The sequence below is a fragment of the Tamandua tetradactyla genome, chromosome 2, assembly GCF_023851605.1.
Source record: "Tamandua tetradactyla isolate mTamTet1 chromosome 2, mTamTet1.pri, whole genome shotgun sequence".
NCBI lineage: Eukaryota > Metazoa > Chordata > Mammalia > Pilosa > Myrmecophagidae > Tamandua > Tamandua tetradactyla.
This window is the reverse complement of record NC_135328.1, coordinates 176,395,896-177,396,492: the sequence shown is the minus strand read 5'-3', so window position 1 is coordinate 177,396,492 and position 1,000,597 is coordinate 176,395,896. Positions and strand designations below refer to the sequence as shown.

The following is a 1,000,597-nucleotide window of genomic DNA, read 5'->3' as shown; positions in this document are numbered from 1 at the left end:
TTGACTGTGCCTTTTATTATCAATTCTAAAAATAGAGTAGATGTTCAAATATATCACTTTCAGAGCTCACATAAAAATCTGCATGAAAAGCTTCCTTTTAACCCTTTTTATGTTGGTTTTAGAAAGTAAATGTTTACTTTACTTTACGATTTAAAACTACAACATAGTAAGATCTATTCTATAATGCATGCTGACAAAACTTCAGGAAAAGTTTCTCATTCTCTTCCACTCTCCCTGTGTAGAGAGTTGATGGGGGTTGTGATGAAGACTCTTTACCAAGAATACTAGGATACACTGCCAGGATAAATAACTAGGAAGTTAGAGCATTTCTTGTGACTTGTACCAGTTTAGAGAACACGAGGAATGGGGAATAACTGCTAAAGCACACTATAATTGGAGCACTAGGGAAGCAGCCAGTCCTCCTTTCTTGGAAGGTACAGTTCAAAGTCCAAGCTCAGCTAGAAGGCTAGAAATCCCACTCTCAGTCTCAGAAAGGCAGAACACATAGGGGGAGATTAAAAGAAAATAATTTAAGAGTAGGAACAGGCAAGGTTGAAAATATTGGAAATTATGAAAATACACAAATGTATTTTTTTTAATAGGAAAAAATTAGGGTCTCCTTTTCTTACTTTTAACTAGGAGACCTCTCTTTAAAAGTGCATTGAAAACATTTTAGCTCCCTTTCTTAATTAATATCTATGAAGCTGTTGGTTTTCTTGAATTTAAGAAAAAGAAAACTTTAAAGGACTTTGCAGCCAGCAATTTGATAGCCTAAGTAGAAAGGTTTTCCTGTTCATTGGCAACACTAATAATGTTTCCTTAAATATGTCAACAAGCTTATTTTTAAACTGGCATCTAACTACAGAAAGGGTTTTGTAGGTTTTCATTATTAAATCTGAAAATGTAATATCTCTTTTCTCCTCCTTTCCTTAGAGGATGATTTCTTGTACCACATTATATTTTAACTACATTATGCTTTTCCTTACCTCTATGTCTCCCACTAGACGTTAACCCTAAATGTAATGGTCATTTATATTCAAAGTTTGCTTAATATTTCTGGTTTATGAATGGATTGAAAGAAAGGCAGAAATTCAATATGGTCTGTCACCCAAACAGTCTATTTCCAGTTCAGGTTTTAAGTACCAATATTTTTCCAATTTAAAAATATAACATTTCAGAAGATAGTGGCCTCACTAAAGTTAGACCCACTATTACTCCCAAGCACAGTTCACATCTATGAATTTTTTAAAATAAAAAATTAGATTATTCCCTTTTTAAATTATCCCCCCAAAAAACACTAGATTTTAAATCAGTAGATATTTGAAAGACTGTAAATGTAAAGACTCTTTCCTATAGTAAACATGTGTTTACTAGTGGGTTCTCTCTGGGTTCTCCCCACCCATAGTAGCTAATTGTTACTGAAACTGTACTTATAATAGTGGCACCACATCAAATGAGAATGCAAATAAAATCTGATCTCTATTTACATAGGAAAATTTTTTCTAAAGGAGTCTTCATTTAGAGATATGACAGCTAAAGTTTCAAGAAACAAGAATGATAAGGTATTAGAATGCTTTAATAATTATTTATAAATTAAAATGGAGAAAAGAAATAAAAGCTTTTCTGAAAAATGAAGCTAATATAAACAAGGCATATTTTTAAAGTTTGTTTTTGAAAAATTTTAAATCTGTCTTTATTCCAAAAGTGTATTTTTCTTTGATGGTCGCTATACAAAATAAAGAATTTTAATAAAAATTAAAATGAGAAAAAAGATAACATGAATAGTTAGGTATATTGCAAAGAAATTCAACTTTTAGTTAAAAATCTTTCCACAAAGGAACCTCAGTTCCAGAAGATTTCACTGATGAATTCCATCAAGCATTTAAGGAAAAAATATTAATTCACAAATAATACACAAACTCTTTCAGAAAATCAAAGGGGAAGAAGTACCCCTGTGCTGGTTTGAAAAAGATGTATGTCCCCTAGAAAAGCCATGTTTTAATCTAAATCCCATTTCATAAAGGCAGAATAATCCCTATGCAGTACTGTATGATTGAAACTGTAATCAGATCATCTCCCTGGAGATGTGATTTTAGTCAAGAGTGGTTGTTAAACTGGATTAGATGATGACATGTCTCCACCCATTTGGGTGGGTCTTGATAAGTTTCTGAAGTTCTATAAAAGAGGAAACATTTAGGAGAAGGAGAGATTCAGAGAGAGCAGAGCAGAATGACATAGCCACGAGAAGCAGAGTCCACCAGCCAGTGACCTTTGGAGATGAAAAAGGAAAATGCCTCCCAGGGAGCTTCATGAAACAGGAAGCCAGGAGAAGAAGCTAACAGATCATGCTGTGTTCACCATGTGCCCTTCCAGATGAGAGAGGAACTCTGACCGTGTTCACCATATGCCTTTCCAGATGAGAGAAAAACTCGGACTGTGTTCGCCATGTGCCTTTTCACTTGACAGAGAAACCCTGAACTTCATCAGCCTTCTTGAACCAAGGTATCTTTCCCTGGATGCCTTAGATTGGATAGTTCTAGAGACTTGTTTTAATTGGGACATTTTCTCAGCCTTGGAACTGTAAACTTGCAACTTATTAAATTCCCCTTTTAAAAAGCCATTCCATTCCTGGTATATTGCATTTTGGCAGCTAGCAAACTGGGACAACCCCCCAATTCAATCTATAATGCCAGCATTACACTGATACCCAAACCAGTGGGCCATTACAACAATGTGCTTATAGCTGTTTTTGTTTTATCAAACCAATAGTCTATTAAAGTTTGTGAGTGGACTTGGTTATGTCTCTTTAGTGTATTTAAACCTAGCACAGTTCTGCCACCTTTTTTCCGCTCAGAGCATTGATTCTCAAGAGACCATGCCAGTTATTTTGTGAATGTCTGACATTCTGGATTTGTCTATTTATTTCTTGGAGGTGTAATTTACCTTGTTCTCCTATCCCTTTCATTTCTTGTAAACTGGAAATTAGGTCTAAAAATTTGATTAATTTCAGGTTAAACATTTAGGCAAGAATGTGTATGTATCACCTCATGTGCTGGCTTGAAACTGTTAGGCACCCCAGAAAAGTCATGATCTCCTAATCCAATCTTGTGGAGGCAGATCTATTCTTGGGTAGTGCCTTTTGATGAGGTTATTTCCATGGAGATATGACCCATCCAGTTGTGGATGGGACCTTTTGCTTAGGTTGTTTCCAATGTGTCCCATGCATTCAAAGTGGGTCTTTATTTTTTTTATTGATAAATCTTCACACACATACATTCCATTCATGGTGTACAATCAAAGGCTCTCAATAGCACCTCATAGTTGTGTATTCATCACCATGATCATTTTTTAGAACATTTGCATCACTCCAGAAAAAGAAATAAATAGGAAAAAAACCCTCATACCTACCATATCCTTTTACCTCTCCCTCTCACTGACCACTAGTATTTCCATCTATGCAATTTATTTTCCCCTTTGTCCCCTCTATATTATTTATCCTTTATTCATATTTTTTTACTCATTTGTCTATACCCTGGATAAAAGAAGCAACAGATGCAAGGTTTTCACAATTACACAGTCACATTGTTAAAGCTTTATCATTATACAATTATCTTGAAGAATCAAGGCTACTGGTACACAGCTCAACAGTTTCAGGTACTTACCTCCAGCACTCCAATACACCATAAACTAAAAAGGGAAATCTATATAATGCATAAAAATAACCTCCAGGATAACCTCTCAACTGTTTGAAATCTCTCAGACACTGAAATTTTGTTTCATTTCTCTGTTCCTTGGTTTGGTCAAGAAGACTCTCTTAATCCCATAATGCCGGGTCCCAGCTCATCCCAGGAGTCTTGTCCAGCTTACTGGAGTCCTTTAAGAGGGAAACATTTTTGGAGAAACTTATGCAGATGAGTTTGGACATGCAGAAGGAAAATACCCCAGAAGACTCCAGGACCAGAGAGAGCCATTTGAAACCAGAAGCTAGGTGAGAAGGACAGCATATGTCACCATGTGCCTTCTCATGTGACAGAGAAACCTTGATGTTTTTCAAGACAGGTTGGCCTTTCTTGAGTGAGATTGTCCTTTTGTTGATGCCATGATTTGGACATTTTTATAGCCTTAGATCTGTAAATTTGTAACCTAATATATCCCCTTTGTAAAAGCCAGTCAATTTCTGGTATATTGCATTACAGCAGTATTAGCAAACCAAAACACCTCATGTAATGAATATTAGGTTATTCTACCAATAATGATGCTAAATTTGACCAGTTGCTTAAGGTAGGAACCCCCAAATCTTTAAATTGTTAAGTTATGTGTGTTGGTTAGATTCATGTTTCAACTTGGCCAGGTGATGGTGCCCAGTTGTCTGGTCAAACAAGCATAGGCCTTTTCTATTGCTGTAAAGACATTTCATGGACTTAAATCATCAGCATGTTGGTTGCATCCACAGCTGATTACATCTGCAGTTGGCTAAGGGGGGGTGTCTTCTGCAATGAGCCACACTTAATCTCACCACTTGAAGGTTTTTAAGGAGAATTCAGAAGAAAGAATCCTCTCTCCTCTTCAGCTAGCCAGCCTCTCCTGGGGAGTTCATTGAGGACCTTCATTGGAGAGAGACATTACAGTAATCTATAAAGGATTAAAGGACCTCTGGATTAAAAGACTCTTTCTTATTCTGTGCTCTCTCTGTTTCAGTCATTCATATGAGCTAAGCAGGTAGGTTGAATTAGATTATGCACTACAAAAAATTTCTGTTCCAGGTCAAATAAACCTTTCTTCCATTGGTCTCATAGAGTATGTGTGGTTCTAAAGTATAGACACTGTCTTCCTTACCCCTATGTTCTGAATTACTTTAACCCCAACCTGTTCCGCTTTGTTCTTATCTCTAAATATCACATTATATATATATAACAGCCTCTCAAAATCCAGAAATAATAATCACCACTCCAGGCTTAATGTGTCTGCTCTAAAAGCTTACAATCTAGGTTCCTGTTTCCTTATAAGCATTTTCTAAAGGTCACCAATACCATTTTTGTTTTTGGTTTCTGGCTTATTTTGTCTCACCAAATGCCCCACATGTTCATTCACATCAATGCATGCCTCACGACTTTGTTCCTTTTTGTAGCAGCACAGCCTTTGTTCATAAGTATATACCATTGTTCACCATTCAACTTCTCCGTCAGTGCATCCTTCAGCCACCTGCATTCGTTGGAAACAATGATTTTATGAGGAGCAGAAATAGAAATTATTTCTTTTTTGTGGTGTGCATGGTCCAGGAATCGAACCCAAGTCTCTCGCTTGGAAGGCAAGCATTCTACCAGCTGAACCGACCACCTGTGCACTCAGAAATTATTTCTTAATTCTATTATGCCTTTTAAATTTATTAGCTGGCATTTTCTTATAAAGAAGAGCTTTCCCTCATCCGCTGGGGACTGAAAATAGTTCTTCTTTAAAAAGTAGGGTGAAGACTTATTTTCTTTTAATTGTCAAGTTTCAGAAAAAATTTGTCTAAAAGTTTACTTCTAATTAGTTCTTTCACATTCTCTCTCTCTGAGCATCACTATGGACTTGTTAGTTTTTAGTCATTCAATATTTTACAATCACAATCATTCTTTTTGAGTCTCAAATCATCTAAAATTTGGCCAATGAGAATTCCTTCAAATATGATCCTTGTGCTTTTTTCTCTTAACTTTTCATTTTGAAACAATTTCAAACCTACAGAACATTTGCAAAAATAATACAAACCCCAACCAGAGAACACTAACATAGCCTCACCCTCCCGAATACCCAGATCTACCAATTTTAAAATTTTGTCACCTTTCCTGTATCATTCTACTAACCTCTCTATCATCTATCTATCTAGGTGGTTAGCTAGCTGTTTTTGAGAGCAGGTTACACACATCATAATCCTTGAACAAAAAATGCTGCCATGTACATTTCCTACAAAGAAGGCTATTCACTTATGTAATCATGTTAAGTGCAGGTATCAAGTTTAAGAAATTGAACATTAATATAAAGCTACATTCTATATTCCAACTTTTTCTTATGTCCTAATAATGTCCTTTTGAGTTTTTTCTCCTCCGTTCTTACTCGCATCCAGTCTTTGTGCTTTTATATGTCCCCATTGGTCTTTGAGAGCTTTCTTGTTTTCTGACACAATAAGATATCCCAGGCTCACCTTGTACTTTCCCTATCCCATGCCTTTCAGAAACTATTTCTTTAAGGAGCCATTGTAACTTTTAGTGGAAAATAATAATTAGGAATCACAACATGGATACTAGATACACTCATTACTGTTGAGATTTGTCTTCATTTGGATTGTCCTGAAAGTAGACCTCAGACAAATACTTGAGTACAGGTTATTTATTTGGGAGATTATCCTGAGAAGTACAATTTGAGGACTGGGGAAATAAGTGGGAAAAGGGACAAAAGCCAATAAAATGTTCATTATTGAACAGATTACTGCTTTGGGCAAATGGGAACCCACTGGAGAACTATCTAGAGTGTGTCAAAAAACTGTCCCACCAAAGGATAGGAAAGTTGGGTTATTTACCCATTGACTCATAATTACTTGAGCACTATCTCTGGGTTGCTAAGTCCTAGCACTTCCATCAGACAGTTGAGTTGAGAAGTATGCACTGGAATGCTCTACTGCAGGTTTAGGTGAACTCTAAGGAGTGATAAGGGAACATGGGACAGGGCATCCATTGAACTAGCTACAGATCGCCACTGCTTCTTCTGTTCAGCCACTGTTTTCAAGACACAATTCTTGGAAATATTTATTTTTTAAAAAATTGAGTTTACAATGATATTTCTAACTCAAAATGAACATTAAAGGGTTTTTCACGTTTTAATTTTATTTCTGTATCTCTTTCATGCTGAAAATCTTGCTTCCTAATAACATTAACATTTACCTATTTATTTTGTACCACAACGTACACATTATTTCAAATTACATTAACAATATTACTGCCAGAAATAAAACTACTGAATAACATTTAAGATTTCCTAAAGCTTCTGAAGTTTCTTCATCTTTAAAGTATATCCCCTTGATCATATTATTCACAATATATGAAGAACACTTACAATTCAATAATAAAAAGACAAATAACCAAATTCAAAAATGGGTAAAGAAATTGAATGGACATTACTCCATAGACGATATATGAATTGCCAATAAGCACAAGAAAAGATGCTGAAAATCATTAGTCATTAGGGAAATTACAATAAAAAGCACAGTGAGATAGCACTTCATACATGGATTATCTAAAAAATGCAGAGAATAATAAATGTTGGTGAGGATGTGAACATATTGCAACCCTCATTCTGCGCTGGTGGGAAAGAATTTAGCAGTTCCTCAAAAGTTTAAAAATAGGTTTATTTTATGACCCAAAAATCCCACTCTAAGGGAAATGAAAACATATACCCACATAAAACCTTATACACCAGTGTCCATAGAAGCATTATTCATAATAACCATAAAGGGGTCAACAGCCCAAATGTCCATCAACTGATAAATGGATAAAGTATGGTGTATCCATACGATGGAATATTATCCAGCTATAAAAGGAATGAGGTACTAATACATGCTACAATATGGATGAACCTTGAAAGTATTATGCTAAGTGAAGGAAGTCAAACAAACAGGTCATATATTGTATGATTCCAATTATGTGAAATGTCCAGAAGAGGCAAATCCGTAGAGAAAGGAAGCAGATTTAGGGTTGACAGGGTCTGGAAGTGGGGAATGGAATGGGGAATGACAGGGTTTCTTTTTGGGATCATGAAAATGTTCTAAAATTAGATAATGGTGATGCCCTTACAACTTTGAATATACTAAAAATCACTGAATTGTACACTTTAAAAAGGTGAATTTTTTGAAAAAATTAGGAATAAAGCCAATCAACATACAATACAAACATTCTTAATGTATAAACATTCCATACTTGGTGTGCAATCAATGGCTCACAATATCATCACTTGGCTGTATATTCATCATCGTGATCATTTCTCAGAACATTTACATCACTCCAGAGAAAGAAATACAAAGAAAAAAGAAAAATCTCCTACATACGATACCCCTTACCCCTCCTTCTCATTGACCACCAGTACTTCCCTCTACCCAATTTATTTTAACGTTTGTTCCCCCTATTATTTGTTTCTTTTAATCCATATTTAAAAGGGTGAATTTTATGGCATTTAAATTATATCTCAATAAATATGTTATTAAAAAAGTATACAGGAAACAGCCAAAATGTCCATCAACAGACGAGTGGCTAAACAAACTGTGGTATATACATATGATGGAATATTATGCAGCTCTAAGACAATAAACTTATGAAGTATGTAACAACATGGATGGACATAGAGAACATTATGCTGAGTGAGACTAGCCAAAAACTAAAGGACAAATACTGTATGGTCTCACTGATATGAACTGAGATTAGTGAATAAACTTGGAATATGTAATTGGTAACAGAGACCATCAGGAGATAGAAATAGGGTAAGATAGTGGGTAATTGGAGCTGAAGGGATACGGACTGTGCAACAGGACTGGATACAAAAACTCAGAAATGGGCAGCACAGTACTACCTAACTGTAATGTAATTATGTTAAAACACTGAATGAAGCTGCATGTGAGAATGATAGAGGGAGGAGGGCTGGGGACATAAAGGAAATCAGAAAGAAAGATAGATGTTAAAGATCAAGATGGTATAATCTAGGAATGCCTAGAGTATATAATAATAGTGAAATGTACAATGTACAAATTTTAAAAATGTTTTTGCATGAGAAAGAACAAAGGATTGTCATTATTGCAGGGTGCTGAAAATAGATGATAACTAATACTTCAAAATGTCACACTATGTGTAAGACTAAAGCAAAAAATCTTTATTTGTTACAAAATTTAGATTTTGACTAGAGCATTTCCTAATATAACTCATGTAGATAGTTTGATTGAATGTCATAAGTACTTGGAATCTCAGGTAGCACTTGAGATTTTGTTGGTTTGTCCAGAGTGATCCCCTGATGAATCCCAGAATGATTTGATCAGTGACTGGAAAAGTATTTGCAAGCCCCCTTCAGGGAATGGTGAGAGTGGGGAGAAATTCAACTTCCCCAAGTTGAATTCTTGACATTCTCACAAGCAGTGTGGACAACCAAAGCTATAGGCTGAGCCCCCAGGCTTGGGGTTTGTTCATATGTAACTTAACCCCACAAAGGATAGGTCAAGTCTACTTAAAATTTAGGCCTAAGAGTCACCCCCAAGAGAGCCTCTTTTGTTGCTCGGATGTGGCCTCTCTCTCCAGCCAGCATGACGAGCAGTCTCACCACCCTCCCCCTCTCTGCGTGGGACATGAATCCCAGGGATGTGGACCTTCCTGGAAACGTGGGACAGAGATCCTGGAATGAGCTGAGACTCAGCATCAAAGGACTGAGAAAAACCCTAGAATGAGCTGAGAATTAACATCAAGAGACTGAGAGAACCTTCTCGACAAAAAGGGGGAAGAGTAAAATGAGACAAAGTGTCAATGGCTGAGAGATTCCAAACAGAGTCGAGAGGTTATCCTGGAGGTTATTCTTACGCATTAAGTAGATATCACCGTATTGTTCAAGATGTAGCGGAGAGGCTGGAGGGAACTGCCTGAAAATGTAGTGCTGTGCTCCAGTAGCCATGTTTCTTGATGATGATTGAACAATGATATAGCTTTCACAATGAGACTCTGTGAATGTGAAAACCTTATATCTGATGCTCTTTTTAGCTACTATATCAACAGAAGAGTAGAACATATGGAATAAAAATAAATAATAGGGGGAACAAATGTTAAAATAAATTCAGTTTGAAATAGTGGTAAATGAAAGCGAGGGGTAAGGGGTATGGTACGTATAGTTTTTTCCCTCTATTATCATTTTATTTCTTTTTCCATTGTCCTTTTCTTTCTTTTTCTAAATAGATGCAAATGTACTAAGAAATGATGAATATGCAACTATGTGAAGATATTAAGAATTACTGATTATATATGTAGAATGAAATGATTTCTAAATGTTTTGTTTATTAATTTTTTTAATTAATAAAAAAAGTATACATATATATGTATGTACCCACTTAAGGATGTACAGCGTACTGTGTTAAAAAATCTCTTGGAATAATTCTTACTTTTGCTTGCTTTGTTAGTTAATTTATTGGTTTAAATTTACTTTAATTTGGGAATTGCTTGGTTTTTCTCCCTTTTTTTTCTTGTTTTTGCATGGGCAGGCACTGGGAAACGAACCCGGGTCTCCGACATGGCAGGCAAGAACTCTGGCTGCTGAGTCACGATGGACATCCCAGTTTTTCTCTTTTTTTTTATTTACTTTTTTTTTCACGTAAAACTTTTATATTGTTAAAAAATCCAAACTATACAGTTGTACAGAGATTTCACTTCCTCTCTTATCCTCATTATCCCATTTTCCTTGCTTTTCTATAAATAACCATTTTTATTAGCTTCTAATTTATCCTTTCAGTGTATGTTTTTGTAAAAATAAGCAACATATTATTTTTCAAATTCTTGCTAAAAAAATTAGTGTGCTTTATACTTATTTTGTGCTTTGTTTTCTTCTCTTAATATGTCACAGAGATTCTACACTGAAGTAAATAGAACTTTTCCTCATTCTTTTTTATAGCTGCAGAATATCCCATTTTGTGGGTAAATTATATTTTATTCAAGTAGTCTCTGATTGATGGATATTTTGGATCACTTCCTAAGGTTTATTACTATAAATATTGCCACAATGAAAATAATCTGGTGCATATGTTGTGTGGTGCTTATGTTATTTTATATTTGAGGAGGCAAGCAGATTACTACTGGGTCACTCATCATTCCCATCAACCTGGATCCTTTAGGTTCATCTCTCTCAGAACACTATCTCACCCTCTCAGGGTCACAGAGTCATTCTATTGGTCTTGTAACTTCCTGAGGTCACAAGAAGCAGATAGGATTTTTTCTTTTTTTCTTTTTCTTGGCATGGGCAGGCTCCAGGAATCAAACCTGGGTCTCTGGCATGGCAGGTGAGAATTCTGCCACTGAGCCACCATGGCACCACCCACAGATAGGATTTTATGTAATCTTTCACCCTTCTATGCCAATCTTGGGTACACAGGAATCTTGCTACTTCTCCCGTTGCACTGGGGATCACAGAGCTCTGGGAGGTGGCCTCAGACCTATTTTCCTAAGTATAACATGCAGTCATTTCTGCTTTGGAGATGATGCATTCCTAGCACCTTGTGCTTGGATTCCCTCCTAAACTGTGGCTTCTGTCATATCCCTCCTCATTAGTCAAGTTTAGGGGCAGGCTCAGTCCCTCCTCTTACCTCTTTACTTCTCCTCAACTCTTCTCCCCACCTCCACATCCCTCAGACCAGTCTTAGGCATAGGATGCCTGCTCTTATATCATATGCACTTGTAGTCTAAGGACTTTTTGTTTTGTTTTAAATTTTATGTGTTTTTAACTGTAATAAAATATACACAACATAAAAATCATTTTCACCACCTTAGCAGACAGTTATGTGACATTAAGTACACTAACAATATTCTGCCATTTTCACCACTATTTCCAGATGACTTTCATTATCCCAAAACAGAACCCAATACCCACTTAGAAATAACTTCCCATTCCCCTCCCCCGCCCCTGCACCCACTGTTCTGCTTTTTGTCTGTAGGAATTTGCTTATTCTAAGTATTTCTTAAGAAAAATGATACACTATTTGTCCTTTTATGTCTAGCTTATTTCATTCATATGATGCCTTCAATGTTCATTCATGCTGTGGCACGTCCCAGTATTGCATTTCATTTTATGGCTGAATAATATTACATTATGTGGGGGGTGCAAGAGTAGTTCAATGGGAGAATTCTCGCCTGCCATGTGGAAGACCCTGGTTCAATTCCCCAAAACAAATAAACAAACAAAATTCAACAAAAATGGTGCTGCAATAATAGGATACTCACATGGAAAAAATAATGAAATGTGGCCCCACCATACAGCATACAAAAAAAATTTACACTGTATAGATGTACCTTATTTGTTAATCCATAATCTGTTGATGGACACTTGGGTTGCTTCTACTTTTTGGCTATTGGGAATAATGTTGTTATGAACACTGGTATGCAGATATCTGCCTAAGTCCCTGCTTTCAATCCTTTGGGGATAGATACCTCGGAGTGGAATTGCCAGGTCGTATGGCAATTCTCTGTTTAATTTTCTGAGGAACCACCAAATTGTTTACCGTAGTATTGCACTATTTCGCATTGTCACCAATAATATGTGAGGGTTCCTATCTTTCAGCATCCTTTCAAACACTTGTTATTTTCAGGTTGTTGTTGTTTTTTAAATGCTAGCCATCCCATTGAGTGCAAAGTAGTATCTCATTGTGGTTTTCATTTGCATTTTTCTAATGGCTAATGATGTTTAATTTCTTTTTATATGCTTCTTGGACAATCGAATATCTTCTTTGGAGAAATATCGATATAAAACCCTCGCTCATTTTTTAATTGGACTGTTTGTCTTTTTCAGGATTGAGTTGTAGAAATTCTTTATAGAATCTAGATATTAAACCTTATCAGATATATTGTTTCCAAATATTTTCTCCCATTGTATAGGTAGTCTTTTAATTTTCTTTCTGATTTTTTTTCAGGGCAAGTAGGTAAGAAATTCATCAAGTACATATGCAGAGAAAGGAGCATGCGAGGCACTCTCACAAGTAAAGATGGAGGGCAAGAGGCAAGAGGCAATGTGGGACCTTTTTTTTTTCCCGCTTCGGCAGGCACCGGGAATTGAATGCCATTTGCTTTTAAGAGTAGCTTTACTTATTCCCTCTCCCCCTTTCTTGTTTAGGGCTCTTTCTCTACCCTCTCCTCACCCCAGGGTGGTGCCTGGTGGGAGACAGTACCTTTGAATGGATCCTTTGGTTTTACCCTCTTTCTGTAGATGACTTACTCAGATGGGGATCATTTTATTTTAGATGGGTTGGCTGCTACTGTGTATTTCCTGTTGGTGGGTAGACTCAGGCAGGGCATCTGCGCTGGACACAGGCTCTACTGACCTTGATTATCATCCTTGTTCAAGGGCTCCTTCATGTTTTTTGTTTTATTTTCTTCTCTCTCCTCTCTCCCTGTTCTAGCCTGCCTCAAGTATTCCCCTTAGAGAATTTAAGCCCCTTAATCCTTTTTTAAAATTTATTTATTTATTAATTAAAAAATTAACAACAAATGAACAAAAACATTAACATATGATCATTCTGTTCTACATATATAATCAGTAATTCACAATATTGTCACATAGTTGAATATTCATCATTTCTTAGAACATTTGCATCAATTCAAAAAAAGAAATAAAAAGACAACAGAAAAAGAAATAAAATGAAAACAGAAAAAAAAAGATTATACATACCATACCCCTTACCCCTTGCTTTCATTGATCACTACCATTTCAAACTAAATTTATTTTAACATTTGTTCCCCCTATTATTTATTTTTATTCCATATGTTCTACTCATCTGTTGACAAGGTAGATAAAAGGAGCATCAGACACAAGGTTTACACAATCACACAGTCACATTGCAAAAGCTGTATCATTATACAATCATCTTCAAGAAACGTGGCTACTGGAACACAGCTTTACATTTTCAGGCAGTTCCCTCCAGCCTCTCCATTACATCTTGAATAACAAAGTGATATCTACTTAATATGTAAGAGTAACCTCCAGGTTAACCTCTTGACTCTGTTTGGAATCTCTCAGCCATTGACACGTTGTCTCATTTCACTCTTCTCCCTTTTGGTTGAGAAGGTTTTCTCAATCCCTTGATGCTGGGTCTCAGCTCATTCTAGAGTTTCTGTTCCACGTTACCAGGAAGGTCCACACCCCTGGGAGTCATGTCCCACGTAGACAGGGGGAGAGTAGTGAGTTTGCTTGTTGTGTTGGCTGGAGAGAGAGAAGCCACATCTGAGCAACAAAAGAGGTTCTCTTGGGAGTGACTCTTAGGTCTAATTTTAAGTAGGCTTGACCTATCCTTTGTGGGGTTAAGTTTCAAATGAACAAACCTCAATACTGGGGGCTCAGCCTATAGCTTTGGTTGTCCACACTGCTTGTGAGAATATCAAGATTTCAAATAGGGGAGGTTGAATTTTCCCCTGTTCTCACCATTCACTGAAGGGGACTTTGCAAATACTTTTCCGCTCACTGATCAAATCACTCTGGGATTCATCGGGGCATCACTCTGGACAAACCAACAAAATCTCATGTCCTACCCAAGGTTCCATGTACTTATGTTGTTCAACCAACTATCTACATAAGTTATATTAGGAAATGCACTCGTCAAAATATAAAATTTTTACCAAATAAACATTTTTTGCTTTAGTCTCACATGTAAGTTGAAATTTTAAAATATTAGTTACCATCTATTTTCAGCACCCTGAAGTAATGACATTCCTTTGTTTTTTCTCATGCAAAAACATTTTTAAAATTTGGACATTTAGTCACTATCATTATACACTCTAGGCATTCCTAGATTATACCATCTCGATTTTTATCATCAATCTTTCTTTGTGATTTCATTTTTGCCCCCAGCCCTCCTCCTTCTATCATTCTTACATTCAACTTCATTCAATCTTTTAATATAATTGTATTACAGTTAGGTAGTATTGTGCTGTCCATTTCTGAGTTTTTATATTCAGTCCTGTTGCACAATCTGGATCCCTTCAGCTCCAATTACCCAATATCTTATCCTATTTTTATTTCCTGCTGGATTTCTGTTACCAATGACATTCTCCAAGTTTATTCACTAATGTCAGTTCATATCAGTGAGACCATACAATATTTGTCCTTTTGTTTTTGGCTAATCTCACTCAGCATAATGTCCTTAAGGTCCATCCATGTTGTTACATACTTCTTAACTTTATTCTGTTTTACGGCTGCATAATATTCCATCGTATGTATATGCCACAGTTTGTTTAGTCAACTCTCTGTTGATGGACATTTTGGCTGTTTCCATCTCTTGGTAATTGTAAATAATGCTGCTATAAACGTTGGTGTGCAAATGTCCATTTGTGTCCTTGCCCTCATGTCCTTTGAGTAGAGACAGCATATAGATGGGTTCTGTTTTTTAATCCATTCTGCCAGTCTGTGTCTTTTGATTGGGGAGTTTAATCCATTAACATTTAGTGTTACTACTGCACGGGTAGTACTTTCTTCTAACATTTTGCCTTTTGGATTTTATATGTCATATCTAATTTTCCTTCTTTTTACCTTTACTCATACTCTTCCTTTCTACACTCTTCTCCACACCTCTCTCTTCTGTCTTTTCATATCTGTCTCTAGTGCTCTCTTTAGTATTTCTTGCAGAGCTGGTCTCTTGGTCACAAATTCTCTCAGTGATTTTTTGTCTGAAAATGTTTTAATTTCTCCCTCATTTTTGAAGGACAATTTTGCTGGGTATAGAATTCTTGGTTGGCAGTTTTTCTCTTTTAATAATTTAAATATATCATCCCACTGTCTTCTCACCTCCATGGTTTCTGCTGAGAAGTCTATGCATAGTCTTATTGGGCTTCCCTTGTATGTGATGGATTGCTTTTCTCTTGCTGCTTCCAAGATTCTCTTTCTTTCTCTTTGATCTCTGACATTCTGATTAGTAAATATCTTGGAGTACGTCTATTTGGATCTATTCTCTTTGGGGTATGCTGCACTTCTTGGATCTGTCATTTTAAGTCTTTCATAAGAGTTGGGAAATTTTCAGTGATAATTTCCTCCATTAGTTTTTACCCTCCTTTTCCCTTCTCTTCTCCTTCTGGGACACCCACAACACATATATTCATGCACTTCATTTTGTCATTCAATTCCCTGAGTCCCTGCTCATGTTTTTCCGTTTTTTCCCTATATTTTCTTTTTCTTGTCAGATTTCAGATGTTCCATCCTCCAGTTCACTAATCCTATGTTCTGCCTCTCGAAATCTACTGTTGTAGGTTTCCATTGTTTTTTTCATCTCCTCTACTGTGCCTTTCATTCCCATAAGTTCTGTCATTTGTTTTTTCAGACTTTTGATTTCTTCTTTTTGTTCATTCCTTGCTTTCTTTATATCCTCCCTCAATTCATTGATTTGTTTTTTTATTAATTAAAAAAATTAACTAACACAACATTTAGAAATCATTCCATTCTACATATGCAATCAGTAATTCTTAATATCATCACATAGATGTATGATCATCATTTCTTAGTACATTTGCATCAATTTAGAAAAAGAAATAGCAAGACAACAGAAAAAGAAATAAAATGATAATATAGAGAAAAAATAAAAATAAAAATACAAAAAATATATATAAAAACAAACAAACAAAAACACTATAGCTCAGATACAGCTTCATTCAGTGTTTTAACATAATTACATTACAATTAGGTAGTATTGTGCTGTCCATTTTTGAGTTTTTGTATCTAGTCCTGTTGCACAGTCTGTATCCCTTCAGCTCCAATTACCCATTATCTTACCCTGTTTCTAACTCCTGATGGTCTCTGTTACCAATGACATATTCCAAGTTTATTCTCTAATGTCGGTTCACATCAGTGGGACCATACAGTATTTGTCCTTTAGTTTTTGGCTAGTCTCACTCAGCATAATGTTCTCTAGGTTCATCCAGGTTATTACATGATTCATAAGTTTATTCTGTCTTAAAGCTGCATAATATTCCATCGCATGTATATACCACAGTTTGTTTAGCCACTCGTCTGTTGATGGACATTTTGGCTGTTTCCATCTCTTTGCAATTGTAAATAATGTTGCTATAAACATTGGTGTGCAAATGTCCGTTAGTGTCTTTGCCCTTAAGTCCTTTGAGTAGATTCCCAGCAATGGTATTGCTGGGTCGTATGGCAATTCTATATTCAGTTTTTTGAGGAACCGCCAAACTGCCTTCCACAGTGGTTGCACCATTTGACATTCCCACCAACAGTGGATAAGTGTGCCTCTTTCTCCGCATCCTCTCCAGCACTTGTCATTTTCTGTTTTGTTGATAATGGCCATTCTGGTGAGTGTGAGATAATATCTCATTGTGGTTTTGATTTGCATTTCTCTAATGGCCATGGACATTGAGCATCTCTTCATGTGCCTTTTGGCCATCCGTATTTCCTCTTCTGAGAGGTGTCTATTCAAGTCTTTTTCCCATTTTGTAATTGGGTTGGCTGTCTTTTTGTTGTTGAGTTGGACAATCTCTTTATAAATTCTGGATACTAGACCTTTATCTGATATGTCATTTCCAAATATTGTCTCCCATTGTGTAGGCTGTCTTTTTACTTTCTTGATGAAGTTCTTTGATGCACAAAAGTGTTTAATTTTGAGGAGTTCCCATTTATTTATTTCCTTCTTCAGTGTTCTTGCTTTAGGTTTAAGGTCCATAAAACCGCCTCCAATTGTAAGTTTCATAAGATATCTCCCTACATTTTCCTCTAACTGTTTTATGGTCTTAGACCTAATGTTTAGATCTTTGATCCATTTTGAGTTAACTTTTGTATAGGGTGTGAGAAACGGGTCCTCTTTCATTCTTTTGCATATGGATATCCAGTTCTCTAGGCACCATTTATTGAAGAGACTGTTCTGTCCCAGGTGAATTGGCTTGACTGCCTTATCAAAGATCAAATGTCCATAGATGAGAGGGTCTATATCTGAGCACTCTATTCGATTCCATTGGTCGATATATCCATCTTTATGCCAATACCACGCTGTTTTGACCACTGTGGCTTCATAATATGCCTTAAAGTCAGGCAGCGTGAGACCTCCAGCTTCGTTTTTTTTCCTCAAGATACTTTTAGCAATTCGGGGCACCCTGCCCTTCCAGATAAATTTGCTTATTGGTTTTTCTATTTCTGAAAAATAAGTTGTTGGGATTTTGATTGGTATTGCATTGAATCTGTAAATCAATTTAGGTAGGATTGACATCTTAACTATATTTAGTCTTCCAGTCCATGAACATGGTATGCCTTTCCATCTATTTAGATCTTCTGTGATTTCTTTTAACAGCTTTTTGTAGTTTTCTTTGTATAGGTCTTTTGTCTCTTTAGTTAAATTTATTCCTAAGTACTTTATTCTTTTAGTTGCAGTTGTAAATGGAATTCGTTTCTTGATTTCTCCCTCAGCTTGTTCATTGCTAGTGTATAGAAACACTACAGATTTTTGAATGTTGATCTTGTAACCTGCTACTTTGCTGTACTCATTTATTAGCTCTAGTAGTTTTGTTGTGGATTTTTCAGGGTTTTCAATGTATAGTATCATATCGTCTGCAAACAGTGATAGTTTTACTTCTTCCTTTCCAATTTTGATGCCTTGTATTTCTTTTTCTTGTCTAATTGCTCTGGCTTGAACCTCCAACACGATGTTGAATAGTAGTGGTGATAATGGACATCCTTGTCTTGTTCCTGATCTTAGGGGGAAAGTTTTCAATTTTTCCCCATTGAGGATGATATTAGCTGTGGGTTTTTCATATATTCCCTCTATCATTTTAAGGAAGTTCCCCTGTATTCCTATCCTTTGAAGTGTTTTCAACAGGAAAGGGTGTTGAATCTTGTCAAATGCCTTCTTTGCATCAATTGAGATGATCATGTGATTTTTCTGCTTTGATTTGTTGATATGGTGTATTACATTAATTGATTTTCTTATGTTGAACCATCCTTGCATACCTGGGATGAATCCTACTTGGTCATGATGTATAATTCTTTTAATGTGTTGCTGGATTCGATTTGCTAGAGTTTTGTTGAGGATTTTTGCATCTACATTCATTAGAGAGATTGGTCTGTAGTTTTCTTTTTTTGTAATATCTTTGTCTGGTTTTGGTATGAGGGGGGTGTTGGCTTCATAGAATGAATTTGGTAGCTTTCCCTCCACTTCAATTTTTTGAAGAGTTTGAGCAGAGTTGGTACTAATTCTTTCTGGAATGTTTGGTAGAATTCACATGTGAAGCCGTCTGGTCCTGGACTTTTCTTTTTGGGAAGCTTTTGAATGACTGATTCAATTTCTTTACTTGTGATTGGTTTGTTGAGGTCATCTATTTCTTCTTGAGCCAAAGTTGATTGTTCATGCCTTTCTAGGAACTTGTCCATTTCATGTACATTGTTGTATTTATTAGCATAAAGTTGTTCATAGTATCCTGTTATTACCTCCTTTATTTCTGTGATGTCAGTGGTTATGTCTCCTCTTCCATTTCTGATCTTATTTATTTGCATCCTCTCTCTTCTTCTTTTTGTCAATCTTGCTAAGGGCCCATCAATCTTATTGATTTTCTCATAGAACCAACTTCTGGTCTTATTGATTTTCTCTATTGTTTTCATGTTCTCAATTTCATTTATTTGTGCTCTAATCTTTGTTATTTCTTTCCTTTTGCTTGCTTTGGGGTCAGTTTGCTGTTCTTTCTCCAGTTCTTCCAAGTGGACAGTTAATTCCTGAATTTTTGCCTTTTCTTCTTTTCTGATATAGGCATTTAGAGCAATAAATTTCCCTCTTAGCACTGCCTTTGCTACATCCCATAGGTTTTGATATGTTGTGTTTTCATTTTTATTCGCCTAGAGATATTTACTAATTTCTCTTGTAATTTCTTCCTTGACCCAGTGGTTGTTTAAAAGTGTGTTGTTGAGCTTCCACATATTTGTGAATTTTCTTGCACTCTGCCTATTATTGATTTCCAACTTTATTCCTTTATGATCTGAGAAAGTGTTGTGTATGATTTCAATCTTTTTAAATTTGTTGAGACTTGCTTTGTGACCAGCATATGGTCTAGTTTTGAGAATGATCCATGAGCACTTGAGAAAAAGGTGCATCCTGCTGTTGTGGGGTGTAATGTCCTATAAATATCTGTTAATTCTAGCTCATTTATTGTAATATTCAAATGCTCTGTTTCTTTATTGATCCTCTGTCCAGATGTTCTGTCCATTGATGAGAGTGGGGAATTGAAGTCTCCAACTATTATGGTATATGAGTCTATTTCCCTTTTCAGTGAATGCAGTGTATTCCTCACGTATTTTGGGGCATTTTGATTCGGTGCATAAATATTTATGATTGTTATGTCTTCTTGTTTAATTGTTCCTTTTATTAGTAGATACTATCCTTCTTTGTCTCTATTAACTGTTTTACATTTGAAGTCTAATTTGTTGGATATTAGTATAGCTACTCCTGCTGTTTTCTGGTTGTTATTTGCATGAAATATCTTTTCCCAACCTTTCACTTTCAACCTAAGTTTATCTTTGGGTCTAAGATGTGTTTCCTGTAGACAGCATATAGAAGGATCCTGTTTTTTAATCCATTCTGCCAGTCTATGTCTTTTGATTGGGAAATTCAGTCCATTAACATTTAGTGTTATTACTGTTTGGATAATATTTTCCTCTACCATTTTGCTTTTTGTATTATATATATCATATCTGATTTTCCTTCCTTCTACACTCTTCTCCATACCTCTCTCTTCTGTCTTTTCGTATCTGACTCTAGTGCTCCCTTTAGTATTTCTTGCAGAGCTGGTCTCTTGGTCACAAATTCTCTCAGTGACTTTTTGTCTGAGAATGTGTTAATTTCTTCCTCATTTTTGAAGGACAATTTTGCTGGGTATAGAAGTCTTTGTTGGCAGTTTTTCTCTTTTAGTAATTTAAATATATCATCCCACTGTCTTCTAGCTTCCATGGTTTCTGCTGAGATCTCTACACATAGTCTTATTGGGTTTCCCTTTTATGTGATGGATTGTTTTTCTCTTGCTGCTTTCAAGATCCTCTCTTTCTCTTTGACCTCTGACATTCTAACTAGTAAGTGTCTTGGAGAACACCTATTTGGGTCTATTCTCTTTGGGGTGCACTGCACTTCTTGGATCTGTAATTTTAGGTCTGTCATAAGAGTTGGGAAATTTTCAGTGATAATTTTCTCCATTAGTTTTTCTCCTCCTTTTCCCTTCTCTTCTCCTTCTGGGACACCCACAACATGTATATTTGTGCGCTCCATATTATCATTCAATTCCCTGAGCCCCTGCTCAAATTTTTCCATTCTTTTCCCTGTAGTTTCTCTTTCTTTTTGGATTTCAGATGTTCCATCCTCCAGTTCACTAATTCTATCCTCTGTCTCTTGAAATCTACCATTGTAGGTTTCCATTGTTTTTTTCATCTCTTCTATTGTGTTTTTCAATCCCATAAGTTCTGTGATTTGTTTTTTCAGACTTTCCATTTCTTCTTTTTGTTCATCCCTTGCCTTCCTCATGTCCTCCCTCAATTTATTGATTTGGTTTTTGAAGAGGTTTTCCATTTCTGTTCGTATATTCAGAATTAGTTGTCTCAGCTCCTGTATCTCATTTGAGCTATTGGTTTGTTCCTTTGACTGGGCCATAACTTCAATTTTCCTGGTGTGATTTGTTATTTTTTGCTGGCGTCTGGGCATTCAATCAGATTTCCCTGAGTGTGGGACCTAGCAGGTTGAAAGACTTTCCTGTGAAGTCTCTGGGCTCTGTTTTTCTTATCCTGCCCAGTATGTGGTGCTTGTCTGTCTGCAGTTCCCACCAGCAAAAGATGTTGTGGCTCCTTTAACTTTGGAAGACTCTCACTGCTGGGTGTGTGGTGGAGACAGAGGAAAGGTTGTAGGTTGGTTTTAATGGCTTCAAATTGCGAAGTCCTGGGATCTGAATTCCTTGAGAGAGGGATTCCACCTGAGTTGCATTTCATCCCTCCCGCTGGGAAGGTTCAGGTGGTAGAGAGCCCTAAAAGCAGCCTGTTTCTGCGTTTGGGGCAGTTGTAACCTATGTAATCCCAGTGCTGAGCCCAGAGGCAACGAAGCCTCCATAGAAACAGCTGCAGAAGGCTCTGTTTCACCCTCTTTCCTCTTTTTCAGTTAGCCCAATTGACAACTTCCGCCTTGATCAGTTTCGCCTGAGCTGAGGGCCTATTTTTAGTAGTCAGAAGTTGTTCCTTAATGCCACTATTGGTATTAGGTTGGGCTCGGTCTCTACTACTCTTTCCTTTCCCTCCGGGAAGTCGCCTGTGGGGGAGGGTCGCCAGCTGCCGCGGCTTGGGGAACCACTCTTCCGATGCTCCCAGCCGGCCCGGGAAGCCGTGTGTGTGGAAGGGGCTGCGGTCGCCAGCCACCGCGGCTTGGGGGACCGCTGTTCTGAGGCTACCAGCTAGCCCAGGAAGCTGCGTGTGGGAGGGCCACTGCGGCTTGGGGAACTGCCGATCCAAGGTCCCCAGCCAGCCCGGGAAGCCGCGTGTGTGGAGGGGCTCTGGTCGCCGTGGCTAGGGGAACCCGATCCAAAACTCCCGGTCGGCCCAGGAAGGAGGGAGGGAGGGGCTCCAGCCGCCAGCCGCCATGGCCCGGGGAAGCGCGTGCCTCTCGGGGACCTCACTGCAGCGGAGTCTCTTAGCTGGTCCAGCCGTTCCAGAATGGGGTACGCTGTGTGTCTGGTCTCTGTCATGGCTCCGGGAGCTGTTCTGTACTGTTTCTAGTTCTTTAGTAGTTGTTCTGGAGGAGGAATAAGACCCGTGTGCCTTACTAAGTCACCATCTTCTCTGGAAGTCCCTGATTTGGTTTTTGATGTGGTTTTCCATGTCTGTTTGTATATTCTGAATTAATTATTTCAACTCCTGTATCTCATTTGAATTGTTGGTTTGTTCCTTTGACTTCAATTTTCCTAGTGTGATTTATTATTTTTTGCTGGTGTTTTGGCATTTAATTACCTTAATTAGTTTATTCTGGAGATTGCTTTCACTTCTTTTACCTAGGGTTTTCTTGCTGGATGAATTTGTTGTCTATCTGTTCTTTGACACTCAGTTCAGCTTTTTCTGGACCTCTAACTTAGGTTTTGTTTCACAGAGAATTTTTCAGTTCTTGTTTTCTTGTTTCTTGCCCTGTTTGTATGGTGACTTCCCCCCCACCCCACCCCCCACACCCTTAGGAGGGTCTACATAGGTATTATAGACCCCAGCCAGATTTTCCCAGACCAAACTGGCCTCCTATCAGGAGGAAAGAGTCACCTGCATTGATTTTTCCCTGAGGGTGAGACCCAGAAAGTTGAAAGACTTTCCTGTGAAGTCTCTGGACTCTGTTTTTCTTATCCTGCCCAGTATGTGGTGCTTGTCTGACTGCAGGTCCCACCAGCATAAAATGATGCGGTACCTTTAACTTTGGCAGACTCTCCCTGCTGGGGGCGTGGTGGAGACAGAGGAGAGATTGTAGGCTGGTTTTAATGGCTTCAAATTACCAAGCCCTGGTGTCTGAATTCCTTCATGGAGGGATTCCACCTGGGTGGGGCTTCACCCCTCCCCTGGGGAAGGCACAGGCTCCAGATAGGCCCCCAAAAGAGCTCACTTCTGCCTATGCCTGGGGCAGTTGCAACCTGAAAAGTCCTGCCACTATATCCGGAGGCAATCAAGCCTTTGTAGATACACAGCCACAGAAACCTCTGTTTCCTTCTTTTTTTTTCTTTTGCTGTCAGCCCTGCCCCCTTGGACACCCCTTAATCTTAAGTGGTGCTGAGGAATGACGGTCTGTCTTCTATGGCTGCTTCTGGCTTATTAGAGGATGTAGGCCCCTCCTGACCAGCTACAGAACTTTTGGCCCTCATTTAAGTTAAGAGGGGTGAAGTCTGGAGGTGTCGTTAGAATGGCTGAAAATTCTCCCATCAGCATTTGTTTGGTGTGAAAGTCTTCTAATATGGAAGAAATAAACTTGGCGAGAAGCTTAAAATTGTGAGGGCCAATTAATAGCAGGAGGATAGAATTGAGCAGTCTTAGGAGAGGCATAAGTTAAGTGAGACTGTGGAGGGGGAAAGAAATTACCATTTTTTTAGGTTCAAGAGTAGTAGTCTATGCTGTTTTGATGACTGTGGATTTATAATAAGTTTTAAGATCAGGAAGTTAAGTCCTCCAACTTCATTCTCTTTTTCAAGATGGTTTTAGCTATTTGGTACCCCTTAATCTATTGTATAAATTTGGTGGTTGGCTTTTCCATTTCTACAATGAAAGTTGTTGGAAATTTGATTCAGATTCCATTGAATCTATAAAATGCTTTGAGTAGGATTGACATATTACCAATATTTAGTCTTTTGTCCCATGAACACAGAATATCTTTCCATTTATTTATGTTTCCTTTTATTTCTTTTAGCAATGTTTTATAGTTTTCTATGTACTTGACTAGATTTATTCCTATATATCTGATTCTTTTGGATGTTTTTATGAATGCAATTCTTTTCATGATTTCTTCTTCCAACTGTTCAGTACTAGTGTATAATCAAGAGTAATGATTTTTGGGTGTTGATCTTATACTCTGCCACTTTGCCGAATTCATTTATTATTAGCTCTAGTAACTTTGCTGTGGATTTTTTTCAGGATGTTCTGTCTATAGGATCATAGCATCTGCAATAGGGAATGTTTTACTTCTTTTTTTCCAAATGTGGATGCTGTTTATTTCTTTTTCTTGCATAATTGTTTTGGCAGAATCTTCCAGTACAATGTTGAAACAATGGCTTCTTTTACCTTTGTCTGGTGGTCTAGTTTGCTAGCTGCCGGAATGCAATACACCAGAGATGGATTGGCTTTTAATAAAAGGGGATTTATTTTGCTAGTTCTTCAGAGGAAAGGCAGCTAACTTTCCACGGAGGTTCTTTCTTACGTGGGAAGGCACAGGATGGTCTCTGCTGGCCTTCTCTCCAGGCCCCTGGGTTCCAACAACTTTCCCCAGGGTGACTTCTTTCTGCATCTCCAATGGCCTGGGCTGAGCTGCGAGTGCCAAGATGAGGAATGCTGAGCTGCTTAGGCTGTGCTACCTTGTGCTCTCTCATTTAAGCACCAGCCAATTAAGTCAAACGTCACTCATTGCAGCAGACATGCCTCCTAACCCACTGCAGATGTAAGTCAGCAACAGATGAGGTTCACATACCATTGGCTTATGTCCGCAGCAACAAAACCAGGTATGCTCACCTGGCCAAGTTGACAACTGAATCTAACTAACACATCTGGGTGTGTTGAAACAATGGCTGTTGTCCATGCCATACAGGTGGGCTGAAATAATAGTTGCCCTCAGAGCTGGGGGCCCCCAGCATTCAGAATTTGCTAATCAAAAACTGTGATCAGTGATCAGCCATGCCCACTCTTGTTATAGGTAATAAACTTTCTATGTCCTTTTCTGTTACCAGCAAGCTAGTCATGAGAGCCTGCTGTAAGAGTGGGGATGCAAGCTGGTAGCTGCCACTCAGAGAGAGCAATTCACTGTTCGTTATCATAATTTTTCAGTCTTTTCTTCCTACTCTTCCCTCTATGCTCTTCTGGCCTCCAGAGTTTCAAAATTGTTTTATTCAGATAGTTCTTGGCTGTTTAAGAGTTGTTTTGATGGAAGAACTGAGTCCTGGAGCTCCCTATTCTGCCATGTTCCCACAATCCTCCCCTATTCCTCATGTATGAAGGATAATTTTGCTAGAATTAGAATTCTTGGTTTACAGTTTTTTTTCTTTCAGGAGTTTACATATACCATTCTACTGTCTCCTGGCCTCCATGGTTTCTGATGAGAAATCTTACTAGGTATTATAATTATCGAAATGTTTTGTGTGCTACCTCAGCATCCATCTTACTTTGGCTAAGCCACTTGCCTCAACACTGAACTTTGGCCTGGTTAGTAAAGGCCATCCCTGGGGCATAAATTCCCTTAGAGCCCAAACCTGAATCTGCAGCCCCCATCCACATCACCCTCATCCCTCATCCTAAATACACCTGGTCCCAAATAATAAGCTAATCATCACCACCACCTTTGGACCCCCAAGTTCCTTTCCCTTTTTGTGCATGTTTGCCTTTTTTGTGCATGTTTGTCAACCAATCCTTGACTCCTACAGGCAATCTGCTAACCTTAACCACCATACCACAATAAAGGCACAAGCCCATTGCTCCTTCTCACTCTGCTTGTATGCTCCTCACCTGCTGGTTGAGCCACCAGAGCTGATCATGTTTCCTGTCAATCCATCATGGCACAGGAACCTGTGATCAACAAGCTATCTGTTCTGCTGCATTATGTTCTCAATTTCCTATTGTGTCACATTTGACTTCCACTTGTACCCAAATTTAAAGTCCAACTTAACTAAATCAAAACAGTGAGGTTACCTTGTGTTTTCATTTCCTGGCTGCTAAAACAAATACCATACTATAAGTTGGCTTAACAGCAGGAATTTATTGGCCCTAATTTCAGAGGTTAAGGTTACATGATTTCCTTCATCCTTGGTCAGCATCTTCTGGATGGCTCACAATTTTAGGGATTCCTTCACTTTTTTTGTCATGTGGCAATTCACATTGTGGTGTCTTCTATTTTCTCTTCATGGTTTCATTTATTTCTAGCTCCAGGCTATTCCCTGTGGTTTCTTTCTGTGTGTGACTTTCACTCTGGTAATAAGGGATCCAGATTTAGCCTCACTTGATGGGCTAAATCTGAAATGAAGTAACATCTTGAAGAGATCTTATTTACAATGTGTCCACATTCATGATTAGGGGTTGTGAACCTTTTTTTTTTATGAAACACGTGATTCAATCCCTGATAATCCACTCTCTGGCCCCCAAAAGGATATGTTCTACTGTATGCAAAATACTTTCATTTCATCCTCAAAGCATTGAGTCATTTCAAGAATAATCCTAAATTTAAAGTCTTATCAAAATCAGATATGTATGTGGTTCATCCTAGGGCAAAATTCCTCTGTCTGACGTAGCTGTGAAATATAGAAAACAAGCTATGTGCTTCCAACATACAATTGTGGGACAGGAATAGGGCAAATATTCTCATTCCAGAGGGAAATATTAAAAGGAAAATTGGGGTCACTGGTCCATAGCTTAGAAATTTCCTCAGCTAAATATCCAAAGTTATCACTTGCAAGCTCTGCTTTCAATCCAACATCAGAACGCATTTTTGCCAACTCCTCTGCCATTTTATAACAAGGATCACCTTTCTTCCTTTCCACTCATACATTCATCATTTTCTTCTAAGGGCTCATTGGAAGTATGTATAATGTTCATATCTCTACCAATAGTCTCTTCAGAGAACTCTAGCTTTTTCTATCAAGCATCCCACAATTCTTTCATGTCTATGCATTACCTATTCCAAAGCCTTTGCACATTTTTAGGTATTTGTCATAAAACATCCCACTTTTCAGTACCACATATTGTATTAGTTTCCCAATTGCTAAAACAAATACCATACAATGGTTTGGTTGAACAATAGGAATTTATTGGCTCACAGTTCCAGAGTGTAGATGGCTTGCCTCCTCCAAGGGGCAGTATTTTCTGGCTTGCCAGCAATCTTTGGGGTTCCTTGGCTTTCTCACCACATGGAAATGTACATGGAAGTTTCCTGTTTTTTCTCTTCCAGGTTCCATTAACGTCCAGCTTCTAGCTCCTCTTCATAGTTTTATTTCTCCATTTGACTTTCCTTCTGATTGTAAAGGATTCCAGTAACCCAAATTAAAGCCCAACCATATCACACCTTAATCCAAAGTAACAACCTGAAGAGGTCTTATTTACAGTGGGTCCACAGCCATAGGACCAAGGGTTGGGACCTGAACATGCCTTTTGTAGGGGACATAATCCAATTTAAAATCTTGTATCTGACAATTCACTTCTCTCTCGCTGCTTTCAAAATTCTCTGTGTCTTTGGATTTTGAATTTTTTTACTATAATGTGTCTTGGTATAGCTCTCTTATATACTATAATATGTCTATCCAGCTTTGAGTTTGCTGTGCTTCCTGAATGTGTATATTCATCTTTCACCAGATTTGGGAATTTTTCAGCCACTATTCCTTCAAATACGTTGGACTACCCCTTTCTCTCTTGTTTTTTATGGGATTTCAGTGATCTGTACATTGGTATGCTTGATGGTGTTCCACAAATCCCTGAAGTTCTGTTCATTAATCTTCATTATTTTTTTCCTTCTGCTCTTCACAGTGGATAATTTTAATTATATTGTCTTCAAGTTTCTGATCCTTTCTTCTGCCTATATAAATCTGCTGTGTTTTTTCATTTCAATTACTATACTTTACAGATACAAAATTTCTATTTGGTTCCTTGTTGTGGTTTTATTCTTTTTATTTTGTTCAGACAATGATTTCCTAACTTCCTTAGTTCTTTGTATATGGATTCATTTCATTTATTGAATATATTTAAGACAATTGATTTAAATTCTTTAACTAATAGATACAGTGTATGAGCTTTCTTAGGGATGGTTACTGAAAAATTATTTTCTTTCCTGAGAATGGGTGACACTACTATCTCTTTGTGTGTTTCATAATTTTTGTTGAGAATAGGATATTCAAAGTATTATGTTGCTATAGCTCTAGAAATCTAGTTCTCACATTGCTCTGGGAATGCTAGGTTGTTGTTGTTTTGAGGGTTGATGTCAATTTGCAATTTTTTCCAGACTATTTTTTGTTTCCAAGCAAGAAATGGAAAGAAAAAAAGGAAAAAAAGAGGGGGAAAGTAGGTATCACCTCTTTAAAACTCCTCAGCTTCTTTTGCCTGAAGGGGATTGGAACAATGGCTGCCCTCAGAGTCAGCCCCCTACTGATGTGAAGTAATCAAAAGCAGTGATCAGTGATCAGACCACACATACTCCTTGGATTTTCGAGTTTGAGGTCCTTATGGCCACCATTGCACCAACAAGCTGCACCAGGAATCCAGGCTGCAATCCCCACTGCTGTCTGCCACGTGATTAGTGATAGCCACTGCGTTAAGTGTGAAATTCACCAATATTTACTGCAATTTACCAGTCTCTTTGTCCAGTTCTTCCTTGAATGCTGCAGTGTTCCACTTGACTCCAGAGTTCCAAAATAGGTAATTCAGACCATTCCTGTCAGCTCAATAGTTGCTTTGGTGGAGGGACCAATTTCTGGAAAGTTGAACTCAGCCATCCTCTCACAAACCTCATGGCCTAAGGTTTTAACTCCCTAAAGTCAAGAAACAATTCTTTGGTTTGCTCTGTCATTTCCTCCTAGTGATACTAAGTGAATCAGTAAGTTCACTGATTGGCGGAAGAACAAAAAGCACAAGGAAATACAGAAAGGCAGTCTCTAATTTATTCCCCCTCAAGTTAGTATAAATCTTTTTAGTAATCCAACAATCTTCTAGAGGAATGTTGTTATTTCCTTTCCCAGGAATTAAGGGCTGTCATGGTCAAAATTCATGTGTCAACTTGACCAAGTGGTGGTACCTGTTTGTCTGGCTGAGCAAGTGCTGGTCTGTCTGTTGCTATGAGAACATTTCATCAAACTAAATCATGATCATGTCGGCTGCATCTACAGCTGATTCCATTTGTAATCAGCCAAGGGAAGTGCCTTCTGCAATGAGTGATGCTTAATCTAATCACTGGAAGCCTTTTAAGGAGGATTCAGAAGAGGCAGGCTCTCTTCTCTTCCTGCTTCAGCCAGGGGGCCTCTCCTGTGGAGTTCATCCAGACCCCCCATTGGAGTCGTGAGCTTCACAGCCTGCCCCACGGATTTTGGACTCTACGTTCCCACTGTTACATGAGACACTTTCATGAATTTTGTATTTACAGATCTTTCCTGTTGATTCTTTTTCTCTAGAGAACGCTAACTAATACAAGGGCATTCAGATCTCTTGCTGGGCTTGAGAGGCTTGCACCCTGATTCTAATAAACAAACCATGGAGTGGTTTCTACCTTCCTTCCTTCTGTTAGAGCTGAATCACCTACAGCTGGACACATTGAGCCAAATTTCCAAGACATGTGTACATCTCCTGAGGCGTTCTACTCCCAGGTTTCTTTTATTCCAACTCACGCAAGTTTCACTAGGTTAGTTGGCAGGAAGATTATCTTGTAACTGAACTGAGGACCCTTTCTGCTTGAGGAAAACAGGTTCTTAAATTCCATGGGACTCTGCTTTTCTGGGGAACCTCTACTTGTTTATAGGAAGGGGGGGCATCCAATTTAAGGGGGAAAATAGATGAGAGACAGAATTTTCTGGCTTTGGGACAAATAAACCTGAATTCTATTCCCAGCTCTGTCATTAGCCAGCTATGTGGCCTTGAGAAAATCACTTACTCTCTAAACTTACATCACCTTTACCTCTAAAATGGATATGACACTCTCTCTAAAGAACCCTGTGAGACTCAAATGAGATAACACAATTAAAGGGCCTTGTAAACTATTTGTCACTGTGGAAACATACAACATTGTTATTGTGAGCATGATTGTTTCCTGTATGACCAAAGTGACTAGTGGATTTCCTGCACATGAGGCATGCATCTGTTCAGGCTCAGACTGCTGTGCTGGGTCCCAGGGACTGTAAACTTTGTTCACAGTTTATTTTGTAACTTGACCCTATTTCAATTGGTCTGGCATTGAAACTCTGGCTGGGCAATCCGGCAGTCCTGAGATAAAGGGCTAGAAAATCATTATCAGGCTCCTGTATATCATTGACAATGATTTCTCAGTTCTCGGCTCTTGGCTATGCTCTCTGAGTTCCCCTACAGCACTCCTGACCTCCTGTTTCTGTTTTCCCTACTTCCTTGTCCTGCTTCCCTTATATATACTCATAAATGTGCTCTTTAGGGTCTGGGCCAGGCTGTGTTTGGCTGGACCATCATTTGTCTATTTAGCCCACCATCTAGCCTCTATACAACTGTACCCAGGAACAAGGTTTCTGTGAAGAATTTGAGTCTTCACTTGCTTTTCCCCTGATCAGGATCACAAAGCAGTTCTAAAGGAGAGAAACTGGGTTTGGTACAAGGAGCAGAGAAAAATAGGGCAACCCTGGTACCACTCCCCATACCCAAAACACTGACATGCATGCCCACAGATACGGGCACACTAACCCAGGAATGTTGCACATGCATGTCATGGACACAGAGACATGTACATTGGGATGGTCATACATACTGACGTACACAAATACACACTGACACACATACTTTAGCTCAGAAAGTTTAGATGGTGCTGATTCCCTTTTACTGCCCAAAGCCAGAGAAAGACAGGTTAGAACCTTTGACAGAGAGGGACTTGTCAGTCTGAGGTATATGCTTTTTTGTCTTTTGATGTCCCTTGACATTAACTGAGATCACAAAAGTAACAAAAAGATTCCTTTTATTGAATATGCCTCTGTTCCCAGCACTGCTTAAGCTCCTTTGGACATGCCATCTCATTGAGCGTTCACTACAGCCATGTGCAACCAGAGTATTCCAGGCCTTAACCGACTGTGGGTTTAAAAGAGGCCCCTTTAATGTTAATGTCCAATCACAGTTGTCCTTAGCCCCCATTCAGGAACTCAGCTCCCTTCAAAATCTCCCTAGATATTTCAAGGAGTACACAGGAATGCCTAATAAGAATTGAGGGGAAAATTGTTATGTTCTAATGATTCGCTTGTTTTTTTCAAGGAAACTATCCATCACCTGGCACCTTCTGCCAGAATTTTCCAGTAGGCACAGAATCTTCCATTTCTGACCATAGCTCTATCATCTGTACAAGATAAAGGAAAGAGGTGAATGGTCAGATCCCCAATTTTGTTATAGGTTCCCTAAACGTCCCCAAGAGTGCCCCAAGTCTCAAAGATTAAAAAACAAATTGTTTTATTAGAGAAGCTGTAGGTTTATAGAAAAAAAACGTGGATATCACAGAAATCCCATATACTCCCCCCTCACAAATAGTTTTCCCCATTATTAACATTTTTCATTAGCTTGATAATTTTGTTACAATTGATGAAGCAAAATTATTATATTTATACAGTTAATTACAGTCCATAGTTAATATTATAGAACCCTAAGTGTTTTAAACAATTTTTTTTATTGTATAGTATAACATATGTACAAAGCAAAGAAAAAAAAAAGCAATAATTTTCAAAGCACTCTTCAAAAAGTGGTTACAGGACAGATCCCAGAGTTCATCATGGGCTACCATATGATCCTCTCATATTTTTCCTTCTAACTGCTTCAGAATATAAGAAGCTAGAGAGCTTAAATATTTTTATCATCACAATTAACTTTTTTTCCTTCTTTCTTTGTGAACAATAACATATATTCAAAACAGCTATAAGTTTTCAAGCACAGCAACACAATTAGTCGTAGAACATATTTTAGACTTTAACATGAGTAACAAGTTCACAATTTTAGGTTTTTACTTCTAGCTTCTCTAAAATACTGGAAACTAAAAGAGATATCAACTTAATGATTCAGCATTCATATTCATTTTTTAAATTCTATCTTCTATGTGTAATTCCAGCATCACCTTTGATCTTTCCATACCTCTCTTTGGAGTTGTTTGGGCTATGGCAATTCTAAATTTTTTACGTTGGAAGGGTCTGTCACTAATATGGGGTAGGGAGATGGAACTATCTGATGTTCTGCAGAGCTGGGCTAGGTTTCAGGACTTATCTGGACCAGGGACCAACTGGAGGTTGCAGGTTTTTGGAAAGTTACTCTAGTGCCTGGAACCCTTGTGAAATCTTTTAAATTGCCCTAGGTGTTCTTTAGGATTGGTTGGAATGGTCCTGGTTGGGGGTTGGCAGGTTATAGTAAGTAGCAAGTTCTACCTGAAACTTGCATAAGAGCAACCTCCGAGTAGCCTCTCGACTCTATTTGAACTCTCTCTGCCACTGATACTTTATTAATTACACTTCCTTTCCCCCATTTGAACAGGATGTAATTGTTGATCCCACAGTGTCAGGTCTGGATTCATCCCTGGAAGTCCTTTCCCATGTCGCCAGGGATACTTTCACCCTTGGATGTCATGTCCCATGTAGGGGGCAGGGTAATGATTTCACTTGCAGAGTTGGGCTTAGAGAGACTGAGACCACATCTGAGCATCAACAGAGGTCCTCCAGAAGTAACTCTTAAGCATGCCTATAGGTAGTCTAAGCTTCTATGCTACCTACATAAGCTTCACAAGAGTAAGCCTCATGACTGGGGGCATGGCCTATTGATTTGGGTGTCCCTAAAGTTTGACACAGTATCAGGGGATTCCCTGATAGTAAGGTTTAATAGTTCCATAGTCTTTCTCCCCTCCTTCAGGGGACTTTGCCAATACTTTTTGATTATCTGGTCAATATACTCTAGGATGTTTCCAGACATACAATAATCTACACAGGATCAAAGGACCTCTTTCTCATTCTGTGCTCTCTGTGTTTCAGTTGTTCAAATGAGCTATAGAGACAGGTTGAATTAGATTGTACACTACAGGAAATTTCAGTTCCAGATCAAATGAACCTTTCTTCCACTGTTCTGAAAGTATGTGTGGTTCTAAAATATAGACACGGTCTTCTTTACCCCTATGTTCTGAATTACTTTAACCCCCAACCTGTTCGGCTTCATTCTTGTCTCTAAATATCAGGTTATATATATATATATATATATATAAAACAGCCTCTCAAAATTGAGAAATAATAATCATCACTCCGGACTTAATGTGTCTGCTTTAAAAGCTTACAATCTAGGCCCCTGTTTTCTTATAAGCATTTTCTAAAGGTGACCATACCATTGTTGTTTTTTTTGTTTGTTTGTTTCTGGCTTATTTTGTCTCACCAAATGTCCCACATGTTCATTCACATCATTGCATGCCTCATGATATTGTTCCTTTTTGTAGCAGCCCAGCCTTCATTCATAAGTACACATCATCATCACCAGTCTACTTTTCCATCAGTACATCCTTCAGCCACCTGCGTTCATTGGGCATCATGTAGAGGGCCCAAAGTCTACAGTCCATCAACATTCTCAATTTTAGATAATTTCATTCTTCCCAAGAGACAGAAAACCAATAAACACACCCTCACCAAATAGGAGATTGAAACCTCCTCTTAACTCTTGTCCCTCTCCCTGTTATTTACCTCTGCTGTTGCTCTGGTAGTGCTGACGGTTTCCTTTTGAACATAGCTCATAGCATGCAATAGCAGTTTTCCCCCTGAACCCTGGATTTAAACACTCTTTATACTTCAAAGAATCATATCTTTGAAGTAATTCTTACAAAGAACTCATTCATATTTCTGGTGTGAGTCAGTGGAACGCGTAGGTCTATAAAACCCCTTGCAATCTTGTTTATCTTTAATATGGTAATATTAATTCTAGACCCATTAGAGAATCACCTTCACTCCTATCTATTCCCTTACATTGGAGTTCAGCCTCATTAGCTAACGGTTCACCCATCTCTAGCTTCTATGTATCTCTAAGTCCCCTGTATTCTGTAATATTAGCGTCTGATAATACCTTTATGCTGGTCATAAAAGTGGAATCATACAGTATCTGTCCTTTTGTATCTGGCTAATTTTGCTCAGCATTATGTCCTCAAGGCTCATTCATCTTGTCATGTGCTTCAGGATGTCATTTTGTCTTACTGCTGCATAATATTCCATGGTATGTATATACCACATTTTATTGATCCACTTGTCTGTTGATGGGCATTTAGTTTCTCTCCATCTTTTGGCAATTGTGAATAATGCTGCTATGAACATTGGTGTGCAAACGTCTGTTTGCGTCGTTGCTTTCAGTTCTTTTGGGCATATACCAAGTAGTGCTATTGCTGGATCATAGGGCAACTAGATATTTAGTTTCCTAAGGAACTGCCAAACAGTCTTCCATAGTGGCTGCACCATTGTACATTCCCACCAGCAGTGCATAAGTGTCCCAGTTTCTCCACATCCTCTCCAACATTTATAGTTTTTGTGGGTTTAATAACAGCCATTCTTATAGGTGTGAGGTGGTATCTCATTGTAGTCTTGATCTGTATTTCCCTGATAGCCAGTGAAAATGAGCATCTCTTCATGTGCTTTTGAGCCATCTGTATTTGTTCTTCAAAAAAAATGCCTATTCATATCTTTAGCCCATTTTATAATTGGATTTTTTTTGTTTGTTGTTGAGTTGTATGATTTCTTTGTATATACAGGAAATCAAACCTTTGCCTGATATGTGATTTCCAAATATTTCTTCCATTGAGTTGGCTGCCTCTTCACCTTTTTGTTTGTTTTTGTTTTTTTTTTTTACATGGGCAGGCACAGGGAATCAAACCGAGATCCTCTGGCATCGCAGGCAAGCATTCCTGCCTGCTGAGCCACCGTGGCCCGCCCCCTCTTCACCTTTTTGACAAAGTCTTTTGAGATGCAGAAGCATTTGATTTTGAGGAGTCTCCATTTATCTATTTTTTCTTCTGTTGCTTGTGCTTTGGGTTTAAAGTTTAGGAAGCTACCTCCTACTACTAGGTCTTGAAGATGTTTCCCTACATTTTATTCTAGAAGCTTTATGGTGTTCATTCTTATATTTAGGTGTTTGATCCACTTTGAGTTAATTTTTGTGTAGGGTGAAAGATAGGGGTCCTCTTCCATTCTCTTGGCTATTTTCCAATTATTATTATTATTTTCATCACATGGTTGTATATTCATCATCATGTTCATTTGTTAGAACACTTGCATCAATTCAGAAAAAGAAATAAAAAGAAAACAGAAAAAATTCATACATACCATACCCCTTACCCGTCCCTTTCATTGACCACTAGCATTGCAATCTATTAAATTTATTTTAACATTTGTTCCCCTATTATTTATTTTATACTTATTTTTTCTTTTTCTTTTTGTTATTAATTTTTTAATTAAAAAATATATAACAACAGACGCAAACATTCTTAACTTATGACCATTCCATTCTACATATATAGTCAGTAATTCACAATACCATCACATAGTTGCATATTCTTTATCATGATCATTTCTTAGAACATTTGCATTAATTCATAAAAAAATGAAAAGACAACAGAAAAAATTCATACATACCATACTCCTTATCCCTCCCTTTCATTGATCACTAGCATTTCAATCCAAATTTATTTTAACATTTGTTCCCCCTATTATTTATTTTTATTCCATATGTTTTACTCATCTGTTGATAAGGTAGATAAAAGGAGCATCAGACACAAGGTTTTCACAATTACACAGCCACACTGAAAAAGCTATATCATTATACAATCATTTTCAAGAAACATGGCTACTGGAACACAGCTCTACATTTTCAGGCAGTTCCCTCAGCCTCTCCGTTACATCTTGAATAACAAGGTGATATCTATTTAATGCATAAGAATAACCTCCAGAATAACCTCTCGACTTTGTTTGGAACCTCTCAGCCATTGACACTTCATTTTGTCTCATTTCACTCTTCCCCCTTTTGGTTGAGAAGGTTTTCTCAATCCTTTGATGCTGAGTCCCAGTTCATTCTAGGATTTCTGTCCCACATTGCCAGGAAGGTTCACAGTCCTGGGAGTCATGTCCCACATAGACAGGGGGAGGGTGGTGAGTTTGCTTGTTGTGTTGGCTGGAGAGAAAGGCAACATCTGAGCAACAAAAGAGATTCTCTTGGGGGTGACTCTTGGGCCTAATTTTAAGTAGGCTTGACCTATCCTTTGTGGGGTCAAGTTTCATATGAACAAACCCCAAGATTGGGGGCCCAGCCTATTGCTTTGGTTGCCCCCACTCTTTGTGAGAATATCATGAATTCAACTTGGGGAAGTTGAATTTTTTCCCTTTCTCACCATTCCCTGAAGGGGACCCTGCAAGTACTTTTTTATTCACTCTGGGATTTATGGGAGCATCGCTCTAGACAAACCAACAAAATCTCATGCCCTACTCAAGGTTCCATGTACTTACGGTGTTCAATTAAGCTGTCTACATAAGTTATATTAGGAAATCATGACCAATTATTGAAAAGATTATTTTGTCCCAGTTCAGAGGATTTGGGGGCCTCATCAAAAATCAGTTGACCATAGATTTGATGGTCTACTTCTACACTGTCAATTTGATACCATTGGTCAATGCTTCTGTTTTTGTGCCAGTACCATGCTGTTTTGACCACTGTGGCTTTATAATAGCTTTTAAAGTCAGGGAGTGTTAATCCCCCCACTCCATTCTTCTTTTGGGGGATGCTTTTAGCTATTCGGGGTCTCTTTCCCTTCCAAATGAATCTGGTAGTTAGCTTTTCCAAATCTTCAAAGTAGGTTGTTGGAATTTTGATTGGTACTATGTTGAATCTGTAGATCAATTTGGGGAAAATTGACATCTTAACTATATTTAGCCTTCCTATCCATGAGCAGGGAATGCTTTCCACCTATTTAGGTCTCCTTTGATTTCTTTTAGCAATGTTATGTAGTTTTCTGTGTACAAGTCCTTTACATCCCTAGTTAAGTTCATTCCTAAGTATTTGATTCTTTTAGTTGCTATTTTGAATGGAAAATTTTCTTCAGCTGACACCTCAGCTAGGTCATTGCTTGTGTATAGAAATGTTGCTGATTTTTGCACATTAATTTTAAATCCTGCCATCTTGCTGAATTTGTTTATTAGCTCAGGCAATTCTGTTGTAGATTTCTCAGGATCTTCCAAGTATAGTATATCATCTGCAAATAATGAGACTTTTACTTATTCCCTTCCAATATGGTGCCTTTTATTTCTTTGTCCTGCCTGATTGCTCTAGCTAGAACTTTTAGCACGTGTTGAAATACAGTGGTGACAATGGGCATCCTTGTCTTGTACCTGATCTTAGGAGGGAGGCTTTCAGTCTCTCTCCATTGAGTACGATGCTGGCTATCGGTTTTTCATATATTCCCCTTATCATATTGAGGTAGTTACCGTTGATTCCTATCTTTTGGAGTGTTTTTATCAGAAAAGGATGCTGAATTTTGTCGTATGCTTTTTCAGCATCAATCGAGATGATCATGTGACTCTTCCCTTTTGATTTGTTAATGTGCTGTATTACATTAATTGATTTTCTTGTGTTGAACCATCATTGCATTCCTGGTATAAACCCCACTGGGTCATGGTGTACAATTCTTTTAATGCGCTTTTGGATTTAATTTACTAATATTTTATTGAGAATTTTTGCATCTATATTCACTAGGGAGATTGACCTACAGTTTTCCTGTCTTATAGCATCTTTAACTAGTTTTGGTATTAAAATGATATTAGCTTCATAAAATGAGTTAGGTAGAGCTCCTTTTTCCTCAATTTTTTTGAAAAGTTTGAGCAGGATTGGTGTTAGTTCTTTCCAGAATGCTTGATAAAATTCCCCTGTGAAGCCATCTGACCCTGGGATTTTCTTTGTAGGAAGATTTTTGATGACTGATTGAATCTCTATACTTGCGATTGGTTTATTGAGACCTTCCATTTCTTCCTGAGTCAGTGTACCTTGTTTGTGTGTCTCCAGGAATTTATCTATTTCATCTAAGTTGTCTAGTTTGTTGGTGTATAGTTGTTCATAGTATCCTCTTATGATTTCTTTTATTTCTTCAGGGTCTGTGGTAATGTACCACTCCTCATTTCTGATTTTGTTTATTTGCATCCTCTCTCTCTCTTTTTTTTTTGTCAGTCCTGCTAGTGGCCCATCAATTTTATTGATATCTTCGAAGAACCAACCCTTGGTTTTATTGATTCTTTCTACTGTTCTTTTGTTCTCCCATTCATTTATCTCTGCTTTAATCTTTGTAATTTCTCTTCTTCTATTTGCTTTGGGGTTAGTTTGCTGTTCTTTCTCAAATTCCACCAGGTTTGCTGTTAAGTCCTTGATTTTTGCTCTTTCTTTTTTTTTAATATAGACATTTAAGGCAATAAATTTCCCTCTCAGCACAGCCTTTACTGCATCCCGTAAGTTCTGATAAGTTGTATTCTCATTTTCCTTCATTTCCAGATAGCTGCTGATTTCCCCAGCAATTTCTTCTTTGACCCACTGGTTATTAAAGAGTGTGTTATTTAATCTCTAAATATTTGTGAATGTTCTCATTCTTTGGTGGTTATTGAAATCCAGCTTCATCCCACTGTGATCAGAGAAAGTGCTTTGAATAATTTCAGTATTTTTAAATTTATAAAGACCTGTTTTGTGCCCCAGCATATGATCTATCTTGGAGTATGTTCCTTGAGCACCAGAGAAGAATAACCTTGTTCTTTTAGGTGCAATGACCTATATATATCTGTTAGGTCTAATTCATTTATCAAGTTATTTAACTTCTCTGTTTGCTTGTTGATCTTCTGTCTGGTTGTTCTATCTATAGAGGAGAGTGGTGTTTTGAAGTCTCCTACTATTATTGTTGAGACATCTATTGTTCCCTTCAGTTTTGCCAATGTCTGTCTCATGTACTTTGGAGCTCCTTGATTGGGAGCATTGACATTTATGATTGTTATATCTTCTTGGTGAATTGACCATTTAATTAGTATATTGTGTCCTTCTTTGTCTCTTATGATGTCTTTACATTTAAAGTCTATTTTGTCCGATATTAGTATAGCTGCTCCTCCTTTCTTTTGGTTACAACTTGTGTGGAAGATCTTTTTCCATCCTTTCACTTTCAATCTATTTGTATTCTTGTGTCTAAGATGAGTCTCTTTTAAGCAACATATAGCTGGATTATGTTTCTTAATCCATTCTGCCAATCTGTATATTTTAATTGGTAAATTTAGTCTGTTAATATCTAAAGTTATTACTGAAAGTTGTTTCTTGATTCCACCATCTTATCTTTTTTATTTTATTTGTCAGTCTACATATTCTTTTTCCTCTTTCTCTTTGTATTTTTTAAATTACCTTTAGTGGTACTCTTCAATTCAGTGCCCTCATCCAGACCTCCCTCTCCTATGTTTTTTTTCAGCTGGCAGAACTCCTTTTAGTATTTCTTATAGGGCCAGTCTCTTGTTGACAAATTCTTTCAGGACTTCTTTGGCTGTGAAAGCTTTAATCTCTCTCTCAGTTTTAAAGTACAGTTTGGCTTGGCTGGAAGTCTTTCTCTTTCAGAATCTTGAATATATCATACCACTGCCTTATTGCCTCCAGGGTCCTAGTTGAGTAATCCATACTCAGTGTTATTTGATTTCCCTTGTATGTAGTAGATTGTTTTTCTCTTGCTGCTTTTAGGATTTTCTGCTTCTCTTCACCATTTGACAGACTGATTAGTTATGTGCCTTGGGAAAGGAGTATTTGGATTTATCTGTTTGGAGTTCTTTGGGTTTCTTTGACTTGTATGTTTATGTCCTTTATGACAGTTGGGAAGTTTCCCCCCATTATATCCTCAACTACTCTTCCTAGCTTTTTACTCCTCTCTTTTTCTTCTGGGACACCAATGATTCTTGTACTTGTGTGCTTTGCTTTGTCTATCATTTCCATGAGTTTCCATTAAATTTTTCCATCTTTTTTTTGCCATTTGCTGTCTTGAGTCTTTGAAGTCAATTATTCTTTCCTTTATATCACTTATTCTTTCTTCTGTCTCTTTAAATCTCATGTTGTGTGCCTCTAGTATGGTTTTTATTTGGTCAACAGAGTCTTTAATCTCTGTGATTTCTGCTATTTTCTATTTATTCTTTCAAATTCCTCTTAGTGCTCTTCTACTGTCTTCTGACCTCCTTTATGTCCTTTGCTATCCTGCTTATTTTATTAAGTAGAGTTGTATGAACATCTTTGATTAGTTGTTCCAATGTCTGTCTCCACATGTGTTTTAATTTGGTCATTAGGCAGGGCTTAAATCTGTCTGCATTGTGACATGCTTAGTGATCTGCTGTCTTTGTTGCTTGTAGATATCTTGATTGATTTACTTTGGGAGTTGATTTCTTTCAGTAGTCACAGGCCTTGTGTTTGCAGGATGGTTGTACAGCAGGGAGCAGAGCATGGGGTGGAGCACTCAGTACAGCGATTTGTTTCAAGGCAGGTATGGGCGCAGGTTGGGGATGTTACACTGGTGCTTGTGAACATGGGCGTCCAGTGGCCAGGGAGGATGTAGCTGTGTGGGTATACTGTGGTCTTCTGTGGGGACGTAATCCTGGTGTGTGCTAGTGTAAGGCATGGGGCCCTTTGTGAGCATGTGTAGAGCTGTGGCAGCAGATCTGTGTTATGCCTTTGTGGATTGGGGGCAGATGTGACCCGGCTGTGCAGGTCGGCACTTTCTCAGAGCCGGGAAGTGAGGCCAAGGGCTGCGCCCATATGCTGTTCTAGGACTGCTGTAAAGTGTGGTTCCCAGAGCTGAAAGATGTTACTGGGGGCTCGTGTGCATGCACGGGCCTGGGAGTGCCATAAACTGATGCACTGAGCTCAGGGAGGACAGGGTGAGGCTATGCGACACTATGGGGAGGGTCGGGAGTAGCCTTAGGTATGGAGGTTAGGGCCCATAGCCTTTATGCGCTGGTAACAGCCTGCAGGGAACAGGGAAGGGTAGGTAGTGCTTGGGCTAGGTGTCGGAGAGGTGGATTGGGCTGCACTTGGGTGGGGGTGTGGGGTAGGTACGTGCACTGGGGGCTAGTGGAATGGGGGGCCTGGAATGAGAGGAATGGGAGTGGGTGAGGGGGTTCAAGTGTGTAGGGTGGTGGGTAAGTCACCGTTCACGGGGTTGCACTGGTGAGGGTAACGTGCCCAAGGAACACAGCCTGGCTTTTTTCCTAGTCCCATGTACCTGTCTGCACTCCCGCGTTTTCCACCGCTCTGTGCTTCCGCACCAGGCTCCAGCTTTCTGCCTCTCAGTTCCTTGGCCTCTGCAGCCAGGGCTGCCGCATGTGGTGCAGAAGGCTGTCCCAGGTCAGCCACACTACGAAACTGCTGTCTCAGTTGCTCTCCTGTCCCTTCTCTAACTTTACGGTGGAGCAGGGCTTATCTCAAGCTGCTCTAATAGGCCATCTTCCCAGAAGTCTTATGTGGTTTTTTTTTTTTGAGTCCTGTGATTTTTTTTTTTAATTTTATTCTACTAGAATGTTACTAACATATGTTCAACTTTAAAATTTCTCTTTTTTTGGCAAAAATTTCCCTCTTAATAAAATGCATAATTTAGTGATGTTACTTACATTCATAATGTGCTACCATCTTTGCCATCCAGTACCAAAGGTTTTCTGTCATACCAAAAAAGAAACTCTTTGCTAAATAAACATTACCTCCCCATCCCTACCCCTACTGGTAATGTATAATTTATTTTCTGACTTTATGAATTTGCTTATTCTAATTATTTCATATAAGTGAGATCATACAATATTTGTCCTTTCGTGTCTGGCTTATTTCACTCAATATATGCTAGCTGCTTCTGCCTTCAGGTCAAGTTCTGAAAGGTGAGCCAAAGAGACAAATTTCCTGTTTCAGTCTCAGGCTGCTACCAATATATTGAAACTAATATGCAGGCATCTCAGTATGCAGGCGACTGGGATCCCTCCAGAACAGGGTCAGGGATCCATAATGGGAATGCAAGCTGGCTCCACTCTAGGCCAGGAAAGGGGTGAGGGAGAGGCCAGCTTTTCCCACTCTTTCTAGATCTGCATTTTCTTGATTCGGCACTTCCCCAGTTACCTCAACCTTTTACATTTTTCCTGAAGTTTTGAAGAAGATGGCTCTGCTAGTTTTCACTAGTTGTTCAAAGATTCTATGGGAGGGTACATGGGGGGTTCAGTGGTAGAATGCTCACCTTCCATACGGAAGACCTGGGTTCGATTCCCTGAACATGCATCACCACCCCCACCAAAAAAAAAAAAAAAAATTTGATGGGAGATCAGCACCTTGGCAGTGTAAGACAGCTCCAGTGGCTTACACTGCTGTCTTGGCCTATTGGAAGTCCTCACAGAGGTTTTGATGTTCACCATACTCCAGCCTGTTTGGGAGCTATGAATATGGAAACTTACATTGGGTTGCTGTGCCACAGCTCTGCCCTTAATCCTAGCAGCAAGGTGAGATGGCTCTGGGACTTAAAAAAATCAAAACAATTTTATTCAAGGGTGACATGGGAAATCAACAGATAGTATCATGATATTATGCCACCTGCCTCACAAATTACAATCTGTTTTCTTTACCCAAAGACCCCTATTCCTGCTATAACCTAAGTTACCTCCATGTCATGTGTTGGGTATCATCTGTTCCCTCCCCTCTTGCCTGAAGCTGGCCTGCCTAATTTCTATCTCTTGGAGACAGGGATGATTAAGACTTTCTTACTGGGTCAGACTTTCAGTCCCTATCAAAACATTTATTAACTCAATACAGCACATCATCACAATTCATCCTACACAACATGAGGCCCTATCTAAGTCTCAATCAGAAATCTACTTTTACTTCCTTGAGTTGGCCTCTTGCCAGGTCTATGTGCAATGGCCACTGGGGGTCTAAGAGGCAACTCTGGCTATTCTCCCTGCTGTGTTTGCAGGCATGTCTCAGTTTCCCCTCACTATCACTGATCTAATGCCTCAATTTTCTTTAAAAAAGTTACAATTGGCTAAGCATTCCAGCCTATTTTTGCCTTTTATTCATCCAAAAGCTTTTGAGAACCAGAAAGATCTTATTTTAGAATATATGAAGACTACAAAGTAATCTTTTTTACCCTCACAAGGTTTTTGACAGGTTGAAGATTACACCCTTGAAAACATAGTTTCATGGCTGGTCAATCAGTTCCAGTCATACTCTGTCATACACAGAGCATGGGCTGGCTTGAGAGTCCAGACAGTGAAATATCCCCATTTCAAAGCTCTGGAAACCTCTTAACTCTCATTGATGTTATTATTCAGAGAGTATCACTGTGGCCAGAGTGGTTTACTCTAGCCTTTGTAGATTGAGTTTATAATTTTCCTTGACAACAAAACAGAATAGAGGTAGGAAGCCCAGGAGGACTATTATTTCAGCTCTAGGAAGAACCCACAGTTCTCAGAGATACCTTTGACCAGTTGGACTTGGCCGTTCATTGCTATGGCTTCTGTTGCTAAGTTATAGAGCAAGAAAATTGCCAACTGCATGGATAGCTGGGCGAGGTCAGAATCATTCAACCCTGGGCCAAGGTGCGTTTGTGAGCATAAAACTATGTATATGTGAAGTCAAGTTATATTCCATTTCCAGAGAAGAATATAGCCACATCCTTTCCAAGCTTCTAATTGTTTAGATAGGTGTATCTTTTTTTCTGATTGAAAAAGTGTTCTGAATTTTCTCTGTGGCTGAATCAGAAAGATTTGGACCAGGACACCTGTAAAGCACACCTATGAAGTCACATTTGCTGTGTTCAGTGTTATGCAGGAAGAGTCTGAAAAGAACTCAACAGAGGCTTTATCTGGTCAGGCTGATATCTGTAGATCCAATCCCCTTCAGGCCTTATATTTTTGAAGCTTTTAAGGTGCCCTGCGTAATTCTTGGCACATGCTAAGTGATTAATTAATTATCTTTGAAGTAATGGATGAATGAACTTAAATGGAAAATCTCTTTTAAAAAGTGAATGGAAAAAAAGGGAAGTGAGCTTTAAGCATTGAGTTATCATTTAATGAAGGAGGACTGGAAATGAAGTAGGCCCAGCAAAGAGGTGTGATTGTGTTTTGGTTTCAAAACAACTCCAGTTGCTTGGGGACTGATAAAGATTCTGCCTGAGCTGGATTTTACCTGTATGTCCCAACATCAGCTCCGAAGACCTAGTAGTAGAAGGAAATCCACCCATTTCTTTGGATTATCCAGTTCTTTGGATTATTTCAGAACAGGCCCAGTATTCAAGGCTTGGTTTATGGAGCATGCTCTCTCTTGACCAGAGAGCTGAAAAGGCCTTTAAGATCTTTGATTTCATCTTTTCAGGGTACAAGAAGGCAGGCCATATAGCATAATAGTTAGAGAGAAGCTCCCACAGCAGACAATGGCACCAATATTTTCCAGCTGTGGTAACTATTGCTTTTGGCTATCCAGCAAGCTTTTCCAGCCCCCTTCTTTGAGTAATAAAACCTACTTCTCTGGTCATAGACCACATAACTCAGCCTCAGCCTGTCCTATTATTCCACCTTCTTGGTAGTTATGATTGGTTCATAGGGGACATAGGGAACATGTGATCAAAGCAGAGATAATCAGAATCCTTTCTTAGTTTAATCTATTGACTAGGAGAGAGAAGCCTTCTCACTTTTTTTTTTATTAATCAAAAAAAGAAAAGAAATTAACACAACATTTAGAAATCATTCCATTCTACACATGCACTCAGTAATTCTTAGTATCATCACATAGATGTATGATCATCATTTCTTAGTACATTTGCATCGATTTAGGAAAAGAACTAGCAAAACAGCAGAAAAAGATATAGAATGTTAATATAGAGAAGAGAATTAAAATAATAATATTAATAAATATATATATAAAAAAGGAAAGAGAAAAAAACAAAAACAAAAGATACAAACAAACAAAAAAAAACTATATTTCAGGTGCAGCTTCATTCAGTGTTCCAACATAGTTACATTACACTTAGGTATTACTGTGCTGTCCATTTTTGAGTTTTTGTATCTAGTCCTGTTGCACAGACTGTATCCCTTCAGCTCCAATTACCCATTATCTTACCCTGTTTCTAACTCCTGCTGGTCTCTGTTACCAATGATATATTCCAAGCTGATTCTCGAATGTCGGTTCACATCAGTGGGACCATACAGTATTTATCCTTTAGTTTTTGGCTAGACTCACTCAGCATAATGTTCTCTAGGTCCATCCATGTTATTACATGCTTCATAAGTTTAGTCTGTCTTAAAGCTGCATAATATTCCATCGTAGGTATATGCCACAGTTTGTTTAGCCACTCGTCTGTTGATGGAGATTTTGGCTGTTTCCATCTCTTTGCAATTGTAGATAATGCTGCTATAAACACTGGTGTGCAAATGTCCATCTGTGTCTTTGCCCTTAAGTCCTTTGAGTAGATACCTAGCAGTGGTATTGCTGGGTCGTAATCCATTCTGCCAGTCTATGTCTTTTGATTGGGAAATTCAGTCCATTAACTTTTAGTGTTATTACTGTTTGGATAATATTTTCCTCTACCATTTTGCCTTTTGTATTATATATATCATATCTGATTTTCCTTCTTTCTGCACTTTACTCCATACCTCTCTCTTCTGTCTTTTCGTATCTGACTCTAGTGCTCCCTTTAGTATTTCTTGCAGAGCTGGTCTCTTGGTCACAAATTCTCTCAGTGACTTTTTGTCTATAAATGTTTTAATTTCTCCTTCATTTTTGAAGGAAAATTTTGCTGGATATAGAAGTCTTTGTTGGCAGTTTTTCTCTTTTAGTAATTTAAATATATCATCCCACTGTCTTCTAGCTTCCATGGTTTCTGCTGAGAAATCTACACATAGTCTTATTGGGTTTCCCTTGAGCCTTCTCCCTTTTGACTGCAGGTTCATATCTAAGATAATGTAAGGTTGGGGCTGCTGGCTACCATCTTTTTTACAATGCAGAGAAAGCCTGACAGCATTAGGAGAGAGTGAAACCAAGTCAGTGAAAGAAGGAATACTGAATAATTTGAATGCCTAGCATTTAGTAGGTATTTTGAAAATATTAGTTTTCCTTCACCATAAGTCTTGTAAACTCAGTCCTAAGTAAAAAATCTTATTTAGATTTTTGTACCAGAAATGGTCCTTTGTGGGCCTTTACTCTACCTTTTTTTTTTTTTTTTTTTTTTTTAAAGGAAAGACAGAGAGAAGGAAGGAAGGAAGGAAGAAAGGGAAACATTTTTAAACATTTTCTTGTTTTATTGTATTTTGTTTTTCCGTTTTTTGTTACATGGGCTGGGGCCGGGAATCGAACCGAGGTCCTCCGGCATAGCAGGCAAGCACTTTGCCCGCTGAGCCACCGCGGCCCGCCCTTTACTCTACCTTTTGTCTACTTTTTATTCTCTCATGCCAAGGAGCTACTCTGAGAAATGCTGATGAAATATTGGCTAGAAGAGGAATTTCACAGAACTGAGGACATAGAGATTAAAAAAAAAAAACAGATGTAGTCTCCATCCTCAAGGAGTTGGTACTTCTTTTGGTTTGCTAAAACTGATGAAATACAATATACCAGAACTGTATTAGCTTTTACCAATGGACTGGCTTTTAACAATGGGAATTTATTAGCTTACAAGCTTACAATTCTAAGACAGTGAAAGTATAGATTGATGCCCTTTCTGGAAAGCAATTGGCTCTAAAATATTCATACCATTTGACTTAATGATTTCACTTCTACCGTTAATTTAAAGATCGGAAATGAACAGATGGAGACCACAGAAGACATCTGTTGTGATCTCTTCCCAGGCTCACAATAATTCACGTTCCTCTGAAAACAGTGGGACATATTTACACCACCACCCTCATAACTAGCCATTGACCACTGTTGATTGGGCCAGGGATATACACCTGACCCAACCAAGTCAATTATACTGACTTTCTTACCTAGGAATTCCAGTTTAGTTTGGGCTAATCTCTAAAATGGAAGGTGTATAAAAATTCAGGAAGTGGTTCAGGGTGATTATCCTCCAAATGGATTCAAGAACAGAGGAAGCAATCTGCAGATAGAGAGATGAATAAGGCAGAGATGTGGAGAGAGGCAGATAAGAGATGGACCAGCTATTCCCCGGAGCATTCCATTACATATTCTAGTCACTTTCTGCATTCTTCCCTCTGTATTTTGTGAAATACTCCAGTATCTTCATAATAGGCTATATTCATTCCTTCAGCTAACATGAGTGGTTTTAAATTACACATGTCTAAAAGTTTATCATAGACTTACCAATAAAAAGTGAATGGCTAAGTAAATAATTGTACACTATTTGTATAGTGGATTATCAAGCTGCCATTAAAAATGTTTTAGAGGACTATTTAATGACATACAAGATGCTCAAAATATAATGGGAAGTAAAAATATCAGGATATACAATTTTCTATGCATATGAAAAAGTTTGCAAACAAAATTTCTGGGCTAGTTACTCTGGGGTGCTTTCATTTTTTTACTTCTATACACTTTGATTTTATTTGAATTTATTCAGGGAACATTTTTAATGTAATTAATAACTATATTAGAAGCATTTTCAATGTTGCTATATACTTGCTTTACATTTTTATGCTTTCATAATATTGCATTATAAGAGAGTATCCTAATTAATCCAGTCTTTACTATAAGGTTTTTAATAATTTTCACTAATTAACCAAAGTGGTGAAAAAAGCATCTTTAATGCTGTGCTGGTTTGAAACGGTTATGTACCACAGAAAAGCCATGCTCTTTTAATCCAGTCTGGTGAGTGTAGACTTATTGTGGATGGGATCTTTTAATTAGGTTGTCTCCATGGAGATGTGATCACGCCCATTCAAGGGGGTCTTAATCCTTTCCTGGAGCACTTTATGAGAGAGAACTCAGCCAACACAGAGAGCAGAGAGATGAAACCAAGTGACAGATGTATGGAGATGCTTGGAGACAGACAGAGCTCAGAGAGGGAGGCACTAGAATCAGGAACTGAAAGCAATGATAATCTGTTAGCAAAGGGTCAGCAGACATCACCATGTGACTTCCCACATGACAGAGACACCCCGGATGTGATCGGCCTTTCTTGTTGAAGCTATCTTCTTGTTGATGCCTTAATTTGGATGTTTTCATGGACTTATAACCATAAATTTATAATTTAATAAATCCCCTTTGAAAAGCCAATCCATTTCTGGTATATTGCATTCTGGCAACTTTAGCAAACTGAAACAAATGCATAAAGCTTTTTCTCCACAGTTTGGATATTCTGCTTAAGGTCTTTTTTCAGAAATGAAATCATTAGACTGGAACATTTCTATGGCTCATGAATAATTTTAACCACAGTGCTTGCTTACACCGCTATCTGAAACATAGGTGAGTGCCTGCATCTAGCATGTTGCCTCAGTAACCATCTAATTTACTAATCAAATAGGAAAGAAAAAAAGAATATAACTTTGTTTTAATTTGCTCACTAGTAAGTTTAGAACTTTTTAATGTTTAACTCCTTTAATTTAATCTTTTGTGAATTACCTGTTCTCTGTTCTCTGCTCCTTTCATAATTGGAAACTTTGTGATTCTCTTATTGACTTATATGGCATCTTTATGGGACAAAGGTCAGATCTAGTGTTTAAAACTCTGTGAAGTATGTATAGAGGAGAATCAACAGAAATCAAGCCAACATCACTGTTTATAAAAATTTAGTTCAATTTCATTCAACCACCAGATGTTCTTTGCTTTTTCTTTTCCTTATGAGAAATAGGAACCTTGAAATCATCCTTGATTTCTCTTTCTTTCATTGCCCTCTCCCCCAAGCCAGTCAATCACCTCTGGACTATCTCCTTAACCATTCCTTGAATTTCGTGTTTCCTCTCTAACCCTGGTATAACTACCCCAATCCAGCCTTTGTAGTGAACATCTGCCATTTTGTTTTATCACATCCTCCTTCTTATGGGAGCTGCCTCTCCAATTCTATCCATATGGCTCCTGTTCGAGATTGCATGTCCATGTTTGTCCTTGCCTGCCAGTCTGTGGTTGATTGATCTAGAGGCGGACAGCCATCTGACCTAAGCTGGGCCAATGAGTTTCCTCCAATTTTTTATGTTTAGGACCAAAAGGGTTAGGTTAGTCTCTTGGTCCTAAAACTGTACATGTTTATGCAAAACACAGAAACGGCTGTTGATGATATTTTCTGTCATGTGGACAGAGGAGTAGAGAGAGATGGATTAGAACAAGAAAAGAGAATTAATCCACAAAGAACAGTAGAGTAATGAGATGAAGAGAGATCAGTATTCCATTTCAGTTTGGAGGATCTTTCAAATATCGTCTCTGTATTAGTTAGGGATGTGTTCAGTTCCAAGTAATTAACATGTCTCAACCCATAGGAATTAGTTTGCCTTACATAAAAAGATTCTTGAAAGGTTAGTGCAGCTATTCAGGATTCCATGCCTCTGATTCCTCTGTCTACCTGCTCTACCATCCTTAGTGTGAGGCAAGATAGTGATTGTATAAATTTACTTTCTTAGTAAAAAGAATGAGTCTACTTTCTTAGCAAGAAGAGAGGGGAAGAACATAGGACAAAGGGCTGAAGGATCAGGTATATCAGCAAAGTATCTCAGGAAGCCTTACTTTAAAACTTCCCTTTATTCTCCCTTCAGCCAAAACTGGGTCATATGGCCACCCCTAACTGCAAACTGTCCCAACTTGCACTCTAGAAAGATAAGAACTTTTAGCTATTATTTACATTGCTGTCCCATACAAAACCAGGGTTCTTTTAGTATGGAAGACAGAGAAATGGATATCAGTAGGCAAGTACCAGTATTTTCCACATTCACTTTTGTTTATGTTGGATCACTTCCAACCAATTAAGTCCTTTTAAAAAATATTTTTATTGATAAATCTTCACACGCATACATTCCATACATGGTATACAATCAATGGCTCACAACATCATCACATAGTTGTGTGCTCATTACCATGATCACTTTTTAAAACATTTGTATTACTCCAGAAAAAGAAATAAAAAAGAAAAAGAGAAAACTCATACATACCATGCCACTTACTCCTCCCTCTCATTGACCACTAGTATTTCATTAAAAATAATTTTATTTTTTATTTTTTTAGTATTTCAATCTACCCAATTTATTTTACCCTCCCACAAGACATCACATTGGTCCATTATATTGATAACATTATGTTGATTGGACCTAGGGAGCAAGAAATAGCAACTACTCTAGACTTATTGGTAAGGCATTTGCGTGTCAGAGGATGGGAGATAAATGCAACAAAAATACAGGGGATTTCCACCTCAGTGAAATTTCTAGGTGTCCAGTGGTGTGGGGCATGTTGAGATATCCCTTCTAAGGTGAAGAATAAGTTGCTGCATCTGGCCCCTTCTACGTCCAAAAAAGAGGCACAATGCCTGGTTGGTCTCTTTAGATTTTGGCGACAACATATTCCTCATTTGAGTGTGCTACTCCGGCCCATTTATCGAGTGACCAGAAAATTTGCTAATTTTGAGTGAGGACCTGAATAAGAGGAGGCTCTGCGACAGGTCCAGGCTGCTGTACAAGCTGCTCTGTCACTTGGGCCCTATGATCCAGCAGATTCAATGATGCTGGAAGTGTCAGTGGCAAATAGAGATGCTGTCTGGAGCCTTTGGCAGGCCCCTATGGGAGAATCGCAATGCAGACCCTTAGGATTTTTTTTGTTTTTTTTTTATGAATTTTTAAATTTTTTAGGAAAATATAATAAACAAACAAAAACATTCTTAACTTATGATCATTCCATTCTACATATGTAATCAGTAATTCACAATATCATCACATAGTTGCATATTCATCATCATGATCATTTCTTAGAACAGTTGCATCAATTCAGAAAAAGAAATAAAAAGACAACAGAAAAAATTTCATACATACCATGCCCCTTATCCCTCCCTTTCATTGGTCACTAGCATTTCAATCTAAATTTATTTTAACATTTGTTCCCTCTATTATTTATTTTTATTCCATATGTTTTACTCGTCTGTTGATAAAGTAGATAAAAGAAGCATCGACACAAGTTTTCACAATCACACAGTCACACTGTGAAAGCTATATCCTTATACAATCATCTTCAAGAAACATGGCTACTGGAACACAGCTCTACATTTTCAGGCAATTCCCTCCAGCCTCTCCGTACATCTTGACTAACAAGGTGATATCTATTTAATGGATAAGAATAACCTCCAGAATAACCTCTCGACTTTGTTTGGAACCTCTCAGCCATTGACATTTTATTTTGTCAATGTATAAAATGACAAAATAAAATTCCCTCTTTTGGTTGAGAAGGTTTTCTCAATCCCTTGATGCTGAGTCTCAGCTTATTCTAGGATTTCTGTCCCACGTTGCCAGGAAGATCCACACCCCTGGGAGTCATGTCCCATGTACACAGGGGGAGGGTGGTGAGTTTCCTTGTTGTGTTGGCTGGAGAGAAAGGCCACATCTGAGCAACAAAAGACATTCTCTTGGGGGTGACTCTTGGGCCTAATTTTAAGTAGGCTTGACTTATCCTTTGTGAGACCCTTAGGATTTTGAAGCAAAGCCTTACAATCTGCTGCAGATAACTATTCTTTTGAAAAACAGCTTTTGGTCTGATACTGGGCCTTAGTAGAGACTAAATGCTTAACAATGGGCCACCAAGTTACCATGAGACCCGAGTTGTCTATCATGAGCTGGGTGTTGTCTGACCCACCAAGCCATAAAGTTGGGCATGCACAACAGTACACCATCATGAAATGGAAATAGTATATACAAGATAGGGCCAGAGCAGGTCCTAAAGGCACAAGTAAGTTACATGAAGAAGTAGCCCAAATGCCCATGGCCCCACTCCTGCCATATTACCTTCTTTTTCCCAGACCAGAGCCATGGCCTCTTCGGGAGTTCCTTACAGTAAATTGACTAAGGAAGAGAAAACTCAGACCTGGTTTATAGATGGTTCTGCATGATATGCAGGTACTACCTGATAATGGACAGCTGCAGTACTACAATCCATTTCTGGGATGTCCCTGAAGGACAGTGGTGAGGGGAAATCCTCCTAGAGGGCATAAATTTGAGCACTGCACCTGGTTGTTCAATTTGCTTGGAGGAAGAACTGGCCAGAGGTCCATTTGTATACTGATTTGTGGGCTGTTGCTAATGGTTTGGCTGGATGGTTGGGGACTTAGAAGGAACATGATTGGAAAATTGGTGACAAAGAGGTCTGGGGAAGAAGTATGTTGATAGACCTTTCTGAGTGGGCTAAAAACATGAACATATTTGTGTCCCATGTGTATGCACACCAGAGGGTGGCTTCAGCAGAGGAAGGTTTTAATAATCAAGTGGATAAGATGACCCTTTCTGTGGATACCAGTCAGCCTATTTCTCCAGCACCTCCTGTCATTGCCCAACGGGCTCATGAACAATGTGGTCATGGTGGTACGGATGGAGGTTATGCATGGGCTCAGCAATATGGACTTCCACTCACCAAGGCTGACCTGGCTACAGCCACTACTGAGTGCCCAATCTGCCAGCAACAGAGACCTATACTCAGCCCCTGATATGGCACCATTTCCCGAGATGACCAGCCAGCTACATGGTGGCAGGCTGATTACATTCGGTCACTCCCTTCATGGAAGGGGCAGCGATTTGTTCTAACTGGAATAGATACATACTCTGGATATGGGTTTGCTTCTCCTGCGCGCAATGCTTCTGACAAAACTACCATCCATGGATTTACAGAATGCTTTATCCATCATCATGGTACTCCACATAGCATTGCTTCTGATCAAGGAACACACTTCACAGCAAATGAAGTGTGGGAATGGGCACATGCTCATGGAATTCTCTGGTCTTACCATGTTCCCCATCTTCCAGAAGCAACTGGATTGATTGAATGGTGGAATGGCCTTTTGAAAACTCAATTACAGTGCCAACTAGATGGTAATACCTTGCAGGGCTGGGGTAATGTTCTCTAAGAAGCTGTATATGATTCAGCACCCACTGTATGGTGCTGCTTCTCCCATAGTCAGAATCCATGGGTCCAGGAACCAAGGGGTGGAAATGGGAGTGGCACCACTTGGAAAATGTTTGCTTCCTGTCCCTGTGACACTGAACTCTACTGGTCTACAAGTTAGGGTTCCAAAACGGGGAGTGCTTCCACCAGGAGAAACGATTCCATTGAACTGGAATCTAGGGCTGCCACCTGACCACTTGGTCAGGTGGCAGCCCTAGACCTGACTTCAGGTGATTGACCCTGACTATCACTGGGAAATAGGACTGCAACTACACAATGGAGGTAAAGAAGAGTTTTTCTGGAGTGTAGGTGATCTCCTAGGGCATCTTTTAGTACCTCCATGCCCTGTGATTAAAATCAATGGAAAACTGCAACAACGCAATCCAGGCAGGACTACCAATGGCTCTGAAACTTCAAGAATGAAGGTTTGGGTCACCCCACCTGGCAAAGAACCATGGCCAGCTGAAGTGCTTGCTGAGGGTAAAGAGAATGTGGAATGGGTAGTGGAAGAAGGTAGTGATAAATATGAACTTCGACCATGTGATAAGTTGCAGAAACAAAGACTGTAATCCTGTTTTCTTCATGTTATAGTATTTAAGTTGTAAGATATCAAGTTTAGTTTAAGAGTGAATTTGACCCAAGGACTTGCACCCTATTCTGGGGAGATTTAATGCATTTCTGGTTGTATCAGGGACAACTGAGTGTTATTTAGTGAGGAAAAATAATGTGTGTTTTTTATTATTTCTATTTTGAGGTTAAGTGTGGTTTAAGGTATGTGTATAGCTGCCAAGTTGACAAGGGGTTGACTGTCATGGTCAAGTTCATGTGTCAATTTGGCCAGGTGGTGGTGCCCATTTGTCTGTATGGGCAAGTGCTGTCCTGTCTGTTGCTATGAGGACATTTCACAGAATTAAATCACAATCACGTTGGCTGCATCCACAGCTGGTTGCATTTGTAATCAGCCAAGGGAGTGTCTTCTGCAATGAGTGATGTTTAATCTAATCACTGGGAGGCTTTTAAGGAGGATTCAGGAGAGACAGCCTCTCTTTCTGCTTTGGTTGGCGAGTCTCTCCTGTGGAGTTCATCTAGACCCTTCATTGGTGGCGTCAGCTTCACAGCCTACCCTATGGATTTTGAACTCTACATTCCCATGGTTACATGAGACCCTTTTATAAATTTTATATCTACAGATATTTCCTGCTTATTCTGTTTCTCTAGAGGATCCTACCTAATACAGCTCCCATTATTTATTTAATATTTATTTATATGCATCAGTCCATTCCTTGGATTAAAGGAGCATCAGACATAAGGTTTTCACAATCACACAGTTACATTGTAAATGTTATGTCATTATACAATTGTCTTCAAGAATCAAAGTTACCGGAACACAGCTCAATAGTTTCAGGTACTTCCCTTTAGCCACTCCAATACACCATAAACTAAAAAGGGGTCTCTATATAATGCATAAGAATAACCTCTAGCATAAACTCAATGTTTAAAACTCTCAGCCACTGAAACAATTTTTGTCTCATTTTTCTCTTCCTCCTTTTGGTCATGAAGGCTTTCTTAATACCTTAATGCCAGGTCCCACCGCATTCCAGGATTTCTGTTCCACATTGCCAGGGAGATTTACATCTCTGGAAGTCATGTCCCACACAGCGGGGAGGGCAGTGAGTTCACTTGCTGAGTTGACTTAGAGAGAGAGGCCACATCTGAGCAACAAAAGAGGTTCTCTGGGGGTGACCCTTAGGCCTAATTTTAAATAGGCTTAGCCTATCCTTCGTAGGAATAAGTTTCATAGGGGTTGTTCTAGTTTGCTAGCTGCCGGAATGCAACACACCAGAGATGGATTGGCTTTTAATAAAAAGGGATTTATTTTGTTAGTTCTTCAGAGCAAAGGCAGCTAACTTTCAACTGAGGTTCTTTCTTATGTAGGAAGGCACAGGGTGATCTCTGCTGGCCTTGTCTCCAGGCCTCTGGGTTCCAACAACTTTCCCTGGGGTGATTTCTTTCTGCATCTCCAAAGGCCTGGGCTGAGCTGCGAGTGCTGAGATGAGGTATGCTGAGTTGCTTGGACTGTGCTGCAATACGCCGTCTCATTTAAGCACCAGCCAGTTAAGTCAAACATCATTCATTGCAGCAGGCACGCCTCCTAGCCTACTACAGATGTTATCAGCTATAGATGAGATTCACGTACCATTGGCTCATGTCCACAGCAACAGAACTAGGTGCCTTCACCTGGCCAAGTTGACAACTGAATCTAACTACCACAGGGGTGAATCCCAAGATTGAGGACTTGGCCTATTGATGTGATTGTCCCCACTGCCTGTGAGAATATCAGAAATACTCCAGATGGGGAAGCTGAGTATTTCTTCCATTCTCCCCATTCCCCCAAGGGACTTTGCAAATACTTCTTTTACTGCCCGAATTACTCTGGGATATATCAGGGTATCACACTAACCTTGACAAACCAAAAAGATCTCATGTCTATTCTACATTCTGTGTACTTATGGTGTTCAACTAAATTGACCATACCAGTTGAATTAGGAAATATATTAACCCAAAAATAAATTTTGCAACAAATAAACAGCTGTCCCTTTGGTCTCATACAGAAGTTGAAGTTTTAAAAAATGGATGATATCATCATTTACCCTGTATTCTTATTTACCTTAGTCCTATCCAGATCAGTTTCCTTTATATCTCTACTTGAAGTCTGATTACTTTTTCCACTTTTTAAACAGTTCCTGTATGGGGTACTTCTAACTTTCATAGCTTCAGAGCGCTAACTCTGAGTCTCATATGTCACATAAATACCCAAAGTTTCCCAATCAATTAAGTCTTGATTAATATTCTTCATTAGCTCTCTCTCCTTGATTACCACATTGAGGTCACCACACTGAGTTCTACCTTGCTTCAAATGATTATTCAAATGCAGCCAGCCTTTCCAAAGCAAATATCTAGGTCTGTTACTCCATTGCCTAATTCAGAGGTGGGCAGATTTTGTATTTAAAGGGCCAGATAATAAATATTTTACGATTTGCAAGCCAAAATGCAAACCTAAGGATATTATATAGATATTTATATAACAACAGAGAAAACAATTTTTCACATTTTCATTGACAAAATTCAAAATATAATAATAATTGATTAAATATATTTTTGTAATGTAGGTCTACTAATGAGGAGATTGGAATTCTTTTTTATTGTTTGGAGGGATAATATTTTGCTTTATTGTGATTCAAAGTTAGTGTTCTGTATCATCAAGTAGATTGCAAATGTTCATCTGTGAAAACCTTAACTCACAGGCCTTACAAAAACAGGAAGTAGGTCAGATTTGGCCTATGGACTGTATTTTGCCAATGTACAGCCCAATGCTTGAAGTCTATATTCTGAAGCTTGATTTTCAAAGGTTTTCCAAGCTTTGGTCACAACTTCCTACTTTTCCATCCATATTTCTTGATGCTTTCATTCATATACTGCTCTATCCAAACTAAAATACTTTCCATCCTCTATAAACTACCTATATTTCCCCAGGTCCACTCCTCTGTTCAAATGACACCTTCTCAAAGCTGTTGCTGAAACTCCAGCTGAAATCAATCACTCATTCCTTTGAATTTTCATTGAACAGGGGTTGCCTATTTCTGATCACCTGTACATGTTTTACTTTTTTTATGAGACTCTGAGATCCTTGAGGACAAGTACCATCGTGTGATTCTTTTTTTTTTTTGCATGGGAAGGCACTGGGAATCAAACCCGGGTCTTTGGCATGGCAGGTGAAAACAGTGCCTACTGAGCCACCATGGCCTGCCCTGATTCATTTTTGTGTCTCTTTCAGTATACGGTATGAGCAAACATTCAACAGATGTTTGTTAGAACTCATGACTAAATACTGAGGTAGAATGATTCATATCAGGGTATATAGCCACCACCTGGGACTCTATAGAAAAATTGTGTGAAAAACTCCTATCTAACTCACTGTTCCAGAAATTATTTGGTCTCAGTGCTCTACTTTCTTGTCCTTTGAGGGATAATTATGCGGTGTCAATTCTTATGGTTTATACTCACAACTTAGGTTAATGTAACTGTCAGGGCCCAGGCAGGAAAACAGAGCCCAAGCCTTCCATTAAATAGTTTAATGGAGGGAATTTAATATACGGAACTAGTTCCATATAAGTTGGAAGTCGCATAGGGGATGAAGAAGCAACCCAGAAATCAACAACAGGAGGAAGCCACCTCTAAGTCACTTCTAAGGCTGAAGAATCAAAGGAGGAGGTAGCATTAACAATGACCATGAATGGCACTACTCAGCAGGAACTGAAACCACAGAGGGAAGGACTGCCCTGTGGGAGCTAAGTAGGGAAGAGGGGACTCTGGTGGAACCTGCAATCATGGAAAAGACACAACTAATGCAGAGCTTCTGCCTGAAGCAGAGATCCTCCAAAATCTTGCCCATTAACTGAAAGTAACCAGGTTAGAGAACCTGAGACACGTAATTTGCATAAGCCATTCCTTGCATTATAGAGCAGAGTAAAGGAAGGGCAAGAAATGGATCTGAGATTAGAACAATTAATAAAGGCCACAGTTTATAAAGGTGTCCCAAGGACTTTCAAATTCTAACCCCCAAATTATAAAACTTTAGTGTCAGGGCCAAATGGATTTTCTTATCTTGTCATTGATTGCTAAAATATAGGTCACATTTTAATTTGCATCATCTTGGGAACATGCTTTATCATAATAGCTTTTGTTTTCTGAGAGATGCTAATAACTTTCTTTTTTCTTGTGGAGTTAAGAAACTTTTGTCTTCGTCACCATATCAATAAAATCTTTCATCTTCAGAAACATACTATGGGTTTAAATGGAATTCATCCCATTTTAATTATTGATTTCTTATTTTATTTTGGAGCAATAACTTTTTAGACCTATAAACAGCTAAATCTTTTTCTTTTTAATTTATTTATTAATTAAAAAATTAAGAAACAAAATAAAACATCAACATACATAATCAGTAATTCACAATATCATCACTTAGTGGTATATTCATAATTTCTTAGAACATTTGCATTACTTCAGAAAAAGAAATAAAAAGACAATAGAAAAAGAAATAAAATGAACACAGGAAAGAAAAAGAAAAAAAAAGATTATACCTACCATACCCCTTACCCCTCGCTTTCATTGATCGCTAGCATTTCAAACTAAATTTATTTTAGCATTTTAAACAGCTAAATCTTAATATTTATTTTCACTATACTTTCATTTTATTTCAATTGTTTCTTCCCATGTATGCCTTTTTTCTTTGGATTCCTTTATATATACATTTTTTTTTCTGCAATACACACTAGTACTCAGTTATATTTTTCTTCAAGAGGAGTATTATGAAAGATAAAGTTTCTGAATTATTACATATGAGAAAGTATTAACTGATAAGTTTGATGTTAGAGCTTGTTTTCTGAAGAAAATATGTAATTAAAATGGGGAGAGGGTCGGCTAACAAGACTTCCCCCACCCAAATACCCAAACAAGGAGCTATTAGGTCTAGGACACTAGTTCTCCCAGGTAAATTCTTTCACTTATTCTCAGGATGTCTTTAGAAGGATGATTATGGCTGCCTGTAGATAGAGGACATGCCAAGCAGCCATTTTTTTCATAAATTTTCTCCACTTAAGTATCTTAATCTCTACTTCCCTTCTCAGATGCTCTTCCCTTCTACTTACTCCAGTTTAGAAATTCTCTTTCCCAGGAAGTCTATTTTTGCTTCCGTTTTACCCTTTTCTGTGCATGTTTTCTGGGCATGTGGCTTTCTGAGCTCCAGTTTATCATTCTGCATGCTCCTATCTGTATAAAAAGGTTTTATTATTTTATGATGTAGTATTGGATATTGCATTTTTCAGGAAATACTAGGTTATGCTGTAATAGAAAAGTTAACTCTAAAATCTTAGTGGCTTACCAAAACAAAGGCTTATTACTTTCTCACTCTGATGAAGCCTGTCTGACTCTACAGGTTAGCTGTACTCCATGTAATGACTCAGTAACCTAGGCTCTTTCATTATGGCTGTGCTATTTCAAGATGGGTCTCTATAGTCATAGCTGCAGGGGGAGGGAGAACATGGTAAAATTACCTTTCATCTTCCACATTTTCATTTGGAAATTACATATCTTGGTTCCTATCACAGCCCATTGGCAAGTCCTAGTCACATGGTCCCGTCTAACTTCAAGGAAGTCTGGGAAATGTGGGAGCATATGGATGTTTGGTGAGTAGTAAGTGTGTCTTGCACAGATAACATGCAAAATAATATGTGTAAAGTATGTGTAAGTTTGTAGTGTAATAAAGCAAACACCAGCAAATCTATCACCCACCCAAGTAACTAGAACATTATCAGAGTCCTTGATCCTGCCTGCTTTTAGTCATCTAGAAATTTGATCAAATCTGGATTTATTTATTTTTTGGGTGCACAAGCTGGGAATTGAACTTGTGTCTCCCCCATGGCAGGCAAGAATTCTATAACTGTGCACTCCTGGGATTTACTTATTTTTGCAAATTCAATGGGATTTTTTGAAAGAGAAGTTGTAAAAAGATGTACTCAGTTTATTAAACTTAAGTCTCTTCTTGACTGACATTTGAATTATATTTATAAAAAAACAACAGTGCTGGATGAAGAATGGGTTAGAGGGCAAAAGTAGAGATGGGGAATCCAATTAGAAGGTTATTTCAGTAGTACAAGTGAGAGATTATAGTGGTCTGGATTAGGAAGTAGCAATAGGGATGAGAAATGCACAGATTAAAGTTTTTCTCTACAGATGGACCCAACAGGATTTGGTGATTGGTTACATACAGTGGATAAGTGAGTCAATGGTATCAAAGTTGAATCCTAGATATTCTGGTTCAAGCAACTGAGTGGATGGAAGTACCATTTGTTAGATGCAAACTAAGTGAAAAAGTATATAGGAAAGAGGAATGGGCTAATTCTAGGTTTGAGGGAACATACAAGATGATTCTTGGATGACCTATTTTCCACAAAACAAAGAAACTATCAAAGACTACTTGGATTTGTCAAAAGGACAAAAGGACATAGAAGCCAACATAAAGTGGCTCCCAATGGTCAAAAACAGGGCAATTTGAACATCAAAGAATAATGACTAAAATGGATTAAAGCCATGAGCGCCTATCTATACATTAAAACAAAAACACAACTCACTGGTACTTTTCGGAGGTGGCAGAGCATTCATTATTCTGAAAATTGGTAAGTAAAAGGAAAGAAGCTGGCATATATTTTGGCTCTCTGTAAAAACTGTATATGATAGGTTAAAGCCGCATTTACCCCAGAAAAACATGTTCTTAAATCTAATCCGTTCCTGTGGGTGTAAACCCATTGTAAGTAGGACTTAAAAAAATTTTTTTTTAAATACAAACACAAACATTCTTAACAAACAAACATTCCATACATGGTGTACAATCAATGGTTCACAATATCATCACATAGTAGTTTATTCATCACCATGGTAATTTTTTAAAACATTTGCATCACTCCAGAAAAAGAAGAAATTGAAAAAACTCATACACACCGTACCTCTTACCCCTTCCTGTCATTGACCATGAGTGTTTCCATCTATCCAATTTATTTTAACCTTTGCTCCCCCTATTTTTTCCCTATACCCCTTACCATTCCCTTTCGTTGATCACTAGTTTTTCAATCTGCTCAATTTTTTTTAACATTTGTTCCCTCACTATTTATTTTTAATCCATATTTTTTACTCATCTGCCAATACTGTAGAAAAAAGGAGCATTAGACACAAGGTTTTCACAATCACATAGTCACATTGTGAAAGCTATATCATTACACATTCATCTTCAAGAAACACGGCTACTGGAACACAGCTCTACACTTTTAGGCACTTCCCTCTAGCCTCTATAGTACACCTTAAACTAAAAAAGGGATATCTATATAGTGTGTAAGAATAACCTCCAGGATAACTTCTTGACTCTGTTTGAAGTCTCTCAGCCACTGATATTTTGTCTCATTTCTCTCTTCCCCCTTTCAGTCGAGAAGATTTTCTCAATCCCTTCATGCTGAGTCCCAGCTTATTCTAGGATTTTCTTTTTTCATTCTAGGATTTTTGTCCCATGTTGCCTGGGAGTCATGTCCCACATAGAGAGCGGGAGGGCCGTGAGTTTGCTTGTAGTGTTGGCTGAGAGAGATAGGCCGCATCTGAGCAAAAAAAGAGGTTCTCTGGGGGTGACTTTTAGGCTTATTTTAAATAGGCTTAGCTTATCCTTTGTGGGGGTAAGTTTCATATGAACAAACCCCAAGATTGAGGGCTCGGCCTATTGATTTGGTTGTCCCCAGTAAGTAGGAGTTTTTGATGAGGCTACTTCAGTTAAGTCGTGACCCAGCCCAATCAGTATGGATCTTAATCCTACTGGGGTCCTTTATAAGCAGAATGAAATTTAGATGAAGCAAAAGAAAGCCGGAGGGAGCAGCCAAAAGCCAAACATGTATGGAACTTGGAAGAGAAGGAGAGACCAGGATATGACACCGTGTGCCGTGCCATGTGACAAACAAAGCCCCAGAACCCCACATCTTTGGGGAGAGAGCATAGCCTTGATGATGCCTTGATTTGGACTTTTTTCTAACCTCAAAACCATCAGCAAATAAATTCCCATTGTTTAACTGACCCATTCAATGGTATTTGCTTGTAGCTGAGGAAATGAAATCAGTGATTCTTTTTATTACCATAATTTCAATATCCATCTATCTGCTCCCGAATTCATCTATAGCCCTTAATAAATGGGGAAACAGTGACATAACACATTTTCTGTTAGGAATCACATTTAGAGAAGTACACAGGTCAGCTACCAAGAGTAGCTTCAAAATTACGGAAGTTCTTTACAGACATTGTTTGGAACCAAGAAGATATGTAGCAAAGCTCACTATAGTTCATCTTCCTCTTTTACCCACTTCCCTCAAATACCACCAAACAACTACCCCCACCTGGCTATGCAACTTTCTGTCTTCTCCTTTCCTTTCTTTGCTCCCTCCTTTTAGCTTATTCCCAAGTAGATCAGATTAGATTTTGTACATCTCATAGGCATTGTGCTGGTTTGAAATGATGTATGTACCCTATAAAAGCCATGTTTTAATCTTAATCCCATTTTGTAAAGGCAGCCGTTTCTTCTAATCCTTATTCAGTACTGTATATTTGAAACCAAAATTAGCTCATCTCCCTAGAGATGTGATTTAATCAAGAGTGGTTGTTAAACTGGATTAGGTGACGACTTGTCTCCACTCATTTGGGTGGGTCTTGATAAGTTTCTGGAGGCCTATAAAAGAGGAAACATTTTGGAGAAAGTGAGAGATTTCTGAGAAAGCAGAGAACAATGTAACCACGAGAAGCAGAGAGTTTACCAGCTAGTGACCTTCGGAGATGAAGAAGAAAAACACCTCCAGTTGAGCTTCGTGAAACAGGAAGCCAGGAAAAGAAGCTAGCAGATGACACTGTGTTCACCATGTGCCCTTCCAGATGAGAGAGGAACCCTGACTGTGTTCACCATGTGCCCTTCCAGATGAGGTAGAAACTCTGACTGTGTTTGCCATGTGCCTTTTCACTTGAGAGAGAAACCCTGAACTTCATTGGCCTTCTTGAACCAAGATATCTTTCTCTGGATGCCTTAGATTGGACATTTCTATAGACTTGTTTTAACTGGGACATTATCTTGGCCTTAAAACTGTAAACTAGCAACTTATTAAATTTCCCTTTTTAAAAGCCATTCCGTTTCTGGTATATTGCATTCTAGCACCTAGCAAACTAGAACAGGCATCATAAAATCAACGTGTCTAAAATTACACTTCTTTGTAATGTTCACTGAATGCATTTGCTTAATATTTCTGTTCCATGCAAAACTAAAGAAATACTTGTTGAATGTGTGAATAAATGAGTGAATGAAATGATGAAACTTGCCCTTCCTTTAATATTCACTAGGACAGAGAAAGACATCACATTCCACTTGGTTATCTAAGCCAGAATCCTGGGGATCATCTTAGACTCTTCCCATTTTCTCATTTCTTTTATCTAGCTAGTCATCAAGTTCTACAGATTTTATAGCTTTAATAGTTCTTGAACCCACCTTTTTCTCTCTAGCCCTACTACTATAAAACTCTGACAATTTCCTGATAATCTTTTATTTATTCTTTTGTAGTAGGCTTCTAAGTAATTTCTGGCTTACATTTTATTCCCTTCTGTCATGGTCAGGTTCATGTGTCAACTTGGCCAAGTGGTGGTACCTGTTTGTCCAGTTGGGCAAGTGCTGGCCTCTCTGCCACGATGAGTACATTTCATAGAATTAAATCATAATCATGTCAGCTGCACCCACAGCTGATTCTATTTGTAATCAGCCAAAGGGGAGTGTCTTCTGCAATGAGTGATGCTTAATCTAATCACTGGAAGCCTTTAATGGAGGATTCAGAAGAGACAGGCTGTATTCCTGCTTTGGCTGGTGAGCCTCTCCTGTGGAGTTCTTCCAGACCTTCCATCGGAATCGTCGGCTTCACAGCTTGCCCTGAGGATTTTGGACTCTGTGTTCCCAAGGTCATGTGAGATACTTTTATAAATTTTATATTTGCAAGTGTTCCCTGTTGATTCTGTTTCTCTAGAGAACCCTAACTAACACATCTTGGTATCAGGAGTGGTTCTTAAGAAACAGAATCTTAAAAATGGGTTTTTATGAATGGTTTTCTACTCTGACTGGACTCAAAGGCACTAAGGACTCTGATTCCCATAATCAGAATGACACTCCCGATCCATGGAGTGAGTTGGCAAAAGAGATAGTCAAAATATCAGCATTAGATTCTCCTAATGCTTTGCTTGTATGAAGCCAGGCTCTGGGAGATGTTTTTGACACCTTTACAGAGTTTTGTGGAAATATGAGGTATAGAAATGTTGGCTGGTTGTTGTTAGATACACTGGCCACATTAAGGAGTAAAAGGGATGAGTTTAAGGCTTCAAATGAGAAGCTTATGTGCTGACAGATGTAGACGTGTCTATGAGTATCCTGAAGGAAAATCTTATTTCCTGTAGCCATAGACTTGAGATCTCTGAAAATCAGACTTGGAATCTTACTGTTAGAGTAGCAACTTTACAAAAACATAAACTGAAATCTCAATGTTGCATGGTGTCTGCTGTTAAAGTGAGGGCATTGATTGGAAAGGAGTGGGGCCCTGAAAAATGGGATGGTAACATATGGATTGATAATGATATTGGAGGTGAGGTTGAAACCCTAGGTCAGGCTGTGTCTTCTCTAGATAACCCTGTAATAGTTTGCCCTGAGGACATAACCACCCCACCTCCAGCCTGCCTTGAGAGTTGGCCACCCAACCTCCTCCTGAAGGGATTAGCCCTAGAGTGATTAATCCTGTTTCACCAGATGAAACTGGCAATGAAGGTCCTGAAGCAAATGGCTTGGAAGATATTTCTAATTCTTTTCATGAACCACCCCCACCACCCCTCATTTCTTCCAGACCTATAACTAGACTAAAGTCCCAACAGGCCCCTAAAGGTGAGGTACAAAGTATCACACATGAGGAGGTACGTTATACTCCAAAAGAACTGTGTGAGTTTTCCAATTTATAGTGACAGAAATTAGGGGAATATGTGTGGCAGTGGATTTAAGGGTGTGGGATAATGGTGGGAGGAATATAAGGCTGGATCAGGCTGAATTTCTTGATATGGGCCCACTAAGCAGAGATTCTGCATGCAATGTTATAGCTCAAGGGGTTAGAAAAGGTATTAAGAGTTTGTTTGGATGGTTGGTTGAAACATGGATCAAAAGGTGGCCAACATTACCCAAGGTTGAAATGCCAGAACTGCCCTGGTATAATGTAGATGAGGGGATCCAGAGGCTTAGAGAGATTGGAGTGTTAGAGTGGATTTATCATGCAAAGCCTGCTCTTACACCCCAGGAATGTCTGGAGGATGCACCTTTTACCAGAACAGTGAGAAATAAATTTGTGAGACTAGCACCATCGTCCCTGAAGAGCTCTGTGGTTGCACTTCTCTGTAGGTCAGATATTACTGTAGGAACTGCTGTCACTGACCTGGAATCCTTAAACACAATGGGGATGATGGGATCCCAAATTGGCAGAAGCCAGGTGGCAGCACTTAATCACCAAAGACAGGGTAGACACGGCTATTATAATAGACAGCAAACTCAAAGCAGGCATCAAAATTATATGACACGCAAAGATTTGTGGCGTTAGCATGGGGGTACCTAGAAATACAGTAGAAGGGCAGTCTACTAAATTCTTGTTTTAGCTGTATAAACAAAAGAGTTCTAGGTCAAATGAACAGAAGTCTAACCTGAATTACAAAAACACAGAGTCACAGCCCCTTAATCAATTTCGAGACTTGAGACAGTTTACAGACCCCGAGCCCCTTGAATGAAGTGGAGGACAGGCCCCTTTGGGGGAGAATCCTGTTACACTGCCACAAATTTATACTATTAATCTTCCTCCAAGCCTTCTCCAAGGAGACCGACAGCTTTTTACCAGGGTAACTGTGCACTGGGGAAAAGGAAATGATCAGATATTACGGGGATTATTAGACACTGGTTCAGAAGTGACATTAATTCCAGGGGACCAAAAGCATCACTCTGGTGCACGAGTCAGAGTGGGGGCTTATGGAGGCCAGGTGATCAATGGAGTTTTAGCTCAGATCCATCTCACAGTGGGTCCAGTGGGCCCCCGGACCCATTCTGTAGTTATTTCCCCAGTTCCAGAATGTATAATTGGTATAGACACACTGAGCAATTGGCAGAATCCCTACATTGGCTCTCTAACTCATGCAGTGGGAAAGACCAAGTGGATGCCACTAGAACTACCCCTACCTAGCAAAATAGTAAATCAGAAGCAATACTAGATTCCTGCAGAGATTGCAGAGATTACTGCCACTCTTGAAGGATTTAGGGGTGGTCATTCCCACCATATCCCCATTCAACTCTCCTATTTGGCCTGTGCAGAAAACAGATGGGTCTTGGAGAATGACAGTGGATTATCATAAACTGAACCAGGTGATAACTCCAATTACAGCTGCTGTTCCAGATGTGGTATCATTGCTTGAGCAAATCAATACATCCCCTGGTACGTGGTATGCAGCTATCGATCTGACAAATGCTTTTTTCTCAATAGCTATTAGTAAGGACCACCAGAAACAGTTTGCTTTCAGCTGGCAAGGTCAGCAATATGCTTTCACTGTCCTACCTCGGGTATATCAACTTTCCAGCCCTATGTCATAATCTTGTCCGCAGGGACCTTGATAATTTCTCCCTCCCAAAAGACATCACACTGGTCCATTATATTGATGATATCATGTTGATTGGACCTAGTGAGCAAGAAGTAGCAACAACTCTAAACTTACTGGTAAGGAATTTGCATGTCAGAGGATGGGAGATAAATCCAACAAAAATAAAAGGACCTTCCACCTCAGTGAAATTTCTAGGTGTCAACTGGTATGGGGTATGTCCAGATATCCCTTCTAAGGTGAAGGATAAGTTGCTGCATCTAGCCCCTCCTACAACTTAAAAGAGGTACAACACCTAGTTGGTCTCTTTGGATTTTGGTGACAACATATTCCTCATTTGGGTGTGCTACTCTGGCCTATTTATCAAGTGAACAGAAAAGCTGCTAATTTTGAGTGGGGACCTGAACAAGAGGAGGCTCTGTGACAGGTCCAGGCTGCGGTACAAGCTACTCTGCCACTTGGGCCATATGATCCAGCAGATCCAATGGTGCTGGAAGTATCAGTGGCAAATAGAGATGCTGTCTGGAGCCTTTGGCAGGCCCCTATAGGAGAATCATAATGCAGACCCTTAGGATTTTGGAGCAAAGCCTTACCATCTGCTGCAGATAACTACTCTCTTTTTGAGTAACAGCTGTTTTTATGAGAAACAGCTTTTGGCCTGCTACTGGGCCTTAGTAGAGACTGAACGCTTAACCATGGGCCACCAAGTTGCCATGAGACCTGAGTTGCCTATCATGAGCTGGGTGTTGTCTGACCCACCAAGTCATAATGTTGGGTGTGCGCAGCGGCACTCTATTGTAAAATGGAAATGGTATATACAAGATAGGGCCAGAGCAGGTCCTGAAGGCACAAGTAAGTTTCATGAAGAAATGGCCCAAATGCCCATGGTCTCCACTTCTGCAACATTACCTTCTCTTTCCCAGACCAGAGTTATGGCCTCTTGGGGAGTTCCTTACAGTAAATTGACTAAGGAAGAGAAAACTCAGGCCTGGTTTACAGATGGTTCAGCACGATATGCAGGTACAACCCAAAAGTGGACAGCTGCAGCACTACATCCCCTTTCTGGGGTGTCCTTGAAAGACAGTGGTGAGGGGAAATCCTCCCAGTGGCCAGAACTTTGAGCAGTGCACCTGGTTGTTCATTTTGCTTGGAAGGAAAACTGGCCAGAGGTATATTTGTATACTCATGGGCTGTTGCTAATGGTTTTGCTGGATAGGGACTTGGAAAGACCATAATTGGAAACTTGGTGACAAAGAGGTCTGGGGAAGAAGTATATGGATAGACCTTTCTGAGTGGGCTAAAAACATGAACATATTTGTGTCCCATGTGAATGCACACCAGAGGGTGACTTCAGCAGAGGAAGGTTTTAATAATCAAGTGGATAAGATGACCTGTTGTGTGGATTTCAGTCAGCCTCTTTCCCCAGCAACTCCTGTCATTGCCCAATGGGCTCATGAACAAAGTGGTCATGGTGGTAGGGATGGAGGTTATGCATGGGCTCAGCAACATGGACTTCCACTCACCAAGGTTGACTTGGCTACAGCTACTTCTGAGTGCCAAATCTACCAGCAGCAGAGACCTACACTCAACCCCTGATATGGTGCCATTCCCTGAGGTGACCAGCCAGCTACATGGTGGCAGGTTGATTACATTGGACCACTCCCTTAAAGGAAGGGGCAGCAATTTGTTCTAACTGGAATAGACACATACTCTGGATATGGGTTTGCTTTCCCTGTACGCAATGCTTCTGCCAAAACTACCATCTGCGGGCTTACAGAATGCCTTATCCATCATCATGGTATTCCACATAGCATTGCTTCTGATCAAGGAACACACTTCACAACAAATGAAGTGTGGGTATGGGCACATGCTCATGGAATTCTCTGGTCTTACCATGTTCCCCATCATCCAGAAGCAGTTGGATTGATAGAACGGTAGAATGGCCTTTTGAAAACTCAATTACGGTGCCAACTAGGTGGCAATACCTTGAAAGGCTGGGATAATGTTCTCCAGGAAGCTGTATATGCTCTGAATCAGCGTCCACTGTATGGTGCTGTTTCTCCCATAGCCAGGATCCATGGGTCCAGGAACCAAGGGGTGGAAATGGGAGTGGTACCACTCACTATTACCCCTAGTGATCCACTAGGAAAATTTTTGCTTCCTGTCCTTGTGACCCTGAGCTCTACTGGTCTATAGGGTTTAGTTCCAAAACAGGGAGTGCTTCCACCTGGAGAAACAACAATAATTCCATTGAACTGGAATCTAAGACTGCCACCTGGTCACTTTGGGCTACTTATGCCACTGGATCAACAAGCCAAGAAGGAGATTACATCACTGTCTGGGGTGATTGACCCTGACTATCAGGGGGAAGTAGGACTGCAACTACATAATGGAGGTAAAGAAGAGTTTTCTTGGAATATAGGAGATCCCCTAGGGCATCTTTTAGTACTACCATGCCCTGTGATTAAAATCAATGGAAAACTGCCACAACCCAAACCAGGCAGGATTACCAATGGCTCTGAACTTTAGGAATGAAGGTTTGGGTCACCCCACCTGGCAAAGAACCACTGCCTACTGAAGTGCCTGCTGAGATTAAAGGGGACATGGAATGGGTAGTGGAAGAAGGTAGTGATTAATATGAACTTCGACCACGTGATCAGTTACAGAAACAAGGACTGTAATGCTGTTTTGTTCATGTTATACTATTTAACTTGTAAGATATCAAGTTTAAGAATGAATATTACCCAAAGATTTACGCCCTATTCTGGAGAGATTTAAATGTGTTTCCAGTTATATGCAGGATAGCGGAGTATTGTTAGGTGAAAGAACAAATGTGTTTTATTGTTTTTTATTTAGAGATTAGGTATGGTTTAAGGTGGTATGTATAGCTGCCAAGTTGACAAAGGGTAGACTGTCATGGTCAGGTTCATATGTTAACTTGGCCAAGTGGTGGAACCTGTTTGTCTGGTTGGACAAGTGCCAGCCTGTCTGCCGCAATGAGTACATTTCATAGAATCAAATCATCATCACGTCAGCTGCATCCACAGCTGATTTCCATTTGTAATCAGCCGAAGGGGAGTGTCTTCTTCAATGAGTGATGTTTAATCTAATCACCAGAAGCCTTTTAAGGAGGATTCAGAAGAGACAGTCTCTTCCTGTTTCGGCTGGTAAGCCTCTCCTGTGGAGTTGGTCCAGACCCTCCATCGGAATCGCGGACTTCACAGCCTGCCCTGAGGATTTTGAACTCTGCGTTTCCGCGGTCACGTGAGACACTTTTATAAATTTTATATTTGCAAGTGTTCCCTGTTGATTCTGTTTTTCTAGAGAACCCTAACTAATACACCTTCTAATATATCTGTCCAAGATATATTATTCATGGGTGTAGACAAGTCTACCATCCGCCTTAAGAAAAATGATCCCCCTCTTGCTGAGGGGCAGTCCTAAGCAATCATATTTGGCACCACATGATACCATCTTCCCAAACCCTAGACGATGCTGACTGGACCTGTATGAGACCCTGACTAATACATAGGTTGTCCAGTAGCCACTGAGTTAGTCTGACAGGAAAAGCTCGACAAATTAACTTATCTTCTTTAGGTAAATGAATTATGAAGCAGGGAATGAATCAGGCATTCAAAGCAAGACTTGATATTTAAAAAAAAAATTTGTACAGAGAAGTCTTCTTGTGATAGAGAAGAGGACATAATCAAGCCAAATTTATAGCCACACAGAAAATATTGGTAGGCAGAAGTGATGATATAGAGCAAAGATACAGGACAAAATGGAAAGAAATTGATTGATTATGGGAAGAAATGAAAAAGACCCATTAGAAGCAGAGACCAAGAGAGAAAGTAAGTTATGGTAATGGTGCATTATAGAGTAATATGCCCTAAACTCTTGCTGCTAAAAATCCTAGGGTTGCTTCTGGTTTCATGTTCCCTAATGGCAGTGTTTTTGTTTTCTAGGCTGCTTAAAGCACATATCATGAAATGATTCAGCTTAAACAATGAAAATTTATTTGCTCAGAGTCTGAGAAAATGTCCAAATCAAGGCATCATTAAGGTGATGCTTTTCTCCTGAAGACTAGTTGCCTGCAATCCTTGGCCTCTCTGCTACATGGCAAGGCGCATGGCAGCATTTTCTGGTCTCTCCCTTCTCTTCCAGGATTCATTGCTCTCAACCACTTGAAAGCAAAGTTATTAAATTATAGAAAGTGAATTATTTGACTTTCTCTCACTCTCTTTGTATTCAGTCCATTCATAAAGAACTCCAGTAATAGGAGTATACCCACCTGAATGAGGTAGGTCACAGCTTAACTGAAGTAGTCTCATCAAAAGGCCCTCCTTATAATGGGTTTATATCCATGGGAATGGATTAGACTCAAGAACATGTTTTTCTGGGGTCATGCAGCTTCAAACCACCATATTCCACCCTCTGGACCCCCAAAAGACAAGTTCTTTCCATATGCAAAATTCATTCATTCCATCACAATATCCCAAAAGCCTTAAATCATTTCAGAAACATACTTAGTACACAGTCTCATCAAAACAAGAATGGTTTTAAGTGGGTCTGTCCTGGGCCACAGTTTCCCTCCATCTGGGGAACTGTGAAACCTAGAGAACAAGTTATCTGAGGGGCAGGCATAGGATAAACATTCCCATTCCCATAGGGAGAAATTGGAAGGAAAACAGGGTCAGAAGTCCCAAACAATTCCAAAACTATGCAGGGCATAGTCCATTATATTTCAAAGTCTGAGAGTCACTATGAAATGATGTGTTGTCCTCTGGGCCTGATGGAGCAGTATTTCCCCCGCCCCACCACCACTCTCCAAGTGTTTGCCCAGTGACCATACTCTCTCAACACTGGGTGAAGGCTCCAGCCTCTTCAAGCACTGGGGTGATGGTCAGACTCTCCAAAGTTCCTGGGGCACAAGCTCAACCCTCTCAGAACACTGGGATGGCAGCCAGACTCTCCACCACCCCTGGGACATAGGTTCCAATCTCTGAGAGCACTAGGGTTGTATCACTTTTCTGAACTAAGGGGTGGAAAGCCCACCCTTTTCACACACCTGGTGGGCCCTCTCTCTTAACCCAAGAAAATGTCCTTAGCTTCTGTGGTTCTGCCCTTGAAGTATTTTTCCTTTAGTCTGTCCTATTACTGTCCGTTTTAGTCCAGGCTGGCGGTGGTTCTGTTCATACAGAGCTCACAAAAAAACTTATTGGTTTTGCATGTTCAAAACCATCAGACAATAGTACTTTCCACAGAGCCTTCCCAGATAACTGCACTTCCAATCCTGACTTGCACTGAAACGGCTCATACTAGATCCCTGTTCAGTTAAATAGAGCATTATTCTCTGGGAACTCACTCTCCAGAAACTCAGAAATTTCCAAACCATCAATTTCTGTTTTTTTTCTGTGCCCAGGAGTTCAGTTCTCAGCTTATTCCTTTTCTCTTTCATTTTACTACAAGCTACAAGGAGAGACAAGGCTGGACGTTCCACATTTAGCCTGGAAATCTACTCAGGTAAATATCCCAGCTCATCACTCTCAAATTCTGCTTTCCATCCGATATCAGAACTTAATTTTGCCAAGTTTTCTGCCACTTTACAATAAGAGTCACCTTTCTTCCAATTTCCAGTAACACAGTCATCATTTTCTTCTAAGGCTTCACCAGAAGTATCGTTGATATCCATATTTCTGCAAACAGTTTCATCACAGCAATTTGGGCCTTTTCTATTAAGCACTGCTCAATTCTTCCAGATATTACCATTGCTCAGTTCCAAAGCTGTTTCCACATTTTTGGTATTTGTAATATCAGCACCTGGTACCAAAATCTATTTTAGTTTCCTAGGCTGCTGAAAGCAAATACCATGAAATAACTTGGGTTTAAACAATGGGAATTTATTAGCTTGCAGTTTTGAGGCTGAAAATATGTCCAAATCAAGGCATCATCGAGGTGGTGCTTTCTTCCTGAAGGCCAGCTGCTGGGCATCCTTGGCTCCTTCTCCACCTGGCAAGGCACATGGAGGCATCTGCTGATCTCTCCCTTCTTTTCTGGGTTTCAATGCTTTCAGCTTCTTTCTTCCATAGCTTTCTCTCTCTCTCTCACTGTGTTTATCCCATTTATAAAGGACTCCAGTAAGAGGATTGACCCCTTGTAAATGAAGTGGATCATACCCTAACTGAAGTGGCTTCATCAAAAGATCCTGTTTACAACAGGTTTACAATCAAAGGACTAGATTCAATTGAGAAACATGTTTTTCCGGGATGCATCCAGCTTCGAACTACCACAGCAAGCTACACTTTTATCCTTGGATTTCCTTGAAATTCCTATTTTCCTTATTGCCAGGTATATCCTAATATATTTAATATAGCTTGAATTACTGTCTGTAGCCAGTGCCCTGCCAAGATTAAATTTGTGATCTTCCCACTTCTGTAACAAGAGAGGTACTAGAAATCACCATATTAAGTGACTAAGATAAAGGTTTGACTATATATAAAAGACACCTAAAATAACAGTGACTTAAACAGACAAAAGTGTAATTCTCTCTCTGTACTATTACATGAGAAAGAATTATAGTACAGAGGCCTACTACAGTTCAGGTCTAGTGGTGGTGAACTCCTCCAGCTTTTGTTTATCTGGAAATATTTTAATCTCTCCCTCATTTTGAAGGAAAGTCTCACCAGATATAAAATTATTGACTTGCAGTTGTTTTCTTTCAGCACTTTAAGTATTCCAACCCACTGCCTTATTGCCTCCGTGGTTTTTGATGAGAAATTGGTACTCAGTCTAACTGGGACTCCTTTGTATATAACGTTGCTTTGCTCTTGCAGTTTTCAGAACTCTATCCTTGCCCTCTACATTCGTTAGTGTGTTCAATGTATGATAGGGTGTTTTGGGTTGCGAAAGCTGTTGAAATGCAATATACCAGAAAGGACTGGCTTTTAACAATGGGGATTTATTAGCTTACCAGTTACAATCATAAGGTCATGAAAATGTCAAAATAAGTCATCAACAGGGGGATACGTTCTCTGAAGAAAGGCTACCAGCACCCAGGACATCTCTGTCACATGGCTGGTGTCTGCTGGTCCTTCTCTCCTGGGTTTTGTTGTTTTTACCTTCTGGCTTCAGGGGCTCCCATTCTCAGCTCCTCAGAGGGAGCTGCTCTCTCTCTCTGCTCTCTGGGTTTTATCTGTCTTTTATCCTCTCATAAAGGACTCCAGTAAAAAGGATTAAGACCCACCTTGAATGGGCTGGGTCACATTTCAACTGAAATAACCTAACCCACAGGTCCCACCTACAACAGGTCTGCACTCACAGAAATGATAAAAGAACATAGCCTTTTCTAGGGTACATAACAGCTTCAAACTACCACATGGGGTATATTTTCCTTCATTTATATCTTCTTTGGTACTAACTGGACTTCTTGGATGTGCATATTCACATGTTTTGCTAAATTTGGGAAGTTTTCTATCATTATTTCTTTGAATATTCCATCTGCTCCTTTCTTTCTTTTCCTCCTGGGACTACCATAATGCATATATTGGTACACTTCATGGTGTTCCAGAGATCTCTTAGGTTATTTTTTCACTTTTTATAATTCGCTTCTCTTTCTGCTCCTCAGCCTGACTTATTTTAATTGTCTTGTCTTTTAGTTTTCTGATTTTCTCTTCTGCCAGCTCCTAGTTGGTGTCAAAATCCTCCTGGGAATTTTTCATTTCAAGTATTGTAATGTTCAACTTCACTAGCTGTAATCAGTGATCTGTTCTTGCCCCCCTGCATCTTGGGGAAGTGGATTTTTAAGTTTCTTTTTGGCACCGGCAAGCCACATCAGGGGTCAGACCCCACTTATTCTAGTTTGCTCACTGCCGGAATGCAATATACCAGAAACAGAATGGCTTTTAAAAAATGGAATTTAATAAGTTGCTAGTTTACAGTTCTAAGGCCGAGAAAATGTCCCAATTAAAACAAGTCTATAGAAATGTCCAATCTAAGGCATCCAGGGAAAGATACCTTGGTTCAACAAGGCCAGTGAAATTCAGGATTTCTCTCTCAAGTGGAAGGGCACATGGTGAACACAGTCAGAGTTTCTCTTCATCTGGAAAGGCACATGGTGAACATGGCATCATCTGCTAGCTTTCTCTCCTGGCTTCCAGTTTCATGAAGCTTCCTGGGAAACGCTTTCCTTCTTCATCTCCAAGGGTTGCTGACTCGTGGACTCTCTACTTCGTGGTGCTACAGCATTCTCTGCTCTTCCAAATCTCTCATTCTCCAAAATGTTTCCTCTTTTATAGGACTCCAGTAAACTTATCAAGACCCACCCAAATGGGTGGAGACATGCCGTCACCTAATCCAGTTTAACAACCACTCTTGATTAAATCACATCTCCAGGGGGATGATCTGATTACAGTTTCAAACATACAGTATTGAATAGGGATTATTCTACCTTTATGAAATGGGATTTTAATTAAAACATGGCTTTTCTAGGGTCCATACATCCTTTCAAACCAGCACACCTGTTGTGAGAGTGATGGATGGGTGCCAGTAAGCACACCATATAGAGAGAGCAATTTACTGGTGTCTACTGTAATTTATCAGCTTTCCCCTCCTGTTCTTCCCTGGATGCTGTATAGTGTTCTACTGGACTTCAAAGTTTTGAAATAGTTGATTCATACAGTTCCAGGCTGTTTAATATTTGTTCTGGTGGACAGACTGATTCTTGGAGCTTCCTACTCCGTCTTCCCTCAATCCTTCAATCACTTTCTTCCATTATCACTAGCTTAGTACTAACCGCCATCATCTTTCTCCCAGATAATTGTAATATCTCCCAGTTGCATAGGATCTGCTAGTAGAATTGTTGTGAAGTGTGTGAGAAAGAGAGGATTCAAGGATAACTGAGATTTTTGGCCCAAGCAATTGAAGAAAATGGACTCACCATTTCCTGAGCTGGGGAAGACAAGGAAAAAAGCAGATTTGGACCAGATTTGTGTCATAAGCCCACCTCTGGATGATGGGAGGCTGAGAAAGTGAGTACCTAGCTGTATTAGTTTTCTAATTAATTGCTGTGTAGCCAATTACCACAAATTTAGCAACTGAAAATAACTCAATTTTATTATAAAGTGAATGTATATAATGTGAAATAACTCACATTTATTATCTCACAGTTTCTGTTTGGTAGGAATCTAGGCATGGTTTAGCTGGGTTATCTACTTCACTGTCTCATCAGGCTGACATCAAGGTGTCAGCCAGTTTGCGTTCTTATCTGGATGCTCAACTGGGAGGGCTTGCTCCCAAACTCACTCAGGTTGTTAACAAAAATCATTTCTTCGTGATTGTAAGACTAAGAGCTTCAGGTTTCCTCCCTCCCTCCCTCCCTCCCTCCCTCCCTCCCTCCCTCCCTCCCTCCCTCCCTCCCTCCCTTCCTTCCTTCCTTCCTTCCTTCCTTCCTTCCTTCCTTCCTTCCTTCCTATCTATGGGTTCCTGCAGTCTCCTGTCTTGTAGCTGTCTCATAGGCATCTCATAGCATAGCAGCTTGGTTCTTCAAGGCCATTAGGAGAGTATGCTGGTTTGAAAGGATGTATGTGCCCTAGAAAAGCCATGTTTTAATCTAAATCCCATTTCATAAAGGCAGAATAATCCCTATTCAATACTGTATATTTGAAACTGTAATCGGATCATTTCCCTGGAGATGTGATTAAATCAAGAGCTGGATTAGGTGACGACATGTCTCCACCCATTTGGGTGGATCTTGATAAGTTTCTGGAGTCCTATAAAAGAGGAAACATTTTGGAGAATGAAGGAGATTTGGAGAAAGCAGAGAATGCTGCAGCACCACAAAGCAGAGAGTCCACGAACCAGCAACCTTTGGAGATGAAGAAGGAAAATGCCTCCTGGGGCGCTTCATGAAACCAGAAGCCAGGAGAGAAAGCTAACAGATGACACCGTGTTCACCATTTGCCCTTTCAGCTGAGAGAGAAACCCTGACTGTGTTCGCCATGTGTCTTCTCACTTGAGAGAGAAACCCTGAACTTCATCAGCCCTCTTGAATTAAGGTATCTTTCCCTGGATGGATGCCTTTGATTGGACGTTTCTATAGACTTGTTTTAATTGGGACATTTTCTTGGCCTTAGAACTGTAAACTAGCAACTTATTAAATTCCCCTTTTTAAAAGTCATTCTGTTTCTGGTATACTGCATTCTGGCAGCTAGCAAAGTAGAACAGAGAGTAAGAGTTAGTCTGCTAGCAAGACAATGTATTACATAATATAACAAAATCATGAAGTGATATCCTATCATCTTTGCTATATTCTATTGATTAGAAGCAAGTCATAGGTCCCACCTACACATACAGGGAAAGGATTATACAAAGGCATAAAAACACAAGGAGAGTAATTATGAAGACCATCTGAGAGTCTCTCTGTTACACTGACTTTCCAAGCCCCTCCAGTGGAAGGGAACAAGGTAGAAGGAGGTTGAGAATCATTGTAATGTCAGCCAACCCATGGTGCTGGCTATATTTTCCTTCCCTAACTGCAGACCAGAACCATAACCCGAGGAGCAAGGTAGAGAGGAGTTGATGGCCTTCTCTTTCACCCCTCTTTGCACTCCAGCACTTTGGAATGAATGGGGTAATGATCTGGATCTGAGGCACCTGTTTTACTATGATTTTCTGGAACTAGCTTCACCAGGTACGTGAGCAAGGAAGAGAGTTGGGGGAGGCAGAAATCCTTATGCATCTGGCTATCTGTTGATGCGTTTGGCTCTACTTCAGTATGATCTATTGTTCTCTTAGTGGCTTCCAGTGATACTGTAGCCTCTACCTGGTTTGTGCAGATAGTGTTCACTTTCACTCTAGCCCCTTTGGACTTAGGGACTGCTTAAGAGAGGGGAACTTGTGCCTTTCCTTGACCCTTGCAAGTAATCTGTGCCTAGAATTCTATTTCTGGTTAGGGTATCTAAATTGCCTGGACATCCATAAAGTTTTTTTTTTTTTTTTTTTTTCATATTTCAGGTGCAGCTTCATTCAGTGTTCCAACCTAGTTACATTACACTTAGGTATTATTGTGCTGTCCATTTTTGAGTTCTTGTATCTAGTCCTGTTGCACAGTCTGTATCCCTTCAGCTCCAATTACCCATTATCTTACCCTGTTTCTAACTCCTGCTGGTCTCTGTTACCAATGATATATTCCAAGTTGATTCTTGAATGTCGGTTCACATCAGTGGGACCTTACAGTATTTGTCCTTTAGTTTTTGGCTAGACTCACTCAGCATAGTGTTCTCTAGGTCCATCCATGTTATTACATGCTTCATAAGTTTAGTCTGTCTTAAAGCTGCATAATATTCCATCGTAGGTATACGCCACAGTTTGTTTAGCCACTCGTCTGTTGATGAACATTTTGGCTGTTTCCATCTCTTTGCAATTGTAGATAATGCTGCTATAAACACTGGTGTGCAAATGTCCATCTGTGTCTTTGCCCTTAAGTCCTTTGAGTAGATACCTAGCAGTGGTATTGCTGGGTCATAATCCATTCTGCCATTCTATGTCTTTTGATTGGGAAATTCAGTCCATTAACTTTTAGTGTTATTACTGTTTGGATAATATTTTCCTCTACCATTTTGCCTTTTATATTATATATATCATATCTGATTTTCCTTCTTTCTACACTTTACTCCATACCTCTCTCTTCTGTCTTTTCGTATCTGACTCTAGTGCTCCCTTTAGTATTTCTTGCAGAGCTGGTCTCTTGGTCACAAATTCTCTCAGTGACTTTTTGTCTATAAATGTTTTAATTTCTCCTTCATTTTTGAAGGACAATTTTGCTGGATATAGGAGTCTTGGTTGGCAGTTTTTCTCTTTTAGTAATTTAAATATATCATCCCACTGTCTTCTAGCTTCCATGGTTTCTGCTGAGAAATCTACACATAGTCTTATTGGGTTTCCCTTGTATGTGACAGATTGTTTTTCTCTTGCTGCTTTCGAGATCCTCTGTTTCTCTTTGACCTCTGACATTCTAACTAGTAAGTGTCTTGGAGAACGCTTATTTGGGTCTATTCTCTTTGGGGTGCGCTGCACTTCTTGGATCTGCAAATTTAGGTCTTTCATAAGAGTTGGGAAATTTTCAGTGATAATTTCTTCCATTAGTTTTTCTCCTCCTTTTCCCTTCTCTTCTCCTTCTGGGACACCCACAACACGTATATTTGTGCGCTTCATATTGTCATTCAGTTCCCTGATCCCCTGCTCAAGTTTTTCCATTCTTTTCCCTATAGTTTCTGTTTCTTTTTGGAATTCAGATGTTCCATCCTCCAGTTCACTACTTGTAGCTTCTGTCTCTTTAGATCTACCATTGTAGGTATCCATTGTTTTTTCCATTTTTTCTTCTTTGTCCTTCACTCCCATAAGTTCTGTGATTTGTTTTTTCAGATTTTCTATTTCTTCTTTTTGTTCAGCCCATGTCTTCTTCATGTCCTCCCTCAATTTATTGATTTGGTTTTTGAAGAGTTTTTCCATTTCTGTTCGTATATTCAGCATTAGTTGTCTCAGCTCCTGTATCTCATTTGAACTATTGGTTTGTTCCTTTGACTGGGCCATATCTTCAATTTTCCGAGCGTCATCCATTATTTTCTGCTGGTGTCTGGGCATTTGATCAGATTTCCCTGGGTGTGGGACCCAGCTGGTTGAAAGGTTTTTCTGTGAAATCGCTGGGCTCTGTTTTTCTTTTCCTGCCCAGTAGGTGGCGCTTGTGGTGCTCGTCTGTCTGCACGGCAGTCGGCCCGGGAAACCGCGGGAAACCCGCCGTGGAGGCTGGCCGCCGCGGCTTGGGAGAGTGCCGGTCCTAATTGCCCAGCTGGCCCGAAACGCCAAGCGTGAGGGGAGGGCCCCGCTATCCAACGTTCCCAGTCAGACCGGGGAGCCACGTGCGTGGAGGGGACCCAAGTCGCCAGCCGCCCCGGCCGGGAAAACACGCGCCCCTCGGGTATCTCACCGCAGCAGATTCTCCCTGCCCGTTCAGCTGTTCCAGATTGGGGTACGCTGTCTTTTCGGTCTCTGTCGTGACTCCGGGAGCTGTTTCGTATTGTTTCTGTTTCTTTAGTTGCTTTTCTGGAGGAGGAACTAAGACCCGCGCATCTTACTAAGCCGCCATCTTCTCCGGAAGTCCATCCATAAAGTTTTATCTTTTCTTTCTCAATTTTTTTCAGTTGCAACATAAGAACTGTTGAAGCCTTTTTGCTGTGGTAACTGGGATGAGCATGTCTGCCATTCTCTCTTCTTCAGGCATATTACACCTAGTCCTTTCTTATCCTACTGGTATTGATGACTCTGGCAAGTTTCCTAATTCTAGAGATCTTAAGATGAAAAGCAAGCACGTATCTATGTTACAATCCACTCCCTTCTTCAAAGAACCCAGGTCAAGCTTTTCCAAGAGCTATCCCATAATCTTGTGCTCTTTAATGCTAGAAGGTGCTATAATATGATTCTAGTAGCTAAAAGCATTCTAAAAGAATTCCTATTTAAAATTTTTTATTGATATATATCATATATTCACATACCATGTAACCATCGAAAATGTACAATCATTGGTTCACAATACCATCATATAGCTGTGCATTTATCATCACAATCAACTTTTTTTCTTTTTTGGTGAAAAACAGCATATAAAAGCAATAAATTTCAAAGCACATCACAACAATTAGCTGTAGAACAGATTTCAGAGTTTGGTATGGGTTAAAATTCCTCAAGAATTCCTATTTTTTGTATGTAAAAGAGTTGACTGAATTTTATTAGTGTGTCTTTGATATTAAGAATTTGGCAATGTCCAGAAGAATTGAAAATAGTTGCATTTAGTTCTGAGAGATGAAGAACAGATTCTGGACTATGGCTGTTCAAGTGAAGGACCTCACAAGAGAAGGCTCAACTAACAAATATTTACTTGCCCCAAGTTGATAATCCGATGTGTTCTCTCACTCAATCTAACAACTGCAATTTGTGGTATGCTGTCCTTTATCCTCACAAGCACCGTAGGGTCCTGTTGCATAATTTAAGTGGTGAGTGAGAGGATGAATAAGTGATTGATGGGCCAATGAATGAATAAATGGATGAGTGAATAGAAGATCAGCTTAAATATTTTTCCTAAGATGGGTGAAATTTGATGCCTATATTATATACAATTCCGTGGGCCAAGTCAATTTTTGAACCTCTATAAGGCTATTCTGAGACCTTTATTTTATTCCTTTTAAAAAATATCACTAAAGTATTTTTTTCTCACTCTATTTTTGCCTCCCCATCTGATCCTCTTTCTTCCTGTTCACTCAATTTATGTCTTGTAAATGCTTGTTCACAAGTTTTTGTGTAGACATATGTTTTCAATTCTCTTGGCTATTTATCTAGGTATGGAATTACTGGATCAAATGGTAACTGAATGTGTAACTTTTTTGAGGAATTGCAAACCGTTTTCCAAAATGGCTGCAACATTTTACAATACCACCTGCAATTAATGAGGATTTTGATTTCATGTCCTCTTCAATTCTTATTATTGATTGTCTTTTTGATTTTAACCATCCTAATGAATGTGACATAATATTTCATTGTGGTTTTGATTTACATTTCCCTAATGACTAGTGTCTTAGTTTGTTAAATGCTGCCAGAATGCAATATACCAGAAATGGAATAGCTTTTTAAAAGGGAATGTATTAAATTGTAAAATGTATTGTTACAAATTTATTAAGTTACAAAATGTCCAAAATAAGGCATCTAGGGAAAGATACCCTGACTCAAGAAAGGCTGATTGGGGAAGACATGTAGATGACATCTGCTGGTCCTTGTTCCCATTTCGTTGCTTCTGGCTTCTGATGCCAGTGGTTTCCTCTCTAAGCATCTGTGGGCCTTCACTTTGCTTCTCCAAGACACAACTCTGGGTTCTGGCTTGCTTAGCATCTCATGGGAAGATACATAACGATGTCAACTAGGCTCTGCAACTCTAAAAGTCTGTGTCTAGGCATCTGCTCTCACTGTCAGCACGTCAGATATTTCCAAACGTCTGCATCTCTGTCGGCTCTGAAGCAGCTATTCTCTGAGCATCTGAACTTCCTCCAAAATGTTTACCCTTTTAAAGGACTCCAGGAAATGAACTAAGACCCACCTTGAATGGGTGGAGTCACATATCCATCTGATCAAAAGGCCACACTCACAATTGTGTGTGCCACATCTCCATGGAAACAGTCCAATTAAAGTTTCCATCCTAAACAATAGGTCTGCCCCCACAAGATTGGATTAGGAAAGAAAACATGGCTTTTCTAGGGTACATAACAATTTCAGACCAGCACAACTAATAATGTTGAGCATCTTTTGTATTTATTGGCCATTTATGTATCTTCCTTGGAGAAATAGCTATTCAAAATTTACTCTTTTTTATTGGGTTATTTGTCTTTTTATTATTGAGCCGTTTAAGAGCTCTTTATATATCCTGAAAACATTTTCCTCATCTGATTTACAATTGTTTTCTTCCATCCTGTATGTTGTCTTTTATAGCTTTCTTTTTTTGCATCTTTCTTGTTCCTCAGAATTAGTACTTCTTCAGATACCCAGTGTTCTCACTTCTCTTCCTGCTCTCAATCTTTGTTTTTAGAAAAGGTATTCAGAAGAGAAGTGCCTGAGGAGGGTGATTCAAGTTGTCATCTGTCCTATAAGGGGATATTTTTAATAGGGATCCTCAACCCTTAGCCAAATGTGTGAAATTCATAGGCATTAGGGGGATATGAAAGCTGTTACTATCATAACAATTCCTCTCCATGCTTTCTTCCGCAGCACTATTTTTTTTTTTTTTTTTTTTGCATGGGCAGGCTCCGGGAATTGAACCCAGGTCTCTGGCGTGACAGGTGAGAACTCTGCCACTGAGCCACCGTTGCCTGCCCACACAGCACTAATTTTATGCCCCTCTTACAGCATTTGTCACATTCTGTCTCACGTGTTTTCCATGCACAATGTTTCAGACGAGTGGAATGAGAGCAATGTCTGGAATCTGAGAATACAGGTATGATATACCTATCAACTGTGTCAATGTGGAAAAGTCATTTAAGCTTTCTGGACTTTGGCTCCTCATCCTTCATGTATAATACTAGTACCTATTCTATTAGCCCTTTAGCAGTTTGCACTGACAATATTATCCTCTGTCTCTCTTTAATGCTCTCATCTACAGACTGAAAACTTTTACTGGACTCCCAGGCTTTCTGACCACCCCAAATTCTGCCAGGATCCCATGTGACTCTGGTACCCACATGAATGGTCATCCCATATTACTCTCAGAGTGCTTTGACCCTGGAACACAAAGATGAGCAATTTTGTTCCTTCCTATGGTGTATTCTCAATTTAGTAGGGGAGATAGACACATAAACCGAACATTTTATTCTAGCAATTGCTTTGATGGAAATCAAGATATCATGGAACTACAGCATGGGGAAATTTTATTCAGACTATCAATGGAAACAGACATCTTCCAGGAGGAGATATGGATGTGATGATGACTCTTGAAGGATGAGTAGGAGTTGACCAAATGAAGAAATGTAGCAAACGCAGAAGACATAGTGTGAAAAAATGCACAAAAGTAAAAGCGTGCCTGTTATGTATGATGGACATTAATCTTTTTTCTAGGGGGGTGGGTGCATGGGCTGGGAATTGAACCCAGGTCTCCTGCACAGAAAGCAAGCATTCTACCACTGAACCACCCATGCACCTTGGTGGACATTAAGTTTTATTCTTGGCTGGTTAGCACCCAAAACCTTTTCCTGCTTTCTGATACCCCGCCCCTTTTGTGGATTCTGGTAGTTGGGGGGGGGGGGGGGAACAGGAATAGTCCCTACTTTCTGTTTTATTTTTCTTCATTACATTATGTTTATTTCTTTATTATATGTGTCCCATATTAGGATGCAAGTTCCTGCCTGCTCACTGATTTTATCTCAGTTGCTTAGAACAATGTCTGGGTTAAAATAGTGTCATAGTAGGTGCTCAATAAATCTTTGTTGAGTGGCAGAGATGAATTTCTAGTCCCTAAATTACCAAGGCTCAGTCAGTTGGATTCTTCTGTTGGAGATTATGAATCTGGAATGATGACACAACCATGAAGGGAAGGTTAGGATTCCTTTGCAGGAGTGTATGGTGAAAGCACAGCACAATGTCTGGTGGTGGTGTCTGGGAGTGGTGATGGCAGCAGTATTCTTAGATTGTCTTTGATATGCAGCCCCCAGAGACCCCTTGTTTCCTGCCATTTTTGCAAGCCTGTTTTTCCAATCTCTGTTCAGTTCTGTGAGCCCCTTATTGTAGCCTTCCAATAAATGTCCCTTTAGGCTTAGACTGTCATAGCTTCTTTCTGTTTGTAATCAAGAATGTGGCAATACATGCAGGGAACTGTAACACTCGGTATATTTAAAGCAGTTGATAGGGCAGGGATTAATAGAAGGAGGAGAGGTAGGTAGAGGGTGGGTTGTATGTGACCTTGCTGACTGCAGATAAGTTTAGACAGCAACTTGAGGGCCGTGGGGATCCATTTAACTGTTTTTAGCAAGAGAGTAACAGGTTATACAGAAATTCTTATAGGGGCTTTGTGGAGGTTGGGTTTGAAGTGAATGAGATTGACGTAGGTAGACCAGTTAGAAGGCTTTTCCAGTAAAGTAGGTGAGAGAAGATAAGACTTGAGCTCAGATGTAAGCAGTAGCATGGGAAGGAGAAATATGATTGGGGAGATAACGTTACAGAAGCCACAAAACTTGTTCATTAATTGGATGTAGGAGAGGGAGGAGGAGGAAGGAGTCCAGGATAACTTCCAGCTTTCTGGTTGGGGCAACTGGAGGAAAGGAGACTGGGAATTGGAGGAAAGGAGACTGGGAATACAGGCACAAGTTGGTGACATGCTGTAGGGCACATTGGCTATGTCTGTAGGTTCTGGTGTCTGATAGATCTCCGTTGGAGTCCTGGCTCTGTTCTTATGTGATTTTGAACAAGTTACTGTACTTAAGCCTCAGTTTCCTCAATTGTAAAATAGAAATTATACAACTCACCCTGTTTTAGTGTATATGTGCATATGTTTGAATCGAGTGCACCGTGTCTGGTATCTGGTAGGCACTCCATAAATGTTAGCTATTATTATTTCTCAAAAAGGATTCAGAGAGAAGGCCCAGAACAAATGCGTAAAGCCTTAAGGAAAGGATTTTGAGAAAGAACACTGTTTCGTTCAAAAAAGAGGAAAAAAAAAATGAGTGGCAGACCAGCTGAAGCAGAAGGAGGAGGCAAAGCAGGGCTGAATTACAGCCACATGTTGCTGATGAGATGAGTCACTGAAGGCTGACAAGCCAGGCTAGCCAGGCCACAGAGGCTGGATTGGGCTACAATGGGATGACTTCATTGTTAGTAGAGAGTCCCGGAGATTATTCTGGAAGCTTTTACTGTGATCCCCACTCCACTCCCACCCCCAAAGAATCCATCACTTTTTCCTCTTTTATAAGGCTTTTTACACTCTGTGTTAGGCTCTGGAAGCAGCAGGAACCAGTGGAAAGGGCCAGAAAGGCCAGAATTTTTTTGAGTCCTATTTGGTCACCGATTTGCTGAGTGGCCTGGTGCATGTCATTTCACATCAGTCTCCTCATCTACAACATAGGAATGATCAGATTTGCCTCTCAGGTATGGTGTGAGGATTAGGTAATGGTTGGCAGTCACTAAAGAGGCAAGTGTTAGTGTTCTATTAGTTTTATATATTAGTTGTTTATTTTGTCGTCTTCCTGCTCCTGGTCGCTCTGTCCTTAGTTCCTTGAGAACACCGATTGGTTCTAAATCACTTTTGAGGCCCCAGGACTTAGCCTGGTTGGGCACACAGTTTCATTCATTCATTTATTCATGAATGAAAGAATCAACGCGCAGTCACAGCCACAGTCAGCGCGTCCGGAGCCCCACCCCCTTCCGCTCCCCCCACCGCGCGGCGGGACCGCGGGCGGGTATCTCGCGACCGTTCGCTGGCGCGTGCGCGGGAGGCCGCGCGCGTCCGTAGGTGGCGGGCGGGCTCCCCGTGTGCGCGCGCGCGGATGAGGGGCGGGGCGGGGCTGGCGGCGGGCCGGCGGCTGGCTGTGGAGCCGGCGGCAGCGGTGGGTTCCTCGCCGACCGTGTGCGAGGAGGTGGAAAAGACGGTGGTGGTAATGTTCTCTCCAGCGTAGGGAGCTACGAGGAGGAGGCGGCGCTTGAGGCCCCAGCTAGCGCCGAGTATACACGGGCTGGGGTCGTGACTTCGGGCGCTCCCCGGGCCATGGTGGCCGCGGGCGGAGGTTGGCGCGGCAGCTCTGCGTGCCGGGGCCGTGCGGGGCCGGGACAGTCGCGGCGCTGACGCGGGTGGGGCCCAGCCGCGGATATGAAACGGAGCCGCTGCCGTGACCGACCTCAGCCGCCGCCGCCGCCAGCAGCCCGCCGGGAAGATGGGATTTTACGGGCAGCAGAGCCGCCCCAGCCCTTGTCCCCGCGCCGGCGAGCGCCGCCCGGGAGGCAGCGGATGGATGAGCGGACCGGGCCCGCGGGGCCGGAGGGCAAGGAGCAGGTAGGGTCGGTCCGGGTTTCGGAGGGAAACTGTGGGGAGGGGGAGTCTGAATGAGAGCGCTGGGGGGAGGGGATCTCAGGCTAGAGGATGGGCTAGGGGGTTTGAGGGGAGGGGTCTGAGTAGTTTGGGAGGAGGATTGAGAGGCAGAAAAATGGACAGTGATGAAATGAAAGGGGTGGCCTAGGGTTGAATGGGAACTGAGGGATTAGTCCTAGGCACGTTTGTAGTCAGGAGTTTTGGATGGAAAGGAGGGATGCTGGAATGTGGTTGTGAGTGAAGGAACTACAAAGAGTAAGCTTGCTAAGGGGATTTTGAGTTATCCAAAGGGGTAAGTAGCGTAAGGTGGGGAAGTCAGCTTGATACAGTGATGTTATTCTGTTTCCTAGAGGTAGAATATAACTAATTTGACAGTTATAAAAACGGATGATTTGTTTCTAGGCATTCCCTCGTTTGGCTATCATTATACTCTGTTTAGAATCGTTGTTAAGGTTCTCATCAGTAACAGTCTATTTCATGAGAAAGCTTTTTTTTTTTTAACACCTGCATGTGTGCAGTCCCAAGTCCAATGCTGTAAACAGACAATTCATAGATCCAGCCTGTGCCTTCTAGTTTACCACTGCAAACATATTGATGGGAAAACATGTATAGAAAGCAATGTGAGAACATCCATCTCGTTTCCAAATGGACATGATGTGTTTATAGAATTTAGTAGTCAAGAGTAGTTGTATTTAGGAGTAGGGGATAAAGGTCAGCTTTATCAGGGAGGAGTTGCCACTAGTAGCCGAAGGAAGTAAAGTGAAAGGAAGATATATGGTCTTTGATCTTGTGGGATTTGTAGAAGTAGGTTCTGTAGTAATGAACTCTAGTGACTCCTCTCCCTTTGCACAGTTCTGTTTGAGACTCTAGTGACTTCATCCTTAAACCTCTAATACTTGTTATAAGTATCTTGCTTTCTTCCTCTCAAGTATTTTCCTTAGGCATTATTTTTGATTGGATGGTTTCAGTGATGACCTTTTATTCTCCAATAGTCCCACCCTGGGTGGAATGCACTGTCTACTATCACTGCCATTACTTTCGGACCCCAGAGCTTTGCTCTCTGGAGATCTTTTTTTTTAAAAAAAAAAAAATCTCTCCCAATCCTTGTCTTACATTTTCTGCAGTACTTGTTCCAAACTTAAAATGCATTTCAAATCCGTAACCCTTTCCTGGATTAATTTACTTGATACAATCGACCTTACTGCATCTTTCACTGAAGAGTTCAAGATTACTTGATTTTCCTTCTTCTCTATTGCAGAATTTCTGGATTCACTCATCCTTTGCTTCAGTCTCAGAAACAGATGTATTCATCTTTCTCTCCAAGGCTCATCTCTACACTTATGTCCTTGATTTCACCCCATCTCGCCTGTTATAGACTCTTGTGTATATTACTCTCTTGTCCTTACCTAAAGACAAAACAAAACAACACAACTTCCCTGAATCGTCACCCACTCTAGCTACTTTATCTCTTCTTTGTTTCATTGCAGTCTTCTTTTTTAAAGCTATATTCACATGTACAATCCATCTAAAATTTATGATCAGCTGCTCACATTTATCATCACATAGTTGTTCATTAATTACCACAATACATTTTAGAATATTTTCAGTACTCCAAAAAAAAAGAAATAAAAATAAAAAAAGAAAACCCAAACATCCTATACCCTTTATCTTCTCCCTGTTTTTTTTTTTTTTAACAGTTTTATTCACACACCATACAATCCAGCCTATGTGTACAAACAATGGTTCCTGGTATAATCATATAGTATGCATTCACCACTACAGTTACTCCAGAACATTCTCATTTCTTCCAAAGAAAACGATCCTTTTATTATTGACATTTAGCTTTGGTATAGTGCCTTTGTTACAATGTAATGCAAGAATATTACAGTGTTAATGTAATGAATGTTAACTATAGACATTAGTTTGCATACTTGTATTTTTCCTATATACACCCTATTATTAACAACTTGTAATAGTGACTTATATTTATTCTAGTTCATGTAACAACTTTCTTAAATTTGTATAATTAACCCCATCATTGTCTGCTCTAGGTTTCGCGACATTAAAAAGTCCCAGTTTTTATCTTCTAGCTTTCCTTCTCGTGACATATACGACGTTAGCTTTTCAACCATACTTGTACTCAGCTTTGTTAGTTACACTTACAGTGTTGTGCTACCATCACACAGTATAGTGCTATCCATTTCTGACCCTTTACAATCAACCTTATGGAACATTCTTTGCTTCTTAAGCATTGAACCAGCAATCTTCTTGAAAAGTGAGTTTGTATTTATTGTCTCAGCTTCCTTGTGTAATCCCCTAAAATTGAGGTTTTGCTTCTATACTTATACTCACCTATAACTGATGTTTTTGAGGTCACCAATAACTTTCTTTCTGTGTTTACTTTTTTATTGATGTGTGACTTACAGTGCACAAATCAAAGGTTCATCCCAATGAGTTTTGCAAAATGAATACACCCATGTTAACCACTACTCAGATCAAGATGTAGAATATTTCCAGTAGCCTAGAGGGCTCCTTGTACTTTCTCCTGTTATTACCTTGCAAAGGTAACCACCCTCCCAACCTTTATCACCATAGGTTGGTTTTGCTTCTTGTACTTCGTATAAAGGAAATCATACAGTTTGTACTTTTTTTGTGATTTGATTCTTTCATTCAAATCATGTTTGTGAGATTTATCCGTATTGTTGCTTGTGGCAATAGTTCTTTTTGTTCAGTTTTCCGTTGTGTGAATATAGCACAATTTATCCATTCTTTTGTTGGTGGATACCAATAACTTCTTACTTTCTCAATTAAGAAAATAATGCATGGGTATTTGGGAAAGTTTTCATTGTGCCTGATTCATATAGAGAAATATGTAGATGTCTCAGGGACCTCTAAACTGCTAAATCTGATAGTCTTTCCCTAGACTTTGTACTCTCTAACCTCTGTGGACTGTTTGTCACTGTTGATCATGTGTTCCTTCTTGACATTTTCCTCTCTTTTGTCATAATAGTCATTCCAGTCCTATTTCTCTAACTGCTCCTTGTGTATCTTTTTCTGTTTCCTCTTCCTGTCTTTTAAATGTTCCTTGAGGATATGTCTTCACCCTTGGCTCTTTCCTTTATTATGCTCTATTCTTTAACAGGCTTACCCTTTCTTGTAGCAAGTGCTTAAGATATGGAACCTGTCCTTTTTATTCATGACATTGTATCAGAGAACCTTCTTATAGGGTGTCTGTGTCTTTAGGACTGACCTCTTTCCTTAGTTCTACATTGCCGTTTGTGTGCTTAACATTTCACTGTAGACTCTTAAGCATTTGTGATCTTAGCACTTGTGATTTTTATTATTTGGTAGTGAAATTTAAAGGTCAATAATTTTAAATAACTTAGAATTTTGCATAGTCAGACATTTCAGTTGTGTGTGCTCTGAGGTTGAATGGATTCCATTCGTTTAGGTATTAAGAGCCTAGCATCCACCTTTCAAAACTGCCTTTATTGTTCTTCACTTCTCATGTCATGTAGATATGCTTGTTATGCTTTATACTATATTAGTATTTGGGAATAAGTTTTGATCAGGACACAGGGCTTGAATCACCAGAAGGTCAGTGATTTACTATATTATTAAAATTCAGTCTCTTATTTCTCCTTTGAAATATGCTTCTCCCTTAATCTTTCCTTTTTCTTTTCTAGAAATTATGTTTTGAAATCATATCATGGTCTTTGATTTTTCCCTCTTCCTTGGTTCCTTATCTAGTCCATTGTTAGGTTCTGCTGATTCTACCTTCATGACATCTTTCAAAACATTATTCTTACTGTCACTACCTTAAGGCAGCATTTATAGGTTATTGCAGTACCTTAACTGCATTTACTCTGCCTTCAGTCATCTACCTCTAATTTATTCTGCAGTCTTTAATAAAAAAATAATGAAGGTTAGAATTCATTGCCTACCTGGCAAATGGTAAGTACTACACAAACATTTGTAAAATGAGTGATCATTTCATTTCTCTATCTTCAGAAATCTTCATTAGCTTCTTATTAGAATAAAGTCTGAGGTCCTTGGAATTCAAGGTCAACTTGACACATCATTTTTTCCCATTTATTTATTTAAAAAATTAACAAACAAAAATATTAACATATCATTCCATTCTACATATATAATCAGTAATTCTTAGTATCATCACCTAGTTGCATATTCATCATTTCTTAGAACATTTGCATCGATTTAGAAAAAGAAAGAAAAAGACAACAGAAAAAGAAATAAAACGATAACAGAAAAAAAAAGATTATACATACCATACCCCTTACCCCTCGCTTTCATTTATCACTAGCATTTCAAACTAAATTTATTTTAACATTTGTTCCCCCTATTATTTATTTGTATTCCATATGTTCTACTCGTCTGTTGATATGGTAGATAAAAGGAGCATCAGACGCAAGGTTTTCACAATCACAGAGTCACATTGTGAAAGCTGTATCATTGTTCAATCATCATCAAGAAACATGGCTACTGGAACACAGCTCTGCATTTTCAGGCAGTTCCCTCCAGCCTCTCTACTACATCTTGAACAACAAGGTGATATCTACTTAATGCGTAAGAATAACCTCCAGGATAACCTCTTGACTCTGTTTGGAATCTCTCAGCCATTGACAGTCTCATTTCACTCTTCCCCCTTTTGGTGGAGAAGGTTCTCTCAATCCCTTGATGTTAATTCTCAGCTCATTCTAGGGTTTTTCTCAATCCCTTGATGCTGTCTCAGCCCATGCCAGGATCTCTGTCCCTTGACACATCATTTTTTATTAGAAGAATCTGAATTAGATGTCCCTTCTTTTGGTACCCTAGCACCCTTTACTTTTTTTTTTTTTAGACATATAAAATACCCTCTATTTATTAAGCTCTCCAAGAAATGCAATTAAAGATATGAAATATATTTTTTTCAGTTTCTTTTTTTTATTAATTAACAGAAAAAAAGAAATTAACCCAACATTTAGAAATCATACCATTCTACATATGCAATCAGTAATTCTTAACATCATCACATAGATGCATGATCATCGTTTCTTAGTACATTTGCATCAGTTTAGAAAAACTAGCAACACAACCAAAAAAGATGTAGAATGTTAATATAGAGAAAAAAATAAAAGTAATAATAGTAAAAACAAAACAAAACAAAACACACAAAAACCTATAGCTCGGATGCAGCTTCATTCAGTGTTTTAACATGATTACTTTACAATTAGGTATTATTGTGCTGTCCGTTTTTGAGTTTTTGTATCTAGTCCTGTTGCACAGTCTGTATCCCTTCAGCTCCAATTACCCATTATCTTACCCTGTTTCTAACTCCTGCTGGACTCTGTTACCAATGACATATTCCAAGTTTATTCTCAAATGTCGGTTCACATCATTGGGACCATACAGTATTTGTCTTTTAGTTTTTGTCTAGACTCACTCAGCATAATGTTCTCTAGGTCCATCCATGTTATTACATGCTTCATAAGTTTATCCTGTCTTAAAGCTGCATAATATTCCATTGTATGTATATACCACAGTTTGTTTAGCCACTCTTCTGTTGATGGACATTTTGGCTGTTTCCATTTCTTTGCAATTGTAAATAACGCTGCTATAAACATTGGTGTGCAAATGTCCGTTTGTGTCTTTGCCCTTAATTCCTTTGAGTAGATTCCCAGCAATGGTATTGCTGGGTCGTATGGCAATTCTATATTCAGCTTTTTGAGGAACCGCCAAACTGCCTTCCACAGTGGTTGCACCATTTGACATTCCCACCAACAGTGGATAAGTGTGCCTCTTTCTCCGCATCCTCTCCAGCACTTGTCATTTTCTGTTTTGTTGATAATGGCCATTCTGGTGGGTGTGAGATGATATCTCATTGTGGTTTTGATTTGCATTTCTCTAATGGCCAGGGACATTGAGCATCTCTTCATGTGCCTTCTGGCCATTTGTATTTCCTCTTCTGAGAGGTGTCTGTTCAAGTCTTTTTCCCATTTTGTAATTGGGTTGGCTGTCTTTTTGTTGTTGAGTTGAACAATCTCATTATAAATTCTGGATACTAGACCTTTATCTGATATGTCGTTTCCAAATATTGTCTCCCATTGTGTAGGCTGTCTTTCTACTTTCTTGATGAAGTTCTTTGATGCACAAAAGTGTTTAATTTTGAGGAGTTCCCATTTATTTATTTCCTTCTTCAGTACTCTTGCTTTAGGTTTAAGGTCCATAAAACCGCCTCCAATTGTAAGATTCATAAGATATCTCCCTACATTTTCCTCTAACTGTTTTATGGTCTTAGACCTAATGTTTAGATCTTTGATCCATTTTGAGTTAACTTTTGTATAGGGTGTGAGATATGGGTCTTCTTTCATGCTTTTGCATATGGATATCCAGTTCTCTAGGCACCATTTATTGAAGAGACTGTTCTGTCCCAGGTGACTTGGCTTGACTGCCTTATCAAAGATCAAATGTCCATAGATGAGAGGGTCTATATCTGAGCACTCTATTCGAATCCATTGGTCGATATATCTATCTTTATGCCAATACCATGCTGTTTTGACCACTGTGGCTTCATAATATGCCTTAAAGTCAGGCAGTGCAAGACCTCCAGCTTCGCTTTTTTCCCTCAAGATGTTTTTAGCAATTCAGGGCACCCTGCCCTTCCAGATAAATTTGCTTATTGGTTTTTCTATTTCTGAAAAATAAGTTGTTGGGATTTTGATTGGTATTGCATTGAATCTGTAAATCAATTTAGGTAGGATTGACATCTTAACTATATTTCGTCTTCCAATCCATGAACACGGTATGCCCTTCCATCTATTTAGGTCTTCTGTGATTTCTTTTAACAGTTTTTTGTAGTTTTCTTTATATATGTTTTTTGTCTCTTTAGTTAAATTTATTCCTAGGTATTTCATTCTTTTAGTTGCAATTGTAAATGGGATTCGTTTCTTGATTTCCCCCTCAGCTTGTTCATTGCTAGTGTATAGAAACACTACAGATTTTTGAATGTTGATCTTGTAACCTGCTACTTTGCTGTACTCATTTATTAGCTCTAGTAGTTTTGTTGTGGATTTTTCCGGGTTTTCGACGTACAGTATCATATCGTCTGTAAACAGTGATACTTTTACTTTTTCCTTTCCAATTTTGATGCCTTGTATTTCTTTTTCTTGTCTAATTGCTCTGGCTAGAACCTCGAACACAATGTTGAATAATAGTGGTGATAATGGACATCCTTGTCTTGTTCTGATCTTAGGGGGAAAGTTTTCAATTTTTCCCCATTGAGGATGATATTAGCTGTGGGTTTTTCATATATTCCCTCTATCATTTTAAGGAAGTTCCCTTGTATTCCTATCCTTTGAAGTGTTTTCAACAGGAAAGGATGTTGAATCTTGTCAAATGCCTTCTCTGCATCAATTGAGATGATCATGTGATTTTTCTGCTTTGATTTGTTGATATGGTGTATTACATTAATTGATTTTCTTATGTTGAACCATCCTTGCATACCTGGGATGAATCCTACTTGGTCATGATGTATAATTCTTTTAATGTGTTCTTGGATACAATTTGCTAGAATTTTATTGAGGATTTTTGCATCTATATTCATTAGAGAGATTGGCCTGTAGTTTTCTTTTTTTGTGATATCTTTGCCTGGTTTTGGTATGAGGGTGATGTGGACTTCATAGAATGAATTAGGTAGTTTTCCCTCCACTTCGATTTTTTTGAAGAGTTTGAGGAGAGTTGGTCCTAATTCTTTCTGGAATGTTTGATAGAATTCACATGTGAAGCCGTCTGGTCCTGGACTTTTCTTTTTAGGAAGCTTTTGAATGACTAATTCAATTTCTTTACTTGTGATTGGTTTGTTGAGGTCATCTATTTCTTCTTGAGCCAAAGTTGCTTGTTCATGTCTTTCCAGGAACCCGTCCATTTCATCTAAATTGTTGTATTTATTAGCGTAAAGTTGTTCATAGTATCCTGTTATTACCTCCTTTATTTGTGTGAGGTCAGTAGTTATGTCTCCTCTTCCATTTCTGATCTTATTTATTTGCATCCTCTCTCTTCTTCTTTTTGTCAATCTTGCTAAGGGCCCATCAATCTTATTGATTTTCTCATAGAACCAACTTCTGGTCTTATTGATTTTCTCTATTGTTTCCATGTTTTCAATTTCATTTACTTCTGCTCTAATCTTTGTTATTTCTTTCCTTTTGCTTGCTTTGGGGTTAGTTTGCTGTTCTTTCTCCAGTTCTTCCAAGTGGACAGTTAATTCCTGCATTTTTGCCTTTTCTTCTTTTCTGATATAGGCATTTAGAGCAATAAATTTCCCTCTTAGCACTGCCTTTGCTGCCTCCCATAAATTTTGATATGTTGTGTTTTCATTTTCATTTGCCTCGAGGTATTTGCTAATTTCTCTAGCAATTTCTTCTTTGACCCACTCGTTGTTTAGGAGTGTGTTGTTGAGCCTCCACGTATTTGTGAATTTTCTGGCACTCCGCCTATTATTGATTTCCAACTTCATTCCTTTATGATCCGAGAAAGTGTTGTGTATGATTTCAATCTTTTTGAATTTGTTAAGACTTGCTTTGTGACCCAGCATATGGTCTATCTTTGAGAATGATCCATGAGCACTTGAGAAAAAGGTGTATCCTGCTGTTGTGGGATGTAATGTCCTATAAATGTCTGTTAAGTCTAGCTCATTTATAGTAATATTCAGATTCTCTATTTCTGTATTGATCCTCTGTCTAGATGTTCTGTCCATTGATGAGAGTGGTGAATTGAAGTCTCCAACTATTATGGTATATGAGTCTATTTCCCTTTTCAGTGTTTGCAGTGTATTCCTCATGTATTTTGGGGCATTCTGGTTTGGTGCGTAAATATTTATGATTGTTGTGTCTTCTTGTTTAATTGTTCCTTTTATTAGTAGATAGTGTCCTTCTTTGTCTCTTTTAACTGTTTTACATGTGAAGTCTAATTTGTTGGATATTAGTGTAGCTACTCCTGCTCTTTTCTGGTTGTTATTTGCATGAAATATCTTTTCCCAACCTTTCACTTTCAACCTATGTTTATCTTTGGGTCTAAGATGTGTTTCCTGTAGACAGCATATAGAAGGATCCTGGTTTTTAATCCGTTCTGCCAGTCTATGTCTTTTGATTGGGGAATTCAGTCCATTAACATTTAGTGTTATTACTGTTTGGATAATATTTTCCTCTACCATTTTGCCTTTTGTATTATATATATCATATCTGATTTTCCTTCTTTCTACACTCTTCTCCATACCTCTCTGTTCTTTCTTTTCGTATCTGACTCTAGTGCTCCCTTTAGTATTTCTTGCAGAGCTGGTCTCTTGGTCACAAATTCTCTCAGTGACTTTTTGTCTGAGAATGTTTTAATTTCTCCCTCATTTTTGAAGGACAATTTTGCTGGATATAGGAGTCTTGGTTGGCAGTTTTTCTCTTTTAGTAATTTAAATATATTATCCCACTGTCTTCTAGCTTCCATGGTGTCTGCTGAGAAATCTACGCATAGTCTTATTGGGTTTCCCTTGTATGTGATGGATTGTTTTTCTCTTGCTGCTTTCAAGATCCTCTCTTTCTCTTTGACCTCTGACATTCTAACTAGTAAGTGTCTTGGAGAACGTGTATTTGGGTCTAATCTCTTTGGGTTGCGCTGCACTTCTTGGATCTGTAATTTTAGGTCTGTCATAAGAGTTGGGAAATTTTCAGTGATAATTTCTTCCATTAGTTTTTCTCCTCCTTTTCCCTTCTCTTCTTCTTCTGGGACACCCACAACACGTATATTTGTGCAGTTCATATTTTCCTTGAGTTCCCTGATACCCTGTTCAAATTTTTCCATTCTTTTCCCGCTAGTTTCTGTTTCTTTTTGGAATTCAGATGTTCCATCCTCCAAATCACTAATTCTATCTTCTGTCTCTTTAAATCTATCATTGTAGGTATCCATTGTTTTTTCCATCTTTTCTACTTTATCCTTCACTTCTATAAGTTCTGTGATTTGTTTTTTCAGTTTTTCTATTTCTTCTTTTTGTTCAGCCCATGTCTTCTTCATGTCCTCCCTCAATTTATCGATTTCATATTTGAAGAGGTTTTCCATTTCTGTTCGTATATTCAGTATTAGTTGTCTTAGCTCCTGTATCTCATTTGAACTATTGGTTTGTTCCTTTGACTGGGCCATATTGTCAGTCTTCTGAGCGTGGACAGTTATCTTCTGCTGCTGGTGTCTGGGCATTTAGTCAGATTTCCCTGGGTGTCGGACCCAACAAGGTTGTAAGATTTTTCTGTGAAATCTCTCGGTTCTGTTTTTCTCATCCTGCCCAGTAGGTGGCCTTCGTGGCACACGTTTGTCTCACGTGTTTGGAAGGGATCCCCCCGGTCACCGTTCTCCGCGGCCTGGGTATTCCGATCCAATTCTCTCAGTTGGTCCGGGGGACCGCGTGTGGTGGGGGCGTCAGCCGCCGCGGCTTGAGGGGACCTTGTGGCTCCTTTATTAATTCCCCTATTGGTGTTTGGTTGGACCCAGTCCCTGCCACTGTCGGAAATTCCCTCCTCTCCCTGGAGGGGTGTCGGTCGCTGGCCGCCGCGGCCTGGGGAATTCGCCACCGGACCAGGAAGCCGCCCACGGGGAAGGGGCGCCGGTTGCCGGCCACCGCGGCTTGGGTAGCCCTCTGATCCGAGACTCGTAGCTGGTCCAGGAAGCCGCCTGCAAAAGAGGGGCGCTGGCCGCCACAGCTTGGGAAACTTGCCTCTCCGAGACTCTCAGCCGGCCCGGGAAGGAGGGAGGAAGGTGCTCCGGCTGCCAGCTGCCGCTGCTCGGGGAATCGTGCGCCGCTAGGGGATTTCACCGCAGCAGAGTCTTGCAGTCAGTCTAGCCAGTCCAGACTGGGGTACGCTGTGTGTCCATTCCCTGCCGTGGCCCCGGGAGCTGTTCTGCACTGTTTCTGTTCATCTAGTAGTTGCTCTGGAGGAGGAACTAAGACGCACGTACCTTACTACGCCGCCATCTTGGCCCCACACTGAAATATTTTAAATTCCCTTTAGTTTTTCTTTGTCGTAGAATACATTGTTGATACTGTCTTGTCTCCTTCATTAATAAGTTCTTTGAGGTGAACAATGTTTCATTTAGTGTTATATACCTAGGGCCTCTGGTGCTTGAAACATAGTATTTTTCTGAGTATTTATTAGAAACATGTATTTACTGTGTTTGAAACATATTAGCTTAATTGGTTTTCAGTCTCTCAGAAGAGAATGAGCTCCTCAGAGGCTGTCTTATTCATCATTGTATTCCTAGTTTGTAGTATTTTAACTGATATGTAATGGGCATTCTGTAAATACTTGTTTATTGCTAGGAATACTGATATATTCATTTTAATTAATCATCAATCTGAAAAGCTCTTTTTTTTTCTGCCTTTGCCCATTAAAATTCTACTCAAGCATCCAGGCTTAACTCAAATGCTACAGAAACTCTCACTGACGTTGTTTTTTCCCTGTGGGATTAGTAGGAAATCCTTGATTGGGCTTCAGGAAGTGTGAAATTATATGCAGAATTTTGCATGCATTCTTTTTCTGAGGAGATGTTCTATAACTTTCATCCAGTTCTCAAAATTCTATAATACAAAAAGTAAAACCTTGGGTTCTAAGAGATCAATTGAAATAATCTCTTATTGATTGGAAAGCACATAGTAGATAGGTGCTTAATAAATGTTAATTCTTACCTCACTTTGTTTCTGTGCCACATTGTTTGATCCATTGCTAGGTATATAGTAGGTGCTAAATAAATATTTACTGAATGAATGGATGAATGAATTAGTGTTTCAGCACTTACGTCCTTCAGTTGTCATTTTGTATTATTTCTTTTCTACTTTTAAAATGTAAACTGTAGAGAGTAGGAACTATGTGTAAATCAATTTACCGTAATTCATAGCAGAGGACTTTGTTCAGAATAGTGCTAAATAATTATTGAATGAATGAATGAATAGAAAATGATTCTTATGTTTTGAATTTGGGTAATAATGATAGTGTGATGGAAATAAGTAAGGCAAGACATTTTGGTGGTTGGGGAAAGATGAGTTCAATTTTAGTTCCTAGAATACCCTCTGCACCATTGAGGAATTTTCAGAATTATTTTACCAGAAATCAGCACTTTCCCTTTCCTCTGTACTACAGTATTAGCACATGGGCAAATGTGGAGGGCAGAAAGCAAAGAGAGGGCAAGCTGCATGACGTATGTAGGGAACTATAATCAGTTTGGTATTGCTGAAGCTTGAAATTGATGGTGTAGATGCTAGGTAGAGATTAAAGGAGCCTAAAATGTGCTATGAAAAAGTTAGGTAGGGGAGTAATATGATTTTTTTTTTTAGCTTTTTTTATTGTATAGTATAATATATATACAAAGCAAAGAAATAAAAAAGCATTAGTTTTCAAAGCACTCTTCAAAAAGTGGTTACAGAATAGTTCCCATAGTTTGTCATGGGCTATCATACGATCCTCTCATATTTTTCCTTCTAGCTGCTTCAGAATATAGGAGGCTAGATGGCTTAAATATTTTTATATCGTCACTATCGACTGTTTTTCCTTCCTTTTTTGTGAACAATAACATATATACAAAAAAGCTATAAATTTCCAAGCACAGCACCACAATTAGTTGTAGAATGTATTTCAGAGTTTGACATGGGTTATAATTTCACAATTTCAGGTTTTTACTTCTAACTGCTCTAAAATACTGGAGACTAAAAGAGATATCAATTTAATGATTCAGCACTCATATTCATTTGTTAAGTCCTATCTTCTATGTATAGTAATATGATCTTAATTTGTGTTTTATCTGGATTACTCTGGCAACCATGTGGAGGATAGATTTAGGAGGATATGGAGACTGAGACATGTGCATTTGAGGATTCTTATGAGTTTTCAATGCAAAGTTTATCAGCCCTCCTTTCTCTTTTATCCCAGAGTAAAATGGGTAAGAGCCAGCTGCAGAAAATCCATTGGCTTTGAAAGATTGGGTTTCATCAAAGGGACTGGGAGTAGAAAATCTGGCATGGTCAGAACAGGTTGACCATATCCCTTGATGAGGGAAGAACACATCTGTTTACAGAGTTTTCCCTATCTTTAATCAACTCGCTGTTCCTTAATAATGATCAACTATGAGCTCTCCCTGCCCTCCCCCCCCCCCCACACTCCAATTACTCATGGTGACCTAGCATCAGGACTATCAGAGGCAACTCAGCTGTTTCCTTCATTGCTGGTCCAAACTGCTTATGATTTTCTGGTAAATTTGCCACCTAGTTTTGTACTTTTTTGGTGGAATCTCTATGGTACATTGGTAATTATTACTTTTTATCAGTAGGTGTTGATAGTTTTTCATCATTAGTATATGTACTTGGAGTTCCAAAGGGGTTTGAATACCGGTTTTATTGGATGAATGGGTTGCCCTGGAGGAACAGGGTGAGGAAAAAGAGCAGAGGTTAGAGGTTATTGAGAGAATGGGTTTTATACAAAATGCATTATTAATGAGACATAGTTGATCACCCTTATATTTTATCAGTGTATCTGATTGTTATCTCCCAAATACTCTTTACTCTTCTTGTGTCTGGAGCCACATAGTGGGTGTGCAACAAATAATTGGTGAGAATAATTAATACAAACCTGAGTCTTCTAGTTCAGTTTTCATTAGGTGCATTTTTTTTAAAGCATTAAAATGGTTTATTGAAAAATAAAATGCTTGGGCAGGAAGATCTCAAACTAGAGGAAGTTGTAGGGACAGTCTCAGTATAGTCATATGGCCATAGCCACTTGTTGTTGTTCTTTATTTAATCAAGGTGACGTTTGAAAGTAAATAGAGTTAACATGATTTTTAAAAAGACATTTTTTTTTAAAAGTGAGGCAGCAGTGTCTAAAACAGTAAGGAAGAAGATGGTCAACAAGTCAATAAGTATATTGGTCTGATAAGACATAGAATCTTTGTCATCTAGGCAGATTACTCAGATGGTTAAAAACCTTTTATACCTTCTCACTAAGAGCAAACAAATAATCCAAGAAAACGTCATTTTAAAAGAATGAAAACCAAATTCTTGTTTTGCATGGATACATCTGATAAAAAAAACTATTAAAAATCTTATAAAACTATCAAATCTTAGCCAACCTTAACCACAGCTAATAAAATTCACTTCCAGCAAGACTTCAACAAGTTTCTATACCCATCCATTTTGTCCTACACATTCCTGTTTCTCATTCTGCAATAATCAGTTATATTACTTTAAGTGGAAAAGTACTCTTTTTCCCTAAAAAACACTTCCTGCATACTTTTACATATTTAAATTACCAAAAAAGATCCTGAAATCAGTCTTCAAGCCAACATCCTACAAAATACAATTCTTTTTTTGTTTTGTTTTGTTTTTTTCCTTTTCTTGTGAAAAATAATATATATACGAAAAAGCAATAAATTTCAAAATACATCACAATGATTAGTTATAGAACAGATTTCAGAGTTTGGTATGTGTTACAATTGTACAATTTTAGGTTTTTACTTCTAGCTGCTCTAAGATACTGGAGAATAAAAGAAATGCCAATATAATGATTCAGCAATCATACTCATTTGTTAAACCCTACCTCATTAGGTTCATTTTATCTTTACCAATACTTAATAATTGTTCCATCTCTAAAACCTTGGCTTTGAGCTTGCCACACTCTGATCTTCACAAAGTCTCCTATTTTCCCGACTCTATTCTCCAAAAATTGTTTGAGAACATTCAGCTTATTGATTTTTTCTTTAAACCGTCTTTTCGTTATCAGTTACTTCATTCATTTACTTTCCTCCTTTTCTAACTTTTATTTTATAGTTTACATTATAATTATATCTGTATGTGTACTCTCACAGCTCCTTGCCTCTTTCTCCCTCTGTTGGATGCGCTTAACTCCAATAGTGATTAAACCAACTCTGTCTATTCTGTTCCTGTATCTGAGCAGTGAATGTGATTGGAGAAAATCAACCAGGCTGGCATCTAAATTGGTGATCATGAACCTCAAGGAGTCTGTTAGCACTATGTTATTTCTCTAGTCTGTTCACTTTTCACTCCTAAATGATGGTTTAATCTCTTCTCAAACTTCTGACACTCTGTCCTCTTCACTCTTCTCTTCACTCATGTCCTTGCTTCCTGTTTCATGGAGGGGGGGAAAAAGAAGAGAACTTCCATAAGCTCCCATTTTAATCAACCAACCTACCTTTATCTGTAACCTCATTCTCTGCCCTCTCTCTTATTACTAAGGATAATCTGTTCCTACTCCTATCTAAAGCCAATTCCTACAACTAATTGAGAGTTTTAATCTTGCAGTTATCTTTTCATACTCATGTGTCATTAGTTTTTTTTTCTGCTGGATGAGTCTCATCAACATACAAGCATGTTCTGACATTTTCCATCTCAGAAAAAACATCATTAACCCTACATCTCCCTTTCATTCATTCTTTGATGCAGTAAGCCTTTTTTTTGGAGGGGGGAAGATAAGTTTTGGGATTACTGCAGTGAAAAAGGAGGACAGCCATCCTTCCCTTAATGAAGTTTCTGTTCTAGTTCAGGGAATCAGATAATAAAATAAATAAGTAAAATTTTCTGTATGTTATGTGGTGAACAATACTATGAGGAAAATCAGAGAAAGGGGATACAGAGTGATAGGGGATAATGTTTTTAGACAGCGTGGTCAGGAAAGCATCTCTTAGGTGGGGATGTTTGATTAAAGACGTGAAAGTATGTGTGTGAGAGAGAGAAGAGCAATTGTCCTGGGAAAGAAGCAGATCTCCACTTCTAAACTCTGTTTAAGGAACATCAAGGAGGCTAGTGTGGCAGGAGTGGAGTCAGTAAGAGGAAAAGTAATTAGGTGAGCTCAGAGGGGAAAGGGGAAAAAGAAAAGCCTGGATTGTGGATAGTTTCATATTGTGGAGGGTTTGTAGGTCATTCTAAGGATTTTGCCTTTTACGTTGAATGAGATGGGAAGCCTTTGGAGAGTTTTGGGCAAAGAAGTCATGTGATCTAATATTGTAGTCCAATCTGTTTGGTTGCTTTATTGAGAATTGACTGAATGAGGATGAGGCCAGTTAAGAGGAGAGAGAGGTGATATGAAATAATTGTCTAAGTAGGAATATGCTTCTCTTTGTAACAGAAATTAACAAAAATAAGGTCAATAACTTCTGCTTTCCTTTCCTCCCTCTCCATTTTTTTCTTGAACCCACTCTAATCAGGCTTTTAGCCCCATCATTCCACAGAAACCACTTATGGTAAGGTCATTTTTGGCCTCCACATTACTGAACCCAGTGACCATTTCTCAGTCTTAGCTCATTTGATCTGTTGCATTTGGTATGGTTGATCATTCCATCATTTGACTTCAGGGACCATGCACGCTTGTTTTTCTTCCTATTTCATTGTTTGTGCCTCAGAGGGCTCAGTTTTTAGTCTGCTTCTAGGTCTATAGTCCCTTTTATGTGATCTCATCAGATGCTATTATTTTACGTTCCACTTGTATGTTGATGATTCCTATGTTTATATCTCTAGGGTTGTCCTTCGATTCTGATTTTTCTGAGTGTTTTTACCAAGAAAGGATGCTGGATTTTTTTCAAGTGCATTTTCTGCGTCAATTTAGATGGTCATGTTTTTGTTTTTGTTTTCCTTTGTTTTGTTAACGTGATGTATTACATTAACTGATTTTCTTATGTTGAACCATCTGTCCATTTGTGGGATAGATCCCCCTTAGTCATAGTGTATAATTCTTTTAATGTGCTGTTGTATTCAGTTTGCTGTTTTGTTGAGAATTTTTGCATCTATTTTCATAAGAGAAATTGGTCTGTGATTTTCTTTTCTTGTAATATCTTTATCTGGCTTTGGTATGAGGATGATTGTGCTGGTTTGAAAGGATGTATGTCCCCTGGAAAAGCCATGTTTTAATCTAAATTCCATTCATAAAGGCAGAATAATCCCTATTCAATACTGTATGTTTGAAACTGTAATCAGATCATTTCCCTGGAGATGTGATTTAATCAAGAGTGGTTGTTAAACTGGATTAGGTGACGACATGTCTCTACCCATTTGGGTGGATCTTGATAAGTTTCTGGAGTCCTATAAAAGAGGAAACATTTTGGAGAATGAAGGAGATTCAGAGACAGCAGAGCAGAATGACATAGTCATGAGAAGTAGAGTCCACCAGCCAGCAACCTTTGGAGATGAAGAAGGAAAATGCCTCCCGGGGAGCATCATGAAACAGGAAGCCAGGAGAACAAGCTAGCAGATGATGCCATGTTTACCATGTGCCCTTCCAGATGAGAGAGGAGCCCTGACCATGTTCACCATGATAAGAGAGAAACTCTGACTGTTTGCCATGTGCCTTCTCACTTGAGAGAGAATCCTGAACTTCATCGGCCTTGTTGAACCAAGGTGTCTTTCCCTGGATGCCTTTGATTGGACATTTCTATAGACTTGTTTTAATTGGGACATTTTCTCAGCCTTAGAACTATGAACTAACAACTTATTAAATTCCCCTTTTTAAAAGCCATTCTGTTTCTGGTATATTGCATTCAGGCAGCTAGCAAACTAGAATAGTGATGATGTAATATCTTTTAGTATCATCAAATGCCTTTACTATTTTTCTAAGTGTTTTTACCAAGAAAGAATGCTTGATTTTTTTCAAATGCCTTTTCTGCATCATTTGAGATAATTGAGTGTTTTTTTTCCCTCCATTCTGTCAATGAGGTGTATTACAGTAAATGATTTTATGTTTAACTAACCTTGCATATCTGGGATAAATACCTCTTGATCATGGTGTATAATTCTTTTAATATGTTGTTGGATTCGGTTTGCTCATATTTTGTTGAGGATTTTGCTTCTATATTCCTAAGAGATATTGATCTGTATTTTTCTTTTCTTGTAGTATCTTTATCTGGCTTTTGTTTGAGGGTGATGTTGGCCTTGTAGAATGAGTTAGCTATGTTCTCTCCTATTTAACTTTTTGGAAGAGTTTGAACAGGATTGGTTTTAGTTCTTGGAATGTTTGGTAGAATTCCTCTGTGAAGTTATTTTGTTCTGGGCTTTTCTTTATTGGGAGGTTTTTGATGACTAATTTAATCTCTTTACTTGTTATTGGTCTATTGTGATCTTCTGTTTCTTCTTGAGTCAATATACATAGTATGTGTTGCTAGAAATTTGTCCATTTCATCTTTGTTATCTAATTTGTTGGATTACCAGTTCATTGTATCCTCACATAATCCTTCTGATTTCTGTGGGGGCAGTAGAAATGATTGAATAATAGAGTACTGAATAGTAGAAACTGTTAATTTCTAATAGTGAGTTGCATCTTCTCTCTTTTTACTTTGTTAGTTTATTAAAGATTTGTTGATTTTATCGGTATTTTCAGAGAACCAACTTTGGTTTTGTTGATTTTCTAATTTGTTTTTTATTATTTCATTTATCCCTACTGTAATTTTTGTTTTTTCCTTCCTTATGCTTTGCTTTGAGTTTAGTTTGCTGTCCTTTTTCTAGTTCCTCCAGACATGCAGTTAGGTCTTTCATTTTAGCTCTTTTTTCCTTTTTTTTAAAGGAATTTTATTAAGATATACTCACGCACCATACAGTCTATCCAGAGTATACAATTAGTGGCTCACAGTATCATTACAGAGTTGTACATTCATCCCCATGATCAGTTCTAGAACATTTTTGTGACTCCAGAAAACTAAAAATTAAAAAGAAAACCCAAAACACCCCATATCCCTTCATTTTCTTTTTTAATGTAGGCATTTAAGGCTATAAATTTTCCTCCAGCATTGCCTTTGCTGCATCCCATAAGTTTTGATATGTTGTGCTTTTGTTTTGAATTATTTCAAGATATTTACTAATTTTCCTGTACTTTCTTTGACCCACTGATTGTTTAAGAGTGTGTTGTTTAACTTCCATATATTTGTGATTTTTCCAGTTCTCCACCTGTTACTAATTTCCAGCTTCATTTCATTATGGTCAGAGAAAATCCTTTCTATAATTTCAGTTTTTTACATTTATTGAGACCTGCTTTGTGACCCAGCATCTGGTCTGTCCTGGAGAATGTTCCATGAGTACTTGAGAAAAATGTATATCCTGCTATTTTAGGGTGCTGTGTTCTGTATGTCTATTAGGTCTAGTTCATTTATTATGTTATTCAAGTTGTCTGTTTCCTTGTTGATCTTCTGTCCTACCTATTGATGAGAGTGGTGTTCATTGATGTCTCCAACTGTTATTTTAGAGGTTTCTATTTCTCTTTCAGGGTTGCCAGCATTTGCCTCATGTATTTTGGGGCACCCTGGCTAGATGCATAAGTATTTCTGATTGTTATTTCTTCATGGTGCATTTCCTCTTTTATTAATATATAGTGTTCTTCTTTGTGTCTTGTAACAGCTTTTCAATTAAAGTCTGTTTTGTCTGATACTAATATAGCTACTCCAGCTCTCTTTTGGTTTCTGTTTGCATGGATTATCTTCTTTCATCTTTTCACTTTCAAACTGTTTGTGTCTTTGGGTCTAAGATGAATCTCTGTATGTAGATGACATACAGTTGTATCATGCTTTTTTATCCATTCTGCTCATTTGTATCTTTTGATTGGGGAGTTTAATCCATTAACATTCAGTGCTATCATTGTAAATGCATAACTTTAACCATTTTGTCCTTTGGAGTTTATATGCCATATCTTTTTTGCCTCTCTTTTTCTTTATTGTAGGATCCTTTTGTATAGTTGAAAAAAAAGCCATCCTTTTGTGATGTATCTGATTGATCCCTTTCTCGTTTTTACTTCTATACATTTAAAAAATACTTTCTTAGATAGACAATAAAGATTGAGATTGTATAATCTAGGAATGCCTAGAGTATATAATGATAGTGACTAAATGTACAAATTTTAAAAATGTTTTTGCATGAGGAAGAACAAAGGAATGTCATTACTGCAGGGTGCTGAAAATAGATGGTAATTAATATTTAAAAATTTCAACTTATGTGTGAGACTAAAGCAAAAAATGTTTATTTGGTACAAAATTTATATTTTGACTAGTCCATTTCCTAATATAACTTATGTAGACATCTTAATTAAACACCATAAGTACATGGAACCTTGAGTAAGACATGAGATTTTGTTGGTTTGTCCAGAGCGATGCCCCGATAAATCCCAGAGTGATTTGAACAGTGAATAAAAAAGTATTTGCAAAGTCCCTTTTGGGGAATGGTGAGAACAGGGGAAAATTCAGCTTCCCCAGGTTGAATTTTTGATATTGTCACAAGCAGTGTGGCTAACCAAAGTTGTCCAGTCTTTGGGTTGAGCCCCCAGGCTTGGGGTTTGTTCATATGAAACTTACCCCCATAAAGGATGTCAAGCCTACTGAAAATGAGGCCTAAGAGTCACCCCCAAGAGAACTTCTTTTGTTGCTCAGATGTGGCCTCTCTCTCCAGCCAACACAACAAGCAAACTTACCACTCTCCCCCTATCTACATGGGTCATGACTCCCAGGGGTGAGGACCTTCCTGGAAACCTGGGACTGAAATCCTAGAATGAGCTGAGACTCAGCATCAAGGAATTGAGAAAACCTTCTCAAGCAAAAGGGGGAAGAGTGAAATGAGACAAAATAAAGTGTCAATGGCTGAGAGATTCCAGAGTCAAGAGGTTATCCTAGAAGTTATTCTTACGCATTAGGTAAATATCACCTTGTTTTTCAAGATGTAATGAAGAGGCTGGAGGGAACTGCCTGAAATGTAGAGCTATGTTCCAATAGCCATGTTTCTTGAAGATGATTGTATAATGATATAGCTTTCACAGTGTGACTGTGTGATTGTGAAAATCTTGTCTGATGTTCCTTTTATCTACCTTGTCAACAAATGAGTAGAACATATGGAATAAAAATAAATAATAGGGGGAACAAATGTTAAAATAAATTTAGTTTGAAATGCTAGTGATCAATGAAAGGAAGGGGTAACGGGTATGGTATATATAATTTTTTTTTCTGTTTTATTTTATTTCTTTTTCTGAATAGATGCAAATGTTCCAAGAAATGATCGTGATGATCATTTCTTCATGATCATCACAATCATGAAGACATGATGATAATGTGAATTACTGATTATATATGTAGAACGGAATGATCAAAATAGGAATGTTTGCATTTGTTTGGTGTTTTTGGTATTTAAAAAAATAAAATTAAAAAATTAAAAAAGAAACTTTCTTTGTGGTTACCCTGGGGTTTGCATTACACAACCTACGTCTGTAACCTAATTTGAAAAGATACTAACTTATCTTCAATAGCATACAAGTTCACTGTTCCCATACCCCTCCATTTTCCCTCTTTATGTTATTTTTGTCCCGGATTACCTCTTTGTACTTTGCGTGTCCATTATCAGGAAATATGAGTTTTTCTTGTTCAATTGTATTTTAATTCTTATAGGAATTATAGGATAGAGTTGTATATTAAGGATACAGTACTATTGGGTTTCGCATTTATCCTTTTAGTGACCTTTAGTGAAGAGCTTCACTTCTTCACACTGCTGGAAGCTGCTCTCTCCTGTCTTTTCCTTTGCACCTGAAGAACTCCCTCTAGCAATTCTTGTAGGGCAGGTCCTTTGTTGACAAACTCTCCCAGTTTCTGTTTATCTATGACTATTTTAAATTGTCCCTCATATTTGAAGGATACTTTGCCAGATGAAGTATTTTTGGCTGGCAGTTTTACTCTTTCAGTACCTTGAATGTCATACCACTGCATTCTCACCTGCTTGCTTTCTGATGAGAAATCAGAACCTAGTCTTATTGATCATCCCTTGTATGTGAGGAATTACTTTTGCGGTTTTCAGAATTCACTATCTTTGGCATTTGACATACTAATTAGTATGTGTCTTGGAGTAAGTCTTCTATGGTTTGTTCTGTTTGGAGTATGTCACTCTCCTTGGACATACATATTTATGTCTTCCATATGAGTTGGGAAATTTTTGGTCATTATTTCCTTAAATATTCTTTCTACCCTCTTTCCCATCTATTCTCCTTCTGGGATACCCAAGATGTGTATGTTTTTATGCTTTGTGCTGTCACTCAGGTCCCTGAGACACTGCTCATTATTTTCTATTCTTTTCTCTATCTGTTCTTCTGACTGTTTGATTTTGATTGTCCTATTTTTCATCAAGCTGTTTTCCCCTCAGGAATGTCTTAAAAAGCAGGGTGAAGAAATAGTTGGTAGTAATTTTTTAAAAGTCCTGTAGTTATTTCAAAGGGGTTATACAAGATGATTTTGTCTAGGTGACCTAGAAATATCATGAATCCTTCCTTTAACCAGTAAGAGTAAGGACACTTTATTACTAGCTCAGCTGAGGCTTGGTCTTTTATTAATTAAAGCAGGCTAGCTTCTGTAACATTGATTCAAAAGGACCCAGGCTGATGAAGACTTTACAGTTTTTTACATAATGGCTTCCAAGGTCACCTGAAGGAAGTAGAAGATCTTGTTTTGATAGGCCAGGCTCAATCACATCACTCATATTCCATTTCCAGAATTCAGTCACAGGGTCCTAACTGCTAGAAGAATGAGAAATGTTATGTAGCTTGTGCCCTGGAGGAGGGTGAATCATGTTTGTTCAACATCTAGCTAGTCCTTTCTCAGCTAGAACTACATAGAAATTCTTTTATTTTGGTTATAGACATCTTAGAACTACAATCTCCCTTCATTCCCTCTGATCCCACAGAGTTTGCATTATACCACTGTTAATGCAAGCAAAAGTCTATTCTCTGCATAGCTAGGAGATCTAGAAAAGCTTGTTTTCCTGTGCAACCCCTACAATCTTCAAATGGGGGAGTGGAGGTTAGTGAAAGCTATCCTTAATCTTTTCTAACTTTGTCCATCCTTAGTCTTTTTTTCACTTTGTTAACCCAGACATGTGGAAGAGGAAACAAGTCAGAAGGGAGCCAGAGTAAAGCCAGAAAGTAAGAGGTGGCTAGGTCTCAGCTGTTCTTACTTTAATAGACTTGTGAAAGGAAGTGTGGCTCTATAGAGCACACCTTCACACATGCTTCCACTTTTTTTTTTAATTATGGCAAAATATAACAAAATTTGCCATTAGTAATATTATGTACATTCTCCATTTCCCTCCCACTTTTAGGGTTTAACATATAACTACATTGTTAAATCATGTAACCATTGTATACTTTTATATATATAAAAAATATATATGTATTTTTTCCCTGTTAATGTACACTTATTTTTTTTAAGCTTTTTTTATTGTGAAATATATATACAGGAAAGTGATAATTTCAAAGTTCAGTTTAACAAGCAGCTATATAGCAAATTTCGAAGTATAATATGGGTTACAGTTCCACAATTTCAGGTCCTTCTGGCTGTTTTTTTTTTTGTATACTGTATGGTGGGGATCACATTCATTCTTTTTCCATTTGTGTATCCCATTATTGCAGCACCATTTGTTGAATTTTTGTTTGCTTGCTTGTTTTGTTTTTGGGAAGTGCATGGGCTAGGAATCAATCAGGATCTCCTGCATGGCAGGCGAGAATTCTACCACCGAACTACCCTTGTACCCCCCTTCTGGCTGTTCTAATTACTACTAGCAACTAAAAAGAAATATCTATATAATGATTCAGTAGTGGTAATCACTTGATAAAACCTAACTTCTCTGTTACAACTCCTTCCTCTCATTTGAACATCTCTCAAACTTAAGGAATATTTGGGCAATGACCATTCTAACTTCTTCATGTTGAAAAGGTGTGTTGACATTATGGGGTTGAGGAATACAAACGGTTGATGTTCTGGGAGAGACTGTTACTTCTAAGTTTCAGGGCTTATCTAGAAGTTTTAAGTTTCTGAAAAATAAACTTAATAAGTAAAACTTTTATAGGGTCTTAAATAGAGCCCTGGGCTTTCTTTAGGGTTTTCAGGAATACTGTTAATTGGAGCTTGTACTCTTATTCTCAATTCTACAGATAACTGTATAGTTACTGCTTACTACTGTGTTGAAAACTCTGTAGTTTTTCTGGTTGTCTGAAGCTTGTTCTCTAGTGGATTCCTTAGGAAGGGTTTGTCTGAACAAGATTCCCTGAATTATTTCATGTTGATAGCAGTTTGGCTGTGCCCTTTATCTTGAAGTCCAGTTTTCCTGGATATAAAATCCTTGGTTCACATTATTGTGCCTTGAGTATCTTAAACATGTAATTCTGTTTTCTTGGACAGCCTGGATATATTTCTCATGTGTATGGTATGCTCTTTCAGTATGTAGTTTCCTTTTTTTTTTAATTTCAAGAAAAATTATTGAATTACATTTTTAATAATGTTCTGTTGCCTTGTTTTGATTTTCTTTGGCAGAAACTCCTGTTAGCTCTATACTGGATCTTTTTTTTTTTCTTTTTTTTAACCTCTCTTCAACGTTATTTTCTTTGAAATTCTTTTTTCTTCTTTTGTCATTAAAAAAAAATTTCCCCTTTCATCTTCTATATCTTTTAAGGCTTATGTGTTGTATTTTTTCACTTGTTCCTTTTAGTTTAGTCTCATTTCTTAACTGATCTCTTGTTATATTTGTAATTTTTTCTTGAGCTTTCTTACCTTGTAAATTTTTCTAATTCTGATTGATTTTTTTGTCATAAATGTTCCCCTCATTTTAAAATTATATGTTATAGTTTTTTATCTAGTGTGCTTGGCTTTAGTATGTTAATCTGAACTTTTAGAAATAGACATCTTTAGGATAGTTTTCTCAATTTCACAGAACTCGGTTGTTTTCATGTAGTATTGAAAAATGTCGTCGATTACTTTCTGAGATTTTTGATTCTCTTCCCCTCTTCCACGTCTGTCAGAATTTTCTCTTTTCTTTGTTTTTGTTTTCCCTTTCGGTTCAGTTTTTTTCCTGCTTTTACTAAAAAAACAAAAACAAAAGCCCAGAACACTTTATTTACTGTATTTAGTGTTTCTTTGCATTGCCTCTGATCAGAAAAAATAAAAGAGATTCTAGGAATAAGAGCATCCCTTTTTTTTTTTTTACATTCTGAAGCTTGGGTAGAATAACTTAGTGGTAAACATTCTGGCTTTTCGTGAGAAGGTGGGTTCATTTACAGATTCTACCATTCACTGACTTTGGGACCTTTGGGGAAGACATTCAGTTTCCTTACACCTCCACTTGTTCATTTGAAAGTGAAATTAATTTTAGTAACTACATCACAGGTTTTGCAAAAGTTGTGTGAAGCCACCATGTAAAGTGCTTGGTATGGTATGTGGGACATAATAAATGGACATGAATGTTATACTTCTTAGGTTGCTTCTTTAACTCTTCCTCGTGGTCTTTTTCCCCTTTCCAAATGCTTTCCTCTTTGCTTTCCAATTAGAATACTTATCTAAGACATAGGTGATAGAGTCTCATTTCTGTCATTAGTGAAGTGGAGGATCTTGGGACATGTTCTAGTCTATCAAAGCTGCCCGAATGCAACACACCAGAGATGGATTGGCTTTTAATAAAAGGGGATTTATTTAGTTAAAAACATAGTTCTTCAGAGGAAAGGTAGCTAACTTTCAACTGAGGTTCTTTCTTACGTGGGAAGGCACAGGGTAATCTCTCCTGGCCTTCTCTCCAGGCATCTGGGTTCCAACAACTTTCCGTGGGGTGATTTCTTTCTGCATCTTCAAAGGCCTGGGCTGAGCTGTGAGTGCTGAAATGAAGTATGCTGAGCTGCTTTGGCTGTGCTACATTGAGTCTCTCATTTAAGCACCAGCCAATTAAGTCAAACATCATTCATTGTAGTAGGCACGCCTTCTAGTTGACTACAGATGTAATCAGCGACAGATGAGCTTCACCTGCCATTGGCTCATGTCCACAGCAATATAACTAGGCACCTTCACCTGGCCAGGTTGACAACTGAATCTAGCTACCACATAAACACAGGACATATTACTTGTCAAGATCTCAATTTCCTCACCTATGAAATGTCGGATTTGGACTATGTGATTTCAGAAGTTCTTTGTACCTCCTGATTGTCAATGAATGTAAGGCTTTGTGTGCAGTCTCTCAGCTCTACAACCCAGCACTCTATGTTATGAGAGTCCCAACCTTCCCTAGTTTTTCTTCATCTGACTCCCATCCCAGACCAGCTGTATGAAATCAGCCAAAATTTTTAAATTATATAATCCTTGACACACACATAGACACAAACACACACATATGATAAATATGTAGCTCATGTAAATGGTGAGGTATGATAATAAAAGGACATTTGTGAACTGATTGCCCAACCTAACATTTATAAAAATAATTTGGCAGGCATGTTTTCATGCTTCCTTTTCTGAAGGCAGTATAGTGCAAACATAATAATAGTTAACATTTAATGAATGTTTATGTTATAGAAGCTATTCTTTATGTTATTTGATCATTTACATGTAGTAACTTAATGAATGCTCATAAATACCCCATGAAATATGCACTAATATCACCATATTACACATAAGGAAACAGGCCGTGAGAGTTAAGTAACTCACCCAAAGTCACACAGCCAGTAAGAAGGGAAGAGATGGGATTCACATCCTGGGCTGTCTGTTTCTAAAGTCTGTGCTCCTAACCCTTACTGTTAAGCATATAGCCTCTGAAGCCACAATACCTGGTTTGGTATTCTTTAGTTGCCAGGGTTCTTTGATTTTTACATTAAACAGACATCATTGAGTAAGGAATTTGGTATTGTGTTAATTTATGGTTCAGAGTTGTTCCCTGCTGAAATCATCCATATTTTCATGTCAGAGCAAAATGCCTTTCAGTACCAGTGACAAAGCCATAGATCTTTCCCTAACACGTAGAGTTTGGATTTTTAAAAAATAGTTTTGCTCACACACTATACAATCCATCTGAAGTGTACAATCAGTGTGTTCTGGTATAATTGCATAGTTTTGCATTTACCACCACAGTCAGTATGAGAACATTCCCATTTCTTCCAGGGATAAAACAACAACATAAAAAGGAATCCTATATGCTCATTATAGTTAATTCACGTTCCTGAAACCGTGGAATATTAGCCCTTTTGTTTCTAGCTTATTTCACTTGACATAATGTCCTCAAGGTTCATTCACTCTTTGCATTGCATCATGCCTTCATTCCTTCCTGCAGCTGTCCAATATTTCATTATATATGTACACCACAGTTCGCCCTTCCACTTATCCACCCAAGTTGATAGATTCTTGGGTTGCCTTCTTCCATTGGCAGTTGTGAATAATGCTGCCATAAACATTGGTGTGAAAATGTCTGTTTGTGTTCTGTCCTTTCAGTTCTTCCATAGAGACTAGATTTAAATGTGTTGAAGCGAGGATTGCTTGCTGATACTCTTGACTACAGGATGGAAGAATCAGCATTAAGTGTAATGCAGTTACAGTCCCCACTGTCTAATTGGTTGAGTGTGTTGCTTGGGAGATTTTGCATTTTGGCCCATGCAGATTAATCATGGATGAACTACTGGATCAGAGCAGCATGTCCTATTTAGTTACTTTTACTGTCTGGTTGTCCTTTTATTTCAGCATGAAGGATTCCTTTAGCATTTCTTGTAGGGCAGGTTTCTTGTATGACCTCTTTCATTTTTTTTTTCTTTAAAGACTTTAAATATATCATCCTACTGTTTTCTGGCCTCTGTGGTTTCTGATGAGAAATCCACTTTTAATCTGATTTTGAAATCCCTTGTATGTGACAAGTTGCTTCTCTCTTGCTGCTTTCAAAATCCTCCCTTTGTCTTTGGATTTTGATAATTTCACTCTATTGTTTCTTGGTGAATTGACTTCCCTTAGAATCTATCCAAATTGGAATTCATTGAGCTTCCTGAATGTATATACCCATGTTTCATCAGATTTGGGAAATTTTCAGCCATTATTTCTTCAGATATTTTTTATGCTCCTTTCTCTCTCTCTTGTCCTTTTGGGGGTTCAGTGATGCATATGTTGGTGCACTTGCTGGTATCCCATAGGTCACTAAGGCTCTGTTGATTTTTTTCATAATTTTTTCTTTCTGCTCCTCACACAGGATAAATTCAATTGTTTCATCTTCATCTTCTCTCATCCTTGTTACTGCATGTTCAGATCTGTTGTTGAATTATCTAGTGAAGTTTTCATTTCAGTTACTGTACTGTGCAACTCCAAAATTGCTGTTTGGTTGCTTTTTATAATTTCTGTTTATTTTGTCAGGATAGTGTTTTCCTAATTTCTTTTTTGTTTATGGATTCCTTTAGCTTGTTGAACATATTTAAAACAGTTGATTTAAAAGTCTTTGATTAATAGTTCCAATATATGAGCCTTCTCAGGGATGGTTTCTGGCAAATTCTTTTATTTTTCTGTGAATGGTCCATGCTTCCTTGTTTCTTTGTATGTTTTGTAATATTGAGGTCTGGACATTTAGAATATTATCTTGTTATAACTTTAGAAATCTAGTTTTCTCACTCTGGAATTGCTATTTATTTATTTATTTATTTTTGTTGTTATTTAGGGCTGGATCCATCAATTGGTGACTTTTCCAAACTATTTTTGCTCCCAAATGGGGGATGGAAAGGGAGAAAAAGAGAAAGAAAAATAGGTACTGCATCTGACTCCTCTTCTGCTTTTGACTGAGAGTTGTTGAAACAATAGCTGCACTCAGAGCTGGCCCCCCAGATATCTGAAGAAACTGATCAGAAATAATCATCAATGATCAGACCACATACCCATAGATTTTGGAGTACTAGGTCTTTGTATCCCACCATGGCACCAGCAAGCTGCACCAGGGGCCTTGGCTACAGTCCCCACTGCTGCCTGCCATATGGTTGGGGGATGGTAGCCACTGTAGGGAGTGTGAAATTCACTGGATATTTACCAGCCTGTTCTACAGCTCTTCCCTGGATACTGTATAGTGTTCCATTAGATTTCATAGTTCCAAATAGTTGGTTTACACACTTCATGCCAGTTCAATAGTTGTTTTGGTGCAGGGACTGTTTCCTGGGACTTCCTACTCTTCTACTCATATTCCCACAATCCTCTCTCCCTATCTATTTCAGTTTAATTCCACTCCTTGTGTGGGATCTTGTTGTGGAAGTTAGTGCCTGCAGGTCGTTTTTGAAGAGTTCATCTCCTTCCATTTCCCATCAGATCTCAATGCAGGCCCTTTTGCATTCATCTACTATTGGAGTAGGCAAAACTGTTCTCAGTTCTGAAGTTGGCCCCTCATGTTTTCAAGTGATTACCTGTGACTCTTTGGGAATCTCTCATTCTAGGTCTGTCAGATGCCTATTGCATCCCCTTGCTTTCTCCTCATAGACACATATAGTATGTAGGTCGTAGCTATTGGTTGTTTGTCTCCAGCTGCTTATATTTTAATCATTGGGGTACATCTTGTCACCTGGTTTTGTTGTAAATCTTGTCCATGGGTTTTTCACTTTGGAATTTAGTTGCTGTGTGTGTTTTGACCTGAGGATTCAAGAAGATCCCCAAACTATGCTGTTATTGCTGTTACCATCTTCCGAGAATTCTGTGCTCTGATATTTAAGTAATTTAAGAACGTTACTTGTGTTAAGGCTTAATATGATCATTATATTTAATATTGTAAGTATAAACATATTTTTATATATACATATGCAACTTGTATATTTACATGCATATGTTATGTATATGTATTTTATATGTCCCATGATAAGTATATGCAATGTTAGATAAGAGTTGGGTGTGGTACTTTAAAAAAAATAACGTTTCAAATGAATGCATGCTTTTTACGAAATATTAGATAATGTCAATAATGTGAATTGTTTAATTTACTAATGTAGCAAATGTTCATTGAGTGTCTTCTATATGTCAAATACTATTATAGGTGCTGATGATATAAAAAGGTGGGCACTTATAATAAAAAGGTGGGAGGAGAAAAGGGAATTGTGTCACAAGTGTTTTAGTAACTTGTTCAAAGTAACCTAGTTGGTAAACTGTGGAACTGAATTTGAGTCTTTCTTAAATTTAGGATCCATTAGTCCTTTATGACTGATAAGTTTTGGGGAAGCTCATAATGTATTTGTGAATTCAGCTTGAAAACAATAATTAAAACACAGAACTGTAAGTCCATAGTAGCACATATAGAGATTAGAAGAACACTTAGGATAAGGGATTGGCAATAAAGAACTTTTAACAAATAACTTTATTTTCAGATAGTCATAGATTCACATACAGTTAGAAATAATACATTGAGATTAATGGTAACATATTACAAAACTATTGTACAGTATCACAGTCTGGATATCAACAGTGATACAACCATGATACCGAGCATTACCATCACCACAAGAATCCCTTTTATACCACACTCACTTTGCTCTTGCTTCTAGTCCCCTCCCCCACTTAATCCATGACAATTAGTATCACTATTCTGTTCTTCATTTCTGTAGTTTCATTGTCACAAGAATGTTATTTAAATGGACTCTTACAATATGTAAATTTTGGGGGATGGCAGTTTTTTCACTCAGCATATTTATGTGGAGAGACATTCAGGTTGTTGAGTCTATCAAGTTTGTTCCTTTCTTTTGCTTAGTATTTAGTCCATGATTTGGATGTACCACAGTTTGATGTGGATGTATCATAGTGTAATAGTTTATCTATTGAAGGACATATGGATTGTGTCCAGGTTTTGGCTATTGTGAATAAAGATGCTATAATTATTTGTATAAAAGTTTATGTGTGAACATGTCTTCATTTGTCTGGGACAAAAGCCCGTGAGTGCAATTGCTGGTCCACATGATAGTTGTACGTTTAATTTTTAAGACACTGCAAACTTTTCTCTAGCATGACCGTACCATTTTACACACCTACTAGCAATGTATGAATAATTCAGTTACTCTGCCTCCTCACTAATATTTGTTTGTGTCATTATTTTTTATTTTATTCATTCTGATAGGTGGTGTGTAGAGATACTTCATTGTGGTTTTAATTTGCATTTCTTGGGTTATAATATTAAAGTTATTTCTAGCAAGTTATATACTCACTGAAAGGTTCAGGAGGCGAAAGGGTGAGAAAGAAGAAAGGTAGACCAGAATATTTAAAGTGGGCGGGTTTATTTCTGCGCTCCCGGGCAGAGCTCACCAAACCCAAGATGGAGGGAGGTGAGTGCGCACGTGGGCTTCGGCACAGGCAGCTTTTAAGGATGGAGGTCAGGTGACGTCTGGAAGGGGCAGTTCATTAGTTCCGGAAGTCATGTTGGGAGGGGTGACACAGCCTCCGCAGCTCCAGTTGCAGTGCCCTTCCCCGTTCCCCTGACCTAACACTCCCTACCTGTATATCCTCTTTGATCAAATGTTGAAATATTTTTCTTATTTTCTAAGTGAATTTTTTTTCATAACCAAGTTTTTAATTTTAGATATTATTGTATTTCTAATGAAACTGTGCTGGACAACCAGAGGTACAGTATAATACATAATATATTTGATGCACATTTGTTTTGAGAAGGTTATTGAAAGAAGTTTAGGGATTGTTAATATTTCAAATATTAGTGTTTTATCAGCATTATTTTAAAGTAGTTTTAAAGTTTTGTTGTATTTTTCTTACACCAAAACTTTTAACTGGATGCGCTTGGTTTTGTAAAATGTGTAACATAGAAATATCCTTTTAATATTAATCAGTTTACAGATAAATCTGTGCTATAATCCATTTCTTTTCATTAGGAGATGAGTATGTATCACTTAGCATTTCTACCATTCCATTTTTTACTATCATTCCAGTTTTTTGTTTGTTTTTCTTTCTTTTTTCTTTAATTGTGCACGCATATAACACAAATCTTCCCACCCCCAATCCTCCCAAGCATACCATTCAGTGGAATTAATCACATTCACAGTGTTCTAGTGTTCCCTTACCACTATTCCCATTTCCGTTCACCCCAAACAGAAATCCTACACTCATTTTATATTAACTCCCCATTGCGTCTGGGCCACCCTGGTAACCTGTAGTCTAATTTCTGTCTCTGAGTTTGCCTGTTCTCTGATATTTTCTTTGTGATTACCATGGTACTTAAGTTTAACATCCTAAATCTTCAATAATTTTGTTTGCTTTTATACCAACTTAACTTTAATAGTATACACATATACTGTGTTCCTATATTCCTCTGACCCCTCACCTTTATGTGGTTCTTTTTACAGATTACCTGTTCATATATTATGAGTTCAGAGCATTTTATACATTTGCCGTTTAGATCCTGCAGGAAGTAAAATACTGAATTAAAAATAAAAAATGAATGGTACTGGTATTTATATTTACCAATGTTATTTTCTTTACCAGAGATCTTTATTTCTTTATGTGACTTTAATGAATTGTCTGATGTCCTTTCCTTTCAACTTGCAGAACTACCATTAGCATTTCTTGTAGGGCCATCTTAGTGGTGATGACCTCCCTCAGTTTTTGTTTATCTGGGAGTGTCTTAACCCCTCCTTCATTTCTTTGAAAGACAGTTTTGCTGGATATAGAATTCTTGGTTGGCATTTTTTTGCTTTGAACATTTTAAATATGTTTTCCCACATCTTCTTGCCTTCATGGCTTCCAGTGAGAAATCAGCATTTAGTCTTATTGATGCTCCCTTGCTGTGACTCATTGCTTCTTTGTTGTGACTTTCAAAATTCTCCTTTATCCCTGTAATTTGACAGTTTATTAATAATGTAGCATGAAATTCTCCTTTATCCCTGTAATTTGACAATTTGCTTATAATGTAGCATGGTGGGGTCTATTTGAGTATATTCTGTTTATAATTTGTTGAGCATCTTGGATGTTTTTATAAATAATTTCTGTTAAATTTGGGAAGTTTTCAACCATTATTTCTTTGCATTCTTTCTGCCCATTCCTTTTTCTCCTCCTTGGATTCCCATGATGGTGTCCCACAGGTTCCTCATGCCCTGTTCACTTTTATCACCCCTATTGGATCTCATGTGGTAAAACTGCACTGAATGACCTTGTGCATCTGATATTGTATGTAAAAAATCAGTGGGATAAATTCCTAGAAGTGAAAGGCCATTGGTTGGTTATATTTGTCATTCTGATAAATGTTACCAGTTGCTTTCTACAGAGGTTTCCCACCGGTGTGTGTGTGCCTGCTTGCCCACACTCTTCCCACATGTGTGCAATCTTTCCTAATATGGTAGGCGAAAAATTATATCTCAGTGTCGCAACTTATATTTCTCTTATTAGGAGTGAGATCCTCATTTCTTTAAGAATTATTCTTTTTTCTTTTTCTGTGAGTAGTCTGGTTTGCTCATGTCTTTTTTTTTTTAAAAAAAAAATTGGTAACTTGTAAACAACCTAAAATTTCCCATTAGCCACATTCAGGTATGTAATTTAGTACTGTTAATTTCATTCACCATGTTGTGCCACCATCATTTTTTTCATTCTGATTTCTGCTCCTCAGATTGGATTATTTCAATTGTCAATTATCTTCAAGTTCACTGATTCTTTCTTTGCCAGCTCCAATCTGCTATTGAATCCTTCTTCTCCTGTCCTGTCTGTTCTGTAATGACATCTTGGGTCAATTCATTAATATTTGACTATATAAAAGGTTCAGTTTTTGCCTGAATTTTGTTTACCCTGGTGAGGGGATTTTGGGTCACTACTACAGTGGAACACAAGGGGGCTTTCTGGGGTGCTGTTTCTGTCTTCTTAAAAATTAGTTTTTAAATCTTGGTTCTGGTGATATGCATATGTTCAGTTAGTAAAAATTCACTTAGGTTTGTGTACTTTTCTGAACTAAATAATGTACTTAAGTAAAAAATTAAAAAGACATCTTAATTAAAACTTGAATTTTGTATCCATTATAATTTATATATTTTTCCCTTTTTCAGGTTTTGGAGAGACTTGGAATAAGAAGGGACATGATATATTTGAAATTTCACTGTTTCTGTCTTCTGTTTTCTGCCATCTTTTCATTGGTGTGTCATGGTTGGGATAGAGAAATTGAAAAGGATATGTCTTTATCTTAATTGTTGCTGATTGAGTCCTCTCTTGGTGGTTGTTCCTGGCTAAGACTGATTGTCCATCCAGACAGTATATGACAGACATAGACAATGCTGACTCTCTTTTGTAGCTCATTTGTAAGTTTTTATTTTTTTGGATGTGGCAGCTCTTTTTCCACATTACCTTTTATGGGACATCCACTCCACCTTCAGTCCCATCCAATAGAACTTTTTGTTGGGAGTATTGCCTCTCCCAGTGGCCATTCATCTTTGTTGATTATCAGCAGTAGTGCCCAGACTTGGCTTCCATGGCTTCCTTCCATGGTGTGTTAGTTTTCCAGGTTGCTATGGAAATACCACCAATAGGTTGGCTTAAACAACAAGCTTTAATTACCTCACAGTTTTGGAGGTTAGAAGGTTTCTTTTTGGCCTCAGTAGTGTTCTTGTACTGGCTTTAGGTAATACTTGGATTCCATGGCTTCCCTGTCTTTTGGTGATATCTTCTCCTTTCTTATCTGGGTTCCTGCTGACTTCTTGCTTCTAGCTCTTTCCTCTGGCTTTTTCTGTATCAGGCCTCTAGTGATCTAGATTAAGACCCACCTTTTTCTATTGGGCCATACTAAAGATAACATCTTCAAGAAGACCTATTTATACTGGGTTCATACTCACAGAAGTGAAGATTAAGATTAAGAACATGTCTAAATTGGGATACATAATTCATCTTCCACTCATGGTTTCTCCTTGATCCAAAGGTATTATTTGATCCTTGCTAGATGAAATACTGGAAATGTAGGTTGCCTTCTCTTTTTGTTTTTACTACTGTTACTAATTTTTTTTCCCCTGCTCATTCCTCCTACAATTTCCTGGACTTATTAGTTGCTTTAATAGTTCAGTACCTCAGTATCTTCCTTTTCCTTTTATTCATTTACCACCAATTTTTAAAAAAATATTTTCTTCTTCACGTTTTTATTTGTAAATCATGTACTGGATAGCTACCACTAACCATCTTAACCATCTTAGTATTCTCCTGTTTGGAAACCCACCAATCAATTTATGACTTTGGAATTAAAAAAAAAACTTTCTCTGAGAGGTGGGCATTAATTTTTTTCCCCTGTGACTTTTGGGATTGTCATGGTGCCTGTTAGCTGACAAGTCTTAATTTTCAAATGGCAGGTATTAGAGGTGTCAGTTATTTCTCTTTATGCCCCTTCTTTTGTTTCTGTGCTGTCCAGATCAGTTTGATGTGTTGCTTATCAGTTTTTATTATAGCTTTTCATTGAAATCTTGAAGAGGTGACTTATTGGCATTGTTTTGTTAAAAAGAGTTTCTGATTTAATGCTGCTGATGAGGTTGACGTTGGCCAGGTATTTGAAAAATGTCTAAATCTTGATGGTGTGGTTTGACACTGCTTATTGAGTGAGGAGGAGGAGGCATTGCGCAGGCGGTGGGGATGGAATGGACAACACTAAAATAAAGATAGATGTGAGGCAGTGTTAGTGTTTCATATTATTTTCTCCATAGCCGTTTTTATACTTTGTCTTTGAAAACATGTAGTTAGCTCCCTGAAGGCATATAAAGACAAACTCTCTTTTATTTTAGCATTAGCTGAATGTTAGAGTTATTTCTAACATTGTATGATAGGTAAAGGAAGGTCTATAATGCTTTTTTAAAAAAAAATAAACAACTAAAATATGCCTTTCTTTTTTTGGTATAGGAAAAATATGTGAATACAAAGAGAAAAGTAAATAGTTAATGTAACTAACGGTGCACTTGTTATGAATTACATTCTATCAAAATGCTTGTCTTACTGTATTCTGAACATTCTCCTTTGTTTGTCCTTTGGCAATTTATAATCAGTATTCTACCTCCTTCATAGTACTTCCAAACAGCTTTCACTCAAAAACGTGTTTCTGGATTTAGCTATTGAGCAGGAAATATAAAATGTTGGTACTTTTAAACTGTAAGAATGTTGTAGAGAGAGGCTTAATATAAAGTTCCTATATTATAGAAAATATATTAAAGACTTCTGTCCTTTTCTCTTTAAAGGATGTGGTAACTGGACTTAGTCCCCTGCTCTTCAGGAAGCTCAGTAATCCTGACGTACTTTCATCCACTGGAAAAGCTAAACTCCAACGACAGCTTAGTCAGGATGACTGTAAGTTACGGAGAGGAAGTCTGGCCAGTTCTCTGTCAGGTAAATTTCTAATTTTGTTTATGAAAAATGTGGGACTTTATTGTCAGTATTTAAGGGTGCCCCAACTGATTTGGCACTTTTGACAGCTTCTTTTCTGGAGGTAGTCTTTTTTAAACTTTTTTTATTGTATAGTATAACAGATACAGAAAGCAAAGAAATAAAAAAAGCAATACTTTTCAAAGCACTCTTCAAAAAGTGGTTACAGAATAGATCCCAAACTTTGTCATGGGCTACCATTTAATCCTTTCATATTTTTCCTTCTAACTGCTCCAGAATATAGGAGGCTAGAGGGCTTAAATACTTTATCATCACAATTGATTTTTTTCCTTCTTTTTTGTGAACAATGATGTATATACAAAAAAGCTATAAATTTCAAAGTGCAGTACCACAATTAGTTGTAGTACTTGATTTTGAGGAGTTCCCATTTATCTATTTTTTCTTTTGTTGCTTGTGCTTTGGGTGTAAAGTTTAGGAAGCTACCTCCCATTACTAGGTCTTGAAGATGTTTCCCTGTATTTTCTTCTAGAAGCTTTATGGTGCTTGTTCTTATATTTATATTTAATCCACTTTGAATTAATTTTTATGTAGGATATAAGATAGGGGTCCTCTTTCATTCTCTTGGCTGTTGATATCCAGTTCTTCCATGCCCAATTATTGAAAAGACTATTTTGTCCCAGTTCAGAGGATTTGAGGGCATTCTCTCTCTTTTTTTTCTTTGTCAGTCTTGCTCGTGGCCCATCAATTTTATTGATTTTCTCAACCAACTTTTGTCAAAAATCAGTTGACCATAGACTTGGTGGTCTGTTTCTGCACTCTCGATTTGATTCCATTGGTCAATGCTTCTGTCTTTGTGCCAGTACCATACTGTTTTGACCATTGTGGCTTTATAATAGGTTTTAAAGTCAGGGAGTGTTAATTCCCCCACTTCGTTGTTCTTTTTGGGGATGTGCTTTTAGCTATTCGTGGTCTCTTTCCCTTCCAAATGAATTTGGTAGTTAGCTTTTCCAAATCTTCAAAGTAGGTTGTTGGAATTTTGATTGGTACTGTGTTGAATCTGTAGAACAATTTGGGGAAAATTGACATCTTAACTATATTTAGCCTTCCTATCCATGAGCAGGGAATGTTTTTCCACCTGTTTAGGTCTCCTTTGATTTCTTTTAGCGGTGTTATGTAGTTTTCTGTGTACAAGTCCTTTACATCCCTAGTTAAATTCATTCCTAAGTATTTGATTCTTTTAGTTGCTATTTTGAGTGAAATTTTTTCTTGAGCTGACACCTCAGCTAGGTCATTGCTTGTATATAGAAATGTTACTGATTTTTGCACATTAATTTTATATCCTGCCACCTTGCTAAATTTGTTTGTTAGCTCAGGTAATTCTGTTGTAGATTTCTCAGGATCTTCCAAGTATAGTATATCATCTGCAAATAATGAGACTTTTACTTATTCCCTTCCAATGTGGATGCCTTTTATTTCTTTGTCCTGCCTGATTGCTCTAGCTAGAACTTTTAGCACAGTGTTGAAATATAGTGGTGACAGTGGGCACCCTTGTCTTGTACCTGATTTTAGGGGGAAGGCTTTCAGTCTCTCTCCATTGAATACGATGCTGGCTATCAGTTTTTCATATATTCCCTTTATCATATTGAGGTAGTTACCGTTGATTCCTATCTTTTGGAATGTGTTTATCAGAAAAGGATGCTGAATTTTGTCGAATGCTTTTTCAGCATCAATCGAGATGATCATGTGACTTTTCCCTTTTGATTTGTTAATGTGCTGTATTACATTAATTGATTTTCTTGTGTTGAACCATCATTGCATTCCTGGTGTAAACCCCACTTGGTCATGGTGTACAATTCTTTTAATGTGTTGTTGGAGTCAATTTGCTAATATTTTATTGAGAATTTTTGTATCTATGTTCATTAGGAAGTTTGACCTGCAGTTTTCCTGTCTTATAGCATCTTTAACTAGTTTTGGTATTAAAATGATATTAGCTTCATAAAATGAGTTAGGTAGAGTTCCTTTTTCCTCAGTTTTTTGGAAAAGTTTGAGCAGGATTGGTGTTATTTGGTTCTTTCCAGAATGTTTGATAAAATTCCCCTGTGAAATCATCTGACCCTAGGCTTTTCTTTGTAGGAAGATTTTTGATGACTGATTGAATCTTTTTACTTGCGATTAGTTTGTTGAGACCTTCCATTTCTTCCTGAGTCAGTGTAACTTGTTTGTGTATCTCCAGGAATTTATCCATTTCATCTAAGTTGTTTAGTTTGTTGGTGTATAATTGTTCATAGTATCCTTCTATGATTTCTTTTATTTCTTCAGGGTCTGTGATAATGCAGCAATCCTCATTTCTGATTTTGTTTATTTGCATCCTCTCTCTTTTTTCTTTGTCAGTCTTGCTAGTGGCCCATCAATTTTATTGATTTTCTCAAAGAACCACCTTTTTGTTTTGTTGATTCTTTCTATTCTTTTGTTCTCCCATTTATTTATCTCTGCTGTAATCTTTGTAATTTCTCTTCTCCTATTTGCTTTGGGGTTAGTTTGCTGTTCTTTCTCAGGTTCCTCCAGGTTTGCTGTTAAGTCCTAGAATTTTGCTCTTTCTTGTTTTTTTTCTTTTTTTTTTAATTTTAAGTAACTTTTATAACATGTTTTGCCCCATTGAACAGATTTATCCATACTGATTCATATAGCTAGTAATTTTCTCTGCAATATTATATGCCACTATATAAATGTCACAATATAGTTATACATTCTATTACTGATGAACAATTACATTCTTATTAGTTCATTGATAATAGGAATTTTTAGCAATAAAAGGCTTTGTAAACTTCTACATTGATACTTCTGAAAGGTTTCATTTTGGGTTTACACCTTACTGTAATTTCTGAGTCATAAGATGTGTCTTTAAATTTGCTACATATTGTCAAATTGCTCTATCAATTTATATTCCTACCAGTAGTGCATGAGAGTTACCTTTCTCCACGTCCTGGGCAACACAATATGTTATCACACATTCAAAATGTTTGTCAATCTGATGAACATAAAATATATTTTCATTTTTTCTTTAAGGTTTTGGATCTTAAAAATACTATGAATGACAGTGTTTATATTAATTCAAGGTTACTCCTTTTTCAGTTGGATGTCCACATTCATTGTCCACTTTTACTCAGGTTGTTTCTTTTTTTTAATGTTTTTGTTGACAAATCTTCACACATATAAGTTCCGTACGTGGTGTACAATCAGTGGCTCACAATCTCAGCACATAGCTGTGTATTCACCACCATGATCGGTTTTTTGAGCATTTATATCATTTTTGACAGCAGTAACAGCAGAGGGTTGTAGAAGCCTGGGGATAGAGGTGAAGGCCAGGCTCAGTACCCTGGAGACAGAGAAGTCTTCATTTTAGAAGGCTTCAATTGGAAACCTTGTTACCATGGAAAGTAACTTGGATCTTCTGAGAATAAGAAGGGCTGACAGAGCTCTGACCACCGTCCCCATCTTCAGTCCATCGCGGCCGCCTCGCGAACTGCCCGACGCTCCTCTTTCTGCATTCTCGAATTATCTGGGCGGTGACTGATGCCTCTTCTTTTTTTTTTTTATTAATTAACGGAAAAAAAGAAATTAACCCAACATTTAGAAATCATACCATTCTACATATGCAATCAGTAATTCTTAACATCATCACATAGATGCATGATCATCGTTTCTTAGTACATTTGCATTGGTTTAGAAGAACTAGCAACACAACAGAAAAAGATATAGAATGTTAATATAGAGAAAAAAAATAAAAGTAATAATAATAGTAAAAAAAACAAAACAAAACAAAACAAAAACCTATAGCTCAGATGCAGCTTCATTCAGTGTTTTAACATGATTACTTTATAATTCGGTATCATTGTGCTGTCCATTTTTGAGTTTTTGTATCTAGTCCTGTTGCACAGTCTGTATCCCTTCAGCTCCAGTTACCCATTATCTTACCCTGTTTCTAACTCCTGCTGAACTCTGTTACCAATGACATATTCCAAGTTTATTCTCGAATGTCGGTTCACATCATTGGGACCATACAGTATTTGTCTTTTAGTTTTTGGCTAGACTCACTCAGCATAATGTTCTTTAGGTCCATCCATGTTATTACATGCTTCATAAGTTTATCCTGTCTTAAAGCTGCATAATATTCCGTCGTATGTATATACCACAGTTTGTTTAGCCACTCTTCTGTTGATGGAGATTTTGGCTGTTTCCATCTCTTTGCAATTGTAAATAATGCTGCTATAAACGTTGGTGTGCAAATGTCCGTTTGTGTCTTTGCCCTTAAGTCCTTTGAGTAGATTCCCAGCAATGGTATTGCTGGGTCGTATGGCAATTCCATATTCAGCTTTTTGTTTTATTTATTTTTTTTATTTTTAAGAGTCCATTTTTATTGTTGAGGAGAAATAATTAAGACTATTATAATTAACTTTTTTATAAATTTATTTTTTATTTTTTATTTTTTATTAACGGAAAGAAGAAAAAAGGAAAAAAAAAAGAAATTAACACAACATTTAGAAATCATACCGTTCTACATATGCACTCAGTAATTCTTAACATCATCACATAGATGCATGATCATCGTTTCTTAGTACATTGGCATCGGTTTAGAGGAACTAGCAACACAACAGAAAAAGATATAAAATGTTAATATAGAGAAAAGAAATAAAAGTAGTAATAATAGTAAAAAACAACAACAAAAAAACCCTATAGCTCAGATGCAGCTTCATTCAGTGTTTTAACATGATTACTTTACAATTAGGTATTATTGTGCTGTCCATTTTTGAGTTTTTGTATCTAGTCCTGTTGCACAGTTTGTATCCCTTCCGCTCCAATTACCCATTATCTTACCCTGTTTCTAACTCCTGCTGGACTCTGTTACCAATGACATATTTCAAGTTTATTCTCGAATGTCCGTTCACATCAGTGGGACCATACAGTATTTGTCCTTTAGTTTTTGGCTGGACTCACTCAGCATAATATTCTCTAGGTCCACCCATGTTATTACATGCTTCATAAGTTTATCTTGTCTTAAAGCTGCATAATATTCCATCGTATGTATATACCACAGTTTGTTTAGCCATTCTTCTGTTGATGGACATTTTGGCTGTTTCCATCTCTTTGCAATTGTAAATAACGCTGCTATAAACATTGGTGTGCAAATGTCCGTTTGTGTCTTTGCCCTTAAGTCCTTTGAGTAGATACCTAGCAATGGTATTGCTGGGTCGTATAGCAATTCTATATTCAGCTTTTTGAGGAACCGCCAAACTGCCTTCCACAGTGGTTGCACCATTTGACATTCCCACCAACAGTGGATAAGTGTGCCTCTTTCTCCGCATCCTCTCCAGCACTTGTCATTTTCTGTTTTGTTGATAATGGCCATTCTGGTGGGTGTGAGATGATATCTCATTGTGGTTTTGATTTGCATTTCTCTAATGGCCAGGGACATTGAGCATTTCTTCATGTGCCTCTTGGCCATCCGTGTTTCCTCTTCTGGTAGGTGTCTGTTCAAGTCTTTTTCCCATTTTGTAATTGGGTTGGCTGTCTTTTTGTTGTTGAGTTGAACAATCTCTTTATATATTCTGGATACTAGACCTTTATCTGATATGTCATTTCCAAATATTATCTCCCATTGTGTAGGCTGTCTTTCTACTTTCTTGATGAAGTTCTTTGATGCAAAAAGTGTTTAATTTTGAGGAGCTCCCATTTATTTATTTCCTTCTTCAGTGTTCTTGCTTTAGGTTTAAGGTCCATAAAACTGCCTCCATTGTAAGTTTCATAAGATATCTCCCTACATTTTCCTCTAACTGTTTTATGGTCTTAGACCTAATGTTTAGATCTTTGATCCATTTTGAGTTAACTTTTGTATAGGGTGTGAGATATGGGTCCTCTTTCATTCTTTTGCATATGGATATCCAGTTCTCTAGGCACCATTTATTGAAGAGACTGTTCTGTCCCAGGTGAATTGGCTTGACTGCCTTATCAAAGATCAAATGTCCATAGATGAGAGGGTCTATATCTGAGCACTCTATTCGATTCCATTGGTCGATATATCTATCTTTATGCCAATACCATGCTGTTTTGACCACTGTGGCTTCATAATATGCCTTAAAGTCCGGCAGTGTGAGACCTCCAGCTTCGTTTTTTTCCCTCAAGATGTTTTTAGCAATTTGGGGCACCCTGCCCTTCCAGATAAATTTGCTTATTGGTTTTTCTAATTCTGAAAAATAAGTTGTTGGGATTTTGATTGGTATTGCATTGAATCTGTAGATCAGTTTAGGTAGGATTGACATCTTAATTATATTTAGTCTTCCAATCCATGAACACGGTATGCCCTTCCATCTATTTAGGTCTTCTGTGATTTCTTTTAGCAGGTTTTTGTAGTTTTCTTTGTATAGGTTTTTTGTCTCTTTGGTTAAATTTATTCCTAGATATTTTATTCTTTTAGTTGCGATTGTAAATGGGATTCGTTTCTTGATTTCCCCCTCAGCTTGTTCATTACTAGTGTATAGAAAAGTTACAGATTTTTGAATGTTGATCTTGTAGCCCGCTACTTTACTGTACTCATTTATTAGCTCTAGTAGTTTTGTTGTGGATTTTTCCGGGTTTTCGACGTATAGTATCATATCGTCTGCAAACAGTGATAGTTTTACTTCTTCCTTTCCAATTTTGATGCCTTGTATTTCTTTTTCTTGTCTAATTGCTTTGGCTAGAACTTCTAACACAGTGTTGAATAATAGTGGTGATAGTGGACATCCTTGTCTTGTTCCTGATCTTAGGGGGAAAGTTTTCAATTTTTCCCCATTGAGGATGATATTAGCTGTGGGTTTTTCATATATTCCCTCTATCATTTTAAGGAAGTTCCCTTGTATTCCTATCCTTTGAAGTGTTTTCAACAGGAAAGGATGTTGAATCTTGTCAAATGCCTTCTCTGCATCAATTGAGATGATCATGTGATTTTTCTGCTTTGATTTGTTGATGTGGTGTATTACATTAATTGATTTTCTTATGTTGAACCATCCTTGCATACCTGGGATGAATCCTACTTGGTCATGATGTATAATTCTTTTAATGTGTTGTTGGATACGATTTGCTAGAATTTTATTGAGGATTTTTGCATCTATATTCATTAGAGAGATTGGCCTGTACTTTTCTTTTTTTGTAATATCTTTGCCTGGTTTTGGTATGAGGGTGATGTTGGCTTCATAGAATGAATTAGGTAGTTTTCCCTCCACTTCGATTATTTTGAAGAGTTTGAGGAGAGTTGGTACTAATTCTTTCTGGAATGTTTGATAGAATTCACATGTGAAGCCGTCTGGTCCTGAACTTTTCTTTTTAGGGATCTTTTGAATGACTAATTCAATCTCTTTACTTGTGATTGGTTTGTTGAGGTCATCTATTTCTTCTTGAGTCAAAGTTGGTTGTTCATGTCTTTCCAGTAACCCGTCCATTTCATCTAAATTGTTGTATTTATTAGCGTAAAGTTGTTCATAGTTTCCTGTTATTACCTCCTTTATTTGTGTGAGGTCAGTAGTTATGTCTCCTCTTCCATTTCTGATCTTATTTATTTGCATCCTCTCTCTTCTTCTTTTTGTCAATCTTGCTAAGGGCCCATCAATCTTATTGATTTTCTCATAGAACCAACTTCTGGTCTTATTGATTTTCTCTATTGTTTCCATGTTTTCAATTTCATTTACTTCTGCTCTAATCTTTGTTATTTCTTTCCTTTTGCTTGCTTTGGGGTTAGCTTGCTGTTCTTTCTCCAGTTCTTCCAAGTGGACAGTTAATTCCTGCATTTTTGCCTTTTCTTCTTTTCTGATAAAGGCATTTAGGGCAATAAACTTCCCTCTTAGCACTGCCTTTGCTGCGTCCCATAAGTTTTGATATGTTGTGTTTTCATTTTCATTTGCCTCTAGGTATTTACTAATTTCTCTTGCAATTTCTTTTTTGACCCACTTGTTGTTTAAGAGTGTGTTGTTGAGCCTCCACGTATTTGTGAGTTTTCTGGCACTCCGCCTATTATTGATTTCCAACTTCATTCCTTTATGATCCGAGAAAGTATTGTGTATGATTTCAATCTTTTTAAATTTGTTAAGGCTTGCTTTGTGACCCAGCATATGGTCTATCTATGAGAATGATCCATGAGCACTTGAAAAAAAGGTGTATCCTGCTGTTGTGGGATGTAATGTCCTATAGATGTCTGTTAAGTCTAGCTCATTTATAGTAATATTCAGATTCTCTATTTCTTTATTGATCCTCTGTCTAGATGTTCTGTCCATTGATGAGAGTGGTGAATTGAAGTCTCCAACTACTATGGTATATGTGTCTATTTCCCTTTTCAGTGTTTGCAGTGTATTCCTCACGTATTTTGGGGCATTCTGGTTCGGTGCATAAATATTTATGATTGTTATGTCTTCTTGTTTAATTGTTCCTTTTATTAGTAGATAGTGTCCTTCTTTGTCTCTTTTAACTGTTTTACATTTGAAGTCTAATTTGTTGGATATTGGTATAGCCACTCCTGCTCTTTTCTGGTTGTTATTTGCATGAAATATCTTTTCCCAACCTTTCACTTTCAAGCTATGTTTATCTTTGGGTCTAAGATGTGTTTCCTGTAGACAGCATATAGAAGGATCCTGTTTTTTAATCCATTCTGCCAGTCTATGTCTTTTGATTGGGGAATTCAGTCCATTAACATTTAGAGTTATTACTGTTTGGATAATATTTTCCTCTACCATTTTGTCTTTTGTATTATGTATATCATATCTGACTCTCCTTCTTTCTACACTCTTCTCCATATCCCTCTCTTCTGTCTTTTTGTATCTGACTCTAGTGCTCCCTTTAGTATTTCTTGCAGAGCTGGTCTCTTGGTCACAAATTCTCTCGGTGACTTTTTGTCTGAGAATGTTTTAATTTCTCCCTCATTTTTGAAGGACAATTTTGCTAGATATAGGAGTCTTGGTTGGCAGTTTTTCTCTTTTAGTAACTTAAATATATCATCCCACTGTCTTCTAGCTTCCATGGTTTCTGCTGAGAAATCTACACATAGTCTTATTGGGTTTCCCTTGTATGTGATGGATTGCTTCTCTCTCGCTGCTTTCAAGATCCTCTCTTTCTCTTCGACCTCTGACATTCTAACTAATAAGTGTCTTGGGGAACGCCTATTTGGGTCTAATCTCTTTGGGGTGTGCTGCACTTCTGGATCTGTAATTTTAGGTCTTTCATAAGAGTTGGGAAGTTTTCAGTGATAATTTCTTCCATTAGTTTTTCTCCTCCTTTCCCCTTCTCTTCTCCTTCTGGGACACCCACAGCATGTATATTTGTGCGCTTCATGTTGTCCTTGAGTTCGCTGATACCCTGTTCAAATTTTTCCATTCTTTTCTCGATGGTTTCTGTTTCTTTTTGAAATTCAGATGTTCCATCCTCCAAATCACTAATTCTATCTTCTGTCTCTTTAAATCTATCATTGTAGTTATCCATTGTTTTTTCCATCTTTTCTACTTTATCCTTCACTTCCATAAGCTCTGTGATTTGTTTTTTCAGTTTTTCTATTTCTTCTTTATGTTCAGCCCATGTCTTCTTCATGTCCTCCCTCAGTTTATCGATTTGGTTTTTGAAGAGGTTTTCTGTTTCTGTTCGTATATTCAGCATTAGTTGTCTCAGCTCCTGTATCTCATTTGAACTATTGGTTTGTTCCTTTGACTGGACCATATTTTCAATTTTCTGAGCGTGATCCGTTATCTTCTGCTGGCGTCTGGGCATTTAGTCAGATTTCCCTGGGTGTTGGACCCAACAGGTTGTAAGATTTTTCTGTGAAATCTCTGGGTTCTCTTTTTCTTATCCTGCCCAGTAGGTGGCGCTTGTGGCACATGTTTGTCTCATGTGTTTGGAAGGGATCCCCCTGGTCATCGTTCTCTGCGGCCTGGAGATTTCCGATCCAGTTCTTTCAGTTGGTCCGGGGGGCCGCGCGTGGTGGGGGCGCCAGCCGCCGCGGCTTGAGGGCACCCTGTGGCTCCTTTATTAATTCCCCTATTGGTCTTTGGTTGGACCCAGTCCCTGCCACTGTCGGAAATTCCCTTCTCTCCCTGGAGGGAAGCCCGTTGCCGGCCGCCGCGGCCCGGGGAACTCGCCACCGGACCAGGAAGCCGACTGTGGGGGAGGGGCACCGGTCGCCGGCCGCCATGGACTGGGGAACTCGCCACCGGACCAGGAAGCCGCCTGCTGCGGAGGGGCGCCGGTTGCCGGCCACTGCGGCTTGGGTAGCCCTCTGATCCTAGACTCGTAGCCGGTCCAGGAAGTCGCCCGCAAAAGAGGGGCGTCAGCTGACACGGCTTGGGAAACTTGCCTTTCCGAGACTCTCAGCCGGCCTGGGAAGGAGGGAGGGAGGAGCTCTGGCTGTCCGCTGCCGCGGCTTGGGCAAGTGCGCGCTACTCAGGGATCTCACCGCAACAGAGTCTCACAGTCAGTGTAGCCAGTCCAGACTGGGGTATGCTGTGTGTCCATTCCCTTCCGTGGCCCCGGGAGCTGTTCTGCACTGTTTCTGTTCACCTAGTAGTTGCTCTGGAGGAGGAACTAAGATGCGCGTACCTTACTAAGCCACCATCTTGGCCCCGCCTCCTCTTGTTTTTTAATATAGGCATTTAAGGCAATGAATTTCCCTCTCAGCACAGCCTTTGTCATATCCCATAAGTTCTGATAAGTTATATTCTCATTTTCCTTCAGTTCCAGATATCTACTGATTTCTCTAGCAATTTCTTCTTTGACCCACTGAGTGTTTAGGAGTGTATTATTTAATCTCTAAATATTTGTGAATGTTCTTATTCTTTGGTGGTTATTGAGATCTAACTGCATTCCATTGTGATCAGAGAAAGTGCTTTGAATAATTTCCATATTTTAAATTTATAAAGATCTGTTTTGTGCCCCAGCATATGATCTATCCTGGAGAATGTTCCATAGGCACTAGAGAAGAATGTATAACCCTGTGCTTTGGGGTGCAATGACCTATATATGTCTGTTAGGTCTAATTGATTTATCTAGTTATTTAACTTCTCTGTTTTCTTGTTGATCTTCTGTCTGGTTGTTGTATCTATAGAGGAGAGTGGTGTATTGAATTCGCCTACTATTGTTGTTGAAACATCCATCATTCCCTTCAATTTTGCGAATGCCTGTCTCATGAACTTTGGAGCTCCTTGATTGGGAGCATAAACATCTATGATTGTTATATCTTCTTGGTTAATTGACCTTTTAATTAGTATATTGTGTCCTTCTTTGTCTCTTATGATGTCTTTACATTTAAAGTCTATTTTCGTACAATATTAGTGTAGTTACTCCTGCTTTTGTTTGGTTACACCTTGCTTGATAAATCTTCTTCCATCCTTTGACTTTCAATCTAGTTGTATCCTTGAGTCTAAGATCAGTCTCTTGTAAGTAACGTATAGCTGGATTGTGTTTCGTAATCCATTCTGCCAATCTGTATCTTTTTTTTTCACATGAACAGGCACTGGGAACTGAACTCGGGTCTCTGGCATGGCAGGCGAGAACTCTGCCTGCTGAGCCACTGTAGCCCGCCCCAATTTTTATCTTTTAATTGGTAAGTTTAGTCCGTTAACATTCAGAGTTATTACTGAAAATGTGTTTCTTGATTCCACCATCTTATCATTTAATTTTATTTGTCAGATCTATATATTCTTTTCCCTCTTTCTCTTTGTATTCTTTAAATTACCTTAGTGGTGCTCTTCAATTCTGTGCCCTCCTGCAGACCTCCCTCTCCTGTCTTTTTTTTTCAACTGGCAGAACTCCTTTTAGTATTTCTTCTAGGGCCACTTCTTGTTGACAAATTCTTTCTGGACTTCTTTGTCTGTGAAAGCTTTAATCTCTCCCTCAGTTTTAAAGTAAAATTTGGCTGGGTATAGAATTCTTGGCTGGAAATCTTTCTCTTTCAGGATCTTGAATATATCATAACACTGCCTTCTCGCCACCAGGCAAGAAGTTCAATAGTCTGAAGTCAGTTTCATTTGATTTCCCTTCTATGTAGTAGATTGTTTCTCTTGCTGCTTTTGTGATTTTCTGCTTCTCTTCAACATTTGACAGACTGAGTAGTATGTGCCCTGAGGAAGGCCTGTTTGGATTTATTCTATTTGGAGTTTGTATATTTATATCCTTTATGAGGATTGGGAAGTTTTCCCCCATTATATCAACCACTCTTCCTAGCCCTTTACTCCTCTCTTCTCCTGGGATACCAATGATTCTTATATTTGTGTGCTTTGTTTTGTTGATCATTTCCCTGAGTTCCCATTCAATTCTTTCCATCTTTTTTGCCATTTGCTGTTTTGGATCTTCAGAGTCAATTATTCTGTCCTCTGTATCACTTATTCTTTCTTCTGCCTCTTCAAATTTGTTGTTGTGTGGTTCTATTATGTTTTTTATTTGGTTAACAGAGTCTTCAGTCTCTGTGATATCTGCTACTTTTCTATTTATTCTTTCAAATTCCTCTTTGTGCTCTTCTGCTGTCTTTTTGATCTCCTTTATGTCATTTGCTATCCTACTTATTTTATTAAGTAGAATTACTTATGAACATCTTTGATTAGTTGTTCCAAAGTTTGTGTCTCCTCTGGTGTTTTAATTTGGTCATTAGGCAGGGCTATATCTGTCTACATTTTGATATGCTTAATGACCTTCTGCTGTCTTCATCGCATGTAAATGTCTTGATTGATTTCTTTCGGTAGTCTAAGGCCTTGTGTCTGTGGGGTGGTTATACAAGCTGGGAGCAGGGCATGGGTTCGAGCACTCAGTATGGTGATTTGTTTCAAGGAGGTATGGGCACAGGTTGGGAATGTTATGCTGATGCTTATGAGTATGGATGCCCAGTGGCCAGGGAGGATGTAGCTGTGTGGGTGCACTGGTCTGGGGGTGCATAACCCTGGTCTGTGCTGGTCCAAGGCACAGGGCCTTTGTACACATGCATAGAGCTGTGGGAGCAGGTCAGCGTGCTGCCTTTGTGGATTGGGGGCCAATGTGACCTGGCTGTCCAGATTGGCACTTGTTGAGAGCTGGGAAGTGTTGAGGCTGAGTGCTGTGCACACATGCGGTTCTAGAACTGCTGTGAAATGTGTTTCTCAGAGCTGAATGATGTGATTGGGGGCCTGTGTACATACATGGGTCTGGGAGTGCCGTAAACGGATGCACTGAGCTCAGAGATGGTGGGGTGAGACTGTGCAACATTATAAGCAGTGGGAGTGGGTGGGTACCCTAGGTATGGAGGTTAGTGTCCACATCCTTTATGTGCTGACAGCACCTGCAGGAAACAGGGGGAGGTAGTGCTCCAGAGAGGTGCAGGAGAGGTAAGTTGGGCTGCACTTGGGGTGGGGGTATTGGGTAGATATGTTCACTAGGGGCTGGTGGGGTAGGGGTGTCTTGAGCGCGGGGAAGGGGAGCTGGTGACGGGGTTCAGGTGTGTGGGGTGTGGGTTGAATCATTGGTCATGGGGCTGCACTGTTGAGGTGTTGAGGGTAGTGTGCCCAAGAAACGTGGCCTGGCTTGTTTCTAGTACTGCATTCCTGTCCATGTACTCCTGCGGGCTTTGCGCCTCTGCGCCTCCGGGCCAGGCTCTAGCTTTCTGACTCTCAGTTCCTTGGCCTCTGCATCTACAGCTGCCACATGTGGTGCAGAAGGCCCTCCCAGGTCAGCTGCACTCCCGAATTGCCGGTTCAGTCGCCCTCCTGTCCCTTCTCTAACTTTTCTGTGGAGCAGGGCTAATTTCGATCTAGTCTAGTCAGCCATCTTCTTGGAAGTCTGGTGGTAGTTTTTTATTAGAACATTTAATAGAAGGCTATCTTCTTACTTCCTCATGGAATCTCTGAATATTAACCTCCTGAACCTGCTAGACATTTTTTTGTTGTCTGCTAACACTGGTTATTCCCTTTCAGCCTGATTTTTCCTCTCTGCCCACTGCTGTAGATTTCACATCCTTGGCTTTTTTGACTTTCAATTTTCTCCATTACCAATGTCCATTGTTACTTCCCCACCTCCTTCAAATATAAAGCACTTAAAAAGTCTAAGGGGAAAATTATACCAGGAAGTCGTGGTCCAAACAGGAAGCAATTAATATGTTGCATACTTTTTAACTTGAAAGTTTCTATTTTGAAATAATTTCAAACCTGCAGGACAGTTGCAAAAAATAATACAACCCCCATCTAGAGAACTCCAACATATTCCTACACCCAGTCTAGTTACATCTACCACTTTAATTTTAAGCAAGTAATAAGAGTATGAAAAAAGAAGAGAATCCATTTGGTCTCTGTGCTAAAAATATTACATCAATAGAAAAGAAAATGCAATGCTACCATATTCTTTGGCCTAGCGGTCAACAGTAAATAGTTTTAATTTTCTTTTTCTTTTTGTCCATATTCAGAGCTATTTCTGAAACTATATTATCTTACTTTTTAATTGAAATTTAGTTGTATCATATAGAGCCATTCCTTATTCTTTTCCATGCCATTCTGCTCTTTAAGGATATGATATCTTCTAATTCTCCACAAATAGAGTTGATTTTTTTTAATTTTAAATTTTGAAATAGTTTCAAACTTACAGGACAGTTATAAACAGAACCCATACAGAGAACTCCAACATGCCCCTCTCTCTCAGATACCCAGATCCACCAATTTTAACATTTTGCTATACTCGCCATCTCTTTCTTTCTGTTCATCAGCTCATCAATCGCATCTATCTATCCATCCATCTTTCTGCCTGTCCATTTTTGGAACACTTGAGCATGGATTATATATATCAAGCTCCTTGAACACTTAATACTGCCATGTACATTTACTAAGAACAAGGATATTCACTTAGGTGACCACTTTAGTGCACTTTTCAAGTTCAAGAAATTAACATTAATTTAAAGCTTACGTTCAATATTCTAATTTTTTCCCAATAAGATCTGTTTTTTTTTTTACATTTTTATTGTGAAAAGTATATATACAAAAAGCAATAAATTTCCAAGTACATTTTAACAAGCATTTATAGAACAGCTTTTTTTTAACTAAAAAAATTTTTTTTTACATGGGCAGGCACCGGAGATCGAACCTGGGTCCTCTGGCATGGCAGGCAAGCATTCTTGCCTGCTGAGCCACCATGGCCCACCTTATAGAACAGCTTTTAAAGTTTGGTATGAGTTACTGTTCCATGATTTTTCGTTTTTCCTTCTAGCTGCTCCAAGACACTGGAAACAAAAGAAATATCAGTATAATGATTCAGCAGTCATACTCATTTGTTAAATACTATCCTAGTAACATCTTTTTTTTTAATTTTAAAATATTAAGTACCATCTATTTTCAGCACACTGCAGTAATGACATTCTTTTGTTCTTCCTCATGCAAAAGCATTTTTTAAATTTGTACATTTCGTCACTTTCATTATACACTCTAGGCATTCCTAGATTACACCATCTCAATCTTTATCGTCTATCTTTCTTTGTGATTTTATTTATGCCCCAGCCTTCCTCCCTCTATCATTCTCATATGCAGCTTCATTCAGTGTTTTAACATAATTGTATTACAGTTAGGTAATATTGTGCTGTCCATTTCTGAGTTTTTATATTGAGTCCTGTTGCACAATCTGTATCCCTTCAGCTCCAATTACCCAATATCTCACCCTATTTCTATCTCCTGATGGTCTCTGTTACCAAGGAAATATTCCAAGTTTATTCACTAATGTCAGTTCATATCAGTGAGACCATACAGTATTTGTCCTTTTGTTTCTGGCTAATCACACTCAGCATAATGTCCTTAAGGTCCATTCATATTGTTACATACTTCGTAACTTTATTCTGTCTTACAGCTGCATAATATTCCATCTTACGTACAGTTTGTTCAGCCAACTGTCTGTTGATGGACATTTTAGCTGTTTCCATCTCTTGGTAATTGTTAATAATGCTGCAATAAACATTGGTGTGTAAATGTCCATTTGTGTCCTTGGCCTCGTGTCCTTTGAGTAGAGACAGCATATAGATGGGTCCTGTTTTTTAATCCATTCTGCCAGACTATGTCTTTTGATTGGAGAGTTTAATCCATTACCATTCAGTGTTATTACTGCATGGGTAGCACTTTCTTCTACTATTTTGCCTTCTGGCTTTTATATGTCCTATCTAATTTTCCGTCTTTTTACCTTTACACATAGCCTTCCTTTCTATACTCTTCTCCATACCTCTCTCTTCTGTCTTTGTATCTGTCTCTAGTGTTCCCTTTAGTATTTCTTACAGAGCTGGTCTCTTGGTCACAAATTCTCTCAGTGATTTTTTGTCTGAAAATGTTTTAATTTCTCCCTTATTTTTGAAGGACAGTTTTGCTGGATATACAATTCTTGGTTGGCAGTTTTTCTCTTAATAATTTAAGTAGATTATCCCACTGTCTTCTCGCCTCCATGGTTTCTGCTGAGAGATCTGCGCATAGTCTTATTGGGCTTCCCTTGTATGTGATGGATTGCTTTTCTCTTGCTGCTTTCAAGATCCTCTCTTTCTCTTTGACCTCTGAATTCTGATTATTAAATGTCTTGGAGTATGTCTATTTGGATCTATTCTCTTTGGGGAATGCTGCACTTCTTGGATCTGTAATTTTAAGTCTTTCATAAGAGTTGGAAAATTTTCAGTGATAATTTCCTCCATTAGTTTTTCTCCTCCTTTTCCCTTCTCTTCTCCTTCTGGGACACCCACAACACGTATATTCATGCACTTCATATTGTATTTCAGTTCCCTGAGTCCTTGCTCATATTTTTCCATTTTTTCCCTATAGTTTCTGTTTCTTGTTGGATTTCAGATGTTCCGTCCTCCAGTTCAGAAATCCTATGTTCTGTCTCTCGAAATCTACCATTGTCGGTTTCCTTTGTTTTTTTTTTCATCTCTTCTACTGTGTCTTTCATTCCCATGGATTTGTTCTGTGATTTGTTTTTCAGATTTTCAATTTCTTGTTGTTCTTTCCTTGCCTTCTTTATATCCTCCCTCAATTCATTGATTTGGTTTTTGATAAGGTTTTCCATGTCTGTTCATACATTCTGAATTAATTGTTTCAGCTCCTGTATGTCATTTGAATTGTTGGTTTGCTTCTTTGACTGGGCCATATCTTCAGTTTTCCTAGTGTGATTTGTTATTTTTTGCTGGCGTCTAGGCATTTAATTACCTTAATTAGTTTATTCTGGAGATTGCTTTCACTTCTTTTATCTAGGGTTTTCTTGCTGGATGAATTTGTTGTCTGTCTGTTCTTTGACATTCCGTTCAGCTTTATCTGAACCTTTAGCTTAAGTTTTGTTTAACAAAGGAGAATTTTTCAGTTCTTGTTTTCTTCTTTCTTTCTTTCTTTTTTTTTTACATGGGCAGGCACCAGGAATCGAACCTGGGTTCTCGGGCATGGCAGGCAAGCATTCTTACCTGTTGAGCCACCATAGCCTGCCCGTTTTCTTGTTTCTTGCCCTACTTGTGTGGTGCCTTTCCCCCCACACACACCTTGGAGGGTCTCCTTAGATATTATAGACCCCAGCCAGATTTTCCCAGACCAAACTGGCCTCTTACCAGGAGGAAAGAGTCACCTGCGTCGGTTTTCCCTGAGGGTGAGACCCAGCAGGTTGAAAGACTTTCCTGTGAAGTCTCTGAACTCTGTTTTTCTTATCCTACCCAGTATGTGGCGCTTGTCTGACTGCAGGTCCCACCAGCATAAGATGATGCAGCACCTTTAACTTTGGCAGACTCTGCCTGCTGGGGGCGTGGTAGAGACAGAGGAGAGGTTGTAGGCGGGTTTTAATGGTCTCAAATTACCAAGCCCTGGTGTCTGAATTCCTTGATGGAGGGATTCCACCTGGGTGGGGCTTCACCCCTCCCCTGGGGAAGGCACAAACTCCAGATAAGCCCCCAAAAGAGCTCACTTTTGCCTGTGCCTTGGGCCGTTGCAGCCTGAAAAGTCCTGCCGCTGTATTCAGAGGCAGTCAAGCCTTTGTAGATACACAGCCACAAAAACCTCTGTTTCCTTCTTTTTTTTCCCCCTTTTTCTGTCAGTCCTGCCCCCTTGGCGCCGGGGCGAAAATGAGCAACCTCCGCTTTGATCAGATTCACCTAAGCTGGGGGCCTATTTTTAGTAGTCAGAATTTGTTAATTAGTTCCACAATTGGCATTTGATTGTGCCCAGTCCCTGCTGCTGGTAAAGTCCTTTCCTTTCCCCTCTAGGAAGCGGCATGTGGGGGAGGGGTGCTGGCCGCTGTAGCTTTGGGAACTCACGGTTCTGGGGGGTGCTTGCAGCCGGTCCAGCTGGTCCAGACTGGGGTACGCTGTGTGTCCGGTCACTGTCATGGCTCCAGGAGCTGTTCTGTTCTGTTTCTGGTTATTTAGTAGTTGTTCTGGAGGACAAACCAAAATGTGCACGTTGTTAAGCCGCCATCTTAGTAGTAACATCTTTTTGAAAGTCTTTTCTCCTCCATTCTTAGATCACGTTCAGGGTCATGTATTGCACTTAAATGTCTTTATCTTTTTTTATTTCTTTTTTCTTTAATCGTAGAAACATATATATAGCAAATCTTCCTATTCCAAAACCTACCAAACATTCTGCTTATTGGGATTCATCACATCCATAATGTTGCTGTACCCTCATCCCTGACCATTACCAGAACTTTCCCTTCACCCCGAACAGAGACCCGACATCCATTTTGCATTATCTCCCTATTCCTCCTGCCCCCATCCGTGGCAACCTGTATCCTAATTTCTGACTCTATGAACTTGCATATGTTCTGATATGTTCTTTGTAGTTACCATGGAGCTTAAATTTAACATTCTTAATCTGTAATAATCAACAAGTTAAGTTGGTTGCTTTGATGCCAACTTAACTTTAATAATATACACAAATTATGTTTCTGTACCTCTCTATTCCCCCACTTTTATGTAGTTCTTGCCACAAATTATGTGTTTGTACCTAATGAGTCCAGAACCACTGATTTATCATTACATTTTATGCATATACTTTTTAGATCCTGTAGGAGGTGAAAATGGAATTATAAACCAAAGACACAGTAGTACTGTCATTTATATTTATCCCTGTCATTACCCATACCAGAGATCTTTATTTCTTCATGTGACTTCAGTCACCATTTTCTATTGTCCCTTCCTTTCAACATACAGAACTGTCTTTAGCATCTCTTGTAGAGCTGGTTTATTAGTGACAAAGTCCCTCAGCTTTTGTTTATCTGGGGATGTATTAATCCCTCCCTCATTTTTGAAAGACAGTTTTGGTACATAGAGAATACTTGGTTGGCACTTATTTGCTTTTGGCGCTTTAAATATGTCCTCCTGTTGCTTACATGACCTCCATAGTTCCTATGAAAAATTGGCACATAAACTTATTGAGGCTCCCTTGTATATGATATGTTGCTTCTCTCTTGGAACTTTCAGAATTCTTTATCTTTGACATTTGACAGTTTAATCATAATGTGTTACAGCATGGGTCTGTTTGGGTTTATCCTGTTTGGAGTTTGTTGAGCATCTTGGGTGTGTATATTCATGTCTTTCTTTAAATTTGGGAAGTTTTCAGCCATTATTTGTTTGAATATTCTCTCTTTCCCCTTTTCTCTTTCCTCTCCTTCTGGGACTCCTTCAGTGAGTATGTTGATATGCTTGATGATCTTCCACAGATTCCTCAGGCTTTGTTCACTCTTCTTTTACTTAGACTGGATAGGGTTGTCAGTTGTTGTGTCTTCAGTTTCACTGATTCTTCTGACAACTCCAATCTGCTGTCAGAACCCTCTATGGAATTTTTAATTCCTGTGATAGTTTCTAGCTCTCTTTATTTCTTTTTCATGATTTCCATTTCTCTATTGAGGCTCTGTTTGTGTTTCTCTAGCATTTGTGTAATTTCCTTTAGTTGTTTGATCATGTTTTCCTTTAGCTCTTTGAACATATTTAGGACCATTTTAAAAAAGTGTTTATCTGGAATGTCCCAGGTCTGGTCCTCCTCATTGATGATTTCTAATGCTTTAATTTTCTTCTTCTTCTATTTGCTTCTCCTTCTTAATGTGTTAATCCTTCTTCCTGAGCCATCACTTCCTATTTTGGGTATGTTTTGTAATCTTTTGTTGAAACCTGAACATTTTGATATTTTAATGTGTTTTTACTAGAATTTAGACTTTGAGACGTCTGTTCCTTAATCTTGTATCCAGCTAGTGTTACGACAAAACTTTCCTTAAATGTCAGGAGCTAATAGTTTTTATAGATAGACCTGTGTAATACTCTCCATCAGGGCTTTTCATTCAAGTTTCGAAAATAGCTCCAGATCAGAGCATAGAGTCTTCTGTGATCCTTTCTGTGCATGCATCTTTTCTTGGGCTTATGGTTGGCTGTTCTTGTGTGTCCTAGGAATTCCCTATTTACATGGATATAAATGTCACCTCTTCCCATGAAATATTTTCCTCATGGTTCCAGGCACTGCTCTGCTTCTCCTATAACTGGCAATCCCTGATATGCACTCCCATATTTTGTAGGAGTTCTTTGATGAACTGCCTTCTACTCACTGGGCTAGATCTTGGTCAGTGAGTCCCTTAGGCCACCAGCAGATACATTTGACCAGACGTACATGCTCCCATAATGTGCACAAGGATTACTCGGCTTCCTCCAGAACTGGGACTGGGGGTCTGCATGCTAATAATTTGGGCCACCTTTGCACTGAGCTGGTAAGAGGTTTAGGGGAGGCCAGCCAGGGCTCCAGGAGATCCTTCCACTTTTAAATAGGGTTCTTCTTGATTTGGCGCTCTCCCTGTTACTTCAGTCCTTTATCTTCTTTCTGAAACTTTGAGAAAGATGTTTTTACCAGTTCATGCTGGTTGGTAAAGCTTCTGTAGGGCGATGGATCCCTGAAGTATTTTACTTTGCCATTTTGACTGGCAGGTTAAGTGTATAGGTAGAGTTGATTTTTTAAATTAAAATAAATAGTTTTTAAAGATCTTTTTTTGTTGCCTGGATCAACTCTTTTTTTTTTTTTTGAGGACACTGAGTTCCTTTGATCCTGCTGTATATATCTGGAATGTGGTTGTGTTTAACTGTTTTGTCTATAGATTTTTAGGAAGTCTGATTTCACTTTATATCTTACCATTTGCCCTAGTTTAAGTATCTTGCATTCCTGAGTTCTGAGCCTATCTGAGAGTTGCAGGACAGACTTGACTTCCCACTTAGTTGCACCTTCCTCTATGCTTAGTTTAACTTGTGTTTATTTTGCCCAGTTCCATTGATTATGATTCAACTATCTGATTTGGGTTTTCCAAGAACTTTATTCTCCTTTCTCATTTTCTCTCTCTCTCTCTCTGGATTATAGCCTTCATTTGTTTATTTGTTTTACTCCTTTAGTCTCATTTCAGTGATATTTCCTGGTTGACAAAAGATAAAAATATGTGTTGACTCAGCAATTTTATCTGATAATATTTTATGCAATAGACTCTTGAATCTTAAGTATCGTATTAAGTTCTCTAGGAAAATAGAACCAATAGGAGAAGATATCTGTAAATATGAGATTTTATTAAGGTGTCTCACATAACTGTGGGGATGTACAAGTCCAAATTCCATAGGGCAGGCCACAAGCTGACAACTCCAATGAAGGTCTTAATGAATCCCCCAGGAGAGACTGGCTGGCTGAAGCAGAGAAAATCACTCTTCTGACTTCTCCTTTAAAGCCTTCCTCTGATTAGATTAAACATCATTAATTGCAGAAAGTACTCCCCTTGGCCCAGGCAGACATAATCAGCCATAGATGCAATCACTGTACTGATGATTTAATAAACCAGCCTTCTGTTTATTACCCAGCCATGAAATGTCCTTGCAATAATGGTTAGGCCAGTGTTTACTCAATCAGACAACTGGGTACCATCACCTGGCCAAGTTGACATGATCCCAAACTATAACAAGTGTATTAGTTAGAATTTTAAGAAGTTTTCTTTTTCTTTTAGTTATTTTATTCTAATGACTCATTCTACATGTTCATATTGGCCTTTCTCTTTGATGTTGTTTTCCTTGAATTCTTGGTAATCATACCTATATAGTTCATATAGGTCTTTTCTGCAGTCATGTAGTCCTGTGTTCTAGTTTGCAAAAGCTGATGGAATGCAATATACTAGAAATGGAATGATTTTAAAAGGGAGAATTTAATAAGTTGCAAGCTTACAGTTGGAAGGTCATGAAAATGTCCAAATTAAGGCATCCAGGGAAAGAGACCTTGCTTCAGGAAGGCCAATGATGTTTAGGGTTTCTCTCTCAACTAGAAAGATATGTGGCAAACATGGTGATGTGTGCTAGTTTCTTTCCAGGCTTCTCCAACGGCTTCCCTGGGGGTGTTTTCTTTCTTCATCTCCCGCAGCCTCTGGCTATGTGGGCTCTGTTGGTTCTGGTGGCCCTAAAGGTGTTTCCAAAATGGATCCCTCTTAAAGGGCTCCAGTAAGCAATCCCACCTTGAATGGGTGGAGACACATCTCCATGGAAAATGGCTAATAAAAAGTTACCACCCAAATTAGGTGGGTCACATTTCCATGGAAACAATCAAAAAGGTCCTACCCAGCAATATTGAGTGAGAATTGAAGAATTTTGCTGTTCTGGGGTATACAACAGATTCAAACAGCCTGTTTCCCTAATAGGCTCTTATTTTGAGGAGAGATATGCTGCTAGCCTTTGTATATGTGATTGGATAAGTTAACAAGCTAGTTTTTCTGAAAATACATAGATGAGGAATAATAGGCAAGTTCAATGTTGTGAACGCCACAACATTTGCCAAAGGAAGACGGACTTCACTCAGGGCTTATGGAATTTTTGAGTAGAGCACCATTAAAATAATTTTTGTGTTTTCGGAGTGTTTTGTGAAAAGGCTTCCTGATAGAGGGTACATTTGGGAGGAAATTTAGAAATTGAATTTTCTTCTGCTTAAAAAATGTAAATTATGCTACTTAAAAAGATTTTGGAACTAAAAATTTGACATGTCAAAGGTATTCTTTCTTTTTTTTTCCTTTCGTACATCTTTCTTAATCTTCACTTTCTTCTATGTCTCCCTTTCCCCAAACTATTTCTATGTACTTGAAATACACTTAAATATACACATAGCACTTATGTACAAAAATATACTTGAATTTTTTAATTTAAAAATCATAATTGGGATCATACGATACATAATTCCTTCATGCTTATTTCATTCAACAAGAAATGTTCAGTGTTTTACTCTCGACTGCATATTGAGCTGCTTCATTATTTCATTATGTGGAGATACGTAATTTTTTGTAATGAACATTCATTGTATTTCAGTTTTTATTGTGAGCATTGCTAATGTGAACATTTTGGTCTACTTATTTTTCCCTTTATATTACGTTTCCAAACATGAAAATTTATATTGAGTTTTGCTAAATTGCACTCCAAATAAGTTTGTCACATTTTGTTTGCAGTAAAAGGGTGTGTTTCACACAAAAATATCCCCCATCCCCCGTTTTTCTCACATCCTTACATTGGTGGGTTATTTCAGTGACTGATACGATTTTGCCAAGCAAAGTGCTTTAGTTTGCTAAAGCTGCCAGAATGCAACACACCAGAGATGGATTGGCTTTTAATGAGGTTTGTTTACTTAAAAACTTATAGTTCTTCAGAGGAAAGGCAGCTAGCTTTCATCTGAGGTTCTCTGTTACAGGGGAAGGCACATAGCAACGTCTGTTGGCTTTCTTTCCTGGCTTCTGGGTTCCAGTGGTTTTCCCCAGGGTGATTCCTTTCTGCATCTCCACATCAGCTGGGCTGAGCAGCTGAGCTGTCTTCTGAACTCTCTCTTTTAAGCCTCCAGCTAATTAAATTAAACCTCACTCATTGTGGAAGGTACTCCCTTAGCTGACTGCAAATATAATCAGCCATAGATGAATTCCACATATTTAAGACAACAGAAACAGAATAATAGGGCATCTTCTCTAGCCAAGTTGACACCTGAACCTAACTACCACATAAAAAATGAATTGGGTGGGGGACTTCCTGGAAGATGGCGGCTTAGTAAGACGCGCGGATCTTAGTTTCTTCTCCAGGACACCTACTAGGGGAGTAGAAACGATACAGAAAACGCCCAAAGCCACAACAGAGATAAAAAAGACAGCGTACCCCATCCTGGAACGGCTGGCTGGCTGAGAGAAGCAGCTCGGGTGAGATCGCCGAGGCGCGCGGGCCTTACCGGGCGGGGTGGCAAGCGGCCGGAGTTACTCCCTTCCCCCTTCCCGGGCCGGCTGGGAGAATTGGAGAGGTGGTCCCCTGAAACCAAGGCGACTGGCGCCCACACCACGCGCAGCCCCCGGACCAACTGAGAGAATTGGATCGGAAACCCCCAGGCCGCGGAGAACGGTGACCCCGTGACTCCCGGGGAACGTGCACTCTCTCGGGCGGGCCGCTGCCGCTGGCGCCCTCCAGCCACGCTTGTTGCCCAGGGCCGACTAGGAAATTCGGACGGGCTCTTTCCCTGGCTGCGGCGACCAGCAACCCTCCCTGCGTTCGGACACCCTCCCTGCGTTCGGACCCCGGGCCGGCTCAAGCCGCTTCGGCTAGCGAACCCCCAGGACGGCGAGAGTTTTCCAAAGTTAAAGGTCCCACAGCACCTTTTACTGGTGGGACCCGCAGACAAACGTGTGCCACGAGCGCCACCTACTGGGCAGGATAAGAAAAACAGAACCCAGAGATTTCACAGAAAAATATTACAACCTTGCTGGGTCCAACACCAAGAGAAATCTGAATAAATGCCCAGACGCCAGCAGCAGAAGATAACTGTCCACGCTCAAAAGATTGAGAATATGGCTCAGTCAAAGGAACAAACCAATAGCTCAAATGAGACACAAGAGCTGAGACAACTAATGCTGAATATACGAACAGAAATGGAAAACCTCTTCAAAAATGAAATCGATAAATTGAGGGAGGACATGAAGAGGACATGGGCTGAACATAAAGAAGAAATAGAAAAACTGAAAAAACAAATCGCAGAACTTATGGAAGTGAAGGATAAAGTAGCAAACATAGAAAAAATAATGGATAGCTACAATGATAGATTTAAAGAGACAGAAGATAGAATTAGTGATTTGGAGGATGGAACATCTGAATTCCAAAAAGAAACAGAAACTATAGGGAAAAGAATGGAAAAATTTGAACAGGGTATCAGGGAACTCAAGGACAATATGAACCGCACAAATATACGTGTTGTGGGTGTCCCAGAAGGAGAAGAGAAGGGAAAAGGAGGAGAAAAACTAATGGAAGAAATTATCACTGAAAATTTCCCAACTCTTATGAAAGACCTAAAATTACAGATCCAAGAAGTGCAGCGCAACCCAAAGAGATTAGACCCAAATAGGCGTTCTCCAAGACACTTACTAGTTAGAATGTCAGAGGTCAAAGAGAAAGAGAAGATCTTGAAAGCAGCAAGAGAAAAACAATCCATTACATACAAGGGAAACCCAATAAGACTTTGTGTAGATTTCTCAGCAGAAACCATGGAAGCTAGAAGACAGTGGGATGATATATTTAAAATACTAAAAGAGAAAAACTGCCAACCAAGACTCCTATATCCAGCAAAATTATCCTTCAAAAATGAGGGAGAAATTAAAACATTCTCAGACAAAAAGTCACTGAAAGAATTTGTGACCAAGAGACCAGCTCTGCAAGAAATACTAAAGGGAGCACTAGAGTCAGATACAAAAAGGCAGAAGAGAGAGATATGGAAAAGAGTGTAGAAAGAAGGAAAATCAGATATGATATATATAATACAAAAGGCAAAATGTTGGAGGAAAATATTATCCAAACAGTAATAACACTAAATGTCAATGGACTGAATTCCCCAATCAAAAGACATAGATTGGCAGAATGGATTAAAAAACAGGATCCTTCGATATGCTGTCTACAGGAAACACATCTTAGACCCAAAGATAAACATAGGTTGAAAGTGAAAGGTTGGGAAAAGATATTTCATGCAAATAACAACCAGAAAAGAGCAGGAGTGGCTATACTAATATCCAACAAATTAGACTTCAAATGTAAAACAGTTAAAAGAGACAAAGAAGGACACTATATACTAATAAAAGGAACAATTAAACAAGAAGACATAACAATCATAAATATTTACGCACCGAATCAGAATGCCCCAAAATACGTGAGGAATATACTGCAAACACTGAAAAGGGAAATAGACTCATATACCATAATAGTTGGAGACTTCAACTCACCACTCTCATCAAGGGACAGAACATCTAGACAGAGGATCAACAAAGAAATAGAGAATCTGAATATTACTATAAATGAACTAGACTTAGTAGACATTTATAGGACATTACATCCCACAACAGCAGGATACACCTTTTTCTCAAGTGCTCATGGATCATTCTCAAAGATAGACCATATGCTGGGTCACAAAGCAAGTCTTAACAAATTTAAAAAGATTGAAATCTTACACAACACTTTCTCGGACCATAAAGGAATGATGTTGGAAATCTATAATAGGCAGAGTGCCAGAAAATTCACAAATACGTGGAGGCTCAACAACACACTCCTAAACAACGACTGGGTCAAAGAAGAAATTGCAAGAGAAATTAGCAAATACCTCGAGGCGAATGAAAATGAAAACACAACATATCAAAACTTATGGGACGCAGCAAAGGCAGTGCTAAGAGGGAAATTTATTGCTCTAAATGCCTATATCAGAAAAGAAGAAAAGGCAAAAATTCAGGAATTAACTATCCATTTGGAAGAACTGGAGAAAGAACAGCAAGCTAACCCCAAAGCAAGCAAAAGGAAAGAAATAACAAAGATTAGAGCACAAATAAATGAAATTGAAAACATGAAAACAATAGAGAAAATCAATAAGGCCAGAAGTTGGTTCTATGAGAAAATCAATAAGATTGATGGGCCCTTAGCAAGATTGACAAAAAGAAGAAGAGAGAGGATGCAAATAAATAAGATCAGAAATGGAAGAGGAGACATAACTACTGACCTCACACAAATAAAGGAGGTAATAACAGGATACTATGAACAACTTTACGCTAATAAATACAACAATTTAGAGGAAATGGACGGGTTCCTGGAAAGACATGAACAACCAACTTTGACTCAAGAAGACATAGATGACCTCAACAAACCAATCACAAGTAAAGAAATTGAATTAGTCATTCAAAAGCTTCCTAAAAAGAAAAGTCCAGGACCAGATGGCTTCACATGTGAATTCTACCAAACGTTCCAGAAAGAATTAGTACCAATTCTCTTCAAACTCTTCAAAAAAATCGAAGTGGAGGGAAAACTACCTAATTCATTCTATGAAGCCAACATCACCCTCATACCAAAACCAGGCAAAGATATTACAAAAAAAGAAAACTACAGACCAATCTCTCTAATGAATACAGATGCAAAAATCCTCAATAAAATTCTAGCAAATCGTATCCAACAACACATTAAAAGAATTATACTTCATGACCAAGTAGGATTCATCCCAGGTAGGCAAGGATGGTTCAACATAAGAAAATCAATTAATGTAATACACCATATCAACAAATCAAAGCAGAAAAATCACATGATCATCTCAATTGATGCAGAGATGGCATTTGACAAGATTCAACATCCTTTCCTGTTGAAAACACTTCAAAAGATAGGAATACAAGGAAACTTCCTTAAAATGATAGAGGGAATATATGAAAAACCCACAGCTAATATCATCCTCAATGGGGAAAAATTGAAAACTTTCCCCCTAAGATCAGGAACAAGACAAGGATGTCCACTATCACCACTATTATTCAACATTGTGTTGGAGGTTCTAGCCAGAGCAATTAGACAAGAAAAAGAAATACAAGGCATCAAAATTGGAAAGGAAGAAGTAAAACTATCACTGTTTGCAGACGATATGATACTATACGTCGAAAACCCGGAAAAATCCACAACAAAACTACTAGAGCTAATAAATGAGTACAGCAAAGTAGCAGGTTACAAGATCAACATTCAAAAATCTGTAGCATTTCTATACACTAGTAATGAACAAGCTGAGGGGGAAATCAAGAAACGAATCCCATTTACAATTGCAACTAAAAGAATAAAATACCTAGGAATAAATTTAACTAAAGAGACAAAAAACCTATATAAAGAAAACTACAAAAAACTGCTAAAAGAAATCACAGAAGACCTAAATAGATGGAAGGGCATACCGTGTTCATGGATTGGAAGACGAAATATAGTTAAGATGTCAATCCTACCTAAATTGATTTACAGATTCAATGCAATACCAATCAAAATCCCAACAACTTATTTTTCAGAAGTAGAAAAACCAATAAGCAAATTTATCTGGAAGGGCAGGGTGCCCCGAATTGCTAAAAGCATCTTGAGGAAAAAAAACGAAGCTGGAGGTCTCGCGCTGCCTGACTTTAAGGCATATTATGAAGCCACAGTGGTCAAAACAGCATGGTATTGGCATAAAGATAGATATATCGACCAATGGAATCGAATAGAGTGCTCAGATATAGACCCTCTCATCTATGGACATTTGATCTTTGATAAGGCAGTCAAGCCAACTCACCTGGGACAGAGCAGTCTCTTCAATAAATGGTGCCTAGAGAACTGGATATCCATATGCAAAAGAATGAAAGAAGACCCATCTCTCACACCCTATACAAAAGTTAACTCAAAATGGATCAAAGATCTAAACATTAGGTCTAAGACCATAAAACAGTTAGAGGAAAATGTTGGGAGATATCTTATGGATCTTACAATTGGAGGCGGTTTTATGGACCTTAAACCTAAAGCAAGAGCACTGAAGAAGGAAATAAATAAATGGGAGCTCCTCAAAATTAAACACTTTTGTGCATCAAAGAACTTCATCAAGAAAGTAGAAAGACAGCCTTCACAATGGGAGACAATATTTGGAAATGATATATCAGATAAAGGTCTAGTATCCAGAATTTATAAAGAGATTGTTCATCTCAACAACAAAAAGACAGCCAACCCAATTACAAAATGGGAAAAAGACTTGAACAGACACCTCTCAGAAGAGGAAATACGGATGGCCAAGAGGCACATGAAGAGATGCTCAATGTCCCTGGCCATTAGAGAAATGCAAATCAAAACCACAATGAGATATCATCTCACACCCACCAGAATGGCCATTATCAACAAAACAGAAAATGACAAGTGCTGGAGAGGATGCGGAGAAAGAGGCACACTTATTCACTGTTGGTGGGAATGTCAAAGGGTGCAACCACTGTGGAAGGCAGTTTGGCGGTTCCTCAAAAAGCTGAATATAGAATTGCCATATGACCCAGCAATACCATTGCTAGGTATCTACTCAAAGGACTTAAGGGCAAAGACACAAACGGACATTTGCACACCAATGTTTATAGCAGCATTATTTACAATTGCAAAGAGATGGAAACAGCCAAAATCTCCATCAACAGAAGAGTGGCTAAACAAACTGTGGTATATACATACGATGGAATATTATGCAGCTTTAAGACAAGATAAACTTATGAAGCATGTAATAACATGGATGGACCTAGAGAATATTATGCTGAGTGAATCCAGCCAAAAACTAAAGGACAAATACTGTATGGTCCCACTGATGTGAACGGACATTCGAGAATAAACTTGAAATATGTCATTGGTAACAGAGTTCAGCAGGAGTTAGAAACAGGGTAAGACAATGGGTAATTGAAGCTGAAGGGATACAGACTGTGCAACAGGACTAGATACAAAAACTCAAAAATGGACATCACAATAATACCTAATTGTAAAGTAATCATGTTAAAACACTGAATGAAGCTGCATCTGAGCTATAGGTTTTTGTTTTCTTTTGTTTTGTTTTGTTTTGATTTTACTATTATTACTTTTATTTTTTTCTCTATATTAACATTCTCTATCTTTTTCGGTTATGTTGCTAGTTCTTCTAAACCAATGCAAATGTACTAAGAAATGATGATCATGCATCTATGTGATGATGTTAAGAATTAATGATTGCATGTGTAGAATGGTATGATCTCTAAATGTTGGGTTAATTTCTTTTTTTCCGTTAATTAAAAAAAAAAAAAAAAAGAGAAGGGGTAATTGGAGATGAAGGGATACAGACTGTACAACGGGACTGGATATAAAAACTCAGAAATGGACAGCACAATACTACCCAATTGTAATGCAATTATGTTAAAACACTGAATGAAGCTGCATGTGAGGTATAGGTTTTTTGTATTTGTTTTTTTGTTTTTTTTTCTTTCTATTATTGTTTTAATTCTTATTCTGTTGTCTTTTTATTTCTTTTTCTAAATCGATGCAAACGTACTAAGAAATGATGAATATGCAACTATGTGATGTTATTAAGAATTACTGATTGTACATGTAGATTGGAATGATTTCTAATTGTTTTGTTAATTCTTTTTTTAATTAATAAAAAAAAAATGAATTGGGTGATCAAAGATAAACCCAAGTGAAAGTGCAAAGAATAATATTGTAATTGAGTGATTGAATGGGTGTGGAAAAGAGTGGAAAAGAGATGAATCCAGGAAGACAGTCTGGATATATGAAGAGTCTTTTTAGGATGATAAAAGACTTGGCCTAATTTCTTAACAGTAAGTAGCCAACAGAATATTTTAAGGGAGTGACATGACCAGATTTGTTTTGGTAGATCACTAGTTGCAGTGTGAAAGAATGGTTTGGAGGGGAAAAAATGAGTCTTAAGAGATCATTGCAAGTCTAGATTCTCAGTTTTTATAAGTACCTCTCTTGGAATCTTTCAGTAGGATTAAATTTCTTGTCAACCTGGACTGTACAGATGGAGTCTAGAGGAAGCAGTAGAGATTTTGTATTTGTCCTCTGGAAGCCTGATGGCCAAACTTGCCTTAGAGAAGACTTCAGCTTCACTTATATTGTGTTAAGTTGGTAAGAAACAAAGCAGGCTAGAAAGAACTGTTAAATTCCTAGCCTTCTACTTTGGGTTTCAGGTTGAGGGGGGTGGAGAGCAGCTGGCATGAGGACAGATGTTACTGAAGAATTGAAAGTAGTCAATTCAGTTCAATGTCCCACTCTCAGTTCTCACCCCCAAGATAGTTGGAACTTTTAAAGGGGTATAGGTTCTGGATATGGAAGACTGAACTTTGTTTTGGATCAGAATAATTATATCCATTTGATATCGTTGTATTTCTATTTTTTTTTCCTTCATTGACAAATATATTATAATGTGATTTCCATTCCTTATTTTTGAAGGTAAGCAACTGCTCCCCTTGTCCGGCAGCGTACATAGCAGTGTGGGACAGGCATCCTGGCAGTCTTCAGGAGAAGCATCAAACCTAGTTCGAATGAGAAACCAGTCTCTTGGACAGTCTGCGCCTTCTCTTACTGCTGGCTTGGTAAGTGCTAGTAAAGATGATGACTTGTTCTATGAACAAATCTTTGATTCTCATTTATTGTTGCCCTATCCTTTATTTTCCTTTTTATGATTTGGGTAATTTAATTTACCAAAGTGAAGTATAGAACAAGGATGGAATTTAATAGAGTATATTCCAATTGCTCTCTCATGCTGTTACTGAATATACAGTGAGAATTAAGAAAGAGATTTTATATGGTTGTAACTTTTATGAATAAATTTCCTGGGAAAGAACTTTAAGAGAAATGATTCTGAATCTTGTGAAGTTTTGTTGCTTTTGTGTACAGCTCTGTGGTACACATATTTAGTACCAGTAGGATAGGAAACATGTAGAAACACAGTAGACACTTAAATATATATTTGATGAAAGAATGAGCCCTTTTTTGGATAGACAGTTCCTTACTAAGGTTAAGCTGAAGATTGTATGTTGTACTCTTTATCTTCAGTGGCCCTCCCTCTCTTATTTAAGGTACCCATTACTTTTGGCTGATCTTGAGTTCTTTACTCTATCCAAAAGGCAGGGTAAACTAATATTTGCAGGATATAATAACAGAAACTTGCTCTTTTAAAAATATAATCTCAACTGGACTTTGAGACTGTATACCTTTTGGGTCAACATATGTGGAGTAGAAAGTTTTGTGCATTTGTCCATCCTGGGAAGTGGTGGTAGGGAGAAGTATTCAGGCAACAATTGGGAAGCTGATTTTTTGGATCAAAGAGTTTCCTGTGATTCTAGGCCTAGGTGAGAATCAGAACACTTGTAGAATTTTTCCCTTCTCAACTTTTCTTTTAAAATTTTTACACTTAGAGAAAAGTGGAAAAAATGGTACAGTGAATATCCATATATGTTTTACTTAGATTGACCATTTTGTGAACATTTTGTGTAATTTGTTTTATCTGTGTTTTTATATACTTTTTGTGAAATACTTCAAAGCAAGTTGCAGATATTATGATACCTCACCCTTAATTATTTCTCCTAAGATCAGGAACAGTCTCCTAAATAACCACAAAACATTTTCAGATCCAATAAATTTGACAATGATTCAGATTTTCCCTGTTGTTCCCAGCATGTCTGGTATACCACCCTCCCTGCCATCCAGCCCCATTTCTTTTAACCTCTGAAACTAAAAAATACAACTACCTGGAATATCAGAGAGATTTTGATCCAGAGGGTCTCTAGGGTGGTTTCGGGCACCCTTAAAGTATTATACTTGATCCAATGATACCACTTTAAGTACTCCTACCACCAAAGCAGAGCTAAATGTTTCATTTAAGGTGGTGTGTTTCAGAGGACATTCTGGACTGAGGTTGCTGGAATCCTAGGTGTTTGACTGGTGTAGAATATTCCTAACTGTTTTAGTTTGTAAAAGCTGCTGGAATGCAATATACCAGAAACAGAATGGCTTTTAAAAAAGGGAATTTATTAAGTCGCAAGTTCTAAGGACTTGAAAATGTCCCAATTAAAATAAGTCTATAGAAATGTCCAAATTAAGTCACCAACAAGAGGTTATCTTCACTCAAGAAAGGCTGATGAAGTTCAGGGATTCTCTCTCAATTGGAAAGGCACATGGCAAACATAGTGATGTCTGCTAGCTTTCTTTTCAGGCTTCTTGTTTCATGAAGCTCCCCGGAGGTGTTTTCTTTCTTTATCTCCAAAGTTTCTGGCTGTGTGGGCTCTTGTGGTTCTTGTAGCTCTGAAGCTCCAAAATGTTTCCTCTTTTAAAAGAGTCTGGTAAACTAACCAAGACCCACCTGGGATGGGTAGAGTCACATTTCCCTCTAATCAAAGGTTAATACCCACAATTGGGTGTCACATCTCTGTGGAGATAATCTAATCAAGTTTCCAACCTACAGTCTTGAATAGGGATTAAAAGAGAGTTTGGCCTAGGAGGGAGGCCACATATAAGCAACAACAGAGATTCTCAGGGGGTAACTCTTAGGCATAATTTTAAGTAGGTTTAGCTTCACCATTCTAGAAATAATTTTTTTTTTTTTAGTTCACTTTTTGATTTATTTGTTGTTTTGGGGTAGAGGTAGGGGCTAAAACCAGAATACATCATATTTAGGGCAGACTATATACTGTATTATACAAGTTAATTTTCAAATTCCAGATATGCCTTTTCTAGTAATGCCTTCATTTCATTTTATGCCTCCTGTATGTTTCTATCAAGTCCATTTATAACACACCCAAAATAGAGTAGTAACAATTTCCTTCACAAGCTCTATTGGGTGGGAAGAGGGTAGGCATCATGTAGAGCTAATAAAAGCACACCTCATGGTGTGAGAGTTTTCTCATCTCACTGAAACTTTCTCTCCATGCCACCTCTCCCAATTCAGGAGGATTTAATTTATAATTTGGATTTTTAAACCAGAAAGTTATGGCCAATCCCAAATCACCCAAAGAACCTGTTAAAGTTGTATCAATAAGCAGCTTTCTTTTTTTTTTGCATGGGTAGGCACAGGGAACCGAACCCAGGTCTCTGGCATGGCAGGTGAGAACTCCACCTGCTGAGCCACTGTGACCCGCCCAATGAACAATGTTTAATTGAAGGACTGAAATAATTAAATAGAAGGCACAGTAGCACTGTAAAGCTTTTTCAGATCATAATAATCGTTTTGTCTGTGTGCATGGTACCCAAACTTTCTTTTTAGTTAAGTGTCTGCTGAACAACCAGGAAGTCTTTATTTGTCATCCTTCCCTTTGGTCTTTCTGTATACCATCTCTTGAAAACTGGCCAGAATGTTGTTCTCTCTTTCATCTCTCTTCTTGGTTAAAGGATGCAAGGGCTCTCTTCTCATCAGCACTATAGATCTGGTTCTGTTTGCACAGTCGCACAGCCTCCATTCAGCGATGCCTGCTACCACTCATTACGTAACCTGAGCATTCAAATGATGCAATTTCTTCACTTGTCAAGCCAATTTCACCTCTTTGTGGGATACGTTTTCCAGCTTTTACATATTCAGCCATAGCTGCACCTTCACCAGTTAACAGAGCATGGCCATAGTTCAAAGTTTTATCATCTTGAGAGGCAAGTGTTTTTGGAGGAACCTCTGGTCCAGTTAAATCTGAGGGTTCTTCAGGTTTTGTTCGATCCTTCCAGGGATTCTCAAGAAATTCTTCTTGGGAATCTTTAGAGCTGGAATCACTGGTCTCTTTTCTATTCTTTTTAGACTTCTTTTTCTTGTACTTCTTCGATCTGTGTTTCTTCTTCTTTTCCTTGACTTTCTTCGTTTTTTTTGTATCTTCATCACTAGAGTCTGTTTCAGAATCAGAGTCACTGTCACTATCGTCAGAATACTTCTTGTGTTTTCGTTTGGATGATTTTTTCCTTCTTCTTTTCTTGGACCTTTCTTTTGAATGACTAGATTTCTTCTTCATCTTTCTTTCTTCTTCTGAAGTAGAAGCTGATGTAGTACTTTTCCCTGGCTCTTCATCCTCTACTGGTGTATGTTCATCAGAGTCTGGTTCAGGATTCTTTGGAGAAAGTCCCCATACTTCAGGCGCTCCCAATTCTCCAATCCTCTCTTTCTCACTTAATCTCTTCTGCCGCAGGCTCTCCTCCCTCTCCTTGTCCAGGAGGCTAGGCCATGGTTTATTGGCCGCGTATGGACGCAAGGAACCGCCATAGTAGGCAGACGAGGAAGCTGAAGCGAAGGGGGTGCTGCGGGGCCCAGAAGAGCGCCCTCTAGACCGTGATCGCGAGCGACAGCCGTAGGAATAGTTTCGGGAGCCTTGGCTGAGACTGCCCAGCTGATGTCTGAGGCCATTCTGGACCTTGGACCGAGAACAAGAGCGCGAGTGCGAATGGTGGTCCCGCGTGGAGCCGGCAGCTTTGCTGGGCTTGGGGCTCTTCGACAAACTGCGACGCTTCCCGGCGGAGCCCGAGGCCTCCCCCTCCGGGCTCTGCAAGTGGGACACCAGAGCCATCACTCTAAAAATAAATTTTTTAAGCGCAAGTTGTAATATTGAGGGCTTGGCTTGTAAAAATGGGAGTCCCTTATACTTGAGAATACCTTGATCCATTTTTTTTTATTAATTAAAGAAAAAAAAAGAAATTAACACAACATTTAGAAATCATTCCATTCTACATATGCAATCAGTAATTCTTAACATCATCACATAGATGCATGATCATCATTTCTTAGTACATTTGCATCGATTTAGGAAAAGAACTAGCAAAACAACAGAAAAAGATATAGAATGTTAATATAGAGAAAAAAATAAAAATAATAATAATAGTAAAAAAAAAAAGACACAAACAAACAAACAAAAAAACCTATAGCTCAGATGCAGCTTCATTCAGTGTTTTAACATGATTACTTTACAATTAGGTATTATTGTGCTGTCCATTTTTGAGTTTTTGTATCTAGTCCTGTTGCACAGTCTGTATCCCTTCAGCTCCAATTACCCATTATCTTACCCTGTTTCTAACTCCTGATGGTCTCTGTTACCAATGACATATTCCAAGTTTATTCTTGAATGTCGGTTCACATCAGTGGGACCATACAGTATTTGTCCTTTAGTTTTTGGCTAGACTCACTCAGCATAATGTTCTCTAGGTCCATCCATGTTATTACATGCTTCATAAGTTTATTCTGTCTTAAAGCTGCATAATATTCCATCGTATGTATACCCACAGTTTGTTTAGCCAGTCGTCTGTTGATGGACATTTTGGCTGTTTCCATCTCTTTGCAATTGTAAATAATGCTGCTATAAACATTGGTGTGCAAATGTCCGTTTGTGTCTTTGCCCTTAAGTCCTTTGAGTAGATACCTAGCAATGGTATTGCTGGGTCGTATGGCAATTCTATATTCAGCTTTTTGAGGAACCGCCAAACTGCCTTCCACAGTGGTTGCACCCTTTGACATTCCCACCAACAGTGGATAAGTGTGCCTCTTTCTCCGCATCCTCTCCAGCACTTGTCATTTTCTGTTTTGTTGATAATGGCCATTCTGGTGGGTGTGAGATGATATCTCATTGTGGTTTTGATTTGCATTTCTCTAATGGCCAGGGACATTGAGCATCTCTTCATGTGCCTTTTGGCCATTTGTCTTTCCTCTTCTGAGAGGTGTCTGTTCAAGTCTTTATCCCATTTTGTAATTGGGTTGGCTGTCTTTTTGTTGTTGAGATGAACAATCTCTTTATAAATTCTGCATACTAGACCTTTATCTGATATGTCGTTTCCAAATATTGTCTCCCATTGTGTAGGCTGTCTTTCTACTTTCTTGATGAAGTTCTTTGATGCACAAAAGTGTTTAATTTTGAGGAGTTCCCATTTATTTATTTCCTTCTTCAGTGCTCTTGCTTTAGGTTTAAGGTCCATAAAACCGCCTCCAATTGTAAGATCCATAAGATATCTCCCTACATTTTCCTCTAACTGTTTTATGGTCTTAGACCTAATGTTTAGATCTTTGATCCATTTTGAGTTAACTTTTGTATAGGGTGTGAGATACGGGTCTTCTTTCATGCTTTTGCATATGGATATCCAGTTCTCTAGGCACCATTTATTGAAGAGACTGTTCTGTCCCAGGTGAGTTGGCTTGACTGCCTTATCAAAGATCAAATGTCCACAGATGAGAGGGTCTTTATCTGAGCACTCTATTCGATTCCATTGGTCGATATATCTATCTTTATGCCAATACCATGCTGTTTTGACCACTGTGGCTTCATAATATGCCTAAAAGTCCGGCAGTGTGAGACCTCCAGCTTCGTTTTTTTTCCTCAAGATGTTTTTATCAATTCGGGGCACCCTGCCCTTCCAGATAAATTTGCTTATTGGTTTTTCTACTTCTGAAAAATAAGTTGTTGGGATTTTGATTGGTATTGCATTGAATCTGTAAATCAATTTAGGTAGGATTGACATCTTAACTATATTTAGTCTTCCAATCCATGAACACGGTATGCCCTTCCATCTATTTAGGTCTTCTGTGATTTCTTTTAACAGTTTTTTGTAGTTTTCTTTGTATAGGTTTTTTGTCTCTTTAGTTAAATTTATTCCTAGGTATTTTATTCTTTTAGTTGCAATTGTAATAGGGATTCGTTTCTTGATTTCCCCCTCAGCTTACTCATTACTAGTGTATAGAAATGCTACAGATTTTTGAATGTTGATCTTGTAACCTGCTACTTTGCTGTACTCATTTATTAGCTCTAGTAGTTTTGTTGTGGATTTTTCCGGGTTTTCGACGTATAGTATCATATCGTCTGCAAACAGTGATAGTTTTACTTCTTCCTTTCCAATTTTGATGCCTTGTATTTCTTTTTCTTGTCTAATTGCTCTGGCTAGAACCTCGAACACAATGTTGAATAATAGTGGTGATAGTGGACATCCTTGTCTTGTTCCTGATCTTAGGGGGAAAGTTTTCAATTTTTCCCCATTGAGGATGATATTAGCTGTGGGTTTTTCATATATTCCCTCTATCATTTTAAGGAAGTTCCCTTGTATTCCTATCTTTTGAAGTGTTTTCAACAGGAAAGGATGTTGAATCTTGTCAAATGCCTTCTCTGCATCAATTGAGATGATCGTGTGATTTTTCTGCTTTGATTTGTTGATATGGTGTATTACATTAATTGATTTTCTTATGTTGAACCATCCTTGCATACCTGGGATGAATCCTACTTGGTCATGATGTATAATTCTTTTAATGTGTTGTTGGATACGATTTGCTAGAATTTTATTGAGGATTTTTGCATCTATATTCATTAGAGAGATTGGCCTGTAGTTTTCTTTTTTTGTAATATCTTTGCCTGGTTTTGGTATGAGGGTGATGTTGGCTTCATAGAATGAATTAGGTAGCTTTCCCTCCACTTCGATTTTTTTGAAGAGTTTGAGGAGAGTTGGCCCTAATTCTTTCTGGAATGTTTGATAAAATTCACATGTGAGGCCGTCAGGTCCTGGACTTTTCTTTTTAGGGAGCTTTTGAATGACTAATTCAATTTCTTTACTTGTGATTGGTTTGTTGAGGTTATCTATTTCTTCTTGAGCCAAAGTTGCTTGTTCATGTCTTTCCAGGAACCCGTCCATTTCATCTAAATTGTTGTATTTATTAGCGTAAAGTTGTTCATAGTATCCTGTTATTACCTCCTTTATTTCTGTGAGGTCAGTGGTTATGTCTCCTCTTCCATTTCTGATCTTATTTATTTGCATCCTCTCTCTTCTTCTTTTTGTCAGTCTTGCTAAGGGCCCATCAATCTTATTGATTTTCTCATAGAACCAACTTCTGGTCTTATTGATTTTCTCTATTGTTTCCATGTTTTCAATTTCATTTACTTCTGCTCTAATCTTTGTTATTTCTTTCCTTTTGCTTGCTTTGGGGTTAGTTTGCTGTTCTTTCTCCAGTTCTTCCAAGTGGACAGTTAATTCCTGCATTTTTGCTTTTTCTTATTTTCTGATATAGGCATTTAGGGCAATAAATTTCCCTCTTAGCACTGCCTTTGCTGCGTCCCATAGGTTTTGATACGTCGTGTTTTTGTTTTCATTTGCCTCGAGGTATTTACTAATTTCTCTTGCAATTTCTTCTTTGACCCACTCGTTGTTTAAGAGTGTGTTGTTGAGCCTCCACGTATTTGTGAATATTCTGGCACTCCGCCTATTATTGATTTCCAACTTCATTCCTTTATGATCCGAGAAAGTGTTGTGTATGATTTCAATCTTTTTAAATTTGTTAAGACTTGCTTTGTGACCCGGCGTATGATCTATCTTTGAGAATGATCCATGAGCACTTGAGAAAAAGGTGTATCCTGCTGTTGTGGGATGTAATGTCCTATAAATGTCTGTTAAGTCTAGCTCATTTATAGTAATATTCAGATTTTCTATTTCTTTATTGATCCTCTGTCTAGATGTTCTGTCCATTGATGAGAGTGGTGAATTGAAGTCTCCAACTATTATGGTATATGTGTCTATTTCCCTTTTCAGTGTTTGCAGTGTATTCCTCACGTATTTTGGGGCATTCATGGTATATGTGTCTATTTCCCTTTTCAGTGTTTGCAGTGTATTCCTCACGTATTTTGGGGCATTCTGGTTCGGTGCATAAATATTTATGATTGTTATGTCTTCTTGTTTAATTGTTCCTTTTATTAGTAGATAGTGTCCTTCTTTGTCTCTTTTAACTGTGTTACATTTGAAGTCTAATTTGTTGGATATTAGTATAGCTACTCCTGCTCTTTTCTGGTTGTTATTTGCATGAAATATCTTTTCCCAACCTTTCACTTTCAAGCTATGTTTATCTTTGGGTCTAAGATGTTTTTCCTGTAGACAGCATATAGAAGGATCCTGTTTTTTAATCCATTCTGCCAGTCTATGTCTTTTGATTGGGGAATTCAGTCCATTAACATTTAGTGTTATTACTGTTTGGATAATATTTTCCTCTACCATTTTGCCTTTTATATTATATATATCATATCTGATTTTCCTTCTTTCTACACTCTTCTCCATACCTCTCTCTTCTGTCTTTTTGTATCTAACTCTAGTGCTCCCTTTAGTATTTCTTGTAGAGCTGGTCTCTTGGTCACAAATTCTCTCAGTGACTTTTTGTCTGAGAATGTTTTAATTTCTCCCTCATTTTTGAAGGACAATTTTGCTGGATATAGGAGTCTTGGTTGGCAGTTTTTCTCTTTTATTAATTTAAATATATCATCCCACTGTCTTCTAGCTTCCATGGTTTCTGCTGAGAAATCTACACATAGTCTTATTGGGTTTCCCTTGTATGTGATGGAGTGTTTTTCTCTTGCTGCTTTCAAGATCCTCTGTTTCTCTTTGACCTCTGGCATTCTAAGTAGCAAGTGTCCTGGAGAACGCCTATTTGGGTCTGTTCTCTTTGGCGTACACTGCACTTCTTGGATCTGTAATTTTAGGTCTTTCATAAGAGTTGGAAAATTTTCAGTGATAATTTCTTCCATTAGTTTTTCTCCTCCTTTTCCCTTCTCTTCTCCTTCTGGGACACCCACAACACGTATATTTGTGCGGTTCATATTGTCCTTGAGTTCCCTGATCCCTTGTTCAAATTTTTCCATTCTTTTCCCTATAGTTTCTGTTTCTTTTTGGAATTCAGATGTTCCATCCTCCAATTCACTAATTCTAGCTTCTGTCTCTTTAAATCTACCATTGTAGGTGTCCATTGTTTTTTCCAAATTTTCTACTTTGTCCTTCACTCCCATAAGTTCTGTGATTTGTTTTTTCAGTTTTTCTATTTCTTCTTTTTATTCAGCCCATGTCTTCTTCATGTCCTCCCTGAATTTATCGATTTGGTTTTTGAAGAGGTTTTCCATTTCTGTTCGTATATTCAGCGTTAGTTGTTTCAGCTCCTGTATCTCATTTGAACTATTGGTTTTTTCCTTTGACTGGGCCATATTTTCAATTTTCTGAGCGTGATCCATTATCTTCTGCTGGTGTCTGGGCATTTAATTAGATTTCCCTGGGTGTAAGACCCCGCAGGTTGAAAGATTTTTCTGTGAAATCTCTGGGCTCTTTTTTTCTTATCCTGCCCAGTAGGTGGCGCTCGTGGCGCTCATCTGTCTGCGGTTCCCACCAGTAAAAGATGCTGTGACTCCTTTAACTTTGGAAAACTCTCGCTGTAGGGGGGGGGTCGCCAGCCGAAGTTGCTTGGGGGAGTGTCTATCCACTTTCCCAGCCGGATCGGGAAGCCACATGTTTGGAGGGGACCCCGGTTGCCATTCTCCGCTGCTTGGGGATCTCCGATCCAATTCTCCCAGTTGGTCCGTGGGGCTGCGCTTGGTGGGGGGGCACCAGCCACCCCAACTTGAGGGGACCGCCTGTCTAGTTCTCCCAGCCGGCCCGGGATGGAGGGAGGGAGGAACTCCGGCCACCTGCTGCCCCGGCCCGGGGAAGCCCGCGCCCCTCGGCAATCTCACCGGAGCGGGTTCTCCCAGCCAGTCAGCCGTTCCAGAATGGGGTACGCTGTCTTGTTGGTCTCTGTCGTGGCTCCGGAAGCTGTTCTGTAACGTTTCTACTTCTCTAGTAGCTGTTCTGGAGGAGGAACTAAGACCCGCGCGTCTTACTAAGCCGCCATCTTCTCCGGAAGTCTCTACCTTGATCTGTTTTGATCTCATTTTTGCTTTTTGTGTGAGGTGAGAGTCCAACTTCACTATTTTGCCCATGGATAATTAGTTATCCCAGCAGCAAAGAGAAGATTATTCTTTCCCTATTGAATGGTCTTGACACACTTGTCAAAAATCAGTTGAGCATAGACACATAGGTTTATTTCTGAATTCTAATTCTTATCATTGATGTGTATGTTCAGCCTATGTCAGTGCCATGTCTTTTTTGAACATTTTTTTATTGTAGAGAAATGACATATATATGAAAAAGCAATAGATTTCCAAGTACATTTTAACAAGTAGTTATACAACAGATTTTAAAGTTTGATATGGGTTACAGTTCCATGATTTTTCATTTTTTCTTCTAGCTGCTCCAAGATATTGAAGATCAAAAGGAATATCAATATATTGATTCAGAAGTCGTACTCACTTGCTAAATCCTCTCTTCTCTATTATATTCTTTCTTCTATTTTTTCTTTTTTGTGAAAAATAGCATATATACAAAAAAGCAATAAATTTCAAAGTACATTGCAACAATTAGTTGTAGAACAGATTTCAGAGTTTAGTATGGGTTACAATTCCACAATTTTAGGTTTTTATTTCTAACTGCTCTAAGTACTGGAGACTAAAAGAAATATGTGTACTGATTCAGCACTCATACTCGTATGTTAAACCTGATCTTCTCTGTATAACTCCACCATCACCTTTGATCTTTCTCCCACTCTTTAGGGGTATTTGGACTGTGGCCATTCTAACTTTTTCATGTTGGAGGCTCTGTTTTAGAACTTATCTGGTCCAGAGACCTATCTGGAGTTACCTTAGTGCATGAAACTTTTGTAGAATCTTCTATAATGCCCTAGGTATTCTTTACAATTTGCAAGAATGGTTTTGGTTGGGGTTTGGCAAGTTATGATAGTAACAATGTCTAACTGAAGCAAGCATAAGAGTGACCTCCAGAGTAGCTTCTTGACTCAATTTGACCTCTCTCAGCCTCTGATACCTTATTCGTTACACACTTCTTACCCCTCTTTTGGTCAGGATGGCGTTGTTGATCCCGTGGTGCCAGAGCTAGACTCATCCCTCAGGGTTATCTCCCATGCCACCAGGAAGATGTTCACACCTGGATGTCATGTCCCATGTAGTGGGGAAGGCTATGGTTTCACTTGCAGAGTTGGGGTTAGAGAGAGAGAGGCCGCATCTGAGCAACAAACGAAGTCCTCCGGAGATGACTCTTAGGCATATCTATAGGTAGGCTAAGCTCCTCTGCTACATATATAAGCTTCGCAAGAGCAAGCCTCAAGATCAAGGGCTTAGCCTATTGATTTGGATGTCCCTAATGTTTGACATAGTATCTGAGGGTTCCCCAGTGGTCATAATGTCTTGATTATGGTAACTTTGTAGTAAGTTTGAAATCAGAAAGTGTGAGTCCTCTAACTTTGTTCTTATTTGAAGATTATTTTGGCTATTTTGGGTCTATTGCAATTCCGTATGAATTTTCTAATCACTTTTTCGGTTTCTACAAAGAAATTGTAGAGTAGGATTGTATTAATTCTGTAGGTAATTCTTTGATGGTATTGCCATCTTAACAATATTAAGTCCTTTGATCCATGAATATAGGATCTTTCCCATTTATTTAGATCTTCCTTAATTTCTTTCAACAATGATTTGTAGTTTTTAGAGTGTAAATTTTACACTTCTTTTGTTAAATTTATTCCTAAGTATTTCATTCTTTTTCATTCCATTATTAATGGAATTATTTACTTAATTTCATTTTCAGATCATTCATTCCTAATGTATAGAAGTACAGTTGATTTTTATATATTGATCTTGTGTCCTACAGCCTTGCTGAACTAGTTTATTAGTTCTAATAAATTTTTAGTGGATTCCTTATGATTTTCTACATACCTGATCATGTTACATTTGAGTAGAGATGCTTTTACTCTTCCTTTCCAAATTGATGTCTTTTATTTGTTTACATTGCTATTCTAATTTGCTAGTTGCTGGAATGCAGTATACCAGAAATGGAATGGCTTTTAAAAAGAGGAATTTAATAAATTGCTAGTTTACAGTTCTAAGGCTGAGAAAATGTCCCAATTAAAACAAGTCTATAAATATCCTATTTAAGGCATCCAGGGAAAGATACTTTGGTTCAAGAAAGCTGATGACATCCAGGGTTTCTCTCTCAGTTGGAAGGGCATGTAGTGAAGATTTTCAGTTTTTTCTGCTTCTCATTTCATGGAGCTCCTCCAGGGGCATTTTTGTTCTTCATCTCCAATGTCTCTGGGAGCATGGGCTCTTGGCCTCATGGTTCTGCTTGGCTCTTGTGCAGCTTTCTGTGACTTTTTGTGGCTATGTTGTTCTGCTCTCTCAGAATCTCATGGCTTTCTCTGTTGTGTTCTCTAGCTTTTTCCAAAGTGCTGCTTCTTTTAAAAGATTCCCGTAAAACCAATCAAGAGCCACCTGGAATGGGTGGAGACATGTCTTTCCCTATCAAGTTTAACATCTCCATGGAGATAAGCTGACTAAAGTTTCCAACATGCAGTACTGAATAGGGATTAGAAGAAACCGTTGCTCCCACAAGGTCGATTAGGATTAAAACATGGCTTTTCTAGGGTACATAAACCTTTTCAAACCAGCACAATTGTCTAATTTCCCTGGCTAGAACCTTCAGTACAATGTTGAATATAAGTGGTGAGCGTGAACATCCTTATCTTGTTCCTGATCTTAGGGGGAAAGCATCTAGACTTTCACCATTAAGTATAATATTAGCTGTGGGGTTTTTGTAGATACCCTTTATCATACTGAGGAAGTTCCATCAATTCCTAGTCTCTTGAATGTTTGCTGTGACTACTGAGATGATCATGTGGTTTTATCTTTTATTCTGTTGATATGGTGTATTATATAATTGATTTTCAGATGTTAAACCAACTTTTCATTCCTGGGACAAATCCTAGTTGGTCATAGTGTATTAAGTATTTTCAAATGTTTCTGGATTTGGTGTTCTAGTAATCTGTTGAGAATTTTTGTGTCCATATTCATATTTTGAGCTATAGTTTCCTTGTGATGAATTTGTGTGTTTTTGACATCAAGGTAATGCTAGTTTCATAGAATGAGCTGGGAAGGGTTTCTTCCTCTGTTATATTTTGGAAGAGTTTATGAAAAATTTTTGAAGAGTTTGATGCAATTCATCAGTGAAACCTTTTGGACTTTGTATTTTTTTTTAAAGGATAGTTTTAAAAATTAACAATTCAACCTCAATTCTTGTTATATAGGGCTATTTGGATTGTTTATTTGTTCTTAAGTCTTTTTCAGTAGTTTTTGTCTTTCTAGGATTATGTTCATTTCTTCTAAGTTATCTTATTTATTGGTATAGAATTGTTCATAGGATTCCTTTACAATCCTTTTTATTTCTGTAAGGTTGGTAATAATGTCTCTTTCATTTCTGATTCTAACAGTTTAGGTCTTTTTTTCTTTTTCTTGTCATTGTAGCTAAAGCTTTGCTGATTCTGTAAATTTTTTTGTAGAATCAGTGTGTTAGTCAGTTTTCTCTAGAGAAATAGAGCCAACAGAAGAGATCTGTAAACGGGAAATCTATAAAGGTGTCTCACACAACCGTGGGAATGGGAGGCCCAAAGTCCACAGGGCAGGCTCTGAAGCTGGCAGTTCCGATGAAGAGTCTGGATGAACTTCACAGGTGAGGCTTACTGGTTGAGTAATAGCTAGTGTCTTTGTTCCCCCTTATTAACCTTCAACTGATTGGATTATCTCATTGTGGGAGGCGTGCCGTAGTTGATCGCAGATATGATTAGCCACAGATGCAATCAACTGACTGATGATTTAATACAACAGCCTTCCGGTTTATAAACCAGCCACAAAATATGTTTGCAGCAACGGTCAGGCTAGTGCCTACCTGACCAAACCGCTGAGCATAATCTCTTGGCCAAGTTGACACCAGATTCTAACCATCACACTCTGCCCCTTGTCAGCTTTGCAGGTATGCACATCACCTTGAAACACACTTAATTTCTAGATAGAGAACAGTAACAGGCATAGTTTTGCACAACAGTACTCAGCTGTCCTGTGTATAACTGGAAGCACACGACACCTCTCCAGAATAGGGTGCAATTCCTTATGTAACATTCACTCTTAAACTTCATGTCCTATGACTTAAATAGTATAACATGAACAATACAACTTCATCATATGATAAGAGGAAAACATTTACTTATGGACAAATGCAAACATCTTCATAACAGAACAGGGAGGAAATATTCACACAATCACAGCCCTCATTTCTGTAACTGTTCACATGGTCGTGGTTCATATTTATCACTACCTTCTTCTACTACCCATTTCATGTTCCCTTTACCCTCAGCAAATACTTCAGCTAGTTGTGGTTCTTTGCCAGGTGGGGGGACCTAGACCTTCATTCCTGAAGTTTCTGGGCCATTGATAGCCCTACCTGGATTGGATGGTTGCAGTTTTACATCGACTTTAATCACAGGGTATGGTAGTACTAAGAGTTGTCCTAGGAGACCTCTGTATTCCAGGAACATTCTTCCTTACCTCTGTTGAATAGTTACAGTCCTATTTCCCCTTGATAGTCAGGATTAGTCAACCCCACACAGAATAGTAATTTGTCACTAGTCACTAGATAGATAATTAATATCACTAGGGGTGATGATGAGTGGTGCTACTCCCATTTCCATTCCTTGATTCCTGGACCCATGAATCTTGGCTATGGGAGGAACAGCACCATAGAGTGTACATGATTCAGAGTATACACAGCCTCCTGGAGAACATTGCTTCAGCCCTCCAAGGTATTGCCATCTGGTTGGCACCATATTGGATCTTCAAAAGATCATTCCACCATTCTGTTGATCCAGCTGCCTCTGGGTAATGGGGAGCATGGTAAGAACAGAGAATTCCATGAGCATGTGCCCATTCCTGTACTTCATTTGCTGTGAAGTGGGTTCCTTGATCAGAAGCAATGCTGTGTGGAATACCATTATCATGGATAAGGCATTCTGTAAGTCCACGGATGGTAGTTTTTGCAGATGCATTGCATGCAGGAAATGCAAACCCATATCGGGAGTATGTGTCTATTCCAGTTAGAATAAATTGCTACACCTTCCATGATGGAAGTTGTCCAGTGTAGTCAGTGTGCCTCCAGGTAGCAGACTGATCACCTTGGGAATAGTGCCATATTGGGGACTGAGTGTGAGTCTCTGCTCCTGGCAGATTGGGCACTCAGTAGTAGCTATAGCTAGGTCACCTTGGTGAATGGAAGTCTGTTTTGCTGAGCCCATGCATAACCTCTATCCCTACCACCATGCCCACTTTTGTTTATGAGCCCATTGGGCAATGGCAGGAGTGGCTGAGGAAAGAGGATGACTTATATCCACAGATGGGTCATCTTATCCACTTGATTATTAAAACCTTCTTTGGCTGAAGCTACCAAGATATGGGTTTGCATTCCCTGCATGCAGTGCATCTGCAAAAACTTAACCATCTGTGGACTTACAGAATGCCTCATCCATGATAATGATTTTCCACACAGCATTCACATGGGACACAAATATCTTCAAGTTCTTTGCCCACATGGAAACGTCTGTGTGCATACAGCTTCTCCAAACCTCTTTGTCACCAATTTTCCAATCATTCCTCTTCCAAGTCCCTGACCATCCAGCCAAACCATTAGTGACGGCCCATGAGTCAGTATAGAAATGCCACTAGCCACTTCTCCTTCCAAGCAAATGAACAACCAGCACTGCTTGAAGTTCCACCTACTGGGAGGATATCCCCTCACCAGTGTCCTGTAAGGACATCCCAGAAAGGGGCTGTAGTGCTGCGATTGTCTACCTCCGGATGATCCTACATATTGTGCAGAACCATCTGTAAACCAGGCCCAAGTTTTCTCTTCCTCAGTCATCTGACTGTAAGGAACTCCCCAAAAGACCAAAGCTCTTGTCTGGGAAAGAGCAGGTAACATGGCAGGAATGGGGGCCATGGGCATTTATGCCACTTCCTCATGTAACTTGTGCCTTCAGGACCTGCTTGAGCTCTATCTCTGATATACCATCTCCATTTTATGATGGAATACTGCTGTGCACACCCAACTTTATAGCTTGGTGGGTCAGACAACACCCAGCTCATGATACGCAGCTCAGGTCTCATGGTAACTTGGTGGTCCATGATTAAGTGTTCGGTCTCTACTGAGGACCAGTAGCAGGCTAAAAACTGTTTCTCAAAAGGAGAGTTATCTGCAACAGATGGTATGGCTGTGCTCCCAAATCCTAAGGGTCTGTGTTGTGATTCTCCTGTAGGGGCCTGCTGGAGGCTCCAGAAAGCATCCCTATTAACCAGTGCCTTTCCAGATGAGAGAGAAACTCTGACTGTGTTTACTATGTGCCCTTCCACTTGAGAGAGAAGCCCTGAACTTCACCGGCCTTGTTGAACCAAGGTATCTTTCCCTGGATGCCTTAGAGTGAACATTTCTATAAACTTGTTTTAATTGGACATTTTCTCAACCTTAGAACTGTAAACTTGCAACTTATTAAATTCCCTTTTTAAAAGCCATTCTGATGCTTGTATATTGCATTCTGGCAGCTAGCAAACTAGAACATCTCCTATCCCCTGACATGCAAATGCCTTACCAGTAAGTCTAGAGTAGCTGCTACTTCTTGCTCAGAGGTCTACTCAGCATGATATCATCAATATACTGAACCAGTGTGATGTCTTTTCAGAGGGAGAAACTTTTAAGGGACAAAATTGTGACATAGGGCTGGAGAGTTGATATACCCCTGAGGCAGGACAGTGAAGGTACACTGCTGGCCTTTCCAGCTGAATGCAAACTGTTTGTGGTGATTGTGCTGGTTAGAAAGGATGTATGTACCCTAGAAAAGCCATGTTTTAGTCCTAAACCCATTTTATAAATCCAGCTGTTTCTTCTGATTCCTATTCAGTACCATGTGTTTACATCTGTAATTAGATCATCTCCCTGGAGATGTGACTCAATCAAAAGTGGCTGTTAAGCTGGATTCGGTGGAGATATGTCTCCACCCATTTGGGTGGGTCTTGATTAGTTTACTGGAATCTTATAACAGAGGAAACATTTTGGAAAAAAAGAGATTCTAAGAGAGTAGAACGACATAGCCACGAGAAGCAGTGTCCACCAGCCAGCAACCTTTGGAAGTGAAGAAGGAAAACGCTACTGGGGAACTTCATGAAAGGGAAGCCAGGAGAGGAAGCTAGAAGATACCATGTTCACCACATGCCTTTCCAGATGAGAGAAACCCTGACCCTATTCACCAAGTGCCTTCTCACTTGAGAGAGAGACCGTGAACTTCATTGGCCTTCTTGAACCAAGGTATGTTTCCCTGGATGCCTTAGATTAGAGATTTCTATAGACCTTTTTTTATTATTAAGTTTTTTTAAAACAACAGACACAAACAGACACAAACATTCTTACCATATGATCATTCCATTCTACATATATAATCAGTAATTCACAATATCATCACATAGTTGTATATGCATTGTCATGATCTTTTTCTATAGACTTGTTTTAACTGGGACATTTTCTTGGCCTTAGAACTGTAAACTAGCAACTTATTAAATTCCCCCTTTAAAGAGCCATTCCATTATATTGCGTTCCAGCAGCTAGCATACTAGAATAGTGGTCCTTACAGCTATGGAGAAAAAAGCATTTGCCAGATCAATAGCTGCATACCAGGTACCAGGGGAGATGTTAATTTGTTCAAGCAATAATACCTGGAACAGCAGCTGCAATTGAAGTTAACACCTGGTTAAGTTTACGGTATTCCATTGTCATCCTCCAAGTCCTGTCTGTTTTCTGCACAGGCCAAATTGAAGAGTTGAATAGGGATGTCGTGGGAATCACTACCACTACATCCTTCAAGTCCTTAAGACTGGCACTAATCTCTGCACTTCCTCCAGGAATACAGTATTGCTTCTGATTCACTGTCTTGCTATATAGGTAGAACTACCAGTTCTAGTGGCTTCCACTTGGCCTTTTTTTTTTTTTTTTTTAACTATTATAGCCCTCACTCCACAAGTCAGAACCAATGTGGGGATCCTGCTAGTTGCTGAGTTTGTCAATTCCAATTATACATTCTGGAACTGTGGAAATGACCACAGAATGGATCCAGGGACCCACTGTGAGATGAAACAGAGCTAAAGCCCTTAAGCCCTTATTCTGGCTAGTGGACCAGAGTAACTTTTTGGATCTCCAGGAATTAGTGTCACTTCTGAGCCAGTGTCCAATAATCCCCCGAATATCCGATCCTTTCCTTTTTCCCAGTGCACAGTCACCCTGGTGAAAGGCTGTAGGTTTCCTTGGGGAAAGCTGGGAGGAAGGTTAACAGTGTAAATTTTTGGCAGTGTGAAAGGATCCTTCCCCAAGGATTCCTGGCTCTCCCCTCATTTGCGGGGCTCTGAGTCTGTATACTGTCTCAAATCTGGGAATTGATTAAAGGGCTATGATGCTTTCTTTGTAATTCAAGTTAGACTTCTGTTCACTTGACCTAGAATTCTTCTGCTTATACAGCTCAAACAAGAGTTTAGTAGACTGCCCATCTATTTTACTTCTAGATACCCCACGATCTACTAGTCAACTCCACAAGTTTCTGTGAGTCAGATTTTTATGACCACTGCTTTGAGTCTTCTGTCTATTATGGTGGCCATGCCTACTTTGTCTATGGTGATTAACTGTTGCCACATGGCTTCTGCCAACTCAGGATTCAATCATCCCCATTGTGTTTAAGGATTCCAACTTAGTGACAGCAGTTTCTCACTAATATCTGACCTACAGAGAAGGGCAACTACAGAGCTCTTCAGGGATGATGGAGCTAGTCTCATGAGTTTATTTCTCAAGGTTTTGGTGATAGATGTGTCCTCTGGTCATTCCTGGGATGTATGAGCAGGTCTTCCATGATAAATCTACTCTAACATTCCAATCTGTCTAAGCCTCTGAATCCCTCATCTATATTATACCAGGACACTTTTGACATTTCAGCCTCAGATAATGTCAGCCACCTTTGGATCTATGTTTAAGCCAGCCATCTAAAACAGTTCATCCTCTTTCTAACCCCTCAAGCTACAGCATTGAATGCAGGATCTCTGCTTAGTGGGCTCATATCAAGAAATTCAGTTTCATCCAACTTTATATCCTTCCACCATTATTCCACAACCTTAATATCCATTCTCACACATATTCCCCTGATTTCTGTTTATGTGGATTATAACATTCGTGCAAGTTTTTTGGAGTATAGTGTATCTCCTTGTACTTTGTACCTCACCTTTTGGGGCCTATTGTGACTTTAGTCTACTTATAGGTCTTGAAGAAAAGAAGGGTTGTGGTGGTGGGTCATGAAAAGAAGTAGAAGTATCTTTAAAGCCAGTTAGCTTAGGACATTATGTTGTAGTTTCATCTGGTGAAACAGGATAAATCATTCCAGATAGAGGTTTGAGGGTTATTTCCCCAAGGTAGGTGGTTACAGGGTTAATAGGCACTGAAGGGTTAATCTCGTTAGGTGGAGGTTGGATGACACACTCCTCTTGGGAGACTGAAGGCCTGTGGAAACTGATTCCTCGAGGCAGGGTGGAGATCAGGAAGCTCTTTCTTCAGGGCAGTCCATTATAGGTCTATCTAACAAAGGCTCAGCAGATTCCAGGGATCCTTTCGCCCCATCACCATCATTATCACCATCCCATTGTTACAGGATCCCTTTCTTTCCCATTCATAGCCCATACCTTAACAGCACACACTATATAAGGGTGAGATTTTAGTTTACATTGCATATCTGCTATTTGCACAATGAGGCTTTGTGTTTGGATTTTAGAGATCTTAAGTCTGCAAGCACAGGACATAAGATTTTCTTTCAGGTCACACATGGAAACTTTTTCATGGTTTATATGGCGCTTAAGGTGCACATTGGATGCCTTCAGCTCATTCCTTTCCTTCATCACTGTATTCACCATATCTAACTACAACCAGACAACATCATTATACTTCTTAATTCCACAAAACTCCATAAAGGTATCAAAAACATTTTCACCTAGAGCCTTGCCTCGTATAAGTGTATGTTTAGTAGAATCTAATGGTGATATTTTGGGTATCTCATTTGCCAATTCACCCCACAGACTGTCAGTTTCTCTTGATTGTTGGAAAGAGTCTTTAGTGCCTCTGAGTCTAGTCAGAGTTGAAAACCAATTGTAAAAATCCATTTTTAAAATTCTGTTTCTCAAGAACCACTCCCAGTACCAAGCTGTTTTAGTCAGGGTTCTCTAGAGAACCAGAACCAACAGGAGAGATCTGTAAGTATGAGATATTTGAAGTTGTCTCATGCAGCTGTGGGAATGAAGAGTCCAAAGTTTGTAGAGTAGGCTGTGCTGGTAGCTCCAATGATGGGTCTGGACGAACTTCACAGGAGAGTTTTGCTGTCTGAAGGAGCAGTGATGAAACAGATAGGCTGTTTCTTCCTTAAAAGGCTTCAACTGATTGGATTATATCTTTGTGGGAGAAACAGCTCAGTTGATTGCAGGTGTAGTCAGCCATAGAGGTAATCAACTGACTGATAACTTAATATACTAGCCTTCCATTTCATGACCAGCTAGAAATGTGTAAGTAGCATTGGCCAGGCCTGTGTTTGCCTGACCTGTCAACTGGGCATAATCGTTTGGATAAGTTGACATTGAACTTAACCATCACAACTAGCTTTTGTTTTCATTGATGTTTTTTTCTCTATTGTTTTTCTATTCCCTTTTTCATTAATTTCTACCCAAATCTTTATTATTTCTTTCCTTCTCTATGTTCATTTTCCAGTGTCTTATGTTGATGAGACATTTGGTTATTGAGATCTTCCTTTTTCTTTTAGCATTCACAGTTGCAGATATAATTTTCCTCTAAGCTCTGCTTTAGCTGCATCCTATACACATTTGTATGTTTTATCTTCATTTTCATTCATCAAATTTCCTTCTTGATTTCTTTTTCTACCCCTTGATTGTTTAGGAGTACTTAATTTCCACATGCTTTTGAGTTTTAAAAATTTCTTTCTGTTACTGATTGGTAGTTTTATTCAGTTGTATTTGAAGAATATGCTTTGTATTATTTTCCATTTAGGTTTGTTTTATGACATTGCATATGATTTGTCATAAGAAATGTTCTATGTGTATTTGAGAAGAAAGTATATCCTATTGTTGGGTGGAGCATTCTATAGGTATCTATGAGGTTTAGTTGTTTATAATGTTGTTCAATTCTTCTTATAGTGTTGTTCAGTTCTAGTTACTTGTTGATCTTCTGCCTACGTTTTCTTTCCATTATTGAAAGTATGGTGTTGAAGTCTCCAATTATTCTTGTTAAGTTGTCTTGTTTCTCCCTTCATTTCTGTAAGTTTTTTCTTTGTATATTTTGCTTCTCTGTTATTAGGTGTATATACAATTGTTATATACTCTTGATAGATCGACCCATTTATTATTATTATAAAATGTCTCTCTCTAGTAAATTTTTTTATTTCAATGTCTATATTTCTCTGATTTTAGTATAGCTACTCTAGCTTTCTTGTGGGCTGGTTGTTTGTATTATATATATTTTCCCATCCTTTGCTTTTTTTTTTTAAAGAAAAGGGAATTTATTAAGTTACACGTTACAGTTCAAAGGCCATAAAAATGTCCAAGCTAAGGCATTCAGAAAAAGATACCTTGACTCAAGAAAGGTATGTTTTTTATTTTTTCACCAGAAAGGGGAGTTGAATTTTCTGCCTTTCTCTCCATTCCCCTAAGGGGACCTTGCAAACACGTCTTTATTCACTGTTCAAATCACTCTGGGATTTACTGGGGCATCATACTAACCTGGACAAACCTACAAAATCTCTTGCTCTATTCAAGGCTCCATGTATTTATGGTGTTCAATTAAACTGTCCATATAAGTTAAATTAGGAAATTCACTAGTCAAAATATGAATTTTGTACCTAGTAAATATTTCTTGTTTTAGTCTCACTTAGAAGTTGAAGTTTTAAGATATGAATTACCATCTATTTTCAACACCTTGCAATATTGACATTCCTTTGTTCTTCCTCTGGCAAAAACATTTTTAAATTTGTACATTTAGTCACTATCATGTATACTCTAGGCATTCCTAGGTAATATCATCTCAGTCTATATTATCTATCTTTCCTTAAGAAAGTTATCTTGAGGGACAGGGGCCAAGTTGACAGCTTAGTGAGGTGTGGAATTTAGCTCATTCTCCAGAGCAGCTAGTAAATAGCCAGGAACAGTACAGAACAAGTGCTGGGGCCACATCAGTGACCAGACACACAGCACACCCCAGTCTGGACAAATTGGACCAGCTGTGAGCCCACCCAGAAACGTGAGTTCCCCAAGCTGTGGAGCCAGCCTCCCTCCTCCACAGACTGCTTCCCAGCGGGGATATGAAAGAGACTTTACCAGCAGTAGGACTGAGTGCAACCAAGCTTCAATTGTGGAATTAATGAACAAATTCTGACTACTAAAAATAGACCCCCACTTACAATTGGAGGCGATTTTATGGACCTTAAACCTAAAGCAAGAACACTGAAGAAATAAATAAATAAATGGGAGCTCCTCAAAATTAAACACTTTTGTGCATCAAAGAACTTCATCAGAAAAGTAGAAAGACAGCCTACACAATGGGAGACAATATTTGGAAACAACATATCAGATAAAGGTCTAGTATCCAGAATTTATAAAGAGATTGTTCAACTCAACAACAAAAAGACAGCCAACCCAATTACAAAATGGGAAAAAGACTTGAACAGACACCTCTCAGAAGAGGAAATACAAATGGCCAAAAGGCACATGAAGAGATGCTCAATGTCCCTGGCCATTAGAGAAATGCAAATCAAAACCACAATGAGATACCATCTCACACCCACCAGAATGGCCATTATCAACAAAACAGAAAATGACAAGTGCTGGAGAGGATACGGAGAAAGAGGCACACTTATCCACTGTTGGGGGGAATGTCAAATGGTGCAACCACTGTGGAAGGCAGTTTGGCGGTTCCTCAAAAAGCTGAATATAGAATTGCCATACGACCCAGCAATACCATTGCTAGGTATCTACTCAAAGGACTTAAGGGCAAAGACACAAATGGACATTTGCACACCAATGTTTATAGCAGCATTATTGACAATTGCAAAGAGATGGAAACAGCCAAAATGTCCATCAACAGAAGAGTGGCTAAACAAACTGTGGTATATACATACGATGGAATATTATGCAGCTTTAAGACAGAATAAATTTATGAAGCATGTAATGACATGGATGGACCTAGAGAACATTATGCTAAATGAGACTAGCCAAAAACTAAAGGACAAATACTATATGGTCCCACTGATGTGAACTGACATTAGAGAATAAACTTGGAATATGTCATTGGTAACAGAGACCATCAGGAGTTAGAAACAGGGTAAGATAATGGGTAATTGGAGCTGAAGGGATACAGACTGTGCAACAGGACTAGATACAAAAACTCAAAAATAGACAGCACAATACAACCTAATTGTAATGTAATTATGTTAAAACACTGAATGAAAAAAAAAATTCCTATTGGATAGTGCTGCTCTAGGGTACCCGGTAGCATATAAAAGAACCTTGCCAGGCATAAGGGGAAAGAATAGAAATTTAGTGATTTGAAAAATTCCAGTATCAATGAGGAGGGAATGAAATTATTCCAGTCTTCTACTCTTCTGAATTTTTTTTTTTAAATCTTAGTCAGACTGCCCCTAGACTTGTTTTTTGTCTTCACTTAGACTTGTCTTTTGCCTTCATGTTTTCATGGCAAGGTGTTCTAAACATTTTATGCCATTTTCCTAACAATGTCCTTTTTGTTGTGTCTGAAAAAAAAAAAAAAAGGCCCCCAGCAAGCTGAACCTCAAGTAAAAGCTGAGGTTGCTGATTTTTGCTCTGGTACATAGGGGATAGGGCTGATGGAAAAAGAAAAAAGAAAAAAAAAACAGATTTTTTTTTGGATTGGATAGCACATAGTACTTGAAAGGTCTGGACCTTGAAGGAAAGGCGGGGCCACATAGGGCCTAGAGATACACAAAGCAACATACCAACTTAAGCTCTTGATTGGCAAACCCCAGGAATGGGGGTCCTGCTCTGAAAAGGATTTCTCTTTTTTTTTTTTTTGTGGCTGTGTTTCTACGGCTTGACTACTCTTTGGATATAGCTGCAGGGCTTCTCAGGCTCCAACTGCCCCAGGCATAGGCACAGTTAAGCTTATTTGAGTGTTTGTCTGGAGCCTTTGCTTTCCCCAGGTGCAGGGTGGGGCCCAGCTCAGGTGGAATCCCTCCCTCAAGGGATTCTGACCCCAGGGTCTAGAAAAGGGAAGAGATTAAAGCCAGGCTACAACCTTTCCTCTGTCTTAACCATGTCCCCAGCAGGGAGAGTCTGCCAAAGTTAAAGGTACAGCATCACCTTATGCTGATTGGACCCACAGGAAAACAGGTGCCACATACTGGGCAGGATAGGAAAAACACAGAGTCCAGAGGCTTCATAGGAAAGCTGTTCAACCTGCTGTGTCTCACACTCAGGGAAAACTTATGCAGGTGACTCTTTCCTCCTGAGAGGAGATCAGTTTGGTCTGGGAAAATCTGGCTGGGGTCTGTAATACCTAAGTAGACCCTCCTAAGTGGGAGAAAGAGGTACCATACAGGCAATGCAAGAAACAAGAAAACAAGGACTATAAAATCCTCATCTGTTAAAACCTAAGCTAAAGGTCCAGAATAAGCTGAACTGAATATCAAAGAACAGATAGACAACAAAGTCATCCAGCAAGAAAATCCTAGGTAAAAAAGTGAAAACAATTTCCAGAATAAATTAAGTAAATTAAATGCCTAGACACCAGCAAAAAGTAACAAATCATAATTAAGAAAATTGAAGATAAGGCCCAGTCAAAGGAATAAGCCAACAATTCAAATGAGATACAGGAGTTGAAACAATTAGTTCAGAATGTTCTAACAGACATGGAAAACTCATAAAAAATCAAATCAGTTAATTGAGGGAGGATATAAAAAAGGTGAGAAATGAACAAAAAGAAGAAATCAAAACTCTGAAAAAACAAATTACAAAACTTATGGAAATGAAAGACACAGTAGAAGAAATGAAAAGAAAAAAAAATGGAAACCTACAATGTCATATTTCAAGAGGCAGAAGATAGGATTAGTGAACTGAAGGACTGAACATCTGAAATCCGACAAGCAAAAGAAAATATAGGGAAAAGAATGGAAAAATATCAGTAGAGACTCAGGGAATTGAAGACAACATGAAGTGCACAAATATACGTGTTGTGAGTGTCCCAGGAGATGAAGAAAAGGGAAACGGAGGAGAAAAAGTAATGGAGGAAATTATCACTGAAGATTTCCCAACTCTTATGAAAGACCTAAAATTACAGATCCAAGAAGTGCAGCATACCCCAAAGAGAATAGATCCAAATAGATGTACTCCAAGACACTAATCAGAATGTCAGATGTCAAAGAGAAAGAGAGAATCTTGAAAGCAGCCAGAGAAAAGCAATCCCTCACATACAAGGGAAGCCCAATAGGACTATGTATAGATTTCTCAGTAGAAGACATGGAGGCAAGAAGACAGTGGGATGATGTATTTAAATTACTAAAAGAGAAAAACTGCCTACCAAGAATTCTATATCCAGCAAAATTGCCCTTCAAAAATGAGGGGAAAATTAAGACATTTTCAGACAAAAAAAAATCACTGAAAGAATCTGTGACCAAGAGACCGGTTCTGCAAGAAATACTAAAGGGAGCACTAGAGACAGATAGGAAAAGATGGGAGAGAGAGGTGTGAAGAAGAGTGTAGAAATGAAGACTATCAGTAAAGATAAAAAGAAGAAAAACTAGATATGACATATGTTCTAAAACATGTTGAAACAGCTTTTTAAATGGATAAGGGGAAGATTCTGGAAGAGTTGTGAAAAGCTTGATAGTGAAGACCTAGAATGCTTTGAAGAGACTGTTGGTAGAAATGTGGACTCTAAAGACACTTCTGATAAGTCATTAGAAAGAAATGAGGCACATATTATTGCAAACTGGAAGGAAGGCGATCCTTATTTTAAAATAGAGAATCTGGCAAAATTGACTAGTAACTGGAAGGCAGATTTTAAAAGCCATGAACTTGGATATTTAGCAGAAGAGATTTCCAAATTAAATGTTGAAACTGCAGCCTGGTTTCTCCTCACAGTTTATAGTGAAATGTGACTGGAAAGAGATAAGACCCAAGAGTTCAGTTCTTGGGTACAAAAAACCCAGAAATAGATATTCTGGAGAATTCTGGACTTCCAGGAAGGGAGACCCCAGAGAATAGTGTCCCACATGAAGATTTGGCCAAATGTGAAACCAGCCAACCATTTCAGAGCAAGCCAGGATCGGATATGGAGTTATCCAGGAAGGGTTTGTGGAAACTCCTTATGTCTGATGGGCATGATCTAAGGCTTCTGCATAGAAGGCCAATGAGAGTGCTGTGGAACCTGTATAAACAGAGCCGCTGCCAGTCTAAACTGGGGCTCTCAGAGAATGGACACATTGGAGGAAAAGTAACTTCAGAGGCAAAACCATGCAGGCTGAGGACTAAAGTCAAGAAGCCTAGGGCCAGGAGAGCAGACCCACCCAAGCACATGGAGAGACAGAGGATGGGCCTTCCACCTCACTGCAGTGAAAGAGTCATGCCGCCTCAGGCCTTGGAGAGGGTGAAGCACATTCCTTGGGATTTGGGGAGAGCCTGGCTGCCACCACATGGAGGGGTTGAGTGTGTGCCCTGGAAATGCCAGAGATCCTGGGTGCAACTCTGATCCTTGGAGAGGGTGTAGCCAACTAAAAGGTGGTCTCCCCAGTGTCCCCCAAGGTTGCATTTGGAGAGAGGCAGGTCTCTGCATAGGCCCTCGGAAAGAGTGGGACTGCCACTTTCAGAGGCCCCAAAGATAAATGACTCTCAGACTTTGAAATCTTATGGACTTTGCCCTGCGGTTTTCAAAACTGTGTGGGTCTGGTGACCCCGTGTTCCTTCTTCCCTATGGAGATGGGTATTTGTATCTTATGACTGTTCCTCCTTTATATGGTGGCTGCAAATAACTTGTTTTGAGTTTGTATAGGTCCAGAGACAGAGGAGAATTTTGCCTTAGGACTGTGCATGCCTTTAACTAACTTTGATGAGACTTTGTACTGATTATAATCTTGTATTAATCTTGTATTTGAAATGTTACTGGAATGGTTTAAGGTTCTCTGATATTTTCATGAAATTAATGTATTTTGTATGTGGGAAAAACATGTCTTCTTTAGGGTCCAGAGGGTGGAATGTGCTGGTTTGAAATGATGTATGTACCCTAGAAAAGCCATGTTTTAATCGTAATTCCATTTTGTAAAGGCAGCATTTATTCTAATCCCTATTCAGTGTTGCATGTTGAAATTGTAATTAGATCATCTCCCTGGAGATGTGATTTAATCAAGAGTGGCTGTTAAACTGGATTAGGTGACGACTTGTCTCTACCCATTTGGGTGGATCTTGATTAGTTTACCGAAATCCTATAAAAGAGGAAACATTTTAGAGAGAGATTCAGAGAGGGCAGAGCAGAATGATATAGCCACGAAAAGCAGAGTCCACCAGCCAGTGACCTTTGGAGATGAAAGAAGGAAAATGCCTCCCAGGGAGCTTCATGAAACAGGAAGCCAGGAGAGTAAACTAGCAGATGATGCTGTGTTCGCCATGTGTCCTTCCAGCTGAAAGAGAAGCCCTGACTATGTTTGCCATGTGCCTTTCCACTTGAGAGAGAAACCCTGACTGTGTTTGCCATGTGCCTTCTCACTTGAGAAGAGAAACCCTGAACTTCATCGGCCTTCTTGAACTAAGGTGTCTTTCCCTGGATGCCTTAGATTGAACATTTCTATAGACTTGTTTTGACTGGGACATTTTCTTGGCCTTAGAAATTAAATTCCCCTTTTAAAAGCCACTCTGTTTCTGGTATATTGCATTCCAGCAGCTAGCAAACTAGAACAACGTATAAAATCCAAAAGCAAAATGATAGAAGAAAGTACTGCCCTTACAGTAATAACACTGTATAAATAAATGTAATGGATTAAACTCCCCCAATCAAAAGACATAGACTGGCAGAATGGATTTAAAAACAGGTCCCATCCATATGCTGTCTACCAGAAACACATCTTAAACCCAAGGATAAACATAGGTTGAAAATGAAAGATTGGGAAAAGAAATTTCATGTAAATAACAATCAGAAAGGAGCAGGAGTAGCTATTCTAATATCCAACAAATCGGACTTCAAATGTAACACAGTTAAAAGAGGCAGAGAAGGATACTATGTATTAATAAAAGGAACAATTCAACAAGAAGACATAACGGTCATATTTATGCACTGAGCCAAAATGCTCCAAAATACATGAGGCAAACATTGAAAAGAGAAATTGACACATCTGCCATAATAGTTGGAGACTTCAATTCCCCACTTTCATCAACAGACAAAACATCTAGACAGAGGATCAATAAACAGAGAATTTGAATAATACAATAAATGAGCTAGACTTGACAGATATTTATAGGACATTACAGCCCACAGCAGAAGGATACCCCTATTTCTCAAGTGCTCATGGATCATTCTCAAGGATAGACCATATGCTGGGTCACAAAGCAAGCCTCAGTAAATTTAAAAAGATTGAAATCATGTAAAACACTTTCTCAGATCATGAAGGAATGAGGTTGGAAATCAGTAATAGGCAAAGTTCCAGGAAATTCACATATATATGGAGCTCAATAACGCACTGTTAAACAACCAGTGGGTCAAGGAAGAAATTACAAAAGAAACCAGTAAATATCTTGAGGCAAATGAAGATGAAAGCACAACATATCAGAATTTATGGGATGCAGCAAAGGCAGTGCTAAGAGGTAAATTTATTGCCCTAAATGCCTATATCAAAAAAAAAAAAAAAGAAGAAAGAGCAAAAATCGAGGAATTAACTGTCCATTTGGAAGAACTAGAGGAAGAACAGTACACTAACCCCAAAAGCAAGCAAAAGGAAAGAAATAATGAAGATTAGAGCAGAAATAAATGAAATTGAGAACATGAAAACAATCAAGAAAATCAACAAAACCAGATATTGTATTTATGAGAAAATCAGTAAGATTGATGGACTCTTAGTGAGGTTGACAAAAAGAAGAAGAGAGAGGTTGCAAATAAATAAAATCAGAAATGGAAGAGGAGACATAATCACTGACCCCACAGAAATAAAGGAGGTAATGAGAAGATACTATGAACAACTTTATGCGAATAAACTCGACAATATAGATGAAATGGACAACTTCCTAGAAAGGCATGAACAACCAACATTGACTTGAGAAGAAATAGACGACCTCAGCAAACCAATCACAAGTAAAGAAATTGAATTAGTCATTAAGAAGCGCCCCCAAAAGATATGTCCTGGACCAGATGGTTTCACATGTGAATTCTACCAAACATTCAAGAAAGAATTAGTACCAATCCTGCTCAAACTCTTCGTAACTTTTTTTGTATCTGTGAATCTAACGTGTGTCTCCTATAGACAGCATATAGTTGGGTCTTGTTTTTTTCATCCAGTCTGAGAGTCTCTGCTTTGAATGTATTATTTTGTCAATTCATATTTAATGTTACTGTTAATAGAGTTGGATTTATGACTGCAATTTTACTTTTTTCTATATGTTTCATGTCATTTTTTATTCTATATTCCTCCTTTACTGCCTTATTTTGTAGTAAATGAATATTTTCTAATGTTGTGTTTTAATTTCTTGCATTTTTTTTTCACTGTATATATTTTTAGCTGTTTCCTTAGTAGTTGTTCCAGGGCTTACCATAAACATCTTAACTTACAGAATCAGCTTCTGATTTATACTAACTTAATTCCAGAGAGATATAGAAATGTTACTCCTAGGCACCTCAATTTCCTTTCCTTGTTTTTTGTGGTATTTTTATATATAGTGTTTCTAACAAACTCAACAATAGGTTGCTATTAATAATACCTTTATGGAATTGTATGTCTTTTGAGAAGCTGAGTGAGGAAAGAAGAGCAAATCAATATTTATATCTTTTGTTATATTGACCTTCTTATTTGTAATTTTTTATTCTCTTCATTTGTTCCTGTCAATTGGAATTACTATCCAAAGTTATTTACTTAGCTCAGTACAGTGGTGCTCCTACTCACCTCTTTTTGTGGTATTATTGGCAAATATATTATATTTTTATTATTTTTACCAGTGCCTTTTTTAGCAGAGGGGGAGATAGAACATGGATTTGAGTTATTCTTTGGGGTCACTTGCTTTCAGCCTCAAGAACTTCTTTTAGTATTTGTTATAAGGTAGGTCTGTTTGCAACAGTTCTCCAGTTTTTATTTATCTGGAAATGTCCCTAGTTTGCCTTCATTTTTTGAAAGATATCTTTGTAGGAGATGGGATTTTTGCTTGACATCCTTTATCTTTGAGTGCTTGTCTTTCATATCCTTGTTTTGTTCCTGATCTTAAGGGGAAAACTTCTAGTCTTTCACCATTTCTAGCTGCTTGCTGGCTTTCATTGTTCCTGATGGAAAATCAGTTATTAATCTTATTGGGATTCCCTTGGAATTTGATGTCATTTTTTTCCCCTATTTTCCAGGTTTTGTCTTTGTCTTTACTATGATGTATCTTTTCGTGGCTCTTTTTGTGTTTATTCTAGTTGGAGTTTGTGAGCTTCTTGGATGTATTGATTAATGTTTTTCAATAAACTTAGGAAGGTTGCAGCCATTATTTCAAAATTTTTTCTTCTTTCTTCCTCTCTTCTTCTGCAACTCCTATTAAGTGTATGCTCATGCACTTAATCGTGTCCCACATTTCTCTGAGTTTCTGTTCATTTTTCTTCATTCTTTTATCTCTCTGTTTTTAGGATTGTATGATCTCTGTCAGTCTATCTTCAAGTATTCTAATTCTTTTTCTGCTAGTTTATATCTACTGTTAACCCTCTGTAGTGATTTTTTAATTTCAGCTTATTGTACTTTTGGACTCCAGAATTTCCACTTGATTCTTTTCTTTTTTTAAAGAGTAATTTCTATCTCTTTTTATTATTTTCTCTTTGATATAACATTATCATATTTTCCTTTACTTCTTTAATCATAGTTTTCTTTAGTTCTTTGGACATATTTATAATTATTACTTTGAAGTCTTTGTCTACTAAACACAACATTTGGTCACTCTCACAGTAGTTTGTGAGAGTGCCTGCTTTTTTTCTGGTGCATATATCATACTGTCTTGCTTGTTTACATGTCTCATACTTTTTTTTTTTTAATGGGCATTTTAGTTAATGTACTGTTACAACTCTGGTTACTGGTTTGGTATCTCTTAGGACTTAGTAGAAGAAGGGTGATTCTTAGCTGCACTTGCCTGGAATTTAGCCACAGCAACCGGGTAGTTGATAGGTGGATGTGAAATGCTGACATCTTGCTAATATCCTGCCTTTCCTGGAAAGATAGTTCTGTGTGCTGGTTTGAAAGGATGTATGTCCCCTAGAAAAGCCATGTTTAATCAAAATTCCATTTCAGAATGGTAGAATAACCCTGATTCATTACTGTATGTTTGAAACTGTAATCAGATCATCTCCCTGGAGATGTGATTTAATCAAGAGTGGTTGTTAAGCTGGATTAGGTGATGACATGTCTCCACCCATTTGGAGGAGCATTTGGAGAATGAAGGAGATTCGGAGAGAGCAGAGAATGCTGTAGCACCACGAAGCAGAGAGTCCACAAGCCAGTGACCTTTAGAGATAAAGAAGGAAAACACCTCCTGGGGAACTTTATGAAACCGGAAGTCAGGAGAGAAAGCTAGCAGATGATGCTGTGTTCGCCATGTGCCCTTCCAGCTGAGAGAAAAGCCCTGACTGTGTTTGCCATTTGCCTTCTCATTTGAGAGAAAAACCCTAAGCTTCATTGGCCTTCTTGAACCAAGGAATCTTTCCCTGGATGTCTTAGAGTAGACATTTCTATAGATTTAATTGGGACATTTTCTTGGTCTTAAAACTGTAAATGAGCAACTTACTGAATTCTCTTTTTCAAAGCCCTTCCGTTTCAGGTATATTGCATTCTGGCAGCTAGCAAACTAGAATACCCTGTGACTGCAAACTAGGGGAAGGAGAGCCCTGTCTTTTTGGAGACACCAGTGTGGAAGAGAGTTGCTGTCTTGCACAGCTAGAAGAGTAATAGAAGGAGCACATCTTGGTTCAAATACTACTGACTCTTGTAGTTCTTACTAAGTTTTGTAGATTATTATAATTTATTTAATAGTTATAATTTTCATCACTTTACTGGAGAACATGTCCACAGATCTCCTCATACTTTCATGCCAGAAATGGAACTCTGAATCATTCCTTTTCTTTTTTTTGAAGCTCTATTATAATTTTATTAAGACCTGTACTTTCAAAGTTTAACTTGATTATTTCTGTTTTTCTGTATAGCATTCTTTTTTTCTTTAATGCAAGTTTGTTGAGATTCATATACCATACAAACCATCTGAAGTATACAGTCAGTGGTTACAGTATCATCACATACCACATCACCCTGATCAATTTTAGGACATGTTCATTGCTCTAGAAAAGAAATAAAAGTAAAAAAGAAAACCCAAATTCTCCCATGCCCCTCCCCCCATTATTGGCCCATAGTATTGGTGTGATATGAATAATTTCTTTAGACCTGAATCCAGCCCTGTCCTTTTAGAAACCTGGGTTTTTGTGTGTGTGTGTGTGTGTGTGCTTTTCCCGAAATGAGATTTACTTACCTCCTGTAATAGGTTAGTTCTTCTCCTTCCATTCTAATGTCACTAGATTTCCAGTTGGAGATATGTGTTTTGTGTCACATTTGCTTGTTTGCCTTTTCCTGCATTGACATTCCCTAAGTTAGAATATACCTTGATTCTTCCCCTGCTTCTAGAATGTATTTTCTTTCTTAATAGAGTTAAGGCTACACCTTATAGAATCACCATCCAGAAAATTTTTCTGTTAAGAAAATTCACATTAGCTTAACAGCCACATTTTGAAACAAACAAGCAAAGAAAAACTTAAAGAAATGCTTTGTTGATTATGATTTTTAAAAGTAAGTGAAGGGAAAAAAAAAGTAAGTGAAAGGTGACAAAAAATTGTGCTGGCTAGAATAATTGAGGAGTTAACTTGCAGGAGGTTCGACTTGACCATGGTCTGGAAAACGGGTAGGCAAAAGTTTTAAAGTAGCAAATAATGTTTATCTTGGGTCCATATAGATGATGGGTGTTCATGAAGAGAATTTTGGCCTTCTTCCTCATTTCCCAGTGTGTTTTGAGAGAATTTCTTCACTGAGGGTCCATTTTCACCAAATTTGTGGAAACCATGATTCCAATTCATGGTTTTCAGGATATGTTATAAAAAAGATCATACAATCACATTGTTATATTTAAGTGCCTAGAGGTAGAGAACAGTTTATATGTTATCTTTTCCAAGATGAGTTGTTCTTATTTTCTTAATAATGAGGTACAGTTAAAACCAGTCTAAATGTGGCATAGGAAGCTCTAGATTGAAAGTCAGAATATAAAAATCTATTTGTTATCAACTATTTGAATTTGGGTAAAAAGACTAAATTTACTTGAGCCTTTGTTTTCTCATCAGTAAAATGAGATCAAGTCCTGCTTTGTTATCTGATGAGTATGCTAACCAGCATTTCTAGCTTTTATATGTTTTCTGAAGTTCTGACACAAAGCCACTTAAGTGTATTGACCTATTTGTCTACTCTGCCTTTCTGTTCCCCCCAAACCAGTTCTTTTTTGGTTGTTTCTAGTCTCATTGCATAGCATCATCATCCACCCAGTTTTAAAGCCAAAGACTTGCAAGTCCTCTTCCTCCTCCCCATCCAGTCAGTGAGCTAGCTTTAGCATCCAACATCTCTAGATGGTCTGCTTCTTTTCTTCACCATAACTTTTGCCTAGTCTAAGCCGTATCTGTAATCTCCTACTTACATTATTGCAATGGCCTTTGGATTATTGACTCTGTATTTATTCTAATTCGTTTTCAGACCAGTTCTCTACACTAAAGTCCATTCTTTTAAAAACACAAATTTGATCATTCTTACTTCTTTCTTTTTCATTAGGTTAATATTTATCCAGCACCAATGTTTAGGCATTCACTTACTTAAGATCTCCAAACTTCCTATAGCAAACATTATAAAATACAATAATAATTGTTGAAGCAATAAAGTTCTGATATATGCAACAACGTAGATAAACCTTGAAGACATCATATTGAGTGTGAAATAAGCCAGACAAAAACAACAAATTGATCTCACTGACATGAAATAATTAGAGTCTGAAACTAGAATATAGATTACTAGGAGTAGGGAATGAACTGTTTATGCTTCAATTGTAAATAATTTTTTTGGGGTTGATGGAAAAGTTTTGGTAATGGATGGTGGTGATGATAGTACAACATGTGGATGTGATTAACAGTTCTGAATGATATATTTGAATGTAGTTACAAGGGGAAATTTAAATCATGTATATGTTAGCTAGAATAAAAATAAAAACAAAACCCAAAACAACTATAGAACTATACTGCACTAACTGTGAACCCTAATGTAAACCATGGATTATAGTTTAGAATACAACTATAAATATATGCTTTAATGAATTATAACAAATGTGGCACAGTTATGCAAGATAATAATATAATTGGGTAGTGTATGAGAACTCTGTATTTTATGCATGATTTTTCTGTAAACTTACAACTTCTCTAATAAAAGAATACAATAATTGGTGAATGAATATGTTTTTCTTTTAGATTAGCAGATGATCAATGAGAAACTTGAGTCAGGGACCACAGGGTGAAAGTTTAGCTCTGATGGGGAAAGGAATGCTTTCACCCTGAGCCTGGACTATTGGATTGAAATAGTTCATACTGAAGTTTGCATAATCAGTAAATTGTACTGCATATTAACCTTTTAAAAGGAAATATTTTAAGTCCTAAGATTTTTAATTGGAAGGGTTTTACAAATTCTCCAAATATACTTTTGGGATTCTTTCTTTACTTAGGTGGCAGACATCTCCTTTACAGGGATAACCATTTTCAAGGAATGAGTTTCCATCATTATGTTCCTAGTCTACACATAGCATTGTATCTGGTACCTAGTAAACAATGTATCATTATTTATTAAAGGAGTGAAGAAATTTTTAGAAAAACATTTGCTAAGTGATATGGTTGGTTGGATTAATACTTGTTTGAAGTATAATGTCTTTAATAAGTCAGTAGCAACCTGAGGCAATGTCACACAGACCTCTATTTTTAGCCTTGTCATATTCATGATTTTTATCAATTCCTGCGATTAAGGCATAGAAGTAATGCTTAGCACATATCCTGATGGCATAGTGTTTCTCTTGTTTGCGGTAAATTCACTCAGAGCCTCGTAAGCAGTTATATGCCATCTCAAAATAAAGTTGCATTTATTATTAAAAATACACTAGTAATAGAACATCTAAAATGGCATTTCATATTCAACATGAGAGCTAATGATACAGTATTCAGTAAAATTATCATATTTCTTATTCTAGACATGTTAATATTCCTAATTCAGTCATAGACTAGCAGTTCACATTGGTAGTCATGTTAGAATGTTGATCTGAGAAGTCAATTAAAACCTTTCAATTATTTGACATTCAAGTGACAAAGTCAGCGCTAAATACTGTTTTGGGCCTTTGATTTTTACAAAGTTTACATTTCTCTCTGTTGAATCTTATTTTGCTGGTTCTTTTTGCACCACGATTTCTGTTTATGAGGCACTTCCTGAGTAGCCTCTTGACTGTATTTGAACTCTCTCAGCCACTGATGCCTTATTTGCTACACTTCTTTTCCCATTTTGGTCAGGATGGTATTGTTGATCTCATGGTGCCATGGCCAGGCTCATCCATGGGAGTCATCTCCCATGCTGTCAGGGAGATTTTCACCCCTGAATGTCATGTTCCATGTAGGGGGAGAGCAATGATTTCGCTTGCAGAGTTGGGCTTAGAGAGAGAGAGAGAGAGGCCACACCTCTTAGGCATAGCTATAGGTAGGCTAAGTTGCTTCATTACATACATAAGCTTCATAAGAGCAGGCCTCAAGATCAAGGGGTTGGCCTGTTGTCCCTAATATTTGACACAGTATCAGGGATTCCTCACGGTAAACTTTAATAGTTCCATACTTTTTCTCTCACCCCTGAAGGGACCTTGCCAATACTTTTTGATTATCTGCTTAGCATACTCTGGGATGTAACCAGGCATTACATTAAGCTATACAGGATTAAAGCCCTCATTCTTATTCTGGGATTCCTGTGTTTGGTTTGTTTAAATGACTGACCACTCCACTCCGCAGAGGTTGAACTAGATTGTTTGCTATAGAAAATTTAGGTTCTGGACAAAATAAACCTTTCTTCCTTTGGTCTCAAAGAGTAGATGAAGTTCCAAAATACAGATAATGTCTTCCTTACCCCTGGATTACCTTATTCCCCACCTGACTTGGCTTCATTCTTATCTGTAAATACCAGGTTATAAATATATAAAACAGCCTCTCAAAATCCAGAAATAACAATTACCCATCTGGACTAAATGTGATTGCTATAATAGCTTACAATCTAGGCCCCAGTTTCCTTATAAGTATTTTCTAAATGAGGCAATACAGTATTCGCTCTTTTATTTCTTGCTTATTTGCCTCACCAAATGTCCCACAAGTTTCTTCACAACACTGCTTGCCTCACAACTTTCTTCCTATTTGTAGCAGCACAATAATTCGATCATATGTATACATCATTGTTCACCAATCTACTTCTCATTCATTGCATCCTTCAGCCACCTCCATTCATTGGACATCATGTATAATATCCAACAGTCCATCAACACTCTGAATTTTAGGTAATTTCATTGTTCCGAAGAGAAAGATAATCAATAATCACACTGTCATGGTCAGATTCATGTGTCAACTTGGCCAAGTGGTGGTATCTGTCCGGTTGGGCAAGTGCTGGCCTGTCTGTTGTGATGAGGACATTTTATAGAATTAAATCATGAGCATGTCAGCTGCATCCACAGCTGATTCCATTTATAAGCAGCCAAAGCAGAGGGTCTTCAACAGTGAGTAATGCTTAATCTGATCACTGGAAGCCTTTTAAGGAGGATTCAGAAGAGACAGGTTCTTCCTGCTTCAGTTGGTGAGCTTCTCCTGTGGAGTTCGTCCAGACAGACCCTCCTTTGGAATTGTCGGCTTCACAGCCTGCCCTGCGGATTTTGGACTCTGCGTTCCCACGGTCACATGAGACACTTTTATAAATTTTATATTTGCTAGGGTTCCCTGTTGATTCTGTTTCTCTAGAGAACCCTAACTAATACCTTTGGTACCAGGAGTGGTTCTTAAGAAACAGAATCTTAAAAATGAGTTTTTATGAATGGTCTTCTACTCTGACGGGACTCAAAGGCACTAAGGACTCTGATTCCCATAATCAGAATGACACTCCCAATCCATGGAGTGAGTTGGCAAAAGAGATTGTCAAAATATCACCATTTGATTCTTCTAATATAATGCTTCGCCTGTACAAAGCCAGGCTCTGGGGGATAATATTTTCGACACCTTTACAGAGTTTTGTGGAAATAAGAGGTATGGAGAATTTGGCTGGTTGTTGTTAGATACACTGGCTACATTAAGAAATAAAATGGAAATGGTATATACGAGATAGGGCCAGAACCTCAGGTCCTTAAGGCACAGGTAAGTTACATGAAGAAGTGGCCCAAATGCTCATGGTTTCCACTCCTGCCACATCACCTTCTCTTTCCCAGACCAGAGCCATGGCCTATTGGGGAGTTCCTTACAGTTAATTGACTGAGGAAGAGAAAACTCGGGCCTGGTTTACAGATGGTTCAGCACAATATGCAGGTACCACCCGAAAGTAGACAGCTGCAGCACTACAACCCCTTTCTGGGGTATCCTTGAAGGACAGTGGTGAGGGAAAATCCTCCCAGTGGGCAGAACTTTGAGCAGTGCACCTGGTTGTTCTTTTTTTTTTTTTAAACACAACATTTTATTTGATGCAGAAATTCTAAGGTACAAAAAGAACATTTTGTAAATGTCAGCTGTGATCTACTGTCAACTATTTACAGAAGTCTGTACAGATCAAAAATCATTAACCTGGTTGTTCATTTTGCTTGGAAGGAAAACTGGCCAGAGGTGCATTTATATACTGACTCATGCGCTGTTGCTAAAGGTTTAGCTGGATGGTCAGGGACTTGGAAAGAACATGTTTCGAAAATTGGTGACAAAGATGTCTGGGGAAGAAGTATATGGATAGACCTTTCTGAGTGGGCTAAAAACGTGAACATATTTGTGTCCCATGTGAATGCACACCAGAGGGTGACTTCAGCAGAGGGAGGTTTTAATAATCCAGTGGATAAGATGACCCATTCTGTGGATAGCAGTCAGCCTCTTTCTCCAGCAACTCCTGTCATTGCCCAATGGGCTCATGAACAAAGTGGTTGTAGTGGTAGGGACGGAGCTTATACATGGGCTCAGCAACATGGACTTCCACTCACCAAGGCTGACCTGGCTACAGCTGCAGCTGAGTGCCCAATCTGCCAGCAGCAGAGACCTACACTCAGCCCCCGATATGGCACCATTCCCTGAGGTGACCAGCCAGCTACATTGTGGCAGGTTGATTACATTGGACCACTCCTTTCATGGAAGGGGCAGCAATTTGTTCTAACTAGAATAGACACATACTCTGGATATGGGTTTGCTTTCCCTGCATGCAATACTTAAGCCAAAACTACCATCCGTGGGCTTGCAGAATGCCTTATCCATCGTCATGGTATTCCACATAGCATTGCTTCTGATCAAGGAACACACTTCACAGCAAATGAAGTGCAGGAATGGGCACATGCTCATGGAATTCTCCGGTCTTACCATGTTCTCCATCATCCAGAAGCAGCTGGATTGATAGAATGGTGGAATGGCCTTTTGAAAACTCAATTACAGTGCCAACTAGGTGGCAATACCTTGAAAGGCTGGGGTAATGTTCTCCAGGAAGCAGTATATGCTCTGAATCAGCATCCTCTGTATGGTGCTGTTTCTCCCATAGCCAGGATCCATGGGTCCAGGAGGCAAGGGGTGGAAATGGAAGTGGTACCACTCACTATTACCCCTAGTGATCCAGTAGGAAAAGTTTTGCTTCCTGTCCCTGTGACCCTGAGCTCTGCTCGTCTACAGGCTTTAGTTCCAAAATGGGGAGTGCTTCCACCAGGAGAAACAACAATGATTCTATTGAACTGAAATCTAAGACTGCCACCTGATCACTTTGGGCTACTTATGTCACTGGATCAACAAGTCAAGGAGGGGATTATATTATTGTCTGGGGTGATTGACCCTGCCTATCAAGGGGAAGTAATACTGCAACTACATAATGGAGGTAAAGAAGAGTTTTCTTGGAATATAGGAAATCCCCTAGGTCGTCTTTTAGTACTACCATGCCGTGATTAAAATCAGTGGCAAACTGCAACAACCCAATCCAGGCAGTACTACCAATGGCCTGAAACTTCAGGAATGAAGGTTTGGGTTACCCCACCAGACAAAGAACCACAGCCAACTGAAGTGCTTGCTGAGGTTAAAGGGAACATGGAATGGGTAGTGGAAGAAGGGACTGATGAATATGAACTATGACCACATGATCACTTATAGAAACAAGGACTGTAATGCTGTTTTGTTCATGTTATACTATTTAAGTTGTAAGGTATCAAGTTTAAGAATGAATATTACCCAAGAATTTGTACCCTATTCTGGAGAGATTTAATGTGTTTCCAGTTATATGCAGGACAGTTGAATATTGTTAGGTGAAAGAAAAAATGTGTCTTTTATTGTTTTTTGTTTAGAAATTAGGTATGGTTTAAGGTGATATGTATAGCTGCCAAGTTGACAAGGGGTGGACTGTCATGGTCAGGTTCATGTGTCAACTTGCCCAAGTGGTGGTATCTGTTTGTCTGATTGGTCAAGTGCTGGCCTGTCTGTTGTGATGAGGACATTTTATAGAATTAAATCATGATCACGTCAGTTGCATCCACAGCTGATTCCATTTGTAATCAGCCAAAGCGGAGTGTCTCCTGCAATGAGTGATGCTTAATCTGATCACTGGAAGCCTTTTAAGAAGGATTCAGAGGAGACAGGTTCTTTTCCTGCTTCAGCTGACGAGCCTCTCCTGTGGAGTTCATCCAGACCCTCCATCGGAATTGTTGGCTTCACAACCTGCCCTGTGGATTTTGGACTCTGCATTCCTGCGGTCACGTGAGACACTTTTATAAATTTTTTATTTGTGGGTATTTCGTGTTGATTCTATTTCTGTATAGAGCCCTAACTAATACCTCATACTATATGCCAGTCACTGTGCCTTGTGCTGGTTATAAAACGCTCATGGTCCCTGTCTTCATAGAGCCTAAGGAAATAAGTGGAGTGAAAAGTTTGTGAAAAGTAGGTTTGTTAGCTTAGAACAGAAAGCAATGGAGTTTTGAATGTTAAATTGAGGCATGAGGACTGAGACTACTGAGGATTATCAAATGGGTGAAAATGTTTCTCTTGGGCCCTGGCAAGAGATCAGGGGTAAGGATATCTTTTGTAGAAAATCTAGCTGGGATCAGAGGCGGGAATCCAGATAAAATAAATAAGTAGGCCATGGAGAGAGAGATCAGTGTATAAGTGCTCAGAGAATTTTTTCTTTCAACTGAATGTGGGTCTTTCTCTGCATATGCACATCATCTCTACTTTCTGTGTACTTATCTTTCTTCATCAGTTGTCTTCTTCATCTCCCACCTGATTTCCCCTCTTTTCTGTCCCTTCTTAATTGGCTTAGTTATGAAATATATTTCAGATTATTTTTTTGAGCTAAAATGTGATAGTTATCCTTTGTTTAGAAGTCTCCACTGACTATGCTTGTAATTAAAAAGACTTGCTGGGTCTCACAGAGTGATTTCATTAAACAGTAACAACAACAACAACAACAACAACAAGAATATGGGAGCTGAAGCTGGTCTAGGATGAAAAAAAGGCTAAGTCTCAGCTGTAAGTTTTTGCTCCAGGTGGCTGGGGTCATTCCCCTACATTTCTTTGTTTTTTGTTTTTTTGGATTATGCTGAGTGAGTTCTGAGATAGGTGAAACAGAGATGAGCTCCTTGGTAGCCACCAGATGGGTTAGAACAGACATACACTCTAACTTGTGAATAAGATCTGCTCTTCAACACTCCCTCTGAAACTAGGTACCGGGATCTCTTACTGGGAATTTCCCAGTGTTTCCATTCTTCATGACTGCTGACAAGCTGGGGAGGAGGTAGGAGAAGGACAAGTAAAGTGCCTTAACTTTCCTCCTGTTTAAAAATTGCTTTTATTTTTTTCATTCTGTGTTCACTTGGTTGCTGTGAACCTTTGACTGTTTTCCAGAGTTCATTCTAAGACAGTTTTTGCTTGCTTTTCATCACTTCTGTAAGGAGATTAAAGTTTGGAGCTATCTACTTACCATCTTGGTGACATCTATCAATAAACCTTTTTGTCTTCTGTTCTAAGCATTATGCCAGGGGCTGGTTACACAGAGAAGAGTAAAACATAGTGTTTATGCTTAACAAGATTCCAGGCTTTCAGGATGAGAGACATGTGCAGTAAACACTGCAGAGCAAAACATATTGTAGAAGAGAAGAAAAACTGTTGTCGAGCTTTATATCTTCACACTACTGTGACACTGGATATGATTAGGAAGTTAGTTTTTTTGCTGTTTTATATTGCTGTGTTTAAAGAAGAAACCAACTAGGCCTTTCAACAAATAGTTGTAATTCTTGATTATAATATTTTTACACACTAGTAGCATTAAATGGGGAAAAAAGATGCTTTTCACCATGCTGTAAATGAAAATGTTTGAAGAATTAATTATGAGTAGGAATTTTTATATTGAAACAAATCATTTAATTGCTCTCAATGGGTGATTAGAATTGATGTTTCCTCCTCATTTATTCATTCATTCATTTTTCTTTTTAGCAAATTTTTATTTAGTACCCCATGACAGTTTATATTAGAGATACTTAATATACAGGGGTAAAAATAGACATATTTCTTATCCTCATGAAACTTAGAGACTCATGGAGTAGACAGGTAAACAAATTTTCAAAGGAATAAGTATTTAATTACAGAACCAGCATTGATGTAATTATATAGCTGCACATAGCATGAAATGAAAGATTAAAGTTATGTCAACACTACTAAAGAACTGTAATGCTTAGCATGTATTTTACTACAAATGAAATTAAACTAGGTTTTAAAAAATAAATTGTACAAAGTATTAACTTTAATCGTTATAGCTTAAACAGCAGTGTACTACTAATTGCTATTTTTTTTAACATTTTTTATTGTGAAATATAACATATATACAGAAAAGTGATAAATTTCAAATTAGTTTAATGAATATTTATTGAGCAAATTTCTAAGTGTTATGTGAGTTACTGTTCTACAATTTCAGGTATTTCCTTTTGGCTATTCCTATACACTAGAAACTAAAGGGAAATATCTATATAGTGATTCAGAAGCGATAATCATTTGTTAAAACCTAACTTTTGTGTTACAACTCCTCCCTTTCATTTCATCCTTCTCTCAACTTCAGGGATATTTTGGCTTTGAACCATCCTAACTTCTTTTTTTTCATTCTTTTTTTTTTTTTTTTTAATTTTTTTTATTAATCAAAAAAAAGAAAAGAAATTAACACAACATTTAGAAATCATTCCACTCTACAAATGCACTCAGTAATTCTTAGTATCATCACATAGATGTATGATCATCATTTCTTAGTACATTTGCATCGCTTTAGGAAAAGAACTAGCAAAACAGCAGAAAAAGATATAAAATGTTAATATAGAGAAGAGAATTAAAATAATAATACTAATAAAAAATATATATATATAAAAAGGAAAAAGAAAAAAACAAAAACAAAAGATACAAACACACAAACAAACAAAAAACCATATTTCAGGTGCAGCTTCATTCAGTGTTCCAACATAGTTACATTATACTTAGGTATTATTGTGCTGTCCATTTTTGAGTTTTTGTTTCTAGTCCTGTTGCACAGTCTGTATCCCTTCAGCTCCAATTACCCATTATCTTACCCTGTTTCTAACTCCTGCTGGTCTCTGTTACCAATGATATATTCCAAGCTGATTCTCGAATGTCGGTTCACATCAGTGGGACCTTACAGTATTTGTCCTTTAGTTTTGGGCTAGACTCACTCAGCATAATGTTCTCTAGGTCCATCCATGTTACTACATGTTCATAAGTTTAGTCTGTCTTAAAGCTGCATAATATTCCATCGTAGGTATACGCCACAGTTTGTTTAGCCACTCGTCTGTTGATGAACATTTTGGCTGTTTCCATCTCTTTGCAATTGTAGATAATGCTGCTATAAACACTGTTGTGCAAATGTCCGTCTGTGTCTTTGCCCTTAAGTCCTTTGAGTAGATACCTAGCAGTGGTATTGCTGGGTCGTAATCCATTCTGCCATTCTATGTCTTTTGATTGGGAAATTCAGTCCATTAACTTTTAGTATTATTACTGTTTGGATAATATTTTCCTCTACCATTTTGGCTTTTGTATTATATATATCATATCTGATTTTCCTTCTTTCTACACTTTACTCCACACCTCTCTTTTCTGTCTTTTCGTATCTGACTTTAGTGCTCCCTTTAGTATTTCTTGCAGAGCTGGTCTCTTGGTCACAAATTCTCTCAGTGACTTTTTGTCTATAAATGTTTTAATTTCTCCTTCATTTTTGAAGGACAATTTTGCTGGATATAGGAGCCTTGGTTGGCAGTTTTTCTCTTTTAGTAATTTAAATATATCATCCCACTGTCTTCTAGCTTCCATGGTTTCTGCTGAGAAATCTACACATAGTCTTATTGGGTTTCCCTTGTATGTGACGGATTGTTTTTCTCTTGCTGCTTTCAAGATCCTCTCTTTTTCTTTGACCTCTGACATTCTAACTAGTAAGTGTCTTGGAGAACGCCTATTTGGGTCTATTCTCTTTGGGGTGCGCTGCACTTCTTGGATCTGCAAATTTAGGTCTTTCATAAGAGTTGGGAAATTTTCAGTGATAATTTCTTCCATTAGTTTTTCTCCTCCTTTTCCCTTCTCTTCTCCTTCTGGGACACCCACAACACGTATATTTGTGCGCTTCATATTGTCCTTGAGTTCCCTGATCCCCTGCTCAAGTTTTTCCATTCTTTTCCCTATAGTTTCTGTTTCTTTTTGGAATTCAGATGTTCCATCCTCCAGTTCACTAATTGTAGCTTCTGTCTCTTTAGATCTACCATTGTAGGTATCCATTGTTTTTTCCATTTTTTCTTCTTTGTCCTTCACTCCCATAAGTTCTGTGATTTGTTTTTTCAGATTTTCTATTTCTTCTTTTTGTTCAGCCCATGTCTTCTTCATGTCCTCCCTCAATTTATTGATTTGGTTTTTGAAGTTTTTCCATTTCTGTTCGTATATTCAGCATTAGTTGTCTCAGCTCCTGTATCTCATTTGAACTATTGGTTTGTTCCTTTGACTGGGCCATATCTTCAATTTTCCGAGCGTCATCCATTATTTTCTGCTGGTGTCTGGGCATTTGATCAGATTTCCCTGGGTGTGGGACCCGGCTGGTTGAAAGGTTTTTCTGTGAAATCTCTGGGCTCTGTTTTTCTTTTCCTGCCCAGTAGGTGGCGCTTGTGGCGCTCGTCTGTCTGCACGGCAGTCACCCGGGAAACCGCGCGTGGAGGCGGGGGTCGCTGGCCGCCGCGGCTTGGGAGAGTGCCGGTCCTAATTGCCCAGCTGGCCCGAAACGCCAAGCGTGACGGGAGGGCCCCGCTATCCAACATTCCCAGTCAGACCGGGGAGCCACGTGCGTGGAGGGGACCCCAGTTGCCAGCCGCCCCGGCCGGGAAAACGCGCGCCCCTCGATTATCTCACCGCAGCTGATTCTCCCTGCCCGTTCAGCTGTTCCAGAATGGGGTACGCTGTCTTTTTGGTCTCTGTCGTGACTCCGGGAGCTGTTTCGTATTGTTTCTGTTTCTTTAGTTGCTTTTCTGGAGGAGGAACTAAGACCCACGCGTCTTACTAAGCCGCCATCTTCTCCGGAAGTCCCCATCCTAACTTCTTCATGTTAAAAAAAGGTGTTGACATTATGGGGTAGAAGAATGTACCTGGTTGATGTTCTAGGAGAGACTGGTACCTCTAAGTTTCAGGGCTTATCTGGCAAAGAAACAATCTGGAGGTTTTAAGTTTCTGAAAAGTAAACTTAATAAATAAAATTTTATGGAGCTTTAGATAGAACCTGGATTTTCTTTTGAGTTTTCAAGAATGCTGTAGGTTGGGGCTTGGTATACCATGTAACTTCTAGTATCTGGCTGAAGCTTACATAAGAGTAAGCTCCAGCATGACCTCTCGACTGTATTTGAAATCTCTTAGCCACTGATACCTTATTTTGTTACATTTCTTTCCCCCGTTTTGGTCAAGCAGGCGTTCTCAATCAGTGATCCCTGGACTAGGCTCATCCCTGGAAGTCATGTCCCACATAGCAGAAAGGGTAGTGAGTTTATTTACAGAATTTGGCTTAGAGAGAGGCCACATCTGAGCAATAAAAGACGTTCTCTTGGGTGATTCCTGGGTGTATTTTTAGGTAGGCTTTGCTTCACCATTCCAGAAATAAGCTTCATAAGGGCCAGCCCCAAGATTGAGGGTTTGGCTTATTAAATTGGAAATTCCCGGTGCTTGAAAGAATGCCAGGAATTTCCCAGATTAGGAAGTTTAATAGTTCATATGTAAAATTCAAAATACGTCAGAACAGTCAGTTGTGAAACAGATTTTAGAGTTTGGTATGGCTTACAATTCCATAATTTTAGGTTTTTATTTCTAGCTGCTCTAAGGTACTGGAGGCTAAAAGAAATATCGGAATAATGATTCAGCACTCATATCCATTTGTTAAACCAACCTTTTCTGTATAACTCCACCATCACCTTTGAACTTTCTCCCGCTCTTTAGGTGTGTTTGGGCTATGCCCTTTCTAATTTTTTCATTTTGGAAGAGGTAGTTGATAATATGGGATAGGGGGATGGAACTAGGTGATGTTCTGGAGAGTCTGACCCCTCTGCATTTCAGGACTTAATTGGTTTAGGGACCCACCTGGAGGTTGTAGATTTCTGGAAAGTTACCCTAGTGCATGAACCTTTGTAGAATCTTATATGATGCCCTAGGTATTCTTTAGGGTTGGCAAGAATGGTTTTGGTTGGGGTTTGACAACTTATGATAGGTAATAATGTTTAACTGAGGCTTGCTTCAGAGTGACCTCCAGTGTAGCCTCTCGACTTTATTTGAACTCTCTCAGCCACTGATACCTTATTTGTTACACTTCTTTTGCCCCATTTGATCAGGATGGCGTTGTTAATCCCCCAGTGCGAGGGCCAGACTCATTCCTGGGGATTATCTCCTACGCCATCAGAGAGATGTTCATCCCTGGATGTCATGTTCCACATGGGGGGGGGAGGGCAACGGTTTCACTTGAAGAGTTGGGCTTAGAGAGAGAAAGGCCATAACTGAGCAACAAAAGAGTTCCTCTGGAAGTAACTCTTAGGCATAGCTATAGGTAGGCTAAGCTTCTCTGCTACATACATAAGCTTCACAAGAACAAGCCTCAAGATCAGGGGTTTGAACTATTGATTTGGGTGTCCCTAATGTTTTGCATGGATGGGGTCTTTTTGATTAAATTGTTTCTATGGAAATGTGACCCACCCAGTTGTGGGTGGTGGGACCTTTTGATTAGGTAATTTTCATGGAGATGTGTCTCTGCCCATTCAAGGTGAGTTTTAATCCACTTGCTGGAGTGTTTTAAGAGGGAACCATTTTGGACAAAGCTTACAGCCAACACAAACGAGACATGTGAGATGCAGAAAGAAAATGCTCCCAAAGAAGCTTTTTGAAACCAGAGCCAAAGAACCAGCAGATGTCAGCACATGCCTTCCCAGCTGACAGAAGTATACTAGATGTCATTGGCCTTTCTTGAGTCACAATTTCTCTGGATACCTTAGTTTAGACATTTTTAGGGCCTTAGAAGTGTAAACTTGTAACTTAATAAATCCCCTTTATAAAAGCCGACCCATTTCTGTTATATTGCATTTCTGGCAGCATTAGCAAACTAAAACTGTGCTAAAGAAAATTTAAATTTTGGACAAAATAAACATCTCTTCCTTTGGTCTCACATAGAAGTTTTAATTTTGAAATGCACACCATTGTTTCTGATTTACCTTAGTCCCAACCAAATCAGCTTCATTCATGTCTGTAATTGAAATCTGGTCTCTTTTTCATCATCTTTAGCAATTGCTGTATGGAGTAATGCTGACTTTCAAAGCTGTAGAACTCTTAACTCTCAGTCTTAGGTGTCACACAGATACCCATAGATTCAGGGAGCTACCAAGTTATATACAGAGAACACAGCATCTCAGAATTTAGAAGTAACACTTAAAACTCAGGAATAAATGTGACTACTGTAAGAGCTTTCAATCTAGGCCCTAGTTTACTTATAAGCATTTTTCTAAATGAGACCATACAATATCTGTCCTTTTTTTTCTGGCTTATTTTACTCAACATAATGTCTTCAAGGTTTTTCTGTCCACCAAAACTGACAGAATGCAACACACCAGAGATTGATTGGCTTTTAGTAAAAGGGGATTTATTTAGTTAAAATTGTATAGTTCTTCAGAGGAAATGTGCTAACTTTCAACTCAGGTTCTTTCTTACGCGGGAAGGCACAGGGTGATCTCTGCTGGCCTTCTCTCCAGGCCTTTGGGTTCCAACAACTTTCCCTGGGATGATTATTTTCTGCATCTCCAAAGGCCTGGGCTGAGCTGTGAGTGCCGAGATGAGGTATGCTGAGCTGCTTGGGCTGTACTACATTGAACTCTCTCATTTAAGCATCCAGACAATTAAGTCAAACATCATTCATTGCAGCAGGCACACCTCCTAGCCCACTGCGGATGTCATCAGCAACAGATGAGATTCACATGCCATTGGCTCATATCCACAGCAGTAGAACTAGGTACCTTCACCTGGCCAAGTTGGCGCCTGAATGTAACTACCACAAAGGTTCATTCACCTCTTTGCATACCTTATAACTTCATTCCTTTTTGTAGCTGTACAGTATTCTGTCTTATGATTACATCACAGCTTGCCCTTCTGCTCCTCAGTTGATAGACCCTTTGACCATCTCTTTTCCTTAGCAATCATCAATAATGCTGCCATAAGCATCAGTTTGAAAACGTCTCTTTGTGTCCATGCTTTCAATTTTTCTGAGCATATCCCTAGTAACAGGATTGCCTAATTCTGTGGTAACTCTATATTTAGCCTCCTGTGGATTTGCTGCATTATCTTCCGGAGGGGCTGCACCATTCTACTTCCCTACCCACATGGAATAGGTATACCTCTCTCTCACCACATTTTCTCCAGAACTTTTTCTTTCTGTCAGTTTATTTTTGATTCTATGGTTTTGTTGAGATATAGTCACATACCATATATTCTATCTGAAGTATAGAATCAGTGTCTCATAGTATCCTCCTTCATTGTACAATGATTCTCACCTGAATTTTAGGCCATTTTCATTGCTCCAAAGAGAAAAATAACAGATATACACAGCTACACATAAAAGAAAACCCACAACACCTCATGTCCCTTACACCCACCTTCCCCAATTATTTACCACCAGTATTGGTGAGATACAAGTAAGGCATTGTTATTTAATGTAGTCCATATCATGCAATAGGTAATTTTTTCCATATTCCACACTGTGATTAACTCTGTACAAGTGTCATACATTTGAAGTAGTTCATGCAAGAACTTATTTATATTTGTGGTATTAATCAGTGAGATACATGACTTTATACAACTGCTTTCAATCATATTCATCTTCAGTAGGCACTGTTACTTTTAATCCCAATAATAAACTACCATCATCTGTATTTATTTCCAAACATTTAAGATCAACCTTGCTAATATATCTGCACATATAGTAGGTAACTGCTCCCCCTTCTCTTGCTTCTGTTTATGTCTAGGTCCCCTGTATTCTACATTTTAAGACTCTGAATTTACATTTTTTAGATTGTTCATATTAGTGAAATTATACAATATCTATCCTTTTGTGTCTGACTTATTTCACTTAGACTTATTTCAAATCTTCTGTGTCCATCCATGTTTTCATGTGCTTCAGGACCTCGTTCCTTCTTATTGTTGCGTAAATTCCATCATGTATATATACCACATTTTGTTTATCTACTCATCTGTTGATGGACACTTGGATTGTTTCCATCTTGTGGCAATTATGAATGATTCCACTATGAACAGTGGTGTAAATGTCTGTTCATGTCACTGCTTTCAAATCTTCTGGGTACATACTAAGTAGGTGAATTTTCAGCACATAAGGCAACTTGATATTTAGTTTTCTGAGGAATCGCCAAACTCTCTTCCACAGCAGCTATACCATAATGCATTCCCACCAGCAATGATAAGTGTTCCAATTTCTCCACATCCTCTCTAACATTTGTGGTTTCCTGATTATTAAATAGTGGCCATTTTTATAGGTGTGAGACTATATTTTATTGTGGTTTTTAATTTCATTTCCCTAATAGCTAATAAAGATGAGTATCTTTTCATGTGCTTTTTAGCCATTTGTATTTCCTCTTCAGAAGGAAATTCATATCTTTTGCCATTTTATAGTTGGGTTGTTTGCCCTCTTGTTGTTGAGTTGTAGGATTTTTTTTTATATATGCAGGATATCAAACCCTTATCAGATATTATAGTTTCCAAATATTTTCTCCCATTGAGTTGACTGTTGACCATTTTGACAAAGTCCTTTGAAGCACAGAAGTATTCAGTCTTGAGGATTTCCCATTTGTATTTTTTTTTTTTTTTTTTGTTACTTATTGTTTGGGTATAAGGTCTAAGAAGCTGCCTCCTGTTGCTAGGTCTTGAATATGTTTCTGTGTATTTTCTTCTAGAAGTTTTATGGTACTAGTTGTTGTATTTAGGCATTTAATCCACTTTGAGTTAATTTTTGTAATGGGTGTGAGGTAGGGGTACTCTTTCATTCCTTTGGATATTGATATCCAGTTCTTCTGACATCATTTATTGAAGAGACTATTTTGTCCAAATTCGGTGGATTTGGGGACCTTGTCAAAAATCAGTTGACCTTATCTGGGGGTCTATTTCTGCACTCAATTTGATTCCATTGATCAGTGTCTATCATTGTGCCAGTACCATGCTGTTTTGCCACTGTGGTTTTATAATAAGCTTTAAGTCAGGAAATGTAAGTTCCCCCACTTTGTTCTTTTTTAGTATGTTTTGGCTATTTGAGACCTTTTCCAAGATTGCGAAGTAGTTGTTGGAACTTTTATTGGTATTGTATTGAATCTATAGATCAGTTTGGGTAAAATTGACATCTTAACAGTATTTAGATTTCCTGTCTGTCAACAGAGAATGTTTTGCCACCTATTTAGGTCTTTGATTTCTTTTAGCAGTGTTCTGTAGTTTTCTATGTACAGGTCCTTTGCATCTCTAAGTTTATTCTTTTAGTTACTATTGTGAATGGAATTTTTTTCTTGCTTGCCTCCTCAGTTAGTCTATACTAGTAATGACTAGCAGAAACATTACTGATTTTTGCACATTAATCTTATATCCCACCTCTTTGCTGAATTTATTTAATAACTCAAGTAGCTTTGCTGTAGATTTCTTGAGATTTTCCAGGTATAGGATGTTATCTGCAGTAATGAGTGTTTTACTTCTTCCTTTCCAATTTGGATGCCTTTTACTTCTTTTTCTTGCCTAATTGTTCTAGCTAGAATGTCTATAACAGTGTTGAATAATAGTGGTGACAGTGGGCATCCTTGTCTTGTTCCTGAGCTTAGATGGATGGCTTTCTGTCTCTGACCATTGAATATGATGCTGACTGTACGGTTTTCATGTATGCCCTTTGTCATCTTGAGGACATTTCCTTCAATTCCTACCTTTTGAAGTGTTTTTAACAGAAAAAGGTGCTGAATTTTGTCTAATGCTTTTTTAGCCTCAATCAAGATGATCATGTGTTTTTTCTTTTTGTTAATGTGTTTTATTACACTGATTGATTTTCTTGTTTTGAACCACCTGTACATGCCTGAAATAAGCTCCATTTGGTTGTGTTGTGTAATTCACCACCAATATTGAATTTGCACATGTTCAATTTGTAAATATTTTGTTGAGAGGTTTTGCATCTGTAGTCATTAGGGAGATTGGCCTGTAGTTTTCCTTTCATGTATGTAGTATCTTTTGTCTGGTTTTGATGTTAGAGTGATGTTAGCTTCATAAAATGAGTTAGGCAGTGTTCCTTTTTCTTCACTCTTTTGGAAGAATTTAAGCAGGGTTGGTGATAGTTCTTTTTGGAATATTTGGTACAATTCCTCTGTAAAGCCATCTGACTCTTGGCTTTTCTTTGTAGGAAGGTTTTTGATGACTGAATCTTTTTACCCGTGATTTTTTTCTTTTTTTTTGGAGATCTTCTGTTTCTTCTCCAGTCATGTAGATTGTTTGTGTGTTTCTAGGAAATTGTCTATTTTATCTAGGTTGTCTAGTTTGTTGGTGTATAGTTGTTCATTGTATCGTGTTAGGATGCTTTTTTTTCTTCAGGGTCCATTCTCATGACCCACCTTTCATTTCTGATTTTATTTATTTGCATCTTTTTCAGCTTAGCTATACAAAGAATCAAAAAGTGAACTTTATTGATTTTCTCAAAGAACCAATTTAAAAAATATATATATTTTTATTGAGAAATCTTCATACACATACAGTCCATCCACAGTATGGGATTAGTGGCTCACAATATCATCACATAGTTTTGTCTTCATCACCATAATCATTTTTAGAGTATTTGCATTACTCCAGATAAAGAAATAAAAATAAAAAACTCATACATTCCATGCCCCTCTTATTGACCACTAGTATTTCAATCTAACCCAATTTGTTTTTACCCCTTGTTCCCCCTATTATTTATCTTCTTATTTTTCCTTATTTTTTTGCTCATCTGTCCATACCCTGGGTAAAAGGAGCATCAAACATAAGGTTTTCACAATCTTTTATACAATCACATTCTAAAAGCTATATAGTTATACAGTCTTCTTCAAGAATCAAGGCTACTGGAACACATCTCAACAGTTTCAGGTACTTCCCTCCAGCCACTCCAGTGCACCATAAACTAAAAAGGGACATCTATATAATGCATAAGAATAAACTCCAGGATAACCTCTCAACTCTGTTTGAAATCTCTCAGCCACTGAAACTTAATTTTGTCTCATTTCTCTCTTTCCCCTTTTGGTCAAGAAGGCTAAAGAACCAATTTTTGATTTTATTCATTCTCTATTTTTTTTTTGTTCTCCGATTCGTTTGTTTCTGCTTTAATCTTTGTTATTTCTTCTCTTTTATTTGCTTTGTGGTAAGTTTGCTGTTCTTTCTTTAATTCTGCCAAGTGAGAATTTAAGTCGATTTTTGCCCTTTCTTTTCTTTTAATATAGGTAATTAGGGCAATAAATTTTCCTCTCAGCACTGCCTTTGCTGGAAACTATTAAGTTTTGATATGTTGTCTTCTCATTTGTCTTTGTCTCCTTTGTAATTTCTTCTTCCATTGCTTAAGAGTATATTATTTAACCTCCATGTAGTTCTGAAATTTCTGGAGTTTTTTGGTGGCTATTGATTTCCAACTTCATTCTGTTTGTGGTCAGAAAATGTACCTTGAATAATTTCAGTCCTTTTAAATTTATAAAGACCTATTTTGTGCCCCAGCGTATGATCTATCCTGGAGAAGATTCCATCTGCAATTGAGAAGAATGTATATCCTGGCATTTTGGTGGTGTAATGCTCTATATATGTCTGTTAGGTGTAGTTCCTTTATGACATTGTTTAAATTCTCTATTTCCTTGTTGATCCTCTGTCTGGTTTGTTCTGTCTATAAAGGAGAGTCGTGTATTGAAGTCTCCCACTATTATTATTGAAATGCCTATTGCTCCCTTCAGTTTTGCCACTGTTTGCCTCATGTACTTTCGAGTTCCTTGATTAGGTGCATAAAAATTTATGGTTGTTTATTTCTTCTTGTTGAATTGTCCCTATTATTTATATGTTGTGTCATTTCTTGTCTCTTGTGACATCTTTGCTTTTAAATTCTATTTTGTCTGGTATTAGTATAGCTACTCCTGCTTTCTTTGGTTACAGTTTGCGTGGAATATCTTTTTCAATTTATTTGTATCCTTGGGTCTGAGATGAGTGTTAAGCAGCATATAGCTGGATCATATTTCTTAATCCATTCTGCCAGTCTGTGTATTTTAATTCGTGAGTTAACTCCATTAACATTCAAAGTTATTACTGTGAACACAGTTCTTGATTCTACCATCTTATCCTTTGGTTTTTTTTTTTTTTTTTATTAACGGAAAGAAAAAAGAAAAAAAAAGAAATTAACACAACATTTAGAAATCATACCATTCTACATATGCACTCAGTAATTCTTAACATCATCACATAGATGCATGATCATTGTTTCTTAGTACATTTGCATCGGTTTAGAGGAACTAGCAACACAACAGAAAAAGATATAAAATGTTAATATAAAGAAAAGAAATAAAAGTAGTAATAGTAGTAAAAAACAACAACAACAAACAAACCAACAAGCAAACAAAAACAAAAAAAACCTTATAGCTCAGATGCAGCTTCATTCAGTATTTTAACATGATTACTTTACAATTAGGTATTATTGTGCTGTCCATTTTTGAGTTTTTGTATCTAGTCCTGTTGCACAGTCTGTATCCCTTCAGCTTCAATTACCCATTGTCTTACCCTGTTTCTAACTCCTGCTGAACTCTGTTACCAGTGACATATTTCAAGTTTATTCTCGAATGTCCGTTCACATCAGTGGGACCATACAGTATTTGTCCTTTAGTTTTTGGCTGGATTCACTCAGCATAATACTCTCTAGGTCCATCCATGTTATTACATGGTTCATAAGTTTATCTTGTCTTAAACCTGCATAATATTCCATCGTATGTATATACCACAGTTTGTTTAGCCACTCTTCTGTTGATGGAGATTTTGGCTGTTTCCATCTCTTTGCAATTGTAAATAACGCTGCTATAAACATTGGTATGCAAATGTCTGTTTGTGTCTTTGCCCTTAAGTCCTTTGAGTAGATACCTAGCAATGGTATTACTGGGTCGTATGGCAATTCTATATTCAGCTTTTTGAGGAACCGCCAAACTGCCTTCCACAGTGGTTGCACCCTTTGACATTCCCACCAACAGTGGATAAGTGTGCCTCTTTCTCCGCATCCTCTCCAGCACTTGTCATTTTCTGTTTTGTTGATAATGGCCATTCTGGTGGGTGTGAGATGATATCTCATTGTGGTTTTGATTTGCATTTCTCTAATGGCCAGGGACATTGAGCATCTCTTCATGTGCCTCTTGGCCATCCGTATTTCTTCTTCTGAGAGGTGTCTGTATAAGTCTTTTTCCCATTTTGTAATTGGGTTGGCTGTCTTTTTGTTGTTGAGTTGAACAATCTCATTATAAATTCTGGATACTAGACCTTTATCTGATATGTGGTTTCCAAATATTGTCTCCCATTGTGTAGGCTGTCTTTCTACTTTCTTGATGAAGTTCTTTGATGCACAAAAGTGTTAAATTTTGAGGAGCTCCCATTTATTTATTTCCTTCTTCAGTGTTCTTCCTTTAGGTTTAAGGTCCATAAAACCACCTCCAGTTGTAAGATCCATACGATATCTCCCAACATTTTCCTCTAACTGTTTTATGGTCTTAGACCTAATGTTTAGATCTTTGATCCATTTTGAGATAACTTTTGTATAGGGTGTGAGAGATGGGTCTTCTTTCATTCTTTTGCATATGGATATCCAGTTCTCTAGGCACCATTTGTTGAAGAGACTGCTCTGTCCCAGGTGAGTTGGCTTGACTGCCTTATCAAAGATCAAATGTCCATAGATGAGAGGGTCTATATCTGAGCACTCTATTCGATTCCATTGGTCGATATATCTATCTTTATGCCAATACCATGCTGTTTTGACCACTGTGGCTTCATAATATGCCTTAAAGTCAGGCAGCATTAGACCTCCAGCTTCGTTTTTTTTCCTCAAGATGTTTTTAGCAATTCGGGGCACCCTGCCCTTCCAGATAAATTTGCTTATTGGTTTTTCTATTTCTGAAAAATAAGTTGTTGGGATTTTGATTGGTATTGCATTGAATCTGTAAATCAATTTAGGTAGGATTGACATCTTAACTATATTTAGTCTTCCAGTCCATGAACACGGTATGCCCTTCCATCTATTTAGGTCTTCTGTGATTTCTTTTAACAGTTTTTTGTAGTTTTCTTTATATAGGTTTTTTGTCTCTTTGGTTAAATTTATTCCTAGGTATTTTATTCTTTTAGTTGCGATTGTAAATGGGATTCGTTTCTTGATTTCCCCCTCAGCTTGTTCATTACTAGTGTATAGAAAAGCTGCAGATTTTTGAATGTTGATCTTGTAACCTGCTACTTTGCTGTACTCATTTATTAGCTCTAGTAATTTTGTTGTGGATTTTTCTGGATTTTCTGCATATAGTATCATATCGTCTGCAAACAGTGATAGTTTTACTTCTTCCTTTCCAATTTTGATGCCTTGTATTTCTTTTTCTTGCCTAATTGCTCTGGCTAGAACTTCCAACACAATGTTGAATAATAGTGGTGATAGTGGACATCCTTGTCTTGTTCCTGATCTTAGGGGGAAAGTTTTCAATTTTTCCCCATTGAGGATGATATTAGCTGTGGGTTTTTCATATATTCCCTCTATCATTTTAAGGAAGTTCCCTTGTATTCCTATCTTTTGAAGTGTTTTCAGCAGGAATGGATGTTGAATCTTGTCAAATGCCTTCTCTGCATCAATTGAGATGATCATGTGATTTTTCTGCTTTGATTTGTTGATATGGTGTATTACATTAATTGATTTTCTTATGTTGAACCATCCTTGCATACCTGGGATGAATCCTACTTGGTCATGATGTATAATTCTTTTAATGTGTTGTTGGATACGATTTGCTAGAATTTTATTGAGGATTTTTGCATCTGTATTCATTAGAGAGATTGGTCTGTAGTTTTCTTTTTTTGTAATATCTTTGCCTGGTTTTGGTATGAGGGTGATGTTGGCTTCATAGAATGAATTAGGTAGTTTTCCCTCCACTTCGATTATGTTGAAGAGTTTGAGGAGAGTAGGTACTAATTCTTTCTGGAATGTTTGCTAGAATTCACATGTGAAGCCGTCTGGTCCTGGACTTTTCTTTTTAGGGAGCTTTTGAATAACTAATTCAATCTCTTTACTTGTGATTGGTTTGTTGAGGTCGTCTATTTCTTCTTGAGTCAAAGTTGGTTGTTCATGTCTTTCCAGGAACCTGTCCATTTCTTCTAAATTGTTGTATTTATTAGTGTAAAGTTGTTCATAGTATCCTGTTATTACCTCCTTTATTTCTGTGAGGTCAGTAGTTATGTCTCCTCTTTCATTTCTAATCTTATTTATTTGCATCCTCTCTCTTCTTCTTTTTGTCAGTCTTGCTAAGGACCCATCAATCTTGTTGATTTTCTCATAGAACCAACTTCTGGTCTTATTGATTTTCTCTATTGTTTTCATGTTTTCAATTTCATTTATTTCTGCTCTAATCTTTGTTATTTCTTTCCTTTTGCTTGCTTTGGAATTAGTTTGCTGTTCTTTCTCCAGTTCTTCCAAGTGGACAGTTAATTCCTGCATTTTTGCCTTTTTTCTTTTCTGATAAAGGCATTTAGGGCAATAAATTTCCCTCTTAGCACTGCCTTTGCTGCATCCCATAAGTTTTGATATGTTGTGTCTTCATTTTCATTTGCCTCTAGGTATTTACTAATTTCTCTTGCAATTTCTTCTTTGACCCACTTGTTGTTTAAGAGTGTGTTGTTGAGCCTCCATGTATTTGTGAATTTTCTGGCACTCCGCCTATTATTAATTTCCAACTTCATTCCTTTATGATCCGAGAAAGTGTTGTGTATGATTTCAATATTTTTAAATTTGTTAAGACTTGCTTTGTGACCCAGCATATGGTCTATCTTTGAGAATGATCCATGAGCACTTGAAAAATAGGTGTATCCTGCTGTTGTGGGATATAATGTCCTATAAATGTCTGTTAAGTCAAGCTCATTTATAGTAATATTCAGGTTCTCTATTTCTTTATTGATCCTCTGTGTAGATGTTCTGTCCATTGATGAGAGTGGTGAATTGAAGTCTCCAACTATTATGGTATATGTGTCTATTTCCCTTTTCAGTATTTACAGTGTATTCCTCACGTATTTTGGGACATTCTGGTTCGGTGCGTAAATATTTATGATTGTTATGTCTTCTTGCTTAATTGTTCCTTTTATTAGTAGATAGTGTCCTTCTTTGTCTCTTTTAACTGTTTTACATTTGAAGTCTAATTTGTTGGATATTAGTATAGCCACTCCTGCTCTTTTCTGGTTGTTATTTGCATGAAATATCTTTTCCCAATCTTTCACTTTCAACCTATATTTATCTTTGGGTCTAAGATGTGTTTCCTGTAGACAGCATATAGAAGGATCCTGTTTTTTAATCCATTCTGCCAGTCTATGTCTTTTGATTGGGGAATTCCGTCCATTGACATTTAGAGTTATTACTGTTTGGATAATATTTTCCTCTACCATTTTGCCTTTTGTATTATATATATCATATCTGACTTTTCTTCTTTCTACACTTTTCTCCATACCTCTCTCTTCTGTCTTTTTGTATCTGACTCTAGTGCTTCCTTTAGTATTTCTTGCAGAGCTGGTCTCTTGGTCACAAATTCTCTTAGTGACTTTTTGTCTGAGAATGTTTTAATTTCTCCCTCATTTTTGAAGGACAATTTTACTGGGTATAGGAGTCTTGGCTGGCAGTTTTTCTCTTTTAGTAACTTAAATATATCATCCCACTGTCTTCTAGCTTCCATGGTTTCTGCTGAGAAATCTACACATAGTCTTATTGGGTTTCCCTTGTATGTGACGGATTGTTTTTCTCTCGCTGCTTTCAAGATCCTCTCTTTCTCTTTGACCTCTGACATTCTAACTAGTAAGTGTCTTGGGGAACGCCTATTTGTGTCTAATCTCTTTGGGTGCGCTGCACTTCTTGGATCTTTAATTTTAGGTCTTTCATAAGAGTTGGGAAATTTTCAGTGATAATTTCTTCCATTAGTTTTTCTCCTCCTTTTCCCTTCTCTTCTCCTTCTGGGATACCCACTACACGTATATTTGTACGGTTCACATTGTCCTTGAGTTCCCTGATACCTTGTTCAAATTTTTCCATTCTTTTCCAGATAGTTTCTGTTTCTTTTTGGAATTCAGATGTTTCATCCTCCAAATCACTAATTCTATCTTCTGTTTCTTTAAATCTGTCATTGTAGGTATCCATTGTTTTTTCCATATTTTCTACTTTATCTTTCACTTCCATAAGTTCTATGATTTGTTTTTTCAGTTTTTCTATTTCTTCTTTATGTTCAGCCCATGTCTTCTTCATGTCCTCCCTCAATTTATCGATTTCGTTTTTGAAGAGGTTTTCCATTTCTGTTCGTATATTCAGCATTAGTTGTTTCAGCTCCTGTATCTCATTTGAACTATTCGTTTCTTCGTTTGACTGGGCCATATGTTCAATTTTCTGAGCGTGATCCGTTATCTTCTGCTGGCGTCTGGGCATTTAGTCAGATTTCCCTGGGTGTTCGACCCCACAGGTTGAAAGATTTTTCTGTGCAATCTCTGGGTTCTGTTTTTCTTATCCTGCCCAGTAGGTGGCGCTTGTGGCACACGTTTGTCTATGGGTTCCACCAGTGAAAGTTGCTGTGGGTCCTTTAACTCTGGAAAATTCTTGCCGTAGGGGAGGTTCGGCAGCCGAAGAGTCTTGGAAGAATGCCAGCTGGCCTGGGGTTCCGAATGCGGGGAGGGTCGCCGGCCGTCGCAGCACGGGAGAGCGTCCGGCCGAATTAGCTAGTCGGCCCGGGGCACCAAGCGTGGCGGGAGGGTGCCAGCTGTCACAGCCCGGGAGAGTGCACTGTTCCCAGCTGACGGGGGAGTCACGTGTTTGGAAGGGATCCCCCGTTACTGTTCTCCGCAGTCTGGGGATTTCTGACCCAACTATCTCAGTTGTTCCGGGCGGCCTCGTGTGGTGGGGGCACCAGCCGCCGCGGCCTAAGGGGACCGCCTGTCCAATTCTACCAGCTGGCCTGGGAAGGTGGAAGGGAGGGACTCCGGTCGCTTGCCGTCCCACCCAGGAAAGCCCGTGCCCCTTGGTGATCTCACCGGAGCTGGTTCTCCCAGATAGTCAGCCGTTCCAGGAGGGGTACGCCGTCCCTTTGATCTCCCTCGTGGCTCCGGGAGCTGCTCTGTATTATCTCCACTCCCCCAGTAGCTGTTCTGGAGGAGGAAAGGTGAGGGCGGCAAGGCTGTCGAGGCTAGTGGCGGAGGAGCCGGTGAAGGCGGGGGAAGAGGGCACCGTGGTGGTTGGAGAGCAGCCGGAGCAGGCGGAGAAAGAGAGGGGAGAAGGAGGGCGGGCGGGTCGGCTGCCGCGGGGCCTATCCTTTGGTTTTTATTTGCCAGATCTGTATTTCCTTTTTGCTCTCTCCTTTTTTTTTTTTTTCATTAGGAGAGAATTTTATTTTAACAGTGTCGTCTTAAACTGCAAGGATATCCAGTGTTATAGTTTGCTAGCTGCCCAGAATGCAATATACCTGAAATGGAAGGGCTTTTAAAAGGGGAATTTGATAAGTTGCTAGTTTATAGTTCTAAGGCCAAGAAAATGTCCCAGTTAAAACAGGTCTATAGAAATGTCCAATCTAAGGCATCCAGGGAAAGATACCTTGGTTCAAGAAGGCCGATGAAGTTCAGGGTCTCTCTCTCTTGAGTGAGAAGGCACATGGCAATCGGGGTCAGGGTTTGTCTCTCATCTGGAAATACCTGTGGCGAACACGGCGTCATCTGCTAACTTCCTCTCCTGGCTTCCTTTCATGAAGTTCCTGGGAGGCATTTTTCTTCTTCATCTCCAAAGGTCACTGGCTGGTAGACCCTCTGCTTCTCATGGCTATGTCATTCTCTGCTCTCTCAGAAATCTCTCTTATTCTCTGAAATGTTTCCTCTTTTATAGGACTTCAAAAACTAATCAAGACCCACCCAGATGGGTAGAGACACGCCTCCAGCTAATCCAGTTTAACAAGCATTCTTGACTAAATCACATCTCCAGGCAGGTGATGTAATTACAGTTTCAAACATACGATACTGAATAGGGATTAGAAGAAACAGCTGCCTTTACAAAATGGGATTAGGATTAAAACATGGATTTTTTTTTAGGGTACATACGTCCTTTCAAACCAGCACATCTGGTAAACATCACAATTAAACATGCCAAAGGAGAAGCCCTGTTGTCAAATGCCCACTTAACCCACTCAAACATCCCAAACCCTCCCTTTGTTGACATTCTATAACCCCATTTTAAGAGTTTTTTTCTTTCTTCTTTTTAAACAAGAGAAAGTAGTAGACAGATACATGCTCGTAAATGCTAACTGACCGTATTCATATAGAGACACAGTGTAATGTCTGAGCCCAATATACAGAGAAAGGAGGAAAAAAGCTAGAATTCTGTGCACTACTACACAGGAACCCTACACCCTCTGGCTTCCAGCAGAGTGAAGGGAGCAGAGGTTTTTCTTTTTTCCCATAGAGCACGGTTGTGTGTTGATTGCATAAAATTTTTGTTGAGACAGGAGGGGATAAAAATGAATTTGAAACAGAAATAGGTAGAGATTCTTATTCCACTGTATTCTGTGCAAGGTATTCCCCAACCATGATGTAAGGGAGATAAAAAAGACCTCAAGAACAGGGTGACCGTTGCTCTCTCTCTTTTTATTCTTTAAGTTACCCTTACTGGTATTCTTAAATTTTGTGCCCTTCTCCAGATCTCTCTCTCCTGTCTTTTTCTTCCGCTGATAGAACTCCCTTTAATCTTTCTTGTAGGGCAGTTCTCTTGTTAACGAATTCTCTCAGTATTTGCTTGTCTGTGAAAATTTTAAACTCTCCTCACTTTTTAAAAAATAAATCATTGCTTTTATTTTCAAGTAGCACAAAGTCTCACTAATTTCACATACAGAAAAGGAGTTTGTGTACATAAAAATATGAGTTTTATGAGGTATAAACTCTCAACTAACTTTCTAATATATAATTGATATTTTATAATATGGTTAAACATTACTTGAAAGACAATTTTAATTTCATCTTCAATATAGCAACATTTTATATCAAGGAATTAATTACTGGGTTCTGTCACAGTGATGAAATCCCATCCTTAAACATTATGTTGTGACCATTTAAAAATACTAACTTGTATTTGGCAGTACTGGGATGAAGGCAGGAGAAGGATGAGCATATCTGCTTTGATAAAAGAATCGTAGAGATGTATAAATCTGGGCAAAAATCTTTATAATCTTTTCTGGTTTAGGGCAACTTCATGCAACCAAATTACATGAAAGTAAATCAATAATCTTTTAAAAAGCTAAATTATCTTTTTTTTCTTTCAGGCACAGCAGAGGAATGTAAATAATGGACATACAAACTGGGGTTTTGTTAGTGACAACCATAACTATGTGTTGGTTTCATATCAAATCCAAAAATATTAGACAATCAAATGTATAATCTTCTTGTGGTTTTTCTTAATATACAGATTAATTATGGTAGTTAGTTCCCTTCACTGGTTTTCTGTAAGTCTGCTGTGTTTCTTGTGTCATTACCAGCATCTCCACCCCCAGAACTGCTTTTGTGTTCTTTTTCTTTATGATCCTTGTCATCTTCATCTCCTGAAGATTTCAGGACCTGCTTAGATTATTTCTCGGAAGTGCATTTTTTTTCCATTTTGAGACTAGTTTTTCATTCTTTGTTTTGCCTTTTCCATATTCTTGTCTATCACCTTCTTTTTTTTTTATATATATATTTCAGGTGCAGCTTCATTCAGTGTTCCAGCATAGTTACATTACACTTAGGTATTATTGTGCTGTCCATTTTTGAGTTCTTGTATCTAGTCCTGTTGCACAGTCTGTATCCCTTCAGCTCCAATTACCCATTATCTTACCCTGTTTCTAACTCCTGCTGGTCTCTGTTACCAATGATATATTCCAAGCTGATTCTCGAATGTCGGTTCACATCAGTGGAACCACACAGTATCTGTCCTTTAGTTTTTGGCTAGACTCACTCAGCATAATGTTCTCTAGGTCCATCCATGTTATTACATGCTTCATAAGTTTAGTCTGTCTTAAAGCTGCATAATATTCCATCGTAGGTATACGCCACAGTTTGTTTAGCCACTCGTCTGTTGATGGACATTTTGGTTGTTTCCATCTCTTTGCAATTATGCTGCTATAAACACTGGTGTGCAAATGTCCGTCTGTGTCTTTGCCCTTAAGTCCTTTGAGTAGATACCTAGCAGTGGTATTGCTGGGTCGTAATCCATTCTGCCAGTCTATGTCTTTTGATTGGGAAATTCAGTCCATTAACTTTTTGTGTTATTACTGTTTGGATAATATTTTCCTCTACCATTTTGCCTTTTATATTATATATATCATATCTGATTTTCCTTCTTTCTACACTCTTCTCCATACCTCTCTCTTCTGTCTTTTCGTATCTGACTCTAGTGCTCCCTTTAGTATTTCTTGCAGAGCTGGTCTCTTGGTCACAAATTCTCTCAGTGACTTTTTGTCTATAAATGTTTTAATTTCTCCTTCATTTTTGAAGGACAGTTTTGCTGGATATAGGAGTCTTGGTTGGCAGTTTTTCTCTTTTAGTAATTTAAATATATCATCCCACTGTCTTCTAGCTTCCATGGTTTCTGCTGAGAAATCTACACATAGTCTTATTGGGTTTCCCTTGTATGTGACAGATTGTTTTTCTCTTGCTGCTTTCAAGATCCTCTCTTTCTCTTTGACCTCTGACATTCTAACTAGTAAGTGTCTTGGAGAACGCCTATTTGGGTCTATTCTCTTTGGGGTGCGCTGCACTTCTTGGATCTGTAAATTTAGGTCTTTCATAAGAGTTGGGAAATTTTCAGTGATAATTTCTTCCATTAGTTTTTCTCCTCCTTTTCCCTTCTCTTCTCCTTCTGGGACACCCACAAACACGTATATATGTGCGGTTCATATTGTCCTTGAGTTCCCTGATCCCCTGCTCAAGTTTTTCCATTCTTTTCCCTATAGTTTCTGTTTCTTTTTGGAATTCAGATGTTCCATCCTCCAGTTCACTAATTGTAGCTTCTGTCTCTTTAGATCTACCATTGTAGGTATCCATTGTTTTTTCCATTTTTTCTTCTTTGTCCTTCACTCCCATAAGTTCTGTGATTTGTTTTTTCAGATTTTCTATTTCTTCTTTTTGTTCAGCCCATGTCTTCTTCATGTCCTCCCTCAATTTATTGATTTGGTTTTTGAAGAGTTTTTCCATTTCTGTTCGTATATTCAGCATTAGTTGTCTCAGCTCCTGTATCTCATTTGAGCTATTGGTTTGTTCCTTTGACTGGGCCATATCTTCAATTTTCCGAGCGTCATCCATTATTTTCTGCTGGTGTCTGGGCATTTGATCAGATTTCCCTGGGTGTGGGACCCGACTGGTTGAAAGGTTTTTCTGTGAAATCTCTGGGCTCTGTTTTTCTTTTCCTGCCCAGTAGGTGGCGCTCATGGCGCTCGTCTGTCTGTGGGGCCCACAGTAAAAGATGCTGTGGCTCCTTTAACTTGCCAATCCAAATCTCGCAGTCGGCCCGGGAAACCGCGCGTGGAGGGGGGGGTCGCCGGCCGCCGCAGCTTGGGGGAGTGCCAGTCCAAATTGCCCAGCTGGCCCGAGATGCCAAGCGTGGTGGGAGGGCCCCCGCTATCCAATGTTCCCAGTCAGACCGGGGAGCCACGTGCGTGGAGGGGACCCCAGTCGCCAGCCGCCCCGGCCGGGAAAACGCGCGCCCCTTGGGTATCTCACCGCAGCGGATTCTCCCTGCCCATCCAGCCGTTCCAGAATGGGGTACCCTGTCTTTTTGGTCTCTGTCGTGGCTCCAGGAGCTGTTTTGTATTGTTTCTGTTTCTTTAGTTGCTTTTCTGGAGGAGAAACTAAGACCCGCGCGTCTTACTAAGCCGCCATCTTCTCCGGAAGTCCCATCTATCACCTTCTTCTTTACTGCTTGCACCTGCAATATTTCTGACTTCTCCCCTAGTTTCTGAAGAGCTCTGTTACTGAGTTACCAGTATGCAGGAAACTTTACTTCTGTGCTATTTTCTGTTTCCCATAATCCTTCATTAAATTCTTTCTGGTTTATTTTTGTTTTTTGACTTTCCAAACTTGTCTTTGTACTCCTTATATAGGAAAAGGTTTGGGGGACATATCAATGCCGTTTCATGGGTGCTGAAAAAGAAGATAGTTTACTTATTTATTGAAGCCTTCACAGCTCCTTCTGGGAGTTTGTTAATTCATCTGGGCAGTTCAGATAGCCCTCCATCTTAAAGAAGGCCAGGTCACCCGCCTCGTAATTCGTGGGGTGTGGATGTGCCAACCTGACTGCTCTCTTTTTGGTTTGGTCTTGGTCTGCCTCCCCCCGCCCCCCCCCCCCCGCCCCCCTACGCAGGTGGACAAATGTGTAGTGCTCTCCATGGGCCTTCAGCCTCACACTGTGGGCAGGCACGCAGTCATTCTGACAAGGTAAAGCAGCAAAGAGAGGGCTGAGATGAAGGGGTGTGCAAGGGGCAATGGCAGCAGGAGAGGGAAGTCCCTGGGCCCTAGACACCTGCTAGCAGCCGCTCGAAGGTCCCTACCGCTGCTGCGCACTGCTCACAAGCCCTGTGTCTCCTGCTTCATGCTGTCACCGTTGGCCTTGCTCTCATGGGATCCTGGACTCCTGATGCAGCGTAAGCACTGGGCCCCATGCCTCCTCCTAATTCCTTTTCATGCAGTGACTGCAAACACAGTCTTATTATTGTTCTCGCGTGGGCTTAGCTTTACCCTGTCAAATCACCATGCTTTTCACTCCCATCCATTCCCTCTCCAGCTGGTTAATTCTCCCCCTCACTTTTTTGTTTGTTTGTTTGGAGGTGAAGGACCCCCTCACTTTTTAAAAAAATTTGTTTATTAATTAAAAAATTAAGAAACCAAATAAAACATCAACATATATAATCAGTAATTCACAATATCATCACTTAGTTGCATATTCATCATTTCTTAGAACATTTGCATTAATTCAGAAAAAGAAATAAAAAGACAATAGAAAAAGAAATAAAACGAACACAGGAAAAAAAAAAGATTATACCTACCATACCCCTTACCCCTTGCTTTCATTGATCACTAGCATTTCAAATTAAATTTATTTAAGCATTTGTTCCCCCTATTATTTATTTTTATTCCATATGTTCTACTCCTTTGTTGACAAGGTAGATGAAAGGAGCATCAGACACAAGGTTTTCACAATCACAGTAACATTGTGCCAGCTGTATCCTTATTCAATCATCCTCAAGAAACATGGCTACTGGAACACAGCTCTACATTTTCAGGCAGTGCCCTCCAGCCTCTCCATTACATCTTGTATAATAAGATGATATCTACTTGATGCATAAGAATAACCTCCAGGATAGTCTCTCAACTCTGTTTGGAATCTCTCAGCCATTGACACTTTGTCTCATTTCACTCTTCCCTCTTTTGGTCAAGAAGGTTTTCTCAATCCCTTGATGCTGGGTCTCAGCTCATTCTAAGGTTTTTCTCAATCCCTTGATGCTGAGTCTCAGCTCATTCAAGGATCTCTGTCCCATGTTGCCAGGAAGGTCCACACCCCTGGGAGTCATGTCCCACGTAGAGAGGGGGAGGGTGGTGATACTGCTCGTCATGTTGGCCGGAGAGAGGGGCCACATCTGAGCAACAAAAGAGGTTCTCTTGGGGGTGACTCTTAGGCCTAAATTTTAAGTAGACTTGACCTATCCTTTGTGGGGATAAGTTTCATATGAACAAACCCCAAGACTGGGGGCTCAGCCTATAGCTTTGGTTGTCCACACTGCTTGTGAGAATATCAAGAATTCAACTTAGGGAAGTTGAATTTCTCCCCACTCTCACCATTCCCCAAAGGGGATTTTGCAAATACTTTTCCAGTCACTGATCAAATCACTCTGGGATTCATCGGGGCATCACTCTGGACAAACCAACAAAATCTCATGTCCTACCTGAGATTCCAAGTACTTATGGTGTTCAATCAAACTATCTACATAAGTTATATTAGGAAATGCACTAGTCAAAATATAAATTTTGTAACAAATAAACATTTTTTGCTTTAGTCTCACACATAAGGTGACATTTTAAAATATTAATTACCATCTATTTTCAGTACCCTGCAATAATGACATTCCTTTGTTCTTCCTCATGCAAAAACATTTTTAAAATTTATACCTTGTACATTTCACTGTTATTAGAAAGAAACATCTATCTTTCTTTCTGATTTCATTTATGTCCCCAGCCCTCCTCCCTCTATCATTCTCACACGCAGCTTCATTCAGTGTTTTAATATAATTATATTACAGTTAGGTAGTATCATGCTGTCCACTTCTGAGTTTTTGTATCCAGCCCTGTTGCACAGTCTGTATCCCTTCAGCTCCAATTACCCAATATCTTACCCTATTTCTATCTCCTGATGGTCTCTGTTACCAAGGAAATATTCCAAGTTTATTCACTAATGTCAGTTCATATCAGTGAGACCATACAGTATTTGTCCTTTAGTTTTTGGCTAGTCTCACTCAGCATAATGTTCTCAAGGTCCCTCCATGTTGTTACATACTTCATGAGTTTATTCTGTCTTAAAGCTGCATAATATTCCATTGTATGTATATACCCAGCAGGTTGAAAGACTTTCCTGTGAAGTCTCTGGACTCTGTTTTTCTTTTCCTGCCCAGTATGTGGTGCTTATCTGCCTGTGGGTCCCACCAGCAAAAGATGTTGTGGCACCTTTAACTCTGGAAGACTCTCCCTGCTGGGGGCATGGTGGAGACAGAGGAGAGGTTGTAGGCTGGCTTTAATGACTTGAAATTGTCAGGCCCTGGGATCTGAATTCCTTGAGGGAGGGATTCCACCTGAGTTGGGCTTCACCCCTCCCCTGTGGAAGGCACAGATGGCAGACAGCCCTGAAAGCAGTCTGTTTCTGCCTATATCTGGGATAGTTGCAGCCTGAGAAGTCCCGCCATTGAATCCAGAGGCAGCCAAGCTTCAGTAGAAACACAGCCAGAAAAACCTCAGTTTCTGCCCCTTTCCTCTTTTTCTGTTAGCCCAATGAGTGTCCTCCGCCTTGACCAGGTTCACCTGAGCTGGGGGCCTATTTTTAGTAGTCATAATTTGTTAATTAATACTACAATTGGTGTTTGGTTGGACTCAGTCCCTCCTGCTGTTAGAATCTCTTTCCTTTCCCCTCTGGGAAGCCGCCGGTGGGGAAGGGGCGGTGGCCCCCGTGGCTTGGGGAACTCATGGTTCTGGGGGGGCTCGCAGCCAGTCCAGCTGGTCCAGACTGGGGTACACTGTGTGTCTGGTCACTGACGTGGCTTTGGGAGCTGTTCTGTACTGTTTCTGGTTATTTAGTCATTGTTCTGGAGGACGAACTAAAATGCGCACATTGCTAAGCTGCCGACTTGGCGTGATCCTCCCCCTCTGTTTTGAAGGACAGCTTTGACGGATAAAGAATTATTGGCTGGCAATTGTTCTCTTTCAGTATCTTAAATATATCAGACCACTAACTTTTCGCCTCCATGGTAGTAGTCAGAACTCAGTCTCATATGGCTTTCCTTATTTTGTGAATCAATTTTCCCTTGCTGCTTTCAGAGCCTTTGGCTTCTCTTCAGCATTTGATAGTCTGACTAGTTACTATGTGTCTTAGAGGGAGTCTACATGGATTTATTCTATTTGGAGTTCATTGGGCTTTTTTGATTTTTATAATTATGTTTTCATAAGGGTTGGGAAATTTTCCCCAATTATCTCCTAAAATAATCTTCCTAGCCTTTTACTCTTTTCTTCTCCTTCCGGGATACCAATCATTCTTATATTTGCATGCTTCATGTTGTCTTTCATTTTCCTGAGAGCAAATTCCAATTTTCCCATCTTTTTTTTGTTTTTTGCCATTTGTTCTTTTGTGCATTCAATTTCAGTTTCCCTGTCCTCTAGTTTGCTTATTCTTTCTTCTACCTCTTTGAATCTGTTGTTGTGTGTCTCTAGTATATTTTTAATTTGATCTACAGGTTCTTTCAATTCTGTAAGATCAGCTGTCTTTTTATTTATTCTTTCACATTCTTTATGGTATATTAGTCAGGGTTCTCTAGAGAAACAAAATCAGTGGGAAAAACTAAACATAATAAAGGTATCTCACACAACCATGGAAATGTAGGAGTCCAAAACTTGTAGGGCAGGCTGATGACTCTGATGAAGGTTCTGGACTAACTCCATAGGAGAATCTTGCTGGTTGAAGAAGCAGTGTAGGAATCTCCTCTTCTTAAAAAGCCTTCAGTTGGTTGAGTTATCTTGTTGTGCAAGACACACCTTAGTTGATTGATCACAGATGTGATCAGCCACAAATATCATCAACTGGCTGATGATTTAATACCCCAGCCTTCCAGTTTATCACCCATCCATGAAATATCCTTGCAGCAGTGATCAGGACAGTGCTTACATGACCAGACAACTGGGCATAATCACTTGGCCAAGTTGACACCAGAACCCAACTATCACATGGTCTTCTAGTTTTTCTTGATTCCTTTTCTGGCTTTAGCTATCCCATTGAAGTAATTTAGGAGATAAATATGAACATCTTTGATTACTTATTCCAAATTTTGTCTTCTTTTTCGTTTGGTCATTTGGCTTCAACATGTCTTTTTGCATCTTCATGTGCGTAGTGTTTTTTTGTTGATTCTAGGCATTTGATTGTTTTGATAATGTTATTTTGAAAATTGATTTCCCTCGCTTATCTAACATTTTGTAGTTGCTTGGGTTTGTTTTGAACATCTCATTTTGCACTTGGTTGGCCAGTATCCCCTGCCAAACCAAGGCCAGAACTTCATCTAGGAGATATAACTCTGATTTGATCTTTCTCCCACTCTTTAGGGGTATGTGGGTTATGCCCATTCTAACTTTTTCATGTTGATAATATGGGATAGGGGGATGGAACTAATTGATGTTCTGGAGAGGCTGGCCCCTCTCCATTTCAGAACTCTGGTCCAGGGACCCATCTGTAGGTTGTAGGTTTCTGGAAAGTGATCCTAGTGCATGGAACATTTGTAGAATCTTATATAATGCCTTAGGTATTATTCAGGTATTATTAAAGGGTAGGAGAAAGGCAGCTTGCCAAAGTGTACTTTCCCTGTCTTCCCATCAGGAGGTTCTCTTGGTCTTCCTCTTCCTCTCAGTCCTGCCGCTCTCTGACTGCAGCAGCCAGCTGTGCATAGTCCACATCTGGTGAAAGTTCAGTCAAGGTCACAAGTCTCTGTGTGTGCTGAAAGCCATCAACCCTGGGGGTGAGGGGTGGGCACTGTGCGCTTTGGCAGATAATCTGTTTGTGGGTATTGTGCTCCTGCATTGAATGACCTTAGATTTGGGACTGAGAATTTCATCTTCCCCTGCCCACAGTCAGCCCAGGTGTGCCTGGCGCTGCTCTGCAGCTCACTCCCTCATCTCTGCCTCTTTGTGTGTGTGTACACCGTGTGTGCTCTGGTTCTCAGTGGAGGAAGAGTGTAGGTCTTGGATCCAGAGTGTTTCTTTTACCAGTCAATTGTCAAATTGTCTCTGCTTTGCATACCACCCCCCCCATCAAGGGGGAAGCCCCCCCAGTCTTCCCCCAAACCAGGTGCCCACAGCTGCCTGTCTCAGGGGTGGGGAGTAGGCACTGTGCACTGCTGCAAGGTTTCTGGGTATAGGTAAAGCAGTCTGTTGGCTTCCTGGTTCCTCAGTTCCTGTGGAGGTAAGAGGGGAGATCTCCCAAGTGGACTTTGGAGGTGATAGTGCAGGAGCATGCTGCTCCTTCTGCACTTGTTCTGGTCTGCACATAACAGTTTGCCCCAGGGATAGTCACGTTTAAGTAAACTCACCATGCCCTCTCAATTGTAATTTCTCTACTTTTTCATCTAGGTCCCCCCTATGATATGTATTAGCTCCTCTCTGGTCACCTGTACCCTGGAACTGCTCTCCACAGTGTAATGGTGAACTCAGCCTATCCAATTCTGACATCTTCCTGAAGTCTTAATTGTTTTTTTCAAACACTTTTATTCTACACACCATGCAGTCCATCTAAAATGTACAATTAGTGGCTTTCAGTATAGTCACCAAGTTGTACTTTGGACATACAATTTTAGAACATTTTATAGCTCCAAACAGAAAAATCGCATGCTCCTTTCTAGCTCCCTATTATTGGTACTTAGTATCAGTGTGATACCTTTGCTACAACTGTTGGAAGAACATGAAGCTATTACTGTTACCTGTAGTCCCAACGGTTTGCATAAGGTGTATTTCCCTCATAAACCACTCTATTATTAACACCTTGTTGTTGTGACATACATTTGATCTAATTCATGGAAGAATGTTTTTATATTCATGCTATTAACTGCCTTCATCATCCTCAACAGGTTTCACTATTAGACAGTCCCTTGTTTTATTCTCTAGCTTTTTGTCTAGGGATATATATGACTTTAAACTTCTCCTTTCAACCACAGTCACACGAACATGATAATGTGCTACGATTACCTTATCCATTTACAAACCCTTACGATCAATGTTATTGAAAATTCTGCACAAGTTAAGCATGAGTTTCCCTTTTCTCTATTCTGTCTCCCTGTAACCTATATTCTAGATATTAACTCCGTGACTTTGCTCATTATATTTAGTTCATATTAATGATATCATATCATATTCGTCCTTTTGTGTCTGGCTTATCTCACTGAACATAATGTTCTCCAGGTTCATCCATATTGTTGCATGCATCCTGACTTCATTCCTTCTTATAGCTGAATAATAATATTCCATCATATGTGCATACCACATTTTGTTTATCCATTCATTGGTTGATGGACATTTGGGTTGCTTCCATCTTTTGGCAATTGTGAATAATGCCTCTAAGAACTTTGGTGTGCAAATATCTGTTTGTGTCTCTGCTTTCCGTTCTCCTGGACATATTCCTAATAATGGCAATTCTATACTTAGCTTCCTGAGAAACTGCCAAACTGTCTTCCACATCAGCTGTACCATTTTACATTCCCACTAGCAGTTAATAAACATTCCTGTTTCTCCATATCCTCTCCAATCCTTGTAATTTTCTGTTTAATACTGGCAGTTCTAGTAGGTGTGAAATGATATCTCACAGTGGTTTTTTTTGCTTTTCCCTAAGATGTAGTGAAATTGAGCGTCTTTTCATGTGCTTTTTAGCCATTTGTATTTCCTCTTTGAAAAATATCTATTCATGTCTTTTGCCCATTTTTAATTTGTATTGTTTGTCTTTAATTTATTGTTGAGCAGTAGGATTTCTTTATATATTCTGGGTATTAAACCCTTACTGGATATGTGATTTCCAAATATTTTCTCCACTGAGTGGGTTGTCTTTTCATCTGGACAAGGTCCTTTGAAGCAGTTTTGTGGAAGTCCCATTTATCTATTTTTTCTTTTGTTACTTGTGCTTTGGTTGTAAATTCTAAAATCTTGAAGATTTTTCCCAACATTTTTTTTCTAACGGGTGTTTTTTTTTAACTTGGTATTACTACTGTGTGGAATTGTGATTCCTGTCCTCTTGTTTGTACTTCACAGTTCTCGGATTAATATGTCTCTTTGTCACACAAAAATTTTTATGAGACATTTTATTGTGTATTTTATAGTCAGTTTAGGTTTCTGATTATGAGTGCAAATGTAAATTGTTATGTTGTGCCTGTTAAAGAAGTTGATGAACATCTAATCTAGTCCTGTCACTTTGAAAGGCTCTAGTTCTCATTATATATGGGTTTCTGGTGGCAGTCTGTTAGCTGCAGTTTGTTAAAAGCCCTCAGCTGTTTTCCCTTCAGCAGCATTATTGTTAAGATAAATGAGAAGCTTGGCCCATTGGCATTATAGAATATCAGTTTCATGGAGAAAAGAACAATACCTGCTTTGAACATAGGGTGCAAAATCCTGTTTGTGTTTAAGGTGCCATATTAAAAAAAAAAACAGCGGAGTTTTAGATTCATTCTTGTTGTTCTATTTGGTACTTGCCTGCTAATATAAACATTCAGAAATTAGCTAAAAATAGTTACATCCTTCCCTTAGCAGTAGTTTATTGGAGAGATTGACTGGTATTTCCATATCAATTAGCATTTCTTACAGCAGAACCAGTTTTGAAGGAGCATTTACTGCATGGTTAAAAATAACAGCATCTGTTAGGTACATGCTATGTGTTAGGAACTGTGCTGAGCATTTGTAATACATTAGCTTATTTGATCCTTATATCAATGGTATGAAATGTGTGTGATTACTAAATCAGTGTATAAGCTGAGGAAATGGAGACTCAAGAGGTTAAGTAACTTGCCTAAGTTCACACATGTGATTCATAGTAGAAATGTACTTTGAGTTCGGATACCTTTTCATGCAGAATGAAATGCTTTTAATTTCTGATGATCTGTTTCTCAAAATTTGTAACCAACATGTTTGGGAAACGTCTGTCTTGTTTTCACTTGGCTCTCTACTGTTGCTGACAAACTGTAGAGTAAATTCTCCATTGTTCTAACAAGTTATCCCTTTTCTCATCTAAAACCAGATAGAAAAAAAATTGAATGTTAGGGCAGGGTAAATTTAACAGGGCATCTTGTATTTTTATTTGCTAAATCTAGCAACCTTAAGTAGGGAGGGATCTCATAGCAAAAAACTTCCTTAACAGATGTAACATTGGTTCTCAAACTTTGTTGCATAACGGAATCATCTGGGGATCTTTAAAAATACTTGACTGTCACCTCTAGAAATTCTGATTCAGTTGGTATGGGGTTGAACCTGGGGATTAGGATTTTTTTTAAACCCTCCAGGTTAATGCTAATGTGCAGGAAAGTTTTGAAGCCATTGAGATATGGAAGGCACAAGACTTTTGGGACTTTGAAAAATCACTATGCCATAATTTATTCACTTACTGCTTTTTTTTTTTTTTCTTTATACATGGGCAGGCACCGGGAATCAAACCCGGGTCCTCTGGCATGGCAGGTGAGCATTCTTGCCTGCTGAGCCACCGTGGCCCGCCCACTTACTGCTCTCTTAGTGGACAAATCAAAGGTTATAAGCATATTTTATTTTAATAGGCATTATTGTTCATAACAGTTTACCTTCCACCAGCAATATCTGAAAATACCTCTGTTCTTTGACTCCTCCTCATAAATGGATATTAAAATTAGATAAGTTTTGCCATTTTATTTTATAAATCTTTATTTCCCAAACCATTCATCTATCCATTCTGTCATCCAGTCTGACAAACTTTGTCTTAATTGGAGTATTTAGTCTATTTGCTTTTATTGTGATTACTGATATATTTGGATGTTTATCTGTATCTTATTTTGTGTTATTTGTCCTGCCTTTTCTATCTTTCTTTCTTTTTTCTTTTCCTCTTTTCATTACCTTCACCCCAACTAGTTTAGAAATTAAACACTTTCTTTTCCTTTAGTGGTTAACTTAGTAATTGCAACATGCCCATTGCAACCTGATTATTGTTGTCTCCATTACATTAGGAGTTTCTGTAGGGCAAAGATTATTTTATATATTTGTACCTTCAGTATGCTCAGTAACTCATGCCAGTTTTAAATCACCAGCTTTGGGATAAAGCCATCCATCACATAATATTTACTAGGTGCCTACTATATTAAATCATTATCCTTTTTGCTAAGAAAGACTGAATAAGAGTGTCAAGGAAATATTTTTGTCATTATCAAGATTATAATTTCTAATTTGGGAAATAAAATGAATATACATGAAAACTAACTAAAAATGCATGGTAATACAGATGCATATTTCCTGATCCAAAGCCCTTAGATCTAAATGTTTTGGAATTCTGAAACCTTTTGGACTTTAGATATAATGAAGTAGTACATATACCATAATTTACTTAATTGGGCAGTCATCAAACACATTATATTTCTGTAGTGAAGCACACGAATATTCATACTAAGTAGGATAAATAAATATTAAAATTGCCGTAGATCAGATTTTGCTGCTAAATCAGTTTTGGCTTCAAACTTGCTTGCAAGAAAAAAAAATTTAGTTTTTTTCCTTTTAAGAGCTTCTTGGATTTTGGAATTGGGGATTGTGAATCTGCATATTGCCAAATGGCTGTTAAGTAGATTACATGCGTTGTAAATTCAGAAAATTAAGAAATCTTTGGGGCTCAGATGGTAAGAAGAAAAAAGGTTTTGAAGAACGGATAGGCTCTGAGATAGCTAGAAAAGTTTTGAGAATATCTGTCCAGCAAGAATAGCTATGGAAAGTACGTGGACTGAGATTAGATATATTTAGTTTTGAGTCCTTATTCTACCTCTAAGAATCTTGTGACTTTAAGCAAACAAAACTTTTTATTCCTTCTTTCTGCTTTTTCCCTTCCTTTCTTCTTCCTTTCACTTCCATCCTGATCCCTTCTTTTCTTTTTTCCTCTTTCCTTCCTGTCCTTTTCTTTCCTTTCTGTTCTAGTTTGCTAGCTGCCAGGATGCAATATACCAGAAACAGAATGACTTTTCAAAAGGGGAATTTAATAAGTTGCTAGTTTACATTTCTAAGGCTGAGAAAATGTCCCAGTTACAAGTCTAATAAAGGCATCCAGGGACGATACCTTGGTTCAAGAAGACTGATGAAATTCAGGGTTTCTCTCTCAAGTGGAAGGGCACATGGTGAACACAGCCAGAGTTTCTCTCTCACCTAGAAAGGCACATGGTGAACACAGTCAGGGTTCCTCATCTGCTAGCTTCTTCTTCTGGCTTCCTGTTTCATGAAGCTCCCCGGGAGGCATTTTTTTTCTTCATCTCCAAAGGTTGCTGGCTGGTTAACTCTGCTTTGTGATGCTGCAGTATTCTCTGCTCTCTCCAAATCTCCCATTCTCCAGAATATTTCCTCTTTCATAGGACTCCAATAAACCAACAAGACCCACCCAAATGGGTGGAGGCATGTCATCACCTAATCCAGTTTAACAACCACTCTTGACTAAATCACATCATCCAGGGAGATGATCTGATTACAGTTGCAAACATGCAGGATTGAGTAGGGGTTATTCTGCCTTTATGAAATGTGATTTTGATTAAAACTTGGCTTTTCTAGGGGACATACATCATTTCAAACCAGCACACTTCCCCTTTCATGCTATTCATTTATAAAATGGCTATGTTTGTAAAGTATCTTGCACGATATTAGCCACTTAAATTCCCACTAAATGGAAATTATTAATTTAAAATTAAGTACTTCCTATTAAAAAATAGCTTTACATAAATTTGTTCTTTGGGGCAACTTGCAAAAAAACATACTGAGACTTCCGGGTCAAGATGGCGGCTTAACAACGTGCACATTTTAGTTCGTGCTCTAGAACAACTACTAAATAACCAGAAACAGTACAGAACAGCTCCTGGGGCCATGTCAGTGACCAGACACACAGCGTACCCCAGTCTGGACCAGCTGGACCGGCTGCGAGCTCCCCCCAGAACCGTGAGTTCCCAAAGCTGCGGTGGCCAACGCCCTTCTCCCACAGAACGCTTCCTAGAGGGGAAAGGAAAGGACTTTACCAGCAGCAGGGACTGGGCACAATCAAATGCCAATTATGGAACTAATTAACAAATTCTGACTACTAAAAATAGGCCCCCAGCTTAGGTGAACCTGATCAAAGCGGAGGTTGCTCATTTTTGCCCTGGCACCAAGGGGGCAGGACTGACAGAAAAGGGGGGGAAAAAAAAAGAAGGAAACAGAGGTTTTTGTGGCTGTGTATCTACAAAGGCTTGACTGCCTCTGGATACAGCGGCGGGACTTTTCAGGCTGCAACTGCCCCAGGCATAGGCAGAAGTGAGCTCTTTTGGGGGCTTATCTGGAGCCTGTGCCTTCCCCAGGGGACGGGTGAAGCCCTACCCAGGTGGAATCCCTCCATCAAGGAATTCAGACACCAGGGCTTGGTAATTTGAAGCCATTAAAACCAGCCTACAACCTCTCCTCTGTCTCCACCATGCCCCCAGCAGGGAGAGTCTGCCAAAGTTAAAGGTATTGCATCATCTTATGCTGGTGGGACCTGTAGTCAGACAAGCGCCACATACTGGGCAGGATAAGAATCCAGAGACTTCACAGGAAAGTCTTTCAACCTGCTGGGTCTCACCCTCAGGGAAAACCGATGCAGGTGAATTTTTCCTCCTGACAGGAGGCCAGTTTGGTCTGGGAAAATCTGGCTGGGGTCAATAATATCTAAGTAGACCCTCCTAAGTGTGTGTGGGGGGGAAGGCACCACACAAGCAGGGCAAGAAACAAGAAAACAAGAACTGAAAAATTCTCCTCTGTTAAAATTTAAACTAAAGGTCCAGATAAAGCTGAATGGAATGTCAAAGAACAGATAGACAACAAATTCATCCAGCAAGAAAACCCTAGATAAAAGAAGTGAAAGCAATCTCCAGAATAAACTAATTAAGGTAATTAAATGCCTAGACACCAGCAAAAAATAACAAATCACACTAGGAAAATTGAAGATATGGCCCAGTCAAAGGAACAAACCAACAATTCAAATGACATACAGGAGCTGAAACAATTAATTCGGAATGTACGAACAGACATGGAAAACCTCATCAAAAACCAAATCAGTGAATTGAGAGAGGATATAAAGAAGGCAAGGAAAGAACAAAAAGAAGAAGCTGAAAGTCTGAAAAAACAAATCACAAAACTTATGGGAATGAAAGACACAGTAGAAGAGATGAAAAAAACAATGGAAACCTACAATGGTAGATTTCGAGAGACAGAACATAGGATTTCTGAACTGGAGGACGGAACATCTGAAATCCGACAAGAAACAGAAACTATAGGAAAAAAAATGGAAAAATATGAGCAGGGACTCAGGGAATTGAAAGACAATATGAAGCGCACAAATATACATGTTGTGGGTGTCCCAGAAGGAGAAGAGAAGGGAAAAGGAGGAGAAAAACTAATGGAGGAAATTATCACTGAAAATTTCCCAACTCTTATGAAAGACTTAAAATTACAGATCCAAGAAGGCAGCGTACCCCAAAGAGAATAGATCCAAATAGACATACTCCAAGACGTTTAATAATCAGAATGTCAGAGGTCAAAGAGAAAGAGAGGATCTTGAAAGCAGCGAGAGAAAAGCAATCCATCACATACAAGGGAAGCCCAATAAGACTATACGCAGATCTCTCAGCAGAAACCATGGAGGCGAGAAGACAGTGGGATAATATTTTTAAATTATTAAAAGAGAAAAACTGCCAGCCAAGAATTCTATATCCAGCAAAATTGTCCTTCAAAAATGAGGGAGAAGCCAACACAGCAAGCAGACTCACCACCCTCCCCCTGTCTACGTGGGACATGACTCCCAGGGTTGTGGACCTTCCTGGCAATGTGGGACAGAAATCCTGGAATGAGCTGAGACTCGGTATCAAGGGATTGAGAAAAACCCTAGAATGAGCTGAGACCCAGCATCAAGGGATTGAGAAAACCTTCTCGACCAAAAGGGGAAAGAATGAAATGAGACAAGGTATCAATGGCTGAGAGATTCCAAACAGAGTCAAGAGGTTATCCTGGAGGTTATTCTTATGCATTAAGTAGATATCACCTTGTTAGCCAAGATGTAATGGAGAGGCTGCAGGGAACTGCCTGAAAATGTAGAGCTGTGTTCCAGTAGCCATGTTTCTTGATGATGATTGTATAATGATATAACTTTCACAGTGTGACTGTGTGATTGTGAAAACCTTGTGTCTGATGCTCCTTTTATCTACCTTGTCAACAGATGAGAGGAACATATGGAATAAAAATAAATAATAGGGGGAACAAATGTTAAAATAGATTCAGTTGAAATGCTAGTTATCAATGAAAGGGATCAGTAAGGGGTATGGCCTGTAAATTTTTTTTTCTGTTTGTTATACTTTTCTGTGTCTTTTTTTTTCTTTTTTTGAATTGACGCTGATGTTCTGGGAGATGGTCATGGTGATGAATATGCAACTATGTGATGATATTGTGAATTGCTGAGTGTATGTGTTGGGAATGTTTGTGTTTCTTGTAATTTTTTTTAATTAATAAGAATTTTTTTTTAAATGAGGGAGAAATTAAAACATTCTCAGACAAAAAAATCACTGAGAGAATTTGTGACCAAGAGACCAGCTCTGCAAGAAATACTAAAGGGAACACTAGAGACAGATACGAAGACAGAAGAGAGAGGTGTGGAGAAGAGTATAGAAAGGAAGACTATGTGTAAAGGTAAAAAGACGGAAAATTAGATAGGACATATAAAATGCAGAAGGCAAAATAGTAGAAGAAAGTACTACCCATGCAGTGATAACACTGAATGGTAATGGATTAAACTCTTCAATCAAAAGACATAGTCTGGCAGAATGGATTAAAAAACAGGACCCATCTATATGCTGTCTCTACTCAAAGGACATGAGGCCAAGGACATAAATGGACATTTACACACCAGTGTTTATAGCAGCATTATTTATTTATTTATTTATTTATTTATTTTTTACATGGGCAGGCACCGGGAATCGAACCCGGGTCCTTGGGTATAGCAGCATTATTAACAATTACCAAGAGATGGAAACAGCTAAAATGTCCATCAACAGACAGTTGGCTGAACAAACTGTACGTAAGATGGAATATTATGCAGCTGTAGGACAGAATAAAGTTATGAAGTATGTAACGACATGAATGGACCTTAAGGACATTATGCTGAGTGTGATTAGCCAGAAACAAAAGGATAAATACTGTATGGTCTCACTGATATGAACTGACATTAGTGAATAAACTTGGAATATTTCCTTGGTAACAGAGACCATCAGGGGATAGAAATAGGGTAAGATATTGGGTAATTGGAGCTGAAAGGGATCCAGATTTTGCAACAGGACTGAATATAAAAACTCAGAAATGGACAGCACAGTATTACCTAACTGTAATACAATTATGTTAAAACACTGAATGAAGCTGCATACTAGAATGATAGAGAGAGGAGGGCTGGGCATAAATGAAATCACAAAGAAAGATAGATGATAAAGATTGAGAGGGTATAATCTAAAAATGTCTAGAGTGTATAATGATAGTGACTGTACAAATTTAAAAAATGTTTTTGCATGAGGAAGAACAAAAGAATGTCATTACTGCAGTGCACTGAGAATAGATGGTACTTAATATTTTAAAATTGCAACTAATGTGTGAGACTAAAGCAAAAAATGTTTATTTGGTACAAATCTATACTTTGACTAGAGCATCTCCTAATATAACTTATGTAGATAGTTGAATGAACACCTTAAGTACATGGAACTTTGTATAGGACATGAGATTTTGTTGGTTTGTCCAGGTGATGCCCTGATGAATCCCAGAGTGATTTGATCAGTGAGTGGAAAAGTATTTGCAAAGTCCCCTTCGGGGATGGTGAGAACGGGGGAAAACCCAACTTCCCCAAGTTCAATTCTTGATATTCTCACAAGCAGTGTGGACAACCAAAGCTATAGGCTGAGCCCCCAGTCTTGGGGTTTGTTCATATGAAACTTAACCCCACAGGGGATAGGTCAAGCCTACTTAAAATTAAGCTTAAGAGTCACCCCCAAGAGAACCTCTTGTTGCTCAGATGTGGCCTCTGTCTCCAGCCAATACATCAAGCAAACTCACCACTCTCCCCCTGTCTACGTGGGACATGACTCCCAGGGGTGTGGATCTTCCTGGCAGCGTGGGACAGAAATCCCAGAATGAGTTGAGATTCAGCATCAAGGAATTGAGAAAAACTCAAGAATGAGCTGAGACCCAGCATCAAGGGATTGAGAAAACCTTCTCGACCAAAAGGGGAAAGAATGAAATGAGACAAGGTGTCAATGGCTGAGAGATTCCAAACAGAGTCGAGAGGTTATCCTGGAGGTTATTCTTATGCAGTAAGTAGATACCACCTTGTTATCCAAGATGTTGTGGAGAGACTGGAGGGAACTGCCTGAAAATGTGGAGCTGTGTTCCAGTAGCATGTTTCTTGAAGATGACTGTATAATGATGTAGCTTTCACAGTGTGACTGTGTGATTGTGAAAACCTTGTGTCTGATGCTCCTTTTATCTACCTTGTCAACAGATGAGAGGAACATATGGAATAAAAATAAGTAATAATAAAAAAAATGAAAAAATAAACACATGTTAAAATAGATTTAGTTTGAAATGCTAGTGATCAATGAAAGGGATTAGTAAGGGGTATGACCTGTAAAATTTTTTTTTTCTGTTTGTTATATTTTTCTGTTGTCTTTTTATTTCTTTTTCTGAATTGATGCTAATGTTCTGGGATCATGATGATGAATATGCAACTATGTGATGATATTGTGAATTGCTGAGTGTATGTGTTAGGAATGTTTGTGTTTCTTGTAATTTTTTTTAATTAATAAAAAATTTTTAAAATACATACTGAATTATCATCTCTTTTATGAATAAGAAAGCTGATGTAGTATGAATGTATTACCCAGGAGAATATTGTTGATGCATAGTGGAATTAGGAATTCTTTACTTCTGGTTTGTAGCTTCATTGTCTCACTGGACTTGGTGCTAAGGCTTATTAGGAGGCTCACAAATCAGTATTTCCTGCTCTTCCTCAGTCAGATGCATGTAATACTGACTTTATCATTGAGCTTTCTGAGTATATGACTTTGCATAAGGAAGATTAGAAAAGTAAAAACTCTTCTGAGTAAAAATGAACATTGTAAGTTTGTGCCCACTACAAAGCCTTTGTAGTTTATTTTTCTTATACCTGATCTTTTTTTTTTTCTTTTTCTTTTTCTTTTTCCTGACCTTTTAATGGCTGGTTTTCTCTTTCAGGTTTCAGCTCAGATACCATTATCCTCCTTTCCTGCAATACATTGTTTCCTTCTAAATACTTACAGAATTTGTATTTACAATTTAATTTATTTACCTGTTTGTTTTTGAAAGTAGGTCTCTCATTTGTCTTGTTTGCTTTCTATGCTTGGCAGCTACTACAGGGTCTGACTGGACTTGGAAGTTTTAGATTTTATATATTAATAGCATTTTTTTTTTTTTTTTTTAAAGACAGAGAGAAGGAAGGAAGGATAGAAGGAAGGAAGGAAGGAAGAAAGGGAAACATTTTTAAACATTTTCTTGTTTTATTGTATTCTGTTTCTCCGTTTTTGTTACATGGGCTGGGGCCGGGAATCGAACCGAGGTCCTCCGGCATAGCAGGCAAGCACTTTGCCCGCTGAGCCACCGCGGCCCGCCCTATTAATAGCATTTTGTTAAAATAATTTTCCTGTATAGATTGTGATGGTATTCTTGAAGACTTCTGGGGTTTTGGTTGTTTTTGCCTTGTTCACTTGTGGTCTGAATGATCTGCTGAGTGGAAGGGCAGATCAGAAGTGATAGGAGATTTTGTTCTTTATAGTTTCTAGTGCAAACCATCTTTGAATGTTGCGTATTTTGACCACACTAACTGTGACACCAATCATGGCATTTCTTTTAGTTAAGCTTGGGATTTAAAAGACTTAGAACCCTCTGTAGAGGCCTGCAAATCCTCTGCTTAGAAATATTTTACACTAACCTACTGAAACTTTAATGACCGCTTATATAATATTTAGTAGATTAAGAATATGTTTGCAGGAAATGTATGCTCGTTTAAATAACTCTGTACAAAAGCGTGTATTAAAATAAGGAGTATAGGATGGTTGTCAGAATGCTAGTATTAAAGAGTGAATGGAGAACTTCTAGCAAATGGTGGACTGAACTAATGCTGAAGAACCTTTCTCCTGGTCCACATGCATAGAAATGCTGGATAAAATATATTTTAAAATGAAATACAACAGGAACTTTTGGCTGAGCGCATTAAAAGAAAAGGAAACCCCATGTACCTAAATGAAAAGAGAAATTGAGAGGCAGAGTAATAATACTATAATATATATTACTTGGACCTAGATATAAGAAGCCTTACGGTTTGGGGTTGGTTTTTTAAAAGCTTTTTTTTGGTTCTAGTTTTACACAAAATACATGCTTTTAAAAGAACCTTATTGTGGTATAGTTATATATTATAGTATTATTACTCTGCCTCTCAATTTCTCTTTTCATTTAGGTACATGGGGTTTCCTTTTCTTTTATTGCGCTCAGCCAAAAGTTCCTATTGTATTTCATTTTAAAATATATTTTATCCAGCATTTCTATGCATGTGGACCAGGAGAAAGGTTCTTCAGCATTAGTTCAGTCCACCATTTGCTGGAAGTTCTCCATTCACTCTTTAATTGTGGTATAGTTATACCACAATAAAATGTTACCACAGTAATACCACATACAAAACGTTGCACGTGTTTAAAGTGTACCTAGCCCAGTTAAAGTTTTGACACATGTATACATCCGTGAAGCCATGATCACAATCAAGATAGGGAATATATGCATTACATGTATAAGTTTCCTTGTACCAAAGAGGAATTGTGGGAAAATGGTGGATTTGGAAGCTCCAGGAATAAGTCCCTCTCTAGAACTAAACAGCAACTGTCTGAATGAACTATTTTGAAACTCAGGTGTCCAGTACAGCATCCAAGGAAGAATCAGAAAAAGAGGTTGATAAATTATGGCTAAAATTAGTAAATTGTACTTTCTGTGTGGTAGTTACTGGTGTCCATCCTCTACTCTTTTTTTTTTTTTTTGAGATTCAGAGTTTTGCTGTATTAGCCATCCATGAAGATAAAAATTTTCAGATATAGTCCTATCAAGATGTGAACTGCTGCAAAGTTATGTGAAGTTTTAATTTATCTTGTTTTGTGAACAAGACATCTTCATGACAAGGTGGGAAGGGCCTTACATTAGCCAAAAAAAGAGGGGCTTGAGTATATACATTTACACTGAACCCAGGAGAAAAGCTGGATTTATGCCCCACCATGCCCTCCCTACTCTGATGGCAGGAAGCAGTGGAGTCCAGCCCCTGACATAGCTTACTGGTACTAGAAAGGGACATAAAAATGCACTTCCCTGAGACCCAGGGTGGGCACAGCCCAATTGCTGATCAGGCCTTTTGATTAGCTGCTTGGACTGTCAGAGGTCCGGCTCTCAGGGTGGCCATTGTTCCAATTCATGCTGGGAAAAAATCAGTGGACAGGACTTAAAAATGGCATGCTTCCTCAGAGTTGACAGTTGAAGGGCTGCTTTTGCTGAGCAGATCAAGAAGTATACAAGAATTTTGTGGCACCTTCCTGGCCCCTCCCTCATCTCTGCTCCAGGACATTTTGAAGCTGACCAGTATTCCCTTCATGAACTTGAGAGGAAGAAAATAGTATAAAAACAGTTGAGGTGGGATGGCCTGGGACAAAGGCTTACCTGCTTTAAGTCTGGTAGTGAGAGGAAGAAGCCTGCCTCCAGGGAAGCAGAAGGGACATTCAAACTTCTGTAAATAGGGGAACTCCTAAGCCATTTAGTAGGCATAAGCCCAGGACAAGACAGAGTCCCCAAAAACATAGGGAGGATCCTGCACTTTGCATTTGGTGGACCTTCCTGGTACTAGGACGGACACTCAAGAAAATCCCTGTCATATCACCAGCTGGCTATAAACCTCAGAAACAGACATCTCAGAGAATAAATCCAAGAGTTAATATTTTAAAATAATAAAATATACGATGTGTAACAAAAGATTGCTAGACAAGCAAAGAAACAGGGAATGATGACCCATCTAAAAGAAAGGGATAAAAATCCAGAAAACACCAGTGAAGAAGAACAGATTGTGAACATACCAATGACTCTAAAAAAATAATCTTTGATATACTTAAGGAGGTGAAGGAAAATAAGAAAGAATTAAAAGATATCTGGAAACAGTGTATGAACAACATGAGAATCTTTTTTTTTTAATATTTCTATTGAGAAATACTTACACATATACATGGCTCACAGTATCATCATATAGTTCTATATTCTTTACCATGATCATTTTTAGAACATCTGCATCACTCCAGAAAAAGAAGAAAAGTAATTCATATATCCCTTACCCTTCCCTCTCATTGGCCTACACGTTGTCAGTCTATCCAATTTTTACCCTTTATCTCCCCCATTACTTATTTTTTATCATTATTGTTATTATTATTTACTCACCTGTCAATACCCTGGATAAAAGGGGCATCAGACACAAGGATTTCACAATCACTCAGTCACATGGTAAAAGCTGTATAGCTACACAGTCTTCTTCAAGTATATGAGAATCTTAATAAGGAAATAAGAACATAAAAAGGAACTCAATTGAGCTACTGGAGTTGAAAAACAGTAACTGACATGGAAAATGCCCAGGAGGGATTCAAGAACAGATTGGAGCAGGAAGAAGAAAGAAACAGTGAACTTAAAAATGAAACACTTGAAATGAGTCAGGCTGAGGAGCAGAAAGGAAAAAAAAAAAGAATTATTAAAGCACCTCTGAGATTCATCAAGTCTACCAATATATGCATTACAGGGAGTCCTAAAAAGAGAAGAAAGAAAGGAGCAGAAGGAATATTCAAAGAAAGAATTTCAGAAAGCTTCCCAAACTTAGCAAAAATGTGAATATGTACATCCAAGAAGCCCAGAGAACACCGAACAGGATAAATTTGAAGAAAAATACACTCCATCATATATTAAACTGTTGGAAACAAAAGGAGAAAGTTCTGAAAGCTGGAAAAGAAAGACAGCATGTTATGTATAAGGGAGTCCCAATTCCATTAAGTGCCAGTTTCTCATCAGAAACCATAGAGGCAAGAAAGCAGTAGGTTGAAATATTTAAAGTGCTGAAAGAAAACAGTTATCAACAAAAAATTTTATTTCAGGTGAGGCTTGCTTTAAAAAATGAGGGAGAGATTTAGACATTCCCAAATAAACAAAAGCTAAGGGAGTTCTTCAACACTAGACCTGCCCTATAAGCAATTCTAAAGGGAGTTCTTCAGACTGAAAGGAAAGGACAGTACAATGTGATTCAGAGTGGTATAAATAAAGACATTAAAGGTAACCATTTGGGTAATTATAATTGTCATATATTGTTTGATATGTAAATATTGTATTGTTTGATATGTAAATCCTTTTTACAGGTTCAAAAATGCAATTGCATAATAAGTAATGATAAATCTATATTTTTGGACATACAGTGTACAGAGATATAATTTGTCACAACTACAAAAAATGGTGGGGCAATGAAAGGTATAGAAACAGTGTGTTGTAGGTTATTGAAATAAAATTGATATTATATTGGATATGATTGTTATATATTTATGATGTTAAATTTTTATGCCATGATAACCACAAGGAAAAATAAATGAAAAATATATCCAGAGAGAAATGAGAAGGGACTCAATATGTTACAAAACTAATCAAATAAATATGAAAATCAGCATTCATGGAAAATTGAGGGACAAAAGTTGTCTTGTCTCTTCTACTGACCCTAAGAGAAACCTAGGTAGACAGTAGATACTAGGATATGCTACTGAACTGGAGAGTTTACAGATTATTCTTGACAACCATGAGAACACAGCATTTCCTTTTATCAACATAGGCAGAACAAACATTTTGCCTCAGATTTGCAACTGACATTGGCTAACATGTGGCACAGACTTATGTAGCATATTGCAAATATTTAACATTGATAGAAGAAGAAAAGGAGACATCAGATATGAAACGGGCAGGAGAGCCTAATGAATAAAAAAAAAAAGTTTTTATGTGCCCTTGTGTTTCCTCCTGCACCTCTCCAATTTGAACCATCATATCTGGGCAACCACTGATTAGCTTTCTGTCACTATAGATTAGTTTCATTTTTCTAGGCCTTTAAATGAATGGATTCATATAGTATGTATGTTTTTGTCTGATTTCCTTTAATTCAGTATAATTAGTTTGAGATTCATGTTGTCCCAAGTATCAGTAGTTCGTTCTTTTTTTATAGTTGAGTGCTATCCCATTTTATAGCTATATCACCATTTATTCATCCACTGACCTGTTAAGGGATGTTTGGTTGTTTCCAGTTCTTTTTTTTAAATGTGTTTTCATTGACAAATCTTCAAACATGTATAGTCCATACATGATGTACAATCAGTGCTCACAATATCATCACATAGTTGTGTATTCATCACCATGGTCATTTTTAGAACATTTGCAATCCTCCAGAAAAAGAAATAAAAAGAAAAATGAAGCTCCCACATCCCATACCCCCCGTCGCTCTCTCTCATTGACCACTAGTGTTTCAATCTACCCAATTTATTTTACTCCTTATCCTCCTTTTTTACTTATTTTTGTCTGTATATATTTTTAATATAAATAAAAAATAAATAAATCAGTCCATACCCTGGATAAAAAAGAGCATCAGACACAAGGTTTTCACAATCACACAGTCACATTGTAAAAGTTACAACTTTATACAGTGGTCTTCAAGAATCAAGGCTACTGAAAACAGTTTCAGGTACTTCCCTCTAGTCATGTCTCCACATAGGGGAGAAGGGCAGTGAGTTCACATGGCTAGTTGGCTTAGAGAGACAGGCTACATCTGAGCAACGAAAGAGGTTCTCTGGGGGTGACTCTTAGGCCTAATTTTAAGTACGTTTAGCCTATCCTTTGCAGGATTAAATTTCATAGGGGCGATCCCCAACATCAAAGGCTCAGCCTATTGATTGTTTCCATTTCTTGCCTATTAAAAATAAAAACAGTACAAACATTCATATACTGCTATTTATATGGATATGTGCTTTGCTTTCTCTTGGATAAAAACCTAGGAGTGGAATGGAATGACTCATATGATGAATATAGATAATTTTTAAAATTAACTGTCAATTCTAAAGTGGCATACTATTTTACATTCTTGCTAGCAGTGTATAAAAGTTTCAGTTGCTGTGCATCCTTGCCCACACTGGCTGTAGTCAAGATTTAAAATTTTTGGTCATTCTTATAGATATGTGGAGGAATCTCACTGGTTTTAATGTTCATTTCCTTATTAATTAATGATGTTGAGCATCTTTTCATGTACTTGTTTGTCATCCAAATAACTGTTTTGTTGTTGGGATTTTGATTGGTATTGTGTTCAATCTACTGATTAATTAGGGGAGAATTGACTTCTTAACATCGTTGAATCTTGTGATCTGTGAGTATGGTATGGTATCTCTTCATTTATTTAAATCTTTAACTTCTCTCAGTAATGTTTTATAGTTTTTGATGTTGTACATCTTTTATTAGAGTTATCGCTGTCTTTCATGTTTTTTGATGGTATTGTAAATTTTGCATCTTGTAAACTTTGAATTTCTGGTAGTACATAGAAAGTCAGTTGATTTCTCAATATCAATTAGTTACCCTAAAATTCACTTAAAATTCACTTTTTTTGGTAATTCCACCATATTTTTAAAATGAGGATGATCATGCCATTTGTGAATAAAGGCAGTTTTATTTTTTCCTTCCCTATCTAAATGCACATGCATTTTATTTCTATTCCTTTCTAATTGTAATGGCTAGAGCATCAGTGCAGTGTTGAATGGGAAATGGTTAGAACAGATATCTTTGCATTGTTCCTGATCATAGGGGAAGCATTCAGTCTTTTATTGTTAAGTATGATGTTAACTCTAGTTTTTCTGTAGATACCCTTTATCAAGTTGAGGAAGTTTCCTTCTTTGCCTAGTTTGCTGAAAGTTTTTATCTGGAATGGATAATACATTTTATCAAATGCTTTTTTTCTGCATGTGCTGTGATGAGAAGGTTTTTCCTTTTTAGTCTGGTAATTTGGATGTTAGACCACTAGTGATAAAGAATCACCCCTTGCTGTTTCTGATTATGGCGAAACGAAGCTGACTGGGAGATCCAAGAAACAGGATTATGTTAAGTTGCAAATCCTCCATTCTGAAATATGTCTCCTGCCACATTTATTCCCCCTGATTTACTCCAGTCTTGCTGTGTGAAGTTGAACATGGGTTGAATGTTTGTTATATTAACATCAAAATGTACTTGTTGAAGTCTTTTGACAGCATCTCCCAAGTTAGAATTTAATAATGATGACTATGTTGAGTCCTTAAATTCATATCTTGCCCAGTGTTCAAACAGCTTATACCTGTTTCTAAAGTTGTAACAGTAGTATGAATTTCAGAGTCGATTCTGCAGTGATGACACTATTACCAATGCCTGCATTTATCTTACTTAAAAGACAGGAAGTAGAGCTATCCAAATCTTTGGTTCTGGTTTTAGTTCCAGGAAGTCCCTATTCAGTAAAATTGGAAGACTTTCTCTCTTCCTTTTGATTACTTTTTTTTCCCTCTTATCATCATCAGTCACAGTTGTCTCACTTTTATTTCGATTCTGAGAACTGAAATCTTTTTTTTTTAATTTTTTTAATTGACAAGCCAAAACAACATACAAACACGAACATTCTTAACATATAAGCATTCCATACTTGTTGTATAATCAGTGGCTCACAATATCATCCCATAGTTGTATATTCATCACCATGATCATTTTTTAGAACATTTGCATCACTCCAGAAAAATAAATAAAAAGAAAAAACTCGAGAAGATGGCGGCTTAGAAAGACATGCGGATCTTAGTTTCTCCTCCAGAACAGCTACTAGGGGAGTAGAAACGATTCAGAACAGCTCCCAAAGCCACGACAGAGATAAAAAAGACAGCGTACCCCATCCTGGAACGGCTGGCTGGCTGAGAGAACCCGCTCTGGTGAGATCGGCGAGGGGCGCGGGCTTCACCGGGCGGGGCGGCAAGCGGCTGGAGTCACTCCCTTCCCCCTTCCCGGGCCGGCTGGGAGAATTGGACAGGCGGTCCCCTCAAACCGCGGTGGCTGGCGCCCACACCACGCACAGTCCCCCGGACTAACTGAAAGAATTGGATCGGAAATCCCCAGGCCGCGGAGAACGGTGACGGGGCGGGGGGGCCTTCCAAACACGTGACTCCCCGGGAACGGTGCACTCTCCTGGGCGGGCCGCTGCGGCTGGCGCCCTCCCGCCACGCTTGGCGCCCCGGGCCGACTAGGAAATTCGGACGGGCACTTTCCCAGGCTGCGGCGGCCAGCGACCCTCCCCGCGTTCAGACCCCGGGCAGGCTGCCACGCTTCCAAGCCGCTTCGGCTAGCGAACCTCCCGGGCGGTGAGAGTTTTCCAAAGTTAAAGGACCCACAACACCTTTTACTGGTGGGACCCGCAGACAAACGTGTGCCACGAGCGCCACGAGCGCCACCTACTGGGCAGGATAAGAAAAACAGAACCCAGAGATTTCACAGAAAAATCTTCCAAACTTTTGGATCCAACACCCAGGGAAATCTGTCTAAATGCGCAGACGCCAGCAAAAGATAACGGATCACACTAAAAAAATTGAAAATATGGCCCAGTCAAAGGAACAAACCAATAGTTCAAATGAGATATAGGAGCTGAGACAACTAATGCTGAATATACGAACAGAAATGGAAAACCTCTTCAAAACCGAAATCGATAAATTGAGGGAGGACATGAAGAAGACATGGGCTGAACATAAAGAAGAAATAGAAAAACTGAAAAAACAATTCACAGAACTTATGGAAGTGAAGGACAAAGTAGAAAAGATGGAAAAAACAATGGATACCTACAATGATAGATTCAAAGAGACAGAAGATAGAATTAGTGAATTGGAGGATGGAACATCTGAATTCCAAAAAGAAACAGAAACTAGCGGGAAAAGAATGGAAAAATTTGAACAGGGTATCAGGGAACTCAAGGACAATATGAAGCGCACAAATATACGTGTTGTGGGTGTCCCAGAAGGAGAAGAGAGGGGAAAAGGAGGAGAAAAACGAATGGAAGAAATTTTCACTGAAAATTTCCCAACTCTTATGAAAGACCTAAAATTACAGATCCAAGAAGTGCAGCGCACCCCAAAGAGATTAGACCCAAATAGGCGTTCTCCAAGACACTTACTAGTTAGAATGTCAGAGGTCAAAGAGAAAGAGAGGATCTTGAAAGCAGCAAGAGAAAAACAATCCATCACATACAAGGGAAACCCAATAAGACTATGTGTAGATTTCTCAGCAAAAACCATGGAGGCTAGAAGACAGTGGGATGATATATTTAAATTACTAAAAGAGAAAAACTGCCAACCAAGACTCCTATATCCAGCAAAATTGTCCTTCAAAAATGAGGGAGAAATTAAAACATTCTCAGACAAAAAGTCACTGAGAGAATTTGTGACCAAGAGACCAGCTCTGCAAGAAATACTAAAGGGAGCACTAGAGTCAGAAGCGAAAAGACAGAAGAGAGAGGTATGGAGAAGAGTGTAGAAAGAAGGAAAGTCAGATATGATATATATAATACAAAAGGCAAAATGGTAGAGGAAAATATTATCCAAACAGTAATAACACTAAATGTTAATGGACTGAATTCCCCAATCAAAAGACATAGACTGGCAGAATGGATTAAAAAACAGGATCCTTCTATATGCTGTCTACAGGAAACACATCTTAGACCCAAAGATGAACATAGGTTGAAAGTGAAAGGTTGGGAAAAGATATTTCATGCAAATAACAACCAGAAAAGAGCAGGAGTGGCTATACTAATATCCAACAAGTTAGACTTCAAATGTAAAACAGTTAAAAGAGACAAAGAAGGACACTATATACTAATAAAAGGAACAATTAAACAAGAAGACATAACAATCATAAATATTTACGCACCGAACCAGAATGCCCCAAAATACGGGAGGAATACACTGCAAACACTGAAAAGGGAAATAGACACAAATACCATAATAGTTGGAGAATTCAGTTCCCCACACTCATAAATGGACAGAACATCTAGACAGAGGATCAATAAAGAAATAGAGAATCTGAATATTACTATAAATGAGCTAGACTTAACAGACATTTATAGGACATTACATCCCACAACAGCAGGATACACCTTTTTCTCAAGTGCTCATGGATCATTCTCAAAGATAGACCATATGCTGGGTCACAAAGCAAGTCTTAACAAATTTAAAAGATTGAAATCATACACAACACTTTCTCGGATCATAAAGGAATGAAGTTGGAAATCAATAATAGGTGGAGTGCCAGAAAATTCACAAATACGTGGAGGCTCAACAACACACTCTTAAACAACGAGTGGGTCAAAGAAGAAATTGCAAGAGAAATTAGTAAATACCTCGAGGTGAATGAAAACGAAAACACAACATATCAAAACTTATGGAACACAGCAAAGGCAGTGCTAAGAGGGAAATTTATTGCCCTAAATGCCTATATCAGAAAAGAAGAAAAGGCAAAAATGCAGGAATTAGCTGTCCACTTGGAAGAACTGGAGAAAGAACAGCAAACTAATCCCAAAGCAAGCAAAAGGAAAGAAATAACAAAGATTAGAGCAGAAGTAAATGAAATTGAAAACATGAAAACAATAGAGAAAATCAATAAGACCAGAAGTTGGTTCTATGAGAAAATCAATAAGATTGATGGGCCCTTAGCAAGACTGACAAAAAGAAGAAGAGAGAGGATGCAAATAAATAAGATCAGAAATGGAAGAGGAGACATAACCACTGACCTCACAGAAAGAAAGGAGGTAATAACAGGATACTATGAACAACTTTACGCTAATAATTACAACAATTTAGATGAAATGGACGGGTTCCTGGAAAGACATGAACAAGCAACTTTGGCTCAAGAAGAAATAGATGACCTCAACAAACCAATCACAAGTAAAGAAATTGAATTAGTCATTCAAAAGCTTCCTAAAAAGAAAAGTCCAGGACCAGACGGCTTCACATGTGAATTCTATCAAACATTCCAGAAAGAATTAGGACCAACTCTCCTCAAACTCTTCAAAAAAATCGAAGTGGAGGGAAAGCTACCTAATTCATTCTATGAAGCCAACATCACCCTCATACCAAAACCAGGCAAAGATATTACAAAAAAGAAAACTATAGACCAATCTCTCTAATGAATATAGATGCAAAAATCCTCAATAAAATTCTAGCAAATTGTATCCAACAACACATTAAAAGAATTATACATCATGACCAAGTAGGATTCATCCCAGGTATGCAAGGATGGTTCAACATAAGAAAATCAATTAATGTAATACACCATATCAACAAATCAAAGCAGAAAAATCACATGATCATCTCAATTGATGCAGAGAAGGCATTTGATAAGATTCAACATCCTTTCCTGTTGAAAACACTTCAAAAGATAGGAATACAAGGAAACTTCCTTAAAATGATAGAGGGAATATATGAAAAACCCACAGCTAATATCATCCTCAATGGGGAAAAATTGAAAACTTTCCCCCTAAGATCAGGAACAAGACAAGGATGTCCACTATCACCACTATTATTCAACATTGTGTTGGAGGTTCTAGCCAGAGCAATTAGACAAGAAAAAGAAATACAAGGCATCAAAATTGGAAAGGAAGAAGTAAAACTATCACTGTTTGCAGACAATATGATACTATACGTCGAAAACCCAGAAAAATCCACAACAAAACTACTAGAGCTAATAAATGAGTACAGCAAAGTAGCAGGTTACAAGATCAACATTCAAAAATCTGTAGCATTTCTATACACTAGTAATGAACAAGCTGAGGGGGAAATCAAGTAACGAATACCATTTACAATTGCAACTAAAAGAATAAAATACCTAGGAATAAATTTAACTAAAGAGACAAAAAACCTATATAAAGAAAACTACAAAAAACTGCTAAAAGAAATCACAGAAGACCTAAATAGATGGAAGGGCATACCGTGTTCATGGATTGGAAGACGAAATATAGTTAAGATGTCAATCCTACCTAAATTGATTTACAGATTCAATGCAATACCAATCAAAATCCCAACAACTTATTTTTCAGAAGTAGAAAAACCAATAAGCAAATTTATCTGGAAGGGCAGGGTGCCCCGAATTGCTAAAAATATCTTGAGGAAAAAAAACGAAGCTGGAGGTCTAATGCTGCCTGACTTTAAGGCATATTATGAAGCCACAGTGGTCAAAACAGCATGGTATTGGCATAAAGATAGATATATCGACCAATGGAATCGAATAGAGTGCTCAGAAATAGACCCTCTCATCTATGGACATTTGATCTTTGATAAGGCAGTCAAGCCAACTCACCTGGGACACAGCAGTCTCTTCAATAAATGGTGCCTAGAGAACTGGATATCCATATGCAAAAGAATGAAAGAGGACCCATATCTCACACCCTATACAAAAGTTAACTCAAAATGGATCAAAGATCTAAACATTAGGTCTAAGACCATAAAACAGTTAGAGGAAAATGTTGGGAGATATCTTATGAATCTTACAACTGGAGGCGGTTTTATGGACCTTAAACCTAAAGCAAGAGTACTGAAGAAGGAAATAAATAAATGGGAGCTCCTCAAAATTAAACACTTTTGTGCATCAAAGAACTTCATCAAGAAAGTAGAAAGACAGCCTACACAATGGGAGACAATATTTGGAAATGACATATCAGATAAAGGTCTAGTATCCAGAATTTATAAAGAGATTGTTCAACTCAACAACAAAAAGACAGCCAACCCAATTACAAAATGGGAAAAAGACTTGAACAGACACCTCTCAGAAGAGGAAATACAAATGGCCAGAAGGCACATGAAGAGATGCTCAATGTCCCTGGCCATTAGAGAAATGCAAATCAAAACCACAATGAGATATCATCTCACACCCACCAGAATGGCCATTATCATCAACAAAACAGAAAATGACAAGTGCTGGAGAGGATGTGGAGAAAGAGGCACACTTATCCACTGTTGGTGGGAATGTCAAATGGTGCAACCACTGTGGAAGGCAGTTTGGCGGTTCCTCAAAAAGCTGAATATAGAATTGCCATACGACCCAGCAATACCATTGCTGGGAATCTACTCAAAGAAATTAAGGGCAAAGACACAAACGGACATTTGCACACCAATGTTTATAGCAGCGTTATTTGCAATTGCAAAGAGATGGAAACAGCCAAAATGTCCATCAACAGAAGAGTGGCTAAACAAACTGTGGTATATACATACGATGGAATATTATGCAGCTTTAAGACAGGATAAACTTATGAAGCATGTAATAACATGGATGGACCTAGAGAACATTATGCTGAGTGAGTCTAGCCAAAAATAAAGGACAAATACTGTATGGTCCCACTGATGTGAACGGACATTCGAGAATAAATTTGGAATATGTCTTTGGTAACAGAGTCCAGCAAGAGGTAGAAACAGGGTAAGATAATGGGCATTTGGAGCTGAAGGGATACAGACTGTGCAACAGGACTAGATACAAAAACTCAAAAATGGACAGCACAATAATACCTAATTGTAAAGTAATCATGTTAAAACACTGAATGAAGCTGCATCGGAGCTATAGGTTTTGTTTTGTTTTGTTTTGTTTTGACTATTATTGCCTTTATTTTTTTCTCTATATTAACATTCTATATCTTTTTCAGTTGTGTTGCTAGTTCTTCTAAACCGATGCAAATGTACTAAGAAACGATGATCATGCATCTATGTGATGATATTAAGAATTACTGATTGCATATGTAGAATGGTATGATTTCTAAATGTTGGGTTAATTTCTTTTTTTCCGTTAATTAAAAAAAAAAAGAGAGAAGGGGTAATTGGAGCTGAAGGGATACAGACTGTGCAACAGGACTGGATATAAAAACTCAGAAATGGACAGCACAGTACTACCTAATTGTAATGCAATTATGTTAAAACATTGAATGAAGCTGCATGTGAGGTATAGGTTTTTTTTTCTCTCTATTATCGTTTTAATTCTTATTCTGTTGTCTTTTTATTTCTTTTTCTAAATCGATGCAAATGTACTAAGAAATAATGAATATGCAACTATGTGATGATATTAAGAAATACCGATTGTACATGTAGAATGGAATGATTTCTAAATGATTTGTTAATTTTTTCTAATTAATAAAAAAACGAAAAAACTCATACATACGATACCCCTTACCCCTCCCTCTAATTGACTGCTAGTATTTCCATCTACCCAATGTATTTTAACCTTTGTTCTCCCTATTTTTTCTATACCCCTTACCACTCCCTTTCATTGATCACTAGTATTTCAATCTACTCAATTTATTTTAACATTTGTTTCCCCTATAATTTATTTATTTTAATCCGTATTTTTTACTCATGTGTCCATACTGCAGATAAAAGGAAGAACGGACACAAGGTTTTCACAGTCACCTAGTCACATAGTGGAAGCTATATCATTATGCATAGAAGTGAAATCTTCTGAGGAAGTAAGAATTGCAGAGTAATTTCCTTGCAGCTTTTCATTTTTTGATGATATAAATGTAAGGGTTCCTTACTCAGCTGTTGCTGGTGCAGAAATTGAAGGAGATTGTATAGATTCAAGAATTACAACATTACCATCATTATCTTCCACCGATGAGTTTCTACACATACCAATTAAAGGACTGTTGGATTACCAAATGAATTTCTTATATCTAAGCAACTTGCTGCCATGGCTGTAATATAACAGAAATCTGTTCAGTCAATTCTGACCCACCCACTGAACATTTATCCATGCCAGAGAAAAATGGGAGTATTTTCCTCCTTAATTTCTGCTATAGTTTCACCAAATTGAGTTGAACCTGTTCCTCATATGACATTAAGAGTGGTATTTGTGCAGCACCACAGAAGAAAGCCGCTGATAGCCTGGTGGGAAAGAGGCAGCTATCCTTGCCCGAAAAACTTGGAGACCTCTGGCTTGGGGGATACAGCCCAGAGAGCAGGAGCACAGCCTGGACATGTCTCCCCCAAGAGAGAAAGGAAAATACTTCAGTGATCTCTACCTGACGGCCATGCCAGGCACCTAGATAACCCTAGTGCTCACCCCCTGCTGGTTGCACAGAAGAGCACAGAGTCAGGACTGAGCCCAGCAGCCTGAGGCCCTGTGTGTGTGTGTGTGTGTGTGTGTGTGCGCATGGTGGTTAGGGGTGGGTGGGTAAGAGGAGGTCACCCGTGGGTGCAAATCCTGGGCAGTGGGAAGCTCTGGCTACTCTCACCCATCACCATCTCCCTGATGCCTTCTCCTCCTGGGACTGCGCAATACCTGGCCACCCTGTCACTGCTGGGCACTAAGGTGGGAATATGTTGATTGTATTTTAAAAAGTTAAACTAGTCTTGTATTCTTGACATAAACGTTACTTGATCATGATATATTATCTTTTTAATATATTGTTGGATTTGCTTTGCTAAAATTATAACATCTGTGATCATGAGGGTTATTGGTCTATAGTTTCCTTTTCTAATAATGCCTTAGTCTGGTTTTAGGGTTAGGATAATGCTGAATTCATAGAACATATTAGGAAGAATCACTCCTCTTCAGTTTTTTTTGGAGAGTTTGCATAGTTTGTTTGCTTTTTTTCTTAAATACTTGACTTAGAATTCCTCAGTGAAGTGATTTGTACATGCTGTTTATTTTTTGGAAGGGTTTTTAAGTACAAATTCAATCTCTGTAAGTATAGGAATATTTAGACTTTCTATTTCTTCTTGAGGGAATTTTGTAAATTTATATCTTTAAAGAAAATTATCCATTTCACCCAAATTGTGGGTTTTATTGGCATAAAGTTGTTTAACTCTCGTTGTTGATTTTGGTAGTTTTTCTCTTTTTTTCCTCATCAATCTGGGTGGAAATTTATCAATTTTATTAATCTTCCCAAAGATTTGCCTTCTGGCTTCATTAATTTCTCTATTTGCTTTTGATTTCATTAATTTATTTTGTGTGTTTTATTTATTGATGTAGGTATGCATTTCCCCAGTGATTAATGATGTTGAGCATCTTTTCATATGCTTATTGGCATATGATATTGTTTATCTGTTTTTGGAGAAATGTCTGTTTAACCTGTGCTCATTTTTAAATTGGATTTTCTTTTTGTTGTTTAGTTGCAGGAGTTTTTTATGGAAATGAATATGATATATCTTGCTAGATATTTTGTGTGCACTTGAAAAAAAAAGTGTATTTTGTTGTTTGTGAAGTATTCCAAAATGCCAGTTAGGTCAGGTTGATTTGAGTGTTGTTGAAGGTTTGTTTTTTTATCTTTACTGATTTTTTTTTGTCTACTTGTTCTAAGAGTTGTTAAAGAAGTCTTTGGAATCACAGGAGAGATTGGAGGCAAATGTGTGTGAGCTCTTAGTTATGTTTTCATTTTTTAAGTCAGTTTTTCTTTAGCTTTGGTTTTTTTTTTTTTTTTTTAGTATATGACTCCATTTACTTGAAATGTCCGAAATAGGCAAACTCATAGAGACAGAGGGACACTAGTGACGGTTGCCTATGGCAGGTTGGGATAACAGCTAAGGGACATGGGGGGTGCGTTTTGGGGTGAGGGAAATGTCCTAAAATTGATCGTGGTGATGGCTGCACAACTCTGAATATACTAACCATTGAACTGCTAACTTCAAATGGGTGAATTCTATCTCACTAAAGCTGTTTTAAAAATGGCCAGGGAATCTGCAATTTTTCTATTTATTCTTTCAAATTCTTCTTTATGCTCTTCCAGTGTCTTTTAAATATCTTTTATGTTGCTGTGAATCCTTGATTAGTTTTTGCAGATTCTGTGTCCCGTCTGGTGATTTAATTAGCTCATTTGACTGGGCCATAGCTGCAGGAGTCTTCACGTGCTTTGTGATTTTCTGTTGCATATGGGGCACCTTCTGTTTTTCCTGTGGTTGATATAATGTCCTTCTCCTCGGAGCAGAGCCAGCTACATAATTTGAAAAATGAAAATGCAGGTCCCTCACTGGGAGAAGAGGGTGTTCAAGGCACAGAGATCTCCAGGGTAGAAAGTAGAGGCCCTCTGCTTGGAACTTGAATGTTGTTGTCAACAACTCCCCAGGCGAAATCACAGGGAAACATCCCCTGCAGGGGCTGGTTTTCTGGTAAGGGAGGAAACCCGTTTTTTTCTATCAGCTGTTGGTAGAACAGGGCTGAGGATTTGGGCAACAGCTTCTTGTCTGGGCTGAGAAAGTCGACGTAGAACAGCCCACGGCGGATGCTGTAGCCTCGGTGCCACTCGAAGCCGTCTAGGAGGGACCACGCTGTGTAGCCGATGACACGGACCCCGTCCAGCCTGATGGCTTTTAAGGTTTCCAAGACGAACTTTTTGAGGTAGTACATGTACTTGGCGTCATCTCTCTTGGTGGTCCCTGAGACAAACCAGCCATTTTCCACAATAAATATCCGAGGGTGGTTATACTCGAGATCAACCCAGGAGAGCAGCTGCCTCAGGCTGGGGGACTCCACTTGCCGGAACTTCATGTGAGGCTCCACCAGTTGAAAGCTCAGGGTTGGTCCAAAGGAAAGAGCGAAGAAGTCTGCAGTGCCCCGGATGAACTTCTTCTCGGCCTCGGTGAAACCGGGCAGAAGAGACGACAGGTTGTCCTTCATGCTGTCTGGGTAGTCGCCGTCGATGAAGATGGGTTTGGCAAACCAGCCCAGCACAAAGTCCAGAGACTTCTGACACTCTCTGATGTCGAGGTCGGTCATTCTTCGAGGGCTAATCCAGTGGGAGCCGAGGGCAATGGACACCCAGCCCCCCTGCGTGGGGCGGAAAGAAGTGTTGTAGACGTGCCAGACTTTGGCATGAGCCAGGAGCAGGTTGTGCGCCACCAGGTACCCGAGCCACGGGCCGCTGCGGACGCCAGGGGCCAGGTGCCCGGTGGCGTAGCCATGCCAGGCCACCACGTACGGGTTGTCGATGGTGATCCAGTGCTTGACCTGGGCGCGGAAGTGGTGGAAGCAGAGCTCGGCGAAATCGGCGAAGAGGTCGGCCAGGGCGCGGTTGGCCCAGCCACCATAGGCGTCCTGCAGGCGCTGGGGCAGGTCCCAGTGGTTGAGGGTGGCCACGGGCCGCACCTCTAGCTTTGGTTTTGTACTAAATCACTTTGAGGCAGATGCTGCAATGAAACACTTTTTTTTTTGGCATGGGCAGGCACCAGGAACTAAACCCTGGTCTCTGGCATGGCAGGTCAGAATTCTGCCACTGAACCACCGTTGCCTGCCCTGAAACACATTTTAATTTTAAGTTATCAAGAAGATGTGTTTGGAATTAAGGTAGGAGAGATATATTAGGAATTTGAATGTAATTATAGGAATTTCAGTTTCTTAAAAGTTTTGTATTACTTATGTCATTTGTAGATAGACGGGACTAATTTTTCTTTTTGGACATGCCTATTGGCATAAGAGGTATATGTTTTAACTAAAAAAATTTGTGAGAAAAAAACTATTTTACATGCGAAGTACAAAGGAATATGGAAGAGATTTTCTGCTTTTGAAATGTGTTGGGGATCTTTCTGTTTTAGTAGTATAAAATTTGTATTGTAAAATGAGAGACGTAAAAGTTGTATGAATTGGTTTTCCATCCTGTGATTGCTTTTAACGTTTGTCTAGATTTTTAAAAATGGCAATAACTATTGTAGTTTCATTTCACTTGTTTTTTCTATTTGACCGCTCTTAATTTTCAGTCCCACTTGATATGAATTAACTCTACTGAGGGACAGAGATTGCTCATGGTAAAGAGAATTAATGGACTGTTTTTCTTTTCCTATCAGAGTTCTCTGTCCTTATTTGCAAATCCTAAAATGAAACATCTGTTCTGACAAAGTGGGCACAAAATTCCAAATGGAGAAGGGGTCCCTCAGATGTAAGAGTGTGTTGGGAATAAAGAGTAGAATTTATAAGAAGATAATAACATGAAAATGTAGGAATTAAATAATTAGCTTTGGCTTTTTTATTTACTCAATTTTTTATTTTGAAATAATTACAGACTTCCAATAATAATAAAAAAAATAGTACATAGAGTCCTGTGAACCCTTTGCTCCACTTCCTCCAATGGTGACACCTTATGTAACCTTAGTACAATATCAAAATCAATCTAATACTATTGTTAACTAGACTATAGACCATATTCAATTTTTACATGCCCTTTTGGATGTATGTGCATGGGTGTATAAAATTCTATACAGTTTGATTCTGGCATGGTAGGCAAGAATTCTGCCATTGAACCACCGTTGCCTGCCCTGAAACACATTTTAATTTTAAGTTATCAAGGAGATGTATTTGGAATTAAGATAGGAGAGATATGTTAGGAATTTAAATGTAATTATGGGAATTTCAGTTTCTTTAAAAGTTTTGTATTACTTATGTCAGTTTGTGGATAGAAGGGACTAATTTTTCTTTTTGGACATCCCTATTGGCATATGAAGTGTATGATTTAATGGACTTGCGTTTTTTAACTTTAAAAAAATTTCTGGGGCAGGCCACCGTGGCTCAGCAGGCAAGAATGCTTGCCTGCCATGCCAGAGGACCTGGGTTCGATTCCCGGTGCCTGCCCATGTAAAAAAAAAAAAAAAAAATTCTGGGAAAAAAAACTATATTGCACATAGAGTACAAAGGAATATGGAAGAGATTTTCTGCTTTTGAAATGTGTTGGGGATCTTTCTGTTTTAGTAGTATAAGATTTACATTGTAAATAAGAGACATAAAAGTGGTGTGGATTGATTTTCATACCATAATCACTATCACAACCAAGATACAGAACTTTTTTTTTTATTCAGTTTTTTTTAATTATTTTTTTTTATTAATTAAAAAAAGAATTAACAAAACAATTAGAAATCATTCCAATCTACATGTACAATCAGTAATTCTTAATAACATCACATAGTTGCATATTCATCATTTCTCAGTACATTTGCATCGATTTAGAAAAAGAAATAAAAAGACAACAGAATAAGAATTAAAACAATAATAGAAAGAAAAAAAAAACAAAAAAACAAAAACAAAAAACCTATACCTCACATGCAGCTTCATTCAGTGTTTTAACATAATTGCATTACAATTGGGTAGTATTGTGCTGTCCATTTCTGAGTTTTTATATCCAGTCCCGTTGTACAGTCTGTATCCCTTCAGCTCCAATTATCCCTTCTCTTTTTTTTTTTTTTTTAATTAACGGAAAAAAAGAAATTAACCCAACATTTAGAGATCATACCATTCTACATATGCAATCATTAATTCTTAACATCATCACATAGATGCATGATCATCATTTCTTAGTACATATGCATTGGTTTAGAAGAACTAGCAACAATAACCAAAAAAGATATAGAATGTTAATATAGAGAAAAAAAATAAAAGTAATAATAGTAAAATCAAAACAAAACAAAGCAAAAACCTATAGCTCAGATGCAGCTTCATTCAGTGTTTTAACATGATTACTTTACAATTAGGTATTATTGTGCTGTCCATTTTTGAGTTTTTGAAGATACAGAACTTTTATTATTACAAAGGAACTTTCTCATGCTAACCAATTGTACCCCCATCCTTGTCCATATCCTTTCAACTAAACTCTTCTTCTCTATATTGTTTGTTACTTTGAGAACATTATGCAAGTGAAAGCATGTATTATGTAGCCTTTTGAGATTGGCTTTTTTCCATTTAGCGAAAATAGCTTTGTGAATAAGAGTTTTGAGATCCCTCTAAGTTGTTGCATGTATGAATATTTCCTTCCTTTTTATTGCTGAGTAAATATTCCCTTGTATGGCCAACCCACCATTTGTTTATCCTTTGACCTGTTAATGGATTGGATTTTGGTTTTGAACTATTGAATTTTGAGAGTTCTTTATATATTGTAGATATAAATCCTTTGCCAGATAATGCCAGAAAATCGGTTTCCTGATGACTTATCCCAGTATATAGCTTGTCTTTTTATCCTTTTAACAGTCTTTTACAGAGCTAAAGTCTTCATTTTTGGTGAAGTCCAATTTATTAAATATTTCTTTTTATGAATTGTACTCTTGGTATGATGTCTAAGAACTCTTTGCTTAGCCCTTGTTCCAAATATTTTTGCCTATATTTTCTTATAAATGTTTCATATTTTACATTTAAATTCATAATCTATTTTAGTTGATTTAAGGTTTACTTTTTTTCTGATTGTTTTTATTTGTTTGTTTTAGCCTGTGGATGTGGAGTTGCTCCAACACAATTTATTGAAAAGCCTGTCCTTCCTCTTTTGAATTGCTTTTGCATCTTTGTCAAAATTAGTTTTGGCCATATTATGTGGATCTATTTCTATTTATGTTTCTGGGTTCTCTATTATTTTATATTGTACAGTATGCCAGAACCACAGTGTCTTGTTTACTATAGCGATATAATATGTCTTAACATGGGTAGAATGATTTCTTCCATTTTATCCTTTTATTTGAAAATTTTGTTATTTTTGTTCCTTTGCTTTTCCATATAAATTTTAGAATAAGCTTGTTTATATCTACAAAAAAATATTGCTTGTATTTTTTAGGAATTTTATTAAACCTTTAGATCAATTTTGGGAAAAATAACATTTTTATTATTTGAGTCTTGTAATCCATGAACACAAGTTTATCTATTTATTTATTTAGTCTTTGATTTTGATCTTCAGCATTTTATAGTCTTTAGGATACACACCCTGTATATTTTTTGTTAGATATATACTGACTTTTTAAAAAATTATAAATGGCAATTAAAATTTTCGTTTCCACATGTTTGTTGCTAGTTTATAGAAATATAGTTGATTTCTGCATTTTGTTCTTTAAGTCTGTAACTTTCAAACCAGCACATGACCTCCTTCAGTTTTTATCTGTAAAATGTTTCTTTTTATTTTGGACAGTTTTTATCGACACACCGTACAGTCCATCCTAAGTGAACAATCAGTGGCTGTGGTATAATCATATATTTAAGCATTCTTTACTGCAGCTGTGCCAGTTTGAAAGGATGTATGTACCCTAGAAAAGCCATGTTTTAATCCTAATCCTATTTTGTAAAGGCAGCCATTTCTTCAAATCCCTATTCAGTGCTGTATGTCTGAAACTGTAATTAGATCATCTCCCAGGAGATGTGACTCAATCATCTGGTTGAGTGGTTGTTAAGCTGGATTAGGTGGAGATATGTCTCCACACATTCGGGTGGGTCTTGATTAGTTTACTGAAATCCTATAAAAGAGAAAACATTTTGGAGAAAGCTGGAGATTCAGAGAGAGAGCAGAGAAGAACGACATAACTGTGAGAAGCAGAGAATCCACCAGCTAACAACCTTAGGAGATGAAGAAGTAAAATGCCTCCTGGGGAGCTTCATGAAACTGGAAGCCAGGAGAGAAAGCTAGCAGATGATGCTGTATTCACCATGTGCCTTCTCACTTGAGAGAGAAACCCTGAACTTCATCAGCCTTCTTGAACCAAGGTATCTTTTCCTGGATGCCTTTGGTTGGACATTTCTATAGACTTACTTTAATTGGGACATTTTCTCGGCCTTAGAACTGAAAATTAGTAACTTATTAAATTCCCTTCTTTAAAAGCTGTTCCACGGGCGGGCCACGGTGGCTCAACAGGCAAGAATGCTTGCCTGCCATGCCAGAGGACCCGAGTTCGATTCCTGGTGCCTGCCCATGTAAAAAAATAAAATTAAAAAAAAAAAGACAACAGAAAAACAAAACGAAAACAGAGAAAAAAAATTTAAAAAAAAAAAAAAAAAAGCTGTTCCACTTCTGGTATATTGCATTCAGGCAGCTAGCAAACTAGAACAACATTCAATGTGAGAACATTATTATTTCTTCTGGGGGGAAGCTGCCAGAGGACCAGAGGGTATGGGCTATAGTGAGCTTGGTGGGGTTCCTGGAAATCATGGGTGAGGGGATTTCTTGAAATATTTGTTAGGAGTTGGTCACATCATTGGGAAGAGGTTCTTCCTAACATTCTAGTCTTTTCCTTTTAATTTTCTTGGGGTGCTGAAGGGTGAAGGTTTGTTTTCTGTATCTGCTTCCAGCTGCTGGAAGTTGTCTAGAGCTGACCCTATGTTTTGTCACAGGGCAGTGACTGCTACTGGTATTTTTGCTGGAGGAGTAGCATATCAACAACAGCCTGATTCATCAAGTTTGGATGGTTCTGCAAATAAAGCTGGTTATGAGTTTTAAAGACAGGGCCCAAGAATGAGGAATAGTATAATTATGATAAGGGGTGTTAGAAGTGGAATTAGAATTGATTTCAGAGGAGAGGAGAAATAGGATAGAATAGACACTAGCCATGATGAGTTCTCATATGTGGCATTTTTTTTGTGTGCATCTTTATTATTTTTACTTTTTTTTTTTAGGATTCCTAGGTTAAAATAGAGGTTTAGTTTTTTTATTTTTTGGGGTTTTTTTTTAATATAACTAAGGTTAGGTTAGTTAATGTGTAGAACATAATTTATATATTTGTCTTGCTTTTAAAAGTCTCCTTTTTTGAAGATGAATTTTTTATTTGTAGTTTACTGTCAGATTAGAGTGAAACAAAGTAATTGACAGAAATTTAATTATAACAACATTTTAAATGCAACATTTAAATAAATTTAGCTACTTTTAGCACTTAATTTTTATAAAGTGAAAGAATACATTTTTTCAGTTATTTGGAATAAAAAGATATTTTTAGGATTTGATCTTAAAAAAGCAAAATGTTAGAGGTATTCAGGTTTGAAACAATGTTTAGTTTTTTTATTTAAAGTTAAGGAAAAGACTGACAAGTTTTGTTTTGAACGACTAAGGGTATGCTAATGTTAACACAGACACAAGAAGTTATTTTGCTGAAATATAAACTTTTTCTGTTTTACACTACTACTTAAGGAAAACTCTGTACTGAAGATGGAATAATAATTTAAGAAAACTTTGTCACTTTAACAGAAAACTAAGTTTTAATTTGGCATTAACATATTATAGACTTATCAAACTTTTCTTAACCCTGACCACAATTTCTCTATCTGTGAACTTTCTGCAACTTTCCATATCCATTTAGGTTTGTTAGGTAATTCTGCTGGTTTGAGGCTGTTGTGTACCCCAGAAAAGCAGTGTTCTTTTTCCTTGTCCAATCTTGTGGAGACTAGACCTATTTTTAGGGTGGGACCTTTTGATTAGATTGTTTCTGTGGAGCTGTGTCCCACCCGATTGTGTGTGGGACCTTTTTGTTTAAGTGGTTTCCATGGAGATGAATCTCCACCCATTCAAGGTGGGTCTTAATCTGATTACTGGATTCCTTTAAGAGGGAATCATTTTGGACAAAGCTCAGAGTCAACACAGAGATGTTTGGAGATGCAGAAAGAAAATATCCCCCCGGGGAAGCTATTTAAAACCAAAAGCCAAAGGACCAACAGATGGCAGCCATGCACCTTTCCAGTTGACAGAAGTGTTCTGGATGCCAGTGGCCTTTAGTCAAGGTTTCTTTCTTTGGATACCTTAGTTTGAACATTTTAATGGTCTTAGAACTGTAAACTTGTAACTTAATAAATTCCCTTTATACAAGGCAACCCATTTCTTTACATTGCATTTCTAACAGCATTAACAAACTAAAACAATAGTGTTCCTTTTTCCTAAAATTTTTGGAAGAGTTTGAGCAAAATTGATGTACTTCTTTTTGAAATGTTTGGTCAAATTCCCCTGTGAAGCCATCTGGTCTTGGGCTTTTCTTTGTAGGAAGATTTTTGATGACTGACTGAATCACTTTATTTGTGATTAATTTGTTGAGATCTTCTATTTCCTTTCGAGTCAGTGTAGGTTGTTCTATGTTTCTATGAGTTTTTCCATTTCATCTAAGTTGTCTAGTTTATTGGTGTGTAGTTGTTCATAGTATCCTCTTATGATTTTTAAAAATTTTTTCAGTGTACATGGTAATGCCCTTCCCCTCAACCACCCCAGTTTCTGATTTTATTTGCTTCCTCTCCTTTTTTTTATTTGTCAGCCTAGCTAAGCTGATTTTTCTCAAAGAACCAATTTTGGTTTTAGTGATTCTTTCTGAGATTTATTTGTTCTCCAATTTAATTATTGCAGCTTTAATCTTTGTTGTTTCTTTTCTTCTCTTTGCTTTGGGGTTAGTTTGCTGTTCTTTCTTTAGTTCCTCCAGATGAGCAGTTAAGCCCTCCTTTTTTTGCTTTTTTTTTTTCCTTTTAGTATAGGCATTTAGGGTAATACATTTCCATCTGAGCACTACCTTTGCCACATCCTATTAGTTGTGATTTACTGTATTGTCATTTTCATTCATTTCTTGATATATACTGATCTCTTTTTATTTCTTCTTTGATCCATTGATTGTTTAAGAGTATGTTATTTAACCACCATATAGTTGTGAAAGTTCTGGTTCTTTGGTGGTTATTGATTTCCAGCTTCATTCCATTGTATTCATAGAAAGTGTTTTGTATAATTTCAGTCCTTTTAAATTTATTAAGACCTGTTTTGTGCCCCAACATATGATCTATCCTGGAGAACGTTCCATGAGCACTAGAGAAGAATGTATGTCCTGGCATGTTGGTGGTGTAATGTTCTCTATATGTCTATTATCTCTAATTCTTTTATCACATTAAGTTCTGTATTTCCTTATTCATCCTCTGTCAGGTAGTTCTGTTGAGGAGAGTGGTGTGCTGATGTTTCACCCAATTATTGTTGAAATGTTCCCTTCAGTTTTGCCAATGTTTCTGTTATGTACTTTGGAGTTCCTTGATTGGAAGCATAAACATTTATGATTGCTATTTCTTCTTGGTGAATTGTCCCTTTGTTAATATGTAGTGTCCTACCTTGTCTCTTATGACATCTTTACATTTAAAGTTTATTTTGTCTGATATTAGTGTATAGCTACTCCTGCTTTCTTTTGATTACAGCTTGCTGGAACAACTTTTCCTATCTTTTTACTTTCATCCTTGAGTCTGAGATGAGTCTCTTGTAAGTAGCATATAGATGGATCATAGTTCTTAATCCATTCTGCCAATTTATATATTTTAATTGATGTTTACTCCATTAACAAAGTTATTACTGTAAAAGTAGTTCTTGATTCTACCATCTTATCCTTTGGATTTTATTTGTCAGATCTATATATTCTTTTTTCTCTCTCTCTTTTTATCCTAATTTATCCTTATGTTGCTCTTCAATTCTGTGCCTTCCTACAGAACGCTCTCTTCTGTCTTTTTTAGCAGCCCACAGAACTTCCTTTAGTCTGTCTTGCAGAACAGGTTTCTTGTTAACAGAGTCTCTCAGCATTCATTTGTCTGTGAAAATTTTACTGCTCCCTCTCTTTTGAAGGGTAACTTTGCTGAATAAAGCGTTCTTGGCTAGAAGTCTATCTCTTTCAGAATCTTAAATATATTATACCACTACCTTCTCACCTCCATGGTGATTATTGAGTTGTCTGAACTTAGTTTTATGTGGCTTCCCTTGTATGTGGTGAATTGCTTTTCACTTGCTGCTTTCAGGATTTTCTGCTTCTCTTCAGCATTTGAGAATCTTACTAGTATCTGTCGTGGAGTGGGTCTATTGGATTTATTCTATTTGGGGTTCATTGTGCTTCTTTGATTTGGATATTTGTCTTTTATAAGAGTTGGGAAATTTTCCCCCATTATCTCCTCAACTAATCTTACTAGCCCTTTTCTCTTCTCCTGGGACACTTATTATTATTATGTTTGTGTGCTTCATGTTATCCATCATCTCTGAGATCCAGTTCACATTTTTTCATCTTTTTTTTGCCGTTTTTTCTTTTGTGTATTTGAATTCAGTTGTCCCCTGTCCTGTAGTTCATTTATTCTTTCTTCTGCCTCTTCAGATCTGCTGTTGTGCATCTCTAGTATATTTTTAATTTCCTCTATACTATGTTTTATCTCTGTGAGATCTGCAATTTTTCTACTTATTCAGATTCTTCTTCATGTTATTCTAGTGTCTCTTGATATCCTTTATATCATTAGCCAACCCATTAATTTATTTAGGAGATTTGTATGAACATCTTTGATTAGTTCCAAATTCTCTGTCTCCCCTCATGTTTTAATTTGGTCATTTTGTTGGGCCATGTATGCGTGCATGTTCATGGACTTTGTGATTTTCTGTTGGCTTCAGGCATTTGATTATCTTGATAAGATTATTTTGAAAGTTGATTTCCCTGGCTCATCTAGGATTTTGTGTTGCTTAGGTTTGCATTGAAGTTCTCTTTTTTGCACTTGGTTTGTCAGTAATTCTCCACCAAACCAATGCCCAGATCTCATGCAGGAAATGCAGCTCTACTTGAGGATCATTGAAAGCTAGGCATATAGACAGTTTACCAGAATGTACTTTCCATATCTCCTCAGCAGATTGCACTCTTGGGCTACCTCTTTCCCTCAGGCCCAACTCTATCCAACTGAAGTAGCCGGTTGAGCAGGATGGAGACCTGGTTAATTCCAACCAAGGCTGCAGGTCTCTGTGCACAGTGAAATCCACCAGTCCCAGAACTGGGTAGTGGCTAGTATGCTCCTTGGCAGAGGATCTGCGTATGGACCTGATGGGTCTGATGGTCACCAGGCTTCTTGCTTGGAATGACTTGGGCTGTGGGGCTGAGTATTTCAAATGCCCCTGCCTCTGGCAACCAGAAAAGCTTAGCAGTCCAGCATGGCTCAGCTTGCTTCCTCAGCTGTGCCTCTGCCTGTCCACACTTGAGGGCTCCAGACCTCCACAGGGAAAGGGAAGCACTAGGGACCCAATGAGTCTCTTTTGCCAGCTAACTGTCAGACTAGCTCCTCTCTACATCTTCCCCTCCTCTCAAAAGATGTGCCCCCCAGTCTGCCAAAAAAGCAGGTGCCTATAGTGGTCTGGGGGCAGGTACTGTGCACTGGCTGGAATGTCTGTGTGCATGCAAACCAAGTTGACTGGCTTCCAGGTTCTCCACAGGAGCTCTAGGCTGCAAAACTGAGAGGAAAGATCTCTCAAGCTAGCTGTAGAGGCAGGTAGGAGTGCAAGGATGTCACTCCTTTGGGACCCACTCCTTCCTGCATTTCACTGCTTGCCCCAGGTGGAGCCACCACTGAACACACTCATCCCATTCTCTCTGTCCCAATTTCTCTGCTTTTTCATCCCGGACCTCCCTATATAATATAGAAGACCTTCTCTGGTCACTCACACCCTGAAACTGAAACTGCTGTCCTGATATTTTTTCTGTCACTTCTCTATCGTTGTTCCACAGAGCAGGGGTGAACTTAGCCTGCTCTATTCTGCCATCTTCCTGGACATCTTGGGAGTTCCTTTAGTTCTTTGTTTATGAACTCCTTAAGTTCATTGTACACATTTAAGATAATTGTTTTAAAATCTTTTAATAATAGTTCCAATGTATGGACTTCCTCAGGAATGGTTTCTGGCAATTTTTTTTTTCCTGTGAATAGGCCCTACTTTTTTGTTTCTTTGTGTGTTTTGTAATTTTTGTTGAGTGCTAGACATGGTGAGTATTTCGTTGTTTCAACTCTGGAAATTAGTTCTCTCACTCCTTTGGGATTGCTAGGTTTGTTTTTGTTTGTTTTGTTTGTTGTTTTTGAGGGCTGGAGCCATCAACTTGTGACTTTTCCAAACTTTTTTTTGCTTGTGAAATGGAAAGGAGAGAAAAAATAAACAGGTTCTGCCTGTTTAAAACATCTGAGGGGTATGAAACATGGGCTGCTTTCTTTGTTGATCTCCCAGTTATCTAAATTAACTGATCAAAAGTGTTGATGTGTGATCAGATCACCCACTCCCTGAACTGGGAGGATGAGGTTTTGTGTCCTAACTTGGCACCAGGATGCTGAACCATGAGCCAGGGTTGCAGACACCACTCCTGCCTGCCATTGAGTTGGGGTATGAGATGGTAGCTGCTATGAGGAGAGTGAAATTCATTGATATTTACTGCAATTTATCAATCTCTTCCTCCAGTTCTTCCCTGTATGCTGCACAGTGTTCCACTAGATTCTACTGTTTCAAAATAGTTGAATCAGACAGTTGCTGCCAGTTCGACAGTTGTTTTAGTGAAAGGACTAACTCCTATAGCTTCTTACTCTGCCATGTTCCCACAATCAGGGTTAGGTTATTATTTTAAATAATACTTTAGCAAGTAAATCAGTACCATTTTCAAGTATTAATTTTGCTCTAATATTGGAACAGCTTTTTCATCAATATTTTCAAATCCTACATATCAAATTTGATTAGAAAATATCCCCCCTCTCCAGTTCTTGTAATCTTCCCTGATTATTTTTCTCCATTGTGTTTATCATCTTTTACTGTACTATATATTTTATTTATTCAGTTTTTGTTTGTCTGCCTACCCACTTGAAAGTAGGTTCCAACAGGTTAGGGATTTTTGTCTGTTAACAGTTCGATTTCTCTATAACCCAAGATAGCACCTGCCCATAGAAGGTACTTAATTTGTGGAATAAATGAATGGCAAGAGGATTATTTTCAAAAGTCAGTGATTTCCCAGGAGGTTGTAGTGAGAAACCTTAACCACAAGCTTATGTAAATCGTAAAATATGATTCCTACGATGATATCAGGAAAATCATTGTCTTTTTACCCTGAAGGGAGTGTATTTTTCCTGTATGAAAAGGTTTTCTATTTAGAAGGACTCTTACTTGATTGATTGATTTTCCATTTAAGCAACAAGGAAAAGAGAATCCTTTGTTAAGAACCTGCTGTAGATAATAGATATTACAGGTTCTGTGTTTTGTTTTGTGCTGAATGCAGTATTTCCGTAGACTGCCTCCTAAAAATGGTCGTCTTCCTCTGTAACTCTGCCTTAGGTTTTGTAGTAAAAGTTACTTTTTTCATAATCTCGTGTTGCATTTTTTTTTTAATCCATGCCAACCAAGTTCCTTATAGTTTTCTGTATAGGATTAGTCATAAGATATTTTATTCACTTTTGAAACATAAAAGTATACTTTATGTTGAGAACATACATAGAGAAAACTTGCACCTAGACTTTGTATTTACTTTTATTTATTTCCAAAAGTTCTTCTAATATTTACCTAGTTAAACAAAATAATCTTATCAACTGCAAATGAACATATAGTAGAGAAATTAATGAAAATGTTGTTTTCCCCATCATATCTTAGGAAACTCTGCTCCATCTGTTTTATTTAGTCATATTTATATGTTCTGATAGAAAACTTGGGTTTAAATTCCAACTATACTATTTCTGAGCATGGTACATCCAATCCTTGGATCCTAATTTATCACTCATAAAATAAGGGATTTCAGTTCAATTAGCTCATGTATTTATAAATCAGTTTATGTTAAACAGTGTTCACTATGACCATTTAGGGTAATTTTTCTTAACAGTCCTTTTTCAAGTCTAAACCCTTCCCTTTCTGGCTGTTGTACCTACTAACCTCCTAATTATTCCTCCCCATTTCTTGTTAGACTCTATCATCAGACATGAGCCTTCCTACTCCTCCCAACTCATTATCTTTATCTTCAGCATCCATGTGGATTCTCTCCGAAGCCTGGTATCACAGTTGCTTTAACTCATCATCATTTCTAGTCCAGTTAAGCACCCTCCTTAGATCCATCATCTATGCCTTGTAGTCCCTCTAAAAATGTTCCACCACTGAAATCATAATTCTAGATAACCTCCTTACTACAAACTCATAGATTTTCAGTTCCCTCATTTAATAATTCCTAAAGTATACCAGTTCTCAGGTTTATCAGCACCTCTCCTCTATTGATCCTTCTAATTTCCTTCTGTCCTTTAGTCGTTACTTTCTTCCCTTTTTAGTTTAAATCCCAGGGTTCATTAATTAGCTCTTTAACTCTTTTGTTGATGTAGCAAATTTTTGCCCCATTTTTTGTCAGTTCATCTGGTACTGGTAAATCCATCTGGTTAAGCATTTGCATTTGTGTTACTGTAGTCCAACAAAGAAAGGCACACAATGGAGTATATAATTATGATGAACGTTATTAATCAGGTCCTCCACTGCTCAACAATCCTACTTTTTCTTTAACGTATATCCTTGTACTCTACGTTCTTCTCTTTCATACCTTCTTTGGTATTTTCAACTTTCCAGTCTCCTTGTGCTTTGCTGGTTACCTTCCTTTCTATACCACATAGAAAATAGCTATAAATTTGTTAACTTCTTTAGCTTCTTTATTATTAAACTTACACATTTTATCTGTACGACCTTTTTCTTCCTTTTCTTCTGCTATAGTGGAAGAAATATTCTTCCTCTTTACTCTGTTCATGTTCTGTATCCCATCCCTTCCTCTCTTTTCAGAAACAACTTCAAAAAGTTTGGCTATGAAAGTTAGGGGAGAATTCAATGGAAGCTGGAAGAGTTTTTAGATTTACCATCTTTATTTCTTCATCTTCGACTAATCCTTCAACCTACTGCACTTGGACTCTGTTCCTACCAGCTGTCCATCTCTAAAACTATTCTTACAAGCAGCACCCAATGACTTCCAAGTCAGAAATTCACCTGTTACTCTTTAGTGATGGGCCTCTAGGTGGCGTTTGTTACTACTACACTTTTCTGGATTCTCTCCTGCTGACCTCTTTAATAGCACTCACAGTCCTGATTTTTCCTCCCATCTCTCTGGTTACTTTTTGAGTTGCCAGAGACAATTTAATGGTAAAAACAGATATTATTTTATTGTTGGATAAGTAAGATTTATTAAAGAGAAGATGCAAAATTTGTTTGAAGTTTAAGAACAAAGCATGAGTCTTTAAAGAAACCAGGTTGTGGCCGGTTCTAAAAAGATCTACAATCGTTTTTGTAGATTTCCCGGTATAATAAGTTGAGTTGTCTTTGACACTCCTCTGATGTAGAACTTCTTACATTGTATCATTGCCCATTTGTATTTGGCTTTTCCCACTAGATTGGGACACTTCTTGAATAAAATTATTCATTTATGGGGAATATTGATCTTGGTAATCTCTCATGCCCACCTTAGTGCTAGGCATAATAAAAGATTCCTGAATAAGTGTGTGAATTAAGAGCTTGAATTTTGATTCTCTGATCTGAATAGCTGATTAGAATGCACCAATTTTTCTATTTCTATTATTTACAGAGTTGAATGGATTAGAGGCTCATTCCTACTTCCTCTCATCTGATACATCTTTTAGTTGTTAATAAAACCTAGTTATATAGAGAGCGCCCACGAATCTAAAAGCCCTTGTCTTTGAAGACACTTATAATGTACTGCACACCATATAATCAGCTCTCTCCTCAGGTCTTAGATTTATTTTCCCTGTAAACATAATCCAGCCGTTAGTTGTTTAAAGCAGCAGATGGAAGCAGGAGTCTATGGAGATGTGAATTTATTAGCTTTCACAATGAAAGACCACACTGGCTGTGCTAAGGATTAGAAGTTTTCTCCTGAATGAAAGAGAAATGAATCTTGCTTTTTGTGCTATTTTCAGTGGTGTGGCTAGCTCTTGTGACTAGAGTCAATTGTAAGAAGGCCAGCAAAAGATCTTGTAAATAGACCTTCCTTCAACCCCCAGACTGTTGGTTGCAGCTGTCCTAATTATAGAAGGGGGATCTTTTCCTCCTTGTTGGGTGCAGACTGAATCTGTTCTATAGTTATTGCTATATTTATTCCTTCTAGAGTATAGCACATGATTCTGAGTGCTTTATATGTAAATGCCTTTATTTGTCAAATTAGGAAATTTGGATTACTATTTCTTGAAATCCCTGGGAGATCGAATACTTTTTGCAGCCTGTCCTTTAGTTTGAAGAACAATTGTGAATTGAAAGGTAATCAATTTAATACTCTTCCTAACGTTGTAGTGCTGCCTTCATTAACAATTTTTTGTACTTCTTAGAAAAAAATCATGGACTTGGCTGACTTTTCCCATGTATTTTACTAGAATTCTGGCAATTACTTTAAAATTTGAAAGTTTTAACATTGCTTGTGGTGTATTGAAGTGACAATAAAACCATGAGAGCTAACCTTTCACCCTTGAAATTTAAAAATATATATTTTGCAAGTCATGAATTAAGAGGCAGAAGAGTCTTTAAACTTGACAGTCAGTGACCAAAGAAACAATTCTGAGATTAAAACCTGGGTAAAACTAGACTTTTCATATTGTACCCTTTTAGAACTCTGAAATGGGGAGCATTTCTTATGACAACACTATCAGTGATGAATAGATGAATGAAAATTTGTCCATACTCAGAACTCATAACACGTGTACTAGTTCTCTTCAGTACATAAAAGCAGGGAAACCGAACTTAGTAATGGTCTAAGCTCCTGAAGAAAGAAGCTTTCGTGATTGTCCAAGAAGTGACGACCAGCATATCTAGAGATAAAGAAACAAAAGAGCCTGTGACAGTATCGAAAGAATCTGACATTTGCTTTGTTTGTACGAAGGATGAAAGGAATTTTGCCGATTTAGTCAAAACAATGACTGGTTTTATATGAGTCTGAACCTAAAATACAGGCATCAGAATAATATATTTTTCTTTGCATTTCTGAAGAATTATCTTTTTAAAAACGTATGTGGAGTAGTTTTGGTTTTGGAAAGGGAAACGTGACATGGATTTTATAAGCTTAGCAGCTGTAGGTAGAGACTCTTGTTTGCCAGACCTTTTTAATAAGCAGTGAAGTCAGAGTATCAAAGATTGGAATTTTTTTTTTTCTGGGACCTTTGTTTTTTCTTGGTGTTTCAAATAATTTCAATCAAAGGGATATGTATGAAAAGGAAAAAACAATTGTGAAAATATTTTTCCTTATTTTGGCAGTGATTTAGATGAGGCAGATCCATACCCCTGTGAAGAAAGACAGGCTCTGATGTGAGGTAGTGATGGCATAGTTATGCTGAACCAAGAGAAAACTGGTTTAGCGGAACACATCGTGGTCTGCTGGCTTGTTTGTTTGTCTCTTTATCTAGCAGTGAGCAAGTAGATACTAGTAGTTGACAGGGGAGTGGCTTTTTTGTCTGATATCTGTTATGGGTGATTCCAGTATTCTGCGAAAGAGAGGGTTACAGGTGAGTAAAAGAAAGCCTTTTTTACTGAACTTCCTCTCAATGTCTTTTGAAATGTACTAAATAGATTGCTTCAATTTTATTTAAAACATTTGAGGCAAGAGTCAAGGTGAAGTGCTACTAAGTTTCTTTTTATTCTACCATGTATAGTTACAATGAAATAATTTATCTAAGACTTTTCTACTTCTTTAGAAAAATGCTGCCTAGGCTTACTTATATTAAGTGAGTAGAATAATTAACTCAGACCTATACAGGATCCTATTTTGGGGCATCAGACATCACTGCTGACAGACTGTGCATAATAAACATATTCTGTTATTGACCATAGTACTTGTCCCCCCTCCCCCTTTAATTGTCACATGTGTATGTAATATATGTTTGACTCTATCATAGTTTTAAGAACTTTACTAAATTTTCACTGTGTGTGTGTGTGTGTGTGTGTGTGTGTGTGTGTGTGTGTTAACCTTTCTGGCACCTGTTTTGGAAGCCTTTTCTTCATTAAGCCTATGAGTGATTTGGCACATGGAGAGGGTAAATAAGGTTTAACAATGAGAGAAAAATAGAGACACTGATAGACCATCTTCAACTGAGTTTTAATGAATGCCCTTAGTATTAAAAGAATACATGCCATGCTTCTTTTAAATTTGCTGATTATTTTTCCATGCTTTGTAAAATAGATCATCCATCTTAGTCATATTAGTAAAGAATAAGTTATCTTCTCTTTAGTCTATCACCGAAGGTTTTAAGAATTGACACAAAAACGTTCCACTATAAAATGCTGAGTTAATCAATCAACCTGTGAGGATCTTATCGTGAAATGTAGCTGTTTCTCTTGAATCTGTTTATTTGTTGTTATATTTGTAAACCATTTTTTTGGTTCAAAGTACCTATGATTTTTTTAATTACCATGAGTTAACAAGACTTGTTTCTTTAAAGTGTTCAGAAGGAAAATATATATGGTTAGCAAAATTTGAACAGATCATGGTATGTGTGGTTCTCAGATATGCAGTGTATTTTTAAATTGTGATTTACATTAATATGCTTCTTATTAATGATATTATAAATATTCAGAGCCCTTTGGGAGCACTCACTAAATCTTAAGCAGTTGTCCATTGTGACCTGGACTTTAAAAATCAATAATATAAACACTCATTATTATTTATTTAAATATTAAAATCAAAGTACTTTAAGTTCCCCTGTTAGTACAATTGGTTCTAGGAGATTTGACGGTTGAGTTCATGGAAATATTTAGGAAGTATTTATCAAGTACTCAGAAGATATCTCATAAGTAGTGATATGTGTTGAAGTAACTGTTAATTAAAAATGACTGTTCCTCTATAAGGACGATTAATTGCATTGTCTGTTTATATCTTTACTTCTCTTTAGCTGTCTGATACTATGATAGTGTTCAGAAAAGGAATCCTATTTTTTGAATGGGGAATATTTTTGTGTTATTGTGCCTATTTTGTGTTTAAAACAATCATTTTCTCCCCAGTGACTAAGTCCCAGTATCTTAGTCCAGTATCTGCTACCCTGTTTGGTGATGGTTCTTTATATATGTGTAGCAGGAGTTCCAAGCTGTCAGACTATATACTTGCTGTAAGGTATTTTCCTTACTAAAAAAAAAAAACTTCCCCAAAGTTTATTCTCCAGAAGATTGTATTGGAATATTCTGATATAAAAGCAGTGCTTAAAAAATAGCAGTTTAGATTCCTGGAGTCTGCCTTCCCAGGCCAACAATAAAGTAAAATAAAAAGTAGCAATTTAGATCATTTATTTTAAATAGGCGAATTGTAATGTAAAACTTTAAAAAGAAGTTTAGGGTTTATATACCTGTATATAAACACACAAAAGCTAAAGTGGTACAGGTAATTTCCTAGGCACCTCAGATCAGAAATAGAATATCCAGATTAATATTTGGGGCTTACTAATTGCTTTTTTCCATATTTTATCTTTTTATTGAGACATGTTATATAGTCATATACCATATAATCATTCAAAGTATACAATCAGTGGTTCATGAGATCATCAAATAGCTGTGCTTTCATCATCACAATATATTTTTGAACATTTTTATTACTCAAAAAAAATTTTTTAAAGAAGAATAAAAATAAAAGTAAAAAAGAGGGCAGGCCCTGGTGTCTCTGCAGGCCTGCCATGCCTGGATCCTGGTTCAATTCCCAATGCCTGCCCATATGAAAAAGAAAGGAAAAAAGAACACCCAAAACATCCCATCTGCCTATTGTTTATTTATTTTTGTCTTTTCTTTTCTTACTTATCTGTCCATATACTGGATAAAGGGAGTGTCAATCAGGAGGTTTCACAGTCACATAGATACACCTCAAAAGCTCTATAGCTATTCAGTAGTCTTCAAGCATCAAAGTTATTAGATTACAGTTCAACAGTTTCAGGTATTTCCCTCTAGCTACTCCAATACCCCCAAAACTGAAAAGGAATATCTATATATTGCATATGAGTAATCTCCAGAATGACCTCTAGACTCTATTTGAAATCTCTTAGTCACTGAAACTTTATTATTTTCATTTCTCATCCCACTTTTGGTCAAGAAGACTTTCTCACTCCAACATTGCCAGGGCCAGGCTCGTCCCTGTAAGTCTTGTCCCACATTGCCAGGGACATTTACATCCCTGGGATACATGTTCCACGTAATGGGTAGGGCATTAGGTTTACCTGCTTAGTTGGCTTAGAGAGGCCACATCTGAACAACAAAAGAGGTTCTTCTAAGATCAAGGGCCTGGTCCATCAAATTGGCAGTCCCCAATACTTGTGAGAAAATCAGGTCTTTCCCAGTATGCTGTGGTAGAGCAGTCAAGTCATGCTAAGTGGGGCAACAGATTGCTGGCTGTAGGACCTACAGTATAGTGCCTGGAACTGTGAGGAAATCATTTCCTAGGGAAGAAAGGACGTTTGTATTTGTGTAAATGGGAGAATTCCTGGGGCCACAAGTGCATACTCATGACCAAGAGTCATACCCAGAAAGGATCAGGGAGGCCTGGAACAATTCTGCACATTCATTGTATAGATAAGCCCTGAAGGAAAACACTCCCATCTGTTAAGACTGGTGTGATGGTTAGATGCATGGATCATCTTGGCCAGGTAATGATGCCTAGTTGTTGGTCAAGCAAGTGCTGGCCTATTTGTTACCGTGGGGAAATTTTATACACTTAAATCATCATTAAGTTGATTGTATACATGGCTGATTATATCTATTGTCAACTAAGGAGATTGCTTTCAACAATGAGAAACATTTTATCTAATTAATTGAGTTCTTTAAAAGGAAAAGCGATGATTTCAGCAGTCAGAAGAAAGAACTTTCAACTCTGTTTCAGCTAGCCAGCTTCTCCTTGGGAATTCATCAGAAGCCTTCATTGGAGTTCCCAGCTTGCAGTCTGCCTATAGAATTTAGATTTGTGTATCCCCACATTTCTGTGAGACCCTTTTATAAAATCTCTTAATATTTACATATATTTCCTATTATTTCTGTTTCCCTAGAAAACCCTGACTAATAAAGCTAGGAAATATGTTTTCTTTCTTTCCTTCATTTTTTTTTCCCATTAGCTCCTGGCATTCAAGGAAAGCTCTATCACAACACTAGTTGGATCTAACTTAAGGAACAGATGATTCAGAATCTAAATTCTAGCAATAACACATTAAAATATCAAAATGTCCAAGGTTCAACAAAAGATTACAGAACATTTGAAGAAACAGGATGTGATGGCCCATGAGAATAGAAGATTAAAGTATTAAAAACCATCAAGAGAAAGACCTGACCTGAGACCTACCAGACTAAGAAAGTGGCCCTAAATATGCTTTTAAAGAACTAAAGGAAAACATGGACAAAGAATGAAAAGAAATCAGGAAAATGATAGACAAACAAAAAGAGAATATCAGTAGGGAGTTGGAAATTATTATGAAAAGAAACTAAACAGACCCGAAGGCCACAGTAATACAAATTTAAAATTCCCTAGTTCAACAGTGGATTGGAGCTGGCAGAGGAAAGAATCAGACAACTTGACAATAAAACATTAAAACCATCCAATCTGAGGAGCAGAAGAAAAAATTAAGAAAAGCACACAGAGCCTGAGGAATTTGTGGGACATATTTGCAATATATGAATTGTGGGGGTCCTAGGAGGAGAAGAAAGAGAAAGGAGCAAAGAGAAAATTTAAAGAAAAAATGGTGAAAACTTAGCAAACTTAACAAAAGATGTGAACATACACATATAAGATGCTCAGTGAACTCCAGATATGATAAACCCAAATGGGCCCACACTGTACCAATTATAATCAAATTGTTGAATGCCAGAGATGAAGGAAAATTCTGAAAACTGCAAAAGAGAAGCAATGTGTCATATACAAGTAATCCTTAATAAGATAAAGGGTGAATTTTTTTATCAAAAACCATAGAGGTAAGAAGGCAAGTAGAATGACATATTTCAAGTGTTGAAAGCAAAAAACTGCTAACCAAGAATTCTATATATGGAGCAACTGTTTTTCAAAGTGAAGGGAAATTAAGACCTTCCCGATAAACAAGAGCTGAGGGGGCTCAGTTCATCACCACTGGAGCAGCCATATAAGAGATGCTAAAGAGAGTTTTGGAGGTTCATAGGAAAGGGCAATAGACAATAGATCTAAGCCACATGAAGAAATAGAAATCTCAGGTTAGGGTAATGAAGTGGGTAAATATAGATGCCAGTGCTATTTTATTTTTGGTTTCTTCACATTTCACTTCCTATAGGATCTAAAAGGTAAATGCATAAAATGTAATGATAAATCAGTGGTTTGAGATTTATAGTATATAAACCTGTAATTTGTAAAAAGAACTACATAAAGGTGGGGATATGAAAGAGGATAGAAACATATTTTGTGTATGTTGATAAAGTTGGTATCAAAGCAAATGAAATTGTTATAAATTAGAAGGCTAAATTTAAACCCCATGGTAACTACAAAGAAAATATTTGAGAATATGCAAGCTTATAGAGCCAGAAATTAGAATACAGTTTGTCAGGCAGGTAGAATGGGATATTGATTCATAAGGGATTTAGGATTTCTGTTTGGGGAGATGGGAAAGATTTAGTAATAGAAGGTAATGAGGATACCACAATACTGTGAATTTGAATAATCCCATTGAATGATTTCCTTGGGAGTGGTTGAGAGAGGAAAGTTTATGTTGTATGTATGTTCACTCAATTAAAAAAAAAAACAACTGAAGAAACAGTGACAATTAAAGGCAGCATACATGGGATCTAACAAGGTAGGAGAAAAGGCTCAAAAGGACATTATTAGTACAAATGAAAAAAATTGGAGTATAGATTATAAGCCTTATATCAATGTTAAATTTCTTGAATTGATAACTGTACTTAAGGTGCATATATAAGTGAATATCCTTGTTCTTAGGAAATGTACACGACAGAATTAAGTGTTCAAGTCACATAATGTGTACAGTCTATATATTTGAGTATTCAGAAAATGAATTGATAGGTTGGTAGATGGATAGAATGAAGTATAACAAATAGATAAAACTGGTGGATCTCGATATCTGGAGGAATCAGGGCTATTTTGGAGTTCTCTGTTCAGGGTTCATTTTATTTTTGTAGCTGTCCTGTAAGTATGAAAGTATCTCACAATGAAAAGATAAAAAATTATATGTAGTGGAAAAAGATATTCTATTCATTAGCAGTAACATTCCCAAAATACCAAAATGAGTTTATTCAGAAAAATATGTTTAATATGAAGAAAGTGGTAAAATATTTTTAAAATTTATTTATTTATATGTGTATACATTTAAATGCCAAAAAACACCAAACAAATGCAAACATTTGTAGTTTTTGATCATACCGTTCTACATATATAATCAGTAATTCACAATATTATACATAGTTGCTTATTCATCATCATGATCATTTCTTAGAACATTTACATCTATTCAGAAAAAGAAATAAAAAGAAAACAGAAAAAAGTTCATACATACCTTACTCCCCACCCCTCCCCCTCACCTATCACAGCACTTCCCTCTAAATTTTTTTTAACATTTGTTCCCCCTATTTTATTCATCTTTATTCCATATGTTTTACTCATCTGTTGATAAGATAGATAAAAGGAGCATCAGACACAATGTTTTCACAATCACACAGTCACATTGTGAAAGCTACATCATTATACAGTCATCTTCAAGAAACATGCTACTGGAACACAGCTCCACATTTTCAGGCAGTTCCCTCCAGCCTCTCCACTACATCTTGACTAACAAGGTGATATCTATTTAATGTATAAGAATAACCTCCAGGATATCCTCTCGACTCTGTTTGGAATCTCTCAACCATTGACACTTAATTTGTCTCATTTCACTCTTCCCCCTTTTGGTAGAGAAGGTTTTCTCAATCCCCTGATGCTGAGTCTCAGCTCATTCTAGGGTTTTTCTCAATCCCTTGATACTGAGTCTCAGCTCATTCCAGGATTTCTGTCCCACATTGCCAGGAAGGTCCATACCCCTGGGAGTCATGTCCCACGTAGACAGGGGAAGGGTGGTGAGTTTGCTTGTTGTGTTGGCTGGAGAGAGAGGCCACATGAGCAACAAAAGAGGTTGTCTTGGGGGTGACGCTTAGGCCTAATTTTAAGGAGGTTTGACTTATGCTTTGTGGGGTTAAGTTTCATATGAACAAACCCCAAGATTGGAGGCTCAGCCTATAGCTTTGATTGTCTGCACTGCTTGTGAGAATATCAAGAATTCAAATTCGGGAAGTTGAATTTTCCCCTTTTCTCACCATTCCCTGAAGGTGACTTTGCAAATACTTTTTTTTTTTTTTTTTTTTTTTTTTTTTTTTTTTTTTAAAGGAAAGACAGAGAGAAGGAAGGAAGGATAGAAGGAAGGAAGAGAGGAAGAAAGGGAAACATCTTTTAAACATTTTCTTGTTTTTTTTTTTATTGTATTTTGTTTCTCCGTTTTCGTTACATGGGCTGGGGCCGGGAATCGAACCGAGGTCCTCCGGCATAGCAGGCAAGCACTTTGCCCGCTGAGCCACCGCGGCCCGCCTGCAAATACTTTTTTATTCACTGTTCAAATCATTCTGGGATTTATCAAGGCATCACTCTGGACAAACCAACGAAATCTCATGTCCTACTCAAGGTTCCATGTACTTATTATGGTGTTCAGTTAAGCTGTCTACGTAAATTATATTAGGAAATGCACTAGTGAAAATATAAATTTTATACCAAATAGACATTTTTTGCTTTAGTCTCACACATAAGGTAAAATTATTAAATATTAATTACCATCTATAGAAAATGGTAAAATATTTTGAGAGCCAAAGAAACAGGGCAAATCATGTGGAATGGGAAGATAATGTTAAAGGGAACAATGTCATAGACATATTAATTTATAGACTGTGTTAGTTTGCTAACCTGCCGAAATGCAGTATATCAGAAATGGAACAGCTTTTAAAAACGGAATTTAATGTTACAGGTTTGCAGTTCTAAGGCCATGAAAATGTCCGAATTAAGGCACAAACAAGAGGTTACCTTCTGTGCTGGTTTGAAAAGGTTAATGTACCCTAGAAAAGCCATGTTTTAATCCTGAACTCATTTTGTAAAAGCAGCCGTTTCTTCTAATCCCTATTGAGTATTGTATGTTTGAAACTGTAATTAGGTAATCTCTGGAGATGTGACTCAGTCAAGACTGGTTGTTAAGCTGGATTAGGTAGAGAAATGTCTTTACCCATTCAGGTGGGTCTTGGTTTGTTTATTGGAATCCTATAAAAGGGAAACATTTTGGAGAATGAGAGAGATTCCTAGAGAGCAGAGAGTGCTGAAGTACCATGAAGCAGAGAGTCCATCAGCCAGTGCTTTGGAGATGAAGAAGGAAAATACCTCCCCAGGGAGCTTCATGAAACAGGAAGCCAGGAGAGAAAGTGAGCAGATGATGTTGTGTTCACCACGAACCTTTCTAGATGAGAGAGAAACCCTAACGGTGTTTGCCACGTGCCTTTCCACTTGAGAGAGAAACTGAACTTCATTGGCCTTCTTGAATGAAGGTATCTTTCCCTGTAATCCTTAGATAGGACATTTCTATAGACTTGTTTTAATTGGGACATCTTCTCAGCCTTAGAACTGTAAACTTGCAACTTATTAAATTACCTTTTTAAAAGCTGTTCTGTTTCTGGTATATTGCATTCTGGCAGCTAGCAAACTAGAACACCTTCCATCAAAACAGGCTGATGCTGTTCAGAACACCTCTATCAGCTGGAAAGGCACATACATCTATCAGCTGGAAAGACTGGCACTTGCTGGTCCTTGTTCCCAATTCTGTTACTTCCAGCATCTGATGCCAGTGGTTTCCTTTCTAAGCATCTGTGGGCATTCACTTAGCTCCTCCAGGACACAACTCTGGGGTCTAGCTTGCTTAACATCTCATGGGAAGATGCATGGCAACTTCTGCTGGGCTATGCCCATGTTTCTATCAGTTTTGAGGCCGGTGTTCTCCAAGAGTCTGCGCTTTGAGGGTTCACTGTCTCGGCATCTGCTCTCTGATGGCACTCCAAGTATCTCCAAATGTCTGCATCTCTGTTGGCTCTGAAGCAACTGTGTTTTCTCCAAAATGTCTCCTCCCTTTAAAGAACTCCAGTAAACTAATAAAGACCCAGCTTGAATGGGTGAATCACATCTCCATCTAATCAAAAGGTCACACCCACAGTTGAACATGTCACCTCTCTGTGTTGATAATCTAATAAAAAGTTTCCACCCCATAATATTGAATCAGGATTAAAAGAAATGACTGCCCCCACAAGATTGGATCAGGATCAAATTGTGGCTTTTCTGGGGTACATATGATACCTTCAAACTGGCACATGGAGTCAGTGGGAATAATTTTAAAAATAGATAAAATGATTCTGAAAAGCTGACAGAATATCCAGCACAACTTTAAAAGAAGATTATAAAAAATTGACTCTTGTTCAGGTAGGGGAAGCCTACCTGATAGGCTAATTTGAATCTAACTTGAAGCATAATAATTAGATCAGTATAATTTTGTACAAAGTAAATGTAGAAATAATAAATAGTAGGGCTGAAATAGACTCTAGTGTATTTAGTAATTTAATGCATGCTAAAGCAGACACATCAATGGAGACAGGAAGAATTAGTAACAATTATGATATAGCCTTTAACGTTGTTTAACGGTGGAATAAGTTCCACATAAATGAAACAAATAAAAGAAAAAATAAGGTGTCCTTCATCATAAGCAAAAAATAAGAGTGCTCCTTCCCCCATATTTGTTGTATCTCAAATGTACTGTGAAACTTTACTGCAATAACTTGGAATATGGCTAAAAATTATGCTGTTGATACTGCTTTTTAAGTGTAGATTACATTATTTTGGGGGTTTAACTCAGATTAAAGGAACCAATATTTATTATGTACCTCTTATATCCTATATTGTTAGGCCATATATTACCTCAATCATAATGACATTTTTGACAAATAGGTATTGTCTGCATTTTCCATGTTCATATAATTTTAAAAGAAAAACAGAAGTTTGGTCCAAATTATAGTTCTGTCACTTTCTAGCCACATTAACTATGGACAGCATTTGAAAACTCTTAGTGCTTCCATTTCTTTACTCTACTGGTATGGAGGCAAGGACTGCAGCAGGAAGATCAATTTTGAAGCTGCTGTAGTAAAAAGGCAAGTCGATGATAATGGATTGGATATGGGTGATAGCAATGGAGGATTTTCTTTTTTTAATTAATTTTTAGTTTTTTAAAAAATATATAAAAACAAATACAAACATTCTTAACTTTTGATCATTTCATTCTACATATATAATCAGTAATTCACAATATCATCACATGGTTGCATATTCATCATGATCATTTCTTAGAACATTTGCATCTATTCAGAAAAAGAAATAAAAAGACAACTGAAAAAAATTCATACATACCATACCCCTTACCTCTCCCTTTCATTCATCACTAGCATTTCACTCTAAATTTATTTTAACATTTGTTCCCCCTATTATTCATCTTTATTCCATATGTTTTACTCATCTGTTGATAAGGTAGATAAAAGGAGCATCGGACACAAGGTTTTCACAATCACACAATCACATTGCGAAAGCTATATCCTTATACAATCATCTTCAAGAAACATGGCTCCTGGAACACAGCTTTACATTTTCAGGCAGTTCCCTCCAGCCTCTCCACTGCATCTTAACTAACAAGGTGATATCTATTTAATGTGTAAGAATAACCTCCAGGATAACCTCTTGACTCTGTTTGGAATCTCTTAGCCATTGACACTTTATTTTGTCTCATTTCACTCTTCCCCCTTTTGGTCGAGAAGGTTTTCTCAATCCCTTGATGCTGAGTCTCAGCTCATTCGAGGGGTTTTTTCAATCCTTTGATGCTGAGTCCCAGCTCATTCTAGAATTTCTCTGCCACGTTGCCAGGAAGGTCCACACCCCTGGGAGTCATGCCCAACGTAGACAGAAGGAGAGTGGTGAGTTTGCTTGTTTCGTTGGCTGGAGAGAGAGTGAGGCCACATCTGAGCAACAAAAGAGGTTCTCTTGGGGGTAACTCTTAGGCCTAATTTTAAGTAGGCTTGACCTATCCTTTGTGGGGTTAAGTTTCATATGAACAAACACCAAGATTGAGGGCTTGACTATTGCTTTGGTTGTCCACACTGCTTGTGAGAATATCAGGAATCCTCCACGCGGGGAAGTTGAATCCCCTTCCTCACCATTCCCTGAAGTGGACTTTGCAAATATTTTTTATTCACTGTTCAAATCACTCTGGGATTTATCAGGGCATCACTCTGGACAAACCAACAAAATCTTATGCCCTACTCAAGGTTCCATGTATTTATGGTGTTCAGTTACGCTGTCTACCTAAGTTATATTAAGAAATACACTAGTGAAAATATAAATTTTATACCAAATAAACACTTTTTGCTTTAGTTTCACGCATCAGTTAAAATTTTAAAATATTAATTACCATCTGTTTTCAACACCCTGCAGTAATGACATTCCTTTGTTCTTCCTCACCCAAAAACAGTTTTTAAATTTGCACATTTAGTCACTATCATTATACACTCTAGGCATTGCTAGATTATACCATCTCAGTCTTTATTGTCTATCTTTCTTTCTGATTTCATTTGTGCCCCCAGCCCTCCTCCCTCTATCAGTCTCACATTCAGCTTCATTCAGTGTTTTAATATAATTATATTAAACAATTAGGTAACGTTGTGCTATCCATTTGAGTTTTAATCAGTCCTGTTGCACAATCTGTATCCCTTCAGCTCCAATTACCCAATATCTTACCCTCTTTCTATCTCCTGCTGGTCTCTGTTGGACATTCTCCAAGTTTATTCCAACTCCAAGTTTATGTCCAATAAACTTGGACATTCTCCAAGTTTATTCACTAATGTCAGTTCATATCAGTGAGACCATACAGTATTTGTCCTTTTGTTTCTGGCTAATCTCACTCAGCATAATGTCCTTAAGGTCCATCCATGTTGTTAGGTACTTCATAACTTTATTATGTCTTACAGCTGCATAATAGTCCATTGTATGTATATACCACAGTTTGTTTAGCCACTCATCTGATGATGGACATTTTGCTGTTTCCATCTCTTTGCAATTGTAAATAATGCTGCTGTAAACATTGGTGTGCAAATGTCTGTGTCCTTGCCCTCATGTCCTCTGAGTAGATACCTAACAGTGGTATTGCTGGGTCATATGGCAATCCTATGTTTAGCTCTTTGAGGAACCGCCAAACTGCCATCCACAGTGGTTGTACCATTTGACTTTCCCACCAACAGTGGATAAGTGTGTCTCTTTCTCCACATCCTCTCCAGCACTTGTCATTTTCTGTTGTATTGATAATGGCCATTCTGGTGGGTGTGAGATGATATCTCATTGTGGTTTTGATTTGCATTTCTCTGATTGCCAGGGAAGGTGAGCATCTTTTCATGTGCCTTTTGGCCATTTGTATTTCCTCTTCTGAGAAGTGTCTGTTCAAGTCTTTTGCCCATTTTGTAATTGGGTTGACTGTCTTTTTGTTGTTGAGTTGAACAATCTCTTTATAAATTCTGGATACTAGACCTTTATCTGATATATCATTTCCAAATATTGTCTCCCATTGTGTAGGCTGTTTTTTTACTTTCTTGACAAAGTCCTTTGATATGCAAAAGTATTTAATTTTGAGGAGTTCCCATATCTTTCTTTCTTCAATACTCTTGCTTTAGGTGTAAGGTCTAGGAAACCACCTCCTTGTATAAGATTTAGAATATATTTCCCTACATTTTGTTCTAACAGTTTTATGGTCTTAGATCTAATGTTTAGGTCTTTGATCCATTTTGAGTTAATTTTTGTATAGGGTGTATAGGATTGTCTTTCATTCTTTTGCATATGGATATCCAGTTGTGTAGGCACCATTTATTAAAGACACTGTTTTGTACCAGGTGAGTTGGCTTAACTGCCTTATCAAAGATCAATTGTCCATGGATAAGAGGGACTATATCTGAACACTCTATTTTATTCCATTGGTCAGTATAGCTTTATGCCAGTACCATGCTGTTTTGACCACTGTATCTTCATAATACGCCTTCAAGTCAGGTAATGTGAGACCTCTGACTTCATTTTGTTTCCGCAGGATAGTTTTAGCTATTTGGGGCACCGTATTCCCCCAGATAAATTTGGTTATTGTTTTTTCTATTTCTGAAAAGTAAGTTGTTGGGATTTTGATTGGTATTGCATTGAATCTGTAAGTCAATTTAGGTAGAATTGACATCTTAACTATATTTAGTCTTCCAATTCATGAACCTGGAATGCCCTTCCATCTATTTAGGTCTTCTGTGATTTCTTTTAACAATTTCTTGTAGTTTTTTTTTTTTTTTGTATGTCTTTTGTCTCTTTAGCTAAATTTATTCCTAAATATTTTATTTTTTTGGTTGCAGTTGTAAATGGAATTCTTTTCTTGATTTCCCCCTTAGATTGTTCATTACTATTATATAGAAATACTACAGATTTCTGAGTGTTGATCTTGTAACCTGCCACTTTGCTGTACTCATTTATTAGCTCTAGTAGTTTTGCTGTGGATTTTTCGGGGTTTTTGACATATGGTGTCATATCATCTGCAAACAGTGATAGTTTTACTTCTTCCTTTCCAATTCTGATGCCTTGTATTTCTTTTTCTTGTCTAATCGCTCTGGCTAGAACTTCCAACACAATGTTGAATAACAGTTGTGATAGTGGACATCCTTGTCTTGTTCCTGATCTTAGGGGGAAAGTTTTCAGTTTTTCCCCATTGAGGATGATATTAGCTGTGGGTTTTTCATATATTCCCTTTAGCATTTTGAGGAAGTTCCCTTCTATTCCTGTCCTTTGAAGTGTTTTCAACAGGAAAGGATGTTAAGTTTTGTCAAATGCCTTTTCTGCATCCATCGGGATGACCGTGTGATTTCTCTGCTTTGATTTGTTGATATGGTGTATTACATTAATTGATTTTCTTATGTTGAACCATCTTTACATACCTTGGATGAATCCTACTTGGTCATGGTGTATAATTCCTTTAATGTGTTGCTGGATTCGATTTGCTAGAATTCTGTTGAGGATTTTTGCATCTGTATTCATTAGAGAGATTGGTCTGTAGTTTTTTTTTTTTGTAATATCTTTGTCTGGCTTTGGTATGAGGGTGATGTTGGCTTCATAGAATGAATTAGGTAGCTTTCCCTCCTCTTCAATTTTTTGAAGAGTTTGAGCAGGGTTGGTATTAATTCTTTCTGGAAAGTTTGGTAGAACTCACATGTGAAGCCCTCTGGTCCTGGACTTTTCTTTTTGAGGAGCTTATTAATGACTCACTTTCTTTACTTGTGATTGGTTTGTTGAGGGCATCTATTTCTTCTCGAGTCAATGTTGGTTGTTCATGCCTTTCTAGAAAGTTGTCCATTTCATCTACATTGTTGTATTTGTTAGCATAAAGTTGCTCATAGTATCCTGTTATTACTTCCTTTATTTCTGTGGGGTCGGTGGTTATGTCTCTCCTTCCATTTCTGATCTTATTTTTTTTGTATCTTCTCTCTTCTTCTTTATGTCAGTCTTGCTAAGGGGTCCATCAATCTTATTGATTTTCTCATAGAACCAACTTCTGGTTTTGTTGATTTTCTCAATTGTTTTCATGTTCTCAATTTCATTTATTTCTGCTCTGATCTTCATTATTTCTTTCCTTGTGCTTGCTTTGGGGTTAGTTTGCTGTTCTTTCTCTGCTTCTACAAGTAGACAATTAATTCCTGAATTTTTGCCCTTTCTTCTTCTTCTTTTTTTTTTTTTTTTTTTTTTGATATAGGCATTTAGGGCCATAAATTTCCCTCTTAGCACTGCCTTTGCTGCATCCCATAAGTTTTGATACGTTGTGTTTTCATTTTCATTTGCCTCGAGATATTTACTGATTTCTCTTGTAATTTCTTCCTTGACCCATTGGTTATTTAAGAGTGTGTTGTTGAGCCTCCACATATTTGTGAATTTTCTGGCGCTCTGCCTATTATTGATTTCCAACTTCATTCCTTTATGGTCTGAGAAAGTGTTTTGTATGATTTCAATCTTTTTAAATTTGTTGAGACTTGCTTTGTGACCCATCATATGGTGTATCCTTGAGAATGGTCCATGAGCACTTGAGAAAAAGGTGTATCCTGCTGTTGTGGGGTGTAATGTTCTATAAATATCTGTTAAGTGTAGCTCATTTATTGTATTATCCAAATTCTCTGTTTCTTTATTGATCCTCTGTCTAGATGTTCTGTCCATTGATGAGAGTGGGAAATTGAAGTCTCCAACTGTTATGGTAGATGTGTCAATTTCTCTCTTCAGTGTTTGCCTCATGTATTTTGGAGCATTCTGGCTTTGTGCATAAGTATTTATGACTGTTATGTCTTCTTGTGATTTGTTCCTTCTATTAATACATACTGTCCTCTTTGTCTCTTTTAACTATTCTACATTTGAAGTCTAATTTGTTGGATATTAGTATAGCTACGCCTCTGTTTTGATTGTTATTTGCATGGAATATCTTTTCCCAACCTTTTGCTTTCAACCTGTGTTTATCCTTGGGTCTAAGATGTGTTTCCTGTAGACATCATATAGATGGGTCCTGTTTTTTCATCCATTCTGCCAGTCTATGTCTTTTTTTTTTTTAACTTTTTTTATTAATTAAAAAAAATTAACAAACAAAACATTAAGATATCATTCCATTCTACATATACAATCAGTAATTCTTAATATCATCACATAGTTGCATATTCATCATTTCTTAGAACATTTGCATCGATTTAGAAAAAGAAATAAAAAGACAACAGAAAAAGAAATAAAATGATAATAGAGAAAAAAAAGATTATACATGCCATACCCCCTACCCCTCGCTTTCATTTACCACTAGCATTTCAAACTAAATTTATTTTAACATTTTTTCTCCCTATTATTTATTCTTTATTCCATATGCTCTACTCTTCTGTTGATATAGTAGCTAAAAGGAGCATCAGACACAAGGTTTTCACATTCACAGAGTCTCATTGTGAAAGCTATATCATTGTTCAGTCATCATCAAGAAACATGGCTACTGGAACACAGCTCTACATTTTCAGGCAGTTCCCTCCTGCCTCTCCGCTACATCTGGAACGACAAGGTGATATCTACTTAATGCATAAGAATAACCTCCAGGATAACCTCTCGACTCTGTTTGGAATCTCTCAGCCATTGACACTTAGTCTCATTTCACTCTTCCCCCTTTCGTCGAAATGTTCTCTCAGTCCCTTGATGTTAATTCTCAGCTCATTCTAGGGTTTTTCTCAGTCCTTTGATGCTGAGTCTCAGCTCATTCCAGGATCTCTGTCCCACGTTGTCAGGAAGGTCCACACCCCTGGGAGTTATGTCCCACACAGAGAGGGGGAGGGTGGTGAGACTGCTCATCATGTTGGCTGGAGACAGAGGCCACATCTGAGCAAGAAAAGAGGCTCTCTTGGGGGTTACTCTTAGGCCTAAATTTTAAGTTGACTTGATTTATCTTTTGTGGGGTTAAGTTTCATGTGAACAAACCCCAAGACTGGGGGCTCAGCCTATAGCTTTGGTTGTCCACACTGCTTGTGAGAATATCAAGAATTCAACTTGGGGAAGTTGAATTTCTCCCCACTCTCACCATTCCCCGAAGGGGGCTTGTGAATACTTTTCCAGTCACTGATCAAATCACTCTGGGATTCATCGGGGCATCACTCTGGACAAACCAACAAAATCTCATGTCCTACCTGAGATTCCAAGTACTTATGACATTCAATCAAACTATCTACATGAGTTATATTAGGAAATGCTCTACTCAAAATATAAATTTTGTAACAAACATTTTTTGCTTTAGTCTCACAGATAAGGTGACATTTTAAAGTATTAATTATCATCTATTTTCAGCACCCTGCAATAATGACATTCCTTTGTTCTTCCTCATGCAAAGACATTTTAAAAATTTGTACATTGTACATTTCACTATTATTATACACTCTAGGCAGTCCTATATTATACCATCTCCATCTTTAACATCTATCTTTCTTTCTGATTTCATTTATGTCCCCAGCCCTCCTCCCTCTATCATTCTCACATGCAGCTTCATTCAGTGTTTTAACATAATTATATTATAGTTAGGTAGTATCATGCTGTCCATTTCTGAGTTTTTGTATCCAGTCCTGTTGCACAGTCTGTATCCCTTCAGCTCCAATTACCCAATATTTTACCCTATTTCTATCTCCTGATGGTCTCTGTTACCAAGGAAATATTCCAAGTTTATTCACTAATGTCAGTTCATATCAGTGAGACCATACAGTATTTGTCCTTTAGTTTTTGGCTAGTCTCACTCAGCATAATGTTCTCAAGGTCCCTCCATGTTGTTACATACTTCATGAGTTTATTCTGTCTTAAAGCTGCATAATATTCCATCGTATGTATATACCACAGTTTGTTTAGCCACTCGTCTGTTGATGGACATTTGGGCTGTTTCCATCTCCTTGCAATTGTAACTAATGCTGCTATAAACATTGGTGTGCAAATGTCCGTTTTTGTCTTTGCCCTTAAGTCCTCTGAGTAGATACCTAGCAATGCTATTGCTGGGGCATATGGCAATTCTATAGTCAGCTTTTTGAGGAACTGCCAAACTGCCTTCCAAGTGGTTGCACCATTTTACATTCCCACCAACAGTGAATAAGTGTGCCTCTTTCTCCACATCCTCTCCAGCACTTGTCATTTTCTGTTTTGTTAATAATGGCCATTCTGGTGGGTGTGAGATGGTATCTCATTGTGGTTTTGATTTGCATTTCTCTAATGGCCAGGGACTAGTCTATGTTTTTTGATTGGGAAGTTTAATCCATTAACATTTAGGGTTATTACTGTACGAGAAGTACTTTCTTCTGCCATTTTGCCTTTTGGATTTTATATGTCGTATCTAATTTTTTTTGTTTTACCTTTACTGATAGTCTTCCTTTCTACACTCTTCTCCACACCCCTCTCTCTCTCTCCTGTCTTTTCATATCTGCCTCTCGTCCTCCCTTTAGTATCTCTTGCAAAGCCGGTCTCTTGGTCACAAATTCTCTCAGTGTATTTTTGTCTGAAAATGTTTTAATTTCCCTCTCGTTTTTGAAGGATAGTTTTTGCTGGATATAAAATTCTTGGTTGCCAGTTTTTCTCTTTTAGTAATTTAAATATATCATCCCACTGTCTTCCGCCTCTGTGATTTCTGCTGAGAAATCTACATAGTCTTATTGGGCTTCCCTTGTATGTGATGGATTGCTTTTCTCTTGCAGCTTTCAAGATTCTCTCTTTCTCTTTGACCTCTGACATTCTGATTAGTAAGTGTCTTTGAGTATGTCTATTTGGATCTATTCTCTTTAGGGTATGCTGTATTTCTTGGATCTGTAATTTTAAGTCTTTCATAAGAGTTGGGAAATTTTCAGTGATAATTTCCTCCATTAATTTTTCTCCTCCTTTTCTCTTCTCTTCTACTTCTAGGGCACCCACGACACATATATTTGTATGCTTCATATTGCCATTCAGTTCCCTGAGTCCCTGCTCATATTTTTCAGTTCTTTTCCCTGTACTTTCTTTTGCTTGTCGGATTTCAGATGTTCTGTCCCCCGTGCACTAATCTTATCTTCTGCCTCTTTGAAATCTAACATTGTAGGTTTCCATTTTTTTTTTCATCTCTTCTACTGTGCCTTTCATTCCCATAATTTCTGTGATTTGTTTTTTCAGGCTTTCAATTTCTTCTTTTTGTTCATTCTTTGCTTTCTTTATATCCTCCCGCAGTTCATTGATTTGATTTTTGATGAGGTTTTCCATGTCTGTTCAAACATTCTGAATTCATTGTTTCAACTCCTGTATCTCATTTGAATTGTTGGTTTGTTCCTTTGGGCCATATCTTCAATTTTCCTAGTGTGATTTGTTATTTTTTGCTAGTGTCTAGGCATTTAATTACCTTAATTACTTTATTCTGGAATTGTTTTCACTTCTTTTACCTAGGATTTTCTTGCCAACTGAATTTGTTGTCTGTCTGTCCTTTGATATTCAGTTCAGCTTATTCTGGACCACTAGCTTTCATTTTGTTTAACAGATCAGAATTTTTCAGTTCTTGTTTTCTTGTTTCTTGCCCTGCTTATATGGTACCTCCCCACCCCCCTGCCACCCTTAGGAGGGTCTACCTAGGTATTATAGACCCCAGCCAGATTTTCCCAGACCAAACTGGCCTCCTGTCAGGAGGAAAAGTCACCTGCATCAGTAGTCCCTGAGGGTGAGACCCAGCAGATTGAAAGACTTTCCTGTGAAGTCTCTGGACTCTGTTTTTCTTATCCTGCCCAGTAGGTGGCGCTTGTCTGCCCACAGGTCCCACCAGGATAAGAATATGCAGTACCTTTAACTTTGGTTGACTCTCCCTACTGTGCGTGGTGGGGACAGAGGAGAGATTCTAGGCTGGCTTTAATTTCTTCAAATTTCCACCCCCTGGGGTCTGAATTCCTTGAGGGAGGGATTCCACCTGAGTTGGACCTCACCCCTCCCCTGGGGAAGACACTGGCTCCAGACAGGCTTTCAAACAAGCTTGTTTCTGCCCATGCCTATAGCAGTTGCAGCCTGAGAAACCCTACCGCTGTATCCAAATGCAGTCAAGCCTTTGTAGAAACACATCCACAAAAAAGTTTCTTTTTTTTTTCCTTTTGCCGTCAGCCCTGCCCCCTTGGCCCCAGGGCAAAAATCAGCAACCTCTGCTTTGACCAGGTTCAGCTTAGCTAGGGGCCTATTTTTAGTAATCAGAATTTGTGATTTAATTCTACATTTGAAGCTTAATTGTGCTCAGCCCCTGTTGCTGGTAAAGTCCCTTTCCTTTTCCCTCTGGGAAGCAGCCTGCAGGGGCATGGCACTGGCCTCCATGGCTTCGGGTACTCATGGTTCTTGGGGGGCTCGTAGCCAGTCCAGCTGGTCCAGACTGGGGTACCTGTGTGTCTGGTCACTGACGTGGCCCCAGCAGTTGTTTTGTACTGTTCCTGGTTATTTACTATCTGTTCTGGAGGACAAACTAAATTCCCCACCTCACTAAGCTGCCATCTTGGCCCTTTTTCTGGTGACTTAGTTTTATTTCCTTCTTCAGGGATAAGCTGTGATCCAAGCATTATTTATTGAATAAAATTGTCTTGTTCAGCTACCTCCACCCTCCTTCTTCAGTGCCTTTTCTCTTGAATATTAGTTTTTCATATACGTACCAATATGAGCTAATTTTATAAGGGCTGAAATCTGTGAGGGCTAGTCTCTCTTCCCCTCCCCGCCCCACCGCAATCCACCCCACCCTACCACACCTCCATTCTTCTTCAGGGTCATCTTGGATTTCTTGGCTTTTATTGTCCAAAAACAAAATAAAATATTTTATTGGAATTGAGTTTAATTTATAGATCATTTTGTTTAAACTTGACATCTTTGTGATATTTAACTTTACAATCCATTAAAATACCTCTACGTTTAATTGTCTTCTTTAATGTTTCCACTAAGGATTCATAATTTTCATCATAAAAGTCTGTATTTTTGCTAAATTTATTTCTAGATACTCTACCTTTTTTGTTGCTGTTTTCAAAGGGATCTTTCTTAAATTTATGCTTTTAACTACTTCTGATTTATAGAATTACAGTTGGCTTTTATATATTACTAAACTCTTGAGGGGATAGACATTTATATAGGCCGTCTTATTATGTGCATAAGCACCTTATGTGTCTTTTTCTTGTGTTATTCAATTGGCTAGAGCTGCCAATACGTTGTTTAGTAGAACAGGTGATAGTGGGCCTCTTTTTCTTATTACTGATTTTAAAGGGAGTGTTTTTAATGTTTTGTAATTAAAAATCATGTTTGCTATACATTTTTAGTAACTACTGTTTAGTAGGTTAAAGAAGTTTCTTCCCATTGCTATTTTGCTCAAAGTCTTTTTTTGTTTTGTTTTGTTTTTTTTTTTTTACATGGGCAGGCACCAGGAATTGAACCCAGGTCCTCTGGCATGGCAGCAAGCATTCTTGCCTGCTGAGCCACCGTGGCCTGCCCACAAAGTTTTTTTTTAATCATAAATGGCTACTTAATTTTTCAAATGCTATATATATGTTATATATATGTAGGTTATTTGAGATTATTGTGTTTTTCCTCAATTTATTTGAAATATATAATTTGAAGAATATAAATATATATATTTTATATATATATATTATATATACTATATATATATTAAATATAATATAAACTACTCTTGTATTTTGGGATAATCTACTTGGGCGTTGTTCTAGTTTGCTAGCTGCCAGAATGCAATATACCAGAAATGGAATAGCTTTTAAAAAGGGGAATTTATTAAGTTGCACATTTACAGTTCTAAGGCCATGAAAAATATCCAGTATTAAAGCAAGGCTATAGAAATGTCCAATCTAAAACATCCAGAGAAAGGAAACTGATGATGTTCAGGGTGTCTGTCTGAACTGAAAAGGAACATGGTGAATGCGGTGACATCTACTAGCTTCCTCTCCAGGCTTTTTGTTTCCTGAGGGTCCTCCGGGGGTGTATTCCTTCTTCATTGCCAAAGGTTTCTGGCTGCATGGGCTCTTGTAGTTCTCAAGGCTCTCTCCAAACTGTTTCATCTTTTAAAGGATTCCAGTAAACTAATCAAGACCTACCTGGAATGGGTAGAGTCACATCTCCCTGTAATCAAAGGTTAATACCCACAATTGTACATGCCACATCTCTGTGGAGATAATCTAATCAGCTTTCCAACCTACAGTTCTAAGTAGGGATTAAAAGAAATGGCTGCTTCCACAAAATGGATCAGAATTAATACATGGCTTTTTGAGGGTACATAATCCTTTCAAACTGGCACAAGCATTAAGTATGATTTAATTTTTTAAAATGATGTTTTAGTTTCCTAGGCTGCTTAAAGCAAATACTATGAAATGGCTCAGCTTGAACAATGGGAATTTATTAGCTTATAGTTTTGGGCCAAGAAAATTTCCAAATCAAGGTAATACTTTCTTCCTGAAAATTGGCTGCTGGCAATCCTTAATTCTGCTGCCACTCAATGGTGTCTGCTGGTCTCTCCTGTCTCTTTCAGGTTTTGTTGATTCCAGCTTCTTGCTTCCATGGCTTTCTTTCCCTCAGTATCCATTTTGTTTATAAAAAACTTCATTAAGAGGATTAATCCTGAATTGGGTGGGTCACACTTTAACTGTAGTGAACTCATCAAAAGGATCTATTTACAATGGGTTCACACCCACAGGAATGGATTAGATTTAAGAACATGTTTTTTTTTGGTACGTACAGCTTCAGACCACCACAAAAGCCTCCTATTTTATCTTGAGGCAGTTTTTGCTGAAGTATGTGGTTATAGGAATTTTTGCAGGGTTTTTTTGTAGTTTTTTTTTTAACTTATTCAGATAAAATTGATTTTATTATTTGTTTGCTATATTTTTGTTTTTCTTTTGTTTGCTATGTTTTAAGTATCTACTGAGTCTGTTTTTATATTCTTAATATTGGGTATTTATACTTTCTTCTTTTCAAGATGCTTATCTGCAGTTTGCCATTTTTTTGTTTTTATAAAGACTAGAAAAAATTTTGCTTTAGATTTATCTCTTGTAAATGTCATACAGTGGGTTTTAAAAAGAATCTTACATTTATTTGTAAAATTATTCTATTTACATTATTATGATTATTGATATACTTGAACTTGTTTCTTGTATTCCATGCTGTACATTCCTGTGCCTTACTGTCCCTTTTCATTTTTGCCATTTAAACATATTGATAGTTTTCTTCTATTTTTCTAGCTTTACTTACTTGTTAGAACAAATTAAAAATTTTAACCCCCTCCTGAACAACACAAAGACTCACCTCCTCAAGACTTACATTATGTTTTACTTCAGATATTTTAGTTCTTTGTTTTCTTAACAATTTCTCAGATTATGTGTTTCTATCATTGTTCTTATTTTAAATACAGTCAGTGCTTATTAAGAAATTTAACAACATTGTTTACCAACTTTTTGCTCTTTTTTTCTTTTCAATTCTTGAATTTTCCTCCTGGGGCCATTTTTCTTCTCCCTAAAATATATCACTTAGACATCCGTTTAGTGTAGATAGTTTAGTAATAAATGTTTATATTTATTTAAATGTCTGATTTTTGTCTTTGTCATTAAAAGACATTTTATCCAGGTACATGATTTTATGTTGGTAATCATTTTCTTTTATACTTTTTACAGATTATTTAGTTTTCTGCCAATTTCCATCATGCTATAGAGAAACAGGCTATCATTCTAGTTGTCATTTCTTTGGAGGTAATTGCTCTTATTATTTGTTTCTTCTTGATATATTTTTGTCTGCTGTTTTCAGTATTATTGTCATGTGCCTGGACATGATTATATATATTTTTTAATTAGTACTCTTAGAGGTACATTATGTTTCCTATGTGTGTGTATTCACTTCCTATCTGTTCTAGAGATTTCTCACCCATTTTATTTTCAAATGTTGTGACTTTTCCATTTACTTTCTTCCTTCTGGAATTCGAATTAAACACATATTGCACACAAGTACTAGACGCAAATATATACTGTATATTTTATTAAATAAAATGCCAAGACAGAAAAACTGGTCTACGATGTAAGAAATCAGAAGATGGTTTTCCTGGGGAACATGAGTAGTTACTAGAAGATAGGGCATGAGGAGGCCCTGGGGCAATGGTAGTGTTTTGTTTATTTTGTTTTTTTCTAGTGGAACAAAATGGACACAAGCCATTGTGAAACACGCTAGTGAAACTAGGATGTTCGGTTTGTGAAAATTTGAGTTGTACATTTATATGCACTTTTCTGTATTTATATTGTACTTCAATAAGTAGTTGAAAGATATTTGCTATAATTTTTCTTCCAGAGGGAAACTGAAGTACAGGATAGTGAGGCTATCAATAGTGGATTTCTGAGCAGGCTCCAGAATGTTGTTCTCCATTCCCACCATTAATCCCAAGCAGTGTTATTTATGTTAGTCACACTGTATGGGTTTTAATTATGAGTTAGATCAAGAGACTTCTAGTCTTCCTTTTTTTTGGCATGGCCAGGCTCTGGTAACTGAAACCTAGTGTCTGGCAGATACATCTAGTCTTTTAGTGGTAGTAAATGTGTTTATCCCTCTTTGCTTTTAAATGTTGGTAGAGAAGTTATCTCCAAAACCCTTTATCTACTTCAAGTGAAGTGGATGGTTGAATTATGTTTCTTGGAACCTGTTTATTTCCTCTCTGGGAAGGATGATGCTGCTTCAGCAGAAAAGGGATGAATTTATATAAATGTAATATTTTACTACAATTAAGGGAGTGGATACTTAAAGATCTAAAGGTAGAACCGATCAAAACTGCCAATCCTAAAGAATACCTACAGTATTTATATAACATTTTACAAAGGTTTCATGTACTAGGGTAACTTTCCAGAAATCTATAACCTCCAGATGGGTCCCTGGACCAGATAAGTCCTGAAATGCAGAGGTGCTAGCCTCTCCAGAACATTAACTAATTCCATCCCCCATCCCATATTATCAACTGCCCCTTCCAACGTGAAAAAGTTAGAAAGGGCACAGCCCAGATACCCCTAAAGAGTTGAAGAAAGTTCAAAGTTGATGGTGGAGTTATACAGAGAAAGTCAGGTTTAACAAATGAGTATGATTGCTGAATCATTATATTGTTATTTCTTTTGGTCTCCAGTACCTTAGAACAGCTAAAATTAAAAACTAAAATTATGGAATTGTAACCTGAAAGGTTTAGGAGGCAAAAGGGTGAAAAAGAAGAAAAGTAGACCTTAAAGTGAGTGAGTTTATCTCTGCGCTCCCGGGTAGAGCTCACCGCATCCAAGATGGAGAGAGGTGAGTCCGCACGTGGGCTTCAATGCGGGCAGCTTTTAAGGATGGGGGTCAGGTAACATCTGGAAGAGGCAGTTCATTAGTTCCGGAAGTCAGGTTGGGAAGGGTGACACAGCCTTTGCAGCTCCAGTTGCAGTGCCTTTCCCTGTTTCCCCGACCTAACATAACCCATACCAAACTCTGAAATCTGTTCTACAACTAATTGTTGTGATGCACTTGAAATTTATTGCTTTTTTGTGTATATGTTATTTATCACAAAAAAAGGAAAAAAAAGAGGAGGCATATAACAGAGAAGATAGGATTTAACAAGTTAGTATGACTGCTGAATCATTATTTCTTTTCGTCTCCAGTGTTTTGGAGCAGTTAGAAGAAAAAACAAAAAATTGTGGAACTGTAACCCATACCAAACTTTAAAATATGTTATTTAATTACTTGTTAAAATGTACTTGGAAATTTATTGGGTTTTTTGTATATATGTTATATTTCACAATTAAAAAAGTTTAAATAAAAAGATCTAAAGATATACTAAGAAAGGGTGAGGGAAGTTCAGGGAGGGAGCTGCCCTAGGCACAAAGCTTTGACTGATAATCATCTCCTTCATGCTGCTGACTGTTGATACAAAGGACAAACACTGGACTTACGATTCTTGGTTTGCATATTTATTTGTGGGGGAAGTGGTTGCTGCCTTTGAACACTTGGCCTTTGTCTTTTCATTCGAAATATTTTAGGGATTTAGTCATTTTGAATAGTAAGTAGAGCACATAAAAGTGATTCCCCATGGGTATATGTGAATGACACCACTTCACTTTTTAATATAATACCTTTAGAAATTTGCTATGTGGAAAAGTGAGTGGGAGTGAGTGGTTAATTCTCTTGGATTCATTATGTACAGCTTTCTTGGGAACTTCAGATTATAGTTCAAGATCTTTATCTTTGTTCAGTATAGTTGCTTTAAGTGACTAGATTCTTTGTATTACAAATTTGCTATATAGGATATGTTACTTTAAGCTTTTTAGGAAATATCTTCTTCAGCAGGCAATATCAAAATGCATTAATTTGAGGAATCCAAAATGTAATAGACTTTTAGAGGCTCTTAAATAACATATCCTTGAGTTTTGAAGGTGAAGTTAGTTTTTTACTTTAGAGCTTTGGCACTTGTGGATTAGACTGGAAGAGTGCAGCCCCTTACCACTGATGATAACCCATATGTTGAATTTGGAGCTTTTAAATGTATTTTTTAACTCTAGCCTTGGAATAGCCTTGTGAAATAGACAGAGTATTGATATTTACCCCAGGAATGGATGAGAAAAATGATGTTTAGATAGGTTTAATGATGGGCCAAGGTATTAGTTGGCAAGTTTATTGCAAAACCATTTGTCCAGGGACTCTTCTCCAAGCAGGGAACTTCTTTTCTGATGCTATACCCTGGGTTGTTTATATATTGTAGAGATACCCTGTCAGTATCATGAAGCTGTCTTTACTGTTCCTCTAATTCATATGAGAAGAACACATCTATCATTTGTATCACATTTTATAGAGTAAAGTTTGTTCATAGACATTATTTTATTTGATCCTTATAACCACTACAACTAAACCTTAAGGAGTGGTGAAATCCCAAGTCACATAGTTATATGTTACCGAGCTATAAACATGAGCCTAGTTTCCTGAACTTCAACTTTGTGCTCTTTCTCACATTTCCTAATATTATTGTGTGATGTAAATATTCTATCAGCAAAACCTGTTACCTTTAATAGCACATGAATTTAATGGAACGAAGAAATAGTCAAGAAAAGTTTTCATAGGAGTGCCATGGCTGTGTATGTGCACAGGGTTCCCCCTTGACCACTGGCCTAAAGAGAGAGTCACACTAAAGTGAATAAGTGGAACCAAAACACCGTAATGCCCAGAGCAGTAGTAATGATAAATTTGCAGTATGGGAGAGGCAAGTCTTTGTGCCTCCCAGCAAATTTATTTGCTGGTAGAGGTGAGGAGATGCTTGTATTTAGGGCTAATAGACTTTTAAAAGCCAGTTAGTAAATAGTAAATGGTGTTAAAATAGATTTCCTTTTTGAGAAATATTTTTCTCTCCTGAAAGCATTCAAATTTTTTTCAATTTTATTAAGATATATTCACACATCATACCAGCCATCCAAAGTATACAGTCAGTTACTCATAGTATCACATAGTTGTGCACCCATCCCCATGATCTATTTTACAACATTTTCATTACTCCAGAACAGAAAATATGAATAAAAAATAGAATCTTAATCACATCATGCCCCTTACTCCCCCCTATTGTTAACTCATAATATTGGTGTAATAAATTTGTTATTGTTGATGAAAAAATATCAAAGTATTACTGTTAACTGTAGTCCATAGTCCACGGTAGCTGTGTTTTTCTCCTATAAACCTCTTTATTTATTTATTTATTTTTACATTTGGAGTACTTCATGCAAGAACTTATTTATATACATGACTTTAAACAGCCACTTTCAGTTAAATTCACTTACAATGTGGCACTATTATTTATAATCCCAAAAATGAGCTACCATCATCTCTGCCCATTCCCAAACATTTAAGTTCAACCTCGTTCCCAGTTCTGTATACATTAGATTACCACCCCCACTTCTCTAGTTTCTGTCTATCTTTAGGTACCTTATGATCTACATTTCAAGACTCTGAGCTTACATTTTCTAGTTAGTTCATATTGGTGAAATCATACATTATCTGTCCATTTGTGTCTGGCTTATTTCACTCAACATTATATCCTCAAGGTGCATCCATGTTATCACATGGAAAGCATTTTTTACTCTCTGGAGTAACTACTAGCCAGGAGGCTCTGTCAGTAAAAATATAATATAACATACAAAGTAATAATGATAATAGAGTATATTCTTAACCCAGTAAAAAATCTTTTGCTGACTTAATTTCAGTGGACAGTTTTCATCAATGCAACTCCAAATGGAGAGACAGGATCTATAATGAGTCTTGTAATGATGATAATTATAATGATAAATATCTGTTTATTTGATTGATTCATTGATTTATTCATGATTATTCCGTTTGTGTCTACTAGGCCAGATATTTTGCTGGGTATTAGGAGCATCATTGTGGACAAGAATGGTCCCTGTGCCTCCTAAGAGTTAGTCAAAGAAAAGATTATTGAGCAAATAATTAAGTAAGATAGAGGAATTAAAAGAATAGTTAGAAATATAGAGAGGAAGACTAGGGAAATTAAGTGTAGGGAAAGTTTCCAAGAGGAGACTGAATTTTAGCTGTGGCTCAAGAATGTATAAAAAGAGATAAGGAAAAATGATCCAGGCTGAGGGAACAGTATATGTGAAGACCTGAAGTTGAGAGATATCATGAACCAAAGCTCCAGTAAGACTGGAGAATTGTGCAAATAGTGCTGAAAAGATAGGCGTAAGCTGCTGAAAGTGCCCTGAAGGCTACAGAAAGGCTTTTAGGCTTTATCCATTGAGTTTTAGGTAGAGAAATAGCACAATCAGGCCTGCATTTTTAAAATGTCTTTTTGACTACAGCTTTTTTGTTAAATCCACATTATAACCAGTTGGGTTTAATGCAGAAATGCAAAGTTTATATTAGAAAATCCATCACTGTAATTCACTGTAACAGAATAGAGGAGAAAAACCACATGATTGTTTCAGTAAATACAAAGAAAATACTTGACAAAATCAGTACACATTTATATTAGCTAAGGTTCTAGAGGAACAGAATCAGCAGTAAGACCAATAAGTCTTACTTATAGTGACTAATTCTTGCTCACTAGGTCCAATCAACACCATGTCATCAATATAATGGACCAAGTGATGTCTTATGGGAGGGATCAGTGATCAAGGTTCCTGTGGACAAGAGTATGACATAGAGCTGGAGAGTTTATGTATCCCTAAGGTAGGACAGTGAAAGTGTATTGCTGACCTTGCCAGCTGAAAGCAAACTGTTTCTGGTGGGCCTTACTAAGAGCTATTGAGAAAAAAAAGGGTTTGCCAGATCAATAGCTGCATACCAGGTACCAGGGGATGTGTTGATTTGCTCAAGTAGTGATACTACATTTGGAACAGCAGCTGCAATTGGAGTCACCACCTAGTTGACCTTACGATAATCCACTGTCATCCTCCAGGACCCATCTGTTTTCTGCACAGGCAAATGACCCTGCATCCTTCAAGTCCTTAAGAGTGGCACTAATCTTTGCAATCCTTCCAGAAATCTGGTATTGCTTCAGATTTACTGTTTCGCTAGGTAGGGACAGTTCTAGTGGCTTCCACTAGGCCTTTCCTACCATAATAGCCCTCACTCCATGAGTCAGAGAGCCAATGTAGGAATTCTGCCAGTTGCTGAGTATGTCTGTTCCAATTATGCATTCTGGAACTGGAGAAATAACTACAGAATGGGTCCAGGGGACCCACTGGACCCACTGTGAGATGGACCTGAGCTAAAACTCTATAATCACCTGACCTACATTAGCCCCCACTCTGACTGGTGGACCAGAGTGACATTTTGGGTCCCCTGTAATTAATGTCACTTCTGAACCAGTGTCTAACAATCCCTGAAATATCTGATCATTTCCTTTTCCCCAGTGCACAGTTACCCTGGTAAAAGGCCGTTTCTCTCCTTGGGGAAATCTTGGAGGAAGATTATCAGTATAAATTTGTGACAGGGTAACAGGTCCTCCCTCAAAGGGACCTGGCATTCCCCTCATTCAAGGAGCTCTGGGTCTGTAAAGTGTCTCAAGTCTGGAAATTGATTAAGGGGCCATGACTCTGTGTTTTTGTAATTCAGGTTAGACTTCAGTTCACTTGACCTAGAACTCTTCTGCTTATACAGCTCAAACAAAAATTTAGTAGCCTGCCCAACTATTAAGTACCCCCACGGTCTACTAGCCAATCCACAAGTCTCTGCAAGTCAGATTAGTTTGGCTCCTGCTTTGCGTTTGCTGTTCATTATGGTGGCCACGCTACCTTGTCTACGGTGATTAATTATCGCCACATGACTTCTGCCAACTTGGGATTCAATCATCCCCATTGTGTTTAAGGATTCCAGCTCAGTGACAGCAGGTCCCACAGTAATATCTGACCTACAGAGAAGTGTAACTACAGAGCTCTTCAAGGATGATGGAGCTAGTCTCACAAATGTATTTCTCACTGTTCTGGTAAAAGGTGTGTCCTCTGGACATTCCTGGAGTGTATGAGCAGGCTTTCCATACTAAATCCACTCTGACATTCAACCTCTCTAAGCCTCTGGATCCCCTCATCTACATTATATCAAGGCAGGTCTGGCATTTCATCCTCAGGTAATATCATCCACCTTTTGATCCATATTTCAACCAACCATCCAAACAGACTGTTAATGCCTATTTTAACCCCTCGAACTATAACATTGAATGCAGAATCTTGCTTAGTGGGCCCTTATCAATAAATTCAACCTGATCCAGCTTTATATTCCTTCCACTATTATCCCCCACCCTTAAAATCTATTCCCACACATATTCCCCAGATATCTGTCTATATAAACTGGAAAACTCATCTAGTTCTTTTGGAGTATAGTGTACCTCCTCATGGGTGACACTTTGTACCTCACTTTTTAGGGGCTTGTTGGGACTTCAGTCTAGTTATAGGTCTGGAAGAAAAGAGAGGTGGTAGGAGTGGGTCATGAAAAGAAATAGAAGTATCTTCCAAGCCAATTACTTCAGGGCATTCATTTGTAGTTTCATCTGGTGAAACAGAATGAATCACTCTAGGCAGAGGAGGAAGGGCTTTTTCCCCATTGGAGGTAATTACATGTTTTGCAGGCACTGGAGGGTTAATTGCTGCAGGTGGAGGTTGGGTGACTGAATCCTCAGGATGACTGGAGTTTGGGAAGCCATTTCCTCAGGGCATGTAGGAGGTGGGGCAGCTATGTCCTCAGGGTAGACTATTACAGGGTTATCTAGAAAAGATTCAGCACAGTCTAGGGTCTCCACAGCCATCATTCTTAATCCATATATCACCATCCCATTTTTCAGGGTCCCAACTCCTTTCCAATCAATGCCCTTACTTTAATGACAGATACCATGCAAGATTTCAGTTTATGTTGTAAAGGTGCTGCTCTAACAATGAGACTCTGAGTCTGATTTTCAGAGATCTCAAATCTGCGGCTACAGGAAATAAGATTTTCCTTCAGGGCACTCAGAGAAACTTTTACATTTGTCATACAGGTATATAAGCTCATTTGAAGCCTTCAGCTCATGCATTTCCCTCATCAGTGTATCCAACATATCTAACAACAATCAGCCAACATCTCTGTACCTCTTGATTCCACAAAACTCCGTAAAGCTGTCAAAAACATTATCACCCAGATGCTTGCCTCATATAAGCAAGCATACAGTTAGCAGAATTGAATGGTGATATTTTGACTATCTCTTTTACCAGCTTACCCCATGGACTGTCAGTGCCAATCTGACTACAGGAAACAGAGTCATTAGTGCCTTTGAGTCTAGTCGGGGTAGAAAACCAATTATGAAAACCCATTTTTAAGATTCTTTTTTTTAAGAACCACCCCACTCCTGGTACCAAGCTGTATTAGCTAGGGTTCTGTAGAGAAACAGAATCAGTAGGAGAGATGTATAAATATGAAATTTATGAAAGTGTCTCACACAACTGTGGAGATGTAAGAGTTCAAGATCTGTAGGGCAGGCTGCAATCTGGCAGCTCCGAGGAAGAGCCTCAGTGAACTCTTAGGAAAGGCTGACTGCCTGAAGCAGGAAAAGTGATTGTCTCTTCTGAATCCTCCATAAAGCCTTCTGGTGATCAAATTAGACATCATTCATTGTAGAAGACACTCCCTTTAGTTGATGCAGCAGTGTGATCATGATTTAAGTCCATGAAATGTCCTCACAGCAACAGACAGACCACCGCTTCCCAACCAGACAACCGAGTACCACTACCTGGCCAAGTTGACACACATAAACCTGACCATCACACCATTCATGATAAAAACTCTAAGAATATTAGGAGTAGAAGGAACTTTTTAAATCTAATAAATATTATTTATGAAAAACCTACAGCTAATACAATTTTTAGAGGTAAAATATTGAACACTTCCCCCCTAATATCAAAAGAGAAATGAGGGGAGGATGTCTTTTCTCACCACTCCTATTTATCATCTTATAGGAGATCATAGCTAGTGCAATAAGGTGGGGAAAAAAAGGCATGGAAAGAAGTAAAAATCATTCTATTCACGGATGACATGATTGTTTATATATAGAAAAATTCTAAGGAATCTACAAAACAACTGCTACAACTACTAATGAATTCAGCAAAGTTTCAGGATACACAGTCAATATGTAAAAATGTATTGCATTTCTATTCTAGAAGCAAGTAACTGAAACATGAAAATTAAAAAATATATATTTGCAGTAACTTCCAAAATGGATTTTTGGAATATACTTAGCCAAAGAAATATATTATGCCTGTGCTAAAAACTACAAAATGTTGCTTAGAGGAATTAAAGAAGGGCTAAATAAGTGGAGAAGTCATGTTCATGGAGTGTGTGCTGGTTTCAAAGGATTTATGTACCCTAGAAAAGCCATGTTTTAATCCTAATCCCATTTTGAAAAGGCAGCTGTTTCTTATAATCCCTATTCAGTACTGTATGTTGGAAGGGTTCATTAGTTTATCTTCATGGAGATGTGACTCACTCAAGTGTGGGTATTAAACTGAATTAGGTGGAGAAGTATCTCCACCCATTCCGGGTGAGTCTTGATTAGTTTACTGGAATCCTTTGAAAGAGGAAGCATTTTGGAGAAAGCTTCAAAACGACATAACCATGAGAAGCAAAGAGTCCACCAGCCAGCGACCTTTAGAGATGAAGAAGGAAAATGCCTCCTGGGGAGCTTCAGGAAACACAAGGCCTAGAGAGAAAGCCAGCAGATGTCGCCGTGTTCACCATGTGCCTTTCCAGATGAGAGAGAAACCCTGACTGTGTTTGCCATGTGCCTTTCCATTTGAGAGAGAAGCCCTGAACTTCATCGACCTGCTTGAACCAAGGTATTTTTCCTGGATGCCTTAGATTGGACATTTCTATAGACTTGCTTTAATTGGGACATTTTCATGGCCTTAGAACTTTCAACTTATAACTTATTAAATTCCCCTTTTTAAAAGCCATTCCTTTTCTGGTATATTGTATTCCAGCAGCTAGCAAACTAGAACAGAGTGAAAGACTCAATATTAAGATACCGCTTTTTTCCAAATTGATCTATAATCCTGGTAGGCTTTTATGTAGAAACTAATAGTGTGATTCTGTAATTTATGTGGAAATGCAAAGGATCTAGAATATCCAAAGCAATCTTGAAAAAGAAGAACAAAGTTAAAGGATTACACAACCTGGCTTCAAGATTTAATTTAAAGCTACAGAATCAAGACAATATAGTGCTGGCATAAGGTGGAAAAATAGATCAGTAGAACACAGTAGAGATCCCAGATTAGCCCATTCGATTATAATTTGATTTTTAACAAAGACTCCAGAGCAATCAGTTTGGGAAAGGGTAGTATTTTCAACAAATGTCTGTGGAATCACTGATTTTCCAGGTGGAAAGAAATGAACCTTGACCTCTACCTAATGTCTAACACAAAAATTAATTTGAAATGAATCATACACCTAAATGGGCAAAACTAAAACCATAAAATATAGAAATAAGATATGGAGTAATACTTTTGCCTCTTTGGGGTGGCAGAGGTTTCTAAGATAAGATACTGAAAGCATTGCCCGTAAAAGAAAAAGATGAAAAATTGTCCTTCTTCAAAATTATCTTTTGCCCATCAAATGACATCACTAATAACTTCAGTAGGCAAGTCACAGAGAAAATGTCCACAAAAGATTTCTGAGAAAGGTCTTGTATTTAGAACATGTGAAGAACTTATATAACTAAATAATAAAAAGGCTAACAACCCAATTTTTAGAATGGACAAAATTTTTCTTTTTTTCTTTTTTTTTTAGAATGGACAAAAATTTTAAGACATTTCATTAAGTATTATATGCCTAGAGCTAATATAATGAGCACATGAAAAGATGTGAAACATCATTAGTCATCAGAGAAATGCAAATTAAAACCACATTGAGAGGACTTCTGGGAAGATGGCCAAATAGACTAGCTCAAACTTAGCCCTGCTCCAAGGAAAAGTTAGAGAAGAGACAGGAAGGCGACTGAGTGACAATTCAGGAGTGCGACTGACCTGGGAGAGCCTTCTGCACCGCATGTGGTAGCCCTGGTTGCAGAGGCCAAGGAACTGAGAGGCAGAAAGCTGGAGCATGGCATAGAGGCACAGATCTGCGGGAGTGCACAGAAGGGAGCCTGGGACTAGAAAGTAAGCTAGGCCGCATTCCTTGGGTGTACCACCTGCACCAGCACAGCCCCGGAACTGGCGATTCACCCCACACCCCATGCACTCGAACTCCATCACCCACTCCCATTCCCCACGCTCCAGGTACCCCCACCTGACCAGCCCCCAGTGCACATAACTGCCCCCCAACCCCACCCCATGTGCAGCTCAACCCACCTCTCCTGCACCCCTCCCTAGCACTACCTCCCCCTCGCTGTTCCCTGCAGGCTGTTGCTAGCACATAAAGGCTGTGGGCACTGATCTCCATACCTAGGCTACTCCTTCCCCCTAACCCCCCACCCCCTCCCATAATGTCACACAGCCTCACTCCTCACTGCCTTAGCTCTTCACATCCGTTTACAGCACTCCCAGGCCCATGCATGTGCACTGGCATCCAATTACATCATTCAGCTCTGAGAACTGCACTTTACAACAGTTCTAGAACTGCACATGTGCACAACCCTCAGCCATGCTTCCCAGCTCTGAGAAAGTGCTGACCTGCATAGCCGTGTCACATCTGCCCCCAATCCACGAAGGCATAACACCGACCTGCTGCCACAGCTCTGCGCATGTGCACAAAGGGCCCCATGCCTTAGACCAGTGCACACCAGGGTTAAGCCTCCCAGACTGGTGTACCTGTACAGCTGCATGCTCCCTGGCTGCTGGGTGCCCACATTCACAAGCATCAGCGTAACACCCCCAACTTGTACCTATACCTGCCCTGAAACAAATCACCACACTGAGTGCCCCAGCTCATGCCCTGCTCCCTGCTGTACAACCATCCCACAAACAAAAGTCCTTAGACTATTGTAAGAAATCAACTCCCAAAGTAAATCACTCAAGATATTTCCATGCCACAAAGATAGCAGAAGATCACTAAGCATATCACAATGCAGACAGATACAGCCCTGCCTAATGACCAAATTGAAACACCAGAGGTGACACAGATGTTGGAACAACTAATCAAAGATGTCCATACAACTCTAATCAGTGGAATAGCAAACGACATAAAGGAGATCAAGAAAACTGTAGAAGACCATAAAGAGGAATTTGAAAGAATAAATGCAAAAATAGCAGATATTGCAGAGATTGAAGACTCTGTTGACCAAATAAAAAACATACTAGAGGCACCCAAAACCATATTTGAAGAGACAGAAAAAAAGAATAAGTGATATATAAGGCAGGATAATTGACTTTAAAGATTCGTAACAGCAAATGGCAAACAAGATGGAAAAAATTGAATGAAAACTCAGGGAAATGATTGACAAAACAAAGCGCGCAAATATAAGAATCATTGGTGTCCTGGAAGGAGAAGAGAGGAGTAAAGGGCTAGGAAGAGTAGTTGAGGATATAATGGGGGAAAACTTCCCAGACCTCATAAAGGACATAAATATACAAGTCAAAGAAGCCCAACGAACTCCAAACAGAAGAAATCCAAATAGGCCTTCCCTAAGACATATACTAATCAGTCTGTCAAATGTTAAAGAGAAGCAGAAAATCCTGAAAGCAGCAAGAGAAAAACAATCCACTGCATACAAGAGAAAACAAATAAGACTGAGTTCAGAGTACTCAACTAGCACCCTGCAGGCGAGAAGGCAGTGGTATGATATATTCAAAATCGTGAAAGTGGAAGACTTCCAGCCCAGATTCTGACCCAGCCTCCTTCAAAATTGAGAGAGAGTTTAAAATTTTCACAGACAAAGAAGTCTTGAAAGAATTTGTCAACAAGAGACTGGCTCTACAAGAAATACTAAAAGGAATTCTGCTGGCTGAAAAAAAAGCCAGGAGAGGGAGGTTTGGGAGAGGGCCCAGAATTGATTACCACTAAGGGTAATTTAAAGGGTACAAAGAGAAAGAGGGAAAAGTTTTTATAGATCTGACAGATAAAATAAAAAAGATAAGATGGTGGAATCCAGAAACGCCTTTTCAGTAATAACTTTGAATGTTAATGGACTAAATTTACCAATTAAAAGATACAGAATGGATTAAGAAATATAATCCAGATATATGCTGTTTACAAGACTCATCTTATACACAAGGATACATAGATTGAAAGTAAAAGGATGGAAAAAGATCTTCCATGCAAGTTGTAATCAAAGAAAACAGGAGCAGCTGTACTAATATCAGACAGAATAGACTTTAAATGTGAAGACATCATAAGAGACAAAGAACATTATGTACTACTTAAAGGGTCAATTCACCAAGAAGATATAACAATCATAAATGTTTATGCTCCCAATCAAGGAGCTCCAAAGTACATGAGACAGGAATTGGCAAAACTACAGGGAGTGATATATATTTCAACAATAATAGTAGGAGACTTCAATACACCACTCTCCTCTATAGATAGAACAACCAGACCGAAGATCAACAAGGAAATAGAGAAGTTAAATAACTTGATAAATGAATTAGACCTAACAAACATATTTAGGTCATTGCACCCCAAAGCACAAGGTTATGCATTCTTCTCCTGTGCTCATGGAACTTTCTCCAGGATAGATCACATGCTGGGGCACAAAACAGGTCTTCATAAATTTAAAAATACTGAAATTATTCAAAGCACTTTTTCTGATCACAATGGGATGAAGCTGGATCTCAATAACCACCAAAGAACGAGAGCATTCACAAATATATGGAGATTAAATAATACACTCTTAAACAACCGGTGAGTCAAAGAAGAAATTGCTAGAGAAATCAGTAGCTATCTAGAGACTAATGAAAATGAGAATACAACTTATCAGAACCTATATACATACAATGGAATATTATACAGCAGTAAGACAAAATAACATATATACAAAATAACATATATACGTCCTGAAGCACCTGACAAGATGGATGAGCCTTGAGTATATAATGCTGAGCAAAATTAGCCAGACACAAAAGGACAGATACTGTATCATTCCACATTTATGACCAGCTTAAAGGTATAATCAAAGGCTTATAATACAGATTATAGGGATTTAGAGGTACATAGAAGCTAGAGATGGGTGAACCATTAGCTAATGGAGTTGAACTCTGATGTAAGAGAATAAATAGGCGTGAAGGTGATTCTCTAGTGGGTCTAGAAGTAATATTACCATATTGAAAATGAACAAGATTGAAAGGGGTTGTACTGACCTTCGTGTCCCCCTGATTCACACTAGAAATCTGAATGAGTTCTTGTAAGAAGTACTTCAGAGATATGATTCTTTTATAAAGAGTGTTTAACTCCAGGGTGGAGGGGAAAAACTGCTATTGCATGCTATGAGCTATGTTCAAAAGGAACCCATCAGCACTACCACAGCAACAGCAGAGGTAAATAATGGGGTGAGGAACAAGAGTTAAGAGGTGATTTAGATTTCCTATTTGGTCAAAGTGTATTGATTGGTTTTCTTTATCTTGGGAACAATGGAATTATCTAAAATTGAGAATGTTGATGGACTGTGGACTTTGGGCTTTCTACATGATGAGCAATGAATGCAGGTGGCCGAAGGATGCACTGACGGAGAATTAGATTGACAATTGATGGTATATACTTATGAAGGAAGGTTGTGCTGCTGTAAAAAGGAATGAAGTCGTAAGGCATGCAACGATGTGAGTGAGCTTGTGGGACCTTTGGTGAGATAAAATAAGCCAGAAACAAAAGAACGACAATGGTATGTTCACGTTTAGAAAATGCTTATAAGAAAATAGGGACCTTGATTAAGCTATTAGAGCAGAAACATTAAGTCCAGAGTGGTGGTTAAAATTTCTGGATTTTGAGAGGCTGTTTCATGCATTTAACCTGATACTTAGAGATAAGAATGAAGCTGAACAGGTTAGGGTTAAAGTAAGTCAGAACATAGGGATAAGGAAAACAGTGTCTATATTTTAGAATCACACATAGTCTTTGAGACCAATGGAAGAAAGGTTTGTTTGATCTGGAACTGAAATTTTCTGTAGTGCATAATCTAATTCAACCTGTCTGTATAGATCATTTGAACAATCGAAACCCAGGGGGCACAGAATAAGAAAGAGATCCCTTAATCCTGTATAGATCATTGTAATGCCTGACAACATCCTAGAGTATATTAAGCAGATAATCAAAAAGTATTGCCAAAGTCCCATGAGGGAAGGAAGAAAGAATATGTAACTATTAAACTTTACCATCAGGAAATCCCCTGATACTGTGTCAAACTTTAGGGACACCCAAATCAATAGACCATGTCCTCAATTATGAGGCTTACTCTTTTGAAGCTTAGGTTGGTAGCAGAGAAGCTTACACTACCTATATAGACATTTTTCTTCTGGAGTACCTCTGTTGCTCAGATGTGGCCTCAGTCTCTCTAAGCCCAACTCTGCAAGTGAAGTCATTGCCCTCCCCCTCTTCGTGGGACAAGACATCCAGGTGTGAAAGTCTACCTGGTGACACGGGAGATGACTCCCAGGGAAGAATCTAGACCTGACACTGTGGGATCAACAATTCCATCTCTACCAAAAGGGGGAAAAAAGTGTAGTTAATAAAGTGTCAGTGGCAGGGAGAGTTCAAATAGAGTCTAGACGCTACTCTGGAGGTTGCTCTTACTCAAACTTCAGGTAGACCTTACTACCTATCATAACCTGCCAACCCTCAGCCAGGACCATTCCAGCCAATCCTAAAGAAAACTTAGGGCAATATATAAGATTCCATAAGGGTTCCAGGCACTAGAGTAACTTTCCAGAAACCTACGACCTCCAGATGGGTCCCTGGTGCAGATAAGTCATGAAACCTAGCCCAGCCTTTGCAGAACATCAGATAGTTCCATCTCCCTACCCCATATTAGTGACAGACCCTTCTAATATGAAAAATTTAGAATTGTAATAGCCCACACAACCCTAAAGAGTGGTATGGAAAGATCAAAGGCGCTGGTGGAATTATACATAGAAGATAGGATTTAACAAATGAATATGAATGCTGAATCATTAAATTGATATATCTCTTTTATTCTCCAGTATTTTAGAGCAGGTAGAAGTGAAAACCTAAAATTGTGAAATTGTAATCCATGTCAAAGTCTGAAATATCTTCTACAACTAATTGTGGTGCTGTGCTTTGAAATCTATAGCTTTTTTGTATATATGTTATTTTTAACAAAAAAGGAAGGAAAAAAGTCGATTGTGATGATAAAAAAATATTTAAGGCCTCTAGCCTCCTATATTCTGGAGCAGTTAGAAGGAAAAATATAAGAGGATCGTTTGGTAGCCCATGACAAACTCTGGGATCTATCCTGTAACCACTTGTTAAAGAGTGCTTTGAAAGCTATTGCTTTTTTATTTCTTTGCTTTGTATATATGTTATACTGTAGAATAAAAAAAGTTAAAAAAAAAAAAGAATGCTTATAACCCAAATATCCCTAAAGACTGAGAAAAGGAGGAATTATAATATAGCAGGTGGGATTTAACAAATGATATGACTGCTGAATCATTATATTGATATTTCTTTTTAGTCTGCAGTCTTAGAGCAACTAGGAGATACCTGAAATGGAACTGTAACCCATACCAAATTTTGAAATCTGTTCTATAGCTATAAAATGTACTTTGAAGTTTATTGCTTTTTTTTTTGTATATATGTTATATTTCACAATAAGAAGTTTGTAAAACAAAAAATAAACAGTAGGGTAGGACTTCAGCGCACACACACACACACACACAAAAGTTAATGGTACCTTTAGACCTGATGCCCTTCACCAGAATTGCCTATTTCTTGGTTCAGACTGGACAAGCCTAGGGATTTTTGTTTGTTTGTTTCAGGAAACTTCGGAGCCCATAGGTCTCCACCATTATTCTCCTCTCCCCACATCCCGATGATTCCCTCCAGATTACAGTACCTTATGTTCATGGCCCTGTAGTTTTGTCTCAAGCTTTGAAACACCCCAGAATGCAGTGTGTCTTGCATGTTTTACAAACACTCTCCTGGTGCCAGTGTGATAATAAAGTACTGTAGAAGCTCACTAAAAAAAACAAACGAACAAACAAAACACATTGGGATCTTTCTACCCCCACAAGAATGGCTAAAATTTAAAAGATTGATGTAATTAATATATTGGTACAAACATAGAGCAATTTGGATATATTATTATTTTTATATGAGTATAGCACACTAATAAATTATTAATGTATTTTAATATATTAATTAAATGTGGAGTAATTGAAATCCTCATATATTGTTAATGGGAATGTAACATGCTATAGTCATTTTAGAAAAAGATGGCTAGTTTCTTATAAAACAGAAAATGTGCCTATCTTATTAACCATCATCTGTACTCTTAGATATATATTTACCTAAAAGAAATGAGATATAAGCCTATTAAAGACTTGTATAGGAGTGTTAATAGTCCCCAACTGGAAGCAACCCAAATGTCCATCAACGGAAGAAAGGGTAAATAAACTGCTGTATATTCATAGGATTGACTATGAATAGATGAATTTTAAAAACATGGTGAATAAAAGAAACCTTCTGTAAAAGATTTTGTACGGTCCGACTCATGAAGTTGTAAAGGAAGCAAAATCAATCTATAGTGAAAAAAATGAGAATAGTATTTGCTTGGGTGTGTGTGTGGGGAATAATAGTTTGTTGGGGATTGCCTGAGAAGAAAATTATACAACAATCAGGCTTGATAAACATACTCTATATTTTGAATTTGGGTTATGTATGTACGTATCATTGTGAATATATGTATTTATCAGACTTACCAATTGATACACTTAAGATTTGTGCTGTTTGTAAATTTACCTTAAAAAAACAACCCCCAAAAGAATTGTAAACAAATATTGAATTCTCGTTAATGATAACACGTGCCGAAGTGTGAACTGATTCTTGTAATCTACATTGAAATGCACTTAAAAAAAAAAAAAAAGTGGCTTGGATGGATAAATGTCTATATATGTGATAAAGGAAGTATAGCAGAACATTAGCAATTATAGAATCTGGACTGTGGACGTATGGGTGTTCACTGTACATTTGAAACTTTTCTAATATATTAGGAAGAAATATGTTGTAATGAAATGTAACTCTTGGTAAATGTGATTTTAAAATATATACTATAATAAAAAGAAAATGTAACCTACTTAGAAGTAAACAAAATATTTCTAAAATCTTTATTTGGTAAAGTTTAAGACTTAATTCAAACATATTAAAGAAGATTTAAATAAATAGAAAGTTGTACCATATTCTTAGATAAGAGCCATCTGTAAATATGTCAGTTCTGCCCACTCAGCTCTATACTGAGTGTAATGTCAGTCAAAGTTTGTGTCTACAAGTTGATTCTTAAGTTTATTATATGGATATCAAAGCCCTAAGAATAGCTCCTGTAATTTTCAGAAAAATAATAACAATGTGGATGGATTTGCCTTACAAACAACATGATTTATTTTCAATCTGTAGTTGTTAATTAGTGTGATATAAACATGGGGGCTGACTGTACAGTGGAAGAGAATGAGAGCCAAGGAGTAGACCACTGCATTTATAGAAGCTTGATCTGTGACATGAAAGACATTTCATATCATTTATTAAATGGTACTGGGATGGGTGCATGGGTGGTTCAGTGGCACAGTGACTACCTTCCATGCAGGAGACCCTGAATTGATTCCCGGACCATGTATGCCCCCCCCGCCCCAAGAAGACAGGTACTGGGATAATTGATCATCCATATAGAAAAAACATATATCACAGAATTTCTATCTCTGTCTCAATGAAAGTAATTTCCAGATATATTAACAAACTAAGTGTGAAAAATAAACCTCTAAAACTTTTAGGAAAAAATGCCTTTGTGTCTTTGTATTAGGATAAGTTCCTTCCATCTACAAAAATGTATAATATAAAGAAAAAGTTGATAAATCTCACTATATAAAAATTAATACCTTTGGCCATACCATTAAAAAAAAGTGAAAAGATAAGCCCAGATTGAGAGAACATATTTTCAGTGAATATAACCTACAAATAATTAGTATCAAGAATGTCAAATACAAATATTGTATGATCTCACTGATATGAAATAATTATAATAAGCAAATTCACAGAGTCAAGAAATGAAAGTACAGGTTACCAGAGGCCAGGCTGAGAATAGGGAATGGGAAATTAATGCTTAATTGGTACAGAATTTCTGTTTGGGGTGATAAGTTTCAGTAACAGGTGGTGATGATGGTAGCACAACACTGCACATGTAATTAACACTACTGAATTGTATACTTAAAAGTAATCAAAATGGGAAATCTGATGTTGTATAGGTTACCACGATAAAAAATGTAAAAAAAGCAAAAACATAGGACTGTACACATAGTGATCCCTAATGTAAACTATAAACTTCACTTAATAAAATAAGTATAATAAAAAAAAAGAATATGTCAAATAAATGCCTGAAACTCAATGAGAAAAAGTGAAGAAAAAGACAGGATGGTAGAAAAATGAGCCAGGGATACAAATAGACAGTTCACAATTGAGGAAATCCTGTTGGCCAATAAATATATGAAACATTGCTTAGCTTCACTAGCACTTGAGGGAAATACAAATTAAAACCATAATACGATGTGATCACAGCCATTGTGTTGGCAAAAATTTAAAAATTTGATAATCCTAAATATTGGAGAGAATGTGGAATGGTTTGTCTAACAAATATTTTTTAGCTTCTGCTAACATACCAGTCATTGTTTTAAGTCATTGAGATGCTTGAAGAAAACAGATGAAGATCGCTGCGCTCATGGAGCTTAGGTTCTTTCTAGAGGGGAAGACATAAAATAGACAGTAAACATAAATAAATGACTCCTATAGTATATTAGAAGGTGGTAAGTATTATGGGGAAAAAGTAGAGCAGGTAAGAGCGTGAGGAAATGGGAAACAGGTTGTAGTATTGGATAAGACTATCGAAATAGGCTTCATGGAGAACTCAGGTGAAAATTGACCAAACGTTGAAGGCTGTTAGGAGGTTAGCCAAGGGGGATGGTTGGGAAAGAACAGCATATTAGACAGAGTGAACTAGTAGCATAAAACCTTAAGGCAGAAGAATGCCTGATATGTTTATGGAACAATGATGTACCGTAGTCTCAGGTCAGAAATACAGAGTGGTGGATCTCCTTTTTAGGTCTGAATGTGTATTTTGGCTTTTACTCTTGAATCAAAGAAAGGGTAACCATTGGAGGGTTTTGAGCAGGGGTGTTTTATTCTCACACCTTTAAAAATGATCACTCCATTTTGTTGAGAATTGACTTATAAAGGGCCAAGGTTAGAAGCGAAATGAAATGCCAGTTAGGCTGTTGAGGGGCTAAGGGAGAGACCATGGTAGCTTAGATTGCAATACCAAAAACCAAGAGATTTTTTATAACTCCATTTGGCAATAAAATCTGACTTAAATTCTTCTGGTGGCAAAATTGAACTGAGATGCTTTAGAGTTTCTAATCTCATTTATTGTAACTGTCATACATATTGCTGAAATTTGAATGTATTTTGTTAACAGGGTGCTGCCTCAGGTCTTGTGGGAATGTTATGTAATTTATTATATATATGCTAAATATTACTTTAATAAACTCCAAAATTCCGATTTCTGAAACATGATTGGATTCAAGGTTTTTGATAGGAGATTGTAAGCATGTAGCTGTGGAGTTAATGAGAAATGGTTAGATTCTTGATATGTATATTTATATTTTAATATATACATATTTTTACAGCTCAAAACTTGAAAGTACACACTTGAAGGGGGATGAGTCGCGCATTCTCCAAAGGCAGAGAAGCCCTAGATACATTTTAAAGAGCCATTGATATCTAAGTTAGTTTTTAATACTTAGAATTGAAGAACTTTGCTATCCAAATATGTAGATTTTTCCTTGTTGCCTTAGTTTTAAATTGGTTTATGAAACTTACTGCGCAAACACAGACTTTACAAGAATTATATGGAAACTTATTTAAATATGCCTATAGTTAAGCTAACTAAGATATCCATTTCTGGTGGTTCTAAGTGTATTATTTGTCTTCTTAAATAAAAAATATGTTAAAAAAAAAAGAGCCATTGAAAGTTGTTCATGGAATTATATGTGAGTATGGGGGAAAAAAACAAAACAAAAATCCAGAAGTCTAAGGTTTGGTCTCAATAAGGAGTTATCATCATCTGAGATAGGAAAGGTGGTGGTTCTTGTCAGTTTTGGATATGTTGAATATGAGACATTGAGTAGGCAATTTGTTATAATTATTGGGAGATTGGGAGACAGTTCTGGAAAGGAGAACTCATATTAAGTGTTGGAAGTAAAATTGTACGACTGGTTTGGGGAGCAATTTGGAACTTCCAATATTTTATGACTTAGCAATTCTACATGTAAGTATTTATTTTCAAGAAACTTTTTATGCATATGCACAGAGAAACAAGTTCAAGAATATGTTGTGTTTTTTTTTCCAACAGATGAATTTTATTTCATCCTTAAAATATTACAGATAGGTTTAGTATCTTGTTTTCATAGTTGGACAACTCTTAGATATTATCCATCAGCTTGCTGAACTGTTCGTTTTTTTTGTAGACATAGATACCATCCAAAATTTCTGATATTTTTGTTTTTATAACTTGTGGCTTGCTGAATCAAAGCAGTGGAATTTGATACAAGTTCAATGTCATTTCCTCCAAGAATTAACTCTTCTTTCTGGGCTTGAGATACTGGATAAGCAATGCCTGGTTATCTGGACCCTGCAGATATTTTTTACCGAAGAAATTTTTAATTTCAGCAAAAAACCTACTTTCCTTAATAATGACATTGATAGGGAAGTGAACATACGCAGACCTCATCTTGTAATAGAAGCCCGGTGTAACACCCTTGATCATGTTGTGAACATAACTACTAATACTGCAAACTGTAGCCACTTCCTTTCTAGTTCCCTACCATTAGTCAGCCTGAAACCTCTTTTATTTCAAGGAGTCTCAGTTCTATACTGATGTGATTGAGGTCTGCCCTCAGGGTTTCTCTGGGATGCGTCACAAAAACTGCATCCCTTCAGCATAATGTTGACGTTTTCTTTTTTTTTTTTAATTTATTTATTAATTAAAAAATAAACAAAATAAAACAACATACATAATCAGTAATTCACAATATCATCACTTAGTTGCATATTCATCATTTCTTAGAACATTTGCATTAATTCAGAAAGAAAAATAAAAAGACAATAGAAAAAGAAATAAAATGAACACAGGAAAGAAAAAAAAAAGATTATACCTACCATACCCCTTACCCCTTGCTTTCATTGATCACTAGCATTTAAACTAAATTTATTTTAGCATTTGTTCCCCTTATTATTTATTTTTATTCCATATGTTCTACTACTTTGTTGACAAGATAGATAAAAGGAGCATCAGACACAAGGTTTTCACAATCACACAGTCACATTGTGACAGCTGTATCATTATTCAATCCTCCTCAAGAAACATGGCTACTGGAACACAGCTCTACATTTTCAGGCAGTTCCCTCCAGTCTCTCCATTGAATAGCAAGATGATATCTACTTGATGCATAAGAATAACCTCCAGGATAACCTCTCGACTCTGTTTGGAATCTCTCAGCCATTGATACTTCGTCTCATTTCTGTTGACGTTTTCTTGAATGTCGACAATCAGATTACTGAGGATGGTCTTCTTCTCCAAGTAGGTGGGGCAAATAGTCAAAAATGTTTTTAGGAATATTGTTTCAGTGGAGGGAAAAAACCCTAGAGCAATTAAATTTCCATTAACCACAGAATGTATAAAAAATATTAGTGTATTTACAGATTGACCTGCTGTACTAAAGATTAATGAACTGTAGTGAAACACTGTCCACATGAATGAATAGCCCAATTGTAATGTTAACTGAAAAAAGCAAGTCGCACATGAATATATATGATATGAAACTATGAATATACAATTTAAAAGCATGTAAAACAGGGTGGTGCAACGGTGGCTCAGTGGAATAATTCTCACCTGCCATACCAGAGACCTGGGTTCAATTCCCAGAGCCTGCCTATGGCAAAAACAAAAACATGTAAAACAATACTAATAATTAATCATGAATTTATTAACAAAGTATATAAATGTATAGGAGAAGATAAATAACAAACTCAGAATAGATGTTAAGTAGGGATTGGCTGAATAATGGGAGATAGGACTTGACACATTTGTAGAGCAAGTCACAGGGGCCCCAACTGTTACTGTAAAGGTTTTCTTTTTCATGCTTCTGACATGTGTACTCACCTCTTTGTTATATTTTCTATACTTCTTTGTCTAAAATCTTTTCTAATTACAAAAAACAAAAACAAAGACAAAAAACGTTTCATTCCTTTCATATCCCTGACCTTAATGGTATGAAGCCTTTACTGTTATTCATCAGCAGTTGATGGTTGGAATACCAGGAGTCTACACTGAGGAGATGGTTCCATCTAGTGGAAAAAACATTGCAAGTATTCTCTGATGCATTCCTTTTGGGAAAGAAGAATAAAGAGGTGATAATTAACTTCCTTGTTTTTTATTTCACTAAAATTTGAGACAAAAGAAAAGGTTTTTAGAAATATTTAGTCTTGCCATTATTAAAATAATGATATAACTCTTCTAGACATTTAGTGCAGAGCTGCAGGGGTGAAATGGGTCCTTATTTCTGTCTAACTTGTGTTTGCATTTTGTTTTTCAGAAGGAGTTGAGCCTTCCAAGAAGAGGCAGCTTGTAAGTAGATGACTGTTACCATAATGATGATGATTATCGTAATTATCTCCTGCTTGGGAATCTCTCTTGGGAACTGCTCTCAACATTACTTGGAAGAACCCCATCTAAGAATATTTTTTCCTGTGGATTCCTATCTGGGCCAGAAAAGCTAGTGGGCTTGCCCATTTCTCCTGCTGAATCAGATCCTTTACTACCTTCATCCTGCCCTGCCTGAAATCCCTGTCTCTGTCTCAATTTCTGCCTGGCATTTTTGGGAAAGCTGTTACTTAAATATTTATCAGAGTCTTATGCTTGTCTTTTTTAGGTTTATTGGGTTTTGCAAAACATCAAATTTTTTGAGCATTTTAAAATTGAGAATATTGTCATCTTCATCTGTCCTGTAACATGATACGAGTAGGAGGCCAACTTTTCTGACAAGTTGGGGCAAGGGCAGCTAAGTTTGTGTTCTATGTTAGAATAGAATTTTCTTTCATCTGTTTATTCTTTGCTGGAGTCACCATTAAGGAAACTTGGTGAATAATCTTTTTCCCTGGATTTTGATCTCATATTTTCTTGGCCTGCTTTTTCTCTGTATGGGATTCAGAATTCTGTATAGGCAGATTGAAAATTTGGCTAATCTAGAATCATTTGGAATGCTTGCTAAATTTATTGAATTAGCATTTAGAATCTCCATATTGGGGCCCAATAATCTGTATTTCACACACTGTACACATACCTGTACCCACCAATTTTGCTAAGAAGCCAAATTTGGAATCACTAGGAAAATAGGGCTATGATAAAACAGTGGCTTTGAGACGTAAACGTATAAGATGCAATTAGGGAGGGGCACACAGTATTCATATTTATTTCATTTTATAAAACAAATAATATGAACAGGTGTTCATTTTACACATGATAGTTCATTTTATCCATGTGTAAAGAACTACACATGGTAGTTCCTTCTGTTACTGTCATTTTAGAGTTTTGTTTTTAAAAAATGCTCTAGTAATCAAGCTGTCCCCTAAGATTTTTGTAGAGCCTCTTTGCCTGACTTATGAAAGTTCATTGTGGTTTGATATAAAGAGACTCAAGTTATGAATCAGAAAACTGAAGATCGTGATACATGCTTTTTCTTTCTCATAAAGCCATTAGAAGGATCACTTGATATATGTAATTGTGCTTCCTTTCTTATAGTTTTATTCTGAAGTGTATTATTTTTTAGAATTCTTGTGAATATATTGGGTTGAATTTGGGTAGCTGAGCAAAACAGAATAAATGAAGTTCAGTAATTTTGGAGGCTATCAGTTGTTATGCTTTTCCATGTAATATAGTTGCTTTAAAAAGGGCAGGAACTGGAAAGGGATTTCCAGAACATGTGATATCGTGGCATTATATAAAATACACCTTCTTTTATTTCAGCCTCTGGCAGATGTTAATCTACTTTCTCAGTGGATTTTCCTATCTTGGATATGTTATACAAATGGAATCATACAATATATGGCCTTTGTGTCTGGCTTCTTTCACTTAGAATAATGTTTTCAAGATTCATTCATGTTATAGCATGTGTCCATACCTCCTTCCTTTTTATGACTGAATAATATTCCTTTGTAGAGATGGATAGGCCACATTTTGTTTATCCTTTCATTAGTTAATGGGCATTTGGTTTGTTTCTACTTTTTGACTATTGCAAATAGTGCTGTTATGAACATTGGTATACGAATATCTGAGTCCTTTTTTTAAAATTAATTAATTATTTATCACATAGTTGTATATTCATCATCATGATCATTTCTTAGAACATTTGTATCAATTCAGAAAAAGAAATAAAAAGAAAACAGAAAAAATTCATACATACTATACTCCTAACCCGTCCCTTTCATTGATCATTTGCATTTCAATCTACTAAATTTATTTTAACATTTGTTCCCCCTATTATTTCTTTATTTTTAATCCATATGTTTTACTCATCTGTCTATAAGGTAGATAAAAGGAGCATCAGACACAGGGTTCTCACAATCACACAGTCACATTGCAAAGGCTGTATCATCATCTTCAAGAAACATGTCTAGTAGAACACAACTCTACGTTTTCAGGCAGTTCCTTCCAGCCTCTATTAAACCTTAACTAAAAAGGTGCTATCTATTTAATGTGTAAGAATAACCTCTAGGATAACGTCTCGACTCTGTTTGGAATCTATCAGCCATTGACACTTTATTTTGTCTCATTTGTCTCTTCCCTCTTTCGGTTGAGAAGGTTTTCTCAATCCCTTGGTGCTGAGTCCCAGCTCATTCTAGGATTTCTGTCCCATGTTGCCAGGAAGGTCCACACCGCTGGGAGTCATGTCCCACCTAGAGAGGGGAAAGGCAGTGAGTTTGCTTGTCATGTTGGCTGAGAGAGAGAGGCCACATCTGAGCAACAAAAGAGGTTCTCTTGGGGGTGTGAGTCCTTGTTTTTAATGATTTGGAGAACATATCTATGTGTGGACTTGCTGGGTCACATAGTAAGTAACCCTGTATTTAACCTATTGAGGAACTGCCTCTATTTTCCCTAGTGGCTGCACCATTTAAAATTCCCATCAGTGATGTAAGTTCCAATTTCTCCACATCCTCACTAACATTTGTTATTTTGTTTATTTTATTTTAGCCATCCTAGTGAGTGTGAAGTGGTGTTTCATTGATTTGATGTGCATTTCCCCAGTGGCTAATGGCCAATATTGTTGGCCATTTGTATGTCTTCTTTGTAGAAATGTCTATTCAAATTGCTTGAGTGGTTTTTGTTTTTTTAATTGGGTTACTTGTCTTTTCATTGTTGTAGAGTTCCTAATATATTCTGGATTCTAGACCTCTATCGGATATATGATTTGCAAATATTTTCTCCCATTTTGTGGATTGTCTTTTCACATTCCTGTTCTTTGATGCACAAAGTTTTAAACTTTGATGAAATCCAACTTATCTACTTTTTCTCTGATTACTTATACTTTTGGTGACATATCTAAGAAACTGTTGCCTAATCCAGGATCAAGATGATTTGTACTCATGTTTCCTTCTAAGAGCTTTATATAAAGTTTTAGTTCTTACATTTAAGTCTTTGATCCATTTTGTGCTTATATATAGAATGAGGTTGGGGTCCAAATTAATTCTTTTGCATGTGCCTATTCAGTTGTCCCTGCATCACTTGTTGAAAAGACTATTCTTTCCTCAATGAATGATTGTCCTAGGTTTTAACAAGGTTGCTTTGCCTGCTCATAGCAGGACGGCAGGACTGCAAGCAGGAAAGTAAAGTTAGGAAGTCATTACAATATCAATTCAAGATAATGGTAGCTTAGGCAGCTGGTAGTAGCCAAGGTGATAAAAAAGTGGTCAGAGTCTGGAAAAGAGAGCTGGCAAGAATTGTTTATAGTTTAGTTTTGGTATGTGAGGGATCAAGAGGAATTGAGGGTGACTGTAAAGTTTTAATGTTGAGTAGTTAGCTGGATGTAGTTGCCATTTACTGAGTGAAGTAGAGAATATAGTGAGTGAAGCAGGGTGTTGCTGGTTTGTTTTTGTTTTGGTGGGGGCAGAAATGGAGGTCATTAGAAAAATTAAGACTTTGAGGCTTGTTTGACATTCAAGAAGGAATGTTGATTTAGAAAATTGGATGGATGTATGAATCTGGGTATCAAGGGAGAGTTCTGATCTGGAGATACACATTTGGGAATTGACAGAATATAGATGATATTTAAAGCCATGAGATTGGATAAGATCACTGACTGAAATACTGCTCAAATATGGTCAGCTGACTGGCGATGGTCCATGAATTGTTTGTTTTCAGTCTGCAATTATCAGTCTACAGTGAATTAAGTACAGAAATTTAGGATAAGAATTTAGAAACTTCAATATCAGTTTGACATTTTTCCAGCCTTCAAGCATTTGATTCTTTTTCTAATCAATCATTTTTATGTATTTTGCAGTGATTTGCAATGGATTGGAATTAGAAAAGCCACAAAATATTCAGGAAGTCAGCTTTAGTCACCTTAGGAAAGAGAGCTAAATTCCAGTATGGGGAAGGAGAGCACCATCCATGCTTGCCATGATAAGGGCTCTGTTGGGGCAAGTTGGTCATGAAAGTTTTTTGGCCTGGCTCATACTATATATTTTAGTTGTAACTTCCTGAAATTAAGTAATTTTCATTTTTAGAAAGCTATTGCATAATAAACCCAGCTGGATATATTTTTTTAATGCATTAAAAAATCTAGTCAGACTTAGAGGAATTGATACTTTGTTGAAAATGCACTTATCTGTCAAAAAAGAGCTGAAAGAAAATAAAGCTCCGTTATTTGTATTTGTTTATCCAAATATAAGAGTATATTGCTTTTTCTTAATAGAAACAGCTCTGAATCCGTTGCCTGATTCTGTAGGGGGTGGGGGGCTCTCCTTGGAAATTCCTTTCAAATAAGGATATTTATTTTGGTTGGAATATCTATGCTAGTCCCTAGGCCCTACATTTGCGAGTTTAATGTCAATAATGTTTATATCTCTAGCTGCCCAGAAATTTAAGATATTCATTAGTAAGCCTATTATAACTTCAGTTAATTGCTTTCATATTTCATCAAATGCCTTTGCTTTATGTCTTAGAAACTGCCAGCATGGAGGTAAAGAATAGCCTAGAGGAGAGAAGTGATAGCTGTAGCACCTGTCTTGGTGAATGTGCTATATATGAGTGTGTGTATGTAGATATTGCTGGCCTTTATTCTTAGAGTCCTTGGAGATGGTAATCCTTTTGCACTTTTGGCTTACTCATTTGAACAGTGGACTTGGATACCAGATGCTAGATAAAAGTAAAGGCAAAGTGACTGCAGTGCTAGGCAGTGGAGTAGGAGCTATTCCTAAGCTCAAGATGTGATATGTGAAACTTCACTTCTGGGGAAATGACAACAGTATCATGTACTCTTCCGCTTTGATGTATATTGATACATTTGCATGGATAAAATGTTTCTGGAAAATGTGCTAAAAAGAGATACCACCTGCTATACACAGTAACCCTTTGTATGATATCAGTGGTGCCTGATTCAGGGCTTTACTTTCTCTGTGTATCTTTGAAAATCAGGAAGTTTTAGTACCTTTAAGGATTGTCAAGGCAAAAGTAATACCTTTGATTTTAAAAAAAAAATTTTTTTTTAATTTAAGAGCCTGTCTTTTATTATTGGGCTTTTATAGGAGATGATTTCACGTGAATTCTTTACTTCTCCAGTAGAAAGGCAGGGCACGGGTCTGCAAGGATGGAGCAGTGGAATTTGTAGGGGTCAGCTGGGATAGAGCAATAATCATCACTAATTTCCCTACTGGAACCATCTCCTTGTTTGAAAAAAAAAAAAGGGTACTTTATACATAGGACCGGAAAATCCTTGAGAGTCCCTTTTTGATATTGTTATGCTGAGAATGGTTGTTATGGTAATTATCCATACATTTATGACTCTAGACCTTGCAACTGACAATTCAGTATAATTTACTTAGATGCCTTAGCGACATCTCAACCTCAGCGTTTATAAAACTGAAAGCATTATCTTTCTCCAAAACCTGTTTCTCCTCTAGCTTACTAATTGGCACCACTTTCTTAAGCTAGAAAATTTGATAGTTTTGTTACCTTTCTCTTCTTCCTTCATATCCATGTTTAATCATTCACCATGTTTTTTAACTGTTAATTTCACCAAATAACTCTTAATTTCATCTACTTATTTTTATGACCACTACTGTCATATTATCCAAGCCATTGTAATCTCTTGCCTCTGCTGCCACTGTAATTTAATTGGTTTCCCTTTGTTTAATATTGCTCACCCCCAGTCCACTCATCCAGCATACAATGGTCAGAGAAATCTTTTTGAAATGCAGAATTGATTATTAGACTTTTATTTAAACTCCTTCCATGAATTTTTTATTTCTGTTAGGATCACATCTGAAAGTCTTGCCATGGTCCATAAAGCTATCTTCATGATCTCATTCCTGTCTTTATCTCCATATTTTGCGTAATATGTCCCCTATGCCTGGAATGTTTCTCCCCCTTCTATACCTGTCTAGCTCCTACTTAATTTTAAATCTCAATATATGTCTCATTTCCTCATGAAAAGTTTTTCTGACAAACCCTGATGTTCCTAGACTAGGTTGAGTCTCATAGAACCATACTTGTGTTAAACCCTGTACTTTTCCTTCATTGCTCTTACAGCAACTGTAAATAAAGAATTGTGGAATTATTTGCTTGTCTTCTCCCACTGGATGGTAAGCTTTATTAGATCAGGACCATGTTGTATGAACAATACTGCATCCCCAGAGCCTAGTATAGAGTTCAACACATAGCAGACAATCATTTAGGCCTATTCCTAACATTTATGTAGACTGGAACAAGAATACAAATGTAGATATAATTATTTAAGAATTTAAATCAAGCTAACCAAATGTGAAATAATATATGTTCTATCTTCCTATCCTGAGAAATAAAGTTTCATAGTAAAAAAAAAATGTGTAAAGCTATTCATTTTTGAACTGTGAACACATGTTAAATATTTTATTTAACTCATTATTAATAAGGAAATTGGGTAAATATTACAGTTAGTTCAGAGGAGAAGTGAAGGAAGCACAAATTTACGTGGAGCAAAGGAATGTTGAATTGGATTTACAAATGGTTAGGAAACTGGATTTTCCCATGGGGAGGAGAGGTCAGTTGAACCTCTACTTTACAGAATTTATTTGCATGTCTGTAGACTAGAATTATTTTGCACTGCTATCAGTTATCTACAGTTTAAGATTTGTAAACTAACTCAAAGGCTATAAAAGATTAGAATCAGATAACCTAGAAGAGTGTCTAAAGAATGCATGGTTTTCCATTGGAAACACCCAGTAATTGGTTTCTCCTTCTACCTTTCATCTAAAATAAAAAGAAATACTATTCTTGATCACATAACAAGCTAGTCTGACATTATTAGGTCTGACATTATTTACATAAATTGTAGCAAGAATGTTAACTTAAATATAGGCCTTCTTGAATTTGCTTTGCTGGAAATTGTTATAAAGAATTTCAGATTAGGAAATCCAGGAAACAAAGCAGAGAGGGTGAATTTCTTTCTTCTCACGACCACCTAACAGAAAGTGATTTTCTTTACCACCTAAAAGGTTGGACCCTGTAAAAGAAGGTATTAAACCAGTTTTCCTGGAACAGCTTTGTAAGTATTGGCTCCATGAAGTCAACTGTAGTTTCTTAAAAGTGGTTTGTCAGCTGATTAAATGAACATCATTCTGAAATACGACATTTCATGCAAGTCCTTGATTTCATAACCATTTTCTCCAATTATATTCTGATAAAAAGAAAACTAGATTCTTATTTAATTTATTCAAATAACTATATTGCTGTGAAAGTAAGGAGATTCAATAAGAGTCTCAATTCTGGAAGGTCAGTAAGAATTAGATATGATTTAGGAAGGTGTCATTTTACAAAAGCAAAGGCTACTAAGAAGAAAGAGAAAGGACTTCTTTATACATACAGAAAATAGACATTAAAACAGTATTCCAAGCAAAGAATTACCGTCACCCCTCATCGATTCATTCAGCCCTGTATAATTAATTCTCATTTCCCTGGATCTTGAGTTTGTAATCTGCTTCTCAGCTGAAAAGAGTTTTGGAAATTCTGACTCAATCCACTGACATGGCCTGGAAGTTGTCCAGTTGTTCAAGCAGTGCCATTAAAAGTCTGAATGATTTCTAAATGTTGTTAGTTAATTTTTTTTTAGTTAATAAAAAAAAAAAAGTCTGTACCCAAGAATCTATTCTTTGAAACGTCAGGAGCTTGAAAAACCTGCCACGGTTCTTTTCCACAGGGCTCTGAGAGGATCCTTTTTTGTTGAAGACAAATTCTGGTTTCTAGTCAATTGCAGAGCCTCCAAGCAAGCAAAAGGGTAAAACAAAAATAGCTGTGGTATTGGTAAGTTTTAAATTTGAAAGATCTGGGTGGACCAAGGTGGCTCAGCAGGCAGAGTTCTTGCCTGCTGTGCTGGAGACCTGGGTTTGATTCTAGGTGCCTGCCCGTGACAAAAAAAGGAAAGATCTGATGACAGTTCTTAGTAAGAATAATACAGCTGACAAGGTAAATTAGGTTGTTTCTGTGGCAGGCAAAATAGTAATAATAAAACCAGTCCAGAAAACTTTTAGACAAAAATGTCTCTAAGGGTAGTTATTTTAAAAAACAGTGTTATATCTGATTTATAAAGCATGGATGAACATAATTTTCCAAGAGGAAAATTTCTTTCTATATATCATATAATAATGTCATAACACATATAGTATACCAAAAATATTCTAAGAATACCAAGTAAACAGATTTATTGAATCTGGAGTAAGTTCTGGACATCTATATTTTTACAAAAGTCCATTGCCTTAGAAGATACTAAGTTCAAAATTTAAAACTAAGGTTGTTACCAAATAAGCATTTAAAAAAATAACTCAAATTATGGACAGTAACACTCATTTGTTGTTGCCTGATATCTGGAATACCATCAGGACTCACATAGAACCAAATTATGGACATTGAAGGCATTGAGTAAATCTCTAGGAACATCCCATAAATCATATTTTCTGAAATATTTATATCAGTACTATTTTACCTGTACATATTTGAGCGAGGGAAGACAGAGCAACTCTTCTGATTTGACAGGTCTTCCCATGAAATTCATTCATAGTAATATGTCAAACAAGCCTAATTATATCTAGCATTGCATTATAAAAAGGTGAAAGAACACATCTTTGTGATTTTTCCAGGGCCCAATGAGTAATCTCAAAAAAGTTTTACATGTTAAAAATATACTGAAAAAAAATATATATATACATATGTATACTGAAAAGTTTTTTTTTTCCTATATATAAGATCTGATTTGGGGAAAATCCAAAAAAAAACAGTGGAGACACTTGGTCATGGTGCCTGAGAAGTAATACTTGTTTATTATTTAACCAAAGTAGCAATAAATCATTTAAAAATAAATATAGAAGGTAAAATGATTCTAAAGGACCATGGCTTTTCCATGAGGAAACTTAGTTTGTTTTCTTAAATAATTAAGGATATAATAAGCACAGAAAATTATTCTGATAAGATGTAAAATATTTATTTAGGCAAATTACACAGAGAAAAAGAATAACCTTTCATATTATGGGTGATGGCCATTAACAGTAAACCTAGGAAACTGTAGTTTCTTAGGCTGCTCAAGCAGATACCATGAAATAGGTCATCTGGTTAAAAATGGGAATTTATTATCTTATGATTTTGAGGCTAAAAGAAAGTCCAAATCAAGGTGTCAGGATGATTAGGGGTGCAAGGGTAGTTCAGTGGTAGAATTTTTGCCTGCCATGCAGGAGGCCTGGGTCCAATCCCTGGTCCATGCACTTCCCAAAACAAAGATTTTCAACATACAGTGCTGTCATAATGGGATACTCACAAGGAAAAAGAATGAAATGTGACCCCTGCCATACAGAATACCAAGAAAAAAAGTTGAAAAAGATGATCCATTTCCCCAAAGACGTGTTCTGGGGTTCGCTACAGGTGATCTTTGGTCTTAGCTTGTCACATGGCAAGGTGCATGGCTGTGTTGCAGCTACTGGTCTGTTCCTTATCTTTCTGTGAAACTTCAGCTTCTTGCTTTCTTGGCTTTCTCTCCATCTGCCTGAATTTCACTCCACTTATAAATGACTCAAGTAATAGTATTAAGACCCTTTCTGATTGAGGTGGGCCACACGTTCTTAACTATTACCTTGTCTAAAGGTTTTTATACAAAGGGTTAACACCCACAGGAATGGATTATATTTAAGAACATGTTTTTCTAGTTTACATACAGCTTCAAAGCACCATACTGGCCTATCAAAATTGAGCAAATTTTGCTAACATAGTAATCATTTCATAGCTTTTCAGACTCAGATTGAATTTTATAATAATACTAAAGATGTTATAAAGTGTTCTTGTCTGCTAGCTGCTAGAATGCAGTATACCAGAAACAGAACGACTTTTACAAAATGGAATTCAGTAAGTTGCTAGCTTATAGTTCTAAGGCCGAGAAAATGTCCCAATTAAAGCAAGTCTATAAAAATGTCCAAGCTATGGCATCCAGGGAAAAGTACCTTGGTTCCAGAAGGCCAGTGACATTAAGTGTTTTTCTCTCAACATGGGGAACATGGCAACAGTCTGCTAGTTTTTCTCTCCCAGCTGCCCCTGGGGCCTTTTCCTTCTTCATCCCCAAAGGTTGCTGGCTGGTGAACTCTGCTTCTCTTGGCTATGTCATTCTGTTGACCTCCTCTGCTCTCACAGAATCTCCAAAGGTCGCTGGCTGGTGGACTCTGGTTCTCTCTGCCTCATGGCTCTGCTCGGCTCTGCTGTGGCTTTCTCGTCATTCTCAAAAGGGCATTTTCTCCAAAAATGTCTCCTCTCTTAGAGGATCCCAGTAAACTAATCAAGACCCATGTAGAATGGGTGGAGACACATCTCCATCTAATTAAGTTTAATACCTATAATATAATTGATTGGGTCACATCTCTGTGGGGATAACCTAATCAAGTTTCCAGCCTATAGTGCTGAATAGGGATTAGAAGAAACTGTTGCTTCCACAAGATTGGTTAGTCTTAAAACGTGCTTTTCTAGGGTACATAAATCCTTTCGAACCGGCACATAAACACACAGTGCATTTATCATTGATATCTTTAAATGAATTGATAAGCATTTTTAAAATTTTTCAGTTTCTATTTCCAATTCAGTACTTTGAGGGTTTAGTCCTCAACAAATTTTGTTTGATGATTAACAAATATGTACATCCATATAGCCACCACCACAATCAAGATATGGAACATTTTTATTAACCCAAAATAGTCCTCCTGTCTTTTTGCAGTATATTTCTTTTTCTGCCTTGTGGCCCACTTCTATTCATCTGTTCTTTGGCACTATTCATTAATTTTGCCTGTGACACAATTTCTTATCAATGAAAATCATACAGTATCTACTCTTTTAGTATCTAGTTTCTTTCACTCAGTGTGTTGTTGAGATTCATCTTTGTTTCTGTAAATAATGCTAAGTAGTATTTCCTGGTGTGAATATACCACTGTTTGTTTATCCATTCACCTGTTGATGGACGTTTAGGTTGTTTCCAATTCTGGGATATCATGATGAAGTTGCTATGACTATTCACATACAAGTCTTTTATGAGTATATGTTTTCATTCATCTTGGGTGTGTACCCGGATATCATAAAAACAATTTCCCAATCTTGCTGCCACCAGTGGGGAATAACTTATCTGCACTAATCAACCCAAAACAAAACTTAGTTATATAGAGGAAGACTAAAATTAGAAAATTGAGAGTTAGCAAAGTTCTCTTGCAGCTTCAGATTCACCTCTGGGAGCCAAGAAAAGTTGTATCTGTGCTTAAGTAGCTCATTTGAGGTACTATGTAAGGTGAATTCATTGGGCATCTCAGCAGAAGAGAAAAACTCTTTAATAAATGTTTCCAAAATAAGGTAAATCAATGTTTTAGTCTGCCAAAGCTGCCAGAATGCAACACACCAGAGATGGATTGGCTTTTAATAAAAGGAGATTTGTTTAGTTAAAAACATATAGTTCTTCAGAGGAAAGGCAGCTAACTTTCAACTGCGGTCTTCCTTACAGGGGAAGGCACAGGGCGATCTCTACTGGCCTTCTCTCCAGGCCTCTGGGTTCCAACAACTTTCCCTGGGGTGATTCCTTTCTGCATCTCCAAAGGCCTGGGCTGAGCTGTGAGTACTGAGATGAAGTATGCTGAGCTGCTTGGGCTGTGCTGCCGTTGAGGTCTCTCATTTAAGCATCCAGCCAATTAAATCAAACATCATTCATTGCAGCAGGTATGCGCCCTAGCCGACTGCAGATGTAATCAGTGACAGATGAGCTTCACCTGCCATTAGCTCATGTCCACAGCAGTAGAACTAGGCACCTTCACCTGGCCAAGTTGATACCTGAACCTAACTACAATCAGTCTCTCATTCAGATATAAAATAAAAACATTTCAATATTCAAAAAAAAAAAACCCTCATCATTCATGAGGAAACCAGACAAATGTTAGAACCAGTTCTATTATAATATTTTATGTGATTGCAAGTTGGCAAAATATTAAAGACAGTTTAATTAATATTGCACACATCTAGGTGTTTGAGTAAGGAAATAAAGGCAAACAATTCATAGATTATTAGTATGGAAAATACTTTTTCTTGACTATATTTCAGCAAAATCACAGGCTTTGTGGCTTAATTGTGTTTTTCATGTTTGTCTTTTGGTTTTACTTCAGCACTAACAATTTTGTGATCAAGATTTTTTTTAATAAACTGCGTTCCTTTGACAATAATGCCAATATAAACAAAATTTCTTGAAGCATTTTATTTCTTCGTTGGGTATGTGTGCGTGTGTTTAAGTTCTGTTTGGAAGTTACTTGTTTGCTTAATTGGAATTGGCAAAAAAAAAAAATCATGAAGCAACTTAGAAATGAGCCACAGATTTTTGCACATCAAACTTTGTAGTGGATAAACTTTGTAATGATAAATTACTGTTGTTATAGAAAATATTATCTAAGTATTGATATCATGTTATAAATTGCTAACATTTCTAAGGCAGTTTTAACCCTCTCTTAAAGCAATGTCTAGGCCCATCTTTTGAGATCTCCTTCTTTTATCTCTTCGGTGTTGGGCTATTATAGAAAAAACTAACGATAGCAGTATAATCAGACTTAAACTTTGATCTTTGACCCTAAAGAAGTCTATTCAAATCATTTAGGGGATTATTTGTATGTGAATCTTAATATTTATTTATGGGTTGGACATATTCTAAGTTGACCCACATGGCTCCCTCCTCCTAGTGTTCATACCTTTGTGTAATCCGTCCCTGAATCCTTGAGTGTGGCCAGGACTTGTGACTTGCTTCTAAAATGTTTGCACTCATTTATACTCCTAACAGCATTGCCGAGAGCTCTAATTGACCCATATTCTTGTCAATAAAAAATTTTATGGTCAGCAAATTTTAGCTATTCTAGTGGGTGTGCAGTGGTTTCTCATTGTGGTTTTAACTTGCATTTCAGATGGAAAATGACGTTGAGCATCTTTTTCATGTTCTTAATGACGTTTTATTTATTGACTTATAAAAGTTGTCTATGTATTCCACATCTTTTGTTAGACGTATGTACTGTGACTATTTCCCCTGGTCAATGACTTGCCTTTTCCTTTCTGGAATGATGTCTTTCAAAGAGCATATGGTCTTAATTTTGATGTTGTTCAATTTGTGAGTTTTTTAGATTAGTACTTTCTGTGTTCTAAGAAATCTTTGTTCACCCCAACATCATGAAGATTGTCTCCGATTTTTCTTATAGACATTTAATAATTTTAGCTTTTATGCTTGGGTTTTAATCCCTTTTGAATTCATTTTTGATTATGGTATGAGAAAGTGATTTTTACTTTCATTTATTTTTGTTTGTTTCTTTTTTTATATATTATATATTATTCCAGCACCATTTGTTATAAATTTTAGCCTTTACCCATAGAATTACCTTGGCACCTATGTCTGAAGTCAAATGACCATGTTAAGTTTAGGTCTGTTTTTGAGCTCTCTATTTTGTTCCATTGATCTATTTGTCCAATATTATGTCAGTATCATACTTTTTATTTTATTTTATGGTTTTAATTTAAAACATTTTTATTGACATCTTCACACATGTACAGTCCATACATAATGTAACAATCAGTGGCTCACAATATCATCACATAGTTGTGTACTCCCCCTCATTGACCACTAGTATTTCAGTCTACCCAATTTATTTAACCCTTATCCTCTCTATTATTTATTTATTATCCATATTGTTTTACTCATCTGTCCATACCCTGGATAAAAGGAGCATCAGACACAAGATTTTTACAGTAACACAGTCACATTGTAAAAGCTGTGTTGTTATACAATCATCTTCAAGAATCTAGGCTACTGGAATACAGTTCAGCAGTTTCAGGTACTTCCCTCTAGTCACTCCAATACAACATAAACTAAAAAGGGATATCTATATAACACATAAGAATAACCTCCACGATAACCTCTCTACTCTGTTTGAAATCTCTCAGCCACTGAAACTTAATTTTACCTCATTTCTCTCTTCCCATTTTTGGTCAAGAAGGCTTTCTCAATCCCATGATGCCAAATCCCAGCGAATCTAGGGAGTTCTGTCCCACATTGCTAGGGAGATGTACATCCCAGGAGTCATGTCCCATATAGCAGAGGGAGCAGTGAGTTCACCTGCTGAGTTGGCTTAGAGAGAAAGCCCACTCTAAGCAACAAAAGAAGCTCTTGGTAGGTGACCCTTAGGCATAATTAAAGGTAGGTATAGCATATCCTTTGCAGGATTAAGTTTCATAAGGGCAAATCCCAAGATCAAGGACTCAGCCTATTGATTAGGTTGTCCCCGTGGCTTGTGAGAATATCAGGAATTCTCCAAATGGTGAAGTTGAATATTTCCTCCTTTCTCCCCAGTACCCCAAGGGAACTTTGCAAATATTTCTTTATTCATTGCCCTAATTACTCTGGGATATATCGGTGCATCACAGTAATCTGGACAAACCAATAAGATCTCAGGCCCTATTCGAGATTCCATAGTACCATATTATCTTGATTAGTTTTGAGTACATCTATAAATCAGGTATGTACATCCTCCAAATTTGTTTCTTTTCAAGACGGTTGTTCGGGGCTTTTTTTTTTTTCATTTCCATAAACTTTGGTTTATTCATATTTGTTTAGATCTTTTTTGTCCATGTTCTTGAGGGTTATTTTCTTGTTTATTTTTTTCAGATCAGAGTTATGTTGGCCTCATAAAATGAATTGGAAAAATTATTTCCACCATTATATTTTGAAAGTGTTTGTTCTAGTTTGCTAGCTGCCAGAATGCAATATACCAAAAACAGAATGGCTTTTTTTTTTTTTTACATGGGCACACACTGGGAATCGAACCCGAGTCCTCGTGCATGGCAGGCAAGTACTCTTACCTGCTGACAGAATGGCTTTTAAAAAGGGGAGTTTAATAAGTTGCTAGTTTACAGTTCTAAAACAGTGAAAATTTCCCAATTAAAGCAAGTCTATAAAAATGTCCAAATTAAAGCACCAACAAGAGGTTACCTTCATTCAAGAAAGGCCAATGAAGTTCAAGGTTTCTCTCTCAGCTGGGAAGGCACATGGCAAACATGGCGAAGTCTTCTAACTTCCTCTCCAGGCCTCTTGCATCATGAAGTTCCCCCAGGAGCGTACTCCTTCATCTCCGAAGGTTGCTGACTGGTGGACTCTGTAGTTATTGTATCTCTGCTGCTTTCATCTTCTCCTGCTCTCTCCAAAATGCTTCCTCTTTTCAGGGATTCCAGTAAACTAATCAAGACCCATGTGGAATGGGTGGAGTCACGTCTCCCTGTATTTAAAAGAAACACAATTGGGCGAGTCACAACTCCATGGAGATAATCTAATCAAGTTTCTGGCATGCAGTGCTGAATAAAGATTAAAAGAAATGGTTGCTCCCTCAAGATTGGTTAGGATTAAAACACGGCTTTTCTAGGGTATATAAATCCTTCAAACCAGTGCAGTGTTTCTGTACAATAAGAATTCATTTTTCCTTAAATATGTGCTAGGATTCACTGTTGAACCATCTGGGCCTGGAGGTTTTTTTAAATGGGAATGTTGTGATAGAATTCAATTATTTTTAATCCATAAAGTACTATTCATAATACCTCTATTTTCTTAAGTCAGGTTTGGCTACTTGTGTTTTTTGAGGAATTTGCCCATTTTATCTAAATTATAGAATTTATTGGTATAAGATGTTCATACTATTCTTTTATTATCCTTTAATATCTATAGATCTGTTGTGATATTTACATTTTATTTTGGATATTAGTAATTTGTGTTCTCCCTTTTTTTTCTTGATTTCAATTTCTAGGGTTTTAATCAATTTTCATAATATTTTAAAGAACTGACTTTTGGTTTTGTTAATTTTTTTGTTTCTTTTTTCCTGCTACCAAGTTCTACCTTTTTAAAACTAATTATTCTTTTCTTGTATTTTGAATTTAATTAACTCTTCTTCTTTTAGTTTTTAATGTGGAGGCTTTATTAGATTTGTGATCATCCTTTTTTCTCACCTAACCATCAAAAGGTATAAATTCCCCTGTAAGCACTGCTTTAGCTGCATCCTAGAAAGGTTGATATGTTATGTACCCATTATAATTTAATTCAAAATATTTTCTAATTTATTGTGTTTTTTTCTTTGGTCAGTAACTTATTTAGAAGATTGTGCTTTAAGTTCCAAATATTTAGGAATTTTTTAGTTATTTTATTATTACTGATTTTTAAATTTAATTCAGTTGTGGTCAGACAACACACCTCATAGAATTTCAATCTTTGAAAATTTCTTGAGACTTATTTTATGGCCCAGAATAAGGTCTTTTTGATGAATGTTCAATGTGTGCTTGATTAGCTGCCCAGACTAACCTCTGCTTCCTCTGCCTCCTCAGCTCAGTGGAACTCTGTGCTCAGCTTGAATTCTAATTCTCTGTGCCACCGTAAGAAAATTGTTCCCAGGTAGAGAGTGGGAATAATTGGGAACTCAGCTTTTTGAGTGTCCCTTCTTTCTGGTTTTGCATTCTTGTGTTGCCTGTTTCCCAGTGCCTAAAAACTGTTGTCGCATATGTTTTCTCTACTTTTGTGATAGTTTGTAGGAGGCAGTCTAGTCCTGTGCCTATAATTGACAGTTGTTTTTGTTGTTGTTCTTAAGTCAAAACCTGTACTTTTTGCAAGTGTAATGTAATGAACATTTTTTCATTTAGACTTTCACGTATTCTTCTAGTAGATAAACAATAAGTAGAACAAAGTTGTTAAACATGACTTTTGTCCTTGTTACAATCTATAAAACTGAGTAATATTTACTTTTAAAATTTTAGGTATGATTTTTCTTTTTCTTTATTATCAATGAAAATAATGATTTCATTTTGAAGTTCTTATCCTAGCCAATGGCCATTTGGTTCATTATTTTTTATCCATCTTATGTGTTCACCCATTTTAATATTACATTTCAAAATCATTTACATTAATAAATTGTCTTCTTTTCTTTGTGATTATTTTGCTATTAAACTATATACACAAAATCTTTGTATTTGGTGAAATATTGTATAGATAATATTCTTGGTTTTTTAAAAACTTTTTTATTGCATAATATATATACAAAGCAAAGAAATAAAAAAGCAATAGTTTTCAAAGTACTCTTCAACAAGTGCTTACAGGATAGATCCCAGAGTTTGTCATGGGCTACCGTACAATCCTCTCATATTTTTCTTTGTAGCTGCTCCAGAATATAGGAGGCTAGAGGGCTTAAATACTTTTTTATCATCACAATAGACTTTTTTTTCCTTTCTTTTTTTTTGTGAGCAATAACATTATATACAAAAAAGCTATAAATTTCCAAGCACAGCATTACAATTAGTTGTAGGACATATTTCAGACTTTGAAATGGGTTACAATTTCACAATTTTAGGTTTTTACTTCTACCTACTCTAAAATACTGGAGACTAAAACAGGTATCAACTTCATGATTCAGCATTCATATTCATTTGTTAAGTCCTATCTTCTACGTATAACTCCACCAACACCCTTGATCTTTCCATACCTCTCATTGGGGTTGTTTGGGCTATAGGAATTCTAAATTTTTGACATTGGGAGGGTCTGCCACTAATATGGGGTAGGGAGATGGAACTATCTGATGTTCTGCAGAGGCTGGGCTAGGTTTCAGGACTTCTCTGGACCAGAGTCCCATCTGGAGGTTGTAGGCTTCTGGAAAGTTACTTTAGTGCCTGGAACCCTTGTGGAATCTTATAAATTGCCCTAGGTTTTCTTTAGGATTGGCTGGAATGGTCCTGATTGGGGGTTGGCAGGTTATAATAGATAGCAAGGTCTCCCTGAAGCTTGCATAAGAGCAACCTCCAGAATAGCCTCTCGACTCTATTTGAACTCTCTCTGCCACTGATACTTTATTAATTACACTTCTTTCCCCCTATTTGACAGGATGTAATTGTTGAAACCATGGTGCCAGGTCTAGATTCATCCCTGGAAGTCATCTTCCACATCACCAGGGAGACTTTCACCCCTGGATGTGATGTCCCACATAAGGGTGAAGGCAATGATTTCACTTGCAGAGTTGGGCTTAGAGAGACTGAGGACACATCTGAGCAACAACAGAGGTCCTCCAGAAGAAACTCTTAGGCATGCCTATAGGTAGTTGAAGCTTCTCTACTACCTTTTTTTTTTTTTTTTTTTTTTTAAGGAAAGACAGAGAGAAGGAAGGAAGGATAGAAGGAAGGAAGGAAGGAAGAAAGGGAAACATTTTTAAACATTTTCTTGTTTTATTGTATTCTGTTTCTCCGTTTTTGTTACATGGGCTGGGGCCGGGAATCGAACCGAGGTCCTCCGGCATAGCAGGCAAGCACTTTGCCCGCTGAGCCACCGCGGCCCGCCTCTACTACCTTTTAAGCTTCACAAGAGTAAGCCTCATGATCAAGGGCATGGCCTATTGATTTGGGTGTCCCTCGAGTTTGACACAGTATCAAGGGATTCCCTGATGGTAAGGTTTAATAGTTCCATAGTCTTTCTCCCCTCTCTCAGAGGACTGCCAATATTTTTGATTATCTGCTTAATATACTCTAGGATGTTTCCAGGCATTACAATAATCTATACAGGATTAAAGGACCTCTTTCTCATTCTGTGCTCTCTGTGCTTCAGTTGTTCAAATGAGCTACACAGATAGGTTGAATTAGATTATGCACTACAGAAAATTTCAGTTCCAGATCAAATAAACCTTTCTTCCATTGGTCTCAAAGAGTATGTGTGGTTCTTAAAATACAAATGCTGTCTTCTTTACCCCTATGTTCTGAATTACTTTAACCCCAACCTGTTCAGCTTCGTTTTTATCTCTCAATTTAAGGTTATATATATAAAACAGCCTCTCAAAATCCAGAAATAATAATCACCACTCTGGACTTAATGTGTCTGCACTAAGAGTTTACAATCTAGGCCCCTGTTTTCTTTTTTTTTTTCTTTCTTTCTTTTACTTATTAAACATACCAACATACAAACACAAACATTCTTACCATATGATCATTCCATTCTACATATATAATCAGTAACTCACAATATCATCGCATAGTTGTATATTCATCATCATGATAATTTCTTAGAACATATCCATCAATTCAGAAAAAAATAAAAAGAAAAAATTCATACATACCAGATCCCTTACCCCCCGTTCATTCATCACTAACATTTCAGTCTACTAAATCTATTTTAACATTTGTTCCCCCTATGATTTATTTATTTATTTATTTATTTATTTATTTATTTATTATTTTTTATTAATTAATTAAAAAAAATTGACCCAACATTTAGAAATCATACCATTCTACATATGCAATCAGTAATTCTTAACATCATCACATAGATGCATGATCATCATTTCTTAGTACATTTGCATCGGTTTAGAAGAACTAGCCACACAACAGAAAAAGATATAGAATGATAATACAGAGAAAAAAAATAAAAGTAATAATAATAGTAAAAAACAAAAACCAAAACCTATAGCTCAGATGCAGCTTCATTCAGTGTTTTAACATGATTACTTTACAATTAGGTATTATTGTGCTGTCCATTTTTGAGTTTTTGTATCTAGTCCTGTTGCACAGTCTGTATCCCTTCAGCTCCAATTACGCATTATCTTACCCTGTTTCTAACTCTTACTGGACTCTGTTACCAATGACATATTCCAAGTTTATTCTCGAATGTCAGTTCACATCAGTGGGACCATACAGTATTTGTCCTTTAGTTTTTGGCTAGTTTCACTCAGCATAATGTTCTCTAGGTCCATCCATGTTATTACATGCTTCATAAGTTTATCCTGTCTTAAAGCTGCATAATATTCCATCGTATGTATATACCACAGTTTGTTTAGCCACTCTTCTGTTGATGGAGATTTTGGCTGTTTCCATGTCTTTGCAATTGTAAATAACGCTGCTATAAACATTGGTGTGCAAATGTCCGTTTGTGTCTTTGCCCTTAAGTCCTTTGAGTAGATACCCAGCAATGGTATTGCTGGGTCGTATGGCAATTCTATATTCAGCTTTTTGAGGAACCGCCAAACTGCCTTCCACAGTGGTTGCACCATTTGACATTCCCACCAACAGTGGATAAGTGTGCCTCTTTCTCCACATCCTCTCCAGCACTTGTCATTTTCTGTTTTGTTGATGATAATGGCCATTCTGGTGGGTGTGAGATGATATCTCATTGTGGTTTTGATTTGCATTTCTCTAATGGCCAGGGACATTGAGCATCTCTTCATGTGCCTTTTGGCCATTTGTATTTCCTCTTCTGAGAGGTGTCTGTTCAAGTCTTTTTCCCATTTTGTAATTGGGTTGTCTGTCTTTTTGTTGTTGAGTTGAACAATCTCTTTATAAATTCTGGATACTAGACCTTTATCTGATATGTCATTTCCAAATATTGTCTCCCATTGTGTAGGCTGTCTTTCTACTTTCTTGATGAAGTTCTTTGATGCACAAAAGTGTTTAATTTTGAGGAGCTCCCATTTATTTATTTCCTTCCTCAGTGCTCTTGCTTTAGGTTTAAGGTCCATAAAACCGCCTACAATTGTAAGTTTCAAAAGATATCTCCCTACATTTTCCTCTGACTGTTTTATGGTCTTAGACCTAATGTTTAGATCTTTGATCCATTTTGAGTTAACTTTTGTCTAGGGTGTGAGATATGGGTCTGCTTTCATTCTTTTGCATATGGATATCCAGTTCTCTAGGCACCATTTATTGAATAGACTGTTCTGTCCCAGGTGAGTTGGCTTGACTGCCTTATCAAAGATCAAATGTCCATAGATGAGAGGGTCTATATCTGAGCACTCTATTCGATTCCATTGGTCGATATATCTATCTTTATGCCAATACCATGCTGTTTTGACCACTGTGGCTTCATAATATGCCTTAAAGTCAGGCAGCGCGAGACCTCCAGCTTCGTTTTTTTTCCTCAAGATGTTTTTAGCAATTCGGGGCACCCTGCCCTTCCAGATAAATTTGCTTATTGGTTTTTCTATTTCTGAAAAATAAGTTGTTGGGATTTTGATTGGTATTACATTGAATCTGTAAATCAATTTAGGTAGGATTGACATCTTAACTTAGTCTTCCAATCCATGAACACGGTATGCCCTTCAATCTATTTAGGTCTTCTTTGATTTCTTTTAACAGTTTTTTGTAGTTTTCTTTATATAGGTTTTTTGTCTCTTTAGTTAAATTTATTCCTAGGTATTTTATTCTTTTAGTTGCAATTGTAAATGGTATTCGTTTCTTGATTTCCCCCTCAGCTTGTTCATTACTAGTGTATAGAAATGCTACAGATTTTTGAATGTTGATCTTGTAACCTGCTACTTTGCTGTACTCATTTATTAGCTCTAGTAGTTTTGTTGTGGATTTTTCCGGGTTTTCGACGTATAGTATCATATCGTCTGCAAACAGTGATAGTTTTACTTCTTCCTTTCCAATTTTGATGCCTTGTATTTCTTTTTCTTGTCTAATTGCTCTGGCTAGAACCTCCAACACAATGTTGAATAATAGTGGTGATAGTGGACATCCTTGTCTTGTTCCTGATCTTAGGGGGAAAGTTTTCAATTTTTCCCCATTGAGGATGATATTAGCTGTGGGTTTTTCATATATTCCCTCTATCATTTTAAGGAAGTTCCCTTGTATTCCTATCTTTTGAAGTGTTTTCAACAGGAAAGGATGTGGAATCTTGTCAAATGCCTTCTCTGCATCAATTGAGATGATCATGTGATTTTTCTGCTTTGATTTGTTGATATGGTGTATTACATTAATTGATTTTCTTATGTTGAACCATCCTTGCATACCTGGGATGAATCCTACTTGGTCATGATGTATAATTCTTTTAATGTGTTGTTGGATACGATTTGCTAGAATTTTATTGAGGATTTTTGCATCTACATTCATTAGAGAGGTTGGTCTGTAGTTTTCTTTTTTTGTAATATCTTTGCCTGGTTTTGGTATGAGGGTGATGTTGGCTTCATAGAATGAATTAGGTAGTTTTGCCTCCACTTCGATTATTTTGAAGAGTTTGAGCAGAGTTGGTCCTAATTCTTTCTGGAATGTTTGATAGAATTCACATATGAAGCCGTCTGGTCCTGGACTTTTCTTTTTAGGAAGCTTTTGAATGACTGATTCAATTTCTTTACTTGTGATTGGTTTGTTGAGGTCATCTATTTCTTCTTGAGTCAAAGTTAGTTGTTCATGCCTTTCCAGGAACCCGTCCATTTCATCTAAATTGTTGTATTTATTAGCGTAAAGTTGTTCATAGTATCCTGTTATTACCTCCTTTATTTCTGTGAGGGCAGTAGTTATGTCTCCTCTTCCATTTCTGATCTTACTTATTTGCATCCTCTCTCTTCTTCTTTTTGTCAGTCTTGCTAAGGGCCCATCAATCTTATTGATTTTCTCATAGAACCAACTTCTGGTCTTATTGATTTTATTTATTGTTTTCATGTTTTCAATTTCATTTATTTCTGCTCTAATCTTTGTTATTTCTTTCCTTTTGCTTGCTTTGGGATTAGTTTGCTGTTCTTTCTCCAGTTCTTCCAAGTGGACGGTTAATTCCTGCATTTTTGCCTTTTCTTCTTTTCTGATATAGACATTTAGGGCAATAATTTCCCTCTTAGCACTGCCTTTGCTGCGTCCCATAAGTTTTGATATGTTGTGTTTTTGTTTTCATTTGCCTCGAGGTATTTACTAATTTCTCTTGCAATTTCTTCTTTGACCCACTTGTTGTTTAAGAGTGTGTTGTTGAGCCTCCACGTATTTGTGAATTTTCTGGCACTCCGCCTATTATTGATTTCCAACTTCATTCCTTTATGATCCGAGAAAGTGTTGTGTATGATTTCAATCTTTTTAAATTTGTTAAGAATTGCTTTGTGACCCAGCATATGGTCTATCTTTGAAAATGATCCATGAGCACTTGAGAAAAAGGTGTATCCTGCTGTTGTGGGATGTAATGTCCTATAAATGTCTGTTAAGTCTAGCTCATTTATAGTAATATTCAGATTTTCTATTTCTTTATTGATCCTCTGTCTAGATGTTTTGTCCATTGATGAGAGTGGTGAATTGAAGTCTCCAACTATTATGGTATATGTGTCTATTTCCCTTTTCAGTGTTTGCAGTGTATTCCTCACATATTTTGGGGCATTCTGGTTCGGTGCGTAAATATTTATGATTGTTATGTCTTCTTGTTTAATTGTTCCTTTTATTAGTATATAGTGTCCTTCTTTGTCTCTTTTAACTGTTTTACATTTGAAGTCTAATTTGTTGGATATTAGTATAGCCACTCCTGCTCTTTTCTGGTTGTCATTTGCATGAAATATCTTTTCCCAACCTTTCACTTTCAACCTATGTTTATCTTTGGGTCTAAGATGTGTTTCCTGTAGACAGCATATAGAAGGATCCTGTTTTTTAATCCGTTCTGCCAGTCTATGTCTTTTGATTGGGGAATTCAGTTCATTAACATTTAGTGTTATTACTGTTTGGATAATATTTTCCTCTACCATTTTGCCTTTTGTATTATATATATCATATCTGATTTTCCTTTCTACACTCTTCTCCATACCTCTCTCTTCTGTCTTTTCGTATCTGACTCTAGTGCTCCCTTTAGTATTTCTTGCAGAGCTGGTCTCTTGGTCACAAATTCTCTCAGTGACTTTTTGTCTGAGAATGTTTTAATTTCTCCCTTATTTTTGAAGGACAATTTTGCTGGATATAGGAGTCTTGGTTGGCAGTTTTTCTCTTTTAGTAATTTAAATATATCATCCCACTGTCTTCTAGCTTCCATGGTTTCTGCTGAGAAATCTACACATAGTCTTATTGGGTTTCCCTTGTATGTGATGGATTGTTTTTCTCTTGCTGCTTTCAAGATCCTCTCTTTCTCTTTGACCTCTGACATTCTAACTATTAAGTGTCTTGGAGAACGCCTATTTGTGTCTAATCTCTTTGGGGTGCGCTGCACTTCTTGGATCTGTAATTTTAGGTCTTTCATAAGAGTTGGGAAATTTTCAGTGATAATTTCTTCCATTAGTTTTTCTCCTCCTTTTCCCTTCTCTTCTCCTTCTGGGACACCCACAACACATATATTTGTGCGGTTCATGTTGTCCTTGAGTTCCCTGATACCCTGTTCAAATTTTTCCATTCTTTTCCCGATAGTTTCTGTTTCTTTTTGGAATTCAGATGTTCCATCCTCCAAATCACTAATTCTTTCTTCTGTCTCTTTAAATCTATCATTGTAGGTATCCATTGTTTTTCCATCTTTTCTATTTTATCCTTCACTTCCATAAGTTCTGTGATTTGTTTTTTCAGTTTTTCTATTTCTTCTTTTTGTTCAGCCCATGTCTTCTTCATGTGCTCCCTCAATTTATCGATTTCGTTTTTGAAGAGGTTTTCCATTTCTGTTTGTAGATTCAGCATTAGTTGTCTCAGCTCCTGTATCTCATTTGAACTATTGGTGTGCTCCTTTCACTGGGCCATATTTTCAATTTTCTGAGCGTGATCCGTTATCTTCTGCTGGCGTCTAGGCATTTAGTCAGATTTCCCTGGGTGTTGGACCCAACAGGTTGAAAGATTTTTCTGTGAAATCTCTGGGTTCTGTTTTTCTTATCCTGCCCAGTAGGTGGCGCTCATGGCACACGTTTGTCTGCGGGTCCCACCAGTAAAAGGTGCTGTGGGTCCTTTAACTTTGGAAAACTCTCGCTGTGGGGGAGGTTCGCCAGCTGAAGCGGCTTGGAAGAGTGCCAGCCGGCCATGGGGTCCGAACACGGGGAGGGTCACCAGCCACCGCAGCCTCGGAGTGCACCCGTCCGAATTTCCTAGTCGGCCCAGGGCGCCAAGCATGGCGGGAGGGCGCCCGCTGCCGTGGCCCATGAGAGTGCACCGTTTTCAGCTGTACCGGGGAGTCACGTGTTTGGAAGGGACCCGCCCGGTCACCGTTCTCCGTGGCCTGGGAATTTCCGATCCAATTCTTACAGTTGGTCTGGGGGCCACGTGTGGTGGGGGCACCAGCCGCCGCGGCTTGAGGGGTCCGCCTGCCCAGTTCTGCCAGCTGGCCTGGGAAGGAGGAAGGGAGGGACTCCGGCCGCTGCTGCCCCGGCCCGGGAAAGCCCGCACCCCTCGGCCATCTCACCAGAGCGGGTTCTCCCAGCCAGTCAGCCGTTCCAGGATGGGGTACGCTGTCTTTTTTATCTCTGTCGTGGCTCCGGGAGCTGTTCTGTATCGTTTCTACTCCCCTAATAGCTGTTCTGGAGGAGGAAAGGTGAGGATGGCAAGGCTGTCGAGGACGGTGGCGGAGGAGCCGGTCAGGGCGGAAGAGGGCACGGTGGTGGTTGGAGAGCCGCTGGAGTAGGAGGAGAAAGGGAAGGATAAGATGGCGGATGGAGCGGCACCGAAGCAGAAGGATAAAGAGAAGGGCAAGATCGCGGCGGGAGCGCCACCAGTGGAGAAAGAGGAAGAGGAGGGCTAGATGGCGGCGGGAGCGCCAGCTGAGAAAGAGGAAGAGGAGGGCTAGATGGCGGTGGGAGCGCCGCTGGCGAAGAAAGAGGAAGAGGAGGGCTAGATCGCGGCGGGAGTGCCGGCGGAGAAGGGGGAATAGGAGGCGATTTATTTATTTTTAATCCGTATGTTTTACTCAACTGTCGATAAGGTAGATAAAAGGAGCATCAGACACTAGGTTTTCATAATCACACAGTCACATTGCGAAAGCTATATTATGATACAATCATCAACAAGAACATGGCTACTGGAACACAACTGTACATTTTCAGGCAGTTCCCTCCTATGTTCTAGTAAGCATTTTCTAAAGGTGACCATACCATTGTTGTTCTTTATTTTCTGGCTTATTTTGTCTCAACAAATATCCCACATGTTCATTCACATCATTGCATGCCTCACAACCATGTTCCTTTTTGTAGCAGCACAACCTTCCTTCATAAGTATACACCATCGTTCGCCATTCTACTTTTCCATCAGTATATCCTTCAGCCACCTGCATTCATTGGGCATTATATAGAGGGTGCAAAATCCACAGTCCATCAACATTCTCAATTTTAGATAATTTCATTCTTCCCAAGAGACAGAAAACCAATAAACCCACCCTCACCAAATAGGAGATTGAAACCTCCTGTTAACTCTTGTCCCTCACCCTATTATTTACCTCTGCTGTTGTTGTGGTAGTGCCTGTGGTTTCCTTTGAAACAGCTCATAGCATGCAAAAGCAGTTTCCCTCCTGTAGCCTGGACACTTTTTATATGAGAATCATATCTTCGAAGTAATTCTTATAAGAACTCATTCATATTTCTAGTGTGATTCAGTGGGACATGTAGGTCTATACAACCCCTTTCAATCTTGTTCATCTTTGATATGGTAATATTACTTCTAGACCCACTAGAGAATCACCTTCACTCCTATGTATTCCCTTACATTGGCATTCAACCTAATTAGCCAACGGTTCACCCATCTCTAGCTTCTATGTATCCCTAAGTCCCCTGTATTCTATATTATAAGTCTCTGATTATACCTTTATGCTGGCCATAAAAGTAGAATCATACAGTATCTGTCCTTTTGTGTTTGGCTAATTTTGCTCAGCATTATGTCCTCAAGGCTCATCCATTTTGTCATGTGCTTCAGGATGTCATTTTGTCTTACTGCTACATAATATTCCATCGTATGTATACACCACATTTTGTTGATCCACTAGTCTGTTGATGGGCATTTGGTTTGTTTCCATCTCTTGGAGATTGTAATAATGCTGCTATGAACATCGGTGTGCAAATGTCTGTTTGTGTCGTTGCTTTCACCTCTTCTGGGTATATACCAAGTAGTGCTATTGCTGGGTCATAGGATAGCTCGCTATTTAGTTTCCTAAGGAACTGCCAAACAGTCTTCCAAAGTGTCTGCAACATTGTACATTCCTACCAGCAGTGCATAAGTGTCCCAGTTTCTCCACATCCTCTCCCACATTTATAGTTTCCTGATTGTTTAATAGCAGCCATTCTTATAGGTGTGAGATGGTATCTGTATTAGTTAGGGTTCTCTAGAGAAACAGAACCAACAGGGAACACTTGCAAATATAAAATTCATAAAAGTGTCTCACGTGACTGCAGGAACGCAGAGTCCAAAACCCACAGGGCAGGCTGTGAAGCCGACGACTCTGATGGATGGTCTGGATGAACTCCACAGGACAGGCTCACCAGCCGAAGCAGGAATGGGACCTGTCTCCTCTGAATCCTCCTTAAAAGGCTTCCCATGATTAGATTTAGCATCACTAATTGTAGAAGACACTCCCCTTTGGCTGATTACAAATGGAATCAGCTGTGGATGCAGCTGGCGTGATCATGACCTAATCCTATGAAATGTCCTCATTGCAACAGACAGGCCAGCACTTGCCCAATCAGATAAACAGGTACCACAACTTGGCCAAGTTGACACATGTCCCTAACCATGACAGTATCTCATTGTAATCTTGATCTGTATTTCCCTTATAGCCAGTGTAGATGAGCATCTCTGCATGTGCTTTTGAGCCATCTGTATTTGCTCTTCAGAAAAATACTTATTCATATTTTTAGCCCATTTTATAATTGGATTGTTTGTTCTTTTCTTGTTGAACTTTTGTCTGATACATGATTTCCAAATATTTTCTCCCATTGAGTTGGCTGCCTCTTTACCTTATTGACAGAGTCTTTTGAGGTGCAGAAGCATTCGATTTTGAGGAGTTCCCATTTATCTATTTTTTTCTTCTGTTGCTTGTGCTTTCAGTGTAACATTTAGGAAGCTACCTCCTATTACTAAGTTTTGAAGATGTTTCCCTACATTTTCTTCTAGAAGCTTTATGGTGCTAGTTCTTATATGTAGGTATTTGATCCACTTTGAGTTAATTTTTGTGTAATGTGTAAGATAGGGGTTGTGGTAGTTAGATTCAGTTGTCAACTTGGCCAGGTGAAGGCATCTAGTTCTATTGCTGTCACATGAGCCAATGGTACGTGACCCTCATCTGTTGCTGATTAAATCTGCAGTCAGCTAGGTGATGTGCCTGCTGCAATGAATAACGTTTGACTTAATTGGCTAGTGTTTAATTGAGAGAGCACAACGTAGCACAGCCCAAGCAGCTCAGCATACCTCATCTCAGCACTTACAGCTCAGCCCAGGCCTTTGGAGATGCAGAGAGGAATCACCCCAGGGAAAGTTGTTGGAACTCAGAGGCCTGGAGAGAAAGCCAACAGAGATTACCCTGAGCCTCCCCACATAAGAAAGAACCTCAGATGAAAGTAGCTGCCTTTCCTCTGAAGAACTAATGAAATAAATCCCCTTTTATTAAAAGCCAGTCCGCCTCTGGTGTGTTGCATTCCAGCAGCTAGCAAACTACAACAGGGGTCCTCTTTCATTCTCTTGGCTATTGATATCCAGTTCTTCCATGCCCAATTATTGAAAAGACTATTTTGTCCCAGTTCGCAGGATTTGGGAGCCTCATCAAAAATCAGTTGACCGTGGATTTGGTGGTCTATTTGTGTACTCTCAATATGATTCCATTGGTCAATGCTTCTGTCTTTGTGCCAGTACCATGTTGTTTTGACCACTGTGGCTTTACAATAGGTTTTCAAGTCAGGGAGTGTTAATCCTCCCATTTCGTTCTTTTTTAGGATGCTTTTGTCTATTCAGGGTCTCTTTCCTTCTAGATGAATTTTATAGTTAGCTTTCCAAATCTTCAAAGTAGATTGTTGGAATTTTGATTGGTACTGTGTTGAATCTGTAGATCAATCTGGGGAGAATTGGCATCTTAACTATATTTAGCCTTCCTATCCATGAACAGGGAATGTCTTTCCACCTATTTAGATCTCCTTTGATTTCTTTTAGCAATGTTATATAGTTTTCCGTGTACAAATCCTTTTCATCCCTAGTTAAGTTCATTCCTAAGTATTTGATTCTTTTAGTTACTATTTTGAATGCATTTTTTTCCTCATCTTACTCCTCAGCTAGGTCATTGCTTGTGTATAGAAATGTTACTGATTTTTGCACATTAATTTTATATCTCACCACCTTGCTGAATTTGTTTATTAGCTCAAGTAACTTTGCTGTAGATTTCTCAGAATCTTCCTAGTGTAGTATGATATCATCTGTGAATAATGAGAGTTATACTTCGTCCTTTCCAATTTGGATGCATTTTTTTCCCTTTGTCCTGCCTGACTGCTCTAGCTAGAGCTTCTAGCACAATGTTGAATAATAGTGGTAAGAGTGGTCATCCTTGTCTTGTACCTGATCTAGGGGGAAAACTTTCAGTCTCTCTCCATTGTATGATGCTGGCTATCGGTTTTTCATATATTCCCTTTATCATTTTAAGGTAGTTACCTCTGATTCCTATCTTTTGGAGTGTTTTTATCAGAAAAGCATGCTGAATTTTGTCGAATGCTTTTCCAGCATCAATTGAAAAGATCATGTGATTTTCTCCCTTTCAATTTGTTAAGGTGCTGTATTACATTAATTGATTTTCTTGAATTGAACCATCTTTGCATTTCTGGTATAAACCTCACTTGGTTATGGTGTTTAATTCTTTTAATGTGCTGTTGGATTTAATTTGCTAATATTTTATTGAGAATTTTTGTATCTATGTTCATTAGGGAGATTGGCCTGTAATTTTCCTTTCTTATAGCATCTTTACCTGGTTTTGGTATTAAAATGATATTAGCTTCATAAAATATCCCTTTTTCCTTAATCTTTTGGAAAAGTTTGAGCAGGATTGGTGTTAGTTCTTTATGGACTGTTTGATAAAATTCCCCTGTGAAGCCATCTGGCCCTGGGGTTTTCTTTGTAGGAAAATTTTTGATGACTGATTAAATCTCTTTACTTGTGAGTGGTTTGTTGAGATCTTCTGTTTCTTTCTGAGTCAGTATAGCTTGTTTGTGTGTCTTCAGGAATTTGTCCATTTCACTAAGTTGTCTGGTTTATTGGCATATAATATTTCATAGTATCCTCTTATGATTTCTTTAATTTCTTCAGGGTCTGTGGTAACACCCCCCCCCCTATTTCTGATTTTGTTTATTTGCATCCTCTTTTTTTCTTTGTCAGTCTTGCTAGTGGCCCATCCATTTTATTGATTTTCTCAAAGAAACAACTTTCAGATTGATTCTTTCTGTTGTTCTTTTGTTCTCCCATTCATTTATCTCTCTTTTAATCTTTGTAATTTCTCTTCTCCTATTTGCTTTGAGGTTAGTTTGCTGTTCTTTCTCACGTTCCTCCAGGTTTGCTGTTAAGTCGTCAATTTTTGCTCTTTCTTGTTTTTTAATATAGGCATTTAAGGCAATAAATCTCCCTCTCAGCACAGCCTTTGCCACATCCCATAAGTTCTGATAAGTTGTATTCTCATTTTCATCCGCCTCCAGTTAGCTGCTTGAATTCTCTAGCAATTTCTTCTTTGACTCACTGGTTGTTTAAGAGTGTGTTATTTAATCTCCATACATTTGTGAATATTCTCGTTCTTTGGTGGTTAGTGAAATCCAGCTTCATCCCATTTTGATCAGAGATGGTGCTTGGTTCTGAGATAATATTCTCTTAAAAGGAGTCATACCAGTGTTATATCCTGGCATTTATTTGTCTTGTTTTGCATATCATGGTTTATTTTTTGCTTAGTCAAGTTTTTCTTAGTATTTGCTGGTTTTTCTGGGGTATATTCCCCAGAGAAGCATGTTCTTAACCTTAATCCATTCCTGTGAATTGTAAATAGGTCGTTTTGATGAATTTACTTCAGTTAAGGTATGACCCAACTCAATCAGGATGGGTCCTAATCCTATTACTGGAATCCTTTATAAGTAAATGAAATTCAAAAAGCCACAAGAAGCAAGTTACTGAAGGTCATTGGAACCTAGAAAAAAAGGAATAGGCCAGGAGAGCCCTCCATATGCATTGCTATGTGACAGAGAAGCCCAGGGCCAAGTTCCCCCAGCAGCCAGCCCAAGAATCTTCAGGAAAAATGCATTGCCTTAATGATTGCTTGATTTTTTACTTCTCCTGGCTGCTAAACCATGAACCGGTAAATTCCTGTTGTTTATGCCAACCCAGTGCATGGTATTTACTTTAGCAATGAAGAAATTAAGCAGAGCAAATAATTTTTTAATTATTTACCAGCAGACCAGCTTATTTGTAGGTTTTCTATTTCTATTGTTGGCCATTTTTCTTTTCTGAGCTCTACTTTCTTGTCTTTCTGCCTTTGTCACAGTGAGTTTACACTCATTTATAATGCTCTGTCTGATTTAAAAATAAAATTTAATTGTATTCAACTGGATGAAGTTTCAATATATTTTCATCAAAAATCTAAAAGTAATTGCAAAAAATTTTATATTTTCATGTTCTTAGAAACTTATTTTCTTCTTAAATATTCAGTTACTTAAATAAGGTGCATTTAAAATTTTTGACATTTTAAATACTTTTGTTTATAAAAATGAATTGTAGTTTTAACATTAACTGTTTTAGTTTGCTAATGCTTCCAGATTGCAATATGCCAGAAAACGGTTGAATGTTATAAATGGAATGTATTAAGTTACAAGTTTGCAGTTCTATGGCCATAAAAATGTCCAAACTAAGACACCCAGAGAAATATACCTTGACTCAAGAAAGGCTAATGGCATCCAGAAAGACACGTGGCTGGCATATGCTGGTCCTTTGGCTTTTAATTTGAAACAGCTTCCCTGGAGAGGTTTGTTTTGCATCTCTGAATGTCTCTGTCTGTGTCAACTCTAAGCTTTTTCTAAAATGGTTCCCTCTTAAAAGACTCGTGTAAATGGATTAAGATCCACCTTGAATGGATAGAGACATATCTCCTTGGAAACACTTAATGAAAAGGACCTACCCGCAGTCAAGTGGGTCACATTTCCATGGAAGTGACTTAATCAAAAAGATCCCACAGAGTGGGGGCCAAGATGGCGGCTTAGTGAGGTGTGAGATTTACTTCGTCCTCCAGAGCAGCTAGTAAATAGCCAGGAACAGTACTAAACAACTGCTGGGGCCACATAAGTGACTGGACACACAGCATACCCTAGTTTGGGCAAGCTGGACCAGCTGTGAGCGTACCCAGGAACTGTGAGTTCCCCAAGCCACAGAGCCAGTGCCTGTCCCCTACAGGCTGCTTCCAAGAAGGGATAGGAAAGACACTTTACCAGCAGCAGGGCTGAGTGTAACCAAGCTCCAACTGTGGAATTAATTAACAAATTTTGACTACTAAAAGTAGGCCCCCAGCACAACTGAACCTCAAGTAAAAGCTGAGGTTGCTGGGTTTTGCCCCAGCCAGAGAGGTTAGGGCTGACTGGAAGAAAACCAAAACAGGTTTTTTGGATTGGATAACACATAATACTTGAAAGGATCTGGGCCCTGAAGGAAAGGAGAGGGCAGTAGGACCTGGAGGCACACAAAGCAACAGACCAACTTAAGCTCCTGATTGGCAAATCGGAGGAATAGGGGTCCTGCTCTGAAAAGGATTTTTCTTTTTCTTTTTGTGGCTGTGTTTCTACAGCTTCACTACTCTTTGGATACAGCTGCAGGGCTTCTCAGGCTCCAACTGCCCCAGGCATAGGCAAAATTAAGCTTGTTTGAGTGTTTGTCTGGAGCCTGTGCCTTCCCCAGGGGAGGAGTGGGGCCCAGCTCAGAAGGAATCCCTCCCTTGAGGAATTCAGACCCCAGGGTCTGGAAAAGTGAAGCAATTAAAGCCAACTTACAACCTCTCCTTTGTGGCAACCACATCCCCAGCAGGGAGAGTCTGCTGAAGTTAAACCATCACTTTATGCTGGTGGGATCCACAGGCAGAAAAACACCACATACTGGGCAGGATAGGAGAAACACAGAATACAGAGGCTTCATAGGAAAGCCTTTCAACCTGCTGGGTCTCACCCTCAGGGAAAACTGATGCAGGTGACTCTTTCCTCCTGAGAGGAGGCCAATTTGGTCTGGGAAAATCTGGCTGGGTTCTATAATACCTAAGTAGACCCTCCTAAGATGGGAAAAAAAGATATCATACAGGCAGGGCAAGAAACAAGAAGACAAAAACTGAGAAATTCTGATCTGTTAAACAAAACCTAAGCTAGAGGTTAGAATAAGCTGAATGGAATGTGAAAGAACAGATAAACAACAAAGTCATCCAGCAAGAAAATCCTAGATAAAGAAAAGTGAAAACAATCTCCAGAATAAACTAATTAAGGTAATTAAATTGCCTAGACACCAGCAAAAAAATAACAAATCATACTAGGAAAATTGAACATCAGGCCCAAAGGAACAAACCAACAGTTCAAATGAGATACAGGAGTTGAACAATTAATTCAGAATGTTTGAACAGACATGTTTGAATGCTGAAAAAACAAATCACAGAACTTATGGGAATGAAAGGCACAGTAAAATAGATGAAAAAAAATGGAAACCTACAATGTTAGATTTCAAGAGACGGAAGATAAGATTAGTGAACTGTATGACGAGACATCTGAAATCCAACAAGCAAAAGAAAACATAGGGAAAAGAATAGAAGAATATGAGCAGGGACTCAGGGAATTGAATGACAACATGAAGTGCACAAATGTATGTGTTGTGGGTGTCTCAAAAGAAGAGAAGGGAAAAGTAGGAGAAAAACTAATGGAGGAAATTATCACTGAAAATTCCCAACTCTCATGAAAGACTTAAAATTACAGATCCAAGAGGTGCAGCGTACCTCAAAGAGAATAGATTCAAATAGACGTACTCCAAGACACTTACTAATCAGAATGTCAGAGGTCAAAGAGAAAGAGAGAATCTTGAAAGCAGCAAGAGAAAAGCAATCCATCACATACAAGGGAAACCCAATAAGGCTATGTGTAGATTTCCCAGCAGACATCCTGGAGGTGAGAAGACAGTGGGATGATATATTTAAGATACTAAGATACTATAAAGATGATATATTTAAGATACTAAAAACTGCCAACCAAGAATTCTATATCCAGCAAAAATATCCTTCAAAAATGAGGGAGAAATTAAAACATTTTCAGACAAAAAATCACCGAGAGAATCTGTGACCAAGAGACCAGCTCTGCAAGAAATACTAAAGGAAACAATAAAGATGATAGGAAATGACAGGAAAGAGAGGTGTGGAGAAGAGTGTAGAAAGGAAGACTATAAGTAAAGGTAAAAAGAAGAAAAATTAGATATGACATATAAAATCCAAAAGGCAAAATGGTAGAAGAAAGTACTGCCCTTGCAGTAATAACACTAATGTTAATGGATTAAACTCCCCAATGAAAAGATATAGACTGGCAGAATGGATTAAAATATGGGACCGATCTATATGCTGTCTACAGGAAACGCATCTTAGACCCCAGGATAAACATAGGTTGAAAGTGAAAGTTTGGGGAAAGATATTTCATGCACATAACAATCAAAAAAGAGCAGGAGTAGCTATTCTAATATCCAACAAATTAGACTTCAAATGTAGAACAGTTAAAAGAGACAAAGAAGGACACTATGTATTAATAAAAGGAACAATTCAACAGGAAGACATAACAATCATAAATATTTATGCACTGAACCAGAGTGCTCCAAAGTACATGAGGCAAACACTGAAAAGAGAAATAGACACATCTACCATAATGGCTGGAGACTTCAATTCCCTACTCTAATCAATGGACAGAACATCTAGACAGAGAATCAATAAAGAAACAGAGAATTTGAATAATACAGTAAATAAGCTAGACTTAACAGACGTTTATAGAACATTACACCCCACAACAGCAGTATACACCTTTTTCTCAGGTGCTCATGGACCATTCTCCAGGATAGACCATATGCTGGGTCACAAAGCAAGTCTCAACAAATTTAAAAAGATTGAAATCATACACAACACTTTCTCAGATCATAAAGGAATGAAGTTGGAAAGCAATAATAGGCAGAGTGCCAGACAATTCACAAATATATGGAGGCTCAACAACACACTCTGAAGTGGGTCAAGGAAAAAATCACAAGAGAAATCAGTAAATATCTCTAGGCAAATGAAAATTAAAACACAATATCAAAATTTATGGACTGCAGCAAAGGCAGTGCTCAGAGGGAGATTTATTTCCCTGAATGCCTTTATCAAAAAAGAAGAAAGTGCAAAAATTGAGGAATTAACTGTCCACCTGGAAGAACTAGAGAAAGAATGACAAACTAACCCCAAAGCAAGCAAAAGGAAAGAAATAATGAAGATTAGAGTAGAAATAAATGAAATTGAGTACATGAAAACAATCAAGAAAATCAGCAAAACCAGAAGTTGGTTCTATGAGAAAATCAGTAAGATCGATGGACCCTTAGCGAAGTGGCAAAAAGAAGAAGAAAGAGGATGCAAATAAATAAAATCAGAAATGGAAGAGGAGACATAACCACTGACCCTGCAGAAATAAAGGAAATAATGAGAGGATACTATGAACAACTTTATGCTAATAAACTAGACAACATAGATGAAATGGAGAACTTCCTAGAAAGGCATGAACAAACAACATTGATTCGAGAAGAAATAGATGACCTCAACAACCAATTACAAGTAAAGAAATTGAATTAGGCATTGTATTAGTTAGGGTTCTCTTGGGAAACAGAATCAACGGGGAACACTCACAAATATAAAATTTATAAAAGTGTCTCACATGACCACAGGAACCCAGAGTCCAAAATCTGCAGGGCAGGCTATGAAGCTGATGATTCCGATGGAGGGTCTGGACGATCCCCACAGGAGAGGCTTGCTGGCCGAAGCAAGAAGAGAACCTGTCTCTTCTGAATCCTCCTTAAATGATTCCAGTGATTAGATTGAACATCACTCATTGCAGAAGACACTCCCTTGACTGATTACAAATGGAATCAGCTGTGGGTGCAGCTGATGTGTTCATGATCTAATTCTATGAAATGTCCTCATTGCAACAGAAAGGCCAGCACTTGCCCAACCAGACAAACAGGTACCACCACTTGGCCAAGTTGACACATGAAGCTGACCATGACAGTCATTAAGAAGCTCCCCAAAAAGAAAAGTCCAGGACCAAATGGCTTCACATGTGAATTCTACCAAACATTCAAGAAAAAATTAGTGGCAATCCTGCTCAAACTCTTCAAAAAAGTTGAAGAGGAGGGAAGGCTACCTAACTCATTCTATGAAATCAACATCACCCTCATACCAAAGTCAGACAAAAGTATTACAAAAAAGAAAAACTACAGACCAATCACTCTAATGAATATAGATGCAAAAACCCTCTACAAAATTCTTGGAAATCTAATCAAGCAGCACACTAAAAGAATTATACAGTTTGATCAAGTAGGATTCATGCCAGGTATACAAGGATGGTTCAAAATAAGAAAATCAATTAATGTAACATACCATATCAACAAATCAAAGCAGAGAAACCACATGATTATCTTAATTGATGCAGAAAAGGCATTTGATAAAATTCAACATCCTTTCTTGTTGAAAACACTTCAAAGGATAGCAATAGAAGGGATCTTCCTCAACATGATAAAGGGAATTAGGGAATATATGAAAACCCACAGCTAACATCATCCTCAATGGGGAAAAACTGAAAACTTTCCCCCTAAGATCAGGAACAAGACAAGGATGTCCACTATCACCATTGTTATTCGTCATTGTGTTGGAAGTTCTAGCCAGAGCAGTTAGACAAGAAAAAGAAATACAAGGCATCCAAATTGGAAAGGAAGAAGTAAAAATCTCACTGCTTGCAGATGATGTGATACTATACGTCAAAAGCCCCGAAAAATCCACAGCAAAACTACTAGAGCTAATAAATGAGTACAGCAAAGTGGCAGGTTACAGGATCCACACTCAAAAATCTATAGTGTTTCTCCACAGTAGTAATGAGCCATCTGAGGGGGAATCAAGAAAAAAAGTTCATTTACAATTGCAACCAAAAGAATAAAATATTCAGGAATAAATTTAAAGATACAAAAGACCTATACAAAGAAAACTACAAGGAATTGCTTTAAAAAAAAATCACAGAAGACCTAAATAAATGGAAGGGCATACCTTATTCGTGGATTGGAAGACTAAATAAAGTTAAGATGTCAGTTCTACCTAAACTGATTTACAGATTCAATGCAATACTAATTAAAATCCCAAAGTCTTACTTTTCAGAAATAGAAAAACCAATAACCAAATTTATCTGGGAGGCCAGGGTGCCCCAAATAGCTAAAAATACCCTGAGAAAGAAAAATGAAGTCACAGGTCTCACACTACCTGACTTTAAGGCATATTACGAAGCTACAGCAGTCAAAACAGCATACTGGCATAAAGATAGATATACTGACCAATGGAATCGATTAGAGTGTTCAGATATAGACCCTCTCATCTGTCGGCAACTGGTCTTTTATAAGGCAGTCAAGCCAACTCACCTGGGACAGAACAGTCTCTTCAATAAATGGTGCCTAGAGAACTGGATATCCACATGCAAAAGAATGAAAGAGGATCCATATCTCACACCCTATACAAAAATTAACTCAAAATAGATCAAAGACCTTAATATTAGATCTAAGACCATAAAACTTTTAGAAGAAAACGTAGGGAAATATCTTCTAAATCTTATCATAGGAGGCAGTTTCCTAGATCTTACACACAAAGCACGAGCATTGAAGAAAGAAATAGTTAAATGGAAACTCCTCAAATTAAACACTTTTGTGTTTCAGAGAACTTCGTCGAGAAAGTAAAAAGACAGCCTACACAATGGGAGAAAATATTTGGAAATGATATATCAGATAAGGGTCTAGTATCCAGAATATATAAAGAGATTGTTCAACTCAACAACAAATAGACAGGTAATCCAATTACAAAATGAGTGAAAGACATGAACAGACACTTCTCAGAAGAGGAAATACAAATGGTCAAAACGCACATGTAAAGATGCTCAGCTTCCCTGGCTATTAGGGAAATGCAAATCAAAACCACAATGAGATATCATCTCACACCCACCAGAATGGCCATTATTAATAAAACAGAAAATGCCAGGTGCTGGAGAGGATGTGGAGAAAGAGGCATACTTATCCACTGTTGGTGGGACTGTCAAATGGTACAACCTCCTCAGGAAGGTAATTATAGAATTGCCAGTATTACTGGGCAATACCATTGCAAGGTATCTACTGAGGACTTGAGTGCAAGGATACAAACGGACATTTACACACCAATGTTTATAGCAGTATTATTTACAATTGCCAAGAGATGGAAACAGCCAAATTGTCCATTAGCAGATGAGTGGCTAAGCAAGCTGTGATATATACAGATGATGGAATATTATTCAGCTGTAAGACAGAATAAAGTTATGAAGTTTGTAACAACATGGATGGACCTTAAGGACCTTATGCTGTGTGAGATTAGGCAGAAACAAAAGGACAAATATTGTATGGTCTCACTGATAAGAACTAATTTTAATGAATGAACTTGGAGAATTTCAGTTAAGAACAGAGGTCATCAGGAGATAGATATAGGGTAGATATTGGGTTATTGGAGCTAAAGGGATACAGATTGTGCAACAGGACAGATTGTAAAAATTCAGAAATGGATAGCCCAATACTACCTAACTGTGATACAATAATATTAGAACACTGAATGAAGCTGAATGTGAGAATGATAGAGGGAGGAGGCCTGGGGGCACAAATGAAATAAGAAGGAAACATAGACAATAAAGACTAAGATGGTATAATCTAGGAATGCCTAGAGTGTATAATGATACTGATTAAATGTGTAAATTTAAAAATGTTTTTGCATGAGGAAGAACAAAGGAATGCCAGTAATGCAGGATGTTGAAAATAGAACGTAATTCATATTTTAAAACTTTAATTTATGCGTAAGACTAATGCAAAAAATGTTTCTTTGGTACAAAATTTATATTTTGACTAGTGCATTTCCTAATATAATTTATGTGGAAAGCTTTATTCAACAGCAAGGTTCCTGGATGGAACCTTGAGTAGGGCATGAGATTTTTACGTTTGTCCAGAGTGATGTTCCGATAAATCCCAGAGTGATTTGCACAGTGAATTAAAAAGTATTTGCAGAGTCCCTTTGGGGGAATGGTAAGAAAGGAGGAAAATTCAACTTCCCATGTGGAAAATTTCTGATATTCTCACAAGCAGTGGAGACAACCAAAGCAATAGGCCGAGCCCTGAATATTAGGGTTTGTTCATATGAAACTTAACCCCACAAAGAATAGGCTAAGCCGACTTAAAATTAGGCTAAGAGTCACCCCCAGAGAACCTCTTTTGTTTCTCAGATGTGACCTCTCTCTCTCAGCCAACAAGACAAGCAAACTCACTGCCCTCCCCCTCTCTACATGGGAGATGACTTCCGGGGGTGTGGACCTTCTTGGCAACATGGGATAGAAATCCTAGAATGAGCTGGGGCTCAGCATCAAGGGATTGAGGAAACCTTCTTGACCAAAAAGGGGAAGAACGAAATGAGACAGAATAAAGTGTCAATGGCTGAGAGATTCCAAACAAAGTTGAGAGGTTATCCTCGAGGTTATTCTTACACATTATAGAGATATCCCCTTTTTAGTTAAGGTATAATGGAGAGGCTGGAGGGAACTGCCTGAAAATGTAGAACTGTGTTCCAGTAGTCATGTTTCTTGAAGATGATTTTATAATGATATGGCTTTCACAATGTGACTGTGTGATTGTGAAAACCTTGTGTCTGATGATTCTTTTATCTACCTTATCGACAAATGATTAAAACATATGGGTCAAAAATAAATAAATAATAGGGGGACCAAATGTTAAAATAAATTTAATAGATTGAAATGCTGGTGATCGGTGAGGGGGAGTTTGAGGGGGAATGGTATGTACGATTTCTTTTTTCTTTTTATTTCTTATTCTGGATTGATGCAAACGTTCTGAGAGGTGATTATGGTGATGAATATACAACTATGTGATGATATTGTCAGTTATTGTTTATGTACCAATAATGGAATGATCATATGGTAAGAATGATCGTGTTTATATGTTATGTTTCTTAAAAAATTAAAAAAATAAAGATTAAAGGCAAGCAATTGATGATTTAAGCATTAAGAAATACACATTAATGCCTGAATTTATCTGTTTTACTTGGTGTCACTGATAATTGTAATATCTGTTCTTAATATCAAATGATTATTTAATCAAGAAAAGTGTTGCACAGGACTATTCCATGATGTTATATTTTGTTTTGTTTTGGTGGGGGATGCAGAAAAAGGGTTCAGACACTGTCATGGTCAGCTTCATGTGTCAACTTTGCCAAGTAGTGGTACCTGTTTGTCTCATTGGGCAAATGCTGGACTTTCTGTTGCAATGAGGACATTTCATAGAATTAGATCATGATCCCGTCAGCTGCATTCACAGCTGATTCCATTTGTAATCAGCCAAGGGGGTGTCTTCTGCAATGATGATGTTCAGTCTAATCACTGGAAGCCTTTTAAGGAGGATTCAGAAGAGACAGGCTCTCTTCCTGTTTGGGCCTGCAAGCCTCTCTTGTGGAGTTCATTCAGACCCTCCATCGGAATCGTCAGCTTCACAGCCTGCCCTGTAGATTTTGGACTCTGGGTTCCTGCGGTCATGTGAGGCACTTTTATAAATTTTATATTTGTGTGTGTTGCCTGTTGATTCTGTTTCTCTAGAGGACCCTAGCTAATGCATTTTGGTACTGGAGAGTGGGGTGCTGCTGCGGTTTGCAAATACTAAACATATTGGAATGGCTTTTTAAATGATAAGGGGAAGAATCTGGAGGAGTTGTGAGGAGCTTGATAGAGAAGGCCTAGAATGTTTTGAAAAGAATCTTGGTAGAAATGTAGACTCTAAAGTTCCTCTGACCAGGTTCTAAACAGAAATGAGATGTGTGTCATTACAGACTAGAAGGAAGATGAGCCTTATTTTAAAATGGCAGATAATCTGGCAAAATTGACTAGTGACTTTGGCTGGAAGGCAGATTTTAAAAGCCATGAACTTGGATATTTAGCAATTAAATGTCTAAAGTGCAGCCTGGTTTCTCCTTGTAGCATATAGTGAAATGCGACAGGAAAGAGATAAGCTGAAAACTGAACTCTTGGGTACAAAGAAACCAGAAATTGAAGTTCTGCAAAATTCTGGGCCTCCAGGAAGGGAGACCCCAGAGTATAGTGCCCCACATGAGGTCTTGGCCAAATGTGAAACCAGTCAGCCATTTCAGAGAAAGCCAGGATTGAACATGGAGTTATCCAGGAAGGATTTGTGGAAACTCCTTATGTCTAACAGGTATGATCCAACACTACTGCATAGAAAGCCAATGAGAGTGCTTTGGGACTTTTATAAACGGAACCTCTGCCAGTCTAGACTGGGGGGTTCAGAGAAGGGACACACTGGAGGAAAAATAACTTCAGAGGCAAAACCATGGAGTCTGAGGACTGAAGTCAAGAAGCCCCAGGCAACGAGAACCGACTGACCCAAGACCATGGAGAGGGTAAATTTGCCCCAAAGGCAGAGTATGGGCCTTCCACCTCACTGCAGTGAAACAGTCATGCCGCTGCCTCAGGCCTTGGAGAGGGTGAAGCACATTCCTTGGGGTTTGGAGAGAGCCTGATGGCCACCACATGGACGGGTTGAGTGTGTGCCCCGGAGATGGCAAAGAACCTGGGTGCAGCCCCGATGCTTGGAAAGGGTGGAGCTGAGAAAAAGATGATCTTCCCAATGTCCCCCAAGGTTGCATTTGAAGAGAGGCAGGCCTCTGCATAGCCCCTTGGAAAGAGTGGGACTGCTGCTGTCTAAAGCCCCAGTGATAAATGACTCGCAGACTTTGAAATCTAATGGACTTTGCCCTGCAGGTTTTTGAAACTGTCTGGGTCCAGTGACCCCTGTGTTCCTTCCTCCCTATGGAAATGTGTATATGTATCCTATGAATGTTCCTCCTTTGTACGTTGGTAGCAAATAGTTTGTTTTGAGTTTTTGAGGTCCAGAGCCAGAGGAGAACCTTGCCTTAGAACAACCATGCCTGTGACTAACTTTGATAGGAGTTTGTACTGTTTCTAACTTTGTATTTCATTTTTATTGCTACTGAAATGGTTTAAGGATTTTTGATATTGTTATGAAATTAATGTATTTTGTATATGGGGGAAACATGTCTTTTTTAGGGTCCAGAGGGTGGAATGTGCTGGTTTGAAAGGATGTATATCCCCTAGAAAAGCCATATTTTAATCTAAATCCCATTTCATAAAAGCAGAATAATCCCTATTCAATACTATATGTTTGAAACTGTAATGAGATCATCTCCCTGGAGATGTGATTTAATCAAGAGTGGTTTTTAAACTGGATTAGATGGCGATATGTCTCCACCCATTTGGGTGGGTCTTGAGAAGTTTTTGGAGTCCTATAAAAGAGGAAACATTTTGGAGAATGAGAGATTCAGAGAGAGCAGAGAAGAATGACATAGCCATGAGAAGCAGAGAGTCCACAAGCCAGCGACCTTTGGAGATGAAGAAGGAAAACACCTCCCGGGGAGCTTCATGAAACAGGAAGCCAGGAGAGAAAGCTAGCAGATGATGCCTTGCTCACCATGTGCCCTTCCAGCTGGGAGAGAAACTGTGACTGTGTTCACCATGTGCCTTCTTGGATGCGAGAAAAACCCTGAACTTCATTGGCCTTCTTGAACCAAGGTATCTTTACCTGGATACCTTTGATTGGACATTTCTATAGACTTGTTGTAATTGGGATATTAACTCAGCCTTAGAACTGTAAACTAGCAACTCATTAAATTCCCCTTTGTAAAAGCCATTTTGTTTCTGGTATATTGCATTCCAGCAGCTAGCAAACTAGAACGGACACCTTTTAATAAAGTGTTTTGCTTCTTCAAATTAAAAAAAAAAAAAGATCCCACCCAAGTAGTAAGTCTGCCTCCACAAAATTGAACTAGGAAAAAGGACATGGCTTTTCTGGGATACACAGCAGCCTCAAACCAGCACACCATTCAATTGATTACCAGTATAAAAAATTGTTCTCTCTCTCACCAGTGAGGCCTAAAATATTAGTCTCTCTCTCTCTCTCATCATTGAGGCCAGGAGAATGGCCAACCCATTCCAGGCTTAAGGAGCCTTCTCAGCTGCAGAGCCTATCTCCCTAAACTATCGTGGTTATCCAGGGATATTTGGGCTACTGGGAACTATTTGACATCTAAAAGCTTTGGCATTGCAGATGATATTTCTGATTAGTTCATGTAAAATTTTATTTATAAAATTTTATTTATAAGGCTTTATGAGCAATCACATTTCAATGGGCTTCAGTATTTTCCAATTTAATCTAAGTTGATCTTGTATAGAGAAGACATTTTCCCCCCTTGGAATGATTTCTCTGGAAGTCTCCCTTTTAGCACCTTTTTTCAGCACTGGGACCTGCCAAGAGTAAATCACCCTAATACCCTTACTTGTGATGGAAACGGGAGCACTGAAGAATAAAAGAGGACTTACATATAGAACATAAGCAGAGACTGCTGGGAAGAAGGTGGAAAGAGATAGGCTGAGATCACTCCCACTCTGTGGAACAGAAGAGAAGTGACAGAAAAATGACCGGGACCATAGTCCCAGGGTGTGAGTGATCACAGAGGGTCTTCTACCATATGTAGGGAGGTCTTGGATGAAAAAGCAGAGGAAAAAGGATGGAGAGAACAGGGTTAGTATGCTTGGTCATGACTCCCAGGCGAAGTGGAACCAGTCGACAACTGGCCAGCAAAAGAGACTTGCTGGGTCCCAATACCACTTCCCTTACCCCACGGAGGTCTGGAGACCTCAGGCATCCAAGGATGGAGAGGCAGGAACATGGAATTGCTCTGATCCTCAACTTACCAGGGATTTCCAGGTTGAGTGGGCAGGGGCAGCTGAAAGACCCATAGCCCAAATCATTTGAAGCAGAAGCTTGGGGTCACCAGATGCATTGGACCCACAAGTGGAGTCTCTATCAATGTGTTTACTGCAAATCCCTGGCCCTGGGGTTGGAGGCTTTCAATGTGCACCTAGAGCAGCCACCCTGGCTGGGATTGCACTGGGTCACATCAGGTCTACATATAGTTCAGCCAGTTGCCACAGTAAAGGAGAGGTGAAAGAGGTAGATCAAGAGTGCTGTCTGCTGGAAAGAAGAGGAAAGTACATGCTGGTAAGCCTAGATTTTAATAGATCCTCAAGTAGAGTTGCATCCTCTTTATGAGGACTGGGGCTTAGTTTGGTGGAGAATTACTGAGAAACCAGTGCAAAAGAAGACCTTCAGTGCAAACCCAAGCAAATACAAGATCTTAGACAAGTGAAGGAAATTAACTTTCGAAATAACCTTATCATGACAATGAAATGCTTTAAAGCAACAGAAAATTGCAAAGCACGTGAAGATGCAGGCAGATATGGCCCACCTAAATGACCAAATTAAAACAACAGAAGAGACAGATTATGGAACAAACTAATCAAAGATGTCCATACAACTGTCCTAAATAAATTCAATAGGTTGGCTAATGATAAAGAATACGAAGAAGACACTTAAGAATGTAAAGAAGAGTTTGAAAGAATAAATAGTAAAATAGAGCTCTAACACCGGAGAAGATGGCGGCCTAGTAAGACGCGCGGGTCTTAGTTCCTCCTCCAGAAAAGCAACTAAAGAAACAGAAACAATACGAAACAGCTCCCGGAGTCACGACAGAGACCAAAAAGACAGCGTGCCCCATTCTGGAACGGCTGAAAGGGCAGGGAGAATCCGCTGCGGTGAGATACCCGAGGGGTGCACGTTTTCCCGGCCGGGGCAGCTGGCGACTGGGGTCCCCTCCACGCAGGTGGCTCCCCGGTCTGACTGGGAACGTTGGATAGCGGGGCCCTCCCGTCACGCTTGGCGTCTAAGGCCAGCTGGGCAATTTGGACCGGCTCTCCCCCAAGCCGCGGCAGCCAGCGACCCCCGCCTCCACACGTGGTTTCCCGGGCCGACAGACGACCGCCACAAGCGCCACCTACTGGGAAGGAAAAGAAAAACAGAGCCCAGAGATTCCACAGAAAAACCTTTCAACCAGCTGGGTCCCACACCCAGGGAAATCTGATCAAATGCCCAGACACCAGCGGAAAATAATGGATGACGCTCGGAAAATTGAAGATATGGCCCAGTCAAAGGAACAAACCAATAGTTCAAATGAGATACTGGAGCTGAGACAACTAATGCTGAATATACGAACAGAAATGGAAAAACTTCAAAAACCAAATCAATAAATTGAGGGAGGACATGAAGAAGACATGGGCTGAACAAAAAGAAGAAATAGAAAATCTGAAAAAACAAATCACAGAACTTATGGGAGTGAAGGACAAAGAAGAAAAAATGGAAAAAACAATGGATACCTACAATGGTAGATCTAAAGAGACAGAAGCTACAATTAGTGAACTGGAGGATGGAACATCTGAATTCCAAAAAGAAACAGAAACTATAGGGAAAAGAATGGAAAAACTTGAGCAGGGAATCAGGGAACTGAATGACAATATGAAGCGCACAAATATACGTGTTGTGGGTGTCCCAGAAGGAGAAAAGAAGGGAAAGGGAGGAGAAAGACTAATGAAAGAAATTATCACTGAAAATTTCCCAACTCTTATGAAAGACCTAAATATACAGATCCAAGAAGTGCAGCGCACCCCAAAGAAAATAGACCCAAATAGGCGTTCTCCAAGACATTTACTAGTTAGAATGTCAGAGGTCAAAGAGAAAGAGAGGATCTTGAAAGCAGCAAGAGAAAAACAATCTGTCACATACAAGGGAAACCCAATAAGACTATGTGTAGATTTCTCAGCAGAAACCATGGAAGCTAGAAGACAGTGGGATGATATATTTAAATTACTAAAAGAGAAAAACTGCCAACCAAGACTCCTATATCCAGCAAAATTGTCCTTCAAAAATGAAGGAGAAATTAAAACATTTATAGACAAAAAGTCACTGAGAGAATTTGTGACCAAGAGACCAGCTCTGCAAGAAATACTAAAGGGAGCACTAGAGTCAGATACGAAAAGACAGAAGAGAGAGGTATGGAGTAAAGTGTAGAAAGAAGGAAAATCAGATATGATATATATAATACAAAAGCCAAAATGGTAGAGGAAAATATTATCCAAACAGTAATAACACTAAAAGTTAATGGACTGAATTTCCCAATCAAAAGACATAGAATGGCAGAATGGATTACGACCCAGCAATACCACTGCTAGGTGTCTACTCGAAGGACTTAAGGGCAAAGACACAGACGGACATTTGCACACCAGTGTTTATAGCAGCATTATCTACAATTGCAAAGAGATGGAAACAGCCAAAATGTCCATCAACAGAAGAGTGGCTAAACAAACTGTGGCATATACCTACGATAGAATATTATGCAGCTTTAAGACAGACTAAACTTATGAAGCATGTAATAACCTGGATGGACCTAGAGAACATTATGCTGAGTGAGTCTAGCCCAAAACTAAGGGACAAATACGTATGGTCCCACTGATGTGAACCGACATTCGAGAATCAGCTTGGAATATATCATTGGTAACAGAGACCAGCAGGAGTTAGAAACAGGGTAAGATAATGGGTAATTGGAGCTGAAGGGATACAGACTGTGCAACAGGACTAGATACAAAACTCAAAAATGGACAGCACAATAATACCTAAGTGTAATGTAACTAGGTTGGAACACTGAATGAAGCTGCACCTGAAATATGGTTTTTTGTTTGTTTGTTTGTGTGTTTGTATCTTTTGTTTTTGTTTTTTTCTTTTTCCTTTTTATATATATATATATTTATTAGTATTATTATTTTAATTGTCTTCTCTATATTAACATTCTATATCTTTTTCTGCTGTTTTGCTAGTTCTTTTCCTAAATCGATGCAAATGTACTAAGAAATGATGATCATACATCTGTGATGATACTAAGAATTACTGAGTGCATGTGTAGAATGGAATGATTTCTAAATGTTGTGTTAATTTCTTTTCTTTTTTTTGATTAATAAAAAAATTTAAAAAAAAATAATAAAAATAAAATAGAGCTCTAACAGAGAAGATTCTGTAGACCAAATTTAAAATGTACTAGAGACACACAACTGCAGATTTGAAGAGGTGAAAGAAAAAATAAGCAAATTTGAGGACAGGACAATTGAATTTGAGCGCACAAAAGAACAAATGGCAGAAAAAGAAATATTGGAGTTGGATCTCCAGGAAAGGATAACCAATACAAAGTGCACAGATATAAGAATCACTAATATCTCAGAAAAAATAGGAGAAGAATAAAGGTCTAGGAAGATTAATTGAGGAGATTAAGAGGAAAATTTTCCCTACCCTTATTACAGACATAAATATGCAAATCAGAGATGCCCAAAGAACCCTAAATAGAATAAATCCAAATAGGCCTACTCCAAGACACATACAAATCAGACTGTCAGATGTTGAAGAGAAGCAGAAAGTCCTGAAAGCAGCAAGAAAAAAGTGATTCACATACAAGGGAAGCCATATAAGACTGAGTTGAGACTACTCAACAGGTCCCATGGAGGCAAAAAGTCAGTGATATGATATATTTAAGACTGAAAGAGAAAGATTTGGAGCCATGAACTCTTTATCCATCTAAGTTGTCCTTCAAAAAGTAAGGGAGAGATTAAAATTTTCACATACAAACAAAGGCTGAGAGAATTTGTGAACAAGAGGCCAGCCCTACAAGAAATTTTACTCAAGGGAGTTCTGTTGCCTGAGGAGAGGGTGGGTGGGACAGGAGGGGGAGGTATTGACGAAGGCACAGGATTGAAGAATATCAGTAAGGATAATTTAGGATAAAAAGAGAGAGAAAATAATATATAGATCTGACAAACAAAATCCAAAGGATAAGATGGTAGAATCAAGAACTGCCTTTACAGTAATAACTTTGAACGCTAACAGACTAAATATTCACCATTAAAATATACAAATTTGCAGAATGGATTAATGAAATGATCCATCTGTATGCTGCTTACAGGAGACTCATCTTAGACCCAAGGAGACAAATAGATTGAAAGTAAAAGGATGGATAAAGATGTTCCAGCAAGCTGTAACCAAAAGAAAGCAGGAATAGCTATACTAGTATCAGACAAAATAGACTTTAAATGTGAAAATGTCATAAGAGACAAGGAAGTACATTACATATTAATAAAAGGGACAATTCACCAAGAAGAAACAGCAGTCATAAATATTTATACTCTTAATCAAGGAGCTTCAAAGTACATGAGGCAAACATTGGCCAAACTGAAGGGAGCAGCAGATGTTTAAACAATAATAGTGGAAGATTTCAGTATACCACTCTTCTCTGTAGATAAGAACAACCTGATAAAGGATCAACAAGGAAATAGAGAACTTAATGTGATAAATGAATTATACCTAACAGACATATTATAGATCATTACACCCCAAAACACCAAGATACACATTTTTCTCTAATGCACATGGAACATTCTCCAATATAAATCATATGCTATAGACAAAACAGGTCTTTACAAATTTGAAAAGATTGAAATTATTCAAAGCACATTCTCTGACCACAATGGAATAAAGTTGGAAATCAATAACCACCAAGGAACCAGAATTTTCACAAATAGATGAAGGTTAAATAACAAATTCTTAAACAATCAGTGGGTCAAAGAAGAAATGGCAAGAGAAATTGATAAATATCTGGAGACAAATGAAAATAAGAATACAATATATCAGAACTTATGGGATATGACAAAGGCAGTGCTGAGAGGGAAATGTATTGATCTAAATGCCTATATTAAAGAAGAACAAAGGGTACACGGGTAGTTCAATGGTAGAATGCTCGCCTTCCATGATGGAAACCCAGGTTTGATGCATGATGGAAACCCAGGTTTGATGCCTGGACCATGCACACACACACCCCCCCCCCCCAAAAAAAGAGAAAGAATGAGACACACTCAGTTTAGCCCCCTTCCCTCCCCCACCCCATCCTAGTGTAGATCATGCTGCCATGAGCAGCCCTTACTGTGGAGGGAGCGGTAGCCTAGAACTACCAGTAGCCATTAAGTGACACTGATTCTTCCCTGTCCATCTGACTCCTGAGAAAGAGACATATCCCCCACAGTGTGAGGGGTTGGGGATGGGGCTAGTGAATTTGGATGCATCCTAGGAGGGAGGGAGTGGAAGTTCCCACCCTGACAGTGGCACGGCAGCAGCCATGTTGATTATGGAAGCTTCCCACAAGAGTAACTCTTCAGAGACAGCCCCTCAACCAAGTTCAGCAGTTCAGGGAGCTCATATCTCTCATACTGCCAAACAGATTAATTTTGTTGCCAGGTAAGAAGTGGGATAGATTATTTGGCTAATTTGAAACAGACACGACTAGTTTTAGGAGATGTCACTAAGAGGATCTACGCCAGTGACAATTGTACCTCTTCCTGGAGAACAAGTACAGGTTTAGGGGGTCATCCAGACAGCTCAGTCTTCTGTAATTCACCACAATACATGCAAACAGCATCATCCTTATCAGAAAGTGAGGAGTCTCAGGACTCCTCTGACAGCAGAGGCCCTTCACATACATAAAAATTATGTTTTATTTTGTCTAAAATCTAAATTTTCTCTGGTACACAATCTAACTCAACCTGTCTGGATGGATCATTTAAACTATCCAAACAGAAGGAGCCCAGAATAAGAATAAGGGCCTTTAATCCTGTATAGCTTAATGTAATGCCTGGATACATCCCAGAGTATATTAAGCAGATAATCAAAAAGTATTGACAAAGTTCCTTGAGGGATAGGAGACAAAATATGGAACTATTAAACTTTACCATCAGGGAAACCCCTGATACTGTGTCAGGCATTAGGGACACCCCAATCAATAGGCTAAGCCCTTGCTCTTGAGGCTTTTGTTCTTAAGAAGCTTAGCCTACCTGTAGCTATGCCTAAGAGTTACTTCTGCAGTACCTCTTCTCTTGCTCAAATGTGGCCTCTGTCTCTCTAAGCCCAACTCTGCATGTGAAATCATTGCTCTCCCCTCTAGTGGGTCATGACATCCAGGGGTGAAAGTCTCCCTAGTGGTGTGAAAGATGACTTTCATGGATGTCTGGCCCTGGCACCATGGGATCAACAATGCCATCCTGACCAAAAGAGACAAAAGAAGTGAAACAAATAAGGTATCAATGGCTGAGAGAGTTCAAATAGAGTTGAGAGGCTACTCTGGAGGTCACTCTTATGCAAGCTTCAGTTAGACATTGCTACCTATCAAAACTTGTCAAACCCCAACCAAAACCAATCCTGCCAATCCTAAAGAATACCTAGGGCATTATACAGGAGTCTACAAAGGTCCCATGCACTAGGGTAACTTTCCAGAAATCTACAACCTCCAGATGGGTCCCTGGACCAGACAAGTCCTGAAATGCAGAGGGGCCAAACTCTCCAGAACATCACCTAGTCCATCCTCCTATCCCTTATTATCAACAGCCCCTTCCAACTTGAAAAAGTTAGAATGGGCATAGCCCAATACCCCTAAAGACTGAGAGAAAGATCAGAGGTGATTGTGGAGTTATACAGAGCAGGTAGGATTTAACAAATGAGTATGATTGTTGAATCATTATATTGATATTTCTTTTAGTCTCCAGTACCTTAGAACACCTGGAAGTAAAAACCTAAAATTGTGAAATTGTAACCTATACCGAATTCTGAAATCTGTTCTACAACTAATTGTTGCAGTGTGCTTTGAAATTTATTGCTTTTTTTGGTCTATATGTTATTTTTCACAAAAAAAAAAAGACAAAAAACATTTCTTCTAGCCTCCAGTATTTTGGACCAGCTAGAAAGAAAAACCTGAAATAGTGGAATCGTAACCAATAACAAACTCTGAAATCTGTTCTGTATCTACTCATTGAAGTATAGTTTGAAAATCATTGTTTTTTTTTCTTTTCTTCTTATATATGATATATTTAACAATTAAAAATGGTTTTAAAAAAAAAAGTAAAGAAAATTGAGACCTAGATGATAAACTCATATAGTAGTCACATTTAGTGCAGAGTTATAAGGGCTATTTTTAGATTCTGAGATGCTGTGCTATATGTGTATAACCTGGTATTTCCCTGGAACCTTGGATACCTGTGTGACACCTAAGACTCAGAGTTGGAGTTCTGCAACTCTGAAAGTCTGCTTTGCTACATTCAACAACTGTTAAAAAAACTGAAAAAGAGATCAGACTTTAATTAGAGTTAAGAACAAAACTGATCTTGTTGGGACTAAAGTAAGTCAGAATACAGGACAAAGGAAGATATTGTCTGTATTTCAGAGCTTCATCTATTGATGAGACCAAAGGAGGAGAGGCTTATTTCGTCCAAAACCTAAACTTTCTCTAGCACATGATCTAACTCAGCCTGCCTGGATAGCTCATTTAAGCAACCCAAACACATGGGGCCCAGAATGGGAATGTGGGCTTGTAATTTCCAGATACATCCCAGGGTATACTGGGCAGATAATTAAAAGGTATTTGCAGAGTCCCTAAGGGACTGGAGAAAAAATATGTAACTACTAAATTTTCCCACCTAATAAACTCCTGATACTCTCTCAGATATTAGGGACTCCCCAGTTAATAGGCCACACCCTTGATCTTGAGTCTAGTTCTTATGAAACTTATTTCTGTAGCGGAGAAGCTAAGCCTACCTGTAGAGTTATTTCCAGAAAAATCTGTAGTTGCTTGGGTGTGGCCTCTCTCTCTCTAAGCCCAACTCTGCAAGGAAAATCATTACCCTCCCTGCTATGGTGGACATGACTTCCAGGGGTGAACTCTCCCTGACAGTGTGGGACATGCTTCCAGGGATGAGCCTGTCCCTGGCACCCTAGGATGGACAATGCCTTCCTGACCAAAAGGGGGAAAAGAAATGTAAAAAAATAAGTTATCAGTGACTAAGAGAGTTCAAATAGAGTTGAGAGGCTATTCTTATGCAAGCTTCAGCTAGATATTGCTATTTATCATAGTTTGACAAACCCCAACTAACATCATTCCTGTTAACCCTTAAGAACACCCAGGGCTGTAGCTGAGATTCTACAAAACTTTCATGTACTGAGTTTACTCTCCAGAAATTTATAACCTCCAGATGGTTCCTACGTACTAGTGCTAAAACCCAGAGGGGCTGGCCTCTCCAAGAACATCATGTTATGGGCAGGTTCATGTGTCAACTTGGCCAAGTGGTGGTACCTGTTTGTCTGGTTGGGCAAGTGCTGGCCTGTCTGTTGCAATGAGGACATTTCATAGAATTAAATCATGATCACATGGCTGCATCCACAGCTGATTCCATTTGTAATCAGCCAAGGGAAGTGTCTTCTTTAATGAGTGATGCTTAATCTAATTACTGGAAGCCTTTTAAGGAGGATTCAGAAGAGACGGGCTCTCTTCCTGCTTCGGCTGGCGAGCCTCTCCTGTGGAGTTCATCCAGACTCTCCATTGGAATCGTCGGCTTCACAACCTGCCCTGTGGATTTTGGACTCTGGGTTCCTGTGGTCACATGAAAAACTTTTATAAATTTTATATTTGCGAGTATTCCCTGTTGATTCTGTTTTTCTAGAGAACCCTAACTAATACACATCAACTACTTCCATCCCCCTATCTTATATTGTTGGCGCCTGTTTTCACCTGAAAAAGTTAGAATGGGCATACACCAATTTCCCCAAAGATTGAAAGAAGGAGTACTTACGACAGAGAAGATAGGATTTAGCAAATGAGTATGACTGATGAATCATTATATTGATATTTCTTTTAGTCTCCAGTGTCTTAGAGCAACTAGAAGGAAAATCCTGAAATTGTGAAACTGTATCCCATACCAAACTCTGAAATCTATTCTATAACTTATTGTTGCAGTATGCTTTGAAATTTATTGATTCAAACAAACACATGTAAAAAATTATAACATTTATAAGAATTGTACATTTAGGTCTACTGGATATGTAATGATATGCAGAATAACTTAATTTTCCTTTGGTAAGGTATTATGGCTATGTTTTACAAGAGTCCTTATTTGTAAGAGATATATAATAAATATTTACAAGTAAAAAATTTACTTGAAAATGTATTTTTTTTGTATATATGCTATATTTCACAATTAAAAAAACATTTAAAAAATTGGTCTCAAGCCTTACATGCTATGAGTGGACATGCACATAAACACATTTACCAGTAATATGAATTCTTTAATTCTGCAAATACTCCTCAGGTACCTTGTGCTGCTACTCTGAATCCTGAACTAAATTATGTGTACCTTCAAAACCATGAATTGGATCAGAAAGGAACCAAGTAGATGGATATATGGCACCACTAGGAAACAAGCGAGAAGTGCATTATATTCATGCTGAGAGGAAAGATTTGACAGGTTGATTTGTCTTTTTGCTTGCCTTGGACCTTGTGCTGCTCAAATATTCTGTATTCTGAAGCAGTGTTCTTCTGAAGTTTGCAGTGGCAGAACCCATAAATCCTCATACCATTCTTACACAGTTGAATGTGTTTATTTTAAAGACATTGGGAGATAGTTATGGCCAACTGTTTTCCTGGATTCTGAACAGTGTTAATCATAAGAATGAATTTTCAGGGTTCCACTTTTCCAGTGCTGAATGCCAGATCACACGTTACAGAGATAACCCCATTTCTTTAGTGAATTTATTGTGTGTGTGTGTAATTTTGTGGATGTCTAAGGTGAGAAGCCATGGCAGAGGCCTTTCTTGCTTGGCTGTGAGGATGGCAATGCAGTTAAATAGTTGGTATGAATGAATAAGAAAAGGTGGATATTTCATTTGTCATATTGCAGATTGTTGAATATTGTCACCAGCCCCAGAAAAATGTTAGGGCCTCCTAGTGCTGACAAAGCCCTGAGTTTATTAGCACAAATTAATTCTAATTCCAATAAGTTTAAACGAAGTGCTCAGAGTGGCGATAATGTTAAACCCCTAGGAGTAAAAGTGATGTCTTCTTTGGGTCAGATGAAGAACATAAGATATGACTCTCATTCTTTAAAAAAGGAATCAGATGTTTTCTGACTTTGGTATTACTTAAGGAACTCCATCATCCCCCCACACACCACCCCCACTGGTACTGCAGAGCAAGGTAGAGAGAAATCTAATTCCTATTGGCAGAATCCTCTACCAAAAGGTATTATAGCACAGTGGTTCATTAAACTGATTCTAGAGATAGACGGTTTCATTTCACCAACTTGAATAACGACAGGAATACTTCTGGCTAGTATAATTCAGATGTAGGGTAAATAGGTGCAGACATAGTGAAGAAAGGGTACTTTATTATTTATCATTGGTGTGAGGTTAACCTCTTTGAGTCTGTTTTGTTGTTGCTGATAATAATAACAGCACATATCATTAAAATGTGATGAGGAATACATGGATAGTACCTGTACAGTGCTTAGACTAGAACCTAGAAAATAGTAAACACTTAATGAATGTTGGTGTTGTTACTGTTGTTATTATTATTCAGTAGCCTGGGCTTGAGTATTAGAGAATTGGGGAATCCTGAGTACAAATTTAGGGCGCAGCTGTCTGCATGGCCTCTACTGGGGATGGGAATAGACATGGCTATTGGAGTGAGGCCTTCTGTCACTAACCTTGATATCATTGCAAGTCATTCCCAAGGTGGGACCTAGTATATATGGGGAGTTCCTAGATTTCTGAACATGCATTCCAGTTATCTTTAGGATTTGTAGAAAATGGGATTATGAAATAAATATAAGCCGTTAGAGCTGAGTAATTAGACGAGTGCGTGAGAGGAAAAGTATAGTTGCTACTGGGTAGAATGAGTTTGCTTGGGTAATTAAATTAGAAGAGTAGCTTTTTCAGATTTTTTAGACTGTGACTCCGGATAAATAGATTTTACCTTGTGAGTCATCACATGTGTGCACACTGTATTTATTTCACTGTGTATGTGTTTTGGTAATTGATGTAACAAGCCCAAATTTTCCAAAACAGTTTTTGTCCTTTATCTTCTTTCCTATTCTATTTCATTGTTTCTCATTAAAAAAGAAAAAAAAATGTTGGTCCTGACTTCCTAAGTTGATTTCATGCAGTTTAAAAAGCACTGATTGGACTAATCTTTTGAATACGGCTTTAGAAAAGCAGCTTGATGCACTCCCGGGCCCACCCCAATCCCATCGTCCGCCCCTGGGCCCAGTTCCAGCGTCTCAGCCCGGTGACCTCTGCGGACAGAGCGAGAGCAGTTCGCGACCGGCATGCTCGGGTCTCTCGGCTGTAGCCGCCATGGGTGCGCGCCACTGACGCGCGGAGATGAAATTCCAGGGCTCGCTGTTGGTGTCGGTGTTTCTGTTCCTGCGCTCTACCTGAGTAGCATCTACCGCTCGGCTGGGGACGCTTGTGGCAGGCGCTGACTTTGCTTTTTTTGCTGCTGCCCAGCGCGCTCGTGCAGCTCACGCTCATCTTAGTGCACTGCGATTTCAGCCGCGATCGGCCTCTCGTGCTGCTGCACCTGCTGCAACTCGGGCCACTCTACAGGTGTTTTGAAGTCTTCTGCCTCTGTTTTCAGACAGACCACATTGAAGAGTCTTACAAGTCGGCATCACCAAAAAGCAGCAGGTGCCCCAATTGGCCTCTCAGAGTAGATTGAGAAGGAGGTGGGCCAGGCAGAGGGAAAGCTATTCACCAACCGATCTGCATCCAGCCGAGCGTCGTAATCCAGGCTTTTCTGGCCTCAGCCCCTCAGTTGACCCTTCAACTGCAAATAAGCATCTTGCAACAGCATGTTACTGTCAGAAGTATGTATGGTTTTAATTTCTTTCTCGGTTTGGTCATCAAAATCTGTGTTCCAGTTACTAAGCCCAAAACTTAGAGAGTTAAAATGACAAGAACATTTATTTTGCTTATCAATCTACAATTTGGGCAGGGCTCAGAAGGAATAGTTTACCTATGATCTACTCAGTCTCAGCTGATGTTCAGAGGTGGTGGTGGGGGGGTGTCTTCAAAGCTCATTTACTCATATGGATTGTGATTGATGCTGGCTTTTGCTGGGGACTCAGTTCTCCATTTGATCTCTCCAGGTGGGCTAGTTTAGGATTCCTCTTAGCATTGTTGCTACTTCCAAGGTGAGTGTTTCAGAAGTGAGATGGGCTAGGCAAAGCTGTATCATCTTTTGTAATCCAGTCTTGAAAATCATGCAACATCATTTCTGCTGCATTGCATTTGTTGAAGCACTCAAAGTCTTGCCCAAGTTTAAGGGGAGGGAAATAGTGGGGAGTGGCAGGGTTCTGGAATACCATGTGGGATACAAAATACTGTGGTGGCCAGTTTTAGAAAATACAGCTTGTATTGGCTGAAAGGTATTTCTGGACTTTTTTGGAATCTACCTCTATCTTTCAGTGATATTTCTAAATCAGCTGAGGTGGTTGTGACTGCTTATTTGTGGTGAATGAAGGCCATTTTCTTGTCTTCTGGGAGTTCTAGTAGGTAGATAGCTTTTAAATGAACGTTTTCTAACCTCTGGGTTATTCTCACATTGTCAAATTGAGGGCAGGTTTTGGTTAAGCCAACTTTCCAAAAAATCTCTACTAACACTGGAAATGTGAAAATTCTTCAAATGCAAAGGGGAAATGACTCCTCCCAAATATTAATGTTATGCATGTATGAACACCAGATGTTTTGATAAATTTTAGTACAGGTCAGCAAAAATGAATTAAAAGTCTAAGTAAAAAAGTGTTTTAAGAAACACAGAAATTGAAAATTAAAAAAAATTGTTCTTACTAATTTCACTCCTGAATTTTATCCTCTTTCTGTCTATATTTCATGTCTACTGGTCAAAGGTCTTAATTTATGGCTGGATCACAGAGTATTTGCATGTCATGACAGATTTCAGTAGTCACAAGAGAGACCATATAGCCTCCAAAGCCTAAAACATTTATTATCTGACTTTTTACAGAAAAAGTTTGCCAACCTTATTATAGTTTTTCATGCAAAATTTCTTTCAGAAAAGTAAAACCTATCTTGAAAATTATCATTGTCACATGGGATATCTGTGAGATGCTCCCTGGAATTTGGAAAAATACAAAGTCTTCTAATAGTCAAAGGATTAATCAATTAGATGGGAAAAGGAGATGGAAATGATCCTCCTAAAGAGAGAGATGGCTTTCATTTATGCAGATCTTGACTAACCCTTAATTTTTTTTAAATTCTTTTTTAAAAAGAATTTTTTACCCATAAATAAAAAGGCAGTTATAAATAAAGCATGGACTAGGGTGTATAACAGAGGCAAACGTTGGTGGTTAGGAATGCACTTGGTGCAAGGGACAGAAACCTGACTACATAGTTTAACAACCTAGGGTTTATTATGCTCGTCTAACAGGTAATTAGAGGTCAACGATAGTTGGCATTATTTCAGCTGCTCATGATGGCAATTCCATTGGCCTTTCTCTTGGGCTGCTCCTGCAGCACTCGCCATCATAGCTGCAGTCAAAGCAGGAAGATGAAAGGGGAAAAGGTGTCCTTTTCCTTTTATTAGTAAATAAAAGCTTTCCTGGAAACCTACCTAGTAGATTGCTTTAGGTCTCTTTGATCAGAATTGGTCACATGGTCACTTAGTTGCAGGGGATGTTCAGGATACTGGTTATAAGAATGCTTGCCATATTAAACCAATATTCCTCAAACTTCCCTGATGATCATTAAAGTTGCCTAGGGGCTTGTTAAATGTACTAATTGCCAGGCTTCTTCCCTGGAAATTGTCATTTGCTGGATTTGTGATGGAGCCCAGCATATCTCTCTCTCTCTCTCTCTCTCTCTCTCTCTCTCTCTCTCTCAAGGTTCTTTTGCACCTTACATTAATATCTTGTATACTGTCTACCATATAAATGATTCATTAATAGTTCCTGGGCAAAATTAAACTGAATAGTTACTGGGCTTATATTCTTAACTTTCCTTATGGCTTTTCTCACCACAAGGTTATTAAAGTGAGAGTAATAGAAATTGAATAAAAAATGGTGTTTGAGTTTTGTTTGTAGTAGAATGTACTTAATTGTTCCAGTTCATAATTTGAGTAATGACTATGCTTTGAACACTAATATTTAGGCTCTGTCATCCCTCACCATACCAGGGTCTGATGATGAATAATGTTGCAGAAATGCCTACATATTCTTATCTCATTAATGTACTACCAATTCGGGATTCTTAATATGCTTTTTTTTCCTTTTCCCTGCCCATTGCAGCAGCTGTTCTAGTCTGGCGTACACCTCCTGGGTTGATAGTATTTCTGTCACAGTGTGAGTTTTCAAGTTGGTATGTATGATTTCTGCCAGAGTCTTCACTGCTGCCAGGTCTCAGGAGGTTGCAACTGATTTGTGGAAGAGGGAATTTGGTGCTTGTCAGTGAGGACAGAACAAGGTGCTCTCTGTGGCTCTGATTTGTTGCAGGCTGAGTGTGAATGATGTCAGGCAGATCAGGGGACAGCTGATTCATTTGGGATCTGGGACACCTCACTGTTGCCTCCTGGGCTCTTAGGTCTTTGGGGGTGGGGGGTGGTTCAGGATATCATGTTTTTAAAGAAAAGTAATTTAATTTTTCTCTTCTGTTTGGAAAGTCTTAGTAAGTGTCAACTGGCTGACAGACTGCCTATTCCTTTTGTGAGAGAACTCACTGCAAAGATGCCAGTGTGAGAGGGCAAGAACTTGAGTAGTCAGGACAATGATGAAACGGAGGAGGCAGAGACTGGGAGCACCATGCCTGCGGATTCAGTAAGGAGGCTTGGGTCTGTGATTGGAAATGGACAGATGTCAGGAAAACAATTAATGCCAACTAACACAGCTTCATTTGCTTTGATAAAGACTCTGCTTTGAAGTTGCCTGTCAGGAAGAGAGCTGAACAGGCTTCATTAATTCAAGGTCAAAACAATGGTTGTTGGCAGAGACATATGGGATTTCTAATTCTGAAAACTGAGTTAGAAGTCATTTTAAGAATTCCTAGGTACTTGGGGGAACAATTAGGATAGATTTTTCCTGTCTTGAAAGCAAATGCTTTTTTAAAATTGGTGTCGGTGCTGCAAATACAATCCTTATAAATGTGAGAAACAAATGGAAATGAAAACTTTCTCTACCTTTGACTGTAGAGGGTGTTTTATTCTATTTCTGTCTTTGGCTTGTCAGCTCAGGACCTCAGATCTGCCCTTGCAGATACAGTAGGTCCAGGTCCTTCAGAATGTGACCTGAATTTTATTTCTACATGCTTTATTGGGTGAGTGTTTCAAAGGTAGGAAATGGAAGAAAGCTTCTGCTTCAGGGTGACTTTTCTAAGCATTCAGGCTTATTTGATGAGGAAGTGCTGAGTGAATTGATCAACAAATTAGGGAATCAGGGAACTAAGCAGCCTAGAATCCATTCCATCTAAATTATCTGTTTTGAAGTACCTTTGCTTAACTTATAGTGTGGAGGAAGGGTACTTCAAATTATCTTCCCCACTGCTTATTCAAATAGACAAATAGAGAAGCTTCTTCTGTGGGCTTGCTTTGGGCTGTTGGCCTTCAGTGTTCATGAGTGTTCATTGATTGGATTAGGCATACCTCAGAACAAATCCCATCATTGGAGGTTGACATAGTTAAAAAAAACTTTTATTCCCGTACTGATACATAAAAGTAAAAGACCATAAAAAAGAAGCCTTGTGAATTAAAATGTCTTTCAAAGTAAGTGTGGCTTGTTAAGTAAAGCTGAAGCTGTTTTATTGAACTTGTAGTTTAAGAGAACATAAGTGGTAAAAAACTATGCTCTCCACATATTGATGCAGTGACTTTGAATTAGGAAAATTCCCCCTAAAGAGCTATTAGATCATTTATAAATCATCTTTCCTTTTTCAAATGATCCAACTCTAGCCCTAATGTAAAATCATTGTATGGAAAGGTGGTTAGGAGCCCAAAGAAAACAGGATTTGGTTTTTATTCATTTTTAAAATTCCAATTATATATTCATCAGAATGGCTAAACTTTATTTTCTGAGATGAGATTTAAGACTGCAAAATTTTGTCTAAGCAATATTATTTAGGTTAACAAGTACTAAATAGCTTATTGTATGTTCTGATTAGCACTAATTTACGTATACTAGGAAACTTATTTTTGGACTATTTCTTTATAAAGTAAGATCTCTTTTTGAAAATAAGGAATTGACCCAAAATTAATGTTATTACTTCTTGTAATTTCAAAAAATAAGTTTAGTTTGTGGGAATGTGGACATACCTGTAATTTTAAATACCTAAACGTACTGTTGAAAAGTGTTTTGCTGGCTCAAGAGGAGTGCATAGAAGACAATGAAACATATTTCACTGAGTTTTCAAACTGAATTTGAAAGCTACAGCATACGCCTGTAATTTTAAATAGCTATCTGTCCTCTCTTTTCCTTTCTTATTATTTCCCCATATTGTGTACTCTTCTGAGAAATAAGCTAAAGCAAGCTAAAAGGAAGATTTCCTCTTAATCATATAGTTAAGCACCAAGTAGTATGTCACAGTACCCACATTTGAAACAGAAATAACATAGAAAACTAACATGATTTTGAATTAGAAGAATTCCTAATATGATACTGAAGTAATTTTTTAAACCTTGGAAATAAAATATTGTAGTTCAATATAGTGTTTGTATAGATAGCCATGCCAGTGTATAGCAAACTAATTACTGTGAATTTGTGAGTTATTGTTTATCATCTGTACCATATATGCCAGTGATCAACAAATTAGAACTCTGTATATACCACCTGTCTGTTTTCAATCTAATGATTTTATTTATCTATTAGTCTTCATGAAGAATATATTAAAAGATTAGATTGTTTTTAGAGAGCAAAAGTGATACGGAAAACTAAAATTCAAGTAGAAGCACAATTTGTTATGCAGATCAAAGTGAATTTTTTTATATACTCATAAGGCCCAAAAGTTAGCTAAATAAATTGGTGCTGTAGATATAATCCAACAAATTATAACCTATTTAGAATGTTTTACTTTTTTGGATGTACACATTTCTCTATGAAGTTTTTTGTAGTCATTAAACATGAAATATTTCCTCTTGCTTACTAATTGATGAGCTGTAGTAAATTTGCAGTGTTTGTTTTACCTGGAAGCCAATTTAAATACTTTGAATATCCAATATGTATTTCTGGGTTTAAGTTTTAGATTAAATTTTAGTCTCTATTGTCATTCTATGCCAACATTGGAAATTAGGTATGATATTTAAGAATTTTTGACTACTTATTTTTCTTGAACTTCTTACCTAAAATTATCCATTTTGAATATGTTCCCTTTTGTTTGAGAAATTATCACTGACCCTGTTTTTTTATACTGTGGTGCCTTGTCAGAATCTCTACTCTTTGCCGAGGATCTGAAGTAAACCAGCATATGTTTTCACCCACGTCACCTCCATGCCTGTCCCTCACTAAGGTCCCATTTAGTGCTGATTGTGTTCCAGCTACTTCTCCTCTTGCCTTTTTCCTGATCCCACAAGCCCACAGCAGTCCTGGCAGCCCCTGTTCCAGCCACCCACTGCAGTGGAGGTAAGGAAACCTGCTATGATGTGAGTGTGGGCCTGACCTAATAGGTAAACCTTATACCTCATTCCTTCATAATGGAGAGGAACATGGCTTGGTACAGAGACAAGTAAAAGGAATTTCACAGATCTTTGCTGCACTTAAAATTTCAGTAGAAAGTAATGTAGCCTATCAGATTTACATAGTTGTGTGCCTGTCCTTATCATTGGGCAGCCCTGTGACCACATAGGGAGAAGCATAGCATGATAGAATGCTAGAGATTTTTAAAGGTTCAATAGTCCAAACTCCACATTTTAGACAATAGGAAAATTTGAGTCCAAAACAGGTTGTGATTAGTTTGCATTGATAAAATAGTCTTTCCCTCATTTCTTCCTGCCTTCCTTTTTCATATATTCAACATTATTTGAGTGCATACTGGCGCCTAGATACTGCTAGGCATTGAGAACATATCTGTGAACATGAAGAAATAAAGTCCCTGCCCTCAGTAAATATAGAACAAATGGCCGTGAGTGCAACTGCGAAAAATAAAGTAGGCTAAGAGGAGTAAGCAATGTGATGGACAGGGTTTGCCTTTCTATATAAGATGGTCAGGTAGGTCCTCAATGGTAAGTTGATATATGAGCAAAGACACGAAGGAAGTTGTAGAGCCAGAATGGGAGATACCTACAGGGAAGAGTGTTCCAGGCTGAGGCTACAGTAAGTGTCAACAGCCTGATCTAGGAGTTTGTTTCATGTATTCTTTATGTGGTGAAGAAGCCAATGAGGTGTTGATTGATGGGAAATGAGGTCTGAGATATAGTGTTGAGTCAGATTTAGTAGAACATTAAAGGCCATTATAAGGACTTTTGCTTTTTTACTGAGATGAGAAGTCGTTGGAGGATTGGGAGTGGAAGAATTTCATGATTCTAAGATCTAGCTTAGATCTAACTATAGCTAGAAGGGTACTAGAATAATCTAGATAAAAGACAATGGTTATTTGAACCCAGTGAAGTACAGGTAGTAAGAACTGGTCAAATTTTGGACATAGAATTTAATATAACTTGTTGATGGATTAGATGAAGGGTTTGAGAAAAAGATGAGTTAGGGATGACTCCAGATTTTGGATTGAGCAGCTAGAAAATTGAGTTACCATGAACTGAGACTGGAAAACAGGGAGCGATAACAATTAAATATTCAGTTAGAGATATCTGAGGTCTTGGCTTAAAGATACATAATTAGAAATTGTCAGCATGTAGGCACTATGTAAAGCCATTGGATTTGTGAGATTGTCCAGTGAGTAACTATTAATAAGAAAAGAGATGTCCAAGGATTGAACCCAGGGGCAATCTGACTTTTAGAGGTTGGGGAGACAATGAGGAGCTAGCGTGGGAGATGCTGAAAAGGAGTAAAGCTGTTGAGGAAGAAGAACCAAGAGAATGGTAAATTGGAAGTCAATTTAAAAAAATTCAAGAAGGAAGGTGTGATTAATCAAGCTTTTATTTAGGAAAAAAGTAGCCTGGAAAACTAAAATTTAAGTCAAAGCATAATTAGTTATGCAGGTAAATGGCATTATTTGATTGGAGTGCTTAGGAGCTTAAATGGGCAATTTTGGACTGACCAGGGACTGATTCTTCCCTAGAATTACCCTTTCCAGAAGTACTAGCCCTTAGTATGTAAGGCTAAGAGCTAATGTTAAGTTGGCTAGTACCCACAGCTTAAGGTGTGCCCGGTCTTGGCACTTGGCTTTGAAGTTGTATTTCTTGGCGCCTGTTGTCTCACGATCCCCACCCTGGAGGAATTTCTTACAGCTTTGGGAAAAAAAGAAAACTTGTTAAATTCATATTTTTTCTAGATTACTTCATATGTCTGGTACCTGTATTAGTGCTTCATTCCACTCTTATTTTGTTTCTGTCCCAGGAAAGTATCAGTTCAGTAATATGGAAAGATTATTTTACTTTGTTGTTTGCTGGGTATTTTTGTATTCCCTTAAATGTTCTTGAATTTTGGTTCTGGGATGCAGTTAAGTTACTTAGAAGTACTTGGATCCTTTTGAGGTTGCTTTTAAGCTTTGTTAGGTAGGTCGCAGAGCAGCATTTGAGGCTACTTTTTTCTTATTACTGGGGTAATACCTTCTGAGTACGCTATATGATGTCCCGTGTTTTATGCAATTTTTCCATTTGGATTGTGGGAACATGAACTGTTCCTGGCTCTGTGTGAGCTCTAGAGAGTGTTTCATCTACTTTTCTTAGTCTTTACCTGTATCTGCTAATCTAAACTGTGCTGAAAACTCAAAAGGAACCCACTACAGATCTCCAGAGTTCTCTGTGCAGCTTTCTCCTCTCTTATACTCTGTCTTGCAAATTCTAGTTACCTTTGCCTTCCTAGATACTCAGTTCTGTCTCCTCTTCCAAAGAAGACTGCAATGCTCGGTTAGTCTTCTAACATGCTCGGTACCTCCTCCTTGGAACTGTTCTCCAGGGAGTACGGTGGGACAATTGTAGGGCTTACATTATTTGTAAGAGAAGGAACTAGAGTCCACACTCTGCCATCTCCCAGTGGCTTTATCTTTTATCTACTCTGGAGTCTAGCTATTGAGGCTTTTGGCTGCTTTTCCCTGAAGGGCTAGAAAATAGTTGTGTTCCTTTGTCAGAGTGCTGAGAACTGGCCCTGCTCTAAATCCCAACCCTCTTCATTGTCTGCATCCTGGTGATATTCTTAGGACCTTAATAATGATGTGCCTGTCATAACTAATTTTGCCCATTGTAATTTGAAGGACTATCAAGACAGAGTTTGAAACTTTGCCTGTTATAATTCTATAATATATTTATGGGTTTTTTTTCCTTGAAGAGAAGGAATGAGTCTGTTATAGATAGGCGTTGATGCTAGCTAGCTCTTAAGTCTTTCCTGTGGGTATGATCAATCTCAAGAGGCATAGTGAATTATCATGCTTTAGGTTGAATTTAATTAACCTCTAACCTTTAGTCAAACTGTACATCTTTTAATAATATGATCCAGTCTATTGATTGGCACTTAGACGTGGGTATTGCCTTGTTGGCATACCTTGTTCAAAAGAGCGGTAGAGGCAGGTGTACTTTGGTGTCCTGAAGAATGAGGAAGTAGTTGTTCCTCTGACTAGTCCCTCATCTAGCTTTAGACCTGCTGGATATAAACCTTGTATTGAAAACTTTTTGGAACATAGAATGGTATAGGTATATCATTGGTTTTAAATTACCAAAGTCTAGTGTTTGTTGGCCTTCTAACATGGAGCAATTGACAGCAAGAAGTCCTTATTAGAGTCACCTTTATATTGGAAAGGTTCTAGCCCTAGCCCACTTCCTATTGCATAGGTATTTCTAGTTCACTGCTAAAGCTTGCAGATATTTTTACTCATTTCACTGTCTGACCCATTCTGTTTGAAGACTTTCTGTAGACTTATATGGCAAAAGGACAGGTGTTCCTTTGGCCCTTCTCCAAAATGAGGCAGCCTTTGAAAACCTTTTTTGGCAGTGTCAAGATTGTCTCTTGCCAAAGAGAAAGTACTATTTCCATTTCACCAACACCTGCTTTTCTTGTCTTTCTTTTTTTAAGCAACCGCTTTCAAAGTACTTCCAAAGGAGGAAAGTTCTTATCCTGGCCCTGCTGCAACCAGCTGTGGCAAATTTCTTGACTTCTTTCTGCCTCAATTTTGTGCATCATTAAAATAAGGAAAATAATAGTACTGCAAATATTATTGCACAGATTAAATGAATAAATACGTATAAAATTAATAATATTCACTATCCGGCATATAAAAAGTGCTCAGTAATGTTAGCTGCTAATATTAGTTACTTTGATGCAGCTCCTATTGGAAAACTCACCTGTTATAGATTTTCAGCACTCTGTTTTGTTTTCATTAATTTTACTTTTGCTTCCATTAATTATATTGTCCCACAGACAGCTCTAGATATCATTCATCATTTTGTCCTGCCCATCTAAGCTTTGTTTCTGGCTCAGATGAGGCAGTGGCAGCTGCATGCCCTCCTGCCTGGGCAACCTGAAAGATAAATATTATCTGGTAACATTCTTTTAGGCGGGCCTCTTGTGGCAGCTTCCCTTTGGTGGCCTGGATGCTAGAGAATAAAAGGGCCAGTGCTGATCTTGACTATTTCAGGGGCCAGAGTCAGTCCCTTCCATGATCTTGGTAGATAGGATGGGTTCAGGGCTAGATTGCCACTTTTGGAGAATTAGCATGCTAATAGTCGAGTGAGAGATACATTTTTCAGTGATAGATTCTTGGCATCAAAAATTTTGTTTTCATGGCTTTGATTATTTGTTGGTGCTTGTTTTAGTTAGTAAGCTGCTAGAATGTACTATACCAGAAACTGAGCAGCTTTTAAAAAGGAGAATTTATTAAGTTGCAAGTTTACCATTCTAAGGCCCGTGAAAATGTCTAAACTAAGGCATCGAGGGAAAGATACCAAGGAAGTTTGGGGTTTCTCTCTCAGCTGGAAGGGCACATGGTGATATCTGCTAACTTTCTCTGCTCATTTCATAAGGCTTCCCTGGGGGCGTTTTCCTTCTGCTCCGAAAGTCTCTGGCTGCATGGGCTCTGTTGGACTCTAAAACTTTTTCCAAAATGGTTCCCTCTTAAAAGTTTCCAATAAGCATTTGCTTCCCGGTGCCTGCCCATGCCAAAAAAAAAAAAGTTTCCAATAAGCAGTCCCACCTTGAATAGGTAGAGACACATCTCCATGGAAACCATCTAATCAAAAGTTACCACCCACAATTGGGTGAGTCATATCTCTATGGAAATAAGCAAAAAGATTCCACCTGCAATATTGAATGAGGGTTAAAAGACATGGCTTTTCTGGGGTACCTAATAGCTTCAAACCGGCACAGTGCTTATATATTTTCATTTTGTTTGCAGTGTATCTTCAGAATAAATTCCTGGGACTGGGACTGCTGAGTCAAAGAATAAATGCATGTTTAGGTTTATTATGTAGGTTTATTAGATATTTCTCTATATAATGGTTATACCATTTCACCACCAGTAGTATATGAGAATGTCTGTTTGCTTAAAGCCTCACCAACAGCATGTATTGTCAAGGTTTTACATTTTTGCCAATCTGATGGGTGAGAAATGGTATCTCAGTATAATTTAAATTTATATTTCTTTTATGAATGATATTGAATATCTCTTCATATGTTTAAGGGATAGAGGCAGTCTATAATGAGTTTTTTAGTGAGATTAAATAAGGACCAGTCAGTAGATGTTGGTGCTGTAGTGAACAAAACCTTAACTTTCCCACTGATCTTTAGTACATTTTATTTGTAATGGTTAAGTTTGGCCTCTGTCAAGTGCTTTGGTTGACTGTGCAGGCTACAGAGCTAGAATCATATCTGGTACTCCTGGGTCCTGGCTTTGCTATTCAGATTAGGATGCTTTAATTTTGGTTCTCAATTGCTGTTCTTTGAAGTAGGAACCCACAGACCCAAGGCAGATAGTTTCATATACTTTGCATTAGGAAAGCCTACTGAACATTCCAGGAAGAGAAAATTAGCATTCCCAGGAGTGAGTTGTCTGGAAAGCCCATTATTTTCTTACATAGTGAGGCCTTTCTGCTTTCTGTCATTTTGAAATTTTGGGGGTGCTCCAGGAAACAGCTTGTGTTCAGTATTTTATAACGTTGCAAAACTGAAGCATTATATTTCTTTGGTTTACATATCAGGGTTAGTTGTGAATTCTAATTTACTTTCTTAAGCTTCTCTGTCAATACTGAGCTTAGAGATAAGCAACAATTTCTTTTTAAATTGTATTTTCTAGGGTTTATAAAAGACAAAGAAAATGTGTTCCTTGAGGAAAATTAAAATTTTCCTTAAGGGTCAAGGATTTATTTCCCAACTTAATGTGTAGGGAATTCTATCTTCTAGGAAAATTCGTGTTAGATTCATTTATTCATTCATTCACCTCCCAGGGAGCATAGGCCCAAATTGGCCAGAAGAAAGTTCCCAGCTTGTGATGGAGTAAAAGCAGAGAGAGAAGGCTTTTTATTCAGTAAGCTTTCAGCTTTCAGCCCTCTTCACCTTTATTGTAGCCATTTGCAGAACTTTTCAGGTGACTGCTCTGACTTTAGCAGACATATTCTTTTTAAATCATTTCAAAATTGCAAGAATAGTTCAAAAAGCTTTTCTTCCCTAACTGGAGGTCAACAAACTGCAGCCCTTAGGCCACTTGTGACCTGCAGTACAGCCCTTAAGATAAGAATGTTTTTTTCATTTTTAAAGAATGTAAAAAACGACCAACTAAAACAAAACAAAACAAGAAAAAACTAAGAAATACATGACAGAGACCATATGTGGCCTGCAAAGTTTGAAATGTTTATGTATCTGACTGTTTAAAAAGAAAGTTTGCCAACCCCCTACCCTGGCCCATTCGTGAATCACAACATGATTTTCCATCACCCCTGAATGCTTTAGTGCATACTTCCTACAAAGACATTTTCATAACCACATTATAGCCATTAAAATAGGGAAAATTAAACATTAATCCTACCATGTAATCCATAAACTCAGTTCATATTTTGCCAAATGTCTCACTAATGTCCTTTATTAAAAGAAAAAATAAAAAAGACTTCGATCCAGAATTATGTGTTACCATCTTCCTATTTTTCTTTAATCTCCTTCAATCTGGAATAGTTCTGCAGTCTTTTCTCAACTTGTATAACCTTGACACTTTTGAAGATTATGGTCAATTATTTGCTAGAATGCCCTTCAGTTTGAGTTGGTCTCATATTTCCTCATGATTAGATTCAGGTTATACATCTTTGGCAGGAATATCACAAAAATAAAGCTGTGTTCTTCTCATTACATCCTATCAGTAGGCTTAGTGTCCCATTACCGTGAAGGTAACCTTGATCACTTGATTAAGGTGATATCTACCAAATTTCTGGGCTGTAAAATTACTCTTTTTCCCTTTGTAATTAATAAATATGGGAAGTTTTTTTTTTGAAATTATATAAATATTCCAATCTTCATCAAATTTTAATCCACTAGTTTTAGCATCCATTGCTATTTCTTGGCTGAATTATTACACTGCAGTGGTTTTCTAATTCTGTCCTTTTTTCCACAGTCATCAGTTGGCATTCCACTGTAAGGAAAACTTTCACCTCTCCCTGTTTATTTTTTCTTTTGTTTTCTGTATGTCATCATAAATTCAAATTATAATGGGTTATAATCTGTTAGCATCATAATGATGCTAAGTTATACTATGCTTGGTCAGGGAGAATCCTTGTTGGCTTCCATGTCTTTATTACATGCTTCCATCATTCTTTGAGCACTTCCTAGCTTTCTGGCCCAATAAGATGTTCCTGGCTGATTTATTTTGTACTCTCCCTGCCTTAACTCCCAAATTAGCCATTTCCCTAAGGGGCATGGTTCTTTTTTTAAAATGGAAAATGATATTCAAAAGCCAACAATCTTCATGTTGGCTTGTTGACTGACATTTGAATTCATTGTTCCCAGTCCTCCTCAGTGGACAGACTAGGGAATGTATGCATATAACACATATATACATATCTTTATTTCTTGATTTTTATATATCAAAAACCATAACTTCACATTGAAATCTCTGATCCAGTTCTAGTTCATTCTTGTTTCCTCTATGTCATAGTCTTAACTTCCTTCTTTGAAACCTTACTCTCATTATCCTTGACATCTTTGTTTATTTGATCATTTCTTCCTGTCTGTAACCCTTCTCTCTTTGCAAACACTATCCTCCTGTATGGATGCCCTCCGTACCCTGTCCTCACCCTGCTGGGTCTTCAGCACCCTACGCCAGACTTACCAAACAGACAAACTCCCTACCCCATCATTCTCTGACATCCATTCCAGCTGCTACACCTTCCCCTTACCACTTGGCCACCAGCCTCATCTAATGGCATCTAGACTAAGTTATTCAGGAAGGAAGGGAAGAAGGAAAGATTTTTAAGTATATTAAGTGCATCAGATGGACCTTCATGGGCCTGCATTTTTTAAAAACAACTTTATTGAGGTATAATTGATCTATCCTAAAATTCCAATTGTAAGTGTTTGGATATTTTCACTAAGTTTTTAGAATTGTGCAACCATTGTTAACCGGACAAAGACCATGGATTCTTTTGCCCAACGCGCTCAATAACCCATTCCTGAGACGTGGGAATTTCAAAGAGAAAGAGTTTATTACTAGGCGCATAGTAGGAGAGCAGTTGGCCCAATGGCCCAAAATCTGTCTCCCCAAGTTTAGGGGATTCAGGGTTTTAAGGATTTTAGAAGGGGGAGATGAGGCCATTTTGAATAGCAAGTTCAAAGCAGAAAAGGAGACAGTGTTATCATTATCATTTCAATAGGAGAGCATAAGTTGAAAGAAGGGGAGGCAGGCTATCACTTCAGTACTAAAGGTGAGAACCAAAAGGAAGGGAGACAAGGTATCTTTCAATAGCAGAATCTAGCTGATATGATTTACAAATGTTCGGGGCTGAAGCTAGTTTATGGCTGACTTCAAATTCTTCATTAACATTAGGGCCTTTGTACTACAAGAAAATGACCAGGTAAAAGGAGTAACAGCTCTTACACAGAAGCACAAGATAAGGGTTTTTGCAGTCATTTCAGAATTCGAAGCAGCTAAATTATAGTTTAGGGACTTCAGGTGTTCCCCTCTGTCTACTCCAGTACCCCAGAAAGCAAAAAGAAATAAGATTCAGTAATCAAAATCATCCCTTAGATTCTAATTTCTTGGTTACAACATCATAACAATCCAGTTTTAGAATATTTTCATCTCCCCTAAGTTTCCTTGTGCCTATGTGCAGGTAATTCTATTCTCACTCCAAGCCCTAGGCAACCATTGATTTGTTTTTTGCTGCTCTAAATTTCTTATAAATGAAATCATGCACCATGTTGGTTTTTTCTTTTCATGTTGACTTTTTATTAAAACAGCCTAATCTGATAAAGTCTGACCACAAGCATGTTGATTATTTTCCTTTGAAATTGCTGAAATCAGAAAAAAAATAATTTGAAAATATACCATCAAAAATAAATATTCACTTAACATAGTCTTCTCTGTTTATGATTTCAGAAGTTTTTCTTCTCCCAAAATAATGGTTCTGAGAGAAACTCAAGATTCCCTAGTATAAAAAAAAAACAATACATTTTCAAAAATAATCGGAATTTTCAACGTGTTGCAGAAGACCTCTAGGCATACTTAATGTAACAAAAAAGTATGTTCGATAAAATAGGAAATATGAAACAGCTCCTTTACTTAATTTATTTTTAGCTATTTCATAAATACATAAGATAAATTGGACAGTTTATGATGAAATTAGCAAAGTTTCTTTTTCCATAAAACTTATAAATATTTCAGTTTCACACAATCTTCCTTTATTGCATTGAAGAGATATTGAATTATGTCATATTTTTGCTTAGGTGGGTAGTTTCCAAACTGCCTGGACTTTCCAAGTAGATAGTTCCTGCAGAGGGTTTTCACATTTCTGGATCTGTGACTTTTTGAACTTTTAAAATGATCTCAACCAGTTCATGTTTCACATGCTTTATTTGTGGAACAGGTAAAGGTTTGAGAAGCACAATATCCCCAACTGTGCACTGCCAAAGAGCATAGTGAGCAAAGTAAGTATTTTGCTTGTTAAAATACTTTAATACATAGAGATCCAGAACAAGCATGGTCACTCCCGCTCTACCAGTGTTTTGCATCACCTTCCCCACCATCCATTTGGCATGGATGGATGAGCAAACTGTTACCTGGCTTCAGTCATCTTCTGACTCAACTTCCCTATGTATTTTTGTGGTTTTGGCTTATCTCACAGAGCATGTTTTTGAGGTTCATTCATGTTGTAGTGTGTATAATTAGGTCATTCCTTTGTATTGCTGAATAATGTTCCATAGAGTGGACACTGATTCAGAGCATGCACAGCTTCCTAGAGAACATCGCCTCAGCCCTGCAAGGTATTGCCACCTAGTTGGCACTGTAATTAGGTCTTCAGAAGGCCGTTCCATATTCTATCAACCCAGCTGCTTCTGGATAATGGGGAACATGGTAAGACCAGAGAATTCCATCAGCATGTGACCTTTCCTGCACTTCATTTGCTGTGAAGTGGGTTCCTTGATCAGAGGCAATGCTGTGTGGAATATCATGATGGTGGGTAAGACTTTCCGTAAGTCCATGTATGGTAGTTTTTGTGGAAACATTGTGTGCAGGAAATGCAAACCTATATCTGGCATATGTGTCTATTCCGCTTAGAACAAATCACTTTCCCTTCCATAATGGAAGTGGTCCAATGTAATCAACCTACCACAACCTTCCTAATCACCTCAAGGAATGCTGCCATATCAGGAACTGAGTGTGGGTCTCTGCTGTTGGCAGATTGGGCACTCAGCAGTTGTCAAAGCCAGGTTGACCTTGGTGAGTGGAAGTCCATGTTACTGAGCCCATGCATAACCTCCACCCCTACCACCATGCCCGCTTTGTTCATGAGCTCATTGGGCAATGGCAGGAGTGGCTAAGAAAAGAGGATTACTTATATCCATAGGACTGATCATCTTATCCACTTGATTATTAAAACCTTCTGCTGAAGTCACCCTCTGGTGAACATTCACATGTGACACAAACATGACTTCAAGTTCTTTGCCCCTCAGAAAAGTCTATCTGCATACCTCTTCTCCAAACCTCTTTGTCACCAATTTTTCAATCATGCTCCTTCCAAGTTCCTTACCATCCAGCCAAACCATTAGCAACAGCCCATGAGTCATAGAGAAATGCACCTCTGGCCAGTTCTCCTTCCAAGCGAAATGAACAACCAGGCGCATTTCTCAAAGTTCCACCCACCAGGAGGATTTCCCCTCACCACTGTCCTTTAAGGGTATCCCAGAATAAAGTTGTAGTGCTGCAACTGTCCGCTTCTGGGCAGTCCCTGCATATCATGCAAAACAGTCTGTAAACCAGGCCCAAGTTTCTCTTCCTCAGTCAGCTGACTGTAAGGAACTCCTCAAGAGGCCATAGTCTGGTCTGGGAAAGAGAAGGTAATGTGGCAGGAGTGGGAACCATGAGAATTTGGGCCATTTTACTTACTTGTGCCTTCAGGACCTGCTCAAGCCCTACCTCTAATATACTGTTTCCATTTTAGTAATGCTGTATACACCCAACTTTATCGCTTGGTGGATCAGACAACACCCAGCTCATGATAGGCAGCTCAGATCTCATGGTAACTTGGTGGCCATGATTAAGTGTTCAGTCTCTACTAAGGCCCAATAGCAGACTAAAAGGTGTTTCTCAAGAGGAGAGTTGTTATCTGCAGCAGATAGTATGGCTGTTCTCCAAAATCCTAAGGGTCTGATTTATGATTCTCCTATAGGGGCCTGCCAGGGGGTCCAGACAGCATCCCTATTTGCCACTTACACTGCCAGCGCTATTGCAGTGATCTGCAATATCATATGGCCCAAGTGGCAGAGTATCTTGCGCAGCGGCCTGGATATGTCACAATGTCTCCTGTTGTTCCAGTCCCCACTGAAAACCAGCAGCTTTTGTGGTCACTCAGTAAATGGGCTGGAGAGTGCACCCAAATGAGGAATATATTGTCTCCAAAATCCAGAGAGGCCAACTAGGCATTGTGTCTCTTTTTTAGTCATAGGAGGGGCAGATGCAACAGCTAATCCTTTACTTTAGAAGGGATATCTTGACATGCCCCACACCACTGGGCATCTAAATGTTTCACTGAGGTGGAAAGCCCTGTATTTTTGTTGGATTTATCTCCCACCCCCTGACATGCAAATGCCTTTCCAGTAAGTCTAGAGTAGCTGCTACTTCTTGCTCAGAGGTCTAGTCAGCATAACATCAATATAATGGACCAGTGTGCTGTCTTTTGAGAGGGAGAAACTTTCAAGGTCCCTGCAGACAAAATTGTGACATTGGGCTGGAGAGTTGATATATCCCTGAGGCAGGACAGTGAAGGTATACTGCTGACCTTTCCAGCTGAATGCAAACTGTTAGTGGTGGTCCTTACAGCTATGGAGAAAAAAAGCATTGCCAGATCAATAGCTACATACCAGGTACCAGGGGAGGTGTTAATTTGCTCAAGCAGTGTTACCACATCTGGAACAGCAGCTGCAATTGGAGTCATCACCTGGTTAAGTTTACAATATTTCACTGTCATCCTTCTAGTCCCAGCTGTTTTCTGCACAGGACAAATAGAGTTGAATGAAGTGTGATGGGAATCGCCACCCCTGCATCCTTCAAGTCCTTAAGAGTGGCACAAATCTCTGCAATTTCTCCAGGAATATGATATTGCTTCTGATTCACTATTTTGCTAGGTAGGGGCAGTTCTAGTGGCTTCCACTTGTCCTTTCCTGCCATAATAGCCCCCACTCCACAAGTAAGAGAACCAGTGTGGGGATTCTGCCAGTTGCTGAATATGTCAGTTCCAATTATGCACTCTGGAACTGGGAAAATGACCAGAGAATGGGTCCAGGATCCCACTGGACCCACTGTGAGATGGACCTGAGCTAAAACTCCATCGATTATCTGACATCAGTAAGCCCCTACTCTGACTGGTTGACCAGAGTAGCGTTTTGGGTCTCCTGGAATTAGTGTCACTTCTGAGCCAGTGTCTAATAATCCTTGAAATATCTGATCATTTCCTTTTCCCAGCGCACACTCACCCTGGTAAAAGGCTGTTGATCTCCTTGGGGAAGAACTGGGAGGAAGGTTAACGGTATGAGTTTTGGGCAGTACAAAATGGACCTTCCCCAGGGGTAGCTGGCACTTCCAGCTATGAGGGGCTCTGGATCTGAAAACTGTCTCAAGTCTGGGAATTGATTAAGGGGCTGTAACTCTCTCTTATTGTAATTCAAGTTAGATTTCTGTTACTTAGAATTATTCTGCTTATACAGCTCAAACAAGAATTTAGTAGACTGCCCATCTATTTTACGTCTAGGTATCCCATGATCTACTAGCCAACTCCACAAGTCTCTGCGAGTCAGATTGTTTTAAAAGTCTCTGCGAGTCAGATTGTTTTGATGACTGCTTTGAATCTGCGTCCATTATAGTGGACTTGCGTACCTTGTCTATGGTGATTAACTGTCGCCACATGGCTTCTGCCAACTTGGGATCCGATCATACCTGTTGTATTTAAGGATTCCAGCTCAGTGACAGCAATTTCCACAGTAGTATCTGACCTACAAAATGTGACTACAGAGCTCTTCAGGGATGATGTAGCTAGGCTCATGAATTTATTTCTCAAGGTTCTGATGAAAGATGTGTCCTCTGTACATTCCTAGGGTATTTGAGCAGGTCTTCCATGATAAATCCACTCTAACATTCCCATTTCTCTAAGCTTCTGGATCCCTTCCCTCATCTACATTATACGAAGGCAGTTCTGGCATTTCGACCTCCTGTAATGTCAGCCACCTTTTGATCCATGTTTCAACCAACCATCCAAACAAACTGTTAATGCCCTTTCTAACCCCTCGAGCTACAATGCTGAATACAGAATCTCTGCTTAGTGGGCCCATATCAAGAATTTCATCATTATCCCCACCTTTAATATCCAGTCCCACACTTAATCCTTTGATTTCTGTCTTTATAGATTGGAAAACTCATACAGTTCTTTTGGAATATGGCATACACTTCTCATGGGTCACACTTTGTGCCTCATCTTTCGGGGCCTGTCAGGACTTTAGTGTAGGTATAGGTTTTGAAAAAAGGAGAGGTGGTAAGGGTGGGTCATGAAAAGAAATAGAACTTTCAATCAATTACCTCAGGGCATTCTGTTGCAGTTTCATCTGGTGAAACAGAGGAGTGAGACAGAGGAGTGAGGGTTGTTTCCCCAGGGAAGGTGGTTACAGGGTTAGCACGCACTGAAAAGTTAATCTTTTTAGGTGGAGATTGGATGGCAGACTCCTCTGAGGAGACTGGAGTTTGGGAAGCTCTTTCCTCAGGGCAGTCCATTACAGGTCTATCTAGCAAAGGCTTAGCAGATTCCGGGGATCCTGTCTCCCCATTGCCATCATTATCAAGCCATATATCACATCTCATGTTTCAGGATCCCATTCTTTTCCAATCAAAGTCCTTACTTTAACAACAAACACCCTGCAAGGTTGAGATTTTAGTTTACATTGTAAATCTGCTACTCGTACAATGAGGCTTTGTGTCTGGTAACAGGTAATAAGATTTTCTTTCAGGGCATATATGGAAACTTTTATGTCATTCATATGGCACTGAGGATCCAAACTTGAAATCTTCAATTCATCCCTTTCTTCATCACTGTATCCAGCATATTTAATAACAGCTAGCCAACATCATTATACTTCTTAATTCCATAAAACTCCATAAGGCTGTCAAAACATTCTCACCCAGAGCCTTGCCTGATATAAGCATACAATTAGCAGAAGCTAATGGTGCTATTTTGAGCATCTCTTTTGCCAACTCACCCCACAGACTCTCAGTGCCATCTTGATTTTTGGAAACAAAGTCATTAGTGCCTCTAAGTCTAGTCAGAGTAGAAAATCAATTGTGAAAACCTGTTTTTAAGATTCTTTCTCTCAAGAAACACTCCTGGTACCAAGCTGTTAGAGTTCTCTAGAGAAATAGAATCAAGAGGGGAGATCTGTAAATATGAGATTTATAAAGGTGTCTCACACAGCTGTGGGAATGGAAGAGTCCAAAATCCATAGGGCAGGTTGTGAAGCTGGAAGCTCTGATGAAAGGTCCCCTTCAAGTTCACTGACTTTTCGTCTGCCAGCTCCAATCTACTGTTGAAACCCTCCTGAGAATTTTTCATTTCAGTTGTTGTGGACTTCAATTCCAGTAGTTTTATTTCCTTTTAAAAAATTTTCTATCTCTTTTTTAAGATTCTCATATTGTTCATTCATTGTTTTTCTGATATCCTTCAGTTTTTTCTCTCTATTTTCATTCATCTACTTGAACATACTGAAAATATCTTTAAAGTATTTGTCCAATATGTTCAGTCTGGTCTTCTTTGTTAATATTTTCTCAATTTCTATCCTTTTCCTTTGGGTGGACCATCATTTTTTGTTTCTTTGTTTTTCTTGTAATCCTTTGTTGCACACTTTATGTTTTAATATTTAAAAATGTTAACTCTGGGATTTATTCCTGTGCTGGTTTGAAATGATGTATGTACCCTAGAGAAGCCATGTTTTAATCTTAATCCCATTTTGTAAAGGCAGCTGTGGGGGGATCTTCTAATCCCTATTCAGTGTTGTATGTTTGAATCTGTAATTAGATCATATGCCTGGAGGTGTGATTTAATCGAGAGTGTTTGTTAAGCTGGATTAGCTGGAGGCATGTCTCCCCCCATTTGGGTGGGTCTTGATTAGTTTCTGAAGTCCTATAAAAGAGGAAACATTTTGCAGAATGAGAGAGATTCAGAGAGAGCAGAGAAAAACGACATAGCCACAAAAAGCAGAGAGAACCAGTCAGTGACCTTTGGAGATGAAAAAGGAAAGCTCCTCCCTGGGAGCTTCACGAAACAGAAAGCCAGGAGAAAAAGCTAGCAGATAACACCGTGTTCGCCATGTTCCCTTCCAGCCAAGAAAGAAACTCTGATTGTGTTCACCATGTGCCTTCTCAGATGAGAGAGAAACCCTGAATGTCATCGGCCTTCTTGAACCAAGGTATCTTTCCCTGGATGCCTTTGAATGGACATTTCTATAGGCTTGTTTTAATTGGGACATTTTCTTGGCCTTAGAACTGTAAACTAGCAACTTATTAAACTCCCCCTTTAAAAAAGCCATTCCATTCCTGGTATGTTGCATTCCAGCAGCTAGCAAACTAGAACAATTCCCTGATATGTCTGTTTTGAGTTTGTATCCAAGAAAAAGAGATTTTCATGAGTATCAGGAGCTAGACAAAGCCGACCTAAGCAAGAACACCTTTCATTGGCTTTGTGTTGATTGGTGCTCTCCTTCATAATTCAGCTGCCCTGTCAAGAAGGTCAGCCCAAGAAGTATGCAAAGTACAGGGTCCTCCCTGTCTTTTCTGGGCCTGTGTCTTATCTGTGGCTTGTGGTTGCTAGTGGCCTTAGAAGTTCCCCTTTTGTGGGAATTTGAATACCTCCTCCCCTCTGCAGGAAATAGACATTCTCCCTCCACTGCAGGACTTAACAGAGGTAAGTGAACCTACTAAGTTGTTTTATACTCTGCTTTTCCTGGTGCAAACTATGGGGCATGCTGGATAGGAGTTTCCCAAGTCATTGTTTTTCAACTTGTTCAAGGCCAGAGACCCACAAAGGGCTACACATTGCTCTGGAGAGGAAATGATGAGGAGGACCAGGAATGACACCAGGAGCTTTTTCCATAGCTACTCAGACTCCTCTTTCTTAACTTGGCATTTGCCCATCACATGCAGCCCTTCAACCATCCTCCACAACTCTGAGGAAGCATACCATCTTAAAAGTCTCCTCTACTACCTTTGTCCAGGGTGGGTTGGAACTATGGTTGCCTTCTAAGCCAGGCCCCTAGCAGTCTGAAGTAGCTAATCAAAAGCAGCGATTAGACCATACACCCCTGGATAGGCGATGGTAGCCACTGCCCAGAGAGAACAATTCACTGGTGTTTGCTGCAGTTTACCAGCCTCTTCTCCCACTCTTTCTTGGATGCTGCACAGTGTTCCACTGGACTTCAGGATTTTGAAATAGTTGATTCAGACATTTCCTGCTGGTTTTAAATTATCCTAGAGCCTCCTACAATCCTGTCCTTTTGTCTATCTTGTTATTGAGCTATAAGAGTTCTGTATATGTTCTACATATATATCCTTCCTCAAATATATGATTAGCTAGTGTTTTCTCCCAGTCTGTGGCTTGTCTTTACATTTTTTTACATGTACAAAGTTGGATGTCTTTTAAAGTGCAAAGTTTAAATTTTTTCCTTTCATGTATCATGCTTTTGTGGTTGTATGTAAAAACTCATTGCCAAAACCCAAGGTCACCTGGATTTTCTCCTGTGTTGTCCTCTAGAAGTTTTGTAGATTTGCATTGTATATTTAGGTCTATTACCATTTTGAGTTAACTTCTGTGAAAGGAGTAGGGTCAAAGTCTTGGATTCATTTTGCATGTGGATGCACATTTGTTGAAAAGATTTCTTTCTCTATTGATTTGCCTTTTCTTCTTTGTCAAAGACCAGTTGAATATATTTGTGTGTCTGTCTGTTTCTGGGCTGTCTGTTCCATTGATCTATTTGTCTGTTCTTTTCCCAACACCACACATGCTTGATTATTGTAGCTTTATAGTTAGTCTTGAAGTCAGGTACTTTCAGTCCTCTGATTCTGTTCTTCTTCAGTATTGTGTTGGCTATTCTGGGTCTTTTGACTTTCCATATACACTTTAGAATCAGTTTCTCAATCTATGCAAAGTAATTTGCTAGGATTTAGACCAGGACAAGATGGAAAGAATGACATCTTAATATCAAGTCTTCCTATCCATAAACATGGAATATCTCTCCATTTATTTATATCTTTATTTCATCAGAGTTTTATAATCTTCCTCATATGGATCTTATACATAATTTATTAGATTTATACCTAAATATTTACATTTTTTGGTGCTAACGTAAGTGGCATTGTGTTTAAATTTCAAATTCTAGTTGTTCATTGCTGATATACTAGAGCAATTTATATTTTTTAATGATTTTTATTGTGAAATATACAGAAAAGCAATAAATTTCAAAGTACATTTTAACAAGTATTTATAGAACAGATTTCAAAGTCTGGTATGAGTTACAGTTCCACAATTTCAGGTTTTTCCTTCCAGTTGCTCCAGGTCATTGGAGACTAAAAGAAATATCAGTATAATGATTCAGCAATCATATTCATTAGTTAAATTCTATTTTCTCTGTTACAACTCTTCACTCTCCTTTGATCCATCTCCAAGTTTTTAAGGGTATTTGGACTATCCCCATTCTAACTTTTTCACGTTGAAAAGGGATGTTGACAATTTAGGATAGGAGGATGGAACTAGTTGGTGTTCTTAGAGAGGCTGGCTCCTCTGGGTTTCAGAGGATCCATATGGAGGTTATAGGTCTCTGGAAAGTGAACTTAGTACATGAAACTTTTGTAGAATCTCAGCTAGACCCTAGCTGTTCTTTGGGGTTAACAGGAATGATGTTAGTTGGGGCTGGCAAATCATGGTAAATGGCAATACCTAGTTGAAGTTTGCATATGAGTAGCTTCCAGAATAACTTCTGAACTCTATTTGAACTCTCTTAGCCACTGGTATCTTATTTTGTTACGTTTCTTTCCCTTTTGGTGAGGAAGACATTGTCGATATCATGGTGCCAGGGCTAGGCTAATTCCTGGGAATCATGTCTCACATTGTCAGGGAGACTTTAAATCCTGAATGTCACGTCCCAGGTAGGAGGGAGAGTAATGATTTTTCTTGCTGAGTTGGGTTTAGAGAGAAAGAGGCAACATCCGAGCAACAAAAGAGGTCTTCTAGAAATAATTCTTAGGCCTAATTATAGGTAGATTTAGCTTCTCCACTACAGAAATAAGTTTCATAAGACCAAGCCTCAAGATCAAAGGTTTGGCCTATTAACTTGGGAGTCTCTAGTGTTTGAGAGAGTTTCAGGGGTTTCCCCAGTGGGAACATTTAATGGTTCCATATTTTTTCTCTAGTCCTTCAAATGGCTTTATCAATCCTTTTTTTTTTTTTTTTTTTTGTATGGTGGGGGTCACGTTTCATTCTTTTTCCAAGTGAGTATCTCAATACTGCAGCACCATTTATTGAATTTTTATTGTTTGTTTGTTTTTTCCTTTGTTTGTTTTTTGAAAGTGAATGGTCTGGGAATTAAGTACATGGGCCAGGATACTACTTCTTAATTATCTGCACAACATAGCCTGGGATGTATCTGAGTATTACATTAAGCTATACAGATTTACAAGCAAGTCCTCATTCCATTCTGGGCATCATGTGTTTGGTTTGTTTGAATAAGCTATCCAGGCAGGTTGAGTTAGATTGTATGTTACAGAAAATTTAGGTTTTGAACAAAATGAACCTCTCTTCCTTTGGTCTCATATAATAGGTGAAACTCCATAATACAGACTGTGCTGGTTTGAAAGGATGTATGTGCCCTAGAAAAGCCATGTTTTAATCTTAATCCCATTTTGTAAAGGCAGCTGTTTCTTCTAATCCCTATTCAGTACTGAATGTTGGAAAACTGTAATTAGATCATCTCCTTGGTGGTGTGATTTAAAGAGTGGTTGTTAAGCTGGATTAGGTAGAGGCTTGTCTCCACCCATTTGGGTGGGTCTTGATTAGTTTTGTGGAATCATATAAAAGAGGAAACATTTTGGAGGATGAGGAGATTCAGAGAGAGCAAAGCAGAACGACATAGCCACAAGAAGCAGTCCACCAGCCAGCGAACTTTGGAGATGAAGAAGGAAAACACCTCCTGGGGAGCTTCATGAAACTGGAAGCCAGGAGAGAAAGCTAGCAGATGATGCCGTGTTCACCATGTGCCCTTCCAGTCAAGAAAGAAAGACTATGTTTGCCATGTGCCTTCTCACTTGAGAGTGAGACCATGAACTTCATTGGCCTTCCTGAACCGAGATATCTTTCTCTGGATGCCTTGATTGGACATTTCTGTAGACTTGATGTAACTGGGACATTTTCTCAGCCTTAGAACTGTAAACTAGCAACCTATTAAATTCCCCTTTTTAAAAGCCATTCTGTTTCTGGTATATTGCATTCCAGCAGCTAGCAAAGTAGAACACAGACAATACCATCCTTTGCCCTGTGTTCTGATTTACCTTAGTACCAACCATATCAGCTTAGTTATTATCTCTATTTGAAACTTGATCTCTTTTTCAGTTCTTTTCACAGTTGTTATGTAGCATTGCTGATTTTCATAGCTGCAGAACACCAGTTCTGAGTCTAAAGTATCACACATGTACTCAAAGTTCCAGGGAAATACCAGGTTATATACATAAAGCACAGCATCTCAGAATGTAGAAATAACTCTTATAAGTCCAGACTAAATGTGACTCAAATATGAGCTTATAATCTAGTCTCCTGTTTTCTTATAAGTATTTTCTAAAATCAACCATACAATCTTTGTTCTTTCGTTTCTGGCTTATTTTGCACCATATAATATCCCCAAGGTTCATTCACTTTGTTGCATGCCCCATGAGCTAGTTCTTTTCTGTAACCACATAACATTCCGTCATATGTATGTACCATAGTTCTCCCTTCTGCTAATCGGTCAGTGTACTCTTTGGCCACCTCCATCCATTGCATCATAGATAATGTCCAAAATCAACAATCCATGTCTTACTGTATCATCACTTTGGGTACAGTCATCAGCACTCTCAATTTTAGACAATTTTCATTAGTCCACAGAGAAAAATAACAGATAACATACCCTCACCAGATAGCAAATCTAAACCTCCTCTTAACTCTTGTCCCTCCCCTTCACCTCTCTCTGAGATTCTGCTCTCTCTGAATCTCCTCATCCTCCAAAATGTTTCCTCTTTTATATGATTCCACAAAACTAATCAAGACCCACCCAAATGGGTGGAGACAAGCCTCTACCTAATCCAGCTTAACAACCACTCTTTAAATCACACCACCAAGGAGATGATCTAATTACAGTTTTCCAACATACAGTACTGAATAGGGATTAGAAGAAACAGCTGCCTTTACAAAATGGGATTAAGATTAAAACATGGCTTTTCTAGGGCACATACATCCTTTCAAACCCTATTATTTATCCCTGGTATTGCTGTGATACTGTTGATGTCTTCCTATTAATTGTAGTCCATAGCATGCAATAGACGTTTACCCTTTATCCCTCTATTAATCACTCTTTGTACAACATTCATATCTTTGAAGTAGTTCATGCAGGAATGTATTTATATTTGTAGTGTTAGTCAGTGAGATACATGGCTCTATACAATCCTTTTTAATCATATTCACTTTTAATAGGGCAGTATTACTGATATAAGCCCACTAATGAACTACCAGCACTTCTGTCTGTTTCCAGACATTCAAGTTCAACCTCATTAGGTGACCATTCACCCATTTCTAGCTTCAGTGTTTCTCTAGTTCCCCTAAATTCTACATTATAAGCCTCTGAATTTACTTTTATCAGGGTCATATTAGTGAACACATACAGTATCTATCCTTTTCCATCTGGCTTATTTCATACAGCATCATGTCCTCAAGGTTCATCATGTTATCATATGCTTCAGGATTTCATTTCATTTTACTGCCACATAATATTTCATTGTATTAATATACCACATTTTGTTTATCCACTTGGCTGTTGATGTTTCCATCCTTTGGCAATTGTGAATACTGTCCCTATGAACATCGGTGTGCGAATGTCTGTATCACTGCTTTCAGCTCATTTGGGTGTATACCGAGTAGTGGTGTTGCCAGATTGTAGGGCAATTGATACTTAGTTTTCTAAGCCAAACTGTCTTCTACAGCAGCTGTACCGTTATACATTCCCAACAGCAGTGAATAAGTGCTCCATTTTATACATAGCCTCTCCAACATTTTAAGTTTCTGTTTGTTTAATAGCAGCCATTTTTATAGGTGTAAGGTGATATCTCATTGTAGTCTTGCTTTGCATTTCCCTTATAGCTAATGAAGATGAGCGTCTCTTCATGTGCTTTCTAATCATTTGTATTTGTTCATTGGAAAATGTCTAGTCGTGTCTTTTGCCCATTTTATAACTGTGTTGTCCTTTTATTGCTGAGTTCGTCTCTTCATGTGCTTTCTAATCATTTGCATTTGTTCATTGGAAAATGTCTAGTCGTGTCTTTTGCCCATTTTATAACTGGGTTGTCCTTTTGTTGCTGAGTTATGTGATTTACGTATACAGGCTATCAAACCTTTATCTGATATGGTGTTTCCAAATATTTTCTCCCATTGAGTTGGCTGCCTCTTCACTTTTTTGACAAAGTCCTTTGAGGCTCAGAAGATTTGATCTTGAAGAGTTCCTTTTTATTTATTTTTTTCTTTTGTTGCTTGTGCTTTGGGTGTAAAGTTTAAGAAGCTACCTCCTATTACTAGGTCTTGAAGATATTTCCCTGTATTTTCTTCTATCATGGTACTGGTTCTTATATTTAGGTCTTTGTTCCACATTGAGTTAATTTTTGTATTGGGTGTAAAGTAGGGGTCCTCTTTCATTCTTTTGGCTATTAATATCCCGCTCTCCCATGCCTTTTCAGTGAAAAGATAATTCTGTCCCCGTTTAGTGGATTTGGGGGCCTTGGTGAAGATCAAGTGACCATAGATTTGGCAGTCTATTTCTGCACTTTCAATTCAATTCCATTGGTCAATACTTCTGTCTGTGTGGCAGTACCATGTTGTTTTGACCAGTGTGACTTTATAGTAAGCTTTTAAGTAAGGAAGTTTTAGTCTTCCCACTTTGCTCTTCTTTTTTAGAATATGCTTAGTTATTTGAGGTCTCTTTCCCTTCCAAATGCATTTAATAACTAGCTTTTTCAAGTCGGCAAAGTAGATTGTTGAAATTTTAATTGTTATGCATTGAATCATAGATTGATTTGGGTAGAAGTGACAGCTTTACATTCAACCTTCCTGTCCTTGAGCAGGGAATGTCTTCCCACCTTATGTAGTTGTATGTGTACAAGTCCTTTATATCCCTTGTTAAGTTCATTTCTAGATACTTGATTCTTTTAGTTGCTATTTTGAATGGAATATTTTCCTTAATTGACTCCTCAGGTGATTACTCATATATAAAAACATTACTGATTTTTGCACATTAATCTTGTATCCCTCTACTTTGCTGAATTTGTTTATTAGCTTGAATAGCTTTGCCATAGATTTCTCAGGATTTTCCAGGTATAGGATCATATCACCTGCAAATAATAAAAGTTTTATTTTTTCCTTTCCAATTTGGATGTGTTTTATTTCTTTGTCCTGCCTGATTGCTCTAGCTAGAACTTCTAGTACAATGTTGAATAGTAGTGGTGACAGTAGGCAGCCTTGTCTCAATCCCTGTCTTAGGGTGAATGCTTTCAATCTCTCACTATTAATTATGGTACTGGCTATGAGTTTCTCATATATGCCCTTTATCGTATTAAGGACGTTTCCTTCTATTCCTTCCTTTTGAAATGTCTTTATCAGAAAAGGATGCTGAATTTTGTCAAATGCTTTTTCAGCATCAACTTGAACGTGTGTTTTTTTCCCTTTCAATTTGTTAATGTGCTGTATTACATTGATTGATTTTCTTCTGTTGAAGCACCCTTGCATTCCTGTCATTAACTCTACTTGGGATGTATAATCCTTTTAATGTGCTGTTGAATTCTATTTGCTAGTATTTTGATGAGAATTTTGCATCTATGTTCGTTAGGGAAAAGATTGGTCTTGGTATTAGGGTGACATTAGCTTCATAGGATGAGTTACGTACATTCCTTTTTCCTCAACTTTTTGGAAGAGTATAAGCAATATTGGTGTTTTATAATGTTTGGTAAAATTCCCCTGTGAAACAATCTGGTCTTGAACTTTTCTTTGTATGAAGATTTTTATGACTAATTGAATCTCTTTACTTGTAATTGGTTTGTTGAGATCTTCTATTTCTTCCCAAAGTCAGTGTAGGTTGTTTGTGTTTTAGGAATTTGTCCATTTTGTCTAAGTTGTCTAGTTTGTGGGTGTATAGTTTTTCATTGTATTCTCTAAATGGTTTTTTTGTTGTTGTTTCTTCAAGGTCCATGGTAATGACCCCACTCTCATTTCTGATTTTGTTTATTTGCATCCTTTATCATTTTTCCTTTTTCAGCCTATCTAGGGTTCTGTTGATTTTACTGATTTTCTCAAAAATCATCCTTTGGTTTTGCTGATTCTTTCTCTTGTTTGTTTTGTCTCCAGTTCATTTGTTTCTGCTTTAACCTTTGTTATTTTTCTTCTGTTTTCTTTGGGGCTTGATGGCTGTTTTTTTCTCTAGTTCCTCTAGGTGTGCATTTAAGGCCTCGATTTTTAATCATTCTTTTTTTTTTTTTAATATAGGCATTTAGGACGATAAATTTCCCTCTCAGCACTGTGCTTCCTGCATTCCATAAGGTCCAATATGTTGTATTCTCATATTCATTTGTCTCCAGATACTTACCAATTTCTCTTGCAATTTCTTCTATGGCCCATTGATTATTTTAGAATGTGTTATTTAATCATTTAATCTCCACGTATTTGTGAAAGTTCTGGGTCTTTGGTGGTTATTGATTTCCATCTTCATTCCACTGTGGTCATAGAAAGTGCTTTGTAATTTCAATCTTTTAAATTTATATATACCTATTTTGTGCCCCAGCATATAATCTATCCTAGAGAACGTTCCGTCAGCATTAGAGTAGAATGTTCATCTTGGTGTTTTGGTGTGTAGCAATCTGTATATATCTGTTAGGTTTGATTAATTTATCACATTGTTTAAATTCTCTATTCCCTTGTTGATCCTCTGTCTGTTAGTTGTTTTGTAGAGGACAGTGTTGTATCGAAGTTTCCTTCTATTATTGTTGAAACATCTATTGCTCTCTTCAGTTTGGCCAGTGTTTGCCTCATTTACTTTGGAGCTCTTTGATTAGAAGCATAAAAACTTATGATTGTTATTTCTTCTTCATGAATTGTCTGTTTTATTAATATATAGTTTCCTTCCTTGTTTCTTATGACATCATTACATTTAAAGTCTATTAATATAGCTACTATTGTTGTCTTTTGGTTACAGCTGGCATGGAAGATCTTTTTCCATCCCTTCACTTACTTACAGAAATAGAGAGAAATCCATTTCTCTACTTGGGTGTAAGATGAGTCTCTTGTAAGCAGCATATGGATGGATCATATTTCTGAATCCATTTTCCCAATCTCTAATTGGTGAGTTTAGTGTGTAACAGTAATTACTATAAATGCATTTCTTGGATATCCCATCTTATCCTTTGTTTTTTATTTGTCAGATCTGTGTATGATTGTCCCTGTTTCTCTTTTTATCCTTTAAGCTACCCTTACTAGTACTCTTCAATTCTGTGCCCTCTTCCAGACATCCCTCCTGTCTTTTTTTTGTTTTTTAGCTGACAAAACTCCATTTAGTAATTCTTGTAGGGCTGGTTTCTTGGTGACAGATAATCTCACCTTTGTCTGTCTATGAAAATTTTCATTTCTCCCTCACTTTTGAAGGACAACTTGGCTGGATACAGAATTCTTGGCTGGAAGTCTTTCTCTTTCAGAATCTTAATTATATCATACTACTGCCTCCTCCTGTCCATGGTACCTATTGAGTAATCCAAAGTCAATCTTATATGGTTTCCTTTGTATGCTATGAGTTGCTTTTCTCTTGCCACTATCAAGACTTTCTGCTTCTCTTCAGCATTTGACAGAGAGATTAGTGTGTGTATTAGAGTGTGTCTATTGAATTTATTCTGTTTGGTTTTCATTGTGCTTCTTTGATTTGCATATTTATGTCTTTTATAAGGGTTGGAAAGTTTTCCCTCATTATCTCCTCAGCTAATCTTCCTAGCCCTTTACTTTTCTTTTCTTTCTGAGACACCAATTATTCTTATATTTGTGCACTTCATGTAGTCCATCGTTTCCCTGAGATCCAGTTCAAATTTTTCTGTCTTCTTTGTCATTTGTCCTTTTGTGCATTCAAATTAAATTGTCCTGTCCTCTAGTTCACTTTATTCTTTCTTCTGCTGCCTCAAATCTTCTGTTTTCCATCTCTAGTATATTTTAAATTTGGTCTGTGTCATCCTTCATCTCTGGGAAATCTGCTATTTTTCTGTTTTATTCTTTCAAATCCTTCTTTATGCTCTTTTACAGTCTTCTTGATATCCTTTATGTCATTATATCATTAGCCAACCCATTAAATTTATTTGGAAGAGTTGTGTGAACATCTTTCATTAGTTGTTCCAAAGTCTGTTTCTCTTCTGTTGTTTTAATCTGGTCATTTGGCTGGGCCATATCTGTGTTCATCTTCATGTGCTTTGTGATTTTTTGTTGCTTTCAGGGCATTTGATTATCTTGATAAGGTTATTTTGAAAGTTGATTTCCTTCACTCATCTAAGATTTTTTTATTTGCTTGTGTTTTCATTGAAGGTCTCATTTTATACTTGCCTTGTCAGTAATTCCCTGCCAAGGTCCAGACCTCATTCAGGTTGTTGTGACTGTAGTTGAAGATTTGTTCAAAACTAAGCAGGTATACAGTTTGCCACACTGCACTTTCAGGTTCTTCCCAGCAGGTGGCACTCCTGAGTCATATGTTCCCGAGGCCCTCTCTGGTTGCTCACACCCTTGAACTCTGGTCCCTGTTGTTTTTCTATCCCTCCTCTAGTTGTTCCAAGGAGCAGCAGTTGAACTCAGCATATTCTATTCTGCCATCTTCCTGAAGCTCTACGAGAAGTTTACTTCTCACTGTATCCTGCAACCTTGCTGCAATTTGTTTTTAATTCCAGGATTTTTATTGACAATTCTTTGGTATTTTGGCATAGACAATCAGATCATCTGTTAAAAAGACTTTTATTTCTTCCTTCCCAGTCTGTGTACATTTTATTTCTTTTTCTTGCCTTATTACATTAACTAGGACTTCCAGTACACTGTTGAATAGGAATGATAAGAGAGTACATCCTTACCTTGCTTTTTGTCTTAGGGGGAGAACATTGTCACCGGTAATAATGAACCTAGGTGAACGTTTTTCATAGATGCCCTCTATCAGGTTGAAGCTTTTCCCTTTTTGCACTGGTTAGAAACTCCAGAACAGTATTGAAAAGAAGGAGCAAGAACAAACTTATTTCCTTTGTTGCCCCCTGATGAAGTTTTTTTGCCATTAAAATGTATAATGTTAGTTGTAGTATTTGCATATATGTCCTTTATCAGGTTGAAGTTTTTCCCTTTTGTTCCTAGTTTGTTGAAAGCTTTATTCGAGAATGTGTGTTAGATTTTTATTAAGTATTTTTCTGTATCTATCAAGATAATAATGTAGAATTGTCTTTTATTCTACTAATTTAGCATTTTATATTAATTGATTTTAAGCCATCCTTATATAAAACAAATCCCATTTGCTTTTTTCCTCCCTTTCCTTCATTTTTTTCTTATAATATGTTTGTATAGATCTTATGCTGCTGCTTTTGAAAAAGGTATCTTCTTCCTAGTCCAAATATTTGCAGGAAGTTCATGTAGAGGAAGGCTGAGGACAGTGGACTAGACTGTTAGGAAGTATCTGTGGTTCACAACGAGGCTCCTTATGATGCAGTTATTTCTTCTTTAATGTGTGTCTATCCTTTACACTATGGCACCAAATGGGATGCAGGAAATAAGGTCACACAGTCATCAGTTCATTTGTTTCTTTTAGTGACTTCTTAGTTCTGTCTTTTTTTTTTAGTTTTTAAATTTTTTTTGTAAACATAACATACAGACATGAATATTCTTACCATATTATCATTCCATTCTTGGTATATAATCAGTAACACAATTTCATCACATAGTTGTGTATTCATCACCATGATCATTTCTTAGAACATCTGCATCAATTAAGAAAAAGAAATAAAAAGAAAAAGAAAAAAACTCATACATACCATACCCCTTACCCCTCTCTTTCATTGACTGTTAGTATTTCCATTTACCCAATATATTTTAGCCTTTCTTTTCCCTATTTTTTTCTATATCCCTTAAAACCTCCTTTCAACCTTGTGTCTGATGCTCTTTTTATCTACCTTATCAACAGACGAGTAAAACATATGGAATAAAAGTAAATAATAGGGGGAACAAATGTTAAAATAAATTTAGTTTGAAATGCTAGTGATCAATGAAAGGGTGGGGTAGGGGTATGATATGTATGAATTTTTTTGTTTTCTTTTTATTTCTTTTTCTGAATAAATGCAATGTTCCAAGAAATGATCATGATGATGAATATGCAACTATGTAATGACATTGTGAATTACTGATTATATGTGTAGAGCGGAATGATCAAAACTTAAGAATGTTTGTGTTTGTTTGGTGTTTTTTTTGGTGTTTAAAAAAAAACTCCCGCTCATTGATCACTAGCATTTCAGTCTACTACATTTGTTTTAATATTTGTTCCCCCAATTATTTCTTTATTTTTAATCCATATGTTTTACTCATCTGTCCATACCGTAGATAAAAGGAGCATCAGACACAAGGTTTTCACAATCACACAGTCACATTGAAAGCTATATCATTATATAATCATCTTCAAGAAACGTGGCTACTGGAACGCAGCTCTACACTTTCAGGCACTTACCTACAGCCTCTCCAATATGCCTTAACTAAAAATGTCATACCTATATAGTGCATAAGAATAACCTCCAGGATTACCTCTCAGCTCTGTTTGAAATCTCTCAGCCATTGACACTTTATTTTGTCTCATTTCTCTCTTCCCCCTTCTGGTCGAGAAGTTTTTCTCAATCCTTTAATGCTGAGTCCCAGCTCATTCTAGGATTTCTGTCCCACATTGCCAGGAAGGTTTATACCCCTGAGAGTCATGTCTCACATACAAAGGGGGAGGGCAGTGAGTTTGCTTGTCTTGTTGGCTGAAAGGGACAGGCCTCATATGAACAACAAAAGAGGTTCTCTGGGGGTGACTCTTAGGCGTAATTTTAAGTAGGCTTAGCCTATCCATTGTGGGGATAAGTTTCATATGAACAAACCCCAAGATTTAGGGCTCAGCTATTGCTTTGGTTGTCCCCACTGCTTGTGAGAATATCAGGAATCCTCCACGTGGGGAAGTTGAATTTTCCCCCCTTCTCACCATTCCCCCAAGGGGACTTTGCAAATACTTTTCATTCACTGTTCAAATCACTCTGGGATTTATCAGGGCATCAGTCTGGACAAACCTACTAATCTCATGCCCTACTCAAGGTTCCATGTCTTTATGGTGCTCAGTTAAACTGTCCACATAAGTTATATTAGGAAATGCTCTAGTCAAAATATAAATTTTGTACCAAATAAGCATTTTTTTGCTTTAGTCTCACACATAAGTTAAAGTTTTAAAATAAGAATTACCATCTATTTTCAACAACCTGCAGTATTGACATTTCTTTGTTCTTTCTCATGCAAAAACATTTTTAATTTGTGCATTTAGTCACTATCATTGTACACTCTAGGCATTCCTAGATTGTACCATCTCAGTCTTTATCAGCTATCTTTCCTTCTGATTTCATTTGTACCCCCAGCCCTCCTCCCTCTATCATTCTCACATTCAGTTTCATTCAGTGTACTGACATTATTGTATTACAGTTAAGTAGTATTGTGCTATCCATTTCTGAATTTTTCAATCAGTTCTGTTGCATAATCTGTATCCCTTCAGCTCCGATTACCCAGTATCTACCCTGTTTCTATCTCCTGATGGTCTTTGTTCTTAACTGAAATTCTCTAGGTTCATCACTAATGTCAGTTCATATCAGTGAGACCATACAGTATTTATCCTTTTGTTTTGGCTTATCTCACTCAGCATAATGTCCTTAAGGTCCATCCATGTTGTTATATACTTCATAACTTTATTCTGTCTTACAGCTGCATAATATTCCATTGTTTGTATATACCACAGCTTGTTTAACCATTCGTCTGTTGTTAGACATTTTGGCTGTTTCCATCTCTTGGCAATTGTAAATAATAGTGCTATAAGCATTGGTGTGCAAATGTCCGTTTGTGTCCTTGTGCTCATGTCCTCTGAGGAGATCCCTAGCAATAGTATTGCTGGGTCATATGGAAATTATATAATTAGCTTCCTGAGGAACTGGCAAACTGCCTTCCATAGCAGTTCTACCGTTTGGCATTTCCACCAACAGTGGATAAGTATGGCTCTTTCTCCACATCCTCTCCAGCACTTGTCATTTTCTGTTTTATTGATAATGGCCATTCTGGTGGGTGTAAGATGATATCTCATTGTGGTTTTGATTTGCATTTCCCTAATAGTCAGGGAAGTTGAGCATCTTTTCATGTGCCTATTGGCCATTTGTATTTCCTCTTCTGAGAAGTGTCTGTTCAAGTCTTTTGCCCATTTTGTAGGTTGTCTGTCTTTTTGTTGTTGAGTTGAACAATCTCTTTATAAATTTTGGATACTAGACCTTTATCTGATATATTGTTTTTCATATATTCCCTCTGTCATTTTGAGGAAGTTCCCTTCTATTCCTATCCTTTGAAGTGTTTTCAACAAGAAAGAATGTTGAATTTTATCAAATGCCTTTTCTGCATCAATTGAGATGATCATGTGGCTTTTGTGCTTTGATTTGTTGATATGGTATATAACATTAATTGATTTTCTTGTGTTGAACCATCCTTGCATACCTGGGATGAATCCTACTTGGTCATGGTGTATAATTCTTTTAATGTGGTGCTGGATTCGATTTGCAAAACTTTGTTGAGGATTTTTGCATCTATATTCGTTAGAAAGATTGGTCTGTAATTTTCTGTTCTTGTAATATCTTTGTCTGGCATTGGTATGAGGGTGATGTTGACTTCATATAATGAGTTATTCAGTTTTTTTTGAAGAGTTTGAGCAGGATTGGTACTAATTCTTTCTTGAATGTCTGGTAGAATTCACATGTGAAGCCATCTGTTCCTGAACTTTTCTTCTTGGGGAGCTTCTTAATGACTAATTCAATTTCTTTACTTGTGATTGGTTGTTGAGGTCATTTATTTCTTCTCAGGTCATTTAGAATGACTTCTAAAGTCATTCTCATGCCTTTCTGGAAAGTTGTCCGTTTCATCTACATCGTCTAGTTTATAAGCATAGAGTTGTTCATAGTATCCTCCCATTACCTCTTTTTTTTCCTGCGGGGTCAGTAGTTATGTCTCCTCTTCCATTTCTGATGTTATTTATTTGCATCCTATCGTCTGTCTTCTTCTTTTTGTCAACCTTGCTAAGCGTCCATCAGTCTTGTTTATTTTCTCCTAGAACCAACTTCTGGTTTTGTTGATTTTTCTCAATTATTTTCATGTTCTCAATTTCATTTATTTCTGCTCTAATCTTCATTATTTTTTTCCTTTTACTTGCTTTGGGGTTAGTTTGCTGTTCTTTCTGTAGTTCTTCCAAATGAAGTGTTAATTCCTTGATTTTTGCTCTTTATTCTTTTTTGATATAGGCATTTAGGGCAATAAATTTCCCTCTCAGCACTGCTTTTGCTGCATCCCATGATTTTTTTTATGTTGTGTTTTCATTTTCTTTTGCCTCGAGATATTTAATGATTTCTCTTGTAATTTCTTTCTTGACCCACTGACTGTTTGAGTGTGTTTTTGAGCCTCCATATATGTGTGAATTTTCTGGCCCTCTGCCTTTTATTGATTTCCAACTTCATTCCTTTATGATCTGAGAAAGTATTTTGTATGATTTCAACCTTTTAAAATTTATTGAGACTTGCTTTGTGACCCAGCATATGGTCTATCCTTGAGAATGGTCCATAAGCACTTGAGAAAAAGCTGTATCCTGCTGTTGTGGGGTGTAATGTTCTATAAATGTCTGTTATAAGTCTAGCTCATTTATTGTATTATTCAAATTCTCTGTTTTAGTGATCCTCTGTGATGTTCTGTCCATTGATGAGAGTGGGAAATTGAAGTTTCCAACTATTATGGTGTTTGTGTTTGTTTCTCTTGTCAGTGTTTGCCTCATGTATTTTGGAACACTCTGGCTCAATGCATAAATATTTATGATTGTTATGTCTTCTTGTTGAACTTGTTCCTTTTATTAATACGTAGTGTCCTTCTTTGTCTCTTCTAATTGTTTTACATTTGAAGTCTAATTTGTTGGATATTAGTATAGCTACTCCTGCTCTTTTCTGAGTATTGTTTGCGTGAAACATCTTTTCCCAACCTTCCACTCTCAACCTATGTTTATCCTTAGGTCTAGGATGTGTCTTCTGTAGACAGCAAATAGGTGGGTCCTGTTTTTCAATCCATTCTGCCAGTCTGTGTCTTTTGTTTGGGGAGTTTAACCCATTAATATTTAGTATTATTACTGTAAGGACAGTACTTTTTTCTACCATTCTGCCTTTTGGATTTTATATGTCATGTCTAATGTTTCTTCTTTTTACCTTAACTGATAGTCTTCATTTCTACATTCTTCTCCACACCTCTGTCTCTTGTCTTTTCCTATCTGTCTCTAGTGCTTCCTTTAGTATTTCTTGCAGAGCTGATCTCTTGATCACAAATTCTCTCATTGACTTTTTAGTCAGAAAGTGTTTTAATTTACCCATAATTTTTGAAAGACAATTTTGCTGGATATAGTATTCTTGGTTAGCAGTTTTTCTCTTTTAGTATGTTAAGTATATCATTCCACTGTCTTCTCGCTTCAATGGTTTCTGCTGAGAAATCTATGCATAGTCTTATTGGGCTTCCCTTGTGTTCTAGTTTGCTAGCTGCAGAAATGCTGTATTACCAGAAACAGAACAGCTTTTAAAAAAGGGAATTTAATAAGTTGCTAGTTTACAGTTCTAAGGCCAAGAAAATGTCCCAGTTAAAACAAGTCTATAGAAATGTCCAATCAAAGGCATCCAGTTAATGATACCTTAGTTCAGGAAGGCCGATGAAGTTCAAGATTTCTCTCTCAAGTGATAAGGCACATGGTGAACACAGTCAGAGTTTCTCTCTCATCTGGAAAGGCACATGGTGAACATGGTCAGGGTTCCTCTCTCATCTGGAAGGGCACATGGCGAACACAGCATCATCTGCTAGCTTCTTCTCCTGGCTTCCTGTTTCATGAAGCTCCCCGGGAGACATTTTCCTTCTTCATCTCCAACGGTCGCTGGCTGGTGGACTCTGCTTCCCTTGGCTATATTGTTCTGCTTCACTCTCTCTGAATCTCTCTCATTCTCCAAAATGTTTCCTCTTTTATAGGACTCCAGAAACTTCTCAAGACCCATCCAAATGGGTGGAGACATGTCATCATCTAATCCAGTTTAACAATACTCTTGTCTAAATCACATCATCCAGGGAGATGATCTGATTACAGTTTCAAACATACAGTATTGAATAGGGATTATTCTGCCTTTGTGAAATTAAAACATGGCTTTTCTTGGGGATATGCATCCTTAGCACACCTTCTATGTTATGGATTGCTTTTCTCTTGCTGCTTTCAAAATTCTCTCTTTCTCTTTGACTTTTGACATTCTGAGTAGTAAGTGTCTTGAAGTACGTCTATTTGGATCTATTGTGTCTAGGGTACACTGCACTTCTTGGATCTGTAATTTTAAGTCTTTCATAAGAGTTTGGAAATTTTCAGTGATAATTTCAATTCCTCCATTAGCTTTTCTCTCCCTTCTCTTCTCTGTCTGGGACACCCACAACACATATATTTGTGCACTTCATGATGTCATTCAATTCCCTGAGTCCCTGCTCATATTTTTCCATTGTTTTCCCTTTATTTTCTTTTGCTTGTCAGATATCGAATGTGCCATCCTCCATTTCACTAAATCCTATTTCTTGAAATCTAACATTGTAGATTTCCATTGGTGTTTTCATCTCTTCTAGTGTGCCTTTCATTCCCATAAATTCTGCAGTTTATTTTCTTCAGGCGTACAATTTCTTTTTTTCATTCCTTGCCTTTTTTATATCCTCCCTCAATTCATTGATTTGATTTTTTTATGAGGTTTTCCCTATCTGTTTGAACATTCTGAATTGTTTCAACTCCTGTATCTCATTTGAATTGTTGGTGTGTTCCTTTGACTGGCCATATCTTCCGTTTTCCTAGTATGATTTGTTATTTTTTGCTGGTGTCTAGGCATTTAATTTCCTTTAATTAGTTTATTCTGGATATTGTTTTCATTTTTTTTTTTTACCTTGGATTTTCTTGCTGGATGACTTTGTCGTCTATCTGTTCTTTGACATTCAGTTCAGTTTATTCTAGACCTCTAACTTAGGTTTTGTTTATCAGATCAGAATTTTTCAGTTCGTGTTTTCTTGTTTCTTGCCCTGTCTATATGGTACCTTTTTCCCCCTTAGGAGGGTCTACTTAGGTATTATAGACCCCAGTCAGGTTTTCCCAGACCAAACTGGCCTCCTCTCAGGAGGAAAGAGTCACCTGCTTCAGTTTTCCCTGAGGGTGAGACCCAGAAGGTTGAAGAATTTGCCTATGAAGCCTCTGGACTCTGTGTTTTTCCTACCCTACCCAGAATGTGATGCTTGTTTGCCTGCAGGTCCCACCAGCATAAAGTGATGTAGTGCCTTTATCTTCAGCACACTCTCCCTACTGGGGGTGTGGTTGAGACAGAGGAGAGGTTGTAGGCAGGCTTTAATTGCTTCAGTTTTCCAGACCCTGGGGTCTGAATTCTTTGATGGAGGGATTCCACCTTAGCTGGGCCCTACCCTTTTCCTGGGGAAGGCACAGGCTTCAGACAAATTCTCAGACAAGCTTAATTCTGCCCATGCCTGAGGCAGTTGGGCTGAGAACCCTGCAACTGTATCCAAAGAGCAGTCAAGCTGTAGAAACACAGCCACAAAAAAGAAAAGAAAAAAAAAATCCTTTTCAGAGCAAGGACCCCAGTTCCTTGGGTCTACCAATCAAGAGCTTAAGTTGATAGGTTGCTTTGTGTATCTCCATGTCTTCTGTTCCCCTCCCCTTTTCCTTCAGGGCCCAGACCCTTTCAGGTATTTTGTGCTGTCTGATCCAAAAAAACCTCTGTTGTTGTTGTTTTGTTTTGTTTTCTTTCTTTTTCTGTCATCCCTGCCCCCTCCTCGCCAGGACAAAAAATGAGCAACCTCAGCTTTTACTGGAGGTTCATTTGAGCTGGGAGCCTAGTTTTAGTAGTCAAAATTTGTTAATTAATTCCACAATTGGAGCTTGGTTGTGCTCAGCCACTCCTGCTAATAGTCTCTTTTCTTTCCCCCGTTGGGAAGCAGCCTGTGGGGCAGGGGCACCGGCCACAACAGTTTGGGGAACTCACAGTTCTGGGTGGGATCGCAGCCGGTCCAGCTTGTCCAGACTAGGGTATGCTGTGTGTCCAGTCACTTACATGGACCCAGCAGTTGTTCTGTACTGTTCCTGGCTATTTACTAGCTGCTCTAGAGGACGAACTAAATCCCACACCTCACTAAGCCACTATCTTGGCTCCTATTCGGTAATTCTTCAGTCTTGTCTTTCTTAGTTCTGTTTTCAGTGATCTTCAAAGCTAGAATTTACTTCTTCTAGTGAGTTTCAATATCTGTAATTTTAACTTATATAATATATTATTAAATTCCTTTCTATATCCACCTGTTCTTGTTTCAGTACTGTAACTTTTGATTCATATTTCTTCTTTTTAAAATTCTGTTTGTCCATATATTTTTTGATGATCTTAAACATTCTATATTCTTAAGATTCTGTGTCTCAACAATCACTTCCAGTACCAAAATCTTTATTAGTCATGGTTCTTTAGGCAGGCAGAACCAACATGGGATATGATTGTGTGTGCACGTGTGCACTTGTGTGTATTATGTAAATGCCATGTGATTTTTTAATAGAAATTGGCTCCTGTGAATTAGGGGCATTGGCAGCTGAAGATTCCCAAGGGCAGAGTGCAGGCTAGGAGCGCTGATGAAGGTTTTTGATGAATTCCCCTGGAAAAGATGGCTAGCTAATGTAAAGATGGAAAATCTCCCTTTTGACTGCTGGAATCATCATTTCCCTTTTAAGACCTTTCACAGATTGGATGAGATATCTTTTATTGTTAAAGGCAGTTTCTTTTACTGATTGTAGTTGTATTCAACTGTAAATTCATCAACTTACTGATGATTTAAATCCACGAAATATACTCACAGTAACAGTCAGTTAATTCTGCCCATGCCTGAGGCAGTTTTTCCCCTGCTTGACCAAACAACTGGGCACCATAAACCTGGCCAAGTTGACACATGAACTTAACTGTCACATCCTTACAGTTAAGTATTACTCAGCCACAAACAAAGGAACGAAGTACTGGTATATGCAATTTAGTAGTTTTTATATATTCGTAAGGGTATGCAACCATTACTACTATCTAATTTCAGAACATTTTCATCATCCCAGAAAGAAACCCCATTAGCAGTCATTCCCCACTCCTTCCTCTGCACGAGCCCCTGGAAACCACTAATCTACTTTCTGTTTCTAAGGACTTGCCTGTTTTGGACAGTTGGTATAAACAGAATCATTTGTATGAACTGAAGACATATCTGTCTTCTTCCACTTAATATAATGCTTTCAAGATTCATCCATGTTGTAGTAACAGTCCCATGGTCTTATGAATATATTAAAAACTACAAAATTGTACGTTTTAAAATGGTGAATTTTATGGTAAATGAAGTATTTGCAAAAAAAAGCAAAAATGTTAATAGTTTAAATGAAACAGCAAGAGAGAAAATAAAAATTAAATACAAAGGATTATCAGCCATACTAAGAGAAAACTTCTCAACAGCAGTAATAGGAGTCATAGACGATGAAATATCTTCAAAGTGTTGAGAAAATATTACCCTCCATGACAAGCTATAGAATTCTGTACCTACCAAATTATTATTGGAAGTGGGCAAAATAATATTACACTCAGATTGTCACTGAAATATTTGCTAAGGAATATATTTCATAAAGAAAGAAAGAGATTAGATACAGGAGGGAGTGTTGAATGAAAAATTGGGAAACATGATTACACCTAAGGAAGCAATTATTGTATAAAACAATGATGATAATGTCTAATTTGCATTATAAATAGAAGGTAGACCTGAATACTGGACCATAATAATATGCAAGTTGTAAGGGGGTGGGGTATAATTGGAGTTTAAGTCTTCTAAGCTCTTTATTTGTTCAGGATTAAAATCAAGTCTTTACCCTTAGACTTGAAGGCAAGAGTACTTGGTAAAACTTTAGGAATAACTATTTTGTTTTTAAACAAAATGATATAAAGCAGATTATGTAATTCCAAACCAGTGGTAGGAAGCAGGAAAAAATTTTAAAATCCTTGATCAGGGACAGCTGCTGCCTAACCTTGGGTAAAGATTTTGGTTTAGAGTATGGGTTTTATTTTTGTTGCCCCCCACCCCCACACACAATTCCTCTGATGCCAGTGCCCCAGGATAATTTTGAGTACCTGCTTCTCCTGAATGTAGTCATTTGTTCAACAAATATTGAATATCTACAGTGCTTCAGGCACTATTTCTAAGTGATGGGGATTCATTATAAAGCATATTATAGAGGACAAGAAACAAGACAATAAACATAAATTAATTTATATAGAAGGTGATAGTGCTGTTGGGGAAAAAATAGTGTAGGAGAGGTTTGGGAGAGAGCAGGTCACATTATTAAATAGGGTAATTGGGAAGGTGATGTTTGAGTAGTTTTGCAGGAGGTAAGGGATTTTTTGCTTGTATATCTGAGGGAATTACATTACAGGTAGAGGAAACAACTAGTGTAGTGGCCTTAAGTAGCGAGGTGTGTCTAAGAAATTAGCCGCCTTTGGAAGATTTTAAGCAGAGGAGTAAAATAATGATTTATGCTTTAAAAGGATCACTGTGGATGCTTGTGCTGGGAACAGACTGGGAGTTGGGGGCAAGGGTAAACCAGAGAGATTAATTAAGAAATAAATCTAGGCATAGATGATCAACAAATTTATCTCCAGTTAGCACCCTTTATTGGCCAAGAGAAAATTATTTTCTCCCACTCTAACTCCTCACTACAGGGACATCATCTGGGTTGTTACTCTCAGATGACATCAGGAGGTATCTGACCTTAAATGGGCGCTAGATTCTTAATCTATTTTATTGAACATTTTTAATGAAACAGAAGCGATATTTTGCTCATTCAAAATTCCCAAAGGAAGTAGCTAAGTGCTAGGCAATCACAGAGTGCTCCAGTCCCTAGGAGCAGTTAGCTCTCTGGGATTAGGAGATTGGAGAGGCCTAAAGAGTCTGTAACCATGCATCCTACTCCACCCTTATTTTACTTTAGGCTGGGGTACAGCCTTCCTAACTAAATCTAGTGCAACTTCCACAGTGGGTCATATTTTCTGGACACCTGCTAGCAATTGGAGGGAGGGATTTGAAGGCTGGAAGACAGCTACTCTCCAAATATGGCCACAGTTCAACATTGTTTCAGAGAGTACAAGTATATCTTAGTCTTGTTCCTACTATCCACTGAGATGACCATGATGAAGCATGTAAGAAGATGAAATGCCAGACCTTAACCCGAGTGACCAAGTGACGGAGGTGATATTAGTGGCAGAAGGGCTTCATTTCAGTGGACTTGCAGGTTACTTTCTATCATGTGAGAATTATTGTACCTGACTACAAACATCCAGTACTTTCATCGTACTGGGATGAAAGAATTAATACCTGCCCTTTATCTTCTAGAATACTGGGGAAATGGCCAGGGGCTGTTAAAATGGAAAATTTAGCCAGTTCCTTGTTTTGAATCTCAGCTGAGTCATGGCATCTGTACCAGGGTGTCTGACCTTTTTTTCCTCTGGCAGCTGTTGCAGATTTTCCCAGTGAGATTATGTGTACCTTCTTACAAAGGCATGTGGCCTGGAAATAGGATCTTTAGAGTTTAGATTTTATTTTAAATTTTAAATCATGGCCAAATGAAGTTAAAATCCATCATCACTCCCTGCAGTTCATATGTATAATAATTTGATATACCTTATACTTGTCAGGTGTAATGTATCCTCTTTTTTTTTTTCAATCCTTCCACAAATTGTACTCATTTGTCCATCCATTCATTTGTTTAGTGAATATTCAATGAGATATATATATGCCAAACTGTATTCTAGGCCTGTGGAATATAGCTGTCAATAAAATAAACAAAACCTCTTGCCCTGGTGGAGCTTATATGTTATTGAGAAGAGAGACAAAATGAATATGAAAAATATATACTATATTAAATGGTGATAAGCACTATGGAGAAGAATACATCAGAAAAAGTATAGAGAATTTAGGAGGGCTTTGTTTTTTTTAACATGGGCAGGCACCGGGAATTAAGCCCAGGTCTCTGGCATGGCAGGTGAGAACTGAGCCACTGTGGCCCACCCTGTTTTATTTGTTTGTAGCAATTTCATGTAGATGATCTGGGGAAGATCCAAGAGAAGATTATTCTTGAGCAAAGAACTGAAGGAGGTGAGGGAGCAAACTGAACTGTCTGGGGTTAAGGTATTACTGGCAAAGGAAACATTAATTATAAAGGCCCTGAGGCTGTGGTATATTTGATACATTCTAAGAAAAGGGAGGAGGCCATTGTAGCTGCGGTGGAATGAAGGGAGTGAGTAAAAGATACAGATCATGTAAGGTGTTATAGACTATTGGAAGAACTTTGACTTTTACTCTCAGTGAGATAGGGAGAATTTTAAGCAGAAGAGGGATATGATGTTACTTATATTAAAAAAGATTTTTACACCTTTATAGAAATATAGTTGAAGTATAATAGATTGTATATGTTTAAAATGCAGACTTTTTATGAGTTCTGATATATGTGTACATCTGTGAAACCATTACTGTGGTCAAGATACTGACCATATCTATCACTCCCAAAAGTTTCCTTGTGTCTCTTTGTAATTTATGTCCTATCTCTGGTCAGACAATCACAGATTACTCTTTGTCACTATAGATTAATTAGCAATTTCTAGAATTGTATGTAAATGAAATGGTACAGTATATTCTTTTTTACCCCACTCCCTGTTTTCAGCATAATTATTTTGAGATTCATCCATGCTGTTGCATGAATCCATGTAGTTCATTTTCTTTTATTGTTGTGTAGCACTCCATTTCATGGCTGTACCATGATTTGTTTGTTCATTCACCTGTCAGTGGATATTCGGGTGTCTTCCACTTTAGGGCTACCACAAATGATAGACAACACATAGGTTTTTTTGTTTTTGTTTTTGTTTTGCATGGGCAGGCATCAGGAATCGAACCCGGGTCTCCAGCATGGCAGGCGAGAATTCTACCACTGAGCCACTGTTGCACCACCCAACATATAATTTTGTCTTGCTTTTTCATCAATTCTTACAGTTTCTACCTTAGTTAATCACATGTTTAGGATATTTACTTCTAATGTGATTATTGATATAATTGGATTGTGATTATTGATTCAATTGTGATTGAAATATATCATCTTGATATTTGTTTTTCTGTTTGGCCCATCTGTATTGATTCCTTCTTTTTCTGTGTGTTTTTTTAATTATGTTTTAAGATTCTTTTTCTTCTCCTATGTTGACTTATTAGCTATACTTTTATGTTTTTCTTTTTTTAGTAGTTGCTTTAGTATGTTTAATATATATCTTTAACTTGGTACATTTTCCCTTCAAGTAATATTGTGCCAGTTAACAATTTAGGAGTTTTAAAACAATATACTTCGATTTCTTTCCTTCTGGCCTTGATGCCATATGTTATAAAACTCTATAAAACATTGTTGCTGTATTTCTTTAAGCAGTCAATTATCCTTTAAAGAGATTTTTTAAATAAAAGCAAGTGATATTACCCACATATTCACCATTTCTGGTGCTTTTCTTTCCATTGTGTAGACACACATTTCCATCTGGTATCATTTTCCTTCTGCCTGAGGACTTCCTTTAACGTTTTTTGTAGTGTAGGTCTGCTGGTAATTATTTCAGCTTTTGCATGTCTGAAAAAGTCTTTATTGCACCTATCTTTTTGAGGTATATTTATCTCTGTATTGAATTCTAGGTTTGGTATATTATGAGTTGCATTTCTTCTGATGAGAAGCCTGCTATTTTATCTTTGTTCATCTATGTGTGATGTGTCTTTTCTGTCTGGCTGCTTTTATGTTTTTCTGTTTAGCACTGGTTTTAAGTAAGATGATTATGACGTGCTTTGGTTTACTTCATCTTTCTTGTGCTTGGAGTTCATTGAGTCTCTTGAATCTTCAGCTTTATAAATTTCATCAAATTTGGAGCAAATTTTCAGCAATTATTTCTTCAAATATTTTATCTCCACCTTTTTTCCCTTTCTGGTACTATAATTATATTAGTTTGTTGAAGTTGCCCTACAACTCACCAATGCTCTTACTGTTTCTAAAAATTTCCTTTTCTCTCTGTTTCATTTTGAATAGTTTCTCTTGCTGTGTTTTCAGGTTCACTAATCTTTTCTTCTGCAATGTTTAATCTCTTGTTTATACATCCATTATAGTTTTCATCGCAGACTTTTTTGAATCTCTAGAAGTTGGACTTGATGGTTTTAAAAAATATCTTCCATATTCTCTCCTTGTCAGGTACATGCCTCCCTATACCATTTTGAAAATGTGAACTATGGTTATAATAACAGTTTTAATGTTCTCTTCTACTAATTTGTGTGTTGTTTTAGAGTCTATTGATTGTTTCCCCCCGATATTATGGGTCTTATTTTCCTCTTCTTTCCATTCCTTGTAATTTTTTTACTGCATATGAAACACTGAATTTTACCTTGCTTGTATGCCACATATCCTTATATGCATATAAATATTTTCAGGCTTTATTCTGGAGTAAATTGGAAATTGTTTGATCCCTTTGAAGATTATTTTTAAGCCTTGTTATTTGGGGCAGTAGTGTCATTTAGGGCTACATTTTCCTTAACTAATAAGGCAATATTTCAGAGTACTCTACTCAAAATCCTGTGACTTATGAAGTTTTTTTTTCCCCGTCTGGATAGTGGGAACACAAACTATTCCTCGCCCTCTGTGAGTTCTGGGGAGTGTTTCACCTGCTTCTTTTCTTGGCTAGTTTCCTTACCCGCATGGTGGTGATCTTTACTCAGCTGAAAACTTTAGAAAAATCTGCAGATTTCCAGAGCACCCTGTGTAGCTCTTTTCACTTTCTGCAGCATTCTCCTTTCCTGCAAATTCTAGCCTTTTTAGCTGCTCTGAATTCTCAACTCCATCTTCTTAACTTGGGGAGAATGCCATTCTCTGTGTGAGTTACCCACTCCCTGGGCTATGCCCTAAAAATGATTCCAGGTGTTAAACACAGGCAGTTTAGAGGACTTACTTTGTTTTCATTCTCTTATCAATCACTGCCCTTTGTTGCCTGTTGTCCAGTGTCTGAAAATTGTTGTTCCTTTGGTCCATCTTTTTAGTTGTAAAAGGTGTGAGGGTGAATTAGTTAGGTTCTCTAGAGAATCAGAACCAATAGGAGATATCTGTAAATGTAAGATTTTTTTAAATTAATTTTTAAATTATTTTTAAAATACCAAAAAACAACAAACAAACACAAGCATTCCTAACTTTTGATCATTCCATTCTACATATATGATCAGTAACTCACAATATCATCACATAGTTGCATATTCATCATCATGATCATTTCTTGGAACATTGTAAATGTAAGATTTATAAAAGTATCTCGTGCAACTGTGGGAATGTAAGAATCCACAAACTGTAGGGCAGGCTCTGAGGCTGGCAAATTCTCTGAAGAGTCTTGACAAACTGTATAGGAGAGGCTTGCTGGCTGAAGAAGCAGTTAAAATTCTCTTTTCTCCTTTAAAACTAATTGGATTATCTCACTTGCTGGCACATGTTCCCTTAGTTGATCATAAATGCAATCAGCCACAGATGTAGTCAGTTGACTGATGATTTAATAAACCAGCCTTCTGGTTTATCAGCCAGCCACAAAATATCCTTGCAGTAATGGTTAGGCCAACACTTTGCCTGACCAGACAACTAGGCACAATTACCTGGTCATGTTGACACCAGAACCTAACCATGACAGATGGTAAATCTATTGACTGTTGCTCCATCGTGGCTGAATGTGGATGTCTTTTCTGACTTGCATTTTAAAAGGCTGTTGTGTTGAGAGGAGATTGTAAGGAAACGAGAATGTAAACAGGAATGCCAATAAAAAAGCTATTTCAGTTAATTCAGGTAAGAGATGATGGTACCTTGGTCTAAGGTAGTAGAAGTGATAAAAGATCAGATTCTGGATGTATTTTGATGTTAAAGCAAACAATATTTACAGCAGATTAGATTAGTGTATAAAAGAGAGGAAAGAATCCAGGATAATATAATATGTAAGATTTATATTATCTTCGTTTTTATATTTGAGGACACCAAAGCATGAGAGGTTATGTGACTTGCTTGAGGTCAAACTGCTAGCAGTTGTTCAAATAAAGCCTCAAACTCTGATCGTTTGATTTCATACCCTGTTTATTTCTACTTTATTGTATTGACACTAAGGCCATGAGTAGTATGCCATGAGTGCCAAAGAAATTCAGAGGAGGTGAGACATCTTCCTGCTTGAGAAAATAAAGGAAATTCACACAAAGAACCTTCATTCAAGGTGATGGTTTATGAAGGATGGGTAGAATGGGGTAAGTCAAAGAGGGAGAACATACCCATTAAAGGAATAGTTTGATTCATAGTACAGAGGAATTCTTGCTCAGGATTCCTTTGTCTGGGTGAGCACTCCAAAAGGCAATGTAGTTTAATATGTAAATTCTGTAGTTTCTCGTGTTCAAAACTTAAGTGCCTAGAGCTTATGTTTCTGCAATTATTTGTATACATATTATTTGTCCTCAGAACAACTGACTGAATAAATATAGGTGTATTTCTTTTTTTTTTTAATATTTTTATTATAAACAATGAACCGACATACCAGCATTCTTGACATACACTCATTCTTGACATATGAATGTTCTTGACATGGTTACAATTAATGGCTCACAGTATCATTATAGTTGTATATTCCTCATTATGATCATTTTCTTGAGCATTTGCATCTCTCCAGAAAAAAAAAATTCATACGTGCCATACCCCCTCACCACTACCTTTCATTGACCACTAATATTTCAATCTACTCAATTAATTTTCTTTGTTCCCCCTGTTATTTATTTTTTATCCATATTTTTTACTCATCCATACTGTAGAGCTAGAAATAAAAACCTAAAATTGTGGAATTGTAACCCATACCAAACTCTGAAATCTGTTCTACAGCTAATTGTGCTATGCTCTGAAATTTTTATTGCTTTTTTTGTGTATTTGTTATTTTTCACAAAAAAGAAAAAAGTCGATTGTGATGATTAAAAAAATATTCCTTCTAGCCTATCCTATATTCTGGAGCAGCAAAAGGAAATATCTGAGATGATGGTTTGGTAGCTCATGACAAACTCTAGAATCTGTCCTGTAACTACTTGTTGAAGAGTACTTTGAAAGTTATTGCTTTTTTCTTTGCTTTGCTTTGTATATATTTTATATTATGCAATTTAAAAAGTTAAAAATAAAAAAAAAACCCGAAGAACAAAACTTTACCTATGAACTTTAAGAAAAATTAGATTCTTTATAAAAGATTAATTTGAATGGCCATGGTTAGGAATTTGAATTATATTCAAAGTGTGATAGGAAGCCATTGGGGGATTTTAGGAAAGTATCTCAAGATCTGATTTATGGTTTTTACAATATAATTCTGACTGATAGTCAAAAAACAGACTGATAGAGTAGAAGGGAGACAGAAAGAACAAAAGGAAACAGGGAGTTAATTCGGGAATTTTTTGGAGGGGTCTTACAGACAATAATGGTAGCTTAAACTGAGGTGATAGTAGTGATGGAAGCAATGAGAACTGTTTGAATTAGGTTATATTTAGAAAGTATAATCTACAGAATTTTCTGATTATGAGGAAAAGAGAAGAATTAACTATGACAGGTTTTTGCCTGAGCGGTTGTTGTGCTGTGTAATGAGATGAATATAACTTAGGGAGGACGAGCAGGTTTTAGAGGGAAATCCAAGAGCTCTGTTTTAGAAATGTCAAGTTCAAAGGTACCTTTTAGACATCCAAGTGGAGATGTTAAGTAGGCGTTCAGATATATGAGTCTTGTACTCAGAGGGAGAGAGCAATAAAGAGCTGGGTATCATTATCATCTAAATGATATAAAGCTATGAAACTGAAACAAATAATTTAGGGAAGTGAGTGTAGGTAAAGAAGAAAAGATATTTCAGATCTGAGCCCCAGAGCACTGAATTATTTAAAGGTCAGGAAGAGAAAGTACCAGCAAAGAAAAATAAAAAGGAGCAGCTAATTACATAGGAGGAAAACCAGTAAAGCATTATGTCCTAGAAACAAAGAAGCATTGCAAAAAGAGTGTTACAGAGATCTTATGATGAACAAAAAAGTCAAACATTAAAAATATATATACTGCATAATTCCATTTATAGGAAATCCAACAACAACAAAATTAATGTATGGTGGTTGAAGTCAGAAAGCAGTTGGGGGAAAGGGTTGACTGGAAAGAGGTAAGGAGGGGAGTGATAACTGTGTCAGATAGTGCTGAGAGGTTACATAAGATAAGAACTGAGAATTGACTGTGGTCAGCAGTGACCTTGATAACTGGTTTCAGCAGCAAGAGGGTATGACTGCCTAGAGTGAGCTAAGGAGAGAATAAGAATTAAGGAAATGAAATGACAAGGATTCTCTTACCTGGAATTTTTCCTAAATAGGTGAGTTGAGAAATAAATGGGTAGAAATGGGGAAAAGGTATATATGAGAGGGTTTGTTTTTGTTTTTGTTTTTGTTTTTGGTTGTTTAGATGGAAAAAATTACAGGATGCTTTTAATGTGATGAGAATGATTCAGTAGAAAGTAGAAATTTATGGTGTAGGAGAGAGGCAACAGTGCAGATGTGGACTTCTTGAATAGGGAAGTCAGGAAATTGACTTTGGTCTTTCCATTGATTGTTACAGATAGGAAAGTAAAGTATTTCAGTATAGATTCAGGTGAGCTACTACAATTTTTTAGCAAGATTATGTAGTATTTTTCTTTGTGTTGTTTGTTTTTTTCCCCCAGTTAAATAAAAAATAAAGTAGGCAGATGACAGTAAGAACTGGAGAGGGAGTGTGGGAGATTTGAGAAGATGTGAATTAGTTGTCTAGGAGGTACAGGGGACACACTTAATATTTATTATCAGAAAGAGCCACCAGCCAGCATGATTCTAGGTTTTTCCTCAGTTGTCTTCAGTTGCCCAGATCAGTTATAAAATAGATGAAAACTTGGATTGAAAAGGGTTGAGATTTCACTGGGATTGTGATGTCCTCAAAGGATAGCAAAGTTTCAGTTAGAGCTAGAATTTAAAGTGAATATTCAGAGAAGAAATTCAGCAAATAGCAGGAGACTGCATCAAATTAAAGAATAGGAGGCAGGGACATTTGATGGTTTCTGGGGTAAGGATGTGAGGTGTGATAATATTAATTCTAATAACTTCTTATGGAAAAATGGGTTATCATTTCTAATTATAACTTCTATCTCAAAATCAGTCTCTCTTTCCAGTGGTTTCTCATCACATTTCCTCTAATTCATTTCATTAGTCTACCAGCCTTACAGGGTTAACTTTCTAGGGCTTTAACACCACAGCTTCTATAACCTAGCTCTTTTCCTGCCCTCCCCCCCAATTCTGCCACCCATGTTCTTTTATTTTCAATTTTTTTTAAATACCAAAAAAACACCAAACAAACGCAAACACTCTTAACTTTTGATCATTCCGTTCTACATATATAATCAGTAATTCACAATATCATCACATAGTTGCATATTCATCATCATGATAATTTCTTAGAACATTTGCATCTATTCAGAAAAAGACAACAGAAACAAACTCATACATACCATACCCCTTGCCCCTCCCTTTCACTAGTGAAATGATCACTAACATTTCAATCTAAATTTATTTTAACATTTGTTCCCCCTATTTTATTTTTATTCCATATGTTTTACTCGTCTGTTGATAAGGTAGATAAAAGGAGCATCAGACACAAGGTTTTCACAATCACGCAGTCACATTGTGAAAGCTATATCATTATACAATCATCTTCAAGAAACATGGTTACTGGGCGGTCCACGGTGGCTCAGCAGGCAAGAATGCTTGCCTGCCATGCCAGAGGACCTGGGTTCAATTCCCGGTGAATGCCCATGTTAAAAAAGAAAGAAAGAAAAAAAAAAAAAACGTGGTTACTGAAACACAACTCTACATTTTCCGGCAGTTCCCTCCAGCCTCTCCATTTCATCTTGAATAACAAGGTGATATCTACTTAATGCATAAGCATAATCTCCAGGATAACCTCTAGACTCTGTTTGGAATCTCAGCCATTGACACTTTATTTTGTCTCATTTCACTCTTCCCCCTTTTGGTCGAGAAGGTTTTCTCAATCCCTTGATGCTGAGTCTCAGCTCATTCTCAGATTTCTGTTCCACATTGCCAGGAAGGTCCACACCCCTGGGAGTCATGTCCCACACAGAGAGGCAGAGGGTGGTGAGTTTGCTTGTTGTGTTGGCTGGAGAGGCCACATCTGAGCAACAAAAGAGGTTCTCTTGGGGGTGACTCTTAGGCCTAATTTAAGTAGGCTTGACCTATCCTTTGTGAGGTTAAGTTTTGTATGAACAAACCCCAAGATTGGGGGCTCAGCCTGTAATTTTGGTTGTCCACACTGGTTGTGAGAATATCAAGAATTCAACTTGGGGAAGTTGAATTTTCTCCCTTTCTCACCATTCCCCAAAGGGGACTTTGCAGGCACTTTTTTATTCACTGTTCAAATCACTCTGCGATTTATTGGGGCATCATTCTGGACAAACCAACAAAATCTCATGTCCTACTCAAGGGTCTGTGTACTTATGCTATTCAATTAAACTGCCTGCATAAGTTATGTTAGGAAATGCACTAGTCAAAATATAAATTTTGTACTGAATAAACGTTTTTTTCCTTTAGTCTCACACATAAGTTGAAATTTTAAAATAGTAGTTACCTTCTATTTTCAGCAACCTGCAGTAATGACATTCCTTTGTTCTTCCTCATGCAAAAACATTTTTTAAGTTTGTTCATTTAGTCACTATCATTATACACTCTAGGCATTCCTAGATTATACCATCTCAGTCTTTATTGTCTATCTTTCTTTCTGATTTCTTTTGTGCCCCCAGCCCTCCTCCCTCTATCATTCTCACATTCAGCTTCATTTTAACATAATTGTATTACAGTTAGGTAGTATTGTGCTATCCATTTCTGAGTTTTTACATTCAGTACTGTTGCACAATCTGTATCCCTTCAGCTCCAATTACCCAGTGTCTTACCCTATTTCTATCTCCTGATGGTCTCTGTTACCAATGAAATTCTCCAAGCTTATTCACTAATGTCAATGAGACCATACAGTATTCGTCCTTTTGTTTCTGGCTAATCTCACTCAGTACAATGTCCTTAAGGTCCGTCCATGTTGTTATGTACTTCATAACTTTATTCTGTCTTACAGCTGCATAATATTCTATCATATGTATATACCAGTTTGTTTAGTCATTCATCTGTTGATGGACATTTTGGCTGATTCCATCTCTTCACAATTGTAAATAATGCTGCTATAAACATTGGTGTGCAAATGTCTATTTGTGTCCTTGCTCTCATGTCCTCTTGAGTAGACCTAACAATGGTATTGCTGGGTCATATGGCAATTCTATATTTAGCTTTTTGAGGAACTGCCAGCTACCTTCCACAGCAGTTGTACCATTTGACATTCCCACCAACAGTGGATAAGTGTGTCTCTTTCTCCACATCCTTTCTAGCACTTGTCGTTTTCTGTGTTATTGATAATGACCATTCTGGTGGGTGTAAGATGATATTTCATTGTGGTTTTGATTTGCATTTCTCTGATAGCCAGGGAAGTTGAGCATCTCTTCATGTGCCTTTTGGCCATTTATATTTCCTCTTCTGAGAAGTGTCTGTTCAAGTCTTTTGCCCATTTTGTAATTGGGTTGTCTGTCTTTCTGTTGTTGAGTTGAACAATCTCTTTATATATTCTGGATACTAGACCTTTATCTGATATATCATTTCCAAATATTGTCTTGCATTGTGTAGGCTGTCTTTTTACTTTCTTGATGAAGTTCTTTGATGCACAAAAGTGTTTAATTTTGAGGAGTTCCCATTTATTTCTTTCTTTATTCAGTGCTCTTGCTTTGGGTGTAAGGGTTAGGAAACTGCTTTCTAGTATAAGATTTATAAGATATTTCCCTACTTTTTCTTCTAACAGTTTTATGGTCTTAGATCTAATGTTTAGATCTTTGATCCATTTTGAGTTTATTTTTGTATAGGGTGTGAGATATGGATCCTCTTTCATTCTTTTGCATATGGATATCCAGTTCTCTAGGCACCATTTATTGAATAGACTGTTCTGTCCCAGGTGAGTTGGCTTGACTGCCTCATCAAAGATCAATTGTCCGTAGATGAGAGAGTCTATATCTGAACACTCTGTTCTATTACATTGGTCAGTGTATCGATCTTTACCCCAGTACCATGCTGTTTTGACCACTGTAGCTTCATAATATGCCTTAAAGTCAGGTAGCGTGAGACCTCTGGCTTCATTTTTTTTTTCCTCAGGATACTTTTAGCTATTCGGGGCACTCTGCCCTTCCACATAAATTTGGTTATTGGTTTTTCTATTTCTGAAAAGTAAATTTTGGGGATTTTGATTGGTATTGCATAGAATCTGTAAATCAATTTAGGTAGAATTGACATCTTAATTATATTTAGTCTTCCAGTCCATGAGTACGGTATGCCCTTCCATCTATTCAGGACTTCTGTGATTTCTTTTAACAATTTCTTGTAGTTTTCTTTGTGTAGGTTTTGTCTCTTTAGTTAAATTTGTTCTTAAATATTTATTCTTTTAGTTGCAATTGTAAATCGAATTCTTTTCTTGATTTCCCCCTTAGATTGGTCATTACTAATGTATAGAAACACTACAGATTTTTTTTTTTTTCCTACATGGGCAGGCCCTGGAAATCGAACCTGGGACCTCTGGCATGGCAGGTGAACATTTTTGCCTACTGAGCCACTGTGGCCCTCACTACAGATTTTTGAGTGTTGATCTTATAACCTTCTACTTTGCTGTACTCATTTATTAGCTCTAGTAGTTTTGCTGTGGATTTTTCGGGGTTTTCGACATACAGTATCATATCATCTGCAAACAGTGAGAATTTTACTTCTTCCTTTCCAATTTTGATGCCTTATATTTCTTTTTCTTATCTAATTGTTCTGGCTAGAACTTCCAACACAGTGTTGAATAACAGTGGTGATAGTAGACATCTTGTCTCGTTCCTGATCTTAGGGGAAAATTTTTCAGTTTTTCCCCAAGGAGGATGATGTTAGCTGTGGGTTTTTCCATATATTCCCTTTATCATTTTGAGGAAGTTCCCTTCTATTACTATCCTTTGCCGTGTTTTCAACAGGAAAGGTTGTTGGATTTTGTCAAATGCCTTTTATGCATCAATTGAGATGATCATGTAGTTTTTCTGCTTTGATTTGTTGATATGGTGTATTACATTAAAATTGATTTTCTTATTTTGAATCATCTTTGCATACCCGGGATGAATCTTACTTGGTCATGGTGTGTAATTCTTTTAATGTGTTGCCGGATTCTATTTGCTAGAATTTTGTTGAGGATTTTTGTATCTATATTCATTAGAGAGATTGGTCTGTAGTTTTTTTTTGTAATATCTTTGTCTGGTTTTGGTATGAGAGTGGTGTTGGCTTCGTAGAATGAGTTAGATAGCTTTCCCTCCTCTTCAATTTTTTTTTAGAGAATTTGAGCAGGATTGATACTAATTCTCTCTGGAATGTTTGGTAGAATTGACATGTGAAGCCATTTGGTCCTGGACTTTACTTTTTGGGGAGCTTCTTAATGACTGATTCGTTTTCTTTACTTGTGATTGGTTTGTTGAGGTCGTCTATTTCTTCTCGAGTCAAAGTTGGTTGTTCATGCCTTTCTAGGAAGTTGTCCATTTCATCTGCATTGTTGTATTTATTAGCATAAAGTTGTTCATAGTATCCTGTCATTAATTCCTGTATTTCTGTGGAGTCAGTGGTTATGTCTCCTCTTCTATTTCTGATTTCATTTATTTGCATCCTCTCCCTTCTTATTTTGTCAATCTTGCTAAGGGTCCATCAGTCTTACTGATTTTCTCATAGAACCAGCTCCTGGTTTTGTTGATTTTCTCAGTTGTTTTCATGTTCTCAATTTTTTTTCCTGCTCTAACCTTCATTATTTCTTTCCTTTTGCTTGCTTTGGGGTTAATTTGCTGTTCTTTCTCTGCTTCTTCCAAGTGGACAGTTAGTTCCTCGATTTTTGCCCTTTCTTCTTTTTTGATATAGGCATTTAGGGCCATAAATTTCCCTCTCAGCACTGCCTTTGTTGTATCCTATAAGTTTTGATATATTGTGTTTTCATTTTCCTTTGCCTTGGAATATTTACTGATTTCTCTTATAATTTCTTCCTTGACCTACTGGTTGTTTAAGAGTGTGTTGTTGAACCTTCATATATGTGTGAATTTTCAGGCCCTCTGTCTATTATTGATTTCCAACTTCATTCCTTTATGATCTGAGAAAGTGTTTTGTATGATTTCAGTCTTTTAAAATTTATTGAGACTTGCTTTGTGACCCAGCATATGGTCTATCCTTGAGAATGACCGATGAACACTTGAGAAAAAGGTGTATCCTGCTGTTGTGGGGTATAATGTTCTATAAATGTCTGTTAAGTCTAGCTCATTTATTGTATTGTTCAAATTCTCTGTTTCTTTATTGATCCTCTGTCTAGATGTTCTGTCCATTGATGAGAGTGGAGAATTGAAGTCTCCAACTATTATGATAGATGGGTCTATTTCTCTTTTCAGTGTTTGTCTAATGAATTGTGGGGCATTCTGGCTCGGTGCATAAATATTTATGATTGTTATGTCTTCTTGTTCAGTTGTTCCTTTTATTAATACATAGTGTCCTCCTTTGTCTCTTTTAACTGTTTTACATTTGAAGTCTAATTTGTTGGGTATTAGTATAGCTACTCCTGCTCTTTCTGATTGTTATTTGCATGAAATATCTTTTCCCAACCTTTCGCTTTCAACCTATGTTTATCCTTGGGTCTAAGATGTGTTTCCTGTAGACAACATATAGATGGGTCCTGTTTTTTAATCCATTCTGCCAGTCCGTGTCTTTTGATTGGGGAGTTTAATCCATTAACATTTAATGTTATTACTGCATGGGTAGTACTTCCTTCTACCATTTTGACTTTTGGATTTTATATGTCATATCTAATTTTTCTTCTTTTCACCTTTACTTATAGTCGTCCTTTCTGTACTCTTCTCCACACTTCTCTCTCTGTCCTGTCTTTTCATATCTGCCTCTAGTGGTCCCTTTAGTATTTCTTGCAGAGCCAGTCTCTTGGTCACAAATTCTCTTGGTGATTTTTTTGTCTGAAAATATTTTAATTTCTCCCTCATTTTTGAAGGACAATTTTGCTGGGTGTAAAATTCTTGGTTGGCAGTTTTTCTCTTTTAGCAATTTAAATGTATCATCCCACTGTCTTCTCGCCTCCATGGTTTCTGCTGAGAAATCTATGCATAGTCTTATTGGGCTTCCCTTGTACGTGATGGGTTGCTTTTCTCTTGCTGCTTCCAAGATTCTCTCTTTTTCTTTAACCTCTGACATTCTGATTAGTAAGTGTCTTGGAGTACGTCTATTTGGATCTATTCTGTTTGGGGTACGCTGCACTTCTTAAATCTGTAATTTTAAGTCTTTCATAAGAGTTGGGAAATTTTCAGTGGTAATTTCCTCCATTAGTTTTTCTTCTTCGTTTCCCTTCTTTTCTCCTTCTGGGACACCCAGAACATGTATATTCATGTGCTTCATATTGTCATTCACTTCCCTGTGTCCCTGCTCATATTTTTCCATTCTTTTCGCTGTATTTTCTTTTGCTTGTTTGATTTCAGATGTTCTGTCCTCCAGTTCACTAATCCTATCTTCTACCTCTCGAAATCTAACATTATAGGTTTCCCAAGCCATGATGGCCCACGCCCCTCCCCTACAGGCTGCTTTCCACAGGGGAAAGAAGAGGGGCTTTACCAGTAGCAGGGTCTGAGCGCAACTAAGCTTCAAGTGTGGAATTAATTCACAAATTCTGAGTACTAAAAATAGGCCCCCAGCTCAGGTGAACCTGGTCAAAGCGGAGGTCGCTCATTTTTGCCCCGGCACCAAGGGGGCAGGGCCGATGGAAAATGAAAAAAAAAGAAACAGAGGTCTTTGTGACTGTGTTTCTACAAAGGCTCGACTGCCTTTGGATATAGTGACAGGGCTTCTCAGGCTGCTGCTGCCCTAGGCATAGATAGAAAGAAGCTTGTTTGAGAGCTGGTCTGGAGCCTGTGCCTTCCACAGGGGAGGGGTGAGGCCCAACTCAGGTAGAATCCCTCCCTCAAGGAATTCAGACCCCAGGGCTTGGTAATTTGAAGCCATTAAAACCAGCCTACAACCTCTCCTCCCTCTCCACCACACCCCAAGCAGGGAGAGGCTGCCAAAGTTAAAGGTACCACATCATCTTATGCTGGTGGGACCCGCAGGCAGATAAGTGCCACATACTGGGCAGGATAAGGAAAACAGAGCCCAGAGACTTCACAGAAAAGTCTTTCAACCTGCTGGGTCTCACCCTCAGGTGAATTTCTTAGATTAAATTAGTTCTGGGTGGGCTTGCAGCCGGTCCACCTGGTCCAGACCGGGGTACACTGTATGTCCAGTCACTGATGTGGCCCCAGGAGCTGTTCTGTACTGTTCTTCGTTATTTAGTAGCTGTTCTGGAGAATGACCTAAATCCCACACCTTGCTAAGTCACCATCTTGGCCCCTCCTGCCATCTACTCTTGGCTTTGCTGTTTCTTGACCATACCAAACTTGTCCATATCTCAGTATCTTTACTCTGACTTTTCTTCCTGTCTGTTTTTCATATCTGAAATAAGCCATTTTTTTGGCTTATTCATATTATTGAGACCTCTGATCAAATGTCACCTCAGTAGTCAGGACTTCTCTGACTAGCATTATTTCCATCTCCATTGCAGTGTCTTTTCCTACTTCTATTTTTTTTTTTCATAGCACTTTTCACTCTAGTTATGAGAACAGTGCTTCCCTAGCACCTAGTCATTGCCTGGTGTATAGTAGGTATTCAATTAATAATAGTTTGAATGAGTATAATTAACAAGCTTTCCTAATGCCTTTAGAAGATGGGTTGATTTACAAACAAATTTATACAAACTTTTCACTAGCAGGTATTGTATGAAATGCCTTTTTACCATGATCTACTTTTCTCCAATGACAAGGAAAAGGCTTTACACATAAGCAAGTGTTGGAAAGCCAGCTTTATAAAGGGGACCTGTGCTGTTCTGAAATTTGTGGTGAAATGAGACTGCTACTCAATTCTTCAAGTTAAAAGTCGTTTTTTAAAAATAAATTTCGTAGATTAAGTTAGTTTCATTTTATGTCAAGCACATTAATTTTTATGTTATGGCTATTTATAGCTATGGTTTTTGTTTTCTAAATCAAATGTGCAGGTCATTATTCCGCAGATACCATTTAAGACATGTTTACTGACCCTCGAGGCCTTCTTTTATCCATTTGGGAAGCAAAACCTAAACATTGGAAAAATGCAGTGATAAAAAAAGGTAAACGTCAAGACAGTGGTAAAAATTATTCCAAGGTGGAACATAATGAATAGTGAGATCGAATTGGTGCGAACAGTAATCGCTGATCCAGTTCAGTGTTTGAAGCAATATACTTCTTGGCCCATTAAGCAGTTCATGGATATCCTTTGTTCCTGGATATCCATTCAAGGTCTCTGGGCCCATGGTGTGGCCTGGTTGTAAATATATTTGTGTTTTCATTGCAGTTGTCGGACAAGTAACCGCAAGAGCTTGATTGTGACCTCTAGCACATCACCCACACTACCACGACCACACTCACCACTCCATGGCCACACAGGTGAGTGCTTGAAGGTTAAGGAAGATGAAATGAAAGAGTGCTCGCTGATACCCATTTTCCACTGGGAACCTACTAATTGTTCTTTTCTACTTCTCATTTTGTATGGTTCAGTATATGACATGGTCACTTCACTTGGCTGACTGAAGCATACAGAGCTCATGGGCATGCTTTTTCTAAGAGAATGTTTCAGTTTGCTTTTTATTCATAGTTGTTTCTTACCTTGTCCTCTCAGCATTCCTTTTGGTTTTATATATATCTTGGGGCCAGGTATATATCCTGGTTCCATGGACTCTGTTCTAGAGTGTAGTTTGTGTAGAGAATGTGTGATAGCTCCAGTCAGCTTGGGCCACGTGATGAGGGTTCCATTCAAATTTTGACCCTTTAACTTCACTTTTAAGTCTGGAATGTGTGGAACAATAGGAGGCCTTTTGCTTTTGAAAATAGGTCCATTTATTCCATACAACTGTTCATCATTCATTAAATATCTACGTTATATATAAGTAAGTAACAATTAACTACAGGAAGGTCAATTCAGTAGGATCCTACTCTACCATTTTGGAAATGGAACCTTCCAGAATGTTCATTTTTTTCCCCCACAGTTCATTATTTTTATTACCTGTAGAATATTCCATGTTATAACTGTACCACATTTTACTTATTCACTTTTTTTTAATTAAAGAACATTGTATCAATCTTGAGTCCAGTCAGGAGACAGAACCCCCACAGTGGTTTAAAGAGGTGAAGTTTAATATAAAGAATTATCAAACTATGATACAACAGTAATTTTAAGATGTAAGAGAACTCTATAGGCAACTGTAGGCTGAGGGAGAGTACCCAGGAAAGAATAAACTCTCCTAGGCTGGATTCAAACCTCTTTGGAGAGTGTGTAGTTGCAACCTGCTGGATGGCAGAGACGTCTGCTGGTTGACCTGGGCTAGAGCTGGTCAGCAGTCACTTTGAGCAATCAGGAAGCAATCATCTGAGTATAGGGGAAGTTGCATCCAGTGAGCAGGTGTACAGAAGAAGGTGGTGTGCTGTTAAAGGTGTGAGGCCTGGAGCACATAATGTCCCTTAGGAAGTCTGTGGAGACAAACCTGGGCGTGGGGAAAAGAGGCAAGCAGAGGGTCTAGGCACTAATGCGGGGGCAGGGGAGGTCTGGAGCACACAGGGTTTGTGTAGTGAAGGCTATGGAAAGATGGTCACCAGTTTGGACTAGGACTGCAAGGTAGCCAGCATGTGACTGGGGCAGAGTACTTCCTAGCCTCATGTTCACACCACTGACTTATGTTGTCGCTGTCAGACTAACAAGAGGAGCCACTTTTTCCTGCAGTGTGCCTCCAGCGCCCTCTATTGAGAAAGTTTAACATTGGGTTCTCTGTAAGAGAAAGGCTTAAAGGAATTCTGTCCATTATCAATGTCCAAAATTGAACAGTGAATTTGTAACTGAGAAGCATTAAATTGATACCTGGCATAGACATTAAGATTGTTTTCAATTTTTCACTATTATACTCAATGCTGCAATAAAAATCCTGTCTCATATTCTTTTTTATACAAGTACAAAGAGTCTTTCTAGGATTTATATAGGCTTGGAAATTCTTAATCATGAGATATACTGTATAAATGTTTAGAAATAGAATTATTAGATCAAAAAGCATGGGTACTTTAATGATATTTGTTATGTATTATCTAATTAATTTCAAACTAGTATACTATGGCTAAGATGATACCTTCCTTAACCTTTCAGCCCCTGTCATCCAAGGTCTAGAGCAAACACCATAATCCACCCCTCTTTACTTTCCATTACTTGCAGATTCCCCTCCTCTATCTGCCTTGAATCCACTTACACCAATTTCAAGAACACTTATCTCTTTTAGGTCAGAACTCCCAGGTTAACCCCTCCCATCTCATCTCTTCTCTAATTCCTGTAAACCTCTGAACATTCTGTTTTGTTTCTTTCTCACTCATTCCAAACTCCTAAAATCCTTCCAGTATACCTTCTAGAATTCATTCACAGTCCTTTTGCAGCAAAATCTCAAATCTATTCTCTGAACACTCCCCTCTTCTTCTTGCTCTAATGGAATCCTGGTTTCCCCCTTATTAAGAACACTAATTCTTCTGCAACTTTCTCAAGTAGTGACCCTTATCTTTCCAAGAACCTCATACCATTTGCTCTGGAAGAGTAGGTATCCTCTGTGTCTTTTCATTATCCTCCTTCCTTCCCCCTAAGCTTTGAATCTTATACCATTTAATTATATCACCTACTACTTATCTCTACCATTCCATCTACTTATCTATCTGCATTTGTTTCCACATACTCTGCCCTTTTATCTGTGAAAATGGACAAAAGTTCTCCTTTGTGAAAGCTATTCCCTCCACATGTATAATATATATCCCATCACTTCTCACCCACTCAAAAACATTACTCCACCAGTTTTTCCCTCTCCCCCCTGGATTTTTTACTTGCTTTAAATCATTTATCATGCAGATATACTGTCATTTCTCTCATCTTTAAAAAGAAAAAGGTGATATGCAGTTGGGGGTAGGGGTTATTATTTTATGCAGTGTGACCAGGGCAGACCCCACTGACAGAATGACATTTAAGTGGAGACATGATAGGAGAGAGGGAGTGTGTGCTAGATGTTATTTGGAGAAAGCAGTTTGGCAAAGAGAACTGCAAGTGCAGAGGCCCTCAAGTGGGAGTATGCCTTCCATATTCAGAGTACAGCAAGAAAGCTATTGTGGCTAGAGCAAGGTGAGCAAAAGGGAAAGTAGGATGAAGTGAGGTCAGAAAAGTAATGAGGATTGGGGACATGGCAAAAGATGGAGGGTTTTAAATGGAGAAGTGGCATGCTCTGGCTTATGTTTTTAAAATATCAATCTGGCTTCTATATTGAAAGTAAAACTAAAGGTGGAGGGTCGGTCAGTGGAGGGCAAGGCAAAGCAGGAAGACCAAAAGAGGCTATTTTGAGGCTTAGGCCAGGATAGGGACCGTAGGAGTAGCAAAAGGTAAATTCTGGATATATGTTGAAGATAGAACTGATAGGGATTTGAACATATTCAGTTTGAGATGCCTTCTAGACATCAGTATCGGTAATTCACTATACTAGTCTTGATTTCAAGGGGGAAATAAGGCTGAAGATATAAATTTGGAACTTTTCAGCATACATAAATATTTTAAAGCTATTTGTCTGGATGAGATCATCTAGACCATGGACGTAGACAGGAAAAAGGGTTTTTGGGCCCTTGGCTATCCTAGTTTTTAGAGGTCGAGGAAATAAGGAGAATCAGAAAGGAGACTGAAGCAGAGAAACAAAAAAGGAAAACTTAATGTAATCTCCTGAAAGCCACATAAAAAGAGTATTCCAGGGAATATAATGATCATCTGAGCCTAATGCTATAGACAGATCAAATGAACTGAAGTCTAAGAACTGCCCATAGGGTTTAGCAATGTGGGTGGCATTGATTAGCTATTTTGATGAAATGGCAGGGGCAAAACCTGATCAGAGAGTCAAGAGAAAAAGGAAAAAAGAAAACAGGACAGTAACTATAAAAGATTATTTCAGGGAGTTTTGCTGTAAAGAGAAGGAAGGAAATGCAAAGATGGGGTGGGGTGTTTTAAAGAGTTTTCTTATTTAAAAAAAAAGGCATGATTGTATGCTGACAGCAGTGATGCAACAGAAAGGGAAGTTTGGATAATGTAAAAGAAGAGGGGAATGGCTGAAACGATATACTTTTGTTGGGGGAGTGTGTGTGTGCATGGTCTGGGAATCGGACCTAGGTCTCCCACATCCAAGGCTAACGTTCTACCACTGAATCACGTGTGCACCCTGAAGCTATATACTTTTGTAGACTAAAAACTGTGGGATCTTGTAAATAAACAGAAAGTTGGGAGTCCGATACAAGATAGTGGCTTAGCGAGGTGTGGGATTTAGTTCATCCTCCAGAGCAGCTAGTAAATAGCCAGGAATAGTAGAGAACAACTGTTGGGGCCACGGCAGTGACCGGACACACAGCGTACCCTGCAAGTCTTCTTGGGCTCCACTGCCCCAGGCATAGGCAGAAACAAGCTTGTTTGACAGCTTCTCTGGAGCCTGTGCCTTCCCAGGAGAGGGGTGGGACCCAGCTCGGGTGAAACCACTCCCTCAAGGGATTCTGACTCCAGGGTCTGGAAAAAGGAAGAGATTAAAGCCAGCCTACAACCTCTCCTCTGTCTCCACCATGCCCCCAGCAGGGAAAGTCTGCTGAAGTAAAAGGTACCACATCACCTTATGTTGGTGGGACCTGCAGGCAGAAAAGCACCACATACTGGGTAGGATAGGAAAAACGCAGAGTCCAGAGACTTCATAAGAAAGCCTTTTAATCTACTGGGTCTCTCCCTCAGGGAAAACTGATGCAGATAACACTTTTCCTCCTGAAAGGTGACCAGTTTGGTCTGGGAAAATCTGGCTGGAATCTATAATACCTAAGTAGACCCTCCTAAGGGGTGGGAGAATGGCACCATACAGGCAGGGCAAGAAACAAAAGAACAAGAACTGAAAATTTCTGATCTATTAAACAAAACCTAAGCTAAAGGACTAGAATAAGCTGAATGGAATGTCAAAGAATAGATAGACAACAAAGTCATCCAGCCAGAAATTCCTAGGGGAAAAAAAGTGAAAACAGTCTCCAGAATAAACTAATTAAGTAATTACATGCCTAGACACCAGCAAAAAGTAACAAATCATACTAGGAAAATTGAAGATATGGCCCAGTCAATGGAACAAACCAGTAATTCAAATGAGATACAGGAGTTGAAACAATTAATTCAGAATGTTTGAACAGACATGGAAAACCTCATCAAAAGTCAAATTAATGAATTGAGGGAGGATATAAAGAAAGCAAAGAATGAACAAAAAGAAGAAATCAAAAGTCTGAAAAAAATCACAGAACTTATGGGAATGAAAGGCACAGTGGAAGAGATGAAAAAAAAAAAAACAATGGAAACCTACAATGTCAGATTTCAAGAGGTAGAAGATAGGATTAGTGAACTGGAGGACAGGACATCTGAAATCCGACAAGCAAAAGTGAATATAGAGGGAAAAAATGGGAAGATATGAGCAGGGACTCAGAGAGTTGAATGACATGAAGTACACGAATATACATGTTATGGGTGTCCCAAAAGGAGAAGAGAAGGGAAAAGGAGGAGAAAAACTAATGGAGGAAATTATCACTGAAAATTTCCCAACTCTTATGAAAGACTTAAAATTACAGATCCAAGAAGGCAGCGTACCCCAAACAGAATAGATCCAAATAGATGTACTCCAAGACATTTACTAATTAGAATGTCAGAGGTCAAAGAGAAAGAGATTCTTGAAAGCAGCAAGAGAAAAGCAATCCATCACATACAAGGGAAGCCCAATAAGACTATGCATAGATTTCTCAGCAGAAACCATGGAGGCAAGAAGACAGTGGGATGATATATTTAAATTATTAAAAGAGAAAAACTGCCAACCAAGAATTCTATATCCAGCAAAATTGTCCTTCAAAAATGGAGAAATTAAAACATTTTCAGACAAAAAATCACTGAGAAAAATTGTGACCAAGAGACCGGCTCTGCAAGAAATACTAAAGGGAGCTCTAGAAACAGATACGAAAAGACAGAAGAGAGAGGTGTGGAGAAGAGTGTAGAAAAGAAGACTATGAGTAAAGGTAAGAAGAAAGAAAATTAGATATGACATATAAAATCCAAAAGTCAAAATGGTAGAAGGAAGTACTACCCGTGCAGTAATAACACTAAATGTTAATGGATTAAACTCCCCAATTAAAAGACATAGACTGGCAGAATGGATTAAAAAACAGGACCCATCTATATGTTGTCTACAGGAAATGCTTCTTAGATCAAGGATAAACATAGGTTGAAAGTGAAAGGTTGGGAAAAGATATTCCATGCAAATAGCAATCAGAAAAGAGCAGGAGTAGCTATACTAATATCCAACAAATTAGACTTCAAATGTAAAACAATTAAAAGCAACAAGGAAGGACACCACGTACTAATAAAAAGAACAATTCAACAAGAAGACATAACAATCAGAAATATTTATGCACCGAGCCAGAATGCTCCAAAATACATGAGACAAACACTGAAAAGAGAAATAGACACATCTACCATAATAGTTGGAGACTTCAATTCCACACTCTCATCAATGGACAGAACATCTAGACAGAGGATCAATAAAGAAACAGAGAATTTGAATAATATAATAAATGAGTTAGACTTAACAGACATATATAGAACATTACACCTATAGAACATTACACCCCTCAACAGCAGATACACCTTTTTCTCAAGTGCTCATAGGTCATTCTCCAGGATAGACCTTATGCTGGGTCACAAGGCAAGTCTCAATAAATTTAAAAAGATTGAAATCATACAAAACACTTTCTCAGATCATAAAAGAATGAAGCTGGAAATCAATAATAGGCAGAGAGCCAGAAAATTCACAAATAGATGGAGGCTCAACAACACACTCTTAAATAACCAATGGGTCAAGGCACGGAAAGTTGGTCTTAGCTAGGAGATGGACAATTCATCCATAGTGAGAGCATAAAGCAGGAAATATTGGGACAGATGTTAATTAAATGGTGGATGTGGTAATGAGAATTTATTGAAATGCTTCCCTGATTACCTCTGTTTTCTCAGTGAAATGGGCAGCAAGGTGATTAGCTGAGAGTAGGGGAGATTGGCAGTGGAAGTCTGGGGAGGGGATAAAATGTAAAATGGTCCCTTTTTAAAAAAATATTTTTCATGAGAAATCACATACATACATACACACATACAGTCCATCCATGGCATACAATCAGTGGCTCTCAATATCATCATATAGTTGTTTATTCATCACTGTGATCATTTTTTGAACATTTGCATCACTCTGTAAAATAGTCTCTTAAGAGGATGGGAAAGAGAGAATGCAGGGCGGGCCACAGTGGCTCAGCAGGTAAGAGTGCTTGCCTGCCATGCCTGAGGACCCGGATTCGATTCCTGGTGCCTGCCCATGTAAAAAAAAAAAAAAAGAAAGAAAGAAAGAAAGAGAGAATGCACTGAAGAAATATGGTTTGATTTCCAGAAGCATTAAGAGGTTGGGTTAGGGATGATGAATTTAAAGTGAGACAAGTCAGTATGTTTGTGTGTTTTCTTTAGAAATTGAGACCAGGATGTTAGAAAGATCACCTGTGAGGATATTGAAATTACTTCTGACAGAAGTCATGATGTAGAGATTGTCAGTGATGCAAGAGTAAAAATCTTTAAAGAATGAAAGGGAGTGTCCCAGAGGTGTGTAGATGACTTTAGCAAAGAGAGATGGTTGATACAGTCTGGTGACGTGGACAACTGTTTTGAACACACAAAAGAGCAAATGGCGAAAATGATTGAAGGACTTCCAGGAAGATGGCCTACTAGAGTAGATTGAGATTAGCCCGGCTCCACAGAAAGTTGGAGAAGGGACAGGAGGGCGACTGAGGCAGCAGTACAAGAGTGCAGCTGACCTGGGAGAGCCTTCTGCACCACATGTGGCAGCCCTGATTGCAGAGACCTAGGAACTGCGAGGCAGAAAGCTGGAGCCTGGTATGGAGGCGCAGAGCTATGGAGCCTGTGCGAATGCATGGATGGAAACACAGGACTGGGGGTAGACCAGGCTGCGTTCCTTGGGTGTGCTACCCTCACCGGCACAGGCCCATGACCAGTAACTCACCTCATACCCCACACACCTGAACCCCATTATCCACTCCCACTCCCCATGCTCCAGGCACCCCCACCCCACCAGCCCCCAGTGCACATACCTGCCTCGCACCCCCACCCCAGGTTCAGCCTGGCCTGCCTCTCCTGCACATCTCCCAGGCATTGCCTCACCCTCCCAGTACCCTGAAGACTGTTGCCAGCATGTAAAGGTTGTGGGCACTAGCTTGGCGCAATGCCTTCATGGACTGGCAGCAGCTGTGACTCAGCTGCACAGGTTGGCACTTTCTCAGAGATGAGAAGTGAAGCTGAGGGCTGTTTATTAGTATGTGGTGTCCTTCCTTGTTGCTTTTAATTGTTTTACATTTGAAGTCTAATTTGTTGGATATTAGTATAGCTACTCCTGCTCTTTTCTTATTGTTATTTGCATGGAATATCTTTTCCCAACCTTTCACATCTACCATAATGTGGGCACAGCCTCCCCCTCCGGGCACAGCCTCCCCCTCCCCAAACTCAGCATATCCGTTTACAGCACTCCCAGTCCCACGCATGCACACAGGCCCCCAATCACATCATTCAGCTCTGGGAACCGCACTTTATAGCAGTCCTAGAACTGCACATGTGCACAGCCCTCAGCTTCACTTCTCATCTCTGAGAAAGTGCCAACCTGTGCAGCCGAGTCACAGCTGCTGCCAGTCCATGAAGGCATTGCGCCAACCTGCTGCCACAGCTCTATACATGCACACAAAAGGCACTATGCCTTCGACTGGCATATACCAGGGTTGTGCACCCCCAGGCTGCTGCACCCACACAGCTACATCCTCTCTGGCCGCTGGGCACCCACGTTCACAAACATCAGTGTAACCTGTGCCCATAACCTGCCCTGAAACAAATCACCGTACTGAGTGCTCCACCCCATGCCCTGCTCCCTGCTGTACAACCGTCCCACAAACACAAGGCCTTAGACTACTGAAAGAAATCAACTCCCAAAGTAAATCAAGATATTTACATGCCATGAAGACAGAAGAAGATCACTAAGCATATCACAGTGCAGACAGATATAACCCTGCCTAATGACCAAATTAAAACTCCAGAGGAGACACAGACATTGGGACAACTAATCAAAGCTGTTCATACAACTCTACTTAATAAAATAGCTGGGACAGCAAATGACACAAAGGAGATCAAGAAGACGTAGAAGAGCACAAAAAGGAATTTGAAAGAATAAATAGAAAAATAGCAGAAATCACAGAGATTAAATACTGTTGAGCAAATAAAAAAACATACTAGAGGCACACACCAGATTTGAAGAGACAGAAGAAAGAATAAGTGATACAGAGGACAGGATAATTGACTTCAAAGACTCAAAACAGCAAATGGCAAAAAAGATGGAAAAACTACATGGGAACTGAGGGAAATAATCGACAATACAAAGCACGCAAATTTAAGAATCACTATTGTCCCAGAAAGAGAAGAGAAGAGTAAAGGACTAGGAAGAGTACTTGAAGATATAATGGGGGAAAACTTCCCAACCCTCATAAAGGACATAAACATACAAGTCAAAGAAGCCCAATGAACTCCAAACAGAATAAATCGAAATAGACCTTCCCAAGGCACAGACTAATCAGTCTGTCAAATGTTGAAGAGAAGCAGAAAATCCTGAAAGCAGCAAGAGAAAAAAATCTACTACATTCAAGGGAAATCAAATAAGACTGAGTTCAGACTACTCAGCTAACACTCTGGAGGCAAGAAGTCAGTGGTATAGTGTATTCAAGATCCTGAAAGAGAAAAACTTCCAGCCAAGAATTCTGTACCCAGCCAATTGTCCTTCAAAATTGAGGGAGAGATTAAAGTTTTCACAGACAAAGAAGTCCTGAAAGAATTTGTCAACAAGAGACTGGCTGTACAGGAAATACGAAAAGGACTTCTGCTGGCTGAAAAAAAAAAAAAAAGCAGGAGAGGGAGGTCTGGAGGAGGGCACAGAATTGAAGAGTACCACTAAAGGTAATTTAAAGAATACAAAGAGAAAGACAGAAAAGAACATATAGATCTGACAAATAAAATTAAAAAGATAAGATGGTGGAATCAAGAAATGCCTTTTCAGTAATAACTTTGAATGTTAATGGACTAAACTTACCAATTAAAAGATACAGATTGGGGCGGGCCGCGGTGGCTCAGCGGGCAAGAGTGCTTGCCTGCCGTGCCGGAGGACCCCGGTTCGATTCCCGGCCCTAGCCCATGTAAAAAACAAACAAACAAACAAAATATAATAAAAAAACAAGAAAATGTTTAAAAATGTTTCCCTTTCTTCCTCCCTTCCTTCCTTCTCTGTCTTTCCTTCCTTTAAAAAAAAAAAAAAAAAAAAAAAAAAAAAAAAAAAAAAGATACAGATTGGCAGAATGGATTAAGAAACATAATCGAGCTGTATGCTGCTTACAAGAGACTCATCTTAGACACAAGGATACAAATAGATTACAAGTGAAAGGATGTTACGCATTATATAGATATCACATTTTCAGTTAAGGTATATTGGAGAGGCTGGAGGGAAGTGCCTGAAAATGTAGAGCTGTGTCCCAGTAGCCGTGTTTCTTGAAAATTATTATATAATGATATAGCTTTCGCAGTGTGACTGTGTGATTGTGAAAACCTTCTGTCTGATGCTCTTTTATGTACCGTATGGACAGATGAATAAGAGATATGGATTTAAAATAAATGAATATAATAGGGGGAACAACTGTTAAAATAAATTTAGTAGATTAAAATGCTAGTGATCAATGAAAAGGAGTGGTAAGGAGTATAGAAAAAAAATAGGGGAAACAAAGGCCAAAATATATTGGGTAGATGGAAATACTAGCAGTCAGTGAGGGGGGGTAAGGGGTATGGTATGTATGAGTTTTTTTCTTTTTTCTTTTTATTTCTTTTTCTGAATTGATGCAAATGTTCTAAGAAACTGTCATGGTGATGAATATACAACTGTGTGATGATATTGTGAGTTATTGATTATATGCCAAGAATGGAATGATCATATGGTGAGAATGATCATGATTGTATGTTATGTTTAAAAAAAAAACAGTGAAAGAATGGAAAAAGATTTTCCATGCAAGTTGTAACCAAAAAAAAAAAAACAAAAATAGCTATGCTAATATCAGATAAAATAGATTTTAAATGTAAAGGCATCATAAGAGACAAAGAAGGACATTATATGCTACTTATAGGGTCAATTCACAAAGAAGATATAACAATCATAAACGTTTATGCTCCCAATCAAGGAGCTCCAAAGTTCATGAGACAGACACTGGCAAAACTGAAGGGAGCGATAGATGTTTCAACAATAATAGTAGGAGACTTCAGTATACCACTCTCGTCTACAGGTAGAACAACCAGACAGAAGAGCAACAAGGAAATAGAGAAGTTAAATAATTTGATAAATGAATTAGACCTAACAGACATATATAAGTCATTGCACCCCAAAGCACAGGTTAAACATTCTTCTCCAGTGCTCATGGAACATTCTCCAGAATAGATCATATGCAGGGGCACAAAACAGGTCTTTATAAATTTAAAAATATTGAGATTATTCAAAGCAGTGTATCTGATCACAGCGGGATGAAGCTGGACCTCAGTAACCACCAAAGAACGAGAAATTCACTAATATATGGAGATTAAATAACGCATTCTTAAACAACCAGTGGGTCAAAGAAGAAATTGCTAGAGAAATCAGTAGCTATCTGGAGATATATGAAAATGAGAATACAACTTATCAGAACTTATGGGATGTGGCAAAGGCAGTGCTGAGAGGGAAATTTATTGCCATGAACGCCTATATGAAAATATAAGAAAGAGCATAAATCAAGGACTTAAGAGCAAACCTGGAGGAACTTGAGAAAGAATGGCAAACTGACCCCAAAGCAAATAGGAGAAGAGAAATAAGAAAGATTAAAGCAGAGATAAATGAATGGGAGAACAAAAGAGCAATAGAAAGAATCAATAAAATCAAAAGTTGGTTCTTTGAGAAAATCAATAAAATTGATGGGTCACCATTATTAGCAAGACTGACAAAAAAGAAAGAGGATGCAAATAAACAAAATCAGAAATGAGAAGCGGTGATTTTACCACAGACCCTGAAGAAATAAAAGAATCATAAGAGAATACTATGAACAACTATATGCCAACAAACTAGACAGCTTAGATGAAATGGACAAATTCCTAGAGACATGCAAAAAAGCTACACTGACTCAGGAAGAAATAGAAGATCTCAACAAACCAATCACAAGTAATGAGATTCAATCAGTCATCAAAAATCTCCCTACAAAGAAAAGCCCAGGGCCAGATGGCTTCACAGGGGAATTTTATCAAATATCCAGAAAGAACTAACACCAATCCTGCTCAAACTTTTCCAAGAAATTGAGGAAAAAGGAACTCTACCTAACACATTTTATGAAGCTAATATGATTTTAATACCAAAATCGGGTAGAGATGCTGTAAGAAAGGAGAACTACAGGCCAATCTCTCTAACGAATATAGATATAAAAATTCTCAATAAAATGTTAGCAAATAGAATCCAACAGCACATCAAAAAAATTATACACCGTGACCAAGTAGGGTTTATACCTGGAATGCAAGGATGGTTCAACACAAAATCAATTAATGTAATACGCACATTAACAAATCAAAAGGGAAAAAATCACATGATCATCTCAATTGATACTGAAAAAGCATTTGAGAAAATTCAACACCCTTTTCTTACAAAAAACACTCCAAAAGATAGGAATCAAAGGTGACTACCTTGATATGATGAAGGGAATATATGAAAAAACAATAGCCAGCATTGTACTCAATGAAGAGAAACTGAAAGCCTTCCCCCTAAGATCACATACAAGGCAAGGATGCCCACTGTCAACACTGTTATTCAACATTGTGCTAGAAGTTCTAGCCAGAGCAATCAGGCAGGACAAAGAAATAAAAGGCATCCAAATTGGAAAGGAAGAAGTAAAACTCTCATTATTTGCAAATGATATACTGTACTTGGAAGATCCTGAGAAATCTACAGCAAAGTTACTTGAGCAAATTCAGCAAGGTGGCATGATATGAAATTAATGTGCAAAAATCAGTAACATTTCTATACATAAGCAATGACCTAGTCAAGGAAAAAGTTCCATGCAAAATAGCAACTAAAAGAATCAAACACTCAGAAATGCACTTAACTAGGGACATAAGGGACTTTTATACAGAAAACTACACAACATTGCTAAAAGAAATCAAAGGAGATCTAAATGGGTGGAAGGACATTCCCTGCTCATAGATAGGAAGACTAAATATAGTTAAGATGACACTTTTCCCCAAATTATCTACAGTATCAACACAATACCAAACAGAATCCCAACAACTGCTTTGAAGATTTGTAAAAGCTAACTACCAAATTCATCTGGAAGGAAAAGAGACCCTGAATAGCTAAAAGCATCATTAAAAAGAGGAATGAAGTGGGAGGATTAACACTCTGTGACTTTAAAACCTATTATAGAGCCACAGTTGTCAAAACAGCATGGTACTTACACAAAGACAGAAGCATTGACCAATGGAATCAAATCAAGACTGCAAGAAATACACCACCAAATCTATGGTCAACTGATTTTTGACAAGGCCCCCAAATCTTCTGAACTGGGACAAAATAGTCTTTTCAATAATTGGGCATGGAAGAACTGGATATCCATAGCCAAGAGAATGAAAGAGGTCCCCTGCCTTACACCATACACAAAAATTAACTGAAAGTGGATCAAACACCTAAATATAAGAACTAGCACTATAAAGCTTCTAGAAGAAAATGTAGGGAAACATCTTCAAACCTAGTAATAGGAGGTAGTTTCCTAAACTTTACACCCAAAGCACAAGCAACAAAAGAAAAAAAATAGATAAATGGTAACTCCTCAAAATCAAATGCTTCTGCACCTCAAGGGACTTTGTCAAAAGGTGAAGAGGCAGCCAACTCAATGGGAGAAAATATTTGGAAATCACATATCAGACAAAGGTTTGATATCCTATGTATACAAAGAAATCATACACCTCGACAACAAAGAAACAAACAACCCAATTATAAAATTGGCTAAAGATGTGAATAGGCATTTTTCTGAAGAGCAAATACAGATGGCTCAAAAGCACATGAAGAGATGCTCATTTTCACTGCCTATAAGGGAAATGCAGATCAAGTCTACAGATACGACCTCACACCTATAAGAATTGCTGCTATTAAACCCACAGAAAACTATAAATGCTGGGGAGGATGTGGGGAAAGTGGGACACTTATGCATTGCTGGTGGGAATGTATAATGGTGCAGTCACGATGGAAGACTGTTTGGCGGTTCCTTAGGAAACTAAATATTGAGTTGCCCTATGACCCAGCAATAGCACTTCTTGGTATATACCCAGAGGAGCTGAAAGCAATGATACACACAGTAAACCTTCAGCACTACCACAGCAACAGCAGAGGTTAATAATGGGGTGAGGGACAAGAGTTAAGAGGAGGTTTAGATCTCCTATTTTGCGAGGGTGTGTTTATCGGTTGTGAACAAAGAAGTGATCTTAAATTGAGAATGTTGATGGACTGTAAACTTTGGGCCTTCTGCATGATGCCTGATGAATGCAGATGGCTGAAGAATGCACTGGTGGAGAAGGAGATTGGCGAACAATGGTGTGTACTTACGAACAGAGGTTGTGCTGCTACAAAAAGGAACAAAGTCATGAGGCATGCAACGATGTGAGTGAACATGTAGGACATTTGGTGAGACAGGATAAGCCAGAAACAAAAGAACAATGGTATGGTCACCTTTAGAAAATGCTTATAAGAAATCAGGGGCCTAGATTGGAAGCTTTTAGAGCAGCCACATTAAGTTTGGAGTGGTGATTATTATTTCTGGATTTTGAGAGGCTGTTTTATATATATAACCTGATATTTAGAGATAGGTATGAAGCCAAAATCCCAGCTCCACTACTTAACTTGTTTTATGGCTTTTTAGTTTTATGTTTCTAAGCCCTAGTTTTCTGTCTGTAAAATGGAGATAAATACTACTTCACAGAGTTTTTGCCAGTATTAAATAGTAGGCTTCAAACTGATTTCCATGTTATAAAGCCTTACGTTTTTTAATGTGATCTGTCTTTATCTATGCAGTATATGACCCTTTACCAGATGTCTTTTTTTTATTTTTTGTTGATTAAAAAAAAATTACAAGAAACATTCCTAACATATGCTCATTCCATTCTACATATATAATCAGTAATTCACAATATCATCACATAGTTGCATATTCATCATCATGATCATTTCTTAGAACATTTGCATCATTCAGAAAAGAATAAAAAGACAGCAGAAAAATAAAATGAAAACAGGAAAAAATATATATACATGCCATACCCCTCACTCCTCCCTTTCATTGATCACTAGCATTTCAAACTAAATTTATTTTAACATTTGTTCTCCCTATTATTTATTTTTATTCCATATGTTCTACTCATTTGTTGACAAGGTAGATAAAAGGAGCATCAGACACAAGGTTTTCATAATCATGCAGTCACATTGTGAAAGCTGTGTCATTATACATTCATCATCAAGAAACAAGGCTACTGGAACACAGCTCTACATTTTCAGGCAGTTCCCTCCAGCCTCGCCATTAAATCTTACATAACAAGGTGATATCTACTTAATGCATAAGAATAACCTCCAGGATAACCTCTCAACTCTGGAATCTCTCAGCCATTGACACTTTGTCTCATTTCACTCTTCCCACTTTTGGTCGAGAAGGTTTTCTCAATCCCTTGATGCTGGGTCTCAGCTCATTCTAGAGTTGTTTTTCAGTCCCTTGATACTGAGTTTCAGCTCATTCTAGGATTTCTGTCCCAGGTTGCCAGGGCGGTCCACATCCCTGGGAGTCATGTCCCACATAGACAGGGGGAGGGTGGTGAGTTTGCTTGTTGTGTTGGCTGGAGAGAGAGGCCACATCTGAGCAACAAAAGAGGTTCTCTTGGGGGTGACTTTTAGACCTAATTTTAAGTAGACTTGAGCTATCCTTTGTGGGGTTAAGTTTCATATAAACAAACTCCAAAAGACTGGGGGCTCAGCCTATAGCTTTGGTTGTCCACACTGCTTGTGAGAATATCTAGAATTCAACTTGGGGAGGTTGAATTTTCCCCCATTCTCACCATTCCCCAAAGGGGACTTTGCAAATACATTTCCACTCACTGATCAAATTACTCTGGGATTCGTCGGGGCTTCACTTTGGACAAATCAACAAAATCTCATGGCCTACCCAAGGTTTCATGTACTTATGTTGTTCAACCAACTATCTACATAAGTTTTATTAGGAAATGCACTCATCAAAATATAAATTTTGTACCAAATAAACATTTTTTGCTTTAGCCTCACACATAAGTTGAAATTTTAAAATATTAATTACCATCTATTTTCAGCAACCCGCAGTAATGACATTCATTTGCTCTTCCTTATGCAAAAACATTTTTTAAATTTGTACATTTAGTCACCATCATTATACACTCTAGGCATTCCTAGATTATACCATCTCAATCTTTATCGTCTATTTTTCTTTGTGATTTCATATATGACCCCAGCCCTCCTCCCTCTGTCATTCTTACATTCAGTGTTTTAACATAATTGTATTACAGTTAGGTAGTATTGTGCTGTTCATTTCTGAGTTTTTATATTCACTCCCGTTGCACAATCTGTATCCCTTCAGCTCCACTGACCCAACATCTTACCCTATTTCTATCTCCTGATGGTCTCTGTTGCCAACGAAATGTTCCAAGTTTATTCACTAATGTCAGTTCATATCGTGAGACCGTACAGTATTTGTCCTTTTGTTTTTGGCTAATCTCACTCAGCATAATGTCCTTAAGGTCCATCCATGTTGTTACATACTTCATAACTTTAATCTGTCTTACAGCTGTATAATATTCCCTCATATGTATATGCCACAGTTTGTTTAGCCACCCATCTGTTAATGGACATTTTAGCTGTTTCCATCTCTTGGTAATTGTAAATAATGCTGCTGTAAACATTGATGTGCAAATGTCCATTTGTATCCTTGCCCTCATGTCCTTTTGAGTAGAGACAGCATATAGATAGGTCCTGTTTTTTAATCCATTCTGCCAGTCTATGTCTTTTAATTGGGGAGTTTAATCCATTAACGTTTAGTGTTATTACTGCACAGGTAGTACTTTCTTCTACCATTTTGACTTTTGGATTTTATGTCATATCTAATTTTCCTGCATCTTACTTTTACTCATACTCTTCCTTTCTATACTCTTCTCCACACCTCTCTCTTCTGTCTTTTCATATCTGTCTCTAGTGCTCCCTTTAGTATTTCTTGCAGAGCTGGTCTCTTGGTCACAAATTCTCTCAGTGGTTTTTTGTCTGAAAATGTTTTAATTTCTCCCTCATTTTTGAAGGATATTTTTGCTGGATATAGAATTCTTGGTTGGCAGTTTTTCTCTTTTAATAATTTAAATATATCATCCCACTGTCTTCTTGCCTCCATGGTTTCTGCTGAGAAATCTATGCATAGTCTTACTGGGCTTCTCTTGTATGTAATGGATTGCTTTTCTCTTGCTGCTTTCAAGAGTCTCTCTTTCTCTTTGACCTCTGATATTCTGATTAGTAAATGTCTTGGAGTACGTCTATTTAGATCTCTTCTCTTTGGGGTACGCTGCACTTCCTGGATCTGTAATTTTAAGTCTTTCATAAGAGTTGAGAAATTTTCAGTGATAATTTCCTCCATTACTTTTTCTCCTCCTTTTCCCTTCTGGGACACCCACAACACGTATATTCATGCGCTTCATATTATCACTAAATTCCCTGAGTCCCTGGTCATATTTTTCCATTTTTTTCCTTATATTTTCTTTTCCTCATCGGATTTCAGATGTTCTGTCCTCCAGTTCACTAATCCTATGTTCTGCCTCTCGAAATCTACCATTGTAGGTTTCCATTGTTTTTTTCATCTCTTCTACCATACCTTTCATTCCCCTAAGTTCTGTGATTTGTGTTTTCAGACTTTCAGTTTCTTCCTTTTGTTCATTCCTTGCCTTCTTTATATCCTCCCTCAATTCATTGATTTGATTTTTGATGAGGTTTTCCATGTCTGTTCGTATATTCTGAATTAATTGTTTCAGCTCCTGTATGTCATTTGAATTGTTGGTTTGTTCCTTTGACTGGGCCATATCTTCAGTTTTCCTGGTGTGATTTGTTATTTTTTGCTGGTGTCTAGGCCTTTAATTACCTTAATTAGTTTATTCTGGAGATTGCTTTCACTTCTTTTACCTAGGTTTTTCTTGCTGAATGAGTTTGTTGTCTGTCTGTTCTTTGGCGTTCAGTTCAGCTTTATCTGGACCTCAGCTTAGGTTTTGTTTAACAGAGGAGAATTTTTCAGTTCTTGTTTTCTTGTTTCTTGCCCTGTTTGTATGGTACCTTCCCCCCCACACACTTAAGAGGGTCTTCTTAGGTATTATAGACCCCAGCCGGATTTTCCCAGACCAAGCTGGCTTCCTGTCAGGAGGAAAGAGTCACCTGCGTCAGTTTTCCCTGAGGGTGAGATCCAGCAGGTTGAAAGACTTTCCTGTGAAGTCTCTGAGCTGTTTTTCTTATCCTGCCCAGTATGTGGTGCTTGTCTGCCTGCAGGTCCCACCAGTGTAAGATGATGCGATACCTTTAACTTTGGTAGACCCTCCCTGCTGGGAGTGTGGTGGAGACAGAGGAGAGGTTGTAGGCTGGTTTTAATGGCTTCAAATTACCAAGCCCTGGTGCCTGAATTCCTTGAGGGAAGGATTCCACCTGAGTTGGGCTTCACCCCTCCCCTGGGGAAGGCACAAGCTCCAGACAAGCCCTCAAACGAGCTTGTTTCTGCCTATGCCTGGGGCAGTTGCAGCCCAAGAAGCCCCGCCACTGTATGCAAAGGCAACCAAGCCCCTGCAGAAACACAGCCACAAAAACCCACTCTTCCTCCTCTGTTCTTTTCTTTCTGTCAGCCCTGCCCCCTTGGCACTGGGGCAAAAATGAGCGACCTCCACTTTGACCAGGTTCACCTGAGCTGGAGGCCTATTTTTAGTAGTCAGAATTTGTTCATTAATTCCACAATTGGCATTTGGTTGGGCTCAGCCCCCCGCTGCTGGTAAAGTCTCTTTCCTTTCCCCTCTGGAAAGCAGCCTGTGGGGGAGGGGCGCCAGCCGCCGTGGCTTGGGGAACTGACATTTCTGGGGGTGCTCGCAGCCGGTCCAGCTGGTCCAGACTGGGGTACGCTGTGTGTCTGGTCACTGACGTGGCCCCAGGAGCTATTCTGTACTGCTTCTGGTTATTTAGTAGTTGTTCTGCAGGATGAAGTAAAACACACACATTGTTAAGCTGCTGTCTTGGCCTGGAGGTCCACCAGATGTCTTTTTAAACATTCTCTGAGAATTTGTGACATAATGCGATTTTTCTAGACTAAAGTTAGGTGGGTTTTTTTTTTGTTTTTTTGTTTTTGTTTTTTTTTGTCCTCCCTCAGGTAATGAAAGAAAATTAAGGCTCCCTTTCCCTCCCATGGTTCTCATAAACTGCTGTAAATGCAAGAGGGGAGTAGTCAATAATAGCTTTCCCAACAGAGCACTGACTGCTTATGTCTAAGCACTCTGCTTGTTCCTTCATGTTTGCCATACCAGCCACTTGCCAGGGCCACAGATGAGGAAACTGAGGTTCTAAGAGTGAAGTAAAAGTGCCTCAGGTCACACAACTTGTGAATAAGAATTGAAACCAGTTCTACCTACCTCCAGAGCCAGCGTCCTAACCACTGCATCATAATGATCATTTAGTTTGTTAGCATGGGGTGTGTGGAGGAGGTAAACATGGAACTCCATCACTCAGTTACGTGCTGAAACTATTTCTCTTTGGGGCCATTCACTCATTGGGATGAATTAGAGCAAATGTTCCATGCCAGTCTCTGCCGTATTTGTGGGCAGAGCTGGATAATCTTGCCCCCAAAGGACCCCCCTCTGGGACTGTGAATAGAAAACAGTGACTATTCAGAAAGGCCATGAGCATCATGATGGGAGAAGGTTGCTTTGCCTCCATTAATTCTGCTTACGGCTGGGACTTTGGTTGACATCGTCGGCCTGCACTCCTACAGAGTCTGAGTAGGGTCAAGGAGTTAGTATTAATTCCTTATATTTCCAAAGCAACTGTCTTGTGACCCTCACCACAACCCTGTAAGTAAGCGATATCAGCCATATGGTAAAAAGACCAGAGAGATTGTTTCCAGCACAAGGTCACAGAGCAAAGGGAGATCAGGATTCTGAGATGAGCCTCCTGTCAAGTGACCTTTCCACTAACCCCCACTGTCCCTGGGTCACCAAACCCAGTTCATAGGTAGCGGTTTGACAAAACAGACATGGGTTATGGGACTTTTTCTTAAAACTTTGTTGATCTCTTTTAGTTACAGCCACTTTGTTCCCAATATATCAGCTTGCCCCTTTAAAAAAAAAATAATTGTGGTAGCATTATGTACAACAGATGATTTCCCATTTCACCCACTTTCAAACTATACAATTGGTGGTATTATATTCACAATGGGGAACCACCATCCATTACCAAAACCTTTTCAATACCCCAAACAGAAACTCTGCAACCCACTAAACATTAATTCCTCATTCTCAGTTTCCCAGCCTGCCATAACCTATAATCTACTTCTGTCTTTATGAATTTGCATTATAGCTGTTTCATAGAAATGACATCGTACAATATTTGTCCATTTGTATCTGGTATATTTCACTTAACATGATGTCATCAAGGTTCATTCATGTTGTAGCATGCATCAGAACTTCATTCCTTTTTACAGCTAAGTAATATTCCATTGTGCATATATACCACAATTTGTTTATCCATTCATCTGTATGAACAGACATTTGGGTTGCTATCACCTTTTGGTTATTGTGAATAATGTATCTGGGAACACTGGTGTACAAATTTAAAAAAAAAGAATGAAGTCTAACACGTTGGGGTTAAAGTAATTCAGAACATAGGGGTAAGGAAGACAGTGTCTGTATCTTAGAACCACACATACTCTTTGAGATGAATGGAAGAAAGGTTTATTTGCTCTGGAACTGAAATCTTCTGTAGTGCATAATCTAATTCAATATCTGTATAGACGATTTTGAACAATTGAAATGCAGGAAGTGCAGAATAAGAAAGATGTCCTTCAATCCTATAGATTATTATAGTGCCTATGAACATCCTAGAGTATATTAAGCAGATAATCAAAAAGTCTTGGCAAAGTCCCCTGAGGGAGGGGAGAAAGAATATGAAACTATTAAACCTTACCATTAGGGAATCCCTTGATACTGTGTCAAACTTGAGGGATATCCAAATCAGTAGGCCATGCCCTCAATCATGAGGCCTGTTCTTTTGAAGCTTATATAGGTAGCGGAAAAGCTTAGGCTATCTATCAGCATGCCTAAGAGTTACTTCTGGAGGACGTCTGTTGTTCAGATGTAGCCTCAGTCTCTCTAAGCCCAACTCTACAAGTGAAATAATTTCCCTCCCCCCTACATGGGACACGACATCCAGGGGTGAAAGTCTCCTTGACGACATGGGAGATGACTCCCAGGGATGAATCCAGACATGGCACCATGGCATGAACAATTCCATCCTGACCAAAAGGGGGTAAAGATGTGTAATTAATGAAGCATCAGTAGCAGAGAGAGTTCAGATAGAGTTGAGAGGCTATTCTGGAGGTTGCTCTTACACAAGCATTAGGTAGGCCTTGCTACCTATCATAGCCTGCCAGTCCCTAACCAGGACGATTCCAGCCAATCCTAAAGAACACCTAGGGCAATATATAAGATTCTACAAGGGTTCTAGGCACTAGAGTAACTTTCCAGAAACCTCCATCCTCCAGATCGGCTCCTGGTCCAAATAAGTCCTGAAATCTAGCCCTAGCACTTCAGAACATCAGATAGTTCCATCTCCCTACCCCATATTAGTGACAGACCCTTCCAATGTCAAAAATTTAGAATTCCTATAGCCCAAACAACCCCAATGAGAGGTATGGAAAGATCAAAGGTGATGGTATAATTAGATATAGAAGATAGGATTTAACAAATGAATATGAGTGCTGAATCATTAAATTGTTATCTCTTTTAGTCTCCTGTATTTTAGAGCAGGTAGAAGTAAAAACCTAAACTTGTGAAGTTGTAACCCATATCAATATATGTTCTGCAACTTATTGTGGTGCTGTGCTTTGAAATTTATACCTTTTTTTGTATATATGTTATTGTTCACAAAAAAAAAGAAGGAAAAAGAGTCGATTGTGATGATATGAAGTATTTAAGCCCTCTAGCCTCCTGTATTCTGCAGCAGCTAGAAGGAAAAGTATGAGAGGATTGTATGGTAGCCCGTGACAAACTCGAGATCTGTCCTGTAACTACTTGTTGAAGAGTGCTTTGAAAACTATTGCTTTTTCATTCCTTTGTTTTGTATGTATATGTTTTACTATACAATAAAAAAAGGTTAATTAAAAAGAGAAAGATCAGATAAATTTGAATTGGATTTCAGGGAAATGATGCACAATACAAAGCACCCCAAAATAAAAATCATCGGTGTCCTAGAAGAAGAAGAAAGGAGTAAAGGGCTAGGAAGTTTAGTTGAGGATATAATGGGGGAAATTTTCCCAACCCTTACAAAAGACATAGATTGCAAATCAAAGAAGCCCGATGAACTCCAAATAGAATTCAAATAGACTTACTCCAAGATACATGCTGATTGGTCTGTGAAATGTTGAAGAGAAGCAGAAAATCCAGAAAGCGGCAAGGAAAAAACACTATTACTTTTCTAGTTTGCAAGCCACGAGGCTGCAATATGCCAGAAACAGAATGTCTTTTAAAAAGAAGAATTTATTAAGTCGCAGATTTACATGTTCAGGGCTGTGAAAAATAACCAAATTAAATCAAGGGTATAGAAATGTCCAATTTAAGGCATCCAGGGAAAGATACCATGTTTCAAGAAGGCTGATGTTGTTCAGGGTTTCTCAATTGGAGAAGCACGTGGTGAACATGCCCACATCAGCTAGCTCTCTCCAGGTTTCTTGTTTCGTGAAGCTCCCCCAGGGGCATTTTCCTTCTTCATCTCCAAAGGCTTGAGGATTAAAGAACTGGTTTTTTTCTGGAATCACCACAGATTCAGACTAGCACAACTACATACAAAGGAAACAACATAAGACTGACTTCAGACTACTGAACTGGCAGTATGGAGGCAAGAAGGCAGTGGTATGATATATTTAAGATCTTGAAAGAGAAGGACTTCCAGCCAAGACTTCTGTACCCAGCCAAATTGTCCTTCAAAAGTGAGGGAGAGATTAAAAATTTCAAAGTCAAACAGATGCTGAGAGAATTTGTCAACAAGAGTCTGGCCCTGAAGAAATATAAAGGGAGTTCTGCCAGATGAAAAAAAAAAAAAAAAAGACAGGAGAAGGGAGGTCTGGAGGAGGGCATAGAACTGAAGAGTACCAGTAAGGGTAACTTAAAGGATAAAAAGAGAGAGAAAGAAAGAAAAGTATATATAGATATGAGAAATAAAATCCAAAGGTAAGATGGTGAATTCAAGAAATGCCTTAACAGTAATAACTTTGAAAGTTAATGGACTAAACTTAACAATTAAAAGATACAGATTGACAGAATGGAATAAAAAATATAACCTGGCTATATGCTGCTTACAAGAGACTCATCTTAGACACAAGGATATGAAATAGATTGAAAGTGAAAGGATGGAAAAAGATGTTCCACGCCAACTGTAACCGAAAGAAAGCAGGAGTAGGCATACTAATATCAGGCAAAATAAACTTTAAATGTAAAGATATAATAAGAGACAAAGAAGGACACTATATGTTAATAAAAGGGACAATTCACCAAGAAAAAATAACAATCATAAATGTCTATGTTCCCAATGAAGGAGCTCCAAAGTGCATGAGGCAGACTTTGGCAAAACTTCAGGGAGCAATAGATGTTTCAACAATAATAGTAGGAGACTTCAACATACCACTCTTGACTATAGATAGAACAACCAGACAGAGGATCTACATTGACATTGAGAACTTAAACAATTTGAAAACTGAATTAGACATAACAGACATATCTAAGTCATTACACCCCAAAATACCAAAATATACATTCTTCTCTAGTGCTCATGAAACATTCTCCAGGATGGATCATATACTCTGAGGCACAAATCAAGTAAATTTAAAAACATTGAAATTATTCAAAGCACTTTCTCTGATCATGATGGAATGAAGCTGGAAATCAATAACCACCAAATAACAAGAACTTTCACAAATATATAGAGGTCAAATAACACACTTTTAAACAACAAGAGGGTCAAGGAAGAAATTGCCAGAGAATCAGTAGCTATCTGAAGACTAAATGAAAATGAGAATACAACATATCAGAACTTATGGCATGTGGCAAAGGCCCTGCTTAGAGGGAAATTTGTTGCCCTACATATGTATATTAAAATTTAAGAAGGAGGGAAGGCCATGGTGGCTCAGCAGGCAGAGTTCTTGCCTGCCATGCTGGAGACCTGGGTTCAATTCCTGGTGCCTGCCCCTGAGAAAAAAGAAGAAGAAGAAAGAGCAAAAATCAAAGGACTTAACTGCTCACTTGGAGGAACTTGAAAAAGAACAGCAAACTAACCCCAAAGCAAATAGAAGAAGAGAAATAACAAAGATTAAAGCAGAGTTAAATGAATGGGAGAAAAAAGAAAGAATAAATAAACCAAAAGTTCGTTCTTAGAGAAAATCAATATAATAAGTGCACTAGATGGAGGGGATTCCTGGCCAAGATGGGGGTTTAGTGAGGTGTGGGATTTAATTCATCCTCTGGGCCAGCTAGTAAATAGCCAGGAACAGTACAGAACAACTGCTGGGGCCACGTCAGTGACCAGACACACTTGTACCCCAGTCTGGACAAGCTGGACCTGCTGCGAGCCCACCCAGAACTGTGAGTCCCCCAAGCCACGGTGGCCAGCACACCTCTCTTACAGGTTGCTTCCCAAAGGGGAAAGGATGGACTTTACTAGCAGCAGGGGCTGAGCTCAACTGAGCTCCAATTGTGGAATTAGTTAACAAATTCTGACTACTAAAAACAGGCCCCCAGCTCAGCTGAACCTGGACTAAAAGCTGAGATTGCTGGGTTTTGTCCCCCACACAGAGAGAGCAGGGCTGACATAAAAAAGAAAAAAGAAGGAAAAAAAAAAACAGACTTTTTTTGGATCGGATAGCACATAATACTATCCAATATAGTATTATATATTAATAATATATATATGCCACCCTCCTTTCCTTTCTACTTCAGTACCAACTTAAGCTCTTGATTGGCAAACCCTAGGAATGGGGGTCCTGCTCTGTAAAGGATTTTTCTTTTTCTTTTTTGTGGCTGTGTTTCTATAGCTTGACTACTCCTAGATACAGCTGCAGGGCTTCTCAGGCTCCAACTGACCCAGGCATGGGCAGAATTAAGCTTTTTGCGAGTTTTCTGTGAAGGCTGTGCCTTCCCCAGGAGAGGGGTGGAGCACAGCTCTGGTGGAATCAAGAAATTCAGACCCCAGGGTCTGGAAAACTGAAGCAATTAAAGCCTGTCTACAACCTCTCCTCTGTCTCCAGCACACCCCAGCAGGAAGAGTTTGCTGAAGTTAAAAGTACCACATCACCTTATACTGGTGGGACCTACAGGCAGACAAGCTCCACATACTGGGCAGGGTAGGGAGAACACAGAGTCCAGACGCTTCATAGAAAAGTCTTTCAACCTGCTGGGTCTCACCCACATGGAAAACAGACACAGGTGACTCTTTCCTCCTGCTAGGAGGCCAGTTTGGTCTGGGAAAATCTGACTGGGGCCTATAATACCTAGGAAGACCCTCCTAAGGCAGCGGGGTGGGTGGGGGAAGGCACCATACAGACAGGGCAAGAAACAAGAACTAAAAAATTCTGATCTGTTAAACAAAACCTAAGCTAGAGGTCTAGAGTAAGCTGAACTGAACGTCAAAGAACAGAAAGACAAAAAAGTCATCCAGTAAGAAAATCCTAGGTGAAAACAGTTTCCAGAATAAACTAATTAAGGAAATTAAATGCCTGGATGCCAACAAAAAGTAACAAATCATATTAGGAAAATTGAAGATATGGCCCAGTCAAAGGAATAAACCAACAATTCAAATGAAATACAGGAGTTGAAACAATTCAGAATGTTCCAACAGACCTGGAAAACCTCATCAAAAATCAAATCAGTGAATTGAGTGGGGATATAAAGAAGGCAAGGAATGAACAAAAAGAATAAATTGAAAGTCTGAAAATCAAATCACAGAACTTATGGGAATGAAAGGTACAGTAGAAGAGATATAAAAAAATGGAAACCTACAATGTTAGATTTCAAGAGGCAGAAGATAGGATTAGTGAACTGGAGGATAGGATATCTGAAATTGGACAAGCAAAAGAAAATATAGGGAAAAGAATGGAAAAATATGAGCAGAGACCCAGGGAATTGAATGACAACATGAAGTGCATGAATATACATGTTGTAGGTGTCCCAGAAGGAGCTGGATATAGACCTTCTCTTCTATGGACAATTGATTTTTGATAAGGCAGTCAAGCCAATTCACCTGGGACAGAACAATCTCTTAATAAATGGTGCCTAGAGGACTGTATATCCACATGCAAAAGAATGAAAGATGATCCATATCTCACACCTTATACAAAAAATACCTCAAAATGGATCAAAGACTTAAACATTGGATATAAGACCATGAAACTTTTAGAAGAAAATGTAGGGAAATATCTTATAAATTTTATAATAGGAGGCAGTTTCCTAGATCTTACACCCAAAGCACGAGCATTGAAGAAAGAATTAAATAAATGGGAACTCCTCAAAATTAAACACTTTTGTGCATCAAAGAGCTTTGTCAAGAAAGTAAAAAGACAGCTACACAATGAGAGACAATATTTGGAAATGAAATATCAAATAAGGGTCTAGTATCCAGAATATATAAAGAGATTGTTCAACTCAACAACAAAAAGACAGACAACCCAATTACAAAATGGGCAAAAGACTTGAACAGACACTTCTCAGAAGAGGAAATACAAATGACCAAAAGGCACATGAAAAGATGCTCAACTTCCCTGGCTATCAGAGAAATGCAAATCAAAACCACAATGAGATATCATCTCACACCCACCAGAATGGCCATTATTAATAAAACAGAAAATGACAAGTGCTGGAGAGTATGTGGAGAAAGAGGCACACTTATCCACTGTTGGTAGGACTGTCAAAAGGTACAACCACTGTGGAAGGCAGTCTGGTGGTTCCTCTGGACGCTAATTATAGAATTGCCATATGATCTAGCAATACCCTTGCTAGGTATCTATTCAGAGGACATAAGCAGAAGGACACAAACGGACATTTGCACACCCGTGTTTCTAGCCGCATTATTTACAGTTGCCAAGAGATGGAACCAGCCCAAATGTCCATCAACAGAAGAGTGGCTGAACAAGCTGTGGTATATACATATGATGGAATATCATGCAACTGTAAGACAGAATAAAGTTATAAAGTATGTGACAACATGAATAGACCCTAAGGACATTATGCTGAGTGAGATTAGCCAGAAACAAAAGGACAAATACTGTGTGGTTTCACTGATATGAACTAACTTTAATGAATGAACTTGGAGAATTTCAGTTAAGAACAGAGACCATCAGGAGGTAGAAATAGGGTAGATATTGGGCAATTGGAGCTGAAGGGATACAGATTGTGCAACACGTATGATTGTAAAAATTCAGAAATGGATAACACAACACTACCTAGCTGTAATACAGTAATGTTAGTACACTGAATGAAGCCGAATGTGAAAATGATAGATGGAGGAGGGCTGGGGGCACAAATGAACTCAGAAGGAAAAATAGAAGATAAAGACTGAGATGGTATAATCTAGGAATGCCTAGAGTGTATAATGATAGTGACTAAATGTACAAATTTAAAAATGTTTTGCATGAGGAAGAACAAAGGAATTTTAATAATGCAGGGTATTGAAAATAGATCATAATTAATATTTTAAAACTTATGTGTGAGACCAATGCAAAAAATGTTTATTTGGTACAAAACGTATATTTTGACTAGTGCATTTCCTAATATAACTTATGTAGACAGTTTAATTGAACACCATAAGTACATGGAACCTTGAGTACGGCATGAGATTTTGTAGGTTTGTCCAGAGTGATGCCCTGATAAATCCCAGAGTGATTTGAACAGTGAATAAAAAAGTATTTGCAAAGTCCTCTGGTGGAATGGTGAGAAAGGGGAAAAATTCAACTTCTCCATGTGGAGAATTCCTGATATTCTCACAAGCAGTGGGGACAACCAAAGCAATAGGCTGAGCTCTCAATCTTGGGGGTTTGTTCATATGAAACTTATCCTTGCAAAGGACAGACTAAGACTACTTAAAATTACACCTAAGGGTCACCTCCAAGAGAACCTCTTTTGTTGCTTTATGTGGCCTTTCTCTCTCTCAGCCAACACAAGCAAGCTCATTGCTCTCCCCATCTCTACGTGGGACATGACTCCCAGGGGTGTAAACTTTCCTGGCAGCATGGGACAGAAATCCTAGAATGAGCTGGAACTCAGCATCAAGAGAGTGAGAAAACCTTCTCAACTGGAAGAGAGAAATAAGACAAAATAAAGTGTCAATGGCTGAGAGATTTCAAACAGAGTCGAGAGGTTATCCTGGAGGTTATTCTTACGCATTATATAGCTATCACCTTTTTGGTTAAGGTATATTGGAGAGGCTGGAGTGAAGTGCCTGAAAATGTAGTGCTGTGTTCCAGTAGCCATGTTTCTTGAAGATGATTGTATAATGATATAGCTTTCATAATGTGACTGTGTGATTGTGAAAACCTTGTGTCTGAAGCTCCTTTTATCTATGGTATGGACAGATGAGTAAAACATATGAATTAAAAATAAACAATAGGAGAAATAAATATTAAAACAAATTTAGTAGATTAAAAAAATCGATGGAGTACTAGTAAGGCTGACAAAGAATAAACAGGATGCAAATAAAATCAGAAATAAGAGGGGGTCATTACCACAGACCCTGTAGAAATTAAAAAAAAAAACTTAAGAGGATACTATGAACAACTACATGCCAACAAACTAGACAACTTAAATGAAATGAAAATTCTTAGAAACATAAGAAGGTGAACTGACTGAAGAAGAAATGAAATATGTCAACAAACCAATCACAAGTAAAGAGATTCAACCAGTCATCAAAAATCTTCCTACAAATAAAAACCCTGGAGAATTTGCAGTAGAATTTTATCAAACATTCCAAAAAGAACTAACAGCATGTGCCTTTCCAGATGAGAGAGAAACCCTGAATTTCATCAGTGTTCTTGAATCAAGGTATCTTTCTCTGGATGCCTAATCTTGGACATTTCTATAGACTTGCTTAAACTGGGACATTTTCTCAGCCTTAGAACTTTAAACCTTACAACTTATAAAATTCCCCTTTTAAAAAGCCAATCTGTTTCTGGTATATTATTTTCTGGCAGCTAGCAAACTAGAATGACACTCAACAGGAGAAAGAAATAAAAGGAATCCAGATTGGAAAGGAAGAAGTAAAACTTGCCTTATTTGCAGATGACATGATTCTGTACTTGGAAAATCCTGAGAAATCTACAACCAAATTACTTGAGGTAATAAATTCAGCAAGGTGGTGGGATATAAAATTAATGTGCAAAATCAGTAATATTTCTATACACAAGCAGTGACCTAACTGAGGAGTCAATTAAGGGAAAAATTCCATTCACTGTAGCAACTAAAAGAATCAGGTATCTAGGAATGAACTTAACTGGAGATGTAAAGGACTTGTACACAGAAAACTGCATAATATTGCTAAAAGAAGTCAAAGAAGATCTAAATAGGTGAAAACACATTCCCTGCTCATGGGTGGGAAGGTTAAATGTTGTTAAGATGTCAGTTCTAGATCCAGGGAGCAATATAGTGGCATAGTGAGGTGTGGAATTTAGTTCGTCCTCCCGAGCTATTAAATAGCCAGGAAGGGTACAGAACAACTGCTGGGGGAACATCAGTGACCAGACACACAGCATACACCATCCTGGACCAGGTGGGATGTCTGAGACTCCACACAGAATTTTAAGTCCCCCAAGCCGCAGAGACTGACACCTTTCCCCCACAGGCACAGCACACTGGTTCTCCAAGGGCAAAGGAAACAGACTTTACTAAGAGCAAGGGCTTAGTTCACCTAAGCTCCAAGTGTGGAATTAATTAACAAATTCTGACTACTAAAAATAGGCCCTCAGCACAGATAAACCTAGAATAAGCAGTAAAGATACTAGGAATTTTTTCACACAGCAGAGAGTGGGCAGGGCTGATGGAAAAAAAAAAAGAGGCTTTTTGAGCTGGACCATATGAAAACGGTCATATATTGTGTGGCGATACATAGAACCACATACCAATTTAAGCTCTTTATTGATATACCTGAGGAGCAGGGTTTGTTTTTTTTTTTCTACTCTTTAACAGCTCATTAGATAGAACTGAAAGCACTTCAGACTCTGGAACTGCCCCAGGCAAGGGCAGAATTAAGCTTGTCTCAGAGACAGAGTAACCAGTCAGGTGAAAGGAGTTAATTCACTAAAGGGTCTATCTTCCCCAAGAAACGGTTGGGGCCCAGCTCAAGTGGAATCCCTTCTTCAAGGAATTCAGGCCCCAGGTAGTGGAAAACTGAAGCAGTTAAAGCCAGCCTATAACCTCACCTCTGTCTCAACCACACCCCTACCAGGGAGAGTCTGTTGAAATTAAAGGCACTGCATCACTGTAAGCTGGTGGGAAGCCATGGGCAGACAAGCACCACATGCTGGGCAACATATTAAAAGCACAGACTCTAGAAGCTTTATAGGAAAGTCTGACAGCCTCCTGGGCGTCACCCTCAGGGAAAACTGATGCTGGCTATTCTTTCTTCTTGAGATGTGGGCCTGTCTGGTCTGGGGAAATCTGACTGGGGTCTATAATATCTGAGGAGACCCTACTCAAAAAAAAGTCTCCATATAGGAAGGTCAAGAAATAGAAAAAAAAAGACATGAAAAGTTCTGATCAGTTAAACAGAAGCAATGCTAGATGTCTAGAATAAGTTGAACTGAATGTCAAAGAACAGATAGAGAACAAAGCTATTCAAAAAAAAAAACCTAGGAAAAAGAGTGAAAGCAATCTCCAGATAAACTAATTAAGGAAATGAAAATGCCTAGACACCAGCAAAAAATAATGATTCATACTAGGAAAATCAAAGATATGGCCCAATCAACAGAAGAAACCAGTACTTCTAATAACATATAGGAGTTGAAGCAACTAATTCAGGATGTACAAAGAGACATAGAAAATCTCATCAAAAATCAAATCACCAAGTTAAGGGAGGATATAAAGAAGACACTGGGTGAATAAAAAGAAGAACTCAAAAGTTTGAAAAAAACAAATCACAGAACTTATGGGAATGAAAACCACAATAGAAGAAATGAAAAATCACTGAAAACCTACAACAGATTTGCAGATGTAGTAGAAAGGATTAGTGAACTAGAGGACTGGACATCTGAAATCCAGCACAAAGGAAAATATAGGTAAAAGAATGGAAAAATATGAGCAGCGTCTCAGGGAATTGAATCACAACATGAATGCACAAATATACACATTATGGTTGTCCCTGGAAGTGAAGAGAAGGGAAAAGGAGGAGAAAGACCAATGAAGGAAATAATCACTGACAATTTCCCATCACTCATGAAAGACATAAAATTACAGATCCAAGAAGTGCACTGTACCCCAAACAGAATAGATCCAAATAGATATACTCTAAGACACTTAATAATCAGATTGCCAGATGTCTAACAGAAAGAGGATTTTGAAAGCAGCAAGAGAAAAGCAATCCATCACATACAAGAGAAGCCTAATAAGACTAAGTATGGAGTTCTCAGCAAAAACCTTTTCTTTTTTTTTGTGAGAAGACAGTGGTGTGATATATTTAGGATTATAAAAGAGAAATACTGCCAACCAAAATTGTCCTTCAAAAATGAGGTAGAGATTAAAATATTTCATGCAGTCAAGTCACTGAGAGAAATTTTGACTAAGAGACCAGCTCTGCAAGAAGTACTAAAGGGAGCACAATAGTCAGATAGAAAAAGAGCAAGAGAGAGAGGTCAGGAGGTTAGTGTAGAAATGGATAGTCAGTAAAGGTAAAAAGAGAAAAAAAATTAGATATAACATATAAAATCCAAAAGACAAAATGGTAGAAGAAAGTACTGCCTTTACAGTGATAACACTAGATGTTAATAGATTAAACTCGCCAATCGAAAGACAGACTGGATTGAAAAACACAACACATCTGTATGCTGTCTACAGGAGGTTCATTTTAGACCCAAGAACAAAAATGGTTGAAAATGAAAGGTTAGGAAAAGATATTTCATGCAAACAGCAATCAGAAAAGAACAGGAATAGCTATACTAATATCAGATAAAATAGACTTCAGATTTAAAACAATTAAAAGAGACAAAGACACTATGTATTAATAAAAGGAACAATTCAACAAGAAGACGTAACAATCATAAATATTTATACACTGAGCCAGAGTGCTCCAAAGTATATGAGGCAAACACTGACAACAATGAAGGGAGAAATGGATACCTCCATCATAATAGTTAGAGACTTCAGTTCCCTCCTCTTATCAGTGGCTAGAACACCTAGACATAGGATCAGTAAAGAAACAGAGAATTTGAATAATGTGATAAATGATCTGGACTTAACAGACATTTACAGAACATTACATCCCATAAGAGCAGGATACACATTTTTCTCAAGTGCTTATGGATCATTCTCAGGGAGAGACCATATGCCTGGTCACAAAGCAAGTCTCAATAGATTTAAAAAGGTTGAAATCATATAAAACCCTTTCTCAGATCATAATGGAATGAAGTTGGAAATCAATAACAGGCAGAAGTCCAGAAAATTTAGAAATATATGAAGGCTAAACAACACAGTCTTTAACAACCAGTGGGTCAAGGAAGAAATTATATGAGAAATCAGTAAATATCTCGAGACAAATGAAAATGAAAACACAGCATATCAAAATTTATGGGATGCTGCAGAGGCAGTTCTGAGAGGGAAATTTATTGCCTTAAATGCCTATATTAAAAAAGAAAAAAATCAAGGAATTAACTGTTCACTTGGAAGAACTAGAGAAAGAATAGCAAATTAACCCCAAAGCCAGCAAAAGGAAAGAAATAATGAAGAATCAAGCAGAAATAAAGGAAATTGTAAACAGTCTAGAAAATCAACAAAACCAGAAGTTGGTTCTTTGAGAAAATCAATAAAATCAATGAACCCTTAGCTACATTGACAAAAAAAAAAGAGAGAGAGAGAATGCAAATAAATAAAATCAGAAATGGAAGAGGGGACATAACCACTGACCCCACAGAAATAAAGAAGATGATGAGAGAATATTTTGAGCAACAAATGCTAATAAACTAGACAATGTAGATGAAATAGCTTCCTAGAAAGGCATAAACAACCAACATTTACTTGAGAAGAAATAGACAACCTCAGCAAACCAATCACCAGTAAAGAGATTGAATCAATCATCAAGATGCTCCCCAAAAAAGAAAAGTCTAGGACCAGATGGCTTCACATGTGAATTCTACCAAGCATTCAAGAAAAAATTAGTACCAATCCAGCTCAAATTCTTCAAAATAATTGAAGAGGAGGGAAAGCTACCTATCTAGCTCATTCTATAAAGCCAACATCACGTAATACCAAGACCAGAGAAAGATACTATAAGAAAGGAAAATTACAGACCAATCTCTCTAATGAACATAGATGTAAAAATCCTCAACAAAATACTTGTTAATCGAATCTAGCAGTTTATTAAAAGAATTATACACCATGACCGAGTGGGATTTATTCCAGGTATGCAAGGGTGATTCAACATAAGAAAATCAATTAATGTAATATACTATGTCAACAAATCAAAGCAGAAAAACCACATTATCATCTGAATTGATGCAGAAAAGGCATTTGACAAAATTCATCATCCTTTCTCGATGAAAACACTTCAGAGAATTGCAATAGAAAAGTACTTCCTCAACATGATAAAGGGAATAGATTAAAAACCCACAGCTAATATCATCCTCAATGGGGAAAGACTGAAAGCTTTCCCTCTAAGATCAGGAACAAGACAAGAATGCCCATTGTCACACTGATATTCAACATTGTTCTGGAAGTTCTAACCAGAGCAAATTGACAAGAAAAATAAATAAAAGGCATCCAGATTGGAAAGGAAGAAGTAAAACTTTCACTGTTTGCAGATGATATGATGCTTGTGCCAGTTTGAAGGGATTTATGTACACTAGAAAAGCCCATGCCTTAATCCTAATCCAATCTTATGGAGGCAGCCCTTTCTTTTCAATGCTATTCAGCACTGTATGTTGGAAACTTGACTAGATTATCTTCATGGAGATGTGACGTGCCCAATTGTGGGTATTAACCTTTGATTAGAGAGAGCTATGACTACACCCATTCCAGATGAGTCTTAATCAGTTTATGGAAATCCTTTTAAAAAGAGGAAGCATTTTGTAGAGAGCAGCACAGCTGCAAAGCCATGAGAACCACAAGAGCCCACACAGCCAGGAACTTTTGGAAATAAAGAAGGAAAACCTCCCTGGGGAAGCTTCACAAAACAAGAAGCCTGGAGAGAAAGCTAGCAGACGTTGCCATATCTGCCATGTGCCTTTCCAGTTGAAAGAGAAACCCTGAGCCTCATCGGCCTTTCTTGTGAGAAGCTCACCTCTTGTTGGGGCCTTAATTTGGACATTTTTATAGACTTGCTTTAATTGGGACATTTCCATGGCCTTAAACTTAATAAATTCCCCTTTTTAAAAACCATTCTGTTTCTGGTATATCTCATTCCATCAGCTCACAAACTAGAACAATTTTATATATTGAAAACCTGAAAAATCTACAGCAAAGTTACTAGAGCTAATAAATTAGTAAAGCAGAGTGGCAAGGTATGAAATCAGTACCTCAAAATCAGTACTGTTTCAATACACTAGTGATGAGCAATCCGAGGAGGAAATCAAGAAAAAAATGCCATTTACAATAGCATTTAAATGCTGCTATTGTAAATGTATCAAATATGTAGGAATAAGTTTAACTAAGCTACAAAAGACCTGTATATAGAAAACTACAAGAAATTGCTTAAAGGAATCATGGAAGACCTAAATAAATGGAAGGGCATTGTGTGTTTCATGGTTTGGAAAACTAAATATAGTTAAGATGTCAGTTCTATGCAACTTGATTTATAGATTCAATGCAGTACCAATTAAAATTCCAAAATATCTTGAAGAATTAGCAAAACCCTAACCAAATTTATTTGGAAGGGAAGGGTGCCCAGAATAGCTAAAAATATCTTAAGAAAGAGAAATGAAGTGGGAGGTCCCACACTACCTGACCTTAAAGCATATTTACAAAGTTACAGTGGTCAAAACAGCATGGTACTGGCATAAAGGTAGATATGCTGACCAATGGAATTGAATAGAGTGTTCAGAAATAGACCCTCTCACCTATAGACAGTTGATATTTGATAAGGCAGTCAATCTTAGCCCACCTGGGACAAAACAGCCTCTTCAATAAATGGCACATGGAGAAGTAGCCTTGATTCTTGAAGACAATTCTATAAAGATAGAACTTTTACAATGTGACTGTGTGATTATGAAAACCTTATGTTTGATGTTCCTTTTATCCATGGTTTGGACAGATAAGTAAAAAAATAATGGATAAAATAAATAAATAATATGGGTGATAAGGGTAAAATAATTAGGTAGATGAAAATAATAGTGCTCAATGCAAGGGAGGGGTTAGGGGTATGATGTGCATGAGATTTTTCTTTTTTCTTTTTATTTCTTTTTATGGAGTGGTACAAATATTCTAAAAAATGATCATGGTGATAAACACACAACTATGTCATGATATCATGAGCCAGGGATTGTACACCATGTATGGAATGTATGTGTATGAAGATTTGTCAATAAAAGTATTTTTTAAAAAAAAGATGTCAGTTTTACCCAAATTAAACTATAGGTTTAATTCATTACCAGTCAAAGTTCCAACAACCTACTTTGAAGACTTGGAAAGCTAGTTTCCAAGTTCATTTTGAAGGGAAAGAGACCGTGAATAGCTTAAAGCATCCTAGAAAAAAGAATGAAATAGGAAGATTAAGACGTCCTGATTTTAAGACTTATTAGAAAGACACAGGGGTCAAAGCAGCATGGAAGTGTCACAAAGATAGAAGTATTGACAGACGGAATCATATGGAGAGTGCAGAAGTGGACCACCAAATCTTTGTCAGCTGATCTTCGACAAGGCCACCAAATCCACTGAAATGGAACAAAATAGTCTTTTCAGTAAATGGACTTGGAGAACTGGAGATCAGTAGCCGAAAGAAGGGAAGAGGATCCTTAACTTATAACTGAATCTAGCTACCACATGTCCACCCCTTGTCAACTTTGCAACTACACACAACACCTTAAACAATATTAAAGTGCAAAAAGTTCTCTTCTGTTTGTGGACCTATGAATCTCTAAACAAGTTATCTAGAGCCAATATGCAAAGGAGGACATTCACAGGATACAGGTTTTCATTTCCAAAAGGAGAAATTGGAAGGAACATAGGGGTCACAAGACCCAAACAGTTCTGAAAATCTGCAGGGCAAGACCATTGGATTTCAAAGCCTGAAAGTCATTTATCCTTTCAGCTTTAGAAAGTGGCAGTCCCACCCTTTCCAAGGGCCTATGCAGTGGCCCGCCTCTCTCCAGATCAACCTTGGGGAACATTGAGGAGACCACCTTTTTCTGTTGGCTCCACTCTCTCCAGGCATTGGGACCACACCTGGGCTCTCTGCCATTTCTGGGACACATGCTCAACCCCTCCATGTGGTGGCAGCCAGGCTCTCCCCAGTCCCCAAGGAGTGTGCTGTACCTTTTCCAAGGTCTGAGGTGGCACAACTCTTCCACTGCAACGAGATGGGGGGACTCATCCTCTGCCCTCAGGGATGGGCAGAGTGGGTGGGTCCAGTCTCCTGGCCGAGGTTTCTTGACTTCAGACCCGAGTTTCCATGGTTTTCACTCTGCAAACTCCAGTTTGTCCCTTTTGTGTCCCCCTTTGTCCAGATTGGCAGTGGTTCCGTTTATACCAACAGTCTCTTCACGCACTCCAGGATTTCTCCATCATTCTCTTCACAGTTCTTCCAAAATCTTCCCCTTAGCCATCAAAACAACCGTTCCAACATATCTGGTATTTGCAAACCACAGCAGCACCCCACTTCTCAGATACCAAATCTGTGCTAGTTTGCTAGCTGCTGGAATGCAATACACCAGAGACAGATTGGCTTTTAATAAAAGGGGATTTATTTCATTAGTTCTTCAGAGGAAAGGCAACTAACTTTCAACTGAGGTTCTTTCTTACATGGGGAAGCACAGGATGATCTCTGCTGGCCTTCTCTCCAGGCCTCTGGGTTCCAACAGCTTTCCCTGGGGTGATTTCTTTCTTCATCTCCAAAGGCCTGGGCTGAGCTGCAAGTGCTGAGATGAGGTATGCTGAGCTGCTTGGGCTGTGCTATGTTGAGCTCTCTCATTTAAGCACCAGCCAATTAAATCAAATACCATTCATTACAGTAGGCATGCCTCTTAGCCGACTGCAGATGTCATGAGTAACAGATGAGGTTCATGGACCATAGGCTTATGCCCACAGAAACAGAACTAGGTATCTTCACCTGGCCAAGTTGACAACTGAATCTAACTACCACAGATACGAATAGGCACTTCCCTGAAGAGCAAATACAGATGGTCACAAAGCACATGAAGAGATGCTCATTTTCATTAGTTAGGAGTAAAATGCAGATCAAGACTACAATGAGATACCACCTCACACCTATAAGAATGACTGCTATGAAACAGAAAACTACAAATATTGGAAAGGATGTGGAGGAATTGGGACACTTATGCACTGCTGGTGGGAATGTATAATGGTACAGCTGCTATGGAAGACAGTTTGGCAGTTCCTTAGGAAACTAAGTATCAAGTTACCCTATGACCTGGTAATGCCACTCCTCGGTATATACCCAGAAGAGCTGAAAGCAGTGACACAAACAAACGTTTGCAACTGATGTTCATAGCAACATTATTCACAATCGCCAAAAGATGGAAACAATCCAAGTTTCCATCAGCTAAGACAAGTAGATTAACAAAATGTCGTATATACATACATTGGAATATTTTGCAGCAGTAAGACAAAAATGATGTCCTGAAGCACATGACAAGATGGTAAAGGTAAAATCAGAGGCTTATAATATAGAATATAGGGGACCTAGAGATACATGAAAGCTAGAGATGGGTGAATGGTTAACTAATGAGGTTAAACTTAAGTGTAAGGGAATATGTAGAACTGAAGGCTGTTCATTAGTGGGTCTTTAAGTAGTGTTACCATATTCAAGGTGAACATGATTGGAAGACCCATGTGTCCCACTGATTAACACTACAAATATAAATAAGTTCTTGCAGGAGGTACCGCAATGATATGAATCTTGTAAAAAGAGTGTATCATTTTGGGGTATGGGGGAAAGCTGCTATTGCATGCCATGGGCTATGTTTAAGAGGAAAACATCAGCACTACCACAGCAACAGCAGAGGTAAATAATGGGGAGAGGGACAAGACTTAAGAGAAGGGTTAGATTTCATATTTGGCAAGGGTGTGTTTATTGGTTATCTTTCTCTTGGGAGCAATGAAATTATCTAAAATTGAGAGTGTTGGTGGACTATGGACTTTGGACATATACATGATGCCTAGTGAATGCAGGTGTCTGAAGGATGCCTTAACTGAGAAGTAGGTTGGTGAATGATATGTATGTGTATGATCGAATATTGTACTGCTACAAAAAGGAATGAAGTTGTGAGACATGCAAAGTAGTGAATGAACCTGTGGGACATTTGGTGAGGCAAAATAAGCCAGAAGCAAAAGAGCAAATGTTGTATAGTCTCATTTAGAAAATACTTATAAAGAAACTAGGGCCTATATTGTAAGCTCTTCTAGCAGTCATATTTAGTCCATATCAGTAATGGTTATTTCTGGATTTTTTTTTTTTTTTTTTTTTTTTTTAAAGAGAGAGGGAGGAAGGGAAGGAAAGATGGAAGGAAGGAAGGGAGGAAGAAAGGGAAACATCTTTAAACATTTTCTTGTTTTTATTATATTTTGTTTGTTTGTTTGTTTTTTACATGGGCTGGGGCCGGGAATCGAACCGGGGTCCTCCGGCACGGCAGGCAAGCACTCTTGCCCGCTGAGCCACCGCGGCCCGCCCCTATTTCTGGATTTTGAGAGGCTATTTTATATATGTATAACCTGGAGTGAAGCTGATCAGGTTAGGATTAAAGTAATTCAGAATACAGAGGTAATTATCTGTATTTTAGAACTTCACCTACTCTTTGAGACCAAAGGAAGAAAGATTTATTTTGCCCCAAACCTAAATTTTCTGTAGCACGTAATCTAACTCAACTTGTGTGGATAGATCATTTAAACAATCTAAACACAGGGATCCCAGAATAAGAATGAGGGCCTTTAATCCTGTATAGCTGTGCTGGTTTGAAAGGATGCATGGCCCCGAGAAAAGCCAGGTTTTCATCTAAATCCCATTTCATAAAGGCAGAATAATCCCTATTCAATACTGTATGTTTGAAACTTTAATCAGATCATCTCCCTGGAGATGTGATTTAATCAAGAGTGGTTGTTAAACTGGATTAGGTGATGACATGTCTCCACCCATTTGGGTGGGTCTTGATAAGTTTCTGGAGTCCTATAAAAGAGGAAACATTTTGGAGAATGGAAGAGATACAGAGAGAGCAGAGAAGAATAACATAGCCATGAGAAGCAGAGAGCTCACAAGCCAGTACCTTCGGAGATGATGAAGGAAAACGTCTCCTGGGGAGCTTCCTGAAACAGGAAGCCAGGAGAGAAGGTAGCAGATGAGCCTTGCTCACCATGTGCCCTTCCAGCCAAAAGAGAAACTGTGACTGTGTTCACCATGTGCCTTTCCAGATGAGAGAGAAACCCTGAACTTCATTGGCCTTCTTGAACCAAGGTTTCTTTCCCTGGATGCCTTTGATTGGACATTTCTGTAGACTTGTTTTAATTGGACATTTTCTCGGCCTTAAAACTGTAAACTAGCAATGTATTAAATTCCCCTTTTTAAAAGCCACTCTGATTCTGGTATATTGCATTCTGGCAGCTAGCTAACTAGAACAATAGTTTAATCTAATGCCTAGATACATCCCAGAGTACATTAAGCAGATAATAAAAAAGTATTGGCAAGGTCCTTTGAGGGATAGGAGAAAAATATATAAAACTATTAAACTTACCATGGGGGAAACCCTGATTACTGTGTCAAATGTTAAGGACACCCAAATCAATAGGCCAAGCCCTTAATCTTGAGGCTTGCTCTTGTGAAGCTTATGTATGTAGTGCAGAAGCTTAGCCTACCTGTAGCTATGTCTAAGAGTTACTCCTGGAGGACCTCTTTTGTTGCTGAAACATGGCCCCTCTCTCTCTAAACCCAACTCTCCAAGTGAAACCATTGCCCTCCCCCCTTCGTGGGACATGCCATCCAGGGGTGAAAGTCTCCAAGTGGCATGGGAGATGGCTCTGAGGGATGAGTCTGGCCCTAGCACCTTGGGATCAACAATACCATCTTGACCAAAAGGAGGAAAAGAAGTGTAACAAATAAGGTATCCGTGGCTGAGAGAGTTCATATAGAGTCGAGAGGCCACTCTGGAGGTCATTCTTGCAAAAGCTTCAGTTAGGTGTTGGTACCAGTTATAGCTTGCCAAACCTCAACCAAAACCATTCCTAAAGAAAGAATACCTAGGGGACTATGTAAGATTCTACAAAAGGTTCCATGCACTAGGGTATCTTTCCAGAAGCCTACAATCTCCAGGTGGTTGCCTAGACCTGGTAAGTCTTGAAATACAGAGGGGCCAACCTCTGGTTCCATCCCCCATCCCATATTATTGATAGCCCCTTCCAATATGAAAAAGTTAGAGTGGGATAGCCAAAATACCCCTGGAAAGTGGGGAAAAAGATCAAAGGTGATGGTAGGGTTATACAGAGAAGGTAGGGTGTAACAAATGAGTATGATTACTGAATCATTATGTTGATATTTCTGTTAATCTCCAATGTCTTAGAGCAGCTAGCAATGAAAATGTAAAATGTAGAATTATAACCCATACCAAACTCTGAAATTTGTTGTACAACTAGTTGTTGTGATGTGCTTTGAAACTCATTGCTTTTTTGTATATATTTATTTTTCACAAAAAAAAGAAAAGAAAAGAAAAAGTCATTTGTGATAAATGCAAGTCTGTGTGTTGATATTGTGAGCCATTGATGGTACACTTTGGATGATTACCTGGTATGTGAATATATAATATATATGAATAAAAAATAGACAGTCTCTCCTGAAGCCTACTGATCTGCTCAGAAAAAAAAAAGAAAAAGAAATAAATAGACAAAACTAAGCTAGCACACAAGGAGGGACGGACATATTGTATGACTCCTTTCTGTGAAAGTTCCAGAATACTATTCCATAGAGAGAGAAAGCAGATTAGTGGTTGCCAGAGGCTGTGGGGAGAGGAGGATGGAGAGTGACTACTACTCGGTACAGGGATTCTTTCTGGGGTAATGAAAATATTATGGAATTATATAGGTGATGATGGTTGTACATCTTTGTGAATATACTAAAAACCACTGAAGTATACATTTAAAGGGCAAATTTTATGTTTTTTTAATTATCTTGATTTTTTAAATTGAGGGGAAAAAAAACAACTTATGCCCCAGGTTTAGAGATGCATACTTATCTGGTAATACTATTATAAGGGAATGATTATTATGAAAGTCAGGATAATGTTTACCTTTAGTGGGAAAAGGGGATTGAGTTTTGATTGGCAAGGTGGCATTGACAAATAGCATTGTTACCTTGGATGGTGTTTATACAGGTTTTTTCGTTATAATTTTCAGTTAAACTGTGTAAGTGTAGCAGTTGGTTCAAGGTCATCTTGTATTTGTATGTATGTTTTCATTATAACTTGTTTCTCTAGAGCTGTTGGTACCTTGCCTTTAAATTAGCTTTTCTAACTGCTAAATTGCTTGGTAAAGTCAAGAAAGCTTACTGATGGACAGATGAGTAAAAAATATGGATAAGAAATAAATGAATAATAGGGGGAACAAAGGTTAAAATGAATTGAGAAGATTGAAATACTAGTGGCCAATGAGAGGCAGGGGTAAAGGGAATGTCATGTATGAGTTTTTTCTTTTTTCTTCTTTATTTCTTTTGCTGGAGAGATGCAAATGTTTTTAAAAAATGATCTTGGTAATGAATACATAACTATGTGATAATATTGTAAACCATTGACTATAACCATTTCACAAATGTTTGTATGTTTGTTTGTTGTTTATAATAAAAATATTTTAAAAAATAAAAAAAGAAAGAAAGCTTACCTGCTGGACCACTGGATTTTCTATTAGAAAATCCTTTGAGCCATTTCTGCCAACTATAACGAATTTTCTGGGGCCAAGACTGTGAATAAGTCATCAACAAGAGTATTTTCTTCAAAATGTTAATATTCTAACATCTCAGTCACCTCTCCCCCCACACACATTACTCATTTTATTTTCTCATATGCTTAGTAATTTTGACCTTTTTTAGGTAAAATGAATACTGGAGAAATAGAGAAAACAGAGTAAAAATAGCACAAATCTTTTAGGTCATAGCATCTTTTGAAAAATGTGTTGCAGCCTGGCCAGTTGGAAGGAATACTTGTTATTATTTCCTTAGCTTCCAGTTGGTGAGAAACCATCAATGTTTCCCCCACACTACAGTTTCTTCTTGCCAAAGATTTCCAGCAGACACGTGGAGATATGTTTTGGGCTGTATTTTGGCAGCTAACCCATAATTTGGAAGCCCATTCCTTTCTCCAGCTTTGGCCATATTTGATAAATAAAATATTGAATTGTGAACCAACTCAAAAAGTTGTAATGAACAAATTTATCTATTTTGGAAACTGAAAAATTAATGAGTACTTATTTTACTGACATTGAAATAGAGACTTACCATATGGTGCCCTTAGTTCTGGTAGATGCCATCAAGGATTCAAAAAAATAGGTGATCAGAGGAGACGTAGAGATCATGTTCAACTTAAGACTTAGAAAACCCTTTGAAATAGAGGCTATTGTAAACTAACTGTGAGTGACCACGTTCTAACTTTATCGGGGCCTTATGGAGGCCCTAGTCACCTTTCTTTTGGTTGACTTAGGAAACCCCCAACTCCTTTCTCTCTCTACTCTCCACTCTGTTCAGTCCATTCTGTATTTTGAGGCTGTATGCTTCTTACAATATATCACTTTGTGCCTGTCATTTGCCACTTAGAATTCTTCAATAGCAGCATTCTCCAAGGTGGTTCTCTAAAGGACTCATTTGGGAGTGGAGGAAAAATATTAAAACTTCTATTTATTTTTTATCTAAAATAATGAGAATTAAATTGTTTTACTGATATTTAAGATATGGCATGACACTGTAACCCTCATTAGATCCGTATGTCAGATTTTCCTATGTGATAATTTGTACCTAATGTGTCATGAACAAGGAGTGGAAGTTCTGGAATACACCATCAGCCATTTATTTCCCTGATGCATATTGTAACATATGTAGTAACATTAGAGGTGAATTTTTACTACAACTTTTAATAAGGTAAGGAGAGAACATTGAAAATGTTTCATTACTAGAAAGAAATTTACTGGTTATCTTGTGGCAAATCACTTAAAAGAATGATCAAACTCAATAATGTAATGCTGTTTTCTTTTACCAAACAGAAATGTTCCATATTTGCTGATCTTTCCTCTGCTAACAAGTAATTTTTAGTGGTATGCTGCCTGTCAGATATTTTTTTGGTATGGGAGAGAACACAACAAATTGTCTGTCCCTTCCTGGGAAAGGGGACATTTCAACAATAAGTGGAAAACTAACTACGTTTAGAAAGATATATTTATGCCACAGAGAGCATTTTGAAAATGGATGTTTAGAAATGTTCCCATCTATATGTGATTTTGTTGACAAAAAAAGATGTTACCTGATAAATCTGCACTTAAAAAACTTTGAAAATAGAATGTTTCCTATCTTCCAAAGGAAAAGTTCAATAGATTTTGAACTTGTTTGTTAAAAATGTAAAAGCACATTACTTTTCCATTAGTTTCCCCCATAACAACTGCTTGACATCCCAGAAGATAGAAATTTACCACCCTTGGGATATAATTTTAAAATGGGTATCATGATCTAATAAACAGAGCCAACCATGCAGTTACTCCATTAGGAACCTAAATGTCTGTGAGGTTTCTTTTTTCATCTGTGAAAACTGTTAAAGTCAAAATGAGGAACTCTACCCCAAATAAGATGGTAGAATGAGAAATTTCAGGGCTCTATCCCACACAAAAGCTCTGAACAACTGAGGCAGAAACACCTTTTTCAAAGCTCTAGAAAACAGACTGCAAATCATAAGAAAGGCCATTCAAAAGCAGTAAACTCTCGTGGAGCTCTGGCTAGCCTACGTTCCCAGGATGGATCCCTGGTCCTGGTTTTGGTGGGAGCAGAGTAACCCCCTTGCTCATACCTGGGAATGTGTATGTCAGTCCCAGTCTGTCTGGTGGTGGCCCAGAACTTCCCCTGCACGTAGAAGGTGGCTTACCTCCTCTGTGGGAAAGGAGTCGAGTAGCTACCTGGGGCAAGGGCTATAGGATATACAGTGCCCAGGATGTGAATCTGTTCCCTGGGGAAAAGGAGACATTTGTATCCATGTAAATGGAGGAATTCCTTGAGCCATACGTTCATGCCCTAGACAAGACACGGGGAGAAAGAACCAGGGAAGCTTCTATACTCTAAACTCATTGTTCGGATAGGCTCTGAAAGAGAGCACTTGCACAGGTCAATCTACGAAGACTAGGGAAAGATGTTTTTTTGGTTTTTTTGTATTTTGTTTAGCTCCTGGCATTCAAGGAAAGCTCTGTCATAACAGTAGCTGTGGATACAAGCTTAAGGAATAGATTCTTCAGAATCTAAATTCCAGCAGTAACACATTAAAATATCAAAATGTCCAAGTTTCAACAGAGGATTATAAAACATACAAAGAAACAGAAAATGATGGCCCAGGCAAAAGAGAAATTAAAGCATTAGAAATCATCAATCAGGAGGTTCAGGCCTGGGGTCCTCTAGACAAAAACTTTTTAAAAATCGTCCTAAATATGCTTAGAAAGCTAAAGGAAAACATGCTCAGAGAACTAACGGAAATCAGAAAAACCAAAGATGAACATGAAGAAAATATCAGTAGAGATATGGAAATTATGAAAAGGAACTAGCCAAAGACCATAGTAACAAAAGATTTAAAATTCCGTGGAAGGCTTCAACTGCAGATTGGAGCTGGCAGAAGAGAGAATCAGTGAACTTCCCAATAAGACATTGAAATCATCCAGTCTGAGGGTCAGAAAGAAGAAAGAATGAAGAAAAGAGAACAGAGCCTGAGGAACCAGTGGGATGCCATCATGTATACCAATATATGCATTGTGGGAGTCCCAAAAGGAGAAGAAAGAGAGAAGAAGGCAGAGAGAATGTTAAAAAAAAAATTATAATAATGGCTAAAAACTCCCAAATTTAATGAAAGACAGGAATATACACATCTAGGATGCTCAGTGAAGTCCAAATAGACCCACACTGTGCCAAAACCTTCAAGTACCAAAGATATAAAGAGAATTCTGAAAGCCACAGAAAGAAGCAATCTGTTACATACAGGAGAGCCCGAATAAGTTTAAGTCCTGATTTTTTTCATCAGAAGCCATGGTGGCAAGAAGGCAGTGGGAAACTTTGCTGAAAGCAAAAATTTGCCATGCAAGATTTCTATATTTGCCAAACTGTTTTTCAAAAATGAGAGAGATGCATTCCCCAATAAATAAAAACTGAGGGAGTTCATCACACTGGACTGGCCCTAAAAGCAATGCTAAAGGTGGCTCTGCAGATTGAAAGAAAAGGACACTAGACAGTTGATTGAAGCCACGTGAAGAAATAAAGATCTCCAGTATTAATGACATAAGTAAATATGAATGCCAGGACTATTGTATTTTATTAGTAATTCCATTTTTACTTCCTAGGATCTATAAGGCACATGCATAAAATGAAGTGATACATCAATGGTTTTTGACTCATGATGTATAAATGTCATTTGTGACCAGAGCTAGGTAAAAGTGGGAAGATGGGGGGATATAGGAAGACAGTTTATGTACACTGTTGAAGTTAAGTTGGTATCAAAACAAATTAGATTGTTAAATTTAAACCCCATGTCAACCACAAAGAAAATATCAGAATATCAGAGAATATGCAAACTCATAGAGACAGGAAGTAGAGTACAGGTTACCAGGGGTAGGGAGCAGTGGCAATGAGGAGTTAATTTAAAATGAATGTAGGACAGGGGTTTGGAGATTTGTTATCAACATATCAGGGGAAAGCAGTTTCAATGTTTTATAAGATAAGGGATTTACAATAACTTCTGTACATTCTTTTTCACCCTTAGGAGGTCTATTGACCTCTAACTTCTGTCCAATTTCATAGACCATTATTGCAATAACTTTCTCATTATGGAGAGAGAGTCTGTGCCCTGGTTCTCCACAGATGGTGTTGATGATAGCACAACATTTAAATGTAATTAAAGCCACTGAATTGTACACTTAAATAGTTAAAATGACAGATTCTATGTTGCATTTGTGTGTATAATAACCACAGTAAAGATATTAAATGGTGAAAAAAAATGAGTGTAGGGTTTCTGTTTGGGGTAAAGAATGGTGGTGAGGGTACTGCAACATTGTAAAGCAGATTGATCCCACTGAAAAGTATGTATGGGAAGGTTTGGGATGGAAAGATTTATATTACATTTATATGTTTCCACATTTAAGAAAGAGAGAATGAGATACTGACAGTTAAATGCAATACAAAATCCTGGGTGGAGATCTGAGAATGGAGGAGCTCAAAAGGATATTATTGAACATAAGAAAAAATTGGAATATGGAGTATAAGCTTTATATCACTGTTAAATTTCTGAGCTTGGTGCACTTAAGGTGACTATATAAGTAAATATCCTTATTTATAGGAAATGACCATGGAGAAATTATGTGTTCAAGGAGTATGAGGTGTGCAGCCTGTTTACAAGTGCTCAGAGATAGAGGGATGAATGGAGGGAACGAAATGTTAAAATTGATGGATCTGGGTATCTTGGGGCAGGGGTATGTTGGAGTTCTGAGTCGGGTTTGTATTATTTTTACAGTTTTCCTATAAGTTTGAAATTAATTTGTTAAAAAGTAAAAAAACTCACCAAAAATACCAGTGGACATTTTATCGATCTTTGGGATTTTCTACATGGACAGTCGTGTCATCTGTGAATAAAGACAATTTTATTTCCTCCTTCCCAGTCTGTGAAACTTTTATTTCCTTTTCTTATGTTACTACAAAAGCTTGGGCTTCCAATATGAAGTTTAATCGAAGTAATGAGAGGGTACATCTTGCCTTGTTTCCAATCTTAGGAGCAAAGCATCCAGTTTTTCACCATTAAATATGGTGTTAGCAATAGTTTTTTTGTAGATGTTCTTTATCAAGTTGAGGGGTTTCCCCCCTGCCCCCCGTTTGTAATTTGTTGACAGTTTTTAATCATGAATGGGTGTTGGGTTTTGTCAAATCCTTTTTCTGCATCAATTGATGTAATCATGATTTTTCTTTGACCTGTTGAGGTGGTGGATTACATTAATTGGTTTTTGCTTTTTGCTTTTTGGTTCTCTACATCATTTATTCCCTCAAGGGAAGCTTTAAAAAAAAACACCACACATTGGTCTAGGCCACATTATAAATCCATTCAGTAGACAGTGGAGGAAACTTGTGAAAAAAAAAAGTAAAAAGGTTGAAAGAAATGCCCCCAATTTAACTGTTTCTATTTGTCCACCATTACTGAGACCATTAATCCCAGAATTTTCTAACCTGTAAAAGGGGTCAAAGAAGCAGGAGCAGGAATGGATGGAGGGAAGGAGAGTCAAGTCTTCAAGGAGTCAATTTGCTTGAGAAAAGCAGTGATTCCTCAGTTGACAGCCCCCAGTGGCTGAGATATAAAATATCTAAGAGATGAGGTATGTGACTTAAATAGAAGCGGTTTTGTGGGAGGTGATGGTAAAGAGTAATATGAGGAACGCAGGCCAATGAAAATGAGACTCGATTTTTAAAGTTCAAGGTTTCAAAAGATGTGGGTATATAGGATAATGTTTAGAAAGGATGAAATCAGGACACATAAAAGACCTAGGAATTCCCACGACCCTTAAGTGCTTCTGCTCCAGGAAATAACCATGTTTGTGTTTATTGGAGGGCGCACCATTTCCCTACTACCTAGTGTAAAATAATTCATTACCTCCCAAAGCTTTTCAAACCATGTTTTCCCCATTTATTTTGGTCACAGAGCAGTCCTATTCTTTCAAGGCCTGGGGACTCACTCCCACCTACCCCTCTGGGGAGTAAAAATGAAGTAATTCCCCCTAGGTTGGCCCCAAAAGAATTAAATTAAGAGGGACTGGCAACCTCCTGGAGACTAAAACGACCTCAGAGACTAGTTAACCTATCTTTCCAAGGATAGAAAATTTATTTAATGTTTCAGAATTCATATATGCCACAATGAGATACCAAGAATTAAAAGGTAGAGATCTCATACTCTTCCTTATACTCGCCCTACTGTACAACCAGATTCCAGGCACTGAATCACTCTCATTAACATTTCTGCCAGATGGAGGTCCCCAGACCCTAATCAGACAGGCCACTACATGTTGTCCTAAAAATGCATAACTTTTTCTTTAAAAGTTGTCTGGCTCTTTCTCTCTGGCTATGCTGGTGATTCTCCAATTAGTTCAATACTTTCTAGGCTGCTGTAGCATACAGAAGAATTTCATTTCATTTTTTAAAAAAAAGTTAAGAAAGATATCCAGGAGATTGTGTGTTTTATTTTGTCTTGTCTGGATAGAGGTTTGATTTGCTCTCAAATGTTCCAGGATGGAATGAGACTATGACAAAGCACAAGATGTAGAGATTTATTTGGTATAATCCCCCCCCACCTTGTTTTCATCTTCACCAGTAACACCAAGAATCTTGCAGAACTGAGCTTAGACTGGATTTTCTTCAGTTTTCTTTGGCTCGGGTGCAGATCTAGAGTCTTGATCCTTTTTGCCATCTTTCCTATCAGACTCCTTTCAGTGATCTTTTGCTTCCCCCATCTCCTAGGTCATGGGTGGCGTTCCCACTTTGGTCTTTTGGGACACTTATCCCATCTACTTTGTTTTCATATTTTCTTGCTGGTCCTTCCTCAGATGGTTGAGCTGAAGCTACTTTTCCACCACTTATAGGAAACTACTTCTCTCTGTCTGAACTCTGAGATCGAGCAGGAGGATTAGAACTTCACTTCACCTGAGCATTCTCCTGTGGTGGAGGGGCTGGCATTCCTTTAGAAGCTGACTAGATTTGGAAGGCTTAGAGGTTGAAGAGTAACAGTTTTCCTTACTGAGTGTTTCATTTTCCAGAGACTTCACTTTCTTTCCTTTGGGCCTTTCTGCCAGATGTGGCAGAGGTCCCAGTCTACGATGACTCATTTCCTATCCTCAACTGTTCCCATTCCTGAATTTCTTCACCGCGCCAACTTGGATGTCTTCCCTGAGACTGTTGTTCTGGTTTTGGCTCATCCAGCTGATGCTACTATTTCTCCTGTTCCTTCTGTAGCCATTCTTCTACTTCCCGTTCTCTAGCAGCTGTGTCAACAGGCTTTGTCCCTCCAATGATGGAAGCTGCTTGACTGGACTGGGAAGTGCTGGCGGAGGAATCATCTTTCTTAGGCATAGCTGAGGCTTTAGATTCAGTCTGGGTCTTGGGGGAGGGAGGAGGAGAAACCTCTGTCATCAAGCCTGTAATCATTCCAAGAGTAATAATCTCTGGAGGTCCATGGACAGTCATCCTGTCTGTTGTATTGGTCTTCGTAGTGGTCCCCGCTTCCTCTGTAGTCATCATCCCTGCATACCCACTACCAAATGTTCTGCTGCTTATCCTGGAGTCATAGCCTCTGCTGCCTCAGTCATTATAGCGATCCTGGCCCCCCATCGATCCATTTTCAAGAAATCTATCACAATATCAGTCTGAATCATAAGGATCACAGTATTTTTCTCCAAAACAGTCATCACCTCTTCTAGGCGGGTAGTCATCAAAGTTGTCTGAGCAGGACAGGCTTCCCCTTCTTCTCTTTCGCTGAGGCTGGCATGTTGGGAGAGGGAGAGAGAACACAAATTTTGAATATTGAATCAGCCTTAGCTTCCTGAAATATATCTCTTCTTACACATTGTTGGATTTCATGTTTCTAATATATATTTGAGAATGTTTGCATCTTTGTTCATAGGAGATATTAGTCTGCAGTTTTCCTCTCTTGTAATGTCTTTGTATTAGAGTAATCCTGTTCTCATGGAATGAGTTAGAAAATATTTCCTTTGCTTCAGTTTTAATAGGGTCTTCTCTGTCTCTCTGTCTCTGTCTCTCTCTCTCTTTTGATGGTGGTAGTGGTTCATTTCTCTTTAACCAGCCTGACAATCTCTGCCTTTTAATTGGAAACTTTTAGAGCATCTATATTTAATGTGGTGGTTGATAAGGTTTGGTTTAAATCTATCATCTTTTTGTTTTCTAATTGTCACATCTGACTTTGTTCCTTTTCTTCTTTTTCTGCTTTCTTTTGGGTTATTTTATGATTCTGTTTTATGCCTTTTATAGGCTTATTAACTATAACTCTTAGTTACTTAGTGGTTGCTTTATGGTTTATAGAATACATCTTGAACTTACTGCCATCTCCCTCCAAGTAATATTTGCCACTTCACATATAGTATAAGAATCTTCCATTTTCCCCACTAAGCCTTTATGTTATTGCTTTCAACTTTTTGTTCCCAGACATATTATAAACCCCACATCACATTATTTTTTTAATTTAAATGTTCGTTATCTTTTAAAGTGATTTCAGTAGTAAGGAAAAAAATCTTACATATTTTCTCATATGTTAACTTTTCCAATGTGCTTCATTCCCTTATGTAGATCCATATTTCCATCTGGTATCATTTTCCTTCTTCTTAAAGACCTTTTTTTTTTTTTTAACATTTCTTATAGTATAGTCTGCTGGTAATAAATTCCTTAAGCTTTCATATGTGAAAGCTTTTCATATGTCACCTTTGCTTTTAACAAATATTTCACTGGGTATAGATGTCTAGCTTGGTAGGGTTTTGTTTTCTTTTTTATTTCCATAATTTGAAGAATTCCATATTGCACAACTATCTTCTTGCATTGCTTCCAGTGAGAAATCTGCTATCCTTACCTTTGTTCCTCTCTATGTAATATGCCCCACCCCCAACCACTGCTTTTAAGATTTTCTCTTTCTTAGGTGTTTTAAGCAATTTGATTATGATGTGCTTTGGTCTAGTTTTCTTCTCGTTTCTCATGCTTGGGGTTTGTGGAGCATTTTGGATATATGTTTATAGTTTTTATCAAATTTGAAAAATTGTCCATTTTTCTTTAAATATCTTTTCTGTGTCCCACAGTCTCCTTTAAGGGTGCCAATTTCATATGTTTTAGGCTACTGGAAGTTGTCCTAGAGCTCACTGATGCTCTGGTTAGTTATTAATTTATTTGCAGTTCTTTTCTATCTCTTGTGTTAGCTAAATCTCTTGGGCATCAGACCTGTCCTGGGAAGGCCAGTTATTGTTATTAGGATACTCATGTCCAAGGATTTCCCTGTGGCTTTGAGTGGGTGGTTTTAAGGAGCATCAAAGCTTTAAATGTCAGAAATCGAACCGAGGATACTTGTTCATCTTTGAGGTGACACTGAGAAAAATACAATTAAAAACAATGATAAAAAATCCTTGATACTTCTCAGGAGACCTGATCTTTATTAAGCCCTAGCTAGAGGGGCAACTCCTCAAGATCATGTCTCTAGTACCCTGATGGCATTTGCTAGCTAGAAGATAGAGATAGATCATAAAGAGATAGCCCTGGACGCAAAGCCTGGCAAACCCATAGGTGGTACTAGGTTGAGAGCAGATTAATCATTTTGTGTGCCTCTCTGAGGCTCCCAGGAAAGGGATGAGTGGAAGCTGAAATGCCTTTTGCTAATTAGTTTGTCCAAAGAGGTTACCTTTATATACCTCTGTTGGTGCTGCATAGTGTAGAGGGGTGCTTTGTTAAGAGGCTGAATTTTCCTGGGTCAGTACAGAAAGACAACAGGCCCTGTTGATTAGAGGTGATGGAAAACAACGAAGCAGCTTTATGGCACCTTGGCATGTATAACCCTTGCAGGAAATAGAGAAAGTCCTAGAGAAAGTCAGGGCATGCTGAACCACAAGATCCCTGGGTAGTTGTAAGTCTTCATAGCCAATATTGGTCACAGAGGTGAGAACAGGAGTGGGTGGAGGTGTTGGGGGGCAGGGAGCATACCTTATGGAGTATGGTGCTTGCTTCAGCAGTCTTTTGGAATATGGTGCTTGCTTCAGCAGTAGAGAGATATTGATGGCTTCAGTCAGCTATGGCTCCAAGGTACCATCCCCCAGCTAGAAGATAAACCAGGGAAGTATGACTTCAAGAACTTTTGCAACCAGTACCAAAATTAAACATGCTGTTTCGTTCACAGCTTTTGAGTTAAATTTTAGTTAGCAGGTTGCAGGGGACACACCAAGTAAATGAAGAGGTGGAGGTAATTCCTACAACATGAGGAGGTTGGCAAGCTTTATAGACTTGAGGCCCTTGGGTATGGACTATTTTAAGGGACGCTGCTATCCTGAGTCCTCACCTGAGAGCCTCTATAGCCCTTAAAGTACACACATTTCTGGTTTAACCCCTTAGATTCAGCTTGCAGAGATAAATATGTAAAAGACTTTTGAGTCCTGTTGCGCTTTGAGAAATGTTTGAGCATTTGGTTATACCTTCCCTAAAGCCACCTGCACTGAATGAGTTCCTCATGCCTTTGGAAAGTTAGGTTAACTTGATTAGGTAGATTGGAGCCTGAGGTAATCCTAGAAGGGCAGGAAATAGGCAAGCTATTGCCTGACCTGAAATGAATGGTTGAGAGATATGGATTGTTACAGGCAACTTGGAATCAAGGGATAAGATTGCTGGGCTGCAAACTTTGGTGAAGAGAGAATCACTAAACAGATGGTGGGCCTGAAGAAATAGACATATATACTAATTGTCAATGCTAGAGGATGATTTATTATCTAAAGGTCCTCTCAGTTGCAGAAGCAAACCTCACTAAGAATTCCTTTCCCCATCTACAGGTAACAGTCCTTTGGACAGCCCCCGGAATTTCTCTCCAAATGCACCTGCTCACTTTTCCTTTGTTCCTGCCCGTAGGTAAGTTGATAGAAAGCTTCCTCTGTAACTGATATGTGTGGCACCTTCATGAATGTCACCTTCCTTTTTGAGTTTGACCTTGGGCTACTGATCATCAAAATGCCTTCCCTGCTTTGTTTCCTCGCTTTGCCCATGACCATCTTGTTCAAGTTGTGTTTTCTAAATGTCCCAGGTATTTGCCTTTGAATGTTTGATACATAGGACAGTAGGTATTGGAAGTGGATTTATTTTTCTAATTCTAAGCACAAGTCCCTACTGCCCTCAGGGTATATTCCAAAGCATTTTCCAAAAATGAGAGCTTTTCTAGGATGATCAAGGAGAAATTGGACTCCCTTCCAGGAGGAACTTTTTACTTTTCCTCAGCTATTTCCAAGGATTGACCTGAAGGATGAGAAGGAGACTGTTATGTTGGGAGCAGGGCACAGATGTGCAGAGTATTTCAGATAGTGGGAACAGCATCAGGCACCCTTGTGTCCACCTCATTTTTTTATGCTTCAGGAGTAAAGCCATCTAGGGGGCTTTGGGGCATGGTATTACTATTGAGACCTAAATAGGTCTGCAGCTTCCAGCGTACTCAGGAAATGTTTGTTCCTAGGTTATTGGGCTGAGGCTTGAGCCTTACAGGAGCATATTAGTTTGGAATATCACATGAAAGGCATAAAATGGAACACTGAAGATAGATCTGTCCTTCCTACAATATCACTTCAAACTTTTATACATTCTTTAGCAGAAAGTTTGCCTCCTCTGAACTAGACCGATGTCAGGGATCAAGCAGATTGCTCACTCTGGTTTCCTTTGGTTCTCATTATAATGCCTATCTTTTTACTACAGCCATGGCCACAGAGCAGACAGGTAATAAAGGATGTAAAGTGTGAGGGGCTGGGAAACTGCTATGCATGGCCTGAGAATTGTATGTGGTGGGAGTCGTTTGTGATGATTCTTCTCTGACTGTGGATATGAACATTAGGTCTTTCATATCTCACAAAGAAGCTCTAAGGGATCACCTCTACCTGCTGGAACTTAGGCTCAGACCTCACATCCTTGGAGGTAGGAATTGCTGAATAGTCCAAGCTTCTGGGCCTGGAAACAAATCACCTCTCTTTCCACCATAGCTTTCCTCAGTCACTCAGTGAAATGACCAAGCAGAACAAATAGAGGCATCCTTTGATGGCATTTCTTTCTGACTGTGGAGGCCCCTACTATTCAGTATATGGAGAAATGGCTGCCATGCAATTGGTTTCCATATCTGAATAAAGGAGGAAAATTCACCTGTGAAAAAATTATTTGACAAATGTTTGAAAAATCATACCCCTGTGCTATACTGGGCTCATCTCCGCTGAGCTCTGTTTTCATGGAATTGGCATGCTTTCTGTGTGGAGTTCCCAGGACCCAACAAGGAGGTCAAAGAGAACATCATTTGCGTACTCTCCCAGCATTCCTTTGCCTCAGAAACTAGGTTCCAGCAGAGCTATAATTTACACGTGTTGGCTGCTTGGGTGGCATGAAGTTTGAGTCATGTGCATGCAGCATGGAACCTTGGCTCTTCCTTTGCAGAGCATAGCAGAAAAAAAGACACTAAGTGTTGGTGGAGGTGGGGAAGAGCACTTTAAAAGAAGAAGCCCTAGCAAGATTTATTCCTCTTTTTTTCTTCCTCCTCTTCCCACCTTCACCCTCATAACTGTGAAGCCTCCAACAAGTAGCCCAAATCTCTCAGTCTCAGTGGTTTCTGTAACTTGAGGGTACTGAACTTCTAAAGATCCTCCGTTGCTGATTCTAAGGTTCTATGAGTAATAACAAAGAAGGTTTTCTCCACCTTCAACCAGAGCAGGCTAGACTCCCACAGAAATTTTTATGTATTACACCATATTCCACTATACAAGCAAAGAATTTCCTGCCAGCCCACATTGTGCAAATTTCAAACCATTTAGATACCTGCTTGATCTTCTCCTCAATGACAAAGTAAATGACTGGCTCATTGTGATAAGAGCTCTGGGGAATATCCTCTCAAGAACATCAGGAATCCTCCCCTAAAACCCTATATACAACCAAGGGTTACCTCCCTCCTCTTTCATAAGGTTACTGTCACTGTTCGGCAAACACTCTCAAAAACTGACCTTATGGATGCTCATAGATCCTAGGCAGACTTCAATTGTTTGTCATCAATCATTCTGTTCATTTCAGACCCAGATGATGGTCCACTTCTTCCTGGTTGTCAACTGAATGGCCTGAAGAAGACCAAGGAGAAGGAATATAGTTGCATTACAGTGGCAGTACCCTCCTTATGATGATTTCTTTAATGGAATCCTCTGTTATTGCTTCTCTGAAAGTGGTTAAGTTTGAGAGTATACAGATGTTCTTATTCAAATTTTGGACTCTTTTTATAGGCAGAGATGACTTCTTTGCAAAGGAAAACCCACAGCCATAGGCTCCCACATAGTAGAGAGATGTGAAAACATGTAGTGAACTGAGCAGTACTATCTTGAGACAGGAAGGAGACTACCAGTGAACCCACTGCCCCAAAAATACTGAAGGAAGGACATTTAGGTCCTGGACCCAGGGTGGGGTCATGTAGAAACTGCCTAATATTCTTTTCTTACATAGGACTGATGGACGGCGCTGGTCTCTGGCGTCTTTGCCTTCTTCAGGCTATGGAACTAACACTCCTAGCTCCACTGTCTCAGTAAGTATCTAAATCTGTAGACATACCTTCTTCACCCTGAGGAAGTACTTCTTGGTAAGTTATTGCTCCCTATCCTTACAGTGTTGCAAAGTGGTTTCCTCCAGAACCAAACTCAAAAAGAGATTGTTAGGAGATGAAGCCAAGTGGGACAGACTGCTGGTGACCTTAACAGTCATAGCCAGACCTATTAAATGCTTTTGGAAAGGCCTAACGAGCACCCTCTCTGAGAATTGGTTATACCTAGTGGAGTTAGAGGGGGGCTTGAGGATGAAGCCCAGGCCTGGGCGCTTCTAAGTATGGCTCTCTATTTTACCCAACCCTATTTCTAGAACTGCAGTTGAGCAGATGACCTTCCTTTGTCCAAAAGACCATGGGTGAACCCTCCCCCTCCTTCCTTTGTATGCTTCCTTCTTTCAAAAAGGAGAGAAGAGTGGTTATTTGACATTCAGATTTGGTGTGTATCAGCAAAAAAGCTGAGCCTGTCTCTAAAACTTCTAATTATATTTCTTTTAGGGAAAGTTTTAGCCTAAACTGCATCAGATGTCCTAATTGCCACTGTGCACAGTTGACCTAAAATGAGTTTTCTTCATTGAGCATCTTTTTACTGAAGCCAGGATGACAGGGTTGGTAAACATTTTCCTATAAAGAGCCAAAGACTTTACAGGCCATACAAAAATAGGCCGTGGGTCAAATAATCCTTTTTTGTTTTTGTTTTTGTTTTTTACCTCTTCCACCACTTTTCAAGTCTTTCTTCTTCAGTTTGTTCATGTTCATGAATCCCAACTAGGGAAAAGGAATATCATTTCCCACCTTAATCGAGACACTACTCTTAAATTAGTTCAAGGATCTTATTGGTCTTTTGGTAACAGTTAAGCTTCAGATCTTTCACTTATAAACACTCCTTTTCCCATAATCCTGTACTAAAACAGGTGATTTTTTTTGGCCTCAGGGTAAGAATCTTATATGTATCCCTGTTCAATGGAATTTTAATAGACAACCCATTGCTTTAAAATCCCACTTTTGCCTGCCATGATTTATGCTGCCTACCAGCTTCGTGTGAGCTGCAGTTGAGAAAGGATACTTTCTGTAACTTCATACAAATCATTTATAAAAACATGGCCAACTCACCCCCTCTCAGCCCAACTCTGCAAGTGAAATCATTGCCCTCCCCACTAAGTGGGACATGATATCCAGGGGTGAAAGTTTCCCTGGTGACATGGGAGATGATTCCCAGGGATGAATCCAGCCCTGGCACCTTGGGATCAACAATCCCATCCTGAACAAAAGGGGGGAAAGAAGTGTATATAATAAAGTATCAGTGGCAGAGAGAGTTCAAATAGTTGAGCTGGTACTCTGGAGATTGCTGTTATGCAAGCTTCAGTTAGACCTTGCTACCTATCATAACCTGCCAAACTCCAATCAAGACCATTTCAGCCAATCCTAAAGAACACCTAGGGCAATATATAAGATTCCATAAGGGTTCCATGCACCAGAGTAACTTTCCAGAAACTTACAACCTTCAGATGGGTTCCTGGTCCAGATAAGTCCTGAAACCTAGAGTGCCCAGCCTCTCCAGAACATTAGCTAGTTCCATCTCCCTACCCCATATTAGTGACAGACCCTTCCAATATGAAAAATTTGGAATGGCCATAGCCCAAACACCCCTAAAGAGAGGGATGGAAAGATCAAAGGTGATAGTAGAATTATACAGTGAAGGTAGGATTTAACAAATGAATGTGATTGGTGAATCATTAAATTGATAACTCTTTTAGTCTCCAGTATTTTAGAGCAGCTAGCCATAAAAACCTAAAATTATGGAATTGTAACCCATGTCAAACTCTGAAATATATTCTATAACTAATTGTAGTTCTGTGCTGTGCTTTGAAATTTATTGCTTTTTTGTATATGTATTATTTTTCACAAAAAAAGAAGAAAAAAAGTCAATTGTGATGATAAAAAAATATTTAAACCTTCTAGCTTCCTGTATTCTGGAGCAGCTAGAAGGAAAAAAATGTGAGAGGCTCATGTGGTAGTCCATGACAAACTCTGGGATCTGTCCTATAACCACTTGTTGAAGAGTGCTTTGAAAACTATTGCTTTTTAATTTTTTTTGCTTTGTGTATGTATTATACTGTACAATAAAAAAGTTAAAAAAAAAAAAAAAAAAGAAAAGTGGCCAAGAGCCCTGTGGAGACCTCCTACCAGCTGTTTACAGCTTCATATTATTAGAGCATTCTATGAGAGAAGCTTTCTCTGTTAGCCAAAGAAATGCTGATTTCTCACATGATATTCAGGCCCATCCCTGTGACAACAGTGTTCTCTCAGTGGGTGCTGTAGCTTTGACTCTAAATGGGTTTAGATGTTTAAATCCCAGATCCTTCATTAGTTGGTAAATAGAAATTGGGCTGATGGTATTAGACTTGCCCAGTTTCCCAACTAGCCTCTCAGATGAAGGGAGAATCCACAAACTCCAGAGCTGAATAAGAGCTCATCCACAAGCAATAGCAATAGCTATCTTTTCTTTTTTTTTTTTTTTTTTTTTTTTACATGGGCAGGCACCAGGAATCAAACCTGGGTCCTCTGGCATGGCAGGCAAGTGTTCTTGCCACTGAGCCACCGTGGCCCACCCAGCAATAGCTATTATCCACAGGATGCCTGTGATCACACCAGCTCACTCCCTTAAATGGTCTGTTGTGAGCCTCAATGGGCTCTTGTCAGGAATCCACAGTCACTGAATCATGTTTGGAATTCATAATTGTTTTCAGGTCAAGTCTAATCTTTGGGTTCCAGTTCTAAAAGTAATTTTCTTCCCTGTTGGATTTCCTTGCCTACTAGTGTCCCTAAAGTTCAGGCTCAGTCTTCAAAGCCTCTCCAAAGCCTGCTTTCCAGATAGCAGCCAAAGGAAACACTGCTGAGCTACCCCTGGGGTGGTACTCCCAAGGTTTATGGAGGGGGAAATTTTTAAAGGGATGTCATTTGCAGCAGTCTTGGTTTCAAGGAAACCAAGAAGCTTGTTCCTTCTAAGGAAGAAAGCATGATTTATTAATTACCATTCCGTTAGCCAAAAGCTTCATTGAGAGCAAAGGGTCCATACAGGAGAATCTGCTTTTTGCCATCTAAAGAGGCTCCCAGGTTGCTATGGAACTCTCATGAAGGTCAAGACACTGAAGGACTCTTAGTGTCTTGACTTCCTCATGGCTGAGGGCTCTGAAGGGCTAGAGATGAACAGAACCATGTATTGTTAAGGCTAATGGGAGCAAGGGAAGAAAGACCTCTTTGGCTTTATTGTAAGCATTGACAAGGAAGTCCCTGACTGTCCTCCATTCCTGTACTGCCCTTAAACATGTCTTAAAAGCTGTTATTGCTTTTTTTTTCTATTTTCCCCTGTAGTCATCATGCTCCTCACAGGAAAAACTGCACCAGTTGCCTTTCCAGCCTACAGCCGATGAACTGCATTTTTTGACGAAGCATTTCAGCACAGAGAGTGTACCAGATGAGGAGGGACGGCAGTCCCCAGCCATGCGGCCCCGTTCCCGCAGCCTCAGGTGACGGATACTTTCTGCCTGTTGTCCAGTACCTGTGGATCTCAACTTTTCTGTATAGCACAGGGATCAGCAACTTTTTTCTGTAAAGGACAACACGGTAAATAGTTTAGCTTTATAGGCCTTACTATCTCTGTCACAGCTACTCAAGTCTGCCATTGTAGTGTAAAAGCAATCATAGACAATAGGTAACTTCATTTACAGAGACAAGCAGCAGGCCCATTGTGGCCTGTGGACCACAGTTTTCCCACCCCTGACAAGGCACTTCAGCACAGCTCAAGTGAATCAAGTCCAGTGAAGCTCAAGCCTTTCCTGGCTTTGGGTACAACTCAGCCTACCACCCCAAAAGATCTCTGATGTTGCCATCAAATGGCCTCTCTCTTTTTCCTTATAAAAGTAGTTAATAGTAGAGATATACTTTAAGATTCCATGCAGTAAAAGAAGAGGAGTAGTATCATGGATTCTTATGGTTACCTGTGCTGCAGAGGCTGGCTGATAGGCCCTGACCAGGTCTGTGAGCTAAGCCAGCTGATTAAGTTGATGCAGAAGAAACAGTGGCTTCCCCATTTTGAAATGGGGAAGAAGTCCATTTCAAAAGCAGAATTAAGTGTGCATCTGAGTCTAGTTCATTTCCCAGATCACCTGGGCCTACCTTCATCAAACGAAACAAACCTAAACAGTTGACTTATCTGTGAATTACTTAGATTAATCGGCTGTTCTCTTTGGCATCAGCTGATAAATCTGTGACAGAGTTCCAAGTTCAGGATGAGATTGGAGATTAAAATGAGCTTGGCTCTAGTGACTGAGTTCAGCTCTCCAGGTCTCTGGGAAGTAATGTATTAGCTAAGTTGTATAGGTCAGGGTCCCAGGGAGAGAGACCTGGAAAAATTCCCTCAGACGAAATTGGCACTGTGGGTGTCAGGTAGTGAAGAGGACCAGGCTGATTCAGGTTCAGAGTTTGATGAAGGTGATGGCAGGGACTCCAGTACAAAGAATCAAGAATACAGATGAGTGGGCTTGAATCCCCAGTGCCTTTTTTTTTTTTTTTTTTTTTTTGGTCTCACACTGAGATCACCTGAATCTTGGTGATCTCAGCAACCCACACAGTAAAAGTTACCTTTTAGGCTATTTGAGACTGAGAAGACCACATTGATATTCAGGAAAATCTCTGCTGGATTACTTTCCAGTTCTTGGTGATAGATCATCAGTGCAGCCCACCCCAGGGAAGAACAGTTTTGAAACTAGCCCAGCTGGGATGACATACTAGGGGCACCAAACTGGACAGGACCCAACCATACACTCAACCATGTGGCTCAAGCTCAGGAATCCTTTAAAAGGGTGTAACCACACTTGGGCCAGAGGGAAAAATTTAGGTTACTGGGGAAAATAATAAGTTAAGGCTAAAAAACATGCTTGTTCCCTTCTGTAGATGACCCAGGCTTATAACATGTTACAGGCTGAATTGACCTCATTCATCCCTTCAGGCTGGAGCCCCATTTGGCTAAGCTTGTGTGAAAAAGATGCAGATGTACACAGTGTTTTGGTTGCTTTTATGGTTGTTTGAGTTGATTCCTAAAACATGGCTGGGTTATACCTAACCCCCCTGGCCAAAGGTAAGAAAACGCAGAGGGTCCTGCCCTAAGGATGGTCATTCTAGGAAAGCCACCAGTGGGCTCAGGAGTAGGCTCCTCCTTTCTAGGCCTTTTCAGACCCTGGCAGGGATCTTTGTGAAAGCCAAGCTTTTTACAGGAGCTAGAAGGTAGCCTCACTCCACATAGTACCATTTTGAACAGAAAAAGATGCACTGGCAGCTCCAGGAATGCGAAAGGCTCTGGAACTCACCTCTCATTTATGGTGGGACTGAATGGATTACTGAAGACAGTAGGAAGCCAGGGGACTGGGAGTGGCCATCATTCACCTTAATAGTTAAATAGCACTAAAATAACATAATTGTTTCTTTCTTATTTAGTCCTGGACGATCCCCAGTTTCCTATGACAGTGAAATAATAATGATGAATCATGTGTACAAAGAAAGATTCCCCAAGGTAAGGATCCATTTAAAAGGAGACTGGTAACTCTCTTAAGGATGACTGACTGTGGCCCACCCCAGTGGGGAGACTTTGGGGGTGAAGGAATCAAGTGCAGCCTCTAGAGGTAATCAAGAAGCGCAGAAAGGCACCCAAGGAGAGGAGGATGGAAGCACAAGGGCTTCCAAACTGCTTGAGAAGAAGGTAGCAAAGGACTATAAGTTTGGAAACTGTACTTGCAAAACCTATGTTTCTCCATTACTGGAAAAGTGAGGTGTCTTGAAGGAAATGTCAAAAAGGTATCTCCTCATATTTTAAAGGGAACTGGATTTTTTTTTCCAACTGTGCACGTCAGGATCCATGGGTTAAGGTCCCCCGCAGAACAAGATTTGCCCTCTGGTAGCACCTTCTTTCATACGAATTTCTTAAGTAGTACTTTATCACCAGGCACAGACAGCAATGCCCTGGAGTGGCAAAAAGTGGGCCAGAAGGAGCATAAGGTTGCTTACTAACATTCTGATTGTGTTTTCAAACAGGAAAATGCTGAGGAAGGAAGGTAGGTTGCTGTACTGAGGTAGCTGAGAAGTGGCCCTCACAACTCTGTGGTTGGACCATTAACCCCTTGTAGGTGAACTAGGACCTTGTTTATTATTTGCAGCTCTGTTTGAACACCATGCCTCTATATTTTGGGCTGGCCTTCTAAACACAGACTCTGTTCCTACAGAACACAACCAAGTCTTCTGAGAGAGAACCTCAAAATGACAACAGGGCCTCTTTCTTCAACTTCTATCCAAGGACACAAGATCAGCTTTTAATTGATATTGTCATTAGTCCAGAGCTCCTTGGGTCTCCCCACTCATCTTTATGTAGAGTCTATTATATATGGTTCTCTGCTTCTCTGGGAGTGTCCTTTCTCTAGACTCAGGTACAGTCTCCTGAACTACCTTTACACACATGGGTGGCTTAGGGGAATGTGTGACATAAACAGTAAACCATAGTAATAAGGAAGAGTACAAGTTCTGGAGCCAAACTGGGTTCAAATGTATTCTACCATTTACTGACTGTTTGATCCTGGGTAGAGTATTAAACTGCTCTGAACTTCATTTGCCTCATCTGTAATTGAGGATAATAACAGTATCTGTTTTGTAGGGAGTCTGTGAGGAATAATGAATGTTAAGCTCTTCTAACAGTACCCAGTACATAGGAAACACTCAATAAGTATTAGCTATTATTTCACTGCTCAACCCATGCCCTGTGGTCTATACCAGCTTTGGAGTAGGCATTAGAGAATTAGAGCAAGGAGAGGGGACAGAACACATAGCTAGTATATCATTTTGTTATACTTGCCCTTTGCAAAAAAGCTTAGGAGTATGTATATTTAGAAATGCATCTTACATGTTTTCTCTTCTTTGTGTGTAGATGTTTGTGTTTTACGTACATGTTTCATCATTCATATAAGATGAACTATTATTAGAGAAAATGTGTTAAGATCCCTTCCCTTCCCCCTCCCTTCTCCCCACCCCATTTCTGTCTCATCCCCCCCACACACATCTCTCTCTCTCTCTCTCTCCTTCTCTCTTGCACTCACAAACACACACACCTAAACACACATTGAAAGTCAGAAATCAGTGGCAAAGGAAGGAATGCAGAGTTCCTGATAGAACTGGTTCACTGATGTGTTTGTTATTTTGGCAGGGTTGAGCAAAGTTGAGGTCTTAGGACACTGCTGAGCTAGACCCCCATATTGTTCTGCTGGGGATCCAGGCCAGAGTCATATTCCTATACACATCCATACACACACACACACACACACACACACACACACACACAAACACACACAATTCTAACTTGGGGTCCACAATCAGCCAGTTTTGTACCTTCAACAAACAGTGTCTGAGCATCTGCTTAGTTCAGTTGGGTTCTAAGGTTAAATAAGAGGTAAATAAGGAAAGGAAATCCTAGCTTGCCTGAGAAAATCAGTCTTCCCAAAGGAGAGATATGCTTGTTCTGAGATTAGGAGGAAGAATAGGAATTTCCCAGGCAGGCTTGACAGGATGAAAAAGTCATGCACAGGTAATAGAATAAATAAAGACAGAGGCATGGAAGGAACATCATAGTAAAGGAGGAGAACTGAAAATACTTTGGTGTCATGAAAGCAAAAGCATATACCCTTTAGGGAATAGTAGAAGATTGACAAGGCCAGGTGAAAGAAAGCCTTACATATCTGCTAAGATGGTATGATTTCACTTGAAGGTGACCTTTTCATGTCTTCAGTCATTTGGTTTCCCCAAATGTAACATCAGGAAGCCAGGATCACATGGAACCCATCCTTAGGCTGTTACCAAGTCTTTCAGGCTCAGTTCCAACTAAGCTGGGACTAGAAGGGAAGTGTTACTTTTCCTGCTTTTATTTCTAGGCTACAGCACAAATGGAAGAGCGACTAGCAGAATTCATTTCTTCTGACACTCCAGAAAGTGTGTTGCCCTTGGCAGATGGAGCCCTGAGCTTTATTCATCATCAGGTGATTGAGATGGCCCGAGACTGCCTCGATAAATCTCAGAGTGGCCTCATTACTTCAAACTACTTCTACGAACTTCAAGAGAATTTAGAAAAACTGCTGCAAGATGTGAGTGTCCTTGTACCCATGCTCTGGTGAAACCCCAACACAGTAGGGGATTATTAGTTCCACGCTAAGGTAAAAGCATTAGTGGTGTGCCCCGTCTTTCCAGCCTCCTTGCCACCGCCAAAACGACTGTCAGACCTGAAACTCCCTGCAGATTTCCTTGCTTGTATGCAGGGCCCACCCAAAGTGTGGTGCTGATGGACCCAGTCATTCTTATTCCCCTGTATTACCGAGAGAAGCCTGTGTCCCATCTTGCTTGACATCAAAGTACATCTGCTATACAAGAAACATGATGCTGAGCTTAGTATGTGAGGGAAGAAATGAAAAGGACACAGCCTCTCAACCCACAAGGCCCTACTTTACAGCTATAGAGGCAGGCAACTAATTATAAAACAACATGATAGTACCTTGTGGTATGAAACATGGAAAAGGAAGCAGTTATTTTGTGTGTGTGTTTTGGGGACAGGGAACTTAGATGAGGCTTCGTAGAGTTGATGACATCTGGGCTAAGTCTTAAAGAATAAGAAGGATTTCACCAACTGCTCAACCTCTCTCTTCATTTCATAACTAATCTTTTCTAAAAACTGATCCTCATTTGCCATTTTTCTTTCCTTATAGCCTATTCACTACCCAATCTTTTGCCTTACAGTTTTCCTTCCCACCATTCAGGCAAAAGTTGCCAAAGAGCTACTTAACCATTTGTCAAATCCTATGGCTCCTTTCAGTCATCATCTTTCTTGAACTCTCTACAGAACTTCACATAATACAGCTTCTTGAACATTTTTTCCCTTTGGTTGTCATGACATTGTTCTCTCCAATCTTGTTGCCGCTTCACAAGTTTTATCCATCTATTCCCATGTCATCAGTTAGCAAACTTACGCTGAGGACTCCCACATCTTGCTGCCACCTTCACTGGTATACCGGCAGACCGGTATACCCAGCTGCTTATTGTGCTGGTCCATTTTGACTTCCCAGATTGGTTAGTATTATTTGGTTACAAGTAATAAAACTCAGAGTAGTTTAAGCAATAAAGAAAAACTACTTGTATGAATAAAAAGGATGGGTTTTATAGAAATGAAGACAAGAATACAACCAGGCTTTATCTGGGCCAGAACTAGGAACCAGAACCTGTGGGAAACCTAGAAAGTACTCATTCTCCTTTTCTCATTTCTGATTTTCTCTGTTTCTTTTTCTCTTATCTCTCTGGTAGATATGGCCATCTCATTTCATCCAAGAGTAGATTATACAGTTCTAGCCACACTGGTATTAAAGGATGTCTTTCCATCCATTTTTAATTTTGTAGGAAAGGAAATCTGATAAGCCCAGCTTAGATCCATACTAGTCAGCTGTTGGGGATGAGAAGGGAAGGGGAAGGTGTAACCAAACAATACAGATGTGGCCCTTACAAGCCAGAGCAGTTCTCAGACAAAAGGGAAAGACTCCTGGGCTGTGCAAATACTCAATACAACATTTAGTATGGGTACCTCATGCTCTCTTAAGCCCAAAACCAAACTTACCTTTCCTTCCATCTGTTCTTTCTCTAAAACCAATATGATATGTTCTTTACTTATCCTCACCAAAATTGTTTATCTTATATTTCCTATTTTATTTAATGGCTCCACTATTTCTGTAAGATTGAAATTGGAGCTACCATCTTATCCTGCTTCTTCTACCCCTCTGGGCTGTTTAGTTACCTATGTGTGAAATGTCTCAAGTCTGTTTCTTTTTTTTTACTGTCTTTCTCATCCCAGTTGCTGCAATAGCCTGTTACTGGGTTTTCCCGTTTTTTTGGGCTTGCCCTCTTTAGTGCACCCTCTACATTGCAGTCAAAGTGATCTTCCTGGAATACTTATCTGGTCATATCAATCCCTTGCTTTGTGGTCTTCATTCTTTACAGTCTGTGTGGGCTGGAAAGTGAACATTAGTGAAGGCTCCAACTTCAGAAGGACTCTTTGAACTGGGGACGTAGAGGAAAAGTGAAGCTTGTTGGAAAGAGGAGGAGATAAACCTGTGTATCCTTATGACATTCTTTGGGGTCATGTAGTGTTCTGAAGCTCAAATGTTTCCCAATGAACTTTCTGCTCCCTCTCTCACAGCCCACTTGAGGTTTTTTGCTTTGCAGAGCTCTCCATACTACCAAATTATTTCTCCCTTTAGTCAGCTGTGCCTAGCCCAGTTCTGCTTGGTCCAACCACTCTGGGCTGATGGGTTGTCTAAGTGACCTTTGTTTTCCCTGCAGGCTCATGAGCGGTCAGAAAGCTCCGAGGTGGCTTTCGTGATGCAGCTGGTAAAAAAGCTGATGATTGTCATTGCCCGCCCAGCTCGTCTCCTTGAATGCCTGGTGAGTTGGCTGTGGTAAAGTAGCTGGAACAGAGAAGGAATGAAGAGTTGTAGAGAAAATATCCTACTGACAGGAAAACTGTGTTGGTACCCATTGCCATTTCTGCTGCTGAGATCCCTATTTAAATATGCTATGCAAGCATTGCAGGACCAAAGGGACCCCATTAGAAAGAATGGATGGTGAGTGAAGTGTCAGGAAAAGTACTTATTGGCCCACCCCCACACTGAACAGGCTCAAAAAATGTTGTTTTGCCACCTTGGGGCAGAGAACATTAAGGAGCTTAGGTGAATTTAGTTTGCACAAGTTGAATTATTCATTTAACCATTCAACAACACTTTACTGAGTACCTCCTTCATGCTAGATCCTGGAGATTGAGACATGAATAAAGCAGTGTCTGTAATTTCAAGGAACTTACTCTGTAGTAAATTAGGGAATATAAAACATGTAAATAATAATTGTAACATTGTGAGAAGTGTTGCAGAAGATGTAAGTGCAAGGTGCAGCAGGAACATAGTGAAGGAAGTGCTTATTCCTCCTTGGGTTGGGCAATCAGTTGAAAGCTTCCTGGGACAGATGACGCTTCTTCAGGAACCTGAAGGATGAGTATGAGTTTGCCAGATAAGGGGCTTGGGAAAGGGCATTCCAACCAGTACACATTGGCCAGTGGAAAGAGCACGGCATTTTTAGGGAACTGCACATATGGATGGAACCCATGAAGAAGGGATAAACCTGGAAGATAGGCCATGAGAGACCATGGTGGGTGTTCGGTTCTCAGGAGCTTGCATTTCATCCATTAAGACCAGTTTCATCAAAAACGTTCAAGAAAGAACATGATATGATAGGTATACCTTTTTTTCAAAAACTAATTTTATTGAGGTTTACAAACAATTTATTTACATACGATAAAATGTCACTTTTTAAACTTTTTATTTTGAAATGCTTTCAAACTTACAGGACAGTTACAAAAATATTATACATGCCCCACACAGAGACTCCAGCATACCCAGATACCCAGATCCACCAATTTTAACATTTTGCCACATTTGTCATGTCATTCTACCTATCTAGCTATCTGTGTATTAACCTATTCTCTCAACATTTATATAGCTTATATTCATCATGCTCCTTAAACATTTAATACTGCCGGGTACATTTCCTAAGAACAAGGATAGTCACTTAATGTAACCACCTTAAGTGCAGTTATCAAGTTAAAGAAACTTAACATTGATATAAAGTCTATATTCCAAATTTTTTTCTATGTTTCAGTAATTTCTCTCTGAACCTTTGCTCCTTTATTATATTACATCCAGAATCATGTATTTCATTTAATTGTCATTGTCTCTCGGTGTTGTGGGAGATTAAAGGTGGAGGAAACAGGATTGGATTGGGAAAACCTTCAGACTATAATGCAGATCTTACACATTTTCTGTGATTATTCATAGCCTCAGCATGCTGACCACTGCTGTAGGTCTTCTTCACATGTCAAAATGGTTATCCATATAAAGGAGGTGCAGGTAGTGGGTAAAGCCCGAGCCCCCAGGGTGGAGGAGGTGGCCCATATCTCAGCATTGGTGATGGAGGGTCTCCCATGGGGTGGTGCATAAGGGGTGATCCTGGGAAAGGAGGGGGCCCTCTTGCAGCCCTATTACCCTTGCCCTCCTTCATCTCCTCTGCAGGGAATGAGCTTTCTGAGCTGTTCCTCATAGGAGTTGCACCAAGTCCTAGATCTTTCAGTAAAGGGTCCTGCATGTCAGGTCTTCTCAGCATTGGTATCTTCATGTCACTTTCCACTTAGGGCTTCTTATTTTGAGTTGTTTACAGCATGTGTTTCAAGTAGACAGCTTCCCTAGTCTGCTCAATCATCATTCTCTAAAGCACAAGCTCTGAGCCAGTTGTCACAAGCTTTCTCCTCATGAACAGTAATCTGTTTGCTGCAGATTCCTGTTCCATTTCTTCAGGTCTTTGCTTATAGATCTTGTCTTTCTCCACAGCCATATTCATGTTTTCCTCTGCAGCTAACACGGTCTTCCTCTGGCTTCCCTGCTACTCATACACTTTCAGTTCCAGCTTCTCTTTTTTTAGCCACCCTTCTCTGCTCATAGATTTTTGTCAAGAATCTTTACTTTCAGCCTTAGGGTTTTGCATTCCATTTCTTTTCAGCTTTTGTAGACCTCAATAAGTAACAGTCATCTTCCTTTTCCTTTTTACATTCCATTTGGTGGATATTGAGGCTCTGCTAAAATTTTAATTGCTTCAGATTGTCCTCAACTGCTGATATGGCATTTTTTGTTTGGGAGACATTCATCATCTGTGTCATTTGAAGTTTCATCTTTGTGTTCATGTCACCTGCCAGTTCTCCATTCATGCCTGTATTTTTGCCCACAGACACATTTTCAGAGATCCAATTCAACTGGGAAATAACAGTCAAAGCAGCAATATTATTATCTTTTTCAGTGAGCACACCTTCTAAATCTTTCTGGGTTTTCTAAGGATTTGATTTTTTTGAGGAGCTCTGGGTGCTCTTTTCTCTGGCCTTCAATTTCCTGCAACAATTGCTCCTTTATCTAACCGAACGTTATCTTTCCTTTCCCTTTCATTTTCTGACTTTACTTTTGCCCCAATGATACTGGCTGCATGAAGGGCAATTTTGATTTATCACATATCTGAAACAGTTATCAAAATAAAGCATTTCAAGTTTACAGTGATTTTTTTCTTCTTCCAATATTATACCATTGTCTCTTTAGTTACTCTCTCTTTTTTTTAATTGTGGAAACAAAACATAAACTTCCCCATCTCAGTCATTCCCAAGCTTACCAGTCAGTGGGATTATTCATATAAACAATATTGCAGTACCCTCACCCCTTCCGCTGCTCATACCTTCCTATATCCCCAAACGGAAATCCTACACCCATTATGCATTGACTCCCATTCTCTATGCCTCTCACTCCTGGCCACCTGTACTCTAATTTCTGTCTGTGAATTTGCACATTTTTCGATATCTCTATAGTTCTAATGGGGCTTAAATTTAACATCCTAAATCTATAACAATCTTGTTTGTTTTGATACCAATTTAATTTCAATAGTACATGCAAACTATGTTCCTGTATCCTTCTGCCCCTATGTTTGTATATAGTTCTTGTCACAAATTACGTATTTACACATTATGAGTCCTAAACCACTGATTTATCATTACATTTTATGCATTTGCCTTTTAGATTCTATAGGAAATAAAATGTAAAGTTACAAACCAAGAATATAATAGTGCTGGCATTTGTATTTATACATGTTGTTGCCCTCACCAGAGAGCTTTATTTCTTCATGCGGTTTCAACCTGTTGTATATTGCCCTTTCCCTTCAACCTACAGAACGCTCTGTAGCATCTCTTGTAGTACCAGTATACTTGTGGCAAATTGCAAGCTTTTGTTTATCAGGGGATGTCAGTCTCTTCCTGATTTTTTGAGAAACAGTTTTGCCAGATATAGAATCTTGGTTGACTTTTTTTTGCTTTAAGCACCTTAATTATGTCATTCCACTGCCTTCTTGCCTCCAGGATTTCCAATGAGAAATTGGCACTTAATCTTATTGAGGCTCCCTTGTATGTCACATGTTACTTCTCTCTTGCAGCTTTCAGAATTCTATCTTTATCTTTGGCATTTGACAGTTTAATTATAATAAGCTATGGCTTGGCTCTATTTGGGTTTCTCCTATTTAGAGTCTGTTGAACATCTTAGATATGTATTTTTATCTCCTTCCTCAAATTGGGGAATTTTTCATTCATTTGTTTGAACATTTTCTCTGCCCCTTTCTCTTTCTTTTCCTCCTGGGGCTTCCAATATGTATATTAATATGTTTGTTGATAACCACAGATTCCATAGGCTCTGTTCACTGTTTTTCCTTCATTTATTTTATTATTTTTTTTTTAGATTTGCCTTGTTAAAAAATAGAATGTCTTTTTTTATTAATTAAATAAAATTAACTAACAAAACATTTAGAAATCATTCCATTCTACATATACCATCAGTAATTCTTAATATCATCACATAGTTGCATTTTCATCATTTCTTAGTACATTTGCATCGATTTAGAAAAAGGAATAAAAAGATAACAGAAAAAGAAATAAAACGATAATAGAGAGGGAAAAAAAAAAGCTATACATACCATACCCCTTACCCCTCGCCTTCACCTACCACTATTTCAAACTGAATTTATTTTAACATCTGTTCCCCCTGTTATTTATTTTTATTCCATATGTTCTACTCTTCTGTTGATATAGTAGCTAAAAGGAGTATCAGACATAAGGTTTTCACATTCACAGAGTCTCATTGTGAAAGCTATATCATTGTTCAGTCATCATCAGGAAACATGGCTACTGGAACACAGCACTACAGTTCCCTCCAGCCTCTCCACTACATCTTGAACAACAAGGTGATATCTACTTAATGCGTAAGAATAACCTCCAGGATAACCTCTCGACTCTGTTTGGAATCTCTCAGCCTTTGACACTTTGCCTCATTTTACTCTTCCCCCTTTTGGTCGAGAAGGTTCTCTCAGTCTCTTGATGTTAATTCTCAGCTCATTCTAGGGTTTTTCTCCGTCCTTTGATGCTGAGTCTCAGCTCATTCCAGGATCTCTGTCCCACGTTGCCAGGAAGGTCCACATCCCTGGGAGTCATGTCCCATGCAGAGGGGGGAGGGTGGTGAGACTGCTCGTCATGTTGGCTGGAGAGAGAGGCCACATCTGAGCAACAAAAGAGGCTCTCTTGGGGGTGAGTCTTAGGCCTAAATTTTAAGTAGACTTGACCTATCCTTTGTGGGGTTAAGTTTCATGTGAACAAACCCTAAGACTGGGGGCTCAGCCTATAGCTTTGGTTGTCTACACTGCTTGTGAGAATATCAAGAATTCAACTTGGGGAGGTTGAATTTCTCCCCACTCTCACCATTCCCTGAAGGGAGCTTGCAAATACTTTTCCAGTCACTGATCAAACCATTCTGGGATTCATTGGGGGATCACTCTGGACAAACCAACAAAAACTCATGTGCTACCTGAGATTCCAAGTACTTATGACATTCACTCAAACTATCTACATGAGTTATATTAGGAAATGCTCTAGTCAAAATCTAAATTTTGTAACAAATAAACATTTTTTGCTCTAGTCTCACACATAATGTGACATTTTAAAGTATTAGATATCATCTATTTTCAGCACCCTGCAATAATGACAATCCTTTGTTCTTCCTCATGCAAAAACATTTTCACTATTATTATACACTCTAGGCATTCCTAGATTATACCATCTCGATCTTTAACATGTATCTTTCTTTCTGATTACATTTATGTCCCCAGCCCTCCTCTCTCTATCATTCTCACATGCAGCTTCATTCAATGTTTTAACATAATTATATTACATCATTCTCACATGCAGCTTCATTCAATGTTTTAACATAATTACATTACAATTAGGTAGTATTGTGCTGTCCATTTCTGAGTTTTTGTATCCAGTCCTGTTGCACAGTCCGTATCCCTTCAGCTCCAATTATCCACTATCTTACCCTATTTCTATCTCCTGATGGTCTCTGTTACCAATGACATATTCCAAGTTTATTCTCTAATGTCGGTTCATATCAGTGAGACCATACAGTATTTGTCCTTTAGTTTTTGTTTGGCTAGTCTCACTCAGCATAATGTTCTCTAGGTCCATCCATGTTATTACATACTTCATAAGTTTATTCTGTCTTAGAGCTGCATAATATTCCATCATATGTATATACCACAGTTTGTTTAGCCACTCGTCTGTTGATGGACATTTTGGCTGTTTCCATCTCTTTGCAATTGTAAATAACGCTGCTATAAACATTGGTGTGCAAATGTCCGTTTGTGTCTTTGCCCTTAAGTCCTTTGAGTAGATACCTAGCAATGGTATTGCTGGGTCGTATGGCAATTCTATATTCAGCTTTTTGAGGAACCGCCAAACTGCCTTCCACAGTGGTTGCACCCTTTGACATTCCCACCAACAGTGGATAAGTGTGCCTCTTTCTCCGCATCCTCTCCAGCACTTGTCATTTTTTGTTTTGTTGATAATGGCCATTCTGGTGGGTGTGAGATGATATCTCATTGTGGTTTTGATTTGCATTTCTCTAATGGCCAGGGACACTGAGCATCTCTTCATGTGCCTTTTGGCCATTTGTATTTCCTCTTCTGAGAAATGTCTGTTCAAGTCTTTTTCCCGTTTTGTAATTGGGTTGTCTGTCTTTTTGTTGTTAAGTTGAACAATCTCTTTATGAATTCTGGATACTAGATTTTTATCTGATATGTCGCTTCCAAATATTGTCTCCCATTGTGTAGGCTGTTTTTTTACTTTCTTGATGAAGTTCTTTGATGCACAAAAGAGTTTCATTTTGAGGAGCTCCCATTTATTTCTTTCTTTCTTCAGTGTTCTTGCTTTAGGTGTAAGGTCCATAAAACCGCCTCCAATTGTAAGATTCCTAAGATATCTCCCTACATTTTCCTCTAACTGTTTTATGGTCTTAGACCTAATGTTTAGATCTTTGATCCATTTTGAGTTAACTTTTGTATAGGGTGTGAGATACGGGTCCTCTTTCATTCTTTTGCATATGGATATCCAGTTCTCTAGGCACCATTTATTGAAGAGACTGTTCTGTCCCAGGTGAGTTGGCTTGACTGCCTTATCAAAGATCAAATGTCCATAGATGAGAGGGTCTATATCTGAGCACTCCATTCTATTCCATTGGTCAATATATCTATCTTTATGCCAGTACCATGCTGTTTTGACGACTGTGGCTTCATAATATGCCGTAAAGTCAGGCAGCGTGAGACCTCCAGCTTCGTTTTTTTCCTCAAGATACTTTTAGCAATTCGGGGCACCCTGCCCTTCCAGATAAATTTGCTTATTGGTTTTTCTATTTCTGAAAAATAAGTTGTTGGGATTTTGATTGGTATTGCATTGAATCTGGAAATCAATTTAGGTAGAATTGACATCTTAACTATATTTAGTCTTCCAGTCCATGAACATGGTATGCCCTTCCATCTATTTAGGTCTTCTGTGATTTCTTTTAACAGTTTTTTGTAGTTTTCTTTGTATGGGTCTTTTGTCTCTTTAGTTAAATTTATTCCTAAGTATTTTTTTCTTTTAGTTGCAATTGTCCTTCTTTAGTTCTTCTTTTCAGACTAGATGATTTCCGTTGTTTTTTCTTCAAGTCCACTGATCCTTTTTCTGCCAGCTCCAATCTGCTGTTAAACCCCTCTAGGGAATTTTAACTTCTGATACTTTGTTTTTCAGTTCTTTTAGGTTCCTTATCATAATTTTGATGTCTCCATTGAAATTCTCTTTGTATTCATCTATCTTTTTCTTGATTTTCTTTAGTTCTTTAAGCATGTTTAATTCTTTGAACATTTTTACGACCATGTTCTCCTTTAGCTTTTTGAGAATATTTTTGTCTCTATATCCCAGCTCTAATCCTCCTCATTGTTGGCTTCTAATGCTTTAATCTCTTTTGCCTGGGCCGTCCCTTCCTGTATCTTTGTATTTTTGTAATTGTTTGTTGAAACCTGGACCTTTTTATATTTTAATGTGTAATCACTGCAGTTTAGACTGGAGTTTCTGCTCCTTAGGCTTATATACAGCTATAGTTATGACAGAGCTTTCCTTGAATGACAGGAACTAACAAGGAAGAGGGAAGGAAAACACCCTTCCTAGTCTTTGATTGACCTGTGCAACTTCCTTCCTTCAGGGCTAATCCAAATAGGAGTTTAGAGAATAGCTCTAGGCCAAAGTATAGAGGCTTGTGTCTTGTGTCACTATTTTAGAGAGCTATACTACTTACTACCTGTCTGGGTCTTTCTCTTTCTGGGTGTACATCTTGTCTGGGGCATGCATGTGTCTCCCTAGAAATTCTTCCATTTATATGGTTATGAATATCCCCTCTTCCCTAGGAACCTATTTTATCACAGTCTCTGGCACTGCATTGTAGGTAAAGCCAGCAATCCTTTGCCCTAAGCATCCATTTGACTGCTTTCCCACAGCATTCTGTAGGAGAACTCCCTGAGCCATTTACACACAGGGCAAGTTCCTGGAGGGTGAGTCCTTCAGGCCACCACCAGATAGATTAGGCTAGACAAACATGCTTTCAGTTTGTACATGAAGATTACACTGTTCCCTTTAGAGCCAAGACTCCACACTGAAGGTGCAAGCTAGCTCTGTGCCAAGCTGAGGAGGGGTGGGGCCAGCCAGGACACTGGGAGGTCCTACTGCTTTTGGGTTGCCCTTTCCTTGATTTGGCCCTTACCCTCTTACTGCAGTCCATTAACTGTTTCTGGAGCTTTGAGGAAAATGTTTCTGCCAGTTCTTACTGATTGTTCAAAGTTTCTGTTGAGGACAGAGCCCTGATCAGAATAGGGCCCTAAAGTACATTACTGGTTTTTTTTTTTCTTTTAATTTTTTATTGTGGAAAATTTCAAACATACTAAAAATAGAAAGAAGAGTATAATGAGCCTCCCTCCATTTAATCACCACTGAGCATCACAGTTGTCACCTCATGACTAATCTTGTGTCTTCTATCCCTTTCCCCCAACTCTCCCACTCCATTCCCTCTGGATAATTTTTTTTTGGGGGGGGGGCTTTTTTTATTATTATTGTGTAATATAACATATATATAAAGCAAAGAAAGACAAAAAAGCAATAGTCTTCAAAGTAGTCTTCAACAGGTAGTTACAGGACAGATCCCAGAGTTTGTCATGCGGTGCGATACCATCACCTCAGGTTTTTCCTTCTAGGTGCAGAACATTGGAGGCTAGAAGGAATAAATATTTTTTATCATCACAATCAACTTCTTTTTTCTTCTTTTGTGAAAAATAACATATACAAAAAACAATAAATTTCAAAGCACAGCACAACAATTAGTTGAGAACAGATTTAAGACTTTGGTCTGGATTACAATTCCACAATTTTAGGTTTTTATTTCTAGCTGCTCTTAGATGTTAGAGACTAAAAGAAATATCAATATAATGATTCAACAGTCATACTCATTTGTTAAACCCTACCTTCTCTGGATAACTCCACCATCACCTTTGATCTTTCTCACCCACTTTTTAGGGGTATTGGGCTATGCCCATTCTAACTTTTTTATGTTGGAAGGGGCTGTCAATAATATGGGGTAGGGAGATGGAAAGTATATTACTTTTGAGTGTACAGTTAAATGAATTTTAACGAGCGTATATACCTGCATAATCACTGCTACAGTCAAGATAGAGAACATTTCTGACACTTCAAAAAGTTCCTTGTGCTTCTCTGCATTGAACTTCCATTCCTAACCCTGCCGTCCACTTGCAGTCAGCCACTGGTCTGCCTTCTTTCACTATGCAGACATTTGCCTTTTGTAGTTTCATAGAATTGAAATCATATAGAATGTTCTGACTTTGTTCCTATTTATTTCTGAGTAATATTTTATCAGATTTACTTTTAAGAAACATTACTCTGGCTGCAGCATGGATGGTGAATTGGAAGAGTGGGCAGGATGAACCAGGGAAATCGGTGCAAAAGCACTCAACGTAATTCATGTGAGAGACTGGGGTGGCCTGAACTAGGACAATGGTGGGAGAACAGAGAGTCCGAGGCAGATTAGAGGGGTAATCTAGATTAGAGGGGTTTATGAGGTAGGTGAACACGTGCGGGCTGAAGAAGAATGAGGAGTTAAAAGAACTTCGAGTTTGCCTTAGATTATATCCAGATAAATAATAGTATAATTTCTCAAAATAATGGTGCTAAAGGAAAAGAAAGCCAAGTTCAAAGTGAAGACTGGGGTTGTGGTTGAGGGCCTTTCCCTGAAGAACATTGTGCTTGATTAAACATGAACTTCAGAGTCATGCCTGGATTTGAATGCTGATTTGCTGTTCTTTATTACGTCTGTCACCGCGGACAAGTCACTTCATCTCTGTGAGCCTTGATTTCCTCACCAACGTTATAAAGTTGTTATAAGGGCTTAGCCCAGAGTGTGGCACTAAGTAAATGGGAGCTTCATTAGTATGTGCTTCATACAGACAAGAATTGTGCTCTGTTCCCCACATTGGATCTCTAGCTCCTAGCACACAGGAGATGCTCAGTAAATATTTGAAGGCATGCATGGTCCAGGGCTGTGATTCCAAGCTCTTGTGACCCATAATTGAGTATGTTCTAGTCTTAACTAGGCACCTGAACATGTCTGATAATGCCTTCTGACTGGGGAAAGGCTTGGGACCAGGTGAATAGGTTGAATACTCTTGAAATCTAAAGCTCTGGTCCTTATTGCTGGGAAGGAAGCATATGCTTAGGGTGTCCAGACTGCAGCTAACTTCTGAGACAGCTTTGTCCCCATTCTCATGATCCCTGAATCAGGATGTTTCTGGGTACTTGGGACCAGAGGTTCCCATCAACCCATTCTGAGTATATGCTATAAAATCAAAGAGGCCAGCCTTCATTTGTAGCTCTCACCACTGACTACCACTCTCCCCTGGTACAGGAGTTTGACCCTGAAGAGTTCTACCACCTGTTAGAAGCAGCTGAGGGCCATGCCAAAGAGGGACACGGGATTAAATGTGACATTCCCCGCTATATCATTAGCCAGCTGGGCCTCACACGGGATCCCCTAGAAGGTGAGCATGGGCCCCACAATCCACAAATTCTAACAGCAGGGAACCACTTGGAGAAGTGGAAACAACATGACCTCAAGTGCCTCAGGACTATAGGAGGCACCCTGTGTTCTCTGTCATGTAACAGTCTTTCCTTTGGAATTGGCTGTTCACATCTGCCTGTTACAACCTGCCCTGGACTGCTTTGGGTCCTTGAGTTGCTATTGGTCCAGATGGGCTAAAATTGGAACCCTCAGGTCAAAAGAGACAAACAACAAAGAATGATGTTTTCAAAATTGCCACATACCCTGCATGCTTGACTCTCCTGCTGGCCACTTTACAAGTTTTTTGTGACTTTGGAGTGTTCCCAGCAAAGGGTTTCAGAGGATCTTTCCCTTCTTCTGGGCTTCAGATTGGGTTCCCACATGAATGGTGGCCTTCCAGGGTCCCAAATTATAGTCTTGCACTTCCTATCTTCTATGCTTTTCAACCCCATCCATTAGAGCAGAGTCTGGGCCAACAGGATGGGAACTGGTAGCCCATCTTTGGACCCTGCCTTTCAGGAAGTGTCCCAAGTTTGAAGCTTTGTAGAAACTGCCAGGCCCTGTGAATGATACTAGACTTTTGGAAATAGCTATGATGCTATTATTTGGCTTGTTTCCTGATCCAAAAACTGTGAGTGTGCTGAGGATAGGGCCACAATGCTGTATTCACATCCAAGACTAATACAGAGAACATAGATGCCTACCATGCATGTGCCTATCCTGTGATCTGAGTGGACTGCTGAGATGCCTGACCATCCTACACACACTTTTATCCTGTGTCCTTACTTTGACTCTAGAAATGGTCCACTTGAGCAGCTATGACAGTCCTGACGCTCCGGAGACAGATGATTCAGTTGAGGTAAAGACCCTGAGCTCCTGCTACCAGGTTGGAGCCTGGGTGCTATGAAGTAAATGGCTGTGAGTGGAGCATCTGAAAGAGGGATAGGGGATCGGGAGGTTGCAAACACTATCTGAGAACTCATTCTGTTCCTGGGAAAGAAGAGGCAGGAGGCTACAGCAAGGCTGAAAGCCACAGCTTCCCCAAGCACATGGGCTTTGAGGAGCACACCTGCCTTCTGCCTTTTCCCTTCTTCTTTTAGGGCCATGGAGCTTCTCTACCAACTAAAAAGACACCCTCTGAAGAGGACTTTGAAACCATTAAGCTCATCAGCAATGGAGCCTATGGGTAAAGGCAAGGGTCAGGATGTGGCAGGGTTGGAACAGAATCAGCTCTTGGCCTCTTTCTTCTAGAAGTGGATGATGCCCAGCCTTCAGTTTTCTCTGATGCCCGGGCATAGTTCCTTTCCCAGACAAGATTCTTGTCCCTCTTTATAGCACTCCTCCTCTCCCTGAACTCTGGGTGTAGAGTTAATCTGTGTCTTCTGGACTTGGTATATCAGGTCTCTGTTGGTCAGGAAATTGAAGAGCTCTATGGACCAGGTGGGCCCAGATCCTTCTCACTGATAAGCACACCCCTGCTTCTTGTGCATTTGTAAGGTGTGAGGAGACAGTTTGGTCACTTCAGCTCTGAGCCGTGGAAAGCACAGCTCAGGAGCTGAGGGCCCGTGGGGGATGGGGTGGGCTGTGTTTCCCAGGGCCGTATTCTTGGTGCGGCACAAATCCACCCGACAGCGCTTTGCCATGAAGAAAATCAACAAGCAGAACCTGATCCTGCGGAACCAGATCCAACAGGCCTTTGTGGAGCGTGACATACTGACCTTTGCCGAGAACCCCTTTGTGGTCAGCATGTTCTGCTCCTTTGAGACCAAGCGCCACCTCTGCATGGTGATGGAGTATGTTGAAGGTACTGAAGGTAATGGGGTGGGAGTGGAGAGTGGGGGGTAGGGTGGCCTGGCGTGGAAGCCAAGACATAATCTTAGAATTGGTCCTGAGCTTGGATCAGCAACTTTGCATGGGGGTGAAACTTCAGGGCCCAGCTTCCCAAGCCCTCATTGGCATTGAATTTTGCCTTAGGATCTCAGAGACCATTTGGCCACAGTGGGCACAAAGTTCCCTGTTTCTCACAGAGAGAGGGTTCTGGAGCAGTAACTACCATGAGGGCTTCCTGTGTTTGGTGCCATGATGGCCTCTCTGGGACAGGATGTAGCAGCCCAGCAACTATAAAATCCAACACCCCTGAATCCTTCACACTCTCTACTGCTAGGACCAGACGAGAGGATTGGTGCCAGGAGGATTACATCTGGCAGGTGGCTATGCAAGGGACACCCCTCGAAGCCATGCAAATGCCCTAGGAATGGGATAGAAGAGCACCATGGGGCACAGCTCTGGGGAGGGGCAGCAATTTGTTAATGGTCTGCCTTCTCCCCTTCTCACTGTTGTGGGACACTTCTAAGATATCTTTAATTCAGTGGGTTCATGCCAGGAGTTTGCCGTTGTTACTTTACACCGAAACTAAAGGAAAGCCAACAGGAAGAAAATAAATGAACAAATGTTGAAGTCTCAGTTGTGTTTCTAACATACAGGATTCCCATCCTAAAATTAATTAGTCCTATCCCTTTTAAGTTACCTTACAGGCAAAGAGGTCTGGGTTCCCTTCCTCCCTGGCACAAACAGTATCCCCTTACAGATTCACCTCACCTTCCACTCCCCTCCACATTGTTTCCCACCCAGGTCATCAGCAGAGTATTCCATGAGTCTACCTCTAGGGCCTCAGTGACTGTAAACCTAAGACCATCTAGAGCAGGAAACAGGATCCTTCCCTCATGGTGGCCTGGGCTTGTTGCAGGGGGAGACTGTGCCACTCTACTGAAGAACATTGGGGCCCTGCCTGTGGACATGGTGCGTCTGTACTTTGCGGAAACCGTGCTGGCCCTGGAATACTTGCACAACTATGGCATCGTGCATCGTGACCTCAAGCCTGACAAGTACGCCCAACTCTCTGGATCCCTCCTCCAGGGTCTCCTTCTTGGGTCCTTAGAAAAATGGAGGCATGTGTGAATATAACCCGAAGAGCTGCTAGAAAACGGTACCCATGTGGAAGGTCCATCTGGACCTAGTACTCTGGCCCCAGTACTCTGGCCCCCTGACCACCCTGGGCACAGACCATTGCCAGCAAGGTCTGGCAGGGCCTCATAAAGCTTCAGGATGTAAAACAGTCATTGAGGAGCCCTATTCAAGAAATCAAGCAGGAACAAGCAAATCATATCTTGTAGATGGCTGAATGAATGCTATCTTACCAACACTTACTCTGTGCCAAGAACTGTGTTCTGGGCTGGAAATACATAACTACATAGTCCCTAGTCTATAGAACTTATGTCTAGTTTGGGAGACCGAAATATAGCATATATGCTTTTTAGAGGGCATTAGGAGGAAAAAGGAGGAGCTTTCTAAAGTTGGGGAGCAGGAACTGCAAAGGCCCTTGAATGTGAGAGAACATGACCTGTCCAGGAACTACAAATAGCACAGTAATGCAGCCATAACATAATGGTGTAAGAGGTAAGGCTAGAGAGGTAGGCAGGGGATAGATCATTGGGGGTCCTTTTGTTAAGAGTTTTTCTTTGTTTTTTTTTTTTGTTGTTGTTGTTGTTTTAATTGGGGATTTATTTTAAAGGGACCTAGAAAGCCTTTGTAGGGCCTGTTGAAGGTATGATTGAATGACATGCCCAGGGTTTGTTTTAGGTTGAAGAAAGAGACTCTGCTAGAGGAAAGAGACAATGGAACTACTGAAGTAGATCAGGCCAGAAACTATAGTGCATGACCAAAACAGAGAGAGTCAGGATGGAGAAAAGAGAAGAGAGAGTATGACCAGAACAAAAGAAAAGGTCAGGTTGGAGATGAGGGGTGGGAAGGGAAGTGAGAGAGCATAGGGGTCTGGGATATCATCTGTAGTAAAAGTGGCTTGGGTCTTAGACAGACCTGGGTTCAAATGACCACTCTGGCTCGTTAACTCTGTGAGCTTGGGTCTGCTAATTAAACCTCTCTGAACCTCTTGTTCTTCTTTTCTAAAAGGGGGGAAATAAAACCTACTTTTCTTACTCTTAAAATCTTTAAAGGCCAGAATATATTTAAAGTTCTTATTATAGAGCTCATTAAGTAACAGAAGCAGTTTAAGAGGGACAATTTTGTTTTGGGCAAGTTGAGTTTGTGGTACCTGTAAGAGCTATTTACCTTTTCACAGCTGCTGGTCTCCCTGCTGAAGCTACCCTGCTATGTCCCACAGAACCCCTCTGTGGGAGAGTTTGGCAGATGCAAAAATCAGCACTGCCTGGAAAACCAGGATATAACTCCATAAATTTGTTTCTCTGATCTCCCAGCCTCCTGATTACATCTATGGGGCATATCAAGCTCACTGACTTTGGACTATCTAAAATTGGTCTCATGAGTCTGACAACAAACTTATATGAAGGCCACATTGAAAAGGATGCTCGGGAGTTCCTGGACAAGCAGGTAAAGAAACAGATTTGGGACCTTGAAGGTTGAATTCCAGGGCTCAGAATAAGGATTTGGAGCCATACACTCACCCTGTAGTGACTGTATGGCTCACTATAAGAAAAAAGAAAAAAAAAACCTGGGGCTCCTGACTTTTCTACCTGTTGGTTCCAGGGAGGCATTAAGAGAAGTGGTACATATGGATCTAAAATCCAAAACCATCTTCCTTTTCAAGATTTGAAGAAAATAGGTCAAATAAATATTGACACTCAAAGAGTTTGATCAGTCCTGAATATCCCAACCAGAATCCAGGGCAGGGCACTCTTGGGGCCTGTTGTTCTTGGAACACAGCTTGAAATTTCCATCGCCCTGTGACCTAGCTTCCTGAGAGTGGCTTCTGGATATTCCCTGATGTGACCATTTTTTGGTTGTGACTGTTCTCAAGTCCCTATGGTAGTCTCACAATTGGTAGGGTCTGTTCTATTGGAAGGCTGGAGGACAGAGGCCAGTCATGGGGACTAGATGCCAGGAGGAGGGGTTGAGAGCTCAGAGAGTAGTGTTCCTGGTTAGAATTAGATGTTATGGTTAAATTAGGAAATGCATAAACTTACCCCACTAATAATTCCAACTCTGGTTCCATGGTGTTTCTGTTGATCTTATTCATTAACTATGGTGAGCTGAGTCTTCATTCAGAGACTTCTATGCTTTAGAGGTGGGAACTTCCTCACCCCTCCAGCCATCATGTCAGCAAACTGCCTCAGAATTTTGATTCAGACTGGCTTTTCTGTGCTCAGGTATGCGGGACCCCAGAGTACATTGCACCTGAGGTGATTCTGCGCCAGGGCTACGGGAAACCAGTGGACTGGTGGGCCATGGGCATAATCCTGTATGAGTTCCTGGTGGGTTGCGTTCCTTTCTTTGGAGACACTCCGGAGGAGCTCTTTGGGCAAGTGATCAGTGGTAGGTACCATCACTGCAGCCCACTGGGGAGGCATAATCTGGACCTACAAATATGATTTATGCATGCACCTGTGAGGCTTCCAAGATCTGTTCTCAGTTCATGTGTGCATGTTTGGCATGTTTGCATCTTAGATGTGTGCATATGTTTGTGTTTTTGCTTGCCCTTTATGTCTTCTTGGACTGGTCCTGTTTTCATTCATAGGTGCATGGGTAACTGTGTTATATATGTTTATATCCTGTGAATATGAGTTCCCTGTGTGTGCGTGTGTGTGTGTGTGTGTGTGTGTGTGTACACACATGTCTGGAGTATAAAGGCAGAGTGAGTTGACACTTTAGGATGGGGGAAATCACAGCTTTGCAGTATCCACCCTGAATCAAAGAACAGACCATGGCCCAGGGTGCGTGATACTCCCCCTCAGAGGGGAGGAACCTATAGAATTTAAGGAACTGGGGCCTTGGGCAAGGCTTTCAGGGGCTCTGGGCCAAGCCTTCTATGCCTCCATTCCCCGGGATCTTCTTGTAGACCTCCTCCCAATTTCTGAGGCCCTCCTCTGACCTACGCCTTCAAATTTTCTCTCACTCCTGATGACTCCTCAGATGAGATTGTATGGCCTGAGGATGATGAGGCTCTCCCCCCAGATGCTCAGGACCTCACCTCTAAACTGCTCCACCAGAATCCTCTGGAGAGGCTGGGCACAGGTAGGACCAACCCCATTGTCCTTTCTCACCACTATGAAGAGAGAGAAGGGCAGCTGAGTCTGTGCAGTCTGTAGGTTCAGGCTTCAGGTGTGGGTAGGCCCTCTGGGTCCTGAAGCTCTGCTGTGCTTCCTATAAGCAGAAAGAAGGTCTTTGAGCTGAGACCTCTAGGCCCAGCCTCTTCAAGTCTGGATTCTCACTTGTTGACCTGGACTCTACAGAGCTTATCCTACCACCCCCTTGTCCATGCCTACCCTGTCCACAGGCAGCGCTTGTGAGGTGAAGCAGCACCCATTCTTTACCGGTCTGGATTGGACAGGACTTCTTCGCCAGAAGGCTGAATTTATTCCCCAACTGGAGTCAGAGGATGATACCAGCTACTTTGACAGTAAGGCAGAATGGGGCAAAGTAAGATGGGAGTCCTTCTTAGTTCCAGAAATGCCTGTGCACCCCTACCTTGGCATTAGGAGCAATTTCTTTGGGGCCTTGATGAAGTCTGAAGGGTCACAAGGAGGCCATCACTAGAGGCCTCTGAAGGAAACTGTCCTGGTTGTTTGGCCCAGCCCGCTTGGACCGATACCACCACATGGACTCGGAAGATGAGGAAGATGTGAGTGAAGATGGCTGCCTTGAGATCCGCCAGTTTTCTTCCTGCTCTCCAAGGTTCAGCAAGGTGCAGCTGAGGCAGGCCCAGGCTGGGAGGAATGGGATAGCAGATTGGGAGAAGAAAACCTGTCGAGGGACACACCTGGGGCCTTGCTGGGGGAGGTGGTAAGGGGACCATCTTTAGTAAAGAGGAGTAGGGGCTGCTGTGTCAGGTGTCTCTGGGAACACTCCAAAGTCAGACATAGGAGATGCTGAGGATGCAGTAGGTTATCACAGATATGTTTTACCCCTTGGGAGATGTATCTGTCTGAGCCTGCCTCCACACCCCCTGTGCCTACAGGTATACAGTAGCATGGAGAGGCTCTCACTGCTTGAGGAGCACCGGATACCACCCCCCACCAAACGCAGCCTGAGTGAAGAGAAGGAGGACCGCTCAGATGGCCTGGCAGGACTGAAGGGCCGAGACCGTAGCTGGGTGATTGGCTCCCCTGAGATGTGAGCACCCCAAGCTCACCCAGGGTGGGCAGCACAGCATCCATCAGTTGCCACAGGACATGGGAGAGAGGCATGATGCTCAGACATGCCATTGGCAGTGAGAGGGCATTAGAGGGCAATTCCTTGGGGGAATGTCTAAGGAGAAAAGTTCTATGACCATAACCCTTGTGTGTCCCTAAGGAAAGCTGGGTAGGAGGCGGGGACACAGCCTCACCCCAGGCCTCTGTCTCAGATTACGCAAGCGGGTGTCAGTGTCCGAGTCTTCCCACACGGAGAGCGACTCAAGTCCTCCATTGACGGTGCGACGCCGCTGCTCAGGCCTCCTGGATGTACCCCGCTTCCCTGAGGGTCCTGAGGATACCAGCAGCACCCCCAGGAGGAAGCAGCAGGAGGGCACATGGCTTCTAACACTCCCATCAGAAGGGGTACCTGGGCCTGTCCCTGAACGGCCAGTAGAACGGCGGCTGACACTGGATGAAGAGCCCATTGGTCAGAGCTGTGGTTCCAAGCCAGGTGTAGCCACATGGGCCGAAGAGCCTGGGCTTGGGGCACCTGAAGAGGGGCAGACGGGGAGGGAAGCTCAGCAGCACTGTGGGCCTCATTGCTCTCTTGGACCTACAGCCATGGAGCCCCGTGGAGGTCGTGGAGCCCCACAGCTGGCTGAAGGAGTCACAGCCAAGGCCATCAGCGACCTGGCTGTACGTAGGGCCCGCCACCGACTGCTCTCTGGAGACTCTGTAGAGAAGCACACTACTCGCCCTGTCAACAAAGTGATCAAGTCTGCCTCAGCCACAGCCCTCTCCTTGCTCATTCCCGCAGGTGAGGCCCCTGGGGAACTAGGACAAAATTCACAGTAAGGGCCTTGGATCTCTGTGGGTTGCAGCGGGTCTGTATATGGTAGATGTGTGAGTATGTGTGTTGAAGAGCAAGCATCTGAGAGACTGGTCAATGCATGTCCCCATATCAAGAGGCTCGAGGTCTCTGGAAGTGTGCTTGATGTCTAATGCTGACTGCGTGTGTCAGAAGGCAGAATGGCATAGTGTAAGAGGTGTAGGCTCTGAAGGCAGAGAGTCAGCTTATATTCAAATCATGGCTCTTGACCTTGAAGAAGTTGTGTAATCCCTCTAGACCTCAAGCTCTTCATCAGAAATGTAGATAATGGATGCACAGGTAGTTTGGTGGTAGAATGCTTGCCTTGCATGTGGGAGACTCAGGTTCAATTCCTGGCCCATGCACCCCCTCCCCCCCCAAAATGTAGACATTAAGAGTAGCAACCTCATGGAATAAGTGTGATGCTTAAATATGTATGAGGAGCTTTATAGTCCTTGATACATAATAAGTACTCAATAAATGCCAGCTGCTGCTCCCTACCACCACTACCCCAGGGGCCTAGGAGGGTCTGGGCCCAGGAGAGTTTTGCCAGTCAAGGGCTCTTGGGAAGATGGACCTCAGGATCTGTGACTAGAGATACTTCTGTGATCAACACATTGACAGGGGCCTGGGCTGGGCACATGGCTGAGCTAAGTCCTGGTTTAATCTTACTAAGTCCTGGCTTCTCCTCCAGAGCACCACAGCTGCTCTCCATTGGCCAGTCCTATGTCCCCACATTCCCAGTCGTCCAACCCATCGTCCAGGGACTCTTCTCCAAGCAGGGACTTCTTGCCAGCTCTTGGCAGCTTGAGGCCCCCCATCATCATCCACCGAGCTGGCAAGAAATACGGCTTCACCCTACGGGCCATCCGTGTCTACATGGGCGACTCAGATGTCTACACTGTGCACCACATGGTGTGGGTATGTCTGGCCATCCATACCTGTGCCTCCCAGCTTCATCACTCCGGCACTTTCCCCTTAGTGGATCTCTTTTGTCCTTGCCCGTACTACCCTCAGGAGTCAAGGAATGGGGGTAAAGGTTGTAGTTTGGTGAGCAGAACCAGTCCCCATCCTTCCTGCTTGGGCTTCTGGCTGAGGACTTTTATCTCCCTGGGACAGCACGTGGAGGATGGTGGTCCAGCCAGTGAGGCAGGGCTTCGTCAGGGCGACCTCATCACCCACGTCAATGGGGAGCCTGTGCATGGACTGGTACACACAGAGGTGGTGGAGCTAATCCTGAAGGTCAGTGCTGGGTATGGCAGCCTGCTGTGGTCCCTGAATACCGCCAGCCTCGTGAGTCTGTGATTGGCCCTTGGGGAGTAGTAGAGGTGGGCACACATACATCTGACACTGAGGACAGATGCCCATATACATAGAATTTGGGTCTGGCCACAGTAGAGGGTTTTCTCCAGAAGGTAGCACCCTCACGGACCCAGGCCTTGGATCCTTCTAAGCTGTGGGTGGAATTGGAGAACAGGACAGATGAGCCTCTTCTCTACCTTCCTGCTCCCAGATCATTCTGAGGCTCCAGTAGGAGCCGTTTCTTAATTTGTGAAAAGGGAAGACAGGTCTGTGTTTCAGATAAGTTGGTGCAAGGGCAGAAGCTAGAGCTATGGTATAGCCAAACTCGGGGTGAGGGCAGGGACAAGACAATGTAACTGCCTAAGCCTAAGGTTCATGCTTTGCTCCCCAGAGTGGAAATAAGGTGTCTATTTCAACAACTCCCCTGGAGAACACATCCATTAGGGTTGGTCCTGCTCGGAAGGGCAGCTACAAGGCCAAAATGGCCCGAAGGAGCAAGCGGAGCCGGGGCAAGGATGGGCAAGAAAGGTGAGCAGGACTTAATCCTGAGGGTATGCACTGGGCCACCTGGGTGCTAGTATATGCTGGGCTCCCTGATCCTGGACCCTGTGTACACTAAGCCCCATGTACCAACCCAGATACCCTCTGGCCCTTGTATCTGCAGCAGGAAAAGGAGCTCCCTGTTCCGGAAGATCACTAAGCAGGCATCCCTGCTCCACACCAGCCGCAGCCTTTCTTCCCTCAACCGCTCCTTGTCATCAGGGGAGAGTGGGCCAGGCTCTCCTACACACAGCCACAGCCTTTCTCCCCGATCTCCCACTCAGGGCTACCGGGTGACTCCCGATGCTGTGCATTCAGGTATGAAGGGCCCCTGACGATCACACAAACAACCCCTGGGAGGTAGGAAAGTACCTGGCCCCTCTGCTTTCAGACCCCACTGAAGATCATTCAACCTACCCTTGAAAGGTCCAGCCAGGTTGAGGGTAGGGGGTGACAGTGACCCAGTGGTGGGTAACCTTGACTATCCTGGGGCATTCCAGAACTGGATTCTGTGTTACCCCTCAATTACTTCTAACAGCTAACACTGTTGTTTTGTCCTCTCCTCCTTTTGTCTGTCTGTCTGTGCAAAGTGGGAGGGAATTCATCACAGAGCAGCTCCCCAAGCTCCAGTGTGCCCAGTTCCCCAGCCAGCTCTGGACACACACGGCCCAGCTCCCTGCATGGTCTGGCACCCAAGCTCCAACGCCAGTACCGCTCTCCACGGCGCAAGTCAGCAGGCAGCATCCCACTGTCACCACTGGCCCACACCCCTTCCCCTCCACCAGCAGCATCACCCCAGCGTTCCCCATCACCCTTGTCTGGCCATGGAGCCCAGGCCTTTTCTACCAAGCTTCACTCATCACCTCCCCTAGGTAGGCAACTCTCAAGGCCCAAGAGTTCAGAGCCACCCCGCTCACCACTGCTTAAGAGGGTACAGTCAGCTGAGAAACTGGCAGCTGCACTTGCTGCTTCTGAGAAGAAGCTGACTACTTCTCATAAGCATAGCCTTGATCTGCCCTACCCTGAGCTGAAGAAGGAGCTGCCACCCAGGGAAGTCAGTCCTCTGGAGGTAGTTGGGACCAGGAGTGTACTCTCTGGGAAAGGGGCACTGCCAGGGAAAGGAGTGCTGCAGCCTGCTCCCTCACGGGCCCTGGGCACCCTCCGAGACCGGGCTGAAAGGAGAGAATCGCTGCAAAAACAGGAAGCCATCCACGAGGTAGACTCCTCAGAGGATGACACAGATGAGGGGCCTGAGAACAACCAAGGTGTACAAGAGTCAAGCGTGGCACCTAACCCAGAAGTGGGCCAGAATCCTCCCCCAAGAGGAATGGGAGAGGGTGGTGGGGAAGAGAATGCCTTCTTGCCCAGTAACCCTAGGAGCCAGTGCTCAGTGGTCCCAAGCCAGTTGACAGGAATCACACTGGGGTCTCCCAGAATAGAGAGCCCCAGTGTTCCCCAGAGGCAGCTTGGGAGACCACAAACTTTTGAGGAGGCTGCTAGCACCTCACCAGCCTCCAACCTGAGTAGGGGGGGACCCACAGACCCTTACCCTTCTGAAGGGTCCTGGAAGTCCCAGCACCTCCACACCCAGGCACTAGCAGCACTTTGCCCCAGCTCTTCAGAGCATACCCCTACCAGTTGCTCTGCCACTGCCTCTACCCCTGGGGATCCAGGCCCATGGTCCTGGAAATTCCTCGCTGAGGGCCCAGACAGGGCATCCACAGGCAGAAAGGCAATGATGGGAGCTGGACCAGCTAGCTACCAGAATTTGGAAACCATAGCTTCAGGCCAGCCTGAGAACCTGTCTATCAAGCATGAGGGAAAGTCACAGCCATCCAGTGCCCCTGGACTGGCCCATTTACCATCTTGTAAGGTTTCCAACCACAGCTGGCTGTGGGAGCCTGAGTGTCCACAAGAAGATAAAGAAGAGCTGGAGTCAGCCCTGGGCATCACCAAAGTGCCTGATGCCTCAGGTGACAGTAAACAAGACGTTCCAGGCAGAGGCTGCCCCCATACCCAAGAATCTGGGCCCAGCCTGCTCTGGAGAGGCCGAGAACCAGGGACCCCTCAAAAGCATCAGGACTTGGCATTGGTACCTGATGAGCTTTTAAAGCAAACGTAGCGGTTGTCTGCCATTTCTTGCATTCAGACCTGTGTAATACACGTTCCTGAAACCATCTCTGTCTTTTGCTTGCTTCCTTCATTCAACACAGATGTACTTTGGGTCTATGTGATGCTAGGAATACAGTGGTAAATAAGACACCCTCGGGAGAGGCACCTAACCAAGCTTGGCTTTCCAGAGACTATGATGTCTAAGCTCAAACCTGAAGGATAAATGATAGGTAGTAGTTTGCAAGCCATAGGAAAGTGGAGATTGGTTTAAGAAAGAATGTTCAAGCGTAGAGCACAGCACCCATGATATACCTGGTATATGAAAGAAACTGAAAACAATTCAAAGTGAGAATGGGTCTGCAGGGTTAGGTAAGGGCCATATCTAATGGCTAGTCTTCCTGGAGTTTAGACATTTTATGGAAGTAAAGGGGAACCAAAGAAAGCCATTTAGCAATTAATATTCCCACCTCATATAGTCAGGCTTTCAGAGATTAAGTAATGCAGCAGAGTCATACAGTTTGGGCAGAACTTGAATTAGAACCAGAAGTCATGCCTCTTTGTTTCTAACTTGGAATGCTTCTTAAGCAGGAAAAGAAAGGTTAAGGGTTTAGCTTTGTATATTCCTAATTTGAGGTACTTGTGAACATCCAAAAGGTAAGTGGATGTATGAGACTAGAACTTAGCAGGGAAACCTAAACTGAAGGTAGAAGTTTGAGTCATTGATATAACATATCCATAGTAATACAATGAGGAACACTAACGTTTCAGACAAGACAAAAAAAAAAAAAGAACATCCAGAAGAGAGTCATAAAGTCCAAGAGGAAAGAGTTGTAAAATGGAGAAAAAAGTTAACTTGTTAAAATACTGAGAGGCCTACCATGCTGGAGACCTGGCTTTGATTCCCAGTGTCTGCCCATGCAAAAAAAAAGATACCAAGAGGCCAGCTGAGGCAAGAATAGATTTAGTAACAAGTCCTTCATGTTTCTACCCAGGTCTGCCTCAGCCCTGGAGATAGACATTGCTGAGATGCTTAATCCCCAGTGGTTAGAACTGCAGTTGTAATTAGGTAACAAGTGTGTTAGGGAGGAGGGAGGAAGTAGTGGGACCAGGTACATATGACCCTGCAGCAAACCAGGAGTGAGGAGGTGGCTTCAGGAGCAAGAAGCTGAGCTGTGCCAATACTAGAAAAAGAGTGTCTCCATGGTGATGCAGGACTTACCACAATCCAATGCCTAAATCCAAAGCAGAGGCGCCACCTGCGGAAAGGAAAAATCATCGGCCCTTCGGGAACATGTGGCTTTGTCATGCCACATGGTGATGGGTGTGGCCACCAGAGGGCGCGTTCTACCTATTGAGGCAGAGCCCATTGGCTTTCCAGTCCCCTCTTGAACTTGCTTTCTACTTTCAGTCAGTGGTTAACATCAGACCTGAGCCACCTGATACTGGGCAACAGGGATGCACACTACAGGTCACTGCCAAGAGGATCCCAGGGGAAGGGTCAAGGGAGTGAGCGCCCCAGGTAAAATAACAAAATCTGGTTAGCATTATATCCTGGGGGGGGGGGGGGGGGGATCAGGAAATTACGTCTTATAGCAGCTAGCTTATGGGAGGGAGAAACTACCCCTCTTTGGGAGCTTAGAAATGTGTGGGGATGCTTTTTGCTTGTCAAAGCAAAAATGACACAGTGGGAGAAGGGTGGGTGTACAGAGATGCTAGGTGTCCTGCAATGTATAGGTCAATTGCCCTAAGTGCCAGCGGTACTCCCGTTGAGAAACCCCAGGCCAGGGTTATCCTGAGAGGCGAGGGAAGTTTCTGAAAGGTAACTGCAGGGGAAGGGATGTGATCAGATTTGTGTTTTAGGAAGATCACTCTAGCTTCAGTGTAGAGGTGCCTAGGGTGAAGCAATATACTGATCTATTATGCTGGTCTGAACCAACTGCAAAAGTCAGGCAGGACCAACAGTCTGAGAAAGGAAAGAGGGAAAGTGAGGGGAGCTGGGCACAGTAGGAAGCATTCAGCAAAAATGATGGTAATTAAAGCCATAAGAGTAGCTGAGGACCGTCCAGGGAACACAGCAGTAGGAGGGAGGAAGGCCCAAGACTGGTGCTGGCTGAGAAGAGGAAGCCACTTAAATGAGAAGTTGAAGTGGAAGATGAGATCCTGAACTGGGGAAGGGACTAGGGTTAAACAGGAGAGGAGCCACCGTTCCCATGTGACACAGACAGTGGGGCTAATAGCTTTGTAGCAGGAAGTTGAAGGAGTGATTATCTGATGACTTCTGTTTCTGTGAAGAAAGGTGAGATCATTTAAGAAATGGTTGAGTCAGAAATATAAGAGGAGGAGGTTAGCTGACTTGGGAAATAGAAAATTGTCAGCAATAATAGCCATATTTATCAGGCACTTTATATTCCAGATACTGTTCTAAGCTCTTTGTACATAATTATATCATTTTCACATAACTAAGAAGTAGTTACCCTTTTTTACAGATGAGGAAATTGAAGCAAGAACAAGTTAACTATCTTGCCCAAAATGAAGCCAGGAATCAAACTCAGGCAGTCTGGCTCCACAGTCCAAATTTCAAATGCTGTTCTGGAGATTGGAGGTCTCGGAGTTGTCTTGGCACTACCCAGGACGTTTGTGTAATCTCCAGAGTGACAGCCTACACACGCGGACTGAAAAGGGAGCATTTAAGGTGATCTAGAATTGCAGGGTCCCCTAGGTGGTTATATCTAAACATCATAATCTTTGTTGCAAGCAACAGAAATTGAATCTGGTTAACTTGTAGGCAGGAAAAAAAAAAGGGATTTTCTGGTAGGATATGAGTTAGCTTGCAAGACTGAGAGGAAGACTAAAACACTAGGCTCCAGAAAGGATCAATACATAATGAGTGGTTGGCAGCAGAAACATCTTGGGCAGGAGACCTCTAACTCGGGCCACTGCCAGACCACCCTTCAGTGCCATGAGGCCAATCTCATTCCTTTTTTGCATCACTTGCTCAAGATGCCAAATTCTAGCTGAGAACATTTCCTCAGTCAAGACCTAGAGAGATAACAAGATTTACCCCTTAGTCCTCTATGGCAGAGGGAGAGGAGGTCCTTCCTCTATCAAGAGCAAATCAACAGAAAAGTCCCCAACATTGGGCAAGGGTTTCAGATGCTGGGCAACCAAAATGACATACAAACACTACCGTGTTATTGAAAGGTCCAGGCTAGACAAGGAAGAAAGTAAAGCCATAAGTGAAGGCTGGAGGTTTTAGGGAGATCAGAGAGGTACTGAAGAGAAGTAAATTGAAAGGACAAGGAAAGTGGCTAAACAGTGGGATTTGGGGATTTTAAATTTTGCTTCCTTCAGCAAACATTTATTTAGTACGTACTGTCTGCTAGGCTCCAGGGATAAAAGGATGAGCAAAGACAGACAAACCCCTCCTCTTAGAGCAGACATTAATATTACAGCCATAGGGCTATGAGGGAAGGAACATGGTTGGTAGTACATAACGAAGCAACCTGACTTAGACTGAGGTACAATGAAGGCCTTCCTAGGGAAACGACCCTAGATTTGTAAAGATAGAGAGTAATGTAAAATGAGCTACAGAGGAGAGGAAAGCCAGACCATTTTTAAAATTTTGTAATTTATCCTAAGAGCAATGGAGAATTAATGGTTTTATACATATTCACATTTTGTTTTGGAAAGACAACTCTGGTGGCTTATGAGAATAGATTTGAAGTGGGACTAGAATGGAAGAAGGGAGGCCTTCCTGTATTGAGGTGAGAGGTGGTAATGAAATTGAGAGAAGAGATGAACTTGAGTGATATTTTGAAGGTAAACATTATCAGGCTTAGTGATGGGTTTTATGTAGACATGAAGCATATGCAAGTGTCGAGGATGATGTTTATGTATTTCAGACATTTAACCAGATGGCCTGTATTTCCATTCATTGGAACAAAACAATGGAAGAAAACCAGGGCTAGCAGATGACTGTACTCAAAACTAGATTCAATATGCTGAACATGAGTTATCTTCCAGTAGAGGTCTGGGCAGGAGATGTAATTAGACTAGAATTGTAAGTGAATTCATGGATATGGATAAAAGTGCCAGGTAAAAAGGCATAAGTGAGAGGGCCAGAGGAGGAAACTATCCAGGAGACTTAAAAAGAACATTCAGATGTAGGAGGAAAAACAGATGAATGAGTTATCATGGAGCCAATGGAAGGAGCAGTTAACAATGACAGCTATGAAGACAGGACCAAGGAGAAGACAGATAGTAGTTTCAGATTCTGGTGAAACCTTACTAAAATGCCTGGGAAGTGAGGAAATGACAACTTTAAACAACTATTCCAAAATTTATGGCCTTGAAGGGAAAAATGAAATAAGGAAAGGGTTATGGGAAGCAGTAAGGATTGGGGAAATGGGATGAGAGACATCCAACCATGTTTAAATATCAATGGAGATGATCCAGTGGTGAGGAAAACATAGCAAAATAATTGGTAATTAATCATGTTAGAATCCTAAGATCCAAAACAAAATACATGGAGAAGGACTGCCTTTAGTGAGGAGAGGTGTCGTTCTTTTGTAATTTAACAGGTGGTAAAATGAGACGTGGATATAGACAGGTTTTTAAATGTGATATGAAGGTGAGGAAATTCATAGTTAAGCATATATTTTCTCCATGAAGTAAGCAAGTTTGAAGTGCCTGTGGGATACACAAGGCTCCAGTGGAGATATCCAGCAAGTAGAGTTTCAGAAGAGAGGACTGGAGTGGAGAAAGGAAGTTTAGAATTTTCAGCATAGAAATGGAAACTCAATTCTTGGGATTAGGGGAGATCACCCATAGTTCTAGCAGTGGTCTTTGGGGGTGCTGTATGGCTAAAGTGTTGTGGGAAGGTCATTTAAAACAACAGATTGTTCCCCTACCCGGTCTGAGTCTGGAATTGAGTGCACATCAGGGTGGAGCCTAAGAGACCTGGATGAAAACGGCATTATCCTATGTAACTTTGATTGTTGTCATTTATTTGCTTATTATGTTCCCAGAACGTAAGTAGGGACCTCAACAAAGTACATGGATTCAGTGACAAGGTCATACCAACTCTTAGCCTGTTTCCTCTGTCCCAGTACAGAATGTGGAAACACTGAGTTCCAGGTAGAAAGATATGAGGAGGACCAACAAGCTGGGCTTTCTAACAGTCGGGAGTGGAATGGGTTGGGGAGGGATTGGCTCTTGGATTTAACTTTCTCAGAGTCAGTTTCTAAGTCTGTGTCCTTGCATTGAGCAGACAGGACTCCACTCTCATGACTGTTAGACGTGACTTCTTGCAGGCAAGAAGAGACTCTCTGGTGGACCCAGTTCAGTTTAAGGACTAATCTTTGTGTGCTCAAGGGAGAGGTTTGGGAGTTTCCATAGTTTTTCAACACCCCGCCCTCTTCCCTCTTTCCCCACTCTCCAGCCCATCCCATCATTTCATGAGGCCAAAATGGTACTTTATTGCAATGTCTTTATTGCATTACTGGAGCAAGTTGGCCAGACTGTCCCCTCTTGGGAAAGATAAAAAACAAAAGGACCAAAAAGTATCTCCCCTCACCTCCCTTCCCGCCCCCCGACAACTGCACAGCAATGTCTGAACACATCTGGTGACAAGAACAATTTGCAAAAGTGGTCTAGGAACTACATTTATGAACTGTCCCAATACAAGACATACAGTTGGCTTTCTTGTAAATCAGGTATTTTTACGTAAATTACATGAAATTTTTTTTTACCACAAAGACAACAGAATAGGTTTTTCACAACAACAGGGCACCAAAGTCACATGCTGGAATTTGTAAGGAAACAAGGTTGTTTGTCACAAGTGCTGGAGCTACAGCAAGGCTGAGCAGTTGGCAGCAGAGGGCCCAGGTACACCCCCCAACCTGGACCCTCTGGTTTCTGAGGCCACTGAAGCCTCACAGAGGCTTACTCTGGGGTCTTACCTGCCAGCAAAGACCACCTTGGAAACCAGGCATTGCCCAGATCCAGTTCTTGGCCCAAGAGGACCCATGGGGCTGGTTCTTTGCAGCCAGAAAAAGAAACCCATGGAAGACATTAAACTGGCCCCTAAAGCTTCTTCAGAGCACAGTGAGGTCCAAAGACTCATGGAGCAAGTGGGAGGTCACACCAAGGCTTGGAGGGGGTAGGTGAAGTGTTAAGCCCTCAGTCATTGCCAAAGTAATGATAAGGACACAGCCATCCTGCACATGCCTAAGAGCCATTACCAAGGTTTGGCATCCATGGCCAGGTGGAGGCAAAGCATTATTCTGTGATGAAAGCTTCACTTAGAAAAGATGGACCTATAACCTGTGCACAGTCAGCCCCAAGCTGCTTCCATATTGGTGGCTGTCTTCCCTAGCCAGGAGAACACTAAGCCCCTCCTGTCAGCAACATGATCAACCTCTACAGTGGGGTCTGGTCTGTCTCTACTCTCTGCCTCAATGGGGCTACAGTTAAGTTGATAAGAGAGGCAGTCCCAGTATCCAGATCATGAAACAGGATATAGAGATAAACTCAGACCTGCTCTCAAGACCATGGAGTAAAGGAGCTACATAATGCCCCCTCCACACACACTGGGCCCAGTAACTAGTCTGGCCCCTATGCCATTTCCGCTGACTCAGGTTCAAGTAAATCAAGTAGCAGAAGATACCTTCCAACTTCTCAAATGATCCCTGGGTCTTAGATTCTACAAAGTAATGAACTTGAGAATGAAAACTAGGAAAGAACAAAAAAGTGAAGGACTGTTGGACTGAAAAATAAAGCAGGCCTGCTCCACAAGCCAAAAATATTTCTTACTCTCTTCCTGCCCTCCCCCAAAGTCCACCTGGCAAGGTACAGGCACAGGGTCCAACTACAAGCATGTATTCTTATTCCTATTTTGGTTCCTTTGAAAAGGGATATTCAGCACAGAATTTTAGTGCCTGAGAAGAGGAATTCCTTACATCCAGTCTTGAGCACCAACTGCTTAAACAGGTTCAACACCAGGTGCAAGGCCATCCAGGTATGCCCAGCAGCAATTACCCTGGCATTACCCAGAAAAACTTTCATCAAGAGTTCAGTCTGGCAATTTGGAGGAAGAGGTGTGCAGCTGACTGGCTATCAGTTAAGGGCTTAAGTCACAAAGAGTGATGCTCGAAAGCTGAGGGTATGGAGGGGTGGGTATTTGTCTCTGTCTCACCCAATCCTGAAACCGCAACTTGACTAAGGAAAAGCAAAGATATGCCCTTTCCTTCCTAGGCTCACTGCTAATAACTGTGGAAGTTTTTCCCAAAATTCTAATCCATGTCTATTTCTACATCATGGTCCTTTCTAGATTTTGTCTAGTGAAAGCACTATTTGTTTTTCTTTCACCCTCAAAACTAGAATTTTCCTAACCATAAATAAGCCTTATGTACCAAGATCTAGCTACTGGTTTCTCTAGCTCAGCCAGGACGCCTGGCTGCACAGTTTTGGACTCAAACAACTGACTCATTCTGACCTTATTATGGTTCCAGGCCTGGCTCGGAGCAGCTGGTCTCTATTTGTTAAATGAGTGTTCACTGATGGCAGTGGGACATAATGCAGGCAGAGTAGATGCCTGCCCCCCTATTCCATTTGCCTAGCATCACTCAGCTAGAAGGCTTAAACCACATGAAGCAGAAGATTCCTGGCCTAAAATCAGGGCCAATGGAGCATGAGAGCAGAATATGCATTTTGCCTTAATGGCAGGATAACAAAAAAGGCAAAAAATAAAGCTGTTAGATAGGTTCCACTAACAATCTAAACTCCAAGCCATCCTCCTCCCTTTCTGCAAAAGCTTCAGAAACCAGTGGATAGAAGTACACACAGTATGTGCTCCTGTGGTAAGACTTTCACCCTGGACACCAGGACTCCTGAGTCTGTGATTTACTGAGGTCAGGGACCTGACCACAATCTGACCCTCTTCCTGCTATAGCTTAATCACCTGTAACTCCCTAACCCTACCCAGCAAAGGAGGGGGAAAGGAAGAGAAATTAAACCATGTTTACTGTTTCTGCAGGACCTTTAAACTTGGGGAAGCACATATAAAAGTGTTGTTCTATATCATTATTTGGTATATTCAAGTCATCTAAAAGCACTGGAATGCACCTTTTCTTTACTCATACAAACAAGTTACAATGGTTTCAAACAACAGATCATTCCTTTAGGCTAAGGAAACACCACACAAGCACCAACTTCTGTGTATGATTCAAAGCTCACCACCCCCACAGAAAGAACACTAGTCCTCATCTCGGATAAACAAGGGCAGGGCAGAATTCTAGTCTTTATTTTCAAGTTTTGGTATAGAAGTGTTCATTCAGATACTACTAACATCTCTCATCAGACATCAGTTCAGCAACAAACATTGATTTGGTGGGATCAATTTGGTTTCTAAACATAATGCTTCTTTAGAGGGAAGCTGCTGAAGTCTAAATTACGTTGATAAGAAATAAGGTACCTTCAACTGAAGGTTTTCCCCCTTTGGCTTAGATTCTTTAAAGGAAATCCCAAGCCTCCCCATTTTCCTTTGGTTTTTTTACCAAATCCCATGCTACCACAGAACCAAAACAGCCTTCTTTTTTGAGGGGGGAAGAGGGAAGTTCATATGAATCCTAAGAAAAACTTCCAGATCAAGAAAGTACTCTACAGAATCATCCCCCTACCACGTTTTCATGAGTCAAAAACCAAAAGAGGACATGGACTCCAGAGAGTTCCAATACCTGCCCCTGCCCCCAAACCTAATATGTTTTGTTGAGGGTGCCTGGCTAAACGAAACAAAGACCCCAATAAAACAAATTTTCCAAAAAAAAATCCATCTGCTTCCAGCTTACTATGTCAGTGCAGCAGCACAGCTGAGTCCCAAAGAACCCCAGGACCCCTAGGCCTCCATCATGACTGGCTGCTGCTTGTCCTCTCCACTTCACATTCACAGAATCACATCTTGTGCAAAACAAGCAGTCTACATAGAAAGAATGCCCTCATGGTCTAATAAAAACTGTAGAAAAGAATGCTAGAGAGCCACCTCTCTTCCACCCCCTCTTTATCTGCAGAACGAGGGCATCTGTGCATGGACAGGGTAGGCAAGCCTGACGTTGAGGGAGTCGTTGTGCTGAACGAGGGATGTCTGCTGGTAATGAAGCACCAGCTCCTTCAGCGAACTATAAAGGTTGTAGGGTTCTGCAAAGCCATAGCCCCGAGCAGTGCTGTAGATCACACAGTGTTTCACTTCCCCATCTGCACTGCAAAGACACAACACACAAACACCACAGGGAAAATGTTAAGGTAGATAACAACAGATATTATTGTTAATATTATTATTATATATGGCCAGAAGTCAGATCAATTGTATGCAAAAGGGCAGTAGCAATGTTTTGTCAACCAGATGTGGTAAGTGACATGTCACATTCAGGTGTGTGCCCTCCCCCAACTGGCATGGCCACAGAGATACCCTTCGCCACCCACCAGGAGCTGTAGAGCTAAAATGGATGACTGCATGAATCATTCAGCTCTGGATCTTCATTAGGCAAGAAGGCACTGGAGAAATCAAAATTCTTTTTTTTTAAGTGTATGATCCAGTGGTTTTAGTATATTCACAGATAACGTCTAACCATCACCACTGTCTAAGTCCAGAAATTCACTCAAATAGAAACCATTTACCCATTAGCAGTCAGTTCCCATTCTTACTTCCCCACCCACCACAGCTTCTGGCAACCACCACTTCACTTTCTGTCTCTATGGATTGACCTATACCTGATGTTAAGGAAACAGAATCACATAATATGCGGCCCTTTGTGCCTGGCTTCTTTCACTTAGCATGATGTTCTGAAGGTTCATCCACATTGTAGCATGTAGCAGTACTTCATTTCTTTTTATGGCTGAATAATATTCCATTGTACGGATACACCAAATTTTGTTTATCCATTCATCAGCTAATAGACATTAGGGTTGTTTCTACCATTTGGTTATTATGAAAAATGCTGCTATTAACATTTGTGTACAAGTTCTTCGGTGACATGTTTTCAATTCTCTTGGATTGCTAGGTGTGCTGGCTTGAAATTATGTACCCCAGAAGAAATTTTAATCCATTCCTGTGGGTGTGAACCCATTGTAAACAGGGCCCAACTGCCCAAATGAATCAGGATGGGTCTTAATCATATTAGTGGACGGCAAGTGAGAGAGACTAAAGGGAACAGCCAATGGAACCCAGAAGAGAAAGGAAAATTACGTTGATAAGAAATAAGGTACCTTCAATTGAAGGTTTTCCCCTTTTGGCTTAGATTCTTTGCCGCCATGTGCATTGCTGGGTGACAGAAAAGCCAAAGACCCCCAAGTAACACCTGCAGCCAGTTCCAGAATGTCAGAGTCTTCTAGGAGAAAGCAATGCCTTGCTGATGCTTTGATTTTAAACTTGTCCTAGCCACAAAACCGTGAGTCAATAAATTCTTGTTGTTTAATCCAATCTGTTTTATGGTATTTGTTTTAGCAGCTGGGAAACCAAAAGCATTAGGTCATTTGGTAACACAGTTTAACTTTTTGAGGCTCTGCCAAACTTTGATCTCAGTGGCTGCACCATTTTACAGTGAATTCCATTTTCTCCACATTCTAACACTTGTTATTATCCACCATGTTGATTACAGCCATCCTAGTGTTATCTCATGGTTTTGATTTTTCTAATGATTAATGATGTTGAGCATCTTTTCATATGCTTATTCGCCATTTGTATATCTTTGGAGAAATGCCTATTCAAATCCTTTGCTCATCTTTTAATTTAGTCTTTTGTGCTTTTACTGTTGAGCTGTAAGAGTTTTTCTTAATATATTCTAATTACTAGTCCCTTATCAGATATATGATTTACAAATATTTTCTCCATTTTGTGGACTTTCTTTTCACTTTCCTGATAATGTTCTTTGAAGCATAAAACTTTTTAATTTTGGTAAAGTCTAATTTATCTTTTTTCTTTGTCACTTGTGCTTTCAGTGACATATCTAAGAAACAACTGCCTAATCTAAGGTTACTAAGATTTATGCCTGTGTTGGTTTGAAAGGATACACGTCCCCTAGAAAAGCCATGTTTTAATCTAAATCTTGTTTTGTAAAGGCAGTATAATCCCTATTCAATACTGTATGTTTGAAACTGTAATCAGATCATCTCCCTGGAGATGTGATTTAATCAAGAGTGGTTGTTAAGCTGGATTAGGTGACGACATGTCTCCACCCACTTGGATGGGTCCTGATTAGTTTCTGAAGTTCTACAAAAGAGGAAACATTCTGTAGAATGAAAGAGATTCAGAGAGTAGAGCAGAGCAGAACAATATAGCCATGAGAAGCAGAGTCCACTAGCCAGGGACCTCTGGAGATAAAAAAGGAAAATGTCTGCCAGGGAGCTTTATGAAACAGGAAGCCAGGAGAAGAAGCTAGCAGATGATGCTGTGTTCACCATGTGCCCTTCTAGATGAGAAACTCTGACTGTGTTCATCACGTGCCTTCTCACTTGAGAGAGAAACCCTGAACTTCATCAGCCTTCTTGAACCAAGGTATCCTTATTGGACATTTCTATAGACTTGTTTTAATTGGGATATTTTCTCAGCCTTGGAACTGTGAACTTAGCATCTGATTAAATTCCCCTCTTTAAAAGCCATTCTGTTTCTGGTATATTGCATTCCAGCAGCTAGCAAACTAGAACAATGCCTATGTTTTATTCTAAGACTTCTATGGTTCTAACTCTTATACTTAAGTCTAAAATTTATTGAGTTCATTTTTTTATATGGTGTGATGTAGGGATCCAATTTCATTCTTTTGCATGTGGATATTTAGTTCTCCCAACACTATTTTCAAAAAGACTACTTTTTTCCCAATTGAATTGTTTTGAACACTTATGGAAAACCAACAGACCATAAATGTAAAGATTTATTTCTTGACTGCCAATTCTATTCACTTATATTTCTCTCCTTATGCCAATGCCACAGTCTTAATTACTATAGATTAATAATAAGTTTTGAAATCAGGAAGTGTAAGTACTCCAACTCTATTCTTTTCAAAATTGTTTTGGCTACTCTGGGTCCCTTAAATTTCCACATGAATTTTAGAATCAGCTTGTTGATTTCTCAGAAAAAGCTAGCTGTGATTTCAATAAAGATTACATTGAATATGTACATCAATTTGGGGAATACTGCCATCTTAATAATATTAAGTCTTCTGATCTTTGAATATGGATGTCTTTCCTCTTATTTAAAAGTCTTCTTTAATTTCTTTCAACAATGTTTAGAAGTTTTCAGTGTACTTGTACTTTTGTTGAATTTATTCCTAAGTATTTTATTCTTTTTAATGCTATTATAAACGGAATCATATTCTCAATTTCAATTTGGAGTTTTAATTGCTAGTGTATTAAAATACAACTGATTTTTGCATATTGATTTGTTCCCTGCAACTTTGCTGAACTTATTTATTAATCTCTTAATAGTTTACTTCTTCCTTTTCAAAGCCTTTTCTTGTCTAATTGCCCTGGCTATAATTTCTAGTACAATGTTGAATATAAGTGGCGAGAACAAACATCCTTGTCTTGTTCATGATCTTAGGGGAAAGCATTGTCTTTAGTAGTATGATGCTATCTGTGGGTTTTTCATAAATGCCCTTTATTAGGTTGAGGGAAGCTCCCTTTAAGTCATACTTTGTTCAGTGTTTTTCTCAAGACAGAAAGTTGGATCTTGTCAAATGCTTTTTGTGCTGCTACTGAGATGATCATGCAATGTCTGACATATGTTGAACCATCCTTACATTCCTGAGGTAAATCCTACTCAGTCATGATGTATATGATGTATAATCTTTTTTATATGTTGGTGGAATTGATTTCCTAGTAATTTGTTGAGAATTTTTGCACCTATGTTCATAAGGGATATTGGTCTATCATTTTCTTTTCTTGTGATGTCTTTGGTTTTGATATCAGGGTAATTACTGGCCTCGTAGAATGAGTGGGAAGTGTTCCTCCTCTGCTGCTCTTCTGGATGATTTTGTGAAAGGCTGATCTTAATTCTTTAAACATTTGGTAGAATTCACAGTGAAGCCATTTGGACCTGGGCTTTTATTTGTGGAAAAATTTTTTAATAATTCGATCTCTTTACTTGTTATATATAGCTCTTCTCAGATTTTCTATTTCTTCTTGAGTCAATTTCAATAGATTGTGTCTCTCTAGGACAGATTTAATCTAGATTATATAATTTGTTAGCATATAACTGTTTATAGGATTCCCTTATTATCCTTTTTATTTCTGTATTATTGATAATGTTCTCTCTCCCATCCTGATTTTATTAATTTGAGTCTTTTCTCTTTTTTGCATGGTCAGTCTAGCTAGAGGTATGTCATTTTAATTTTTGTGGGGTTTTTTGTTATTTATTTTTGCTGTTGTTCATGGGTTTTTTTGTTTGTCTTGTCATTCTAATTTAATGATCTTTTCCAGGAGCCAACTTTTTGTTTCATTGATTTTTCTCTATTGTTTTTGTATTCTCTATTACATTTACTTTCACTCTAACCTATATTATTTTCTTCCTTCTGCTTGCTTTAGGTTCAGTTTTTTTTAAGACGGAAATCAGGTTATTGATTCGAAAAGCTTCTTAGGATTTGAGATCCTATAAATCTAACTCTGAGGACTGCCATCACTACATCCCATAAATTTTGGTAGGTGCATTTACGTTTTCATTCATCTCAAAGTATTTTCTAACTTCCCTTGTTTTCTTTTTTGACACACCGGTTACTTAGGAGTGTGTCTGTTTAATTTTTACTTATTTCTGAATTTCTCAAATTTCCTTCTGAGATTGATTTCAGATCTCATTCTGTTGTGGTCAGAGAATATACTGTATATGATTTCATACCTTTGAAATTTATTTATTTATTTATTTTTAATGACCTAACCTGTGGTCTATCCTGGAAAATGTTTCATGTGGACTGGAGAAGAATGCATATTCTGCTGTTGTTGGGTGGGGGTTTCTATAAAAATCTATTAGATCTAGTTGTTTTATAATGTTCAAGGCTTTCATTTATTTCTCAATCCTCTAATTGTTTTATCCCTAATCAAATTTCTTATCCCAAATGTAGCGACGATACAGATCACAGGTGCACAGGACCAATTTGCTTACCATGTTAATTAAAATCTCCAATAACATTTGTCCTTAAGCAACTAACCCTTTTCTTTTTATAAATACTAATGGTCCAAGCCATAGGCCCTCGTAAGAGTCCTTCAACTAATTTGATCTGAACCTTTGAGGGGCTGATATTCTATTAATCAAAGCATTAGTTTTCAAATGTTATAACCCAAAAGAAGACTTACACCACAGAGCAAGCGTAGCATCCTTTCTTGCTACTCTCACGAATTAAGAATGCACCATCAGGTTTCCCATAAAGCAAGTCCTCTGCTTGTACTCGATTAATATCCTCAACAAACCAAGTTTTCTCATCATAATGGGGCAAGTTTTCTTCTTCCTCATTCATAAAATAGGTCCTAAAAATTAAAGGTTAAAATATTATTTCAACAATATGTCTCTTAAACCTAAAATCAAATTTATATATAAAGCTGTGATCTAAATCTTTAACCACAGGACACAATGAAATTGCAATTAGTTAGAGTTTTTGTTTTGTTGTTGTTTTAACAACTTCATACTTGCTATGATACAGAAAGCACAGAATTTACATGTCCCATCCAATAAGCTGAACATGAATGTCTGAATGAGCAGTGCTTATGCATCCAAGTTTTATGTGGGTTGGCAGGCCTCTGAACTCAAGTGCCTATAAGATACTGCTCAGGCAATTCAGTTCAAAAGAGATGCAAAGTTCTTGATCTAATGTCCTCAAATGACAGTGAGAACTAGCATTTAGCATGTATAAAGGCCCAGGTCTTATACTGGGAACAAAGCCCTCTAATAGAGAGGTGCAGGGAGAACTTACTCATCAGCGTCCTCATTCTTGATTCCCAGCCAGGCATTCAGGCGCTTCTGTCTCACTCCTTTGTGATTGAGCCATCTGCCAGAGGAAAGAAAGCAGAGTCCGTACATGGTGTGTACAAACTCTTTCTGGACAAAATAGACAAAAACCCAGCCAACCAATTTTTCAGAGTCCAGGATCCCTTTATTTTCCCATAAGTTGTTTTGTAATGTTCAATCCCATGAAAAATGACCAAAGATTTCCTTATATTAGTCTCTCCATTAGTTTCCTTTTATCTAATACCATTTTGAATTTAGTCTTTTCTGAGAAACAGCAGAAACATAGAGAGCTACTTGTACATTAGGTAGTTCTTTAACTTTTCATTTTCCTTTTATAGAAGTTTATGTCACTACAAGCACACACACACTTGAAATCACACATAGTAGATCACTGAAATCATTAATTAGGTAAGCACAGTGCATTTTTGTAATCTGTACCAAACCACAGGACCCAATTCCTGTGTGGCCCATTGCACTGATGTTTCAACTCTAAAACAAAGATCCGGGGTCAATTTTTACATCTAAGGAAGCCACAAGAAATTCAAGGTGGCAATCTAAGTAACACAAGTTTACTTAATCACCAGGCAAATCATAGTATCATAAAATCTACAAACATTTTAGATGTAAAAGGATGTAAAACACCACATTTAGTCCTTTGAGGTAACCAATGGACTAAAATCGTAATGGAGTATAAAACAACTTTCATCACTACCCCCAACCCACTGATCAATCAGGTCTCATTATAAACATCACCTCCCCAAGGAAGACTCCCCTGATTGTCCCAACTAAGGCCATCCCCAGGCCAATCTCTACATTTACCATATTTTATCACCTTTCAAACCGTTTCTCTGTGCCTGAATTCATTACTTTATACTTTGTCTATATTTATCTTCCTCTTTAAAATGTAAGCTGCTTTAAATAAATGGGGTCTGTTCTATTTATGGCTATATTCCCAATGCTTAAACATTGCCAACGCATAGTAGACGTTCAGTAAATAGACTGAAAATTTGCTGGCTGGCTGCTTTTAACAAAATCTTCACAACCCAGAAGTAATCCAGGGTCATCTTGTACCTCTCTCTGATATTAAGTACAGTAGATAATTTGGCATCACACCTAATTTTAAGGTTCTTGTAAACAGATTCCACAGCCTACATCAGCTAAACGTGTCCTTCAGTTAACATGATCTCTTAGTGGATGAAGCTGGAAAACAGCTAACATGGGATCTTTCATACAACTGATTTAGCAACAAACCTCCTCCTAGATTAGAATCTCTCTTAGCAAAATATCCAGATACCACCCTCTAAACATTCTATCCTTAAACTGGCCTTTCCTTTATTGAAGATACAAGTACACTAGATAAAAGGCTTGAAATGAAGAGCAGTATGACATTTTCTCTTAAACCACCAACCTCTTTAAATTGGGCCTTCTTTTCTATCAGAGAATGTTAGGATATGCAGGAAACAAAATCCAGGAGAAAGAGAAAAGATGCTTTTGATCCACCTGTGACTTATCATGGTGTCTCCCTTGTAACACACAATTTTTCTAATCTCTCAAGAGTCAATTTGAAAGATTATTTTATAGTTCTGAGTTCTTAAACATCAATTAACAATGCCAGGAACTGACTAGCTTTTAAAACTGCTTTTGAAAAAACTCAGGTAACTTTAGTAAATATGTTCATATTTAACTTATTAGTAAGGGAAATGCCGAGATCACATGTAAAGGCAGTACATTCTTCAGGAACCACATTGAGACAAAGTGTCAAAAGACCTGACACCCAGGTCTATTATTAATTGTGTAGCCTTAGACCAGCCTCTCTTTACCTCTCACTTGTCTCTTCTAAAACTATATTGAAAATACTATCTTCCATAGCTTACAATGAAGTTATCATTACGGAGGAAAAGGGGTAGGGGTGGGGCTATTAGCATTTCTTTTCCTAATCCCCACCTCAGTAAAGTAGGAAAAAAATCCATCTATATAGTGTCCTTTCTAAAGGTCCAATTGGCCTTACAACTCAATTACCACCCTCCCTTAAGGAGGAAACGAGCTTGTGCATCAGTCCAAGAGAAGAGGATTCTGTTGGGTAATCCCTGAAAGAGGGGGCAGGAAATACTCTGAAGCTGAAGCAGTGTGCATGAAGAGTTTAAGTTTCCCTAGAGCCCAGCTGAAGTCCAGGCACAGGGGACCCCGAATGGAGATAGATGGTTTTAAGGTGTAGAGTCTGGTGATGGCCAATAAAGAGATTAATGGGAAGAGCATTTCTGAATTTTCTGGAACAAGAATGTTTAACCAGATGGCAGGACCCAATTAGGAGGAGAGGAAATACCTGAGGATGGGAGTCACAAAGGGTGAGGGACTCTGCACTCTCCTAGTTTTCCTTGCACTACACTTCAGGATGATACTCTTATATAATCCAAGTGTGTGTGTGTGTGTGTGTGTGTGTGTGTGTGTGTGTGTGTGTGTGCATGCATGCAGGAGGTGGGAAGAATCCTAGTGGTAACTGAGATTAAGCATCTCAGATAACCAGGCAGGTGGGAGCTTGGAATAAATTCATTCTAATTTAAAGAATAAAAATAGGGATGTAACTTGTCTTGCACCAAGTTTTGTAGACAAAACTTCAAACTCCCTACAATAAAGGTAAAATGAAATAATATATGAGACACTTTGAAAAAATATCATTTATGAAAATTTAAAATTATAAGAGAAGACACCAAGGAGTGATTCATTGCTGCTGGTAGGAATATAAAATGGTATAGCCACTTTGGAAAATAGTTTGGTAGTTCCCCAAACAGATTTTTTTTTAATGTTACCATATGACCCAGCAATTACATTCCTAGGTATGTACCCAGGGGAAATAAAAACATATGCCCACTCAAAACCTTGTATCTAAATGTTCACAGCAGCATTATTTATAATACTCAAAAGGTGGAAACAATCCAAAAGTTCATCAATTCATAAGTGATTGAAAAATATGTGGTATATCCAGACAATGGAATATTATTCAGCAGTAAAAAGGAATGAAGAAGTATTGAGCCATGCTACTACATAGATGAAACTTGAAAACATGATGCTAAGTGAAAGAAGGCAGTCACGAAAGACCATATATTATATTATTATAAATCATTTATATGAAATGTCCACAACAGGTAAATCTACAGAGACAGGAAGCAAATTAGTGGTTGATTAGGGCTGGAGATGAGAAGGTAGATTAAGAGAGTGATAGCTGAAGGGTTTTCTTTTGAGGTGATGAAAATGTTCTAAAATTGACTTTGGTGATGGCTGCATGTACCTGCACGTACAAAAACCATTAAATTGTACACTTCAAATGGGTGAACTGTATCTCAAAGTATGCGGACTATCTTCCCTGAAGCAACCCTTCCAAAAGAGGTAATGGCTGTCTGTATTTCCTTAAACATCCTAATTGTACTTAACAGCAGGTCATGGCTTTGGCATGTTTATTTTGGTTTATACAACTTTCAAGGTCTGGTTTGTATACCTATCCACGCCCTTTGGGATGACAGTTTTCCTACTATCTTCATCTCCATCTTCCCAGGGCAAAGAAGCACTTCCTTTCATTCATTCCTTTGGTCCAAAGCATAGCCTTCTTGGGCCTTTCTTCAGCCTTATGATGTGACTAAAACCACATAAGCACTCAGAGAACAGACACACCATGATTTTAGACAAGGGCACCTGCTTGTCTTGTTTCCAAAGCTCTTCTGTATCCAAAGGCCACAAAGTCAAACTGAAAACTCTCTTCAGAGTGGTTTTACTTAAAAAAAATGCTCAGCACAGTGTATTTGTAATTGTTTGCCCCAAAAAAAACAAAAACAAAAACACCACCTTAAACTTCCTTCGATTGAAATTCATCTGCCTTTCCTCTCAACCTCTAGGACTATATTTTATCAAACTCTTTCTCAAACGGAGAAACACTAAATCTATGTAAAACCCAGAGATCTCTGCTGTCATTTCCTGCCAGGAGTTTGAATTGAGTTGTGTTATATAACTGAAGGTCACCCATAAATATATTTCATAACAGTCTGTTCATTACCAGAACTAAGCTCAATATATTTTCATTTCTCATTGATTCTCTCCTTCCATGAAACAATCATTTGTCCTAAAAATCTAATCTATAGCTCTTGTTCTGAAATACATCTTTTGATCTCTATTTGGATAATACCCCCATTATGCTATAGCTGGCTAAACTGTATAGCCTTCCTTAATATTCAAGAGTTGGTTTTCACTACTCAGGTCAAATTATCTTTCATGCCTGATACAGACAAATTTCTACAATTTAAATACAGAATTTCATTTCTTAAATATAGAATATACTTTAAGAATTTGTTCTATATACTTATTTGTAGGTCCCCATTGTTGCTGTCATTCCCCACGCCTCTGAAAGGTAATATGTACTTCTGCAGTTCGCCCATGTTGCCAAAGATCCTGGTTTTTATGTTTTAGACAAACATAAATATGCACTTTTTAAGCAATAACATTTTGCACAGGCACAGTGGAGATTTCCAAGGCATTTATATGGAGTAAAGTCCTATATTCTTGCCTGTCCCACACAGTGACTTCAGGTAAACTCTGGTATACCCCTTACTACTAACAGGGCTGCATTCCTAAATTCTTGCAATCTCACTAACCAGTTCTCAATTTAAAATTTCCTCTTCTGCTTTTAACATTTCTAGTGCCAGTGGTAACCTGGTGCTAGTGGTTCCTTCCCCACACAGGCCCAAGTAACTTACACAAGGTGCTGATCTCGGATCTTGCGTAGCTGGATCAAGTCAGGTTTGATACTATTCATTTTTTTATCTATTTCTCGGTTGTCCAAAGCTTGTTTCTTCAAATCCTGCTCTAGACGGATTTTGCTATCATGAATCTCACCCAGACGTGATTTCAGTTTGTCATAATTCATCATAATTCTGTGAAAATATTTGACATATTAAAACTAAAATAGCAATCAAGCAGAATAATCCTATAGTTTGAGCACGGGCCTGATTATCTTAAATGTGGCAGACATCTACTGTTTTTGCCTGGCCTATATCCATTCACACTGTTCTAGAAATAGCACCCTGATGTTCCCTACAGGTCTGAGTTCCCTGCCCCAACCTCAGGCCCAAGGATAGACAGAAACATGACCTACCTTGGTCAGTAAGAGTATTCTATGCCTTCCCATCTTCACCTCAGACTACAGTGACTGGTTCAGGAATAAGCATAAGACCCAAGCTGATCCAATGACCGGAGATTCTAGGGCTATTGTAAAAAGAAATTCTCTTTTTCCACTCTGGTTGCTAAGTTATGATTATGTGATTCCAGGACTTTTAGTAGCCATGCTGCCACCTCACAGGGAAAGCTTGCCTGAGAATAAAGCCTCAGAGCAAAATTCAGAGCCAAAAGAAAAAAAGAGAATGAGAGAGAATCCTGATAACCTTGTTGAGGCCCTGGGTCCAGCCATGACTGGCTCCAGCAAAGTATGAATCTCAAGAGGTAGTGCAGCATAGTGGTTTAGAGCAACGTCTCTGGGATCAGCCTGCCTCAATTCAAATCACTGCCCTGCCACTTACTTACTGCGTGGTTATGGGCAAGTTATTTAACCTCTCTGTGCCTTTCTTTCCTCATCTCTTTAAAATGGGTATGTAAAATAGTACCTATTTCACTGGGTCATTGTGTGAATTAAATGTGATAAAACATATGAAGGCACTAGAATAGTGCCTGACACATCCTGGGAAGCATTCAATGTTTACCTAAAGCACTCAACAGGCCTTATACATTTCCAGCACACAAATCGTTCTTCTACTCTGAACCTAACTGCAACAATTATCCAGATTACTCATTTCTTGCCCAATCATATGTGACTTTACATTACTATTAAAACTTCATCACATTTATCTTACCAGCCTCTGCAACTACACTACAAGTTCTTACATATGTCTTCATTGTTAATAAAAATTGTCATTGATTGACAGCGTACCATGTGTGAGGATACACACACACAAAGAAACATATATATCATTTAATCTTCACAGCATTATCCATAATTTATAGCGGAGAAAATGCTAAGGCTCAGATAGGTTAAGTAACTCATCCACCATTATGCAACTAGTAAATGGCCAACACAGAACTCAAGCCCATGGGTTAAACCATTAAGCTACATTGTTTCACAGCACTTACATAAACTTACACAAACAGAAGTCCACTATTACTGTGGTATTAATATGATAAATAAATTTGCTTTTTCATTGCATATGATTTATTTTTATTTCCCACCTTTTCATTCCTTTTCACTCTTCAATCCACTATTATCTAGCTGAGTCTTCCAATACTTTACTAAAATTATTTTGATAAAGGCTATCAACAGCCTTTCAGTTGCCAAATCCAACAGTTATTTCTCATGCTGCTCACTCTCTCTATGTAATCTCATTCCTAGCACCTACCATCATCTACACACTTAAGTCTCCCAAATCCCTTCTCTGCCCTTGAGTTCCAAATCCAAATAAGCAGTTACCTGCTTCCCATACAGCTCCATTCGGATTCTCTAAAGAATCTCAAACTCACTGGTTGCAATCCTGAACTCTCCCTATGTATTTCCTATTTTGATGAATAACACCACCCCCTATCAGACACCAGAAATCTAGTAATACTCTTTGACGTCTCCCATCCCTACTCTATCTTGTTAGATACCAAATCCTCAGCATTCCTACTTACTTCCCCTCCATTCCTGCCATTGTTCTGGTTTAGGACCTCACCAACCGATGAGAACAACCTCTGCAGTCACCTGCAACAGTCAGGATGGTCCTCCTGCCTACAGTGCTGTGTCACCTCCAGTTTATCTCAGATTGCTACCAAAGCTGATGATCTTTAGTTCGTAAAACTTCAGTGAGTGCACTGAATAGGTGGAGGGGCTCCACCTGTTAGGGATGATAAGCCACCCTTTCTATTTTCAACAAGCTCACAGTTTAGTTGATGTGACATTCTATAAATATTATGCTAGGGACCAGTGCCAAGATACTCTACGGCCGTAGACAAAATGCCCCTAAATCACTCTTGAGAGATCAGGGAAGATTATCTAGAAAAAGTCATGTCCAGGCCAAGTCCAAAAGGATGAGCAGGAATTAGCAATTTGAGGAAATACAAAAGGAGCAGAGAACAGAGAGAAGGTTCACTATGGTGACATTAGCAGGAATAGCAAAGTACTGCAGGACTGTGCATTGTGAGGGAGTAAACTGAACAGACAGGAATCATCAGAGAATAAAAAGTCTTGTCTCACAGATGCACTTGAAGGCATCAGGTAGACTTACCGTTCAATCTCCTTTTCATTCCCCTCCCGGCGAAATCGCTCAATATACTCTTTGCTATGTTGTTCTTGCGTATGACACTGTTCCTCAAATATTTTAATTGTCTCATTAAAAGCTTCAATTGCAGTCCTCTTCATCTGTATTTCCTACAGGAGAGATAAAGAAAGGATATACACTTCATTATTTTATTTATTTTGTAACCTTGGTCTCAGAATAAATCTTACAATTCTAGTTAGAATCTCATATAAGATCCAATTAAAAGGGCTAAAACAAGACTTTTGATTTAACCCCTACCTCACCCTATTATTTTTATTCCAAAGATAGCCTCCAAACCCTAAGAAAAAAAAAATTACCTAAAATATAGCTGAGAACCACAGAAAGTCCTCTGAGTTGCTGAGAGATTGACCCTAAACACCTTGAAGCCAAGAACCAAATTCTGCCTTTGCACTTATTATTGTAGGGCTGCCCCACAAGTGGTGCTGGAAGGAGTGAAAGGATGGAGCTGAAAAGTCCCTGTATAATGTATAAAGCCTCATACTCAGAAAAGCCCTACAGAATCTATTTATTTTTACTTTCATTTCTCAAGAATGTGCTTAGTTTTCTGAACCCAGAGGGAAATGGAACAGAAAATGAAAAGAAAAGAAAATGAAAAGCAGAAGAATAGCTGCTAAAGGCAGGTTGAGAAGAATAAGATGAAAAGCTAAAACACTCTACAAAGCAAACTTAAAAACTCCAAAAGCCCAGTAGGCTAGGCCACTCAATACCAGGGTAAACAGCGTTATACATTTTGACTTTGATAGATTTTAGCAACTGAATTCTGATTTCCCTCAAATCTTCCGAGAGTGGGTTAAATTTTTAAAATTAGCCTTTAAAAGGGCAAGAAATAAGAACAAAGGTCTAGAAAGATTGCCCTCTTGGATATTAACAATTTTTAAAGGTTTGGTCCTTACAAGATAATTCCTCAACTATCCAGAATGTATTCATTTCAACAAATGATTACTGAGATTCCACTAAAAGGAAGGTACAACGGAGATTGTGAAACCTGAGACCTGTCCTCAGGATTCAGAACACCCAGAAATAATGGATTTGTGAACTTTAATAGAGTTTGGTTTCATGCCATGGTAAAGGCTACCAAGGAGGTGAGTTAGTGATTACTTCATGTGGGCTTCAAGGAGGAGACAATATTTGAGTTTAATCTTAATTATGATAGAAGAAAATGCAGCATTGCACACAGAAGGCATAGCATGGTATATACATGAAATGACTAGGCTGTTCAGAAAACAACTGCTCAGTAGGGCTGGAAAATAGATAGTTCAGCAGGAGATAACGGAGGTTAGGATCTTGCGAAGTACCACACAGTTGAGGTTATAACATACATATCCCAGAAAGTATTTCAAATTTATTGGAATGCCCACACCTAAATATCTAGCTAAAAATTCTACAACTCTCAAATTATAGCGTAAGGTCTTGGTTCTCTTGTGAGCTTAGAAATTCTCTCTAACTGTGGCCCTGGATCTTCAAAATAAAAAACAAAATTTAGACTTTCCTATATATGATGGTACCAGGGTAAAGGTATTTGATTATCACTACCAAAGCAGCAGCTCTCCCATGCAGCCATTATTATAAACACTATCCCTATACCTAGCACTGAAACTACAAACTACCTGTAGATGCACCCATGTTCTCCTTTCCCCTCCCACCCTCCTTAGGTCTATGTGTAGCCTGCATCTCACCTCCTCTTCTTTTCTCAGGAAGTCTTCTTACATCATCAACTCTCCTAGCCTACTGATTTCTTCTCATCAACGTACAAACAGGTTCTAGTAAACACCACTTAAGGAAAAGAAAGCACACTTAGCCCTGAATTCCCCTCCAGTCACAGTTAAACATCTTAAAAAAGATGTTAATATATTCTGTCTCTCCATCTTCCATTCACTCTTCAACTCACTCTAATACAGCTTCTGCATTCACCAGAAGACTGCTCTTTCCAAGGTCACCAATCATCTCCTACTTGCCAAATCCCTCTCCCTTATTCTAATCCATCACTAAATCCTATTCCTTTTCCTCCTAATTATATATAATCCAGATATCAGATATCCCCACATGTGGCCTATTCTCACTCTGACTCAGAATGCCAACTCTGACTCAGAGCAAATGATGTCTTCCCCTTCTCTGGTAAGAATTCACTTACACCAAAGCAATCTAGATTGTATCTAAGATCTCACAGAAAAAACAGAGACCCAGCTCGATAGCACAGACCCATTTAACATTTATTTTCCCCTAGCATATCTCCTGTAGTGCTTGTTAACCACTAGGCCTCCCTCTCTTTCTTTTCTCACACCTCCCAAAGCTTTAAACCTCGATGGCTCTTCTCTGCCCAGCCTAGTATTCTACCACCACCACCACCCCACCATTCCCCAACTCAAGACTTTCTCCCAGTTCTCACACAGAAAAATTATCTCTTTTCTAGCTTCTATCTAGTGATTTTTTTGTTGTTGCCCTCAAGTTACCCCATACTAAACTTCCCAGTCAAGATTCCAAGTACAGTACCCAATCTCATATCAGATGCTTTGGACTCCTATCCTGAAGTTTAATCCCGAATATCACCACGCTTTTAATTTCAAGCAGCATGTGGGGCTTTCTCTGCTTTCTCGAGCCAAGGTAGGAAAGCTGAAATGCTGGTCTATACAGGCCAAAGCCATGCACCAGCGGCAATTCTTTCTAGCCTCTGTTCACAGGAGGGTTAGTCTACCCCTAGACCCCAGACAATGAGTCTGACTTCAGGTCTCTGCCAAAGGTTCATTACCTTGCATAAATTCCTTCAACAAATAACTGTACACTAACCATATGCCAGGAATTATTTGAGGCATTTAGGATACATGAGTAAACAAGATGGACAGGGTGGCACGATGGTGGCTCAGTGGCAGAATTTTCGCCTGCCATGCCAGAGACCCGGGTTTGATTCCTGGTGCCTGCCCATGTCAAAAAAAAAAAAAAAGTAAGCAAGATGGACTAAGATTTCTGCCCTTTTGGAATTTATGGTTATGGGGCTATACAGATATACAATACAGATATACAAACAATTAATGAATACACAACCCTGTTTACAGATAATAAACAAGACAACAACCCCTGCTGTCAAAGACACAACAGATAGTACGTTATATAGTTAGAAGGCAAGAAGTATTAAAAAAAATAGAGTAGGAAAGGAAGATCAGAACTGCAAGTTGCAATTTTAAAGTAAGCCAGGTAGGCCTCACTGAGAGGATGATATCTAAGCAAAGTCTTGAAGGAGGTGAGGGAGTAGTCAGGTGATTATCTGGGGAAAAAAATTTTCCAGGCTCAGGAAAGAGCCAGTGCAAAGATCCAAGGGTGCGAAGGAAGTAAAGCATATTCAAGGAACAGCAAGGAGGCTAAGTGTGGCTGGAGGAAAAGGCATGAGGAAGAAAACTGTAAGAAATTAGGTCAGAGAAGAGAAGCACAGATCATGCTGGGCATTACAGAAGGGACTCAGGGCTTTACACTGTGTAAAATGTGGGACCAGAGCAGAGTTTTGTGATATGACCTATGTTTTACAGGTACCACTCTAGCTATGTTGAGAATAGATTGTGGGGGAGAGGGAGAAAACAAAGGAAAAAGATTTATTAGGAGGTTTCTGTGGTAAATTCAGACTAGAAATGATAAGTGGCTTAGAACAGAGTATTAGCAGTGGAGGGGATGAGAAGTACTTGGACTCTGGGTATGTTCTGAAGGTAAAGCCAAGAGTTATGAAAATTATAAAAATTATTTTAAAAATCAAATGGCAGTTCTAAAACTGAAATGTAAACTTCACTGAATAAGTTTAATAGCACTTTGCACACAAAAAAGAAAAGGGTATTGAAACTGAAGACACATCAAAAGAAACTATCCATTCTGAAGAATAAACAGAGAAAGTTTTGGAAAAACAAGCACTAGCACCTAAGTGACCTATGGGACAATATAAAGTTATCTAACAACCATGTAATTGTAGTGATAAGAGGAGAGAAGCAAGAAAATGGGGCACAAAATGTTATTTGAAAATACTCGAAAAATTGCCAAAATAAAAAAAAAAACTAAATTAAAAATACAAGCAGCTCAGAACATCCTAAGCAAGATGAATACAAAGAACACTATACCTAGGCACATTATAATCAAACAGTTACCAAAGAGAAAAGAGAAAATGCTGAAAGTAGCCACAGGGAAAAAAAGACATAACATACAGGGGAGGAACAATACGAATAATGATGACTTCTAATTACAAACAACTGGTCATAACATAATGGAACAATATCTTTTTTTTTTTTTTAACATGGGCAGGCACCGGGAATCGAACCCGGGTCCTCTGGCATGGCAGGCAAGCGTCCTTGCCTGCTGAGCCACCGTGGCCCGCCCTGGAACAATATTTTTAAAGTGCTAAAAGAAAAATATCTATCAACAGAGAATTCCATAACCATTGAAAATACCCTTCAGAAATGCAGGCAAATGGATGAAGGCAAAATACACACATTATCAGGTAAATGAAAAGCTCATAGAATTTGTTGCCCTACAGTATTTACTTTAGGCTGAAGTAAAATGATAACCAGAGAAAAGCCCACACTTACAGGAAGTAATAAAGAATATCAGAAATGATAAATGGATTGCATCTCATATTCCTGGTGGAGCTTGTGGACCTTCGTCCTCCAAAAATCAGGACTGTGTATTATGACTGCTGATCACTGCCTTTGATCACAGGAGGAGAAGGGGCAGGGGGAAGGATGACCATTATTTTAACCAGCACAGGCTGAAATGGGAAACCATGGAGGAGACTTAAAGAGACAGTCTCTTACGCACCCATATCTGCCACCTTCCCTATATAGGAGCAAAAATAGTTTGGAAAAGTCACAAACAGACAAATCCAAACCTCAACAACAAAAATAAGCAATCCATGAGGAATGGAAGATTTAGATTTCCAGAGTTACAACACTATAAATATTTAGAATGTCCAATACACAGCAAATAATTACAAAACATACAAAAAAACAGAAAAAAGCATGCCCATTCACAGGGAAAACTGAATTTGACAGAAACCATCATGAAGGAAACTCATACACTGGAACTATTAGTTAAAGCATTACCAACTATATTAAATATGTTCAATTAGATAAAAGAAAGCAGGGACAAAGAACTAATGGAAATTGGTGTCTGAACAAAATGAGAATATCAATAAAAAGACAGAAAGTATAAAATGGAACCAAACAAATACAGGAACTGAAAAAGTTCAAAAACTGAAATGAAAAACTAGAAGGATTCAGCAAGAGATCTAAGCAGGTGGAAGAAAGGATCAGTGAAGAAAGATAATTGAAATAATCCAATCTAAACAGTAGAAAGTAAAAAAGACGAAGAAAAATGAGCAAAGCCTAAAGGACCTTTGGGACACCATCAAGCATAACAACATGTGCATTTTAGGAGTTCCAGAAGAATAGAGAAAAAGGGCCAGAAAAAGTATCTGAAACTTTCCACATCTGATGAAAAACATGGATATAAACATCCAAAAAGCTCAACAAAAACTCCATGCAAAATAAGCTTTAAAAGATTCACACTGAGACATATTATAGTCAAACTGCCTAAACACAAAAGACAAAGACTCTTGAAAGGAATAAGAGAGAAATGACTCACCACATACAAGAGATCCTCAATTAGATTACTAGTTAATTTCTCCTGAGAATCATGTAGGCCAGAAGGCAGTGGGATGACATATTTTAAGTCCTGGGAAAAACTGTCAACCAAGAATTCTCTATCTAGGCAAACTATCCTTCAAGAATAATAAAGAAATTAAGAATTTTCTAGATTTTAAAAAGCTGAGGGAGTTCATTAACAGTAGATCTGCACAACAAGAAACGCTAAAGGAAAATATCTTCAGACTGAAATGAAACAATACTGGAGAGTACCTAGAAGCCATAAAGAAATACAACACTAGTAAAAGTAATTTCTTAGGGAAATATAAAAATCAAAGATGTACTTCTGGTTTGTTTTGTAACTTCTCTTTTGCCTATATGATTTAAAAGTCAAATGTGTAAAACAATAATTATAAATATATATTAATGGGCATAAAACGTATAAAGATGCAACCTGTGACAAAAATAAAGTGGGGACAGAGATGTATATAGAAGCACAGGGTTTATAGGGAAAATAACTTGGTGTTATTCAAATTAAACTGTTATAAGTTAAAGATGTTATTTGTAATCCCCAAGGTAACCACTAAGAAAACATCTAAAAATATATATATAAATAGAAAAGAGCAAAGAAATTAAAACAATACACAGCAAAAAAACAAAACAAAACAAAACAAAAAACTATAAACCAAAAAAAAAGCAGTAATAAATTAAGAAAAAATAAAAATATAAGACATAAGAAAACAAATATTAAATGGTAAGAGTAAAACATTCCTATATAAGTAATCATACTAAACACAAATGGATTAAACTTTCCTATTAAAAGTCAGAGATTGGCAGATCGGATTAAAAAGAAACAATATCCTTCTATATGCTCTCCACAAGACACTCACTTTAGATATAAGGAGATAAAGCAGTTGAAAGTAAAAGGATGAAAAAGATATTCCATGCAAATAGTAACTAAAAGTAAAAGAGGCTATAATACTGTCAGTGCATAGAGACCTAAAAGTCAAAAAAGATTACAAGAAACAAAGGGTTATCTATTGATAAAGATAAAATACAGCAGGAAGATATAACTATTTTATAATAGGCACCAAACAACAGAACCCTAAAATAGATGAAGAAAACATTGAGAGAATTGAAGGAAGGAATATAAAGATCTACAATAATGGCTGGAGACTTAAGTAGACCACTTTCAATAATGGATAGAACATCTAGACAGAATATCAATAAGGAAATAGAGAACTTGAACAATGCTATAGACTAACTAGACCTAACGTGTCAAGCCAAGACAGCAGAATCTACATTCTTCTCAAGTGCATATGGATCATTCTCCAGGATATACCCTATTTTAGATGCAAATCAAGTCAAAATAAATTTTAAAAGACTGAAATCATACAAAGTATCTTCTCCAACCATATGGAATGAAAAGAAATTAATAACAGAAGGAAAACTTCTGTTTCCACAAATTTCACAAATATGTGGAAATTAAACAATATACTCTTAAACGACCATTAAGTCAAAGGAGAAATCAAAAGGGGAATTAAGAGTGAAAATGAAAATACACATACCAAACCTTATGGAACATAGTGAACTCAATGCTTAGAGGGAATTTTATTGTGCAAATGCTATGTTATAAAAGGAGAAATATGTCAAATCATTAACCTATCCTCACACCTTGAGGAACTAGAAAAAGAAAAGCAAAATCACCCCAAAGTAAGCAGAAGGAAGGAAATAATAAAGATTAGGATTGAGATCAATGAAATTTAAAACAGAAAAACAATAAAGGGAATCAATGAAATCAAAAGTTGGTTCTTTTGGACAAATAAAATGGACAAACCATTAGCTAGACCAACAAAAAAAAGAGAGAAGATGCAACTAACTAAAATCAGAATGTAACTGTCATCATCACTGCTGATCTTACAGAAATAAAAAGGATTGTAAAAGAATGCTATAAAAAATTCTATGCCAACAAATTAGATGAAATGGACACATTCCAAGAAATTCACAAATTACCTAAATTAATTCAACAAGTAGAAAATCACAAGTAAAGAGACTGAATTGGTAATAAAAAACTCCCAGTATTGTACACCAATGTTCACAGCAACATTATTCATAATAGCTGAGAGGTGAAAGCACCCCAACTCTATATAAACAGATGATTAAACAAAATATGGTAGATACAGGAAAGTGTAGTCACCAAGATAGTAGCATGAAACACACCCACAAAATTTCCCCTGGAGTCAACTAAATAAAAGGGAGCATTCCACTCTCTTGGAACTCTGGAGGACAAGAGACTAGAAAAAAAGACTCTACTAATGCTGAATAGGAAAAAAACAAAAAAAGAAGATAGGAAGTCTGACACTCAGGCCTGCCAGTCCAGACCCCGCCCCCCGCCACCAGTCCTGCATGGATTAAGAGTCACACAAAGGCAACATACCAGGCCAGGCACCTCCTGCAGTCGTCGCTGACCACAGAGACATCCATGGCAGTGACTGAGAGACCCACACACATAAAGGCCTAATCCACATAGACCAAAGTCAGGGCCCTAGCAAATGGCGAGTACACACATATAGAGCAGCCTCCTACAAAGAGGAAACAAGAGCAACCTGCAGTGGAACTGTCGGCAAGCAGTATACACTCCCAATGCAATCTCTAATTGCTGGTATATCAGCATTTCTGAACCAGGCTTTCTGAATGCGGATCCCCCAAACAGCCCCCTGGGGGAGATACCATAATGTGTAAGTTCCCACCAGAGGCAGAAAATATGTACAGAAAAAAGGGGTAAACTGAACTGATGTAATACAGAGTGAACAGAGGACTGAAGCTGTGGTGAGCATAGGAGAGCAGCTGAGCAAACCATAGACACTGTGGATGAAAATTTGCATGAATTTGAACGGAACCGCCAAGGACTCAAAGAGGAATTACAGAAGAAAGGAACTTTTCCTGGAGGTGAAACAGTCACCCATAATAGAGTAATCTTAAAAGTTAAAAGTTACTTCCGGAGAAGATGGCGGCTTAGTAAGATGTGCGGGTCTTAGTTCCTCCTCGAGAACAGCAACTAAAGAAACAGAAACAATACAAAACAGCTCCCGGAGCCAGGACAGAGACCAAAAAGACAGCGTACCCCATTCTGGAATGGCTGAACGGGCAGGGAGAATCCGCTGTGGTGAGATACCCGAGGGGCACGCGTTTTCCCGGCTGGGGCGGCTGGCGACTGGGGTCCCTTCCACGCACGTGGCTCCCCAGTCTGACTGGGAAGGTTGGATAGCGGGGCCCTCCTGCCACGCTTGGCGTCTCGGGCCAGCTGGGCAATTTGGATCGGCACTCCCCCAAGCCGCAGTGGCCGGCGACCCCCCCTCCACGCGTGGTTTCCCAGGCCAACTGCAAGATTCGGATTGGCAAGTTAAAGGAGCCGCAGCATCTTTTGTTGGTGGGACCCGCAGACAGACGAGCGCCACGAGCGCCACCTACTGGGCAGGAGAGGAAAAACAGAGCCCAGAGATTTCACAGAAAAACCTTTCAACCAGCCGGGTCCCACACCCAGGGAAATCTGATCAAATGCCCAGACACCAGCAGAAAATAATGGATCACGCTCGGAAAATTGAAGATATGGACCAGTCAAAGGAACAAACCAATAGCTCAAATGAGATACAGGAGCTGAGACAACTAATGCTGAATATACGAACAGAAATGGAAAAACTCTTCAAAAACCAAATCAATAAATTGAGGGAGGACATGAAGAAGACATGGGCTGAACAAAAAGAAGAAATAGAAAATCTGAAAAAACAAATCACAGAACTTATGGGAGTGAAGGACAAAGTAGAAAAGATGGAAAAAACAATGGATACCTACAATGGTAGATCTAAAGAGACAGAAGCTACAATTAGTGAACTGGAGGGTGGAACATCTGAATTCCAAAAAGAAACAGAAACTATAGGGAAAAGAATGGAAAAACTTGAGCAGGGGATCAGGGAACTGAATGACAATATGAAGCGCACAAATATACGTGTTGTGGGTGTCCCAGAAGGAGAAGAGAAGGGAAAAGGAGGAGAAAAACTAATGGAAGAAATTATCACTGAAAATTTCCCAACTCTTATGAAAGACCTAAATTTACAGATCCAAGAAGTGCAGCGCACCCCAAAGAGAATAGACCCAAATAGGCGTTCTCCAAGACACTTAATAGTTAGAATGTCAGAGGTCAAAGAGAAAGAGAGGATCTTGAAAGCAGCAAGAGAAAAACAATCTGTCACATACAAGGGAAACCCAATAAAACTATGTGTAGATTTCTCAGCAGAAACCATGAAAGCTAGAAGACAGTGGGATGCTATATTTAAATTACTAAAAGAGAAAAACTGCCAACCAAGACTTCTATATCCAGCAAAATTGTCCTTCAAAAATGAAGGAGAAATTAAAACATTTATAGACAAAAAGTCACTGAGACAATTTGTGACCAAGAGACCAGCTCTGCAAGAAATACTAAAGGGAGCACTAGAGTCAGATACGAAAAGACAGAAGAGAGAGGTATGGAGTAAAGTGTAGAAAGAAAGAAAATCAGATATGATATATATAATACAAAAGCCAAAATGGTGGAGGAAAGTATTATCCAAACAGTAATGACACTAAAAGTTAATGGACTGAATTTCCCAATCAGGGGACATAGACTGGCAGAATGGATTACGACCCAGCAATACCACTGCTAGGTATCTACTCAAAGGACTTAAGGGCAAGGACACAGACGAACATTTGCACGCCAGTGTTTATAGCAGCATTATCTACAATTGCAAAGAGATGGAAACAGCCAAAATGTCCATCAACAGACGAGTGGCTAAACAAACTGTGGCGTATACCTACGATGGAATATTATGCAGCTTTAAGACAGACTAAACTTATGAAGCATGTAATAACATGGATGGACCTAGAGAACATTATGCTGAGTGAGTCTAGCCGGGAACTAAAGGACAAATACTGTATGGTCCCACTGATGTGAACCGACATTCGAGAATCAGCTTGGAATATATCATTGGTGGCAGAGACCAGCAGGAGTTAGAAACAGGGTAAGATAATGGGTAATTGGAGCTGAAGGGATACAGACTGTGCAACAGGACTAGATACAAGAACTCAAAAATGGACAGCACGGTGATACCTAAGTGTAATGTAACTATGTTGGAACACTGAATGAAGCTGCACCTGAAATATAGTTTTTTGTTTGTTTGTTCGTTTGTTTGTATCTTTTGTTTTTGTTTTTTTCTTTTTCCTTTTATATATATATATATTTTTTAGTAGTATTATTATTTTAATTCTCTTCTCTATATTAACATTCTATATCTTTTTCTGCCGTTTTGCTAGTTCTTTTCCTAAATCGAAGCAAATGTACTAAGAAATGATGATCATACATCTATGTGATGATACTAAGAATTACTGAGTGCATGTGTAGAATGGAATGATTTCTAAATGTTGTGTTAATTTCTTTTCTTTTTTTTGATTAATAAAAAAATTAAAAAAAAAAAAAAGTTAAAAGTTGTAGCCCATACCCAGGATGAGAGATAAATGCAGAAAACATGACAAAACCAGGACTGTAAAAAAACACTGGCTGCTCTAAAGGTTCAACATAAGCTGGACCTAGCATTGAAGAAAAGCCTTAAGACAGACAATCTATGTGGAAAGATATAATGTCTACAATGTGACTGTGTGATTGTGAGAATCCTGTGTCTGATTCTCCTTATTTATATCCCAGGTATGGACAGATGAGTAAAAAACATGGATATAAATAAATAATGGGGAGAGTAAAATAAATTGGGTAGATGAAAACAATAGTGGTTAAGAAGAGGGAAGGGTAAGGTGTATGGTATGTATAAATTTTTTTCTTTTTATTTCTTTTTCTGGAGTGGTGCAAATATTCTAAAAAATGATCATGGTGATGAAAGCACAACTATGTGATACTACTGTAAGCCACTGTTGTGCACCACGTATAGAAAATATGTGTGTGAAGATTTTTCTCAATAAAAAATTTTTTTAAAAAGACAATCTATAACAAAATCCTAAAGAGGGAGAAACTGATTTCCAGATTAGCATATCAAAAAATTCAAATCCCCAAACATCAGCAAAAAATCATAAGCCATCCAAACAAATAAGATATGACTCATTGAAAGGAATAAATTAAAACCTCAAAGGAAACACAGACATTGGAACAACTAATCAGAAAACTTCAAATAAATCTCCTAAATCAATCAAGGAGCTAAAGGAAAATAGGAATACAAATGGGCAAAATATGGATATAGTACTAAAGAATATTGAGACAATATGTAAACAAAAAGAAGAATCAGAAAAGAAGGATCATAACAGAATTAGGGGGTTGAAAAACATAATTATGGAGATTTTAAAAACACTAGAGGTATACAATAATAAATTTGAAAAGCAGAAAAACAATCACTGAACTGGAAGACAAGACAATCGAAATCAGACAGTCAGAGGACAATTTACAGAAAATAATTTCAAAAAATGAGCAGAGACTAAGGAATCTGTGGGACAACATGAAGTAAACCAGCATATGCAATATGGTAGTGACAAAAGGAGAAGAAAACATGAAGGTGGCACAAAGAATATCTGAGGAAATAATGGCCAAATATTTCCTGACTCTTAGAAGACATAAATATACGTGTCCAAGAAGGGTAACATACTCCAAACAGAAAAAAACATACTAGAGCTATTCCAAGATACATACTAATCAAAATGCCAAATGTCAAAGATAAGGAGAATTCTGAAAACAGCAAGAGAAAAGACTAAATGCAGATTTCTCATCAGAAACCCTAGAGATGAGAAAGCAGTGGTATGATATTTTTTAAGGTACTGCAAGAGAAAAACTACTAGCCAAAAATTCTTTATCCAGCAAAACTGCTCTTCAAAAATGAAGGGGAAACAACAGAAGCCTTAGAGCCGACAGAAATGTCACAGCACAGCTGAAAGAGATACGGACACGTGGAAAACAGAAATGACAGGGATGTTTGGAGATGCTCGGAACCCAGATATTGCCATCAGATGTCAAGCAAGCCAGAACCTGGAGCAAGCCAAGGGAAGCCAAGAGATAAAGGCCAGCCCCAGAGAAGTAAAATAAGGAACCCCCACAGGAGGAGAGGCTGAAGACAACAAAACCCAGGAGCAAGGGACCAGTAGATGACAGCCACGTGACTACCCAGCGGACAGAGGTGTTTCTGATCCACAGGCCTATTCTAAGTCAAGATAAACTCATGTTGCTGTCTTTGGACACTTTCACTTCCTTAAAACTATAAACTTGTAACTTATTAAATTCCTCTTTATAAAAGCTATTCCAGTTCTGGTATATTGCATTCCAGTAGCTTGCAAACTAACAGATTTGGAATCCAGGGTGGTGGTGGGGGGGGTGGTGCTGCTGCAGTTTGCAAACATCAAGCATGTTGGAATGGTGTTTTAAATGGATAAGGGGAAGGTTTTGGTGGAGTTGTGAGAACCCTGATAGAGAAGGCCTAGAATGCTATGAAGAGACCATTGGTAGAAATGTGGACTCTAGAGGTATCTCTGACAAGGCTTCAAACAGAAATGTGGAGTGCATCACTGCAGGCTGGAAGAAGGTGACCTTTGTCTTAAAATAGCAAATAATTTGGCCAAATTGAGTACTGCTGCTGTTGGATGGGAAGTTAGAATTTAAAGGCGATGACCCAGGATATTTAGCTCAGGAAATTTCCAAACAAAATGTGGAAAAGGCAGCCTGGCTTTTCCCTACAGCTTATAGTAAGATGGTAGAGGAAAGAATTAGTTGCAAACTGAACTCTTGGGCACAAAGAAAACAGAAACTGGTGTTCTCAAAAATTCTGGGCTTCCACAAACTCACTGCCCTCCCCCTCTCTACATGGGACATGACTCCAGAGGTGTAAACCTTCCTGGCAACATGGGACAGAAATCCTGGAATGAGCTGGGACTCAACACCATGGAAGTGAGAAAACTTTCTCAACCAAAAGGGGGAAGAGAGAAATGAGACAAAATAAAATGTCAACAGCCAACAGATTTCAAACAGAGTCAAGAGGTTATCCTGGAGTTTATTCTTATGCATTATATAGATATCACCTTTTTAGTTAAGGTGTAATGGAGAGGCTGGAGGGAAGTGCCTAAAAATGTAGAACTGTGTTCCAGTAGCCATGTTTCTTGAAGATGATTGTATAATGATATAGCTTTCACAATGTGACTGTGTGATTGTGAAAACCTTGTGTCTGATGCTCCTTTTATCTACAGTATGGACAGATGAGTAAAACATATAGATTAAAAACAAATAAATAAGATGGCAGCTTAGTGAGGTATAAGATTTAGCTCGTACTCCAGAGCAGCTAGTAAATAGCCAGGAACAGTACAGAACAACTGCTGGCGCCATGTCAGTGACTGGACACACAATGTACCCCAGGTCTGAACAAGCTGGACCAGCTGCGGTCCCACCCAGAACCGTGAGTTCCCCAAGCCACGGAGCCGGTGCCCCTTTCCCACAGGCTGCTCGCTAGAGGGGATAGGAAAGAGACTTTACTAGCAGTAAGGACTGAGGGCAACCAAGCTCCAATTGTGAAATTAACAAATCGTGACTATTAATAATAGGTCCCCAGCTCAACTGAACTTCCAGTAAAAGCTGAACTTGCTGGGTTTTGCCCCAGTGCAAAGGGGGAAAGGCAGACAGAAAAAGAAAAAAGAAAAAAAAAAAAAACACTGAGGTTTTTTGGATTGGACAGCACAAAATACTTGAAAAGGTCAGGGCCCTGAAGGAAAGGAGGGGGCCCAGAGGACCTGGAGATACACAAAGCAACCTATGAATGTAAGCTCTTGATTGGCAAACACCCAAGGAAAGGGGGCCCTGTCTGACAAGGATTTTTTTTTCTTTTCTTTTTGTGGCTGTGTTTCTACAGCTTGACTACTCTTTGGATACAGCTGCAGGGTTTCTCAGGCGCCACCTGCCCCACACATGTGCAAAATTAAGCTTGTTTGAGAGTTTGACTGGAAACTGAGCATTCCCCATGAGAGGGATGGGGCCAAGCTCAGGTGGAATCCCTCCCTCAGGGAATTCAGACCCCAGGGTTTCGAAAAGTGGAGCAATTAAAGCCAGCCTACAACCTCACCTCTGTCTCAACCACGCCCCCAGCAAGGAGAGTCTGCTGAAGTTAAAGGTACCACATCGCCTTAGGCTGGCGGAACTCACAGGCAGACAAGCCTCACATACCAGGCAGGATAGGAAAAGCACAGAGTCCAGAGGGTTCCTGGGAAAGCCTTTCAACTTGCTGGGTCTTACCCTCAGGGAAAACTGATGCAGGGACTCTTTCCTCCTGACAGGAGGCCACTTTGGTCTGTGAATCAGTAAATATTTCGAGGCAAATGAAAATAAAAACACCACATATCAAAATTTAAGGGATACAGCAGTGCTAAGAGGGAAATTTATTGCCCTAAATGCCTATATCAAAAAAGAAAAAATAGCAAAAATCGAGGAATTAACTGTTCACTTGGAAGAACTAGAGAAAGAACAGCAAAATAATCCCACAGCAATCAAAAGGAAAGAAAACTTTAACTCATGTGTGAGACTAAAGCAAAAAATGTTTATTTGGTACAAAATTCAAATTTTGACTAGCGCATTTCCTAATATAACTTAAGTGGACAGTTTAATTGAGCACCATAAATACATGGAACCTTGAGTAGAGCATGAGATTTTGTAGGTTTGTCCAGAGTTATTCCCTGATAAATCCCAGAGTGATTTGAACAGTGAATTAATAAGTATTTGCAAAGTCCCCTTGGGGGAATGGTGAGAAAGGGGGAAAATTCAACTTCCCCATATGGAGAATTCCTGATATTCTCACAAGCAGTGGGAACAACCAAAGCAATAGGCCGAGCCCTCAATCTTGGGGGTTGTTCATATGAAATTTATACCCACAAAGGATGGGCTAAGCCTACTTAAAATTAGGCCTAAGAGTCACACCCAGAGAACCTCTTTTGTTGCTCAGATGTGGTCTCTCTCTCTCAGCCAACATAGCAAGCAAACTCATTGCCCTCCCCCTCTCTACATGGGACATGACTCCCAGGGGTATAAACCTTCCTGGCAATATGGGACAGAAATCCTAGAATAAGCTAGGACTTAGTATCAAGGGATTGAGAAAACCTTCTCAACCAAAAGGGGGAAGAGAGAAATGAGATGAAAGAAAGTGTCAATGGCTGAGAGATTTCAAACAGAGTCAAGAGGTTATCCTGGAGGTTATTCTTATGCATTATATAGATATCACCTTTTTAGTTAGGGTATATTGGAGAGGCTGGAGAGAACTGCCTGAAAATGTAGAGTTGTGTTCCAGTAGCCATGTTTCTTGAAGATGAATGTATAATGATATAGCTTTCACAATGTGACTGTGTGATTGTGAAAACTTTGTGTCTGATGCTCCTTTTATCTACCTTGTCAACAAAGGAGTAGAACATATGGAATAAAAATAAATAATAGGGGGAACAAATGCTAAAATAAATTTAGTAGATTGAAATGCTAGTGATAATGAAAGGGAGTGGTAAGGGGTATAGAGAAAAATAGGGGAAACAAAGGCTAAACTATATTAGGTAGATGGAAATATTAGCAGTCAATGAGAGGGAGGGAGGGGTAAGGGGTATGGTATGTATGAGGTTTGTTCTTTCTTCTTTTTATTTCTTTTTCTGAATTGATGCAAATGTTCTAAGAAATTATCATGGTGATGATATTGTGAGTTTTTTATTATAAATTAAGAAAGGAATGATCATATGATAACAATGTTTGTGCTTGTATGTTGTTATGTTTAAAATTTTTTTTAAATAAATAAATAATATGGGAACAAATGTTAAAATAAATTCAGTAGACTGAAATGCTCCTGATAATGAAAGAGAGTGGCATGGGATATAGAAGAAAAATAGGGAAAACAAAAGTTAAAATATACTGGGTAGACAGAAAATTAGCAGTCAGTGAGAGGAAGGGGTAAGGGGTATGGTATGTATGAATTTTCTTCTTTTTCCTTTGTATTTCTTATTCTGAATTGATGCAAATGTTCTAAGAAATGATCATGGTGATGAATATACAACTATGTAATGATATTGTAAGTTACTGATTATATACCAAGAATGGAATGATCATACAGTAAGAATGTTCGTGTTTGTATGTTACATTTAAAAAAAACTTTTTTTAATTTTAAAAATTCAATATTAAATATAAAAAAATAAAAAACCAAAAATAAAGTCTGGGCTTCCAGAAAGTGACACCCCAGTGAATAGGGCCCCACATGAGGATTTAAGCAAACATGGTAACAGCCAGACATTTCTGAAAAAGCCAGGATTGGAGATTGAGTCATACAAAAAGGATTTAAGGTCTGGAGCCAGGAAACTGCAGGCCAGGAAAGTGGACCCACCCATACATGTAGAAAGGTTGAATTTGCCCCAAAAGCAGAGGATAGGTCTTCCACTTCACTGTTCAGGAAGAGCTGTGCCACCTCAGGTGTCAGAGAGGGTGAAGTGCATAAACCGAGAATTGGTGGAGCCTGCCAACCCACTGTTTTGAAAGGGATGTGTGAGTGCCCCGGAGATGGCAGAGAGCCTGGGTATAGCCCAATGCTTCGAGAGGGTGGAGCTGAGAAAAGGTGGTCTCCTCAATGTCCCCCAAGGTTGAAATGCCACACCAGTATTTGGAAAGCAAAGCCACTGCACAGGTCCTTGAAAAGGGTGAAAATGCCTCTTTCCAAAGCCCCAAGGATAAATGACTCTCAGACTTTGAATTTCAATGAAATCCAATCTAATGGAGTTTGTCCTGCAGGTTTTAAGAACTGTATGGGTCCGGTGACCCCTGTGTTCTTCCTATTTTGTCCTATGGAAACGGAAATATGTTTACTGTGACTGTCCCTCCTTTGAATATTGGCAGCAGATAACTTGTTCCGAGTTTTACAGGTGCAGAGCCAGAGGAGAATTTTTCCTTAGGACAAACCAGGCCTGTAGCTCACTTTGTTGAGATTTTGTACTGCTTTAGCTTTGCATTATATTTGTACTGTTACTGAAATGGTTTAAGGCTTTTGTGATATTGTGAAGAAGTGAATGCATTTTGTATATGGAAAAAACATGTCTTTTTGAGGGTAGAGAGGGTAGAATGTGCCAATTTGAAAGTATTATGTACCCTAGAAAAACAATGTTTTAATCCTGATCCAATCTTGTGGCAGTAACCATTTCTTTTAATCCTTATTCAATACTATATGTAGAAACTTAAGATTATCTCCATGGAGATATGACGTGCCCAATTGTGAGTGTGACCTTTGAACAGGTGGAGATGTGACTCCACCCATTCCAGATGTGTCTTCATTAGCTTACTGGAATCTTTTAAAAGAGGAAATGTTTTGGAGAAACCTCAGAAATAACAGAAGCGATAGAAGCCTCAGAGCCGACAGAAATTCGCAGTAGACAGAAATTCGCAGTAGAGCTGACAGAGATGTGGACATGTGGAAAACAGAAATGACAGGGATATTTGGAGATGCTTAGAGCCCAGAAAATATTCCCATGAGGTGTTAAGCAAGCCAGAACCTAGAGAGCCAAGGGAAGCCAACAGATGAAAGCCAGCCCTGGAGAAATAAAGTGAAGAAACCCACAGGAACAGAGGCTGAAAGCAATGGAGCCCAGGAGCAAGGTACCAGCAGATACCAGCCACGTGCCCTCCCAGCTGACAGAGGTGTTTCTGACCCATAGGCCTTTCTTGAGTGAAGGTAATTTCTTGCTGGTGCCTTAATTTGGACACTTTTTCTTCCTTAGAACTGTAAACGTGTAACTGATCAAATTCCCTTTATAAAAAAAAAAATGAGGGAGAGTTTTAAATATTCACGGATAAACAAAAACTGAGGGAGTTCATCACCAAAAGAAGTGCCCAAGAAATGCTAAAGGGAATTCTTGGGGTTAAAAGGAAAAGACAGGAAATAGCAGCTTGGAACACTATGAAATCTCTAGTAACTGTAATTACATGGGTAAATGCAAAACCCAGTTAATATTGTATCCTCAGTATATAACTCTATGCTTTTATTTCCTATAAGATTCAGAATACAATCGAATAAGAAATAATATTTCCTTGTAATACACATGTAAAATATAAAGAGGTATGTGACAAAAACAACAATAATGAGGGGAAACAGAGAAATACAAAAGCAGATACTGTATATGCTCCTGAAGTTAAGTTGGTATCTTTTCAAACTAGTAGGTTATAGACATAGGTTGTTTAATATGAAATGAGGGGAAACAGAGAAATACAAAAGCAGATACTGTATATGCTCCTGAAGTTAAGTTGGTATCTTTTCAAACTAGTAGGTTATAGACATAGGTTGTTTAATGTGAACTTCAAGATAATCACAAAGAAAAGCTTTACAATATATACAAAAATCAAAATGAGAAAGGGATCAATCAATCACAAAAGATCAATCACAAAAGATCAATTACACATAAAAAGAGGCTGTAATAAAGAAAAGGAGAGACAAAAAAGCTATAAGATGTATAAAAAACAAAGGACAAAATGGCTGAAGTCGGTCCTAAACTTATCAGTAATAACAAGGAAAAGCTTAGTAATAACATTGAAAATAAATGGATTAAACTCCCCAAGTAAAAGACAGAGATTATCAGAATAAATAAAAAAGCATGAAACAACTATATATTGTTTAAAAGAGACTCATCTTAGACCCAAAGACACAACTAGGTTGAAAGTGAAAGGATAGAAAAAGATGATCCATGCAAATAGTAACCAAAGAGAGCTGAGGAACTTACACTAATATCAGACAAAATAGACTTGAAGTTAAAAATTGTTAGAAGAGACAAAGAAGGATAATATATATCAATAAAAGGACAAATATATCAAGGAGAAATAACAATCATACACATTTATACACTGCTCCAAAATAGAGGAGACAAACAGGCATATCTACAGTGGTAGTTGAAGACTTCAATACACCACTTTCATTAATGGAAAGAACAATTAGAAAGAGGATCAATAAAGAAACAGAGAACTTGAATAATATGATAAATAAAGTAGACCTAACAGACATATACAAAACAATGCACACAAAAGCAGCAGAATATATATTCTTCTCAAGTGCACATGGATGATTCTCCAGGATAGACTACATTTTAGGTCACAAAACAAATCTAGAAGATCAAAATAATGCAAAGTATTTTTCTCTAACCCAATGGAATGAAGCTAGAAATCAAACAAGAACTGGAAACACCACAAATATATGGAAGTTAGGTAACACACTCTTACTCAATGATTCAAGGAAAAAAATCACAAGGGAAATCAAGAAATGCTTTAAGATGAATTAAGATGAGAACACAATATATCAAAACTTACAGGAGAAAGTGAAGGCAGTACTCAGAGAGAAACTTATAGCCTAAATGCTTACATGAAAAACAAAGAAAGAACTCAAACCACAGACCGAACTGCACACCAGGAGGAATTAGAAAGGAATAGTGAACTAAACCCAAAGCTAGCTGAAGGAAGGAAATACGAAAAATTAGATCAGAAATAAACGAAACACAAAATTTAAAAATACAGAGAATTAACAAAACCAAAAGTTAGCTGATTAAAGGGATCAATAAAACAGACAAACCTTTAGCTAGACTGATAAAGAAAAAAGGGAGGACTAAACTGAAATCAGAAATAAAAAGGGAGAAATCACTACTGACTCCAGAGAAATAAAAAAGGATGAGATGAGAAAATCATCTTAGATTATCTAGAACAAATTAGATAATCTAGACAAAATGGACGAATTCCTAAAAACACATAAACTACCCATACTGACTTGAGAAGAAACAGAAGATCTCAACAAGCATTCAATCAGTAATCAAAAACCTCCCCAGGAAGTCCAGGACAAGATGGCTTCACTGGCGAATTTTACCAAACATTCCAAATCCTGCTCAAATTCTTCCAAAAAACTGAAGAAGGGAATACTTCCTTACTCTTTCTATAGGTAAGCATCACTCTAATTTCAAAGCCAAATAAAGATATCACAAAAAAAGAAAGCCACAGACCAATATTCCTCATAAATATAAATGCAAATTACTCAACAAAATACTAGAAAACGGAACCCAACATCACATTAAGAGTTATACACCCTGATCAAGTAGGAGTTATCCAGGTAATCAAGGGTAGTTCAACCAAAGAAAATCGATTAATGTAATACATCACATTAATATAATGAAGGGAAAAAAGACATGATCATCTTAATTGACACAGAAAAAGCATTTGACAAAATTTAGTATTCTTTCTTGATTAAAAAAAAAAATCTGAGAAGTAGGAATAGAAGGAAACATACTTAACATGACAAAGGGAATATATGAAAAGCCCATAGATAATATACTCAATGGTGAAAGACTAAAAGCTTTCCCTCTAATATAAGGAACAAGTCAAGGATGCCCAGTGTCACCACCATTATTCAAACATCATACAAGAAGTTCTATCCAGAGCAGTTATGCAAGAAACAAAAGAATAAAAGCATTCAAATAGGAAAGAAAAGTAAAACTCTCCCTATTTTCAGATGACAAATATCTGAAAAAGCCTGAATTCTGAATCCTGAAAAAGCCACAAAGCAACTAGAGCTAATAAAGAAATCTAGCATAGTGGCAGGATACATTATCAAAATGCAAAAATCAGTGGTATTTCTATATATTACGTCATGAACATCTGAAGAGGAAACCAAGAAAAAATCCACTTATAATAACAACAAGAATCAATTATCTAGGAATAAATTTAACTAAGGATGTAACGGCCTACAGGAAAAAAATACAAAAGATTACTGAAAGTAGTTTAAGAAGACCTAAATAAATATAAGGACATTCTGTGTTCATAGATTAGAAGACTAAATATCGTAAGGTGTAAATTCTACCCAAAGCGATAAATTTATTCAACACAATTCCAACCAAAATTCCAACAGACTCTTCACAGACATTGAAAACACAATCATCAACTTCAGAAGGGAGAGTAAGTGGCCCCTATTGCCAAACATCTTAAAAGAACCAAGTTAAAGATTCGTATCTGCTGATTTTAAAACTTATTACAAAAGGCCACAGTAATCAAAACAGTGTAAGTACAGGCACAAGGACAGACAAATGGACCAATATAATAAAACTGAGAGTTCAGAAATCAACCCTTACATTTTTGGCTAACTGATAAAGGTGCCAAGTGCAACCAGTGGCGAGAACAGTCTCTTCAACAAATGGTGCTGGGAGAACTGGACAGCAAAAGATGGAACATAGGCTCTTACCTCAAACCATACACATAAATCAACTCAAAATGGATCAAAAATCTGTAAGAACTAAAACTATAAAGCTCCTTGAAGAAAACATAGGGAAACATCTCAGACTTTACACCAAAAGCACAAGCAACAAAATTAAAAATACATAAATGAAATAACATCAAAATTTAAAACTTTTGTGCATTAAAGAACTTATTCAAGAAAGTAAAAATACAACCTACAGAATGAATAAAATCTTTGGAAGCCATATAGTTCATAAGGGTTTAATATTCAGAATTTATAAAGAAATTGTACAATTGAACAACAAAAAAAGATACAAAGCACAATTTAAAAATGGGAAAGAAATTTCTCCAAAGAAAATATACAAATGGCCAATAAGCACATGAAAAAAAAATGCTCAAAGTCATTAGCCATCAGGGAAAAGCAAATCAAAACCCCAAGAGATGCCATCTCATACCCACGAGAACAGTTACAATTTAAAAAATGGGAAAAAGCAAGTGCTGAAGAGAATGTGTAGAAATAGGGACAGTTGTACATTGTTGGTGTGAATGTAAAATGGTGTAACCACTGTGGAAAACAGTCTGGTAGTTCCTCAAAACATTAAGCATAGAACAACCATATAACCTAGCAACCCCACTTCGAGGTATTAAACCCAAAAGAACTGAAAGCGGGGACTCAAACAGATACTTGCACACCAATATTCATAGCAGTATTACTGGCAATAGCCAAAAGGTAGGAGCAACCCAAGTTTCATCAACAGACAAATGGTTAAAAAAATGTAGTGTAAACAAAGTTATGTAAAAAAAAAAAAAAAAAGTAATGTATAAATACAACAGAATACTATTCAACCATGAAAAGGAATGAAGTTCTGAATACATGTGACAATATGGATAAACCTTGAAGACGCTGTGTTAAGTAAATATAAGTCAGACACACTGATGCTCCTTTTAGCTACTATATCAACAGAAGAGTAGAACATATGGAATAAAAATAAATAATAGGGGGGAACAAATGTTAAAATAAATTTAGTTTGAAATGCTAGTGGTAAATGAAAGCGAGGGGTAAGGGGTATGGTATGTATAATCTCTTTTTTCTCTATTATCGTTTCATTTCTTTTTCTGTTGTCTTTTTATTTCTTTTTCTAAATCGATGCAAATGTTCTAAGAAATGATGAATATGCAACTATGTGATATTAAGAATTACTGATTGTATATGTAGAATGGAATGATATCTTAATGTTTTGTTTGTTAATTTTTTAAATTAATAAAAAAAGTTTTAAAAAGTCAGACACAAAAGGAGAAATAGTGTATGATTTCATTTGTATGAAATACTTAGAATATGCAAATTCATCAAGACAGAAAAAGTAGAGTACAGCTTATTAGAAGAAAACATAGGGAAACATCTATTTTTACTAGACGTTTAGGAGTAGTGGGAGAGGAGGATTGGGGAGCTCCAGTATAATGAATGAAGAATCTCTGCTTGGGGTGATGAAAAGTTCTGATAATGGATAGTGGTAAGGGTAGAAAAGCATCAAGAACATGATTAATTCCACTGAATCGTATGCTTGGGAAAGAGGCTGATATGGGAAATTGTATGTTGTATACATGTTTACACAACTTAAAAAAGAGGGGGGTCGCTAAAGAAACCATGACAATTAAATGTAATACGCAATCCTGAACTGGGTTTAATAATGGAGGAGATAATGTCCGAAAGGACATTACTGAGACAAATTAAAAAACTTGAACTAAGACTGTATACTTTATAACAATGTTAAATTTCTTGAACTTGGTATATCCTTGTTCTCATTAAATATCGAAGTATTATGTGTTTAAGCAGCACGATGTATATAACTTACTATGCTCAAATGTTTAGTAGATGAATGCTAGATAAATTGATAGACAAACAGAAAGAGATTAGATAGAGAGCAGAGGCAGATATGATAGAATGATATTACAAATTTGACAAAATGTCAAAAGTTGGTAAATCTGGGTATCTGGGTAACATGGATACTGGAGTTCTCCGTACTGGTTTTGTATTATTTTTGCAACTGTCCTGGAAGTTTGGAAGTATTTCAAAATAAGAAATTTTTTAGAAGAATGCATATTTTAATCCCTGGAAAAACTATCTTTTAAAGAAAAGAGCTATATCTAAAAAGCCAGATGAGAAATTACAATGAAATACAAAAAAATTTTTGATTGGCCCAAAAGAAGACAGTGAAAGACTTAAACAGAAATAAAAAAAGATAGAGCAAATAGAAAACAATAAAATGATAAATATAAATCCAACCACATTAATAATTTAAATAAATACAAATGGATTACATACTCCAAGTAAAAGATAAGATTGCCAGACTACCTATACTATATAACTCTATATTGTCAGTAAGAAATGTGCTTTAAATATAAAGACACAAACAAACTGAAAGAAGGACAGATAAAGATATATCAGGAAAATACTAGGCAAACAAAAACTGATTTGGCTATATCAGACACACTTCAAAAGAAGGAGGATTACCAGATATAAAGAGCAATATTTCATAATGATAATGGAGTAAGCTTATCATATATGCACAGGCACCTAATAATAGACTTTCGTTATATATAAAACAAAACTTAACAGAACTAAAGAGAGAAATAGACAAATTTACATTATCATTGTAAATTTTAAGACTCCCTTTCAATAACTGCTAGAAGAGAAAAAAAACATCAGGAAAGATATAGAAGCTCTAAATGACACTAAATGACATTATCAACCACCTTAATTGGTTGATACCAATTTAAACTAATTGGTATTTATAGAGCACTATACCCAACAACTTTAAAATACACATTCTTTGTCTAACTCATGGAAAGTTAACCAAGATAGACACATGCAAGGTCATAAAACAAGCCTCAATAAATTTCAAAATACTGTAACCTTAAAGAATATATTCTCTGACTACAACACAATTAAGTTATAAATAAGTAATAAAATATCTAGAAAAGCTCCAAATACTTATAAATACAAGACAATTCTAAAAAGAATCCACAGATCAAAAAAGAAATCACAAGAGAAATTAGAAAATTGAAAGAGAATAAAAATATAGTATAACAAAATGTGTGGGACATCTAAAGCAGTACTTAGAAGGAAATTTATAGTTTTAAGTAGTAACATCAGAAAATTTAAAAATTTTAAATCAATGAGCAAAGTTTCCACCTTAAATTACGAATTGAAGAGCTAATTAAACTGAAAAAAAAGAAGAGAGGAAAATAATAAAGAACAGAAATCCACAAAATAGAAAGCATATAATTTTTTAAAATTCATCATCTTTATCCAGTAAAAAGGAATCAAGCTACTGTTGTACCATGAGATGCGAGTATGCCAAACCTTTGACTCCCATCCTTTTAATCATTTTGAACTTAGTAGAATCAACATAGACTAAAGGCTTCTATAAATTATTTGATATTCAAAGTAATAACCTGTGTTTCAAGAGAATGTAGATGAAAAACACAGTTAAATATATTTTCTTAGGCCACTAAAGACCCAAGGATTACAAAGGATGAAATTCCCTGAAGACATTCACATTCATCAAAATTCCCTGCACTTTTATATATCATGTAATCATTTAAAGCAAATTAAATCAATCCAAGTCTAAATTGAAAAGAATGAAAGTAGGAACAGAAATGAGGAGTTCTAAAAGAAATGCCAGTTTAGTCTTTAGAATTTTGCTGCACATCACCAATGAGATTAAAAAACATGTATTGCTCATTATTAAGGTTTATGATCTAAAAAGAACTAAGACTGCTTGTGGGCCAACAATTGCCATTCACTTCTTCTTCCTCAGTAACAGAACTCCCAAATATTAGTTGGGCATAACTGATTAAATGAAGACAACATTTCCCAGCTTCTCGGGAAGCTACCTGTAACCTGCACTAGGTATGACCATGTGACTAAGCTTTAGCCAATGGGATGAATGTGGAAACAATGTGTGCTCCACTTAGGAAGAAGCCTTTAAAACAAGGAATATTCCTTTCTCTTTCCCATTCTTGCTTCCCGTCTATTACAACATAGTTATGATGATTGATGCTAGAGTAGCCAACTTCTACAGGTAGCAAAGCATAAGGGAGAAGGACCCTAAGTCCTAATGACTGTGGAGCTGCCACAACAATCCTACACTGCATACATACATCAAAGAAAAATAGATTTCTATCTGAAGCCTTTTTTTGGTCACTTGCAGTCAACCTAATCCTATTTAATACTAACTAATGAAAATACATCCTTAATCAATAAACAAGTGTTTCTGAATGGTGGAGGAAAGTAGATTATGAATCTCAAAAAGGCTATTTAAGATACTAAAACAACTAAAGATCATCAGTGACTATAGAAAATATAACTGTAGCATCACATATTTATGGCTCAAGCCACAAAAATATACCAACCTGGGATGTTCTGGTATATTCTTCATACAGCCTGTCATACTCTTTACTCTTTTCCTGATACTGAGAATGGTACTCTTGAAGTTTTTTACCTACTGCATCAATGTTATCTTCTTTTACGAACTGATCCTATATGGGTAAAAAACAGAAGTAGAGAATTAATAATTCCGACACATGAATATTTCCACATCTATTTATTTTTAAATTTGTAATTCTAATGTAGAAATGTAAGCCACTGTATAATACTGAACATACAAAAGGACTAAGGACTCAAGCCTGTTGTTAACATAAGACCGATCTTTAGATTATCAAAACAGTTAACTTTAAAATTTATTAAATGAAGTATAAATGAAAACTGTAAATGGAAATATTTTTATAAAAATTAATAAATACATGCAAGAAGCTATAAAGGAAAAGTAGTCATAAAATAAGTTTCAAAAACATATATATTTAAGGGTAGGAAATGTACAATGACTAGATTGCTTTATTTTTTTAACTGATAAGCCTGATAAATTACAATCAAATGATGCCTATTAAATAAAAGTTTGCTCAACAACTATCAAGAACTTCTATAATCATACCTGTTGGTATCTGGACACTGGGTACATCAGCTTCACATCAAGTTTGGGATTGTACTGAGCAAGAGATTCATGATGATAGTGGTTAATGAGCTCCACCACAGAATTAAATGTCAGAGGATCAGAAAAGCCATATTTACCATCCCGATGATAGATCTTTATTAATTTATTATTGCCTCCCTTCCTGTGAACAACAAGACAATAGCTATAGACTTTTTCCCAAAATCCTAATACAATATTATTATGAAATACTATTTTCACATGAAGATAAGAAAGCTTGGTACTAAACAAGTTCTACTATATTAAGGAGGCTAGAAGGAGTGAAAAGGCATATATAAAATTATGTATATAAAATAACATCTGTTCAGGCTTATTTCTTTTGTCTTTTCCTCCCTGTTACCTACCCTCCTTCTATTCCCTGGTAACCTTTATTCTAGATCCTGACTCTAAATTTACTTATTCTAATTAATTTGTATCAGCAATATAATACAATATTTGTCCCTTTATATTTGGCTCGTTTCACTCAACATGGTGTCTTCAAAGTCCATCCATGGTTTGCATGTATTCAAATTTCATTCCTCTCAATGGCTGACTAATATTCGATTGTATGTATATATACCACATTTTATCCATTCACTGCCTGATGGACACCTAGGTTGCTTCCAACTTTTAGAATTTGTGAATAATGACACTATGAACATCAGTGTTTTCAATTATTTTGGAAACATACAAAAGTGAGATTGCCAAGTCTATGTTAATTCTATAGTAAACTTCGTGAGGAATTGCCAAACTGTCTTCCACATGGGCTACACTATTGTGCATTCCCACCAATGAGTGTTCCCATTTCTGCATATCCTCTCCAACACTTGAAATTTTGTTTATTTGTATTTTTTTTTCTAAATAGCAGAATTCCAGTAGGTGAGAAATGGTATCTCATTGTGGTTTTGATTTGGATTTTCCTAAAGACTAATGATACTGAGCATCACTTCACGTGCTTTTCGGCCATTTATATTATATCTCTTCTTTGGAAAAATGTCTATTCAGGTTGTAGCAGTTTAAAGCTGCATGTACTTTAGAAAAACATGTTCTTAAATCTAATCCATACCTGTGGTTGCAAACCCATTGTACATATAACCTTTAGCTGAGACTACTTCAGTTAAGGTGTGCCTCACCTTATTCAGGATGGCTCTTAATGTGAATACTAAAGTCCTTCATAAACAAAATGAATACAGACAGAAAGAAAGCGCGAGACAGTGAGACAGACAGACAGGCAGGTAGATAGATAAAGCCACAGAAGCAACAGATGCAAGAAGCTGAAAACAATGAAACTCAGAAGAGAAGGATGAGCCCAGGAGATGCTGCCATGTACCTTGCCGTGTGGCAGAGGAGACAAGGATCACCAGCAGTCAGTCTTCAGGAAGAAAGCATCGCCTTGATGATAATGCCTCTATATGGACCTTTTATTGGCCTTAAAACTGTAAACTAATAAATTCCCACTGTTTAAACTCAACATATTTGAAAATATTTCTTTTGAGCAGCCTAGGAGACTAAAATACAGGTCTTCTGCCCATTTTTTTCAGTTGTTTGTCTTTTTGTTGTTTTGCTGTAATTGTGTTTTTGTCACTGAATTTTAGGATTTCCTTATATACTATGTACATTATGGGGTTTAACAGATTCGTGGTTTCCAAATATTTTCTCCATTGTGTAAACTGTCATTTTACTTTTATGACAAAAGTCCTTTGAGGCACAAACACTTTTAAATTTTAATGTGGCCCCATTTATCTATTTTTTCTTTTGTTGCTTGTGCTTTTGGTAAAAAGTCTAAGAAACCATTGCTAACACAAGGTCCTGCAGACACTTCCCTCCCCCTCCACTTTCTCCCAGGAGTTTGTTAGTGCTGGTTCTTTTATTTATTAGGTCTTTGTTCCATTTTAACTGGGTTTTTACATTTGGCGTGAGACAGGGGTCTACCTTTATGCTTTTGCATATGGATATCCATTATTTCCAGCACCATTTGTTGAAGGGACTATTCATTCCCAAAGGAATGGTCTTTGCCTACTTTTCAAAAATCAGTTGGTCATAAATGTGAGGGTTGATGTCTGAACTCTCAGTTTGATTCCCCTGGTCTGTATGTCTACGCTTGTGCTGGTACTTTGCTGTTTTGATTATCGTGGCTTTGTGATAAGTTTGAAGATTGGGAAATATGAGTTGAGTCCTCCAACTTCATACTTCTTTTGCAAGATGGCTTTGGCGATTCAGAGCTCCTCACCCTTTGTTCTAGTTTGCTAGCTGCCAGAATGCAATATACCAGAAATGGAATGGCCTTTAAAAGGGGGAATTTAATGAGCTGCTAGTTTACATTTCTAAGGCCGAGAAAATGTCCCAATTAAAACAAGTCTATAGAAATGTCCAATCTAAGGCATCCAGGGAAAGATACCTTGGTTCAAGAAGGCCGATGAAGTTCAGAGTTTCTCTCTTAAGTGAGAAGGCACATGACGAACAGTCAGGGCTTCTCTTTCAGCTGGAAGGGCACATGGTGAACATGGTGTCATCTGCTAGCCTTCTCTCCTGGCTTCCTGTTTCACGAAGCTCCCCAGGAGGGATTTTCCTTCTGTATCTCCAAAGCTCACTGGCTTGTGGACTCACTGCTTTGTGGTGCTGCAGCATTCTCTGCTCTCACTGAATCTCCCATTCTCCAAAACGTTTCCCCTTTTATAGGACACCAATAAACCAATCAAGACCCATCCAAATGGGTAGAGACATGTCGTCACCTAATCCAGCTTAATAACCGCTCTTGACTAAATCACATCATCCAGGGAGATGATCTGATTACAGTTTATTCTACCTTTATGAAATGGGATTTTTTATTAAAACATGGCTTATATAGGGGGCATACTTCCTTTCAAACCAGCACACCTTTCCATATAAATTTGATGAGTGGCTTTTCCAATTTCTGCAAAGGAGGATGCTGGACTTTTGACTGGAATTGCACTGAATCTATAAATCACGTTTGGTAAAACTGACATCTTAACAATATTTAATCTTATAATGAATGAACATAGAATATCCTTTCATTTATTTAGGCATTCTTTCATTTCTTTTAACAACGTTTTATAGTTTTCTGTTATAAATCCTTTACATGTTTGTTTAGATAAACTCCTAGATATTTGATCCTTTTCATTGCTACTGCAAATGGAATTTTCTCTTGATTTGCTCCCCAGATTGTTGATTACTAGTTTATAGAAACATGACTGATTTGGCATGCTTATCTTGTAGCCCACTACTTTGCTGAATTCCCTAATTAGCTCTAGCAGCTTTGCTGTGAATTTTTCAGGATTTTCTGTATATAGGATCATGTCACCTGCAAACAGTGAAAGTTTTACTTCTTACTTTCAAATTTGGATGCCTTTTATTTCTTTTTCTTGCCTAATTACTCTGTCTAGAACCCAGTAAACTGTTGCATCACAATGATGTCAGTGGGTATTCCTGTCTTGTTCATGATCTTAGAGGGAAAGCATTAAGTATTTCACCATTATGATGTTAGCTGTGGAGTTCTTATATACACCCTTTATCATGTTGAAGAAGTTTTCTTCTAGTCCCAGTTTCATAAGTGTTTTATCAGAAAGGATGCTGGATTTTGTCAAATGACTATCCTGCGTCAATTAAGGTGATGGGTTTCTTTTTCTTCTTCATTCTGTTAATATGGTATGTTACATAAATTCATTTTCTTCTGACCTGGAATATATCTCATTGATCCAGGTGTCTAATCCTTTTATGTGCTGTTAGATTCAGTTTGCTAGTATTTTGTTGCAGATTTTTGTATCTATATTCATGAGAGATATTGGTCTGTAATTTTCTTATGGTATCTTTTTCTGGCTTTGGTATGAGGATGATGTTCGGCCTCAGAGTGAATCAGGGAATGTTCCCTCCTCTTCAATTTTTTGGAAGAGTTTGAGCAGGACTGGTATTAAATCTAGGAGTGTTTGGTAAAATTCATCACGGAAGACATGAGCTCTTAGGCTTTTTTTTGTTGGGAGGTTTTCGATTATGACTGAATCTCTTTTCTAGTTATTGGTTTGTTGACATTGCTATTTTTTCTCAAGTCAGTGTGGGTGGTTTTTATGTGTCTAGGAATGTGTCCAATCAACTAATTTATTCGTGTACAGTTGGTCATAGTATCCTCTCAGTGGGGTCAGTAGTAATAGCCCTCTTTTTCATTTCTGATTTTAGTTATTTGTATCTTCTCTTTTCCTTCATCAGTTTATCTAAAGGTTTACTGATTTTCTTGACCTTTCAAAGAACCAACATTTTGTTTTGTTTGATTCTCTCTATTGTTTTTATTCTCTATTTAAAGATCAGAGAAGAACATTTCAACTAATGGAACAGATGCAAAGGCCCAAAAGGAAGAATAAGTTTGATATGTCTAGGGTTGAATGTAGTGGATGAGAGAGAAAAAATGACAAGAAATGAGTCATAAGCGGTAGAGGCCAAATCAAATACAGTATTGTAGAATATAATAAAAAAACTAATTCTTTACATTAAGCACAGTAGAAAAACTCTTTAAAGATTTAAAATATAAGTATAATCAGACTCTTAAAATGATCACTGGTGACTTCCGGAGAAGATGGCGGCTTAGTAAGACGCGCGGGTCTTAGTTCCTCCTCCAGAACAGCAATTAAAGAAACAGAAACAATACGAAACAGCTCCTGGAGCCACGACAGAGACCAAAAAGACAGCGTACCCCACTCTGGAACGGCTGAACGGGCAGGGAGAATCCACTGCAGTGAGATACCCGAGGGGCGCGCGCTTTTCCGGGCCGGGGCGTCTGGCGACCGGGGTCCCTTCCACACACGTGGCTTCCCGGTCCGACTGGGAACATTGGATAGCGGGGCCCTCCCGCCACGCTTGGCGTCTCGGGCCAGCTGGGCAATTTGGACCGGTACTCCCCCAAGCCGCGGTGGCCGGCGACCCCCCCTCCACGCGTGGTTTCCCAGGCCGACTGCAAGATTCGGATTGGCAAGTTAAAGGAGCCACAGCATCTTTTACTGGTGGGACCCGCAGACAGACGAGTGCCACAAACGCCACCTATTGGGCAGGAAAAGAAAAACAGAGCCCAGAGATTTCACAGAAAAACCTTTCAACCAGCCGGGTCCCACACCCAGGGAAATCTGATCAAATGCCCAGACACCAGCAGAAAATAATGGATCACGCTCGGAAAATTGAAGATATGGCCCAGTCAAAGGAACAAACCAATAGTTCAAATGAGATACAGGAGCTGAGATAACTAATGCTGAATATACGAACAGAAATGGAAAACCTCTTCAAAAACCAAATCAATAAATTGAGGGAGGACATAAAGAAGACATGGGCTGAACAAAAAGAAGAAATAGAAAATCTGAAAAAACAAATCACAGAACTTATGGGAGTGAAGGACAAAGAAGAAAAGATGGAAAAAACAATGGATACCTACAATGGTAGATTTAAAGAGACAGAAGCTACAATTAGCGAACTGGAGGATGGAACATCTGAATCCCAAAAAGAAACAGAAACTATAGGGAAAAGAATGGAAAAACTTGAGCAGGGGATCAGGGAACTGAATGACAATATGAAGCGCACAAATATACGTGTTGTGGGTGTCCCAGAAGGAGAAGAGAAGGGAAAAGGAGGAGAAAAACTAATGGAAGAAATTATCACTGAAAATTTCCCAACTCTTATGAAAGACCTAAAATTACAGATCCAAGAAGTGCAGCACACCCCAAAGAGAATAGACCCAAATAGGCGTTCTCCAAGACACTTACTAGTTAGAATGTTAGAGGTCAAAGAGAAAGAGAGGATCTTGAAAGCAGCAAGAGAAAAACAATCTGTCACATACAAGGGAAACCCAAAAAGACTATGTGTAGATTTCTCAGCAGAAACCATGGAAGCTAGAAGACAGTGGGATGATATATTTAAAATACTAAAAGAGAAAAACTGCCAACCAAGACTCCTATATCCAGCAAAATTGTCCTTCAAAAATGAGGGAGAAATTAAAACATTCTCAGACAAAAAGTCACTGAGAGAATTTGTGACCAAGAGACCAGCTCTGCAAGAAATACTAAAGGGAGCACTAGAGTCAGATACAAAAAGACAGAAGAGAGAGGTACGGAGTAAAGTGTAGAAAGAAGGAAAATCAGATATGATACATATAATACAAAAGCCAAAATGGTAGAGGAAAATATTATCTAAACAGTAATAACACTAAAAGTTAATGGACTGAATTACACAATCAAAAGACATAGACTGGCAGAATGGATTACGACCCAGCAATACCACTGCTAGGTATCTACTCAAAGGACTTAAGGGCAAAGACACAGACGGTCATTTGCACGCCAGTGTTTATAGCAGCATTGTTTACAGTTGCAAAGAGATGGAGACGGCCAAAGTGTCCGTCGACGGACGAGTGGCTAAGCGAACTGTGGTGCGTACCTACGATGGAATATTATGCAGCTTTAAGACAGACTAAACTTATGAAGCATGTAATAACATGGATGGACCTAGAGAACATTATGCTGAGTGAGTCTAGCCGGGAACTAAAGGACAAATACTGTATGGTCCCACTGATGTGAACCGACATTCGAGAATCAACTTGGAATATATCATTGGTAACAGAGACCAGCAGGAGTTAGAAACAGGGTAAGATAATGGGTAATTGAAGCTGAAGGGATACAGACTGCAACAGGACTAGATACAAAAACTCAAAAATGGACAGCACAATAATACCTAATTGTAATGTAACTATGTTAAAACACTGAATGAAGCTGCACCTGAACTATTGTCTTTTTGTTTGTTTGTTTATTTGTATCCTTTGTTTTTTTTTCTTTTTCCTTTTTTATATATACATATTTTTTTATTATTATTATTTTAATTTTCTTCTCTATATTGACAATCTATATCTTTTTCTGCTGTTTTGCTAGTTCTTTTCCTAAATCGATGCAAATGTACTAGGAAATGATGATCATGCATCTATGTGATGATACTAAGAATTACTGAGTGCATATGTAGAATGGAATGATTTCAAAACGTTGTGTTAATTTCTTTTCTTTTTTTTAATTAATAAAAAAAAAATACAAAAAAAAAATGATCACTGGTTATTGTGCAGAAAATGGTCAACAGGGGTGGGCCAAAATAGAAGTTGGGAGGTAATGAGAGGCCCATTAGGAGGAGACTACAAAAGAACAGCCAAGATGATGGTGATTTAGATTTGGATGGTGGAATCCAAATACAGATTTCAAGGTAGAGTTGGTAGGGATTACATGCTGATGGACTGGGTGTGAGGATGAGGGAAACACGGGGATAATACATCTAGCTTGAACAACTGTGGAGATGGTGAGGGTATTTCTGACAATAGAAAAACTAAGACAAACAGGGGAGAAGGAGTTGAAACAGGAATCAAGAATATGCTTTGAGTCCCCTTGGGAGAATGGGGAGAAAGGGGGAAAATTTGACTTTCCCATCTGCAGAAACCCTGATATTCTCGTAAGTCCTGGGGACAACCAAATCAATAGACCGAGCTCTCAATTTTCGGGTATGTTCATATGAAACTTATCTCCACAAAGGATAGGCTAAGCTAACTGAAAATCAGGCATAAGAGTCACCCCCAGAGAATCTCTTTTGCTGCTCAGTTGTGGTCAATCTCTCTCTCAGCCAACACAGCAAGCAAACTCACTGGCCTCCCACTCTCTACATGGGACATGACTCCCAGGGGTGTAAATTTCCCTGGAAACGTAACACAAAAATCCTAGAATAAGCTGGATCTCAGTATCAAGGGATTGAGAAAACCTTCTCAACTAAAAGGGGAGGAGAGAAATGAGATAAAAATAAGGTGTTAGTGGCTGAGAGATTTCAAATGAAAGGGGGAAGAGAGAAATGAGACAAAACTAAAGTGTTAGTGGCTCAGAGATTTCAAACAGAGTTGAGAGGTTACTCTGGAAGCTATTCTTAAGCATTATAAAGCTATCTCCTTTTGAGTTTAAGGTGTATTCAAGAGGCTAGAAGAAAGTGCCTGAAACTGTACAGCTGTGTTCCAATAGCCAAGTTTATTGAAGATGCTTATATGATACAACTTTTCCAATGTGACTGTGTGATTGGGAAAACCTTGTATCTGATATTCCTTCTACATACAGTATAAATAGATGAGTAAAAATATATACAGATTAAAAATAAATAATGGCAGGATGAGCCAAGGTGGCGGCTTAGCAAGGTGTAGGGTTTAGTTCGTCCTACAGAACACCTACTAAATGACAAGAAACAGCACAGAACAGCTCCTGGGGCCACGTCAGTGACCAGACACACAGTGTACCCCAGTCTGGATCAGCTGGACCTGATGCAAGCCCCCCCAGAACCATGAGTACCCCAAGCTGTGGTGGCTGGGCCCCTACCCCACAGGCTGCTTCCCAGAGGGGAAAGGAAAAGACTTCACCAGCAGCAGGGGCTGGGCGCAACTAAGCTTCAACTGTGGAATTAATTCACAAATTCTGACTACCAAAAATAGGCCCCCAACTCAGGTAAACCCGGTCAAAGCAGAGGTCGCTGATTTTTGCCCCAGTGCTAAGGGGGCAGGGCTGACGTAAACAGAAAGAGAGGTTTTTGTGGCTGTGCTTCTACGGAGGCTTGGCTGCCTTTGGATACAGCTACAGGGCATCTCAGGCTGCAACTGCCCCAGGTATAGGCTGAAACAAGCTTCTTTGAGAGCTTTTCTAGAGACAGTACCCTCCCCAAGGGAGGGGTGAGCCCCAACTCAAGTGGAATCCCTCCCTCAAGGAATTCAGACACCAGAGCTTGGTAATTTGAAGCCATTAAAACCAGCCTACAACCTCTCCTCTGTCTCCACCATGCCCCCAGAAGGGAGAGTCTGCCAAAGTTAAAGGTATCGCATCATCTTATGGTGGTGGGACCTGCAGGCAGACAAGCACCACATACTGGGCAGAATAAGAAAAACTGAGCCCAGAGACTTCACAGGAAAGTGTTTCAACCTGCTGGGTCTCACCCTCAGGGAAAACTGATACAGGTGACTCTTTCCTCCTGACAGGAGGCCAGTTTGGTCTGGGAAAATCCGGCTGGGGTCTAAAATACTTAAGTAGACTCTAATAAGGGTTGAAGGAAAAAGGCACCATACAGGCAGGGCAAGAAACAAAAAAACAGAACTGGAAAATTCTCCTCTGTTAAACAAAACCTAAGCTAATGGTACAGAAAAAGCTGAACTGAATGTCAGAGAACAGACAGACAACAAATTCATCCAGCAAGAAAACCTTGGGTAAAAGAAGTGAAAACAATCTCCAGAATAAACTAATTAAGTAATTAAATGCCTAGACACCAGCAAAAAATAACAAATCACACTAGGAAAATTGAAGATATGGCCCAGTCAAAGGAACAAACCAACAATCCAAACGAGATACAGGAGCTGAAACAATTAATTCAGAATATTTGAACAGACATGGAAAACCTCATCAAAAATCAAATCAATGAATTGAGGGAGGATATAAAGAAGGCAAGGAATGAACAAAAAGAAGAAATCGAAAGCCTGAAAAGACAAATCACAGAACTTATGGGAACGAAAGGCACAGTAGAAGAGATGAAAAAAACAATAGAAACCTACAATGTCAGATTTCAAGAGGCAGAAGATAGGATTAGTGAACTGGAGGATGGGACATCTGAAATCCGACAAGCAAAAGAAAATACAGGGAAAAGAATGGAAAAATATGAGCAGGGACTCAGGGAATTGAATGACAATATGAAGCGGACGAATATGCATGTTGTGGGTGTCCCAGAAGGAGAAGAAAAGGGAAAAGGAAGAGAAAAACTAGTGGAGGAAATTACCACTGAAAATTTCTCAACTCTTATAAACGACTTAAAATTACAGACCCAAGAAGTGCAGCGTACTCCAAAGAGAATAGATCCAAATAGATGTGCTCCAAGACACTTCTAATCAGAATGTCAGAGGTTAAAGAGAAAGAGAGAATCTTGAAATCAGCAAGAGAAAAGCAATTCATCACTTACAAGGAAAGCCCAATAAGACTATGCATAGATTTCTCAGCAGAAACCATAGAGGCAAGAAGACAGAGGGATGATATATCTAAATTACTAAAAGAAAAACTGCCAACCAAGAATTCTATAGACAGCATAACCATCCTTCAAAAATGGGGGAGATTTTCTTTCTGAGATACAAGGAAAATCTGTTCTCCTGCCCTATACCACCCCCAACCACTGCAAAGATATTTAGTTCGTTCTAATACTTAGAATCATCCTGTCTTTTTCTCCTTTGGCCCTCTTTTTTTTTTTTTTAACTTTTTTTATTAATTAAAAAAAAATTAACAAACAAAACATTTAGATATCATTCCATTCTACATATACAATCAGTAATTCTTAATATCATCACATAGTTGCATATTCATCATTTCTTAGTACATTTGCATCGATTTAGAAAAAGAAATAAAAAGACAACAGAAAAAGAAATAAAATGATAATAGAGAAAAAAAACCTATACGTACCATACCCTTTACCCCTCGCTTTCATTTACCACTATTTCAAACTGAATTTATTTTAACATTTGTTCCCCCTATTATTTATTTTTATTCCATATGTTCTACTCTTCTGTTGATATAGTAGCTAAAAGGAGCATCAGACATAAGGTTTTCACATTCACAGAGTCTCATTGTGAAAGCTATATCATTGTTCAATCATCATCAAGAAACATGGCTACTGGAACATAGCACTACATTTTCAGGCAATTCCCTCCAGCCTCTCCACTACATCTTGAACAACAAGGTGATATCTACTTAATGCGTAAGAATAACCTCCAGGATAACCTCTCGACTTTGTTTGGAATCTCTCAGCCATTGACACATAGTCTCATTTTACTCTTCCCCCTTTTGGTCGAGAAGGTTCTCTCAATCCCTTGATGTTAATTCTCAGCTCATTCTAGGGTTTTTCTCAGTCCTTTGATGCTGAGTCTCAGCTCATTCCAGGATCTTTGTCCCACGTTGCCAGGAAGGTCCACATCCCTGGGAGTCATGTCCCACACAGAGAGGGGGAGGGTGGTGAGACTGCTCATCATATTGGCTGGAGAGAGAGGCCACATCTGAGCAACAAAAGAGGCTCTCCTGGGGGTGACTCTTAGGCCTAAATTTTAAGTAGACTTGACCTATCCTTTGTGGGGTTAAGTTTCATGTGAACAAACCCCAAGACTGGGGGCTCAGCCTATAGCTTTGGTTGTCCACACTGCTTGTGAGAATATCAAGAATTCAACTTGGGGAAGTTGAATTTCTCCCCACTCTCCCCATTCCCCGAAGGGGGCTTGCAAATACTTTTCCAGTCACTGATCAAACCATTCTGGGATTCATCGGTGCATCACTCTGGACAAACCAACAAAATCTCATGTGCCACCTGAGATTCCAAGTACTTATGACATTCAATCAAACTATCTACATGAGTTATATTAGGAAATGCTCTAGTCAAAATATAAATTTTGTAACAAACATTTTTGCTTTAGTCTCACACATAAGGTGACATTTTAAAGTATTAATTATCATCTATTTGCAGCACCCTGCAGTAATGACATTCCTTTGTTCTTCCTCATACCAAAACATTTTTAAAATTTGTACATTGTACATTTCACTATTATTATACACTCTAGGCATTCCTAGATTATACCATCTCGATCTTTCCTTTCGCCCTCTTCGTAGCTATTATTTGCCTGCAATTTGCTTCAATAAACCATTTTAAAATTTTGCAATTTTTAAATATTTTTCATGGACTTTAACTTTCCTTTTGAGGCAGGGATGATAGCATAGTAAACAACTGGTTTAAGTGAACTCATGTTGTAGTAAGTCCTCTTTCCTTTTCCTTTCAGCTCCCCATGCTGTTTATGTCATTACCCTCCTAGGTAGGAGCTCATCTTCAAAATTTGTAGTTCATACGCTGAGTCTACTTCTGTTTCCTTTTAAATAACTCTTCCCACTGCATGTTCTCCATCTTTAATTGACAGTTCTGAATTCTGATAGTGTACTTGAAATACAACTATTCAACATTTTTGAGAAATATGCTTCCCAATAGTTCATGATTGCCCAGATTTATTTTGCATAATTGAGATGACTCCTTGACATGCTTCAGAGAGTTTGAATAAACACTGGCTCTGATTACTTGGAGTACGATTATTAAGGTATGGGAAAGGCTCCACAAGGATCGCTCAAACCTGCTTTGTACCTGCTTGGAGGAAAAAATATAAACAGTGTACTATCAACTAATGTGATTATAGTCTGGTTGTTTGAAATACCAGTTTTCTTCCTTCTGATTTTTTCCTACTTTCTAATGTAGTACTCAAGAAAACTGAAGAATTGTAATGGATCAATTGAAAATATTTTATTTCCTAAAGCCTTTTTTTTGCCTATTGTAATATGCGGGACCCTTCTCCTCTGATGGGAGAGACAGGTAGTTACTGAATCTAAGATGAAAAGGTCATGTAAGATATATATATATAATAAAAGGGATACTCTGTTTTTCATTTTTTAAAAAATGAGGATGAAATTAAAACATTTTCAGACAAAAAAAACACTGAAAGAATTTGTGATCAAGAGACCAGCTCTCACTGGAGATAGGAGAGAGAGGCATGGAGAAGAGTACAGAAGTGAAACTATCAGTAAAGGTAAAAGAAGGAAAATTAGTTATGACTATAAAATCCAAAAGGCAAGATGGGAGAAGAAAGTACTGGCCCTACAATAATAATACTAAATGTTAATTAAACTCCCCAATCAAAAGACACGGACTGGCAGAATGGATTAAAAAACAGGACCCATCCATATGTTGTCTACAGGAAACACATCTTAGACCCAAGGATAAACAAAGGTTGAAAGTGAAAGGTTGGGAAAATACATTTCATGCAAAAACACTTAGAAAAGAGCAGGAGTAGCTATACTAATATCCAACAAATTAGGCTTCAAATGTGAAACAATTCAAGACAAAGGAGGATACCATGTATTAATAAAAGGAAAAATTCATTCAGAAGACAAAACAATCATAAATATTTATGCACCAAGTCAGAATGCTCCAAAATACATGAGGCAAACACTGAAAAGAGGAATAGACACATCAACCATAATAGTTGGAGACTTCACTTTCCCACTCTCATCAACAGACAGAACATCTAGATAGAGGATCAATGCAGAAACAGAAAATTTGAATAATACAATAAATGAGCTAGACTTAACAGACATTTATAGAGCATTACACCCCACAACAGCTAGATATACCTTTTTCTCAAGTGCTCATGGATCATTCTCAAGAATAGACAATATGCAGGGTAACAAAGCAAGTCTCAATGAATTTTAAAAGATTGAAATCATAGAAAACACTTTCTCAGATCATGAAGGAATGAAGTTAGAAATCAATAATAGGTAGAGTGCCAGAAAATTCACAAATATATGGAGGCTCAAAGCACTCTCTTAAACAACCAGTGGATCAAGGAAGAAATTACAAGAGAAATCAGTAAATACCTCAAGGCAAATGAAAATGAAAACACAACACATGAAAATTCATTGGATGTAGCAAAGGCAGTGCTAAGAGGGAAATTTATGGCCCTAAATGCCTATATCAAAAAGAAGAAAGAGCAAAACTTGAGGAATTAACTGTCCATTTGGAAAAACCAGAGAAAGAACAGTAAACTAACCCTAAAGCAAGCAAAAGGAAAGATATAATGAAGATTGGAGCAGAAATAAAATGAAATTGAGAACATGAAAACAATCAAAAAAATCAACAAAACAGAAGTTGGTTCGAAAATCAGTAAGATTGATAGACCCTTAGGTAAGGTTGACAAAAAGAAGAGAGAAGATGCAAATAAATAAAATCAGAAATGGAAGACAGGACATAACCACTGACCCCACAGAAATAAAGGAAGTAATGAGAGGATACTATGGAGAACTTTATGCTAATAAACTAGACAATGTAGATGAAATGGACAACTTTGTAGAAAGGCATGAACAACCAACACTGACTTGAGAAGAAATACACGACCTCAACAAACCAATCAAAAGTGAAGAAACTGAATCAGTCATTAAGAAGCTCCCCAAAAGGAAAAGTCCTAGACCATATGGCTTCACATGTGAATTCTACCAAACATTCAAGAAAGAACAGTACCAATCTTGCTCAAAATCTTCAAAACAACTGAGGAAGAGGGAAAGCTACCTAACTCATTCTACGAAGCCAACATTACCTTCATACTAAAGCAAGACAAAGATATTACAGAAAAAGAAAACTACAGACCAATCTCTCTTAAGACTACATGTGAAAAAATCTCAACAAAATTCTTACAAATAGAATCCAGCACCATATTAAAAGAATTATACACCATGACCAAGCAGGATTCATCCCAGGTACGCAAGGATGGTTCAACATAAGAAAATCAATTAATGTAATACACCATATATCAACAAATCAAAGCACAAAAACCACAGGATCATCTCGATTGACGCAGAAAATGCATGTGACAAAATTCAATATCCTTTCCTGTTGAAAACACTGCAAAGGATAAGAATAGAAGGGAACTACTCAACAGGATAAAGGGAATATATGAAAAACCCACAGCTAATATCATCCTCAATGGGGAAAAACTGAAAACTTTCCCCCTAAGATCAGGAACAAGACAAGGAGGTGCACTATCATGATTGTTATTCAACATTCTGTTGGAAGTTCTAGCCAGAGCAATTAGACAAGAAAAAGAAATACCAGGCATCAAAATTGGAAAGGAAGAAGTAAACTTCTCACTGTTTGTAGATGATATGATACTATATGTTGAAAACCCCAAAATATCCACAGCAAAACTACTAGAGCTAATAAATGAGTACAGCTAAGTGGCAGGTTACAAGGTCAACACTCAAAAATCTGTAATGTTTTTATACACTAGTAATGAACAATCTGAGGGGGAAATCTTGAAAAAAATTCCATTTGCAATTGCAACAAAAAGAATAAAATATTTAGGAATAAATTTAACTAAAGAAACAAAAGACCTATACAGAGAAATCTACAAGAAACTGCTAAAAGAAATCACACAAGACATAAAGAAATGGAAGGGCATACCAAGTTCATGGATTAGAAGACTAAATATAGTTAAGATTCAAGTCTACCTAAATTGATTTACAGATTCAATGCAATACCAATTAAAATCCCAAAAACTTACTTTGCAGAAATAGAAAAACCAATTACCAAATTTATCTGGAAGGGCAGAGTGCCCAAATAGCTAAAAGTATCCTGAGAAAGAAAAATGACGTCGGAGGTCTCACGCTACCTCACATTAAGGTATATTACAAAGCTACTCCAGGTAAAACAGCATGGTACTGGCATAAAGACAGATATACTGACCAATGAAATTGAATACAGTGCTCAGATATAGACTCTCTCAACTATGGACAAATGATCTTTGATAAGGCAGTCAAGGCAACTCACCTAGGACAGAAAAGTTTCTTCAATAAATGGCACCTAGAGGTTGGATATCCACATGCAAAAGAATGAAAGAGGATCCATATCTCACACCCTATTAACTCAAAATGGATCAAAGACTTAAACATTAGATGTAAGAACATAAAACTGTTAGAAGAAAATATTGGGAAATATGTTATAAATCTTATAATATGAGGAGGTTTCCTAGACCTTACATCCAAATCACAAGCACTGAAGAAAGAAAGAAAGAAATGGGAACTCCTCAAAATTAAACACTTTTACACATCAAAGGACTTCGTGAAGAAAATAAAAAGAAAGCCTACACAATGGGAGACAATATTTGGAAATGATATATAAGATAAGGTCTAGTATCCAGAATATATAAAGAGATTGTTCAACTCGACAACAAAAAGGCAGATAACCCAGTTACAAAATGGGCAAAAGACTTGAACAGACACTTCTCAGAAGAGAAAATACAAATGGCCAAAATGCACATGAAAAGATGCTCAACTTCACTGGCTATTAGGGAAATGCAAATTAAAACCACAATGAGATATCATCTAACACCCACCAGGATGGCCATTATCAATAAAACAGAACACGACAAGTGCTGGAGAGGATGTGGACAAAGAGGCACACTTATGCACTGTTGGTGGGAATGTCAAATGGTACAACCGCTGTGGAAGGCTGTTTGGTGGTTCCTCAGGAAGCTAAGTATAGAATTGTCAAATGTGCCAGCAATACCATTGCTAGGTATCTACTCATATGACATCAGGGCAAAGACACAAATGGACATTTATACACCAATGTTTATAGCAGCATTATTTACAACTGCCAAGAGATGGAAACAACCAAAATGTCCATCAACAGATGAGTGGCTAAACAAGCTGTGGTATATACATACGATGGAATCTTTTTTTTTTTTTTGCATGGGCAGGCACCGGGAATCGAACCCAGGTCTCCAGCATGGCATGCAAGAACTCTGCCACTGAGCCACCATGGCGCACCCAGCCACCAAGGCCCGCCACATATGATGGAATTTTATGTAGCTGTAAGAAAGAATATACTTGTGAAGATTGTAACAACATGGATGGACTTTAAGGACATTATGCTGAGTGAGATTAGCCAGAAACAGAAGGACACATACTGTATGGTCTCACTGATATGAACTAACATTAATGAATGAATTTCGAGAATTTCAGTTAGTAACAGAGGCCATCAGGAGATAGAAATAGGGTAGATATTGGGAGTCAGAACTGAAGGGATACAGATTGAGCAATGGGACTGATTGTAAAAATTCAGAAATGGATAGTACAATACTACTTAACTGTAATACAATTGTTAGAATACTGAATGAAGCTGAATGTGAGAATGATAGAGGGAGGAGGCCTGGGGGCACAAATGTAATCAGAAGGAAAGATAGACAATAAAGATTGAGATGGTATAATCTAGGAATCCCTAGAATGTATAATGATAGTGACTAAATGTACAAATTTAAAAATGTTTTACTGGAGGAAGAATAAAGGAATGTCAATAATGCAGGGTGTTAAAAATAGATGGTAATATAATTACATGGAACCTTGAGTAGGACATGCAATTTTGTTGGTTTGTCCAGAGTGATGCCCCAATAAATCCCAGAGTGATCTGAACAGTGAATAAAAAAATACTTGCAAAGTCCCCTTCGGGGAGTGGTGAAAAAGGGGGAAAATTCAACTTCACCAACTTGAATTCCTGATAATCTCACAAACAGTGCAGACAACCAAAGCTATGGGCTGAGCCCCAATCTTGGGGTTTGTTCATATGAAACTTAACCCCACAAAGGATAGGTCAAAACTACTTAAAATTAAGCCTAAGAGTCACCCCCAAGAGAACCTCTTTTGTTGCTCAGATGTGGCCTCTCTCTCCAGCAAATACAACAAGCAACTCACCACTCTCCCCCTGTCTAAGTGGGACATGACTCCCAGGGGTGTGGGCCTTCCTGGCAACATGGGACAGAAATCCTGGAATGAGCTGAGACTCAGCATCATGGGATTGAGAAAATCCCTACAATGAGCTGAGACTCAGCATCAAGGGATTGAGAAAATCCCCAGAATGAGCTGAGACTCAGCATCAAGGGATTGAGAAAACCTTCTCGACCAAAAGGGGGAAGAGTAAAAAGAGACAAAGTGTCAATGGCTGAGAGATTCCAAACAAGAGTGATCTTGGAGGTTATTCTTACACGTTAAATAGATTTCACCTTTTTTAGTTAAGGCATAATAGACAGGCTGGAGAGAACTGCCTGAAAATGTAGAGCTGTGTTCCAGTAGCCAAGTTTCTTGAAGATAACTGTATAATGATAATAGCTTTCACAGTGTGACTGTGATTATGAAAACCTTGTGTTTGATGCTTCTTTTATCTACCCTATGGACAGATGAGTAAAACATATGTATTAAAAATAAATAAATAATAGGGGGACCAAGTGTTAAAATAAATTTAGTAGATTGAAATGCTAGTGATCAATGAAAGGGAGGGTTAAGGGGTATGGTATGAATGAATTTTTTTGTTTTCTTTTTATTTCTTTTTCTGAATTGATGCAAATGTTCTAAGAAAAGATCATGATGATGAATATACAACTATGTGATAAAAAAAGTTCATATTGTATGTTGATTGGTTTTATTAATAAAAACTTTTTTAAAAAACATGACATTTCTAGGGTACATACATCCTTTCAAACCAGCACACTATCTACATAGTTTACATTAGAGTTCACTGTTGGTGTTATGCCATCCTATGTTGTTGTTCTTAATTTTTATTCCAGTAAAAAATATACAACCTAAAATTTCCCCCTTTAATTACATTCAAAGATATAATTCAGTAGTGTTATGCCATTCACAATTTTGTGCTGCCATCATCACCAAAACTATCCTATTACCCAAACAAAACTTTTTACCAATTAAGTATTAACTACCCACTGCCTAAACCTACCTGTATTCTGACCTAAATCTGTACTCTGGTTTCTGGTGCTATGAATTTGCTTATTCTAATTACTTCTTATCAGTGAGATTATACAATATTTATCCTTTTGTGCTTGGCTTATTGCCAAACACGAAGTCTTCAAGGTTCATTCACATTATCTCACATATCAGAACTTCATTTCTATAGTTGAATAATATTTCATTTTATGTATACATAACATTTTGCTTATCTGTTGATGGATACATAGGTTACTTCCATCTTTTGACAATTGTGAATAATGCTGCTATAAACATCGGGGTGGAAATATCTGTCTGAATCTGTGCTTTCAATTCTTTGGCTATATACTTATAAGTGGGGTTGCTGGGTCTTAAGTACATTCTATTCCCAACTTTCTAAGGACGCGCCAAACTTTTTTCCACAGCAGCTGTACCAATTTACATTTCCACCAATAATGAACAAGTTTTGCTATTTGTCTACATCCTCTACAACACTTCTAATTTTCTATTTGTTTAATAGTAGTCATTCTACTGGGTGTGAAATGATATTTCATTGTGGTTCTGATTTGCATGTCTGAGTGGCTAATGATGTTAAGCATTTCTTCATGTACTTTTGGCCATTTGTATATCTTCTCTGAAGAAACACCTATTCAAGTTTTAGCTCATATTTTAAATTAGATTGTTGGTCTTTCTGTTGATGGGTTGTAGGATTTCTTTATATATTCTAGTTATTAAACTCTTACCAGATAAATGGTTTCCCAATATTTTCTCCCATTCTGTACACTGTCTTTTTACAGTCACAATGAAGTCCTTTGATGCACAAACATTTTTTATTTTAATGAAATTCCATTTATCTATTTTTTCTTTTGTTGCTCATGTTTTTCATATAAAGCCTAAGAAACTATTGCCTAAAACAAGGTCTTGGACATGCTTCCCTATGTATGCTTAAAAGAGTTTTCCTAATTTTGGTTCTTACATTTAGGTCTTTGATCCATTCTGAGTTGAGATAATTTTTGTATAGGGTGTGAGGTAATGGTCCACCTGCATTTTTTTGCACATGGATACCCAGTTTTCCCAGCACCATTTGTTAAAGAGATTGTTCTTTCCCCACTGAGTGGACTTGGCATCACTTTCAAAGATCAGCTGGACGTAGATATGAGGGTTTATTTCTGAATTCTCAATTTGAGTCCATTAGTCTATATATCTATCCTTATATCAGCACCATGCTATTTTGATTATGTAGCTTTGTAATAAGATTTAACATTAGGAAGTTTGAGTCTTCTAACTTTGTTCTTCTTGTTCAAGATGGTTTAGGCTATCTGAAGCACCTTACCCTTGAATATAAATTTGATGACTGGCTTTTCCATTTCTGCAAAGAATGCTGTTGGAAGTTTGAATGGAAATTATGTCGAATCTGAAAATCGCTTTGGGTAAAAATGACATCTTAATATTTAGTCTTCTAATTCATGAACATAGACTATCCTTCCATTTATTTAGGTCTTCTTTGATTTCTTTTAGCAGTTTTTTGTAGTTTTGTTAGAAATTTATTCTTAGATACTTGATCCTTTTTTGATACTATAAATGGAATTTTTTCTTGATTTCCTCTTCAGATTGTTCATTACTAGCGTATTAGAAACAGTACTGATTTTGCGTATTGATCTTGTAGCCCACTATTTTGCTGAATTCTTTTATTAGCTCTAGGAGCTCTGTTGTGAGTTTTTCAGGATTTTCTGTACATACAATATCATCTGAAAATAGGGAAAGTTTTACTTCTTTTCCAATTTAGATGCTTTTTATTTCTTTTTCTTACCTAATATAAGCCTTTTATCACATTGAGGACATTTCCTTCTAGCCCTTACTTAGAAAGCATTTAGTTAGAAAACTGAGAAAACACTTAAGTTTTCTAAGTTGTTTTATCAAGAAGAGGTACTAGATTGTGCCAAAAGACATTTCTGGACAATTGAAATGATCATTTGTTTTTTTCCTTTACTCTATTAATGTGGTACATTACATTAATTGGTTTTCTTATGTTAAATACCCTTGCATACCTGGAATAAATCCTACTTGATCATGGTGCATAGTTCTTTCAATGAGCTATGGGATTTGGTTTACTAGTGTTTTATTGAGGATTTTTGCATCTGCATTCATGAGGAATTTGGGCCTGCAATTTTCTTTTCTTGTGATATATTTATTTGGGTGTAGTATTACAGTGATGCTGGCCTCAGAGAATGAGAATGGAAGTGTTCCCTCTTCTTCAATTTTTTGGAAAAGTTTGAGCAGCACTGGTATTAATTCTTGGAATATTGGTAAAATTCACCAGTGAAGCCATCTGGTCCTGAACTTTTCTTTGTTAGGAGGTTTATTTTGTTTTGTTTTGTTATGCAATTTTATTGAGATATATTCACATACTATATAATCATCCAAAGTATACAATCAATGGCTCATAGTATCAACATATAGCTGTACATTCATCCCCACAATCAACTTAGAATATTTTCACTACTCCAAAAAAATTAAAATTAAAAAGAGCATCCCAAACATCCCATATCCCTTATCCCCCCCCAACTATTTATTTATTTTTGTCTTTATTTATTTGCCTATACATGGGATAAAGGGAGTGCCAGTCACAAAGTTTTCACAATCACATGGTTACAGCATAAAAACTATACAGCTATACAATCATCATCAAGAATCAAGGCTACTGGATTACAGCTCAACAGTTTCAGGTATTTCTTTCTAGCTATTCTAATACACTAGAAACTAAAAAGAAATATCTATATAACACATAAGTATAACCTCCAGAATGACCTCTCGATTCCTGAAATCTCTTAGCCATTGAAAACTTTATTTTGTTTCATTTCTTTTCCCCCTTTTGGTCATGAAGACTTTTTCAATCCCACAATGCCAGAACCAAGTTCATCCCTGGGAGTCATGTCCCACATTGCCAGGGAGCTTTACACTCCTGGCAGTCTTGTCTGTTGGGAGGTTTTGGATTACTGACTCAATCTCTTTATTTGTTATTGGTCTTGCTTATGTTTTTGGGTTAATGTAGGCAGTTTGTGTGTTTTTAGGAATTTGGCCATTTCATTAATATTATCTAATTTGCTGATACACAGCTGTTCAGAATGTCCTCTTATAATCCTTTTGATTTCTGTCGGGTCAGTAGTACCGTCCCTCATTTCATTTTTGATTGTAGTTATTTGCTTCTTCTCTCTCTTTTTGTCAATTTAGCTAAAGTTTGTCAATTTTATTGATCTTTTCAAAGAACAAATTTAGATTTGTCAATTCTTTTTTTTGAAATTCTGTATTTATTTGTCTCTGATCTTTGTTATTTTCTTCTGTCTGCTTACTTTGAGTTTAGTTTGTTCTTCCTTCTCCAAATCCTCAAGTTGTAAGGTTAAATCTCTTACCAATATCTTTCTTTTCTTTTCTTAATGGAAGCATTTAGAGCCATAAATTTCCCTCTGAGCACTTGCCTCTATTGCATTCCGTAAGTATGGTATGTTGTATTTTTATTTTCCACTCCTTTCAAGATATTTCTCTTGTGATTTCTTCTTTGACCCACTGGTAATTTAACAGCATGTTGTTTAATTTCTACATATTTGTGAATCTTCCCGTTCTCCCTCTGATATTTATCTCTACATTCATTTCACTGTGACTGGAAATGATATATCAATATTTTTTTAACAAGTTTCATCTTTGTAAACATAAAAATTCATACATCCATCACTTATGAGACTCTAACAGGCTCACCCAGGAGGCAGGTCACAAGCTGAGAATTGCTCCATCTTCTACATATCCTCACCAGTCAAAATTATGTTAAGTTTATTTCTAGATTCTCTTTAATAATGTGGTTATTGGCTGAGGGTGGGGGTGCCGATGGAGGGTTGGGAGGGATTCTCAAGAAATCATTAATAACTTTAGTCTATGCCCAAGACATCTACTTCACCAGTAAGGTTAATAGTACACTTTCTATTCCCTTACATTTAGGGATCTTAGCCTTTTCGTTTTACTGCTACATAAAAATTTAAAAAGCTGCCATCTGTATAAAAGATGCTTAAATATCTAATATATAAAAAATGGAAAATTAGCCAAACTACTTAAAATATGCATAAAAATTAAAATACGAAAATGGCATATATAAAGATTTAAATAAAACAGAAATCTCTGTATATGAAGAATTTTTAAAATGTTACCAGAGCACTAGCTAACAGGCTTAAAAATACTCACCGCAACGTCAAAGTATAATCTCCCTGCATTTTTGTTGAGGCATCTCGGACCAAGAAAGTGCCATCTGGCATGTCCCGTAATTTGTCATTTACCTCCTCCCTGAAGAACAGAATTATAGGGAAAATGAAACAACATAAGAATAAGGTTCAGTTCTCGTCATCTGTTATTAATAAGGCTAGTTGGGAAGAGGATGTGGTATGTATACGGTTATAGAATCATGGGGCTGTGCTGGTTTGAAAAGATTTATGTACCCTAGAAAAGCCGTATTTTAATCCTAATCAGCCTTGTGGGAGAAACGGTTTCTTCTCATCCCTATTCAGTACTATATGTTTGAAACTTTAATTAGCTTATCTCCCTGGAGATGTAACTCAATCAAGAGTGGTTGTCAAGCTCCACCCATTCCAGGTGATTCTTGATTTAGTTTACTGGAATCCTATAAAAGAGTAAACATTCTGAAGAAAGGGGGAGATACGGAGACAGTAGAGAACAGGGCCTCAGGAAAGCCACAACAGAGAACGCTACAGAACCATGAAGCAGAGACTCTACCAGTAAGCAACATTTAGAGATAAAGAAGTAAAGCGCCTCCAGGGTAGCTGGAGGGGAAGCTAGCAAGTGATGCCATGTTCGCCATGTGCCCTTCCAGCCAAGAGAGAAACCTTGAGCATGTTTGCCATGTGCCTTTCCAGATGAAAGAAACCCTGAACATCAACGGCCTTCTCGAATCAAGGTATCTTTACCTGGATGCCTTAGATTGGACATTACTATACACTTGCTTTAATTGGAATATTTTCTCAGCCTCAGAATTGTAAACTTGTAACTTATTAAATTCCCCTTTTTAAAAGCTGTTCGTTTCTGGTATATTGCATTCCAGCAGCTAGCAGACTAGAACAGGGGCCTTTTCAGAGGTCATTTAGTTGCTCCTCCTAGATACACCCTCTCTGTTCTGATTTTAGGTGTTATGCAATCTAAGGAAGGGCTATTTGTTTTTTAAACTCTTTCAGATTTGAACTGTCTATAGAGAATACTGTTTCTATTAAACCTTTAGAAGTTCCTTAGGCAGATCAGAACTTGTACAGTTTCAAGAAAAACCAACAGCTATTTAGAAAGAAGACTGTATAGTTAAGCAACAGTGGCAGCTGTGTCTGATAGAGGGGGAAATAATCACTAAGTTTACAATCTTTCAACATGAAATTCTCCTATTTGAATTTATACTGATAACAGACTCTTTCTGAACAGTTGGCTTAGGACTTTAAGAAACAACTACAACACTCAAAGTAACTAGCAAGGCATAAAAGATCCTGGAGAATTACTGTAGAACCATATGATCTTAAAAGAAAAACTTAAATGGTATTTAAATGAAATAAACCCATTCATAGTATAATATACTAAGATAAACATTTTTGGATCAACTTTAATATAAAAATTTCATATCCCTCATAAGGGTCAAAATCTTGCACAGTTTGCACAAAAAGCAAATTTGCCCTAGGGTCCTATTTCTCAAAGTCTGAGGTCGGTGAAGTCTGCATCAAATTCACCTGGGGAGGTTATGAAAATGCAAATTCCTGTGCACCACCCTAGTTGATTCTTGTGCATACAAAGATTCAGGAAGCATTTTCTCAGAAAAAGAAAGATAAAGAAAAAATAAGTACCTATAAGTATCTTCTTCTAAAATACTGTAGCTGTCCTAAATGTATAAATTTCATTTATTCAGAAATCTATCCTCCAACACATTAAAGGTAATAATCATAACCATAATTCAGTGATTTTCTTGTCACATTTTTTTGGGAGGAAAAGCATTAAGATGCTTTTGAGATGTTCCCACACACAAATTTTAAGAGGTTAACTTTTAAATGATAAGGGGAAATAAAATTTTTAACTAGTAATTCTCAAATATAGTATCCATCTAATTACCTTGAAATATCGCCCCAGTACCATTCTGCATCTTGTAGAGAAGAGGAAGAACTTTCCTTCATTCCATTTGTAACCGCTGAAGTCACTGGCTTAGGTGGCTTTGGTGGCAGAGCTAAAAGAGAAAATATTATTTTGTAAATGTAAACTATTATTCGTTTACGGACTTCCTTATTCAGCAGCAGCTCATTAATCAATGTGCATTAAGATTCAAATAATCATCAATCAAATTAAGCATTACTCTGTTGAATGTTAAAACATTAACCAAAGGAGGAATCCTTTTAAAATTCTATCAGTAGACTTCCAGGTCAAGATGGCGGCTTAACAATGTGCGCGTCTTAGTTCGTCCTCCAGAACAACTACTAAATAACCAGAAACAGCACAGAAAAGCTCCTGGGGCCACATCAGTGACCAGAAACACAGCATACCCCACTCTGGACCAGCTGGACCGGCTGCAAGTACCCCCCAAACTGTGAGTTCCCAAAGCTGTGGCGGCCAGTGCCCCTCCCCCACAGGCCACTTCCCAGAGGGGAAAGGAAAGGACTGTACCAGCAGCAGGGACTGGGCACAATCAAACACCAATTGTGGAACTAATTAACAAATTCTGACTACTAAAAATAGGCCCCCAGCTTAGGTGAACCTGATCAAAGCGGAGGTTGCTCATTTTTGCCCCGGCACCAAGGGGACAGGACTGACAGAAAAAGGGGGAAAAAAAGAGAAGGAAACAGAGGTTTTTGTGGCTGTGCTTCTATAAAGGCTTGACTGCCTCTGGATACAGCAGCAGGCCTTTTCAGGCTGCAACTGCCCCAGGCATAGGCAGAAGTGAGCTCTTTTGGGGGCTTGTCTGGAGCCTGTGCCTTCCCCAGGGGAGGGGTGAAGCTCAACTCAAGTGGAATCCCTCCATGAAGGAATTCAGACACCAGGCCTTGGTAATTTGAAGCCATTAAAACCAGCCTACACAATGTGTAAACATTTGGATCTCAAATAACTCACCCAAACTTTGCACTACCTCCCACAAAGGAGACTGGGCTAGAGGCTTCCGGAACCACCCGTCAAGATCAGAGGCGCCCCCCGCCCAGAGCCCTCACACAGGCACTCTTACTCCTGCCTTATTTCCAAGGAGACACAAGCTCTTCTCCTGGGGCTGGGGGCCTCATCTACAGGGCCAGAGAGGCTCGGGAGGGGCAGGGGGGCGGTGGACCCCCAGGGACAGGCAAAGTCCAAGCACAAGCTTGCTCTCACAGGCAGTCCTTCCAAGAATAACCAAGCCCTAGAGATGCCGAGTCTGGTGTGAATAAAGAAAAAATGCAGAAACCCAAACAGCAAGATCCAAAGCCCATTTCTGGCACCAAGTGTGCCGTGAAGGGGGACACGGAGGCAGGAGGGAGGCCCCCAGGCCCCAAGGCCATGGTGGGGTCACCTCTCCAGCCACGCCAAGAGGTGCCCCATTACTTTAAAACTGCTAAATCCTAGAAGAGAGAAGAGCTCATTTCTGAGATGGTCCCTCGTGCGTAAAATGGGAATACCCATCCCAGCTGCCAGCCCCCAGGGGAAGCAGGATTGAGAGACCATGACTGTGAAAGCACTTTGCCCCTACGAGACACGAATCCCCTTAGCCATGGTGGCATGGGTCACCATTGGTGGCCTTTTAGGATATCTGTATTTTGTAAACAGCAGGAGCCTGGTTTGAATTCTAGCTTCAACACAAATTCATAGCTACCTTAGGTTTACAGTAAAGATTAGGAAAATGCAAAAAAAAAAAAACCAGCCTACAACCTCTCCTCTGTCTTCACCACGCCCCCAGCAGGGAGAGTCTGCCAAAGTTAAAGGTGCTGCAACATCTTATGCTGGTGAGACCTGCAGTCAGACAAGCGCCACACACAGGGCAGGATAAGAAGAACAGAGTCCAGAGACTTCACAGGAAAGTCTTTCCACCTGCTGGGTCTCACCCTCAGGGAAAACCGACGCAGGTGACTCCTCCTGATAGGAGGCCGGTTTGGTCTGGGAAAATCTGGCTGGGGTCTATAACATCTAAGTAGACCCTCCTAAGTGTGTGGGGGGGAAAGGCACCACACAAGCAGGGCAAGAAACAAGAAAACAAGAACTGAAAAATTCTCCTTTGTTAAACAAAACTTAAGCTAAAGGTCCAGATAAAGCTGAACGGAATGTCAAAGACAGATAGACAACAAATTCATCCAGCAAGAAAACCCTAGATAAAAGAAGTGAAAGCAATCTCCAGAATAAACTAATTAAGGTAATTAAATGCCTAGACGCCAGCAAAAAATAACAAATCACACTAGGAAACCTGAAGATATGGCCCAGTCAAAGGAACAAACCAACAATTCAAATGACATACAGGAGCTGAAACAATTAATTCAGAATGTACGAACAGACATGGAAAACCTCATCAAAAACCAAATCAATGAATTGAGGGAGGATATAAAGAAGGCACGGAAAGAACAAAAAGAAGAAACTGAAAGTCTGAAAAAACAAATCACAGAACTTATGGGAATGAAAGACACAGTAGAAGAGATGAAAAAAAACAATAGATACCTACAATGGGAGATTTCGAGAGACAGAACATAGGATTTCTGAACTGGAGGACGGAACATCTGAAATCCGACAAGAAACAGAAACTATAGGGAAAAAAAATGGAAAAATATGAGCAGGGACTCAGGGAATTGAAAGACAATATGAAGCACATGAATATACCTGTTGTGGGTGTCCCAGAAGGAGAAGAGAAGGGAAAAGGAGCAGAAAAACTAATGGAGGAAATTATCACTGAAATTTTCCCAACTCTTATGAAAGACTTAAAATTACAGATCCAAGAAGTGCAGTGCACCTCAAAGAGAATAGATCCAAATAGACATACTCCAAGACATTTAATAATCAGAATGTCAGAGGTCAAAGAGAAAGAGAGGATCTTGAAAGCAGCAAGAGAAAAGCAATCCATCACATACAAGGGAAGCCCAATAAGACTATGCGCAGATCTCTCAGCAGAAACCATGGAGGCGAGAAGACAGTGGGATAATCTATTTAAATTATTAAAAGAGAAAAACTGCCAACCAAGAATTCTATATCCAGCAAAACTGTCCTTCAAAAATGAGGGAGAAATTAAAACATTTTCAGACAAAAATCACTGAGAGAATTTGTGACCAAGAGACCAGCTCTGCAAGAAATACTAAAGGGAACACTAGAGACAGATACGAAGACAGAAGAGAGGGGTGTGGAGAAGAGTGTAGAAAGGAAGACTATGATAAAGGTAAAAAGAAGGAAAATTAGATATGACATATAAAATCCAGAAGGCAAAATAGTAGAAGAAAGTACTATCCATGCAGTAATAACACTGAATGTTAATGGATTAAACTCTCCAATCAAAAGACATAGTCTGGCAGAATGGATTAAAAAACAGGACCCATCTATATGCTGTCTCTACTCAAAGGACACGAGGCCAAGGACACAAATGGACATTTACGCACCAATGTTTATAGCAGCATTATTAACAATCACCAAGAGATGGAAACAGTCAAAATGTCCATCAACAGACAGTTGACTAAACAAACTGTGACATTTACATAAGATGGAATATTATGCAGTTGTAAGACAGAATAAAGTTATGAAGTGTGTAACAACATGAATGGACCTTAAGGACATTATGCTGAGTGTGATTAGCCAGAAACAAAAGGACAAATACTGTATGGTCTCACTGATATGAACTGACATTAGTGAATAAACTTGGAATATTTCCTTGGTAACAGAGACCATCAGGAGATAGAAATAGGGTGAGATATTGGGTAAATGGAGCTGAAGGGATACAGATTGTGCAACAGGGCTGAATATAAAAACTCAGAAATGGACAGCACGATACTACCTAACTGTAATGTAATTATGTTAAAACACTGAATGAACCTGCATGTGAGAATGATAGAGGGAGGAGGGCTGGGGATATAAATGAAATTAGAAAGAAAGATAGATGGTAAAGATCGAGATGGTATAATCTAGGAATGCCTAGAGTGTATAATAATAGTGAAATGTACAATGTACAGATTTTAAAAATGTTTTGGCATGAGGAAGAACAAAGGAATGTCATTACTGCAGGGTGCTGAAAATAGATGATAATTAATACTTCAAAATGTCACCTTATGTGTGAGACTAAAGCAAAAAATGTTTGTTACAAAATTTAGATTTTGACTAGAGCATTTCCTAATATAACTCAAGTAGACAGTTTGATTGAATGTCATAAGTACTTGGAATCTCAGGTAGCACTTGAGATTTTGTTGGTTTGTCCAGAGTGATGCACCGATGAATCCCAGAGTGATTTGATCAGTGACTGGAAATGTATTTGCAAGCCCCCGGAGAAATTCAACTTCCCCAAGTTGAATTCTTGACATTCTCACAAGCAGTGTGGACAACCAAAGCTATAGGCTGAGCCCCCAGTCTTAGGGTTTGTTCATATGAAACTTAACCCCACAAAGGATAGGTCAAATCTACTTAAAATTTAGGCCTAAGAGTCACCCCCAAGAGAGCCTCTTTTGTTGCTCAGATGTGGCCTCTCTCTCCAGCCAATATGATGAGCAGTCTCACCACCCTCCCCCTCTCTGCGTGGGACATGACTCCCAGGGATGTGGACCTTCCTGGCAACGTGGGACAGAGATCCTGGAATGAGCTGAGACTCAGCATCAAGGGACTGAGAAAAACCCTAGAATGAGCTGAGAATTAACATCAAGGGATTGAAAGAACCTTCTCGACCAAAGGGGGAAGAATGAAATGAGACCATGTGTCAATGGCTGAGAGATTCCAAACAGAGTTGAGAGGTTATTCTTACGCATTAAGTAGATATCACCTTGTTGTTCAAGATGTAGCGGAGAGGCTGGAGGGAACTGCCTGAAAATGTAGAGCTGTGTTCCAGTAGCCATGTTTCTTGATGATGATTGAACAATGATATAGCTTTCACAATGAGACTCTGTGAATTGAAAACCTTGTGTCTGATGCTCCTTTTAACTACTACATCAACAGAAGAGTAGAACATATGGAATAAAAATAAATAATAGGGGGAACAAATGTTAAAATAAATTTAGTTTGAAATGCTAGTGGTAAATGAAAGCGAAGGGTAAGGGGTATGATATGTATCATCTTTTTTTTTCTCTGTTATCGTTTTATTTCTTTTTCTGTTGTCTTTTTATTTCTTATTCTAAATCGATGCAAATGTACTAAGAAATGATGAATATGCAACTATGTGATGATATTAAGAATTACTGATTGTATATGTAGAATGGAATGATATCTAAATGTTTTGTTTGTTAATTTTTTTAATTAATAAAAAAAGTTTGGGCGGGCCGCGGTGGCTCAGCGGGCAAAGTGCTTGCCTGCCATGCCGGAGGACCTCGGTTCGATTCCCGGCCCCAGCCCATGTAAAAAAACAAACAAACAAACAAAATACAATAAAACAAGAAAATGTTTAAAGATGTTTCCCTTTCTTCCTCCCTTCCTTCCTTCCATCCTTCCTTCCTTCTCTCTGTCTTTCCTTCCCTTCCTCCCTCTCTAAAAAAAAAAAAGTTTAAAAAAATTCTATCAGTAACTGCCTGAAAAGTGAAAATTTCATGCTATTTTTCCCTTCTTATAAAGTATTGAATTTTAATTCTGAACAGATGTGGGGAAAAAAAGCCTCCATTGTCTCTCAAAATTTTGACAATGTGGAAATGGTGCAGTGATAGCAGGATATTCACATGGAAAAGAATGGAATGTGATCCCCACCCCACAGCATATACAAAAAAAAAAAAACAATGTAAAGCCCCTTCCAAAACAATTAGGTCAAAAAGTCATTTAGTAGGGGTGAAAAGGGTTTCTGATTCGGCAGAGAAAGGGCACAGTAACAGCTATAAGAAACCTGATTACATTACAGCAGGTTGGATTAAATAAATTAACCTATGAAAGATAAGGGGAGCCAGGTTTCTCACAAAGAAGGAAGATACAATATGGAAAGGAAAAAAATAGAATAAACTTTCTGGCATTGGATTGGAATTGAAAATACTGATGTGAAGTCATGGATACACACACACACACAGAAATTAATATGGATGTAAATGTCTGTACATATAGGGAATACATATAATATTCCATAGCTGTGTTCCCTGAGAGATCCTGGAAACAGAAACATAGTATTACACACATCTAACCATTTGCAGTAGTAGCACCCAGATCTCAGTTTCTAGTGCCATTCTTCATTAAAAAGAACCAGCGCTCTTTAGAGAAGCGGCTGATTCTAGACCAAATGAGCCTTCTTGGCCAAAAAGTAAGGAAGTGCTCAAAGAATGTGAGGCCATGTCAGAAGAACAAAGGAGCCAGCTTGAAAGAGATCCCACTGACAAATCTGGGACAATTTGAACACTGAAACAATGAAAGCAAGGAAATAAAACCCATTAAACAAGTTAGAAATTTGTGAGTCCATGAAGATAAAAGGAAACCCCAAAAAAATTGCAAGATTGATGATGAAGCAAATATTTGCAAAATTTTCAAAGTGCCTTCCCACAAAATGCTTATTAATTACAAAATGACAAATAATTTAACAATGTTAGAAGCCTGGCAAACACTACCATCTTACTCAAGCAATCGACATTAATATCACCAGTAATGATCAAGTGTTGGGCTCCCAATAGGACGCACTGAGAAAAACATGTATTTCTACTGGTAAACTGCCAAATATGCATAAACTTAATCTCAGCATGAGGAAACATTAGACAAATCTGATTGAAAGACATACTTTAAAACACGTGGCCTGTATGCTTCAAAAACATCAAATTCATAAAAGTCAAAGATGAGGAACTGTTCAATTGAAGGGGACTAAATAATTGACAATTAAATGCAATGTGTGATTCTGGCTAGGTTCTTTTGTGATAAAGGACATTATAAGGACAATGGGGAAAACTTAAATGAAATCTGGGTATGAGATGGCAGTAATGCATCAGTGTTAATTTTCTGATTTTGATGGTTGCATTGTGGTTATGTAGGAGAATATTGTTGTGGGGGGGAAATGCACTCAAACAAGGTCAATGTGGGGTATCATGTTGGCAACTTACTCTCAAATGGCCCAAGGAAATCTAGTTCTTTGTTCTATACTGGCAACTTTAATCCAAGTTTGTGACTGTTTAAAAAAAAAAATTGGAAGCAATCTTAGAGGAAAATCTGTTCTTCAAAATAGAAACCCCTACAGAACTCCTGGGATTTGCCAGGACCTGGCATCATGGGATTGAGAAAGCCTTTGTGACCAAAAGGGGGAAGAGGAAAATGGTACAAAATAAAAGTATCAGTGGTTGAGAGATTTCAAACAGAGTTGAGAGGTTATCCCGGAGGTTATTCTTTTGCATTATATAGATATCACTTTATAGTTTATGGTATATTAGAGCAGCTGGAGGGAAGTACCAGAAACTGTTGAGCTGTGTTCCAGTAGCCTTGATTCCTGAAGATGATAATATAAAGATGTAACTTTTACAATGTGACTGTGTAATTGTGAAAACCTTGTGTCTGATGCTCCTATTATCCAGGATATGGACAGATGAGTAAAAAAATATGGATAAAAAAATAAATAATGGGGGGATAAGGGGTAAAATAATTTGGGTAGACTGAAATAATAGTGGTCCCTGAGAGGGAAGGGTAAGGGATATGGGATGGATACTTTTTTCTTTTTATTTCTTTTTCTGGAGTGATGGAAATATTCTAAAATTAATCATGGTGATGAATACACAACTATGTGATGATATAGGAGCCACTCATGGTACAGTGTATGCATGTGAAGAATCATCAATAAAAATATTTTAAATATTTATATATATATATACACAGAGAGAAACCCCTTACAGTCAACTGATTTTTTCTTTTTTATAACCTGGGCAGGCACCAGGAATCAAACCTGAGTCTCCAGCATGGCAGGTGAGAACTCTGCCTGCTGAGACACCGTGGCCCACCCCAGCCAACTGATTTTTGACAAGGGTCCCAAGACTATTTAATAGAGGAAAGAGTAGTCTTTTTAACAAACACTACTGGAACAACTGCATATCCACATGCAAAAGAATTAATTTGGACACATACCTCACACCATACACAAAAATTAACTCAAAATTGCTCAAACATCAAAATGTAACAGCTAAAACCATAAAACACATAGGAGAAAAACAAACACCTAAATCATTGTGCTGGTCTGAATCTGTGGTGAACCCCAGAAAAGCCATGCCCTTTGATCCTCACTCAGTATTGCTGGGTAGGAGCATTTTGATTGTTTCCATGAAGATGTGACCCACTCAATTGTGGGTGGTAACTTTTGATTAGAAGATTTCCATGGAGGTGTGTCTCCACCCACTGAAGGTGGAGTTGCTTACTGGAATCCTTTAAAAGAAGAAACATTTTGGAGAGAGCCCCTTTTGGTAGAGCCACATGAAAGCCAGCGGACACCACAATGTTCACCATGTGCCCTTCCAGCTGAGAGAGAAACGTTGAACGTCGTCAGCCTTCTTGAACCAAGGTATCTTTCCCTGGATGCCTTAAAGTGGACACTTCTATAGACTTGTTTTAATTGGGGCATTTTCTCAGCCTTAGAACTGTTAACTAGCAATTTATTAAATTCCCCTTTTTAAAAGTCATTCCATTTCTGGTATATTGCATTCCAGCAGCTAGCAAACTAGAATAATCACCAAGACTTGAAAAAGCACAAGCAAAAAAAGAAAATAATTATAAAATAGACTTCATCAACATTAAAAAATTTTAATCAAGAAAGTGGAAAAACAACCTACAAAATGGAAGTAAGTATCTGGAAATGAGGTATCTGATAAGGGACTAGGAAACAGCGTACATAAATAATTCCTACAACTCAAAAATAAAAGGACAAATGACTGAATTAAAAATAGGTAAAGCATCTGAAGAACTATTTCTCAGAGAAGATACACAAATGGCCAAAAACCACAGGAGAGGAAGCTCAACATCATTAGTAATCAGGAAAATGCAAACCAAACCACAATGATAAACTACCTCACACATACCAGGATGGCAATTATCAAAAACATAGAGGTTCTTCCCCCACCCCTGCCCCCTTGCCACAAGAGGGCAGGATAAAGAACTCTAGGATTTAGTTTGTCCTGCAGGGCAGCTAGTTAACAGCCAGAAAATGTGTGAAACAACTCTTTGGGGTTCCAAAGACCAGAAAAATACTGTACACATTCCAGGGAAAGGACAAGGAAGAGACTGATAAACTGAGGTAAAGGTCTATGAGTAGATCTCAAGGCTGAGGCTCATACCCCACTGGTGCAGCAGGCTGTCTCAGGAGCCACTCCCTGGTTGGAAATAGAAGCCCTCTCTTCCTGGAACTGGGGGTGGGGGGTGGGGGTGGGGGTGGGGTGGGAGGAGTGGGGTAAATGATGTGGCCACGCACCAATTGTGGCTTCTGATTAGCGAATTCAGATACTGAGTGCCACCTCCAGGCACAGCTAAATTTACAACCTGCCCTGGACAGAAAGCACCCAGGAGACTGTTTCAACCCTGCTCCCAGTAGGAGAGGAAGCAGGGCAGATGGAGAAAGACAGTAATAACCACTCAGGACTGTGGGAATCAGTTTGGTGAGGGACAGCTCTTCCCAAGAAGGAGGGGGACAAGTCCAGGCACAGCCTGCAGCTTATGTTTAGTGAATCCAGAGCAGCTATAGATTCAAACTACCCAGGACATGGAGCAGCTGGCAGCCTCCTTTTCAACCCCACCTGTGGCAGGGGCAGGAGTATGCTGATTGAGAGACACTGTAACTTCTTGGGGTGGCAGGAAAGAGGGTACTGAATGGTGACTCTTCCCCAGAAGCTCAAAAGAAAGATGGGGGGATGACTCTGCCAGTGCAGTTTGAAGATGTTGTTTGGAGAATTCAGATCTGGGATTCGACCAAGAGTTCCACCCCGCCCCTGCTAAAAGCACCCTGTCTCAACCACAGCCCTGGAAGGGGCAGTGTCACTGAGACTTAAGGCACAGCACCACTTGAGGACTGTGGAGAATAGGTGGCAGAAGAGCACCATCTGCTGGGACGCCAGTAAAGCACCAAACTGGGGAGACATTACAGAGAAGACTGGCGTCCTTCCAGATAGGAGAACCCAGGATACTTGGGAACTGTCTACACCCTTTGGGGGCCTCTACCCCTGCTTTGACTGGAAAAATCTGACTTGGGAAGATCCTCTCCAGGGGGGGAACATCCTCCCATAAATTAGCCCTCCAGGTAAAAGTGGCTAGAGATAATGAAAGGAATGTTAAAAACATATTGAGTCTAATACAAAATAAACAGAATAGATCAACATTTCTGGAGAAGGAACAGAGGAAAGGAAGCGTTCTACTGAGAATGAAATAACTGCACAAATAAATAGTATAATCTCAAAAACCTTACCATATATCCAGGCCAAGCATCAGATGAATAAAGAGCTGAAAAAAAGATTCTGGTCATCAGTTAAACATAACCTATTCTAAAGGTCTAAAAACTGTTGAGCCAAGTGTCAAAGAAGAGCTCTAGCACGAGGCCAGACAACAAGAAAGCCATAGGCAAGTGAGAGAAACTAACCCCCAGAGTAAACTCACAAAGAAAATCAGATGCCTAGACACCAGCAAAAATTACAAGGAAGATATGGCCTAGTAAAAGCGACAAACTCAAACTTTAAATAGGATTGAAACAATTTATCAATGAAGTTCAAACAAATCTCCTAATCAATTCAAGGAGATGAAGGAAAATGTGGCAACAGAGATAAAGGCTATTAAGAAGACTTTGGGTAAGTATAAAGAAGAATTTGAAAGCATGCAAAACAAACAAACAAACAACTTATGGGAATGAAAGGCACAATAGAAGAGATAAAGAATACATTAGATTTCTGCCCCCTTGGTGAAGGAGTAGGGTGTTCACTCCTTCGTCCAGGGCAGCTAGTAAGTAGCCAAAACTATCTGAAACAACTGTTTGGGGGTCTCCGGACACCAGCAGAACAACAAACACCACTCAGGAATGAGCGGAAGGAACAGAATGATAAATTGTGGTGAAGAACTGTGAGTAGATCTCTCCATGCTACAAAGGCTGGTGCCCATCCCCCAGTGGCAATGCAGGCAGCCTGAGAAACCATTCCTTGGCTGGAAAGAGAAGCCCTCTCTACTAGGAACAGATAGAGGGACTCAGCAGGGCACTGATAGCACCTTCTGATTAGCAACTCTGGTCTGCTGTGTACCAGCTCCAAGCTTAGCTACACTTAGAAATAACCCAGGACAAAAATAACCCAATAAGTTCTGTTTCAACCATGCTTCCAGCAGGTGAGGAAGCAGAGCAGATAGAAAAACAAAGTGGCTTCTTGGGTTGATAGAGATCAGTTTGCTGAAGGATGGCTCTTCACCAAGAAAAGGGGGAGACAGGACCAGGCACTGACTCTAGCTCTTAATTGAGGAATTCAATTTGCTGGACTGCAGCTCCAAGAACAGCTACATTTTTAAACAACCCATTACAAAAAGCAGCTGGCTGCCTCTGTTCAGGCCTATCCCTGGCAAGAGACGAAGCAGTGATAACTGAGAGATGCAGTGACTTCTCACGGCGATGGGGAAAGGACTGATATGTGGTGGCTCTCCCCTGGGAAAAGGGGGTGGGGCACGTGGAGGGCAAGGCACCAACTCCAGCTTTTGATCAGAGAATTTGGAATGCTGGAGTCCAGCTCCAAGGGAACAGCTACAGTTTAGACCAGCCTAGAACAGAAAGCAGCTGGCAGCCTCCGTTTCCCTGCCCCTGACAGTGGGTCAAAGAAGAAACTGCAAGAGAAATCAGTAAATATCTTGAGACAAATGAAAACAAGAACACAATGTATCAAAACTCACCGGATGCACCACAGATAATGCTAGGAGTTAAATTTATTGCCCTAAACACCTACATTAAAAAAAGAGCTAAAATTGAAGACCTAACTGGACAACTGGAAGAACTAAAAAAACAGCAACAAACTAACCCCAAAGCAAAGAGAAGGAAGATATAAAGATCACAGCAGAACTATATGAAATTGAGAATAAAAAATAAAATAGAACAAATCACCAATACCAGAAGTTGGTTCTCAGGGAAAATCAGTAGCTTTGACAAACCTTTTGCTAGATTGACAAAGAAAAAAAAAAGGGGAGAGACCATGCAAATAAATAAAATCAGAAGTCAGAGGCGGGAACATTATCACTGACACAACAGAAACAAAAAAGATCCTAAGAGGACACCATGAACAACTGTATGCCAAAAAATTAGATAATCTAGATGAAATGGACAAATTCCTAGAAGCATACAATCTACAGTGACTCTAGAAGAACAGAAGACCTCAACAAACCAATCACAGATAAAGAGACTGAAATGGTAATCAAAAACTTCCCCACAAAGAAAAGCATCACTGGTGAATTCTATGAAGCATTCCAAGTAGAATTAATAGTAATCCTCCTCAACCTCTTTCAAAAATTTAAACAGGAGGGACTGCAACCTAACTCATTCTATGAAGCCAACATCACTTATTCTATGAAGCCAACATCACCTTAATACCAAAGCTAGACAAAAATATTACAAAAGAAAATTACCGGTTAATTTCTCTAATGAACATAGATGTAATAATCCTCAAGAAAATACTTGCAAATCGAATTCAAGAGCACACTAAAAAGAATTATACACCACAATCAAGTGGGTTTTATCCTAGATATAGAAAGGTGATTCAACACAAGAAAATCAATTAATGTAATACACCATATCAACAAACTGAATGGGAAAATAAAAATGGGATTATCTCAATTAAACAGGAAAGACATTTGACAAAATCCAGCATTCTTTTTTGATATAAATACTTCAAAGGATAGCAATAAGAGGAAATTTCCTCAACATGCTAAAGGGTACACATGAAAATGGTGAAAGACTGAAAACTTTCCCTCTAAGACCAGGATGCCCACTGATACCACTGTTCTTTAACATTGTGCTGAAAGTTCTAGCTAGAGCAATGAGGCAAGAAAAAGAAATAAAAGGCATCCAAACTAGAAAGAAAGAATTAAAACTTTCACTGTTTGCAGAAGACATGATCCTATATTTAGAAAGTCAAAAAAAAAAATTTACAACAAAACTACTAGAGCTAATAAATGAAGAGTTCAGCAAAGTGATAGAATTTGAGACCAAGAGGCAAAAATCAGTAGTGCTTCTATAAACTAATAAAGAGCAATCTGATTAGGAAATTTTTTAAAAATCTATTTACAATAGTAAAACAAACAAAAATAATCAAATATCTAGGAGTAAATTTAACCAAGGATGTAAAGGACCTATACACAGAAAACTACAAAACATCGCCAATGGAAATTTTAAAAAGACTTAAAGAAATGGAAGGACATTCTGTGCTCAAGGATAGGAAAGTGAAATGTTGTTTAAGATGTCAATTCTACCCAAATTGAAGTACAGACTCAATTGTGATACCCATCAAATTTGCAATAGCTCACTTTGCAGAAATGGAAAAATAAAAAAATACTCAAATTCATCTGGAAGGACAAGGTGCCCTGAATAGCCAAAAACATTGGGAAAGAAAAAAGAAGTACACAGACTTACACTACCTGACACTTAAGTATATTACAAAGCTACAATGGTCAAAACACTATGGTGCTGCATACGGATAGATATATTGACCACTGGAATTGAACTGAGACTTCATAAACAGACCTCACATTTATGGCCAACTGATTTTTTTACAAGGTGGCAAAGTCAACACAACTGGAAAAAAATAATCTCTTTAACAAATGCTGCTGGGAGAAATGGATATCCATATCTGAAAGAATATCCTATATCTCATACCTTATACAAAAACTGTCGCAAAATGGATCAAAGACCTAAATATTAGACCTAGGACCATAAAACTCCTGTAAGAAAACGTATGGAAGCATCTCAAAGATTTTGTGGTAGGAGGTGCTTTCTTAGACATTACACCGAAAGCACAAACATTAAAAGAAGAAACATCAATAGGATTACCACAAAACTGAGTACTTTTTAATTCAAAAGACTTTGCCAAGAAAGTGAAAAGGCAGTCTAATCAATGGGAGAAAACATTTCAAAATCACATTTCCCAAACAGGTTTAATATGAGGAATATATAAAGAAATCCTACAGGTCAACAACAAAAAGACAAACAACCCAATTAAAAAACAGGCAAAAAACATAGACAATTTTTCAAAGAGAAAACACATGAAAAGATGCTCAATATCACTAGCCATTAGGGAAATACAAATCAAAACCACAGTGAAATATCATTCCATATCTACCAAAATGGTCATTATAAAAAAAAAAAACAACAACACCCTAAAGACTTGGAGAAATGTCAAAGGTGATGGTGGAGTTATGTGGAGAAGGTCAGGTTTAACAAAGGAGTATGAGTACTGAATCGTTATACTGATATTTCTTCTAGCCTCCAGTACCTTAGAGCAGCTAGAAATAAAATCCTAAAATTGTGGAACTGTAACCCATACCAAACTCTGAAATCTGTTTTACAACTAATTGTTGCAATGTACTTTGAAATTTATTGCTTTTATGTATATATATTATTTAAAAAGGAAGAGGATAACAGAGAAGATAAAATTTAACAAATAAGTATGACTGATGAACCATTATACTGATATTTCTATTGGTCTCCAGTGTCTCAGAACAACTAGAAGAAAAAATAGAAAATTATGGGACTGTAACCCATACCAAACTTTAAAATCTGTTCTATAATGTACTTGGGGAAGAAGAAATTATAACAAGGATCAAGATGGCGGCCCAGTGAGGTGTGGGATTCAGTTCATTCTCCAGAGCAGCTAAATAGCCAGGAAAAGTACAGAACAACTACTGGGGCCACATCAGTTACCAGACAAACAGTATTCACTAGTCTGGACAAGCTGGACCAGCTGTGATCCCACCCAGAACCGTGAGTCCCCCAAGCCACAGAGGCTGCTGGCCTTCCCCACAGGGTGGTTCCCAGAGGGGAAAGGAAAGAGACTTTACTAACAGCAAGGGGCTTAGCTCCACCAAGCTCTAATTGTGGAATTAATTAACAAACTCTGACTACTTAAAAGAGGTCCCCAGCTCAGCTGAATCTCCAGTAAGAGCTGAGGTTGATGGTTTCTGTCCTGGCACAGAGTGGGCAGGGCTGACGGAAAAAGGAAAAGAAAAAAAAAACAGTTATTTTGCATCAGCCAGCACAAAATACTTGAAAGGGTCTGTGCCCTTAAGGAAAGATGGGGTACACAGGACCTGGAGGATACACATACCAACGTACCAACTTAAGCTCTTGATTGGCAAACCAGAGAAACAGAGATCCTGCTCTGAAAAGGATTTTTTTTCTTCTCTTTTTTGTGGCTGTGTTTCCACAGTTTGACTGCCCTTGGATACAACTGCAAGGTTTCTCAGGCTCCAACTGCCCCAGGCAAGGGCAGAACTAAGCTTGTCTGATAAGACTGTCTGGAGGGTGTGCTTTCCCCAGGAGAGGGACAGGGCCCACCTCAAGTGGGATCCCTCCCTCAAGGAATTCACACCACAGGGTCTGGAAAACTGAAGTGATTAAAGACAGCCTATAATCTCTCTTCTGTCTCAACCACACTCCCAGCAGGGAGAGTTTGCTGAAATTAAAGGCACCACATCACTTATGCTGGTAGGACCCGCAGGCAGACAAGCGCCACATACCGGGCCAGATAGGAAAAGCACAGAGTCCAGAGATTTCACAGGAAAGTCTTTCAACCTGCTGGGTCTCACCCTCAGGGAAAACAGACCCAGATGACTCCTTCCTCCTGAGGAGGTCAACTTGGTCTGGGAAAATCTGACTGGGCCTATAATACCTAAGTCAACCTTCCTAAGGGGGGAAAAACAAGGCACCATAGAGGCAGGGCAGGAAACAAGAAAACAGTAACTGAAAAATTCTGATCTGTTAAACAAAACCTAAACTAGAGGTGTAGAATAAGCTGAACTGAATGTCAAAGAACAGATAGACAATAAATTCACTGAGCAAGAAAATCCTGGGTAAAAAAAGCAAAAACAATTGCCAGAATAAATTATATGAAGAAATTAAATGCCTAGACACCAGCAAAAAATAACGAATCATACTAGAAAAATTGAAGCCATGGCCCAGTCAAAGGAGCAAACCAACAATTCAAATGAATTGATACAGGGGTTGAACCAAATTAGTTCAGGATTTTCAAACAGACATGGAACACCTAATCAAAAATCAAATCAATGAATTGAGGGAGGATATAAAGAAGGGAAGGGAAGAACAAAAGGAGATACTGAATGCCTGAAAAAAACAAATCACAGAACTTATGGTAATGAAAGGCACACTAGAAGAGATGAAAAAACAATGGAAACCTACAATGCTACATTTCAAGAGGCAGAAGATATGATTAGTGAACTGGAGGACAGGACATCTGAATCTGACAAGCAAAAGAAAATATAGGGAAAAGAATGGAAAAAATATGAATAGGAACTCAAGGAACTGAATGACAACATGAAGCGCACGAATATACATGTTGTGGGTGTACCAGAAGGAGAAGACAAGGGAAAAGGAGAAGAAAAACCAATGGAGGAAATTATCACTGAAAATTTCCCTAATCTTATGAAAGACTTAAAATTACGGATCCAAGAACTACAGCGTATCCCCAAATACAAGAGTTCCAAACAGACATACTTCAAGACACTTACTAATCAGAAAGTCAGATGTCAAAGAGAAAAAGAGAATCTTGAAAGCAGCAAGAGAAAAACAATTCATCACATACAAGGGAAGCCCAATAAGACTATGCGTAGACTTCTCAGCAGAAACCATGCAGGAATGAAGACAGTGAGATGATATATTTAAATTACTAAAAGAGAAAAACTGCCAACCAAGAATTCTATAATCAGCAAAACTGACCTTCAAAAATGAGGGGGAAATTAAAATATTTTCAGACAGAAAAATCACAAGAGGAAATTTGTGAACAAGAGACTGGCTCTGTAAGAAATACTAAAGGGAGAACTAGAGACAGATAGAGAAAGACAGGAGAGAGGGGTGTGGAGAAGAGTGTAGAAATGAAGATTATCAGTAAAGGTAAAAAGAGAAAAAAATAGATATGACATAAAAAACCTAAAAGGCAAAATGGTAGAAGAAAGTACTGTGCTTACAATAATAACACTAAATGTAATGGATTAAACTCCCCAATCAAAAGAGGCAGACTGGCAAAATGGATTAAAAAACAGGACCCATCTATATGCTGTCTACAAGAGACACATTTTAGACCCAAAGATAAACATAGGTTGAAAGTGAAGGGTTGGGAAAAGATATTTCATGCAAACAATAATCAGGAAAGAGCAGGAGTAGCTATACTAATATCCAATAAATTGGACTTCAAATGTAAAACAAGTAAAAGAGACAAAGAAGGACACTATGTATTAATACCAGGAGCAATACAACAAAAAGAGATAACAACCATAAATATTTATGTACCAAGCCAGACTGCTCCAAAATACATGAGGCAAACACTGAAAAGAGAAATAGAAACATCTACCATAATAGTTGGAGACTTAAACTCTCATCACTGCACAGAACATCTAGACAGAGGATTAATAAAGAATATTTATAGATCTTTATTGAATAATACAATAAATAAACTAGACTTACCAGACATTTACAGAACATTACACCCCACAACAGCAGGATACACCTTTTTCTCAAGTGCTCTCAAGAATAGACCATATGCTGGGTCACAAAGCAATAAATTTTAAAAGAATGGAATCATGCAAAACACTTTCTCAGCTCATACAGGAATGAAGTGGCTATCAATACAAGGCAGAGGGCCAGAAAATTCACAAATATACGGAGGTTCAACAACACACTCTTAAACAACTAGTGTGTCAAGGAAGAAATTACAAGAGAAATCAGTAAATAACTCGAGGCAGACGAAAATGAAAACACAACGTATCAAAAAGTATGGGATGCAGCAAAGGCAATGCTAAAAGGGAAATTTAGGGCAATAAATGCCTCTATCAAAAAAGAAGAAAGAGCAAAAATCGAGGAATTAACTTTTCACTTGGAAGAACTAGAGAAAGAACAGCAAATTAACCCCACAATAAGGAAAAGGAAAGAAATAATGAAGATTAGAGCAGAAATAATTAAAATTGAAAATGATGAAGAAAATCAACAAAACCAGAAGTTGTTCTAGCAGAAAATCAATAAGATTGATGGACCCTTAAATGAGGCAACGAACAACTTTATGCTAATAAACTAGACAAAGTAGATGAAATGGACAACTTCCTAGAAAGGCATGAGCAAACAACGTTGACTTGAGGAGAAATAGATAATCTCAACAAACCAATCACAAAAAAGAAATTGGATCATTCATTAAGAAGTTACCCAAATAGAAAAGTCCAGGACCAGATGGCTTCACATGTGAATTCTACTAAACATTCAAGAAAGAGTTAGTACCAATCCTGCTCAAACTCTTCAAAAAAATTGAAGAAGAGGAAGGCTACTTAACTCATTATATGAAGCCAGCATCACCCTCATACCAAAGCCAGAAAAGGATACCACAAGAAAAGAAAGTTACAGACCAATCTCTCCAATGAACATAGAGGCAAAAATCCTCAACATAATTCTTGCAAATCGAATCCAGCACCACATTAAAAGAATTATACACCATGACCAAGTAGGATTCATTCCAGTTATGCAAGAAGGGTTCAACATAAGAAAATTAATGTAATATACTATATCAACAAATCAAAGCACAAAAACCACAGGATCATCTCGACTGATGCAGAAAAGGCATGTGACAAAATTCAATATCCTTTCCTGTCGAAAACACTTCAAAGAATAGAAGGGAACTTTGTCAACATGATAAATGGACTATATGAAAAACCCACAGCTAACAACATCCTCAATGCGGAAGCTTCCCCCTAAGATCAAGAACAAGACAAGCATGTCCACTATCACCACTGTTATTCAACATTGTGTCGGAAATTCTAGACAGAGCAATTAGACCAGAAAAAGAAACACAAGTCATCAAAATTGGAAAGGAAGAAGTAAAACTCTCACTGTTTGCAGTGAATAAAGAAGTATTTGCAAAGTCTCCTTGGGGGAAAGGTGAGTAAGGGGGAAAATTCAACTTCCCCATTTGGAGAATTCCTGATATTCTTGCAACCAGGGCAGACAACCAAATCGATAGGCCGAGCCCTCAATCTTGGGGTTTGTTCATATGAAATTTATCCTCGCAAAGGATAGACTAAGCCTACTTTTTAAAATTAGGCCTAAGAGTCACCCCCAGAGAACCTCTTTTGTTGGTAAGATGTGGCCTATCTGTCTCTCAACCAACAAGGCAAGCAAACTCACCACTCTCCCCTCCTCTACATGGGAGATAACTTTCAGGGGTGTAAACATCCCTAGAAACATGGCACAAAAATCCTAGAATGAGCTGGGACTCAGCATCAAGGGATTGAGAAAAATCTTCTAGACCAAAAGAGGGAAAAGAGAAATAAGACAAAATATAATTTCAGTGGCTGAGAGATTGCAAATAGGGTCGAGAAGTTATCCTGGAGGTTGTTATTATGCATTTATGGATATCCCCTTTTTAGTTTAAGGTGTATTAGATAGCCTAGAAGGGAGTGCCTGAAACTGTAGAGCTGTATTCCAATAGCCATGTTTCTTGAAGATGATTGTGTAATGAAATAGCTTTCACAATGTGATTGTATGATTGTGAAAACCTCATGTCTGATGCTCCTTTTACCTATGGTATGGACAGATGAGTAAAAAATATGGATGAAAAATAAATAAATAATAGGGGGAACAAATGTTAAAATAAATGGGAGATGGAAATACTAGCAGTCAATGAGAGGGAGGGTTAAGGGGTATGATATGTATGAGTTTTATTCTTTTTTCTTTTAATTTCTTTTTCTGGAGTGATACAAATGATCATGGTGATGAATACACAACTATATGATGATATTATGAGCCACTGATTGTATACTATGTATGCAATGTTTGTTAGTTAAGAATGCTTGTGTTTCTATGTTGTTTATCAATAAAAATATTTTTTTAAAAAACAGAAAACTACAAGTATTAGAGAGAAAGCAGAGAAATAGGAAAACTAATTCATAGTTGTTGAGAATGTAAAATGGTACAGCTGCTGTGGAAGACAGTTTAGTGGTTCCTCAGGAAGTTAAGTGATCCAGTAATCTTGCTGAGTATACAATCAGAAGAAATGAAAGCAGGGAAACGAACAGACATTTGCACATCAATGTTCATAGCAGCATTATTCACAATTACCAAAGGATGGAAGCAACCTGAGGGGCCATCAATTGATGAATGGATAAACAAAATGTGGTATATACATACGATGGAATATTACTCAGCAGTAAAAAGGAATGAAGTCCTGAAACACATGACAACACAGATGAACCTTGAGGACATCATTTTCAGTGAAATAAGCCAGATACAAAAGGACATATATTGTATGTTCTTCTAATATGAACGAAATTAATGAGCAAATTTTTAGAGTTAAAATCTAGAGTATACGTTACCAGAAGATAGAAAGAGGGTAGAGAAGGGGGAGCTGATGCTTAATTTGTACAGAATCTTTTAAACAGTTGATTGTAAATGTTTAAAGATGGACAGAGGTGAGAGGTGATGGTGTCACATTACTTTTGAGCGTAATTATCAGAGCTGAATTATGGGTGTGATTATGGTTAATAGGAGAACTTTTGGAACATGAAGTCACTAGAAGTAAAGATAGAGGGTAAAACATTGGACTGTGCAACATAGTAAACCCTGTTGTGGATGATAACTGCGGTTAATAGTATAAATATAACAATGTTCTTACAAAAATAGAACAAATGTGCATCACTGTTATAAGGGTGGTAGCCAGAGTAATTTCAACAGTGAATAAAAAAGTATTTGCAAAGTCCACTTGGGGGAATGGTGAGAAAGGGGGAAAATTCAACTTACCCAAGTGAAGAATTCTTGATATTCTCACAAGCAGTGGGGACAACCAAAGTAATAGACTGAAACCCCAATCACGTGGTTTGTTCATGTGAAACTTAACCGCACAAAGGATAGGCTAGGCCTACTTAAAATTAGGCCTAAGAGTCACCCCCAACAGAACCTCTTTTGTTGCTCATGTGTGCCCTCTCTCTCTCTTTCTCAGCCAACACAACAAGCAAACTCACTGCTCTCCCTGTCTCTACATGGGTCATGACTCCCAAGGGTGTGGACCTTCCTGGCAACGTGGGACAGAAATCCTAGAATAAGCTGGGACTCAGCATCAAGGGATTGAGAAAACCTTCTCGACTGAAAGGAGGAAGAGAGAAATGAGGCAAAATAAAGTGTCAATGGCTGAGAGATTCCAAACAGAGCTGAGAGGTTATCCTGGAGGTTATTCTTACACATTATATAGATATCACCATTTTAGTTAAGGTGTAATGGAGAGACTGGAGGGAACTGCTTGAAAATGTAGAGCTGTATTCCAGTAGCCATGTTGCTTGAAGATGATTGTATAATGATACAGCTTTCATAATGTGACTGTGTGATTGTGAAAAAAAATAATAGGGTGGTATATGGGGAAGAATACTACTAATGTAACCTTAGTTTTTTTGTTTTTTTTAATAATTTTTTGTTAATTAAAAAAAATTACAAGAAAGAAACGCAAACATCCTTAATATATGCTCATTCCATTCTACATATATTAATCAGTAATTCACAATATCATCACATAGTTGCATATTCATCATCATGATCATTTCTTAGAACATTTGTATCAATTCAGAAAAAGAAATGAAAAGACAACAGAAAAATAAAACAAAAGCAGAAAAAAAAAGAAAAAAAATTTTACATACCATACCCCTTAAGTAACCTTGGTTAACAGTAATATTATAGTATACTTTCATAAATTGTAACATATGTATTATACCAATGAAAAGTGACAATAATAGGGGTTATAAGGGATATGGAAATTTTCTTTTGGAGCAATGAGAATGTTCTTAAATTTACTCTGGATATAAACGCCCAAACCTGCAATTATACGAAGAGCCACTGATTGTACACTTTGAATGGACTGTATGGTATGTGAATGAAAATGTGTTTTGTTTATAAATATCAAAAAAAGAAGAAATTATAATAGCAAAAAATAAAAAATTTTACTTGGGGACTTCCAAGAAGACGGCCAAATAGCATAGCTTGAGATTAGCCCTGCTCCATGGAAAAGCTAAGAAAAGGGAAAGGAGGGCGACTGAGGCAGTGATTCGGGAGTGCAGCTGACCTGGGAGACACTTCTGTACCACATGAAGCAGCCATGGTTACAGAGGCCAAGGAACTGAGAGGCAGAAAGCTGGAGCCTGGCACAGAGGTATGGAGCCCGTGGAATTGCACAGATGAGAGCTATTAGGAAGTAAGCTAAGCTACGTTCTTTGGACACGCTAGCCTCACCACAGCAGCCCCGTGACCAGCAACTCACCCCACACCCCCGAACCCCATCACCTGCTCCATTCCCTGCCCTCCAGGCACACCCACCTCACCAGCCGATAGTGTATATACCTGCCCCCCACCCCCACCCCAAGTGTAGGCCATCCCACCTCTCCAGCACTCCTACCAAGCATTACATCCCCCTCCCTGTTCCCTGCAGTCTGTTGCCAGCACATAAAGGCTGTGGGCACTAATCTCCATACCTACGCTACCCCTACCCCCTGCCCACAATGTCACACAGCCTCAACCTAACAACCTCCCCGAGCTCCTGCAGATCAGTTTTTGGCACTCCCAAGTCCACACATGCGCACAGGTCCCCAATCATGTCATTCAGCTCTGGGCTCCACACTTTACAGCAGGCCTAGAACCACGCATGCATACAATCCTCAGCCACACTTCCCAGCTCTGAGAAAGTACTGACCTGTGCAGCCGGGTCACATCTGCCCTGAATCCACGAAAGTATAATGCCAACCTGCTGCCACAGCTCTATGCATGCGTACAACAGGCCCTGTGCCTTAGACCAGAGTGTACCAGGGTTACGCTCCCCAGACCGGAGCACTTGCAGAGCTACATGCTCCTTGGTCACTATGTGCCCACGTTCACAAGCATCAGCATAACATCCCCAACCTGTGCCCATAACTACCCTGAAACAAATCACTGAGTACCCTACCCAGTACCCTGCTCCTTGCTGTACAATCATCCCACAAACACAAGGCCTTAGACTACTGAAAGAAATCAACTCCCAAAGTAAATCAATCAAGATATGTACATGCCATGAAAACAACAGAAGATAACTAAGCAAATCACAATGCAGAAAGATATACCCTGCCTAACAACCAAATTAAAACACCAGAGGAGAAACAGACGTTTCAAAGATGTTCACACAACGCTATTTAATAAAATAAGTGGGAAAGCAAATGACTTAAAGGAGATCAAGAAAACAGCAGAAGAGAATAAAGAGGAATCTGAAACAATGAATACAAAAACAGTAGATATCATAAAGATTAAAGACTCTGTTGATCAAATACAAAACGCACACAACACCAGATCTGAAGAGCCAAAAGAAAGAATAAGTAATACACAGGACAGGATAAATTGACTTCAAAGACTCGAAATAGAAAATGGCAAAAAAGATGGAAAAAACTGGAATTGATCTCAGGGAAATGATAGGTAAAACAAAGCGCACAAATAGAAGAGTCAATGGTGTCCTAGAAGGAGAAAAGAGGAGTAAAGGGCTAGGAAGAGTAGTTGAGGATATATTGGGGGAAAACTTCCCAACCCTCATAAAGGACATAAATATACAAGTCAAAGAAGCCCAACAATCTCCAAACAGAATAAATCCAAATAGGCCTTCCCCAAAACACATACTAATCAGTCTGTCAAATGTTGAAGAGAAGCAGAAAGTCCTAAAAGCAGCAAGAGGAAAATAATCTACTATATACAAGGGAAATCAAATAAGACTGAGTTCAAACTCCTCAAAATTCGCCTGGAGGCGAGAAGGCAGTGGTATGATATATTCAAGATCTGGAAAGAGCAAGACTTCCAGTCAAGAATTCTGTAATTTAAACACTACAAAGAGAAAGAGGGAAAAGTATATATGGATATGAAGAATACAATAAAAACAATATGATGGTAGATTCAAGAAATGTCTTTTCAGTGATAACTATGAATGTTAACAGACTAAATTTACCAATTAAAAGATACAGATTGGCAGGATGTATTAAGACATATAATCCAGCTATATGCTGCTTACAAGAAACTCAACTTAGATACAACGTTACAAATACACTGAAACTGAAAGGATGGAAAAAGATTTTCCATGTAAATTCTAACCAAAAGAAAGCAGGAACAGCTACACAAATGTTGGACAAAATAGACTTTAAATGTAAAGACATCATAAGAGACGAAGAAGGACACTATATACTAAGTAAAGGGTCAATTCACCAAGAAGATAGATGTGTTTCAACAATGATAGTAGGAGAATTCAATATACCACTCTCCTCGACAGATAGAACAACCAGACAGAAGATCAACAAGGAAATAGAGAAGTTAAATAACTTGATAAATTAATTAGTCCTAACAGACATATATAGGTCATTGCAGCCCAAAGCACAAGGTTATACATCCTTCTCTAGTGCTCGTGGAACATTCTCCAGGATAGATCATATGCTGGGGCAAAAAACAGATCTTTATAAATTTAAACATATTGAAATTATTCAAAGCACTTTCTCTGATCACAATGGGATGAAGCTGGATCTCAATAACCACCAAAGAATGAGAACAGTCACAAGCATATGGAGGTTAAATAACACACTGTTACACAACTAGTGGGTCAAAGAAGATATTGCTAGAGAAATCAGTAGCTATCTGGAGATGAATGAAAATGAGAATATAACTTATCAGAACTTAAGGGATGTGGCAAAGGCTGTGCTGAGAGGGAAATTTATTGCCCTAAATGCCTATATTAAAATACAACAAAGAGAAAAATTTGAGGACTTAACATCACACCTGGAGGAAATTGAGAAAGAACAGCAACTAACCCCATAGCAAACAGAAGTGAAATAACAAAGATTAAAGCAGAGATAAATGAATGTGAGAACAAAAGAGCAATAGAAAGAATCAATAAAACCAAAAACTGGTTCTTCGAGAAAATTAATAAAATTGATGGGCCACTACCAAGACTGACAAAGGAAAAAAGAGAGGGGATACAAATAAACAAAATCAGAAATGAGAAGGGGTGTATTACCACAGACCCTGAAGAAATAAAAGAAATCATAAAAGGATACTCTGAACAACTATATACCAAAAAACTAGACAACTTAGATGAAATGGACAAATTCCTAGAGACACACAAAGCTACACTGACTCACGGAGAAAGAGAAGACCACAACAAACCAATCACAAGTAAAGAGATTCAATCAGTCATTAAAACTTCCTACAAAAAAAAAAAAAAAAAGCCCAGGGCCAGAAGGCTTCACAGGAGAATTTTAACAAACATTCCAAAAAGAACTAACACCAATCCTGCTCAAACTTTTCCAAAAAATTGAGGGAAAAGCAACTCTACCTAACTCATTTTATGAAGCTATCATCATTTTAATACCAAAACTAGATAAAGATGCCATAAGAAAGGAAAACTACAGGGCAATTTCCCTAATAAACACAGATGCAGAAATTTTCATAAAATACTAGCAAATTGATTCCAACAATACATTAAAAGAATTATACACCGTGACCAATTGGGGTTTATACAAGGAATGCAAGGATGCTTCAACATAATAAAATCAGTTAATGTAATATACAGCACATTAACAAATCGAAAGGGAAATATCACATGATCATCTCGATTGATGCTAAAAAGCATTGACAAAATTCAGCACCCTTTTCTGATAAAAACACTCTAAAAGATAGGAATCAAAGGTAACTACCTCAATATGATGAATGGAATATATGAAAAACTGATAGCCAGCATCATACTCAATGGAGAGAGACTGAAAGCTTTCCCCCAAAGATTAGGTACAAGACAAGGATGCCCACCTGTCAACACTATTATTCAACACTGTGCTAGAAGTTCTAGTTAGAGCAATCAGGCAGGACAAAGAAATAAAAGGCATCCAAATTGGAAGAAGTAAAACTCTCATTATTTGTAGATGATAAGATCTGGAAGATCCTGAGAAATGTACAGCAAAGTTACTTGACCTAAAAAACAAATTAAGCAAGGTGGCATGATATGAAATTAATGTGCAAAAATCAGTAACATTTCTATACACACACAAGCAATGACCTAGTCAGTTAAGGGAAAAATTCCATTTAAAATAGCAACTAAAAGAATCAAGGACTTAGGAATGAACTTAACTAGGGATGTAAAGTTGTACAGAGAAAACTATGTAACACTGCTAAAAGAAATCAAAGGAGATCTAAATAGGTGGAAGGGCATTCCCTGCTCATGGATAAGAAGGCTAAATATAGTTAAGATGTCACTTCTCCCCAAATTGATCTACAGATTCAACACAGTACCAATCAAAATTCCAACAACCTACTTTGAAGATTTGGAAAAGCTCACCATCAAATTCATCTGAAAGGAAAAAAGACTCTGAATACTTCAAAGCACTCTCAAAAAGAAGAAAGAAGTGGAAGGATTAACACTCCCTGACTTTAATGACTTTAAAACCTATTATAAACCCACAGTGGTCAAAACAGCATGATAGTGGCACAAAGACAGAATCATTAACCAATGGGATCAAATCAATAGTGCAGAAATAGACCACCAAATCTAGGTCAACTGATTTCTGACAAGGCCCCAAGTCCTCTGAAATGAGACAAAACAGTCTTTTCAATACTTGGGCGAGGAAGAGCTGGGTATCAATAGCTAAAAGAATAAAAGAGGAATCCTATCTTACCCCCTACACTAAAATTAACTCAAAGTGGATCAACGCCTAAATATAAGAACTAGCACCATAAAGTTTCTAGAAGAAAACGTAGGGAAACATCTTCAAGACCTAGTAATAGGAGGTAGCTTCCTAAACTTTACACCCAAAGTACAAGCTACAAAAGGAAAAACAGATAAATGGGAACTACTTAAAACCAAATGCTTCTATATTTCAAAAGACTTTGTCAAAAAGATGAAGAGGCAGCCAACTCAATGGGAGAAAATATTTGGAAATCACATATCAGACAAAGGTTTGATTTCCTCCTATATATACAAAGAAATCATACAACTCAACAACAAAAGAACAAAGAACTCAATTATAAAATCAGCTAAAGATATGAATAGGCATTTTTCTGAAAAGTACAGATGGCTCAAAAGCACATGAAGAGATGCTCATTTTCACTGGCTATAAGGGAATTGCAAGACTACAACAAGATACCACCTCACACCTATAAGAATGGCTGCTATTCTTGGGGTTTGTTCATATGAAACTTAACCCCCCAAAGGATAGGTCAAGCCTACTTAAAATTAGGCCTTAAGCATCACCCCCAAGAGGGCCTCTTTTGTTGCTCAGATGTGGCCCCTCTCTCCAGCCAACATAACAAGCAAACTCACCACCCTCCCCCTGTCTATGTGGGACTTGACTCCCAGGGGTGTGGACCTTCCTGGCAATATGGGACAGAAATTCTAGAATGAGCTGAGACTCAGCATCAAGGGATTGAGAAAACCTTCTCCAAGAAAAGGGGGAAGAGTGAAATGAGACAAAGTATCAATGGCTGAGAGATTCCAAAGGGAACCCAGAGGTTATCCTGGAGATTATTCTTACACATTAAGTAGATATCACCTTGTTATTTAAGATGTAATGGAGAAGCTGGAGGGAACTGTCTAAAAACGTAGAGCTGTGTTCCAGTAGTCATGTTTCTTGATGATGACTGTATAATGATATAGCCTTCACAATGTGACTGTGTGATTGTGAAAACCTTGTGTCTGATGCTCTTTTTATCTACCTTGTCAACAGACGAGTAGAACATATGGACTAAAAACAAATAATAGGGGGAACAAATGTTAAAATAAATTTAGTTTGAAATGAAAAAAAAAAAGAATGGCTGCTATTAAACAAAAAGGAAACTAAAAATAGAAACAAACCAAATGCCCATCAACAGACGAGTGGATCAACAAAATGTGGTACATACATATGATGGAATATTATGCAGCCATAAGACAAAATGACATCCTGAAGCACACGACAAGATGCTGAGTGAAACTAGCCAGAAACAAAAGGATAGATACTGTATGATTCTACTTTAATGGCCAGCATAAAAGTATAATCAGAGTTTTATAACACATAATATAGGGGACTTAGATATACATAGAATCTAGAGATGGGTGAACCATTAGCTAATAATGAGGTTGAACTCCAATGTAAGGGAACAGACACAGTGAAGGTGGTTCTCTAGTGGGTCTCTAAGTAATATTACCATATTGAAGATGAACAAGATTGAAAGGGGTTTTACAGACTTATGTGTCCCACTGATTAACATTAGAAATATAAATTAGTTCTCATAAGAATTATTTTGAAGATATGATTCTTCTACAAAGAGTGTTTACGTCCAGGGTACAGGGGGAAAACTACTATTGCATGCTATGAGCTATGTTCAAAAGGAAACCATCAGCACTACAACAGCAACAACAGAGGTAAATCATGGGGGGAGGGACAAGAGTTAAGAGGAGGTTTAGATTTCCTATTTGGCGAATGTGTGTTTATTGGTTTTCTTTCTCTTGAGAACTATGAAATTATCTAAAATTGAAAATGTTGATGGGCTGTGGGCTTTGGGCCCTCTACATGATAGCCAATGAATGCAGGTGGCTGAAGGATACACTGACAGAGAAGTAGACTGGCGAACTATGTTGTATACTTATGAACGAAGGTTGTGCTGCTACAAAAAGGAACAAAGTCATGAGGCATGCAGTGATGTGAATGAACATGTGGGACATTTGGTGAGACAAAATAAGCCAGAAACAAGAGAACAACAATGGCATGGTCACCTTTAGAAAATGCTTATAAGAAAACAGGGGCCTAGATTGGAAGCTTTTAGAGCAGACACATTAAGTCCAGAGTGGTGATTATTATTTCTGGATTTTGTAAGGCTGGTTTATATATATAACCTGATATTTAGAGATAAGAACGAAGCTGAACAGGTTAGCGTTAAAGTACTCAGAACATAGGGGTAAGGAAGACAGTGTCTGTATTCTAGCACCACATATACTCTTTGAGACCAAAGGAAGAAATGTTTATTTGGTCTGGAACTGAAATTTTCTGTAGTTCATAATCTAATTCAACTTATCTGTATAGCTCATTTGAACAACTGAAAAACAGAGAGCACAGAATGAGAAAGAGGTCATTTAATCCTGTATATAGTTATTATTGTAATGCCTGGATACAACCCAGAGTATTTAAGTAGGTAATCAAAAAGTACTGGCAAAGTCCTCTGAGGAATAGGAGAAAGACTATGGAACTATTAAACCTTACCATCACAAAACCTTATTAAACCTTATCCCCTGATACTGTGTCACCCAAATCAATAGGCCATGCCCTTGATCATGAGGCTTAGTCTCATGAAACTTACATAGGTAACGGAGAAGCTTAGACTACCTATAGACATGCCTAACAGTTACTTCTGGAAGACCTCTTTTGTTACTCAGATGTGACCTCAGTCTCTCTAAGCCCAACTCTGCAAGTGGGACATGACGTCCAGAGGCCAAAGTCTCCCTGGCGACATGGGAGATGACTCCCAGGGATGAATCCAGACCTGGCACCGTAGGATCAACAATTACATCCTGACCAAAAATGGGAAAAGAAGTATAATTAATGAAGTATCAGTGGCAGAGAGAGTTCAAATAGAGTTGAGAGGCTACTCTGGAGGTTGCTCTTAAGCAAGCTTCAGTTAGACCTTGCTACCTATCATAACCTGCCAATCCCCAACCAGGACCATTCCAGCCAATCCTAAAGAACACCAAGGGCAATATATAAGATTTTACAAGGGTTCCAGGCACTAGAGTAACTTGTCAGAAACCTACAACCTCCAGATGGTCCCTGTTCCAGATAAGTCCTGAAACCTAGCCCAGCCTCTCCAGAACATCAGATAGTTTCATCTTCCTACCCCATATTAGTGACAGACCCTTCCAATATCAAAAATTTTAAATTATCATAGCTCAAATACTCCTTAAGAGAGGGATGGAAAGATCAAAGGTGATGGTGGAGTTTTACAGAGAAGATAGAATTTAACAAATGAATATGAATGCTGAATCATTAAATTGATAACTCTTTTAGTCTCCAGTATTTTAGAGCAGCTAGAAGTAAAAACCTAAAATTGTGGAATTTTAACCCATGTCAAACTTTGAAATATGTTCTACAACTAACTGTGGTGCTTTGAAATTTATAGTTTTTTGTATATATGTTATTTTTCACAAAAAAAAAGAAGGAAAAAAAGTCGATTGTGATGATAAAAAAACATTTAAGCCCTCTAGCCTCCTATATTCTGGAGTAGCCAGAAGGAAAAATATGAGAAGATCGTGTGGTAGCCCATGACAAACTCTGGGATCTGTCCTATAACTACTTGTTGAAGAGCACTTTGAAAACTATTACTTTTTTATTTCTTTGCTTTGTATATATGTTATACTATACAATAAAAAAAGTTTTTTTTTAAAAAAAAGGGCAATTCTCACTGGTTCAAATTCTGGAAGAAGGTAAAGACTGGAAAAGGATCCCACAAATGCTCAATTGAAGAAAGAGAAAAGTATCAGGTAGGAAACACTTGGAAAGGCCTGTTCTTTCCCCTCCACCTTACTTGGTCCCACACAGCTCAGGAAGTACCCAGAAGCAACAGCCAGGATCCCTCCTGGTTCCCACCAGGGACACAGTGAAGGTACAGTCTTGTTGCTGCCTTAATGTGGACATTTTTATAGCCTTAGACCAGTACATTTGTAACTTAATAAATCCTTTTTATAAAAAGCCAATCCATTTCTGGCATATTGTATTCCAGCAGCTTTAACAAACTGAAACAGGGCAAAAGAAATAAATAACATTCTTCCAAAGAAGATATACAGATGGCTAAAAAAGAACATGAAAAGATGTTAAATTTCATTAGCTATTGTGGAAATGCAAATCAAAACCATGAGATATCATCTAACACCTACTAGAATGACTGCTATTAAATAAACAAAAACTTATCAAGTGTTGGAGAGGATGTGGAGAAATTGAAAAATGTATTGAAATTGAAAATTGTAAAATGGTTCTACAGCCCCTGTGGAAGATGGTTTGAAGTTTCTGAGAAAGCTAAGTATAGCGCTGCCTTACAACCCAGCAACCCCACTACTCAGGATATACTCAGATCTGAAAGTAGGGACGTGAGCAGACACTTGCACACCGATCTTCATAGCAGCATTATTCACTATCGCTAAAAGATGGAAACATCCCATGTGTCCAACAACAGATACTGGATAACAGAATGCGATACATACATACAATGGAATATCATTTAGCTATGAGAAGGAGTGAAGTCGTGATGCGTGTGACAACATGGATGACCCCTGAGGACATTATTTTAACTGAAATAGGTCAGAAATAAAAGGACAAATATTGAATGACCTCACTGATATAAACTAATAATAATATGCAAACTCACAGACATAAAATATAGAATATAAGTTATCAGAATATAGAATGAAGCTAAAGAATAGCGAACAGTTGCTTCATATGTACAGAATGCTTAACTAAGTTGAACTTAAACATTTGGAAATGGAGAGAGGTGATGGTAACACGTTCTTGTGAGAATAATTAACAGTGCTGAATGGTGTGTGAATGTGGTGGAAAGGGGAAGTTTACAGTCATGTCTGTCACCAGAAGGAAAGCTGGAGATTAAAACATGGGAATGTATAAGACAGTGAATATTATGATGGACAATGTCTGTGATTAACTATACAAATATAAAAACTTCTTTCATGAATTAGAACAAATGTGCAACACCATTACAAGGTGTTAATAATAGAGGGGTATATGGAAAAAAAATGTACCTATTGCAAACTATGGACTAGAGTTAACAATGATATTTTCATATTCTTTCACCAACAATAATAAATGTACCACACCAATACTATGGGTCAATAATGGGGGGGATAAGGAGGAGAATTTGGATTTTTTCTTATTTTTATTTCCTTTCTGAAGTAATGAAAATGTTCTAAAATTGATAATGGGGATGTAAGCACAATTATGTGATGATACAGTGAACCAATGACTGTATTTTGAATACAAAACTGTATTTGGACAGTTTGTACAATATATGAATATATCTCAATAAAATTGTTTTTTTTTAAAAAAAATAGGCTCACCTTAAATTCAGGTTGAAAGCAAAAAGGTAACAAAGACTGCTAGAATACTGGACAAAAATACAGTCCTATGAATTAAGCACCTGGGTTCTAACCCTGGGTTCCCACAACTGATCAGGAATAAACAGGACTTCAGAGCCAGCAGTAGTTATTTTTTAGATGCTTAGCATTCATTTCCACTTCTTTGGTAAAAGTACCCCAATTTCTTCTGGTGAAATAACTTCTCTCTCATGTATACATCTTGGTAAATCATGTATAGGTGTCCTAGGCTAAAGGATGGTTAAATGAGGTGAACAAAGCCAACTAGATTTTTTCCACAGGATACTGAACCCTACACAAACTGATGCAAAACAGGGCAAGGGAAGGGGGTTCACTTGTTTCACTAGCATGGACTTAATGGTTAAGAGCACAGACTTTAAAGTCAGACAGCCTACATTCAAATTCCAACCCCTCCTTCACAGTTTACCAACTGTCTAAGGTTGAGCAAGATAATAAATTAGATGAGAGACAGAGACAGAGAGAGGGAAAGAGAGAGAGAAAGAGAGAGATGGGCCTTGGAGAAAAAACACTCCAGTAGCAACTGGCATCCTAGTGCCCAGATCATGGTTTCTGTATTAGTTCTCTATGGCTACTATAAAAAATTACCTCAAACTTAGTGGCCTGAAATAGCACAAACTTATTATCTTAGAGCTCTGCAGGTGAGGATTTTGAAATGGGTTTCACTGGGGTAATATAAATAAACCTGTCAGTAGGAGGTATTCCTTTCTGGAGGCTCTAGGGAAGAATTAATTTTCTTGAAGTTATCAACTTCTAGAAACTACTTACATTCCTTGATTCATGGCACTCTTCCATCATCATCAAAGCTAGCAACGACCAGTCAAACTTTCTCATATCTCATCATTCTGACTCCCTCTCTTCTGCTTCCCTTTTCTACTTTCAGGGCCCTGGCTAATTCAGGATAACATCCCCATCTCAAGGTCATCTGATTAATTACACCTGCAACTTTAAATTCCTCGTGCCATGTAACATAACTATTGAAAGATTCCAGAGATTATAATATGGGCATCTTCTAGCGGTCCATTATTCTGCTTACCACATTTTCTAACACCATTCTTCACTAAAAGAGACAAATGATCCTTGGAGAAATGGCTGATTCCAAGGCCAAGGAAGCTCAAGTTCAAGAAAAGCCTGAAAACATCATATTGTAAGGAAGAACTAATAAAATAATAATAGAGATCTGTCAAAGAACAGAGGAGCAAGGTGACATCACCAAGTTGGCAAAGAGAGATGCTCTAGGGTTCCATATCCCCACAGGACTTTAAGTAACAAGAAAGAACTGGTGGAAACATCTTTCTGAGAGCCCTAGGAAACAGTTAAAGGGTTGTAGTAACAGGACAAATACCAAATCTAAAAACACAGACAAAAAAGCAACTTTAAAATGGTGGGAAACAATGACAATTACATAAGTGATCCTGAACAAGATCTAATAATAGAGGGAAAAGGGCTCAAAACGACATTGTTGAGACATATGAAAAACTGGAAATAAACTTGGCTTTATATCAATGTTGAATTTCTTGAACTTCACTGCACTTAAGGTGATTACAAAAGTGCTATCAAAACAGATGTGAACTGGTACTTCGTTATGGTTTTGATTGGCCCATAATGAGATATCAATTCACATCCATTTGAATGGCTATAATTTTTAAAATGGAATGTAACAAGTGTTGGTGAAAATGAAGAGAATTTGGAATCTTTGTTCATTTTTGGTGGAATGTAAAATACTGCACCCACTATGGTAAGCACTTTGGCAGTTCTTTAGAAAGTTAGGTATAGAATTACCATATGACTTAGCAATTCCACTTTTATGTATATACTAAAAAGAATTAAAAGCAGGAACTTGAACAGATTTCTGTGCACTGATGTTCACACAAGCACTATTCACAGTAGCCAAAAGATGGAAGCAACTCAAGTGTCCACTGATGGAAGAGTGGATAGACAAAATGTGATATATACATACAAATGGAATATTATTCAACCATTAAAATGAGTATCTCGACACACGTTTCAGCATGGATGAATCTTGAAGACATCATGTTGAGTGAAATATACCAGACACAAAAGGAAAAATAGTGTTTGATGTGACTTATATGATATTTATAGAAATAGCACATTCACAGCGACAGAAAGTAGATTACAGGTTAGGAGATGAAGATCAGGAATGAGGAATTATTGCTTAATGGATATAGAGTTTCTGTTTAGGGTGATGGAAAATTTTTGGTAAAGGATGGTGGGGATGGTAGTACAACAATGTGAATGTAATTAACGCCACCGAATTGTATACTTGAAAGTAGTTAACATGGGAAATGTTATGTTGTGTATATATTACCATATTAAAAACTTCTGGAAAACAAAGGGAATATCTCTATTTTTAAGAAATGTATATGAAAGTATAAGTGTTCAAGGAACATGATGTAGATAATCTACTCTCAAATGTTCAGAAAATAAACAGATAGCTATGTGGACAGACTGAAAGATGGCTAAATAGAATGATACAGGAAATGTGGCAAAAATCTTAAAATTCATAGGTCTGCATATCTGGGGCTGTGGGAGTATAACAGAGTTCTCTGTATATAATTTGCATTATTTTTGCAACCTTGTCCTAAAAGCTTGCAATTACTTCAAAATAAAAAGTTTAAAGAAAGAAAAAACATGGCAGAAAAATCTGATAGTGCCCTTGCTCAACCCCCTTAGTTCAGCTTGGAGCAGACTGTGCTCCCAGTTAGGACCCCTGAACCCAGTTCTAGAGGAAGCAGAGTAAGCCTTGTTCACATAATAGGATGGCATGTATGTCTGTGCCAGTCTTTGTCTGAGTGAAACCTGATGGAATGAACCAGGACATTTATCACAGGCTCGTTACCCCAGAACTTACTCCACACACAAGGAACAATTCAGAGCCTTCCTACAGAACACCACAGGAAAACAGTCAAATGCCAGCTGCCTGAAGCAAAGGATTATCTACTGTGGGACATGACATTCATTCAGAACTGCAGAGAAATACTGTTTCTCAGGGAAAAGTGGACATTCAAATCCTTGTAACAAGGAGGATTCCTAGGACCACAAGCACATTATCAAGACAAGAAGCATGCTCAGAAAAGACGTGAAAGGACCACACGTGTTCACCTAAAACTGTTCTCTAAGCTCATTGTAAAGAAAGCTAAGCTCTGAAAGAGCCCAATCACAGAGGCCAGTCTGCAAAGACTGGGAAAGGTGATTTTGTTTTAGTTAGTTTCTACCAATCAAGGAAATCTCTGTCACAACATTAGGAAACAAGTTTAAGGAACAATGTCTCAGTGTCTAAATTCCAGAGATAAGATATTAAAATATCAAAATGACAAGGTTTCAATAAAAAGAAAGGAAACGACAGCCCATGCAAAGGAACAGAATAAAGCATCAGAAACCATCATACAACAAGGGAGACCATACCTTGGACACATCAAAGACTTTAAAGCACTGGTCCTTAACATGCTCAAAGATGAAAAGGAAAACACAACTACTGAAAATCAGAAAAAAGGAACCAAACCAATCTGAACACCATAGTAATAATATTAAAAATTCCTGGGGTAAGCAACGGTGGCTCAGTGGCAGAGTTCTTGTCTGCCATGCTGGAGATCCGGGTTCAATTCCCAGGGCCTGCCCATGCCAATCAAATAAAAAAAATTCCTTAGAGGGGTTTTGTTTAGTCTGCCAAATTTGCCAGAGTGCAACACACCAGAGACGGACTGGCTTTTAATAAAAGGGGATTTATTTCATTAGTTCTTCAAAGGAAAGGCAGCTAACTTGCATCTGAGGTTCTTTCTTACACGGGAAGGCACAAGGCAATCTCTGGTGGCCTTCTCTCCAGGCTTCTGGGTTCCAACAGCTTTCCCCAGGGTGATTCCTTTCTGCATCTCCAAAGGCCTGGGTTGAGCTACGAGTGCTGAGATGAGGTATGCTGAGCCGATTGGGCTGTGCTGTGTTGACCTTTCTCATTTAAGCATTCAGCCAATTAAATCAAACATCATTCATTGCAGCAGGCACTCCCCCTAGCCTACCACAGATGTTATCAGTGACAGATGAGCTTCACATGCCACTGGCTCATGTCCATAGCAACAGAACTAGGCACCTTCACCTGACCAAGCTGACACCTGAACCTAACTACCACAGGGTTCAATTGTAGAATGGAGCTTACAGAAGATAGAAACAGTGACCTCACAGATAAGAAATTTCAAAGTATTCAGTTTGAGGAGTAGAAAGAAAAAACAATCAAGAAAAATGAACAGAGCCTGAGAGACCTGTGGGACACCATCAAGCAAACCAGTATAGACAGTGGCAGAATCCCAGAAAGACAAGAAAGTAGCAGAAAGATATCTGAAGAAATAATGGCTGAAAACCTCCCAAATTTAATAGAAGACATGAGTAAGCACATACAAACTATAAAAGGATACTCCACATAGAGCCATACCAAGACACATTATAATCAAACTTTCCAACGTCAAAGACAAGAAAAGAATCCTAAAAGCCACAAGATAGATACTGAGCTACTTGGCTATAACCTGGCTGTTCCCTGGAACTTCCAGTATTTGTGTGACCTGAGACTCAGAGTTAGACCCTAGAGCATGAAAGTCAGCATTACCCCATAGAGCAACTGTTAAAAAAATTGAAAAAGTGATCAGACTTTGACTAGATTATGAGTGAAGCTGACCTGGATAGGACTAAGGTAAATCAGAATACAGGGTAAAGGATGATATGGCCCATATTTTAAAACTTCAACTTCTGTGTGAGACCAGAGGGAAATATGTTTATTTGGTGCAAAATTTTATACTTTATATTTTAAAACTTCAACTTCTGTCTGAGAACAAAGGAAGAGATGTTTATTTGGTGCAAAATTCATATTTTTGGTAGCACATTATCTAATTTAACTATTATGGTCAGTTTATTTGAACACTGTAATTGCATGGAATGTTGAACAGGAAGTAAGATCTTGTTCATTTGTACAGGTCAGTGTGATGCCCCAAAACATCCCAGAGTAATTTGGGCAGAGAACAAAGAAAGTATTTGCAAAGCCCCCTGGGGAACGGGGAGAAAGGAAGAAATGTTAAACTTCTCCATCTGGGGAATTCCTGATAATCTTGCAAACAGGGGAATAACCAATTCAATAACCTCCTTCTTGGGGGCTCACCCCTATGAAACTTATTCCTGCAAAGAAGCAGCTAAGCCTACTTATAGTAATGCCTAAGAATCACCCTCAGATAACCTCCTTTGTTGCTCAAATGTGACATCTCTAAGCCAACTTGACAGGTGAGCTCACTGTCCTTTCCCTTATGTGGCACATGACTTCCAGGGGTGTAAATCTCCCTGGGAATGTGGATGTGACTCCCAGGAATGAGCCAGGACCCAGCATCAGGGGATTGAGAAAGGGGGAAGAGAGAAATGAGACAAAATAAAGTTTCATGACTGAGACATTTCAGAGTTAAGAGGTTATCCTGGAGGTTATTCTTACGAATTATATAGTTACCCTTTTAGTTTATGGTGCATTGGAGTGACTAGAGCAAAGTCTCTGAAACTGTTAAACCATATTCCAGTACCCTTGATTCTTGAAGATAATTGTCCAACTATATAACTTTTACAATGTGACCATGTGATTGTGAAAACCTTGTGGCTGACACTCCCTTTATCCAGGATATGGACAGGTGAGTTAAAAATTAGGACAATAACTAAATAAATAATGGGGGGGTAAGGGATTAAAAAATTGGGTAGATTGCAATACTAGTGGTCAATGAGAGGAAGGGGTAAGGGTTATAGGACGTGGGGTTTTTCTTTTTTCTTTTTATTTCTTTTTCTGGAGTGATGCACATGTTCTAAAAATGTTTATGGTTAATAAATACACAGCTATATGATGATACTGTGAGCCACTGATTGTATAGTTTGGGTGGACTATACATGTGTCAAGATATCTCAATGAAAATATTTAACAAAAAAAAAGAAATCCTACAACTGAACAATAAGACAAACAATCCTTTTTTTTTAATGGGCAAATGACTTGAATAGGCATATTTCCAAAGGGGAAACACCAATGTCTAAAATTCACATGAAAAAATGCTCAATATCACTAGCTATTAGGGAAATGCAAATCAAAACCACAAGAGAAGAAACAAAACAAAAAAAACACAAAAGAGTCATTCCACACCTACCAAATTTGCCATTATTTAAAAAACAAAAAACTACAAATACTGGAGAGCATACAGATAAATAAGAACACTCATTCAATGCTGGCAGGAATGTAAATTGGTGCAGCCACTGTGAACGACAGTTTGACAGTGCTCAGGAAGTTAAGTATAGAATTGCCATATGATCTGGCAATCCTGCTACTAAGTTTATACCCAGAACTGAAAGCAAGGACACAAATAGATATTTGCCATAGCGGTATTATTCGCCATTGCCAAAAGATGGAAGCAAGCCAAGTGCCCATCAACTGATGACTGGAGAAACAAGATGTGGTATATACAAACAACAGAGTATTATTCAGCTGGAAGAAGGAATGGAGACCTGATTCATGCAACAACACAGATGAACCTTGAGGACATTATGTTGAATGAATTAAGCCAGACACCAATGAACAAATATTGTATGATCTAACTACAAAAATCAAATGCACAGATTTAGAGTCTAGAATATAGGTTATCAGGAGATTGATGGGGGTAGAGAATGGGGAGGTAATGCTCAATTTGTGCAGAAATTTTAATTACATTGATTTAAATGTTTGGAAATGGCTAAAGGTTAGTGGTAGCACAATACTGTGAGTGTAATTAACAATGCTGCATTTATGTCTGTCAATGAACATACATGTCACTAGAAGGAAAGGGAGAGGGTAAAACATGGGACTGTATAAGACAGTTGAATGCTGCTGTGGATGATGACTGTGATTAATGGTACAAATATAAGAATGTTCTTTCATGAACTAGAACAAATGTACATCACTATTACAAGGTTTGTTAATAATAGAGTGTTATATGGGAAAAAATATACTTAATGCAAGCTATGAACCATAGTTAACACTAATATTTTAATATTCTATAGTCGAGTATAACAAAGTACTATACTAATCCTAAAAATCAATAACAGAGGGGTATAAAGGGTATAGATAGGGTTGATGTTCTAAAACTGATCATGATGATAATGCACAACTCTGTGATTATACTAAGAGCCCCTGATTGTACACTTTGGATAGATTACACGGTGTGTGTAAATATCTCAATAAAACTATTTAAAAATTGATTTAAATACACAAGTATACCAAGAGGCATAAAATGTTTGCTAAAATATCAGGTAAGTCTTATAGATTAAGCAATATGAATAAGAATATAATAGTCATCATCATCGTTAGTGGTGTTCATTTTGTTAACATAGTGTATTACATTGATTTTCTTCTGTTTAAACACCCTGGCGCACCTAAGGTAAAACCCACTTGACCATGGTGTTTAATTCTTTTAATGTGCTGTTGGATTCTATTTGCTGGCATTTTGTCAAGGATTTTTGCATAAGAGAAATTGGTCTGTAATTTTATTTTCTTGTAGTGCTCAGGAAGGTAAGTATAGAATTGCCATATGATCTGGCAATCCTGCTACTAAGTTTATACCCAGAAGTGAAAGCAAGGACACAAATCTGACTTTGTTATTAGGATATTGTTGACCTCCTAGCATGGGTTAGATAGTGTTCCCTCTAACTTTTTGGAAGGGTTTGAGCAAAATTGGCATTAATCATTCTTAGAATGATTGGCAGAACTCACTTGGGAAGCCATCTCATCCTGGGCTTTCCTTTTTGGGAGGTTTTGATGACTGATTCAATCTCTTTACTTTTAATTGGTTTGCTGAGATCTATTTCTACTAGCATCAATGTAAGCTGTTCATGTATTTCTAGGAATTTGTCCTTTTCATCTTAGGTTGTCTAATTTGTTGTCATATTATCCTCTTATGAACATAGTATCTTATGTTCATAGTATCTTCTTATGAACCTTTTTTATTTCTGCAGGATCAGTGGTAATGTACTCCCTCTCATTTTTTATTTTATTTGTTTGTGTCTTCTTTTTTTCTTTGTGAGCCTAGCTATGGAATTGTCCATTTTATTGATCTTTTCAAATAGCCAAAACCATCCTGAAAAAGAATGAAGTTGGAAGACCATACTTCCTAACTTTAAAGCTTATTACATAGCTATAGTAGTCAAAACAGCATGGTACTGGCACAAGGATATATAGACAGATCAAAGGAATCTAACTGAGAGTTTAGAAATAGACCCTCACATCTATAGCCAACTGATTTTTCACAAGGCTGCCAAGTCCACTCAATTGGAAAGGACAGCCTCTTCAACAAATGTTGCTAGGAGAACTGGATATTCATATGCAAAAGAGTGAAAAAGGCCCCTGTCTCACATCATATACAAAAATTAACTAAAAATGGATCAAAAACTAAAATATAAGAACTCGGATTACAAAACTCCTAGAAGGAAATATAAGGAAGCATCTTTAGTACTTTGTGTTAGTCAAATGGTTTCTTCAACTTTACATTCAAAGGACAAGCAACAAAAGAAAAAAAATAGATAAATGGACTTCATCAATATAAAAAACATTTGTTCCTGAAAGGACTTTATCATAAAAGTGAAAAGACAACCTACACAGTGGGAGAAAATACTTGGTGTTCTAGTTTGCTAGCTGCCGGAATGAGAAAATGTCCAATTAAAATGAGTCTATAGAAATGTCCAATCTAAGGCATCCAGGAAAAGATACCTTGGTTCAAGAAGGCTGATGAAGTTCAGGGTTTCTTTCTCAAGTAAGAAGGCACATGGCGAACACAGTCAGAGTTTCTCTCATCTGGAAAGATACATGGCAAACATGACATCATCTGCTAGCTTCTTCTACTGGCTTCCTGTTTCATGAAGCTCCCCAGGAGGCATGTTTCTTCTTCATTTCCAAAGGTCACTATCTGGTAGACTCTGCTTCTCATGGCTATGTGGTTCTGCTCTGCTCTCTCTGAATCTCCTTCATTCTCTAAAATCTTCCCTCTTTTATAGTACTCCAGAAACTTATCAAGATCCACCCAAATGGGTGGAGTCATGTCATCACCTAATCCAGCTTAACAACCACTCTTGATTAAATCACATCTCCAGGGAGATGATCTGATTATAGTTTCAAACACACAGTATTGAAAAGGGATTATTCTGCCTTTATGAAATGGGATTTAGATTAAAACATGGCTTTTCTAGGGGACATACATCCTTTCAAACCAGCACACTTGGAAACCACATATCCAATAAGGGTTTAATAACAAGAATACATTAAGAAATCCTACCACTCAACAAGAAAAAGATAAACAACTCCCATTTAAAAAATGGGCAAAAGACTTGATTAGACATTTCTCCAAAAAGGATACACAATTGCCTAAAAAGCACTTGAAAAGATGTTCAACAACAGAAGCTATTAGGAAAATGCAAATCAAAACCACAAGATACCATTTAACACATACTAGAATGAGTGCTATTAAAAAACAGAAAATTACAAGTGCTGGAGAGAATAAAGAGAAAAAGGAACCCTCATTCATCGTGCGTCGGAAGGTAAAATGGTGCAGCCACTGTGAATACAGTTCCTTAGAAGGCTAAGTACAGAGTTACCATATAACCCAACAATTTCTCTACTAGATATATACCCAAAAGAATTGAAAGCAGGGACTTAAATAGATATTTATACACTGATGTATAAATATCAGTGTATAAATTGATACACAGATGTATAAATATGACATTATTCACAACTGCCAAAAGATGGAATCAACCCAAGAGTCCATCAACCGATAAATGGATAAACAAAATGTAGTGCATGTGTATATAACGTATATAGTTGCATATATATATATATATAGTTATATATTTTACTAGATAATTACATATTTATACTATATTATATAAATTATACCATATATATATATAAAAACACTACACACATACACACACACACATCTCCAATGGTCGCTAGCTGGTAGACTCTGCTTCTCGTGGCTATGTCATTCTGCTCTGCACACAATGGGATATCATTCAGCCATAAAAAAATGAAGTCTTGATACATGTGACATGGATGAAGCTTGAAGACATTATTTTGAATGAGATAAGCCAGAAACAAAAGGACAAATATTGTATAATCTCACTGATATGAAATAATTTGAATAAGCAACTCATAGAGTTAGAATCTAGAATATGGGCTACCAGAGGCTGGGTTGGGGATAAGGAATGAGGAGTTAATGCTTAATTTGTACAGAATTTCTGTTTAGGTTAATTATAAAACTTTAGAAATGGCTGTGGTGATGATACCACAATATTGTGAGTGTAATTAAGAGCACTGAATTATATATGTGAATGTGGTTAAAAGAGGAAATTTTAGATCAAATACATGTTACTAGAATGAAAATTAAAAGATAAAACATAGTAAATCCTATGTAAATTATGAACTATAGTTAATAGTACAAGTACAAAAATGTTCTTTCATGTAACAAATATGCTACACTAATGCATGGTGTTAATAGTAGGGTGGTATGTGGGGAAAAAAAATACACCTAACTATGGACTATAGTTAATAGTACAATATTAATATTCTTTTATCAACTGTAACAAAGATACCACAATAATACAAAGTATCAACAATAGTGGGTACAAGGGAACACTGTATTTATAGCATAGCTTTTCTGTAAACTTACAACTTCTCTAAAAAAATTTTTTTCAAGAAGGCAGGAGAAAACTGCATACTTCCCTGTACTCTCCCATTCCAATAATGACCTTACTTATGTACCTGTCAGTCTTCTCTATGAAAATTTCTCCGGCATGTGGGAGACTCTAAAATAGTTACTGAATAATCCTCTTAATCCACAAAATTTATCCAGAATCCAACTACTCATTCATCTCACTGCTATACCCCATTGAGCCATCATCATTTCTTAACTAGATTATTGCAATGATCTCCTAACAGGTTTCCCCACTTCCACTGTTGCCCCACTTCCACTCCATTTTCTACAAAGCAGGCAGAGTAACCCTCCTAAAGATCTAAACCACAAGTGTTATCATATCACCCTTGCTCAAAACCCTTCTGTCTCCTTCAGAGTAGAAGCTAAAGTCACACAAGTCTTACATGAAGTGGTGCCCTGTGCTATATGTTTAGCCTCATCCCCTCTCACTTTCTTCCTTGCTTATTCCATTGTAAGCACACTTGCAGCCTTGCTCTTTCATAAATTTATCAGGCATATTCCCACCTTAGAGCCTCCGCATCTGGTGGGCCCCCTGTAACTGAAAAAAAATGTCTCCTAGATATCTGAATTACTCACTCAGTTCTTTCTGGTGTCTGCTCAAAAGCTACCAGATCACAAGCCTCCCCTGGCCCCTAAATTTTAATACTATCTTCTCACCTCCCTTCCCAGACTTCCCAATGCCCCTTGCTTTACATTTTTCACTGTCACACACATCATACTACTTATGAATATGGAAAGAAACTTTGTTGTTGTATTTGCTGCTGCATCCCTGGCCCCTAGATTAGCATTTGGCACATAGTAGGCATTCAATATTTGTTAAATGAATGAACTCGTTTATGTAATGTTAATGAAGTAGTTTACATCTATTGAGCATTTATAATGTGCTAGGTGGTTACTATACTTATTATATGTAACATCCCATTTAATCCTAACAAAACTTTTAAGTAGATATTAGCCTAATTTACAGATGAAGAAATTCAGGTTTAGAGATATTAACTTTTAACCCAAGGACTAAGTGGCAGATCTGGGATTTAAATTCAGCTATCTGAATCAAAACCCACATTCTTAAACAATAGGAAAATCTGTGCATGGATACACAAGTGATATGAAAAGAAAAGAGTCCTTCCAAAAGTCCTTGTGAAAAGTCCTTTCCTGTTAAATAGGGAAAAAAAATTATTCATTTGGTACTGCAGATATGAAAGTCGTGGTATTCTTTGTCCTTTTTATAACTGGTCAGCAAGTTATGAAATTTTACAACCAGAACATTTTTTTCTGTCTTCCTATACAGTACCAAATACATGGGTAGAGTGATTTTTGCTGAATCAATGGTGATATACACAAAGAACTCTTCTCTTCATCTCTAGTGTAATTGTTCTTAAAGTGTAGTCCACAAACCCCTGAACACCCCCAAAACCCTTTCAAGGAATGTACAAGATCAAAACTATTTTCATATTAATATTAGCCTTTTTTACTGCCTTGGTACAAAAACCATGGTGGATAAAACATAAATCAAAGCAGTGGCATCAAACGTACTACTACAGTAGTATAGCTTCACCACCATGTATCTGGAATTTAAAATAAAATTAAAAAGCTTGTGACACTTAAAAATATCCTTTATGAAGCAGTAAAAAAATAATCTTATTAAATCTCCACTTTAAAAATTTTTAAATCTTAACTCTTTAGTACACATCTTTTCAATATTCTTTGTGATAAAATGCAAAGTTCGCATAAAGCAGTTCTACTGCATCCTGAAGTATGATAGTTATCTAAAAAGAAAAACCTCATGCAACTGACATGCAAGCAACTTTTTTTCATGGATGTCCATTTTTACTTAAAAAAATGACTTACAAACTGTAATTATGCAGAGCTGGGTTTTATTTGGCAGACATTTTTCTAGAAAATAAAGTGAGCCTATCATTTCACGGAAAACAACTGATAATATTTGACATTCATAAAATCAAGGTTTCAAGAGAAAATTAAAAGCCTGAAAACATTCACAGCTTCCCAATACATAAAGATTTTTCTGATAAGCTCAATGGCAATACTACTAGGATTGTTCAATATTGCAAAAATTGCAATGTTAAAATATTTGGAAAATCTACATAACTCAATCAACCAGTGTTTTCAAAAATATGAAAGCATTAAAATCATATATAGCAAGAGATCCATTCAAAGTACAAGATAGACTGTCATGGTCAGGTTCATGTGTCAACTTGGCCAGGTGGTATCAATTTGTCTGGTCGGGCAAGTGCTGGCCTGTCTGTTACTATGAGGACATTTCATAGAATTAAATAATGATCACATCAGCTGCATTCACAGCTGATTGGATTTGTACTCAGCCAAGGGGAGTGTTTTCCACAATGAATGAAATTTAATCTAATCAGTGCAAGGCTTTTAAGGAGGATTCAGAACAGACAGTCTCTCTTCCTGCATCAGCAGCAAGCTTCTCCTGTGGAGTTCATCTACACCCTTCATCAGAGTTATCAGCTTCACAGCCTGCCTTACGGATTTTGGACTCTACATTCCCCAAAAGTGACATGAGACACTTTTATAAATTTTGTATCTATGGATATTTCCTGCTGATTCTGTTTCTCTAGAGAACCCTTACTAATACATACATCAATATTTTTTTTTCTTTTTGTATATGCGTGCTATATGGTGGGAGGTCACACTTCAGTCTTCTTCCATGTGACTAGCCTGTTATTTCAGCATCATTTGTTTAAATTTTGGGGGGTGGGGGGAGAAGTGACCCAGGTCTCCTGCATGGCAGCTGACTATTGAACTACCCTTACACCCCCTTCAGACGAATAGAATTTTTCTATTTTTTTTTTTTTTGAGGGAGTTGGTAGCTCTACGTTGATTTTTAGGGATAATTCTTTCATTTTTACAAACACTCCACTTCCCCTCCCACCCTATCCCCCATAGTAACCACTAATCTGCTTTCTATCTCTATGAATTTGCTAGTTATAGTCTTCGCTTATAAGTGATATCAAGCAGTTTTTCTTATGTGCCTTCCTTATTTCACTGAGTATATTATTTCCCATGTTTTTCCACGTTGCAACATGTCCCATAATTTCATTCTTTCTTTTATTTTTTAATTAGAAAGTTGTGAGTTTCCAGTGTATAAAATACAGTATTCCCATATATCACCCTATTATTTAGTAAACACCTTGTATTGGTGAGGTACGTTTGTTACAACTGATGAAAGCACATTTCTACAACTGTACTATCAACTACAGCCCATGGTTTAACTTAGGGTTCACAGTTCATGTTGTGCAGTTTCATGGATTTTTTTTTTAAGTTTTATTCTAGTAATATATATATGCAAACAAAAATTCCCACTTTAAGCACATACAACTATATAATTCAGTGTGTTAATTATATTCACAATGTTGGAATGAGAAGTTAAGGCTTATAAGGTGTTTCCATTTGGGACGGTGGGAAAGTTTTGATGATGGATGGTGGTGATGATAGTGCAACATTGTGAAAAGTTATTTAACACGGTTTCAAATGCCACATCACTTCTTCCAACCTTAAGAAAGAACCACTTGTCAAGTTCTCATGTACTATCAAAGAAGAATTTCACTATTATATATTAGGGTATTAAAATACTCCCTCCTTTTCTAATTAAATATCTCAATAAGGCTGGATTTCACTCACGTACTTCAAAGCAACATATCACAACAAACTGAAAGAAGCAGGTAGGAGAATTCAATTGTCTTTAATTAACCAAAGATTAAAAAGATCTGTAAAAATGTAAAACAATGTCATTCTTAATTACTTTTGGAAATGATAATTATTTGCCATAAAATGTTACTCGTGTTACATGTAATATACTTGTTACTGCTATTATTATTATTATTTTTTTCTTTACATGGGCAGGTTCCAGGAGTTGAACCTGGGTCTCCAGCACAGCAGGTGAGAATTTTGCCACTGAGCCACTACTGTACCACCCTGTTACTGCTATTTTAAAATGAACAAATAAATGTTTTTAAACTTTCTCAGGTTTAATTTCTAATACAATAAATATCAAAAGATATAACTCACATAAAGAATCTATGCCAATAATGTTATATCAAATAATTATGTCAATAATTTTTTGTGTCAATAATATTTAGGGTCACCAAAGCAAGAAGTCTGAGATTTGCTTATCTAGTGAAAACTTAGTTTCAAGAAGATACTTTATCTTGCATTACCGCTATCTGTCCAGGTACAAAAAGGGCTTATGTATAGACTGAAATTATATCCTGAAACAAAAAGAAGAACTAGGGCAAAGAAGAGGCACAGGTTCTGTCTGATTCTACAATTTACTCAGATGGCTACTGCATTTGTTAAGGAACAAAAAATGCTCAGCAAAGGTTACATAATAGGCACAAAAAAATACTTGTTTTACTGGCCATTCCAAGGATATTTCAGTTATCATAAATTCAACCAACCAGACCTAAGTAACATACATATTCTTTGTACTATAAAAAAATATCTCCTGCCCTTCTGACTTCATCAGCTATTACTGGTGCTTTTAAATTTCATTAAGGAAAGAAACTAATAGTAATTCATGTTTCTAATACTCTTTTCACCATTAATTCATTTAATGGTTAATTAATTCATTAATTCATTTAAGCTGCATCTAATTCCGCATTTTGATCAAACAACTGAAAAGAAATAAAGGAATCTGCAATGCCTACTTAATAACCCTATTCTTCAGCTTCTAATGTTAGTAAAAAAGTATCCTTCTTAATATGAAATCTATGTTCCACAAATATGCTTGACAAGAAAATTCTCGATTTAAACAAAATGTCTCACTCATATAAACTACTTTTATTATATGGTACTGAGGTTACTATGTTTAAATACTAGGAACATAAAGAGATTATTATGTAAATATTATCAAAGGTAAATTGTCACAGACACATGATAAATCTAAAAAGTTTCATCAGATCATAAATTCAGACTATCTGAATAAAAAGTATTAATCATAGTCAATGCTCTCACTTCAACCACATTAGCAGAAAGATTATTCTTAATTTCAGGAAGATTTTACTAACCACTGTAAAGGAACAAGGAAAAAGTCCCAGTATATACATTTGTGGATAACAAGAAATTATACAAGCTTTTAAATACAAAACTAATTAAATTAAATAATTTTTAAAATATATTTTCTAAAAATCACAAATCCATTTCATTTTTAGAGGAATAAAAATGAAAAGAATTAGAACCAACATAATAGTTGTTATGATATAATCTAAAGTGTGGAAAAATGCTTAGAAAAGTGACTGTTTGATCAGGCTAATGGGGGGAAAATATCTTCAGGGGAAAGAAAAACTGTATTTTAATTAAATTTTCAAGCTTTCTAAAAGCCTATATATATGCTTTTCCATGTATGGAAACAGGAGAAAAAGAAATTATAAAATTTCATCTTTCTAAAAGGAAAAAAAAAGTGACAACTCGAACCAACTTCGTCTTAAAAAACAATGATTAGACAAAATTTCCCTCCAGCACTAGTGAACTGCGACATTCAAATCCAGAATTCACCAACTATTTGGTATGCGGCAGTAAATTACGGACCAACTTTTGCTCATGCATGGAAAAATACTATTTTCCCCTACTGGAATAATTTCTCAGTAGCATGCTCATTAGTAACACTAGCACCTTCCTACCCCTGAACAACCAACCTGCTTTGTGAGCTAAATCCCAATCCCAAATCAGACGTTTTTTAGCAAAAATAATCTCTGAATGAAAACAGTACATTAGCCAACCACAACAAAGAATTTGGATTGCATGTTACTGACGTTGAAACAGACAACTGTTTCCAGCAGATAGTTTAGTTGAGATTCTTGGCAACACAAAATTCAAGTATGATTTTATCTTTGAAGACACGATAGTTTCTTAAACTGTACTACTGATTTTTTTCTTTGAAAATATATTTTTCTAAAAGAATGTCTCACAACCAAAATGAACAATGGGAGCAGGCCACAGCGACTCAGTGGCAGAGTTCTTGTCTGCCACGACAGAGACCCAGGTTCAATTCCGGGTGCCTGCCCAGCCAAAAAAAGAACAACGATTTCAACAACTGGGAGAAACAGATTAAATTCATCAATCAAAAGTTAAATAACTTAAAGTGATATAGTAATGTGACTTTCTAAAGTACCATCCTCCCTACCCCTCCCCAAGTTAGAGACCAAGTTCTTTCTTCAAATTTCAATTCATTTTCACAGTAATGTTTTTTATACCCACTCATATAATATAATTTGGGAAAACAGCAGTTTCTTCACTTAATTTCTTAATCTCTGAAGACTCAAAAATGCTAAAAATAATAATAGCAATAATAATTGCCACCTAATAGCAAGGAATTCATTATATTTCCCAAAATCTTCTCCAGCTGAAACATAGGACGATTAAGGCATACATTTTGAAAATATTCTATTTAAGTAAATACCATTTCTTAGTTTTACACATAAAAAGATAGCTGGAATTGAAACAAATTAATACAAATAAAATTAAAAACTATCCTTTTAAAAGCTTACTAATTGCTGTAAATGAAAGCTACTACCCTAAAGTAAGAACTTCTCCTTGGGTATAACCTAGCAACATAACCTTGGACAATCCTCTTAAACTCTCTGTCTACTTATCTATAAAATGTCTGGTTACCTCTCCATAATCCCTCCCACCTCTAAATTTTATGGACCTTGTACTTGGCTTTTTAAACAGGAGCCATTCCAAAAGAGACAGTGACCAAAGCAGATTTCACTGTAATATCAGAAATCTCATTAATACTTTGCTACGTGCAAAGAGTCATATCCCCAATCCATAAGGAAAAAATTTAGTTATAATGACCACAAAGTATTTCATTGTGTTCATAAAAAGAATAACCAGAACAAAAGAAAGAACATTAATATTTTTTTAAGTATAAGAAAACTAGGATTAAACATTCAGGAAACTCAAATTAGCAAACCAGAGGAGGGATCACTTCCCAATTCATTCTATGAGGCCAGTATTACTCTCATACCAAAACCAGAAAAGACTTCAGGAGAAAAGAAAACAATAGACCAATATCCCTTAAAAGCATAACCACAAATATCTACAACAAAATACTAAACCAAATTCAGTTACAATAAAAAAGATTATTTGCCATGACCAAATAGGACTTATCTCAGAATGGAAGGTTAGTTCAACAATCAAAACTTCCATCTTACTATAGGATAAAGGCCACACACACACACACACACACACACACACACAAAATCACATGAACATCTCAATGGATGCACAAAAAGCATTTGATAAAATCCAACACTCTTTCATGATAAACAGTAAACATACTAGGATTAAAAGGGAGCTTCCTCCTACATTCTCCACCCCGTTCCCCCAGTGTCCAGGGACTGGAGAAGCCTACCCTCCCCTTCGGCCAGGGCAGGCATTGGGACCTGGCCCCAGCCTCTTCAAGAACTATGCTTTCTGAGGGTGGGCTCCTCCCTCTCCCCTTCTCCTCGGCTGGGCAGGCCTCTTCCTACTTGTACTTAAACGTCCTCTTTTCTAAACCCTCAAAAATAAAAAAGGGAGCTTCCTTCACCTGATAAAGGGCACCTACAAAAAATCCACACGTAACATCATACTTAATGGTATAAGAATAAATGCTTCTCCTCCAAGCTCACGAACAAGACAAGGATGTCCACTTTCAACGCTTCTATTCAACATTGTACTAGAGGATTCTAGCCAGGGCAATTAAGCATGTATAATAAATAAAAGGGATCCAGATTGTAAAGGAAGAATTAAAACTACTTCTGTTAACCTTGGGTAGGACATGAGATTTTGTTGGTTTATCCAGAGTGATGCCCCAATGAATCCCAGAGTGATTTGATCAGTGAGTGGAAAAATATTTGCAAAGTCCCCTTCGGGGAATGGTGAGAACGGGGGAAAATTCAACTTTCCCAAGTTGAATTCTTGATATTCTCACAAGCAGTGTCTGGACAACCAAAGCTATAGGCTGAGCCCCCAGTCTTGGGGTTTGTTCTTTTTTTATTTATTAATTTAAAAAATTAACAGACAAAAATATTAACGTATCAGTCCATTCTACATATACAATCAGCAATTCTCAATATCATCACATAGTTGCATATTCATCATTTCTTAGAACATTTGCATCGATTTAGAAAAAGAAATAAAGACAACAGAAAAAGAAATAAAATGGTAACAGAAAAAAAAAGATTATACATACCATACTCCCTATCCCTTGCTTTCATTTATCACTAGCATTTCAAACTAAATTTACTTAACATTTGTTCCCCCTATTATTCATTTTTATTCCATATGTTCTACTAGTCTGTTGATATGGTAGGTAAAAGGAGCATCAGACACAAGGTTTTCACAATCACAGAGTCACATTGAGAAAGCTATATCATTGTTCAATCATCATCAAGAAACATGGCTACTGGAACACAGCTCTACATTTTCAGGCAGTTCCCTCCAGCCCTTCCACTACATCTTGAACAACAAGGTGATATCTACTTAATGCATAAGAATAACCTCCAGGATAACCTCTCGACTCTGTTTGGAATCTCTCAGCCATTGACACTTTGTCTCATTTCACTCTTCCCCCTTTTGGTCAAGAAGGTTTTCTCAATCCCTTGATGCTGGGTCTCAGCTCATTCTAGGGTTTTTCTCAATCCCTTGATGCTGAGTCTCAGCTCATTCCAGGATCTCTGTCCCACGTTGCCAGAAAGGTCCACACCCCTGGGAGTTATGTCCCACGTAGAGAGGGGGAGGGTGGTGATACTGCTCGTCATGTTGGCTGGAGAGAGAGGCCACATCTGAGCAACAAAAGAGGTTCTCTTGGGGGTGACTCTTAGGCCTAAATTTTAAGTAGACTTGACCTATCCTTTGTGGGGTTAAGTTTCATATGAACAAACCCAAGTTTCTCATATCTTGTGTCGTTTAAACACCATAACTCTATTAAAATCATGGGTCCCAAGCATAGTGTTTCTAGTGGTTCATAAAATGCTCCCAAGAAACAGAAGAAACTAATGAACTTGAAGGAGAAATTAGAATTGTTAGCTATGATTCGTTGAGTCAAAACAGCTGCTGCAGTTGTCCACTATTACAGCATTAATGAGTCTACCTCAAGGTATATCAAGAAAAAAGGAAATCCATGAAGCCATTGCTACAGCTACACCAATGACTGCAAAACATTTGCATAAACCACGTGATCCACTTCTCTCCCGCCCCTAGAAAGTGCAACATACTTTTGGGTGCAGAATTGTTTTTTTAAAAAAAAGCAGTCTGCTACACTCTGGCATCATGAGAAAAGGCCAAGTACTTCTATGATTCTGTAAAAGAAACTGAAGGTGAGGTGTCTACATCTATTGATTTACAAATCTGAAAAAATTTTTAAAGGTTTACCCTACACAAGGTAAAGGTAATAGAAGAGGCAGCATCTGCTGATCAAGAGGCAGGTAAGGAGTTTCCTGAAACCTTGAAAAAAAAAATTTTTCACATGGGTTTTCCAAATCACAGGGACCTTAAACCCCACAATGTGGAAGGGACAACTGCAGTTTATTAAGTGCGCAACAGCATTATGTTTAAAAAAGACAAAAAAACGTATATACCTTAAATTTAAAATGCTTTATTGCTAAAAATGCTAACCATTATCTGAGCCTTTAGCGAGTCAGAATCTTTTTGCTGGTGGAGGGTCTTGCCACAATGTTCTTGCTGCTGACTAATAAAGGCAGTGGATTCTGTAGGTTGGGATGGCTGTGGCAATTTCTTAAAATAAGACAACGAAGTTTAGTGCTACGCAGGTTTGAAACTATTATGTATCCCAGAAAAGCCATGTTTTAACCAATCTTGCGGGGCCAAACCTATTGTTTATGGTGAGAAACTCTGATTGGATTGCTTACATGAAATGTGACCTTTGGTGATGTGACACACTTAATTGTGGGTGTGGCCTCTTGATTAGATGGAGATATGATTTTAACTATTCAAGATGAGTCTTAATTAGTTTACTAGAGTCCTTTGAAAGGGGAAATATTTTGGAAAAACCTCAGAGGCACACACTTGGAAAACAGTTGCTTCAGAGCCAATGGAGATGACTGGAGTACCAATAGAGAGAGCAGATGCCTAGACAGGGACGTTTGGAGATGCCGAGTCCAGCACACATCGCCATGTGCCTTCCCCTGAGATGCTAAGTAAGTCAGAACCCAGAGTTGCGTTCTAGAGGAACCAAGCAAAGACCCTCAAACGCTTAGAGAGCAAACCACCGGCATCAGAAGCCAGAAGCAATGGAACCAGGAAGAAAGACCAGTAGATGCAAGCCACATGTCTTTCCATGTGACAGACATCAGCCTTTCTTCAGAGTTAAGGTATCTTTCTCTGGATGCATTAATTTGGACATTTTCACAGCTTTAGAACTGTAAACTTGTAATGTAATAAATTGTCTTTATAAAAACCCTTCCATTTCTGGTATATTGCATTCCGGCAGCTTTAGCAAACTAAAACAACTGCATTGATTGATTTCCATTCACAAAAGATTCCTGGCAGCATGCGATGCTGTCTGATAACTTTTTACCCACAGAACTTCATATCTGTAGTCAATCCTCTCAAACCCTGCAGCTGCTTTATCAACTAAGTTTATGGAATATGCTGAATTCTCTGTTGTCAAAGAGCGGATATGGACACATGAAGCAAACAGAGCCAGTGTTTCTCCCCACTAGGAATCTGTGAGTGGGATTCAACACTCCAGTCAGTTAAATACCAGTATTGGCCTCAGTAAATTCAGAGGTAGGGTGAATGTTCCTGAAAAATCAGAGAAACCTGTCCTGTAAACAGTCTGAAAGGAAAGTGGCAGAGGCTGGTAGATGGAAGAAAGACTGCTTTGGTTCCTAAGATTTTTCCTCTTCCCTGTCTCAGGCCCTCAATAGACCTGGTAATTCTGCTGTCCTTGAGTTCTATGAGCTAATTCTCTATCCTGATTTTTTTTTTTAAATAATAAAATAAAAATAAACTCTTTTCTTCAGGTTAAAAAAAAAACAACAGAAATTCTCTGCTGTCATTTCCCAATAACATTCACAGCATCTGCACCAGCACAGATTACATCTCAAGAAACCATTTCCTTTGCTCATCCAAAATAAACAACTCCTCATCCATTCAAGTTTTATGAAGAGATTGCAGCAATTCAGTCACATCTTCAAGGTCTACTTCTAATTCTAGTTCTCTTGCAATTTCTACCACATCTGCAGTTACTTCCTTCACTGAAGCTGAGGAACCCCTCATAAGTTATCCATTAGGGTTAGAATCAACTTCTTCAAAATACCTGTTAAAGTTGCCATTTGGACCTCCTCTGATGAATAACTAATATTTTTAAGGGATCTAGAATGGTGAATCCTATCCAAAATGTTTTCAATTTACTCTGCCCAGATCCATCAGAGGAATCACTATCTATGGCAGGTATAGCCTTATGAAATGTGTTTCTTAAATAACAAGACTTGAAAGTCAAAATTATTCCTTGATTCATAGGCTGCAAAAAAGATACTGTTGTCAGGCATGAAAAACACATTCATCTCATTGTATATCTCCATCAGAGCTCTTGGCTGCCAGGTACATTGTCAATGAGCAATAATATTTTGAAAGAAATCTTTTTCCCTAACCAAAGTTCAACAGTGGTCTCAAAACATTCAGTAAACCATGTTGTAAACAGATGTGCTGTATTCCAAGCTTTGTTGTTCCATTTACAGAGCAGAGGCAGAGTAGATTTAGTATAATTCTTAAGGGCCTTAGGATTTTCAAAATGGTAAATGAGCACTGGCTTCAATTTAAAGTAACCAGCTGCAATCACAGCCCAAAGAAGAGTCAACCTGTCCTTTGAAGCTTTGAAAGCAGGCACTGCTTTCTCCTCTCTAGCTATGAAAGTCCAAGATGGTATCTTCTTCCAATATTAAAGCTGTTTCATCTATAGTGAAAACCTGTTGTTTAATATAGCCACTTTCATCAATTATCTTAGTGAGATCTTCTGGATAACTTGCTTCAGCTTCTACATCAGTACTTGCTGCTTCACCTTGCACTTTTATGTTATGAAGATGGTTTCTTTCCTTCAACTTCATGAATTTCTACTGGCTTCATACTTTTCTTCTGCAGTTCCTCACCTCTTACAGCCTTCACAGAATTGAAAGAGTTAAGGGCCAAGCTCTGGATTAGGCACTGGCTTAAGGGAATGTTGCGGCTAGTTTGATCTTCTATCCAGACCACTAAAGCTTTCTCCATATCAGCAATATGACTGTTTTGCTTTCTTATCATTAGTGAGTTTACTGAAGTAGTACTTTTTTGTTTTTACCTTTTTTTTTTGGAGTTGTATTTTTAATTTCCTTTTTAAGAACTTTTCCTTTGCATTCATAACCTGGCTAACTGATTGCAAGAGGTCTAGCTTTAGACTCGTCTCAGCTTTCAACATGGCTTCCTCACTAAGCTTAATCATTTCTAGCTTTTCATTTTTTTAAAATGAAAGACATGTAATGCTTCCTCTCACTTGAGTATACAGAGGCTACTGTAGGATTATTAATTGGACTAATTTCAAAATTGCTGTGTTTCAGAGAATAGGGAGGTTCAAGGAGAGGGACAGGGGTGGGGGAATAACTAGTCAGGGGAGCAGTCAGAACACATACAACATTTACCAATTAAGTTTGCCATCTTATATGGCTGCAGTTTATGGCACCTCAAAACAATAACAGTAGTAACATCACAGAAATATCATTCATAACTGCAACAATATGAAAACAATTCAACTGCCCAGCAAGTGATAAATGGATAAACAAAATGTGGTAGTCATACAATGGAACATTATTTGGCCGTAAAAAGGAATGAAGCACTGATATATACTACAACACAGACAAATCTTGAAAACATTATGCTAAGTAAAGAAGCCAGAAACAAAAGGCCATATATTGCCTGATTTCATTCATCTGAAATGTCCAGAATATGCAAATCCACTGAGACAGAGAGTAGATTAGTGGTTGCCAGGGGTTAATGGAGGAAAAATGGGAAGTGACTGATAATGAATACAGGGTTTCTTTTTAGGGTGATGAAAATGTTCTCAAATTACAATAATATGTTTGCACATATCTGAGAACACACTAAAAACCACCTTAAAAGAATAAAAGAACCTCATTTTATTGAGATCTGTAAAATCTCAATAAAATGAAAGAAAAAGTAGCAAACAAGCTACTTTTAAATTTATACCTAATTTAGCACAAGACAGTGAATCCTATTAACTACAGTTAATAGCACAATCACAAAAATGTTTTCTTGTGAATTGTAACAAATGCACCATACTAATGCAAGGTGCTAATAACAGAGTGATACACAGGAACTCTGTATCTTATACATGATTTTTCTGTAAACCTATAATTTCTCTAATAATTTTTTTTCATTTTTTAAAACTCACATCTAATTTAAAATCTACCACTATTTCTCATCCCTCTCTGACTCCCTTATTATTTTTCCCCTAAGGACTCTATCTCCTGACCTATTTTGTCTCTTTATGAACCTTGTATAAGAAGAATCATCCCATAGCATTTCACTCTGCATTGTTTTTTAAGATTCATTCATATTGATAGATGTAGCTGGGTTTCTTTCTTTGTCACTGCTATATACTTTACCATTACTTGACTATTCTACAATTTACTTATTCTATTATTACTAAGCTGACATTGAGTTGTTTCTAGTTTTTGTTTTTACAACGTTGCTATGAACTTTCTTATACTTGTCCAAGGTACAAACTCTTGTCTACCATCAATAATTTCCCTAGAATATAGACTTCTCTAGATACTGCTAAAGTGTTCTCTAAAGGGGGGTTACGATTAATACTCCACTTTCAACAGCAATGTATGAGAATTCTCATTACTCCACATCCTCACCAGAATAATGAGCATAAAATATCATTTCACTCAAGTCTTAATTTGCATTTCTGTGATTACTAAAGAGGTGGATGTCTACAGGTCATTTGTATTTCCTCCTAATAAATTATCAGTCCACTATTATTATTATTACTGGTGTGTAAAAAGTTTTAAATATATTCTGGCTATTAATTATTTTTAGCTACATGTTTTGCAAACATGTTCCCCCATATAGTAGGGTATCTTCATTTCATTTTGTCTTCTGATGACAAAAGACATTATTTATTTTAATCTGAACATATTTATCAATCTTTTTGCACTTCAAATTTCAGGTCCTAAAGAAATCCAAATTTCAGGTCCTAAAGAAATCTACACTACCATAAAAATACTAGCCATATTTTTTTTAATTTTGCTTTTTACATTTACATCTTTAATTTGGTAGGAACTGATCTGTGTATACAGTATGAGGTAGTAATCCCATTTTATTATTTTCCATACAGGTAACCAATTATTCCATTACCATTTATTATTTAGTCACTCCTTCCTTTCCTCACTCATCTGGCAAAGCTATCACTGTCATATATTAAATTCCTTTATATAAGGCTGAGCCCCCAGTCTTGGGGTTTGTTCCATGAAACTTAACCCCACAAAGGATAGGTCAAGTCTACTTAAAATTTAGGCCTAAGAGTCACCCCCAAGAGAGCCTCTTTTGTTGCTCAGATGTGGCCTCTCTCTCCAGCCAATATGATGAGCAGTCTTACCACCCTCCCCCTCTCTGCATGGGACATGACTCCCAGGGGTGTGGACCTTCCTGGCAACGTGGGACAAAGATCCTGGAATGAACTGAGACTCAGCATCAAAGGACTGAGAAAAACCCTAGAATGAGCTGAGAATTAACATCAAGAGACTGAGAGAACGTTCTTGACCAAAAGGGGGAAGAGTAAAATGAGACAAAGTGTCAATGGCTGAGAGATTCCAAACAGAGTCAAGAGGTTATCCTCGAGGTTATTCTTATGCATTAAGTAGATATCACCTTGTTGTTCAAGATGTAGTGGAGAGGCTGGAGGGAATTGCCTGAAAATGTAGTGCTGTGTTCCAGTAGCCATGTTTCTTGATGATGACTGAACAATGATATAGCTTTCACAATGAGACTCTGTGAATGTGAAAACCTTATGTCTGATGCTCCTTTTAGCAACTATATCAACAGAAGAGTAGAACATATGGAATAAAAATAAATAATAGGAGGAACAAATCTTAAAATAAATTCAGTTTGAAATAGTGATAAATGAAAGCGAGGGGTAAAGGGTATGGTACGTATAGTTTTTTTTCTCTATTATTTTATTTCTTTTTCTGTTGTCTTTTTATTTCTTTTTCTAAATCGATGCAAATGTACTAAGAAATGATGAATATGCAACTATATGATGATATTAAGAATTACTGATTATGTAGAATGGAATGATTTCTAAATGTTTTGTTAATTTTTTTTAATTAATAAAAAAAGTTAAAAAAAAAATTCCTTTATATACAAAGGCTCTGTTTCTAGGCTCTTTATTCCATTCCACTGTTTGGTCTAGGCCTCTGCCAACACTATACTGTCTTAATTATTATGGCTTATAAGACTTGCTATTTGATGGAGTTAAGTCTTCCCTCCTAATTTTTCATGGCATTTGCTCTCTTTGTAGCTTATCAAGTTACATACCTTGTCATGATATTAAGTATAATTGCATGGACTTTATAAATTAATTGGAAAGAAATGGAATATATATAATAATAATGAATCTTCCTATCCATTAATGTGATATCCCAATTTATTTAGATCTCCTCTAATGTCTTTCAATAAATTTTTATAATTTCTTCCACAAGAAGTCATATGTATCTTTCATTAATTTGTTCCTAGGTCTTTTTTCAGTTGTTGGACCTTTTTCAATCACTGCTGCTACTGCTGCCATAATAAACATTACCTTTTTTTTTTTTTTTACTGTAATAAACATTATCTTTTTAAAATAACATTTGTTATTTGCTACTGGTATACAGATTGTTTTGCAGGTAGATTTGTTTAAATTATTAACTCAATTTCTTTAATGGTTAAAGGATTATAAATATTTTCCATTTCTTCTCAAGTCAGTTCTGGTAAATCACTCTTGGTTGTTTTTAAAAAGTGTTTTACCTATTGAAACTACCTTTTCATAATTCACTGTATCATCTGGTTTATCTTTTATTGTTACAGTTACTAAATGAACCCTATTAAAAAGTATCAAGTACTCATTTGAAGCCATAAATCCATTAAATGAGGACTTTGATCTACAAATGGGACAGATTACAAAGGTGACTACTTATTGCAGAAATTAATTTACAGGTGGCAACTATAGACATCTTAAAATATAAAAACTGATGAATAATAAATCAACACATGGTAATCCCTACTCTAACTCTGAGTGAAGTTAAATAATTTCTACTAAATCCTTTCTGATATGTTCTTGAGAATTCCTTAACGAATATTATGAATAATATTCATAGTCATGAATATTAATGAATAAATTTTATACTCAAATGTTTCTTCCACTAAAATCACACCATGAAAGTGTCAAGACTGGAGAAAAGGATAAGTGGAAATTTAAACTATTGCCCCAATAAAGTCCTTATTTTTGCCTAATTCAGTTCACCATAAAATAATTAAATCCTTGGTTTCAATGGCTTTTGTTATTTCAAATTAAGCGTTTTCTTTCATTAAGTAGATTAAAAATAATATTTGTATGTAAATACTTGTCCAACAGAAAAAGGACTTAGATAAACGACAAAAAGAAAGAGAAAACAAGAAACCGAGTTATATTTATACCCACATTTGAAACCTATTCTAGAAGGCCCACTAAGGAGTTTATGACATAACTTGTAAAGCTTGTTGGAAACCATTATTTCTTCCAAAGCAATCTTAAATGCAATGCACCAGAGATCTAGAAATGACGTCCCTTTTCTAACATCCACAGAAAGCCTTGGCCTTTTAATAAAAATGGACAAGAATAATTTTTCTTTCTTATCTGAGAAAAAGCTCTAGAAACATGAACTATCAGACCATTATGGAGAACTTTTTTTTTTTAATGTGGAAGAGTAAATCCAAGAGAACAAAAAGACTATCTTACCTGTCCTTCATAGGCCAAGTTCAAATATCATCATCTCCACAGTCTTTCTTCCACTCTAGCCCACAATAATACCCTCTCTTGAACTTTGATAGCACCTGATGGTATCACTTGTATGATACAAAGGCATTTACTGCTTATATTATTATTCAACCTCTCCAAGCCTTACTTTACTTAACTGAAAAATGAAAATTAACACAGTACTATGAGGAAAATATTGAACACATATATAAAATAGTGCCTGATATAGTAAATATCCATTAAGTACTATAATAGTTCTCTTTCTGCCATTCACCAGATTTGTTATCCTGAACAAGTCGCCCTTACTAAATCTATTTTTCTTCACCTATAAAATGAAGAAAATAATTCCTCCCTTATGACTGTCTATGTGTGAGTATGGGGTGAGCAATACCCGGGTTTTAAAAGAATTTTCTCATCATTATGCCTAAGACAATTCCTAGATTACAGTTGACCATTACTAAACGTGTATTATTCATTACACTTTTATAACCTTAACAAAATAAGCACTGTTATAAACTTTGTAAACATAAATATAAATAGCTACAAACTAGTTTTTATATGAATATATCAATTTATTTAACTATTCTGTCAATACTGGGTATCAACCACTCTCTGCCAGTATCTCCACCTTGCTCTTTTTGTTCTTTTGCCATGCTAGCCCAATAAATCTCTCTACTATGGGGAATCCATCTAGCTACCTGCTTCCTCTGTTTCCATATCACAACTTGAGTTCTACTGAAAAAAATCACAGCAGGTTGGGAATGCATACCTCTATAAATTTACCATCTCTAATCTTAGCTGAGCTTACTATCTTGTCAGTAACTCATTTATAAACCCTTGATCAGTTAAGTAGCATGTCCCCCTACTTTTGATTTCAGTTTTCTCAACCCTCTAATATAAATCTCATTGATTATAGTTTAGCTAGTGACCCTGTCTTTTATACTAAGACTGTAAGCTCCTTGAAGGCATAGAGTCTCTTATTTATCTTTATATTCCCAGAGTGTCTCACTAACAGAAGGCACTTAAGAAATATTTGTTGGATTAATGCAGGAGGTGGTCAGTATTTAGGCTTAATACAGAGAGGAAGTGACGATCAAGAATGATTATGCTGAAAGAATAGCAGTGGAATTTCACTGAAGGCAGAAAAAAAAGAAAGCTCAACGCAGAGACCAAAAAAAAATTTTAATTTCCCACAGAGAAAGGAAAAATGAGCCATAGAAAAATAGTGACGATCAGCCACACCTGCTACAAATATAACCCAATGCTTCTCTTGTCCCCAAACTTTAACCCATCCCCATCTCAGAGCCAAACATATACTAGAGTCAGGTGGGTATGCAGCTGCCCCTAACAAAATCTCCAGCACAAGTCCTCCAACCTCTCAAACATTTCTCTATCACTGTATTACTAAAACAATGACCTTTAAGAAAGGTGTATAGAGTACCTGCTATATGACAGATACTAAGCTCAGTATTATTTTATGTACATATATGATAATTATATTGTTGTCTTACATTATAATTCATATATAAATCTTTGTAAATTAAATATTATTATTCCCATATTATAGATGAGGATTATTCAATGCCACACAGTTGGCAACCAGACTAAATTCATACCAAAGTCTTCCAACAAAATACAATCCTCCTTGGGGAGAAATTCAACTTCCCCAAGTTGAATTCCTGATATTCTCACAAGCAGTGTGGACAACCAAAGCTATAGGCTGAGCCCCCAGTCTTGGGGGTTGTTCATATGAAACTTAACCCCACAAAGGATATGTCAAGTCTACTTAAAATTTAGGCCTAAGAGTCACCCCCAAGAGAGCCTCTTTTGTTGCTCAGATGTGGCCTTTCTCTCCAGCCAACATGACGAGCAGTCTCACCACCCTCCCCTTCTCTGCGTGGGATATGACTCCCAGGGGTGTGGACCTTCCTGGCATTGTGGGACAGAGATCCTGGAATGAGCTGAGACTCAGCATCAAGGGATTGAGAAAAACCCTAGAATGAGCTGAGAATTAACATCAAGGGATTGAGAGAACCTTCTCGACCAAAAGGGGGAAGAGTGAAAGGAGACTAAGTGTCAATGGCTGAGAGATTCCAAACAGAGTTGAGAGGTTATCCTGGAGGTTATTCTTATGCATTAAGTAGATATCACCTTGTTGTTCAAGATGTAGCAGAGAGGCTGGAGGGAACTGCCTGAAAATGTGGAGCTGTGTTCCAGTAGCCATGTTTCTTGATGATGATTGAACAATGATATAGCTTTCACAATGAGACTCTGTGAATGTGAAAACCTTGTGTCTGATGCTCCTTTTAGCTACTATATCAACAGAAGAGTAGAACATATGGAATAAAAATAAATAATAGGGGAAACAAATGTTAAGTAAATTTAGTTTGAAATGCTAGTGGTAAATGAAAGCGAGGGGTAAGGGATATGGTATGTATAATCTTTTTTTCTCTGTTATCGTTTTATTTCTTTTTCTGTTGTCTTTTTATTTCTTTTTCTAAATCGATGCAAATGTTCTAAGAAATGATGAATATGCAACTATGTGATGATATTAAGAATTACTGATTGTATATGTAGAATGGAATGATATCTTAATGTTTTGTTTGTTAATTTTTTTTAATTAATAAAAAAAGTTAAAAAAAAAAAAATACAATGCTCTTTCTTCTTAAGCCAGCAGCCACACAAAAGCATGACTTAGTTTCCACTGGTTTCAGGCACCCCTCACATCATATGTAAGGCCAGCCCTAAGCTTGCCCTCTATGGTAGATGTTGTAGAGTATCCAAAAGAAAACAGAGACATTCACCAAAGCTCGTTCTCTGCCAGTAGGGATCCTATATTTTTCATCTGTGCTTCCAACTTCTACATCAAACCCTAAGAAACAGGGTTGGTAATACTGTATTCTTAAGTTTAGAATCTGTGGTAGACAGAATAATGGTCTTCCAAAGAAGTCCACATACCAATTCCTGGAATCTGTGAATATGTTTCCTTGCATGCCAAAAGGAACCTTGCAAATATGGTTAAGAATCTTGAGACTTCCGGAGAAGATGGCGGCTTAGTAAGACGCGCGGGTCTTAGTTCCTCCTCCAGAAAAGCAACTAAAGAAACAGAAACAATACGAAACAGCTCCCGGAGTCACGACAGAGACCAAAAAGACAGCGTACCCCATTCTGGAACAGCTGAACGGGCAGGGAGAATCTGCTGCGGTGAGCTACCCGAGGGGCGCGCGTTTTCCCGGCCGGGGCGGCTGGCGACTGGGGTCCCCTCCACGCACGTGGCTCCCCGGTCTGACTGGGAACGTTGGATAGCGGGGCCCTCCCGTCACGCTTGGCGTTTCGGGCCAGCTGGGCAATTAGGACCGGCACTCTCCCAAGCCGCGGCGGCCAGCGACCCCCACCTCCACGCACGGTTTCCCGGGCCGACTGCCGTGCAGACAGAGGAGCGCCACGAGCACCACCTACTGGGCAGGAAAAGAAAAACAGAGCCCAGAGATTTCACAGAAAAAGCTTTCAACCAGCTGGGTCCCACACCCAGGGAAATCTGATCAAATGCCCAGACACCAGCAGAAAATAATGGATGACGCTCGGAAAATTGAAGATATGGCCCAGTCAAAGGAACAAACCAATAGTTCAAATGAGATACAGGAGCTGAGACAACTAATGCTGAATATACGAACAGAAATGGAAAAATTCTTCAAAAACCAAATCAATAAATTGAGGGAGGACATGAAGAAGACATGGGCTGAACAAAAAGAAGAAATAGAAAATCTGAAAAAACAAATCACAGAACTTATGGGAGTGAAGGACAAAGAAGAAAAAATGGAAAAAACAATGGATACCTACAATGGTAGATCTAAAGAGACAGAAGCTACAATTAGTGAACTGGAGGATGGAACATCTGAATTCCAAAAAGAAACAGAAACTATAGGGAAAAGAATGGAAAAACTTGAGCAGGGGATCAGGGAACTGAATGACAATATGAAGCGCACAAATATACGTGTTGTGGGTGTCCCAGAAGGAGAAGAGAAGGGAAAAGGAGGAGAAAAACTAATGGAAGAAATTATCACTGAAAATTTCCCAACTCTTATGAAAGACCTAAATTTACAGATCCAAGAAGTGCAGCGCACCCCAAAGAGAATAGACCCAAATAGGCGTTCTCCAAGACACTTACTAGTTAGAATGTCAGAGGTCAAAGAGAAAGAGAGGATCTTGAAAGCAGCAAGAGAAAAACAATCCATCACATACAAGGGAAACCCAATAAGACTATGTGTAGATTTCTCAGCAGAAACCATGGAAGCTAGAAGACAGTGGGATGATATATTTAAATTACTAAAAGAGAAAAACTGCCAACCAAGACTCCTATATCCAGCAAAATTGTCCTTCAAAAATGAAGGAGAAATTAAAACATTTATAGACAAAAAGTCACTGAGACAATTTGTGACCAAGAGACCAGCTCTGCAAGAAATACTAAAGGGAGCACTAGAGTCAGATACGAAAAAACAGAAGAGAGAGGTATGGAGTAAAGTGTAGAAAGAAGGAAAATCAGATATGATATATATAATACAAAAGCCAAAATGGTAGAGGAAAATATTATCCAAACAGTAATAATACTAAAAGTTAATGGACTGAATTTCCCAATCAAAAGACATAGAATGGCAGAATGGATTACGACCCAGCAATACCACTGCTAGGTATCTACTCAAGGGACTTAAGGGCAAAGACACAGACGGACATTTGCACACCAGTGTTTATAGCAGCATTATCTACAATTGCAAAGAGATGGAAACAGCCAAAATGTTCATCAACAGATGAGTGGCTAAACAAACTGTGGTATATACATACAATGGAATATTATGCAGCTTTAAGACAGACTAAACTTATGAAGCATGTAATAACATGGATGGACCTAGAGAACATTATGCTGAGTGAGTCTAGCCCAAAACTAAAGGACAAATACTGTAAGGTCCCACTGATGTGAACCGACATTTGAGAATCAGCTTGGAATATATCATTGGTAACAGAGACCAGTAGGAGTTAGAAACAGGGTAAGATAATGGGTAATTGGAGCTGAAGGGATACAGACTGTGCAACAGGACTAGATACAAAAACTCAAAAATGGACAGCACAATAATACCTAAGTGTAATGTAACTATGTTGGAACACTGAATGAAGCTGCACCTGAAATATGGTTTTTTGTTTGTTTGTGTGTTTGTATCTTTTGTTTTTGTTTTTTTCTTTTTCCTTTTATATATATATATATATTATTAGTATTATTATTTTAATTCTCTTCTCTATATTAACATTCTATATTTTTTTCTGCTGTTTTGCTAGTTCTTTTCCTAAATCAATGCAAATGTACTAAGAAATGATGATCATACATCTATGTGATGATACTAAGAATTACTGAGTGCATTTGTAGAATGGAATGATTTCTAAATGTTGTGTTAATTTCTTTTCTTTTTTTTGATTAATAAAAAAATTAAAAAAAAAAAAAAAGAATCTTGAGATGAAAAGATTATCCTGGATGAACCAGGTAGGCCAAATGTAATTACAAGAGTCCTTTAAAAGAGAGACAGGAGTGTCACAGTCAGAGGAGAGATGATGAAAGAAGCAGAGGTCAAAGTAAGATTTAAAGATGCTCTGCTGCTGACCTCAAAGATAGAAGGGCCACTAAACAAGGCATCTGAATGCAGGCAGCTTGTAGAAAAGGTGAGGAAAGAATGAGCTGAAAATTAACATCAAGGGATTGAGAGAACCTTCTCGACCAAAAGGGGGAAGAGTGAAAGGAGACTAAGTGTCAATGGCTGAGAGATTCCAAACAGAGTTGAGAGGTTATCCTGGAGGTTATTCTTATGCATTAAGTAGATATCACCTTGTTGTTCACTCTGCCTGGAATACCCTTCATTCAGATATTTCCACAGTTCATTCCTTCACTTCCTTCAGGTCTCTGCTCAGAATGTCACCTTCACTGACAGAAAATATTTACAACACATATAACAGACAAAGGACTGACTTCAAAAAACTAACTCCTAAAAATCAATAAGCAAAAAAATAAACTCAGACAACCCCATAGAAAAATGGGCAAAACACATGAAAGGGCATTTCATGAAAGGTAACCAAACAGCCAACATATGAGAAGATGATCGTCTTCAAGAATTAAAAAAATGCAAATGAATTTAAGCCACATACAATACCATTACATACATTCAACAAATTTTCACTTACTAAAAAGTCTTACAATATCTAGGGCTATTGTGGACATAACAGGAACTATGGAGGGAAATTTGGGGATGAGATATATATACCCTATAAGCCAGAATTTCAACTCTCTAGATAAAAACATTTATGTATAACAGGATTTATGTGCAAAATATGTTCACAGCAGCATTGTCTATAATAGCCAATTATAGAAACTACCCAAATATCTACCAATAGTGGAAATGAACTATGGTGTAGTCATATAAAGAAATACAATACTTAAAAAAAAAACTATGAACATGAAAACAGATGATTCAACAGAGAGCACAACGAAAAATACAAGAGAATACATGCTTATATCAAGAGAATACATGCTTATATAACTCCATGCATAACAAATTTAAAAATAGACAAAACTAAAATATATCATGGTTACCTCTGCTGGGAGAAGGGAGTATATTTGGAAAAAGGCATGCTTTCAGCCTCTGGGAACATCTTTATGTAGGTGGTGGTTATATGGCTGTTCAACTCTCATTTATGTTTTATATACTTCTTGGCATGTACTATATTTCACGATAGGAAAAGTTTTTTAAAAGTCACCTTATCAATGAATCCTTCTCTGACTACCTGAAATAAAATAGCAATTCCTTCTCTTCGCCCATCTCCCTTAGCCAGTAGTTTGTTGTCTCTATAGTACTTATCGCTACTTAACTTATCATATATTTACTTCTTACTTGGTTATTGTCATGTCTCCTCCCACACAGGGCAAGGATTTTGTTTTGTTTACTGCTATATACCCAGCCACTGGAAGACGTACACTTCTACATCACTCTCCATATAATTCCAAACAAGAATGTGAAAATATATGGTTTTTGTGGGGTTTTTAAAAATAAAAATGGGATCTTATTATGCATATTTCTTTGTGCTTTGCTTGTCTTACTTCACAAAACATCACAGACGCCTTGTTCAAGTCAACACATACATTCTCACTATCTTTGAGCTGTATTATATTATACTATATATATATATATATATATAGCAATTTATATATCCATAGCCCACACTAATGGACAGCTAGGCTGTTTCCAATTTTTGCTATTAAAAATAACGCTACATTCTACAACTAATTGTTGCAATGTACTTATGAAATTTATTCTTTTTATGTATACATGTGATTTAAAGAGAAAAGGGGTATAATAGAGAAGACAAGAGTTAACAAATGAGTATGACTGCTGAATCATTATATTGGTATTTCTGTTGGTCTCCCGTGTCCTGAAGCAGCTAGAAGAAAAAACAAAAAATTGTGGAACTGTAACCCATACTGAACTCTAAAATCTATTCTATAACTATACATTAACTTATAATTTATGCCCACTTGCTTTCAAAAAGGATGAGGTAGCACAAACATCTGAAATTTAAAAATGACTTTAGCAACTGATACCCTGGTGACACTCAAGGTCCCACCGCAATCTCTCTCTCATACCTTTGAGGACGCAATAGTATCTGATTTGCCACAATCTGCTCTGGGTCCCAAGCCTAGAAGCAACAGAAGCCACTCTTCTCCCCTTCCCCCAGTAAAATCTAAAAGAAAAAGAACCCCACCAAAGGAGAAAACCTGAGCCATTTCACCTCTGCCTCATTTTGATTTAAGAGGTCATATAATCCAAACTTATCTTTCCTCCTTAAATTGCCTCTTTTGGTATGTAGTAACCCCATATTCCAAACCAGAAAATTTAAATCATTCTAGATTCCTTAATTTGCCTCAGGATAGTCTCTAAAATGTTTACTTTTTAAACAACTCTCCTATTCATTTTCACTGCTATCTTCACCTGATTTTCATAACATCTTTTACATGTAATGAAATAGCCTCCTAACCAGTTCCCTTCTTTAATTTTGCTCTCCTCCGATCTATTTTTCACTTTGCAGTCAATATATTATTTTCCCTAATTAAAACCAATCAGTGAGTGGCACCACAACTACCCATGGGATAAAGCTTAAACGTATCACTGAAGACCCTTTATAATCTGGCACTCCTCCAGATTTATCTACTGCCATTCCCTACCTCACATATCATATTTTAACACCAATGTTTTTTAACAACTCTGTGTATTTACCCAAGCTATTAACTGTCCATCACCCCACCAGCAAACCAATCATTCCCTCTTCCATTTATACATTCTTCTATAACTGTATTTAAAACATTCATTTAACCAATATGTACCTTTATGTGCCAGGAACTATGCTAGGTATTGAAGATAAAATAGCTAATTATGACTCAGTCTTTATCCTGTTGGAATTTATAATCTAATGAGGACTAAAAACACTAAACTAAGTGTGGTTAAGGATTATAAAGGCGTTATTACAGTATACAATGGGAATGTATATTAGATGATAGCCAAAAGAAAGAAAATTATGGAGTAATGCATGTATTTGTTTATATGTGGGTCTTTCTTAATTAGGCTGAGCTTCTTGAGGACAGCATCTTCACATCACCAGGCAGGACAGCAAATAGTAATATACACTGAATATACTATAGACTCATAGTCTACTGTCTCTTGGGCTTATCACTGTGGCCAGGGAAATACAGTGCTTTTATTGGTCAGGCCTGGGTCCTGTGCCTACTCATGAAGCCAATGGGTTAAGTTAGCCCCACCCAAGCCCCAGAGACTGTATATGAGAGAGGGATGTTTCCAAGGGGAAAATTAGGAAGCTGTGACCTTAATAAGAAAGAAGTCAAGCTGGATAGGAAAAAACAACAGTCTTCTCTTTAGAGGACGTTCTAGTTTTCTCCCCAAATTTATCTTGTCCCCTTCCCATACTGGTAAAATGGGTCATGTGGAACTGATCCCCTTACTGGCTCCAGGGGTAGGCCTTGATCTGACATAGAAGTGGTTCTCAAAATGTGGTTTGTGGACTACCACAATCATTAACATATGGGAACTTGTTAGAAATACAAATTTTTGGAACCCAACCCCAGACCTACTGAATCAGAAATGTAGGGGGTGTTAAAATCTGTGTTTTAACAAGCTCTCCAGGTGGTTCCGCATACATTTAACAACTACTGGTCTAGACAAAGAAAGTTACAATGGATATTTTAAGGAATCCAGATTTTAAGACAGAGATCCCTTAGAACACAGAGAAGATCCAATTAGCATGAAGCTCAAGATTTATGTGTTATGTATGTAAGAAGCACCCTCTTCCCCCAACCCCTCCCAGAATAAGGAAGCACAAAGTCCCAGGAACCAAAGGCAGCCATCTTGTACTACTAGGCAAGCCAGCTGAGAAAAAAGAACTAATAGAGGTTAGATCTAAGAGAACTGGAGAAAAACAGGGCCAAAGCCCTAATGTGCCAGTTTGAAAGTATTATGCATCCCAGAAAAGCCATGTTTTAATCCTGATTCAATTTTGTGGGGGAAGCCAGTTTCTTTTAATCCTAAATCAATACTTTAGAGCAGAAACTTTTGATTAGATTGTCTGCACAGAGATATGGCACACCCAATTGTGGGTATAACCTTCTGATTAGAGATGTGACTCCACGCATCCCAGGTGGGTCTTGATTAGTTTACTGGAGTCCTTTAAAAGAGGAAACATTCTGGAGAGAGCTAACAGCTGACAACACGGCGCCTACAGGACAGAGCTGACACCGATGCCGACACTTGGAGAACAGAGACATGGATTGTTTGGAGATGCTTGGAACCCAGCAGACATCGTCATAAGATGTTAAGCAAGCCAGAACCTGGAGAAAGCCAAGGGAAGCCAAGAGATGAGAGTCAGCCCTGGAAAAACAAAGTGAGGAACCCCCACAGGAACAGAGGCTGAAAGGAACAGAGGCTGAAAGCAACAGAGCCCAAGAGCAAGGAAGGAACAGATGCCAGCCATATGACTACCCAGCTGACAGAGGTGTACCTGAGCTTCCTTGAATTAAGGTATCTTTATCTGGATGCCTTAGTTTGGACATTTCTATAGGCTGAGAACTATAAACATGTAACTTTTTAAATTCCCTTTTGTAAAAGTTGTTCCAGTTCTGGTATATTGCATTCTGGCAGCTTACAAACTAACACACATACTAAACTTGATTAAACCAAGCCAAAGGCCCTCATTCTTTCTGGACTTTTCAATTCCATAAGCCCACAAATCCTCTCTTTGTTTAAGCCAATTTGAGTTGGATATCCTGTTATTTAAATTTTAAAAATCCTAATACCTACTACATCAAGTTGCATACCTATCTCTAATCATATGGTGAATTTAACAGCAAATACTGTCAATAATTTTTCTCTACTATAGGATTGCTAGATTTAGCAATAAGAATACAAATACCCAGTTATATCTGAATTACAGATAATATCTAATGAAGATTAACTTTTATGTGTGTAAGTATGTCCCCAATATTACGTGGGACATGTTACATATATTCTACCTGGCAATATGTTTTATCTACTCTAAATGCCCATGGCTGAGCCCTAGGAATCAAAGAGAGACATAGGTAAGTCCCAACAAGACAGATGTGTTAGCTGCTCTCACACTTCATAACTACCAGGAGACAGACTGAACTCCAGATCCTGAACTAATGTTCTGCAACAGGTCTGAATCACCTGACAGTCTTTTAAAACTTGATAGGTGTTCTGGCTCGGCACCAGGTCCACAGCATGGCCAAGTCATGGGGACAGCACTGCTGCTGTCACCTCATCTAGCAGAAATAGAAGACCTGATCTTCAAATTTTTGTGGAACTGCAGGGGACCCTGAGCAGTCAAAACAATTTTGAAAAAGAAGAAGAGGGCTGAAAGACTCATACTTCCTGACTTCATTGTACTATAAAGTGGCAGTAATCAAAACAGTGTGGTAAAGGCACAAAGACAAACAGACCAGTGGAACAGAATTTAAAGTCCAGAAACAGACCCACACATCTAAGGAAAATTGATTTTTGACAAGTGTGCTAAGCACACGCAGTGGGGATAAAATAGTCTCTTCAACCAACAGTATTGGGAAAACTAGATAGTCACTGGCAGAACAATGAAATTCGACCCCTACCTCACAACATATGCAAAAATATACTCAAAACGAATCAAGGACTAAAATATGAGAGCTAAATTTATACAACTCTTAGAAGATAACCTAGAAGCAATTCTTCATGACCTGAATTTGACAGTGAGTTCTTAGATATGACACCAAAAGCACGAGTCACAAAAGAAACAATAGATAAATTTGATTTCATCAAAATTTGAAACTTATGTGCATTGATCAGCATTATCAAGAAACTGAAAAGACAACCTATAGGATGGGAGAAAATAGTTTAAAACCATATATTATATAATGTCCAGAATATAAAAAGAACTTGTAAATGAAACAATAAAAAAACAAACAACCCAATTATAAAACAGGCAGGGAATTTGGATGGACATTTCTCCAAAGAAGATAGATGAGTTGCCAATAAACACATGAAAAGTTGTTCAAATCATTAGTCATTATGGGAATGCAAATCCAAACTATAATGAGATACCACATCACACATATGAGGAAGGTTATTACAAAAAATTGGAAAATAACGAGTGTCAGAGAGGATGTAGAGAAATTGTAACTCTAGTGCATTGTTAGTGGGAATGTGAAACGGTGAAGAAACTGTAGAAAGCAATATGGCAGTTCCTCAAAAAGTTAAATATAGAATTACCATATGCCTGGGCGATCCCACGTCAAGACACATAACCAAAGAGAGTGAAAAAGGGGTTGCAAACAGATATTGTACAGCATTGTTTATAGCACCATTATTCACAATAGGCAAAACCTAGAAACAACCTAAGTATCTATCCACAAATGAATGGATGAACAAAACGTGATCCATATACACATTGGAATACTATTTAACCTTAAGAAAGAATGAAATTGGGCAGGCCACAGTGGCTCAGCAGGCAAGAACACTTGCCTGCCATGCCAGAGGACCTGGGTTCGATTCCCGGTGCCTACCCATGTAAACAAAAAAAAAAGAAAGAATGAAATTATGAGACAAGGTGCAACATGGAAGGATCTTGAAATATTATGCTCAGTGAAATAAGACACAAAAGGGGAAAAACTGCGTGATGTCACTCATAAGAGCTGACTAGAAATAGCAAATTCACAGCGACAGAAAGGAGACAAGGTCAGCAACAGGCTGGGAGAAAGGGAAAGGGAGGGAGGAAAGAAGGAATATTTGTAAATTTTTAAAAAGGAAAAAAAAACTTGATAAGTGTTCTAAAAAATGATCATGGTAATAAATAAATTACCAAAAAAAATTTTTTTAAATAAAAAATGATCATGGTGATGAATATACAACTATGTGATGTTATTGTGAGTTATTGATTGTACACCATGTACGGAATGTTTGTATGTTAAGAATGTATGTGCTTAACAGACGGTGCTATGTAATGTGAGGGAAGAATTCTGGAATTTTAGCCAATATTTTAGAAAAATTTCTGAATGTAGAGAGAATTTTCATTTCTTCTTCAGCCAGTGAGCTTCTTCTGTGGAGTTTGTCCAGACCCTTCATCAGAGTTGCCAGCTTCACAACCTGTCCAACGAATTTTGGACTCTTGCATTTCCATGGTTGAGTGAGATACTTTTATAAATTTCTCATATTTACAGATATCTCTTGTTGGTTGGTTCTATTTCTCCAGAGAACCCTGACTAATATAGAACTAGACAGAGATGGTAATTACAAAATATTGTAAATGTACTAAATTTAGTACATTTAAAATGTACTGAATCTTTCACTTTAAAATTAATTTTGTTATATGAATTTCACCTCAATTAAAAAGTGAATGATCTACTTTATCCTTAAAATTCTTATGAATTCCATATTCTCTCTTATGTTTGTTTTAATATTTTTTAAAGTATTTACAATTACTTTTGAATAAAATGACAATCCAGGAAGGTGTACCCTCTTATACTGTGGTTATCATACTTTGTGTAACACTCTTACATAGCCCAATAGTACTATTTTGAGAGGTATCACATAGAAAAACTATTCCATGTTTCCCAAGTATGCCACATACATTCTTACCTTTTACCCTACCCACACAGGTCCCCTGACCTGGATAGAACATTCTTTTTCTTTCTCTTGCTTACCCAAGTCATAAACATCTTTAAGGGTCACATCTCAAATTTGACTTCCTCTAAGAAGCCATCAGAATCACTCCCTTCTTTGAACTTCAAGTATCTGCACTTAGTAGCTAAGTGTGACACAAACAAAAATGTTGCTCTTAGTATTTGCTTCCTTTCTTTCCTCCCTTGTTCCTGGCTCTTACAGCACGAATTAAAGTTTTGAAATGAACAAAGGAGAGAGTTTAAAGGGAGACAGACATTCCTGGAAGAAAAAAATAATAGGTCTGAAAGGCAAATATAGAGATACGAATGCGACTTCTCAAGAAATTAAGAGAGAATGTGTTAACTTTTTAGAGAGAAAAAGAAGTCTGGGAGTATCCGTACAAAGGTACTGATCAAAAATGAAGAGGCGGGCCGCGGTGGCTCAGCGGGCAAGAGTGCTTGCCTGCTATGCCGGAGGACCCCGGTTCGATTCCCGGCCCCAGCCCATGTAAAACAACAAACAAACAAACAAAATATAATAAAACAAGATGTTTCCCTTTCTTCCTCCCTTCCTTCCTTCTCTGTCTTTCCTTCCCTTCCTCCCTCTCTCTTAAAAAAAAAAAAAAAAAATGAAGAAACAGGATTTTAAGTAGCACTGCTATATGTTATATACGTAATTCCTTTTGGTATTTTTGAGAAGCTGGAATAAGATTTAAAATACTTTTCAATTTAATTTGAATGTTAGGCTGATGCTTCCTCGGAATGGGACACTATGGAGATGGGTCATCCTAGCTTAATAATGGAAATAACAATAGATAACTCTAAGTGTCTTACATGAACTAATCCATATAATTCTCAAAATAACCCTACAATGAAGTTGATACTCTTCTTCCTATACAGATTAGGAAACTGCCCAAAAATAGGACTAGAATTGAAACCCCAAGCAATTTGAATCTAGAGTTCTTAAACACTGTGCAACACTTCCCATTTTCTAGCAATGTCCTTATCCAAGCATTTAAGCATTACAGAAACAAGCAAAAACAAATATATTTTCATTACTCTAAGTTACCAACAACTTAAGCATATAAAGTAAAATGAAGCATGTATGGCATGCCTTCTTTCCCTTTCATTTCTTCTCCCCTTCATAGTACCATAAAAATGAAGAACCTTCAGGACATTTTCTTTTGAAAGTTCATTATAATACTGTCTAGATCTAAACAGTAATATTTATAAAAGTAACTCATAAGTAAGCCTTCTTCAAATAACTAAGGCCACCTCCACTGCCACTTAGCCTCAAGATGTCAGAGATCAGAAATTATAACACTTTATAAAAGAGAGAAATACATGAAAATATATAGTTTTGTTCTAATTCTATCCTATTCAAAAAAAACATTCATCCTTTTGGTTATTAAGGCATATAGAGAAATATAAACCTAAGAAATCAGAAAATAAAGTCGCTAAATCAGTTTGGAAATGATATGCTATCACTGGTAAAAATAACATTTAGAATCCAACCACTAGGGCAGTCTGATTACAGACCCCCCTCTTAATCACCCACCTTACTACCTCTAGATTTCCAGCATCCTAGAAAAAGCAATACCTAGGTACATAGTACATTTTATTTGAAAGAGATAATCTATATTAATGTCTTAAATTTTAAGTCTGATCATTCAAATCAAATCATTCCACAGGTCCAAAACTCATTTAATTTACTAAATCTTAAAATTTAAAATTATAGTTTAGCAAAATGCTTTTTCACACTCATTTACTTGCTATACTAATATGCTCTATTTCAATGCTTACATTCTTCTTATGAGGAATCTATCAACCAAAGAGGTTAGCTTCCTCATATTCTATTAAACTTACATGAAATACTGGAAAATGTCTGTTTCTTACATTTAATTCTTTACACAATGCACTGTGAATTCCAATTTAGAAAATGAAAATGGGTTTTTCACAGCTAGATTTTAGTTTTGAAAAAGAAAATTCGTTTGCTTATATTTTTATTTATAAACAAAAGATAAGAAATGTGAAAAGAGTTCTCCAAATTACTGTTCATTGCCTACCTAATATTCACTCCCTCCTCCTCCTTTCCTAACAGAATCCCTCTACAACACAATCATATGCCTCAGGGGAAGCCAACACTAGTCCAGATTCAGGGATGGACATGATTAATCCAAAGGTAGTCAGTCACCAGCGATTGGTTCAGGAATGGACACATAAGCCAATTCTGACCAAAAAGAAAGGTGTGAAAGACTTCGGCTGAAGGTTTTAGGGAAAAGTTTCTTTGCCCCAAAAAGAAAGGTATAGGAGGAAACACCTTACTGCTTCTTTTAGAAGTTGTTGCGTATGGATAGATGCCTTGAATCATAGTAGCAACCATTTTGCTACTAACCTTGGATGAAGCCAATCTCAAATCAGAATTCAGCAATGGAAAGAATTTAAGTTGTACTGACATTGCTGAATTGCTACAATAAACCAACCCCGAAGACTGTCATATGAAAGGATAAAAAAAGTTAAAAATATATAAAGTTAAAAAAAAAAGTTCTTATTTTTTAAGTCACTTTGAATTAGTTAGGCTCCGATGCTTGCAGATAACAGCATATTAACTAAATAATTTTTACGAAACATATCCCAGGACTAACTTCAAAAACAGTGCGTCACTAATTCTATAAATGCTTATTAGAATTTCAACATGAATCATACCATATTGAGTGGCCTTGTACAGTTAAAACTTAAAAAACATAAAACATATATAGGACCAGAACTGTAACACAATATAGATTTCTAGCACAAACAATTCATTCAATAAGGCCTTCTCCAGAATAACTTACATACAGATTTAAAAACTGGATTCATGATTGAATCTAAATCTAATTTTTCTTAAGTTTAAAAATAAAAACCATAAAATAAGCATTCAAGAACGATAGAGGGAGGAGGGCTGGGGGCACATATGAAACCAGAAGAAAAGATAGATGATAAAGACTGAGATGGTATAATCTAGGAATGCCTAGAATGTACAATGATAGTAACTAAATGTACAAATTAAAAAATGTTTTTGCATGAGGAAGAACGAAGGAATGTCAGTATTGCAGGGTGTTGAAAACAGATGGTCACTTATATTTTAAAACTTCAACTTCTGTGTCAGACTAAAGCAAATAATGTTTATTTGGTACAAAATTTATATTTTGACTAGTGCATTTTCTAATATAACTTATATGGGCAGGTTAATTGAACACCATAAGTACATGGAACCTTGAATTGGGCCATGAGATTTTGTTGGTTCATCCAGTGTGATGCCCCAATAAATCCCAGAGTGATTTGAACAGTGAATAAAGAAGTATTTGCAAATACCCCTTGGGGGAATGGTGAGAAAGGGGGAAAATTCAACATCCCTATTTGGAGAATTCCTGGTATTTTTGCAAGCAGTGGGGACAACCAAACCAGTAGGCCGAGCCCTTAATCTCGGGGTTTGTTCATATGAAACTTAATCCCACAAAGGATAGGCTAAACCTACTTAGAATTAGGTCTAAGAGTTACCCCCAGAGAATCTCTTTTGTTGCTCAGATATGGCCTCTGTCTCTCAGCCAATACAGCAAGCAAACTCACTGCCCTCCCCATCTACGTAGGGCATGACTCCCAGTGGTGTAAACCTCCCTGGCAACGTGGGACAGAAGTCCTAGAATGAGCTGGGACTCAGCATCAAGGGATTGAGAAAATCTTCTCGACCAAAAAGAGGAAGAGAGAAACAAGACAAAATAAAATGTCAATGGCTGAGAGATTTCAAACAGAGACAAGAGGTTATCCTGGAGGTTATTCTTGCACATTATATGGACATCCCCTTTTTAGTTTAAAGTATATTCGAGAGGCTAGAGGAAAGTGCCTGAAACAGTAGAGCTGTGTTCCAGTAGCCATGTTTCATGAAGATGAATATATAATGATATAGCGTTCGCAATGTGACTATGTGATTGTGAAAACCCTGTGTTTGATGCTTCTTTTATCTATAGTATGGACAGACGAGTAAAAAATATGGATTAAAAATAAATAACGGGCATCAAAATTGGAAAGGAAGAAGTAAAACTATCACTGTTTGCAGACGATATGATACTATATGTAGAAAACCCAGAAAAATCCACAACAAAATTACTAGAGCTAATAAATGAGTACAGCAATGTAGCAGGCTACAAGATCAACATTCAAAAATCTGTAGCTTTTCTATACACTAGTAATGAACAAGCTGAGGAGGAAATCAAGAAACGAATCCCATTTACAATCGCAACTAAAAGAATAAAATACCTAGGAATAAATTTAACCAAAGAGACAAAAAACCTATATAAAGAAAACTACAAAAAACTGTTAAAAGAAATCACAGAAGACCTAAATAGATGGAAGGGCATACCGTGTTCATGGATTGGAAGACTAAATATAGTTAAGATGTCAATCCTACCTAAATTGATTTACAGATTCAATGCAATACCAATCAAAATCCCAACAACTTATTTTTCAGAAATAGAAAAAGCAATAAGCAAATTTATCTGGAAGGGCAGGGTGCCCCGAATTGCTAAAAACATCTTGAGGAAAAAAAACGAAGCTGGAGGTCTCGCGCTGCCTGACTTTAAGGCATATTATGAAGCCACAGTGGTCAAAACAGCATGGTATTGGCATAAAGATAGATATATCGACCAATGGAATCGAATAGAGTGCTCAGATATAGACCCTCTCATTTATGGACATTTGATCTTTGATAAGGCAGTCAAGCCAACTCACCTGGGACAGAACAGTCTCTTCAATAAATGGTGCCTAGAGAACTGGATATCCATATGCAAAAGAATGAAAGAAGACCCATCTCTCACACCCTATACAAAAGTTAACTCAAAATGGATCAAAGATCTAAACATTAGGTCTAAGACCATAAAACAGTTAGAGGAAAATGTTGGGAGATATCTTATGGATCTTACAACTGGAGGTGGTTTTATGGACCTTAAACCTAAAGCAAGAACACTGAAGAAGGAAATAAATAAATGGGAGCTCCTCAAAATTAAACACTTTTGTGCATCAAAGAACTTCATCAAGAAAGTAGAAAGACAGCCTACACAATGGGAGACAATATTTGGAAACGACATATCAGATAAAGGTCTAGTATCCAGAATTTATAAAGAGATTGTTCAACTCAACAACAAAAAGACAGCCAACCCAATTACAAAATGGGAAAAAGACTTAAACAGACACCTACCAGAAGAAGAAATACAGATGGCCAAGAGGCACATCCCTGGCCATTAGAGAAATGCAAATCAAAACCACAATGAGATATCATCTCACACCCACCAGAATGGCCATTATCAACAAAACAGAAAATGACAAGTGCTGGAGAGGATGCGGAGAAAGAGGCACACTTATCCACTGTTGGTGGGAATGTCAAAGGGTGCAACCACTGTGGAAGGCAGTTTGGCGGTTCCTCAAAAAGCTGAATATAGAATTGCCATACGACCCAGCAATACCATTGCTAGGTATCTACTCAAAGGACTTAAGGGCAAAGACACAAACGGACATTTGCACACCAATGTTTATAGCAGCATTATTTACAAGTGCAAAGAGATGGAAACAGCCAAAATCTCCATCAACAGAAGAGTGGCTAAACAAACTGTGGTATATACATACGATGGAATATTATGCAGCTTTAAGACAAGATAAACTTATGAACCATGTAATAACATGGATGGACCTAGAGAATATTATGCTGAGTGAATCCAGCCAAAAACTAAAGGACAAATACTGTATGGTCCCACTGATGTGAACGGTCATTCGAGAATAAACTTGAAATATGTCATTGGTAACAGAGTTCAGCAGGAGTTAGAAACAGGGTAAGACAATGGGTAACTGAAGCTGAAGGGATACAGACTGTGCAACAGGACTAGATACAAAAACTCAAAAATGGACAGCACAATAATACCTAATTGTAAAGTAATCATGTTAAAATACTGAATGAAGCTGCATCTGAGCTATAGGGTTTTTTTTGTTTTTGTTTGCTTGTTGGTTTGTTTGTTGTTGTTTTTTACTATTATTACTACTTTTATTTCTTTTCTTTATATTAACATTTTATATCTTTTTCTGTTGTGTTGCTAGTTCCCCTAAACCGATGCAAATGTACTAAGAAACAATGATCATGCATCTATGTGATGATGTTAAGAATTACTGAGTGCATATGTAGAATGGTATGATTTCTAAATGTTGTGTTAATTTCTTTTTTTTTTCTTTCCGTTAATAAAAAAAGAAAAAAAAAGAAAAAAAAAGAAATAAAACTCATTTGTAATTATCAAAAATATATATATAAATAAATAAATAAATAACGGGGAACAAATGCTAAAACAAATTGAGTAGATTGAAATACCAGTGATCAAGGAAAGGGAGTGGTAAGGGGTATAGAAAAAAATAGGAAAAAAAAAAAATAGGGGGAACAAAGGTTAAAATATATTGGGTAGATGGAAATACTAGTGGTCAATGAGAGGGAGGGGTAAAGGGTATGGCATGTATGAGTTTTTTCTTTTTATTTCTTTTTCTGGAGTGATGCAAATGTTCTCAAAAATGATCATGGTGATGAATATACTACTATGTGATGATATTGCAAGCCACTGACTGTACACCATGTATGGAATATTTGTATGTTAAGAATGCTTGTGTTTGTATGTTGTTTTGGTTTGTCAATTTAAATAAATAAATAAATAAAATTATAAAAATCAACAAATTATAGGGGGGACAAAGGTTAAAATAAATTGAGTATATGGAAATACCAGCGGTCAATGAGTAGGAGACACGAGGGGTATGGTATGTGGATTTTTTTCTTTTTTCTTTTTTACTTCTTTTTCTGGAGAGATGCCAATGTTCCAAAAAATTATCATGGCAATGAATACACAACCATGTGATGATATTGTGAGTCAGTGATTGTATATTATATATGGAATGTTTGTATATTAAGAATGTTTTTGTTTGTATGTTGCTTTATTAATAAAAATATTTTTAAAAATAATAAGCATTTAAGATTATGTAGCCACATCCTTATACACAAGCATATAAACGTTCTGGGGCAGGCCACAGTTGCTCAGTAGGCAGAGTTCTTGCCTGCCATGCCAGAGACCTGGGTTTGCTTCCCAGTGCCTGCCCATGTAAAAAAAATAAAAATAAAAATAAAACCCCACAATTGTTCTGGATTTGTGAACCTATACCCTTAGACAAGGATAGGCAATTAATCTGTCCCACAAACAGAACATCAAAAAATCCAAGGCTGGATAATGGTGGACAGTTTGACATCATAGTATTGACTATGGCTTTGTACTGGCTCAACAATACCAGGACACAGGACAATTTTCATACTGACATAGGCCAGGCAGAATGTTCTGGTCTGGCAGGCAGTAACTAGCCTACTGTTTCTTTTATTTAAAAAATGTGCTAACTTTTTTACTTTATGTGAACTTACAAATATGCACAAGGAACAATAAATGTGCCATATATGTGGGCAAACAACTTGGAAACTGATCTTTAAAAAGGTTTGATGACTGACTTTACCTTATTATACCAAGTCAAGTCCTACACATTCTAAAATCAATTAGTATAACAAAGCATTGGTTAACTTAAGTCTCCATTCGGCTCTGTGCTATGTAAAGCTAGCCTAACAATCTTTCAAAAACTTAGTACTGTTTTCAGGCCCATGCACCAAAAAAAAAAACTTACTACTCCCTTCTAATTCTTCAAAGTTTTAAAAATGACTTTTACTACAAACCATAAAATTTTGCTAAGAGCAACATCTATAATTTAAGAATTGCATTTTTCACTAATTATTTCCTGTTGCAATAAATTCTCTTTATAAGTTTGAAGACTGCATGTTATTAATAAAAAAAACACACACACACTTTAAAACTTAAGTCACAATATGAAGTTTGTTGAGTCAGTTGTTAAACTGACATTTAACAAAACATTTGAGCACCTGAGTGTTGAAAGAAAAAAAGACATGGGAAAGAAATATGATAGTCTGACCTTAAGAAGCTTATCTTGTTAAAGAAATAAATTATATCCGTGAAACAATTAAATACCATAACATAAAATAGCATGTGATTTAGTGCCAAAATAATATACTAACAACCTAGATAATAAAGGGGAGTCAGTCTAGAATTTCTGGAGAAAGTTTTAAGATGGAAGGGTCCTAATCTGAAGGTGGGGATAGGAAGAGTATATTCTAAGATTGGAAGCAGCAAAAGCTTGAAGATGGGGATGAACAAGGTATAATCATGGTTAGTAAGGAACTGGACTACAAAAGAAATATGCATAGAGTACTGGTAATAAAGTTAGATATGTAAGTTGAGGCCATTATTACTAAAGGCCTCATAGGCCAAGTTTAAGAATATGTCCTCTGGGTTTATGATTGGTTCAGTGGTACAATGCTTGCCTGCCATGCCAGGTTCAATTCCTGGCCAATATGGCCTTCTGCTTAAAAGAAATGGAGAGTCACTGATTATTTCTGAGCAGGACAGTGAGACAATAAAAATAACAATTCAGTACCATAAGCCTGGCTGAAGAATTCATGATAAACTTGTGGAGGCGGGGAAAAGAAGCAATGAGGAATAAAGCAACCAGTTAGGAGATACTGTTTTATTAATAAGAGTCCAAAAGGCTTTAGAATCAGGTAGACAGACCTACTCTAAGTGAGATATTGCATAAATTATAAAGTCACTAAATCCATGTAAGTCTCAGTTTACTGTCTGCAAAGTGGGTTAATAATAGTACCTATTTTTAAAGATTGTTGTGTAGATAAAATAGTATATATAAAAGCATTTAATATAGTCCTCAGTCTACAATAATTTTTCAACAAATGTTAGCAACTATTAGCTTTATTACAAATCATGCAAATGTGAGATGATGAAGACAAGAGCAATAGAAACTAAAAAGAAATGATGAGTTGGAATGACATTTCTATAGACTCATGAGATTTTCTAACTAGGAAAGGCTTTAGAAAACACTTCCAAAAATAAAACGAATAAAACTTGGCCCAGTTTAAATGTCGGGGATGCAGAGGAGAATGGACAAAGTAACTCAAAAAGTTTTGACTACAGAGTCTTCTTTTAAGCAGAGGTCATATTCTTAAACCTGAACTTGCTATACATAAAAGAAGTAGACTCAGGATAATTATGAGTAATCAGTAATAAGTTTTTAAAAATAAAGTACCATTTATTGGATACATACCCAAATGCCGGGCACTGTGCTACCCAAATGCCAGGCACTGTACCTTAATATAGTACATCTAATCCCCATAACTCTGCAAGGTAGGTATTAGTTTGATTTTACAAAAGAGAAAACGGATACTCCAAAAGGTGAAGTACTAGCCACATAACTCTTGAGTAGGTTAAGTTGCAAAGCTTGGTTTGGGATCTATATCATCCATTTCAAAAGTCTGTGTTCTTTCTACTACACTCAGGCTGCCTCCTCCTTTAATAGCAATAAAAAAATATGGTCACATCACATGGATACATTTGCAATTATTTTTCTACCTACCTTGTTAAAAAGTGACCAAAAACAGGCTGTATCTTGTCTACATTCTAAGAAAAATATGAAAATATTCAACATGAAACAGTGATGAAAATAAAATTTAAAAGGTATATCAAATGGAAGAATCGCCATACTTGTAATGAAACAGAAAAAATAGAAACTATATTAAATGAAAGCAATGTTTAATCGTTTTCCACAAGAAGATGCAAAAAAAAATAAGGCAGAGCTTTTATATCATTTGATTTAATGAATTTTTGGCTCATACTACAATATTATGAAAAAGTGACACATAGCTCATAAAAGAAAACCTTACAACAAATTAGATGAACCCATCAAATGTTCAGGGTTACAAAGAAGAATTCAAACAAAGAAGGAGGATGCCCAACCAGCTATAGTTAAGGACCACACAGTGACAGGTGACCTATTTCTTCAGTATGGGTCTCAGCAGGTATTTTTCTCAACCACAGAACCAATGTGCCAGATCTCCATCAGAATGTTACATAATCCAAGTTTGTACCAGGATGAAAATGTCAAATATGTCAGGGTAAACAGGTAAATTACCTGAAACAACCTTTTAATCTGGAAACAACATTTTCTTCTGGTTTCATAGAAGTCAGAAGATGCTTTACCAAGTTAGCCACTTAACCTGGTGTTACTAAGTTAACTTCTACATTAGCTCTTCTCAAAGCATGATCCAGGAGCCAAAAAGATCCTTTAAGAGAATCCAATAAGTCAAAACTATTTTTACAATATTATGAAAAAGTTATCTGCCTTTTTCACTTTCATTTTCTCATAACTGTAAAGTGGATTTTTCTATGTGAGTCTTTGCCCTGTGATTCCTCAGGAGATTGAATGCAAAAGCAGATATGAGAATTCAGCTGTCTTCTACTAAGCCAGATATTTTTAAAATGTAAAAAACTTTTTAAAAAGCCATTCTTCTCACTAATTTCTTTTATTTTTGGAAAATATAATTATTTTTTCATTAAAAATTTATGTTAGCATGTAATGGTTATTTATCATTTTCAAATGAATTAGACAAATATTTTTTTAATTTTTCAGTTTTATTCTAATCCAGCAAATATCGACAGCTATAACCCATGTAAATAAAAACTCACTGGGGCCATCAATAATTTTAAACTGCTATCAGGGTAGTGCAACGGTGGCTCAGTGGCAGAATTTTCACCTGCCATGCAGGAGACCCGGGTTTAATGCCCGCAGTCTGCCCATACCAAAAAAAAAAAAAAAGAGAAAGATCAGAACATTGAGAACTCATGGTGAAAAATGTACCTATTGCAACCTATGGTCTATGGTTAACAGTAATATTTTAATATTCTTTAATTAACAGTTAACAAATGTACCATAATAATACTATCGGTAAATGGGGGGTGGGGGTGGGATAAGCAGTATGGGAGGATTTGGGTATTATTTTTTATTTTTATTTCCCTTCTGGAGTAATACAAATGTACCAAAATTGATCATAGGGATGTATGCACAACTGCGTGATGATACTGTGAGCCAGTGATTATATACTTCAGATGGTCTATATGGTGTATGAGCGTATCTCAATAAAATTGTATTAAAAAAAAAGAACATATGGGTAATATAAGCAGAGAGATGTAAACTCTAAGAAAGAATAAAATATAAGATGATTTCAAAAAAAATTGAGAACTGCTTTTCTATATCATATATTTATGTTTTGCCATCCAATTAAACTTTTAATGTAATTATCTACTTCAGAGATGTCACTGCCTATAGTTAATTTCAGGAGTTTATTCTGATAAGAAAAGTCTACAGATAACCTTAAAAAGAGTTGCTACAGCCTCCTAAAGTAAAAAATAATAACAATGTCACAACTAAAGTACTAAGCTAAGGGATCATAACTGTGTATGTGAGTCCTGCATTTGTAATCCTCCCATAGATTCTATATCAATGCAGGAGCCCCTTAAGAAGTTATCCAACAACGCCTCTGCCTCAGAATAATCATAATTTCCAAATTCACAGCAGAACTAACCAAGATGCTTGGAGCCAATTCTTTGTACCACAATCTTAACATTTCAAAAATAAAAAGTTTTATATTACCTCTAAACAGTTTAGTATTTCTTTTACTGCCAAGAAATACATAGAGATTAAGACATTAAACTTCCATTTGGAGTCAATCCTTATATTATCAGTAAAGTGACAACAGATACAGCAATTCATGCAGTTATTAGAAACCTTCAGGATGCACAATAATGGTAGTTATTGAAAAAAATAGGCTGAAGGGAAACACCTTTGAAATATAGTTTTGGAGGCCAACGGAGGCCATAATAGATCATTTTTCATTTATGGTTGAGTCTAAAATTAAAATGAAAACCATATTAAAAATACGATAACCATTACAGTTATAGACTCTAAGTCGACAAAAGTCTAACTCAAAACTCATTTAATCCAAGGCTACTACAAAAAAGCCAAAGAATGAAGAGACCAAGGACCTTTAAGTAGAAAAGCACCTAAAGGTTAGAAAAGAAACAGCACTCCTTAGGTATTTATTAATCCAAAATGTATTTATTAAATTGTCTACTACTTACAAGACCCTGAGCAAGCTAAGGGGTTCATAACCTGGTAGGATGACAGTCTACAGGGAGAAGCATATATATATATATATACATACATATATATAACCACAGTAGCTATTCTAAAAGACAGCACAGAAGAAATTCCATGAGAGAAGAACTAAAAAAGGAAGGGAAAAAGAGGGATGACTTCTAACAGAAGACATCAGGGAACAGACTGGCAAAAAAGGCATCTGACCTGGGTACTAAATATACATAAGGTTTCAAAAGTGACTGCTGGAAGTGAAAGGCATCTCAGGAAGAGGAAAAAGCATACATTCAAGGTACAGCAAATACAAAATAGCTTCCACAGAATTTGTGACGGGACTCCAAAAAGAGAGAACTGGCAAGGTTGGAAGCCAAACAGGGACTTTTTTCGGCTGGCAAAGGAAAGCCACTGGAGCTTTTAAAGCAGGGTAATATCATCATCAAATGATACTTTAATATGACTTTAGACTGGTGAGGGTAGAAACAGTGGAGAGAATAGTTAGTATATTACCACACCAGTCCAGGCAGGAAATAAGAGGGTGGTCTGGAGTGGGAGCTAGGGAAACGGAAAAAAGACAAATGCAAGATATATTGCAGCCACTTCACTAATGACTTACTTACAGTTTTGAAATATTTTAAAGCTTAATTTATAACACAAAACAAGGTTGGCATTCAGATTCTTTCCATTAAAAAAATTCACTTCCTATGCAATGTTTCAGTATACTCAAGTGTATTTCCTTTTAAAAAGCTGTTAGGAATAATTAACCCTATTATATGTTAGCACTACAAAATGGGTAATAAAGAGCAGCAAATGAACATTTTCAATATTCTAAATAGAATCTCAATGTGCAAAATTTCATTCAAAGATGGAACAGTTTAAACTCCAAAGTTTATTTCTATGGAAAACCCAAAGTTTGAATCAGAATTTTCTATACAGCCTTATAAGACTCACATCACTATATAATTATAGCAGTCAAGTTTTCTTAAAATCATTTTTAGACAACTCAACTTGGCCAGTATTTTCTACTAAGCCAATATCTTTCAACCATTAGTGCACTCTTCATTTTCTCCCTGCCTCTCCATTCACCTCCCGCCCAACAAATTCTCTTTGTATGTCTGTAGGCAAGACAGTATATGATACAGTAGATTCTAAGGCAGTTTGAATATATAATTCTTATAACAACAAAAATCCAGACTCATTAACCTTACTTTTTTTTTCATGAAAGGTACCAACGATGTACCAAATTTCCATTCACATGAATGACAAATGCATCTAAAAGAAGTGATGCTTTACCATTAGGGGGAAACAAAGGGGGAAACACACAATAGATGGGTGGCAAATCTTACAAACTTTGCTAAACACTGAGAATGTGTATCTGGATTGCAGTCATAATTACAAAAGCAAATAAAGAGGGCTCCGAAATGAAAGGAAAAGAAAAGATTCTAAATGATCATTAAGAACGAAATGGGTTGATTCAAAATTAGTATTAGTTTTCAATACAGCATCATTGAACAGTCTATGACTAATTGAAAAAGAAGACAAAAACAGGATAAACCACTATTCACAAGGACACAGGAAACAATTTCTTCATACATTTTATAAAACGTTCTACTTTATTACAATTGTATGGACTTCAATCCTTGAAATTTTTAAGATTTCAAAAAATACTAATCTCATAATAAATGAGGTTTCCCCAATGACACCCAATTTATTCTGAAGGTTTAAAAGGCATAACAAAGTCATCTTCAACAAAAGACCCTCTACTTAATCAAAATCATAAAGCTCTATAATTGCAAACAGGGTTTGAAAATATGACAGCTAATAATCATAAAATGGGGTAGACTTCAAAGAAGAAAAATATCTCAACTTTTCCATTTTCCCTTCTTTTCCCTTTCCAACCAGATACACAAAATGTCTGTAAGAACCTCAGACAAAGCTCTAAAACAAAAATACAGTGTATATAAGATTTACATTGCGTTTATGTACCTATCAGATAAGACTACATATTACATATATTCACTGGGGGGGGAACGTTCCTCCTTTTTTTTAACTCTAAAAATTGAAGTGATATCAAACCTTGCCCCATAAATTAATATAAATTAAATCACCATAATTTAAGAGTAATAAAATATTGCACATAGATCTCTCTCTGAGCAACTAAATTCGGAGGAGAAAAACCTCAGATAAGGCCATGAGTGAATAAGACTACCCCATCTCTGAAAATCGCCAACCGGCATTTACCTTCTAAAAGGGAAAAAGGAGTCCTAAAATGAATCATCACACAGGTAACCCAGTTTCAGAAGTTAAAAGTAAAACACAGCGAACCAAATCAGACAAATGTATGAAATGACAAGCTTTAAAGAATTCTCCCATAGGGAAAGATTGTTTTATCAGCACCCAAGTAGTCAAAGTAAGAATAAAGCATCCCTTCCCAGGTAAAAGAGTCTTTAATTAAAGGGGGGGGGGGGTGTGGGGGTATGGCAAAAACCTGAACAACATATAAAAGCAAATTAGTAAAAAAAAAAAAAAAACGGGGTCTCTCCTCCCACTCCACCCCCACCCCCACCCTCGCAGGACAATGGAATCAGGGTCCCAACAGCAAACTTTAAACGAGTAAATCAGAAGCAGTTTTACTGCAGCTCTAACTGCAAAATCTGTCCCTCAGCCCGAACCCAGCGCACCGAGGAACACTTCTGCCCTGAAAACATCAGCACGATCTCGTTAAACACCAATCAGGCCCATCAAAAGATTCTTTTTTTCTCCCAAGTACCTGGAGGATCCATTTCAATATAAAATATCAGTTCTGTCGAATAGGGCATCATCACCTCCCTCCAGTCTGCGTCATCGCGGTCCGCACTCCACACCGTATTGTACATCGCGCTGTCAGGGGCAGGTAGTCAGGAAATATATAGAGAGCATATATATCTATTTTTATCTGATAAAAATCTAAAAATATATATCTGTATAAGTCCCACTCGGAAATGTACTTCGGGGTTTCCAAACGGCCGACACAAGTCCAGCCAACTACCAGGACGAGGAAGGGGTCCTCCCCCTCTCTCCTTCTACAGCGCCGAGCAAAATGCCCCCGAACTTTCAAGACAAGGCTCTTCTCTCCAGAGGTGTAGGGAGAGGCTTGGGGGGGGAGGGGGGAGCAGAGCAGAGGTGTAAAAGGCTGCTTCCCAAAAATCCGTTCTACACAGTCGCTCTCCGAAGAGAAAAGAGCCCGCCGCCTTCAAATCTTTCCACGGAAGCCACTTTTGCCTCCTTCGGGAGAGGGAAAGCGGAAGAAAAAAAAAAAAAAAGATCGCGTCGCAAGAAAGGTGGGGAATTGACAAAGGAAGATATAAGAAGAGGGCCGGGGATTGCGTTCAAGTTTCGGGGTCCCACTGATCTGCGGAGAGCGATATCCCCAGGAGCCGGGACTCGGACACTGCTCCCGCCGGGCTCCGAACCGAAGCTGCCGCAGACTAGAAATTAGGGGCCGTTGGAAAGTCCAGTTAGCTCCGCACGGCTGGGCGCTCCCGCCGGGCCGTGAACAAACGCGCCAGTGCCGGCTCCCCTCACGCTCTGCCGAGTCTCCAGCCACTAGAGTTTCATTTTAACAGCGCGGAAGGGACACCCTCCCCCGCCTCCCACACACACATACAGCCCCCCCCCCCCCGCTGAGGCACCGCCCACCCGCGCCGGGCAGGGAGAACAGCCAACAACGCTACTGCCACCTCCACTCTTTCCCGCCTTGATATACTGGCGAGCCTTTCAAGGGCCCGGGAGAGTGTTCATAGAATCGTCCTCCCTCTCGTCTTGGAACTCTCTTCACCGCTCTCTAGGCCTCGTTTCCTTAATCAGCCATACTCTCTCCCCCTCGGCATCGAACAAAATGGTACGGCCCGGGCGCTGGCCGCACGCCAGGAGTCAGTGCCGGGAGCACGCGAGCCAGGCCGGGAGGGAGTGGGGAAAAGGGGAGGAGGGGAAGAGAGGATAAGGTAAGTGGTGATTGGCTGATCCTAGTTGCCGGAGCCTGGAGCTTGCGTCTTTTGTCTGCCTTGCTCCCTCGAAGGAGCGGGAGACTACTGCGCGCCCCAAGCGGGCCAATCAGGAGACAGCCGGCGCCGGCCGGTGAGACGGCGATTGGTCAGAGCCCAGTTACTAAGCGGGACAAAGGCAGAGGGGGAAAGAAAAAAAAGAGGGGGGAAGAAAAAAAAAAGAAAGAAAGCGCAAACGGCGATTACTGACAGGCTGGGCCAGCGCTTGGGGCTTGAGCTGCCCGGAGACAGGCGGGGCTCCCGCTGAGGCTCGGTCCGCCCGGCCTAGTGAGGAGCGGGGGAGGACGGGCTGGCGCGAGGTGCTTCTGCCCAGAGACTTGCCGCGGGGGAGGGGAGCGCGAGCGGTGCGCGCTGTCACTTGACTGGGAGCTCACTCTCCTGGTCCTTAGGAGGTCCCGGAGCAGAGTCCCTCCCCATAGACCTCTTCACCAAGCTGGGTCTACTTCTCTCTCCCTCTTGATAAATTTGCAAATAAAACATACGTCCCCAAACCCATTTGCAGTGCTGTTAACACACAGTGAGCGCTGTGTCCCTGCCCTTCCCTACCCCACCCCCGGAACCTCCCTAGCCACTGAGCCCAGTCCCTGATTCTCCCCTGGAGAGAGTTAGGCATTTCTTGTGGAAGCATTTAGCAGTACCTCCGTGCTTCCCACTCAAAGACTTTTGAACCCAAAAGTATCCCACACACATCTGAAATAAATAGTGGGACATCACAGCAGGCCCTCCAGCTAGAGTGCTCAAGCCAGAAAAACAATGTCTTGGAATCACAGTGCGTGTGTGGTTTCTAAAATAAACCACAAATGGTAGAATCCCTCTCTAAAAGGGCGCTATTCTGTTTACCTGACAGACCCCCGTCTCCACATACCCAGTCCCTCCCCGCAAGCTTAAAGCTATGAGAAAGACGTCAGTATGAAAAGGCTGCATGATTCCATATATTTCAGAAACAGGTAATTAATTTTGGGGAACAGTAAGCAGCTAGAAACAGATTAGTAGATTAGCGTCTCAAGATTGTGCCTAGAATTGCCATCCTGCCTGTTTATCCACAATACAGTGGGGCGGGGAGGGGGAGAGGCAAAAACTGCTCTATTTCCTCTTTACACAGGAGTAACAAAGCCCATTGTGTTTGAGTTGACAACCTGATTTAAGCCCTAGCAAAACCTTCTACCCTGAGCGCTCTGCTATATTGATTCATGCCTGTGGAAGAGTTGCCACGTTTCACCCTCTTCCTCCTAAAGTGGTTCTGCCTTCCTTAAAGGTGCTCCGACTGAGTTGAAATAGTTGCTAGGAGTAGACAGTAGAAATGTGTTCTGATTGGGGGTAGAAGAAGGGGTTAAAAAGAGACAACATGGATGGACAGGGCTGAGCTAAGAAAACACACCAGGATTCGAATATGCTTTCTTACATTTCTGAGCTACAGATGCCATTCAGAAGCCAGATCAGTTTGGGGGGAAGGCACATTTATTTCTGTCTTCTGAACCATCCTTCTGGGTAGAAGATGCTGAAAGATCACCTCTACTCTGTGAGTGGCTTCTCAGCAGTCTCTTCACCCTATCTGGGAGCCAGAAGTACTAGCATTTGATAACTCCAAAGGCAGGATAATCAGTCAAGGGCAAGTTGGTTTATTTTTATTCACGGGTGTCCCTGTGCACTCCCAATGAGGGTGAAGATAGGAAGTGTAGAAAAGATAATGGCTTTCCTATTTCCACAGCGGCTTTTGTCTGGACCACTTTTCAGTATTAGTTGTGGGGGTTCAGTTTCTAATACACAAAGCAATCACCCAGGCCTTTCTCACAGCTAAGACTTGGGGGGATTTAGTGAAGAAGCACAGTATATAATCTAGTGCTCAGACTGGTACTTAGAGTAAAGTTGTGATTCAACCTTGCCACCTAAGACCCAACTGTCCATATTAAATAAACCTTTGAATAGGAGACCTCCAAAGAATAACAGTGATGCAGAAGGCAATGATGACTCAAAGGGAAGCATGCTACCTTCAGACGGGCTTGAATCAGTGCCCTGCCATGGTGGGAAGCGTCTGTCAGATGATGTTGGCTTTACTTTCTTTCAGTTGAGAAATAGAAGAGAGGTTCTGACTACATGTCACCAAATCGCCTCTGGCTTTTTGGCAAAGCTAAAGAATGTTAGCTCTGGTGTGCTGGATCATTTCCCTCCTGGAGAATTATATTTGGCCTGGGTATGGATTAAATTCAGCTTTACGAGCTCAAACTCCAGGGTCACAATCTACCAATTTGGGAGTTGCTCTTTTTCCTTTGCCTACCCTCTTTCTCTTTTTTAAAATTAGTCTTAGGTAAATCACTACATCTGTCTACCTTTATTTATATATCTATAAAATAGGGGTTTGTGTTAGGGTTTATGCAAGTTGCTTAGTTCATTGTGAAGCACTTTGAGAATGGGGAAAAAAAAGTGCCACTTAGTGTACTTAGAATTAATAGTACCTTTTTGTAACTCCAAATGGATAGAATGTCCTTTACTTATCACCCTGCTATGGTTTTGCCATGAAACTGTTCAAGTTTGCTCCATTCCTCCTCTTTATTTCAGAGATGGATGAAATATTTCTTGTGTGCACTGAATGTAGGGTATGAGCTCAGATCTCTCTGTGCCAGCAGAATCAGCCTGGAATTCAGCCAAAAGTTCTTCGTGATTTAAGGTGCCATCTGAGTACATGAGATTTTTTTAAAAGCCTTGCAAAATGGAAACATACTTTTCTTTTTTAAAGTCACTAGCTTTAACTCCAGGACTGACTGACAGTCTTTGGGAAGGGATTCCTTTGGCCTCAATCCTCCTCTTTTATTCCTCTTTCATCCTCTTCCCTTAATCATTTGTGATAAGGCCAAGTCCGTTTAGTTAAATAACCACATTTAATAAATGGGACTCCCAGAAAAACTCTGCAAATTATCAGTTACAATTTTCAGGGTCTCCCCCATCTGTAAGTTGGGGAAATATCAAGTTTTGATGGAAAAGTTTACCTTTACAATGCAAAAAGAACGATGCTTTTGGATGTCCTAGAAAGACATCTCACCTGGGAATTGATAGTCTTCAAATAGCAGTGTACAAAGTCATGCCTTTCCACATTTTTAAGAATGTTATTCCTTTTATTTGGCATTTACAATTTTTTTTTTTTTTACCCACTCCTCTTCTGAATCTTTCTTAGCGCTTGAAAGTCCATGATAGGGTTTATCATTTCAGTCCAAGGCACTGAGAAATCATGACATTAGATGAATGAGTGGACTTCAGAGAAGTGGCATTCCTCCAGATGCTGCTAAATTCCAAGGCTTAGAGGGCATTATTTCTGTGCATCCTCAGACTCATCAGCACATGGCATAGATCTGCCCTGCCTCACTGTCCCCACTTTGGGTCCTCCTTCAATTTGAGGGGTCACAAAAGAAGCAGGTTTCTCTCTGTAGCCTGACATTCTCCCCTCTTTTGGTGCCGCCCTTCCAGCAATACAGGGGCCACCTGGATATTATGTATGTCACTGCTGTAAACTTCCCTTCCAACAAGGCAGCAGCTTTCAGCTCAGCTCTCCCTAGGAAAGAGAGAGCACAAATGAGATCCAAATGACAGGAACAATAGTCCAGGCTGTTTCACCAAGGCAGGGCACAAACAGGGCAAGCAACCAGCAAGCTCTGTTTCTTCATTTAATCTCCATAACCCTGAAAGGAAGGTTGTATTTTGATTCTCATTTTACAGATGAGGTCATTGAGACCCAGAGTAGTGAAGGGACTTGTTCAAAGTCACGCACCAGTTTGTAATCAAGCCAGGATTAGAGCCCCCATGTCCTGCCAGTCCAGTGCCCTTCCTGCTACATCATAGCTTCCCTCTTTCCTTCCTTCACTCAGCAAATGTTTATTGATGCTTCCAGGCACTGGGGATGCAAAAATGAATAAGACAGAGTCTCTAACAGTGAGTCCAGAGCCCACAGAGGAGAAGGCCAACAAAAGAAATAATTACAGTGCATGTAAAAATGCAGAAATTAACAGTGTTGTGGGAGCCCCAAAGACAGTGATAATCTCTGTCCATGTTCAGACGCAGGTGAGAAAAATCTTCCTGCAGAGGTGGCATTTGTAGTGCCCTGAGAGTTTACTCGAGACTGGTATATACCTGCTTTAAGCCATGTTGTCTCTTTAGTGCTCAGTTTTCCTAGTCCATATGATTAGCTCCAAGCTTGAAAAAAAATTTTCATTGAAAGGTGACCCAAAGATCAGTTCACCACAGTCCCTCATCCTTTCTAACTAGATTACAACAGCCTCCTCGTAATTCCCTCGTAATTCCCCGCTTTACCTCCTCAGGCAAGAGTGACACTCTTTTTAAAAAATCTGATCATATCACTCCCTTGCTTAAACCCTGTAATGAATCTTTTTGCCCTCAAGATAAGGTCTGAGTTCTTTAGCCTGGCTTCAAGGCCTTGATGATCTAGCCCCTTCCTACCTCTCCTTTTCTCTCACAGTTCTTCCTGTCAACCCTAAGAGCCAGCTGTACCAAAGGACTGGTAGTTTTCAGAACAGTAAAAAAATTTCGCCTTCACACAACACATTACTATGAAGTGGCAAACTCCTACCTGCCAGCATTGGATCCCACAGACTGTGCTACTGCAGCCCACTGTGCCAATTCTGCACAACCCGTGGTGCACCGGGTTCAAAGTGTCTTTCTAAGTTTATCTCTCTCCCATTGCTCTTGGAGTTCCTCATGGGTGGTAAACATGTCTTCTAATCATCAGTGTACACATAGCGCCTGGCACACACTGGGTAGCCAGTGAATGTTTTCTAAGTGAATGGAGCAAAAGTCACAAGTAAACTCTCCAAGAAGTTTCCTGAGGCAGTCTTAGTTCAGGTTATTCAACTAATCGTTTCTGTAGTCGTCAGCTGACTCCTGTTTATTTAAAAGGACAAAAAGACAAACAAAAAAATTGTACAATTCTTTGGTTACAGGAACCAAGAGGGGCAGACAGTGACCCTCTCTCTCCTCCTGCCAGCTGCCTCTAAGGTCTTCATAGACACTCAGTTCCGCTGCCCTTTTATTTTATCAGCTGTGAATTGTTTGCAAAATTCCAAGCAGCTTGTAGGAAATTCAGAAAAAGGAAATTCAGAAAAACTCAGCAGTGAGAGGAGGTGGTTTCATTTTCCAGTCCAACTCATTTCTGAAATGTAACACCATATAGGGCTATAAAGTATGCTCACTTCCTGTGGTCAGTATTTCAATAGTTTGGAACAATTTGCAGTTGATGCCTTCTTTCTGGAATGTACAATAATCACCCTACAATTCCACAGGTCTCAAATCTAACTCATTTACATGTTTCAGTGTTAGAGGCAAAAATCAATCCAGCTCCCTCATTGGACAATCTTGTTAAAAAAAAAAAAAAAAAACTAATAGCATTTTTCTTTGCTATGAATAATAAAAACTTAATCATCTTTTAGAAAGGTTTTATATAATCCATGTGCCTGGTCAGCTCTGCAAGGCCATTATCCCTGAAATCTGGGGAAATGATTCAATCCCTAGGGTTTAAAGATCACTATTTGAGTAGGAAAATACACAAGCATGGAATGTAAAAGGCCTAGTCATTTATATCTTCAACTCTAAGCATTTAATATTGATAAATCAAATCAATTAATATATCAATAGTGACTTTCTTTTCATTCAAGAGTAGAGCTATCTTGTGTTCTTACCCATCTTATGCTTCTTGCAAAGGAGTCGTTCATTAAAGATCACCATTATTCCTCAAATTCATTCATAATTCTATTTATCCCCTGTTGGTGCTGGTAGAACTCTAAAATATGTAATTTTAGGGCTAAGTAAAGGCTCTTAAAAGTATTTGTTCAAAAGCAATATATTTTTATATGGAAAATGAAAATGTAATTGTATCAAATTTATGATATTTGCACTTAAAGTAGATTGATTATATGTTAAAGGCAGAAGGGGAGACCAGTCTAAAATGACAGGCTTAATCCAAATTCAAGTCAACTGAGCCCCTCCTGTGACCAAGTTCTTGGGATACTCAGTAAGAGGCCATTTCTTCCCATAATGAGCTCAGCATCTAGTAAGGCAGACTCATGTGATCAAGCAATAACAGTTTAGCTGAGCCCTGTGCTTTTAAACTGGCTAACTCTCCCTGAGGCAATAAGATCAAGACATGATAGCACCCTTTGTTTACCATCTTCATCTTTTCCCTCCAGCCTTGCTGTTTCTCAGTCTCTTCTTGACCTCCTTGAATCCTGAGTCTTAACCTCACACTCCACACTGATTCTCTATTAAAGTGTAGACTTCTGTGTTCTCCAACAACAACTCAAATTCTTCCTTTGGATCATGTCTGCTTTTCCAGGACAACAGAGCTATTTAACCCAGTATACTACCAGCATAGGGCTTTGAAGTTGGTGCTTATACTCGCTTCTCCCAGGACCCTGTAAACAAGAGAAAGACAATACCATAGCCATAAAAGTCAGCCTCTGGAGGTTATCCTGGAGATTTCTCATGCATTAAGTAGATATCACCTTGTTGTTCAAGATGTAGCGGAGAGACTGGAGGGAACTGCCTGAAAATGTAGAGCTGTGTTCCAGTAGCCATGTTTCTTGATGATGATTGAACAATGATATAGCTTTCACAATGAGACTCTGTGAATGTGAAAACCTTGTGTCTGATGCTCCTTTTAGCTACTATATCAACAGAAGAGTAGAACATATGGAATAAAAATAAATAATAGGGGGAACAAATGTTAAAATAAGTCTAGTTTGAAATGCTAGTGGTAAATGAAAGCAAGGGGTAAGGGGTATGGTCTGTATAATCTTTCTTTTCTCTATTATCGTTTTATTTCTCTTTCTGTTGTCTTTTTCTTTCTCTAAATCGATGCAAATATTCTAAGAAATGATGAATATGCAACTATGTGATGATATTAAGAATTACTGATTGTATATGTAGAATGGAATGATATCTTAATGTTTTGTTTGTTAATTTTTTTTAATTAATAAAAAAAGTTAAAAAAAAAATGTCAGCCTCTCTGAAATCTCAACTCTAATAGGGTTCACTTTCTGAACGCTTCCCCTATTTTTTGGTCAGGCAAGTCACTAGGGAAGAATGGTTACCATCTAATGTCACTATAATTCAATTTTAAAGAAAAAGACATCTTAACATCTAATATAAAGATATAGAGAGGACATAATTTCAGAATAAAGGACAATCCTTCTGTTTTAGTTTGTTAAAACTGCCAGGATGCAATATACCAGAAAAGGAATGACCTTTAAAAAGAGAATTTATTAAGCTGCAAGTCTACAGCTCCAAGGCCATGAAAATGTCCAAATTAAGACACCAACAAGAAGTTACTTCCACTCAAAAAAGGCCAGTGCTGTCCAAAACACTTCTGTCAGCTGGGAGGGCACATGGTGATGTCTGCTAGCTTTCTCTCCTCACTTCTTATTTCATAAGGATTCCCCAGGGGCATTTTCCTTCTGCATATCCAGAGATCTCTGGCTGTGTGGGTTCTGTCCGCACTAAAGCTTTTTCCAAAATGGTTCCCTCTTAAAAGGACTCCAATAAGCAAACCCACCTTGAATGGGTAGAGACACATCTCACAATGGAAATCAACTAAGCAAAAGTTACCACCCACAGTTGGGTAGATCACATCTCCACGGAAACAATAAAAAAGATCCCACCAAGTAATATTGAATGAGGATTAAGGAACATGGCTTTTCTGGGATACATGACAGTTTCAAACCAGCACACTTTCCAAGAAATGACTGTAAATCACTTTGCACTAAACATAGTGCCTCAAACTGATGAAACCATGTCATAGTCGAACTCCAGTCCTAGGAATCACAGCCCTAGCTCTAAGGTTGGTCTTTATAACCATTTTCTAGTAAAAACACCATAGTCCTTGGGTTAGAGAGTCAACATCATAATCCCAGTCTTAGGGGCTCTTAAGGAGTTACTCAAAAAAGGAGATCTATTTGATTGGGTACCTGATGTTTCCGGTCAGGGCCAAGTCTATAAGTGTAAGGGTGATGGTTATTAGAGGAATAACTACTTAGGGACTATGTGGGGGGGGGGGGGGGCGGGGGGCATAGACCCAGCATACACTGATTGGTTTCTTTGCTATATGGTATGCAAAAAAATTGCCTTCAAAGTAGGAGCACGTAGGGGAGAATTAGGGTAAATATGGTAAAGAGAAAAGAAAAGAGAAGATAATGTGTTATTGGGGATGGAGAGTGGGCATTGTAAGGAGTATAGAATGAATAAGAGAATGTTTAGTCAAATGGTGAAAAGAAAGAACAACGACTAAGATAAGGAAATTCAGGCATGTCTTGATCCGTGATCTTGGGCATCATCTACTTATGCCAAAATCTTGGGTATAAGTTGTCTACATCAGACACTGTCTGCTTCTGGAAGCCTCATAGCAATTTTAGCTTTAGATCTGAAATGGGAGTAACCTAAAAGGGCTTAGAATATGTTTTAGTTGTGTCACATGGACCCAGGATTCAGTTCCCTATAGTTTTATTTCCATAGTGGTGGTCCATAAGACTTGATAAGATCCTTTCCTTCCAGGTTGTAAAGCTGTCTTTTTTTGACGGCTCTTCCAGTATATCAAGTCTCCAGGTTAAAGGTCTTGTAGAATCTGCTGTACAGGAAGCTTGGGAAAGGCAGCCTAGATCTGTGAATGGTGGTATGGGGTATATGTAATTAGTTCCTTGTAATAATGAGCAATTTCACATTGTAATAGGTTCAAGTTGGCAAAGTAGGAGAAATAACAAACGTCATGAGTCTTCCCATTATGATTTCATAGAAGGTTAGCCAATGTTTTCCCAGTGGGCTAGAACCTATAGCAATCAAGGCTAAGGAAAGAGCCCTAGGCCAAAGTAGAGAGAGGAATTCAAATAATTTAGCTAATTTAAGTTTGTTCTTTCTACCTCTTCTGACAATTGAGGATGGTAGGGACATTGAAGCTTTTGAGTTAAGACCTTGCAAAGTTCCTTGATTACAGTTCCAGTAAATTGGGAGCCTCAGTTGCTTGAGAATGTAGCAGGAATTCCCTAGATGGAAAACAAAGTCTAGTAGTTTTTTCACTACTGTGAGGACTATAACCTTGTGATAAGACAAAGTCTCTATTCATCTAGAATATAGATATATGTTAGCAATGGCATATTCATATTCTATAAAAGAAGGGGGTAACTGTATAAAGTTCATTTAAAGATGTCCAAAAGCATCCTGAAGTTGAGGGTTTGACCCTGTCCCACTTTTACAGTTTTACCAGGGTTATGTTAATTGAGCATAATTTATATGTTTGCCTGGCTTCTCTATTATACTCCTTTTTTTTTTTTGTCTGAAGATGAAGTTCTGATCTGTAGCTGATTGCAAGCACTTTCAGAGAATCATCAGAGTAAAACAGTATAACTGAAAAGGAAATTTAGTTATTTTTGTAGCATGTGGTATTTTTTAGGAATAAATAGAATTATGACCTATAACACCATCCTGTTCCCTAATATCATGCAGATCACTATCAGGACATATCATGGACAGTGAAAAAAATCTTTAGGAATTTTATATAATCTCTGACTATTTATATGAATAGCATTTTACCCATACAAATTTATTTATTTATTTTTGCATGGGCAGGCACCAGGAATAGAACCTGGGTCTCCAGCACAGCAGGTGAGAACTCTGCCTGCTGAGCCACTGTGGCCCGCCCTTACCCATACAAATTTAACCCACAGAAGGTTAGAAAGTCCCTTTTAATTTGACAACACTTCCCATGCAACTCCTAACATGTCAAACGAACCTAACTATGTCTAGCAACTCTCTTTTTATAAGGTGAAAGAACAAATCCTTTGTGATTTTCCAGGGATCCTCTGGGAAACCCCAAAGAGAGTTTGAAATAAAAAGATATCCTTTAGGGTTCGATTTTGAGAAGGCAAAATGTCAACAGTTGTCAGGCATTTTAACATTTTGCTAAATAGGATCATAAGTCACCAATAAACAATAGTTGATTACCTACCTAACCTAAGTGACAATAAAAGATTTGAAAAGTAAATATAGGAGGTAATACAATTATTTTTTTTAAAAAGAAAGAAACAAGAAGTTCTTTTAAAACTAAGACTTGTTTTCTTAAACAATAGAAGATGATTAGGTCAATATAAATATTAATGAGGCTATTATTCTGAAATGACATAGAATCTTTGCCTCTAGGCAAATGGTTAAGAAAAATATTCTATAACTTCTCACTAAAAGCAGACTAATAATTTAAGAAAATTTCATCATTTTAACAGAGAGAAAATCAAATTCTAGCTTTGTGTGAATATACTGTTTGATATGAAAGCTTTTTTAAAATAAGTCTTATCAAATCTTAATCAGCGTTGACCATGACAAATAAAATGCATTTGCACAAACTTTGTACAGCCTTCTATATCTACTTAGGTTTTGTCCTACACTTTACTGTTTCTCATTCTGTGCCTCTCAATTTACCTTAGGACAAAACTACTCTTTTTCCTTAAGAAAAACACATCTTACATTCCTTATGCACCTAAGCTCCCCAAAAGGTCTTGGAAATTGTCTTCAAGCTGATCCCCTACACATTGCAACAACTCTTTTTTTTTTTTTTTTTTACATTGCAATAACTCTTGAAATAAAGTCTGTCAGAATCATGACTCAATTTAGTTCAACACAAATTTACATTTTTCATCACTTTAAATATCTAGTAGATATAATGCTAGCCTATTTGATGAGTTAAACTGCATAAATTTAGGAAGAACAAACCTAAGTAGAATAAAATTACAAAGTTGTTTTATACTTAATATTGATAACTCAGAAGACATAGCTATTTTTATTTAACTATTAATTAATCGTCCTGTATGCCAAAGGTTTATCTGGATTATGTGCACTTGAATTTTTAAAACATTTGGATTTAGTTCTATGAATACTCTTTATATGTTGGAAGTATTAGATGTTCAGTTACCTTAATATCTGGGTCTTTGGGAGTATTAATTTATATATAAGCACTTAATTATCTTTAAGCAATTTGAATAGTGCTCTTTTAAGGATTTTTATATGTTAATTTCATATTACCATTCAGAGGTAGGAAAATATACATCAAACTTACCAACAGACACAAAGAGAGCTTATAGCTTCAATTAAAATTTTTCAACCATGAAAATTTACACAGAAATACAAAACTCACTAGTTTATATAAAAGAGTGGCTTTTAGGGGCGGGCCGCGGTGGCTCAGCGGGCAAAGTGCTTGCCTGCTATGCCGGAGGACCTCGGTTCGATTCCCGGCCCCAGCCCATGTAACAAATACGGAGAAACAGAATACAAGAAAATGTTTAAAGATGTTTCCCTTTCTTCCTTCCTTCCTTCCTTCTCTCTGTCTTTCCTTTAAAAAAAAAAAAAGAGTGGCTTTTCCTCCTTGCACCACTCTTACATTTTTATCAGAATTTTTGTTCTTGCAGATTGGACAAATTGAGGTTATTTATTTAACATGCGATCTAAAGATTTCCCATCATAATTTGTGGTAGAGACTTTTAAGGATTTCTTTGCCCTAATCTGCAATCTTAGAGAAAGTTTGCCCTATTTCTCAGACATATTTGATTCCCAGAATTATTGTGGAAAGAGAAATCTTGTAGGGCCCTTTCCAGGTCAATCCAATCGGTTTTTGTCATCCAGCATCTCATTTAGCATCTGAAGTTTTGACCAACATATGCACAAGCTGATAGAGGTAAAGTAGCCCTGGATCACACGCACCTAAAAGAATTCGAAATTCTTCTATGAATAATTGCTGGTCTTATTTGGGGAAACCTTTAATCATAGCTCTTAATTCAGTTTGGGTCCAAAGTTTAAATTCTGCTCTAGAGGGCAGCCAGTTTCTATAGAAGGCTTAATCTTTAAAGGAGCCTGGACTAGGTCATTTTCCTTTAGAAGGTAAAGAGGAACCATTTAGAGAAGCTAGAGTAGCTATGGGGGACGGGCTGGGTAAAGGAAGATGGGGAGCTATAGGTTTGGTTTGGAGTTTGTTCCCCTTTGTTTTGTTTTGGTTTTTTTTTCTTTTTCTAATGAACCTTTACATGAAGCTGGACACAGATTGTCCTCTAGCAGCATCCAAGTACCAATCTTGGATTTTTTTTTAAGGCACTTCTCAAGTGCACAATTTTGTTCCTATAAAGTTTCTCAAAGTGGCCACTACAAAGACAAATCATCCTTCATCAGATCCATTTATGAACAGAAAGTCAGAGATCCAACATACTAGTATATATAAGAAGTAGGAGTTTTAGCAAGAGAAAAAGAGATTTAGAACAAGATGAGCTGTGTTCAGATGAAATGTCTCTTGGGCCCCAAGCTCAGCCACTCGGATACCTCTCTGACCTCAGCTGAATCCTCTGGTGAGTGGAAGTTCCCATCTGGAATTGAGCACAGGTAGCACAACAGATAGAAAAGAAGGTGCATTACAAAGAACCAAAAGGACTAGCAGATCTCTCATTTTATGACCCAGATTGGGAGTCAGCTTATTGGACCTCATGGGTTTCCAAACCTTATGTCTCTGAGAGAGACAGAAAATTAGAGAGCTGGAAGGAGAAATGAAATGAAACCAAATGGAAGGTTTGAGGATAGAACTGAAACCAAACCCAAACCAAAGGTACCTAAACCAACCTTGAGTAAAAGACAGGTGAATGCAATGCAAATTTCAGAATGCAAATATAGTAAGGGGTTACCTGGGGGGTGGGGGGAGGCGGGGGACACCATACCAGGCCAGTCACCAGAGCCCAGAACTCTAAAGGGCACCTTCTGTGTTTCAGTGAGACCTCCAAAATGGTTGAAAGAAAAATCAGAGTTAACTTTGCAGACTACTGTATTTTATTCAGGACACCAAAGTTTTGCTGCAGCAAAGGAAGCCAGATCACTTGCCAGAACAAAAGTAGCTTCAGGATTCTAAAGATGGCAAACAATATTTATAGACATAAAAAGGAAGTTAGCCTACGAAACTTATCCCCGCAAAGGATAGGCTAAGCCTACTTAAAATTAGGCCTATGAGTCACCCCCAGAGAACCTCTTTTGTTGCTCAGATCTGGCCTCTCTCTCTCTCAGTTGACAAGGCACGCAAACTCACTGCCCTCCCCTACCCCATGTGGGACATGACTTCCAGGGGTGTAAACCTCCCTGGCAACAAGGGACAGAAATCCTAGGATGAGCTGGGACTCGGCATCAAGGGATCGAGAGAACATTCTTGACCAAAAGGGGGAAAAGAGAAATGAGACAAACTAAAGTGTCAGTGGCTGAGAGATTTCAAACAGAGTAGAGAGATTATTCTGGAGGTTATTCTTACATATTATATAGATATCCCCTTTTTAGTTTATGATGTATTGGGTGACTAGAGGGAAGTACCTGAAACTGTAGAGCTGTGTTACAGTAGCCATGTTTCTTGAAGATGATTGTATAATGATATAACTTTTGCAATGTGACTGTGTGATCGTGAAAACCTTGTGTCTGATGCTCCTGTTGTCTATGGTATGGACAGATGAGTAAAAAATATGTATAAGAAATAAATAATAGGGGGAACAAAGGTTAAAATAAATTGAGTAGATTGAAATACTAGTGGCCAATGAGAAGGAGGGGTAAAGGGTATGGCATGTATGAGTTTTTTCTTTTTTCTTTCTTTTGCTGGAGCGATGCAAATGTTCAAAAATATGATCATGGTGATGAATACACAACTATGTGATGATATTGTGAGCCACTGATTGTAACCATGTCAAGAATGGTTGTATGTCAAGAATGTTTGTACCATAAGTACATGGAACCTTGAGTAGGGCATAAGATTTTGTATGTTTGTCCAGAGTGATGCCCAATAAATCCCAGAGTGCTTTGAACAGTGAGTAAAAAACTATTTGCAAAGTCCCTGGGAGAAAGGGGGAACATTCAACTTCCCCAAGTGGAAAATTCTTGATATTCTCACAAGCAATGGGGACAGCCAAAGCAACAGGCTGAACCCCGAATCTTGGGGTTTGTTCATATGAAACTTAACCACACAGAGGATAGACTAAGGCTACTTAAAATTAAGCCTAAGAATCATCCCCAAGAGAACCTCATTTGTTGCTCAGATTTGGCCTCTCTCTCCAGCCAAAACAACAAGCAAACTCAGTACCCTCCCCCTGCCTACGTGGGTCATGACTCCAAGGGGTGTGGACTTTCCCAGCAATGTGGGACAGAAATCCTAGAATGAGCTGAGACTCAGCATCAAGGGATTGAGAAAACCTTCTCAACCAAAAGGGGGAAGAGTGAAATGAGACAAAATAAAGTGTCAATGGCTGAAAGATTCCAAACAGAGTCGAGAGGTTATCCTGGAGGTTATTCTTACGCATTAAATAGATATCACCTTGTTATTCAAGATGTAATGGAGAGGCTGGAGGGAACTGCCTGAAAATGTAGGGCTGTGTTCCAGTAGCCATGTTTCTTAAAGATGATTGTATAATGATATAGCTTTCACAGTGTGACTGTGTGATTGGGAAAACATTGCATCTGACGCTCCTTTTATCTACCTTATCAACAGACGAGTAAAACATACAGAACAAAAATAAATAATGGGGGAACAAAGATTAAAATAAATTTAGTAGATTGAAAGCTAGTGATCAATGAAAGGGAGGGGTAAGGGGTATGGTTTGTATGAATTTTTTTCTGTTGTCTTTTTACTTCTTTTTCTGAACTGATGCAAATGTTCTAAGAAATGATCATGATGATGAATATGCAACTATGTGATGATATTGTGAATTACTGATTATATATGTAGAATGGAATGATCATATGTTAAGAATGTTTTTATTTGTTATATTTTTTAAAAAATTAATAAAATATATTAGCTTCAAAAAAAGAATGTGTTTTGTTTTTGTTTACAGTAAAAATATATATATATTTAAAAAAGGAAGTTAGCTTGACTCCTGTTGATTGTTTTATAGGGATTGATTTAAGGCAGGAGAGTCATATTTTGTATTGGGTTAAACGTAATGAACTAGGGGCTTGACTGGCTATCTGGGTCAGCTGCCTGTGTGGAGAGACTGTTCTCAAGACTGAAAGAAGTGGAGTGCAGTGAGAGATGAAGCTGCAGGGTAAGTATAAAGAGCCTTGACAGTCAAGATAAGAAATTTGTACTTTACCCTCACAGCAATAGGGCAAGAACATGACATAATTTTAAGTACAGGACATGTATGATCATATTTTAAAATCATCACTAGCTGCAGAGCAGACTGAAGGTGCAAATTCTGAAGACATGGAAAACGTGTAGTAGGTTACTGCAATGATGCAAGCAGAAGATAGCTTTGACAGGAACTACAATAGGGATTGTGGGGATAGAGAGCAGTGTGTATTTAGGAGATAGAAAAAGCCATACTCGGTGATTGATTAGGTAATCTTCACATCCCACCCTAAGAGACAGGTTACTAAAAAAAAAAAAAAAAAAAAAAAAAGACAGGTTACTGTAACAAAATCACAATTTTTCTAGTTGAGAATCTTTCTCTGTATTTTCCTCCTCTGTTTCTCCAGATGATTCACTCACTTCCAGGGCATCACTGGGTGAATCAACCAGTCTCAAAAGCACCCCTCGTAGGTTAAGACCTGAGCGTGTGAGTGGATCCATGCTGATTTGTCAACTGCCCCATTGTAGTGGACACACTTTGAAGCCTCTCCATAGTGAGCCATGGTATCTGCATTCTAGTTTGTATATGACTAACCCCTGGCTATAGTTAATGAGATACAGGCTGTGTCAATTAGAGTTTCTTCCACAAATATTTGGAAGTAGGATCCCAAATAAGAACTGATCTCTCCAAGGGTTTAGAATCTCGGGAGCTGGTTGTGACCAGTGTCTACCATGAGGGCTGAGCTGCAAAGTAAGCCTGTCTTCAGAAAGGCAAATAGGAAGGAAATTCCCTGAAAGGAACAGGAATAAGGAATGGAAAGAACATTAGCATCAGTCAATTCCCTGAGTCCAGGAATTCCTGAGGCCCAGCTTTGTCCCTAATCTTATGGTCAGGTCCATCCCTAACATTTGCAGGGTTTGAGGCAATTTAAGTGAAGGTCCATATGTCTAAATATTTAAAAGTTATAAGTCAAACTAACAGTTTTAAATAAAACATATTCAATCTTCCAACCTTGACAACTATACCTTCATATAAACCTAGAAGACTAGGTTCAATTTTAGAATCCAGGGATCCACAGGATTCTACTAGAACTTGGTGGCAAGGAGAACTGACCCTTCTCTCTTCAATTCCTGCCTCCATTCTGCACAGTACATGGAGGAGACTCATGCACAAGACCAAGCCTCTCCACCACCCGGCTACAAACAGCTGCCCTTTGACCTCCCTTATGGTCTAAAGGTACTCACACTGGCAATGCTGTCTATCCTTGGGAGAAGATATTCAGGGAAGAGCCCATAAAGGTCCTGGAAAGAAACTTGGGGCCATCTGAACAGGGAATTCTAGACTCTTGGATACTGAGAACATGGTTTACAAATGGAGGCGAGGGTTCTGAATGAATAAATTCCCCTGGTCCTGCAGATTTCTTATCTTATGGGAAATAGAGTTAGCCCAGAGGAAAGCCAAAGCTGGACCCTCTAGGCATGGAATCAAATGCAGGGGCTCCCCTTGCCAGGTCTAATGGGACTGCTTGTATGAATTCTTTGTTTATTTAAGCAGTCTCCTTTTATAACTGGATTCCTTTATGTGTGACCCAAGAATCCTAACCAAGTTCCTCTCCTTTACTCCCTGAATCACTGTCCACTTTCCCCAAGGGGCCTTGAACAGTGCCTTGCAGAGAGCTTCCTCATTAGCCCTAATGGCTACCAATTGGGCCAGGTTCCTCCATCAGTGGTAAATTAGATTGGTCAATCGCTTTGACTTTCCTCTCCCACTCTCAGGCTATAAATTTATATCTCCAGTTAGTTATTTTAACCTTAGTGGACAGCTCCAAATCCTAAAATATTACTTTATTTCATTCTTGCATCTTCTACACCATATCAGAGTTCGTGGGTCCTACCTTCCATATGATTTGGGAGTCTTCCAAAATGGGAAGTGTGGTCAGATGCTGTGCGGCCAAAAATGTCAAATGTTCTCTCCAGCCTCATTAATCAGGTCCAGAAACCGTCTCCCTTAGTAGAGGCCCTGATCCTCTCCCTTGGGAGACCTTGATTATTTATTTTAGTGACCTCCACACATACTTGGCCTGGAGCCTGACAATCACTTGTCTCTCCTAACCTATACTCACAGCTGAGGTAGTAATGACCTACCCTGGTCCAAATGGTCAAATGCCACTGTGAATATGGTGTCCATGGCTGAAGACTCCTGCTAAACTTGCCTCATGGACTGACTCAGTGTTCTGTGAATATAGTTAATGAAGAGAACTAAAGCTAAACTCAGATCTATAGTGGCCAGTTACCAACCAGCCAGGCATTGTGAAACACGTAGGTAAGTAGAGTGTAATCTAGCACCTGACATACATGCTGTCTCTCAGAATTTACTTGTGATTCCCCACTTTTGAACCAGGAATTCTCCTTTTTAAATACAGTGTCACACAGTATAGTAAAATATACTATATTTTTCTAACACGGTGTCACAGTACAATACAGTGTACAATTTTCTAATGTACTACCTATCCTCATGTCCTCAATATTGGCATTGGTAACTCTGCAAGTGAAATCATTGCTCTCCCCCCTATGTGGGACATGACATCCAGGGGTGAAAGTATCCCTGGCAACATGGGAAAGGACTCCCAGGGATGAATCCAGACCTGGCACTGTGGATCAACAATTACATCCTGACCAAATGGGGTAAAAGAAGTGTAATTAATAAAGTATCAGTGGCGGAGAGAGTTCAAATAGAGTTGAGAGGCTACTCTGGAGGTTGCTCTTACACAAGCTTCAGGTAGACCTTGTGACCTTTCAAAACCTGCCAACCCCTAACCAGGACCATTCCAGCCAATCCTAAAGAACACTGAGGGCAATTTATAAGATTCCACAAGGGTTCCAAGCACTACAGTAACTTGCCAGAAACCTATAACCTCCAGATGGGTCCCTGGTCCAGATTAGTTCTGAAACCTAGCCCAGCCTCTCCAGAACATCAGATAGTTCCATCTCACTACCCCATATTAGTGACAGACCTTCCCAATATCAAAAATTTAGAATTGTCATAGCCCAAACAACCCAAAGAGAGGTATGGAAAGATCAAAGCTGATGGTGGAATTATACATAGAAGACAGGACTTAATAAATGAATATGAATGCTGAATCATTAAATTCATATCTCTTTCAGTCACCAGTATTTTAGAGCAGATAGAAGTTAAAACCAAAAATTGTGAAATTGTAACCCAAGTCAAAGTCTGAAATATGTTCTACAACTAATTGTGGTGCTGTGCTTGGAAATTTATAGCTTTTTGGTATATATGTTATTGTTCACAAAAAAAAGAAGGAAAAAAAGTCAATTGTGATGATAAATAAGTATTTAAGCCCTCTAGCCTCCCATATTCTGGAACAGCTAGAAGGAAAAATATGAGAGGATCATATGGTAGCCCATGATAAATTCTGGGATCTATCCTGTAACCACTTTTTGAAGAGTGCTTTGAAAGCGATTGCTTTTTTATTTCTTTGCTTTGTATATACATTATACTATACAATAAAAAAAAGTTAAAAAAAAAATTGGCATTGGTGTGGGTCAGCAGTTCCTAGAACAGAAGCCTGAATTAGCAGCTCATTCAGGTCACCAAGTCCTTGAACCCCCAAAAGAGCTCAAGGGAGTGAAGAACTTGACTTCTATACCTTCTATACTTATGCTGATTCTCCTGAATTGGTGCCCTGGATCTGCCCCAACAATCCCAAATTAGAACACTAAAGGATTTTGTAATCCTGGAAGATGATTGTAAACATATACACCTTTCTAATATATTTAATTTTCCATTATTGGGGATGGGAGCTGTTATTAATAATGGAAATTTTCTCAATGGCCTGTCATCATCGTTTATTGAGATTGAGCAAAATGACTGAAGTTGTAAAGGGACAACATCAGGCCTGAGTCTCTCAAATGGTCTAGTATCGTTGCATTAGCATGACTTTTTCACTTGCAAGTGATCGAAACTAGCTTAAAGCCCAAAAAGAAGGCGGGGGGGCTAGTCTTACTTCAGGCACAACTGATTTGAGATGTTCAAACAATGTTAATAGGAACTATACTCATTCTCAGTTCCCCTTCTCTCTGATGTTTCCCCAGGTGGTGACAAAAGATAGCCTCCAGCAGATTCAGGCTGACATTCCACTTATTTAACCACTCCAAGAGAGTACACGTTTCTCCATATAATTACAGGAAAATTCTGGAGACTGAGTCTTATTGGACTAGCTTGGATCACCTGCTCATCCCTGAACCAGTCACTGACTCCATATTATAATTAGTTCACGTAGGTCACATATATTGGGAATAGGAGAGGGGAACTTCCTCATAGAAAATCTGGGCAGAGGAAAAAAAAAGACATGTCAGCTACTCCTGAAGAGCCATTTCTCTGTTCCTCAAGGTTTTGGCAAATATATAAATGAATAAATTAACACTTCCATATAAATTCAAATGACTAATCATTTTCTCCAGCAACCTTTTGAAAAGTAACAGGGGTTCCTGAAATCCCCATCCTTGCAAATTGATGAGTCAATACAAGACAGATAAAATGTACCTTGTTTATGTCCTCTGCAGCTGTAAGGATTTTATATCTGCTCTGATAGTCACTGCTGGAAAAATAACTCCATAGAAATGGCCAAGTCATCCTGTATATGTAACACAGTGTGCTGGTTTATTTTGGAATTTCTATTCAGAGCCAGGAAATCCACACAAATTCAGATCCCACCTGATTTTTTTTACTTAACTATCACAACAGGGGATCTATGGAATGTGGAACTCAAAGATGACACAGTTAATCAGTACTTCTCTAAGGTGTTATAAAAAAAACCACCCATCTCAGACAACACAGACAGCCTGCCCCATTTTCTAAAAGGGTCCTCTAGCTTGTGCCGCTTTCCCTAAAGCCCAGTCACAACCCATTCTTGGAGTAAGATACTATTTCTGTGGTTCATCACTTTCTCATTCCACTCTTTGAATTTTGGAAAATCCTCCAATTAAGGTTTAAGTTAAAGGACCCAGAGAAGAAGCAGAAAGGATAAGAACTTTTGGCTCTTCCCTGCTTTGATTTTCAATGGCTTCAATACCAGGGATGAAGATGAGAACTCCAGATGTGCTACCCCTGTATGCTTCAGACAAACATTTTAAAGAGTTTGGATCCAGTCCCCACCAATGTATCTACCTCTTCTGAACATTGCCAGGGTGCAACATAAACCACAGATTTTTCGCCTCTTCCCTTACGTCCACAATCCTGTAGGAAACTCGAGCCTTACAATCAGTACTCAAACCACACCTGACCCATTTTATTCTCATGATGGGAGGTGGCTTGGGTGTTTGCCACTTCTGATCCCACCATAAAGCACCACTTAGGAATTTGTGTTTTTCTGACCTTGTTCTTCTTCCTGGGTTCTTTCCTCCACAAGACAAAGACAGGATCTTCACCTGGCTAGGGCCTCCTCTTTTAAGGGCCAAAAACAGCTCAAGCTCTAATGTTATCTTAGTTATTGTCCTAAACATAAATTGGCTTTATTTCTAGAGGTAGTGTTAAGTCCTGAAAGGTTTAGGAGGTGAAAGGGTGAGAAAGAAGAAAGGTACACCAGGAAATTTAAAGGGGGGGGGGGGGTGATTTCTGCGCTCCTGGGCAGAACTCACCAAACCCAAGATGGAGGGAGGTGAGTGCATGCATGGGCTTTGGCGTGGGCAGCTTTTAAGGATGGAGGTCAGGTGACGTCCGGAAGGGGTAGTTCATTAGTTCCAGAATTCAGGTTGGGAGGGGCGACACAGCCTCCGCAGCTCCAGTTGCAGTGCCCTTCCCCATTCCCCCGACCTAACAAGTCCATGCTCTAGATATAAATTTTTCTTAAGAAGACTCATAAAAATCCCAAGTGGAACTCTCAAATACAACCTACATGCCCCAGCCTCACTCCCCTGTAACTACCAAATGAGATTATACTACTTAATAACTTTTTGATACCCAAATTATTCTAGTATGACCACCTCAATATTTATTTGTAAGAATTAAATCTGCCTCAAGGTATCTTAATTATATTTCACAATAAAAAAATATTTTTTTTAAAGAAGGAAAAAAAAGTCAATTGTGACGATAAAAAAGTATTTAAGCCCTCTAGCTTCCTATATTCTGGAGCAACTGGAAAGAAAAATATCAGAGGATTGTATGGTAGCCCATGACAAACTCTGGGATCTGTCCTGTAACCACTTGTTGAAGAGTGCTTTTAAAACTATTGCTTTTTCATTTCTTTGCTTTGTATATACATGATAATATACAATTAAAAAAAGGTAATGTATATATATATTTTTAAAAGTTGTCTTTTAGCTATTTCTGAGAGCCTCTCAAAGGACCTCTTAAGTCCTTGAGAATAAGTTCCTCAACCATGGGTCATCTTGCCACCATACTACTTTTCCAACTTCTGTGGCAGATGATTCCCAGGAGCTTGTCGCTCTGTGGACTACAACCACCTCTTGATATTGGGAAGGACATTGCTTTTTTTGAGTCCTAAAGTCCTGTCCTGGCTGTTTCCACCCCTGCTGGTGGGGCTGGAACCCACACTGCCCCCTTGAGGCAGGTGTGACTTACAACTGCTTTCTTGATGTTGCCCACTTTCCTCCATTCATCCTTATTGTGTTAGTTTTCAAGACTGGGTAATCCATCTTTATCTATCTCTTAACATCTTGTTAGAATTGTTGTGGTGGGGGAGGAGGAAGGGAGACTCAGGGATGTCTATGCTCCCCTACAACTTCTCACAGAGCATATGATCACTACTTTATAATTATTTCTTTCTTGTCTGTCTTCCTCTCTAGACTGTGAACTCCTTATTTACCATAGTCATGACTGATATTAGGTTCCTGGTCAATGTTTATTGACTGAGTAGAATACTGTGATAGCTGTACATACAAGTACTGTGAGACTGTAGAGGAAGAAATCATTAACTTTCCACAGAGAGGATGGAAAATGCAATATAATGGACATGATATTTAGGAGTTGGTCTTGAAGGATAAATAAGAGTTCAAAAGGCAGATGAAAAGAGTACAAGCTAAGCTGCTACAATAAAGAGACCCAAAATACAGCACGTCAAACAAGACAGATGTTTATTTTTCTCTCATGTAACAGTCCAGAGATAGGTAGGTTATCCAGGTTGGGTAGGAAGCCCTATCATGTGCCCTACTAAAACTCAGGGACATTTTATCACTAAAAGGAGGAGAAAATGGTTGCTTCCACATTTAATGGAATAGCCATGCAAAACTCAGGAGTATAAGAAAAGAATAGCTTGTTTGAATAACAGAAATTCAGAATGCCTAGAAGGTAGAAATGCAGGGCAGAAAAGAAGAGAGATGAGGCACAGAGAGAAGCAGAGGCCTGATTGTAAGTCTCCTCTCAATCCTCTCACTTTGTACCCTATCCACTCCCCTCTATGACAACTTTCATTTCAATACTCCATTTTAATTTCTTACTAGCCCATATCACTAATTGAAATCATTTATTTGCATTTCTAGTTGCTTTACTTTTATTATTTATTGCCAGCTAAAAAGTAAACTTCGTGAAGGCAGGAGTATGGTTTATATTAATAATTTTTGTATAACCAATGCTTAGAATACTGCTTCACAAATGTTTGTTGAATACCTTTAGAGTAATTCCTTTGTTCTTTTCAATTGTGACTTAGGCTTCAGGATTTTCCCCAGGTCACAGGTATTTCAGTGTTCTTTCAACACATTCAGCGTGCTTAATCATCCACTGTGCTAACCTCCATTTTGATCCAAGATTTTCACGAAAATAAGTTTAGGGTTTTAAATATTTCACCATCTTGAATGTATTCAGTGTGCCAGAGTACTTATTAGACACATACTTGTTTCAAAATAAGTCACTTTTAGGAATTTACTTTGGAATGTGAAATTAGACAGTGTTGTGTTAGCAAAAGGATAAAGTCTTTGCTAGACTAGACTAGATAGCCCCAAAACATAGACTAGAGAGCCCCCAAACAGATGCAAACATATGCTCAATTGATTTTTGATAAAGGTGCTAAGGCAATTCAATGGAGAAAGAATAATCTTTTTTAACAAATGGTGCTGGAACAATCACCTATCCATATGCGAAAAAAAAAAAAAGAACCCCAACAGATACCACACACTTTATATAAAAATTAACTCAAAATGGATATAGACCTAAATGTCTATAAAAACTATAAAACTTCTAAAAGAAGGCATAAGAAAAAATCTTTGTAACCTTGGGTTAGGCAATATTTCTTATATGTGACACAACAGTACAATACATAAAAGGAAAAAAATGATCAATTGGACTTCATCAGAATTAAAAACTATTCTGTGAAAGATACTGTTAAGAGAACAAAGGACAAACCATAGACTGAAAGAAAATATTTGTAAAGCACATAATCCAACAAAGAACTCAGTAATAAGAAAACAAACCACCCCGTAAAAAATGGGCAAAAGATATGGACATTTCACCAAAGAAGATATATGGATGACACATGAATGCTCAACACCTTTAGTCATTAGGAAAATTGAAATTAAAATAAAATCACAAAAAAATATACAATTAAAAAATAAAATAAAATCACAAGGAGATACTACTACATGCCTATTAGAATGGCCAAAATCAAAAAAAATTTTTAAAAAAACCAATATACATAAAACTGACTACCAAGTGCTGGTGAGAAGCAACTAAAATGCTCAGACATCCTCCGTGGGAATGCAAAATGGTATAGCTACTTTGGAAACAGTTTGGCAGTTTCTTTAAAAATTAATATCTTTACCATCCGATCCAGAAATTCCCATCCTAGGTACTTACCCAAGAGAAATGAAAATTTACGTTCACACAAAAAAAACCTGTAAATGAGTTTTTAAAATAGCTCCACTCATAATCACACACACACACACACACACACACACAAAATGGAAACAACCCTAATTCCTTTAATTAGGGAGTGAAAGAATAAACTGTGGTATATCCATATAATTGAACACTACACAGCAATAAAAAGGGATGAATTACTGACATATTCAACACTGATGACTCTCAAAAGCATTACGCTAATTGAAAGAAGTCAAACTCAAAGGCTACATGCTATATGATTTCATTTTTATGTGCTATTCTAGAAAAGGCAAAATTATAAGAGCAGGAAACAGTGATTTCCAGAGGTTGAAAGGGATGTTGGGGATTACAAAGGGGCAAAATAAGGGATTGCGGGCTGATGATAGAACCATTCTGTATCTTGATTGTGGTGGTGGTCACACAACGCTATACATTTGTCTAAACCAATAGTTCTCATGGGTCAATTCTGCACCCTGGGGAAGAACTGGCAATGTCTGGAGTCATTTTGGTTGTCACAACTTGGAGGGGGTATGTTATTGGCATCTCATGGGTAGAGAACAGCTATGCTGCTAAGCATTCTACAGTGCAATAGGACAGTGACAGTCTCTAATAACTAAGAATGATCTTGATCTGGCAACTTGGGACAGAAATCCTAGAATGAGCTGGGACTCATTATCAAGGGATTAAGAAAACCTTCTCAACCAAAAGGGGGAAGAGAAAAATGAGACAAAATAAAGTGTCAGTGGCTGAGAAATTTCAAACAGAGTTGAGAGGTTATCCTGGAGGTTATTCTTATGCATTATATGAATATCCCCTTTTTAGTTAGGTATAATGGAGATGCTGGAGGGAAGTGCCTGAAAATGTAGAGCTGTGCTCCAGTAGTCATGTTTCTTGAAGATGATTGTATAATGATACAGCTTTCACAAGGTGGTGGGATTGTGAAAACCTTGTGTCTGATGCTCCTTTTATCTACCTTATAGACAGATGAGTAAAACACATGGATTAAAAATAAATAAATAGTAGGGGGAACAAATGTGAAAATAAATTTAGCAGATTGAAATACTAGTGATCAATGAAAGGGAAGGGTAAGGGGTATGGTGTGTATGAATTGTTTTTAATTTTTATTTCTTTTTCTGAATTGATGCATATATTCTAAGAAATGATCATGATGATGAATATACAGCTATGTGAGGATATCGTGAGTTATTCATTATATACCAAGAATGGAATAATCATATGGTAAGAATGTTCACATTTGTATATTTATTTTTTATTTATTTATTTATTTTTTAACATGGGCAGGCACCAGGAATCGAACCCGGGTCCTCTGGCATGGCAAGCAAGCATTCTTGCCTGCTGAGCCACCGTGGCCTGCCCTGTATGTTATATTTAAAAAATTAAAAAATTAATTTAAAAAATTCATACTGCTAAAACAAAAAAATCTCGTGGCTCAAAATGCCACTAGTACTGAAGTTGAGAAACCCTGGTCTAAACCAGGGGCCAACGAACTATAATCCATGGGCCAAATTAGTCTGTTTTTTTTTAATGACCTATAATTTTTAAATGATTGGAGAGAAACTGGAAGAAGAAGAATATGACAAGTAATGAAATTTGAATTTGATTTTTATTTGAATTTCAGGGCCACATAAATAAAGTTATGCTCACTTGTTTATGTATTGTCTGTTGCTACTCTGGGGCTCCAAAGCAGGGTTCAGTATTTGTGACAGACTGTAGGCCCACAAAGCCTAAAATATTTACTCTCTGGCTCTTTATAGTAAAAGTTTGCTGATCCTTGTTCTAAACCCAGAGATCTGTACGGAAAAAAAAAAGGAAATTTTACTTAAGTAAATTTTAAAAGGCAGTGAGTTGTGCTCACACACTTGTTTCTGTAAATTTGCACATCCTTTCCGGTTTTCTAATAGCAGATACTGGTCATGATAAATTTAAATAGTGAATAGCAGCAATTCATCACCGGCTGGGTTTTGATATGAAAATTTTCTGTTTAGAAAAAACTCATATGCAGCATTTCTGAGCATGAAGAATCTCATTCAGTCTCCTGGACACAGAGAGAGTTCTCCAGAGAAGAAATCTGGCGAAGCAGCTAAAACCCCTTGCCCTTGTCATCAGATCAGCAGCGGGGTGTGATTGGGTCTCTCTGAGCCCTGACTGCCCCTGAACTGAATGGGGCATTTATCACACTGTCATGGGCAAACCAGCTGACCATCATGCACAGGGACTAAAGAAGCTGTCAATTAGCTACTGTCATTAGCCCCAAACATTCTAGCCTAGTACTGCAGTCACACTGTCAGTCCCCTCCAGACCCTGAAAGCGTGATCAACCATGAGCTCGCTGTATCCTACCATCCCTCATCTCCACTTGGACAAAAACTGTCAGTTAGCTAATGTGAGTAAAAATGCTTGAAGCTAAAAAATGCTCAGCTGGACTATTATGATAATAGTCCGCTGGGCCCCTGCCCTCCGATTCCCTCCAGCACAAAGTCTTTCCACAGGACACACTGCTGTCTGTCGGTGGGAGAGCTCCACAGGTCACCCATGTTCAAGACCGGTGCCCCCAACCACCTGATCTTGGTGCTATACATTCAGTCAACTAGAATCATAAATCCTGAAGGCTGGGTTCTGGATTGGCTTTCTTCTTTTAGAGAAACTGATAAAAGTGGCAGGTCCAGGGTTCCCCCAAATTATCAAATTTTTTATGACTTTTAACTACCATCTTCAGCTGGATGGGCCATTTAGAAAGTCAGAACAGCCTTCTGCAATGATTATGAAATTATTTGCTTCAAGTTTACAGAGTTTTGAAGCTCACATTCTCAGAGCTAAAGCTGACACTCTGGAGCACTGAGAAATCTCTTCAGGAATTTGATCCCTTAAAGGCAGGGTGATGGCTAAAGTACCCCAAGGTGCTGAAGTTTTGTGCAGTTATCAGATGCCTAAACAGAAAGGTGCCTAGGGCAGGTGCATGCTACTCCTGCCCATCTCTCCATTCTGGAAAGTATTTCCATGCAGTGGGACTAAAATAGTTGACCTCAATCTCCCACAATTTCAGAAGAGTTAACAGTACAATTTCACTGTAGCCATACTTATGCAATTTCTGTATGTTCTCTGTCAACCCCTAAGGAGCAGTTAGAGCATCTCCTATTTCTCCCTGCATCTCTGTCACTCTTCCTTTCCTTCCTCATTCCTCTTCAGTACTCACCAGAGCAGCTGCAACACCCTCCTCATTGGGTCCCTTCCTCTCTGATGATGTTAAACCTTCCTCCACGGCAGTCAGACAGATTATTCTAAAACACAATTGCAATCATACCACTCCTTTACACAGTAAGTCCAAAGTCCCTAGCTTGACAATCAAGTCCCTTCAAAATCTGGTCCCACTCCTCACCGTCCAATACACTATGCTTGTACACCTTTCCCCATCTGTAATATGGGCATGCTTGCACCTTTCCCCCTCTCTCCATACATCACTACCAATGAAAAGTCTTCAAAGGACAGTTCAAATGCCACCTCCTCCAGGAAGCTTCCATGAGGCCACCTCTGAACTCCCAGAGAATTCTGCTAGTTTTCTCTTGGGCCCACTCTATTTTATATGGTGGCTATTAATATACAGATGTATTCTCTCCCCTGTGCAGTGGGAAGCTCTTGTAATCTAGTGTGTAGAATACAATAGGTGCTTGGTAACCATTTAGTGGCTGATGAACAAGTTGCAGCAGAGAGGTTATAGGCGAATATGTGCATGAATCAAGAAAAAGAACTGGGATGAAGGGAGGACCACAACCCTTATCAAAAATAAAGGATAGCTGACAAGGTTGAAGACTTAGCTGTCTTCTTAATAACAATAGCTTACAAGGCCTGGGCATCGGGGTAAGCATTATCTTATTTACCCATCACAGCAACTCTATGATGTAGGTACTATTATCATCTCCATTTTATAGATGAGCAACTAAGGCAGAGAGAGGACAAGTTCACTCTGTTTCAGCAACTAACCTCTTTGTTGGTTTTTAAACACATCCTGCATACTCCCACCTCAGAGCTTTGGCACGTAATGTGCCCTCTGCCAGGAACACCCTTCCCCTGGGTATCTGCAGTGCTTGCTTCCTCCCTTGGGGTCTCTGTTCAAATATTACCTTATCAAAGAGGCTTCTCCTGTCTACCATATAAAAAATGGCAAATAACCCCCATGGTACACCGTCTCTTTTCTACCTGCTTTATCTCCATAGCACTATCTCCATCCATACTATATAATTTATTTGTTTACTGCCAGTCTCCTCCACTAGATTATGAGTCCTGTGGTCAAGCAGACGGTTGGGGCAAAGCCCAGATTCAAACCCAGTTCTGACCCCAAAGTCAGATGATAAAAATATAGTTATGTGGGTCAGAGGGAATAGACTTGGCCTTCATGGCCCCAAAGGCAAATACTTTTGAACCTAAGGGGAAGCTTTAGGGAGGCTGATTTTGTTTTAATATGAGTACAGTCCAGTTGTTACCTAGTTTTCTTTGCCTCTTTAGAACTAGGGAAGACTACCTAAAATTCCGATCCCCAAAGAGTCTTAAAATTATTTCTAAATATTATGGCAAATCCCCAGGAATAGCAATGTCATGGTCACCTCTGACTCTGAGTCCTGGCTTCCAGTATCTGAATTTAGCTTTTGGATTGTCTCACATCCCACATGTGCTATCCCTGTCCTGCACCTGGTCTCTCAACCGTAACAAGCACACACACACACACACACACACACACAATCACTTAACAAAGATGTTTGCTATCAAACTTCACTGAAGATTCATCATTCCAAGGTAACTTAGCAAAGTTACAGAAAACCTCTTAAGTTTAGTATTAGACATTCTTGTACTTAAAAACCTTTCTCCCACTTTGTCATGCTGTTTGATTTTTCTTTCTGTCCTCCTTTCTCTCAGACCTCTGTTTCTGGCCCCAAATTCTCAAAAGCAAAACAAACCAAAAAAAACTGTTATCTTATTCAAATCATTAAACTCTCTCCTAAACTCAGCTCTTTCACCTCTTCCTTTGAATAGCCAAGGATTTGGTAAACAATTGGGTCTATCAGATTAGGTTCTTCCATAAAGGCCATCCTTTGTTTAGTTTTAGGTTCTGGGGGTAGTTTAGTTCTTCCAGTTCATGGGGGGGGGGGGGGGGGGGAAATGTCCCTTTAGAGCTGACTCTTCAATGATGGGGAAGATTACCTCTGAAGGTAGTGCAGTACCCTTCCTTGGCATTATTCAAGCAGAGCCTACACTGATATTTGACTAAAATTTATAGAGAAGGTTTGTATATAAAGCAGGGATGAAGAAGATGGTAAAGATTGTTTCAAACTCCAGGACAGAATTCTTAGGTACATTTGCCTTTTCTGAACATCGTGCAAGATCATGTGTATAATAGGACTTTTTTTAGTGCTTAAAACAGAAAACTAGTTCAAACTGGCTTAGGGAAAAAAAGAGGAATTTGATGTCTCAAATGAAAATCCAGGCAGCTGGACCCAGGAGCTCAAATAATCTCTAGGAATACATCTTCTCCATTTCGTGGCACCTTTTATCTCACGTTGTCTGGGTGGCTCTCCCCTGGAGTGGCAAAGAAAGCCACTAGCCAGCATAAGGTCAACGTTTGTATTTTCCAAGTTTTCTACAATGAGCAAATATTATTTAAACATTCTTTTGAAAGTTACCATCTTCTCAGCTCCCAAGAATTGGGCCACCCCCTTACCACATCAGTCTGCCTCAGCCTTTTGGACACTTAGGAAAAAATACTTGGTAGATGGTAGATAATGCTTAGCATCATTTTTCTTACAACTTTTCCCCAATCACCCACAGAAAGATAAGTTTTTCTTATAATTGCCAGTCTTCCTTCAGAAAGAATCCATCACTTTATCACATGATGCTTTTTTTTTTTGAAAAGTAAAACAAAACCTAGGAACAAAATATAAACTTTTGCTGAACCCTGATATGAAAATGAATAGGCACCAGGCTTCCAAGCTGTCAGTGAAGTGCCAGCACAAAAGGGATGCTTAGGCTGACCAATGCCAGAGACTTGAGGTAGAAATGCCCCCATTCTGGGCCTATGAGAACTGTCTGCAGGAATACCAGCCTGTGACTTTTTGGGCTCTGTGGGCCTAAAGGTGTCTCGGAAGATAAGACCTCTCTCTCTCTGCTGGCAAATGCTGATTGCTAAGAATTGCAGGCCGGGGAGAGAGAAAACAAGATCATGCTTCAACCGCTATGTAGAGGGCACCACCTCCAGGAAGCTTTCCCAGCTTCCTTCCTTGATCCTGCTCCACTTTCAGTGTATTGCTCCCCCACAGATCCATGACCCTAGTGTTTTCCCTGCCCCTCTTAGAGCAAATGTTGCCATTCATGACGTGGCAACTGATATTGTGAGAAGACATCACACAGACCTGCATTCACCTCCTGGCTCTGCCACTCTATTCCTGGGCTTCAGTCCCCTCAGCTATAAAATGAAGACAGTAATCTCAGCACCACAGGGGATACCCCCCTCCCAGGACTCTCATTCAGAGCAGTCTTACAACTTGGTCCTTGAGCTCACCGAACAGGACCATGAGCAAAGAGACCAGAAACACAAAGGGAGGCCCACCAGGCCCAGCCACCCAACGTATCCACAGCCTCACCACCCAGACCTCTAGCCAGCTGCAGCCATGGAAGACACACAGCCTAAAGTAGCTAATGATACCCTACCCATCTTCAGGACAGAGTAACTGCCAGGTAAGGGTAAGGATCCCAATTATTTAGGTCTGTCGGGAAGTGTGATGACAGGCATGTCCAAAACCGAACTCAGCCTCCGAGTAAATGTGTTACTCTTCCTGGTACCTTGAGGTCTCAGGGAATAGCACCACCCGGGGACCCAAACTGGAAATAAGGGTATAGCCCCCACACCTCCCTCTCAATCATGTCTCCCACTTGACCCATCACCAAATCCTGTCACTCCAATTTCTCCAAGCCGGCCATTTCTTTCCATCCTAGGGACACTGCTGTAGTTCAAGCCATTACCCCAGGCTACCGGCTCTCACCTCCTAGGTCTCCCTGCCTCCACACTGCCCCAAAGGAAGCTTATCTCCTGCCTCTGCTGAAACCCCCTCAATAGTTCTTGCTATAAAAACCAAACTCACTAACTTCAAGCCCCCCATTTTGCCACAACTTTCAACTTCATCTCTCTCCCCACCCTGACTCACACTTCGTAGTTTACCCAAAATTCATAGTCCTGTTTCCCATCTACTTATATTTAAAGATCTTAGCTTTCCAATCTTCTAGAAGACTTGTGGCTCTCCTACTCCCTCCCTCCACACACACCCCCTCCAAACTGGGCTAAGTGTTCTTCCCGTTGATACCGCTTACCGAACACTGTTCCAAGTACCTTAGACGGTGGAACTCATTCCAACCTCACAACAAAACCTGTGCCGAGGGTACTCATCCTTTTACAGACATGAAAACTGAGGTTTGGAGAATTAAGCCAAAGTTTCCAAGGCCAAACATTAAATGGCTCAGCGGGGATAGAACTCAGGTCTACCTATCACCCCCTCCCCCCACCCCTTTTCTTTTTTTTTTTTTTAAACAAAAAGAACTGTACTGTCTTTTTCTAACTATAAAAGTGCCAAGAAAAAAGTAAAAAGCACTCTTCTTTTTGTCAATTTGGTGAACATCCCTGATCTGGCTTGCAGCAGGTGCTCAATACATGCCATTTCTCTAGGTCTAACCTACATGCCGATTCCCATAGCATTTCACCTACCGCCTCCCAACCTCCACGCGGTCGTGCTTTCTCTAAGCTGGGGCCCTCGAAAGCGCCGCCTACGCCCACCGCAGCCCGCGCCCGCCCACCGTCCCACCGCCCCATCTCGCGTCAGACTTTCGGGCCCCGCACGGGGCATGTGATGCTGCCTGGCTTCCCCGCGAGGTGAGGAGCGCCTTGAGGGCAGGGCTCGGTCGAATTCGCTCTCAGTGCCAAAACCACGTCCGAACAGAGACCGAAGGACTCAAACAGCCGCCGTGTCAGGGATGGGGCGGCCCCTCCTACGCCCGGCATTTCCCCGCCAGGGCCCCGCTTGCCCAAGGTGCCCCCAACCCAGCGCTCCTAGTCGGGCTCTCGGTGGCTCCCACCCTCCCCGACGCCGGGAAGGGCTTCCCGACCTTGGCTCGGGTCTCCGCGCGACCACGGACCAGGCACGGTTAATGACAGCCCCGCCCCCAGGCCTGCGGGCCGCAGCTGCCCAGCCTCAGGACTCCCCCTTACACCCCCCCGACCCCGCCCTGATGAAAGGGGCGGCGATTGCCGCAGGGTACCCCCAGCGGGGAAGGCACACCTCCCCTTCGTTCCGGGCGCTGGGGCCCTTGGGTCAGGGCCAGGGGAGCACCTCCAGCCAAGCATTGGCGCCGGGTGCGCCCCGCTTTACGGAAAGAACGCCCGCGAATAAATCCGGAGCGGATTTGCATCACGGCAGCACTGGGAAGGCTGGAGTGGGGGTGGGGGGCGGGGGAGGGGAGAGTGGGGGTGGGGTGGAAGCCGCTAAAAGGAGAGACGTGCTCACTAGCCCTTAATTCCTGGAGCGGGAAGGCAGCTAGTGGGATGTGGGGATAACCTCCTCCTCTGCTGGGCCTGGGTGCCCTGGGAGGGGGGAGGCATAATCTATGTGTGTGCCTTGGATTAAAGGAAACAGTCTGGTAGGTGACGAGGGTCCAGCAGATTCCGTTAAGAATCTCTAAGCCACAGTCTCCTCGGGTCTCCCTACCTGGTTCCTAGGTCCTGCATCTTCTGTGGCTCCTGTGTGCCCACAGAGCGCAGACAGTCCTGACTTAATGTCCAAACTCTGACTACCCTATTACCCACCAGACTCATACTCCAGCCATGGGCCAGCTTTGCAGGACAATTCCTTCATCCTACACAGTCCAATTTCTGCTCATTCTGCCTCTCAGTCTGCAAGGTCCTTTCTCTCTTTGTATTTGCTGAAAAATTTTGCCTGTTCTTTAAGCACAACTCAAAAGCCACCTCTATGAATGTTCCCTGAAGCCTGAGCCCCACCCTCTCTGAGCTCCCATTGTACAAAGTCCGAACCTGTCTTTTAGCCTTGATACCTATCTTGGTATATCCAAGCCCATTTTCTACATTAGGTAGCAAGCTCACAGGAACAAGGACAAGGCTGGATTCAACACTGTGTCCCCAATGTCAAAGGGAGCGCTTGGCAAAAGGGGGAGTCAGCTGGCGCTGCTGTGTGACTTTTGACAAGTCCTGTTCTCTCTCTGGACCTGGAATTCCTTCCCACCCTTACCGTTCAGGGGTTCAGTTTAGATAATCCCCCTAGGGTTCCCTCCAGCCTAGATCTTGTGAGCCAGTGACTTCCTGAATCTCCCAGACTCCTCTGTGTTGACCCAACCTTGACCAGAGCAGGGGACATTTGAAATCCTCCTATCTCCTTTGGGGCAGTTAACTGAGGCAGTTGTGCAAGGTTGCTGAGGACAGTCTAAAGAATCCAGAAGGTGCTGAGAACCTCTAAGTGGTGAGTCCATTGTCAACACAGCATGATGCTATCCTCGCTGGAAAGTCCCCCTGGGCTCTAGAGGCTTGACAGCTCCGACAAGGGGGTGGGAGAAGGAAACAAGCCTATCCCAGAAAATAAAGAAGCCCCCACTTACAGTTCCCCCTAACATATACACATACCTTATTTCCAGATGGAGTGGCAACAACCCACCAACCCCTGAAGACCAGCTCAGTATCACCCCATTCTATTCCACCCGGGGAACCTCCCACCCAGTCTATGGCCAGTTTGAGCTGAGAACACACCGAGTTCCCTATAGAAGGAGCCCCATTTCGGCTTTTTTTCAGAGCACAAGAACTTGTCAGTCCCTGTTGTGCATTCTTCGGAATGGACTTCAGGGCTAACCACCTCGATCACCGTGGGGCATTTCTGAAAACTCCCATCTATGGATTCTCATTTCATCTTTCAAAGCTACCAGGAATAAAGCTAATCTGAAACTACAGCCCTGAGATTTAGATATTCCTGGTTGAGATCCCAGTTCTGTCACTCTCCAGGCTGGATGATGTTAGGCATGGCATTTACTCTCTCGAAACCTCAGTTCTTTCATCTATACAATGGGATAGTTGGGGTCATTATATAAGATTTATGAAAACACCCAACATAGGCATATTCGCTACATCTTCCCTTAAACTGCCTGAGACTTTCTTTGGAAGCTGCAAATGGAGATATCTAAAGCTAGAATTGATCTAGGAAACTAGGGCCATAAAATATTAAAAACTGCATTTAGGATCCCATAGTAGACTTCAAAAGAGGGCAAAGGAAGATTGAGGCATCACTGGAGAAAGGACAGGGTTTGGCAAAGGTCACACAGCAGGTGTAGGTAGGTATAATAGCAGATAAGCAGGGAGAGGGATGCAAATGGATTGTGAAGGTAGAGGTTGGGGCTGAGTTGAAGGTCAGGCAACTCAGCAAGAGGACCTCCAGCTGACATTGTCCCATTGCCCATACCCAGTAGAGCCTGGCATTAGCCTTTCTCTGGAGCTGCTTCTTCTGGATTCCTTAGTTTGCAGTAGTTTCCCAGAAATACTAAGTAAACAACCTATTGTTTGCTGAGTAACCAGCCCTATAGATCAGACAAGGGTCCCCATGCAATATGCTGCCCAGAGGTTGGCTCCTTCTATAGTGATACTCAGCTTCCCCAGGCACCATCCCCCAAGTACCCGCCCACAAGTTCCCCTTGCCTGATACACACATGGAGGAGGGGGTGACTTTAGTGTGTACCGCGTTGTGCTCAGGGCTCAACATCTTATTTGAAAAGAGCATTCTCTGCCCAGTAGCCTCGAGAAAAGCATCCTACATGGAGTATTTTCTTGCTTGGTACCTTTCTCTTCCCCACCCCCTCCAAATAAAGATAGCTAGACATGGGTTGCTCCAATGTAATAAGATGTCTTATTAACCTTTGGAAATGTCCTAGGCTGATGTAACGCAAATCATGGGGGAACTGGAGGTGTTGGGCTGGCATACTATGCGACTTGACCATTCTTTTTCTAGATTACCTTTCCTCAGTTTATATAGCTCTCCTGTCTCTGTCCCAACTGCTACCCCACTCTCCTCATCCTCAGGAAAGAGGAATGTGTCCTCATGGATGATGTCTGTCTTCTGTCTGGTTTATTGCAGGTATCTTACCTCACTTGAGCTCATGTGTCCCAGACTCTCTGCTTCTTCCTCCTTCTGGGAAGTTCATGAACTTCTTTGTCCTTCCCCAGTGGGGAATCCTCTGCTTTAGACATCTACCTTAAGGTAGGAACTTCACTAATAGACTTCTCAAGACTTCCAGTTCAAGGGTACTCAACCTTCTGATTCTGAAACTCTAGATTCTAGAGTTCTGAATTTCTAAGAATTCTGGATTTCTAAGATTCCATGTCTGTAGATGTCTATGAATATATAATATATATTTTAAATTGGGTTTAATGGGAGTTCATCATTGACATAGTGACAGTAACAACAGCCAGAATTCATTGGGCCTGCATTTTTGTGTTTGTTTTCCAGAGGCTACAGGTTTCAGCTCTGGGCTTTCTTCTTTGGATTCTCTGAAAGCAGAGAAAAGAGGTGGCTGGATAGGAGAAGACTAGCATTTTCATCTCCTCTGGGGCTGCAGGAGGTGGGATAGTGCCCAGGGCAACCCTAGCCCAGTCCTAGGCCCCAGCACTTAACCACCACCGCCTCCCCCTAAGCCCCTCTTTTGGCCTCCAGTGTGTGAGGGTCGCAAGAAAAGATGGCTCCTAAACAGTCGGTCCAACCAGCTTTTCCTTCCCTTTCACAGGGCCCAGTGAGAGAATGTTTACTGGGAGATAACCTAAAGTTGTCCCTGAATGGATGGGGAGGGATAACTGCAGGGCAGGGAGCCAGTGGAGACGACAAGGGAGATTCCCCAGGGGGACCAGCAGCCTTCCCTGGAGGTGAGGAAGGAACAGAAACCGGAAGTGGGGTGGGGGCACCGGTATGGGTGGGGTGACCGGTATTGCATTGTAGAGCTGGAGCTAGGTTTCCGGCCATTGACCAATTGGTGACAGGGGACCTAGCACCTGGCGCCCCAGGGCTGTCTGGTCGGCCCCTACCCGGCTGGCTGTGTGTTCCTGTGCCTGAGTCAGACACCCAGGAAAACCCCGAGGGCAGGAATTGGGGGTGGGGAATGTGATCCTTCAGAGCCCTTTCCCAGGAGGAGCGACTGAAGTCAAGAAAGGAACCAGGATTTTCCAAGGATCACACTGGGGCTTGGGGCAGCACAGGGACTCTTAACTCCGGGCACCAGCTCTGCAGTCCAAAGGGTCCTGGTATGAAAAAATGCTCCCCCCACTGGGCGGTTTGGCCAGTCGCTAGACTGGAAGACGGGCCCACCCCAGGCTGCCTCCCGGGAGCTGTCCGGACCCCTCCCCCTGCCCTGAGGCACAGCTGAAGCTGCCAAACCCGATTTTCCGGTGGCTGCCCGAGGCTGGCGGGAGCGGGAAACCCTTCTCTTGGCAAGGATCCCTCTCCTTGTCTCCTGAACCCAACCCCCAGACCTGCTCCCATGCACCTGTGCCAGCCAGCGTCCCAGCCACTTCCTCTACCGCCCGTCTGCATCACCCCCTGGGCTGCTCCTGGGGCACCATGAGGCGTGGGCCAGCTCTGTCTTTCCCTGGGCCTCAGTTTTCCCACCTATAGGTGCGGGGGGCAATGGCCTCTCTTCCACTGAGCCAGGGAAAAGAGGGAAATGAATAGCAGTGGACCAAGTCAGCACACTTATGTGGGGGGTTGGTAGAGCGGTGGGTGTGCTCAGGCTCTGAGAAGGAAGCACTGCTCCGGAATTCTGGAAGGGGGTGTGCCCCCTTCTGGCTTCCTTATCTTATATCCCACCTATGGGAGAAGGAAGAGCCCAAAGAAAAAGAGACCGAGAACATCACCCTAGACTAAGTCCCTCCATTACAAGTTTTCAGGGCCCTGGCCACAAAAAATGATTTAGCCATGTAATACCTGCCCCCACGAGTTGTAACTTCATAAGGAAGATTCCCCCCCTTCCCCCTAGCCTGGCCCCGGATTCCAGTCTCTGGAATCTTCAGTGCTGTAGCACCAGAACTTAGCACACTCCCTGGCACATAGCAGGCACTCAGTATTTCTGGAATGAATGAACAAATAAGTGGAGGCTGAATGAGACAGAGCTTCGGATTGAAAAGCAGAAGCAGAGGCACCCTAGGGGCTGGGTATCAGCCAATTTAGCTCACCTGACCCAAGCCCCTGTTTCAGGTTGTCATACTTCCCCAAACACTTTCTCTTGCCTCCAGGAAGCTTTGGAGGAGTGGGAGAGAGTGGGCTGTTCACGGTCATCCAGGAGGTCACCTAGACTTGGGTAGTGGGTGCCCTCTGGCTGCGGCTGTCTCTGGGAGCCTGAGGAGGAGGAGAATTGGGAACCTGGAGGGGGAGGGGCAGTGGATCTGCCGTCATTGCAGATCCAGCTAAAAATAGCCAGAGGAGGTGATGTCATCGGGTTCCCAGAGCTCAGCACCCCCTTCGCTCATGCACACATACTCATAGATATACACAGACACAAGCGTGGGCATACACACGAACAAATACACTCATATAGGGGAGGGAGACTTCTGGGTCCCAGGGCTGAGGGGGCAGGGATATCTGGTGAGTGTGTGTCTGAATTTGTGTGTCTCTGTGTACCTGGGTTTGCATGAGTGTCGTTGCATGTGCCTGTGTCTGTATGCATGTGTGCATATGTCTGGGTGCATGCATGTTTGTGTCTCTGTATGTACATTTGTAGGCATGTATATGTGTTGTTACATGTGACATATGGGGGGCGGTCTGTGTGTATTACTGTCAGTACATATCTCTGTTTATGGGCATGTGCCTGCATGCATGTGTATGTTTGTTGCATTCATTGTGTGAATGTGAGCCACTTAAATTTACATGTCTGCATGTGCGTACAGACTGTGTCAAGTGTCTTTATATGTGTGGACCCCCTTGTGGGCCTTGGCCACCAGCCCAACCCACCTTCTAGGTCTGAGTGAGAGGTTCCATGCCCCCCACCCCCACTCCCAACCAATACCTTGAGGATCCTCAGCTCCCACCCAGCACTGCTGGACAAAATGTGTCAGTGAGGCCCTCCGCTCTCTCCTGCCCCCACCGGCCCCGGATTCTGTCTCTTGCAGGACTTCGAGTGGGAAGACACAGACACACTTCATTTTCCCTCGCATGCAGCAACGGATATTAGCCAGGCTTCCTGAACCCCAGGGACCTGGCCAAAGGTCTCCAGGGCCACACCTATTCCCAGCCATCAGGGAGGGGAGTGCTGGAACTGGGGCCAAGTCTTGGGACACTGGGACACAAATTAACCCATATATAAAGCCACACGTTAGAGAGAGTCACTCAGGGGTGTTCTCAGACACTACGACACATCCCAATGAAGACACACCCCTCAGAAAACCAGTTACACCCGATGACACATGGGCATACACTCAGAAATCCAAATGGAAAATCCCCAGGCCTGAGAGCTTAGCACCCTCCCCCACTTCTGGACTCAAACGCCGCTGTCTTGCCCTGCCCCCAAGAGCTCCAGCTCAGCTGGTAGTCCTGGAAAGCACTGACTCCGAGAGAGGGGCGAGGGGGCTGGAGGTAGTAGTATGCCCTCCTCTGAAGCCCCTCATTCAGGCTGCCTCCTACCCCCTCCCGACCTTCATTCCTCTTAGTGGGGCCAATGCCTTCCCTCACAAACACACACACGCACACTCACAAACACACCTCGACATACACAGCTCTCTCTCTACCCGGGCACACTCAGCCGCATGCCTGCTCCCAGTTCTCATGGTCTCACACGCACACTCTCAAACACACACCAGCAGCTACACCTCCACATTAACCACCGCAAGCGCACAGAGGCACACACACCTTACACTCAAGCATTCGGGCACTCACGCCCTGGACCCCTAAGGTCTGTCTTTCATCCTGTCCCTCTCTGATCTGTGCTCTCTACCTTTCTCCCCAAGGACCTGATTCCTCATACCTTCTAAGATGTCCACAGAGACCCTCCTACCAGTGAGATGATAGTAAAGCAATTGGAACAGAAATGACTGTATTTGTCTGCTGTTTACCACTCGCAGTCCCTGCCGGGAGGCAGATTCAGGCCTAGCCAAGCTTCTGGGCTGGGTGTTTCTAGAAGATCAGAAAACTCCCAGGTTGACAGAGGTGTCTGAGAACTGAAGAGAGGAAGGAGGGGGAAGGGTGAGAGGAAAACAACAGCTCTGGAAGCCCCATTGCCCCCTGCGATTCATCTCCCTTCCCAAGCCCTCTGCTTCCAGCCAATCCACCCTCCATTAAAGCTCTCTGCCTTTGGGAGGTTTTCCAATGCCTCACCCTGACCTGGGCTCCCAACTAACCTTGCGGAGGGAGGACCCACACACTGGTGGTAGCAGTGTCACTGTTAGTGTTCACATCAGCAGTCCTGGTGGCAAGATTGGTGGTTGCGGTGGTGGTAGCTGGGCTTTGTGGCTTCTGCCGGTACCTTCTGCGGCTGCACTTGAACATCTTGGGGAACTTGGTCCCAGGCCGGCTGGTACCTCGCCTGCGGTAGGGGGAGCTCAGGCCCCGGGGCCGAGGGGCTCGGACTAGCCGAGAGGGCCCCATCTGTAAAGGGGAGCTGCTGCGGTGTGCCTGAGAAGTGCTGCTGGCCTAGGCAGCCGAGGCCTCTATGACATATGGAGACTGCATAAGGGTGGTCCTCTTTACCCCTGCCCCTCCCCATGGATTAGCTTCCCTCACAATCCTCTCCATGGGTCCAACCCCAGAGTGAGCCCAAGAGCCGCCTAACCTCAGCTTGACCCCCTTGGGAAAAGATGCTCTGTGGAGGGGTTAATCACCCTCGTTTTATCACTCATCCACATTAACGGTATTAACAATGTTTGTTGAGCACCTACTGTGTGCAGGAAACACTTTGCAAACATTATCGCATTTTATCTTTCAAGAACCCTACAGGGAGGTTCTATCATTATCTCTGTTTTTTATATAAAGAGGTATAAAACCAATGAGGTAAAATCACACAATTAGAGGTAGGCACAGCATTTAAATCCAGAGCATTTACTGCTTGCTATTCTGTACTCATTCATTCGTTCAAGAAAGATTCACTGATAACTTCAACTGTGCTGGGCACTAGGGACATGGATGAATGTGACCTGCTACCAATTCTTCTGGAGATGCAAAAAGCCACGTGGACAATCAGTGCAGGCGAAGAAACAACTAGGTACCCCGGGAACGTAAGAGGTGCCAACCCTGGGTTTTTGTAGGAGGCAGGAGAGTCGGTGGCTCCACCCAGCCTTATGCCGAGTTGCTCTGAGACTTTGGACTTGCCCCTTCCCCCTCCGTACTTCAGCTCCCTCTCCTTTTCCCTCTCATCCCACCTACAGGGCCCCTTCCCAGCCTCTACCTTTACTCTCTTCTTGCAAGACCCTGATGGAAGACTCTGGGGGCCCTCAGCATCACCTCCACAGGCCTTACACCTCTTCTCCTCGCTAATTTCTACTCCTGTCACCCTCAGGTTAGAAGATGACCTGGTCCCCATTAACTTGCAGCCACCATATCTATAAACCCACCTGCCCCTGCCTGCCTGCTTCCTCAGGTCCCAGACCAAGGCCTCTTCCCCTGCTCTTTCTGGAAGCCAGCCCCTCCTGCCTCCTTAAAGCCTGCATCAATCTAGACAGATCTGCTTGGTGGTGAGGATGTGCACTCTGGCACCAGACTGACTGGCTTTGCCTCTCACAAGCTGTGTGATCATGACAAGCCACTTAACCTTTCTGTGCCTCCATTTCGCCATATTCAAAATAGGGATAATAAGAGAATCAACCTCATAAGGTTGTTGTGAAGGGAAAAAAAAAAAGGACTGAAAATGTGTTACGCATTTAAACCATGACCTGTACAAATATCAGTGTTATTCACCCATCTCTCTCTTGTCTCTTCAGCTGCGTCCTCCCACTAAACAACAAAACATAAACCCACCACCCCCAAACCCCATCTCTCTGGCTGTGGCACTCTCCTTTCTGACCTTCTCACTCTGTGGAAATTCCTTTACCAATATTCCAGAGTGGGGAGGAAATCTCAGCTTAAAACCCTGTTAACTATCTTGTTATGGAAAAAGAGGATTGAAACCAAGTCTAAGAAATGTCCCCCGGGGTCACACAGTTAAGAAGGGACGGGGAAGGAATTTGAGCCCCTGTCTGAGTGACTTGAAAACCAGGACTATCCCTGTACCTCGACCTCAGGAGTGTGGGAGTGGGAAGCGAGACAGGCAGCCAAGGAAGGATGAATGAAGATGGGGTTTACAGAGCCTTCGAACTGGAGAAGGGTAGAGGGGGGGTGGCAATTCCTTTGTGGGACCATGGCGCCACCTGCTGGCAGAAGGGGAATAGGTGGACAGAGAGTATTAAGAGAAGACCGGAGAGAGGGAAAGGAAAAGAGTGGGAAGGGAGATGAGAGGAGGAAGAGGAGAAAGATGGGGAACTCGGATTTTGTGGAGGAAAAAGGACCAAGCCTGTTTGCTACTCAGAGGAGGGAACAGAGGCTGCCAAACCTTGGCCATTTCCTTGAAAGTGAGTGTTTGTGTATGTATGCACGTGCGTGTATGTGTATGTTTGTGTATGTGTGTTTGCCAAAGAGAGAGAGACTAATTCTGTTGTTCGTTCATTGCTGGGAGTCAGGAGTCAGTCCAGAAAGAGTTCAGTGTGTTTTTATGTGTGCGTGTGTGTGTGGTGTGTACAATCATGAGCATTTGTGTTTATGTATATATCCGTGTGTTTATTGTGTGAATATATGGACGGCAGCTTGGGCAGATGTGTGTGCCTGTGAGTATTTGGGGTGTGAAGGTACTAGCAGATGTAAGATAAGAAGCATATGTGCACTGTTGTGGTGGGGGCCCGCAGTAGTTCTGGGAGGTCAGACCCCAGAACTTGCTCCACCCCCAGACTTTCCTCCCGTCTAAAGACAGGAGGGGCGTTGCCCACGGTTGATGTTGCCAGGTTCCGCTGCTGCTGTGGCAGTGGGGACAGATTCCTAGGCAGCAGAGGGCAGCAGGGGCAAGGGCGGGTGGACTGGCTGCGGGTGGGGCAGGCGGGCAGGCAGAACGAGGCCTTTAAAGCGGCTGCCCCGCCTGCAGGTGAGCAGTGGTGTGTAAGAGCCAGCCCTGTCCCTCCGCCTGCCCACTTAACGGCTGCTCCCTGGACTGTACCGTCCCCTCCAGAGCCTTAGCTGTTTCCTCTTCTAGAACTCAAGCGACCAAGAGCTCTAAACAGGTGATGGCATGGAATAGGGATTACCCTATGAAGGGAAATCAATCTGGAAACAGGTTTGGGAAACTGAAAACAGGTTTGGGGAGGGTACTCAAAGGTTTTGGGGTTGGTTTGGAGAGGGGGCCCACCAGAGTACATAGATGCCAGGAAGGGGCATGGAGTGAGTTGGAGTTTGGGGGTCAGGCTTGAGGTACAAGTGGAGAAACCAGGATGTTAGGATCTCAGAGTATCGGGTGCTGGCAGAGGGAGCAGATAATATAGAGCAGTAGGGGTCTCTGGATGGGGTTGGGAGAAATCCTAAAGTAGTAGAGTCCAGGTGCTGAGGAAGCTGAGTGAAGTATGGGTCCAGGCTTCGGGGGTCTGTTATGTCAGGGTGCAGATGTGAGGGACAGCCTGGGGTGGGGGTGAAGGCGGTAAGACCCTAACTCATACATATATTTCTCAGGAGCCATCATGCAGTGCTTCGGCTTCGTTAAGACCATGATGATCCTCTTCAATTTGCTCATCTTTGTAAGTGTAGGGTTTGTGGGCTCTTTGGGGCTTCTTACAGGCCTAGGTCGCAACCTGAGCCAAGCCCAACCTCGGGGGTGGGAGACTGCTGTGCCCAGGCTTTGTTCTGCAAGTTTCCCTTTATGAATGGGGTGCAGAGGTATCTCCAAATGCTGAGTTCTGCCCCAGTAGCAGTCAGAATGCCCACACATAGAGGGGTGGAAATGTTTAGGGGGATCCTCGCCCTTCTAAGAAGCTTCAGCCCAGGCTTAGGGGAGGGCAGGGCAAGGTAAGCTAGCAAGCATATCTCCCTTTTTATAAGCGTTGGGGGCCCAAAGAAGGGAGGGGTGTGCCCAAGGTGACTAGTGTGAAAGGGAATTCAGTGGCCTCTGTGTGCTAGGAAGCAGAAAGGGGAGAAGGGCCAGAGACATCAAAAAGCCAGCAACAGAGCAGAGTTCTGTCTCAGACAGCGCTTATTCACTCAACAAACAATTACTGCCTAAGACTCTGTGTTGGGTGCTGGAGTGGCAGATAAGCAAGGACTTTCTATGTCCTCCAGGATCTCAGGTCCAGCAGGATAGGTAGTATAGCTGGACTTAGCCCAAGTACTACAGAAGCCCATAGGAGGGGTTCCAGTCCAGCCTAGTCAGAGAAGGCTTCCTGGAGGAAGCAGCTGAAGCTGGGATTTGGCACTGGGTGGGGGTGGTAGTGGGAAGGTAAAGTACTTATAAAAGTACTTTTTGTAAAGTACTTATAAAAGCCCAGAGGCAATGACACCTGATATTATTGTTCAGAAAACCAGGAAACCATTTGCATAGAGGATGTTTGAGGAAGCTAAGCAATGAGGTGTGAACCCTGGAATCCTGGAGATAGTGGTGGAGATGGGGAGAACTGGACAGCATGGACACATCCCTCCTACGGTAGTTAAGGGATGGAAGAAGAGACAGGGGAGGCAGAAGCTTTGACATAATGCCCATCTCTGGCATGAGCATCCCAGGGGATGTACACAGTAAGGGTGCAGCTCAGTTCTGAGTTGAATGTAGATATTTGAAAGTCATGTACCCATAGATGGTTGTTGAAGCCATGGGAGTGGGCAAGAGTTCTCGGGGAGAGCAAACTTTGAGAAACCCCAACTTATGAGGGATAAGTTGAGGAATAACCACATGAAGGAGATGCAGAAGGAGCAGTGGGAAAGGAGGGAGATATCAGAGAGGTCTAAGAGGATATGGCCCATGAAATGTCTACCAGATTTAGCACAGATGTTACCAGAGAACTTGAAGTCACATTAGAGTGGGTAAGAGTGAGTAAAAGGTAAGGAGGTGGAGAGACATGGCACGTAGACAAGTTTGGAGAAATTGGGCAGGGGGGTGGGGGTGGGGGTGGAGTAAATGGACTCTCTTCCCGGGTAGCTTCTTTGGGCTTTAGGAAACCAGCCTTTAGACACTTATCTGGAGGAGGCAACAGGATCCAAGAGAGTTAAAGAACAGGGGCTCTGACCCGAGGGGGTTAAAAGCAAATCTGGTTTGGTTTCTGGCCCCTGTTGCCCAGGCCTTTCCGGGCTGGGCAGGGCAAAGTAGGGCAGGCTTCAGACTCCTTGAAATTTGACCCTGTGGGCTGGAGGCCCAGCTTTTTGTTCTTGGGCAAACATGCCTGGGATCCAGCCACAATCTGCCGCCTCACTGCTGGTTCCAGCCTCAGTTTCTGTAGATGGAAAGTGGGGACCGGGTACCAGGTGGTGTCAGGCTGATTTATCCACTGAAGCCCTGGGTCAACAAGGCTTTGTTTCAAGAGCTGTGGTTGTCAGGGAGTACCCTCCCCCATCTGTGCCTTGGGATTCCTGCTGACGTTTAGGGTTGAGCCAGAGAGCTTCTAAGAGAGGATCCGGCTGTACTTCCCCTCTAGTGCTTCAGTTTCCCCCTGTGAGACAAGGTGAGGTCTAGGCTGGATGAGGGGCATGCGTGACGTCAAATCCTGGAGGGGAGGCAAATGGGGCCTCAGGGTGGATGTCCCTTCTCAGCCACCACCCTCTCAAGGTTGGGAGCAGGTGTAAACCTCAGCCACACCTCGGTTGCTAAGGTGACTGTTGGGCCTGCTCCACGCTTCCACCCCTCTGTTTCCACCTATCAGAGGACAGAGGTGTTCTAGGCACTTATAGCCCAGAAAGGAAATGAGGGGCTGGGCCTTCACCTGCTTGTTTGCACTCCTAGTTATGTGGCAGGACCCTGGCAGCAAGTGAGGGAGAGCCTTGCTCCTCCCCCCACCCTGTGGACATTTCTAGAACTCCTGATAACATTTTTATCTACCCAGTTGCGCTGCCTGGTGCTGGCCATGGGTGTCCCAGCTCCTATCTTTCTGGCTCTAAAGGATGTCCCCCTCCTTGTAGGATGAGTTTCTAGACTCCCTAGTCCATAAAGAGGAACTTTCTAGGCTCCACTCTCCCTTACTCAACTGTGGGGGAGCTGCACATCAGTACTATTTTAAGGACTGCCTGATCTCTTTGTCCCCAGCTATGTGGTGTGGCCCTGCTGGCAGTGGGCATCTGGGTATCAGTCGATGGACCATCCTTCCTGAAGATCTTCGGGCCGCTGTCGTCCAGTGCCATGCAGTTTGTCAACGTGGGCTACTTTCTCATTGCAGCTGGCGCTGTGCTCTTTGCTCTTGGTTTCCTGGGCTGCTATGGTGCTCAAGCTGAGAACAAGTGTGCCCTCATGATGGTGTGTCAGACCCAGCTCCACAGGCCAATGTCCTATGCCCAGGGTCCTCTCATCCTTTACTCTTGGGGATCTCCAAACCCTGTCCCAGACTCCAGGGACCTCAGCAAAAGGGTCCTTGATTCACTTTATGGGGGATGGGTCAGGGCAAAAAGGGCATAAGGGACTGTCTCTCCCTAAAACCTAGATCCCTGTTTCCCACTCAGTTCTTCTTCATCCTTCTCCTAATCTTCATTGCGGAGGTTGCAGCTGCTGTGGTTGCTTTGGTGTACACCACAATGGTAAGAAGCTGGCAAAGGGCAAGGGAGGCAGAATGGGCAAAATCCTGGAAGCAGGCCATGGCTGTGATGGCCATCATCCCTGTCAGTCCCAAAATTCTGGCTTGCTCCACCCAGGCTGAGAACTTCCTGACACTGCTGGTAGTGCCCGCCATCAAGAAAGACTACGGTTCCCAGGTGGAATTCTCCCAAGTGTGGAACACCACCATGGATGGGGTAAGGTGGGCTGGAGATTTTGGGTGGGAGGAGGGAAGCAGGATCCCACTGACCATCTCTCCCTCGTCTCTAGCTCAAGTGCTGCGGCTTCAACAATTACACAGATTTTGAAGACTCCCCCTCCTTTGTGAAGAGCCATGCTTTTCCCCCATACTGTTGCAGCAACAATACCAATAGCACAGCCAATGAACCCTGCACCAAAAAGAAGGCAGCGAATGATGCCGTGAAGGTGTGGAGCTGGGATGGCAAGGTGGGGGCCTTCTTTGCAGGCCCCAGGGTGCCAGATGTAGGTGGAAACAGCTGCAGATAATAGATGCTCTCTGCCCTCCCCTAGGGTTGCTTTGAACAGCTTCTGCACGACATCCGAACCAATGCAGTCGTCGTAGGTGGTGTGGCAGCTGGAATTGGGGGCCTGGAGGTAAGGGGATGAAGAGGCTGAGGTTGGGGCTGGGATATCCACCCTGGGCCAGGACTGGAAGCTGCTGGACCCATCTTTGAAGCCTCTCTGAAGGAAACAGACTTTTAACAGAACTCCATATAGGAAGGTATCTGGGGGATCAGGAAACTAAAGCTTCAGGACCTAGCCCCACTAATCATGTCTCTTCTCTCCCTGTTCCTTTATACCAGCTGGCTGCCATGATTGCGTCCATGTATGTGTACTGCAATCTGAAATAGTTCTACTTCTGCCTCCACCACTGCTGCTGCAGCACGGGTACAGGGAAGAGGCACCCTGGTACTGCCAAGTGGCAGTGAATGGGGTGGGGGCAGGATCTCATTGTCACCTGGGCTAGGGCAGCCCAGCCTTGCTGTTCAGGACTTGGGGCTAAAGACCACCCTCTTCAGGTTGTGCCTGACTTTTCCTTTCATTGGTGTTTCATGTAACCAGTTCTCCTATCCATTCCCTGAGTCTAGTCCTTAAACCCTTGACACCCCCTCAGGCCAAGGAGTGCTCTTGGTGATCCCAGTACTCTACTGGGGGATGAGAGAAGAGTGTCCTATAGCCCGGGCACATGCAAAATTAGCAGAGCCATTCGGTGGATGTGTAGAAGAGACTTCAGAATTTATAAATCAATTAAAATGTTTCCGTTTAGACTCTGTTCATGTATTCTTTTTTTTTTTTAATGTGTTTTATTTATTAAACATACCAACATACAAACGCAAACATTCTTACCATTGTTCATGTATTCTTGGGAAAAGGATCCATCCTGCTAAACTAGCCTCAGGTTTCCGTGGGGACAGATTCCAAAGACTCCTCGAAGGGCAGTGGGGTGACTATTTCTCCCCTTCATTTAAATTCCAGGCCTGGGAGGGAGCCTAAGAAGAATGGCCAAGAGGGCACTGAGAAGGTGGGGGCTGGGCTAGTCTACCTTCTTATAATGTAGGAGGACTTTGGCCTGAACCTACCCCCTCCTAGGTGGGGGCACTGGACTGGAAAGCTATGAAAATAACAAGCTTGTGCTCAAGTGGGGGAGGAGAACAGAATTATGACGAAAGCAATGAGGTTAGCCCTTAGGCTCTGGGAAGCCCTCTGGGAGCCCACATCAGAGTCCAGGCTGCCCCTGCTTCCCACTTAGGCAAAGCTCCAGACCTTTCCCTGGTTTGGGGATCTCACAAAAAAACCTTCATTTATCCTTGGTCTTGGCCTGTCTAGTGCTTTACAGGCCTGATCTCTTACTCAATCTCCATCACCCCTATGCTCTAGGTAAGGAAAGTGAGGCCTACAAAGGCCAAGTAATTTGACCCAGCCCCAACCCTCCAGTGAAGAGCTGAGCCCAGATTCGGACACAGACTGTCTGACTCCAGAGCCTGGTTTGGTCCTGGCTGACATGGTAACCGCTTAAAGGCACCTGGCCAGAATGTCCCAGGCATGGACTTGACTGCTGTTGAACCAAGAGTGACAACGCTAAGGAGGGAGACTCTGGCTGGAAGACATGCTGTCTGTTACCAAGCAAAGCCCAGCCTGACAAACCAGTGCCCCTGCACCCTTCCCCTTAACCCCTGGATCCCTCCTCTTGGGCTTATTCAGGGCACCCCAAAACTACCACCCTCTTGCCGAGCCCCAAAAGGAACAGCCTGGTCAGAGCCACACATTACCTGAGAATCAGTCTGAGTCCCAGAATGAAAGCGCACGGGGGGGGGGGGGGGGGGGGCAGGGAGCGAAATCAGTCCACCTCACCCCTCACCACCCTACTGTGCCTCTCACACACTACCCAGGCGACCTGTGTAGAGGCTCCAGGGGACGTGTTTGACAAGGGCGGGCCTCATCCTCTTTATGGGCTAATTGCTGTTCAACCTGGCTGTGGTGCCACCTCGGCAATGTATCTCTAGCTCCAGCAAACACAGGCTGTGGGATATGCCCAGGCCATATACCACCCCTGTCATTGCCAAGCACCGGTTAGGGAGGCAGGGGCAGAGAGCAAGCAAAAAGGGCAAGATTTCCAGTCAGTTTCTGCTTCCCTGGCCAAGGTTCTATAGAAGATCACCAGGTGTACCTGGAAAGGGCTCTGCAAGCAGACCCCTCCTCAAGAGGTGGTCTATGCTCTACCTCCCATCCTAAGTCCTTTATAGATCCTTAAATGTCATTCGCCTTTGCCCTGAGCTATCATTCCCCCCACCCCTTGGACAATCCCATCCATTACCTTCTACTATTATCTAACTTAAGATCTAACCTCTTAAGAAAACCAAGGCAGTTCTCGCCAGAAAAATGCCCAGACATGAAATTCTTCATGCAAAGTATCCTTACCTAAGGGCCACAGAGATCCTTGCTCCTGTCTCTACCTACAGTCTGGTCCTTGGCTCCTCAACAATGCCACCCAATCTCCTCTTATCCATGTCCTTTCCACCCCAATTAAACTCACCTGCTCTCTCATCCCTTTCATAGACCCCCACCCTCCCCCTCAAGTACCCCCCTTTTTTTTTTTGCTCTCTTCCACTCCATTTCTGGGGGCAAGTGCCTAGCCCGGATAAGCAAAGCAGGAGCCAGCCTTGCTGTTAAACAGTGGGAAAATGGGCGTGGGGTGGCTGCTCCAAACTCAGCCCCACATGGGGTGGGGTGAGGATCAGGGTTGCCGATACTAGGGTGGAACCTGGAAAAAAAAACTCAGAGTCTGAGACTTGGGCATCCCCTGGTGGCCAAATGGCCCCAAATGGAAGCTAAATTCTGCGGAGGTTAATAAGGAAAACTCACCATCCATTCTCATCTCTTCTCTCTCTCACACACATGCACACAATCACCAGACACATTCCCAGAGGTTTTCTCCTTTTTTAATCAATGACCACCTTTATCCAGCTTTGGAAACCTGGACAAAGAGGAGGCAGAAAGGAGGGCTGGTTCAGTGTCTCCAAGGGAGGCTGCAATCAGCACGTGGGCCCCAGCGGGGCCTGTCCATGAGGTGGGCACACTAGTTTCCTGAGTAAGAGCCAGCCCCACCCTCAGGGCAGCACCCCAGCCCAGAAAGGAATCAGGGCCCTCCAGGGCCCTCAGCCTCTGGGATAGTCAATAAATAGGTTAGGTTCTGAGCCAAGCCTGGGAGGAAGGGGTATACAAAGGACAGGATCAGCTGCCCAGGGATCCCAATGATTCCCAAGTACTACCCTGCCCTTCCCCAACAAGGAAGTAAATAAATAAACCTCCAACTCAGGAACAGGGGTGTTGGAGCAGGTGAACCCTCCCCTTGGGGTTAGTAATTAAGTCTCATGTTAAAAACAAACCAGCCCCAGACCCTGTCAGCATCTACAAAATCCTACAGGATGGGGTAAAGAGCCAGCCTGCCTGGGGGTACACAGTACCCAGCCCTGCAGGGTCTTGGAGGAGGTCTCATGTCTGCTCTGCAGCTCCTGGGGCCCCCTCCTCCTTTGGGGGTGGCTCCAGAAAAATTGGGGTGACTGATGGTGGCTTCTTCATCCTAGGAAGATAATATGAGAATACATAGGGAGGGGATCATTAGCTATATGCTCCAATCCTACTAGACCCCCATTTCACAGGGCAGAGAAGTTACTCACGAGTAGGGGGAGGCTGGCACCCCCACCACCAGGAAGTGGTTCTTCTTCCGAAACAGCCTCCACAGGCCCTGGTGGTTGCCACGCACGTCCAGGTCCCAGATATGGAGGCACTGGGAGAAGGAGGCAAAAGGATGGCTCAAGAGAGCTATGGGGAGGAGGCAGGAAGGACCGTTTGGCCCCACCCCCTGCCCCACTGCCCAAGCAGCCTTCTCAATCTATTACTTTGGAATAAGAATTTGGACAAGGAGGTTGGGAGGGTAGGGGGTTCTGAGGGTATGAAGAAAAAGTATTGAGGTTGGAAATTTCAGAACAAAGGCTTCCTGTATCTTGGGGCACGGAGAGAAAGGGTACTTCTGGGTGGGCTCAGTGTTGGGCACCTTGGCAAGCTGGGTCCAGGTGATAAAGTCATCATCTTTCTCCATTCGAATAAAGGCCACATAGGTGTGGCCCTCCGTGTCTGGCAGGAAAGAGTCTTCACAAGGGTTCTTGTGGTGGTCCAGGACCTCAGCCTCACTGCAGTAGGGGGTGGGGTAGTCAGGCCAAGGCACGGTCTGTGCTTAGGAAGGTGCTGTGCTTGGTTTAATGCTTTGCTGTCACAGTCTAGGAATTCTGAATAATTTTTTTAATAAGCAGTCCCACATTTTCATTTTGTATTGCACCCCACAAGTTATAGGGTGAAGACCCTCAGCATTTGACTCCTCCCCATTCCCAGCCACAAGCTTCAATGCCCCTAAGCCATACCTGAGCAGCCTGTGAATTTCCACTTCATAAGCTTCCTTTTTCAGACTGAAAGTAGGGAGAAATGGGTCAGGGTAGGAGGCAGCCCCTTCGGTGTGATAGGCAGCACTGGGCAGGGAAAGGGATCACAAGGGAATTGGGATAAGAGGGCTGGGTAAAACACACAGGCCCCAAGGGCTGGAAAGGGCAGTCATGGGCTGGTCACAGACATCTTCCCCCATGCCCCTAGCCCCTACCTGTCCACATTCCTGAGCTGGACACCTGGAACTGTGTTGAACTTGTGCTTCTTGAAGTAGGCCTCCTGGAGTGAGTGTGAGGGTGAAAATCAGGGCCTTGCCCTGTGTGACCCACACCACCTATTCACCCACGTCCACAAGGCCCACAGATGAAATTCTGGACCATAAAGGTCTCTAATTTTCTCCCGTCTTTCCTATTCCCTTTGCAGCATCCTGGGCATCTTTGCAGCATCTTGCTAGCCTTAATTTGGACTTCACCATTATCAGAGAGGTCATGCCACTGATGCCTGAACTAGTCCTATCCCCAGTGGTTCTCACAGGCCTGCTACTCTGTAGCCACATAAGCCAAGAACAGGCCCTTCTAGGGATGGCAGTTAAAGGGACAGGCTGGGCTGGAAGAAAAGAAATTGGTATGACTCAGGTACCAGGTACTGAGCGACCTCAAGTGAGTGACAGCTCCTCTTTGGGAAATAAGTGGGAGTCTTCCATTAGCCAACCTCTCAGAGCCCTTATGGCTTCTAGAAGGTTCTAAGTTGGCTGGTGTCCTTGCCTATAGGCTGGGCTGTCTCCAGGTCTCCTTAGCTGTAACTGGGAAGCAGGCCTTCTGGACACAGCAAGGTATTGGGAGAATGGGAGCCTCCCTGCTCATCTCAGGCTGAGGCTTTGAACCCAGAATGTGCAAGGAGAGATAGTGAGAGGGCTGAGCTTGTAGGGTTGGAGGAGTGCTTGGCAGTAGAAATACTCTCCCCATATTCACAGTCCAGTGCTAAGAATAGTAATGATAAAAATAATACCAGCCAACCCTAATGTAATGTTTATAGTTCAAAGCACTTTACATATTAATGCATTTAAACCACACCACCTCCCAACCCTATGAGTTAGGTACTATTTTTATACTCATTTTACTGATAAAGAAACTGAGGCACACAGATATATAATCTCCCCAAGGTTGCAGTTGCAGAGCTATGATTGCTCCAGAGTTTTAAGCTCTTGACCACTATACCAGAATATACGCCCCCTCCCAAACAGCCCAGCTTCCCACTCACGTGGAAGTAGCCATTCATGTTGAGGCCGACAATGCCAAAGTGGTAGGATCGGGAGACGTCAGGGATGATGCACTCTCGGCCCCGGCGTTGTTCAGGCATCCGCATCCACATGTCCCAGTCCCAGAGCTGAAGGGCATGGGAGATTGTGAAGGTAAGGAGATTATAAAGATTGAACCGGTAGGGTACCCCAACCCAGTCACCCTACCCTGCAAGGGCACCTTCTCTGGTGTGGGCCACTTGGGCTCAAGTTCTTCCTTGTACAAAGACTTCCTAAGCACCCAGCCTAGCCCAGGCATGGTCTCCACGCGGTACAGTAGTGCTGGGTCTTCAGCTGTGTGTTCATACCCCTGGGGACAGGGGGCCATGGTGGGAGGTGTTAGCTTGGGATGACTACAACTCTTCAGCCAACCCTTGTCCACCCAGCCTACCTGGTCATTCCAAGCTGAGATACAGTACAGGCTGTCGTCTTCCTCCAGCAGGTGTATAGACTGGCTCAGGAAGCTGAGAGAGGCAGGGTCCAGGAGTTTGGGGAGGGGCATGGTTAACCCAGTCATACAGTGATATTGGCAGACTTGGAGCTGGGACTCAGGAGTCATGCCTCCTTTCCCCAGATCTCCATTGTGTCCATAAGCCCTTTCCATTCTCTGCACCAGCCTCAACAACTGCTATCCCACCTTTGCTTAGGCTTTTACCCTACTTTTGAGCTCGCTTCTTCTAGAAAGTTCTCCAGGAAGACACTTCCCTGCTTTCTTCCCTGGAGACTCAGTCAAGCAAAGAGGCCCCATGAGCTTACAGGAGCTACAGTGGAGGGCACCCCCCTCACCTGAAAAAATCCACAGCGATGTCCAGGTCCTCTTCCAGAACCACTGCAAATTTGGCCTCCTGCAGGAGGAAGGAAACAACATGATCCCAAGGGGCTGTCTCCTATATCCTGGTCTCCTCTACCTTACCCTACTTCTTAGGCAGTAGTGATCAGGAAGATGAGACCCAGAGAAGGAAAAGAGTTTGCTACTTAACAGGACCGGACCTCACACCCACATCTCCCCTCCCCAGGCCCAAGAATAATTTCCCATGTTACTCACCGGAAACAGATTGAAAGTGGCAGTAAGGCTGGCCTTGTAGTGCTGAAGGGGAAGGAGTGGGAACAGGGCACATGAGCTTTGGGGTGGAGGGCAGGCCAGGCACCTGGCTCTCCCATCCTTGCCTAGGCAGTACCTGAGACACACGGGCATTCTTGATGCTGATGGGAGTATGCTGGATGCCCCTCAGACCAAACAGTGCCACCACGTCCATTGGTTCCTGGGGGCATGGTCATTGATCACCATGTGAGGCCACCTTCTCCCCTGCCCATCTCTGAAGGCCCCAATATCCCAAGCCCTTTACCACCCAGAGCCTTTGCCAGTCCAGGGCAATCACTGCTGCCCAGCACTCACAGCCCTGTGCTCTACTCCACCCCACCTCCTCAAGCCCCAGCTCACCTCATAGTAGCCATCGATGAAAACTGTTATCATCTGGGGAGATACCCCCTGGGCCGAGAGCAGAGAGCGCAGCATCCTGGGGAACCCAGGAATCAGTTAAGGTTTTCTTGTTCCCCCAATTCAGAGCCCCCTTGTGATTATAGACAGGCCCAGACTCCCAATGTTCACCCACACTATGATAGGCCTACTACCTGCTGCCTTTCCACCCAATTCAAGAGTCCCTTCTACACTTAGATAACCTGGCTTCCCACTTCCTAAATGCATTCCTGTTGAGTGCTAGACATAGCTCTCTCCTAGACTCACCTGTACAGGTAATTGGGCCGGTTTCCTGCAATGACAGCCACAGGTACATTGAGAACCTTGTTGTCTGGGAGCTGAGAGAGAAACAGCCTTTAGCTCTTGCCTCACTCCCTCTCCAAACCAGGAACCCTATCTGGGGAAGAGTTCACCTGGTAATAGATGTCTCTGTCCCTAAACTCCAGGGTATACAGGGAAGGGGCATAGGGTCCTCCTTTCTGGCTCCTTTATACACTCAGCCCAGCGCCAACCATGAACTTTCCACCCCAACCAGGATCTTTCCTAGGGCTCCTGGCCAAGCTGGGAAGGAGAACCAGCTTTACTGCCTAATGCCCTGCTCACCGGATCAGGGCTGAACTCAATGGGCGTGGGGTCCTTGCAGCTGCACACACTCCCGTAGCCCTCAACTTTGCTGCAGAAACGCCGGCGGCGACGGTTCAGCTCTGTGTCTGCCCAGTGGCACTCTGCCTCTGAGAGAGGGATGGGGATGACAGGAGGGCATGAGGCCAAGGTGGTTTGGAGAGTGTCAGGGTACACAGTCAAGGGAAGTATACCCCGTAAAGAGGACAGTGGTTTAGGTTGCCAGCAAATTAAGGCAGGTTTGGGCCCAGATGCTGATTCCCCAGCCCAGGCACTGCCGGGAGCCTACCCTGTATTAACCATACCTTCAGCTGAGCTCAGTGGCACATCTGTTTTCAGCAGAACTGGGTCCCCCCAGGAGGAAAGGGCAGGTGACTTAGAATGTTTCTCCCCAAGGATAGGACCTGGCAGGAGGGAGGAGTAAGGGGCAGTTGGGGCTCAAGTTCCAGTTTGGGGCCTTTTGCCCATTTTTCTGCCCATATTCATCCCACCTGCCACTGGTTCCTACTTGGCCCCCTGCCCCATCCCCTGGAATTTTGGTCCTCCCGGGTCCTTGATGGTATAGGGTAGATAGTCTGTGGTGCTGGTACCTCCTTTTAGTCCCACGAAGGCCCACGTGTCCCTCCAGCCCAGGACAGGGCCGGCCTGGCTGCCCAGGCTCCTCAGCAGAGCCTTGGCAGTGTCCTTCAGGTGGAAGGAGCCCTCATCCTGGGGGATCAGAGAAGGTAGTCAAGCTGGCTGGCACAGTTCTAGGACTCCTGGCCTCAGAGAGCACCAACTATGTATTAAGCACTATGTAAAACCCTTTATTTACCAAAGTTAGCTCAATAAATGATCGCAACTACCCTCAGTGGTTACTAACAATACACAGCTAAGACAACTGAAGATTTGGAGAGATTCAGAGAATCATCCAAGTTGGCCCAGCTAACAAATCCTTTCCATGACCCCACATTGTCTACATTTCTCTCCCCTGCCATCCTTCTGCTAGCTTTTCTAACTATTTTCCTCCTTCATTCTGATCTGGCTCCATTGGTGTTCCTGCTATTTCACAAGTAAACCAAGAACCTTCCTATCTCAGGGCTTCTGCACTTGCCATTCTTTCTACCTAGAATTCTTGTCCCCCAGATATTCACTAGGCCCACTCCTCACTTTCTCTACCTTTTTGTTCATATGCCATTTGCTTACAGAGGGTTTCCCTTTCTAAAATGGCATCCCTTGTCACTCTATCACCCTTGCTTTATTTTCTTTTTCACATCAGCTATATTTTTCAAACATTATACATTCATTTGGCTGGTTTTTTGTCTATTTCTCTCTGCTGGAATATAAGCTCCATGAAGAGAAGAACTCTGTTTCCCACTGTATCTCTAGCACTGAGTAGTGCCTGGTACACAGTAGGTACTTGAAGCAGAGAGTCCATAAGCCAGCGATCATTGGAGATAAAGAAGGAAAACGCCTCCCAGGGAGCTTCATGAAACCAGAAGCCAGGAGAGAAAGCTAGCAGATAACGCCATATTCACCATGTGCCCTTCCAGCTGAGAGAGAAACTGTGACTGTGTTCACCATGTGCCTTTTCACTTAAGAGAGAAACCCTGAACTTCATCGGCCTTTTTGAACCAAGGTATCTTCCCCTGGATATCTTTACTTGGACGTTTCTATGTATCTTTAATTGGACATTTTCTCAGCCTTAGATCTGTAAACTAGCAACTTATTAAATTCCCCTTTTTAAAAGCCATTCCGTTTCTGGCATATTGCATTCCAGCAGCTAGCAAACTAGAACAGTACTCAATAACTATTTGCTGAATTAATGAAAACGACAAGGTTAGGATTGGAACTTGAGTCATCTTTCTTCCTCCAAAGACTCTTCTCATGCCATATTAGGGGCACAGAACCAAGGGCCATGAGCAGGGTTGGAGCTAAGGATCTAGGGGATAGGACCAGGGAGGAGTCACTGACCTTGACAGTGCAAATGAGCACTCGGCCGGGTGCCACCATGTTGAGGAACAGCACCATGGCCTCATCTTCATGAGGTGAGTATGTGTCAAAAACACGCTTTGCCATAACATGACCCTGGCAGAGGATACAGTTCTTATGAGCTGGTGTCCCCAGGAAGGAGGGCTCAGCTTCAGACTTCTGGGTCCCCCACCCCTAGAAACTCACCGTGGCCTGGTTGAGGACGATGACATGGATGCCACGACCCTGCTCCCTGGCCTCGTCCTCCAGTACCTACAGGGTGGCAGAGAAAAAGACCAACTCTTCATTCTGGCATTCATGGTCTCTGTCTTACGGGCACTTCAAACTCCAGCTGCACAAAACCTTTCCTCCTGCCTATTCTCCCGCTCACACTTCTCTTCAAATCCAGCTTGAAAGCCATCTCTTTCAGGAAGCTATCACAGTATCCTCATCAGAAGAGACTGCATCTTTCTACAACCCTCTCCCTTCTTGATCTTTATGGATCTTAGAGCCCTTGACTGTTTCCGCCTCATCCTGGAGATAACACATTCCTCCATCAGACTGAGCCCTCAAGGAAGGCCAGATCCAATTACCCAGCACCACAAAGATACCAGGAAGTGGTTATTAAAAAATAAATCGATGAATTAAATGCTCTCTAATACTAATGATCACTTTTGAGATTCAACTACATATAAGACATTTCACATTCTTCTCATTTAATTCTGGCAAGTAAAAATCATTATTCTCAATCTATAGTTGAGGAACTGAGGCCTCCAAAGTTGCATAGCTAGAAACTGGCAGAAATGTAGTTTCCACTCAGGTAGTGAACACCACAGCCACAGGGCCATGGCCTAAAGAGAATGGAAAGACTGGTCAACAGATCCCACTCTACTCACCGTGGTGCCATCCACTGCCACATACACTTTGCTCCGGCTGGAATATACCTCCACATCCAGGACCCGCCGGGGGCCACTGCCTCTGCGCCTTGGAGGCTCCAGGCGGCCCAGGGCTTCATCTAAAGGAACAAAAGGTGATAGAAATAGTCTCCCCTGGATCTACCTGCAACTCATCCATGAGACCTCAAGGGACCCCCTACCCCATCTTCAGCCTGGTCCCACCATAGTCTTGCTCTGGCTCCAGGTCTTCATTGGCCTCGCTAATTGCTCGCCGTGTGTCCAGAATCAACTTGATGTTGACGATGACAGTCACCAGGAGGAAGAGCACCGCCCCTGTCTGAGGGAAGGGGTAGAGACGACTAAAGAGGGGTACTTCCTCTAGACCATAGAGGGTCTTCCTGAAAGGAGGGCCCTGACTGCAGTAGGAGGATACAGGGAGAATCTGGAGTCTGCCTCCCCTCCCTTGTCTGTTCAGCTTTACTCCCCTAACTGGGACCCAGTTTCATGACTAGCTCCTTTAGGGAACCTCCCCTGACCCTTCTCCCTCCATCATGGCTCTTCCTACCTCTTGCATTCTTCCATCTGGGGCCTCTGATTTCCTTGAACCCCTTCACAGTTAGTTTCTAGAGGTGAAGCCAATCCCAGAAAACCAAGCTGGGGATCAGAAGACCTGGGTCCCAGCCTTGACTGCCTGACAGGTGATCCCGGACAAAGCCCTTCTGATCAAAATTCAAGTTTCTGTCAGAAGCCTAGGAGACTGGACTTGTTGGGTTCTGATTCCAAAGCTGAACTCTGGGACCAGTCTACTACCTGGTGGGAACTTGACACGTAGAGGTTCCCTTTCCAGGCTGAGGGATGCCAAGGTGGGTCTCAGTGCCCATATTCTAGGCTGGGGTAAAGCTGGGAAGGAGCCCCTGGGAGGTCTTGGGACATCCCTATACCTGACAGAACCTCCGCAGGGCCCGCTGGTTGGTCAGTTTATACTTCCAGGTAAGATACCAGCTCCGCTTCTTCCGAGCCCCAAAGGGCTTGATGAGGGGGCTGGGCTTCCAGTCGTCCATGCCTGATCGGGGGTGTCACCACTGTCCTGGCCAACCCATGCCTTCAGGAATCTGAGGGGACCAGAGTGTTATATGAGGTAAGGCACTCCTCCCAAAGCCTGATGACTTCTGGGGAGATGGGGAATGGCCTTCCAACAACTCTTGCCTGCAAACACCTGTGTTGTGTGACCTGGGAAAATGGTTTAACTTCTCTGGGTCTGATAGGAAAACCTTAAGGGAGGTTCAATCTGAAAAATTCCCCAAGGTTGGGGGAACTATCTGAGTCAGGACTGCCCAGGGACCCAGGAGCCGAGGCCAGATGATCAGATCAAGGCCCTGAAAGCTCTTAAGTAGCTGGAAAGGTGCAAACCCCAGGCCTTCCCAGTCCTGGGGTGGGCAAAGGGCAGCGAGCCCCCAGTCTTCCACCCCCTCCTATCTGGTCCCAGTCTTCTCCGCCCAGGGTTCGGAGCCGCCCGAACGTTTAGGAGATCTAACCCGGCCGCGCCGCCCCACCCCGGATCCCCCGCCCGGAAACACTCACGGCTCAGGGCGCCCGGGCCCCTCCAGGGCCCGACTCCGGCCCGCACAGCTCAGCCCGGCGCGCCGCGGCCTCCGCCTCCTCCATGCCGCGCACGGCCCCGCCCCGGCCCGCCCCCTTGCTTCCGCCGCCGCCGCTGAGGGGTGAGAGGGCGGCGGGCGGTGCTTAGGGCGGCGGCCGGGTGTCTGGTTCTCGCGTGGCGGGTTTAGACGCTCCGCAGCTTTGCAGCACGGCGCGTGGGTGGGCTGCTCAAGCAGTGCGGCTCGCCCCCCCCTGCCCTCCTCGGTGGGAAACCCGGTTCAAGTCACAGTTCTAGCGCTTTGCACCTGACCACACGATACCCCAGGGTTTCAGGGGTTGCCGGCCGGGAATCCAGCCCTTCACCGGCCTGTGCTGTCCTGGGGAAGGCTGCACTCTGGTTTGGCGTTACGAAGGAAAGAGACTTAGATTAAAAACCTGGTTCCATCGTTTACTTTGACCTTGGTAGGCAAGTCAGGTCACCTCTGAGTCTCGGTTCCCTTCTCTTTAATATGGGGATACATTTATACGATGGTCACTCTATCCCAGTCACTGTTCTCAGCATTTTACTCATATTAATTTATTTAATCCCACAACGGCCCCCGGAGGTGCTGTCATTATCACAACCTTGTAAAGAAATCTTTATTTAAAAGATGCCCAGTGTCACAGAGCTGGGAGAGTTGGGCTTCAAACCCAGACGGTTTGGCTCCAGATTCCCTTCTTAATCAGTGCACTACATCGGCTTTAATAGTACTTAAGGAGTTGTAAAGGTTAAAGGAAATAATACATATAAAGTACATATCCTAACACAGTGGTACTCAAATTTTAGCTTACATCAGAATCACTTGGAGGGCTTGTTAAAACAGATTGCTGGGCTCCATTCCTAGAGTTTTTGATTCAGGAGTCTGGGGGCAGGGTGGGATTTTGCATTTCTATCAAGTTTCTAGGTGATGGTGATGCTTATTCAAAGTGAGTGGGTAGCCATGGAACAATTTTAAGCAGACGAGTGATATAATACAATTTATGTTCTAAGAGAACCTTTACTATTTTGTGGAGAATGGTTTGAAACGATATATGAGGGGAAGCTGGAAAAGTAGTGTTTTTTTTAGCTCTCCATATTCCATCTGTTTCCCAAATGGTGGGATGGTATCCCATAAATGTTAATAGTACTTGTCTTAGGAGTGAGGCAATGGGTGATCTTTTCCTAATAAATATGTATAAAATACAATAGGAGAAAACCCAACACATTTTATTAGCATTTTAAAAAGTTATTGCTTGGTTCCTCCCTGATCCTCTTCTCTCCTCAAACTCACTCTCCATGGAAGACATCACCCATTTCCATGACCTCTGTTACCATCTAAATTGCCAAACTCATAGCTATCATCCTAACCTCTCTCGTGAGCTCCATGCTCACCTCCAGGTTCACCTGCCTGCTGGACGTCTCTGTCGATTCCTTCAACTCCACAGGACTCCTGCTGGAATCATCTCCCACTCCCAGGCTTCTTCTTGAGTTCCCTTCTTTGGTGAATCACATCAGCTGGGAGTCACCCTTGCTTTCTTTTCTTTCTGGGTCTCTTTGGTCACACTGTATTCTCCGCCCCCCACACAATGGCTAGCACATAGTAGGCGCTCCATAATATTTTTTAAAATCATTCACCCATTTCTTTGAACAAAAATTTATTGACTATATCGTAAGTAAATGAATGTAACCAGCACCAAGTGGTGTCAATCATATCTCTAACAAGCCCTCCATTCTGGTTTAATTCTTCAACCAACCCAGGTCTCAGTTTCTTGCCTTTCCACTGGCCTCCTTGACTCCAGATTTTTACTACTCCCATGTTTTTTCTTTGTGAAATTTAGAATAATTTTTCAAAAAGGTAGATCTGTTTTTGCAATCTCTGACTTAAAACCCTTACATGGTCAAAAGATACTGTCCTCTGAATTATATATTACGTGAAATTACAAAGGTAACCATTAGATGAAGTATACAGGACCAGTGACAGAAGGGAAGTACTGATTGTGAGTTAAATCCATACTTTCCATAATAGGAAACCAATAGACAAACATTTAAAATCAAGAACCAGTAGTATACTTATGCAAGGTGTTAATAACAGGGTGGTATATGGGGATCTTTATTTTATGCATGATTTTCCTGTAAACCCATAACTTCTCTAATTAAAAAAAAAAGAAAGAAAGAGGGGTTGTGCTGGTTTAAATCTGTTATGTACCCCAGAAAAGCCTATGTTATTTTAATCCGTTCTTGTAGGGGCAGACTTATTGTTGGGTGGGACCTTTGATTAGATTGTTTCCATGGAAATGTGACCCCACCCATTTAAGGTGGGTCTTAATCAGCTTGCTGGAGTTCTTTAAAGGAGAGAAGTTCTGGAGAGAGCCAATAGAAGCTAAGAGAGAAAATAAACACCCACAGAGATATTTTAGAGGGAAGGACCAGAAGACATTGCCATGTGCCTTCCCACCTGACATAGGAACCCCGGATGCCAGCAGCCCTTCCTTCAAGAAGGTAAACTCTTGGTGCCTTAATTTGGACATTTTCATGGCATTAGAATTGTAACTTGTAACTTAATAAATCTCCACTGAAAAAGCCCACCCATTCTGGTATATTGCATTCCAGCAGCTTTAGTAAACGGAAACAGTGGTATAAACCTATTTAAATACTAGAAGGAAAAAAAAAGCTAAAAGTGGTTGCTTCTGGGAAGTGGGACTAGAGGCGGGAAAAGGTAAGGCAGGGATAACTATCTTTTCATTGTAAACCCTTCTGTAACGGTGAACTGAATTACTTGGATTAAAAAACCAAAATCTAAACTAAGCTGAAACAAAACAAAACATTTTTATGGTTCTCCATTGCTCACAGAATAAAATCCAAACACCTTAAAACAGCCTTGTACAACCTTGCTACTCAGAGTGTGGTTCTAGGACCAATAACATAGTCATCACCAGGAGCGTGTTAGGAATGAAGAATCTCAGGGCCCACCTCGGACTTACTGAATCAGAATCTGCATTTTAACAAGCTCCGCAGATGAGTCAAAGGAACGGTCAAGTTTAGGGAACACCAGTCTACAAGATCTGGTGTGATCTGGCCCATGCAGAGCACTAAAGCTTCAACACTGGTTGCCTGCCGCTGGGCAGAAGGACTTTAGTTTCTGCTCCTCCTGTCTAAGGAGGAGCTGAAATTGGTGTGTGTATATGTGTGTGCCCGCGCGTGTCAGTGATTAGCTAAATTCTAGCCGCTATTTTCTACCAACTCTTCTACCCCAGGAAGCCTTTCAAAACTCTCTGCAGTCCTCTGCTACCACTGTTCATCAAGCTCCAAACATTTACTGGGCGCCTGATGTGTGCCTGTTTAGATTCAGTGGCAGAGTGGGGAGAAGGCGCTGAGCTCTCCTAGCGCATTCCTGAGCTAGAGGGTGTGTGCGCAGCCCTGGAATAGACTGTGCGCGGCTCTCAGAAAAGGCTCTGCGCGGCTTTTCTGAGCGGTACGGCGCCCTCCTCCGCCTGTGCGCCGCGCGGGCGGGGACCCACCCGTTCTGCTCCGCTCTGCAGTGGCGGCGGGGAAAGGAAGACCCCCGGGAGCGGGACCCCGGCGTCCGGTCGCCCAGCCCCGCACAGGCTTGGGCCCGTATGGAGGGGACCGCAGAGTCCCAGACGCCTGACCTACGAGACGTGGAGAGCAAGGTGGGCAGGAAGACCCCTGAAGGGCTTCTCCGCGGGCTGCGAGGCGAGTGGGAGCCGGGGACCGCTGGCGCCCTGCTGCTCCCAGGAGCGCCTAGCTTGGGCCACGGCTTGGGGGACAAGATCATGAAGCTGAGGATGGAGCTGGTGAGTGTTACCTCCACGGGCCAGGGCGTCGGAGTCCCCGGTTTAGGGCTGGAAAGAACGGACTGACGCCCCCGGAGTGGGCTGGAGAGGAAGGAGTTAAAACTCCGCACCTTACTCCTCTGGATGCTTCCCAGGTTAATCTGTAAAACCCGCGGGGCGGAGGTAGGGTGACTTCCATTAATTGTCCCCCAAGGGTGGGTGGGATGTTGGTGGGTTCCCAGGACTTGAGGTGGGAGGCACAACCTAGGAAGTTTTTCCGCCAAATAATTGGGAGTGGGGAGGTCAGGGCAGGGAGACAACTGAGAACCTGGCACTGCACACCTCTGTCCCCCCCTAGTTGCATTACAGGGCAACTAGGTTCTTCTTCCCTGCAAACTAGGAGCTTTTTCAGGACCAGGACCGAATTTGGTTCAGTTGAGGCCCAAGTGTTTACGACAGGATTCAGTACAAAAGAAAATTTGGGTGAGACACACATCTACTGAAAACTGCCAGGACCAGGGGGCACTAAAATCATTCTGCCATCCAGGCATAAAATATCTGAAAGTTCCCAGAACCATAGCAGACAAAGATTAGGCACACCCATCAGTGTCAGTTCCTCACCTGACTAGTCTTCTTCCCGGGGGTGCACTGGATATTTGGATTCCATCTGTTCCTCCTTGGGGAGAAAAGGAGGAAACAGGCACCCCCCCCCTTCCATGGTGCTGCAGTCTAGATGTTCTGAGCCAAAAGGACACCTAGGGCTTTGATTCCGGTGAAGAGACTGAGGTGAAGGGAATGATTTACACCTGCCACTACTTCATAGCCAGTTCTAATAACCTGAGGAATTGCCGGCTGCTCCCTGGCCCAGAACCAGAAACTCACAGTGAGTTTGTCAGCTAATAAGTCTTCCTGGAGCCCCACTGTGCGCCCTCCTCTGTGCCAGGCCTGGCTGTGAGGGAGGTAGGGAGGAGAGCCCAGGGCTCCAGGGCTTCCTGAGAGGCTGGGAGGAGAACCTTGTGGGCGGAGCAGTCAGGGAAGGCTCCACTTGAATGCCAAATGTGCACTTGGCCTTGAAGGTTGGGGGTGAGTGCCAAATGCTCTAGAGCAGGACTGTGACTGCTCACCTAAGTGGGGGCTGGTGTTGCCTTATCATACAAACTGGAGCTTGAGGCCTAGAAAGAGCCTACTTAGAATACCCTGCTTTGAAAATACACTCTATAATATATTCTCTTAATCCTCACAAAAGCCTTATGAGGAAAATAATTTATAGATGAAGAAATTGAGGCACAGAGAGGTTAAGGAACTGTCCGAGGTCATACAAAAAGTAAAAAAGCAGAGCTAGGATTTGAATCCAGATAATCTGACTACAATTTACATCTTTATCGTTAAGACCTGCTTTGGGTCAGACACTTTAAAACACATTATGTCATTGAAGTGAGAAAAATAGTCATTATTTTCCCCATCTCACAGATGTAGAAATATGCTTGGAGGTGTTAAGAGAGCTCCCACAGGAAGTCAGTGGAGAAGCTGTACCTAGTCTCTCTGGCTCTCTTTTCTGCCTTTGAAGGTGAACTTTTTTAGGGATACATTTAACTTCTGATTTTTTTTCTTGCTGTATTCTTGACTCAGCCTGACCTGGGGCCTGAGGCTGCCTGTGAAGGGCACAAGGGAGGGAGCCTTCTAGGGGTCAGAACAAGGAGAGATCCTCTACATGTACTCACAGATCCCTACCCCATTACTTTCTCCCTCCTCAGGCCAGGATGTCATTGATCTCTTCTGGCACTCTGCCTTGCCCACTGTCTTGGGCCCAGGAAGGACAGTGGTGGAACAGGGGGTTCTCCATGGAGCCACTAGTAGCAGGACTGAGCCAAGCCCTCTAAGGACTGTCCTTCAGTTGTCCTTCTCCCAGCTCTCCTTGCTGGGAGGAGTCAGGCTTGCCCTTGAGGTTAAGGTCAGCCCTGCCTTTAGGTTTCTTCCCTCTGGTTTCTCTCCCCCACTCAGGGGTTGAGTGATATTTGTGGCTGGTGGTAGGGGAGGTGGGGGGGGGATGGCAATTCTCCACCCCGTAGTCCTCCCACCCAAATAACTGTTGCTATGACAACCCACCACCACAGAGCAGTTTGAGGCAAAGCTTTAGGAAAGGAAGGGGAAGGCAGGGGTTCAAGTCCTGGCTCCGCTCTTGAATCACTTTATGATCTTGAGCAGGACCCTGTCCCTTTCTCAGCCTCAATTTTTCTGGGGACCTGGGGGTGGGGGTGGAAAGGGGTGTGGAACCATATGATCTCTAAGGGTCCTTTTAATGACAAGAGCCTGAGAATCTCAATCCAATATCAAGGAGCTGGAAGTGGGGAGTGGAGCTCCAGGCTTTACCCCAAGGCCTGATTTGGATGAAGCAATGAGAGAGGCATACTCCAGAGCTGGGCAGAGAGCCTGAGGTGTATATGTTGAGAGGAAGGATAGAAAGCCTGAATCTCCCTGGGAAGAGAATTGGGTTGGAGTAGCCTTTGAGGTTTCATCTCTCATGAGCTGTTTATCTTCTCTGTTTCCAAAGAGATGGTATGAAATAAGTTTCTTTTTCTGGCAAGAAACCTTTGCCTTCTATTCTGGGGCTGATGCTGTCACAGTCAAGGAATTCCAGTGTCATAGGATCTTTGAATCTGCTTCTCAGATTCATTTCCCATCAATACAGCAAAATTCAGCCCACTGAACCCTAGGGACCACTAGAAGGGCAAAGGATAGTAAAGGCAAGAGAATCATAGAACTGAATCTGATCTATCCAAGCCTAGACTACCAGAATTGATTTAGGCAGGACCTGCTCTTAGGAGACTTACAGTCTGGATTGGGGAAGGAGGGAGACAGTAGCAACCCTAGGACAGAAAGATAGGTGCTGTTGGAACACCCAGAGAAGTGGCATGGTTGGGTTTGTGCTCTGGAAAGTTCACTTTGAATTGGAGGTGGGTACATTCTTTTTTCCACTGGGTGGGATGCCTCTCCACCTCTTTACCTAGCTAAGTCCTACTTAACCTTCAAGTCTCAGCTCATGCCCTTTATCCTAGGAAGCCATTTCTGACCTCCCCTAGGTTATGGGTCTCTAGGTATCCATAGCTGTCTGTGTAGCAATTATTTCCACTAGCTTTTATAACACTGAATTTTAAGAGCTTGCTTCAATGTCTTATCTTACCCATCAAACTGTGAACCCTCTGAGGGCAAGAAAGGGTGTGTTTCTTCATTTGTCTAAAACAATACCAGACCTATAAGGAACACTCAATAAATATTTGTTCCATGACTGAATGGATTCATTCCATGTTGGGAAAGGGTAGAAAAGACTTCTTAGAGGAGTAGCATTTGAGCAGGGCCCTGAAGAATGGATAAAGTCAGTGGGAATTCCAGTTCAAGGTGGCAGATTAAATACATGTATTTTGTTACTTTCCCTTCTGAAACTCCACTCAAAAGCTAGTAAATGGATTATTTTAAAAGGCATGAAGCCTTTTATAAGATTATAGGAGACGATGATAGGGACAAGATGTTATAAGCTGAAAAGCAGAAGGAACAGTGGTAACTAACTTAGTAGACTCCCCCCCAAAAAGCTGAATCCCAAGCCAGCAATGGCAAAAGCTGAAAAGCAACCTCAGAGGTCTCAGGAATTGAAAGCACCAGATATTTCTGGAACTGGGAGTGTGAGTGTGGATGAAAACATTCTGTTTAAGACTCATAGTCTAAGCCAATCATAAAATGGTAAGGGGCTCCAAATAACCAAAACCATCTTTAAAAAGAAGAACAGTAAGAGGATTCATACCTCCCAATTTCAAAATTTACCACAAGCCTGAAGTACTCAAAATAATGTGGCATAGGTATAAGGACAGATATTTAGACCAATGGAATAGAATTGGGAGTCTAGAAATAAACTCACTCATTTATAACCAATTGATTTTTGACAAAATGCCAAGTCCACTGAATGTGAAAAGAATAATTTCTTCAACAAATGGTGCTGGGAAAACTGGATATCCACATGCAAAAAAAGAGAAAGAAAGTGGACCCCTACCTCACACCATATGCAAAAATGAACTAATTTTTGGATTAAGAACCTAAATATAAGAGCTAAAACTATAAACTTTTAGAAGAAAGCATAGGGGAAAATTGCTACAATTTACAACCAATGGATTATTAGATATAACACTGACATTAGAAGCAACAAAAGAAAAGGACATTATCAAGAAAGTGAAAAAACAACCAACAGATTGGGAGAATATAGTTTTAGATCATATATCTGGTAAAGGTTAAATCTCCTAATTATATTAACTCAACAACAAAAAGACAAAGAACCCAATTAAAAATTGGGCAAAACACTTGCAAAGAGATTTCTCCAAAGAAATGATACAGATGGATAATATGCACATGAAAAGACATCATCATTAGTTATTAGTTATTAGGGAAATGCAAACCAAAACTATAATGAGATACCACTTCACACTCACTAGGATCGTTATCATTAAAACAAAAGCAAAAACCCTACAACTGAAAATAATAAGTATTGGTGAGGATGTAGAGAAGTTGGAACTTATACATTGTTGATGGAAATGTAAAATGGTGCAGCTGCTGTGGAAAGTAGTGATTCCTCAGAAAGTTAAACACAGAATTACTGTATGACCCAGCAGTTCCACTCCTAGAGACATGCTCCAAAGAAGTGAAAGCAGGGACTCAAGCAGATATTTGTACACCAGTGTTCATAGCAGCATTATTCATAATAGCCAAAAGGTAGAAAGAACCCAAGGGCCCATCAACAGATGAATGGATAGAGGAAATGTGATATATCCATACAACAGAATACTGTTCAACCATAAAAGGAATGTATGGAATGAAGTTCTGATACATGCTACCACATGGATAAGCCCTGAAAACATCACACTAAGTGAAATAAGACATACAAAAGGACAAATATTGTATGATTCCACTTACACAGAATATTTAGAATAAGTGAATTCTTTGAGACAAAGAGTAAGCTGGAGGTTACTAGTCTAGTAACTTCTGAGGGGAGGGAAAATGGGAAGTTATTAAAGAGTTTCTGTTTGGTGCATCAAAGAACTTCATCAAGAAAGTAGAAAGACAGCCTACACATTGGGAATCAATATTTGGAAACGACATATCAGATAAAGGTCTAGTATCCAGAATTTATAATGAGATTGTTCAACTCAACAACAAAAAGACAGCCAACCCAATTACAAAATGGGAAAAAGACTTGAATAGACACCTCTCAGAGGAGGAAATACAAATGGCCAAAAGGCACATGAAGAGATGCTCAATGTCCCTGGCCATTAGAGAAATGCAAATCAAAACCACAATGAGATATCATCTCACACCCACCAGAATGGCTATTATCAACAAAACAGAAAATGACAAGTGCTGGAGAGGATGCGGAGAAAGAGGCACACTTATCCACTGTTGGTGGGAATGTCAAATGGTGCAACCACTGTGGAAGGCAGTTTGGCGGTTCCTCAAAAAGCTGAATATAGAATTGCCATACGACCCAGCAATACCATTGCTGGGAATCTACTCAAAGGACTTAAGGGCAAAGACACAAACGGACATTTGCACACCAATGTTTATAGCAGCGTTATTTACAATTGCAAAGAGATGGAAACAGCCAAAATGTCCATCAACAGACGAGTGGCTAAACAAACTGTGGTATATACATACGATGGAATATTATGCAGCTTTAAGACAGGATAAACTTATGAAGCATGTAATAACATGGATGGACCTAGAGAACATTATGCTGAGTGAGTCTAGCCAAAAACTAAAAGACAAATACTGTATGGTCCCAATGATGTGAATCGACACTTGAGAATAAATTTGGAATATGTCATTGGTAACAGAGTCCAGCAGGAGTTAGAAACAGGGTAAGATAATGGGTAATTGGAGCTGATGGGATACAGACTGTGCAATAGGACTAGATACAAAAACTCAAAAATGGACAGCACAATAATACCTAATTGTAAAGTAATCATGTTAAAACACTGAATGAAGCTGCATCCGAGCTATAGGTTTTTGTTTTGTTTTGTTTTGTAATATCACTATTATTACTTTTATTTTTTTTCTCTATATTAACATTCTATATCTTTTCCGGTTATATTGCTAGTTCTTCTAAACTGATGCAAATGTACTAAGAAACGATGATCATGCATCTATGTGATGATGTTAAGAATTACTGATTGCATATGTAGAATGGTATGATTTCTAAAAAAAAAAAAAAATGGTCAGCACAATACTACCTAATTGTAATGTAATTATGTTAAAACACTGAATGAAGCTGCATCTGAGCTATAGTTTTTCTTTCTTATGTATTTTTGTACTTTTTATTTTTATTTTCTCTCTATATTATCATTTTATTTCTTTTTCTGTTGTCTTGCTATTTCTTTCTCTAAATCGATGCATATGTACTAAGAAATGATGACCATACACCTATGTGATGATATTAAGAATTACTGATTGCATATGTAGAATGGAATGATTTCTAAATGTTGTTACTTAATTTTTTTTTTAATTAATAAAAAAAAAAAAGTTTCTGTTTGGGATGATGAAAAAGTTTTAGTGATAAAAGGTGGTGATGGTAGCACAACATTATAAAAGCAATTAATGCCACTGATTGTACACTTAAAAATTGTTAAAATGGTAAATTTTATGTTAAATATATGTTACCACAATTTTTAAAAAAAATGAGACCAGAGAAATAGTGACCGGAAGTATTTGTAGGATGTTGTGGAGGGTGCCTTAAGAAGCTGTGACATTATAACTAAGACACTTAGGCACCCTCCTTGACTGACCTGGTTCCAGAATCCTCTGAAGTATGAGGAAGGGGCCAGACTTATAGCAGTGGGGCAAGACAGAGTCTCGACAGAGTCTCGAATTATTAATGTTGTTATTGTTATATAAGGAATTATCCAAGCAGCAGACAATTAGATTTTAAATTATATGATTTTAATTACTATCTGGTATAATTAACTTTTGACTGATTTTTCAACTAGCCTCCAGAGAAAACATCATGTTTCCTTTTATTCCTTTATAAAATAATAAAATGGGTTGCGATGGCTTTCTTGGAAAGGGAAGAGGGAAGGTGGAAATGAGAGAAAGAGAGAGAGAGATCATCATATTTTAAGATCCCTTCCCTAACTATGCAACCAGGCACCAGCCACTCCTTCATCCTAGCAGAAGACTGGAGGTATACGTTTGGGGAATAATAAAGCAGAAAGTCTCTGGATTGGGAAACACAAAGCACAGTTAAGGGCAAGAGGGATTAAGTAAAAAAATATACTAACTATTATGAAATGCCCCTCCCAGCCTACTCCCCTACTTGGCTCCCGGAATTGCTGCCTTGATTATATTATACAGTCTAGATGGGTGGCTGCAAGATTCTTTTCTGGGGAATTTGATGAGCCCAATAAAAAAAATTTTTTTTTAAATTAAAAGATACTGACTTCAGGCCTTCCCTAATCAACCAGCCCAGCCAGATCACCCTGTGGTGAGGATCAAGGTTGGCAAGCCTCACACGTGCACAACGTTTCCAATCACCTTTTTTTTAGAGCCCCATTCTGAAGTGTGAGCAGATAGCTCAAAATCATTAGACATCTGATGAGACCCTTCAACCTTAAAGATATAGAACTAAACAAACAGAAAAAAAAACAAAACAACTTGAATCAAATGACGGTAATACAGGGAGATGAGAACTTATAAAAATCATTGATCAGAAGGTGCAGTGGTGACGCAGAGGTAGAATGCTCGCCTTTCATGTAAGAGACCTGGGTTTGAGTCCTGGACCATCCACCCCCCCCCCCCCCCCAAAAAATCATTGATTATATCCTTAAAAAGATAAGAGATATTATTGCAGTGATGAAGAAGAAAAATAAAGCTGTAAAGAAGGAAACATTCAGAGAACTAGAAACAACTTTGAAAATAAAAATATGATAGGAAAAAAAAAGAAAAGTAAAAGCTCAGTAGAAGGGTTGATAACAATGAAATCTTTTTGAAACTATAGCAGATGTAGGAAAAGATGGAAGAGAAAAAAAGTCTAAGAGATGCGCTATCCAAATAATAGGATTTCCAGACAGAACAGAAAAACAGTCACTAAATAATCATTAATGAAATCATTTTTTCCAGATTGAAGGACATGAGTTTACAGATTAAAAGAGTCCGTCAAGTGGCAAATTAGTGTGAAATTTTAGAAAATGGAAACAAAGAGAAGATCCTGAAATCTTCCAGAAAGGGGGAAAATGATCACATACAGGAGTTGTGAATAAGAATGGCAACAGACGTTGTTCTAGTTTGCTAGCTGCTGGAATGCAATATACCAGAAATGGAATGGCTTTTAAAAGGGAGAATTTAATGAGTTGCAAGTTTACAGTTCTAAGGCCAAGAAACTGTCCCAATTAAAACATGTCTAAAGAAATGTCCAATCAAAGGCATCTAGGGAAAGATACCTTGGTTCAAGAAGGCCGATGAAGTTCAGGGTTTCTCTTTCAAGTGAGAAGGCACATGGCGAACACAGTCAGGGCTTCTCTCTCAGCTGGAAGGGCACATGGCGAACACGGCGTCATCTGCTAGCTTTCTCTCCTGGCTTCCTATTTCATGAAGCTCCCTGGGAGGCATCTTCCTTCTTCATCTCCAAAGGTCGCTGGCTGGTGGACTCTCTGCTTTGTAGTGTTGCAGCATTCTCTGCTCTCTCTGAATCTCTCCTTCTCCAAAATATTTCCTCTTTTATAGGATTTCAGAAACTAATCAAGACCCACTCAAATGGGTGGAGACATGTCATCCCCTAATCCAGTTTAACAACCATTCTTGACTAAATCACGTCAACCAGGGAGATGATCCAATCACAGTTTCAAACATATGGTGCTGAATAGAGATTATTCTACCTTATGAAATGGGACTTATATTAAAACATGGCTTTTCTTAGGGGGCACACTTCCTTTCAAACCAGCACAGACGTTTTAAGTGTAACATTGGAAATTAGAAGATAGTGGAACAATGCTTTAAATTCTAAGGAAAAAATATTTTCAGTCTAGAATTTTACATCCAGCCAAACTTTCAACGGTGTGAGGATGGAATAATAACACTTTTAAACATGGAAAGCCACATCAAATTTATATCCTATGCACTCTTTCTCCAGAAGCTACTGGAGGAGGCACGCCATCCAAATGAAGTAAGACAAAATGAGAGAGGATGACATGGAATCCAGGAAACAGGGGATCCAACTCAGAGGGAGGCAGAGAGAATTCCCAAAATGATGGTGAAGAGAGATCACTGGAGGACAGCTGTGCAGCAGGGACAGATTGGAGCTGCTCAAAAAGCTCCTAAAGAGATGCTTCTAGAAGATGGACTAGATAGGTGATGCTTTTGAAGCACTAAAATGCTTTCAATTTAGGAAATTTAGACATTTGTGAGAGAGTGTGTAGATGACTTAATAATTACTGTATAGCAAATTAAGCCCTACTGACAAAAAATCTCAAACAGAAACAAGAAATTTTAAGAAATAAAAAGTAATCGGGGTGCAAAGGTAGTTCAGTGGTAGAATTCTCACCTGCCATGTGGGAGAACTGGGTTCAATTCCCGGTCCATGCACTTCCCAAAAAACAAAACAAACAAACAGAAAAATTCAACAAATGGTGCTACAATAGTGGGATATTCACATGGAAAAAATAATGAAATGTATCCCCACCATACAGCATACCAAAAAAAAGTAATCAGTAAACCTCATGGCTTAGCTGTGAATAGCATTTCCAAATCCTAGTAAGATAAACACTAAATAATTAATTTTATTGCATATATTGGAAGTATAGAGAGATGGGAGGGGTGGCTATGTGGTAGCGGAGTGGAAAGTGAGATGAAAGAGTTAACTCCTTAACCTTCTATAGTGTGGGAAGTCAATAGAAAATGCCTAAAACTTAAAAATCAGGCAGTAGCAATATTAACATGTTATTTGGACATAAGAAGGTAAATACCAAAAGAAACAGCTAAACAACTAAAAGTAGTTGTCTCTGGGAGGTGAAGTTAGGACTAGGATGGGGAAACTTACTTTTTATTATAAATTTCTACAACTATTTACCTCTTTACCCTGGGTGGATCTATTACTTTGATTAAAATTAAAACTAAATAAAACTAAATTTTAAAAAGACATGTATTCCTTTTCCTCATTGCATCCCTGAAAGCAAGATGGGTCACTAGTAGCTGTACTGGAGCTCTCCACGAAAATTTGGCCAGGATTCCCATTCTTGCCACAAACCAGCATAGTCTGATCTGGAAACACAACCTCAGTATGTGCCACCAATGTTTCTATCAGTCTGCAAAGGATATAGGATTCATCAAGTTGGACTAAGTGATCTTCCTTGATCTTTCAAGATATCTACCTGACTAAGGAAACAGTGTTAGTTTTGTATATAAAATAAAACAAAAAAACTAAAAAAAAAAAAAGACATATATGACAGGGCCTTGGGTTCACAGGGTGAATCTAGAGAGATGGGTTAAAGCCATATTATGACAGGCTTTTGAATGGCATCTGCTAAAGTGTTTAGATTTTATTTTCTAAGCACGGTACCAAACCCCTAAAGGATCTTGAGAAGGGAAGGAACAGATGCAGATTTGTGCCTCATTGCATATAAGGCAACTCCTTGCATACAAGCTGGAAGCGACCTTTGAAATTACCCAGTAAACCCTGTACTCCCAGTACAGACAGGGAGACTGGAGTGGATGGAAGGAAGCCAAGTCCCCATCCAGTGGGATTCTGACCCTCCTAAGCTCTGGCCAGCCCTTCCCTCCTTCAGTACTTGCGTGTCAACACCCTGAAGAGGCTGGAGCCAAATCAGCTCCCTCTTGCTTCCCCAGGTCAGACCTTCTTTTAGCCCGGTCTACATCTTGATTACTGCCTGGTCCCTTATCAAGCTGTTCTTTGACTGTAAATCGTACTAGTGAATCTGGATCTCTGTTCAATAGTGTCCTAAATATGAGGTTCAAAGTTCAGTAGGACTAAATTTTAATACTTAACATTTACTGAAATCTTACCCTGTACCACGCACTGTGCTAAGTACTTAACAGACAGTATCTCAAAATCCTCACAGCTGTCCTGTGAAGTCAGTGATTTAGCCCTATTTTATACAAAGGAGACTGAGGCTCTAAGAAGAGGAAAAGATTGTCTGCAATTTTATAGTGGTAGTGCTGGGATTTTAAACAGCAGTCTGTCTGCTTCTAAAGCTCACACTCCAAACCATTCTATTTCCATGCTGCTTGAAAGTGAAGTATAGCTGATTAGGCCTGAAGGTCAGGGCTGCTGGAAATATTGAGGGAATCAGTGGTCCAGAACCCAGGGCTGATCCCTTCTCCCACTCTCCCAGGCTTACCTCCGAGCCATTGATGTGAAGATCCTGCAGCAGCTGGTGACCTTGAACGAGGGCATCGAGGCAGTGCGCTGGCTGTTGGAGGAGCGGGGAACGTTGACCAGCCACTGCAGCAGCCTCACCAGCAGCCAATATAGCCTGACAGGTGGGAGTCCTGGTCGCTCAAGGCGGGGCAGCTGGGACAGCCTTCCAGATACCAGCTCCGCTGACCGACTGGACAGCGTCTCCATTGGCAGCTTCCTGGACACAGTGGCCCCCAGTGAGCTGGATGAACAGGGCCCCCCTGGGGTTCCCCGGCCCGAGATGGACTGGTCAAAGGTTTTGTCCAGTGGGGAGAGGGCCAGGACTGAAGTGGACCTGACAACAGCCAGGCTAGGGGCCTTGAGGGTTGGGTGGAAGCCCTCAGGGGAGGGCCACCAAAACAAACCACCTGAACCACCGGAGGACGAGAGTGCCAAGCTGGGCTTTGAGGCTCACTGGTACTGGGGGCAGTGCCAGGATGATGTGACCTTCTTGTAACATTTTCACCCTTTTGTACTCCTGTGGCTTCTCTCATCACTAGGTCCTGGTCTCCCTCAAAACTTACCCTCCCTCGGTTTGGGACTAGGAAGAGCCTGCATGGAAATCATAACTCCATGGTTACCATGGAAACCTGAACACACCATCCCCCTAGTCCCTGGGAAGTCTCTTGCCTTTACCCTTAAAGCGATTGTCACAGAGACATCAACTCTAGAGGCTTGCGTGGTGGCTCCTGGTATCCCCCACCCCCCTCCACTAGGTAAGGATTTGAAGAATTTCGATCCCTGGGGGATTGTTGGTAAAGAGACAGGAGTGTAATTACCTCGCCCAACGTCTAGGAGCTTTGGCCCCCATCCTGGCCATGATGGAGGATTAAGGAAGGACATGGAGGTCAGGGTTAACCCTCCATGGACTGAACCTCCCAGAAGCCTTTGGGATTGGCAGAACCACCTCTTCCTGTCTGCTGAGTGATGTCACTTCCTGTTTTCTGCCTTCTAGATCCTTGGGTGGCTGTGAAAAATCAGGAGGGGTGTACCTGAGCCCCTACTGCTAAATGAGACCATACCATTACTTCTTTCAACATAACATTTCCCATTTTAACCACTTGATACAGTTCAGTGGTATTAATTTTGTTCATAATATTGTGTTGCCATCTTCACCATCCATTGCCAAAAACCATTACTTCTTGTGAGTGAGAACACTTCGCCATTCCCGGCAGAAAATTTCTCACTTTCTGTCAGCTGTTTGCACTTCTTTTCAAAAAGGTTCTTACTTTTTAGAGTGTTCTCATTTTATCCTAGAGGGTCTCACTTTCTTTATGCCAGTCCTCCTGTCCCTTTGCGTATAGAAAGGGAAGCTGGGGGTGGGGGGGTGGGGGGCCCCCTCTCTTAATAAATGCTGTCTGGCCCTCCCCTACCACCATTCCCTGTCCCCATTCTTATATTCTGGTTCCCAAATCTGCCTGCCAGGAGCTTCAGTCTTTGTTTCCACACCTTCTCATCTTCCTGTTGGGCCGTTAGGCCTTTTATATGCAGATAAGTTCCAACCATATCTCCCTATCTCTGAGAAGCCCGAGGGAGAAATAAGGCCGGGCTTTTTCCCACCTCTAAGAGTGTATCAGATGGGGGGAGGGGACTTCTTCTTTTACTTTGTGATCCTTCTTCCCCCACCCTGCCCCAAGCCTACCACCGTTTAGTCACAAGGATGCCTGACGGAGGCTGGGACACAGGAATCCCTTTGTCTGGACAACAATGAGGGTATGGCAAGAAAGACAGAGGCTCTTTGGTCCCAGGGCCCACATCCTGGGAGGGGGAAGGGAGTGGGGGAAAAGCCCTTCTTTCCTCCCTTAGAGCAAGCCCAGTCTCCTGGGATCTGAGGAGGTAACTGGGGACTGGCTCTGATGGCATGGGTCCCAGGGTCCTAGTGAATTACACCAAAGAAGGAATTCAGGGAAGCTGCCAACCTGGGGCTCAGGGAGAGACAGACCCGGGGGTGGGGGCGTGGGGGTGGGAACAAGGGCGGTAGCTGATGTTAGAGAATGAATTCTTCGAGATTAACCTTTTGAGCTCTATGTAACTGTCTCGGTTCCTATCTTTCCTGAAACTAAAACACTGGAAAGCACAAAGGAGGGAAAAGGATGTCAGGTGGTCCTTGGCTATTCAATGTGCCCTTGGGGCTCTGAGATGAGCTCAGAGATGGGAGGTGTCTTCCCCAAATAACTGTAATAACTCCAGCAATCTCTCTACTTTAAATTCCGTGCTGGACAGAGAAAGTGAAGCTGATCATCTCCACCTCCCCTAAACCCTTCAACTCTTGTTCTGCAACTACTACCTCAGTCCTTCTGGGGCTGTGGTTCTTCCCTAAAGATCCTTCTCCCTCCTCCCTTTCCCTGGAAGTGATGAAAATTTCCAAAATATATTCTCAGCCTCTCTGCTGCTCACCAGTCTTCTTATCAGTCCTGGTCCTGGGGCTCCTGACCTCCCCTCTTGCTGGAAATTCAAATACCCTGATCTAATCCCTTCTCTGTTGCCAATTTGAATGTGCCCTTGAGTTCTCTTGGAAGCCTCAATATTCCTTTTGGTGGCTCACATACCTTTGAGCTAAAGAAGTTGCCTGCCCTCTTGTGGTTATTATGCACTGTTGCCAGGGGTTGCTGGTTGGAACCTCCAAGCTCAAATACAGCCTTTCAGAAGACCAGTCCCCTATGCCCAATGGGGAGACTGAGGCCCAGATTGGGTAGAGACTTGCTCAGGGTCACCCATTATAAATCATGGCGATGCCCAAGTTAGAGAGCCTCCTTACCTGTCCAGGGCCCCATCTACTTAGCCAGACTGCTGCCACTTGGCCCAAACCACCCAAAACCGAAGGGACTAAAAATGATTTTCCTCCTGTTTTAATGTTCGGGTTCTCATGCCACCATAGAGAGGCAGCTCAATCTTTAGAGAAAGAGTTACCGGTTCTGAGGAAAGAGAACCCTGGGCCAGGAGTGGGTGAAGGGTGCACTGTTGTGGATGGCAGAAACGAGGAAAATCCACTCTGGACCAACAGTTTTTCCTGAGAAGAGAGAAAGGGACTAGAAGACTCAGATACGGTGGGCGCAGAGCTTACCATTTCCATTCCCTAAGAAACCTGGAAGTTAAGACTGAGGGTGGGAAACTGTGAGATTAGGAAATCCATATGGGTCCAGTGGAGTTGGGGAATTCCACAGGTCCAGTTGGATAGTAACTGAGGATGTAGAGGAACTGCAGAGGTAGGTGAGTGGGGCTGCCTGGGCACTCCTAGGTCTCCTGTCTTCATACCTTTGCTCCATTTCAGTGTTAGAGAAGCCCAGGAATCCCAGTAAACACATACCCTTGGTTCCTCTACCTGCATAGCCCTTTCTGCGTCACAGGGAGGAACTATTGGGGCTCAAAGAAGGAGAAGGTAGAATTAGGGAGAGAGATGCAGACAGACAAGAGAGAATGAGATGAAAGGGGGCTGTTGAAAGTTTGAGCAGAGGGAGCTGACTGCACTTTAAGCAGGATTTTGTCAGTGCTTAGGGTGAAGGCAGGGATGAGATTGCTTATGGCAGCTGCAGCATCTATGCCTGGAAGAAAAAGGGGTGGTGCTGGCTGGGCTGGATCCATCAAGAAGGCATGAGACGAGAAAAGAAATGAAAAAGGAAGCAGGAGACCATAGGTTGGGTAAGTATAAGGGCCTACGTTTAGAAGTGGGGTGGTGGTTTGGACTCTGGATTGACCGGGAGCTCAATAACAGTTCAACGAGAAAGGCTTGGGGATTGTAGTGGACTACGAGCTCACTCTGTATGCTCAGGGTGCCAGGCACTACTTCTTCCATAACAACTGTTGAATGAATGGAGGAATGAATGGGCATGTATAAACACAAGGAGATGTGCCTTATAAAAAAAAAAGCAGCAAGTGAGTGGGTCGCAGATAATTTACAAATGAGATGATTTAAACCATCCTATTTAATTCTCAGCAATCCTATGAGCAGTGTATGAACTAATACATTGTTAACAATGAATTGTAACTGAGACTCAGATTAAGTAATTTGGTTAGGGTCATATAGATAATAAATGAGCTGGTCATAAATGACCTAGGTCAGTGTGCCAGCCCAGATTTCCAGGAAATCTCTGATCACCTGCTCCACTCCATCCAACTGCTCCACTCACACACAGACCTTCCTCTTCTAGGAGGACAGGTAACTGCTGCCCAGTAGCAGTGGCAATATACTAGTTTCCTATAGCTGCTGTAATAAATTACCACAAACTTGGTGGCTTAAAGCAAAGTGAATTTATATTTTAAGGTTCTGGAAGCCAGAAGTCCAAAGTCCGTTTCACTAGACTAAAAATCAAGGTGTTGGCAGAACTACTTTTCTTCTGGAGACTCTAGCAAGAGTCTGTTTCCTTGCCTCTTCCACCGTCTAGAGGCTGCTTGCATTCCGTGGTTTGTGGCCCCTTCCATCTTCAAAGTTAGCAGCATAGCATCTTCTCTCCTTTCTGACCTCTACTTCCATCTTTACATCTTCTCTGCATAATTCTATTGCCTGCCTCTTATAGGGACTCTTGTTATTACATTGGACTCACTGAAATCCAGGATAATCCCCTTATCTCAAGATGTTTAATTTAATTGTATCTGCAAAGTTCATTTTACATATTTACAAGTTCTGGGGATTAAGATATGTGCATCTTTTTTGGGGGTGTGGGGTGGAAAAATTATGTAGGCTACTGTGGGCAGTGATGGGGGGTGGGTGGGAGGATGTATCCAGAATGAGCCTCTGTGCTTTGTCTAGTCTTCCTTACCCCTGCAGTGAGGGGTGGTGGCAGGTAGCCAAGTTCAGGCTCCACACTTGGAGAACAGCAAGTGTCTTCTGCACCATCACCACCCGGGAAAGCCAAGGGTGAAGACTTGGGAGAAATTCTCACTTCCTACAGGAACACTTTCAGGCCTGTGGCCATCCCTGCAACAAGAGAGAGGAGTGGCGAAAGGGGGAGGGTTTCCAGCATTCTCTGTCCTCAATATTGCCTCTTCTCCAGATCCTTCCATGCTCCTGTTCCTCAAGGCAGAAGATAATTTTACTCCCAGCAAACTAGCCTGAGCTCTCTCGAAAGAGTACATTAGTTGTCTCCTTTTTAAATTATTATTTTTTATTTCTTGGTAGTCAGACTATGTTTCTCAAAGCATGGTGAACTCTCATCATCAGCTGATACTGGATCCTTTCTGGTTTCATTTTCTTCTATTGATCCCCAATCCCCATTCTCATTCTTTTCCCTGACATTGGCATACAGTCTAATGTATTTGGTATGTATGTTTTGGGGTACGTATGTATGTTTGAAAATATATATAATATTTATGTATGTATGTGTCTTAATATAAAAATGGTATACTTTTACAGCAAATTAATTTCTGTAATGAATTGTCTCCATATTTCCAGCAATTTAACACAATAAAGATTTATTTTTCATTTAGTCAATGAGCCAGCACAGATATTTCTAGTTGGAAAGCTGTGCTCCACAGGCAATTTTGAGTACCAGACTCCCTCCATTTTCAAATGGTGATAGCCTGATCCCTGCATCAAAGTTTCCTATCACCCTTTTGCCAAATTGTTTTATCTCCACTGATGACCACTTTCTGAATGGGTTATTTCATTAAAGATTGCAAAATAGTGATTTTCTAATGTTATAATTCGTTCTTCATTTATTATCTGTTATTATGTATAGAAAAACTTTTTCACATCCTGTGGGACCTTTTGGTTACTCTGAAATAAAGTTTATATCAGAATGGCACTTAGCACTTTTAGAGTAATAAGTTGGTGTCCTAGTAACTTCTAATGGTGTTCAATAATTCTGTTTTGTTTTTGTTTCATTCTCTCTTTGTAAATTATTGTTATGAACTTGTAGTTTTATTATTCAGTGTCTTTTAATCATTACAAGTATTTTTTGTTTTCTATTACATAAAATTTCAAATATATACAAAAATAGAGAAAATAATATAATGAGCTTTCATGTATCCATCACCCAGCTTCTGTAATTATTGACTCATGACCAATCTTGGTTTATTTATTCCATTAACTGTTCTCCCCCAACAAAGATTATTTTGAAGCAAACCAGATATCCTACCAATTCATCCGTAAATGTTTTTGTATGTATCTCTAAAAACTAAGGATTTCTTCGTACCATTATTACTCCTAAAAATAGCAATCCTCAATAAAATAAAATATAGTTGGTGTTCAAATTTCCCAATTTTCTGATAAATTAAAAAAAAAGTTGTTAGAATTAGGACCCAAATGAGGTCCAGGCACTGCTATGGTCAATAGATAAGTCTTTTAAATCTCTTTTAATCTATAGGTCCTCTTGTAAATTAGTAGTTAGATTTACAGGCTTGATCACTTTCAGGAACAATGTATTTTGTAAGGATAAATCAAATGTGTTCTTGTATAATTAACTCCACGAGATGGCACTTCCATGTCTGGTTGTCTCTCTCTTTGATGTTAGCAGCCCCTGATGATTGTTGCCTGGATCCATTATTGTTTTTGATGCTGAAGTTGGCTTTTTAAAGTTGGTGCCTGCATCCTTTTGACCAACCTCATTGGTCAATGGGAGCTTTCTTGCTTTCTAGTGCAACAAGATGCTCCAGGTTCATCTGGGACATTTCCTGCACCAGACCTTAAATCAGCCATGTCTCCAAATAATTTTATCCCTTCTAGTGGGAATTGGTATTTAAAGACTACAATGTGGAGGCAAGGAATGCCCATTGTTATTTAGTTGTCATAGCATCTAGGCCTTTTCGATAGTCAGAATCAGGAAATGCATACTTTTAGAAAGGGGAAAAATTGTGAGTATTCATGGATGTTTCCAAATCCAAATTTAAAATTGCAGTTCTTAACCTAAAACATTTATATACTTGCATCTTTTTTTCTTGTGCTGAAAGCCTGATTCCCAACCACATTAACATAATTATTTATCTGCTTTATCATACAACATCTGTTCTTATTGATTTTGACATAGTAAATATCTTCTTCCAGTCTGTCACCAGTCTGTTAATGCTATTTATGGTGTCCTTAATTGAAAAGAAATGCTTAATTTTTAAAACATGGTTGCATTTACATACAGTTCTTTTTAGATAAAATTTATATAGTTAAAAGCTCACGACTTCTCTAATTTTAAAAAAGGGTGCATGAGTGTTGTTTGTTATCAATAGTCTTTCCAAGATTTGACATTGTTAGACTTTTCAGTGTTTGCCGATTCAATAGATGTGAAATGATACCGGTTGTAAAAATAATTTGTTATTCTGGGATGACTAGTAAATTTGAATATTTGTTTAGTTTATTCGCCTTTTTGATCTTCTGTTCTGTATTAACTCTTCATAAATTTTTCCTTTCCTTTTCATTAGAAACTCTTTTTCAAGGCAAAATTCCCAATTGATTAGGATTATTATTTTAAAATATTTTGTATATCAGTCTTTTCTTGGTAAAGTGTATTTCCAATATGTTTTCCAATTTTTGTATATATTTTAACTTGGTTACTGGTATATTTGTGTGTGTTTACATTGAAGTTTTCAGGAACGTGGCTTAATTACTGGGCTGTTTTCTGTAAAATTTGTCTAATAGTTAATTTGTCTGCCGGTATCACATTCTCTTGGCTGCAATTATGTGTATATATTATACTTGGCATAACAAAAAATGATATGTATTGAAATGCACAAGTATTAGCTAGAATTTTAACAAATGATTGCTCCTGTGTAACCAACACTCCTATCATGATTTAGAGTATGACTTTTTCTTTGGAAAATTCCCTTGTCTCTCCTCTTAGTTGATTCCCTTCCCCTCCATAAGCAATCACTGTCCTGACTTTTTTTTTTATCTTAAATTAGTTTTTGTTTTCCTTGCTTTAGAACTCCATATATGTAGAATTATATAGTATGTGCTGTGTAAGCCTTCTTCCAATCAGCGTAATGCCTGACAGATTCATCTATGTTCTTGCCTATATAAATGGTTTCTTTATAGTTTCTTTTTGTTGCTGAGTAGTAGTGTATGAAAAGACTGCTCTGCCTTTTTTTTAAACCATTCTCCTTTTGATAAACCTTTAGGTAATGTTCTAGTTTGCTAGCTGCCAGAATGCAATATATCAGGAATGGAATGGCTTTTAAAAAGGGGAATTTAATAAGTTGCAAGTTAAAAGGTTTTAGGCTGTGGAAATGTCCCAATTAAAGCAAGTCTATAGAAATGCCCAGTCTAAGGCACCCAGGGAAGATACCTTGATTCAAGAGGACCAATGAAGTTCATGGTTTCTCTCTCAAATGGAAAGGCACATGGCTAAACATGGTCAGGGTTTCTCTCTCTGCTGGAAGGGCACATGGCAAATACAGCATCATCTGCTAGCTTCCTCTCCAGCTCCCTGGGAGGCGTGTTCCTTCATCTTCTAAAGTCGCTGGCTGGTGGACCCTCTGCTTTCTCATGACTATGTCCTTCTGCTCTCTCAGAACTTCATGTCTTTCTCTCTTTTCATTTTCTAGCTTTTTCAAAAGTGCCTCTTCTTTTAAAGAATTTGGGTTTAAAACCACCTGGAATGGTTTAATACCCATACTACTTGAGTCACATCTCCATGAAGATAAGCTAATTAAAGTTTCCCACATACAGTACTGAACAGGGATTAGAAGAAACCATTGCTCCCACAAGGTTGATTAGGATTAAAATGTGGCTTTTCTGGGTACATAAACCTTTTCAAACCAGCAGAGGCTATTTCCAGTTTGGGGCTATCACATTCATGTATAAATGTTTTCATTTCTTTTGGATAAATACTTAGAAGTGGAATTGTTGGGTCAAAAGATAGATATATATATAACTTTATAATAAACTGCCAAACTATGGTCTTATCACCATTTGGTGGTGTCAGTCTATTAATTTTAGTCCTTCTAGTGAGTAGTAGCTCATTGTGGTTTTAATTTGCATTTCCCTGAAGACTAATAATGTTCAGCCCTTTTTCCTGTGCTTTTCCACTATTCGTATATCTTTGTGAATTTTCTCTTCACATGTTTTGCCTATTTTTAATTGAATTTGCCCATTTAAAAATTTTTACTGTTGCTAGTAGGAGTTGTTTGTATATTCTATATAAGTTCCTTGATAGATACATGTTTTGTGAATATTTTCTCCCAGTTTTGTATCCTGCCTATTCAGTGTCTTAACCTTGTCTTTTTTTGAGCAGAAGTTTTAAGTTTTGATTAAATCTAATTGATCAATTTTTTTCTCTTGGTTATTGCTTTTTGTGTCATGTCTAAGTGTGAGTCTATTTCTGGGCTTCTCTTCTGTTTCATTGATTTGTCTGTCTTGATGTCATTACCACTTTGTGTTGATTACTGTAGCTTTATATAAATGTTGAAATCAGGTAGTATAAATTCTCCAGTTTTGTTTTATGTTTTCAAGGTTGCTTGGGCTTTGCATTTCCATATAAATTTTACTGTTGCTGTATCAATTTCTATTAAAGAGGCTGCTGGGATTATGATTGAGATGGTGTTGATTCTATAGATTAATTTAGAGAGAATTATTGTCTTAAGAGTCTTTCAACCTGTGAGCATAGTACATCTCAATTTATTTAGGTCTTCTTAAATTTTTCTCAGCAATGTGTTATAATTTTCAGAGTAAAAGTTTTTCACATCTTTTATATTTATTCATAAGTATGTTATGCTATTATAAATGGAACTATTCACTTAAATTTTTATCTCCCAATTGTTTGTTGCTAGTATATCAAAGTAACACAGATTTTTTTTAATGACCTTCTATCCTGCGTCCTTGCTAAATTCACTTATTAGTTCTAGTATTTTTTAAAAATTCATCCCTTAGGATTTTCCATGTAAAAACTACTGTCATCTCTGAACAGTGAGTTTTAATTCTTCCTTTTCAATCTATTTCCCAGTATACTTCCTTTAGTTTTCTTGTATTATTGCACTGGCTAGGATCTCCAGTACAATACTGAATAAAAGTGATGAGTGGACATCCTTGAGTTGTTCCCATTTGTAAGGGAAAAGCATTCAGTTTGTCACAATTAAGTGTATGTTAGCCATAGGATTTTAGTAGCTACCCATTTGAAGATGTTCTCTTTTATACCTAGTTTCCTGTGAGTTTTAATTATCAATAGGTGTTGAATTTTGCATGTGTCAAACATTGGCATTTCTTGAGTCAAGATATCTTCTTATGGATGCCTTAGTTTGGACATTTTTATGGCTGTAGAACTGTAAACTTATAATTCAATAAATTTCCTTTTTAAAAGCCATTCCATTTCTGGTATTTTGCATTCTGCAGCATTTAACAAACTAATACAGGAGATTTTTGATAAATTCTTTCTTTGAGAGATATAGAGATACTCAGATTTTTTTATTTCATTGTGATCTAGTTTTGGTAAGTTGTGTTTTCCAAATAATTTGTCCATTCATATAAGTTGTTGAATTTATTGTTATAAAGTAGTTCATAATAGCATCGTTATTCTTTTAAAAGATATTTTCACTGTAAAATAAAATACATATGTAGAAAAAACACAAGATGAGCATAAGGCTTAATGAATTATTCTAAGGTGAACATTCTTATAACCAACACCATTCAAGAATTAGAACCCTGGTAGTTTGAAGCTGAATGTACACTTGAAATATATGTTCTTAAATTTAGTTCATTCCTGTGGGTGGTAAGTAGGACCTCTTGATGAGGCTACTTCAGTTAAGTTGTGACCCCCCCTCATTCAGGATGGCCCTTAGTCCAATTACTGAAGTCCTTGATAAGAGAATAAAATTCAGACAGAGAGAGAAAGCCACAGATGCAACAAGCTGAAATCAGCGAAACCTGGAAGAGATGGGGGAGAAACTAGGAGATACCCAAGAACACAATGAGATACCATTTTACACCCACTAGAATGCATTAGACCAAGGACTAAGGGTATCTGGTAGCCAGCCCCAGAATGCCATAGTCTTGGGGAGGAATCATCGCCTTGTTAATGCCTTGATTTGGACACTTTCCCAGCCTCAAAACCTAATACATTCCATTTTAACTTGGCCCATTTCATGGTATTTGCTTTGAGTAGCCTAGGAAACTAAACCACCACCCAAAAGTTCTGTCCATATGCCTCAATCCAATTATAATCCACTTCCTCCCCCCATTTTCTGACTTCATCATAATCACTTCCTTCCATCTTTTAAAAATAATTTTCTCACCCAAATGTGCATTCTTAGATGTTATAGTAAGTTTTGTTCTTTTAAACACAATTGATATGTCTTTAAGTCTTAATCTATAAGGTTTCCCCTTCATCCCTTTCTTAATTCCTTATAATTTATGTGTTGAAGAACTTGGGCGTTTGACTTATAGTTTACCATAGTCTGGATTTTGATGACCACATGCACTTGGAACAGTACTAAATGTTCCTTTGTCCTCAGTATTTCCTACAAATTGGCATTGGATACAGAGGCTGGCTCAAACTCAGATTTAATTACTTTGGCAAGACTTTAGGAGGCATAAATCTAATTGTCTCTGTTCATGATTTTTTTCAGGTATTAATGCTTATTGCCTGTATCCATTTATTCAGTGGGAATATTTAAAAATGGTGCCATTCTAATTCTATAATTTATATTTTACTTATTAGTTGTAATACTTTTAAAAGGCAAAACTTCCTCTCATCTAATATTTGGTTATTGAGTGCTTCGTACACATAAAGAAGGCATAGTAAATGCTTTATTCTTACCTTTTTCTGATTAGTTTTCAAGATAATGAATTACATATCTATCATTTTCTGAAGATGACTGTTTAAAAATATATAATAATGAACTTGTGGACTTATATACATTTGATGGTGTGCTAGTTTGAAAGGATGATGTATCCTCTAAAAGCCATGTTTTAATCCTGATCCAATCTTGTGGAAGCAGCCTTTTCTTTTAATCTTGATTAGATTATCCCCATGGAGATGTGACATGCCCAGTTGTGGATATTAACCTTTAATTAGAGGGAAATGTGACTCCACCCATTCCAGGTGGGTCTTGATTAATTTACTAGAATCCTTTAGAAGAGGAAACATTTTGGAGAGAGCCACGAGACAGCCATGAGAACTACCAGAGCCCATGTAGCCAGAGACCTTTGGAGATGAAGAAGGAAAATGCGGCTGGGAATCCTGGAGAGAAAGCTAGCAGACATCATTATATTCACCATGTGCCTTTCCAGTTAAAAGAGTAACCCTGAACTTCATCAGCCTTTCTTGAGTGAAAGAAACCTCTTGTTGGTGCCTTAGTTTGAACATTTGTATAGGCTTGCTTTAATTAGGACATTTTCATGGCCTTAGAATGGTAAACTAGCAACTTATTAAATTCCCCTTTTGAAAAGCCATTCCCCCCTTTGAAAAGCCACAAAGCTCTTCAGGGATGATGGAGCTAGTCTTAGGAATTTATTTCTCAAGGTTCTAGTGAAAGATGTGTCATCTGGACATTTCTGGGGTGTGTGAGCAGTCTCCCATGATAAATCCACTCTAACATTTCCATCTCTCTAAGCCTCTGGATCCCTGCATCTACATTATACCCGGGCAGTTCTGGCATTTCGACCTCAGGTAATGGCCACCATTTGATCCATGTTTCATCCAGCCACCCAAACAAACAGTTAATGCCTTTTTTAACCCCTTGAGCTACAACATTGAATGCAGAATCTCTGCTTAGTGGGCCCATATCAATAAATTCAGCTTGATCCACCTTTATATTCCTTCCACCATTATCTCACACATTTAATGTCCATTCTCACACATATTCCCCTATTTCTATCTATATAGATTGGAAAACTCATGCAGTTCTTTTGGAGAATTGCATACCTCCTCAGGGTCACACTTTGTACTTCACCTTTTGGGGTCTGTTGGGACTTTAGTCTAGTTATAGGTTTTGAAGAAAAGAGGGGTTGTGGAGGTGGGCCATGAAAAGAAATATGTGTCTTTCAAGCCAATTACCTCAGTTTCATCTGGTGAAACAGGATTAGTAACTCCAGACAGAGGAGTGTGGGCTATTTCCCCAGGGGAGGTGATTACAGAGTTGGCAGGCAGTGAAGGGTTAATATTTTAACCCTTAAATATATTAACATGGAGGTTGAATGGTAGACTCTTCTGAGGAGACTTAAGTCTGGGAAACTTTCTTCAAGGCAGGCTGGAGGTAGGCTCTTTCCTCAGGGCAGTCCATTACAGGTCTATCTAGCTAATGCTCAGCAGATTCTAGAGATCCTGTCTCTCCATCACCATCATTATCAAGCCATACATCACTATCCCATTCTTTTTTTTTTTGCATGGGCAGGCACGGGGAATCAAACCCGGGTCTCCAGCATGTCGGGTGAGAACTCTGTCACTGAGCCCCTGTGGCCCACCCAGGATCCCACTCTTTTCTAATCAAAGTCCTTACTTTAACAGCAGACACCTTGCAAAGTTGAGATTTTTGTTTATGTTGTAAATCTGCTACTCGCACGCACAATATCTCATTTTCAGAGATCTCAAGTCCACAGGCAATAAGGGCACACATGGAAACTTTTACATCATTCATATGGCACTGAAGTTTCAAATTTGAAGCCTTCAACTCATCCCTTTCCCTCATCACTCTATCCAGCGTATTTAACAACAACCAGCCGAATAAGAGGTAATTATACCTCTTAATTCCACAAAACTCCATAAAGGTGTCAAAAACATCACCCTGAGCCTTGTCTTGTATAAGCGAACAATTAGCAGAATCAAATGGTGATATTTTGAGTCCTGGAACACAGTTCAACAGTTTTAGGTACTCCCCACTAGCCACTTCAATGTATCATAAACTAAAAAGGGATATCTATATAATGCATAATACATCTCCAGGGTAACCTCTCAACTCTGTTTGAAATCTCTCAGATATCAAGATATTCTTGAGTGCTCTGAAAATGATTGCTTTTTTATTTCTTTGCTTTGTATATATGTTATACTATACAATTAAATAAGTTAAAAATAAAAAAATAATGCTGAAGGCAGTTCTGCAGATTGAAAGGAAAGGACATATACAGTAGGTGAAAAAAAGATATTCTTGATATCTTTTAGCTTGTTTTGAAATGGTAGGTTGAAGTTTTGGTCTGTTTTATGGCATATCTTTCTGGTGTGTTTTCATTGTGTGTGTAGGGATTTATTCTTATGGTTCTTCTAGTAACCTTATATAGATTCATCCTTGATACTTTACTATTGCTAATTTTTATGTGAAATTAGTTTTCCTGAACTTATAGAATGAGGTGGGTTACAGGAAAGTTTTTTATATAGCATTGTAGAGCTTCCTATTCTGTTTTTTTTTTTTTTTTTTTTTTTTTTTGTCATGGGCAGGCTCCTGGAATCGAACCCAGGTCTCTGGCATGGTGGACAAAAATTCTGCCACTGAGCCACTGTTGCACCACCCTCTGTTGTTTTTATATGGCTTGCTTTCTGTGGCCTGAGGAAAGAGTAAGTCCTCCAGGAATCCAGGGCTCACTTGGCTGAGATTGGACTCAGAAGACAGAAAGATGGGGATGGAACAGAGAGGAGGCAAAGTAGGCTAAGCTCATTAGCTCAACAGAAAGACTCTCCCCAGTATGAACCACCTTCCCTACTCTTCCAGCAGCCTTTTGTGACCAACCCCATGTATCCACACTTTTCAGTAACATCAGGTGTTTCCAGGACACTTCCTGCCGTTTCACATATCTGTGCTTTCACACGTACTGCCCCTTCTTTCTGATATTTTGCCTCTCATCAGCTGGATTAATTATTTCTCCTCCTTTATAGTCTAGTTCAAACATCACTTAGCGATAAAAACAGTAGCGACTTCCACTTTGGGGAAGATGGGAGCAGACATATTTTTCCCTATTCCTCCCACTAAGCACAACTAAACCCTGGGACATTATAGATAAAGCAAACATAAGACTCTGAAAGAAGGAGAGAAGAAGGCATTCCAGGTAGGGAGTTCAGAACCTGAGGAATGACATGGTGGTAAGCTCCCTAGGTTTTCTTTTTGCCTCATATACCCCAGACTAGGAACTGAAGAAACTGGCAACCCAGAAATGCTAATGGATACAGACAAAAAAAAATGCCTCAGCAAAAGTCTGCCCTCTCTAGCCAAAGGACCAGGAAATAGACAGCCTAGCAAGAAAGAAAACTTTTAGACAATAAGCACTCTACTCCAGCCAAACAGCAAAGAAAACGTTGTGGCCCCCACCCTACCCACATCAGCAAAGACCAAACGTGTATCCTAGATTTCCTGCTTTGTGAGGGTGTATTGAGGTGCCCACCCTTGTGGTGTTAGGGAAGATCAAGTAGGGAACTAGAACTTCCATTCCTATCCAGCAGTAACAAGCAGCCCTCCATCTCGAATGTCAATGGAAGCTGGACAGTAACTAGGCAGTACACCCCCTCCCCAGGCCAGAGTGGTGTTAAAAAAAAAAGCAGAAAAAAAAGCTGTGCAAAACAGAAGTTTTAAATAAAATCTAGAGTCTCATAATATAATATGAAAGTGTCCAGGTTTCCTTATAAAAGTCACTTATACTAAGAAAGAGTAAAATCACAATCTGAGTGAAAGAAACAATCACGAGATGCCAACATCAATATAGCACAGATGTTAGAATTATTTCACAAAAATTTTAAAGCAGCCATGATAAAATTGCTTCAATGAGTCATCATGAAAATGCTGAAAACGAATACAAAAGAAAGCCTCAGCAAGGAAATAGAAGATACAAAAAAGAACCTAATTGAAGTTTTAGAATTGGAAAAAACAATAACCTTAATTACAAAAAAAAAACAAGCCCAAAACCCGCCCCTCAATGGATGGATTCAAGAGCAAAATGGAGGGGACACAAGAAATAATTAGTGAATGGTAAATTAGAACAATAGAAATCACTCAATCTGAATAATGGAGAGAAAATAGAAAAAAAAAAAAGTAAAGTTTCAGAGACCTATAGGACTACAACAAACGATATAACATTTATGTCATTAGAGTCCCAAAAGGTGAGGAGAAAGATGGCAGGGCTGAAAAACTACTTGAAGAAATAATGTCTGAAAAGTTCCCAGATGTGCCAGATTCAAGAAGCTGAGCCAATTCCAAAAGTATAAAAACAAAGAAATTTGTATCAAGATACATCATAATTAAACTTCTAAATATTAATGACAAAAAATTTGAAAGCATCCAGAGAAAAAATTGACACCTTAACTTTGGGTAGAAAACATTAAAATGACAGCAAATTTTTCATCAGAAACCAGGGAGCTCAGAAAGAAAAGGCACAATATTTTTTCAACTGCCAAATGAAGAGAATGTCAATCTAGAATGTTATACCCAGAAAAAATATCCTTCAGGAATAAATGGGAACGAAGACAATCTTAAATTACGGAAAACTATGAAAATTTGTCATCAGTGATGAACTTAAAGAAATGGCTAAAGGAAGTTCTCTAAATAGAAAGGAAATGATAAAAGAAGGATTTTTACAACATCAGAAAAGAAGAAAGAACATGGTAAACAAAAATTTAGGTACGTACAATAAGCTTTCCTTCTGTCGAGCTTTCTAATTTATGCTAGATGATTGAAGCAAAAATTGTAACTCTGTCTGGTGTTGTTCTAAATGTTTGTGGAGGAAATAGATATTTAAAACAATTCTATTATAAACCTGGGACAGTAAAAGGACATAAAAACAGGTAAGAACCCTATACTTCACTTAAACTGGTAAAATTATGACACCACTAGACTGTGATAAGTTATGTATATATAATGTATTACCTAGAGCAACCACTAAAAAGCTATAAAAAGAGATGTCTCAAGAACATTAGATAAATCAAAATGTTCAAGTAACCCACAGGGAGATAGCAAAAGGAAACAGAACAAACAGAAAACAAAAAATAAAATGGCAGACTTAAGCCCTAACATATCAGTAATTTAAATGTGAATAGTCTAAATATACCAATTAAAAGATATTATAGAGTGGATTAAAAACTATGGCCTAACTCTACACTGTCTACAAAACACTCACTCTCTATATAATAGTATAGACAGGAAAGGATGGAAAAAGATATATAATGCAACCATTAGTCAAATGGTTATTCTTGTGTATGCAGTGAGCAACACAGCTGAAAAAATATGTGAAACAAAAACGGATAGAACTGAAAGGAAAAAAAGATAAATCCACAATTACTGTTGCAAATATCAACATTCCACATCAATTAATAGAAGAACTAGACAGAAAACCAGCAAGGATATAGAAGAATGCAATAATACCATCAACCAACAGGATCTAATTAACATCACACCAACACTCCATCAAATAACATCAAAAGTATGTATATTCTTTTCAAATGCCCATGAAATATATACCAAGATACCATATCCTCAGTTATAAAACAAACTTCAACACGTTTAAAAATTGATGGAGTGTGTTCTTTGACCACAATGGTATCAAACTATAAATCAATTTCAGAGCTTTAACAACAAAAAAAAATCACTAAACAGTACACTTCTAAATAAACCATGGAGTCAAGAGGGAGACTCAAGGGAGATTAAAAAAAAAAATACATGGAACTCAATGAAAATACAACACATCAATTTTTGTGGGACTCAGCTATAGTAATGCTAAATGCAGAGATCAAATCAATACTCTAAGCTCTAACTTAACTTAGAAAAAGGAAAGCAAAATAATTACTTAGTCAGCAGAAGGAAGGAAATAGTAAAGATAAGAGCAGAAATCATTGAAATTGAAAACAAAAATGAAACATCAATGAAGCAAAGGGCTAGTTTGAAAAGATGCATTAAATGGACAAACTTTTAGCAAAATTGACAAATAAAAAGGGAGAAGACACAAATTACTAATATCAGGGATATTAGATCCTGCAGACATCAAAAGCATAGTAAGGGAATACTATGAACACTTCTACACACATAAATTTAACAACTTAAATGAAATGGACCAATTCCTTGAAAAACAATTACCACTACCACAACTCATCCAATATCAAATAGGTGACGTGAATAGGCCTATAACTAGTAAAGATATTGAATTCATAATTTTAAAGCTCCAATGAAAGAAATCTCTAGGCATAGATGGTTTCACTGGAGAATTCTTACAAACATATAAAGAATTAACACCAATACTACACAACATCTTCCAGAAAATAGAAAAGGAAACGTTTCTAATGTATTTCATGAAGGTAATTTTATCATAATATCAAAACCAGACATAAGCAGTCCCAAAAGAGAAAACTACTGAATGATATCCCTCATGAATACAGATACTGAAATCCTTAATAAAATAGTAGCAAACAGAACTCAACAATATGTAAAGTGAATTATATACCATAACCAGTTGGGGTTTATTCCAGGAATGCAAGGCTGGTTCAATATCTGAAAATCTATCAGTGTAATCCTCCATATTAATTGTCTAAAGAAGAAATATTATATAACCATATCAAATGATGCAAAAAAATTCAACACCAATTCATGAAACAATTTCTCAGAAAAATAGGACTAGAGGGTGTGGTAGGGGACAGTCCTAGCACCACCTGCTGCCTTTCCCTGGGACTCACAAATATATCCTAAGCTGAGGATCAGATATGTTTGCCTGGTGGGATAAAACACAATCCTCTAGTAGATAAGAGGATTGCTGGTACATCCCTTCTCCTATTATCCTGAGCATATTCACTGGAGAAATCTTATTCTGGTGGGCATGTTTTATGACACCAGTTCGTATCCTGGTGGTATATCTATCCCTGGTGAGGAGGGAGTGGCCTTCTTCCACTATGGCCCAGAAACACAGAGAGGGGTGCTGCATGCATAACATCTCCTCTTGAGACCCACTGGCTATGGGTAATCCTGCTGTTTCTTCTCTATGTAAGTAAAATGTGTTCCATCCAGTTCTGTGTGAGTCATGCTTCTATTGGTGACCCCGACAACTGTAGTGGACTCTCCCCCTAAACAATAGAATGGCACTTCCTTAATTTGTTAAAAAACATCTAGGGGAAAAACCCTACAGCTGACATTATATTTAATGGTGAAAGACTGAATACTTTCCCTTTAAATTGGGAACAGGCAAAGGCTGTCTGCTTTCACCACTCTTATTTAAAATAGTGCTGGAAGTTCTCGTGAGTGCAATAAGGCAGGAAAAGTAAATAAATGGAATACAAATTGGAGAGGAAGAAATGTCCCTATGTGCAGACGATATGATTGTCTATATGGAAAATCTGAAAGAATCTACCAGAATAATCCCTGTAACTAATGAATGACTTTATCAAGGGCACAAGGTCACAGGGTATAAAATAAATATTTAAAAAATTGTGTTTTGATATACTATCAATGAATACAGGAAAATAAAAATTTAATAACATTTACAATTGCTTTAAAAAAATAAAGACTTAGGTGTAAATCTAAAAAACAATTGTGGCCTAGACTTTAGCTTCCAACAGCAGTCACATTTAGAACAGAGAGGTAAGTGTTATGGCTAGATACTGTGATGCTATACTATATGTGTATAACGTGGTATTTCCCTGGAACTTTGGGAACCAGTGTGACACCTAAGACACAAAGTTGGAGTTTTGCAACCCTGAAAGTCAGCATTGCTATAAACAACTATTAAAGAAACTAAAAAATAGATATGGCTTCAATTAGAGATATGAACAAAGATGACCTGATTGGGACTAAGGTAAATCAGAATATAGGGTAAAGGATGATATTATATATATTTTATAATTTTGCCTACTGCATGAGACCAAAACCTGAATTTTCTGTAGCACACAATCTTACTCAACCTGCCTGGATAGCTCATTTTAGCAACCCCCCTGAATGGGAACAAGGGCTTGTAATTTTGTATGGTTTAATGTAATACCCATATACATTGCAGAGTCTGTTGGGCAGATAATTTAAAAGTATTAACAAAGTACCTTAAGGGATTGGAGAAAAAAAATGTAGAACTGTTACACTTTTCCATCTGAGAAACCCCTGATACTCTCTCAAATGTTAGGAACTCCCAAGCTAATAGGCCAAGCCCTGGATCTTGAGACTTGCTCTTATTTTATTTTATTTTTAAAATATTTTTATTGAGATATCTTCATGCACCAAACAGTTCATTCAAAGTATACAATCAATGGCTCACAATATCATCATATAGTTATGTATTCATTACCATGATCATTTTAGGACATTTACATCTCTCCAAAAAAAGAAATTAAAAAACAAAAGAAAAAAACTTATACATCCCATGCCCCTTACCCCTTTCTCTCATTGACTACTAGTATTACAATCTACCCAACTTTTTTTTTTATCCCTTATCCACCCCCATTATTTATTTATTTATTCATTTTTGTCCTTATTTTTTCACTCATCTCTTCATACCCTGGATAAAGGGAGCATCAGCCACAAGGTTTTCACAAATCACACGATCACAATGTAAAAGCTATACGATCTACTTGAAGAATCAAGGTTAGTGTAACACAGTTCAACAGTTTCAGGTACTTCCCTCCAGCCACTCCAATGCACCATAAACTAAAAAGGGGATAACTACATAATGCATGAGCATAACCTCCAGGATAACCTCTTGACTCTGTTTGAAAGCTCTCAGCCACTGAAACTTTATTTTGTCTCATTTCTGTCTTCCTGCTTTTGGTCAAGAAGACTTTCTCAATCACAGGATGCTGGGTTTTGGCTCATCCCAGGGGTCCTTTCCCACCTTGCTAGGGAGATTTATACCCTTGGGAGTCATGTCCCATGAAGGGGAGAGGGCAGTGAGTTCACCTGCCGAATTGGCTTAGAGAGAGAGAGGCCACATCTGAGCAACAAAAGAGGTTCTCTTGGGGTGACTTTAGGCACAGTTATAAGTAGGCATAACTTTTCATTTGCAGGAATAAGTTTCATAAGGGCGAACTGCAAGATCAAGGGCTCAGCTTATTGAATTGGTTGTCCCCACTGCTTGTGAGAATATCAGGAATTCCCCTGGTGGGGAAATTTAATGTTTCCTCCCTTCTCCTCAGTCCCCCAAGGGGACTTTGCAAATACTTTTTTACTGTCTGCCCAAATTACTCTGGGATGTATCAGGGCATCACACTGACCTGTATATTATCTCATACCCTATCCAAGATTCCATGTAATTATAGTGTTCAAATAAACTGACCATACAAGTTAAATTAGCTATTATGCTACCAAAAATATAAATTTTGCACCAAATAAACATCTCTTTCTTTGGTCTCAAACAGAAGTTGAAATTTTAAAATATGGACCATGTCATCCTTTATCCTGTATTCTGATTTACCTTAGTCCTATCCAGATTAGCTTTATTCATATCTCTAGTTGAAGTCTGATCACTTTTTCAACTTTTTAAACAGTTGCTGTATGGAGTAATGCTGACTTTCTTAGCTTCAGAGCTCTAACTCTCAAGTGTCATACAAATACCCAAAGTTCCAGTGAACGACCAGGTTATACACAAATAGCTCAGCATCTCAGAATTTAGAAATAACAGTTACAACTCCTGGAAAGAAGTGACTGCTGTAAGAGCTTCCAACCTAGAAACTTTTACAATAGGCCTTAATCTGACAACCCATGCTCTCAATTTCAATTCTCCAGATTTATATATTATAGTTAGTCCATATCATCTAACATACTGTCCTCAAAGTTCATTCACATAGCTGCATGCCTCACAATTTCATTCCTTTTTGCAGCAGCTCAGTAGTCCATGGTACATATACACCCCAGTTCCCCCTCCCATTCCTCAGTTGATGTACCTTTAGGCTCCCTCCATCCATTGCAAATCGCGAACACTGCCACCATAAATACCAGCGTGCAAATGTCCGTTTGTGTCCCCACTCTCAGTTCCTCCAGGTATACATCTAGCAACAGGGTTGCGTGATCACATGGCAACCCCACCCCTAGAGTCTTGTGGAACTACCACACTGCCCTCCAGAGGGGCTGCACCACTCTGCTTCCCTTCCAACAGTGAATAGATACATCTCTGTCTTCCACATTTTTCTCTAACACTTTTTATCTCTCTGTTCACTTTTAAACAGTTTTATTCACACATCATACAATCAAACCTAAGTAAAAAAAAAATCAGTTGTTCGCGGTATAATTGCATAGTCATGCCGTCACCACCACAATCTATATGAGGACATTTCCTTTTCTTCCACGAAGAATCTTATACCCCTCACCCATATCCTCCCCTTATTGACATTTAGTGTTGGTATATTGCCTTTGTTACATTCAATGGAAGCATATCACAATGTTACTGTAACTATATACACTGGTCTGCATTGATTGTATTTTTTCCTGTATACCATCCCATTTTCAACACCTCACAATGTTGACATTAATGTATTCTCCCTCATGCAAAAACATTCTTATATTAAGCATTTAATCACCATCATTGTTCACTCTAGCTATCTCTGTGTTATACGTCTAAGTCTTTATCCTCTAACTTTCCTTCTGGTATTGTACGTGCCCCCAGCTCTTCTCCCTCAACCATACTCACACTCCACTTCATTCAGCATACTTATATTATTGTGCTACCATCAGATAGTATTGTGATATCCATTTGTGGATCTTTATAATCAGTCCTGTTGCATATTCTGTACGTCTTCAAAACCAAATGTCCAGTCTCTACTACCCTCTTTCTACTTCCTGATAACCTGTGCTCTTAACTTTAACCCTCAAAGTTCACTTACTAATGTTAGTTCATATCAGTGAGACCATACAGTATTTGTCCTTTTGTTTCTGACTAATTTTACTTAGCATAATGTCCCCAAGGTTCATCCACATTGTTACATGCTTCATGATGTTATTCCGTCCTACAACTGCATAACAGTCCACCGTGTGTATATATCACAGTTTGTTTAGCCACTTGTCCATTGATGGACATTTGGGCTGTTTCCAACTCTTGGCAATTGTGAATAATGCTTCCATAAACACTGGTGTGCAAATACCCGTTTGTGTCCTTGCCTTCAGCTCCTCAGAATATATAAGTTCTAATGGGATTGCTGGATCATATGGTAATTCTATGCTTATCTTCCTGAGGAACCATTGAGGCTTGCTCTTACAAACTTATTTCTACAGCAGAGAAGCTAAGTCTATCTATAATTATGCCTAAGAATTGCTTCCACAAAATCTCTGTTGTTTCTCAGATGTGGCCTCTCTCACTCTAAGCAAAACTCTGCAAAGAAAATTATTACCCACCTCCTACATGGGACATAACACCTAGGGGTAAAAGTCTCCCTGGCAACATGGGACATGATTCCCAGGGATGTGCCTAGCCCTGGCACCATGGGATTGACAATGCCTTTTGACCAAAAGAGGGAAAAGAAACATAACAAAATGAGGTATCAGTGGCTAAGAGAGTTCAGATAGAGTTTAGAGGTTATTCTGGAGGCTACTCTGATGCAAGCTACAACTAGATTTTGTTAATTGCTATGGTTTACCAAACATCAACCAAATATCACTCCTGTTAACCCTAAAGTACATCTAGGGCTCTATCTGACGTTCCACAAAAGTCTCATGCACTGTTTACTTCCCAGAAACCTGCAAGCTCCAGATGGTTCCTAGGCTAGATAAGTCCAGAAAATTAGAGGGGTCAGCCTCTCCAAGAACATTAACTAGTGCCATCCGCCATCCCATATTGTTGACACTCCTTTTCAACATGAAAAAGGTAGAAGGAGCATAGCCCAAATATCCCTAAAGATTGGGAGACAGATCAAAGGAGAAGGAGGAATTATAGGATTTGTTCTAGTTCGCTAGCTGCCGGAATGCAATATACTAGAAATGGAATGGCTTTTTAAAAGGGGAATTTAATAAGTTTCTAGTTTACAGTTCTAAGACCAGGAAAATGTCCCAATTAAAACAAGTCTATAGGCCGGCGGCGCTCCCGCCGCCCTCTTGCCCTTCTCTTTCCCCTTCTGCTCTGGCGGCGCTCCATCCGCCATCTGATCCTTCCTTTTCTCCTCCTGCTCCGGCGGCTCTCCAACCACCACCGTGCCCTCTTCCACCTTCACCAGCTCCTCCGCCACCGTCCTCGACAGCCTTGCCACCCTCACCTTTCCTCCTCCAGAACAGCTACTGGGGAAGTGGAGACGATACAGAGCAGCTCCCGGAGCCACGACGGAGATCAAAGGGATGGCGTACCCCATCCTGGAACAGCTGACTGTCTGGGAGAACCAGCTCCGGTGAGATCGCCGAGGGGCGCGGGCTTTCCTGGGCGGGACGGCAAGCAGCCGGAGTCCCTCCCTTCCTCCTTCACAGGCCAGCTGACAGAATTGGGCAGGTGGTCCCCTTGGGCCGCGGCGGCTGGCGCCCCCACCACGCAGGGCCCCCCGGACCAACTGAGAGAGTTGGGTCAGAAATCCCCAGACCGCGGAGAACGGTGACCGGGGGGGGTCCCTTCCAAACACGTGAATCCCCGGTCCGGCTGGGAACGGTGCACTCTCCTGGGCTGCGGCGGCTGGCGCCCTCCCGCCACGCTTGGCGCCCCGGGCCGACTAGGAAATTCGGTCGGGCACTCTCCCAGGCTGCGGTGGCCGGCGACCCTCCCCGCGTTCGGACCCCCGGGCCGGCTGGCACTCTTCCAAGCCGCTTCGGCTGGCGAACCTCCCCCATGGCGAGAGTTTTCCAAAGTTAAAGGACCCACAGCACCTTTTACTGGTGGAACCCGCAGACAAACGTGTGCCACGAGCGCCACCTACAGGGCAGGATAAGAAAAACAGAACCCAGAGATTTCACAGAAAAATCTTTCAACCTGTTGGGTCCAACACCCAGGGAAATCTGACTGAATGCCCAGACGCCAGCAGAAGATAATGGATCACGCTCAGAAGATTGAAAATATGGCCCAGTCAAAGGAACAAACCAATAGTTCAAATGAGATACAGGAGCTGAGACAACTAATGCTGAATATGCGAACAGAAATGGAAAACCTCTTCAAAAACAAAATCGATAAATTGAGGGAGGACATGAAGAAGACATGGGCTGAACAAAAAGAAGAAATAGAAAAACTGAAAAAACAAATCACAGAGCTTATGGAAGTGAAGGATAAAGTAGAAAAGATGGAAAAACAATGGATACCTACAATGATAGATTTAAAGAGACAGAAGATAGAATTAGTGATTTGGAGGATGGAACATCTGAATTCCAAAAAGAAACAGAAACTATCGGGAAAAGAATGGAAAAATTTGAACAGGGTATCAGGGAACTCAAGGACAATATGAACCACACAAATATACGTGTTGTGGGTGTCCCAGAAGGAGAAGAGAAGGGAAAAGGAGGAGAAAAACTAATGGAAGAAATTATCACTAAAAATTTCCCAACTCTTATGAAAGACCTAAAATTACAGATCCAAGAAGTGCAGCACACTCCAAAGAGATTAGACCCAAATAGGCGTTCTCCAAGACACTTACTAGTTAGAATGTCAGAGGTCAAAGAGAAAGAGAGGATCTTGAAAGCAGCAAGAGAAAAACAATCTGTCACATACAAGGGAAACCCAATAAGACTATGTGTAGATTTCTCAGCAGAAACCATGGAAGCTAGAAGACAGTGGGATGATATATTTAAATTACTAAAAGAAAAAAACTGCCAACCAAGACTCCTATATCCAGCAAAATTGTCCTTCAAAAATGAGGGAGAAATTAAAACATTCTCAGACAAAAAGTCACTGAGAGAATTTGTGACCAAGAGACCAGCTCTGCAAGAAATACTAAAAGGAGCACTAGAGTCAGATACGAAAAGACAGAAGAGAGAGGTATGGAGAAGAGTGTAGAAAGAAGGAAAGTCAGATATGATACATATAATATAAAAGGCAAAATGGTAGAGGAAAATATTATCCAAACAGTAATAACACTAAATGTTAATGGACTGAATTCCCCAATCAAAAGACATAGACTGGCAGAATGGATTAAAAAACAGGATCCTTCCATATGCTGTCTACAGGAAACACATCTTAGACCCAAAGATAAACATAGGTTGAAAGTGAAAGGTTGGGAAAAGATATTTCATGCAAATAACAACCAGAAAAGAGCAGGAGTGGCTATACTAATATCCAACAAATTAGACTTCAAATGTAAAACAGTTAAAAGAGACAAAGAAGGACACTATATACTAATAAAAGGAACAATTAAACAAGAAGACATAACAATCATAAATATTTACGCACCAAACCAGAATGCCCCAAAATACATGAGGAATACACTGCAAACACTGAAAAGGGAAACAGACACATATACCATAATAGTTGGAGACTTCAATTCACCACTCTCATCAATGGACAGAACATCTAGACAGAGGATCAATAAAGAAATAGAGAATCTGAATATTACTATAAATGAGCTAGACTTAACAGACACTTATAGGACATTACATCCCACAACAGCAGGATACACCTTTTTCTCAAGTGCTCATGGATCATTCTCAAAGATAGACCATATGCTGGGTCACAAAGCAAGTCTTAACAAATTTAAAAAGATTGAAATCATACACAACACTTTCTCGGATCATAAAGGAATGAAGTTGGAAATCAATAATAGGCGGATTGCCAGAAAATTCACAAATACGTGGAGGCTCAACAACGCACTCTTAAACAACGAGTGGGTCAAAGAAGAAATTGCAAGAGAAATTAGTAAATACCTCGAGGCGAATGAAAATGAAAACACAACATATCAAAACTTATGGGACGCAGCAAAGGCAGTGCTAAGAGGGAAATTTATTGCCCTAAATGCCTATATCAGAAAAGAAGAAAAGGCAAAAATGCAGGAATTAACTGTCCACTTGGAAGAACTGGAGAAAGAACAGCAAACTAATCCCAAAGCAAGCAAAAGGAAAGAAATAACAAAGATTAGAGCAGAAATAAATGAAATTGAAAACATGAAAACAATAGAGAAAATCAATAAGACTAGAAGTTGGTTCTATGAGAAAATCAATAAGATTGATGGGCCCTTAGCAAGATTGACAAAAAGAAGAAGAGAGAGGATGCAAATAAATAAGATCAGAAATGGAAGAGGAGACATAACTACTGACCTCACAGAAATGAAGGAGGTAATAACAGGATACTCTGAACAACTTTACGCTAAGAAATACAACAATTTAGATGAAATTCCTGGAAATATGAACATGGTTCCTGGAAAGACATGAACAACCAACTTTGACTCAAGAAGAAATAGATGACCTCAACAAACCAATCACAAGTAAAGAAATTGAATTAGTCATTCAAAAGCTTCCTAAAAAGAAAAGTCCAGGACCAGATGGCTTCACATCTGAATTCTATCAAACATTCCAGAAAGAATTAGTACCAACTCTCCTCAAACTCTTCAAAATAATCGAAGTGGAGGGAAAACTACCTAATTCATTCTATGAAGCCAACATCACCCTCATACCAAAAGCAGGCAAAGATATTACAAAAAAAGAAAACTACAGACCAATCTCTCTAATGAATATAGATGCAAAAATCCTCAATAAAATTCTAGCAAGTCGTATCCAACAACACATTAAAAGAATTATACATCATGACCAAGTAGGATTCATCCCAGGTATGCAAGGATGGTTCAACATAAGAAAATCAATTAATGTAATACACCATATCAACAAATCAAAGCAGAAAAATCACATGATCATCTCAATTGATGCAGAGAAGGCATTTGACAAGATTCAACATCCTTTCCTGTTGAAAACACTTCAAAAGATAGGAATACAAGGGAACTTCCTTAAAATGATAGAGGGAATATATGAAAAACCCACAGCTAATATCATCCTCAATGGGGAAAAATTGAAAACTTTCCCCCTAAGATCAGGAACAAGACAAAGATGTCCACTATCACCACTATTATTCAACATTGTGTTGGAAGTTCTAGCCAGAGCAATTAGACAAGAAAAAGAAATACAAGGCATCAAAATTGGAAAGGAAGAAGTAAAACTATCACTGTTTGCAGACGATATGATACTATATGTCGAAAACCTGGAAAAATCCACAACAAAACTACTAGAGCTAATAAATGAGTACAGCAAAGTAGCAGGTTACAAGATCAACATTCAAAAATCTGTAGCATTTCTATACACTAGTAATGAACAAGCTGAGGGGGAAATCAAGAAACGAATCCCATTTACAATTGCAACTAAAAGAATAAAATACCTAGGAATAAATTTAACTAAAGAGACAAAAAACCCATATAAAGAAAACTACAAAAAACTGCTAAAAGAAATCACAGAAGACCTAAATAGATGGAAGGGCATACCGTGTTCATGGATTTGAAGACTAAATATAGTTAAGATGTCAATCCTACCTAAATTGATTTACAGATTCAATGCAATACCAATCAAAATCCCAACAACTTATTTTTCAGAAATAGAAAAACCAATAAGCAAATTTATCTGGAAGGGCAGGGTGCCCCGAATTGCTAAAAACATCTTGAGGAAAAAAAACGAAGCTGGAGGTCTCGCGCTGCCTGACTTTAAGGCATATTATGAAGCCACAGTGGTCAAAACAGCATGGTATTGGCATAAAGATAGATATATCGACCAATGGAATCGAATAGAGTGCTCAGATATAGACCCTCTCATCTATGGACACTTGATCTTTGATAAGGCAGTCAAGCCAACTCACCTGGGACAGAACAGTCTCTTCAATAAATGGTGCCTAGAGAACTGGATATCCATATGCAAAAGAATGAAAGAAGACCCATGTCTCACACCCTATACAAAAGTTAACTCAAAATGGATCAAAGATCTAAACATTAGGTCTAAGACCATAAAACAGTTAGAGGAAAATGTAGGGAGATATCTTATGAATCTTACAACTGGAGGTGGTTTTATGGACCTTAAACCTAAAGCAAGAACACTGAAGAAGGAAATAAATAAATGGGAGCTCCTCAAAATTAAACACTTTTGTGCATCAAAGAACTTCATCAAGAAAGTAGAAAGACAGCCTACACAATGGGAGACAATATTTGGAAATGACATATCAGATAAAGGTCTAGTATCCAGAATTTATAAAGAGATTGTTCAACTCAACAACAAAAAGACAGCCAACCCAATTACAAAATGGGAAAAAGACTTGAACAGACATTTCTCAGAAGAGGAAATACAAATGGCCAAAAGGCACATGAAGAGATGCTCAATGTCCCTGGCCATTAGAGAAATGAAAATCAAAACCACAATGAGATATCATCTCACACCCACCAGAATGGCCATTATCAACAAAACAGAAAATGACAAGTGCTGGAGAGGATGCGGAGAAAGAGGCACACTTATCCACTGTTGGTGGGAATGTCAAAGGGTGCAACCACTGTGGAAGGCAGTTTGGCGGTTCCTCAAAAAGCTGAATATAGAATTGCCATACGACCCAGCAATACCATTGCTGGGTATCTACTCAAAGGACTTAAGGGCAAAGACACAAACGGACATTTGCACACCAATGTTTATAGCAGTGTTATTTACAATTGCAAAGAGATGGAAACAGCCAAAATCTCCATCTACAGAAGAGTGGCTAAACAAACTGTGGTATATACATACGATGGAATATTATGCAGCTTTAAGACAGGATAAACTTATGAAGCATGTAATAACATGGATGGACCTAGAGAACATTATGCTGAGTGAGTGTAGCCAAAAACTAAAGGACAAATACTGTATGGTCCCACTGATGTGAACCGACATTCGAGAATAAACTTGGAATATGTCATTGGTAACAGAGTCCAGCAGGAGTTAGAAACAGGGTAAGATAATGGGTAATTGGAGCTGAAGGGATACAGACTGTGCAACAGGACTAGATACAAAAACTCAAAAATGGACAGCACAATAATACCTAATTGTAAAGTAATCATGTTAAAACACTGAATGAAGCTGCATCTGAGCTATAGGTTTTTTTTTTTACTATTATTATTACTTTTATTTTTTTTCTCTATATTAACATTCTATATCTTTTTCTGTTGTGTTGCTAGTTCTTCTAAACCGATGCAAATGTACTAAGAAACGATGATCATGCATCTATGTGATGATGTTAAGAATTACTGGTTGCATATGTAGAATGGTATGATTTCTAAATGTTGGGTTAATTTCTTTTTTTCCATTAATTAATAAAAAAAAACCCAAAAAAACAACAAATGCTGGTGAGGATGTAGAGAGACCGTATAACTCCTATATTGACGGGATATAGAGAAACTGTATGACTCCTACATTGCTGTTGGGAATGTAAAATGGTACAGCCACCTTGGAAGAGTCTGGCAGTTTTCTAAAAACTATACATGTAATTACTAATACAACATAGTAACTATGTTCCTGGGCATCTATTCCAGAGAAACAAAGACTTATGTTCACACCAAAAAATCTGTACATAGCAAATTTATTCATAGCCAAACACTGAAGATCTCAGATATCCTTCAACAGGTAAATGGTTAAACAAACTGTGGTATATCTATTGCATGGGATACTATCCAGCAAAAAATGGAACCAATTATATTGATACATTTTAACAATTTGGATGAAACTCCAGAAAATTATGCTGAATTTCACTAATTCTAAAAGGTTATATATTGCATGATTTCATTTATTAGAATTTTTTTATTAAAATTTTTTTATTAATTTTAAATTAAAAAATATGACAACAAAGAAACACAAACATTCTTAATATCTAATCATTCCATTCTACATATATAATCTGTATTGCGTGATTTCATTTATATAACATTCTCGAAACAACAAAATTACAAAAACAGAGAATAGCTTATTGGTCACCAAGGATGTTTTGCCTTGTTACAGGATGCCAGAATATAAAATGCCAGAAATGGAACAGCCTTTAAAAAGGGAATTTATTAAGTTACAAATTTACAGTTCTAAGGCCATAAAAATGTCCAAACTAAGGCATCCAGACAAAAATGCTTTGACTCAAGAGAGGCTGATGTCTGTCATATGGGAAGGAACATGGCTGGCATCTCCTCACCCTTGTTCCCAGTTCCGTTGCTTCCAGCTTCTGATGCCAGTGGTTTCCTCTCTAAGCGTCTGTGGGCCTTCACTTAGCTCCTCTGGGACACAACTCGGTTCTGGCTTGCTTAGCATTTCATGGGAAGACACGTGGTAATGTCTGCTGGCCTCCGCATCTGCACTCCAAGCATCTCCAAATCTGCATCTCTGTCTGCTCTGAAGCAACTGTTCTCCAAGTGTCTGAGTTTCCTCCAAAATGTTTCCCCTTTTACAGGATTCCAGTAAACTAATCAAGACCCACCTTGAATGGGTAGAATCATGTCTCCATCTAATCAAAAGGTTACACCCATAATTGGGCATGCCACTTCCCAATGGAAACAAGTTTCCACCCTAAACAATGGGTCTGTCCCCATAAAATCGGATTAGGAAAGAAAACATGGCATTTCTGGGGTACATAATTTCAAACCAGCACAAGGGCCTGAGGGCTGGGGCGGGGGGGGGGGGAGGGAGATGAAGGTGGGAGGGAAGTGGGTGTGTCTATAAAAGGGCAGCATAAAGGATCCTTGTAGTGATGGAAACATTCTGTATCTTAAATGTATCACTGTCAATATCCTGGTTATGATATTGTACTACTTTTAGAGGAAAATGGGTAAAGGATACATGGGGTCTTTCTATGCTGGGATCATCTACACATAATCTCAAAATAAAAATTTTAACTTAAAAAAAATCAGTAAGGTTAAAAAATTTTGTTTCTCTCCCCACAAATAATAATAGTTATTGTCAGACGTACATTTACCATGAAGCCAATTAAGCATAATTCAGGGCTCACCTGCATAGATGTTGGGAGTGCTGGGAGTTACTGACGATTTGTAAACAGAGTGTTTTAGTTGGGGGAGAAGCCAGACTGCAACAGGAGCATTACTATATAACTATTTCTGATAAATTACTAAGAAGGTTTCAGAAGAAAAGGACTGTACCTGTTTGCAACTATTATGTACCCCAGAAAAGCCACATTTAATCCTGATCTAATCTTGTGGGGCCAGACCTATTGATAGAAGTGAGAAACTGACTGGATTCTTTCCATGGAGATGTGACACACACAGTTGCGGGTGTTACCATTTGGTTAGATTACTTCCATGGAGATGCGACATAATTGTAGGTGTGGTCTCTTGATTAGATGGGGATGTGACTCCACCCATTTAAAGTGGGTCTGGATTAGTTTACTGGAATCCTTTGAAAGAGGAAACATTTTGGAGAAACCTCAGATGCAGACACTTGGAGAACAGTTGCTTCAGAGCTGACAGAGATGCAGATTTGGAGATGCTTGGAGTGCCGAAAGAAAGGGTAGATGCCCAAACCTGGACGTCTAGAGTGACCATGTGCCTTCTTGTGACATTTTAAACAAGCCAGAAACAGAGTTGTGTCCTGGAGGAACTAAGTGAAGGCCAACAGATGCTTAGAGAGGAAACCACTGGCATCAGAAGCTGGAAGCAACGGAAGAAGGAACAAGGACCAGCAGATGCCAGCCATATGCCTTTCCACATGACAGACATCCCACGTGGCAGCCTTTCTTCGGCATGAAGGTATCTCTCTCTGGATGCCTTATCTTGGACATTTTTATGGCCTTAGAACTGTAAACTTGTAACTTAATAAATTCCCCTTTTAAAAGCTGTTCCATTTCTGGTATATTGCATTCTGGTAGCTTTAGCTAACCAGAACAAGGACATAAAATCACCGAATTCCATAATTGGGTGTATGGTTTTTTTCCCTCATTCTAAATAAATATTAACATTTATATCTAATTTTGTGTTCTTTTTCTTAGAGGACCCCAACAGTTACAAAAACTTCAGGCCTCACAAAACCCACCTCTGCTCCTTATAGTAGCATGGTGTCTAACACCAAGAACTCTGCAGCCAGGTTGCCAAAATTTAAATCCTGGCTATACCAACTAGGTGTGTGACTTTGGACAAGTTACAGAGCCTCTCTGAACCTGTTTTCTCACTATAAAATGGCGACCGTAATAAACCTCATTGTTTTGAGCATGAAATGAATTGTTATATCTAAGGGGCTTGGAATAGTGCCTGAGAGTAACACCGTGCATACCTTTATCATTATTAGTAGGCACCTGGGTTGTGCTTGGCACTGTGTTAAGTACTTTAAATACATTAATTTATTTAATCCTCAGAATAATCCTGTGGGGGAGGTACTATTATAAAGCCCACTTTAGAGATGAAGTAACTCAGGTTTTCAGAGACTGGAAGATTAAGTCTTTGGGTTCAAGGCCTGACTCCAAAACCCACGCTTTTATCTATACAGTTTGGCCTAGAAAAGGAAGGCAGCTTCCTTCAAGGCACTCCAGTCCAAGAAAATCAGGTTTCCTGGGGCACTGCCCAAGCCAACTGCCTTGTAACCAGGCCGATTGCCTGACCCCACCTCGCGGTTTGGCGGAAATCTGACTCAATCCCGGCTCCCGGCTCCCTGCTCCCGGTGCGGCACAGGGGAGTCTGAATCAGCTCTAAAGTCCGACTTAAATTCGCAGAAATGTACCGCTTTTCATAACTTCCAATTCTGCAAACGGTGGCAACCCCGGCCCCGTCTGGTTCAAGTCTTCATTTCGGTTGCTCAGTTTCTCTGAGCTAGTTTTCTCACCTATAAATCGGGCCTCGGCCAAACACTGAACCGTTATAGAAGTGGGAGCTCAGCCCGCAGCGGTTTAGGTTCCGCCCCACCCCGCCGCTGTTGGCCCCGCCCTTTCACCTAAATCCCACCTTCTGGTATGTCCGTTTAGCCACTCCACCCCCCAGAGCTCTGCCCCCTTGGTTGCTTCAGCTCTAGGCCGGCCTCCTTCCCTGGGCCGCGAGCGCCGAACGTATCGAACGCAACCAATGGTTGATGTGGCGACAGCACCGCGGGAGGTTCGATTGACGGGGCCTGGCGGCCGGGCGGTCTTGGCGGCTGTTAACGCGCGCTTTGGGAAGAGGAGGTTAAACGGGAGGTGCTTGGGTCTTAATTTGTCCCTACCGCTCTTTTCAGCCCCTCCTGGGATTCTCCTCTCAACCTGGGACCTTTTACCTGTCCCTGCTCGATCTCCCTCAGTCCATGCCTGGGGTTTGCCCTCTAGATCTGGAAATTCCCCTTTCTCAGGACTCAAGCGTCTCTCCCTCCCCAGGCCTCGAATTTTCACCTCAACTTCTCTCTCCAGGCCTGAGATTATCCCCCACCAATTTCCCTCTTACCCCCTCCCCTACCCCGCAATCACTGATCTCCCTTCAGTCCGACCTGAGGCTATTATCCTGATTATTTTCTGGCCAGTCTGGAACTCCACCTGCCTTCTCCTCCCATCCCAGAGTCAGCTCTGCTTGACCACTTTGACCTGGTCTCCCGTCTCGGCTAACTGACAACTGACGCTGGCACAGTTTGGGTCCACACTCAGGGACCTCATTGGACGCCACCCCTGCCCCCACCCCCATCCATCCTCATGGTTTAATTAGCCTATCCTCTCAATAATATAGCTGCCGCCTTGCTTTACCAGGTCCTGGTCCTGCATTCTTAGCTGCTGGCCTTTTTGATGACTTCTTGACCTTTTATGCTTCTGGGTCCGGGATGGTAAGTGTGGACTTAGAGAGACTGTGGATAGCCCTGTATTTGAGTCTAATGGGCCCAGTTTGCAAGATCCGAGCAGGTACTTGATTTCCATTCTCCTCCTACAGAGGAGGAGCTTAGCTCCCAGCCAGCTAGCCAAGAGAAAACCTGGAGGTGGAGTCTCTGATGATGAAGACTGGCAGCCTGGGGCAGTGGTGAGTACTCTACCTCATGAGAAGGTGGGGATGTGGGGCCATTTGGGCAGAAAAGAAGGCTGGACTTTTTTCTGGGCTTACATGGGATGAACCCATACCTCCTTCATGTATTCAGTAAATTTTAAATGAGTGCTTACTCTGTGCCAGGCATTGAACAAGATAAATAAAATCTTTGTCCTCAGGGTATTCACTACAAGCTAATAGAGCTTCAGTTGTCCTACTGGGAAGGGGTATCCCAATGCCAAAGAGCCAGTTGGGTTAGGCCTTTGGCAAAAAGGACTCCCCAACAGCAGCCAGCAGCATGCTGGTTTATTTTTTGTTCCCGGCCCAGTGTCACAATGTTTTGGGCCTACCTTAGGGTTTCAAGCTCATTTGGGCCTAAACCTGAGGGATGGTGCCCCTTCAGTCCCTGCTCTTATTTAAGTACATAAAGTATGTTCTAGTTAGGTCTGGGCACTGTTCTCTACTTCCTGCCTTGGAGGCTTGCTGGGGTTGGTTGTGGACAGGATTTATATAAACTAAATAGAACAATGCTGCACACCCTTCAGAGAGAGAGAGAGAGGGCAGTGAGAGGAGCAAAAGTATGGCCACTAGAATTTTGGAGGAAGAGATTAGCTAAAAGGACTAGAAGGGAATTTAGGGCAGGGTCAGAGTGTGAGTAAAGGAATGAAGAGAGAGGGAAAGGGACCTGGCATTTTTGTTTCAGGTGTACCCTATGGAATCATTGGCGTTTAAATACTTTGGTAAGCTCCTGCATGTGAGTTCTTGCTTGATGGTTTGGTGAGGCTTGTTCTGTAGTTGCACTGCTGGTGAGCTGGGGGCTCCTCTACCTGCAAGGGAGGTACATTGGATTTCCATTTACATGGGTATCAAATTTGAACTTGGGGCAGCACTCAGGGCTATCTGCAGCTAGTTGGCCCTGAAAATGCTTTTGGTCCTAGTGTCCTTGCCCTGGTATGTACTGGGGAGTAGCCTGGGAATTGGGGAGCAGTTTTGCTTTTGTCCCCCCTTTGGGAAACTGAGGGAGGGAGGCAAATGGTTGTTCAATCATTCCTTAGGGCTTTTGAAGTGAAGATTTGGGGACAGTGTGGCTCCATGCTGCTGGTAGACTTGCCCTTCACAGGTCCACTTCATTTTCCTCTTCTGGTGCCCATTCCTCAGTTTAGGTAGGTTATTTAATCTCGTTAAGCTCCAGCTCTTTCACCTGTTAAATAAGAACAATATTTATTTATCATATTACAGCAATCATAGGGTTGCTGTAAAGATGATACGAGATAATACATGTGAAGAGCTTAGTCCAGGGTCTGGCACTTAAGAACTTTGAATGTTAGTTGCCATTATGGTGATCATCATAGTCTTCCAAACATAAGCGTCCCCAATTCTCTCTTCTAGACTCCTAAGAAACAGAAATCCAGCAGTAAGACCCAGAGCCAGGACTGTTTCCAATCTCCTTTTCGGAAACCCTTGACTCAACTAACCAATGGAGGACCCTGTCTGGATAGCAGCCAACATGTAAGTCAGAACTGCAACCTGCCTTGCTATGTACATGCCCATTTGTTCTACCTAGCTAGACTCTTGCCTCTGTAGATTTCCTCTATGCTCTACAGAGTCACCAGCAAACAGACTTCAGTGGGGGCCTCGCATAGTGGTTGAGGGCTGGAAGAGACCTGGACTCTTAGAAATATGTGCCTGACTTGGAGTCCACCTTGTTTGTCATAATGTGGGCAGCAGACCTCATGTAGCTTAGGATTCTGCTGAGGACAGTCAGGGTAGAAGAGGGGGAAGCTTTGATGAGATATTGATGGATTCTTACAGTCTCTGACTTTGCATATAGGTCTCAGGGGTAGCAGAGTCCTGTAGCTTTCCTGTAGATCCTCTAGTAAAGGCAAAGCTGGTTATTGCTATGGCATGTTCTGCGCATTATCCCACTTAATTCTCTTTTTTTTAAGATGAGGAAACTGAGTTCTCAGAGGGGTTAAATAATTTTCCCAAAGTTAGAGACTATATAGTGGGTAGAACAGATTTGCCTAGTTCCCAAGCTTTTTTCACCAAGGCTTTTGAAGGAAAAATGGAAATATGTTAATGGGAATATGTAATGGAGGTTAATCATTTATTCATTCAGCAAACATTTAAAACATTTTTACATAATATTTTGATAAATGCAAAAGAAAGTGTGACATATGTAAGTTATGAAATACAACTAAGTCACATCTGTGAACCCACTATCCAGTAATAGAACTGGATGTAATAGAAGCCATAAGTGTTCCTCCCTTTTCATATCCCTAGAGGTAATGCCTATTCTGAATTGTGTTCATCATCCCTTGCTTTTGTGAATTTTCTAATAGGTGTATAATTCACTAAGTAATACGTTGTTTAATTATATATCTATATATTTTTTTAATTAGAGAAGTTGTAGGTTTACAGAAAAATGAGTTTCACTTGCGTTGATGTGGTACATTTGTTACAATTGATGAAAGAATTTTTATAATGTTACATTATAAGGTTTCATAGTATATACTATTAGCTATGGTCCATGGTTTACATTAGAGTTCACTGTATTGTACGGTATTGGTTTGCTTTTTTTCTTAATTTTTAATCTGATAACATATGCAACCTAAAATGTCCCCTTGTAACCATTTTCAAATGTATAATTCAAGTCTATTAATTATATTGATAAATGTTGTGCTATAATTCACCACCATCCATTACCAAAATTTTTCCCTCACCCCCAGATAGAAACTCTGTACAATTTAAACATTAATTCCCCATTTCTTATCCCCACGCTGGCCCATGGTAACCTTTATTCTAGTTTTTGACTTTCTGAATCTGCTTATTCTAATTTTATCATATCAATGAGATCATACAATATTTGACAATATCTGTACTTTTATGTCTGGCTTATTTTACTCAACGTGATGTCTTCATGGTTCATCCATGTTGTCAAACACATTAGAACTTCATCCTTTTTTTTTTTTTTAACTTTTTAAAATTTTTTTAGTTTTTTAAGTTTTTTAAATTTATTAATTAAAAAAATTAACAAACAAAAATATTAACGAATCATTCCATTCTACATATACAATCAGCAATTCTCAATATCATCACATAGTTGCATATTCATAATTTCTTAGAACATTTGCATCAATTTAGAAAAAGAAATAAAAAGACAACAGAAAAAGAAATAAAATGATAATAGAGAAAAAAAAACTATACGTACCATACCCCTTACCCCTCGCTTTCATTTACCACTATTTCAAACTGAATTTATTTTAACATTTGTTCCCCCTATTATTTATTTTTATTCCATATGTTCTACTCATCTGTTGATATGGTAGATAAAAGGAGCATCAGACACAAGGTTTTCACAATCACAGAGTCACATTGTGAAAGCTATATCCTTACACAATCATCTTCAAGAAACATGGCTACTGGGACACAGCTCTACATTTTCAGGCAGTTCACTCTTTTTTAACTTTTTTATTGTAAAAAATAACATATAAGAAGCAAAAGAAAAAAGCAATAATTTTCCAAGCCCACTTCAACAAGTAGTTACAGAAAAGATCCCAGAGTTTGTCATGGGCTACCGTTCCACCATCTCAGATTTTTCCTTTTAGCTGCTCCAAAACACTGGAGGCTAAAAGGAATATTAATATAGCAATTCAGCAGCCATACTTGTTTTTTAAATCCTATTTTCTTTGTTACATCTTTTCCTTTAATCTTTTTCCCAATTGATAAGGATCTTTGGGCAATGCTGATTTGACCTTTTCATGTTGAGAAGAGGTGTCCACCCTAAAACATAGGTGGGAGGTAATTAATTGATAATCCTGGAGAGACTGGTCCCTCTGAGTTTCAGGATTTATCTGACCTAGGAGCCCTCCAGGAATTATATGTCCCAGGAAAGCAAACCTAGTGTATGAAACCTTTATAGAATCTCAGTTCTAGCTTTAGGTGTTAAGATCAACAGGAGCGATGTTGATTAGGCTTTAGCAAACCTGGCAATTAGCACTATGTAACTGAAGCTTGCATAAGAGTAGCCTCCAGAATAGCCTCTTGACTCCATTTGATCTCTCTTGGCCACTGATACCTTATTTTATTACACTTCTTTCCCCCTCTTGGTCCAGAAGGTGTTGTCAATCCCAAAGTGCCAGGACCAGATTCATCCCCGGGAGTCATGCCCCATGTTGTTAGGGAGATTCTCACCCTTGAATGGCTTGTACCATGTAGCAGGAATGGCAATAATTTTCCTTGCAGAGTTGAGCTTAGGGGGTGGAGTCACCTCTGAGCAACACAGAGTCTTCTAGAAGCAACTCTTAGGCCTTGTTATGGGTAGTCTTAGTTTCTGCCCTACAGAAATGAGTTTCATAAGGGTAAGCCTCAAAATCCAGGGCTTGGCCTATTTTCTTGGGAGTCCTCGATGGTTGAGAGGGTACCCAGCATTTCCCAGATGGGAAACATATATATATATATATATATATATATATTATATATTCATTTCTCCCACCGTCTTCGAACCCTGAAGGGACTCTACCTATAGTTTATAATTATCAGCCCACCATTGTCTAAGATATATCCTTGTATTATATTAACTATATGGAATTATAAGTCTTCATTCCCATTCTGAACTCCATTAGTTTGGGTTGTTTAAATGAGCTATTGAGAGAGATTGATTTAGATCATGTGTTACAGAAAATTTAGGTTCTAAACATAATAAACCTCTCTGCCTTTGATCTCATACAGTAACTGAAGGTCTAGAGTACATACACTATCGTCTTTTACCCTGCATTCTAATTTACCTTAGACCCAGCCAGATTGACTTTGTTTTAAACTCTACTTGAGGCCTGATCTGTTTTTCTGTTACTTTAAATGTTATATGTAGCAATGCCAACTTCCAGGTCTGCAGCACTCCATTTCTGGGTCCTAGGTGTCACAGAGCTACTCATAGTTCCAGGAAAATGCCAGTTGATACACATATAGCTCAGTGTTTCAGAATCCAGAAATATTTCTACAAGTTCATACTAAATGTGGCTACTATGAGGGTCCACAATCAGGGCTCCCATTTTCATATAAATATTTTCTGAGAGAAACCTTATATATTTGTTCTTTTGTTTCTGGCTTACTTTGCACAATGCGTTGTCCCCAGGGTTTATTCAGTTCGTTGTGTGCCCCTAAAACTTCATTCCTTTTTACAGCAGAATAATTTTCTGTTTGTGTGTGTGTACCACATTTTGTTTATACATTCATCTTTTTTTTTTTTTTTTTTTTTAACATGGGCAGGCACCGGGAATCGAACCCAGGTCCTCGGGCATGGCAGGCAGGCACTGTTACCTGCTGAGCCACTGTGGCCCGCCCTATACATTCATCTTTTGATGGACACTTGGGTTGCTTCCATCTTTTGGCAATTGTGAATAATGCTATTATGAACATCAGTGTACAAATAGCTGTTTGAGTTCCTGCTTTCAGTTCTTTTGGGTATATATCTAGAAGTGGATTGCTGGGTGTGCTGGTTTGAAGCTATTATGTACCCCAGAAAAGCCATGTCCTTTAATCCTCATTCAATATTGCTGGGTGGAATCTTTTTGATTGTTTCCATGGAGATGTTACCCACACAATTGTGGGTGGTAACTTCTGATTCAGTGGTTTCCATAGAAATGTGTCCCCATTCATTCAAGGTGAGGTTGCTTACTGGAGCCCCTTAAGAGGGAACCATTTTGGAAAAAGCTTTAGAGCAACCAGAACCAACAGAGTCCACACAGCCAGAGATCTTTGGAGATGAAGAAGGAAAACGCCCCTGGGGGAGCATCATGAAACTAGAAGCTGGGAGAGAAAGCTAGCACACGTTGCCCTGTGCCCTCTGAGCTAAGAAAGAAACCCCAAACTTCATCAGCTTTTCTTGACTAAGGTGACCTCTTGTTGGTGCCTTAATTTGGACATTTTCATGACCTTAGAACTGTAAACATGCAACTTATGAATTCCTCTTTTTAAAAGCCATTCCAGTTCTGGTATAATGCATTCTGGCAGCTTGTGAACTAAAACACCAGTTCATATTGTAATTCTATACTTAACTTTCTGAGGATCAGTGGCTTTATCATTCTCTTGCTTTTTGTGATAGCTTTACCGTATGTATTTAATTCAATAAGTAATACACTGATTGTATGTTTTTGATCTTTAAAAAGTGGTGTTGTCAGACATAAAATAGAATCTCATTGATTTGAAATACTTGGAATAAGCAAACTCAGAGGCAAATCAAGAATACAGATGACCAGGGGATGGGTTGAGGGTAGGGAATGAGAAGTTAAGGTTTAAAATGTACAGGGTTCCTATTTGGAATGATGGAAATGTTTTGGTAATGGATGGTGGCTTTGGTAGCATAACATTGTGAATGTAATTAACAGCACTGAAATATATATCTGAATGTGATCAAAAGGGGAAATGTTAGATTGTATGTATGGTTCCAGAATAAAAATTAAAAGGAAAAATCCATGGACCATACCACACAAATATTGAACCCTAAGTTAAACCGTGGGCTCTAGTTAATAGTTATAAATATTATAGTTACAGAAATGTGCTATCATCAGTTGTAACAATGTTCCACATCAATGCAAGGTGTTAATATTAGAGTGATGTGTGGGAATCCTGTATTTTATGTGTGAAGTTCTGTCAACCCATAGCTGCTGCTCTAATAAGGAAAAAAAAGTGGTGTTAATATAGTATGTAGTCCTGCGACTGTTTTTATTCATTATTTATGGAGTCATTTCAAATGATCCTATGTAACTGTATAATATAAATACAGGTGTAGTAGGAGTACGTGACAAGGAGGTCTAACCATCTGGAAGGGAGGAAGACCTTCTGAATCAGGAGTACTTACTGATTGTTAAGTCCTGAAAAAAGGAATTAAGCAGGTGAAGGGAGTGATAAATATTCTGGTTTTATATGGAGAATAACCTGTGTGAAAACCTGGGAGCCAGAGGATGAGATCCTAACAAAGGTGTATTTTGGCTGGATCAGTTGGGGGGGTTGGGAGATTGGGAGACAGTGGTAAGAGATGAGGGTTGGAGAGTTGTGCACAGGCAAAGAGCGAAGGCCCTTGTAAACCATGCTAAAGCCTGGACTATATTCTAAGATCACTGAAGACATAGAATATAATTTTTAATATATGTTTTTTTTTTTGGAGGAAGGGGCCCAAAGGGCAAGAGTGCTTATAGTTCACAAAAGTCATAGTCTCCTCCAATGAGGACTTTCGGTTTAGAACTGAGTTTGAAGTACCTGTAGGATATCCAGGATTGGAGGCACTTGCACATGTGGGTATGTAGCCTAGGAGTAAAGTATAGACTAGAAAAAGATTTGGGGGTCATTAGAAGGTGTTTGGCACCTTGGAAATGTATTTGCGGGTTCAGATGAGTGTGCAGTCAGAACAGCTGAGGGCCAAGCCTATGGAAGAGCACTGACTGTTAAGGGAGTGAGACAGTAGAAGAAGAGTGTGGGAGATCATGTCATAGAAGTCAAGGGCAGAGAGTATTTGAGAAGAAAGAATGGTCAGCTTTGTCAGGTAATATAAGAATAGAAATTCTAATGTCCATTAGAATTAGTTTCATGTTGGCCCCTGGTGACCTTGGTCAGTCATGTCAGGGGAGTGAAAGGGGCAGAAGACAGATAAGAGGAATGGGCGGTAAAGAAGGGAAAACAGCAATTCTTTTAGGAAATTTGCCTGTGAAGTGGGGGAGATGAGTCAAAGTAATTTTTGTTTTAAGGTAGGAGAGAATTAAGCATATTTTAAATGCAGAGGAGAAAGAGCTAGTAGAGAGGGAGAGGTTGAGATAGAGATCAGGCGTAACTGATGGAATGAATCTCAGCAGAAAAGGGAGGCTTTGGCCTTGATAGGGAGGAAGGACACCCACCCTCTTCTATCAGTTGGGAAGTATGGTGTATATGAATTATCGGTAACTAAATGAACAAGGAGTGAGAACAAGAAGTGATCTCTCTCCTCCCTCTGCCACATTCTGGTGAGCATTGTCAGACTGGGTCCCAGGAGGTGTTGACCATTTCAAGTTTTGCAGCCTGTGCCCCCCAGAAGTTTTTGACCAGAAGTCCTCATATTCCCTAACACCAGTTATTCAACCCTAAGTTCTCCCTGCAAGGCCTGTGACCCCTGGTTCTATTGAAAGTATTACTATTTTAATTTTTTTATTTTATTTTTTTATCGTATAATATAACATATATACAAAGCAAAGAGAAACAAGCAATAGTTATCCAAGCACTCTTCAACAAGTGGTTACAGGACAGATCCCAGAGTTTGTCATGGCTACCATACCATCATCTCAGATTTTTTCCTTCTAATTGTTCCAGAACATTGGAGGCTAGAAGGAATAACTTTTTAAAAAAAATTTTTTTTTAAACATAACAACATACAAACACGAACATTCTTACCATATGATCATCCCGTTCTTGGTATATAATCAGTAACTCACAATACATCACATAGTTGTATATTCATCACCATGATTGTCTCTCAGAACATTTGCATTAATCCAGAAAAAGAAATACAGAGAAAAGAAAAAAATTCTTGCATACCATACCCCCTCCCCCTCCCCCTCCCCTATCACCAGCATTTCAATCTACTAAATTTATTTAAATAAATAGTTTTTATCATCACAATCGACATTTTCTTTTTTTGTGTGAAAAATAACGTATATTTTTATTTTTTGTGCAAAAAAAGCAATAAATTTCAAAACACAGTGCAACCATTAGTTGTAGAACAGATTACAGAGTTTGGTAAGGGTTACAAATCCACAATTTTAGGTTTTTACTTCTAGTTGCTCTAAGATACTGGAGACTAAAAGAAATATCAATATAATGATTCAGCAGTCATACTTGTTTGTTAAGCTCTACCTTCCCTATATAGCTCCACCATCATTTTTGATCTTTCTCCCACTCTTTAGGGGTATTTGGGCTATGCCCATGCTATCTTTTTCATATTGGAAGGGGATGTCAGTAATATGGAGTAGGGACATGGAACCAGCTGATGATCTGAAGAGACTGGCCCCTCTAGATTTCAGGACTTATCTGGTCCAGGGACCCAACTGGAGGTTGTAGGTGCTGTTTTAATTTGAAGCATAAATTCTTGGCTGGTCATAGCCTCAAATCTAGCTTTCTATAGTGATAATATTATTAAATATTAGATATATATTTAATAATTGACAATCTTCTGAGTATAATATTCCAGTTTTAGAATTGAAAGCCAAATTGATTCCAGAGTTTTTCTCCTTTTTCTTCTCTCTTGACTAAAGGATAGTATTTTGTGAGCATCTCTCATATGAGTTTCTGATTATCATCATTGCTGTTCATAGTTTTATAGTAATTATTTTAATTAGAAATAGTCAATAAAAGATTTTATTCAGCTGCAGAACAAAAACAAAAACAAAACAAAGGAAGACTTGAGCTTAAGAGTCCAACCCTGCCTTGTCATTTTATTTAGCGAGATAATGAAGTTTAATTATCTACATTCCTTTTCTTTCTTCCACAAAGGGGTGGGCCACGGTGGCTCAGCAGCAGGCAGAGTTCTCCCTTGCCAAGCCGCAGACGCGGGTTTGATTCCTGGAGCTGGCCAATGCAAAAAAAAAGCACCAATACATCACAAAGTTCATTCATTACATTTTTTCCTATTTAAAACAGATTGAGTTTCTAGAAATTTATGATGATCTGTATATGTGATTAGATGGGTCAGAATAAAATTCCAGGGCAAGACGGGCTTGTTTTTTTTTTTCTTTTTTTCCTATTAAACTACCTTTTTGCTAGAAGGGAGTTTTTTCTTTACTGCTGCATACAATACATACCACTAATGTATTCCCATTAAAACTACCTTTAGGGTTTCTATTCTTGGTTTCTACTTGCTTTGTTGGGTTCCAGCTCTGCTTTTGTGGACTTTCATAGGCTATTATAATTCCCCAAAGGAGTTTGATTTGCCTGGAGCAGAACTTTCATGGGAGCTGTCAGAGTTAGCACAGGAGTAGGTGCTATAGATTTTTCTATTTCCTTTGCCCCTGCTCCAGCCCTATAGCCCAGTGCTGAAATGCTGACACAGTGGCTTTCTGCAGGTCCTGAGGTGGAAGTCGAACACTCCACACTAAGGTCACTCAACCTTCTCAAGAACCTGCATGTGTCTGTTTTCTGTCACCCTTGTCCCACTTGTTCTTTCTTGATGGTGAGTCCACCCTCTCTCTCATGTCCCCTCTTTCATCTTGTTTCCTCTCGCATGCCTTCCCTTGACAGGAAGCTGTTGGTATAACCACACGGCTGTACGCAGATTGTTGTCCACTAGTTACAAATATGGGGCCTAGAATCAGGAAAGTCCTGCATCTGTCATGGCTATGTGACTTGTGAAAATGACTTAACCACTCTGAGCCTCAGTTTACTCAACTATAAAATGAGGAGGCCAATAATATATTGACCCCAAGGTCAATAATATATAGTGACCCCAAGGGTCTTAACACTGTGCCTGGCACATATCATTAGCCCTCATTATTGTCATTTTTTCTGTTGTTACTGTTATTGTTATTATTTTATTACTACTATTGCTCCTGTTACACCTACTACCACTCTCTTCTAAGAATTTTTTAGTCCCCAAGGGCTAAAGTTTTAGATGTTGTAGGCAGAATCGATGTGACAAAAGAGAATTGTAGGGTATGCTTGGGTAGATGCAGTCCTATAGAACACCTGCTGAACCCAGACATTGGAGCTCTGTTAGTGCTGGAACTGGGTAAATTTGTGAGCCAGGTCCTCACTGGCATGGTCTTTCATGAGCAAATGGGCTCTGAGACTCATGGTTGACTGGAGCTAGATACTTGCCAGTGGCAGTTGCTGTCCCCAGGTGTCTGCAGAACCTTATATAAAATCTCAAAGATGAAGGCTGTTGTACAAAACCAAATGTGGAGCACATCTTACATTCTTGATGCTCTGGGTGATACATAATGAAGAGACATTGTTCTGAATGTATTATGATGCTTACCTAGGCATTTTAGACTGCATTTGTAAAAATATTGTTCGATAACATCTCCAGTCAGTCCTGAATCCCTGTTTCTTCTCTTTCTTTTAGGAAGCATTTATTCGAACCATTTTGTCAAAGCCTTTCAAAGTTCCCATTCCAAATTACCAAGGTAAAATGGAGACTTTGCTATTATTTACATCAGTCATGTGTGATGTGCCTGGATAGATTAAAAACTTCTGTCTTATAAATACAATCTTAGTTTAGAATTGAAGATGCCAGTCTAGTGATGGCTGTGAATGGGTGACTTTCCTGAGGACTGCATAAAGGCTGTGTTTGATAATTTCAGTAAAAGCTACCAACACTACCCCTCATCTTGGAAGGGGTTTATGCAGGTGCTCAGAAAGCTTCTGGAGGGCCAACGTGGCTGATGGGACCAGACTTCTTCAGTTCAGATGATTTCAGCAGTATTTCCTTTATGAGGTTGACTATATGGGTGGCCTGTGTTCTACAGAGATTTTCCCCATTCTATGCAGGGCACAACATTGTGCTAAAAGTGGGACTGGGAGGGAAGAGGCCAGCTCTCAAGTGCTATCAGACTTGGAAGTCCCCTTTAGGGTTTCAGACCCTCCCAAGATTGACTTGAGATGAACAAGATACATTCCTCCAGAAGTTTGCAGTTCAATGAGAGAAATAAAACAGGAAAAGTTCTGATCCAAGGCAGACTAGAATAATGGTTAGCTAGAGATACATAAACCAGGTTTGGAGAAGTTCTGAGAGAGGGGTGTCATGGGAGCTCAAGAGAGGTGATCTAAAAGAGAGGCAATGTAAAGGAGAGGCATTTGTGTTGGGTCTGTTGGAGCTCTTTAATATGAGGCTCAGGTGACGATTATTGGTTTCCAGGTCCTCTGGGCTCTCGGGCATTGGGCCTCAAAAGGGCTGGGGTCCGTCGGGCTCTACATGACCCCCTGGAAGAAGGTGCCTTGGTTCTGTACGAACCTCCCCCACTGAGTGCCCATGACCAGCTGAAGCTTGATAAGTATGTGCATGGGTATTTCTTAAGCAGTTCTGACCCTCTGTTGGAACATATACCTGGGAGGGAAGGAGGGCATTTTGATGTGATTTTCCCTTTGGGATTGGCATATGATTTCAGAGTGTGGTCATTACTACTGTGCTGTTTTAAAAGTGGGTAACTGGGGAAAGAGAGTGCCCAGACAAGAGCATGTGATAATATCCAGTTAGTGGGGGTTCCTTACCACTTCTATGGCTCACTCAGGGGAGCAGGAGGAACTGAGGTGATTATATAGGGAAACCATCCTCTCCCTTCCTACATGTCTAGTTTGTTGGAGCAGGAATTTACTATGGTGTGGTTATAAGGCCAAGAAGGTCCTCTCTATCAGGCAGCTGCCTCTGTTGCCCCTGGATTAGCAGGACACAACTTCCTTAGAATATCTTAGCTTCATCGTTTCTATGCTGTTTTCTCAGGGAAAAACTCTCTGTCCATGTGGTCGTTGATCCTGTTCTCAGTAAGGTCTTGCGGCCTCATCAGAGAGAGGTAAATGGGGTTGGTGAGTGGGAGGAATGAGATGTGGGCTGGGAGCTGAGCCTGAGCCTGGGAGGCTGCCATCCCTGGGGTAACGGCAGTGTGTGGCCAAGGTGGGCTAAGTGCTGTTACTCCCCAGGGAGTGAAGTTCCTGTGGGAGTGTGTAACCAGTCGGCGCATCCCTGGTAGCCAAGGCTGCATTATGGCTGATGAGATGGGCCTGGGCAAGACACTGCAGTGCATCACGTTGATGTGGACACTTTTGCGCCAGAGTCCAGAGTGCAAGCCAGAAATTGACAAAGCAGTGGTGGTGTCACCCTCCAGCCTGGTGAAGAACTGGTACAATGAGGTTGGGAAATGGCTTGGAGGGAGAATCCATCCTCTGGCCATCGACGGAGGCTCTAAGGAAGAGATAGACCAAAAACTGGGTATGGAGCTTTAACAAAGAGGGCTATACTCTTTTAACCAGTCTGCTGCTTTCTTTCTTATGTGTATGCTCACTTACAGTCAAGGTTGAGAGCAATGCAGGTGTGGGAGAAAAGAGAATTCCCTTCTAACATAGTTGAGATAGTTGGTTATTTCCAGGCTAAATTAAAGAACTGTCAAACTGTCAGAGGATAATCTGAAAGTTGGACATTTGAACTTTTGATTAATTCCTCTGGAATATGTGTTTTTATGTTTCCTTGACACCTTTCCTGTTGTAGAAGGATTCATGAACCAGCGTGGAACCAGAGTGCCGTCTCCCATCCTCATCATCTCCTATGAGACATTCCGCCTTCATGTTGGAGTCCTCCAAAAAGGGAGTGTTGGATTGATCATATGCGATGAGGTATGTAACTCTCGGAGTCTGGGTGGTAGGAGAAAATCTGTCCAAGTCTCCTCACTGAGCAGTCATCCAAGAGCTATGCTAGTCATCAGGGAATGTTGACAGGGAATACTACCTTGAAGGACACAAGTGAGAGGGAGAGCCCAGATAACAGTCAGCCAAAAGAGGGTTCAAAAAATGCTTAGAGCTCCAATAAGAGTGAGGTGCTGTGAGCTGATTGTTTTTGCTGCCTCCAGACTGTTCCTAGACCAAAGAAGGACCTTGAAGGATAGGAGGGATTTGGATGGGTGGAAGGACATGGCACAGTGTTTAGGGGAAGAGGATCTTGAATCAGACCTTTAATCAAATCCTGGCTCTGCCACTTACAAGGAATATGACCTTGGAGAATTTAGTTAACAATTTGAGCCTCTTTCTGTATCAGTAAAATGGTGTGATAATAATGCCTCATGGGATTATTGTGAGGATTAAGTGAGGTGATTGAGGAAAAGCTTTTATCACAGTGCCTTAGTATGTTTTAAGAACTTGATAAATGGCAGCTCTGGTTTTTATTCTAGGCTGGTGTTTTAGTTTGTTAATGCTATAGGAATTTAATACACCAAAAATGGACTGGCTTTTATAAAGGGGATTTACTTAGTTACAAATTTACAGTTCTTTAGAGGAAAGACAGCTGACTTTCCTTGGCTTTCTCTGTCACATGGGACAGCACACCATGACATCTGCTGGCCCTCCCTCCCAGCTTCTGGGTTCATATGGCTTTCCCCAGGGTGATTCCTTTCTGCATCTCCAAACATCTGGGTCTGAGATCCTCTTCTACCCTCCCTCTTTTAAGCCTACAGCTAATTAAATTCAACTTGACTCATTGCTGAAGAACTCCCCTTTGCCCACCACAGATGTAATCAGCCATAAATGAAATTTACATGCTGATGATTAAGTCCACAGCAACAGAACAACTGGGCACCATCACCTGGCCAAGTTGACACCTGAACCTATCTACTACTTCAGGATAGTACAGAAGCAGAAAGATAGGAAAGCTCAGTGTAAACAGTCCATTCACATACCTAGTAGAAGGCTCGGTTAACTTCCTGTTCCCTCTCTCTGGGACCAAGAGAGAAATAGTAGTAGTCATTTCTTGGCCTTTTCCAGCACTATGAATGAATGGTGGTAGAGATGCTAGTACTTAGAAAGGAGTAAACACAATTGGGAATTTCCCAGTGTAGAGGATTTTCTAGGACTTCGGGAGGCTTGGGCCCCCTGAGGCTGCTGCCATTGTCTGAACCTTTTGGGGAGAGTTAGGGTCACTAGGGGCTGTAGTTGGGAGGTGGCTGGAAGACTTGGCCTCATTTGTCAACTGACTAGCCAGCTTGAATGCTCTGGGGACTACAGGTTAACCCAAATAACTGAGGAACTCTAGGGGACAGAGGAGAAAGGCTTACTTTTGGGTGCCATGCTTGTTTGTTTTGAGCTAATTCCCAGTTAGCCTTTTGTTCTTATGAAGAGTCGGTCACTAGTTGGCATGTCTGCAAACTCCTGATACCCTGATGGACTGTTCTTCTAGGAAGGAGTAAAGGAGTCAGTGGGCTGAGGTGGGCTATGTGTGTGACTTTGCCCCATGTAACTTGGGGCCCTGACATCTGTTTTTATTACCCTGGAGGGGAGGCTGTGGTAGGAGCTTGATTCAGAGGCCAGGACATTTGGAGAAAGGAAGATAGGCTATAGCTGTTGAGCCCTGGAAAACTGGGGAGCATCTAGATTTTCTTCTACTTATTAGTGTTTTTTTTTCCTTGCTTACCCTGTCCTGTTTTATGAGCTAACTGTAGGGCACAAGAGACCAGGCTGCCCCTTGCCACACTGTAACCCCTGGCTCTCCTAATTGTCTACCTCTTAGTTTATTTGTTAGCTGTTTGTCATTTGGCAGAGACCTTGGGAAGCCAAAGTCCTGAAAGATAGCCTACCCCAGAAGGAGAGAGTTTATTCTGTTCACACCCTGGAAAGGGAAAGTACCACTCCCAGCTTTCATGTTCCCAGCAGTCGTAGTGGGTTCTGCACAGCTGACTTATTTAGAACACACAGTTCTTCATGATAACTCCTACGTACAAAAGCCTTGGTCCTCACAGTAATTCTGATATGCCCCTATCAGAAGATTTATGGCATATCAGAAGTTTAGGATCAGCTTGGCTATGCCACTTGCAAACATGACTTTGAGCAGATAACTAAACCTCTGGCACTCAGTTCATCTATAGAGTAGATGACATAGGGTTTACCTGAAAGAGATAAGGTTGGATTGAAGAGAAAGGATATATAGAAGCATTTTGTGATCTGAATAGGGGAGGGATTGGCATCGTCATCTCAGTTTTAGAAATGAGGAGATTGAGGCTTGGGAAATACAGTGATTTGCCCAAGTTCACCCAGTAAGTACATAATGAGCTGGGAATTGAATCCATTTCTGTGATTCTAGTCTTGGCGCTCTTCCTTATCCTTTGCTGCCTTGGATGTAACCCAGAGCTTGGTGTGGAAAGCAGCTTGGCTCAGGCTATTCCATGGGTCTTGTCCAGACTCGTGTATGTTCCTTTACAAAGAGCTAGAACACAAAGCAAGCCAAAGGAAAGATGTTGGGGAGATGTATTAAAAAACAAGAATACTGTTCATAGGGCTCATGTTCCAGAGAGAGAAGTGTTGGTATTTAATCTTTGTATCATTTTTTGTTTTTAAAAATGATAAATTAGGAACTCTGCCAATCAGAAACTCCACAGCAGATTATAAATGGGCACTTTGACAATTTTTCATCTGGCGAAACATTTGTTTTGCTGAGATGACAGAGGTTAGGTTTTAAATCCATGGCAGTGCTGGGTCTGGAGCCTCAATGATTGGTCCCACAGGGAGCTGGGTTTCACTTCTTCAGAGCCCCCCCAGTGGTGCTGTGGCCACCCAGTTCATTCGTTTAGTTATTTATCAAGTGCCTGCTGTGTGGCAGGCCTTGGGGATCCTATAAATGCCTGCCCCCAGGGAGCTTAACTGTTGACACTTATTTCCCCAGGAAACTTTTTAGTAATTTCCTCACAAGTTTAAAGTCTCATTTTCCTTTTCAGCTCAGAATTCTTAGCCTTCTGTTTCAGGGTCAATGCTTGGCATCTCCAGTGTTTTTATTTTTCCCCCCCCAATCATTTTTTAACAACTAAAGTTCTGTGGCTATTTAATTCTTCTCTAATAGTAGCTTTGGCCATGTTAAGGAAAAAAAAAGTATTCATTTAAAAAGGGCAGTGTGACAGTGGCAGAGCTCTCTTGCCATGCCGGAGACCTGGGTTTGATTCCTAGTGACTGCCCATGCAAAAAAAAAAAAAAAAAAAAAAAAAGAAGTACTCAGTAGTAGCTTTGGCCATTAATTCATTCTTTCATTCAATAAACAGTCACTGAGTAGTTCGCTGTTCAAGGCCCTGTCCTATGCACTGGAATTTTAAAGGTGAATCTGCCATTGTCTCTGCCTTACGATGTTCATGCCTCATGAGATAAAGTACTATAGAGTGTGATTAGTACTCTGCATATATAGTAGTGGATGAGAGGCAGAGTAGTGCAGTGCCCATGCTTCAGAGTCACACAGACCTGAGTTCAAATTCCACCTGTGCTACTTTCTACCGGTGTGATCTTGGGTAACTATTCACCTCTCTGAGCCTCAGTTTCTTTGTTTCTCAAATGGGTATTATAATTCCTACTCATTTGGTTGTTATCTGGATTATTGAAGAGAATATAGGTAAAGTGCCTAATACAGTGTCTGGCACATTGAAAGGGTTCAATAAATAATAGCAGCTATTTTTATATACAGAGTGCCATAAAAACACAGGGTCATATTGAGAGAGACCAATAGCCTGGGGTCATTGAGGAAGGCTTTTCAGAGGAGGTGATATTTGAGGAATTTGCCTGTGGAAAAGCATTCTAGGCAGAGAAATAGCATGGACAGATGATATAAGGAAATCCAGCATTAGGATGGTTAAAGCTTTCTGCAGCATCAGAGTATGACATGCTGTGGAGGCTGTCAGAAAAGCTTGCAGGGGCCTCCCTGAGAAGGATTTGGAATGCGAGGTTAAGGAACTTGGACTTGATTCTATAGAAGAGAAAGTCAGAGGAGTCTGCATTTAATTGCATTGTAAAATGGCTGACTATTGGGAGCAGTGCTGATTGTTCATTCTTTCACTGGTGCTTGAGTTTTGTGTGCCTGGCCCATTGTGGGCTTGACGTAGAGAAGGCATAGGCCTGATCTTGCCCATGAAGTTCTTGGGGAAAGAGGGAAGGTAGAAAGGTCCTTTTAAATTTTCTTGAGAAAAGTTGAAAAGAGAGAGAAGAAACAGAAGTGTGTATAGTGGTGGGCAAGAAGAATAAAGATTGGGGAAGAGAGCAAGGGAGACAGAGGGAAGCTCTTTAGATATATGTGCTATGGGCGTTCTGGTGGAAGGAGAGGAGGAGGAGCCTGGGCCATATCCCATTAGCACTGACAGAATAGATGAGGCCTTCTAATACAGAAGGCATCTGGCTCAGAAGGTGCTGGGCTGGCTAGGCTGCAGGGTGGGGGAGCGGGGGTGGGGGAGTCCTCTTTGAAGAAACTGGTGTGTGACATGGCCTCAGTGATCTCCAGGGAGGCTAGGCAGTCTGCCAAGTCTCTGGAGGTTGGGGCAAGGAAGGGGATCAGAGGGAACAGAGGGAATCTTTGTTTTATGGATGTGGTATTAGACTGGAAACTTAAGGTCTGTCTCTTGAGCCTGACATTTCTCTCTAAGCAAGCAGGTAAACTCTGCTGCTGACTCCTGTCCAATTTCCGAGGCCCTAGAACCTATAATGTTTGTGACTTTCCTTTCCTGTCTGCTCAAGACCCTGCTACCACATTGTACCCAGTCCTGAATGAGAATTCTTCTATTGCAGGGACACAGGCTCAAGAACTCGGAGAATCAGACTTACCAGGCCTTGGACAGTTTGAACACCAGCCGGCGGGTGCTTATCTCTGGGACTCCCATCCAGAACGATCTGCTTGAGTATTTCAGCTTGGTACATTTTGTTAATTCAGGCATCCTGGGTAAGAATTCAGTCTTGCCTGCTACATAAGAGAGACCTTGGCCTTGGGAGTGTAACTCTAGCTGAGGAGAGGAAGGATCACTGGGCACTCTTATGGGACGATTTCTCTTGCAATTGAGTAGCAAAGCCGTTGAGAAGCCTTGGCTTTCCTGAACAACTCAGCAAGGTCTACTCTGGCCATTTTCCACTGTGAAAGGTGTTAGGGGCTACACAGGACCTTGTGTCACTGTAAGCTGGGAGTGGAAATATTACCCCCAGGCATTTTTGGATCTCATGTCCTACCTGCCTCACAAGAACTTTGGCCTCAGCAGCCTCTGTCTTGGGCAGTTCTTTCTTGCACACAGATATTTGTGGAAGGGTTTGCTAGTGGCACCTCAACTTGCCAGTGCTTAGGAGAATCATTTTAGGCAGAGAACTTGCTGAGTGGGAGAATTACCACAAAGTGAACGTATTCATGTAACCACTAACCTGATCAGTTACTACCACTATCTCAAAACCCCCCTCCTAATCCCTATCCTTTATTTCTCCCCAGAAGGAAACACTCTCCTGACACTATAAATTGATTTTTGCCTGGTTTTGAACTTTATATAAGTGGAATCATACAGTATATATTCCTTTGCATTTGGTTTCTTTTGTTCAACATTATCTTTATGAGATTCAACCATGCTATTGTGTGTAGCAGCAATTTGCTCCTTTTCGTTACTGTATACCATTCCATCTTTTCTGTTGTTAGATAATTGTTTCCAGCTCTTTATGCTCTTGAATAATGCTCCTATGACCATTCTTGTACATAGTCTGCATTTCTTTTGGGTATATACCTTAGAGTGGAATTGTTGGATCATATATTAGGCCTGTGCTTGGCTCTAGTAGGTACTGCCAGTTTGCCACAGTGATTGGTGCCAACAAGGTTGTACCAGCAACCTCTACATCAGAGGCTAGCAAACTTTCTTAAGGAGTAGATAGTAAATATTTTAGGTTTATAGGCCATACCATCTCTGTCACAACTTTTCAACTCTGCCATTGTAGCATGAAAATAGTTTTAAGTAATATGTAAATGAATGAGCATGGCTATGTTCCAATAAAACTTAATTTTTAGAACTAGGCAGTTGGCCTGTGGCCATAATTTGCTGACCCCTATATATATACTTTATGTCATCACCAATAGTCTTTTTTTAAATCTCAATTTCACTCATTCTGGTGGTGGTTTGGTTTTATCTTTTTACATTTGCCTAATAATGAATCAAGTTAAATATCTTTTAATATATTCATTGATCATTTGGATATACTCTTGTGAAGTGCCTGATCTTCTCTTTTGCCCATCTTTTATTGGGTTATCTGGCTTTTTCTTATTGTTTTATAGGAATTCTTAATATATTCTGGATATAAGTCCTTTGTATTGTGAATATCTTGTCTTAAGAACAGAAGTTTCTAATTTTATTGTAACCCAGCTTATCAATTTCCTTTATGACTAAGTGCTTTTTTGTGTTCTGTTTAAGAAATCTTTGCTTATCCCATGTCATGGGATGTTTTCCCATATTATTATTATTATTATTATTATTTTTACAAATTCATTTTTTTATTAAAATTAACACATTTAGAAATCATTCCATTCTACATATGCAATCAGTGATTCTTAATATCATCACATAGATGTATGATCATCATTTCTTAGTACATTTTCATCGATTTAGAAAAAGAAATAGCAAGACAACAGAAAAAGAAATAAAATGATAATATAGAGAAAAAAATAAAAATAAAAAATACAAAAAATATATATAAAAAAACAAACATGCAAACAAAAAAAAACTATAGCTCAGATGCAGCTTTATTCAGTGTTTTAACATAATTACATTACAATTAGGTAGTATTGTGTTGTCCATTTTTGAGTTTTTGTATTCAGTCCTGTTGCACAGTCAGACATTTGGTGTATGTACTTGGCTGAGGAGCCAATGGGGCGAAGCTACCATCTGTGGGATTATGACTGAACGCCTCTAAGTCAGAATCCTGCCCAGGCGGAACGATACGGCAGCGCCGTGGAGCCTCGGTTGGCCTCGGATAGCTGGTCCCCCGCCGGTGGGCCGTCGCGCGCGCCGTCCACCCGCCGCGCGTCGGGACGGGGGGTCCGGTGCGGAGAGCCCCTCGTCCCGGGAAACGGGGCGCGGCGGGAAAGGGGGCCGCCCCTCGCCCATCAGGCACTGCACGTTCTGTGGGGAACCTGGTGCTAAACCATTCGTAGATGACCTGCTTCTGGGTCGGGGTTTCATACGTAACAGAGCAGCTCCCTCGCTGCGATCTATTGAAAGTCAGCCCATATTATTTTTAGAAGATTTATTTTTACCTTTCACATTGAAATTTATAATTCATTTAAAGTTGATTTTTATGCATGGTATGACGGTAGGATTCATATTTTCCCATAATGAATAACTGGTTAACTTAGCACCATTTACTAAAAAGACTGGCCTTTCCCTGCCCCCTTTTTTTTTGTAAATCAAATGTCCATTTATGTGTAACTATTCCTGGACTTTATTCTGTTCCATTGGTCCATTTGTCTGTCCTTGTGCCAGTACTTCTCTGCTTTAATACTGTAACAATGTCTTGATATTGTTAGTGTGAGTTTTCTTATTCTTATTCTTATTCTTTAATATGGTCCTGGCTATTCTTGGCCCTTTGCATTTTAATTTTACTCAATTATCTTTTATGTTTTCTGTAAAGAAATATGAATCTTTGGGTAGATTTGTTTCTGGGTGTTTAATATTTTTTGATGCAATTATATGGTATCTTTCTAAATTTTTATAATTTGTAGTATGTTGCTGGCATGTAGAAATTCAACTGATTTTTTTGTATATTGACTGGACTTGGGTAGATACTTTTTTAATCTGGCAACCTTGCTAAATTTAGTTTTATTCTAATAGTTTCTGTAGATTCTTTTGGATTTTTCTACGTACATAATCTCATGACCTACTCAGCAAATAACGACAGTTTTATGTCTTCTGATTCTTATAATTTTCTTTTTCTTGCTTTATGTACTGGTTAGAACCTTTATTACAGTGTTGAATGGAAGTGGTGACAATAAGCATCTTCTCTCATTTCTGATCTTGGAGAAAAGGGAAAGCCTTCAATATTTAACCATTGAGATAGTGACTAAATGTACAAATTTTAAAAATGTTTTTGTATGAGGAATAACAAAGGAATGGCATTACTGCAGAGTGCTGAAAATAGATGGTAATTAATATTTTAAATTTCAACTTATGTGTGAGACTAAAGCAAAAAATGTTTATTTGGTTCAAAATTTATATTTTGACTAGTGAATTTCCTAATATAACTTATGTAGACAGTTTAATTGAACACCATAAGTACATGGAACCTTGGGTAGGACATGAGATTTTGTTGGTTTGTCCAGAGTGATGCCCCGATAAATCCCAGAGTGATTTGAACAGTGAATCAAAAAGTACTTGCAAAGTCCCCTTTGGGGAATGGTGAGAACAGGGAAAAGTTCAAATTCCCCAAGTTGAATTCTTGATATTCTCACAAGCAGTGTGAACAACCAAAGCTATAGGGTGAACCCCCAGTCTTGGGGTTTGTTCATACGAAACTTAACACCCCAAAGGATAGGTCAAGCCTACTTAAAATGAGGCCTAAGAGTCACCCCCAAGAGAACCTCTTTTGTTGCTCAGATGTGGCCTCTCTCTCCAGCCAACACAGCAAGCAAACTCACCACCCTCCCCCTGTCTATGTGGGACATGACTCCCAGGAGTGCGGACCTTCCTGGCAACGTGGGACAGAAATCCTAGAATGAGCTGAGACTCACCATCAAGGGATTGAGAAAACCTTCTCAACCAAAAACCAGAGGGGGAAGAGTGAAATGAGACAAAGTGTCAATGGCTGAGAGATTCCAGAGTCAAGAGGTTATCCTGGAGGTTATTCTTATGCATTAAGTAGATATCACCTTGTTATTCAAGATGTAATGGAGAAGCTGGAGGGAACTGCCTGAAAATGTAGAGCTGTGTTCCAGTAGCCGTGTTTCTTAAATATAGCTTTCACAGTGTGACTGTGTGATTGTGAAAACCTTGTGTCTGATGCTCCTTTTATCTATCTTGTCAACAGATGAGTAGAACAAATGGAATAAAAATAAATAATGGGGGAACAAATGTTAAAATAAATTTAGTTTGAAATGCTAGTGATCAATGAAAGGGAGGGATAAGGGTATGGTATGTATAAATTTTTTTTCTGTTTTCGTTTTATTTCTTTTTCTGAATAGATGCAAATGTTCCAAGAAATGATGTTGACGATAAATATGCAACTATGTGATGATATTGTGAATTACTGATTATATATGTAGAATGGAATGATCAAAATAGGAATGTTTGCATTTGTTTGGTGTTTTTGGTATTTAAAAAAATAAAATAATTATAAAAAAATATTTAACCATTGAATAAAATGTTTGCTATTGGGTTTTGTAGAACATTCTTTAACAAATTAAGGATGTTTTCTTGGATTGAATTACTAGTTTTTAGGAATGTTTTTATCATGAATAGATTTTGAATTGTATTAAACGTTTATTTAGAAAGCATATCATGAGCATATGATTTATCCCCTTTATTGTATTAATGTGGGGGTTATATTGATTAATTTTTCAAACCTCAAGTCAGCCTTGTATTCCTGGAATAATCCAACTTGGTGTGATTTCATCTTTTTAAAATATCATTGAGTTTGGTTTGCTAATGTTTTGTTTAGGATTTTTACAACTATACTTATCAGGGAAAATGGCCTGAAATTTTCCTTTCTTATAATAGTTTTGGTATCACGGTTATGCTAGCCTCAAAAAATAATTGGAAAGTGTTCTTCCTCTCACCTCTGGAAGGGTTTGTGTATTATTGTTGTTATTTTTTCCTTATTATTTAGAAGAATTTACCAGTGAAACCATCTGCGCCTGGAGTTTTCATTGTAGGAAGGTTTTAAATAATGTATTCAGTTTCTTTATTAGAGAATTATTCAGATTTGCTGTTTCTTCTTGTTTCTGTTTTGGCAAATTTTTTGTTGTTCCAAGAATTTTTTGAACATCTTAGAATTTGTAGTATTTGTACTATGACCCATTTTTTTCATTCCTGTTATTGGTTATTTATCCCATCTCTTTTCCTTTCTTTCCCCTTGAACAGTGTTGCCATGGGTTTATCAATTTTATTCGTGTTTTTAAAGTACCAATTTTTGGCTCTGTGCATTCTATTTAACTTCCTGAGATGGATACTTAGATCACTGATTCTTCAGTCTTTTTTTTTTTTAACATAAAATTTCGACATATGACTTTAGCTATATTCCACAGTGTTGGATATGTGTGCTAAAATCTCCCACTGTGATTGTGGGTATGTTTTTACTTCTATTGGTTTTTGCTTTGTGAATTTTGAGACTATGTTATTAGAACGAATTTAGAATTATATTTTCTTCGTGGTTTGACTCTTTTGTCATTATGAAATGTCTTTATCTCTAGTAATGTCTTGCCTTTAAAGCCTACTTTGTTTGATAGTCATATAGGCAATACCATCTTCCCTTTGGCTAGTGTTTCTATAGTATATCTTTGAGTGTGTATGTGTTTGTGTTTATTTTATTTTTTTTTAACTTTTTTATTGTATAGTATAATATATATACAAAGCAAAGAAATAAAAAATCAATAGTTTTCAAAGCACTCTTTAATGAGTAGTTACAGGACAGATCCCAGAGTTTGTCATGGGCTATCATACAATCCTCTCTGATATTTCCTTCTAGCTGCTCCAGAATATAGGAGGCTAGTAGGCTTAAATATTTTCTTATCATCACAATCGACTTTTTTTCCTTCTTTTTTTGTGAAAAATAGCATATATACAAAAAAGCTATAAATTTCAAAGCACAGCACCACAATTAGTTTGTAGAACATGTTTCGGGATAACATGGGTTACAATTCCACAATTTTAGATTATTACTTCTAGCTGCTCTAAGATACTGGAGACTAAAAGAGATATCAGTTTAATGATTCAGTAATCATATTCATTTGTTAAATCCTATCTTCCCTGTATAACACCATCATTACCTTTGATCTTTCTGTCCCTCTCTTAGGGGTGTTTGGGCTATGGCCATTCTAACTTTTTCATCTTGGAAAGATCTGTCACTAATATGGGGTAGGGAGATGGAACGATCTGATGTTCTCGAGAGGTTGGGCCCTCTAGGTTTCAGGACTTTTCTGGTCTAGAGACCTATCTGGAGGTTGTAGGTTTCTGGAAAGTTACACTAGTGCATGGAACCCTTGTGGGATCTTATATATTGCCCTAGATGTTCTTTAGGATTGGGTGGAATGGTCCTGGTAGTATAGTATCTCTTTATCTTTTATTTTTAACCTTTCTGTGTGCTTATGTTGGACACGTGTCTCTTATAAGTAGCATATAGTTGGGCTTTAAAAAGAAAATCCAATCTTGACAATCTTTGTCTCTTATTTGGACCATTTAGTCCTTTTACATTCAATGTAATTAATGGTGTATTTGGGTTTTAATCTACCATCTCACTATTTGGCCCTTTATGTCTTTGCTGCTCTGGTAGCTCTCTGATTCCTTCAAACAGAAGTTGCCTGTTTTGTTCAGCTTTGTTGTTCTTGGCAAGAATGGTGGCCTGTAACAAGCTAGTCCACCTTTACTGGCAGTGGGAAAATCTTTCATTTCCCCATTCTTTAATGCTTTCATTTTTCCTTCTCTTCTGTGCTCAGGGACTGCCCATGAGTTCAAGAAGCATTTTGAATTGCCAATTTTGAGGGGTCGAGATGCAGCTGCCAGTGAGGCAGATAGGCATCTAGGAGAGGAGCGACTGCAGGAGCTCACCAGCATTGTGAATAGGTAATGGCTGGGTGAGTGCTGGGCTAGACAGCACCCTTCCTTGGGTCCTCCCTACGTGAGGTCTTAATAATTACCTCCCAAGTCACCTGAGGGTAATCCTTTGGGACCTCAGCCTGTGTAGAGCCCTCAGGAACTGGGATTCTAGGATGGAAGGGCGATCCGGGCCCTTCAGAGTATGGCCACTGAAGAATTGAAAGGATCTTACAGATCAGCTCCCTACTTTCCTCTTGGCCTGGGTCCCGTGCTCTGTGTTTTGGTTTTGGGCTGCTTACCAGTGTGCTGAGGAAGCTCTTCACTGATGCTGCTGGACTTCTGAGTAAGATATCCCTTGGAGCATTTTTACTACTTCAGAATCTTGTTTTAGACCTAAAGCACCAGTTTTCCCTTCCCAGGTCCCATAACCCTTCTGTGACAGGCAAGAGTAGACTGAAAATATATGGGTGTTGTACCCAGGCTAAGAGGGCTGCTTTTTCCTTGGGGGCTACATTAGCCCAGGGGGCAGATACATCCTGGGCTCCTCTGTTGTAGGAATGCACACTTTGTGGTTTATACCCTGATGAGTCCTGTTGCCCTTCCCAGCTTTTAGGCCCTCTGCCCCTCCCATTTCAGAGGTCAGGAAAGAAAGTCAGTGTGTTCCTAGGAGCTGTTTCTCAAGTATCTGATCCCTATCATTCCTGGTCTGCCAGGATATATGGGTTTAATTTCATTGAGCCTTGGGCCACGCGGCAGGCATTTGAGCAAAATCAAGCAGAAACTCCCCTAAGGACTTAATGATTTGCAGCTTGCTTATCTGAGTACCAGGCTCAATGGTTCTTAAGGGCCACCTAACCTGTTGAAGGGGAAGTGAAACTATTAGTCTAAGCTAGACTGTTTGGAAGAGTCTCTGGTCCCATAACTGACTCTGATATTTGTATTTTTGCCACAGGGCCCATGGGTTGCTGGTATTTGATAATGCAAAAGAGAGTCAGTTGTGGTCTTTCGCGTGGTAGCTTCCAGTAGCTATTACGGCAGTCTTACAAGTCTCTTGGCTTTTTTTATCCTCTTCTCCCCAGGTGTCTGATCCGGAGAACATCTGATATCCTTTCTAAATATTTGCCTGTGAAGATTGAGCAGGTGGTTTGTTGTAGGTATTGAACTCAACTAAGGGGTGTGGAGTGGGTGAGTTCAAGTTCAGCTCCTGAGGCATAGCTGATCTCAAGGTGTACTCAGAGGGTAGGAGTGTGGTCCAGCCCACTGACCCACTATTCTTATTTCAGGTTGACACACCTTCAGATGGAGTTATATAAGAGGTTTCTGAGACAGGCTAAGCCAGCAGAAGAGTTGCGTGAGGGCAGCAAGATAAGTGTGTCTTCCCTTTCTTCTATCACCTCACTAAAGAAGCTCTGTAATCGTGAGTTGGGCCTGTGTCCTGGGGTCCTCTGAGAAAAAGCAAGGGAGGGAGGGTTCCTGTAGGTGGCTCAGTTACGTTCCCTAAAACTCGTCAGTACTTCATTGAGGCCACATGTGATTCTGTCCCTGCCCAAGGCATGAGCCCTGCATTATGTACTCTGTAAACCGGACCCTTTGCTTTGTAGAATTTAGCTTTTGCTGTGCCCAGCCCATGCTTGATGTTTGGGGTGTAAAGGGGAATATGTGTGCGTGCACATGAATGTACATGTGTGTGTGTATATATATATATCTCAAATAATGTGAGAGAAAAATAAGAAACTTTAACTTTCTCTAGTATACTCCCTTTTCTTGCTGGGAGAACACACTAGTGAGCAAAATTGTCCACCCAAGGTCCTAGGTGTCACTAAGTGCATCCTGGGGCTGAGGCAGGCCCTTTGGGTTAGGCTTCTAGAGGGGATTCTAGTGACCATTAAAGTGGAAACTTCAGAAAACAAAGCAGCTGGCATTTTTTCCCTCCCAGATCCATTGCTGATCTATGATAAGTGTGTTGCGGAGGAGGATGGCTTCCAAGGTGCCTTGGAACTATTTCCCCCTGGTTATAGCTCCAAGACTCTAGAGCCTCAGCTGTCAGGTGAGTCCTTTCCTACCAGGCTCTGTACTTCTCTGGGAGAAGGGGTGGTAGTGGGGAAGTGAGTCATCTCTTTATGCTAGAGCTATCCTGTCTTGACGCAGGATATCAATCCTGGGCTGCTGGGAAGGCCCATTGAGGGTTGCTGCTCTCTCCAGGTAAGATGCTGGTTCTTGATTACATTCTGGCGGTGACCCGGAGCCGCAGCAGTGACAAAGTAGTGCTGGTATCCAATTACACCCAGACATTGGACCTCTTTGAGAAGCTCTGCCGGGCCCGAAGGTAGGGAAGAACTTAATGAGCCTACCAAAGGGATGTCTTTCCTACTGCCCTTTTAGAAAGATTAGGTGTTTTAACTGGCGATAATGGACTAAGATGTGAGTACAAGAGGGACTTTCCAGGACACGTCTCTTCTGTTTTTGCTGAGATGGCCCTAGTTCCATCTCTAAGTAGAATAATCCCCAGTTCTTTGGTACTCAAGACAGAGTCTTGACCCCTAGCTCCCTTTTGGTGTTTAAGACCTCAGGCTGTACATGAGCAGCCTCAGGCATGGTTGATTAGGTCCCTTCAGTAGCTTTGGCTCCAAGGGGCTTTGCTCCCTTCTTGGTCTTGATCTTTGGATTCCCCTTCAGGTACTTGTATGTCCGCCTGGATGGCACGATGTCCATCAAGAAGCGAGCCAAGGTTGTAGAACGCTTCAACAGTCTATCGGTAAATGCACAGCCCTTCTGTCCATACCATCAATACTGTAACAGCAGAATTAAGGGTTGATAGAGAAGCTATAAGGATGGCAGTGGGGGGGTGTCCTTTTTTATTTTCTGCTGGATATGGTTGGATTAGGCTGGTTGGTGATGCCTAGGTGGGAACTGATGTTTTGTGGGCTGGGAAATTGGCCAGTAGGCAGATAAACTGGTGTTCCTCACAGTTGTTCTGAGCATAGGAGTACAGAAGCATAGGGGATAGCTGACTGACTGAATAGGATCCCATTTAGGTTGCAAAAGTTTATTTTTCCCCTGCTTCCTCTCCTTTCAGAGCCCTGACTTTGTCTTCATGCTGAGCAGCAAAGCTGGGGGCTGTGGCCTCAATCTCATTGGGGCTAACCGGCTGGTCATGTTTGACCCTGACTGGAACCCAGCTAATGATGAACAAGCCATGGCCCGGGTCTGGCGTGATGGCCAAAAAAAGACTTGCTATATCTACCGCCTGCTGTCTGTAAGGATGGGATAATGGCCAGGCTAGGGGCAGGGTGTGGGACAAGACCTTTGGGACCATCTTGGGTTGTTCTCAGTGCTTCTCTTTGGCCTTCTGCCACTAGTAGTAGCAGGCTTTGGGCTTATCCTGGAGCCCTTGATTCTTCTGTTCTTCCCCTTTCCCTTACCTCATTCCCCCCAACCCTTCTTACTATGCCTTCTGGACCCTATTTAGTAGTAAACACTGCTATGGCTCCACCTTTTTCACAGGACACCTGCTTTCCCATATACCCAGCCTGTGCCATTTGTCTTGTAGTCTTCTCATACCCATGTCCCAAAGATCTAAGGAACAGTATTGGCCTTCTCCAAGTTCTCAGTTACCACTATCAGACCATATACCCCAAAGTTCTTCTTTTGAAGCTCATATCTGACTTGACAGCCCTCTTTTCTTCCTTGCTGCAATCATCTACCCTGTGCTATTTTCCTAATTCATCAGTGACTTTGGACATGAGCTTAGTCTTTCTTTCTTTCTTCAAATACGGTTATCATCTTGGTTGACTTCAAGGACCAGCACTATGACCACTTCCCAATCCATCATTCTTCATCTAGTTTGACTTCCTTTTCTGTCCAGCCTGATTATCATTGTGCATCCTTTAAGCTAATCTTTTCCTAATACCCACTCACTTGGATCATTCCAGCTATACTCAAGCTTCTACACCAGCTAGATTTTGCATTTACAGATTGGCACCACCACAAATTCATGCTCTTCATTTTGGGCTAGGCCCTATCTCATTTTCTTCAAAAACCACTTCAGGCCTTCAACACTTCCCTCAAGTTTCGTACCCAACCCTGTCCCTCATAATTTCTGTAGATCTTGTCTTCTATTTCACAGAGAAAATGTAGGTTCTTTCTTACTTCCCTTCATTTCCTCCATAATCTCTCTACTCTTCCCTTGCCATCTCTGAGGAAGAGGATTCCTTTCCTCTCTATCCAAGGCTTATCCTTTCAACTCTGTTCTTTATTTGGGGGGGGGGGGGGGCAGGGCAGGGGAGTAAAGGGCTGGGAATTGAACCTGGGTCTCCTACATGGCAGGTGAACATTCTACAACTGAACCCCCTGTGCACCCTTTCCATTTCTGCTATTGACCCCATTCCACTCTTGTCTTTTCTTGATCAACTTCTTCACCTTAAAACAAAACTTCAACCCTCTAACTAACCCTACCACTTTGGCTTACTTCCCTTTCATTGTCAGGTTTTTCTAAAGCCTACAGATTAATTTCTTTACTTCCTCTTCTACTCACTCATCAGACCACTGGTAGTGTAGCTTCTGGCCCCTTATGCCACTGAATCTGCTTTCAAGTGTACAACTGATTTCCTAATTGCCAAAATAGGAGATTCTTCTTTGTGTGTCTGACACTGTTGACTACTACTCTCTTAAAATTCTCTTCCCTTTGGAAACTCATTCTGGTTCCTCTAACCTAATTTCATACACTCATTATATTGACGAGTTTCTAATAATTTTTAGCTTGAATCTCTACTTGAGCTCTAGACCTATATTCCCATCACCTACTGTACCTTTCCATTTGGATGTTTTATGAGCATTTTGGATTCATCACAACTAAACTTGTTCCCTTTCCTATTTCTGTCATTTAATAGCTCTGTTATCCACCCATCCCAAACCTAGGAATCTTCCTACTGAGCTGTTCTTAGTCCCCTGACAACTACATTCCTACCAATTACTGTTGACTTCACATTCTTGAAATTTCTTTAATTTTCTAACCTTATCTAACCATAGTCATCACACTTGCTCCTGAAGACAAGCCCCAGCTCACTCTAAAAGAGGATTTAGCCAGGCCCTGACAACCCTTCATTGGTACAGAAAATTGGTCATGGCAGACATGAACAGATCATGTTCCCAAAAGAGATTGGGAAGATGGGGCTCAGCTGAGCAGAGGTATTGCTTCAGAACTCTTTATTTTCTACTTCTCTCCCCCTTCACTAAGGTGGCTGTAGTTTCAGCCCCTGGGTTTCCTTGTTCCCTCTATGGGGATGACCGAACCCTGCACGTCCTCCCTCTTCCCCCCTAGGCAGGAACCATTGAAGAGAAGATCTTCCAACGTCAGAGCCACAAGAAGGCACTGAGCAGCTGTGTGGTGGACAAGGAGCAGGATGTGGAGCGGCACTTCTCTCTGGGCGAGTTGAAGGAGCTGTTTACCTTGGATGAGGCTAGCCTCAGTGACACACATGACAGGTAGGTAGAGAAATACCATTGCTGGCTTTTAGCTCTGAGCTCCTTGTCCACCATGGAGGTGGGATCTGCAGTGATCACAACTCTGTCCGCTGCCCTCAGGTTGCACTGCCGCCGCTGTGTCAACAACCGCCAGGTCCGGCCACCCCCTGATGGTTACGACTGCACCTCAGATCTGGCTCAATGGAACCATAGCAGTGATAAGCGTGGGCTCCAGGATGAGGTACTCCAGGCTGCCTGGGATGCTGCCTCCACTGCTATCACCTTCGTCTTCCACCAGCGCTCCCATGAGGAGCAGCAAGGGCTTCACTGATAACCAGCTGGTCTGGGTATAGCTGTAGAGGGGGAAGATAGGAAAAGGGGCTCCTTGCCCCAAGGGCCCTACTATATTTTGTTCTCTGGGAGAAAATCATCAAGAAGGGCTGCGTGATGTTTGCCCAAAATTTATTTTATAAGAAAAACTTTTTTTTGGTTTAAAAAAAAGAAAGGAATAAAGGTATGAAAGGGACTGAGGCCTGGGAGCAGTGTGATGAGCCCAGCTGGGAAGAGGCCTGGTAGTGGGCATTCCTATATTTCTCTAAAGCCTGGGTACCTGTTTAAGGAAGGAAAGCAGGAACCCTGGGATAGGGGGAAGGGGACTGTTCTCAGTGATGATGACGACCACTGCAACCTCCTGGCGCAGGTTCCCAGAGTACTGAGTAAGGGCCCCAAAGGTTCTAAACCCAGCTCTGGGACTACCTTTGCTGGGCCCCATCAAGACCTCCAGGACCTCAGTGCAGAAGAAAAAGGAAAGAAGAGAAAACAGGTAGCAGAAAGAGAATGAGTTGGTGGTTTGGGATTCTGGGCAGCCCATGCCTCAGCCCCTGCAAGCTGATGGTACTGAGCATGGGCCTGTGAGGTACGGGCCCCATCACATGGTGCTGACATAATCTGCGAAGGCCTGGGAGGAGTCCCATGAGTCGCTAACCACGTGGCAGGTGGCCCGGAGCCGCCGGATGGCTTCCCTGGCTGTGACTGCATCCTGGTCCAGCCAGTTCTGGAAAAGGCGCAGGTGACCAAAGGCTCCACGGCCCCAGCGCTCTAGCCGCTTGGCAAACTCCAGAAGCCCATCTGGCTTGATGCAGTTGGAGCTGGTAGGGGTGAGATGGATTAGACACCCAGAAGTGACTAATCCCTGATCTGTGTCCCTGCAGCCCCATTCCTTTTTCCCACCCCAAGTACCTGATGTCCAGCTGACACAGAGAGGAGGATGAATCCTCTGAGAAAACATCTGCCAAGGCCAGCAATCCAGCATTCCCTGGGGTGGAGGGGAGAAGTACCTGTTACCTCTACTCAAGAATAGGAACAAGGGTATCCCAATCCAACTCCGGTTGGGGAAAAGCCTAGTTCTGCCAGTTTCTGAAGCCCCAGCACACAAATTACTGTTCCTACCCCCATTTTCCCAGTGGAGAGGCCCATGCCATCATCCACTGAGTTTCTAGCTCAAAGGCTTGGCCTCTACTCCTCCCTCCCCCAGGTGTGGGCCCCACCCAGGCGGTTCCCTGGCAGTCGTAGGCCCTTCAGAGTGGAGTTGCCCTTCATAGCAGCAACCATCTCAGGCAAAAATTGAGCTGGGCGTTTCTCAAACAGACGGCAGAAGGAGAAGGTAATCTCTGTCAAGAGAAATTAGAAAAAAAAAAAAAAAGAAATTAAGAGTGAATTCTGACAGTTGTACTGGGATTGGTGCTGCCCCTTTTCCTAGCAGTTGGCCCTAGCAGGAGGTATGAACATTTTATAGGGGCCCAGAAAGAGGAAGGAGTTTGTCCAAGGCCCTAAACAAGGCTGGAACTAAATCAGGATTCAAACCAGAAATTGAACCTAAGATAGTTACTATAGGGAGGTTCTCTGCATGGCCAATTCTCCATTCACTTCTTTCTTTCCCTGTCCATTCACTTACATCCTCCGTGCAGGGGTGCAGATTAGAGACAAGTCTATGAGGGGACCTTGGTGCGGCACATTTACCCCTCCCCACTACCACCACTACCACCATTTCTGTCAACCCCTGAAAGTTAAGGAAAACTTCTGGGTGAAACACTCAAAGTGAGTAATTTTCTATGTTTAGTAGAGGAGTTGAATTTGAGGCCTTTAAGTAGGAAGGCCATATATGTTCTATTTATATTTTATAGAGGAGGACACAAGACCAAGGAAGGAACAGTGGTTTACTTGCTTATAGTGCAACAGTGGCAGAGCCACAATGAGAATCCAGGATTTCTCCAGGTTTCTGAATGGAACCTCACCTTGAAGAGTCAGGTTCTGTAGCAAAAAGAGCACCTCGCTCTGACAGTCAGCCAGATTCATGTCATGGAAGCTTAGCCTTTTCAGGGCTACATTGTATTCTAGATGGGAGGCAGAGACAATGGGCCATGGGCATTAGTTTTGCCAGAGAACAATGCAAGGGTACCATCTACCTTCCCCCCAACCTTTACCATTCTTGCTGGGTCCTACCTTTGAGTGTCTGCAGCACAAGCCCAAAATCCTGGGGAGAGGCGAAGGTGGCACTATCCAGGGACAGCTGCTGCAGAGAACCTGAGGCCTTCAGTACAGAGCAGAGCAGTGGGGCTGGCTGGGCTCCCCGTGGAAACCCCATTTCCAACTGCTCCAAGCAGTTTTCTGGAAATGGTAGGGAAAGAAGATTTTAGCTGGCCATCTCTACCTCACTCCCATAGTAGATTCAATCTTATTCTTAAGGATTCACTAATAAACCTGTGCTAGGTTCTTGGATTGGAGCACTAAATACAAGATTTGGTCCTTGCCTTCACAGAACTTTTAGTCCAGGAAGACTAGACTACTCAGACACAAGCAAAACGATGGGATAAAAGACATTCAGGAACTAAGGTAGTGTACAACAGGGTAACATAATCTAGTCTAAAGTTTAGTCTGTTCTTGGTTCAGACCCTTTTCTTGTAGGATGAGCTGCCATGGTGACTCCCTACTGGGTTTATGGTGGTCTGGGACCTCAGCAGTCCAAGGATATCTTAGAATGGCAGGCTCTAAAGGGGGAGGAAATTTTAGATTAGCTAGGAATGAGTGATGGCAGACCTGGATTGGAGGTCTTCCCCATACAAATATACCTGCGCATTTTTGTTAGACATACATACACAGGCATGCAGTGCCTCACCTGGTATCTCCTCATCCCCAATTATGTGGCTAGGAGGTCCTGCACTCCCTGGCACAGCAGGGTTGTCCCGCTGGCTGGGGTGGTCAACACGAATAGAGAGGACTCGCAGCAGAGGCAGGGCTCGCACAATGGCACGTGTCAGCTCCAAGATGGGCAGTGGTGAGAATAGGTCACTGAGATGCAGGGCACGGAGGCGACATCCAGCCTGGCCTGACAGGGCCCGGAGGCTGTCCAGTAGGCGAAAGATGTTAGAGCCCAGGCCTATGGTAGAAAAGAGATGAGGTCAGAGTCATGTGGAGTTAAGTAAGAACAAACCTGTGAAGGGGGAACATTCAGAGCAACTGCAAATATTTCTATTGGTTATTACCAAATCTCTTGAGCTCAGGATCAGGTTATTTAAAACCATTTGTCTCAACTACTCATCAACTGTCTTGCTTTTTCCTCAGGTAACCAGCAAACTCTGATGCCTACTAGACTAGGCCATGCCTTCAAGAAGCATCAGTCAGGGCAGAGTCACAAAATAGAAGATAAGATGTGGTGGGGCAGCATGTGGCTACCAGCTGATTGACAGGCCCAAACAGGGGCAGAGGTCTCTGGACTTCTAAGTTCTGAGCAGCTTCCTAGAGAAGCAGGTTTTAGAAGGAAGGAAATTTTATACAGAGGGAAAAGACACAGTAAAGAGTCACAACTGGGACACTGCCAGGGATTTGGGGGGGGGGGTGCTTTTTGGCTGTGGGGGCTCAGAAAACAGCACTAGAGGGTGGAAGGTCCTGAGAGCTAAGTTAAAGAGATGGTTTAATCTACAGGTCATGGGGAACACCTGAAAACTGAGCAGGAATGTGTCAAATGACCCAATAGGGAGTACTTGGGATAAATCTTTGGGAATGAGGCAGCAAGAGATAGCCATATCCCACAGAGTAGGGCCTTGAAAGGTCAGGGTAGTTTAATGCCACAAAACAATTTCCCTGGAATCTACTCCCTACCTCATCTCAGACTAAGCAGGTTTCTATAGATTCATTTAACTAAACTTTACACACTAAATAACTGCTAGTGAGCAGCAGATATTCTTGTCGATACAGCCTCTAACAAAAACTTCATGGAAATTGAGGAAGTAGAGAAATGAAAGCACAAAAGGATGAATACCTAACATCTAGTTCAGGCTGCATTAGGAAGGTTTCCTAGCTGAAAGCTGAAGAACATAAAGGAAATAGACCAAAGGGAGGGAGAAGAATGTGATAGAACTCAGCATATATAAAGGCCTGAAGGAGAAAAGATTGGTAGGATTCAAGAACTGAAAAGTAATTTAATATACGTGGTGTATAAAGTATGAGTGGGAAAGTGTGCATAAGACAACAGAGGGGAGAATATGAATGACACTGTAAGCAAAATTAAGTATGATGATAGGAAGCCACTGAAGGGATTTTTAAGTAAAGGAACGACTCTCTGATCTGCATTTTTATAGAATGCTTGAGCAGCAGAGGGAATAGTAGATTGTATGGCTAGAGTATGGAGTCAGGAAGAACTGTTGAAAAGATAAATCCAGGTGAAAAATGATAGACTGAATTAAGAAGATGGAGGTAGAGAAATAGTTGCATTTGAGATAATTGTAAAGTAAGACATGGTAATCAAATAAAATATGTAGGGTAACAGAAGGAATCCAGAATGATTCTTGGGTTTCTGGTCTGTGCTACCGAGTCAACTGTGGTGATTTTCATTGAGAACAGAAGAATCACCCTAAAGGGAAGATGTGTTCAGGTTGGATACAATGAGTTGAGAAGCATGTGTGTTATTAAATGCTGGTGTCTAACAGGCAGCTGGATAAATGAGTCTGGAGAAAGATCTGGGCTAATGTCATGGAAAGGAAATTCTTCAGCGCACAGTTGGAAATTAAAGCCATGGAAGTGAAGAAAATTGAGGAAAAGGGTCTATAAAGTGGGAGAACCCCGAAGAACTCTGATGAGATCAAAAAAGTAATGTCCAAACACAGAAGAGAAATGATCAGAAAAGGTGGAGGGTAATGAAAACAAGAGAAGAAGGTATTTCATAAAGGTAATAATTAATAATAGCAAATGCTGTCATGTAAGATGAGAAATTTGTAGCAGACTGCAAGTGAGACAAGTGGAGATAAGTAATACAAATAATTCTTTAATTAAAGGTTAGGGAAAATGGAATTGAGAAAGGTGGTAGGGCTAGTTGTTTTTGGTGAATACCTGAATATGTTTAAATGTTTGTGGAAGAGTGAAGAGAGAGAAGGAAGGTATCATAATTAGTGGTTTAGAAGCATGGATTCTGGAGCCAATATGCTTGGGTTAATTCCTGACTCTAAATTTACTAGCTAAGTTATCCTTGGTAAGTCATTTAACTTCACAGACTTGCTATGAGGAGTAAGCTAGTTTATAATAGAGAGTACTTAATGTATGCCTGACATACTAAGCAGTATATAAAAGTTAGCTATTATTAGGGCATTTGAGAAATAAGCTTCCCTAAGTTGGGAGGGTATGGATCCAGAGCACAGGTAGAAAAATTAGTGTTAGATAGAATGGCATTCTCTTTCACATTGTGAAGGAGGAAAGGATGAGTGCAGATGTAATTTTATAGGTTTATGAACAAATTGAAGGAGTTCATGTATGATGGCTTTTATTTTCTGTGTTGTATGAGGTGAGGTCATGTGTTCAGAAAGGAAAAAGGGAAGGATTTGGAAGTGGCAGGAATGGGAGTAGCAACCAGTCAGGGTTCATATGAGTCTGACAACCATTAAATGTATAGCAGCCCCAGTCTACACAGTTGTGATTTTCTCAAGCAGCGCACACCAATCTAGGCAAATACCCAAATGTGGCTGGGTATAGCCATATTTGAAGTTTTGCTAGCTGGGCACAACTACATGGGAGAGAACTGAGTCTGCTTTGCAGGTTGCTGGTCTGTTAAAACCCTGTCTCACACTTCCAGTCTGTACAGCTGTTTCGATATGACTGATGGGATCCTACTCCAGCCCTGGCTGGGCCTGTATATACCATACTGTTCCCACCTTCCCTTGGATTGCCTCCCACATCTATAATGTACCCATTCTTCAGATTTCAGCTGATTCATCTCACTGTTCCTCAGGAATCCCTGCTTCTAATCATAAGCCTACAGTCTTCATGTTTGTCTCCCCTAGCACTGACAGTCTGCCACTATTTTATGTGTGTGCTTCCAGCTTCCTGGCCATACCCCCTATTCCCACCCTTCTCCCCAAAGGACTGGGCACACAGCCAGTGCTGCTTGGAGGCCCAGGTCCAACCCCTGTCCCTCCAGGGCACTCACCGTTGTAGGAGAGTGTGAGGCTCTCCAGAGACACCCAGGAGCTCAGCAGGTGGCATAGTGTCAGAGCTGCTTCTGTGGAAAGTGGAACTGTGAATAGCTCCAAGGTGGATATGCTGCGGAATCGTTGGGAGGCCTCCAGTGCTGGAAGCCCCAGGCAGCTGGGATCTGACCCATCCAAAGCTCCACAAGCTACTTCCCCAATCTCCATCTCTTCACCATCCTCCTTCTCGCCAGCCACAATGAAAACAAAGTCATATAGATCTTCAGACTCTGCACCAGACCCCTGACGGGTACGAACACCCTTCTTGCCTGTAGCTCGCTTGAAACGCTTTAGGGGCTTAGGCTGTGGGGCTGAGCTAGCCGGAGCCCTCTTGGATGAGGATGTGGAAGAAGAGGCAGAGGAAGTGGCGACTGGAGCAGAGGGTGGCCGCCTGGTGCCCGGAGCCTCCTGGGAGGTGGCTGGAGGGTGCAGCTCTCTTTTAGGGTCTGTTCCGCCTGTGGTCAGGCTCTCTTGTGTGCTCCGGCGTGTTACCCGAGTGGCAGGTGCAACTCTGGGCATCTGCTTTGCTTCACTCTTCCGCCGAGTGGCCATCAGGGCTGCTGCACATCGCTCAGCAGCATCCCGGCGAGGTCTGCGTGAACCCAACAAGAGGGACCCTTCATCTCTGGAGGGGGCCCGGCCTCGAGAGGCTTCTCCACAAAGGCGGCAGGGTGGGGCACCAGGGCCTGACTGCCAGAAGCCAGCACTCATGGTAAGAATAAGGATGAAAAGGGCTGACTCAGGCACAGGCCAGGAGTATAGCGACACCTGGCTGACAGCCCCATGGTGAATGAGCTGATGCAACAGCTGTCGAAGTGACTGCTGAGCAGCCACGTCGGAGAATAGCAGGTGGCGGAACTTGAGGGTGTGCAGGGAACTGGCCAGGGTCTCCAGAACCCTGCGGTTGGGTTCAGCCACTAGCTCAGTTGCACCCTGCAACATGTTGCAGATGGTGAGCTGCCGAACATGGCGGGAGCTGTGCAGAAGAGGCGAGAAGCGCTGGTCACAAAGACGCCTGTCAGAAGACACATCAATGGTCCCACGTAGAACATGGGAAAAAAAGGCCTCCATAAACTTAGCTCGCCAACAGGTCACACTCTGAAAGCAAAACATGCCAGATGGCCATGATACTGAGTACTATCCATGGAACTGTCATCCTAATATCCTGTAAGTTCTTTCTTCCAATAGTTAGAACATTCTGAGCCAGGCAACATTCAAAATTTATATAAATGTATTTAGTCCTTTGAGATATGTATTATCAGCCCCATTTTACAGGTAAGAAAACCAAGGCACAGAGAGGTTATTATTGCCTGTGGTCACACATAAATGGATTCAAGATTTGAACTCAAGAAATCTGGTACAAGAGACCACTTTTTTTTTTGCTATAGTGCCTCTCCAGCAAAGCAGTAACTCAATCCTGCAAATTTGTTTTTTTTTGTGTTTATTTCTAGAACCCGGTTCCAACTTTCCATTCTTACCATGTTTGTTCAGCCCTGTATCACCTCACACCTATTTAGTTTCCTGGCTGCTCTGCCTGTCTCCTTTTCCCCTTCCCAAACTACTTTGCACATACTTAATTTATTTATATAAAATACCGCTTTGATTACATTATTCTGATTTAAAAAAGACGTCCTCCCACTGCCTAGAGTTAAAAGTTCCCCAACCTGGCAGGCAAAGCCTGCAACAATATGGTATGACTACCTGAAAAGCTTTATCTCCTACATATTGCTCATGTGAATGCTTTTCGAATGCTTTTCTTTGGCCAAACTGGTCATCTAACTGGCCCAAACCTGCCTGTTAGGACTTCCTACATCTGCTGGAAATGCTCCCCATTGTCAGACCAAAAAGCCCTGCTAACATGTCACTCTTTGGGGCAGGCAGGCAGTGTCTCTCCTCTGAAACTTGGTAGACACTGTTTCATGATGTTGAGCCTCTTCGCCTTATTATCCCAAGCAGGTTAGAAATTCCTAGGGAGCAGGAAACAAATCTTAGATTTTTTTTCTTCATGGCAAATTTATTTTGCTGGATATGGGACTTAATCAGACTTCTGATAGATTTAGAAGAACTGTGCAAATGATTCTCATCCTTTGGTGCACATCAGAATTTCCTGTGGATTTTTTTTTTCATAATTCATATTCATATGCCAGGGATTCAGACTTGATTCTGTTATCTTGCATCTGGGGTGAAATCTAGGCACCTTTATTTTTTTTAAAACTTTCCCAGACGATTCTGATGTACATCAAAGGCTGGGAATTATTGCTACCTACCTCAAAAAGACATGCTGAGATGAAGAGATGTTCCAGGCAACAGGGTTTCTAATTCAAAATCATCTCTACATTTTTATCCTCTCCTAAGGTGCAATAACAAGTCTGTTGACTTTGCTAAGGTCCTAGCTCTTCCACTGAGAGCCTGACCTCTCAACCTTTCTCCAGCTGAAGTGTGGATAATATCACCTGCCTCACAGGACTGTTGTGAAGATGAAATGAGACAATGCAAGTGAAAGCAGTTTGTAAATTTACAATGCAAGTAAATGTCGCTGCTGCTACTAATAATAAGTAGCCTGGTTGGATAATATAAAATGGGCTGAACAGAGGCAGGATGTAGTGGGTGTCTGAGGTTCTCCACGAACAAAAGACTCTCCTCTTTGGTCCTTATCCTGTCTCCATGCATTCCCCCATACCAGAACGACCCTCAGTTTATAAGTGAGGTTCCTGGCAGGTTTTGGTATGCTGTGTGGTCAGCAGGAATATGATGGCAGGGCCCCTACTGTTCTCAGGTTAAAGTGTCATCCCCCTAGGGCGGGCCATGGTGGCTCAGCAGGTAAGAATGCTTGCCTGCCAAGCCCAATTCGCGGTGCCTGCCCATGTAAAAAAAAAAAAAAAAAGTGTCATCCCCCCTAGACTCTGCCTGCTGTGTGGTAATAATTAGGAATGATTTCTTCATGGATTGAGCTAACTGCATGCAACATTAGGGTCTCTCAGGAGCAGTAGTATAGGTACATTGTGGCGGGTGGGGAGGGGCAGAAAGATATATCTGGCAACCAAATCTCTGCTCTAGCCTTGAGTGGAGGCTGGGAAGGTATCCACCAGTCCTTTATGTTCTACTTTACATTACCCCTTTTAATACACATTTGCTGGCCCACACTTAGAACCTTGAAAAACACTTGCAAGTGACCCTAGCAAGACTTCTGGTTCATAAGTGACATAGATGGTTTTAAGCTCTGGGCCTGAAAATTGGACAAACATGTGAACCAAGATTTTGTGGCTGTTTCTGGCCATAAGAGGCATGTGGGTAATGTAGTTTAGATAACTAAATACTGGAATTTTCAGACATTTTAATGGTCGATAGTGAGAATATTTGAAATCAGAATATCCCTGACATGTGGTAACTGCAGTGAGAAACAGCATGGCATAGTGATTAAAATCATGTACTCCAGTCAGACTGCCTCAGTTTGGATGTTGAATCTGCATTCAACTTAATATCTGTAAAGTGATGAAGGTAACTATAATCACATCATAGAGTTGTGAAGAGTAAACAAGTATAAATTAATACAACTTCAATGGCTTCTTTATAGTAAATTAATGTATAAGCAGACTAAATTTTCCATTACTACCTTTTAGAAAAATCTATGCTAAAACTTCAAAGCTGAAAAATATGTGAGAGATCTAGTTCCAGCCACTCTTTGTGGACTTGAAAACTATAGCCCAGGGAATGCTGTGTTATTTACAATGAGTGAAGTGATATCTGCCTACAAAATAATCTCTCATCCATTCTCAATTGGCTGGCAACTCCAGCACTAGCAGGGGAGGAGGTGCATGGGTGTGTGAACATTTAACCAAGAAGGGCTAAATATCTTGTACTGAACAGCTAAAGCCACTAAATATTATTATATACTGTCCACTGTTGTCCTGATAACGGAAATGTCTGTAGAAAGATAAAGAAACAAGCCCAAATCATGTGTAAACCTACCACTGATTCTGGGTATTTATGTATATGTGAATGGCTATATGTATTTACTTTACAGCACTGAGATGATCCAAACAGTTTCAAATACTATACTTTTTTTTTTGGTATGCTGTGTGGTGGGGGTCACATTTCATTGTTTGCCCATATGCGTATCCCAATATTACAGCACCATTTTTTTTTTCTTAGGTGGGTGAGGGAGAAGTGCATGGGTTAGGGATCAAACCCAGGTTTCCCACATGGCAGGTGAGAATTCTACCACTGAACTACCCTTATACCCTCAAATACTGTGCTTTTTTAAAAAAATATTATACCACCAGGTCTTTAAATATTTTTAGAGCATGATTTTATTAATATTTTGAAAATATGGATGTACCATAATTCAGTAATTCTCATATTGCTGAATATTTAAATTGTTTCTAGCTTTTTTATACTGAATTTTGCTAAAATTAACAAGTGGAAATCATCATGAGCATAAATTCTAAGAAGTGGAATTTCTAGTCAAAGAATTTTAACATTTTAAAATTCTCGACAAATACCACCATATTGCCCCCCCCACACACAGGGAATTATAACAATTTTTGCTTCCACCTCCCCCAATAATATGAAAATGAAAGTTTTGCGTACCCCTGGCCAACCCCAGCATTATCTTTTAAAACAAAAATCAAATTAAAAAATGACTTTACTAATTTAAGAGGTGAAATATTACTTTGCTTTCCATTTTTAATTAATTATTTATTAATGAAATTGAACTTTTTTTCACTTTACTGGAGGATTTTTTTTTATATGTTCTATGACTTGTTCAAATCACTACTCTTCTTATTCTACTGAGCTGTTAGTCTTATTCTGTATATCGCTTTGTTTTGCAAGTATTGTTGGAAACATTCTTACCCACTTTACCATTTATATTTTATTTATAGTATTGACATCTTATGTGATCAAATGTGTCCATATTTTCTTTTTGGTTCCACCTATTTAATAATTAGCATTTTCTATCCATCCTGGATTTAGGTAATCAGCATCTTTATTCTCTTTAGGTTGTTTTGTGCTTTATTTTAATCTTTAACCCATAGATAAATTATCTTGGGGTATATTGTAAAGTTAGACTCTAACATTACTTTTTCCAAATGGTTAAACCAATAGTTAGAGAACCACTTATTGAATAATCCTTCATTTCCCTTCATTGCTTTATCTCCAGAGTATCTATTCTATTCTACAGATCCTTTATACACACACGAGTACTACACAATTTAAAATACTATTGCTTTGTAAGCAGTCAGGGGTTTTATCTTGCTTACCACTGTATCCTTAGAACCTAGCAGAGTGTCTGAAACTGAGTAGGCACTTAATAGTGTTTTTGAATTATGAATAAGGTGAGGTTACTGTTTTGTGTGGGAGGCAGAAAAGGTCACCCTATGGAATGGATATGTTTCAAGTCAGGAGCTCTGCCTAGGTGACTTACAGGCAGAAAGCTATTACTGTTTTCTAGTATTCTGGAGTCTGCTTCTTTTCCTCAAGGCCTAACTCCTGTAAATAGTACTGAGGATTTTGCTGGATCTCAGTGTTGACATTCTGAACTCCAGGGGTCACAGTCCATATCTGAAAGTGGAAAAGCTGAAGGATATGAGGCAGATGTTACTAAACTCACTGAATTCTAAGAAATGAAGCCCCCAGGTTCTTGAAATTAGCTTGATTTCTTTTCATTTGGCCTTATTCACCATATCAAGTCCAGTTCAAATATTACTCCCTAGAAAAGCTTTCTTGCTGGAACTCCCTGAGCCTTCTTGCTACCCTCTAAAACACCACTTATCCTACCATACTATGATGAATTTGTCTGCACATTTCCCTGCTGAACTGGTAGTTCCTTAAGATTAGGGAATGTGTTTATACTCCCAATACTCCCTAGTACATGGTAAGTTTCAATAAATGTTTATTGAATGAATAAATCTGTCCCATTACCTACTTGTGGAGCAGCAAAAGAAATTCTGCTTAAATGAGAGTTCCAGTGAGTTATATCTGAATCAACGAATAACAGACTCTCAGGGCTGAAAGGAGCCCTAAAGGTCATCTTATCTAACTGTCTTTTAATGCTTGAATTTCCTCTACAACAGCAAGTTATTCAGACTTTATCTGAACACTTAGTGAAGGGCTGCTCATTATCTCTGGAATTAGCTTGTTTCATCACTGGTAAGCTCTGAATTTAAAAGTTCTAATTTCAACTTAAGCAAAAACTTATCCTCCTTTAACTTCTACCTAGAGCAAATCTATTAATCCCTCTTCCACATGACAAATATTTCAAGACAGTTCATGTTCCCCAAGTCTTCTCTTCTTCAGGAAGAAAACATCCCTGTCCTCCAAATGTGGCTCACATGAGGTAGCTTTGACTTCTTTCTCCATACTTCAGACGTAGCCTGACCATTGTAGAGCTAGGGAGGACTACTGTCCCCCTTGTTCTTTGGCCTATTTTATATTTACATTAGTGCACACAAATCAGGGTACAGTCACATGTGTGGCCTCAGCACACTGTCAACTAAGCATCCTAAATTCTTTTCATACAAGTTGCAGCTAAGTCAGGATCCTCCACCTGCTACCTTGAGGCCAAATAATTGCAGCTTTTTAGATTCAAGCAGCGAGATTAATTTCATTTTGTTAGATTTGGCCATTGCTCCTGCCCTGTCAAAATCTCTATGAATCCTGGTTCTGTCATTCAGTGTGATCATTACCCTTTTCCGTTTTGTGTCACCTGCAAAGATGGTGAGCAAGCAAGTCAATGACGGTTCCCAATTCTGTGACAGAGCCCTCCTCCCACATCCATTCCATACCTTACCCTTGCATTTTACCAATGTCCAACTTGTATTAGTGTGCTATTTCTGACTTTTACTGTACAAAGCCAGGCCAGAGTTGTACCTAGTGCCTTAACTTACCTCCAAACTGGAAGGCCTGGTCTTCATCAGCTCATCCCACAGCCGGCGCCAGATGGCCTGAGTGGAAAGGCCTATAGGGAGGAATATCACACTTAATTGGCTGCTCCCTGGCCACCATGAGGGAAGTATATCAGCTTTTCATACTATATTTCTCTGGTTTCATAGGAACAATATGATTCACTCTTAGAGTGTTGGTACTAACAAGTCTAAGAGTGTGAATATCAGAAACTTCACTTTCTGTGTGCCCTTGGGCAAGTTTCTTAATCTCTCTGTACTTCAGTTTTCTCATCTGAAAAAGGTAGTAATATTAGCTATTTCACATGATTTCTGAAAGGATTATGAGTTTCTCCAGGTAAAGTGCATAGGACAGTACTTGGCACTTACAGGTTAGATATTTGTTAGCTGTTACAAGGTATGTTCAATGAGGGCTTCAGGAGACAGCTTAGTAAAATAGATAAACTAAGATTTAAAAGATCTGGGTTCTAGTTTTGGCTTTGCTATTAAATGCGTGGGCCTGTGTCTCATTTTCATCAGTGTAATGGGATCATATATTTATTTACTTCATGTTTTATAGGACACTGTGAGGGATCAGTTAAGAAAGGAGTTGTGAAGGTACTTTCAGAAAAGTATAAAGTTCTATGCAGGTATCAGGTATAATCTTTACCTAAAGAACATCAGGTGCCTTGCTCACAATCACTAAGTAAGAGACCGAAAGACACTTACCTTTCTTAAGGGCAGTTTCCTCAATCCTCTCCAAGTAATATATATTGAGCAGAGGTAAGATGCTTTGCAGTATTGGGCCTGGGAGGGCTACAAAAATCAAAACACAAAATTTACTCCCCCCCCCTCCCCAGGGTTCTAAGCATTGTTTATTCTAACCAAAAGGAAAACGGAAGGGGAGACTTCTCATTTGACAAATGGGAGTCTGTAGAAGTTAACGTAAGTTTATTTCAAAGTGTTGTCCACTTATCTCCAGTCACTCAGTTAGTTGGTAGCTGGAATTTCAGGGGCATGTACTTCTTCAGGGCTGAGCTAATACCATAAAACAAGCTGGTATGCTCATTTAGGAGATGGTCAGTTCAGTTCTGCCCAAACAAAATGAACCAATCTGCATTAAGGAGGTCTTATTGCAATACATGATAAGAGGTCCTGCATAATTTGGGCCCCATTAACCTTTTCAGCTTCCTGCTATGCCTCCTGCACTTTGGTCACACTGAACTATTTTTTACATTTACTATGCATGTTATGCTGCTTTCTGCCTCTGTGCCTTTGCTCATGCTGTTCATTCTGCCAGGAATGTCCTTGCCACTTTTAGCATATCAACCATTTATTTTTCAAGTATCATATGCCCTTTATTAAGCCTTTTCTGACTTCCTTTCCCACTCATTCAGACCAACCACTTCCATCCTTTGGATCCCCAATATACCCTGAACTAGTACCTTACTATGAAGAAGAAAGATAATTAGACTCTGCATTCTAAATTCAACATATCTAAAAACAAAACTGCTCCTGCTGACTTTCCTAGTTCTGAGAGGCACTATAGTGGCTAAAGGGTTTGGTCTCTAGAGGTAGACAAACTGGTTGAAATCTTGTCTGTACCACTTAGTTAACTGTGAACTCTTGGGAAAATTATTTACTTCTTTAAGCTTCAATTTCCTACATTTAAAAATGGGGACAATAATAACTATCTCATGGGATTGTTGTGAAGATTAAAGGAGATCATGCTTGTAATCTATTTCAGAAAATGCCTGACCACAATAAGCATACTAAATGTTGAGTATTATTATTCCTGTCCTGTTCGTAGTACCTTTGTCCTGCCACAAACAGGTCACAAATCTTGAAGAAAACTATATCTAAGGAAGTTCTTCAAAACTTCCATTACAGAATCTCCTTTTATCTTTACTTGTGGAATAACTGAATTTTGATACCAAGCATTTAGTACAATTGTTTGTACATATTAGGTACTCAATGTACCTGCTGAATGAAGGCATTGACTCCTTATGTTATTAGATTAATGTAGGTCACTTTGCCTTTCATCTGAACTATTGTTACCAGCCTTCTAACTGCTCTCCTTGGCCACAGTCTCTCCCCAGTTTTCCTCTATCTTGCTCTTGGTAATGCCATCCCCCTCTTCAAAAACCTTCAGAGGCTCTCTATTGCTTTCAAGATAAAGTCCAAACTCCAAAGCCTGGCATTCAAGTCCCTTTATAACATACCTTATCCTACTTCCTGGCCTCTTCTCCCACTGTACTCTTTTCCCACATCCAGCTAAATTTTCTCATTGTACCCTTTCCTGCTTCCTCTGCCCACTTTTTTCCCTCTCTCTCCTATTAAAAAGCAACGTTAGTCCACTACCTCCAGCAAGCCTTTCCTGGCTGCCAGCCCACATTGAGCTCTTCCTCCAAAATAGCAGTGCTTTAGCAGGCCTCTTACTTGGCCTTTCTCCTAAGAGGGCTTTATTCAGCTTTCTCTGTGAATGTTTACCTGTCTGGGCCCAATGGAGCTCTTCCTCCCTTGTTTCCCACCTTTCAGCCTGGTTGGGAATTCAACCAGTGATAATGATAGTGGTGCATGCAGTAGTGATGGAGGAAGGGGGACGAGGGGAAGGAAAATACAGTAAACTGTCAAGCGATTGTTTTAGGGGAAAGAGGCAACAAAAAGTTTCTTCCAGAGCCTTGTCCCCAGTCCCTCCAATCTAGTCCCCTCTTTTTAGTCATCTCCCCTCACGGCCACAGGAATTTTCATGCCCTGTTATCCACAAATTTCTCTTCTTCTTTCTCCATATACCAGGCTCTTCCTTGCTTCCTACCAGCCTACATTTTTAATGCTTCCCCTTCCCAACTGGAGGCCTCCAGAAGTTCCAGGCCAACACTGCTAGAAGATAATCTTCTCTGCCTTCTTCAGTATTTCCCAGGACTTTTCCTCTGATCAGCTCCACTGGGACTTTTCTCCCATTCCCCATGGGTCTATCTGACCTTTCTCCTCAGCTGCTGGCACAGGGCCTCCACAACCCCCTCCCCACACCAGACCTAAAGAATTCTAGCAGCTTCCCCGACTACACTTAGGCCTCTTCAGGATCCATGCCCCACCCCTGCTCCTCACCCAGGGCCTCCTATCTCATTCCAGGCCCTACTAGGCCATTCTCCACAATGGCACGGCTATTGGAAGTCCCTGACCTCCTCAAACTCCAGGGTCTCTTCTCTGCACCCACCTTCACAAGATATAACGCAAACACCCCCATCCAGGACCTCAAGCCCTCAGTCCCGACCTGAGCGTTCTTGCCGGCAAAGACACCATCACCACCCCTCAGGGCATTTCATAAAACCCTCCTCCTCCCCTACTACAAGGCCCAGGGCCTCCTCTCCTGCCACCCCCTCCCCCAACCTGGGCCCTCGGCCTGGTTGGATCTCCTCACTCAACTTTATCCCTGGCTTCTGGACCCCACCTCCCTCACACCACCAATCTGTCGGGCCCAAGAGAGGGGCCCTCCCGTTCCCCTCTTTCACTAGCAGTTCTCTCAAGTCGCGGATCTGAGTTTCCCTCGGCTGCCAGACTGCGACCGGCAGTGCCCACCCCACAGCCCGGCCTCCTCGTGCTCCATATGGCTGAAGGCCTCCTTTCCTCCATTACCCGGCCCGCCGGACTTCCAGGCAGGACACCGGCTAGTCGGTTTGCCCTTCTCGGCCCCTCATCCTGGCGTCCTGGGCCGCACGCCTTTGCCTAGGCGCCCTCAACTGAGGAGCGGCGGCCCGGTCGCCCTCAGGCCTGGGGCCTTCTTTCACTCACATTTGGACCAAGGCCTACAAGCGGAGACGCGCCCCTCTCCCATTTCGACAGTCAGGGATCACCGGGCAGACGCCCTGTTTGGGACCTCCTTAGCCCTTTTCTCCTGTCCGTCATTCCAGCCTTTCTAGCTCTATGACCCGCTCCCGGCCTCCCCTTACCCTCACTCAGGCCCTTCCTAGCTGACCGGGCCAATCCGAGCGGCCTCCAGCGCTCCCTGCCCGGCCCGTCCGTCAGGCGCTCAGTTTGGCACTCCAGGACCCTGCCGTCGGTTCGCTCCCTTCAGCTCTGGGCCGTCATATAGGCCCCAGGGCCCGGAGCTTTTCGGCCTCTTTCCAAGCCCCACTCCCGCGCTCTCCTATTTACTGGGCTGCCCCAGCCCAGGGACTTGGCCTCCAGAGTCTCAGCATTCACGGTCTCAGGCAGATACCCAAGGCCCCGGGCCGTCAGTCAAGTTCTGTCGCCCCAGGTCTGGCCTCCTGGCCCTAGGCCGGGCTTCCCAACCTCGGCCCCCGCCCCCCGGGCAGCCGGGCCATCCTGGCCCGTCCGTTCGAGATCCTACACTCCCCAGTTCGGCCGAGCCCGAGTGTCAATTCGGTGCCCAAGGCCCCGGCTCATTAGTCCAGCCTCTATCGCCCAGGCCCAGCTTGCTTCGCCCAAGACTGGGCCTCCTGGCCTCGCCCCCCGCGCCCCCACTCAGGCCGCGGTGCAAGTTCACCTGCCGGTTGGGTCTCTCTCATTACTCTGCCCGGCCCGGCAAGGCACAGAATTCGTGCTCCAGCCCGACAATCCAGCTTCCATTGCCCGAGGCTGGGCCTCGCCCCGGGCCTCCCGGCCTCGCCCCCTGCGCCCCCCGGCCGCTGGGCCGCCCCCGCTTGCTGCCAGAGGTAGCCCCTCACCCCGCGACTTACCCCACACCCCGCTCTCCAGAACCCCCATATGGGCGCTCACCGCCCGCCCGCACAGCTCGAACAGGGCGGGGGGAGCGCTGGGGCCCGAGGCCGAGCTCTTCGCTGGCGCCGCCTCCCGGGACGTGGCCTCCATGGTCGTTGCCGCCGCTACCTCACAGAACCAGCAACTCCGGGCGCGCCAGGCCTCGGGCGCCGCCATCTTGGGGAGGTGCGCGAGCCCGAGAGTGGCGCCCTCGGACCGCCATCTTGAGAAGGTCGGCAGTTAGGACGGCTCTATCAGCAATGTGGGTAAGAATAGGAACTACGCTAAACGACCGTCGCAAAAATAAGCAAACTTTCAAGTCTTTTTAGGAACTTCTATTTTAAATAAATTTCTAGTTCAACATATTTGGGATCTGGAATGACTAAAGGGATATGTATCAGCAAATCCTTTCCAGGTTCAAATGCCAGCCACCCCTACCTCTTGCCTTTGGCCTGTGGTACATGCCAATTGGAGCGTGTGTTCGCGACTATGATAAGTATGCCGCACTTCCGTCCAGGTCGCCGGATATCCGTCGAGTGACCCTTACAAGTCCTTCTTGATCCTGAAGCAGGGTCTGTGCCGCTGTTGTGCTCGTGTTTAATCCAGAACTTGAGTCAGACATGGGGCTAGAAGATGAGGGAAAGATGCTAACCGCATCTGGAGATCCCAAGGAGGTAAGTCAAGGCGATGTACTAGACCTTCTTCACTGGTCTGAGGCCCAGGACTTAGCCCGCCAAAACACGCCCGGGACTCCTTTGGACCCGGTTTCCTTCCTAAGGTTTGCAGGTTCGGGAGAAAGCTGGTTCCTTCGACCCTTCCTCAGAATTCGTCGAGTGATCTTGAGCAAGTAGATGACTAGTCTCTGGGCCTCGGCTTCCCCGTTTTATGAATATGGTGAAGGTTTAACATTAGCTAAAATGGTATGTCGATAATTTGTAAAACTAGTATCCATATTTTTAGTCAGTCAGGTGTTTTGAGGCCCAGGTTTGACAGGTTTAAGGAGCAAACTGACCAAACCGAGCACTCACCCCAGCTTAGATGGGGACTCCTCACCACATCTATGGAAGTTTGGGACATCTGGCTTTTCACTAGTTTCTATGAAAAGGCTGTGGGTTTTGTTGTTGTGTTTGGTGTGTATGTGTAAATTTTTGGAAACTGTAGAAATGTGTGTTGAAGAAGGGAGCTATTTCACAGAGTAGAAATGCAGATATAGTAACCAGTATTTGTTGACTGCTTACTATTCCTAGTGCATATGTATTCTTTCATTTAACACAATATTCCCATGAGATAGCTGCCAGGTACTATTATTATTGCCATTTTACTAATAAGGAGAAAGTATAGAGAGGTGAAATATGTAGTTTGAGGACACTAATAAATGGTAGAGCCAGGAGTTGAACCCAGGCAGCATGGTTCCACAGTACTACACAGCTTTACAGAAGGCAATTAACTTTTTATTTCCAGTCTCATTTCCTGTTTATTCGTTTGTTCTCTGGTCACTTTAGAGTAGCCATTCTAATTTTATGACTTTGTAATGGTTGGAAACTCATTTATCCCATAATGAGTTTTCCTAATCTTGTTTCAACTTTTCAGTATACTTTTTTTTTAAAAGTAAGGTTAAGAAACCTTGTTTAAAGAAAAATTAGGCTTTACGTCCTAAGTAGCATCTCCATGTTTAGAAGGGACCTTTGCCAATTGTGAGAATAAATAGCCTGGGCTACAACTGAACCTGCTTTAGCCCTCAGCTTAGAGGTTCAGGTGAGCTTTGGTCCCTTTCTGAAGGCATGGTAGTGGATGAAGTAGGCTGTGTTGGAATTTTGAAAACATAATGAGTTGCTGAGCTAGTTCTTTTGATTTCCCCAAGTGTGACACTTGGATGCACAGGTAGGCAAACATCTTATTTTTAAAAGGTTGTTGAAACACTGCTATGCCCCAGCTTCAGGCTTATGCTGATACTCCTGTGGTGAATATTTTTACACTGCTCTCCTTGCAAGAAAGGAAACTAAGTTTGAAGTTGTATATTTAAGAAGTAGATAGGTAGGGCCTGGTGTTTCTATGTTCATTTCTGGAGTTGTGTTGACCTCTGATGCAAATATATTGATATTAGAGTTCAGCAAGTCAGACAGCAGTGACCAGGGTAGGCCATGGTGGCTCAGCAGGCAGAGTTTTCGGGAGACCTGTGTTCGATTCCCGGTGCCTGCCCATACACAAAAAAACAGTGACCAGAAGTATCTTTAGTTAAGCTCTGGCTAAAAAGGGATTTAGTTTTCTCTATTTGCATATTCCAAATTCAACTTCAGGATTTTTTTAAAAAAGGTTTTCCTTTTTGACCTGACTTAGTTTGGGATGTAAGGACTAAATTTACTTGTTTATGGCAACACTGGGACCTACCAAAATCTAGAACAAAATACATGAACTTCTGACAGTTTGAATCTATGTCAGAAAATGTTTGATCATTGTTTGTTATCTCTAATCGGATTACTTCCTCAAGGAGCTGTTCTGATTAATCATATAACAGATATGAAGGTGCTTTGTAAACTGTAGAGTGTTGTGTACACTTTAGTTGCTAATGAAGGTGAAATGTGTGTCTCCTTGATAATTACATCATCAGTATGATGGGGAGTATATATGTCATAAAATCTCACTGACATTAATTTTGTTTTCCTTTTGTAGGAGGAAGAGGAGGAAGAGGAATTAGTGGTAAGAACTATCTCAGATTTGAAACCATCTCAGCAAAAGCAGAAAGTTTGAGTTTCATGAAACTTTAAAGGCATTCTGAAGAATCTTTACTTGGCACTTTGGAGAGAATGGGGGTGGAATAAGCTTGCAATACTTCTTTCCTCTGCAGTGGAGTGTTTGGGGCTCTGAACCTAGTAAGCTGAGTCTTTTCTGGGTTTGCTTGGGGCTTCTCTAGTCATGGTGCTGGAGGGCAGAGCATCACCTTGATGTCCTGGCACTCAATCATCTGCTATTTGTGGCTTAAAAAAAGAATTCTGGGAGGATTCCTTCCAAGTTGGATTCTCTCCATGTTAGCCTTTCCTTCTGGGGTACATAGGTGTGGTTCTAAGATGAGGGGAATTGAAATTTTACAGACATGACATATCCCAAAATTCTACATTAAAAAATACGGCCTCCTATAGATCTATTTTGAGTTTGGCCAGGTCTCCTTTACCAACCTTATTTTTGGGATAAGACTGAGGCTTTCAGTACATACTGACAACCTTGGAAGGCAGGCATGTGAAACTTTTCCCTACTACTTAGCATCAGAATTGAACGGGAGACCCCATTCTACCATTTCTGGTGGCAGTGTGGCTCTGCCACCTGGCCTTCTGCATGGTAATTCAGGGGCAGAAACTTGGTTTGGTGTTTGTATTAATCAAACCATATGGTTTGGTGGGTCTACTACTAAAACCCCCATTTTGTCCTGTTGCTATGTTTCTCTTTCAGGATCCCTTAACAACAGTGAGAGAACAATGTGAGCAGTTGGAGAAATGTGTAAAGGCCCGGGAACGGCTAGAGCTCTGTGATGAGCGTGTGTCCTCTCGGTCACAGACAGAGGAGGATTGTACAGAGGAGCTCTTTGACTTCTTGCATGCAAGGGACCACTGTGTAAGTCAGCGTAAAGTTGGGGAAGGCTTATGGTGGGTGGGGAAGACTTGCTGCTGACTGCCTTCCATCCAAGCAACAGGTCCATCAACAAGCATTTACTATAGGCCCAGTATATGCCAGGTATAGTGCTGAGCACTGTATATAAATAATCTTACTGAATGCTTAAACTGCTTCTACTGGAGATAGGTATAATTATCTGTATTTTACAGATAAGAAAAGATTCAGAGAAGAGAAATGATATGCTAAGTTGCACTGGATTTTGTACTCTTATGTAATAGAATTGATATTCTTCCAAGTGTCTTATACATAGTTGTTGGTCAAAAAAAAATTTTTTTAAGTAAATTCGTGCTTGATCTTTACAAAAGTAAGATGTTTTACATGAAAATTACACACACAGGCAGTGTTTGATATGGTTGCTTATACTAAAACTGATAGGGTAACCAATAAGCACATGAAAAGATGTTCAAAATCATTAGCCAATAGGGAAATTGAAATCAAAACTATAATGAGGTACCACTTCACACCTACTAGGATGACTAATCAAAAAGACTGATAATAACAAGTATTTGTGTTCATGAGGATATGGAGAAATTGAAAACCTCAGACACTGCTGGAGGGAATGTAAATTGGAACAGCTGCTCTGAAAAAAAAAAAGGTCTGGTAGTTCCTCAAAAGGTTAAGCATAGAGTTACCTATAATACAGCAATCCCATTCCAGGGTAAATACCCAAGATAAATGAAAACATATGTCTATGCAAAAACTTGTACACAGATGTTAATACAGCATTATTCATAACAGTTAAAAAGCAGAAACAAATGTCCATCAGCTGATGAATGGATACATAAAATGTGGCATATTTAGACACTGGAATATTATTTGGCAATAAAAAGAAATGAAATACTGGTGGCTGGCCTCTAACCTGCCAGCCACCCTTGAGCCTGGATCATAGAAGAACCTGACCAAGATCAGTGTGATGGGGGTGCAAGTGGTGGACAAGACCCTAGCTCAGGCCCTGTGGGCAGGAGTTTACAACCAGCCAGGCAGCAGCTGACATCCAGACATGCACTGAACACCAATCTGTTGCTGCATCCAGCCTTTCTGGTGTCAGCTTTAATAGGCATAGCAGATGTTCAACATCTCCAAGTTGAAGCCTAAGGAGATTCAGAATTATGAACATTAAAGGGGAATGATAAATCTCTGTGGGGGCTCCTTCCTCCTGCAGGCAAAGGTGGCCCAAGCAAAAGAGCGCTTCAACGAAGAACTCAGAATTCAGGCCCAGGAAGACAGAGAGAAAGGATTGATGCCCAATATTTTGACTCACTCCCATTCCCTATTGCCTCTAATTTATAACTTGAGCATAAATGTCTCTTCTGCAAAAAAAACAAAAACAAAAAAACTGATACATGCTACAATTTATGCTAAGGGAAAGAATCATGCTAAGGGAAAAGAACCCAGTCGCAAAGACCACGTATTATTCCGTCTGTATGAAGTTCTGTAATAGGGCCATTCTGATCTGCCTTATTACAAGCCCTTGTGGTGATCTCCCCTTGCTTTTTGTATTCGTTTGACAAATATGTGAATATTTTCATGAACCCAGCACTGGGTTAGGATTTGGGAGTATAGACATAAATGAGACAGAAACAGTCCCTTCACTGAGCTTATGTGCCAGCATAGGAGATAGAAGTAGAACAAACTATTAATAAACTAGTGAGATGTAGCTCATCTTCAAGGGCAGAGAGTGATGACATTTGAGTCCTCCAATATCACAGCAGGCAGTGCAGCCTAGAGATGATGGCAAGGAAGCAGAGGAGCAGTCTTATCTGCTTTCTGAGGAGTTGGTGTTCCTGAGGTTGCCAGAATGCTTTGGAGTTTTTAAATGAAATCTAAAAATTCCAGACTAGACCAGACTAAAAACAAGTTGCAGCAAGGGGGATCAGTGCCAGTGCATCAACAAAAAAGATAGCCAGAGATAGTGGAAGGAAATCTTCCTGTTACTGTGTTTCCCATTAAACTAATATTTCATGTAGATGATCCATCAACCCTTAAGCAAGTGTTGGCTGTATAATTCCTGAGTTTACCTCAAAGTCCAAAGTTTTTTATACTCAAAATAAGTATGCTGTCATTGAATATGCAGGTGCAGTAAAACCTCAGTGTTGTGTGGATGTTGTGATTCAGCATAGAGATATTTGTTTCTGTCACTATAGTGTAATAGACAAATTCTGTCCCCAAGTTTCCGAGCAAAGCCAGAGGAAGGCTTTAGGAAGAAAAGAAGTTGCTGCTCTTCTTCCATCTGCAGAAAAACAGCAAAAGAAGAGGAAAAAAGAATATAGGAACATTTAACAGAAATTTTATTTTTGAGTAGTCTTTTCAACAAGGAAGCAGAACTATCTCCTTAGAGCCTAATTAATTGTCTTCCTGGGAGTGGTGTGCATTGCAGCCCTAATGCTTCCTACACTGGGGGATGTGGAATTGCTGGTACCTCAGAAATTAGTGGGCGCTTATAATTTAGGCTGCTTATCACAATGGCTATATGTAGAACATGAGCGAGGATTGCAATTGATGTTTTAATTTTATGTTTGAAATATCATGAGTGTTGATGGCCTTTATTGCTATCTTACTCCATTAACATGCTATAAAGTATTGAATGATTTAAAATAATTGCAAATATATATATTTTAAATTACTCTATGATATTATTCGAAGGACCAGCACATTATGTGACAGACATCAAGGATGCTTTGGAGTAACACCTATGAAATTATTTGAAAAAATTCTTTTTATTTCTATTGCACAAAAGACTTTGATTAAAACATGTTACTTTTTCATCTTTTTCATATTCACCTTGATTGTTAAAGGTTGTTAAGTGTCCTTCAAAGTTAAAGGCCTAAAAGCAAACTGACCAGCCTAAAAATAAAAATCATGTTTAATTCTTGGTAAAAAAATAGATAAATCATGATAAGTCTCTTGAATATAACCTCAGGATGATCTTCACAGGATGACCATCCTGTCTAAAATTGCTCTTATCAGTACCCTCATTTTATTTTCCTCACAGCATTCATCATCAGAAGTAGACTAATTTATTTGTTTTATTTATTATGCTCTGAGTTCCATAAGATGTAGTGATGTCTTATATCAGCACTTCACATGTTTTCAGATATGTATCAGCACCAAGAACAGTACCTGGAATATAGTAGTGCTCTATAAATGTCTTTCAAGTTAATAAGTACTGTGATATGGGAAGTATTAAGTTCTGTGGGGATAGCAAAGAAGATATAAAAAATGACATGTAAACTAAATTCTGAAGGAAGAATAAAAGATAAAAAGTGGGAGAGAAAGGAAATAGCATTCAGGTTAAAGTCAGTTCACTAGGGCTTAAGTAGTGTGGATGTGTGAGAAGGAGATTGATGAGAGGAAGTACTGTTCGAGGTCATGAGGGCTCTTGTAAGTCATGACATTAAAGTTGTCAGATGATGACATCCTTTTCTTTCCCACATATAGGTGGCCCACAAACTCTTTAACAGCCTGAAGTAAATGTGCAGACTTATTCACCCCAGCCTTCACCACCTGAACATCAGGATTATTTCTTTATGGTTTTGACATGCCATTTGTTTCTAAGTTTGTGTGGCTATAAAGTGAACCTCGTGGATTTTGGCTTAGGCAACTAGCTTCTATGTAATCAGCAGTAATTTCATCTTAATAAAGTCTAGTGATCTACAGTCCTGCCTCTTTTGTCTTTTTTTTTGGTGCATTCTGGTTTTTATTTTAAAGGTGATTTAATTAATATTTTGATTCCTCACTACTTGGCATCTACATTTTCTTCTTCAGTACTGGATGGCACTGAGGTGAAAACAGCTTTCATGGTTCTCTACTTCCCTTTAATTTAGTTCCTGCTCAAACCCCACCTCCATAAAAATGTGAGAGAGATGTAAGATGGAAGTTCTGGCGAGATGATTCCAACTGCAAACATTTCACTGCATTAACTTATGTTATACCAGCTGTTCCATCCTTCTGTACTAAGTTATCATGCAACAAATGAGGACAACAGTACCCTCACTGCCATTGTTACTAATTTTTCTATCATATGCATATAAAACTTTTGTATAGATAAATTAGTGTTTAAGAATTAGCAATTCAGAAAGGACATTTGTAGCTGTTACCAAGTTCTCAAATCTATACAATTGTTTTAAGAGTGGACACCTGAATCTACTATTCATTAAAAACATATCAGAATACTAGATAGCTCCAGAATAGATGATTATGTAATTAAGTCATTAACCCTGTTCTTTGGTTATTGTTTAATCCTCTTAACTAGTTTTTTTTGGGGGGGGGGGTGTGCATGGTCCAGGAATTGATCTAACTAGTTTTAAAAGGAGGCCAATGAATAAACTAGTCAGGTATTTACTAAGTAGTGTTGAATTCTACTAGCCAAACAGCCCTAAAAAGCCATCATCTGAACCAGAATAATCTTTCTCAACACATTGTCTATTTAGGAATTTGAAACATTTTCAGTTAAAAGATTTAATTTTTCCTGTAGACTTCAACATGTGTGGCCCAAACAACACTTCCTAAGGTTGTCTCTGATCCTGACTTTGGAATTACTTTTTCAACTTCACTTCGACTATCACTTCAATATCAACGAGCAAATTTCTCTTTCAGAGCTTCTACAGTGAAGGCAGCAGGGTCAACAGGGTCCACTGGTTTGGGCTTTACATCTTGCTCTGACCGTTTACAGACCAAAGTTTTACACTGTTCATGTCTTTAAGGATTTCCAGCATATTTGGCATGTCATGTTTCTTTGTACTGGTTTTAACCAAAGTCTTTCCAACATTGGCTTTTTTCTCTCTTCGCTCTTTAATCAGATAATAGCAGATGTACTTTGCTGGAGCCCTGTTGCAGGGAGGGGAGGTGGTAGAGGTGGAGGTAGAGTAGGAGGGATGGAGAGTAGTGCTGTGGTCACAAATGTTGTAGACTCTAAATCACCTGCAATGAGATTCTGCTGCTCTTGCAGGGTCACAGTTTTGGCAATCTGAGCTCTGAGAGTGGCGAGTTCATTTTCAAGAACATTGATCTGCAGTGCTTCCTCATTCGCCAATGTGGTAGTTCTCTGTTGAGGCTCTTCTTGAAACGGATTTGGTAAGGAAATCTGCCTGCTTGGGGACTTCTCAAAGAAAGGATAGTTTTCCTGAAGGGGATGTCTTGACCTGACCTCTGTCCTTAGTCTTATTGAACACTCTCCATCTTCTTTGGCTGCCCATCCAACATCAGCAAAAGATGCCGCTACATCTTCTCCTTGGTGGCTGGGATTCCATTCTATTTCATGGCTGGTAAGCTGAAACTGAACTCTTGGATACTGAATCAGACAAATTAGTACCAATTTTCCTTATGATACTTCGAGATGAACCATATGACTTCCCAGATCAAAGTACCGATTACATGCTTCAACTTGTTGAAAAAAATCCTAATTAGGTGCTTAATCCAGTCATGTATTTAGATGGCAAAATCTCCCCAAATTTGCATTTCAAGTACTTCAGGTATATAAATAGCAGCACATGGTCCAAAAAGCACACCAGGCCATGTGGCAGCTAGTGATCCTCTTGTCCTTTTTAAATTAGAAATTTTCAAACATACATAAGAAAATATAGATTAATATAATTAAACCTGATGTACCCATCACCTCGCAAGTATATATCTCTAAAAGATAGGACATTAAATTTTTTATTTAGCTATCATTTAACAAAATTAATAGCAATTGCTTAATATCATTAAATCTCCAGTCCTTACGAAAAGTGTCTTGACAGTTCTGGTTCCAGTAGCAAGTGAAATGCCTTTTCTTCAAAAATATTTAAAAAGGGAGGAGAGGACTGGGGAAACCCCTGATACTGTGTCAAACAATAGGGACACCCAAATCAGTAGGCCAGACTCTATGTGTATAACCTGGTATTTTCCCTGGAACTTTGGGTATCTCTGTGCTACTTAAGACTCAAGAGTTCTACAGCTCTGAAAGTCAGCATTACTCAACACGGCAACTGTTAAAGAAGCTGAAATAGAGATCAGACTTCAATTAGAGATATGAATGAAGTTGATCTGGTTAGGATTAGGCAAAGCAGAATACACAGTAAAGGATGATATTGTCTGTATTTTAAATTTTCAACTTCTGTGAGAGACAAAAGATGTTTATTTTGTTCAAAATTTAAATTTTTGGTAGCATATAGCACATTATCTAACTTAATCTGTCTGGTCAGCTTATTTAAACATCCTAAATACATGTAGCCTAGAGTAGGGGATGAGATCTTATTCTGTATAGCATATTGTAAGATTCTGATACATTCCAGAGTATTTGGGGCAGAAAATTAAAAAAAAAAAAGTATTTGCAAAATCCATTGTGGGACTGGAGAAAAAATATAGAACTATTAAGCTTCCCTACCTGGGAAATTCCTTATATTCTCATAAGCTTCAGGGACTTCCAATTTAATAAGCCAAGCTCTTGATTTTGAGGTGAGCCCTTATGAAACCTGTTTCTGTAATGGCAAAGCTAAGACTTTCTGAAATTATGCTTAAGTGTCAACCTCAGGGAACCTCTTGTTGCTCAGATATGGCCTGCCTCTCTCTCTCTCTCTCTCTCTCAGTATCACTATATAATTTTGCATTCATCACCACAATAAATTTTAGAATGGTTTTATTACTCAAAAAAGAAACATTAAAAATAAAAATATAAAAGAAAACCCAAAACATCCCATACACCTTATCCCCCTAGTATTTGTGTGGTAATTTGTTACTGTTGATGAAAACATATTAAGATATTAGTTAACTATAGTCCATTATAGTGTTAATCAGACATTGTTCACCACAAGGTCCACTGCGTAACACCTTCCCATATTTTAACTTCTAGTTTTCCTTCTGGTGAAAATCATGACTCGAAACTAACCCTTTCAACCATATTCACATACAATTCAGCACTGTTAATTATATCCACAGTAACATACTACCATCACCTTTATCTATTTCCAAACGTTTAAGTTCAACCTAGTTAAAAATTCTACAAATATTAAGCAACCACTTTGCATTCTCTAGCTTCATTCTATCTACTAGCAACCTATAATCTAGATTTTATTACTATTATAATTAGCTCATATTAGCGAGATCACACAACATTTGTCCCTTTGTGTCTGACTTATTTCATTCAGCATAATGTCCTCAAGGTTCATCCATGTTGTCACACACTGCGTGATGCCATTCCTTCTTACTGGTGAATAATATTCCATCATATGTATATACCACATTTTTTTAATCCACTCATAGATTGATGGACAGACACTCTGGTTGTTTCCATCTTTTGGCACTTGTGAATAATGCCGCTATGACATCAGCGTACAAGTGTCTGTTCGTGTCCCTGCTTTCATATCTTCTCTGTGTATGCTGAGTAGTTGTATTACTGGATTGTAAAGCAACTCTTATATTTAGATTTCTGAGAAACCGCCAAACTATCTTCTACAGCAGCTCTACCATTTTACATTCCCACTAGCAGTGAAAAAGTGTTCCTATTTCTCCACATCCTCTCCAACACTTATAGTTTCCAGCTTGTTTAATAGCAGCCATTCTAGTGAGTGTGAAATAATATCTTGTTGTGGTTTTGATTTGCATTTCCTTAGTAGCTAGTGAAAATGAGCATCTTTTCATTAGTTTTTAGTCATCTGTATATCCTGTTTGGGAAAATGTCTATTCATGTCTTTTTCCCATTTTTAAATTGGAGTGTTAACTTCAGTGGTTTGCAACATATTAATATAAATTCTTTAAACTTAAAAATCACATCATATAGAAACAAAAAAACAAAAATCACATCATATGTCTTGAACTTACTTTGAAATGCTCCAAAAATAAGATGCATTAATAGATAGAGAGATATGAACTATTGGATAGATACTTTTAAATAAGTATAGAAAATGGTAAAATCTGGGTGGTGGGTTTAGCAATGATCACTGTAAAATTCTTTCACTTTGCTGTATTTGAAAATTTTATAAAGTGTTAGAAAATAATCAAGTTACATACAACAAATACAATGTAACTATTTAAAGGGATTTGTGATATTATACATTGCATGAAATGGGTTCTAAATCAGAAATGGTACAGCCATACTCTACGACTAGAGTAGATTGAAAGAGCTTCTAGATTCAAGTGGCTTTTACCCCATTTTCACAAGCATAACTTCAGATTCCCAGAAGTTTCATTGCCACATGTTCATCTACAAAGCTTTCCTCAGTCTTGCTAGCTATATTGAATTCAGATTGCTACCTACTTATGAAACACAAGGCATTTTTTTGTTTTGTTTGTTTGTTTTTAATGGGACTGTGTTGAAACTATGATCCACTTGTCAAAATTATATCCTTTAGGGGAAAAAGTTGACATCAGCCAGTTTTCAGAACGAGCAGTAAGTAGTATTTTGAATGAGTTTTACAAAGCAGGTAAATGTATTCTTAAACTTTAAGTTTCAAGCTACAGAAGGATTTTGTGTGTGTGGGGAGGGGATTTCTTTTTTATCATCACAATCAACTTTTTTTTGTGAAAAATAACATATTTACAAAAAAGCAATAAATTTCAAAGTACATTGCAACAATTAGTTGTAGAACAGATTTCAGAGTTAGGTATGGGTTACAATTCCACAATTTTAGGATTTTGCTTCTAGCTGCTCTAAGATACTGGAGACTAAAAGAAATATCAGTATAATGATTCAGCACTCATACTCATCTGTTAAACCTGACCTTCTCTGTAAAACTCCACCATCACCTTTCATCTTTCTCCCAAATTAAAAGTCTTTAGGGGTATTTAAATTTTTCACGTTGTAAGCGGGTGTGGATAATATGGGGTGGGGGAATGGAACTAGCTGATGTTCTGGAAGGGCTGGCCCTTCTACATTTTGGAACTTTTCTGGTTTTGGAGAGTTACTCTAGGTGCATGGGACCTTTGGAGACTCTTATATAATGCTCTACGTATTTTTTAGGATTGGTAAGAATGGTTTTGGTTGGCAAGTTATGATAGGTAGCAATGTCTAACAGAAGCATGCCTAAGAGTGACCTTCAGTGTAGCCTCTCGACCCTGTTTGAACTCTTTCAATCACTGATACCTTATTTGTTATGCTTCTTTTGCCCCTTTAGGTCAGGGTGGCATTGTTGATCCCACGGTGCCAGGGCCAGGCTCATCCCTGGGGGTCATCTTCCACACTACCAGGGATACTTTCGCCCTTGGATGTCATGCCCTACATAGGGTAGGTTAAGCTTCTCTACGACATACATAAGCTTCAAATGAGCAGGCCTCAAGATCAAGGGCTTGGCCTATTGATTTGGGTGTCCCTAACGTTTGGCACAGTATCAGGGGTTTCCCTGGTGGTAAAGTTTAACAGTTTCATAATTTCTCTCCCATCCCTTTAGGGACTTTGCCAATACTTTTTTTATTGTCTGCTTAATATACCGTGGAATGTTTCCAGGCATTACATTAAGCTATACAGGATTAAAGGTTCTCACTCTTATTCCGGGCTCCCTGTGTTTGGATTGTTTAAATGATCTATTCAGACAGGTTGAGTTAGATTAAGTGCTACAGAAAACCTAGGTTCAGGACATAATAAAACTTTCTTCCTTTGGTCTCAAAGTGTAGGTGAAGTTCTAAAATACATGTAATGTCTTCCTTACCCCTGAATTCTGAATTACCTTAATCCCGGCCTGATCAGCTTCATTCTTATCTCTAAATACCAGGTTATACATATATAAAACAGCCCCTTAAAATCCAGAAATAATAATTGCCACTCTGGACTGAATGTGACTGCTATAAGAGCTTACAATCTAGGCCCCAGTTTTCTCATAAATATTTTCGAAATGGGATCATACTATATTTACTCTTTTGTTTCTGGTTTATTTTGCCTCACCGAATGTCCTGCATGTTCATTCACATTGTTGCATGCCTCACAACTTCATTCCTTTTTGTAGCAGCACCATGTTCAATCATATGTTTACACATTGTTCTCCAATCAACTTCTCAGTCAGTGCATCTTTCAGCCACCTCCATCTACTGGGCCTCATGTATAATGTCTGAAGTCAACAGTCTATCAACACTCTCAATTTTAGATAATTTCATTGTTCCCAAGAGAAAGATGGCCAATAAACACACTTTCACTGAAATAGAAAATCCAAACCTTACCACTACTCTTGTCCCTCCCCGCTAGCAGCCATTCTTAACAGGTGTGAAGTGGTATCTCATTGTAGTCTTGATCTGCATTTCCCTTATAGCTCGTGAAAATCAGCATCTCTTCAAGTGCTTTTTAGCCATCTGTATTTGCTCTTCAGAAAAATATTTATTCATACCTTTAGCCCACTTTAAAATTGGGTTGCTTTAATTCTTTTGTTGTTGAGGTGTATGATTTCTTCATGCATACAGGATATCAAACCTTTATCAGATGTGTGATTTCCAAATATTTTCTCCCATTGAGTTGGCTGTCTCTTCACCTTTTTGACAAAGCCATTTGTGGTACAAAAGCATTTGATTTTGAGGAGTTCCCAATGATCTATTTTTTCATTTGTTGCCTATGCTTTGGGTGTGTAAAGTTTAGGAAGCTACCTCTTATTATGTGGTTTTGAAGATGTTTCCCTACATTTTCTTCTAGGAGCTTTATGGTACAGGTTCTTATATTTAGGTGTTTGATTCAATTTGAGTTAATCCAGGTTGAGTTAATAGGGTACAAGGTAAGGGTCCTCTTTCATTCTGCTGGCTACTGATATTCAGTTCTCCCATGCCCATTTATTGAAGACTATTTGTCCAAGTTCAGTGGATTTGGAGGCCTTGTTGAAGATTAGTTTACCATTGGTGGTCTATTTCTGCATTTTAGTTGTATTACATTGGTAATTACTTCTATCTTTGTGCCAGTACTATGCTATTTTGACCACTGTGGCTTTATAATAAGTTTTAAAATTGGAGCGTGTCAATCCTCCCACTTCATTCTTCTTTTTTAGGATGCTTTTAGCTATTCGGGGTCTCTTTCCCTTTTAGATGAATTTAGTAACTAGCTTTTCCAAGTCTTCAAAATTTTGATTGATACTGCGTTGAATCTTTAATCAATTTGGGTAGAATTGACATCTTAACTACATTTAACCTTTCTATCCACAAGCATGGAATGTCTTTCTACCTATTTAGATCTTCTTTGATTTCTTTTAACCATATTATGTAGTTCTCTATGTATAAGTCCTTTATATCCCTTGTTAAGTTCATTCCTAGATACTTGATTCTTTTAGTTGCTTTTTTTTTATTAATTAAAAAAAGAATTAACAAAACAATTAGAAATCATTCCATTCTACATGTGCAATCAGTAATTCTTAATAACATCACATAGTTGCATATTCATCATTTCTTAGTACATTTGCATCGATTAAGAAAAAGAAATAAAAAAATAAAAAGACAACAGAATAAGAATTAAAACATTAATAGAAAGAAAAAAAAAAAACAAAAAACCTATACCTCACATGCAGCTTCATTCAGTGTTTTAACATAATTGCATTACAATTGGGTAGTATTGTGCTGTCCATTTCTGAGTTTTTATATCCAGTCCCGTTGTACAGTCTGTATCCCTTCAGCTCCAATTACCCCTTCTCTTTTTTTTTTTAGTTGCTTTTTTTAAAACATTAATTTGCATTTATTTTAAATGGAATTTATTCCTGAGCCATATGTTTTTGTAATCCGACCATGAGCTCTGTATGTCCTGTGGTATATTTTAGGAACTTTGTTCACCTGGATGTGCTCAATGACCAGAGAATCTATATCTAAACCCTTAAGTTCAGCATTACTCTCTGCATTTTTAAGCATGTGCAACAAAAATTCAGCACTCTTTTTGGGCCACCGACCCTGCATCCAGCCCCACTGCTTGGCCTGGGCACACCTACCAATACCACCATTGTAATGATGGAATGGAACACATTGCTTCTGTAAAGTGACATCTTTCAGATACTTGGTGGCTTTTTGAATATGCATACCCTTGGTGGCCTGAGCAGGTTCTTGGGTGTTCTCAAAGTCAACACAAAGATTTTGCATGATTTTGTAGGGTTTTCTGGGTCAAGTGAATAGCAAACCATTTTTAGAGATCACCTCATGCCGCTTACAGGAAGAGTTATTTGTTATTTTGAATATAATGTTTTCCTTAATTGACTCCTCAGTTAGGTTGTTGCTTGTATATAGAATCATTACTGATTTTTGCACATTAATATTATAAACTCCCACATTGCTGAATTTGTTTGTTAACTAACTTTGTTGTAGATCAGGATTTTCCAAGTATAGTATCATGTCATCTGCAAATAACAGATAAAGTTTTACTTTCTTCTTTCCAATTTGGATGCCTTTTATTTCTTTTTCCTGACTGATTACTCTCACTAGAACTTCTAGTACAATGTTGAATAATGGTGGTGACAGAGCACAACCTTGTCCCATTCCTAATCTTAGGGGGAAAGCTTTCAGTCACAGTCCATTGAGTATGATGCTGGCTATGGATTTTTCATATATGCCTTTTATCATGTCGAGGAAGTTACCTTTGATTCCTTTTATCAGAAAAGGATGTTGAATCTTTTGTTGAATCTGTCAAATTCTTTTTCAGCACAATTGAAATGATCATGTGATTTTTTTCCCTTTTGCTTTATTACTGTGGTGTATTACATTAACTAATTTTCTTGCGTTGAGCCATCCTTGCATTCCTGGCATAAACCCCGCTTGTTCATGGTGTATAATTATTTTAATGTGCTGTTGGATATGATCTGCTAATATTTTGTTGAGAATTTTTGCATCTATGGAGATTGGTCTGTAGTTTTCCTTTCACGTAGCATCTTTACTCACTTTTCATATTAAAGTGATGCTAGCTTCATAAAATGAGTTAGGTAGTTTTTCTTTTTCCTCAATTTTTTTGAAAAGTTTAAGCAGGATTGTGTTAGTTCTTTTTGGAATGTTTAATAAAATTACCCTGTGAAGCCATGTAGCCCTGGGCTTTTCTTTGTAGGAAGATTTTTGATGACTGTTTGAATCTCTTGTGATTGGTTTGTTGAGATCTTCTATTTCTTCTTATTGGTGTAGCTTATTTGTGTGTTTCCAGAATTTGTCCATTTCATTTAAACTGTCTAGTTTGTTGGTGTGCTGGTTTGAAAGGATTTATGTACCCTAGAAAAGCCATGTTTTAATTCTAATCTATCTTTTGGTAGCCACAGTTTCTTCTAATCCCTATCCAATACTATAGGTTGGAAGCTTGATTAGGTTATCTCCATGGAGATGTGACTCAATCAATTTTGGGTATTAAACTTGATTAGATGGAGATGTGTCTCCACCCATTCTACATGGGTCTTGATTAGTTTACTGGAATTCTATGAAAGAAGAAGTATTTTGGAGAAAGCTTCAGAATGCCACAGAACCATGAAGCACAGAGTCCACCAGCCAGTGACCTTTGGAGTTGAAGAAGGAAAACGACTCCTGGGGAGTTTCATGAAGCAGGAAGCTGGGAGAGAGACTGTCACCATGTTCGCCATGTGCCTTCCCAGTTGAGAGAGAAACACTGAACATCATCAGCCTTCTTGAACCAAGGTATCTTTCCCTGGATGCCTTAGATTGGACATTTCTATAGACTTGTTTTAATTGGGACATTTTCTTGGCTTTAGAACTGTAAACCTTTAAAACTTTTAAAAATTGTAAGCCTTTAAAAATTCCCCCTTTTAAAAGCCATTCCATTGCTGGTATATTGCATTCTGGAAGCTAGTAAACTAGAACAGTTGGCATATAGTTGTTCATAGTATCCTTTTTTGATATTTAATTTTTTTTCAGGATCTGTGGTAATGACCCCCTCTCATTTCTGATTTTGTGCACTTGCATCCTCTCTCTTTTTTTCTTTTTCAGACTTGCTATTGGCCCATCAATTTAATTTATTTCGCAAAGAACCAACTTTTGGTTTTATTGATTTTTCTATGGTTCTTTCAGTCTCCCGTTCATTTAACTTTGCTTTAATCTTTGTTATTCCTCTTCTTCTATTTGCTTTGGGGTTAGTTTGCTGTTCTTTCTCAAGTTCCTCCAGGTGAGCAGTTAAGTCCTTAACTTTTGCTCTTACTTCTTTTTAAATATAGGCATTTAGGGCAATAAATTTCCCTCTCAGCACAGCTTTTGCTGCATCCCATGAGTTCTGATATCTTGTATTCTCGTTTTCATTCGTCTCCAGATAGCTACCGATTTTTCTAGCAATTTCTTCTTTGATCCACTCATTGTTTAAGAGTGTGTCATTTAATCTCCTTATGTTTGTAAAAAGTTCTTTTTTTTTTTTTGGTGGTTATTGATAACCCACTTCACTCCATTGTGATCAAAGAAAGTGCTTTTAATAATGTCAATGTTTTAAATTTATGATCTGTTTTGTGCCCCAACATATGATCTATGCTGGGGAATATTCCATGAATACTAGAGAAGAATGTATGTTTTGGGGTGTAACAACCTATATATGTCTGTTAGGTCTAATTAATTTATCAAATTGTTTAAGTTCTCTATTTCCTTTTGATGTTCTGTCAAGATTGTTCTGTTTATAGAGAAGAGTGGTGTATTGAAGAGTCTTGTAATTATTGTTGAAACATCTATCACTCCCTTCAGTTTTGCCAATGTCTGTCTCATGTACTTTGTAGCTCCTTGATTGAGAATATAGACATTTATGATTGTTATTTCTTCTTGGTGAATTGTCCCTTTTACTAATATATAGTGTCCTTCTTTGTCTTTTATGATATCTCTACATTTAAGGTCTATTTTGTCTGATATTAGTACAGCTACTTCTGCTTTCTTTTGGTTACAGCTTGTGTGGTACATAGTTTTCCATTTTTTTCACTTTCAGTCTATTTGTATCCTCGTGTCTAAGATGAGTCTCTTGTAAGCAGGCATATAGGTGGATTATATTCTTAAACCATTCTGCCAATCTGTATCTTTTAAATGGTAAGTGTAGTCCATTAACATTCAAAGTTATTACTGTAAAGGCATTACTGTAAATCCACCATCTTATCCTTTGGATTTTATTTGTTGGATCTATATGGTCTTTTCCTTCTTTTTCTTTTTATCCTTTAGGTTACCCTTATTGGTACTCTTCAATTCTGTGCCCTTCTCCACTCTCCTGTCTTTTTTTTTTTTTTCAGTTGGCAGAACTCCCTTTAGTGTTTCTTGTAGAGCTGGTCTTTTGTTGACATATTCTCTCATCCTATGTTTGTGAAAATTTTAATCTCTACCTCAGATTTGAAGGACAACTTGGCTGGAAGTCTTTCTCTTTCAGGATCTTCAATATAGCATACCACTGCCTTCTCTCCTCCATAGTGCCAATTGAGTAGTTCACACTCAGTCTTATGTGGTTTCCCTTGTATGTAGTAGATTGTTTTTCTCTTGCTGCTTTCAGGATTTTCTGCTTCTCTTCAACATTTGACAGACTAATTATTATATGTTTTGGGGTAGGCCTATTTGGATTTGTTCTATTTAGAGTTCTTTGGGCTTTTGATTTATTTTTTTATGTCTTTTATGAAGACTGGGAAGTTTTCCCCCATTATATCCTCCACTCATCTTCCTAGCCCTTTACTCTTCTCTTCTCCTTCCAGGACATCAATGATTCTGATATTTGTTTGCTTTGTTTTGTCCATCTTTTCCCTGAGACCCAGTTCAAATTTTTCTATCTTTTTTGTAATTTGCTCTTTTGTGTGTTCAAAATAATTTATCCTGTCCTCTAGTTCATTTATTCTTTCTTCTGTCTCTTCAAATTTGCTGCTGTGTATCTCTATTATATTTTTTATTTTGTCTACAACATCTTTAATCTCTGTGATATCTGCTATTTTTTTTATTTATTCTTTGAAATTCCTCTCTATGCTATTCTAGTGTCTTCTTGATTTCCTTTATGCCATCAGCCATCCCACCGATTTTAGTAAAGTTATATGAACATCTTGATTAGTTGTTCCAAAATCTGTGTCTCCTCCAGTGTTTTAATTTGGTCATTAGACTGGGCTGTATCATCTGCAGCTTCATGCAGTTACTGATCTTCTATTGTCTTTACGGCATGTAAATATCTTGATAGGGTTACTTTGGATGTTGATTTACTTCCGTAGTCTAAAGCTTTGTATTTGTGGGACAGGTGTGGAACAGGATGAGGGGCGTGGGGAGGAGCACAACACTGCCGAGATGGGTTGCAGTATAGTTGTCTGTGGCAGGGGGTGCAGGTCAAGGTGTTTTGATTGTGTGGTGCGGGGGCAGTGGGGGCAAGGTGCAGCTCAGGCAGGCTTTGGAGCACAGGAGCAGTGTGCAGTGTGGGGGACACAGAGGTAGGGCATGGCAGGAGGCAATGGTGTGGCTGAGTGGATGCATGGGGGCTGGTATGTGGATAGGATGTGGGTGGGCACTTGTGTTGGGGTGTGGGGCACAGGGCACAGAAGTAGAGGCACATGCGTGTCCTTGTACAGGGGGAGAGATCCAGGGGGGCTGAGATACAGATGGGTGAGGGTGTAGAGGCAGGGCATAGGTCATGGAGGTTGCAGGATGTATGTTGGGTGGGTGATGATGGGTGGGTAGGACCCTGACACGTGTCTGCAGGTGCAGAGGTGGGGTGGGGTATGATGCCCGCTAGTGCAGGGTGGAGGCTATGTGGCACAGATGTGTTTGAGAGTACCTGCCAGGTGTGGGAGAAGGGCACTTGTGCCATATGGTGGGACAAGTGTGTGTATGTGTGGGGGGCAGGGGGTGGGGTGCAGGGGTCAACAGGTCTGTGCATGGATATGTAGGTGCCTGGCAGGGAGGATGTGGTTGTGCCGGTGCGTGGATCTGGGAGGACAGGGCCCTGGTGTGCATGTGCACAGAGCTCAGGGGCAGCGGAGTGGGATTTTGTCTGTGCGGCCTGGGGGCAGGTGTGGCCTGGATGCGCAGGTCTGCACTTGCCCAGAGCTGGGGGGAGGGGCTGTATGAGTGGGTGCCTGTGTGTGCACACGTCTTGGGGGCTGGATGCTGATGTGCTTGTGCACAGAGCTCAAGGGAGGCCTGGCCTGGTGGGGTTGAGTGACCATACAGGCTGGGAGCAGGTATGGCTGTGGATGAAGGTGAACACCTGCAGCTGGGATGCACAAGTGACCATCTGCAGGGGGCAGAGAGGGGGAGTGCAAGTTAAGGGGCTGGCCACAGTACATAAGTCTCAGGAGGGGCAGGGCGAGACTGTGTGCTTGCATAGGAGAGGTGGGTTGGGCTGGGACAGCCTTGTGTGCATGTGGGTGGCAGGGATGCACAGGGAGGGGCCAAGGCAGGGGCACTTGAGGTGCCATGGGGGGGGTGCGGGTGACAGGGCCAAGGTTTGTGGAGTGTGGGGTGAGTCACGAGTCACAGGACTGGGCAGTGCATATGAGGGTAGTGGGCTCAAGGACCATGATTTGACTTAGTTCCTTGTCCCCATCTCCATCTGTGCACTCTTGATGGTTCTGGGCCTCTGGAAAGAAGCCCACTAGGCTGTTTGCACTAGCTAGCTGGTCTCTGGTTCTCTGCATCTCAATTCTTCTGCTTTTTCAACCAGGGCCTCCCTATGTGGTGTAAAAGACCTGCCCAGGTCACTTGCACTCTGGAATTGTTCTCTCAGTCTTTTTTCTGTCCCTTCTCTAGCTGTTCTTTGGAGTGAGTGTGAACTCGACCTATCCTATTCCACCATCTTCCCGGAAGTCATCCCCTACCTCCATTACCATGCTGTTTTCACCACTGTAGCTTTGTAATAAGTTTTAAAGTCAGGAAGTGTGAGTTCTCCAACTTCATTCTTCTTTTTCAAGATGGCTTTGGCTATGCAGGACCCCTTACCCTTTCAAATAAATCTGATAATTGGCTTTTCCATTTCTTCAAAGGAGGCTGTTGGACTTTTTACTGGGATTGTCTTGAATCTTGTTTTACACTTAAAATGTAACATTTTTCCCGTAAGATTTTTTTTTATTAAGGTATAACATGCACTTGGTAAAGAGCACAAACTAAATGCATAGCTCAATGAATTTTTACTTATGTATACACCTATATAACTACAACCCCAGATCAAGATACAGAACGTTTCCTGCTCTCTGTAAGGCTCCTTTGTGCCTCATCACTTTCTGTACTTCCCCAATAAAGATAACCAAGAACTGATTTCTATTCCACAGATTATTTTTTCCTGTTCTTAGATTCTCCATAAAGTCATTTAGTCTGTACATCTTGGTGAGTGGCTTCTTTTGCTCATCATGTTGTAAAATTCATTGTGATGCATGTAGCAGTTACACATTTTCATTGCTGTAAGCATTCCACTGTATGGCTGTGCCACAATATATTTATTCATCCCATTGGTGGCCATTTGTTTTGTTTTCTGGCTAACTTGAATATAGCTGTTATGAACTTTCTTGTACATGTGGTCACTTATTTCTGCCAAGTGACTATCATAGATGTGAGAGGCCAAATAATGATATCCATGTCTCAATCTCTGGTACCTGTGAATGACATGGGGGTAAAAAAAAGGGGGTCTTTTCACATGTGATTAAGGATTCTGAGATGGGAAGATAATTTTGGATTTTCTGGGTGGCCTTAAATATAATCGCAAATATCCTTATGAGAGGGAAACAAAGGGACATTTGACTGTAGACAGAAGAGACTGAAGCAGTATCAGAGCGAGTGCGTGCTACCCCATTACCTTTGAAGATGAAGGAAGGGACCACAAGCCAAGGAATGCAAGGAATGCAGCTTTAGAAACTGCAAAAGGCAAGGAAATGAATTCTCTCTCCTAGAGCCTGGAGGGAGATCAGCGTGACTGGTGCCTTGATTTTAGACTTCTGACCTTCCTAATTGTGAGAGAATAAATGTGTGTTTTAAGCACCAAGTTTGTGGTTATTTGTTACAGCAGCCCCAGGAAACCAGTACAGTAGATAATGTCTAATACAGTGTAGATGGATTGTTTTCAATATAATGTTTTCTTTCTAAATGACAAAATGAGAAAGATTTTAGATTAGTTGTAAGCACTTCCCTACAAAGGCTTGTGGGGATGAAAGAGTCTTTGTTTCCAATAAACAAAAGCTAACATAACATAGTTTTATCTTTTAAACAACAGTTTTACTCAGAAAACTGCATTTAATGGATATGGTGAAGATATTGTAGTGAATTTGCAGAATTAATTTGTCTTTAACAAGAGTTAAATGAGTACACAATAAGCTATATATGTATATATTTTTAATTTTTTAACTTTTTTAAAAACATAACAACATACAAACACAAACATTCTTACCAAATGATCATTCCATTCTTGGTAAATAATCAATAACTCACAATGTCATCACATAGTTGTATATTCATCACCATGATCATTTCTTAGAACATTTGCATCAATTCAAAACAAGAAATAAAAAGAAAAAAGAAAAATAACTCATACATACCATACCCCTTACCCCTCCCTCTCATTGATTGCTACTATTTCCATCTACCCAATATATTTTAGCCTTTGTTTCCCCTATTATTTCCATACCCTTTATCACTACCTTTCATTGATCACTAGCATTTCAATCTACTAAATTTATTTTAACATTTGTTCTCGCTATTATTTATTTTTAATCCATATGTTTTACTCATTTGTCCATACCATAGATAAAAGGCTTATCAGACACAAGGTTTTCACAATCACACAGTCACAATGTGAAAGCTATATCATTATACAATCATCTTCAAGAAACATGGCTACTGGAACACAGCTCAACATTTTCACGCACTTCCCTTCAGCCTCTCCAATATACATTAACTAAAAAGGTGATATCTATGTAATGTGTAAGAATAACCTCCAGGATAACCTCTCAACTCTGTTTGAAATCTCTCAGTCATTGACACTTTATTTTGTCTCATTTCTCTCTTCCCCCTTTTGGTCAGGAAGGTTTTCTAAATCCCTTGATGCTGAGTCCCAGCTCATTCTAGGATTTCTGTCCCACATTGCCAGGAAGGTTTACACCCCTGGGAGTCATGTGCCACGTAGAGAGGGCGAGGGCAGTGAGTTTGCTTGTCATGTTGGCTCAGAGCGGGAGGCCACATCTGAGCAACAAAAGAGGTTCTCTGGGGGTGACTCTTAGGTCTAATTTTAAGTAGCTTAGCCTATCCTTTGTGGGGACGAGTTTCATATGAACAACCCCCAAGGTTGAGGGCTCAGCCTATTGCTTTGGTTGTCCCCACTGCTTGTGAGAATTTCAGGAATTCTCCATATGGGGAAATTGAATTTTTTTCCTTTTTCGCCATTCCCCCAAGGGGACTTGGCAAATACTTTTTTTGATTCACTGTTCAAATCACTCTGGGACTTATTGGGGCATCCCTTTGGACAAACCTACAAAATCTCATGCCCTACTCAAGGTTCCACGTATTTATGTTGTTCAATTAAACTGTCCGCATAAGTTATATTAGGAAATGCACTAGACAAATTATAAGTTTTGTACCAAATAAACATTTTTTGCTTTAGTCCTACACATAAGTTGAAGTTTTAAAATATGAATTACCATCTATTTCAATACCCTGCAATATTGACATTCCTTTGTTTTTCCTCATGCCAAAACATTTTTTAATTTGTACATTTAGTCACTATCATTGTACACTCTAGGCATTCCTAGATTATAGCATCTCAGTCTTTATCATCTATCTTTCCTTCTGATTTCCTTTGTGCCCCCAGCCCTCCTCCATCATTTTCACATTCAGCTTCATTCAGTGTACTAACATTATTGTATTACATTTAAGTAGTATTGTGCTATTCATTTCTGAATTTTTACGAGTCCCATTGCACAATCTGTATCTCTTCAGCTCTAATTACCCAATATCTACCCTACTTCTATCTCCTGATGGTCTCTGTTCTTAACTGAATTTTTCCGAGTTCATCCACTAATGTTAGTTCATATCAGTGAGACCATACAGTATTTGTCATTTTGTTTCTGGCTAATCTCACTCAGCATAACGTCCTCAAGATTCATCCATGTTGTTACATTCTTCTTAACTTTATTCTGTCTTACAGCTGCATAATATCCTATCGTATGTATATACCACAGCTTATTTAGCCACTTGTCTGCTGATGGACATTTGGGCTGTTTCCATCTCTTGGCAATTGCAAATAATGCTGCTATAAACATTGGTGTGCAAATGTTCATTTGCATTCTTGCCCTCTTGTCCTCTGAATAAATACCTAGCAATGGTATTGCCAGATCATATGGCAATTCTATACTTAGCTTCCTGAGGAAGCACCAAACCGCTTTCTACAGTGGTTGTACCATTTGACATGCCCACCAACAGTGGATAAATGTGCCTCTTTCTCCACATCCTCTCCAGCACTTGTCATTTTCTGTTTTATTGATAATGGCCATTCTGGTGGGTGTGAGATGATACCTCATTGTGGTTTTGATTTGCATTTCCCTAATAGTCAGGGAACTTGAGCATCTTTTCATGTGCCTTTTGGCCATTTGTATTTCCTCTTCTGAGAAGTGTCTGTTCATGTCTTTTGCCCATTTTGTAATTGGGTTGTGTGTCTTTTTGTTGTTGAGTTGAACAATCTCTTTATTCTGGATACTACCTTTATCTGATATATAATTTCCAAATATTGTCTCCCATTGTGTAGGCTGTCTTTTTCTTTCTTGACAAAGTTCTTTGATGCACAAAAGTGTTTAGTTTTGAGGAGTTCCCATTTATCTATTTCTTCAATGCTTGTGCTTTGGGTGTGAGATCTAGGAAACTGCCTCCTATTACAAGTTTTATAAGACACTTCCCTACATTTTCTTCTAAAAGTTTTATGGTCTTAGCTCTAATATTTAGGTCTTTGATCCATTTTTGAGTTAATTTTTGTATAGGGTGTGAGATATTCTTTTTTCTTTCATTCTTCTTTTGCATGTGGATATCCAATTCTCTAAGCAACAATAAGCTATATTACGAAGAATAAAATCAATAGAAATCATGCAATATTCAATACTGCAGCAGTGGGTGATGGAATAACTGGGACTGGACTTTCCCTTCTACTATAGATAACTAGAAAACTGGACAAAATAGATGAAGGACTGTTTTCATACACCGGATGTCAAGTCGCTCATGATAGTGAATCTCTGAGAGAGGGGCAACAAATAAGATGAGCCCTAAGATCCCCAACTTTCTGCCTGGAGACAATTTCCGATGGAGGGAGAGGGACCCCAAACAGAAAGAGTGATGGTCTCACTGACCTAAGAAGACAAAGATCAGAGTTTAGGGAGGCTAAGGCAACTGGAATGTGAGGGGCAGAGAGGAAGAATTACCCAAAGAAAAAATTACAGAGTTGCATATAGAGGATGCTTCAGTCTGTGGCTGAATACTAAGCTGCACATGCACAGGACAAAACTTCACACAGCCATGCAAGGGAGCTACTGGGTAGCTGAAAATTGAATAATTTCCAAAGCTAACAGAAGGCTGTGAGATGTTTGAATCTTAATTGGCTAATGTGGGGAGTTCTTGTTGGATACCTGAAACAATGAATAGAGATCCAGAAGGAGACACCTCACAGTAGGACTAAGCTAGTCCCAGAGAGAGGCTACTCCTGACATGCCATAACAAGTCTTTAAAATGAGCCTTGAAAATGATTGAAATGATTCCCTAAAATCTGGCTGCCTACTAGAATAAAGTCCAAAACATTTTAAAGGAAGACAACAAAATCTAGCATTCAATAATGTAAATTTCATCATACCCAGCATTCAATTTAAAAAGGCTCAACATGCATAGAAGCAGTTAAATGTGACTAATAACCAGGAAGAAGAAATAGTCAATAGACTTAGAAATGACAGAGGTGATAAAATTAGTAGATAAAGATTTTGAAACTGCTATTATAAATGTGGTCAATGATTCAAAGAAAATCATGAACATAATGAGGAGAGAAATGGAAAATATAAAAGTGAATCAATTTGAACTTCTGGAGCTTAAAAACAGTAACTGAAATTGAAAATTCACTGGACAAAATTAACCAGAGATTAAACACTGCAGAAGGAAAAAAAATCAGTGTATTGGAATGTACTTGAAGACAAAACAACAGAAACTATAAAAACTGAAATAGAAAGAGAAAAAAATGCTTAAAGTAAATTAAAGCCAATATAAGCTGTGGTATAATATCAAACTGCCCAAATAAGAAGAGGGGGTCATAAAAACATGTTTGAAGCAGTAATGGCTGAAATTTTTCAAATTTGATACCATAAACTCACACAACCCAAAAAAACCCCAACCAGAATAAACAAAATAAACAAAAATCTCACCCAGTCACATATTTTCAAATTACTGAAAGCCAGGAATAAGGAGAAAATCTTAAAAGCAGTTAAAGAAAATTAAAATGATGCATTGCATATAGAGGCACAATGCAAGAATTACAATGCCTCATAAACAACACATCTATAAAAGTGCTGAAAGAAAATATTTTGAATCTAGAATTTTGTATCTAACAAAAATATCATCAGAAAATGAAAGCATAAACATGAAGGAGTAAGTGTTAAAGGAGCCTGATGCATGGAATCTATTTTCAACTGTTTAGAAAATAAATAGAATGATACAACAAATGTGACAAAATGTTAAAACCTGGTAAATCTGGATATCTGCATAGGGGGTATAGTGGAGTTCTCTGTACTGGTTTTGTATTATTTTCATAACTTTCCTGAAACTTGAAATTATTTCAAAATAAGAAGCTTTTTTTTTAAATGAAAGCAAAATAAAGACGTTTTCAAGGAAATAAAAGCTGAGAAGTTTCATCTTCAGCAGACCCAGACTACAAAAAATATTAAAAGAAGCTCTCTGGTGGTGGTGGGGGGGAAATGATACCAAATGGAAGTTCTGATCAACACAAAGAATTAAAGAGTGCCAGAAAGGTAAATATAAAAGACATTTCAATATATTTTTAAACTTATTTAAAACATAGCCAACAATTAAAAAGAACAAATTAAGTCGAAAGAAAGAAATAAAGAACAGAAATCAATGAAATAGAAAAGGAACAAGAGAAAACCAGTGAAAACAAAAGCCGGTTCTTCGAAAAGATCACTATTATGGGTCGAATCCCCTAAAAAGACCTGTTCAAGCCTTAACCCTCAGTTCTGTGAATGTGACCTTATTCAGAAATAGGGTCTTAGAAGATATTAAAATGAGACGAAACTGGATTAAGGTGGGTCCTCATCTTACTGGTGTCCTTACAAAAAGGGTGAGGAGACAGACAAGGAAAGACATAGGGGAGAAGGCCATGTAAAGATGGAGACAAGAAAAAAAGTCCACGTGGAGACCGAGGCAGAACTTCATCTACAAGCCAAGGAGCACCAAGAACTACCAGCAAATTCCAGTAGCTAGTTTCTTCCTTTCAAGTTTCAGACTGAACAGGCTTTGCAGATACCTTGATTTCAGACTTCCATCCTCAATAATTGTGACACAATAAATTTGTGTTGTTTTAAGCCATCCAGTTTATGGCACTTCGTTATGGTAGCCCTAAGAAACTAAGACAATCAATAAAATAGGTAAACCTCTACAAAAGATAGAAGACACAAATGACCAATTTCAGAATGAGAGATGGGAAATCACAATAGATCCAATAAACCAGGGGTCAGCAAATTTTTTTTTAAAGAAAATTCTGAGCCCTTCACCTCCATGTGGATGTTGTACAGGCATCTCAAACTCCACACGTCCAGGACTGAACTCACCATCTTCTCTCATACTGAATCCTTTTTTGTCCCCCAATTCAATGACTCGGAATCATCACAGATCTCTCAGTCAACAAACCCTGTGATTCTATCTCTCGATTATAAATGGAATCCATCCTCTTCTTTCCGTCCTCATTGTCACCACCCGAATACAAACCATCGTCTTCTCCCACCTACTCCGATCATTGGCTGTCAGATGACCATTTTATAAAACACTTTTCTGGGGCGAGCTTTACGCCAAGGATTTAGATGTGGGCGGAACCGTGGGGAGAGCGTCATACGTAATTCCCTCCCTTTCCGCGCTCGTGTGGCCTGCGCCACCTCTCCGGAACCCGCGGGTTGCCCGCTACGGTTCCCGTCGGAATTACTCGGCGGCGCACGCTGACATGGCTGCGGCGCTGCGGAGAGGTGTTCGGGAGCTGCTGAGGCGCGCACACGTCGCAGTAACTCCGCGGAGACATCGACATAAGAAGAAATGGGTAAGGTCAGGCCGGGGCCCAGGAGGAAGCAGCGGTGACGGCGGCCTTTCCAGAGCATTTTGGCCTATTTCCCCCGCCCACTCCCGCTCCCCCCAAATCTGTTATCGCCTCGGCCAGCGTTTTCATTTCAGCCCATGTCTTCGGCTTTCCTGGTCTACCTCCGCTGTGTCCTGACTCTGCCCCTCTGTGACGTCTCCATCGCCGCGCTCGTTCTTTCAATTAGGTCACCGCCTCTCGTTGCCCTGCTCGAGGTCACCTTTCCCTTGACCCCCACTACCCCTTCCACTTACCTCCTCTTCCCCCCACTCCCTTCTTTCCTACCCAGCCCTTCCGCCCCCCCACCCCCACCCCACCCCATGACCTCTTCTCCTCCTTTCCTCCTCGAACTTCCAGCCCGGCCAACCTCACCCCTAAGAAAATGTCTTAACGAACCCCCTTTCCTCCCTCCTGGATCGCCGCCGCCCTCCGGGAGAGAATTCAGCCCCTTCCTCACCCTCGAGCTGCCCCTAGCACCTGGGAAAGTTTACAGCGAACACCCTGCCCAAGCTCCTGGGCTTTCCCCAAACCCAGGCAGAAAGTGCAACGACTCTCCTCACCCCCTGGGCTCTTCCCACCCTTTCAGGGACCCTTTCCCTGGACTCGCCAGTCACCCTGGAGTTACTTTCATAATTGGCCCACCCCGTTCCCCACCCCAACCGATTCCCACCCGGGCACCACCTCCCTCCTCCCCACCGCCACCCTTGCACCAGGGGAGGTGTTCTTTTGAACCTAGTTCTCCCCAACTCTTCACTACGCCTTACAGCCGCGGTCCAAGTCTGTCGGGTTCGTCCCCGCCGAGCCCTAACTTTGACCGATTCAGCCTCATAGGATCGCCGCCTCCCCGTCCGCGGAGCCCTTACTGCAACTGGATCAGGCCCTCGAGGTTGCCGCGTCCCTGTCCCCGAAGTCCTCACCTTGACCGGCACACTTACCTATGTTACTGTAGCGAATACTCTTCAGCCCAGGGAAGCAGCCCTGTGACCTCCCCTACCTTCACTCACCAGACCCCAAGAATTGACCCTTTGACTTCGTCTCTCCTTACTCATGGGCCCTTAGAAACTGGGTCTGTGATTTCACCTTCTCTGTCTCATCAGACCCCAGAAACTGGCCCCTTGACCTCCTCTCCACTCCTTCATGGGCCCCTAGAAACTGACCCCATGATTTCAGTTCCTCTCACTCGTGTTCCTCAGGGAACTGGCCCCATCATTTCACCTCTTCTTACTCATGTACCTTCTAGAACTAGTCCCTTGATTTCACCTCCTCTTATTCACAGGCCCCTGGGAACTGGCCTGGTGATTTCACCTCCTCTTGCTCGCCGGCCTGTGGAAACTAGACCTATAATCTCCCCATCCCTTTCTCATAAGGTTTTGGAAATTGGGCCTGTGATCTCTCCTCTGCCCTCTCGCTGGACCCCAGGGAGAAGTTATAATGACCCTCCTCTTTCACCAGAATCTCTCCCACCCACCACCAGCTTTTCCCATGGCTGCCTTAAGCCTCCAGACTCTTGTGAATCCAAACCACAGCTTGACCTGCCCCTTGGGAAGAATTATTGTGGTTCCTCACTTGCTTCTCAAGCAGGCATTTCTGGCTTTCCCAGCACACCTCAGGAGGGGCCTTATCATAATTCCAGTCGTCCCCCAGACACCCACATGCCTACCTCTGGGAACTCTTACTCCCTTCCCCCTGGGAGTACTTGTTCTTCCTGCCCACCCCAGTCCCAGACCTCCATGAAGCCTTGCTTGGGATCCATGCTCTCCGGGAATACTGGTGGGAGCTCTTACCTCTTCTTTACTCCAGGCACCATGATTTCTGGTCCCCCTTCCTCCCAGGAACCCACTCTTTCCCTGTCCTCCCCCCGTTCTTATTCTGCCTTCCCCTCCCCTTCACCCCTGAACAACCAGTTCATATCTCCACCCCAGTCACCCCCTTGCAGAAGCTATAATGAACCGCTTCCTCCCACCTCAGTTTCACCCCAGGTGAAGTCCCTTAAATTCTTAGAGTTAAGACAGCCATGTACTTCCCAAAGGTATCGCTCCAAGGTTGCTCCTTCCCAGCACACCCCTCCTGACCAGCATGGGTCCCCAAAGGCCAGATCTTCTTCACCACCTCCCTCCTGCCCCTCCAGCCTCTCCATTTCTTGTAAGGAGCCATCCGTCACAACTCCCTCCAATTCTTGTCCCAAAGAATGTCCCTCAGGGACTGCTTTACCCATTGTAATCCCTAGAATCCTCAAAAGTGTCCCTCCCACTTCCCTTCCTCCCTGTCATCCTTGTGATCCTGCCATACCTCAGAGTAGCCCGCAAGGACTCCCTATAGGATGCCCCTGTAGTACCCATATATATTCTGTGGTTCCACCCATGTCCCATTCCTGCCCGTTCTCCGAGTCCGTCAGTCACTCCATAGGCCCACCTCAGTGTTATAACCAGCCACTAGTAACCCCCTCTTGCACCTATACTCCCAGGCCTCCCCCCCAACCCCATCGCCAGCCTGTGTTGCCTCCTTGTTCTACCCATATCTATTCCTTCATCCCTTTGAGAACACCCTTTGACCCCAAAAGTTTACCTATTGCTCCGCGAGCCCAAGTCTGCCCTGATAATATCCCCTGTGGCCTCCATGTTTACTCTCTGGCGTCACAAGGCTCCTGCAAAGAGCCCCCCCAGATCCCCTACAGTTACCCTTCGCCTTCATCTAAGAGTTCCAGCTGTACCGCTAATCCCAGCTGTAGTTCAACAATTATTAGTGAAAGCCAGAGTAGTAACACCCAAAGCAAGAGTAACCTCCCAAGTGGAAGTGGGAGTCCCATCTGCCAAAGCAGAAGTCAGAGTCCAAGCAGGAGTCCCAGTCATGCTATGAGTCGGAGCCAGAGCAAGAGTCCACACCAAAGCATCAATCAGGGTCAAAGTGAGAGTCACCGCCTTGGCAGAAACCAGGGCCAGAGCGAGAGTCCCCAACGTAATGTAAATTGGAATCTCCACCAAAGCATCGTCCAGAGCCAAAGTGAGAATCTCTTCCTTAGCAGAAACCAGGGCCAGAGCGAAAGTCCCCCTCTTAGCAGAAAAGAGAGCCAGAGCAAGAGTGTCCACCATGGCAGAAGTCAGAGCCACACCAAGAGTTCCAGCCTTAGGACGAGTTGGAATCAGAGCAAGGATTCCCATCATGGCAGAAGTAGTCGGAGCAAGAGTGCTTACCGTGAGAAATGAGGGCCAGAACAAGGGTTCTGACCAGATCAAAAAAATCTAGACCAGAGCAAAAGTTATGCACAGTAATAAGACTGCCAGCCATAGCAAGGATTTCAGCCGTGGCAACCAATACCAGCTTGTGAATTCCTCATCTGAAGTCTCCATTTTTCTTTTAATTTACCTTTATATTCTTCAAACCTGACTCATGTCCTTCTCTGCAACCCCTATAGCAGTTGCCATTTCAGTTCATACCTCATGAGTTCTCATCCTATCTTCCTGGGATCCAGAAACTCCCAAAATGACCCTCAACCCTATGATTCTGAGCATTAAGGTACATGCCTTAGGTAAGTACCCTTATCTCTCCATCTAATATGGAGGGTTATGATTTTTTTTTAATCCAAGTGAAGTATCTATTGTGATGCTCACATAAACTAATGGACACCTTTGTGCCTTGGAAAATAGGACTGTTCAGAGGTAAGGGGTCTTTTGTTTTTAAGCTTGAACCTTCTCCAGATTCCTCTCTTGAGTGTCCATTCTTCAAGTTCCTTTTACTCCTAGGCCTCAGGGAGTCCCATCTTGTTGACCCTTAGATGCTATTGTGAGAATTACAGCTTCCTTTCTCTCTCAACCCTGACATAGGAAGGCTGACTCCTCACTACTTCTCTTTCCCATACTTCTCTGACAAGCAAAGGTAAAATGCAGAGGCATGAGTACTAAATGGATCCAAGTTTGTCCTAGGGCTCTGAGGTATTGATAGGGTCAGAAGCAAGGTTGGGAAGACCAATAAGCCTGTTCTTTTCTTTTTAGGCTGCCACAGAGCCCAAATTCCCTGCCACTCGACTGGCTCTGCAGAATTTTGACATGACCTACAGTGTGCAGTTTGGGGATCTTTGGCCATCGATCCGGGTCAGTCTCCTCTCAGAGCAGAAATATGGTGCACTGGTCAATAACTTTGCTTCTTGGGATCGTGTGATTGCTGACCTGGAGCAGCTGAGTGCCAGGGACTTTGTGAATGAAGCCATCTCCCATTGGGAACTGGAGCCTGAGAGTAGCCAAACTGCAGCGTCCACCCCCAGTTCCTGGACCTGCAGTCCGAACCTTCGATGCTTCACTTTTGCTAGAGGAGATATCAGCCGCTTCCCTCCAGCCAGGTAGGATCTGGAGCCATGGCTGAGGCAAGGCCTGCTGGAAGTAGACAGGAAGAGACCCAGCTCTTGACCTCCATAATAATGATCATAGTATTTTTAGTGTTTACTGAGTGCTTATATGTGCTAGGCATTTTTCTAAGTGCTATGCATACATTATCTCCTTATATTCTTCAACAGTGCTATGAAATGGGTAATATTATTGTTCTTCTTTTACATTTAAGGGAACTGAGGTCAGAGAAGTTAAGGTATTTGCTTGAGTTAGGTCCCTTGGCTAGTAAGTGGTGAAGCTAGTATTTAGGCCCAGGTGGTCTGACTCCAGAACCAACACTTTAAACCTGCTCTTGCTCTACTGCCTCCTGTGGAGAACAACCAGCCCTTACACGAGCACTCACGTCCCCTCTCAAGTTTAAATGTGTTACATCTGTTCTCATTTTGCCCCCATAATCAGCCCTCAACGTGAGTAGGACAAGTAAACTTGTGGTACCAAGGTGGATGTGGGACTTGCCTAGGAAATGGGACTTGCCTGTGGGCACAAAATTATTTAGTGTGAGAACCTGAATAAAGAAAGAAGAACTTCCAAACCCTCAGTCCATTGCTCAGATGTACATGAAGTCAACTGAAAAAACTCTAGAATCAAATGCTAAATTATACTTTAGAAATTGAGGATAGAACTCTGTGTTAGTTGAATGATATGAGACTTGATCTTTGAAGGATTAATTTATCTATTCAACGAATATTTTTTGTCAGTCAAATGCCAGACATTCTTATGTGCCTGGGTTAGTGGTGCAGAAGCCCTTGTGGAGTTTACTAGTCTAGTGAGGAAGACAGCTATTAAAAAATAATTGTGATGAGTGCTACAAAGAAGTATATAAGATACTACGTGACTATGAGGTCTTATAATTGAGATCTAAAGGAGTTTTTTTTTAATTAATTAAAAAACTTTTTTAAAGATATAACAACAAACACAAACATTCTTAACAAATGATCATTCCATTCTACATATAGAATCAGTAATGCACAATATCATCGCATAGTTGCATATTCATCATCATGATCATTTCTTAGAACATTTGCATCAATTCAGAAAAAGAAATAAAAAGACAACAGAAAAAAACTCATACATACCATACCCCTTACCCCTCCCTTTCTTTCATTGATCGCTAGCATTTCAGTCTACTAATTTTATTTTAACATTTGTTCCCCCATTATTTATTTTTATGCCATATGTAAAACAGAGTTTTTAGAGGAAGTAAATTTTGAACTAAGATCTGAAAACTGAGTAGGAATTAATAGGGCTAGTGGCATGACGTGGGAATGGAGAATAAAGGTTAAATATGAGCCTTCAGAGGCAGGCAGGAACCACATTGTGAAGGTATTAAAAGGTATGTGGGATTTTGAACTTTTTCCATGAGAGGAAGAGGAAGCCATGAAAGGTTTTAAGCTGGGGAATGATGTAATTAGTTTTGAATTTTTGAGTAATTCGCTTTCTGTGTGGAAAACAGATTGGAGAGGGACAAGGCTGGAGATGGAGAGATAAATTAGGAGGCTTTACAATAGTCCTGGCAGCTGGCTTGAGAGAATGGTGTATGCTTAAGAAGGAAAGCTATGTGCTTATGCTTAAGAGGAATGAAAGATGAGGCTGGAAAAGTATATGGGGTCACATGTGGGTACCTCGAGTGCCAAGAGCTTATAGTTTGGGGGAGGGAGATTTTTCTAATGACCCAGGGTTGGCTTACAAATGGCTGAGACTGCCAGGGCTTTGGGCCCTGTGCCCGTTTAGAACATAATGCTGTAAATTGCCAGCATTTATTCTATAGAAACACTGAAAGGGGTTTCTGTGTAGAGAAAAGGTAGTAATTCACAATGATTATAAGTATAGGCTTTGGAGTCAGGCAAACCTAAGTTTGGATCTTACCTTCACCATTTATCAGATATGTGGTATTAGATAACTGAGCCTTGGTTTCCTTATCTAGAAAATGATAATAGTAATAGCCAACACCCTGCCTCACTGTGTGCCACCTCTTCTAAGCACTTAATTCATTCAATAATGCTATTTGGCAGGAATTCTTATTACAGATGAGGAAACTGAGGTGCAGAGAAGTTGGGTAATTTGGTCACACAGCTAATGAACAAGTGAGCAGGCTTTGATGCCTAGGTAGTCTGGCTCAGGAATCCAGGCTCTCCTGCCTCATGGTTGTGAGAATTAAGTGAAATGATGGATAGTAAACACCTAGCTAACTTAGTGTCTGCAATGTAGCACTCATAAATAAAACCACTTACTTTCCCTGTTATTCTCATCAAAGTTATGGTTCAGGAAAACCATTTTAGTCTTTTGTGTTGGGGATAGATTGGGGCAGGGTTGGAGACAAATTCAGAGGCTGTCGTTTTAGAGCTTATGAGGTTTCCTTGGTTGCTTGAGTTACTTGGTGCCTACTCAGAGTGGAACTCAAGTCAGGATGGGTGGACATCCTGAGAATAGTGGGGGGAAGCAACCATAGCAGATTTCTGGAGGTATCTGTCCTTTCACCAAAAACTCTTTATATTTTTGTTCTTATTGTTTTTTGCCTTGATGGGCTCCCCATAATCAAGAGAGTTTTAATCTCTCAGGAGTTCAAGGATATTAAAGGAGTCCTGGAACCCCTTGAAATTGTCTGCAAAGTTGTATGTGCCTTTTTTGGAAAGAGAAGCTGTAGCTTTCAGCAGTTCTTTTTTTTTTTTTTTCCTTCAATGATTTTTTTTAATTGAGATATAATTATCTAAAGTGTACAATCAGTGGTTCACAGGATTATCATAAAACTGTTTATTCATCATTACAATTGATTTTTTTCAGCAGATGCTTCGATCTGTGAACCAAAAAAAGGTTAAGGAGTGATACTTCCAAAGGACTTGATTTGATAAGAATGGGTTTTATGAGCCAGTGCTGGTGTTAGAGCAATTCTTTGTCTTTTTCAGATTTCTTTGTCTTATTCTCCTTTGTGAGGCATGAGGCACACAGTTTTCACCAACAATTCAATTGTGGTTTGATTTTGAAAAGATCTTGTCAGGCTGACCTCATTTGTGAAGCCTGGAAGTGTCACAGCCTCTGTACTGGGGATTGTAGCTCTTGCAGCTGACCCCCAGTGGTGCTGTGTTTTATGTTTTGTTACATCCTTCTCTCAGGACAGCTAGGTTTCTCTCCTTGAGTCTGTCCCCAATGTCTGTATTTCCTGGAGATGAACTGATGTTTGCTACCAGTTGCCCTATGACAGCTGGGATGCGAGTGGGGAATCTTTCTAGTCTTCTGGTTTGGCTGTTGTCAGTTGTCCCTCCTTCTCTACCCACCCCGTTGCTACTTGTCTTCATGCCTCATCAGCTGTCACCTAGAATCTTGTGACAGTCTTCTCTCTGGTATCTCTGTCTCTAATTTTGTTTCTTCTGTCTCACGTATCTTTCTGAAGCTTAGAGCTGATATGTTGGTAACTGCCTACAGACAGATTCAGACTCCTTAGCATAGGGTTCAAGGCCTTTTACAGTATGACCCAATCTGCTTTCCAACCTCAATCTCATGCACTTTGTGTTTCTATCACGCCTGATTACTCACTGTTCCTGAAAGAAGCTGTGAGTTTGCATGCTTCTGTGCCTTTGCTCATTCTTTTTCTTTTGCTTAGAATGCTTCTCTTCCTTATTTACCTTGAAAAGGCCCATTTCTTCATCAGGCCCTATCTCTGCTAACTCTGACAAACATAATTGATGGCATTCCTTTCTGAACCTGCAAAACACTTCGTGTCTCAATGTGTAACCCAATAAAACTGAGTTCCTACTATGTGCCAGGCACTGTATTATTTGTTAGGGATTTTACAATGAACATAGACAAAATCCCTGTCCTATAGAGCTAACATTCTAATAGGGGAGAGGGGGATAGAAAAATGTACTTATAGTACATCTGTACATATAAAGTGAATAATAAGTGCTTTAAAGAAAAATAATGCAAGGTGGAGAGATAAATAGGGTGATAGGAGTAGGGAGCTACTATTCTTAGAGTGGCGTATTAGTTAGTAAGCTGCCAGAATGTGATAAACCAGAACTGGAATGGCTTTTAAAAAGGGAAATTTACTAAGTTGCAAGTTCACAGTTCAAAGGCCGTGAAAAAATCCAAATTAAGGCAAGGCTGTAATAATGTCCAAATTAAGGCTCAAGAAGGCCAGTGATGTTGGGGATTTCTCTCTTAGCTGGAAAGGTACAGGGCAACATCTGCTAGCTTTCTCTCTAGGATTCTTCAGTGGTTTCCCTAGGGACGTTTTCTTTCTTCATCTCCAAGGGACTCTGGCTGTGTGGGCTCTTTTGACTCTGGTGGCTCTAAAGCTTTTGTCCAAAATGGTTCCCTCTTAAAGAACTCCACTAAGGAGCCCCACCTTGAATGGGTGGAGATGCATCTCCATGGAGACCGTCTAATCAAAAGTTACCACCTACAACTAGGTGGGTCACATCTCCATGGAAGCGATCAGAAAGATGCCACCCGGCAATATTGAGAACTCTGCCACTGTGCCACCATTTCCCGCCCCCACCCAGCAATATTGAATGAGGATTAAAGAACATAGCTTTTCTGGGGTACATAATAGCTTCAAAACAGCACAAGTGACCAGGGAATGCCAGTGCCTCTCAGATGAGATAACTTTTGAGGGAGAGACTTGAAGGAATTAAGGGAGCAAGTTACAGATATTCAGGGGAAGAGTATTGCAGGCAGAAGGTACAGTATCTGCAAAAGCCCAAGACTGGAGCGTGCGTGGCTTAACTGAGGAAGAGCAGGGAGGCTAGTATGGATGGATTGGGTGAATTGATCCATGTTTTGAAAGGATCACTCTGGATGCTATGTAGATGAATGAGTGAGAAAGTAGATGTGTTGGTCTGAAAAATAAAGATTTTCTGCTGAGCAGAGCTCAGTAGTAGCCCCTCGAAGGCAAAGGTGGCTTTGACTCCCAGTGGGTCTCCTGATCCAGATTTTGACAACATGATCTCTTTTGCAGGCTCAGCAGCCTGGGTATCCTGAACTACTACCTGATGGATGCTGCCTCCTTGCTGCCTGTTCTGGCCCTTGGCCTGCAGCCTGGGGACACTGTACTTGACTTGTGTGCAGCCCCCGGGGGAAAGACGCTAGCATTGCTTCAGACTGGTTGTTGCCGTAAGTTGTGGGCAGGGAAGGCCCTTTATTTCACCTTGTCAGTGGCACACTGAATATTGTGGGCTCTCTTGTCCCAAAATCAGAGGGGGAAATAGTGCGTACTTGCTAACTGGTACATTTTTTTTCAGCTTTCAGTTATCTCCACCTTTCTTTGTCAGTTGGCCAAGGAAGATTGCTGAGCAAGGTTCTGAGGCAGTTTAAAGTGGGCCACTCATCAATCACATGACTCCTTCACCCCTCTGTCTCTGCTTACTTTGTCTCCAAAATTTAGTCCCATTTTTTAGCCTTCTAGCTGAAATAAGATCTGACTGCATCTCCCTTTGTAGCTTTATATGTCACTTTACTCCAAGCTTGGTTTGTTTTCACCCGCAGCCTGCTACTGTCTGTTGCTTGAATAAAGCCTTCACCTTTGCTCATGTGCTCACTCTAAAATGTTCCTATTCCACCTTAGTTCTGTTATCCAGATCCTTTCAGTTTTCAAGTCTCAGCTCACCTGTGCCACCTCTTGGAAATCTTCCCTCATGACTTCTGCTGGCAAATTCAGAAGTCATGTCTCCTGTACTCCCACACTGTGGGCATCACCCTTGTAACTGTTAGCACATTAGCTTTATGTCAGAGCTTTCCTGGATTTGTATCCTTTCCCTCTTCAAGACTGTGAATTCCTTGGGGACAGGCCCAAGTCCGGCTTATCTTATTAGTGTGGGCCAACCTGGGCCTCATGCACCATGATTGCTCACTTCAGTCATCCACTGGCTGGCATCCTGCTTTAAAATAGGGGATCTGAGAAATGTTCACAAGGGGGCTGTGGTTTTCACACCCACCCTGGCATTCAGCCCTCAGGCTTGCCGTATACCTGAACCTTGCAGTTGGGCCTGGACTTTTCTTTTCCAGTTCTAGTTAACCACCTTACACAGTTTATGTTAGTCTCCAGCCTTATAGTAGGAGACATGGGTGATTCAGAGAGGTACCACACTTGGTCTCAGCCTTCTGGAATTCTAGAGGGAGAGTAGAAAAGATGTTGATGTGGCTTAGTGATTACAGTGCAAGAGAACCCAGCTTATGTGTGCTGGGCTGCTGTGCTGGTCTGACACTGTCATGGGAATCCATTGGGAGAAGGGTAGGGTTACATGGAAGAGGAGGGACTTGAACTAAGAGGAGGGAGAGATACAAAGGAAAAGTAACTGAGAGTTCTTCTAAGGCATGCTGAGATACCAGCACCTCCGCTCATCCCAGCACCTCCGCTCATCCCAGCTCCTCACCCAGGTAACTAACCTTTTGCTCTCAGAAGACAGAATCACACTGAAGGAAGAAAACTTAGAGGTTACTTAGTCTAGCCCTCATACTTTATGGAGGAGGGAAACCAAGCTCTGGTGAAATTAAGTAACAATTCTAATTGTACATGAGTAGGAAGTAGAGTCAGAACTGGAGCCCAGCTTTCTTGTTTTCAGTCTTTATCCTGTTGTAAATTCCTTTACAGCAGAAGAATTTTTTTTATTATTATTATTTTTTTTATTAATTAACGGAAAAAAAGAAATTAACCCAACATTTAGAAATCATACCATTCTACATATGCAATCAGTAATTCTTAACATCATCACATAGATGCATGATCATCGTTTCTTAGTACATTTCCATCGGTTTAGAAGAACTAGCAACACAACCGAAAAAGATATAGAATGTTAATATAGAGAAAAAATAAAAGTAATAATAGTAAAAGCAAAACAAAACAAAACAAAACAAAAACCTATAGCTCGGATGCAGCTTCATTCAGTGTTTTAACATGATTACTTTACAATTAGGTATTATTGTGCTGTCCATTTTTGAGTTTTTGTATCTAGTCCTGTTGCACAGTCTGTATCCCAACAGCTCCAATTACCCATTATCTTACCCTGTTTCTAACTCCTGCTGGACTCTGTTACCAATGACATATTCCAAGTTTATTCTCGAATGTCGATTCACATCATTGGGACCATACAGTATTTGTCTTTTAGTTTTTGGCTAGACTCACTCAGCATAATGTTCTCTAGGTCCATCCATGTTATTACATGCTTCATAAGTTTATTCTGTCTTAAAGCTGCATAATATTCCATCGTATGTATATACCACAGTTTGTTTAGCCACTCGTCTGTTGATGGACATTTTGGCTGTTTCCATCTCTTTGCAATTGTAAATAACGCTGCTATAAACATTGGTGTGCAAATGTCCGTTTGAGTTTTTGCCCTTAATTCCTTTGAGTAGATTCCCAGCAATGGTATTGCTGGGTCGTATAGCAATTCTATATTCAGCTTTTTGAGGAACCGCCAAACTGCCTTCCACAGTGGTTGCACCATTTGACATTCCCACCAACAGTGGATAAGTGTGCCTCTTTCACCGCATCCTCTCCAGCACTTGTCATTTTCTGTTTTGTTGATAATGGCCATTCTGGTGGGTGTGAGATGATATCTCATTGTGGTTTTGATTTGCATTTCTCTAATGGCCAGGGACATTGAGCATCTCTTCATGTGCCTTTTGGCCATTTGTATTTCCTCTAGCAGAAGAATTTTTACTTCTATGAGTGGCAACACTAAGCTGAATCTTCATTGGGATCATTCCTGTTAGATAGGTATGTGCTGTCTAATTCTTCAGCACAGTTCCTTCATCTCACATGGCTCCTGGAATCTGAGGCTATTTATCATCAATCTTGCAGTAGTATTTTTATTATAGTAGAGCTAAGGGTGAAGTGAGATATTTCTTGAACTCATGTCTATCAAAAATGGGAAAATGAAAGGTAAATAGTGGATCAATTAAGATTAGATTTGGTTGCATGCAATAGAAAACCCAAATAACTGGTTTAAAGAAGAAAAGTTTTACTCTTACAGGAGAAGCTCCATATCTTTGGGGACTTAGACTCCTTTCTTTTTGCAACCTATTTTATTGTTGGCTTCTATCCTTAGGATTACCTCATGGTCCAATATATGGCTGCTGTGACTCTAGCCGCCACATTAAAATTTTAGGCAGGAGGAGAGGACTGGGCAAAAGAGGCATGTCTCCCCAATCGTGTTAGCTCCTTTTAAACATCTTCCCAGAAGACCCATGCAATATTTCTGCCTTCAGCTCATTCACCAAAACTAGTCATGTAAACCTATGTAGCTATAAAAGAAGGCTGGGAGGTGTAGCCTTTTGGGGCACATTGCCTCCTCCCAGTAAAATTGGGATTCTAATGCTAGGGAATAAGAGCATAAATTTTGGATAAATAACATGTGTGTACTAAAGATGAAGAGAGTCATGTGTTTCAAAAAAAGTAGAAGAGGTCATATTTCTTTAGAAATAAACATTATTATTACCTGGTCTACTGTATTTATTTCCATAACTTTTCTGGACCCTGTAGGTGTTTCCCAGTTTTGCAGCCCATGCTCTAAAGTGTCTGGTACTGTGCCATACACATGATAAATGTCTTCTCTCCACCTCAACCCTGCACCTGGGGTCTGCATTGATTGGCTTTGTCTGAGGATTGGTCTGACTCTCCATCAGTGCTGGTGGGATGTTTCACTGGGCAATGGTCTCTGAAGTTTCTTTATTCTCACAGGCAATCTCGCTGCCAATGATCTGTCCACTTCCCGAACAGGCAGACTACAGAAGGTCCTTAAGAGCTATGTGCCTCAAGATATCAGGGATGGGAATCGAGTTCGAGTCACTTCATGGGATGGCAGGAAGTGGGGAGAACTGGAAGGGGACACCTATGACCGGGTGAGTAAATTCCTTAACTAGAATATGCAACCAGTCAGATCTGGTCCTGAGGGATAGCATCCAGCCTCTGTTTGAACATTTAGGATTGTTTCTGGACCTGGCCTAGCTTTCCATGGGTAGTAGTACATTGTAGCATGATTCAGAATGCCATTCCTTTTTATGGCTTAATAATTTTTGTTTTCAATTACTAAATGTTTAAAATATATTTCTAAACAGAATGGGCCAACTCAGTCATGGCTCCTACTAATCTCCGTGGGAGAGCAACCCATAAAGACACAGCCCTAATTTTTTCCCCCATAATCAAGGGTGAAAAATATACAACTTGTTTCTGAACCAAAACCACAAGTTGAGCAGTTTAAAATGTTTTACTGCTAATGTGACTCTGGTTGAAATTATTTAGGTTTTTTTTTTTCCTTAAAAAAAATTTTTTTTCACTAAACTGTTTTCCACAGTGGGTATACCATTTTACATTCCTACTAACAATATATGAGAATTCCGATTTTTCTACATCTCTCCTATACTTTTACTTTCTTTTTTTTCCCCTAATAATAGCTATGCTAGGAGTATGGACTGGTATCTCATTTGGTTTTGATTTGCATTTCCCTAATGACGAATGACATTGAGTATCTTTCCATGTGCTTGTTGGCTGTTTGTATATATTCTTTGGAGAAATATTTATTCAGGTTCTTTGCCCATTTTTTAATTGGGTTGTTTGTCTTTTTACTGTTGAGTTTTAGTAGTTATTTATATATGCTAGATATTAAACCCTTATCAGATATATGATTTGCAAATATTTCCTTCCATTCTGTAGGTTGTATTTTCACTTTCTGGGTAAAGTCCTTTGATGTACGAGAGTCTTTAATTTAATGTTCAGTTTATCTAATTTTTCTTTTGTTGCTTGTGCTTTGGGTGTCATATCAAAGAATCCATTGCCAAATACAAGATCCTGAAGATTTTGTTATGTTTTATAGTTTCAGCCCTTATATTTAGGTCATTGATCTGTCCTGAGTTCTTTTTTTTAATAGAGAGTTGTACATTCACAGAAAAATTATGCATAAAATATAGACTTCCCATATACCACGCTATTATTAATATATTGCATTAGTATGGTTCATCACAATTCATGAAAGAGCATTTTTGTAATTATACTGTTAACTATAGTCCATTGGTTTCAGTAAGGTTCACTGTTTGTCTTGTACAGGCCTATGTTTATTTTTTAAAATAATTTTTATTAAAGAAATTGTGGGTTGACAGAACAAATGTGCATCAAATACAGGATTCCTTATATAGAGCAGCTAGAAGTAAAAACCTAAAATTGTGAAATTGTAACCCATACCAAACTCTGAAATCTGTTCTACAACTAATTGTTGTGATGTACTTTGAAATTTATTGCGTTTTGTATATGTGCTATTTTTCACACACACAAAAGAAGCCGACTATGATGATAAATGCACAGCTATATGATGATATTGTGAACCATTGATTGTATACTTTGGATGATTACATGGTATGTGAATGTATAATATATATCAATAAAAGAATAAAAGAGGCTTAGGGTAAAGCAATACATAGGAAATATAGAGGGATAACACAAAAATTCTTGAAATTTGGGAAAAATAAGTGACATCACTGAAAATGACAAAGTAGGGAACTCCAAAACTCTATTCCTCTACTAATGCAACCATTAAGCTGGCAAAAATTGTCAATTCAAAATTTTGAAACTGTAGAGCATAAGAAAAAATTACACACACACAAAAAGACAGAATTCTGGTACCCTTCCCCCCCACCAACACTTGCATTGGGTAGGAAAATTTGTTACAATTGATGATAGTACTTTTTTTGTAATTCTATTTTTTTAACAGTAGTTACATTTGTTACAGTTAATGAAAGATTATTAAAGTAGGACTATTAACTAAATATCCATAGTTTAAATAGGGGTATTTGTTAAATCCTAACTTCCCAATTAAACTCCATTTCATTTGATAATTCTCTCAATATTCAGGGGTATCTGAACAACAAGAGGTTCTCTGGGGTGACTCTTTGGCCTAATTTTAAGTAGGCTTTGTCTGTCCTTTGCAGGAATAAGTTTCATAGGAGCAAACCCCAAGATTGAGAGCTTGGCCTATTGATTTGGTTGTCTGCCCTGGTTGCGAGAATATCAGGAATTCTCCAAACGGGGAAGTTGAATTTCCCCCCTTTCTCCCCATTACCCCAATGGGACTTTGCAAATACATCTTTATTCATTGTTCATATCAGTCTAGGATTTATCAGGGCATCATACTAACCTGTACAAATCTACAAAATCTCATGCCCTATTCAAGGTTCCATGTACTTATGGTGTTCAGTAAACTGTCCATGTAAGTTAAATTAGGAAATGCACTAGTCAACATATAAATTTTGTACCAAATAAACATTTCTTGCTTTAGTCTCACACAGAAGTTGAAGTTTTAAAATATGAATGACCAGGGTGCATGGGTAGTTCAGTGGTAGAATACTTGCCTTCCATCCGGGAAATTCAGGTTCTATTCTTCCATGCATCCACACACACACACATACATATACATATACATGAATGACCATCTGTTTTCAGCACCCTGCAATATTGACATTACTTTGTTTCTTCTCATGCAAAAACATTTTTAATTTTTACATTTAGTCACTATCATTGTACACTCTAGGCATTCCTAGATTATACCATCTCAGTCTTTATCGTCTATCTTTCCTTCCGGTTTTGATGCCTTGTTTTATTACACTTTTTTTCCCCTTTTGGTCAGGAAGGCGTCATTGATCCTACAGTACCAGAGCCAGACTCATTCCAAGAAGTCATGCCCCACGTTGTTGGAAAGATTTTTACCCCTGAATGGCTTATACTTCATATTGGGAGGGCAATAATTTTCCTTACAGAGTTGGGCTTAGAGAGAGAGAGAGAGGCCAAACCTAAGCAACAAAGAGTCTTCCTAGAAGCAACTCTTAGGCCTTCTTATGCATGGTCTTGGCTTCTCCCCTACAGAAATAAGAAGCAGGAACTGGGAGGTAGGGCTCAGGAGGGATGGGTCAAGACTGTACTTTTGTGGGAGAGGTGGGTTGGGCAGGGGCAAGTGTGCACGTGCTTGGGGTGGCGGTGTGGGGTGGAGGCAGGTACATGTGAGAGGTGTTGACGGCTCAGAAATGCTTGGAGCGTGGGGAGGGGGTGGCGGGTTATGGGGTACAGGTGCGTGGGGTGTAGGGTGGGTCGCGGGTCACAGGGCTGCGTCAGTGAGGGTAGCGCATTTAAGGAACACCACTTAGCTTACTTTCTTGTCCCCATGTCCCTCTCGGTGCATTTCTGAGGGCTTTAGTCTTCTGCATTAGGCTGTTTGGACTAGCTGGATGGTCTCTGGTTCTCTGCTTTTCTATTCCTCAGCTTTTGCAACCAGGGCCTCCCTCTGTGGTGCAGAAAACTCTCCCAGATCACTTATACCCTGTTGTTGTCTCAGACACCCTCCCTTCCCTTTTCTAGCTGTTCCTTAGAGCAGGGTTGAACTTGACCTATCCAATTCTGCCATCTTCCCGGAACTCTTGCCCTTTGGTTTTGTAGAACAACTTTCACTAGGCTATCTACCTTGAGTTGTGAGTTCTCTAATGCCTTCTTGGTATTATTAAAGGTGCTCTCAATAATTTTTGACATTTTAAATGGCTTTTCAAGTTGAGGAATTCCATGAAACCAAAATATACTTCTCAAAATTTCCAGCCTAAATGGGACCTTTCAATTAATGTTTTTTTCTGTGGTATTCTGTTATGGGTCTAAAATGGTTGTTTGAGTTGATTAACAAAATATCCTCGGTTGGCTAAATTTTTTTGTTTCTGATTGGTCTCTCTTTAGATCAGAGAGTAAGGCTGTTACTCTGCAAGTCCCACTCTAGACTGGTGGTAAGGCTGTACAGGCTTCATTGTTTTTTTGTGAGAGAGTTAGGACTGCCACTTTACTGGCCAGATTAGCCAAGTCATTTCCCTTGCTTTCATCTAATTGAGGTTTCACAGGTTTGAGTTTTTTTCAGTTTCTTTTTAAACTTTTTTACTGTATAGTATTACATATATACAAAGCAAAGGAATAAAAAGCAATAGTTTTCAAAGCACTCTTCAAGAAGTAGTAACAGGACAGATCCCAGAGTTTGTTATGGGCTTCCATACGATCCTCTCACATTTTTCCTTCTAACTGCTCCAGAATATAGGAGGCTAGAAGGCTTAAATTTTTTTATTATCACAATTGACTTTTTTTCTTTCTTTTTTTTTTTTTTGTGAAAAATAACATGTATACAAAAAAGCAATAAATTTCAAAGCACCAGTCAGTTGTAGAACATATTTCAGAGTTTGACATGGGTTACAATTCCACAATTTTAGGTTTTTACTTCTAGTTGCTCTAAGATACTAGAGACTAAAAGAGATATCAGTTTAATGATTCAGCATTCATATTCATTTGTCAAATTTTATCTTCTCTATATAACTCCACCATCACGTTTGATCTTTCCATCCCTCTGTTTTAGGGGTATTTGGGCTATGGCCATTCTAACTCTTTCATGTTAGAAGGGTCTGTCACTAATACGGGATAAGAAGGTGGAACTATCTGAAGTTAGTTTCAGGAGAGGCTGCGCCCTCTAGGTTTCAGGACTTACCTGGTCCAGGGACCCATCTGGAGGTTGTAGGTTTCTGGTAAATTGCTCTTGTGCATGGAACCCTTGTGGAATGTTATATATTGCCCTAGGTGTTCTTTAGGATTGGTGGAATGGTTCACAGGTTTGAGTTTTAACTTTAATAACTGCAGTAGTCTTGGGGAGCAAAAGAAGTTCTAATAGGTTAGCTACATGCTTTCTATAGATAATGATAGTTCCAGAGGAGCTAAGAAACCTTCGTTTTTTTCCAGAGCATACCAGAATCATGTAGTACAGTCAAATGCATATCTGCTATTAGTATGAATGTTTGCCCTTAACTCTCTAGATATTCAGCAAGCTCAAGTAAGGACTATCAGTTCTGCTGGTTGTGCGGATATTTCTTTAGGAAAGATTCTGCTCTCAAGAACTTCTGTTAACGTAGTTATTGCATATCCAGCTTGGCATCTGCCATCTGGGGCTTCTGTTTTTAAATATGACCCATCAGTAAAGAGGATTAGATCTGGGTTGTCTGTTGGGGTTTCCTTAAGGTCGGGCCTAGGAGAAATTAGGGTTTCAGTAAGAATTATGCATTCATAGTCTTTTCTTAGGAAGTAGGAGCAGAGTTGCAGGGTTTCGATGGGCGCTCTTATGGGGAATACACATATGAGAGAGAAGCGTAAGATCAAAAGATTTGAGTCATGCAGCAGAGAGACATTGAGAGAAAGCAATATTAAGCAAGAGTTCCACAGCATAAGAAACAAAAAGACAAAGTTGATTCTGTAAAACTATAGCTGCAGTAATTTCAATTAGTTTGGTTGCTGCAGTTATTGATTGGAAACAGGGAAGGTAAGCTTGGATTCCAGGATCTAACTGCATACTGTAATATCCATTGGGCCTCCTGACTCCTCCATGCTCTTAGGTTAAAACTACTCCTAAGGCATTTCCCTTTCTTTCATGGACATACAGCTGGTAGGGGAGATCATAGTTAGGTAAACCAGGGGCAGAGGTGCCTTATAAAACTTCCTTCAGATTATGAATGGCATCAATCTGGTTTTGACTTCATCTCAAAGGCTCAGGTATAGTTGATTTTTTGTCTGGAGTTTGGGAAAGTCTTATATAGAAGAGATTCTTTTGGGATCTTCTGGTTGAAGAGGATATTTGACTTCTTGCTGCATGTATTAGAGCTTTTCCCTAGAGACTTTATGACCCTTTAAGGCTAGCTATTATAGTAAATATAGGGAGTCAACCTAACATATTTGTTTGTTAGGACAACATTCAAGGAGATCATCAATATATTGTGTAAGAGTAGAGCCTGAGGGAAAGATTATGTCTTGTAAATAATGTTTTTTTTGGGTGGTGCATGGTTCGGCAATCAAACCCGGGTCTCCCACATGAAAGGCGGAAATTTTTACAACTGAGCTACCCGTGTACCCATGTCTTGTAAATAATTTTTAAGGGTTGGGAAAGGTAACTGGGAGATTCCATGAATCCCTGAGGCTTAACAGTCTAGATGTATTGTAATTAATTCCATTTGAATGTGAAGGATGTTGGCTATAAGGGTGTACTATATGCTAAAGAATGCACTGCAGAGGTCAAATACAGTGAAATGAGTAGTCCTAGGGGGAATCTGGGATGGGAGTTAGATGAGGATTTGGGATTCAAGGGGGAAGCAAAAGAATGACAGTCTTACTTATTGCTCTTCGATCTTCAACAAATCTCCATCCTTTCCCATTGAATTTTCTTACAGGAATGCTGGAAATATGGCAGGAGCTAGTGCATAAGATTATTAAGGTCTTCTGTATGAAGTCTTGAATAATAGGAGTTCAACTTCTAATGGCTTCTGGTTTGAGGGATATTGGGAAAGTTTGGGAAAGGATTTGGAGGGGTCTGTTTAGACTAAAATTGATTCTGCACTTTTAATTTTTCCAACATCCATAGGAGATTGGGACCATAACTCTTCAGGGACAGGAGATTAGTATCTGTTGATTGTTCCAGGGTAGAATCAGTTTCTAGGGTTATATAGAAGTTCTTGGTTTAAAGGAATTCTGGGTCAGGTAGGATTAAAATGATTTCCCCCTTTTCATTAAACCTGAGATCACATTTCCATTTACTTAGGAGATCTTTTCCTAATATGTTAACTGGGTCAGTATCACAGAATAGGAAAGAATGCATTTCTGTGGCTGATCCTAGGGTAACTGAGATTGGTGCCAATTTAGAAGTGGTTTGAACTTGATTAGAGGCCTCCCCCACAATATCTAGAATATATTTACTTCAAGATATGGGCTGCTTCAGTAGAGAGGTATTGATAATGAAGAGTAGTACTGGTATCGATTAAGAAAGTTCAAGTCTCTCCATTAATTTTGAGCTTTGTTTCCCTTGCTAGTTAAGCAACCCAAAAGTACTCTTGGAGGGTAGTCAGTGGTCATTCCATGGTGGAGGATGTAGATTGACAGCATTGTTGTGACATTTGCTTTTTAATTTAAAGCAGTTCTTTTCCAGTGCCTTAAGTTTTTTGCAATAATGACAGAACCCAGGAGGTCTTGGGGTATGGGAAGATTGAGGAGTGGCCTGCAGTTGTTTTAATTGTAAAGCAAGTAATTTGTCTATGTAGTAGCCTGTGTTTCTAGAGTACAAGCCAACTGTTTGATTAAATTTGTCTTCTTAGTAATAGGGACAGTTATTTTTAATATTGTAGCCAAGGTTGGCCTTGACAAACATAACATTAAAAGCAACTCTGCCTCCTGGATTAATCTAGTGTTAGGCCAGAGTGTTTGGCAAATGTTTTTGCTAGTCTTTATTGAAAGTCGAAGACAGGTTTGTCCTTACCATGCTTCTAGCCTTGGATCTTGGCCCAATTAATCTTTCTGGAAAAGGACTTAGAAATGTCATCTAACAATTGATATATGATTTTAGCTCAAGCTACAGTGAAGGGAGTTACTTTAAGGGTCATATTTTTTCTGGGCCCTTCCATTTTGCCATTCTAATCCTGGGGTCTCCAGACCTGACTGACAAATGAATGAGTTGAAAAAGGTCAGCAAGCCTGGTTGACAGGCCTGGAATAAGAGGTGAAATTCTTCAGTAAATTTTTGAGGGTCTTCCTTTAGCTTAGGGAATTCTTTAGCTGTGTGCTAGTTTGCAACTTTTATGTACCCCAGAAAAGCCATATTTTAATCCTGATCCAAATTGTAGGGCAGCCATTTCTTTTAGTACTGATTGGATATTGTAGGGTGGAAACTTTTGATAGATGATCTGCGTGGGGATGTGGCATGCCCAATTATGGGTGTGGCCTTTTGATTAGATGGGGCTATGACTCTACCCACCCAGGGTGGGTCTTGATTAGTTTACTGGAATTCTTTAATAGGGGAAACATTTTGGATGTAGACACTTAGAGAACAGTTAATTCAGAGCTGACGGAGACCTGGATGTTTGGAGATACTTGGAGTGCTGACAGAGAGAGCAGATGCCTAAACATGGACAGAGCCCAGCACACGTTGCCATGTGCCTTCCCATGAGATGCTAAGCAAGCCAGAACCCAGAGTTGTGTTCTGGAAGAACTAAGTGAAGGCCTACAGACACCAGAGGAAACCACTGGAATCTGAGGCTGGAAGCAACAACAGGAACAAGGACCAGCAGACACCAGCTGCGTGCCTTCCCAGATTGGCCTTCCTTGAACCAAGGTATCTGTTTCTGGATGTCTTATTTTGAACATTTTTACAGCCCCAGAACTGTAAACTTGCAACCTAATAAATTCCTTTTTAAACACTGTTTCATCTCTAGTATATTGCATTCTGGCAGCATTAACAAACCAACACAAGTTGTGATCTGGAATCTGGCCTTAGATTGAGGGGTCTAGGTAGTTTGTCAGGCCTCTCAATGCAATCCGAGTTGGTGTTTTCTGCAGGTTTTATGTTGAGGGCCTTTGCAGATGGGGCTTAAAGTAGAAATTCCTTTCAGATAGTGAATAAGAAGAATAGGTGAAGGGCTCAGATGGCAAGCTGGCAAAGGAGGATATAGAGGTGGTAGAGCAGAAGGAATGGACACTGGAATTTAGGATATACATTTGGGATTTTAGTTCCTGATTAGCTTGAGATAATTTAGAAATAGTATCTTTTAGGGATACAATTTAAGGATCTCGAACCCGTTTTGAAGCCTCTTAAATGCCAACTGAATTAAGCATTCTGTTGTACTTATCTTGTCTTAGAACCACAATTTTCTACTTAAAATTGTAAAACTACAAGTTTATGATCCCCAGATTGGCCATTTATTGGACAGGCTATCCTGAGTGAAATTTTTGCCATTCGCCCAAAAGCAAACAGTAACAAGCACCACAGTGTTTGAACATGTAGTAGACTCGAGTTCCCAAAAGGAAGTTAAAAGCCTTTTTTGAACTGCTGGCACCCATGACCAAGATGGTAAACAAAGGTAATTACCTAAACTCTAAACTTGCGTTAACAAACTGGAAATTAAGAACTGCAACACAAGGAAACAACTCAGATCTGAGAAAAATTACCTTTGACCTTTGAAGATTCTGGGGGAAATTAAGAGCCTCAAGTGCTGAGTGGGTTCCAACATCCATGTCCCACAGAGACCTCAGAGGCTGAAGGAGAGTGTCTTCAGATCCCACTTCTGACCTCAAAATTGTGTAAAGAACTGCCACTCTAAATAGAAAGAAGAGAGTTTTATTAACAGTATAACAGTTTGCAGATTGGGCAACACCAAGTAAAAGCAGGTGTTCCAAATCCTTTGGGGTGGGGATGGGACATTGGGCATTTATACTCAAAAAAAAAAAAGAAGGTAAATGGCAGTTGTTAGGCAAGTTCTGTACTGGTGGCTCATGGGAACCTTGAGGCAGAAGGAAACTTGTCCAAAACTGATTAGTCAGAACTTAGGCTTCTTTTTCTTATCTGTTTCCTTTAAGTCTTGATCTCCAAGCTGCATATTCCTGCAGTCTTGTTGTGGCAGCATGAGGTACTCACCTTATGTACCTCCTTTGCTTGAAGCCCTTTTGTAACCCAGGGCCTGAAGTCAATTTGGAATTCCTTTAATACTCCCTAGATTTGTACTCCTACTTTTTTTTTTTTGGCTTTGAGGATTTCTCTAATTTTCTGTGAGCTATGCATTTACAAGTATTTTAAAAAAAATTATTTTACCCAGTCTTTTTAGTTATTTTCTCTTAAAAGGGTTTTCAAGATATCCAGTTTACCATATGGCTGTGAACAGAAGGTATTCACTTCTTCTATTATCTGATTTCTAGAACATCCCAGTGGCTCTTCTCCGGACAGCTCCATTTAGCTATTATCTCTTTTCCCTATGTTCCCATCACAGTTCTTGAAATAAGTCCTGACTAGCTCAGGGTATAGGTAAGCATTTCCCTTATTCTCTATGCACTGTATGAATTCATGCAGCCTAGAGATACATCCAATATTGAACATTGGGTCAATATTAATTTACTTGGAGTTTGTGCTTAAAAAAAACCTTACAGATCTCTTCCATAGATGTTTTTACTTTTTTGAAATATAAATCTAGAACTTAAAAGAATTTTTTTGCCCATTTTCCCTAGTGCTTAGCACAGAGTAGACTTGTAATACATGAATGAGACTTTACATTTCTCCCTTTAAAACTTTTCCATATTGGATCTGACTTATTGTTTGAACATAAATATAATTTTTTTAACATAATATAATTTTGAATCCTGATCCTGTTATTCAGTATATTAGTCACCCTCTTGGCATTTGTCATGGTTGAATTGTGTTCCCTCACAATTCAAATTATGTTGAAAATATGTTGAAGCCCCAATCCCCAGTATCTGTGAATGTGACCTTATTTATAGGGTCATTAGGAAGTAATTAATTAATATGAGGTCATACTGAAGAAGTGTGGACCCTATCCAATATGATTTGTGTCTTTTTTTTTAATTCCATAATTGAAATTTTATTGTTTTGAAGGTATGTACATAAATGTTATGAACAATTTGTACAATTCTTATTGTATGTATAAAAAAATCTGAAAAAGGGTGCATGGGTCATTCAGTAGTAGAATGCTCACCTTCCATGCAGGAGAACTGGGTTGGATTCCTGTGTACTTAAAAAAAAAATCTTAAAAAAAGCATGTAGTTTTGATTCTTTTCTCAAGTTATCCCAATAACTCTCCAAGTAAAATTTGGAGGTAAATTTTCCTTAAGAGGATATCAAGTACCAAAATCTTTAAATGTTTATAAGCTGTTAAATTGTAAGTCCCACTAATTCACAATTTAATAGCATACATACTACATGCTAAAATTTCTAATCTTCCACAGCACATACAAAGTTAGTAGGAAAACTGGACTGCTTTGATCAAGGATGTTACAGAGTACACACAGTTCTGTCAGAGAGAGCCAAGATCAGGGAACAGTTTTCCTTAAGAAACAATTATAAAAAGCATGGACATATTAAATGCATGGCTGTGACTCCAAATTGCCATTTAGTATATGTATTATATATATATATATATATTCAAAAACTGCTCCCCCTACCCTGAAATGTTAAGTTGACATCCAAGACAATCAAAGCCTGCCATAATTCAATATCCCACTGTTTTCTGGTTGTACCAAAAAATAAACAATCAGCAAATGATTTCACCTCTTAAAAGAAAAGCGTTTACACTGAAATAAATGGCATAAGATGGGATTCTAATCTCTTTAGAATGTTTCTAGAGCTACTAAAAACTTGTATTTACAAAATAGTTGATAAAAATATTCCTCTGGATTGTACAAAAAGGAAGAAACAGGGACCACTGATAAAACATGGTATATGATATTGATCAGACCTGGCTTCTTTCTCTCCCACTTCATCCGAGGCTGGACTCTCCTCATTTTTAGTTTCTCCATTTCTGGCAGGTAAATCTTCTTTGGTTTCTTGTTTAGCTACTTCTGCCTGTTTTCTTTTTGTTCCTTCTTTTCCTTTTGGTTGTATTTTTTGGTCTGAAGATTTATCCTTTCCTACTACCTATTTTTTGGGCTTCATTTCCACTTTTGCAGGAGTGGTTTTAGCTGACAACCTCGCTAATCTCTTCTTGGGCTCCTCCTTTACTACCCTTTCCACTGAGCTGACCTTTGTTTTGGGTGTCTTGGTGATGGGGAGAGTATGTGCTGGGTGCTGTGGGTCATGGTGCACCAAGAACCTTTATGAATCTGAACTACTGGCTGCTGCTGCTCCGCCCTCTGCCTTATCTACTGGGACCCATGGCAGGGGCTGTAGGAGAGCCTTGACTGGTGGGCACAGAGAGAACATCATGTGAATATGGTGACACACAAGAAAAGGCCATGTGAAGATGGAGGCAGAGTTGGAGTTCTGCATCCACAAGCCAAGGAACTCCAGAGATTGTTGGCAAGCACCAGAAGCTAGAAGACACAGGAAGGAACCTCCCCTATGGGTTTCAGTGGGAGAATGGCCATGCCAACACCTTGATTTCAGACTTCTAGTCTCTAGAACTGTAAGACAATAAAGTTATGTCATTCTAAGCCACCTAGTTTGTGGTACTTTGTTACAGTACCCCTAGGGAACTAATAAGAGTGTTTTAGTTTGCCAATGCTGCTGGAATACAACACACCAGAGATGGATGGTTATTATAAAGGGGATTTATTTGGTTACAAAATTTACATTTCCTTGGAGGAAAGGCAGCTGGCTGTCCTCTGGGTTTCTCTGTCACATGGGAAGGCACACTGCAACATCTCCTGGTCTTCTCTGTTGGCTCCTGAGTTCAAATGGCTTCCTCTGGGGCATTTCCCTTCTGCATCTCCAAACATCAATTTGTGTCAGCTCTGAGCTCTCCTTTTAAGCCTCCAGATAATTAAATGTCACACATTGCAGAATGTACTCCCCTTTGCTGACTGCGGTTATAATCAGCCATAGATGGATTTTACATGCTGATGAATGAGTCCACAGCAACAGAACAACTGGGCAACATCACCTGGCCAAGTAGACGCCTGAACCTCACTACTACGTATAGATCCTGATACCATGAAATGGATTGCTTCTGTAACAGAATGTGGAAGTGGACTAGAATTGGGTAGTGGTTGGAAGAATTTTGAAGTGCATGGTAGAAAGAGCCTAAATTGCCTTGAAGAGACTGTTGGTAAAAATAAGAACAGTAGAGATACCTCTGGTGAAACCTTAAAAGGAAATGAGGAACATGCTATTGGACACTGCAGGGAAAGGCAATCCTTGTTATAAAGTAGCAGAAATATTAGCTGAATTTTGTTTTACTGTTGGGTAGAAAGTAGAACTTATTAGCGATGAACTTGGATATTTAGCTGGGAGATTTCCAAGTGCGGAAGGTATGGCCTTGTTTCTCCTTGCTGCTTATATTAAAACGGTAGAGGAAAGTGATAAATTGAGGAATGACTTGTTAAGAAAAAAAGGAGCCAGAATATGATGATTTATAAAATTTTCAGCCAATCCAGGTAGCATGCTCAGGAAATGGGGCCAAGAGTGTGGCTGAACAACTGTTTGCTAAAGAGATTAGGCATATGATTTATGGATCCATTTAACCAGCTCAGGAGAAGTCAGGAATACAGATGGGGTTATCCAGGAAAGATCTTTGAAGATCCCTCATGTCTGATGGCTTGGATGCCCTGTAAATTGTAGGGGAAACCAACAACTTTTTAAGAATTTTATACTAGCAGGAACACTGCCAGCCTGGACTAAAAGGGACACAGATGGGAGGAAATAAAAGAAGAGTGACTTCAAGGATAGAACTAAGGATGCAAAAGTCATAAAGAGTAGGCCACAGCTGCCTCAGTGGGCCAAGATGTGGGACTGCCATCCCAATGTGCCCACAGGACAGAGCATCAAGCCACAGAGGATTATTCTCAGGCCTTGAAATCTAATAGGACTTTCCCTTCTGGGTTTCAAACTTGTTTGGGATTGTGGCCCCAGTTTTCCTTTCAATTTCTCCCTATCCTATTGTTCCACCATTGGATTTTGGAAGCAGATAATTTGTTTTCTAGGTTCCACAAGTCTACAGATGAAGAGAAATTTTGCCCCAGGAAAGACCATGCACAGAGTCTCATCCATATGTGACTTAGATGATTTAGATGAGATTTAGGACTTTTTTCTTTTATTTTTTCAGAAGAGTTTGTGTTTATTGAGTATTTTGCTACATGCCAGATACTCATAGACCACAGTGTGACCTTGAGGATGGGAGTTGTATAGTGGATGTAAAGTGAGAGATACAAAAGAAACTTGATTACTCTGGTTTAAAGAAATTCTACAGATTAGATAATATGCTCACAGTGATGGAAATAGGAAACAGTGTCCAATTACAGAATAACACATGCATGTGATACTCGTGTATGTCTGTGTATTGAAAAGGGGAGAACTTTCTCCAGTAAATTTCTAGTTTATTTATTATGTTGTTGCTGAACCTGGCTCATGGGATACCTCATTGTTCTCATATCCAGCCAGTTGGCAAAATCTGGCTCACAGATACGCTCATCTTGGCCAGCAATTTGTGTGTTGATATCCTGAAGAGTTCAGGTAAGTTATTTGTAGCATTAGTAAATTCAGGCAGAGGAATTTCCCCTAGTCTGGACCTCATCCTCCTTTAGCTTCTTTTTTCTTAACGTTTTTTAAAAAATTGTAAAGTGTAACAGGTATACAAGGCAAAGAAAGAAAAAGCAGTAATTTTCAAAGCACTCTTCAATGTGTAGTTACAGAACAGATCACAGAGTTTGTCATCGGCTACCATTCCACCATTTCAGATTTTTCCTTTTAGATGCTCCCAAACATTGGAGGCTAGAAGGAATATTAATATAGTGATTCAGCAGTCATACTCGTTTGTGAAATCCTATTTTCTCTGTTATACCTCCTCCTCCTCCTTTAATCCTTCTCCCAGTCTCTAGGGACCTTTAGGCAATGCCTATTTTGAGTTTTTCATGTTGAAAACGGGAGTCGACACTAAAGAATAGGGGGATGTAATTAATTGGTAATCTTGTAGAGGCTGGTCCCTCTGGGTTTCAGGATTTCTCTGACCCAGGAACGCTCCGGGAGTTATGGGTTCCATGAAGGTAAACTTAATACAAAAAACCTTTAAGGAGTCTCAGTCCCAGACCTAGGTGTTCTTAAGAGTCAACAGGAGAGTCTTCTCCCATGCTGCGAAATAAACTCAGACTGGTGCCCGCAGAAGAGACAGGGAAAAAAAAGGAAATAAATTAAATTAAATTAAATAAATAGCAATAACCCTACTAATAAAAATACATATATAGAAATACATATTTTTTAAAAAGAAGGGAAAACAGGAAAAAGAAAAAAACTAGGCAGATATGGAGCTTGCCTGCTTGCACTTACTGCTTCTCACCAGCAGGTGGTGTTCCTGAGGCACCTCCTCCCCTCAGGCCCGCCCCTACTGACTGTAGTCAGGATTGGAGAGTGCACTACAGAGGAGCTGCTTCTGGCCCCTGGCAGTCGGCAGTCAAGGAGGCACCTGGGGAGCAGTCACAGTACTGGGCTGGACAACTGCTTCCAGCACCCAGGGTACAGCTCTTTACATCTGACAGCCAAGTCGTCTCCAAGCTTCTTATGGGCGCCACTGGCTGTGGCGTTGTTTGGGGAGGTTTCCCCATCTAGTAGTGGGGCCAGGTTGGAGTAGAGGGGCAGCTAGTTCCCTCTGATCTGTACCTCCTTGTGTGCCACTGCCCACCAGCGGTGGGCATCACGGCCAATCCAACCCACCTGCTCTCCCCATCCCGATCCCCTGCCTCTCTACTTCCCCAAACATCCTGTAAGCACATCCCAACGTTCACAGTCCAAGTCATTCTCTTCCCTTCCCCTATCTTATACCACAGAACAGGGGTGACTTCAATCTACTCTGCTCCATCATTTTCTCAGAAGTCCAATTTGGGATTTTTGAGTTGTCATATTCAGATAAGATTTTGGACTTAGAGTTGATGCTGGAATGGGTTAAGACTTTGGGAGATATTGGAATTGGGTGAATTGTATTTTATATTTGTATTTTTGTATTTTGCATATGGAAAGGACATGGATTTTCTGGGGTGAAGAGGATGGACTGTTATGCGTTGAATGGCACTCCAAAAAGATATGTTGTAGTTCTAATTCCTACTACCTGTGAATGTGACCTTATTTGGAAATAGAATCATTGCAGATATAATTAGGTAAGATGTGGTCATATGGAATAGGGGGGACCTTTCATCCAGTCTGGCTGGTGATCTTGTAAGAAAAAGAGAAAAGACAGACACAGAGAAAACACCATGTTGTTATAAAGGGGAGAAGGCAAGACTTTTCTGTAGGTTGATATCAATTTTAATTATAGTTAATTTGGGTTTCTTTTGTTTTCTTTTCTGACTAGTTTCCCCACTCATTATTTCACAATTGTCTACCAAGTTATAATGAGAAATTTTGTCATGTACTCTGAAATAGAGGTATAGGCAGAGGGAGTACTCCACGAAACCTCCCAGGCCAGGGACCTCAAACACCCTTGACCTTAGGGGGAGGAGCCTGTAAGGAATTCTAATGCTTTTCCCTTTAACACCTTTGGTCAGGTGCTGGTAGATGTGCCCTGTACCACAGATCGCCACTCCCTTTATGAAGAAGAGAACAACATTTTTCAGCGGTCAAGGAAGAAGGAGCGTCAGATGTTGCCTATGCTGCAAGTGCAGCTTCTTGCGTGAGTGATAGATTTATAAAAGGCCCACACTTTATGCTAGAGTGCTCTCGGAGTTCGGTCACTGGAGGACTGGGGGATTGGAAGCTCTTGCCAAGATCATCTCTCATAGCATGGTCTTCTGGCTAGGAATCTGCCTGAAGGAGACAGACATCATGGGATTGCCCTTCTCTGAAACATAATAGGATATCTAAGATATCTAATAGGATATACACAGCAGGGTAGATTATATAGATTCCTTTATGTTCTGTTATTTCATGCTACTCCCAGTAGCAGTGAGTAGCACATTGTCCAAAAAATATCTACTGAGGTCAAGGCTTTATGGGGTGAGGTAAGAGCTCAATCTCATTGCTGGCATCAGAGTTTGGTCCATAACCAGATTCAGAGCTGCGGGGATCATTTCAAGAAATCTTACAGGAGGAGAGATAGTGGAGTAGGGTAGGGTTGCTCGCTGCCTTGAGAATGACTTCAGGGTGTGCCATTGTGTAAGGGACTTCAGAGACTGTCTGATCCAGCTGTCCATCCCACAGTAGACTCGTAGTCTTTCTACGTCCTCTGTTTCCCTTCCACTGCTGGGATGTTCACTAATTAATTGCTTCTCTCTCTTTCTGGTTTCAGGGCTGGACTCCTTGCCACCAAACCAGGAGGCCATGTTGTCTATTCTACCTGCTCACTCTCACACTTACAGAATGAGTATGTGGTGCAAGGCACAATTGAGCTCCTGGCTAATCGATACAGCATTGACATTCAAGTGGAAGACCTGACTCATTTCCGAAAATGCTTCAAGGACACATTCTATTTTTCCCCATTGTGCCAGATGGGGGAACTGGTAATACCAAACCTCCTTGCCAATTTTGGGCCTATGTACTTCTGCAAAATGTGTAGGCTGACATAGCATCATCCTGTCCCTGAGGCCTTGGTGTGGAAAAACAAAGGTCATACACTGTTGGAGGGCACCAGAAACTGAGACCAGTGGCACAGATGCACTCTGGGTCTTATCTCTATCCTGTTCAATTTTTCTGTAGTTTTTAGCAGTAGGAGGAAGGAGTTTTTCTGTCCTACTTTTCAGTTGTGGAACCCCAGGAGGTTGCTAACTCACCCATGGCTCCCCACCTGTGTCCAAGCCTATGTTAAAGGTTCTTGCCCCACTAGGAGCTTTAAGAAAAGGAGCCAGTGAGCAAGCTCACACATTAAACTCTAATATTTACCCAGGAAATTGTTGAAACTCCACAGAGCTGGGACTATAGTTGGGAACCTCATGTCAGTCCAATCAAATACTGTTGGTTCATTTGTACTAGCAGTTGTTGCTGAGCACTTCCTCCTAGGGATAGCCACCCCAAAGTTCAGGACCTTAGCCTGGTTATGGAACCTACCTCACACTTAAGGCGAGCTCCACTTGATCAGTCATGAGCAGCCTGTGACCCAAACAAGCCTACCTCCTTATGGCATTATGAGCAAATTTAAGAAACAAGTAACTAAAATGATAAACCAATACATAATAATCTACCTGCTGACTCATATTGAGAAAGTTCTTCTAAGCTAAATAATTCCAGCCATTTCTCCTTCTGTCACAGGCACTGCTTCTCAAATATAGCTAAGGAAGCTGCTTTTGTCACAGGGCTGTAATTCTCTTTGTGTATTTCTTCCCTTGTTAACTCATCTAGCAAGTATTCCTTAAGCTTCTCTATAATGGGTAGCTAGGTAGATGCTGGAGATACAGCATTTCGGATTGTGGGAGATAACCAGTCCTCCTTATCATTCAGAGTGGCATCTCTCCTCCTGCTTTCTGAGCACTTAGAAACCTCCTAGTATCTTTTTTGTTTTGTTAAAATTTGATTTTTTTTGATGTTGTTGTTCTTGAGCTCTGGTGCCAGTTCTTTTGGCCCACTCCCAGACCTCTCAGAGCTCTTCCCCTAGCAAAACAGAGACACGCCTTATACAGCAGGTATTTTGGGGCAACATTACATCATTCACTTATTGCATGCTAGCTGTTGTAATTTTAGCTAAAAGAGGATGTTCCTTTAATGGGAGGGATATTAAAAAATGCTTTTGGTCACTTGCAGATAAATTGCTTTTTGAATTAAAAAAAAATGTTTTTTTTTTTCTGGAAAATTGGCCCTTGAGCAGAAGAATGTGTACAACTTTAAAATACTTGGTTTCTTGAGTCTTCCCACTTCTCTTATCCCTCCTCTTCCTTTTTATGCCACTCCCTTTTCTGCTAATCCGTGCTTCGGTACTAGACGTATCAGCTGTAATGTCTTTAGAAGAGTTTAAGCCTTCTCCTTTCTTGAAATTTGCATTTTAACTAACGGTCTTGGAACACTTCCAGACTGTGAAGCTAGGAAGATGGAGTCATAGGGAGCTTGGCTGGTGCTCTGAGTAGGACCCTAACCCAGCCTCCATGCATGACATATGTTCCCTGCGTGCTGTTAACTCTGCACTTGGTATTTGCTGATGCTGTCAGGCTGAACTTCTGCCGTTAGTCTTCTGGGTTACCAGGATACTAATAGAATACTTAGCAATGATAATTCAAGAGGAGATCGTCTCCTGTCCTGGGATCATAGTCTAATTGAGGATAGAGAGACCCAGCTAAGAAAAACAGAAAACTACTTTGGAAAACAGTTTATCTCCTATAATTGAACATTCATCAACCTTACAACCCAGTCATTCCAATACTAGGGTTAAATCCAAAAGAAACTCAAAATGTACACAAGGAGACGTGCACAAGAATGCTCATAGCAGCACTCTTCACAAGACAAAAATCTAGAAACAACTCATGCGTATTAACAAGAGTAGATAAACTGGAATGTTATACAGCTGTCAAAACAACCATAGTGATATAATAATATGGATGAATCTTAGCAATAAAATATAAAATGAAGAAAGTTAAGTCCCAGATGATTAAATGTATCATGATGCCCTTTTCTAAAAAACAATTTATTTCTCTTATTAGTTTTTCTTTTTTTTTTTCACATGGGCAGGCACCGGGAATCAAACCTGGGTCCTGAGGCACAGCAGGCAAGCATTCTTGCCTGCTGAGCCACTGTGACCCGCCCTCTTATTAGTTTTTTATTACAATAAAATTCACCAATTTAAAATGTATTTTTGATGTATTTCAGTATATATAATAATGTAATTACCACCACCAACAAGATAAAGAATAATTCTATCTCTCAAAAATGTTTCTTTGTGCTCCTTTGCACTTGATCCCCTTCACCCATCCCTAGTCCTAGACAACTACTGATTTGCTATCATTACTAGATTTTGCCTATTCTAGAGTTTCATCTTGCTTAAGATAGAGTTTATTTAAACAGCTGTATCGAAAAGCTCCAACTTTATCTCTGGGGATACCTGGATGCCTGGGTTTTTGCTCTTGGCCAAGATAAGGGCATTGGGGTTTATGATGTGTTGTTAAAGTCTGAAACTCCCTTGTTGACCTCCAGGGTTTCTTTACTGATGGTTTGCAAGTGACCTAACAACCAGTTAAGTATGCCTGGAATGATTTCATGACCAGAGCAGTATAAAAGCCCTTCTAGAACTTCTAATTTGAACTCTTCCAAAGTCAGGATTCTTCACACAGATCATGGTGATTCAGTCCAAAGACAGCAGGATGCTGTCATGTGCAAATAAGGACCCTGGGGAGCTTGCACATCGGCTATCTCTCTAATTCCTAATCTTTGTCTGCATTCTTTCTCTTGCTGCACTGTATCCTTTGCCTTTAAATAAAAGCCTTATGTGGGTATGCTTTGGAAGTCTGGTGAAATTATCTGACCTTGGGAAATTTTTGCAAAAAAATTTAAATTTAAAAAACTATAAATGGAATCATATAGTACATAGTCTTGTGTTTGACTTCTTTGACGTAGTATAATGTTTCTGAGATTCATTTTGTTCTGTGTAATAATATTTTGTTCCTTTTTCTTGCTGAATTATATTCCATATAGTTATACCACAATTTGTTTATCCATTCACTGGGTGATTACTCTTTACGTGAGTAATGCTGCTAAGCATATTAATATGCACATTTTTTGTGTGGACATTTTTTTCCCCCTTATTCTTAGGTAAATACTTAGGAGTATTCCCTGGATAATGTGGTAAATGTATGTTTAACTTTATAAGGTACTACTGAAGCAGGATAAAATCAGACAACTGCGAGTCCCTGGTTTCCTATCCAGCTCTGAGTTACCAGACAACCGCAAGTCCCTTACTTCTTATCTAGCTCCAAAGGAACTAGTACAAACTGCAAATTTCCTGGGACAAAAATTTCCCTAAAGCCCTGAAAACCTCCCAAAACCATCAGAACCTTCCCAAACTATAAAAATCATGGACCCAGAGCAAATTCTTAGTTAATGATAGGAAGCATAGGGCCATAAAGATTGTTAAACATCTGCACAAAGACAAATTTCAGGTATGTGAGAGCAAACCACAAATTCTGATAATTGTCTCCTCCTAGAGCAAAGAAAACACCTGGCATCCAAAGGTTACTATGGAAACCAACCTGCCACAAGTAAAATTTTCGTATAAAACAAGCTAACCCACTCCACACGCTGCCTGTCGCTCCCTTGGGCACATCCATATTAACCTCTTTAACATGTATTCTCTCTTTTTATTTTTTTGCATGGGCAGGCACTATGAATTGAACCTAGGCCTCTGGCATGGCAGACGAGAACTCTGCCTGCTGAACCACCATGGCCCGCCCTATTCTCTTTTTTTAATAAACTTTCTTATTCCCACTGGCCCTCCTGTTTGTCTAAATTCCTTTAGCAGTGAGGTCCGTGAACCTAGATCAGGGCTCAGGTAGCACCATTGTCAGCAGGGCACAGGTTACATTGCCATTCTGTTTTCCAAAGTGGCTCTACCATTTTGCATTACTGTCAGCAATGTATGAGAGTCGCAGTTACACGACTTCCTTGCTTACGTTTGGTATTGTCAGTCTTTCTTTAGACATTATAGTGGGTGTGTCTTGGTAGTTCATTGTGGTTTTTATTTCCATTTCTCTGAGGACCAGTGAAACTATAAAGTTAAATACAACTAAGAATTTAAAAAATTTTAAAGAACATATATACAGTAAAACTATGTGAAAAAGGAAGAATGTTTATCACTGTGGAATTCAGAACAATGATTCCCTTGGGCCTGGGGGATAGCATGGAACTGCAGAGGACATATAGTAAGATATGGATTATTGTCAGTCTACTAGCTTTCATGTTAGGTGCTTACTACATTATTAAAAACAACTAAATTAGTAAAAAACCATTCATAGCTCTTTTTGCTGCATCTACTGCGAGAATGAAGACCATTCTCAGCAATCAGACTGTCAACATTCCCGAAAATGTCGATATCATGCTGAAGGGACACAGTTATTGTGAAGGGCCTCTGAGGAACCCTGCATAGGAACTTCAATCAAATCAATATAGAACTCAGTCTACGAAGAAAAAGAGAGGCTTCGGATTGACAAATGGTGGGGAAATAAAAAGGAACTGGCTACAGTTCACATATCTGTAGCCATGTACAGAACATATAAAGGCTTCCGTTACAAGATGACGTCTGTGTGTGCTCACTTCCCCATCAACGTTATTCAAGAGAGTGGGTCTCTGGTTGAAATCTGAACTTTCTTGGGTGAAAAATACATCTGTAGGGTTTGGATGAGGCCAGGTGTTGCCTGTTTAGTATCTCAAGCCCAGAAAGATGAGTTAATTCTGGAAGGAAATGACATTGAACTTGTATCAAATTCAGCTGCTTTGATTCAGAAAGCCATAATAGTTAAAAATGGGATATAAGAAAAATTTTAGATGGTATCTATGTCTTGGAAAAAGGAATAGTTCAGCAGGCTGATGAATAAGATCTAAGGAGCTCTGCAGCAATGGAAACAAGATACCAGACCTATTTAATTTTAAAGATGCAGTAAAGCATCTTTTAATTTGGAAAGATGCTATTTGGAAAAAAAACAAAACCCCTGCATAAAAGTGTGTCATGAACAAGGATTATGGTTAATCCACTTTTTTTTTGTATGCTGTATGGTAGAGTCACGTTTCATTATTTTGCCAAGTGAGTATCCCATTATTGCAGCACCATTTGTTGAATTTTTGTTTGGTTGGTTTTTGTTTTTGTTTTTGTTTTTGTTTTTGGCTTTTAAAAAGGGGAATTTAATAAGTTGTGAGTTTACAGTTCTAAGGCAGAGAAAAATGTCCCAATTAAAACAAGTCTATAGAAATGTCCAACCAAAGGCATCTGGGGAAAGATACTTTGGTTCAAGAAGGTCGATAAAGTTCAGGGTTTCTCTCTCAAGTGGAAAGGCACATGGTGAAAACAGTCAGGGTTCCTCTCTCATCTGGAAGGGCACATGGCAAACATGGCGTCATCTGCTAGCTTCTTCTCCTAGCTTCCTGTTTCATGAAGCTCCCCAGGAGGCGTTTTCCTTCTTCATCTTCAAAGCGCTGGCTGATGGACTCTGCTTCGTGGTGCTGCAGCATTCTCTGCTCTCTCTGAATCTATCATTCTCCAAAATGTTTCCTCTTTTACAGGACTCCAGTAAACCAGTCAAGACCCACCCAAATGGGTGGAGGCACGTCGTCACCTAATCCAGCTTAACACCACTCTTGATTAAATCACATCTCCAGGGAGATGATCTGATTACAGTTTCAAACATATAGTATTGAATAGGGATTTTTCTGCCTTTATGAAATGGGATTTAGATTAAAACATGGCTTTTCTAGGGGACATACATCCTTACAAACCAGCACATACTTATTCTGCACTTTCTTGATTTTTCTATCTAAAAGGATGTTATACCTCCCCAAGTCCTCCCAATTATAGTTTTTTGTCCTATATGGTTTTACTGTTATCTCTGTACATAGAGTGGCTACCTTTGTAACTTTAAATGCCTCTTTATTTCATATTCCATAACCAATAGACAGGATCTCTTGACAGCTCAATTTGTAAGTAAGGATATCAGCTCCTCCCTTACCTCTCAGCTACTGTCCAGTGTATATTGCCAAGGTTAATAATGTTTACATTCTGTTGTCTAACTGTGATGAATCATTCTGGATTGTATTCATAGGTTGATGCTAAGAATTAAAAAACTGACAAATAGTGTTTACATTTGGAGCTTGTTTTGGAAGCACAGAAGGGAAGGATATTGGCAAAGTGGAGGGAGTAAGGGCTTTCTCTAGGCAGCCTATGGCATGAGCAGAGTCACAGGAACCATTCAAAGGCGCAGGTCATGTGCAGCAACCGCAGATGTGCGATTAGGCTCGGGGAGAAGGCCTGACTTGAGGCTTCTGCCCTGCCCTCAGCTCTGCTCGGCTCTGTCCTTCCCATCCTCAGCCGGGTCACAAGGAACAGTAAGATGGGGCTCAGATTAGAAGGAGGTGGGCTAAGCTTCCCACGCAGTTGCTTTCCATTCTGGCCTGAGAGCTCTGCAAGGGAATTCCACATTGAGCCCCGTGCTAGGGCGGGTACAGGAAAAAGAAAAACAGGTCCCGGTGGCTTCTAAAGCTGACTTTTGGCCCCAGAAGGGGCTAAGTCCCAAGCTCACGGGCCGGAGCGGGGCTCAAACCAGCATTCTTTGTCCCGGCTGCCTCCCCAACGCCCGGAGACACTGTGTTCCAGCTGGCACGCTTCGGGGACTCTTTGGACTTTGGCTCTCAACCCGGGGGACCAACACGTAACCCGCGTGCTAAACTGAGCGCGGGGGATGGACTGGGTTTGCTTGGCTTTGCCGTCCCGCTCCGCCTTCGCACGCCGCTGGCTCCCCCTCTATGAAATCAGGAAACTCCTGAGCCCCCAATGCGCAGGCCCCTGATGGTTGGAGGGGAGTCTCGCTTGATCTGCAGCCGAGGCGTCGGGATCCAAGGAGAAAGCAGGGAAGTTCTTCCAGGGGAAGGCGGCCCCGGTAGGTGCGGAACCGCCTCCGGGTCTCCCGGGTTTTTGTTTGTTTTGCTTCTTTGTTTGTTTTGGGGAAGCACATGACTGGGAATCGAACCTGGGTCTCCCACACGGCAAGCGAGAATTCTACCACTGAACTATCCTTGCACCCCCAGCTAATCCTCTTTTGTGCACCTGAAATCCAAAACAAAAAGAAGGGGTAGGGAGAGCCCATGTAAACAGAGACCTTTGGAGATGCAGAAGGAAGATACCCCCCGGGGAAGCCTTCTCAAATGAGAAGCCAGGAGAGAAAGCTAACAAACATCACCAGGTGCCTTTCCAGCTACAGAGATGTCCAGAAGCTAGAGACCCCAGCAGATGCCAGCCACTTTCCTTTCCAGCTAACAGAGGTGTTCTGGATGGCATAAGCCTTTCTTGAGTGAAGTGGAGTAGCGTGACTTCATTGGCGTGGACAGCATAGTAAAGAGGCTGCTCTTCATGGCTAATGAAGCAGACTTGGATGAAGAGCTAGTCATTAAGGGATCCATCCTGCAGAAGCACCCTAGAATACGTTTCCAACACAGGCCTTGTGGATGCCCACCTCTATAGCTTGAAAATACGTTGTGGATTTCCTAGTTGGAAATAGTTCAATCACTTCCACCCGGAGTGAACTGATTCCATACCTAATGAGAAAACAGTTCTCCTCAACTTCTTCACAACAGAAACAACAAGAAAAAGGAGGATCCAAAGAAAAAGGGGCTAAAATCCTTAGACGTTTACAGTTTTATAAAAGAAGCCAATATACTACTCTTCTATGATGCCTCCTGGGAATACCTGTCAAGGGGACAGATGGGAAGATTTGTCCCGGTCACAGTTTGGTATGTCCACATCATGAAAGAAGGCCTCTGTTCATGAGTGAGCACCCTGGGACTCTACATGGAAGCAAACAGAGAGGTACCCAAATTGCTGCCTATTTTCTGTCCAGAAGAATCACTGGTCCATTCATCAGTCCAGATTGTCAGCAGACACTTGGTTGGAGTTGACAGTCTTATTGGGCCAGATACACAGGTTGGAGAGAAATCCTCTATTAAGCACTCTGTCATTGGTTCATTCTGTGTCATAAGAGACAGGTTTACCATTACTAATTGCCTTCTCATAAACTCAGTCACTGTGGAGGAAGGAAGCAGCATCCAGGGCAGTGTCATTAGCAACAATGCTGTGATTGAGAAGGGAGCAGACATCAAGGACTGCCTAGGTGGAAGTGGATAAAGGATTGAAGCCACAGCTGAAAGAGTAAATGAAGTGATGGTGGGGAATGACAAGCTCATGGAGATCTGAGTTCTAAGGAAGTCAGACTCCTTCCTCTTGGCCCCCCAAACCTGAAGATGTTGGCTGACCCACCTGTTTGACTCTGTATTTATTTCCCAATAAAGATGGGTTTCCAAAGGCAAAAAGAAGAGAAGGGGTATGGACCTGGGAAACCCTGGGTACCCTCTCAACCATTGGGGACTCCCAAGAAAATTGGTTAAGCCCTGTATTTTGAAGCTTCCCTTTATGAAACTTATTTTTGTAGGGGAGAAGCTAAGACTACCCGTAACGAGGGCCAAGAGTTGCTTCCAGGAAGACTCTTTATTGCTCAGATATTGTTTCTCTCTCTCTAAGCCCAACTCTGCAAGGAAAATCAGTGCCCTCCCCTCTATGTGGTACAAGCCATTCAGGGGTGAAAATCTCCCTGGCAATGTGGAGTATGACTTCTGGAGATAAGTCTGGCCCTGGCACTGACTTCTTGATCAAAAAGGGGGAAAAAACTGTAATAAAATAAGGCATCAGTGGCCAAGAGAGTTCAAAGGGAGTCAAGAGACTATTCTTGAGGCTGTTCTTAATGCAAGCTTCTGTTAGTACTAATTGCCATGGTTTGCTAAACCCCGATCACTCCTGTTGACTCAATATCTAGGGCTTTTTAAAGGTTTCATACACTAGGTTTGCCTTTCTGGAATGTATAATTTCCAGAGGGTTCCTAGATAAGATAAATTCTGAAACTCAGAGGGACCAGCCTCTCTAGGATTATCAATTATATCCCCCTGTCCTTTAGTGTGGACACTCCTCCTCATGAAAAGAACAGGAATTGCCCGAAGATCGCTACAGATTATGAGAAGGATTAAAGGAAGAGGTAGAATAAGGAAAATGGGATTTAACAAACGAGTATGGCTGCTGAATGACTATATTAATATTCCTTTTAGCCTCCAATGTTTTTGGAGCAGCTAGAAAGAAAAATCTGAGATGGAATGGTAGCCCATGACAAACCTGGGATCTGTTCTGTAAAAGCTTGTTGAAGCATGCTTCGAAGATTTATTGCTTTTTTCCTTTCTTTGCTTTGTATAAATGTTATATTTTACAATAAAAAAAACTTAAAAAAAAAAAGAAGAGGGTAGGGAACTAACACAGCAGAGTTCAACTAGTGTCATCTGTGGCTTGATGGGGGCTGTGGGAGAGGCAATGACCAGAGGCTTGGAATGTTAGCAATGTTGCTAGTCTTATTCATAAATTCCTCTTGTGACACAACAGCCCAACCTTAGTAGAGGACTAGGTATTCAGGCAGCCATAGGTCACAGGAGAGAAATAACTGGGCTCTGTGTGTTTTCACTTTTTGGGGTTGATAACTCTAACAGGCTGATAACAGCATTGTCCCTTCCCAGGGAAAAAAAAAAGACAGCATTTTACATATAATTTTAGAGGTTTGGGCACTCCCTAAACCCATCTGTAATCCACAAATTAAAAGCCTTTGGATTAGAAGGTCTCAGGATTTGAGGGGGGAGGTACATAGAACAAAGCACAAATCCCAGGAGCAGGCAGGGGCAGAGGAGCATGTCAGGAGGTTGAGGGGTGGTCCTGCAGGAACAGACCAAGCCAGGAGAAAGAACTCTGTCAGTGTTTCCATCACAAAGCACTTCCCTCCACCCTATTCCACAGAATCTCCTTACCCACAGCCATAAGGGCAGGGCAGTACTGCTTGGTGGTCAAGAGCATGGCTTTGGACGTCACTTAACCTCTCTAATCTTCAGTTTCCTTCTCTGTAAAATGAGGATAATAAAACTGTCTTCCTCCTGAGGCTATTGGGAGGATAAATGAGATAAAGCACAAAGTCCTGTGAGAGAGGCTTAGACAAGTGTGTATTTTTTCCGCAGTATAGGGTTTCATACTCCCAGACTCCTCATGGTCAGGCATTCCCGGTATGAAAATCCAGAAGGGCTCAGGACTGGGAGAGGGTAACCCTGGGGAGGCCAGTCTGTGGGAGGTGACAAAACAAAATAAGAGAAGTACAGGATGTTTTGGCCATGATGAAGGTGAAAGATAAAGAAGTACAGGGTGAAAGAAGAGTCCGCGAGGCGGGAAGGGGAGGGGGCAGCGGGTGGGCGCCCTGGGAAGAATTTCCTGTGCCTGTCCCTGGGTGGGCTCCCAGGAGCCCCACGCTGAGGAGAGACTGGGTTCCCTGCGGTACATGGCCCCTCAAGAGGCTCTTCACGAAAGATGCTGCTAAACTGTGTGCGGGGGCTAATAAGGTCTGCGGGCCAATCTGTCGCTGCTACCCGCTCCCTTGGCCAGCATGTCCTGCAGGGAGGGCCAGCTGGGAGTGGGGACTCTGGGGTGCGCGGGGCGGAGGCCGGAACGGGGCTGAGGCTACCACCCTGCCGCTTGCGAGGCACCTGTGCTTCGCGCTGGTGCCCTTCCCACGCCTCGTCCTCCGCCTGGCTCAGGGTCAGCACCGGGTTTGACCCTGACCGTTGCGCCCCGCGGGCCTCCCGCCCACTACCGGGCAACGGCGCACTCGTCTACGGAGGCCGCGCAGCGCTCCTCCCCCACCGCCCTAGAAGGCGGGTCCGGGGCGGATCCAGGCCTGCAGGGCGCGCGTGCGAATTCTTCATCTGTCGCCCTCGGTAGTGGTAGGCGGCGGGAGATCATGGTGCTGCAAGAATTGTGGGCTGCGCTGTCAGGCGCCTCCGGGGCTGCCCTGGCCTGCTGCTTGGTGGCGGCGGTCGTAGTCCTGCGCTGGTCTGGGCGCCGCACGGCGCAGGGCGCTGTGGCCCGGGCGCGACGGCGGCAGCAAGCGTCCTTGGAGACCATGGGCAAGGCGGCGCAGCGCTTCCGGCTCCAGGTGATGGCCTAGCGGTGGGAGCCACGGGGTGGGGGCCTCTCAGCTGCCCAGACGCGCGAAGGCAGGGCCGCGCGGTTGTGTAACTCTTCGAAGCCCCTACTCGCCCTAATGCATCCTCACTCATTCTGAGCCAGGTGGGGGCAGAGGGAGAAAAGGAAACAAAATGGGCAGGGCAGGTGGTGGAAAGACATCGCGGCGCTGGATCAAAGAGGAAACTTGCTTGGTGCCAAAGAATCTCAAGATCACTGACTTAGAACTGGAAAGGCAAGCTTGAGATCCAATAGGATGGTAGCGTTTAGGACTTTGGAATCACGGAGTGATAGCCAGGGAATCCGGAGAACTTAGAGTTCAAACTGTCAATATGTACATGAGGATATTAGGGTGAAGCCAGAAATGGAGTCTCCTCAGCTCCTGCCACCCAGGCTGTCTCATTCAATCCCTAGGAATCCCCTTTCATGAGCAGGTTTAATTCCATCCCTCCTCTGCCATGATCTGTCAACAAGCTGTCTAGCTCAGGGTGTGTGTTTGGAGGGGAGGGTTGGGAGGGTACTTACCGTCCAGGGATATGAAACACTGGACTCAGGCCAGAATGCTGAACTTTGAGAGGTACGTGTATGTTTAAGTTTTTGTGTTTGTTGAGGGAGGGAATATTTTTCTGAGTGTTATTGGTGGCATGTGTTTGATAGGGCTTGCATCTGACAAGGCGTTCCAGGTGGTGGGGTCAGCAGTAGTCAGGAGGGTATTCCTAGTTGAAAGACAGAGGAGTCATAGAAAATTGTTTTGCATATGCTCAGCTGCAGCAAGTGATTTTCCCGTTGAAGCAGAACTGGAACTAGAATCTAGGTGCCCAGCAGGACAACCCCTCTTCTCTCCCCCAGATCCCAGCCTCACTCCAGTGGAGAGGAGCAGGGAAGGGAGTAAAGGAGATGGGCCTTGAATGCAGTGAGGTTTGGGCTGAATGTAATCATATGAATTTATTCTACACCGTCCTTGGACCAATATGTCACTTTATTTACTTAAATCCAGTGTATCTGGTCACAGCCTCCTCTTCAAGCTGGCTGAGAGTTCACCATCAATTTTTAGGGTTCCCTTTCGGATCAGAAGGGCCCTGGTGTTCAATCCAAAGTAGCCACTCGCCCTACCTGAGCACAGGTTCTTCGTGGCCTAGCCCTGTTCTCTGTCTGAGTTGGGAGGTGGCCCTCTTAGGGATCCTCACAATGACCTCTGGCTCAGCCTGGGTACCTTCAGCTGCTCCTAAGGCCCAAGCTTTGGGTCCCATGTTTTCCTTTGGAGCCAGCTGAGTTCTGCCAGCTTCAAGAGCTGCATGGGGGGCTGTTGCCAGAATCTGCCCCCAAGTCCTGCCTCCTGAAATTCCCTTCTAATTTCAGGGAATCTCCTAGCCGGCAGGGATGTAGGGTGGTAGAAGGGTGGGTCTTCCCCCACTTCAACTCTTAGTACCATTATCTCCACATTTTCCTTCTGAAGCAACTGCCCTTCATTGTTTTTAAGAAGGAACTCTTCCGGTTTGTGCCCTAAAACCAAAAGCTGTTTATACACCCTGAGCTCAGGGGATCCTTGTCTCATCTCAGAACACCAAAGCTTGGCTATTCTTTGAGGGGAAGGAGGGATATTATCCTTTGCCTTTCTTTCTTTCTTTTAAATCTTCATATTTATTTTATTTGTAGAACTCTTATCAATGAAGAACTTTGTACCCAACAATAAAAAATAGGCATGTTCTAAATGACATTCTTGTAGGAAAAGCAAAAACAACTTCAACAAAGGAAACTAGATAACTGCATTGTACATTCTTTACACAGATAGTTCATTCTGAGCAAGAGAACTAAATTCAGACCAAATGCTTTTAAAAATCTGTGTACCTATATGGCAATTGCAGTCCCCACAAAACTAGAAAGAAAAGGAACAATAATACAGAACACTGTATATATATATATTTTTAAAAATTTTTGATCGTTCTGTTCTACATATATAATGAGTAATTCACAATATCATCACATAGTTGCATATTCATCATCATGATCATTTCTTGGAACATTTGCATCTATTCAGAAAAAAGAAATAAAAAGAAAACAGAAAAAAATTCATACATACCATACCCCCCTCCCCTCCCCCTCACCAGTCACCAGCATTTCACTCTAAATTTATTTTAACATTTGTTCCCCCTATTCATCTTTATTCCATATGTTTTACTCATCTGTTGATAAGGTAGATAAAAGAAGCATCAGACACAAGGTTTTCACAATTACACAGTCACATTGTAAAAGCTATATCATTATACAGTCATCTTCCAGAAACATGGCTACTGGAACACAGCTCCACATTTTCAGGCGAGAACACAATATTTTTAACAGTTATAACATTTAACACCTTCAGCTATTTCAGATCAGATGGGCAACTGAAATGTCACATCCACTTGGGTTTGCTTGCCTAAGGTCACTATTTCAGAGAGCTTAACAGATCAGATGGGCAACTGAAATGTCACATCCACTTGGGTTTGCTTGCCTAAGGTCACTATTTCAGAGAGCTTAACATCCATTTTAGCAGCTTCATCCAAGTCATCATAAGCAAGAATTTTAAGTCCACTGTCCATTATCAGGGCCTTAGGATCACTGACTCGGGTACCTTATAACTGCACCACAATAGGTATTTTAATTTCTAGGTCTTTTACACCATGACTGTGCCCTGTCAATGACATGACACTGCACGAGTCCTCAAAAAAATGTTGACCAGAATAGCCTATACCTTTTTTTAAACATTTTTTTTAATTTTATTTTTTTAAATACCAGAAAACACGTAACAAACGCAAACATTGCTCTTTTGATAGCCTGTACCTTTTTATCTGAAGTGATAAGCTTCAATGCTTCTGTTACTTGTTCAACTGTGGCACCATGAGCAACGTCAAGAAACTTGGTGAGAGTCCCTCCATGCAGTTTTATTGTATCTATTTTGGCCATAGCCAAACCAGCACTATTTACTAGACAACCTGTATTTCCATCTAGGCCAGTGTAGCTGAGATCTGTCTTAGCTGCAACTTTATCCCTTTTATCTTCCTGGGTCCAGTCACATAGGTCAGAGATCTTTTTTCTGGCAATAGTCTGAATTCAAATCAAAATCGATTTTTGTATCCATATACAGCACAGTTCCATCTGCATCTTCTATCGTTGGATTTATTTCTACCATGTTGCATCATATTGCAGAAAAAGGTTATAAAGCTTGATCATGTTTTCTGCAGCAGAATCCAATTTTTTTTTTTTTTTTTTTTGCATGGCCAGGCACCGGGAATGAAACAACTTGTTCCTTTTTGATGCCTTCTATAATATCAATAGCTTCTTTATCACCTCAGGAGTCTCAGCAGCAACATCTTCAATGTTGACACCACCTTGAGAACTTCCTATTAAGACAGGACTTTGAAATGACCTTTCCATTGTTATTGCAAAGTAGTATTCTCTCCTAGGATATCAAATACCAATACTTGATTACATATTCTGCCCTTTTCTCATGTTTGTTTGGTAATCAACTTATTCCCAGCTATTTGTGAGGAAACAGCTTTTTGCTTCTTCTGGAGAGAAAACACTTCACTCCTTTGAGGCCACTTTCAAGTGTCCCTTCACCTCTACCATCAGCCAAAACTTGTGCCTTTATCACAACATCTTTTGAATCTAATTTTTTGGCAATTGCATGAGCTTCATCTGGTGACTTTGCCACTTGTCCACTGGGAACAGTGACACCATCTTCTTGCAACAATTCCATGCTCAGGTAGCACTGCTCAGGCAGTGAGAGATTCCTTTGCTGTTGCTGCTGTATGTGGAGTCCATGGCTGTTAAACAATCCAGAACCTTCCAGAACTCTTGGGCAGCGGCCAAGAGCTGGTTATAGATCATGGAGGCTGCCATTTCTACCCTTTGGTTTTCTGATGAAGGTAGAAGAGAAAGGAAGAACTATCTCAGGAACCTCTGGAGTTTTGAACAGTTAGCAAAGGGGTGGAGTCTTGTGACAGTAACTCCCTCCTAAGAGTAGGGCTAGGAGTAGAAGAATGTGCTAGCTGAACCCAGCCCCACCCTTGAGACTTATCCTTTTCCCTTTCCACTTCTAAGGTGGGTGATGGTTAAGGAGTCCTTGAACAAACCTTGCCTGAATAGCAAAGTGCACCTGAAGTAAGCAGGGCGCTAGACAGGTCCTGGAGGAATACAGTTCCTGCTTGATAGAATCATAACAAAGCTTTTTGGGAGTTGAGATACCTCCTGTCTCCCAAGGCATTTCTGAAATAAGGGCCAGGCCGACCTAAGTACCTTCTGGATCCTCACAAAATTGTTCACCTCTCGCTAGATTCTAGAGCAATCCCAGAAGAAGATGTGCTTCTGGTAACTGTTGACCATGTAACAACCCTTTGACCCTTTTTTCCCCATCTTGTCCCCTAGAAATATTTTTATTGAGAAATCTTTACACATATACAGTCCATCCACAGTATACAATTGATAGCTCACAGTATCATCACATAGTTGTATATTCATCACCATGATCATTTTTAGAACATTTGCATCACTCCAGAAAAAGAAATAATAATAAAAAAGGAAATGGTATTGTCTTCTTAATTTGAGCCATTGTGGTGGATGTACAGTGGTGCTACATTATATTTTTTATCACATAATTGTATATTCATCACCATAATCATTTCTTAGACATTTGCATCAATTCAGAAAAAGAAATAAAAATGAAAAAACTCATTTACCCCTCCCTCTCATTGACTGCTAGTATTTCTATCTACCCAATATATTTTAGTCTTTGTTTCCCCTATTTTTTTTCTATACCCCTTACCACTCCCTTTCATTGATCACTAGCATTTCAATCTACTAAATTTATTTTAACATTTCTTCCCCCATTATTTATTTATTTTTAATCCATATGTTTTACTCATCTGTCCATACCGTAGATAAAAGGAGCATCAGACACAAGGTTTCCCCAGTCACACAGTCACATTGCAAAAACTATATCATTATACAATCATTTTAAAGAAACATGGCTACTGGAACACAGCTCTACATTTTCAAGCACTTCCCTCCAGCCTCTCCAATATACATTAACTAAAAAGGTGATATTTATATAATGTGTAAGAATAACCTCCAGGATAACCTCTCAACTCTGTTTGAAATCTCTCAATCATTGGCACTATCTTTTGTCTCATTTCTCTAGTCCCGCTTCTGGTCGAGAATATTTTCTCAATCCCTTGATGCTGAGTCCCAGCTCATTCTAGGATTTCTGTCCCACATTGCCAGGAAGGTTTACACCCCTGGGAGTCATATTCCACTTAGAAAAGGGGAGGGCAGTGAGTATACTTGTTGTGTTGGCTGAGATATAGAGGCCATTACTGAGCAACAAAAGAGGTTCTCTGGGGGTGATTCTTAGGCCTATCATTTGCAGGGATAAGTTTCATATGAACAAACCTTAAGATTAAGGGCTCGGCTTATTGATTTTGTTGTCTTCACTGCTTGCAAGAGTATCTGGCCTTCTCCAAATGGGAAAGTTGAATTTTCCCTCTTTCTCACCATTCCCTCAAGGGGACTTTGCAAATACTTTTTTTTTTACTGAATCATAGTTCTGATAGCCTTTCTAGACTGGGAGAGACATCGTCTCCTACCTCTCTGTGCTTTTGTGCATGCAATTTTACCCCATGAACACCTTTTCTGCATTTCAATCCATTTGCAAAAATTCCACTGGCCTTCCAAATGCCACTTCCTTCAATTGGATCTGACTGTGGTTCTGTCTTCTGGCCTTCTCCAACCTGTGGATTAAAGGAGAGTGCAGTTAATATTGAGGCTTGTACTAGTAGCTTACATGAAGAGAGATCTTGAAATACAGCAAAAGTGAATTAAAAAAAAAAAGCATAAGGGAAAAGCAAAGAGACATAGAGGCCAATCCAGGAGACCTGAATAAGGACAATAGGTGGTTCAGAAGGAGAAAAAGAGATATAGATGGAGGGGAGGAAATGATTAAATAATGGAGATAGTGTCCCTCGCTTGAAAAATTACACTTTGCAAGGTGACCACATGGTTTCTTCATGTGTTAGTTAGAAATTCTCTGTACTTCCCTGCATCCTCCACATAGATTTATTTCCCTCATTGTTTGTAGATTGGATATGATATGGTGAGGCCTCCTCGAGGTACAGATTTCCTTTGGGGCCTCAGGGAAGAGAAAATGTCTCAGCTGCCTGATACTGGGTGAAGACTTAAAAATAGCTGTCAGTCGAGCAGTCTCACCGCCCTCCCCCTCTCTGCGTGGACATGACTCCCAGGGGTGTGGACCTTCCTGGCAACGTGGGACAGAGATCCTGGAATGAGCTGAGACTCAGCATCAAGGGATTGAGAAAAACCCTAGAATGAGCTGAGACTTAACATCAAGGGATTGAGAGAACCTTCTTGACCAAAAGGGGGAAGAGTGAAATGAGACTAAGTGTCAATGGCTGAGAGATTCCAAGCAGAGTTGAGAGGTTATCCTGGAGGTTATTCTTTTTTTTTTTTTTTTTTTAAATTTTTTATTAATTGAAAAAAATTACAAGAAACACAAACATTCCCAATACATACACTCAGCAATTCACAATATCATCACATAGTTGCATATTCATCATCATGATCATTTCCCAGGACATTAGCATCAATTCAGAAAAAGAAATAAAAAGACAACAGAAAAATATAACAAACAGAAAAAAAAAATTTTACAGGTCATACCCCTTACTGATCCCTTTCATTGATCACTAGCATTTCAAACTAAATCTGTTTTAATATTTGTTCCCCCTATTATTTATTTTTATTCCATATGTTCCTCTCATCTGTTGACAAGGTAGATAAAAGGAGCATCAGACACAAGGTTTTCACAATCACACAGTCACACTGTGAAAGCTATATCATTATACAATCATCATCAAGAAACATGGCTACTGGAACACAGCTCTACATTTTCAGGCAGTTCCCTCCAGCCTCTCTGTTACATCTTGGATAACAAGGTGATATCTACTTAATGCATAAGAATAACCTCCAGGATAACGTCTCGACTCTGTTTGGAATCTCTCAGCCATTGACACTTTGTCTCATTTCAGTCTTCCCCCTTTTGGTCGAGAAGGTTTTCTCAATCCGTTGATGCTGGGTCTCAGCTCATTCTAGAGTTTTTCTCAATTCCTTGATGCTGAATCTCAGCTCATTCTGGGATTTCTGTCCCACGCTGCCAGGAAGATCCACACCCCTGGTAGTCATGTCCCACATAGACAGGGGGAGGATGGTGAGTATGCTTGCTGTGTTGGCTGTAGAGAGAGGCCACATCTGAGCAACAAAAGAGGTTCTGTTGGGGGTGACTCTTCGGCTTAATTTTAAGTAGGCTTGACCTATCCCCTGTGGGGTTAAGTTTCATATGAACAACCCCCAAGACTGGGGGCTCAGCCTATAGCTTTGGTTGTCCACACTGCTTATGAGAATATCAAGAATTCAACTTGGGGAAGTTGAGTTTTCCCCTGTTCTCACCATTCCCCGAAGGGGACTTTGCAAATACTTTTCCACTCACTGATCAAATCACTCTGGGATTCATCAGGGTATCACCTGGACAAACCAACAAAATCTCAAGTCCTATACAAAGTTCCATGTACTTAAGGTGTTCAATCAACTATCTACATAAGTTATATTAGGAGATGCACTAGTGAAAGTATAGATTTGTACCAAATAAACATTTTTTGCTTTAGTCTCACACATTAGTTGAAATTTTAAAATATTAAGTACCATCTGTTTTCAGCACACTGCAGTAATGACATTCTTTTGTTCTTCCTCATGCAAAAACGTTTTTTAAATTTGTACATTTAGTCACTATCATTATACACTCTAGGCATTCCTATATTACACCATCTCAATCTTTATCGTCTGTCTTTCTTTGTGATTTCATTTATGCCCCAGCCCTCCTCCCTCTATCACTCTCATATGCAGCTTCATTCAATGTTTTAAAATAATTGTATTACAGTTAGGTAATATTGTGCTGTCCATTTCTGAGTTTTTATATTCAGTCCTGTTGCACAATCTGTATCCCTTCAGCTCCAATTACCCAATATCTTACCCTATTTCTATCTCCTGATGGTCTCTGTAACCAAGGAAATATTCCAAGTTTATTCACTAATGTCAGTTCATATCAGTGAGACCATACAGTATTTGTCCTTTTGTTTCTGGCTAATCACACTCAGCATAATGTCCGTAAGGTCCATTCATGTTGTTACATACTTCATAACTTTATTCTGTCTTACAACTGCATAATATTCCATCTTATGTAAATGTCACAGTTTGTTTAGCCAACTGTCTGTTGATGGATATTTTGGCTGTTTCCATCTCTTGGTAATTGTTAATAATGCTGCTATAAACATTGATGTGTAACTGTCCATTTGTGTCCTTGGCCTCGTGTCCTTTGAGTAGAGACAGCATATAGATGGGTCCTGTTTTTTAATCCATTCTGCCAGACTATGTCTTTTGATTGGAGAGTTTAATCCATTAACATTCAGTGTTATTACTGCATGGGTAGTACTTTCTTCTACTATTTTGCCTTCTGGATTTTATATGTCACATCTAATTTTCCTTCTTTTTACCTTTATCATAGTCTTCCTTTCTACACTCTTCTCCACACCTCTCTCTTCTGTCTTTGTATCTGTCTCTAGTGTTTCCTTTAGTATTTCTTGCAGAGCTGGTCTCTTGGTCACAAATTTTCTCAGTGATTTTTTTGTCTGAAAATGTTTTAATTTCTCCCTCATTTTTGAAGGACAATTTTGCTGGATATAAAATTCTTGGTTGGCAGTTTTTCTCTTTTAATAATTTAAATATGTTATCCCACTGTCTTCTCGCCTCCATGGTTTCTGCTGAGAGATCTGCGCATAGTCTTATTGGGCTTCCCTTGTATGTGATGGATTGCTTTTCTCTTGCTGCTTTCAAGATCCTCTCTTTCTCTTTGACCTCTGACATTCTGATTATTAAATGTCTTGGAGTATGTCTATTTGGATCTATTCTCTTTGGGGTACGCTGCACTTCTTGGATCTGTAATTTTAAGTCTTTCATAAGAGTGGTAAATTTTTCAGTGATAATTTCCTCCATTAGTTTTTCTGCTCCTTTTCCCTTCTCTTCTCCTTCTGGGACACCCACAACATGTATATTCGTGTGCTTCATATTGTCTTTCAATTCCGAGTCCCTGCTCATATTTTTCCATTTTTTCCCTATAGTTTCTGTTTCTTGTCGGATTTCAGATGTTCCATCCTCCAGTTCAGAAATCCTATGTTCTGTCTCTCGAAATCTACCATTGTAGGTTTCCATTGTTTTTTCATCTCTTCTACTGTGTCTTTCATTCCCATAAGTTCTGTGATTTGTTTTTTCAGACTTTCAGTTTCTTCTTTTTGTTCTTTCCTTGCCTTCTTTATATCCTCCCTCAATTCATTGATTTGTTTTTGATGAGGTTTTCCATGTCTGTTCGTACATTCTGAATTAATTGTTTCAGCTCCTGTATGTCATTTGAATTGTTGGTTTGTTCCTTTGACTGGGCCATATCTTCAATTTTCCTAGTGTGATTTGTTATTTTTTGCTGGCGTCTAGGCATTTAATTACCTTAATCAGTTTATGTTGGAGATTGTTTTCACTTCTTTTATCCAGGGTTTTCTTGCTGGATGAATTTGTTGTCTATCTGTTCTTTGACATTCCGTTCAGCTTTATCTGGACCTTTAGCTTAAGTTTTGTTTAACAGAGGAGAATTTTTCAGTTCTTGTTTTCTTGTTTCTTGCCCTGCTTGTATGGTGCCTTCCCTACCACACACTTAGGAGGGTCTACTTAGATATTATAGACCCCAGCCAGATTTTCCCGGACCAAACTGGCCTCCTATCAGGAGGAAAGAGTCCCCTGTGTCAGTTTTCCCTGAGGGTGAAACCCAGCAGGTTGAAAGACTTTCCTGTGAAGTCTCTGGACTCTGTTTTTCTTATCCTGCCCAGTATGTGGCGCTTGTCTTACTGCAGGTCCCACCAGCATAAGATGATGCGGTACCTTTAACTTTGGCAGACTCTCCCTGCTGGGGGCATGGTGGAGACAGAGGAGAGGTTGTAGGCTGGTTTTAATGGCTTCAAATTACCAAGCCCTGATGTCTGAATTCCTTGATGGAGGGATTCCACCTGGGTGGGGCTTTACCCCTCCCCTGGGGAAGGCACAGGCTCCAGATAGGCCCCCAAAAGAGCTCACTTCTGCCTATGCCTGGGGCAGTTGCAGCCTGAAAAGTCCTGCTGCTGTATCCAGAGACAGTCAAGCCTTTGTAGATACACAGCCACAGAAACCTCTGTTTCCTTCTTTTCCCCCCCCCCCTCCCTTTTTCTGTCAGTCCTGCCCCCTTGGCACCAGGGCAAAAATGAGCAACCTCCGCTTTGATCAGGTTCACCTAAGCTGGGGGCCTATTTTTAGTAGTCAGAATTTGTTCATTAGTTCCACAATTGGCGTTTGGTTGTGCCCAGTCCCTGCTGCTGGTAAAGTCCTTTCCTTTCCCCTCTGGGAAGTGGCCTGTGGGGGAGGGGTGCTGGCCGCCACAGCTTTGGGAACTCACGGTTCTGGGGGGTGCTTGCAGCCGGTCCAGCTGGTCCAGACTGGGGTACGCTGTGTGTCTGGTCACTGACATGGCCCCAGGAGCTTTTCTGTACTGTTTCTGTTTATTTAGTAGTTGTTCTGGAGGACGAACTAAAATGCACCGCCATCTTGACCCAGAAGTCCTGGAGGTTATTCTTACGCATTAAGTAGATATCACCTTGTTGTTCAAGATGTAGTGAAGAGGCTGGAGGGAACTGCCTGAAAATGTAGAGTTGTGTTCCAGTAGCCATGTTTCTTGAGGATGACTGAATAATGATATAGCTTTCACAATGTGACTCTGTGATTGTGAAAACCTTGTGTCTGATGCTCCTTTTACCTACCATATCAACAGAAGAGTAGAACATATGGAATAAAAATAAATAATAGGGGGAACAAATGTTAAACAAAAATTTAGTTTGAAATGCTAGTGATAAATGAAAGCGAAGGGTAAGGAGTATGGTATGTATAATCTTTTTTTTTTCTGTTATCGTTTTATTTCTTTTACTGTTGTCTTTTTATTTCTTTTTCTAAATCTATGCAAATGTTCTAAGAAATGATTAATATGCCACTATGTGATGATATTATTAAGAATTACTGATTGTATATGTAGAATGGAATGATATGTTAATGTTTTTGTTTGTTGTTAATTTTTTAAATTAATAAATAAAAATTTAAAAAAATAGCTGTCAGCAACTGTGTCATCAGCTGTCAGTATGGAAGAACATGGGGAAAAATACAATTCCTGCTGAGAATGGAGGGGAGCTTGCCAATAGCTTGTTACTCCTGTGCCCAGGGACTTTGTGGGTACCTGGTGGGGAGTTGAGAAAAGATAATCGGACTGTCAGCAGTGGCTTCCCAGGGCGGTGGGCTCTGTGGTGATTTTTACTTTCTTCTCTATACTTGTAGGCATTTCTGTGTTTATAATGAGCACATATTTACGTTTAATAAAGCAATGTTGCTATTTTCACTGTGAGGTGGGAAAGACAAGGTGCAGATCCTGCGTATAATAGGATCCCTTTATGTGGAAAAAGATCATGTATAGTTATATCCATCATGGGCTTTCCATAAATGTGTATTTTTTTCCTGTTAATGTTTCATAAGACACTGTTAACTATGGTTTCCTTTTCAAATGAGAAACCAGGCAGGATGGGATGGTGGTAATGGGGGGCAGGTGGCCACTTTTCATCTTGTGTGCCTTTTGAAAAAATATCAAAAGGGATTATCTGGTGTGCATTGGGGGCAGAAATCATGGATCCAATTTTTTTTTCCTTCTTTGTAGCTCCCTGTATTATAAAAACTCTCAAGCGAAGTGCTATGTCATTGAGGACATTAGTTACAAAAGCTGCTTAGTGGGTGTGTGTGAAGAATGGTGTTCAGTTCTGGGAGTGTGGTGGGGGTGTGTGGGCAGCGGGCGGTACAGAGAAGTTTAGCAGGACCACGGCCTGGAAGGGCCTCCCAGGACATGCTCAGGAGCTTGCAGTGTGACAGGGGTATTAAGGGGAGAGGCAAGGCCTGACTGGGCTTTATACCATCTGGCTTTAGCCAGAAGCATAGCTTGGAGGGGCAAAGCTTGAACAAGGCAGAGAATTAGGTAGCCCCTGTGTGACCCAAGAGACGAAGGATAAGCCCTGCTGAGGGTCTTGGTAGAGGAGGTGGAGAAGTGATTGTTTTCTGGTGCTACTCAAACGGCTTGGGAATGGATTGGATGAAGGTGGGAGAGGGTGGAATCCAGGATTATTCCTGTTTTCTCATTTCAACACCTGGATGGATGGCAGGGCATGTCCCTAAGCAAAGGAACTCCCAGGAGGAGCCCAGGAAAATGAGGCAGTAGAAATAGCCCAGTGAACTGGTTAGTCAGGCTGGTTGGAGGATCTGGAGGCCGTGGGGTTGGGTAGAGTGAGTGGCAGCGTGTCTGAGAGAGTGGAAGCCATGACTTCCACTTCTTCCAGCCTCAGAGAGAGAGGAGGAGCTGGGAGTAGCCTGCAAAGGAGCCTGCCGAGGACCCTCTGGCTCCTTCTTATCTGTCACATCATGGCTGAAATGTTTCCTCAGACAGACCTGCCCACCACCAGGCCTCCTGTTCTGTCTGTCACAACACGCAGTTGATCTGCTTTCTCACACATGGCGTGACTGTCATGATCTCTTAGCTTATTTATTTTCTGAATGTAGACTCCTTGAAAGCAGGGACCTTGTCTTGGTTACCTCTAAATTTATAACCCTTTAGTCCTTGGCACATAGTGGATGCACTGAATACATTTGTTGGTGGACAAAACAAATGAATGACAGAAGTAGCAACAGCCAGAGAGGCCAGAGGAAAACCAGGAGAGTATAATATCTCCATGCCCAGGAGGAAATTGAAGAGAGCCAGTGTGTGGTCTCAATACCTTTAAATGCCTGTGAAACATAGAGCAAAATAAAGAGACTCAAGTATCTGTTGGATATGGCAACAAGGAGTTCTCTGTTTGCTAGCTCATCCAGTACCCCTGGGTAGGAAACAGCTGGGTGTTTGCAGGTAGAGAGGGGTTGACCCCACAGACTCCGGGAGCCTTTGCAGCCTAGCGGTCAGTTCTTTGCTCACATACCCTCTTTTCCCTTTACCCATCTGCCTCCAGTCACCACACCTGTTTTATTTTCTTCAAGTTACTTTCCATTATTGAAAATTCTTATTTGTTTATTTATCGTCTGCTCACCCCCAGCCTGCACCCTATATAAACTCCCCCAAAGCATGATGTTTTAGATTCCTTGGCTGATGAAGCAAATGCCATGCAGTGTGTTGGTTTAAGCAATGAGAATTTTAGCTCAGAGTTTTGAGGCTAGGAGAAGTCCAAATCAAGACATCATTAAGGCAAGGAGATACTTTCTTCCTGAAGACTGGCATACCAGTAATCCTTGGTCCTTCTGTTACATGACAGTGCACCTGGCAGCGTCTTCTGCACCCTCTGTTCTATTCTGGCTTCCGTTGGATTTCTGATTCTTGCTTCCCGTGGCTTTCTCTGTCTCTGTCTAAATTTCATTCTGCCTCTAAAGGACTTCAGTAATATGAATAAGACCCACCATGATTGGTTTGGGCCATACCGTTGACTGAAGTAACTTTATCAAAATGTCCTACTTATGGTGAGTTCACACCCACAGGAATGGATTAAATTTAGAACATGTTTTTCTGGCATACATATAGCTTCAAACCAACACACATGGACATGCTTCTTTTGTTCACTGCTGTATCTCCATGCTTAGTATGGTGCTTGGTACAGAGTTTTTCCCATTTAAGAGGTACTTAATACCTCTGTGGAATGAATAAATGAATCCTCCCTTTCAGATGTAGCCTTCAGCTGCAGCTCCAACGAACCAGGACATGGTCTTCTTAAGTTTTTGCCATCCCCTTCCAGCGGTGAGGCAGTCAGATATAGGTGGACGGTTAGTGGACAACCTGTGTTGTGTGGGCAGAGCACTGTAGTTTATCTGTGCAGGTCCTAGGCAAGGCATTTCCCTTCTCTTAGCTTCAGTTTCTTTATGTGCACAATGGGAATGGAAATAAGATTTCATCAAAACACGGAGTACACCAGTACGGTGCCTTGATACATAGCAGGCAACCATCCATGGTGATTGTAATAGTTTAATAATCAACTGGGCATCCCTTCTAGCAGCTTCTGGAGGAGATATATCTGCACTGTCCTAGGATGGCCAGGGATTGCTCAGGCTGGGCCGTGTTTCAAGTATCAGAGCTGTGGGTGGGCACATCTATTATGGTTGTCATGTGCGTGTGACCATCTGCTTGAGCACGTGGCGGGGGCTAAAGGGTGTGGACACATATGTCTGCTGTGGGCATGTGGGGCCTGAGTGGAGTAGGGCACTGATTGGAGTGTGTCCCTCTTAGAACCCCGACCTGGACTCTGAAACACTGCTGGCCCTGCCCCTGCCACAACTGGTACAGAAGTTACGCAGTGGGGAGCTGTCCCCTGAAGTAGCACTCTTCTCCTACTTGGGAAAGGTAAGGCCAGCCAAAGTCAATCAGTGATCCTCCCTGTTCCCTCATCTTCCTTCGGTCTCTGCAGGCTTAGGGGGAAACCTGATCTGGAGGGCCATGATGGAACTACAGTGCCAGGAGCTGCCAGGGAGAGAAGGAGCCAGAGCCATAACTGATAAGCCTGCCAGAGTGTGTGTGTGTATATGTGTGTGTGTATGTGTGTGTGTGTGTGTGTGTGCGTGCGTGCGTTTGACAACTGAGCATGTTGTCTTAACTGGAAACATGGCTCTCAGCCCAGACTTTCCTCTTCCTCCCAACTTTACCCCATTAATCACCAAATCTGGTTTGTTTACTTCTTAAATTTCTCTCCAATCTACTCCCTTGTCTCCACTACCTTCAACCACCCTGCTCCTCTACTAACAGCATCCTGTGACCAAGCACCTGCCTCCTGGCCAGATGCCCTCTATGTCTTTAGTTCCCTGGCTGAAGGCCAGTCAGAAGGCCTGGCTGTTCTGCTCTCCTCTCTCTTTCTCTAGCATCATCTCTGGCCATACCTCTTGGAGCTTAGGGCATCAGCAGCTTAGCTGCTGGCAGTTTCCTGGTCTGCAGGACCTGCCATGCTCTGTGTTAACTTTTCCTTTGCCAAAAAGGCTCTTTCCCCTCTTCTTTGCTCCATTTGGTTTCACAGACTCTAGGCTAAATTGTCAGGGCTCAGAATAGAAATTGCCTCTTCCAGGAAGGCTTCTCGGACACTCTTTTTTTTTTTTAATGCAATTTTATTGAGATATATTCATATACCATGTATTGATCCAAAGTGTACAATCAATGGTTCACAGTATCATTATATTGTACATTCATCACCACAATCAATTTTCTGACCCTGTCTTGCTTCCAGCCCAAGTCAGAGTTTCTGCTTCAGTGTTCACTTTCTAACAGCGTATTTGTCACCCCAGTATAGGGCTTGTCTCTTTTCCATACCAAGTGTGGGCTCTTTTTGGGCAGAGCCTGTCTTATTTGTTTTTGCACTTTAGTGAACATAATGACCTTCACAGAATAAGTGCTCAAGACATATATTTGAAATGAAAGAGTAAATGAATGAATGAATGAATTGTGCTCTATGAGTGTGACTTTGTATATGATTTTTTGAAGGAATATGTGATAATGAGCATGAGCACTAAGGTGAATATGAGTATGTGATTATGTGAGGGTAATAAATGTATATGAAATGATATAAGTGAGGGCAGCTGAGACTGGGTGAGAGTGAGAAAGGAGAGAGAGAGACTGTTTGGAGAAAGGACTGGAAACCCCTGGACTGAATAACACTGAAAGGAAGGACATATAGTCTCAACAGATGGCATTGCTTTTTCCCTACCATGTCCCTGAGAAAGTTTCTGCCCTTCCTAGTCATCTAAAGACACTGTTCTGGTCACAGACTGGCCTCCTCGTTTCCTGCCTAGGGTAGCTCAGGACAGATTTCAGGAGCTAGGGTCCATACACGTAAGTGTAGCAATAGGACCCATATCTGTTTTCCTCTGATGTTTCTTAGGAGCAGGATGGAATATCTGCTGAAAGCTGTCCCACATTCTCCTCTGGCCTCTCCTCTTAGGACTGTTCCGGGTGTGGTTTAAGGGCTTTGGAAAGGCCCATGTCAGACATCCACTATTAGTGAATCATTCCTTTCACTGAAGCCCTTCCCCTCTTTACCACAATTGGTATCAGGTATCAGTGAGTCACCCCAATATGTGGCTTGATTGTCAAATTCCAGAGTTCCTGGGAGAGGGGAAGTTTAGCTGGGACAGGCATGGGGCAGAGGGGAGAGTGGTAAATTCTGGGAGGTTGAAATCTGAGTTCCAGCCCTGACTCTCAGTGTGATCTGAGATGGAGGGCTGCCCCTGTCTGGCTCCTGTCTGCCTCACTAAGGTAGAGATGTGGCTTAGAATACAAAGGGGAGTGACCAAGGCTTCTTCCTTCCAATTTATCCTCTGCTAGGGGCATCTAAGGCCAGTACCTTATTCTTTTGAATGCCCTGGCTCTGGGATTACGTTCTCTCTCTCTATCTTGGAGTTGAAAGCTGGAGACAGCTAGGAAGAAGCTGGGGTCCAGATTTTCCCAGTAAAGTGGATGTGCGGCACCAGGTCATCCTCTGTGCCCCTGGCTCTGAGCCATGCTGCTGGTTACCCTTCGTCTTGGAACACCCTCAAGGGCAACCTCATCCTTGTCTCCATTCCCTCCTCCCCAGGCCTGGGAAGTGAACAAAGGGACCAATTGTGTGATCTCCTACCTGGCTGACTGCGAGACTCAGTTGTCCCAGACTTTGGCAGGCCCAAAGCGGGGCCTGCTCTATGGGGTACCTGTGAGCCTCAAGGAATGCTTCAGCTATAAGGTACACTCTGCTTCGTGGAGCACCTTAGCATCAGACCTCATTCTCCACCCCCCACCCCCCTCCACAGCTCTGGGTCCTGGGTCACCCTGGCCCTCAGAGTAAGTATCAGGCCTAGAGGCCTTGAGAGAGGACGACCATGGTTCCCCCTTACGTTGGCCCTTGTGGTGGTGGACAGGGCGAGAGGGACCTGAGCTACTGAAGAACCCCTGACTCATTAGTCATGCTCCTCTTAGTGCCTTTCCCTCTTCCCAGGGCCAAGACTCAACACTGGGCTTGAGCCTGAACGAGGGGATGCCAGCGGAGTGCGACAGCGTGGTGGTGCAGGTGCTGAAGCTGCAGGGTGCCGTGCCCTTCGTGCACACCAACATCCCCCAGTCCATGTTCAGGTTGGATCTCCAGTAGTATGGGGATGGGGGCACTGGTGCCATCATGGCATGGGAGTAACTCATTCCTGCTCCCCTCAGCTATGACTGCAGCAACCCCCTCTTTGGCCAGACCATCAACCCATGGAGATCCTGCAAGAGCCCAGGTGGCTCCTCGGGTGGTGAGGGGGCCCTCATTGCGGCCGGAGGCTCCCTCCTGGGGTTGGGCAGTGACATTGGTGGCAGCATCCGCTTCCCCTCTGCCTTTTGTGGCATCTGCGGCCTCAAGCCCACAAGTAACCGCCTCAGGTATGGTATAGGTGGGTGGAGAAAACTTCTGGGCCCCTCATTGTGTGACCTTGACCTAGCTTCTAACCCCTCTAGGCTCCAGACTTTCACTCACCGGAGTTGTGTTGGGAGGGGATGTCACAGCACCACTGGCCCTGGATCCTAAGTTTCCAGACTGTGAGGGTTTTGAGCTGCTGTATGGGGGTGGGCATGGGCAGAGGGTGGCCAATTCCTGCTCTCTATATCTTGTGTTTCTTATCTAGCAAGAGTGGCCTGAAGGGCTGTGTCTATGGACAGGTGGCAGGTGAGGTCTGTGGTTCCCTCGGTGCCCAGGAGGAGGGTGGGGGTCTGCCTGAACCACCCCTGCCCCTGCTTCTCCTGTGGACAGTGTCTGGCCCGCAGGCCATTCTAGCTCTGAGTCCCTACGTCCTTGTCTCTACTCATGTTCATGGGCCATGACCCAGCCCTTGCTTGGACCCAGTCCCAGAGACTACTGAGTCCAGGTGTCCCCTCTTTCTTCCCCACCCCTTCCTGCCCCACAGTGCATATCTCAGTCGGCCCCATGGCCCGGGATGTGGAGAGCCTGGCGCTGTGCCTGCGAGCCCTGCTGAGTGAGGACATGTTCCGCTTGGACCCCACCGTGCCCCCCCTGCCCTTCAGGGAGGAGGTAAGCAGGGATAGGAGGTGGGCCTGGGGGTGGACTCGATTATCAGTGGTGCTCCAGAGCCCAGATGCAGCCTCCAGGCAGTGTGAGCTGGCCTTGGAAGCACTGTCTCCTAGAATGTGCCTCCCAGGAATCTGAAGCCTGGGTTAGCTGCTGTTCTGCAGGTAGCCACCAGGTAGAGCCCTTGCCTGTATTTGGAAACATACCCCCCAAACTTTCAAATTGGGGTTAGGAGCCATCTCTGCTAAGGAAAGGCCCCGCCTATTTGGCCCCAGCCTATTTGGCTAGCTGCTTTCACTGAGAAAAGGTGGTCATGAAACCAGTTCCTAATCTGAAACTCCTCGAGGGAGAAATCCTGTATTCGACTATGTTTGACCTTCAATAATAGAAGCCTTTCTTACAATATTTGTGCCCAGACCCCCAGCATCCAGTATGATGCTTGGTATGTAGTAGACTGAGTAAGTGGAGGATAGTTAGAAGCAGAGATATCTCTCTCCCAGAGGAAGCTAGTTATCTGTGGGGTAGCATTTAATGCTAGCTCCCAAAAATATCCCCTAACAACCATTAATGAGCCAAAGCTGAGTTTATTGCTTTCCATGCTAAGGGAAACCACTGCCTTAGTAGCATCTAAGAGGAGGAGGGTAAAGTTTGGATATTTTCAATAAATATCTGAAGTCTGGTTTAAGGCAGGTCATTCAATGTGAGAGTTTAGTTAGGATTGGGTTAAGTATCGTGATATAATAGTTTAGGATTGGTGGACACAGCAAGGGCAGGATTTTGAGATAAGGGGTTCATAGAGTCATAGGCTGTAAACTGTCATTTGATGCTTTCTATTGAAGAGTGGATGAGTTTTCTGGAATGAACAGTAAAATTGTAACTTTTATTTTCATGAGCAAGAGTGTCCAGGAGTAGTAAAGTTAGGTTGATAAAGACAGTGAGGTAGTAAAGTCATGTTCATATAGACAATAAGTTGTGTGATAATTCCATTTCTCAGCAGTCCAGCATTTCTCAGATCACCATGGAAGGATTGAGGGCCCTGGGGCAGGAGTGTGAATCTGGATGGTCCTTGGGTGTGGGACAGGAGGGCAGATCTGGGCTGGTGGGTAAGCTTCCCCTCCCCAGCAAAAGGGAATGTTTTAACTGAACCCTGTGATTCAGACAATTATAGCCAGGAACCCCTTCCTTACAGGGAGAGGAGGAGTTGAGGTCCTTGCCTGGAGTTTGGGACAATTTGTCATGGGGTCCAGTACTCTTGTTCTTGAAACAGACAGGGGGAGCTTTGCCTCAGGAGCCAGGGTACCAGACCCAGCATTGTTACTGTGCATTGGGTGGCCATAGGCAAGTCCCTGTCCCACCCTGGGCCTCAGTCCACCTTTCTAGACCTCAAGCCTGTTTCCTATATAACCAATGGGAATCTTTAAACTTGCTCTGCCCATCTGTTAAGTCATTATGAAGGTGTTCTGTGCAAGAGTCAGAGGAAAAGGACTAGCCTTGCTGGCGAATCAGAGTTTTCAGGCAAGTGGTGCCAGAGCAATCCGGGCTGCAGCCTCACAGCCATGCCTGGGCTGAGGGGTTTCTCTGACTTCTGGAGGTCCTGAATGGGGGTGCTCTCTCCTTACCTGAACCCAACCCCTGTGTTTTGACCCCAGGTCTACACAAGCTCTCAGCCTCTGCGTGTGGGGTACTATGAGACGGATAACTATACCAGGCCCACCCCAGCCATGAAGCGGGCCCTACTGGAAACCAAACAGCGCCTTGAGGCTGCTGGCCACACGGTATGGCAGCAGGAGCCCAGAAGTCCTGGCCTCTCCCCTCCCCTTAAGGAGGCTTTCTGGTGCCGGGGCCCCTCTCTGGTGTTCTCCCGACCTGAATGTTTTGTGCTTGGGGATGGAACCTGTCTACCCATAGGATCTGTATACAGAGGGCTGATCAGGAGTGTAGTGGGGAGTAGTTGACGGTGAACATAGCCCTCTGCTGGGCAGAGGTGTGAGTATGCAATTGGAAGGTCTTGTCAACCATGAGCAGTGGTGTGCAGCTGTCCAGAGGTTTCCAGGCCCTGAGATGAGTTTTGGTCTGTTTATCTGAGACAACTTTATCTGTGGCTCCAGACATCTTTCATGATATGCATAATGTGTGTTTTACAAAAAGTTTTCGTGGGTCAATAAAGCTGCCTTTGTGGCTTCAGTAAGGGCTCCCGAGTGGGCAGAGTTGGTCCAGTCCCTCCTTAGGGCCACCTGGTCATGGGTATCATAGGTTACTAGTTCTGGAGACTTTATACCCCTCAATCCTTGCAGCTGGTTCCCTTCTTGCCAAGCGACATACCCCATGCCTTGGAGACCCTTTCGACAGGTGGGCTGTTCAGTGATGGTGGCCAGAGCTTCCTGCGGAACTTGTGAGTGATGTCGGGTTTTGGTGAGATCAGGAGATGGGCAGGCCCAGGAGTCCAGGGGCATGGAGTGCTGTGATCCCCAGGATGGGCTCGACTGGGGAAAGACTGGGACAGGCCTCAGCTAAACATGAAAAAAGTCTGAAACTTCTGTGCTGGGGCCTCACTGTCCCTGAGACTGGGCACCTTGAGCCTGTGGATGTCTTGGAAAGCCCAGAGGAAGACTGGATTGAGCATCCATGCCCTGGCCCTGAGCTGAGTTTGTTGTAAGGGAGGAGGTGACGGAGGCAATTAAAGGAGATTGAGAGACAAGGGGCAGGATCAAGGCAGGAGAGGGGGGTCTGGACATCATTCTGTGATTCCAAGCTCTGCCTGACCTGAGTCAGGTCTTTCCCTTTTGAGTAGGACCTCAATTTTTCTCTCCTATAAAGTGGGTGGGTTGGACCTGACTCACTTTTAACGAAATTTGTAGGGCTCATATTTAAAGAAACTGGTTCCCCTGGGCTCTAAGGCTTGTCAGGGGCAGAGAGGGTAGGCCTGTGAAGGGTAAAGGCCTAACCTGGGCTGACAAGTGCTCCTCAGAGTATAAACGTGCTCCTCTTTCTTACCTTGACTGGGAAGCAGTCAACCAAGGGCCCAGCCTGCATTCCTCCCCCTTCCCCAGTAGCTGAGCATGGTTCAGTCTTCAGTGGAAAGGACTAGCTCTTCACTCTGGCCTGGAAATGAAGCCTCAGAATCAATCACCTCAGAGACCATTCCCCAAGATCTTGAGTCAGAGGCAGCCTCTGAGACAGGATTTATGGGGGGGCCACCCTAGGCCACCCCACTTGTGCCTCTAGGCTGGCATCAGTATCTAGAGGAGGGGATGCCTTCAATATCAGGCCCTGGTCAAGGAGATGCTGCCCTCAGTTCTTACTGTGCCGAGCTGGATTTGCCGAGGAGGGAGAGATGGAGTGGGGAGAATGTGGGCAGGAGCCCAGGCACCTGCTGGCTGAGCAGAAATAGGTCACATGTTTGAAAGGAGGCAGATGAAGGTGTCGGAGACTACTGGTTCCTGGGTTCTGATTGGGAGGGAGGGGGACAGAGGGGTTGCAGAGGGTGGGTAAACCAGGAGGGCTGCCTGGGAGAGAGTGCTCTGGGTCAGACTCTTTATCTCCCAGCAAAGGTGATTTCGTGGACAACTGCTTGGGGGACCTGGTCTTAATTCTGAAGCTTCCCAGCTGGCTTAAAGGACTGATAGCCTTCCTGCTGAAGCCAGTGGTGAGGACACAGGGAAGAGAAGGGACTGGGGTGGGGTGGGAGGGAGCCTCTGGGAGCCTCCTGTTGCCTTCTGTGGCCTTTGGCTCTTTCCCCCTCCCCTTAACCTCTCTTGGGCAGGCAAAGCCTTATTTTCTCTCCAGCCTTTACCCCCCCTGCAATCTTTAGCTGCATGTGGAAAGGGGTGCTGGCCTGTGATCTGGGGGGTGAGACAAGGGAGGAGGAAAGGATGGCTTAGTCTAAAGGTTTTTGACAGACCTTAGTAACTGACTTGTTTTCTCTTTTGCAGTTCCCAAGATTGTCATCTTTTCTTGGCAGCCTGCGCTCTCGGTAAGAAATAATCTTACCCATGCCCAGATACCTGCCCCTGTCTTCCTTCAACCTGGGTCCAAGTGGTTTCTAACAGGAAAGACTAGAGAAAAGTAGCTTCTGAGCTGGAAGTGGCAGGGTAGCAATCTTTTTGGTCTTTAGGTGTGTCCTTGAAATTCTCTTTTAATAGAGGCAGCTACAGGGCCAGGTCTGGCTGGAGAGCAAGGGTCTGAGGGAGATAACAGGATGAGAGAGGGGTAAGATGGGGTGGAGAGGAGAAGATTGACCTGGCTAGGGCAGGAGAAGAAAGGACCAGGGAGGAGTGGGCTGGGGAACTCATGAGAGATGCTGGTCTTTAGATATGGGAACTGAACTGAGCTGTATCAGGTCCCATCTGCCCCTTGGTGGCCCTGATATATATATATATATATATTTTTTTTTTCACATGAACAGGCATTAGGAATCGAACCCGGGTTTCTGGCATGGCATGCAAGAAGTCTGCCTGCTTAGCCACTGTGGCCCACCCAGGCCCTGACATTCTCTAGTCTCGTTTTTTTCTTATCACCAGGCATTCAGACTTTTGACAGTTCTGGTCTTCCTGTGTTCCAAAGGGCAGCTAGGAATTAGGCTTTGTCTCATGCTAGCTCTGTTATGAAGTCATGGAGTGATGCTGGTTAAGTCCCTCTTGGGGCCTGAGTTTCTCAACTAAACAGTAGAGATTTGAACTCCTTCCCTGTAGAATATCCCTCCCAGGGTTCCATAAGGTTTGGCAGGGTCCATGGAGGAGTGAGATCTGGAAAGCATTAAGAGTAGGGCGTCTGATACTGCTAATCCCAGTGGCTATGTCCATCATGGCTCCTGACCTCACTCCTTCTATCCAGGTCGGCTGGAAAGCTCTGGGAACTGCAACATGAGATTGAGGTGAGGCCCAAGCCCCTAAACTAGAGCAGGGTTGGGGGTAAGAGTACAGGTGAATAGGGCATCCACCAGCAGAGTCTCTTGGCCATTGGTCCCACTGATCTCCTGGAGCAGCCAAGCAACCAACTCCCTGGACTGACCTGTTCTTTAACCCTCACTGCCCACACGCCCAGTCCTTAGGAGCTGGGTCAGCCTGTGGCTCTTGTCCTGGATGCCTCTTCACTCCGTGAGGCTGCTGATGGCCATGCACTATGTGGCTGTGCCTTGGCAGGAAGAGTTGTATCTCTGTTCGATGCAGGAGGTGGAGCAACAGATACCCCCTGAAAAGCAGCCACTGCCTGCCTGCTTACTTGGAGGATCTCCAGTCCCTTATGACTCAGTTCAGATCCAGGGGCAGGCACTGGGGCCAGAGCCACCCCAGCAACAGTCTCTGTATTGGACAGCCCATATCATGGGCTGGCTTCTGGGAGCTTCACCTGGTATGCTGGTATCCTCCCTAGCTGTACCGCCACAATGTGATTGCTCAGTGGAAAGCACTGGACCTGGATGTGCTCCTCACGCCCATGCTGAGCCCTGCTATGGACTTGAATGCCCCAGGCAAGGCTACAGGTGAGTTCTGCTGTCCCACCCATGCCCTTGACACCCTGGCCTATCTCTTCTCTTTTGTGAGTTCAACTTCTGTGCCAGGCATAGAAGAGGAGCCTTGAGTGTGTGTGTGTGTGTGTATGTGTGTGTATGTGAGTGTGTGTGGTAGGGGGGCAGGCTGGGATGTCATGCTCTGAGGGACTCATATTGTGCCTGGCTGGAGAGATGGAAGCTGGGTGGGATGCCCTGGGAGGAAACGAGCTCCCTGTCATCAGCACTATTTAAGTAAAAGCTGGCACCCTCAGTCAGGGAAACTTTGAGGGGTGTCAGGTTGTGGAGTCTGTGGTTTTGGGAGGTGATGTTTGAAGTCCAGGTGGAATTTAGGTAAGCCCCCCAAAATAGGAGCCACATTCCAGGTGGAGGAAACTATATGGGCAAACTCATAGGGCAAGCATTGGCAGTATCTCCAGCCCTGCCCTGAAATCTAGATCTATATGCTTTGTCACTCAAATCTCATCCCTGGAAGAGATTTCCCTGTCAGTGGAGGCAGGGTGCCAAGGCCCAAAGGAGACAGTCGGCACTGAAACCCGCATGGCCTATACCAGCCTCCTGTGATATGTTCCAGGGGCTGTCAGCTACACTCTGCTCTACAACTGCCTGGACTTCCCTGCGGGGGTGGTACCTGTCACCACAGTGACCGCCGAGGATGAGGCCCAGATGGAACATTACAGGGGCTACTTCGGGGATTTCTGGGACAAAGTGTTGCAGAAGGTGAGGACATGAGGCCTGGTGTGAGCCCCCATTCAGGCTCCACTTCCCAGGAGCTCACACCCCGCCCCACTGTGGAGGAAACTGTCAGCACCTGCTGTTCTCACCAGCCCCCGAAGGCTGTGGTACAACCCCACTTTCTTGCCCCTCCTCTCCAGCTGGGATGTTGGACCCAGCTAATCCTGCCTTGCTAACCCCCAACCTGATACCTGTATCCTCTGCAGGCCATGAAAAAGAGCATAGGGCTGCCTGTGGCTGTGCAGTGTGTGGCTCTTCCCTGGCAGGAAGAGTTATGTCTGCGGCTCATGCGGGAGGTGGAGCGCCTGATGTCTCCTGAAAAGCAGCCATCCTGACTGTATCTCACCTACCTGCCTGGTTCTGGAGGACCTAAGACCCACTCATTCTGCAGCCCAGCCTAAGTCAACACAGATGCCCTGCAGCAAGAAAATGTTCAGCATGGGGCAGAGGCTTCCATATACCTCACCACCACTGCCACCAACCCCCTACAAAAGGCCCGAACCCCCCCAAGTCCCACCTCTGGTCCCCTCTCTCAGTCCTGACCCATCCCCCTTGTAGCAGCCAGTAGGTGTGATATGGGCAAAGGCCCACCAACAACCTTGAAGTGGTTCCAGCTGTGTATTTTCTGGGCATCGTTATTGGGGGTACTGGGAGTTAGAGCCTGCTGAGAGCCTGGCTGGTTTGATCTTCCGAAGCCTAAGCTCCAGCCATGCCAGTCTCCTGCTCCAAAACCTCCCCTGGTTCCCATCACCCACAGGATGGACACTGGTTTCTTAGAGTGGGTGTTGCGGCCCCTGACACTTCACCCTTGACCCTCTCTCCAGCTTTACTAGACTCTGCCCTTTCTCTTCTTCCTACCTTTGCTTCTTCCCTCTGTCAAGCATGCCCTTTCTATTCCTCTACCATTACATCCTTTGAGGCCCAGCTCAGACCCCTCTTTCTCCACTGGAACTGTCCCTTCTTCTTCTTAGTCCCAAAGTTAGTGGGCCGTTTCCTCCCAGCTTGCCCTGAGTGGTGAGCATCCTGTAGGTGGGTCTGCTTCCTTTGGTACACTGGCTCTCGTTGACAGCAAGGACCCTATTGTCCTTAGTAGTCAGCACAGGGCTAGGCACAGGGCAGCAGGGGGAGTACCAGAGTTGGGCTGCAGGGTGTCTGGAGTGCTGGCCTTGAGCTGGTACTGTTGGGAAACAGCCCACAGGCCTGGGGTAGATGAGTACCAGACAAGGCAATTTGGCTGAACACTCTCACAGGGATGGCCAAGGACTCAATTGCTCTAGGAAGGCTTGGTGAAGAAGGAGGATCGATGCTAAGTCTAGAAGGTTTCCAAAGACTATGATAGGAAGACATCCCACAGAGAGGGAAAAGCATGCCCAAAGGCCACATTGAGTTTGGTACGTGGGAGGTATGTTGAGTGGGTACAGGAAAAGAAGCAGAGTTTTAGGCAGGGCCAGATTGAGGTGGACTCAGGCCAGGAACTTGAATTCTGTTCCAAGGACAATGGGAAGCCGAAGCCGTTGAAGACTCACACAGGTGCAGTGAAGGGAGTAGTTGGGGGTGGGGGGTGGGGGCAGGCAGAAACTGGGGAAGGAGGCTGCTCCATGATCCCTAACTTGGGGAGGGGACTTGAGGCCTGAGCTAGGGCAGTGGCACAAGGGTGGAGAGAGGGATGATTTGGGAAATAACAGTTGGGTTGCAGGTGAGCTGTCTGAGCTTAGTTTCACCTCTTTCCAGGCTGCCCACTCACCTCTTACTGGGCAGCCTTACTTGGTGGGTAGAAGGGTGGCTAGTATGTATCAGATTCCAGGGGCTTCCTTACCCTGCTAACAGAGTTCCTGCATCCCTCGTAAGGCTCGACCCCAACTTCCCTGCTTGCTGTGGAAAATGTTTCTGAACCAAGGCTCTCTGGGCAGGGTAGGCCCTGGGCTTCTACCTAGCCAATTTCAAATTCTTTCTCAGGACAAGCTGCATTTCCAAGGCTTCCTACTCCTTTTCTGGTTTTCCTACTCCAGAGTGGTTTTCCTCTCCAGGCTATATTACTTAGGACTCCATGCTGCTTTACCCAGTGTGCTGCATTCTCCACCAGTACCGTCCCTTCCTCTGTGGGGCAGGACATAGGGTAGGAATGAGGCCTTGGGCTCACTCACGAGCCTAATCCACATGGACAACTGGATTTGGACATCCGGGTAGTTGTTGCGTTTTGTTCTGACTCCTCAACTGCTGCTGTATTATTGCCTCTTATTGTTTCATAAAACTACCTGCTACCTGCCCCAGTTTCCTCCTGCTATATTTTTCTCAGTTACTGACATCGTTATTTTCTCAGATATGAGTAGTCCTTCATTCCTTCACTTGTTCATAGATTCAGCCCCTAGAGCCCCTGCATGGCCATGCTCAGCCCTGTGCTGCTTAGTGCTGGAGACAAACCTGGTTCCCATCCTTCAAGGCCCCCTGGGGCTGGTAGGAGAACTGGACACAGACAGAAACATCTGCTCCAAGGTGATCTGGGCTGGGGGAAAAGATGGACAAAGGAGCCAAATGCCACCAAGGAGAGAAGGTAGGGGTCACTGTCTTTCATCTCCATGGCTGTGCTGTAGTCTAAGCTGCCTTCTCTTATCTGGACACTACAATAACCCCCTTTTTTTTCCCTCCAATTTTATTGTGATATATTTACATACCATACAAATCATCCGAAGTATACAATTGGTAGCTCACAGTATCATCACGTATTTGCACATAAATCCCCATGACCAATTTTAAAACATTTTCATTGCTCCAGAACAAAAATATAAATAAAAGAAAACCCAAATCCTCCCATACCCTTTATTCCCCATTGTTGACTCATAGTATTGGTGTGGTGCATTTGTTACTATTGATGAAAAAATATTAAAATATTACTGTTAAGTCTAGTCCATAGTTTGCAATAGATAACATTGTACCCATATGCCCTTTGTATTAGTTAGGGCTCTCTAGAGAAACAGAATCAACAGGAAACACTTGCAAATATAAAATTTATAAAAGTTTCTCACATGACTGTGGGACTGCAGAGTCTGAAATCAGCAGGGCAAGCTGTGAAGCCGACGATTCCGATGGAGGGTCTGGACGAACTCCACAGGAGAGGCTCGCCGGCTGAAGCAGGAAGAGAGCCTGTTTCTTCTGAATCCTCCTTAAAAGGCTTCCAGTGATTAGATTAAGCATCACTCATTACAGAAGACACTCCCCTTGGCTGATTACAAATGGAATCAGCTGTGGATGCAGCTAATGTAATCATGATTTAATTCTATGAAATGTCCTCACTGCCACAGACAGGCCAGCACTTGCCCAACCAGACAAATAGGTACCACCACTTGGCCAAGTTGACACATGAACCTGACCATGACACCCCTCTATATTAACTCCCTGTAATAGTATTGTACATTTGTTCTAGTTCATGAAAGAACTTTAATTTTTTTATATTTGTTAATTGCAGTCATAGTCCATCACAAGATTCACACTCAGTGGCTTTTAAACAGATCCTTGAGAAGCCTCTTGAGAAGCCACAATAAGGAAGAGGGGAAAGCCCAGCAGGTAGCAAGGGAATTCAAGACTCCTACACCCTCTTTTCCACAGTCACTTCCCTTTTGTCTCTTGATGTACTTGACAGCTCATGAAATATTCCATTTGAGTGAAGAGTTCTGACACAAATGTAAGTTTCATAGTCATTTACTATTCCAATATTTTCTAGACCTTCATTTTCTATATGAGGAAATAAATAAGAAACAAGTTACTTGACTAGTGTTTTGAGATTGGAAACTTCAAAAACCAATAGTGAAGCCCTATTTTTCTCACTCCTGAATCCATTCCCCTTCTGTTATTTTTTATTTATTTTTTGTGCATGGTCTGGGATGCGAACCATTCTTTTTGTTAATGCAATTTTATTGACATATTTACATATCATATAATCATCCAAAATATACATTGGTTTTACAGTATCATCCTATAGCTGTGCAATCATCACCACATCAATTTTTGAACATTTTCTTTACTCCAAAAAAAAAAAGAATAAAAATTAAAAAGAACACCTAAAATATCCCGTGCCCCTTATCCCCCCTCCCCCAACTATTAACGTTTGTCCTTATGTTTTTAACTCATCTGTCCATGTACTGGATAAAGAGAGTGTCAGCCACAAGGTTTTCACGATCACATGGGCACACGGTCAAAGCTATATAATTGTACAATCTTCAAGAATCAAGGCTACTGGATTATAGTGCAGCAGTTTCAAGTATTTCCTTCTAGCTATTCAAATTCACTAAAAACTAAAAAGAGATATCTATATAAGGCATATATAACGTCCAGAATGACCTCAAGCCTATTTGAAATCTCTCAGTCACTGAAACTTTATCTTGTTTCATTTCTCTTCCCCCTTTTGGTCAAGAAGCCTTTCTCAATCCCACAATGCCAGGTCCAGGCACATTCTGGGGAGTCGTGGCCCATGTTGCCAGGGAGATTTACACCCCTGGGAGTCATGTCCCACGTATATGTGATTGGGGGGTGTAAGGAGATTGCCAAATAGGCTTAAAGAGAGGGGCCATATCTGAGTAACAGAAGAGGTTCTCTGGGGGAAACTTAAGCATAATTATTAAGTAGGCTTAGCTTCTTTTTTTTAATGCAATTTTATTGAAATATATTCACATATACTATGATCATCCAAAGTGTACAATCAATGGTTCGCAGTGTCATCATAGAGTTCTGTATTCATCATCACAATAGATTTTTGAACATTTTCATTACTCCAGAAAAATACATAGAGGAATAGACATGAAAATGAAAAAAACACTGAAAATATCCCATGGCCCTTCCCTGCCCTATAATTTATTTTTGTCCTTATTTTTTTCCTTATTTGTCCATACACTAGTTAAAGGGTGTGTCAGCCACAAGTTTTTCACAATCACATGGTCACACTGTAAAAGCTATAGTGTTACACAGTCCTCCAAGAATCAAGGCGACTGGGGCAAGAACAAGCGCCTTACAAAAGGTGGCAAAAAGGATCCAAAAAGAAAGTGGTTGTTCTAGTTTGCTAGTTGCCAGAATGCAATATACCAGAAACAGAATGGCTTTTAAAAAGGGGAATTTGATACATTGCTAATTTACAGTTCTAAGGCTGAGAAAATGTCCCAATTTAAGCAAGTCTAGAGAAATGTCCAATCTAAGGTATCCATGGAAAGATACCTTGGTTCAAGAAGGCCGATGAAGTTCAGGGTCTCTCTCTCAAGTGAGAAGGCACATGGCGAACAGGGCCAGGGTTTTTCTCTCTCATCGGGAAAGGCATGTTGCGAACATGGTGTCATCTGCTAACTTTCTCTCCTGGCTTCCTTTCACGAAGCTGCCTGGGAGGTGTTTTCCTTCTTCATCTCCAAAGTGCTGGCTGATGGACTCTCTGCTTCTGATAGCTGTGTCATTCTCTGCTCTCTCTGAATCTCTCTCATTCTCCAAAATGCTTCCTCTTTTATAGGAATTCAGAAACTAATCAAGACCCACCCAAATGGGTGGAGACATGCCTCTGTTTAATCCAGTTTAACAACCGTTCTTGGTTAAATCATATCTCCAGGGAGGCGGCTGCCTTAACAAAACGGGATTAGGATTAAAATATGGCTTTTCTAAGGTGCATACAGCATTTCAAACCAGCACAGTGGTTGATCTATTTTCTGAGAAAGAGTGGTATGATGCAAAAGCACTAACAATGTTTAATATATAAGAAATATTGGGAAAACACTAGTTGCAAGGACTCAAGGAACCAAAATTGCATCTGATGGCCTTAAGGGTCATGTTTTTGAAGTGAGCCTTGTTGATCTGCAGAATGGTGAAGTTGCATTTAGAAAATTCAAGCTAATTACTGGGGATGTGCAGGGCAAAAACTGCTTAACCAATTTCCATGGCATGGATCTTACCCATGACAAGATATGTTCCATGGTCAGACGAATGGCAGACCATGATTAAAGCTCATGTTGATGTCAAAACTACCAATTGTTATTTACTTTGTTCTGTAAATTTTACCAATTTTTTTGGTTTTACCAAAAAATGCAACAATCAGATTTGGAAGACCTCTTATGCTTAGCACCAACAGGTCCACCAAATCTGTAAAAAGATGATGGAAATCATGACTCAAGAGGTGCACACAAATGATTTGAGAGAAGTGGTCAATAAACCAATTACAGATGGCATTGGTAAAGACATAGAAAAGGTTTGACAATCTATCTATCCTTTCTATGATGTGTTTGCTAGAAAAGTAAAAATGCTGAAGAAGCCCAAGTTTGAATTGGGAAAACTCGTGGAGCTTCATAGTGAAGATAGTAGAAAAGCAACTGGAGATGAGATGGGTGCTAAAGTGGAACGAGCTGATGGATATGAACCACCAGCCCAAGAGCCTATTTAAAATTCAGACTTTTAAAAGGGGCAAAAGGGCAGTGCGATTTTGGCTCAGTGGCAGAATTCTCGCCTGCCATGCCAGAGACCTGGGTTCAATTCCCAGAGCCTGCCCATGCCAAAAAAAAAAAAAAAAAAAGGGGGGGGGGGACAAATAAAAAGTTTTGTTTTGGGAGGAAAAAAAAGAAAAAAGAAAGAAGGCTACTGGAGTACAGTTCAACAGTTTAAGGTATTTCCTTCTAGCTATTTGAATTCACTAAAAACTAAGGATATCTATATAATGCACAAGAATAGCCTCCAGAATGACCTCTCGAATCTATTTGAAATCTCTTAGCCACTGAAACTTTATTATTATTATTATATTTATAACTTCAGTGACAGCAAAATTGTTTTTCAAGTGTAGGTTTTATATATTTATTTTTTACCTTTTTTATTGTATAATGTAACATATATACATAGCAAAGAAAGAAAACAGCATTAGTTTTCAAACCACTCTTCAATAAGTAGTTACAGGACAGATCCCGGAATTTATCATGGGCTACCATACCATCATCTCAGATTTTTCCTTCTAGCTGTTCCAGAACATAGGAGGCTAGAAGGAATAAATATTTTTTTTTATCATCACATTCTACTTTCTCTCTCCTTTCTTTTTGTGAAAAATAACATATATACAAAAAAACAATTTAATAGCACAACACAACAGTGAGTTGTAGAACATATTTCAGAGTTTGGTATGGGTCACAATTCTACAATTTTAGGTTTTTCTAGCTGTTCTAAGATACTGGAGACTTAAAGAGATATTAATTTAATGATTCAGCAATCATATTCATTTGATAAATCCTACTGTCTTGTATAACCCCACTATCACCTTTAATCTTTCTATCCCACACTTTACGGGTATTTTTGGGCTATGGCCGTTCTAACTTTTTCATGTTGGAAGGGGCTGTCAATAATATGGGGTAGGGAGATGGAACTAGCTGATGTTCTGGAGAGTCTGGCCCATCTAGGTTTCAGGACTTATCTGGAAAGTCCTGAAACTTCTGGAAAGTTACCCTGGTGGATGGAACCTTTGTAGAATCTTATATATTGCCCTAAGTGTTCTTTAGGATTGGCTGGAATGGTTTTGGTTGGGGGTTGGCAAGTTATGATAGTTAGCAATGCCTTACGCAAGCTTCAGAGTGACCTCTAGAGTAGCTTCTTGACTCTATTGAACTCTCTTAGCTACTGATACTTTATTGTTACACTTTTTTTCCACCTTTTGGTTAGGATGGCATTGTTGATCCCACGGTGCCAGGGCCAGACTCATTCCTGGGAATCATCTCCCATGCTGCCAGGGAGATTTTCACCCCTGGATGTCAGGTCTCACGTAGTGGGGGAGGGCAATGACTTCACTTGCAGAGTTGGATTTAGAGAGAGTGAGGCCACATCTGAGCAACAAAAGAGGTCCTCCAGAAGTAACTCTTAGGCATATCTATAGGTAGGCTAAGCTTCTCTGCTACATACATAAGCAAGATCAAGGGCTTGGCCTATTGATTTTGGTATGCCTAATGTTTGACACAGTATCAGGGGTTTCCCCAGTGGTAAAGTTGAATAGTTCCATGTTTTTTCTCTCATCCCCCAAGGGACTTTGCCAATACTTTTTGATTATCTGCTTAGTATATTCTAGGATATATCCAGGCATTAAGCTATACAGGATTAAAGGCCCTCATTCTTATTCTGGGCTCCCTGTATCTGGATTGTTCAAATGAGCTATCCACACAAGTTGAGTTAGATTATTTGCTACAGAAAATTTAAACTTTTTCTGAACAAAATAAAATACAACTTTCTTCCTTTGGTCTCAAAGAGTAGGTGTGGTTCTAAAATATAGACAATATCTTCCTTACCCCTGTATTCTGAATTACCTTAATTCTAACCTGATTGGCTTCGTTCTTATCTCTAAATACCAAGTTATACATATATAAAACAGCCTCTCAGAATCCAGAAATAATAATTACAACTCTGGACTAAATTTGTCTGCTATAAGAGCTTACAATCTAGGCCCCTGTTTTCTCATAAGCATTTTCTAAAGGAGACCATACAATAATTGTTGTTTCGTTTCTGGCTTATTTTGCCTCACCAAATGCTGATTACAATAAATAAAATAAATAAATCTCATGGTGGATGATGAGAACTAAAGAGAAGAATGAAGCTATCAAGGAGAATATGGAATATTGTTAGGGGGTCTGCAAATTTTGAGAGGGTGACATTTGAATAAAGATTCAAGGGAAAGGAACTTTAGCTTCTGGACATGATTGAATAACTGGTACTGGACTTTGTCTCTTGTATGAGTAACTGAAATACTGAGCAAACATATGAAATAACTATTCATACACTGGACAGCAGTTAGCATGGATTATGATCCCTGAGAGAAGAAAACAAGCAAAGTGAGCCTAATGATCACTCTAGCTGTGGTAGTTAGATTCAGCTGTCAACTTGGCCAGGTGAAGGCACCTAGTTCTGTTGCTGTGGACATGAGCCAATGGTACGTGAACCTCATCTGTTGCTCATTACATCTGCAGTTGGCTAGGAGGCATGCCTGCTGCAATGAATGATGTTTGACTTAATTGCCTGGTGCTTAAATGAGAGAGCTCAATGTAGCACAGCCCAGGCAGCTCAGCATACCTCATCTCAGCACTCGCAGCTCAGCCCAGGCCTTTGGACATGCAGAGAGAAATCACCCCGGGAAAGCTGTTGGAACCCAGAGACCTGGAGAGAAGGCCAGCAGAGACCATCCTGTGCCTTCCCACATAAGCAAGAACCTCAGATGAAAGTTAGCTGCCTTTCCTCTGAATAACTAATGAAATAAATCCCCTTTTATTAAAAGCCAATCCGTATCTGGTGTGTTGCATTCCGGCAGCTAGCAAACTAGAACACATGGGTTCTTTCACATCATTGCATGCCTCACAACTTTGTTCCTTTTTGTAACAGCACAATATTTGATCATATGTATACACCATCATTCACCAATCTACTTCTCAGTCAGTGCATCCTTCAGCCACCTGCATTCATTAGGCATCATGTATGATGCCCAAAGTCCAGAGTCCATTAACACTCTCAATTTTAGATAATTTCATTGTTCCCAAGAGAATGATAACCAATAGACACACCCTTACCAAATAGGAAATCTAAACCTCCCCTTAACCCTTGTCCCTCCCCCCATTATTTACTCCTGCTGTTGCCGTGGTACTGCTGATGTTTTCCTGTTAAACATGGCCCATAGCATGCAGTAACAGTTTTCCCCCATATCTTGAATTTAAACACCTTTTGTACATGAATCATACCTTTGAAGTAGTTCTTGTAAGAACTTTCTAGTGTTAATCAGTAGGACACATAGGTCTATACAACCCCTTTCAATCATGTCCACCTTCAACATGGTAATGTTACTTATAGACCCACTAGAGAATTACCTTCACTTCTAGCTATTCCTTTATGTTTGAGTTCAACCTCATTAGCTAACCGTTCATGCATCTCAAGCTTCTATGTAACTCTAAGCCCCTTATATTCTGTATTATATGCCTCTGATTTTACCTTAACTATGGTCATAAAAGTGAAATCACAGTATTTGCCCTTTTGTGTCTGGCTTATTTCACTCAGCATTTTGTCCTCAAGGCTCATCCATCCTGTCATGAGCTTCTGGACTTCATTTCATCTTACTGCTGCATAATATGCCATTGTATGTATATACCACATTTTGTTAATTCACTCATCTGTTGATGGGCATTTGGATTGTTTCCATCTTTTGGCAATTGTGAATAATGCTGCTATGAACATCAGTGTGCAAACAGAAACATCTGTTTCTGTTGTTGCTTTCAGCTCTTCTGGGTATATACCAAGTAGTACTATTGCTGGGTCATAGGGCAACTGGATATTTAGTTTCCTAAGGAACCACCAAACAGTCTTCCATAGTGGTTGCACCATTATACATTCCCACCAGCAGTGCATAAGTGTCCCGGTTTCTCCACATCCTCTCCAACATTTGTAGTTTCCTGTTTGTGAAATACCAGCCATTCTTATAGGTGTGAGGTGATATCTCATTGTAGTCTTGCCCTGCATTTCCCTTATAGCTAATGAAAATGAACATCTCTTCATACGCTTTTGAGCCATCTGGATTTGCTCTTCAGAAAAATGTCTATTCATATCTTTAGTCCATTTTATAATTGGGTTGTTTGATCTTTTGTTGTTGAGCTATATGATTTCTTTATGTATACAGAATATCAAACATTTGTCCAGTGTGTGATTTTCAAATATTTTCTCCCATTGAGTTGGCTCCCTTTTCACCTTTTTGACAAAGTCTTTTGAGGTGCAGAAGCATTTGATTTGGAGGTATTCCCATTCATCTATTTTTTCTTTTGTGGTTTGTGCTTTGGGTGTAAAGTTTAGGAAGCTACCTCCTATTACGAGATTTTGAAGATGTTTCTCTACATTTTCTTCTAGAAGCTTTATGGTGGTACTTCTTATATTTAGGTGTTTGATCCACTTTGAGTTAGTTTTTGTATAGGGTATAAGGTAAGGGTCCTCTTTCATTCTTTTGGCTATTGATATCCAGTTCTCCCATGCCCATTTAGTGAAAAGATTATTTTGTCCCAGTTCAGTGGATTTGGGGACCTTTTTAAAAATCAGTTGAACATAAATTTTTTTGTCTATTTCTGCACTCTTAATTCGATTCCATTGGTCAATACTTCTTTGTGCCAGTAGTATGCTGTTTTGACCACTCTGGCTTTATAATAAGTTTTAAAGTCAAGTGTTAATCCTCCCACTTCATTCTTCTTTTTTAGGATGCTTTTAGCTATTCAGGGTCTCTTTCCCTTCCAGATGAATTTGTTAACTAGCTTTTCCAAATCTTCAAAGTAGGTTGTTGGAATTTTCTTTTCTTTTTTTTTTTTCATGGGTAGGCACCAGGAAACGAACCCAGGTCTTTGGCATGGCAGGCGAGAACTCTGCCTGTTGAGCCACCATGGCCTGTCGTGTTGGAATTTTCAATAGGTTTTTTTTTTTGTATGGACAGTCACCGGGAATCGAACCCAGGTTTCCAACATGGCAGACAAGAATTCTGCCTGCTGAGCCACCGTGGTTCGCCCAGGTTGTCAGAATTTTGATTAGTACTGCATTGAATCTGTAGATCAGTTTGGGTATTTTAACTGTATTTAACCTTCCTATCCATTAGCAGGCAATGTCTTTCCACCTACTTAGATCTTCTTTGATTTCTTTTAGCATGTTTCTTTTTTCCTGCTTGATTGCTCTAGCTAGAACTTCTAATACAGTGCTGAATAATAGAGGTTACAGAGGGCAATCTTGTCTCGTTCCTGATATTAGGGGGGAAAACTTTTAGTCTCTCTCCATTGAGTATGATGCTGGTTAAGGTTTTTTCATATATGCCCTTTATCATATTGAGGAAATTACCTTTGATTCCTATCTTTTGAAGTGTTTTATCAGAAAAGAATGTTGCATGCTTTTTCAGCATCAATTGAGATGATTATGTGATTCTTCCCTTTCGATTTGTTAATGTGTTAATGTATTACATTAATTGATTTTCTTGCGTTAAACCACTCTTGCATTCCTGGTATAAACCCTACTTGGTCATGTATAATTCTTTCAATGTGTTGTTGGATTTAATTTGCTAGTATTTTGTTGAGAATTTTTGCATCTGTGTGCATTAGGGAGATTGGCCTGTGGTTTTCCTTTCTTGTGGCATCTTTACCCAGTTTTGGTATTAAAAAGTTATCAACTTATGTGACTACTAAAGTAGTTTACAAGTTTAACCTCAGTATTATTGTATAACTTTATGAATTTATGTGTATCACCTCAGTATTATTGTTGTGTAACTTTATGAATTTATGTGTACCACTTTATGCAAAAAAAAGAGTTATCAACTTAGGCAGGCAATGGTGGCTCAGTGACAGAGTTTTTGCCTGCCATGCCGGAGACCCAGATTTGATTCCTGGAGCCTGCCCATGCCAAAAAAAAAAAAGAGGGAAAATGATATTAATCTCATAAAATAAGTTAGGTAATAGTTAGGTAATATTCCTTTTTTCTCAAATTTTTGGAAATTTTGAGCATGACTGGTGTTAGTTCTTTTTTGACTGTTTCATAAAATTCCCCTGTGAAGCCATTTGGCCCTGGGCTTTTCTTTGTAGGAAGATTTTTGATGACTGTTTTAATCTTTTTACTTGTGATTGGTTTGTTGAGATCTTCTGTTTCTTTCTGAGTCAGTGTAGCTATTTTGTGTGTTTCCAGGAATTTGTCCATTTCACCTATGTTATCTAGTTTGTTGGCATATTGTTGTTCATAGTATTGTCTTATGCTTTCTTTTATTTCTTCAGGGTCTGTGGTAACACACTCCTTATTTCTGATTTTGTTAATTTGCATCCTCTCTTTTTTTCTTTGCAGTCTTGCTAGTGGCCCATCAATTTTATTGATTTTCTCAAAGAACCAACTTTTGGTTCTATTGATTCTTTCTACTGCTCTTTTGTTCTCCCATTCATTTATCTCTACTTTAATCTTTGTTATTTGTCTTCTTCTGTTTGCTTTGGGATTAGTTTGCTGTTCTTTCTGAAATTCCTTCAGTTGAATAGCTCTTGATTTTTGCTTTTTCTTGTTTTTCATATAGGCATTTAGGGCAATAAATTTCCCTCCCAGCCCAGGCTTTGCCACATCCCATAAATTTTGATATGCTGTATTCTCGTTTTCATTTGTCTCCAGTAAACGACTGATTTCTCTTGCAATTTCTTCTTTAACCCACTGGCTGTTTAAGAATGTGTTATTTAATCTCCATATATCTGTGAATGTTCTCATTCTTTGGTGGTTCTTGAGATCCATCTTCATTCTGTTGTGATCAGAGAAATTGCTTTGAATAATTTCAATGTTTTTAAATGTATAAAAACCTGTTTTGATAGATCAGTGCATGATCTATCCTGGAGAATTTTCCATGAGCACTAGAGAAGAATATATGTCCTGGTGTTTTGGGGTGTAATGACCTATATATGTCTGTTAGGTCTAATTCATTTATCAAGTTGCTTAACTTCTCTGTTTCCTTCTTGATCTCCTGTCTGGTTATTCTATTTATAGAGGAGACTGGCATATTGAGTTCTCCTACTATTATTGTTGAAACATGTATTGCTCCCTTCAGTTTTGCCATTGTCTGTCTCATGCATGTACTTTGGAGCTCCTTGATTGGGAGCATAAATGTTTATGATTATTATTCCTTCTTGGTGACATAGTCCCTTTTATTAGTATATAGTGTTCTTCCTTGTCTCTTGTGATGTCTTTACATTTAAAGTCTATTTTGTCTGATATTAGTATAGCTACTCATGCTTTCTTTTGGTTACAAGTTGAGTGGAACATCTTTTTCCATCCTTTCACTTTCAATCTATTTATGTCCTTGTATCTAAGATGAGTCTCTTGTAAGCAGCATATAGCTGGATTATATTTGTTAATCCATTCTGCTAACCTGTATCTTTTAGTCATTAACATTCAAAGCTATTACTGAAAAGGTGTTTCTTGAATCCACCATTTTATCTTTTGGATTTTATTTGTCAGATCTATATATTCTTTTTCCTCTTCTCTTTTTAGTTTTTAAGTTACTCTTACTGATACTCTTCAATTCTGTGCCCTCCTCTAGACCTCCCTCTCCTGTCATTTTTTTCAACAGGCAGATATTCCTTTAGTATTTCTTGTAGGGCCAGTCTCTTGTTGACAAATTCTTTCAGGATTTGTTTGTAAAAATTTTAATCTCTCCCTCAGTTTTGAAGGACAGTTTGGCTGGGTACAGAATGCTTGGCTGGAAGTCTTTCTCTTTCAGAATCTTAAATTTATTATACCACTGCTTTTTCACCTCCATAGTGCCAGTTGAGTAGCCCGAACTCATTCTTATGTGGTTACCTTTGTATGTAGTAAAATTGTTTTTCTCTTGCTGCTTTCAGGATTTTCTGCTTCTCTTCAACATTTGACAGACTGATTAGCATGTGTCTTGGGGAAGGCCTATTTGGATTTATTCTATTTGGATTTCATTAAACTTCTTTGATTTGCTTATATATGTCCTTTATAAGGGTTGGGAAGTTTTCCCCCATTATAGCCTCAACTAATCTTCCTAGCCCTTTACTCTTCTCTTCTCCTTTTGGTACACCAGTGATTCTTGTATTTGTGCACTTTGTTTTGTCCATCATTTCCCTGAGATCCAATTCAAATTTTCCCATCTTTTTTGCCATTTTCTGTTTTGAGTGTTTGAAATCAATTGCCCTGCCCTGTAGTTCACTTTTTCTTTCTTCTGCCTCTTCAGATCTGCTGTTGCGTGTCTCTAGTATACTTTCAATTTGGTGTACAGCATCTTTAATCTCTATGATATCTGCTATTTTTCTATTTATTCTTTCAAATTCCTCTTTATGTTCTTCTAGTGTCTTCATGATCTCCTTTACGTCATTCCCCATTTATTTTATTTAGTAGAGTTAGGTGAACATCTTTGATTAGTTGTTCCGAAGTCTGTGTCTCCTCTGGTATTTTTTTTTTTTTTATGTTTCATGGAGTTGGCATTTTAATTAAAGGGGTACATTAACTACAGACAGAATTTATAACATACGATTTCCCTAGTTTGCTTATTGCTTAGAGTGTCAAATGAACACTGTCCAGTTCCATTGGATTCATATCTGGAGTTATCTCAGATATGATCAGACCATCTACTAGGACTTTCCTCTGGTGTTTTAATTGGTCATTAGACTGGGCTTTATCTGTCTGCATCATGATATGCTTAGTGATCTGTCATCTTCGTGGCATATAAATATCTTGATTGGTTTACTTTGGAAGTTGATTTCCCTCAGTAGTCTAAAGCTTTGTATTAGCAGGATGGCTGTGGAGCAGGATGCAGGGTGCGGGGCAGAGCACAAAGTGCAGTGAAGCATTGCAGTGCAGGTATAGACACAGGTAGGGGATCTACACAGGTGCCTGTGAGTGTGGGCACCCAGCAGTGGGGAGGATGTGGCTGTGTGGGTGAAACTTTGTCATGTTTCATTTCTCTTCCCCCTATTGGTCAAGAAGTCTTTCTGAATCCCATTATGCTAGGGCAGGTTTCATCCCCAGGAGTCATGTTCCACATTGCCAGGGAGATTTACACCCATGGGAGTCATGTTCCATGTAGGTGAGAAAGTAGTGCGTTTACCTGCCAAGTTGGCTTCAAGAGAGAGGCCACAACTGAACAACAAAAGAGGTTTTCTGAAGGTGGCTCTTAAGCACAATTACAAGTAGGCTTAGCTTCTCCTCTGCAGGAACAAGTTTCATAAAGGACAAGCCCCAAGATTGAGGCTCAGCATATTAAATTGGTAGTCCCCCGTGCTTGCAAGAATATCTGGAATTCTCCAGGTGGGGAAGTTTATATTTCCTCTTTTCTCCCTAGTCCCTAAAGGGGGCTTTGCAAATACTTTTTTTTATTCTCTGCCCAAATTACTTTGGGATATATCAGGGCATCACACTAACCTGTACAAACCAGCAAGATCTCACTCTCTGTTTAAAGTTCCATGTAATTATGGTGTTTGAATAAAGTGACAAGTTAAGTTAGATTGTGTGCTACAGAAAACACAAATTTTGCACCAAATAAATATTGCTTCCTTTGATTTGAAGATTTAAAGACATAGTCAATATCACCCTTTACCTTTTAGTCTGATTTATCTTAGACCTAACCAGATCTTCTTCATTCGTATCTCTAATTGGAGTCTGATCTCTTTTTAAGCTTTTTAAACAGTTGCTATATGGGATAGTGCTGACTTTCAGAGCTGCAGAACTCTAGCTCTGAGTCTCAGGTGTCATACAAATACCTGAAGTTCAAGGGACTACCTAGGTTATACACAAAGACCTCAGCATCTTTGAATTTAGAAATAACAGTTACAACTCCGGAATAGATATGACTGTGTAAGAGCCTACAATCTAGGAACCTTTACAATGAGCCTTCCCCTGATAACTGATAGTCTCTGATTCAATTCTTAAAGTTTGCACATTATAGTTAGTCCATATTAGTGAGGCATTATAATGTTTGCCTTTTCATTTCTGGCTTATTTCACTCAACATACTGTCCTCAAGTTCCACTCACCTAGTTGAATGTCTCAAAACTTCATTTCTTCTTGTAGGCACTGTATATTCCATTATATGTATAGACCAATATTCCATTATATGTAGAAACCAGTTTGCTTTTCCTTTCATCAGTTGATGTACCCTTAGGCCACCTCCATTCATTGCAAATTGTGAATACTGCCCCCATAAACACCAGTGTGCAAATATCCATTCATGTCCCTGCTTTCAGTTATCCCAAGTATATACCTAATAACGGGTTGCTGGATCATATAGCAATTCTGTACTTAGCCTCCTGTGGAACTACCACACTGCCCTCCAAATGGGCTGCTCCAGTCTACTTCTCTACCAATAGTGAATATGGAACAGTACCTCCCTTTCTCCATATTTTCTCCAAGACTTTTATCTTTCTGTTTCTTTTTAAATAGTTTTATTCACATACCATATAATCCATCTAAGTAAGCAATCAATAGTTCTTGGTATAAATCACTTAGTTATGCATTCATCACCACAATCTTTTTTTTTCAATTTTTATTAATAAAACCAATGAACATACAATATGAACATTCTTTTTTTCTTTTTTATCACATAGTTGTATATTCATCATCATGATCATTTCTTAGAACATTTGCATCAATTCAGAAAAAGAAAAAAAAAACAGAAGAAAATTCAGACATACCATACCCCTTACCCCTCCCCTTCACCGATCACTGGCATTTCAGTCTACTAAATTTATTTTAACATTTGTTCCCTCTATTATTTATTTATTTTTAATCCATGTTTTACTCATCTGTCCATAAGATAGATAAAAGAAGCATCAGACACAAGGTTTTCACAATCATAGAACCACAGTGCGAAAGCTGTATCATTATACAGTCATCTTCAAGAAACATGGCTACTGGAACACAGCTCGACATTTTCAGGCAGGTCCCTCCAGCCTCTCCATTACATCTTGAATAACAAGGTGATATCTACTTAATGTGTAAGAATAACCTCCAGGATAACCTCTCAACTCTGTTTGGAATCTCTCAGCCACAAGACACTTTATTTTGTCTGATTTCTCTCTTCCCCCTTTCAGTCGAGAAGGTTTTCTCAATCCCTTGGTGCTGAGTCCCAGCTCATTTTAGGATTTCTGTCCCATGTTGCCAGGAAGGTCCACATCCCTGGGAGTCATTTCCCATGTAGAAAGGGGGAGGGCAGTGAGTTTGCCTGTCATGCTGGCTGAGAGAGAAAGGCTACATCTGAACAACAAAAGAGGTTCTTTTGGGTGTGACTCTTAGGCCTAATTTTAAGTAGGCTTAGCCTATCCTTTGTGGAGTTAAGTTTCATATGAACAAACCCGAAGATTGGGGGCTCAGCCTATTGCTTTAGTTGTCCCCACTGCTTGTGAGAATATCAAGAATTTTCCACTTGGGGAAATTAAATTTTCCCCCTTTCTCACCAATACCCCAAGGGGACTTTACAAATACTTTTTTATTCACTGTTCAAATCCTTCTGGGATTTATCAAGGCATCACTCTGGACAAACCTACAAAATCTCATACTCTACTCAAGGTTCCATGTACTTATTATGCTAGTTGTATTACAGTTAGGTTGTATTGTGCTGTCCATTTCTGAGTTTTTGTATCCAGTCCTGTTGCACAGTCTGTATCCCTTCAGCTCCAATTACTCAATATCTTACCCTATTTCTCTCCTGATGGTGTCTGTTATCAACGAAATATTCCAAGTTTATTCACTAATGTCAGTTCATATCAGTGAGACCATACAGTATTTGTCCTTTAGTTTTTGGCTAGTCTCACTCAGCATAATGTTCTCAAGGTCCATCCATGTTGTTACATACTTCATAAGTTTATTCTGTCTTAAAGCTGCATAATAGTCCATTGTGTATATATACCACAGTTTGTTTAGCCATTCTTCTGTTGATGGACATTTTGGCTGTTTCCATCTCTTTGCAATTGTAAATAATGCTGCTATAAACGTTGGTGTGCAAATGTCCATTTGTGTCTTTGCCCTCATGTCCTCTGAGTAGATACCTAGCCATGGTATTGCTGGGTCATATGGCAATTCTATACTTAGCTTCCTGAGGAACTGCCAAACTGCCTTCCACAGCAGTTGTAGCATTTGACATTCCCACCAACAGTGGATAAGTGTGCCTCTTTCTCCACATCTTCTCCAGCACTTGTTGTTTTCTGTTTTATTGATAATGGTCATTCTGGTGGGTGTGAGATATCTCATTGTGGTTTTGATTTGCATTTCCCTAATAGCCAGGAAAGCTGAGCATCTTTTCATGTGCCTTTTGGCCATTTGTATTTCTTCTTCTGAGAATTGTCTGTTCAAGTCTTTTGCCCATTTTGTAATTGGCTTGTCTGTCTTTTTGTTGTTGAGTTGAACAATCTCTTTATAAATTCTGGATACTAGACCTTTATCTGATATATCATTTCCAAATATTGTCTCCAATTGTGTAGGCTGTCTTTTTACTTTCTTGATGAAGTTCTTTGATGCACAAAAGCATCACCACAATCTTAATGAGAACATTTCCATTTCTTCCTCAAAGAAAGAGGGAGAGAAAGAGGAAGAGAAAGAGGAAGAGGAAGAGGAAGAAAAATAAAGAGAAAAAAATTTTTAAATGAAAAGGAGAAACACCAACACCAAGAATCCCGTACTCCTCCCTTGTATCCCCCTCTTATTGACATTTAGCTTTGGTATACTGCCTTTGTTTATTTACTGGATGCATATTAAAATGTTACTGTTAACTATAGACTGTAGTTTGCACTGGTTTTATTTTTTCCATATACCATCTGTATTAGTCAGTGTTTTCTAGAGAAACAGAAAAAACAGGATATATCTGTAAATATAAGATTTATAAATGTACCTCATGCAATGTTGGGAATGCAAGAGTCCAAAATCAATAGGGTAGGCATTGAGGCTGGCAACTCCAATGAAGGGTCTTGAACTCTACAAGAGAGACTCACTGGCTAAAGAAGCAATGAAATTTCTCTCTTCTCCCTTAAAAGCCTTCAGCTGATTAGATCAAGTTCAACTGATTGGATTATTTTGTGTGCAAGAAGTGCACCCTTAGTTGATCATAGAAGTAATGACAGGTACAATCAACTGACTGATGATTTAATAAGCCAGCTTCCTGGTTTATCAACAAGCCATGAGATATTCTTGCAGTAACAGGCCAGTGCTTGCCTGACTAGACAACTGAGCACCATCACCTGGCCAAGTTGACACCAGAACCTAACCATCACACCATCCCATTTTCAATGCCTTGCATTGTTGACATTCATTTGTTCTCCCTCAAATAAAAGCATTCTTATATTTGTACATTTAATCGCCATCATTGACCACTCTAGGTCTCGCTAAATTATACAGTCCCAGTCTTCTAACTTTCCTTCTGATGTCATACAAGCCCCTAGCCTTCCTCTTTCAACTATACTCATACTCATCTTTGTTCAATATACTTACAATATTGTGCTACCATCAGACAGTATTGTGCTATTTCTGAATTTATATAATCTTTCTATCTCATGAAAACCTGTGTTCTCAAAAAAAATTTTTTTTTGCATGGGCAGGCACTGGGAATCAAACCTGGGTTTCCAGTGTGGCAGGCGAGAACACCTGCTGAACCACCATGGCCCACCCCTGTGTTCTTCACTTTAACTCTCAAAGTTTGCTCACTGAGGGGGCAGTGCAAAGGTAGTTTAGTGGCAGAATTCTTGCCTGCCATGTGGAAGAACCGGGTTTGATTCCCGGCCCATGCACCTCCCCAAAAAACAAAGAAACCAACAAAAACCAACCAACAAATAAAAAATTCAACAAATGGTGCTGCAATAATGGGATACACAACATGGAAAAAGAATGAAATGTGACTTGCCATATATCATACAAAAAAAAGTTTGCTCATTAATGTTAGTTCATATTAGTAAGACCATACAATATTTGTCCTTTTGTTTCTGGCTAATTTCACTCAATATAATGTTCTCAGGGTTCATCCATGTTATTGTATGCTTCATGATTTTATTCTGTCTTACCATTGTACAATATTTCACTGTATATATATACCACAGTTTGTTTATCCACTTGTCCATTGATGGACATTTGGGCTATTACCATCTCTTGGTGATCGTGAATAATGCCGCTATAAACATCAATGTGTATATGTCCATTCATGTCTCTGCCTTCAGTTCCTCTGAATATATGACTAGCGATGGGACTGCTGGACTATATGTCAGTTCTAAACTTAGCTCCCTGAGGAACTGCCAAACTGCCTTCCAGAGTGATGCATCATTCTACATTCCCACCAATAGTGAGTAAGTGTGTCTCTCCACATCCTCTCCAGCACCTGTATATTTCTGTTTGTTTTTTGTTTTTTTTGTAACAGCCATTCTAGTAGGTGTGAGATGATATTTCATTGTGGTTTTGATTTACTTGCATTTCCCTAATAGTGAAGTAGAGCATATTTTCATATGTTTTTGAGCCATTTGTATGGTCATATTTGACAATCTGATTAGTAAGCGCTTTGGAGTAGGTCTATTTGGATCTGCTGTGTTTGGGGTATGCTGCACTTCTTGAATCTGTAAGTTTATGTTTGTCATAAGAAATAGGACATTTTCTTTTCTTTTCTTTCTTTTTTTTTTTTTTTAAGAAATAGACATTTTCAGTGATTATTTCCTCCATTATTCTTTTTGCCCTCTTTTCTCTTTCTCTTCTCCTTCTGGGATACGTGTGTTCATGCACTTCATGTTGTCATTCAATTTCCTGAGACCCTGCTCATATTTTTCCATCCTTTTCCCTATCTGTTGTTGTCCATTTTTTTTTTCCACATAGGCAGGCACTGGGTATTGAACCTGGGTCTTTGGCATAGCAGATGAGAATTCTGCCACTGAGCCACCATGGCACCACCCTCCTTATCTGTTCTTTTGTGTATAAGATTTCAGAGGTTCAGTCCTCTAGTTCACTAATCCTTTCTTCTGCTTCTTCAAATCTGCTGTTTTTGTTCTCCATTGTTTTTTCCATCTCTTCTATTGTGCCTTTCATTTCCATAAAGTCTGCTGTTTGTTTTCTCAAGATTTCAAGTTCTTTACGTTCACCTATGTGCCAGTTTGAAAGGATTATGTAGTCTAGGGAAAGCCATGTTTTAATTCTGATCCAATCTTGTGGAAGCAACTGTTTATTTAATCCTGAGCTAATAATGTAGGTTGGAAACTTTAATTAGATTATGTCCATGGAGATGTGACCCACCCAATCGTGGGTATTATTTGATGAGATGGAGATGTGACTCCACCCATTCCATGTGGGCCTTGATTAGTTCACTGGAATCCTTTAAAAGAGGAAACATTTTGGAGAAAGTCCCTTTTAGAGCCAGGAGATGACAGAGCCATGAGAGATCCATGAGACCTGAGAGCCCATGTGGCCACAGATCTTTGGAGATGAAGAAGGGAAATGCCCCTGGGGGAGCTTCATGAAATAAGAAGCCTGGAGAGAAAGCTAGCAGACTTCACCATGTTTGCCATGTACTTTTCCAGTTGAGAGAGAAACCCTGAACTTCATCAGCTTTCTTGAACCGATGCATCTTTTCCTGGATGTCTTAGATTGAGCATTTCTATATCCTAGCTGTAATTGGGACATGTTCATGGCCTTAGAACTGTAAACTTGCAACTTAATAAATTCCCCCTTTTGAAAGTTGTTCCATTTCTGACATATTGTATTTTGGCAGCAAGCAAACTAGAACAACCTAATGTCTTCTTTATAGCCTTCATCTCTTTTGCTGTACCTTCCTTCAACTCAGTGATTTGATTTTTAATGTGATTTTGCATGTCTCTTTTTGAATATCCTTAATTAGTTTTTTTTCAACTCCTGTATCTCATTTGAAATGTTAGTTTGTTCCTTTACTGGGCCATATCTTTGTTTTTCCTAGTATGACTCATAATTTTTTACTGGTGTCTAGGTCTAGGCATCTGATTTCCTTGATCAGATTATTCTGGAGGTCATTTTCACTCTTTAACCTGGGGTTTTCTTGCTGGTTGGCTTTGTTCTCCATCTGTTCTTTGGCATTCAGTTCAATTTATTCTAGACCTCTAACATAACTTCTGTTTAACTGAGTAGAATTCTTCGGCTCTTGTTTTTCTGGTTCTTGTGCTACCTATTAGAACCTTTTTTTTTTTTGAATAGGGTCTCCCCAGATATGCTCACCCCCAATCAAATTTTCCCTGAGCAGACAGGCCCAGGTTTCAGGACGAGGTATAATCAGTACCAAGTTTCCCTGATTTTGAAACCTAGCAGGTTATCAGACTTTCCTGTGAAGATTTTTGACTCCGTGCTTTTCCTATCCTGCCCAGAAGGTGGCACTTGTCATCCCGCAGTGCCCCACCAGCGTAAAGTGTTATGGTTCCTTTAATTCTTAGCATACCCTCTCTGCCAGAGACATGGTTGAGACTGATGCTGAATAGAAGACAGGCTTATATTGCCTTTCTTTTCAGCCCCTGTGGTCTGAATTCCCTGAAAGGGGGCTGTCTCTTGAGCGGGGCCCTGTCCCCCCTTTTCTTGGGGAAGATACACCCTTTAGGGAATTATCTCCCCCACTTGACTCATTACTTTTGTCTCTCAGACCTACCTTAACTCAGCCCTTGCCTGAGTCCCACTGACTGTTGAAAATGCCTGAGGCCTTCTCTGAGGATTTTAAAGCTATTCTTACTTAGAATAGCTTAAAAAAGAAGAAGAAAAAAAGAAAGAAAGAAACCCCTTTACAGAGCCAGTCCTCAGCCCTCAACTTTCACCAGTCAAGAGCCAGAGTTGGGGGACTTCCGGAGAAGATGGCGGCTTAGTAAGACACGCGGGTCTTAGTTCCTCCTCCAGAACAGCTACTAGGGAGGCAGAGGCGATACAGGGCAGCTCCCAGAGCCACGACAGAGACCAAGAGGACAGCGTACCCCATTCTGGAGTGGCTGGCTGGCTGGGAGAACCCACTCCGGTGAGATCGCCGAGGGGCGCGGGCTTCCCCGGGCCGGGGCGGCAGGAGTCTCTCCCTTCCTCCTTCCCGGGCCGGCTGGGAGAATTGGACAGGTGGTCCCCTCAAGCCGCGGCAGCTGGCGCCCCCCCCAAGCGCGGCCCCCCGGACCAGCTGGGAGAATTGGATTGGAGATCCCCAAGCCACGGAAAATGGCGACCGGGGTCCCTTCCAAACACGTGGCTTCCCAGTCTGGCTGGGAACGGTGGATAAGCACTCCCCCAAGCCGCGGCGGCTGGCGCCCCCCGCCATGCTTGGCGCCCCGGGCCGGCTGGGAAATTTGGGTAGGCACTCCCCCAAGCCGCAGAGGCCGGCGACCCTCCCCACGCGCGGATCCCCGAGCCGGCTGGGAGATTCGGATTGGGACTCCCCCAAGCCGCTTCGGCTGGCGACCCCCCCGCTACAGCGAGAGTTTTCCAAAGTTAAAGGACCCACAGCATCTTTTACTGGTGGGACCCGCAGACAGACGAACACCACGAGCACCACCTACTGGGCAGGATAAGAAAAACAGAGCCCAGAGATTTCACAGAAAAATCTTTCAACCTGCTGGGTCTCACACCCAGGGAAATCTGATTAAATGCCCAGATGCCAGCAGAAGATAATGGATCACGCTCAGAAAATTGAAGATATGGCCCAGTCAAAGGAACAAACCAATAGTTCAAATGAGATACAGGAGCTGAGACAACTAATGCTGAATATATGAACAGAAATGGAAAACCTCTTCAAAAACCAAATCAATAAATTGAGGGAGGACATGAAGAAGACATGGGCTGAACAAAAAGAAGAAATAGAAAAACTGAAAAAACAAATCACAGAACTTATGGGAGTGAAGGACAAAGTAGAAAAGCTGGAAAAAACAATGGATACCTACAATGGTAAATTTAAAGAGACAGAAGCTCGAATTAGTGAATTGGAGGATGGAACATCTGAATTCCAAAAAGAAGCAGAAAGTATAGTGAAAAGAATGGAAAAATTTGAACAAGGGATCAGGGAACTGAATGACAATATGAAGCGCACAAATATACGTGTTGTGGGTGTCCCAGAAGGAGAAGAGAAGGGAAAAGGAGGAGAAAAACTAATGGAAGAAATTATCACTGAAAATTTCCCAACTCTTATGAAAGACCTAAAATTACAGATCCAAGAAGTGCAGCGCACCCCAAAGAGAATAGACCCAAATAGGCGTTCTCCAAGACACCTACTAGTTAGAATGTCAGAGGTCAAAGAGAAAGAGAGGATCTTGAAAGCAGCAAGAGAAAAACAATCCATCACATACAAGGGAAACCCAATAAGACTATGTGTAGATTTCTCAGCAGATACCATGGAAGCTAGAAGACAGTGGGATGATATATTTAAATTACTAAAAGAAAAAAACTGCCAACCAAGAGTCCTATATCCAGCAAAACTGTCCTTCAAAAATGAGGGAGAAATTAAAACATTCTCAGACAAAAAGTCACTGAGAGAATTTGTGACCAAGAGACCAGCTCTGCAAGAAATACTAAAGGGAGCACTAGAGTCAGATACGAAAAGACAGAAGAGAGAGTTATGGAGAAGAGTGTAGAAAGAAGGAAAGTCAGATATGATATATATAATACAAAAGGCAAAATGTTAGAGGAAAATATTATTCAAACAGTAATAACACTAAATGTTAATGGACTGAATTTCCCAATCAAAAGACATAGACTGGCAGAATGGATTAAAAAACAGGATCCTTCTATATGCTGTCTACAGGAAACACATCTTAGACCCAAAGATAAACATAGGTTGAAAGTGAAAGGTTGGGAAAAGATATTTCATGCAAATAACAACCAGAAAAGAGCAGGAGTGGCTATACTAATATCCAACAAATTAGACTTCAAATGTAAAACAGTTAAAAGAGACAAAGAAGGACACTATATACTAATAAAAGGAACAATTAAACAAGAAGACATAACAATCATAAATATTTACGCACTGAACCAGAATGCCCCAAAATACGTGAGGAATACACTGCAAACACTGAAAAGGGAAATAGACACATATACCATAATAGTTGGAGACTTCAATTCACCACTCTCATCAATGGACAGAACATCTAGACAGAGGATCAATAAAGAAATAGAGAATCTGAATATTACTATAAATGAGCTAGACTTAACAGACATTTATAGGACATTACATCCCACAACAGCAGGATACACCTTTTTCTCAAGTGCTCATGGATCATTCTCAAAGATAGACCATATGCTGGGTCACAAAGCAAGTCTTAACAAATTTAAAAAGATTGAAATCATACACAACACTTTCTCGGATCATAAAGGAATGAAGTTGGAAATCAACAATAGGCGGAGTGCCAGAAAATTCACAAATACGTGGAGGCTCAATAACACACTCTTAAACAATGAGTGGGTCAAAGAAGAAATTGCAAGAGAAATTAGTAAATACCTCGAGGCGAATGAAAACGAAAACACAACATATCAAAACCTATGGGACGCAGCAAAGGCAGTGCTAAGAGGGAAATTTATTGCCCTAAATGCCTATATCAGAAAAGAAGAAAAGGCAAAAATGCAGGAATTAACTGTCCACTTGGAAGAACTGGAGAAAGAACAGCAAACTAATCCCAAAGCAAGCAAAAGGAAAGAAATAACAAAGATTAGAGCAGAAATAAATGAAATTGAAAACATGAAAACAATAGAGAAAATCAATAAGACCAGAAGTTGGTTCTATGAGAAAATCAATAAGATTGATGGGCCCTTAACAAGATTGACAAAAAGAAGAAGAGAGAGGATGTAAATAAATAAGATCAGAAATGGAAGAGGAGACATAACTACTGACCTCACAGAAATAAAGGAGGTAATAACAGGATACTATGAACAACTTCATGCTAATAAATACAACAATTTAGATGAAATGGATGGGTTCCTGGAAAGACATGAACAACCCACTTTGACTCAAGAAGAAATAGATGACCTCAACAAACCAATCACAAGTAAAGAAATTGAATTAGTCATTCAAAAGCTTCCTAAAAATAAAAGTCCAGGACCAGATGGCTTCACATGTGAATTCTATCAAACATTCCAGAAAGAATTAGTACCAACTCTCCTCAAACTCTTCAAAAAAATCGAAGTGGAAGGAAAGCTACCTAATTCATTCTATGAAGCCAACATCACCCTCATACCAAAACCAGGCAAAGATATTACAAAAAAAGAAAACTACAGACCAATCTCTCTAATGAATATAGATGCAAAAATCCTCAACAAAATTCTATCAAATCAAATCCAACAACACATTAAAAGAATTATACATCATGACCAAGTACGATTCATCCCAGCTATGCAAGGATGGTTCAACATAAGAAAATCAATTAATGTAATACACCATATCAACAAATCAAAGCAGAAAAATCACATGATCATCTCAATTGATGCAGAGAAGGCATTTAACAAAATTCAACATCCTTTCCTGTTGAAAACACTTCAAAAGATAGGAATACAAGGGAACTTCCTTAAAATGATAGAGGGAATATATGAAAAACCCACAGCTAATATCATCCTCAATGGGGAAAAATTGAAAACTTTCCCCCTAAGATCAGGAACAAGACAAGGATGTCCACTATCACCACTATTATTCAACATTGTGTTGGAGGTTCTAGCCAGAGCAATTAAACAAGAAAAAGAAATACAAGGCATCAAAATTGGAAAGGAAGAAGTAAAACTATCACTGTTTGCAGACGATATGATACTATACGTCAAAAACCCGGAAAAATCCACAACAAAACTACTAGAGCTAATAAATGAGTACAGCAAAGTAGCAGGTTACAAGATCAACATTCAAAAATCTGTAGCATTTCTATACACTAGCAATGAACAAGCGGAGGGGGAAATCAAGAAACAAATCCCATTTACAATTGCAACTAAAAGAATAAAATACCTAGGAATAAATTTAACTAAAGAGACAAAAAACCTATACAAAGAAAACTACAAAAAACTGTTAAAAGAAATCACAGAAGACCTAAATAGATGGAAGGGCATACCGTGTTCATGGATTGGAAGACTAAATATAGTTAAGATGTCAATCCTACCTAAATTGATTTACAGATTCAATGCAATACCAATCAAAATCCCAACAACTTATTTTTCAGAAATAGAAAAACCAATAAGCAAATTTATCTGGAAGGGCAGGGTGCCCCGAATTGCTAAAAGTATATTGAGGAAAAAAAAAGAAGCTGGAGGTCTCACGCTGCCTGACTTTAAGGCATATTATGAAGCCACAGTGTTCAAAGCAGCATGGTATTGGCATAAAGATAGATATATCAACCAATGGAATCGAATAGAGTGCTCAGATATAGACCCTCTCATCTATGGCCATTTGATCTTTGATAAGGCAGTCAAGCCAACTCACCTGGGACAGAACAGTCTCTTCAATAAATGGTGCCTAGAGAACTGGATATCCATATGCAAAAGAATGAAAGAAGACCTGTATCTCACACCCTATACAAAAGTTAATTCAAAATGGATCAAAGATCTAAACATTAGGTCTAAGACCATAAAACAGTTAGAGGAAAATGTAGGGAGATAGCTTATGAAACTCACAATTGGAGGCGGTTTTATGGACCTTAAACCTAAAGCAAGAGCACTGAAGAAAGAAGGAAATAAATGGGAGCTCCTCAAAATTAAACACTTTTGTGCATCAAAGAACTTCATCAAGAAAGTAGAAAGACAGCCTACACAATGGGAGAAAATATTTGGAAACGACATATCAGATAAAGGTCTAGTATCCAGAATTTATAAAGAGATTGTTCAACTCAACAATAAAAAGATAGCCAACCCAATTACAAAATGGGAAAAAGACTTGAACAGACACCTACCAGAAGAGGAAATACAAATGGCCAAAAGGCACATGAAGAGATGCTCAATGTCCCTGGCCATTAGAGAAATGCAAATCAAAACCACAATGAGATATCATCTCACACCCACCAGAATGGCCATTATCAACAAAACAGAAAATGACAAGTGCTGGAGAGGATGCGGAGAAAGAGGCACACTTATCCACTGTTGGTGGGAATGTCAAATGGTGCAACCACTGTGGAAGGCAGTTTGGCGGTTCCTGAAAAAACTGAATATAGAATTGCCATACGACCCAGCAATACCATTGCTAGGTATCTATTCAAAGGACCTAAGGGCAAAGACACAAACGGACATTTGCACACCAATGTTTATAGCAGCATTATTTTCAATTACAAAGAGATGGAAACAGCCAAAATGTCCATCAACAGATGAGTGGCTAAACAAACTGTGGTATATACATACGATGGAATATTATGCAGCTTTAAGACAGAATAAACTTATGAAGCATGTAATAACATGGATGGACCTAGAGAACATTATGCTGAGTGAGTCTAGCCAAAAACTAAAGGACAAATACTGTATGGTCCCACTGATGTGAACCGACATTCGAGAATAAACTTGGAATATGTCATTGGTAACAAAGACCAACAGGACTTGGAAACAGGGTAAGATAATGGGTAATTGGAGCTGAAGGGATACAGACGGTGCAACAGGACTAGATACAAAAACTCAAAAATGGACAGCACAATAATACCTAATTGTAAAGTAATCATGTTAAAACACTGAATGAAGCTGCATCTGAGCTATAGGTTTTTTTTTGTTTGTCTGTTTGTTTGTTTGTTTGTTTGTGTCTTTTTTTCTTTTTCCTTTTTTTACTATTATTATTATTTTTATTTTTTTCTCTGTATTAACATTCTATATCTTTTTCTGTTGTTTTGCTAGTTCTTTTCCTAAATCGATGCAAATGTACTAAGAAATGATGATCATGCATCTATGTGATGATGTTAAGAATTACTGATTGCATATGTAGAATGGAATGATTTCTAAATGTTGTGTTAATTTCTTTTTTTTCTTTAATTAATAAAAAAAAAAAAAGAAGAGCCAGAGTTGGTACCCAGCTCTGTGTGTTCCCCTTTCCAGGGCTCTGAGTTTGGTCAACTCCAAAATCCTCCATCTGTATTGTTTTGAATTTTATTTCATTTCTCTCTGTTTTTGTCTGTCAGCACCCTACCTCCTTTCTGCTGGGATTAAACTGAAATTGGAGCTTGGCTGAGATACCTTTCCTTACTCCCCATAGAGACTACTTAAAGATATACCCTTTAGGGAATTATCTCCTTCACATGACTGGTTATTTAGTCTCTCAGACATATCTTAATTGTGCCCTTGCCTGGCACAGTACTGAAACCTGAGGATGCCTGCAGTTCTATCTAATGGGCTCCTAGGAAGTGAAGAAAAAAAAAAGGAAAATCCTTTTCAGAGCTAGACCCTGACCCTTGGGTTTGCCAATCAAGAGCCAGAATTGGTACCTGGCTCTATGTGCCCCTTTTATAGTATTTTGAGCTTGTCCAATTCAAAAGCCTCTGTTCTTTTTTTTTTCCCATCAGCCCCACCCCCTGTCTCCCAAGGCAAAATCTCCAGGTTCCTTTCATGCTTGCTCCAGGTTTATCTGTGCTTGGAACTTGTAATCCGCAGCCCACATTTGTTAATTAATTCCACAATTTGAGCTTGATTGAACTCCTTACTTGCTTCTAGTACAGAGGCTTCTTTTTCCCTTGGGGAACCAACTCTGAGATGGCCTTCTGTGCCAGTGGGGGAGGGATGCCAGTCTCCATGGCTTGGGAGACTTACAGTTTTGTGTGGAGTCTTGGCTGTGTGTGTTTCACCCATTTCAGACTGATGTGCAATTCATGTGTAGTACTGGAGTCCCCCAAACAGTTGTTCCAGATAGTTCCTGGCTATTTGCTAGCTTCCCTGGAGGACTATCTAAATTCCATACCTCACTATGTCACCATCTTCTGCAATAGCTTCTTTTTTTTTTCTGGAGTTTTAAAAATATTTTTATTGAGAAATCTTCACACACATACATTCTATACATGGTATACAATCAATGGCTCACAATATTATCACATAGCTGTATATTCGTCACCATGATCATTTTTTAGAACATTTGCATCACTCCAGAAAAAGGAATAAAAAGAAAAAAGAAAAAATTCATACATACCGTATACCTTACCCCTCCCTCTCATTGACCACTAGTATTTCCATTTGTCCAATTTATTTTACCCTTCGTGCCCCCTATTATTTTTTATTTCTTTATCCATCTTTTTTACATCATCTGTCCTTGATAAAGGCATCAGACACAAGGTTTTCACAATCACACGGTCACATGCAAAAGCTTCTTAACTGGTCTCCTTCCTTCCATCCTCACCTATTTCCGTTCAGTAGCCAAAGTGATCCTGTAAAACTGCAAATCAAATTGAGTCACTTCTCTGCTTAAAGATCTTTCAATGGTTTCCTATTCTGTTTAGAATAAAATCCAGTTTCTGCCTTGTTTCTTACAAGGCCCTGTTTGATGTGGCTCTTTCCCTCCCTCCAGCCTCATCTTGGGTGTTTCTTCCTTTTGATCACTGTGCTCCAGCCACAGGAGCACCTTCTGGTTTCTTGATCATCTCAAAGTGGTACCTGCTTCAGTGCTTTTGTACTAGTTGTTCCCATTGTTTGGTACACTTGGCCTCTGTGCTGGTTTGAAAGGATGTATGTCCCCTAGAAAAGCCATGTTTTAATCTAAATCCCATTTCATAAAGGCAGAATAATCCCTATCCAATACTGTATGTTTGAATCTGTAATTAGATCATCTCCATGGAGATGTAACCCAATCAAGAGTGGTTGTTAAGCTGAATTGGGGGAAATGTGTCTCCACCCATTTGGGTGGGTGTTGATTAGTTTCTGAAGTCCTATAAAAGAGGAAACATTTTGAAGAAAGAGTGATTCAGAGAGAGTAAAGCAGAGTGACATGGCACGAGAGGCAGAGTCCACCAGCCAGCGACCTTTGGAGATGAAGAAGGTAAATACCTCCTGGGGAGTTTCATGAAACAGGAAGCCAGGAGAAGAAGAGAGCAGATGACACTGTGTTTGCCATGTGCCCTTCCAGATGAGAGAGAAACTCTGACTGTATTCGCCATGTGCCTTTTCACTTGAGAGAGAAACCCTGAACTTCATCGGCCTTCTTGAACCAAGGTATCTTTCCCTGGATGCCGTTGATTGGACATTTGTATAGACTTGTTGTAATTGGGACATTTTCTTGGCCTTAGAACTATAAACTTGCAATGTATTAAATTCCCTTTTAGAAAAGCCATCCTGTTTCTGGTATATTGCATTCCAGCAGTTAGCAAACTAGAATAGCTTCAATGTCACCTTCCCTGGCCAGCTTCCTGTCACTTTCTAACACATCACTTTTTGTACTTTCCTTATGATATTATCACTCTCTGAAATTATGTGGGTTTTTTCCTTTCTGTCTCCTCCACTGAAGAATAAGCTTCCTGAGAGCTGCGCTCATTTTGTTCATCTCTATATCCTTGGCATGTAGAATGGTGCTTAGCAGGTGAATAAATTCAGTGAATGTTAAGTGAGTGCCTACAGGGGCCAAGCATTTTGCTGGGTGTTGGAACTACAGTGATGATTGAAGAGAGGCTTGGTTCCTGCCCTCTTGGAGCTTACATTCTGGAGGATATTTGTTGAATAAAGGAAAGAAGAAAGGATGGTAGGTAGGTGTGCTAGGACGACCCCTAAATATTTAGTGCATTAAGTGATAAAGTGACTTTTGATAAGAAATAAGGGAGAAAGGGCCTTCTGAATTCTCATTTACTGAGCACCCACTATGAGCCATCTCTCTTCTGGGTATTTTATCATCATAATGCCATCTAATTCTATTAAACCTGCTGTAGGCATCTTTTGTCCCCATTTTACACAGTGATTATTTACCTTGCCCTGATCAAGAAGTGGGGGATTAGAATTGAAACCTGGGTCAGTCTTGTCAGAGCCTACGTGAGCTCTTTCTAGTGTCCCAGGATGCCGAGGCCACAGGGAACAGTGTCCAGAGGAGGGATAGCATGAGTCATCCTCCTCCTTCTCCCTTCACGATTCCCAATCCACTGGCCCCAAGATCCTCTTAAATCACATGACTACTACCTGTTTTAATGGCCTTCCCCTTTCCCCCTGGGTCCACGGCTACAGCTTCTTGCCTGGGCTCCCTGCGTCCAGAAAGACTTTTTCCTATGATTCTTCACATGGAGTTGGGTGACCTTTCCATGTACAGATCTGATCAAGCTTAAAACCTTTAATAACCTTCCACTTCCCTTGGACAAACTCCAGACTCATTACCATGACCTCCAAGGTGCTGGGTCTGCTGCTGCTGCTGCTGATTACTCTGCTTTCTGCCTCCACTTTTCCACCAGGTGATTCCATCCTGGCCACCTGGCCATCTGCAGTCCTCTGGCCCCAGGCACACCTGCCACTTCCATGCCCTTTGCTCTGCCTGGAATGTCACTTCCCATGTCTCTACCTAAACACCTGTTCATTCAAGGTGAGAGTAATTATTCTTTTCCTATAACTCTGTCAGGCTGTGTTGAAAGGGCTTGTTTATGCTTTGTGAACTGTTTGAAGACAGGGAGTTTGTTTTATTGGTAATAACAGCCAATGTCTGTGAGGATGTGAAGCTGGTAATTCATCATCTCATTTGAGAAGTGGGCATTACTATTTCCATTTTATAGATGGGGGGACTAAAGTTTAGAGAGGGTTGATGACTTATCCAAGGGCAATCAATAGTGGTACAAAGAAGACTTGAAACTATTGTGCCCAACTACAAACTTGGTACACTTTCTTCATTTGCACAATCATTATAAGAACGTGCATTGAACACTATCTGGGTGCCAGTTGTGTGCTAGGTGACCACGAATACTCTGGAGACTCCCATCCACCCATCCATCCCTCCATCCACCTATCCATCCTTTCATCCATGTACTTGTGCTCTTCAGCTGATGCATATTTAGAGAAGGTTACTGTCCTGTCCTTATCCACCCCCTCTACACACACACTCCTTTCACCTCTCTGTGCTTCTGCTATTCAAGCTTAAGGCACAAACAGAGGACCTGCCATTAGTCTATGTTAGATACCAACTTTTAGCTTCATTTGGGGGCTACAGCCTGTTGAGAGCCTTTGGGATCCTGACTTTGTGGCCCACTTATTTCTTTTCTGCCTCTCAGCTCTCACATCTGCAAATCTGAGCACTGGACTCCTCCAAATTCACCCAGGTCTCCAATAAATATGTTGAGCAGATCAGAGCCAAGGAAACAGCCCTGAGATGTGTCATTTTAGGCAAGCTTCCAGGAAACACTCATTTTCTGCACCCTTAACAGGCAGTCACATAATCTCTCATGAACCTCCCAATCAGATCTGTCTCTGGTGTGAGGCCACTTGGAGTCAGTACTAGGTATGGTTTATCCTTGTATGCCCAACGTTCAGTACAGTGCCTGACACTCAGCGGATACCCAGCAAAGGCTTGTTGAATGGAGGAATGGATGACTTGTTATTAGTAAACCCATTTTGGCCCCGCCTGATTACTTCCGCCTCTTACTGCCAACAAGCAAGTCCCTAGTCAGTTCCTGACCTCTGTCCTTTTCATGTCTTTCTTACCTATTGCCATGATCTTGGTTAACACACGGACAGATGACCCTCAATCTATATTTATCCCATAACTTTCTCCTGGTCTGCAGCTCCTCATCCCAAACACCGCATCCCCTCCCCACCATCAATCCACCCATCCACCCATCCATCCCTCCATCCACCTATCCATCCTTTCATCCATCAATCCAATACATTTAGGAATATATGAATTTCTCCAAAAGAATGCTTAGGGTAACCAATCAGTAATAGCCCCCACCTGAATGGAGCTTTAATTATACTAGTAAAGATAGACATCAAATACATAATTACACAAAAACTCTTGTTAGAAATGCAATAAAGCAGAAGCACTGAATACTGCAAGAGTAAACCAAGTGGGACCTGATCCAGCCTGGGATGCGTCTGTGTGTGAGTATGAGTGTTTCAGGGATGCTTCCTGGGGAAAGTGGCATTTAAGCTGAGAACTGTGGGGCCACTGAAGTCAAGGAACAAGTGTGTTTCAAGAACAGTGGAGTCAACAGCTTCAAATTCTGTTGATTTAGCTGTGAGGAACTCATTGGAGTGACCAAGGTATAAACCAGACTGAGTAAGTTAAGAAGTGAGTAGAAAGGTGAGGAGCTAAAGGTGGCAGGAGTAGACAACTCATGAAACTTGGCTGTGAGGGGAGGAAAGCTATTTGGGTAGTAGCTATGGAGAACATAGATTTCAGAGGATTCTTTTTTTTTTTTTAAGATGGGAGAATCTTTAGCACATTAAAGAAGCTAGCAGAGATACACAGAGAGAGGATAAGTAAAGTTAAGAATGGGTGGGCTCAACCCCTCCATCATGCCTTCTTTTAAGGAATATGTATTAGGCACCTACCATGTGCTAGATACTTTGAAAAAGGCAAACAAGGTCCTTGCCTTTTTGGAACTTATTTTCTAAAGAGGGAGGCAGGGAATAATTAAGTAAGTGGATAAGATCATTTCAGCTAATGACAAGGGTGATGAAGAAATAAAATGGGGCGTTATGGTAATGGAGGGAGCAAGTCGAGAGCAGATGATACAACAAGGGCCAGGGTGCTGAGGTGGTAGGTCCTGGCTGAAGTGGCCTTGGGAGGCTGAGGCCATCAGTGGGGAGCCAAGGTTCAGTGAGGGGGTGTGGGGAGGAAATGGTCAGAGAAGAGGCAGAGAGCATGGGGAGTTTGCCTACAGGAGGGCTAGTTCCAGAGGCCCCTTGGAGATGAATGAATCAGAATGTTAGAGGGCAGATGACCTTGGGGTTAACTTTTACATCATGACCAATGGATCAAACTGCTGAATCTGTGACCCTTAGGTGCTCAGACCCAACTTTCACCACCACAAACATTTCCTTCCCACCCAAATTTACTGCTTCTCCTGGCTGCCTGGTCTTAAGGACAGGAGTCACCATTCCCCATGCCACAGTGAGTGACCGCTGAGTTATTGTTAACTGTTCGTCTCTCCATCTCTGAGTCAGAAGATTGGACTAAAACATCTACTGAGAAGAATGGATGGTTTCAAAATCAGGTCCCCTCTGCTTTTCTGCTCAAACCTTGCCAGTTCTCTCCTGCTCCTCTGCCAAAAGTTTCCTTGACCTTCCCATACTTACCCCCACCCCATAGACACCTTCCCTCCAATACTTTCCCTGCTTGGCTTGTGGGTCCATTTCCCTGGCCTCAGTTCAGTTAATTCTATAGGTGCTGTGGACTCAGAGATGAGCAATCGAGAGTCTCTGCCCACAGGGGCTCTTATTCTGAAGAGAAAATGGAGATGAGACTGCGGGGGAGAACTAACAGACTGGGGAGGCTGGACTCCCAGGATCAGGGGTGAGGCCTTGCTCTGGGAGTCAAGGGACTGAGGGCCCAGCTGGGATGGCAGGGCAGGAGCAGGGTTCAGGGTAGTAGCTGATGCCCCTGTTTTCTCACTTTCTTGGGTCATCTCCCTGGGATAGGTGCCTCCTAAGCCCTGATGAGGGATAGAACTCCAGAGCCCCTGATTACTCCTCAAGTTGTCCCCTCCTTTCCTCTTTCCCTGGGCCCCAGTTGCACCCTCAGAACCACCCCTCTTGGCAAACATGGTCTTTCCAGTCCATTTCCATGTGTGTTTTTGTGTGGGACAAAAGGCCTTGTGAACCATGTTAAAGGAGTTGGTTATTATCCTGAATCAACAGGAAACCGCAGGAGCAACACCAACTGGAACTTGTGAAGGCCAGACGAGGGTGCTGGTGGAGTGTGCAAAGATTGGGATGGGTGGGAGTTGGGTGAGAAGGAGGTGCAGTCAGAGCCTTGTCACTTCCTCCTTCAGGCTCGTCTCCACCAAAGCCTCTTCCTCTGCATGGCCCCATGTCTTTGTCCTCCTGAAGTTCAGAAGGGGTAAGAACTGGCTGGAGGAGGCTGGGAATAAGAACTAGCTCTTCCACACCCAGGGTCATCCTCCTTGCCTGTCTGGGCCCCAATTGTGTATACCTGGCTGTATACTTAACAGTAGTAAGCAGGCAGTATTCTGGAGGAAGCAGCTGATATGTCTACACTGGCCGCACAATGCCTGGGAATGCTTGGCTGTCCTAGATATATGCCTTACTCCCTGGTGGTGCTACTCCTGCTGGCCGTCCCGGGGGGTGCCCTGCTGGGGGCTGCCCTCTTCCTCTTCCAGGCTCCAAAGCAGAACAAGATCCCTGATGCACAGAAGCCAAGGAAAGTTGTGCTGCAGCAGATGGAGGCCCTGCCCAGTGTCTCTGGAAGCAGGTGAGTGGGGAACTTGCTCCAGAGAACCTTGACCCTCAATCTCAATAGGCGACCTCAGGGTGAGGCACCCCTCATTGCCAGAATCCCCTTCAGAATACAGGGGTCTCCAGCCTCAGCCCTCCAAGGGGCCCAGCTCTTTGTGTCCCGGACAGTTCCTCCTCCATCTGCATCCTCGTCAGGGACAGTGTATTTTTCCTCCATTCACCCAGTGCCCAGCATAAGGCTCAGTCACTAGGTGGAGGCTCACTTGAGGTATGTGTTAAAATAAAATGAATTGACAGAGGCAGTCGGAGGCAGGAGGCCAGGCCTCTTTTTCCATCCCTAGTACCCACAAACCCCACTGAGATAGGAACCCAGGTCTACATATTCGCTCTTTTGTTCCCACTCCATTAAGCTCTGCAAATGTTTGCCTGGTATCTGATAAGCGCAAAGCAAGGCAGGAGTGGGGGTGGTCATCGGAGGCAGGACCCTCCCAGGAGGCTTAAAAGGGGACTTTGACCGCTTGGATGGGGGTATTTCAAGACATAGTAAGGCAAAAGACGAGTCAATGTGGCTGGTCTGTGGCCTGCGAATAGCAGGCGAAGGGGCTGAGCCATGGGTGTGCCAGCAAAGCCTGGCTAGGCATAGAGAAGGGCAGGAAGGAGGGGCATGGAGACAATCTGAGACTGGTCCTGGGGTTTGCTGCTGTGTGACCTGGAGGATGTGACAACCCCTCTCTGGGCCTTGACTTCTCAACTAACCATGGGAGGGGTGGGCTTACGGGACCTCAGGGTTCCCAGCTTTGGTTGATGGAGGAAGACTCCCTCTGAAAGCCCCTGGGGAGGGGGTGCCTAGGAAGGAGCCCAGGAGGTTGGGGGTTGGGGATGGTGCCTGAGGTGCTATCCCCGCGCTCTGGCACTCCTGAGTGTCCTCTGCTGTCCACTGGACGGTGATTGATGGCCCCAGTGGGCAGCTTCTCTGCTCGAGCTGCTGCAGTTGCTGAGAATGTGTATTAATATTAATTGGGGCTAATTAGTTGGATAAATCAATCCGCCCCCAGAGAGCAGCTGCCCCTCCTTGGTTGATGAGGAGGAGGTCTGGGCTAATGGGTTTGCTGTGGCGACTCAGCATGATGGAGAGAATTCCTGTGTGCCTGGGGAGGCCCGTGTGTGCGGGCCGTGGGGCGAGGTTCCTTTACTGTAAACACCAGGGCCTGCCTGTGTGTGCCTCTTGTGGGTGTTTTATTGTGTTCTCGTTGGGTGTGTGCCCAGCAGTGGGCTGCACATGTCGTGCGTGTGCACATGGCTGTTTCTGGTTGAGTGCATAAGTGTTGTGTCTCTGTTACTGGTTGGAGTATCTACGTCAGAATGTGTGGCTGGCTGGCGCATACGTGTGTGGTTATGTGTGTGTGCTGCGTGAGGGTCACGTGCACATGTGGATGTCTGGGTTGTGTGACTGGCTGGGTGTCTGGTTGGGGGCAGGCGTCCGCCTGGGTGAAGGAGTGGGGGGGCTGGAGCAAGGTCACCCATGGGGTCTCTCCCTCTCCCCTCTCGGCTGCAGGCCTCTTGTCTCAATGCCCCTTCTTCCCTCCCCAACCTTCCCAGTCAGGGCCCTCCTCCCCCAGGGATACCCTTGAGACAATCCTCTTGTGTCTTGCCTTGTGCCAGACTGTGGGGAAATAAAGATGAATCCGACGTCTGATCCGGACTTGCCTTACAAATGCCCTCAGTCTGGGTGGGGTGGGGTGGAAACAGCTTGCAAATCATGATGGGACGTGTCTCACTGAGTGGGGGGAAGCCTGGATGTCCGCGCAGCCATGGGGCGCGAGAGGAGGAAGTGATTCGTTCCGTCTGGGGAGGATGGGTATGGGAAGGTTTCATAGAAGAGGTGTCATTTGAGCTGAGTCTTGCAGGATGAGTAGGAGTTCTCCAGAAAGGGAAAGGAACACAAAAGGCAGCACCAGGGAGGGAAAAGGCTCAAAGAAGGCAAAGAAGGCAGTGTTTCTGTAGAACACATGAAAAATAACATTCACAAGGGCTGCAGGGATAAATAGACAAGCTGCTTGAGGCTGGTTACTTGAGGTTTCTCCTGCCCACCCTGAGGGCTGAGAGTTTTTATGATATTAAGAATATTTAACAACCCCCTTGGAAATACAAATAATCAATTTATTACATACTTTATAATATATTTCTTTGATCCTTAAACCATGATTGGAGCCAGCATCAGCTGAGTACAGAAAAAGCCAGTTGTCCATGAAGCTGTGGGACTCAGCAGGAGGGGGTGATCTGTTCTAAACTAAAACTATATGTTAAAACTGCTTAGGGCAGGCCACGGTGGCTCAGCAGGCAGAGCTCTTGCCTGCTGTGCCGGAGACCCAGGTTCGATTCCTGGTGCCTGCCCATGCAAAAAAAAAAAAAAAAAAAACTGCTTAAGAAATATTGAGGTTTAGTTCTTTTATTCTAATACTTTCCAAATAATTTATTGATATTTATAACTTGTTGTGGGGATCTTTTGGAGCAGCCCCATCATCTTTTGCAGACTGTCCTTGTCAAAGCTCTCCCAATAAATTAAGAGTCTTTAGGTGACACTCGGCCTTGCTATATAGACTTTCTCTTTTTTAATTTACTTTAATTTTATTTATTTTTTTATTGACAAACCAAAACAACATACAAACACGAATATTCTTAACATGCAAACATTCCCTACATGGTGTACAATCAGTGGTTCACAATATCATCACATAGTAGTATGTTCGCCACCATGATCATTTTTTAGAACATTTGCATCACTCCAGAAAAAGAAATAAGGAGAAAAAAGAAGGTCTCTCTCTCCAGTCAACAAAACAAGCAAACTCACCACCCTCCCCCTGTCTTTTGGGACACGACTCCCAGGGATGTGGACCTTCCTGGCAACGTGGGACAGAAATCCTAGAATGATCTGAGACTCAGCATCAAGGGATTGAGTAAACCTTCTCGACCAAAAGGGGGAAGAGAGAAATGAGACAAAATAAAGTGTCAATGACTGAGAGATTCCAAACAGAGTCAAGAGGTTATCCTGGAGGTTATTTTTAAACGCATTAAATAGATATCACCTTGTTAGTCAAGATGTAGAGGAGAGGCTGGAGGGAAGTGCCTGAAAATGTAGAGCTGTGTTCCAGTAACCATGTTTCTTGATGATGATTGTATAATGATATAGCTTTCACAATGTGACTGTGTGATTGTGAAAACCTTGTGTTTGATGCTCCTTTTATCTACCTTGTCAACAGATGAGTAAAACGTATGGAATAAAAATAAATAATAGGGGGAACAAATGTTCAAATAAATTTAGATTGAAATGCTAGTGATCGATGAAAGGGAGGGGTAAGGGGTATGGTATGTATGAATTTTGTTCTGTTTTCTTTTTATTTCTTTTTCTGAATAGATGTAAATGTTACAAGAAATGATCATGATGATAAATATGCAACTATGTGGTGGTATTGTGAATTACTGATTATATATGTAGAATGGAATGATCAAAAGTTAAGAATGTTTGCATTTGTTTGGTGTTTTTTGGTATTTAAAAAAAATAAAAAAATTAATAACAAGCGAACACACAAAAAACTCATACATATCATATCCCTTACCCCTCTCTCTCATTGACTATAGTATTTCCATCTACCCAGTATATTTTAACTTTTGTTCCCCCTATTTTTTTCTATACCCCTTACCACTCCCTTTCCTTGATCACTAGTACTTCAATCTACTCGATTTGTTTTAACATTTGTTCCCCCTATTATTTACTTATTAATTTTGAGGTTTGGTTTTTTTTTATTTTTAAGTTTTTTATTGTATAGTATAACATATATACAAAGCAAAGAAATAAAAAAGCAATAGTTTTCAAAGCACTCTTCAATAAGTGGTTACAGGACAGATCCCAGAGTTTGTCATGGGCTACCATGCGATCCTCTCATATTTTTCCTTCTAGCTGCTCCAGAATATAGGAGGCTAGAGGGCTCAAATATTTTTTTATCATCATGATTGACTTTTTTTCCTACTGTTTTTGTGAAAAGCCACATATATGCAAAAGTACAGCACCACCAATTAGTTGTAGAACATATTCCAGAGTTTGACATGGGTTACGATTCCATAATTTTAGGTTTTTACTACTAGCTACTCTAAAATACTGGAGACTAAAAGAGATATGAATTTAATGATTCGGCATCCATATTCATTTGTTAAATCCTATCTTCTCTGTATAACTCCACCATCAACTTTGATCTTTCCATCCCTCTCTTTAGGGATGTTTGGGCTATGGCAATTCTAAATTTTTGATATTGGAAGGGTCTGTCACTAATATGAAGTAGAAAGATGGAACTATCTGATGTTCTGGAGAGGCTGGGCTAGGTTTCAGGACTTATCTGGACCAGGGACCCATCTGGAGGCTGTAGGTTTCTGGAAAGTTACTCTAGTGCCTGGAACCCTTGTGGAATCTTACGTATTGCCCCAAGTGTTCTTTAGGATTGGCTGGAATGGTCCTGGTTGGGTTTGGCAGGTTATGATAGGTAGCAAGTTCTAACTAAAGTTTGCATAAGAGCAACCTCCAGAGTAGCCTCTCAACTTTATTTGAACTCTCTCTCCCACCAATACTTTATTAATTACATTTCTTTACCTCCCTTTGGTCAGGATGGAATTGTTGATCACACGATGCCAGGTCTGGATTCATCCCTGGAAGGCCTCTCCCATGTCACCAAGGAGACTTCCTCCCTTGGATGTCATTATTTAATCCATACTTTTTACTCATCAGTCCATATCATAGATAAAAAGAGCATCAGACACAAGGTTTTCACAATCACATGCAGACTTTCTCTTAACATCAGTGAAATGTTCCTTAGGCTGAGTTCTCTCTGTGCTACTGCCAAATTCTCAAAATTCTTAAGCTCTTCTAATACTGTCTGATATGTTATACAATCAAATATCTCTGTTGTCAGCTGAATGGTAAAAATTCATTATTAGAATGTCTTACTGAATTGTGTTGACATCAATCCTTCAGGCCCTGTGAGAAGTTGTGTAACGTTGCTACTAAGAATGTGGTCTCCTGCTGGACTGCCTGGATTTGAATCCTGACTATGACACGTAGGTTTTAAATAATTTCCTGGGCTTTAATGTCCTTATCTCTGCAATAGGGTGCTGAGTGTAATTACAGTTCATAAGTAAGTTAATAAATATGTATAGGGGCGCCTAGCACACATTAAGCACTGTATAAGTTCTTGTTTTCAGTTTACTAATAAGATTTATGATTTTTTTGTATGTTCATCATCATGATCGTTTCTTAGAACATTTGCATCAATTCAGAAAAAGAAATAAAAATAAAACGGAAAAAAATTCATACATACCACACCCCTTACCCCTCCCTTTCTTTGGTCACTAGCATTTCAATCTACTAAATTTATTTTAACGTTTATTTCCCCTATTATTTATTTATTTTTAATCCATATGTTTTACTCATTTGTTGATAAGGTAGATAAAAGGAGCGTATGTTTTTTTATGAAGATTTTTTTTTCTTTTTATGCTGTATGGCAGGGGTCAACATTTCATTCTTTTTTCCGCATGAGTATCCCCTTATTGCAGCACCATTCGTTGAATTTTTGTTTTGTTTAGTTTTTCATTTGTTTGCTTGGGCAGTGCGTGGACCAGGAATTGAACCTGGGTCTCCTGCGTGGCAGCTGGAAATTCTACCACAGAACTACCCTCTGCACCCCAAGACTTATATTTTAAATGTTACTTTTGTCCATGGCAAGTGGACATTTGGTGAGTTTCAATGAATTTGTTCTACTAGATGGAAGTGGTGCTCAACAGGGTTGGAGACAGGACTTTGTTGGGCCCTCAACGGTCCCCTCCTGTCTCTGGAGTGTGGCTGAGGGGCAATCCCAACAGATTCCTACAGAGGCCCCATTACTACCCTCAGCCTCTCCTTCAGCTCCTTGAGAGCCCAAATCCCCAAAGGCTACCCTCCCCACTAGTAGCCCTGCAAGGATGACTGTAGGGGAGTCCTGGCCTCAAGGGGGTCAGTGGACACTGGGTATTTGTTCCCAGATGTGCCCCCAGGGTGTCATCTCTGTTGCTGGGGTCTACACTGGCTGGGTAGATACATAGGAGCAGGGGGTGGTGTGTCTCGGGGGTGTGCGTGTGGACCAGCTTGTGTTGGGGTGGCTCCTGGCAGCACCTACTGGGGCTCCTTGGGGCTGGGGGGAGCAGGGCATGGGAGGGGCACAGTCCCTGGGGGAATCAACTGCTGTGCCAAGAGGTTCCCTGCTGTGCTGGGCATTAACCCTCTACTTCTTGGACTGGGAGGAGAGGGTGGTGTCCCAGGAGAGGGCCTAGGGCAGCTGGGGTGCTGGGGTACTCAGGGGGATGAATTTTACTAAGTGACTCAGAAGTATTTCAATATTTTAATCCCTGGTGCACCAGAGAAGTGAAGTCTTACTGAATATTTGTCCTGTCCAAGGGGATCCATGTCCTGAACGTCCTGGTGGGACACAGGCTGAGGTACCAACGTGGCAAAATGGCCTAGCAAGTGGAGGGACTGAGCAGTAAACATGGCTGGAGCAGCGGTGTATGTGGGGGTGAGGGGGGTGGTGAAAGAGCAGGCAGCTGAGACGGGCCCAGTGGGACTCATGCAGGCCATGAGCCTGGTACAGTTCCTGGCACCCAGGAAGTGCTTCATCATAAAAGGTCCCCTCCCCATGGCGGTAAGGTCTTGGTATTGGATGGTGGTGACAGTAGCCCAACATGGTGAGTGTAATTAACAGCACTGAGTTATATATTTGAATGTGGTTGAAAGGGGGAAATTTTAGGTTATATATATGCTACTAGAATGAAAAAATAACAACCTAAAACTGTACAACCCAAACAGGGAACCTTAATGTAAACCATGGATTATAGCTAAGAGTACAAATATAATACTCTTTCATTGATTGTAACAAAGGTACCACACTAATGCAAGGTGTTAATAGGGTGCCATGTGGGAGCTCTGCACTTTATGCATGATTTTCTTTAAACCTACAACTTCTCTAATCAAAAAAAAAAAAAACAAAACCTCTTTTCTCTAAAAGCCATCAGAGGGTAGTGGTTAAGGTATAGATCCTCTGGGTTGATTTAATCCAGGCTTCCTTACCTTTGTGAACTCGGGCAAGAGAGTTACCTTCACTGTGCCTCAGTTGCCTTCATTGGTAAATGGAAATAATCATAACAGCACGGGATTTTGTGAAGATTTAATGAAATGGTGCAGGTAAAGCACGTGGCACAGTTTCCAGCCACACAAGTAAGTACTCAGTGACTGTGAATATATGTGTACCCATACAGGAACACCTGTTATATGTTTATGGTGAAAGTTTTATAAACTATGCTGAGGGAAAATGATTTGGCAACTTTATTAGGAGGGCGGTGGGATTCTTGGTCAGACTTGGCCTTTATGAGGTCTGTGCTGGTTTGAAAGGAGGTATGCCCCCTAGAAAAGCCATCTTTTAATCAAAATCCCATTTCATGAAGGTAGAATAATCCCTATTCAATACTGTATGTTTGAAACTATAATCAGATCATCTCCCTGGATGATGTGATTTAGTCAAGAGTGGTTGTTAAGCTGGATTAGGTGACGACATGTCTCCACCCATTTGGGTGAGTTTATTGGAACCCTATAAAAGAGGAAACATTTTGGAGAATGGGATATTCAGAAAGAGCAGCACCACAAAGCAGAGAGTCCACGAGCCAGCGACCTTTGGAAATGAAGAAGGAAAACGCCTCCCGGGGAGCTTCATGAAACCAGAAGCCAGGAGAGAAAGCCAGCAGATGACACCGTGTTAGCCATGTGCCCTTCCAGCTGAGAGAGAAACTCTGAACTTCATCAACCTTCTTGAACCAAGGTATCTTTCCCTAGATGCCTTAGATTGGACATTTCTATTGACTCATTTTAATTGGGACATTTTCTTGGCCTTAGAACTCTAAACTAGTAACTTATTAAATTCTCATATTTAAAAGCCATTCTGTTTCTGGTATATTGCATTCTGGCAGCTAGCAAACTAGAACCAGGTCTTAGACGGATCACCCAGGTTGCAGTGAAAAGAAACTGGAAAAGTAGAGGCTAGTGGCAGGGAGGCCATCGTGGTGGCTGAGAGGGAAGGTTCTAGGCGGGCAGGGAGCTGTGGAGTCAGGGGCAGGAGCTCTTAAGGAGGCAGGACCGCCTATTGGCAGCACATGGTTGAGAGCACGGTCACTGGAGCCAGAATGTCTGGTTTAAACCCACGTCCTGCCCTTACGAGGTGTGAGTCCTCAGACAAAAAGCTCTCTGTGGTTCAGTGTTTTCTGCCATAAAGTGGGGGAAAAAATATGACCTACTTCAGAGTGTTGTTGTAAAGAATGATATGAATTGTTACATGTGAGATGTTTGAAATGGGGCCTGGCTCATACTGTTGTAACATACCTTGTGTGTGATTTAAGTGTTTGTCATTATGATTACTATCAGAACTTGAATGTGAGGGAGGAGTCCAGGATGATTTGGGGGTTTCTTACTTTGGAAATTTCAAGCAAACTGAAGAGGCTTGATGGGTAAATGATGAGTCCTGGGGAATCTGAGGGTGGGTAAATGGGTCTGAGCTTAGGTGAGAGGCCTAGGCAAGAGAAGCAGAGTGATTTGGGAGTCCTGAGGACACATTTGATTGAAGTGGTCACCCAGAAAGGGTGAATAGGTAGGAAGCGAGGAGGAACTGGGTTAAGCCTTTAGGACCCCAACATTTATTGGAGAGGGGAGAGGTGGACAGAGGAGATCAAAAGAGGCACCTGAGGGTAAGAAGAAGCCAGGAGAGCTGGGGACATAGAGAGTTTCCAGAAAGAGTTTCTAAGAGCCCGATGCTGCTGAGAAGGAGAAGTAGGATGAAGAAACTCAGAGATTGAACACCCAAGAAGACCTGGTGATGTTGGTGAGAAGGGGTTCAGTAGACAGGGGAGGGGAGAAGCCAGGCTGGGGTGAGTGAAAGATGCGCCTAGGAAGCTCCTAATCCCCCAGGGAAATCCCTTTATCTCCCACTCTCCAGACCAAAAAAGGTCCGTGCAGCTCAGCTTCCCACCCCCTCTACCTTCCCGCTTGTTGGCGCCAAAGTCTCAATCAGGGCTGAAGGGGATGGAAGGAAAGAAAACTTCATTTTCCTGAATGTCTGCTTTGTGCCAGGTCCTTTTCATGTCACCTGACAGCAGCCCCGAGAAGGTGGTATCTGTCTTTCTGATAATCTGGAGGACGGAGCTCAGAGAAGCTGAGGGGCTCGTCTGTGGTCACCAGCACATGATTGAGGAGAAAGCAGCCACTTCTAGTCTTTTCACCCCTGAGAAGACCCAACAATGGGAGGAGAAGGCATCTGTCCAGGGCTACCTGGCAGGTCAATGGTGTGGTCAGCTCTCCTGCCACCCATGCTGGCCTCTTGTCCTGTCCCAAGGTCGCATCAGCAGAGGTGGAGAACTGGAGAGGAAAGAGCAGTGGCATGCTTGGGGTGCCTCCTGAAGGCTGAAACTCAGAGCTGAAACTCATTTTCCATTACCGCTCAGTCCCAAGGTGGGTGTAGAGTCACTGCCCCTCCATTGGTGCCCCCTCTGTATAGCAAAACAAAAGGGAAGACCTTCCTCTGTGCCAGGCCCTGGGATGGGCACTGGTGAGGCAGACATGGAACATTCATGCCCCTGAGGGTCTGTCATGCCAACTGGGAGATAGACTAGGAAACGTTTTCAACATGCCAACAAGAACATGTACTGAGCACATGGAGGCGGGTACAACCGCGTGTCCACTGGAGTGTGTGGTGTACAAGGCTAAGTATGTGGGAGTGGGTCAGTCTTTGATATCTGCCCATCTCACCCTATCTTTTCAGGAATGAGGCCTGGATCCTAAGCCCCTCCTGGAGTGGCCCCTGGTGACGCTGGCTCAGAAGCCTCAGAACGGAGAGCTGAGTCTGGAATAAAGTCCTCTCTAGCTACCTGGAGGAGGTGGGAGTTAGGGGGAAAGACCCAAACCTGGGACTCGGGGCTGCAGTGGGAGTTGTTGCCTGTTCTTCTATCTAGAGGAGTTGGGGGACAGGTATAGCTCCTTGGGGCTCAGCCCATTGGGGTGGAGGGCATGCTGCCATCATCTGTCACTTTTATTCTGCTCTGAGTCAGAGTGGTAGAAGGGGATGGAGACTGGGTGCCCCACATCTGGTGTCCCTCAGTGTTACTCAGGCACTGAAGATGCACCAGGAGGTAAACTGCCTGATGGATTTCCTGGGGGAATGTGAGGCGCAACTGCAGGAGTTGTAGGAGCTCAAGAAGTGTGAAAGAGACCCTTTCTATGGGATCCCCCCAGCCTCAGGGACACCTACGGCTGCACAGTGAGCCCTGCAGTGTACGTGCACGAGTAGAAGTGTGTGTGCGTGTGCACACTCCACCAAACCAGTCAACATCTGAATGCCTAACACTGTGCAAGTTCCTTAAGCAAGGCTCCGTGGGCAGAAAGTGGCGGACCTGGGATTTGAAATCCAGCAGTCTGGCTCCAAAACCTAAATTCTTTTTGGGGGGGGGGAAATCAAGGTTTTTTTTTTTTTCAATTTTTATTGATATAACAACATACAGGCACATACAGTCTTTCTTGTTTTTTTTTTTTTGAAAGATTATTTGCTAGGACCAAGTGAGATTTATTCCAGGAACCCAAAAGTAGTTCAACACACAAAATTCATCAACATAATGCACCACATAAATAGAACAAAGTAAAAAAATACCATGACTATTTCAGTATTTACAGAAAAGCTTTTGACAAAATCCAGCATGCTTTTCCTATTATAGAAAACCATAATAGAAGTGAACTGTATTGGTTTTTTGTTTTTTTTTAATTTTTTAAAACTTAACAACATATGAACATGAACATTCTTACATATGATCATTCCATTGTTGGTATATAATCAGTAACTCACAATATCATCACATGGTTGTATATTCATCACCATGATAATTTCTTAGAACATTTGCATCAATTCAGAAAAAGAAATAAAAAGAAAACAGAAAAAAAACTCATGCATACTATACCTCTTACCCTCCCCCCCACTGACTACTAGTATTTCCATCTATCCAATGTATTTTAGCCTTTGCTTCCCCTATTTTTTTCTAAACCCCTTCCCACTCCCTTTCATTGATCATTAGCATTTCAATCTACAAAATTTATTTTAACATTTGTCCCCCTTATTATTTATTATTTTTAATCCATATGTTTTACTCATCTCTCCATACCATAGATAAAAGGAGCATCAGACACAAGGTTTTCACAATCACACAGTCACATTGTGAAAGCTATATCATTATACAATCATCTTCAAGAAGCATGGCTACTGGAACACAGATCTACATTTTCAGATACTTCCCTCCAGCCTCTCCAATATACCTTAACTAAAAAGGTGATATCTATATAATGTGCAAGAATAACCTCCAGGATAACCTCTCGACTCTGTTTGAAATCTCTCAGTCATTGACACTTTCTTTTGTCTCATTTCGCTCTTCCGCCTTTTGGTCGAGAAGATTTTCTCAATCCCCTGATGCTGAGTCTCAGTTCATTCTAGGATTTCTGTTCCATGTTGCTAGGAAGGTCCACACCCCGGGAAGTCATGTCCCATGTAGAGAGGGGAGGGTGGTGAGTTGCTTGTCATGGTGGCTGAGAGAGGGAGGCCACATCTGAGCCTCAAAAAAGGTTCTTTAAGGGTGACTCTTAGGCTTAATTTTAAGTAGGCTTGACCTATCCTTTGCGGGGCACATTTTACACAGCTCGAGTCATGGTGACCTTCCTTGTTCCCCCAACTTAACAAAGTTAAAGTTTTAAAATATGAATTACCACCTATTTTCAACACCCTGCAATATTGGCATTCCTTTGTTCTTCCTCTTGCAAAAACATTTCTCAATTTGTACATGTAGTCACTATCATTGTACACTCTAGGCATTCCTAGATTATACCATCTCAGTCTTTATCGTCTATCAAAAACCTAAATTCTTAGTCACTACACTATCCTGCCACCCACAAATCCTCGTAAATGTGCAGTACCTGTATCTCAGAGGGTGTGAGGATGTATGTGAGTGAAGTAGAGTGGAGATGAGAGCCTGCAGGCTGGGTGATTCTACTCTGGCCCCCATGGGCTGGAAGTAATGTCCCTTCCCTAAAGGGTCATGTCTCTACATGTGACCCAGTCTAGTTTCTGCAGAAGGCATCAGCCAAGGATGAGGTAATTATGAAAGTGCTGAAGGCCCAGCGAGTTATTCCCTTTGTTAAGACCAATATCCTCCAGATGTTTCAGATGCTCAGGTCTCTGAAATAGGCAGGCTTGGGGCTGGGGCTGGGTATGGGCCCAGGGCTGAAATGGTTTCTCTCAGTGCAGAGGGTGAGGTAAGGCCAACCTTGCAGACCTCCAGGACAGGGTTCTTGTGCAAGTCCTTTCTGGCTCATCTCACCATGTGAGGGTTGACTCCAAGGGCCCTTCGGGCTCTGAGGTTCTGAAAGGTTACTTTTGTCTGCTTCTATACCAGCTTTTCTCTTCAGTTGTTCCTCTCATCCCCTAGACTCTCTCATCTCCACTCTGTCTTTAGTATATCAGTTCTTCTGAGGAGCCTCTTCTTAAGTCTGAAAACAGCACTGTGGGTTTCTTGGTCCTGATTTTAGAAGTTGTGTTTGATGTTTGATGCTGATCTTTCCTGCAGCATAAGCCCCGCAACCCAGCTGGGAAGGAAGACCAGGAGATCTCAGAACCAAGGAGGCGCTCATGGAACGATGGGAGCCAAAGAAGTCCTGGGGCTGTCTCTTGAGGGTGGATGGCTTCTCATGAGCCAGTTAAGCTCCCAGCTCCTCTTCTTCTGCCTCCTTCTGCTTTGAATGCAGCATCCCCATCTATGATCAGACTCTAAACCCCTTGAACTTAAAGAAGACACCTGGGGGCTTCTCAGGGGATGAGGGAACTCTGTTGACAGAAGGGATGTTCCACCCTGGGCATGGGCACTGACACAGGTGGCAACATCTGCATACCTGACAGCTTTTATGGCATCTATGTCCTCCAGACCACAGGCTACAGCCTCAAGTACTCGGCATGGTACTGGAGGAGTGGGCTCAGACCAGCCTAGAAAAGCCAGAAGTCTGGGAGAGTAGACAGACCTGTTTATCCAACAATTCCTGTCCACTTAGCACAGTACTAGGGGAAGTAGGTAGAGGTAGGAGGGCTTCTGGATGGCTCCTGCCTCTACCACAGCTAAACATACCATGTTCAGTTCAGGTAGGAGTTTAATAAGCCTTTTATTCATTCATTAATTCATCCATTCATTTATTCATCTATTTATATATGCATCCATCTACCCTCTCCCTTACCCATTTGTCAATTTATTTATCCATTTATCCCTTCTTTATCAGCTCATCAATCCATGCAGTCATCATCCCAATCTCTATCCATCAACCATTTCACCATTTAATTTATTTAGCAAACATTTATTGAGTGCTTACTCTGTGCCAGGCACTCTATTAGGTGCTTGGGATTCATCGGTGAACACAATGGACAAATATCCCAGCCCTTGAAAAACTTAAATACATCCTTCTTTTCTTCCTTTCTCTTCCTTACTTACTTTATCCATCCATCCATCCATCCATCCATCCATCCATCCATCCATCCATCCATCCATCCATCCATTCATTCATTCACCTATTTTTCTACCCAACCACCTATCTATCCAACCATATTTTCATCAGTCTTTCCATCCACCCACGCATCTATCCATCCATCCATTTGTCTGCCAACTATACTTTGAGTACCTGCACTGTGGGACCCCCCTATACTGGGGATACCAAGGACTTTCAGACCCAGCCCCTTCCCCTGCTGTGCTCTTAGACATCCAAATGGCTTAGGAAAAATGTGACCAGGGATCTAGGAAAGAGCCAAAGCTTGTTGAGAACCCATGAGATGAAGGTGGCATTTTCTACAACAAAGAGTTATTAAAAGTTTAAACTTTGGACTTTCAGAGGCAGGGCAAGGGAAGGGAAGACTTCCTGGAAAAGGCAGCATTTGAGGTTGGTTTTCTGTTTTAAAATTTTTATTAGAGAAGTTGGGGTTTACAGAACTATAATGCATAAAATACAGAATTCCCATACATCATCCCACCACCAACACTTGCGCTGGAAGATTTGTACAATTGATGATAACACTTTTTTTGTAATTCTACTATTTTTTAATAGTAGTTACATTTGTTGCAATTGATGTAACAAATGTTGATCATTAAAGTAGTACTATAACTATTTTCCATAGTTTACTAGGGGTATTTTCTCCATATTCTAGACATTATTTTTTTTTTATTTTCATGCATGTTTTTACTTTATTACTCATCTACCCATACACTGGATAAAGGGAGAGCCTGTCCCAAGGATTTTACAATCATGTGGTTACATGATAAAAGCCATATAGTTATACAATGATTATCAAAGATTGAGGTTACTGGATTACCAGTTCAATAATTTCAGGTATTTCCTTCTGGCTATCCTGATATAGTAAAAACTAAAAAGAAATATCTTTATAATGAGCCAGTAGTCATAATCATTTGTTAAATCCTAATTTCTCAATTACACCTCCATCCTCTCATTTGGTCATTCTCTCAATCTTCAGGGATATCTGGGCAATGACCATTGTAGGTTCTTCCACCTGGAAAGGGGTGCTGACTTTATGGGGTACAGGAATGTAACTGGTTGATGCTCTTGGAGAGACTGGACTTCTGGGTGTCAGGGCTTCTCTGGCATAGGAACAATCTGGAGGCCTTAAATTCCTGAAAAAATAAACTTAGCAAGTAAAACACTTATAGCCTCTTAGATAGAGCACAGGGTGTTCTTTAGGGTTTTCAGGAATACTGTTGGTTGGGGGCTAGGCATACTGTGGCAATTTGCAATATCTGGCTGAAGCTTGCAAAAGACTGAAACTTAATTTTGTTTCATTTCTCTTCCCCCTTTTGGTTAAGAAGGTTTTTTCAATCCCACTATGCCAGGGCCAGGCTCAACCCTGGGAGTCATGTCCCATGTTGCCAGGGAGACTTGCACCCCTGGGAGTTGTGTCCTACATAGTGGGGAGGGTAGTGGGTTTATTTGCAGAGTCGGCTTAGAGAGAGAGAGTGAGCTTGGTTTTGAAGGATGGACATTCAGAAATGATGTGGAATCTAGAAGGCTGAGGTCTTATAAGGAAACTGGAAAGCGGCTTAATTTGCCTAAAGATTTCTGTTTGTGGAAGGAATAGAAGGAGAAACTATGGAAGGAATTGATTCTTTACAGCCTTGAAGAGCAGAGATCAAGCTTATTGCTGTGGGCAGTAGAGAGTCAATCAGGGGTTGAAGCAGTTCCTCTTCTTGTATGCTGGGCCCAGGGGAGTACACTGGACGGGTGCTTAAGCCTCCTCATGCCCCAGTGCCTCCCCTTAGGTGCTGAGCTGGGCTCTGGATAGGTGGGATTTACAGCTACTCTGGAGTGGCTGTAGAAATCCAGTAAGTCTCTGTCTGCCTGAGGCCAACACCCATTCAAAAATAGGTCTACCAGCCTTTCTCCCAAGGGTCTTTCAACCAGCCTCTATCTTCAGACAAATCAGCCCTCCTGTTGATGAAGGTATCTGGGAGAAAGAACTTTATGACTTTTCACTTCTCCTAATCCTATGACTCTTGCCCCACTGAGATGTGCTTCTTTTTTTTTAATTGACAAACCAAAACAAGATACAAACACGAACATTCTTAACATACAAACACTCCATACATGGTGTACAATCAATGGCTCACAACATCATCACATAATAGTGCATTCATCACCATGCTCATTTTAAAAACATTTGCATCACTCCAGAAAAAGAAATAAAAAGGAAAAAGAAAAAACTCATACATATCATACCCCTTACCCCTCCCTCTCATTGATCACTAGTATTTCCATCTACCCAATATATTTTAACCTTTGTTCCCCCTATTTTTTTCTATACCCCTTACAGCTCCCTTTTATTGATCACTAGTATTTCAATCTATTCAATTTGCTTTAACATTTGTTCCCATTATTTATTTATTTTTAATCCATATTTTTTTACTCATCCACTACCCAACCACCCATCCACCATCTCAACATAAACCCACCCACCTGAGTTGGCCAGATTTTTCAAAAGAATCACGGAGTGGCATGAGTGGCTGAGTCTCCTCAGGTCCAGCTCCCTCCTGCCCACAAGTATTTTCGATGGAGTGGTGGGAGGGGAGTGAGGGCCATGTGGCTAGAGCTGGCATCAACTGCGAAGGGCTAGGGGTGTGGGGGTGGGGTGTATTTAGATTTTTGGAATCCAATTAGGGATTTAGGGTCATGCTAGAGTTAAGTTTAAGTTTGAATTAGGTTGGGATTGGGGCTGGTTAAGAGTTGAGGTTTGCTTTAAAGATACAATCTGAGTTAAAGCAAGAAGGGGGTTATGTTGGGGCTGAAATTGAATTTAAAATTGAGGCTGGAGATGGAGTTGCTTTGTGTTGGGGTTGGGGTTAAGGTTGAGGTGGAGATAGATTTGGATTAAGGTTGGTGTCATGGTCAGGTTCATGTGTCAGCTTGGCCAGGTGGTGGTGCCCGGTTGTCTGGTCGGGCAAGCACTGGCTTATCTGTTGCTATGAGGACATTTCATGGACTTTAATCATGACCACATTGGCGGCATCCACAGCTGATTCCATTTGTGATGCTTAATCTAATCACCAGAAGCCTTTTAAGGAGGACTCAGAAGGGACGATCACTCTTCCTGCTTCAGTGAGCCAGGGTCTCCTGAGAGTTCATTGAGAACCTTCATTGGCGCTGCCAGCTCACAGCCTGCCCTACAGACCTTGGATTCTACATCCCCATGGTTACGTGAGACACAGTTATACATTTTATATTTCCAGATGTCTCCTGCTGATTCTGTTTCTCTGCAGAACCCTAGCTAATACAGTTGGAATTGGGGTGGGACTGGAGTTATGGTTAGAGATAAGGCTGGGAGAGGATTCTGGTTTGGCTTGGGTTTGCTGTTAAGTGTGGTGGGGATTGAAGTTGCAGTGCTGGTTGGAGTAGGGACTACGGTGGCCTGATGGCTGGCTCACAATTTAGGGAAGTAAACCTGTGGCTTTTGGGGGAAGCCTGTGAATCTTTGCGGCTGCTGGTGGTGATGGGGTTGAGCAGAGATTGTGTGCTCCTGGGAACCTTGGGCAGGCAGAGTGTTCTGGCCAAGGTCAGAAAACACAGGGTTACTCCCAGCCCATTGGCTGATTTGCAGTCTGCATTGAGGCCAGTTCCTGGACTTCTCAGGTTCTTCCACATCCCCCAGGACACCTAAGGAGCAGCATGCAGACGTGGAGGTGACGCATGCCTGGGGAGACCTTGAGGGGCTGCCAGGCCAGGGGCAGTAAAGACCTGGGTGGTGATAGGGGCGACCAGACAGAGGGCTGAGCTCTGCCTAGCCTGCAGGGGAGGCTCAGCTGGATCCAGATAGGGAAGTCTGATGATCTGAAAGATTAAACTAGTCCATTCCCTTGGATGTCATCCCCAAATCATTGCAGCTTGAGACTCTCCTTCTCATCCCTTCACCTCGGCCCTTCGGAAGACTGGGCTCCTCTCCAGATATCTCAGTCCAAATCTCATAGCCTGGTAGCTCTTCTTTGTGCCAAATCTGACTCTGCCTGGCAGTACCTGAACTAGTCTGGCAAATTGTGATCCCCGATGGTTCTTCTCCCCAACTTCCACCCCACTGTCCCTGTAGAAATATCAGCAAGACTTCACAGCCAAATAGAGATCCCTAGGACTGGAACGTGCTGTTGGCACCAGCTCTGGGCTTCGTCTTCCTTTATAGGCTATCCTGCCAAAGCACAGATGAGAGGGCCCTGGGTCCTGGTGGGGTCAAGACTGGGGAACCCAGGACTCCTGGATCCTGCTGCAGCCTCTGTTGTCCTTACCTCTGTCACCATTCACTATTTTTTTAATGCAATTTAAACACTGTGATAAAATTCACCATTTTTAAGTGTACAATTCAGCGGTTTTTAGTATATTGACTATGTTGTACCACCATTATCACTATCTAGTTCCAGAACATTTCCATCACCCCCTCCCAAAAAACCTACAGCTTAAGCAGTCACTTCCAATTTCAATTCACTTTCTTTTTAATTGAGGAACTATTTTATTCTAGTTGTTAACTTAGCATTGTGTGTGTTTGTTATGAAGACAAAATTACATTCTCAATGGAAAAGTGGTCGAAAAAGTTGAGCAGATGATGTAGCAAATATTTGCTAAGTGCAGGCAAGCTTTCCCTTTTTTTAATTAAAAAAATATATATAACAACAAACACAAACATTCTTAACTTATGATCATTCCGTTCTACATATATAATTAGTAATTCACAATATCATAACATAGTTGCACATTCATCATCATGATCATTTCTTGGAACATTTGCATCAATTCAGAAAAAGCATTAAAAAGTCAACAGAAAAAAATTCATACATACCATACTCCTTACCCCTTCCTTTCATTGATCACTAGCATTTCAATCTAAGTTTATTTTAATATTTATTTCCCCTATTATTTATTTTTATTTCATGTTTTACTCGTCTGTTGATAAGGTAGATAAAAGGAGCATCAGACACAAGGTTTTTACAATCACACAGCCACATTGTGAAAGCGATATCATTATACAATCATCTTCAAGAAACATGGCTACTGGAATAGGCTCTACATTTTCAGGCAGTTCCCTCCAGCTTCTCCATTACACCTTGATTAACAAGGTGATATCTATTTAATGTTTAAGAATAACCTCCAGCATAACCTCTTGGCTCTGTTTGGAATCTCTTAGCCATTGACACTTTATTTTGTCTCATTTCGCTCTTCCCCCTTTCAGTTGAGAAGGTTTTCTCAATCCCTTGATGCTGAGTCTCAGCTCATTCTAGGATTTCTATCCCACGTTGCCAGGAAGGTCCACACCCCTGGGAGTCATGTCCCACATAGACAGGGGTAGGGTGGTGAGACTGCTCATTGTGTTGGCTGGAGAGAGAGGCCACATCTGAGCAACAAAAGAGGCTCTCTTGGGGGTGACTCTTAGGCCTAATTTTAAGTAGGCTTAGCCTATTCTTTGTGGGATTCAGTTTCACATGAATAAATCCCAAGATTGGAGGCTTGGCCTATTGCTTTGGTTGTCCCCACTGCCTGTGAGAATATCAAGAATTCTCCACTTGGGGAAGATGAATTTCCCCCTTTTCTCATCATTCCCCCAAGGGGACTCTGCAAATGCTTCCCTATTCACTGTTCAAATTGCTCTGGGATTTATCTAGGCATCTCTCTGGACAAACCTACAAAATCTCATGCCCTATGCAAGGTTCCAAGTACTATGGTGTTCGATTTAGCTGTCCACATAAGTTATAATAGGAAATGCACTAGTCAAAATATAAATTTTGTACCAAATAAACATTTTTTGCTAGGCAAGCCCCTTTTAAAAAAACATTTTTATTGAGATATCTTCATACAGCATACAGTTTGTCCAAAGTATACAATCAATGGCTCACTATATCATCACATATCTGTGTATTCATCACCATGATCATTTTTAGAACATTTGTATCACTCTAGAAAAAGAAATAAAATGAAAAAAAACTCCCATTCATTCCATATCTCTTATCCCTCCCTCTCATTGACCACTAGTATTGCAATCTACCCAATTTTTTTTTACCCCTTATCTGACAAACCGCCCATTATTTATTTTTTTTTCCTTGTTTTTTACTCAGCTGTCCATACCCTGGATAAAAGGAGTGCCAGCCACAAGGTTTTCACAATCACACGGCCACACTGTAAAGCTATATAGTTATACTGTCTTCTTCAAGAATCAAGGCTACTGGAATACAATTCAACAGTTTCAGGTATTTCCTTCTAGCTATTCTAATACACTAAAAACTAAAAAGGGATATCCGTGTAATGCATAACATGCTCTCTGCTGCCTCCATTTCAAAAGGTGTCTTCTGCCCAGCAAACCTGAGCCACCTGCCTGAGGACAGGGCCAGTGTCTGAGGCATTTCTGGGTCCTGTACCTTGCTCAGGTGCTGGTCTTAGCTGTGATGCTGAATGCAGAATGAAATCCCATCCCAACGCCAAGCCTGCCTCCTCACCCCCGCCCTAAGAACCCCTGGGCCCTCCCACACTGGCTGGCCAAATACACACCCCACACCTGGCTTTGCTCTGATGTCCTCTTGTCATCACTGCCACTTCTTTGACCCTCTCCCAGCACAAAAGTGGCTGCTGCAGAAGAGCTGTCTTTTCAACCCAGGTTTGCACCCCTACAGCACACTTCCCATCATGAAATCCAGTAAACTGGAGGATATGGGTGGAATCCTTTGCCAACCACTAGCCTTTCCAAGCCACTTAACCTGTAGAAGCCTGTTTCCTCATTTATATATAGGACGTGGTAATTCCTATCTCAAGGGGTGGAGAGGATTCGAGGAATTAGCAATGAAAGAGCTCTGCAGCACAGTGCCTGGCACCCAGGAAGGCTTTGACGATGTGGGCTCTTTCCCTCCACTTTGGGGAAAGCATGAGGCAGGCAGGCCCAGTGCTCTCCTGGTCCTCAACCAGCTACTCCAAGCCCAGAGGCTGTAGTTCCAAGAAGGATGGGAAAGGGGGTGCTCACCTACATTCTTCGCCAACCTGAGTCGTCTTCTCAGAACTGTTGATATATTGGGTTTTCCTGGATCGTCCCTGCAGGAAACTTTTCCTCTGTGAATCTGTACAATATCCTGAATTTCCCCATGGGTGTGGTGTCTGTCATCACTGGACAGATACCACTGGATGAGGAGGAACTGCCCTTCTACAAGGGATACTATGGAGATAATTCTGACAAAAATTCCTGGGAGGTCAGTTTTCTTCTCCACACCCCTCCCTGAGCGGCACAAACCAGGATCGATTCTTGTCTTAACCCCGTGTGGAGCAGGTGGGGGTTGGGGTTGGGGTAGGAGAGGGGAGCCAGTTATTCCTAGAGTTTAACCTTTATCACTTCTGCTACAGTTTCACCCCATCTCCGAGGACACACCATTGGACCTCCAAGTCAGCTCCTGTCTTTGTCAGGAGACAGTACTTTGCAAAACCAGAGGTCTTCTGGACACTTCTGTAGGGAAAGCTGATCCCAGAGGCAGGGAGGGTAGAACAGGGCACATGCCTCTGGTTAGAGCTTACTGTATAGCTGGACAGGATACGGCCCTCTTTAGGATTCAGTTTATTTGCCAGGAAGATGGGAATAAAAACATCTACCTTGCAGGGCTGTGCTAAAAGACACATTAGAAAAAGAAGAAGCAACTAGCACAAAGCCTTGCACATAGAAAGTGTTAAAAAAATTCTAGTATTAACAATTCAGAGGTGGCTTCATAAAAGGAAATATCCCCTGGGCCTATTTTACTGCAGGGTCTAAAATAACAACCCTGATGTGGGTGAGAGAAGGAAACAGATTGTCTCTGAAAACTAATGCCTATGTCTGAGTCAGACTTTAAATAACTTACCTTTTCCTAAAATTGATTTTAGTGCCAGTTACCCATTGGAACCGCTGACCTAAATTCAGAGAAAATAACAATAATTATTTTATCTATACCTCTCATATTCCAGGAGTTGCTTAAAAGTACTATATATATAACTTAAATAATTAATCCCACAACTATCCTATGAAGTAGGTTATCTTTGTTTTACAAATAAGTTACAGGGAGGTTAAGGGACTTGACCAGAGCTGCACAGCCAGTTGAAGGGTAAATACAGGACTGAAGCCAGGTGGTCCAACTCCAGAATCCAAAGCCAGAGAAGGGCTTATACAAAGGAGTACAAGATCATCCTCATAAAGCAGTGAAAACATGCTTGAATTCCTGTACATATGTTTGGATTTCATGGCAGGGACTCAGGCTCAACCCTCTTGCTCCTGGGCTTGTGTTCGGGGTCAAGATATGGCGTTTGCCTTGCCTTGCAGAAGTGTAACCAGGCTGTGATCAGGGACTTGCACATTTTTCTTTCCCTCACTGAGAATACTGGGCGGGGGCTCATTTTACATATTACCATTACAGAGTCAGCATGCTACACAGGGAGCAAGTTTTACATCTCAAAACTTGGCGAATTGTAGATAACGTCAGAATGGTCTCTCCAGGTTTCACTGAAAGCTGAGGAAGCCCAGAACTCAGAGGTCTAGGACATATCTGCCTTAATATAGACTGGGGATGAGATGTTTGGACTAATGTGTACTCTAGGCCAGTCCTTACAGAGTCCCAGAGCAGCACGTGTGGTGAGGAGGGCCTGGCAAGGAGCCTGGGAACAGGAAGCAGGCTCTGAGTCCCCAGACCCTGTCTCCCAGCAGGCTGTGGGAGGATCTGTGGGACTTGCAGTGGCCGTGCCGTGCATAGCTTTGCCATGGAAGGGGAGCTGTGTCTTTTGTCCATGGAAGAGGTGGGGACTTTGCTAAGAAGCAGAGAGGACCCTCGTGACAGGCCTCTCCTTCTAGGCCTTCCTAGATCTTCATCCAAGCCTGCTTCTGATGCTCCTTCCTTCTCATGAGTACTATACCAACCTACCTCATGTCTCCTCCTCCAGGAAGCCCACTGGATTCCTTTTCTTTGTGTTCTCTCTGTATGCTTAATACATGGATGCTCCAGACCAATCCGAGATGGAGAGCACGGTGAAGGACACTCAGTAAACACTTTTGACTGGCCCACCTAGTGATCTCTGGTTTGGGCCCTCCTGATGACCTTCTACCCTCCATTTATTCTCTTCTGGTTCAGTACCCCAGACACCACCCTGATTGCAGCAAAGGGAAAAGAGCCCCGAACACAGAGGTTGGAGACTGAGTCCATAGCCTGGCTCTGTCACTGGCTTGCTGTGCAATGCTGGGGAAATCACTTCCCTTCCCTGCACTTCAGTTTTCTCATCTGCAAATTGAGGGGTTAGATTTTATTGGGGTCCATGGTACCTGCCAGCTTGACCATTCTGTGAGCTGTGACTTCCAGGTACCGCCCTAATGAAGAACCTGTCATGCCTAGAGAAAGTTCCAGACAGCAAGTCTGAGGGACTGAAACCCACTCAGGCAGACTGCGGGTTAGGACCCAGACCCCTGGCTCGCAGCCCAGTGCTTTTCCTATGAAGTGCTAATTCCTCAGCCTAGCATTCAGCCCCTCCCTGCAATCCTGCACAGCCGCCTCTGCCACCACAAAACCGCCTTCCTCCGTTTCCTCACACTGGAGCCTTCTTGCCAGCATAAGTGTACCTTGTGCTTTCGTCTCTGTGCCTTTGTTCATAGTGTTCCCTCTATCTGAACACCTTCACCGTCTTCTCCATCCTTCAAGCCCGGTATCAAATGCTGTTTCCTCCAAGAAGCCTTCCTTGATCTTTTCACCCCCCCGATGAACTTCCCTTCATCTGAACTCTCTTGAGGTCCTTCCCACATCAAAACTCACCTTCCCCCACCCCATTCCTATCGCAGCCCTACTTCTGGTCAATTAGGAAAGGAATGAACTCACTCCCCTACAGACATTTAGGAGTGAGTTTAATCTATCTCTCAATGCAAAGAAGTGGAATTCATCTACCCACCCACCCGTCCATCCATCCTACATTCTGAACACAAATGGTGGAATTTCAGGCAGAAAAAGACCCGAGTTTAATAATATAGATGCCAGGAATTATACCCCACCCACACTGGAAGGAACCATTCGGGGTGCCCAGGAGAGGGTTGGATGGGGCTGCTGCTGACTTTACTGTATCCTCCACCTCTCTCCAGGCTTTACCTCAGAGTCTGAGATCTCTTCCAGAGATGAGCCTCATGGTTTCCCAGACAGGCTTAGTAAGGCCCCTGGCCTGCCCTTCCCCCAAGATGGAGGCCCATGTAGTTTGGTGAAGGCATGGTGTGGAGGGGTTTTCTACTTCAAGTGCCTCCTTTTTCTTTTCTGAGTGCACACTGGCTGCAGCAGTCTGGGCACCAGGGGGCAGCATTGAGCTTCATACAGCCTAGACATCCACCGCCTTCCCACTTCATTCAGACCCACTGTTAACAGGACATCTGCAGTTAGATCTGTTCCTGCAAACTCCCAACTCTAAAGCTGGTGGGGAGACTGAGATAGGGAGATGCAGGAATAAGCCAGGTGCTTTGGGTTTTGGTTACACATTTGTGGATTTTAATTGGTGGGGGCAGAATTCTGTTTTAACCTGAAAATAGCTTGGGGAAAGGGGATAGCCCAAGGGGCTAAGGAAATGGGACGCCCCATGCAGGCCTACCCACCCCCCTCGCTCCCCTGTGCAGGCTGGGCTTTACATGGTTTCTTTTGAGCCTATATTTGGAGTCGACCACCCTCTTTCTCCCTACTCAGAGCTCCAGCTCAGGTACTGACCCATGACTGATTTTTGACCCCCTGCCTGCCAGTACCATTTTACCACCTTCTGCTGAAATCACTCCCTAGTCCCTTGTGACTGTGGGCAGGTCATTTGCTTCCACAGCGCCCTTCTCCAAAGGGGTCTCTCTGCTGTCCACACGTGGGCACATGGCACCTGAGGGGACAGCAGTCTCTCCTCAGCTCTCACTCCCATTACTTCCACCACTGAGACTTGACCTGGGCGCGTGGTGCCGGCACACCCTCGTAGGACTCTACCTCCTCTGCAGACCGTAGGCAAGTCTCCCAAGTTCCTTAAGCCTCAATTTCTTTATCGCTGATAGGGGAATGAGGATCACATCTGCTCCAGCCCCAGCCCGAGACAGACCCACAGATGGTGAAGGCGCAGGTGGGAGGGAACTTGGGTTCTATCAGCCCCTTCAACTTGGGCATTGCTGTGGGGTGAGAGGCCTGCTCAGGCCCGGGTGTCTGGGCGCAGAATTCACAGGGAACAGCGCCTCAGGGGAGCCTGAAGGAGGACTACAGAGGAGGAATTGAGTACAGAAACCGGGCAGTTCTACAAAGGCAAGGCTCCTTCCAGGAGAGGTGCCTTGAGTTCTGTCTGGCCTTGGCTCTGCGCTGTGGGGTGCTGAGTAAGACCCATCCTCTTCCGGGGCCTCAGTTTCCCCTGGGTCTCCATGGGGACAGGGTGGCGATGGCGTCAGCGAGCCCGCCCCGCCATGGGTTCGAAGGCTCTGGCAGTCAGCCTAGGGAATGTCCCGGCCTTTCCCTCCCTCCCACACCACCCTGGATGCCGCCATTCCGATGCCACCGGTTCCGGGTGGGCCGGACGGGCAGATCCCCGGCGGAGGCGCCCCGTGCTCCCGCGGACGCCGCCCCACAGGCTGCCCCAAACGGATCGGCCCAGGGTCCGGCTCCCTCCCCGGCCACGGGGGCGCTCGCTGTGCGCTCCGAGCCGCCCCGCCCGCCGCACCTCCCCGGGCGCCCGCATTAAAGCGCATATGCAAGCCATGAATTATCAACTGAAAGGAGTCAATTACCGGCTCTAAAAACGAGTGTCTGCGCCCGGAGCGCCCGGGGCCATCCGCCTATTTACGGAGCGATTTCCCCCGCCCGACGGGGGGAGGGGGGCCTCGGGAGGGAGAGAGATGGGGAGAAGCGGAGCCCGAGACCGGGAGGGAGAGAGACAGCAGAGACAGGCAGCAGGAGAAACTGGATCAGGCAGGAGAGAAAGAGAAAGGGACAGGGCAACACACGCGAGACACAGGGGTAAAGGCAGCAGCTCGCCCTCTTCTCCTCGGACCAGGGGGTGGGCTGGCTGGACCCTGAGAAGAGGGAGGAGGGAGTGAGGCACCGACACCAAGTGAGGACGGAATCTATTGTGAGGGTCTCTGTGCCACCCCCTGGGCATTGCAGAGAGCAGAAATTGGCACCTTCAAGAGAGAAATGGTGACACCGACTCCAGTGGGCCCAGGAAGCCCCATCTGCCCCTAGGCTCTCCCCAAGCTGCTCCCTTCTCTGGAAATGCTTTGATTCTTGGCTTGGAAATGACCAGTTCCCTCTGGTTCCGTGAGCCCCTGTGGCCGTCTCAGCCTCAGCACACACCCCACTCTGTTCCTTGCCCTCTTTGGTCAGTATTGTGTCCTGCTGAAGAGAATGCAATAAATAGTTGCTGAGTGAATGAATGAACGTGCTGAGCAAGAGGGGGCCATTGGCCCAGACAGAGGATGTGCGCAAGATGGCAGGGCGGGTGGGCCCACACTTTGGAAGGGAGAGGCCGGTGTGAAGCACTCGGTGGAGATCAGATTCAAGGCTTCACTCTCAAATCCCAGGCCTCTTCTGGAGGGGAGGCAGGGAGCCCCCAAGAGCTGTGAGGATGGAGTTGAGGTGCTTTAAATCCAGTAGGGGGAAGAATCTGGGGTTGGGAATGAAACAGAACCTTTCTCTTCTTACCTGGGTGACCTTAGGCAAGCCTCTTAACTTCTGAGCTCCAGGTTCCTTATCTACAAATTACGGACAATGGCATCCACACCTGCATATCACTTTCTCCAAGAGGGGAGCCATTGCTTAAGGTAAGAAGAAAAGCTACCACGTGTTGAGGTTTACAAGCCCCCTACACCATGCCTCCTGCTAGTGAATTCTCTCTCTAATCACAACTCCGTGAGGTTGCAAGGATGGGGAAATGGCAGCCTTCACCCCTGCACCATAGGTTCTCCCAGAGCTGGCCCCTGTACCCCCAGCTCTGTTCCCTCAGCCCTTCCAGTCTGGCTGAGCTCAGATCCACCAAAGGGGGTGGCTGCATTGCGGGCAGGACAGCCCAGTCCAGGTCCAGCAGGGGCGGCCCCGGGAGTCTTGTTCCCGCCATGGTGTGGGCCAGACGTGCGGCCTGACGAGCCTTGCAGCCCCATCATGCCATTAGTGGGCAGCCAGAGGGGGTGTCTGCAAACGCCAATGCTGGGGTTCCCGCGGCCGCTCGTCTATTAGTGGCTGGTGGCTTCGCGGTGATTTATTGGGGCTTCTTCATTTCCCCTTGGTCCGCTATAAACATATTTATACCACCTGAGTGACCGATAAATTTCCCTTATGAATCCCGTTATCTCCCCCATTAACCATCCGTCACCTTTTATGCGGCCGGCCGTGATGGGCCAGGCCAGGGCACGGGGGCTGGGTGGGAGGCCTGCCATCCGCAGCCCATGGGCCCAGTGAACTCTTCACCTCCCCCACCGCTCCCCAGACAAGGCAGCCGCTGCTGCCTCTGAGCTGCCTCTAGTTTGAGGGGATGGGCCTTGGTGCAGACTGGATCAGGCAGGGCCTTGAAATGTGGCTTCCTCCAGGACCTCAGAAGGGGGAAGTCCCTCTAGGAGCTAACCTGAGTCTCTTCCACTGTAGCTCTGGCTTCCTCTCTTCTAAGTGAGCAGGAACCTTCTGAAGACACTGCTACTGCCGCTTGTCCTCCTCTCCCCATTCTCAGCTTCCACCTTCATCACTCTAAGAACAGCAGAAAGCTAAGATGCAAACAGATGTGATACCAGGGAGGCCAGCTGCCCTTTGCCGAGCACCTCCTCTCTGCCCGTTTTATACATGACTTCATAAGATCTTCAGCACAGTTCTGGAGCCAGGCATTTATATCCCCACTTGCTAGAAAAGGAAATAAAGCTCAGAGACATTAAGTGTTTAGACCCCAAGGTCACAGGGCCAAGGGGCAGAGCTGTCATCTGGGGCCCTTGTGGCCCTAAAGCTTGTGTTTTCAACTGCTGCACTATAAGGCCTCTTCAAATACCCTGGCCTAGGAGGGTTAATCCTAGAAAGTTTTCTAGTGGAGAGGGCTACAGAACAGGGGAGGAAGGG

At 39.7% G+C, this 1,000,597-nt stretch overlaps 11 protein-coding genes, 1 long non-coding RNA gene, 1 other non-coding gene and 13 pseudogenes across 38 annotated transcripts; 13 read left to right on the top strand and 13 right to left on the bottom strand.

Moving 5' to 3' along the window:
• Nucleotides 1–83,154: 83,154 nt before the first annotated feature.
• TRNAR-UCU (transfer RNA arginine (anticodon UCU)) lies at nt 83,155–83,225 on the bottom strand. Its single transcript has one exon. It is a non-coding gene; the product is annotated as a tRNA-Arg (tRNA).
• A 2,637-nt stretch (nt 83,226–85,862) lies between these two features.
• On the top strand, nt 85,863–520,749 carry MAST2 (microtubule associated serine/threonine kinase 2). 6 transcript variants are annotated; one of them, XM_077149797.1, is made up of 30 exons: nt 85,863–86,068; nt 122,080–122,227; nt 153,471–153,613; nt 315,214–315,245; nt 431,398–431,489; nt 484,762–484,837; nt 485,669–485,689; nt 487,439–487,517; nt 490,908–491,062; nt 493,029–493,104; nt 495,503–495,712; nt 497,949–498,050; nt 508,562–508,694; nt 509,512–509,573; nt 509,815–509,900; nt 510,310–510,518; nt 511,461–511,599; nt 512,989–513,121; nt 513,898–514,063; nt 514,661–514,762; nt 515,025–515,147; nt 515,323–515,432; nt 515,706–515,860; nt 516,093–516,373; nt 516,482–516,679; nt 517,425–517,651; nt 517,850–517,972; nt 518,424–518,560; nt 518,697–518,890; nt 519,163–520,749. In XM_077149797.1, exons 1-30 carry the CDS (start codon nt 85,886–85,888, stop codon nt 520,692–520,694), a joined length of 5,427 nt encoding a protein of 1,808 aa, XP_077005912.1. In that variant the 5' UTR covers nt 85,863–85,885; the 3' UTR covers nt 520,695–520,749. The 6 variants fall into 6 exon arrangements, with proteins under 6 accessions (XP_077005912.1, XP_077005914.1, XP_077005916.1 ...); XM_077149799.1 differs by lacking the exon at nt 485,669–485,689; XM_077149801.1 differs by lacking the exons at nt 85,863–86,068; nt 122,080–122,227; nt 153,471–153,613; nt 315,214–315,245 and adding exons at nt 373,222–373,919; nt 376,664–376,858.
• On the bottom strand, nt 156,313–157,558 carry LOC143674305 (NF-kappa-B-activating protein pseudogene; annotated as a pseudogene).
• On the bottom strand, nt 251,817–303,275 carry LOC143654560 (klotho pseudogene; annotated as a pseudogene).
• LOC143654549 (small ribosomal subunit protein uS17m pseudogene) lies at nt 386,222–419,481 on the bottom strand (annotated as a pseudogene).
• Nucleotides 480,577–484,447, bottom strand: LOC143654538 (eukaryotic translation initiation factor 4B pseudogene; annotated as a pseudogene).
• A 5,406-nt stretch (nt 520,750–526,155) lies between the features above and the next one.
• Nucleotides 526,156–719,321, bottom strand: PIK3R3 (phosphoinositide-3-kinase regulatory subunit 3). Of its 4 annotated transcripts, none has more exons than XM_077149807.1 (10): nt 719,150–719,321; nt 594,450–594,561; nt 592,539–592,637; nt 569,896–570,076; nt 569,318–569,443; nt 542,963–543,105; nt 540,410–540,586; nt 535,633–535,707; nt 535,019–535,189; nt 526,156–529,938 (listed from the first exon to the last, which is right to left on the bottom strand). In XM_077149807.1, exons 2-10 carry the CDS (start codon nt 594,509–594,511, stop codon nt 529,740–529,742), a joined length of 1,233 nt encoding a protein of 410 aa, XP_077005922.1. In that variant the 5' UTR covers nt 594,512–594,561; nt 719,150–719,321; the 3' UTR covers nt 526,156–529,739. The 4 variants fall into 4 exon arrangements, with proteins under 4 accessions (XP_077005922.1, XP_077005923.1, XP_077005920.1 ...); XM_077149808.1 differs by lacking the exon at nt 719,150–719,321 and adding an exon at nt 683,672–683,889; XM_077149805.1 differs by lacking the exon at nt 719,150–719,321 and adding an exon at nt 682,723–683,584.
• A 3,739-nt stretch (nt 719,322–723,060) lies between these two features.
• Nucleotides 723,061–723,706, bottom strand: P3R3URF (PIK3R3 upstream open reading frame). The gene is made up of 2 exons (XM_077149810.1): nt 723,382–723,706; nt 723,061–723,201 (listed from the first exon to the last, which is right to left on the bottom strand). Exons 1-2 carry the CDS (start codon nt 723,626–723,628, stop codon nt 723,158–723,160), a joined length of 291 nt encoding a protein of 96 aa, XP_077005925.1. The 5' UTR covers nt 723,629–723,706; the 3' UTR covers nt 723,061–723,157.
• A 2,344-nt stretch (nt 723,707–726,050) lies between these two features.
• TSPAN1 (tetraspanin 1) lies at nt 726,051–731,063 on the top strand. Its single transcript, XM_077149809.1, has 8 exons — nt 726,051–726,282; nt 726,725–726,789; nt 729,276–729,482; nt 729,686–729,760; nt 729,875–729,973; nt 730,047–730,202; nt 730,308–730,391; nt 730,601–731,063. Exons 2-8 carry the CDS (start codon nt 726,733–726,735, stop codon nt 730,646–730,648), a joined length of 726 nt encoding a protein of 241 aa, XP_077005924.1. The 5' UTR covers nt 726,051–726,282; nt 726,725–726,732; the 3' UTR covers nt 730,649–731,063.
• A 2,159-nt stretch (nt 731,064–733,222) lies between these two features.
• Nucleotides 733,223–758,740, bottom strand: POMGNT1 (protein O-linked mannose N-acetylglucosaminyltransferase 1 (beta 1,2-)). Of its 3 annotated transcripts, XM_077149794.1 has the most exons (23): nt 758,611–758,740; nt 757,773–758,009; nt 741,918–742,088; nt 741,199–741,313; nt 740,977–741,095; nt 740,288–740,353; nt 740,084–740,197; nt 738,721–738,838; nt 738,436–738,534; nt 738,113–738,240; nt 737,777–737,847; nt 737,474–737,549; nt 737,211–737,294; nt 737,078–737,119; nt 736,819–736,877; nt 736,424–736,496; nt 736,214–736,342; nt 735,996–736,121; nt 734,950–735,014; nt 734,717–734,821; nt 734,353–734,488; nt 733,976–734,085; nt 733,223–733,878 (listed from the first exon to the last, which is right to left on the bottom strand). In XM_077149794.1, exons 3-23 carry the CDS (start codon nt 742,035–742,037, stop codon nt 733,791–733,793), a joined length of 2,043 nt encoding a protein of 680 aa, XP_077005909.1. In that variant the 5' UTR covers nt 742,038–742,088; nt 757,773–758,009; nt 758,611–758,740; the 3' UTR covers nt 733,223–733,790. The 3 variants fall into 3 exon arrangements, with proteins under 3 accessions (XP_077005909.1, XP_077005908.1, XP_077005910.1); XM_077149793.1 differs by lacking the exons at nt 757,773–758,009; nt 758,611–758,740 and adding an exon at nt 742,558–742,657; XM_077149795.1 differs by lacking the exons at nt 757,773–758,009; nt 758,611–758,740 and adding an exon at nt 742,558–742,657 and having other exon boundaries at nt 734,717–734,761.
• Nucleotides 745,783–763,254, top strand: LURAP1 (leucine rich adaptor protein 1). The gene is made up of 2 exons (XM_077149796.1): nt 745,783–746,409; nt 757,767–763,254. Exons 1-2 carry the CDS (start codon nt 746,212–746,214, stop codon nt 758,286–758,288), a joined length of 720 nt encoding a protein of 239 aa, XP_077005911.1. The 5' UTR covers nt 745,783–746,211; the 3' UTR covers nt 758,289–763,254.
• LOC143674301 (small ribosomal subunit protein uS14 pseudogene) lies at nt 756,592–757,738 on the top strand (annotated as a pseudogene).
• A 28,307-nt stretch (nt 763,255–791,561) lies between the features above and the next one.
• RAD54L (RAD54 like) lies at nt 791,562–832,550 on the top strand. 8 transcript variants are annotated; one of them, XR_013170995.1, is made up of 21 exons: nt 791,562–791,663; nt 792,201–792,274; nt 792,379–792,465; nt 793,858–793,977; nt 803,552–803,612; nt 804,344–804,479; nt 804,926–804,995; nt 805,123–805,411; nt 805,688–805,812; nt 810,718–810,868; nt 817,595–817,721; nt 818,774–818,848; nt 818,978–819,111; nt 819,631–819,741; nt 819,897–820,020; nt 820,371–820,449; nt 820,771–820,950; nt 823,015–823,178; nt 823,278–823,398; nt 825,976–826,049; nt 826,779–832,550. XR_013170995.1 is itself a non-coding variant. In XM_077149789.1 (20 exons), the coding sequence occupies exons 2-20, from the start codon at nt 792,272–792,274 to the stop codon at nt 825,982–825,984; spliced, it is 2,166 nt and encodes a 721-aa protein (XP_077005904.1). In that variant the 5' UTR covers nt 791,562–791,663; nt 792,201–792,271; the 3' UTR covers nt 825,985–832,550. The 8 variants fall into 8 exon arrangements, 3 of the variants coding, with proteins under 3 accessions (XP_077005904.1, XP_077005903.1, XP_077005905.1); XR_013170996.1 differs by having other exon boundaries at nt 832,028–832,538; XR_013170993.1 differs by having other exon boundaries at nt 823,278–826,049.
• LRRC41 (leucine rich repeat containing 41) lies at nt 823,603–841,467 on the bottom strand. Of its 2 annotated transcripts, none has more exons than XM_077149786.1 (10): nt 841,254–841,467; nt 837,283–837,369; nt 836,560–836,630; nt 829,633–830,770; nt 826,333–826,593; nt 825,660–825,824; nt 825,452–825,550; nt 824,705–824,827; nt 824,397–824,472; nt 823,603–824,305 (listed from the first exon to the last, which is right to left on the bottom strand). In XM_077149786.1, the coding sequence occupies exons 1-10, from the start codon at nt 841,450–841,452 to the stop codon at nt 824,086–824,088; spliced, it is 2,439 nt and encodes an 812-aa protein (XP_077005901.1). In that variant the 5' UTR covers nt 841,453–841,467; the 3' UTR covers nt 823,603–824,085. The 2 variants fall into 2 exon arrangements, with proteins under 2 accessions (XP_077005901.1, XP_077005902.1); XM_077149787.1 differs by lacking the exon at nt 841,254–841,467 and adding an exon at nt 840,504–840,992.
• A 320-nt stretch (nt 841,468–841,787) lies between these two features.
• Nucleotides 841,788–848,597, top strand: UQCRH (ubiquinol-cytochrome c reductase hinge protein). The gene is made up of 4 exons (XM_077149792.1): nt 841,788–841,949; nt 843,946–843,972; nt 844,720–844,881; nt 848,380–848,597. Exons 1-4 carry the CDS (start codon nt 841,896–841,898, stop codon nt 848,410–848,412), a joined length of 276 nt encoding a protein of 91 aa, XP_077005907.1. The 5' UTR covers nt 841,788–841,895; the 3' UTR covers nt 848,413–848,597.
• LOC143654527 (mitochondrial import inner membrane translocase subunit TIM16 pseudogene) lies at nt 845,464–846,850 on the top strand (annotated as a pseudogene).
• Nucleotides 846,758–847,424, top strand: LOC143654516 (motile sperm domain-containing protein 1 pseudogene; annotated as a pseudogene).
• A 770-nt stretch (nt 848,598–849,367) lies between the features above and the next one.
• Nucleotides 849,368–850,552, bottom strand: LOC143657924 (mitochondrial fission regulator 1 pseudogene; annotated as a pseudogene).
• An 11,845-nt stretch (nt 850,553–862,397) lies between these two features.
• Nucleotides 862,398–911,785, bottom strand: LOC143674295 (uncharacterized). Of its 3 annotated transcripts, none has more exons than XR_013170989.1 (4): nt 911,153–911,785; nt 910,430–910,558; nt 892,441–892,588; nt 862,398–863,369 (listed from the first exon to the last, which is right to left on the bottom strand). It is a non-coding gene; the product is annotated as an uncharacterized LOC143674295 (long non-coding RNA). The 3 variants fall into 3 exon arrangements; XR_013170991.1 differs by having other exon boundaries at nt 910,430–910,519; XR_013170990.1 differs by lacking the exon at nt 862,398–863,369 and adding an exon at nt 889,483–889,700.
• NSUN4 (NOP2/Sun RNA methyltransferase 4) lies at nt 869,887–903,900 on the top strand. Of its 6 annotated transcripts, XM_077149781.1 has the most exons (7): nt 871,976–872,067; nt 873,501–873,601; nt 874,078–874,421; nt 879,422–879,576; nt 883,142–883,302; nt 899,467–899,591; nt 900,207–903,900. In XM_077149781.1, exons 2-7 carry the CDS (start codon nt 873,569–873,571, stop codon nt 900,481–900,483), a joined length of 1,095 nt encoding a protein of 364 aa, XP_077005896.1. In that variant the 5' UTR covers nt 871,976–872,067; nt 873,501–873,568; the 3' UTR covers nt 900,484–903,900. The 6 variants fall into 6 exon arrangements, with proteins under 6 accessions (XP_077005895.1, XP_077005894.1, XP_077005892.1 ...); XM_077149780.1 differs by lacking the exons at nt 871,976–872,067; nt 873,501–873,601 and adding an exon at nt 869,887–870,052; XM_077149779.1 differs by lacking the exon at nt 873,501–873,601 and having other exon boundaries at nt 870,400–872,067; nt 883,181–883,302.
• On the bottom strand, nt 894,555–898,652 carry LOC143654505 (non-histone chromosomal protein HMG-14 pseudogene; annotated as a pseudogene).
• On the top strand, nt 903,901–906,813 carry LOC143674293 (large ribosomal subunit protein uL6 pseudogene; annotated as a pseudogene).
• On the top strand, nt 907,371–910,819 carry LOC143654494 (translation initiation factor eIF2B subunit gamma-like; annotated as a pseudogene).
• On the top strand, nt 911,280–938,393 carry FAAH (fatty acid amide hydrolase). The gene is made up of 15 exons (XM_077149784.1): nt 911,280–911,601; nt 926,101–926,214; nt 928,430–928,573; nt 928,826–928,959; nt 929,038–929,244; nt 929,487–929,527; nt 929,766–929,890; nt 931,537–931,662; nt 932,182–932,279; nt 933,434–933,533; nt 933,820–933,860; nt 934,721–934,760; nt 935,258–935,366; nt 935,968–936,113; nt 936,335–938,393. The coding sequence occupies exons 1-15, from the start codon at nt 911,407–911,409 to the stop codon at nt 936,461–936,463; spliced, it is 1,749 nt and encodes a 582-aa protein (XP_077005899.1). The 5' UTR covers nt 911,280–911,406; the 3' UTR covers nt 936,464–938,393.
• Nucleotides 914,331–924,349, bottom strand: LOC143654484 (succinate--CoA ligase [ADP-forming] subunit beta, mitochondrial-like; annotated as a pseudogene).
• Nucleotides 938,394–941,849: 3,456 nt separating the features above from the next.
• On the top strand, nt 941,850–942,612 carry LOC143674294 (small ribosomal subunit protein eS1 pseudogene; annotated as a pseudogene).
• The last annotated feature ends 57,985 nt before the right edge of the window (nt 942,613–1,000,597 follow it).

Coding starts and splice junctions, on each gene's coding strand:
- UQCRH (XM_077149792.1), top strand. CDS start 841,896: ATGGGGCTAGAAGATGAGGGAAAGATGCTAACCGCATCTGGAGATCCC. Junction 841,950..843,945: donor CATCTGGAGATCCCAAGGAG/GTAAGTCAAGGC, acceptor TTCCTTTTGTAG/GAGGAAGAGGAGGAAGAGGA. Junction 844,882..848,379: donor TGCATGCAAGGGACCACTGT/GTAAGTCAGCGT, acceptor TCCCACATATAG/GTGGCCCACAAACTCTTTAA.
- LRRC41 (XM_077149786.1), bottom strand. CDS start 841,452: ATGGCGGCGCCCGAGGCCTGGCGCGCCCGGAGTTGCTGGTTCTGTGAG. Junction 824,828..825,451: donor ACAGAACCTGACTCTTCAAG/GTGAGGTTCCAT, acceptor TTCTCTTGACAG/AGATTACCTTCTCCTTCTGC. Junction 824,473..824,704: donor ACTGCCAGGGAACCGCCTGG/GTGGGGCCCACA, acceptor CCTCCACCCCAG/GGAATGCTGGATTGCTGGCC.
- RAD54L (XM_077149788.1), top strand. Junction 804,480..804,925: donor GACCAGCTGAAGCTTGATAA/GTATGTGCATGG, acceptor CTGTTTTCTCAG/GGAAAAACTCTCTGTCCATG. Junction 805,813..810,717: donor GATTGATCATATGCGATGAG/GTATGTAACTCT, acceptor CTTCTATTGCAG/GGACACAGGCTCAAGAACTC.
- MAST2 (XM_077149797.1), top strand. CDS start 85,886: ATGAAACGGAGCCGCTGCCGTGACCGACCTCAGCCGCCGCCGCCGCCA. Junction 86,069..122,079: donor GGCCGGAGGGCAAGGAGCAG/GTAGGGTCGGTC, acceptor TTCTCTTTAAAG/GATGTGGTAACTGGACTTAG. Junction 514,763..515,024: donor TCTGGAGAGGCTGGGCACAG/GTAGGACCAACC, acceptor CCCTGTCCACAG/GCAGCGCTTGTGAGGTGAAG.
- LURAP1 (XM_077149796.1), top strand. CDS start 746,212: ATGGAGGGGACCGCAGAGTCCCAGACGCCTGACCTACGAGACGTGGAG. Junction 746,410..757,766: donor TGAAGCTGAGGATGGAGCTG/GTGAGTGTTACC, acceptor CCACTCTCCCAG/GCTTACCTCCGAGCCATTGA.
- NSUN4 (XM_077149777.1), top strand. CDS start 870,409: ATGACCTCTTCTCCTCCTTTCCTCCTCGAACTTCCAGCCCGGCCAACC. Junction 872,068..874,077: donor CCACCTCAGTTTCACCCCAG/GTGAAGTCCCTT, acceptor TTTTCTTTTTAG/GCTGCCACAGAGCCCAAATT. Junction 899,592..900,206: donor CTGCAAGTGCAGCTTCTTGC/GTGAGTGATAGA, acceptor TTCTGGTTTCAG/GGCTGGACTCCTTGCCACCA.
- TSPAN1 (XM_077149809.1), top strand. CDS start 726,733: ATGCAGTGCTTCGGCTTCGTTAAGACCATGATGATCCTCTTCAATTTG. Junction 726,790..729,275: donor TCTTCAATTTGCTCATCTTT/GTAAGTGTAGGG, acceptor CTTTGTCCCCAG/CTATGTGGTGTGGCCCTGCT. Junction 729,483..729,685: donor ACAAGTGTGCCCTCATGATG/GTGTGTCAGACC, acceptor TTTCCCACTCAG/TTCTTCTTCATCCTTCTCCT.
- P3R3URF (XM_077149810.1), bottom strand. CDS start 723,628: ATGGGGCCCTCTCGGCTAGTCCGAGCCCCTCGGCCCCGGGGCCTGAGC. Junction 723,202..723,381: donor GTGGGTCCTCCCTCCGCAAG/GTTAGTTGGGAG, acceptor TCCTCTCTTCAG/TTCTCAGACACCTCTGTCAA.
- FAAH (XM_077149784.1), top strand. CDS start 911,407: ATGGTGCTGCAAGAATTGTGGGCTGCGCTGTCAGGCGCCTCCGGGGCT. Junction 935,367..935,967: donor TGCCCCAGGCAAGGCTACAG/GTGAGTTCTGCT, acceptor GATATGTTCCAG/GGGCTGTCAGCTACACTCTG. Junction 936,114..936,334: donor GGGACAAAGTGTTGCAGAAG/GTGAGGACATGA, acceptor TATCCTCTGCAG/GCCATGAAAAAGAGCATAGG.
- POMGNT1 (XM_077149794.1), bottom strand. CDS start 742,037: ATGGACGACTGGAAGCCCAGCCCCCTCATCAAGCCCTTTGGGGCTCGG. Junction 738,839..740,083: donor TGCTCATTTGCACTGTCAAG/GTCAGTGACTCC, acceptor CTGATCCCCCAG/GATGAGGGCTCCTTCCACCT. Junction 736,122..736,213: donor AGTGGCCCACACCAGAGAAG/GTGCCCTTGCAG, acceptor CATGCCCTTCAG/CTCTGGGACTGGGACATGTG.
- PIK3R3 (XM_077149805.1), bottom strand. CDS start 682,828: ATGTACAATACGGTGTGGAGTGCGGACCGCGATGACGCAGACTGGAGG. Junction 543,106..569,317: donor AATATACCAGAACATCCCAG/GTTGGTATATTT, acceptor TCTCTCCTGTAG/GAAATACAGATGAAGAGGAC. Junction 540,587..542,962: donor AATGAAAAGGAGATTGAACG/GTAAGTCTACCT, acceptor ATATTTTCACAG/AATTATGATGAATTATGACA.